At 43.1% G+C, this 1,016,689-nt stretch overlaps 8 protein-coding genes, 1 long non-coding RNA gene and 1 pseudogene across 23 annotated transcripts; 4 read left to right on the top strand and 6 right to left on the bottom strand.

Annotated features, from left to right (window-relative positions):
- Positions 1–67,092: 67,092 nt before the first annotated feature.
- BMT2 (base methyltransferase of 25S rRNA 2 homolog) lies at positions 67,093–123,231 on the top strand. The gene is made up of 5 exons (XM_054023999.1): positions 67,093–67,300; positions 85,823–85,964; positions 93,722–93,895; positions 118,557–118,671; positions 122,486–123,231. The coding sequence occupies exons 1-5, from the start codon at positions 67,159–67,161 to the stop codon at positions 123,113–123,115; spliced, it is 1,203 nt and encodes a 400-aa protein (XP_053879974.1). The 5' UTR covers positions 67,093–67,158; the 3' UTR covers positions 123,116–123,231.
- An 11,288-nt stretch (positions 123,232–134,519) lies between these two features.
- Positions 134,520–163,725, top strand: TMEM168 (transmembrane protein 168). 3 transcript variants are annotated; one of them, XM_054024017.1, is made up of 5 exons: positions 134,537–134,705; positions 139,617–139,717; positions 151,009–151,151; positions 153,858–154,132; positions 158,472–163,725. In XM_054024017.1, the coding sequence occupies exons 2-5, from the start codon at positions 139,649–139,651 to the stop codon at positions 159,017–159,019; spliced, it is 1,035 nt and encodes a 344-aa protein (XP_053879992.1). In that variant the 5' UTR covers positions 134,537–134,705; positions 139,617–139,648; the 3' UTR covers positions 159,020–163,725. The 3 variants fall into 3 exon arrangements, with proteins under 3 accessions (XP_053879999.1, XP_053879992.1, XP_053879986.1); XM_054024024.1 differs by lacking the exon at positions 139,617–139,717 and having other exon boundaries at positions 134,520–134,705; XM_054024011.1 differs by lacking the exon at positions 134,537–134,705 and having other exon boundaries at positions 139,625–140,884.
- Positions 163,726–166,728: 3,003 nt separating this feature from the next.
- Positions 166,729–312,709, bottom strand: LOC128834877 (uncharacterized). Of its 4 annotated transcripts, XM_054024045.1 has the most exons (13): positions 312,155–312,709; positions 306,638–306,727; positions 304,597–304,704; positions 301,878–301,962; positions 288,695–288,756; positions 267,846–268,037; positions 253,391–253,473; positions 240,384–240,472; positions 237,872–238,024; positions 235,209–235,341; positions 223,623–223,676; positions 169,766–169,826; positions 166,729–169,147 (listed from the first exon to the last, which is right to left on the bottom strand). In XM_054024045.1, exons 1-12 carry the CDS (start codon positions 312,320–312,322, stop codon positions 169,811–169,813), a joined length of 1,233 nt encoding a protein of 410 aa, XP_053880020.1. In that variant the 5' UTR covers positions 312,323–312,709; the 3' UTR covers positions 166,729–169,147; positions 169,766–169,810. The 4 variants fall into 4 exon arrangements, with proteins under 4 accessions (XP_053880020.1, XP_053880035.1, XP_053880027.1 ...); XM_054024060.1 differs by lacking the exon at positions 235,209–235,341; XM_054024037.1 differs by lacking the exons at positions 166,729–169,147; positions 169,766–169,826 and adding an exon at positions 222,067–222,164.
- A 32,673-nt stretch (positions 312,710–345,382) lies between these two features.
- Positions 345,383–362,111, bottom strand: LSMEM1 (leucine rich single-pass membrane protein 1). 3 transcript variants are annotated; one of them, XM_054024096.1, is made up of 5 exons: positions 361,358–362,111; positions 359,023–359,114; positions 357,316–357,447; positions 352,191–352,325; positions 345,383–348,698 (listed from the first exon to the last, which is right to left on the bottom strand). In XM_054024096.1, exons 3-5 carry the CDS (start codon positions 357,440–357,442, stop codon positions 348,478–348,480), a joined length of 483 nt encoding a protein of 160 aa, XP_053880071.1. In that variant the 5' UTR covers positions 357,443–357,447; positions 359,023–359,114; positions 361,358–362,111; the 3' UTR covers positions 345,383–348,477. The 3 variants fall into 3 exon arrangements, with proteins under 3 accessions (XP_053880071.1, XP_053880079.1, XP_053880062.1); XM_054024104.1 differs by lacking the exon at positions 361,358–362,111 and adding an exon at positions 359,932–360,052 and having other exon boundaries at positions 352,191–352,322; XM_054024087.1 differs by lacking the exon at positions 361,358–362,111 and adding an exon at positions 359,932–360,052.
- LOC128834916 (uncharacterized) lies at positions 359,438–369,209 on the top strand. Its single transcript, XR_008444525.1, has 3 exons — positions 359,438–359,488; positions 362,060–362,122; positions 367,954–369,209. It is a non-coding gene; the product is annotated as an uncharacterized LOC128834916 (long non-coding RNA).
- On the bottom strand, positions 364,561–381,828 carry IFRD1 (interferon related developmental regulator 1). Its single transcript, XM_054024073.1, has 12 exons — positions 380,401–381,828; positions 376,280–376,384; positions 375,510–375,591; positions 374,675–374,799; positions 374,104–374,261; positions 372,449–372,499; positions 372,178–372,356; positions 371,955–372,063; positions 369,219–369,353; positions 367,601–367,729; positions 366,928–367,023; positions 364,561–365,369 (listed from the first exon to the last, which is right to left on the bottom strand). The coding sequence occupies exons 1-12, from the start codon at positions 380,444–380,446 to the stop codon at positions 365,280–365,282; spliced, it is 1,305 nt and encodes a 434-aa protein (XP_053880048.1). The 5' UTR covers positions 380,447–381,828; the 3' UTR covers positions 364,561–365,279.
- A 90,393-nt stretch (positions 381,829–472,221) lies between these two features.
- Positions 472,222–551,689, bottom strand: ZNF277 (zinc finger protein 277). Of its 5 annotated transcripts, none has more exons than XM_054024148.1 (13): positions 551,612–551,663; positions 548,174–548,333; positions 512,993–513,191; positions 505,920–506,008; positions 504,512–504,594; positions 490,275–490,366; positions 489,105–489,215; positions 486,759–486,891; positions 477,171–477,238; positions 475,622–475,718; positions 475,061–475,103; positions 474,489–474,663; positions 472,222–472,584 (listed from the first exon to the last, which is right to left on the bottom strand). In XM_054024148.1, the coding sequence occupies exons 3-13, from the start codon at positions 513,049–513,051 to the stop codon at positions 472,401–472,403; spliced, it is 1,134 nt and encodes a 377-aa protein (XP_053880123.1). In that variant the 5' UTR covers positions 513,052–513,191; positions 548,174–548,333; positions 551,612–551,663; the 3' UTR covers positions 472,222–472,400. The 5 variants fall into 5 exon arrangements, 4 of the variants coding, with proteins under 4 accessions (XP_053880123.1, XP_053880105.1, XP_053880096.1 ...); XR_008444532.1 differs by lacking the exon at positions 548,174–548,333 and adding an exon at positions 473,486–473,559 and having other exon boundaries at positions 472,496–472,584; positions 551,612–551,689; XM_054024130.1 differs by lacking the exon at positions 548,174–548,333 and having other exon boundaries at positions 551,612–551,689.
- A 287-nt stretch (positions 551,690–551,976) lies between these two features.
- DOCK4 (dedicator of cytokinesis 4) lies at positions 551,977–973,632 on the top strand. Of its 4 annotated transcripts, XM_054024160.1 has the most exons (54): positions 551,977–552,121; positions 688,158–688,241; positions 690,778–690,818; positions 692,438–692,493; positions 694,682–694,778; positions 704,539–704,687; positions 716,434–716,518; positions 720,309–720,460; positions 756,584–756,665; positions 757,356–757,416; positions 759,919–760,051; positions 762,676–762,764; positions 793,076–793,201; positions 816,152–816,276; positions 818,499–818,661; positions 820,224–820,330; positions 822,218–822,374; positions 826,185–826,282; positions 826,404–826,487; positions 826,619–826,719; positions 828,555–828,636; positions 829,611–829,781; positions 831,629–831,821; positions 840,676–840,803; positions 846,808–846,942; positions 851,692–851,790; positions 867,075–867,169; positions 894,095–894,170; positions 896,044–896,144; positions 898,153–898,211; positions 904,767–904,915; positions 906,492–906,577; positions 915,873–915,899; positions 916,067–916,162; positions 917,230–917,290; positions 922,228–922,321; positions 931,119–931,267; positions 932,604–932,690; positions 937,520–937,624; positions 939,164–939,305; positions 939,889–940,055; positions 941,363–941,449; positions 943,154–943,330; positions 948,357–948,440; positions 950,287–950,406; positions 950,964–951,085; positions 951,388–951,508; positions 952,030–952,111; positions 952,336–952,445; positions 953,913–954,080; positions 961,846–961,918; positions 965,865–965,978; positions 967,043–967,104; positions 970,460–973,632. In XM_054024160.1, exons 1-54 carry the CDS (start codon positions 552,085–552,087, stop codon positions 970,877–970,879), a joined length of 6,069 nt encoding a protein of 2,022 aa, XP_053880135.1. In that variant the 5' UTR covers positions 551,977–552,084; the 3' UTR covers positions 970,880–973,632. The 4 variants fall into 4 exon arrangements, with proteins under 4 accessions (XP_053880135.1, XP_053880151.1, XP_053880144.1 ...); XM_054024176.1 differs by lacking the exon at positions 953,913–954,080; XM_054024169.1 differs by lacking the exon at positions 915,873–915,899.
- Positions 823,747–825,722, bottom strand: LOC128830307 (60S ribosomal protein L10a-like; annotated as a pseudogene).
- On the bottom strand, positions 877,682–879,305 carry LOC128834963 (uncharacterized). Its single transcript, XM_054024196.1, has 2 exons — positions 878,728–879,305; positions 877,682–878,251 (listed from the first exon to the last, which is right to left on the bottom strand). The coding sequence occupies exons 1-2, from the start codon at positions 878,939–878,941 to the stop codon at positions 877,776–877,778; spliced, it is 690 nt and encodes a 229-aa protein (XP_053880171.1). The 5' UTR covers positions 878,942–879,305; the 3' UTR covers positions 877,682–877,775.
- Positions 973,633–1,016,689: the final 43,057 nt, after the last annotated feature.

Consider the following 1,016,689-nt stretch of genomic DNA (forward strand, 5'->3'; position numbering starts at 1 on the left):
CAGTAATATAATAATGAAGCATGGGTACTTGAATAGTCCTTTTCTAAGTAGCACATGACTGATTAGTTCAATGATTCTTTAACTTTCAAAAAACTTGTAGTAGTTATAGGTAAGGCTGCACATTATACAATACTCTATAGAATGTTATGATTAATAAGTAGCTACATTTAAAGCACCACTCTATATATGGGAAGTAAATTTTAAGTGATATGTCTGAATGCACTTTGGAACCAGTATGTATTTTTCATGTGCTTAGTCAAATCTGAATACAATTTATATTTGGCCTATTCCAAATTGCTTTTTGCCTCAGAAAGACAATTCATCTTAATTTTGTATCACTTTATTTCAAAATTCCTCCCAAAAAGCCACTATCTCCTGAGTGGGTTTCTTATTTTGAAGGAGGGGAGAAGAGAATGAGTAGTGTTCCTCTAATGAAGTCATAGGAGAAAGTGAATTAGGGCCTGATTCTGTTCACATTGAATTAAATTGCAAAACTTTCAAGAGATGAATTCTTGTTGGCTCTAAAGTTATTTTAGTTCACAAGCTAAGGAAGAAAGTCAAACTTAAAATGAATCATTACATTCTCTTCAATCAACCGTTGTTTTATTAAGACATATTAAGGCATGTATTATGCCCTAGCCAATTTTCAGTCTATTAGTAATTTAGCTGATATGCCCTAGCCAATTTTCAGCCTAACACAATAAAGACCCAATTAAGACAAAAAAGCAGATTGAGTTTGTTGAATATTCTGTAAGAACTAATAACAAATTTAAAAAATCCCAACACTAAAAATAGTTTTCTGTTTTTCAACACATGACCTCATAAGGAACAAATATAGTGCTACCATCAATTTTGAGCTGTGATTCATATTCACTCATTTTTGAAAGACTGCATATATCAAGAACAGTCTGAGTATGTTTATGTATGAAAAGTAGCTTGTTTGTACTAAAGGTAGAAAAGCTGGCATTCTTAAAGGGACTTAGAAAACCCAAGAAGCCAGCAGTTGAAATTTATTCTCTCATGGAATGAATTTTTCTCCTTTATTTTATACTGCTTTGTTATTTTAAAGTTGCTTCTGAAGCCTAGGGGTTTTTTTTTTTCTTTGCTTGTTTTCAGAAACATTTGTTCTGAAACTACCACCAACAAATTACAGATATGAGTGGTTACATTTTGGGCCAGCAGCTTCAACAAATCTCTTTAATCATATGCTAAAAAGACTAATTAGATGATACCACAATAAGTCTGATATACATAAAAGACTGGTTATCCATACTGAATCATTTTGGAAGAAGAAATTAGGGGCTTGACTACACATACAGTGCTGCAACAATGCAGCTGTACTTAGTGAAGATGTTACTTACACCAACGGGAGAGCTCCTCCCGCCAATGTAAGTACTCCATCTCCTCGAGAGGTGGTAGTTAGGTTGACAGGAGAAGCCCTCCAATTGACATAGTGCTGTCTATGCGACGCAGTTTTACTGACCTAACTGCTGGCATAGACAGAACTATGTCAATTGGAGGGCTTCTCCTGTCAACCTAGCTACCACCTCTCGAGAAGATGGAGTACTTACATTGGCGGGAGGAGCTCTCCCGTTGGTAACGTAGTTAAAACGACATAATTCTGTAGTGTAGACTAAGCCTGAGTAAGCTCTTTGGAAGGGGATGAATTCCACACCTAAACCAGACTAAGTGCTTTATGAAAATGAGTATGTTCACCCCAGTTAATATAATATCCAATTTATGACATGAAATACCTATTTGTATCAGTTTTCTTCTATAAGAAGATATGAAAACCATAGCAATATTATATAGTTTTATTATTACTACTGAAATATTACATTATTTACTATACAAAGAGAATTTAGGGACTTATTGTTAAAGGTACTTAGGTGCCTGAGTTGCAGAGAGGCACCTAGTGTAATTTTCAAACACACCTGGACCCCTGACTGCCATTGAAATCAACGACAACCACTGCTTTTGAAAATCCCACCAGACATTTATCTGCATCTTTAGGCACCTGAGTACTTTTAACAATCTGGCCTAAAGACAACTTGGAGAATGTATTATATATCCAAATGAAGTCCAATGTCATTGCATTCAGTTTTTTATCTTATAGTTTATCTACTTTTCTTTATATGTGCTTGCATGGTTGAAAAGAAATGCTGACCAATAACAGACAAAAGAATACGCTCAGTCTTTTTCCTCTGAAGTTATGAAAATAGATTCCAAGAATATAGGGCAATAAAGAAGACTATTAAGGATGATACTGAAAATGCCCAGAAAAGGAATGAATTGATATAAAGATTACAAATGAGTAAGAGGCATGTGTCTTTACACATTAGTACAAATCAGACTAGGCCTACACAAAAGAACAAGATTAATTAGATGAAAAAAACAGTCTCGGTTTTAGCTCTCTATTCCTTAAAGGAAAAGGAAGTTGGGGGGAGGCAAAGCTCAGTGGTTTGAGCATTGGCCTACTAAACCCAGGGGTTGTGATTTCAATCCTTGAGGGGGCCACCTGGGGCAAAATCAGTACTAGGTCCTGCTAATGAAGGCAGGGGGGCTGGACTCAATGACATTTCAAGGTCCCTTCCAGCTCTAGGAGATAGGATATCTCCATTTATTTATTATAGCACTCTACATTTTAGTAGAGGATTCTAGATTACAATTTTACTTAATATCCACTTTTAATGTTGGACAGAAGCAGCAGAAAGAGCAGAGGCACTACAGTTGTCCATTTCATTTCCAACAGGGCTCATTTTCCCACCATGCAAAGAAATTACCAGAACCATTTGCTTCTTCATAAAGAAGAATTTTATGCAATTAATTTAATCTGTTTCTGTTTGCAAATTGTCTGAGAACAGCGATTTTCTTTAATGTGTTACTCAAATTAGTCAGGGATTAATTTCAGCTAATTCACACCCTGAACTTCATTAGTGAGTAGTTTATTGCCAGTAGTTGATATTAAAAAAAAATTAGCTGTTTTGATTGAAGATATGTCACATGGTGTTTTTCCGCCATGATTGCGTTAATGTAAATCTCACAATAAATTTACCCATGTGCAGATGAAAAAAATCAGCATTTACTTTCCGCTAATATTTTGCAATAATTAATTAATTCTCCATTTTGGTAAACATTCCTGCACATAAACTCATTTGCTAGCTTTGCAGAAAGTGGACACCAAAGTGCACCTGTGTAATAGTAACTCCCCAATGGCAACATATTCTATGAAGTCACTTTCAGTTTACAGAAACCATGTATATAAGAATGTAGAGGGGCAAATTGTGCCTGGTCCTTCTGCACGTATACAAAAGAGGAAGGAGTTAGAGTACTGCTCTCCACCCCATTGCCGATCCAAAGGAACAAGAAGGGTCATGCTGTATCTTGATGGCATGAAGAGACGTGGAATATTTAGGAGGACACGTCATCATGGACCTACAAATACATTCTGGATCAGGGAACCAGAACCTGCAATATGTGGAATTTATTAACAGAAATAGAATGCTGTAGCTTCTATTATATATGGACATTTTGCTCATCAGAAAGTCACGGCTTGGATTAATACATATTGAAACACACCTGACTTTTCTGGTGGAATGTAGGTCTTAGTACCGATCTGTGGGCTTCACAAATTATAAAACCACAAAAAAAATAAGGCTAAGTGAAGATTTTGAACATAGAGGTTGTTTATGTAGCTAATGACAGAAACACATCACACATACGCTGTGGTATGAACATTCAGTTATTTTCCTACCTGTCAACTGGCCACATGTCATACAATTGAGAGATAAAGTCTTACAAGCTTTAGTGACCATACCTAACATAGTGGTTGCTTTACCTTCCTCATAAAGGAGATAAAGGAAAAAACAAAGGAAGGAGATTAATCTGATCTTGCTTAAAGATTACCACGAACATCTAGCAGTCTGTAATAGGGCAGAGGTTTAGATTTCAAGGCTAACAACAGATGAGAGTGTTGCCAAATTCTTAGCAAAAGAGCAGTAAGGTTCTTTGTGTATCTGCAGATTAGGCAAGGGCCTGAACCAAAGGATCAAATTCTAGCATTCCTGAACTACTGGACTGTAGAGAAAAGGTGCCAGCCTGGCTTCAGATCCTGATTTTGCAGCTCAGCCACATCTCTATTTATTAAAAATAAGCTGCAAAAACATTGTTTTGGTCCCTTAGTGACCATCTTGCTTCCATCCCTATTTTGGTGGAAGATACTGACAAGAGCTCTGGAGGACCTAAATACTGATGTCATAGAATCATAGACTCTCAGGAGGTCATCTAGTCCAACCCCTGCTCAAAGCAGGACCAATTCCCAATTCCATACCAAGGTGAAACCTGAGTTACAGCTTCTCCTCCTCACAAGAGAGGCTGTCCCCCTCAGGGGGGAGGGAGGGAGAGCTGCAGTCCAGGTTACAAGAATATCATTTTTAAATTAAAGGGAGATATCCTATCTCCTAGAACTGGAAGGGACTTTGAAAGGTCATCGAGTCCAGCCCCCAGCCTTCACTAGCAGGACCAAGTACTGATTTTTGCCCCAGATCCCTAAGTGGCCCCCTCAAGGATTGAACTCACAACCCTGGGTTTAGGAGGCTAAGGCCTTGGCTACACTGGCAATTCACAGAGCTGCACTTGCTGCGCTCAGGGGTGTGAAAAAACACCCCCCCTGAGCACAGCGAGTGCAGCGCTGTAAAGCGCCAGTGTAATCAGCACCTGCAGCGCTGCACGCTCGCTCGCAGCACTGCAAGCTATTCCCCTCGGAGAGGTGGAGTACTTGCAGCGCTGCGAGAGAGCTCTCACAGCGCTGGCAGCGCGACTACACTCGAGTGTAGCCAAGGCCTAATGCTCAAACCACTGAGCTATCCCTCTCACTTTGCTAGAGGGTTGGAGTAGTGAAGCAAGTATCTGACCTTTCTAATGTACAAACAGAATTTCCTTTGATGCAGAAAGGGTCTGAAATTTGAGGCAGGAGAGCCCCGCACTTGTTTGCCTGACAATTATGCATGCAGGTAGAGTCTGCTGGCTACTACACACCATGTACCCTTCAAAGTGATCTCTTAAATTAATAGCATCAAGGCCTTAATTAGTAACAACCCCTTTCTGCCTCCCCCAGAGGATTATAACAATTCAATTAGTCTCAGGTAAATCAGTGAGATATGTGCATCCTAACCCAGCAGTTTTTATGCAGGCAAAACTCCCAGGAAGGTTAGAGGAGTTTGATGAGTGCAGGATTGGGCCCACTTGATTGAAGTCATAAAACTATCATCCTCTTCCCCTGGGCAGGCTACCATCACACAACGCCTTGTCTCTTGGGTCTTGTCTATACAAGAAAAGAGCACATATTTAACTAAATAGATTTAAAAATAAAATTAATTCATCTGGTCAAATCTCCTAATGTAGACACCCTTGAACCAGTTTAATGCTTGCCTATACTGATTTTGTTTAAGTCAGTAACTTACTGATACAAGCAAAACTGATTGGTTCTATATTAAGGGTCTGCACATATAACTAGATTGACTTTTAAATCTATTTGATTAGAACAGGTGTACATTTCTAGTACAGACAAGGCCAAGGACTGGCTGACTCCTCCAGACATTTAACAGGTTCCCTCTCAACAGCTGCACTATTTCACATACCATGACTACTTACTTTCCAGGACTGTCATGGTTATAGTGCAAGCTGCACTGCAGACACTTTTCAGTCCCTCTCAAGTGCTCCCCTTTGGGGACAATGTTTCACTATTGTCACCCCTCTCTGCTGCATGGCCGGTGTACCATTAGGCGAACTAGGCAGCCGCCTAGGGCGCCAAGATTTGGGGGCGCCAAAAAGCGGTGCCCAGCGTCACGGGAGTCAGCTGAGCAAGGCAAGGTGGAGAGCGAGGCCTCCATAACAAACCCACCCCCGCAGCAAGGGGGGCCGCGCAGGATGGTCAGGGGGAGCCTGTGATGGAGCAAGGAGGAGACAGCCGGCCGGGCGTGGCAACCAGCGCGGCCGAGGGACAGAGTTGTTGGGGGAGGCAGGATGCGGTCCTGAGCTCAGGTGAGCTTTGCCCTACAACGCGCCACACCTGGGGCAAGGGAAAGTGAAACTAAACCCCGGACGGAGGGGAAAGGCCTGGTGCAGGTGCCGCTTCCAAACACACACCCAGTCGCACTGTGCCAATGCGAGGAGCCAACCCTGATCCCCAGGGAGATCCTCACCTGCTCCCTGGGAGAGCCCGACTCTGCCCTTCTTGCCCCTGGGTCCCCCCGGGGGCGAAGTACTCAGAGCCTGGGAATGTTTAGAGACCCTGCAAGCTGGGGACATTCTCAGCCTCCTCCTTGCTCATAGGTTCCCCGGGGCCAGAAGGGACCATTGTGATCATCTCCTCTGACCCCCTTGTATTAATTCTAATGAACAATGCCACATTATGCAGTATTCATTTTTGAAAGTTTATAATAAGTGATGCTCCGGGGGGAGAGAAGGGGGGCGCAAGGTAGAAGTTTCGCCTAGGGCGCAAAATATCCTTCCACCAGCCCTGCTCTGCTGAGAGCTACACCAGTGCTTAATTTGTAATGAAAGAGGTGCCCAGGCTCAAGCAATTTTTTACAAATCATAAACACTGGAATAAACTGTCTAGGGAGGTTGCGGAATCTCCATCTCTGGAGATATTTAAGAGTAGGTTCGATAAATGTCTATCAGGGATGGTCTAGACAGTATTTGGTCCTGCCATGAGGACAGGGCCCTGGATTCAACGACCTCTTGAGGTCCCTTCCAGCCCTAGAATCTATGAATATATGAATAACTGATGCAGCAAGCCCAGAAGTGCCAGGGCTATGAACCTAGAGGTGCCGGGACTCAGCCCTGGCAAGCCCTGGGACAAATTAAGCCCTGAACTACATGGTCCTTCCATTCAGACTGGAACTCTGAGCTGCAGTCCCCCTGATTCCCAACCATGCTAAGCTGACTGACCCAACTGGGTAAGTCCTTTTTCTCTGGGAGCCTGTGACTAGCAACTGATTATGTTGACTCAAAAACATCTTCAAAACAAAGCATTATTTATTCACCCAATGGTGCATAGCAGAGATAAGGGATACAACACAAAAGGCCTATATGCATATTTTCTCCTTACTTAAACCTTAATCTTTCCTTGCAAATTGTAGTAAGTTCCATTCAGTCCAGATACATCCAGCTCTGGCTTGGGAGAAGCAAACTGACAAGAAGCAGCATGCTCTCCGTGTGTCTCCCTGCTCCCTGTCAGCACTGCCTAACAGTCCCTGGGCTCACCCTACCAACTCACTCAGTGTCCCTTCTTTTTCTAGGCCCGATGTCCTTTAGTGGTTTAATATCCCTTTTGTAGCGCCCCTATACACCCTGTTGCTTCCTTTAATGCTAATCTCCTTACAAGTTTCAATAGGCAGGCCTGGGTTCATCTGGATCCCGCTTCCAGCTCAGCAAGACATACTTTCTGATTCTCTTCAAAGATAAATTTACTTGGTGGTGCTTCCACCCCACTTGCTCCTTCCTGGCAAGGTCACCAAGGCAGCTTGGAAGGACAATTGTAACCCTGAGTTACTTGCCAGGTAGTTGGAAACTCTGAAGGAATAACATACACACACACACACACACACACACACAATATATATATATAATCAACACAGGAACTATATTAAACAAGAAGTAAATATGACATCATAGAGTAAATCAATACTTTCAGGGTCATCGGTGCCCGCCCCACACTGGTAATACCTATGAATTTCCCCACACATGATCTGATACACTGGAGGGTAGGGATAGGATACAGAGGGACCTAGACAAATTAGAGGATTGGGCCAAAAGAAATCTGATGAGGTTCAACAAGGACAAGTGCAGAGTCCTGCATCTAAGATGGAAGAATCCCATGCACTGCTACAGACTAGGGACCGAATGGTTAGGCAGCAGTTCTGCAGAAAAGGACCTAGGGGTTACAGTGGACAAGAAGCTGGATATGAGTCAACAGTGTGCCCTTGTTGCCAAGAAGGCCAATGGCATTTTGGACTGTATAAGTAGGGGCATTGCCAGCAGATCGAGGGACGTGATCATTCCCCTCAATTCGACATTGGCGAGGCCTCATCTGGAGTACTGTGTCCAGTTTTGGGCCCCACACTACAAGAAGGATGTGGAAAAATTGGAAAGAGTCCAGCGGAGGGCAACAAAAATGATTAGGGGGCTGGAGCACATGACTTATGAGGAGAGGCTGAGGGAACTGGGATTATTTAGTCTTCAGAAGAGAAGAATGAGGGGGGATTTGATAGCTGCTTTCAACTACCTGAAAGGGGGTTCCAAAGAGGATGGATCTAGACTGTTCTCAGTGGTACCAGATGACAGAATAAGGAGTAATGGTCTCAAGTTGCAGTGAGGGAGGTTTAGGTTGGATATTAGGAAAAAACTTTTTTACTAGGAGGGTGGTGAAGCACTGGAATGGGTTACCTAGGGAGGTGGTGGAATCTCCTTCCTTAGAGGTTTTAAAGGTCAGGCTTGACAAATCCCTGGCTGGGATGATTTAGTTGGGGATTGGTCCAGCACAGGGTTGGACTAGATGACCTCCTGAGGTCCCTTCCAACCCTGATATTCTATGATTCTATGATGGAGCAAGAGTAAAATTTACAGTCCTGTTGGTATGCTTACTTTGCAGGGGCCCTTGATGACCTATGACAATGATATCTTCTGTGGTAGCAATAGGCTGACAGTAAAGCTCAAAAGATTGACGTGGGATAAGGTGGTAAATTCCTCTACAGGTTTAATAGACAGTAGGTAACAAAATCCCTTACCCAACAGCTTGAGGGCAAATTTGGAGGTCTCCAAACAATTTCCCTGACTATCTGACCAAAATATGGTGCTTTCCCAGCTCCATGAATGATCCTCAGGTTCAGAGCTGAACCAGGACTCCCCAGCAACTGCAGAGGGGCTGACATTCGCAGTTGGCAGGTATCCTCTTCATGCAGGAAGCATGTTGCTTCTAAAACTGAGATTTCCCCTCCCCATAAAGGGATGCAGGGATCTGGCAACATTTTAAACTACTTTGCATGAGTGTAAATGATTATGCATGGTGCACAGCAGTGAAGACTCAAGCCCAGTTACTTTAGTTGGAGTTAGAAGTACAAACAGGGTGATAAAATACATTTCTCACTAGGTCCCATATAGAAGCCAGAATAATCTTACATCTGTGGTTGCATAGACTGAAGAGAGCCAAGTCAGGTACTAGTGAAGCAGCAGAGCATGAAAGTGTGAGGGCTCAATCCTCAGTTGTGCCAAGTTCATATTCAGCCAAGAGAGGAGACCAGTAAAGAAATATGGTTCTAAGCCACTGTCCACTCTCCTGGGCCATCCAGGGGCCAGAATTATCTCCAACATAATTTAGAGCAACTTTAGGGACCACTGTGCGAACCAAGGAGTAGCAGTTTGCTTCTCCTCATATACTGAGGCAGAGTGGAACCTGGTGATATAAAAGCAGCTCTCTATCATCTCTTCTTTGCTACTGAGACATTGACCCCCCTCCTGGGCTTTGCCATGGATTCCAGACTTAATTACACATTTGTCACATTTTCAAACAAACACCTTCACTGTGACATTGCAGTCAGTCCTATGCTGCCCTTTCTCTCTTGAAACCCTTCATGCATAGGAGGAGCTCCACATCAACAACTGTAAAGCCACATCATTGTTCTCCTTCAAATACCTCCCAAAACTCTTTTCTGCTGTGAAGCATCCAAAATACCTTGACAATGTTTAGACAGCTGGTATGCTGAGACCACTTCCTATCATGCTAACTAGCATTTTCTCATTTGTAGCTTAAGCTCCTGCAGTCTTTTTCTTATATACACCTATTTAATCTTGTCTCATACATAGATTATAAACCCTTTCGAGCAGGAATGTATTTTTGTTATGTGTTTGTAAGCAGAGCAGAGCTCTGGTATGGCTAGTGCAATACAAATAAATAAAAATACACCAGCTCTGTACTACCCAAGGATTCCCCTATGTAAATAGGAATACTCAGCTGCTCCTATAGTATCAGACTCAGGCCTGAGGAATGAATCTTTACAGTCTAAGAACAGCAGCAGCTGTTCACACAGCTTTTTTCAGGAGAACTGTTTGTCAAGTAAGAAGTCACTAAGTATCAGTGCTTATATATCCACAGTAACATCACTCTGTGACCTTAACACACAAAATATTAACTACAGGATATTGGTAAGTTCAAATTTGCCTGTATATTTCATCAAGGTTCCTCCCCAGGAGACAGGCACATTGCTTCCATTTTGAATTAATCATTATTGTATGGTAAGGCAATTGACTATATTTGTAGTTGTATTTCTGATCACCGCCCTCCCCAAACAAAATTGAAGTTGACCACACAACATATATATTGGAAGGTCAAAGACACTGAAACTCACCATGAGATTTCACATAGCAAAATATATTTGATAAATCACAAACAGTGAACTTAATCTAAACCTTACTAGTCATAGATACCCCTACCACAAAGCTGTTCAGATCCCTGAATTCATCACAATGATATAAAGCAACAGAGGGTCCTGTGGCACCTTTAAGACTAACAGAAGTATTGGGAGCATAAGCTTTCGTGGAAGAAGTGAGGTTCTTACCCACTAAAGCTTATGCTCCAATACTTCTGTTAGTCTTAAAGGTGCCACAGGACCCTCTGTTGCTTTTTACAGATTCAGACTAACATGGCTACCCCTCTGATACATCACAATGATATGTTGCCCTTGCCAAGCTGGCCATCTCACTACAACTCAGACCCCAATGTTACATATTTATCTAACCTAGCTGCTGATTTCCAGTGCTCTGATAAAGATCAGGAAGAGTTTTCTAATATGATCCAAGAGAAACCTTTTGTGTTGTGACTAAATATGGTAGATGATGGATCAAAATGTGCCCTGACATACATTCCTAGCAACTCAAAAGACTTCAACAGGACTGCAAAAGGTGTAAATCAGGGCAGAACTTAGTTCCACATTTGTAAAGCATATATAATTAAGAGCTAAGTATTATAATTAGAAAAGAAGACATCCAGACCTGACCTTGAAGAGAGAAGGTAAAAGATGATTAAGAAAGGGAACAGATGTAAGGGAAGGCAGAGTTGTTTTTCAAAGAGAGAGCATAAAAATAAGAACATGGCATTCAAATGAGAAAATGAAATTTTAGAAAGAAAGCAAAAATTGTTTTATAGAGGTCTACGCTGAATCATCAAGGTCAGTTCTGTCTAATAACTCCTCACCCCCATTCCTAAAAATACTTTTAAAGTTATTTTAACTAACCTAATATGGGTCTAGCCCATGCTAAATACACCCAAAGAAAACACCCCTTAAAACTCATATAGCACTGTGATCTGACCTGAAACACTAGCCCTAAACACTAGTTCGTTTTGACTTAGTACAAATTCAGCCCATAACAATTATTCTCTTCTTTGCTTACTACCTGACCTGCACCATGAGAATCTCTATTTTTACTCTTTATTCTGAGCAATCCTTTAAACACAGTTTACTTGGTAAGAGACCTCTATTAGCAATTGCCTTAATAGCTTAATTGTGCTGAACTCTCAAATATACCGGGTTAATATTTGATGCTAATGCTCTATAAGGAAGAAATTTATCATTTTTAAACAGTCACTATGAGGTTAATTTAGAAATTGGAGTTGTCCTCCCAATATTATTGATGAGGTTAACATTTTCCACGGCTCCTCTTGTTACCCACTTACTGAATGTGGACTAATGATTGTGACATGCCATAGATTTCTTGTCCTACTTTCTACTCTATGTAGTAATTCATTTCTTCCCCTAGTGACAAAGTTATCTTAGAAAATTACTGATCTATACAGTACATTGCACATAAGTCAAAACAATTTTCAGTTTAGGTTGCAGGCCCCATAGGATCCTGCTAGCATCTGCTGATTGCACCCAATATACATGAATACATAAAATATACATTGCAGCTATCAATATAGTGCACAGGGTTTTTACAGCTTATTAATTGTTTATAGAGTACAGTACTCCAAATGTGCACAGTGCTTAACATGTGAAGTGACTCAGTCCCTGCCTTCTTAGAGGATATAATCTAATTTAGACAGGATAACTTCTCCAGAAAAAAGGTCTGGCTATGCTGTTTGCAAAGAGATAAACAAAGGAAAGCTTCAAAAAGACAGGTTTAAAATATATGCTTAAGATGTGGACATTAGTGAGCCAGCAGTGAGTGTAGCTATATCAGTGCAGACCCCCAAGTGTAGAAAAAGGAAAGTCACAATTTACACCATTTGAGCTTACTCACCAGGCTAAATGAAGGTGCAGTTAAATGTCCCTTTGTGTAAGGGGACTGTTGCCCCCTTACTAACATTCAGTGGGGGTGTTTTGGTTGGCTAGCTCCCAGCACTAAAAGGGGAAGGGTCGATGGCAAATCAGGAGCCTGAGACTAGGAGTACTTGTGGCACCTTAGAGACTAACAAATTTATTAGAGCATAAGCTTTCGTGGACTACAGCCCACTTCTTCGGATGCATATAGAATGGAACATATATTGAGGAGATATATACACACACATACAGAGAGTATAAACAGGTGGGAGTTGTCTTACCAACTCTGAGAGGCCAATTAATTAAGAGAAAAAAAACTTTTGAAGTGATAATCAAGATAGCCCAGTACAGACAGTTAAGAAGTGTGAGAATACTTACAAGGGGAGATAGATTCAATGTTTGTAATGGCTCAGCCATTCCCAGTCTTTATTCAAACCGGAGTTGATTGTGTCTAGTTTGTATATCAATTCTAGCTCAGCAGTCTCTCGTTGGAGTCTGTTTTTGAAGTTTTTCTGTTGTAATATAGCCACCCGCAGGTCTGTCACTGAATGACCAGTTTCAGAGTAACAGCCGTGTTAGTCTGTATCCGCAAAAAGAAGAACAGGAGTACTTGTGGCACCTTAGAGACTAACAAATTTATTAGAGCATAAGCTTTCGTGGACTACAGCCCACTTCTTCGGATGCATATAGAATGGAACATATAATGAGGAGATATATATACACACATACAGAGAGCATAAACAGGTGGGAGTTGTCTTACCAACTCTGAGAGGCCAATTAATTAAGAGAAAAAAAACTTTTGAAGTGATAATCAAGCTAGCCGAGTACAGACAGTGTGATAAGAAGTGTGAGAGTACTTACAAGGGGAGATAGAGTCAATGTTTGTAATGGCTAGCTTGATTATCACTTCAAAAGTTTTTTTTCTCTTAATTAATTGGCCTCTCAGAGTTGGTAAGACAAGTCCCACCTGTTTATGCTCTCTGTATGTGTGTATATATATCTCCTCATTATATGTTCCATTCTATATGCATCCGAAGAAGTGGGCTGTAGTCCACGAAAGCTTATGCTCTAATAAATTTGTTAGTCTCTAAGGTGCCACAAGTACTCCTGTTCTTCTTTTTACTGAATGACCAGACAGGTTAAAGTGTTCTCCCACTGGTTTTTGAGTATTTTGATTCCTGATGTCAGATTTGTGTCCATTAATTCTTTTGCGTAGAGACTGTCAGGTTTGGCCAATGTACATGGCAGAGGGGCATTGCTGGCACATGATGGCATATATCACATTGGTAGATGTGCAGGTGAACGAGCCCCTGATGGTATGGCTGATGTGATTAGGTCCTATGATGATGTCACTTGAATAGATATGTGGACAGAGTTGGCATCGGGGTTTGTTACAAGGATAGGTTCCTGGGTTTCTCTCCAACGAGAGACTGCTGAGCTAGAATTGATATGCAAACTAGACACAATCAACTCCGGTTTGAATAAAGACTGGGAATGGCTGAGACATTACAAACATTGAATCTATCTCCCCTTGTAAGTATTCTCACACTTCTTAACTGTCTGTACTGGGCTAGCTTGATTATCACTTCAAAAGTTTTTTTTCTCTTAATTAATTGGCCTCTCAGAGTTGGTAAGACAACTCCCACCTGTTTATACTCTCTGTATGTGTATATATATATCTCCTCAATATATGTTCCATTCTATATGCATCCGAAGAAGTGGGCTGTAGTCCACGAAAGCTTATGCTCTAATAAATTTGTTAGTCTCTAAGGTGCCACAAGTACTCCTGTTCTTCTTTTTGTGGATACAGACTAACACGGCTGCTACTCTGGAGCCTGAGACTGACAGTCCCCAGGAACAATGGGGAGAGGCCAATGCACCAGATCAGCCTGATTGACAGGGCGGGCAGGCTAGTCAGGGAGTCAGGAGGCCAGAGGGAGCAGAAACAGAGCTCCTGGGGGCAAAGGACTCACTGGAAAGGCAGGCTTGGCTTTCTAGTTAAGGAAACTGCCTGCTGTTGTTTGTTCCTACTGAGTTCTGGGAACAGGACTGTGTGTACATTTTTTGTAAATGAACTGGATTGCACCAAGGAAATACCTGGCTCCTAATCAATTTCTCCTCCTACTGGGAATAACCTGACAAGGCCCCGAATATTGACTAACTGCTCAGGCTAAGCAACATTAATATGTTGTTATTAAGCTGGTCCCCAGAAAGTATACACATGTGAGGGCATTAAATCAAAGAAGGAGAATGGTGTGGGCCCTGATACTGAACATAATGGGCCTCCCAAGCACACAAGGCCCCGAGGACCCTCTCTCCCAATCTGAACTAAATAAACTTCCCTGGGGCTTGGGCCAGCCCTTAAGGGGAATAAAGTGCTCCACCAGCAGCCATAGCTATTCTGCTGTATTCAGATTCTTATACCATGCCCAACACTGCAGTATGAATGCCTTCTAGCTATGCCTCAAACAATAAGGGGTGTGGGGAGGAGTTGTGTATGTATTCATTGTCAGAGAAGGCAAGATCAGAGTGCTTTTTGCTCTTGGAACAGAAAGTAGTGAGATTAGAGTTGGTTTGTAGTTCCTTTGGGAGGCAAATAGCATGGACTGAGACCAGCCTCCAAGAAAGCTTTTTCTCCTGCACAGACTTCACGCTTTTGGTGATAGCCAGATTCATTGTGCCAGAGCTGATAAATCACCTCAGATAAATGTAGTGATTTTTGTAGTCTCTAGGCCAACATCTTTAAGAGCCTTGAAGATGAGAGCTGAGATCTTGAATTTGACATGATATTTAGTCTGTAAGGAGCAAGTGTAATGAAGGAAGGCCAGGTTCAATGTGCTCCCAGTAACTTGCATTCCTGAGGATTCCAACAGAAGCTCTCCCTTTGTCTTTGCCACCTCTGGACAAATATCACATCACTGGAACTTGACATTTTACAGTTTTGCTCCTGGGTACTCTCCCTGTATGTGTGTTGGGGGATGGGAGGGGAGGGGAGGGGAGGATGGTATAAGAGAGCAGAAGGATCAAGAGGCAGCATGCGTCTGACATTTAATATTGTTTCTCTTTTTGCCAATTAAAAACGTTTTATATTCTTCCTACTACTGAGCGGTTTTCCTCTTGCTAGCCTCTATTACGCTGGCAAAAATCCAGTAAACTGAATTGTTAGAAGTTGCCTCCTGAAATTTCATTCCAATGTGAAAGGTGCTGAGTGCTGCTTTTCTATGGTCTGGTCTACACTCCCAAATTAGGCTGGCATAAGACACCTTGTGTCAGTCTGGTTGTGCATGTGTCTATATTAAAGTTTGTCTCCTACAGACATAAGCATCCTATTGCAGCGACACAGCGATCCCCTCCCTGAGCAACATTGAGCCATGGTTGATGTACTGAGGTCGATGCAGTGCGAGTATAGACACCATGTTATGTATGTCAATCCTAACACTCCTCCAGCTGCTGTCCCACAATGCCCAACCGTGACTGCTCAACTCACAACTGTGCACTCTACTGGCCAGGGATCATACAGACCGCAAGACCCTTCCGCTCCCCTTTTAAATCCCGGCAAATTTTTGAAGTGCCTTTTCTTGATTGTCCAGCTTGGCAAGCACACCGAGCAGTTCTCCTTTGTTGTGTGTAACTGCTCAGCTGACCAGCCAGCCACATGCTCCAGATACGCTCCAGCTACGAGTAGACAAAAGATATTGGATCTCCTAGGCCTGTGGGGAAACAAGAGGCTCTGCAAGTACAGCTACAGACCAGCCGTAGAAATGTGACATCTATGAGCAGTTTGCATGGAGGCTGCAGGAGAATGGGTACTACAGGGACCAGCAGCATTGCCCCATGAAAGCAAAGGAACTGCAACAGTCTATTAGAAGGCCAGGGAAGCAAACATTTGATCCAGTACTGAGCCTTAGACTGGCTGCTTTTACAAAGTGCTGCATGCCTACTTGGCAGAGAACCCACCACCACACAACAGATCACTGTGGATGCCTCTAATGAGCGTCAGTCACACTCGCCTGGTGTGAGCAACTATGCCAGGAACTGTTTGTGACCCCACCCCAGTCCAGTCAGTCCCAACAGTCAAGCACAGGTGAGTCTGATGCAGGGGAAAGAACCTCAGGTAACTGCAAATGTATTTCCCATTACAGTGATTTACAACTTAACAGCTATTGACTTTTCATTAATTTACTCATACCAGAAGAGTTAGCAGTACAGAGAGAGAAAGAGGAGTTGTCTGCTTTTCATTCCCCTGTACTGTTAGGTAGCGAGGTGCAATTTGTTTATTTACACAGGGCTCCTCCTGAGAGATCTCAATGAAGCTTTGACTGAGTTCCTTTGCAATCCTCTCTCAAAGGGTTTGAGAGATAGCAGCCTTATTTCTTCCTCCCACACCAGTGAGTAATAACTTCAGCAGGCACTATTGTGGGATGCAGGCTAGCACAATACAGGCCTGAGCGACTTCAGGATGGCAGCAGAAGCTGTGCTTTGTCACCCTTGGGAGTGACAGATCAGCTAAAATCACCACAGCCTATGGAAAATGGTGCATGTATTCAGTGTCATTGCCCTGTATTCATAGTGTCATGCACCTGAGAAATTCTCTCCTCATTTTCCTCTAGAGGGACCAGATGTGCTGATTTTATAAGGACAGTCCCAATTTTTGGAGCTTTTCTTACATAGGCATCTATTACCCACCACCCCTGTCCTAATTTTTCACACTTGCGTCTGGTCACCCTCTTTCCCTCATGCCAGCAGGCTGTGCTCCCTCTTGTACACAAGCACTCCAGAGCAGAAGGGTCAGGAAACATGTCTTGTTTACAACTTTTTAGGGGAGGAAGGGAGTCCTGAATCTTAAGTTTCACTTTTTGTTGTGGCTATACTGACAGTGGTACCTCTGTATGTTTATTCTGCAGCTGCTGCCTTTGCAGCCTTGAGGGGTTACCCCTCCACACCCATGGAAGGCCTAAGCCAGATACAGAGGACGACTCAGGATGACGTGCTCAGCAAGATCATGCAAGCCAGTGCTGCATGAGACCAGGCGCAGAGGGCCTCAAGGGTGAATACTGAATGACAGAACAGGCAGAAGAAAGCACAGGAAAAGGAGAGGTAGATGCACCAGGACATAATGGGGCTTCTCTGGAAGCAAACAATGATGCTGCAGACTCCTGTGGCCCTACAGGTTCAACAATCATGGACTTGCCTCCCTTTGTAGTTGTGATGGAATCCCCAGGATACAGCCTCTAACTGAGTAGTGCTTTGCCCCCTTAAGTGTCTCTCACAATGCTTTGCTACTAACAAGCAGCAAACCCCTCTCGGTGATTATCACTTAGCACAACAGCATGTGGAGCCCTACACCCAGCTAAGTTGTGTGAATGCTCCCTGAGCTACTCACAAATCACAGAGAAAGGAACCAACAAGTGTCCCAAGCCCCCAGCCTTTTACACCCTAGAACTATACCATCTTGGCCTGGTCAGAAGCCTGACCAGTGTAGGTTTATTACCCAGTCCACCCTCCCTTGATGTGGAGAGGACACACACCAGCCTCTGTAAGCTGAGCTGAGATTTCCCAACCACTTCAACCAAAATATATACCTTTAGGTAAGAAAACAGATTTATTAATTACAGAAAGATAGATTTTGAGATAAGTAGTAGGCACAAAAGCTCAGAGAAAGATACTAAAGAAAATAAAAAAAGGTAAGCATGCAGTCTAAATCTTAAACCAGGGGTAGACAGCCTAAGGCACGTTTGCCAAAGGCAGCACGCGAGCTGAGTTTCAGTGGCACTCACATGGTCCTGGCCACCGGTCTGGGGGGCTCTGCATTTTAACTTAATTTTAAATGAAGCTTCTTACATGTTTTAAAAAGGTTATTTACTTTACATACAACAAGAGTTTATGTATCTATTATAGACTTATAGAAAAACCTTCTAAAAACATTAAAATGTATTACTGGCACACGAAACCTTAACTTAGAGTGAATAAATGAAGACGCGGCACACCGCTTCTGAAAGATTGCTGACCCCTGTCTTAAACCTTACTAGGCTAGGCAGTATTTGGATCAAGCAGTTTCTCACCCCACTGGATGTTGCAGGTTGGTTACAGTTCTTAATACATAGGCTTCCCCTTGAAGCCTGGAACCAGTCTCCTCAGTTCAAGTCTGTCTTCCCAGCATTTTTGTTGCTTCCAGCCTAGGTGGGGGAGGAGAAAGGTAAAAGCAGGATGCCTCAGTCCAGGTGCCAGGAAAATACTAGGCCAGACATGTGCCGGTGGGCTTTGCTGAGTCACAGTTGAGCAATCCCCCATTGTGTGATGCTTGTGCCGCTCTTACAGCATTGTAAATCCCTTGTTTACAACTACCCTGCTGATTAATGGTCATTTAACAACCTCCTGGAAGTGGATCCCCTACTTTGTGGTCACTGGAGAACTGGCAGTGGACAACTCTCAAACTTACAACATATTTCAGTAACAACCAGACAGCAAAATCTCAACTTCATACACACTAACAATAAACCTACTTGGACAGAACAATGGGTTTCAGCAGATCATGACCGTTCATAAAGGCATGCCATGTAAGATATGTCAATTATATGACAAGGTTAATATGGGGGGTTCCAGGCTGCTGCTTTGAAGTACAGAGTACCATAGTTGTCCATGGAGAACTCCATTACAGCACATCCCTACACCCACCCCCCACAGCATTCTATGTGGCATCAAGGACTGCATCCCTACCACCCCATTTCAGGGGGCATCAAGGACAACCACAGCTTCACATGTATTGACCTGAGCCCCCATGATTGTATGTGTAGCTAAAATTGATATGGAATGCAACTTAAGGGGAAAGAACATTCATTAATTTCTTAAGTTAATGTTTTTGCTTCCAAGTTGCACAGGTTTCTTTGCAGTGAGTTTGTTACTCAAAATTGTATTATTTAGCAAATAATTCATCTTTATTTGTTCACGACATATGCTACAGAGTACATATCAATATTGAAAGCAACCGGTTACTTCTTGTTATACAGTGACACAACTCAGAGGATTCATGACACAGTGTAACAAACAAATGTACAGCAAGCACCCCAACATTAATAGGTGTATTGACAGTGTTCTCTTCATAGATGTTTACTGAGCACCATACAATTCCTAACAAGCCCCAAAACAGCTGTCACGGAGTGGGGGTGGGGGGGAGGGGACATAAGGCCCTGCACCCCCGGCTTCCTGCAATTCACCATGACTCTCAGCCAGCCAGTAAAGCAGAAGGTTTATTTAGCCGACAGGAATACAGTCCAAGACAGTCTTGCAGGCACAGACAACAGGACCCCCCTCGGTTAGGTCCATCTTGGGCTCCCAGGGTGCCCCAGCCCTCTTGGGAGGTCAGAGCCCCATCTGCCTCCCAGCCATCTCCTGAAAACCTGCCTTCACCGACCCCTCCCACAGCCTTTGTTCAGTTTCCCGGGCAAAGGTGTCACCTGGCCTCTAACCCCTTCCTGGGTTCTCATGTTACATGCTCAGATATTCTCCGCCAGTCAGTCTCCCATCCCCCAATGCAGACTATCCTAGCCACACTCCCCTGTCAGCATTCAAAGACCACAGTAAGAACAGTCCCAGTTCATCACAACAGCATAGCCAGGTAGAGCACAGGTCACTACAATGCATTACTATGGCTCACTCTTAAAGTGGTCTTTCAAAGCCTCCCTGAGACCAATAGCCCTAGTTTCTGGCTGTTCAAACTCAGTAGACAGCTGCTCCACCTCCACAGCAACTCTCCCCACCCCCCATTCCTTGACAAATATTATGCAGAACCCAGCAAGCAGCTATAACCATTGGGATGTTTTTTCATTGAGATCAAATCTTGTGAGTAAAGAATGTCTACCAAAAGTACATTCAGCTGTTATTCTGCACCTGCTGAGCCAGTAGTTGAATCTTTCCTTGGTGCTATTGAGGTGGCTGGTGTACAGCTTCATGAGCCAGGGGAGCAAGGGGTAGGCTGGGTCTGCCAGGATCACTACTGGCTTTCAAACATTGCCAATGGCAATCTGTCAGTCAGGAAACAAAGTGCCTGCTTGTAGCTTTCTGAATAGTCCTGTGTTCTTAAAGAGGAGAGTCATGCACCTTCCATGACCAATCCACCAATGCTTGCATAACCATAAAAGACAGCCCTTTCATTTGATGGACTCGGTAGCAAGGTGGTCTGGTGCCAAAATAGGGACACTCGTGCCTGCTATTGCTCCACTGCAAATCCATCCATTATGTCCTGTTCATAGCCGAGAGTCACAGTCCTATGTCACTCACTCACTCATGCCCGTCACCCCAGTCGGGGTATGGGCCGCCAACCACAGATCTCCAGAGTCCTTTATCCTGGGCCATTTGCTCTAGCTGGTTCCAGGTATAGCCCTTTTTTTTTGCTATCAGCCTGAAGGTCGCATCGCCAGGTGTTTCTTGGACGGCCTCTTTTCCGCTTGCCTTGGGGGTTCCACCGCAATGCCTGTCTAGTGATGTTGGTTGGCTGCTTGCGTAGTGTGTGTCCTATCCAACCCCACCTTCTCCTTCTAATTTCTTCCTCTGCTGGAAGTTGATGGGTCCTCTCCAAGAGGTAGATGTTGCTGATGGTGTCTGGCCAGCGGATCTGGAGAATCCTTCTAAGGCAACTATTTATGAAGGTCTGGATCCTCCTGGTGGTTGTTTTAATTATCCTCCAGGTTTCAGCTCCATACAATAAGACTGATTTCACGTTGGAATTGAACAGTCTAATCTTTGTTGCCAAAGACAGCTCTCTAGAGCTCCAGATGTTCTTGAGCTGTAAGAAAGCTGCTCTTGCCTTACCAATCCTTGCTTTGATGTCTGCGTCCGTGCCACCCTGTTGGTCGATGATACTGCCTAGGTAGGTGAAGGACTGCACTTCTTCCAGAGGGATTCCATTCAGTGTGACTGGGTCATTACTGATGGAGTTAATCTTGAGGATCTTGGTCTTGTCCTTGTGGATGTTGAGGCCAACCTGTGATGACATGGCTGCCACTACGTTGGTCTTCTCTTGCATCTGCTGTTTGCGATGCGAAAGGAGTGCAAGGTCATCGGCAAAATCCAGGTCATCAAGCTGGGTCCACAACGTCCACTGGATTCCGTTCCTACGCTCATAAGTGGATGTCTTCATAATCCAATCAATGACAAGGAGAAAGAGAAATGGTGACAACAAGCATCCTTGTCTGACTCCGGTTCGCACCTGGAAGCTGTTTGTAAGCTGCCCTCCATGGATCACTCTACAGTGTATGCCATCATATAAGTTCTTAATCAGGTTGACCACCTTTGCTGGGATGCCATAGTGCCGAAGGAGCTTCCAGAGAGTCTCTCGATCCACGCTATCGAATGCTTTTTCATAGTCAACAAAGTTGATGTACAATGAGGAGTTCCACTCCATAGACTGCTCGACTATGATGCGAAGCGTTGCTATCTGGTCCATGCATGATCTATTTTGCCGGAAACCTGCTTGCTCATCTCGTAGCTGTGGGTCAACGGCATCCTTCATTCTCTCTAAGAGAACTCGGTTGAAGACCTTCCCTGGCACCGACAGAAGTGTGATTCCTCTGTAGTTGGCACAATTGCTGAGGTCTCCTTTCTTGGGGATTTTAATAAGATATCCCTCTTTCCAGTCTGCTGGAATCACTTCTTCTTCCCATATCTTCTCAAAGAGGGGGTACAGCATTTCCACTGAAACATCCAGATCTACTTTCAGGGCCTCTGCTGGAATATCGTCAGGTCCAGCCGCCTTCCTATTCTTCATCATAGTGATGGCTTTTCTGATCTCATCTCTGGTTGGTCTATCACAATTGATTGGAAGGTCTTCGTTGGCTGGGTCAATGTCTGGTGGATTTAATGGTGCTGGTCTATTCAGGAGTTCCTCAAAGTGCTCCGCCCATCTATTCATCTGTTGTTCTATTTCTGTTATAGACTTTCCCTGCTTGTCTTTGACGGGACGCTCTGGTTTGCTGAACTTTCCAGACAGTCGCTTGGTGATGTCATACAGCTGTTTCATATTACCGTTGTATGCTGCCTGCTCCGCTTCTGCTGCCAGTCCATCCACATAATCTCTCTTATCCTTCCTAATATTCCTCTTCACTGCTCTATGGGCTTCAGCATACTCTTTTTGCGCTTTAGCCTTTGCTGCTCTAGTCCTGCTGTTATTAACTACTGCCTTCTTCTTCTTTCTGTCTTCTATCTTAGTCAAGGTCTCTGCTGTGATCCACTCTTTCTGCTGATATTTCTTAATTCCAAGCACTTCCTGGCATGCTGACCTAAGTGTCTCTCTCACAGTCCTATGTAGCAGGAAACAATTAACAATCCTGCATGACAACAGGCCCCACAGTGGATTTTCCAACTCCAAAATGATTTCCACTGACCAGTAGCAATCTGGTGCTGCAAGTTTCCACAGTGTTATCAGCAATTGCTTCTCCACTGTCAACGCAGCTTTCATTCTGACTTTCCTGTGCAGGAGGGCTGGGACAAGCTTGGCACACAGATCCAGCAATGTGGCCTTGTGCATCCAGAAGTTCTGCAGCCACTGCTTGTTATCCCAAGCCTGCATATAATGAGATCCCACTAGTCAGTGCCCATTTTTTGGACATAGAAGCAGTGTTCCACCATTTAAAGTGGCTTCGTGAATGCCACCAGCAATCTGGAATAGATTCTGTGTTCCATAGCAATCTGTCCTCTAGCAAGTTGTCATTTTCCCTGCAACTCTTCTTGCAGCTTTGCAAATAATGCAGGATTGTGAGTCCTGTGCTTGAAATGCTTATGACAATAGTAAAGACCTCTGCAGGCTCCATGCGTCTGTCAGAGATGAAGGACAGTGAAGAGGGATGTATGGGTTCATGAGATTTTTTTTATAAAAAGGGAGCAAAAATTATGGGATAGAGTACATTATGGGATGGAGACAGTTGTGTGCCTGTATGTTGGGGTGACTGGAAGGAAGGGGTTATCTGACTGGTTTCTGCCCCACCATCATTGCCAAAACTTCCCAAAAGAGTGCACTGGACAATGGTAGGTTGCACATTGGGATACCTACCCATTTTTCATTTCACTGTGTATCCACACAAGCACGCTCAGTCAGAGGCGATTAAGATTTATTGGGGCCCTCAGCATAAAGAACATTTGGCTCACCCCACCTCCTCCCATAGGGCCCCTCCCCCAGCCACAGGACTCCACCCCCTGTTCCTCCCCTTCCTCCATGGCCCCACCTCCTGGCCTGGCCAGAAGCTGGGTGCTGGTAAGAGCTGCCCACTGGGGGGGAGCCCTGGATCCTCCACCTGCCCTGGACACCATGTACCAGGGGCAGGGACATAGGCAGGTGGAGGGTCTGGGACTCCCCAGAGTTGCCCGGGCAGCTCTTACTGCAGCCTAGGATGGCCATACATCCCATTTTGGCTGGGATAATCCCCTTTTTAAGCTCTGTCCCAGATGTCCTGACTTCTTTTTGGCAAACTGGGCGCTTGGGAGAGGGGGTCAGGCCAGTCCACGCTAGAGGTGGGGATAAGGGCAGGACTGGCATTATGGGTGGATCACCTGGGCAACCTCCCAGGGATCTCATGCAGCAGTGCAGAGGTGTAGAGTCAGAAACTGCTCCCAGCTGGCAGGAAAGTGCTGTATGAGGATGGCACCCAGATTTCTCTGTGCTTCTTCCCAGTAGAGGAACATGGTGGGAGCGACCAGTGACCAATACTGCTTACCTCCTCCCCACATTCTTCTGCACCCCCCAAGGGCTGGAGCGAGGAGCAACACCAAGTGCTCCCTGCATCCAGGTCACTTTCCCCACCTGGGCTGTGCTATGAGGTGAGCATCAGGAGCTGCTGCTCTCTTCTCTCCCCTTATGCAGCCCAGGTGGGGAAAGTGACCTGGATGCAGGGAGCCCTGATGTCGCTCCTTGCTCTCCCCCTCACAGCCTCTTAGGGATGCACGAGGAGGAGCAGCAGCATCTGAAGGGGAGTGAGCAGCAGTGCCAGCTGCTCTATGCATCTAAATCCATTTCCCCCATGCATGCAGGAGGAGGGTGCAAGGGTTAGAGATGAAGGGGGGCACAGTGCAGGGGTTAGGGGTGAAAGGGGGACAGGGGTTACAGGTATAAGGGTGAACAGTGAAGGGCTTAGATGCACAGGAGGGTGCAGGGATTAGGGGCATAGTGCAGGGTGGATGGGGAGCCCATGGGGACCAGAGGCAATGGGAGGGGACTCCCTGCTCACAGAGTGTTATTTTCCCTAAGGTTAGCCCACGGTGGGGGAGATGGGCTTGGGACTGAACAGGGCAGCAGAGAGGGGCTCAGGCCAGGTCCATGCATGGGGGAGGGCTACGAGGGGTTAGGTGAGCAGGTCAGCCAGCTCTGCAATCGTGGGCAGGGGGAATATACTCACCCTACTACAGCCCGGCTCCTGACCTGGGAAAGAGAAGGAGCAGGGCAGCGGGGCCCCAGACAGCAAGGCAGGGGAGGGTGGGGGGCGGGCGGGCAGAGTCTGCCACCGCTCCCAGTGAGCATATGCAGCGCTGATGCAAGGACCAAGTATATACTAACTGCAGAAGCTTTATGCAGCTTGCATCAACACAAATTTGTAGTGTACACATACCCTAATACAGAGACCTTATAAAAGCATTTTTTTTTTAAACCAATTCCAACACTAAGGCTTGGCCTACACCTAAAACTTATACTGGGATAAGTATGTTGGTCAGTGGTGTGACAAAACCACAACCTCTAGCCGACATAGGTATGCTAACAAAACTCCCAGTTGAGATACAGCTACGTCGATGGAAGAGTGATTCAAGCCCTGTCTACACTAGCAACCTTACAGAGGCACAGCTGTACCAATGCTTTCCTGTCAACAGAATAAAACTACCTCAGTGAACGGCAGAGTGCTGTGCACACTACCACTTATACCAGCAAAAGTGGTGTCACTTGAGGGGAGTTAACACCCCGAGAGACACCAGTTTTGTCAACATAAGTGGTAGTGTAGGTGTGGCCTCTGTCAGCCTAGCTAGTGCTGTTCAAAGCGGTCATGTTCCTACTCTGGCAGAAAGAGTCCTTATGTCAGTGTATGCTGTGCCTATATTAAGGGCTATGCCAACATAAGCTCTGCTTAGGCCATGTCTTATGGCTTATGTTGGCAAAACTTTTGTCACTCAGGAGTGTGAAAAAACACCCCCAAACAACTAACTTTTGCCAGCATAAGTGCTCATGTGCACAGCGCTATGTCGGTGGGAGAATGTCAAAGGGAGAGCTCTCTCCTATCAGCATAACATGGCTATATGAGTGATCTTACACTGTAAGCGTGTAAGTGTAGACATGGCCTAAGCAACTATCAAATTATGATGCTCTGTCAGCCCGGGCTGGATTTGAACTGGTGACCTAAAAGCAAAAACACTTTATTTTCTAATACCAGGTCTTTCAGCTATTTTGCTCTCATGGTGTGGGACAAAAGTCTATTTGTTTTTAGCCTTCAGTTTAACCAGTTCTTAAGTGTCCCCAAGTAGAAATTCAGTAAGATTTATTTTGCACTGGCTATGTGGCTGCCACCTGTACTATAATGCCTTGACATTCTGAAACATACCTGCTGTGATGCTCTGAAGTACCATTAATTTCAGTGGAACACCTGTTAAAGTTGGTAACATTAGATTAGATGGGTCCAGCAACTTAAGCTTTTACATTTCCTAAATTAATAGCTAAGTATTTAGGCAAACTTAGAAAATACAAATCTTTGTAAGTTAAAGTAATTTTATTTCCAGTTTCCACCAAAGAAAACGTTTACTAGTTGGGATTTTTTTTTATGATATACACACTAAAAATTCCCTAAGCTGGGCCACTTCTGAAGGGCTGAAGTTAGTTTGTAGTGGGGTGTGACAGAGCTCAAAACTCACCATGGTACCTCCTGCTGGCCATTCTAGAATTAGCTCAAGTTCTTCCTCTGGTGGTGTCTTGCTCACCATTACTCCTGCATTGCTGTCTCCACCACTCTGGGATCTGCATCACCCCCATGGTGTCCTCTTCTAGGTACAGCCCTCCAGCTGCATCCGGCTCTGCTGTCTCCCACACTTTTCAGGGGAATTGGCAGTCTATAGTCCAGCCACTTGCCTCAGTAGCCTGTTGCAGTCACTAGCATAGGCGTGCGCAGCTCATTTCATCAGGGTGTGCACCCAGGAAATTTTAATTTTTAAAAGGCAAACATCAAAGTATGGGGTGCAGAAGGGGGCTCAGGGCAGGGAGTTGGGGTGCAGGAGGGGTTCAGGCTCTGGCCCAGTGCTGCTTACCTGTAGCGGCACGCTCCCTGCCTGCCTGCCCTGGTCCCATGCAGCACACCACATCCCTGCACAGCCCCAGGGGGCTCCCCCCCACAGGGCTTCACATGCTGCCCTTGACACACCTCCAGGTACCTCCCCCCATAGCTCACATTGGCCAGGAACAGGGACTGTGGCTAACGTGAGCTAAGGGGGGCAGTGTTTGGCACAACGCACAGAACCCTCTGCCCTCCTCCCCCAGGCCATGGTACCATACCAGCTGCTTCTGAGAGCAGTGCAGGGGACAAATCCCATGGGCCAGATGCAGCCCACAGGCATTAGAGTGTGCCTGGGCACAACCAGTGCACACACCTATGGTCACTAGTCTATTGCTCCAGGTGCAAACTGCAATCTGTGTTGGCCACTTCCTCCAGGACAAATGCAGACAGCCCTAGTACCTTATCTGTGTTTCCTCCAGAGCCTCAGTCTAGCAGCAGCTAGCCAGAAGCTCCTTCTGCTCTGCTATCCTACCCAGCACTACTCTAGCCATGATACTCCTAGGCAGTCACTCCTTCTCCCTCACAGGCCAAGGAGAAACTACCCTCTGTATGATTTAGCAACCCTTTATATATGGCTCCTGCTGGCCCTGATTGGCTGCTGCAACAAGCTACCTCCCAATTGGCTCACTTAGTGAGCCCTCCTCTTATTGGAGGGTTCTGCACAGGCTCCCTCTGGTATGCTTTAAACCCTCTTCTTCCTGGCATGGGGCAACTGCCCCACTATATGGGGGCTGATGGATTCTAAAGACTGCCCATTCTCTGGGAGCCCATTTGGTCAACTTCCATATGTATTATCTAAAACCAGGGGAGCAGCTTATCTAGCTGCTTTTGAAAGCTTTCTATTGTTACTAGCTCAGTGTATGGCTACACAGAATTTTTAACTCAAGTTAATTACCAGTTAACTCAAATTAGTTAATATGTTTGTATGTGCTAGTCTGGACAATACAAACCTTTGTTCCTGGACACAAATGTTTAGGTAAACCACAAATGTTTGTGTCCTGGATTCCCAAACATGTTACCTTACTTGAGTTAATTGGGAACCAGTTAACATGATTTAAAAAACTTCTAGTATAGATAATACCTCAGGGTGCATCTTCACTTGAAAAAAAAGTGTGTTCGTAACTTGTGTTTGCTAGCAGATATTAACTAACATGAGGTAAAATCCTAGACAAGGCAGTTGGTAGTTTCAACGTGAGTTAGCAGGTGGATGTAGACTATGGGGAAGCCTAGGGTGTACCTCAACCTGCTCGTGCATCTGACAACCACAAATTTTTTCTCCTAGTGAAGATGAGGCCTCATTGACCTGTTGTGGCAAGTCTGGCCATTTCTGAAATGGAGCAAACAAACAACCAAAAGGTATTTAAAGTTGGGTATTAGGAAAAGTATTTTGATTTCAGGGCATTTCCCCTAAGTTTATTACCAGTAACCATCTTCAATACCTGAAGTAACGTGTGAGGGAGAAGAAATACTTAGACAATCACAGCCTTATCTTTCAGAGTAGCAGCCGTGTTAGTCTGTATCCGCAAAAAGAAGAACAGGAGTACTTGTGGCACCTTAGAGACTAACGAAGAAGTGGGCTGTAGTCCACAAAAGCTTATGCTCTAATAAATTTGTTAGTCTCTAAGGTGCCACAAGTACTCCTGTTAGCCTTATCTTTGTAATCTTTTCTCTGCACTATGCATTTTAGATTCCTTTATTCTCCCTTCCTTAATCATATCCTCTAATAGTTTATCATCATTACCTTCCTTTGAATTCCATCCAGTTTATCAGTATCCTCATAATGGGAGACCAAATCTGTATACAGTACTCCCAAGTGTAATTTAAACAAAGCTGTATTAAGCAGAATTACCTTTCTTGTCCATATATGTAAGAGCCTATTTAGTGATCACAGTTAAACCCTTGCTTTTTGCAACCTCATCACATTGTGAGCTCCTGTCTAATTTGCTGTCCATCACCTGCAGGTCCATGTCTGTATTACTGGATTCTAAAACTGGGTCTTAAATAAAAAGAACTGACCTGAATTAGCCCTTTTCCAGGATTTTTAAATTAAGACAAGTTGCCTCCCAATCAAACAGCATGTACCTCTCTCCCCTCCATCTTTTCTACTAACTCCAGCTGGATGCACAAAGGGATATCATATAGGCACCTAGAAAGTCACTGGAACAACAATGGGATCCACAAAGCCTGAATTAGGCACCTAGGCTCCCTATACAACGTATGGGGAGAGATAGGTGCCTTAGAATGTGAGCCACAAAAGCCAGCACACTAGCGGGAAACTGCCTAAGCTAGCCGGTCGGAGATGCCAAGAGGAGTGGTCCGTCCAAAACTCAGTCTCTCACAGAATTCGGCACCTAAGTTTGGGCTGCAGGGAGGTGCCTATCGCTGCTTGTGATCCACAGCCAAGAAACCCTCTCCTGGAGCTGAACAGCTTGGACACCGATTCTTGCAAAAATTGGCAGAGAAGAAGCCTCCCTTTCAAACCAGTGGTTAAAGCATGCACCCAGAATGGGCAAGACCGAAGTTCAATTTCCTCTGTGCCTGATGGGGAGAAAGGATTTGAACAGAAATCTTCCACCTCTCAGGAGAGCACCCTAACCACTGAGCTATAGAAAAGTCTGAGCCTGGAATCTTTCCTGTTGAAGTGGTTCCACTTTTTATAAATACTGAAATAGTTACAGTGCCAGAGAACAATTAAGAGTGATTCTCTAGTCTGGTGTTTAGGGTACCTACCTGGGAGATATTGCAGGCCTGGCTTGGCATGAGTTATGAAACATGAGAAAGGCCTCTTTTATTTTATTTTTTATTTTTTTTGGAAGACAGAATTAGGGAGGAAAATAGATTAGGGTTACCATATTTCAACACTGAAAAGGGAGGACACTCCACGGGGGCTCTGGCCCTGCCCCAACTCTGCCCCTTCCCCACTCCCGGCCCCGTCCCAACCCCGCCCCTTCCCTGCCCCCATTCCAACCCCTTCCCCAAAGTCCCTGCCCCAACTCTGCCCCCTCCTCTGAGCACCCCGCATTCCCCCTCCTCCCTCCCGCTCTGATCTTGGTTGGAGGTTGCTAAGTGCTTCCCTGCTCCCCACTCGCCTTGCAGCCTCTGCACCCCCCCTTGCCCTGCAGCCTCTGTGACCCCTGCTCCCCACTTGCCCTGCAGCCCCTGCACCTCCCCACCCCTGCAGCCTCTGTAACCCCTGCCTGCCCTGCCCCTGTGCCCCCTGCCCCTGCAGCCGCTATGCCCCTGCCTGCCCTGCTCCTCCTCGCCCTGCAGCCTCTGCGCCCCGCACCTGCCCTGCTCCCCCGCTCACCCGGCAGCCTCTGCCTGGCGGGGGCTTCGGACGCTCAGCAGCCACTGGGGCGGCACGGGTCCCTGCAGCCCCAGCACACACCGCACTCCCCGCCCCGCGCCACAGCCTCCTTCCTGCCACCGCCGAGCACGTTCCCCGGCCTGTCTGTCCCCGCTGGAAACAGCTCCCGTGGCACCGGGGCCGCAGGAAGGGTCCCCCGTGGCCGTGGGGTCCCCGCCTGCGAGGGAAGCCCAAGCCACTGGCTAGGCCCGGCCTCCCCGTGGTCCTATGGGCTCGGCTGGGGCGTGCGGTCCGCCTGGCCTGCAGGGGCAGCAGCGGCCCCTCTGCCGCCTTCTGCGGCTGCGCCCTGGCCCGAGCTCGCTACAAAGTAGCCAGGGCGGCTGGGCTGCGCTGCGGATCCGGTGGGTCGTGCTGGGGCCGGGCGGACCCTGGCTTATGCCTCCCTATTTTCCCGGACATGTTCGGCTTTTTGAAAATTTCCCCCGGCCAGGGATTTCAGGACCAAAAAGCCGGACATGTCCGGGGAAATCCGGACGTATGGTAACCCTGAAATAGATGAACAGGCTGAAAACAGAAAGTGTGTGCTAACTAAGCTAGGTCAGGGAGCTAAGAAACAGAATGTCTGAACTAGTTAAAATAAAAGGATGGAATTCCCATGGTACCATTTACAAAGAACAACATAACAATGGGCAAGGTATGTGGGGAATGTAAGGATGAGGTAAAGAGTAGGTTGAACATGGACAGAGCATGCTGTAAAGGGATTGGTTCCTAGAACATAATCAAGCCAATGCCAAACTGTGTAATGCAATGTATAGAAAAATGCAATAAAATGGGTAAATGTATATGAAGGGAGAAGGTTTCTGTGTATCTTTGAATCTGATGTACACTGCACCCATCCTCTGCATTTGAGTCTGATCAACTCAGCCTAGCATTCCTGTGTGCCAAATAAAGACACATACCTTAGTGACAAAGCCTGAAGTTGAACTGAGTTCTTGGGAAAATAAGTAAAAACAGGTCTATTGGGTCTAAAAGGAACCCCAATAGATATGAGACCCAGCATCCAGTCTTCTTCATCCAATGGCTATTTATCCAAAATGGAATAGCTTCAATAGGAGAGCCCAGTGGTTAAGGCTCTCTTCTGAGATATGGGAATCAGGCAGAGGGGGGAATTGAGCCTGGGTCTCCCACATCTTGGCTGAGTGCTCTAACCACTGAGCTAAAAGTCATAAGGGAGACACTGCCCCACCCAGCCAGATTTTGAATGGGGCCCCAGGTCAGGCCACACAGTGAAGTTAGGTGGACGAACACCTGTCTTCTCCTAGTTTGAGAATCACGCTGGGGCTTAGACATGAGATAGGCACTCAAATGCCTAAAGGGGGGCAGCAGTGTGCATCTTCCAAAACAGAAACGTAGGTGCTTAGGGAACTTTTACAGCAAAAATTTAGGTGCCACGTGAGTTAACGCACCTACAGGGTTTGGGCCAAGTGTGTGTGGGGCAGCGCGGGTAGTGGACCGCAGTGGCGCTTAAAACTAGGACTTAGGCACCTAAGTCCCTTTGTGGATCTGGGCCTCCCTCCCTACACTCCTGATAATCCCACTGTGACTACCTCTCAAAGATGCTGTTGCTGTTGATTGAGCAGAGAAGATGAGGGGGGATTTTCCAGCATTGTTTCCTCTCTGCCAGGGCTCCTGAAGCACTATGGAGAAGGAACAAAGTTATTATCCCTCAGAAGTTCATGTACAAGTCCACCAGTTCTTCAGGCTGTCTGCTGGAACAATGGCTTGATTCTTCTTCCAAATCACACCCATTACAGCGTTTCTCCATCAGAGGCCAACAGTACTCATGGGGGCATTTCCTCTACCTCTCTCCTTCCCTTCAGAAACTCACATTCTCCCACATAGCTTGAAAACTCCACTCGCTAATGGCTAGTGGGAAGCTTTTCTGGACTAGAATGGGTCCCTAAGCTATTAATTTCTGTGGAATGTAAGATTTCACTGAAAAACAATTAAGTTTGTAGCTATTATAATATTGCCAATCCCAAGCATAAAACTATTCTGTGAAGCCCCCCTGTAGGGAGGCGTGTGGTTCCCTGGCCCCGGAGACGGATGAGCTCCGCCAGACCCCAGAGCAGGCGGAGCCAGAGCACTCCAAGCCCGCCCCCAAGAGGGTCAGAGGCCGGACAGGAAGTATAAGAGCCCAACCCCAGATCTTACTTGAGAGGCAGTTGCTGGAGAGGCTAGATGCCTTTGGCCCAGCTCCTGCTGGGGGTGACTCCAGCAACCAGTGGTGGACCTGAAGACTGGCCTGACCGGCTGATTCTTGACGTGGATCAGCGTGTGGGAGAGTTGCTGAGCCTACCCCTCACTGGCTACCCAGAAGAGTCACTGAGCTTACCCCTTGCCAGCTACCCCAAGGATCCAATGGTGATTGACCCCCCTGAGGACACCACCTTGACCCAGGTACCTGCAGAGGGGGAGTTTGGAAGTAGCCTGGGGGTAGCTGACCTGAGTCTGGCTGCAACACAGCTGGAACCTATGTTGTCAGTATGTTGCGGCCAGGATCCCCACTGACACAGCAGTGGGCCTTTGGCCACTGCTAGGGCCCTGGGCTGGGACACAGTGGAGTAGAAGGGCCTGTGTCCCCTGCTGCCACCCAATGTGTGTGTGGGTGGCTGTCTCCCCCTCTCCCAGGCTGCTTGGAGCCTGAAGCCTGGGTGTGCTAATTACCTGTTTGCTCAGCCCTTGCCTAAGGGACTGAGCCTTGAACTCATTGCTGCTCTGCCCTGACCCAGGGGCTGGGCTTATCTGCTAATTGTTACCTGTGTGTGCTCAGCCCCCTTCCGGATGGCTTGAGCCAGGACTCCTGCAGCCTGACTGATTTCCCTAAGGAGCTGTGCAAGGACTAAGGGAGGTGGTGTGGTTCCCCGCTGCCCCGGAGAGGGATGAACCCTCACTACACCACCCACCCCCAAATCCTAAAATTGGCTTAAACATTTAGTGGGGAGGCTATTTGCCCTTTCCTTTTTGAACCTTCAGAATACATTCAAGTCACAGTTTAAGCATTTCTTCACAACCATGAGGGCCAGAAACTTTTTTTTCATCAGTGAAAGACCAGGTTTCTCATATTCACATGAATCCAGGGGCTGAAGCTTTAAGAAAACTACCAAATATACTAAGTTGGTAACATTGGCAGATTATTTATTTCACATCTGGAAGGTTAATTGATGCAATATTGTCTCCCTGAGAACAGATGACTCCAGTCTATCTATTGCTGCTCCTACCTTTTCAAAGCAGCAGCCAGTGAAACCAATAAGACACAGGTCTGTTGTTCAGAACCATGCAGGCAGCTGTGAAACTGTCAGGAAAGTCAGTTTTATCTTGTTGCTGCTTGGGGAAACAGGCACTGGAGTTATTCACAAGGAAGGAGAACCAAAAGAAATAAAAGTCTGGGAGATGGGGAAAAGTAGAAGAGACCTCTTTCCTCCCTACCTCTAACAGCAGCCACAAAAATCAGAAGCAGACAGAAAGCAGTTTCCTCCCTCCCTTTCAGCAGCATGGAGTGGGTGATTGACAATGACTGATCCATATGCCAAGTACATTTGCTAAATAGGCCAGGTGTATTTGTCTTTAGGGCCCTGATCCTGGCCATGTTACTGTGGACAAGAAATAGTTTCAGTTTCTTTCCTGCAACCCTGTGTGTACGACAGGGTGCACAAGGGAGATGACTGGAGCTACAAGTTTGTAATGCACTGATTTTTTTCATCTGGAGAAAAAAAAAAAGTTGATAGAAATCCCATCACCCTCACCCTTCCCAGCAGTGTGGGTTGCATGAGAGTGGGTTTCTTCTCAGGGCACTGACCATACAATCTCACAGAGCACCTCCTTCTCATTTGCCTATGTATATCTACTTCCAGTTAGTAGGTTTTGGGTACATATCCTTCCATCTCTTGTCAATCAGCCAAGTTCAAGACTCCAAGATGTAAGTTGCAATAGTGATATTAGTTCACAAATCAAAAATAAACATTAAAAAAGCAGAGCTATCATAAAGTATACAGAAAACAGAACCTGAGATGGTTCTGATATAACCTTTGTTGCTATCATTAGCCATGCTATGGTTTCATGTAACCTTTAAGGCACTGATGGCATGCTTTATTTACCCTGTATGCCACTGTGCATACTTACTGTGTATTTATAACTAGAAATGCTGCTCATATGCTTTCAGACTGATGGGAAGGTGAAGCCTTTCAGGAAGGACTGTTCTTGTGACACTTCCAGCTGTGTTTTGTAGATCCCAAGAGTTTTGGATAATCACCCACGTGTAGTATTACATTTATAATGGGTAACATGGAAGGTCCAAAAAAGTTAAAATTGCAGTTAATTTGACCTGCAGCCATGGATAATAAGCAGATGAGATGGTTCAGATATCTCCATTTTACACATTTGCTTCTCTATTTAAATGGATTTTTTTCATACCTCTTGTACCTAAAGGCAATGATGTTACAGCCAGAATACTCAGCTGCAGAAGCAGCTGTGACTCCAACGGATTTTCTTCCCTGGGGTAAGTATAGCAGCAAGATATTTAGATTTGGTGTTTGTTTCACCATAAGCACTTACAAATTCAATTACTGACTTTTAAATGAGTTCCATTTCTCAGGACACAATTTGAGTAGTATCCTTAAGATACTAGCTTGCTTAAAGAACAAGAGGTCTGATTTTTTTTCCAATATCTCTCATACCTGGAGTCGTTATTTATGCCTGTACAAATCAGAATGGTAGCATTTTACACCCACTTTGCATAAAAGTAAATGAGGACATACAGTTCAAAACCATGAGGAATCAGTCCTGTTGCATCTGTCCCTGTATCACTAAAGTCTGAGGGAGTTTTACTATTAACCTCAGCAGGAGAAAGGTTGGGGCAGTTGTTCATTTAATAGTAAATTTAGGACTTGTGGATGGTGATAGGTTCATAAAACACTGGAAACAGTCATAATACTCAAAAACCAGTGGGAGAACACTTTAACCTGTCTGGTCATTCAATGACAGACCTGCGGGTGGCTATCTTACAACAGAAAAGCTTCAAAAACAGACTCCAATAAGAGACTGCTGAGCTGGAATTGATATGCAAACTAGATAGAATCAACTCAGGATTGAATAAGGACTGGGAATGGCTGAGCCATTACAAACATTGAATCTATCTCCCCTTGTAAGTATTCTCACACTTCTTATCAAACTGTCTGTACTGGGCTATCTTGATTATCACTTCAAACGTTTTTTTTGTTTGGTTTTTTTTCTCTTACTTAATTGGACACACACACACACACACACACACACACACACACACACACACACACACACACACACACACACACACACACACACACACACACACACACACACACACACACACACACACACACACACACACACACACACACACACACACACACACACTCTCTCTCTCTCTCTCTCACCAACTCTATCTCCTCAATATATGTTCCATTCTATGCATCCGAAGAAGTGGGCTGTAGCCCACAAAAGCTTGTGCTCAAATACATTTGTTAGTCTCTAAAGTGCCACAAGTACTCCTCTTTTTAAAGAGTAAAGTGTTTCAGGAGGGAGAAAGTGGTTTATTTTCCATGCTGATCAACCTCTTACTGAGATAACTAGCATTGGCAATTGTTCATCTTGGTTTACAATACAGATGCCTGTCTAGTAGGAATCATCATTACTAGCTAACATCAAAGACCACTATAGAGCTATCATGAAAAAGCTAATTTAAGTTAATATTTACTAGGAATAAGTTTGAATGACTGACCTCAAGGTGAAAGGTAGCAAATCCCCTAACCTATTCAGTCCTGGGTATGGCTACCTTAGGTTAACAGTTGAGCATGCTCACTCTCTATAGAGGTTTTTATTTTTGTTTTTTTTTTTTACATGAGATTCTTTTCAAGATCAGAAAAGAGCACAGGAACAGAAAAACAAAATAAGGAAGCTGCTTAGGCAGTGGTGAGCTGGAGCCGGTTCCCACCGGTTCACAAGAACCGGGTCTTAAAATTAGACGCCAGTGTAGAACCGGCTGTCAAGGGGCAGGTGGGTGGGCAAACAACTCCGGTCTGCAGGCCACATCTGGCCCGCAAGACCGTCCTGTCCCCCACCTGAGCTCCCAGGAGTCCCAGCTTGGGGAGACTGCGGCTCCCCCGGCCCCTCACCCCCGCAGAGCCATAGTGTGCCGAGCCACAGCAGCTGGGCAGCTCAGCGCCCAAGTCCTGTTGCTTTGAGCAGCCACGGGCAAGGTAAGGGGGGGCTGGTCTACACCAGAAAGTTAAGTATGAAAAATTCAACCCCCTGAGCGACATAGTTAAGCTGACCTAGGCCCCAGAATAGACAGCTCTAGGTCAACAGAAGAATTCTTCTGTCACCCTAACTACCACCTCTCAGAGGTGGATTTACTACAGCAATGGAACAACCCCTTCCGTTGCAGTAGTAAGTGTCTACACTACAGCATTACACCTGTGCTGTTGTAGCACTTCTAATGTAGGCATACCCTTAGCATCTAGTTAAGAGTTAAAACCAATTTGCTGAAACTGTTTAGTACTAGTTTCAATTTTTGTTTATCTTATGTGATTAACTTCATGCAGCTACCTCTTCCACCATTATATGTAGGTAAATCTGTGCACTTTTTTTAACTGAGAGTGAATACTAGACTGAAATTACCTTTTTAAAAGTACTTCAGTTAGTAAGCATAGGAAGAATAATCTTGTGGTTAAGATATTGGCATGAGAATAAAAACTTTGGTTTCTATTCTTCACTGTACCACAGATTTGTGGCCTGATTCTCCTCTGCCTTGCACCTTGTGGGTGCAGATTTACCCCAGACTGGCAAACAGACAGATATAGGAGAGGCAGTTTGTGTCTCTTCTATTCAAAGTCTGTGGGGGAGGCAATCCAGTCCTCATTGAGACTAGGCCCCTAGAGAGCTTTGCAGGTGTGATGAATCACTGGAGCACTCCAATTCAGAATAGCTCCTGTGCCCGGGATGGCTGTGGAGGAAGCCTAGAACCCTCCTGCACCACAGATGTTCCCTGAGGGCACCTACATTCAGGCTAGCTGGATACAGGGACTGCAAGGAAACCAATTGGTTCTAGGTTATTTATTTCCACTTGTACTGAGTTATACCTACTTTTCACAAAATCAGAAAGATAAATTGTTTTATACCACTTTGCACAGGTGGAAATGAATACACAAATGTACAAGGCCACAGAAAATCAGGCCACCTGTGTTCCCTTGGCACAATAAAAAATTAAGGCCTAGACCTACAAAGAGACTTAGGCATTGCAATGCTCAGTGTTGCAGTATATAACTTTTAGGTGTCTTGAAAAACTCTGCAATCTAAAAACCCTGTGTTAGGCACCTAGGCTCCCTATACAATGCATGAGGAGAGAAGTGCCTGAGAATGGGATCCACAAATGCTAGTATGCTAGGCAGAGAGCCTGCTACACTAGCCAATGGAAGATGCTCATGAGAGGGGTGTGTCCTAAGCACCAGCCCTTTCATAGAGTTAGGGACCTAAATCCAGGCTGCAGGGAGATGCCTATCTTTGCTTGCGATCCACAGACAGCAACCCCCTTTCCTGTAGTCAGATAGCTTAGGTGCCTAAGTCACTTCTTACAAGAATGAATTAGATGCCTGCCTTGCTTCAGGTCTCAAGTAAGGCAGGCATCTAATTACTTCCCAGAGCTGAAGAAGAGCTTTGTGTAAGCTCAAAAGCTTGTCTCTCTCACCAACAGACCTTGGTCCAATAAAAGACATTACCTCACCCACCTTGTTTCTCTTATTTCAAACAGCTGGGGGAGGGAGGAGACAGTCTCCCTTATAACTAGGGGTCTACTTCAATTGAGGAGAAATCACTTTTTTTTTTTTTTTTTTTGCAGGTTGATCACAACAAAATAACAAATTTTGCAGATGTGTTCATATAGTGTGTGTATATATACACAAATATCGTATTTTAATATTGTTACCTTTGTAAGTCACCCTGAACAAGGCAGTATGCTAAATAAATAAATGTATTAATAAAGCATAATACTCAAAGTTGCACATAAAGCTTAGAAATACTTTTATTTAGGGAAGCATAAATGTGTATGTTTCATTCGTTAAACATCCGCATGCAGAATCCACCAGCAGTTGCAGTTGACATGTTCTGTCTCTGTGGGGTGATACCTATCCATACATTGAGATCACCTGTTTTGCATACATGGAATTGGTAGGAACTGTAAGGAAGCATTTTGCTGGCTTGGAGAGATTTGGGAACCATTCAGAAACCGATTCCCAAAACTCATTTACTCTTACTGGCATCTAAGCATTCTTTGACAAAGGTGAGATAGGTAGTACGTTTGTCATGATCTTTCTTCCATCCAGGAGCTGCTTGAATTAGTTCAGGATCAAAACATAGAAAAGGCACCTGATTTGGGTCAAAAATGTGAATAGCCCTCAAAAATAGGCAGCTGGTTGTTTAAACCGAGGTTGTGACTGATCATACCCGTAGTATTAGTTTAATTTTTCTGCTGTTGACTGGAACGCTTCTGATCAGATCTATCACTTTATTCTAGGCTTTTTGAATCAAAACCTGCCAACTTTCAAACAATGTTAGAAGCTGTATGAACTGGATTGCATTCTCAGCCATGAACTTCACCTGGTCCTCAATGATGCTCTGTTTTAAACAGATCAAAAACTTTAAGCATAGACTGTGTACCTGGTGTGATTTCAAGCTCCCCCAAATACAAAATTGCTGGTAGTGTTTAATATTCTTTGCATGGTAAGCAACGGCATTAAACCATAAATTTTATCTTGTAATCACTGGTTCAGGTGGAAGCACTACTGATTGGCTACCATTTGATTGGCCGTGGACTCCTTGAATCATAGTTTACAGTTTAGACAATACTTGACTTTTTTTTTTTTTTTTCTTTTGAAAGAAGAAACCAGCATATCCACATTAGGGAAATGTGTGCCCCAGATATCACTGGCCATTGACAGAATGTGTGCGTTACAGGTAACATGAATTGCATTATGCATCATTCCTTGTAGCATATCAAAGTTTTGCACATGTATATCGCATTGTCAGAGAGAAATACAGAGACCTTATTGAAATATAAGCCATAGTTTACAATAGCCTTTATTACAGCATGCAATACAGTTGAAAAATTTATCGACTCAAGCTGAACAGGTTCCATTAGGAAAATAGGAATAGTCATCTTTCCAGGTACAGATAAAATATGGAGTCTGCATTTATCTTGTGCAGCTGTTGCTTTGTCGGCTACAATTGAAATGGAACCATATTCTGCCAGCACAGATTTGTGTAGACTAACATGCTTCACAATTACCTTTTTTTAGGTAATCTTGGTGAAGTCTGTTTGCATACATGAAAGTGTTAGCATTTGGTACATCACTTAGTTTTGGCTTATCCATTTTTATTAAAGGCATGTTGGCAGCAGTGACAAGCAGCTCCACTGTAGCGTCTCTTTTTGGTAAATTACTTTCAGTTGTTCTTTTAAACATTCTCTCGGGTTTTTTTGTTCTCCTGTGGCCTTTGCACAGGTTCTTCATTTAATATGCGATTCAGACTCAAAAGGGAGATCAGTCGTGTTTTCAGAACACATCCAGAGTCACGTTGCAAAACGAACAAAACATTTTACCTCCAGCTGAAATGTTTTTTGCTTTTTTATTTGTCGGCCATCTTTATATGCAACCTGATGACTGTCATGCTCATTTATCTTCATAAATGTTGACATACCAGTACTCTCAATTGACAATCTACTGTAATGACTGCTGTGCCCTCTTTAATCTACATCATCTAACTTGGCAAACACTCTAATCATCATAGTGGATAGTTGATTGAGAGTGATATCACATGATTATAGTAAACTGTCTTTGTATTGTGGTAATCACAGAAGTTTTGCAGCATATTTTATGAATAATACATATTTTTATTTTGAAGGTTAATTTTGAAAATAGCCCCATATGTCACGATTGCCACAATATCGCAAATTAAGTAGGCCTCTACTTATAACCAGTAGCCTAGTGCTTAGAATATTCACATGAGATGCATAAGACCCTGCTTCAATTCCCTTCTTTCTCCTCAGCAGTTAAAGGAGTTGAACAGAGGTTTCCCACCTCTCAGCTAGACTAGTCATGCTCTCTCTAGCCCAGTACCTGTTTAATTATTTATACAAAGTGGAACAGCTTCAATAAGAGACACAGAGAGACCCACATCTGAATAGGCTATAGCCTGCTAGCTCTGAGCATGCCTACTAAATCAGACCTACCTCCTATCAGCAGGTGAAATAGGTAGGTCAACACCTATATTCACCTAGTTTGAGGAGTACACGGATGTTTAGGCATGGGATTGGGATAGGAACCTAGATGCTTGCCTGAGGTAGTAGTGTGCATGCTAAGAGGCAGAAACTTAGGCACCCAGGGAACTTTCCAGCAAAAATTTAGGCACCATATGAGTTTAGGTGCCTAAAGGTTAGGCAGCAGCTGAGCAGGTGTTTTCTCAATCACAATAGTACCTACATCTGGGTTATAGGTGTGATGGGTTATCTGCCCCTTCCAGGGTGCTACATGATGTACTGGCATACCACTGAGCCCACCAGTCTGGGTTCTCTTACACTGCCCTGCTGAGCCAGGCCCTCGATCCTCCTCCAGCACCTATGCAGGTAGGGCCACACTCAGCTATAGAAAGACACCAGACACTGAGATCAGCTCTGCGTGGGAAAACTCAGCTTGGGAACTGCCCAGCCCTGAAGTGCATACCCCCTCTGGAGTGAAACCCAAAATTGTATTGTCTTGCGTTGCGCCGAAAACTGTATAGCATAAGCTCATGAAATTCATTCCCTCCCTCAAGGTGGAGGAAGATATGCACAGCTTTTTGCCCCTCAGTTATGAATTGAAGAAACGGGTTTAGAGAAAACAAAAACAAGTTTATTAACTACAAAATATAGATTTTAAGTGATTATAAGGGATAGCAAACAGATCAAAGTAGATTACTGAGCAAATAAAGCTTAATACACTAAAGAAACTGGCTATAAGTAGTAGTTTCTCACTCTATATGTTTTAAGCATCTTGCAGAGTTTCCTGAAGACAAACTGCTCTTGCTTGCAGTTTAGTACTCCAGGTATTCTTTTCACAGGCCAGACACAGTCTAGCCTAGGTCTAGTCCTTTCTTCCCCAGATTAGTTGTAGATGTTTTCAGAGGTCATTGTGGGTGGAGATTCAGTGAAGAATCAATCCTGATTAACTCGCTTCCCTGCCTTAAATAGGATTTATATATGGCAGGAATCCTTTGTTTCCCAGTTTGATCCTCAACCCCTATTAGTGGAAAAATACTAGTAGTCCAAGATGGAATCCAGTAGCAGGTGACATGATCACATGACCCTGTAGTGTCAAAGTAGTCATAAGTCCTCAGGAAGACTTCCCAGGAAGGTGGGAGATTAGCATCTTCAATGTCCTATTGTCCTCTTAGTAGCCCATCCAGACTGATTGCATTCTGTCTGGTGAGCATTCCCCAGATGTAAACCCACTTGTAATTGTTACATAGTCAATATTCCTAACTTCAGATACATAAATGACACATGCATACAAATAGGATATTCAGTAAATAATAATCTTTCCAATGATAACTCACAACGACCCTTCTTGCATAAAATACATCCTACATATGCTATAATCATCTTATAACAATATTTCTATGATGAATATGGGGAGTAGCATCACAATAGGCCTAAGTGATTTGTTCAGTTTACCCATCTGTGCAGTGGGGATAATCTTTTTATCTCATACAGATGTTGTGAGGAGAGTCAGATTAAGCCAGAGGCACGATAGGCCCCCCCTTGCACAGAGTCTTGCCTCCTGGGGTCATGTGATTGGATCAGAATTGAAGCTTTCATTTTTAAAAAAGTTCTAGCCCTCATGATTATGAAGAAAAGCTTCAAAATGTGAACCAAGAACAATTAATATATTGAGGTTTGCCTGTGCTGAAAATACCCCTCTAGAGCTACTCTTTCAGGTTGAATTGCCTCCTGGAGGAGTCTTTCAGGGCCATGGTGTGCTTACAGTCCTATTTGCCTTTATCAATCCCTAGTTATGAGACTAAATTCTTCACTTTGTGACGTGTTCCAATATGAACACTACAAGATATCTAGATAAATGAATTATTAGAAAATTCATCATATTACAGTGGTGAACTCATCATATTATAGTTAAGGTTGTGGAAATGATTCTTAATGTTCAAGCTTTATTAATTTGGTTGAAAAATCTGCTTTGGTTTGAGGATTCAACTATGGGGAGATGTTTAGAGAGAGAGAAATGTACAAATACCAACTTGTGTTTGTGTTGACCTTTTTACAAACACACACTGAGAGAGGAATGAAAAAAGTCCAGTAGATGCATACTGACTGATATTCCTGCATTCAAAACTATAGCCATTTTCAAAAACCACTCAACCATTTTACTCATTCATCAGTATTTCCACACTGACATGTCCAATGCTAACATTTCAGAGTTACCTAAGAACTATTAGTATATTTGTATTAAAGAGATAAAGACTTGAAATATTAGATTAGAAGCGACTGTGCATTTGTAAAATTACTGCAGAAATAGTGTGTGCAAAGCACTAGTTACTGAAAATTGCTTACTAAATGTATTGACCCATAGCTTGACACGGAGCATAAAAGATTCAAAATCAGACTTAATAAGCAACTACTGTCAGAAATTATAGCTGCTTATGCCATTCAATTCTGGGACATAGCAAGTACATATGCATTCAGCAATCCCCAACAGTGAAAGCCAAATTCAGATTATAGCAACTTGCTTGTCATCTTCACTTAGAGGACAGGTTTTGTAGGAAGAGAAGACTAGTCTTAAAGAATTCACGCATGGCCTGTTAACTTGAAATTTCAGAACAGCAAGCAAGACAGAGTCACTGAGCAATCCTTATATGCATTCAAGTATGAAGAGGCTATAGGAAAATATTTACTTTAAATAACCCTTCCCAAAACAGTGAAATGAACCAGAGTTAGGCACATAGGGACCCGGATCCACAAAAATAATTTTGGTGTCTAGAAATTCCTTGGAACAATAGTGCCATCCACAAGGCATGAGTTAGGCCAGGAGTCAGCAACGTTTGGCACGCAGCTTGCCAGGGTAAGCACCCTGGCAGGCCGGGCCAGTTTATTTACTTGCTGACGCGGTAGGTTCGGCCGATCGCGGCCCCCACTGGCCATGGTTCGCTGTACTGGGCCAATGGGGGCAGCGAGAAGCAGCGCAGGAGAGGGATGTGCTGGCCGCGGCTTCCCGCCAGGGTGCTTACCCTGGCGAGCCGCATGCCAAATGTTGCCGACCCCTGAGTTAGGCACTTAGCTTCCCTATACAATGAATAGGGAGAGACAGGCTCCTTAGAATGCGATCCACAGAAACCTGCATGCTAGCCACAAAACCGCCTAAGCTAGCCAGTGGGAGATGCTGAAGAGAGGGGTGTGTCCTAAGCCCCTCCTCTATCATGCCACTTACCTTGAGCGGCTCTGGGGTGCCAGCAGTGTGCAGCAGGGCTAAGGCAGGCTCCCTGCCTGACCTGGCCCCACACCGGTCCCAGAAGCGGATGGCACCACGTCCCTGCAGCCGCTGGGGGAAGGGGTGGGAGAGGGCTGCACGCAGCCCTCACCTGCAGGTACCACCCCCAAAGCTCCCATTGGCCACGGTTCCCCATTCCCGCGGGGGGGGGGTGCCTGCAGGCAAGGGCAGCACGCAGAGCCCTCTGCCCCCTCCCTTCCTCAGGGGCCGCAAGGATGTGGTGCCAGCCACTTCCAGGAGCGCCACAGTGCCACGGGGGTGGCAATCCCGTGAGCTGGATCCAAAGCCCCGATGGGCAGGATCTGGCCTGTGGGCCGTACTTTGCCCCCCCCCCCCCCGCTCTAACATCTGGCAGACCAATACCGACATCTGATCAAGTAGTAGTTGTGCTTGTAACAACCTTGGGGTTCGTTAAATAACAAACCAAATGAATGAGAGAGGACATTGGAAAGCATAATCCCAACATACCCGTGGGAGACACCACTATTTACCTCTCTCCATTCTGAAAACTGACCATTTATACCTACCCTTTGTTTCCTATCTTTTAACCAGTTACCAATCCATGAGAGCACCTTCCCTCTTATTCTGTGGCAGCTTACTTTGCGTAAGAGCCTTTGGTGAGGGACCTTGTCAAAGGCTTTCTGAAAATCTAAGTACACTGTATCCACTGGATCTCCTTTGTCCACATGCTTGTTGATCCCCTCAAAGAATTCTAGTAGATTGGTGAGGCATGATGTCCCTTTACTTAAATCATGTTGACTCTTCCTCAACAAATTATGTTCATCTATATGTCTGACAATATTGTTCTTTATTATAGTTTCAACCAGTTTGCCCGGTCCTGAAATCAGGTTTACAGGCCTGTAACTGCCGAGATCACTTCTGGAGCCCTTTTAAAAATGGGCATCACATTAGCTATCCTCCAGTCATCTGGTACAGAATGATAGGTTACAGACGACAGTTAGCAGCCCTGCATTTCACATTTAAGTTCCTTCAGAACTCTTGGGTGAATACCATCTGGTCCTGGTGACTTACTGTTGTTTAATTTATCAATTTGTTCCAAAACCTCCTCTAATGATAAATCAATCTGGTACAGTTCCTCAGATCTGTCATCTAAAAAGAATGACTCAGGTTTGAGAATCTCCCTCACATCCTCAGCCGTGAAGACCAATGGAAAGAATTCATTTAGTTTCTCCGCAATGGCCTTATCGTCCTTGAATGCTCCTTTAGCATCTTGATCATCCAGTGGCCCCACTGGTTGTTTAGCAGGCTTCCTGCTTCTGATGTACTTTAAAAAGTACATGCAAAAGCCTCTGTGTCTGGGGCTCCACTTGCTTCCCTGGTGCCTCCCTTTGTTTTTGCTTTCAGTTGCAAATACAGGAGTTAACTTCAAAATGTCTGCAGTTTCCTTCTCATTCAGCACTTCTGACACCATGTAGCGATTTTGGGTTCATTAAATAACAAATCAAATGAATGAGAAAGGAATAAAAATGTTAATACAACAAACTGGAGAGTTTCTGTAGTGAGCGGCTGCACAGAGCCATGCAGTGTTCCCAATCCCTGCTTCCAGGTAACATCTCCAAAATCTCACTCTGACAACACTGTCCTTTATGAGGGTGTATCTCCAAATCACAATCTTATCTACAGTGCTCCTATCATTGTAAATCTTTTTAGCTAAACCATTTAATCTGAAAAGGAATATGAATGTCTATGATGCCACTAATTCTTACAGAGACACTGTACTGTTTTAGGTACTCTCAGATTTATTTTATTGGCAGCATGTGACTGAATCGAAGAAGTGGGCTGTAGTCCACGAAAGCTTATGCTCTAATAAATTTGTTAGTCTCTAAGGTGCCACAAGTACTCCTGTTCTTCTTTTTGCGGATACAGACTAACACGGCTGCTACTCTGAAACCAAGTATTCTTGATGGCTCCAAATATATAGTTATTTTCCCCACCATTCTATATGGTAAATGTTCCAGAATACTTGGCATTCTATTCCTCTACAGTAAACCAAGATGTTATATTCTCTCATCCACATGTCAGGGCTACTGCTATCAGACCAGTCTTAAAGCACACAAAGAATCTAATCCATAGCAATTGGGGATCAAAGAATTGTAGGAATGAGTCTAGTGTGGAGAATGCTAAATTCATTGTCTCCATTTGTTTAGTAGAAGCAAAAAGAGATACTGTTCTTCTAACCCTAACATGAACAGTCTATAATCCTGTATGTGGTGCAGTTACAGGAAAACCACGATGAGACTCTGTGTACATATAGCCAATAATCCTGAAGTACCACTCCTACTTGCTGTTTCATTTGTCATACCACCATCCTTAACTGTCATAACTCCCAGTCTCTTACATCTATTAAGAGAATAACATCCTGTCCTTGGACATTACAATTTGTTTATTCTTAATAGCTTACACCTTAAAGTGTTAACGAGGGCCAGAATTATCCAACTCTTTAAAAGCTGATCACAGGAATTGTCTCAACCTTCTAAGACACTGAGTTGCTCATGTGGGATAGCGTATGTAGGAGTTATGTAGAATAGCATTTCTGTAATTTTTTTCAAAACATATTGCCCTTTCGTTTCCTCAAATGACCCCCTTTTTGATGCTATATAAACAGCGCTGTCCTGCTTCTATTTTTCCTCTCTCCTCTTCAGCATTAATAGGGAACCACATGCGCCTCACTAGAGTTCAGAGCATCAACACTCAATAGCATATAACAATAGAGGATATGAAAAGGAATTGGAGAACTTTAGAGGAAAATCAGACAAGGGAATCGTTAATGCATACCACTGGCGGGCATTTCCTATGTAGCCCATCCCTAATGAAAGCCAAAATATATTCCCATGTACCTCTTGAGGCTCAGGAAATATAGACAGTGGAGCCACACCCACCTCACTCTTGCTGAATCTTCTCTCTAGAACCAACAGTTTGAAAGCTATCCGAAGTCGAGCTGACACTTAGCTAAATTTGTCTCTCAGTGGTTACTGCACCTGCTGGAAAGACATTCCCTCTCCCAGTTCTCTCTGGCACTTGTAGTTCCCAAAAATGTGCAAGGTCAACTTATTCAATGAGTCAGCCTGTTTAATCTGCAGTACAAAAAATGATGCAGTACACAATGCTGGAGAGATCCCAAATTGTACTGAAACAGTGGTTGTCATTACTTGTAAATTGGTACCAGTCCTAACATTTCTACACAGGTGCACCTGCTTTTCTACACCAGTGAACTGGGGTCTGTACTTAACTGACCCATACAAAGTGCCTACAATTTAAAGATGCTTCCAATTCTTGGGATACTAATGCTGTCAACTCCATTATTCATTATTTTAGATATTTTTATGATCTCTTATTCATCTCCTTTCCAAGTAAATAATCCAAATCTTTTCCATCTCTCTCTTATTATGAGAACTTTTCCATGCTTCTAATAACTTGTTGAAATCCATCTAATTCTGCAATATCCTTTTTTGAGATGGGATGACCAATACGACACACTATTCTAGATGAGGCAGAACCATTGATATATATAATGCATTTGTTTAATGCCTTGTTCTTGTATTTTTTTAAATTAATTTGAAAATGAGAATATCTGACATCTTCTAGCCAACAGAAAATATAAAGATACATAAAAATACTGGTGGGAAACCTGCACTAGTCGATTCAAAATACCTAAGTGAGACTGATAAACTATTTAGACATCTACTGAATAATTCTAGATCAATGCCTTGATCTATAAATCAGCACCTTATCTTCAATGGTGGCTGGGTGCAGGTACAGGTCTGCCTGGACAGCCCTGACTATAGGATCAAGCCCAAAGGAAGAAACAAAGGCTGTCACTGCAGTCATTATGAGAAACTTGTGATAAAGGAATACCATTTGGGCAAATTCAATTTGGTATCAATTCTTCCAGCTTTGTTAATGCAGAAGTTTATCACCAATACAAATGATATTCTCTTCAGTGATCAGTTTTAAACTAATTCCAATGTAGCTGCCAGAGTGCTGATAAGAGACCAAATAAACCATATCATATGGAGTCTATTTCATCACTAAGTTAACATTAAGAAGGTCAAGGAAAGTGTGGGGCCCTTACTGAATGAGGGAGGCAACCTAGTGACAGAGGATGTCGAAAAACGTACTCAATGTTTTTTTTGCCTGTCTTCACGAACAAGGTCAGCTATCAGACTACTGCACTGGGCAGCCCAGTATGGGGAGGAGGTGATAGCACTCTGTGGAGAAAGAAGTGGTTCAGGACTATTTAGAAATGCTGGACGAGCACAAGTCCATGGACCTGGATGCACTGGATTGGCTGATGTGATTGCAGAGCCATTGGCCATTATCTTTGAAAACTCATGGCGATCGGGGGAGGTCCCGGATGACTAGAAAAAGGTTAATGTAGTGCTCCTCTTTAAAAAAGGGAAGAAGGAGGATCTGGGGAACTACAGGCCAGTCAGCCTCACCTCGGTCCCTGGAAAAATCATGGAGCAGGTCCCCAAGGAATAAATTCTGAAGCACTTAGAGGAGAGGAAAGTGATCAGGAACAGTCAGCATGGATTCACCAAGGGCAAGTCATACTTGACTAACCTAATTGCCTTCTATGATGAGATAACTGGCTCTGTGAATGAGGGGAAAGCAGTGGACGTGTTATTCCTTGACGTTAGCAAAGATTTTGATACAGTTTCCCACAGTATTCTTGCCAGCAAGTTAAAGAAGTATGGGCTGTATGAATGGACTATAAGGTGGATAGAAAGCTGGCTAGATCATCGGGCTCAACGGGTAGTGATCAATAGCTCCATGTATAGTTGGCAGCCGGTATCAAGCGGAGTGCCCCAGGGTCGGTCCTGGGGCCGGTTTTGTTCAATATTTTCATTAACGATCTGGAGGATGGTGTGGATTGCACCCTCAGCAAGTTTGCAGGTGACACTAAACTGGGAGGAGTGGTAGATACACTGGAGGGTAGGGATAGGATACAGAGGGACCTAGACAAATTGGATGATTGGGCCAAAAGAAATCTGATGAGGTTCAACAAGGACAAGTGCAGAGTCCTGCACTTAAGATGGAAGAATTCCATGCACTGCTACAGACTAGGGACCAAGTGGCAAGGCAGCAGTTTTGCAGAAAAGGAATTAGGGGTTACAGTGGATGAGAAGCTGGATATGAGTCAACAGTGTGCCCTTATTGCCAAGAAGGCTAACAGCATTTTGGGCTTTATAAGTAGGAGCATTGCCAGCAGATCAAGGGACGTGATCATTCCCCTCTATTCGGCATTGGTGAGGCCTCAACCGGAGTACTGTGTCCAGTTTTGGGCCCCACACTACAAGAGGGATGTGGAAAAATTGGAAGGAGTCCAGCGGAGGGCAACAAAAATGATTAGGGGGCTGGAGCACATGACTTATGAGGAGAGGCTGAGGGAACTGGGATTATTTAGTCTGCAGAAGAGAAGAATGAGGGGGGATTTGATAGCTGCTTTCAACTACCTGAAAGGGGGTTTCAAAGAGGATGGAACTGGACTGTTCTCAGTGGTACCAGATGACAGAACAAGGAGTAATGGTCTCAAGTTGCAGTGGGAGAGGTTAAGGTTGGATATTAGGAAAAACTTTTTCACTAGAAGGGTGGTGAAGCACTGGAATGGGTTACCTAGGGAGGTGATGGAATCTCCTTCCTTAGAGGTTTTTAAGGTCAGGCTTGACAAAGCCCTGGCTGGGATGATTTAGTTAGGGATTGGTCCTGCTTTGAGCAGGGGTTTGGACGAGATGGCCTCCTGAGGTCCCTTCCAACCCTGATATTCTATGATTAGGGGTGAAATCTTGGCTCTACTGAAGTCAATGTAACTTTTACCATTGATTTCAGTTGGGCCAGGATTTCACTTTGATGTTTAGAAGCATTCTCAAGCAAGGAAGCTAGCTTGTTCATAACAGCCAGTGACCTTAAGGAGGCGAAAGAGCTGTCCCTAGCTATTTTGAGGCCCTATGCAGGCCCTCCCCCCTCGCGGGAGTGTGTGTGGGGTGGCCAGGCTGTGCAGGGGAGGGGGCTGGCTTGGGGTGCAGGGGGAATGACCCCCCAACATTCACTGGCAAAGCCGCTGGGGCTGGGTCCCTGCGCTTCCCACCACCAGTGAGTGCAGGCCCGGTCCTGCTGCAGTCCTCAGGGGCAGGAAGAGGCAGAGCTGGGGTGGAGCAGGGGCAGGAAAAGGCGGGGCAGGGGGCCTGGAGAAGAGGCGGGGCAGGAGCTGGAGCAGCACACAGCTGCACAGGGCACCAGGAAATTTGGTGCCCTGAGTTTCCTGGTGCCCCATACAGCTGTGTACTTTGCGTATGGGTACGGACGGCCCTGGGAGGAGATGAAGCAAACGGAAGAGGAAAAAGTTGAAGACAATAGGCAGAAAAGCCTAGGTCTAAATCCAGAAACATGAAGGGAACAAACTGAGTTAGGGGCTTTGGGACAGATTCTTCTCTACTATAATACCAGACTGAATGTAGTAATTTTAGTAATTTTTTTTTTACTATTTTGGAGGCATCTTGTTTTTCATTTCTATTTCAATGACGTTAAAAAGCAAAAATTTAAGAACAATCAGGACAGTTCTGCAACATCAGAAAATAATGGCCTTTATTCTGGGTTCTGCAATGACATTTTACACTAGCATGAATGGGCCACCAAGCCAGCAGAACTAGATAGTAGGAAGTATCCTGGCATAGGGGGCTTCCCTCGGTACAGGGCTAGCAGAACTGCCCTATGCTGCCACACAGCAGTCTCTGATGCAGAGAACCAAGGGTGAGAGGTTACATTGTTGGAGCACATTGTACTCTAGCTACTCGCTGCTGAATGGCATTTAGGGAGTTATTGCAGGCAGCCATAAATCAGAGCAGCCCAGGCAGCTGCCTGCAGAAGCTAGGTGGGGAGGAGTGGGATGCCTACAGAAATCTTAACCTCCACTGCCCTGAGTTGCACTGAGCCCTGAAACAGGAACGTTAGCTCTATAAAGGCAGAATGGATATTTTCAGAGCATTTATGAAGGTCAGAAAGTTGCTAAGGCTTACTGCTTCAGGAGAGAGATTCACTTATTTTGAACTGAATTATTTTAAAAGTTTTTACAATTTTCTCCACTGGGGAGGAGCAATTTTACCACACCTATTTCAGTGAGATGTAAAATCTGACCCATTTAAATTGTCACCACTCAGAGAAGCTTGCTTGTCTGATCCTTGGCACTTGGGTACAATCTGAAAAGTCAATGGTGATGTAGAGAAAAGAGGGGAAGGGAGCCTAGGGAGAAGGAGACATGGTCAAATCTGCAAAATGCAGTTTGTCAAAGAGTGCATTCACTATTATGGCCAACATTTTTCATCTGCTCTCTCTGGCTAGGCTGTTAAGTATCATGGAAAGATCCTCTCCAGATGATCTGAGTGTACTTGTATAGGGACAAACGTAAATCAGTCAACATAAGATTATGCCTTAAAGTTGCTAGCTATCTCAAGCTAGGACCATATACAAAAAAGGTGCTGCCTTTCGGATGGAGGGTGGAAACCAACTTGGCCACAGCAAGCTGCAAGAGTTAGGAAGGGGTGGTGGGAGTGCAAAAGTTAGCCAAGGAGCTCAGAGCAAGCTCCGCCTATTGTGAAAACTGGTTTGGGACCTTTAAAGTCTTTGTAGAGCAGTCAGTACAGTGACTACAAAGGTCTTGTCATCAGAAGGCAGACGCACAGGCTGCATGAAACTAGGGTTACCATACGTCCGGATTTTCCTGAACATGTCTGGCTTTTTGGGCTCCAAATCCCCATCCGGGGGGAAATCCCAAAAAGCCAGACATGTCCGGGAAAATCGGGACATGCGGGGCCGGGCCGGGGGCCGGGGGCCGGGGGTTCCGAGCCGGGGGCCAGGCCGGGGACTGGCAGTGCTGGGCGGGCCGGGGGTGCTCGGCCGGGGGCCGGCCCGGGGCCGGCACCCCAGGACCCGAGCCGACCCAGGCTGGAGACGCCAGGGGGGCCAGACTGGGCCGCGCCTCCTCACCCCACCCCCTTACCTGCTTCAGGCTTCCCGTGAATCAAATGTTCGCGGGAAGCAAGGGAGGGGGCGGAGTTGGGGCGGGGACTTTGGGGAAGGGGTGGAGGTGGGGCGGAGGCGGGGCTGGGGGCGGGGCTGGGGCTCCGTGGAGTGTCCTCCTTTTGGACACTCAAAATATGGTAACCCTAATGAAACATGTTATAGCTCCCTTGGAATTTGAGAGGGTCCTGGAATTTGAACTTGTGGCTCTGGAAATTTTTACAGCAGAGGCTGAAACAAGTAAGTTATTCCCAGAGGCCCCAAGAAAAGCCTTCAGGTGATTGCCTAAAGGCCCCAGGTATTCCCACTGCCATCAATACAGAACTCCCATAGGGTGTGATGGTGCAGGATCAGGCCCCACTGGATACAGTGAGTTAGGCTGGCTTGAGAGACAAGGTGCATGAGGTAATATTTTTTTATTGGACCAACTTCAGTTGGTGTGAGAAACAAGTTCTTGGGCTACACAAACTCTTCTTCAGGTCTGGGAAAAGTACTAAGGCAGGTAGGCAAACTACGGCCCCCGGGACCATCCTGCCCGGCCCCCAAGCTCCCGGCCCAGGAGGCTAGCCCCGGCCCAGGAGGCTAGCCCCAGCCTCTCCCCTGCTGTCCTCCCTCCCCTGCAGCCTCAGCTCGCTCGCTCCACCGCCGGTGCAATGCTCTGGGTGACAGGGCTGTGAGCTCCTGGGGAAGCACAGCTGCACAGCCCGGCCTGACTCGGTCTATGTGCTGCATGGTGACGGTGGCTTCGTGGCCCAGCTCTAGCCGGCAGCGGCGTGGCCCGGCTCCAGCCAGGCAGCGCGGCTGTAGCACCACCAGCCACCAGTGCTCCAGGCAGCACCGTACGGAGCAGGGGGGTTGGATATAAGGCAGGGGAGTTCGGGGCGGTGGTCATGGGGCATGGGTGTGGACAGGGGTCGGAGTGGGGAACAGGAGGTTGAATGGGGGCAGGGGTCCCGGGGGGGCAGTCAGGAAGGGGGGGGGGTTGGATGGGGCAATCAGGGGCAGGGGTTCCGGGGGCAGTCAGGGGACAGGGAGAAGGGGTGGTTGGATGGGGCAGGGGTCCCGGGGGGAGGGGGGACTGTCAGGAATGAGAGGAGGGTTGGATGGGGTGGCGTGAGTCCGGGGGCGGTCAGGGGACAGGGAGGGGTGTGCGTGGATGGGGCAGGTGTCCCGGGAAGGAGAGGCCACGACCCTCTCCCCTAATCGGCCCTCCATACAATTTACGAAACCCGATGCGGCCCTCAGGCCAAAAAGTTTGCCCACCCCTGTATTAAGGGCAAGCCTAAACTTTGGCCTGGTCTACACTACGACTTTAATTCGGATTTATCAGCTTTAATTCGAATTAACCCTGTAACCGTCCACACAACGACGCCATTTAATTCGATGTAAAGGGCCCTTTAAATCGATTTCTGTACTCCACCCCAACGAGCGGAGTAGCGCCAAAATCGATTTTAGCAATTCGAATTAGGGTTAGTGTGGCCGCAATTCGATGGTATTGGCCTCCGGGAGCTATCCCACAGTGCATCATTGTGACTGCTCTGGACAGCAATCCGAACTCGGATGCACTGGCCAGGTAGACAGGAAAAGCCCCGCGAACATTTGAACTTCATTTCCTGTTTGCCCAGCGTGGAGAGCACAGGTGACCACAGATAGCTCATCAGCACAGGTAACCATGCAGGCTGATAATCGAAAAAGAGCACCAGCATGGACCGTGAGGGAGGTACTGGATCTGATCGCTGTATGGGGAGAGGATTCAGTGCTTGCAGAACTTCTTTCTAAAAGACGAAATGCAAAAACTTTTGAAAAAATTTCCAAGGGCATGATGGAGAGAGGCCACAATAGGGACTCTGAGCAGTGCCGCGTGAAGGTCAAGGAGCTCAGACAAGCCTATCAAAAAACAAAGGAGGCAAACGGTCGCTCCGGGTCAGAGCCGCGGACATGCCGCTACTACGCTGAGCTGCATGCAATTCTAGGGGGGGCTGCCACCACTACCCCACCTTTGTTCATGGATTCTGGGTCGGGGATAGTCTCGACGCCTGAGGATTCTGCCGATGGGGTAGAGGAGGAGGAGGAGGATGAGCTTGCAGAGAGCACACAGCACTCCATTCTCCCCAACAGCCAGGATCTTTTTATCACCCTGACTGAAGTACCCTCCCAAGCCTCCCAAGCCAGTACCCAAGACTCTGACCCCATGGAAGGGACCTCAGGTGAGTTTACCTTTTAAAATATAAAACTTGTTTTAAAAGCAAACGGTTTTTAATGATTACTTTGCCTGACTTTGCATTCGCGGTCAGTTCAGCTACTGGAAAAGTCTGTAGCTACTGGAAAAGTCTGTTAACGTGTATGGGGATGGAGCGGAAATCCTCCAGGGACATCTCCATGAAGCTCTCCTGGAGGTACTCCGAAAGCCTTGCCAGAAGGTTTCTGGGCAGTGCATCCTTATTCCCTCCTCCATGGTAGGACACTTGACCACGCCATGCTTGCAGCAAGTAATCTGGTATCATTGCCTGACAAAGCCTGGCAGCGTATGGTCCCGGTGTTTGCTGGCATTCAAGCAACATCCGTTCTTTATCTTGTTGTGTAATCCTCAGGAGAGTGATATCACTCCTGGTAACCTGGTTGAAATACGGGAACTTAATTAAGGGGACAGAGGTGGCCGTTCCTACTGGGCTGTTTGCCTGTGGCGGAAAATAAATCCTTCCCTGCAGTTAGCCAAGCGCAGATGGGAAATTGGCCCTGAGTTTTTCGCGTTTGGCTAGCAGGGATCTTCCCTGTTACCAGCCACGCGGTGGGGGGAGGGTACCGTGATCATCCCAGAGAATTCATGGCGGGGGGGGGGTCGGCGGCGGGGGGGGGGTAGTTTGGTGCCTGCAGGGATCTTCCCTGTTACCAGCCACGCGGTGGGGGGAGGGGTACCGTGATCATCCCAGAGAATTCATGGCGGGGGGGGGGGGTTAGTTTGTTTTCTGGTGCTGCTGAATGTTAACAGAAAAACCGCAGCACTCTACTTGCCTGAAGGGGCCCAGACAAGCCCCCCCACACTGCCCCCCTCCAACTGGCTGAGATTGGCCAGGCTTCTGCAGCACTCTACAGGCTATGCTTGGTATGTGGGAAAGGAGGGTGCAGAAGCTGTAAAACAATGGCTTACCATGGCCGCATGCAAGCCGAATTCTGTTGCCCAGACCTGTGATCTCTAGCAGCAAAGCCACAGGCACTCAGCATTAAGAGGCAAAATGCGACCTTGCACAGAAATCACATGTGCTATGTAATGTGAACAGTGTTGGTCACCGTGAAAGAGTATAAGCATTGTTCTGCAAAATGTAGCTTTTAAAACAATTCTCTCTTTTTTTCCCCTCCCTACAGCAGCTGCAAATTCCTCAAGCCTCCCTCCTCCATCCCGAAGGTTATCACAGATAAGGCGTCGTAAGAAGAAGACGCGGGAGGACATGTTTTCTGAAATTATGCAATCCAGCAGGAGTGACAGAGCTCATCTGAATGAGTGGAAGGAAACAGTTTCAAAGTATAGGAAAGAAGTCAGTGAACGTGAGGAGAGGAGGGACCAACGTGAGGAGAGGAGAGACGATCGAGATGAGAGATGGCGGCAGGAAGACCAGAGGATGAAGGATGCAACGCTGGGGCTGCTCCGGCGTCTGGTGGAGGTTCAGGAACGGCTGCTGGAAAACAGACTGCCGCTTCAGCCCCTGTTCCACCCTCCCCCCTCCCCATGTTCCGTATCCTCCTCACCCAGACGTGTAAGAACGCGGGGGGGGGGAGAGGCTCCGTACACCTTCCCATTCCACCCCAGTAGACAGCCCAAGCAAAAGGCTGTCATTTTTTTAACCTTTTCTTTGTGGCTTTTTCCTTCCCAGCAATCCTCCTCCCAAATACCACCCGGGTTACCTCCCTCTTTTTCTAATCTATTAATAAAGAATAAATGATTTTTAAATGATAGTGACTTTATTTGGTTTGAAAGAAAGCTGGGGGAAGGGGCAGGGTGGGTTCCTTACAGAAAATCAGTCAGTAAAGGGGGAGGGTTTTCATGATATTTCATGACAAACAGATATTTCACACGGTAGCCTGGCCAGCCATGAAACTGTTTTTCAAAGCTTCTCTGATGCACAGCGCTTCATGGTGTGATCTTCTAATCGCCCTGGTGTCTGGCTGCGCGTAATCAGCAGCCAGGCGATTTGCCTCAGCCTCCCACCCCGCCATAAAGGTCTCCCCCTTACTTTCACAGAGATTGTGGAGCACACAGCAAGCAGAAATAACAATGGGGAGATTTCTTTGGCTGAGGTCAGAGCGAGTCAATAATGAACGCCAGCGACCTTTTAAACGGCCAAATGCACATTCTACCACCATTCTGCACTTGCTTAGCCTGTAGTTAAACAGCTCCTGACTCCTGTCCAGGCTGCCTGGGTATGGCTTCATAAGCCATGGCATTAAGGGGTAGGCTGGGTCCCCAAGAATAACTATGGGCATTTCAACATCCCCAACGGTTATTTTCTGGTCCGGAAAGTAAGTCCCTTGCTGCAGCCCTTTAAACAGAGTAGTGTTCCTGAAGACGCGAGCGTCATGAACCCTTCCCGCCCAGCCCGCGTTGATGTTGGTGAAACGTCCCTTGTGATCCACAAGTGCTTGCAGCACCATTGAAAAGCACCAAGCCACCTTGCGGTTTATGCAGCACCAAGCCACCTTGCGGTTTATGTACTCGGTGGCTTGGTGCTCCGGTGCCAAGATAGGGATATGGGTTCCGTCTATTGCCCCACCACAGTTAGGGAATCCCATTGCAGCAAAACCATCCACTATAGCCTGCACATTTCCCAGAGTCACTAACTTTCGTAGCAGCACCTGAGTGATTGCTTTGGCTACTTGCATCACAGCAGCCCCCACAGTAGATTTGCCCACTCCAAATTGATTCCCGACTGACCGGTAGCTGTCTGGTGTTGCAAGCTTCCACAGGGCTATCGCCACGCGCTTCTCAACTGTGAGGGCTGCTCTCATCTTGGTATTCTGGCGTTTCAGGGCAGGAGACAGCAAGTCACAAAGTTCCATGAAAGTGCCCTTACGCATGCGAAAGTTCCGCAGCCACTGGGAATCGTCCCAGACCTGCAACACTATGCGGTCCCACCAGTCTGTGCTTGTTTCCCTTGCCCAGAATCGGCGTTCCATGGATAGAATCTGCCCCATTAACAACATGATCTCCAAAGCACCGGGTCCTGTGGTTTCACTGAATTCTGTGTCCGTGTCCGTGTCCATGTCCTCATCATGCTTGTCGCTGCGCTGCCGCCGCCGCTGCCTCCTCGCCTCGTTTTTCTGGTCCTGGCTGAGCATAAACTCCACGAGAACGCGCGAGGTGTTTGCAATATTCATGAGTGCTGTCTTGACCTCAGCGGGCTCCATGCTTGCCGTGGTATGGAGTCTGCAGTGTTCACCCACCCAGGAAAAAAGGCGCGAAAATGGTTGTCTGCCGTCCGTTGCTTTCATGCAGGGAGGGAGGGAGGGAGGAAATGAGGCTGTACCCAGAACCACCTGCGACGATGTTTTTTGTCCCATCAGGCACTGGGATCTTAACCCACAATCCCAATGGGCGCGGGAGACTGCGGGAACTATGGGATAGCTATGGAATTGCTACCCACAGTGCAACGGTGCAGAAATCGACGCTAGCCCCGGTACTTGGACGCACACCACCGAATTACTGTGCTAGTGTGGCCGCACTCATTTCGACTTTATACAACCTGTTTCTCAAATCCGAATTATCTAAATTCGGATTAATCCCGTAGTGTAGACATACCCTTAAAACCCTGCATCAGTGCAGCTGCACCACTGTAGCTGCATCACTGTAGCCCTTTAATGAAGACTCTATAAACCAGTGGGAGAGAGCTCTCCCTTCGGTTTAGTTAATCCACCTCCCCGACAGGCGGTAGCTATGTTGGCAGGAGAAGCTCTCCCACCAACATAGCACTGTCTCCATGGATTTTTCACACCCCTGAGCAACGTAGTTGTACCAATATAGGTCTATAGTGTAGACCAAATCTAAGAGTGTCACAGCTAAATACAAGATTGAACAGAAAGTGTAGTGTAAATAGCTAGCACATATTCTAAGGCAGTGTTTCTCGTATGCGGCCACCAGGGGCTTTTCTTGCGGCCACACCTTCCTGGGCAGTGATTGGGGGGATGCAGCAGCCTCTCCCCCAGGGCCGCCAGCAGTGGTTATGCCCTGCTTCCCTCTGGAGACACACAAGCTGGAGGAGCAGGCAGCCAGTGAGTTCCCCACCTTCCTGGGGGCGGTGGGGTCAGGCTTCAGCTCTGGGATGGCTGGTGGCAGGCTCTAGCCATGGGGCTGCAGGCTCCTTTCCCAGGCTGTGCAGTGGTGGGCTCTGGCCCTGAGTTCACTCCCCCCCCCCATCACCCCTGGCCTCTGCTGCCTCCCCCAGGGCCCCATCACCCCTGACCCCTGGTGCCTCCATACCCACCTCTCCCATCCGGGGCTTAATTTGTCCCTGGCCTTGCTGGGGCTGAGTAAGTCTGCTGTGAAAAGTGATATTTGTATGTTTGTTGTTATCATTTTTCACAGCAGATTTAGCAGCTAGCAAGTCTTAAAAAAGACCCCAAAAAGCAAAAGAAACAACAAGAAAAAAACAAACAAGAACATGCAAAGCACCTTATTTGTGTTTCTATTTTGTATGAGTCCAGTAAAGAATAGAGACAACTGTACATTATTTTTATTACAATGATTTGGACATGTATATGTGCACATTTGTTTTTCCTAAAGTTAATTAAGTATTTTGGGAAAAATTATCAGAGTGGCCACCAGCAAGAGTTGGTGGCCACACTCTGAGGTCACCAAATATTTTGTTGTGAGAACCCCTGTTCTCAAGGTGAAGTGGCCTGTTACTACACCCCTGTAGTCATAGGACAAAAATGGGGGTTAGTGGGTTACAGATTGTTGTAATAAGGCATAAATCTAGTGTCTTTATTAAAACCATGATTCTTAGTGTCTAGCAACGTTATGAATTTAAGCTCCCAGGCTCGTCTTTGAATGTGTTGTGCAGGTTTCCTTTGAGGATTAGGACTGAGAGGTCAGATATAGAGTGATCGCTTTGTGAAAAGTGATCACGCACTAGTGATCATTTTCTTGTGTGAGATCACTCAAGAGCATAGTGATTGTCTGGTGTCACCCACATTGTTCTTATTGGGGCATTTGGAACACTGGATGAGGTACACCACATGTCGTGATAGGCACTTATAAGTCCATGGCCCATACTCCATGGGGAGCCCTGTGACTGGGTGCCTGGACTGGACCACACTGAGAATGCTCTCACGGCAGACTGCAAGAAATAGGGAAGACAATCCCCAAGGCTGGTGATGTATTCCATAATTAGATTCACCAAGCCAGTAACAAAAGAGCTTCTGCAGTACCAATCTGATTAGCCAGAACCCAAACACAGTCCCCTTTAGGCATTCCAGCCCTTGGCTTCAATCCAGACAACCAATATAGTGAGATGTTATTTTGAAAACCCATTTCATCATATGTGAGGTTCTTACTAATCCCAAAGGATCAGATACTTACTTCAGGTCAATTATGTATTTCAGATATCACGCTGGCAGTCAACTAACTAAAGATTTATTAATAAAAGAAAAAAGTTATAAATGTTTAATAGATCATATACATACAAATGATTGCAAAGTCCTTATATCAAGGTTTGTAGCAGTGATGGAATAGACAGCTGGCTTGCAAAAGTCTCTCTGGTAATTTCCAAAAGATTGGAAGGTCCTCAGACCATAGTTCAAGATACGCCTTTTAGTTGTAAATCCACGCTCCAGAGAATTAGAGCAGGAAAGAGACAAAATAAAAGTGTTACAGTGGTCTTTTATATCCTTTGCCGTGTGCATGGAAATTTATGGTCACAAACAAAGCCCACAGCCCCTGTGTATGAAAAGTTACAGGTCCAAGATGGAATCCAGGGTCACATGAGCATATAACATGCCCCTATATGTTTTTGCTAAGGGCATGGCTAACTTGCAGATGTAGAGCGCTTTGAGTTAAACCAGCCTTCGGAGAGCGCAGTAGGGAAAGTGCTGCAGTCTGTCCACACTTTCAGCTGCAAGCGCACTGGCGTGGCCACATTTGCGGCACTTGCAGCGGCACTGGGAGCGGTGCATTATGGGCAGCTATCCCACAGAGCACCTCTTCCCATTCTGGTGCTGTGGCTTGTGGGAAGGAGGCGGGAGGTGCGGGGTATTCTGGGTCCTGTCCCAATGCCCTGTGATGTATTGGTTTGCATCCCAGCAATTCCTGTGCTTCCGTCCACATTTGGCGCCATCGTTCAACATTTTTTGTACTGTGTGCTCTGTCTTCCCTTTCGGTTTGTGGGAATGGAGCCCGAACTGCTGAGGAATATGCTGACGAGTCTCGCCAGCACATCACATTTGGCAGTCAAGTTACTCCTTAAGATCCAAACTGACAGTGAGGACTCTGACGATGGTATCAACTGAAGTAATGCATACGACACGAGATTGCTTTTGGCATTCACAGACATGCTCACCACCGTGGAACGCTGCTTTTGGGATTGGGAAACAAGCACTGAGTGGTGGGATCACATCATCATGCAAGTCTGGCTGCAGAACTTTCGGATGAGAAAAGCCACTTTCATGGGACTGTGTGATGAGCTCGGCCCCACCCTGCGGCGCAAGGACATGAGATTGAGAGCTGCCTTGACGGTGGAGAAAGCGGGTGGCTATTGCAATCTGGAAGCTGGCAACTCCAGACAGCTACTGATTGGTCACTAACCAGTTTGAAGTGGGAAAGTTGACCACTGGAATGGTGTTGATGCAAGTTTGCAGGGCCATTAATCACATCCTGCTCAGAAGAACTGTGACTCTGGGTAACGTGCTTTGTACAAATGGGTTTCCTTAACTGCGGAGGGCGATAGATGGGACGCATATTCCAATTCTGGCACCAGCCCACCTAGCCTTCGAGTACGTTAATTGAAAGGGGTATTTCTCTATGGTTCTCCAGGCGCTTGTGGATCACCGTGGGCGTTTCATTGACATTAACGCAGGCTGGCCCGAAAAGGTGCATGACGCACGCATCTTTCAGAACACTGACCTGTTCAGGAAGCTGCAAGCCGGGACTTTTTTCCGAGACCAGAAGATCACCGTAGGGGAAGTCGAAATGCCCATTGTGATCCTTGGAGACCCCGCTTACCCTTTAATGCTGTGGCTCATGAAACCCTACACAGGAAGCCTTGACAGCAGCAAGGAGCGGTTCAACAGCAGGCCGAGCTGGTGCAGAATCACTGCGGAGTGTGCTTTTGGCCATTTAAATGGCCGTTGGTGCTCTCTGTATGGGAAGCTGGACCTGGCCAATGACAGCATCCCCGCGGTTATATCTGTGTGCTATACCCTCCATAACATTTGTGAAGGGAAGGGTGAAAGATTCACTCAGGCATGGAACTCGGAGGTTCAACACCTGGAGGCTGAATTTGAACAGCCAGAGAGCAGGGCTATTAGAGGGGCCCAGCAGGGGGGCTGCAAGGATTAGGGATGCCTTCTGGGAGCAATTTGAGGCTGAAAGCCACCAGTGCCCTGGTATTTGGTGCCCTGCATGGGAGTGAAGTGCAGTGGTTCCAATGTTAGTAGGAATTTGTGTTTGCTACGCTGACTTGCAGTGTCTGTTCCTTTCCTGGACTAAGGTATCTTTTACTTTATGCAATAATAAAGAATGTTTTCAAAGCCAAAAAATTCATTTATTGAAAAGAAAATTCATTTATTGAAAGGAAAAAAAACCACACAACTGCTTGGGAAACAGAAAGGGCAAGGGGGTGGGGTGGGGAACGGTACAATCACAGATTTGCGTATGTCCTGTTATCATACTCAGCCTTCCTGTCTGGAGTGCTGTGCAATGAGTGCTGCACTTCAGGATGGCTATAATGCATGTTGATGGGGGTTGAGTGCAGTAAGGGTCATAGTTTTCAGGGCTGAGTGGTGAAGCTACAGGTGTTGGAGGCAGGTGGTGGCGATAAGAACCCGAATGTTGGGGAAAGTAGGTTGGAGGTTACATGGGGACACAAAGGAAAGAGTTTTGGGACAAGGGCTGCAGGGGGGGCTGGTCGCAGTAGTGCTCTGCCTGCATGGCTACAAGCGCCTGGATTGAGTCCGCTTGGCGCTCCATGATGCTTATCAGCCGATATGTGCTTTGCCGCAAGAGCTCTAAGCTTTTGTGCCGGCGCTCCTCATTCTGCTGACGGATCCTCCTTTCACTCTCCCACCACTCCTGTGCTTTTAGATTCTCGTTAAGAGACTGCTGCATTACTTCATGCAGCATGTCTTCTTTGCTTCTACATAGCCTCTTCCTAATTCTTTGGAGTCTTTTGGCCGGTGATAACACGGACGGCTGAGATCTCAAGGTTGCATCTGTAAAGGCAAAATGCAACACTTAACAGAGGCAGCATTGTTCACACCAGACAGAGCAATGATTCCCCCGTACTTAAAGGCAAGCACAGTCTACACAATAGCATAATTTGCCCATCCCAAAGCAGAGTGGACATAACCCACAGGAGCCCCAAAATAGCGAGTAAGCACAGGGTCAAGGGGGACTGATTGTTTCATGGCCGTACTGTCCTCTGGGTTTCTGTGCCTTGGGGAGAGCCAACAGCTGCAGGCAGCCCCTGTACTGAACACTGTCCCCACATTTTCCTCAGGAGTTTGTCCTGGAAGATATCTCGCTGCTGAGGGAAGCAAGGGAGGGTCTTCTACTACAATGTGGCTTCCGCCCTGGCCCATATGCAGCTTGCCAGTGTGCAGCAATGGTCCCCCCGCCCCTCATGGCACAGTGGCGCGGACATGTTAGCCTGACTGGGACAAGGCCACAGTGGCTCTCCCAAGAAACCTGCACATGCGCATTGCCCAAGTTCTGGATGAGACCTTTGAAGAGATCACTGAGGCCAATTACCGCGATGTGACAGAGCACATCAATGCGTCTAGGCATGCATGCAGCCCTAACCCTCCTCACCCCAAGAGCCCGCACCGAATAACTTCCTTCCCAAAATAAAAACCGCTTACCAGGCACTTCCTCTGGTGTTTGTCTTTCCCCAAGCACCAGCCGCCATGACTGGCTACCTTCCTCCTGGCTTGAAGACAGCTCCTAGCTGCATGCATCTAAGGATGCCAAGGTGTCTTCCTCCTCCTTAGCACCCTCGCTCCCTCTTTCCTCCTCCTCCTACCTTGTTGAACTGGGCTCGGAAGTGTCCATGGTGGTACTCGGAGTGGAGGTGGGGTTGCCCCAAGTATCGCGTTCAGCTCTTTGTAGAAATGGCAGGTCGAGGGGGCAGCACTGGAGTGGCAGTTTGCCTCGCGGGCTTTGCAGTAGGCATTCTGCAGCTCCTTCGCTTTAACCCTGCACTGTAGTGCATCCCACTCATGGCCCCTTTCCATCATGTCCCTTGATATCTGCCCAAAGGTATCGTAATTCCTACAGCTGGAGCACAGCTGGGACTGGACAGCGTCCTCCCCCCAAACACTGATGAGGTCCAGCATCTTGCCATTGCTCCATACTGGGGATCATCTGGTCACTGGGAAAGATTCGCTGAGAGCACTCCACACCCGGCTGAGCAAACAGGAAGGGGATTTTCAAAATTCCCAGAGAATTTAAAGGGCGGATCTGATGGTTGGTCACCTGAGGGCAGGGCAGTAGAGTTCAAAGTGATGACCAGAGCGGCTAGAACAGGCATTGTGGAACACTTCTGGGGGATGATCAGAGTGCATTAACAGACCAGGGCATCCACACTGGCGCCGCGGCGCTCCAGCAGGGACACATCAAATATTCCACTCGCCGAGGTGGATTACCAGGAGTGCTCTAGCCGCAGAGTCAGAGCGCTCTATATGCCTTGCCAGTATGGACGCGTCATGAGTTAGAATGCCGGGGCTGCTTTAATGCGCTCTAACTTGCAAGTGTAGCCATGCCTTAAATTACAGGAGGTGGCCATTGGCTCCTTGTTGTCTGAGGCATCTGCAAGAAGAGCTGTCTGGACAGGATGAGTTTCTTCAGTGGCCCAGTGTGAGAGTGGAGTGTCCTTAATGGGCCATCAACACATAGCTATCTAATTATGATGTAAATCTATCGGGGGGGGCATCATACAGGCACATAACACTTATGTAAGACACAGATACATAGCCAATATTCATAACTTCAGATACATAGATAATATCTGCATATAAACAGGATAATCATACTTAGCAAATCATAACATTTCAACTTGTATTTTATAAGATACACTTTGTATAAATTTTGTTACAAATGTATACACTGATAGCAACACTGATACAAATGGTCTTTTCAACCATATGGCATCATAGACCCCACCCTGAAAGAAATCTTTCCTGAACCATTTCTCCTGTGCTTCAAGCAACCCCCTAACCTCTCCAAGCTCATAATCAGAAGCAAGTTCCCCATAGAACAGGGCACACCAACTCAAAGTGCCAGCTGACCCTGCCAGAACAATAGATGCAAAACCTGCAGACATATCTCCACTGCTATAATGATCAACACTCTCACCTGCCCCCACAACACACCTTTCAAGATGCATGGGTCCTCCACATGCCAATCACAACATGTGGTGTACCTCATCCAGTGTACTAACTGCCCCAATAACAACTATGTGGGTGAAACCAGACAATCACTAGGCTCTCGAATGAACTCACACAGGAAAATAATAAAAAGAACAAGGAGTACTTGTGGCACCTTAGAGACTAACAAATGTATTTGAGCATAAGCTTTCATGGGCTAAAACCCACTTCATCGGAGGCATGCAGTGGAAAATACAGGAGGAAGATATATATACACAGAGAACATGAAAAAATGGGTGTTGCCATACTAACTATAACAAGAGTAATCAATTAAGGTGGGCTGACTTAGAACAACGCTTCCTCAGTTCTCGTCCCCTAATGCCCCTATTCTACTTGCACTACATTGATGACATCTTCATCATCTGGACCCATGGAAAAGAAGCCCTTGAGGAATTCCACCATGATTTCAACAATTTCCATCCCATCATCAACCTCAGCCTGGACCAGTCCACACAAGAGATCCACTTCCTGGACACTACAGTGCTAATAAACAATGGTCACATAAACACCACCTGATACCAGAAACCTACGTCTGCTATATTTATGTACATGCCTCCAGGTTTCATCCAGACCACACCATATGATCCATTGTCTACAGCTAAGCTCTAAGATACAACCGCATTTGCTCCAACCTCTCAGATGGAGACAAACACCTACAAGATCTCTATCAAGCATTCTTACAACTACAATACCCACCTGCTGAAGTGAAGAAACAGAATGACAGAAACAGAAGAGTACCCAGAAGTCACCTACTACAGGACAGGCCCAACAAAGAAAGTAACAGAACGCCACTAGCCATCACCTTCAGCCCCCAACTAAAACCTCTCCAGCGCATCATCAAGGATTTACAACCTATCCTGAAGGACAATTCCTCACCCTGACAGATCTTGGAAGACAGCCCCCCAACCTGAAACAAATACTCACTAGCAACCACACAACAAAAACACTAACACAGGAACCTATCCTTGCAACAAAGCCTGTTGCCAACTCTGACCACATATCTATTCAGGGGACACCATCATAGGACCTAATCACATCAGCCACACTATCAGAGGCTCGTTCACCTGCACATCTACCAACGTGATATGTGCCAGCAATGCCTCTCCTGCCATGTGCATTGGCCAAACTGGACAGTCTCTATGCAAAAGAATAAATGGACACAAATCAGATGTCAAGAATTATAATATTCAAAAAACAGTCTGAGAACACTTCAACCTCCCTGGTCACTAAATTACAGACCTCAAAGTCGCAATACTCCAACAAAAAAACTTCATAGACAGACTCCAATGAGAAACTGCAGAATTAGAATTAATTTACAAAGTAGACACCATTAAATTAAAAAGAAGAACAGGAGTACTTGTGGCACCTTAGAGACTAACAAATTTATTAGAGCATAAGCTTTCGTGGACTACAGCCCACTTCTTCGGATGCTATATGCATCCGAAGAAGTGGGCTGTAGTCCACGAAAGCTTATGCTCTAATAAATATGTTAGTCTCTAAGGTGCCACAAGTACTCCTGTTCTTCTTTTTGCGGATACAGACTAACACGGCTGTTACTCTGAAACTTACCATTAAATTAGGCTTGAATAAAGACTGGGAGTGGATGGGTCATTACACAAACTAAAAAAAAAGAACAGGAGTACATCCGAAGAAGTGGGCTGTAGTCCACGAAAGCTTATGCTCTAATAAATTTGTTAGTCTCTAAGGTGCCACAAGTACTCCTGTTCTTCTTTTTGCGGATACAGACTAACACGGCTGCTACTCTGAAACCTACACAAACTAAAAACTATTTCCCCATGCTAATTCCCCCCCCCCCACTGTTACTCACAACTTCTTGTCAATTGTTGGAAATGGGCCATCCTGATTATCACTACAAAAGTTTTTTCTCTCCTGTTGATAATACCCCACCTTAATTGATTACTCTTGTTGTAGTTTTAGTATGGCAACACCCATTTTTTCATGTTCTCTGTGTATATATATATCTTCCTACTGTATTTTCCACTGCATGCCTCTGATGAAGTGGGTTTTAGCCCACGAAAGTTTATGCTCAAATACATTGGTTAGTCTCTAAGGTGCCACAAGGACTCCTCGTTCTTTTTGCTGATACAGACTAACATGGCTACCACTCTGAAACAGGAAAATAATAGAAGACAAAAACTCTATTCCCTGTGTGTGAACACTTTTCACAAAGCAATCACTTGATAGCTGAGCTATCAGTACTCATCCTCAAAGGAAACCTGTACAACACTTTCAAATGATGAGCTTGGGAGCTTAAATTCATAACTCTGCTGGCCACTAAAAATAATGGACTGACTAGAGACATCGGATTTATGGCTTATTATAACAATCTGTAGCCCACTAATTCCCCCTTTTGTCCTATGACTACAAAGGTGGTAACAGGCCACTTCACCTTGAACCATCTGTTACATGTGCTAACTACTTATGCCATCAATCTGCTCCACCTTGCATTTAGCTGTGACCTCAGCGTACCAGTCCCAGACCTAAGAGGAGCTCTGTGTAGCTCAGGAGCTTGTTTCTCTCACCAAGAGAAGTTGGTCCAATACAAGATATTATCTCACCCACGTTGTCTCTTTAAGGTGCCGGGACCCACACCACTCCACTGCATACAAGACTGGCTTCAGGCAGCTCCGCCTCCGACCCTGGCCTGTGAGCGAGAGACTGCCCCGTCTATGCATCCGAAGAAGTGAGTTTTTTACTCACGAAAGCTTATGTCCAAATAAATCTGTTAGTCTTTAAGGTGTCACCAGACTCCTTGTTGTTTTTGGCTGTGCTGTCAATGACTGAGGACTACACTTCCCAACAGGCAACGCGGGACATCACATGACACGCATGCCCGGTGCTGGCTCCGACCTGCCATAGAGACAGCAGAGCGCAGCGCTCTCACCTCGCAGCCGGCTGCGTGCTGAGGGGGGAGGAGCCGCGGTAGCACCATGGAGCCCGAGCTGCGGCCCGGGGCTGCCGCTGCCACGGCCCTGACCCAGCCCCCGGAGCAGGAGAGGAAGCTGGAGCAGGAGAAGCTCTCCGGGGTGGTGAAGAGCGTCCACCGGCGGCTGCGCAGGAAGTACCGGGAAGGTAAATGCCGGGGCACGGCTGGGCCCGCCCCCGCACCGAGCCCCTCGGCGGCCGCGGGTGGGCGGTTAGAGCTGCCCGTGAGGCCCGGGGAGCCGCCCCCTGCCCGGGGGAAGGGGAGCGGAGCGGAGCGGGGGCCCGGGGAGCCGCCCCCTGCCCGGAGAATGGGGGAAGGGGAGCGGAGCGGGGCCTGGTTGTCGCCCCCTGCACGGAGCCCGGTCCCGAGGAGCTCCCTCTAGGTGTAGCAGTTGGGGCCTGGGAAGACGGGTCTAGACGCATCCCCCAAAAGAGGGGGACCGGGTCCCGGTTTCCTGCCTCTTTTCGTGGCGCCCCCTCCCCCCCATTGAACACGGGGGTGGGGAGCCGCAGCCTTTGCGTGCAGCTGTAGGCGCCGCTCACAGTCTGGAGCGTTGTGTTTGTGCACGTAAGTGCCCGCGGTACTTCATCCTGCAGAACCGCGCTCCGCTGCCAGTTGGGCTGCTCACAGCTGGCAAATTGTCCCTTTGTCCAGCGGCGGCTGCCTGTCGTGTCTCTCTCTCCTTCCCTCTCACCCTTCCCCCCATAAAGCTGCTTTTCCTGGCCCAGGAGTGCTTAAATTTCTGAGCTGCTGTTGTCTGCACATCCCAAGGAAGAAATTCTATGGATAAATGATACCCGGTGATGTAAAAACAGACTATTAATTTATATCAAAAACCAAGTGCAATATAACAGGTCTAATCTGCATATCATCAGTCCCACTCATCAGAAGACTTAATTGCTGATGTTGTAGTGAGCTCTTGCAACAAACTTTTACATTATGAAGTATATTATCTCACCTGACCAATAGCCCTTTACATATGATCGAGGAGGTAGGTCATTAGTAAAAATGCTTGCTTTACCCTCCTCCATGAGAGCTTCAAATGTGTGCACATTATTGTGTGGGATTGGGATAGCAGAAGCATCCCAGAAATTAGACATAGCAGTTTTGAAGATTTAAAATAAAGCACACTGTAAAGTTGAGATTAATAGGTCTTTAGAACAAAAAGGACTATTATTCTCTAGTCTGACTTCCTGCAAAATGGGGGCCATACTAGTTCATCCAGTAATTCTTACATCAAGGCCATAATTTCTGGTTGAGCTATAGCCTATATATTTTTCAAAAATATTCTTGGAATGGAAACTGTTCTAATAATAATACTAATACTTAGCTTTTATATAGCATTTCTAATCTTTAGGTCTCAAAGTGCTTTACATTTCAAACTAATTCCTGCCTCTTAGTCTGTGGTTGCTTGAAGTCCATCTTGCTATAGAACTGATACTATGCTGCTCTCAGTGGGTACTCCCCAAATTCTGAGAACACGTGTTTCTTTTGCTTCCTAGCCCAAATTTGCATGTGATTTGGTCTTAGCTATCCAGTGGATAGATCTGTCAGCTCTTTCATGCTGGAGACCAAGGAGCACTGGTTACTCCAACCCTTCTGGGCATATCTACACTACATCTGGGAGTTGAGCCTCTCTGTCTGAGTCCACAGAGTAAGAATAGCTGTGTAAATGTTGCTTTGACATTGAGGCTCAGGCTGGCACTCGGGCTCTCAAGCCCACCCTTATTCCCCTCAGTCTTGAAAACCCAAGCCCCAGTCCAAGTTGCAAGGTATATAGCTATTGTTAGTACACTAGCATGAGCCCCATTACCATAAGTCTGTCAACTGGGCTGGGAAGCTCATTCCCAGATACAGTGTAGGCATATGCATAATGGCCACACAAGCTTGAAAGGAAGGATTTCTCTCATCTTCCAGGGTGAGGAACCATTACCAGCACACACCGCTTAGGGCTTGTCTACACTGGCAATTTACAGCACTGCAACTTTCTTGCTCAGGGGTGTGAAAAAACACCCCCCCGAGCGCAGCAAGTTACAGCGCTGTAAAGCGCCAGTGTAAACAGTGCACCAGCGCTAGGAGCCACGCCTCTCATTGAGGTGGTGTTTTTAAAGCACTGGGAGAGCGTCACATTTAACGCATTGTCAGTGTAGACTAGCCCTTAGCTGCTCAAATTGTTCTGTTGCCAGGACTTGTGCTTTTGGCAGTTCACACCTTTCTGTTATTTCAGCCTGTCTGCAGATTCAGAAAGACAACACCAGGTCACATTTAGGGTTTTTCTATACAGAACTGTTATGGGGAAGTTAGCATAAAATAGCTAGGGTGTGAATTTAAAGCAGGGCTTTGGAGCAGAGCCTGGAGCGTGGAGCAGCTCCAGAGCAATGGAGCTGCAGGTTTTTGCCTGGAGCTGGAGCGGAGCCGGAGCACAGCTCCAAAGCCCAAGTGCAATAGTTATTTGGCACTAACTCCCTGTGTGGACACTCTTACTCTGTACTAAAAGTGCCTTTTTGTGAATTAGGTGAAATAGGCAGTAGCTATTCTACAATAATTATTCTGGGCCTTTCCCCTTATATGGAAAAGCCCTCTGCTAACATTTTTAATTGTCATAAAATGATTTTTTTTATGAAAGCTTAAATTCTGCAGAAATGGGGGTAAGCCTCCCTCTGCCCAGGAAAAGATTCTTACTTGCCATTAGCAAGTGAATATGTAGGGATACTAGTCATCTTATTCAGAATGCACAGTTATTGTTTGATTTTCCTCATTTACTGCATGTACTGCATCTTACACATTAGAGAGAACTTCAGTTTCTTGTATTTTTTGGGGGGGGGGTAGAGGGCGAATAACAAAACTGTTCAACAAATCATACTTCTACAGCATGGCGCTTTCCATCATTATAATCTAATCAATTGTAATCCTCATGAGTTACTAGCTATCAGTACCATTAGTTTTTCACATTGAAGTTGAAATAATTATCTTCTGTTCAGTTATCTTCTCCACTACACCCTAACCTTCCAAAAACATGCTTGGGAATCTCCCTCTCTAGAGCTTTAACATCTTATTGAACTTACAGTACCTGAAAATGCTTGCTTTCAGAATTCTGTGTTGCCTTCTTAATATACATTTTATTCTGTATAACTATCTTGATGAAATCCAAAATGGCAGCTTACTAAACAAGCAAAAGGCTACATTCATTTGGTAGTACACCAGCATTTCAATTTCCGTGTGAGTGTGGAACATTCAGAAAACAAGGCAAAAGTTAAATACTTAAACATGTACATCCAACAGGTGGACACAAGGCAGTGCACCCAGCTGGCTTTATGCAAGTAATAATGAAGCTGCTGATCTTCAAAAATCTTTGATAAAGACATTAAGATCTAAGAGCGACTAGGCTTTTTTTCTGTAGTTTTTTACTTCCCCATTTGTCAAGCCTTGTTCTGTAAAGCTAATTTCCATCTCATGAATGCTATCTAGCAGGCCACACCAAAGTTGCTGTTTCATGGACTTTCCAACAGAACTTTACTTTTAATATATGAAATCACAAGTGGCGCTGTACTATGTACAATGAGCTACCAGTGAAAAAGGGAGCATGCTCAACTTCCTCAGTGAGAACTGTATAATTACTTGACATCATACAGATGATTCTCAGAGACTGCACTTTCATACTGTCATTGGGATTTTAATAATTACTTTGTTCTGAGAAAAGTGAAGTAGTCCCTTCCTCAAGGTGTTTAGATGAAATTTTTTGCAGTTATACAGACTTATTTCTGATAAGCAGATTTCAGTGCTGATGTGAATGAGACCAATACTGAAACTACTTACTATTGAGTGAATTTAAAAGGCAAGTTCATGCCTTACCTGACTTGTTTACAGCTGGCATCACTGACCTCACATTGATTTATTGCCGACCATGACTACCCTTTCTTTTTTAAAAAAATGAATCAGTATAAAAATGACATTGGCATCCTTTAATACTACAGGCTAATGCAGGTCTCAACCAGTTTTAAATATTTGTGTTTAAATGTGAAAGCAATGTTTGTTTTAATGTGCAGTTCCTAGTTAAAAGATAATCTTGTCTAATAAAATGTATGTAACTGAAGAAAGGCTTATTTAACGACATGTCATCCGGAGAGCCAGGCAGTTCTTTCAAAAGTTGATGCTGTTCTATGAAGTCGCTTTGCTCAATGTTGCATCTTGGCTCATTTCCATGTTTGTCTAGGCTTCTCCCATTTTCAACAGCACTGTTGTTGCATGTTAGCCCACATATTGGCTATTTTATTTGTAATGTGACTAATCTCTAGGATGGATTACCATATTAGTTATAATTTATTTAATTTTCTTTGTGGCAACCATGTCAACCTCTCATTACCTAACCCCAGTGTTAAAGCCTGTCACTTTAATCTGGAAATGAGCCTGGAAACGCTCACCACAAAAAGTGCATTTTATTTTTATTTCCGGATCTTTACTTTGCATCTCTTAACCAATACTTCCCTTTTCTGTTTGCAGGGCATGGTCAGTCTGACTCACTTCTAGTGCAAGTGTTGGGTTTGCCTTTGTCTTTTAGTTGGTAAATGAGAGGGAAAAGTTGTTTCAGAAAAATGGATAAGCGAAAATGGTCATATAACAGTCTGTTTTGTGATTATACTATCCTTCAGCCCTGTCCACACTCATCTCTGAACCATATTTTCTGATTCATTATTAAGCAAAGCTTAAAATAGCTTTAGTATAAAATGGCTTTAATATGGGTTAGGTAATCGGTGTGTACTAGTCTCTTATTTAAAAATCTCTTTTTAACAGTTGTTACGTGGTTGAGTCCTATCAACAGTGGTTAAACGCTTCAACCAAATTATCCTAAATTATTAATAAACTGTTTTAAACTATTTTAGGCGAGTGATTTCTGCACAAGTGTAGACAAATTTTCTGAAGTTATTAGATGAAAGGGCTGATTGAGGAAATCTCCTTCTTCTGAAACATCAGGCATGGCCATGGCTGGAGATGGGATCAGGAGGGCCAGGGCTCTTAGGTGGCACCGAGCATTTTCTGCCAGGTGCTTGGCTGGCTGGCTGGTTCTTGCTCATGTGTTCGGGGCCGGACCGTTAACCTATATGGGGTCAGGAAGGAATTTTTCCCACAGATTACATTGGCAGTGACCTGGATTGGCGAGGTATTTGCCTTTTTCTGCAGTGTGTGGGTTGGATCACTTGCCAGGATTATCTGGGTTTATCTCACTTAATCATTTTCCTGACATTGCAGCAGCTTCGGGCACTGGTTCATCTCCGTCCCTCCAATTCTTGCCTGGGGCACATAATAGTCTAGTCTCTGGGTTGTGATACTTCGGTCTTTCGGTTGTTGGATTTAGTGTACAGGTGCTGGATGATGTTGGTGACCTGTGAAATACAGGAGGTGAGACTACCTGATCTGGCCTTAAATAATAATAAACATCTAACGTGTCTTCTCCCACAAAAAAAGGAAAAATAAAATTGGATACAAAACACATGCTTTCAAAAAGCAATATAAATAAAATAGAAAATTAGGAATGAACATTATATATGCATAAACTTCAACTATTTCGTAATTTCATTTTGTATTAATGTAATCTTGCCTTTAAACTCTACTTCCGTTCCCCATCTGAACTGTTTATTTTAGATCAGTGGTTCTCAACCTTTCTAGACTACTGTATCCATTTCAGGAGTCTGATTTGTCTTGCGTACCCCAAGTTTCACCTCACTTAAACTACTTGCTTATACAATCAGACATAAAAATACAGAAATGTCACAGCACACACTTACTGAAAAATTGCTTACTTTCTTATTTTTACTATATAATTATAAAATACATTGATTGGAATATAAATATTGTACTTACATTTCAGTGTGATACTTGAGCCTGTTTTTCACTTGTGAGCCTTGTCTGAAGCCCGAGCCCTGCCGCCTGGGGCTAAAGCATGTAACTTAGCTTTGCGGGGGCCCTGGTTAGCTGCCCTGCTGATCACCCCTAATGCCAGCCCTGCACTTGTGACCCCCCCCCTAACCAATCTCTCGACGACCCCCTCCTCGGGTGCTGCAACCCCCAGGGTGAGAAACACTATTTAGATGAGTAGCGTATCCTCTGGAAAACCTCTGAGTACCCCCTGGTTGAGAACCGCTGTCTTAGACTATATGGTCCTCAGAGTAGGAATGTATTTTGTTGTATTCAGGTTTTAATACCATGCTCTTCACTGTAGTGTTTGAGCACCTTGCAGTAGTGCAGTAAACAATGTGCTTACACATCTGTCACACATTGTTTGCTCTCTCATTCTCTTACCAGAGGGAGAAACATTGAATGGAGTTTCTCGTTATGGTTGGGTGGTGGTGGTTCAATATACCTGTTGCTATGTGTTTATTTGAGAAAGCAAGGTCAAAGAAATGCACCTTGCACTTGAAGGTGAAAGTGGTGAGATTTATGATAGTCTTTAGTTCCTGGGGGAGTTAATTCCACAGTCTTGGACCAACCCGGAGAAGATTCTGTCTTCTGCCCAGATGAGCTTTACTCTTATAATGGAACTCTCAGCAATGCCAGAGGAACAAAGTTGTTGACCAGCATCTTTATCCTGGAGCTTTAAATGGTCTTTTAGTTATCCTAGCCCAGGCCAGAAAGCACTTTGAAGATAACAACTAAGACCTCGAACTTGATTCATAATTCTATGGGAAGCCAGCATAGAGAGCCGGGGACTGATGTGATTTGCTTATGATAGCCTGTGTTGCTGTTTGACGCACTGCAGCATTTTGTATCGGTTAGAGTTTCCTAAGTCCTGAAGGTTTCACCCCCAGGTATATTGGATTGCTGTAGTCCAGCTGAAAGGTGACGAAGGCATGATTAACTGAGGCCAGGTCTTTGTCTGCCAGGAAGGAATGGTGTCTCCTAGCTAACCAGAGATGATGGAAAGCATTACTCTTGTCCATTGCTTTGTGAGAGTTTAAGGATCAGTGAGGAACCCAAAAGTATTCCTAGACTACAGACTAAATTGACCAATTGTGGATGTGAATTTTCAATCAAATGAGGCGACACTGTGGCTGCAAACTCCTCAAAATACTTTCCTCTACCCACCACCATCAGCTCTGTTTTGTTGAGGTTCAGCTTGAGCCAGTTGTCTTTCATTCATGAGCTTATCTCATCCAAGCACTGGGCCATCTTGATGGTGGTGATGTGGTTGTATGTGATGAAGGATAGGTGGAGCTGTGTCATTATCTGCATATTGCTGGCACTTGAGTCCACGCCTGACCAATTTACCTGATAATTAAAAGGTAACCTCTACATGCAACTATCATAGACTTCTATGGTTCAAATAAGTAAATAACAATGAATAAATAAAACTGATAACTAAAAACTCTGAAGTGTGAAATTTAATGTACAATTTAATTAACTGCATCCCCAAAAACTATATTAAAAGAATGCTAAGTCAAGCACTCAAAAGTTAGGAAATAGAATTAAGGTTGCCCATGCCACTCTAATTCTGCCCCTTCCTGATTATGCATTCTGATCTTAAATCACATGATCACCTACTTCTTTTTCCACAGCAAAGAAGGAGGGGACAGTGTGAGTACACAAGAGCCTTTTTTTCCTGTTCTCTTTTCTGGTATCTGGCACCATAGCCGTGAGAAGCTGACTCCCCCCCCCCAAAAAAAAAAAAAAACCAATCCCAAACAAACATCACTTTTGCAATACGGGTAGTTCTTTCCCTATCTTCACAAAAATAACTGTTGGCAGATCTCCTCTAAGTGAACTCTTCCTTTTGTAGCAGTACAGTCATGTGACAACTTCTTGAGTAAGTGTCTTCTGTGCAACATTATCCATGGACAAGCAGGTTTTATACATAGTTTAGACGGGAAATTTACAGAGGCCAGTTAAGTGCCTTACTTCCATTGAAATCCAATGGAGTTGAGTGCCTTTGAAAAACTCCCCCCTAGATACTCTATGAAGAGTTAGAAAGATATTTGACCATGGGTAAAAAGCAAAACAGGATATTGCACTAAAATACTGGACTGTCTGACTTTCTTTAAAAAGAAAGAAGAATGTCTGTAGAGACTACCAATACCAAAGCCACTTAATTTTTCTATAGATAACACATCAGTCTAATGAGCATTACTGCTTCTAGATTCTTTTAAAAAACTTAGATTTAAATATCATTATAGAGCCAGTGCCATTCATCATTTGTTTTAATCTCCCTCTAGAAAGAGGAAAATACTTGTAGATACCAGCAGTTACATTTTCAAACAATAGCCATCAGATTCAGAAGTGCATTAAGGCTTTAATTTTTTAGTAATGATTTCATGTTAATAAGCCCCAAAATGTGACTGACCTTACAACAATAAATGTTTGAGAGCTGGAAGGTGCTTTCCTAAGAAACAAGTTGTTTGTGGTTGTTATACTCTACCATAGTTCCTGCTCTGCTTGTACTCCCTTTTCTGTATCTGCAGAAGTTAAGTAACAAACTATATATTGGGTTTCTACCAACCAGTGGCATCACAGATATAACTGCACAAAAAAGGAAGTGACCAAACAAAAAGCCTCTTTGAAAACAGAGGGAAAGTACATCTGTAACTGTCAAAGTATGTTTGGTAGAGAAATGTATTATAAATTGGGATTTTTTATTAAAAAACGCATGTATCTGTTATTCAAACAATTCTAAAAAATCCCCATACCTCCCGTTAAAGACTCCAAAAATAGGCAACAAGTGGTCCTGTGATCCTTTATGTAATTTTCAGGCATTACTTTCAAATAACAAAATTATTCCAAGACTAGTATTTTCTGGTATATTTGTATTGTGTTTCATATATAGTATTTCCAAAACTGATATTGCAGGTCAGTGTATGATATCAGTTTAACAAATGTCTTCATTTGCTTTTGTATTCTTGGGTCTGTACTGTACATCTATTTGAGTGTGTGCTGAATATGCATTTGAGGCCCACATAAAGTAGTCTGACTGGGTCTCTTGTTAAAATATCTTCCATTTGAGCTTATATAAGTAGTCTAAATGATCTGATTATGAGATATTATGAACTAGAATTTGCATCAGCCTTGGATAACATAAGCTGTGCAAAGTTTTATTAGCATTGCTGTAGCAATAGCAGAGCTATTGTATGTAGGGATGTAAATAGTGGTTTAAAAAGTTAACCAGTTAAACGGTTAAAATTATATTTAATCGTTCAACCATGAACCAAGGTAGCTCTGACAGGCCTGGCACAGCTGGGGATGGGGTCACTCTGGCTGGGGCTGGAGGCCCACTCCGGCTGCCGGGGTTAAGGGTTAAGCTTTTACATCCCTAATTGTATGTTTAATGAACTGTTGTACTGCAATTTTTGCAATTTTCTATGAAGATCAAATTAAAAATAAATCCAGTGATTATAATATTACATCAAAATTAAGTGAGGGAGTTAACTAATGTAGTCATATCAGCTATGAATTTTCTTCTGAAAGTTATGGGACAGCAAATTTACACAAACATTTACTGCATAGCCTCAAGAGTTTTGTGTTGACTGACAGTGCTAAATGAAAGCTTGCTCATATTTCATTGCCATTGTTAGCAGTGTCATCCTTTTTTCAGATTAGATCACAAAGTGTAAATTAAAGTTCGTAAAGCAAATATTATTTCTAGTAAGTGAAATAAGAAATATCTAATTACCCTTACTTTTCTTGTAAATAATTCTTCAAGTATATTCCATTTTGGACAGGTATAAAATTAGACAAACTAGTCTTGCAAAATAGTTTGAGCTCCATTGAAATAGTGAGTATGTTATGTGAGAAGAGGGCAGATGATTAGTAAACTTCTAGAGTTTTGAACATGCTGAATGTTTTAAGTGGAATAAGATAGTGAGTAGCATTCCTAATTTTAATTAACTTTTTCTCTGCTTAGCCACAGCTACGTTTTCCAGTACTGTAGCACCAAAAGGGCATATTTGTTACATAATGCAGCACTGGGTATTTTTCCATCATCGCATACCAGAGACTTACTGCAGAGAACTGGCTAAGTTGTTTAACTTCCTCTGATAATGGGGATAGGATGAGAGAGAGTCAATTGGTGGACTATAATGTAAGAATATATTCCATTTCAATCATTTAAATTGTATAAAAGAGTGTTGGTACAGTAGGTAGATATATCTGAAGTCTAGAGTCTGATTTGATAGTTTTGAAAATAATAAAATGAGTTGTCAGCTCAGACTTTAAGAACAGTGTGGAATTTGTCATGTTGAGTTTCCCTAGGAATTTTTTAACCTAACATTGCCTTAGCTCAGTGGTTCTCAACCTTTTTTCATTTGCAGACCCCTAAAAAATTTCTACTGGAGGTGCGGATCCCTTTGAAAATCTTAAACATAGTCTGTGGACCCCCAAGAGTCCATGGACCACAGGTTGAAAACCCCTTAAACATAGTCTGAGGTCTCCCAGCTGAGAACCACTGCCCTAGTTGACAATGTTTGTTGCCATTTATTGATGTTCAGCATGTTGTGTAAACTGATATACTGTTTCAGTGAGGAACCAGAGGTATTTTTACATACACTTTAAATTATAATCCTTGTGTGGAACACTGGGGGCATGTTAAAAATTAGACTGTTGATGGCAACATATTCTAGTTAAAATCTAAGCAGAAGCTTTAAGGTATAAATGGGATGTTGCCATAGTTAGGCGTTTGAAATTTGGATTCTTCCAGCAGTGTCATTGTATCCTTGTAACTTACGGATGTTGCTTTCCTTTAAAATGGAAGATTAAAGGGGTGCATCTATAAACATCTTTGTAGAAACATGAAAATATGTTTGTTTTTAATGCAGCAGTAGGCAACATGCTATGCTTGATTTTTATCTCTGGGACCAGCAAAGAGATGCACAGTTCTAGGAATTTTTTTGCTAAATAATGAGGAGCAGCAGGGAGAATCACACACATTGTGTTCTGAATCAGCTTAATTGTCACTTTATATTTCTGAGTGACACATTTATGGATTTTTTTTAAAAAGATGAGATTCTTGAGGACAATGTCACTCCAGATTATATCCAAATCGGTCTTATTTTACCGTTGCTCTACAATGGTTTGCATCCCTTTTACTAAAATTAAAACAAAAGTATAAGCTAGTAACATGACATATAAATTGAAATAAATATGTACTACCCTGCATATAGGCCCCTGTCTATAGTTCTGGATTGCCATAACAAACTGTTAAAAATACTTCAATAAACAAACACTGGCATAGTGTTGATAGAACACTATCCTGGCGGCAACATGAATATAACAAAAATTTAATAAACTCTACTAACAAAACCTTTACCAGAGTTGCTATCCTCAGTTTTGCCTAACTCACATCTTTTATGCACAAGGGTAACAAAGAAGGTTTACCATAAGTTAAGAAAATTCTTGGTGTTGTGAATAAGTAATATATTTCTAGTGAAATAAATCAGTTTAATTATCAAAACACTCTTAAATTACAAGAGTTAAAAAAAATAGCTATGTGTTTTGTACTAAGGACTTTAAGGCACTCTAAAATTGCTTGTGACAACTTCTTTCTTTCAATTTCTTTTAAGTTATGTTCCGTGTATGTTAGCCCCAAACAGTTTAACTATGGTCTACACAGATCAGAAGATGGGCAGTTTGCAGATCCCACCCCCTCCTGCATCTATCATCAGGTGATTTATTAAGACACAGGTAGAATAAGATGTAACACAAATATTTATTATGCCACTAGTCAGTAAACTAGACCAGGACCCCCTTCAGACAATAAACACAAGGAAGACACACTCGGTTGTTAACAGTTACCAGAGCATGAAGCTCAGAGCCCTTAAACCCCCTTAACCTGTGGATGTAAAACAGAGGAAAACCACAATGGGTATTACAATACCATATCCTGGAGACAGGGACACAATGACAAAAACTCAAGATACCGACAGGGATAGTGGTGAAAATCAGGGGCACTGGACACCAAACAGGAACTGGGTATTCTTCTCCCTGTGGACAGGTCCTCTGGGTAGGTCTTCTCCATCTTGGGCAGATCTTCTCCCTCAGATAGGTCTTCAGTGCTTGCCCACACAGTCTCTGCTTGACTTCATAGTCCAGTGCAAGTATGTGCTCACTAATGGTGTGTAGCAGTTGAGTGCAAGTATGTTAATAGAGACCAAGAATCCAAAGTCCTGAGAGTCCTGGTCCCTCTGGGGCTCCTGGCAGCTGAACTGTGTGGGACACTGGCTGCCACTCAGATGGACAGCCCTGGGTGACAGGCCTGCCTCTCACTAAATAACCTGCAGCTGCTAGGCAGATTATGGCTGTCACATGACTGACTGCCCTGACCTTTCCCCTCCTTGATTTGAAAAAGGCTGAAAGGGCACTAAATCATCTGAGGAGAAGGGTATCCAAGATGAAGGCTTAGTTGTCCTTTTACAAATCCAAGATGGACATTACATAAAACAGGCCAGAAACAGATTTTACCCAACATGTATACTTCAGAGTTTTTGCATTTGAATTATCTGTTTTGTGTTTAATAGATAGGGTAATGTTACAGTGCTGTATCTAAAAGGTTATTGCCTGAGTATCAGCTTTTACTATCTTTATTTCAAGCTGCTTAACTTTTTAGTTTACTCTGCAGCTTACAGCACTTGAACCTTCTGAGAGTAGAACAGCTGATACGATTTCTTAAATGCATTAATAAAATAGTGCAGGTCCTTTTTTAAATGACATTTCAGTTATGTATATTTAAATTGTGAATAAAAAAGCTGCATATGTAATGTGACATGCCAATGCACTCAGTATGTACTGGTGAAGTGAAACACAAACAGCTGAGGTCAAAATTAAAGTAATCATTTTTCTTAATAGCCATTGATAGTCATAATTTAAGAATGCATTTTTTTTATAATTTTTAACTTGAGGAAACTGATATTGTATATTTGGGTAATCAACGCCTCTTTTTTTTTTTTCTGTTCTCTATTCCCCCACCGCACCCACCCAGCGTCAGGCAATAAGTCATTCCATTGTGAATGGAAAGAGTTGTAGTGTGTAGCATTTTTTTTGAGTGAACTCTACTGTTTCAGTTGTCAACTAGCAAGGGAACTCTGTAGTCATTATAGGTCAGACCAGAACTGCGTCTTTGGTTCCATTTTAAATATGGTGAATGGCAAAGGAAGCATGATTGATGGTAATGACTACACACATACTTCGTACAAGGAACTGATGTGCCCCAGTGGAGTCTTCTATGAGTGGGGACTTGCATTATAATTTGCACATAGATGACACCTTTTCATCTAAGGTTCTCAAAGCACTTTACAATAGGGGGTAAGAAATATCACTACATGTGGTGTGTTATGAAGACCTAGTATAGGAAACTCACAGACTATGAAATGAAGTGCTGTCTATTGACTCTGTAATACTTGGTCAGATCTGTGAGTTTTCTTGTTTACTATTAGCTATGATCCGCTTGTGAAATGTAGTTGTAAGCATTACAGTGGGAAGAACGGTATGTACTTGTGAGTTCACCTATAGAATCTATCACCACCTGACAGCTATGTTCAGGAGATGGATGACAAAGACTAGAAACCATAGTCAGGATTTTTGTTTTTCTTGTGGAAGTTGTTACAGTGAACTACTTTTATTCTCAGTTGTGCCCGGATAGTGCCATTGCTTTTTTTTAAAAAAAGTTTAACATTGTCACTCTTCCCATTGACTCTTGAAGCACAAATTAAATCTCTGCACCCTTCTGAAAGGAAATAATGCATAAATTTGGGCTTTGATTAAAAATATCACAGATTTCCTGATCCATATGTTTAAAACTGTTGGTCTTATTTTTCTGTGCAACAATAAAGCTCTGATTAATCACCAGAATCAATGCCATTAGAGTCTTGTGCTCAGATGTATAGTATCAGCAATTCGTAGGCGTAAGGCTGAGGCTTGTATCAGGGACAGATTATCTCACAGCTGCTTTCTGCGATAGTCCTTGGATCTTCTTTTGAAGCATCTGGTGCTACCCAGTGTTGGAGACAGGGGGCTGGACAGTGACACATCCAGAACTAAAATGCAGAAGAAACTGAGGAAAAAGACTTTTATAGAAGTCCTTTTATCCTATCACATTTGCTGCAGGGATTCTGTTCCTCATTCTTTATGGTGCTGTGTATAGTCAGAACTCAGGTTTTAAGTCACTTGTTCATCTAAATTTAAAGTTGTTCAAATAAATCACTTATTTCTGTTTCAATTTCAGAAATGGGAAGTGGGAATGCAACTTTCTTTAGACTGTAGCCTCACTGCCCCTTTAAATATAAATAAGTTTTGTCTTTGACTGTGCTTCTTTAACTTTGTCCTGTCAGGAATTTTTTTCTAATTAAACTTAAAGTAATCTCTTCTAAGAAATTACCCATTTAATTGATGATAAAATTACCTTTTATGTAAATCCCATTTAGCACTACTTAAAAGTGTATGTGTGAAGGACTTCCTTTAGGGGAAAAAATGGGGTGGGGAGCAGTGTAGGACAACAAACTAGATTTTGTTTTGTTAAGCCTGAAGAAGGCTTACGTGGATGGAGAGCATAGTCTGGGGAATTCATCTTAGCTAGATAGATACATGGGATTGGACTTCGGCATCATATCCAAGAATATACTGCTATAAGGAATCTCTCTTTGATCATCAGTTGCATCTGCAGTCAGTGACAGAATTGCAAGGACAGGTAACCAAGTAACTGCTTAAAGAATTAATCTTCCAGGACATACAGAACTGGTGATATGTTATTTTTAACAACCTTGGAGAGAGGGAACCAAACAGAAACATAAATGTTTTTGTTTTAAGTAAAGCTGCAGCAGGGACCTGCAAGGCTTGTAAAACACTCATGTTATGAGCAATTGTTATCAATCAGAATCTCTGCGGTCTGACGCTTACATGACTGATTTCTTTTATGGGAGGAATGGGGCATTTTAAAAAAAAAAAAAAGGCTGTTCTATGGAATCCATGCTCAAATAGGATTTAAGTTGCATGAGAAGGGAGAGATGGAGACAACACTCACAGCTGTACTTGACACACTGTTAATGAAATTAAGGAAACCCTATAGTAAAGATCAGCTGGGGGCAATGATTATCTGAAGTGCAGAGCTTAATATAAGGGACATGAAAAAATATTCTTCAAGGAAGCCCTTCTGATTTTATATAAGAATTCCTGATTAATTCTAGGTTATTCTGGAACATAAGCTTTGACACATCATGATCAGTCTTTAGTACATTCTTTTGAAATAGTCAGAGATATTTGCATATTGTATTTTTTATTTCCAGAGATCAATGCAGCCCAAATTTGCTATGCAAAGACCTTCCTGTAAACTCCACTGCATTTACCATTACCTAAGCTTTGATTCATAAAACTGTTTCTATCCCATCTAGTTCTGAAGGTTCATTAGCTTATGTTCTCTAATCAATGTACTGCAGTCTGCATTTCCATTGTAATTCTGAAACTTAAATGGCAAGCCCAATTAGGTACAAAGTTAGAATATATTAATTCACCATTAGTTCTGACTTGAAATCCAGATGTGGCAAACACCTTTTTGGAGTCTGTCCACAAATAGTGAGTCTTTTCAACACTTTCTTTTCGATTCAAAGGACATGCGAATGTGCTTGTTCCGTCAATATCCTATTCAGTTTGAAGTGAAAAGTATGCTTTTAAACATATTCAAGTCAGTTGAGGATTTTTGTAATTAAGGTGGAATTCCAGGGGATGGTTGGAGGTTCATGAAACCTTTCAGTTTGCACTGTGAATATATTACTTGTCAGGTGGCTAATTGTCTTGCTGCGTGTGAAGCCTTTGAGAGCAATGGGAGTGCCTCAAAATGAAGTGCCGCCTCAGTGCAACAATACTAGCGTAAACATGATAAATATGAAAAAAAAATATGGAGGAGAAAGGGGAAATTGTGTTGTAAGGAGCTCAACTGTGCAGCACACCTCTACCTCGATATAACACTACCCGATATAACACGAATTTGGATATAACACGATAAAGCAGTGCTCCAGGGAGGCGGGGCTGCGCACTCCCGCGGATCAAAGCAAGTTCAATATAACGTGGTTTCACCTATAATGCAGTAAGATTTCTTTTTTTTTTTTTTTTTTTGGCTCCTGAGGACAGCGTTATATCGAGGTATTAAATATTTCACTTAAATCACATCTTAAATTTATGCTACCAGGGAGGTAGGGAAATAAGACATGGCAATAAGGCAGACTTTAAAAGGATAGTTTAGTTTTTGCTATTCTTGAAATGGGCAGAAATATAATTTCTCATTTCCTTAAAATTTAAGTAATGTTTTCTCCTATGTCTTTTTTTTTTTTTTTTTTCCTTCTTCTTTTAACACAAGGAAGCCCAGTCCCTGGAGTAGCAGAAGGGCTCCCAGGACAGGTGAAAGTGGTTATGACAGTCCTGCTTTGACAGTCCCAAGAATTGGTGACAGTAACAACTTCACAGACCCAGCTGCCTTGTGACCTTTGGGCCAGACACTTAAAGAAAACCACAAACACAGCTCAGACTTCCTCTGACGCTGCCTAATCTAATCCATTTGAACGTTCTACATCTACTCTAGACAAGTGTTGTTTTTTTTAGGTGAGGGAGAAAGTGAAAGGATCACCAATAGTAGGAAAGGGTTTGAAGAGGCATTATTATGATTGGCGGGGGGGGGGGGGGGAGAGAAACGGAATTCCTAGAGTTAAAACTTTAAAATTGTGGGAAAAGCAGTATGACAAGGCTAACTAGTAAGGGGTGGGTGGGTGGGAAATGGCAGCTAGGAATGTGGTTGGAAGACAGTGATAAGTAGTTACTAGGCATTGGCCTAATAATAGTAGAGAGTAAAATTGAGTGTAGTACCACAAAGTTAATTTATCTTTTATTTGTAATCTTTTTTTCCTTATACTACTCCCTTTTTTTTTTTTTTTTTTTTTAAATCTTGTCTCATCTTATGGTCCTGTTTCTACTTAGACTATAAGCATTTCAGGGCAGGGACTGCCTGTCCTGTGTTTCGGTGTAAGGTGTCTAACACACTTCTGAATGCTCTGTAAACAAATAATAAACTACAGCAACTAATCAAAGCACCAGTAACTTTTAGATAAGCTTTATCCAGGAGTCTTGTAGTTATCGTGTGCGGCCTATTAACAGGAGCCCAACTTAGCAAGGTTCAGAGTATTGTGGTGGATCAGTTGCAAGATCACAGTTAAGGTTGTGTTAGAATTTATTAACTACCAAGTTTATTTATATCCAAGCTTGGACTGATCAGTGGTTGGTATTTCCTAAATTGATTTTGCATAGCCACAAACATGCTTCATTAACCCACTAACCAGGAGAGAGAAATTATAGGAGTTGTATTAGTGTCTTACCAGACAGCGGAGGGTGAAGAAATCTAGGCTATGGCTGCACTACAGCATAAGTTGACATAAGTTATGTCACTCATAGGTTTGAATTAGCCAGCCCTCTGAGCTACATAACTTATGTCGGCTTAAGTGCCGGTGTGGACAGCGTGCTGTGTCGGCGGGAGAGCTACATCTGCTCACGGGGGCTGGAGTAATTAAGCTGACGGGAAGCTCTCTCCCATCCGCTTAGAGCGGCTACGCTAAAGAGCTTGCTGCACCGCTGTAAGCTCTCTAGTGTAGCCACAGCCCTACACAGTTTCTCTTTCTATCCTCCAATGTTTGTTCAGTCCTATGTTGGTGCTGCATGAAACATCTTTTCCAAGGAAACCCAGCAGGGGGAACAGAGTGCTCCTGTGTCTCACCCTACTCAGGCATGCTCCCAGGCTGATGTCTGTGTAACCGCTGATGTCTTTTATTGCCAACTACACATTTTAACACACACCTCTCTTAATTCAGTGCTTTTGGGAAATAATGAGAATGAAAGGTGTCATATGTATGCTTTCGAGTGTTCTGATCAGCCAGTCAATTTACTAATAGGGGCAGAGTAACTCTTCTGCCTTGTACTAGTCATAAAGCAGACCGACAGATCTGTGCTACAGCTTTTTTTGTTTGCCTTTTTTCCCTAGTCGCTCTCTGTTGGATTTAAACTGTATGTGGTTTGCTGCTTGGCCTTACGGCATGAATGCCATCTCAGATGAGAGAATGCAAATACCTGATTGGAAATATGCTTTATTCTGTTGATATCTGCATTTTATACCTTCTGAAACTTTTCCAAGTAAAGGAAATTGGCTTAATATCCCTGAACCACACTTGGACAGGCAGTCCAACTAAACAAGGAGTTAAGCTGCTTCCCTTAGATTTCCTCAGTTATGCAAGTTAGCAAATTTTTGTATACCTACACCTACTGCAATCAGAGGTCAAATGGGGGAGGAAGAGCAATGGTAATGCTTTGCCCATTCATGACACCAAAATAAATTTCTATTTAAGGTAGATTATGCAGTTCTTCATAATCATCCCTCTTCTTCCTTGTTGGCTTTGATTAGCAGTAGTTAGCTAAGCATGTTGACATGTAAGTTGTCATAAGTAGATTTAATAAGTTAACACTCCTATTGATATGAATGGGAGCAATTTTGTTGCTCTGTTTTTAGGGTGCCTTTAGACTTAAGGAGATATCACTGAATCAATTTGCTTGGCTCACACTTTAAAGATTGTGAAGAAGACATTTAGACCGAGATGCTGCTTTCTAGTGTCAAACATTAAACACGTATATTATTTTGCTCACACTCTGTTTTTGTTTTTGTTTAGTGGGAGACTTTGACAAGATCTGGCGTGAACACTGTGAGGATGAGGAAACTCTTTGTGAATATGCTGTGGCAATGAAAAACCTTGCAGATAATCACTGGACAAAATCTTGTGAAGGGGAAGGTCGAATTGAATGGTGTTGCAGGTAAATCTTTGTATGGTTTAACAAGATAGGATTGTAAACTCTGTCTCAAACTGGCAATCTGAGTCTTAAGTACAGAAGGCAAGAATATGTTCTGCACTGATCTCCAACACTCCTGTTTTCTTGTGTGGTTATTTTTAAGTAAGCATCAGATTTCCCATTGTTCCATCTCACTATTCTTAGAATTTTAGCATGTGATGTTCTGAATTTTTATTTTAAATCCAGATTAAAGCATTCCCAACTAGCTTTAGCAAAACTTCAATGTGTTGAAATGGTTATCAGCTAAACTTGTTATAAAGAACATGATTAGTACTTGGTTCTAAATCTAGACTCCTCAAATTGAGGTAATCCTAAAACTGGAAGGGACCTCGAGAGGTCATTTAGTCCAGTCCCCTGCATTCAAGGCAGGACTAAGTTTATCTAGACTATCCCTGACAAGTGTTTGTCCCACCTACTCTTAAAAATCCCAAATGATGGAGATTTCACAACCTCCCTAGGCAATTTATTCCAGTGCTTAACCACTCTGACAGTTAGGAAGTTTTTCCTAATGTCCAACCTAAACCACCCTTGCTGCAATTTAAGTCCATTGCTTCTTGTCCTATCCTCAGAGGTTAAGAAGAACAGTTTTTCTCCCTCCTCTTTTTAACAACCTTTTATGTACTTGAAAACTGTTATCATGTCCCCTCTGTCTTCTCTTCTCCAGACTAAACAAACCCAATTTTTTTCAATCTTCCCTCATAGGTCATGTTTTCTAGACCTTTAATCATTTTTGTTGCTCTTCTCTGGAATTTGTCCACATCTTTCCTGAAATATGGCGACCAGAACTGGACACAATACTCCAGTTGATCCCTAATCAGCGCAGAGTAGAGCGGAAGAATTACTTCTTGTGTCTTGCTTACAATACTCCTGCTAATACATCCCAGAATGATGTTTGCTTTTTATTATTATTATTATTATTATTATTTGCAACAGCATTACACTGTTGACTCATATTTAGCTTGTTGTTTTGATACGGTCTCCCACAATATTCTTGCCAGCAAGTTAAAGTAGTATGGATTGGATGAATGTACTATAAGGTGGATAGAAAGCTGGCTAGATTTTCGGGCTCACCGGCTAGTGATCAATGGCTCGAAGTCTTGTTGGCAGGCAGTATCAAGCGGAGTGCCCCAGGGGTCGGTCCTGGGGCTGGTTTTGTTCAACATATTTATTAATCTGGATGATGGGCTGAATTACACCCCCAGCAAGTTTGCAGATGACACTAAGGTGGGGAGAGAGGTAGGTACTCTGGAGGGTAGGGATAGGGTCCAGAGTGACCTAGACAAATTGGAGGATTGGGCCAAAAGAAATCTGATGAGGTTCAACAAGGACAAATGCAGAGTCCTGCATTTAGGAAGGAAGAATCCCATGCACCGCTACAGGCTGGGGACCGATTGGCTAAGCAGTAGTTCTGCAGAAAAGGACCTGGGGATTACAGTGGATGAGAAGCTGGATATGAGTCAGCAGTGTGCCCTTGTTGCCAAGAAGGCCAACAGCATATTGGGCTGGTTTAGTAGTATCATTCCCAGCAGATCAAGGGAAGTGATTATTCCTCTCTATTTGGCACTGATGAGGCCACACCTGGAGTATTGCATCCAGTTTTGGTCTCCCCACTACAGAAGGGATGTGGACAAATTGGAGAGAGTCTAGGGGAGGGCAACAAAAATGATTAGGGGGCTGGGGCACATGACTTATGAGGAGAGGCTGAGGGAACTCTGGTTATTTTTGTCTGCAGAAGAGAAGAATGAGGGGGGATTTGATAGCAGCCTTCAACTACCTGAAGGGGGGGGAATCCAAAGAGGATGGAGCTAGGCTGTTCTTAGTGGTGGCAGATGACAGAACAAGAAGCAATGGTCTCAAGTTGCAGTGGGGGAAGTCTAGGTTGGATATTAGGAAACCCTATTTCACTAGGTATGTGGTGAAGCACTGGAATGGGTTACCTAGGGAGGTGGTGGAATCTCCATCCTTTGAGGTTTTTAAGGCCTGGCTTGACAAATCCCTGGCTGGGATGATTTAGTTGGTGTTGGTCCTGCTTTGAGCAGGGGGTTGGACTAGATGACCTCCTGCGGTCTCTTCCAACCCTAATATTCTATGATCCCCAGATCCCTTTCCACAGTACTCCTTCCTAGGCAGTCATTTCCCATTTTGTATGTGTGCAAATGATTGTTCCTTCCGAAGTGGAATACTTTGCATTTGTCCTTATTGAATTTCATCATATTTACTTCACACCATTTCTCCAGATCATTTTGAATTTTAATCCTATCCTCCAAAGCACTTGCAACCCCTCCCAGCTTGGTATCGTCCACAAACTTTCTAGATGTACTGTCTATGCCGTTATCTAAATCTAGTTTATGAGACGGTTATGCGAGACCGTATCAAAAGCCTTACTAAAGTCAAGATATATCCCATCTACAAGGCTTGTTACCCTGTCAAAGAAAGCTATCAGGGGGTTTGACATGATTTTTTTCTTGACAAATACATGCTGACTGTTGTTTATCACCTTATTATCTCCTAAGTGTTTGCAAATTGATTGCTCCATTATCTTTCCGGTTACAGAAGTTAAACTGACTGGTCTGTAATTCCGCAGGTTGTCCTTATTTCCCTTTTTATAGATGGGCACTATATTTGCCCTTTTCCAGTCTTCTGGAATGTCTCCAGTCTTCCATGACTTTTCAAAGATAATTGCTAATGGCTCAGATATCTCTTCAGTCAGCTCCTTGGGTAGTCTTTCATCAGGCCCTGGTGATTTGAAGACCTCTAACTTATCTAAGTAATGACTTGTTCTTTCCCTATTTTAGACTCTGATACTACCTCATTTTCACTGGCATTCACTATGTTAGACGTCCAATTGTCACCAACTTTCTTGGTGAAAACCGAAACGAAGTCATTAAGCACCTCTGCCATTTCCACATTTTCTGTTCTCTTCTTCTCTATTCCCCCCCCCCCCCCCATTGAGTAACGGACCTACCCTATCCTTGGTCTTCCTCTTGCTTCTAATGTATTTGTAGAATGTTTTCCTGTTTCCTTTTATGTTCCTAGCTAGTTTAATCTTGTTTTGTGCCTTGGCTTTTCTAATTTTGTCCCTACATACTTGTGTTATTTGTTTATATTCTTCTTTTGTAATTTGACCGAGTTTCCACTTCTTGTACTTTTTCCTCTCTTTTGAGTTTTAGATCATTGAAGATCTCTTGGTTAAACCAGGGTGGTCTCTTGACGTACTTCTCATCTTTTTTATGCAGTGGGATAGTTTGCTCTTGTGCCCTTAATAATGTCTCTTTGAAAAACTGCCAACAGTCTTCCATTGTTTTTCCCCTCAGACTTGCTTCCCGTGGGATTTTACCTACCGACTCAGAGTTTGCTGAAGTCTGCCTTCTTGAAATCCATTGTCTTTATTGTGCTATTCTCCCTTCTACCATTCCTTAGAATCATGAACTCTACCATTTCACGATCCCTTTCACCCAAGTTGCCTTCCACTTTCAAATTCTCAACCAGTTCCTCCTTATTTGCCAAAATCAAATCTAGAACAGCCTCCCCGCTAGTAGCTTTCTCCACCTTCTGAAATAAAATATTGTCTCCAATACATTTCAAGAACTTGTTGGATAATCTGTGCCCCGCTGTGTTGTTTTCCCAACAGATGTCTGGGTAGTTTAAGTCCCCCATCACCACCAACTTCTGTGATTTGGATGATTTTGTTAGTTGTCTTAAAAAAAGCCTCATCCACTTCTTCTTCTTGGTTTGGTGGTCAATAGTAGACCCCTGCCAGGACATCACCCTTGTTTTTTTTACCCCTTTTATCTTTACCCAGAGACTTTCAACAAGTCTGTCTCTTATTTCTATCTCAACCTCAGTCCAAGTGTATACATTTTTAATATATAAGGCAACATCTCCTCCCTTATACCCTCGTAATAGTAATGCATTCTTATGAAAAAATTCATAATGTTTTATTTGCAGAGGATTTTTAAAAGTTAGTTGCTTGCTTTCTGCTTTTTATAGCTGTACTGATTTTTTTTATTTTTTTTTTTAAATACAGATCTTTGCTATGTAATAGTCACATGTTCTAATGACTTCCCGGTGGCTTTATAAGCATATCAAGTTTTGCACCTGGATTTAATTAAAGATGTAGAGTATGAAAATCCATCCCTGTGTTACTTCTCATACCCAGTGTTCCGTATATAAAGTTTCTCTTGCAGAAATTACTTTCTTTTTGTCAGAGACACAAGGTGGATGAGGTAATATCTTTTACTGGAGCAACTTCTGTTGGTGAGAGAGACAAGCTTTTGAGCTACACAGAACTTTTTCTCAGGTTTGGGAAAGGTACTCCTTTTTCTGTTTGTCCACATAATTCCAAACATCAAACAATATATAACAGTGCTATTTCAGGGTGTGCTTGCCTTTGGGATTTAGTCCCCAGCTCTGGTCTGTGGCCAAATCAGTTGAGCAGAGGAACCACTTTTGGACTTCCATCATGTAAGAGGGGCTGCCTTTCTCATAGTGAAAGGGAACAGAAAATACCAGGACATTTTCCCACAGTAAGTCTCCTGAATAGAGACAATATTAGGCGTGGCGCAAACTAAGGGATGGCATGAACAAAGGGAGGAATCTGCGAAGTTTCTGTGACCCAGGGATAGAGGGGGACTAAGCCTTGAAGGCTAAAAGAGAGATTATTTGTGGAACCCTGCTGATGAGGAAAAGGAACTGCTTTTCCTTGGAAGGGGAAAGCAGTTTTAGTGAACTTCTTTGGTTTACTGAAACAAAATCCTAAGAAAAGGACCTTAATTTGAATGTAGTGTATGTGCATTCTTTGGAAATTCAGGGGACAAACTGGTGCCTAGAAGGCCAGATGACAGGGCAGACTGATCCTCTGACAGGTGTTTGTCAACTTTTTAATAAATAGAGCTGAGAAAATATTTTGCAATTCCTTACTTCATCTCTAAAGGCCAGGAGTTCTCAAACTTTTGTTCTATGTATCATTGATGATCTGCAGAGAGATGACGGGGTCACATGGTGCTGTGGCCCTTCTTTATGTCCTGCTGCTTAACTGAATGAAAATACAGTTTTAAAAATAAATACTTGGATTACATAGAAAAATAAATTGTAGTTGATACAGTTATGTGATCATAAGTTTCTCTTCAGAAGCGGAACACTCTGAAAATATTGAAGAGCCTTATTTTGCGGACAGGATGGCTTTTGGAGGCAGATCTTAGGCATCTGTAATGAGGAAAGCTAGAAAAAAAAACTTGTATAGCCACTCTACTGTCATTTTCTCTTTTCTCCATGCAATCTTTTCTAACTGAATACCTGAAAAAGCAACTGTCTGCAAATTATTTAGAGGGCTAGCCTATATAACACAGTACAATCATTAGAGAAACCATCTATACTCTTCTTTGGTATTAAGAGTCACAGTTATGCAGATTATTTTTTAAATTTTTTCTGCTGCCTAGTTGGGGAGGCTGAAAAATATTTTGAGATTAATTCATAAACTAGATTCTGTGTGTCTTTCATTTTTGATTATATAATGTTTTTATTGCTTAATTGAAATATTTCTTCGTGGTTTGTAAAAATTCAGTATATTTTGATCAATACTGACCATTTGCAGCCTTAAAATAAGGAGACTGCCTCACCCTGTATGTGTGATTGTTTCAGGGAATACCTTGGAAACCTTTAGTTATAGGATTGATACAAGATTTGTCTGCTGAATTCCAGAATTATTCCTGGACCCCACATGACCTTAGAGTGCTATTGCAATAAGCTTGAACAATAAATTAATCATATACCCTGCCTGTGCTTTCCTCAAACTCTACTTTTTTGTCTTCCCACTTCCCTTTTGTATTGAAGACTATAGCTTTGTAATATAAAGGGAAGCAGAAAGACATATTTTGGAAAAAAACTTTGATTTGGAGTTAATGTCTCCACATAGAGGTTTTGGTGGTAGCAAAATTCTCCTTGTGTATATAGTGTCTACTGGCAAAAGAGTGCTTTAGCTGGTCTAGCTATTCTGGTTCTGCAAGCAAAATAAGTTATGGCAAAAGCACTCTTTTACTGGTATAACTGCATCTGCACTAGGGCTTTCGCTAGCTTAGCTATGTGGTTCTAAAATTTAGTTATGTTCCTTCAAGAAGGAAGGGGTGAAGTGGGCCCTAAATTAGATACAGATGGAATTCCATGTTATCTTTTTCAATTATTTATTTATTCATTTTAAATGCCAGTCTGGATTTTCGCACTTGTAAGGTGGTGATCACCACAACTATCTAAAAATTCTTTTATCCTAATAAAATCCTAAATTGCTTTTCTAATGCTTGAACAGAAGCAGAACATTGAACTTGTGGTAATTGATAGAATTGTCTCAAGATCTCTCTGTTCTAGTGCAGACCTTGGAATCCTCAATGGGAGAAACTGCATCCAAAGATGTTCTTCCAAAACATCTCTGACATCTGTCTCGGTTCAAAATCTGTTTTAAACGTTATAACTGTCTAAGAACCTGAAATTAGATCCCTATAGCAAAACCAATATCTCTCTCAGATCAGAGGCTTTGCATCTCTTCTTACTATGGAAAAACTGAAGATTTTTTTCAACTTCAAGTTTCACGTGATATAAACAAAATAAAAAAGGCAGCTAAACATTTACAATGTTTTAAAACAAGATTCATAGTACAAACAAGGCTTTATATTCTCATATATGCTGAGACAATTCCAGCCTTTCTAGTCTTAAACTGGGAGCCTACAATGACCCATTACACAGTCAACAATAGTAAAACTATATAATAAGGGGAAAAGCTCTGTAATCCAAAGGTGAACCCCTTCTATGCTCTGGTTGATATTACTAATATATGCTTATAAACAGGTGTATTCTTGCGCTCCATGGTTCTAGAGTGAGATTGGAGTGGCTTTCAAGGTTGGGCTTGATGCTTATAATTAAGTCTTCTCTGCTTTCTGTCTAGTTTACCTACACCAGTCCTTATGACCTGGGTTATATTCCTCCTTTCCAATAAGTGCCTTACAATTATTTGCTAACCCTCCCCATTTCTGGAGACTACAGAGCTAGTATGTAAGTGGGGGAGAAGGTTGAATATACTTCTAATTGTAGCTCTGATAAGGGTATCTTCACTAGGTCCACATTTCCTCTCCTTGAAAGTTAGGATCTACTGTATTTATGTATAGATAATACGGAACTTATCCAAAAGAAAGAGAAATCCATATACCTCATTTTAACTTAGTCCAGCTTTTGACTGCTGCCTCTGGATCAAAACATCTGGAAGCAATTAAGCCACTTCTCATTTCATATGTGATCTGTATGGGCAATAAATGGCCAAAGAAGTGAGGATAATGAGTGCCTTTTGGAAACTATTGGAAACAATGCCTTCTACAGGTAACATTGTGGGTTTGTCTCTTTGAATATGTATTGTAGCTTTAATATGGGACTTTGTTATGAAACTCTAGTTATTAAGTGTTTGTATCCTTTATTGAATTCCATTTAAAACTGTTTTTCCTTCATTCTCAGTTTGTCATGCTGCTGCTGAGTTCAAATTAATATAGGTAAACCCCAATAATATTTACTTTTGAGATGATCAAGACTTTTGTAAGGCTTGGTATAATCCGTTTTTAATAATAAATTTAACTGCAAGTTTTAGATAACATGTAGACTCAAAGTACCTATAGTTATAAGTATTGCTAAACCTCATTACCACTGGTCTGCTGAAATATTACTTTGGATATTTTCTTTTTTAGTGTGTGCCGAGAATATTTTCAAAATGGCGGAAAGAGAAAAGCACTTGAAAAAGATGAGAAAAGAGCAGTTGTTGCATCTAAGACCACTTCAGCCTTAAATGTTCACCAGACTCCCAAAATTGAAGAACCCTTACCCAACTTCAGCTTTACAAATCATGAAACTATATCAGAGGAGTAAGTTGTAACTTTTTGCTATAGTAAAAAAAGTTTGCAAAAGAGAAGTTTTTCCCAATCTTGTAACATTGACTTCTGTGAAATTGCATTGCCCTAATGTATTTCCAATGCAACTTTTTATAGTTTTAAAAAAGGAAAGAAAGTTTAAAAAAAAAAAGTAAGTATATATTAATATGCTTCACGAAAAGTTGTATCATCACATTTTTTGGAAGCTAATGTTACAAAAATAGTGGCCTAGAACTTATTCTGAAATTGACAATAGTCTTTTTTTTTTTTTTTTTTTTTTTTTTTTTAATTTAAGGAAAAAACTCGCATAACCACTTGTGGAACAATTCTGTCTTGTTAGTGTTCTTGGTGTGTGATTTATAATACAATTTGGGTTTGGACAAAGGGAACATTTAAGAGGAAAGTGCTTCAGTAGGAAACTGAGTATTCAGCACTTTTGAAACTCAATCCACTTTGCCTAAATATGGATTGGGTACCTATGATTATACTCCTTTTACCCCTCTCCTCTCCCCACCCCCACCCCCACCCCAAAAAAAAACATGGGTAAAGTTCTTTGACATTACCTTTGTACTTCCAAATGACTTCTTGAAGCCTAACTCTTTTGAACTACTTGGTTTTCAAATGATGATTGGCTTTTTTGTTTGTTTGTTTGTTTGTTAGTACATAAATAACAGATGCAGTACTCTTCTAAGGTATTTTTCTCTCATGGTTCTGACTTGTTTTCATCTTTAATTCAAATTAACAATCTATTTTTATTTTTTTTACTTTTGGTCGTGGAATAACACTAACTTTTGTACCTTTTTACTATAGTTTAAAATTTCTGCCACCTTATTATAATGGGAAGAGATTCATACTGTACAAGTATAGTAGAGTAATGAGACTACATAAATATATATTCATTAAATTTTAATATGCTTTCAAAAATAAAATTAGTAAATTTAATTTATGCTCTTAAATTCATGGGTCAACTCTTATGACTGCTTAGCTGCCACAGTATTTTGTTAGCAGTTTCAGGAGCGTTTCTAGATCTTGCTTCTGTGCCATATCTCCTATGAACAAGTTGTATGTATTATTCATTAGGGAAATGAAGGGCAGGTTAGTAATGTTATTAATGAATATCTTTATGCCCACATCAGTTAGTATCTTTGTGCCTTTAACTCTGTTAGAATAACTTGTAAATGCCATAAGTGTCCCTATACAAAGTGGTTAGAAACAAAACAGAAAACAGACAATTTGTTCTCTAATACTACTTTGTATTATGGAGATGCGCAGTATCCACTACATAATTGAGGTTGCAACCTGAGTTCCCATCAGAACCCTGATTTCTCTCCGCTTCTTCCCTCCTCCCCAAAACATCAAACTAAGAATTATTCTCTTCAAAATTTTGTTTACTCTGTTGGAGTTACACTTGCTTATCAATAGAAAATCAGTTAGTCCAGGGGGTTAATAAATTATAGAATATAAACTGAATAGATGTTCACCTAACTTAAAAAAAGAAAAATCAAGTAGAAATGAAGCATGGTTCATTGTATTTATCTATTAAATTCAGTGAACAGGGCCAAAGATTAGATACTTAACAGTTTAAATAGTAATATTGGCAGATTTTTGGGGGGTGGGGGGGTGAACAAGTTAACTATTGACTCTTTATCAGCTCCAGAAACAGAGCTAGGAAGGAGGAGGAGATGAGTTCATCTCCAGTTTTCCTGCATAGGTTTTGTGATGGAAGAGGTGTGAACCCCTGCTCTACTCCACTCTTCCCATGGCCCCTGCTCTGTTCTGTCTCCTATTGTGCAGCAGTGTGTGCATGCACAATATTTAAGGTCTGTAAGAATGGAATCTTGCATATCTTAAGAGGTTTTCTTGGGGTTGAGGTGCTAGAAAGAACAGGAGGCTTGATTTAGTATCTGAATTAAAGGCTGTTTTATAATGTGGATGCTAAATGAGATGATACCTACTTTCATCATCTCCTTGATGCTCCCTATATCTAGCTAGATGCATAGTTGTTTGTCATTACTTATTTCTTATGGAGTGATTTTTTTTCTGTCTTCATATCGCACACAATTGCATTTCCATTTGCGAGGATACTATATGAGGTGCTCCTGTCTTTGTCCATCAGAGCTGCAAGTAGTTAATTCATAAGTATTCAGGATTCAGTGCTTGAGATCATGTGGCTTGTAAATGATAAGAAAAGCACTTTACCAGGGAAAGTCACTCAAGATGCTGGAAAGAGGGGTAATAGTAGAGGCAAACCTAAGAACAGTGGGAATTCAGCTAGACAAAGTACTTCAAGTATGTGGTCACAACAAAATATCAACTTCCTGTAATTATGCACAATAGATGAGTGTACATAGATCCAGCATGCGGTTTTTGAACACCCAGCAGTACTAAGCCAGCCAGTACAACTTATCTGAACAGGCAGTTTGGTGGGATAATGGGAACAAGAGGCACCAGTCTGAATCAATGGTCCATGACACTATTAAGCTGAGTAGAAAGTTGCATATACTCTGTGATTGTCAGCTTTGCAGTTACGTGACCTTGATGTGACAAACTAAGCAGGTAACTGCAGAGCGAATTAAGGCTGAATGTATGTGTACAGTGGGTACATTTAAGGTTTCTACTGATTAGAGAGAGTAGCAGTTATAAGTATAGGAAATATAAGAGTCTCAGTTTTGGAGGTTCTTTAAAAAAATGAAGAAACTTAAGTACCAGCACTGTATTCTGGGATTAAAATATGGTTCTGAGCTATGAAAATAAAAATGTCATCTAACTAAACAGGCCCTGCATATTGAGTCAGGCCTGCTGCTTCAGGGTTTTGCTACTTACTTTTTACAGTTGTTAGCTCTGCAGACCCACTAAGGCTAGGGAAGAGTGGGAGGGATTCTGTTATGCTTCATGAATCAACAAAGTTTCCACTCTAAAATTTTTTATTATTGGTGATGAATGTGTTGGAAAGAGTTTGGCTAAGATTCCATGTTCAAAGTCTCTTCTCCCTTGCAAACTGAAGGAAGACGTAGGGGGTAGGGAGGAAGGTAGGTAACACTGAGATGACCACGTTAATTGACACACCTAGAAGTCAAGTAGCAACAAGTAAAGTGGAAGGGAAAACTACTTTCCTGCTTCCACATAGATTTGATATTTATGTATATAGCACTTAAAGGATGTTAAATGCTTTTCTGCTTTTTATTTGTACGTTCAATGGCAAAACACTTCAATAACAGTGTCAAGGTTGCTTGGTGTATGCCCTGCAACCTTAACACTCTGCACTCTTTCATCAATGCCCCAGTATGCCCTATTTAACGCGTCTTTACTCTGCCAACCCCACAGTTGCTGAAACGTACAAGCATTTTACAACTCATTCACTCTCACCCAGAGGATTCGATCTAACATTATTAAAGGATAACAAGGAAAAAGACTCCTTTTGTCTTAGGTGGTGGCTTGTGATTAACTTCTCCTTAGTTATGTTTAAGGCTATGTTTTAGTGACAGGTATTTTTAGTAAAAGTCATGGACTGGGCTGGGGGAAAGCCACCAGGTGCGGAGGAATACGTGGTTCGGACAGAGACATCCATTAGAGGATGATCTACTAATGGAGATTGTCTGTCCTAGTGAGGAGGAAAGTATGGAAGATGATAAAATATAGGTAGGGTCTGATGAGAAACAGTAAAATGAAAAAAAGTCTCATTCAATTACACCTTTTAATGGAAGACAGCTAAAATGTGACAAGTTGTTAAAGTGCTTATATACTAATGCTAGAAGTCTAAACAATAAGATGGGTGAACTAGTGCCTCATATTAAATGAGGATATTGATATAATAGGCATCACAGAAACTTGGTGCAATGAGGATAATCAATGGGACACAGTAATACCAGGGTATAAAATATATCGGAAAGACCGAACAGGTCATGCTGGTGGGGGAATGGCACTATATGTGAAAGAAAGCATAGAATCAAATTAAGTCAAAAACCTTAAATGAACCAAACTGTACCATAGAATCTCTATGGATACTAATTCCATGCTTGAATAATAAGAATATAGCAGTAGGAATATATTCCTAACCACCTGACCAGGATGGTGATAGTGACTGTGAAATGCTCAGGGAGATTAGAGAGGTTGTAAAAATAAAAAAACCTCAATAATAGTGGGGGGATTTCAGCTAGCTCCATGTTGACTGGTACGTATCACCTCAGAATGGGATACCGAGATAAAATTTCTTGACACCTTAAATGACTGCTTCTTGGAGCAATTAGTCCTGGAACCCCCAAGAGGAGAGGCAATTCTTGATTTAGTCCTAAGTGGAGCACAGGATCTGGACCAAGAGGTGAATATAGCTGGACCACTTGGTAATAGTGACCATAATATAATTAAAATTAACATCCCTGTGGCGGGGAAAACACCACAGCGGCCCAACACTGTAGCATTTAATTTTAAAAAAGAGGACTACACAAAAATGAGGAGGTTAGTTAAACAGAAATTAAAAGGTACAGCACCAAAAGTAAAATACCTGCAAGCTGCATGGAATCTTTTTTTAAAGACACCATAATAGAGGCTCAACTTAAATGTATACACTAGATTAAAAAAACATAGTAAGAAAACCAAAAAAAAAGAGCCACCAGGGCTAAACAAGAAAGTAAAAGTACACCTCTACCTCGATGTAACGCTGTCCTCGGGAGCCAAAAAAATCTTACTGCGTTATATTGAACTTGCTTTGATCCACTGGAGTGCGCAGCCCCGCCCCCCTGGAGCACTGCTTTACCACGTTTATATCCAAATTCGTGTTATATCGGGTAGTGTTATATCGAGGTAGCGGTGTACTGCACAGTTGAGTTCCTTAAAACACAATTTCCCCTTTCTCCTCCATATTTCTTTTTTTCATATTTATCATGTTTACACTAGTATTGTTGCACTGAGGAGGCACTTCATTTTGAGGCACTCCCATTGCTCTCAAAGGCTTCACATGCAGCAAGACAATTAGCCACCTGACAAGTAATATATTCACAGTGCAAACTGAAAGGTTTCATGAAGCTCCAACCATCCCCTGGAATTCCACCTTAATGACACAAATCCTCAACTGACTTGAATATGTTTAAAAGCATACTTTTCACTTCAAACTGAATAGGATATTGACCGAAGGGGACGGCATGTCTGGGTCTTCGGCGGGTCCCTCAGTCCCTCTCGGATGGAAGGACCGGCCACTGAATTGCTGCCGAAGAATGAAGCGGCGCGGTAGAGCAGCCGCCAAAGTACCGCCTATCGTGGCTTTTTTGTTTTCTTTTTTTACCTTCTTTGCTGCTTGGGGCGGCAAAAAGGCTGGAGCCGGCCCTGCTTTGCAGGTCCCCTATAACCAAGTTCTTTGGCAAGTTCTTTTAGTTTTTAGAAAGCATTTCCTTCTAATACAGAATATTTTTCACTGTAATGACATGGCTGAAGATAATTGTTTTTTATATTTCAATAACTATAAAGTAGAGTCCGTAATCTCCTTTGATCACCAAGTTGTTCAGCTGATAGTTTACAAATGTAGCTGTTTGCAGCCTCTTTGAAAACTCAGTCAACTGGTCTGCTCTTGGTCAGATGCTGAGGAGGCTTGGTGCGCTGGGTCATGAAGTAGAAGAGAACAGCTTCCTCATCCACACCTTTTAAGGAGGTATATATCTCAAGGAGATCCTGCAGGAAGCAGTGCTCTTCTATCAGTTTGACTTGCATGTCTGTAGGGAGGAGTGGGAGATGGAAGGAGAGCCCTGACAGTTCCTCCTTAATGGTAGTGCTGATGTATCATATTAATGACATTGAAACTAGGAACAAAATCTTGAGATAAGTGTTGAAGAGGATGAAGATTTTCACAGACTATATGGTGGGGAGGGGAGAGAGAGAGATGATCATTCGAAGCAAAAATATTAAGATTGGATCTCTGACCTTGTAATAGATGAGATGGAGGAGGATTATGAAAGATCACAATGACCAATAATCAGTCTACATTCTGAAGGCTTGTATTACAAGCAACGCTTTCATTTTTTAAAAAATGTTTGGTCTCCATCAGGCCTCTGCCCCATGTGAGAATCTTTAGTACCATGATATGAAAGATTGTGAAGAACCATCATTCTCAGTCTCACAGTAGAGTCTGTAAGTTTTGACTTGAAAATTCTACAGAATTGGAGAATGAGTTGCTGTATTCAGCAAAATTGTCACCTATCCACCAACTTCTCCATAGCCAGGAGCAGTTTCCCTTCTCACTAAGCAACATATGTTGCATATCAACTGTACATCGTTCTCCTTTTCTGCCTAGAGAGAATGCTATGTGCTCACCCCTTAATCTGTATAAGGCTTTGAAAGATGATGCATTGATACTAACTACTAGCCGGTTATTATACTGAAATAGCCAAGGGGGGTTCTGCAGGGGTTCTTAAGAAAAGGGGAACAAACAAATTATTTAATGGTATCTCTGCCCCTAAAGACTAAGCTTAAAAATGTGAAAATATAACTTGAATAATTTCACCTTTGATTCTGTCATAGAATGTTAAAGGTGCGTGAATGCATGAGCTATATAAAATAAGTTAGATGGATTTGCAGCTAGGTTTGAGTGGGAGGAAGGAATCTTGTGTAGACTCAGCACCTGGATTTATACATTACTTTTATGTATATTTAAATATACATACAATAAACAAATGTAGGCTGTAAGGTAAATACATTTAATTGGGATAAAATGATTTTTGCAGATGGCTTCTCGAGGATTACAAAATTTTCAGATACACTGACATTAAAAAAAAATTGTTTTAACAGGGTGGGTTGATTTAAATCAGTGCTTTGAATTCGGAATTGTAATCATTACTTGAATCAGCAAGTTGGAAACCTTGATTTAAATTATTGATTTGCATTTGTACTTTTACTTTCCTAAAGATAGGTTAATTCTTGTTGATTTGCAACCAGATACAGCCTTTACACTAGTCTTTTGTGCTAACCAGGAGGATACACTATATCTACATGCATTTATTTAAGTAATTATATAGTTTAACATGAAAATCAAGATCCTGAATAAATGTGTTGTTTTGTTTAACATTTTTTCCAGGTTTTTTTTTTTACTCCTGGATTTGTCAAGCTGCATTTGGATGGAAATTAGAATTAAATATAATATACAAAAGCAGATTTTGTTTTTTAAATGGCTTCTTGTTAGTTAAACAAAAGTACCTTTTTAAATGTGCTGGATACATAAGAAAAAAAGTAAATTTAATCAAAATATATTTTGCATTTAAAACTGATTTATTAAACAAAGGAAATATTAACAGTAGTTGATTAATTGACTGGTTCTGGTCATCATGGGACAGATTTTCAAGGGTCTTTACATACCTAAAGATACCTAAAGGTAGGTTTCTAGTTTGATTCCCCCGCCTCCCCCCCCCCCCCCCCAAAAAAACACCCCACCTATGCAGATTAGGTAGCTATCTGCATCTTCAGGTGCCTAAATATCTTTAAAAATCTGACCCAGTTTCCTTCAAATTTTTAGAATTAGTAGATCTCATCCTCTTCCACCTGGTTTTTATTGGAAAAGGAAGTAAGCTTTACAGCTTTTTCAACTCCCAGTCCGTTTCTCAACTTTGAACTAATCCAGATGAAGAAAATGTCCTCTGTCTACCTGCTGCCTAAACTAAAACCAAAGAGAGCTTTTCTGCACAACAGAATCTGAAAGTAATTATATTTGGACAAATATAAATACCAGCATTTACTCCATTGTAAAGAATGTAAATAACTTAGATACTTAATGCAGTACCTGACATTGTGACATATTTATAAAGCTTGAGTTGACCTCAGAAGATAAGACAGTTTTCCCTCTGATTCTGTATATAATTTTAAAAAAGCAGCACCCTTTAACTCATTAAAATTTGAGGAGAGCTCATTGATGCAGCATACTTTTTATTTAAATGATTTTACTAGATTCTAGAAACTTGATGCCTTACTATAACTTCAAATTTAATTTTAAATTGTTTATTTTTAGAAAATGTATTTAAATTAAAAACAGTTTTTGTATCATTTATTAGTATTTGTTTTTAAATTTAATCAGTTTTGTTATATAGGAGAACAACAAAGTATCTTAATATCAGAGGTGTTTTTGTTTCTGCACGTCTAACTATCAATATTTTGTGGGCAAGCACTTTATTTTTGTGGAAATTTCTTACTAACTGAGAATTTGTCACTTTCATTTTAGAGTGAATTTTTTATCATCTAGACATTGAAGCCAATGGAAAGTTTCATAGGATCTTAACTGATGGGATTATGTGTAGTATTAATTCTGTTTTGACATGTTGTTCTTGGAGTCCTGCACTACTAATCATACTGGCAACAGTTGCAGCCAAAAAATAAAATAAAATAAGGTCTAGGGGCTCTTGATAAATTCACAGTTCTGTAGGATTAGTAACTGACGTGCTGTTGTGATGTGGCTAAAGTTGCTGCTGTTACAGAATTGAACACTTCTTGTATTGTACATACTTGCAGGGAAAAAGGCTGACAGATGCTATATGATTCTTATTGACATGCCAGATAGATAGAAAATACTTTTAAATGACTGAGAATTCATCATGATTTTAGTCCGCTGGGATGCAACTAATATTAAAACTGATTTGCTGTATCTCATTTCTCAGATCTTTTACAGGCATTTTTAAGGCATGTATGCATAGTCTAAAAATGAACAGTAGTTTACATTCCATAATTTCATTAATATGCAACTAGTACAGTTTATCTGTACCTCATGTTTTGTATTTTGTAGTTTTGGAAGTAAACTTATGAACTAGTGCCCGAGGGAGCTTATTTCAACACTAGTAAAAATACTGAACTTGTTAAAATTCTGCTTTAAAAACAGCTTAAATTTCAATCTGGATCTGATGCAGATAACATCACATACAGGCATGAAGCATTATATGGTGCTGCAGTGGTTCTTTTCATGTGTGACATCCCCAGTGCACCTGGGTACAGTATTAAAAATGGTAATGGAAAATCATACTGTGTGCGTAGTATGTACTTTTTGAAACCATAACTTTATTACCAAATCAAATTTCTTCAAACATGTTAAGACTTTTCTCACTGAGAATTAAGTACTGTACTGCACCTGGAAAGCTTAGTTTTAAAATCATCCTACAGTTTTGGGCTCATGTAGTACTTGAGCAATTTTCTTTACATATATAAAACATCAGTTTTCATGCTCCAATAACTTCAGAATGATCAAATGGAATTTTACCAAGATTTTTGAACAAAATAATTCACCTTGGTTCAGAATTGGACAAAAAATTGTTCTTTCTTAAGAATAATATTTTGACACACTGTATTTACAGGCATTTGCACTTATTGCCACAACATCTAGGTTTAGAATAAAACCTACTTCTCATCCATAATTATAGATTTGCTACTATGACGCAATAATTAGGAAAATAACTCCAGACAGAGCTACTTTTTATCTTACTGTTCCAGAAATTTAAATTTTAAACTACTGGTTTTATACTTGGTCCAGTTTAGTGCATGAGACGTAATTTCAGTACTTTCCAAAGTATAATGGAGATCAACAGAGTTTAACCATTTCTTTGTAAACTCAGCAGTGGTCTTAGACCATTGGTCTAAGGCAATGGTTCCCAAACTGGGGTTTGTGAACCTCTGGGGGTTTGTGAAATGTTATAGGGGGTTCTCAGGTTAAAGTGCCTTAATGGCATACAGAGCTGTCCCTAAGAACCCCAGGCAGCACGGGGCCAGCAGTCCGGAGCCTCTGGACTTCCAAGAACTAAGCAGATCAAAGCAAGCATATCTATCATACTGAGGAGATTTATACTTTGAGACTCCTTATAAGAAATAGAAAGGGAGATGGATATTTTTTGCTGTTTTTAAAATTAAATAGGCAGCTAGTATTGTTTTTAAAATTATTATGAAGAACAAGCTTAAGCTTTGTTGTAATGTGTGTTGTTTGCCTGGACTGCTCAAGACCTGAATGCTTGTGTAGGAGGAACTCTTTGAGTTGGCTTCTTAAATACCTTCATGCTGTTTCACATCTGATACTCCTGGATGAAACATAGGAGCCTTGTCTTATAACAGGCTTATTCAAAGTGATACAAGCTGTGAAAGTGAGATCTTGGAAGAGTGTTGCCGTTTTCATAATGTAACAAAAATACTGTAATGATTAATAATAATAGTGTGTAATAAGCATGTCATAAAAACACATTTTATATTTCCAAGATCACTGCTTTTATAGTTTATACTCAGGTAATGGAGTTTTTCTCCCTGGAAATATTTATCTTTAGGAGGGGGTTCGTGAGACTTGACTTTTTAGTAAAAGGGGTTCACAGGTTGTTAAAGTTTGAACCACTGGTCTAAGGCAGGGGTTCTCAAACTATAGTAAGTGCAAGCTGTGTACTCTTTATTAATTAAAAAAAAAAAAAAATGAGCTCTGGCTGTCAGCCCCAGGTGGCTGGGGTTCATGCAGAAGGGCCCTGCACACCCAGGAGGCAGGAATAAAGGGGACAGCCGGAGTCCCACCGCCCTGGGGCTGATAGCTCGAATCCCGCTGCTCAGGATCTCCTTCCCTTCACCCCCCAATCCCTCACTGGTGGGCAGCAGGGCTCCAGCTGTCAGCCCCGGGTGGCAGCAGCAGCACAGAAGTAAGGGTGGCAATAAGGTGCTGAGTCTGTTGTAAAAAGTGTTATTGATGAATATCACTTTTCACATTGCCACTCTTACTTCTGTGCTGGCGCAGTGTTGCTGTCAGAGCTGGGTGTCCAGTCAGCAGCTGCTGCTCTCTGCTTTGCCTTCAGAGCTGGGTGGCAGGGTGTGTGTGTGTGGTGGGGTGAAACGTAAACGACTACAGACACAAAGCAGGGGGAGCCTGATCAAATTAAGTTTGAGGAATGCTTGTCTCAGTTTTATTACTGTAAGACTACACTATTTTGTAAGACTACCTCTGGTATCCTTCTGTCTAGATCTCCATATTTATTTCACCAATGTGTAAACTGTTTGTCAAACAGGGTCTCACTTTTTGTGTTTCATCCTCCTATAACAAAACACCTTCCATAATGTGTGTATACAGTAGAACACATACCTCTGAATTTAAAATTTTGATATTAACTCTATTAACGTAGCATTTGCATTAATTATATAAACAGAAGAAAATAATGTAATAGTTAACAATCAAATTACTATTTGTAAGCATGCGATTGTGTTAAATTTGGCAGTGCTGGTGCAAATTTTCTTCATACAGCAAAAAGGTAATCCGTTTTTAATTATTTCTAGTTTTATGTAATGGAAGTACGAAGAGGGAAAGATGCTGTATCAGCTTGAGATGCAAATGAATAAGGTGTGGGATGCACATAGAAAATAAATTGGTTATGATACTTCAGCTAGTTATCCTTCAAAAAAGATTAGTGGTAATGTTTAGTATAGTTCCAGAGTGCATTCTAATGGTTTTTTGTTCAATTATCTTTTATGTAGTGTGATAAGTCACAAACTTTAATTACTATGGTTTATTTCAAGAAGCAATTATTCTAAGGTTTTGACTACCGATAATAATTTGATAAATGCAGACTATTGGACTACCTACTATACTGCGAAAGTAGGCAGAAATTAGTTGATAGTGTTACAGAACATGGAATTAAAATTGTGCAAGACTGCCTTACAGAGTTTAATTTAACTTTAACTTTCTCTCTTTTCCCTGCCCCAAGTCTCCTCCAATACCCCATGCTTGGAAATGTTTTTGCCATGTTATAACAGTAATGTATATGTATGGATGCCTTATAACAAAGATTAATACTTAGTTGATAAATTAGAATCTGTATGCATCTTGACTGATTTACCCACAGATCAAGAAAATGTAAGTCTCTTGTATTCTTCTGTGAACTGTCACTCAAAAGTTGGCAGTGGGTTATGGAGCCTTAGTACCCTTTTTGGCCAATTGAGGGCTACTGATTTCAACCACCTATTTTCATCCTTGTGGCTAAAATATGAATTACAAACTGGCCTCTTTAAAGAGGCTTCATTCATTTTAGGTGTTAAAGTAAATAAAATCTTTCTTTTAACACTCTTCTTCCCCATCCTTTTCCACTGGATAAGTTATATTGTTTCACTGCAGGTGGAAATAAATACATCCAGTCCACTCTTTTCTCTCCCATTCTACAATAAATAAATGAATATCCACATAGATTGCATTACAGCTGCACCTACTAGGAAGCTAGGGTTCAAAACCTGTCACCTTGTCTTCCGCTTGAAAATAATTGTGCATCTTCTCCTACTTCATTACAGTTTCTGCCAACTTTTGAAGATAGCTGAGGCATCAGTTGATATTTGTTGTTAACAGTAAGGGTGCTACATAGTTCCTGCTGCACTACTGTGTGTTGACACCTAAACCTATATTTTTTCAGAGGTTGATTTTTGGTTCAGAACTATTCAACACAGTCATTTCAGGAAAGCCCAACTTACTGTTTTTGCACTGTTAGTCCAATGTTGCTGAATGCAATGTCTATTCTATGATAAATAAAGAAGAGGAGACCTATGAAAAGGGGAAATCAGCATGCTGGTAATTTTGTTGCAGCCTAACCTCTTCCCCCTTGAATCTTGCTCCCTTCTATTTTCTTTACTTTTTTATGTATAGTTATACAGTTCTCTAATTGCGGTGATAGTGTGACTTTTAAAAGACTGACAGGAAAGAGTATGGAGCCCAACTATATTTACTGTTTTTGCCAGTGTATTCTGCTTCATGGTAAGTAGACCTGTATTGCTTGATGAATGAACTCTTGTTTTGTAGGAGAGAGGAAAATGGACTATGAGAAATTACTGGAACATAAATGTCTCTTTATACTGAATAGCAGGCAGATTCACCACACACTTCTGTAGGGTAAAATTCTAGACTGTTATATGTACAACTTTATTAGAAAAACAGTTTCCATTACATTCTTTGGAAGTCCCTTGTTAAATCAATCCTGTAAGATAATCATCCTTCAGAGGGGAGAACAGATAGTGGTACCTTGACTAAAAAATAAGCTGATATTTTCCATTTTTCCTTAAGAAGTTATGGATACAATTATTAAACATATAGTGAACCAAGAGTGTAGTAAATTTTACCTAACGTGGAGTACAATAAATGTTACTGCACAAGAATGCAAGTGCAGACAAAAATCCCCTGCCAGTCTCCACTGGTGCTTCAGAGTTATGACCTATAGGATAGGTTTTCCTCCAAGGTGCTTTTCAGCTCAAAATCAGAATATCGGGGAGGGATAGCTCAGTGGTTTGAGCATTGGCCTGCTAAACCCAGGGTTGTGAGTTCAATCCTTGAGGGGGCCACTTAGGGATCTGGGGCAAAATCAGTACTTGGTCCTGCTAGTGAAGGCAGGGGGCTGGACTCGATGACCTTTCAAGGTCCCTTCCAGTTCTAGGAGATGGGATATCTCCATTATATATAAATGCACCATTCTGTTTTGGTGATGCAGCTTTTTCTTAGATAAGGTTGTGGTTAACGTAAACCATTGTCTTCTGGCAGGGCAGTAAAGCATTCATGTCTTGTTTCAACTCTTTGACAAGCAATCATATGGCAGGATGAATGGAGTATTCTTCCATTTGTATAAAACAACTTGATACATATTAACAGGGCCTGATTTCTCTCCTCCCACTTCCACCCCCTCAAGAGATGCTCAGTACCCATATCTTCCATTGACTTCAGTTGGAATTCTGGGCACAATCTGTGTAGTTTAGAGAGGGCAACAAGTACAATTCCAATAGGGTTGTGGCACAACTTTATTCTAAAGTTTAATTCCCCCCATCCCCAACATTACCCCTCCAAATTTTTCTCCTAATAGCACTCTTTTTGGGAGGGTATACAAATGCTTGTTTGGCTCAGTATTCTGGAGCCCAGGATATAAAAGCTTTTACTTCAACAATCCCTCAGTCTCTCTCTGACAGTTTGGGTGGGTGATGAACCCAATTCTCTCCCGTCATCAGAATTTGTTAGGGTAGTTTAAAGTATTTGTCTAATACCAAGCTTATAGTTTGTAGGTGGGACGAGGGGGAAGGTTGTGTAGTTTGACTTTGACTATTAAGTTCCTTCCATTTAGGAAGATGGGGGAAATAAGTCTGATCCAAGACTCGTCGTCCTGACAAAATATTCCTCCAAAGTTGTTGTCATAGAGGAAATCTTGGGGAACTGAATGTTTTTAGAAGGGAAGGGCTCTGATTCAAGAGGAACACAAGTAATGTTGTGTGAAATAGCTCTTTGGGTTTTTGCTTAAGAAAAAGTCTTAAATCCACCAAAGGAGGATCCCCTCGTGATGTTAAGTAGCTTTTCTCGTCTAGTTATAAGGAAATTCTTGCATCCATCAGGACAGGAGGCCTTGGGATTCTTTTCTTGTTAGCAGAGCAGCCAGTTCTTTAGTTCGTAGCACTCCTTGTTGTTGTTTTAAATAGAACCAGGTAGATCCAAGAAGTATAGGGACAAACAAGAATCCAATAGTGTGCATTAGTCTTCTCAGTCAGTCAGAGATTGGATCCAAAGGTTGGTTCTGATTATGACCTGGCATAAACAGCAGCTGTAGGGCTTCTTTGGATTCAAGCTGTTCACGTCCTCTCAGGATGATGGGGCCATCTCTGTCCAGGTGACTCAAATCCTTCATGCAGAAGACCTGTGGAACAGTCTTATCTCTATAGAGCTTTCTCAAGGGATCTATCTGTGGAAGGTCCTGCCATCGCCTTCCTGCTCCTGTCAAAACTTCCACCATTGTTGCTAGGACCTTTTTAGTCAAAGTTGAGAAGGCAAAAAATGTAGCCGGTCTTGGTTAGAATTCTTAACTCGTTTATGAAAAACAAACAGTAAATTTAAAATGTAAGGAGAATGTCTTACTGACATTTACTATGCTCCTTCTGCAGTCAAAGAAACAGTCTAAATATTGTCTTAAGTACTACTTTCTGGTAAACATCCTTTGGGTTCAAGAGGTTCCTGAAAGCAATTTTGAAATAAAATGTCTAAATGACAAGAATACTTAAATGAGCCTTTGTCACCAGCAGATGCACCTTATACGCAGTTCAGTATGGGTGTCAATTGTATGGTCACACCACCTGAAAAAAAGAGCAGCTAATATAAACTTGGGTGCTGAATACTATAGAATGGGAGGGAACAGCTTGCGTTACTCAGTTGACCTTCATGCTAACTCACAATGGCACTGAAAGCTTTTTTTTTTTTTCTTCCCAGCTACCCTTTGCCAGAAGATAAAACTATAATGTAGGGCTCCAGCAGTTTGCATAGTGAAAGGTGTGTGAGTGTGAAATTGCGATCAGGGCTTGGGCAATCATCTTTCCTTCCCAATCCACAAGAGGATAAATGTAGGATAAGATTATCATAATTGAGGGATTTGGATGTCCAGATCCCTTAGGCAACTTTTGAAAATCTCCACTTTAATGGCTCTCTTAATTATGCAATATACTCCAACCTATAAAGTTTGTGTATTCAGAATTTTAAGGCAAGGTGTAGGAACTGTCCAGGGATTTCACTTGCAACTTTGCTTTCCTCAGCAAGAAATGAGATCACTTTAAGCACTGCATATTAAAGTAGGCTTTTGCAAAGAAGTAGCTTCCTCTTTGTGTTGCACACAGCACAACCCCACCATGAGAACAAAGCACATTACTGTACTTCAGTAATTAATGTTTTAAGACTGGCAACAGAATAGAGCCCCACTGTCAATACTGAAAACTGCCTTAATCAAGAAGATGATGGAGCAGTGTGACCAAAAAGCCAGATTCCTGTGTAAATTGAACCTTAGGCCTGGTCTACACTAACCCCCCAATTCGAACTAAGGTACGCAACTTCAGCTACGTGAATAACGTAGCTGAAGTCGACGTACCTTAGTTCGAACTTACCGTGGTCCAGACGCGGCAGGCAGGCAGGCTCCCCCGTCGACTCCGCGTACTCCTCTCGCCGAGTAGGATTACCGGAGTTGACGGCGAGCACTTCTGGGTTCGATTTATCGCGTCTTGTCTGGACGCAATAAATCGAACCCAGAAGTTCGATTGTCTGCCGCCGAACCAGCGCGTAAGTATAGACAAGCCCTTAGAAACTAGTAAATCCTTCTTTGTCCATGCTAGATAAATAGTCTAGTGGAGAAAAGAGGAAGTCCAGCAATTGAGGAAAACTTTACAGTTCTTCAAGATCTAGAAGAGAGTACACACAACCTCAAATCCTGAGATCAAAGGAAAAATTAATCCTCTGGAACAGGACAAAAGCAGTAAAGAAGCTTTTCCAAGAGGCCATTTTCAGGGAGCAGCTTTTGGGCTCCTGCTATTTTAGTCATTTATTTAGTCACTGTAGGTGAGTGTGCGCCCCTACGCCACTGATCAGAGAAGTTCAACAGCAGTCCATCCCGCCCACACGCACGCCACAAGGCCAGCCAGCATGCGCAGGCATTTCCTCCTCAGTTCTTTCTTAACCATCCCTGGCTAGAGACTTAGGTAAGAGCTGTCCGTTCATGGATCGTTAACTCCCTATAGTTTTGCAAATTTTAGCTTCGCTTGAAGCCTTTTCCTTTTAGTACCTTGTTTGTTTTTAGTTGGCCATGCCAAAAAAAAGAGAAGAAAGGGTTTGCTTCCCACCAACTCCAGTGGAAGAGAACCCCCCTAGACAAGGCTATTCCTGACTCTCCAGGCTTCAAAAAGTGCCTTATCTGCAAAGAATCCATCCCAGTGATGGATGGACACTTGCAGTGCGTTCGCTGACTGGAGGAAAAGCACAATCCACAAAAGCGTGGTTGGTGCTAACAGCTAAAACCCAGGTCCAGGAAGGCTTAAACTGCTGCTCATGGAGTTGGCCCTTCAACCCCCGGAGTCCCAGCGAGAGCTGTCACCGCAACCTTCTACTACAAAAGCAGGTGATTCCAAAGAGATGTCATTCACTCAAATCCACTAAAAAAAGGTCTGCAAATCCCCGTAACGAGCCCCAATCAAGCCAGAAATGATCTCCAGCTCCATCTGTATCATTTGTACCAACGGCACCAAAGCCATCTAAAGTTGTTATCCAATGCACGCCCAGTACTGAGCTGACAGAGCAAGTTGGTCTGCCCAAAGACCTGAGGGGCAGAGGCAAAGAAGTATCAGTACTGCGGGGGTGTGAAAAGCATGGAAAATCTGCCCTGGGGAAGGCTACATTGATGCTGTCATCGGTACAGACCTTGACCCTGCTGTGCTTGGCACTGACGGACCATATGATTTGGGTCTTCATCTTCAACTCTGTCAGTACGAGCCTCTTGGCACCGACAACCACCGGCACAACTGCCATCCGCGCCGGCAGATTTCCGGTGCGCAAGGGCTCTCTCAGTATCAAATGCACTGGATTCATCCCTACTCGGTACCGGGGCTGGGGTAGAGAGTTCTCCCAGAGCATTAGACTCCATGATATCTCCATTTTGCATACCTCCTTTCTCTTCATCAGAGTCAGCTAGTGAGGGAGGGGATTTGGGTTTCCACCACTTGTCTTACCCACCCTATGAGTCCCAATTTCATCATGGACACCAGATGTACCGTCCATCTGACCCTCAGCCTCCATGGTTTGGACAGCCATTGTATCAGCTGCCAGCCCCCCACCCTTAATGGCCAGATTGAGATCCCAAGGAGGGCCAAGAGACAAGAAGTCTCCCAGGCCCCTAGTGTAGCATATCCACAGGCAAGGAGGCATCCTCCTTCAGCTGCAGCGTCAAAGGGGTTGGAACCTCCTGAACAACTGATGGAGGAAGTTGAAGCTGAGGCAGAAAAGGAAGACACCCTTCAACTTGTCTTTCGTCATCCTCACCTGAGGAGGCGGTGTGCCCTCTCCGCCATCCATGGTGGATGATTTTAAATCATTCCAGGACTTAACTCAGAGGGTGGCAGAAGCCCTGCAAATACAGCTGCATGAAGTGGCAGAGCCTCACCACAAACTTGTGCACATTCTACACTCTTCCACCTCTGCCAGAGTTATATGGCAGACCCCTGTCCGTCCTGCCAACATGCAAGCGGATGGACAAAAAGTATTATGTGCCGGTGAAGGGCACTGAATTTTTATTTTCTCACCTACCTCCAAAATCCATCATTGCAGATGTAATTAATTGGACGGGCTGTCAATGCCAGTTTAAATCCAACCTGTATTACCGAGATGGGAAACGAATGTGTTTTTCTGCCAAACAGGACCATATATCAGCCACTCTTCAGTTCCAGGAAGCAAATTACCTTGTCAGCCACATATGACTACCAGAACTATGTGGAAACTACGTGCCTTTATTGATCGAGGGACTTGGATTAATCGGCATTGGTGAGGCCTCATCTGGAGTACCGTGTCCAGTTTTGGGCCTCACGCTACAAGAAGGATGTGGAAAAATTGGAAAGAGTCCAGTGGAAGGCAACAAAAATGATTAGGGGGCTGGAGCACATGACTTATGAGCAGAGGCTGAGGTAACTGGGATTATTTAGTCTGCAGAAGAGAAGAATGAGGGGGGATTTGATAGTTGCTTTCAACTACCTGAAAGGGGGTTCCAAAGAGAATGGATCTAGACTGTTCTCAGTGGTACCAGATGACAGAGCAAGGAGTAATGGTCTCAAGTTGCAGTGAGGGAGGTTTAGGTTGGATATTAGGGAAAAACTTTTTCACTAGGAGGGTGGTGAAGCACTGGAATGGGTTACCTAGGGAGGTGATGGAATCTCCTTCCTTAGAGGTTTTTAAGGTCAGGCTTGACAAAGCCGTGGCTGGGATGATTTAGTTGGGGATTGGTCCTGCTTTGAGCAGGGGGTTGGACTAGATGACCTCCTGAGGTCCCTTCCAACCCTGATATTCTATGATTCTGTGATCAGTTCTCGGACTCCCACAAAGACCAATTTATGGCACTAATTAACAAGGGACAAGGGGTCGTGAAAACATCTCTCCAATCCACATTAGATTCAGCAGACATGGCCACATGTTCAATTTCCATGGCTGTGGTTATGAGAAGGGCTTCGTGGCTGCAGTTGTACAGCTTCCCTAAAGAGATCTAAAGCATGATGGAGGACCTTCCCTTTGAGGGAAAGAAGCTGTTCACCAAAAAGACAGATGCATCCCGTCACATGTTGAAGGATTCTTGGGTGACTCTTTAATCACTAAGGATATACATGCTGGCCTACAAGAGAAAACACAGCCCTCAGTCGCAGTTTAAACCCGTCATCACAGTACACATCTTAATGCTCATCACAGAGCTCTTATGAGCCACAGAGAAAGAAATCTTAAGTTCCCCAAACGAAAGGAATCGGGACCACAACTGACTTCTCAGCCCTCAACCTTGAAGCAGTAGTTTTATGTGTTGGTGGAGGTGCCTGTAGAAATACTTTGGTACCTTATGCTGGGGAAACCCCATTCCTCCTTTTGGAGACTGCTTTACCCTGTTCCGCAGCACCTGTGAATGGATAATCTCCAACAAATGGGTGTTGGAAATCATCCAGAATGGATATGCCATTCACTTCCTCCTTCTTTGTGCCTCTTCAGAGACCCTTCTCACAAGAGTCTAAGTCAAGAGGTAAACCATCTCTTCAGCATAGGCACTATAGAGCCTATGCCGGTACATCTTGTTACCCGTTCTTGGAACCAGCCATGAAATAACCACAAACAAAGGTCGAACTAAAGCAGTACTGAGGGTATTCCCTTATTTGTGCAATAATTCTCACACGCACAACACATTCATGCTGACAGACTGCAGGCCTGGGTTTTGGTTTCGATTTTGCAGGTGGCTGAGGCTGGCCAGACGACAGCTGCCCGGAGATCGGCAGCAGGGCAATGTGAGTCCCCGGAGTCCCTTCGGATCCACAGGAGGGCTCTACTGCTTCCGGTCCGGTCCCGAGTTTAGCATGCTGTTACATTTCCTTGTTGGTAATCTTCCTGGCTGCCTGTCTCAAGATTTATACCTTCACTGAGATGAAAACATAGTATTATTTGCTTCTTTGCTTTGCCATTGGCTGTCACTCACACTATCTCACTGATTCCTTACATTAATTGATTACATGTTCATAAGCATGAATACAATGGGTGTTCTTGGCTCTCAACCTTCAAGATACATTCTTCCACATTTCTTTCATACCAAGTCATAGGTATTACCTCAGATTCACACTGGGCCAGGACCACTCACTTTTGGCTTCTCATCAGCCCCCAGAGTGTTCTCCCTCTCGGTAGTAGCAGCCCACTTATCCTCTCAGGACATAATGTTTTATCATTACCCGGACGATTGCCTTCTCAGGGCATGGTCCTACACAGAGGCCCAACGGGTCACTCGGGTCACAAGGGACCTGTTTCTGAATCTGGGTCTACAGATCAACAAACACAAATTGATCTTTAATACCAGTGCAGAGACTAGACTTCATAGGAGCCGATCTAGACTCCATTCAGGCAAAGGCCCTCCTCCCACATCAGATTTCTCAATCTCACCTCTTTGATAGAGACAGCCCCCAAATTTTGGCCAAGCATTGCCTCCAACTTCTGGGACACATGGCCACAGACACATCAGTTATTGCTCATGCCAGACTGTGAATGAGATGCCTCCAAGCATGGTTCAGTTCAGTTTACAAGCCAAACAGAGACAACATAAACAAACTTATATCAATGCCCACCAGGGTCAAACTATCCCATAACTGGTGGAAGAACCCAATAAACATCTTTACAGGAATCCTGTTTACTCAGTCCTTCCCATCTGTACTCCTGATTAGCGATGCATCCCTCATAGGATATGGTTCACATTTCAATGGTCACAAAATACAGGGCAAATGGTCTCTTGTGGAGACAGGCCTCCATATCAACCTGCTTGAGCAGTCAGAAACGCATGCGCTCACTTTCTCCCACTGATCAAGGACATGCATACAAAGGTCATGATGGGCAACATGGCCTGCATGCACTAGTTGGAAGGTGCACTAGTTCCATAGCTTCTATGCACAGAGGATGAGAACTTGCATCTCCCACAACATCTTAATATCGGTGGCCTACTACCAGGAATACACAACACGATGGCTGACAGCATCAGCCACAAATTCCCACATGAATGGGAGACAGTTGATGATTCTACATGACCTAGTCCAACAGTGGGGGACACCAGTAATAAATTTGTTATTTATCAGAACAAGAAATGTCCACAGTACTGCTCCAGGGCGGGAATTGGACGACGCTTCTTGGGAGACACTCTCCTTCCTTGGGACAAGGGCCTTCTTTACGCCTTTTCCCCATTCCCTCTATTACTGAAGGTCCTGTTCAAGATAAAAAGGGAAAAATATCATTCTTATCAACCACACCTGGGCTACGCAAACTGTAGCAACTGGCATTTTGTCAACCAGTGACTCTACCAGTCACTCCTTACCTTCTGTCGCAGAATGAGGGACAAACCCTCCACCCCAATCTGTGGATTCTGCGACTCAAAGCGTGGCTCCTTCATAGATCTAGCACATAGAGACCTCTCGCTCTGAGGAGGTACAGGAGGTGCTATTACACAATAGAAAGAGCACTACTCTTTGTACCTACTTCCAGGAATGGAAGAGGTTCCAGATCTGGTGCCAACCCAAGGGTGTCACATCTAATACAGCGGCCCTACTGCTGGTCCTAGACTACCTCTTAACCTTAAAGAAATCAAGTCTCTCTATTAACTTGCTGAAGGTTCATTTAGTAGCAATCGCAACCTTCCACCAGCACGTAGAATGCTATTCAACCTTTTCCCACACAACTACAAAGAGGTTTCTTAAAGGCATAGCAAACCTCTTCCCACAACCCAGGCCTCACTCCCAATGGGACCTCAGTCTAGTGTTAAAATGACTGACTAGACTGCCATTTGAACCATGGCTACTTGTTCACTAACTCCCCTTTCCATGAAGACAGTGTTCCTCATTGTCATCACTTCAGCCTTAAGGATAGGGGAGATGAGAGAGCCTTGATGGCACATCCCACCCCCTTTTATTGTGTTCGTCTCTGATAGGTCACACTCAGACCACATGTGAAGTTCACCCCTAAAGTGACTTCTGCATTTCACATGAATCAACTTATTCAGTTTTCAACATTTTATCCCAAACCTCATGAGGACAATAGGGAAGCCATCCTCCATATGCTCACTGTGAGAAGAGCCTTGGCCTTCTATTTGGACAGGACAAAGGCATTTAGAAAAATTTCTGAGAATCTTCCTCTCTGTTGTGGATCGATTGAAAGATGCAGTGATCTCAGCTCAGAGGTTCTCCATGTGGGTCTCTGGCTATATTAAACTTTGCTACCAATTAGGTGGGGTAAAACGCTCATTTTCAATATGCACACATTCTACAAGTCTCCTCGATCGCCTTTTCAAAGGGTATCCCTGTATTTGAGATCTGCGGAGCAGCTACCTGGGCATCTGTGCATACCTTTGCAGAACACTGTGCTATTCTAGGGGATTTGGCTACAGATGCCCAATTTGGTGCCATAGTACTGTCATCTCTATCGGCCTCGACTCCAAAGTCCCATCCTCCAGTGGTGGTTACTGCTCGGGAGTCACTTACAGTGGAGCAACCATAGGGACACTACTCTAAGAAGTTGTTATTCATCTTGTTCAATAGTAATGGTTTTTTGAGATGTGTCCCCCTATGGGAGCTCCACGACCCTCTCTCCTCCCCTCTACTTTGGAGTTCCACTAGTTGACTCTGCAGTAGAGAGAGAGAACTGAGGAGGGAATGCCTGTGCACGCTGGCTGGCCTCGTGGCGCGCCGGACGTACTGCTATTGAAGTTCTCTGATCAGCGGCGCAGGGCCGTGCACACACCTACAGTGGAGCACCCATAGGCGGGGACATCTTGAAGAACCATTGTGGTGACTAGCTACTTCTTTTGTACTCCAGTTTATTTCAAAGTGTTGTTTTCTTTTGATGTGGAAGGAAGTGAAAGCACTGCACGACTCTTTATTAAAATTTTGATTTTTCCTGCAAGAGCTCTCTGCGAAAAGGATGTTATTTTTTTTCCTCTGCCTCAAGCTGTGAGGCCAATTGTCTTTTTAGTCCTTGCATAATCGTTTGATCACACTAAACTCATTTTTCTTAACTACAAATTTGTCAGACTGTGGAATCATTAAGAGTGAGGTGTTTCTCTAATTATCTAATTTGTAAACGTGGCTGCTCTGCTTTCTTTATACCTCTCAAAGTCCTCCTTATCATACCAGCCGAAAGAGTGCCAAAGCCAAACTCATTTAAAAATAAGACACCTGCACGGTGATGAAGGTATGATACCTGGGCTGATGCTTCATAAATTACAAGTACATTAATTAATTGTTTATATTACAGGTTCAGGCTGGGCTCCAAGTATGAAGATATGAAACAGATGGTCCAGGCCCCCAAAAGTTTGCTATCTAATATTTTAAAACAATAAGTATGACAAAAAGCCCAACCCCAGTCACTGATCAGGGTAATTAGTACTAACTGTGTTAAATTTCTCTTCAAAATCTTGTGAGCAACTGTAGTCAATAGTAAAAATTTTCATCTCTAGTTTAGAATAAGATTTTGGATTACCGTCAGGTAGTAACTTTAGTTATCACCTGTTTGCTATTTTTCCTTGGATTCAGGTTACAAATTTAAGTCCTTTCTAAACATTAAATTAACTTTAAAAAAACACCTTGAATCTTGTAAGGATGATACACACACATTGGCGGATTCTGTAATCTGAAGTGCTGTCATGCAAAGATACTTCTGAATCCGAATAGTTTATTTAAATTGATAGTAATGTACTTAGCAAAAATAGTTTTAAATGCAAGTCTAATGCTGTGTATTCTGATAAAACAGCAGTGTATTCTGATAATTATCCAAATTATGTGAAATAAAAATTTAAATTCTGCAATTAAGAGCACTGTTGTCATTTTGCTATATATACAGTATTGACAATGAAGCTAACATTGGACATTTACAGTGGCATGATTTGTGTCTGTAGACATTGAGACAACACAAATAATAAATCTCACTGTGAGGATGTTTTTTCCCTGAAACACTATACATTTTTTGTGTGTGTGTGTGTGTGTGTGTGTGTGTGTGTGTAAAATTATTAGTGTCGTGTGCATGGTTCTTTACAAATTGAACAAAAATGTTATACATGAAATAATATTTAAACCTTTATGTATTGACTAGAGGTTTTATTTATAGTCTCCTGTTTGTTTTAGAGGTATTTTTAACTATAGTATGAAACTAGTGCAACTATTGAAATCAGACTAACAAAAACAAGGTTATTCAAAACATACACCGTATTCCTAAATCTCTTTTTACTTATTGTAACATGTTGGTGTAATATCATCCTCAGCCTTTTCATTTTGGTAATTCTGGTTCAACCACTGGCCTCAGTAGAATTTGTTTGAAAAATTGACTCGTAGCACCAAAACCAGAAAACTCTGTATTTATCATGCTGATCTGAATAGTTTCATTGTTGCCTTGTGCTCCCCACCTGGTCTCTGTTGTGTTCAGCTATTGTCTCTCACCTTGTTGTTAGTTGTACTGTCTTTAGGACAGGGGCCATCTTCTTAGCACAATGGACCTCCACTAGGCAACTTCAGAGTACAAATAATAAATAATTTCCCCCTCTATTATTTAGTCAGCACTTAATGTTCTACATAACCTTCTTTTGCTCCAATTGTCTAATTCAGAATATACCTTTAATAAATAGCATTTGATAAAACTGAATTTCTACTTTCTTAGGTTGCTGCCCCCCTCAGGAAAAATTAGATTACTTGATGTTGGCAGCTGCTTTAATCCATTTCTGAAGTTTGAAGAATTCTTGACTGTCGGCATAGACATTGTCCCAGCTGTTGAGGTATGTAATGTTTGCTGAATTTATTTTTAATTTGAATTATATATTTTAGGGGTACTTTCTATAGTAAAAGACTTAAGGGAACGTGGGTCTGTTTTAAAAGCAGATATTCTGTATGGCTTCTGGAGGATGGGGGGGGAGTGAGGAAGGCCACCAACAAGCTTCATATCAATGGAAATATCTTTTAAGATTGATAAGTTTGTTGAAACAATCTAAGTTTATCACATTGGTCAAGCCTCTATAATATGAATTTTTAGTGTTAAAAGAAACAAGGTAAAAAACTGGCAAATCCCATAGACATGCAGTATATTTTTAAAGGTTGTTTCATTTTTCATTAGCTAAGAATAAGGAAGAGAAGACAAATTACTTTTTTTCAATTTATAATATGGTAAATATACTATAATCAGAGCTGTTGGCTGGATGCAACAAACACCACAGAATTTATGGCTGAAGTTAACATTTGTGTCCCCAGACAAAATTGCACTGGCTTAATTAAATCTGTACAACACATAATATCCTTAGTTAAACCAGGGCAACCTCTGTGTTTTGGAAAAGTCCTGAAATGTTTTTAACTTGCTGTAATCATTATGTACTGCTTTTGTCTCCCCATCTTGGTCTTATTTATGTTAGTGAGGATTAAGCAGACTCTAACAGAACAACAGTGCCCTCAACAAGAGAGTGGGAGGGAGATGAGAAGATACAGAAAAGCATAGATTTTTATTTTAAATCTTCAACCGCATCCACTGACTCCAAGAATCTTGAAGCAAATGAGCAATTTCATATCTTTTATATTAAAAATGTAATTGGAAGCTAATAAATATGACAATAAATCTTTGAAAAGACAAAGTAAAAATGTAAAAGCAGCCATTGTGAGTAGTGCCAGTTAAATCAGTAGTATGACCAACCAAAGTACTGCAAAGTTAAATTTGCCCTGTCTGATTATATCAGACTCTTAAGGGTTGTCTGCATGGGGGAGTTATTCCAAAATAGTTATTTCTGATTAACTCCATTTATGAATGCTCTCTTTCTGGAATATGAGTATTCACATATGGAGTTAAACAGGAATAGCTAATCTGCTTTCAATTCACACCCTACTTTATACTGGATTAATTTTCATGTATAGACAAACCCTTAAGGCAGAAAGACGAAACATAATATACAGGTGGCCTTGCTATTCTTGCTGAGTAAAACCCACCCCTGTGCAGAAATCCAGGACAAGGCCTATGAACCATTCACTAAATTCAAGGCTTGCACTGGTTGTCTTTGTATTGGGGAGAGGGGCAAGAGATGGGAGAAGCTTTTTGCTTTCTCTCATCTTTGTCCAGCATATAAAAGCACAGCATATTCTGAAGTTCTCGTTTTAACACAGCACAACAGCAGCCAATGTGGGAAATCATATGTACACACACCAGTCTGGCAAGCAGCATAAAGAAAACCACAGTGGTTACTGGCTATCTTTTTTAAAAAAAAATCCCAGTTTCTGATAAAGCACCAGGGCCGGCTCCAGGCACCCAAGCACATGCTTGGGGCGGCGGGGGGAGCGCGGCGTGGCATTACGCGGGGGGGGGCGCTCCGGCAGCGCTCGGTAGGGGGGCGATGCTCTGGGGGAGCGGTTTCGGGGGGGGCAGCGCGGGGCTCGGCGCTTGGGGGGGGGGTTCCGGCGGCGCTCGGGGCAGCGCGGGGCTCGGCATTCGGGGGGGCGGGAGGGGTTCCAGCGGCGGGAGGGGGGGGCGTGGGCTCCAGCGCTCGGCGGGGGGGGCGGCGCGGGCGCGTCGCTGGAGGGGGGGTTCTGGCGGCACTCGGGCGGGGGCGGGTTCCGGGAGCGCGGCGCTCGCCGGGGGGGCGGCGGTGCGTGGCTCGGCGCTCGGGGGGGGGCAACGGGGGGCGTGTTCCAGTGGCGCTCGGCTGGGGGGGGGGGGGCGGCGCTCTCTTTTTGCTGCTTGGGGCAACCCTATGGTAATTCAGTACACACAGAGAATCAAGCTCTTATTTCCTCTAAACACTGAATGCTGTAAAAAAAATAATTTAGATGTTAAAATGTTGTTCAATGTAACATATGCATTAGAGCCGGCCCTGTAAAGCACTCTTAAGTAACAAGTCCTGAAATTGTTTTAAAATTTTTCTCTTTATCCTTGTTGGTTTATATTGAGTGTCTGTTTTCTCAGCATCTGAGACTGACAGAGGCATCAGCAAATCTGACTAAAGCGCTATTTTCAAAAATATATTTTGCTAACTTTCTGCTAATCTTGTGTTACTTGAAGTATGTACAATTTTCAGATGGAAATACACTGAAAATCATAATGGGGTTATTTTAACACTTACCAACAAATATTGTGCAGTTACCACAGTTGCATCCTATTCTAAATATACTGTGGTAGAGAATGTGATACCACAGATCCTTAATGTGGCTAAAAGCTGAGATTTTAATTCCAGTTACTGTATATTCTCTGTTCACTTCACGCCACAGTGCAAGCCTGTGAAAAGCAGTTGAAAGATTCCTGGAGCACTAATGACATCTTACAACTTTTTATATACATTCTCTGAGGAAGAAATGATTCTATACAGACAAACACACAGAAAACCAGAAGAAAGTCTTAATGTAAACAGTGACAAGTAACTTTATAACAGTATGGTCTCTCTAATTCACACTTTAGTAACTTTTACATAGTATTTACCATTGAAAAATGAGCAGTGAGTGTTGAGGTCTCTATGAATGAGTTATTATACAAAATAATCCTGCAGAATCTTTACTATGCTGTAAAATAGCATCAGATTAAGCTCCATTTGTCAAATGTTCATTACAAAATGTATTTATATCCTTGTATTTCATCTTCATTTAATTATTAACTTGCAGTTCAGTATTTCACAGTAGATGGTCCAGTCAACAATGTAAATTAGTGAGACTCTACAGTGTTAAAATGTTTTGTTCTGGGAATGCCATCATTTCTGAAGGAAGTCAGGTAATTGGTGAATAGATTATATTCACCAATAGACTTATTCAAAGTGTCATAAATTGGCATATGTTACATTGAACAACATTTTAACATCTAAATTATTTTTTTACAGCATTCAGTGTTTAGAGGAAATAAGAGCTTGATTCTCTGTGTGTACTGAATTACCATAGGGTTGCACTCCGCAGCAATTTGGACTAAAGTTATTCCGAGTTTCCTGGATTCTTTAGACAACTGGAATGTTTGTCTTCATTAATTTTTTTTAATGGGTGCTTAAGTGTAAAAATGAAAAGTATAAACCCATACAGGAGCTACCCCAGCATTGTTTTTAGGATTGTATTGCTCATTTTATACTGTCCCACATTTTGCCTAATATGCCACAGTTTTTGCATGACAATATGCAGCTACTCTGGGAGAAAGAGAGGATTTTGGCAACTGAGTATGAGACATTTGTGGATTTGAACATTTGGAGATGCAAGACAACAATGTGGAATGAGTACATTATCTGAGTGTTTCTACCAAAATTATCAGCAGTGAAATAGTTCTGTGACACTTTAATCTGCAATTTATGGTTTCAGAGATGACATCAATTGAGATTAAAATGGGTAGTTCCCATTTCTGAGCTATTGGGGTTTCAATGCATTAATTCACATTTTGAAGGCTTTCTATGCAACTATGATAGCTGGCACTCTTACTTTTTTTTTTTTTTTTTAAGCTTTAAATTCTACAGCACAATTTAGTAGCAAGAGACAGATTTAAAAGGCTGCTGAATATCTAGGAGCCTTTTCATAAACATCACATGCGTTTGCCTGTTTGTTTGTTACTGAGCGTAATCTTAATCTATTTTAATATTTTTCTCTCACCAGAGTGTATACAAATGTGACTTTTTAAACCTTCAAATTCAGCAACCTCTCCAGCTTGCGCAAGATGCTATAGATGCCTTTCTTAAACAGCTGAAAAATCCCATTGATTCTCTACCTGGAGAACTCTTCCATGTCGTGGTTTTCTCACTTCTCCTGTCTTACTTTCCATCACCTTATCAACGATGGATATGCTGCAAGAAGGCCCATGAACTTCTGGTGCTGAATGGCTTGTTGCTTATAATCACTCCTGACTCCTCCCACCAGAATCGCCATGCTATGATGATGAAAAGCTGGAAAATTGCCATAGAATCCCTGGGCTTTAAACGTTTCAAGTATTCAAAGTTTTCTCACATGCACCTGATGGCATTTAGGAAAATCTCCCTGAAAACTAAAAGTGATTTAGTTAGCAGGAACTACCCAGGGATGCTGTATATTCCACAGGATTTCAACAGTGTAGAAGATGAGGAATATTCTAACACTTCCTGCTACGTCCGATCAGATATTGAAGATGAACAGCTAGCTTACAGCTTCATGGAGCTTCCTGATGCCCCTTATGATTCAGACTCTGGAGAAAGCCAGGCTAGCTCAGTCCCATTCTATGAGCTAGAAGATCCTATATTACTTTCAAGTTAATGTAATAGTTAAAATGCCCTTTAAGTCCAAACTACTTTATTGCGTAACAAATTTTGCTATACTAACATGGGCTCGTTACATAAAAATGGTTTGCATAGAGAAAATGCAAAGGTTTACAGAGTTTGCTATTTTTTTCTACTTCTGAATTTTAAAATTTATTCTTGTACAAAAAGTGAAGAATACACATTTTATGCAAAATGACTCATGTCATAGCATAAATTGCTGTTACTTTCTTTAGGACTTTTCAGAAAGGTACCATTCTTTTCTTCAGTGCTGTGAAGTGTAAATTCTACTTAATTTTGCTAAATGTCTTGTTTCAATATTTTTAATTCTTAATACAGTTGAGCTTATGAGACTGGAGTTGGTGGATTTCTGAGAAGTAATTTGCACTTTGATAGTAAATGTGCAAATAAGTTTGGAGTAAGCTGTTTGGTTAAATTTTGTCTTTTTTTTTTTTTTATTTGAACAAAGCTTTTGTTCTGTGTTGCAGAAAGCAGTTTCATTCTGGGTAAGATTGGGCTGAAGAAACTTAAAGATCTTGTTGATCTTTCTATTTCAGTTAATTGAGGTAATCACAAAATACTGTATTGGGGCATACTCTCCCATCTGTATACACATGTAAAACCTCACTGGCATAACGGAAGTTAGATGTGTGTTGATGAGAGACTAGCCCTGACAAATGATATAGTTCAATAGGTTTAGATACCTTTTTTTTTTACTTCAAAGCTGGAAAGTGTTTGCAATTTTATGATTATAGTAGCACTAACATATCAGTATTGCCCACATTGGATAGTTTTCTGTATTCTCCTGAAATCCTATTCTGCATACAGTTTTAGAGCAAAATACTTGTGGGTGGGGAAAAAATGCTAAGATTAAGTATTCTTTTATAACTGTAGATCTTAATTTCAGAATTTCCTCACGGTAACTCTAGTAGGCCAATTTTGTAAATACTAGGACCCAATTCTACACATTTAAGGATGTACATACATGTGAGTGAGTAACCTCACTGACCACTCTCATAAGTGAAGTTAAGGGCACCCTTAAGTGTTTGCAAGATTTGGGCCCCATTCTAGATAAGGCATTTGGCTGGACACTCTAAGAATTGCTCTATAGTTTGACACAGACAAAATCTGATCTGTACACATTCTGAAATATTTTTTCAAATGTGTATAGTAAACCTATATCCTTCTGCAGACAAATTTCTGTACTGATGTAGAAACAATGGTGGTTGTTTTTTGTGGGTTTTTTTAAATACTTTTGCTCTCCATTTAAAAAGAATTGCCAAAAATGTCAAACCTGGGTACCTGAAGTTAGTCTTAAATTATTCTACCTAACTAGAAGTAGCTTGAATTAGGATCCAAAGTGTGGGTTTTAAGACCCTAACTTTAGAGTAGGCTTGAAAAATTGTATCCAGTGTTATAAATGTAGTTTCACAAATGATAAATATCTTTAGGCCATATAAAATTAATCTTGTATTCATCAGTCAGAAATTACCAATTGCCATTTCTAGTGTGAATTTTTAGGAGGTTATTTTTTGTTTTGTTTTTAAAACACTTCCATGGAAGTTTTGCACTGACGTTTCACAATTTCCAACTTCTTGATTGCTTTTTCTTTGTATTCTATATTTTCTTGGCAATTGGTCCTACTTACACTAAAAATTTCACAAACTGTATTAAGTTGCTTTATTCTTCAACATAAGCTTTTTGTACATCTTGCACATCACAGATTAAAAGAATTCCCTATCATCCAAACTTGATTGCTCTAGTTAACAATGAATGGCACAGTTTATTTATAAACAAAACAAGAATTATATTTAAAAATGTAAACATTTTAAAACTAGATGGAAGTGTTAAATTAGAACTCATGCTAAATTAAGAGAACATTAAAAATTTAACAGAAAGCCACTGATCTAAATGAAATCCACCATGTATTTTGAATTAAGTTAAATACAGCTTGATGTTCACATGTAATGCTTAAAAATTCACTTTTGCTAAACTAAGATGCTTGGAATCAAGACTGCATTCTTCTCAGGGTATGTCTACACTACGAAATTAGTTCGAATTTATAGAAGCCGGTTTTATTGAAATCGGTTGTATACAGCCGATTGTGTATGTCCACACAATAAAATGCTCTAGGTGCTCTAGTCGGCAGACCGCGTCCACAGTACGAGGCTAGCGTCGACTTCCGGAGCATTGCACTATGGGTAGCTATCCCACAGCTATCCCACAGTTCCCGCAGTCTCCGCCGCCCCTTGGAATTCTGGGTTGAGATCCCAATGCCCGGATGATGCAAAACAGTGTCGCGGGCGGTTCTGGGTACATGTCGTCAGGCCCCTCCCTCCCCCGTCACAGCAACGGCAGACAATAGATTCGCGCCCTTTTATCTGGGTTAGTTACCTGGGTTACCTGTGCAGACAACATGGAGCCCGCTCAGCACAGCTGAGCTCACCGTCACCATATATCCTCTTGGTGCCGGCAGACGTGGGACTGCATTGCTACACAGCAGCAGCTGCTAACTGCCTTTTGGCGGTAGACGGTGCAGTAGACTGGTAGCCTTCATCGGCGATCTGGGTGCTGGCAGCCGTGGGGCTTGCCTTTTGGCAGTAAATGGTGTATTATGACTGTTAGCCGGCCTATTACAAGTCGGGTCATCGCACATTAGCAGAGTCTTCCCTGAGCAGCAGCTCGTGCAATAGGCCTGAAGACCATCGTCATACACCGCCCCGTATTTGCTGCCAAGCACCCAGAAAGATGCCGAGGGCTATCAGTCACGCTGCACCGTCGTCTTAAGATGTAAAAAATAGATTTTCTCTGTATTCATTTGCTTCCCCCTCCCTCCGTCAAATCAACGGCCTGCTAAACCCAGGGTTTTCAGTTTAATCTTTGGGGGGGACCAGTCTGTGACAGTTGTTTGTGTCTCTCCCTGATGCACAGCCACCGTTCTTTATTTTAATTCCCTGTGCCTGTACGCCATGTCGTCACTCGGCCCCCCTCCCTCCTTCCCCTAGGCCGTCAGATACTACGTTTGCGCCACAGCTCGAGCCGCGAAGCGGTTCACGCCTTTTCTTTGAATTCTGGGTTGAGATCCCAATGCCCGGATGATGCAAAACAGTGTCGCGGGCGGTTCTGGGTACATGTCGTCAGGCCCCTCCCTCCCCCGTCACAGCAACGGCAGACAATAGATTCGCGCCTTTTTACCTGGGTTACCTGGGTTACCTGTGCAGACAACATGGAGCCCGCTCAGCACAGCTGAGCTCACCGTCACCATATGTCCTCTGGGTGCCGGCAGACGTGGGACTGCATTGCTACACAGCAGCAGCTGCTAACTGCCTTTTGGCAGTAGACGGTGTAGCATGAGTGATAGCCGTGGGGCTGGCAGCCGTAGGGCTGCATTGCACCAGCCCCTTCCAGGCGATGGTATATTATGACTGGTACCCGTCGTCGTCGTACTGGAGTGGCTGTCAATCATGGCCACCTGGGCAGACATGCTACTGTCTCGATGATGACGGTTACCAGTCATAATGTACTATTTTCTGCCAATTGCCCAATATTGTCTGCTAAGCACCCAGAAGAGGCCGAGGGCGATGCTGGGTGCTGGCGGACGTGGGGCTGGCAGACATGGGGCTGCATTGCTACACAGCAGCAGCCCCTTGCCTTTTGGCAGATGATGGTATATTATGATTGGTACCCATCATCATCATACTGGTATGGCTGTCACTCATGCTGCAGCGTCGGCTGCCACCTTAAGATGTAAAAAATAGATTTATTCTGTGTTCATTTGCTTCCCCTTCCTCCGTGAAATCAACGGCCTGCTAAGCCCAGGGTTTCCAGTTTAATCTTTGGGGGGACCATTCTGTGTGACAGTTGTTTGTGTTTCTCCCTGTTCCTGTACCTGTACGCCATGTCGTCACTTGGCCCTCCCTCCCTCCCTCCCTCCCTCCCGCCCTCCTTCTCCTGGTCCATCAGATACTACTTTCGCGCCTTTTTTCTGACCAGGCGCCATAGCTAGCACTGGGATCATGGAGCCCGCTCAGATCACCGCGGCAATTATGAGCACTATGAACACCACGCGCATTGTCCTGGAGTATATGCAGAGCCAGAACATGCCAAGGCGAAACCCGGACCAGGCGAGGAGGCGATTGCAGCACGGCGACGAGAGTGATGAGGAAATTGACATGGCCATAGACCTCTCACAAGGCACAGGCCCCAGCAATGTGGAAATCATGGTGTCACTGGGGCAGGTTGATACCGTGGAACGCCGATTCTGGGCCCGGGAAACAAGCACAGACTGGTGGGATCGCATCGTGCTGCAGGTATGGGACGATTCCCAGTGGCTGCGAAACTTTCGCATGCGTAAGGCCACTTTCATGGAACTTTGTGACTTGCTTTCCCCTGCCCTGAAGCGCCAGAATACCAAGATGAGAGCAGCCCTCACAGTTGAGAAGCGAGTGGCGATAGCCCTGTGGAAGCTTGCAACGCCAGACAGCTACCGGTCAGTCGGGAATCAATTTGGAGTGGGCAAATCTACGGTGGGGGCTGCTGTGATCCAATTTGCCAGGGCAATGAAAGACCTGGTGATAGCAAGGGTAGTGACTCTGGGCAACGTGCAGTCAATAGTGGATGGTTTTGCTGAAATGGGATTCCCAAACTGTGGCGGGGCCATAGACGGAACCCATATCCCTATCTTGTCACCGGAGCACCAAGCCACCGACTACGTAAACCGCAAGGGGTACTTTTCAATGCTGCTGCAAGCCCTGGTGGATCACAAGGGACGTTTCACCAACATCAACGTGGGATGGCCGGGAAAGGTACATGATGCTCGCGTCTTCAGGAACTCTGCTCTGTTTCGAAAGCTGGAGGAAGGGACTTTCTTCCCGGACCAGAAAGTGACCATTGGGGATGTTGAAATGCCTATCGTGATCCTTGGGGACCCAGCCTACCCCTTAATGCCATGGCTCATGAAGCCGTACACAGGCAGCCTGGACAGGAGTCAGGACCTGTTCAACTACAGGCTGAGCAAGTGCCGAATGGTGGTGGAATGTGCATTTGGACGTTTAAAAGCGCGCTGGCGCAGCTTACTGACTCGCTCAGACCTCAGCGAAAAGAATATCCCTATTGTTATTGCTGCTTGCTGTGCGCTCCACAATATCTGTGAGAGTAAGGGGGAGACCTTTATGGCGGGGTGGGAGGTTGAGGCAACTCGCCTGGCCGCTGATTACGCGCAGCCAGACACCAGGGCGGTTAGAGGAGCACAGCAGGGCGCGGTGCGCATCAGAGAAGCTTTGAAAACGAGTTTTGTGACTGGCCAGGCTACTGTGTGAAACTTCTGTTTGTTTCTCCTTGATGAACCCTCCAACCCCCCCCCCCCCCCGACCCGGTTCACTCTACTTCCCTGTAAACCAACCAACCACCCCACCCCACCCTCCCCTCCCCCTTGCAGAGGCAATAAAGTCATTGTTTTTTCACATTCATGCATTCTTTATTAGTTCCTTACAGAGGTAGGGGGATAATTGCCAAGGTAGCTGGGATGGGTGGGGGAGGAGGGATGGAAAAGGACACACTGCATTTTAAAACTTTAACTCTTATTGAAGCCCAGCCTTCTGATGCTTGGGCGATCATCTGGGGTGGAGTGACTGGGTGGACGGAGGCCCCCCCACCGTGTTCTTGGGCGTCTGGGTGAGGAGGCTATGGAACTTGGGGAGGAGGGCTGTTGGTTACACAGGGGCTGTAGCGGCGGTCTCTGCTCCTGCTGCCTTTCCTGCAACTCAACCATACGCTCGAGCATATCAGTTTGATGCTCCAGCAGACGGAGCATTGCCTCTTGCCGTCTGTCTGCAAGCTGACGCCACCTATCGTCTTCAGCCCGCCACCTCTCCTCTCGTTCATGTTGGGCTTTTCTCATCTCCGACATTGACTGCCTCCACGCATTCTGCTGTGCTCTATCAGCCTGGGCGGACATCTGCAGCTCCGTGAACATCTCGTCCCTCGTCTTACGTTTTCTCTTTCTAATGTTCACAAGCCTCTGCGAAGGAGAAACATTTGCAGCTGGTGGAGGAGAAGGGAGAGGTGGTTAAAAAAGACACATTTTAGGGAACAATGGGTACAGTCTTTCATTACAAGGTCGCATATTTCGGCTTGCAGGCAGCCATCGTAGGCCACAGTGTTTTGGCTTTTTTAACCTTCTTAACATGCGGGAAAGATTGCAAACAGCAGCGCATTTCCCATATCAAGGATGAATTGGGTTGTCCATTTAAAATGGGGTTTCAATGTAAAAGGAGGGGGCTGCGGTTTCCCGGTTAACATGCGGCACAAACACAAGTAAACCACCCCCTTCACTTCACCCCTCCCCCCCACCGCGTGGTTAACAGCGGGGAACATTTCTGGTCAGAATAGCAGGAACGGGCGCCTCTGAATGTCCCCCTTAATAAAATCACCCCATTTCAACCAGGAGAGCTTTCTGGAGATGTCCCTGGAGGATTTCCGCTCCATCCCCATACACGTTAACAGACTTTTCCAGTAGATGTACTGGCCGCGATTGCCAGGGCAAATTAATCATTAAACACGCTTGCTTTTTTTTTGTAATGTTTACAAATAGTTACAAAGTTACACTCACCAGAGGTCTCCTGTGTGCCCTGAGGGTCTTGGGTGAGTTCGGGGGTTACTGGTTCCAGGTCCAGGGTCACAAACATATCCTGGCTGTTGGGGAAACCGGTTTCTCCGCTTCCTTGCTGCTGTGAGCTACCTACAGTACCTCCATCGTCATCTTCCTCGTTCCCCGAACCGTCTTCCCTGTGTGTTTCTCCAGTGAGAGAGTCATAGCACACGGTTGGGGTAGTGGTGGCTGCACCCCCTAGGATCGCATGCAGCTCCGCGTAGTAGCGGCAAGTTTGCGGCTCTGCCCCGGACCTTCCGTTTGCTTCTCTGGCTTTGTGGTAGGCTTGCCGTAGCTCCTTAATTTTCACGCGGCACTGCTGTGTGTCCCTGTTATGGCCTCGGTCCTTCATGGCCTTGGAGATCTTTTCTAATACTTTTCCATTTCTTTTACTGCTACGGAGTTCAGCTATCACTGCTTCATCTCCCCATATGGCGAGCAGATCTCGTACCTCCCGTTCGGTCCATGCTGGAGCTCTTTTGCGATCCTGGGAGGACTCCATGACGGTTACCTGTGCTGATGAGCTCTGCGTGGTCACCTGTGCTCTCCACGCTGGGCAAACAGGAAATGAAATTCAAACCTTCGCGGGTCTTTTCCTGTCTACCTGGTCAGTGCATCTGAGTTGAGAGCGCTGTCCAGAGCGGTCACAATGAAGCACTGTGGGATAGCTCCCGGAGGCCAATAACATCGAATTCCGTCCACACTACCCCAATTCCGACCCGCAAAGGCCGGTTTTATCGCTAATCCCCTCGTCGGAGGTGGTGTAAAGAAACCGGTTTAAAGGGCCCTTTAAGTCGAAAGAAAGGGCCTCGTTGTGTGGACGTGTCCAGGCTTAATTCGGTTTAACGCTGCTAAAGTCGACCTAAACCCGTAGTGTAGACCAGGCCTTAGTTGAGCACTGCTGGAGTCAGTGGTTATGTTAAAGCTAAATGTTGGTGCTATAAATTCTCAGTTGTTTACAGAAATTACTGATTCTGCTTATACTCCAAAGTGTGCATGAGCTATTTTAATTGGTACTCCTTTTAAGAAACAAACAAAAAAAAACTATACAAAATTTATTACCACCTAGCATAAATGTATTTGTACTGGTTAATGTAAATTACACTCCATTTACCATTCATTCAGATGGGGATGGTTTGGAATTCAGACCAAGGTATACTCAACAGAAATAGTTTTAAACATTGAATGTTTGAATTCAGCCTACCTGACAGCTTGGTGACATTGTGGTTGTGAATCAAGGACCCCAGATTATTATAGAAGCTGTGGTTCTTTTTGCTGCCCAAACTAAATACCTTTAAATGCTTTCCAGAAATGGAGGATTTGGGCTGGTGTGAGGAAAAGTGACTTCTTGCTACTCGGGCCTCCCAAGACAAGAGAGATGTCATGGTCTTCTTGAACCTCCAAAACTGTATTTCTAGAAGAAGAATGTCTCTAGGTTTTGAAACTCCTTAAAATTATGACTGGACACAATATGGTGAAAGAAGATCCCCATACTCCAGGTGTCAGGGAGAGGGAAACAGGCATACCACAAAATTTGTTTGCATTTATGTTGTCTTTATTTCACTACTTTTGTGAACAAAGCACATGTATTAAAAAAAAAAAAAAATTAAAAGCCTTTTGTAAAGTGTTATGTTTCAGTGGAACTGTTGTCTTTTCTTGCAAGCTGTTTATATTTAGATTGTCATTAGTGTACATTACCACAAAATTGTTATAATTACTTATAAAACACTTTGGAGAAGAGTATTGAGTAACAATATTTTATAAAGCAAGAAATAGTAACTAAAATGCAAAATTTGGTACCTCTAATTTTTTTTATAATTTTGCTTCATAGTTAACAGAAACAAACATAATTCACTTCCTTTGCCTTCCTGTCTGCTACATACCTCCCCTTGGTTTCTCCCTTCCAATCTGTTCCTCACTGTAGACCAGAACACATTCTGCTTTCCTCCACCACTGTGCCCCTTTTACAGAGCACAACCTTGCAGCACCTACAATAGGTGTTTCCTCTCAGCCATTATCAATCACAGAGGCACTGCTGAGATGTTTTCTACTGCAGCTAACAGTGCAGAAGGGAAAGAATGACAGTGAAGAAAGCAGAATGTAGACCCAGAAGATTGAAAATGCAGGATTCCAAGGCCATTTTAGGAGAAATCTAATGAGTCTTATCTCAGTTAATACAATGGACTCCACTTGAGTTTATTTTTCTGTGGAGTTTTAGCAATTCTCAAGCTAAAAGGTGCATAGAAAATGTTTTGAGTGTACATCTCCTTTCTCATACCCACTTGGAAATAGGCTCCCATAATCCACTGGAAGGGAATAAACTGTAAGCATTGGATGCATTGTTGGGTTTTTGATTTTTTTTTTAAGTTTAGAAGGAAGAATTATGAGAGCTGCTTTATCCAAGCATAATACATAGCTGAAGTACAAACCAACTTCTAGTGATGTCATTTAAGAATCCATATGAAAGCAAATGCTGTTCCCACCCTGCTAACCTGTAACTGGGTTTTCCTTCACTATTAAACAGCAGCAAATGTTCTTTGGCTGCTCTTAATGTTACTCCCTGCAATAAACTTTCCATGCTTTTCTCCCTACCTGAAAGAGGGGCTTAAACCTTTTCAAATAAATCTCCAGTTGCAACTGTTAAACAGACCTCGTGGGTCTTATCTGCATGAATCAGCAGAATAGCTCTTTATTATGGGGGCCTCGTACACAACTTGTTTTAAGTTCTGGAGATCAGATCACTCCAAAGTATGCATCTAAATCAGTGGTTCTCAAACTATTGTACTGGTGACCCCTTTCACATACCAAGCCTCTGAATGTGACCCCCCTTGTAAATTAAAAACACTTGTTTATATATTTAACACCATTATAAATGCTGGAGGCAAAGCGAGGTTTGGGGTGGAGGCTGACCGCTCATGACCCCACAATGTAAAACCTCATGACCCCCTGAGGGGTCTCAACCCCCAGTTTGAGAACCCCTGATCTAAATAGTCTGGTCAATTTTCTTTCTTCGGTTTGTTTGTTTTACGTGTGAATGATAGTCTACTAGTGTAACATACTAGAGGGAGAGGTTGCAAGAGATTTATTTCTTGACAAGCTAGGAATTTTTAGAGATTTCAGTCACTTGCGCAGTAATCAGTTTCTGTCTTCTCCAAAAATTTCAAGGGTATTTCTGGAGCTGAGCCAAAAATAAGGAGAGGGAGGTCCTTTCTCTCAAGATCTCTATTAGGAACTGATTTGCACTCAGCAGAGAACTCTTTTAACTGCTCTGCCAGTTTTAGCTATTAGTGGGAATGGTTACCAATAGTCTAGTCTTTCTTCTACACATTCCCACTGTTAAGATTCACCTTTTTCAATACAACCTCAAACACCAGCTTTCTGTTCAAAGGGCATAGTTATTGCCTACACTCTCCAGGTATTAAAGATCCATGCACTTTCTCTCCACTGCATAAATTCCTTATGGAATTGAGAAATCATGGCTATGTAAGCTATATGGAAGTTTTAAAAGAAAACAGTATTCCTTTGCTCAAAACTTGATATACTATTTTGTAACTAGTGATATACAACGCAAATAAGCTTCAGACTAAATAGGACAGAGGTGGGCCAAATCTGGTCCTCCTGATATTTTAAGTCAGCCCTTGAGCTCTCAGCGGGAAGCAGGGTCTGGGGCTTGCCCTGCTCCAGCCACAGAGCAGGGGTGGGGTCTTGCCCCATTGCATATGGCTCCCAGAAGCAATGGCAAGTCCCCACTTTGGCTCCTACATGTAGGAGCAGCCAGGGGGGTCCACACTCTGCCCCCACCCCAAGCACCACCCCTTCAGCTCCCATTGGCTGGGAACCACAGCCAACGGGAGTTGCAGAGGCAGTGCCTGCACACAGGGCAGAGCTGCCTGGCCATGCCTCTGCATAGGAGCCGGAGTTGGGGACATGCTGTTTCTGGGAGCTGTTTGCGGTAAGCACTGCCTAGATCCTGTCCCCTGAACCCCTCCTGTGCCCCAACCCCCCGCCCCATCCTTGATCCCCCTCTTGCTCTCCAAACCCCTTGGTCCCAGCCCAGAGCATCCTCCGCCCCAACTCCTCAGCCCCACCCCAAGCTGGAGCCCTCCTGCACCCCCAACCCCCAATTTCTTTCCTACTATACAATTTCCATACCTAGATATAGCCCTCAGGCCAAAAAGTTTGCCCACCGTCCTAGGGTATTACAGAGACAAGGTGGGTGAGGTAATATGTTTTATTGGACCAACTTCTGTGGGTGAGAGAGAAGCTTTCCAGCTACATCCATCTCTTCAGGTAGTAGTATGGTGTTATGCATCTTTCTAGTAAATGTCAGTCTACTCCTCGAAGGAAGGGCTGCACTTGTCTCTAGGCTTTAGTGGGCAGAGTAAAGGGGGACTGGGCTGTATGCTTAACAGGACTGTAGTAAGATACCTAAAAGAAAAAGAGGGGGGAGATTTACAAAATAAAGTATTAATACACGGCATAGCAGTGAGTGGGGGCTGCACGAGCAGTTCGACCCGTATCCCAGGCTGGGAGGTGGCGCCACTGGCGCACGGGGTCACTGCTCACCCCGTCAGTCCGCGTGCTAGGGCCCTGCCCGGCCCCCGCAGCGCGAGGGAGATGGGATTTCTCGCTCCCTGACACTAGCGTGCCGCCCCCCCGTCCTAATGAGCGGGGCTGGAGTGAGCCCCTGTTGCGGGCGGCGGGGAGGCTGCTGCGCCCATTGGGGGCCGGGGCGCCCTCCCACAGAGAAACGGCCGGGACCCGCCCTCCTCCTCTCGGGCCGCCCTCGCGCCTTCCAGTTGTTGCTGGTCCTCTAGCCCCCACCGTACTGCGCCGTTTGAACCCTCGCGCGCCCCGTAGCCTCAGAGCGCTAACATGGCGGCGGCGGCGCGCTGCGGTTCTGGTGGGGGTGGAGAACTTCCCGGGGAGTCGGCGCAGGGTGAGTCCGGGGAAAGGGGGGAGCTAAGCCGCCCCACGGGGCTCCTGCTGCTGGCCCGGGTGGTGCGGAGCTGGCGAGAAGGAGGCCGGGGCGCGGGGCGGGGCCGGGCCGGGGGAGCCGGCGGGCTAGGGCGAGGCCGGGGCGCGGGGTTACTGGTTACCCCTGTTCCGAGCAGCGCTGGGTGACACCGCAGCGAAAACGCCAGCGGCCGTGGGCGCCTTGCCTGTGGCGGGCCCTCGCCCATGGAGCTGAGCCTGGGCGAGCGACGGCGGGAAACTTTAGGGGAAGTTTGTTCCCAGGGTAGGCGAGGCCCGGGCCTGTCTGACGTGTTTTCCTTTCGGGTTGACGTTGCTGCTGTCACCGTGTGAACGCGGCACGGGAGCGAGCCCCGGAGCACCGCGATCGCCTCAGCAGCAGGCGCCAGAGAGCTGCCCGCGCAGGTGTGTCCCTTAAAAGGGGCTGTGACACCTAGTGCCATTTGATCCCTTTGGCTTGTCTGCCTCGTGTGAAGCCCAAGTTAGAAAAACAACCCCGCTGACAACTGAGAGACACGTCAGTATGACAAGCTGTTGCGAACCACTTAACCCCGACTCCTGAGCCGGAGGGAGTTGCCTGGGGGAAAAGCCCACTTCTAAGGTGCCTGTCTCCCTCCCTGAAGATACTAGTCATTACCATACAGATTCTCCTGGTGGCTATTCAGGGATACCAGGAAGGATATGCTTGCACCCTGTTGTTCTTCAATATACAGTAACTCCTCACTTAACGTTGTAGTTATGTTTCTGAAAAATGCAACTTTAAGTGAAACGATGTTAAGTCAATCCAATTTCCCCATAAGAATGAATGTAAGTAGGGGGGATTAGGTTCCAGGGAAATATTTTTTGCCGTACAGTACAGTACTATAGTTGGGAGATGTCCTCACCTTATCCCGCACAGCCCACAAGCACTGGAGACAATGAGGCAGGCCAGGAGGCTGAAGATGCTGTAGGCTAGGAGAAGCACGTTGTGCAACGGCAGCTTCCCCATCTCTGCAAGCACCAGGGATGAGGGGCTCAACCCTCGGCCCGCCCACGCCACCCCTTCCCCCAAGCCTCCACCCTTAACCCGCCTCTTCTCCACCCCCTCTTTATTCCGCACACCGTGTCCTCGCTCCCCCTCCCTCACCTGCCTCCTGAACACCGCAAGCCAGCTGATTGGTGCAGGCAGGGGAGGGAGGGGAGAGGTGTGCCATGTCTTCACTCCTCCCCCCTTCCTCCTGCCCTCGGCAATCAGCTGGCTTGTTGCATTCAGGGGGGAGGAGCGAGGACCCGGCACGCAGGCTCCCCCTCCCTCACCTGCCTCCTGAACACTGCAAGCCAGCTGATTGCCATGGACAGGAGACGCGGGGAGGAGAGAAAGCGCTGAGCTGTGGGGTCTGCCGGTGGGCAGGAGGCGCTGTTGGGGGAGGTGTTGGGGAGCTGATTGGGGGGCTGCCAGCTGTGGACAAAGGAGGAAGCCAAACGACGTTATAGCGAAGCATTGCACAACTTTAAATGGAGCATGTTCTGTAATTGAGCAGGGACGTAAGATCGAAACAACATTAAGCAAGAGGAAGTTAAGTGGGAAGTTAATGTACTGTATTGTTCAGACATACTTGTATCAAGTCTTTGATCCATCTATGTCTGACTAAAATCTAGTCAACACACAATACACCAGTTTAAAGGTGTGCTTTTAAACCCATGAAAAATCCTAAACAGACTGTTAATTTTATTTAAACCTTGATTATGTTGGTTTAATTTTCATTAGTAAATCAATAGAAGAGTATTCACACAGGAGTATTTACCAGATTAACTAAAGCTTTGTATACTGGAGGTGTTATAGGTATGTTGTTAGCAGTGTTTAATTTTTATTGAAAGGGGTGCCAGGGCTCAAGCAATTGTTTTACATTCATAACTCAGGGATCGGCAATCTTTGGCACGTGGCTCGCCAGGGTAAGCACCCTGGCGGGCCGGGCTGGTTTGTTTACCTTCCGCGTCCGCAGGTTCGGCCGATCGCAGCTCCCACTGGCCGTGGTCCGCCATCCCAGGGCAATGGGGGCTGCTGGAAGCGGCGCAGGCCAAGGGTTGTGCTGGCCGCCGCTTCCCGTCTCCCCCATTGGCCTGGAGTGGTGAACCCCGGCCAGTGGGAGCTGTGATCAGCCGAACCTGCGGACGCGGCAGGTAAACAAACTGTCCCGGCCCGCCAGGATGCTTACCCTGGCGAGCCGTGTGCCAAAGGTTGCCGATCCATGTTCATAACTGATGCAGCGAGCCCAGAGTGCCAGGTGTATGAACTGCCAAGCCGAGAAGTGCCAGGGCTAAGCCCTGGCACAAATTAACTATTGGTTGTTAGTATGTATTCTAACTAAAATGTTTTAGAAGTCTGGTGTAGACAATGCATACTTGATTTAATGTGTGCTAAACTGGTTGTGTTAAACCTAGTAAGAAGTGTAGGTCAAACTTTCCAACAAGACACCTTAAAAGCATTGCCTAGAAAAGGCCTAATTTGGTTTTGAAGAGCTCCCTCTTATGCTACTGCCACATTTCTTCTGGTAATGCTGCCTAGTTGATCAGGAGAGCCATTCAAGTCCTGATGCCCAAACTAGCATGCAGCCACAGAACCTTTAAAGAGTAGTGGCAATTCGACCAGTCATATACCAGTAAGCACTCTTGGTACATGTCCAGTCTCCCCCCTACCACTAAGTACTCTTGAATTGTTGCTAATTAGCTATAGAGGAAGGGTGCGGATTGGTTTAATTACCGCTGATGTCTCTGAAGTCCCACATGAGAGTTAACTTATCTGTTGAGCTTTTCCTGCTTATAACTTACATAGTCATAACAATTCAGTGCTTGAGTCCTGCCAGAACATTCTGGGACACTTCTTGTTTTGGGTAGCAATTCCAATACTTGTGTTCCGGCATTTCTTGAGTGCAGCACTTACTGGCTGTACTTAATTAGACATAATTTCTTCATATGCAGCCTATATGCAAGTTTTCTGCAAGTTTTAACTGTATGGGAAATTGGAAGAGTCTGTTCTATTAAGATCATTTGCAACAAAGGACTGACAGATGTTGGCTTTCTCAAAGGACCTAGTTTTTAATATTAATCTCCTTTGCCATGATGCCTATTTAAAAAAAAAAAAAAAAAAAAAAACACCTTGACAGCTGTTGGGCATCTTACACTGAGACCACTGTCTATCACACAGATCAATATTGTGTTCTTTTTGCTCCCCGGTCTGTCTGTATCCACCTATTGTCTCTTGTCTGATACTTATTTTATAGTGGCACTCTGGTTCTTGACTGTACAATAAAATAATTAATTATAACTCATAAACTAATCAATTTGCTTGTAAGTTCTCAGAAAATTCATTCTCACAGAGCAAGTGCAGTAAATGTGGAAAGAATACCTATTTTCATATATAGCATGGATTCAGCCTCAACAATGCACAATGGAATTCAGCTTTAACTATGGAACCTCCATAATATCCTTTTAATACAAATAAATGCAGCAAAAATAAGACAGTTTTAAAATACAAAGAAATACATTTTTACTCAAAATATGATTAAATTAATAGATATTGAAATAAATGGCTGTATTTTAATAGTTGTATTAAAAATATAATTGATATTTACTGTAGATAATAATATTACCTAAGCTAGCTAGGATTCAAAATTAAAAATGTTACACCAATACTCTTGTTTCAAGCCACAAGTAGATTGTCACTTGAGGTCAGGAAGAAATTTTCACTATAGAATAGTACTGTTCTCTGCCAGATACAGGATGTCCAGACTACCTGGAGCATTGTTCAGTTTTGAGAATCTGTATATTCCAAAAATATTTACAAGTTTCTGTCACAAAATGTCTCATTAAAATATCGTATTCCTGTTCCCCAACAAGATTTGACAAAATTATATTGGACGTTGGGTCAATAATGCAATGGTTTATAAAGTGGTGAAATAGCAGATTCTAAATATAGCAATCTTTATTCTGGTGAAATTTTTCATTTCAAGGTGGCAGATAAGTAGAACTTTGATTTTTGTGAACTCAATCAGTTTGAAAGACATTTGGTGGTTGTTGGTCTTTTCTCAGGGAATTTAGGAGTTGAAAGGATGGTTTTGTGATTAAGGCCCTGGGCTTGGGCTCGTGCCCATGCTCCGGAGATCTGGAGTTTGTTCCTGGCTGCGACATTGAGCAAGTCAATTAATTTCACTGTGCCTCAATTCTCTATCTGTGTAATAGGGATAATGATACTTCCCTGTCTCACAGAGGGTTGTGGGGATAAACTTACTAATGTTTGTGAAGCCTCCAGATACTTCAGTAATCAAGTAAACCTATTAAGTACCTATATACATAAATATTGCAAAGGATACTAAAAAGATGGAACAAAAAATTAGGAATTTAGTTTTGTTACCTGAAATAATGTGAAGTGATCATACTGGAAACAACAGATCTGAGTTAGGGATTTAGCAGGTTTCATAAAATTGTATTTTTAATATTTTACTGGAATAAGAAGATTAAGAAGCTGTCCATTAACAGATGTTAGAATTTAAGAGAAACGTCACAGGAATATTCTGAAATGTGTAGGTGATTCATGGAAAGATTGTATTGTCAGTTAGGGTTTGATTAGCTAGCGTAACATTCCTCGTTATTTTATTCAAATTATAAAGTAGTTTTTATGAGATGAGACTTATGAGAATTTCACTTCATACTGGTTTTGAATACCTTTCAATGATCCACCAATTATAGAACATATACTTAAAAAAACCTACACATTGTATATAGTTGATATTTACTGTATATTTTTAATTTAGATTGTAAACTCTTTGATCTAATATGTTAGTAAATAAGTTTAAAGTTTGTAATTTAGCACTGACATTTCTATTCATTCTTCTTTCAGGACTTCTATAATCCAGGAATGTTACTGATGACATGACATTGCAGGAGGTTATCGCTGCACTGCATTTCTTGGATGAAAGCCAAACAGTTACTTTCTGTAGAGTGGGTAAAACCCCCTAATTGCTTATTTACATGTGTAGATCACTGCGTTACTGTGTTAGTCACTGTCTCTATGCAGCAATGACAAGACTGGAAGAAGCAAATAGAGAAGTGAACATGCATTCATCGGTCCGATACCTTGGCTATTTAGCCAGGATCAACATATTGGTTGCTATATGTCTGGGCCTTTATGTCAGGTGGGAGAAGTCTGCAGATGCACTAATACTGGTAATATTTATTCTGGGCCTTTTTGTTCTTGGAATTGCCAGCATACTTTATTATTATTTTTCAATGGAAGCAGCAAGTTTGAGTCTCTCCAATCTTTGGTTTGGATTCTTGCTTGGCCTCCTCTGTTTTCTTGATAATTCCTCTTTTAAAAGTGACGTGAAAGAAGAAACAACCAAATACTTACTCCTTACCTCCATAGTTATAAGGATATTGTGTGCTTTGGTGGAGAGGATTTGCGGCTGTGTCCATCACCGACCAACTCTGCTGACAACAGTTGAATTTCTGGAGCTGGTTGGATTTGCAATTGCCAGCACAACTATGCTGGTTGAAAAATCCATGAGTATCATCTTGTTGGTTGTGGCTTTGGCCATGCTGATTATTGACTTGCGGATGAAGTCTTTCTTGGCAATTCCAAATTTGGCAATTTTTGGAGCTCTGGCATCTTTATTGTTTTTTCCTTCCCTGAACATTCCCACAAACCCATTTGCCTTGGCCTGTTTCTTTAGTTGCCTGATTTCAGACCCTCTTCTTGATGTCTACTTCAGCGGACTTTCAGTTACTGAACGATGGAAGCCCTACTTGTACCGTGGTAGAATTTGCAGAAGGCTTTCAGTCATCTCTGTTGGAGTAATTGAATTTATCTTTTTCATTCTAGCAGCATTTAAATTAGGTGACTTGGGTCTCTGGTACTTCGTTATACCTGGTTTTTCTATTTTTGGAATTTTCTGGATGATCTGCCACATTATTTTTCTTATAACTCTTTGGGGGTTTCATACAAAATTAAATGACTGTCACAAAGTCTATTATACCCACAGGGCAGAGAATAATAGCCTTGACCGAGTCATGGCTTCTAAAGGAATGCGTCATTTCTGTTTAATTTCAGAGCAACTAGTATTTTTCAGTCTCCTTGCAACTGCAGTTTTGGGTGCAGTAACTTGGCAGGTAAATTATAATATATTTATCTCTTTCACTCCTCTGATATTATAAAGAACTGTTTTCTAACAATTATGATATCCAATACTTAGGGCCCTGCTAAATTGACGGCCCTGAAAATCCTTCATGAACCATGAAATTTGACCTCCCATGTGAAATCCGGCTATTGGAGGGAATGAGCAGGGCTGGGGGTACCCCAGCTGTGGGCTCCTCCCATTCACTGAGTCCAGCTGCTAGTCCACTGGGCTAGGATGGGACAGGACTTCTTCTTCCTCTGAGAACGACCATGTAGGGGGAGATGAGACCCACTTCCGGGTTCCTCTCCCAGCTGCTGGAAGCTCTGTGGCTGCACTGCCTGGACTCTGAAGGCAGCAGTCACGGAGCTTCCTGCAGCCGTAGGAGGTTCCAGAGGTGGGTCTGATCTCCTCCGTGCTGCTGGGAGTGCCCCAGCCAGGGGCTCCTAGCTGCTAGTCCAGGCTGGGCTGGAGAGGGACAGGACATCCTCTTCCCCTGCATGGCTGCTCGGGGCGGGGTCAGTGGGAAATCAGCCAGCATTGAAGGCTGCACAGCTTCCTGCCCCCGGGAGAGGTACCCGGAGTTGGGTCTGATCTCCCCGCAGGGGCCATATAGGGGAAGAGGAAATCCTGTCTCTTCCCAGCCCGGCCTGGCCTAACAGCTAGGAACATGTAAACAATTTTAAACCTTTTGGCTGTGAAATTGATCAAAATGGACCATGAATTTGGTAGGGCCGTACTAATACTGTATTAGGGCCAAGACACAATTGAGCAATCCAAATTTTAAAGTGAAACTGATGGCTTCAGAAGCAGATTCTTTTACTCTGGCACTTTGTTCTGTCTGACTGTGGCTTAGTGAGGCCACTGAATCTACCAACCTAATCTGGTATGATTAAACTGACAGGAGATACTAATTCAAGGCTGGAAGAAACATTAAAATAATTTAAAATCTAAATGTATTTAATTTACAAAGCCACTGTCTATATTGCCAGTATTTTCACAGCAGACAACACGCACATTTCTGTAGCCCTATAATATGAATTGAAATATGTTGGTGCACTGGTCTGGGAACATCTTTTATATGGGGTAGTTTCAATGAAACCAATAAAAGATAACATTTATGTATACATTTTTCAAGAATTTAACCATATGACTATTATTAATCTCAGTCGAGGACAAACTTCTAAATCCTTACAAACTACTTTGCAAATATATCCCTTGCATCTGCCCCATGTGCAAATATATTTGAAGATAAAATATATCTTCTAATTATTTCCACAAAGTACCCACAAACTTTTCAGTTTTGTTCTTTTCTTCCCATTTGACTTTCCTGAATGGAGGAACATGCCTTTTTCCTTAGCAGGCTGAGCCAATGTACGTTTGTCTGAAATATTTAGCCAGGTCCCAAACTGAGGCATGCTGAGTGTTACCGGTACCACAGCAATTTGGGAGCTGGTTTAAGGTAGATATTTTTTAAAGTGGTCTTAAAATGGCAGTTGTTTTTTATGTCTTCAGTTCCACCCCAAAAGAGCTTATGAATAGCAAGTCCAGTCTGCAGAAATGCCCCTGCAATACTTTCAAAATCATTTTGCCATCCATTCAGAAGGACCTTGTGATCCTAGATTACCTCTTGCTGCTGACTCATGTGAAATGCTTGATGGAGAGGGAAGCTGATTTTTTTTTTTTATCGGAGAATCAGTTTTCCTCTGTATCAAGCACATTTGTGGTTTGCAGAGGGAAGCTGGCTAGAATCCTGGTTAGTTTTCCTCTGAAGCACTTCCTTCCATAAATCATTGTATATGGCTACAGCTGCAGACTTTGTAGAGAAAAAGGGCGGAGGAGAGTGATTGGGAAGGGATTAAAAAAGATAGAGAATGGGAAAAGTGTCAATTTAAAAAGACAACTAAAGAAGAAAGGAGAAACAAATGCACTGACAAACATGAGATGGTGTTTAGGAAGAGATAAATAACACCAGCAGCTCAAACACTGGAGACCCATGTAACTTTTCTATTGAGGATTATGCAAGGCACCAAAGTTTAGAGGTGGCCAGTCCAAAGTTTGAATTTTTATAAACTATTATATGATCAAACAAGTTATTCATCGCTGCTGAATAATTCTTTCTGTTCCCACCTAGCCATCTATGTATTTCGTAGAGTGCTAAGACAACTTTTGTCCTAACCTTTCTTAAAATCTTAGGAGCACTACATGGTAAATGTGATGCTTCTTTAAAGTATCTTGTTTTTTTCATTTGAGTGTTAAACACAAACTGTTATAAAGTTAATCTGAGATAGCTATCTCTGTTGTATTTATTCTTGAAAATAATTACAACACATTTGCATCTGCAGTTGCACATTTTCAGATACTTGTAATTCAGAAGAGACATGCTTTACACTTTTATCCTCATAATAATTTGTGCTTGCGAAAGTTCTTGAGAACCAAACAGGCCTATTTCTCTTAAGATCTTTGTATTTATTTTCAGTTAAGTTAGTAGAAATTGGAGGGTATTTATTTCAGTATGGATCAATTAATCAGATGCACATCACTTGTATCTGGTAGAAGAAATGTATACTTGTCTATTCAGTTGGGGAAGAAAGGAATAACTGCAGTATCAAAGGGAAAGGTATTTGAATCAAGTAATAATTTTCCCTTTTAGAAAATCGAGTTAATTAATTCTAGTCATGAATCGGAGCAAGGAGAAATTATCAGGAGAAATTAAAGTAACCAGTAAATTAGTCTAAGATTATAAATGCATGTATCACCTACTAGAAATATTTCTACCTTGGTAGTGTGAATGTTTCTTGATAGATCAGCATGAGCTGTCCCCAAGAGGTCAAATATGTGCTTCTGTTCGCTAATTTGTGTTACAGCAAAGTACGATAAAATATCACTTATTGCAGTAGTTTCCAGTGATTTCTGTAGTTTTTGAGGTTTACACATTTTCAGAGTAATTAAAAGCTGCAAAAGTACACCTGTATAAACACACCACTTACACCTGATCCAGCAATTCAGACTCTTTGCTGGTGATATATTATTCTTGTTTAAGTATTTATTAATTTACAAAATTCAGTAATTTGTAGTATATCTTCTACTCGCTAGTGTGAATTAGCAAGGTTGTACTGTGTGTGTGCGTACACATGCATTCATTCATTCATTCGTTCTACCAGCCTTGCAAAACTGTCATGAAAGCTTGGCATGAAAATATTGTGATATTTTACTTATCCTTCAAAACACATTACTCCTTTGGACTAAGTTGTTGAGTTTGCAAAGCTAGTCTATACAAGTATTTATAGGTATTTTGCATTAAACTGTCAACTTCACTTTCTTCCTATTATGTATTTTAGTATAGCTTTTCCTCTGGCTTTTTCAGTCATTGGTTCCTTATTTCTTTCCATTCCCTCATATTTCTTGCCCTCTTTTCCCCTTGCATTCTGATCTCCCTCCCACACACACATTTTGTCAAACTCTTACTCCATGCACTCACTCGGAAATCCAGTCTCTCTGCCTCTCCTTCCTATTCTTTTACCCTTTCACCCCATCACCTGTCCTTTCTCTTTCTCATTCTCTGTGTCACTCTCCTTCCTGACTTGACTCATGTGCTCTATCTCACTATTTCTTTTGTAACCTATCCACTCAGTCTCTCTTAATTTCTCACTATCCCATCTCTACCGTCTTACTCTAACCACATGGGAGCTATAATTAGCCCTGGTGCCTTAGAAACAAAAAGGGAAATGATTGGCAACTAAAAAGCAGAACTAAATTGCCATGTTTTGAATATTGGACAAAAGTATTTGTCTATTTCCTTTAGACTAAAATATGTTTTTCTTGATATTCAGCCTAAATTTTCCCTTTCTTAATTTTGTCCTTTATCTTCTGCCTAGACCCCCATGTACCACAGTATATAATTTCCCTCCTTGGAGTTAACACCCTTCAATTATTTGTAGCTAGTTATCTGTCTCCCTCTCTTTCTTTGTGACCATCTTCTAATTCCTTAACTTTCTTCCTGTGTCAAGGGTCCACAGCAGTTTCTGGTTTCAATAGTGTCAAGCTCTGTCTTTTCTTTTGCAGGCATATAGGGTCAGAATCTAGCTTCTGGGTTGCATGGGTGTAACTGAGGGCAGAATTTGGCTCATATGTCTTAGTCCCCAGTGTTGTTACATGTTGTGTGGTGTGTTATTTCTTTAATCTATCCATGCATTTCTTTTCCTTAAATGGTAGTTCTGTGTATAGTTTTTTGTAGGGTGACCAGATGTCCTGTTTTTAAAGGGACAATCCCATATTTAAGCCTTCCTGCAGGTGTCCTGACTTTTTTTTAAAAATGGGCAAATTGTCCCATATTTTCTGTCTCCCCCATATCAGTACTGGCGGGTCCTGCTGCTGGCCAGTTCCCTGCTCGCCAACTTCCCTCCCACCAGTAGTGAGTGGGGGGTCCAGTGGCCGACGATGGGGATGGGTGTGCAAGGCTGGTGGAATCTGGGGAGGGGGGACATGTGACACTGCATGCTCCACCACATGTTGCCTCAGGAAAATGGGGTACCAAGAGAGGTGGGTCCATCCAGGGGCCCAGCCAGGCATGTAGGGTAGAGAGTGCCTGGCAGGAAGAGTTGGGTTGGTTAGTCACCCCTCCTGTGTGAGAGAGGTGTACGAGAGTGTGTGTGTCACCTCTCCTCATATGAACCCTAAAGCCTTAAAGATAAGAAGGTAAATAAATAGAATCCAACTACGCAGTATTTCTTTTTAATAGGGACTCAGTCAATTTGATGTTAATTTGAACGTTTGTACTGCATAGTTCTGATTGCCATTGAACTTGAATGTGAGTAATTTTATCAGGTGTCCCGTATTCAGCATAGGGAAATATTGTCACCCTAGTTCTTTGTGACATACTTTTTGTTTAACTTATTTTCATCAGTTAATACTTTCAAACTCTTCTTTCTTCCTGTTATCTTTATCAACCTTTTCCTGCTAATACTCTGGTGTAGAGTAATGTTCTGATTACTCCTCTGGCACTTTCAATAATTGCTTTGCTCCCTTAGAACTAGAATGTCCCCATCAATAAATATCAACCATGTATGTAAAATGACATTTGTTGTTAACAAATCCCTTGCTTATCATTAACAATGTCACCTGAAAAGATTTAGAATATTTTAAAGTAGAAAGATCATGTTATTAAGAAACATCACAAATGTCTTATTGTCTAACATATCAACAGTTACTCAAGAGAAAAGCAAGTGGCAATTTTTACCCAGTTCGCACATTGCTTGAAATGAGCACACAAAAATTATATGCATCCTAAATGTTTAGGAGAGACTATCAACATAAAAAAGAAAGGCAACAAGAGAAAATGTCCATTGATTTCAGTAGTCTCAGCCGGTCCCTCTGCACTCTGTTTGCTTCCAGAGTAGTTATAGTAACTCCCCACTTAAAGTCCTCTCACTTAACGTTGTTTCGATCTTACATCCCTGCTCAATTACAGAACATGCTCCATTTAAAGTTGTGCAATGCTTCACTAAAATGTCATTTGGCTGCCTGCTTTGTCAATAGCTGGCAGCCCCCTATCAGCTCCCCTATGCCCCCCACACAGCGTCTCCCGCATGCTGGCAGACGCCACAGATCAGCACCTTCCTCCTCCTCCTCCCCCCGCCCGCGGCAATCAGCTGGCTTGCAGCGTTCAGGAGGGAGGGGGGAGGAGCGAGGACTCGGCGCGCAGGCTCCGCCTCCCTCCCCTGCCTCCAGAACGCCGCACACCAGCTGATTGCCGGAGGGAGTGGGAAGCCTGCGCGCTGAGTCCCCACTCCTCCCCCCTCTCTCCTGCCCCCTGAACTTCGCAAGCCAGCTGATTGCCGTGAGCAGGAGGCAGGGGAAGGAGGGGGGAGGAGCCAGGACGCAGCATGTGGAGTAAAGGGGAGAAGGGGGGAAAGAAGAGGCGGGCGGGGGGGGCTTGGGGGAAGGAGTGGCGTGGGCGGACCGAGGTTTGAGCCCTCTGCCCCTGGTGCTTGCAGAGTAGGGGAAGCAGCCGCTGCTGCTGTGCAATGCACTTCTCCCAGCCTACAGCACCTTCAGCCTCCTGGCCTGCCTCATTGTTTCCAGTGCCAGTGGACTGTGCCTGTATGGGATAAGGCGGGGGCACCTCCCAACTATAGTACTGTACTGTATGGCAAAAAAAAATTTCCTTGGAACCTAACCCACCCATTTACATTCATTTTTATGGGGAAATTGGATTTGCTTAACATCATTTCACTTAGTCACATTTTTCAGGAACATAACTACAGCATTAAGTGAGGAGTTACTCTATTTAAAAGGAAATGAGCACTTCAAGGTCACAGATATACTGAGGGGTCAGGCTGCAAGACTTTGTGCCACTACACTCCAAACAGTGAAAATGGGTAGAGCAGATGAAAGAACATAAATCGTTTCTGGCTCCACTTATATGTGTATGCCATCTGTTCTTCTGGGCGCCACAATCATGAAGTCTTTTGAATTTAGTGATGCAATGACACACTCCAGCTGCATCTTATTGAAGGTGTTCCTGTCTAAGATTTTTACTGTCATTATTAAGCTAATCAGATGTTATTTTATGTTCTTTCAAATTATCACATATATACATATTAAAATGCCATCAGATCATAGAGATTAGGGAGTGACACTGTACCAGAAAGAATCCATAAATTCTAGTGAGAGAAAAAATTCACAGTATAATTTTTAAGGATACAAATTCCAAATAGCATACCAGTAGGGTTATCGGGCCTTTGATCAGCTTGGAGTGTATAGTGTTGAGGGAAATCAAAGGAATAACCCAAATCTAATAAGCCAGTAATAATGAGTGACTGTTGCAACTTGCAATGTATACTAGTCAAATGTCACATGCTGTAAGGTTTAGAGAAGCAATTTTATGATACCTTAAGTGATTGCTTCTAGGAAGAACTGGCAAGTTGTACAGTTCAGTGAAATATCTCTGCTTGCTGCAGCTGGGATTGGAATGGCAAACGTTAGGATGGTTAAGGAATGGAAAGGAAAATACTACTGACATTGTTATAATGCATAGTATAAATCAACATACTGAAACCCAATGGTATAGCAGAAACAAAAGGGGTTCAGTGATGGGTGATGAAAATGGTCAGAGGCATGGAAAAGCTTCCATTTAGAGACAGAGTGAAAAGACTGGGATTGTTAAATTTCAAGAGGAGATGAATAAGAGAGGACATGATATGGGCTTACAAAATAATGATTAATTTAGAAAAGATAACTCAAGTGGCCACATTCACCCCTTCTCATAATAAAAAAACAAGGCTGTAAAACTGAGAAAAGGAAATACTTTTTTACACCAAGTATAATTAACCTGTGGAAGTTATTGCCATAGAACATCATTGAAACAAAGAGATTAGTAGTAATAATACCACTTAGCACTTATGTGAAACTTTTCATCCATAGATCTCAGTGCTTTTACACAGCAGATAGAATTCAGAAGAGGATTAGACATTTAAATGGATAATGAGAATATCCTTGATTACATTATAATAGGTATCTTACATATATCTTTTTAAGGGGATAATCTATACCTTTGTGCGTCAGAGCATAAGCTGACCACTGATAGATGGGGGTGAGGAAGAAAGTTCCCCTGTAGTCAAGTTGTTTCATAATAGTTCCCTAAGGGTTTCTTACCCTTTCCTCTGAAGTATCAGGTACTGGCTAAACAGGATACAGGACAGAATGGATCACTTGCCTGATCCAATACAGCAAGGATCATCTTTTTGTTTTGTGTTTGTACAGCACCTAGTATGATTAGGTCCTGGTTCTTGACCAGGCTCTTAGGTCCATAGTAATACAAATAATAAGTAATAATTCCTATGTAAGCCTGGGAAGCAGCATGGTAAATTGTAGATTCTCCGTTGGATCACTGCCTCCCAAAACACTACAATAGTGCGTGTGTTTTGGGTGTTTTGAAGAAGTGAGGAGGGAAGTGTTTAAAAAAAAAAATAAAAAAATTTCCCCAATATTCAGCCTGACCTGAATTGCTTTAATAGAAATCCACATCAAATACAATTGCTACATTATGGTCTGGTAGATACTGAATTTTCACCACCAGATGTTGCCTTTTGGAAGAAAGTGTGTTTACCGTAAGCCAAAAATAATTTTTAAAATGTTAAGTTTTAAATAATACAAAAATAACAAATTATTTTAAAAAAATAAATTCAGCATAAGTGCAGTTCTGAAAGACAGTTCTGGCTTAGACATATCCAAGGAGAGTGCATAAATGGAGAACAGGCCTAATCGTTGTTACGTTACAAATAACTGTCTTAAAACCTTATCTTCCAAACTATGCGTAGCATTATCTGAAATATTTGTTAAGCTGAAAGATCAGGGTCCCAATTGATGACTTGAAAGATTAGGTAGTAATGGAATATCCTGGTCAGTTATTAAATAACTAGTATTGCAGCATTACGCAGTGGGAAGTGAATAATTTTGTGTCATATACCCTGTGACACTTAAGATGCATTTCACACGTGCATTTTGGCTACCTGATAGTAGAAGGCCACAGCTGAAAAGCTTCTCACTTCACTGACATACCTAAAATTAATGATAGATTTCAAATTGCTTATAATGGCTCTGTATTGCATGCTGACTCACTGTGCAGAAGCCCTTAATACCTTGTTAAACTCAGTCTACATCATATTAAAACAATTACATAAAACATGCAGAGATTTCTTTATCTCAGAAACCTCAATTTTCAGGAATCAGTGTTGATTTATTCATGTTAACGGCTGTTGCTTAACTTTTGAAATGTCAGGGTGGAGTTTTTGATGAATATGGGAACAAATATATTTAAAAATAATTAACATTATTGAAGTAATATGTGCAGGGGCTGCACTCAGCCCCTAAAAGGCATAAAACCACCTTCTGGAGATCTGCAGCGTGGGTGCTATAGGATTCCAGTCAGTTTTAAGGGCCAGATATTGCTTTTCTGCATCTGATAAATAATTATCATTTTCAAGTAAAGTGCTTTGAAAGTACCCCTAAATCTTCTGTTTAGTACAATTGTATTGTAGAATATGATACTGAGATATTAATACCAAAGGAGCTTTTAAAATATCAATGAACTAGGCTGATGAATAGTTGAATTTTATGGGTTGGGCACATTAAGCACAGTCCAGACAACTATGCAAGTAAAAGAGTCCAACAGATCAAGATTGAAGGAAAAGGATAGATAGGCTGACGGAGGAAGAAGTAGTGGGACGTCATAAAGGAAGATGTGTTAGCATGTGTTGTGATAGAGCAGGGGTTCTCAAACTGGAGGTCGAGGTAAGGTTATTACGGGCGAGGGCGGGGGGGTCGCAAGCTCTCAGCCTCCACCCCAAACCCTGCTTTTGCCTCCAGCATTTATAATGGTGTTAAATATATAAAAAAATGTTTTTAATTTATAAGTGGGGGTCGCACTCAGCGGCTTGCTATGTGAAAGGGGTCTCCAGTACACAAGTTTGAGAACCACTGTGATAAAGGATATGGCATTGAACAGAACACTTTGGAGGGAGAGGACTTTTGGAGCAGACCCCATTTGATGGGATTAAAACAAGGAAGAAGAAAAATAATAGTTGAATTTTATATTCCTACTGCATGCTACAGTATACTGTCATCTAATATTTGGTATCTAATATTCTCCATCGTGTTTACCTAGGCCCCAAATCCTGCAAGCACTTATATGTATGCTTAACTTAACACACATGATTAGCCCCATGGAAGTCAGTGGCACTAGCCAAGAACTTAAAGCTAAGCATGTATCTAAGTATTTGCAGGATCAGGGCTTTAGGGCCAAAATCAGTGCTCGCCTAAGTGGTACAAATGCATTTATTTCTGTGGAGTTGCTCCTACCTATGCTACCAATGAAATTGGCCCAAAGTCTGTTTTTAGAATGCTACACTGTGTAATTAGGTTTATCTTTGGCTGTCTGTAGCATATAATAATTTGCACCTCATGTTTCAGCACCAAATTAGATTTGCTCAAATAATTTTTTCACAAATCACTGAGGTAAGTTTTAAAGAAAATCATAACTGAAATTTGAACATAACTTTTTTCATTTAATTTGCAAGTGGATATCATCAGACATAAATATATCTATTTTCTTTTTAGCCAAAGAATGGGATCTTCATGAGTGTGTTTCTGATTGTTTTACCTCTGGAGTCAATGGCTCATGGGCTTTTCCATGAACTAGGGAACTGCTTGGGAGGAACATGTGTTGGATATGCTGTTGTGATTCCCACCAACTTCTGCAGGTATAGTTACCATGGTAAATGTATGCACATTGTAACTTCATATTGGAATTAGTGCAGCTATTACATGAGAGGCAATTCAGTGGTGTAACTTTTCAACTATTAAATACTAGTTTAGATATTAGATGGCTGTGTTTGAATGAGCATTCTCCTTACCTAGTCTCACCTTCCAAAAATAATATTTAGGTACTTACAATTCAACTTCAAATTCTGTATGCATTTGACTTGCTTTTAACAAGCCAATAAATATGTTAGGCCCCAGTCCTGCAAAATGTACTGCATGAAAGAAACTGCTGATTCCATGTGATATATGTTGCAGGATCAGGGCCTTAGATTCTGGAGTCAGTGCAGATATTTTATGTAAAATAACTTAATAATCTAGGCAGGCAATGAACTCATGTTCAGAACAACTTTATAAACTGTATTAAATGATTTAACTAAGTGGCAGCGCTAAAAATATGTAGGTGTGAGAATGATTTTGGATTACTTATAAACTACATATTATCTATGTATTTACAGCAATTCCTATTTTCAAAATAAAGGTTGCAGTAAAAAAAATTTGTCTTTTATGCTAATTATTTACCTGCTCATCCAGCTACAAAAAATAGCTTCTAAAGTGAAATATCCTATTTTAATCCCATTTTATTCTTATCATTTAATTCCTTCATAAGGGCATTATATTGTAAATGACACAAGAGAACTCATGAAATTCATATCTTCCTGAGTTTCCATGGAAATGGGATTGCAAGTTGGAATGTGTCTGAAAACTATCCACCTTGCTATAACTATGGATTTAATGGGCAAGGAAAAGATCCAGGGTTTTTTTGTTTATTTTTGGGTGTGTGTGTGTGTGTGGGGGGGGGGGTGTTTTAAAGGGGGAACCAAAATAAAAAAAGATTGTGTGCTGATGTTCAGTTGTTAGATGTCATGTAAATCATTTGAAAATGCTGTAGCCTTGAACAAATTAAGATTTCCACTGTTCAACTGGTTATTTCTGTTGATATAAATAAGTTTTTAATGGAAGTGTTTACCCGTTAAACAAAATTCTGGGTAGTATGAGGGCCATCATGCTCCCCCATCTGTTTAACTATATAAAGGGAGCCTGCATCCATGGATTATGGCTGGGGGTAGGGAAAATGATCTACTGTAGCTCTGACTCCACAGAAGCCCCTTGGTTGGGACTTTGTGAGTTTGGAAGGGACAAGTGGTTGCCTAATTTCACAAGTGAGTGATTTATGCTGCTTCCCCCATTTGGAAGACTCCTGTCCAAGGTGGTGTCTGAGGCAGCTGTGATCTGAGAAACACGAGCTATGCTGTCCAGAAGACTCTGGGGGCTTGAAAGAAAGATATTTCTCCATGGATGCCACTAATGGCCAGTAGAGATGCACAGGTCTGTGGGCTTAGTGATGAAACCACTGAGGATTAAATGACAATTGTTCTGCAGTCTAGATGAAAGAGATGGTCCAGTGGTTTAGTGCTCTATTCCCAAGTGAAAACTTTAACACCAAGAGAATTACCAGGACAATAAGTGGGTTAAAACTGCAAGAACTCCAGTGACAGAATGATCCTGATAGGAATGAATTTGTCCCTCTAGTACATTGTTGCATCTTTTCCATTTAGAAAGCAGAAGAGTTTATATTTTATCCACAATAAAATTATCGGTGTCACATCAACTTCCTGAGCTTTGTTCTTGTAATTTCCTTAGCTGCCCACATTCTGCAGCAACCAAATTGAGGGCATAATATCCCACAAGGTCCATTATTGTGAGGGTTTAAAAAGCAGGTTTAATAAACTTACATTACAGTATAAATAATATTGCCTTTCTTGTCCTTGGCAATAATCCAATTCCTGCATTGTGCTAAATTATTCTGTCACTGGCAGTTTATCCATGGAGAAATTGTAGTGAGGTCTTGAAAAACAGTGTGAGGCACTGGCAATGTTACCCTTTCTTAATAATAATAATAATAAAGGTCAGTTAATAAACCCATTCTCTAATTGTTCAGATAAAGTAGAGACAATATTAATATTGTATTTACTGTAATACAATTATGTCAGTGCAATGTAAACCTATTTAGGTCCTATAAGAGTGAGGAGATGTGAACCAAAGCAGTTTGGCCAAAACCAGGAAACTGGTATAATATTATATAAAGAAAACTTCTTTCAAACAAAAGCAATGGGAAAAATATTCACCAAAATCACTTTTCTTTTGCTTGTTCTGTTATGGCGGGATTCTCTGGGACAGAACACCTCACATTTTCACCCTGCAGAGTCAGTGCATTGCTACAGTCTTACTCAAGTGAAAAGTTTTGATACAGCTCTCTCAAACCCTCCAATACCACTTATTGAAGTGGTTGAAAGGCATTGCTGGAAAGTGATGACTGATGCTTTTTCTCACCTAGAGGCTGAGCACAGCCTCTGGAGCGCTCCCAACCCTTGCAGGCTTGGGAGACAGAATCTGAGTCCCTTTTTTGATGTGTTATTTACTGACATATAAGCCCAAATGATTTACAAAATCCCTTTTATATGCAGTTTGCAATCCAGCATTTAGATTTCAATCCTTGCAGTAAGTATTTCACCAAAGCAGTTAAACACTTAAATATCAATAGTGAACAAAATATTCCACACTGAGAGAACTGATTTCACCAGTTGCTACAAGTATGTGATGAATACAATAATAAAACATAACTATATATTTTTTCTTCTGTTTAGTCCTGATGGTCAACCCACGCTTCTTCCGCCTGAGCATGTGCAAGAGTTAAATTTGAGGTCTACAGGCATGCTCAATACCATCCAGAGGTTTTTTGCATATCACATGATTGAAACATATGGCTGTGACTATTCTACAAGTGGACTTTCTTTTGATACACTTCATTCTAAGCTGAAATCTTTTCTTGAACTTCGGACTGCAGACGGACCCAGACATGATACCTATGTTTTATATTATAGTGGTCACTCCCATGGCACTGGTGAATGGGCACTAGCAGGTAACCAGCATTTGGAGCTTTTAATAATACTTTTTTCATTGATAGAACCTACAAGTAGATGACTATTGCTTTATTCTTATGAAATCATACCATACTATTATTAAAACTCAGAAGTTTCATATGTGACAGCTACTCATGTACATGCAAACATTATAGTTCTAAGAACAGGAGGTGTAAAACAAATGGCTAAAGTTAACCATATCAAGCTTCCAAATAAATTGAATTCCTTGTTGCTTAGTCATCTACAAACTTGAGAGTACTTATGAATTTACAGTTTTAATAACCACAATAAAAATGAAAAATAAAATGCTTATGATAGCAATAACAAAGTGAAATATATGTAATTAAATGGAATGTTCAGAGTTCATCAAGAAGCTATATGAAACTTAATGAATTCAGAAGTCTTAGAATAAAGTAGTAATCTGATCTAATTCAATTCAATAATGTCCTGGGAAGATTATTTTGTTCAACATTATTTATGAAGCATTTAATACAGGTTTTGTTGGCCAAGCTTGCAAAGCCCTACATATGTTCAAGTTGGTGGCATTTGTGTGGATAACTTTTGAATGCCGCATCCAATCAATTCCAAAATTTCAGGGAGTGGCCAGAACCCTATTGATTTCGGGGAAAATTGGAGTAATGGAAGGGGGAAAATGGGAACACGTGATACCTCTGCCATCTGTTTTAGCAGAAAGACATCTTCCAGCACCTCTCTAATTATAGATCCAAGAACTGTTTGATGGCAGCCATTAGTGTCATGGAAGTAGGCTACTGAAATTGCTGTGCTGAGTTGGTGACTCAATTTTTGGTGCAGAATTTGGATCCCTGTAACATTGAGGTTTGGTCTATACCTAAAACTTAGGTCAACCTAGCTGCATCACTCAGGGATGTGAAAAATCCACACCCTGAGAAATGTAGTTAAGCTGACCTAAGCTCCAGTGTAGACATGCTAGGTCGACAGAAGAATTCTTCCATCAACCTAGCTTCCATCTCTGAGGGAGTGGACTTCCTACAGCGACAGAAAAACCACTTCTGTTGCTCAAGCATGTGTACACGGTGGCGTAGCTGCAGCGCCGCAGCTGTGCTGCTGTAGCACAAGTGGTATAGATATACCCTAAGTATTTTTTTAAGTTTTTAAAGGTTTGTTTGTTTGTTTTTTCTTGGCAGGCATTGCCACTTAATTTTTTACACCTATGTCAATTTGTGCCATAGGACCTCCCATAGGGAAGCTCTGTCTTCAAATTACAATAAAGGCCAATATAGTGAGAGTGCCGCTTTTATAAAAAATAGAGAGGAAACATGATAAAAAATAAAATATAGAAAGAATGAAGGATTTAAAAGCCATGACAACATTTTTTAGTGGATTTGAATTTTCTTGAGAGAAAGTTCCTCCTGGGTTACCCGTGAATGGTTTGCATGTTGGCACACCGCCAGTTTTTTCTCACAGAGATAATCTAAAGCCACACAAAGAAAAGGAGCAATCAGTATTTGTCATGAATCACTTTCATGGTCAGTTTCCCATTGTGAGATCTAGGTAACCCATGGTGTGTAGCTTGATTTTCCTGCCTGATAGAACTTCTTCGGAATGCATCCAGCTGTATAAGCTGAAAAGCTGAAGGGTATTTGATAATATAATTGTGCATAGTTTATCTGACAGTGATGTTTTGTGACAGATGGAACAGACAGTCATTAGCTCCTCTAATCTGTACCATCCTCTGACCTCTGGAGCAGATTCATAGAGATGACAACAATGAAATGTTAACATTCAGATATAGTAGAGAAAATAGTATCTTCTGGGGGCTTAAGCAATGATGTAGCACAGCAGTAGCACTGTAGTCTTTGTGCTGTAATGACATCTTTAAGATAGGCTTACTGTATTTATTAGCTCACTAACAAAGTTTCTTCATTGTTGGAAGCTTGGAAGTAGCACAGTGGTGTATAAAAGAAACTGTTAATTGGCCATGCATAAAGTATGAGCTATAAAACAGCCTTGGAGGTCATGTTTACTGACTGAATTCAAAAGGCAAGAATCGGGCTATAAAGCTTTGTCTGTATTACTGGAGCTGTCAGTTTAACTGCCTGTGAAACTTGCTAAAGGAATCGGATGTTGCTACATATCCATAGGTCTCTTCCACAGCTTGGTGTCTAGCTCTGGTGTTGGCTGATCTTGACATATGTTTGAGGGGTTAGCACTTGTATGTATAGGAGAAAGACTTACCGGTAAGTTGCTCTCTTTTGGTTAGGTTCACAGTACTGTCTCTTCTGAATTATCTATACCCCCACATGATCATGCGGAAATGTAGGAAAGTCATTAATGCGGGCTTTGCAAATGTGAAAAAGTAAGGAAATACTTTTTCCTAATTTACATTTAGGGCTTGTCTAAATTAGGGAAATTTTCACCAGTGCAAATCCCAAGATCAGACACACTACACTGGAGCAAAGTGGGACTAAAAGAGGTATAATTTACTGGGTAAATTACACCACTTCCCACCAAACTAGTGTGTATACACTATAGGTTTCTGGTTTTTATAAGATGAACCTGACGCTGAATTTCCTGGATTTATCTTCTTTGTTTTGGAGATGATTCCATCCCTGTAAGTTTGTACTTAGAGTTAACGTTCAGAGTACATATTCTATCTTTAATGTAGTTTTTCTCTGGAAGTAACAGATTACAAATGCATTTTTGCCATCTATCAAAGATAAGAATCTGCAGACAGCGATGATATCCCATATACTCTTGGGTATCACTTGACATTCACTGTTTTAAAAGAACACCTCTTCTGGCTACACATCCCCATGACTAATAATAAACTGCCACCTTCTGACAAGACTGGTTGGAGTTTAGTTGACCAAAGATATGGGAGATGTATGATCTGGACTCATAGCCACATACTCTGGCTGGTGGTGGTTCTTACTGGATTTGTTTCTTTTTATTGGATGCACTTTGGACTCTTTGCATCAGGCACCTTACAAATGGATGAAATAAATACATGGGTGCAGAAGAACTTGCTATTTGCAGCAAAATGTGTTTAAAAATATTCTAAATCAAGTATCTGAGCAGAATTTTTTTGGTAGAAATTGATCCAGCTGTATGAAGACAGTAAGTAATTAAAATATTGAATAGAATCAAGCAAATATTATAAAGTAAAATATGTTCAGATTTGTAGTTATAGTAAGTCTTATTTACAGTCACTTGAGCTTCATATGCATGATTTATATTGTCACTAGAAATTCTTGATTTCAAATGCAACCCTCTCCAAGTTAGGGTATGATGAGTCTATATGTTGATAGTAATTATTAAAGCATTAAAAGGAAATGTTACTCAGATAACAGCCTGGATTGCTTATTGTCGTATGGAAGTGAACAAAAGACAGGATTCGTTTTGCTATAAAGTTGCCACAAATTAAACACTCTTGAGTGTCTGGTTTGAGTCAGTCTATAAACATTTATTCAGAGGCTACAATAAAGTTTCTTCATCTAATTACAGTCTGTTTTCTTCAAATATAGTTTGAGTTTTCAAGGAGATGAAACTACTGAAAGTTTGAAGCACTAATCAGAAGTAGTTTTTGAGCTAGACGGAGACAAACATTAGATACAAATCAAAGTTTCAAATCATGGTAACTTTTTGATTACTTGTAACTTAAAATCCATTTAAATTTTCTTTAAACTTCACAGAAACATTCTCTTCTGCCTTTAGAGTAAATCTATCAACGTTCAGGCCAAATGACTCTTCCAAGGCAAAGGTTATGGTGGTGTATGAGCAGGTGGCTTACTAATTCTGCTCTAAAATAGGCAGGGCATATTATGTAGGTTTAAAACATACCCCATTCTGAGGTTTGAACTTGTTAACATAAAGCAAATAATGTAAACTCCACCTCACGCTTTCTGCCCCTGCTTAGCTGTTCTTCTTCAAGTGCTTGCACGTGTCCATTCCATTGTAGGTGTGTGCATGCCCCGAGCACAGTTGCCAGAATTCTTTCCCCTAGCGGTATCCGTTGGGTCGGCTCCAGCTCTCTCCGGTGCCTCACATTCCTCATGGAGGCAGCCTTAAGCCTTGAAGCCGTGCCCGCATTGAGCACCACATCCTCAGTGCAGAGAGCTCCTCCTAAAGGCTGCTCAGCTTAATTTATTTCACAATAGGGTAGGGTTTTGCTCCTACCTGCCTTAATACAAGGGTGAGTTAATGACCGCATCTGCAGCATTGAGTTGGCTGGATTAGTTAGCATCTCCCTGCAGTGGAAAAACCCTGTCACCTTCATAAAAGGTGCTAAAACAGGCTTACTATTGGAAACTGCAAATTTAACTATACTAATGTGTATATTTTTCTGCTTTCCTGCAGGTGGTGATGCATTACGGCTTGACACGCTTTTGGAATGGTGGAGAGAGAAGAATGGTTCTTTTTGTTCACGACTTATAATTGTGTTAGACTGTGAGAACTCCCAGCCTTGGGTTAAAGAAGTAAGAAAAGTAAATGATCTATATATTGCAGTACAAGGAGCAGAATTTGCCAGAGTGGTAGACATTGAGGAAGCAGACCCTCCGCAACTTGGTGACTTTACCAGAGAATGGGTCGAATACAATTGTAACCCTGACAATAGCATCAGCTGGTCTGAAAAGGGCCGTGCGGTGAAAGCAGTGTACGGTGTATCAAAACGCTGGAGTGACTATACTCTACATTTGCCAACAGAAAGTGATGTTGCCAAACACTGGATGGTGTACTTCCCTCGTGTTACCTATCCATTGGTGCATTTGGCAAACTGGTTTTGCGGTCTCAATCTGTTCTGGGTCTGTAAGGCTTGTTTTAGATGCTTGAAAAGATTAAAAATGAATTGGTTTCTTCCCACAGTGCTGGACACAGGACAAGGTTTCAAACTTGTCAAATCATAATTTAAAAACCAAAGATGAGTAGAAGTGGGAGCTCTGGGAACTTTCCCACTCTCAAATTTGATTGACTTGCAATTTTTTATATGTAACAGTTTTCTCTGTTGAAGAAATCTTGCTACTTCAGTAGCTATACTCACTGTGTTCATCTTTTTGAGCAATTACAGTATATGCAAAGGGTTGGGAACTTCATTCTAAAATGAGGAGGATAAGATTATACTATTTGAATTTTGTTACTGAGTTGTATATAAACATGTAAAAGATTTATTAAATATGACCATGCACTTTGGAGACAGTTTGCATGTTCATATGTGCTAAACAGAAAGCTGCCTGTGTTCAGAACCAACAAATTACAGGCTTTAATAGCTATGGCTCATATGATGATAGGTGGCAATTATATCCCTCTCAAACATCAAATACGGGAAAGGAAACAAGCCAGTGTTCAGATCACTTTATTATGCCCTCACACTTCTATGATGGGTTTCAGAGTATTCTAAAACACAGAGTCAAAAAATAAAAAACTCAAGAAGCACTGTAGGTAGGTAGCTGCAAGGATATTTAGATTCATTTACATTAGCATTCTCAGTCCCTGCCTGAGGCTCCCATTGACAACAATAGGAGTTGCCCACACAGAGGGAGGGAATGAAATGGGTCTTCGTTAGAACATTTTGTGGTTCCAACCATGTTCTTCTTGACAGCCAACAAAGAGAGGTTTTCAAATGTGATTTTTAAAACGTTCCATATTTAAAAAAAAAAAAATTCAATCTCTCAGGTGATATTTTCTTTTTTGAAAGAGTTAATAGATATAAGGCATATTAAATGTGCTAAAAGGTTGGGGGGGGGGGGAGAGTGGCTGTCCCATCAGATCTCCTGGACTTCCATTAGTTTGGCTTTTGAATTATTCCCTCTGCAGAAAAACTCAAAATAAAGGAAGCTACTTAGAAAGAAATGATGCAAAGTTTACATATGTATGAATAACAAAACGGGAAGTTCAGAGGTAACCTTGCCCCCAGGTTTATTATCTGAAATCTCTGCTGTGCCTAGGACCCCAGGCCTGTGGAGTGCTGAGTATAGGATTGGATCTAGGGGGCTGATTCTCTCTTTTTTTCAAACTGAAACCAAACAGTTTGACAGGGAGAGTTGGGTTTTCCCTTTGTTGGGGAAATGAGTCCTCTCAGCCCTGAGTATCCCTCTTTTTGGGGGACCTGTCAGCATTGCTCCTTCAGTCAGAGATGTTTGTCAGTTAATATAAGGTAACACTCCCTCCAAGGGAAGAACTCTCTGGCCCCACAGTATGTACTCTTAGCCCTTGTTCACCTGAAGTGCCGGAAACCAAGAGTTGTAGGCTGCTGGGTGGATCCACTTAATGTTGTTTCAGAATAAGTGTGTGTGTGTGTATAATTTATAAGATTTGGGATTTACATCATTCGTTCACCAGCATTTTAGTAAAAATGCAAGTCACTTTATAAATAAGACATTAGCTGAGGAAGTTGCCTGAAATGTAGCTGTGATTTAAACATCTGAAAAAGATTGTTATGCACTCTGTAACTCTTTGACTTCTGAGGGTTCGTAGCCTGCTGGGTTTTTTAACTTAATGGTCAACTCATTTAGATAATTTGCCAATCCTGGTACATATTAATTTGTAAACGCTACAAGAGAGAAAATATTCTATTAGTAATTGCTGGGCACGCCAGCAATCCCAATAACTCCATTGTTCCTTCAAACTATCACTTCCAACGTGTTAAATTCACTGGCAAGTTAGGGCACCTTCCTAAATTTCCTTTATTATCCTGTGTTGTGCAAGTTAGTTTAGCAAGAAAATCACCATTCCTTCCCTGCCACAAAAAGGGATGGGAGCTACGGTGGGTGAGGGACAAATCAAATCAAATAAACTGTCAAGTTTCATTCCATTCAACTATTTCAAAATAACTACTGCACTAATGGTAGCTAAGACATTCCAAAGAGAAAGCAATAGAGGAAGAGAGAACACTGTGTTCCCAAAAGGGAAGCACTCTCTTGATCTTACCGAGCTGGTCTACAAAAGTATTTTTCAGCTATTTTTGAGTGACCAAACCTTGGGTCTGGATGGGAGGGATCTTCACACAGACAGTTATTTGTCTTAGTAAAATGATCATTACTTTGGCTGCAGTTTTGTTGCAATAATAGACGGCTCCATCTAGATGGCTCATAGTACCCAGACAAATGTGGGTGTAATGTAATGTAAATGTGTAATGACAGATTTAAATAGTTAACTATGTCTCTGTAAAGCCCCATTATTAGGACATAGTAGTTACAACACAAACTTTACAAGTCAAGAAATTAGAACATTGTAATTCAAAAAAACATAAACATGAATCTGGAAATACTGTTGATTTCATCACCAGCCTTATCTCTGCCTCTTGCTTATTCACTATGGACTGGTGGACGATCCTTTACTCTCTAGTTGCAACTGGAGAAATCTTGTGTTTATATGAACTACATCAGTATATTCTGCTGTTGTCCAATGATATAACTGGCTTTCATCCTTGTAGCCAGTATTGGTTACAGAGGGAGCCCATCATTGGAGAGTATATTAGAAGTCTGTGGCCTATATGTTGTGAGAAGATATAGAAATGTTGATATTGTGCCTGCATATGAAAGTGTGAGATCTCTGACCTATGCTGGGAGTGTGAATGGCCTAGTGTGGGGCAGCCAGTCCATAGTACAATGATGGGCAGGGACAGAGGGTAATATGTCAAATAATGTCTGCTGTGGCATGTACCTGGAAGGCAAGGAAGGGGCTGATCCTATAGCCTCTATTTAGTGGATGGGTTTACAGTTTATCTACTGGCCTGCTGCGTTATCTCTAGGATAGTGGGGATGGTCTTTAGCCTGTAGTTGAAAGATGGATGGGGGATATTGCTATTGATTAAGAAGGCAGAGGTAAAGTTGGTGTTTGGAAACTTAACTGAGTATCTCTGTATTTTCCCATGTGTTTGTTTTAACTACAACATTCTAATTTCCTGAGTTTCAAATACTTGTGTTTTTAACCTGAACTCAAAAGTCCCTCACTTTCAGACTTTTTAAGAATAACGATAGTATTCTAATAATACTATTTTAAATGTAAAGATCTGTTTATAGCCATACTAACTGGGCTTTTTGTCTGGAATCTTCCTTTCCCATTGTCCAAAAGAACATGCTGTCCATCTGTTTTTAATCAAAAAAAGAACCACAGGGGTTGGGAGCCTACAGAACTCAAACACATTAATTCTGAGTGGCACTAACTTCTACGCCCCATTATCCAGCAGCACCAATGACTGCAGAACTCCATACCTCTGTGGCTGGCTCTCTGTACAGGTGCCACAAGATCAGCGGGGATGCAGCTGGAATTCTCTAGAGGTGTTGTGGCATCCAAGCAATTATAGGGCCATGCCCCAACTTCATGTGGCTGCAAACCCCTCTGGAGGGGGTAATACATCAGAAACTGCTTGAGGCAATGACTTATCCCTAAGGTTGGTCAGGATTGAACAGACAACATTTAACGGTACCTCAAGTTATTGATTTTGTTGACAGATACTGGAGCATAGACGGCATGATGACACTCCTGTGGAACTGTGACCTGCCTAGTATTAAGCAGAAGTGATTTTAGGAACATTTGCAGTTGCAAGCTCCAGCCCTGCTACAGGATCCAGGCAGGCAAACCTCAGTGAGACTGACTTCAATGGAACTCTGCCTAAATTGATCCTGGTGCAGGGTTGGGGGCATATTTGAATCTCAGTGCCATAAGGTGCTATTTAAATCTGATTCCAAAGAGTATCTCATTTGAGCAAATGCTTAGGAATGAGCAGTATGGAGTCAGCAGGTGACTCAAGATTTGAGCTTATTTTGCAGGTATTTGACTTCTGCACTGTACATTCAGCCACTCGTTCAAAAGGTATGTATTTTTACCACAGCTGTGGGCTCACTTTATGTTGGCTTGGTTTACATTTCAGTTACCTCCTTTACAGGAACATCCTTGCTGAAACATACAGATGCACTGACTCCTGAAAACAATTGTCTTGAAATGGACTGCATATTGAAAATATACATTGATGTTTTTCTCTGACTAAACACAGGATGAATCCATTTCCTTTTTTAAAATGTTTGCAGTATCACTTCTGTATCTCCACTTTTTTGTTTGTGCTTTCGGAGTTTTGGTTTTGTTCTCTTGTCTTCAGATAAAACATTTCCTAGGATTTTTTTTTAATTTACAAATTCTTCTTCCCTTCAGTTTGCAAGGTGATAATCTAACGGGGTGCTACACTTGAGTGGTTAGATGGCATTTTCAGTTTGTTGCCTGCGCTTGATAGTGTAATTGGGTGAAATGCCTTGTTTATAAGTGTTAGAATTTTTGTTTGGGGAGATTTTTTAATAGTTGGTTTTAGATTCTGTAAATGAATATTTGTGTGTTGTAATATTATTGCTCAAATATATTTTGCTCTTTTGGATGCTCATCTCCATTTAATTTTTTTTCACTTTTGTTTTGTTTGTGGTTTGACACTCTAGTTTTGTTGTCATGCATTAATCTTCCATTTACTGTAATTTCTCGATTTACATGGTTTTAAACCTGGCTTGTTTCAGTGCACTGTAGATAAAAATCACAGCAGAACTGACTGAAAATATATCACCCAAGGATGCTCTGAAATTTGATACTTTAAAAGTAATATTACTAGATTAAATCATTGACACAAGAATCTTTTTATCTTGGGCTATTTTTTCCCCTCCTTATCTCTCAGTAGACAGCCTAATATGAATGCTCAAAGGCTACATCTGCATGAGCAATTTTATTTAGCCTGATTGATTATTCCACCTCTACTTCACTAACAGCCTACCCCAACTCTCAATAAAAGTCAATAGAGAGACTCCTATTTGAGTTGGATCAAGCCTAGGAGACTGTGTAGAAATCATGAGACAATGGCACTACAGAATGCTGAAGTGTACGTGTACGTACTAGTCTCTCAATATCTACTGACGAGATTCCGACAGTACTTTTTTGTAACAAAGATCATACCACATTGCTCGTTGACAAAAAAAACAGAGTTGAACCGGGCTCTGCTTGGATGGGAGACTTCTGTGGAACATGTAAGTTCTGCAGGATGTATTTCTGGTGATTTGGCAGATTGCACAGCACTCTACCTCCTGAACTAATTTACTAAAACAATCCCCAGCTGCTGGAAGTGCCATGCTTTAGAGACACCTATAGCTAAGACCCTGACTACTTGTGTTGTTAAAGATCCAATGGCATTTCTTGCAAAAATAAAGATGTTAATGTAGGTGTCATGACTAAATTCTAACTCAGGTAATCACATTCTGCAATCCTTACATTGCTTTTGTAATTTCATTTAATTATCCTTCACTTCTTATTCTAAATTTCTGTTTAGTATTGCTGATTACTGCATTTCAATGGTGACACAATCTCTACAGTTTGTATTTTAGGCTTTTACATTTATTAAAGAACTTTGGAATGAGAGATCCTACATCAATGTAATAAAAAGAAAATAGTATAACCTAACTCAAGTCTTCTGATCATGATTCTAGTAGGAAATGGCACATATTTAACCCTCCTTAATTCTTATTTGAACTTTAAAATTGTATGTTCTTCTTCAAGTGCTTGCTCATGTCCATTCCATATTAGGTGTGTGCACTCGCCACATGCACCGGTGCCGGAAGTCTTTCCACCAGTGATGGTGCTGGAACTTCTGCTGCTTTGGTTAGCTTTCGCTTAGTTCAGTGTGTCCCATGAACGTTTCTTGTAAAATAGTTGTATATAGTTTAGTATTACCCTTAGGGTTAGCTTTAGTTAGTTGGTCCCGGACAGACTCAGCCTAGGGACAGGGCATGGCCCCGGTCCCCAGGCTTTAAACCATGCAATCTAAGCACCCCATGCCCATCAGCGACCTGCACGTTAGCTGTTTAAGGTGTCTAGGAGAAGGACACTTAAGCGATAAGTGTCACATCTGTAAGACGTCCAAACCCAGAACGAAAAAGGAGAGAGACATCCGTCTCAGGGCATTCCTGATGGAGTCAGCGCTGACCCTGGCACCGGAGCAGAGGTCCGATTTGGCCCCGAGCACCGCAGCTTCGGTACAGAGTGCCCCGCTGGTGCCGTCTACGAGCCAGCACTTATCCCCTGCCAAGAAGCCCAAGAGGTCTGCGAGGGGAAGATCTCCCACTTCCCGTAAGGGAAAGGAGAGGACTGGAGGAGAGCCAAGACCCGTGCTGGGCAGCTCAACACCTCCATCAGGGAGTCGGGCTTCAGCTAATGTCGAGCCCCTTCTGTACTATGCCTGCCACACCAGACAGTGATGAGGGCCTTCATCAGCTCAAAGTCCTGTCGATGCCCGAGGCCCTGCAGGCAGCACAGGAGATCCTGAAGCTACTGGTGCTGCCCACACCGACTCCCATCAGTACCCGAGCCCAGGGGTAAACCTGCCTTGGGACCGATCTGAGTGTCCCTGCCTCAGCAGCGCCGCTCCCTATCATGGGGAACATCCCACCAGCGCTTGCCCACATGGAGCTGTCATTACTCGGACTTTGGAAGGCAGGCTCAAAGAAGCCCTCTTCAGTCTCCTGCTCGCTGGTAACCTGGCGCAGACCTCCGGAGGCACATGCCCCCCGGTATGAGCTTTGAGACTGACCCATCATGTCTCCAATACCTCGACACTGGTCCTGTGGCCGATTGGCAAAAGGGGGTCATCAGTCACCAGCCCGCCATCGCCGAGATGTGAATCCCCTCGATCAAGGAGATTCTACCTATGACTGTCCCGGTCCTGCTCTAGATCCCAGTACAGGTCAAATTGCATGAGGCATAGATCGCCGGTCTACCGACGCAGATCCGCTGAACGCCAAAGATCCCCGGGGTCCCATGGGAGGAACACATCCCAGTCGGACAGGTCGATGTCAAGGCACAGCAGCCGACACGGGGGAGGGGGGGAGGAGGGCCGCTGGGCCAGCTGGTCATGGTCACTCCGCAGCATCCGCTTCGCTTACAACCCTGGTGCTGATCAGGGGTCCCTGGTAGCAGGCCAGGTGCCAGCACCAGTGGTACCATCAACCTCATTGACACCGCAGCTGACCCCAATGGTTGGCAGCATGGTACCCCTGGAACCCAGGGGGGTTCACCCAGTCTTTCCAGGCCTCCCAATCAGTGGCGGGGGCCTCAGGCTATTGGCCGCAGTATCCCACCCTCCTCCAGAGGTGGAGGCCCCACAGGGGAAGACCCCCCAGGCCCATGTGGACCTAGGGGAGCAGCCAGTTGGACCACCAGGGGATGTGATGGATCCCTTGGCACTGGCTTCATCCTCATCATCACCGGACGAAGCTATTACGGGTCCCCCTCACCCAGTTCCACAAGATAATGCCAAGGCTCATCAGGAGCTCTTGAAGAGAGTCGCCTCTAACCTGGGGCTCCAGGCAAAGGAACTTGAGGGGCCACTGGACTCACTGTTGGACATACTTTGCTCCACAGCACCCGCTAGGGTGGCTTTACCCCACTAATTAATAATTAATGCCCTATGGCAAACCCCCTCTTCCCTGCCACCCATCTCAAAAAGTGCTGAGCGCAAATATTTTGTGCCAGCTAAAGGCCATGAGTATATTCACCCAGCTCCAAACTCCCTCGTAGTTGAGGCCATTAACCAGAAGAGGCAGGGTCAGCCCGGGGCTACACCCAAGAATAAAGACTCGAAGAGACTGGATCTGTTTGGGTGAATAGTTTATTCATCTTCAAGCCTTCAGTTGGGAGTGGCCAACTGCCAAACCCTCCTTGGCTGCTATGACTACAATATGTAGCAGTCTATGGCCAAATTCGAGCTCTCGGTGCCCAAAGGGTCCAGGAAGGAATTCCTGGTGATCCTCAAGGAGGGCACTGCTGCAGTGACAGCGGCCCTCCAAGCAGCCTCGGACACAGCAGACTCCATGGCTCGCACCATGGCCTCGGCCCAGGGTGGATTTGATTTAAATCATTATTTAAATCACTAGTCAGGAAGGCTCGATATAATCATGGATTTCTACATAAAAGCACATTCTTGTTGGTTGTTATAACCTTAATACATATTCTTCACAACTCAGAGATAGATGTAGGTTTCATTTTTAGAAGGTGTACACTATACATTTTAAAGTGATTTATTTTTAAAACTTTTCAGATTAGTTTTACAGCTATATCAGAAAATGAATGATTGGTTATTTCATTTACCAAAGGTAATTGAAGCAGATATTTATGAAGTCATTGAGAGGTGAACTATTCAACAGATTAATATTTGGAGGATTTTCTTGCCATGCTGTATTAGGAGGAGAATATCACCAGACATTTAAATTGTTTTAGTTAAATAAAACAACATTATGTATTCTGGATTTTTTCTTCAACATAAAATATTTTAACAAAACAAGCATATTAATTTTTTGAATTTAGTTAAACATTCAAGTTTTTTAAAATCAGGTTTATTTTTGTTAACATTGTTTTTAACTAAAATAGTTAAATGAATTAAAAAAAAACAACACCAAATTAAATCAACTATGGCAGCCAGGTCAACATGAGAAACTTAAAATATTGGCTGCTGCGGCTAACTCAGTCGTCTTCACCTTCATTTTCCTGTTTGTTCATAATCTGGAAAAGAAAAACAAGCTTTCTGCACCGGCAGAAGAAACTACTGCTGTTAAAAGTGAGATTATCACTTCAACAGTCTCTGAATCCTAGTGCTTAAGTGACTTCCTCCAGTTCACTGGTGACACTTTCTTTAAAACATCATCAGCAAACATATATTTCTTGAATGGTTCACCCTTCGCTCTGAAGTTTATTATAGTTGTCATTATGGAGGGATGATTGCTGGATGTCCATGTCATAGCCAACTCCTCTTCTTCGGCAGTTAAGGTTTGACCCTGGTACCAAGCATTGAGAATATTTGCAAGAAAATGAGCTGGAGATAGTGCTTGTTCCATTTGTTTTTTTAATGTTTGTAATTAAACTCTGTCTGTCATTGCATATTTCTCTTTTTAAGATCTCACTCAGTTCCTTCCAAGTTTCAACAGCGTCAGCAATAAAACAGCTATTTCCCTGCATTTTGTTCAAGGCTACAGAAATAGGCTTCAGGGTACTCAGCATGTGTTCAACATTTCTCTTAAGCCCAATGTTGAGAACTTTGGCTGTGACAGTGCCATCTATTCTTTCACGATTCTGTTCACAAACTGTCACCAGATTAGGCCAGTTCTTGATATAGGGCTCAAAACAGTCCACTACTGACTTCCATCGCATGTCTTGTGGGAGAGTTAGCTTGGTTCCACCCACATTTTTCAGAGCAGCTGTTGCAAAGTGGTTGTTACAGAAGTATTTTGCAATTTCAACAACATTAGCCTTTATTTCTGGAACACTGAAGTCTTTGGCTACGAGGTGCATCAAATGACCACTGTAACTGTATGTTGTTAGCTTGGGACTCTCTTCTAAATAATTTCTTCTCATCTTGGATACATTTGTAGCATTGTCTGTGACCAATCTGCATACTAGACATTTTAAATTTATTTTCACAGTTTGTTATAACTTTTACTGCTACTTCTTGTAGGTATTCTGCTATGTGGGCATTTCCTGATGTATCAATTGTTTCGTAAGGAAGACATTCCCTTCTTCTGTTGTCACACAAGCACATAAAACAAGATCATTGTGGACATTGCTCCACCCATCAAGACTCAGGTTAACAGTTTTACCCTCTAGACCTTTTGCACACTGCTCAATTTCTCTTTCATACACTTTATCCAGCAATTTTCTTGTGACATCTGCTCTATTGGGTGGACTGTATCCTGGCCTTAATGACTGAACCATGTTAATGAAGTGTGGGTTTTCAATCATACGGAAAGGAGAGTTTTTGTTGCATAAACAAACCGGGCAATTTTTTCATCAATTACCGCTTTTTGTAATCTGCTGGTTCTTATCTTATTTTATTTATGGTTGTTTCTGGATGATAAAGGTTTTTTTTCTTTTTGCTACAAGTGATATACTGTGGCTATGTGACGTACATGAAGTGACTGAAACACTATCATTGGCAGATAACTCTAAAACTATAGCAAATGATGGTGATCTTGAAGGTGGATAGTCTTCAGAATCCTGTATGTTGAGGATGGATTCTCCTAAACAAAATAAGTCAATGCAGTTATTTAATTACCACCATACTGCTCATTTAGTATTACTCATTGCATTTACTGACACTCAGTACTATTTTAAAGATTAAATTGTAAAAGGAAGATCTGCCTATTTCAGCTATTTATTTTTTTATCTCAACTGCATCTAAAATGATAGTCCCATACAGCAGTGTTTCTCAAACTGGGGTCACCACTTGTGTAGGGAAAGCCCGTGGCGGGCCAGGCCAGTTTGTTTACCTGCCCTGTCCACAGGTCCGGCTGATCACAGCTCTCACTTGCCACAGTTCGCTGCTCCGGGCCAATTGGAGCTACTGGAAGCGGCGTGGGCCAAGGGACATACTGGCTGCTGCTTCCAGCAGCTCTCATTGGCCTGCAGCGGCGAACCGCAGCCCATGGGAGCTGCAATTGGCTGGACCTGCAGACGGGGCAGGTAAACAAATCGGCCCGGCCCACCAAGGGCTTTCCCTACACAAGCGGCGACCCCAGTTTGAGAAACACTGCCATAGAGTAACAATTATATTTTTTGCTCAAACATGAGAATTCAAGAATAGTCCAGAAGGAAGACAGGCAGTCCTTAAGAAAGAAGTATGAAATAAAAAAGTTTACCAGCCTGAAGATCCTGCATGTTCACATAAGATCCTTTCATCATCTTCAACGCAGCTTTCTCCTGAGAAGAAACACTTCTGATTATTTTGTTTCATTCGAGCAACCAGGTCTTACATTTCTTTGTTGCGCTGTTTGCATTTTGCACGCATGCCTGTCTTACCTACAGGTAGAGGAACTTCATTAAAATATTCCCAAACTAGGTCTCTTTTATGGCCTGCTGCCATGATAGGTTTTCCCTTCTAGTGAGAGAATGGTGTGGCAGATCTCAAATCAGTGAAGGCTACACTCAGAAAGACCTCAAGACTTCTGGAATATGCTGCTCAAACAGTTTCACTTTTGTTACTGCCTGTCCCTCCCTTCTCACATTTATCTCCAGACTTCTTCTCCTTGTCCAGATCTATTCCGCCCCCAACAATCTTCTATTCATTGAACTTTCTGAAACTTTTCACTTTTCACAGAGAGAGGTAAGGGATTGACTCTGTGTACACAAATTTGCAGAGGGAAAGTAGGGTTGAGGTCTGTTATTTCTCACCTCTATATTTCATTTATTTATTTATTTATTTTAAAACATTTTTGTTGTTAACAAGCATGTTATCTCTGAAGACACAAATCCACAGTTTGAGAACTGCAAAACTGAGCATCTCTGATGGTATCTTCTAGACTGAGCACTGTGTCCCATTGGGTAGATAGAAAGATTAACCTAAATAATCTATACAGAAGCCCCTGGAACCCCATAAAATTGGATCCCTAATCCATGAACTATTGGAACTCATTTACAAAACTTTTCTTAAACATTATAATCTACACATCCATGAATTCCTACCCACCTCCAGGAGTACTGCTTGGGAGTCACCTAATATGGAATGGACATTGTGACGTTATTGACATAAACTGGGACCGTATAGATCATTGTTGCAACCAAGGTCCTGTAGTGGCATGCAAATCTTGTATAAAGGGGGTCAAATGGGGTGTCTAGGACAAGGTTATGGTTTACTGGTTATGATTATGCTGTCTATATGTGTGTATCAGTTTTGTAGTCGAAGTTATGAATATTGGCTCTATACTGTCTGTATGGCAAACTTATGCTATGCTTCTGGGTGACATCCCAGACAAGCTGAGATTAGCTCTGCCTAGCCTGCTTGATGGCCCATTAAGGACCATCAGCTATACAATGGACCCATTGAGAGAAGGCAGATACGCCTTGTAACTCAGCAAAGTATGCAGGGACTGGCCCATGTGACTCCAGACTCCATTTTGCTGTAATTTTCCACAGTAAGAACAAAGGGGTGTTCTTACACCTGGAAAAGACTATATAAGGCTGATGCCTCATCTCCATCTGGTCTTCAATCCCGCTTCTTACCTCTGGAGGAACTTTGCTACAAACTGAAGCTCTGAACAAAGGACTGAGGACCCATCCCAGCTGGGGATGTATTCCAGAGACTTGATTTGAACCTGCAGTTTATTCCATCGCTGCTGCAAGCCTGAACCAAGAACTTTGCCATTACTGTATGTAATTGATTCCATTTAACCAATTCTAACTCTCATCTCTATCTTTTTCCTTTTATGAATAAACCTTTAGATTTTAGATTCTAAAGGATTGGCAGCAGCGTGATTTGTGGGTAAGATCTGACTTGTATATTGACCTGGGTCTGGGGCTTGGTCCTTTGGGATCAGGAGAACCTTTTTCTTTTACTGGGGTATTGGTTTTCATAACCATTTGTCCCCATAACGTGTGGCACTGGTGGTAATACTGGGAAACTGGAGTGTCTAAGGAGATTGCTTGTGAGACTTGCGGTTAGCCAGTGGGGTGAGACCGAAGTCCTAGTCTGGCTGGTTTGGTTTGCCTTAGAGGTGGAAAAACCCCAGCCTTGGGCCGTAATTGCCCTGTTTTAGCAATTTGTCCTGAGTTGGCGCTCTCAGTTGGGTTCCGCCAGAACCGCATTGTCACAGACATGAGCAAGCACTCGAAGAAGAAAAGACTGTTACCTTTTCCATAACTACTGTTCTGGTTGTGTTGCTCATGTCCGTTCCATAACCCGCCCTCCTTCCCCACTGTCGGAGTTTTCGGCAAGAAGGAATTGAGGGTGGGGGGGCCCCTTATACCACGCCATGCAGGAACCACTCCAGAGGACGCCAGAGCCGGTTCCCTATGGATATTGCTAAGGGAAAAGCTTCTGGCACCGGTGCATGGGGTGAGCACACACACCTAATATGGAATGGACATGAGCAACACATCTCGAAGAACACCAGTTACGGAAAAGGTAACTCTCTTTTTTTCCCTTAGATGTTGTTAAATATATTATGCAATTGGAAAGCAAATGTATTCTTCACATAAAAGCATACCTAGCTAATAGCACAGTAATGTAAACAGAAATGTCTTTCAGGGAGAGCATTCAATTTGAACAGCAGGTTAAAATAGCTCTACCCTTGTATTTCAGAAAAGGCAGTTGAAGAAATAATCCAGCCTTTGATTAGGAAGTTAAGAGACTGAAAAAATACAGAGGAAGCATGCAAAACTCTCTCTCATAAGTTTTTCAGAAACAGACCTATTTGATAACACCTAGATAAAATGCAAGATGCATAAAACCAAACAATATATAGAATAATAGAAGGGCAATGAAGAATTCTGGATCTATACAAAATAATAAATGGACACAAATCTGACATCAGGAATCATAACATTCAAAAACCAGTAGGAGAACACTTCAATCTCTCTGGTCACTCAATAACAGACCTAAAAATGGCAATTCTTCAACAAAAAAACTTCAAAAACAGTCTCCAACGTGAAGCTGTAGAACTGGAATTAATTTGCAAACTGGATACCCTCAGATTAGGCCTGAATAAATACTGGGAATGGTTGGGTCATTACAAAACCTAAACTTAGTTTCTCCAATACTAATTTCTCCCTACTGTTACTCACACCTTCTTGTCAACTGTCTGTAATGGGCCACTCTCTTACCATTTCAAAAGTTATTTTTCCTCCCTTGGTATCCTGCTGTTAATTGATTTATCTCATTAGAGTGGCCTCACACTTGGTAAAGCAACCCCCATCCTTTCATGTATTTGTACCTGCTCCTGTATTTTTCGCTTCATTCATCCGATGAAGTGGGTTCTAGCCCACAAAAGCTTATGCCCAAATAAATGTTGTTAGTCTCTAAGGTGCCACAAGGACTCCTTGTTGTTTTTGCTGATACAGACTAACACGGCTACCCCTCTGAAACTTATGATCTTTAATAATTTATGCTCACAACACCTCTGGGCGATAGGGAAGTATTATTGTTCCTGTGTTGCAGGTAAAGAGACTAAGCGACTTGCCTAAGGTCTCATAGAATGGCTGCAGCAATGCAGGAACTGACTGCGGGACTAGTACTTGTACCATCCAATTGCCTCGCTGATAACATTGGTCATCTTCTTGATAACATAGAAGGAAAATCTACTCCCAGCATGAAGGGCTCAAAAGACATTTAAAAAAGTGAATAAGGCAAGCAAAAGTAGTGAACAATTGCAGAGACAAGGGTAAGGTAAGTGCTTAACAAGCAAACAGGTGAGAAATGACTCAATCGTTCAGTGATCCTTGTCCCGTTCAGCTGGCTGAGAGGCTGTACTCCCTTAGCAGATGCGGACATAGGCATGGTAATCAAGTATTCCTCAATTCTAGGCTAGACTACTATAGCATTCTCTCTCTGAAATGAAGGGAGAAGCGCCTTCCTATCTATTAGACAATATTAGCCTACAGCGAGGAATGCATCCTCCAGTGTGCTATATTGCTATCCCAACCAGTGAAGAATCCACTTCAGAGATTAGCTTTAGGATCTTGAAGACATCAATGTCCTGGTTTGTTCCCTCAAAAAAAAAAAAAAAAACCACATCTCTGAGCTTGCCCAGACAGCTGTGATCCATGACAATGCTGAAGCTCACAGCTCCACCAAACTGTTGGGAGAGACAGACAGGCACTGGAGATGGCAGGGAGTTCTACAGCCAGTGCTCAGGGTGAGCCTGACTTCTGTCCCTGTGAGGCTGCAAGGCTCCAGCTTTTGTACAAACTTCCTTGCACTAGGGGCAACAATGGAACATGCCTCCCCTGCAAACAAAAGAATGGCCCTGTTTAGAGTGGCAACACCTATGGAAGCAGAAGGAGAATAAACTTTTTGGATGAATGCTGCTTTATAAATTATGTATAGGGCCCTAGGTACAATGATGCTGGGTGCATTATAAATGCATAAGACAGATGCATTAAGAGATGAAAGTGGGTGGGGGTGGCAAACTACATTTATATGGCTGAAAGCCCTAACACTTCCTTCTCCTTTACAAAAAGAGGCTGAAGAGCTTATCCTTAGATAAAGGTTACCAAGTTTTTCAGCCAGAGGGAGGGGGCAGGAAATCTAGGAATAGGAAGTAGAAAAAGAAATGTAATCAAAGGCCAAAAAGAGATCGATACAGTGTGGGAGGGGGATGCAAATGTGGATTTAAGCTATCTTTGTGTTCTCCTAATCCTAGCTACATCCATACTCAGCCAGTGTGTCCTGTCCCATCTCCTCCTCTCTGCTCCTGAGGTCCCCCAGGCTAGTGATCCATGGCATATAAAGACATCCTGTCCACACCTCTGTGCTGGCTGTTGAGGGAGGAGACAGGATCTGCTTAATTAATTAATTGAGATATCCTATCTCCTAGAACTGGAAGGGACCTTGAAAGGTCATTGAGTCCAGCCCCCTGCCTTCACTAGCAGGACCAAATACTGATTTTGCCCCAGATCCCTAAGTGGCCCCCTTAAGGATTGAACTCACAACCCTGGGTTTAGCAGACCAATGCTCAAACCACTGAGCTCTCCCTTCCCCCTATTGAACTTGGGTCTCCCGCGTTGCAGTCCAGCCTCTTACTCACAAGACACTTCCTGCAGACAAGCCCCCAGGCAAATGGCCATGGAGCCCCTTCCCAGTCCCCTAAGCCATCCTGCCACAGATGGCTCTATAACACCTGAGGTTTCCCTTACTCTGGGAAATCCTCCAGAGGCTGCTTTGTGCCAGCAAAGGGGGACACATCTTGCCCTCAAGCATTTGAGGCTCTAGCCTCTACTTTCTAACATTACGTAGGCAAATTGCTTTTAAAGTGATCTGCATAGTACTTTCCATATATAAAATCAAGCTTCAGAACATAGCTGTAAGGTAGGTAAATGATACCCATTTTATAGAAGGATAAATTGAGGCACAGATTGGTTAAGGACCTTCCAAAGGTCACACAATGAGTTGATGGCAGAACCAGAACGCAAGTCTTCGCTCCCACCTCTGCTCCACGCATTCTGGACCACACTACACAGTAAAGAGAAAACAAAAATGACTGCTTGCTGCTGGCATGTACTCCAATAACTAGGGACAATACATTTATTCATTCAGAATTAATTGTGCTACTAATAAAATGATGTTTTACAAGCTTAAACACAAAGCCCTGCACAATGCGCCAACTATCTCATTTGGTATCTCGGTACCACTGGGGCTAGAATGTAATTTAGTTCCAAGCTTTGCCATGATGTTTAGATGTAATTGTTGTCTTCTAAGTGACAAATGGCTTGTCCAGACAGAGACTTAGTGCACGGCCAGCCAGTATGTGAATGTTCAGTGCACTAGCCTGGTAACACACTAACTCACCATATGGACCCTGCTACTATGTACTAATAGTACCATAGAGTGCTTTGACCTACTTCTCTGAAACACTATGGAACTTACAGTGTGCAGTAGGGTTCAAAACAGTAGTATGTTACAATGCACTGTTGTACTATTAGTGCACATTGGCAGGGTCCACACGGCCACACAGCAGGCGACTACACTGTAGGTTTACACCCCAGCTCACTGCTCATAAACTGACGGTGTAGACAAGCCCTAAGGCAAGAGATATCTAGTGAAGAGTTTAAGTGAGGAGAAATTTAGCACCTGTGGTTATGTAGGCCAGTTTATGTCAGGCCTCTTGCCAGGGCGAAGTGAGGACTCAGTGTTGTTTAGGAAAACATTGGATGGCAATATTTCAAAGCTATAGACAAGTTCATATATGCCAGACTTTTAGAGTGATGTAAGTTAGGTCTGTGCCAAATAGTCTTGTGTATTCTCTGTTTTACATTAACCTGCTTGAACAATAGTAGCAAAACCCAGCAATTAATGGGGCTGTTGTACAATTGTGCGGCAGTATACTTCCCCTAATCATACGTCCTCACTAAAATGCTTTCAATGACTTAAAACCCCCCACCTCTCCATCAGATAATATGCCTGGGTGGTATTTGTCTCCCAGCTGCTTCATCGCTAGCTTCTGATGTATGTTCACCTACTACCTTTTCTATCTGCAGCAACACCCTCCGCTCTTTTTTGTTTTCGCTTCTCTAACTGAAGCAAATCAATGTTGCCCCAAAGCTTTGGTGTCTTGGGCTTCTGTTTTTTGTTTTGTTTTGTTTTTTTGAAATGCAGAGTAGGTATAAAGTCTCTCACCATACAGTGGACACCCTTACAAATTCAGCCTTTACCTTGAAACCATGCTAACTTTCCAAACGTAGGAGATAGTAACCGGAGTGATGCCCTATGGAATGCCAACTGCCGAGATTTGAATGTCATTCATTATAATTTGTTATTGATCCTTTTCCTCGGTTTCCTCAGCTGCAGTTAAAGCTTGAAGAAGTCTCAATCTACTTTTTTTTAAAAGTTCAGTTTCAATATAAATTTACTAAGACGTCTGCAATTTGTTGTGGAATAAAAATGACTCACCCAGGGATCTCTGGGAGCAAAGGGTCATGTTCCCGGCATGCAAGTTTCTCCATCTCATGCCCTCTATAGCCCATAATTTTTTATCTTTTTTTAAAAAAAAGTCCCACAAATCTGCACTGCACTTTTTTGTGTCCTCTGTCTCTGACAGAAGACTAGAGCTCTGCCCTATTTTCATGAATGTTGCAAATACAGGACACACGATCCTGTATTTGCAGACCCAAAGGAACAGCTGCAGCAAGGGACAGATTGCTAAGGGATGTAACAAAAAACAATTCATGGTGGTTGGTGGTTTTCTAAATTTCTAAAGTATTTGCTGGGTTATTATTGTGCCCGTAGCCAGCCAAGTAAAAGTAGGAAGCGGGTAGTAAGGCATGGGTGAGGCAAAAAAATAAAGGAGAAAATAGCAATAAGAAAGTAACTCTGTTGCTGTGTGATAGCTCGGCAACCTGCTGCCATCAGAGTTCCCAGCAGTCAGCCACACTAAGCCGAGAGGAGCAGAACTGTAGTATCTCCACTAAAAAGACTGCAATCGACCTGTTTGCCGGGTTCTCTTCAAACTCCCAAATTTCAGACCCTTTAACCGATGCGTGAAAGTTCCGTAGTTGTTATGAAGACAAAGGGACTGAGCGAATGGAGAGTCATTATTGATGTGTATAATGAAATCAGCTAGAGACATAAGATATTACAGGGTGGAACAGTCAGTCTGGTCCCTGGAAATTATTGACTTCTCTGAAAGTAGGAGGCGGTCCATAGTGAGGAGTGCCAATTAGCAGGCTGCTGACTCAATAGCATCTAATATCTTTGCCTTCATTTTTGAAAGCATAATAGAGTATTATTTCTTACGCATTTAAGGTCAATTTCCTTTAAGATATCTGCCAACCAGTTAAAAAAGTCTCAGTATCATAGACTGTCAAGTTATTATTGATGATACTCTTATTTTGCCCAATGTGAAAATTACGGTTGCAAGCCCACATTAGACCTGAAGAGACAATCACTCTATTAACAGAGAAATCTTCAAAATTGCACCCATAATGCTGGTTTAATCTACTACATCAGAATTATCCTGGGTAACCAAGAATGCGTTTTATTCTCTGATGAGTCAGTACTTTAACACTCTCACCATGTTTGTTATCACTTCTTTTGTTTGGCAGTTACAGCTCCTGTCCTTTATAATTTCCCAAGGTTTTAGGATATTTACAGGCCTATGTTAGTGATTCATGCTCTGTCTTTATATCAGACACATGCTTAAATCACAAATAGAAAAGTCGTTCTATCACTAGTCATTGGGCTGTCAGTTCTTAGATCAGAAGGTGGGCAAACTACGGCCCACGGGACTGTTGTGCCCGGCCCTTGAGCTCCCGGCGGGGGAGGCTAGCCCCCGGCCTCTCCCCCACTGTCCCCCCGGCCCCTGCAGAGCTACGCCGCCGCGCGGGCAGCGGTCTGGGCGGTGGAGCTGCGCACTCCTGCTGAGTAGAGCGGCAGCGTGTCTGGCTCTGGCTGGTGCGTCAGCCAGACATGCTGCTCTGCATGGCATGATAAGTGGGCCGTGGCCGGGGGGTTGTATAAGGGGCGGAGGGCTCCAGGGGGCAGTCAAGGGACAGGGAGGAGGGGATGGTTGAATGGGGCGGAGGGGACGGGGAACAGGGGTGGTTGGATAGGCGTGGGGTTCCAGGGGGCCTGTCAGGGGTCGGGGGTGTGGATGGAGTCGGGGTAGTCAGGAGACTGGGAGCAGGAGGGTTGGATGGGGGGGCCAGGGGGCGGTTAGGGGCAGGGGGCCCTGGGAGGGGGCAGTTAGGGGACAAGGAGCAGGGAGGGTTGGATAGGTCAGGGGTTCTGAGGGAGGCAGTCAGGGGGCGGGAAGAGGGAGGGGGCGGGGGCCAGGCTGTTTGAGGAGGCACAACCTTCCCTACCCAGCTCTCCATACAGTTTTGCAACCCCAATGTGGCCCTCGGGCCAAAAAGTTTGCCCGCCCCTGTCTTAGATCATTCTGGCTCATCCATCTTTCATTTGTGCTTTTATTTCTGCTGAGTAAAAATCTTAGTTCTACATGTCAGGTTTCACATAACAATACAATCCCTAGTTCTGGCTGTTAGGTTTTACCAGTGTAACATGTTCAGAATGATACTGATTGTCAGGATGATATTATCTAATGTATAGGACCATTGATATTCAGTAGTAATGAACAAGTCATTAGGGTCTAGCAAATTAGCAAGGGTCTAATTCAACAGCAAGTGTATAGCAGAATGAACTATAGTTTTCATGCCATAGCCATAAAATTCAGGATATCTGCTTTGACAGCCTATGAAGCATTTTTGTCAACCAACCTGCTCCATGATACCAGTCACTGGTTTATTTCTGTTTCAGCTTTATGCAAACTTCACTCCAAAGGGCACCCAAGACATACATTTAAAAACACACAAAGTTAGGCAATGCAAAACAAAAATAAACCAGAACAGCAGCATTTCTTCTTCTTCGAGTGATTGCTCATGTTTATTCCACTGTAGGTGTGCGTGCTCGCCACGTGCACCGGTGTCAGAAGTTTTTCCCCTAGCAGTACCTATAGGGGAGCACCCTAGTGACCCCTGGAGTGGCGTCTCCATGGCATGGTATAAGGGGTGCAGCACGCTCCCCCCACCCTCAGGTCCTTCTTGCCACCAGTGAAGGTGCTTCGGAACCGCTCTGCTCCAGCTTTGCTGTAGTTCATCCCCAAACTGCTTGTTCATTCAGTGTATGGTACCTGTAGTTAGTTTAGTTTAGCTAGAGCGCCTGGGCAGGGCTATGCCCTGTGCCCCGGGTTTTAAGTCATCTGACACTTGTAGGCAATCTATGCCAGTGAGTGATTTGCAGGCGGACTGTCTGCGCTGTTTGGGGAAAACCCATCTCAGCGATCGCTGCAAGATTTGCAAGTTGTTTAAGCCTTGGACCAAGATAGAGGGACATTAGGCTCTGATGGAGTCGGCGCTGACCCCGGCTCCGGTGCTCCGCTCCAAGTCGGCACCGGGCACCGCAATATCGGTGCATGGTGACCTTTCAGCACCCTCACCTAGTCGGCACCGCTCCCTGTCCATGGGGCATGCCAAGAAGGCTAGAAAGAGGCCTGTTTCGCCGCAGCACCAGAGTAAACCCGGGACAGAGGCTAGACCCATGTCGGGCAGTCCTCAATTCCCACCATCCTCTAGGCCTCCAACTCAAGTCGAGTGGAGTAGCCCGGCCCTTTCAGAGCAGGCCTCCCTGGATGTCCGGATGCCCTCCACACCAGAGGCCCTGCAGACAGCCCGGGATGTTATGTCCATGCCAGTATCAGGAGCACGGCCAATGTCAGCCCCGTGCTCCAGAGGCAAGCAGCCGCTGGGATCTCCACAGTCACCCCCAGCTTGGTACCGGTCTCGGTCGAGGGAACGTTCTCGACGCCGTTCGCCGCCCAGTGACTGTTCAGGGCAAAGTCCACATGGATCGCTCTCGACGCCCACCAGGCTGTCTGGTTGGGATCCGTCTGACCAAGACACTCGGCTCGGCACCACTCCGCCTCGAGGAGCGAACACCGATGGGACCGAGGCAGATGACATCAAAGGTCCTCGTCTCGGAGGGGCTAACGCAGCCAGTCACAGCACGAACGTCAATGTTGTTCCTGTTCAGCATCCCATTCCAGGACCCCGCCATGTCACCGCCTCCGCAGCCCCGGGCATCAATCGCCAGCGTCTCGCTGTCGCGGGTCACCCACTGGAGCTGATCGCGGAGCAGCTGTTACCGATGGTACCAGTCCTCCACGTCAGGATCACGGTCCCATGGCGCAACTGCTCGTCCCAGTCCAGGGACAGCAGCAGGTCGTATATCAGCCCGGCCTCCCTTCGTAGTCATCCATCGATGGGCCAGGCCGAACAGCCGGCTCTGCCGGTGCCACAGAAGGTGCAGTGGCACCGGGCCCCGTGGCCAGCCCAATGGTACCAGTGGGCACCGTGGTCCCCGACACAGCCCCCAGTGGGGGCTCACTCAGTGGTCAGAGCCTCAGAAGGACCATCGGCCTCCCTCTCCAGACCTCCAAGGAAGGAGTAGGTGGGACGTACATCCTCGGCACTGTGCCCGGAGACCGACCAGATGGTGACCCTCCGATACCGGTGGACACCCAAAGTACCGCGCAGCCTCCTCCCCCTCCCTGGATGAGACGATTATGGCCCCTCCTTCCTCCGTCCCACAGGAAGACTTGAGGGCCCACAAAGGGTGGCATCAAGCCTCCACCTCCAAGCAGAGGAGATGGAGGAGGCCTCGGCCTCCATGTTTAATGTATTGTCCTCCTCGGCATCAGGCAGGGTGGCCTTGCCTCTCTGGGGTGGCCAAAGGGGTGGCCAAAATTTCAAATGCCCTGTGGCAAATCCTGGCCTCATTGGCCCCATCTCTAAGAGAGCGGAACACAAGTATTGTTTACCCAGCAAGGGGCATGAATACTTATACACCCACCCTGCTCCTAACTCCCTGGTGGTCAAGTCAGTCAACCACAGGGAATGGCAGGGCCAATCAGCCGCTACCCCAAAAAATAAAGATTCAAGGAGACTGGACTCATTTGGAAGGAAAATTTATTCATTCTTGAGCTCCCAGTTATGGGTGGCGAACCACCAGGCTCTCCTGGGCCAGTATGAGTTTAATCTGAGGGGTTTCCTGCCCAAGTTCAAGGACTCCCTCCAGGAGCACGACAGGAAGGAGTTCAAAGCGCTGGTGGAGGAGGGCACAGCGGCTGCCAGGGCAACCCTACAGGCAGTGTTGGATGCACTGGACACGGCCGCGCAATCCATGGCCTCCGCGGTATCCATGAGAAGGGCATCATGGCTCCTGCTCTCTGGGCTGTCCAGTGAGGTGCAGACCTCCCTGCAGGACCTCCCGTTTGACGGCAAAGCTCTGTTTGCGGAACAAACGGATACAAAGCTGCATGGCCTGAAAGACTCCCGCACAACTCTCCAGACTCTGCGTCTCTATGTTCTGGCTCTGGCTAAACCTAAGTTCAAGCCGCAACAGACTCCTGTTCAGGCCACCCAGTCAAAATACGAGACCGCTTATAAGAAGTTGTGGGAGTATAAGAGGTGCCCACAGAGGCAGTCTCGGCCTGCCCACCAGTCTGGGTCCTCCAAGGGCAAGCAAGCAGGGAAAAGGCAGTATTGATGGGATGCCCAGGGGAGCCTTGCCAGTTCTCATCAGGGATCTACCCTCAATAAAACTTCCTTTCTCCAATCGGTTGTGTGCTTTCCTCCCGGAGTGGTCGCGGCTGACCTCAGACCGATGGGTCCTCAACACCATCTCCCGGGGCTATACCCTCCAGTTTACTTCCTTCCTGCCCAACCACCAACCACCCCCCACCACCGGCCCTCTGCGGGGACCCCTCGCATGAGACTCTGCTCGAGCAGGAGGTGGGGCAGCTCCTGGGCCTAGGAGCGGTGGAAGTGGTACTGGGGGAGTTCAAAGGCAAGGATGCTACTCCCGCTATTTCCTTATCTTGAAGGCCAAAGGGGGGCTCAGGCCCAATCAGTACATGGTGAAGCTCAAGTTCTGCATGGTCTCCCTGGCCTCCATCATCCCCTCCCTGGATCCTGGGGACTGGTACACCGCCCTCGATCTGCAGGACGCGTACTTTCACATTCATATATTCAAGGGGCACAGACGCTTCCTCCGTTTCATGGTGGGGCAGGAACACTACCAATTTACGGTCCTCCCGTTTGGCCTGTCCACTGCCCCCAGCGTATTCACAAAATGTATGTCAGTGGTGGTAGCCTACCTCAGGCGCCGGGGGGTCCAGATCTTCCCCAATCTGGATGACTGGTTGGTCAAGGGCAGCTCTTGGTTGCAGGTGCAGGATCACATGGTACTCCTTCTGTCCATGTGCACCACTTTGGACCTGTTGGTAAACAACACCAAGTCCACGTTAGTTCCGGTACAACGCATAGAGTTTATTGGGGTGGTCCTGGACGCCTCATCAGCCAAAGCCTCCCTCCCGCCATACAGGTTTGAGACCCTGAAGGGACTCATCGACATGGTCACAAGGTTTCCATTGACAACAGCCCGAGTGTGCCTCCAGCTCTTGGGTTACATGTCGGTGTGCACGTATGTGGTCTGTCATGCCAGACTCAGGATGAGGCCCCTCCAGCTCTGGTTGGCCTCGGAGTTCTCCCAGGCCAGGGAAAGGATGGACAAAGTCCTCACGGTACCCGAGCCAGTGATCACCTCCCACGGTGGTGGTCCTCCCCGAGAAACATGCTCCAAGGGGTCCCGTTCAGAGGCAGGTTCCCATCGCTGGAACTGGTGTCCAACGCGTCGGACCTGGGATGGGGGGCCCATGTGGGGAACGTTCAGACCCAAGGTCTGTGGTCGGCTCAGGATCTGACCCTCCACATAAATGTCAAGGAGCTCAGGGCGGTATGGCTGGCGGCGCATGGCCTTCCGCTTACACCTGGAGGGCCAAGTGGTCAGGGTCCTCATGGACAACACGTCCTCGATGTTCTATATGAATAGGCAGGGCGGGGCCCAATCCTCTGCCCTCTGCCATGAAGCCCTCAGGCTGTGGGACTTTTGGATAGCACACAACATCTGCCTATAGGCCTTCCATCTGCCGGGCACCCAGAATGCGTGGGCAGATTGCTTGAGCAGGGACTTCTCTCAGCATGAGTGGTCTCTCCACCCAGAGGTGGTACACAGACTTTTCCAAGTGTGAGGAACTCTCCAGGTGGACTGTTCGCGACTCGGCAGAACCGTCGCTGTCCCTGGTTCTGCTCCGGGGGGGCTGGGACAGGGCGGAATCTCCGATGTCTTCCTCCTGTCCTGATCAAGCCAGTTTCTCTATGCCTTTCCCCTGTTCCCACTGATCGGCAAGGTCCTGGTTAAGATAAGGCTGGACAAGGCCTGGGTCTTTCTAATTGCCCCAGCATGGCCCAGACAGCATTGGTACTGGACCCTCACGAGCCTCGCGGTGCTCAGAAGGGGTTCAGCGCGTCCTCCTAGAAAGCAGGCTGCCCCCCACATGCCGAGCCTACTTGGCAAAGTGGTCTTGGTTTTCCAGATGGCGGACGAATGGGGCGTTTCCCCGGTGGCCGCCCCGATCCAGCTTATTCTGGACTACCCCCTTCACCTTAGAGCCCAGGGCCTGGTGCCCTCATCAGTCAAGGTGCACCTGGCGGCCATATCAGCCTTCCATCCGCCGGTGCAGGGCCACACTGTATTCTCCCATGCTATGACTGGCCGATTCCTTAAGGGATTCCTTAAGTCTCTTCCCTTATGTTAGGCCCCCTGTTCCACAGTGGGACCTAAACCTGGTGTTGGCCCGTCTCATGAGCCCGTTTGAGCCGCTAGCCACATGCTCCTGGTCACACCTCTCATGGAAGGTGGCCTTCCTGGTTGCGATCACATCAGTTAGGCGGATCTCGGAACTCAGGGCCCTGACCTCCGAGCCCCCGTACATGGTGTTTCATAAAGATAAGGTCCAGCTCCGCCCACACCCTTCATTCCTCCTCTGCCTATCAGATGGGTCAGGACCATTTTTTGCCGGTCCTCTGCCCCAAGCCCCATGCGTCCAGTGAAGAGCGCCACCTCCACACGCTGGATGTGAGACGGGTTCTGGCTTTCTACCTGGAGTGGACTAAGCCATTCAGAAAGTCCTCGCAACTGTTTATCTCCTTGGCCGAGCGCATGAAAGGTCGGCCGCTCTCCACTCGGCGGCTCTCCACCTCGGATCACCTCGGGCATCCTTACCTATTATGGCCTGGCGGGAATCCCTCCGCCACCAATTGTGAAGGCGCACTCAACTCAAGGCCTTGTCGGCTGCCTTTTTGGCCCATGTCCCCATCCAGGACATTTGTAGGGCTGCTACATCGTCTTCTGTTCACACTTTCACCTCGCATTATGTGATCGTCTCCCAGACCAGGGATGATGCTCGGTTCGGCAGGGCTGTGCTCCATCCCGAGAATTTGTGAATTCCTACCCACCTCCAACAGATATAGCTTGGAATCACCTACTGTGGAATACACATGAGCAATCACTCGAAGAAGAAAAGACAGTTATGTTTTCCATAACTGGTGTTCTCTGAGATGTGTTGCTCATGTCTATTCCACATCCTGCCCACTTTCCCCTCTGTCGGAGTTGTCTGCCAAGAAGAACTGGGGTGGGGGTGGGAGGGAGTGCGCAGCACCCCTTATACCATACCATGGGGGTGCCATTCCAGGGGTTGCTGGGGCGCTCCCCTACAGGTCCTGCTAGGGGAAAAACTTCCAGCATTGGTGCACGTGGCAAGCACGCACACTTACTGTGGAATAGACATGAACAACACATCTTGAAGAACACCAGTTACGGAAAAGGTAGCTGTCTTTTCCTGCTACACATCATTTGATCACCAGTCACTGTAGCTTAAAACCCACCCACTAAGGGTTAGAGTCACAAAGGGGGCCTAGGTGCCTAACTGCCACTAAGTCCAGCATTTAGTGGCATTCCCAAAACCACCTCTCAGCTGCCACCTAACTCTGTAGGTGCCTAAAGTCCCCTGGACACCTCAATTTCTGCCCCTGGCCATGCACACAGCCACCTAAGTTCTGCCACCACCAAGCAGCTCGGCACCTAACTCCTGGTGGGATTCACAAACTAGGTGTTCCCTGCCTATCTTACCTGAAGGGTCCAATATGGTAGGCATGATCTGAGCAAGAGCCCAGGGTTTAGGGCACTCACCTGGGACACCCAGATTCAAATCTTTTTTCTGCTGGATTCATAGCAGGAACTTGAACCTAAGTCTCCTATATTCCAGCAGAGTTTCCAACTATCAAACTATTGGTTATTCTAGGCTGGCAGGTGTGGGTGTTGATGTTCTACATTGTATAAATAAATATTGATTGGAGCAGGGACTTAAACCTGACTCTCTTACGTCCCAGGTGGGAGTACTAATTGAGCCATTGGCTATAAGTAGGGTGGGTAGCTCTCTTGCTCATGAGAAAGGGCTGACCTGACCCGAGTGCCTAACTCCAGGCGTGGGTTCATGTATGTGAATCCTGAGTGGAGATAGGTGCCTCCCTCCGGCCTGCCAGTCAGGCACCCAAAGCTGAAATCAATGGGAGCTAGGTGCCTAAATACCTTTGAGGCTCTGAGCCCTAAGTCCTGCCCTTCAGAAACAGTCACAATCAGGCACAAGTAGGAAAAGCCTTCCTGGATACTGCTGCTGTGTGACCATCCAACAGCAAATGGGGCCCCTACAGTGTCCCCAGGATGGGCACCTGAGTGACAGCTGACAGGCAAACACCAAAAGGGGCGATAACCTGGCTAGATCTTCCAGTTTACCAGTATCCGCTCTGGACGAAGTGAGTTGGCTCAGCCATGCACCGTCTACTTATCTAGGCATTTCCACTGCACTCCTCCCTGTAGTAGCTGAACACTAGGAGGCTTCTTGCCCCTTTTCACAGTATGTCTTCTAAGTTCAGTCAAGGGAAGCACTAAATTCACCAGTATTCAGAGCAGGGAACAGTGTTTGAAACAGATTGTCTCTGTACAGTCAATTCTGTCCTGTACGTCCTCCTGTTGTAGGTAGGAGTACATGAATGTTTACTTACCTTCCTTTCATCTCGGGAAACCATGCATGTGCGCCAGGGCAGCAAGTGGGGGGTTAAATATCACAATTAGCTTTAACAGGCTGTTGATGATGAGATTTTCCAGCCCAGAAAGAGCCCCCAGCATCAAGAATAATCTAATTTCAGAAGATATTAAATTACTGCTGGTATTTCTTTCTCCCTTTCCCGAACCACACACTTCAAGTCAAGCACCAAAATACTAATGCCTGCCTCTCCACTGACATTTTACAGATACACGCTATGAAAAGCCCATCATTTTAGATTGAATTAACATTTTAATTAATCAAATCCATTTCATCTGATTAATGATACTACACAATTGACACTCATCATCCTCTCTAGTGTGACACAGCATGTGTGTTCCTAGCAGCTGCCAGCTGGTGTTGCTTTGGGGACTGACAGTACAGTATGCTGATCTGTGCAAACAACACCTTCAGAGTAATCAGCGTGCAAAGGCGCTTGGACAAATCCGTAACTGCTGTAACTGCTCTGTCGACTTCACTAATGTTACACCAAAGATGACGTTAGCCCAGTTCTGAAATGATGTGAATATTTGTTTATATTACACATAATTAAAGCTGTAACATAATTCCATCCACACACTCCTCCCCCCCACACATTATCTTAGCAAGGCCAATTGGTTTCCTTCCCTGCACTTCCACAACCTTGGACTGTAACTAAAAGCCATGGGACAGCCACTCGTCTGAATCTGGCCCACCCTCACAAATTATGGCATGTTATAAACAAGTTACCATTTTATTTCCCAATTCTATGCAGGTTCAGAGTTATAGCTGGCTACTTGGGGTTATAAGAGTGCTTAGCACTTACTGTATAGTGCACCACTGAAGCACTTGAGAGACATTAGTTAACGCTCATAACCCCCTTGTGAAGTCTTATGCCCAGTGTATGGAGGAGGAAAGAGGGTGCAGAGAAGCAAACACAGGCCTGGTGTAAGTGGGTGCAATGCCATTCAGTTTACTGAACTTAAACCTGCTTAAGCCAGGCCTGAGTTTGGCCCAGGTAGTTTAAGTGTGTAGCTCAATGCCAATTTTAGAGCCATGCTTAGAACTTGTCAATTCCTGGTTCCCTGTTTGTTTCTCTAGACAATGTGCCATCACCTATCTATCTGTATCACGTTTAACTGAGGCTTGGTCTACACTAAACCCCCAAATCGAACTAAGGTACGCAACTTCAGCTCCGTGAATAACGTAGCTGAAGTTCGAAGTACCTTAGTTCGAACTTACCTCGGTCCACACGCGGCAGGCAGGCTCCCCCGTCGACTCCGCGGTACTCCTCTCGTCTAGCTGGAGTACCGCAGTCGACGGCGAGCACTTCCTGGTTCGACTTATCACGTCCAGACAAGACGCGATAAGTCGAACCCAGAACTTCGATTGCCAGCCGCCGAATTAGCGGCTGGGTGTAGACATACCCTGATGGGGGTGAGGACAACAATCTAAGTGAATCACTGTCCTTTAATTTCTAGTATAGCGCATGACTTGCTGTTGTCCAACCCATCAGCTCATTGGCTAAGCTAATCCTCTCCACTAAAAGACAAGTAAAATGCTAATTCAAGTGGACCAGATTCTCTAGGAATAGTTCAATGCATAGCCAGAGTTTCCTGGCTAGAGGTAGACATATGAGGCTTGATTTTTCAGAACTCTGCTATATGCAGCTTCCCCAGTCCCGGCAAACTAGATGTAGCTGGCCTACGTGTCAAAGGCCGCAGACTGAAGAGGCATGGAGATTCTTGCCCATGCCTAGAGGTTGCCCCTTCAAGTCTGAGTGGAGGCCCAATCTGGGGACAGTCTGGGTAAACTTACACTATCATTGCTGTTCTGTGGTTAAATCCAGGACTTTGGTCTCCAGGGCTGTCAATGCATCTCTTTTCAAGAGCATGACAGTCACTTTAGGAAACAAGCCAAATCTAGAGTGGGTAGTTTACATCAGCAAATGCACTACTGGCCGTGTGTTTATTTCACTGTGTGTGGAGAGAGAGTATAATGACAGCTATGCCCTGTGCGTCATTAAACATTAAGAGGAGAATCTCATGCACAACCCACAGGACTCCAAAAATTACAACTTTGTGCCATCTAAGCTACACTTTTCAAACGATATAACTGAGGACTAAGCCCGTGGCAAGTATGAATATTTAATATGAAGTCATTTGATTTTCCCACATGAAGAAGGGTTAAAACAAAAAACATTTAAGCCTGAAAAATATCTTCCAATACTCAAATAACTGGAAACCTGGCAATGGAAGATTTATGCACCTGAAAATGGGCTTAGAATGAAATACCTCTTTAGATGAAACCAAAACATCACTACTGCCCCTTATTTGTACACTGATGCTATTCCCTGAATGGCGCATTTCTTTAAAAAAAAAAAAAACACCTTTATTCTTTATTCAAATAAGCGTTTCGATTTCTAAACTGATTCATAGTACGAAGCCATGTAATTACATTACAAGACAGTTTAATCTGCAAGTTCATTTCTTGCCAAGAGCTGTACGGTGTCTAATTCTAAATAAAATCTAATTTGCACCAACCACCCTCACTGAAACCCTCTAATCAGTGTTGTAAAATGACTTCACAGGGACATCTTGTGAGCGGCAGTGATTCGTCAGCATTACCTTGGGACTACACTGCTTTTAAATAGCAGCCCAGGTATTCCTAACTTTTTCCAAAAGTGAGGATTACACTTTCTTCTCGCCTCAAACAGACATATCACCACTGTTAGAAACCCAAGGTCCTTCCCGTACATCTTCCTCAGCTCAATTATGCCCAGAAAGATAGTGTTGTTACTATAAAATATGTATGTTACAGCTATATGGCCCACCATTTTCCACTGAGAAGGGAAATGGCAGGCAATGTAGACTCAATTCTGCACCACAGAAATCAATGACAAAACTCCCACTCATTTTACTGGTGCAGGATAAAGTCTATAAAAGAAAGAGTGAAAACCTAACAGTGCCTGGAATTATGTGGGCTTGATTCCTCAAGGTGCTGAGCACCTTCCACAGCCATTAATGTCAGTGACCCAGCCAAATCCTGAGGTCCTTACTCAGTTGTTAGCCAAACTTCCATTGCCTTAGGAAAAGCTGAGGACCACACTCTTTGGCCCATTGAGAATTGAGGGTCTTCAGCCCTTTGAAGGAGACACTTGGACACTCACCAGGCTGGGAAAGGCCCCCCTCCTATCAGGAAACACCAAAAAAAGATGACAAACCACACCACTATCTTCCATCTGTTGTGCCCCTCACCATGGGTTGGAGCACCCATGGGAAAAAAATAGTGGCGGCTCAGCACCCAGCAGCAGCCCCCCCCGATCAGCTCCTCCTCCCTCCCCCAGTGCCTCTCGCCCACCAGCAGATCAGCTGTTTAGCAGCGGGCAAGAGGTGCTGGGGGTAGGGGGTGGAGCAAGGGCAGGGCACGTGAGGGGGAGGGGGCGGAATGGGGTGGGAAGAGGCATGTTGGGGGGTGGAGCGGGGGTGGGAAGAGGCAGGAATGGAGCCTTGGGGGAAGGAGTGGAGTGGGGGCAGGGTCTGGGGCACAGCGGGGGCGTCGAGCACTCCTGGGGAAATTTGAAAGTCGATGCTTCTTCCCCTCACTATAAGCCAAATCCTGAGACTATTCATCAAGCAAACACCTACAGAGGGAGATTTCCTGAGTAAGGACTGAGCAAACTCAGTAAGGACCTCCAAGAGTCATCCCTATAGTATCTAGGAAAATGTAATGCTTCCTCTTACTGGCAAACCTGACTCTCTTACTGACTTAGCACTGTGTGATTAGAATGACATTCAGAATTAGTTACACATTTACCATCCTGCCTGGCACAAACAGTGTGTCATGGGAGCACAGTATATAAAGAGATTTTGAAAAAAAATCAGCAGAGAAAATAATAGGGTTACCATCCGTTCATATTTCCCCGGACATGTCCGGCTTTTTCGTCTTTAAATAGCCATCTGGGAGGAATTGGTAACAAGGTTAAAAGGTTCAGGATTTTTCCCCCTCCCCTCCCTCCCTTCCATGCAGAGTGCAGCATGGCTGATTGGGCGGCTGGGCCTGATTGAGCCGCTCCCATTGGCCTCCAGCAGCCAGAGCCCCTCCCCTGCTCCCCCCACTGCTGCCTCAGCACTCTGCGGGGGAGGCGTGTTTTGCCTCCACATGGAGGCACCAGCATCTGACCGGCATGGGCATGGTAAGGGGAGTCCCGGGGGGCAGTCAGGGAGCAGGGGGAGGGTTGGATGGGTCGGGAGTTCTGGGGGTGGGGGTGTGAATATGGGGTGGGGGGGCAGCGGGTTATACTCTTTTGTGGTGCCCGAGCTCCAGTAATATCCAGGGCCAGGGGCCCTGCTCCAGCAATATTTGGAGCTGGGTCTCTCCCCCGGCCCTGCCTGGAGTGGGCTCCAGCCTCCACCTGCCACCCCGACCCCCAGGCGTTCCCCCACTGTGGGTCCTCCCCGTCCCTGCCCGAAAGAAAGCAGTGCGCGCCTCTCCCGTGCCTGCTTGTGCTGCCGGAGTAGCCCTGCTCCCGGCAGCAACTGCTGTCTGCTGCCCCAGGGTCCTAGTGCCCCCCATCCACCAATGGCAAGGCAGGCTGCCCTTACCCTGCCCTTCCACCCTAGCTCTGAGCCTCTCCAATGCCCCAAACCCCTCATCCCCTCGCACCCTAATCCTCTGCCCCAGCCCTGAGCCTCCTCCTGCATCACAAACCCCTCATCCTCAGCCAGAGCTGTCATCCCCCCGCACCCTAATCCTCTGCCCCAGCCCTGAGCCTCCTCCTGCATCATGAACCCCTCATCCTCAGCCCCAACCCTCATCCCCCCGCACCCTAATCCTCTGCTCCATCCCTGAGCCCCCTCCTGCATCATGAACCCCTCATCCTCAGACCCACAGCCCTCACCCCTGCACTCCCTCCTATCCCCAAATTCCCTCCCCTTCCCACACACCCCCTCCTGCCCTCAAACTCCCTCCCAAAGCCTGCACCCCCTCCCTTTGCACTGCCTCCCACCCCCAAACTCCATCCCAGAGCCTGCACCCTGCACCCCTCCTGCACCCTAATCCCCAGCCCAGGACCTGCACCCCAGATCTCCTCCCCCCACCCAACCCCCCTCCCAGAGCCTTAGGCAGGTGGGGGGACAGAGTTGGGGGGAGGGTTCTGGGCACCACCAAAATTTTTACAAACCTGCCACCCATAAGGGTTGGGGCAGTCAGGGGACAGGTAGGATCCTAGGGGGGCAGTTAGGGTGGGGGGTTCTCAGGGGGGGGCAGTCAGGGGACAAGAAGCAAGGGGGGTTGGGGGTTCTGAGGGGGGCAGTCAGGAGGTGGGAAGTGGGAGGGAGTGGATGGGGCGGGGCAGGGGCGGGGCTACAGCAGGGCTCCCCCCCCCCCCGTGTCCTCTTTTTTGATTGTGGAAATATGGTAACCCTAAAAATAACCCAGAGGAAAGAGTTTAATCCAGGATTGTCATAGTCAAATTACAGCTATGCTGAAGGAAATTAGCTGTTGTAAAATGCTAATAGAAATGGCACTTTTAAGCAGTTATATAGCGTATTGCATGCTTGACATGTTTTGCAAAGTTAAGTAATCTTCAAAGCACCTTTGTGAGGTAGGAAATGTAACCCTGTGAAATGCCGCAGCAGAAACAAAATGGGTGTATGTCAGCTAGGGATTTCCCTCAATAGATAATACAGTACCGGAAATCAAAAACAGGTTCACATAAGCAAAGAATAACAGAAACTCCTTGGCCTGGTTCTGGATTCCTGCTTTCCCAGAGCCATTCTCCCTTTTCTATCTCCCAAGCAACCTGAGCGCCTGTGAAGGGGCCCAGGAAGCGACACCTCATTGTAGTTTTATTATCACCATTTTAAAGATGGAGAGATTGACAGTCAAGTGACTTAGTAGCAGAAGGTGTAGGACCCAGGATTCCCAACTTCCAGTCCCTTGTCTAATCTACTAAAACACATTGCCTCAGTATCTGACAGCGGTTTAAATTGCCTACAAAACCTGTATCTTTTTTGACCATTAGACACAAAATATAGCACTGACACTTGAACTACAGTCCAAACCAATATATAGCTACCTGAAGGTAGGGATCTGACAATTGTTCTGTGTTGTCAAGCGAAGCAGATTAGGCTGACCCAGAGAATCCATACATTTCAAAGAGGTGTTCTAGTAAGCCGGTGCAGTGTCTGGAGAGTGACCCTGCTTGTCTTTACGGCATTCTACAGTTTTTCCTCTTTAAAGGTACAACAATTCACTGCAGTGAGGTAAATAAAGCTCAGTCACAGATACGGACCTTCCCGAAGTAAATGACACCATCTGGTAAAGCTGATAAGGTAAATTGCACTGCGATTAAGTCTTCAATACCTTGGCTAAAAATGAGTCTTTAGTAATTGCACTGAGTCAAAGCTGCTCCTGAATTCATTAGTCAGAGGGGGGTCTGTTTATCTTTCCCTGCCATGTCAGACTTAAATGGGATTTTGCTGTTCTCTTCTGTATATGCTCTGAATAGATTGTGCTACTAGCAAGATCTCCCAAACCTTTTAACACAAAGCTGTCTTGTTAGGACACCGTTGTATGTGTATAAGAATGAGGGAAAGCTAGTTTTATGGTTAAGTAGGACATTTGCATCTGTCTATGTTCAGACAGATATTATGCAGTATAATGAATAGATGAAACACTAGATGCCATTAGTATTTCTTTAACTGTCTCTCAATTTACAAATGTAACCAGTACTTTCTCAATCAATGGGCGCTGTAGAATGTCCAAAAATCAAGCCACATATTTAAGTGCCTTGTAGCACACAAATGTTATAATTTAGGCTTAAATAAGTTGCAGAGTTTTAGCTCATCATCCTAGACAGTCATAAAATGGATTGACTTTGATATCCTCTCTGCTCTTCGGATCAGCATAGAAAGTAGTTCAGGTAATACTGTACTAGTCAGAGTCAGTTTCATCTATATTTTTTCTACATTGCACTGCAAAACTGCTGTCTGGCTTTAGGTTTGAAAACGATGACCTTAGTTCATTGCTATCCGCTAACATAGATCTTACTTAGTCTGGGGGGAGGGGAGGGTTGGGATATTATGAGTGCAATACTGAATATCTCTATAATTAGTATGAATGTGCCCATTTTCGTTTCCCATTTCCTCCCCAACCTCTGGAGTGTGTCCTATGGCCACAGCTGACAAGGAAATCCCTGTCAACACAAAAAATCTTGCAAGTATCTCCAGCCTTCTCCTTTCTTTCCCATAGAAAAAATATGAAGGACACTCTCTGAGAGCAAGGTGGAGGTTACCTTGTACTGTGCAGTAACCTCTCCATGACAATGACTCCCAACTCTTTTTCCTCAGAAGGCCCCATAGCTTTGGAGTCCGCCAGCATGTAAAGATGTGTTATTTTTGCCAGTGTAGTTACTGACCCAAATTGGATTTAATCTGCCTTTTTGGTATCACCTTCCCAGCATATAGTTAATATTATTGTTTATATAGGTTTCTCTCTCTCTAGTTGTCTACCATAGCTCTGCTGAAGGGCTAAAAACAACATCTTAAAGCTTCAGTAAAGCTCTCATTTCTCTATAGGTGATACAATTTTTAATGTAATTTCTAGACAGTCTCCACTTTTAATTTTTGAGCTGCTTACGCATGACAATCAGAAGGAGGAAAAAAACTAGATTCTCAGTCATGCTCAGCTTGTTTTAAAAAAAGACTGTGTTTCAGTCCAATTAATAAGAAAAGCAGACAAGGTGCTGGTCTCTGCCAGGAAGGACAGGCAGGGCAGAAAAGGTGGGGGAGTTGCGTTGTATGTAAGAGAGGAGTATGACTGCTCAGAGCTCCGGTATGATACTGCAGAAAAACCTGAGAGTCTCTGGATAAAGTTGAGAAGTGTGAGCAACAAGGGTGATGTCGTGGTTGGAGTCTGCTATAGACCACCAGACCAGGGGGATGAGGTGGACGAGGCTTTCTTCTGGCAACTAGCAGAAGTTGCTAGATCACAGGCCCTGGTTCTCATGGGAGACTTTAATCACCCTGATATCTGCTGGGAGAGCAATACAGCGGTGCACAGGCAATCCAGGAAATTTTTGGAAAGTGTAGGGGACAATTTCCTGGTGCAAGTGCTGGAGGAACCAACTAGGGGCAAAGCTTTTCTTGACCTGCTGCTCACAAACAGGGAAGAACTAGTAGGGGAAGCAAAAGTGGATGGGAACCTGGGAGGCAGTGACCATGAGATGGTCGAGTTCAGGATCCTGACACAAGGAAGAAAGGAGAGCAGCAGAATACGGACCCTGGACTTCAGAAAAGCAGACTTTGACTCCCTCAGGGAACAGATGGGCAGGATCCCCTGGGAGAATAACATGAAGGGCAAAGGGGTCCAGGAGAGCTGGCTGTATTTTAAAGAATCCTTATTGAGGTTGCAGGAACAAACCATCCCGATGTGTAGAAAGAATAGTAAATATGGCAGGCGACCAGCTTGGCTAAACAGTGAAATCCTTGCTGATCTTAAACGCAAAAAAGAGGCTTATAAGGAGTGGAAGATTGGACAAATGACCAGGGAGGAGTATAAAAATATTGCTCAGGCGTGCAGGAGTGAAATCAGGAAGGCCAAATCACACTTGGAGTTGCAGTTAGCAAGAGATGTTAAGAGTAACAAGAAGGGTTTCTTCAGGTATGTTAGCAACAAGAAGAAAATCAAGGAAAGTGTGGGCCCCTTACTGAATGAGGGAGGCAACCTAGTGACCGAGGATGTGGAAAAAGCTAATGTACTCAATGATTTTTTTGCCTCTGTCTTCACGCACAAGGTCAGCTCCCAGATTGCTGCACTGGGCAGTACAGCATGGGGAGAAGGTGACCAACCCTCTGTGGAGAAAGAAGTGGTTCGGGACTATTTAGAAAAACTGGACGTGCACAAGTCCATGGGGCCGGATGCGCTGCATCCGAGGGTGCTAAAGGAGTTGGCGGGTGAGATTGCAGAGCCATTAGCCATTATTTTTGAAAACTCATGGCGATCGGGGGTGGTCCCAGATGACTGGAAAAAGGCTAATGTAGTGCCCATCTTTAAAAAAGGGAAGAAGGAGGATCCGGGGAACTACAGGCCAGTCAGCCTCACCTCAGTCCCTGGAAAAATCATGGAGCAGGTCCTCAAGGAATCAATTATGAAACATTTAGAGGAGAGGAAAGTGATCAGGAACAGTCAGCATGGATTCACGAAGGGGAAGTCGTGCCTGACTAACCTAATTGCCTTCTATGATGAGATAACTGGCTCTGTGGATGAGGGGAAAGCAGTGGATGTGTTATTTCTTGACTTTAGCAAAGCTTTTGATACTGTCTCCCACAGTATTCTTGCCACCAAGTTAAAGAAGTATGGGCTGGATGAATGGACTGTAAGGTGGATAGAAAGCTGGCTAGATCATCGGGCTCAACGGGTAGTGATCAATGGCTCCATGTCTAGTTGGCAGCCGGTTTCAAGTGGAGTGCCCCAAGGGTCGGTCCTGGGGCCGGTTTTGTTTAATATCTTTATTAATGATCTGGAGGATGGTGTGGACTGCACTCTCAGCAAGTTTGCAGATGACACTAAACTAGGAGGCGTGGTAGATACACTAGAGGGTAGGGATCGGATACAGAGGGACCTAGACAAATTAGAGGATTGGGCAGAAAAAAACCTGATGAGGTTCAACAAGGACAAGTGCAGAGTCCTGCACTTAGGACGGAAGAATCCCATGCACTGCTACAGACTAGGGACCGAATGGCTAGGTAGCAGTTCTGCTGAAAAGGACCTAGGGGTCACAGTGGATATGAAGCTGGATATGAGTCAACAGTGTGCTCTTGTTGCCAAGAAGGCTAACGGCATTTTGGGCTGTATAAGTAGGGGCATTGCCAGCAGATCGAGGAACGTGATCGTTCCCCTTTATTCGACATTGGTGAGGCCTCATCTGGAATACTGTGTCCAGTTTTGGTCCCCACACTACAAGAAGGATGTGGAAAAATTGGAAAGAGTCCAGCGGAGGGCAACAAAAATGATTAGGGGTCTGGAGCACATGACTTATGAGGAGAGGCTGAGAGAACTGGGATTGTTTAGTCTCCAGAAGAGAAGAATGAGGGGGGATTTGATAGCAGCCTTCAACTACCTGAAGGGGGGTTCCAAAGAGGATGGAGCTCGGCTGTTCTCAGTGGTGGCAGATGACAGAACCAGGAGCAATGGTCTCAAGTTGCAGTGGGGGAGGTCCAGGTTGGATATCAGGAAAAACTATTTCACTAGGAGGGTGGTGAAACACTGGAATGCGTTACCTAGGGAGGTGGTGGAGTCTCCTTCCTTGGAGGTTTTTAAGGCCCGGCTTGACAAAGCCCTGGCTGGGATGATTTAGCTGGGAATTGGTCCTGCTTTGAGCAGGGGGTTGGACTAGATGACCTCTTGAGGTCCCTTCCAACTCTGATATTCTATGATTCTAGGATCAAACACATCCCACAATGCAAATGTAACCCTTCTGCCCCTCTGAGTTGGCAGCAACAAGGGCCGGGTTCAGTATCTAGGGGGTTCCGTTTCAATAACTCAATGCAACACTGGCTTGAGCCCCCACCCAGTGACCTGGGACAATTACATACCACCCCCGGGCGCCTCTGAGAGGCAATACTTCCCCTCTCGCAAGCACGGAGTCTGAGTGTAGCAAAAAGCCTTTTAATAAAGGAGGGAAACAATGCGGCATTATGTTGGGGAAACACCACAAACAGGATTCATAACACAAACCATGAGCAAAAGACCCACCTCCAAGTAAGTTTGGCAGTGTCCTTTTCCCCTTAGGGTCTTAAATCCAATCACCCCAAAGTCCAACAACCCAAAAGTCTCTGTCCCTGGTCAGTGCCGCCCCAGAGTTCAAAAGTTTATCTGCAGAGTTTTATCCCCCCAGCCTGGGTGGAAATGGGGAGGGGGCGCACACGGGATGTTAAGGGGCACCTTAAGTGGTCTGGGGCCGACTGCCCCGCCTCTCCATGGAGTTCTGCTGCAGCCTTCACCACGAACGGCTCCATTCCACCAGCCGCTCCAGCCGTCCCCACAAACTGCTCCGCTCCACTCGCTGTTCCATGGGCCACTCCAACCGTCCCACAAACTGCTCCGCACTGCCAGCCGCTCCACTCCACCAGCTGTCCCGCTCTAGCTGTCCCCGCAAACTGCTCAGCTCCACGTTCCACGCCAACCGTCCCACAAGCTGCTCCGCTCTGCCAGCTGCTTAGCAATATATCTTCAGGCTCCCCCACTAGTTAACACAGCACTCAGTGATCTCAGCTCAGTAACTTTAGCTCTTTTAGTGATTTCAGCTTGTAGTAGGGGAGCCCCAGTGCTGGTGCACCATTGGCCCAAAGTGAATTCAGCTCAGCAGTCTCTAGCTAGACTCTTAATAGAATCAAAATTAGCTCTGCTATTCAACAGTGGAGAGAGAGGGCAGTGCAATTGGTGTTCCAGGCCCTCAAAGGGGACCCATCCCATCAGGTATACACACCTATCCCCCAACCTCTCTCAATTCACTGGGTTTTGGAACCCATGTCCCTTGTCTAAGGAGTGCTACTTAGTTGATGGTGAGACCCTCTGTCATAAAACAGTTTCATTGTCCTTGATTCACATAATCAGTGTAACAACACTTTATTCCTCCTGCCCCAATAACAGAGAAACTGGGGATCACACAGCAGCCAAAGTGACCATTTTGGGCTGCCCTGGGTTCATGCTAGGCAGCGTGGGTGTGCCTATGCAAACAAGATCAGCCCCTGAAGTTCTTTTCCACACTCGCCACAATTCACCACCAGATGTCAGGGTAGAGCTCATCCTGACTCTGCTTACACAAAGTATCCTGCAGACAACAGGTGTAAGCAAGTCAACACCTCGACCCACTCAATCAAAAATCTCCCAACGAAATGCAGGTAGGCCTACGGACACTAGATCTCTATTAAAAGCACAGTCATTCTTAGGGTTCATCCATCTGTAAGCTGGCAAGCTGGCATCACCGCCAACCTCCCCAAATCAGCTTGTGGCAACAACAACCTGGCTCCCAAAGGATCCTAAGTAAGTGAGCCTCGTGGGGCAGGGAAAGGAAAAGGAAATCATCTGGTTCTCACCTCTGCTTGGCTTCTTTCCCAAACTATGCTGTCATTTGCTAGTATTAAAAGGCCAGTTTTTGAGTGATGGATTCACTCTTGTATTGCCTAAGATGAGCTTATGTTACATTGGCGATAGAAAGTTGTCTGGTTTTCTAGCCAATGGCCCTGCTATGCACTGTAAGTATACGATAGACATTATGTAGGTAGGCATGAACAAAATTGTATCTTTAAAGTGAGTCACTTTCAAACTGCGCATAGCAGGAGGAACCACAGTACCGCTAAGCTCCTTCCATAAGCCACTCCTATCCCATGCAGAGACATCAGAATGGTTTGTTGGAGAAAGCTGAATATGGGCCTGTTTTCTGCTTTTCAATACCACCATTTTGGAAATGGCCACTTTTTGGAACCAAGGGTTCTCCAGCCTGTGACATATAAAAAGTGACCCATGTGGCAGAGCTCTTACTATCATTATGATTTATGGCAGTGCCAACCATGCACTAAGTGCTTTCCAGGCATTCAGAAGAGGACAGTCCTTACTCCAAGAAGCTCATGGTTTAAGGACAAACACACAAGTAAACAAGGGTTAAGGGAAGAGGAAAATAAGGAATTTTATACAGGTTAACAAGACTCACTGTAGGCAATCTGACAGTAAGTGGGTTTTTAAGAGGGACTTACAGTTGGCAGGGTAGGGGCCTAGTGGATGAACTCAATGAGGTCACATGGTTCATAGGAGGCCATAGGAAAGAAGGCATCTTAGTGTGTGTTTATATTTATATATAAATATATTTGAGTATTTAGAAATCCCCATTAGTATTCAACTATACTTTCTTTAAAAACAACGTTTCTACATAGCAGCAGCTGTGCCTGAAGCCATTATGAGTGCAGTGCCAGTGTACAATTCCTGTGATGTCACTAGCTGCCTGGAAACAAATGGCAACATTTCCATCGACTTTAACGAGACCAAGATGTCACCCTTTATGTGATTTCTCACAGTAGTGTCTCATTAAATTGACAGGCCTCTACTGTCTAATTTAGGTTTAGATTATACACCTACATTTTCATTCACCACTTTTTATTTCTGCATTTGCACCAACCAGAGGTGGAAAACATTGCTTTTTAAACAAACCGGCAGGTGTGATATAAACAGTTCTGGAGGATTACAAAACAAGAGGCCATGTTAGAAAATTTGACCTTGTGGGTATTATAGTAAAGTGGTCATCATGGGGTTAACTGGATTACTCAGAGTATTAGGGGATCATGCCATGCTCCATCCCTCACTATTTCCCTGTTTGTTACCGGGAGTTTCCCCCCTACACATACTCAGTTTGTCTATGATGCAGGTGAATAAAGCAGCACGTTCCCCAGCTTACAGTTCTGTGAGTAAAATATTTGTGTTGCCCTGAGCCGTCCCAACTCAAAAGGTATGCCCTTCTCCAGTCATAGGCTGTCATTACCACTACTGGGAGAAACAGGCTTTCAGTTTTCAAACCAAAGTACAGTAAATCCTTGTATTAGAAAATAAAATAATGTTGCAAAAATGACCAGTAAGACTAACACTCCAGGCCAGCTAAAGAAACTGGTCAAATGAGTCACCTGATATCTTGTAGATGCCCAGACGTTAGCATGACATTCGCTGCCCCTAGCTTCACATCTACTTTCCTTTAATGTGTAATAAGCATAGCTTTGCCTGAAGAGTTCTGGAAACTTCCTGGTCTGATAAGTCTGTTAAATCCAGGTTCTGAATACCTGCTGCAAACTTTGTGGTCCTGGACTGCAATGGGCACTGCAGCTGTTCAGCACCATTGAGAATCAGGCCATTTACATCGGTGCTTATCTTTAGATGCCCTCAGTTTGGAAAAACTTGGCATTACCGGCTAAGAAGTACTATTAAAATATAAAAGGCATTCCAATGCAAGTCTGTATAGGGCTCTTCAGAATGGTGTTATGATATAAAATCATGATGCTACAGAAATTTGGATTGAAGTCTGAGAATCCTTTAAATATAGCAAAATAAAAATTCAAGGTAAAGCTTTCCTGCTGCTAAAATAAAAAAAAAGAAACTAAACACTAAAAATGCATTAAAATGATTTTATGGGTCTGCCAATGTTGAGGTACTTACAAAAACCAAAATATTCAGAGTGTAGTATGTCATATCTTCAATTCAACCCTCTTTTCCCTTACCTATTATGGCTCTGTGATGTGGGTAGTTATATGAAACTGGTGCATGTGCTGGAATGAAGGAAAGCGATGATTAAAAAAAAATCAGTAACCAGGTGTCATCTGAATCAGCAAAGCAGCCAAAATAAAAATACAAAACAAGTTCATTTTATTTATATGGCCCCTGTTTTTCATCCCCACCATATTATTTTCCATTGATTATTTTCTGCAGGTGCAGAACTGATCATCACTAGACTTTAGTGCATTATGCTGCAACCACACCTAGTAAAACAAGATACATGTGATCAGGGACTGATAGAAGATTAGCTATTGAGTTGTTTTTTTCTTGTTTTGTGTCATCACAGGTGGATGTGCTGCCCAAGGATTAGTGAAATGCAAGCACAATGGGTATTTTTTCTGCTTAGAAACCTAAATTCTTTATTAATTTTTAAATTTAGCTGTCATTTTAAATACTTTCTATACAGCCACAATCGGAATCAATTTGAAATGAGAGCATGTGACTTGTAAACAGCCTATAAGGAACCAGTTCTGCTAGATCTTGGCCACCCTCAGTCCGCTGGAGTTGAGGGCAGTCATGCCCCTTTAAGGAGATGATTCACACAAAGGGAAAATTTGAACCCAATCCTGGACAGCACTAGCACATCCTACAAGATGCTAAGTGCCCTGAATTCCCCTAGATTGGGTCCTTTTTCAATGATGTTTCTTCTTGCAATCCATTTTCTCATTTTAGTATTTATTGGAGTGATACAACTTGCTGCATGCAGAAGTTGAGTATCTCAGCAGCTTGCAAGAGGAATGCAGCAATTTGCAGGATTGGGTTCATATATCGCATCAATCTGGTAAACTATTCAATTAAGAAGGAGCCCAATCCTGCAGGATTTACATATCGGATAATCATTCTGAAATGCATAACTGTCTGAAGTTTTAAATGAAAATTACTGTCAAGATGGAGAAGTTCTAAATCACCAACAGTATTAGACTAGACTAAATAAGAGACATTCTGCTACTGAACTTAGTGAAAGAGAAGGGGTAATACTTTAAAAAAATATATAGCAATACTCACTTAGCTACATGATAATAAGCCACTATGTCATATGTGGGGGAAACAATCTGACTTCTAAATATATAGACACAAACCTGGGGGTCTAGTTCTGCAAGGCATTGAGTGCCCTTAACTGTACTTAGTTGAAGGTGCTCCACATCTCACAGGTTCAGGACTCCAGATCACCCTCAACCACAAAGTTCAGATCCTAACTGCCACAAAGTGGATGTGTTCCAATCCATGTTTTGGGTACTATAAAGATAGAGACCAGAAATACAATAACAACCCTCAGCCTTTGGGGAAGTTAGGATCATTTGGGTCCACTGAGAATAAAAACATGACAAAACAGCCTCCTTTGTTATACAGCGAATTAATTGATCAGCAAAGGTTAATATATAAACAATGTTTTATTTTATCATTAAGGACAAGTGACAGTTTTACTGTGTATGAGACTGAACCTTAAAATATAAAAAAGCATAACTTCCACAAAACCTTTTGCTCACCAAATCATCCGCACCACCCTGCTAGTGGGTTATCTTGAAAAGTTACATGACCAATTAACCAATATTACTTTGTTGGCTATTGATTTCATATCTCACAAGTGTTCATAAATTCTGTACTTCACCTACAAAACAAATCAGGTCTATCTAAACCAAACATAAATAGACTTAATGAGTTTCCAAGAGCATTATCTAATTGTGAAAATGAGGGCATATAATACTAAATCTATGCAATGATAATGGAGGAAAGATTTCCTCTTAATAGATGACATTTCCTAAAGATAATTCCATTAACCATTCAATGAGTACCTTGAACCACAGTTTGGAAAGCTACCAGGCTTATTAGTTCTCTTTAATGTTATTTGCTCTCCAAAAAAGGTGCAAACATAGAGACCAACTTTTGCGTAACACAAACAGAGCATCTGAGCCAAATCCTGTATCTATAGAAGTCAAATGGAGTTTTGCTGCTGATTTAAATGGGAACCCAATTGGGCCTAAATGTGCAGTGTTTCAAAGTGCTTCGATCTGCAATAAATGTCTTCATTGTAAAATTTATTTGAGGGATCAAAATGTCTAATGCTGATTAACCACATACTTGAGCTAAAAGAGAAAACACAAATCTTCCGAGTAAATATTTACACAAAGAGTAACTGTGGACAGTACATTTACAGTATGAAGGGCACTCTTTGGCCTCATCCTGCAAGAACATATGTACATGGTTAACTTTAAGAATGTAAATACTGCTTTTGAGCATTAGTCTGTGCAAGATCAGGGTAGGGTGACCAGACAGCAAGAGTAAAAAATCGGGACAGGGGTGGGGGGTAATAGGCGGCTATATAAGAAAAAGCCCCAAATATCGGGACTGACCCTATAAAATAGGGACATCTGGTCACCCTAGATCAGGGTCTTATGCTGGAATAGGGGAAATGGAGCATCAGCATTTGGTTACCAAACTCCAGATTCAATTTGTTCCACCTTACAATTATATATAAATGAATTTGAATGAAGCAAAGCTTCCTTTGATAATATTTTTTACTGAGTCAATAATGATATTTTAATAGAGACACTTACAGACACTGAATTTCAAATCATTCATCTGAGACTGGAAGGCTGGATGTTGTATTAGCAGAATTATTTAGAATAGGCATCTACAGGGGCTGATTTAGCATGGAAGCCATAAAATCTCAAAGCCCATTTTTTCTGAGTAAGAATAAGGACAGGATTTTTCTAACTTAGTAATATTCACAGAGAAGATACAAAATGTTTAACATACTGCATAATTCCAAGCATAACACTTTGTTATGGTGAAGTTACGGCTATAGGTATATATCAGTGTTCTCAGTGCACATTATCCTTCAAGAACTATAGAGTTATTTTAATAGAAATGGTTTGACCCATAACAGTCAGGGGGAGCTCCTGAAGAGTTTTATCTTGTCCAGGAGTATGAAAGAGCCTTGTCCACATCAAGTGTGTGCAGTTTGGCTTTCCCTTTTGAATGTGGCTTGGGAAAGAACATTGGGAGGCAACTCAACTGATTTAAATGAAAATCAGAAACAACCTAGGAAAGAACGTGGGACAAGCCCTAAGAGTCACCTTATCTTTATGGAAATACTGTGTAAGGTGGACCAGCCGTAAAGGCCTGAATTTCCCTTTACCCTCCAAGCTGATGGAGGAGGAAGAGGCAGAAAGCCTTTTGCACTGGAACTTTCTTCTTTGGTGGTTCCAACTGTCTTCTGGGGGTTATAATAATATTAAGCAGAGGCCTCTAGCTTTGGGGTTTGGCCTGTTTCCTCTTCAGGGCTGGAATGTATACACCAGGGGTCTCAAATACGTGGCCCGCGGGCCGCAGCAAATAACTCCCTGGGCCGCATGCATCCCGCGTGTTTGAGACCCCTAGTGTATACACTTCAGCCCTGAGGAGGAAACAGGTCAAACCCCCTGCCCTGAGTTATTTCCTGTGGCTGCCAAGCTCCCTCACCTGCCGCCCCCCCCTTGCCCCCAGCGCACCGCATCCCCGCTCCTCTGCCTACCTCCAGGCGCTTCCCGCCACCAAACAGCTGTTTGGCAGTGCTTAGTGCTTTCCAGGAGGGAGGGGGAGGAGCAGGGAGCCATGCACTCAGGGGACGAGGCAGAGAAGAGGTGGGGCAGGGGCGGGGATTTGGGGAAGGGGTTGAAATAGGGGCAGGGAGGGGGCAGAGTTGGGGTGGGGACTTTGGGGAAGGGGTTGGAATGGGGGCGGGGAAGGGGTGGGAAGAGGTGGGGCAGGGGTGGGGCCTCATGGAAGGGGTGGAGTTGGGGTGGGGCGGGGGGCAGTGCGGGGGGGTGTCAGTGATGTGGCCCTCAGGCCAATGTACTGGTCCTCATGTGGCCCTCGTGGTCATTTGAATTTGAGATCCCTGGTATACACTCAACAAGTGGAGGATATCTCTTGAATCTTGTGAAGGGCTTCATTGGTTTGTGCATTAAGTGGTTCACAACTTACAAGTGGCCAATTCACAATGGTCATTTGGACCTCACTGAGTATTCTAGAAGATGGGAGCTACGAAGCCCTGCATATAACAGCGGAGAGATGTTCAGGCCACTAACTGTCCTTTAGATGCTAGAGACTTCAACTCCTCTCTATGTTCCTCTGAAAGCTCCTCTATGAATTGCGACACTTTGTTCCACTTCAGATAGTCACTATTTTGACAGAAGGGCCTGATAATTCAAAATGCACATCTGAAAACTAATGGAGGAGTAGACCTTTCTGCTGAACAATTCAAGTTTTTTAGAGTCCTTCTCCCTTGGATCATGTTTGAAGGCTTTTGCTGTTTAGATCTTTCATGCACTACTACCATCACCAGTTACCTTGGGACTGGGTGGAAGTAGAAATATTGAAATACTTTAGAGGGAACTTGAACTGTGCCATGGATGCTGGAGTCTGACACAGAGCCTTAGCTAGTTCCAGCAACCCCACGTTGATAGGCATGGCAAGCCTACCAGGCGACCGTGGGTCGGAGGTGGGCGTGCAAAATAATTTAGTAGCAGTAATTTGAGGGATTTTTATTGCACTACCTCCACCAGAATCTCCAAGGTGTCTGCCATGCATCACAAGAGGTCTTGGAAGATCCTAAAATCATCCACCTGGCTCGTAAAAGAGAGAACTGCCTCTTCAGGCAGGGAAGGAAGATATTGCTGTTGGAATCAACTGATCTTCTGCCCTCTCCTGACACTCTTCATTGCTCTGATGCTCCTGCTGGAACAGACCATGATACAGTACGAATAAACCCTCTTGAGTAGACCTATGATACCTTGTAGGGGAGGGAGCTCTAACTCTGGAGCAGAGGTAGTGAAGGAAGGATTCCTAGTGGGTTTCACACTCCAAGGAGTCCATTTGTTCAAGACTGTATGTTGTAAGTGTAAGTGGATGGGGATCATAGCAGTGGAAACCAGAATGATTATTCTCCATTAGATCCCTGAGGTCTGGTTTGTAAGGGGGATTGCTGGATACCCCAGTAGACCAGTACGGCTCATATGAAGGAGCGTGAGGTGTATGAATGAAGGATATCTCCCTCCTATGTTTGGAAGGGGAGGTGAAAAAATATATATACTTATTTCATGGGGTAGATACTCTACCAGATGTGCTAGGGAGCTCTCACATACCATTCACGGCCTAAACAGGAAAGCTCCTCTGTACCAGGGCAGTATTAGTGAGAAGTACCAAGTTAGTAGCATTTCTAGAAGGGCAGGTTAGAACAGCAGATAAGGACGCAAGGGTGACTGATGGTGCAGTCACCGAGTGATCACTCAGAGTACCAAGAACATCTTTGATACTAAGAAAGTCAGCACAAGAAACACCTATACTATGGAGGCTTATGCAGGCACTGAGGTTTTTGGTACCTAGAGCACAGGTACTGAGGAGTTAATACTGAGAGAACTGTACAATTTCTGGCAGTATCATCATGAGTACTTGGTGAGCAGCCTGTGCTATGGCATCAGAGAGTCATGTGCTGCCTTCCAACTGAACAGAGACATGATGGGTCTTTTGTCTTGTTTTACTAGGCACCAAAGAAAGTCTGCGTTCGCTCTGGGAGCAATGTTCCTTCTTAGCACCTTCTGATGATGACTGAGCAGAGAAAGTCTTGAGTGTTCTACTGGAGTAAGTAGTCTAGAGGTTTGATCTCTTTGAAGAAAAATGAACCTAGGAGTCCAGTGTTGAGCTGCAGCTCACAGGAGCACTAGTCAAAACTGAGTTTTCAGGCTTGGGATCTTTAGTCTCCAGCTCTGAAGAGCCCTCATTTGAGAGCTCCAGTAGAGAAAAGTTGAGGTGGGCCTTCCTCATTTTCTGTGTCCTTTTGTAGAAGGAGCAACAGATGGAGCATCTCTCAGGGATGGGTCTCCTGCTGAGCTGAAAGAGGCATCTAGAGTGCCCATCATTGATCAGGATAGCAGCCTCACAAAAGGGGAAAGTTTTAAATCTCAGAATTTTATTTTAGCAAGAGCGGCTAGTGGCCTGATACCATGGTGTATCCCCTAACAAAATAATACAAAATAATATATGGAGATATACCTATTTAATAGAACTGGAAGGGACCTTGAAAGGTGATCAAGTCCAGTCCCCTGCCTTCACTAGAAGGACCAAGTACTGTCCCTGACAGTTAGTTTTTGTTGCCCCAGATCCCTAAATGGCCCTCTCAAGGATTAAACTCATAATGCTTGGTCTTACAGGCCAATGCTCAAACCACTGAGCTATCCCTCCCCACCTAAACTTTTCTAATTTTGATTTATTCTATGTACATATTTATTTATTGCCAATGGGTGGACCCAAAGAACTAGTAACTATACTGTGAGGAGTTGGGGAATCTGTTTGATGTTATGAACTACGTGTATGTTTATGCCCTTATGGGCTGCCTGTACTGTAGTCTTGCATCACATTTCTTGTGTTAAAGAGAGGGAGTGTGGCCCCTGGGGGTTAGCCTCAGAATGGATGGCCTTAAGTACCAACAACAACTGAATAAGCCTTGCCCTAGCAGAACAATGGGGCGGCTGCAATCTATCTAGATCAAACCAGTTATCTCCAACTTGTCTGCAGAGAAAGAAAAAACAAAAGGAAACAAAAAACAAGAGAAGGAACAATGAACCAAGATGTTAGTGCTAGCTTTTAAGAACACAAAGTGTGGGAGGGTTAGAAACACAAACGGAGCTTAGGGCAGGAGTGAGACCAGACTCCATGATCTGGACAAGAACCCCGAGTTGGAGGAGTAAGGTTCAAAAGAGATATGAGATCCTGAAAGGACACTGACCAAATCTCAAAGAATGCTCAGATGAGGAGACCAGGGCCGGCTCCAGGCACCAGCTTAACAAGCAGGTGCTTGGGGCGGCCAACGGAGAAGGGCGGCATGTGTGGCAATTCGGGGGCGGCAGGTCCCTCACTCCCTCTAGGAGCCAAGGACCTGCCGCTGAACTGCCGCCGCTGATTGCGGCTTTTTTTTTTTTTTCCAATTGCCGCCACAGATCGCAGCTTTTAACAGATTTTAACAAGACCTGCCAGGGTCCCTTTTCAACCGGATGTTCCGGACGAAAACCGAATGCCTGGCAATCCTAGACCAGAACCAAGGGAGTGGAAAAGCTCACAGATCTAGTGCTTGAATCCAAACACAGCAGCCTTGTGAGTGTTCAACACGGGGGTGCTGCGCCTCCCTTGGGTCTCATTCCTGACTGCAACAGACACGGATGGCCAAAATAATCCAGTCTTGCATGCCTGGGGCTCGTGCGCACCAGAAGTGGAATCCACATGGATAATCTTTCAAAGAAGAACTAGCAGACATTCTGGGTGGGATTTTCAAAATAATTTTAATGGGAATTGAGCACCCAAATCTCTTAGGCAGGGTTGATAATAGCCTCATAGAAACTGAAAGGGAACAAATTACAACTGATAAAAAGAAATGTTATTTTACCCAGGGCATATTTCACCTGTGGAACTCATTGCCACACTATAACACTGAAACCAAGAGCTTCGTAGGTTTTAAAGAAGGATTATATATTTATATGGATAATGAGAACATCTGCATTTACTTTAGAAAGGCTAAAAAAATTATAAGAACTATAAGCCCTCATCCTTCAGGGCATAAATTGGCCACTAACTGATGGGGATTAGAAGGAAACTTCCCCGATGGGTAGTTATTACATCACTGTCCACTCCTGGTGGTCCATAGTTCATTTTGGGAACCTCTGCTCTAAAGGGTTGGCCTTAAAGACTGCCTTTCTTCTTCTGTGATAGCTTGGTCACTGATCTCAGCTGAGGTGCCCAAGCCAACAGCTCCTTAATTTAAATAGGAAGAGGGTGGCAATAGGAGATTTATGATGAGTGGCTCTCTACTTTGGAACTTGTTCCTCCCACCCAGAGCTACAGTCTGTTCATTCTGCAAGGCCTGCTGGGTTTATTCTCCCACGCTGTGACAGTAGAATTCAGATTTGTAGTGCTAGGGAAATGAAGCTCATATCAGGTTGCACATGTCAGTGAGGTGAAAAAAAAATGGACACATCTAATCTGTGCTTCTTCCTTTCATCATTCTAGTTATTCCCCTCACTATGCCTTGTGACGTTAGTGACATGAACTGTGACCATAGAGATCATTGTTGCAACCAGGGTTTTATGGTTACACCGGGTCTTGTACAGGGGAGGTCAAGTGGGGTGTTTATGGAAAGGTTGTAGTTTGCTGGTTATGATTATGCAGTCTGTATGTGTGTATCATTTTTGTATTTGAAGTTATGAATATTGGCTATGTACTTGTATCTCAAGGTGTTAGATTCTAAGTAGTCTCAATGAAGCATTTGGTCAGCTTCTTGGGAAAGGACTATTCTCAGTAAGTGCCCAATTAAGAATCACTTAACTGACAATGGACTTTGGGAGATGCCAATCCACATCTGAGCTTTCCTGGGAACATTCAGACTAACATTTAACCAATGGCATTGGCCTGCATGGACATGTGACTTGCCCAGGTGGCGACAAATTCCATCTTTTTGCTGTGATTTTGCACAGGAGAACAAAGGGGTTTTTGCCAACAAGAGAAAGAATATAAAAGGCCCTGGAAACCCCTCCATTTTGTCTTCAGCTGGCTCAAGAGATGGCCTCTCCACTCCAAAGAGATGCCTGAAAGAAACTGGAACAAAGGACGGTAACTATGGGGGTGGAAATAATTGCTGAACCCAGACCATAAACTACAACATTGGTCTGAAAAGGATTGGGCCCAGGCTAGGAAGGCGTCTGTGAAAGAAGCTTATTGGAACATCTCTGAGGGTGAGATTTTATCTGTAATCAGTTTCTTAATGTATTAGACTTAGACTTGCATGTTTTGTTTTATTTTGCTTAGTAACTTACTTTGTTCTGTCTGTTATTACTTGGAACCACTTAAATCCTACTTTTTGTAGTTAATAAAATCACTTTTGCTTATTAATTGACCCAGAGTAAATAATTAATACCTGGAGGAGCAAACAGCTGTGCATATCTCTCTATCAGTATTATAGAGGGTGGACAATTTATGAGTTTACCCTGTATAAGCTTTATACAGAGTAAAACGGATTTATTTGTGGTTTGAATCCCATTGGGAGCTGGGTGTCTGGGTGCTAGAGAAAGAAGCACTTCTTAAGCTGTTTTCAGTTAAGTGTGCAGTTTTGGGGCTCATGGTTCAGACCCTGAGTCTGTGTTGGAGCAGACTGGCATGTCTGGCTCGACAAGGCAGGGTTCTGGAGGCCCAAACTGGCAGAGAAAACAGTCTCAGCACATCAGGTGACAGTCCCAAGTGGGTTTCTGTGATCGAACCCGTCACATGCCTATCCTGAGATGAATGAGCCTGATATAGAAACCTAGACTGATGGAAAAATATAACCTTATTTTTGGCCCAATCACTTCTTTTTTTAATGCTCTGATGGCGTCAACATGGACTTGGTGAGCAGGCTGTTCATATCTCTGTTTGGAGTATGGAAGCATCTGGAGAAGCCATGTGTACTGCAACAAATCTAAATTCTCATCATTTACACTTATGCCTAATCTGCCCAGCAGATGTGATGGGATGATTCTGTCATAGATGTTTACTGTTTGAGCTCTGACTCATAGTAAGGTGTCAATTACATTGGAGTTAATAAGAAAATATTTAATTTACTAACTGCAAGATCCTATTAAATGGAATATCAGCAATTCAAGCAACAGGATTAGTTAAAACATCAACAACAATAATTGCCTGTAATTTTTTTTAAGGAGAAGACAAGTCTACAAATATAAAATCTGGCTCAGCCTTATTTTTCCTTGCAAGTCAGATTATTTAAATTCATGAATAATGGATACATCTTTTTTATGATGTCTCATTGCTTTTCTTAGTACAAGACGACTAGTATTATGCAAATGTAATGTCTTGAAAATGGTCTCTTGTCAAATAGGCATCATTTTCTATTTCTCTGTTGTTAATGTAATTGACAAAACACTCGATACTACTGATTATGCCTTTTCTTGTAAACCACTTATTTTATGGGCATAAACAGCTGTGTTTATGCCGCTATGAATTTCTGATTTCATTATGAAGTTGTCACCATGCTGTGAAAGAGCAATAGGCAGAGTCCTAGACACTCCACTTACCAGCTGGCAAAAGCAGTTCGTTAGTAATAAAGGTATAATTCAATCAACTTTGGTACATTTCTAATAGCACTGGAAGGTTTCTTTTTTTCTTTAAATAGTTGATCCCACATGAAATGTGCATGGATTTAACAAGTTGATCCAAACACATGTACTCTTGATTTACATGAATAGTACCTGTCCTTAAAGCTTCAAGCAGATGCCATGGGTTAACCACTCGAGACCTACCCTGTGAGGGCCTGAGCAAACTCAACTCCCTTTGAAGACTTCTGTGCTACCATTGCAGCTGCCATAAAGTTATACCAGGGGACATTTCATCCACCAGTGGCCTCAAGACCTTGGGAGTGGAAAGGTGGTTTACAGCTGCACAAAGGATGTGGCCCACAGGATCTGATTCTTCACTCTGTTACAAGTTTTATGCCAATATAACTTGACTTACTTCAGTGGGGTTACACTGTACAAATTTGGTGTAACAGAGTGAAGAATCCAGCCATTTTTGTCCAGGAACTTGTGCTATATATTTGTTATTCATCACTAGAAATATACCAAACCTCCTATATAGGTGAACAGATAAATTTCACAGTATTATTGCCGTTTTTCACCCTGAGCAGCTAATTAAATTTTGGGGCCTTGGGGATGTTTCAGTTGGAATCAGAAATTGACAGACTCTGTCTTTGGTGTCATCCTGTTTATTTACAAGTAATGTACAAAGTCCTTCTCCTTAAACACATGAGGAACTAAAACCAAAAGAAACAATTTCTTAGCTTACCAGCCCCAAGCCTCTTTAGCCAACAGAACCAAACGCTCTCTCATTCTCGCAGGGTCACACTGTGCTCACAGGCAACTGCTTGGGCTTTCTTGCTTTTTGCCTCTGCCCCTCTCTCTGTGTTCTTGTCTGTCCACAATTTCTGTGTGTTCTCTCTCACCCTCACCACACAAACACCTGGCTACAATACCACATGGTGCTAGTTTTTGGGCAGACTCTATTAGGCCTTGTTTTAAGTGTAGCCCCTTGTGTGTGTGTGTTACAACTATCTCAAGTGAAGAACAAGTTAAGGTTGCCAACCCTCCCTGGCCTGGAGTCTCCAGGAATTAAAGATTAATCTTTAATTAAAGATTATGTCATGTGATGAAATCTCCAGGAATACATCCAACCAAAATTGACAACCCTATCTGCTTGAATGAGATTTTTAACTCAGCCTATAACGAGGTTTAGCCCAGCTCCCAACAACTCCCCTACCCCCCAGATTTTAGTTTTGCCCATGATCTCTATGAGGCCTAAAATAGTGACACCCCCACAAACCATCCCAAACAGGGAGAAAAGAAATAACTGAAAAAATTACAAATGATACAAGCTTAACTATTTACATATATACAGCGTCCTTCTGTCAGGATAGTTTCACACCACCAGCATAAAATAATTTTATTCCCACCCAAATTTCTTTGGGGCTTTTCTCTCTCTGATGGACTTTTTCTGAACTACCAAGGAAGGACCCCTTTCAATCAACTCCTAAGAATGCCTGTTGCTGCTGTGGAATTTGCTGGCTAGCGCAGAAACTGCCTATTCTGTTTGAGTAGGACACTCATTACTGTCACAACTTTTCCAGCCTAAGCTTCTACAGCTACATTCTCAGATTCAGGGGACAGCCACGATGAAATTCTGTCCCCCTGATAGTGTCTCAAATGGTTCTTACGCATAACTTTGGGTTTAGACCTCAAACCCAAGGGTATCCTGTAAACCATTTCATTGATTTGGGTCAGTACAGTCCAGGCTCCCGCCCTTATCCAGTTTAGGGCTCCTACTCTTCTTTCGTCTAGGATTGTGGAACCAGACCAGGCCCCCACTTTTAAAAATTTCCCCGTATGATCTTACATCATACAGCCTTTTCATTTTGTCAGAGACTATCCTTGAATTTTCCCTGGCAAAGGTGTGAACATTTTCAATTTTGGATTGTAGGGCTTCTACATAATCCAAATGGTCCAAGTCCCTCTGTTCCTCTTCAGAAACTCCACACCAGAGATTTGCTGGGGTCCTTAGCTCATGCCCAAACATATGGAGTGCTGGGATATGCTTTGTACTCTATTAGCCATCAACAGGAATGGATTGTGCTGGTGCTACAAAACTAGCCAACTGAACCCCCAAAGTCCTATTGAACCTTCCCACCAGCCCATCAGATCATGGGTGTGTGCGGGTGTGCAGTAATTTTTCTCAAGACAATTTAGACTTTTGCTATAATAAGCAGCTACCCTCTCAAGTCCCCTGCATTATTGTGTCAATACTGCCCCCAAACCATAAGCACTAGCACCTGTGTCCAATATGAAAGAGGGTTTGAAACATGGTGAAGCCAAGACAGCTGCAGTCACAAGAGCCTTTTTCAACTCTGAAAAGGCTACATCATGCCCTGCTGTCCACTGAAATGGTTTCCCTTTCTCACCCAACCTATGCAGCGATTTGGCAATATTGGCAAATCCACAAATGAACCTTCTGTAGTAGGAGCAGAGCACTATAAAACTGTGCACATTTGTGACTGTCTGGGGAGTTGGCCAGCTCTGTACAGCCTCAGTTTTCTTTTGTCAGTGGAAATTCCCTCCTCACTAATTGTATGCCCAAGTAGCGTAACTCTTTTTGAAACAGTTGCAAAGTGACCACCTTCAACTTATCACAGACCATTTCTAAATGTTTTAGTTCCCGCTGAACTGTTTTAGCATGCACCAGAATATCATCTAGGTATATGGACAGGCTGAGAGGGATGTGCCATATAATACATTCTTTTAGCCTCTCAAATGTGGCTGGTGTATTATACAAGCCAAAAGCCATTGCTTTAAATTGCCACAAGTCTTTTCCTGCTGGGAAAGCAGGTTTTTCCCTGTCTTTTGGATCCACTTCCACTTGCCAATACCCACTTTTAAAATCCAGCGTGGAAAGCTAGACTGATTCTGCTACAACATCTGTCTCGTCCCTTTTTGCTACTGGTAACTGGTAAGGTGGCAGTTTAACGGGTTGGTTTCCCCCAGTATCACTCTTGTGCTGGATCAATGCAGTACAACCTATATTTTTGTTGGATCTGAAAAACACCTCCTGATTCCTAACCAGAAAGTCTCTTATGCTGTTCTCAGGCTCCCTAAATAAGTGTACAGCACTGCATTAGAACAAGCCCAACAGAAACTCTGAGAGCTCACCTTCCTTCTCGTAGTTTTCTTCTATACTATAATTTACCAGATCCACTGGCTTACATTTTGCTACTGCAGTTCCCCTTTTTACTATTTGCTGTATGTCAGAAACATTCAGCAAATGAATCAGTTCTTGTGTCAGATCCACAAGAACTTTAGCAGCTAAGATTTCCCCAAAACCCTGGGTCTCAAAACAGATTTCAACTAATCCCCATCTTTCCTTTGCTGGAAAGCTACCACAGCATGTAGCTGGTTTCTGCTCCCAGGAGCAGGATAATTAGTTCACTGCAAACCAATTACCTACAAACCATTTGTCTCACTTTTGCTCTATCTTAACAGAAAATGTCCACAGACTAAATTTATAAGACATCTTTCCCTTTTGGCACTAATTACACAGTTATTAGCCAAAATGAATCCAAGCCAATTATTATCCCATGTTGCCTTCTTGCTCAAATTTCAGAGGTCCAATCTTCAAAACTACTTTTTCCAGTTTTTGGAGGGGTGCCCTGGCCCCAGTCACTGTCTCTATTTGAGACCAATTAGGTAGTTCAATTTTTGATCCCCTATTCCCTAGACTTTTTAGTGTGTCTGGTGTAATAACTTACATTTGAGCCTGTGTCAACTGTCCTTATACACTCAGTAGCCAACCCTCCAGTTACTATTGTTTAACTGCCCAGATCTATACAAAAACTGTGGGGTTGACTTGTGCTTGCACCAAACTTTGCCCCTTCAGCATGATGTTCTACCATTTCCTGAACTGGGCGAAACACTTGCACTAGACATCTGTGACAGTCTGTCATGGCCTGTCTTAAATTTATAACCATCTTTCTTTTTGTGGCCAGTTTTGTCACAGTACCAGAATTTAATTGAATTGTGTCCTTTAATTTTTGCATTATTGCCAATTTTCCTAGTTTTACAAACCAAAATTAATCATTTGTTCTAATCATTTAATAAGGTCGTGAACCAGATTAGAATCTCCTCTTTCATCATACATATCAGACATACAGCTGTACTTACAGGGTTCACAGTGATCAGCTTCCATCTTCCTCAATACCAGCTGCTTCCTTTCCTGGTGTACTGCTGCAAGGAAAGGTTCAAGTTTTGTGGCAAATTCCACAGGCTCTTCAAATGTCTCTGGACTCCTTTTGCTGATCTTGATTTGCAAGTCCAAGTCCAGCTGAGCATCTATGAATTGGTCCATTACCTAAGTGGTATCCTGATATGCCAGGAACACAAGTCTCTGCAGGTCCTCTATTAGTTCAGGTGAGGTTTCTTCTAGCCCCACAGCCTGAGCCCGAATCAGCTGACCTGGGCTAGCTGTGGCCATGCCATGGTCTTTTTTATTGCAATGCAGACATAGCCTTTCTGTCCATCTTTCCAGCCATTCATTTAGACTATAATGTTGAACTGAGCCAAAGAAGCCTCGCAGGGAGCTTTTCCCTCAAAGTTTTTGCATCACTGGAGCTGGAATAGCCTGACATTTCCCCTCTGGGCCTCTGTGGGTTGCAAAAAGTGTAGAAAACTGTTGTAAATATCCAGTTTTATCCAGGTCTTCTGGCTGGCTCAATTCCTTATCCAGGCAGCTACCTTCCACTGTGATTTGTGACCCTTTGATTTCCTTCAGAAGTTGAATTTTCAGATCCTTGCATCCTTGCTGCAGCTCATCTCTGTTAGCAAGTTGCAAGTTGGCGAAAGCTTGACTGGTCTCTACTATTTTATAGAAAAATGTCTGGTCTATGACAGTCAGGTTGCTGGTCACCTCTTGCCATTTCAGACTGGGAGTTTTGCAGCTGAGCTTCCCAACTTGTCTGGATTCTTTGAAATTATTGCTCCAACAGAGATTTGATCACCACCTGGATGTCAAGATTCAGCCCTTTCTGGGAATCCTCCACATACTGCTTTAGTTCCTTTTGTGAAGCCTCCAGGTCTTGGTTTAAATTCTTTTGTCCATCCTTGATTTCTGCAAGCATCACCATTATTTTCTCCATCTTGGTTCAACAGGAAGACTGGCTCACAATTTCTATTCTTAAAAACTGGATCACACCCCTAACTTCAGTGTTTTTCCTTTTTGACCCCGGTGACTAGTCAAATTTTGGACCCTGGAGATGTTCCAATTAGAAGTTGAAACTGATGGAATCTGGTATTTTCTTTGGTGCAGTCTTAGTTATTCACAAGAAATGTACAAAGTTCTGCTCCTCCAAATGCAGGAGGAACCAAAAACAAAAGGAGCAGTTTCTTAGATCACAGCCAAGCCTCTTTAGCCAACAGACCAAAAAGCTCTTTCTTTAGCTTTTTCCAGGATCACACTGTGCTCACAGGCAATTGCTAGGCATTCTTGCTTTTTGCCTCTGTCTCTCTATCTCTCTGTTCTTGTCTGTCCTGTTTGTGTGTTCTCTCATCCACACACCCAAACCCCTGGTCACAGCTTTTTTTTACAGCGGTTTGAACTTTGGTGTAAGAACATCCTTTGAAGAGCCAGTCATCAAGGTAGAGGAAGACAATCACTCCCCATTGATGAAGTTGTGTAGCAACCACTGCCATGATGACTTTTGTAAACACTCTGGGGTAGAGGAAAGCCTAAAGAGAAGCACTTGATATTGAAAGTGCTCCTGGACTGACAACAAATCACAGAACCTCTTGTGAGAAGGCTGTATCGTGATATGAACATGTGCATCTTGTAGGTTGAGAGTTTTGAACCAGTCCCCCGGATCTAGAGGTAGTATGATAGCTGCAGGTATCACCATCCTGAACTTTTGTACTTTGATTAAGGTATTGACCATCCTGAGATCTAGGACTGGTCTCCATCTACCTTTCTTTTTTTGGGGAAACGAGGAAGTATGTGGAATAAAATTCCTTTCTTCTGTACTGTGCGGAAACTGTTCCACAGCTCCTATATGGAGAAGGGACAGAAACTCTTGTTCCAGGAGAGGTTCATGAGATGGGTCCCTGAAAAGGGATGAGGAAAATGGTTGGGAGGAGGGTATAGATTGGAAATGGAAGAAGTTTCCTGATATTATAGCCTCCAGAATCCATCTGTCAGAAGTAATCTGCCCCCATGATTTGTGGAAATGGGAAAGACAATCTCCAAAAGGTGGGAGGGTGTGGGTAGCATGGTGCAGCACCAGGTCTGGAACATGGGAATGTTCATGATTCTTGATCAAGGTGTCAAAATGAAAGTTTGGCTGACAAGGACAGTTGAGTTGTCACAGATGGAGCAGTCAAGGATTTTCTTTTCTGAAATCTAGGTTTCTTTTTAGGGGGTTCTGACAAATATGTAGGAAGAAAATTGAGATGGACAAGATCACTGAGATGTCTGTGACCTACCAAATCTTCTTTTATTCGTAGCTGTATAAATCTTCAGTGAGCAAAAGGTGTAGAATCTGTAGAAGAAAGTTAGGACTCATCTGTGTACTCACTGAAGAACTTAAATACACCAAAGGTCTTCTACTGTGCTTTGAACGTCTCTTGGGATTCTTGAGGATTGCAACCCCAAGGCTCAATGTATGACAACAGCCATGGAGATGGAGCAATCATCTGTATCAGCTGCATCAAGAGAGGCTTGCAAAGTTGTTCTAGGATCTGTCCTTCACTAATGATGGCCTGAAACTATTGCCCGTGTTCGTGCAAGAGATGTTTAATAAAAGAATTAAACTTGCTATAGTTGATGTGGTTATATTTAGCAAGAATCACCTGGTAAATAGCAATTCTGAACTGCAGGTTGGCAGGCAAGTAGCTCTTGTAACCAAAACGATCCAAGCACTTTCAATCTTTGTCATGCAGGGTGGTTTTCAAGTGATGTTGCCTGCTGCATTCATTTACCTCAGCCACAACCAAAGAGTTAGGACAGGGTGTGAAAACAAAATCTTGGAACACCCCTAGCCAGAATGTAGAACTTTCTGTCTGCTCTCTTTGAAGCTGGAGGAGCAAATTGTCTTGGCAAGCTCCAACTACGCTTCATATACAGGCAAAGCCACTTGTGTGGAAGATAGTGTATGAAGAACGTCCAATAGCCTAAGCTGGGTCTCTTGAACTTCTTCTAATGGCATTTGGAATCAGCCACTCTCTTCATCGAATCCTGAAAATGTTTGAAATCATCCGTATGATATGGAGGAGGTATAACTGCCTTGTCCAGAGAGGATGATAAAGTATTCATGGTGGGTAGTCTGCTCATCAGATCTCTTTTTCTTGCTCTTCAAATGATTCCTCTTGTGGTGAAGATTGATATGGAGGGACGGAGGGGACAGGAGAGCACTCCAGCCAAGACCTAGGTGCCTTGGAGAACTGCTGCCCAAGGATCCCAATGTGCCCATTGGATAGGGCCCTAAGGACACAGAAGAGGTATCCAACCATGGTCATACCACAGAGGATGTGGAAGAATTCGAGGCTGTCTGTTTCTTGAAGTGCCCTCGAGGAGACAAGTTCAGGGGAGTCAAGCCTGGGTTGATAATCAAAGGAGCCTGGGATGGAAATTTGGGAATTAGAAGAGCTGTCATCTGCATAGTCAAAAAAGGGAGGTGCAGACAATGCATGAGTATTGGGTTGTCTGTCCCTCCCATGGGTACCAGGGAACCATTCAGTACCAATGATTGCTGAGGTATTGGAGATAATACAGACTGCAGTACTCGATAAGGGGGAATTCGGGTTCACTGAAGACAAATAAGTTACTGGAGAACCTAAACTACTGCAGTGCCAGTTGTATTTGTGCAGAAACCTGATAAGTCTGATCCATAGGAGCCTGCAGTACTGAGGAGGGTGCAGATTGCACCAGCACCAGTTGAATGACTGGTCTAGGTACTGAAGAAGCAGTTGAGCACCTTCTTCCTTGGTGCAGAATTGTTAGTCTCCAGCGCCTCAATCATGCTTTGATGGTACTGAAATGTGCTTTGGTATTGAGTGATAGGTATTGTGGGTTTCAGGTGTACTTAAGGGTTTTAGTGTATAGTGACCCTTGGTACTGAGGCCACCTTGAGTCTAGGTGTTACCCTTCATGGGGTAGCTGATCTCCGGCAAGGCAGGTCTTTTGGGGCCAACTTTAGAACTCCTTTTGGCAGAAGACTTTGCACTGTCACCTGCCCAGCTCTCTCTCAAAGGTAATCAAGCTGTTGTGGTTCATGGGGCACTGTGTTCACTCAAAGACCACTATACTAGATTTTACACTTCAATGACACGTGAGTATCCTCTAAACAGTGGATACAGTGCGAGTAGCTGGCACTAACTGAGAAGGACTCTGAGGAAGTGCGGCAATGTTTGAATCCTGGGGTCAGGGCTGGCTGTAGGGGTGGGCAGTCTGTGCAAGCCATGCTGAAGGGGCACCTCCAGAGCAGGGGTGTCCTGTCCCTCCTCCCCCTGCTGCTCTTCAGCTGTCTGCAGCTGTTTCTGCTCCTGTCCAGGAGCGACAGAAAATCCCTAAAAGTGGGAGGGCTACTGGCGCCAAAACAGTGGCCCTGCTCCCCCGTGCCACCCCTTCCCCTGAAGCCCAGCCCTTGCCACCCCTTCCCCCCAAGCTCTTGCCCTCACACTGCCGCTTCACCCCAAGGCCCTGCCCTTGCACTGTCTCTTCCCCCAAGATCCTGCCCCCGCTCGCTCCTCTCCTCCCCCTCTCCCCCATTGCACACCCTTACAGCCAGTAAAAAGGGCTTTTAAAACTGATGGAGCCATGGTCCCCTGGTCCCCCCTGTTCTAGTGCCCCTGCTCCTACCCCCTCACCTCCGCTTGGAGCTGCCCCTGGCCAAGCTGCTCCCAGGAGCCTCCTGTCTGCTGTCTGCCGGGGGGGTTGATGTCAGTGTGTCACCATCTCCCCACCCGGTTGTACCCAGTTTCCACTGAGCTGGGGTGAGGGGACAGGAGTTTGTGCTGCTTCCTCTGGGTCATGAATGGGAGCTGCTGGCCTCTGCTGCTGGGCTGAACAAGCTAGTGAGTGCTTAAAGTGACAGTGTGCTGTCTCTCACACTCTCCCAACACACACTCTGTCTCTCTCTCTCTCACACACACACACACACACACACTTCCCCAACACACAAACCCTGTCTCTCTCACATACCCACTTTCACACTCTCCCAACACACACACATTCTATCTCTGTCACACTCACTCTGTCTCTCTCACACTCCTCCAACACACACTCTCTCTCTCTCACACTCCCCCAACACACACTTGTATTGTTGTTGTTGTTGTTGTTACTTCTTTGTATTTCCTGTCAAAATGCACAAGGCACATATATTCTCTGTAATTTTATTCTTTCAAAGTTCATTAAGGATTACAGTGCTCTTATTTTAGTTTTTTGACTGGTCTGTGCATTTCATACGTTTAATTTTCTCTTATGCTTAAATTTAATTCTTTGAGTAGTGAGTTCTAAAATGCCTAACCTGTCCTGGCTGGAGTAATTATCATTATTACTTTTATTATCATATTGTGCTTTGTCATTATTTATTCATTATTATCCTCCTAGAATGTAAATTTAGCTTATACTCCCCCCTTAACAGTGCCAGTTTAAAAAAAATTGGCTAGACACATAACTTTAGACTTTGTGCAGATGAAGGCAGCTTATTTTCAAATTGTGTTTTTAGTTATATCTGTAAAATAACTTTAAAATTCGTATGAAAATAAATGTAGTTCCAAGTATGATATTAATAGCAATGATGGAGTCAAATGTTAGTGAGTCACATACATGATTGTGATTGGTAAACATAAATGCCAAAATAATTACAAAAATAAATTCCCATTCTTAATAAAAAAGAAAAAACCCTTAATCACATATGTTAAAAATAAGTAAATATGTTTTTAGTGGAGTGAAAAACAATTGACTAAAATAGAATAGATAATGGCAGTAACAGAGTATGTCTGTTAAAGTAAGCAGATTTTAAGATTTTATTTATGTTTATTTATCTCTACTAAAGATAGTGTACAAAGTATCAAACTTGTATTTCTGATATCTATGTTAAAGCTTCATTACTGACCTCAAGGCTTGGAATTGGGAATATTTTGCTGTATTATTTCCTGATTGTTCTAAATTGATATGTAAATTTAAAATGTGGCTTTAATTGAAGTTTGTATATATTTTTTCTTCCTTTATATAGGAATTAGATACCCTGTCAGCTAATTCATAAGTTATTATCTGCAAAAAAACCTAGAATTTTCAGGTGCCTACGTAGCTCCTGGAATCACAGTTAAAGTTGCTCCCCATCCCTCAAAATCCTGGTGAGCCAGGAGTGGCCAGAGGGCTGGGGGAGGGCCATGAGCTCTGGCAAGATGCAACCCCTGTGTGACAGCACAAAACCCGCCTTGAGCCGCATGCTGAGCACCAGGCACCACAAGCCACATCAGCAGCACAGCAGTAAGGGTGCCCATACACCATATACCATGCCATCATTACTTCTGCACTGCTGCTGGCGATGGTGTTGCCTTCAGAGCTGGGCGCCTGCCCAGCAACCACTGCTCTCCAGCTGCCCAGCCAGTGCTTAATTTGTGCCGAGGCTGAGCTCTGGCACCTCTTTCAATACAAATTAATCACTGGGGGGAGGCAGCAGGGCCTAGAGATGATGGGGGGGTTAGGAGCCCAAAGAGCCTATGGGGACCAGGGGTGATGGGGGGGAACCAAAATACAAGTTCACCCACGGTGCCATTTTCCCTAAGGCCAGCCCTGCCTGGGGCTTTAGGCATGCCCCGAGGAGAAAAAAAGCCCCTTCAGAGAAGGAGCGTTCTTTTCTCAGTGGAGGGAGGGCTAAAAGCTTCAGTTTATCAAACCCCCCACACACAAACCCCCACATTAAACTATAAAAGTGAAACTAGTAGAGAAAGAAAACTAAACTAGACTACAAGGAACAAGCAAGGTAAGTAGCTGTGCAAGCTCAACTGTCTCAGGCAGAGGCGGTTGACAAGGAACTGTGGGTGGTCTGTCTGTCACGGCCCTTTATACCATTGGTGTGGGGTACAAGAGTACCTAGGGTGTATGCAGAGACCAAATGTGCATGGCTGCTGAAAATCTCCAATCGAAAGCACATGGGGGCATCCACTCTTCAACTGGATCACCCATAGGGCCATTACTCGAAGAAGGAGGTTTTAACTCAACCCATAACAAGGTTTAACCCAGCTCACAACAATGTTATATCCTGGAAATGAAAGGTTCCATTCTGAAAAGCAAGTCTGAAAAATTGCATTGTGTTATTTCATATTTATTGATTCTTGGTGACTTCCAGATAAAATCTGCTCACATTACAAGTAAAATGATGGGGGGATTTCTAACCCGCAGCCCTGTGGACTTAACCTGGGTTCTGAAAGGCAAGCTGGGTTCTTTTCTTGTCCTGTATCACCAACGTTATAGATTTTTCAAGCCCAATAATGTCCTTGGCTACAGTGCCATTGTCTTTACCGGATTTGCATGGACCCGTAATTGGAACTGAGTAAACTCTTCTGTAATTGGAACTGAGTAAATCTCTCTTGATTCACAAGAAGGACTAGAATCCAGCTCACGTTCTCAGCTGTGTTTATCCCTGCAGGGATAATAAGATTAATAAAATCTTATTTTTGTCACTGAAGAAAACAAATTTGGTTTTGAATACCCATAGCAAAGATTCAAAGAAAGACAGTACCATTTTTACACAGTCACTTTTCAGAACAGAATGATAGTTTAAAGCCTAAGAAAAGGCTGTGGGTGGCATCTTGCGTGGTGCCCATCCACTAAATGCATGGAAAGATATTTATGCTTGGACAGGGATGCTATATTAGAAATAAATAAATTTTAATTCTACCTAGTTTAGGACCTCAATGTAAACTATGAGACTAAGGATATTCTAGCCCACATAATTAGCTGAACAGCCTCCCATATGTCACACTATGAGCTACTGGTGACTCATAATAGCTATGGTGTATAACAATTACTGCCTCATTTTAGAATATTTTGACAGTTGTACTTTACAGTATGTTGAACATTATGCCTAATATTTTGAAATGAAATTTTTAAAAGAAAAGAGTCTGAGAGGCCCACCACCCCTTCTAGTTCATACTGGTGCTACTACCTCACCATACAAAACTTCACTCGAGTGCTCCAGAAAGCTACTGTTTGAGGTGGCAGAAGTACTGGTGTCAGAAAGGAATGTGCTACATAACTTTTTCTGGGAACTCACAGGAAAACTGGAGGGAAAGATTCTCTGTCCCAACAGGTAGAAAAGTAGGACTCAGGAGCTGCATCATAGGTGTGAGTGAGGTCCCTCCAGAGACTTTTTTATTTTAAAGACAATGTCCTTCCAGCCCAGGCTTTGGACGTAAGGAGCATGGTTCCTACAGTTTTTCTGCTGAATGGAGTGAACTATTTTGAGTAAGAGGTAGGACAGGAGAGACTGAGTTGTATTAACAAGAACTGCTTTTAGCTACTTTTTAAATTAAAAAAAAATGTAAACACAAATAAATTTCATTGGGATAAGTTGCACACAGAAGACTTTTCATTTATTTCAGCTAGTTATGGAACAATGGTGAATTGGTTTCCTTATCCCCTTTCACAATTACATACTATAGGGTGAAGGACCTGGCTAAAACAGAAAGTGCCAGATCTCCAGATGCTGCATTCAGTGCATCAGGGCAAGCTGTGGCATAGGTAGACTAAAATCTTGGGAGGTAGAGAGGGCTGAGGATCTGGGTGACAAAATTTTCACAAAAAGCCAGTGATTTCTCTACAAATGGACTGGCCAAATAGCCAAATGTTTGAGAGTTTCATTCTGGATGCTTTCCTCTGTGAAATATAGGCACGAGGGGCCTCCAATACTCACAAAACATATTAAATAGTGAAATAAAAATGACAGAATCTCATCAAGTTAGCACTGGAGCTAATTTTGTGAGAGAGAGAAGCTAATTTTTATACCTGTGTCCCACAGGAAATATCACACATGATCTTATTTAATGGGAAAATCAAAGTGTGGCCATTGTTTGAAACTACACTTATAGAGAAACCTTACTTATTGGATTTGGTCTTGCTGGCTTCGGATTTCTTTTGCTCTGGCTTCTTCTTACTAGAGAAATGGAATAGAAAGTGCCATTTGTCATTTTCACATGTCAATTATTAATCAGTCACAGCATTTATCTTTATATTGCATTGCTTTATACTCTATCAAAATTTCAAGAAAATGTTATTCTCATACTTAGAATGCCAAGTGTTGAACTTTATTTCTTAGTTTCACTGTTACAGTGGAAGATAAAAAAGAAGTTTAAGTAACTGTCAGCAAATTTAGGTACCACATGTAGTTTTTCCTATGCCTAATGGACTCCAAAATCTTGCCTTTCATAGAATGGGATGCTTTTGTTTTTTTGTTATAAATTGGTGGGGGTGGCTGCTGAATGGCATTTATGGGGTAGGAGAGACTTATACACACATTACATCCCCATACCCCTCTAACTACCCATGGAGCCCCTCCATTTCCAGAAGCAGTAGCTACTTCCCTCTCAATCCCCTAATTAATCTTTTAAAAACTTGGTTCTAGCCTCAGTTCTTTCCTGCCTCTCAAAAGAAATAAAAGCTGTAGAGGCCATTCTCTTATCCTGCTCTATTTTACCCCATTTCCCCTCCAGTGGTAATTCCAGCTAATTCTCAAGGCCCCCACTTTCCCAATTTCCTCCAACTTATTAGATTTGCTCCCCAACATACCACACAGCTTAACAAATTCTTCCCAGTTACTTCCTACAGCAAGCTACAGCAGGAGAGATAGCAGAGGATTGCAAAAAGGGCAAATATAGTACCCATCTATAAAAAGGGGAATTATAAACCAGTCAGCTTAACTTCGGTACCCAGAAAGATAATGGAGCAAATAATCAATCAATTTTTAAGCACCTAGAAGAAAATAAAGTAATAAGCAACAGTCAACATAGATTTGTCAAGAACAAATCATGTTAAACCAATCTAATATCCTTCTGAGACAGGGTAATGAGCCTTGTGGATGGGGGAGAAGCAGTACATGTGGTATATCTTGACTTTAGTAAGGCTATTGATACTGTCTCATGTCACTTGCTCATAAACAAACTAGAGAAATGTAGGCTAGACAAACTTGCTATAAGGTGGGTGCATAACTGGCTGGAAAACTGTACTCAGAGAATGGCTGTCAATGGTTCACAATTGAGCTGGAAGGGCATATCAAGTTGGGGCCCAGGGGGTTCCTGGGTCTGATTCCATTCAACATCTTCATAAATAAGGCTAAGATTAAGTCACAGAGGTCATGGAAGTCACAGATTTCATGACTTCCAGAGACCTCCATGACATTTTCCGCTTCAGTCTTGGGTTGGCGTGGCTGGAGCTGTCAGCCAGCAGAGGGCCCCCGCAGCTTTCAGCTGCCATGGGTGGTGGGGGGGACCCCAGAGGGAGCATCAGATCCAGTGGTGGCAGGTGCTGGACTCCCCCTTTACCTCCCGCAGCAGGGCTTGGGCTCTCATTTCCCCTGCCCCACCCTGTTAGCCCCATTTTGTCACAGTTATTTTTAGTAAAAGTCAGGGACAGGTCATGGGCTTCTGTGAATTTTTGTTTAGTGCCCGTGACCTGCCCCAGACATTTACTACAAATTACCGTGACAAAATTTTAACCTTATTCATAAATGATTTAGCTAGCGGCATAGAGAGTACACTTACAAAGTTTGTGAACGATACCAAACTGGGAGGGATTACAAGGGCTTTGGAGGACAGAATTAGAATTCAAAATGATCTTGACAAACTGGAGGAATGGTCTGCATTAAATAGCATAAAGCAAAAGAGGGTCCTGTGGCACCTTTAAGACTAACAGAAGTATTGGGACATAAGCTTTCGTGGGTAAAAACCTCACTTCTTCAGATGCAAGTAATGGAAATCTCCAGAGGCGGGTATAAATCAGTATGGAGATAACGAGGTTAGTTCAATCAGGGAGGGTGAGGTGCTCTGCTAGCAGTTGAGGTGTGAACACCAAGGGAGGAGAAACTGCTTCTGTAGTTGGAAAGCCATTCACAATCTTTGTTTAATCCTGATCTGATGGTGTCAAATTTGCAAATGAACTGGAGCTCAGTTTATGCTCCCAATACTTCTGTTAGTCTTAAAGGTGCCACAGGACCCTCTGTTGCTTTTTACAGATTCAGACTAATACGGCTACCCCTCTGATATTAAATAGCATGAAATTCAATAACAAATGCAAAGTACTACACTTAGAAAGGAATAACTAATTGCACAAATACAAAATGGGAAATTACTAGGAAGGAATACTGCAGAAAAGGATCTGGGGATTATCACAGTGTATCACAGTGGTTTTCAACCTGTGGACTGCAGACCCCTGGGAGACTGCAGACTTTTACATCTAAGATTTCCAAAGAGGTCTGCACCTCCATTTGAAAATGTTTAGGGGTCCTCAAATGAAAAAAGGTTGAAAACCACTGGTGTATCACAAACCAAATATGACTCAAAAATGTAATACTATTGCAAAAAACATGAACATCATTCTGGGATATCTTAGCAGGAGTGTTGTAAGCAAGACATGAAAAGTAATTCTTCCGCTCTACTCCGTGCTGATAAGGCCTCAAACTTGAGTACTGTGTCCAGTTCTGGGCTCCACACTTCCAGAAAGATGTGGAAAATTGGAGAATGTCCAGAGAAGAGCAACAACAATTATTAAAGATCTAGAAAACATGATCCATGAGGAATGATGGAAAAAATTGGTTTGTTTAGTCTGGAGAAGAGAAGACTGAAGGTGGACATGATAACAGTCCTCAAGTACATAAAAAGTTGTTATAAAGAAGAGGATGATAAATTGTTCTCTTTATAACCACTGAGGACAGGATAAGAAGTAATGGGCTTAAATTGCAGCAAGGGAGATTTTGGTTAGACAGTAGGAAAAAATTCCTAACTGTAAGGGTAGTTAAGCACTGGAACAAATTACCTAGGGAGGCTGTGGAATCTTCATCATTGGAGGTTTTTACAAACAGGTTAGACAAACACCTATCAGGGATGGCCTAAATAATATTGAGTCCTGCCTATGTGCAGGCGACTGGACTAAATGACTTATTACGGTTCTTTCCAATTCTACATTTCTATGATTCTATGTTAATCTAGGAATGCCCAGATGGTTAGTATGCTAGGACAAAAGCTACATAAATGGTTAGGATTTATTGCACTCCAGAGATTTCTTCACATAACAACCCAGATAATGAGCAAGTAGAACTACTGCTTCTTCAAGGGGCTTTCTTGCAAATTTGAAGGAACAGTGACTGCAAGAAATTAGTGTTCTTTTACCCCTGGAATACGAAATAGCACTACTAAGGTCAAATATAGAGTTAAGGAGCCTGTTTATAAAGAAGACCCAGGATTCCATCCGCAGAGGGAAGTCTGAAATATCAAGTTCAACACTTGCTTTGAAACTGTGGTTAAGGAAGCTTAAAAAAGATAATCTGAAGCTGTTCAAGATGTGGAGCCAAGTCATGATGGTTTTCAGTTCCCACTGAGGATATTGGACAGTACTAATGCAGTTTCCAAATGTTTAAAGCCCTACTGAGCAAAGTAAAAACTTCTTGAGGAATTACAAGTGACCCCTTATTTTTCTAGGTTGCTTCTTGTCCTTCTTGCCTCCCTTCTGCTTATGGCTCATCTTTTGCTTTCTTTTTTCTGTCCTCATTCTTCCATCTCTTCTGTACCATACGGCCATTTAAAACAATATATAGAGAGAGAATTCCTTGCTCTTCCCAATAATTAATTAATGTTGTACAGTACTTTGATTATATAAAGAGCTATGCAAATACCTGAAAATATTCTCTCCCCAATGAAATTATTTAAAAGACAATAAAATCTGCTGGGTTCTTAATTTACATAAGAACGGCCACACTGGGTCAGACCAATGGTCCATCCAGCCCAGTATCCCGTCTTCCGACAGTGGCTGGTATCAGATGTTCGAAAATGAACAGAACAGGGTAATTTTCAAGTGATCCATAGTCCGGTCCCAGCTTCTGGCAGTCAGAGGTTGAGGGACACCCTGCACAGGGGGTTGCATCCCTGACCACCTTGGCTAATAGCCACTGATGAACCTGTCCTCCATGAACTCGTTTAATTCTTTTCTGAACCCAGTTATACTTTTGGCCTTCCGAACATCTCTTGGCAATGAGTTTCACAAGGTGACTGTGCACTGTGTGAAAAAGTACTTCCTTATGTTTGTTTAAACCTCCTGCCTATTAATTTCATTAGTTCTTGTGTTATGTGAAAGGGTAAATAACACTTCCTTATTCACTTTCTTCGCACCATTCATGATTGTATAGACCTCTCCTTAGCTGTCTCTCCTAAGCCCCCGTTTTTTAAATCTCTCCTTATAAGGAAGCTATTCCATACCCCTAATTACATTTGTTGCCCTTCTCTGTACTTTTTCCAATTCTAATGTATCTTTTCTGAGAAGGGCTGCCCAGAACTGCACTCAGTATTCAAGGTGTGGGTGTACCATGTATTTGTATAGTGGCATCATATTTTCTATCCCTTTCCTAGTGGTTCCTAACATTCTGTTAGCTTTTTTGAGTGCCGCTGCACATTGAGCAGATGTTTTCAGAGAACTATCCACAGAGAATGACTCCAAGATCTCTTTTTTGAGTGACTACAACTATTGTAGAGTCCATCACCTTGTAGGTATAGTTGGGATTATGTTTTCCAATATGCATTACTTTGCATTTCTCAACACTGAATTTGATTTACCATTTTGTTGCCCCAACACTCAGTTTTGTGAGATCCCTTTGTAACTCTTCAGTCAGCTTTGGACTTAAATATCTTGAGTAATTTTGTATTGTCTGCAACTTTTGCCACACCTCACTATTTACCTCTTTTTCCAGCTCAGCACAGGTCCAAGTACTGTCCTGCTATTTATCTCTGTCCACTGTGAAAACTGACTTTTTATTCCTTCCCTTTATCTATTAACCAATTAGTGAGTAACCAAAGGGAGAACCTTTCCTCTTATCCCATGGCTGCTTACTCTGCTTAAGAGCCTTTAGTGAGGGACCTTGTAAAAGGCTTTCTGAAAGTCCACTGGATCACTCTTGTCCATATTTGTTGACATCCTCAAAAGAATTCTAGGCGAGACAGGATTTCCTTTTACAAAAGCCATGTTGACTCTTCTCCAACATACAGGGAGTCCTCGGATTTACGACACAATATATATTCCTCTGAATTGCGTTGTAAGTTGAAACCGCTTTTCCCATAGGAATCAATGGAATGAAGGGGGGATTGGTTCCCGAACCAAGGTTTGATACACTATTTTCATCATAATAATCCAGATTTTTGTACTAAATTAATTATAGATGACTAATGTTGCAACATCAATGTATTTACTGTACACTGTATTTTTTAAACAGCATTCAAATAAAAATATAAACTCACATATGCTGCTCAGAATGCCGGCAACACAGGCTCAGAAAGCCAGGGAGAACGGAACAGATGCTGAGCCTCAGTCAATCACTTTCTGATTGGCTCCCAGCCCCGGGCCCAGCCAATCAAAAACAAGCAGCAACCCCACCCAGCAACAAGCTACCCTGCTGCCTCACAGCCAATCAGAAGCGACCCCTTCCAGCTCCATACCACTATAATGCAACCAGGAAGTGATTTCAAGTGAACTTTATGTAAATAGAGCGTCATAAGTGCAAAACAAGCGCTGTAGGGGCAAAATGGGCAGTCAATTGAAAAGCGTCTTAAATGGTGTCCGACGAAAGTCGGGCAACGTAAGTCCGAGGATTCCCTGTATGGTGTTCATTTATGTGTCTGATAATTCTGTTCTTTACTATAGTTTCAATTAATTTGCCTGGTAATGAAGTTAGGCTTATGAGGCTGTAATTGCCAGGATCACCTCTGGAGCCTTTTTTAAAAATCAGCATTATGTTAGCTATCACCCAGTCATCTGGTACAGAGGCTGATTTAAAAGATAGGTTACATACCACAGTTAGTAGTTCTGCAATTTCATACCCGAGTTCCTCCAGAACTCGTGGGTGAATACATCTGGTCCTGGGGACTTATTACTCTTTATAAATTTGTTCCAAAACCTCCTCTATTGACACCTCAATTTTGAACAGTTCCTCAGATTTGTCACCTAAAACAAAATGGCTAATGTGTGGGAATCTCCATCACATCCTCTTCAGTTAAGACTGTGACAAGAATTCATTCTTTCAGTGTTCTTTTAGTACCTTTCAGTTACTTTTTGTGTCTTTTGCTAAGTATCAGAGGGGTAGCCGTGTTAGTCTGAATCTGTAAAAAGCAACAGAGGGTCCTGTGGCACCTTTAAGACTAACAGAAGTATTGGGAGCATAAGCTTTCGTGGGTAAGAACCTCACTTCTTCAGATGCAAGTGAATACTCCCAATACTTCTGTTAGTCTTAAAGGTACCACAGGACCCTCTATTGTCTTTTGCTAGTTGCTCTTCAAATTCTTTTTTTGCCTGCCTAATTATACTTTTACACTTCACTTGCCAGAGTTTATGCTCCTTTCTATTTTCCTCAGTAGGATTTGACTTCTGATTTCTAAATGATGTCTTTTTGTCTCTAACTGCCACTTTTACTCTGTTGTTTAGCCATGGCGGCATTTTTCTGGTCCTCTTACTGTTTTTTTAATTATTATTTCAGGTGTACATTTAGTACATTTAATACTATTATGGTGTTTTTAAAAAGTTTCCATGCAGCTTGCAAGCATTTAACTTTTGTGACTGTTCCTTTTAATTTCCATTTAACTAGCTTTCTCATTTTTGTGTAGTTCCCCTTTTTGAAGTTAAAAAGATACTGTGGTGAGTTTCTTTGGTATTTTCTCCCCTACAAGGATGTTAAATTTAATTACATTATGGTCGCTGTTACTGAGTGGTTCAGGAAAATTCACCTCTTGGACCAGATCCTGTGCTCCACTTAGGACTAAATCAAGAATTGCCTCTCCCCTTGTGGGCTTTAGGACTAGCTGCGCCAAGAAGCAGTCACTGATGGTGTCTAGAAATTTTATCTCTGTATCCCATCATGAGGTGATATATACCCAGTCAACATGGGGCTAGTTGAAATCCCCCATTATTGATTTTTTATTTTTATAGCCTCTCTAATCTCCCTGAGCATTTTACAGTCACCATCACCGTCCTGGTCAGGATGTCAGTAGTATACTCTTGTTATTCAAGCATGGAATTTCTGTTCATAGAGATTCTACAGTAGTTTGATTCATTTAAGACTTATACTATATTTGACTACATGCTTTCACATATAGTGCCATTCCCCACCAGCGCAATCTACTCTGTCATTCCTATATATTTTGTACCCAGGTATTACCATGTCCTGTTATCATCGTTCCACCAAGTTTCTGTGATATGTATTATATCAATATCCACATTTAATATTGGGCACTCAAATTCACCCATATTAGAATTTAGACTTCTTGCATTTGTATACATGCACTTATAAAATCTGTCAATATTTAGTTGTTGGCCTTTATTTGATGTAATTGAAATAGGACTCTTTTTCATGTGACTTTCTGTTCAGTTCCTGCATGTACTTTATCAACTTCTATCCTCTTCTCTCTACTAAGATATAGAGAATCCCCTTTAATAAATCTTCCCCTAAGGGATGTCTCGGTCCAAACTGTGTGCTCTTCTGCACCTGCTGTTTTCCCCCAGACCTTAGTTTAAAAACTACTCTACAACCTTTTTAATTTTACATGCACTCTGGTTCCCTTTTGGTTTAGGTGGAGCCCATCCTTCCTGTATAGGCTCCTCCTTTTTGAAAAGGTTCCTCAGTTCCTAATAAATCTAAATCCCTCCTCCAAACACCAATGTATCATCCATGCATTGAGAACCTGCAGTTCTGCCTGTCTAACTGTCCCTGCATGTGGAACTGTAAACATTTCAGAGAATGCTACCATGGTGGTCCTAGACCTTAATCTCTTACCTAGCAGTCTGAATTTGGCCTCCAGGACCTCTCTCCTACCTTTCCCTATGTTATTGGTACCTACATGTGCCATGAACACTGGCTCCTTCCCAGCACTCCACAAAAGTCTATCTACATGTCTCATGAGGCCTGCAACCCTTGCACCCAGCAGGCAATTCACCATGCAGTTCTCCTGGTCACCATAAATCCAACTATCTATATTTCTAGTAATCAAATCCCACATTACTATTATCTGTCTCCATAGGCGCCGACTTCCCCTCTGCCCCGTGGGTGCTCGACCCCCCGTCCCCATCCCTGCACCACCCTCATCCCACTCCAATTCTATCCCCTTCCCCCAAGTCCCTGCCCCTGCCCCGCCTCTTTACCGCCTCCTCCGAGCACGCCACATCCCCTCCCGGAAAGTCCTAAGCGCCGCCAAACAGCTGTTAGGCGGCTGGCAGGAAGCGCTGGGAGGGGGAGGAACGGGGATACGGCACGCTTGGGGGAGGAGGAGGTAAGGCGGGGGCAGGGTGAGCTTGGCTGCCAGTGGGTGCGGAGCACTCGCTAATTTTTCCCTGTGGCCTGCAGCCCCGCAGCACCCACGGAGTCAGCGCCTAGGTCTGTCTCTTCCTAATAACTGGGATTATTATATTGAGGGATATCCTCAGTGTGAGAGGATACCATGACACCATCATCTGGAAGGACGGTCCCAACTATGGGATCATTTCCCTCTGCTGAAACTTGATGTTCTCCTTCCTTGAGACTTTCATCCTTCTTCACAGCACAGAGGTTATCAGGCTAGGAGTGGGACTGCTCTATTGTGTCCTGAAAAGACTTATCTATGTACCTCTTTGTCTCCCTTAGCTCATCCAGTTTAGCCACTCTGATCTCAAGAGCCCATACTCAGACCAGGTCTACACTACAGACCTCTATCAGTATAACGTTGTTGCTCATGGCTGTGAAAAATCCATACCCCTGAGCAACATAGTTATAGTGACCTAACCCCCCGTGTAGACAGTGCTATGTTGACGGGAGACCTTGTCCCACCGACGTAGCTATCGTCTCTTGGGAAGGTGGATTAACTGTGATGACAGGAGAAGCTCTCCTGTCAGCATAGTATAATCTTCACTAAAGCGCTACAGTGGCACAGCTCTGGTTCAGTTGCACTGCTGTAGTGCTGTACGTGAAGACAAGCCCACAGTCTCTGAGAGTTCTGAGTTGCTTGCACCAAATGCACACATACGCCACCTGCTCACAAGGCAGGTAATCTTACATGCTGCATTCCACGCAATAAATTGGATAACCCTCACTCTGCTGCTGGACTTGTACCGGCATTTTACTCTGGTATTTTTTTGTTTGTTCTTTGTGTTTTTTGTTTGTTTTTTCTAAGGGGTGGGGCTTTACTGTCCTGTGTTTAGAGAATTTTTGTTAGGTGTATCTGGCTTTAAACTCTCTCACAAAACTCCTGTTTGCTATCTCTTCTGGTTGTTGAGGAGCTGGCTTTTTAAACCCCTGTTCTCCCTGAGTTAGCCCCGCCCCCTGTCAAAGAATCCTAATGGGAGTAGGGATCAAAGGATACTAGAGCCTCATTAGGAAGGTCTGCTAGGCTCAGCACACAGCCCTCCGAATAGACTACACTATAAACTTCAATCAAGCTGGCACACAGCAAGCAAGCAAGCACACAACAAACAAACTTTCAATGGAGTATGTCTTAAAAATCCAAATGTACTTTCTAGACTTTACTTAAAATTTGAATTTAAACACAATCCCCTCTCCCCTAATCATATATTTAGCTAACTGGATATTTTTAGTATTCACATTCCTTGTTTATCAATTAGTTTATAAATAGTCTTGCAATTAGACTGGATTAAAACTCAATTTACATTTTTTTGTGAAAGGGGCTGGTGGTGTCTGTTCAGTCCCTAGTGGTCAGGTGTCCAGTAGGGCAGTGGGGTGGCCATTCATGGATTTTGGCCCATCCATGATGTTCCCAGGCTCTTGCATAGCATGGCAGCCTGTCTTCTGTGCTGCCACTGGCTACGCACCCCCCAGCCATGCACTCCTACCCAGCCCTTCTGTAGTATAATAAAGTTACAGAAGTAGATTGTATTGTATCTTATGCTGCTTTGAGAGGAATATGACACTCCTCCCCAACTTCACTCTGGTTCAGCTGGTCATTCGTCTCTTGATCTGCAGTTTACTACTTCTGAGGCCTGTAGCTTGCATCAGCTTGCAGACAGCCTCTGAGTCTAAAATATTTAAACGGCAGGAAAGAATATTGCTACTCTTCCCCGTAAGACAACCTTTCCTCACCAAATTTTGGTGTTTTTTCTGGAATTTCGCTCCCTTCTGCACCAGGGAGCAGAAGGGAGAACATTGTCCTCTATTGCTTCTTATGCAATGCCAATAAAATGGGCCCAGTCTCCCCTTCAACCACATATTCAACTCAATGGGAGTTCTGCTATATACCATAGGGGAGAGTTTGTTCCAACAGGCAGCTTGGTCTATCGGATAGACCAATGGGCTGAAGCAAGAGATCTGAGTTCTATTTTTTCCTCTCCGGTGCTTGGCTGGTTGGTTCTTGCTCACATGATCAGGGTCTAACTGATCACCATATGTGGGGTTGGGAAGGGATTTTCCTCCAGGTCAGATTGGCAGTGACCTTGGGGATTTTTTGCCTTCCTCTGCAGCATCGGTGGCCGGGCTATCCCCCGCCCCCTGCCTTGTGCCTGAGACCCCTCCCCTCCCCTTCTATTTCCCCTGCCCCCCGTAGAAGCCCAAAGCACCCCCACCGCAGCCCTGCGGCCCCAGCGCCGGACATCTGGGAGTGGGGGGGGGGCGAGGCCCCAGCCCCGGTGCACTGCAGCCTCAGCGCCCACAGCCCTTGGGCAGCGCGGTCGCCACGTACCCAGACCCCCGGTGCTCAGGCAGCCGGGCAGCATGGTCACTGCGCCCCCAGCTCCGGGCAGTCCCCAGTCCTGGTGCTTGGGCAGCCAGCCCCGGAGTGCCGGGCAGGCAGCACAGCCCAGCACCAGCCGCCCCGGCGGCCCTGAGTCCCTGCAGTAGGCACGCTGGCCTGGAGGCGGGGCAACGCTAGGCTGTTTGAGGAGGTACAGCCTCCCCTTGCCTACGATACCCAACGCCCATGCTCTGCAGCATGTCGAGGCAGGGTCACTTACTAAGATTATCTGGGTATTTCTTACTTAATTGTTTCCCTGCCATTGTGGGGGCCACAAGCACTGGTGCACCTCAGTTCTTCCTATTCTCTGCCTGTGGCACATAATAGTTTAGTCTCCTCTGCGCTGTAATACTGTGGTCTCATTTTGGTTGATGGGTTTAGTGGGAGGGTGCTGAGTGTTGATGGCCTGTGATATACAGGAGGTCAGATTAGATGATCTGGTGTGATCCCTTCTGGACTTAAATTCTATGAATCTATTCCAGGCTCTGTCATGTGACCATGGGCAAGTCATTTCCCTGTCTAGGAACTGAAAATAATGATACTAACCTTTCTTCATAAAGCACTTGAGAGCAACGTATGAAACGCTCTACATGTATAAGCCAACCCCACCCCCAAAGTCTTGTGCACACACATGCACACAAAATAGAACTAACTATTTAATCAATTTGCACTGGACCACAGAGGTATTTAACCATACTTCACATTCACAGACAAGGGATTATTTTTACCATGCACGGGTGCCAAGTGTTGATGCTACTGTTGTCTTTGAATCTATCTTCACAGGGCTTCTGGATGTCGTCCTTTCTGACCATTCTGAAGCTGCCCGTGTAATTCTTAGAATCCTCTCTGAAATCTCGTTGGCTAAGGAACATATAACCATGTACAGGATTTAGCTCACTTTCGTACCTCAGCATTGGTTTCACATTTGTGATATGCTAGTTGCAGTGTTTTCTCAATTTTCTCATATAATTTTGTATGTGTTCCACTGTTGTGCTAAACTGTAACCTTTTTCTGATTACTTTCACAGAACACAATAGTTAAAGCTCCAGTTGTATTTATATGAATGTTTTCTAATCTAATCTAAATGGAAACCCAGTGACACCTATTGGCGATGATAGCACTGGTACAGCAATAGCTATGAAGGCCACTTTGCTTCCTGCTGCTATAGGCAAGGTCCTTCACATTTGCTTCAGAAATGAAATTATAATCTAAACTGGCATGTTGACTCTGAATCTAATTCTTACATGCAGCTTGAGGTCCTGTTCAAAATCTCCCTGTGCAGCATTTTTAGTCTAGTTGTAAGCTGTGAGTAAAATGGGGCCAGATCATAAGTTTAGGATCTGCCTGCAGAAAGGACCATCTGCACATGGATCTCTCCCTCTCCGTGCAGAAAAGGGTCAGCTGCTGCCACAGCAATATTTTCCCCCTTCTCTTGGATTCAACATTTGTACTGTTTCAGGAATCCAGGAGGGCAGGGCTGGGAAGTGAGCAGGAGAAGTGGAACTAGGGTGGTGGATGCACATAAACACACACACCACAAAGCTCAAGCCCAAACATCCATACCACAGTTAAACAGCCCTTTAGCCCAAGCCTCACGAGCCTGACATGGGTCAGCTTCAGGTAACTGTAGTACAGACATACTCTTAAAGGGTGGGGAGTGAGGGATCAACTATGGAGTCCCTTGCAGTGCAGCTCCACTGAGGCAGGGGCAGAGATACAGGAACCCAGAGTTGATTCAGAGGCCCAGAGTTCCTCAAAGATGCCCCTGTGACCTGGAGGATTAGCTCTGATCTTGGAGGTTCATGGTATTTGTGAGCTTTACCCTTGTTTGTTCCACATTGGGGCAAACCCTATCTCTCAATGAAAGAATTCAGGAAAACTCTGGAAAGCAAAGTTCATGGAGTTTTCTGGACCTAAATGGGCATTTCCTTGTAAGCAATGGTGGATTAACATATGAGACAATTTGGGGGCCCCAGGAGCACTGGAACCTGTGTAGAAGGGGGACTGCCACCAGCACCAGAACTGTGGCCCAGCCCCCATTCCTCCTCTTCCCCGCCCCCTGGCCAGACTGGAAGCTGGAGCCAGGCCAAGGAAAGAGCTGCCCAGGGAGCCCAGACCACTGTGGGGAGCCCTAAACCCTCCACCTGCCCTGGAAGGGGAGCGGAGAGCAGCCATCAGCCCCGTCTCTGCCCCCTGGGGTGTGCCACCCATGGCAGGTGGAAGGTCTGAGGCTCCCCACAGCGGCCCAGGCTCTCTGATCACCTTATCAGCTCCCCTGCCACAAAGCGCAGCCCCTGCCGCCACTGCTGCTCCGCACCTGCCACAGAGGCGATGCACTGGGGGGGCATGCAGGGTTATGTGTCCCCCCATATTTCTCAGGACGCCCAGCAGTGACGAGGCAGCGCTCCCCCTGGCAGCAGTATTTTCCCTGTGTCGCTGCAGCCTGGAGAGGGAGGGAGCAGCAGAGCAGCTGGCTGCTGGATGAGCTCTTCCCCTGCCACATGGGGTTGGCTCACCTTCCAGTTGACATAGCTACTGCCGCTCATTAGAGGTGGTTTAATTATGCCAGTGGGAGAGCTCTCTCCCACCAGCATAGAGCGGCCACACAGGAGACCTTACAGCAGCACAGCTGCAGTGGTACAGCTGTGCCATTGTAGGGTCCATAGTGTAGACATAGCCATGGGTCTCTAAATTTAACAGAGTTAAATCTATCATGGGCCAGTCAAATTTTCTAGTGTTTTTTTGTCAAAAGAAACATTTACTAATGAGCCTTTTTTTAAATTTCCCCTGAAAAAACATCATTTGGCCTTGGGCTCTTTGAGCTAAAAAAAAATCATGATCACTCTTTAAGCACAAAAAGAGTTATACCTCTAATTTAGTATAACCAATTTGACGTTTGCAAGGAAATACAGGACTTTCTCACCAGTTCTGCTTAGTACACAGAGCCTTTGCCCTTTCCTGCCAGCACCCCAACTCACCCACAAAGGATTGTTAGGTGGGTTCCAGCAAGAAACAGACTGTGGTCCTGGGTGAAAAAAAGCTGAGAATTACTTTTGTCCCACACTTTCAGCAATGATATCTGCAAAGTATTGCAGCTGTCACCCTTTAAGCTGATCACTCCCAAATCTACCTTTCTCCCCGTGAACTCCACCCATTTTCTCCTCTCTCACCTTCCCATTCCTTCCTCTCCCATCTCCAGTCTATGAAAAAGCTCTTTGGGACAGGGACCAAGAGTTATTCTGGTTTATATTCCATAAAGCACCATGTACATCTACAATACTATATAAATGCTTCATAAAAAATAAGAACAGAGAGTGTTGTAATGGAAGAACTGGGCTGGGGGAGGGGGTAGTGGTTATTTTTTGCCAGTAACAATCTGTATAATCATTACCCTTCAATTTTAAACCAGAATCCTTCAATGCCTTTCCATACGATGTCCTCCTTGCAAAGGCACTGTTGTCAAGATAACTGGTTGGAGTGCTACAGATAAAGGACCCAGCTTTCTGCTCCGGAAGTAAGTCCATTCTCTTCTCTCTGTGAAATGCTGATTTGGGAAGAAAAGACTTTCTAAGAAACATGAAGTTGTATAATTCAACTGGTTTTAGAAGAAAGGTTTTGGGAACTAATATATTTCTTGAAAAAGTGTATGATCTGCTTTATAAAATCTGTAGTGTATTCAGAACAAAGATCTCAATTTAAGTAATCTTAAATGTCTAGTATATTGAAAAAGTTTCATCTTAAAAAGGAGGAGGTTATTCTTTGGAAAATTCACAGGATTGTGAGGCCTCAAAGATTTTCATTATCACACACTGTGCAGAGACCTTCATCGTCTATTGCTCTAACATAGTTCCCACTGCCTACAGTGCGGTCCTGTTCCATTGTTGGGGAAACTGACTTAGAAAGGACTACCCAACTTGCTCTTACACCAGAAGTTGGTAATATCAGGTGCAGGATTTGTAAGGTGGACATATCAAATTCTGGCATTTGATCTGAAGCCTCAACTAGGGAAGCGGTGAAAGAAAAACATATATCAAAAATTATTATTAATAATAAAAAAGACTGCCATGGATGGTTCTTTATGAAACAGATGCTTAAGTAACCCTTTCTTCATCTTTATTCAGTATGAATTAGTTTGCTTATTTGTGGAAGTCCCCGTTAGGGACCATCTGGGGACTGCCAGAATTCTTTGCACTCTAGCTACTGCCCCTCTTCACCCTTCTCCATTCCTGCACATCAACATGGCCCCAGTGCTGGGGACTGAAAGAAAGAGCGGCATAGATGTTGACTCTACTGGCTCTATGCCCACTGGGGAGTAATGGGAGGTTTCTGGTCCCTTTGTGCTCGCTGAGTGACACAAAGGGAGCTGGAGAACCTAGCCCAGTATCTTTAAATCAAAAAATATTTGATGGTTGATTAGTTTAAACTTGATTTTTTTTAACTTGGAAAACATATTTCATTGTAATTAGTCACTATATTGAAGGAATCAGTAGATAAGTAAACACTTTACGCTGAAGTCCACATACGTATCTATAACTATTTGTAAATACTCAGTGGTGAAGTCAGAGCTTAGTGGTATATTGTATTGTCAGTCAATATACCATGGTGCAATGCCAGGTCTCTCACAGTCTAGCAGGTAGAGGCTAACAGCTCTGCAGAGGTAATATGCTGAGCCCTGGGTAAGAAATGCTTCATGTTTCTCTACAGAGAACCCTTTGCTTAAAGGGGATCTGAAAGGGGCTTCCCTCCAGCCCTCCTCAGCTGGAATAAAGGTGGCAGCAATGCAGATCCTTAACAGTGATGAGGTAGAGCTAGGGGGAGAGATCATCAGAGACCTTTGAGGAGAAAATTACAATTTCACGGAATAATTAGCAATAAGTAAATATAATGTTACATTATAAGGAAATATTGTCCATTAAAAATAGTGATTCCTGTTGTAGGGCTTGTGTATACACAAAAGTTGTACCACTTTAACTATACCGGTACAGTTAAAGTGGTACAACCCTCTTATGTGAATGCAGTTATACAAATATAAATGTGCTTATACCAGTATACAGCTTATTCCCATACAGGAAGGGAAATAAGCTACTGCAGTATAAGGCACCATTATAACAGTATAACTGCATCCACACTAGGGACTGCACCAGTATAACTATACAGGTATTGGCAAAAACCCCACATCCCTTACTAACACAGTTTTACTGGTACAAAATCTCTGTGTAGAAATGGTCCATTTCTAACATGACTGATGGCACCATAAATATGTTTTTTTAATCTTGTACTATAGGAGGCAAATAAATATTGCTTTCCCATCATCAGCAGCATATTAGTCTTGAGCAGTGGCCAGTCTAATTAAACTGAGCCATCAACACTTGATGGCTGATACAAGTTCCTTCCATCATGAGGAAATGTCATGTTACATTGCAGATCAAATAAAGAGGATTTGGACCATCTGCTTTGGATGAATGCCAGGCCATAACTGGCGGGAATGTTTTAATTTGAGGGGTTTTGAGGCCAGGGGATGCTGCTGGCTTTATCTTTTATGTCACTGTGCTTTTAATAATGTCAAAGGGCCCCTACAACTAGAGCTGGATAACATTTTTCAAATAGTTTATTTGCTGACAAATACAGTTTCAAGTCACCTGAAACTATTCATGAATTCATATGGAGTTCACTGAATAGTTTTGACCAAACAAAAAAAAACACTGAAATGTTTTGTTAATGTCAAAATGAAATGTTTAGTTTCGACCTGAAAAAATTTGTATCAATTTTCAGTCATTTTGATAAAAAAAAAGAAAAGGAGGACTAACAACATGGCTGGAGAAAGAGGAGTAATATTAAACACAGAAGGCGCAATAGACACGTCATTGCAGCAAATTAGTTAAAAACACTTTCAATGCTCTTACAATCAGATGGTAAATGTGAAGTGAATGAACTTCCATCCATCAAGTTGACTTGCATTATTGTGTGAGGAACATTGAGGGACCACAGGTATCTGTAAGACATTTATCAGAAAAGAAAAAAAGGCACTTAACATTTTTCTTAGGAGTTACTGTCATTATGTGGGTTCAATTCCCTCCCATTCTCCCTACAAGTTGTCCCTAAACCAGACAAATTATGTTATTAATTTTACACAAAGAAGTGCCAACTCAGATATATGGAGTCCCATTAAAAAAAGAATTAAGTGCTACTAAAAGTTGGATTAATATTTACTTTGATTTTTTTATTAATTTAGAAATGAATATTATTTTATTATGTTCTCATTTCAGGCTTTAGCATGTTGTAAACCATTACACAAGTATTCTACATATTTGGCATTCTTTATCATGTTTTATTTATTTGTGTATATGTGCATGCCTCTTAAAGGATAGCTCTAAAACATACATTTTTAGAATAAACTTGCATGTCCAATATCAGACTAACTCTCCAGGAGATAGTCATCTTCAGGTTTTAAGTGTCATGCACATCAATGTTCTAACATTATAGTGAAATAAAGATTGCAATTAAATAAATTGTCACCTATCAGAACTTAGAAAGAGAAAAGACCTATTAGTCAACAAGTCTCTTTCCATGCTAAAGCAGAATTGTCTCTACAGTTCATTCAATAGATTCACAGTTCAGACAGAAAGCAAGATCAAACTACAATATGTGTACCTTACCTAGTTACAAACATTCTTTATGCTTTATTACAGTGGTTTGCAACTCTTTTTTCATCTGTGGACCCCTAAAAATTTTTGAATGGAGGTGCAGACCCATTTGGAAATCTTAAACCTAGTCTGCGGACCCCCAGTGGTCTGCGGACCTCAGGTTGAACAACTATGGTAACAACAACATCATGTGTCTGATGAAGTGGGTATTCACCCACGAAAGCTTATGCTCCAATACTTCTGTTAGTCTATAAGGTGCCACAGGACTCTTTGTCGCTAACAGCATTTTGCGGGCCCCTAACACAGTCTGCGGACCCCAGTGGTCTGTGGACCACAGGTTGAAAACCACTGCTTTACTACCTCAAGCAATTCTTCCTGCTTATGTCAAATGTTGCACTTTCTGTCCTGACTATTCACTTTCATTAATCTCACTGTTTAATTATGGAGCCCCTGGAATGAAAATGTTAATATATGCTCTTTGGTGTGGTCATTTAACTTAACTTTTGTACTAAACTAGATAGAAGATAGTATAAATCATGCTTATTTTTATTTCCCAGATGAAAAACTTGGCTAAATTGGAGTTAAGGTTGACAGACATATCAATAACATAAGGGTTAAAAAAAAATTAAGAATTTTGTAGCAACAAAAAAAAGGACAAAATCAGGAAATTCAGAGTTAAACTTAAAAGAAATCCAACCATTTGAAAGCATGGACATGCACAGTTGAGGTAACCCAAACAATTTTAACTGCCTCCTTTGCAGTGCTGGCCTTCCATTTTGTAGTCTTCATGGCACAAACATGTACAAAGTGTAAACCAATGCAATGTCATCTTGAGTTTGCAGACAGGCTGAAACAACAGCTGTGAGTGGTGTGAACTGCATTAAATTTCTGCCAGAGCACTGCCACAGCCAGTGACTTTGCACACAACATAGCTCCTGCTTGCCACAGAGTATTTGGACCTTGCACTAGAATCTTAATGAAGATGCTATTTGTTTAATTAGGAATTATACATTTTTGTTCGACTGCACATAGCACAACTGCTTCATCTTTAAAAATAAGGCATTCTAATTTTTGAGGTTACTGATTAAAGCAACATCCTTTTTATGGGTAAGATTGTCACAGATGGTATCTATAAACGAATGTAAGTCCAAGGTTTGAACTCAGGCTCAAGCCTAGCCCCCCCCGTTCAATCCCCCTGTCTACAAACAAATTGCACTAACCCAGGGCTGGGATTCAGGGTCCCAGGACCCCACATGGGTGGAGGCAGAAGTGAAAGTAAGCCGGTACAGTCTGGTATGGCGTACCAGACCGGCTTCCCCAGGCAGCAATTTAAAGGGCCTGGGGCACCGTTAAATTGCCGCCAGAGCCCTGCTGCCGGAGCCCCCAGGTAGCAGAGGTGGTTGGGACCCCCAGGGCTCCGGTGGTGATTTAAAGGGCCTGGGGCTCTGCTGCGGTAGCGGCAGCTGGGAGCCCCATGCCCTTTAAATCACCACCGGAGCCCCGTTGCTGCTACCCCAGGTCACCAGCAGCGGGGCTAGGCAGCGATTTAAAGGGCCCAGGGCTCCGGCCGCCGCTACCGCCCCGGGCCCTTTAAATCTCTGCTGGCTCCAGCAGTGGGGCTCTGGTGGCAATTTAAAGGGCCCGGAGCAGTAGCGGCAGCTGGAGCCCCAGGCCCTTTAAATCACCACCGGAGCCCCGCTGCCAGAGCTCTGGGGTAGCGGCAGCCGGGCTCTGGTGGCGATTTAAAGGGCCAGGGGCTCCCAGCCGCCGCTACCACCCCGGGCCCTTTAAATCTCTGCTGGCTCTGGCAGCGGGGCTCGGGTGGTTCTGTCAGCAATTTAAAGGGCCCGGGGCTCCACTGTGGTAGCGGGAGCTGGAAGCCCTGGGCCCTTTAAATCATTGCCAGAGCCCCTGGCTGCTGCTGTTATCCCGGGGCTCTGGCAGCGGGGCTCAGGCGGTGATTTAACGGTGCCGGGGCAGTAGCGGCGGCCGGCGCTCCGGGCCCTTTAAATGGCTCCTGCTCTGGGGCTCCCAGCCACCTCTGCAGCTGGTAGCTCCAGCAGTGATTTAAAGGGCCCAGGACTCCCAGCTGCCACTACCGCAGCCGGAGCCCCGGGCCCTTTAAATCTCGATTTAAAGGGCGCGAGTGCTCTAAGGTCCCGCCTCTTCTGGTTGAGGCCACACCCCTTCCGGCTGAGGCCCCGTCCCCTGCTCAGGACTTCGGCATACCGGTAAGTCCTTTAAGTTACTTTCACCCTGGGTGGAGGGTCCAAGCCTGAGTCAAGCTGGGACTCAGAGTTCAAGTCCTATTGCTCTGCAGTGTAGACGCAGCCCCTCTGGATTCATGCTCTGGGAGTCCGCCAAATGCGTCCCACAATCATACGGACTCACTTTCTATATCCTGTGGACGGTCAAGCGTGGTGGAAAGGACAGTTACCTGTTCCGTAACTGGCGTTCTTCAAGATGTGCTTCTCAGGTGTATTCCACTATAGGTGTGTGTGCTCGCCATGTGCACCGGTGCCGGAAGCTTTTCCCTTAGCAGTATCCATAGTGGGGGAGCACTGCTGCGACCCCTGGAGTGGTGCCGGTATATCGCGCCATAAAGGGGGCTGCGTGCTCCCCCCACCCTCAGTTCCTTCTTGCCAGATAACTCCGACAGAGGGGAAGGAGGGTGGGACGTGGAATACACCTGAGCAACACATCTCGAAGAACGCCAGTTACGGAACAGGTAACTGTCCTTTCTTCTTCGAGTGATTACTCATGTGTATTCCACTATAGGTGACTACAAGCTATCCCTGATGGAGGCGGGTAGGAGTTTTAAGTGTAAAAATTTTTTAGGGGTTATCCGGGTGGAGCACCGCCCTACCAAACCCGGCATCATCCCTTGTCTGGGAGACGATTGCATAGTGCGATGAGAAAGTGTGGACAGATGACCACATAGCAGCCCTACAGATGTCCTGAATAGGGACATGAGCCACATAGGCTGCGGACGAGGCCAGGGCTCTCGTCAAATGAGCCTTCGCTATAGGAGGCGAAGGAACCCCTGCCGGGTCATAACAGGTGCGAATGCACGAAGTGATCCAGCGGGAGATCCGCTGGGTGGAGACTGGTTGCCCCCTCATCTGCTCAGCCTAAGCAATGAAAAGCTGGGGGGACCTTCTAAATGGCCTGGTTCTGTCCAGGTAAAAGGCCAGTGCTCTGCGCACATCTAACATGTGCAGGCTGCGTTCCTTGTTGGAGGAATGGGGCTTAGGACAGAGGATCGTGAGGAAAATATCCTGTACCATATGGAAAGCCAAGACTACCTTCGGCAAAAAGGCAGGGTGAAGGCGGAGCTGAACCTTGTCCTTATGAAAGACCATATACGGCGGTTCAAAGGTCAGGGCCCTGAGCTCGGAGACCCAGCGGGCTGAGGTGATAGCCACTAAGAATGCCACCTTACACGACAGGTGGAAGCACAAACATGTGGCTAACGGCTCAAAAGAGGCCCTGTGAGGCGGGAGAGTACCAGGTTTAGATCCCAGAGAGGGACTGGGGATCTGGCGTAACGGAATGCCCGATCTAACCCTTTCAGAAACTGGGACGTCATGTGATGGGAGAACACTGACAGGCCCTGCACAGGGGGATGGCCACCAGGTGCACCCTGATGGAGGAGGGCGCCAGGCCTTGGGTCCGAAGGGACAGGAGGTAATCGAGGACAAGATGGATAGGGGCGGAAGAGGGAGAGGAACCTCTATCCCTCACCCACATAGAGAACCTATACCACTTAGCCAGGTAGGTTCGCCGCATGGAGGGTTTCCTACTTTCCAGCAGACCCTTCTCACATCCTCAGAACACCTCCCCTCCTCCTCATTCAACCACGAAGCAGCCAAGCTGTCAGATGGAGCACGGCTCGGTTGGGATGGAGGAGGCGACCTTCCTCCTGGGAGAGAAGGTCCGGGTGTAGCCTTCAAAGAGGGGCCGCTAAGAGTTGCAGCAGGGACCCATACCAATGCTGATGGGCCCAATCCGGGGCTATGAGGATCATCCTCGCCCCGTCTGACTTCACCTTCTGTAGGACTCTGTCTATTAAGGGCAGGAAGGCGTACAAGAGGGGCCCCGACCATGGGAGCAGGAACGCATCCGATATGGCCCCTTCGCCCTCTCCCGCTCTGGAGCAGAATCCAGGACACTGTCGATTCTGGGCGGTGGCGAATAGGTCTACCTGGGGAGCACCCCACTGTAGGAAGATCCACCTGGTCACCTCCTTGTGCAGGGACCACTTGTGTTGCTGGGAGAATACCCTGCTCAGGCGGTCCGCGAGCGTGTTGCTCTTGCTGGGCAGGTAAAAGGCCCGAAGGAGTATACTGTGGGCTATACAAAACTCCCACAGGAGCTGGGCTTCCTTGCATAAGGCCCAGGAACGCGTGCCCCCGTTTGTTGATGTAGTACATGGCGTTTGGCCTTCGAGGCCCCAGGCCATGGGGCCGAGTGGGATTGGTGTTGGGACCGACATCTTTGATCCCTCTGCCACTTAGGCAGGGGTTCATATCTGTCCCTAGCTTGCGGAGCAGAGGGTTGAGGCCTGGGTTTGTCCTTAGCAGGCGGGACGTAGAGGCCTAGAGTCTGCAGGGTGGTACGGGAGTCCTTCTGGTCCACGAAAAGGGCCTTGCCATCAAACGGCAGGTCCTGCATTATGGATTGGGATTCTGACGACAGACCCGAAAGCAAGAGCCACGCCGCCCGTCGCATGGAGACAGCGGTCGCCATCAAACGAGCGGCTGTGTCTGCAGCGTCCGAAGCCGCCTGGAAAGCCGCTTTGGCGGCGGTCGCACCCTCTTCAACCAACGCCCTGAACTCCTTCACCTCCTTGTCAGGAATGAGGGGCTCAAATTTGGGGAGGGATCCCCACAGGTTAAACTCGTAGCGACTCAGAAGCGCCTGATGGTTGGCCACTCTGAGCTGGAAACTCGTTGACGAATAAACCTTTTTACCAAAGGCATCAAGTCTACGAGCATCCTTGTCCTTTGGAGTGTGCTGGCCATTCTGTTCACGGTGGTGGACCAATTCAACCACTAGGGAGTTTGGAGCTGGGTGGGTATAAAGGTACTCGAGACCCCTCACAGGGACGAAGTACTTCCTCTCGGCCTTCTTGGAAATAGGCCCAAGAGAGGCTGGGGTCTGCCAAAGGCAGTGGTGATGTTGGTAACTCCCTGATGGAAAGGGAGCGCCACACGCCCCCGGTACCGAGGAAGCGAGGACATTGAAAAGGGTGTCAGAGGGCTCCTCCATCTCCTCAGCCCGGAGCTCGAGGTTGGCTGCCACTCTCCGAAGCAGCTCTTGGTGGGCTTTAAAGTCCTCCTGGGAAGAAGGAGGCAGTACCGCAACCGAATCGCCCTGCGCCAAAGGGCGCCTTCAGCGGCTAACGGCACCGTGGGCTCCCGTCCAGGTTCGGTGCCGGAGTCGGTGCCGGGGGTTCGGCACCCACAAGTTGATCTAGGTGCCGTGAAGGTGACGCGGGTCGGCACTGAGAAGCTCCAGCCACGGAGCGAGGGCCTGGCTGCGCAGGTGCCTGAGACCATGGTGCCCACTGGCACCACTGTCCCTGCCAGGGCACAGCCTGGAGCAGAGGCGCATCGGGCGCCAGCAGGGCAGGCTGGTCCTGCAGTGCGGTGTGGCCCTGGGAGAGACAGCTGCACGCTGACGCCAAGGTGCGGGAGGAGCGCACGGTGCCGTAAGAGCGGCTGGAGCAGTCCCAATCATGACGACTCCTTCCCCGAGACTTCGACTTAGAGGAGGTCGAGACATATATGTCCGAGGAGCTGTCCCTGGAGTCATTGCGGCACCTGTGGCCACGGTGCCTCGGTGCCGGGGACTCTCGGGACGCGCCACAAGCGGCGGGCGCCCGAGTAGGAGCGTCGGTGCCGACGGCGTCGCGACCTGTCCCTCTCGGATTCGCTGGAAGAGGAACGGCGCTGTCTCTTGCCTCCTCCTTGACGGCGCTCAAGGCCGGAGGAGTGGGATCCACTCTTGGAAGAGTCCAGACACGGAGTCGACGTGCGACGCGGGGCTCTAATAGGCACCTCGACCCAGGAAGGTGCCTCTGTGACGTTATTGACATAAACTGGGACCATATAGATCATTGTTGCAACCAAGGTCCTGTAGTGGCACCCAAATCTTGTATAAAGGGGGTCAAATGGGGTGTCTAAGACAAGGTTATGGTTTACTGGTTATGATTATGCTGTCTATATGTGTATATCGGTTTTATAGTTGAAATTATGAATATTGGCTCTATACTGTCTGTATGGCAAACTTATGCTATGCTTCTGGGTGACATCCCAGACAAGCTGAGATTAGCTCTGCCTAGCCTGCTTGCTGGCCCATTAAGGACCATCAGCTATACAATGGACCCATTGAGAGAAGGCAAATATGCTTTCAGACTCAGCAAAGTATGCAGGGACTGGCCTGTGTGACTCCAGGCTCCATTTTGCTGTAATTTTCCACAGTAAGAACAAAGAGGTGTTCTTACACCTGGAAAAGACTATATAAGGCTGATGCCTCATCTCCATTTTGTCTTCAATCCTGCTTCTTACCTCTGGAGGGACTTTGCTACAAACTGAAGCTCTGAACAAAGGACTCAGGACCCATCCCAGCTGGGGATGTACTCCAGAGACTTGATTTGAACCTGCAGTTTATTCCATCATTGCTACAAGACTGAACCAAGAACTTTGCCATTACTGTATGTAATTGATTCCATTTAACCAATTCTAACTCTCATCTCTATCTTTTTCCTTTTATGAATAAACCTTTAGATTTTAGATTCTAAAGGATTGGCAACAGCATGATTTGTGAGTAAGATCTGATTTGTATATTGACCTGGGTCTGGGGCTTGGTCCTTTGGGATCAGGAGAACCTTTTTTCTTTTATTTGGGTATTGATTTTCATAACCATTCATCCCCATAACGAGTGGTACTGGTGGTGGTACTGGGAAACTAGAGTGTCTAAGGAAATTGCTTGTGAGACTTGCGGTTAGCCAGTGGGGTGAGACCGAGATCCTCTTAGTCTGGCTGGTTTGGTTTGCCTTAGAGGTGGAAAAACCCCAGCCTTGGGCTGTAACTGCCCTGTTTGAGCAATTTGTCCTGAGTTGGCACTCTCAGTTGGGTTCTTCCAGAACCGCATTGTCACAGCCTCGGCCTCCGACACCGCCGGGGAGTGCTGATGGGCGCCCAAAGGCGGCTTTCCACAGGACCGGGGACCCGACTGCAGTGGCGCTCCCGGCACCAGAAGTGTCAGTATATCGTGTGCGGCCTGAGCTGCCTCCGGCATCGAAGGCAGGTGTACCTCCGGTGAGGCTCACGCGGACGGGACTGGACTACTCCGCTCAGCATGAGTCGGAGGTCTCTGTCCCGGTGGGGATCGTGGGCTGCCCAACTCGGGTCTGGCCTCACCCCTGTTTTTCTCCCGGCGCCTCTGAGACTTCCCTGACGGTGCCGTGATGTCGATGGTCCTTCGCTGAGCACTGAGGATGCAGTCCCGGGTGCCAATTCAGAACGGCAAACCGGAGGCGCCTCACCATGTGCCGATGACGCGGAGCCCGGCGCGGTGTCAGCTCGACAGAAATAAATGTTGTTTTTTAGACCCATGTTAATTCTGCAGATTATTCATTCCCTTATTTAGCTTTATTGTAACTGTTCACAAAATTACTAGATGGAGCAGTACCCATAGCAACCAGACATCATAAATTAGATAGCAATCAGAATCAGGACTATCAGCCATAAGCAACAATTTCAGGCTGGCACTGTGGAAAAAAACAATGGTTACGAACTATTTGTGCCTCAGCCTTGTCATATTCAGAAGCCGAATTCATGTATATTGAATTTGCCGTCTGTACATACAAAGAATTGTTGAATATGTTATTGCAATGGTCCGACCTGCAAACAATTGCTAGCAGTAATAAGCAACAACAACTGAGATCCAGAGCTTTCCCTGGAGATTAAACATTGACTGGGAGGAGTTTCTGGCCAAAGTCTTTCTGACCCTGTTGCTGATTAACAGCCATCTTGCTTAAAAAAAAAAAGGTGATCTTTCTAACTGGTGGAGTGGCTATGATACTCAGGGGTGCAAGCCATACAAGAAAGAGGATGTGTCACTCTTGCTTTGCTGCTGTAGTTCCCAACCTGGGCCCCTCAGAAACAGCAAAACTGCATGCAGGTCACACCCTGAGTGTCTGTGTATAGCTGTAGCCTGCAATCCAGTCACACTTTGATTTTCACCAACCTAGGTTACCATTTGCAGGGTAACCCCAACATGCTCTCAGTCCCAAATTCCCCCCCCCCTCCAAAAAAAAAGTGTGTTCTGCACTGTCCAGCCCTCTCCTGGATATTTTGGGTCTGTTGCCCCTGTAAGGGGGTCAATATACAATAGTTTGCTACTTTAAATAGTTACCCAATTCATAACACTGGATTAGTTTTGATCTAAGAATAAAACAAATTTAACTAGAAAAAGACAGATTTTAAGGGAGTACAATTAAAAGGCATTAAAGTCAGAAATGGTTACAAGAGAAATAAAGATAAAACACTTTCTACTGCTAAAACTTAAACTAGACTTGGTTCAAGGTGATATCCCCTATCATATGTTCCCAGTAACATTGCTAGCCAAATGTTCAGCCAAGGATCTGCTTGCAACTGAACACTAAAGATTTCTTCTGATTAGTAAATCTGTTACTTTGTAGCGCCACTTTAGTGGCATGTCAGGGCCATTCTGTGATCAAAGATTCACAACATTTCTCCACTACTTGTCTCTCCAGCATCCAGATCCCACAGTTTGCATCAGATAGAACAACTGTAGCTTCTCACCCTGCCAGCTAGCCTGCCTCAAAACCAGTGCTCATCTTCCCTGCACCTCTCCGACATCACCTGAGAGCACCTCTCTTCTCCTTCCTCATGCCCCCATCTCCCCACATGTGGCACTTATGTTCCATCAGCCTCTGCCCCAGGGATCTTTGCTTCTTCTTCAACTCTGCTCCTCTTTTCCTCAAGCCCTACATCATTTTTATTCCTAGTTCTCAAATTATCCTCTGCTGAAATCTCCCCTCTGCCCACCTCCTTGTTTGTGCTGTTTCTAACCCATTAAAACAACTTTTTTTATGGAAGTTCAGAAATGGAAGGGCTAAGCTGTGGAAACCTTAAATAAATAGTTGGTTAACACTTTCAAAGGTGCTTAAAGTATAAGTCCTATTCTCTAAAGCGACTTTTAATAAGTTTTAGGCTCTTAAGAGTCTAAGTCACTTTTGAAAATTTTACCCATTATCTCATACTTTTCCTCCCATATTGCCTGTCACATTTTTAGCAAAAGAGATCAGAAAAACACTACTGCCAGATCCATTTTACAGTTTATTCAGATGGTCAGATGTTTTTTTATCAGGAACTTCCAGATTGCTGGACTGAGCAAAGTAGCGGGAGTTTTCCCTTAAATAATATCTGTTTTGTCTTGAAGCATAAAATGAATAGCCAGTTTTTAAAAACAGTCTCTGACAGAAACAAGAAGAAAACAACAATTGTATTTATCTTTATCAAATATGCTGTTGCCACTTCAAGGTTTAAACAGAAAGACTTCCCACTTTTTGAATCCTTGCAAGTGTAACAGCCTTGCTGCTTATCTTGGTAACAGTCCTGCTCCCTCACTAGGTGCACTATTCATTGCTCCATTCTAGAACCTGTTTGTTGTCTTGTAATGTAATGCACAGCTACCTTCAGTATTAACTATAGAACCATGCCATTTATATAATTCACTGACCTTTCACTTTATAGGGCTTGGTTTCAAGTCACTAGTCAAACCGCTTTTAGAAGCATGTGCTTGGACTGCAGTATATGAATTCTCTTACAAGCCATCTGCACCAGACAACTAGACACACAATAGTCTTTCCTGGAACAGTTCTCAGCGCTTGAATGGCTGGAAGTTATCAGGTCTGACTTGTGAGCACTGCAGAACTGAAGAGGCTCACAGCCTTTTTTCACCACTCACTAGATTTGTATGTCTCTGTATGGTGCCCTTTCTAGAATTACTTAGGCCTTGGCTACACTGGCACTGTACAGTGCTGCAACTTGCTGCGCGCAGGGGTGTGAAAATGTCCCCTCCCCCAGCCTCCAGCACAGCGAGTGCAGCGCTGTAAAGCACCAGTGTAATCAGCGCCTGCAGCGCTGCACACTCGCTCGCAGCGCTGCAAGCTACTGCCCTCGGAGAGGTGGAGTACTTACAGCGCTGCGAGAGCTCTCACGGCGCTGGCGGCGCGACTACACTCGCGCTTCACAGCATTGCCGCGGCAGCGCTGTGAATTGCCAAGGGTAGCCAAGGCCTTAGACTCAGGGAGCAGTGACCTTGAAAAAGAAGCAGACTATTGACAAAGTCATAACTTACATAGCTTGGTTTCTGTCTCCTGTTTTATTTGTGTGTGTGAATTTGCAGTCATGTTGCATGTATGTAATGGGGCATGCTGTTCAAGAAACAAAGTTTTCAAAAAGAGCATGTTGCTCTTCAATCTCAGTCTTAGCAGACAACTATTTATAAAGCTCATCAAACCAAATGACAGGTGATAATTTAGGCTCAAAACAAAAACCTCTAGAACTAAGCAACAATAATTCTCCTTGAAGGTGGTCTATTCAGGTTTAAGGAGAGTTTTAAATTTGATTCCAGTTTGTGGCTTTTATTTCCACATCCCTAGAAGCAAACAGGATGATTTGAGAATGTAATATTCCCTTTCAAAAAGCTTTGAAATGAAAATAGATTGATATACAGCTAAAATCAGCTTCAGAGCTGAAATGAATCTTTTTTGGAGGGAGGGGAGAGTTTGAGGGGGTTATTGCATATCAGGTGAGCAACAATTAACAGATTCCACTCCCACCCTAACTTGGTAGTATAACAGCAGAGATCTGCGTTTCTGTCTCTAGGAATGAGGACTTCTATTTAAATTTCCCACTGCCACGCACACTCAAGCCAACTTTAAAAACATCACATTTTACGAACACTTAAGTAGGCTGTCATTTTTTCCCTGTACAGCGTTACTGACCATAAAAGGAAGAGCCATGATATATCACTGCAAACTGAAGACATCAACTAGCTCACTCTACCTAATTTCTTACAGGAGAAATCTCCAAAAAATGCCCCAGAAGGAGCTTATTCTGTTTCGGAGGTGGAGTTTGCCCCCTGACAGAATGAGCTGGGGTTTTGGCCACCAAAATCTTCAGATCCTTTGGGATTTGACAGAGGTCTGTTGTATTAATTTAGATGGATTAAAGGCTCAAAGGTGTTAATGTAACCCAGTCACTGTACAACATTAAACAGTTTTAAATGAAGTTCATAGTTTGGCATACAAAGACTTCAGCCTACTTATTACCAGAGCAAACACACTAAAATCCACGCCAAAGGTTAGAAATTTATTGATTGAAACACACAAAAAGAAAAGAATCAAAACAAGGCAAAGAGCACTGAAACTAACTGATTACGCAAAATAAATTTACTCAAACCCTGTCTAAGTCTCTATTCTGAGACAGTGAATATTGGCTAAAATCTCTTATTCAATGAAACAGTCCTTCATAGCAGGGAAGAAAGGGGCAGGGACAACTCTATGTTTTTTGCTGCCCCAAGCACGGCAGTCAGGCAGCCTTTGGTGGCATGCTGCAGGCGGTCCACTGGTCACGTGGATTTGGCGGCATTTCTGCTGGTGATCTGTCAGTCCCGCGCCTTCGCCATACCCACCGCCAAATTGCTGCCGAAGCCGCGGGACCGGTGGACCTCCCGCAGGCATGCCACCGAAGACTACCTGTCTGCCGCCCTCACAACGACCGGCAGGCCGTTCCCCACAGCTTGCCACCCCAGGCACGCACTTGCTGCGCTGGTGCCTGGAGCCGCCCCTGGAAAGGGGTTAGTTCTGTTTCTCAGTTCTGAGTTGGAAATGATGGTCACTTTGTTGCTTTAGGCAAAACAGATAGACAGAAAGGAGAGAAGAGATAAGATAATAAAGATGGGGAAAATATGGCTTTTGTTGATGTTCTCAGAATACAGGGCAGCTGGTCAGTCATGGACAGATGGGGCTTCTGATGACACAGCTACTAGGAAAGAAATTAGGAACAAGTGCAAAGAAAAAGGCAACCCATAATGGAATAATGGTTAGGGTCTCTTCTTAGCAAAGAGTAAAGCAATAATAAGAAAATTAGCTTATCCTAACTTCAGCCATAATAAAAAAAAGTTGTTTACTTCTCCTTGCAGTTGCCATGTGCACTAGTACTTACCTATCATAGAAATCATCCATTTTAGGACTATGGAAATCTTCTACATCAAAGAAATTTTTACTAGTTTTGTCCAGTTTATAAGCCTATTGAGAAGAAAAAAATGTAACTGTTGATAGATCATCATCAATAAATAAAAGTCTAATACAACAATCAGTGATATTTTGGGAGATGTGAGCAAGTTTGTATGGGCTGGGAAGCTAAGAGAATTAGGATTTCAAAAATCATTATTGGTTTTGATGTATTTATTTGGGGGAGTGGATGGCTCAAGGAATCAGTCACAGGAAATTGGGCCAGTCTAGGTTGCCAGTCAAGGCTGTTCTTAGGCATACCCAGCATATGCGGCTGCACAGGGCACCTGAAAATTTAGGGCACCACTGGGTCTTAATGTCCACCCTCACGGCTCTTCCTATCCCTGTTTTGACTCTTCCTGGAGGCTCCTACAGATAGCTGCTGGAGCCTGGTGACTCTTACTCCGGAGGGGATCTAGTAACTTAAAAGTGAAAAAGTCTTCCAGCCTGCCAGACCTATTAGCACAACATTGAACTGTTAAAGAGCCATTCAAGTGGTAATGAAGCCGTTTAATAGGCATTTGCCAACCCCCAGGTATATACTGTCCATTTCTGAATTTACTGACAAAAACAGTTGTGCATTAATGTAATATTTACTCAGAACATGTTAGTCTACAGGACCTTAGTTTAAAATTTGCTTTAAAAATATTTCATTAGTGAGTTGGTGAAGATTAGAAAATAACATCTCTAAAAAATCCTTGCATAGATTTTTAGATGCACAATCATCTTCAGCCTTAAATGCTTGGATCTCCAGACATATAGTTTTTTAAATAAATCATTCAGAAGACCACCCTTATTTAAAATACACATTTTAATTTTAATTACTATAGTAAAAAAAACTTGCTTCCAAAGTCTTCCTGTCCTTTTTGTCCATCCCTTTCTCCCTTCAGCCCCCACCCCCGTTTCCCCAGCTGAAGAAAGCCCTTAAACGGACAACACCCCTTTCCTTCCAGATAGCTGGACAAAGAGTTTCCCTTTCTTTACTTCTGACTATCTGATGAACTAGTTTTAAGAGAACCCTCCAGCAAAATCAGTACCAACTAAGATATAAAATCCTTTGTTATGCCTAAAATCTTTGGAAACATATTTTTTAAAGTTGGTGAAATTTCATAAACATGTCTATTGTTATGGCGATCACACAAAGTAAATTAATGTTCCCTTTTTCTAAAAGCAATGAACATTGTTATGACCACACTAAACCTCTGTAACTGATTAATTTAAAATAATGTCTTTGTTTCAGTGAGTTAAATATGAAGTAATCTGGAATGATTACTTCATGAAGGTTTAAGAATACATTTAAAATATAAAATCAGCTTAGAAATACTGATTAAGAAAATGTAAAACAGAGAAGAACTGCATCATGTATTCCATAATATTTCATGTTGTATTCAGCAAGACAGCTGACTCGCCCTTACTACAAAGTTTTTGCAAATAAATCTCTGACAAACTTCAGGGCATATAAAAAAACCTGTGACTGACATTTTTTATTCCCAAGTTTAGTGCTTTTAATTAGGTACCTTCTGCAAGTCCAGTCTTCACCATCTGGCATGCCATGGAAAACATGCTCCATTTTCTTTAGAAAGAAATTGCAGAAGAGTGTTTTTTTCAAATGTCACTTGCTTCATTTGGGTTCAGGGATTTGGCTGGAAGGGGGTGAGCAGGGTGGGGGGAGGGAAAAGAGGAGGGAGACAGTGGGGAGAGGGCAGGGCCTGGGCAGAGTGGGGTGGGGCGTGGGGTGGAACAGGAGTGGAGTATAGGTGGGGCCACAGGCAGAAGAGGTGGGTTGGGGAGCTAGCCTCCCCAACCGGCAGCTTCACCCACTGCCTATGACAGCACGTAAGAGCGGGTTGGCTCCCACAACCCAGCGTGCACTGCAATCTCCTTAGGCAGGGGTATTCACAAAGCCAAATGCGCCAGAGCTGCGCATTCAGCGTGAGGGAGAGGATACGGCAGTCTCTGCGGGGAACTGTGAATCTCCACCGCCATGAGGTGGGGTGGGCGGCACATTATCCTTTGCTGCCTCGTCCCTTCCCCACCCCCAGGCTGTGAGCCCGGACTGCCATCAGGCATAGGCACACCAGTTTAATAATACTGCGTAGGGCCCCATAAATCCTAAGGACGGCCCTGTTGCCAGTTATAATGCAACCCGTGTCAGTAGTGATTAAAAGTTGTTTCCATGTGAAAGCTGTTTGGTGGCCTGTGGAGATCAAGTGATAGCCTCTATCCACACAAATCCCCACTATAAATTGGCACTTTTGGGCAGCCTCCGCAGAGGCACCAAGGATTGGGGGTAAATACGGAGACTGAACTATCCTTTCTTTCCCAGACGTGGCCCCTCCAGGGCAAGGTTCAAACACATTGACATGGCAGTTTCAGGAAACTTGCACTACTGTCATCTATGTTGCATCTGTTCTGTGGAATAATGGGGGACTGCGTTCCCCACGGCTGATAATCCAGCTCTATACTCACAAAAACATTTAAAACAAAGTGTTCGTTTACTATTACTAATTGTACACTAATTACTACAGTATTTATCACACGTTCTTATAGTGCAAACAGCAGCCTTCAAGATTACAAGCACTCTAGCAAATGAATCTGAAACACCTGAATTGTAAGAATTTAGTGATTAGACATGTCATACACAGATTTTATACACTTCCTTCCTCTCACAAACAATTTGTCAAATATTTACAAACATAGAAGAATAAAAGAGAAACTGTTTTGTTCTACAGGAAGAGAGAGATGTTAAACTTCAGATGCCAATGGTGATGGTTTAGGCTCTAATCCAACAAAGCACATAAGTATGTGCTCAATTTAAAGCAATTAGTTAATCACATTGAAGTCAGTGGGATCACTTGTGCTTAAAATTCAAGCACATGCTTTAGAGCTTTGCACACTCAGGGCCTTACTTTGGGGTCTAACTATCAAGCCTGTTTTAGCAAAATTCCTTGGAATCACATGTTCAAATCCCATCCAGCAGAGTGAACTCAGCCATTCAGTTTCCCAAGAGAGAGAAACTGAATTTCATGCAGTTTGTTGTGTCTGGGTTGTACTGGTGACTTCAAAACTGAGATCTTGTTTGCTCTGCATGGATGTTAAAGAACCAGTGGTACTTTTTGTAATGGCAGGGATTTATCCTGCTGTCAGGCAGCATGCTTTCTCATGATTCTAAAAACTACTTAAAATCACTTATGCATATAGCAAAGGAAGTAGAACCTTTGATAAGTCTGTGCGCTAAACTTGGGTACAATTCTCAAAACTGTCTAAGTGACATAGCCCCGGTCTACACTAGAGTTAGGTCGATGCAAGGCAGCTTACATTGATCTTACTCAAAATGTCACTCCCACCTATGTAACTCGTCTGCTACACCAACTTAACTCCACCTCAGTGAGAGATGTAGTGCTTAGGTTGTTGTAGTTAGGTTGACACAATGTCAGTGTAGACACTGTGTTACTTAGGTCAACTTTAGAGGCTTCCAGGAAGTGTCCAGCAATGCCCCACCTTGATCTCTCTGGTCACTGTTTTGAACTCTGCTGTCAAGAGGCCAGATACACAGATACATGCCCTCCCCTTTAAAGACCTACAAATTCTGAAATTCCATTTCCTGTTTGCCCGGTGTGGAGAGCTCACCTAGCAACTGTCAAGCATGCCTAGCAACTGCCCAGCTGACCATGCCAGCTCCATGCTGCAGGAGTGTACCCAGAAGGTGTTGGATCTCCTGGATCTCTGGGGAGAAGAGGCTGTGCAGGCACAGCTTTGATCCAGCTGTAGAAAAGTTGATATCACCCAGCAGATTGCTCAGGGCATGGAGGAGGAAGGATACAAGAGGAACCTATAGCCGTGCCACATGAAAGCCAAGGAGCTGCGGCAGGTGTACCAGAAGGCAAGGGAGGCTAACACTTGCTCTGGTGCAGAACCACAGACACGCCACTTTTACAAAGAGCTGTATGCCATCCTTGGCAGAGATACCTTTCCCCCCCGCCCAAAGCCCCATGGATACTTTGGGGGAGCAGGAGTCACAGCCCTCCCCTCCCCCGGGAACAGCGATGAGGAGGAGGGGACTGTAGTGGGGCGGCTCCCTCACTCCAGTGGAAAAAGGGTTAGTCAGCCCTGGGAGAAGATTGTGGTTGAAAGCTGCTAAGCTGGGCTGACTGGGGAAGCAGCCGTAGCTGGGCCACGCCCCAATCAGGCCACAGCTGGCCTGTATAAAAAGGCTGTGAGCCAGAGGCCCAGAAGAAGTCTCTCTCCTGGCTGGGAGAGAGCAGGGCCTGGCTACCTGCAGAAAGGGTACTGGGAGTGAAGTAGGGCTGGGGAGAACCAGAAGAGCAGGGAAGCTCCAGGCTGGCAACTCCCCAGGCTGCAGGGCCTGGTCCAAGGCCCATAGAGGTACTTGGAGGTAGAGGAAGGCAGCAGGTCCGAATCCCCTTGCCTATGATGAGTGGCTTTTACACTGCAGTCTGCCCCAGGGAGCGAGGGCTCGGTGATGACTGGCAGTAGCCCAGACTGATACAAGGTGGGGATTAGAGGGTTTGGGGGGGGGGGTTCCCAGAAAGGGGAAACCCACAGAGACTGGCGGGGGTATTGCCAGGGGGCAGCCCCAGGGTAAAGGGGCACTGGGGTCCGGGAGGGATACGTGGGCCAGTGGCAGTGGGGCACCGGCCTGCAGAGGGCGCTCTGGAGACTGGAAACGCTAATTCCCTGAGACAACCAGCAGGAGGCGCCGCAGCAGTGAGTCACGCACTGTCACAGGGACAGGCAACCAGGGGGATCCAGTGGCACAGCAAGCCAGGACCTGTTTTTGACTCCTGGACAATCCAGCCAGTCCCTCCAATCCAGCCCAGATGAGCCTGATGCAGGGGAAGGAACCTCTGGTAAGTATGCAGTTTGCTTGGAAATTACAGGGACAAGTGTTTATTTACTCTTTTTTACTTATGTTAGAAGATGTAGTGAAATAACCACAAGATGTAGTTGCAATCTGCTTCCCATTCCCCTGTACAGTTAGGCAGAGAAGGCCACGCAGAAGAGTTTGTTTATGTGCACTTGGCTCTCCCATGAATCCTCCTTAGAGATCTCAGGGAAACTTTCCTGCAGGTAGTCTGCCAAAGGTTTCCGGGGAGGGCTGCTTTATTTCTTCCCACGCCACTCAGCAGCAATGCAGCACACAGGCTATCAACACACAGCCCTGGTTGGCAGCTGGACGTCTGCAGGAGCTGTTCCCTTTCAGCCTCTGTTACCCTTAGGAGTGAGAAGTGCTGTAACTAGGCATTTTAGCACGCAGGGCGAGCAAGCATATTTGCATCCCCTACTGTTTTTTTTCCCACTCCATTTTCCCACCCCCATGGTTTTGCACCCTGGGCAGCTGCCCTGCCCACCCCAACCTGGTGGGCAGGGCAGCTGGCCCTGGAGCGAGGTATCCACTAAAATAACCATTACCTGTGGAAAACGGTGCCAGTTCAATTGCCCTATAAGCATATACTCGTGCCCATGAGCTATCCCCCCTTATTGTTCAAACTCACTCCACCACATGCCCCCAGCTGTACCTACCATTGCTGGGACTGCCAGCATGCTCTATGAATCCCAACGAGAAGTGAAAATGTACTGCTTGCAAATTGTGTGGGTCAAGGGGCATGAGTTCAGTATACTAAGTTTCCATTTACCTTGTGAATAGAAGCTCTGTGCATTGTATCTTTTGCAACCAGAAATGTGGCCTTGCGGGTCTCGCCATCACAATGGCGGAGCAACTCCTCCAGATAAGGAGGAGGAAGAAGAGGATGGCGGATGACCTATTCAAAGATACCTTGCAAGCCTCTGCTGCTTCAAATACCAAGCACAGGGCTTGGAGGATCACCCATGCAGACAGCAGGGACAGGGATAAAGGAGAAAGGCACAGAGAAAGGAGAGAGACGTGTAGCAGGAGATACTACCGCATCTCAAGCAGCAAACAGATATGTTGCAGACTCTTGAGGGCCTTCAGCTTCAACAGACCCATGCTCACCTCCCTCTGAAGCCCATTCCATGTGGTGTGTATAGCCACTACATTACCCCTACCATTCCTCCCCGGGGGAGAGTACAGGCAATCACAATTGTACATACACTGACCTATGAAAGACGCAGTTGGTGTATGTGTATGGGAAATGGAAATGACTGTTCTTTCCCCTGTATTTATAAAGTTCCATTCAGTTATAAATGTGTCTGTTTGCATAGGTTTGGAATAAAAGTCTATTTATGGAAACTTAATTCATTTTATTATCTCACAATATATGCTAGCTGGGGCTGACATCATTCACAGATAATAGCAATAGGTGCATTTGCAATATTATAATGCCAGGCACAGCACACTACAGCAACACATATTACCATGACTCACTATTAAAATGATCTTTCAAAGCCTCCATGAGCCGAATAGCTTCACATTGAGCTCTTCCTATAACCCTGGTATCCAGCTGCTCAAAATCAGCAGACAGCCATTCCACCTCCTCCCTGGCAGAAATTTTTCTCCCATTGCTTCACAGATATTATGAAGGACACAGCAGGCAGCTATAACCATTGGGAAAAAATTTTCACTGAGGTTCAATTTCATGAGTAGACCGTGCCAGCGGCCACTCAAAGTAAAATTAAGTCTCACTCATGATCTCGCAAGAGAACTCAAATGTCAAGGGTTTGGTTTTTTTTTTTCAGCCATGACACAAATGTGTTTCCAGTCAAACAGGAGTTACCTCACTCTAAACAAAGGAAAAAACAGTTACTCACCTTCTTGTAAATTGTTGTTCTACAAGATGTGTTGCTCATGTGCATTCCAATTAGGTGTGTGTGCACCACTTGCACAGTCCTCAGAAGGTTTTTTCCCCTAGTAACACCTGTCAGGTCAGCTGTGGAGCCCCCTGGAGTGGCACCTTCATGGCGGTGAATATAGGTCCCTGTCGACCCACTGCCTCCTCAGTTTCTTCTTGCCAGTTACTCCGACAAAGGGGAAGGCGGGTGGATTTGGAATGGACATGAGCAACACATCTCAAAGAACAGTTACGAGAAGGTGAGTAAACTTTTTTTTTTTTTTTTTCTTTGAGTGCTTGCTCATCTCGATTCCAATTAGGTGACTCCCAAGCCCTACCCAGGAGGTGGGGTCGGAGTGCATGGAATCGCTGACCTGAGCACCACTCTGCCGAATGCTGCATCATCTCTGGCGTGCTGGGTAATTGCGTAATGAGAGTTGAAAGTGTGAACTGAGGACTACATCGCCACCTGCAGACCTCCTGTATTGGGACCTGGGCCAGGAACGCCACTGAGGAGGCCTGCGCTCTTGTGGAATGTACCGTTCGTGCAGGGGCCGGTACTTTGGCTAAATCATAGCATACCCGGATACAGGACGAGATCCACAATGAGATCCTCTGCAACAAGACCAGGAGTTTTTTCATCCAGTCTGCGACTGCCATGAACAGCTGGTTCGACTTACGCAATGGCTTTGTGCGTTCAATGTAAAAGGCCAGTGCTCAAACATTCAGGGAGTTTAGCCTTTGTTCTTGGCTATCCGCGTGAGACTTAATGTAAAAGATTGGCAGAAAAATGTCCTGGTTGGAGTGGAATTGGAACACAATCTTTGGGAGAAAAGCCGGGTGAGGCCTAAGCTGCATCTTGTCCTTATAGAAAACGGTGTAAGGAGCAGCGGCCGCTCCAAGCGTGTGCCTGGGGCGGCAAGCCGCGGGGGGCGCCCTGCTGGTCCCTGCGAGGGCGGCAGTCAGGCAGCCTTCAGTGGCTTGCCTGCGGGAGGTCCGCCGGTCCCACGGATTCGGCGGCAATTCGGTGGCGGGTACGCTGAAGCCACAGGACCAGCAGACCTCCCACAGGCATGCCACCAAAGGCAGCCTGCCTCCCGTGCTTGGGGCGGCAAAAAAGCTAGAGCCCCCCTTGGTAAGGAGGGTCGGAGGTGAGGGCTTTAAGCTCCGATACCCACATTGCCGAGGTAACGGCGACTAGGAAGGCCACCTTCCATGACAGGTAGAGCAGCGAACAAGTTGCCAGAGGATCAAACGGGGACCCCATTAGTCTGGAAAGGACCAGGATGAGGTCCCACTTCGGGATTGGTTGTCTGATCTGTGGGTATAGCCTGTCTAGACCCTTCAGGTAACAGCTAACCATTGGGTTGGCCAAGACAGAACGCCCAGCCGCTTCCGGGTGGAAGGCACAGATGGCTGCCAGGTGTACCTTGATGGATGATGCCACTAGGCCCTCCTTTTTTTAGGTGCAGTAGGTAGTCTAGGATAAGCGGTATGGACGCCTGCACTGGAGGAGAGTGACCCCAAGAGCACCAGATTGCAAACCTTTTCCACTTGGCCAGGTAGGTAGCCCTAATGGAAGGTTTCCTGCTACCAAGTAAGACCTCCCTAAGACTCAGAGCGTATGAGCTCCATAGGGTTTAGCCATGAAGCTTCCAAGCTGTGAGGTGAAGAGACTCGAGATCAGGATGGTGAAGGTGACCATGGTCTTGGGTGATCAGGTCCGGGACCAAGGGCAATGCGATTGGGGCATCCATCGATAGCTCCAGGAGCATGGTGTACCAGTGCTGGCAAGGCCATGCCAATGCTACCAGTATGACCACCACCTTGTCCCTGCGGATCTTGAGCAGAAGCTTGTGGCTGAGTGGAAATGATGGGAACGCATACCACAGATGGTCTGTCTAGGGGAGGAGAAACGCATCTAAAAGGGAGCCCAGACCGTGATTAGGAAGGAGCGGAATTGAGGGCACTTTCTGTTGCTCCTTGTGGCAAACAGGTCAATTGGGTGAACACCCCAGCTCCGGAAAATGCTGTGTGTCACATCTGAGCGGATGGACCATTCGTGATTGTGGAAGGATCTGCTGAGGCAGTCTGCCAGCTCATTCTGAGACCCTGGGAGGTAAGATGCTTCCAGGTGAATAGAGTAGGCTATGCAGAAGCCCCACAGCTTGAAGGCTTCCTGACATAGGGGAGAGGAATGAGCCCCATCCTGCTTATTTATGTAAAACACTGCAGTTGTGTTGTCCATCATGACCCCCATGCAATTGGGCTTGGAAGGTTTGGCATGCTTGTTGGCCCTCAACTCCTTGACTTTGATGTGGAGTGAGAGCTTGTCCTGCGACCAGAGACATTTCATCTGTAGTTCTCCCTGGTGAGAGCACCATCCCAGCGCTGATGCATCCATTACCAGAGATGGAGAGGGCTGGGGCTTGTTGAAGAGGACTCTCTGACCCACCGGTGTAGAGGCTCGATAACCTGCACCGGAAGGGTGACCACTGTTGTCCAGGCTGTTGCGCCCCAGATGGTAGGCCGACACCAGCCAAGCTTGGAGAAACCTGAGCCTCAGCCTTGTGTGCTGTACCACATATCTTCATGTGGCCGAGGAGCCTCAAGCAGCCCCTTGCCTTGGTAGTAGGGTACCTTCTGAGGCTTTGTATGATGTCCGTCATTGCCCAGAAACAAGCTTCCAGCAGGGATGCCCTGGCCTGGCTTGAGTCCAACACGGCTCCTATAAACTCTACCCTCTGTGTCGGGGATAGAGTTAATTTGTACTTGTTGAGTAGGAGACACAACCTGTTGAAATTGGACCTCATGAAGCTGACTTGTGCCTCCGCTTGGTCCCTGGAACGCCCCCTGCACAGCCAGTCGTCAAGGTACGGGTATGCTTGCACCTGCCTCCGGTGGAAGGCGGCCACAACAGACATGCGCTTGGTGAACACTAGTGGTGCCATAGATAGGCCGAAGAGGAGGACCATAAGTTGGTAATGGTTGTGGTTGACCACGAACCTGAGGAAACATCTGTGGGCAGAATGTATCGAGATGTGGAAGTACACATCCTTGAGGTTGAGGGCGGCGTACCAGTCTCCTGCATCCAGAGAGGGGATAATAGTATTTAGGGAAACCATGCAGAACTTCAGCTTTTTCATGAAGCTGTTGAGGCCTTGCAGGTCGAGGATGGCAGGCACCTATATTAAGTGCCATGAAGGCGCCACTCCAGGGGACTCCACAGCCAACCCGACGGGTGCTGCTAGGGGAAAAACCTTCCCACGACTGTGCAGACAGCACACGCACACCTGATAGGGTGACCAGATAAGCAGTCCAAAATATCAGGACGGGGAGGGGAGGGGGGGAAAAAGGGGGGGCAGAGCAAAAAAAAAAGGGGGGGGGGGGCCGGAGCAAAAAAAAAAGGCATTTAAAAGGGGCCGGGGGCATTAGCAGGCCCCGGCCCCGCGCGCTGCCCTCCCCGCGGAGCCTCCCGCCCCCCGGCCCGCCACAGGTATATGCGGTGGATCCGGGCGGGGGCAGCGCGGAGCGGGCAGGAGCCAGGTGGGCGGCAGGGGCCGAATCCCCGCTGCTGCCAGGGAGCCCCACGCCTCTCCCGCCCGCTCACAGCTGCGGCTCCTTCCCGGTGGGACGCGCCTCCCGTCACCCCGGCCACATGCGGCGTGCGTCCCCCGCACCTACTCTCCCTCCCGCCAGGAAGGAGCAGCTGGACGTGTACCGCATGTGGCCGGGGCAGGCCGGGGGGCGTGTCCCGCCGGGAAGGAGCCGCAGCCGCGAGCGGGAGGGAGAGGCGCAGGGCTCCCTGGCGGCAGCAGCAGGGATTCGGCCCACGCCGCTCAACCGGCCCCTGCCCGCTCCACGCTGCCCCCGCCCGGACCCACCACGCTACCCCGCGGGCTGCAGGGCTGGAGCAGCTTCCAGGCTGCGCTCCCGGCCCTGGGTGCAGCGGCCCGGGCAGGAGCCCTCTGTCGCGGTGGGGGGGGCTCAAAGCTGAGCCCTCCGTCTCCCTCCCTTGCCAGCCCCCCTTTGCCCGCCGGGTGCCAGAGCTGACTCACCAGCTCCAGGATTCAGGCACCGCCGCCACCCCCTCCCTCCCAGGCTTGCGCCGCCATGCTGCAAGCCTGGGAGGGAGGAGGAATGCTGCGTGATTGGGGAAGAGGTGGGACCAGGGCGGGGATTTGGGGAGGGAGCCAATGGGGGATGGGGGGCGGAGCTGGGGCAGAGCACAACATTTCTTTTTTGTCCAGTGTCCCGACCAAACATCGGTCAGGATGCAGGACAAAGAAGCAAAAATCTGGACAGTCCTGATAAAATCGGGACGTCTGGTCACCCTAACACCTGATTGGAATGGACATGAACAAGCACTGGAAGAAGAATGTGGTTTCTTCTTCCAAAGTACTTTGAAAGACAATGAGAATTAATTTACATATCAGATAAACAAAGCTATCAAGCTAACATGAGACAGTGTTGCTACACCCTAGCAGGGAAGAGAAACTTCATCTGAGACAGAAGGAGGGAAGGCCAACCCTCAATTAAGCCATGGAATCAAATGGAAAAAAAAATCCTGACATTTGAGAGTTATAAAAGTGAGGCTTAAAGGCTGCACAGGGGCTGCAGAAAGGTGAGTGCTGACTGAGTGTGTAGGCTTTATTGATGGCTGGTTCCGAGCAGATGAGGTGAGTGCTGGTAGGGTGAACTGAGTGCAGTGGAGGTCAATGGGGTAGGCCGGCTGAACTGACGGGGTGGTGATGACAGGGACTGGGGGACTGAACTGGGGGGTCGAATTGAGTGGGGTTGGGTGGAAAGAGAATTAATGGGGGACTGGGAGACAGGATTAATTGCTGGATGGGAGATATGGGGGGGAAAGGAACTCCTGCAGCAGGAGCCAAAAATCACCTTATCCAGTACATGTGGGAGAGTGGGCAATACTGTCACATGCACTTGCCCTGGGGATGGACAGGGGGAGTTCAAAAATCAAGAGACTGACCTAAAAAACACAATATCATGATTTTGGGGGGGTCTGACTCATGATTTTTGATCTCTTGAAGTAGACAATATTGTAGGAGCAACACAGTTATAACAACACTGCATATAAGTGTCTTAGGCACTTCTGAAAATGTTATCCTGTGATTTGTATACAGACCCAACTTTAATTTCTAACCTAAAACAAACAGATTTACACACTGCGTCATCCAAAGAATTTACACCTAGTACAAATTATATTGAAAGAAAACTATGGTTCTGCCCTAAGAACACTAAAGAAATGGGGGGGGGGGGGAATCAGCAGAGGATTAATCCTCAACTATCAAATCAAATAAGAGCACTTCTCTTAATGTGGTATGCTGTGATGGAACTGACATGTTTGATACTTAACAGATCATTTCCTTTACTTTGTGGGCTTGAGCACATATCTTTAACATTCCTTTAATGCTATTTTGCTAAATGAGTTACATTGCACGTATCATGCTCAGTAAATGTAAGTCTACATATAAAAATGTTACCTATATTCTATGCAATGCATTTTTAAAATATATTACAATTTCTATGCTTTCCTCCCCCCTCCATTTATAAATAGTCCAGTATTCATCTCCTGGTCTCCTCTTTGATATCTCCTTTCCATTGTTCAACTGTTTTCTGAATTCAAATTTGAATATCACTTCTATGCAGATAACATTCAACTGCAGATCCCTTTTACTGCTTTGGCTGTTTACCATCAGCCTGTATTAACCTCATCATTTCTTTGTTCCATTATAATTTACTTCTATTCAACATTTCAAATATTTATACTCCACAAATTCTCTATAAGAACAGTCTCTGTCATTTTGCTCCTCTTCAAAAATCAAATAGCACATTCAGTACTATTGCCAGGAACTAAGACTCACCCCCAGTTCTTAGGAACTTAGATTCATCCTCAGTCCTCTTATCGTCCACCTTTCCTAACTCTGTAAGTATTCCTCCCATCTCCTCTGAAACGACTTCCGCAACAGAAAATATTTTGACCACTCCTTGGAAAAAAACTCATATTCAAGTTTTCATCTCCCTTTGCCTAGTATCATTTCATCTTTTATGTTCTCTCTAAACCCCAACTTTCCAGAGTTTAATCAGTTCAAAAGGCAGTGACTCATCACACCAATGCATCCTGACAAATGATCATTGATTTCCTATCCGCTTCAGAATTTAAGAAAGAAAAAAATCTCCTTTGAAGAGCTACATTCACCACAGGATCAACAATGGCTTCTTTCTTCTTTTTGAGATGGTCGTGGCAGTGAAAAAACCTATAACCTCTTGTCAGCCAAGGACACCTGTCATGGTGTCTGTACACCCCATCCTGGTTCAGCAGCCAAAAGGTAACAAAGCACCTGCCTGCTCAGCCAGAGCTGACTAACAGTCCCACAGCAGCTGTAAGGGCAAAAGGGCTGCAAAGTAAGAGGGGTGGCTGCTAGAGAGGCAGTGGGACTGCAGAGACAATCTCTCCAGTAGACTGTTAAAAACTGTCTGAGAAGCCAACACTCCAAAGAAGGCAATGCAGAACAAGAGCCTGAGGAAGCCTACAGAAGAGGAGAGGTAGGAAGCAGTTCAGGTAGCAGCAAGGGACTGAGAAGGACTGGTTCCGGCTATTCCAAACAAGGACCCTGAGCCGGAACCCTGAGCCTGGGTTCCTCTACCTATTCCAGCCAGTAACTTTTGGAGACAGCCCTAAAGTTAAAGCCAGGAGACCTAGGGCTGATTAACCCCTTCTAGAGCCATGGAATTTCTAACTCCCTATCATTCTGAAGGGGACAGACTACTGAGAACCCAGCCAGAAGGGGTTGAGTCATAACAAGGACTTGACAAACATAGAATTGGGTGTGGTGGCATAAGGGGGATGGAGCCAGGTTGGTGTAGCTCCCCATTTTGCCACAAGGGACCACTAACAGACAAAGACCCCATATTACAACACCATAGTAAGTAAAGTGCAGTTCAAAAAGTGGATGATGCTGCCCAGAAAAGTGGTGGGGCCAGGAATGAGAATTCAATATATCCCACTCAGCAGTGATTATATATTTCCTTTTTATATAACTGTTCTGTTCTATGTCGGTTCTTATACCATGGCTCACAGTTGCAGTGTCTTCTACTAATGCATTAAGTGAAATAATTAATATCTGTCACATGTTGGTTGTTCTCTCATCTTCTCCCTGGGGAAAGAATATGTGTGGGTAGTGGAGCATTTCATTTTTGGTAGGGTTTGTTTGTTTTTTAGAACCAAGTAGTAGTAGCTTCTGCAGAGAAGAGGCAGAATCAGGACTGAAAGGTGGGAAGGGCGATTCTCTATCTTAAGCAGTCAACAATATGAAAAAGTCCTTGATATCAGAGAGAGGTCAGATCAAGTGCAAAATCTGTAATCAAAACTACGTGGGACCAAATTCAGCCTCAGAATTAGCACTGACAGCAATAAAAGCTACATCTGCTTACACCACGGCTGATTTCGGTCCCATGTCTGAGCCACAGTCTGTTTATATATATATATATATATATATATATATATATATATATATATATATATATATATATATAAAAAAAAAAACAAAAAAAAAAACAGTACGAGACAGATAAGTTAAACCAGATGTCATTTACCTTTTCATGATCTTTATTCTTCAATAAAGACTTTGTACCCTCTGTTGCCATAAGAGAATTTTTAATAATTCCCTTTATGATCAAAGTGGAAATATGAGACGGCTTTAGCTTCTGGCTACAGTTTAAATCAAAAAGCGCTCTCTTCTTTTCTTTCACTGTGTTCCAAACAAGAGCTCGAACACAATATACATCCTGGAAAATAGAAAGAGTAACAGTGAGTTCAGTTTGCTATATCCTGGAAGACCACTCAGGACTAAATTATGGCTGCACTAAAAAAGAGAATGGGAACAAGGGGCCTCTCCTTCCAATTTCTCTGTAGTTAAGGGGTCTGAGGTAGCACAGCTAGTTAGTTATTGCCAGCAGATGGTGTATGTCTGGGCAGAATAGGGAGGTATGATGCAATACTAACACCATAGTAAAAGTAGTTGCACAATGCACTCCTCACAGCACCTCTGGATACATTATGCCTTACAAAGTTACTCTTGCTCAGGTGTTGCACCTACTCCTCTCACTCTCTGTATGGCTATGCCTTTATGAGGCATAATTTTGCTTGCAGCCGACCACTGCATAAAAGTTGTACTAGAGCCTTAGAGTTCTTATGAACACTTCTGTATGTCACCATTGTTTGAATTTTACTACACAGTGTGCACTAATCCTTCACTAAAGATAAAAGTTTTTAAAGAACTGTGGGAAACCATCTCATTAACAGCAAGGTATAGTGGAAGTATGAACAGTTGATCTCTGGCTGAAACACAGACCAGATCTGTTCTCTAAGGCAATCAGAATGAAGCGGGTCATTGATGATGACACAGCAAGCAACGGTCACTGCAGCAACATCCATCAAATACATTAATTACCTACCAAAAGAATGTAAATAACAGAAATAAACTGTAACAAAATATATTCCCAAGACCAATGTCTCTTGTTTTAAAAATAAAACTTCCGGCTTTGCTGTGATAGTTATAAAGAAGGAACAGACCATACAGAAAAGTGCCATCTGATAACAGTAAAGCAAGGTGAAAAATTATAAATACTGCTATTGATTGGCTAAGAATTATGCACACAGCTAATCTGTGCTAAAACACAAAGTTTTTGTTACCCCATTTCTCCCCTTATGTGTTCCCTGGACTTATTTGTTCCATCCCCATGTTGTTATATTTGTCTTTCAGACTGCAAGCTCTTTGGGGCAGGGACTGTCATTAGCTATTTGTTTGTACAGAGCCTAGCACAAAGGGGCCCTATTTGGTTAAGGCCTGTGTATCCTAAGAGCCCCTCAATGCTCACTGGCAGAGTGCCATCACACTGCTGTCATAATATGTACCTAAAGGTGTCGTGGAAGGAATCATATGTAAACTGATGATGCACTGGTCCTGAAAATTATTGTGGGATGTTTCTATGGGTTATATGTGTGTGCTGGAAATATGTTCTTAAAGTGTGTTTGGGAGGCAGTGACTGCACCAAGCCTGGACAAAGAAATGTGGATTTGCCTGTATGACTGGCTTGATTACAGGCACAGGACAATGAAAGTAAATTTACATATCAAGTAAACAAAGCAATCAAGCTAACAAGCAGAGGAGGCAACTTAGTGAGCACACCAGGGCACCTTCCTGGCTCTTGAGGCAGAAACAGGCTTTGGGTAATGTAAGGGGAGCAAAAAACCCATTTCAGTTATCCATCACTTAGAGGACATAAGGTACAGCACCCTCTGAGCCTGAGAAAGTTGGATCCCCTAGACTGGAGGGCTAGAGATGCTGGTAACTTGATGTGAATAAGAAAAACTGCTTAGGCAAAGATTGTAACTTGCTAAAATTAAGTTTTAGTAACTAGAAAGCGTGTTTTTTATTTTGTTTTATTTGTAACCATGCCTGTCTTTTTCTTTTGTTTAGTATCATTTAAACTTCTGTTATGTAATAATAAACTTTGTGACGTTATTGACATGAACTGTGACCATATAGATCATTGTTGCAACCAGGGTCCTATGGTTGCACCAGGTCTTGTACAGAGGAAGTCAAGTGGGGTATCTATGAAAAGATTGTAGTTTGCTGGTTATGATTGTGATGGCTGTATGTATCATATTTGTATTTGAAGTTACGAATATTGGCTATGTAATTGTATCTCAATGTGTTTGGTTCTAAGTAGCCTCAGTGAAGCATGTGGTCAGCTTCTTGAGAAAGAACTATTCTCAGTAAGTGCCCAATCAAGAAACACTTAACTGACCATGGACTCTGGGAGACGCCAATTCACATCTGAGCTTTCCTGGGAACGTTAAAACTAACATGTAAACAATGGCATCAGCCTGCAAAAAGCTGAATCATTCATGGACATGTGACTTGCTCAGGTGACTACAAACTCCATCTTGTTCCTGTGACATTGCACAGAAGAACAAAGGGGTTTCCGCCCACAAGAGAGAGAACATAAAAGGCCCCAGAAGCCTCTCCATTTTGTCTTCAGCTGGTTCTAGAGATGGCCTCTCCACCCCCAAGAGATGCCTGAAAGAAACTGGAACAAAGGACAGTAACTACGGGGGTGCGAGTGATTGCTGGACCCAGACTAGGAAGGAGTCCAGTATGTGAAAGAAGCTTTTGGGAGCATCTCTGAGGGTGAGATTTCATCTGTAATCAGTTCCTTAATGTATTAGGCTTAGACTTGTGTGTTTTATTTTATTTTGCTTGGTAACTTACTTAGAGCTGGTCTTCACTACCTGCCCGGATCTGTGGGTAGAAATCAATCTCTCGGGGATCGATATATCGCATCTCGTTGGGACGCGATAATCGATCCCCGAATCGACGCGCATACTCCACCAGCCGAGGTAGAAGTAAGCGCCGTCGATGGGGGAGCCGCAGTGGTCGATTTGCCGCCGTCCTCACTGCGGGGTAAGTCAGATCAGATATGTTGAATTCAGCTACACTATTCCCGTAGCTGAATTTGCGTATCATAAATCGATTCTCCCCCCCCCCCCCGTAATGTAGACATAGCCTTAGTTCTGTCTGTTATTACTTGGAACCACTTAATAAAATCACTTTTGTTTCTTATTGAACCCAGAGTAAGTAATTAGTACCTGGGGGAGCAAACAGCTGTGCACATCTCTCTATCAGTGTAATAGAGGGCAGACAATTTATGAGTTTACCCCGTGTAAGCTTTATACAGAGTAAACCGAATTTATTTGGGGTTTGGATCCCATTGGGAGTTGGTCTGGGTGCTAGAGACAAGAGCACTTCTTAAGCTCTTTTCAGTTCATTCTGCAGCTTTGGAGTGCATGGTTCAGACCCTGGGTCTTTGTTGAAGCAGACTGGGGTGTCTGGCTCAAACTGGCAGAGAAACAGGCTCAGAGGTAGGCTCAGCACATCAGGTGGCAGTCCCAAATGGGTCTCTGTGACCAAACCTGTCAAATTTATTCTTGTTTTATTACAAAACCATGTCAGTGCTGTATATTAAAGTGTAGTGTGAGTCTTCAATTAACCTAACAGGCTGTTTTTTATTTAATTTCCATGATGGAATGATGTCCCTTGCAACTGTCATGGACCACACTTTCTTTGTGATATAAACTGATAAATGATTAATAAATTGCTCAAATGTGTGTATTTTAAAATAACAATTAGAGAATAGTAATATCTTGCTTTGGTTTCACACTAATCTTTTTACTTCACACCTAAAGGTTTGTCTCATCATAATTTCCTGCTTTATATTCATAGTTTAAGGTGGGTGTCAGGATACTGGTCACATTTAAATAAGGGACTTTTTCCATTCTATTTTTTGAACAGAGTTGCAAACTGTTTGCTTTGCAAATACTTCCAGAAGGGAAATACCTGTCATTCTGAGTACTTTCTAAAACCTTTTCTGCCATAAGTGCTCTGTCTCTTTAGAGCAAACTTAATAATTTCTGTGAATGTCCAGTGAGAGGGAGACGTCGCTGGGGAATTCAGGAACTGAGGTTTCACTGATTGTTACCTGCAAGGTTTAGATTGGCACAGTCTAAAAGAAGCAGATAGACTGGTGTATCAGAGAGCTGACAAAGCTTAACAGCAGCTAAACTCTCATTTGCTGAGGCATTGGGGTAGCAGAGAGGCTTACAGTTCTGGGTATCCTGAACAGAATGTCTCAGCCTATAGATGCTACCATAAGATAAATGTTAAATAACAAATATTAATAATACTCCTTAAACATTCTGTACTATTTAAGTGGCCTTGATTCTGTGAGAGCAGTATGTGGAAGAGCTGCATGATTGGGCCCATTGTTGCTTAAGTAAAAGTGACATTGCTAAATCTCAGCTTTAAAATATTGACCTATATAGAGACATTTTCCAAAATACCACTCAATTTGTCACTTAAAATATTCCCAAAATTTTAGAATCATAGAATATCAGAGTTGGAAGGGACCTCAAGAGGTCATCTAGTCCAACCCCCTGCTCAAAGCAAGACCAATTCCCAGCTAAATCATCCCAGCCAGGGCTTTGTCAAGCCGGGCCTTAAAAACCTCCAAGGAAGGAGACTCCACCACCTCCCTAGGTAACGCATACCAGTGTTTCACCACCCTCCTAGTGAAATAGTTTTTCCTGATATCCAACCTGGACCTCCCCCACTGCAACTTGAGACCATTGCTCCTTGTTCTGTCATCTGCCACCACTGAGAACAGCCGAGCTCCATCCTCTTTGGAACCCCCGTTCAGGTAGTTGAAGGCTGCTATCAAATCCCCCCTCATTCTTCTCTTCTGGAGACTAAACAATCCCAGTTCCCTCAGCCGCTCCTCATAAGTCATGTGCTCCAGACCCCTAATCATTTTTGTTGCCCTCCGCTGGACTCTTTCCAATTTTTCCACATCCTTCTTGTAGTGTGGGGCCCAAAACTAGACACAGTATTCCAGATGAGGCCTCACCAATGTCGAATAAAGGGGAACGATCACATTCCTTGATCTGCTGGCAATGCCCCTACTTATACAGCCCAAAATGCCGTTAGCCTTCTTGGCAACAAGAGCACACTGTTGACTCATATCCAGCTTCTCGTCCACTCTGACCCCTAGGTCCTTTTTCTGCAGAACTGCTACATAGCCACTCAGTCCCCAGCCTGTAGCAGTGCATGGGATTCTTCCGTCCTAAGTGCAGGACTCTGCACTTGTCCTTGTTGAACCTCATCAGGTTTTTTTCCTCTAATTTGTCTAGGTCCCTCTGTATCCGATCCCTACCCTCTAGTGTATCTACCACGCCTCCTAGTTTAGTGTCATCTGCAAACTTGCTGAGAGTGCAGTCCACACCATCCTCCAGATCATTAATAAAGATATTAAACAAAACCGGCCCCAGGACCCACCCTTGGGGCACTCCGCTTGAAACTGGCTGCCAACTAGACACGGAGCCATTGATCACTACCCGTTGAGCCCGACGATCTAGCCAGCTTTCTATCCACCTTACAGTCCATTCATCCAGCCCATACTTCTTTAACTTGGCGGCAAGAATACTGTGGGAGACCGTATCAAAAGCTTTGCTAAAGTCAAGGAATAACACATCCACTGCTTTCCCCTCATCCACGGAGCCAGTTATCTCATCATAGAAGGCAATTAGGTTAGTCAGGCACGACTTCCCCTTCGTGAATCCATGCTGACTGTTCCTGATCACTTTCCTCTCCTCTAAATGTTTCATAATTGATTCCTTGAGGACCTGCTCCATGATTTTTCCAGGGACTGAGGTGAGGCTGACTGGCCTGTAGTTCCCCGGATCCTCCTCCTTCCCTTTTTTAAAGATGGGCACTACATTAGCCTTTTTCCAGTCATCTGGGACCTCCCCCGATCGCCATGAGTTTTCAAAAATAATGGCTAATGGCTCTGCAATCTCACCCGCCAACTCCTTTAGCACCCTCGGATGCAGCGCATCTGGCCCCATGGACTTGTGCACGTCCAGTTTTTCTAAATAGTCCCGAACCACTTCCTTCTCCACAGAGGGTTGGTCACCTTCTCCCCATGCTGTACTGCCCAGTGCAGCAATCTGGAAGCTGACCTTGTGCGTGAAGACAGAGGCAAAAAAATCATTGAGTACATTAGCTTTTTCCACATCCTCTGTCACTAGGTTGCCTCGCTCATTCAGTAAGGGGCCCACACTTTCCTTGATTTTCTTCTTGTTGCTAACATACCTGAAGAAACCCTTCTTGTTACTCTTAACATCTCTTGCTAACTGCAACTCCAAGTGTGATTTGGCCTTCCTGATTTCACTCCTGCACGCCTGAGCAATATTTTTATACTCCTCCCTGGTCATTTGTCCAATCTTCCACTTCTTGTAAGCTTCTTTTTTGCATTTAAGATCAGCAAGGATTTCACTGTTTAGCCAAGCTGGTCACCTGCCATATTTACTATTCTTTCTACACATCAGGATGGTTTGTTCCTGCAACCTCAATAAGGATTCTTTAAAATACAGCCAGCTCTCCCGGACCCCTTTGCCCTTCATGTTATTTTCCCAGGGGATTCTGCCCATCGGTTCCCTGAGGGAGTCAAAGTCTGCTTTTCTGAAGTCCAGGGTCCGTATTCTGCTGCTCTCCTTTCTTCCTTGTGTCAGGATCCTGAACTCGACCATCTCATGGTCACTGCCTCCCAGGTTCCCATCCACTTTTGCTTCCCCTACTAGTTCTTCCCTGTTTGAGAGTAGCAGGTCAAGAAAAGCTTTGCCCCTAGTTGGTTCCTCCAGCACTTGCATCAGGAAATTGTCCCCTACGCTTCCCAAAAATTTCCTGGATTGCCTGTGCCCTGCTGTATTGCTCTCCCAGCAGATATCAGGGTGATTTAAAGTCTCCCATGAGAACCAGGGTCTGCGATCTAGCAACTTCTGCTAGTTGCCAGAAGAAAGCCTCGTCCACCTCATCCCCCTGGTCTGGTGGTCTATAGCAGACTCCAACCACGACATCACCCTTGTTGCTCACACTTCTCAACTTTATCCAGAGACTCTCAGGTTTTTCTGCAGTTTCATACCGGAGCTCTGAGCAGTCATACTCCTCTCTTACATACAACGCAACTCCCCCACCTTTTCTGCCCTGCCTGTCCTTCCTGAACAGTTTATATCCATCCATGACAGTACTCCAGTCATGTGAGTTATCCCACCAAGTCTCTGTTATTCCAATCACATCATAGTTCCCTGACTGTGCCAGGACTTCCAGTTCTCCCTGCTTGTTTCTCAGGCTTCTTGCATTTGTGTATAGGCACTTAAGATAACTCATCGATCGTCCCTCTTTCTCAGCATGAGACAGGAGTCCTCCACTCTTGCGCTCTCCTGCTTGTGCTTCCTCCCAGGATCCCATTTCCCCACTTACCTCAGGGCTTTGGTCTCCTTCCCCCGGTGAACCTAGTTTAAAGCCCTCCTCACTAGGTTAGCCAGCCTGCTGGCGAAGATGCTCTTCCCTCTCTTCGTTAGGTGGAGCCCGTCTCTGCCTAGCACTCCTTCTTCTTGGAACACCATTCCATGGTCGAAGAATCCAAAGCCTTCTCTCCGACACCACCTGCGTAGCCATTCGTTGACTTCCACGATTCGACGGTCTCTACCCCGGCCTTTTCCTTGCACAGGGAGGATGGACGAGAACACCACTTGCGCCTCAAACTCTTTTATCCTTCTTCCCAGAGCCACGTAGTCTGCAGTGATCCGCTCAAGGTCATTCTTGGCAGTATCATTGGTGCCCACGTGGAGAAGCAGGAAGGGGTAGCGATCCGAGGGCTTGACGAGTCTCGGCAGTCTCTCCGTCACATCGTGTATCCTAGCTCCTGGCAAGCAGCAGACCAAATACACAAATACCTCCCAAATCTAAAGTCACTATTTAAAAAACAATGCTGAATGGAGGCACATACTCAGATGCAGGCTCTTTCATATATATAACATTTGACAGCTCCTTCACCAAAAAGCTAGGGCCCAGTATCACAAGGGTACTTAGGCATTGCAAAGCCTAGCTTTTAGGCCCTTAGAAAAATCACAGGAGCAACATTGCAATCCACGAAGTCTGAGTTAGGTGCTTAGACTCCTTGTACAATGAATGGGGAAAGAGAGGTGCTTAAGAATGAAATCCATACAAGCCAGTATACTAGGCATGGATCTGCCTAAACTAGCCAATGGGAGATGCTGAGGAAAGGGGTTTGCCCTAAACCCCACCCCTCTCCTGGAGATAGGCACGTAACCCTAGGCTGAAGAGAGGCACCTATTTCTGCTTAGTGATCCACACCGGGAAAACCTCCCCTGGAGTTAGGCAGCTTAGAGGCCCAAGTCTTTTCATTTGAGAATGACTTAGGGTATGTCTACACTACGAAATTAGGTCGATTTTATAGAAGTCGATCTTTAGAAATCTATTTTATACAGTCGATTGTGTACGTCCCCACTAAGCGCATTAAGTCAGCGGAGTGCATCCTCAATACCATGGCTAGCATCGACTCATGGAGCGGTGCACTGTGGGTAGCTATCCCACAGTTCCCACAGTCTCTGCTGCCCATTGGAATTCTGGGTTAAGCTCCCAATGCCTGATGGAGCAAAAATATTGCCGCGGGTGGTTTGGGGTATATGTCGTCAGTCTCCCCTCCCTCCATCCCTCAGTGAAAGCAACAGCAGACAATCGTTTTGTGCCTTTTTTCCTGGGTTAGCCGTGCAGACACCATAGCACGGCAAACATGGAACACTTCTGCTGTTGTGAGCATTGTAAACACCTCGCGCATTATACTGCAGTATGTGCAGAACCTGGCTAAGAGATGCCAGCACGAAGACGATTGTTAGGAGGACATGGTGTTGCGGAGTGTGGGGGAGTCAGGGCCCTGCACCCCTCTTCCTGAGATTCACTGCGACTCTCAACCAGCCAGTAAAGCAGAAGGTTTATTTAAGGACAGGAACACAGTCTCAAGCAGAGCGTGTAGGTACGACCAGACCCCCTCAATTAGGTCCCTCTGGGAGGTTCAGGGAGCTTAGACCCCAGCTTGGGGTTCCCTGCATTGCACCACCCAGCCCAAACTGAAACTAAACCAAAACTCCTCCTGCTGCTCCTCTCTTCCCCCTCCCCCCAGCTCCTCTTCTCCTTTGTTCAGTCTCCCGGGGCAGAAGGTGTTAATTCTCCCCACCCCCATTCCTGGCTCAGGTTACAGCTCAGGTAGCTTCCTTCAAGGGAAGTCCCACATCCCCACTGCAACCCCCCTGCAACATTCCCAGGTCAAATCTGCCCTGCTCCGTCACATCTCTCCCCCCTTCGAGACTGAACTGAGCGGGGTCACTCTGACCAGTGACCTGGGGAAGTTCAGGGCTCCCTCTCCGGGACAATGCGTCCGCTATCAGGTTGTCACGTCCCTTCACATGGACCACATCCATGTCATAATCCTGCAGGAGCAGGCTCCACCTCAGGAGCTTGGCGTTGGCTCCTTTCATCTGGTGCAGCCAGGTCAGGGGAGAGTGGTCGGTGTGCACGGTGAAGTGTCACCCAAAGAGATATGGCTCTAGTTTCTTGAGGGCCCACACCATGGCCAGGCATTCCTTCTCGATGGCCGCGTAGTTCTGCTCCCGGGGTAGCAACTTCTTGCTCAGGTACACGATGGGGTGTCTCTCCCCCTTTTCATCCTCCTGCATTAACACCGCCCCCAGTCCTGTGTCTGAGGCGTCGGTGAACACCATAAAGGGCTTGTCAAAATCTGGGTTTGCCAGAACTGGGCCACTGACCAGAGCCTCCTTCAGCGCCCGGAGAGCCTCCTGGCACTCATCAGTCCAGACCACCTTGTCTGGCTTCCCCTTCTTGCACAGCTCAGTGATGGGGGCGGCTATGGCGCTAAAGTGGGGCACGAACCTCCGATAGTACCCTGCCATCCCAATAAAGGTTTGGACCTGCTTTTTGGTTTGAGGAGCGGGCCAGTCTCTGATCACCTCCACTTTGGCTGGTTCCGGCTTTAGGCAGCCGCTTCCCACCCGGTGGCCTAGGTAGGATACCTCAGCCATCCCCACCTTGCACTTCTCCGGTTTTACGGTCAGCCCAGCCTCCTGGAGTCGGTCCAGCACTTGTCTAACCTGGGACACATGGTCCTCCCAAGTCTGGCTAAAGACACAGATGTCATCGATATACGCCATGGCAAAACTCTCCATCCCCCTCAGTAGCTGATCCACCAGGAGCTGGAAGGTGGCCGGCGCTCCCTTGAGGCCGAAGGGCAGGGTCAGGAACTCATAGAGCCCCAGAGGGGTGATAAAGGCCGATTTCAGCCTGGCATCTGCATCCAGCGGCACTTGCCAATAGCCCTTTGTAAGATCCATGGTGGTAAGGTACCGAGCACCTCCCAGCTTGTCTAGGAGCTCGTCCGGCCTAGGCATGGGGTAGGCATCGGCTACAGTGATGGCATTGAGCTTCCGATAGTCCACACAGAACCGGATCGACCCGTCCTTTTTGGGGACCAGCACCACCGGCGAGGCCCAAGGGCTGGAAGACGGCTGGATCACCCCCAAAGCCAGCATGTCATTGACCTCTCTTTCCAGGTCCTGAGCAGTTTTCCCTGTGACTCGGAAGGGGGAGCATTTTATAGGCGGGTGCGATCCTGTCTGCACCCGGTGGACAGTCAGATTAGTGCGTCCAGGCTGGTTGGAAAACAGCTGTTGGTACAGATGCAGCACCCCTCCGATCTCAGCTCGCTGGGCAGGGGTTAGCCGATCAGAGAGGGGAATTGCTTCCAGGGGGAAGCCAGCTCTTGTCCCAGGGAATAGATCTACTAAAGGGTCATCTCCCTGCCCCTCCCAATGTCCACACACGGCCAACACCACATTCCCCCTGTCATAATATGGCTTCATCATATTCACATGGTACACCCGGTGGTGGTGTGCCCGGTTCGACAGCTCCACCACATAGTTTACCTCGTTTAGTTGCCTGACAACCTTGAAGGGCCCTTCCCAGGCGGCCTGGAGTTTGTTTTTCCTCACGGGGATGAGGACCATCACCTGATCCCCAGTGGCGAAGGCGCGGGCCCGTGCTGTGCGGTCATACCAGACCTTCTGCTTCCTCTGGGCTCTGGCCAGACTCTCCCTGGCCAGGTCCATGAGCTCGGCAAGTCGTTCCCGGAAGGTCAGGACATACTCCACCACCGACTCTCCATCAGGAGTGGCCTTCCCCTCCCATTCGTCTCTCATCAGGTCCAGGGGCCCCCTTACCCGCCTTCCATATAGCAGTTCGAAAGGCGAAAACCCGGTAGACTCCTGGGGTACCTCCCTGTACGCAAACAGCAGGTGAGGTAAGTACTTGTCCCAGTCCTGTGGGTGCTGATTCATAAATGTTTTCAGCATCATTTTTAGCGTCCCATTGAACCTCTCCACCAGCCCGTTGGATTGGGGGTGATATGCTGAGGCCCAGTTGTGCCGGACCCCACATCTCTCCCACAAGCACCGGAGTAGGGCCGACATGAAGTTGGACCCTTGGTCCGTCAAGACTTCCTTGGGAAACCCCACTCGGCTGAAAATGGTCAGCAGCGCATCTGCCACAGTGTCTGCTTCGATGGACGATAAGGGCACTGCCTCGGGGTAGCGGGTGGCGAAATCTACCACCACCAGGATGTATTTCTTCCCAGACCGGGTCGTCTTGCTGAGAGGTCCCACTATGTCCATGGCCACCTTCTGGAAAGGCTCCTCTATGATGGGCAAAGGTCTCAACGCTGCTTTCCCCTTGTCCCGGGCCTTCCCCACCCTCTGGCAGGGGTCACAGGATCGGCAGTACTGCCGGACGTTGGTGAAGACCCCGGGCCAGTAAAAGTTCTGTAGCAGCCTCTGCCTGGTGCGCCGGATCCCCTGGTGCCCTGTGAGAGGGATGTCATGGGCCAGGTACAGTAGCTTGTGGCGAAACTTCTGGGGGACCACCAGCTGCCTCCTGATCCCCCACGACTCCACTTCCCCTGGGGGAGCCCACTCTCGGTACAGGAACCCCTTCTCCCACAGGAACCTTTCCTTGCATCCTCTCATCATGGTCTGTACCACACTGAGGTCAGCCAGGCCCCTTAGCTTCTGCAGGGAGGGGTCCTTCTGCAACTCAGCCTGGAACTCGGCGGCTGGGGAAGGGATGGGGACTGCTCCCTCTCGTCGGCCGGGTCGGAAGCCCCAGCCACCCCGAGCCTTGTCCTTGGGTGTTCCCTCCCCACCTGGGTAGGGTTTGGTGCCTCCGGTGTGACATCCTTCCCAAGGTCAGGGCGTAGTGCCCCTCGCCGGCTCTGGCTACGGGTCACAACTAAGGCGGTCTGGGGGCTGCTTGGCCAGTCCTCTAGGTCCCCCCCCATCAACACCTCAGTGGGCAAATGGTGGTGCACTCCCACGTCCTTGGGGCCCTCCTTGGCCCCCCATTTCAGGTGTACCCTCGCTACGGGAACCTTGAATGGGGTCCCGCCCACCCCGGTCAGGGTCAGGAAGGTGTTGGGCACCACCCGATCTGGGGCCACCACCTCGGGCCGGGCCAGTGTCACCTCTGCGCCCGTGTCCCAGTATCCATAAACTTTCTTCCCATCCACCTCCAGGGGAACAAGGCACTCGCTCCGCAGGGACAGCCCCGCGCCAACCCTGTAAACGGAGAACTTTGAATCCGGAGCATCTGGCCCCCCAGAGAAGCTGGCCTGGGGCCCTTCTCTCTCTTGAGCAGTTGATAAGCTGCCAGCCCCACTTGTGTGAGAAGCCTGCCCCTCGTCCGTCTGGGCCTCTACCAAGTTAACCCGGTGCGGGTTCGGTCTGCTCAGTCTGTCCTTGAGCTTGGGGCACTGGGCCCGAACGTGGCCTCTTCGGCCGCAGTAATAGCAGCTCATGTCCCGTGGGTCCCCTCGAGCCGGTCGGTTGTCCCTGACGCTGGGCATTCCCCTTGGGAGGGGATTCCCCATATTCCCCCTTTGGGAGGTCCCAGGGTGACTCTCTCTCTGCATCGCGGCGGGCCTGTTCCTTTGGGGCTCCTCCCTGCCACCCCCTGACCGGCTCTTTACAAACTCATCGGCCAGCCGCCCTGCGTGTCGCGGGTTCTCTGGCTTTCTGTCCACCAACCACAGCCTCAGGTCGGATGGGCACCGCTCATACAGTTGCTCCAGTACCAGCAGTTTAATCAGGTCCTCCTTCGTCTGGGCCCCATCAGCCCACTTGCTGGCGTATCTTTCCATGCGGACGGCTAGTTGCAGATATGAGATCTCAGGGGTTTTATCCTGACTCTGGAACCTTTCCCGGTACATCTCAGGGGTCAGCCCAAACTCACGTAGCAGGGCCTTTTTGAATAGTTCGTAGTCCCCTTTCTCTGCCTCTTCCAGTTGGCGGTACAATGCCACGGCTTTGGGGTCCAGTAAGGGGGTAAGGACCCGGAGTCTGTCCGCGGGATCAACCCGGTGCAGCTCGCAGGCCGTCTCAAAGGCCTCCAGGAAGTCATCCATGTCCTCCCCCTCCTTGCGTGGGGCCAGGATGCACTTATCAAAGCTCCGTGCAGTCCTGGGTCCCCCCTCACTCACCGCAGCCGGGGGTTCGCTGCCCTTCAATCTCGCCAGTTCCAGTTCACGCTGACGCTGTCTCTCATTCTCCTGTCTCTGTTTCTCTTTCTCCTCCCGTTCATGCTGTCTCTGTTGTTCACGATCCTCCAGCTCTCTCAGTTTTAGCTCTTTCTCCCATTCCAGCCAATTCTGCTCCCCGGATGCCGAACGTCGCCGGGAGGATCCTCTGCTGGCCGGCGAGCTTCGCCGGGAGGATCCCCTGCTGCCCGGGGGGGTCACGGCGCCCTTGGTATTTGCTGGGCTCCTCCCCACCCTTCCCCTAGGCATAGGAAGGAGGGGTCTCGGGAAGCCCTCAGCAGCCGGCTGACCACTCCCAGCTGGGACAGACACTGGTGCCTGCGCTGCATTTGCCAGGCTGCTTCCCTGAGACACAGGGATCAGTTCATTCGCGCGATCTTCCGCCTCCAGCCGGGCAATAAGCTGTTCTTTGGTGAGCCTCCCACTGCGCAGCCCCCTCTGCTTGCACAGCTCCACCAGGTCGCTCTTAAGCCGTTTGGCATACATCTTCCTGCTGGCCACTCACCGGCCTGTGTGCTCACAGCTCCCCACAGTTCCCAGGGAGATCCCTAGTGTGCCAGCCCTTCTCGAGGTCACCACCTCTCTGCCAGGGTCGAGCTGCAGACTCCTCCGCCCCTGGGACCACTCGCTGCGATCCCCCTGGGGGACCCTGTTACTGCAAAAGTCCTTCTCGCTGGTCACACACTCCCAGGAGTAATAACCGTCTCTCTCTCACTCTTCAGCACACCTGGTCCCCGTCAATCCCCCTTCGTTTTACTGCTCCCCAGTCACTTACTGCAGGAAGCGCCGTCCACGGGGTGCAGTAGATCCCGCCGCTGCCACCAGTTGTTGCGGAGTGTGGGGGAGTCAGGGCCCTGCACCCCTCTTCCTGAAATTCACTGCGACTCTCAACCAGCCAGTAAAGCAGAAGGTTTATTTAAGGACAGGAACACAGTCTCAAGCAGAGCGTGTAGGTACGACCAGACCCCCTCAATTAGGTCCCTCTGGGAGGTTCAGGGAGCTTAGACCCCAGCTTGGGGTTCCCTGCATTGCACCACCCAGCCCAAACTGAAACTAAACCAAAACTCCTCCTGCTGCTCCTCTCTTCCCCCTCCCCCCAGCTCCTCTTCTCCTTTGTTCAGTCTCCCGGGCAGAAGGTGTTAATTCTCCCCACCCCCATTCCTGGCTCAGGTTACAGCTCAGGTAGCTTCCTTCAAGGGAAGTCCCACATCCCCACTGCAACCCCCCTGCAATATTCCCAGGTCAAATCTGCCCTGCTCCGTCACACATGGACACAGACATTCCTGAAAGCATGGGCTGTGGCAATTGGGACATCATGGCGGCAGTGGGGCTGGTTGATACAGTGGAACGCTGATTCTGGGCCCAGCAAACAAACACAGACTGGTGGGACTGCATAGTGTTGCGGGTATGGGATGATTCACAGTGGCTGTGAAACTTTTGCATGCGTAAGGCCACTTTCCTTGAACTTTGAGTTGCTTTCCCCTGCCCTGAAGCGCAGGAATACCAAGATGAGAGCTGCCCGTACAGTTGAGAAGCGAGTGGAGATAGCCCTGTGGAAGCTTGCAACACCTGACTGCTACCAGTCAGTCAGGAATCAATTTGGAGTGGGCAAATCTACTGTGATCCAAGTAGCCAATGCAATCACTGATGTTTTGTTATCAAGGGTAGTGACTCTGGGAAATGTGCAGGTCATAATGGATGGCTTTGCTGCAATGGGGTTCCCTAACTGTGGTGGGGCAATAGATGGAACATATATCCCTATCTTGGCACCGGACCACCTTGCCAACCAGTAAGTAAACCACAAAGGGTACTTCTCAATGGTGCTGCAAGCACTGGTGGATCACAAGGGACATTTCACCGACAACAACGTGGGTGCATGACGCTCGCATCTTTAGGAACTCTGGGCTATTTGAGCAGCTGCAAGAAGAGACTTACTTCCCAGACCAGAAAATTACCATTGGGGATGTTGAAATGCCAATTGTTATCCTTGGGGACCCAGCCTACCCCTTGCTCCCATGGCTCATGAAGCCATACACAGGCAGCCTGGACAGTAGTAAGGAGCAGTTCAACTATAAGCTGAGCAAGTGCAGAATGGTGGTAGAATGTGCCTTTGGATGTTTAAAAGCTCACTGGCGCTGTTTGCTGACTACGTTAGACCTCAGCGCAACCAACATTCCCATTGTTATTGCTCCTTGCTGTGTGCTCCATAATATCGGTGAGAGTAAGGGGGAGACGTTTATGGCGGGGTGGGAGGTTGAGGCAAATCGCCTGGCGGCCAATTTTGAGCAGCCAGACACCAGGGCCATTCGAAGAGCACAGCTAGGCGCGCTGCGCATCAGAGAGGCTTTGAAAACCAGTTTCATGGCTGGCCAGACTACGGTGTGACAGTTGTGTGTGTTTCTCCTTGATGCAAACCCGCCCCCTTTGTTGATTTTAATTTCTTGTAAGCCAACCACCTTCCCCCCCCTTCGATCACAGCTGGCAAAGGAAATAAAGTAATTATTGTTTTGAAACCATGCATTCTTTCTTTATTAATTTAAACAAAAAGTGAGATAACTGAGAAGGTGGCCCGGGTGGGGTGGAGGAGGACAGAAGGACAAGGCCATATTGCTTATTGTAGCCACACTACAAATCAAAACTGTTTGAATGACAGCCTTCTGTTGCTTGGGCCATCCTCTGGAATGGAGTGGCTGGGTGCCCAGAGCCTCCCCTCCGCATTCTTGGGCATCTGGCTGAGGAGAATATGGAACTTGGGGAGGAGGGCAGGCGGTTATACAGTGGATGCAGGAGGGGGGTGTCTGTGCTCTTGTTGGCTTTCCTGCAGCTCCACCACATGCCTCACCATGTCCATTTGCTCCCCCATTAGCCTCAGCATCGCCTCTTGCCTCTTCTCATCGCGCTCACTTAATGCTTTCCTAGCCTCTGCCACTGAATGTCTCCATGCATTAAGCTGTGCCCTATCAGTGCAGGAGGACAACATGAGCTTGGAAAACATGTCATCGTGAGTGCAGTTTTTTCGCCTTCTAATCTGCGATAACCTGAGGGACGGAGATTATAGGAGGAGCACAGAAGCATTTGCACCTGCGGGGGGGATAAAAAGGGAGATTAAAATTTAAGATTATACATTTCTGAAAACAAAAGGAAAACGCTTTCACAGTGAATCAAGCAATTCACAGCAGACAGCACATGTGCTTTAGGTACAAGGTCGCATTTTGCCTTTTATATGAGTTCCTGCCGGTATGGTGACACATCACACACGGCTGGGCAACAGAATTCGGTTTCCAGGCAGCCATGGTAAGCCAATTGGTATGTGGGGTTGGCTTCTTATGCCTTCATAACATGTGGGAATGTTTTCAAACTGCAGCGTCCTCCTTTCCGATAGCAAGCAATGCCGGTTGGATTTCACATTTAAAAGGAGGGGCTGCGGTTTTCAGGTGGATGTGCAGCACACATCTTCCCCCACCCCACGGTGTGGCTATTCTCTTGGATGATCCCTTCACTCCACCCCTCACTGCACGGCTATTCTCTGGGATGATCCCTTTTAGTCAAACGCAAACAGCCCAGCACGAACGGGGTCCTTTTACTGTTCCCTTACAAAAATTCCCCTATTTCAACCAGGTGACAATGAATGATATCACTCTCCTGAGGCTAACACAGAAAGATATAGACTGAATGTTGCTTGAATGCGACCAAAACCCAGAACCATTCGCTGCCATGCTTTGTGCTGCAATGATTCCGGACTACTTGCTACTGACTTGGCATGGTAAAGTGTCCTACCATGGAGGACGAAATAAGGCAGCCCTCCCCAGAAACCTTCTGCAAAGGCTTTCAGAGTACCTCCAGGAGAGCTTCATGGAGATCTCCCTGGAGGATTCCCGCTCCATCCCCAGACACGTGAACAGACTTTTCCAGTAGTTGTACTGGCCACGAATGCATACCAATTCTTCAGGGCAAATCAAACATTAAACACTATTGCTTTTAAACCCTGTACTGTAGTTACAAATGTGCACTCACCAGAGGTGTCTTCTCTGCCTTCAGGGTCGGGGATCCCACCTTGGGAGGGTATTGGCTCCAGGGTGATGAAAAGGTCCTGGCTGCTGGGAAGAACGGCTTAACCGCTTGCCTGCTGTGCATTCTCCTCCTCTTCCTCATCCACAAAATCCTCCTGCCTGTTGCGTGAGACTCCTCCCTTGCAAGTGTCCATGGACAGTGGTGGGGTCATGGTAAGGTCCCCCACTAGAACGCCGTGCAGCTGATCATAGAAGCAGCATGTATGGGGCTCTGACCCGGAGTGACCATTTGCCTCCTTTGTCTTTTGGTAATCTTGCCTGAGCTCCTTGACTTTCACATGGGACTGCTGTGTGTCCTTGTTGTAGCCTCTGTCCACCATGCCCTGTGAGATTTTGGCATATATATTAGCATTTCTTCTTTTTGATCGGAGTTCGGCTCACACAGATTCTTCTCCCCATACAGCAATCAGATCCAGTGTCTCCCTTTTGGTCCATGCTGGAGCTCGTTTGCGATTCTGAGGGGACTGCATGGTCACCTGTGCTGCTGAGCTCGCCATGCTGACCAAACAGGAAATGAAATTCAAAATTTCCCGGAGCTTTTCCTGTGTACCTGGCTAGTACATCGGAGTTCAAAGTGCTGTCCAGAGCGGTCACACTGGAGCACTCTGGGATAGCTCCCAGAGGCCAATACTGTCGAATTGCATCTGCACTACCCCAAATTTGACCCAGCAAGGTCGATTTTAGCGCTACTCCCCTCACCGGGGAGGAGTACATAAGTCGATTTTAAGAGCCCTTTAGGTCGACAGAATGGGGTTGGTTGTGTAGACGCATTCATTTTAAAATCGACCTAAAGCGGTTAAATTCGACCTAGCCCCGTAGTGTAGACCAGGGCTTAGTTGCCGTCCTCTCAGAGAAATATATGATGATAGATGTGCTGCCTCTGCCCCACACTTTATAACTTTTATCCAAGTGGTTAGAACGCTCATCTAGGATGGGGGAGACCCAGGTTCAATTTTCCCCTCCACCTGAAGGGTGGGGGGGAGTATTTAAACAGGGTTCTTCCACATCACCCCAAAACATGTTCTTAACCACTGAGATGGGGATATTCTGATGACACAAAATTATTAAAGATAGTTAAGACCCAGGCAGACTGAAAAGAGCCACAAAAGGATCTCTCAAAATTGGGTGACTGGGCAACAAAATGGCAGATGAAATTTAATGTTGATAAATGCAAAGTAATGCACACTGGAAAGCATAATCCCAACTATACATATAAAATGATCTGGTCTAAATTAGCTGCTACCACTCAAGAAAGAGATCTTGGAGTCATTGTGGATAGTTCTCTGAAAACATCCACTCAATGTGCAGCGGCAGTCAAAAAAGCGAACAGAATGCTGGGAATAATTAAGAAAGGGATAGATAATAGGACAGAAAATATCATGTTGCCTCTAAATAAATCTATGGTATGCCCACATCTTGAATACTGCATGCAGATGTGGTCGCCCCATCTCAAAAAAGATATATTGGAATTGGAAAAGGTTCAGAAAAGGGCAACAAAATGATTAGGGGTATGAAAAGGCTTCCATATGAGGAGAGATTAATAAGATTGGGACTTTTCAGCTTGGAAAAGAGACGGCTAAGGGGAGATATGATTGAAGTCTATGAAATCATGACTGGTGTGGAGAAACCAAATAAGGAAGTGTTATTTACTCCTCATAATACATCACCAAATGAAATTAACAGGCAGCAGATTTAAAACAAACAAAAAGTATTTTTTCACACAATGCACAGTCAACCTGTGGAACTCCTTGCCAGAGGATGTTGTGACGTCCAAGACCATAACAGGAGTAAAAAAAGAACTAGATAAATTCATGGAGGATAGGTCCATCAATGGCTATTAGCCAGGATGGGCAGGAATGGTGTCCCTAGCCTCTGTTTGCCAGAAGCTGGGAACGAGCGACAGGGGATGGATCACTTGATGATTACCTGTACTGTTCATTCCCTCTGGAGGCACCTGGCACTGGCCACTGTCGGAAGACAGGATACTGGGCTAGATGGACCTTTGGTCTGACCCAGTAGTGCCATTCTTATGTTCTTATGATGTGGGGCTCTTTCAATCTATCCCGTTGAAACTGTTCCACTTTTGATAAATACTTAACCATTGCAGCATGGGAATGGCCAAGCCTGCTGACAGGGGGCGGGAAATGGGGCAACTGCCCAGGGACTCAGGCCCTTTTAAATTGTCCGGGTGGGCCGCAGGGTTCCTATGCGTGTGACCTCGCTGGCCAATCGCGCCGGCCTGTGGGTCCCCACAAAAGCTCGGGGTCTGGAGCGGTCGCGCATGCCTGGGAGTGACGGGCAGTCCCAGAAGTGACGGATTCGTCATTTCTGCCCTGGGCGCTGCCCCTCCCTAGGGTCGGCTCTGGCCCTGGCCCTAGAATTGCTGTCGGCGGGCCTGGGAATGGCCTGTAGGTCTTCCACCTCCAAGCTGGGTGCCCTGACCACCAAGCTATAGAGTTTCTCTCTTTTTCAGTGATGATTTAAGTATTTATCCAAAGTGGAACAGCTTCAGCAAGAGACACTGAGGTAGCCTCAAATCAGAACACCACATAGCTCAGTGGTTAGGATATTTTCCTGAGAGATGTGGGAGACCCCTATTCAAATCCTTTCTCTCCCTGAGGCAGAGGAGGGAACTGAACTCAGGTCTCCCACATTTCAGGACAGTTCTCTAACCACTGGGCTAAATGTTATAAGGTGGGTGAGAGCGCGCATGCACACACACACACACACACACACACCATTTTGAATGGGATCTGATCCAGTAAGCAGCCACTGAGTACATCTACCAGATTGGGCTCCACAGGTGACACAGGCAGAGGGGTGCCTATCTTCCCCTGGCTTCTGGATCACTCTGTGGCTTCACAGGAGACCAGTATCCAGATGCCTAGAGGGAGGCAGCAGTGCACATGCCCAGAGGCAGAAACACAGACACCTAGGGAACTCTTACCCAGAAAATTGAAGCACCAAGTTTAGATGCCTACAGGGCTATGTGGCAGCTGAGTGGAGGTTTTGTGGATGTCAGTGAAACCTAAAACAGGCACTTGATGGCCTAAATCTTGGGTTTCGGCACCAAAATATCTTTGTTAATCAGGCTTTACAGACTAAGAGACAAGCTATAACAAGTGGATGAGACAAGCAAGTCAGCACAAAGTCTCAAGGGGAAAAATGAGGTAACAGGAATAGGATATGTTAGCACAGACTAACTTTGTGCACAATTCCCAGAAAAAAGTAAAATTACATATGAATAAAACCACATACAATGTGTATTAGGGGCCAGTTCATGTCACTACTACTCACCGGGTTCAAAGGGTCTAACTCGACGGCCTTGTTAGCATCATCTATTGCTTCTTTCAAAAGACCTAAAAAATGCAGGAAAAAAGAGCACAAAATAAAAGTTTAATCGTTTTTCTATGATCAGATATATTTCATAAAGAAACCAAAGCATTAAATGCAATAGCACCATTATATACTACTGATACTGTTGATTATGACATCTTCTAGACAGGATCCTCTGGAATCACTCTTCTTCTATGCCCTTCCAAAGACCCTGCATTGCTCTGACCTTGCCTTAGATGAAAAAGCTTGGTGTGGTGGCTCCTTCAATCACCTGCCCAAAGCTACTCCTGTGGTTGGCCAGACACATTCAGAGGACAGTGATATGAGACACTTATGCCTCCACAAGGGCTGAGAACACTGTGTCCACATTACATTTCTTGTCCTTGCCTACCAGAGTACTCAACGGTGAACTTAGTCAGGACACAAACTCAGACTCCCTGTGGGCAACTACAGTACAATACCATGAAGCTGTCATGCTGGCCTTGAGGCCACCATTCGTGAAATGATGTGGAGACACACTAGATTCTATTATATATGGGAAATGGTGATTATTCAGTAACAGGGCCGGCTCCAGGGTTTTGGCCGCCCCAAGCAGCCAAAACAAAAACAACAACAACAACAAAAGTCGCGATCGCGATTGCGATCTGCGGCGGCAATTCGGCGGGAGGTCCTTCGCTCCCAGGCGGAGTGAGGGACCGTCCGCCGAATTGCCGCCGAATACCTGGACGTGCCACCCCTCTCCGGAGCGGCCGCCCCAAGCACCTGCTTGACAAGCTGGTGCCTGGAGCCAGCCCTGTTCAGTAATTAAAACTAAAATAACTGCCAGGAAAACTTTTCTAAAGTCTCTAGCTTTTAATGATAGTTTGGTGAGTAATATTTCTCTCAGTATTGAGCAGAGATGCAGTCTATTTATTTTTAAAAGTATAACTGGGATATCAACTAAAATTATGATCCACATAATCAAATGGACACATGAAAGGTAGTGTCGTATACCTGTTAGAGCACTGAATTGGGAACCATAACCCCTGGGTTCTATTAGAAACTCTGCAAGTGTCTCACATTTTTACCCAGTAAGCTGCACAAAACCCTTGTGAGATAGGTAAGAAAAACAAACCACATAAGAATAAGAGGCTCATGTGGGCATAAATCCTTATATACGGGTGCAAACAAGAAATGCATATGTTAACAATTTTCAAACGGGCTGGTTGGGCATTCAGAACATGTGCATGTTGAAGGATGGGCGCTTACAAAGGAGTGAGCACAGTCAGAGATGCCCATTTTCAGAAATGTGTGGGGTCAACAACTAAAGTTGTAATTCCACTATCTGGAGCAGTGATAGGCTGTTATATTCTAGAGGAACAGCCAGTAGAGGGGGACATAACCCACTCTGCCAGTGTATTACATAGACACAGGTGGAGAAGGTCTCTACTCAGCCATCCACTGTCTGCTTGTTCAAAATAGGCAACTGCTGAGAACAAGGGGTTGTATGAGAAGGGTGACAGGGTTTGTGGTGAGAAAGAGTATTAGGCAGAGTTTAGGAGGCTGTTGCAGGGAACAGCAGACAGGGCTTGGGAGAGGCACTGAAGAAAAAAATAAAAATATATATAAAAGAGTTAAGTGATGCTTAATATTGCTTTGGTATAGTACAATCAAACATTTTTGCATCAATCCTGAGGAATTTAAAGCTTTTCCATTAACATTTCTCCAATGCATCCTTATGAACAAGGGCTGTCTGCCTTCAGAAACAAAGAGAACGCATTAAAAACAGGGCTTTGGAGTGGAGCCCAGAGCTGGAGCAGTGGAGCTGCAGGTTTTTGCCTGGAGCTGGAGTGGAGCCGGAGCACAGCTCCAAAGCCCTGATTAAAAAGTAATGAATTCGTTTTGAAGGCATAAGCTTGGCTTCAGAACTCATCTTCACAGCTATGACCTTCTCTGTTACAGAAAGAGATTAAAGAGAAGTGGTCTAACAAACCAATTCACTTCTATTTAACTGAACAAACCCCTTTTTTAAAAAAAGGGAAAAAAATCAGCTATGCATCAGTTTACCAATACTAAACTAAAGATACAATCCTTCCCCTGCCCCATATTCCTCTATTATTTACCCTAAATTTTCATCAGACACCAAGTGTTAATCTGGATGTCACTCCATTTTTGCAAATCTTCAACTGGGTGTTTTTAAGGCAAAATTAATAAAAATAACTACCATGTGTTTTGAGAGCTGAAATAACACTGCTTATCAGTGTTTTAAAAGCCAAATCCCAGCATATAGAGTACTAAATTCATTCAGAGATCGAGTACAACATTTCGGAGGAAGATTAGACCATTTGTGATATTTAAGAATTATACTGAATGTACTAGGACAGGAGTCGGCAAGCAGCCCATCAGGGTAATCCGCTGGCAGGCCGCAAGACATTTGTTTACATTGACAGTCTGCAGGCATGGCCCCCTGCAGCTCCCAGTGGCTGCGGTTTGCCGTTCCCGCATCTCCCAATGGCGGGGAACGGCGAACTGTGGCCACTGGGAGCTGCGGGGGGCCATGCCTGCGGATGGTCAACATAAACAAAATGTCTCATGGCCCGCCAGCGGCTTACCCTGATGGGCCATGTGCCGGAGGTTGCCGATCCCTGTATTAGGACGTCAAACTCTAAATTAAAGAAGTGCTAAGATAAGTTTATAAAAGGTAAGGCCTTAAGTACTAGCAAATTGCATCCAAATAACATAAGGTTTTCTATATTCTCCAGGAGCTATCTGTACCTCTGATATTAGACAGCCTAAACAATGCTAAATGGTATTTCACATTATACAATGATGAGCAGAGTTTCAAAGAAGCATTGCAAATGGGAAAAGATTTTGAGTTTGATAGAATTTTGTTTTCACCACTCTTCAGCAGGAGCTACCTGTGGCAAACTGGTCTCTAATACGTATAAAGAAAATTCCCTTTACACTGAATTTCACTAGATGGAAGATAGGAAACTATCCATAGCTTCTCTTAGTAACTCCACATGCTTTTAGTATCTACTCTGACTTCCTTTAGAGGTTGCTAATTAACTTGTTTCTCTGCTCTCTGTTTCTATTGCATGCTGTCCATTCTTGGCTTTTCTGTGCATGTTTTCCTTCAACCAATGTCAAGGTGGCAGATATTGCAGCATCACACGACATCGACATCATCATAATCAAAGCAAATCCCAAAGGGGGACAGCCTTCTTACAGATGGAGCACACCCAGATCGATCTCTAGCTTGGTTCTTCAGACAGTCTGGCTGGATGTTCAGACTGTCTGTCACAGGCAATCTTATCACACTACCGAAGCTTTTGGTGACCCTGTGATCACCCACCATGTAGCAGAATTCTTTGGTAAACACTTCACAATTCGCTGGTCTTCCATCCTAATAATATGCCCATATCAAGAAACTGCCAAAATTGAGCCAGTGCTGATGGGGGTGGTTTCTTGGTTCGGTTTTGAATATCCTTACTGCTGATCTTGTCCTGCCACTAAAGTGGAACAGCTGACAAAGATGACAAAAATAAAAAAACATAAATCCACCACTCGCCACCCTTCCTCAGTGTTTACACTTCATTGCCTTACAATAAAGTTGGTAAAACCATAGTTCTATACATCTGCAGCTTTGCAGTAAGCTTCATGTCCCAGTGCCTCCACAGGAGCTACCAAAGGGTTCAGAATATGTTGGTGGCTCCTGCTATACCAGCACCAATGTCTATCATGAGCTATCTCAGAACTAAATAAAAATGCCTTGGATATCTAACATGCAGGAAACTGTATATCCTTGTTCTACTTCAATGTGGCTAAACCAGTCTGAAATGGAATCTAAAACCTAGATTTTGATTACTCTGATACCAATGTGAAAGTGTAATAGAAGTGCATGTGTATATATAGGCAATCATTTGGATATCACCCCCGAGGTCGGCTGTCAATGCTCAAACTGCAGGTCTCAACAGAAATACAGTCTTGACAGGCTCCAAAACAAGAATTTTAAAGACAAGCCTCTGTGAGGCTCCACTACGTTAGGGTCTGTGGAATGCTAGGAACTTCTGAACAAAAGATAGCAAAAGCCTGTTCATAGTCCTGAAAATATCTAAGCATATTGAAAGTAGAATTCTACTGGGTCACCACATCTTGAATCAGGTGAGTAACAGTCAGTTTTAATTCATATTGGATAAAATCTTGGACACATCAAGCTCTGCAGTGCAGGTAGGAGATAATAGAAGAGGCATATGAGAAATGGATAAACAACTTCCTATTGACCTTAAATTCCCCATGGATGGCTATTTAATACTGCATCCTGGAGCTGGGTGATAAAAAAAAATTGATGGTTGTTTTTTAAAAAATATTCTTTTAAATTTAAATACAGAGATTTTTTTTAAATAAACCTATTTAAAATTAAATTTGAAATAGGTTGTCAATGTCAAGGGCTAAACTTATTGCAATCTATTAAAAGCACTTAATTTAAGAACATAAGAATGGCCATACTGGGTCTGACCAAAGGTCCATCTAGCCAAGTATCCTGTCTTCCAACAGTGGCCAGTGCCAAGTGACCCCAGAGGGAATGAACAGAACAGGTAATCATCAAGTGATCCATCCCCTGTCGCTCATTTCCAGCTTCTGGCAAACAGAGGCTAGGGACACCATCCCTGTCCATCCTGGCTAATAGCCATTGATGGACCTATCCTCCATGAACTAATCTAGTCCTTTTTTTAATCCTGTTATAGTCTTGGCCTTCACAACATCCTCTGACAAGGAGTTCCACAGGTTGACTGTGCATTGTGTGAAAAAATACTTCTTTTTGTTTGTTTTAAATCTGCTGCCTGTTAATTTCATTTAGTGATGTATTATGAGGAGTAAATAACACTTCCTTATTTGGTTTCTCCACACCAGTCATGATTTCATAGACTTCAATCATATCCTCCCTTAGTTGTCTCTTTTCCAAGCTGAAAAGTCCCAATCTCTCCTCATATGGCAGCCGTTCCATACTCCTAATAATTTTTGTTGCCCTTTTCTGAACCTTTTTTGAGATGGGGCGACCACATCTGCATGCAGTATTCAAGATGTGAGCGTACCATGGATTTATATAGTGGCGATATGATACTTTCTGTCTTATTATCTATCCCTTTCTTAATTATTCCCAACATTCTGTTTGCTTTTTTGACTGCCGCTGCACATTGAGTGGATGTTTTCAGAGAACTATTCACAATGACTCCAAGATCTCTTTCTTGACTGGTAACAGCTAATTTAGACCTCATCATGAATAGTTGGGATTATGTTTTCCAATGGGCATTACTTTGCATTTATCAACACTGAATTTCATCTGCCATTTTGTTGCCCACTCACCCAGTTTTGAGAGATCCTTTTGCAGCTCTTCACAATCTGCCTCGAGTAGTTTTGTATCATCTGCAAATTTTGCCACCTCACCCCTTTTTCCAGATAATTTATGAATAAATTGAATAGGACTAGGCCCAGTACAGACTCATGGGGGACACCACTATTTACCTCTCTCCATTCTGAAAATTCACCATTTATTCCTACCCTTGGTTTCCTATCTTTTAACCAGTTACCAATTCATAAGAGGACCTTCCCTGTTATGCCAGGACAGCTTACCTTGCTTAAGAGCCTTTGGTGAGGGACCTTGTCAAAGACTTTCTGAAAATCTAAGTACACTATATCCACTGGATCCCCCTTGTCCACATGCTTTTTGACCCCCCCCCCCTTCAAAGAATTCTAGTAGATTGGTGAGGTCTGATTTCCCTTTACAAAAACCAGGCTGACTCTTCCCCAACAAATTATGTTCATCTATGTGTCTTTCAATTTGTTCTTTACTATAGTTTCAACCAGTTTGCTTGGTACTGAAATCAGGCTTACTGACCTGTAATTGCTGGGATCACCGCTGGAGCCCTTTTTAAAAATTGGAGTCACATTAGCTATCCTCCAGTCATTTGGTACAGAAGTTGATTTAAATGATAGGTTACAGACTAATAGTAATTCTGCAATTTCACATTTGAATACCATCTGGTCCTGGTGACTTATTACTGTTTAGTTTATCAATTTGTTCCAAAACCACCTCTAATGTCACCTCAATCTGGGACAGTTCCTCAGATTTGTCAACTAAAAAGAATGGCTCAGATTTGGGAATCTCCCTCACATTCTTAGCCGTGAGGACCGATGCAAAGATTCATTTAGTTTCTCCACAATGGCCTTATCATCCTTGAGTGCTCCTTTAGCATCTCGATCGTCCAGTGGCCCCACTGGTTGTTTAGCAGGCTTCCTGCTTCTGATGTACTTAAAACATTTTTTTTTATTACTTTTTGAGTTTTTGGCTAGCTGTTCTTCAAATTCTTCTTTGGCCTTCCTAATTATATTTTTACACTTATTTGCCAGACTTTATGCTCCTTTCTATTTTCCTCAATAGGATTTAACTTCCACTTTTTAAAGCATGCCTTTTTGCCTCTCACTGCTTCTTTTACTTTGTTGTTTAGCCACAGTGGTACTTTTTTGGTTCTCCTACTATGTTTTTTAATTTGGGGTATACATTTAAGTTGAACCTCTATTATGGTGTCTTTAAAAAGTTTTCAAGCAACTTGCAGGGATTTCACTTTTGGCGCTGTGCCTTTTAATTTCTGTTTAACTAACCTCCTCATTTTTGTATAGTTCCCCTTTCTGAAATTAAATGCTACAGTGTTGGGCTGCTGCGGTGTTTTCCCCACCACAGGGATGTTAAATTTAGTTGTATTATGGTCACTATTACCAAGCGGTCCAGCTATAGTCACCTCTTGGACTAGATCCTGTGCTCCACTTAGGACTAAATCAAGAATTGCCTCTCCTCTTGTGGGTTCCAGGACTAGCTGCTCCAAGAAGCAGTCCTTTAAGGTGTCACGAAACTTTATCTCTGCATCCCATCCTGAGGTAACATGTACCCAGTCAATATGAAGATAGTAATAATGGGGGATTTTAACTGAGTTCTTTATCTTAATAGCCTCTCTAATCTTCCTGAGCATTTCACAGTCACTATCACCATCCTGGTCAGGTGGTCAGTAATATATCCCTACTGCTATATTCTTATTTTTAGAGCATGGAATTACCATACATAGAAATTCTATGGTACAATTTAAATACAAAAAATAACATGAAGCAGTACACACTTGCTACCAAAGTTTTAAAGAAAGTCAAACCACTGAACTGGTGGAAATCATCAGTTAAGAACCTGGAACCAGAGTTCGTTTAACTGCTAAATCAGCTTTTGACTGCAGCAGCCTCTTCTGCAGGAGCAAAGAGAATATTTTCTTCATTTCAGTTTATTCAGCTAGAACAAACTAGTAATTGATCTGAACTAAGTTAAGAAACCAATTGGCAGTTGAAAAAGCAGGAAAGCTTGTTTTCCTTTCCAGTCTATGAATAAAAATTAGATGTGAGAGGGTCAGATCTACTAGTTCTAACACCGTGAAGGGCATAGTGACCAGAAATAATCAGTTCAATTAATTAAATACAGATAATACTTCCTCTGTTTAATAGATCAGTTAATTATAAATACCAAAATATTTTAGATACATTTTGATAAGAAAAAAGTTTATAAATTTTAAGGAACTATTATTTAATTAAAAAATGCTGGTTTTGTGCATTTTTAAATTAATTTGAATTTCCATCCAAATAGAGCTTGACACAAATCACAAGTAAAAAAATTAATCAACATCTAGTAAATAAAAAATGCATCATTCACCTTTTCCTAACATAATAAAAACTTAAAAATTAAGAATGAATAAATGTAAGTTAAGCTATATAACTGTTCAAATAAATGTGTGTATAGTTTATTCTACTGACTAGCAAAAAGAAGTACCATATTTAGTGTAAAGGCTACATTTAATTGCAAATCAACATAGTTTAATGGTTACCAACTAATGAAAATCAACTTTTGTCTATGAAAATAACTAAAAAGTACAAATGCAAAACATGATTAAAATTTATTATTTAAATCAAGGTTTCATGGTTGCTGGTTTAAATCATGGTTAAAACTGGTGATTTAAACTGCTTTGATTTAAATCAATCCATCCTGTCGAAATTCAGACTGTGCAAAGTTTCTAAAGCTGGTCACAATACTAATCAAAGGCTTTTATGTTAGATCATTGTCTCAGAGAACCAGATCTTTTGTGATATGTAATTTTAAAGGTACACCCAGAAATACACTAGAAACACCTTACAATGAAATACAATCATTCTTAAGAACTAATTTTCTATTCAGTTCAGTGTTAGCCTCAGAAAAAACTATATGGTGTTGCTTTATGACCATGGATTCACAGCAGAACATCATCTGGATTTTTCATCAGGTCCATCACTGGCTGCTGAACTTCTTCATACATATCAGGGTTAACATGGTCAGTTTTAAAAGTTTTGTTAAAATGAGCAAAATTCCAGTATTGCATTAGCTGCCAAAATCACAAATCCTCCACAAATGAAATGGCCTGGGACTCCACTGCGGTAGCGGCAGCTGGGAGCCCCAGCCCTTTAAATCACCGCCAGAGCTGCGCTGCCGCTACCCCAGGGCTCCGGCAGCAGGGCTCAGGCAGCGATTTAAAGGGCCTGGGGCGGTAGCAGTGGCTGGAGCCCTGGGCCCTTTAAATTGCCACTTCAGCCCCACTGCCGGAGCCCCCTGGGTAGCGGCAGGGACCGGGGTCTCTGGTGGAGATTTAAAGGGCCTGGGGCTCCTGGCTGCCACTACTGCAGCGGAGCCCCGGGCCCTTTAAGTTGCTCCTGGCTGCTGCCACTACCCCAGGGATTGGGGCGCTGGCAGAGATTTAAAGGGCCCGGTAGCCCTGGGGTAACAGTCGGGCCCTTTAAATTGCCGTCAGAGCCCCACCTTTACCCCAGGGCTACCGGGCCCTTTAAATCTCTGCCAGCGCCCCAAGCCCTGGGGTAGTGGCAGCAGCCAGGAGCCCCCAGGGCTCCATCGGCAACTTAAAGGGCCCGGGGCTCCAGCCACTGCCAGGAGCCCCAGGCCCTTTAAATTGCCATTGGGGTTAGCTGGTCTGGTATGGCACGGTGCACCGGCTCTTGCCGGTATGCGTACCAGCCAGTACCGGCTTACTTTCACCTCTGCCTAGATCTATACATGGAGGGGAGCTCAGGGTGCAAATCTGCCCGCTTCCACAGGAAAGGAGGACTTCAGTTTCCCTTTGGCATATTCCTTTCCAAACTTGCAGAGCCCTTTTTGTGCAGCCTAGGGTCTGGCTGAGCTGGGAGAAGGAGTGACTGAGACAGGAAGCTGGTGCCAGAACAGATGCAGAGATGCGGGGAGGATCCTTGCAGAGATTTCTTCCCCTGAGCTACCTCCTGATGCTTTTTCATTGGAGGAGAGAACATGGATAATGGTGTGCCCTGCTCCACTGCAGAGTATGCTACTAAGGCTATGGCTACATTAGACAGTTTACAGCAGTGCAGCTGCACCATTGCAGCTACACCACTGTAAGCTCTCTGGGTAGCTGCTCTAAGCCGACCGGAGAGAGCTCTCTCATCAGCTTAATTACGCCAGGCCCCGCGAGCAGCGGAGCTATGTCAGTGGGAGAAGCTCTCCCGCCTACATAACACGGTCTACACTGGCACTTAAATCATCAGCATAAGTTATGTCACTCAGGGGGTTGGCTAATTCATACCCCTGAGCAACATAACTTACGTCAACTTAAGTTGTGCAGCCTAACTTTTGTATTACTTTAAAAAAAAAAAAAAAAAACATACCACAATAAACCATTACAGTGCACACACAATTCTCCCACAAGGGAAAAGATGAGAGAGAGAGAGCGTGAACCACACATGACAGCTGTTAGTCACATCGTTTAAGGCACTACTGGAAGGCATTCAGATACTATAGTGATGAGGGAGATATCAGAACCTGAACTGCAAAGAAGAGAATATGCACAATTTCCACATGCACCTAGATGATGTGGAGTTGCCAGACACTTTACTGCCCAAGAGACTGGGGCAGCGGGCCGTGTTTTGTTTTTTCTTTACATATTCTGCAGTGAGCTTTAACTGGATTTGAATCACAAAGAATAATTCCCAGATACTTGTGTTGTTTTTGCTCGTTCTGTCCCAACCAAACCAAAATATGGATCTTTGAACCACAACTGGCTGTTTTTGAATTCAGAGATGCCAGCCACAGGACAACTTGGCAAATGGGACCTCAGTCTCAGTTTGGAATCCCTGGGCATGACTGAAATACAAATAATGAATGATGATATAATTGTGTTACACTCTATTGTGTTAGGTGGCTGTACAAACACACACTAAGAGACAATCCAGAAAAGTGTACAATCTAAATAAACAAGACGGATGAATGATAGGAAGGGAAACAGAAGTACCAAAACCAAAAGTGAAGCAACATCTTCAAAGTCACAAAGCAAGTTGGTGGTAGTGGTAGATCTAAAACTCAGGTCTTCTGAGTCCCAGTCCAGTGCCCTAATCACTAGACACCACTGCCTCTACATTTCATCAGGACCTCACCTGACAATCTGTTACCCATATAGTCTCAAAGTATTTCTGAGTGGATTCACTATCATTGGGTTCACATCAAAATAGAACAGGGTATTTAGCCAATGAATGTGACTGTAGGTATCTGAATATGTACGTGTTACTCTGCTGCTATATAGTTTTCTTTTTGAAAGCAAGGCAACCCCAAAATCCTATTGAGACTGCTAGCTTGTTTGATGCCATTCTGGTGTTCCCTGTGAGCTGAAAATACATTGAGGGTTACGCATTGTTTTCAAGTTTATGTTTTGTTCAACTAAAACAATCAATTACAAGCCTAACTGGGCTTGCAACAGGACTGTAATATTTTCAACAGGTGGTGCTGATGAGCCAAGAAATTGCTTAGGCCCAGAAACACAAAGGTACTTAGGCACCTAAACCACAGATTTAGCACCTGAATCCCAGGTTTGGCTCCACTTCAATCCACAAAATTTTCACCGAACCCTGTAGATGCCTAAACTCACCCGGCACCTATATTTTCAGGGTAAAAATTCCCTCTGTGCCTGTTTTCTGCCTCTGGGCATGTGCACTGCTCCCTCCTTCAAGGCATCTGGAACCTATTCCCCACCTAAGCCCCCAAAATTTCCCAAACCAGGGGAAGATAGGCATTTAGCCACCTAATGCATGTGCATTGCTGTAGGCATGCTCAGAAGCACCTACTAGACCAGTAACTTTTAGCCCAATGGTTAGAGCACTTGCCTGGGATGTGAGAGATCCAGGTTCAACTCCCACCTCAACCTGAGAGGAAGAAAGGATTTGAACAAAGGTCTCACATCTCAAGAAAGCACTCTAAACACTGAGCTATGGGATATTCTGATGTGGGGCTCCGTCAGTTTCTCCTATTGAAGTTGTTCTACTGTGGATGAATAATGAAAAAGCAACTGGAGCAGGAGGACAGGATGCTGGGTCTCCCACTGCCAGGTGGGACCCTAACTACTGCACTACAGCGTGAATGTGTGCGTGTGTCTCTCTCTCCTCCCTGCCAGTGAACGTTATACTGTGGATAAATACCTAAACAGTCATTGGGCCAGAGAGAGAGAGAGAGAAGCAGAACTAGAAATCTACAACAGAGGGTGAAGGTAGAGATGAGTTGAGACCTTGTTTGCAAATTTTTGGAACTGCTTCAATCTTTTATAATTCCCTTATAAAAATCTACTGTTGATATCTTAACTCAAAACACAAACCAAAGGTTTGCCTGCCATCCTTTTTACAGAGAATGTTTTAACCAGGGTTTGGGAGCGGAGCCCGGAGCTGGAGCACGGACCAGTAGGTTTTTGCCCGGAGCTGGAGCGGAGCAATTTGAAAATTTGATTGCTCCAAATCCCTGGTTTTAACAATTTATTTTAGATTTTTTTTTTTACTTGAACCTTTTAAAAAAATCAATATTTTCTGAAAATATGCATGACCATCCATGTTACAAATGGAACATGTTTACATCTTGTTTTAATACTAGTTCAGTAATCATTAAGAAAAGTACTAGAGACAAGTTTCTGAAGTGGTTCTAAAATCATGCCTGCAATTTAGTATGCACATTTTCACACCTAAGTTTTTGCATAAGCAGAGTACACTTTCAGTTATGCAATTTGTTTTAGTGCACTTTCCCACAAATGCCTCTGACGGAAAAGTACAGCTGTTGTCTTCAGATTTAATAAAATACGTCTCTATTTTGTAACATTATTAAACTTTTTATTTATGTATGCATCAATAAAAATGCTATTAAATCTTGCTGAATGTGGGTTTCTTTGAATCAAGATCCTACAAAAGGATCCACACATGGACCTTTATGCCTGCCTCAATTCACACTGAAATTAATAGATCTATGGGGAAGGTCCTCCTGTCTGGATCCCTTTGTATTACACAGGTCTTGATTTGATGCTTTGAGCCCAGATAGAGAGAGAGAGAATTTAACTTTTTTTCCCTCCAATAGCTCCTGCCTTGAAACAGAGAAGCTCCTTTATAATTTATTTTTATTTTAATTTGAGAATTTTGTACGTGGGATAAAACTTGGATTAAATTTGCTGTTAACTTAGTCTTTGGGGATTTTTCCCTTTGTTCCTAAAAACTGTAAAGTATTTCTCAATAGTAAATATGCTCCATTCTCTAATTACTCAATCACATTTGTATAGGTAAAATGCATAAATGCTTACAAACTTTTCAAGTATTTCTTTTTAAAATTAATTATTTTCATTTTACCTCTTAAACTTAGATTTTTATTCCTTTGCGGACCCACAGATGATGAAGGGACTGGACTGTCAACAAGAACCGGTCTTAGAAGAGAAGCCCTCATCTGTACTCAGCAGTGCAGCAAGTAGGCAGCTGGCCACTAGGATCCCCATTTATCAAAGTCACACTGTGCTCAGATGATTTGGAGACTGCAAGTTGCTCTGAGCACCCCTGCTGTCCCTTAAAGTCCAGCCTGCTGTCAGCACATAAATCTTTCCTGGAAGGCTGCAAACCTGAGTGAATGTATATTTATCTCCAGACTCACCCAATATTTCCCACATGCTGCTAATTATAATAGAAGTGCAAGGCAGAGCAAAAGTGTTCCAGAAAAATCTCTCTCCGTTTGGAATTTCAATGTTTATTTATTAAGTTAAGATAGGGAGCTAGGGTGTCTTACCACATTTTACATATGCATACGCTCTTCTCGCAAATAGTGGTGTATGAAGGAAAGTTCTGGAAACACAGCCAACTTGACAGGCAATCTGGAGAGAAGATTGTAATATTACAGTTCATGTACTATCTAAAAAGCAGCTTTACAGTACATCCAGCATTGTTACACCAAACAAACCTGTCATTATGAACTTAATGATATTCTTGAGCCATCCACATTAGCACCATTGGTCTTTTATTTATTTCAAATTACTGTTCTTATTTACCTCAGCAGGGCTCTATACAATTACTCCCCAGACTGCTCAGACTCCTATGGGGATGATTTATGTCATCATTCCAGTGTAACGTTTCCCATAATTGTACTGAGTTTAAAAAACATTAGAACCCAAGGGGCTAGACAAGGAGCTATAACATTAGCAGCATGCTCATATAAATCAATTTACTCCCTTGGAGGGGAAAAAATGAAGGAATTTAATGAGATTGCACATGCACTGCAAAGCCAATGTGCAGTTACCATTAAGTGTGTTTAATCAAAAAGTACAGATGTATCACACAGATAAATTCAAAAACAAAAAAAATGCAGGCATCCATTTCTATACAATATTATCTGAACAAAGAGCAAGTGAACTTAGAGCCTACCGTGCCAGAGGATTTTAATGGTCTAATTTTCAGTTTGTTCATCAATTTTATGACTATTTTTACTGCTTGTTACTCACATTGTTTCCTATTTACAAAATCATTTATTATTATTCTTAAAATATAATTCAATTGCTGTCAAAGCCAGTGGTAAAAAAAAATTATGACTAGCATGGCAAGATTGTTTCCAATTACCTTAGATATAATTTATCCTGCCAATCAAAAATTTCTAGATTGGAAAGACTTTAGGGTGTGCATGAAATCTCAGATATTAATCTAAACATTGTACTTTGACCCATATATTCACATGGAACAGAATTTAATCAACTATTTCACAGAAAAAGTTTCTGCTTTTTCCATGCGATTTTAAACTCAGTCTACTTTAAAAATATTATGAATTAATAAGCTTTGACAAATGGTGGATTCCTGTGCAATTATAACATGCCTTAGAGTATATAAAGCACGAGTTCAAAGACCGAGGGTCAGATCCCAATAAATTCTACGTGTCTCCTGCAAGGGACTGACAGGCTGCAATTTCCATCAAAGTTATCAGGAGTTGAGGATTGAGCCCCCGATGACTAATTCTCCCAGAAGCACATTAGTCACCCTGTCCAGAATATCCTATTGCCTTTAGTAAATGGAATTCAGACATCAAAATTAGGAAAGCAGTTACTTGTCTTTATAGGGCTTAATCCTGTGAGGTGGTGACTGTCCTCAATGCCAGCATAACACCTCACAGAAGTGCTCAGGCCTCACAGGATCAAGCCCTTAACTTAAAGGGCATTAGATCAGGTGTGGGTAAACTATAGCCCACGGGCCACATCCGGCCCGCGGGACCATGCTGCCCAGCCCCTGAGCTCCTGGCCCAGGAAGCTTGCCCCCGGCCCCTCCCCTGCTGTCCCCCCTACCCCACAGCCTCAGCTCACCCCGCCACCGGTGCAATGCTCGGTGCGGCGGGCCTGTGAGCTCCTGGGGCAGCGCAGCTGCAGAGCCCAGCCTGACCCGGTCTCTGTGCTGCATGGTGGCAGCGGTGGTACCAGTGCTCCAGGCAGCGCGTTAAGTGGGCACGGAGCAGGCGGGGTTGGATAGAGGGCAGGGGAGTTCAGGGTGGTAGTCGGGGGGGAGTGTGGATAGGGGTCAGAGCGGTCGGGGGGGGATAAGGGTTTGAATGGGGGCAGAGGTCCCAGGGGGGCAGTCAGGAAGGAGGGGGGGTGGATGGGGTGGCAGGGAGCAGTCAGGGGACAGGGAGAAGGGGTGGATGGGGCAGGAGTTCCAGGGGGGCCGTCATGAATGAGAGGAGGGGTTGGATGGGGCGGCAGGGATCTGGGGGCAGTTAGGGGACAGGGAGCAGGGGAATGTAGATGGGGCAGGGGTTCCGGGGGGGGGGGGGCCGTCAGGGAACAGGGGGGGTTGGATGGGGCAGGAGTCCTGGGACAGGGGGGCAGATAGGAGGTGGGGGCCGGGCCACGACCCCCTCCCCTAACCGGTCCTCCATACAATTTCCGAAACCCGAAAACTCTCAGGCCAAAAGGTTTGCCCGCCCTTGCATTAGATGTAGGTATGACATCACTGATTCATAATTATAAAGGGTCCCAACATTTGCAGCAGTCAAGGTCCATCCCACATTTTCAAATATAGTGACCACTCAGAATTAAACTAGTGAGTGAAGGTTGTGGGGGTAGGAAATGGGAAATTTCAGCTTCTTCCTCCTTCCCATTACCTAAAACACCCTCTAATTTTATTCAAAGATGTCTTACAGGTCAATTTCTAATATGCTTAATGCAATGTGCAAGCATAAGATAATCGAATATATTCAGAAAATGGATTATTTGTGGCTCTGTCTGATCTGAGTCTCCAAAGGCAGTGGTGTTTATTATACTGGATGATCTCATTTTGATGTACAGTAGCTGCAACTCTAAGATGCAGCTGTCATTCACTTTAGAATAAATGTAACATAATAAAACCACAACGTAGACACAGAACAGTATATCTTAAAGCACCCTCCTTTGATTTAATCATTGATTGAATTTTTACATAAAAAAGGTACTCATTATGCAATGTACATACTATAAATACTACTACAGTTTTACCTTAGGGATAGATGCAACGTCTATTGCTTTATTAAGCTCTTGCACTGCTTCCTTATGGTGATTCTGTCTTTGGAAAGCTACAGCTAAATGATAATAGGTTTCAAACAGCTGAAATACACAACCAGAATCTCAAATTATTATTGAAGTTTTAGTATTGCCTAGGTTCTGAATATGTTTAGGACCGGTTTTTAATTTGTTTCAAACCAATTAAACTGCCTTTTTACCATTTCTCTTGGGCAATCGTTGTTTCACACATTTGTATTCTAAAATATTTTAAAATTCATTCCCTCAGCTACTCCCTAGGGACTATTTATTTCAGGCTAGATTCTTAGCTTAACTCCATTGAAATAAATGGAGTTATGCCACTTTACGTCAGCTGAAGGTCTGGCCCTTCAATGATTATCTGGAACATTAAAATACATTGCCCAGAAAAGAACTATAATATCATTAATATTTCACATTACAAAATCAGTAGTCCCTCTAATAAGCTACAAGAGAAATATGTTGTATATCACCTAAATTAATTTAAAATACTGCAAACTGAACACAAAACTAAGCAGGCCCCATATTAATAAAATGGCACAGTTGTAAATCTGCAGAGGTAAGAACAGGTGCAAATTTCCTCGCTCCTAAAATTCTGAAAGATGCAGCTGTCTCTAAAGCCTGGCTGAGAAAATAATTTAATCCTCAACCAAACAGCATAACCAACCTGCATTAATTTATTTCAGGTTTCTAAAGACAGGTATTTGTAGTTGCAATGAATAAACATATGTCAGCACCACTGACCGGGCCGTTAAAAGTCTGGTCGGCAGTGCTGCAGGTCTAAGGCAGGCTAGTCCCTACCTGTCCTGGCACCACACTGCGCCCTGGAAGCAGCCAGCAGGTCCAGCTCCTAGGCAGGGGGCCACCAAGCTCCGTGCACTGCCCCTACCCCAAGCACCAGCTCCGCACTCCCACTGGCCCCTCCCACACTCTGAGTCCCTCATTTCTGGACTCACCCTGGAGCCCACACCCCCCGTTAGAGTTCTCACCTCCTCCCTCCCGCACCCCAACGCCCTGCCCCTGCCCCGTGAAAGTGAGTGAGGGTTGGGGAGAGTGAGCCACAAGGGAGGGGGAATGTAGTGAGCAGGGGACGGGGCCTCGGAGAAAGGGTGGGGCTAGGATGTTCGGTTTTGTGCAATTAGAAAGTTGGCAACCCTACAGTGGAGTCAGTAGGAGTTTTACCATTTACTTGAATGGGGTCAGAATTTAATCCTATGAGGGAATATATTACTGCACCTTTTGAAGGCTGTAACCAGCTCTCCCCCAAGTACTCTATCTGATGCACAAAGGGCCCATCCCATCAGATATGTCAACATGGCAGGGATGACATCACTGATAGTAGCATGGCTCTCCACCACTACCTTGTGCTCTCCAGCACAACCATGCATCAATAAGCTAACAGTTCTGCCTCTCTCTTTCATCTGACCAGACAGTGTGCTCTCTCAGCTTCCCTGGCATCTAGTCAGATAAACGTGGGTCAAACATATAATTCAGTTATATGTTCTTAAAATATAATACATTCACATGTTGGTGTTATCCAAATGAAGGCTCCAGTCCTGCAACCAAATCCAGATGAGCTCTTGCACACATGTAGTGCCCTAGTGATATTGAGGGTCCATCCACAAAGATCTGATTGCCGAACTGGAGCCTGCCATTGTATCATTTTGTAAAACAACATTTGTCCAGTACTGTCAATCCTGAATGTTCAAAAGTCATGAGCAAAGTCTCCCAAAATCATGTGATTGAATTCAAAGTCATGAGACTTTTTTTAAATGATTCTTTTTATTTGCCTTCTGGTTATTGAGCTTTTCGGGTTCCCATTTTCTCTGCAAAGGTGACGGTTAGAAACTTTTTTTTTTTAATGAAAGCTGATATTTTCACATAATCACATCACTTCAGAAGCTGGGATTTTAAGAAAGACCATCTATTAGAAGACTTGTAAGAAAATTGCAAGAGCTGACAATCCTGATCGTCACTTGAGAAATATTTTTTAAATTACCAGTTGTGAATAGTAAGGACCAGGCTGAAAGTCTTTAGGAAGTTCCTCTTTGCTCAAAGTTTTCAAGAGTGCTGTATAATGTTCAACAACCTGAAAGCAAAAAACATACATGGCAAAATGACCTAAAGCCAGCATCAGACTCTGGGAGTTTTTGTGAGTCAGAAATGAGAAGCACTGCAGAGTGCAAACGCTGAACTCAGCTCCTCCGGATTCCAGGCTCAACCTCATCTGCCTATGAGAACACATGACAGAGCACAAATAGCCACAAATTAGGGCCACAGCAAAGTTACCATTGTCCTGGGTTACTTGCTGTGGCTGGGATGAAGAACACTTCTTGCTAGTGTCAGAGGGGTAGCCGTGTTAGTCTGGATCTGTAAAAAGCAACAGAGAGTCCTGTGGCACCTTTAAGGCTAACAGATGTATTGGAGCATAAACTGTCGTGGGTGAATGCCCACTTCGTCAGCACTTAGGCCTTGTCTACACTACGAGAGTAGTTCGATTTTACTTAAATCGAATTTTTGGAATCGATATTGCAAAGTCGAACGTGTGTGTCCACACTAAGGACAGTAATTCGACTTTGTGAGTCCACACTAACGGGGAAAGCGTCGACATTGGAAGTGGTGCACTGTGGTCAGCTATCCCACAGTTCCCGGAGTCCCTGCTGCCCATTGGAATTCTGGGTGGAGCCGCAAATGCCTTCTGGGTAAAAAAAAGGTGTCCAGGGTGCTTTTGGGTAACTGTCGTCATCCGTCCATCACTCCCGCCCTCCCTCCCTGAAAGCGCCGGCGGGAAATCAGTTCGCGCACTTTTCTAGTCAGTGACAGCGCGGACGCCACAGCACTGCGAGCATGGAGCCTGCTGCAACCATCACTGCAGTTGTGGCCGCTCTCAACGCCTCGCAACTTATCATACACCTTTCCCTGAGGCAGATGCAGAAAAGTCAGGCGAGGAGGCTACGTCAACGCGGTGATGGCCTGAAGTCTGAGAGTAGCACAGACCTCTCAGAAAGCAGGGGACCCAGCGCCGAGAACATCACGGTGGCAATGGGTCATGTTGATGCCGTCGAAAGGAGATTCTGGGCACGGGAAACAAGCACTGAGTGGTGGGACCGCATAGTGCTGCAGGTCTGGGATGAATCCCAGTGGCTGCGAAACTTTCGCATGCGGAAGGGAACTTTCCTGGAACTTTGTGAGTTGCTGTCCCCTGCCCTGAAGCGCAATGACACCCGGATGCGAGCAGCCCTGACTGTCCAGAAGCGAGTGGCCATAGCCCTGTGGAAGCTTGCAACGCCAGACAGCTACCGGTCAGTCGCGAACCAGTTTGGGGTGGGCAAATCTACCGTGGGGGTTGTTGTGATGCAAGTAGCCAAGGCAATCGTTGATGTACTGCTGCCAAAGGTAGTCACCCTGGGAAACGTGGAGGCGATCATAGATGGCTTCGCAACGATGGGATTCCCAAACTGCGGTGGGGCCATAGATGGAACTCACATCCCTATCCTGGCACCGGAACACCAGGCCAGCCAGTACATTAACAGAAAGGGCTACTTTTCCATGGTGCTGCAAGCACTGGTGGACCACAGGGGACGTTTTACCAACATCTACGTGGGATGGCCGGGCAAGGTTCATGACGCTCGTGTTTTCAGGAACTCTGGTCTGTTTAGACGGCTGCAGCAAGGTATTTACTTCCCGGACCACAAAATAACTCTTGGGGATGTGGAGATGCCTATAGTCATCCTCGGGGACCCAGCCTACCCGCTAATGCCCTGGCTCATGAAGCCCTATACTGGCGCCCTGGACACTGAAAAAGAACTCTTCAACTACCGGCTGAGCAAGTGCAGAATGGTGGTGGAGTGTGCTTTTGGCCATCTCAAGGGGAGATGGAGAAGCTTACTGACTCGCTGTGATCTCAGCGAAACCAATATCCCCATTGTTATTGCAGCTTGCTGTGTGCTCCACAATCTCTGTGAGAGCAAGGGGGAGACCTTTATGGCGGGGTGGGAGGTTGAGGAAAATAGCCTGGCTGCTGATTACTCACAGCCAGACAGCCGGGCGATTAGAAGAGACCAGCGGGAAGCGCTGTGCATCCGGAAGGCTTTGAAAGCAAAGTTCCTGAGTGAGCAGGGTAACCTGTGACTTTAAAGTTTGTGTATTGAGAAGCTAAACCTGCCCCCGTTTCTTTGCCCAGTTAATGTTGACTATCCTATCCAGTTACATACCCCCTTCACCCCACTTCCAACACACGTTTCAAAATAAAAATAGTTCTACTTTGTTAAAGCACACCGTTTTCTTTAATACTGTATTCGCGGGAATTTTTTAAAACTGGGACGCAGACTGTGGTGCGGAGCGGGTGTACTGTAGTGGCGCGAATGCAGCTTCTAAACTCAAGGATTGACAGGCTCCGCTGCGGTGGGATGGTTGTTTCAACGGAGCCTGTCACCCCTCCTGATAGGGACTGTGTGTATGGGGGGGGTCTATGTGACTTTGTGGCAGGGGGAGGACGGTTACAGATCCCCTGCTGTGTGGCTCTGTGATCCTGCCTAAGGACCGCCGCTTAAGATCTGTAACTGCCCTCCCCTGCCACAAAGTCACAGAGCAACCCACCCCCCACCACATAACATGAAAACAACCTCCCAGACTAACCAGGGTAACTAGTCACTGCATCACTGCACTATGTATGTGCCCTGCTGCTGTGCCTGCCCCCGACTATATACCCTGCCAAAGGTGACTGTCCTGTCGAATTACCAACCCCCTATCCCCCCCTCCTCCAAAAGAACATGATGGAAACAGTAGTTAACAGAAACGTATTTTTTATTATCAACCAAACATGGAACTGGGAAAGTGAAACTTGGACGGGGGCTTGTGTCAGGCGGGAAGGAAAGAACTTGTCAAATTTTGGGGAATGAGAGCCTTCTGCTGCTCGAGCTCTCTGCAGGGGTGGAGTGAGAGTTAGCAGGGACTCTGCCGCCTCTCCTTCTGTGCACTTTGGGTGAGGGGAGTATGGGACTTGGTGGCGGGGGAGGGCGGTTAGAGATGGACTGCAGCGGGGCTCTGTCCTCCTGCCTCCGTTCCTGCAGAACATCCACAAGGCGCCGGAGCGTGTCCGTTTGCTCCCTCATTAGTCCAAGCAGGGTTTGAGTCGCCTGCTGGTCTTCCTGACGCCACCTCTCCTCCCGATCCATGTTGGCTTGGTGCATTCGGGTCAAGTTCTCCCGCCACTGGGTCTGCTGTGCTGCCTGGGCTCTGGAGCAGGCTATAAGCTCCGAGAACATGTCCTCCCGTGTCCTCTTCTTCTTATGCCTAATCCGCGCTAGCCTCTGGGAGTGTGATGACAGGCTAGGTTGTGAGACAGTCGCAGATGGGGCTGTGGGAATGGGAAAAAGGGAGTGAATTCCTCAGAAAGATAAATGTAGTTGTGAACAAAGAACATAGTCTTTCTCTGTTAACAAGACCATGCACAGCACCTATCACATGCGCACTCAGCACAAGGTCGAATTCTCGGCCTTCGCATTCAGTGCCTGGGGTCTTCTACAGCACATTTGAGAAGCCTCTCAGGAGAACGGAATTTCTGTTGCAGGCAGACATGGTAAGCCGTAGACTTGTGGCAGCTTAAAACTTTAATATTAGCAATGGCCTCATTTCACATTGAAATCAATGTCGGTCCCTGCTGCCAGCAATTCGGCAAGCAGGAAGTCTGCTCCTGTCCCACACCCTCGCGGCTGTCCCCGGGAACGATCCCTTTCGGCTGCCCCTCTCCCGCCTCCACCGCGTGGCTGCAAACCAGCGGTTACAGTTCTGTAAAGGAACGGCAAAGCAGTCCCAACACTAACATTCCCCTACCTCATTCAAAGCAGGTCATCATGAGCGACATCACCCTCATGAGGATCTCTGACAGCGAGAAAGAGAGAATGCTCCGGGAAAGCCTGCAAAGACCAGGGCCGTATGCCGCCATGCTGTGCAGAGCAATGATTCCAGAGTACTTGATAGTCTCGTGGCGTGGCAACGTGTCCTACTACGGAGGACCCAATAAGGCCGCTCTCCCCAAGAACCTAATGCAGCGGATTTCCAATTACCTCCAGGAGAGCTTCCTCGAGATGTCACAGGAGGATTTCTGCTCCATCCCCGGACATATAGACCGCATTTTACTGTAGCTGCTGTAGCAGTGACTAACCAGTAGAGCGGCTTGGGCAGGACAATCATGCAAAACCGGACATTGCTAGATTTTTTTTCAATAGTTGCACTGCCCATGACTGAACCGTTAAGCTAATCAAACTAATCATGAGAAACCCATTTTTTAAATTGTTAATATTCCTGTTCTGTTACAAATAAATGTTTAGATTTTTACAACACTTACTGGCTGATCCTTCCCCAGATTCTGTGTCCGGGGTAACGGCTGGGGAGGGTTGGTAGGGGATCTCTGTAAGGGTGATGAAGAGATCCTGGCTGTCGGGGAAATCAGCGTTGTGAGCGCTGTCGACTGCCTCGTCCTCCTCATCTCCTTCCTCATCTTCCCCGTCCGCTAACATGTCCGAGGATCCAGCCGTGGACACTATCCCATCCTCAGAGTCCACGGTCACTGGTGGGGTAGTGGTGGCGGCCGCACCGAGGATGGAATGCAGTGCCTCGTAGAAACGGGATGTCTGGGGATGGGATCCGGAGCGTCCGTTTGCCTCTTTGGTCTTCTGGTAGCCTTGTCTCAGCTCCTTGATTTTCACGCGGCACTGCGTTACATCCCGGCTGTATCCTCTCTCTGCCATGTCTTTAGAGATCTTCTCGTAGATCTTTGCATTCCGTCTTTTGGATCGCAGCTCGGAAAGCACGGACTCATCGCCCCACACAGCGATGAGATCCAAGACTTCCCGATCAGTCCATGCTGGGGCCCTCTTTCTATTCTGAGATTGCACGGCCATCACTGCTGGAGAGCTCTGCATCGTTGCCAGTGCTGCTGAGCTCGCCACGATGTCCAGACAGGAAATGAGATTCAAACTGGCCAGACAGGAAAAGGAATTCAAATTCAAATTTTCCCGGGGCTTTTCCTGTGTGGCAGTTCAGAGCATCCGAGCTCGTACTGCTGTCCAGAGCGTCAACAGAGTGGTGCACTGTGGGATAGCTCCCGGAGCTATTAGCGTCGATTTCCATCCACACCTAGCCTAATTCGACATGGCCATGTCGAATTTAGCGCTACTCCCCTCGTCGGGGAGGAGTACAGAAGTCGAATTAAAGAGACCTCTATGTCGAACTAAATACCTTCGCGGTGTGGACGGGTGCAGGGTTAATTCGATGTAACGGCGCTAACTTCGACATAAACGCCTAGTGTAGACCAGGCCTAAGTCTTAAAGGTGCCACAGGACTCTCTGTTACTTCTTGCTAGTTAACTGAGTCAGCATATCTAATGTGAATAAGACCCCCCTTCCCAACGAGGGTCTCCCATCCCTGCCCCGACCCAGCCGGGGATTGCTTAGTCTTGGGAGGGGGTCCCCATCCCGCCCGGCCCCTGCCCAGCGCCCCGTGGCGGAGTCACCTCGCTCCAGCGCATGGCCCGCTCGCAGGCTACCGCGGAGCGCAGTTGCGCCTCGGCCCGCGCCCGCGCCCGGGTTAGGACCGCCGCCGCCGCCGAGGAAGAGGGGAAGGAAAGGGCGGGGCTCGAGGCGGGGACTTGCGGGAGGCAGTAGGGCCTGGCCGAGGCCATGGACGGCCGGACGTGGGCCACGGGCCACGCGGAGCTCCGAGCTGCGCCAGGCGGCCCGCTGCGCTGGGGACAATAGGCCGCGTTTCCATGGCACCGGGAGGGCGGGGCCGCAGGGGGTGAGAGCTGAGGCTGGGCCCTGGGAGCGTTTCACCCCGAATCTGCCCCGCAGCCTGCTCCTCTGCCCGGGCCCCCGGCGCCAGGCCGCTCCCCGCTGCAAGGCGCTGGCCGGGGCAGCCTGTCCAGTACCCCTGCCGGACGGGTAGGTGGGTGGGTTTGTTGCTGACTGGAGGATGACGCTAGTTTCCTTCCTTCGGCTCGGGGTGGGAGGGGGAGCCTTTTCCCCCCAGGACAGAGTCACTTTATCTCCTCGGGAAGGCAGCTGCACAGGCCGATCGTCTCAATCACAGCTGGCTTGATCCCTGCGCCCCCGCTCACTTCCCGCTGAGCTTTGTGATCTGCCTTGTCCACAGCGGGGCGTAAATATCCAAATGTTGTTGTTAACCCCCTTCGTCTCTTCCTCTCCCCCCCCCCCCCCCAATCACTGAAACCATCCTTCCCTGAAGGGCAGGGAGTATTGACTGAATAAGGAGTGCAGGACTGGGTCCCAGGTACTTATAAACCATCGTTAATAGGGTATATTGCTATGCAATAATGAGTACCCCACATAATCCAAACTCATTCTTTCTAAATCTTCGCAAAAAAATTATTGGAATATATTTGATATTGACTGACTCTCCTTGCTGTTATTTATCAGCAGGCTTTGGCTGGCCATTTCCTAAATTTCCATAACTGTCTCATCCCACAAACCCAAACATCCTTGCCCTGCCCCTTACGCCAAGGACCGCCCCTTCTCTGAGGCCACGCCCCTCACTCCATTTCCACCTTCCTTCCCCCACTCGCTCTCACTTTCACCAGGCTGGGGCAAGAGTGCATGCTCTGGGAGGGAGTTTGGTTTGGGGCTGGGGCATGAGGGGGGTTCAGGATATGTGCTCTGGGAGGGACTTTGGATGCAGGCTCTGGGCTGGGACAGGGGGTTGGAGTGCAGGAGAGGGTGAGGGGTGCAGGCTTCAGCCAGGCAGCACTTACCTCGGGCGGCTCCCGAAAGCAACCGACACATCCTTCTGGCAGTAGTTCCTAGGTGGGGAGCCATGGGGTCTTCGCGTGCTGCCCCTGCCCACTGGCGCTGCCCCCGCAGCTCCCATTGGCTGCAGTTCCAACGAGAGCTGCAGAGTCAGGCCTGCCCCCCCAGGACGTGCAGGCCACTTCCGGGAGCGATGTGGGGCCACGGCAGGCAGAGAGCCTGGCTTAGCGCTGCTGCAATGCTGGAATTTTAACATTTTGAAATCTCCTGGATTGGCTGCAGCAGGAGATAGAGTCCGATTCCGGGAGACTCCTGGCAAAACCGGGAAGGTTGGCAACCCTATTACTACCACATTCCAGTGAAGAAATGGAGAATTAAGCTGTTATTCTGAAGGTTTATCTATGTTCCATCATTACTTCTCAGCCTAATAAATAACCAGCATGAAGAAAATGAGTTGGTATGCACAGTTCCCTTAGAAGAATTTCATCTATCATTGTGCATTATTACATTAAAATGTTTTTAATTTGTTCAGTTGAACTATTACATGGATATTCTACTTTATTTTGTTATACGAGCAATAACAGGCTGTGGGTGTGGTCTGAGCTAGTGGTGAGAGTCAGAGCCAAGAGTTGGAGTCTGAAGTCAACAACCAGAAGCCAGTAACAACAGCCAAGGGTCAGAGGTGGAATCAGGAGCAGAATAGGAATGAAGTAGAAGTAAGGCTGGAGTAAGGCAGGCATAGGAGTAATCACAGCTGCAGGCATAAGCATTGAGCAGCAGCCAGTAACTTGTTGCTGCTGGGCTTAAGAGAACACCTGAGAGCTAGCTGTAGGACTTCATTTAACAATAGGTGTGTAGTACCTTTGAAAATCCCTCTAGGTGTCTGTCTACATCTTTAGGTGCCTAAATACCTTTACAAATTTGGCCTTAGGTGTGCAGGGTGCTTGAGAATTATCAGTGCTTAGAGCTGAGGATCACACTTCATCTTACTTGTATATGCATATGTCAGAATTGGTCCTTGTGGACCTGACAATGAGCATGGTGATGGGTTGGAAAAGATTCTCATCTGATCTGCTTCAGGAAGGTTTTTTCTAAAAACTACAAGTCAGCTGCCAGTGTGTCGTGGGATAGTGTTTCTCCACATGTTTCAATCTCTTTTCAGTGGCTTCAATTTTCCATCAAATTCATTCACTTAATAAGAATGTGATCCAACTCTGATGTCTGGACCACCAACATTTCTCTTCTAGAATGTTTTGCATCTTCTCTCATTTGGCCTTTAACTCCTGCAATAAGTTTATCGCTTGGTCTTATTGAGAAGTGGCAGGCTGACTCCGCTCAGTCACCTTGCTGCTTAGCTATTGGGGTGTTCCTTAGAAAGAAACCTGAAAAACACGATTTCTTCAATCACTTCTCTGCATGATTAAGTTGTTCATAGTTTTATATGCCATGAATGTTACAAATGAGTTTAAAAATGTGGCCGAATAAGATTGTCTTTTAAATTGTTTGTAGGCATTTCCTTAAACTGTGACTGTCTCAGCTGATTTTGTAGCTACCTCTTTTCTCCTTATATCCCATCATGCTTTCTAAAGAACTGGTACAATATTAATAATCCTTATGAAAAAAGGTAATGTACATGTGTATTGGCTGCTTTTCAAGTGTAGGTATCTTGGCCATTTTCATTTTTCAAAATATCAAAGTTCACATGTGGCATTTCTCACAGCAGGATCTGAGCTCCTTCCCAAACATTTTAAAATTAAATCCATTTATAAGTTACATAAACATGGGTGCAGCATTTGAGAATGTGCCCTTGTGCTTATTGAGTTTTAGGCATACAGTTCTGGGATGGCTTAGCCTTTTTATGTTTTTATTTTTATACATATGTATTTGAATTTGTGCCTCAGTATTATACACATACCATTAGTTGGTCTGGATAATTTAGATCTTAAATGTCACAAAATTAATGGAAATGAGCAGAACTATCCATTAGCTGATTTGTTTTACATTTCCACATTAGCTATTGACACATTAGCTATTGACACTTGTGCCCAAAATCACAAAGGGGCTTAGGAATTGCAGTGCATAACTTTTTGGCACCTAGCCACCCAGTGGAATCCACAAACCCTGATTTAGGTGACTAGGCTCTCTGAGTAATGAATCACAGAATATCAGGGTTGGAAGGGACCTCAGGAGGTCATCTAGTCCAACCCTCTGCTCAAAGCAGGACCAATCCCCAGAAAGATTTTTACCCCAGATCCCTAAATGGCCCCCTCAAGGATTGAACTCACAACCCTGGGTTTAGCAGGCCAATGCTCAAACCACTAATGCCTGGGAAAAGATAGACAACTAATAACACTGCTCTACAGCCAAAATGCTTCTGAAATAAATGTAGTCAAACTTTACTAATTCTGGGTCATCGAGAACGAAAATGATGCTTAAAATTGTTGATTGGCTCTAGTTTTCAAGATATGCTATTGGGTCAGTATATACGACCCTTGACTTGGGAATGGCGGAGGATAAGTGAGTTATAAAGGGAAGGGATCTCAATTTAAACCAGAAATGACTAAAATGCATCTTTGACTGGATCTATGAATAAATCTATGACTGGGTTTGGACAGTACTTGCTTTTTAGGCAAAACAATGAATGATGCAATCTGAAGCTGGTATTGCATCATACATGATATGAATTGCATCATGTTATTCCTAGAAGTCATGGATGATGCAATCATAACGAAGCTTACATCACTCTGCTGAACAAATTGCCCTATATCAGCTCTAGAAATCATACAGTGTCGTGCTCTCTTATTTGTCAGTGTTTGATTTTGCAAAGGGACACATTTCTGTTTAGCCAAAGTGAGCAGAGATGCCTCGTACTTGTGTGAACAGTGCAGATAACTTCTGCTATGTTTGTGGTGAAATGACTTTTGCATCACAAAAGCGCAGTATAACCACTATGGTTAAGAAAGCCTATCTATCTAAGAAAGCCTTTATTTTGGCTGCAAAATTGGAGATCAGGACAAGAGGTGGGCCCCACACATATGCTGCAACACTTGTGCAACAAATCTTCGCCAGTGGTTGAACAGGAAAAGGAAATCTATGCCTTTTGCAATGCCAATGATTTGAGAGAGCCAACAGATCATACCAGCAATTGTTACTTCTGCATGGTGCCTCCAGCTGGGAAAGGTGTGTCAAAGAAGAAAAAGTGGACTGAGCATTATCCAAACATTCCATCAGCTATACGCCCAGTACCCCACGGAGAAGGACTGCTGGTTCCTGATGCACCAGAATCATTCTCACTTAAGTCAGATGAGGAAGAGGATGAAACTTCTGGTCCTGAACCATCAATGTCACAGGACCCACATTTTCTCCCATCCTCCTCCTCTGAAACACACCTCATAACACAAGGTGAACTGAATGACCTTGTCAGGAATTTGGAACTACCCAAGAGTAAGGCAGAGCTGTTGGGCTCCAGACTATAGCAGTGGAATCTCCTGGCAGGTGATGTTAGGATTTCCATGTTCCGTGACCGTCAAAAGGATCTTGTCCCATTCTTCTTCATGGAAGGTGATCTTGTAGCCTGCAACAACATCGATGGTGTGATGGCAGCCCTCAACATCATTCACAATCCAGATGAGTGGAGACTGTTCATTGATTCATCGAAGACGAGTCTTAAAGCTGTTTTACTGCATAATGGCAATGTTTTGCCATCAATTCCAGTTGGTCATGCAGTCCATATGAAGGAAACCTATGACAACATGAAACAACTTTTAAGGTGCATAAACTATGACCAACATCAGTGGCAGCTTTGTGGCGATTTGCAGGTTGTTGCTCTCTTGCTTGGTCTGCAGACTGGATACACAAAGTACTGCTGTTTTCTCTGCGAATGGGATAGTCGTGCAAGAGATTCCCACTACATCAAGAAAGATTGGCCACTCCAACAGTCATTGGAGCCTGGGAGGAAAAGTGTTCAGCATCCACCACTTGTTGAATCAAGGAAGATTTTGTTACCACTCTTACACATCAAGCTGGGTCTGATGAAGAAGTTTGTCAAGGCCATTGACAAAACACAAGCAGCTTTCAAGTACCTCCGTGGAAAATTTCCAAGGTTAAGTGAAGCTAAGATAAAGGAAGGTGTCTTTGTTGGTCCTCAGATCGTGAACTTCTTCGACATGATGCATTTAACCATGCACTGCGTGGCAAGGGAAAGACGGCATGGAAAGCCTTCCAGTTTGTGGCAATAAATTTTCTTGGAAACAACAAGGCAGACAACTACAGGTTGTTGGTGGAAAACCTCCTCAAGGCATACAAAAGCCTTGGTTGCAACATGTCACTAAAGATACATTTTTTGCACTCACATCTAGATTTTTTTCCACCGAACTGCGGAGCAGTGAGCGACGAGCACGGCGAGGGATTTCACCAGGACATTGCAACAATGGAGAAACACTATCAGGGCAAATGGAGTCCATCAACGCTTGCAGACTATTGCTGGACAGTGACAAGAGATGCTCCATTTAATGAATACAAGAGACAAGCCAAGAAGCGCCGAGTAGACACTGAATAGGAATAAACTATGTACATAATAGTTTTTTGCCTTTTGTTTCATTGTATGTGTGTATATATATCTCCTCAATATATGTTCCATTCTATATGCATCCAAAGAAGTGGGCTGTAGTCCACGAAAGCTTATGCTCTAATAAATTTGTTAGTCTCTAAGGTGCCACAAGTACTCCTGTTCTTTTTATTTATATAACCCTTTTGCTGATTTTTAAAGTGTTACATAAACAGGACAGGTGAAATAGTATCATGTAAAGCAACCATAAACAAACGAAAAGACCTAGGTTTACAATTTATGATTAAAACTCTACTATCTACACAATATACATAGACATAAAATGTAAAAACTTAAATATCTTAGAAACAGTAGCCAGTTGTTTTAATTGTCATATTTGAATTCAGCACATCAAAATACATAATAAATAACACATTTTATCTCTGAAGCAGACGACGTCTCAAAAATTGTAGACCAGTGTAATGGGATCCATAAAAGCCAACACATTAGGTAGGAACTGCCTAAGATAGCCAATAGCAGATGCCAAGGAGAGGGGTGGTGTTTCCTCAGCCCTGCCTTTCCCAGGGAGGTAGGAACTTAAATCTGGGTGAGAGGGAGGCACATATCTTTGCTTGAAATCCACAGCCAAGAACCCTCCCCTGAATCAGTCCCCTAAGCTGTTTCTTGTAAGAATGGTGGTGGTGCATGCAAAGCCCTGCACAAAGTGGCCAGGAATTGGCAGCTTCCCTTATAACTTTTACCCCAGTAGTTAAGGCACTAATGTGGGATGTTGGGAGACCCTGGTTACCCCTCCCCTGCAACCAGAAGGGATTTGAACGTGGGTTTCCTCCTCATGAGAGTGCCCTGACTACAGGGAGATGGGATCTTCTGATATGGGTGCCTCTCAACTTTTCCTCTTTAAGTTATTGCACTTTGTATAAATAATTAAATATGCATTTGGCCAAAGAGGATGATTCTATAGTCCAGTGGTAAAGGGATTCAGCTGAGAGATGGGAAAGTGATGTTCAATTCCCTTCTCATCAGGCAGCAAGGGAATTTGAACTTGGGTCTCCCACCTCCCAGGTGAATGCCCTAACTATTGAGCTAGAGATTATAAAGAAGGCAGCTGCTGCTGCCTCCTCCCCCACCAGCTGTTTTGTATGGAGTTAGGCAGGTGTGCTTTTAAAATGTCTACCAGATCAGGAACACCTTGGTTTAAGCATCCCACTGGGGCTTAGGTGTGAGACAGGCACCCAGGCCTCTATACCAAGTCATTGTGTGCATGCCCAGTGGCAGAAACTTAGCAGCTAGGGGAATTTTACAGCAAAAATTTAGGCACTAAGAGATTTTGGGCACCTCTAGAGTTAGACAGCAGGAGTTTTGAGGTGCTCGGTGGTACCTAAATTTGGGGGATTTCAGTGCCTAAAGTGTGAGGAATGCACCTAAGTCCTTGTGTGGATCTGGGTCTTAGTCACAAACATCTCAAAATTACTTTATTTACATGGTTCTGTCTCCAGCATGAACACACACATAGATCAATATCTCTTTAAAATCAGGGAACCAAGATGTTAGAATATGTGGAGATACTGCTTCTCCAGTGTTTTCTAGCATCTCCCCTCTCCTTCCTGGCAGCATAGTGTAATTATGTGTGGTACTGCCATTGGTTCCCCAAAAAGCAGCTACATACTTTTATCTACTTTGTAGGGGATAATTTCTCAGGCAAGTAAGTTTCATTTTCCTGTTTCGGATGGTTAATTGTATATCTTGGTGCAGAGTTGACCGGTTCAGCCCTGTCTTGGCTGAAAGTATAATCCTGTTTTTGTTATTAGTTTGTGATGCTCTCACATGACCTGGTTACAAAAATCATGTGTCAAGCATGCTTGTGCAGCCACACTCACCTGACTAATTGTGTTTGTATCAGTGCAATTAGGGACAATGTAGGTGGCTGTTCCATATTGTCTAAATGCGGGAGAGAGTGCTAAGAGGACTCACCAGCACTCAGAGCAGCAGCAATAGCATATGGGACTGTGTGCTTTTGGATATTCTGCTACACAGAGCTGCAGAACTGGCCAAATTGGTTACATGGAGGGTCCTGTACACACTGGGGACAAAAAAGAGGGTAAAACCAGTTACATAAAGACAATGTTGTGTTAGACTACGTCGGTAGCTACAGCAAAACACAATTACCTGCCATGGTTGCTGATCAAATATTAACCATGCTGTCGGTGGACAAAAAACTAAGTTAGAGTCAACTAGAAACTGACTAATTACAAATTTAGGCCCCAAGCCTGCAGACACTCACCTGCTTAACTTTAAGCACAAGAGTTGCGCAAACTTCAGTTCGTCAGGTCAGCCGTTGTAATACATAACAAGCCAACACTAAACTAAATCCATTTAAGTTACAAGGCAAGAAACCAATCCAGCCAATTAGCAGAATACATTTCATTCAAACTTACTCTTGAGTATGTGGAAATTTAACTCATACAACAAAGTGTCATTGTGTGAAGAATAATCTTCATTTTCCTGTCTACGGACGGGAACTAGAATTGCCTACAAATGAAGTAGTTCAAATGGAGTTAATCAAAAAGTGAGCACTTAAATACAGCAACTACCTTTAAGATGAAAATTGTGGTGCCTGCATCAAAGGTAGAAGATGCAGGAGTGTCATCTTTGCCCCAAATTGTAATGTAGAGCTTGAGAGCACATAGGCAGGTCATTGTAGGACATGGAAGCAATTTGCCTTGGAGCAAACCTGATTGGCAGTAATTACACCCTGTTTGATGCCCCAGTGACTGAAGAGGTGATTAAGTAAAAAAGAGGGGAGGGAAGTTATACTGTGGTTAACTGAGACTCAAAGGCCTGAACTATAATTTAGCATACTGAATAAAAATTATTACCAGGTGCTTTGAATTATGCTTTAACCCAATCAGATCACATTGCTCCCGTACAGAATGAAGGGAAGCAAGCAAAACCAGTGTTTTATGTTTTCCTGCAATACTCTGTGATCAATACTTCCAGTACCTGAGCAAAAGGGATAAATTAATTGGAACAAGAGTTCATATATTCTTATCTTACCAACTGAAGATGAAGAGTACTAGGAAGCCCTTTCTGTTCCTAATAACAGTAACTTTTAGAAAATAATCAATTTACTAATATAAATCATTATTGAGGAGATACATTTCATTGTATTCTTCAATTCTATGTGCACCTACAGATCTGTTGATTGGTAGAATGCATTAATCTCAGTAAATAAATTTTATAGCTAGAGATCTTTGATGAATCTTGGTGTTGTAAAGTGTACAGTTGAAAGAGCATTTATCACAAAAGCATAGCATAGGATTATGAAAATAAGACTAACTGGAAGATCCTGGACAATTAAAAAAAATCATATTATGCACTAAATCACATTTTAAGCCCTGCAACTCACCTAGTTAACATTGCCCATCTACATACAACATTGTGCAGCATTTCCCCCTGTGATGCTCTGTACCTTGAAGGAACACCCTACACCCCCATGTTCATCCTTATAATATGATTGTGTGGTATCCAATGCAAAGTTTGTCATGTTGTGTGTCTTCAGAAGGCTCATGATGCACTGAGCATTGTTGTTATAGGTTGTAATTTCATGTATATAGTTATGAGGCTGAAAATGTGTCCCCATGGCTTAAAACAAGCCCAGGCAAAAACTCTCCAAGAGCAGAGGTGCAGTTCACACCTCATCATGGTGTGTATGGGACAAACCCAGCCCAACCTCACAAGAACAAAGGACACTGGCCTAGGCAGCAACAAAAGATCTGTTGGACTCTCAAGTGAGTCACCCCCCTTCCTTTGGTCAGTTTGGGACTATGATGAGGTAATGCTCACCTGACTCTAAAGGGGGGGCAAACCTAAGAGGAAAGAAATAACATGATAAAAGGGAGAGATGTTTGCCATGCTCTTCCTGTCTCTTCCACCTACATCTACAGACACCACCAAGTGACTGAAACGCCGATCAAAGGGGAGAGCCTGGCTGAAGGGCAACCAGCCAGTCTGTGGTGAGAAGCATCTAAGTTTTTAAGGGCACTGAAAGTGTTAAGATCAGCTTAGAATGCATTTTGCTTTTATTTCATTTGACCAAATCTGATTTGTGCTTTGATGTATAATCACTTAAAATCTATCATTTATAGTTAATAAATGTGTTTGTTTATTCTAACTGAAGCAGTGCATTTGGTTTGAAGCATGTTCAAGACTCCCTTTAGGATAACAAGCCTGGTACATATCAATTTCTTTGTTAAATTGATGAACTCATATAAGCTTGCAGCGTCCAGCGGGCATAACTGGACACTTCAAGATGGAGGTTCCTAGGGTTGTGTCTGGGACCGGAGATATTGGCTACTGTCATTTGGTTGCACAATCCAAGCAGTGGCTGGCTGGGAGCAGCTTACATGCTAAAGGCTGTGCAGGAACAACCCGGGAGTGGGGGTTCTCACAACAGAGCAGGGCAAGGCTGGCTCCCAGAGTCAAGGATTGAAGTGACCTAGCAGATCACCAGTCCAGATAACACCAGGGGAACGTCACACACCCCTCCTCCTCTAGAGTAAAAATAAGATATTGAATCAGTGATCCATATTGGAGAGCCTAGGAACTATAGACTGGAATAGCAGAATTGTGATGCCTCCAGTCATGCCTTTGTACAGAGCAGCAGGTTTCTCCTATTTAATATTAATCAATTGAATAAGATTCTACCATAGAAAATGTCCTAAGAAAATTAGGAATCTCCCAGAACAGAGTATCCTGTCATAAAAAATTGCAACAAAACTGTAAGCACTTACCAACATCATTTACAAATGTAAAAGTCTTTAGTGATTCATCACCAATTTCATGACACAATGTCTCTACTTTAAAAACCCATAAAGATACATTTTCCCACATCATCATATTTGGTCCATTTCCCTGTCAGCTTCCACAATAGCTTTGTAAACTATGTACCACTGACATGTTTGGGCCTCTGGTCTGGGGTCAGGTAAACATGAAGTTTGCTGATCCCTTCTTTCATTTTCCAAACCCTGGTCTCTGGTGCATCTTCTATGTCTATGAGTTATAGCTCTATGCAGGAGCAGAGATGCTGTTTGCTCACACAGGGTGTCATAGGTTTCACCCCCACTCTGGACTTTAGAGTACAGATATGGGGACCTGCATGTGAACCCCTAAACTGAATTACCAGTTTAGATCTGGCTTTGCTGCCACCACTCCCAAGTTCTAACTCCTTTCCCTGGGTAGCCTTGAGAGACTTCTTCACCAATTTCCTGGTGACAACCGATCCAAACCCTTGGATCTTAACACAAGGAGAATTTAACCATTCCCCCTCCTTTCCCCCACCAATTCCTGGTGAGTCCAGATCCAGTCCCCTTGGATCTTAACACAAGGAAAAATCAATCAAGTTCTTTAAAAAAAGGCTTTTAATTAAAGAAAAGAAAGGTAAAAGAAACCCTCTGGGAGATAGCATACAAGCTGATCTCACAGACAACAGATTCAAAACTCAGGGGATGTTCCCCTGGGCAAAAACTTAGTTACACAAAAAATACCCAATTTGATTATTCCCTAATGCCCAAGACAAGTTACAAAGAAATAAACATAAACCTATTTATTTCCTTCACTAATACTCACTACTTGATAAGAGGCTGAATTCTGGAGCTTTCCCACTCCGGTCAAAACTTAAACTGACTCTAAACAAAGGAAACTTCCCTCCTTTCTTTTGAACCATCTTATCCCCCCATTGGTTCCTCTGGTCAGGTGTCAGCTAGGCTAGGTGAACTTTTTAACCCTTTACAGGTAAAAGATGCATTAACCCTTAACTATCTGTTTATGACACAGGGTTTCAGTGCTGTCTTGCAATGGTGGCTGAGAGAGGGTTTTCCCTCCTTCTCCACAGAAGTGACAAGGTGGGTTTTAGAATGTCAATATCTATATAGATCTTAGGAGAGCTACCAGAGGCAAGGGCCATTTGCACAGACCCTGTGTTTTCATACAGCTGCCAGTGACTCTGAACGTACTTTATTTAGTCAGAATTATAATATACAAAAAGATGCCTATTGTGGGTTCTAGGATCCTTTGCCATAAATTAAAAATAGTCACATAAAATAACTGAGCCAGTCACTACTCCTCACCCCAAAACCAAGCCCTTACCATGGCTCTCTGTATTAGCAAACATCAAACCTCCAGCTATCCATTGAGATATAGCCACAGCACAAGAACGTAAATGCGCTGAAGACTACCCAGAAAAAACTTCCCATCCGGCAGGTTATGGATAACGTCCCCCAACAGTGCCTGAAATTGTGAAAACCACTAAGGACCACACTGGACCACCTCACGTCTCTGTATCTGGCTAGGGACTAACAAAGTGTCTGGACCTTATCTGCTGTTCCAAACAAGCACATTATTATTGATCCAACAAGCCGCCCTCCTGGTTTTGGACTGCCAAGCAGACTTTGGACCACATTAAACTGCATTCAAATGTAACCCTTCTGCCCGTCTGAGCTGGCAGCAACAAGGGCTGAGTTCAGTATCTAGGGGTTCCATGTCAATAACGCAATGCAAAAGCGGCTCGAGACCCCAGCCAGTGACCTGGGACAATTACATACCACCCCCTGGGCTTCTCTAAGACTTCCCCTCTCGCAAGCACGGAGTCTGAGTGTAGCAAAATCCTTTTAATAAAGGAGGGAAACAATGCGGCATTGTGTTGGGAAAACACCACAAACAGGATTCATAACACAAACCATGAGCAAAAGACCCACCCCCAAGTAAGTTTGGCAGTATTCTTTTCCTCAGGGTCTTAAGTCCAGCAACCCAAAAGATCACCCAAAGTCCCAAAAGTCCAACACCCCAAAAGTCTCTGTCCCTGGTCAGTGCAGCCCCAGAGTTCAAAAGTTTATCTGCAGAGTTTTACCTCCCAGCCTGGGGGCGGGGGGAAGAGCACAGCAGTGTTAAGGGGCACCTTACATGGTCCGAGGCCAACTGCCCCACCTCTCCATGGGGTTCTGCTGCAGCCTTCACCACGAGCCACTCCACCAGCCACACTGCTCCACCAGCCGTCCCGTGAGCCGCTCCAGCCGTTTCACGAACTGCTCCTCTCCACCAGCCGCTCAGCAACATTGTTCCCGCCCCCCCCCTCCTCAGTAATTTCAGCTCTTTAATGATTTCAGTTTGGTGTAGGGGCACCTCAGTGCTGGTGCACCACTGGCCCAACATGAACTCAGCTCAGCAACCTGTAACTAGACTTCTAATAGAATTAAAATTAGCTCTGATATTCCACAGTAGAGGGAGGAGAAGGGACCATTAGCATTTCAGGCTCTCAAAGGGGGCCCATACCATCACATACAAATACCTCTCCCCAGCCTCTCTCAATTCACTAGGTTTTGGAACCCATGTCCCTTGTCTAGTGAGTGCTACTTAGTTGATGGTGAGTCCGTCTGTCATAAAACAGTTTCATTGTCCTTGATTCACATAATCAGGGTAACAACACTTTATTCTTCCTGCCCCAATAACAGAGAAACTGGGGATCCCACAGCAGCCAAAGTGACCATTTGGGCTGCTGTGGGTTCATGCTAGGCGGGGTGGGTGTGCCTATGCAAACAAGATCAGCCCCTGAAGTTCTTTTCCACAACTCACCACCAGATGTCAGGGTAGAGCTCATCCTGACTCTGCTTATACAAACAAACCATGGAAGATGCAGCCATTTGATGCACAAATGGAAAATCAAAAATTATCCATCATGCGACTGTGCTGAGAACATCCAAACCATCAAACACATCATAACTCAGTGTCCCATATAGGGATTCAAAGGTGAATTTGTTGATATCCACAACATCATGGAGAAGGCCTTGAAATGGCTTATGGACCTACAACTGCTTCTGTAAAATGTTGCTCTGTGGTTGCCATATGCATGCAAGAGAGAATAGCTCAGTTGTTTCAGAGCAAAGTTCTTCCATTGTGAGAAATAATGTCACATTATTATAAAAGCACATCAGTCTGAGACAGCCCAACCTGGTGATCATAGACCACAGTGTGTGGCTTTACTCTATCCCAGTATGCTAAGGGCTCTGTCCCTTCCATAGGATCTCTCTTATCTCAATCTTCTCTTTCTCCCTCCTTCTACCCACAGGAGTCCATGTGGGCACAACTGCCGATAATATGCTTGGACGTTGTTTACTCTTGTATCCTAATTCAGTGCTTAGATTATGACCTAGTCTTTTGGGTCTTCCCAAAGGTGACACACACAGAAATTTTCAGTCCATTGCAGAAAGACTCTGGTTTTACTGAACACCAGCACTTTATCTCACTGGTGAATCATCTTAAAGGCACCCCATTTAAACCTGCTTTGTGGCAAAGGTGGGAATTAACCATTCCATCAAATAGGAAAAATGTCTTGATCCGACTTTAAAAAGGAAGCCAGTGTTGCTGGCAGGCAGGCAGAGTTGTAGGAAAGATCTATTTATTTAAGAGTAGGTTAGATAAATGTCTATCAGGGATGGTCTAGACAGTATTTGGTCCTGCCATGCGGGCAGGGGACTGGACTCGATGACCTCTCGAGGTCCCTTCCAGTCCTTGAATCTATGAATCTTTATTAAGCATGCTGGGTGGCCAGTGTTGTATGCTGGGGCTCTAGAGTTTGAGCAACACATCTTGTACTCCAGCTTGCATACACGAACCTCTGGTGCTACATCAAACTACGGTAGATCTTTCTGACCCTTTTCTCCAGTTCCATTTATCATACTACAAATGTGGCCTTAGTGCATGAGAGCCAACTCCCAAGAATTTGAGGGCCTGAATATCAGATGCCATTATAAATTCGGGGGAGGAGGGGGAGGGAGGTCTTTGTACCTGGCGAGAGTTAATAGTGAAGAACACCTAATGCTAAGAGGCAATTTTTATGGCCATAAAAAAGTCTCTCCAGAACGCTCCCACTCCCTCTTGACTCAAATTGCAAACCTAGATACCCTTCACACTCACAGCTGATTTCCTATTAGAGGGGTATCTGCTCACCATTGAAATACAGCCACATCTGTGATGGAACACTGTAGCTGTCTAACTGTGCACAGCAATACTAGACAGCAGTTTAGGGCAGTACGTGAAGATGACTAATAGGTCCTGTTGCAACTGTTAAGAGCATGTAACAGGTAAAGAGCTACTCAGAGGAAGCCATTTGCAATGCGCAACAAGGTTGATCTTACAAAACATAGGAAGTACATGACATATTAATGAGCACCATCTACTGGCGCTTTATCTATTAAATATTTGCATATATACAGATATTACTCATTTATAGAGCTCTCCTTTAACAGCAACGATGGAAGGAGATTTGCTAGGCAAAATGTAATTACTCAGATTGGATTTTGGCTTGGACACTCAGGCTAAAAACCCTATTATGGCAAATGCTGTCATAGACTGTAAATGGTCAGAACTGTAGTTTTATATCTTACCTGAATGCTTTAGCAGTGCCTCCATTAACATAGTGCTTCTCTTAACACCATGCTCAGACTATGGCTCAGCACAAACTCAGGTCTACTCATGAAAGTTAATACGGAATAAAGTAGGGTTTGAATTTAAAGCAGATTAACTATTTTCGATTAACTCTATGGTATACATTATATTCCAGCATTAGAGAGATTTATTCCAAATTAGAATTATTAAAGGCATCATCAAGCATGGGCACAAGGATGATCCGGTGAATATAGTGTACTTGGACTTTCAGAAAGCCTTTCTCAAGGTCCCACACCAAAAGCTCTTAAGCAAAGAAAGCAGTCATGGGATGAGAGTGATGGTCTGCTCATGAATCACTAGCTGGTTAAAAGATAGAAAACAAAGGGTAGGAATACATGGTCAGTTTTCACAATGGACAGAGGTAAATAATGGGGTACCCAAAAATCTGTGTAGTTCAATGTATTCACAAATGATCTAGAAAAGGGAGTAAACAGTGAGGAGGCAAAGTTTGTGCACAATAATAAATTACTAAAGATAGTTAAGTCCAAAGCTGACTGTGAAGAGTTACAACTGGATCTCACAAAATTGGGTGACTGGGCAACAAAATGGCAGATGATATTCAATGTTGATGAATGCAAAGTAATGCACACTCAAAAAATAATCCCAACTAGAACATGATGGGTTCTAATTAGCTGTTACCACTCAAGAAGGAGATCTTGGAGTCATCATGGATAGTTCTCTGAAAACATCTGCTCAATGTGCAGTGGCAGTCAAAAAAGCTAACAAAACATTAGGAATCATTAGGAAAGGGATAGATAATAAAACAGAAAATATCATAACACCACTACTTAAATCCCTGAGTACTTTTTGCAGTTCTGGTCACTCCATCTCAAAAAAGATATATTAGAATTGGAAAAGGTACAGAGAAGGGCAGCAAACATGATTAGGGATATGGAACAGCTGGAGAGATTAAAAAGACTGGGACCATTCAGTTTAGAAAAGAGAAGATTAAGGGAGGATATGATAAACATCTCTAAAATCATAAATGGTGTGGGGAAAGAGAATAGGGAAGTATTATTTACCTCTTCATATAACACAAGAACCAGGTGTCACCCAATGAAATTAATAGGCAGCAGGTTTAAAACAAATTTAAGGAAGTATTTCTTCACACAGCAAACAGTCAGCCTGTGGAACTCGTTGCCAGGGGATGTGGTGAAGGCTAAAATTATAACTGGTTTCAAAAAAGAACTAGATAAGTTCCTGGAGGATAGGTCCATCAATGGTTATTAGCCAAGAAGGACAGCGATGCAACCCCATGCTCTGGGTGGCCCTAAACCTCTGACTGTCAGAACCTGGTACTGGATGACAGGGGATGGATCACTTGATAATTGCCCTGTTCTGTTAATTCATCTGGCACCAGCCACTGTCGGAAGACAGGCTACTGGGCTAAATAGCCCATTGGTCTGATCCAGCATGGCCATTCTTATATTCTCTGTTAATCCACTTCCAGAGTGGATCAAGCTAATTCTGAATAAGGAAGTTTTAGGGCTTGTCTACACTAATAATTTTATTCAGATTAAGGTAGGATGTGAAATGAAAGCGGAATTTAAATCCTGGTTAATTCTCTGTGTGGATGCGCTTATTATGGAATATTCTTATTCTGATCTATTGTATGTAGTGTTATTGCAGCCATGTTGGTCCCAGGATATTAGAGAGACTAGGTGGGTGAGGTAATACCTTTTATTAGATCAGCTTCAGTTGGTGTGAGAGACAAGATCAAAAGCTTTTGAGCTTGTCTCTCACACCAATGAGAATTGGTCCAATAAAAGATATGACCTCATCCACCTTCCTCTGTTACTCCAAATTAGTTTAATCCATTTGGAAGTGGATTACACTAATTCAGAATCAGGAACTCTTATTCTGGACTAAGGCCATGTCTACACTTTCTGGGGATTGATGCTGCTGCGATCGATGTACCGGGGGTCAATTTAGCAGATCTAGTGAAGACCCGCTAAATCGACCACAGGGCACTCTCCAGTCGATTTAGATACTCCAGCTCCCTGAGAAGAGTAAGGTAAGTCAACGGGAGAGCGTCTCCCGTTGTTGCAGTGCAGTGTAGACACTGCAGTAAGTCGACCTAAACTACGTTGACTCACACTACATTATTCACATAGCTGGAGTAGCGTAATTTAGGTAAACTTACCCCGGTAGTGTAGACAAGGCCTAAGAGTGCCCATGCAGGGAGTTAGGTCTAGCTATTCTGGAATAACTCCCCATGTAGACAAGCCTTCAGAGGGAAGAATGCCACCTGTGTAACACTAATACCATCTTCTGCAGTGCCTGGGGTTTTCCTTGGAAATCTTTCCAAGGACTGACCAAATCCAAGCCTCCTTTGTGCGTAAGACCTGAGGAGATCACACAGTGAAGAGGCATATCTGCAGTTAAACCAATTAACTAATATTCAGCCAAAAAAAAAAAAAAAGAGGGATGTTTTAGTGTTGTTATACTCCATCTTCATGGCAAGAAACATTTGGAAAGAAGATACCATTTCACTAGGAGTGTTTTTGAGTAAAAAAGTTGAAAGAAAATACAGTAACTTCTGAATTTTAATTGCATTGTACTGGGTGGAGCTCTGTGTGCAGAGAGAAAATGGTCTGGATTGTGAATACAATTGTATGTAATTAGGAGCCACTAAAATAACCTTTGTGTAAGTGATACTGAGTTTCTAAGGATGAAGCATAACATTGTAAAATGAGAGACCTAAAATTAGGTGTAATGCCTAATGAATAATGGATAGCTGGAAGGTTTTGAAGAGTGTCTGTGGAATGCAGAGTTTCTGCTTGTTCTATGTAGCTAGAACAAAAAAGAAGCTGTCTTCAGTTCTTCAAACAACCTTAACGTTTTGAACAACACTTCAAAAATCAAATAGAAATGGGAAAATTACCTCCCTTATTAGCATTTGTGGTTTGCTGTGTTGTTTGCTGTAGTTAAAAACTCTGAATAGCCAAGGGAAAGCACAGAAAAGGCTAAAGTGCATATAAAGCTGTTAATTAATAGAAGAAAAAATAAACTCATTATCTGTGTATCTGTCTATCTCTGTGTATTTTGCTAACTAGCTAGTTCAGGGTTTTCTATAGCACCTGTCATCAGAGTATCTAAAGTCTGATCTGAATTAGTCACTATAATACATATATCTGAATTTGTGATCAGCTAAATATACATGGTTAAATATTAATTGAACAATGATCACTTATTCAGTTCAAGTATCCACAAAATATGTACAGTGTACCTAAATCTGTGATTGTTCAAATATATACACCTGTGGAAATGTCTTGCGGGAGGAATTTCATACTAGTTTCAGACTAAACACAATACACTATATTAGTACCATGCTGGTAACCGGCAGGGGACAACTGAGTTCTAACCAGATGCCTTAATTTGACTGTATTTATAAATTAGAAAGGGCTTAACAAACCCTCTGCAGGCATCAGCTTCTGAGGTTTAAGCTAATCATGGTCAGTGGAACTGAGCTCAAGACCACTCCCTAGCAGGACTCTAAAAGTGTTTTTTTAACCCAGCTGTAAATCAGCTTTAAAAAATTCCATTGAGGATACAAACCATATTAACCACTAAGTACAGTTGTCTCTCCACCCACTGAGCAGCACCAAGGCAACAAAGGAGGATTATGAAGAAAATATGTTTTAAAGAAGCCTCATTATTATAAGCATTTGTTAAATATTTTTTTTAAAATCTGTAGCCAACTTGGAACTTCACAGCAAACAGTGTGCTGCACAACAAGGACACTTGGCATTTCATGGTCTCAGTGGGGATAGAATTCAGATACTCCTATTCCAAAAGCACCACTAGAGCTAAGGCAAATCATCATTAGCTGTTAGCACTGTGGGGCCTATGATACACAGTTGAGTAGTTCTGATTTCATCTTACAGAGGGCAGAGGTACACAGAGTAGCTTGTTCATTACAATATTCTAAATTGCTCTACTTATTGTCAATAGCAACATTGAAAGTAAGTTTAAAACAAATGTGATATACACGTAGAGGACTGAGAGGAACTGAGACTGAGGAAAAATCCCTTGTCCAGGCAGCTATCAAAGAGGATGATGATGCAGACAGCATTGTTCCCTTTTACATGAATCAGAAAAAAGTATTGTGTATATTCAGGGAATATATGTTACAGTTTAAAAATGAACAGAGTTCTACTAATTCTTTATTTTTATGAATTATCTTTAAAATATTGGCACTATTGGCCACTCCAAAAAGACAATCACACCTTTGTCTGCCTGTATATAGATTAGGACATCTAAGGTATAGCCAAGTCCAATACCTTATTGAAGTTCTAGGGAAAATGACCTTTCCTATGATATGGAATGACCTTCAATTGCTAAGAGTGCAGGTGGAGTTAAAGGCTGAGCATTCATGCAGTCAGCATGCCCACATTTTGCAGGGCTTGATTTTCTGAGGTGCTGAATGTACACAACACCAATTGTTGGTGCCAGGAGCTATGGGCTCTCAGCACCTATGAAAGGTTCATATTGTACATAGTTGTCACTTTCATCCCATAGCATGAGCCATAGCATATGACTCACGGTAAGGTATGCAAAAAAAGCACTGGAGAGAGGGCATCATGGGTTACCTGCTGGTCTCGTACAAGCAGGTGGCAGGTAATGCATATTGAGCTCCTGCTCCTTCTCTCATGTAATTGCCCCAGCATGTGATTTGTTCGTGCTGTTCCAATAGCAGCTATGGGTACATAATGCCAGTGACACCAGAAAGCTCTGCAATTTACAAACTTGTGGTTAGGGATGTTAAATAATTTATAGTCTTGCTGCCACCATCCGGATGCCTCTGGAAGCAGCACTTGCATCCCTGCCAGTCTTGGGTTATGGGAGATCTATGAAACAACATGTTAATTAAAAACTCTACCAATTTAAAATATATATTTTGTCAGTGGAAGATAAATAAGTGCATGAGAGATTTGTTTCCTGAGTTGCTATAGTCTGAAATTACAGATGACAGTCCCTCTGCAGAGGCTGAGAGAATTCATTTAGATGAAATCTTCCCTTCATATCCGAAAACCTCCCTAAGTGACATTTTTGCCTCTGTGTCAGGGATAGTATTAAGAATAATTTTCTATGATTGTCTCTTCTACAGGCAGAGAACTCATTTTAATCGATACATAGTAAGCTGTTATTACAGCTATTTTCTATCTTAATTCAGCCTGCCCTTCATAATTAAGTGAATTTTTCTGTTTTTTAAAAGCTACGGTTGATGGCAGATTTCCACCACCTAGTGGAAAAAGTCTATATTTTCTACTGAAAAATCCCTGTGCGGTATTTCACCCTTACTGGGGTCTGGTTTAGACTTTCCCATCCCAACAGCCTTCAAGTTCCCTTTCCAGTCAGATAAGAAATGTTCTTTTTAAAGCACCTTTCTGTTTACAATACAAATATATAAAACAGGCCCTGAAGAGGTCACTATATTACCGACCAAATAGACCATGTGTGATGGTATCAGACGAATTGCATGACCATTTATTCTTGAATTCAGTGGGTTGGAAAGTAAGAGGCAAATCATGAAGGCTAAAGCACAGTGTGGGCTAGGAGTGAGCAAGCTTCCCCACACAGCTCTACCAATGTACCTAATTGCTAAGCTGCAGCATAGTTGCTATTCTGAGTCCTGGATCTCTCCTGAACGCACGCTGCCGAACGGAGTTAAGGGATAGATAGGGGCTGCTAGATGGGATTGGGCTAAAGAGAGTGGGGCATCAGTTGCTGGAATCATTCTCTCTCTTGCTTCTCACTCAGGTCACACAATCACACCATTCTCTCTCCCTCTCACTGCTACCACCAGGGTCTTTACCTCCTCTAGGCCTGGGGAGCGTCTTCACCCACCCCACTCGGTTGAGGAAGGAGAATCTTCATCTCCCCGTGCTCAAGACTCACCTTCTAGCACTACCTCTGAGTGTGAGCTACAGCAGGGAAGAGTGACTGCCAATCGGAAGTCTTCCTCTCCTCCATGCAGTCCCACTGGCCTGCAAGGAGATGGAGTCCATGCTCCTTCAAATGGGAGCCAGCAAGTGGGGCTTAGTGTTTACAGTGATAAGTCACTAGAAATAAGGAACCGGACACTGCTCGTGATGAATAGCTAGATAGGCTAGGTGCTAGAATCTCTTACCTTGCATACAAGAAGGGCAGCATTAAGGAGACAAGCCAGAAATTGACTTGAGGGGTCACAACTAGGTCTGGATCACCCAGGACACAGAAGCCAAAGCAGGTGGCAGTTGTCTTGAGAGAATCAGAACCAGAACAGAGTGACCCAGGCATGAGCATGGACATGAATGGAGACTGGGATCTCCTTAGAGGGAAAAGCAGAACTTACCAGACCCATCCTGAGTGGAACCAGTTTAGTCTGGGATATTGGCGAGGACAAGAGGAGCCTGCTTATGTGGGCCACCTTTAGGGTGATAGATCTTCCAGAGGGAACCCTTTATTTGGGGACATTATCATAGGTACTATATTACGGCAATGCTGAGCCAAACCACAGCTCTCACGGGCCTTAGTAAATGGGAAATGTTGATTTGTAAAACATAATATTCCTAGATATAGTTTCTTTAAGGCTGTTTATTGAATAAAATGGACAGATCTTCACTAACCCTACAGAGTGGTTAGAAGTGTCCTCAGGGTGACTTAAGAAATGCTGCCTCTGTGAAGAGGTGGATAGGGCTCTGATATGAAATTGCTCTGTACAGTATAATCAATTTCAAGTGGTCCTACATCCCCCCAAATCAATGACTATGCCTAACCCTTGTCAGATTAATGACTTAAGTATGTATATCTGTGACAATGATTGCCTAATCAGTTCAGTTGTGCATCTTTCCATCGCTATGAGCAATTGCTCTGTGATTGGGAAGATGTCACTGTATCTCAGATCTGGAAAGAAAAGAGGGTAAGCTAGAAGTAATGTGTGAGAACTGTGGATAGTGCTTGCTAACCATCACTTCAGGGAAAATTCAGTGTGGGAGGGGCTCCATGATGTAGCCTACACACCACTAACTGCCCACAATGGGGGAAGGACTGCAGGATCTATATGGCAGTAGATCCTCACCACTTCTTCTCCTCTCCCACACCCACCCTCCCTGAAAGGTGGCAGCCTGCTGGGATCAGCCAGTGCGCAAAAGGTGAAACTGAAATGAAATGCTTTAAATCTAAGGGACTTTTAAAGATCATTTCTGTTTCCTTCCTTGTTAGCCTTCACTCAGCATTGATGCTGGCTGTGACATTAGGCTCCTCGGGGTACAGTCAGTGTCCCATTCTGGTTCTTGAGCCTAGGATGATAAACACTACAGTGTTTGGGTTGCAGATATTAACAGAGGACAGTCACATCTCTAAAAAAATACTGGACCTTTACTGAGTTTTTTAATCATAAACATTTCCCATAAGATGAAGTTTTGCAAACTCTCTCTCTATAAATGTTCTATGTAAACTTGGGACCCTAGAGGACTTGACAATCTGCCATAAAGATACAAAAAAGATCTAAAACCAAATGAAGCCATTCCAGGTGCCACTGGAAAACAGACTTAAAATAAAACAATTAAAACCAAACTCTGATCCCTTGATGGTAGAGTCACAGCTTCTAAATAGGGGTGTTATTTCTGTTCTTGGCTCATAAGCACACTCTATTTTTTTACAGTATATATTGATCATGCTTATATACCCCCCATCCAGTATCTGGCAGTCTGTGTGGAAAATCCCCCCCTGTAGATTAGGGTGGACACAATACATTTTCCTGTGATTGACTTGGTCATAGGGGCATCATCCCAACAGGCAGTGCTTTTATCCCTGTAAGGGCCCATTTGTCTCCAGGACCCCACTGAGGTAGGAAAGCATCATCATCTATTTTACAGATGGGATAGAGAAGGTAGGTAACTCTCTCAGGGACACACAGAAAACCTATGGGAGAACAGGGAAGTGAACCTGGGTATCTCACTGTCTAGGCCACTGCCCTAACCACTGGGCCACCTTTCCTCTCTGCTAGTACTTTTAGCCCTTTAAATTTCCCCCTAATTTATAGCTCATTGTGTGATCTCCACAATCCATTCTATGATGGTTTCCAGGTTTCTCTGTTTCCAAAAGTTAGGAATTAGAGCGCTGGCAGTTTTCATATTATTAAAATAAGACACTTTTCCCCATCTCCTTCATTTTCTTTCCACCCTTTTCATTGCTTCAGCTGCCCCCTTCTTTCTCCCACCCTTTGTATTTCATCATTTCCTTACTACTATCTCATCACTTCCATTGCTTTCCCAGCCCTTGCTTCACTCCCTAACTCTAGCCAGTTCTTTTCACTTGATCCTTCCTTGCACTCTTCCTTTTTCCCTAGAGCTTCTCGTGCCCTCCCTTCAGTCAGTTTTAATAAAGCATGGCTCTGATTTCCCCCTGTATAAGTCAGGAGTAACTCTACCAACTCAATGTAGCTACACTGAAGCAGTCAAAGGAGAATCAGAGCCCATGGCTCCTTGATTACAAATTACTACGTCTACCACCAGGTGTCCCTCTTCCCTTAATAGTGAAGAGTCGAGTGTCTAGCCTTTTACAGTAATGACTGGAAGGGGTGGCCAGTTGTCACTTTCCTCACCCCACCCCACCCATATCACAAAGGGGCACTTTTCAACAGGGAAAGAAAGGAGAATTCTTGAATAATGGAGCACCATAAAATGGTAGAATCACTCCTATAAATACTGCAGACCTGTCACTTTTCCAGTGGGCCTTGTGGAGATATGCACTTCAGCTTCCTGAACAAGAAGCTGTATACTATTTTATTTTTCATGTATCTGCTTTTTTACGTTCCCTTTTAAGCAGCAGGTACCCCAGGCCCATGGAGATGGGCTGATGCCTACCTCTTCAGGACAGTTTTGCAATTATTAGCCTATTCCTCCTGCTCCTCTTCTTTTTCCTTACACATCACCACTTGCATCCACCATTGGTATTCTATCTGTATCTTACCCTTTATGGGATTCACCCTACTACAAGGCAAAGGCTGATTCAGCTGACTGGTTCGGACAGTGCAGGGATTCTATAGGAACAGTGTGGCTGTTACCTCCAGCCACGGCTCATGTGTATCCTCTTATGAGTGTTTGTTATCATCCTAGAATTAACCTTATAAAGCAACAGAAAATCTGTTGTCAATTTCACACTGTGAAAGACATTCACGCTCCTAGAAGGCTTTCAAACGGTGTATGTTGGTACATAACATTTCTAGAGTATAATAAAATATACATTCTAGTTTCTTTTTGTCTGAGCTCTTTTAACACCCTTTCCAGGAATACAAAACCTATCTGCCAACAGGATATTTGAAAAACTTTGATAAGAGGATTTTAAAAAAATGTTTATTAATAACAAACTCTCGGCCTGATCTTGCACTGTGCATATATAAGCACAGGGGGGAAATATGCTGAGCAGGCCGAATAGCTTAGGGGAGCCTGATGCTCCATGGACTAATGAGAGTTTCCCCTTCCTTTTGCAGAGATGCTTAAAGTAAATACTGTAAATTGGCTGCTTGGAAGAAGGAGGAGAGAGACTACCTACGAGAATATAGGGAGACACACATAGGAGTGCTTTGAAACCCAGGTTCTAGGGCTTTCTGGTTCCTTTTTTGCCTGTCAGTTTATTCTGATTTCTTGTTCCCATGAGGGAAAAGGCTAACTGGCTGTTACAGTACATTTTTCTTGTGTGGCGTCATTTCACTAGGCTTCATTCATCCTCCAAACCTTTTTACAAAGTGACTCATTTGTGGGCAGCAACTCAATTGCTGCATCAACTGCCTACTCCCATTGGCTAATGTGCAGCATCTACTCTGTATGGGAGGAGTTTGTGAGCAGGCAGGATACACATTTGTACAACTGACACTGGCTCTTTGGATTGCTTCCTTGGGGCACTTCACTTATCCTAGTGAATGTAAATCATCAAATACATGCAAGTCAGAGTCTAGCTAAAGTCAGGGCTTCAACTGTGGTGATCCATTCAGAGTAAAACCCTAGATGTGTGATTTTATAATAAATTTCTTCTCCAATAATCTCTACTTGCTCTCTCACCTCCCAGCTAGTTGCAACTGTTTTCTAATCCCCTCAAGTACACTGAAAACTCTGTAAAAACAACATTGTACGGTTCCCTATCATATGTTTATAAGAAGAAAATGTTTTCTCTAACTTTCAGCCCTGCAAGATCAGCTTGGGATCTGAGTGTCAAGCTGGGTACTTTTCTTCTCACTCATCATAACCACAAATTGAGGTTCTCCAGGCTAAATAATATAATCGACAACACCTCTTTATCCCCTATAATTTCTGAGTTGAACGTAGTAAACAATTCCATTGATGATGCACATGCAGGGACAGACTCCTCCTGACTTTCCCATAGCTAGCTGAGGTCTGTAAAAGTAATAAGCAGGAAACACTTATTTTTGTCATCCACGACTGTATACACACAGGAAGATCTTCTAGGTAAAAAAATAAATTTCACAGTCACTGTTCAGAACAGAACCAAACTTTAGCTAGTTTTTTGGCAATTAAAAAATTAACCACAAACCTTTGCTGAGTAGCAAAGAGCTTGGAGTACTTCTTTGAGCCCACTAAAAGATCATGTCCTCCCTGCAGGTATTTTTCAAAGTCAGTTGGGTAATGAAAAAGTTATTCAGATGAAATGAGCAGTATCAGCTTTGAAAAACAAAACCATAATTATTAATAGGGGTTTAAATTATCCTTCCACCCCATTTGTATGACTGTTTGCTTCAGAATTGTCACTTAGCAGCAACACAGTGCTGAGAGTATTGCTACTGGAATGATTTCATTACCATTCAGAGCTTTTTGCTGGCTCATCAGTGAGTCGTGAAGTGCATTTCAACTGCTAAAATGTGGCTCAGAAACCATAGAAAGGATAGGAAATAAAGAGAGTCTATAAAATCCTTTCCCTGAATTTAGGATTCTGATATCAAACCAGTGTCATCCCATTGACTTCCGTGCCATTATTCTTGATTTACACCAGTGTAAGTGACAGCAGATTCAGCCCATCTGTCCCTAGCTCTAGATCCCAGTATCCCTGTTAATCTATCAGAAAAATAAAGATTGTAGAATGTAATGGGTTAAACATCACATTGTTCATTTGACAAGAACAGTTCACTGCAGAGCTGGGCTGCAATCTAAGGATGTAAACATAAAGCGTGCTGAGTCCACCCAATTCCCAAGAACTGCAGTGAGAACTGTAATCACTCAGCACCTTCCAGGATCAAGTACGTTAGCCGTTACAGTGAATACCAAGTAAAAGGCTTTTTTCTTGAGTCACACAAGCACCAGATGATTCTCAAATAATAGCCATGAACTTAAATTCCATATTTGGTTGATGCTGTATGTTTTGTTGTTTTAGACATTTCTGTCCAACCATCGCTTAGTTCTAATTAGAGCTGATCTGAATATGTTCGATTAGACCCTTTTTGTCAAGATATATTGTTTTGTGAAAATGGAAACATTTCACATGTGTATCGATTTCGATGAAGTTTTGGATGGGAAGGTTGCGGAGATCCAAGGTGGGCTCTCCCCAATGGGAGGATAGTTGGGGAGGGAAGGAAGAGAGAGAGAGAGAGAGAGAGAGAGAGAGATCAAACACCTGATATTGTCAAACCAAAGCCAGACATCAGCACAATTCCATTTCACAGCAACCTTTGAAAAGTTTTGTTTTTCACACCAGTATGGAACAAAAGCAAATTCAAAAACTTTGAAAACTAACAAAAACAGAACAGTGTTGTCATTCTCTGAACAATTATACATTTTGATTTTTTTATTGGGGGGTGGGGAGCGGGAGGGACAGGTTTGGGAATAAAGGGGATATTTGAATTGTGAGTGTCACTTATAGTAGAAAGAACAGGAGTACTTGTGGCACCTTAGAGACTAACAAATTTATTAGAGCATAAGCTTTCGTGGACTACAGCCCACTTCTTCGGATGCATATAGAGTGGAATAAATACTGAGGAGATATATCTATATCTATATATATCTCCTCAGTATTTATTCCACTCTGTATGCATCCGAAGAAGTGGGCTGTAGTCCACGAAAGCTTATGCTCTAATAAATTTGTTAGTCTCTAAGGTGCCACAAGTACTCCTGTTCTTTTTGCGGATACAGACTAACACGGCTGCTACTCTGAAACTTATAGTAGAAAGGCCTTCTCAAAGAGGAAGGCCTTGCAATATTTCCTAAAGCTGGTCAGACTGGATTCATCTGATTTCCTCTGGAAGAGTGTTCCACAGCCAGATCCCCATGACAGACAATGCTTTGTCCCCAGCTCTCAAATGCTTCACCTGGGGCTTTGAGATCTGCATGGTCCCAAGGGAGTGCAGCTGTTACAGTGATTCATAGATCACAATTTGGTGTTTGATGTAGTTGGGGCGTGATCCATTATTGCTTTTAAACTTAGGATCAAGGCCTTAAACTGGAAGCTGACTGGGAGACAACAGAGGGACTTGAGCATGGGCCTGATGTGCTCATGGTAGCCTAAGTCATGGAAAGGACAGGCATCCACATACTGTACCAGCTGGCACCTGTGCATCATCTTCATAGTCAGCTTCAGATACAACGAGTTACAGTAGTGCAGCCTGGAGGTGACAAACACTTGGATCACTGTGGTCAGGTTCTTGTTTGAGACAAAGCGACAAAGGTTCCTAGCAAACTGGAGGTGAAAGAAGGTATTTTTTTAAACTGGTGTAACTGGTCATCCAAGCTCAGTGAGGAGTCAAGCAGGGGTCCTGAGGCTTTGTACCACTTTGATGAATGGGGGCTGTGTGCCTTTGATGTCTTGGCCAGCTTGTTGAAGTGTTTCCCCTTTCCAGTGAGCATCACTTCAGTCTTGCCCGCGTTCAGCTTGAGCCAGCTGCTCTTCATCCAAGAGTTGATTACCTGTAGACAGTCTCACATTTTAGTAGTGGTGGTGGTTGCATCAGTTGAGAAGGAGATAGATATATAGTTGATAGCTGAGCCCATGGCACTTCCCTATCTATCCCAGTACTCTGATACTGAAGAGAGTAAGTTTTTCTCAGACTGGACACCTTCCAGGCCTGGGCACAATACTTCCCCCGGTACAGCTCTTGTTCCAGCTCCGGTGATAGCTAGGGGATTCTTCATGATGGCTCCTCTCTCCCCTTTGTTCTGTTCCACCCCTTTATATATCTTTTGCATAAGGCGGGAACCCTTTGTCCCTCTGGGTTTCCACCCCCCCTCACTGGAAAAGCACCAGGTTAAAGATGGATTCCAGTTCAGGTGACATGATCACATGTCACTGCAAGACTTCATTGCCCACTTGCCAGCAAACACATATACAGGAAGACTAACAGGTAAACACAGCCATCTGCAGACAATGGTCCTGGTTAATGGGAGTCATCAAGATTCCAAACCATCATTAATGGCCCACACTTTACATAATTACAATAGGCCCTCAGAGTTACATTTTATATTTCTAGTTTTAGATACAAGAGTGGTACATTTATACAAATCAGATGATCATACTCAGTAGATTATAAGCTTTGTAATGATACCTTACAAGAGACCTTTTGCATGAAGCATATCCCAGTTACGTTACATTCACTTATTACCATATTTTCTCTAAAACTATCCCAGTTACATTATATTGACTTATTATCAAGTTTTTATAAAACCATATAGACTGCACAACGTCACAACTCAACCCAAGGTTTAAGCATCTGAAGTGCCTTCCAAAATCTGAGAGGGACGAGGTGTGGAGCATGCTTTCAGAAGTCTTAAAAGAGCAACACTCCGATGCGGAAACTATAGAACCCGAACCACCAAAAAAGAAAACTAACCTTCTGCTAGTGACATCTGACTTAGATGATGAAAATTAACATGCATTGGTCTGCACTGCTTTGGATCATGATCGAGCGGAACCCATCATCACCATGTCCTGTGGAGTGATGGTTGAAGCATGAAGGGACATATGAATCTTTAGCACATCTGGCACGTAATTATCTTGCAATGCCAGCTACAACAGTGCCATGCAAACTTCTGTTCTCACAAGTTGTAAACAAGAAGCATGCAGAATTATGTCCTGCAAATGTAAACAAACTTGTTTGTCTGAGCGATTGGCTGAACAAGAAGTAGGACTGAGTGGACTCGTAGGCTCTAAAGTTTTACATTGTTTTATTTTTTAATGCAGTTATTTTTTGTACATAACTCTACATTTGTATTAAGTGAATTGAAAAATACTATTTCTTTTATTTTTACAGTACAAATATTTATAATAAAAATAAATATAAAGTGAGCACTGTGTACTTTGTATTCTGTGTTGTAATTGAAATCAATATATTTGAAAATGTGGAAAACATCAACAAATATTTATATAAATGGTATTCTATTATTGTTTAACAGCTTGATTAATAGCAATTAATTTTTTTAATCGCTTGACAGCTCTAGGCAAAACACAAAATTGTTCTCCATGTCCAGTGTAGGTAGGACAAGAAGTAATTGTCTCAGTATGCAGAAGAGGAGATTCAGATTAGATATTAGGAAAAACTTTCTAATTATAAGGGTAGTTAAGAACTGAAATAGGCTTCCAAGGTAGGTTGTAGAATCTGGGAGGTTTTTAAGAACAAGTTAGACAAACACCTGTCAGGGATGGTCTAGGTATACTTGGTCCTGTCTCAGCTCAGGGGGCTGGACTAGATGACCTTTCAAAATCTCTTCCAGCCTTAATTTCTATGATAGGAGTGATTTAGGGCTCAATCCTAGATGGTGTTGAGCCAGATAAGCTACTGTTAAAGTCAATGAAAGTTAATGTTGCTCAGCATTTTGCAAGATAAAGAAAACAGCAAAATATTTAATCTACCTTAGGCTGGGTCTACACTACCCGCCTGAATCGGCGGGTAGAAATCGACCTCTCGGGGATCGATTTATGGGACGCGACAATCGATCCCTGAATCGACGCTCTTACTCCACCAGCGGAGGTGGGAGTAAGCGCTGTCAACGGGAAGCCTCAGAGGTCGATTTTGCCGCCGTCCTCACAGCAGGGTAAGTCGGCTGTGATATGTCGAATTCAGCTACGCTATTCACGTAGCTGAATTTGCGTATCTTAAATCGACTCCCCCCTGTAGTGTAGATGTAGCCTTAGAAAGGCTGTAGTAGTTATATTTTGGACTGCCATTTAGTTACCAGATGAGCAGTAACTGAGACCTATATCACAGAGAAGATGAAGTGTTTATTTTCCTGGGGACAGGTGTTGGTAAAACAGATGTAATTTATGTTCTCTCCTGCCAGAAAAATCTATAGGTTGGACGTGTCAGTTTCACGTGAAACCACAAGCTGTCCTAATGACTGCAGTGCTTGTGACTAGGAGTTTGACAAATCCACATGTAAACTAGCATTTTTCCCCACTGGTTTGTAAGAATGGATGTGTGTCAGCAAAAGAAAGAACCAGAAATCAGTTATGGGAACTAGAAGATGAGTGGGAGAGATTGCATGAGAACTTCATGTTCCATTAAAAAGCAACTGACAGCTGCAGGGAGGATTTGAAACAACTCTTTGTGAATGTCATATTTTCAGACTGTTGGGAAAGTTTCTCCTAAATCCTTTATCACTAAAGACATTTACAGAAACATAAGATTTTTGTTTCTAAGGTTCATCTTGTGTCACAGTTTATTTCTCACTTGCTGTTATAATCGTCTGTTGGTGACATTATAAATCTTCACAGCAGCTAACTGTGGTGTCCAAAAGAGACAATTATGACTCCAGCTGGGGAATTAGCAGCAGAAGCTGATGAACTCTTTTAAAAAAATCTTGTTTTCATGTGAATGTGTTAAACTAAGTAACTAAAGAAAAGAAAAACTGGAATAGGAGATAAAAAAAAGTGTATGGCATACATAGGCATAGTCTCTGTCCCCTTCCTAGGGGGTGGACCACATAGCAGATAGGGACCAGCTTTTTTCCTGTAGCTCAAGAAGTATAGGTCTGTGTTTCTAGTGTTAAAAGTATGGGCTTCAGTCCCTTCTGGTGACTCCAGGTGAAGGTTATTATGTAAACACACACTGATTATATAGAAGTAGAACTGTGTCCAAGATATTTTAGTTTTCCATGATGCAATAGCAGGTCTTTGTAACCAGCATACTTTCTTGCCTTTTTATTTTGCACTTCAACTATATTATGCATCTTTTTAAAGAAGTTAAAGTCTGTTTCGGTATGTGAAAGGTGCCATATTGAAAACCCTGAGGGCTGAAATCTATTATTTATCCACAGAGCAGGTATGACAAAGGTAGCAACAGTGCAAGTTCTCTCCTTCTAGCCATTATCATTTCAACGGACATCAGCCCTAACCTGGCGAGACCACATTTGGGTTAAGAGGGCACTTCAGGCTCCAGGTTAATCCTGTGAAGTGCTGCACACTTCCTGGGATCGCCTCATAAAATCAGTCAGTAGTACTTGATCTTTCTGCTGAAATTGGTAACAAATACCACTAAGATGGCCAATTAATGCCCTTTGTGCGGTGGACATTAGTCTGCTAGGAACCAGACCGAGACCCACCAGCTCATTGATACAAGAGGCTTTTAACTGCTCTATACTGTGTAAGAAAATCAGCAGCACCAAGAATAGCACCTAACCATGTAGCTGAAAGCATGCAAAAAGGGGCAGAAAACATCATAAAATTCACCTCTCCCAATTATCATAACAAAAGTGGTGACAGGATCATAATACTTAAACATGCATAAAAATGTAGTTAGTGAAAGATTTAAGGCTTTTAATAAGTAATATAGGGTTACCATACGTCCGGATTTCCCTGGACATGTCCGGCTTTTGGGTCTTTAAATAGCCGTCCGGGGGGAATTTGTAAAAAACTAAGAATGTCCGGGATATCCCCCTGGACAGCTATTTAAAGACGCAAAAGTGGCTGACAGGGCAGCTGCGCTGGCGGAAAGCGGTACCGGGAGCAGCATGGAGCGGCCGCGAGAGGTGGGTGCGGGTGGCCCGGCTCCCTCTGCCTGGGGCTTCCCTCTGCAGCACTGCCCACCGCGGGGCTGGGGCTCTCCCGGGGCTCTGCCCTGCATGCGCCCAGCCCCCTCGGGGCTGCTCCTGCCTCCCCGGGCTGGCCCCAGATCCCCTCCCCCGGGGGTTTGGGGTCCTGCTGCGGTTTGTGCCCCTCTGCCTCCTCCGTGGGGCAGGCAGCCCCAGGGGGTTGAGGCCATGCCACTCCTTCCCCAGCTTCCCCCTCCAGCAGCCCCTGCACCACCCTGCCAGGCCTGTTCAGCCCTCGGCACCACCGGGTCCTGCCCTGCCTCAAGCAACCCGCCCCTACCATGGGGCAGCCCGGCCCTGGGGGACTGGGGAAGCCGCAGCAAAGCAGGGCTCTCAGCCCAGGCTCCGGCATCAGCCTGCAGCGGGGAGCGGAGCCACCCCCCGCTGGCTCGGCTCAGCCCAGCCCCGCTGTTAAAGGGACATCGACCCGGGCCCGGCCCGGGGCACGTGGGGGTGTCACCTCACCCCCCCGCCTAGGGGGCCCGGCGAGGGGGGTGCTCGGCATCATAGCTCCCCCCGCAACTCCCATAGTCAGCTTCTCTGCAGGCAAAGCTTGGACTATAGAAAGCATATGGGAGGAGAGCCTGCGATCCAGAGCTTCAGGAGCTGCAACTGAGGCAGTGAGGAACAGCCCGGAGCCGCCGGGGCCAGAGCTTCTTGGCCAGCCACCGGAGGGAGCCACTCAGCCGGGAGGGCTGGACTGGGCTGCGCCTCCATGCGCCCCGCGCCCCGCGACCGCAGTCCCAGCTTACCTGCTGCCTGCCTGCCTGTTTCAGGCTTCCCACGAACATTTGATTTGCGGGAAGCTGGGGAGGGGGAGGAACAGGGGGGCGGAGCGTTCAGAAGAGGGGGCGGAGTTGGGGTGGGGACTTTGGGGAAGGGGCGGAGTTGGGCCGGGGCCGGGGCAGGGAATGGGCAGAGTTGGGGTGGGGCTGGGGCCCCTTGGAGTGTCCTCTTTTTCCAGGACTGCAATATGGTAACCCTAAGTAATAAATGAGTAGGTATCACTAGAAATCTAAAATGGCGACAGCAATGTTTTTACATTAGAAAAATCAAAATGGAGGACTCAGATCAAATTGACCAATAGCAGACAGGCGACTAGGGTGAAATAAAGTTAAATAGGGTAAGGCTGAGTTCACTCCAGAATACTTGAAGGGAGGGGTCAGGAGCAGGATCTCAACTAGGTTCAGCTAGTTCATGACAGGTAGAGCTGATTGGCTAAGCAGGTATTGCCCCACTGGGAGGATCTATGCTAATAGCTGGAATTGAGAAAGCAGCCAATCAGAGAAGGCCAAAAATTGTATATAAGGCAGAGAGTTGGCTGGCTTTTGTGTGGGTGTGTGAGTGGAGCAGAAGAAGCACAGCAGAGAGCGGACCACCCCCAGAGACAGAGCAGAAGGAACATAGATGGTACAGAGGGATTCTAGAAGGAGAGTAAGTATAATTCCTTCTTAATTATAAGGAATGCATGGGTATGATTGTAAATAAAGCTGGATGCCTGCATCTGAATGAATTTTACCCCACCCATTCTATGATTGCCTGATCACCACACATAGAATGTTATTATTTAGTAATGTTCTTTAAGGTGTAATGTTGCTTTATACCTATTGTGATAGACCCAGGCCAGTTGGGTGTAGCAGAAGGCAGATATACTGGCCACTGGATTAACGGTTTTCTGTTCCCTGCCTGACCAGAACAGGGGCTGCTCTAGGCTAATGAGAACACCTGACTCCAATTAACCTGCAAAGAGTCAGGTGAGGCCATTAAGCTAATGTGACCACCTGACTCTAATTAAGACCATGCTGATACTATAAAAAGGGCTCACTGCAGTCAGGCAGAGAGGAAGTGTAGCTGAAGGGCTGGTTAATGAAGACACCCTCAAGTTATTGATAAGGGAGCCCTAAGATAAAGTAGAGCTGTGGGGAAGTGGCCCAGGGAAATGTAGCAACTCTGGCAGTGAAAGGTTGGCTGCCAACAGTTGCTACCATTAGGGTCTCTGGGCCGGAACCCAAAGTAGAAGGCGGGCCCGGGTTCTCCCCAACCCACCACTACAGGAACACCTCCTGGGAGGGGAAGTCAGGTCCCTGTCAGGACAGGAGGCTAAACTGTTCTAAAACAAGCCCTAGGGACAACAGAGACTGTGGGAATTCTCTCTCCAACCTCCTTGCTGGCTGATGATGAAAAGGGCTCAGTAGACTGTAACCCTGGCCCTAGAGAGAGAAGGGCTACGTGGAGGGCCTCAGAGAGCCACTGAGGCTACCATATACCGCCTAGAAGCGCAGGACCCACAGGGACAAGGTCAGAGCTCTGCCACACTATGTATATGGGATCTGTGTGTTACATTGTAATAGGTTTAATATTGTATTGCAGCATTGTATTAAGGCTTGATACATATGTATAAGGGGTCAATGTGTACTGTATCATGCAACATTGTATGTGCTATATGGTTTGTGTAGTCTATTGCGTCGGCTTAGTATATGATTGCATAACACAATTGCATTACATTTAGAAATGTGTCATGTATTGCAGTGTATTCTTTCTTGATTATTAAGTGTATTGTAACTGATTAGTTCCTTTAAAATAAATATTTTGTTTTTGAAGAATTACTGCTTGAGTGCCAATCCTTTGAGCAGAAGGCTGTATCCGTATCCTCTCACAGTCTGTTCTGGGGAGCCCTTTGAGGATCAGAGACAAACTCCCTGGTAAAACCCTAGCAATTCCTCTAGGGCGGGCCACCTCCTGTTACCCACTTCAGTGGGACAAATTAACAATTGGTTTACAATTATAGGCAGGCAATTATTAGGGTGCCTTGGATCCAAATTTTGGGGTAACATCATTTCACACATGAAGCCACAAACAATTGACAATCACCTTTAGTCATTACCAGCCTGGCCTGGATTTGTCATGTTACAGAATTATTTCTTTTTTTTTTTTTTTTAGGTTTTGATATTTTAAACTAAGCTGCATGTTGATATTTTTAGTGAAGCAGTAGTAAAACATCAGGCCATGTGGCAGAATCAGGAATATTTTAGAAGTTGTGTAATCCTCTTAATACAAACAATATACAAGTAATGTAGCACTTACTCTGGATAAAAAGACACACTGAACAGGATCTGAGTTCAACCACTTCTCACTGAAAACTGAATTGTTCTCTAATAGAAAAACAGCCATTTGCTTTTGTGGGCAGTAAAACCTAGAGGCCCTGACCCTACGACCACATGGAGACATAGGCACCAACTTTCTCAGGGGCCAGTGGGTGGCCCTGGCCCTGCCCTAACTCCACCCCCTCCCTGCCCCTAATGGATCCCTTCCCCAAATCCCTGCCCTGGCCCCGCCTCTTCCCCTCAGCTCGCTGCATTCCCTCTCCTCCCTCCCTGACCGGCAAATCAGCTTTTTCACAGCGCAAGCACTGGGAGGAGGGGGGAGAAGCAGGACGTGGCAGTGTACTCGCGGAGGAGGTGGAAGCGGAGGTGAGCTGGGGCTGTGGGGCAGAACTGCCGGTGGGTGCTGAGCACCCACCAATTTTTTTCCGTGGGTGCTCCAGCCCTGGAGTTGGCGCCTATGCATGGAGACCCATTGACTGTCCACCCCATTCATTGTAAATTCCAGGAGCCAAGCCTAATTGCCCAATCCTGCAGAACTTTACACATATAAACCAGGATCAGGTACTATTTTCTGTTTTAAATTTAGAAGCTATTAGAAATTTGGGCCCAGATCCTGCAAGATGCTTTGCTCACATTGAGCTATTTGCAGGAGTGGAGCCATAGTGAAGCATTTCAGAGTCAAATGCCAGAGCTAAACATGTTGTATCCACCATATATTCAAGCTAGGTGGATGTAAATCTGTGCAGTGTTATAGCTCCATTCTCTTCAGGTTGCTTTTCAAGTGTTATGGCACCTGCTAAATCTGAATAATTAAATAACCCACCTGGTTACATGGGAGTACAGTTGAAAGCAAATGAATAGACTGAGAGAATAGTTTTCATTGCACAGGGGATCTACTGCACTGTTGCTTCCAGCTTTGAACGGGGAAATAAATAGTTACGAAGATAAGGAGTGGATGGTGTTTGACCTGTGAAGAGATTTTCTTCCTTCTCCATAATTCCTGATTGGTTTAGATGCTTTAATATCATATTGTTTATATTCTTAAGATCTTCTGTGTTCTTCCTTTCAAATGCTAGTCTGCTTGTCACTTCATCCATCTTGTTGCCAGTGTGAACTTTAAAAGGAAAGGACATTATGTTAAACTGGTAACATTTAAACCAAGTGGATCATTGTCACTTGGTGCATCCCTGTGGGAAATTGAATGGGAAATTATTCTGCTCAAAGACATAACATGATAGCAAGTTCAGAAGCTTAGTTGGAAAAGGTTGTGTGTGAAGAAGTTATGGTCTGGCTGAATTCTTTTACAATCGATTTTGTTTTACATTCTGGTGTAGTATAATGCAATAAAACATACTGCTTAAGAGTCAGCATATACTGTCTTCAGGTGGGCAACCCTCTCATTACCATCCATAGATTTGCTTATTTAAGGGTTGTAAGATTTATCCCTATGTCTGGACACAACACATTCATACGTCCCTTTGGGCACAATTCCTAAATAAATCAGAGACTTAGGATTAGAACCAGAACCTTTCATTTCCCAAAACATAGGCTCTACCATCTGAGTTAAAAGAGAACTCCTACTATTAATAGCCTCTCATCCTCTCTGTGGAACACAAAAGAATGATATCACTTGTTTATTTTTCTATATCTATCAAGCCCAGTACATTATGTACTTGGGCCTTATCTAATTAGACAAAATTTTCCCCAAGGTTCTGAGTTTGATAGGAGCTTAAATCCAACAGCAGGGTGCCAATCCTTGATGACTCTGTCTGCGGATTACAGACATAACGCTAGATAAACCTCATGGCTGGGAGAAAAACCTTGGAACTTCAGCTCCCAAAAAAACAGGCCTCTACCCCTTTGGGTCCAAGAAGAACTCCTGTAATTAACTGTAGTAGTGGGTCCCTTACCCTCTCTGCTACCTAGTCATTACACAGCAACGTTACTCACTCAGTTATACATAATATAAAGCCAATACTTGCAACAGGGACACATCCTGTTTAAGCACATTTGGGGTCATCGTAAAGCAATTTAATTGGGCTTCCCATGTACAACATACAAGATTCCCTGTGCAGCCTTTACGTCCCCGACAGTTCTCTGCTTTGCCAGCAGGCTCTGTTACGAATCCAGATTATGGATTCCACTTAGTGGAAGCAGTTCAGGGACCAGTGGATGAAAGTTTCCTGTTAAAAAGAGAGCGTGAGGAACCTGTGATGTGCCCCAGCTAGAGCCACGACATAGGGGGAAACATCCTGCTGCCAAAGGGCCTCAAGTTTGTCTCGCCACAGCATCCTCAGTTAGCAGACGGCACCTCATCCTATCTAACACCACATCATGAGCAGTGAAAACCAAACTGGTGGATCCCTGTGATTCAGAGGTAGCCTGTGGCTGTTTGCTTGGCAGCATTACCAGCCCCTATAAATCAGGGGTGGCCAACCTGTGGCTCCAGAGCCACATGTGGCTCTTCAGAGGTTAACATGCGGCTCCTTATATAGGCACTGACTCTGGGCCTGGAGCTACAGGTGCCAACTTTCCAATGTGCCAGAGGGTGCTCACTGCTCAACCCCTGGCTCTGCCACATGCTCTCACTCCTCCTCCTCCCCCTCCCTCCCAGAGCCTCCTGTATGCCACGAAACAGCTGATCAGAAGGTGCGGGGAGGGAGGGGGAGGCGCTGATTGGCAGGGCTGCCGGCGGGCAGCAGGCGCTGGGAGCTGGGGGTGAGGAGCTGATAGGGGCGGGAGGCTGCTGACATATTACTGTGGCTCTTTGGCAATGTACATTGGTAAATTCTGGCTCCTTCTCAGGGTTGGCCACCCCTGCAATAAATGGATAATTATCCCCACAGAGGTGATGCTTTTAGCCAATTCTGAGATTGCATCTGATTATTCAGGCTCCTTTTGTTTGGGGAATTCTTTGTTCCAGATTATTTCCACTCAGCTCTGGAATCTGAAGCCCTCTCTGAATAACACACACTGAACTAACCTAAATTCACACACACACCCATGTTACTCTATCAGCCTTAATGGAATTACACCAGGAACAAAATTCTTCTGGAGAAGAAAAAGATGTTTTCAAAACATGCCCCAACAATACAATCTACTTGAAAAGGAAACACTCTGCTTTACGGTCAACATTTCCAGGAACCGCAGCCTAGCATTGCTGAGCTATATTTCAACTACTGTTCTTATGTCAAGATTAAATGCAGGTTGTTTAAAATCCTCCTTTAAGGTGTGGGTCATGCTGATAACCTGTTGTTGGGCTTGGCTGATGAAGTAGCATGGAAAGAAACTAGCTTTTTAAATATCAGAGGGGTAGCCGTGTTAGTCTGGATCTGTAAAAAGCAACAGAGAGTCCTGTGGCACCTTTAAGACTAACAGATGTATTGGAGCATAAGCTTTCGTGGATGAATACGTCTGACGAAGTGGGTATTCACCCACGAAAGCTTATGCTCCAATACATCTGCTAGCTTTTTAAAGGTTGCCCTGCCAGCCTTGTTTAATTTAGATAAGTTAGCACACAGCAGCAGCCCCTCTACAAGACATTTTTAGCTTAATTAATTTCTATCCCTTGTCCTGAGGGAATGGATTCGAGTTTGACACTGTTGCAGTGCTAGGGAGAGAGCCACCCACATCCTTGTTCTGGGGCTAAGTTAGCAAGTCTGAATAATTCTCTGGACTCCCTGTCAAGACACATTTCAGTGAACATCTGTCACTTCCCATCTCAGGAGGTATCTAACTCTCCCATCTTGGGACATCACTTATTGAGGTTTTAGTTTGTAAGGCTTGGTCTACACTGGGGGTGATTGATCTAAGTTACGCAACTTCAGCTATAGGAATAACGTAGCTTAAGTCAACGTATTTAGACCTATTCACTGGGATGTCTTCACTGTGGTGAGTCGACTGCTGCCGCTCCTGTCGACTCTGCCTGCGCCTCTTGTGGCGGTGGAGTACAGGAATTGACGGGAGAGCGCTTGGGGTCGATTTATCGCATCTAGACTAGATGCGATAAATCGACCCCCACTGGATCGATTGCTGCCCACCAATCCGGCAGGTAGTGTAGACATACCCTAAGAAACATCACTAGCCTTCCCAGTGCAGGGCTGCATTGCACAGCCATTCAAAAATGCAAAATATTTAAATGATCCAATACAATAGTGTAGCTCCTGCTTACACAGTGTGGCTTTCTAGCCCGCTCTAGTAGTTGGATCTGAGAGGTTTGTAAGTCTGCAACCTCAGAAGTGGCTTCTAGTCCCCTTAGCTCAGGAACTAAAACAGTGGTTCTCAACCTGAGACCCACAGGCCACTTGCAGCCCAATCAGCATGGAGCTGTGGCCCACGTGACATCCTCAGGGCCATACAGGTAGTATTGGATGCGGCACACAAAACATTATGGGTTGCATATATGGCCCACAATTGTAAATAGGTTGAGAACTACTGGACTAGAAGCTTGTGCTTTTAGATCCAGAGGTTCCACAGATTCAATGCCTAATGCCAATTACTAATCCAAGTGTTACAATAGCTTGTTACAATGTAGCCCAATATATTCCAACACTTTCTTCCCTTGACAGGCTATGTTATTTACAAGAATCGTAAATGTTTTACTTACTTGTTAAGAATATTACAAATGAAACAAGCGCCAAACTGACAATCAAAATAATGATCAGTGTGACAAAGAACAAATGTTGGCAACTTATGCTGCTCCATGTCATCAAACCGCCAGTGTTCTCTTCTTCCTGGGCTGCTATGGAACGAAAATAATATTCCGATATGAAATTGATGGGAGGTTATTAAGAAAACAAATAACAAAATGCCTCTGGTTCTAAGCAGAGACAAGCCAGAATAAACCCAAACTTTGAGAATGTTCAGAGCCAAGTCCAACCTTTCTGACTTGGATCCATCTCTGTTTCTAAGCAGGATACAGGCACCATGTTATTAATAACTTTAGCTGTCTCCTGTTAAATTGCAATCCTATTCCTGAAAGGAGATATGTAAAAATGGCAGTGCTTACTTAAAAGATCCACTTTCTTTATGTATTCAAAGTTATAGTGGCTCACCTTAGTGACAACAAATATTTTGCTGCTTTTCACTCCTGATAACCACAGGAACCATACAGCTAAGAAAGTGTGAGCAACATTCCTTTCCAAATTGTGAATCATCAATTGTCTGGCTAGCTAACTTCCCGTCAGTTACACCTGTGCAACTCTGCTGATAGCAATGGGCCTGCATAGGCTGAGAGCCTAATTTAGCCTGCAGAACCCTTATGTCTTGCAGTGTAACATGAGAAAGGAAGAATCCAGTTTTACTTTCCCAGGTTTAGGCTGAATGGGCAGGGCTGGAAGTTAGACTATATTAGAGATTGTTGGGACATTTTCTTTAAATATATTGTTTCACTGAAATGGAAACATTTTGTAGAGACGTATGGAGTTTGGTGAAGTTTTTGCTTGCCAGGTTTACAAGGTCCAGGTTGGACTCTCCTGGCACTTCCAGGAAAACAGAGAGAACGGGACATGCAAATAGAAAACTGACATTTTGGGGATCTGCAAATGGCCTTTTGTTCCAACACAATTCCATTTTGTGAAAATATTTGGAATGTTTTGGTTTGTTCCTATGCAGAATTAAAACAATTTTTGAGATCTCAAAAGTTGTCATGAAATGGAATTGTCTTGTCCAGCCAAATCTAGTATATATAAACTGAGCACATTTGGCATGGCAGTGAAAGGTATGCCCACTTGCCACTCCTCCTGCAGATGCAAGAAGGGGGACTAAAGGACAACCAGTTAGCCACTCCTTCCCTGAAATTTGTGGGGCAAACCAGCTTGCTGCTCTTTAGAAACTTTGGTGGGTGAAAGGACAGGTCCCTCATAAAAATATAACAGCTAAGTGTGGGGTGGATATGGGCCTAGAGGTAGGGAAGATAGTGGGAACCAGGGTTTGAATCCTCTTCAGAATTCCTGAACACAACGGAGAGTTTTGTGTGAACCTTAGTTTTCCATTTGGGCAGCATTTGCCCTAGGAAACCTTTTGGGGAAGTTCTGTGGCCTGTGTTATACACGAGGTCAGACTAGATCAGTGGTGGGCAACCTGCAGCCCGCAGCCCATCAGGGTAATCTGTTGGCTGGCCACAAGACAGTTTGTTTCCATTGACCATCTGCAGACACAGCTGCCCGCAGCTCCCAGTGGCCATGGTTCGCCATTCCCGGCCAACGGGAGCTGTGGGAAGCGGCGGCCAGTATGTCCCTGTGGCCCACGCTACTTCCCACAGCTCCCATTGGCCGGGAACAGTGAACCACGGCCACTGGGAGCTGCGGGCAGCTTGCCTGCAGACGGTCAATGTAAACAAACTGTCTCGTGGCCCGCCAGCAGATTACCCTGATGGGCTGCATGTGGCCCATGGGTTGCAGGTTACCCACCACTGGACTAGATGATCACAATGGTTCCTTCTGGCCTTGGAATCTATGACTCTCAGTCTAAAATCCCAGTCTGGAAAGAGAATGGATGTGCATCTCTGCTCATAGAGAGCTGAAGGCTAGAGGCTTGAGACTGGAGCAGGCAGTCCTTGAGCAGACCACATTGGGGAGATTAAAGATGGGGTTACACTGAAGCTGACACAGAAATCACAGTTTCATATAATTATCAACTATGAAAAATGTATTTCCAAGTTTCCATTGATGTTTTGTTGAATCTGGTAAGACTCTTGAAGGGCATTGCAATTAAGCTGATGGCGATAAAGAAGAAAAAGGATTGTATATGCCATAACAGAACTTTGATGATGAGTAAACCCATGGTTTGGGAGTTCACTGAACTAGTCAGAGATCTCTGGGAGTATTTTTGCTATCCTTTATTGCATTTAATGTGTTCCTGCCTGGAGATAAAGTAAAGCCTGCAGCCTTTTAATATTTTTTTTTATCATGCCCTCAGCCTTCATAACAAATACAATTTGTACTAAATGCCACCACCACAGATATTGCTTCATAGCCAGAATAATAATGAAGGAGGAGCTGCTTTCACAGTCTCTCAAGCATTGCAAGCTATGAATAGAATTCTCATAAATGCCACTTGTCTGCTCTGCCTAATGAACGCTTCTTACTAGCCAACTGGCCAAATGTGCCAGCTTACGCTATTGTAAGTAACCAGTGAACAAGGATTCCTGCCAAGCTGCAAACAATGAGAACATTTTATGTTGTGAAGCAAAAAGTAATTGGTGTGGAGCGCCTACCAAAATTAGAAGCCCTTTCTTTTTAAAACTACTTTAAAATTATGGCTAATGTGTTGCCTTAGGTTTGGTTATGTCAGATCATATTAAGCTACTGAGCTAAAGGAATGCCATGGGTACTGCATCACAAGCACTGTTGAAACGTCTTTTTTTTTTTCAAAACCCAGATCTGGCATTTTCTGTAGAAAATGGTAGCACTGTCCCATGTATTTTTAATGATTATCAGAGGGTGAAAAATGCTCACACAATTCAAGATAGGGGTGAAAGCAGTAGATGTGGTATAGCTTGACTTGAGTATGGCTTTTGATGCCATCTCACAGGACTTTTTCATAGACAAACTAGAGAAATATAGCCCAGACGAAGCTACTATAAGGTGGGTGCACAAGATGTGAACAAATTGGAGGAAGTCCAGAGGACAGCAATAAAAAGGATTAAAGGTCTAGAAAACATGGCCTTTGAGGAAAGATTGAAAAAACTGGAGAAGAGAAGACTGAAGGGGAGCATGACAACACTCAAGTATGTAAAAGGTTGTTATAAAAGGGAGGGTGATAAATTGTTCTCCTTAACCACTGAGGACAGAGCTTAAACTGCAGCAAGGGAAATTTAGGTTGACATTACGAAAAAAAATCCTGATTGTAAGGGTAGTAGAACAAATTACCTAAGGAGGTTGTGGAATCTTCATCATTGGAGGTTTTTACGAACAAGTTAGACAAACACCTGTCAGGGAGGTCTAGATAATACTGAATTCTGCCTCAGCACAGGGGACTGGACTAGATGACCTATTGAGGTTCCTTCCAGTCCTATGATTCTGTGATCTTAATAGTTCTGTAACAAAGAGATCCAGAATATAACACATTTCTTGGTACATCAGCTGAGGATTGTAAATAGTGCAGTCTCTTGGAATATATTCTACTGGTGTGAGAGCAATCAGATATTTATATAAAACTCCAAGCATTAAAGAAACATCTAAAATATGTCAGAGAAAGAGCCAAATTGGTGTACAAACTATACATAGCACTGCTTTCATTTTCTGCTGAAATGCAGCCACCTATAGGTAACTGTTTAACAGCACCAAGGTACTGTATAACAATTTAGTCCAGAAGTGAAGAATAACAATTAGAGGGAGACTCTAGGTAGGCAAAAGAGAAATGATCTGATGCTAGAACTGATTCATTCTGTGCCATTTCTTGTTCTTGTTAAAATGAGAATCGCCTACATAAGACAATACTATGGCAGATTTAATTTTCAATATGGGATCTTGGTGTCTGGCAGCTGCACCACTATAGTAATTAAAATCAGAAAAATATTCAACCCCTGGGCTAAGATGTTGATGTCTTTCTAACTCCTCTTGCATCAAAGCTCAAGTGTCACCTATACCATTTCTCCCAGTATTATTCATACATGTATAAAATCAAGCAAGGTGGTGGTTGAGTGGCTATCTGCATTTTTGTCCTATTTGAAGCCTAGTTGATTATGATTCTTCCTGTACAGCTACTCTTCAGCCAAATTTCAAAAGTACAAATTGTGCTGCTAAACTAAGGAGAAAACTACAGAATACTGTACCTCCTTAAATAACATAATGTGGAATGCTGCCAAGAAACTGCCACTTATAAAGTGCTTTCAGATCACAAAAAAGTCAAACACATCTCGAATATTGTTGGCTAAAAATAGTCTTGTTGCCATGTGTAAGTCAAAGAAAAAGTGCATAAAAGCAATAAAATCAGGAGGATAGTACAATTCTGAATCTATTTGAAATAAGTTCCCTGAATTAAGATCTAAAGAAGGTTCATCGAATACCTCAGGAAACTGGCTGGGATCATCAGATGATAGTCATTCCTTAAAACCAAAAACAGGATCACAATTTTAGTTGCCGTTTTTTTTTTTTTCCTTTTAAGCTTTTATGTGTATTTTAGTAATTGTGAAAATTGCCAGACAGAAGAGAGAGGTCATCATTTTTATTCCCAGAATGGATACATATTGGGAATGATGGTACAGGCTTACTACAATGTCCCACCCGTGTGCCTCAGACATGACGTGAAGGGCCCAGCTAGTAGTGGAAGGGTAGCTCAGTTTCCACAGAAAATATTTAGTTGTGGACGCTGCCAACAAGAATCTGGTACTGGCAACTGTCACAGACAGGTTACTGGAGTAGTTATACCACTGGTCCTATGTGTTCTGTGCACATGATGTGCCGGTCATTTTTGTCATAGCTATCTCTTATCAGAATTCAATTTCCTTTAAATGCCTGAGTTGAAGTGCACTTATTAAGCCAGATCCTTAGCTGTTGTAAATTGACATAGTGCTGTTGACATCAGTGGAAATACATCATTTGGATTTACACCATCTGGGAATCTGGCCCATTTTGTTAAAACATGTAGTGCATGTATTTATATGGTAAAAAAATCCCAGGATAAGCATTAGTTTAAATTATCAAATATATCTGTACATTAGTTTCTTCTTTTTTTTTTGACCCAGTGTATATTGAGAATAGTTGCCAAGCATTATCTGGCATACATACTTAACAGGTGTTGAGATCCATCGGAACATAGGTGCAGTTTGTTTAGGTTGTTTAAGGAATCAACCACATAAAGTTTTCCTTCTTCATTGGTATCAAGTAAGTCAATTTCCAGAGAAGAACTCTCCATTGTACCTAAAAGAAAACATGGATTTTGGAAATAACGACTACTGAAGTCAATGGCAAAAGTCCCTAGTCTCTCCCCTGATCATCTCACAATCTAAGTACTAGGGATATGAGATCAGTAAAAACGAAGGGAGCAGGTAGGGGAGTGAAGGAGAAGGGTTACAATGACAAGCTTATTAATTTGCTTATAAATACTGATACATCACTGTGGCTTGTTTTTTCTTGGTTAAACAAATGATTGGGGTCGGGGTGGTCAGCAAAAAGTTATAGCTTGCCATAATTGCTCTTCTTTCTTTACTTTAGATTTGGTTGACACACAGGACCTACTTTGAAAAGGGTCTGGGCTGGTAGCATAGGCCTGTGCCCTTCCAAAGAAGGTGAGACAATTCTTGAAGAAAACACAGACTATTTCCATGCCTTAAGGTAATTGTTCTGGTATTCTCTGATATTCGGCTTAACTTTGGATAGATCTACACTGCATTTAAAAACCCACGGCTGGCCTGTGCCAGTTGACTCAGGTTAAGGGGCTCTTTAATTGCTGTGTGGACATTTTGGCTCAGGCTGGAGCCTGGGCTCTAGGGCCCAGTGTGGGGGGAGGGTCCCAGAGCTTGTGCTGCAAACACTATGTATTTATCTGAACACTATGTGCCTGAGTCAGCTGGCATGGGCCAGCCATGGGTTTCTAATGGCAGTGTAGACATACCCTATAACACCTGATCTTTGCCATGGGCTTGGCTCTCAATGAGTACAAGTCCCTTGGAAGTGTTAGAAATTTACATTCACAAATTAACAAAATGACATTTAGAAATCACATCCTATGTATATAGATTGGATTACTTCTTATCAATTTTCAAACACCCAGAGGTGTGAGGCTCCAGCTCTATCTCTGCTAATAAGGAATTTGAAACTGCAGCTACTAGGCCCAAAAGAGACTGCTAGACTAACTGTGGGCTGTCCCGATGGTTTCTCTGCATCTGGGATAGAAAGCCCCATTGCTTGGAAAATGTGAATCACATGTGTTTTAACAAATACACAGAGTTATGGAGAAAGATATTTGTAGAGGGAGTAGAGCTGGCCAGAGTCACCCAGGCATACAAGCTTTTATCAGGCCTTTACCATACCGAAGCCCATAAAAGTCTACTCAACATTACCATTTATGCTGGTAATCTTTCAGCACTGGCACCCACGCTTCTCTGGGTAAAGTTCAAAAGTACATTTTCTCTAGGCACATGGGACCTTTTCCAGCTCCCTCCTTCTTGACTCAGTTACCAAACCCAACTGGCAAGTTTCCTGACTCACCCTTTCCATAGTATGACATCATGAAGAGCAGGTTCCCTCTGTACCAACATTTTAATAAGTGCCATGGGGAAAACTGGGGCTGTTTCCTGTCAGGCACGCACAGGAGCAGATACTCAGAGCATCATGCCAACCCACGCTGCTCTACGTCGCTCCCAAAGTTGGGGACACAGCCAAATAACTACTCATTGATTTTCAGTGAAACTTAGGCTCCTAACTAGTTCAGGTGCTTTTGAAAAGGGGACTAGCACTCTTAAGGGAAAAGAAGACTGATGGCTCTGTAAATACCTGGACAGAAAGAGTAAAGTCTTTATTCAATTGAGGGGAAATGACATGAAAATGAGTACAGCTCCTTTTTCTTTTTTCATTCTGAGCAGTTACTGAAAAAATACAAAAATAAGGTGAAAAAGCTAGAATTGCAACCAATCAACTCAATCCAGTAGCTTTTATATATGCAACAGTAATTTCAGGACAGATGGCTTCTATGCACTAGAATGTATAAGGTAACAACTTCTAGTAGTTATATATTTATGGTCTTTGATATCTCCATATGACCACATCCATGCCCAGCTGTATTTCTTACAGACACAGTTATGCAGTGTTCTACAGATTCACCACCTCTCACAAACAAGGGCCTCTTGCTATTTTTAGCTTCAGAAGGGCAGTTGTTTTCCCTGAACATTTTCCATTTTGTTTAGACTTCCTTGCAACAACTTTAAGGAAGACTCTCCTAAAGACTTGAGCTCTAATAAATGTAAGTAACTGATTTGATAGTTTTAGATACATGTTAAATTCACAGATTTTTGTAATTAAGTATTTAGAAGCAATTTCCCCACTGTACACTCACTTTCTGTACATAAAAACAGCATGCTATGAATGCTGTTTTATGATTTATTTCTACATCAGTACCTTGAAAGAAACAAGATATCAGCGTCACTGGCCTCCTAACTATTAATTAGTTTCACAAGGCTAAACTAACCCTCATAGCTTTTAAATTAGTCATTGTAATTTGTATTTTAATATTGCTTAGAGGCCACCCCCTCATAAGCGTTAAAATATCATAACTTAATACTTTTAAATGCAAGTTATTTTGGGTAATGTTACCACTCTGTAAACTAAGTACCTAAAAATTCTTAAAGAATAAAATCAAGACTAAATGGATTAGCAAAAGAAGAGAATGAACTGTAAATTACTTACAATTTAACAATATTCAGCTAAAAATTCAGGATGGAAGAAGTCATCCAGTACCAAGTATGAGAAGAAAACTTGCTTTGTAGTTTCCCTCCTCACTTTTAGACCCTGTAAACTCCCACAGGACCCATAAACATAGCTATGAAACCGACTATCCCTTTCAATCTATATTTAGCGTTCACTTTGGCCAAGAAGTCTAGTTTCCAAATATTGACCTATTTAAAACAAACACACACACACACACTCACTTATTAGACAAGAGTCACTATGAAATTTTAATATTTACTGCTATTATGGTGAGTTTTTAACATATGCTTTTGACATGTATCATTTTACTAATATTTTACATTGAGTGACTTTTTTAAACAGGCTTGATAAACTAATCAAACCAATATTCTAGTTAATGAAATATTTAGACACATCCTAAGATACACAAACTACATCCATTTAATTTATCTTCATAATAAAGTGTGATTTTTAAAGTACTCCATACAAAGGACTCTAACAGATTTTTCTGATGTATTGGTTAAGAATATGCACAAATACTTGCAATGCAAATTTCCATTTTTCCAGTTAACATTACAGAAGGCTGTATGTATTTAAGAATTGCCACAAAAGTTGGTTGATGCCAATACAAAACCAAATAGGCTCAGATAGTTGATCTATGGAGCAGTCCCATATTTCTAATACCATTATATGTTAGTCTGCGTTTTAACAGTGTGAAATTTAGGTCATGTCAAGTGCCTAAACCATGTAATCATTTCTGTAAATGAGGCATGACAAATACTAAAAAAGTCAGTCCTGTGGCACCTTTGAGACTAACAGAAGTATTGGGAGCATAAGCTTTCGTGGGTAAGAACCTCACTTCTTCAGATGCAAGAAGTGAGGTTCTTACACACGAAAGCTTATGCTCTCAATACTTCTGTTAGTCTCAAAGGTGCCACAGGACCCTCTGTTGCTTTTTACAGATTCAGACTAACACGGCTACCCCTCTGATACTAAAAGTCAGAAGACACATAGTTACACTATTCTCTAACAAACAAGGCAGTCAGAACTAAAGGCAATAAACAAGAATTGTATGACTGGAAGGGACCGAGAGGTCATCTATTCCAGTTCCCTGCACTCAAGGCAGGAATAAGTATTATCTAGACCAGAGGTTCTCAAACTGTGGTCCACGAACCGAGCTCCATTCAGGTGGTCCATGGATAGTTCCCTCTAAGGTGCGCGCTTGGACAGCCACACACAAGAGAATGAAGGGCAATGCAGGTGTGGTGTTGTATTTAAAGTACTGCACAGGATCTTTTCAGGGGGAATAAGGCAAAACGCCACATTTATTAGTAATACATGTATTCCTTAACACTGTATCATATGCATATAATATACTACACTTACACTCACACACACACACAAACACACTCCGTCTTGTTGTTACCAATTAGTTGCTCCCCTTAACTTCACTGGCCAGGTGAGCTAGATGGGGGATGGGGTGGAGCCGGACTTCTGCCGATCCGGATCGATGCTCCCATGTTGACAAGACGAGACCCGGGGTCCTCTGCAAGACACCTCACTTTTATAGCAGCTTTCCTCTTATGCAAATCTAGACCAGATTCAAACTCTGTGTCTGTGTCCATTGGTCCTTTGTGCTGCTTTCTTTTGAGTGTTGTCCCAATGCTGCAAAGAGGGTGTTTCCAAAAGAAGGTGCTTGCTTCTAACCCCCGAGGCCATCGGTATGTCTGCTTGTCTTTAATGAGCCCACTTGACACATTTTATTGTCCTTGGGTCTGGCTCCCAGCCCCTCTCCAATAGTTGAGGCTGTCTGGAGGTGCTGCCTTCCATGCCTTGCTCATCCACACCTCATTCATTTAACAGGGCAATTGATTAAGAGTGGGGTGGGGGCGGGGAGAGCTCTTGTTCTACTGCTAGCAAAAAGAAATTTTTCTATCTTATTCTATCCTTAGGGGCTATAATATTATACCAAGGGCAATGCAAAGTTTCTAAATGAGGCTTTGATACAAAGTCCCATGAAAACAGAGGTCACACGTGGGTAGACCCACCACAAGGTTATATGAAGAGGCACAATGTAAAGTCATATGAAAATTATCAGAGATTTATCTACATTGTCTCCACTAATTAGGTGCCTGAACCCTGGAGAACACACATATGTAAGGTGACATGGTGGCCTTGGAGGGACTAGAGGGTAAGTGGGAAGGGGCAGTGAGGGGAGAAGAGGTGGTGGAGGGGAATTTGAAATGTGCAGGGCTGCAGCAGCCAGAGAAAGAGGCGACTTTCCCCAGCTCCAGGGCTGGGGCTGTTGTGGTGGGGGAAAGAGGACACATCCATCGCCTTTGAAAGATAAAACTACTGATATTTAAATACAAGTTGTGTGCTTTCATTTGTAGAACAAAAAACGTTAGTTTTTTTTAATATTTAGCGCTTTTTAGACAATAGCTAGCTAATGGTACAAACAACATTTGGAAAGCTCATTAAGTGGTCCGCTGAGACGCTCAGCAATTTTCAAGTGGTCCATGGAAAAAAACAGTTTGAGAACCACTGGTCTAAGATCAGTGGTTCTCAACTTCTGTATCGTGGGCCGCATATACAGCGCAGGTTGAGAACCACAGCATCCCTCCCTCAAAACCATGCACAGTCCCCTATGCCCAGTGTCCTTGCCCACAGCGGGGCCAGGAGTGGAGCGCCCAGTGCAGGCCAGCAGACAGGACCCAAGGGGGGCCAGGAGCAGAGCCTCACCTAAGACCTGGGGGTGCTGCAGCACCCTCCTCCCCCCAAACCTACCCCCAGATCCACTCTCCCACCCCCTGCAGCACTCACCAGCACCGTGTTGGCAAGAATGCCAGTGCAGGCTACAAGACACTGTCTCCCCCCTCAGCCAGCCCCGCCCACTGCCAGCCCAGAGCAGTACATTTTATTTATTTATTTTCCATACACAGCTGAATGTGAATGGGGCTGCATGTAGCCTGTGGGCCACAGGTTGAACACCACTTTGAGACCATTTTGAATTTTAATCCTGCCCTCCAAAGCACTTGCAATCCCTCCCAGCTTGGTATTGTCAACAAGTGCTCTCTCAATGCCCGTATCTAAATAATTGATGAAGATATTGAACAGTACCAGACCCAGAACTGACCCCTGAGAAACCCCATTCAATATGCTCTTCCATCATGGTTGTGAACCACTGATAACTACTCTCCGGGAAATTGTCCAATCAGTTATGCACCCAACCTTATAGTAGATCCATCTAGTTGTATTTCCCTAGTTTGTGACATGATGCAAGACCAGTATTAATAGCCTTACTAAAGTCAAGATACACATCTACTGCCGTCCCCCCTCCCCCCCACACACACACACATCCACAAGGCTTGTTACCCTGTCAAAAGAAAGCTACTAGGTTCGTTTGACAATTTGTTCTTGACAAACCCATGCTGTTACTTATAATGAATAACTACACTGTAGAATGCACTGTTAAATATTAAAACAAATTGCTCAGTAAGACTGAAGAGCCTAAGAACAGTATCTACACTTGGCAGGAAATAGGATAAAAGTCAGACCACCAACGTGCCTGCTTTGGGGCACAGGTAGATCAGCAGGTGGTATCAAATTTATCACAAAAATTTGTGAAATGAGATGAATCTAGTCTGGTGCTGTCAGACAGGACACAACACTAGACAGACATTTTTCTAATACACTATTTACTGTGGTTAGGGACAAGGACTTAAGAGTCCTTAAAAAGTGATTGAGGACCCATCACTGAATCCATCAATCATGGACTGTGAAGATAAAGCATGAAGCAGTCAACAACCAGTTAAGTCTACACACTAAAGAGATTTATTCTCTAAAAAGGCTATCATAACCACTCAATTAGAAATGTGATGCAAACCTATGCTAATCTTGTGAAGAATGCAGATAAAATCCTCATTCTTAAGTTTCACCCTAACTTTCCCCACAGGTGGGCTCATATCTTCAGTTATACTTAGAGAACCTGCTAAATCCAAGTTTTTCCTTCTGATGCACTTATGGCTGTTTGCCAGGTACAACCCATCACCAGCCAATTTGAGTTTACCCTCCTTACTCTTTAGAGTTAAATTTTCTTTTATCTAATTGAATGATAGTTTGAACACCAGTCATGTTACTCTATAGCAGGTGAATGAAATGAAGGCAGTTGATGGGAGTTCTCTTTGCTGTTCCTCATCTTCCTTTAATTATTTCTTTAGGTAAGGTGAACTTCACTTGATAACCATATAAATGTTTCCACAGTATTGGCATGACTAGGATTTTGTAAGGCATCTGGCCTGCTACTGTCAGCACCATATTTTACAGAAAAAAGGTATATAATCATACAGCTGACCTTACTGATATCAACTTGGAGGATCCAGGGGAATAAGTTAAACAAATTTAAGGCATAGATTGAGTGGACAGAGTTATGATTGAGCTTTCAGACTAAGTTTGAGTACTCAATCCTGAAGTTGGGTCATGCCAATGCTAGTTGTGTGACGCATACTTTTATAATATATTTTATAGCTACTATATCATTTCTAGGGATAAAATGAAAAAACTAAGTGTGTAGTTATCTGATCTCATTTACTTTTAGACAAGGTGTATAACAACCACATCTGAAAAGACTTCAGTGAGAAAGATTTTTATTCCAAAGATGGAACAGTCTTATACAAGCATATGTAAAATGTGTCACCACTTTTAAAGTTAAATATAGTCAAGTAGGTTTGTGTTATTTACTACTTCATTTTAAGTGCCAACAGCAGGACTTCATGGCACTGGTATAGTATAGTAAGGTCATATCTTGTGCCATTTGTCAGTCCATCAGCCAGTTTAAAAAAGTATTAAAATTACAGGGTATAATTGAACACAAAGAAATAGCAGCTGTTCCAGAGGCATGTTTGTCCTGGTCCTCTACTCTTCTTATCAAGACAACTTGCTCTTCTATGTAATTTCATCGCTGTATTAACACCAATCCAAGATGAGCTGGGTCAGACAATTTTGGCAGTTTAATACATATAGCTTTCAGCACCATCTAACAACTGAATTGTTGGTATGTTTACCAAATTCATGAGTGATTTTGATCCTGCATAAGTGTTACAAGTTACATTTCCATCCAATTTTAGATCAACCAATTCTATATGTATACACACACACAGTACACACAACTAAAGCAATTATAACATGCATAACATTTACAGATACTATACATTAGATATTATCCCTGTGCAAAGTCTAAGCTATGTGGATATATAAATTAAATCTCAAATTTCAAGGTTACAACAGTTACATTTATAGAAAATTGTGAAATTATCAAAGTCTTCAACCTTGGATCCCACATGGAAGATCTAGAAAAATTCACCCACATCTGTTCTTTTGTCACGACATTTGCTTCTAGCCTTTGTTCGAGCCTTGAATGCTGCAGAGTTGTACAAGTGCTACAAAGTGAAAGATAAGATTTAGTCAGATGTTTGAAATATCTATGCCTAAACTAGTTTAGGTTCTTTACATAATTAGGATGTAAAGCATTTTAAATGATTTAAATGTCATTAGATTGTGTCAAAATAGTGGTACAAAATGAATACAAATTTTATGTTAAAGGAAGGTCATAGGTTTCAAGATTTTAGCACATACTGATCTAACAAACAGATTAAAGGAGAACTGCCACTAAATAAGCCTGAGTGTCACCATATGGAAATAAGATCTAAAATTTTTCAAAATAGAAAAGATGACAGGCATTCAGGAGTCTAAGTCTCAATGAAAGGACCTTAAGTTCCTAAATTTCACTCAAAGCAACTTGATGCTTTTGAAAGTTTTACTCCTTGTCTGGCTTCTAACATTTAACAGATCTGACTATTTCTTCAGGGCTCCCAAACAAGTGTTACTCATTCTGTGAAAAGGACAAAATTCAATGTTTAACTATGGTCCATAGGCCAAGGAATGATTTAGGACTACATACTGTCCTCAATGCACAGCAAATTCTCACAGTATCAGTCATTTAAGCTTTAAAGTTAGAGTTAATTTCCCTACCAAGTTAGTTTCAGATTCAGGAAAACTCTGCATCAGTTTTCCACTGTAGATATTGGGAAAGTGATCTTCACAACCCACAAAGCTAGGAAGTATTTTACATGACTTCTGAATATCATGCATACCACAAATACATGAAGTTTGATTGATCTGACTCACAGGCTGGGTGTTTGACAACACTGCTCCATAACAGTGTTTAAATAAATTTGAGTAATCAGATTATGGCTAGAAAACATCTATTCTTAATATTCTAGTATTAACGGTCAAGAAAACCCTCCTCCTGCCTCTCTGAAAGGTTATACTACACATCCAATTGGTGTGGATCCTAATCTGTTGTAGGTGAGTTTTGGATACATAAAATGGTACAGTAAGTTTTATAGGTATAAATATAGAATGGCCACACTGTTGGAGAGTGCCAAAACAAGGATTACCCAATCACCCTAAAGCCATACCAGCACGAATCCTATACTCCACACCACAACATGCATTCTCAATGTCATTTTACAGAAGTTTGGAAGATTCTGTCAGGACCATTTCTCATGAATAGCTAGGTCTCCTAGTTGCCATGAGTTCCATTATACAAGCTTTACTGGGAGAGAGTTAAACAACTTTCATGTCTGAGGTCAGAAGCTTTTCCATAGGCTTCAGCTGTCACACTCCAGTGTAACATATCAGGACCATCCAGGGACAGAAGAAAGTGCTGTACCCCCATGTGAAAGGTGTCCAAGTGTATACAGCTCTCATTAGTAGCTCTTCAGTCACAAGAGTGAACCTAAAACTCAGGCCGGGACAGAATGTGTTTGTGAAGCACCCCAAAACAACCATTTTTCATTTAACTAAACATTTGTAGCAGGTTGACTATAAAATGGCAGCAGTTCAACTGTTCAGATTTTGAATGTTATTTAATTCCCAGAAGGAATACGATAGGGGGGTAAGTGCAAGTGATACAGTTAAGGTGTGATAACATACCCTTTCAAAACGGGGTATCTTCATTGTTTTAAGAGTTGCAGCATCAAGCATTACTGGTGGTCCAAGTTCAAACACATTCCGAAGAAACTCATTGGACTGAGTAAAAAAATTAACACATCAATAACCAAGGTTCTATATTGAATACTGTAACAGCTTTAATCTTGAGATTTAAATTACATAACACTGAGTCCATACAGGTAATTTACACTTGTTGAATACTGTCCCCCACCATCGTTTTATTATACGTAATCAGAGCTCAATTCTTGCTTGCATCAGACAATCAATGCTCAGCACAGGAGTTGTCAGAGAGCCAGCTACAGCTTACTGATTCTGCAACGCCCTGACCTCGATGCCATATTACCCACACTGGCGTGGGCTGGTGTAAGCCACACCAGAAGTGATTTCCCTTCTGCAAGGGGCATTTTCAGCTGGCCATTTAGGATTGATCACACTGGATAATCTGGTCCAGTGTAAAAAACCCTTAGTCTTCTCTTTACAAAATTTGAATGAAAATAGAAAGTTACTTTAGAACCAGCTTACCATCGCTATAATTCAAGACATGTTGCTTTATTCTTAAATTGGTAAACATCTTTAACAAATCACTGGCTAAATTCCTATAGAAAACAATTACTCAAGTGGCCAGACAGGAAATTGTGTGAAAATAACAGCTCACCTGCAAATGATATTGCATCCCTGATCCCAGAATCTCCTTGAAGGTATCATATGTGTGTTTCTTAACCCAGCAGTCAATATACATGCGCTCAGGTCCAAATTTGACAGTCTCTGTAGGGAAGTCACGCTCCTGTCCAAAAATCAAAGACAAAACATGAAGACTACATTACCAAAACCCCTGATTTAGAAAAAGTCCTATGCAGATAGAAGTAATATAGAAAGCTTATGCATGTTAAGAACTAGTGTACTTTTCCTTTCAGTGAGTGATCCTACACAAAATAAGGACAAGAATCATTTATTCTGTAAAGTAACCTGATATGCATGTATAGTACAATTGCTGATTTTACTTGACAGGTTGATGCAGGACTGAATCTTAAGACCATTTATGCTGCTACAGGTAACATTAGAAGGGACAATGATGTAAGTATGAATACGTAAGTAGACGATCAAAAGAAATGTTCACTTGATATGGGCTTTGTCCATGGGATTTGGTTCACTTGGTTTGCATCTGTAAATTAGTCAGGTCTCAGTGGATCTTTAAAGATCCAGGCAAGGTCTTAACACTGTTGAAAAGGAAATTTTATAACCCCCTTTAAAATGCTGTATTTTAATGCAAACCATACTTATGGGTATGAATTTCAGATAATGCAGGTATGGGTGCCAATCTAAGACCTTAAGTAAAGAACGTTCTCTAATTCATTTTTGGGACTGTTAGTGACCAAGTCACCTTCTTCTGTATTTATGTAACTGGCAATTACTCCTGACATAGTGTAAGCATCCCATCCTATTAGGAGTTAATTTCTTTCTCAGAGCTACATTCACTGCTGAGAACTTTTGACTGTTTGAAAGTACAATATTCCATTTAGCTGGTATTGACCTGATTTTGCCCAGTTAAAGATTCGAGGGTCATCTAACTTACCAATGAAATGCAAGCTCATGATTTGTTACATAAAGTCAAACTTATGCGGCTTAATTACTCGTGAACATTTTGTTGGTGAAGAGCTGAAAGTTACTGTCCAGAGCTTTTAGCAATGATATTCCATAGTGTTCCCTACAGCAATGTTAATCTAAGCATGGAGATGTGCTGTAAAGGACAATTCTTTAAGCTCTTGGAGTGGAGCAATTATAAACTGAATCCACACAACAGCTGAATACTGCAAGCCAGTAATCCTGCTAATGAACGGATAGATTTTAGAACAATTCAGAAAAATCAGAGTTTGACAGTAAAGGACAAGTCTCACAGCAAAAACTCAGTATATTGAATAAAGGGGCACTTAACATTTATATTGCAATGTTTTATCCATTTTATAGAACATCATATATCCACTATGGAAGTCAGGTTTGTATTTCCAATCTAAAAATGAGGTTTTTTTAGTTAACCTTTGGATCCTTTTTAGATTACTAACCATGAACCTTTGAAAGCTGTAGTTAACACTAATCCTGCTTTAATTCTTAATGAGTTAAGAACCTGAAAATGGAAGTTATTTGGAGCTTATGTTCAAAATTCATCTAAAATTGTAAGCAAGTTTTTCAATGGTCTAGTGTTCATACAACTGTTTTATAAATTGTTTGCCACTTTTTACTTTACAGAGGAGTATTTTCAAAGTAATCAAGAGTACCTCTACTGCTCGCAAGACATCTCTGAAAACAGATCGCTGCTTTCTTTTGTCTACTTTGGCACGGTGCTTGTTTCCATCTGTAGCCAGGGCCCTCAGTTTCTGTGTTAAAAGTTCCATGTCTTCATAAAAGAAATCCTAGCCAGACGAAAGGAGATGTTTCAGTTTCTGGTCTTCACACAATTTTTCTCTAAGTGGTAATACATCAACTTTTCCCACAGTATTGTCATTTGGGATCATAAGGCATTTATAAGGTAAAATAAATATATTAACTGTACTTAAAAAGTTAAGTGATCAGGGTCCAGTTACCCAAGTATGACCTGTTTGCACCTGCTGGTACAGTTGTCAGCTGAAGCATTCAATGTGGAGCTCCCTCAATATGAAAGCAGCTGCCAACAAGGTCTCTTGTGAGGCCCTTGGATTATGGAACAAACGCCCCACTTGGCCTGCTAGTGCCTAGATTTGTTAACCCTCTGGACATGCTGTACTGTTATGTTCTCTGGCACTTGGAGTCGAGGAGATGCTTACTGGCATGGGATAATTAAGTTTTGGGGTGATTGTGGAGATACTGACAGTTGACTTAAGATGTTTAATGCCATTTATTACTGTTAAATTAAGTTTGGAAAGGGAGCCCAGAGCTTACAAAGGGGATTTCTAATTTTTTAAGACTAAAACTGAACAGTTTATGGAGGCCAGATTAATTCCTAACCAACTACAAGTGCATCGTTTTGTCTTTTTACCCATTCCACATTATTTACATTACTCTTTCAAATGATAGTTTTACTTTGATAGCATGATATTTGTGGCATGGACCAGCTGTTCATTTTTTAACTATGCCTAAAACAGAACCCTGCACCTTAACTGCAGCTCCTAGGCACTACTCTATTTAATAGCTGTCTTCTGTGTGTTTCTATTTCCTTCTTTGTCGTTGTAATTTTTTAATCTCATTTTACTTCAGTGTCCTCCCAGTCTGCTCCATATACCACACCACACAAATATACTTAGTGTCATCTGATCCTGTGATTAAGTTGGTAAATTTAAGAGTGAATACTGCATGTAGTTTGAAAGAATGAATGCTAAATAAGAGCAAGGAATGTAGTAAAAATCTTGCATGAATGGGAGTAGTGTAGATAAGATTAGCATCAGATGGGCTACGAGAACCCTTTTGTCATAAATTCTGCTTATTATACAAGCTACTGAACTGGGTAACTTGCATATGAACTGAAGTGCTTTTCTTAAAGGAAGTGTTTTAAGATCTTAAAGAATGCATATTTATATTATTTTATCAAAGCCAACTACATTCAAACCAAAATTTCAGTCACTTGAACTCTTTTCTTCACTTGCAATGTGTCTGCAAGCTCTAGACTCACCTTGCCAGGCCTAAACTTCACTTTCACAGTCAAGCCCTTTCAAAGTAGCCTTCCATAGCTAGGATCTTGCAACCAACTACCTCCCGTATTTAGAAGCACTACAAAAAGCAGCACAATTTAGGTACATGTGAAGTTACTGTGCTTGGTATCCTGACTCATTTACAGTTACCCTTCCCTCTCAGACCATGTTCTAGCTTGGTCAAGGCTGATGTGCTTTGCCAGCCGCCCTTCTGGCAGCCCTCCCAAGCTGTGCCCATGGATAACTGGAGACTATTTTCTTCACTGCTGTCAAAAAACAGTTAAGAAGTTAAGGCACATTACACCGAAGGGCAACGAAACAGATTAAGTCTGTTATAAGGCAACATTAAAAGACAAATTACAAGTTACTTAAAATATCTAACCATCCAGTGCAAAGGTAAACCACAACGAAAATATACCAATCACAACCTCAGTAGCACAACATAAATATGTAATTAACACCTTAAAAGTCTTCCTCCAAAGTTGCAACTGGCAAAATGCATCAATCTACTTTCAGATGCCAAGAAATTGTTCAAAAGCATCAGGCAAGTCCCATAATGATGTTTTACTAATCTCTTCATCCTGGGGTACCCCCCTTTGAGGCAACATAAGGAAATGGAAAACCCCCTACTCAAGATACTGTCTAAACTCAAGAGTTCATTGCAACTGTGACAGCACACAGCAATGCTTTCTGGGAGTCCCTGGAACTGCCAGATTTGGGGAAGCTGAAAAGGGTAAGAGTCTGTACTAAATGCCCCCTTTACCATGGTTTGTTGGGGTACAAAATGCTAATCTACATTTCTTTTCTTTGCATTTTTTTTAAAAAAGTGTTATTTAGATGTCAGTATCAGATTTTATTGACTAGCATTCCAGCAGCCCTGGAGTTATCACAGGGAGATAATAGGAGGGCTAGCACAAGGAGGCTTGTTTTAATTGGAGTAGTTCTAGTGCAGGGACTAGCAACCTTTGGCATGCAGCCCATCAGGTTAAGCCCCTGGCAGGCCAGGACGGTTTGTTTACCTGCAGAGTCCACGGGTTCAGCCAATCGCGGCTCCCACTGGCCGTGGTTCACCATCCCAGGCCAATGGGGGCTGCAGGAAGAGGTGGTCCAGCCCAGGCTGCTTCCTGCGTGCCAAAGGTTGCTGATCCCTGCTCTAGTGTGTCTTCTAAGTTTAGATACATTTTTCTTCATTATTTTAAGTTGTGGAGTGTTTATAGAATGCGCAGACAGATACAACTAGATTGTAAGAGGTGGTCCTCTGGAATTAGGGATGCTATGTGAAAGATGCTATGCTAGTTTGCAACAATCTCAATGCAAGAAACCTGTTACAGCTAAATCCATTATACTTACAGCTTCCGTTTCTCGTGCCAGTTCAAACAGAAGAGCTAGTGTTTCTCCAGCAGCAATTCTCATGTTGACATCATCACAAGATAAGAGGTTTGGAAGTTTGTATAAGTGCCTAGAAAAAATGAGCTACATTTTATTAATCTGTAAAGAGCGATTTTTACAATAAAGCAACATTAAGCAAAATAACAGTTCATTGTAGAAGTTGCCTTCCAGGAAAGGAACATACATTTCAAGTTTTTTCTTCACTTCGCTCACTGGGCAGATGGTCAGCAACAGAGTCCATGCTAAAAGTGCACTGATGTGAAGCACTGTGTTGTGGGTGCTAGAAATGCCATTAGTGTCGCTCTCTCTCTGATACCATTTTGTGAATATGTTTTCCAGACACTCCATAGTTGAATACAGTTCCTGGTTTAAAAAAAAAAGCAGTGTAAATGGCTAAATTCAATTATTAAAATTTGTGTAAAACTTGATATAAAGGGTTAAGTGTTTATCCTTACAGTAATATCATCAGTGACTATGAAACAGCAAACTCCCAAGCAGGTTGCACTCTAGACATGGAAGAGAAGTAAAACAAGTCAGTATTTCCTAGTTTAATGTTGATTCTACCAGACCTGACAAGGTTCCAAAATTTTAAACTCTGGTCTTTGTTACTCCAACTGCTAGTATAAATAAGTTCTATGTGGAGTGCCCATGGAACCATTCCTTAAACAGAATGAACTCACAATGAACTCTTCCCTCATATTTTTCGCTTCATAGCTATATCTGGCCCGCTTTACAACATATGCTGCTCTGCATAAGTATTTGCACTTCTGAGGATGTATGTACCTCTAAACAAAGAGAGATACATTGCCAGTTACAAGAGCTGTATATAGCCTGCCTTTCACTTGATTAGCTAAATTAGAAGAGTAAGTAAAAGCTCACTACTATGAACTACAAGTTTCACAATGAAATAAAAGGGATGGCTGGTGTCTACTCACTGCTGGGGGAAGGATTTTCCAGAATTCTGATAAACGGCATTTTAAGGGTCTACTCTATGTGTAGTCTCACCAGCTCAATGTGGTACATTTTTCCAGATTCTTGTGGGTATCATTTTCTAACACCCAAAGGCAATTCAAGCTCTTCCTAAACATCTGTATTAAATACTAGGGCTGCTTTACTTTTAAAGCAGTGTTTCAGTTGTGCTTTGTTGCAACCATAGTCAAGCTAGAAACTTTTGTTTTGACACTACTTGACGACAACAACAAAACAGGCAAACCAGTTGTACAAAAGTGGATGCAAGAGTTAGATGGGACTAGCTCAACAAACTCAAGACATTAAAGTTACAGAAATATCCAGTATCATTAGCAGCCATGGCTACTGCTTTGAAGGGGCTTTTAGTTAATAGTTTGGTAGGTGCAGGAACGGAGGCACAGGTGGATTCTCTGTACTTGGGTTTGAGGCTACCATCCTTACCAAAAAGGGATCCTTGACTTGAGGAGGGCATGCAATTTTACACCCTTTTCTGCTAGGTATAATTATACTTATATCCCACAAGTTTTACAACTTGCATAAATATTTGTGGACTCTGTATACTGTTTCAGGAAACATTTAAAATAATCCTAGTAGACAGGCAATACAATAGGAATTCTAGAAGTGAAAGGACCATGCACTGTCTCACACCTAATTCATGGTAGGAGTCTCATTGATAATGTAGTCCAGAACAGACCTATTAACAGTCCAAACTGAAGGAAGAACTGACTGACCAATGCCTAGTCACATAAAATGTAACCAGAGTTTCGTGATAGAAAAAGCACAAAGGAACCAAGATACTTTACATGATGTCCCAATTTCCACAGAACATGGCTCTCCATGACTGACAAAAAATGCTTTGGTACTGAAAAGAATGATAGGTGCAGAAATTAAAGTGAAAATCAACATGCAGCTCTTTCAAGCCAATGAGTGAAACAAACACCAATTCTCAAATCTCATGCCATCACTGAAGGCTTCTGGCAGCCCAACACCTGTGTACATTAGTGCAAGAATTAAATTATAGGCTTGCATTAACACATCAGTGAAGTAGTCTGTATTTTGGCAGCAAAGGAAAGAGCAAAGTACCAAAGCTTTAAACTGTTGTACTACCTCTCTTCTATAGCCCAGTACGTTTTATACTTACAGCCTGTCTAGCCTGGATACTAGCTGTTCCATCACAGATTATCTTCTTGAGAACTGGTCCAAGGGTCTTAAGGATCTCTTCACTTTCAATTCCCGACCCCAACTGCACACAGAGAAGACATGCCAGCCTTGCCGCTGCGGACTGTTCATCACTCTTACCTACAGAATAAGGAAATACATTGAGTGATCACCTGCGGATTTTATCCTGCACTGAATCACACATTTAGAGGTTCATAAAGGGAGATCCAGCAATGAAGCATGCTGTATCTTAAACAAAACCCAAATGAAGAAAACAGCACTGGAACTGGTACTAGGTTGTCACTAATTCCAGCCAACAGGAAGGAAGCAAAAGCCAACATAATTTTGTAGCTCAATGATCAAAGAGCAATAAATGCTCACTAACGTCTAACTTAGGACAAGAGAAGCTTAGCTAACAAATGTATGTGATCAACTAAAATTTTCTGTAAAATACTAAGAAGTCTCATCTCATCAGTTAACACTATAGTGGTATGACAAATCAGTCCCTATCCTATAGTTCCATTACCTTCCAGTAGCGTACAAGCATTTATTACCTTTCTTTATGCAGTGTTCAATGCTATCAGTTAAAGTCATTCTCCTTTCCAGGATAAATTCATATAGTATTTTAGAAGTCAGAGCATTTTTAAGACCTTCAAGAGCTGCTTGTCTTGTCTTCGCACTGTTGGGAGGAATAATATAGATTGATACAAATACCTCTTCATGTAAGCTAAAGCTGAAAGCTTTGCTTTAGTACACTTTTAAAGCAGTGTACATTACATCTACCTGGTGCTGTCAAAATCTACAGAAGTCCTATGAATTAAGTAGAAACATTTAGCACAGTTGTTGAACAAATCTTCTGGGCAGACCAACTCCTCATTTACAGCTTGGTTTATTTTCCTTCACCTCTTTCCTCAGCTAGAATGCACAGGGGTAAAAACTTTGGTTGAAGGCTGTGGCATATGCTTAATGCAGCACTGCAAAACTAATGGTAGCTTATCCGCCCAGAAAAACTCACCCATCCTTTATCATGTTAACATTGTGTGCAATTAAGTTGCTTTTCTGAGGCAAGCAATTTTGCAAGACCAATTTACTTGAACAGCGCACCTGATCTGACAGTACACAAGCATTTTAAATTTGTATTAGTAAAAAAAAGCCAGGCCTACTTCTCTAGTTTACATCAAATACCACTGACTCCAGGGAAACTATTCCAGATTCATAGGAGAGGAGAATCAAGCCCCCAGTATGGATTGCTAAACTGTGATTTTAGCAACTATGCAACAGAAAGATAGGTTAAGTTTCTATGGGGCAGCAACACATCACTAATTTGTATTAGAGAAGTCAAGCGAAGATTGGTGATGCTTAAGTGCATTGTTTCCAAACACCCTATACCTCTTGTCCAAGAGAAGGTCAATGAATCCCTTTAACTTGTACTCGAAGTCTTCTTGAGTTGCTTCTTCATCAACTTCAGGTCCTAATGTATACAAGATAATTTAATCCTAATGCACATTACAACGTTCATGTTTAGATCATTAGAAATGTATAGTATGAGAAGCGGATTACTGTATTTAAATATCACAACATCCACTTTTTTTCAGGTAACAGGGACCTTAGCAACAAGCGTGGGATATTACAGGAGTAGAATGACACCCAGGAGAGGGACCTGGTTATAGCCGATTGACACTATGGAAAGGTATTTGGTTTTAGTAGCCAATCAATTCTGACTGAGTTGTTTGTACATATAGATTTCAGCATGAAGCAGCTGTCATGAATGAATGAGGGCTGATGTCTTAGGTCCTCTTATTGTTCCTGAGACAGGTGGTAAAGTTATATCTGAATAAAGGCATTATCAATTTCTGATTAAATCTAAACTTTGCTTTAGAAATTAGCATAGTATACTCACAGAATAAAGAAACCACAGGAGGTTTAAAAGTCTTATGGAACATGTTGTACATTTATCTGTAAATACTTTAATGGTACCTCTTAAAATAGCTATAAAATGGGGGTCAGCAATGCCCTGAGAACCCCAATTTTTTGGTTATTTGAAAGATTACTGCACTGTTTGTGACTGAAGATTAGATAAGAGGCATGTGTCAGAAACATCAATTTTGTTTCTAAAGAAATTCTTTCACAAGATGCATAGATCAAAATCAAAAACATACCTTCTTCAGTGAAGCTAGCAGGGTCACTGAAGCCACTGCAGTGGCTCATAGTCTCAATTGATGCATCCTCATCACTGAAAGGCTGCACATTTCTGTGCTGACCACCTTAAAAAAAAAAAACACTTTAGTGACTACTTCCATATTTGGAAAACACTGCCACTCCATAGATTGCTGCCCTGCCCCCTGTTCTCCCTGACCCCATGCAAAAAGTAGGGAGAAATAAGGGACTACAATGTCAAAGTTTGTTTTTCCTCCCTACAGACCCCGTCTTCCATCTCTTCCTGGGCCTACTTAGGGGTCCAGGGTATAAAAGGGTGTTCAGGGAATACTTTCCTAGGCTTAAAAACTACTTATACACAGATTTGTAGCAGGAATAATGAAAGGGTATGATACAGAGTATTCAGTGTACTGGTGGAATTTAGAATTATGGAAGAGCTACACCTTCAGTCAAGGCTGTGTCTAGCTATTGTATTTGATTGGGCTTTCAAACAGCACATGTCTACAATTAGCAAATGTAGTCTGCTCACACATACAACGTCCACAGTCAAAGATAGTGGAATTTCCTTGTTTTTTTAATTCTATTTTAATAAAAATTAAATAAGGTACAATTAGTTTTTTTTTTTAAAGAGTGGATTAACCACTGAACAAACTAAGGAAACTGGTGGATTCTGCATCTCTGGATATCTTCACATCAATAAAGAATGCCATTTTGGAAAATATACCTTAACTAAAGAAGTTATTGGGCTCAATACATGGGTAACTCGATGAAATTTAGTGGCCTATGATATACAGGATGCCAAACTAGATGATCTAAGGGTCCCTTCTGCCCTTACGCTATGAAATTATGAACATTTTGGATGGGTGAAGCCCTGATGCAACCTTACAGCCTTTTAAAGTTTTGCCTGGGAATATTTTATACATGTTCAAACATACACAATAGTCCTTTACATATCAAGGCAGAGCACCACCAAATACACTAATGCGATAGCAAAATTTACTCATCCAACAGAAAGAATTGTGAAAAGGTTGGAGATGAGTTTGCCACTGAGTGGCCTAGATACCTCTGGAAATACAATACACTAAGAACCCAATATCTGCTGCTCATGGAACATGTAAATGGCAACACTGAGCCATGAGCCAACTAGAAATATGCTTTTGGTACAGGCACAGAGGGCTGTCCATGCCAATGCAAACAAAGGGAGGTTGCTGTTGTGATTTTCCCAAAATCAACCCCCCACTTTTTCCTTGAAAAAAGGCAGTGAAAATATCCAAGCGATCTTATGACACAAAATGCAACTCGTTATTTAGTTCATTGCAGCTTGTTTCTTCAGCACCTAGCATAATACAAGATTTCAGCCAAACCCAGCTAAGTGCACTAAATACAAATCTGACTGATCCTGAGCAGGCTGTACAATCCATGACTTTCCTTACATGATTCTCGATGTTACAAGGAGGACGACAGAATTCAGGATTATGTTCCAGCCCCATTTAAGCCTCCTTTAGTCTTGGTTCAACCCAGACCTTCATATTTGATGTCAAGAACAAAGTTTCTATAGCACCTCCCTCCCCCCCAATTTTGTTCTTGTTCAATTCTAGCTTTATTAGCAGCTCAAGCCAGATTTCCTCCAACATAGCAATAAAAGCCTGTAACCTGTCAAGTCCCTCCAAAACCTCCTTCAATTGTTTTTGGAAGTTTAGTGCCTGTATAATATAAATGATGTTTGATCAAAGTCCTTGCTTACACAACACATTGTTTCCAAGTCACCTAAATGTTGAAAATGCAGACAATCTTTCACTGAGTTCCATGAATCTGTCATAACTAGGAAGATGCCTGAAAAAGTCCTTTAAGCAACAAAGACACTGGAGATGGCTGCAGAATTTTTGAATTGCCAATGGGTTTTGAACTTGCTTCTTTCCTACAGACATTAAGCAGTTATTAAATAATGATTAGCACACAGTGAGTAATTTGAGGAAATGGATATAGTGAAGTCAATGTTAGCATATGAATTACAACTTTCCTCAAATGTCCATCTTTACCCTGTCCCTTTTTATGGTATCAAACTGATGATCTGCCATTTTTAGGTGCAAAAGGTAACAGCAATTATTCCTTAATTAATCTCATGTTGAAGTGCTGCTGGAAGCAGTGGAACAGATACATACTTAAATTACTGACAGTTTAAGTGTTTCATTTGCAGAATGCTCTAAACTCAATGTTTGTGCTTTCAATTTCACAGAGAAAGTTTACCTTAGTGATACAGTTGATTTTGACTGCAATTTGAGATCAACCTTTTTTTAATCTGACTACCAAAGCCTGAGACAATATTTACAATTTACTTTAGGCAGCACTTCATTTCCACTGTTCTTACCATATCCTTGAACATTAGGCACATTGAATGAAATTCACATACTAACACTTGGTAGTCATGACACATAAATCAGCTGCTTCCAAGTTGTCCCAGTGATCTACATTGGGAATTTATATTGCCATAGTTACGTCATACCCCATAGACACTTAGTGATGTTGGCCTAATCCCCAATGTAGACACTGTTAGGTTAACAGAAGACTTCTTCTGTTGACCCAGGTAACACTTCTTGGAAAGGTGAATTACCTACGCCAACAGGAGAACCCCTTCCCTTCGCATAGGTGTCTAAACTGAAGCACTAGAATGGCATAACTGCAGCTGTGCTACAATAGCAGTTAAGTGCTCTCAGAGTGAGAAACTACCATCTAGTGCAGGGGTAAGCAATCTTTCAGAAGTGGTATGCTGAGTCTTCATTTATTCACTCTAATTTAAGGTTTCGCGTGCAGTAATACTTTAACATTTTAAAAGGTCTCTTTCTATAAGTCTAGAATAGAAAACTAAACTATTATTGTATGTAAAGTAAGTGTTTTTAAAATGTTTAAGAAGCTTCATTTAAAATTAAATTAAAATGCAGAGCCCCCCAGACTAGTGGTCAGGACTCAGGCAATGTGAGTGCCACTAAAAATCAATTCACATGCCTACCCCTGATCTAGTGCATGGTTTTTCAACACAGAAGATCATGAACCCCAAACAAGTATTGGGAGCATGACCATCTTGTCACTCCCATATCCCTACAGAGTCTCAGCATGGAAAAGACTGAAAACCATTAATTAAGTGAAAATTAAGATGAGAAGCCAACTTCAGAAAAATAAAGTGCACTGTCCACCTTCTGGAAGTTTTTAAATAATTCACAGCTCCACAATCCCGGTGAGTTCACAATCCCCAATGATCAAGTCCCTCTCCACAAGCTAATAGACAATTTTGGAGCTCTCATTTCCTAGCGGGCATAACAAGGCCCTTATCAGTCTCCTAGGGCTTCTGAGGGGCAGAACACCGAGCTTTCATTCCCAGAGTGAAACTGAAGCCTAGCAACAAGAACTCTCAGGCGCCCTCACTTCATTCAGGATGACAGACCTGCACATAAAGGGCCCGGGGAACCCACTGAGCATTTTCTCGAGCGTCCCCAGCCCGGACGATAGGGCACGTGCTACACTCCAACCACAGGGCGGCGGGCCCGAGGTTGCAGGCGGAGGCGGCTGGCCAGTCCCGTGGCTGGGCCAGGCCATTAGCGGTGACGCCAGCCCTGGAGCTGCTCGCTGGATCCGCAGAGGTGACCCCGGGCACGGCAAGCTCGGCTCAGGGGCCACCAGCGCACTGCGAGGGAGCGGCCCAGCTGCCACGGGCCCTGCCTCCGGCGCCGCGCTGGACACGCAGCTCGCCGCCCGCGGCAGAAGAGGTGACGCGCGAGTTCAGCGCATGCGTCGGCGGGTGTGTGAGGTGGCGGTTTCCAATCCAGGCGCCTGTCAGCCCCGCGGAGATAGGGCGGCTCGCTCAGGCGGCCCCGGGAAGGGGGGCGAGCAGGTGCCGCCTGCCCGGAGAACCCTGCGAGGAGGAGCGCGCCCAAAGCCCGGCCGCGTAGCCAGACAGGGCGGCTCCGCTGGCCGAGGCCCGGCTGCCCCCCATCCGCCGAGACCCCCCGTCCCTCGAGCACCAGCGCATCATGGGAAATGTAGTTTCTCGTTCTCGGCGCCCAACAGAAGAGCCTGGGACAGGCCGCAGGAGAAAACTACCGCTCCCAGGATGCCTCGCGGCTCCTACCTGCTCCGCGCTGGTGGTTGCTCCCTCGCTTCTTTGACTTGGGCATGGCTACCGGCGGTGCGCAGCTCCCCTCTGTGGGTCTCGGTCTCTCGGTTCCCCCCCGCCCGGGTCTCAGCGACAATCAGCCGATGGAGAAGCAGGAGCGCTTTTTACTACAGCGTCTCTGCGGGGCTGACTTCCCGGACCGAGGCAGTGGAGGGGATTGGCGGAGGCAGGCGAAGGACGAGTCGGTGGTGGCGGTAGAAATCCCCGTGAAGGCCCGTGAGCAGAATCGATGCATTTTTCTCCTCTCAGACACCTGGAGCTAAAGACGAAGAGACGGCGCCGACGCCCCTTTTATACCCAAACGGGCTAAGGGGGCGGGCAGAGTGACTCATTGCTGACGTCAATCGGATATAACCAATGATCAGCTCTGGTTTACAGGACTCGTGACTCATACGCGCCTGGTGCCGATCATGGTGGCGCGTTGCCTGTTGGGATGTGTAGTCCCCTCAGGCTCACAAGGACAGCCTCCCGCGGCAGCGCTGGTAGTGTGTAAGAGCATCCCAGGACATCATTGCATGCTGGGAAATGTAGGCTCAGCCTCTCTGGGCTATGGTAGGACGCCGTGGAGCGCACGTCGGCTTCCCCTCTACAGGCGTGTCCCTGTCTGACCTGCTGAGTGGATGTTGCTGAGCGGAGCGCACGCAGGTCCGGGTGGAGCGGTTGGAGTAAAACAGCTGAGACTCACACAGGCGCTTGAGTCAGATCAGAGCCTTCTGGTGCTGCTAGGGCTCATGGATCTGGGGAGAGATGGTAAAAATGGCTCTTCCTGAAACACACACAGTACAGTCCCCTCCCCACCAAGGGGAGGAGAATAGCACTGAGAATGAGGTGAACAGAGCGCTCTCCCTTTCCCCCCTTTCCATGGCTTGTAGCATGGTGTTATATGTGTCTTAATTTAGCCCCATAACGCAGCAGTTCCCAACTATAGTACATGTACCGGAGGCTGGTGGAGACGAATCGGCTGGTCATACGATGCTAGTCTGGCTCTCCTCATATCCAGCTGCGATGTCGCATTAAAGACAGCTAAAAATACATTGAATATTTAACTACTAATCTGCTATGGGATTGCCACAGAGATATTATGTGATCATGAATGGAAGGAAAGGCAATCCACGCAATTGTGAATGAGAGAGGGTGGAGGCATCTGAAAAGATGTATGCATATGCCATAGAACCATTCCACCTTGCGTTTTGCCGTGATGCTGGGAGTACCTTTCCCAGATCTGAAGAAGAACTCTGTGTGTGACTCAAAAGCTTGTCTCTGTCACCAACAGAAGTTAGTCCAATAAAAGATTTTACCTCACATTATATCATCTTGTCTCATATCCTGCGACCAGCACTGCACACGTACAAGAATCGAATAGAGCAATTATAAATGTAACTTGATGTTCTTAATACAATGTACAATAGTTATTCAATGGAAGTGAAATGTAAATAGAATGTTAATTATGGATAAAGATGACAAAAGGCAAAAATGTTCATAGAAAGAATCAAAAGGCACAGATCTGCTAGTCCAGACAAGGAAAACATCATTATTGTGTTTATTCTGCCATTAAGGTATCTACAGGCTATTCTATTCTATTCTATTCTATTCTACATAGGGTCTTATACCACACATCACGGTAGTACCTATCATTTCTCTGCCGTTTTGGGCTGTAGTTGGTTGTGTAGAATTTAACAATTTAAATTAATATTCTAGTTAAAATAACTTTAGATCAGTGGCAGATTAACACACGGGCCCACAGGGCCTGTGCCCAGGGGCCCCAGCCAATTTGGGAGCCCCCAATCTGGCCGTGGGCCCCGGAATCCAGCCACGGCGAGTGGGCTCTGGCCCCAGGTTCACCCCTCTGCCGTTGCCATAGCCCACGTTGTCTCCTCCAGCCCCAGGCTTTGGCCTCATGGTGGCAGGTTCTGTCCCTCAGCCGCAGGCCCCGGGCTCATCACCCCTTCCCCATTGCCTGTGGCCCCTGCTGCCATCTCAGCCCCCAGCTGCATGCTCCATCCCCTGGCTGCAGGGCTTTTGGCTCGGGCCCAGGATCTGGCTACAGTACTTTGGGCTCTCGGGCTCTGGCCCCTGGCCGTATCCTTGCCGCTCCTGGCTTCTCACACTCCCCCCCCATTGCCCTGGCCTTCACTGCCTCCCTATCCACCTCTCCATTCAGGGCTTAATTTGTCCCTGGGCTTGCTGGGGCTGAGTAAGTCTGCTGTGAAAAGTGATATTCGTATGTCTGTTAATATCACTTTTCACAGCAGACTTAGTAGCTATCTGGGAGGCTGTGAAAAGTGATATTAACATACAAATATCACTTTTCACAGCAGCAGACTTACTAGCTAGCTAGTCTAAAAAAAAAAAGGAACCACAAAAGCCAATGAAATAACAAAAAAGACAAGAACATGCAAAGCACCTTATTTATGTTTCTATTCTGTTTAGGTCTGGTAAAGAATAGAGACAACTGTATATTATTTTTATTACTGAGCCTGCAAAACCATACATAAATCAATTATAATGATTTGGAAATGTATATATGTGTATTTATTTGCCTTTTCTAAAGTTAATTAAGTATTTTAGGAAAAAGTGTGAGAGCAGCCACCAGCAAGAGTTGCAGCCCTGGTGAGGAGTTCCCAATGCATAATGGTCAGGTTTAAGAAAACTGGGGGAGATGAAAGAACCACTTGTTGACCTGTGAATGACTGATTCTTGTAACACTAATGTTGTCCAAATTAGCAGTGAACACCTTTGTGTGATGCTTATGGATAATATCTAGCCCTATTCATTTTCTATGTTGAAAAACTGAGCAGTTAATTTAGGCATAATGAACTGGGATATGACTTGCTTCATTATTAATGCAGTGTGTAAACACTGAATGGAGTCTTTGTATTAATTTTGATACATTTAGATCAATTTTGATACATTTCTGTTTTTAATGGAGTATGACTGAGGGGGCCAAGTGTTCTTTGTGTTCAGGGCCCGAATAAATCTTAATCCACCACTGCTGTAGATATAAGGTAAAAGATGGACTCTTCTACAATATTCATCTCGTGGAAAATTCTGGTAAAACTCAAGTGCTTTACTCAGCCTCTTTGTACATAAATAGACAGCAGATAACTTTTTTTTTAGACACAACATTTCTTTCCCACACAAACCTGGTTTTATCGCACTGATTATTTAGATCATAAATGTGAAATCTTGAAAATGAGGCAATGCAAATCTCGCTGCAGGCTGAAGAAATGAATCCTTCATTTCATGCTTACAAATCAATGGGGATCTTTTTCACACATTAAAAAGACTAGTGTGGCACATTTGGATTTAGAGGCTGTGTTTCAAGTGTGCCTGATTTTTTTTCATGCAGATTTGTCTATTAATCTGACACTAACTGCCACTGAAATTCAGCATTTGTAAAATTAAAAATTTTCCCTCTGTGGACTCCCCAGGCAACAACAAAGGAGAAACTATTCTGATTTTTCTAAAACAAGACTTTAGTTTTTCAATCCTGAATGCTTTGAATATTTACATCCTCAGTACCCATTTACTGTAGCAGTATTGCAGTGTTTGATATAAGGAAACCAACAGCTGCAGAACATGCTGAAAAGTGAAGAAAGACAGCTAATTACAACATATCTATGAAAATTTTTTGCTAAATTCTGTCTTTTTCCATTTTCCTAGAAAAAAATGTAACTGGTTCTTTGGGAGAGTTGTCTCTGTATATTCATACATATGAGATTCACTCCCTAGCATGCTGAGCTCTGGAAGCCTTCTGGAAAGATGTGGCTGTTGGGGCTACATGAGTGCCTCCTTGCAGATTCAGAACTAAAATTATAAAATGGGCTGTTTGGCTAGATCCATTTCAGTTTATTTTAAAGCCCTATGAGAGTAGAACAAAGAAGAAAGGAAGGTGGACATGTAGTGCAAATATACAGAGGCAATACTGTCCAAGAACCTCTGTTTTTATCAGGGTGGATTTGATTTAAATCAAATTGATTTAAATCACTAGTCAGGAAGATTCAATTTAATGATGGTTTTCTACATTCTTGTTGGTTGTTATAATCTTAATACATATTCTTCACAACTCAGAGATAGATGTAGGTTTCATTTTTAGAAGGTACACACAATACATTTTTAAACAGTGATTTATTTTGAAAACTTTTCAGATTAGTTTTACAGCTGTATCAGAAAATGAATGATTGTTTGGTTATTTCATTTACCAAAGGTAGTTGAAGCAGATATTTATGAAGTCATTGGGAGGTAAACTATCTCCAATTCAACAGGTTAATCATTAATATTTGGAAGGTTTTCTTGCCATGCTGTAATAGGAGGAGAACATCACCAGATAGACATTTAAATTGTTTTATTTAACTAAAACAACAACGTTATGTATTCTGAATTTTTTTTCTTCAACAGAAAACATATAATATTTAACAAAATAAGCATGTGTCCCTCGCTTCTCACATTTATCTCCAGACTTCTCCTTGTCCAGATCTATTCTGCCCCCAACAATCTTCTATTCGTTGAACTTTTTGAAACTTGGCACTTTTAGAGAGAGGTAAGGGATTGACTTTGTGTACACAAATTTGCAGAGGGACAGTAGAGTTGAGGTCTGTTATTTCTCACCTCTATATATTATTTATTTATTTTAAAACATTTTTGCTCTTAACAAGAATGTTATCTCTGGAGACACAAATCCACAGTTTGAGAACTGCAAAACTAAGCATCTCTGATGGTATCCTCTAGACTAAGCACTGAGTCCCATTGGTTAGATAGAAAGATTAACCTAAATAATCTGTACAGAAGCCTGTGGAACACCATAAAATTGGGTCCCTAATCCATGAACTATTGGAACTCATTTACAAAACTTTTCCTAAACATTACATGAATATATTGTCTCATACTATAGAATTAGAATTTGTAATCCCAATTCCATGATGAGATATCTTGAGCTATAATGTATCTTAATTAAAACTATCTTTAGATAAAATGCTTTTTGAGGGGAAAAAACTATAAAAAATCCGATTTAAATACAAAAAATCAGATTTAATTTTTTTTAAACAAAATCATTGATTTTTATCCTCCCTGTTTTTTATGGAGAGTAACTATTTCTTCTTTTTAAAGATGACCTCTGCAAATTTTTACTTATGGAAATCTAGGTGGCAGTACAATGCCAGGTTTGATTAAGCAAGGGTTGCAAAATGATCCTCTCAAAGTGAGCATTGGATCCATATGTTATATCCAGAGGGTAGTATTGGATAAATGTGCCATAGAACTCCACGTATCAGCCCTGTAGATTTTTATTCTGGAAACATTCCAGAGGCAAGCCATCTTAATCTGGTAGATCTTTAGGTACTCTCTGCCTAGCTAACGTATTACAAGTCTAAATGCCCAGTCTAATCCACTTGGACAGGCACTGAGTGAAAATGGCATTCTCTTTCCACTGATCCCCAAAGTCTACCACAAATCATGTCTATTTTCTAAATGCCTTAGTCTTATCCAAATAAAAACTCAGAAAACCTCTTGACATCTAGGGTAGAGAGTCCATTTTCTGCTAGCTGAGGTTTTCTGAAAAACACCACATCGGTAGTATGATTCAGAAGGAACTCAGACTTTGGCATAAATTTAGCAGGGCAACTCTGTACCTGTAGAATATGATGAAAAGAAGATCAGCTACTAAAGCCTTCAACTCTTTCGCTCTTCTGTCACATATGTAATTGCAATTGAAAATGCTGGACTAGATCATCAGCTGCTGCAAATCTGCATGGCTCCACTTGAGTCAATGGAGCTAATCTGATTTACATCAGCTTGGGCTCCAGCCCAATGTCTTTAATCACAGAAGGAACAAAGAGCAGTCTCCCAAGGGCTCAAATGATGATTTAACCTTCTCAGCACCAGATTAAGAACCCGTAAAGGAACAGGTTCTTTGAACAGTGGGAAGGCAATTACTAGACCTTTCAGGAATAATATGATGGGGAACTGAGTGAATAAATAGTCCACAATACACTATATAGATGCAGAATCTAGAGAAAGATTGTTGTCTCCTGCCCACAGAGGAAAAATCAGATTTAAAAATTTTTAGAAATGGAAACAAACATTTCAGTGTAGATTACTTTCAGGACTACGGCAGAAATTCTTGCTTTTCCATGGAGTATGTCAGGTCAGACATTGTCAATGTTATATGAACCAAGCCACAAGGTGTAACACTGGATCGGGATGTAGGATTAGAGTGTCACCTTTAGATATTAGATCTGTTGATGGAGGTAGGCTCACATGACACACCTAAAGATCCGTATGCCAATACTGTCCAGCCCATGCTACAGCAACCAGTATGAGCTGGGCTCTGTTTTAGTGTATCTTTTTGATCAATAGTAAGATTCACCTGAAAATAGCACCAAAGCATCCATGAAATGAGAGAATAAAGAAACTCCTTTCCCCAGACTAATAAGAATGCATCTGTGAGTGAATCTCTACCAGTACCTGTTCTGGAGAGGACCTCCACATATCCAGTCATCCTCAGATAATGTGCTCTCAGAGGCATGATCACATGCTCTGTTGACAGTGCTAAGAGCTGCAAAGCAGTTAGAGGTGGAGGAGAGGAACCAGAAATTGTAAGAATTGCATGGTTCCTTGACCTCTTGATTATGTGTTTTCCTCTTCTGGTATGATGTTGCTGAAAACTTGCTACTGAAAAATCCTTGGCATTTCTCTTTTTCTTTTTGTTGAACTTGAGGACAGCCAAGAATGGCTCCTTGAAATGAGCACCTGCTTGAGGCTTAGAAGACATGGAAAAAAGTTCCCTACACCCTGAGTAACTGAGGCAGCTGTGGCCATGCGTCCCTTTTATAACCCAGGGTCTGAATGTTTGGTGCTGTGAGAAGCTGTACATGCAGCCCCAAGAGGCACTGCTTTCCGGAAGGTTCCCCAACTCAGCAGTGCCTGGGGGCACATCCAGCAGGTAGACAGATGCAGAAGCCACTTTGAAGGAGAACAGTGCTTGTTCTCTTGTTTCACAGAGAAACAATTATAACAGGTAAGAATATGGATGCAGTCTAGCATAGATATCATGTATCTGCCTGCTTAGATAGGGGCATGTCCACTAATCACTTCAGCAGCCAACAAGCAGTTTGAAATATCATCCTCTTACAAGGCTTATTGCTGTTTACTATATACACAGCACCAGAGAAATACATGGTTTCTGCCCTGCTGAATTTACAACCTTAGTTAACAAATATTTCCGCAGTACTTTATGCATGTGCTTTATCAAAGGTTGAATATTTTACTCAGATGCGCTGCCCATGTGTTTTTTTCTGCATTTTGTATATAAGATACACAGTTTTCCCCTGCTCCACATTTGCACTTGCTCAACACCTGCAGACCTACTTTCCAAAGTAGGAAGGTTCAGCTAGGATCATGGCACAATCATTTTATATGTGTAGAGGATTTTACCCTGGCACACTTATTTTCCCCAATCTTTCAGTCCTTATTCACAACTTATACAGGCAAAACTTACTTAGACTTCAGTGGAAATATTTCCTGGGTAAGTGATGAGTAACCACTGCAGGATTTAGCTCTTTGTGTATATGCCGTTGTAAATTTCATGTCAGAATTTAGCTTTAAGAATTAAATTGGCACAGTCAATACCGATCAACCCCAAACTTTCCACCTAACAGTTACAGATTTACCGTACAAATATCCCTCATATCAAAAAGACTGCACTGAATCCTGAGGTCCTTACTCAGTTTTTACTCAGTACTAAACAAAATCTCATAGCAGTTAATAGGATTTTGCCTGTGTAAGGGCTGAGTAAATTTGCATGAAATCTAAGTAAGGACCTCAGGACTTGGCTCTGATTTGATATTACTTATGGTGTCTTCTTAGTGGACAAAGAACTCTGCTGCTGTTGCAAAGTTTGTAGATATGTTGTCACTGTGTGTCTTCACTTTGCTTTTAAGCCTGTTTTGCAACTGTTGGTTTCCTAATGTCAACCGCTGTGATGTTGTTATTTGTTCCTCCGGATGCTTAAAGATTCTCTGAGTCGAACAAGGAACAGCTCAGAATGTTTCTGTTTTGTAAATTTATTAGACCCTTGCAGCTATTTAATGGCATTTACCAATGGCTCATGCTCAGTTCTCAGCTTTCCCCAGTAACTGTGCAGAGAGACTTCTGCATACTGTGGAGACATGTACCTATCTGCACCCCTACAGGATGAAGCTAGACTACAGACACTGAAGTACAGATTTCCCAGTCTTGGCTGGCAACTGGACTCCTCATACTGTGCTACTCTTATATTGTAGTACTTAAGAAACTTGTTTTTTGTAGATCATCCAAGTTAAAGTTTAAACTTGAAAGCTTTTAACTTCCCTGCCTCAAAATAAGTTGTTGCAAAGTATATTGCATTGCATATTGTATGTATAATATTGAAAGTAAATCATTACAATTTGGAAAAATTGTCTAGGTAACAAATATACAATTCCCTATTGATATTTGAGTATGTCTAACAAGGGAATCCTAAGGGATAAAAAGGAAGAGCAGGCTGTAGAAAAGGAAGGAAGAGAAACAGGGAGAGAACAGAGCTGCCATATGTCAATATCAGTCTGACTGGTCAGGTATGTTAGTCTCAGTATTGGACATAGGCTCACTTTCCTGCATAAGCCACAAGACTCAATATGTGGAACAGCTTCTAAATGAAATCATACCTGCTTCCTTCAAACAGAATGTGTGTCGTCAGATCCAGAAAACTCCTTTGTAATCTACACATAATTATTTTTGTATAGTTTTTAACTACAGTCAGAAGAAAGATTCTTGAACATGGGAAGGATGAATCACCTACAAATTCCTGAGGGGAATTGAAATCCCATGCAAATGCACTTCTAATGGATATAATCATATGTATGGTAGCAGAAAACACAAATGGAAATAGCAACAAATTTGGTGTCATATGAACTGAGTCACTAAACACAATAATAGCAACGTGTAATTCAGCCAAAATTCTTTCACCTCTGAGATCAACATATCAAACCAGTCAGACTGATATTGGCATCTAACCATACCTACTGACCATGTTGTTAAACGGTCATATCCTGATGCCTTAGAAGTCAATGGCAAAACCCTACTAGCCTCATTGAAATCAGTATTAGGACCAAAGAGAATAAAATGATTATGAAAAAAATAGAGATGCTGTAAAACATACCTTCTATTAATGTAAGATTATTGGATTTGTCCAATGAAGAGGAAGGAGAGAGTCTTTCTTTTTGTTTGATTTTATTTTAATTTTGAAGTGATTTCTGGAGATTTCACTATTACATATACTGTAAAGGCAGACCCCCTTTATCTGCTAGTGCTCAGGAGGACTAACCAATCTCCCAGCCTGGGCAATACAATTATATTTAGACCAAGTGTTCTCAGTCCTTTTCATAGTGTGTTTCATCTTAATAGATCTTCTGTGCTCCACCTCTAAAAGACACAGCACAGAACTTGCAGCTCAGAGAGAGGGGGAACTAAAATGCTTTAAGCAACCCGTTCACCTTCCTGATTCTGGGCTGCTCTAGGGTCTGGAGATGTCTGAAGAGCTATTTAAATTATAGCAGCATCTTCTGATGCCCAGAATCTACTAGGGTGATCAGACGTCTCATTTTTGAAGGAACAGTCCCATATTTAAGTCCTCTTGCAGTGTCCCAACTTTGTCTTAAAAATGGGCAAGTTGTCCCGTATTTTCTGTCTCCCACACAACAGTACTGGCAGGTCCTGCTGCTGGTCGGATTCCTGCTTGCAAACCGCCCTCCCACCAGCTGTAAGTGGTGAGGGGGTCCAGTGTCCAACCATGGGAATGGGTGTGCAAGATTGATGGTGGGGCAAAGCTGCAGTGAATAGGGCCAGCTGCTCCACCTGCTGGTCTGTCAGCGCAGCACTCTTGGCCAGCTGGTCCCTGCCCCCCGTCCCGTTTCTGCCCAGCACTGGCTGTGCACTGTGAGCTGCAGTAGCTGGTGAATACTGGCAGGCGCCAGGAGAGGCCGGTTATGTGTCGCCTCTGTTACTCACCCATCAGCCCATTATGTGCTCCCCCTCTCACTGTCTTCTCCCTGTTTGGTCCCTTTGCCCCCCTCCAACCCGCTGCTCCTCCATATCCCCCCAGTCGGGGTGCGTCGCGCTCCCAACGCTGTGCAGAGAACCAGCCCCTGGTTGGAGTGCTCAGGTTACCAACAGCCTGGCCGGCAGGTTCCTTCTTTCTCCCACTGCCTTTGGCTGGGCAGGCACCCTGGGAAAGCCCAAGACCCTCCAGCCCAGGGTGTTGCCCAGGAGGAGCTGAGCCCTGCATGTGCTAAAGCCCCATGCAGTACTGGCACAGGGAAGCCTCTCCACCCCTCAGCTAAGCTCTGGAGTGGTGGCGGGGGGCAGGGGGAAGCGACTTGCAGCCTGTCTGCACCCCGAACCTGCAGGCTCCACAGCAGCCACCCGGGCAGGGTTTTAGCACCCTCTTTATCCAGCCCCCGACCCTGGGTCCTGGGGCTGCTCTGTCCCCTAGGTACCCTCCCATGCTGAGCCGGGTTTGCTGAAGCCCCTGGAGTCAGGTTTCCTGGGTCCTGGTGCATAATGCATCCTTAGGGCTTAACCTCTTCCTGCCCAGACTGTAGCCAGGGGGATGGGGGGGGGGGGACACGAGGCAGCTGGGTTATGTCGGTGGCCAGCAGCACCCATGAGGTGTTAGCTGCCTTTCGACAGTGTGCAGGCAGGAAGGGACAAGCTGCTTCCAGCTGCAGGGTCGGGGAGAAGAGATGAGCTCTGCAAAGACACCGGCCAGCAGTGTTCCCTCTAATTTTTTACATTCATGTGTGGAATGAATTTTGTTATGTGCACCAATATGCAGGTGATGTGTGGTGGGGTTCGGAGTGTGGGAGGCGGCTCAGAGCTGGGGCAGAGGGTTGGGGAGCGGGGGAGGGGGGAAGACTCTGGCTGGGGGTGTGGGCTCTGAAGTGGGGCTGGGGATGAAGGGTTTGGGGTATGGGAAGGGGCTCAGGGCTGGGACAGGGGGTTCAGTGCAGAGGGTGAGGGCTCTGGCTAGGGGTGAAGGCTTTGGGGTGGGGTCAGGGGTGAAGGATTTGGGATGCAGGCTGCCCCGGGGAGAGAGGACTCCCCGCAGCCCTCTTTCGCCGCAACAGCTCAGGGCCAGGTGAGAGGCACCTTTCCCAGGCCACAGCAGTTCTGGTGGGGCTGGGCCATGCCAGGAGAGGGGCTACTCTCCCCAGCAGCTCTGACAGGACTGGGCTGGGCGAGCAGAGGGGTTGCTCTCCCTGGTAGCTCTGGCAGGCCTGGGCTGGGCCTAGGAGCGGCGCCAGGGTTTTTGCCGCCATAGGTGTCAGCGCTCCTCCTCTGAGTATTCGGCGGCAGGGGTCCTTCTGCTCCACGTCTTCGGGGCACTTCGGCAGTGGGTCCCGGAGTGAGCGAAGGACCCGCCGCCAAATTTCCGCCGAAGACCTGGAGCGGAAGGACACCCCACCCCCCCGCTGCCAAATTTCCGCTGAGGGCGGCAAAATGCTGCCCTCCAAATCCTGGCACCCTAGGCGACCGCCTAGGGTTGCCTAGTGGAAGCGCCGGCCCTGGCTGGGCCAGAGGAAGGGCTCTTCTCCCTACCTGCACAACCCTTGATAGCCTGCTGCACGGCCGTGCGGCTGCAGAGCTTACAGGGAACTTAGCCGGCCAGGTCAGTCACCCCTCCCTGTGTGAGAGAGGTGTATGGGAGTGTGTGTGTGTGTCACTCTTCCCTGTGTGAACCCTAAAGCCTTAAGGATAAGAAGGTAAATAAAAAGAACACAACTACTCAGTATTTCTTTTTAACAGGGGCTCAGGAAATTCAATGTTAATTTGAACATTTGTACTGCATAGTTCTGATTGATTGCCATTGAATTCACATTAATACAAGTAATTTTACCAGGTGTCCCATATTCAGCATAGAGAAATATGGTCATGCTATCCACATAGCACTGCATGATGTAGCCCTGCCCCTGTCATACCCCCTCCCGCCCCTAACCACACCTCTGGCATGCCCCCTACATTAGGGCTTGTGAGGTGGTGTCTTCCTCAATTTCTGCACATGGGGAATTCTCCCCCCTCTGGATCCAATGCTATTAGAGCTCCTTTAATCCTCTTCAGACCATTTATCTGGTATAAAGGGGCCAGAGCTGGAGTAAGAATCTCTCCAGTAGATTAACTTCATTTTAGATTTTCATCTGAACAGGAAGATTGTCTCCTGGACTACCTCCCTTTCGATTTCTGATTACACAACATTCCTCAGACAGTTCCAGGAACATATTGAATGCTGCTTTTTAATGCAGTTTAGCAGCTGAAAATAAGCAGTGGTGGGGAGCCAGATTTACATTTCAAACTACCACAGACCCAGATAGGATCTTCAGTGTAGTTTATCATAAGAAAGATTTGATACAGGTAATAATACTCTGGTCCTCTGAGAGAGGGCCTTCTGATCCAGACCAATTGTATGAACAATTAGAGATCCAAAACTCCATTTCCCTGGTGGCAGTATGTGCCCTCAGAAGCAGAATATACTGTACAGTATTAAGTTTCTGTACAGTCCCAGAGATAGTGGTCTTTGTTTCACTAGATAGCCAGCCTCATGGATACAATTTTTTATGTGCCTCTTTTAGACTTTTTCTGAATTGTTATTCTTTTAGATCAAATGACTTTACATCAAGATAATCAGCAATCCAATTTACATGGGGGGACATCTCCAGGCAGTAGTAGTGAGTTTTTCAAGCGGAGGAGCCCATTACATCTAGATGCTGGGTTGTATTTCTTTCACTTTTAGAAGATAAAATTGCTTAAAGACATCTATGGTGCTCATAATGAGGGTTTGGTAGGTCCTATTGACTTTGATGCCATTCTGAAAATATTGACATTTATAAATCAAGGTGAATTATTAACAGCAGAAGTTGTTTTCAGACATTATTAACCATTTCTCACAAAGCTGTCCAACTCAGATTTACTTCCATTGACCTGATTAACTGTAGCTCCAAAGGTTGATACATATTTTGTAGAGCAATGAGAATCCTTCTTCATCAGTGGCTGCTAAATAATGCAGATAATATAGATCTAATGACTGTTTGTCCTGTGGGAAATATGTATTCAATATTTTTCAATGTAAACGGCCCTTCCATGTAAAAGAACACTAGCTACTGCTCTAGATGCTCACAGACACACTTAAAATAGAGTTATATAAATAGTTTACTCTAGGATCCACCTCTTACCTGATCACTAACTTAAATCATATCACCGTGACAGGACACACCACTCACCGCTTGTCTGGTGCCTCCTCCTGGTCACTCTGAGGATTATCTCTAGGCCGATGCTGACGCCCCTTCACACACTGTCACACTGTCTCCCTCATAGGTCTGCCACTCCTCTCATCCCAAGGACTGCAGCATCCTCTCTGAGACTGTCTTCTGGCTAGGTCATTCAGCGTTTCCCCCCCTTCCGTGATACAGTCCTCCAAATTCTCTGTGGCTCCCACAGTGACCTAGGCAGTCTTCCAGTCACTGCCCTGCTGGTGCCACTTTCCCAGTGGCAGGTAGGGGAACCCTGTCCTGCCCTCTACTCCGAGTTCCAGTCCAGGGACCCTCAATCCAGCAGTTCTGGGCTTTCCTCTCCCAGCCCTCACTGCTCCTTCCTTGGACTGCTTCCTACAACTCCTGGTTCCCCTCCTTTCTCTTGGTGTACCAACTCCAAACCTGCCTCCATCTTCCCAGGGAGTTAATGCTCTTTCCCAGAAGCTGCACCTGTCTGTTGTCAGCTTCCTGGCTTTATAGATACTGCCTGTTCCCACACAGCTGAATTTGCTTACAAACAACTCCCTGCTCCCTGGCTTCTCCTCCAGATGCAGCCTGTGGAGTTAATAGGCTTACCTGGTCACCTTAGCCCTTTCTAGTCCTGTGTGGGGTGGGCACCCATCACAATCATCCTGCAGCTAGAAGCATAGTTCTGATCTTTATGACCTCCCATCAGAGTCCTCCCAGTCTTGATCAACTCAGGAAATCAAATGTCCCTTGCTGCATGCCCTGAAGATTGCTAAAGTAGGAGTTTTGGACTTTTCCAACCAAGATGGCTTGGGAAGCTCATGACATCCAAAACCAGTAGTTATTGGCCCCAGTGTTCCTGACCATTGGAATATAAACATGTAAAAAAAATCCTGAGCCTCCAGTTCTAAAAATCAAACAAATAATTTCAGCAACATTTTACATTTTTTCTTCCCATGTCACTGTAAATGTGGTATTAGTTGGGCTGCTATTTTTACAAAGTTATTAAAATAATTCCTTTTGCACCACCGTCACCCCGCCATCATTTCAGTGATTGACTTGCTCGGTGCTAAATGAATCATAGGAATGGTGGATGCATAGTAGTTTGCATTGCTGCCATCTACTGTTGTAAATGGTGAACTTCATGTACAATTACAATCTTTAAAAAGGTTTCAGAGTAACAGCTGTGTTAGTCTGTATCCACAAAAAGAACAGGCGTGTGGCACGTTAGAGACTAACAAAGTTATTTGAGCATAAGCTTTCGTGGGCTACATCCCACTTCTTCGGATGCATAGAATGGAACATATATTGAGGATATGTGTTCCATTCTTTGCATCCGAAGAAGTGGGATGTAGCCCACGAAAGCTTATGCTCAAATAAATGTGTTAGTCTCTAATCTTTAAAAAGACAGTGAGTTTCAAAAGTGAGTTAAAAATAATTTCAGACATTATACCTGACTCTGTAGCCCTCAGCCAATGTTTGTGGTTTTATATTTACCTAGTTTAAAAAATTGTTTTTCTCTTTCTTTTGCCTTTTGGAAGGTCCATACAAATGAAAGAGGGACAGTGACTATAGTGAAATAGTAAAACTGACTAGACAAGCAGTGCTGTCAAATGTTCTCCAAAAATACAGGTACATTTTTTTCTAATCTCTTTCAATTATAGGCTTCTTATGTATTACTTATTACAATAGTAGGCAAAAACACTTCCACAGACAAATGTGATTTTTCACTGACCGTGTCTCTTCAATGTCTTTAGTATATGTCCCCTGCAACGCTTTTCTTTGGCATCTAACTGCTGCTTTCAGGAAGATTTATTTTCTCATTTATAGCTTGTTAATTTCTTTTAATTGGAGTTATTTCTCTTTGTTTCATATTTCTGTATGAAGTAGGAAGGGTGGGGGAAAGGAATCTGCGTCATCCTTTGGGTTAGTGTCAATTGAGAGGATATTGGTTGGATTCCGGCTGGAGCCCCAGTCCTGCAAACTCTTACATGCATGCTTAACTTTGTACAAGGGTAACTTTGTCCCAGTAATTTTGGTAATGAGAGAGAATGTTGTCTAGTAGTTAGGGAAAAGACCTATTAGTAAGGACTGTCAAAGCCTGGATTACTCCTTCTGTGGAAATAGCTATTGGTCGGGGATGGAAAACCCCACACGGAAACCCTCCCTGAGTTTTCCCTCAATTATTTAATCAGATTTTACCCCTGGATTCCCCAGGATCTTCCTGGGCTCCAAAAAAGACCAGAGCCCTCTAATGCAGGGCCTCCTACAGCTCTTCCTGACAGCCTAGCTCTTCTGGTAATCTGAGATGCCATAAATAGACCTAGATTAGGCTTCAATACAATACGTGTATTATATTAGTGAGACCTCAATAAACTGTATTATATGTGACCTACTAATTCATTTCAGTTGGAGGAGCAGCTGTTTACGCCATAGCTGTATACGCCCCCTTGCCCAACTACATCCTGCCTCATAGACATCCTGTATAATGTCATCACTCTGGCCTAATGCTTACTGGAACTAAAGAAACATTTGCATTGAAAAAGAGGTTTTTCTAACTGTCTGCTACGTGCTTAGGTCCCTTATCTGATCTCTCTGGCTACCTACTTGCATGGGTTCTTTGGCAGGTGCCTTCAAATGCATATTTGATAAAATCTTATATGACACAATGGATTTGATTCCCCATTCTCAGCGGTGCTCGGATGCAGTGGAATGTGTGGAGGAACTGGTTGCTGCTCCCTGTTTCAAAGCTGGCTGGTACTAGTGCAGATGTCAGACATCCCCAGATCTCAAACCCACACCTGCTAAGCAGGACCTTAGCCTCTGCACCACCAAGATACAATAGCTGGGAAGTTTCTGCTGCTAATACCTCACACTGGAAGCTACACTCGCTAACTCAGCAGGGTAAAATGACTAACACAGACTGCTGATTGGACACCACTGGGTATAAAGCTTCCTGTTCCTATCCCATCGCTTGTCTGAGCAACTAGTTATTAGGTTTGCTGCTGCCTAGACCTTTGAGATCAAGTCCCTGCTTCCTTGCCTGGCTGCTGCTCCTTGTTCTTGCTACACCACCTTGTTCTTGCTGCCATGCCTCATCCCTGTTCCTGTTACCACACCCTGCTCCCTGTTCCTGCTGCCTTGCCGTGGATCTGTATCCTCGAACTTCCTTACCATCCTTCAAATAGCCATCTCTAATGATCCTTTTTTTAAACTTGTAACCTCAGACACAGGAGAGCTTCACGCCACCAAATCTCCTCTCTTCCACATCCTGCTAGGTGAGAGTTCTTCTACACGGGGAAATCAGAGGTGCTGTCCCAGTGAGTTTTAGTTTTGAAGCAGCACTGCACTCTGCAGCAACCTCAGTTACTGGGCTATATTGGAGATTTTATTGTATTGACATTGAATTAACCCCAAACAAGGCTAACCCCTAGCCTGTGTTTGCCAGAAGCTGGGAATGGGCAACAGGGAATGGATCACTTGATGATTACCTGTTCTGTTCATTCCCTCTGAAGCATCTGGCATTGGCCACTGTCGGAAGACAGGATACTGGGCTAGATGGACCATAGGTCTGACCCAGTATGGCCATTCTTATGTTCTTATAAGACCTGTCCAACAAAGAAATGCAATGATCCAAGTGTTGCTTTGTGCCTTCATTCATGTTCTAGGTCACTATTGTTGATGTGGAACACATCATAGGTCCTGTCTAATCAGTAATACTTTTCAGAGAGTTCTGCATTCCAGTCACATTGTACTAAGGTACCTCACATTCAAACCAACCCATGTGAAAAGATGGATTGAATTAAAAATGGAGTCATAAGAGATATGAATCTTCATGCATCAAGACTTCAAAAAACCACTGACTGCCTGGCATTAGGAAGAAACTTCCTTCATAGGCATTTCTTGAATAACAGTTCATTATAGGGGGGTTTCCACTTTCCTCTAAAGCATCCAGTACTGACCATTTTCAGAGACACGGGACCTGCATCTCCTCTCTCCCTACAGCAGTGTGAGTCCACTGACTTCTGTGGAGTTACTCCTCCCTGACTCCTGTGTAAATGAGAGGAGAATCAGTGCCTGGTATTGTTCTAGATACACCACTGGTTTAGTATGGCAATACCCATGCTCCTGTGTTAAAGGAGCTGTTGAACCTTGTCTGCTAAAGAATGTTATTGCTGTGTACATCAAACAGCAGAAAAATGAAATGCCCTCAGATTTCCTGAGTTTCATCTATTTTGGTTGACGGTTCAGAAGGATTTCATCCATCATTCTTCTCACTTGCGTCGTCCTAGTTTGAAGGTACCATCACAAAACACAAAAAGTTCCCTTTCGAGATCAAAATAGCATGGGCTTGTTCAAAAAAAGGCTCATTGTGATTCCAGTAATTGTGGGCCAGCTCTAGTCCTTTAGTACCTATGCTAAGCTCTGATTGACGTTTAATGACGTATGTGACAGCAATAGAAATGTCAGCTTTGGGGTTTTACAGATGCATAATGACTGGGTGACTTCAGTGAATTAAATGTTTTACAGAGCCTTTCACCTCACAGTTTCTGGTTCAGGTCCCTTGCAGGTTGGTTGTAAATGAAACTTCTACTTCAAGTTGCTATTGTGAGGTGAATTGGTCATCTCAGTTTAGTTGCAATGCCTCAGGTGTTCACATCACAAAAAACAATACCCCAACTGGCATCTGTGCATCATTAAAACAGGCTGCTTGTTATTGATAGATAATATCTGATCGACCCAATCAGCACTTGAGAGTTGGCAGCTGTTGATGCATCATATTTTACTAAAGCCACCATTAGGACAGAGAACAAAATAAACAATGGGTCTGATTCTATCACCCATACTCCTGCTAGGTAGTATCTTAAGGCTTGTGTACACACACAAATTTTATCACTTTAACTGTACTAGTGTAGTAAAATGTTACAACCCTCTCTTGTATGGATGAAATTATATTGGTATAAAGATGCCTTATACTGGGATATCTATTTCTGTAGGGAAGGGGAATGAGTTATAATGGTATAAACACCTTTATACTGATGTAGCTACTTCCACATTAGAGGCTGTAATAGTATAACTATATTAGTAAAAAAAATCACACCCCTACCGAATTAGTTATACCAGGACAAAATCTGTATGTAGACCAGGCCTCAATCCCTAAGCAGTTCAACTGAAAACATTGGGCCTATTTCTTGTGTAAGGTATTACTTAGCATGATGATGGCAGAATTGGGCCCATAATGAATCTGCTTCTCCACTGCCTGACACTTTGTGAAGTCATTTATGACTGTGCAGAGTGGGTGTGAAACATTACTGGTCTGAGTTGCTAGCATTTTACATACGTTTTCTATGGGTGTAAATGACTACATAGTGTGCACGGCAGTGTAGAATCAGACTAAATAGCTGCAGCTGTAGTGAGGATGCCGCGTCACTAGCAATTATTGTCTCATTGTTTCCTTGTGCTCCCCCACCTGCTTGTTGCATCTACCTGTCATCTGTTTCTTTAGGTCTTATCCACAAATCGTTTTTATACCAGTTTAACTATTTCCATTAGGATTGTGATTTTACTACCAAAATAGTTAAAATGACATAGCATCTAGTGCAAATGCAGCTATAGTGGTATAAAGGTGCCTTATACTAACATAGCTTATTCACACTAATACCTAGCCCTTATAGAGAGCATTTGATTTCAAAGCACATCTCAACCTTTAATGCACCTCTAACACCCCTGTTTCGTGTTATTATTATCATCACTTTACAGATGCAGCATTGAGGCACACAGAGGTTAAATGACTTACCCATGGCAAGTTTGTGGTAGAGGAGGGAATTAAACACTAACCTCTGAAGGCCTAGACTAGTGTCTTAACTACTACACCATCCTACCTGTACATTTAGTCCTCTTTCCGACAGGCCTAGCTATGCAGGTACAAGGCACTTTTATATTGCTGTAACTGCCTCCACACTAAAGGGGATTGTACCACTTGAACTCCATATAGTTAAAGCAGTCAATTTTTGTGTTTACACAAGTCATGTTACTTAGACTGTAAGGTGTGGGATCGGAGAGGGTGTATTAAGGCGTTGAGCACCAATTTTATCCCCAAAATTACTCAAAATTTATAGTCTACAGAAACAAGAAATGATAGGCCAAATCTTTAATAATCACATCTCTTAATGCCTGTTCAGGGATGTCACGCCCACTGTTTTAGACACATTGGGTTCTTGCCTTCCATAGCGGGTACCAGAATTAAAGACAAGCAAGATAATCATAATGATTAACTAGGACTATTTTATTATTAAAGAAAGGAAAGAAAAAAATACAAAACCAAACCACAACCAGTAAACAATTCAGTTACAATTTATTCTCTGTCTCTCAGTGGATTATTATTTTATTCTTATTATTAGTTATTATTTGTATTAATGTGGTGCTTAGGAGCCGCAGGCATGGACCAAGACCCCATTGTGCTAGGCAGTGTTCAAACACAGAACAAAAAGACAGTCCCTTCCCCAGAGAGCTTACAATCTACATATAAGACAAGAGAAGTAAATGGATACAGACCGATGGGAGAGTACAAAGAAACAATGAGACAATATTGTCTAATAGACAAGACAGAGACATCAGGGAAGGGGTATAACACAAACCAAAGTTAACAATGCATTGATGGCAAATGTCGTATTAGTTCCATGATTTGGGGGGATTTTGATAGGAAGGGATAAGCTAAATGGAAAGAAAAGGGAAGGATGTGAAGATGACAGGGCAGGGGAGGAGAGGCAGGTGTGGAGTTAATCTGAGGTGAAGAGATTCTGAGGGAGGGGAAAGGTTGAAGCAAACAGCCAATCAGCACAGGGCAGAGAAAGTCAGAGAACTTACTACAGTTTTGACTGAAATGTTCAGAGGCCCATGCGTTGGCTGCTTCTGCTTCTCCTCGCTGGAGTCTCTGGCTGGCTGCTCTCTGCCATTGACCCCCAAGGCCACATGGTGGGAAGGAGAGGCACCACCTCACTGCTTTTAACAGACTAGCTTTCAACAGCTATTGCACCTTAAGATGCTGGTGTGGACATGCGTCTCTAAGTAAAACTAAACCAAACTATATTATCACCCCAACCAGTATAATAGATAACGGAACAGTTTATAGATTGGCAAAGGAATTTCACTAAAGGCCAGTGAGTCCTGCTTGGTTTATCAGGGGTAACAAACAGTTTTTAAAATGGGCAAAGGTGAGTGATTTTAACTAAGTCCTATGGAACCAAAGAAAGTATTTAAAAGAAGCCATTCAAGAAGTGTTCTTTTCTTTAATGAATTAAATTAACTAATATTAAGAATCTTACATTCAAGTTAAATCCCACTATAGATTTGTTCACAAGAGCTTTGTATATGTCAAGCTCATTTTTGTTCAGTGTTTGGAGAAGCAGTTCTGTCATTCTTTGCTGTGATGAATCACTAATCTTTGAGAATCCAAAAAGGTGCTCCTCGATATTTGTTGAAATGACACTTAACTCTAACTGCAAGTCACAACAATTCCTAGCATTTCATATCATGATTATTATCCAGGATTATGGAGTACTATTTAGGTTTGTGATCTCTGCCACGACTGTTATTGTGCTCATCACAGTGCTAGGTAGCTGTAACTATTCAGTCTGAATTCTCTTTTCTTATCTAAGCAGCCCTGCCATAAGTCTGCATCTCATCTATGGATTCTACTGTTCCCCTGCAGATGTTACCATTTCAGTGCTTATACTAGACAATCCCTTAGCAGAACAAAAAATCATGTGGTGCCAAGTTTCCTTTGGCCAAGAAACAGCACTTCATGATTCTGATAGGTTTTTTAGAATTTATGCCAGCAATGTACATTCCCCATCCTCAAGGACAGAATATCTTTGATTCATGTTGCTTGCCAGCATACCAATCTGATATCCCAGTTTCTTGAGTTCAGTGTGTTTTCCATATGATCAGGTGAAGTTATCCTGGCAGTGTGCTTTCGCAGTTCACAGCACTCTCTGAACTATACTTCTGTATGTTATACAAACAGGTAAATCAAAATAAACCAGAGCCCCTGAGAAGTAAAGTATAGTATGAGCAAAAGCTACTTTTCCTATTAGAGTATAATAACCAGGTCAGGTAAAGCATCTTGCTGACCACACATAATTAATTAGATTAAGTATTTCTATCACTTTCAAGTAGAGCTGGTCAGGAATTTTTCAACAAAATGGTTTTTCATCAAAAAATGTCAATTTGTCAAATCCACATTTTTTTGTGGGAATGTACCAATTAGGAAAAACTTTCACTTTGAAGAATTCTCAAGTCCAGGATGGAATTTCTGGTCTAAATGGAATAGCCCATAGCCTAGCGCTAGAACATGGATATCCCCCATCTTAAGTGAATGCCCTCACCAACAGGCTATTCATTGTTCTAGGAGCTCTTTTCCCCCCTCTCTTTCTCTCTCTGATTTTTTGCAATTTTTTTTTTTAAAGTCTCAGTTTTATCCCAATGTGGAATGGGAAAATGTTTGAAATCTTGAAAAGTTTTGTGGGATGGGAAAACCAATTCCCACCCAGCTCTATTCTCAAGATGGAAAATGCTCAACAGGCCAAATACATTCTCAGTTACTCTGGTAGAGCTCAACTGTCTCCATTAGAATTGCATAAGGATAACTGAGAGCCAAATTTAGACCTCTTTTTAGAAGTGGTAAATATTACAGTTGTATGGAATATGCTAGGCAAAGTTATATCATCTTTATTGTATGAATTACTTTCTTAATTCATCTGTGACATGATTGAGTTGCTTTAAAATATGTGTAATAATGTTAATTAATTAAAAAACAGATATTATCTAGAGATAAATGAAATCTACTCAGTGGTACACATAGCACTACATTGTAAACAATAGAGTGGAAATAAATATACATGCATGATGCTACTCTGGTGGTAATGGTGGTAGGTAGCTTGTCTAGTGCAGTTCAAAGCAAGACATAGTGATGGAATCATAGTTTTCTTTTAGAGTGGATGAGAATGAAGAGTACACAGATGATATAAAATATTTATGGAATCTTTATGTCTTTTCATGTCACTAAGTCTCTGCTGCTGACATTTCCTCTTGGTAAGAAAGCTCACTTTATCTTGCACAGACACAAAAAGGATGGTTAACTATTTCTATGCCAGATAATATTTACAGAGGTGAACAGTGAGAGTGAAATGCTGCAGTTAGATGTGCCTTTGTACATCTTGGGAAAGACTATATGACTTCCACATAACTTCAGAGCAGCAAAAAGGGGCATCTTGCATTGACTCACAAACTGCTGTTCCTCGGGCCATAAAGATTTGTGATATTTAGTTGTGTGGCCATCTCTCTGCTTTGTGTGTGTCATTGCAGATGTAACAGGGAACTGAGGAACATTTCCCCTAGTTCAGATAGCTAAATCTCAGTTTGCTGGGGTAATCCAAGGAATAAAATCTCATCTACCCTCCATCTAACTTGTTTACCCTGACTAGTACCATTAAGATGAGTCTCCTGAAAGGACACATAATCTGCCCTACCCATTTTTCCTTCACACTAGAGTTTCGTTTAATGAAGCTGTAATAGGGCAGCCTTTCAGGTACCACAGAGCCGGGTGCATGACAGCTAAAGTTGCAGAAGTCAGTGATTCAAGTGGCTGCTGTTATGTGTTATTTAGCTGACTCGCACATTTTGGATTTAGAATAATCATCTTAAAGTTTTAAGGGACAATGCAATGACACCATTTAGGCTACAGTTTAAAGCATGTTAAAGAGAAAGATAAGGGTAGGGTTCTACAGTTTAGTGATTTATTTGACTGCAATCTTACTGCCATGATTATTGTGACATTTGAGATCTTAGGCATTTAACAATGTGACATATGGAAGAAAGCTCTTAGAACACTAATATCCAATCATTTTGGTCCTTTCAACTTTTTAACATTTGTTTTGCATGCTCCTCTTCTCGTTTAATCCTTCATGTTATTCTCTTTGGAGATCCTTAGGATTTATACAGTAAGGTCTCACTGTGTTGTTCATCATTAATAAGATAACACAATCTTTGAGGATTTACCCTCTCTCAGCTGTCCATGTTTTAAAGAAGCCTATCCATCCATATAGCAGGGTAAGAAGAGTTGCCATCTTTTTGAAATCTTGTTTGACAATGGGGACCTAAATGACCCAGAAGCATGAGCATGGATTCTGTAGCCTTCCATTCTACATCACTAGTTTAAATCCAGCCCGCATTATTAGTGACTGAAAATTGCTACCAACTGTTGACTGTTTCCTAGGTGTTATGGAAATACAGATGATAAATAGTACTAATAATTAGACATATGAAAGATTTGATTAGATTCATTCTACAGGATAAATACCTGTTACAAACAGTTTTAGAGGCTGTTGTGGGATGGGGGCCAATGAATTTAGACTCCCTTTATGGTTTTAGGTGCTTGAAGATGCAGTCAGAACACTTCCCTGGCTGTGTTTACTCCCCTAATAAAACATTTATTGCTGCAGCATTTTGACATAAAGAATTGCTGGACTGACATTCAAAATTAGAGCTGTCCTGCAATTTTTCTCTGGACAGGTTGACGCTTATGTTGAAGAAAGAGCATGCCCCTCACTAGCTATCAAAGTGACAGGACATAAACAAAACTGTACTGTCAAGCAAATGGTATAGTCTCTGAGCAATGACAGATTCTGCATGTGACATGTTTAGTCATTCTGATGACTCTGCTGGAGTTTTAAAATATAAATGTGATGCAGTGAGACAAAACCTGAATTCGTAAAGCTATTTGGATCTGTCCAGAATTCCCTGCAAATATGCACGCTAATGCCAGGTCACATGCTGTTTGACTGCACTGAGATGGTAATACTAATCATGAAATAATAAAGCAAGATAGGTTGTGTTCATCAGGCGATAATCACATCTCCAGAGTGGAATGGAGCAAGATGGAGTGATTGAAATATAGCCTTTTATTCCGTGCCTGGGGGAAAAGAGAGAAATTTTAAAATAATGTGTCAGTTTAATGTAGTTACATTTCTGTCCTCTGAGTCTGAATGCCAGGCTAGATGATTGATACAACCCATATGTCACAGGAGGGGCAAGAAGCTCTAGGTTAGCTCACACTGGACAGAACACAAATATTGAATATCTAAGCAGGACTAGTAAATGTGAAACACTGAAAATAGACTATTTCAGAGGCTCAGAATATACTATGTTGAGCTAATATTGTGAATACCATCCTGCAGGAAAGACAACAGATGCCTGCCTATGATGGCTGTTCAAGTGGAAGTCCCTGTGGTCCTTTTCAAAAAGAGTAGAAGATAACCTTGCTCCTGGACCAACATTCCCACCCTCAGTGGTATAGGTTCCTGTGCTGAAGGCTGCTTGTAACATGTTACTTAATGTATAATGGCTGCTGCCTTTGCATAAAGGTCTCCTTCAGTCTGCACAGTCATTGTCCAGATCTGCCCCGTGATACATTCTGCAGACAATGGAGAATATGGCTGAGGACTAAAATCAGGGCCCTGGACAGGACACTGGAGCTGGGGAGTTTGGATCACATGCATTTTCATGAAAGCTCTATTTTTTCACCTTATAAGCATAACAAACCCCTTCCCTGTATATCTACCTTGCATTGTGCTATGAATATATTTCATCTGAACTCAGTAAATGCCACTGTTGAGTGACATGCAGTGACAGAAAGAGATAACAGAAGAAGGTTGAACTAAGGGTTAGCTATCCAGCCATCTAACTGTCTGGCATCTGTTGCATTTCTTGTTGTAGGTTTCAAAATGTATAGGCTTAGAATTCAAATACTGCATTGTGACAGCCTTAAGGCCCTAGAGGAAAAGTCCCATGTCATCTTCTATCTATGAGTCCCATGCAGGACTGAGTGATGCACTGCCTTGAGCTGCCTTGTAGTGCTTGAATAAGTAAAATCGTTTTTGGCTCTTAATAATGAAAGGTGGAGGGAGCTGTCATAGTCAGTTCTGATCATGAGCACAAGTGATTTGTCAAGGAATCCCGCTCAGATAAACTTAACTGTGACAGCACACGTGCAAAGCCTGTCCCCTCTCTGCCCCGCGAGTGTGCAGAACTGTGTAAGGCAGAGAGAAATGTGCAGAAAATTGCACTGAAATGTTCACAAGCATTATCCCATCATTCCTCCATGTCTCTATCTATTGATCTAGGGTGTTTCTATAATGTCCATCACCATGGTATCTAGGTGCTTTCTGTTAGTGCTCATTTTCGCAGCTGCTGTTCTCTTGGTTTCTGGCACTGCAGCCTGCACTTTGTATATGCATTTTCCTTGGGTGCTCTGATACATCACTTTCCAGCAGCATAGGTTAAAGCTACCAGAGGCTGTTGTAACTTGTACTGATTTTGTCCTCTCCCTGTGCATATGCAGTAGGGGCTGCATATAAGGGCACAACTGTGCCCTTACTGACATGACCATTTTCTTCACATATTATATTCTTAATGCCCCCCGTGCTCACAGGTGGCGCAATGCCACAAAAGGACCTACACTTGGAGGGGCATCATGCCAGTGCTAAGGTTAGGGTGATCAGACGTCCCAATATTATCAGGACCGTCCTGATATTAGAGGCTTTGTCTTATATAGACACCTATTACACACACACACACACACACACACACACACACACACCCACACACCACCGCCCATCCAAAAAAAGTGTCCTGATTTTTCACACTTGCTAGCAAGTCACCCTAGCTGGGGGTCCATGTGCAGCTTGTGTTCTATTCGGTGCAACATCAACCTTCTGCTTCTCTGTGTGGCACACAGTTGATGGGATGAGACAGCCTCCTGTGGGGAACTATGGATATACATGTGCAAGAGAAAATAAGAGGTGGGAAAGGCCATTGTACTCCATGGAAGATAGTCACTGGACTGTAAATTTCTTGGAGCAGGGATTGCACCTTCCTTTATGTGCAATGCTGAGCCCTCTGCCAGCATTTACCAAACTGTAAATAATAATCATTAATATAGAATGTGTTAGCTAGTGTGAAAGCTGCTCCAGGACAGCTGACACATCCGCTGCATCACCAGTGTAATCACAGAAACTCTGACCGTCAGACAGTCTCCTTCCCAACCCCACTCCTCTCTCTTAGAAGTAATTCAGTTCTGCATTGCTCTCCGACGTGGATTAACAGCTTTGCCATATCACACCAAATTACGTGCAGCAGTCAGTAGAGTGGTCTCCACCCCACTGTTAAACTCAGTGAGTTCAGACCTATATAAGCTATTTTATACTGTTCACCAGTTTTGATTTCAATCAAGATTTCAGTGGAGACAGGATTGTTTGATAGCCACTCAGCTGAAACATATGTTTAAAGTACAATAAAATAACCATATTTCTATAGTGAAAGTCTCATCCTCCCCCCCCCCCCGACAAAGTTAAGGTACAGCATAGTTAAAATATAACAATCAGCACCTTTTAAAATGGTGTCAAAGAGACATGCTAGGAACCAAATATTTTTTTAAATTGCAAATAACAAAGCATCATCATTAAGGCACCAGATCTTTGCTGAATCAGAACCGAAAACTAGTGGTTATTGAGGGTAAGGGTCGTACACTCAGACCAACATTGATTAAAACAGAGGCTAACCTAAAACAAGAGTGTCTTCAGTAGATTTTTAAATATGGGAAGGGGCGAGCTGAGTGAGAGGAACAGGGGAATGAATTCCACACCTTAGTGCCAAAAACAGGGAAGCCTCAGTCATCTGTTAATCTCAGGAATGATGGTGGAATCCCTAAAGGGCAGGTGGCAGCAGAGCAGAGATACCAATCAGAACAAGATTTAGGAAGAAGCCTTAAATATAACCTGATATATGCAGGTACAGTTAAAGCCTAATGTAACTCACAGTTAGTGAGTCATTTCTTCCAATATCAACAGCTTATAATATAGCTTTATTGAATTTATTGGCAAAGGTAGGAAATATTCTCTACACAATGCTTGGCTATACCATAAATGCCTACTAATGGTTTAAGATGTAAGGGCATAGCCTCTGCTAGGATAATTGGTAGAGCTCCACTGAAGTGAACAGAGCCATGCTGAAATACACTAGCTGAGGAACTGGCCTAAGTCTCCCTCCTGGTTTAAAAAAAAAAAATTACATGATGTCTGACTCTGCTACCCATCTCCTTAGCTCAGATTTTTACTTTGTTCTCAAGACCAACATCTTGGTGTGACCCTGTTGCCAGGGCCGGCTCCAGGCACCAGCCCACCAAGCTTGTGCTTGGGGCGGCACCTGGAGGGGTGCGGCGCGGCGCTCCGGCCCCCGGGGAGAGTGGGGCCACGGCTGGGCTCACCGCCCTCACCCCGGCTCTCTGGCCGCCCTCTCCCCCGGCGACCTCCCCCCCGGCCGCCGGGGGGGGAGAGCGGCGAGCCCTGGCTGGGGCTCGCCGCCCTCTCGCCACCCTGCCCCCTGCGCTCTGGCCGCCAGGGGGAGAGCGGAGCCCCGGCCGGGGCTCGCCGTCCTCCTCCCAGGGTTTCGGCCGCCCGTCCCCCCGGTGCTCTCCCCCCGGCCGCCGGGGGGAGAGCAGAGCCCCCGCCGGGGCTCACCGCCCTCCTCCCAGGGCTCCGGCCGCCTGGGGGAGAGTGGAGCCCCCGCCGGGGCTCACCGCCCTCCTCCCAGGGCTCCGTCCGCCCTCCCCCCCCGGCGCCCTCCCCCCTGCCGCCGGGGGGAGATTTTTGCCTGGGGCGGCAAAAAAGCCAGAGCCGGCCCTGCCTGTTGCTGCATGCTCTGACTCCTCCCCCATCTGCTTGCTCAGTAAATGTGTATGTCACCAGCCTCAGGCTATTTCCAGAATTTATCCTTACTTTAGTCTTGTCTTGTGGCCTTCTTAATCCCTAGTCTCTGAATTAAAGTGAGTCCAGAAGGCTGTGGTCAGGCTACCCTCATCTGAGGGAAGTGGACCATGTCAGCCTCATCCTTCACTGGTTTCCCAGACATCTCTGACATGAGTTCCAAAACTGCCCTCTTGATTTTTCTGAACTTACCCTATCACATTTCTCTGACCCCATCTCCAAATACCGCCTTGCCTGCTCAACTTGCCCTGTTCATTTGGAGGAAGCCCCTCTCCTGTCTCTCATCCTCAACTGCTCCCCAACCAAGCTAATGAATAACTTCTCTCCCTTGAATTAAATTCTTCTTTTTGCATCAGTCTGTGACTGGCACAAAACTCCCATTCATTTTGCCTTACTCATTACTGTATTGTTCCATTGACTTCTCACCTCCCCCACACACACATTGTAACAAGCTAGTAAGTACAGGTATTTGCATCTTTTCTGCCTTTAAGCTTCAGTTTTTTCTATTTTATCCATCCGTCTGTATTTGTCACATTCATTTAGTAAGAACATGAATGTCTACAAAGTGTCTGCTCTCTTTTCTGCCTTTCTTCACACAGTATCTTCTGATAGTGTGTTTAAATGACAGAATCAATATAAAAACGAAATTGTATTGTAATGCACTTTGGGATTCTATAATGAGGCAGACCAATAGGGTGCAGTAACACACTGCACTCTGCTTCTCCCAGACATGGCCAGTACATACACAGACACTGTCCATGGGCAAAAAGTAATTTTCCATTCCAAAAATATGAAATTCAATTCGCTGTCACGAGTTCCACATATATATCTCAGGCATCTATGGGCCTTCTTAGCTAAACAACTCTGAATTGAACACAAATAAAACAGGGCAGCCAGAGAATTTTTTTATCCATTAAATATACTATGTAATCCCATTTAAAACAAATTCTTTAAGAGGCAGCCATTTTACATGTTCCAATGAAACCCTCACAGCAACAGTTACTCACAGTGTGTCCTTGCAGCTTCAGAGCCTTAACAAACAGCCATCAGTCTTCAAATAACATATATGTGTTCTGACTGCAAAGTGTATTTAAAGAGATCTCTTATAAATAGCTAGTACAACATAAATAGCATATAAAGAAATAGACTTGCTAAGCAGGAGTTAGAAAGGTTTTTTATTTATGAAAGAAACTTTCAGTCAGCCTGAACTCTCTTCCGCATACACACTACTCTAATTTCACTCATGGCTTGCCACTTCAATCTTCTCCACCTCTGCTAATGCCAGTGACTGGAACGAACAGACAAAAGCTGAAGTCATTTGCATTTCAGTATGCTGCAGGCCAGGATGCTGAGCTGGTGTTAACCGGCACAGCTCTGTTGAAGTAAATGGAGCTGTCCCATTTACTCCAGCTGTGGATCTAACCTACTGCTCTATATTTCACAATTCTAGTGGCCCTGCCTGGTACAGTGTACTGAATGGTTGTAAATCAGAGAGGTGTTATTCTAGATTTTCCTTCTCATGATGCAAGCAAATACAAGCCAACTGTGTTTGTCTCTGTGTGCAACTTATTGTAGTTTCTCCTCCCAAAGCCACCTTATTACCTCTAAATGTTCTTAGAATTTATACTTGATTTCATCTGCCAAACTCCCTTGGTTACACATGTCCATAAATGTCTAGCTGGCATATGCTGAAGCAGTAGGAATGCCCTGCACTGCATATTTTTTGCATTGAGAAATTTGGCTTTTTTCACTGCCCGTGTGCCAGCCCTGTCTGTGAGAAATAGAATTCAGTGTGGCAGACCGCCTGACAGGTTACTACAGTTTGAATACACATATGGGCCAAATCATGCTCTGACCAGAGCTGTGGAGGGCCCTTGCCTAGCAGATTCACTGTGGTCCTGATGTAGATACAACGCTGATGAGCTTGGAGATCTCCCTGCCCACAATGGTGCTGGAACAATCTTTATAGGGGAGGTGCTGAAAGCCATTGAACCAAACTGTAAACCCTGTATATGATGGAAACCACTTCAAGCCAGGAGGTGTTGTCACACCCCCAGCATTCAGAGGGAGTTTGTAGAGAGGGAAATTCCATGACTGCAGATCCAGTGGCTATCCTCCCCTGTGGCTGTGGATCACACCAGGCGCAGAGGGTTACTACAGACCTGAGGCTTCAGTAGCAGCCATAGAGAGGCTCAATTGCAACTCCATGGCTAGAGGGGGACAGTTTCTTCCTCCACAGCCCTGCAGATACCAGCATGGTTTACTTGGGATTGGGCGCTAATTCCAGGATTGGGCCACCCCTGCATAGCACATTTCCTGTCTCGCCTCATATGTACAGTGAAGTCACAGGAGCCAGTTCTGCTTTCAGCTAGACACATGCAACAACTACTGAAGTCAAAGAGAATTGCAGGACTGTAGCTTTAAGCAGTATAAGAATTTCTACATCAGTCTGTTGCTTAAAGGCTGGTTTTGATACTATTTGAAATACACCCTTTGTTTTAAATTACTAACACAAAGGTCAATTTTAGGTAATTCCATGTTTTTAGAAAAACAACAATGGCTGTTACTTAAAAATAATAATGGCTATTACAAATCATCCCAGTGCAACAAAGCCTGTTTCAGGGACCTCCCTGGTTGTTAGGTTTACATTATTCTACTAATAAGAAACTTTCAAAAACATATTTAGTAGTAAATGTTTTTGGTTTTGTGGGGATCTTTTAAGTCTGAAATATTCTTAGAGACTTGAAAATAAAATTATTTTTCCTAATAGTTTTGCGCTTTTCTGTTCAATAAATACATGTTCCTCTCCCTTGGTAAAATCCACTGGCAATGGAAGCGTAAGTTGAAATTTCAGGGTCTTTACAGTTGTGGGGAACTTGATAATCCTTCCTTCCATCTGAAGGTATTTGTAGCAGCAAAAAGGAGTCCAAGGAGGTGGCCAGGGAGATTAGGCTCCAACTCTTCGTATTCTGGGTCATCCACAAGGAGAGCCTGGTCCTAACTGTTGCTGCCTGGCTTCCCCATCCTCTCTGACATCCCAGATCCATTTGCCATCTCCCCAAGAGCTGTGCATCACACACTTTTTTTGAGGTAGAAAGAAGCTATGGAGAAGAACTACATGTTGGCTCTATTTCACAGGTTCAGAGGCCTTTCCTACCCTTTGTCCTCTCCTTCATTCCCCTCCACTCAGTGTAATGAAGCCAATAACCAGCAAATCTTAAAAGTTAGGAAACTAGGACTAAGGAAGTGGGGCAGAAATATTTCACAGTAAGAGTATCAAACACGCCAGTGGGTGCCTCAAACTGAAGTTTTGCCTATCACATTGTGCACATAGGTATTCAAATGAGCGCACTGGGGAATGGCATAGAAAGATGGAACCAAAAACATAACATAGGAAGGGAGCGCCAGGACCCAAACCCACACAAAACAATTACCCATAATGTGTCCGTATAGCTCAACAGAAAGCTGCTGCTTGCTCCTCATCCCATTGCCCTTACTGAGAAAACCCACTCACACCCGCACGTAACATCACTTGATGAGCTACACAGAACTTGGCAGTTAGGCATGTCTAATATATTTCCAAGGAAGGCAAATGCAACAAAAGGTATGTGTCATTTCTAGGGACATATTCATTTGTTTCTGATGAAGGAGTTAATTGAGGGAAATGGTGTGATGGTCTTGGGGTACCCAGGACTGTGAGTCAGTTTGTTACCCCACCTCCAGCATGAGGGAGTCTTGCTTGTGGTAACTGGGTGTTTGCTCCCTAACACCATTAGCCTCTCAGCACTCACACACTCTCCTCTGTGCTATGCCAGCCCTGTCTTCACCTTGCAGGTTAACAACAGGTACATCCCAGATCCCAAGTCCCTTTGAAGAGTTCCCCTGTGATATCCAGCCCCTGACACTGGCTACTCACAGAAATTCCTGAACTTTCACCCCCAAAAGGAGCAGTGTTCCTGAGTTTACTAGTTTTACCTTAAATCACTGCTCCTATATAACACACAGCACTTGTGAGTACTTATAATAAAACAAAAGTAGGTTTATTTAAGAAAGAATAAAGATTAAACTAGAAACGGGTGAGGGAGAAATGCAAACAAATGGTTACAATATAAAATAAAATCACAAAAAGCTAACTAGGGTCTACACTGCCTATCTAATAAAGTAGGTTTCCCCCCCAACATTCAGTCTGTTGCAAAGCTGGCTGGCTTCACAGGAACCAGGATCCAAACTTTAAGGAAAACACACACACATACACCACGCTCCACAAGATGTTTCCCCAGTAAAAAGATACAGAGCGCCCGTCCTCCCTTTGAATTATACTGAAACAATTTTTTGTCTCTTTTCAGAGACAGGGCGTCGTGATGTTCCTTTTTTACCTCCAACTGATTTTGACAGTTTTCAGTTGTCTCTGATGGTTTTCCATGGATAGTCTTGAGATGCAGCAAAGTTAGACAGTTGAGCCTTGCATTATTTCACTGGCTAGCCAGTGCGGGATTATAACTCCTTCTGGCTTGAACGGGCCATCACCGTGACATATTATCCCCCTTGGTGACTAACTTTAACTCCAAGAACATAAAACATATTTTCAATATAGCTACAGTATTCCTTAAATATTACATGTACATACATCTCACAATGATTATGAGTCTTGGTAAATTACAAGCTTTCTGTTAGATACCTTACATGTTACCCCTTAGGAATAAATGCTCTGCAAGATATGTGTTTGGTACAGCGAGTTTTTCAGGTCTGAGACGAGAATTGTTTGCAAAGAACAGAGAACCGTTTGCGAAAAGTCCACATATGGTCAAAACACAGAAAAGTTGGATTGAAGTACATTTAAAAGACTTTGCACTGTTCCTAAAATGTCTTGTGGACTTGCATCGTCAGTATTGTGAACTCCAACCATTCAAAAATCATGAATCAGGTCCCAAAAGGTCATAATATTGGAGTTAGAATTATGAGATTTTTAAAAAAATACATTTTGGGTTCTTTATATTTGCCCTAAAGGCAAGGGCAACCATATTGACTCTGGCCGCTTGAGTACACAGTCCTGAAGGCAAGGGTAACAATATTGACTCTAGCCACTAGGCCAGGGGTGGGCAAACTTTTTGGCCCCAAGGCCACATCTGGTTATGGAAATTGTATGGTGGGCCATGAATGCTCACAAAATTGAGGGTGGGGTGCAGGAGGGGATGAGGGCTCTGGCTGTGGGTTCAGGCTCTGGGGTGGGGCCAGAAATTAGGAGTTCAGGGTGCGGGGGGGGGGCTCCGAGCTGGGGTAGGGAGGGTGAGATGCAGGGGGCGTGAGGGCTCTGGCTGGGGATGTGGGCTCTGGGGTGGGGCTGGGGATGAGGGGCTTGGGGTGTAGGAGGGTGCTCTGGGCTGAGACAGAGGAGTTTGGAGGGCGGGAGGGGGATGAGGGCTGGAGCAGAGGGTTGGGGCATGGCAGGGGTGAGGGCTCTGGCTGGGGGTGCATGCTCTGGGGTGGGGTTGGAGATGAGAGGTTTGGAGTGCAAAAGGTTGCTCTGGGCTGGGACCGAAGGGTTCAGAGGGTGGGAGGGGGATCAGGGCTGGAGCAGGAGGTTGGGGGTGGCTCAGGGGTGCAGGCTCTGGGCTGTGCTTCCCTCAAGTGGCTCCCGGAAGCAGCGGCATGTCCTCTCTCTGGCTCCTACCTGGAAGCGTGGCCAGACGGCTCTGCTGCGCACTGCCCCGTCTGCAGGCGCCGCCCCTGCAGCTCCCATTGGCCACGGTTCCCGGCCAATGGGAGCTGTGGGGACAGTGCTTGAGGAGCAGTGTGTGGAGCAGAGCCCCTGGCTGCCCCTAGGCGTAGGAGCCGGAGAGGGGCCATGCCGCTGCTTCTGGGAGCCGCATGGAGCAGCCCGTGACCCTGCTCCCCGGCTGGAGCGCCGGAGCAGGGCAAGCCCCAGACCCCCGCAGGAACTCAAGGACCACATTAAAACAGCTGGCGGGCCGGATGCGGCCCGTGGGCCGTAGTTTGCCCGCCCCTGCACTAGGCCACATAGGCCTGCAGGCAAGGGTCGCCATATTGACTCTGGCCATTCGGCCACATAGCCCTGAAGGCAAGAGCAACCATATTGACTCTAGCTGCTAGGCCACACAGCCCTAGAGGCAAGGACAGACATTTTGACTCTGGCCATTGGGCCACACCACCCTGAAAGCAAGGGCAGTTCTATAGAGACTTTGGCCACTAGGCCACTGCTACACAGAAGCAGAGGATAGCCCACCATGCTTACCCGCAGGGTTGCAATGCCCCTACCCTGCCCCAAAATGGAGACAGGATATACTTGCCCCACGACATTATACCTCATTTTGAGCCTTGGCAGGTTGAGAGGTATGAGTTTTTGTTCATTTAAGCCAGGTCTGAATTTTGCTGTGGAAGAATCACTCAATTGGTAAAACTTCACATGAATGATTTATTTTTTTTTTTAATTTGTATTTAAGATGTCAAGTAGTGTGCCTTGTTCAGTGTAATATTCCAATTCCTATTGTAGGGATGTCAGAGAATCTAATCTTTCAATGTATTCTGTTGTATTGGTACTAGCCACAATAACAACGATGACATAGTTGGGACAATTATGCTTAGTTGGCATATGGCAATGGGACTAACATTTCTAATTCATAGAAACTCTGTAAGGAAATCAGACCACGTGGAGCAGATTTAAACCAGATTGTTAATGGTGGTGTTAAAGTAGATTAGACATTTTAATACCAGGTCCCAAAAAAGTAGTGTAGGTAATTATTATATACAAGCCCCAAAAGACAATCATATTCTACATTGGGAGTAACTCCATTGACTTCAGAGGTGTTACTTCTAAATAACACCAGTGTAACTGAGATCAGAATCAGGACCTCTGAGTTCTGAGAAGAATACAGCTGGTTTAATTGCTCCTAAACTAAACATGTGAGCCATGTTCCTGACACGCTATGATGTGCTTATTTTATGATTTGACCAATTGTGACATTTGAAGAGCCCTATTGTTATTTATATGAGTAGTTCTTTCAGTAGATCTGGCTTTGAACTTCTCTTGGAAGCCAGCTGAAAATATTTTATTCAACAGAGGGTGGCGGTGGGGGGAAGGTGCTAGCCTTTCATATTATTTATAAATTGCAGCTGGGTGTTTTTAGCTGCCAATAGTCAATATATACAACACCTTTAACATTTTAGAAAAAAATAGTTACTATGCAAAACATAGTAGTAATATTTGGACCCAGCAGTGAAGGAAATAGACACAAGAGGAACTGATTTAAACATGGCTATCTGCTATGGTATCTTTATTGTTCTGGCAACATACAGAAGTAATGCTTTGCACTGAATACAGAGTTCCCAACCATTTAGAGGGGCAAGACATCACATTCCTCCACCTTACTTTAAAATACTTTCCACATATGTATGTGTTGTTGTTTGCATGGCTAACATAAAACACTACATAACTTAACTAAAAACTGTACGTAGACTACTGCAGACTTTCAAGTTGCAAGGGATTATTCTGTCCCACTAGCTAACTCACTAGCTAATAATGTATAAATACGGGTACACTACTTGTTTTCATACCCTCTTGGGATCATGTGGTGATGGTGGTACAGCATTGTCGGGTGAACCAGGAACAGTCAGTGGTAAGGAATTAACTGGATCTAGTACCAAAATTTATTCCAACAAGTCATTCAAATTAGGAATTGTAACAGGAAGAGATTCCATTGGAGGAACAGAAAATCCTACTGGAACATTCCCAGATGCTGGTACTTGCTGAGGCTACAACACGTCCATAAGTCATTTCCGTAAAGTACCATTGGATAGTTTTACTAAGAATGACAGGTCCTGTGCATTTTACAAGTTCTTTGGGTACCTATTTCACTCCATAACCATAGTTGCAAATCCACACGAAATCTCCTACTTGAAGAGAACGATAATGAGTCTTACATCATTGATCAGTTTGCATAGCTTGGGATTTGGCTACTCATGAGGCAAAATCAGCATGTAGCATGTCCAATCCATAAAGCAGTTTCTTTGTTGATGTCTGTTCTAGTGGTGGGTAACACGTCATCGCTTCTTTGAGTTGATGGGAGCTTGGGCCTGGCAGATGTGACAGCCCATCAACATTGCCATACTGAGTCCTTTACGGAATTAAATAGCATAGGAAAGCTGAAAGGAGCAATAGCCATCATTGCATATGAGCAGCAGATAAAGAATTCAATGTTTTGGTCCAAAAATGTAAATGCAACGATCCATCAGCAGAGCCATCTCTAGGGTCTGGCGAATCGGGGCAGCCACCCCAGGTCCCGCGCTTTGGTGGGCCCTGCAGCAGCCGCCCCGAATCACTGTACCCTGGGGACGGCTCTGTGTGTGTGTTAGGCCGGCCATGGGGTGTGGGGTTAGAGTGCAGGGGGCCAGGCTGGCTCAGGGCTTAGTGGGGGGCCTTGTGCCGGCAGCAGGGATCCGGCCCATACTCGCCAGCGGGAAGCGGCAGCAGCGACCCCAGCCCGCTCCGGTCCACCCTGCCGGCTCCTGGCATTGCTCAGGGGAGGGGCCGGAAGCCAGAAAGAGGTGGGGCAGGAGCGGAAAGAGGTGGGCTGGGGGTGGGAGCTGGGCGGAAGGGGTGGAGTGGGGGCGGGGCGTGGAGTGGAGGGGGGGATTGTCCCGGGCCCACCACCCCCGAGGCAATTGGTTTCTCCCTGCCATCAGGAAAAAATATGGGAAAGAGCTGCATTCACTCCAAATGGTGAAACATCATAAGCCAATTGCAATGGTAGCAAGGTACTGAAGTGCATAAGAACTTCAGCTGATGTCAACATTTTCTTTGCTTCCTTAAATGCACACTCACGTTCTTTAGTCCATTTCCTTTTTTTTCTTGTAACAGTTCGTGTAAAAGCACCAATACTGTTACCAGAAATTTACCGTACCAGTTAAGTAGTCCTAAGAATGAAAGTAACTATGACATGTTTGCTGGCAGTAGCATTTGAAGAATTGCCTTTTCCTTCTCTGTCTTATTCCTTAAGCCCATGCATCAATTATATGTCCAAGGTATTCAGATGATGGCTTGAAAAACCCACATTTGTCATGATGTGCTCTCAGTCAACGCTGCAAGACAGCATCCAAATTTTGAAGTTGATCTTTTTGTAACAAGGATGTCATCCAAATAGCATTGAACTCGTGTCAGTTCCTTCAGAATCTCATCCATTGCCTTCTGGACCAGGGTTGGTGCTGATGTGATACCGAAAGGCAACCAGGAATAGCAAAATAAGCCTTTTTGCATGTTGATTGTGAGATATTTGTGAGATGCCAGACCAGTCTTCAATAGTAGGTATGCATTGGGCAAATCCAATTTACGCAAGTACTGTCTTCCACTAAGAATAGCAAACAAATCCTCAGTATGAGGTAGTGGATACTGGTTTGCCTATAAAGCTTGATTCAGTTTCACTCTGAAATCTCCGCAAATTTGGACAAAGCCACTCTGTTTGGTGACTGGTATGATGGGTGTAGTCTACTCAGTGTGTGAAACCGATGACAAGACTTCAGTGTTCACTAAACAGTCCAAATCAGCTTCCACCAGAAGTTTCAGAGCATAAGGCACAACTCTGGGTTTTCAATATTTTGGCTGGTTGTCACTCTTAACAGTGAGCTTCACTGACATGTTGCTCATCTGTCCAAGTTCTTTTTCAAAAACTCTGGAGAGTCAGTCCAGTATTTCTTGAATGTATGGAGGTGCTTTTGTGATTGCCTTAATCTCAGTCCAATTCACCTTGAGTGTCTCAAGCCAAGTTCTCTCAAATAATGGTGGATACATTCACATAAAAGGGTAAAATAACTGATTGTCCATCTAATTTAATTTTAGGACTAACTTTTCTCTGATATAAGTTTTCAAAACCATGGAGGGTTCTTCCAGAGGAACTTTTGACAAAGTCTGGTGATAGGCAGATGCAAATATCAATGAGACAGCAGCTCCAGAATGAAGCTACATTTTTGTAGGAACTCCCTTGATCAAGGGTGTGACCCAGATGTAATTTCTTCTGATAACATATGTGGTGCTAAGTCTTAATCCCTGTCACTAGAGCTCTTGTCTTTTCCACATTATGCATTCTCAATTTCCATCCTTTTTTAGGTTCAGTCTTCACAGGTGTCTACTTGGATGGACAGTTGTATTGCTGGTTGTTGATCTGTATGACAGGTCACAGCAATGTGTCCTGCAAATGCCTTGGCATGCCCAGCAATCCTTCTCAGCGTGCATCATTACAATGGCCACATGGGAAATTCTTTATATTCCTGTGGTCCTCTGCCTCTCTAGTTCAGGAGCTGAACTTTTCAGTTCCTCATAAATTCCAGAAAATCCTTCTCTGTGGTATCCATGGCAATTGCTACTTCAACAACCTTCCTGAATATAAGCACTGATACAGTCAATAATTTCTTCCAGACCTGGTCATTGCATAGTCCAGAGAAAAACTGGTCATGCAGGGCATCACTTAATGTTTGTCCAAACTGACATTGCTCTGACTACTTCCTTACAGCAGCAATAAGCTGTACTACTGACTTTCCACTTCCCTGATGTCACTGCTGGAACCAATATCATTCTGCTATCATCGATGCAGTAGGAGAAAAATGTTCCTACATTGCTGTATTAAATGCAGAATTTCCAGGCACAGTTGGAAACAACAGGTCATCCAGCAGTCTGTATGTCTTCAGACCCATCACAGTCACCACTCTAGATTCGCGATTTTTGTTGATTTCACCAGCATTGCCCACAAAAGTTGCTATTTCACTTTTCTCTTGTTGAACTTTATGCCCTTCTGGGTGTCTTCTCTTCCACAGGGAAGTTTCTCTGTGTGTGTCTGTGTTTGCTATCTGGACTTGCAGCTTCTCTCTTCAGATTGCACTTTTTTACCTGCGTGGCAGACTGTCTGCACTTAATCTCACTCTGCTGGTTGTGTGCTTCCACTGCAGACTGCAGAATCCCTCCTTCGGCTGTACTTGGGCTCCTTCTGCTGGCTGTAGACTCAGTGCAGGGTACAGGCGCTCTCTGCTCTTGGAGTGGATGAGGCCAAGATGGCTGCTTCCCCTCACTGCTTTGTCTGCAGCAGCTCCAGCAATAATTGCAGCCACCACTCCTTTGTTTTATTTTTATTTGCCTGCTCCCCCTCTCTTGCTGGCTGACCCAGGCTGCCTCTACAGTGAAAGCAGCAATCTGCCACCTTGTGTTTCTAGATGAACTTATTTTCTTTTTTATTATTCACCTACTGTTTCTTCTTGTTGTTCAGTGGAGCATTGGACACTCCTGGGATAAAAGATCCTTGTTGCCAGTGTTCTATTTGGACCCAGCAATGAAGGAGATCGACACGAGGGAGCTGATTTAAACACTGGTATCTGTTGGGGTGGCTTTATCGTTCTGGCAACAAACAGGAACACAAGGAAGTGAGTGAGGTTCTGCACTGAGTACAGAGGGTCCAACCATTTAAAGGGGCAGGACATCACAATAGTGTTGTGTATATAGCTATGAAAGAGTTACCTCTTATTTTCTGTGTACTGCCCCTCTAAATTGGTAAGCACTTGCTTGCTGTGTGCAGTGTTCAGCGGCTACTTTGTTCTTGAATCTCAGTGCAGACTACTGAAGAGACCCACACACTCTATGTTCAACTTTTTTAATTAAAAAATAGTCGATCTGACTGACAGTATTTGTTTGCTCTTTGTGCATGAAGATTCATACAGGAACCAATGCATGCTGTTTACCTTATAGAAACACAGACATGGCAGAATAACAATCCTTTCTTTTTATTGAAACTAAAACCCATCACAAGAATTGAGACACCCATTGTTACCTGGGGTTCTTTCAACCCAAAGCTCTTGGTAACTTTTACTCTGTGCGAGGTGGTGTCAGGAAATAAATCAGGGGAGACACAGCCGTTCCGACTGATAGATGGCTGGGACATACAGGACAACACAAGAGTGCTTTCACTTAAAGCTAAACTTTACTTAGTCTCAAGCACTCACACACGTCCACAACAGGTTAGTAAAACACGCCCAAGCCTCGATAATTACCAAAGCTGAGTGTGGCTCTCGAGTGGCACAGCGGCTGCTGGTGGGGACCACAAGATGTATCCAGAGGGAGAGACCAGACCCGAAGAGTCCCACTACTTCAAACTTTTTCCCCTTATTTATACATTAGTAATAGAATGACATGTCCCTTAAAGAAAACTTGTCAAGCAAGCAGTTTCAATGGTCAAGCAAGAAGTTCCTTCTGATTATTGTTTAACCAGGTGTGGGTTTTTCCAGAGTTTGCAGCCTTGAGATCCTATTAGACACATTCCTGAGGGCACATCCTGCTCTCCTAAATTGTATGTATCAGCAACTTCAACATAAGTCTTATCAGGAAGGATGCGGAGTCAAGCTGCCCCTTCTGTGACACCCAAAACCCCTTCCCCTCCTGCCTTGGTCAAGCTGAGGCTGGGACATGGCCAATTTACAGCCTACTGACTTGGCTGCTTTTAGCAATGAGTCATAGTGGTTTCAGTCACTTTACTGGTTTGCTGACATCTCCGCGTACACCATTACTGCACTGTGCCAAAAATAAGGGAGATATGACTATAGACTATATGCTATACACTCCTGTATACATTTATTTTTGAGTGGCAAAGCAGAGGGAGTTAGGGGTTTGCACTGGATCTGATCCTGCAAGGTGCTGAAAACCTCCTGCAGTGCTCTGAGCACCCAGAGCTACCACTAACCTCCATGGTAGTTGAAGGCATTTGACACTTCGCAGAATCAAGCTGACTTGTGAGCCACAAGGAAATAAAATTTTGATCTGTATGACGTATCCAGGCTCAATACCTGATCCTGAGAGAAAATGGTGGGATGGATAATGAAAAGGAGGAATCCTCAGGGGATAACACATCTTGGGTTGCAGCCAGGTATCCAAGGGGATGATAGGTCTCAACATAAGCATAAGCCTGCAAATCTGTCCCATGCAAAGCAATGGATGAGCAATGCTGATGGCATTCTACCTAAAGAGCACCATCCACAGCTTAACTTCTGATACCTCTATTCTGGGCTTCTACATTGACCTATATCCTCTGTATTTTAGAGACAGCAAGGCCTGTGGAATAGAAATGAGAAATCACATTGTAAAACCAGGTTGCTGTATGCTATACATGTGTAATGCATGACAAACATGTCATCACACAAGTGCCACACCTTTCATTGTGCAAATAAGTTGCAATGCTTAAGCAGTACTAACCCCTACCCCTGGCGGTTGACTCTCGCTGCTAGGCGATGAGATTATTGACTCTCACCGCTAGGCAACCCAGCCCAGAGTATTGCCACTAGGCACTACTGCTGGGTGTGGACACCAACCCCTTCCCACCTAAGTCCAAAATTTAGACAACTCTGAGGTCCTCAAATCCTCTGCTAAGATACCACAGGAAGTGCCTAAACTTCATCAGCACCCAAAATTCACACTTAACGCTCATCTAGGTGTCCAGGTTTCTGCCTCTGGACATGCACACTGCTGCCTCATTCCAGCCCGGCCACCTAGCCCATACTTACGCCCCAGCAGGATTCTCAAACCAGGTGAAATGTGGACCCAATTCAGTAGGTGTGCTCAGAGCACTCCTTACTCCACACAAAACAACCTGAGGGGCAAGAAGCGGTGCCATAACCACAAGACTATTAAGTGAGTCTCACTTTGGTCCAATGTATAGTATTTATAGACAGTGGCACTGCTTCAACTGGCAAGATTGAGAGGGGCTAACACCAGAATAACCCAGAGCCCAATGATTAGGGCACTCACTGGAATGGTGGAAGACCGTGTTTAAATCCCTTCTCATCATTAGAAACAGGGGAATTTAACTAGAGTATCCCACATCCAAGTGAGTACACTAACCACTGAATTTAACTCTCTGAGAGGTGGGACTTTTAGGACACACCCCTCTAGTTTAGGTATCTCCCAACCTAGCACACTGGCTTTTATTTATCCTATTCTTAGGCACCTGTCTCTCTCATGCATAGGTGCCAACTTTCCCCGGCGCCAGTGGGTGCTTGCATCCCACCAGCCCCGCCCCCAACTCCACCCTTTCCCTGCCCCGCCCCATTCCAACCCCTTCCCCAAAGTCCCTGCCCCAACCCCACCTCCTCCCTGCCCCTATTGGATCCCTTCTCCAAATCCACACCCTGGCCCTGCCTCTTCCTCAAGCATGCCATGTTCCCACCTCCTTCCCCCTCCCTTCCAGCTGCGCAAAACAGCTGTTTTGTGGCACAAGCCCTGGGACCTAGGGGGAAAAAGCGGGCACACGGCGTGCTCAGGGTGGAGGTGGAGATGAGCTGGGCGGGGGGGGGGGCGGGGAGCTGCCGGTGGGTGCTGAGCACCCACCAATTTTTCCCCATGGGTGCTCCAGCCCCAGAGCACCCACATAGTCGGCGCCTATGCTCTCGTGCATTGTATAGGGAGCTGAGGTGCCTTACTCAGGGTGGTGGAATCCATTGGGTGGATAAGCACCTAAAAGTTAGTTGCAGCAGCACCCACATCCTGTTATGGATTGGGCCGTAGTTTCTCCAAGCATCAGTTTCCCATCTGTAAAATTCATAGATTCATAGATTCTAGTGCTGGAAGGGACCTCGAGAGGTCATCGAGTCCAGTCCCCTGCCCTCATGGCAGGACCAAATACTGTCTAGACCAGTGCTTCTGAAAGTGGTGGTCCATGGACCGGTGCCGGTCCGCGAGCCATCGGCTGCCGGGCCGCAGCAAGTTTCCTCATAAGAGTGTCAAATAGGATAATAATATGGCACCGGTCCCTGGCACATTGGAAAAAAAAATTGCCAGTCACCCACATCAGATAGCTTGAGAAGCACTGGTCTAGACCATCCCTGATAGACATTTATCTAACCTACTCTTAAATATCTCCAGAGATGGAGATTCCACAACCTCCCTAGGCAGTTTATTCCAGTGTTTAACTACCCTGACAGTTAGGAACTTTTCCCTAAACCTTCCTTGCTGCAGTTTAAACCCATTGCTTTTTGTTCTATCCTTAGAGGCTAAGATGAACAAGTTTTCTCCCTCCTCCTTTTAGATACCTGAAAACTGCTATAATGTCCCCTCTCAGTCTTCTCTTTTCCAAACTAAAACCTAATTCTTTCAGCCTTCCTTCATAGGTCATGTTCTCTAGACCTTTAATCATTCTTGTTGCTCTTCTTTGTACCCTCTCCAATTTCCCCACATCTTTCTTGAAATGCAGTGCCCAGAACTGGACACAATACTCCAGCTGAGGCCTAACCAGTGCAGAGTAGTGCGGAGAAATGATTTCTCGTGTCTTGCTCACAACACACCTGTTAATGCATCCCAGAATCATGTTTGCTTTTTTTGCAACAGCATCACACTGTTGACTCATATTTAGCTTGTGGTCCACTGTAACTCCTAGATCCCTTTCTGCCGCACTCCTTCCTAGATAGTCTCTTCCCATTCTGTATGTGTGAAACTGATTGTTCCTTCTTAAGTGGAGCACTTTGTATTTGTCTTTATTAAACTTCATCCTGTTTACCTCAGACCATTTCTCCAATTTGTCCAGATCATTTTGAATTTTGACCCTATCCTCCAAAGCAGTTTCAATCCCTCCCAGTTTGGTATCATCTGCAAACTTAATAAGCGTACTTTCTATGCCAATATCTAAATTGTTGATGAAGATATTGAACACAGCCAGTCCCAAAACAGACCCCTGCGGAACCCCACTTGTTATACCTTTCCAGCAGGATTGAAAAACATTAATAACTACTCTCTGAGTATGGTTATCCAGCCAGTTATGCACCCACCTTATAGTAGCCCCATCTAAGTTGTTTTTGCCTAGTTCATACGAGACCCTATCAAATGCCTTACTAAAGTCTAGGTATACCACATCCACCGCTTCTCCCTTATCCACAAGACTCGTTATCCTATCAAAGAAAGCTATCAGATTGGTTTGACATGATTTGTTCTTTACAAATCCATGCTGGCTATTCCCTATCACCTTACCACCTTCCAAGTGTTTGCAGATGATTTCCTTAATTACTTGCTCTATTATCTTCCCTGGCACAGGAGTTAAACTAACTGGTCTGTAGTTTCCTGGGTTGTTTTTATTTCCCTTTTTATAGATGGGCACTATATTTGCCCTTTTCCAGTCTTCTGGAATCTCTCCTGTCGCCCATGATTTTCCAAAGATAATAGCTAGAGGCTCAGATACCTCCTCTATTAGCTCCTTGAGTATTCTAGGATGCATTTCATCAGGCCCTGGTGACTTTCAGGCATCTAACTTTTCTAAGTGATTTTTAACTTGTTCTTTTGTTATTTTATCTTCCAAACCTACCCCCTCCCCATTAGCATTCACTATGTTAGGCATTCCTAAATGGGGATAATAGCATTAAGAGGGCCGTGTGCTGCTCAGGTATGTCAGTCATGGGGCTAGATAAGCCAATAATATGCTGTCTGGTAGAAATTATTTGTGGCCAAATACAACCTGTATGCAGGTGAACGTCTGAGAATTCCATTCTAGATGCTATTTCTTGGCCTTGTCGTCAACCTAACTGACTTGCAGGTAAAACATTTTGCACCCTCATAAGCCTGAATCCCATTTGCGAATTGTGAAAATGTGCTGCTGATGCACACAGCACCTGCATGCTGCTATTGCAGGCGAAATAGCCTTATTTAGGTGCAAAGCTTTGAAAATATAGGCCTTAATATCCGGTCACAGTCATAGACAACTATTGTAGAGTGTTTCTTCCATCTGCACTGGTCTAGAAGTACCAAAAGTTACCTAAATAAATTAGGGTTAGATTGTGCCTTGGGGCACAGCCTTGGGCTAGGTGAGGTGCATAAATCACCCCATCCCACCCAGTGACCAGGATGCCCCTCTGAGGCATAATTCCCTTCTTCTTTACTCTGGGGGTTCATAGATTTCAAGGCTAGAAGGGACTACTGTGATCATCTAGTCTTCTCTCTTGTCTAACACAGGCCATAAAACTTTCCCATAATGATTCCTAGAGCAGATCTTTTAGAAAAAACATCCAAACAATTTTAAAATTGCCTATGATGGAGAATGAACCATGATCCTTGGTAAATTGTTCCAATGGTTAATTGTCTTCACTGATAAAAAATTATACCTTATTTTTAGTCTGAATTGGTCTAGCTTCAACGTCCAGCCATTGGATCATGTTATACCTTTCTCTGCTAGACTGAAGAGCCCATTCAGAACAATGCTCCCCGTGTAGATAGATTGAGCTCCTTGAGGCTCCACTATAAGGCATGTTTCCTAACCTTTGAATCATTTTCATGGCTCTTCTCTGAATTGTCTCCAATTTTTCAACATTCTTATTAAAATGTTGGTAACAAATATGGATACAGTATTCTAGCAACAGTTGCATCAGTACCAATCACAGATGTAAAATAATCAATTTCTACTCAAGATCCTCCTCTTTATGCATCCAAGGATTGCATTAGCCCTTTTAGCCATAGCCTTGCATCAGGAGCGCATGTTCAGCTGTTTATCCACTATGACCTCCAAATCCTTTTCAGAATCACTGCTTCCCTGGGTAGAGTCCTCCATCCTATAAGTATGGCCTACATTCTTTGTTCCTAGAGGTATATATTTAGCTGTATTAAAACACATATTGTTTGCTTGTGCCCAGTTGTGAGGACCAGAGCATGGCTAGTTAGGCCTAGTGGTCTGAGTTGGGAGCCAGGAACTAGAGTCAGAGTAGAAGTCAAGGATCAAAGCTACAGCTGGACTCAGGGACAGGGTGGAGGAGCAGGACCCTGGAGCAAGGCAGGAACTAGGAGAGGAGAAGGATCTGGGATAAAGAGAGCAGTAACAAGGAACAGGCTGGGAGGTAGGAATCAGGAGTCAGTAAGTAAGCAAATCCAAAATTGCAGGCATGCAGAGATTCAACTAACTGCTCAGACAACTTACTTGGCCTCCTCTGGCTTAAGTAGTGCATCCAAACCATTGGTGGGGCCAGATGTCATGCCCACTGAGGAGCTTCATTGATGGAGCCCTTGAAAAGCTAGGGCTCTTCTCCACTGATGGTGGTGGCTGGGGACCCTGAGACCCCCAGTTGTTCACAGCAGGTTACTAAATGATCCAGCAAAAAGAAGAACAGGAGTACTTGTGGCACCTTAGAGACTAACAAATTTATTAGAGCATAAGCTTTCGTGGACTACAGCCCACTTCTTCGGATGCATATCCAGATCACTCTTTAACAGTGACCTGTTGTCTTCTTTATTTAGTCCCCCCCGCCGCCCCTGGGTCATCTGCAAAGTTTATGAGTGATGTTTTAATATTTTCCCCCCAGTCATTGATAACAATGTTAAATAGCATAGGAGTAAGCACTATGGGACCCCCTCTAAAAACACAGCCACTTGATGATAATTCCCTGTTCCCAATTACATTTTGAGGCCTATCAGGATATGTCTACTCTACAATTAAAAACCCGCAGCTGGTCTGTGCCAGCTGACTTGGGCTCACAGGGACCAGGCTAAGGGGCTGTTTCATTGCAGTGTAGATGTTCAGGCTTGGGCTGGAGCCTGGGCTTAAGGAACCTGTGAGGTGGGAGGGTCCCAGAGTTCAGGCTGCAGCCCAAAGCCTGAATGTCTATACCGCAATGAAACAGCCCCTTTTCCCAAGTCCCACAAGCATGAGTCAGCTGGCATGGGCCAGCCCGGAGTATCTAATTGCAGTGTAGACGTACCCTCAGTTAGCCAGCTTTTAATCCATTTAATATGTGCCATGTTAATATTATATCCTTCTTGGTTGTTAATCAAAATGTCATGTAGTACCAAGTCAAGTGCCTTACTGAAGTCTGAATATATTAGATCATCACTATTACCTACATCAACCAAACTTGTAATCTCATTAAAAAAAGATAGCAAGTTAGTTTGACAAAATCTATTTTCCATAAACCCATGTTGATTGGCATTAATTATGTTACCCTCCTTTAATTCTTTATTAATTGAGGCCTGTGTCAACTGCTCCATTATCTGTCAGACTGACAGGCCTATAGTTACCGGGGTCATCCTATTTACCCTTTTTAAATATTGGTACAATGTTAGCTTTCTTCCAGTCTTCTGGACTTACACAGTGTTGCAAGACTTGTTGAAAAGCAATATTAATGGTCCAATGAGTCCCTCAACTTGCTTCCAAAGTGTTTTAAAAGAGCTGGCTATCTGGTCCTGCTGATTTAAAAATATTTAATGTTAGTAGCTCCTGTTTAACCTCCTCCTGAGGATTGTGGAGGTGAGGGTTAGTTAATTTGCTGTTGGTCTATAGCAGCAGTAAACTGATACTGCCTGTACTGGCTTGACTGTGTTGACTAGAAGTCCATTCCGTGTCATCCAGCAGTAGGTAGTGAGGATAAAATAGCAGGTCTGCAATGCATGCTTATTCCTGCGTGCCAGGACCTGAGACCTGGGGAGCTTGTTCGGGGGCTCTTCCTTCCCTGTATGGGTATGTAGCCCAAGTCATGATCTAGTCCTAAATTTGGGATATTGGGAACATTTCTCTTACCTGGAAGAAAATTAATTCTTGCCAAAGGCAGAGGATTCCCAGCTTTAACAATCAACTGACTCTTCTTTAAAAGTGACCTGACGCTCTACTCTTTTATCCTATGTGTATATTTGGGCAAATGCAGAATGTGCAAATTACATTTAATCAGATTTCCCCGATATTCAGTCTTTTTAATAAATATTCTTGAGCCAAGTTTCTGTAGCTGCCTGCTGAGAATTTAATTTAGTGCCATGTGTATCAATAGTCTTACCAGGCATTTCAGAGGTTTCATAAACATTATCCAGCCGTGACTGAAAAAAAAAATAGTTGAAGCCTATCTATCTTCTCAAGGAAACAATTGCTGCATGCATTTCCATAATATCCCCTTCTCCTGTGATAGCAAGGTCATAAGTATCTGGGGTGCTCTGGAAAGTAAATAGCTGGTAAATACACTTCTCCCAGCAGCAACTGCTGGTTCAGGAAGTTTGAAGCTGGCTGGGGAGCCCCAAGGACATGAACCAAGAGGCCAGAATTGTGGATGCTGATGGAGCTGCTAAAGCTTCTCTGCTATTGCTCTCATGACTGTGCTTCCCCATGAAACAAGAACACAATGTTCAAAGAGAAAAAATTTCAAAAGAAGCAGAGGTAGACAGTAGAGCCAAACTTGAAAGGGAAACACAGTAGAAAAGGATATACTGGCATAAAGCCCTGTTTCAACAGAACAGCTTAACAAACAGCCATCCGGCCTGCCCCCTGCCTCAGCTGTTTTCTCCTAACTTGCTTCTGGGCTTTTAAAGCCTGATTTGCAAATCATCAGCGTGCTCAGCGCACCTCGCTTGCCTGCATGATTACTGGCAATTCCAAATCTGCGAGGAGGTGACAATGACTGAGGTTTGCCATTGTGCGTGCATTTTTTGTGTGTGGCCCTGAGCTTCTGATGATGGTTTTTTTTTCATATCTATCTGAATTATTATTTCTCCAAATGCAGCAGAGAGCTCACTAGGATTATTATACAACATTTTTTTCTAAGAGTGACTTAGCCAAAGTATGATTTAACAATCTGTAACACACTTTAAATATAATGACAGGTTTCAGAGTAGCAGCCGTGTTAGTCTGTATCCGCAAAAAGAAGAACAGGAGTACTTGTGGCACCTTAGAGACTAACAAATTTGTTAGTCTCTAAGGTGCCACAAGTACTCCTGTTCTTCTTTTTTTAAATATAATATATCTCCTTTGCAAAACAAGGGAATATATACTAGTAATAGGATAAAAGTAATATGTGCCATTTGAATTAGAGGTAGGAACTGTGGATGTCGGCAGTCAATTATAGAGCTGTCACATGTTTACAATGAAACGTAAACCTGGGCTGAATGTGCATCTATAAATTTGCTTATTGTTTCTCTTACCCTAATCTCTGCCTGTCTGTTCTTGGATTGTGCAAACCTCAGAGAAGTGGGGTATTTGGAAAGCATGTAGGCCTAGATCCACAAAGGGACTTAGGCATTGAAATGCTGAGCATCCCAGTGCCTAACTTTTAGGCACATAGAAAATCATGGGAACAGCCCTGTGATCCACAAAGCTGAAGTTAGGCACTAGTCTCCCTGTACAGTGAATGGGGGGATAGCATGCTAGGCAGGTAGTCACCTAAGCTAGCCAATGGGAGATGCAAATAAAAAGTGTGTGCAAAGCCCCATCTCTCTTAGAGATAGGTGCCTAAGTCCAGGCTGCAGAGAGGTGCCTATCTCTGCTGGTTTGATTAAAACCTGTTGGAGTCAAGTGGCTTAGGTGCCTAATGCATTGCTTGCAGACATGATTTAGCCACCTGTCATGCTCCACCAAAAGAGCTGGCGGAGGAGTCATAGAATCATAGAATATCAGGGTTGGAAGGGACCTCAAAGCAGGACCAATCCCTAACTAAATAATCCCAGCCAGGGCTTTGTCAAGCCTGACCTTAAAAACCTCTAAGGAAGGTTGGCCACAACTTAGGCAGACAAATGTCAGTCCTCCCTCCGTTTATGAATCACTCTGGGGCTCAGACAGGAGCTAGGCATCTAGATGCCTAGAAGGAGGAAGCAGTGCACATGTCCAGAGGCCGAAACTTAGGTGCTGAGGGAACTTTTACCCTGAAAATTTAGGTGCTGAATGGATTTAGATACCTAGACAGCTTGGTGCAAGTTTTATGGATTGGAGGGGAGACAAAACTGGGATGTAGGCACCTGAATCTGGGGGTTAGGTGCCTAAGTACCTTGGTGGATCTGGGCCTTAGTACACTGTGGTGCTGCTGTAAAAGGAGCCTTTAATAAGGGCAGCTCAATTTGCATATATTTCAAGCATGCCTGTCCTGAGCCTGACTTCTCACAAACCACAGGATCATCTTTAAGTGTCTGTCCATTTGTAAGCTGTTCATTGCTATAGAACATAGGCCTCATGCAGAGCTTGGTAAAATTCAGTGGTTTCAATTTTGAATGGTTTGAAATTTACACTCAAAACAAAACCCAGGGGCAAAACAAAGACAAGGCTTCTCTAAAAAACCTAGCAACTGTGTGACATAGAGCTGCAGGCTAACAGGTGAGCTAGCCTTCTGATCACTTAGGCACCAATTAGTTCCCCTGGAGAAGGCTGAGTGGGGAATATGTGACTAATTAGCTGACCAGTCTGGGGTCTGACAAACCAATTAGCCATCAGCTGAGGGCTATAAAAGACTACACAGGACAGAAGTAAAGGGAGAGAGGATTGGGTTGGCTGAGCTCAATATGCTCTGAGATCCCAGGGGAAGGAGTCTCTGGCCCTGTGGGAAAGGGCAAGAAACCACTGTAAATACTTGGCTGCGCAAGAATGTATTGAGATTGGTGGTGGGAATATAAATAAATAATGTGGAGGTGCCATTCATTGGAGAGGCTGAGACATTTCTGGGCATGAGTGGGCGTGGGTGGACAGGCAGGCACATCTACGTTTTCACAGCTCTAGTAAATGGTACATTTATAGAAAGGTACGTGGGGGGCAGATACATGAGATGTATTTATCACCCCCTGTGCATTAGGCTGAAAGTGGACTAAGTAATGATTTCAAGCTTATTCCTTATTTCCTTTCACTAACTGTAAGTCACATTAATCCCCTTACTCATGTTGAGCAGTATCTTTAGTCTGCCAAGGAAGGTATAACTCGGTGTTAGTAAGGATGGCAGAATGTATCCCCATGTGAGTGCATGGAACAGTGTGTCAGCGAGGGGAAAAGACATTGTATAGTATCCAAAAAAATTCCCTAAACCACCAAGCAAGCAAAAATGACAGGCAGTGATCACATGTGTGTTGCTAATAAATGATTCCATATGGCATGACTGAGAATCTGAATTTGTATCAGCGATTTTCACTGGCTGTTAGCGGATTGTAAACTGATGGTGCATAGTATCCTTGACTTTTGTCCAATATTAGTTACAAATGGACAAAGTGCCTTTTTAGTTCCAATATTTGATCATTTTAGTGCCTTTTATTTAAGGATCTCAAAACACTATGAAAACCATGAACTTATAATGACAAGCCAGGTTCACTCCCCGCAGACAACCCAACTAGGGTGTTGTTACAACTGCACAAACACTATTGAATTAACCCTTATACCATGTCCGAGAGGAAAGTGGTATTAGTTTCCCTATCTGATTAATGATCCAGAGTACTTAACTTATGTCCACAAGGACAGGCTGTGTTCCAGACTGTCTGAAGGGCAACCTACCTTCTGAGAGTGCAGCTCTACACCTCAATTTTTACCAAGCGTAGAGCCCTAAACCCTAACTTCGAGACCTGTGTTTTAACCATCATGTTATTCTTCTTTAAGTCCCTGAACCTGCCATCAATGAAGTCACCATCCGAACTTCAATAATTTCAATGGTGCATAATTGGGCCTATTCTAGAAAATATCAATTGTTGGATAAATGTAACACACTTGTGCAATAACTCCTCAGGGTGTCGTGTCAAAGTTAAGTAAATTTTTTATGAAGAAATTAAGAAAATATCCTTTAAATAATTCAGAAGAGCCCATTTAACTTGCAATAGACTGAATGGATAAATGCTCTGGCATCAGTCACCAAAACATATTGCAACTCTGTGAAGCTATAAATTATTTGAATGATCAAATTGGTTTTTTAAATTATCCATCTTGGGACGTTCGGATTTAACATTATTCTGTGAGTTACAAATAAATAATTGTATAGTGTAAAGCCCACATTTGCACACTTTTATGATGTATGTAACCTTGTTTTCTTTCCTCCAGTTTGCAGAAACCACAAACTTTGTTCTTTCTCCATCTGGCAGAAGATGCACCTGTGGGACTAATAACATACCCTGTAGGCCATATATGTCAGCTGTGTTATTTGTGTAGCCTCTGCTAGCAAAGTAGCTGAGTCTAATTATAAATTGATGATACCTGGGCATCAATGAATTATAGGACCGGAAGGGACCTTGAGAGGTCATCTAGTCCTGTCACCTGCACTCAAGGCAGGACTAAGTATTATCTAGACCATCCCTGACAGGTGTTTGTCTAACCTGCTCTTAAATATCTACAATTATGGAGATTCCACAACCTCCCTCAGCAATTTATTCCAGTGCTTAACTACCCTGACAGGAAGTTTTTCCTAATGTCCAACTTAATCTGCCTTTGCAGCAATTTAAGCCCATTGCTTCTTGTCCTATCTTCAGAGGTTAAGGAGAACAATTTTTCTCTCGCCTCCTTCTAACAACCCTTTATGTACTTGAAAACAGTTATCATGTCCCCCCTCAGTCTTCTCTTCTTCAAACTAAGCAAACCAATTTTTTCAATCTTTTCTGTAGTGTGATGGCAGTCATCCCTCCCCCTCAGACTCGGAGTGAGGCCACTCTCCTTCACTGCATCACAGTGGTCAAATTAATTAGATGGGGAATTAGCAAAGCACCAGTCTGTAGCCCTGGCCCTTTGGGCAGGGCCCAGCACCAATCAGTAGTCTCAAGGTCCTGGCTGTCTCGGCAGGGCAGAACAATAAGCCATTTAAAGGCTTTGACACTCTGGGCAGGGCTGAGCGATAGGCAGTCTATCACCCAGATTTTGGGCTGGGGAAGACAACAAACACACACAGTCAGGCTCAGCCCTTTGGGTAGGGCCAAGCAACAGCAGTCTAAAGCCTAGCTCTCCAGACGGGCAGACAGCAAACAAACACAGGCCGTTTGACCTAAGGTAAATAGGCTGCCACCCCAGGGGTGAGATTGGCAGCAGAGGTAGGAGGACCCAGGCTCACCCTACTCCACCAGGTCCCAGGCCATGGCACTAACAGTGTCAGGGAACCCCACCACTGGGTTGGCAGGGATCCTGCCAAAACACGCTGATTGCGCTCTGACAGCAAAACCAGACTAAAGTCTGGTTTCCCTTGGCTACTTCCTACCACAGTCCAGGGATAGGACTCCGTAGACCATGGGTCCTCCATCTCCTTGCGGTACTCAGCAGTAGGCAGGCCTAGCAGATCCTTGGGTTACTCATCAGATGGCAGTCCCAGCAGTTCCTCGGAGTCCTCCTCCATAGGCAGGGGGTGGCATCACTCGGTCCAGGGGCTAGCAGCAAGGCAGAGGTGTCTGACTTCCCTGACTCTGGCTCAACTGAGCTGGATGCTCTGCCTCTTATACTTCCTCTTCCACCTCTGTTTCCAGCGCGAGGGGCAGGTCTGGCCTGGCTCAACCCCCCAGGACCCTCAGTCTTCAAGGGAGACCATTCCGTCTCACTACATTCCCTCATAGGTCATGTTTTCTAGACCTTTAATCATTTCAGTTGTTCTTCTCTAGACTGTCTCCAATTTGTCCACATCTTTCTTGAAATGTGGCACCCAGAACTAGACACAATACTCCAGTTGAGGCCTAATCAGCACGGAGTAGAGCAGAAGAATTATAGAAGAATTATAGAAGAATTGTGTCTTACTTATAACACTCCTGTTAATACATCCCAGAATGATGTTTGCTTATGCTACATTATCAACTGTTTGACCAAGGAGGAGTTTGTTAGCTAATGTTATTTGCTCATTATTTGTACTAGGGTAGCACCTAGAGTCCGAAACTATGGGGTCCTAAACCATTGTGCTGGCCACTGCACAGATATAAAAGTTCCTGCCCAGAGAGCTTAGAACCTAAATAGGAACAAGACAACTGAGGTGGAAGACAAAAGCGGCAGTAATAAATAAAAAAAGGTTGCTTATTATCAAATGTAATATGAATGGTTCAGAGGATTTTTTAATGAGAATAGTGACTCACTAAAGAGGCCAGCTGTCTAACTAGTGAAAATAGCTGTTAATTTCCTAAGACAAGTACACAGAAATGAAATGCAAACAAGGATTTCATCCCAATTTATCTCAACTCATCTATCTAGATTCTTATAATACATCCATAACTATAGGATCTGAGGAACTGCAGGCTTGATATGCAGAATCCTCTCTGGTGGTGTCCTAGCTGAGCTGAGAGAGTGCGTCTCCTTCTAAGAACATGAATTCCCACAACAGCTATTGTTCCAGTGGGACAATGAAGCTGCAAGAAAAAGGGAATGCTTAGGAGTGTGTAAAAAAGAATGCACCCATGAGCTAGGACTAGATTATGGAACTCATTCCACAAGAAAAAATAATGACCAGGAAGCTAACCACTTAGAACTAAATGGAAAAACTCCATTGCTTCAACCAAGTCTTCTCCCAATAACTTCTTCCCATATTCACTCACTTGCACATTCAAGCAAACAAAATAATCCTGTAAATTAAGCAAGCTATTTCTCCCTCTGTGTGAAAAGAAAGACAGACAGTTATGATTGTTAGTTCTGTCTTTAAACACTGAAGGGGCAGTTGAGGAGCTGCAAACACACACACACTTTGTGCTCTCATCACAACTTTATTTTTGATCTTTTTTGTTTTGTTTATCCCTTAATATAAAATAAATGCTATCCAGGGTATATGGAAAAACAGGGTAGGATGGGATGGGATAAGCAGCCCTGAATTAAGAGAGGATACCAAACATTGTTCATACAAAAGGACTCTTCTAAGAAGGATTTTGATAGAGCGTTAGTGTGAGACCTTGAAAGAAACTTGCTCTACAGTTCAAGAAAGCACCATTACAAACTTGCCACACGGAGGCAGGTCCCATCAACTGATAAAGATAATGCACCAGAAACACCGTTCAGCTTTGCCTTGCCAGTCGCCCAGGAAAGGCAATGACATTGGTTTACCACATTGGATTAAAGTGTTCTTGGCTTGGTACCAGCAATCTTATCTAATACTGATTGCATTATGCCCTCTACTCAACCCAGTCTATTCACTGTAAAGAGTTCAGCGCCAATATCAATAACGAGAGGCAGACGTTGGAGGCTGTATCTAGAATAAGCCACAAAGAGTCACTAACATTGGTCGAAACCTTCAATCCTTTATCTTAAAAAGCCTTGTCAGTGGTAAAAAAGGAAAAGAAATTGTGGCTGCTTAACGCTTGTTTGCTCTCCTAGGTCACGTGCCCTGCATTAAATTGTATTGCACTGAAGTAAGTTGGAGAAAGACTTGTCTCTTCACAAAAATGGGATGTGTATCTTATGAAGCTACCACAGTGAGCAGAATTCTAAATAGATAGAAATAAAGCATGTGCCTGATCTACTACTACAAGGAAAAACACTGGTGTGCGGTACAGCACTGACACTCTCCAGACCCCAAACTAGATAATTCCAAAGGTTGGGGAGGGAAGAGGAAAGTAATAATTCCCAGGAAATAATACTGTTGGACTAAATGGCTCAAGGAATTGGTTTCAATAACTTTATGTCTCAGATTAGTATCCCTATAAAAGTTTACTGATAAAATACTTCAAATGAGTAACTGAATCTTTGCTTTTTGCATTGCACATGATAAAATGAAGCATAGCATAGCGGGATATGTGGTATTGGGAACTGTGCCTTTAAGATCCGAGCTTCCCAGACAGAGAGTTTGGGTGGAGCGCTGGGAAGCCCTTGTTGTCATACACAGCCAGTTGGAACCAGACACTGAATAAAACAGGTATATTACAAGCAAGGTAAGCACTGAGTGATCACTGAACATCACATTGAGTAAGAAAGGAACTAAGAAAAACTCCGAGTGAAAGAATGGAGCAGTTAAACGTTCCAGCAGAGTTGAAACTCTCTGGACAACAGGAGATGTTTTAAACTGCACTTCACTCTATAACTGCAAGCAATGGGTGCCAGCAAAAAGGAAGGCAGCCAGAAGATAGCCTTATTTCTGACAAGAGGTGGTTCTGAAGCACTTGATGTGTTTAATAGTTTTCAGTTAACTCAGGCAGAGAAGGGTAACTATGAAACTGTAGTACAGTAGTACTGAGGAGTACCGCACTCCATGTAAAAGTGAAATGTGAGCAAAAGGGAATGCTTAGGATTTTTAAACAGATAATACAAAAAGAAGATGGAAGCCATAGAAAAGTTTGACTATCTAAGGGAGAAGAGCCAATCTTTCAGTTTTGGTTGGCTCACTGAGTCCTTGATAAGAGATTAGACTGCGAATGGCATCTGGAACAAAAACCTGAGAGAGAGACTACTGGAAGACCCACAATTGACTCTTAACAAAGCAATTAGAATTTTCTAAGCAAAGGAAGTCACTCAGTCCAGAATGAAGCTTATGGAGACTGGACAGTGCTCTGGCACTGTAGATATAACAGAGAAGCCAAAATACTACAAGAAAAAAGACCCGAGGCAGAAAAACATGCAAAGCTCAAAGTTGGAGTCCAGTAAAAACACCACATGGAGCTGCACACACTGTGGCAAACACCACAAGCCAAGGCACTGCTCCAAGAAAAGGGCCAGAGATATTTTTTATTGGATTCAAATAAACAGTGACCTTGAGGAAGCTGTTAAGACTTGTCGCATTCATTCCAGAAACACAGATCAAGTGAAGTAGCCTATGTTGGTGGCCCAAGAAAATTTAGCCCCCTAGAGCAAAGTATGCATAATTTGTTTATGACGACTGGGGGAAAATATGTATTTGTTTGAGACTATTATTCTCACTTCCTTAGCATAACCTTACTAGAAGATATTACAGATAAACAGATTTTTTACTTTTTACAGATTCAGACTAACACGGCTACCCCTCTGATACAGATAAACAGGAGATTGTTCATATCAATTTTTTGCTAGACATGGTATACCTGATCTAGTGATGTCTGACAATTGTCTGCAATTCATTGGATATAAAGCTTAAGCCGTTTGTAGCAAAGTATGCATTTAGACATATAGCTGCTAGTCTCCATTATCCCCAATTAGGGTGACCAAATGTCCCGATTTTATAGGGACAGACCCGACATTTGGGGCTTTGTTTTATATAGGTGCCTATTACCCCCCACCCCCTATCCTGATTTTTCACACTTGCTGTCTGGTCACTCTATCCCCAATACAATGTGTTGGTGGAAAATGGTGTGAAAATAATAAGCCACCCCCTGAAAAAGGATGTGCAGTCAGATTCTGAGTTGTATTTAGCACTGTTAAATTACAGAATTGTGGTAATTTAGCACTGGAAATTACCAGAATTGTGGTAATGTTATCTGCTTTTTTTGTTCAACGGAAAACTGAAAATAAAATCGCCTGTCCTGCTAGAAACTGATGTCAGAATCACTGGTGACTTGCTGAAATATAAAGAGACAGATAAAGCAAAACAAAAAAGCTCATTATGATTCAGGGTCCTGGGAGCTGCCACCACTTTATGAAATTGACACTGTAAGTATCTATGATGGACAACAATGGTGACAAACAGCAGTGGTGTCACGAGGTTGTCACATAGTCATCTGAGGTTGTCATCCCAGCAGGATGCACACTATATAGGTGAAGGGACAGACGATATCTCCTCCAAATACCAGCAGAGAGGGAGATAAGGGGCACTGAGTCTGCCATTTTGCCCAGGAAGGTCTCAGGCAACAGCCACAGGAGATTGAGAGTGGAGCTACAAGACACGAAACAGCTAGAACAAGGGGACTTGCTGCCACCTTACGGCAGTAGTGCTGATGTTCCAGGAGAGCCTTACAGGGTACAAGTGACAGCGCAGCGCACCTCAGTGACTGTTTGAACATTGTTAGTAATTTTAATGATTAGGTTGGCTATAAGTATTTGTAATTGTGTTATACTGTTTTTTAAATGTTCTTAAGTTTTGACTTGGAAGGCAAGATGCGTTATTGGAGACTGTGCCTTTTAGGGCTGAACTTCCTAGACAGAGAGTCTGTGTGGGATGCTGGAAAGCTCATGTTGTTGTCATTATGTGCAGCCAGCTGGAACCAAACACAGAATAAAGCAGAGCTCTTGCAAGCACCATAAACACTGAATGATTACTGAACGCCACAGGATGCAGTTGGCTCTCAGTTAAATGGTGAAATAGCTAAGACATACTGCCTACCTAAAATTCTTTATCTAGTTTCAAGTAGATATACTTCTTATCATTACGTGGGGCCTGCTAGCTCCCTTTGCCAATCAGGGGGGAGGAGAATTGGGCCCTTCTTGTTCACATCAAAGTTCTGGAGTGATCTTATGTACTCTTAAACGAGCTGCCACATTTCATCCCAAATAGGGTTATATTTCAGTGATGGTCTTCTGTATGTCAGACAGAACTTTTTTTCCCCACTTAAAAGGGCACAAACCCATTATTTCCCCTTTTGAAGGTCACCTTTTAAGGAGTAAAGGAGAATCTTTGTTTATGAAACAATAATTCAACATTCTGTGTAAGCAGGCAGCCATTTATAATTTGTCCACTGAATCTGGCATATTAAATGGCAAATTTCAGTCCTTTTGTATGCTAAGCAATGTTTACTGAGAAAACATCACGTTTTATTTTTCATAGCAACCCTGTGGTACTCTGCTTGGTAAAAGAAGCCCTCTTGCTTTTGTACTTCTCCCAATGTATTAAATGACAGTAAGAGATGTACAGAGCCTGGAGCAATGAGTCTTCTAAAAGTCAGGTAGTTTGCAGTCTGTCACTAGTGACCACAAATTTTTTAAAGATGAACAGAGACTCCAATGTGAAAAACAACAGATGAGACCTCTATAGTTCATTAATCAAATACTGACAACCTTGTGGCAATAGTTATACCATATTGCTTAAGCCTTTTGGGCTTCAGGAAGTTATATGTTTTTTCATATGAGACAACTGTCTCAAGCCACAACTGTGAAATGGAGTGCATGTGGGCAGACCCTTTTGAGTCAATGGGACTCTGCACAAGCTCAAGAGTTCACCCTCATAAATGTGATTGCAAGACTGGGACTTAAAATTTAGAGATTAATAACCAGGTGACTCATGAGAGTCCACCCGTGGGGATTTGATTGCAGGTCTGTGAACCAGGGCTGGCTCTGGCTTTTTTGCCGCCCAAGGCAAAAAAGCCTCCCGCTGCCGCCGCCCCCCCTCCACCCCCCAGTGTGGCAGGGGAGGGCGCCGAGCCGGGCCCCGGGCCGCTCTCCCCAACCGGCCGGAGCGCCGGGGGGAGGGCGGCTAGCCCGGCCAGGGCTCCGCTCTCCCTGGCGGCCGGGGCTCCGCACCGCCCCCCTCCAGGTGCCGCCCCAAGCACAAGCTTGGTGGGCTGGTGCCTGGAGCCAGCCCTGCTGTGAACTGAGACAGTGGACTTGTGTTAAAAGTATGCAAATCCTTTGACAAATCTGGGGCCCAGCGGTTTTGTCACTTCAGTGGAACAGGGACTGGCTGTTGTCATGGTCTAGGTGCAGGAATGGGGGCAGGGAGGGCGCGCCAGGGGCCATGGCCCCATCACTTTTTAAAAGTGGATAACTATGCCCTCCCACTTTTTACTGGCTGTAAGCAGGGCTGGATCTAGGTATTTTGCCGCCCCAAGCAAAAAAAAATTTGGCTGCTCCCCGTCCCAGCTCTGGACTCCTCGCCGCACCCCCCCTCCCGCACCAGCCCTGGGCTCTCACGCCCACGACCCGCACCCCCCTTCTGCCCCAGCCCTGGGCTCTCCCCCCACACACACACACACCCTGCCGCCACAGCTCTGGGTTCCCTCTACCCCCCCACCATTGCCCCCCACACACACCTCCTGCCGCCCCAGCCCTGGGCTCACCGCCCACCCCCCCACCTGCACCCTCCTTCTGCCACAACCCTGGGTCACTGGTAACTCGCTCCCAGGGCAGGTCATTCAGCAGGAATTTTAGATGTGCACAGAACACAGACAGGATTGGTTCCCGTATGGTTACAGAACTGCAGTAGAGTGGAACAATTTTCAGCTTGTGTGATTGGAGGATATCTGGATGCATATTATAAGACTGTCCTACATAAATGAGGAAAAGTTGAGGTGCCTTTATTATTCTTTTGTTCCACTCTTTCTTTCTATGGGGAATTTGCCAATGCGATATCACTGCCTTCCTTTTAAACAAACAAACAAACAAAAAAGGCAATGGCTGTTGAAAATAGCAATTCCAGTCCTAATAACCACTGTGAAGCATTTCTTGCTCAATTTTATCCTACTTTTTCTACAGCAAAAAGCAACAGAGGGTCCTGTGGCACCTTTGAGACTAACAGAAGTACTGGGAGCATAAGCTTTCGTGGGTAAGAACTGATACACAGATACCCTCCCACCAACAACACAGGAAGAAGAACTCCACATGGACTCCTCCTGAGGGTCGAAATGACAGTCTGGACCTATACATAGAATGCTTCCGCCGACGTGCACAGGCAGAAATTGTGGAAAAACAACATCGCTTGCCTCATAACCTAAGTCGTGCAGAACGCAATGCCGTCCACAGCCTCAGAAACCACCCTGACATTATCATCAAAGAGGCTGATAAAGGAGGTGCTGTTGTCATCATGAACAGGTCTGACTACCAGAAGGAAGCTGCCAGACAACTCTCCAATACCCAATTCTACAGGCCGCTTTCCTCAGATCCCACTGAGGAATACACTAAGAAACTACACCATCTACTCAGGACACTCCCTACACTAACACAGGAACAAATCAACATACCCTTAGAGCCCCGACCGAGGTTATTCTATCTACTACCTAAGATCCACAAACCTGGAAATCCTGGACGCCCCATCATCTCAGGCATTGGCACTCTCACTGAAGGACTGTCTGGATATGTGGACTCCCTACTCAGACCCTACGCCACCAGCACTCCCAGCTATCTCCGTGACACCACAGATTTCCTGAGGAAACTACAATGCATTGGTGACCTCCCAGAAAACACCATCCTAGCCACCATGGATGTAGAGGCTCTCTACACAAACATCCCACATACAGATGGAATACAAGCTGTCAGGAACAGTATCCCTGATGATGACACAGCACAACTTATTGCTGAGCTCTGTGACTTTATCCTCACGCACAATTATTTCAAATTTGGTGACAATATATACCTCCAGACCAGTGGCACCGCTATGGGCACCCGCATGGCCCCACAATATGCCAACATTTTTATGGCTGACCTGGAACAACGCTTCCTCAGCTCCCGTCCACTCATGCCCCTTCTCTACCTACGCTATATTGATGACATCTTCATCATCTGGACCCATGGGAAGGAGGCCCTGGAAGAATTCCACCATGCTTTCAACAGCTTCCACCCCACCATCAACCTCAGCCTGGACCAATCTACACGGGAGGTCCACTTCCTGGACACCACCGTACAAATAAGCGATGGCCACATTAACACCACCCTATACCGAAAACCCACCGACCGCTACGCCTACCTTCATGCCTCCAGCTTCCACCCCGGTCACACCACACGATCCATCGTCTACAGCCAAGCACTGAGGTACAATCGCATCTGCTCCAACCCCTCAGACAGAGACCAACACCTACAAGATCTTCACCAAGCATTCTCAAAACTACGATACCCACACAAGGAAATAAAGAAACAAATCAACAGAACCAGACGTGTACCCAGAAGCCTCCTGCTACAAGACAGGCCCAGAAGAGAAACCAACAGAACTCCACTGGCCATCACCTACAGTCCTCAGCTTAAACCTCTCCAACGCATCATCAGTGATCTACAACCCATCCTGGACAATGATCCCTCACTTTCACAGACCTTGGGAGGCAGGCCAGTCCTCGCCCACAGACAACCTGCCAACCTTAAGCATATTCTCACCAGCAACCACGCACCGCACCATAACAACTCTAACTCAGGAACCAACCCATGCAACAAACCTCGATGCCAACTCTGCCCACATATCTACACCAGCAACACCATCACTGGACCTAACCAGACCAGCTACAACATCACCGGCTCATTCACCTGCACGTCCACCAATGTTATATATGCCATCATATGCCAGCAATGCCCCTCTGCTATGTACATTGGCCAAACTGGACAGTCACTACGCAAGAGGATAAATGGACACAAGTCAGATATCAGGAATGGCAATATACAAAAACCTGTAGGAGAACACTTCAACCTCCCTGGCCACACAATAGCAGATGTAAAGGTTGCCATCTTACAGCAAAAAAACTTCAGGACCAGACTCCAAAGAGAAACTGCTGAGCTCCAGTTCATTTGCAAATTTGACACCATCAGATCAGGATTAAACAAAGACTGTGAATGGCTATCCAACTACAGAAACAGTTTCTCCTCCCTTGGTGTTCACACCTCAACTGCTAGCAGAGCACCTTACCCTCCCTGATTGAACTAACCTCGTTATCTCCACACTGATATATACCTGCCTCTGGAGATTTCCATTACTTGCATCTGAAGAAGTGAGGTTCTTACCCACGAAAGCTTATGCTCCCAGTACTTCTGTTAGTCTCAAAGGTGCCACAGGACCCTCTGTTGCTTTTTACAGATTCAGACTAACACGGCTACCCCTCTGATACTTTCTACAGCAAGTTACAGTGGATCAGTATATTTGATTTGGGAGAAATGAAGTAACAGCTGCCCAAACTGAGCTTGAGCACTCCTGAATTTTGAGGTGTTCAAATCTGGAAGGCAGATGCTGGGGGGGGGCGGGAAAGCTGGCCTGTGGCTCTGCAGGGGAGCATGGCAGCATGTATGCAGCAGCGTGTCTGGTGCTGTGTGAAGCCAGACACCTGGTCTGAGTGGCACGATAATGGGGCTGGGGGTTTGGAGAAGGGGTAGGAGGTTCCGTGGGGACAGTCAAGGGACAGGGAGTAGGGGGGGTTGGATGGGGTGGAGGTTCAGGGGGGTAGTCAGGGGCAGAGAGAAGGAGGGGTTAGATGGGTCAGGGGTTTCGGGGGGGGACAGTCAGGGGACACGCAGCAGTTGGATAGGCATGGGAGTCCCAGGGGTTTGTCAGGGCACAGGTAGGGGGTGGGGTTCTAGGAGAGAAGTTGGGGGGGGGGTCTCAGGAGGGGGCAGTTGGGGACAAGGACCAGTGGGCCTTAGATAGGGGGTGGGGTCCTGGGAGGGGGTGAGGGAGCAGGAGGGTTGGATGGGTTGGGGTTTCTGTGGGGGGCAGTCGGAGGGAGTGGATGGGAGCAGGGTGGGGCCACCCTCCCTCCCCGTGGAGTGTCCTATTTTTTTGAATGTTCAAATATGGAATCGCTACTCACATGCAGCTCTCCATTCAAAGCAGGCTGCAGCATGAGGTCTCAGCTTCCTCACTCCCTCCCCCTCTTTCCTGTTGGTAGTGGCCAAGGGAATGCTGGGAAATGTAGTTCTTTCCCTGCTCCAGGGCTGGCTCTATAGGCAGGGAGCTAACCAAGGAACTACAGCTCCCAGGGCCCCTTGTTGGTTCTCAGCTCCCATGCTGGATCCCTGCCACCCCTGCAAATGGGCTGCCCCAAGCACGTGCTTGCTTTGCTGGTGCCTAGAGCCGCCCCTGGCTGTAAGAGTGAGCAATGGGTGGGGGGGGAGGCGGAGAGGAGTGAGTGTGGGGTAGGGTTTTGGGAGGAAGAAGCGGTGTGGTAGTGGGGCCTCAGGAAAAGTGGTGGTGTGAGAGTGAGACCTCGGGGGGAATGGGCGGTGCAATGGCGGGGCGTCAGAGGGAAAGGACAGCACAGGAGTGAGGGGCCACGGTTTGGACATCAGTGCTCCCCCCACTTTTAGGGCCCTTTCGCCGCTCCTGGGTGCAGCTCAGGGTATGTCTACATTGCAATAAAACACTGACTCTGATTCATGGGACTACAAAATTAAAGTGTAGACATTCAGGCTTGGGCTCCAGCCCAAGCTCTGGGACACTTGGAGCTCAGGCTCCAGCGCAAGCCTAACCATCTACACTGCAATTATATAGCTCTGCAGCCCAAGCCCCACAAGACCAAGTCAGCTCATTCAGGTCAGCCACGGTGTTTTGCGATAGTGTAGACATATGCAGAGAGAATCTAATTCTCTCAGTGGCTTTATTTATATATCTACCTATCTAAGGATTTATACTATGGTCATCACCACAGTAATCTTGCCTCTCCAGGAACCTAAGTTCAAAGCTTGTTTACCTAACAAGTAGAAATGTACATGTGGTTTCATCCTACTGGACATATGTCTAGATCATAACTCTTCTATAGTGCCAGGCTGTTATAGACAATAGAAGCCAGGGTTCAAATTGTGGCATATAAATAATTGTCATAACATTGAAGGTGCTGGCTGGAAAAATTGCAGTATATCATGACTGACTTCAATCATTGGTTGCAGCAGGTCAGCAATAGGACTGAATACATTAAGAGATTGAGCCTGCAATTTATTGAGTGCTATCAACTTTTATTGAAGTCAAAGGGAATTGAGACTGGACTGGCCCTTCCAAAGCTATGTAGCTACATGACTCTAATCAGTGCTAGTATTCCTTTTTACTCACAGCCCCTAAACTCTCACGTGTATGCACACAATGTGAGCAACATGTAAAAGAAATTAAAACCCACTAATAAAATGAATAGTAGGTAGGTAATCCTAAAGGGCATTTTAAGTCAGAGACTAGAAATTAGATATATTGGATCATTATTTAAGCAAATGATGGCTGCCTGATCATCATCATCATCATCATCTGTCTAAATTAAACCTGCTTCTACAGCTTTCTAAATACAGTGAACCAAAGAGTTGAATAGGTGACTATTTACAATTATGTACAATGTCCACTATTATCACCTGTCTAAAAAGATCAGTCTCTTGGACAGATGCAGACATTTTTACAGGCCGAGATGAAAAGTTACCTAATTACAGGAAAGAAGCACTAATTAGTTCTTTGACATTAGCAAATTCCAGATTCCCTTCACCATCTTGAACTGCCAGAACATTAATTCACAGCCTGCAGAATGGATAGAAGATGACCCTACAATCATATGTTTCTGTTATGGTTAAATAACACAGTACCAAATAGGTTAATAGACATTATTGACTTATAAAGCTCCTTTCACATCTTTCAAAATGCTGTAGTGGTAATTGTCTAATTTGTACTTTGTTAATTTTCATGCCACATAATTCACACACAAAGAAATGGAGCTCTCTCCCCATTTCTCACCAAAGCTGTCATACTAGAGTTAATTGACTTTCATTCCTGGGTTCCCATAAGACTCCATTGCTTTTACAAAATAAGGCCTGATCCTGGGACTGGATCTGCGTGGGAGGATTGAGTCAAGTTGATCCCTGAGTCAAGCTTTTTTGAATTTAATCAGGTTCTGTATGGGTGCAGAGGTCTATCCCTGAGGATTCAATTGCAGGATCAGGGGCTAATTTGCAGAACATTTACCAGTAAATAGTAAATTATCCAAAATAATTAACAATAGACTCCACTTTTACTCTCTTTTATTGTTTGTTCATTTATTCACTAATTTGCAAAATTCAGAAATCAACAACTTGCCTTCCACTCAGTGCAAATTACTGAGGTTCTTCTTTGTATGTTTAACATATCACTTACTAATGCATATAGAAAGAAAGGCATCAGGCCAAAGTTTGATCTCAGTTACACAACTGTAAATCCAGAATACCTCCATTGACTTAAATTAAGTTAGTCCAGATTTACACTGAAGTAACTGAGATTGGGGTTCCCCCCTATGTCTTACAATGACTGAGTGTATTGGCTGAAAGAGGATTAGTTTTGTTGTGTACCTCAAAGATCATAAAATATTCTCACACTAAAGAAACAGGATAATAGTTTGGGTGGGTAGAAAAGCTGAGTGGCATGAAAAGAAGATGTCAAGGTCCAATTTTTCATTTAAAGAAACAGTGTGCTATTAAAAACAGCTAGATGAGTTAATATTTACTAATATATATTATTTAAAAAAACTGAGGGTCTCACTTATTGCCATGGCTGTATTTAGCCAACCCCACTAATGTCAATATTTACTCCTATTTACACCAAGCTCTGATGCCTTGGTTCACTAGGATTGTCCTATTTTTAGTATAGCCCAGTTGATTTTAAACCACTTTTTTGGCCCAATTTAATATAAGCAGCTTGGTAGGCGTCTAACCATCTTTCCCTCCCTCTTCTCTCTGCTACCCGCCATTCTCTAAGACTCTGCCCCCTCATGTGACTTACCTGCAGCCTACTCTTCAGTTTCCTGCTGCTTCCTCTCTTACTTCTGCAGTTAGGCCCATCTGTGCCTGGGCTGTGCAGATACTCTTTCTCTAGCCCCCACCCTCCAACTCCTCTCTCTTTCTTTGTCAGGCCTCAGAGGCTACCACCTCCTCACTGAGCCCTGCTGCCCTATGAAAGGAAATTGAAGCTTCACACATTGTGCCTCAGATGCTCCCTCATCAGCCTGGCTGGCAGACTTGAAAAAGAAGATGACGGAGGGGAAACAAAGGAGGGAAAACAAACTGACTGAAGCAGAGAGGAGACCGTACTGCTGTCAATCTAGGCTCTGATGGAACAATGATGAGGAAAAATGCAGAAACTGGATTTTTTACAATTGTCAGATACACTGAGGAATTGTTTCTCAAAAAGGGAACGTTTAGGCTGAACAGCAGGAAAATCCTTGCTTAGGGGCTGTCTATATTGAGACATTTTTCTAACTGATTTTTTAAGCTGGTTAGAGTCATAGCAAACTAGGTTTAAAATCTGTCAATTTGAACTGGTTAGAAAATTTCCCCAATATAGACAGGCCCTTAGTGCATAATATAATCACATACGGGAAACCCTGTCTCTTGGAACATTTAAAAGTCACTAGCAAACATACAATCGGGAACAGTCCAGCATTGGCAGGGAGATGAGCCATAGTAATACCGGTAGACTTCTGCCACTTTAAGATTCCATGGGAGAGATTCTGTGTGCTGCCTCTAAGAATACATCTACACTGCAGCTGTTGGTGTAATTTCCACCTTGGATAGACATACCCGTGCTAGCTTTGATAGAGCTAGAACACTAAAAGTAGCATAGCATCAGCAGCACAATAGACTAGCTGCCTAAGTACAAGCCTGTCCGAGACCCTAGGTATGTACCTGAGTGGCTAGACTGTGCCATTGTAGCTATACTGCTGTTTTTAGCATTTTAGTTCATCTCTGCACTTGGAGCTAGGGGTGTGATTCCAAGTATAGCCAGACCTTAAGAGGCACAGTCCAGCACTCACAGCCTGGGCAAGGATGCTACTATGTAAAAAGCAACAGAGGGTCTTGTGGCACCTTTAAGACTAACAGATGTATTGGAGCATAAGCTTTCGTGGGTGACTGCCCACTTCGTCAGATGCTTTAGCACACCTTTTATAAAATTAAAAAAATAAAAGAAATTAATGGAGATAGCCTATCTCCTAGAGCTGGAAGGGAACTTGAAAAGTCATTGAGTCCAGCCCCCTGCCTTCACTAACAGGACCAAGTACTGATTTTGCCCCAGATCCCTAAGTGGCCCCCTCAAGGATTGAACTCACAACCCTGGGTTTAGCAGGAGGCAGCCTTACCACTTCTTCCCTTGGTCAGATATTGGGCTTTTAAGGCCCTTTTGTGCATCATAAATAGGGCAGCAAAGGGGTGAGGCCACCATAGCCAACTCTTGCCATGTTTTTCCCCAAGTGAGAGGATTTTGGCTGGGGCTGGAATCTAGTCGCATGATGACATGAGAAGGTCCAGCATGCTAGTGAATTTGAGCCATCTGATTGGCTGCCTGTCCCCCCTCCTGGGAAAGAACAACCAGTCGGAGCTGCTGCAGTCAGAGCTCTCTCCCTCTCGCCTCAGCAACCCCAAGCCATTCTCACAGAGAGGTGGGAGTGAAAGAGCCCAGCAGCTCAGGATGGCTCCCTCCTCCCCCCTCCTCTTCTGTGGGCAGGGGCGGCTCTATGTTTCACGCGGATTCAGTGGCGTTTGTGTGGGTGATCTGCCGGTCCTGTGGCTTGGGCGTACCCGCCGCAGAATTGCCGCCGAAACCGCAGGACCAGCGGACCTCCCACAGGCACGCCCTCACAGTGAGTGACAGGCTGCCCGCTGCGGCTTGCCGCCCCAGGCACGCACTTGCTGTGCTGGTGCCTGGAGCCGCCCCATCTGTGGACAACAGGGACAGGATGGTGCCTCTGCTCCTTTCCCTGCCCCTGCAGCCCCCAGGCCTGGGAGAGGGAATTAAGAACCCCCGAAAGAGCATAGTTGAGGCTGGGGGGGGAGTGGTACTGAACTGAGGGGGGTGAGTTGGGGTGGGGGGATGGGCAGAACATATAGAGGGTAGAACAGATGAGGTGAATGGGTAGAGGCCGAGGGGCAGGGGAAGAACTGATGTGGGGATTGAGGGGACAGGTTTTATTTGGTGGTTGGGGGAAAGAATTAATTGCTGGGCAGGGAATGGGCAGATGAGGGGATGAGAGTTCCAGTAGTAGGGGCCTGTCATAACTATAAAGGGAAGGGTAACAGCCCTCCTGTGTACAATACTATAAAATCCCTCCTGGCCAGAGACTCCAAAATCCTTTTACCTGTAAAGGGTTAAGAAGCTCAGGTAACCTGGCTGACACCTGACCCAAAGGACCAATAAGGGGACAAGATACTTTCAAATCTTGGAAGAGGGAAGGCTTTTGTTTGTGCTCTTTGTTTTGGGGGGAGTTCGCTCTTGGGACTAAGAGGGACCAGACATCAATCCATACTCTCCAAATCTTTCTGAACAAGTTTCTCATATTTCAAACTTGTAAGTACAGCCAGGCAAGGTGTGTTAGTTTTATCTTTGTTGTCTCAACTTGTAAATGTACCTTTTACAAGGGTGTTTACCTCTGATTGCTGTAACTTTGAACCTAAGGCTAGAGGGGGGTCCTCTGGGCTCTTTAAGTTTGATTACTCTGTAAAGTTATTTTCCATCCTGATTTTACAGAGATGATTTTTACCTTTTTCTTTAATTAAAAGCCTTCTTTTTAAGAACCTGATTGATTTTTCCTTGTTTTTAAATCCAAGGGGGTTAGATCTTGATCCACCAGGAGTTGGTGGGAGAAAGGAGGGGGAATGGTTAATTTCTCCTTGTTTTAAGATCCAAGGGGTTTGGATCTGTATTAACCAGGGAATTGGTGAAGAGTCTCTCAAGGCTACCCAGGGAAGGGAATTAGCACATTGGGAGTGGTGGCAGCGGACCAGATCTAAGCTGGTGGTTAAGCTTAGAAGTTTTCATGCAGGCCCCCACATCTGTACCCTAAAGTTCAGAGTGGGGAAGCAGCCTTGACAGGGCCAAAATCACCTTTCCCAATAAATTAGGGAAAGTCAGCAAGACGAATTGGCCACACACCCACACCACTCCCTCCTCCCCCCCGCCACACACTGGAGGTGGGTAGAGGGAGTTCAAATGAAACAGGACCAAAAAAGGCAATAATATCTTTTTTTTTTAATCTCATGTTTTTTGATCTCTTGGGGTTGGCAATACTGTAGAGGATCTCACCCCAAGACTTTTTCTCCTGGTTTATGTTTACAGAAATAGACCAGTGGCTTATTATTAATTAATACTTTGATAGACTATTTAATTGAAAGCCAGCCTGACTGCACTTTATGCATTTCACCCCCTTCACTTCCCCCAACTCCATTACAAGTGGAACACTGAGGCTTCCACTTAAAAAGAGCCAATCAAAGTCTGTAGCACTGTGGTAAATTTGCGGAGTGACCTTCTTCCAAGCAACAACTGTGAGAGAAAGAAAATGCAGGGGTAAGTCTCCTCTTACACAGCATCCACTAGAGAGAGAGCCCCTTCCCGCACAGTACTTAGGAGATGAGAGACTGGACCCTGGCTCTCCCACCTCAGTGCCCGAACCACCAGGCTACAGAGTCATTCCCTCTTGCTTTCTGGTCTAATAAGTCTTTAAGTTTCAGAGTAACAGCCGTGTTAGTCTGTATCCGCAAAAAGAAGAACAGGAGTACTTGTGGCACCTTAGAGACTAACAAATTTATTAGAGCATAAGCTTTCGTGGACTACAGCCCACTTCTTCGGATGCATATAGAATGGAACATATAATGAGGAGATATATATACACACATACAGAGAGCATAAACAGGTGGGAGTTGTCTTACTAACTCTGAGAGGCCAATTAATTAAGAGAAAAAAAAAAAAAAAAAACTTTTGAAGTGATAATCAAGCTAGCCGAGTACAGACAGTGTGATAAGAAGTGTGAGAGTACTTACAAGGGGAGATAGTCAACGTTTGTAATGGCTCAGCCATTCCCAGTCCTTATTCAAACCGGAGTTAATTGTGTCTAGTTTGCATATCAATTCTAGCTCTGCAGTCTCTCTTTGGAGTCTGTTTTTGAAGTTTTTCTGTTGTAATATAGCCACCCGCAGGTCTGTCACTGAATGACCAGACAGGTTAAAGTGTTCTCCCACTGGTTTTTGAGTATTTTGATTCCTGATGTCAGATTTGTGTCCATTAATTCTTTTGCGTAGAGACTGTCCGGTTTGGCCAATGTACATGGCAGAGGGGCATTGCTGGCACATGATGGCATAGATCACATTGGTAGATGTGCAGGTGAACGAGCCCCTGATGGTATGGCTGATGTGATTAGGTCCTATGATGATGTCACTTGAATAGATATGTGGACAGAGTTGGCATCGGGGTTTGTTACAAGGATAGGTTCCTGGGTTAGTGGTTTTGTTCAGTGATGTGTGGTTGCTGGTGAGTATTTGCTTTAGGTTGGGGGGTTGTCTGTAAGCGAGGACAGGTCTGTCTCCCAAGATCTGTGAGAGTAAAGGATCATCTTTCAGGATAGGTTGTAGATCTCTGATGATGCGCTGGAGAGGTTTTAGTTGGGGGCTGAAGGTGACAGCTAGTGGTGTTCTGTTATTTTCTTTGTTGGGCCTGTCTTGTAAGAGGTGACTTCTGGGTACTCGTCTGGCTCTGTCAATCTGTTTTTTCACTTCAGCAGGTGGGTATTGTAGTTTTAAGAATGCTTGATAGAGATCTTGTAGGTGCTTGTCTCTATCCGAGGGATTGGAGCAAATGCGGTTATATCTTAGAGCTTGGCTGTAGACAATGGATCGTGTGGTGTGTCCTGGATGGAAGCTGGAGGCATGTAGGTAAGTGTAGCGGTCAGTAGGTTTCCGGTATAGGGTGGTATTGATGTGACCATCGCTTATTAGCACAGTAGTGTCCAGGAAATGGACCGCTTGTGTGGATTGATCTAGGCTGAGGTTGATGGTGGGATGGAAATTATTGAAATCATGGTGAAATTCCTCAAGGGCTTCTTTTCCATGGGTCCAGATGATGAAGATGTCATCAATGTAGCGCAAGTAGAGTAGGGGCGTTAGGGGACGAGAGCTAAGGAAGCGTTGTTCTAAGTCAGCCATAAAAATGTTGGCATATTGTGGGGCCATGCGGGTACCCATAGCAGTGCCGCTGACTTGAAGGTATATATTGTCCCCAAATGTGAAATAGTTGTGGGTGAGGACAAAATCACAAAGTTCAGCCACCAGGTTAGCTGTGACATTATCAGGGATACTGTTCCTGATAGCTTGTAGTCCATCTTTGTGTGGAATATTGGTGTAGAGGGCTTCTACGTCCATAGTGGCCAGGATGGTGTTTTCTGGAAGATCACCGATGGATTGTAGTTTCCTCAGGAAGTCAGTGGTGTCTCGAAGATAGCTGGGAGTGCTGGTAGCGTAGGGTCTTAGGACAGAGTCTACATAACCAGACAAGCCTGATGTTAGGGTGCCAATGCCTGAGATGATGGGGCGTCCAGGATATCCAGGTTTATGGATCTTGGGTAGCAAATAGAATACCCCTGGTCGGGGTTCTAGGCATGTGTCTGTACGGATTTGTTCCTGTGCTTTGTCAGGGAGTTTTTTTAGCAGATGGTGTAGTTTCTTTAGGTAATCTTCAGTGGGATCAGAGGATAATGGCCTGTAGAATGTGGTGTTAGAGAGCTGTCTAGCAGCCTCCTGGTCATATTCCAATTTATTCATGATGACGACAGCACCTCCTTTGTCAGCCTTTTTGATTATGATGTCAGGGTTGTTTCTGAGGCTGTAGATGGCGTTGTGTTCAGCATGGCTGAGGTTATGTGGCAAGTGATGTTGCTTTTCCACAATTTCAGCCTTTGCACGTCGACGGAAGCAATCTATGTAGAAATCCAGTCTGTTGTTTCGACCGTCCGGAGGAGTCCATGCAGAATCCTTTTTTTTGTAGTGCTGGTAGGGAGGATTCTGTGGGTTAGTATGCTGTTCAGAGGTATGTTGGAAATATTCTTTGAGTCGGAGACGTCGAAAGTAGGATTCTAGGTCACCGCAGAACTGTATCATATTCATGGGTCTGGAGGGACAAAAGGAGAGGCCCCGAGATAGGACAGACTCTTCTGCTGGGCTAAGAGTATAGCCGGAAAGATTAACAATATTGCTGGGTGGGTTAAGGGAGCTACTGTTGTGGCTGCTTGTGGCATGTAGCAGTTTAGATAGTTTAGTGTCCTTTTTCCTTTGTAGAGAGGCAAAGTTTGTCTTGTAAATGGCTTGTCTAGTTTTTGTAAAGTCTATCCATGAGGAAGTTTGTGTGGAAGGTTGGTTTCTTATGAGAGTATCCAGTTCTGAGAGCTCATTCTTAATCTTTCCCTGTTTGCTGTATAGGATGCTGATCAGGTGGTTTCGCAGTTTCTTTGAGAGTGTGTGACACAGTCTCTCAGCATAGTCTGTGTGATATGTAGATTGTAATGGATTTTTTACCTTTAGTCCTTTTGGTATGATGTCCATCTGCTTGCATTTGGAAAGGAAGATGATGTCTGTCTGTATCTGTACGAGTTTTTTCATGAGGTTGATGGATTTCCATTCCATACGGCTAAATGCAGTGCCTTGCATAATGACAAGTTTCAGAGTAACAGCCGTGTTAGTCTGTATCCGCAAAAAGAAGAACAGGAGTACTTGTGGCACCTTAGAGACTAACAAATTTATTAGAGCATAAGCTTTCGTGGACTACAGCCCACTTCTTCGGATGCATATAGAATGGAACATATAATGAGGAGATATATATACACACATACAGAGAGCATAAACAGGTGGGAGTTGTCTTACTAACTCTGAGAGGCCAATTAATTAAGAGAAAAAAAAAAAAAAAAAACTTTTGAAGTGATAATCAAGCTAGCCGAGTACAGACAGTGTGATAAGAAGTGTGAGAGTACTTACAAGGGGAGATAGTCAACGTTTGTAATGGCTCAGCCATTCCCAGTCCTTATTCAAACCGGAGTTAATTGTGTCTAGTTTGCATATCAATTCTAGCTCTGCAGTCTCTCTTTGGAGTCTGTTTTTGAAGTTTTTCTGTTGTAATATAGCCACCCGCAGGTCTGTCACTGAATGACCAGACAGGTTAAAGTGTTCTCCCACTGGTTTTTGAGTATTTTGATTCCTGATGTCAGATTTGTGTCCATTAATTCTTTTGCGTAGAGACTGTCCGGTTTGGCCAATGTACATGGCAGAGGGGCATTGCTGGCACATGATGGCATAGATCACATTGGTAGATGTGCAGGTGAACGAGCCCCTGATGGTATGGCTGATGTGATTAGGTCCTATGATGATGTCACTTGAATAGATATGTGGACAGAGTTGGCATCGGGGTTTGTTACAAGGATAGGTTCCTGGGTTAGTGGTTTTGTTCAGTGATGTGTGGTTGCTGGTGAGTATTTGCTTTAGGTTGGGGGGTTGTCTGTAAGCGAGGACAGGTCTGTCTCCCAAGATCTGTGAGAGTAAAGGATCATCTTTCAGGATAGGTTGTAGATCTCTGATGATGCGCTGGAGAGGTTTTAGTTGGGGGCTGAAGGTGACAGCTAGTGGTGTTCTGTTATTTTCTTTGTTGGGCCTGTCTTGTAAGAGGTGACTTCTGGGTACTCGTCTGGCTCTGTCAATCTGTTTTTTCACTTCAGCAGGTGGGTATTGTAGTTTTAAGAATGCTTGATAGAGATCTTGTAGGTGCTTGTCTCTATCCGAGGGATTGGAGCAAATGCGGTTATATCTTAGAGCTTGGCTGTAGACAATGGATCGTGTGGTGTGTCCTGGATGGAAGCTGGAGGCATGTAGGTAAGTGTAGCGGTCAGTAGGTTTCCGGTATAGGGTGGTATTGATGTGACCATCGCTTATTAGCACAGTAGTGTCCAGGAAATGGACCGCTTGTGTGGATTGATCTAGGCTGAGGTTGATGGTGGGATGGAAATTATTGAAATCATGGTGAAATTCCTCAAGGGCTTCTTTTCCATGGGTCCAGATGATGAAGATGTCATCAATGTAGCGCAAGTAGAGTAGGGGCGTTAGGGGACGAGAGCTAAGGAAGCGTTGTTCTAAGTCAGCCATAAAAATGTTGGCATATTGTGGGGCCATGCGGGTACCCATAGCAGTGCCGCTGACTTGAAGGTATATATTGTCCCCAAATGTGAAATAGTTGTGGGTGAGGACAAAATCACAAAGTTCAGCCACCAGGTTAGCTGTGACATTATCAGGGATACTGTTCCTGATAGCTTGTAGTCCATCTTTGTGTGGAATATTGGTGTAGAGGGCTTCTACGTCCATAGTGGCCAGGATGGTGTTTTCTGGAAGATCACCGATGGATTGTAGTTTCCTCAGGAAGTCAGTGGTGTCTCGAAGATAGCTGGGAGTGCTGGTAGCGTAGGGTCTTAGGACAGAGTCTACATAACCAGACAAGCCTGATGTTAGGGTGCCAATGCCTGAGATGATGGGGCGTCCAGGATATCCAGGTTTATGGATCTTGGGTAGCAAATAGAATACCCCTGGTCGGGGTTCTAGGCATGTGTCTGTACGGATTTGTTCCTGTGCTTTGTCAGGGAGTTTTTTTAGCAGATGGTGTAGTTTCTTTAGGTAATCTTCAGTGGGATCAGAGGATAATGGCCTGTAGAATGTGGTGTTAGAGAGCTGTCTAGCAGCCTCCTGGTCATATTCCAATTTATTCATGATGACGACAGCACCTCCTTTGTCAGCCTTTTTGATTATGATGTCAGGGTTGTTTCTGAGGCTGTAGATGGCGTTGTGTTCAGCATGGCTGAGGTTATGTGGCAAGTGATGTTGCTTTTCCACAATTTCAGCCTTTGCACGTCGACGGAAGCAATCTATGTAGAAATCCAGTCTGTTGTTTCGACCGTCCGGAGGAGTCCATGCAGAATCCTTTTTTTTGTAGTGCTGGTAGGGAGGATTCTGTGGGTTAGTATGCTGTTCAGAGGTATGTTGGAAATATTCTTTGAGTCGGAGACGTCGAAAGTAGGATTCTAGGTCACCGCAGAACTGTATCATATTCATGGGTCATTTCCTGGACACTACTGTGCTAATAAGCGATGGTCACATCAATACCACCCTATACCGGAAACCTACTGACCGCTACACTTACCTACATGCCTCCAGCTTCCATCCAGGACACACCACACGATCCATTGTCTACAGCCAAGCTCTAAGATATAACCGCATTTGCTCCAATCCCTCGGATAGAGACAAGCACCTACAAGATCTCTATCAAGCATTCTTAAAACTACAATACCCACCTGCTGAAGTGAAAAAACAGATTGACAGAGCCAGACGAGTACCCAGAAGTCACCTCTTACAAGACAGGCCCAACAAAGAAAATAACAGAACACCACTAGCTGTCACCTTCAGCCCCCAACTAAAACCTCTCCAGCGCATCATCAGAGATCTACAACCTATCCTGAAAGATGATCCTTTACTCTCACAGATCTTGGGAGACAGACCTGTCCTCGCTTACAGACAACCCCCCAACCTAAAGCAAATACTCACCAGCAACCACACATCACTGAACAAAACCACTAACCCAGGAACCTATCCTTGTAACAAACCCCGATGCCAACTCTGTCCACATATCTATTCAAGTGACATCATCATAGGACCTAATCACATCAGCCATACCATCAGGGGCTCGTTCACCTGCACATCTACCAATGTGATCTATGCCATCATGTGCCAGCAATGCCCCTCTGCCATGTACATTGGCCAAACCGGACAGTCTCTACGCAAAAGAATTAATGGACACAAATCTGACATCAGGAATCAAAATACTCAAAAACCAGTGGGAGAACACTTTAACCTGTCTGGTCATTCAGTGACAGACCTGCGGGTGGCTATATTACAACAGAAAAACTTCAAAAACAGACTCCAAAGAGAGACTGCAGAGCTAGAATTGATATGCAAACTAGACACAATTAACTCCGGTTTGAATAAGGACTGGGAATGGCTGAGCCATTACAAACGTTGACTATCTCCCCTTGTAAGTACTCTCACACTTCTTATCACACTGTCTGTACTCGGCTAGCTTGATTATCACTTCAAAAGTTTTCTTTTTTTTTTTTCTCTTAATTAATTGGCCTCTCAGAGTTAGTAAGACAACTCCCACCTGTTTATGCTCTCTGTATGTGTGTATATATATCTCCTCATTATATGTTCCATTCTATATGCATCCGAAGAAGTGGGCTGTAGTCCACGAAAGCTTATGCTCTAATAAATTTGTTAGTCTCTAAGGTGCCACAAGTACTCCTGTTCTTCTTTTTGCGGATACAGACTAACACGGCTGTTACTCTGAAACTTGTCATTATGCAAGGCACTGCATTTAGCCGTATGGAATGGAAATCCATCAACCTCATGAAAAAACTCGTACAGATACAGACAGACATCATCTTCCTTTCCAAATGCAAGCAGATGGACATCATACCAAAAGGACTAAAGGTAAAAAATCCATTACAATCTACATATCACACAGACTATGCTGAGAGACTGTGTCACACACTCTCAAAGAAACTGCGAAACCACCTGATCAGCATCCTATACAGCAAACAGGGAAAGATTAAGAATGAGCTCTCAGAACTGGATACTCTCATAAGAAACCAACCTTCCACACAAACTTCCTCATGGATAGACTTTACAAAAACTAGACAAGCCATTTACAAGACAAACTTTGCCTCTCTACAAAGGAAAAAGGACACTAAACTATCTAAACTGCTACATGCCACAAGCAGCCACAACAGTAGCTCCCTTAACCCACCCAGCAATATTGTTAATCTTTCCGGCTATACTCTTAGCCCAGCAGAAGAGTCTGTCCTATCTCGGGGCCTCTCCTTTTGTCCCTCCAGACCCATGAATATGATACAGTTCTGCGGTGACCTAGAATCCTACTTTCGACGTCTCCGACTCAAAGAATATTTCCAACATACCTCTGAACAGCATACTAACCCACAGAATCCTCCCTACCAGCACTACAAAAAAAAGGATTCTGCATGGACTCCTCCGGACGGTCGAAACAACAGACTGGATTTCTACATAGATTGCTTCCGTCGACGTGCAAAGGCTGAAATTGTGGAAAAGCAACATCACTTGCCACATAACCTCAGCCATGCTGAACACAACGCCATCTACAGCCTCAGAAACAACCCTGACATCATAATCAAAAAGGCTGACAAAGGAGGTGCTGTCGTCATCATGAATAAATTGGAATATGACCAGGAGGCTGCTAGACAGCTCTCTAACACCACATTCTACAGGCCATTATCCTCTGATCCCACTGAAGATTACCTAAAGAAACTACACCATCTGCTAAAAAAACTCCCTGACAAAGCACAGGAACAAATCCGTACAGACACATGCCTAGAACCCCGACCAGGGGTATTCTATTTGCTACCCAAGATCCATAAACCTGGATATCCTGGACGCCCCATCATCTCAGGCATTGGCACCCTAACATCAGGCTTGTCTGGTTATGTAGACTCTGTCCTAAGACCCTACGCTACCAGCACTCCCAGCTATCTTCGAGACACCACTGACTTCCTGAGGAAACTACAATCCATCGGTGATCTTCCAGAAAACACCATCCTGGCCACTATGGACGTAGAAGCCCTCTACACCAATATTCCACACAAAGATGGACTACAAGCTATCAGGAACAGTATCCCTGATAATGTCACAGCTAACCTGGTGGCTGAACTTTGTGATTTTGTCCTCACCCACAACTATTTCACATTTGGGGACAATATATACCTTCAAGTCAGCGGCACTGCTATGGGTACCCGCATGGCCCCACAATATGCCAACATTTTTATGGCTGACTTAGAACAACGCTTCCTTAGCTCTCGTCCCCTAACGCCCCTACTCTACTTGCGCTACATTGATGACATCTTCATCATCTGGACCCATGGAAAAGAAGCCCTTGAGGAATTTCACCATGATTTCAATAATTTCCATCCCACCATCAACCTCAGCCTAGATCAATCCACACAAGCGGTCCATTTCCTGGACACTACTGTGCTAATAAGCGATGGTCACATCAATACCACCCTATACCGGAAACCTACTGACCGCTACACTTACCTACATGCCTCCAGCTTCCATCCAGGACACACCACACGATCCATTGTCTACAGCCAAGCTCTAAGATATAACCGCATTTGCTCCAATCCCTCGGATAGAGACAAGCACCTACAAGATCTCTATCAAGCATTCTTAAAACTACAATACCCACCTGCTGAAGTGAAAAAACAGATTGACAGAGCCAGACGAGTACCCAGAAGTCACCTCTTACAAGACAGGCCCAACAAAGAAAATAACAGAACACCACTAGCTGTCACCTTCAGCCCCCAACTAAAACCTCTCCAGCGCATCATCAGAGATCTACAACCTATCCTGAAAGATGATCCTTTACTCTCACAGATCTTGGGAGACAGACCTGTCCTCGCTTACAGACAACCCCCCAACCTAAAGCAAATACTCACCAGCAACCACACATCACTGAACAAAACCACTAACCCAGGAACCTATCCTTGTAACAAACCCCGATGCCAACTCTGTCCACATATCTATTCAAGTGACATCATCATAGGACCTAATCACATCAGCCATACCATCAGGGGCTCGTTCACCTGCACATCTACCAATGTGATCTATGCCATCATGTGCCAGCAATGCCCCTCTGCCATGTACATTGGCCAAACCGGACAGTCTCTACGCAAAAGAATTAATGGACACAAATCTGACATCAGGAATCAAAATACTCAAAAACCAGTGGGAGAACACTTTAACCTGTCTGGTCATTCAGTGACAGACCTGCGGGTGGCTATATTACAACAGAAAAACTTCAAAAACAGACTCCAAAGAGAGACTGCAGAGCTAGAATTGATATGCAAACTAGACACAATTAACTCCGGTTTGAATAAGGACTGGGAATGGCTGAGCCATTACAAACGTTGACTATCTCCCCTTGTAAGTACTCTCACACTTCTTATCACACTGTCTGTACTCGGCTAGCTTGATTATCACTTCAAAAGTTTTTTTTTTTTTTTTTTTTCTCTTAATTAATTGGCCTCTCAGAGTTAGTAAGACAACTCCCACCTGTTTATGCTCTCTGTATGTGTGTATATATATCTCCTCATTATATGTTCCATTCTATATGCATCCGAAGAAGTGGGCTGTAGTCCACGAAAGCTTATGCTCTAATAAATTTGTTAGTCTCTAAGGTGCCACAAGTAAGTCTTTAAGTGTGTACATACAGTAGAACAACGTCAATAGGAGAGACTGAGGGAACCCTAGCTCAGAGCATCCCATAGCTGAGTGGTTAGGGCACTCACCTGAGAGATGGGAGCTGTCTGTTCAAATCCTTTCTCACCATTAGGCTGAGGGCAGAATTGAACCTGTAGCTCTAATGGATAGGTTATAAGGCAGGCTTTGACTCCTGGGGCTGTTTTGTGTGGAGTTAGGCAAGAACCTAACTCATTCTTGCAAAAAGTAGCTTAGGTGCCTAAGCCACTTGACTCAAGGAAAGGAATTCCTGGCTGGGCATAGCAGGCCGTGATGGGTGCCTCCTGGCAACCCTGACTTAGGCACTGAACTCTGTGAGAGTAGTAGGACTTAGGACACACATACCCTTTGTCAACATCTCCCATTAGCTAGCACAGGGGGGCTTCCTACCTAGGATCCCAGCTTTTGTGGATCCCATTCTTAGGTGCCTAGCTCTGGAGTCTAGGCACCTAACTCAGACTTTGTGGATCCCATTGTTGTTCCAGTGATTTTCTAGGTGTCTAAAAGTTAGACATTGCAATGTCTAAGTCCCTTTCTGAATCCAAGGCTTTTAGTTACCTCTTAACCTTCTCATTGATAAATTAAAAGTTCAACTAAAAGAACTTCTACAAGCTGAATGAATTTATTAAGGAAGTGCCAGAATCCTATTTTATCTATCAGGTTTTATATCTGTGAAGTAGCTACTATAATCCAATTCCCATTTTACAGATCAGGAAACTGAAACACAGAAAAGTTTCAATTGTAAGTCAATGGCAGAGTCAAACTAGAGGATTCCAGACATTGTCATATGCTCTAATCACTAAGTGCCACTCCCTCACCATTCCTAATCCTTGTCCTTTTAATTTAGATATTAATAGTCTCTCATCACATCTTTTCTAGAACATAAATGATGCCTTATGCAATACAGAAATATTTTATACTGTTGAGTCAAATCTGTGTGTGAAGATCTGCAAATTGAATAAATACAGATATGTTTCAGAAACAACTGCAATAGGCAAACCTCAACAACCGACTTGAGATGTGAAATCAACCAGAAGTTCAGATGCTTATCTGACCTGATCAACTCAGCAACAATGAGGTGGGCCTGTTGCAAAAACAGGCTCTCTCATGAGACGTTCAGTAACACCTGCAGCTGTCTGTGCTGGAAATATTACAAATTTTTCCTTTCCTGCATGCTGTTCTAGCACTTCCAGGAAATATAAAAATGAAAGATAAATTAACCCAACTTTCTTGAACCTCAACAAAGGTTTGTTTTGGGTATAGGAATAAGTGTGTCAGTAGTTTACCTAAACTGGTTTCACTGCATCATAATGTACAGTATCAAAGAATAAGAGCTGCACAAATCAGCCAGTCTATGAAATTTTGATGTATCTGATTGTTCTTTGTAATTGAGAAACACCTTTGGCATGGACTTTGCAGTTATTAACTGCTCAACCCCAGCACAGTCTAAATCTTGCACTAGAGACCTGCCACACTCCAAACTATCTTCTATTGTAGATGTTGAAGAGGGTTGATGAAGTGTTGCTAGAGCTTCACTTTTCTGATAAATGGCAATGCTAGGTCGATATTTTAAACCATTTAGGAATGAAACCTGCCTGGAAGGTGAGAACCTGCCAGCGTTTGGACTCTTGAGTGTAAAATCCATGTGGAAGGTAGTGTTTTTATTTTATTTCCATGATGGAATGATGTCCCTTGCAGCTGTCATGGACCACACTTTCTTTGTGATATAACCTGATAAATGATTGTCAAAATAACTTGCTCAAATGTGTGTATTTTAAAATAGCAATTAGAGAATAGTAATATCTTGCTTTGGTTTCACACTAATCTTCTTTTACTTCACACCTAAAGGTTTGTCTCATCATAATTTCCTGCTTTATATTCATAGTTTGAGGTGGGTGTCAGGATACTGGTCACACTTAAATAAGGGTCTTTTTCCATCCTATTTTTGAATAGAGTTGCAAACTGTTTGCTTTGCAAATACTTCCAGAAGGGAAATACCTGTCATTTTGAGTACTTTCTAATACCTTTTCTGCCATAAGTTATAACAATCTTCATACTAACTTATGTCAAGAGCCATCTTAAAATAATCATGATAAATCACGATAAATCATGATAAATCTGGAACGTCATTCCAACAATTGTCTATTAGACCATTTCAATGCTAGCAGGAAGGGTGTCATAGTTCCACATTTGCATTTAGTAAATTAAAGCCCATTCTTATTAAACATTTCTGTATTGCAATAGTGTCCTGAGGCTTCAGCCAATTTGGGCTCCATTGTGCTAAGTGCTGTAAATAGAAAATGAGAATTCTTGTCCTAAGGCAACTAGAATCTGAAGAGCAAGACCTGATGGCAGGATAAGACTAGGGGGGTGTATGGCCTGGGAGTAAGGAAAGGGAAGATGGGGTAAAACCCATAATTTAGCCACATGACTCTCAATGAAATTAATGAGCATTGTATGGTTGACTCGCTTGATTAGCAAGGAAAAGTTCATCCCTTTTTCCTGCCAAATCCAACTTTTAGAGGCACTTCCAGATAAAAAATGGGGACATGATAATCTAAGGGTCAGAAAAATGACCCAGTCTGCTAGAGGTATTTCAACCTATTCACAAGACATGCCCAGCTTCTAGTTTACTTTAGCCTGGACACCCTCCATCTACTCAGTTGAAGAATTTGTGATTTAAGCCTGTTATGCTATTTAACTGATTGTATTTGGAGTCAGAGGTTGTAGTTAATGCTGTAATGTGATATGCCTTCTAAGAGAGCAAATAAACAAACGGTATATTTTGTGATGCATTTTCTTTGTTTTTTTATGGTTTGTTCACTTAGGACTAGATTCACAAATGGCTCAGCATTGCAGCACCTAACTTTTAGCTGCCTAGCCACCCAGTAAAATCCACTGCCCTAGGTGCTCAGACTCCCTATATAATGCATATGAAGAGAGAGCTGCCTAAGCATGGGATCCATAAAAGCCAGGCTGTTGAGTGGGGAGCCCCTAGAGAAAGCTGAGGAAGGGGTGTGGCCTAAGACCACCCCTCTCAGGGAGCTAGGCTTCTATCTCTGCTTGGGACTGAGGAGAAAGACAAGGATAGCACCCCCTTATAATCATTAGCTCAATTGTTAGGGCATGCACGCTGGCTGTATGGGAACCAATGTAAATTCCCCCTTTTGCCTAATGTAAAGAAGGAATTTGACTTGGGGTCTCCCACCTCTCAGCAGTGCCTTAACCCCTAGGCTATGGGGTATGCTGGTGTTGGGCTTTCTGAGTCTCTCCTGTTGAAGTCTTCCCACTGTGTATAAATAATTAAATATGCATTGGGACAGAAAGAGAGAGAGAATGGCTTTACAGTTCAGTGGTTAGGGCACGAACCTGAGCTCAAGAGCTGCAGAGAGCTAGAGCTTGTGCCCCTTGAAGCATATGAGGTTAGGCACCCATGGTTAGGGGAAGAAATAAACCCACCCCCAACCTCACTTATAAATGGAAAGGCAGGGGCAGACTTACTGAACCAGAGGTCTGTGGCAGCAGAACCGTTTATGAGGAGCTCCCTCCAATCCCCATGTAGAAGCGCCAGCTCTGCTGCCAACTTCTAATGCCTTGTCTGCAGTAGCATATTCTGTACTTGTTGTCAGCAGCCCCTGTGCACTAGAGTTGACAATGATTTAAGTGCTGATGTAGATAGGGCTAAAGCCTCTAACCCTGTGTTGATTGAAGCTAGTCTTCAACAAGAATGGAATGTGTTGGTATAGACAAGGCATAAGCAAATTTTTGAGCACTCTCACTGAGAGTGAGTGTCTCTCTTTCCCCCATCCACCCATTCTGGAGGACGACTATCCTACTGTACTGTGTAAGCAGAGATGCTGTTTGGATTCTCTCCAGGCAGAAGAGCAAAGGTTCCACCAGGAGATTACGGGCAGCTCTCCATGGTATTAGGAGGGGGTTACTCACCGAACTCCAGTGCAATTCACTTGCCCTGCAATCCTATGCAGTGTTCTCTCTGCCCCCACTAGCTGTCCATCTAACTTTTTTTCAAGTGTGAAGAAGTAGGTTCTCTTTCTGCCCAAAAGGCAAAATATGTCAAATTATAGGTTGAGGCTGAGTGTTGAGTGAGGTGAGGAGGCTCAGAGGTCTCGAGAACTCCAATGGCAGAAAAATTACTTTCCTTCTATTGTTCTAAACCATCTGAGGAAGACCAACATTGAGCAGCATCTTTTGATGAACACATTCTCCGCTCTTTCCCTGTTCTCAAAATGGGGAGGATTACTTTATTCATGACATAAGATACCAAAGTTGAGACCCAAATAGTGAGTAATATGGTCACTTCTAATAAGTTATCTATCCTGTACCCTCGTGCACAAAGGAAAAAATGCTATAAAAGCAAATGTGAGCAGCTAAAGATTCCCCAAGTGGAAAAAGTCAAATCGGGACAGGGCTTGTGGCAGAGAACCTAAAGTGGAGAAAGGCTGCAGCAAGGGGGAAAACATCAATTTTCAATACTAACGGAGAAAAAGAAGGAATCTGACATGAAATAGGACTCTTCATATTGCCTGTGGCATTTCTGTAGCTGCTCATTCTAATGACAGTCAAGCTGAAGACAGTCACTATGGATGTGAAGATGCAAAGGGTCCAATTTCATCCTAAGTTATAGATCTGCAACTTATCTGACTTTGACAGGGTGGTATGCACATAAAAGAAAGCAGAATTTGATCATGCCTACTTCAATCTCTCTCCTGTAATTTAGGACAATAATCCTAGAAAATCAGAACAACACTATTGGAATAGCCAGGGGGAAAGGACAATAAAAAAAGCTTCTTAAATATTTTTCATGTGGCCACTGTGAGAAACAGTATATACTTATGGACTCTTCCCTTTTCTCTCTGTATGTATAAATAAAATATAAATTCAAAAACATCTGATGTAGCAATGAGTAATCAACATAGCTAAGAAATTCTCCACAGTTGCCTATTACTGTCCACGATCTTGTCCAAGAGCTTACAATTTACTTGTGTTGGAGCATGGAGGCCACATAACAATGAACAGCAGTTTTATTTCTATCCACACTTTGATTTCTTATGCCAGATCTAGACCAGTCCTGCTACTATATAAAATAGGAGGATGGGATAGCTCTATGCTGTTGAGTAAGTTATTGGTTGTCAAGTGAAGAATGCAGAAGCAATGAGGGGAACTTAAAAACATCTGTTTCTTCCATCAGAGGTCTCTTTCAGTATCCCAGGATATCAGTTAGCATTTAACAAGTTCAGATAGTGGTTCTAAAATAGTTCCTGCTTAGAACTTTGGGGATTCTACAGTTGCAACCAAACTTTTCAAGCTGTATTCATACCTAATTAAAGTAACCATGCATGTTAGGAAACTGATTTAACATGCCAGATAAGTATATCATAAGAACATGACAAATATAATCATATCTTTAGATGAAATGATTAAGATAAAGAACAAATATTAAACATCAGAAATCATATTACATTTGCACAAAGTTGTCAGAATAATTGGTTGGTGGAATACTTTTTGTTAATGGTGTCAAGAGACATCAGATACTTGTAAATGTGGTCTGAGTCCGCAAGCCTAACTCTCCCCTCTCCTAGCATAGGTGCTTTGGGAAGAGTTACAACTATAAAAAGGGCAGCTGCAGAGACAGAAGAGGGAGAATGCATGGGAAGGCAGGGTATCCAGCTGCTGAGTGAACCCCAGGCTACGGAATCTTTTTGTTATGCTTGTGGTAACTGAGTTTGATTTATGCTGATAAAGAAATGTGGTCTTGATAAGGGGAAAAAATTCCTGCCAAATTACTGATATTACTGTTAAGTCACTCTACCAGCCTTTGGTCTTCTGACAAAATTATCTGCAACTTTTCCTGCTTTTTTTAAAATTCTTTTGTTGAGGGTATGTGGTAGAGGTATTAAATTATTAGCAAATTTGCCACAAATATGATTATGTGCCAATTTTAGTCTAATCTGTCCCCCAATAATCTCTGAGAATTTACTGAGCAATGAAAGTGTTGCAATGACACCTGCTTTGTTGTCCAGTACGCATATTTGCAGTAAGAGGTTGTGATATCAGACTTCATATAATTCCAGAGAGCAGTTATAGAAAAGAATTCTCCAATAGTCTGAAGTCCACTTCCTCTCTATTCAAAAAAGTAGCTCTAATCCATATAAGAGCTTCTTAAAATGCACTTCTTAATTCTACACCCACAAATTGCCATTTCAGATTTCTCTTAGAATGAGGAAGAGCAGCACTCTAGTTTTACTATCTTAAATGTTATTGATTTCCATTTTGTACCGAGTTGTGTGACTCAATGTCACATTCCTCCTGATTAGGTAATATTTCGCAATTTCACTTTGAAGCATTTCAGTAAAGTTCTCCTCTTTTCATTAATTTGTACTTTTGATAGCCTGTGCTGTATGCATTCATATGCTGTTGTTTAACCATTCTTCCCTGCTGATTTTTCCATTGCTTCAATACACACTTATCTGTCATTAATGCAAAATCCACCAACTTTTATTCTCACTTTAGAATGAAGGTGTGATTGATCCCACAACCAGTTTCCTCAATTTCTATTTTGGGGAGAGAGAGAGAGAAAAGCAATTTGAGAAGAGAACTCCAAACCAACTACCCCTGAATGTATGTAATGTTATCAGTGAGATTTCAAAAGCACACACAAGAAACAGAAGTTACAGCACTCATTAATGACGGCCATATGTCTCAATTTATCAGGATGGTCATGGTGTGACAGCTGGTTCTGCTGGATTTTTCTAGCAGTTTCAGTAAAACCAATGCAAATATGGTTGAATCTGCTTTACCCTTTGTTCCATCCCCTTTAACTCCTCCCAGTCTAAGTCCCTCCCCTTTCCTCCTTTCAGGAATAGAAATCACCTCTGTTTGGCCCATTATGCAACTTGATAGCTGGTGCCTCTCAACAGCCTCTTTCTTTTTGTTTCTGCTGTGCTACTGTTTCAATTTGTAGACTGAGAGGAGAGACTCAGAAAGAGGAACAAGTGGATGACAGGTCAGGTCAAGTGAGTAGCTGCTGGGATCCAATTAAATAATAAGATGAAGCAGACATAATGCGGCAGGGAGGAAAGCAGAGAAGAATGGAAGAACATAAGAATGGCCATACTGGGTCAGCTCAACGGTCCATCTAGCCCACTGTCTTCTGACAATGGCCAATGCCAGGTGCCCCAGAGGGAGTGAACAGAACAGGTAATCATCAACTGATCCATCCCATCACCCATTCCCAGCTTCTGGCAAACAGACTAGGCACACCATCCTGTCGATCCTGGCTAATAGCCATTGATGGACCTATCCTCCATGAACTTATCTAGTTCTTTTTTGAACCCTGTTATAGTCTTGGCCTTCACAACATCTTCCGGCAAGGACTTCCACAGGGTGACTGTGCATTATGTTAAAAAATACTTCCTCTTGTTTGTTTTAAACCGGCTGCTTATTAATTTCATTTGGTGACCCCTAGTTCTTGTGTTATGAGAGGAGTAAATAACATTTTCTTATTTACTTTCTCCACACCAGTCAGGCTTTCACAGACCTCTATCATATCCCCCCTTAGTTGTCTCTTTTCCAAGATGAAAAGTCACAGTCTTATTAATCTCTCCTCATAAAAAAACTGTTCCATACCCCTAATAATTTTTGTTGCTCTTTTCTGAACCTTTTCCAATTCCAATATATCTTTTTGAGATGGGGTGACCACATCTTGAATACTGCATGGGGATGTGGGCATACCATGGATTTATATAGAGACAATATGATATTTTCTGTCTTATTAGCTATCCCTTTCTTAATGGTTCCCAAAATTCTGTTTGCTTTTTTTGACTGCGGCTGCACATTGAGTGGATGTTTTCAGAGAACTATCACCAATGACTCCAAAATCTCTTTCTTGAGTGGTAACAGTTAATTTAGACACTATCATTTTATAGGTATAGTTGGAATTATGTTTTCCAATTTGCATTACTTTGCATTTATCAACACTGAATTTCATCTGCCATTTTGTTGTCCAGTCACTCAGTTTTGAAAGATCCTTTTGTAGCTCTTCGCAGTCAGCCTGGGACTAAACTATCTTGAGCAATTTTGTATCATCTGCAAATGTTGCCACCTTACTCTTTACCCCTTTTCTCAGATCATTTATGAATATGTTGAATAGGACTGGTCCCAATACAGACCCCTGGGGGACACCACTATTTACCTCTCTCCAGTCTGAAAACCGACCATTTATTCCTACTTTGTTTCCTACCTTTTAACCAGTTACCAATCCATGAGAGGACCTTCCCTCTTATCCCATGACAGCTTACTTTGCATAAGAGCCTTTGGTGAGGAACCTTGTCAAAGGCTTTCTGAAAATCTAAGTACACTATATCCACTGGATCCCCTTATCCACATGCTTGTTGACCCCCTCAAAGAATTATAGTAGATGGGTGAGGCATGATTTCCCTTTACAAAAAACATGTCGATTCTTCCCCAACAAATTATGTTCATCTCTGTGTCTGACAATTTTGTTCTTTACTATAATTTCAACCAATTTGACCGGAACTGAAGTCAGGCTTACTGGCCCATAATTGCTGGGATCACCTCTGGAGCCCTTTTTAAAAATTGGCATCACATTAGCTATCCTCCAGTCATTTGGTACAGAAGGTGATTTAAATGATAGGTTACAGACTACAGTTAGTAATTCTGCAATTTCACATTTGAGTTCCTTCAGAACTCTTGGGTGAATACCATCTGGTCCTGGTGACTTATTACTGTTTAGTTTATCAATTTGTTTCATAACCTCCTCTAATGACACTTCAATCTGGGACAGTTCCTCAGATTTGTCACCTAAAGAGAATGGCTCAGGTTTGGGAATCTCCCTCACACCCTCAACCATGAAGACCAATCCAAAGAATTCATTTAGTTTCTTCACAGTGGCCTGATCGTCCTTGAGTGCTCTTTTAGTATCTTGATCATCCTGTGGCCCCACTGGTTGTTTAGCAGGCTTCCTGCTTCTGATGTACTTAAAAAAAAAATTTACTACTTTGAGTCTTTGGCTAGCTGTTCTTCAAATTCTTCCTTGTCCTTCCTAATTATATTTTTACATTTAATTAGTCAGAGTTTATGCTCCTTTCTATTTTGGTCACTAGGATTTAACTTCCACTTTTTAAAGGATGCCTTTTTGCCTCTCACTGCTTCTTTTATTTTGTTGTTTAGCCATGGTGGCACTTTTTTGGTTCTCTTATTAGGTTTTTTAATTTGGGGTATACATTTAAGTTGAGCCTCTACTATGGTGTCTTTAAAAAGTTTCCATGCAGGTTGCAGGGATTTCTCTTTTGGTGCTGTACCTTTTAATTTCTATTTAACTAACCTCTCAGTGCGAGAGGATACCATATCATCATCTGGAATGAGGGTTCCAGTTATGGGATCGTTTCCCTCTGCTCCAGTTGGATGTTCTCCTTCCCTGAGGCTTTCATCCTCCTCAACAGCTCAGAGGCTATCAGACTGGGGGTGGGACCGTTCTACTGTGTCCCGGAAAATGTCATCTATGTACCTCTCTGTCTCCCTTAGCTCCTCCAGTTCAGCCACTCTGGTCCCCAAAGCCCACACATGGTCTCTGAGGGCCAGGAGCTCCTTGCACTGAATGCACACATACGCCACCTGCCCATGGGGCAGGTAATCATACATGCTGCATTGGGTGCAATAAACTGGATAGCCCCCACTCTGTTGCTGGACTTCTGCCTGCATTATCTTTTAACTCCTGACACTTGTTCCTTTGTTGTTGTGTTGTTTTGTTTTTATCAGGGGGTGTTTGGCTTTAAATTTAAAGGATATTAAAAGAACAGGAGTACTTGTGGCACCTTAGAAACTAACAAATTTATCTGAGCATAAGCTTTCGTGGGCTACAGCCCACTTCATCGGATGCATAGAATGGAACACACAGAAAGAAGATATTTATACATACAAAGAACATGAAAAGGTGGGAGTAGCCATGCCAACTGTAATTGGTCCCCCAAACGGACTACACGGTATATTTCAGTCAAGCAGGAAGCACATCACAAACACACGCACTACAGACAACAAACTTACTCCAAGGGTCATGTAATCGCTCCTCCTTCACCTGGAGAACTCCTTCGTGAAACTCCCGTTAGCTGCTCCTGTTCGCTAGCTAGAGAAGAGATACGTCTTCTCCCTCATCCTATTGAGCACTTCCACCCTCACCCGCAAAGAGATGCATTAAATCCTCCTCCTCTTACCCAGTCACATCACCTTCCCAAATAACTGTCTTGCCCCTTGCCAAAATAACTCATCTCCCACGCAACACACTTGCGCCAAAACTCTACCACATTACACAACCAAAAAGACAGGTTTTCCTGCAGCAAGTTGCCAAACCATTCTGCGTACCCTCTTCCTGGTGAGCATTTCTAAAGTGTCTGTTTCAGTAATACAAGGTGCTATGGTTGCATCTAGGTACTTAAGAATAATGTCTTGGTCTGGGGGGTTCAGAAATCTGGTTATGCAACTCCCATAACTGTAATTTTGCTTACATACAGTCATTCTACACACAGTCATACAAAATGTTGCATATGTGCAAGGGAGAAGAGTATTTATGGTACTTCCTATGGCCCCCATTACCCTAGTATTTGAACACCTCACCGTCATTAATGTAATTACCCCCACAAAAACCCCTGTGAGGTAGGGAAGTGCTATTATCCCTGTCTGTAAAATGGGGTTCTGAGACACAGAGAGGCTAAGGCCCAGAATCTCACAGACATCTAGTTCCCATTGATTTCAAATCCCTAAACACCTGCAATTGTCCACTGGGTATGTGAACCATAACTGGATTTCTTGACTTGTACATTTAAATTCTCAAACCATAATGATGCATCAGTACCTTCTTGCATTTAATAGGCTTTTCTCCATTAATCATATGCCTAGTAAGATTTGTATGGTGCTTTTGTTACATTAATTCATTTTCATATAACAAAGAACTGTAGAGCCATAATTACTATGAGCAAGTAGCAAGTTTGCAACTGAAAAATGGAAATAGCATTTTAAATGATTCTAACAGTGAGCTAGAGGGACCCTCGATTTTCATTTTAAAATAGCTAAAGAAATCTTATACGTAAGCCTAGATATCCACAATTAGGGAAAAACCTTAGACTCTGGATTACAGAATCAAAGAGAAGTAAAAAGAGGCTTTTGAAAAGATAATGAACATACTATGACAGGTTTCAGAGTAGCAGCCATGTTAGTCTGTATCCGCAAAAAGAACAGGAGTACTTGTGGCACCTTAGAGACTAACAAATTTATTAGAGCATAAGCTTTCGTGGACTACAGTCCACTTCTTCGGATGCATATAGAGTGAAACAATCTATCTCCCCTTGTAAGTATTCTCACACTTCTTATCACACTGTCTGTACCGGGCTATCTTGATTATCACTTCAAAAGTTTTTTTCTCTTACTTAATTGGCCTCTCAGAGTTGGTAAGACAACTCCCACCTGTTCATGCTCTCTGTATGTGTGTATATATATCTCCTCAATATATGTTTCACTCTATATGCATCTGAAGAAGTGGGCTGTAGTCCACGAAAGCTTATGCTCTAATAAATTTGTTAGTCTCTAAGGTGCCACAAGTATTCCTGTTCTTTTTGAACATACTATGTAACCCACTGTTCACTGCATATTATACCCACAGTGCCTCAGGTATAGACAATGTGAGTCTGTTACAGCTCTCAGCTACAGAACTTTAGCTCACGCTGAAGAGACTCATGTTTTTAATTCTTGAAATCCCTGATAACAACCAAGATGCTCCTCATTACAAATGCAAATCAAGGCCCTGATCTTGCAAGCACCTCCACATATGCAGATGCTCGTGCTCATGCAGAGCCCTACTGAAGTTGCTGGGACTCCACGCAGACAAACGAGTTTGCAGTTTTCAGGACAGGAACCCAAGATTGCAAAGTAAAAGCCTTGAGATGCACTAGTGTTGAGATTAGATTTTAAAAGTGAAAAATGATCTCTATCTGAAGTTAAACTTTGGCCTTTGTTTTAAAGAACAGTTTTGTGATTAGGATTCAAATTGAAGTCAGTTTCCCCCCACCCCCATATGACTTCTCACAACAATATATAACATAGCAAAGCTTCATTCATTCTTCATATGGTGGTCTGGGTTCTCTCATCTCTAGCACCAGATGCTCATCAAATGCCAGCCACCAAGAATTGCTATATTGTAGATGTTCAGATAAAATAAAACTGTGCAAATAAACAACAATATGCTACTGAGAATTAAATGGAGAAAAAACACAGCATGAGTTTAAAAACAAAGTAGCAACAATGAAGAAAAAATACAAGTTTACATATGGTTTTTATTGCCTATTTTCTTTATTTGGTATTCTCATTCATTTACAATCAGTGTGTTTATAGCAATCATGGGCTAAATCACACTAGTATGTAAGTGAGATCAGATTTTTCCTTTTAGTCTTGTAGGTAGAATGCCTGAAGATTAGTAAGTCTCTCTCTCAATGTTTAGGCTTCCCTTAATGGTTGTTCTGTTCACGCAGAAGTTCGTTTAAAACACTGCTTTGTCTCAGAGCCTCTAGGTCGGAAAGATCTTCACTAATGACAGGGACATCTTCGCTTTGATCCTTGGCTGTCAGTTCATCTTCACTGTCTGACAGTGTACATAGGAGTGTATCATTTTCATAGGTAGGAAAATAATACCTGAAAGCGACAAAATTTAAGAATAAAATATTACTAGAGGGTCACACATTGCATTGCACATGTAGGCTGACTGCTAGAAGTTAACTGTATCTATCCAACTTAAGTGCAAATGGAAGCCTGACTGGGAGGAGGCTGGCCATCCAGGCGGCGGAGGGGGAGGTGAGGAGGAGGAAAAGGCTGGGGGGAAGGCTTTAGTGGGGGCACAGGGAAGACTGGCTGGAGTGGGGGTGGGAAGGGTCAGCCTGGAGCGGGGCAGTGAGGGATGTAGCTGGGTGCACAGCAATGAAGTGTGCAACCCTTCAGTAAGCTGCTGCCTGTGATGTGTAGACAGCAGCAGAGGGCTGCAGAGATATTCCTCTGCCCACAGCACCAAATGGATACACTGTGAGCCTGACTTTAATGGAAATCAGGCTTTTCTGGATTTCAATCAATAAGGTTCTGCCCATTGAGCACCCCCTGAAGTTTTGGAATTGATCAGATGCAGCATTCCAAAGTTATCATGCTGCATACAGACAAATGGAGAAATGCCATCAAGTGAAGCGTAGTGTCACATTTAAATCGGGCAAGAAGTCTGACTCACTGGACCACAAATGGTCAGTCATAGCATATTATGCTGCATATACCGAACAGCTAGACACTTGTTCACAATTGCTGCAAGCTTTTTACAGATCCTATGGGACAAAGCCAGTGCCTCATTATAGAGATTTCTGCCAGATTTGCTATCCCTACCTAAAGAATTCTGCAGGGAAAGATTACTTTTTAGTTGTTTTCACTACGTATTTTCTCGTGCTCTGGTTTTAAAGGGTGGTTATACCCTTATCACAGCATAGTTGGATTCTTGAGAGTAAAACCTCAATTTTTTTTCTTCCTTTGACACTTTTTATTGGGGGAGGGACAATACCTTTTTTTGTTTTGTTTTGCTCAGCACTCCATTGCCTGGTAGAAGGCACAGGCTGGGGTTACTGTTGCAGCTGTCTGAGCAAGAGGAAAGGAAGCAGGTAAGAAAACAGCATCCTAGTGGAAGCTAAGCTGTTGTATTAACTATACCCCTTCACAACCAGAGTCAGTATGATGAAGCATAGGAGATGGGAACTACCCTGCAATGTTACATCTACACTAAAAAGTTAGGTTGACCCAGCTACAGCACCCCAGGGTTTGAAAAATCCACACCTCTGAGTAACACAGTTAAGCTGACCTAACCCCTGGTGTAGAGGGTGCTAAGTTGACAGAAGAATTCTTCCGTCAACCCAGCTACTGCCCGGGAGGTCGATTAACTATAGTGAAGGGAGAACCCTCCCTTTGCTGGAGTGAATATCTGCACTGAAGCACTGTAGCTGTACCACTGTAGCATGTTAAGTGTAGATACAGCCATATGGTTCTAAAGTAAGAGTCCAGAATTCTATGGCTCCCAGTAGAGCACCTGCAGACGTTTTGGGCAAATAAGCTGTTTTTAAGAAGACTTCTAGGGGGCATGAATCTGCTGGCTTTCTGAGATGGGAGTTATAAAGCATGAAGTGGAACAGAGTATTTGAAAAGTCAGGTTGCTAGTGTATCTTATAAGAGCCACATAAGGACTAGGGGAAGTAAGCGTTTAGCTGTCTGAAGCCAGTTCCTTCTTCCTGTGTAGCATGTTGTCCCTGACTATGGCAACACAGTGTTGAGGCATCTGGGACAGCAGTCTGTGCCAAAGCCCCTCTAGTTTCACACAGTGTGGGGACTTACAATTTTGGATAGGCCTGAGACAGCTTGCAATTGTGCTCATACCATCACTTGGGCCTGCGAAGAGCTAGGTAGTTCTGGGTACCATAGTATTGCCATAGAATGGACCTTTCAGACCATACTCCTCTGGGGCAGTATCAAATAGGAACATAAATGCTGGAGGAAAAACACAAGTTAGCACGTACTGTGGTTGATCCCACGTAGACCTGGTTGGCAGGAATGTAATGTGTTTGGTAACTTCCATGTGACTTATTAATTCAGTCTTAGACTGAAACGACTCCTTGCAGTTGTAACATCGACACTGGTGGATTTCCCTTCTGATGAAGTTCACTAACTTCACTTGCTGATAAAACTTCAAACCTGGCAAATGGCAGAAAACAACAACTTAAGAGATACAAAATGCAAAGAAGCACTTGTAATGCAAAGGCATACATAGGCAGAGTCCTGTAACTCAGCAAAAATTTATCCCTGTATGCTTTCTTGTAGCAGAATTGGTCAGTAAGTGTTTAATTCTTTTAAACATAACTTTATTCACCTTATTCCTAATAAAAAACGAGTGAGAGGTCCCAATTTAAAGGAAAGCCAAAAAATAGAATAGACTGGGCTGTGCTTTGTCAGCTGGCAAAGCAGCGTTTCCATAAAGGAAAAGTTAAAATCTGAAAAAATTAAAGTGATGCAGTTATTTTCCAGTATTCTTATGCTGTGGTTTTCCCAACACTAATGGCAGATGCTGACAATTACGGTATCTCTTACTCACCATGCTCTGCCTTTATTTTAAGAAGGTCAAATCCATGTGCTTCCTGGAAAAAACCATAGCTTATTATTATTACCACCACTACTTCTGGTATTCCAAGTTGAAAGCAGCTCAATTTTTATATAGTCAGGCTAACTCAAGATAGATTTGGGTTTGCCAGAAATTTTTGTATGTGGTTAGTTTAATTACCATTCTCTGTTTAACATCTATGTTTCAATTCTGTAGCGTGTTTAACTATAATAAATGCTAAGTCAGCAAATCGCTGTAGTTAATAAAATTTTATTGCCGCCTCTATCATTTTACCATGTAAACTTGCCAAAGATGGTGATTCACATTCTCATTGTAGAACTTGGCTCCAATAAGTTTTCCATAAAGTAGACACTGGAGAGGTAATGACTGTGTTCTGCACTAAAGAGGGCATTCTGCGATTGCATTTTGCATAATTCTGAATGCATGTTGTATTTGTAGTGCAACAGAAGCCCTGAACTCAACAGCGCTGCCACAATCCTCCTTTTCACTTCAAACTGATAAAACAAATGTGATTTAAACATATTTGTGCCTTACCTTCATGTGGAGACATAATTTTTCGGTAGTGTCTGCTTGCTTTTCACAAAACAGGCAAACTGCACAGACAGGATGCTCTTCCCAATCAGACCAGTCTCTGTGATGAAGGAGACAAGGTGTTTGTTTAATTGAAAAGGGCCTGAAGAGACTTTTTTTTTTTTTTTTTTTTTTTTTTTTTTTTTTGAAAGATAGCTGATGTGAAAGCGTGAGCCAAATTTTCATCTCGCTGAACTAATATAAATGCAGAGTAAGTCATTTTCCTTCAGTTGAGTTACCATAGTTTGGATTTATTATTAATTCTATTATTATAGCGTCTAGAAGCCCTAGTTATGGACCAGCATGCCAATATGCTACATTGGTAGAATTTAGCCCTGTGACTAAAAAATACAAAGGTAAAGTTTTTATCAAAAGGTCAGATTTGGCTTTTAGTTACAGTATTATAGATTCAGAGCAACTCTACTGACTTCAATATGGCTACTCTGAGCGCAAAATATAGCCAAAACCGAATATACAGTCTTGCTGGAATTTGGCTTTCAGAACCTGTTTGGGTCACTACTCTAGTGAACTTCCCTGAAGAGAAGTACTCGAGCTCCTTCTTAGGTTACTGGGGCTCTGAACTGCTGTACAATTAACTCCATTTACAGTTAGGACCCTGATAGTGCAGTGAATAGCAGTGCAGGCAAGTTCTGTAATGCTTTAGTAAATCGAATCTGGTAAGCCACAGAAAATTGCTTTTTAACTGTATATTTTCATGAAGTCTTTCACACCCTACTGTGCCTCTCTAATCTTTTCATATACTAACAAAAGACACAAATGACAGGCAGCTGGAGTTTTCTCAATTTTACGTACCTATCAAACATTATTATTCCACAGAACAGATTCTTGTTTCTGCTACATTTAGTGCAAGTGCACACACGTTTTATTTAAGCAATAAGTTACATCCAGACCCGTAGTGATACTCTGAAATAATAATACTTAGCACTTATACAGAGCTTTCACCTAAGGATTTCAGAGTACTTTACCTACACTGATTCATCAAGATTCACAACACCTATGTGGGGTAGAAAAGTATTATTATATCCATGTTTTACTTGTAGGTAAACTGAAGCTCAAATCACAGGCAAAACCAGGAACAATCATCAGTAGTCTTGATGTCCAGTCCTGTGCTTTAACCACTAGAAAATGCTTTCTACCTATTGATGATTTCCTTATTCACTTAAATAGGGTTGAGCATTTGTCCAGCACCAATAAGTGAAAAGCAATTCAGCCATTTCTGGGTATTAAGAAAAAGAGGGGAAAATATGCTTTACCCCCATTATAATTTTTTTTTGATGAGCCTCATTTGAACAGTTTTGCAGTCAAAACAGTTTGGGGTTGGAAAGACTAAATGTGACTTGGAAGTAGCCCTCACTGAGAAGTGCCTTTGATGAAATGTTCTGATGAAAACTGAGCTTGATTTGACTATGTTATGAATCTTTTCAAATTACATACCGAGCACAAACTCCCCATTAAACTCTTAACTTGCATAAAATGGCTATATAACTCTTACTCTTCCACGTTATCTAGCAATTCTCGGTCATCTTCTGATTGAACTTCCTCCCAGGACTTTCCAAATTCCTGGAAATGCAAGATAAAGGAAAAGTAACTTCCACACAGGTGCCACATGTTAAGAAACAACTGAATAAATGTACAACTTCTTAAGTTACAGTCAATATCTTAGTTTGGATTTACTCTTATATGTTTGTGGATTTAAATTAAAGTAATGTTATATGCTTAATTCTTTTAAACATAACTTTATTCACCTTATTCCTAATAAAAAACGAGTGAGAGGTCCCAATTTAAAGGAAAGTCATGTTTGCCTAGAGATTTACATTTACGCACAATAGGTCAAAGCTGACCTTCAATGCATACACATGGTTTCCAATTCCACCAACTTACTGGAAGCCCTTTTGGATCTCTGAAGACAGGAGTACATCACAACAGACAATTTCCAGTATTAGAGCTGGTTGAAGATTTTAATTTTTTAGCAAGTCCTGCCTCTCCTCAATGCTGTGAATATTATGAAAAGAACTCTATTTTCAGATCTATTGCTTACACAGGAGCAAATCAACATCATCATTGTAAGTAAGATGTGCTCCAAAATGCACTAACACAATGGTACTCAATCTTTAACAGTTGGAGGATCACTTCATCATCTTATGGGAGTTACAATGCAATCATGGCAAAAGTGTCATAAGAACAGCCATACTGGGTCAGACCAAAGGTCCATCTTGCCTAGTATCTTGTCTTCCAACAGTGGCCAATGCCAGGTACCCCAGAGGGAATGAACAGAACAGGTAATCATCAAGTGATCCATCCCGTTGCCCATTTCCAGCTTCCAGCAAAACAGTCATGACTCCACACATCAAGTATTGATGCAACATTGTCACCCCTTCTGGTTTCTTCCTGCATAAAGGAAGGGGTGGGGGCCCTATTCTCTCTTCCCGCCTACTAGCTATAGGTGGTTGAGAAGCTCCCACATATATGTGCCCACTTGCTCAGTATGCTGCCTGACACTTGCACTGAACATCTGGCAGCTTGAGGACCACAACTTTAATCAGCACTGCACTCATATGACCTAGCAATAGGAACAGGGAACAGTGTCATGATCAGACCCTCCAGAGCGACTATGCTAGGAGCGCTTTGCTGGTGTAGGTGCTTCTAGTGTGGATGCAGCTTATACTGAGAAAACTGTGCTGGTATAGCTTATTCCCCCCACTCCTGTGGCCATGTCTACACGTACCAGGGATCGACGTTGCTTCAACCAATGCAGCGGGGGTCAATCTAGTGAAGACCCGCTAAATCAACCACAGATCACTCTCCCATCGACTCTGGTACTCCACCGGAGTGAGAAGAGTAATGTAAGTCGACAGGAAAGTATCTCCTGTCAACCCAGATGGTACAGACTGTAGTAAGTCGACCTAAGCTACATCGCCTCCAGCTACGTTATTCACGTGGCTGGAGTAGTGCAACTTAGATCGACTTACCCTGATAGTGTAGACCAGGCCTGAGTGAAATAAGCAGCTCTACCAGCAAAAGTACAGTTTTGCTGGTGTAACTCAGTCTAGGGACTTCTGCTCACATAGCTGCGTCAGTCGGGGATCACATCTCTGACTAACATAGTAAACAGTTGTAATGTAGACCTGACTGTAGAGTATTGGAGAGGGGCAGTGGCATCCAAGGGTTAGAGCATGGGGCTGGGACCTTGATTCTATTCTCAGCTCTGCCTTGGACTAGATGTGTGACCTTGACCAAGTCACTTCACCCCCATTCCCTTCCTCCTTTTTGTGTTGTCTATTTGGATCTTAAACTCTTCAGCAAAAAGACTGCCTGTCACTTAGTTTGCACAGTCCCTAGCACAATGGGGCTCCAATTTCAGTCGAGACCACTAGGTGCTACTGTAATATAAACAATAATTATAGAGCCAGTCCTTGGCTGAAGACCACTGTTTTATATCCCAACAGTCATGCTTTAACTTTCTCTCTCTAGTGTTTCTTTCCCTGAAAGAGTCTTGCCACCTTCAAAAGTAAACCAGAACCAACAATTTAAGTACCGTAGTTTTTTTGTACTCATACTTTTTACACTTGTGGTTTACACACATCATATTTAATGATATTGGCCCCAACTTTTTGACACATCTCAGATACATATGGGAAACTTTTAAACAGGGAGCCTAAATATTTGAACACATCCTGTTCCCTCTATTAAAATACTCAGTCACTCTAATAAAGATATTCATTATTAAGTATACCCTGGTAACAAATGCTATTATTGTCAATGTGGTTTTATTAAAAAAAGAAAAGAAAAAAAATAAAGATATCCATCATTTAACAGTTTAATGAGAATTTCCAAAGCTGTTACAATCTATCAGGTAAATGGAGCACACACAAACATCTCTGATAGCCCTTAACATGATGCCATTACCACTTACAGAATGAAGATTCAGTAATTAATTCAGAGATGTTACGCTCTAGTGTGTAAACTTTCCAAGTTACAGTGGAGACTCATTAATGTCACCATTTTTCTGAGATAATGTGCAGCTATTAACACCTCTCCCCACACGTTGTCACAGCTGCACACCACCATTTCCTATGGAAACTGTGGCTGCCAACACCACAGCCTGTAATGACAGCATAGCAGCTCATGACTGCAAAATTAACAGATGTTTTCACAATTTTTCTTCCCTGCTACCTTGAAATCTATGGGCATAAGAGAGCGCCTTCAAAAGAAACGGGGGAAAAAAAAAAATCAAGTTTTACCTTTTGGTTAAATATGAACTGCAAAAAGGGGAAAGGGAAAAATAATTGGGTACGAGCTTTTGTTTCTTTGTGATATTTACATAGAAGGCAAAGTACATAAGAGGACTTTTTTTTTTTTTTTGCTTGGTTGGTTGATGGCTAGCTTTTTTACAGAAAAAAATCAGGTCTGATCTTCCCTGGTGAGCGGTGAACTAGTGAAGCTACAATATCATCAGAACCAAAAGACTGGGGGGGAAGGGACTTAGTTAGATTGTTAAAAAAAAAAAATGTATTTTTGGCTTGTGTGGCCCTTTAAATTCTAGTGTCTACTGAGCATCTGGCATAAAGGATGTCTTAAAAAAAAAAAAAAATTCAACATCCCTGTCTCACATCTAAGATGTGAGAATTCTATAAATATCTCCTGAGACCTCTATACACTTTTCTTTCTTTCTTTTTCTTTCTTTTTTTTTGCAAAGCCAGGGGAAAAACTAGACTTAACATTAATAATAGTTTAAAAAGTAGAAAATACAAGTTTTAAAACAGAGGGGCTTTTTATTATACCATAAAGAAGACCCACCCTCCCCAGTCCCCAAAACTAAAACTAAACAAAACAAAAACCCGAACAAAACAAAAACACAAGAATAGTTTTTGAAACTTCCTTTACAGGTCACCTTTAAGGCTCTGTGTAAAATGGATTCCGGAGAGAAAAGAGGCTGCATATTTTACTATTCCCTCTCCCCAAGATACAGCATGAATCCATAAAGACGGATTTTCCTGCCATTGCCTATCACTTTCAGACTTCCACAGATGTGGGACTGTGTGCCTAGCTGAGGGAGGAGCATGCACCATCATGAGGAGAAGGGGCCGAAGCACTGGCTTGGAGGGCTTACAGAAACGGTCACCTGGCATCCAGGGCTTCTGAAGCCACACACTAGTGGAACTCTGCATGGCAGGCACCTTTCCTAGATGCGCAGCTCCTAAGAAACATGGAAATGGAGCGCTTCAGTCCCTTCTTCATCTGCATGCCAAGCTCTGTGTGCCCCCCTTCTCCCGTACCAGATTTCCCCATTCTTCCCCCCACATCAGAGGTTGTGTACCCCTCCTTCCCCCATTCCAGGGTCCCCTACTATCCCTTTCATGGCAGGGATTCTATGTGCACTCCTATTCCCCTGACCCCCATACTGGGATCCCCCAACTTCTCCCCACCTAGCCTTCTTTATACCCTGTCAAGGCTGTATCCACTTTGAACTTTAGGGTACAAAATGTGCGGGCCTGCATGAAGACTTCTAAGCTTAACTACCAGCTTAGGTCTGGTCCGCTGCCACCATCCCAAGGCTAGTTCCCTTCCCTGGGTAGCCTTGAGAGACCTTCACCAATTCCCTGGTGAATACAGATCCAAACCCCTTGGATCTAAAACAAGGAGAAATTAACCATTCCCCCTCCTTCCTTTCACCAACTCCTGGTGAATCAAGATCCAAACCCCTTGGATCTTAAAACAAGGAAAAATCAATCAGGTTCTTAAAAAGAAGGCTTTTAATTAAAGAAAAAGGTAAAAATCATCTCTGTAAAATCAGTATAGAAAATAACTTTACAGGGTAATCAAACTTAAAGAGCTCAGAGGACTCCCCTCTAGTCTTAGGTTCAAAGTACAGCAAACAAAGATAAACACTCTAGTAAAAGGTACATTTACAAGTTGAGAAAACAAAGTGAAACTAAGACGCCTTGCCTGGCTATTTACTTACAAGTTTGAAATAGGAGAGACTTGTTTAGAAAGATGTGGAGAACCTGGATTGATGTCTGGTCCCTCTCAGTCCCAAGAGCGAACGAACTCTCACACAAAGAGCACAAACAAAAGCCCCCCCCCGAAGATTTGAAAGTATCTTGTCCCCTTATTGGTCCTTTGGGTCAGATGCCAGCCAGGTTACCGGAGCTTCTTAACCCTTTACAGGGAAAAGGATTTTGGAGTCTCTGGCCAGGAGGGATTTTATAGTACTGTACACAGGACAGCCGTTACCCTCACATTCGTTCTTTCATCCATTCCATGGTTCTCTATTCTCCCACCATGGCAGGGGCTCTGCATGAGCCCTCATTACCCTCTCTCTACCCATTTCTTCCCATGACAGGGGCTGTCTGACCCCCATACTCCCCGTGGTAGAGGCCTTGTGTACCCCCTTTTCTCCCTTTCCCCGTATCAGAGTCCCCCAATTTCCTGCCTGTCCAGGGTTTGTTTGTCCCCACCACCTTCTCCCCCATGCCATGGGCTGTGTGCATACCAACATACCCACCCCAGACCCACCATAATTCTTCTCTCCATTTGGGAGATAAGTCATTCAGCGTGTCAACATGTTAAATTATATTGGGAAAAGAGACAAGAGATGAGATAGGAGGACTGTTAGGATGGAAGGGGTAAGTGGATGCTATCAACCAGTTGCGGCTGGCAGAGGCTTCATCTTATTTCCCCTCAAATCAATCAGGTCTGGCCACTGATGCCTAGAACATTCCCTGAAATTTTGGAATTGACTGGATGTGGTGTTCAAAAGTTATCACATTACAGACAGAGAAATGCCATCAAGTTGAGCACAAGACCGTCCCAAGTTCAGTCAGCAAGTAGCAAGAAAACAAAACATACAGGGTAACTATTATTTGCAGTTTGGCCACAAGAAAAAAAGATCTGTTTACTCTTTTAAAAATATATCAAAAATAACTTTAAGAACTAAAATTCCTGTGAGAGAAATATGTACACGTGTCAGCAAGTTTTTACAATTTGAAAATAAATCCATTCATTATAGTGTCATTGTTGTACTCTAGCATAGAGCCCCTGCACGGGAAGAGTGTAAAGCCCTGCAGCAGGACTGGGATCCCGCGGGACCCGCAGGACCAGCTGCCATAATAGTGGGAGCGGGTGGGAGTGGTATTAAAAAATAGTCACACGCACGGGTCTAATCTATGGCCTATTATCTGCCAATTTAAAATGAAATGTGTAATTGATTAGGGAAGTGCATGCCCTGTATGCATGCCCAGTATTTCAAGTCCTCCTGGCCACACTCCAATGGATACACAAAGGAGAAGGATCTGCCAGACTGGCTGTGACCCAGCCCTTAAAGACAGTGCCCTCAACTAGGGCGGAGGAGGAAGCCGCAAGACTGCCTACTGCCATTCTGTGGTCCTGAATTATGGGTTTGGGCCAGGCTCTGTAAGAACAGACACCATCCAACTGTCAGTGTTTCCCCCTCTCCACTGGACCCAAACATTATTATGGAATGGGTAGAGTGAGCAATGGGGACAGAAGCAAGGGGAATTGGAGTAGAAAAGCTTTTGGGGGAAATCCTTTTTTAAAAAAGACTATACACTGTGATGTGATGTTTCCAGGTTGTCTCATCACTTGTTAGTCTTGTCTGTTTATACTGTAAGCTCTTTGGAGCAGGAGCCATATCTAATGTGCTCATATAATGCCTACAGAGAGTCTCTGATCCTAAAGGGGGCCTCTGAGATTTTGAAACATGTCTAAATGATTCTGAAGCCCTTGATTTTCAATGGGATTTGTGAGCCTGAGTCTCCTATCTTTTGAAAATCCCACCTTAATGCAACGGGAGTATTAAATACATCATAAATAATCTTTTGATTGTTGCTTAGGGCTGAAATTACATAGATAATGAAGTTTCAAGAAAAGCATCTATCCTTACATAACTAAAGATCACGCGTACTACTGTATAGTAACCTATGAAGCAAAACTCAACAGAATATGTGATTAATTATCGAGGCAGCACAACAAAAGCCACTTTTAAATGATGTCAGACATTTAAGGAATCTTAGTAAATCAGAAGATGACTTATTGACACATGACTCTACATTTACATAATTCCCAGCAATGTCAAGTAGGCTATTTAAGGCAGGGAAGGACGAATACACAGAAGAAGTAAGCCATAAAATGCAACTTCTCAGTTCAGAAAGGAGATCTTTATAATTAATTACACTATAAATGCTAATGAAGCCAAAAGCATAATTCGGAAAAACAAAGGCTATGTTCCTGCTCCAACTGAAGTCAATGGGAGTTTTGCCACTGACTTCAATGGGAGCAGGAATGGGACTGAAGTTTGTGAGGCAATTCAATAAAAGCCCTCAATACATGTGAACAAAAAGACCTATTTAAAACACCCCCCCACAAAAACAAAAAAATCTCCAGCCCTGGCCTGTCTATAACTGTAAAGACTATTTAACACAGTGCTCTGTGAAGGTTTATATGTAAAGCAAAATTATAAAAAGAGCAGAGACACAGATACAAGTCTGCTTTAAAAAGGAATACCTTTATTACAACAACATATAAATAGGTTTCTTTGTAAATAGGTTAAGATCCAGCTATCATTTCAAGAGGTTTATTTTGTGTATTTAAAAAGGGCTGTAGATGAAAACGAGATTATAATGGTGCTCACTAATAAAGACCCATTTTTTAAAAACTAAGCTTCGCAGAACTGACATTTGGAAAGATAAGATATTTGCTGTTTCATTCTGAAAACTCTCTCGTTTGTCTATTAAACAGAACAAAAAAACCCACCCCGAAAACCAAAAGTCACATTTAACCAGAAGCTACAAATCTTTATATCAAGCAATGCTCTGTAATGAATGACAGACACATAATAGCCACATTCTGCTAGCTATTGAAAGCTGTGAATCTCCTGGACATTTCAAGTACAGCAAAGGGAAAGAGCTTTCACAGGGGATGAGAAACCAGAAAAGCTTAATAGGGCTTGTCTTAAACAGTTAAACATCTCTACAAACGATGCAAAAAGTTGAGGAACAGCAGTGTGTTATGTCATTATGGAAAACAGGCCCGGGGCAGCTTCAGTTTCTGGTGCTGAACCTGGATTCAACTCAAAAACAGCTTCATCACATTAACATTATCACCATGGTCCAAATGTGCACAGTAGGAACTAACATTATGTCTTTGTGAGTACAGGGTAATCCATTGAAACCCCATTGAATGTGTTACAGTTTGCATTCTCTTTAATCTCATTGCCTCTTCCGTGTAAAAATAAATAAAAAGGCACCAGAGGACATTAAGAGTGCAAGCACCCTTCCCAGCATAGGAGATGTTCTAACACTTCAGACTGATGCTAAAGGAAACCTTTATACCATCCTACACTAGTCTGTTATTTGTTACATATTTTACAGTAAACTGATTTACATATGTTTCAGAGGTTTTTTTTTTTTAAAAACAGTATCTGTATTTTTTCGTATCCTTTCACCTAGAAAGCCAGGTGACACGGGGTGTGTCTACACAATCCACAGCAGAGAACCTCCCAGCCTGAGCTGACAGACTTAGGCTAGTGGGGCTTGTGATAGCACTCTAAAAATAGCTGCACAGACAGCACTTTGAAGTTACAGCTCAGGCTGCCAGTCAGGCTCTGAAGCCAAGAGAAGGGGGGGGGTTTCGAAGTCCAAGGTCCAACCTGAGTCGCAACTTCAAAGCGCTGTCTACACCGCTATTTTTAGAGTGCTAGGCTTCTGCTAGGCTCCAAGGTGGGGCCAGAAATGAGGAGTTCGGGGTCTGGAAGGGGGTGCCAGGCCTGGGCAGGGGGTTGGGGTGCAGGAGGGGATGAGCTGCCCACACCTACAGCTCCCATAAGCTGCGGTTCCCAGCCAATGGGAGCTGTGGAGCCAGCGCTGGGGGGTGGGGGCAACGCGCGGAGCTTCCCTGATTGCCCCTGCTCCTAGGGGCCACAGGGACATGCCAGTCGCTTCCGGGACTGACAACCCCAGCTTCCCCCCCACAGTGGGGCAAGCGGGCACTCGTAGCTCCAGCCCCAGGGGGCAGGGGGAGACTCAGGGCTTCCAGTTTCCGGTGCGGTGAGTTGCTGCGGGCCGGATTAAATGAAGCAGCAGGCCGAATCCGGCTCGTAGGTTGTAAGTTCCCCACCCCTGCTTTAGAGCAGTGCCAATTTTGCATCTAGAAAAGGCATCACTGCTCCTGGTCTGAATCTTCCCTGTCCTAGTCCTCAGGCCTCTGTGGTCTTTAGCAATGGAAGGGGACAAGGGAATGAATTTCACGCTGGGGAGGAGAAGGAAATAAATCAACTTGCCAGAGAATTAGAAACAATGACGGCTGTCTGATTACTAGCATAAAGTCTGGGGAGAAAGGGGGAAAGGAGGAGGATTAAGGGGCAGAGAGTAGGTAAGGTAGTCTAAAAGATAAACTACTTTTTTCATGTATCACAGATATCAACACAAATGTAATATAGATATAAAACACTTTACCCACAACTGAAATGCAGCAACTTCTAGGACAGAACGTGGCAGATTTTGGAACAGCTACTCCACACCAAAGTTAAGGATGGAGTGAAAAACTGCTGTATATACACAGAAGGAGATTTAGACCAAATGTAAATACCTATCACAGACTGCACATTACGTTGGGAAAAAAATCCAACCTTATTTTGTATTCCACTTGAAAGCCACTGATTAGCTTCTTTGCATATACTGTGTAGTCTAAAGAATATTTTCAGCTTAAATTTACTAGAAAACAAACTCCAATCCCACAACACTCAAATTAGCTCTCCCTTTATTTCATTACTGTATTTAATTTTCCCTCCTGCTTATTAAAGCTGAGATTGAATGCTAATTACTTTAATCATAAAGTATCTTCAAACTGAGTATTCCTGAGTGTCTCAGAATTCTTAAACATTTATTATTCCGTAGTTCAATAATTATCCAAAATATCATTTGATAATTAAGCATATTTCTTAAGTGTCCTTCACTTGAATTTTGACCTTTATGCTAATGGCTTGTTCAGAATTATTCAGTCTTAACAAGATATTTTCTGCAGCTCCACAGTCAATTTACTAATTATATATAAAACCTCTTACCAAGTAGTTAATGATATAAAATCTGTCATATTCTGTATTTTTGGCATTGATTCTGCGATGCTGCTTTTTTCTCATGTGATCTTTAAGTGTGTTTTTGTCTCTGAAGGTTCTCTCACAGTATAAACACTGCAAACTAAGATATAAAGGTAAACAAATTAAAAGACAATTTAACATAGACCAGGGGTTCTCAAACTTCATTGCACCGCAACACCCTTCAGACAACAAAAATTCCTACACGACCCCACAAGGGGGGACTAAAGTCTGAGCCTACCCGAGCCCCATTGCCCCAGGTGGGGGGGAGGGGAAGCCAAAGCCCAAGGGCTTCAGCCCCAGGTTGGGCGCCTATAACCTGAGCCCTGCCACCCAAGGCTGCAGCGTTCGGGCTTCGGTCCTGGGCGGTGGGGCTGAGGCTCAGGCTTCAGCCCTGGGTGGTGGGGCTCAGGCTTCAGCTTCGGCCCCAGGTCCCAGCAAGTCTAATGCCAGCCCTGGCGACCTCATTAAAATGGGTCACGACCCACTTTGGGGTCACGACCTACAGTCTGAGAACCGCTGACACAGAATATTGCAAAAGTATGTAATGAGAGTCTGAATGATAACCAAACAATGGAAAGATTTTGCGTTAAAACAGTACAATTTAATAATATTTAATTAAACTGAAGAGAGATACAGTAAGATTAATCCTAAGAATGTGAGAGCAAGCTAAATGAAAGAGATATTCAAGAATTTATCTGGAAGCATCTTAAAAGTGGTGCAGGACAGTCAGACCATGGCATAGTCAACCAAACACACCCAGATGACAAGCTAAGAAGCTATTAAAATACAAACAAAAAATAAAAGGATGTTATTTATTTATTTTTATTTACCAAAAATTTCCCCTCTGCAAGTTACAGGACTGACAGATTTGTTAACCAATGGGCTCTCAGCCTGCATGCAGCTACATAGGCAGAACCAGACTGGTCAGTCACTGTTTCTAAGCATTGTTGCTGTAAACTATCAATTCCTACTGCAGAGCAGAATTTTATACCCAAGAATTCCAAGATGGCAAAGGAGAGAAGCTATGATTCCTGCACCACAGCTTGAACTTCCACCAAGTTCTGGAATGGGAAGAATTTGTGGAAGATTTTCTAGATGCCCGCAAAGTGGAGGTTATACCTTCTGAGAATCCTTCCTCTCATGTGATATTATCATTCAAAACCAGGCAGTTTGTTTTAGATGCTCTGTCTCTGGGTGACAAATTGGTCCCTGAGAGAAAAGGTCCTGCCCCTTGATGACTTCCCCCAAGTCCCCTTTTTGAGGTCTCTTTAGCGCTCTCCTGCCTCAGATTCTTCTGGGAAGAGGGAAGGGGGGTGGGGGATGAGCTGCCTGGCCTGTGTGGCAGCTGGGCTCATGTACTCCACTGCCGGGTGGGAGGGCAGGACAATGGGGTTGGAGTGAGCCATGTTGAGGAGATAAAGAACTTGGCCCCCTCAGCCAGTACAGAGCCATCCATACTACCCGTGCCCTCTCCCTGACCTTCTGGATAGTTCTGGTTAGCAGGGAAAAAGGAGGCCACCTCCAGGAGACAGCATCTGTGCCTATTGCCCTTGGATCCCTCTCAGGAGAAAAAAAGAGGAGCCCTTGCAATTCACCTGTATCACTGTCAACTTTTAAATCAAGATTGGATATTTTTCTAAAAGCTCTGCTCTTGGAATTATTTTGGGAAAGTTCTATGGCCCATGTTATACTGAAGGTCAGACTAGATATGGGGTTCTCCAACTTCATTGCACTACGACCCCCTTCTGACAATAAAGTTACTACATGGGAGTGGGGGCACAGCCCAAGACCTGCTGCTTCAGATGGAGGGGGAGAAGGGGCCGGAGCCTGAGCCCCACCACCCTGGGTAGGGGTGGAGCTCGGGCTTCAGCCCCAGGTCCCAGCAAGTTTAATGCTGGCCCTGACGACCCCATTAAAATTGGGTCATGACCCACTTTGGGGTCCCAACCCACAGTTTGAGAACCACTGGACTAGATGATCACAATGGTCTCCTCTGGTCTTGGGATCTATGAATGCACGTAGGCTCTGATACTGTAGCCCTTACTGTCCACAGATCTCACTGAAGTCAAGGTGAGCTCTGTGTGCATAAGGGTTGAAAGATCACACCTTTAATCCATCATTTAAATCAATGTATATAATACAAGAAATTATGAAATAGCCAGAATGAAATTTGAAAAGAAAACAGTATACGTGAGAGAGCAATATCCTATTTTTTTTAAATCCTCCTGAATGCACAATTACATTTTAGCCCAAATTGCTTCCAAAACTAACAGTAAAATGATTTAAGGCTATTTTTTCTAAAAGATTACATACTTGTCAAGTTTCTTCTGTAATGCAGCCAAAAATTCATTACAATTTACAATGTTATCAGGCAGCCCAACATTAAAAGCATGATCTCTTGCCATGTGATTGAAAAGAACAGACCTAAAAAAGATATTAAAGAACATTGGAAATATTTGTGTAAGCATGTGAGAATTATTGAGTTAGTGCTTTACCATATGCTAATTGCATTAAAATATAGACAAGCCAGCATCAAATAAGCAGCAATAACAACGTTTCTGTTGCTGGTAGGGATGGAATTAGTTTGACTTCCTGAAGTAGAAAATTTTAACTTCAGCCCTACTGCATGTTTCAGTAACACTTCAATTACTTAGTCCACATGCATGAAATCTGAGCCACTAACTGAAAATTACAACACAATTTTATTTTTGACCCACATTATTATTACAGTTCATCTACTAATGCGTACAGGTGTTTTGAGAAACATAATAAGAGGTCATTTCTCAGCTTGCTCTCTGCTGGTTATCTAACAAAAAAATTAAGGCTATATTTTCAAAAATACTATATCCTTCTCAAGTGTCTTCTGTAATGCACTCAAAAATTCATTGTGATGTAATGGGGCCTTGGTGTAAATCAGAACCAGGCACTACGTCTTTGGAATGGAAGAAATTAATCAAGATGCTCCCAATTAGAAAACTTCCTTGAAAGGTCAGCTGTATTTATTTTTAATCACCATCTTTTCAAAATATTTAGGGAGGATTTCCATTTAATTTTTAAATTTCATGCAGAGGACTTGTTAAAGTCCTTCCACCTTTCATTAGCAGTTCCACATTCTACATACATTTATTCATATGATGATTCATATTTCCTTCTTTTATATATTCCCATGCAGCTAGACAAAATGACTTTCAACTTCCATCTGAGGATTATTAGATGAAAATCCCTTCAAATACTGATCTATAGCTTGTCAGATGTGGTGTAAGATGGTTTCACAGACTCCCAATCCCTAGACTAAACAACACTTCCATCTCTTTACAGTATAGGATGCAGAAGTCTGGTTCCAAGAATCACATCAGAATCCTTCCCTAGTTCCAGTGCCCACTGAGCTGGCTTCAGGATATTTTAAAAACAGCGAATAAAAGACAGGGTCAATGAACAGTTAATTAATAGGAAAAAAATAGTAAATATGCTCAAACTACAAACCTGTTTCCTGTGAATTCTTTATCGCAAAACATACATATGCTATGAAAGCTTGTATCATTTCTTTCACGCTGTTGTTGCTCCAGAATTTCTCTCTGCGTAAATAGAAAAAGTATTTGAACACTCAATCTTAAATAAATAAATAAATAAATAAAGTCTAGCTAAGAAATGTTATTTTTTGGACTACTGTATCATGTCATATCTTAATCACTAATGCACAATAATGAGAATATGCAGCTGAATCTTGAAAGTCAGAAAGATTTCAACAGCATACATAATGGTAGTGTACAATCCAGAGAAGCTCTGAAACTCAAATAATCCAGTACAGATTAGATGGAAAGAAATACCACTGACAAGGAGATTTTTTTCCCTCAGCTGGTTAAATGATCTATCAAGGATGGAACATATTAACTGGATTTACCTTAAGGCCCAAATTTAGACCTGGTGTAAATAGGTGCAATGGCGTTGTATATGTTTATGCTTAATTTAAATTTTATCCTCAATGTCCTAACATAAGCACAGACAAGGTGAGGACATTTTTAATACAAACAGATATCATAAAAGTAGTCTGAGTTCCTACTAGTAGTTATGGGGATAAAGGAACACAATGGAAAAGTGAAGCTTGACCATCCTTGCCATTAGCCTCATCTGATTTAGAGTGACAGGCTAGAAATTTCAGAACACTGCGCTCACAGAACTTTGCTAGCAGAAAAACAACAACAAAAACCTTATAACAAATAATACTGTGCCTGAAGAGAATTGTTATATTGTTTCAATAGCAATACAGTAGTTAGCCCTGAGGAGGCACTTCCATTCTATGCATCTCAGGACCATAAAGTTTGTCAATTTCTGGAAAATGTAACCTTTGGGCTAAAATTTCTTATCCTTTTTCTCAGCCCAAATGATGTATTGGCAAGGTTCTCATTCTCTGTGCAGAGTGGAGCTGCTGCATTCTTTAGAATGCTTCCTCTCTGTGGAGAGCCAGCTCTACTCTCTGGAGACTGCAGGGACTGTGACTTGACAATGCAAAGTAACTCAGTGTATTCAAACCACTTTCTCAGAATTAAGCCAGGGGAAAATATTAAGGTCTTGCCACATATCCTGGAAGCCAACAAACTCAGACATTACACTGCTCTACAGCCAAAATGCTTCTGAAATAAATGTAGTCAAACTTTACTAATTCTGGGTCACTGAGAACGAAAATGATGCTTAAAATTGTTGACTGGCTCTAGTTTTCAAGATATGCTATTGGGTCAGTATATACGACCCTTGACTTGGGAATGGCGGAGGATAAGTGAGTTATAAAGGGAAGGGATCTCAATTTAAACCAGAAATGACTAAAATACATCTTTGACTGGATCTATGAATAAATCTATGACTGGATTTGGACAGTTCTTGCTTTTTAGGCAAAACAATGAATGATGCAATCTGAAGCTGGAATTGCGTCATACATGATATGAATTGCATCATGTTATTCCTAGAAGTCATGGATGATGCAATCATAACGAAGCTTACATCACTCTGCTGAACAAATTGCCCTATATCAGCTCTAGAAATCATACAGTGTCGTGCTCTCTTATTTGTCAGTGTTTGATTTTGCAAAGGGACACATTTCTGTTTAGCCAAAGTGAGCAGAGATGCCTCGTACTTGTGTGAACAGTGCAGATAACTTCTGCTATGTTTGTGGCGAAATGACTTTTGCATCACAAAAGCACAGTATAACCACTATGGTTAAGAAAGCCTATCACCTTCATTTTGGCTGCAAAATTGGAGATCAGGACAAGAGGTGGGCCCCACACATATGCTGCAACACTTGTGCAACAAATCTTCGCCAGTGGTTAATCATAGAATATCAGGGTTGGAAGGGACCTCAGGAGGTCATCTAGTCCAACCCCCTGCTCAAAGCAGGAACAATCCCCAGACAGATTTTTGCCCCAGATCCCTAAATGGCCCCCTCAAGGATTGAATTCACAACCCTGGGTTTAGCAGGCCAATGCTCAAACCACTGAGCTATCCCTCCCCCAACAGGGAGGAAAGTTGAACAGGAAAAGAAAATCTATGCCTTTTGCAGTGCCAATGATTTGGAGAGAGCCAACAGATCATACCAGCAATTGTTACTTCTGCATGGTGCCTCCAGTTGGGAAAGGTGTGTCAAAGAAGAAAAAGTGGACTGTGCATTATCCGAACATTCCATCAGCTATACGCCCAGTACCCCACGGAGAAGGACTGCCGGTTCCTGATGCACCAGAATCATTCTCACTTGAGTCAGACGAGGAAGAGGAAGAGGATGAAACTTCTGGTCCTGAACCATCAATGTCACAGGACCCACATTTTCTCCCATCCTCCTCCTCTGAACCACACCTTATAACACAAGGTGAACTGAATGACCTTGTCAGGGATTTGGAACTACCCAAGAGTAAGGCAGAGCTGTTGGGCTCCAGACTACAGCAGTGGACTCTCCTGGCAGGTGATGTTAGGGTTTCCATGTTCCGTGACCGCCAAAAGGATCTTGTCCCATTCTTCTTCATGGAAGGTGATCTTGTAGCCTGCAACATCATCGATGGTGCGATGGCAGCCCTCAACATCGTTCACAATCCAGATGAGTGGAGAGACTGTTCATTGATTCATTGAAGACGAGTCTTAAAGCTGTTTTACTGCATAATGGCAATGTTTTGCCATTCATTTCAGTTGGTCATGCAGTCCATATGAAGGAAACCTATGACAACATGAAGCAACTTTTGAGGTGCATAAACTATGACCAACATCAGTGGCAGTTTTGTGGCGATTTGAAGGTTGTTGCTCTCTTGCTTGATCTGCAGACTAGATACACAAAGTACTGCTGTTTTCTCTGCGAATGGGATAGTCGTGCAAGAGATTCCCACTACATCAAGAAAGACTGGCCACTCCGACAGTTATTGGAGCCTGGGAGGAAAAGTGTTCAGCATCCACTACTTGTTGAATCAAGGAAGATTTTGTTACCACCCTTACACATCAAGCTGAGTCTGATGAAGAACTTTGTCAAGGCCATTGACAAAACACAAGCAGCTTTCAAGTACCTCCGTGGAAAATTTCCAAGGTTAAGTGAAGCTAAGATAAAGGAAGGTGTCTTTGTTGGTCCTCAGATTCGTGAACTTCTTCGAGATGATGCATTTGACCATGCACTGCGTGGCAAGGAAAAGACGGCGTGGAAAGCCTTCCAGTTAGTGGCAATAAATTTTCTTGGAAACAACAAGGCAGACAACTACAGGTTGTTGGTGGAAAACCTCCTCAAGGCATACAAAAGCCTTGATTGCAACATGTCACTAAAGATACATTTTTTGCACTCTCATCTAGATTTTTTTCCACTGAACTGCGGAGCAGTGAGTGACGAGCACGGCGAGCGATTTCACCAGGACATTGCAACAATGGAGAAACGCTATCAGGGCAAATGGAGCCCATCAATGCTTGCAGACTATTGCTGGACAGTGACAAGAGATGCTCTATTTAATGAATACAAAAGACAAGCCAAGAAGCGCTGAGTAGACACTGAATAGGACTAAACTATGTACATAATATTTTTTTGCCTTTTGTTTCATAATAAATTTTATTTATATAACCCTTTTGCTGACTTTTAAAGTGTTACATAAACAGTAGAGGTGAAATATGATCATGTAAAGCAACCATAAACACATGAAAAGACCTAGGTTTCCAATTTATGATTAAAACTCTACTATCTACACAATATACATAGACATAAAATGTAAAAACTTAAATATCTTAGAAACAGTAGCCATTCAGTTTTTTTAATTGTCATATGTGAATTCAGCACATCAAAATACATAATAAATAGCACATTTTATCTCTGAAGCAGACGACTTCTCACAAATTGTAGACCAGTGTTATTGGCCCAACAGGTGAAACACATTCGAAGTCCAGAGCCGCACTGAAAACACCCTGTCTCCATCTCCTCGGGGACTGGTCAGAAGTGTCTTACAGCCAATTTCAACTGTTGGAATGAGGCACAGAGAGAGAGCGCGAGCACGAATGACTGTCAGGATCCAAAACACATATGGAGCTTAAACATTTTACTGCCAATAAGAAGAAACCCACTCAAGAATTCCAAACTCTTTTTGACTGCTTAGAAACTGGGACAATAGTGTCTTCTTACTTCCAGCCAACCAAGCCTCTCAGAGGTTGCAGATAGTACGTATCAGCAACCTCGGCTTAAGATTCCGTCACATCTAAAAGTTGCAAAATGAAAAGCATTCACCACATCACACCATTGGGTTATAATATCTTTCAAAATTAAAACCATGCTTAATAATGACTACTTCAAACAGGAAGGGTATGGAGAAGGATAGAGATGACCTGGAGGTCTAAGCATCAGATGTGAAATGCCTTCCACCAGACTCCCTAAAACCACCAGTTTACATCCCATCAGTGCTGACTCCTCAGGAAAATAAATGGAGTACAGTACAATATAAATGGTGGGGGTCCTTCAGAGGAGAATATATGAAATGAAAAGGTCAGTCTGCTTTGCATGGACATAAAATGTCCCATAGCACATTTCATAGGATTCACACTGATATCCATGGCCAACATGGTCCTCCACCCAATGTCGTGCCCCATGATGTCTGGCTACTAGCACTATAGAACTTTTAAAACATACCATTTGGACTTTGTTAGAATGAAAGATGCCATGTTCATTTTAAATGTTTTAAATAAATTATTAAATAAAAGATTTTAGTTTAAAAAAAACAAAACAGAATTAATTTCCTAGATATTTTCCTAACTGTACTGTACTACCAGGAAGACACTGTTATGCAATATTTGATGGTTAGCTGGATAACTCACGATTCCCACCTCACATAAAGCTCCTTTTTCTATCTCCTTCACAAGATAACATACTTACTATTCTGCAGCACAAATCTCTTGTTTTCCCCTATATAGGTATGTTTGGCAGCTCAAAGGCATTATTTGAAGATGTGAGATATAGCCATTAATACAGCATCACTGTTCTGATATTTCACTCCATGGAGTTTTTAAAAATCTCATTCAAATCATCCAAACAAAGTATTCACTTTATCATTTTCTTTTATTATTCATTGTTAGAAAGTTACTTTTAAAGCTGATAAATGCGCTTAGTGCTTGCAAAGGTGAGGGATTAATAGCATTGGCTTGAGTCATGTATAGTGAGAACAAGGAGTTGTGCAAGATTTCCCTACAACTCTGCCAATGCACCCTGTTTTTACAGTCCTGGGATTCTGCTGAATAGAGAATAGTGATTGTACCAAACTGTGTAGCAGTTCTGTGATCTGCATGAAGAACGACTTTTTTATTTTGTTTTTAAACTTGTGACAAAAGCCAAGGTTTGAACTCAGGTTATGAGGAAAAGCATTGGTGCTGTAATTCATTTCACCAACTGCATTAAATTTTGAGATAATTCTAACTCTTTAAATATATATTTCTGCAATTAAATATGTGTACTACAAACAGAAGTAAACAAAATATTTTAGAAATTTAGAAGAATGTTCCAAGACAATTTCAGTACACTATCATATCACAGTGATGAAGAATGTTTGGGCAATCGAAGTTACTGGAGGAAAACAGGAGAGAACAGATTACAAAATAAGTGGAAGTTACAAAACTACAACAAATAAGAATAAATAAAGATTTCAAGCACAGACAGAAATGGGTAGTCCAAGATGCCAAAACCAGAAATATTATTTTCAGGCAATTAATTTACAATATAAATGCCAAGCCCGCATGCCAAATGGCAAACATATGGATTTTAATGGAGTCCCCCTTCCTCTTCATCAATATGTTGTATTAAAGGGACAATGTCAATCTGCAATCTAGTCAATTTCAAAATATGAGTTAAAAATAACATCCCCAAGTCCCCCAGCCATTTTTTATGATTTTTAAACTGCCTCTCTCCTCTGTTGCTGAGGGAAAGACCCACACAAACAACATGGGAAACTGAGTAAATAATTATAGGACAAACAGATATACACGCAAAGTGCTATCAAATGCAATGTTAAATTGGACAAATAATTTTTTCTAATCTCTTTGTGACTGCAATCCTACATGTAGCTTGTAAGAAATGTAAAAAGTTTCAGACAAAAGTAAATGCTTTTAGATAGCAAACTCTTTGAACTATGTGTTTATACTGAGACTAGCACAATGAGGCACTGATCCCGAGTGTGGCGTTTGAGAATTAGCATCATACAAATAAGACAATGGTGACCGTAGAAATGTGACTTAATTTGATAGAAGCCTTTTATGCCCTCACCTTCTCAGTCTATGCATAGGAAAATTCCTGGATATGTTTTCCTCATCATCTACAAACAAGGAGGCTATAGGTAAAAGGAAGATGCAAGTGATATGGAACATCTAAAAAATCACCTTTAACAAAGAAGCTAATGTATTCAAAAGTTGCCAATAAACATTTTCAGTTCCACTTACCTCTTTTCTTGGTCTTTATGAAAAACCTCCCTAAAGCTCCTACTACATATTGCTCTCTATAATGCTGATCTGCCAATATGGAAAAATTCAACCAGATTATGAGCTAATGTCCACTTTCCATTTAAACAGAAAGGATCAGGATAATAGCATGTAACTGCAGAGACCAGGGCAAAAGTCTTCAACTGCCCCAGTATATTAAACTGGGAATACAAAAGAAATTTGATCACTGAGAAGAAATGTGAAACTTGGAGGTTAGAAAAATGTCACTCTTTCATGATGCTCCATTTGAGGTTGTGAGAAGTTCAGAGTCTCTGGCATAAAAATTGCAGTCTCCCAAGGGAGTCTGAGAAATTGCAAGTGTTTCTCTTCTTGGCAGCATTGTTTTGGTATGAATTATCAGCTTCTCCCAGAAGCACTTAAAATAGCTTTTATATGGCTAGCAGCTTACAGCAGGTCTATGAATGAATGACTTTTCCATGTAGCTCAGATGCAATAGACCTGACCTTAACAAAAGCTCTAGGAATTGTTGAATTAGAAAAGACAGAAGGCTCAGACTAATAAAAAACATGTGTTGTCTTATACTATCCTTCTTCGTTCTTGAGGATAGCACTGAAAGCCTCAAAATTCTAAAGAAAGAGCTTCAGAAATTCTGAAAAACAGATCTTGACAAGCATTAGGTATAGGGGACAGAAGGTCTGTCTAAAAATGTAAATGACCTTATCATTATAGAGTCTGAGCAAACGACAATCATTAATGGATTTTATCTTCACAGCCTCTCTGTGAGATAGGGAAGGATTTTATCCCCATTGTTACAGATGGGGAATTGAGGCACAGGGTACACTCAGTGGGACTGGGTCACACAGGGAGTTTGTGAATAGAGTAAGAATTCAACTGTTTTTTGAGTCTCAGTCCAGCATCCTATCCACTAGACTATCCAATTCCTACAGTTGTGGTTACAGTAAAGGAATGGAGGCTGTTCTTGGTTCTTCCCCATTAAGACCACTCTGTTCTTTTGTTTCCCAGTTCATAAAATAACGATACTTATCCTCCTTTGTAAAGCCCGTAGAGAGTAGAGGTGTTATTACTGTTATAGGCCCGGATCCAGCAAAACACTTAGGCATGAACAGTTTCATTGTTAAGCATATGCATGAAAGTTTTCTTGGATTGGGGCCAGATTGCTCTGAAGCTTGCAGGTTCTAGCCCACCACATGTAACTAGATATGGCCCCTCAATCAGTTTCTCTCTAGACTGAGGCCATGTCCACTTTGAAAGTTTGGTTGACGTAAGTTGTCAGCGAAAGCTGCCAACTTCTGTATATTGCTTGGGTGTATGCACTCTTGGCTGCTTGGTGGGTGCCGTGAGTGTTCACCATGAGTGGCTGTGTTGAGGGAAAATGCAGCGCACCATGGGTAGATATGCCTGTGAGCCCCATGCCGCCATCCAGCACAAAGCCTTGTGGGACATTTTTGCAGAGCTTTGTGGGTTACCAGCAATTCACCCAGGGATTTCAGGAAAGTAGGAGTCAAGTTCCCAGAATACCACATTCTCTATCCCATAGTGTTTGTTCCATTTTGTAATTTTCGTGCCATTTTTAAATTCCCATAGTTCCAGGAGCCACTTTTCAGTCTCTACTATGTCTCTGACAGCAGCATGGACCTTTCAGACCTCAGCATTATTTTACTCATTGCTAATATAGGACGTACAATTCTTCTGTATTTGTAAAACTTCAACGAGCACTACTATAATCGGGTATGTGAGGAGATGTTCGACAACAATGACTGGATGCTAATGGACAATGAATAAAAATGCCAGGTTGCTCCTGGCATTAAGGAGCAGCTCCACATAGTGAATCGCAGCTGCTGGGCCTGAAAATGGAGTGCTGATTAGTGGGATCACACTATAAAGCGGATTTGGGATTACAAGCAGCGGCTGCAGAACTTTTGGATGCGAAAGGCCACGTTCCTGGATTTGTGTGCTGAGCCTGCCCCAGCCCTCCTGTGCAGGCACATTAGAATGCCAGGTGCATTGACACTGGACAAGCGAGTGGCAATTGAACTCTGGAAGCCTGCAACACCGGGACAGCTATCGGTAAGTGTACAGTATATAGTTAGTTGTCATGGCACAAGTTCTTATTGTAAAAAGTGCCATGACACTTCCCTACTGGGAAATTATTTTTAAGTCCATTTGTTTAAATATACCATGTTTCTCACAGAGGAGAAAGCTACTGTGTGGTTGTTATAGATAGCTTGATAGCACTTAAACACCCAAGTCAGCATCAGAGCCCCATTATGCTAGGCACAATAAAAATGCATAAAAGTGATTGCTCTGAAGAGTTTATATTCTGTCACCCTTACTTACAATGGGAAGTAATATAAAATGCTCAAAATTATAAATATAAAAAGCCTCACAACACTATGCAAACTTGCAGTCTCTGGCCTACATCTCAGCTTTCATTGTCTCATACAACTATGCTAATCTCTGCATCCAGCCCAACCCCCTCCTCCTTACTAATCACTATGTCTCTTTTTCCCCACATCCACACCATTCTCCATGCTGTCCCATGAGCTTGAAACAACCTGCTAATAACTGTACACAAAACAGCACCCCTTTTCTTCAAATCATCAGTTAAGACCCATCTGTACCAATGTTACAGGCAAACAAAATCAGATCAGCTTCAGATTTGTAGAGTCCCTGTCATAGAAAGCGAGCATTGGCCTGAGCATTTATGAGGAGTGTAAGAAAGAGAAGCTCCACTCTCAGATTTGGGACTCTCTACTAATAGTTTAAAAACAGCCATACATAGAAGTTGTCAACTGCAAGTTTTCAAACATACTTCACAAAGTGAGCCAGAACAGGAGTTGCTTAACTAATGACAGCAGGCATGAAAAAAAACCTGCTTGAGAATGCTAAGCAAACAGCAGAGGAATTTGATTGGCTGAGAGAAATCGTTGCTGAGCACATAAACATAGCTAAGGAGGGTCAAGAGAGGCAGAGAGGAGCTGGCTATCTGCCAGCATATTAGAGGTCAGCCTCATAGCTTGTTTGATGTCCAGAGTAGCCAAACTCCATAAGGAGGGAGACAGTATTTGGCAGACTACTGGGAGAAGGGCAGAGGGACTTCTGAACACTCAAGCTTACCAGTTTTTCCACATGATTCCCAACTTGCCACCAATTTAAAAGGAAACTGCAATTATGCATTTCAAGTAGAAGAGCCACAAGGGATCAAGACAAGGACAGAGTAGGCCCGTTACTCAGTGAGAGGGGAAAGACAATAACAGAAAATGTGGAAATGGCAGAGGTGCTTAATGACTTCTTTGTTTCAGTTTTCACCAAGAAGATTGGTGGCGATCTAACATAGTGAATGCCAGTGAAAATGAGTTAGGATCAGAGTCTAAAATAGGGAAAGAACAAGTAAAAAATTACTTAGACAAGTTAGTTGTCTTGAAATCACGAGAGCCTGATGAAATGCATCCTAGACTGAGTCTAGTCAAGGAGCTAACTGAGGAGATATCTGAGCCATTAGCAATTATCTCTGAAAAGTCATGGAAGATGGGAGACATTCCAGAAGACTGGAATAGGGCAAATATAGTGCCTATCTATAAAAAGGGAAATTAGGACAACCCGGAAAATTACAGACCAGTCATCTTAATTTCTGTTCCCAGAAAGATAATGGAGCAAATAATTAAGAAATCAATTTGCGAACACCTAGAAGATAATGAGGTGATAAGTAACAGCATAGATTTGTCAAGAACAAATCGTGTCAAACCAACCTGACAGCTTTCTTTGACAGGGTAACAAGCCTTGTGGATAGGGTGGAAGCAGTAGATGTGGTATATCTTGATTTTAGTAAGGCTTTTGATACTGTCTCGCATGACCTTCTCATAAACAAACTAGGGAAATACAACCTAGATGGAGCTACTATAAGGTGTGTGCATAACTGGTTGTAAAATCGTTCCCAGAGTGTAGTTATCAGTGGTTCACAGTCATGCTGGAAGGGCATAATGAGTAGGGTCCTACAGGGGTCGGTTCTGGGTCCAGTTCTGTTCAATATCTTCATCAGTGATTTAGATAATGGCATAGAGAGTACACTTACAAAGTTTGCGGACGATACCAAACTGGGTGGGGTTACAAGTGCTTTGGAGGATAGGATTAAAATTAAAAATTATCTGAAGTAAATAGGATGAAATTCAATAAGGACAAATGCAAAGTACTCCACTTAGGAAGGAACAATCAGGTGCACACATACAAAATGGGAAATGACTGCCGAGGAAGGAGTACTGCGGAAAGGGATCTGGGGGTCATAGTGGATCACATGCTAAATATGAGTCAACAGGGTAACGCTGTTGCAAAAAAAGCAAACATCATTCTGGGATGTATTAGCAGGAGTATTGTAAGCAAGACATGAGAAGTAATTCTTCCGCTCTACTCTGCGCTGATTAGGCCTCAACTGCAGTATTGTGTCCAGCTCTGGGCACCGCATTTCAGGAAACATGTGGACAAATTGGAGAAAGTCCAGAGAAGAGCGACAAAAATAATAAAAGGTCTAGAAAACATGACCTATGAGGGAAGATTGGGATTGGAAGATTGGGATTGGGTTTGTTTAGTCTGGAGAAGAGAAGACTGAGAGGGGACATGATAACAGTTTTCAAGTACATAAAAGGTTGTTACAAGGAGGAGGGAGAAACGTTGTTCTTCTTAACCTCTGAGAATAGGACAAGAAGCAATGGGCTTAAATTGCAGCAAGGGAGGTTTAGGTTGGATATTAGGAAAAACTTCCTAACTGTGAGGGTGGTTAAGCACTGGAATAAATTGCCAAGGGAGGTTGTGGAATCTCCATCACTGGGGATTTTTAAGAGCAGGTTGGACAAACACCTGTCAGGGACAGTTTAGATAATACTTAGTTCTGCCTTGAGTGCAGGGGCCTGGACTAGATGACCTCTCGAGGTCCCTTCCAGTTCTATGATTCTAAAATGCCAGCTGCTCGCAGAGGTATCAGGGTGGCAGGAGGCATTTGAGGGTGCCACGTGAGGAATGAGCATGGGCAAGGCTGGAGTGCAGGATTTGGTGTGACCACCAAAGAGGTGGCATAGCTATAAAATGGAAGTGGAGTCTTGGAAGACATGACAGTGTTGTTAACGACCTAGTGATTGCAAGGATCAGGAGAGATCAGGCTAAAGCAAGGAAATGCTGGAGGCAATCCTTGAGATACTGAGTGAAGAACAATAAGTATTGCTAGTAGTAACCACTTCGGGTTTTTAGATCACATTAAAATAAAAAGTGATATTTTACCCCCCATAGGATTCATGGCCCAACTGATGTGTCACAATACAACTTGCCCTATCTACACTAGAGTTTTAAAACATGTTAAATAAAATGTATTAGCTAATATATCTTAAAAACAAAAACAACTTTTATCCTACTGTGGCCAAACCCCTGGAGACAGAAGGTTTGAATTCAGAAGCAAGGGACATCAACGGAAGCCATATTAGTAGGGTTACCATATTTTGTGCCTCCAAATGGAGGACACCCCCCAGGGGCCCCGGCCCCGCCCCCAGCCCCGCCCCGCCCCAACTCCGCCCCCTCCCAAAGTCTCCGCCCCCTCCCCTGCTTCCCGCGAACATTTGAGTCGCGGGAAGCCTGTAGCAGGTAAGGGGCGGTGTGGGGGGAGGAGGCGCGGCCCAGGCTGGCCCCCCGGTGGCTCCAGCCTGGGTCGGCTCGGGCCCTGGGGTGCCGGCCCCGGCCCACCACCCCTGGCCCGCCCAGCACTGCCGGCCCCCCGGACCCCCCCGGCTCGCGGCCCAGCGGACCCCCCGGCCCAGCGGACCCCGCGGCCCCCCGGACCCCTCCGGCTCGCGGCCCCGTGGACCTCCCGGCCCAGCGGACCCCGCGGCCCAGCGGACCCTCCGGCTCGCGGCCCCGCGGACCTCCCGGCCCAGCGGACCCCGCGGCCCAGCGGAGCCCCCGGCCCCCCCCGGCTCCCGGCCCCGCGGACCTCGCGGACCCCCCGGACCCCCCGGCTCCCGGACCGGCACTGCACCCCCGGCTCCCCGCCCGGCCCCGCGCCCACCCCGGACCGGCACTGCGACCCCGGCCCGGCACCGCGCGCCCGGCCGGGCTCGGCACCATGCCCCCGGCCCCGCGGCCCCGGCCAAAGAGCCCTCCTGATTTCCCGGACATGCCCGGCTTTTGGGGATTTCCCCCCGGACGGGGATTTGAGCCCCCAAAAGCCAGACATGTCCGGGAAAATCCGGACGTATGGTAACCCTACATATTAGTATCTTTTCTTTTGTAGAACTCCACACAAACCTATTTGCCAGCTGACCCTTAATTGTTGGATTTGTTCAGAGGCAGAGGGCTTCGCAAAGCAAAATAACTGTTTGACTTGCAAATCAACACTCAGATTGCAGCAAAGGGAAGTGAAAAACTGGAAGCCTCTATTGCTGAAACCTGAGCTGTGACTTTCTTAGCCTCAACTGTGGCTGCAGCTCAGGTTTCAGCCTCATTTTTCCAATAAAAAGAGGAAAGTCAGGATCTGACATTTCTAACCTTCAAAAAAGGGCAGAAAAAATATGGATTCTTTAAGTTTCATAAAACAGCAGTAAAAGGCACAAACATTAAAATATTTTTTTTTAACTTCACGGTTAACCTTTGATAAATGCAATGTTTGCTTTGGGCCAAATCCTGCACTCCTGGCTGCAGTCGAGGAAGTCCGTAATTGCAGATGAGCTGGTGTGGGTCTGACACAAATAAAACCCAAACCCCACGCACAGCCCAGCTCTGTTCTGCAGACTCCCTGGGCTATTTTTATTGTGGTATCGCACAAAGGCCCTGATTGGGAGTGGACCTTACTGTATGTAAGCACTGTGAACACACGCTGGAAGACATGGACCCTGCCCCAAAGAATTTACAATTCAGTGTACCCAGGTTCTGGGGACAGATCAGAAGAGGAGCAGGGTAGGGACCAATGGATTTACTGTCTGTTTCTCCCTCCCCATCTACCCACCCACTGGTGCTATCACAGCATTTCCACAAGATGTACACAGCAATGATGATTTCACATTTTAGGGCAATTCCTGCTTCCTCCTCTGAAGGCACGGAGAACCCCTGGCAGTGAAGCTAATGTGTGTGGGGGAGGGAAAGGAGGATTTGGAGTACTGTGCCAGGGATACACATATTCCATTGGCCCAGAGGATTCACTGCAGCCCAATCCTCTAGTGCGCTCTCAAGTGACAGTGGGGTGCACTGGGCTACAGAGCACTTCTTTAATCAGTGGGCTAATGTAGCTCTGCAAAGTGGCTAAGAAAAGATACAGCTTCCCTCTCATCTGCCAAGCCAAAGCTAATGGGTGGGGTGGGGGGGCTAGCAAGAGGATTTGGCCTTTGTAAGCCCTCAAAATGACGTTCTGGTATTCCCATTTTTTAAACCACAGGATTGGTATATTATTGATTATTATTATTATTATTATTACTACTACACACAGGAAAATTTGTGCTAATGCATGGCACATTCTTGCGAGGAAAAGTTATTCAGCACATTCAACTCTTTTTTTGCTCTGGGCATATTTCCCACTGGAGTGGAACACTGACATACAGCCTGCAGGTAAAACTACTCCAAGAAAATGTGTTTTGTTGTTGTTTTTTTAAACTGGCTATCAGGGAAACAAGCTAAAATCAAGATTTATCTCTGCAGTTTAGCATAAAATGCCTTCCTCTAATTCCATATAAATGTACATATTTGATTTTATACTATGTTGTTTCAGTTTCTTAAGGTACTTAGTCCTCAAAATAATTACTTACCAGTCTCTTTTGCTGGAGCTGTTCTCTTAGTAATCTGTCTTCTGGTAAAACATCACATAAAAGAAAATAATTGTCCTGTTCCTCTGTTAAGAGATTAGGAAATGAATGCAAAGGAGACATTTGCAGCTGTTTTGCATATATTCTGCACTGTAACATGCTCAACCTTTCCCCCCCCCCCCCAGCCTCAGATATAATTAGACTGTTTCAGTTAAATATTTTAAAAATTAATGTAATTTTCATTTTAAGAAAACTACAGTTTTATTTTACTTTGTGGATCAACGCCAGGCATAGCTAGGTAAAATCTCATTAATATAAATGGACTTGCAGCCATTTACACCACCAGTCGATTTATAGAAGGCCAGGATGTGCATAGCTCTGGCACTTTCTTGTGCCCCCCCTGTTGTATATAGGTTCTTAAATTGCCCTTGTCACTGTTGTAGCTGAACATGTTCTAGTTGTGTATTTAATGATGCAACGAACATCTTCAATGTGTGGTTAGCTCTCTCGCTTTCTTTCTCTCACCAGAAGGAGAATTGTGTGTGTGTGCGCGTTGGGTGGGGGTGGGAGTGAGAATAGTGTTTTATTTTTATATACACATTGCTATGAGTTTATATTAGAGAAAACAAGGCTGAAGAAGTTTGACCTGAACTGGGAGATAAAGGTGGTGAGGTTTGTGATGGTCCTTAGTTGAATGAGCTCCCCCTGAAACTAACATCCTTGGACTGGCCCCTGAGAATGACGTGTCTCCTGCCCAGACAGAATGTTCCATGGTGCCAGAGAAGCAGAGCTGTCGACCACAGTGTTCATCCCGGAGCTTTAGATGATCTTTTGCAGAGGCCAGACACAACTGCTGTCTTGGCACTCTTAGTGCACTGAATAGTTCCTCCTGTGGCAATACTTCCCACAGAGTGGGAGAAGAAGTGAGGCCATGACCCAATTGTGAACAAGAGCTGGCCATAGAGACAGGGTGTGCAGAGCTGAAGTAGTTCAGGGGGTGTGCTTCCCTGAACACTGGGGCAGCTCTGTGAAAACTGTGCCTCCCATTCACACAGCTGGTATCTGAGCTCCCTTTGCAGAGCAATGCTGCTTCCAGGGCTTGATCCCGGAAGTTGCTGAGCACCCTGGCCCAGATCCAGCAAAACTCTCAAGCATGTACATAGGCTCATTCCTAGTCAGCCGAGCATTTAAGAACATGTTTAAATCCCACTGAAGTCAGTGGACCTAAGTATGCACAGAAGTGCTGAGCTGAATAAGTAGGAGCTTACACATGTGGTTAAAGTTAAGCACATACTAAAGTACTTTGCTGGACTGGTGCCCGATTGCTCACCATTTTAAAGGACTGAGTCTGTAGTACAGGCCACAGTGTATCAGGTAAGGAAATGAGCAGTGTAGATAAGGGCACACTTACCTATTGGAGCTTCTGAATTGGTTCTTATCACACTACAGAAATCTGTGATGGGCTGCTCGGTGAATCTCTTCTTCCAATATAAAATGTATCTTTAAAAAAAAGTATGCGTGTGTGAAGGAGGAATCTTTACTATAAAATACTGTATTTCCTAAACTACTGGTCCACTGTATCCTACTCCCATCCTTTTAATTCTTATTTCAGGGTTTTTTAAAATGTAAAATTACTTATCCAATGCTGGTTCTGTAGAGCTGCCATGTATTGCGAGACTATATTTTAATAAAGTGATATTGTTCTCCAGTTCATGAAAGTTATTCAGCTTCACTGAAGCAGATTTCAGCAAAAACAGGCCTGATCCAAAGTTCACTGAAGTCAGCGAAAAAGACTTCTACTGGTTTCAATGAGCTTTGGATCAAGCTTCACATAAGTAATGGGAGTTGGTCACATCTCTAGAAACACCCATCACTTGGTTACATTTTTACTAAAAAGAAGTACTTACACATTTCCAAAAATACTAGATATAGATGGGATATCCTTATATATGGTATCCCTCTACCATTTCCATTTTCCATTTATTTTGGAGCAGGCCTTAAAATAGGAAGATATTCTCATGTTTGTTTTTAAATCAGTGAACCTCTCCTACTCTGAAGTTCTAAGGAGAGTGATGCTGCATAACAAGAAATCAGGATAGAAGTTCATCTTACAAGATTGCATTAACAGCACTCCAGTGTTTACTCTTTCTGGAACAGGTTAAGACTCAGAGTTATTTGAGACACATGCAAAAATACAAGACATGATGGAAGCATCAACTTGACAAACTTGAATGCTTTTAGACCAAATATTTGGTAATGGGCACACAAGGTATAACAATATCCAATGGCTGGAAATTGAAGCTGGACAAATTCAAGTTTTTAACAGTGCGGCTAATTAACCACTGGAACAACTTACCAAGGGTATGGTAGATTCTTCATTACTGGCAATTTTAAAATCAAGATTGGATGTTTTTCTAAAGAATATGCTCCAGTTCAAACAGAAACTGAATCAGGGAAATTCTATAGCTGGTATTATGCAAGCGATCAGACACTAGAGCAGAGGTCCCCAAACTGTGGGGTGGGAAGATTCGGGGGGTGCAGCGGAGCCCAGGCCAGCCCCCACGGGTGGTGGGGAGGAAGTGCCACCCAGCCCCGCTCCGCTCCCAGCTCCGCTCTGGTCCCACCCCCAGCTGCAATCCAGGCTCCCGGCCCCATGCCCATCCCCACCCACAGCCTTGGCTCCTGACCACAGCCCAGCAGCAGCTCTGCACCCAGCCCTGGTCCCACCCTCGGCCCCTTGCTGTGGCTCCGTTCCTGGCCCTGCTCCCGGCCTCAGACCTGCCTCTAGCTGCAGACCCAGCCTCGGCCCCCTTATCCCTGTCCCCGTCCCCAGGGGGAGAGCAGATCACAGACGGGGTAAGGGGGGGACACGATGCTGAAAAGTTTGGGGACCACTGCACTAGAGGATCACAGTGATTCCTTCTGGCCTTATAATCAGTTAATTATGGCTGCATTCATAGGGAAATATAGCAATCCAAGGGCTTGTCTACACAACACTTAGTTTCCAGCAAGCTTGGGTGTTAATCTTGTTGGATTAAAAATAATAATTCATACATTTATGTTGTAGAAAATGTAAGAAAGAATGGTTCCAGAACAGACCCTGGATTTGGCCTGACCATTAGAAAGAAATACGTCTCTCAGCCTGCTCTCTCAACCTGCTGAGTTTGTGCCAATTAAAAGAGGCCTGCCAGCAAGGCCGACTCCAGGCATCAGCTTACCAAGCAGGTGCTTGGGGCGGCCACTTCGGAGAGGGGCGGCACGTCCAGCTGTTCGGCGGCAATTCAGTGGACGGTCCCTCACTCCTGCTCGGAGCGAAGGACCTCCCGACGAATTGCCGCCACAGATTGCTATCGCGGCTTTTGTTTTGTTTGGCTGCTTGGGGCAGTCAAAACCCTGGAGCCGGCCCTGCCTGCCAGTTTGCAAGGTCTGTGCTAATTGTAGAAAAACATCCAGAGACAAAGAATTTGTTCTAAAAGTAACAAGATAACAGCTGTCCTTTATGGCTGGTACAACTTTGTTTTCCTGAACTCCAGAATAAGATTTGTGAACCCCCCCACTCTTGCATGCTTATTTTGTTTGCTTCCTTTTAGATGTAACAAGTGGGATAAATAAACTTATTGAAGTCTGCCATATCCCACTGATTTTAGAATGGTTATGTTAAAGGATGGGTAGCTGATAAAATGCAGATGTGACAGGATATACGTTGGAGTGTGAGTGTGATTGTATGTATGATTGAATGAGGAATGAAAGATTAAAGATTGAAGTGCCAGCCTTAAAATAAGACCGTTTGGCTGAAGTATACAGTGGACGAGATAGCCCAATAACCCAGAGGGCATACTTGCCCCCTGGACAGGGGGGCTGAAGAGCCAAGGAACAAGATGATAACATACTGTAATTTTGTCATTGCTGTGCCATCTGCGTGATTGACTATCACCTCAAACGTGAGAACAGTGATTGATTATCACGTCAAACATGAAAACAGCATGATGAAGGAAACCTTGTAAACTTGTATGAGGATAAATCCCTATAAAAACAGATCCTGAAGACTTTGGGTCTGATTCTGCAAACCAACTTTCAGGAGCATCAGATGCGCATCTGACAAGGTCCTGCTCCCTCCTCGTGTTCAGGCCACCTGGCCAGTGGCTTGGTACGAGCAACTCTAAGGCTGATAACTATGATAACAACCTTGCAGAAGTGTGTGTGTATAAATGAATGTGACATTGAATGGAATGTTATAGCTATAACTGACTGCTTACTATGATTCTTTCTGTATTCACAATAAATGCAGCATATATTGCCTTATACCCTTTAACAAGATCCTGCTGGTTTTTATTTTCTTGGTATAACAATCTGCCCTAAACTAAGTGTCCACACAGACAGTGCTGCCATGCTACGAGTTCCGCAGTGAGCTTTAATTTACTCCCATTTCAAAGCAGTAGGTCAAAGTGCACTATGGAAATGATAGTGCACTGCAGCAGTTTTCACATGGACATTTAGTGTGTGGCAGGCTAGTACAGGGTTGATGTATACCCCAGTCTGCCACGAACAAAGAAGCTCCAGGTCTCTCTGCTCTGAAACTGAAAGAACTTCCAAAATATCATAACCACATCTCAACTTTAACAAAGAGATAATAAATGTCTCTAAAAGAAATTTAGGACAAAAAGAGACTCCAAAGAAGATTATTTTTTGCAGAGAAACAAATTGAGGCCTGTAGCTAGGCTAACAGAAGTAGAAATGCAGAAACATCCTTCCCCTGCCACCTGCCAAAAAACAAAAACAACAACAAAAAACCCCCAACTCTAAACACCCTCAACTGGGAAGGATTTCTCCAGAAAAGCCTGCAACAATTGCAATTAATGTTTTAGCTAGTTTAAACCAAGATTTTGTTATTATTTATTCCTGGTATTACAGTAGGACTAACAAGCCCTAACCAAGATAAGGGCCCCCATATGTTAGAAGTCACTGTACAAACAGATAAAAGACAGTCCTTGTTCCAAAAATCTTACAGATTTGGGCGGCGGGGATGAAAACTAGAACAGTCTACCTGCTAGTTATTTGGAATTCTAAAATTAAACGTGATCCTGAAAACACTTATATATGTAGTTAACTTTACTCATGAGGTGACTAAATGGGATGACTCACAAGCATAATGTGTAAATGTGTGCAAGATTAAAGCCCAAATTGTCAGTGGAAATTATATTCTGTTAAGTAGATGCTAAGAATTTTTTTAAAAATACACATTGGTAAGTTAAAACATTTCAGATACTATTGTTGTAAAGATCAATTAAAATTCTTACAACTGACAGGAGAAAAATGTTTTTCTGTTTTTTTCAATTGGTTTATTTTGTGTATAATCAAGTTTCCTTGTTGCCCTGAATAGTCATCTTCTAGGAGGAAATCTCCAGAGATTTGCAGGCTAAAATGCTGTGGACAAGAGGTCCCTCCAGCTCCCTCCTACCCCAGCAAACCCTTTCGATAGCTAAAAAGTCTAACCTCACAGGGTAGGAGTAACAGGGCTTATGCAGAACTGGAGATGGTACAGCAAGCAAGACAAAGCATGCTGCAAAGTTGTAGCTTCACCATTTGCTGCCACTTTCAATCAGGTTTGGTTCCTTTCCACTTGCATTAGCAGGGAAGAGAATCTAAAGAGCAATTTTCTAGAAAAGGTGATTTTAAATTACATTTCTATTTAGCCAGAACAATCCCAACAGTACCATTTAATTAGCATTCCTTTAGTGAACACTTTTTTTGTTTATTCGAAGAAACTAGCATTATCTCCAAAGCAGATTGCATTGTTGCTCCCAGCATTAAAACAGAAACAAGTGCCATTATTTGATTTAGCAATGTTAAGCTTACACTTCTGAACAAATGAATGATTCTTAGGGTTTTATGTGGCCTACTTTTCATTTCCCATGTTTCATCAATCTTTCACATTAAACCATGGTATTTAGCCATAAATCACTGCTTTGTAAGTGAGCCTGATCACAAGAATCTAGAAAAGTGGGTATTGTGTAAGTGCCAAGACCTACTTTGTTTCAACTGGATAATTTACCTACTAAAATGTATCATTCCAACAAAGAAAACAATAAACAAGAGTAGATAGGAGCCAGCCTGGTGTCCTAATACCACACACTGCCATGTGGTAGGGTAGAGTTCCAAGCAAGAGATTATACACAAATCCACATCTAGATGTATGAGCCAGCTGGGCCTGAGCTAGCTGCTGAGGAAAGAGCTGGGATGACCAATGAAGTAACTGTGGAAGGGGTCTCAGTTACACGGATATGACAATACTGCATGGCACAGCCAAGGATAAAGTAGAAATTATATGGAACAATATAGGCCTAATTAGGGTAAATTGATATGACTCCTTAGGCAATCCTTCCATCACTAAATTCTAAATTACTCACGCCCGATGCTAGAGAACAAGGCAAGACAGAAAGAACTAGCTAGAAAGTAGCCATGCAGAGATGGGAATAAGGCCTCGGAATGAGAGGAAGGTAGTCAAAAATAGAAAAAAGTAGATAGACCAGAATGTGTGTCTAACAAGGTAGCTGGTCCTTTAAATAAAATCAGGTCCAGCTCTCTTCCTCCAGTCCAGTTTGGTGTAATGAGGACAACGGGGGGTCCCTCGGAAGCTATACATGAGAGACAGCCCAAAGGTGAGAGAGAACATAGAGTCCAGAAAGAGAAAGTTCAGTACCCAGAGTCCGGAGAGGGAGCGCAGAAGAAGAGCAGAGCTGGGCTGAGAGCTTAATAAGAATGGCCATACTGGGTCAGACCAAAGGGCCATCTAGCCCAGTATCCAGTCTACCGACAATGGACAATGCCAGATGCCCCAGAGGGAATGAACAGAACAGGTAATCATCAACTGATCCATCCCGTCACCCATTCCCAGCTTCTGGCAAACAGAGGCTAGGGACACCATCCCTGTCCATCCTGGCTAATAGCTATTGATGGACCTATCCTCCATGAACTTATCTAGTTCTTTTTGAACCTTGTTATAGTCTTGGTCTTCACAACATCCTCTGGAGTTCCACAGGTTGACTGTGCGTTGTGTGAAAAAATACTTACTTTTGTTTGTTTTAAACCTGGTGCCTATTAATTTCATTTGGTGACTCCTAGTTCTTGTGTTCTAGACCTCTATCATATCCGCCCTTAGTCATCTTTTTTCCAAGTTGAAAAGTCCCAGTCTTATTAATCTCTCCTCATATGGCAGACACCCCATACCCCTAATCATTTTTGTTGCCCTCTTCTGAACCTTTTCCAATTCCAATATATCTTTTTTGAGATGGGGCGACCACATGTGCACGTAGTATTCAAGATGTGAGCGTACCATGGATTTATATAGAGGCGATATGATATTTTCTGTCTTCAGAGGGGATGCCTGAAAGACAGAGTGGTGAGAGTTCCCCTGTTGAGCAGTGGAGCCAGATCAGGTGGGTGAAAGCAGAGGGCAGTCAGGGTAGGGGGGGTTCACCTACAAACTTCTCCCGGCCAGTGAGCCATGGCCAGAAAGGGCTGGAGGCTGACAGCAGCAGAGGGAGATGCCTGCTGGTTCTCTGAGTCAGGGAGCTGAATCTGAAGGGCCAGAGAGGGCAGAAGGCTGGGGAATGATGGAGGGGTGAGTCTGCTGATGTCTCTGGGCAAGAGCTGAAACCATAACTGGGAAGGAAACATAGCAGAGAAACACCGCAGTCAGAGGGGCTGGGATGAGGTGTGGTGCAAAACATCAGAGCTGTACCTGAGAGCTGTAGGCGTAATGGGACGCTGGAGGTGTATTTGGTGTGTGGATGGACTGTTCAGATTGAAAAAGTGCATGTAGAGGTTGGACTGGGCTGGGGAAACTGAACTATGGTTGTGGGACTTCCTGTAATAAATTTTTCTCTCTCTCAAAGGGCTATTTCTATTCTGAAAACTGGTGTGGAGTTACTGGGAATTCCAGAAGAAAGGGGAAAGCAAGGCAGACCACCTGTTCTGTCATAGCCCACTACTGAAGGTGTGCCAAGAGGGCTGCCATACCATATAGGAAAATGAACGTGGGCAGGTGAAAGGACCGCGGGAAGAGGGGAACTGTGAGTGTGTGGAAGAGGGATATTGAGGCATCGGGCTCCTTGCAGGGCCCTTCCTGAGACCACAAGGGGACACCCTGGAGATATCAGCCCTTTGACACAGTGTGCTTTATGAAATGAACAGAGCTTGTCAATACAAGAAAATAACTTCATCTGAAGAAACTGACGTTGCTATTGATTAGCTGGACAACTAGTTTCTTGCCAGTTGGCAATTCCTATGTCCTAACTACCAATCACAATTACCTATTCTTATGTTCTAAGTAACACACTATAAATAATATCAAACCAACACTGTTAGGTAACAGTTTGCAAATGTCCCAAAAAAAAGTATAAAAAAAAGTTACATACCAGGTGATCCATGGTACATATCTTACTTACACATTTGCATGATCTATTTTAACTGAGAAAAATTTACCTTTTGAAATCTGCAACCAGCTTGACATCTGCTATGACAAGCTTGTGTTCAATAATCATGTGCTTCAGAAGTTGGTCTTGTTCTGCTCGTGGAGAACATTCTTCACAGAAAATACAAGGCACAGATGGAGACTCTTCCACAGCAGCTACACCACCTGGACTTTCTGGCAAAGACAGCGGCTCCAAAATATACTCACTATCTGAAGGGAACAAAAGCAAAAAAAAAAAAAAAATCTTCGTTGGACTGCAATTTCGTCTTCAATCTCCAAAATAATCATAAATAAACCAGCATTCTTTCAAAAACCTATTTTGTATGGATGACTCGTAAGCAGTGTAGGTAGAATCAGGACCAAGGGAAAAGAGCTTTTGTAGCTTTAATATGGCTTCCTCCAACAAGAGCAAGGAGCAAATTTATTAGCAAGGCCACCAAATGTTTCTTCCTCAAAGCCAGCCAATGGCTCCACTTCTAGAGTGGGTTGATGAGGCTTCAATAGCACAGGGGTACAAGCTCTGTGATCCCTGACTGACATTAAGGCAGGGGGTATGTGTCATGTAGTATGGTCTGGGTGGTATGTGTGTTGGTTATTAGTGCAGGGAAGTTTCTTCCCAAAAGTTGGACCCACTTTATTTTCTCAGAAACTAGCCCACATGCTGGTGTGTGTTAAGATGACAAGGTAAGTGAGGTAATATCTTTTATTAGGCCAACTTCTGGTGGTGCGACAGATGAGCTTTCAAACGCTTCCTTAGGTCTGCATTAGGTTCATCACCCTGATAATAAAAGGTTAAATTGTGTAGGGGGGGCTGTTGTTGCATGTGGATTATCCCTGTTAGTACAGACCATCTCTTTACAGGAACCTTTTATCACTCACTCACTTTTGTATGATTATATAAATCATTTGCCTTGTGCCACCAGGCATCTGTTAGTTTGACTGTCAAAACATTTCTTGTCACACAGACGTGGTTCTTGCCGATGGAGAGGCCTCCACTCGAGGATCTAGATCTGCTGAAACATTTCTTAGCTGTGTATGGGCTGGGAAAGGAGCTGTTATGACCCATATATTAAGGCCCAGTTTTGTACAATAGCGAATGGGAACAAGAGCACAGTTAATCATTTATTTAGGGCTAAGTCAATGACTGACCACCTTCTGGTTCATGGGGGTTTGGAGTTCATGGATTACCCTTAGTAGGTGGATGGGCTGGACTTGAAGCAGGGCTGCCTCGTCTCCCTGTCCCGGAACAGATTAGTGATGTGCCGTGGGGCCAGCATGCTCAAAATTTGTCATCAGTGGGATGATGGGCCAGATCCTTCGTTGGTGTAAATAAGCATACCTTCACAGAGGCTTGATATACAGCAACTGAGATCTATGCCAGTGGGCCCTATGAGTTTAATTCAATAAAGGGCATCTCAATAAATTCCATTGGCTTGGAACTAATAAAACTGTGGCACGAATTTTCCAAAGAAATCTTCATTACAGAAGAACACCAGTTTCAAAGATACAGACCTTAGGCTTTAAGCACATGAACATTAGAAAGCAAAGTTAAGTAAATCAGACACAGCTCCTGTGTTCTGGCAAAATCAAGCAGTCTTCTTGACACGTTTGGCATGAAGCCAACTTCACAACTTGTTCAGCTGGATGGGCAGGGGAAGAGGGAACAAACCATTTTCTCTTTGTGATTCACACTACTGCAGGAACAGCACACTGGAAAATGATGCAGCTGCATTTGTGAAGCTCTCTTGATGATTCAGAAATTAATAGATGTATTTATCTCAAAGAAAACTTGCTTTAACCCAGCACTTTACTCTTACATAATATAGAGCACCTTTTATCTGAAAATCTCCAGGCGGATTGGAGAAGTGTAATTAACAAGACTAATAATACTTCCTGATGACATGAGAGAAGGTCCCTTAGGCATATGAGTGACAAATTTTGGCCTGCACAATAAATAGCTAGTGATTGAATAATCCTAAAGTAAACTGGAATCTGGGATTGTGGACAATCTGTCTTTTTAGTAATGACAAACTGGCAAGAGTTTATATTTTGCTTCCCCCCCCCCCCCCGCCCCCCCGAGTCATGATGTTCAAGAAGCCCAGAGTTTCTGGAAATGCACCAACGAGTTTGGCTGAAGAAAGACTGATAGTCAATATGCATTGAATTCAGCTCCCATGATACAATTTTTTCTGTGCTGTTTGGTTGTAAGCATGCAAACACACACACTATACCAGGGATCAGCAATCTTTGAGATGCGGCCTGTCATGGAAATCCGCTGGCGGGCCGGGACAGTTTATTTACCTGCAGTGTCTGCAGGTTCGGCTGATCGCAGCTCTCACTGGCCGTGGTTCACCGTTCCAGGCCAATGGGGGCTGTGGGAAGCAGTGCGGGCTGAGGGATGTGCTGGCCACTGCTTCCCACATCCCCCATTTGCCTGGAACAGCAAACCACGGCCAATGGGAGCTGCGATCGGCCGAACCTGCAGACGCCTCAGGTAAAAAAAAAAAAGTCTCGGCCCGCCAGCGGATTTCCCTGACGGGCCCTGTGCCAAAGGTTGCCAAACCCTGCACTATAACATCCCTAGGAGCAACAGCATAGCTAACCTAATTCTATTTTGAAGTAATAATAAGAAAGGAACTTTGAATATAATTTAACTGCATGTCAGCCCATTTCCTCCTCATCCTCCCCAATCTATTCCATAGCTGAGTTGGAGCAGTACCAATGTTTTCATTTTGTAGTTTTAATTCTTTTAGGGACAACAGTGGCTACATTAAATGGAGTAGCATTTCTAGTTTGCTCTCTGTGCATTTATCTGCCCTTTCTGGCTCTGCAGACTAACAAGGAATAGGCTTTGCTTTCCTGACCAAAATAGGGATTCTACTTGCAGCATGAAAGTTTCTAAGGCTTGTGAATCCTTACAGTAAGTATTGTATTATAGCCTGCAAAAATCAGTGAACTGTTTCTGTGGAGGAAAGCAGAGCAATTCCATTTCCTCTGCAGCTGCTGATTCTCACTGATGCCAATAGAGCTAAAGAAGATAGTCTGTCAGCCAGTTAATTTGTGTCTAGGGTGGGCAGACTACTGATTTGTTCTCTTCTGAGCTGGACCTGTTGGAATGCCCTATTTCAACAGCTTGGCCACTTATTTATCTGTACTCTTACCTGATCAACTCCATCACAAGAAACCTGTTTAAAAAGATACATTAACATGGGGGAGAGAGAGCGTGCTCTTGACATGGACAAGGAACTGACCTCGTTTCTGAGGACCAGGGGTACTTGTGAGTGGCAGCCGTCTGGATTGGAGTGAGGTGATTTGTGTTGTGCCAAAGGGGTCGCTAGCTGTGATGCTCATCTTGTTATTTATCAGTGAATTGCAGGAGGCAAGGAACAAAGGTGAACAAATATGCATATGCTGATTCGTAACTGGGAGAGTAGACTATACAGAGGAAAGGTAATTCAATGTAGACTGCTAGACTAGAGGCATGGGCAACTGAAGTAGTTTATGGACTTTAGTGCAGAGGAAAATAAAGGAAGGGGGCTAGAGATAAATTACATGAAAATATCCTTGGTACTCCTCCGCTGCAAAACATTGAGCAACAGAACAAACCGGTAGTACAGAACAAAATTCTACAGCCTTCAGTACAGTGCTTAAATGGATTAAAACGTAACCACCACAGGGCACACACATAGTAGTACAAGTAAGTATTATTCAAAGCTCAAAACAAGCAACTACTATTCCAAATGTGGTTCCAGAGGGGTCACCTTATTATAAAAGAGCTGTTCGAGAACTGTAGACTTGGGCCAGGGGCAGGGTGTCGCACACTTCGAAGCTTGTGTCAGTTGAGCTTACTGCACACACCAGGGGCTCTCTGCATTCCTCTATTCTCCACTGCTCCGTTTGCCATCCTCTCATCCCCCTGCTACTCCCCCCCCTCTTCCCCCTGCCAGGGGTCCTGTGTGATCCCCACTTTCCCCTCCTATACCAGAGTCCCCCACTCTCCTCCCACATCAGCAGCTCTATGCCCCCCATTCCCACTTTCTCCATACACCCCTCCCCATTCCCCTCCATGGCAGGAACTGTGTGCACTCCCATTCTCCCCATACCTGGATTCCCCATTGACCCTCCTAACAGCAGGGGCTGTGTGCTTCCTTGATCCCTCACTCCATGTCCCCCATCTCCTTCTTCATCCACAGCAGGGCTCCCATTCCAGGGGCTCTGTCTTACCGCCCTCTCCCAAACCAGGGTCCCCATATCTCTCCCCCCACCAGGGATTCTGCATGCCCCCCTCCCCTCCTCAAGACACACTAGAGCCTCCCAATCTGCCCCCCCATGCCTGGGTCTGTATGCATACCCCTATGCTTCCCATTATTCTTTTTTTCTGGGTGAGACACAAGTCATTCAACATGTCAACATATTAAACTCTACTGGGAGGACAGGCAGAGCTGAGATGGGAGTATTGTTGTATGGAAGGCACTAATGGGTGCCATCAACCAGTTGTTTGATTTATAGAAAATAGCAGAAGTGCTTGAGGCTGTGGCTGTGGTAAAGAGCTGTGGTAAAGAGCTGGCCCCCCATTTTCCCCTTTTCCAGACAAACACATGGCTGAGGACAAGCAGGGAAATAGAAATACTCCCCCTTGCCCCTCCAATTCAGAATCATGGGACAACTCCATGGCAGTAACGTTTCTACCAAGTCATCCATTTGGTGGGGTTTCCTTCCTTCAACATAGTGGTCAGACAGCGTGGCTATCCAATTATGGCGATGTCCCCAAACCTTCACAAAAAGCCACGGATCTCAGACATCAAAGAGGCCCAGACCCTTCTGTGCTCATAAGGCTTCTACGGGATTAGGTAGATTGATTGAGGACACCATGTATGTTGAACCTTTTGTGGGAAAGTTAGCCCTATACCCTATACAGGAATTTGCACCTGGGCAAAGTGAATTTTACCAGCTATCACTCCAAAACAGGCATTTTGCAGCCACTTTGGACAAGTGTAAAAGGAGCAAAGCAGAAGCTAATCAGACCTCAGAGCTATATTTTTTGAAAGAGGAGATTAAGAAGTGTTTTTTTAATTTTGAAAGGAAAAATAAAATGATGAGTACTCTGTGGGTGTTTGGGTAGTACGATCGATAGAAACAAGAGTTAGATTGTAGCCTCTCTGGAGAAGGGATTGTCTTTTTGTTATATGTATGCACACTACTAGCACAATGGGACCCGATCCCCACCTGGAGATTGTGGGCACTACAATAATACAAATAAGTAGGAATAAGAGAAGAACCAGAGGAAGGAGGCAGAGGCAGATTAAGATTTATTGGGGCCCAGGGCACAAAGAACATTGGGCGCCCTCACAGGGCCCCATCACTTGCTCCTCCCCTTCCCCCCATGGCCCTGCCTCCTGGCCTGGCCAGAAATCAGGCCATGGTAAGAGCTGCCCAGAGAGCCTGGGCTGCAGTGGGGAGCCCTGGACCCTCCACCTGTCTTGGATGGTGTGCCCTGGAGGGCAGGGACCCAGGCCGGAGGCTGTTCTTGGGCACCCCAGCTCCTCACCCATAACAGGTGGAGGGTCCGGGGCTCCCCACAGCTGCCTGGGCAGCATAGAAATAAATATGAATGAAAATAAATTATTCGATGCACTAAAAATGTGGCTTAAAGTTGTCATCTTACCAACTTGTTTGGTTTTGAATGAATAACCCTGCTGATACTTGTGGCCGTACGTTTGGAGCCTGTAGGTTCAGGTGAGTGAGTGTGGACAGCTGCAGCTGTCTGTACACATAATACAGCATTATGCCAGAGAACTTTGCCTAAGTGCCAAATATTGTAATAGCTGGGATATAAGGTTTTCTATTCAAACAATACTGTCTATTGGTAGTGTTGGAGACTGGCAGTCTTGAGTTCTCTAACTAGCAGTGATACTTGATTCAGTTTGTGCTTAACTGTAGGCAATTCACTTAACCGTTGTGTGTTTCACTACACCCATGTGTAAAATAGGGGGAAGGAGAGGTGCTGGGGGTGGGGGGGTGGGAGGGGCAGCTCCACGCGGGAGAGAGGAGGGAAGAAGGGGAGGTTGGGGGGGAGGGGGCAGCTCTGTGCCGGGAGGGAGGGGCGCTCCACATAGGAGGAATATGCTGAGTGCTCACCCTACCACAGCTCCTGCATCTGTCTGGCCTGACCAAGGGGCGTGGCCTCAAGGGGGAAAGAGGAGGAGCAGAGTGGTGGGGCCCCAGGGGGACGGAGAGGAAGAGCGCAGCAAGGGTCGGAGTTCCGGCTCGCGGGGGCTCCCCAGTTGGCCGAGGCCCCTGGGCCCATTTGGTAATCCGCCACTGGAAGGAGGTGATAGTTTGGGTTTGGTTTTCCTTGAGCAAAGGATAGAGTAGAATAGAATAGAATAGAATAGAATAGAATAGAATATAGAATAAATGAACCTGAGCTGCAAATGGTGCAACAGATGTAAGACAGTTTATTCATTTTCCTTATTGGAACATTTTTAGTTCCAATCACGCTAACTAAATGCCATTATGCAGATAAAAGAAAACAATCACCTATTACAGTATATGGGTGTTTTATATCAAGTGTTCCAGATAAGGTATTCTGCCTGTGTACTCCCACACTAAATCATCACCAATACCTCTGATATTACAATCAGGTGATTTTATGGCCGATACAGCAGATGTGAAATAAGAGAACACAGGCAAGGATTCAGCACACAAGAGAAGGTCGGCTGCAAATGGTAAAGTCTTTAAGCATTTTCTACTTATTTGTCAGTTAAAGAATGTTTTCCCTAGGAGATTATCAGACATACAAAGGAAAGCAAAACATGGCAAAGTTAAAGTGTTCTCCCTCATTGAAAACATGCAACATATCCTTCCATATATGGAGTCTACTCTTCTCGGCCTGCCTAACACAATGGGAGCGGTCCATGCACACAGGGCTTGACTCTAGGTCACAAGTCTATGCTGCAGTTCTGTGGCTAATTCTTACTCAGTTACACCATTCTGCTTCTCCATTAGTTTTTACTCATGAAGCGCATAAGTGTGGACACCAGCAGCTTTAGCTAATGGGAGGAGCCAAAGATACTGGAGCAGCCACACTCCTTTCAGAGCTTACACACCAAGCCTGATTCTCCACTGTGTAGCCATTTAGACCTGTGCAAATTGAGTGTAAAACACTGCCACTGGTGTGCACAGAGTGCCTAATCCAGCTTTGTTAGTGATTTATACCTACTTGCTCAAGGGTAAAAGGACAGATGAGGAGTAAGGGAGTAAAGCATCAGATTCTTTGGCTCCCATTACTGAAAAATTGCTTACTTTCCCATTTTTATCATATAATTATAAAATAAATCGATTGGAATATAAACATTGTACTTGCATTTCAGTGTCTAGTATATAGTGCAGTATAAACAAGTCATCATCTGTATGAAATTTTAGTTTCTATTGACTTTGTTAGTGCTTTTTATGTAGTCTGTTGTAAGCCTAGGCAAATATCTAGAGGAACTGATGTACCCCATGGAAGGCCTCCGTGTACAGAGGTATGTATACCCCTCGTTAAGAACCACTGGACTAGATGATCACAATGGTACCTTCTGGTCTTCCAGTCTATGAACTACCATTTCACCTACTTTGCACAAAGGGGAGATAATCATCTCAGAAGCATAGAGTGGGTGCAATTCATTTGGGGTAAGGTTTAGCAAATACTTTAAAGCAACTTTACCTAAGTACAACTGATTCCTTTGCCGTGCACTATGGGTAGCCTATTCAGTGTTTATCTAGACTTCAGTTTTCAGTCACGTTAACTAATTGCTAGTTAACACAGTAACACACACAATTGTAAGGTCTAGTATTCACAAATGTTTGTTACAGGACACACATCTGTAGCTTAGAGGACATTACTAGAAACAAACATTTGAGTCCTGGAACAAAAGTTTGTGAACTGTCTATATTTGAAGTTACAGACATGTGTTAACTTATGTTAGAAAGCACTAAAAAGTCAAGTCTGGAGAAAATCCAAGAAAATGAACCTCATCTATAATCTTTAACATAAATTATAAAAAACTCAACCATTTTTTAGGTTTAATGTCAATATTTTGTGATTTCTGGTACAACAAGGTTTTAGGTTTAAGTTTATATTATGTAAATAGAGGTGTACAATATATATTTATAAACCCTCTGTGTGACAACACAAGTATAATGAAACCAAATAAGAACATCTGCTGGAATGTTTAGTGTCTTTCTAATTAAATTCAGCAGTTGAATGAATCAATTCATTAGCAACAAGCCTGGTTTATTATCTCATTAATACAGCTGGTTAATATCATGAGGAGATTAGTAGGAACTTGAAATGACCCTAAAATAAAAATGAATGCAACAAAAGACACAGGCAAGTAAATGATTTACCACAATGGGCACAAGGTAAGAGCAGAGGAAAACAAAAACAAAAAAAAATCCCAGACTCATTAAACAGCCTCTCCCCACAAAACTACCACCTCACATAAGAGCAACAGACATCTATGAAAGAAGTGGAAAAACTATATTTTTCTATATAGTGAGAGAACATTAATGTCTTTGTCATTGTGAGCAAAAGTATATTAATCTAAGTACTTAAATAAATTCCCTGAAGTAAGTTGGCACCAAATGCAAACCTATGCATTAGACACTCTTCTAGAAAGAGTTACCTTAAAAGCTTTAATAGAAGGGATGGAAAAAAACCAAAATCTATAATAGGTTAGCAAACACATTGGCTCTACACGTCTTATACATATTACAATGTCTCTCTGCTGCTGAGTTGCTAATACTGAACTAGTTTACTGGCACAGCAACATTCTTACATTTAATTTATAGTGATACCCTTGGAAAAGTTTTTACATTTGTTATCGGATTTCTGTTTTGTTTTACAGAGTATGAAGGATAGATGAATAACAACTGGCCAACACTATTTACAACTAATTACACACACAGCGTGCTATTCCCCCTCCATCCAAATAGCACATCAAAAACATGTTCTCAGTGAAAGAAAAATCACAATACACAGAACAATTTCCCAGCTTTCTATTGAAAAAGCTCAAGCACTCCTATTAACTTGAATTACCATTCAGTCTTAGTTCATGAAGGATTATTTGGCTATTATTTCTGCTCATTAAAACACTATCATGGGATACATGGGAGTTAGTTAAAATGTCCATGTGCTAGGAGATAACACATCTCCAAGCTTCCCCAAGATCAATCAGTCTCTACCCTCTACAGCATTTCATTGAATGTAAATTAGTACTTCAAAAGATTACTTCATCCTACAGCTAAGCCTTGTCAGTTTTACAGAAATTGTATATAGTCTGGAGCATCCACAGCCTAATAGGAGACTTCATTCCAGTCACAATCAGACAGGTTTAAGAAGAGCAATAAGTCACCAAATCCTGATATCTCAGGAAAGAGTTTCCATATAGCAGGTGTCTGCTGGGAGCTGAAACTAACAGAAATACAACTGTCTTTAATAGCCATATTAAACAGGGCTGCTCTGTAGGGGAGCTTAACATGTTGCAGTTTCATTAGCATTAACAAGTGTTGCTATGGGTACCAGAGTGGAGGCATCAGAAAACAAGTGAATGGAAGAGGTGGAAAATTGATTAATAAAAATCTTAACTGTTAGAAGTAAATAAAACAAAACCAATGTGCCCGCCAATAAGGCTATATTAAAAACATAAATGATATTTATTAATGTTACTGCCTAGTTTGTTGACTTGCATATGCCAATGAATGTCATTATTTTTTCTTTTTAATTAAAAAAAAAAAATCTACCTCAACATAGACAAAGGATACATAGCAAGACAAAATACCATGGGATCTCTTAAGATTGTATATATTATGTACATATTTCAACCTTAAATGAAACTGACAAATACTTCTTTAAAAAAAATATTGTTATGAGCACAACCGTAATCAATACTCAAACATTCCCATTCTTCCATTTATAGTATGTTAAATACTTCTATAGATAAATTATATTAGGGTTACCATATTCTGTGCCTCCAAATGGAGGACACTCCACGGCCCCCGGCCCCACCCCCAGCCCCGCCCATACCCCGCCCCAACCCCGCCCCCTCCCCAAAGTCTCCGCCCCCTCCCCTGCTTCCCGCGAACATTTAATTCGCGGGAAGCCTGAAGCAGGTAAGGGGGATGTGGGGGGGAGGAGGCGCGGCCCAGGCTGGCCCCCCGGCGGCTCCAGCCTGGGTCGGCTCGGGTCCTGGGGTGCCGGCCCCGGCCCCCGGCCGACCACCCCCGGCCCGCCCAGCACTGCCGGCCCCCGGCGGCCCGGCGCACCCCCCAGCTCCCCGGCGGCCCGACTCCCCGCGGGCTCGGCTCCCCGGCTGACCGGGCTCCCCGCGGGCCCGGCTGACCGGACTCCCCGCCGGCCCGGCTCCCCGCGGGCCCGGCTCCCCGCCGGCCCGGCTGACCGGCTCCCCGCGGGCTCGGCTCCCCGCGGGCCTGGCTGACCGGCTCCCCGGCCCCGCCAGCCCGGCTGACCGGCTCCCCGCGGGCTCGGCTCCCCGCCGGCCCGGCTGACCGGCTCCCCGCCGGCCCGGCTGACCGGCTCCCCGCCGGCCCGGCACCGCGCCCCCGGCTCTCCCTCCGGCCCCGCGCCCGGCCCGGCACTGTGACCCTGGTTCCCGGCCCGGCACCATGCCCCCGGCCCGGCCGAGCACCACCGAGCCCTCCCGATTTTCCCGGACATGCCCGGCTTTTGGGGATTTCCCCCCGGACGGGGATTTGAGCCCCCAAAAGCCGGACATGTCCGGGAAAATCCGGACGTATGGTAACCCTAAATTATATGCAAATCTGGAGTGCCATAAAGTCCACTAACATCAAGGTAGTTACGAAGGGTTTACACTAGTGTAGCTAAGCGGAGAAACTGATCCCTAGAGAGCAAAACAGGAAACAATGCTAAGCTGCTCTCAATAAATCTGGAGTAATGCTACTGTATTCAGTGGAGTTACTCTGGTTTTACACCATCATGACTGTGGAGAATAAAACCCACATTAGTTAAATGCTCAAAGTATTAATAATCTAATACTGATATTTAAGAGACATTTACACTGGAAAAAATTAAGATGTATTGTACCCAAAACACATCCTCCTATTTTAAAAAATAAGATATTCTCTTTCCTGTTTTGCTAATTATCAAAGATATTTGTGTTTAAATTTTCTCCTTTCATAGCTCCAAAATCATAGTGCAAAATGTGCCAAGACAAATCATTTCTAAGCACAATACACTGTTGTACCATCTATCACAGTTCAGAACACCTGAACCTGTATTCCCCCTCCGTAGTTCAGCAAGGGGCACCCAATTTCAGGCTTCTAGCTTCCCTCTTCCCATCACTTCTCTTGGGTAGAGACACATCTCTCTCCCACTCCTGACCAGGGTATTTCCACGATGCAAAGCTCTCTGTCTACATCTATGATTATGAATATCCCAGCAAATCAGACTGTCTCAGCTGGCCTGCTTTGCTTTCCTTCCTTAGAGGCTATAAACAGCATAATTGCCCACAGTTAAATTACCACACAGCTCTTTCTAATCAAGCACATTTATTCTTAAATTAAAAAGCATTATACATAAAACAATAAAAGAACCTACACACATGCTAATAAGTTTACCAGAGATCAGCCCAACTCCAACAATGGCTCTGGCAGGTGAAGTCCTTAAACCCCCACAAAGGTTTTTCCTGTGGTCACACATTCATAACTACCTTGGCTCAGAACAAGCATACTCATGAAAAGTTTAATCTCTCCTTTGTACGACCTGGGCTTTTGATCTGAGACGAGGTACAATGGATCTCTTCTCAGTGGATAGCTTCCAAAGGCTGGGTTTTTCCATAACTGGAGAAGTTACATTTGCATACACTTCCCTCTAGAGAGTTCCTGGGACATCCAATTTAAAAGTTTACATTGTTTCAAACAACCCTTTGAAGCTCATAACATTTCCAGGGGTTTACATTAGCCAGCTCTCTCCCCTTCAGACCTTACATACAATTTCACAATAATACATTCCCATTTACCTTTTTAATACAACAAACTCCTAAAGATACTTAAGTGAAACCATGCTGAATTAAGTTCAAATCAATAAATGTAATGCCCAGTGGCTGAGGCGAAGGGCAGTACAGTCACGCATGTGCAGATGGTTGGATAGCCGGCAGGTAAAGCTGTATCGGAGGCAGTCCAGGGCAATGATCAGAGTTCTCACTAGGATCAGTAGCCAGAAGATCCAATCCAATTTGGTTGGGGAAGGAAAGTCAGGGAAGGTGGCAAGAAATGCTAAGGTGATGTACACATTAATTAAGAGTTGCACAGCCCTTGAGCAGGTCATCTGCATAGGAGTGAATATGTCCCCCTCCACTGAATAGTCAAAATGAACAGCTCACCCAACATGAAACAATTATTTGTTCAAAATATTCAACAAGTACTTACAAATGTACAATTTCTTGTCTGGGGAGCAACGAGCAGGCAATGGTCTGTTGCTCAGACGGCTTTCTCTTCCTGTTGGAGTGTTTTTAGTCCAGACACCCAATGAGAGTACTACCTGTCCATCAAATCAGGCCTGGAGTATGGGTGCTGTGGGTCTTTAACACTAAGGTTGTTGGTCGGAGGAGCAGTGCAGTGCCATGGCACAGCAGCTAAGGATGCTGCTTAAGGACCTGCTAGGCCTGGGTTTAATACTGGGGTCCTGACAATAAGGTTTCTCCAGGAAATTGCTATATCTGTCATATCAACACAGGATCACCACTTCACTTCCAGGACCAGTGCAAGGGATGGGCATTGAGGGCAGCTGCCCTGGTGTTAATGGGGGGGGAGGGGTGGTCATTGCTGCCATTCAGGTCATGGGAGGGAGCAGGCAATGAAATGCAGCATCTCTGGGCCCTTACCATGCACTTACCTGGCTCAGACAACCACTCTCCATCCCCTGCCTACCCAGAGCAAGTCCATCAGGACAACATGGCAAGGCAGCTAGGTGGGAGGAGAGTACAGCTCAGGGACGGGGGAGTGGGGAGGGAGAGCCCAAATCGATGGGAGGGAAGAGTAGGACCCAAGTACTGTTGTAGGGCAGAAAAGGCAGGTAGAGACTGTCCCCCCCAGTTATTTTTAAGGGGCAGACAGCCCCTCCCACAGCCCCAGAGGCACAGGAGAGAGTGGGGCTGGTAAAAGTTGGGCTCTAACTGCTGGCTAGTCAGGGTCACACAAGGCCATGACTCCTCTCTCAAAGCCTGGGGCACTAGTGCTCACTGAGAGACCTGCTGCCTCAGTGCCTCTTTGAAATAATCAACACAAATAAAACTCACCAACCAACCTACCCACCCACCCCAAACAGGGCAAGACATAGGGGTGGGTGATCACCGCAACCACACTGGGCACAAACATTCATGGGCACCAAATTCCTCTCCTCCCCCTTTTTTTTGTTTGTTTGGCTGGTTGGAAGTGTCAAAAATATTTTCTCCCCTAGGCACCAAACTCCTAGGGCTGGCCATGGGGGCTTCATCCATTGACAGTAAGATGTGTAATTTGGTCTCCACCCATAGCAGGCCATGCCTTGTTGTCAGTGATCGCTTTAAAGCACGCCCCAGGTCTTGAGCACACTTTTGGCTACCTCTTTTGCCAGCAAGTTATTTTTGCCTTATTACAGATTTTGCTGTACTTATTTGTTGTTGCTTCTCTCTCCTCCTGGCACTGGTTCACACCCATCACCACACATCTGTACCTACACCAGCTGCAGTCACTCAGGGTATTAGCTCCTTCCTCACTATCCCCATTGCTAAATTTCTGATCCATCCATTGGTGCTCTTCTACCTCAGTTGCTGCAACCTCCTTGCTGGTCTCCCCTCTTCTCACTTATTCCTCCTCCACTGCGGCCAAGATACCATTACTAAAGTTTTCTGCCCCTCCAGTCATTTCAGCCATGTCACCGTCATCTCCTCAGGCATCTTCTTTAGCGTTCCAATTCTTACCACATCAAATTCAAGTTCTTTGCTTGCACCTTAAATGCCCTATGCCAGGGATGGGCAACTTTAAAGTGCTAGAGCAGGGGTTTTCAAACTGGGGGTTCGGACCCCTGAGGGGGTCGTGAGGTTATTACATGGGGGATCACGAGCCTCCACCCCAAACCCCGCTTTCCTTCCAGCATTTATAATGGTATTAAATATATTAAAAAGTGTCTTTAATTTATAAGGGGGCGGTGTCGCACTTCGAGGCTTGCTATGTGAAAGGGGTCACCAGTACAAAAGTTTGAGAACCACTGTGCTAGAGGGCCACAGAATTCACTAAAACCCTTCGGCAGGCTGGAGTGTGTGTCATGGATGGTGCAGGTCCAGGTTCCAGAAGCAAGGAAGAGGTGGAGAGTGAGACAACTGTGCACTCACCCTGATTGGCAACTCCTGTCTCTCAGGGCTGGGCCCAGCTTCCCTCTCCAACCCTTTGGTCTTGCCACAGCGTCATGTGACATGCATAGCTATGTGCAGGCAGGGCCCTCACCATTCTCACTTCCTGGCCCTGCTGCCACTGGATCCCCTGTCCCGAGCTGGGCTGTGGTGGGCCAAAATAAAATGATCTAGAAGGCCAGAAGCAACCCTCCAGGCTGGCAATTGCCCATCCCTGCCTTATATAATATTGCACCAGACTTCTTCTCGTCTCGCTTCCTCCTACTCCTGCCCTCATTCCCTATCTGTTGCATTACTTATTGCTTTGTCTCTCTTTTTTTTTTTTTTTACTCTTAGCATGCTATAACATCAGGTCCTGTCCCATCTCCTTCTAAATCGTCTTTAAAAGACAGACACTCTTCCATAAACATTACTTACCTTCTTCTTTCCAACAATCTCTCCACAGCTGTCCTCTTCCTGAACTTTGGTTTTAGGTCTGGCTTTTGTTTACCTTGCTTATCTTAGGGCCCAAACTTGCAAACAACTTATGGATCTGAATAACTTTACCTACTTGAGTATTCCAGTCCCACTAAATTAAATGGGTCTACTCAGGTATAAGGTTATTCATGTCCATAAGAGTTTTCCAAGTTTGGGCCTTTAAGTTGCCCCATGAATTTACAACGTATCTTCAAGGTTATGCGAGGATGGGCCTGGAATCTGGGTCTGGGTGACAACCAGTAACTCTGTGCCACTACCTGCCTGACAGCTATGGTAGGGCCGCACGCATTGTCACACAAATCCTCTGGAGATAAATAGCACAGGAAGCATCCACTCAGAAGGTTGGACTGACTGTTTTCCTCATGGTCCCTGATTGGTCCACAAACCCTATTTCAGCCCAGGAGGAATTCCAGGAGGTGTCTGTGCAATGAGATACATCTCTGTCAATCATAGTGACAGACCTGCATCTCAGCTCACTTTTGACTCCCAGCCTCAATTCCTGCTTCTTGGCTTGGGCTCTGACCACTAGGCCTGACTCCTAGTTCCACCTTCTAGGCAAGACTGCCCATATCCTGGTTGTGACAATATTTTTGTAAAGAATCATGTAAATTTGAAGAATCCTATAAATATGGTCAAATAATGACAGAACTACAGAAATATACAGAGGAGAAACTGGCCTTTCCCTATATTGGTTCCTATCAGTGATGCAGGAATTGTGCAATACTTATCCATCTCCCCCAAACACCCCAAAACAAATGTTGAGCCTATGTTACCTGAGAATACTGTGCAAAGGTATGCAGAAGAAGGGCAGTTTAGATATACGGTATCTACCTAAAGTGAGGGAGGCGGTATGGGTGGGCAAACATTGCCGCCCCTTCCCCCCCCCCCCCCAAAAGGAAGAATTACAGGCCAACACCGCAAGTTGAAACACAGAGTTCCAGTTTCCTGACACAGGAAAATCCTACACACCAAAAATGTGGACTCTCCATCCCCTCACGCTTAATTTAGTTACTTTTGATTTTTAGCTTCTATTTTCTGATTAGTCAGAAATTGGTACAGTTCCCTCTTGTTTATTCCTCAGTTAGCGCGCAAGCGTCACCAACTATGTCATAATAAGGAATATGCACAGCTCAGGTTAAAGTGAACGCAAGTTACCTTTTGCAACAATAGCAAGCTCATATTGGTTTTTCATGTGTTGCAGAAAAATTGGAGTAACCACTCTTTTCCTAACCAAAAAAAAAAAAAGGTTTAGATTTACAAAGCTATTATTAAAGACACAACAGCAAACTATTCTGTTGTGAAGGAAAGAGAGGAAGTATAGTAAGAGGCCGATGTCGCTCCGTCAGGCGCTCTTTAATGACCTGAAAAATCTAAAAAGGAATCCTACAAAAGTTAAAACATGCACACATGGCTGAGGATAAGTACAAAAGAATAATATACAAATATTCAAGGATATATAAAGCATATACAAAATCAGAAAGTCTGAGTTACAAATGAGAAACAAATGATTTAGACTTAGCAATAGACATAAGCAATAAGAGGTGCTATAAACAGATTAGGAGCAAGAGAGCAATGAGGGAAGAAGAGCTAATAACAGATGACATCAAGAAGGCTGAGCTGTTGAATGCCTATTTCTACTCCGGGGGGAATTCTGCGCCATTGTGCATGAAGAATTTGCACAGAAATTAATGTTGTGCGTGTAGAATTTCCTTTTTCCTCCTACAGAAATGGGCTGCAGAGCTGCTGGCCGCCACTAGAGGCTGCTGGACCCAGCAGAGCCCAACTCGCAAATAGAAGATACTGTGAGGTGGGAGGGGGAGGAGAAGGAGCAGCTGGAGGGTTCCGGGAGCTGCAGTTCCTTGCACATCCTGAAGGAAGGAGCCTGGGATCCAGCATGAGGCTTTTTCTCCCTCTGGATCCCTGGGTTCTGATGGTTAAGGGATGTGGGTTTCTGGACTGGGGGAGGCCCCATGGCTGGGCTCTGGGGGACTAGGGAGTGCGAGTGTCTGGGTTGGGGGGATGCCCCGCAGCTGGGCTCTGGGGGTGCAGGTATCTGAGCAGGAGGGGGCAGAGAACCAGAGGTTTCTTTAACTCTACTCCTGAGGGAATATTTTTGTGTCTGTATTGTTACAGACATAGTTGCTGACAGGTATTTTGAAATAAATTACCAAATAACTGAAACTGGCGTGATTATATAATGTTATTTTGACAAATAAAATAAGCAGAATTTTTAATTTTTTGGTGCAGAATTCCCCCAGGAGTACTATTTTGCTTCAGTCTTCACTAATAAAGTTAATGGTGACCAGATGATTAAAAAAATTAATATTAACTACAAGAAAAAGGAAGACGACAAAATAGGGAAAGAACATGTTAAATACATCTAACCTATCTAAATAGTCTTTAAGTCTGCAGGGCCTGAGGAAATGAACTTTAGGATACTGAAGGAACTAGCTAAAGCAATCTGTAAACCATTAGCAGTTATCTTTGAGAACTCATGGAGGACAGGTAAGGTTCCAGAGAACTGGAGAAGGGCAGACATTGAACCTATCTTTAAATAGGGGAACAAAGAGAACCTGGAGAATTACAGACCAGTCAGCCTAACTTTGGTACCCGGAAAAATAGTGGAATAAATTATTAAACAATCAGTCTGTAAGCACCCACAGGATAATAGGGTAATAAATAACAGCTGAGATAGATTCGTCAAGAACAAATCATGCTACGCCAACCTAATTTCCTTCTTTCACAGGGTTACAGGCATTGGGGGGGGGGGGGGGAAGAAGGGAAGGAGCTGCAGATGTGACACATCTTGATTTTATTAAGGCTCGTGACATGACATTCTGATAAGCAAAATGAGGGAAATGTGGTCTAGATGAAATTACTATAAGGTGGGTGCAAAACTGGCTGAAGGACTGTACTGAGTAGTTATCAATGTTTGCTATCAAACTAAGATGGCATATCTAGTGGGGTCCTGCAGGGGTCAGTCCTTGATCCAGTACTAATCAATATTTTAATTAATGACTTGGATAATGGAGCAGAGAGTATGCTTATAAAATTGTCAGATGACTCCAAGCTGGAAGGGGTTGCAAGCACTTTAGACGACAGGATTAGAATTCAGAAGAATTTTGATGAATTCTCCAATTTGTCTGAAATCAATAAGGTAACATTCAGTAAAGACAAGTGCAAATACTCCACTTAGGAAGGAAAAAATTGAATACACAACTACAAAATGGGGAATAACTGGCTAGGCAGCAGTACCACAGAAAAGGAGCTGGGGGTTATAGAGGAACACTAACTGAATAAGCGTCAGCAATGGGATACATTTGCAAAAAAGGCTAATATCATTCTGGGGTGTATTAACATAAGTGTTGTATGTAACACACAGAAGGTAACTGTCCTGCTCTACTAGGCACTGGTAAGTCCTCAGCTGGAGTACTGTGTCCAGTTCTGCATGCCACGCTTTAGGAAAGATGTGGACAAACAGGAGAAAGTCCAGAGGAGAGAAACAAAAGTGATCAAAGGCTTAGAAAACCTGAGCTATGAGGAAAACTTAAAAAAAAAAAAAAAAAAAAAAAAAAAAAGGCATGTTTAGTCTTGAGAAAAGAACACCGAGGACGAACCTGATTACAATCTTCAAGTATGTTAAAGGCTGTTATAAAGAGATGGTGATCAATTATTCTATGAGATCCTAGGTTTGTAAGCTTCACCCTGGTAGAGGGGAAATTTATGGATCCTAATTAATCCTATACACTGTGCTATGTTCTGATTAAATATACATGCTAATTAGTATAGTGTCAATGATTCTGATAAAGCTTCTTTTACTTCTTAAATTTTATGGTAGTCTACCAAGGGAGCTAATTTAAGAATGAAATGGAACACATTAAATTGCTACAATCTTGTTTCTTAATTAAGTGGAAAGTACTATTGCATCTTTTTGAAATAATGGGCTGACTCTCCAGAATTACCACTTTTAAACAAAGGCGAAATTAGTAAGAAGAAAACACAATAGCACACAAATATAAATCTCACCTGTATTCAAAGATTCTTTGAATTAAACAGGATCTGTGCTTGCTTCAAACCAGGAATAAGCCACTCGGGCAAGGAGACAACACAGGTTTATTCTACACAGTGTACTTTTAAAATTCATTTTTGGAAACAAAGCCAAGTATCACCTATTGTAATTTGCAAAAGCAAAGAAATCTTGGAAAGATTAAAGGAAATATGGGAGGAGGGGAATATTCCTGTGGAAGTGATGGTTTAGGTAAGGAAGATGAAACACACCACACTGAGTTATCAAAAAGAAAATAAAAGTGAGGTAACAAAACAGCTCAAGAAATTCAGTTGCAGTACATCACTAAGAACAGATGGAAACCATCTGAGAGTTCTGGGGTCTCTGAGCCACTAACAAAAACATGTACTGTTAATATGTTACTAATAGGAACTAGTACATCAAAAGATGAGAGGGTGACAAATATGAAAGTAATGGTGATCGTGGGAAAAAACGGTTACCTATCTTTTTGTAATTGTTGTTCTTCGAGATGTGTTGCTTATGTCCATTCCATTTTACGTGTGCATGCGCCCACGTGCATGGTTGTCAGAGATTTTGGCCTTAGTGGTACCTGTATGGAGAGCTGTGGCGCCCTCTGGAGTGCCACGCTCATGCCTCAGTATATCAGGCACGTCTGGCCCTACACCCTCTCAGTTCCTTCTTGCCGATAACTCCGACAGATGGGCAGGAGGGCAGAGGGCAGGTAAGGGAATGGACATGAGCAACATCTCAAAGAACAACAGTTACAAAAAGGTAGGTACCTTTTTTCCTTCTTTGAGTGCTTGCTCATGTCGATTCCATTCCAGGTCTCTCACAAGCAGTATACCTGGAGGCGGGCTCAGAGTTCACAGTCTTGCAGCATTGCTCTGCCAAAGGCAGCGTCATATCGAGCTTGCAGGGTAAGCGCGTAATGAGATGCGAATGTGTGGATGGACGACCAGGTGGCAGCCTGACAGATTCCTTAGATTGGCACCTGCACCAGGAAGGCCGCTGATGACACCTGCAGCCTAGTCAAGTGAGCAGTCACAATTGCCAGCGGGGGCACCTTTGCCAGCTCACAGTAGTAGTGAATGCAGGCCCTGATCCAAGATGAGATTCTCTGGGCAGACACTGGACAACCCTTCATACTGTCTGCAACAGCAACGAACTGTGCTGACTTACGGAACGGCTTTGTTCTATCTATGCAGAAAGCCAGCGTCTGTCTGACATCCAGGATATGCAGCCTGCATTCTTCATCCGTCGCATGGGACTTTAGACAAAACACTGGCAAGTACATATCTTGACCAGTATGAAACTGGGAGATGACCTTCAGCAGAAAAGCCGGGTGCGGACGCAGCTGGACCTTGTCCTTATAGAAGACTGTATAAGATAGCTCCGACATGAGCTCCCTGATCTCAGACACCCTCTGGGCCCAAGTTATTGCGACCAAGAAGGAAACCTTCCAGGAGAGAAGCAGGAGGGAGCAGGAAGCCAAGGGCTCAAACGGGGGGACCCATGAGCCTTGACAGCACAAGATTCAGATCCCACATGGTAACTGAGTCCCAGACATGCGGGTAAAGTTGCTCCAGACCTTTCAGGAACCATGCCGTCATGGGATGGGCAAAGACCGACCTGCCTTGAAATGGAGGGTGGAACACTGAAATGGCTGCCAGGCTGCGTTCCATCTAAGCTGCGCACTTGGGTGGCTGCCCAGGAGTAACTGAAGTGCCGGGCAGTTGATTAGCAGCGCTGCTCACATCCAGCCAGCAGTGTGTAGTCAGGGTGCCCCTCCCCACTGCTTTGCAGCCATGTTGCTCCTGCCCTCTGCCTTGGAGCCCCTGATGCTCGTGGGACCCTCCTGCTGGCTGTGCAGAGGGGTGCGTGTTGATATCAGGGTGTCCCCCTCCCCCTGTACCTCAGCAGGAGAGAGGGGACAGCCCCAAAACTATGAGGTCTGAACACTGTTCTGGGCAGTGAGTGAGTGCCTTTACCTTAAAGAGACAGCGCATGGTCTCTCAGAGACTTCTCCAGCGCACACAATCTCTGTCTGTCTCTCTCTCTCTCTCACACACAGAATACATCATGGCGGTATTGTCCATCAGGACCTACACCACCTTGCCTTCCAGGTGGGCAAAAACACCTGTCAGGCCAGGTAAACCGCTCTGAGCTCCCTGACATTGATACGAAGGGCTAAGTCATGTTGAAACCACTGGCCCTGAGTGCTGAGCTCACCGAAGTGGGCTCCTCAGCCCAGATCCAACGCATCTGAGACCAGGGTAAGCGATGGGGATGGGGACATGAAGGGAACTCCTTGCAGCACCGAGTTGGAATCCAGCCACCAGGCCAGCAACGAGAGGACGTGGCTCGGCACCGTGACCACTCGGTCCAGGGCATGCCTCTTGGGGATACAGACCGAGGCCAGACACATTTGCAGAGGCCGCAGATGAAGTCGAGCATGACTGACCATATACGTGCATGTGGCCCATCAGTTGAAGGCACACGTGTGCCATGGTAACTGGGTGGCTATTTATGTGGGAGATCAGGTCCGACATGGCCCAAAAACGTGCTTCTGGAAGAAAGGCCCTGGCCTGCAAGAAGTCGAGAACCACTCAGATAAACTCTATGTGTTGGACTGGCATTAGTGTGGACTTTTCTGTATTTATAAGCAGGCCCAGGTCGCTGCAGGTGAAATGCACCCAGATCGAGGCTCCTTTGCACCTGCCCTGGGGACATGCCCTTGATGAGCCTGTCATTGAGATATGGGAAGATCCTGACCCCTCGATGTCTCAGGTAAGCCGCCACCCCCGCCATGCATTCCGTAAACACTCTGGGAGCCGAGGACAGGCCAAAGGGCAGCGCCAGGAACTGAAGTGGTGCCTGGTCACTATGAAAAGCAGGAAACTCCTGGGTCCCAGGAATATGGAGATGTGAAAGTAAGCGTCCTTTGAGTTGAGAGTGGCATACCAATCTCCCGGATCCAAGGAAGGGATGATGGAGGCCAGGGAGACTATGCAAAACTTCAACTTCTTGAGAGACTTGTTGAGGCCCCCTTTGGCCTTTGGGATTAGGAAGTAGTGGGAGTAGAATCCTCTCCCTTCCATGTCCCAAGGAACCTCTTCCACTGCCCCCAAGTCCAGGAGCTTTTTGACCTCCTGAACGAGGAGTTGCTCCTGAGAAGGGTCCCTGAAGAGGGACAGGGAGATGGGGGGTGGGAGGGAGGGGCAGCCAAAAATTGCAGGGTATAGCCCCTAACTATTACGTCCAGAACCCAGCAGTCCGATGTAAGCCGTGACCTGACCGAGCAGTAGGGAGAGAGACGGTTGAGGAAAAAGGTGGGAAGGATCCAGGTGGCTAACTGGGGCATCGCTCTCGGGCACACCCTCAAAATCAGCGCTTTTGGCCCCCTAGATGTTTGGTGGGCCCAGGTTGCACAAGTGAGTGGGAGGAAGAAGGGCGTCAATGACTAAAACTCGTGTCCCTTCTTCTTGCAGAGCCCTGAAAGGTTGCCAGGGTCTTTGTGGCGAGAGTGGCCGGAAGGGCTTTCTAGCAGATTGTGGCATGTGCATGACCAACCAGCGAAGGGTGGCTCTAGTGTGCTTCAACCCACGTAGCATGGCGTCCATCTGCTCAGAGAAAAGACCAACCCTGTCGAAAGGGAGGTTTTGAATGGACTCTGCATTTACTGGGAGAGGCCCATCATTTGGAACCAGGCGCGGCACGGCATCACAACTGTTGCTGCGACCACCCGAGCCATCGAGTCCACCACATCCCAGGCCATCTGCAGGCAGCATCTGGCTGCTGCAGTACCCTCCTCCACCAGGCTGCCGAACTCTTGGGTAGACCCTGCAGGAGGGACTCCTGGAACTTTTTAAGACCATCCCAGAGGTTCAAGTTATATCTGCCCAACAAGGCTTGATAGTTCGCCACCCAAAATTGTAAGCTGGCGGAAGAATAAATCTCTCTCTCAAATAGATCGAGCCTTTTGGCATCTTTCTTCTTAGGAGTCAAGGAGGTGTGACCCTGTTTGTCCTTCTCGTTGGCCGCACACACACCCAGTGAGCCTGGGGACGAGTGAGTATAAAGGTATTCAAAAGCCTTGGCCAGAATTAAATACTTTTTCTAGGCCTATTTCGAGGTGGGAGGAATGGAGGAGGGGGGTTTGCCACAGGGCCTAGGCTATCTTGAGAACCCCTTTATGCACAGGCAGGGCGACCTGGGTGGGCATAGACGCTATTGAAAAGGGTGTCCTCTTGCTCTGCCATCTCCTGCACCTTCAGCCCCAAGTTCTCGGCCACATGCCGAAGTAGGGCTTGATGCTCCCTTAAGTCATCCATGGGCCTAGCCCTCCAAGGTCCCACGATTGCTTCGTTCGGGGACGAGGAGGAAGATTGAACTGCTGGGGGAGGTCCCGGGGCATCAACTGCCGCCAGGGATGGAGGCTTCAGGGTGGGCACAAGTTCCTCCACTCTGGTCTCCGAACAGGCCCCCAGCACCGAGCCCAGTGCCACCGGTCGGTGCTCTGACACAGCAATCAAGGATATCTGATCACGCTAAGAAGGGGGCATCATCATGACTGGTACATCCTACATGCTCCAATAAGGCCACTGCGCTGGCTGTGATGCCACTGCAGTGCCGCAGATGACAGTGCAGGTTCTGGCACCCAATCTCGCCGATGGGACCTGGGCGGTGGTCTCAACTGGCCCTCTGTGCTGGAGGAATCACCTTCTGGTGACCGGGAAGGGACCATTGATGACCGTGTCTGTTTGCTGCTCGTGGCTATCGGTGATCACTGACCAGATGTGGGAGACTGGTGTCGGTACTGGGGAGAGCAGTACCAGTGCTGAGACGGGGAACGCTCCCACTGAGCCGTCGATTGGGACTGATGTCTGGAGGATGACTGACGAGAGGATGAGTGGTGCCAGGAGTAGTGTGGGGAGTGCCGACCCCATACTGGTGAGTAATGCCGAAGGAACCTTGACTTGGTCTGGGCGACCGATGACGCATCTTGGACTTGTCCTTGGATCCTCAACGCGGCAGAGAGGATCGTCGCCTCCTGTCAGGCGACCGGCAGTGTTCCCCTGCCCCTTGAGGGGTCTTAGAGGCTGGCTTTCCCTCTTGGGGAGCCATAGCCAAGTTCTCCATCACCGGAGTCATCAACGGAGCTGGTGGAGAACTGTGCTCTCTCGGTGCCTGGGGAGCCTGGGAAGATGATGATGCAGGCAGGGGTGTGGGTCCCATACTGCTCCCAGGAGTCAGTGGCATACCTTTAAGAGGGCTGGGGGCCCCAACCGGGGAGGCACGATTACGTGCCTCCAGAGTAACCTGGCAGCCAGGCCTGGGTCCTTTGGTCGATGATTCTTGGGCCATGTTGCTTGGTGACGGAGAGCGCTTCTTAGCTTTCTTCTTTAGCACCGACGACGTCAAACAATGCCAGGAGGAGCCAAGTGCCAGTGGCGCACTGCACACAGAGACCGAAGCACTCGGCGAGAACTGTCTGGACGGCTCGGAAGCCAGGAGGAAGGCAGACTCCATTAGGAGACCTTGAGGCAGATATCCCGCTCCTTCTCGGTGTGGGGCCGAAAGGTCTTACAAATCTGGCACTGATCCTTAACGTGCGACTCCCCCAAGCACTTAAGACATCTGCTATGGGGGTCACTCACAGGCATAGCCCTGTTGCAGTCTGAGCAGGGCTTAAACCTGCAAGACTGGGGCATGCCCCCCCCCCCCCCCGGGGGCAAAGTCCACATGGGACCCTAACTATTAACAAACAAATATTTAACTGCTATTTAACAACTACTTAACCACTATTATATACAAACTATGTACAAAGGCCCAAGGCATGAAGTTCATAAGAGAAAAAAAAGCCACTAGCTCTTGCTTACCAAAGGAAGATGCTCCGACCAATCACCATGGACGGTAAAAAGGAACGGAGAGGGCAGAGGGCCGCTGGTGCCTGATATACCGTGGCATGAGCATGGCACTCCAGAGGTACCAACCCTATGAGTACCGCTAAGGCAAAAATCTCCAGTGACCACACATGTGGGTGTGCCCACCTAGAATGGAATTGACATGTGTAAGTGTAATGCCAACAGACCCCGGTCGTCAGCAGGCAGGATTGAACCGGGGACCTTTGGAACTTAGTGCATAAGCCTCTACCGCATGAGCTAAAAGCCAACTGGCTGTTAGTTAAGGCTGTAGAGCAGACTCATTTTATCTCTCTCTTTAAGTGGTCTCAGTGCCCACGAGATGGGATAGAATACCACACGCAGGAGGTGTGTGGGTTACACAAGCACTCAAAGAAGAATTATAGATTAGAAAACTATACTCCAGTATCCGTGATCAGACATGATCTCCAACTACTGTACCTCCTCTAGCTCTAACATTTAAAGATGAGCATCACTGTTTCATACTAATGAGCTAGAGCCCATTCTAGTGAACAACGCCAATTAAAAATACCCAAGCATAATGCAGAGTGTAGTTCATTCATTTACTTCACAAGTATACTTTAGCTTTCATAACTGTAGCAGATTTTGTAACAGCAATGAAGTATTAATGTGAGACCTCATTATAGCCCTATCCTATTAAATCTTTGATAAAATGTGGTGCGAGATCACTTTTATTTTGTATATGAATTAACAGGGGTGAGGATTGTTGCGATTCTATAGTACAAGTGTTTTTCTTTATACTTCAGGGCATAAAGTGATCACAAGCTGGGTCAGGAAAGTTTCCCTGCATGATACAGTATCGCATAACTGGCGGAGTGCATTACTGGCAGAAGGCTTTGTACATTCTTATATAGCACTTTGTATAGGTCTATGTACCTACTGTTATTGCAGACAAAATCTTTTAGAAGTTTTGTGCCTTTCAAGAACTGATGCTTTGTGTTACCATGCAGAAAAACCGGAGCTTTTGTTATTACAAATTATGTAGCACAGTATTACTACTCAAACTATTGACTAATTCAAACTATTATAACTGTAATCATTGTTACTGGGGATAGTATATATTTCACTCTCAACTGGTTATAATGAATGAACATATTATTGCTTGAGGTGCTAATCCTTTCTCCCCCCTTCCCCTCCCCCTCCCCAGAAACAAAAGAAAAACACGCCCCATAAACATGGACCCTTACTCACATATGAGCTCCACTGACTTCAAAGGGATACTGTGCAGAAGTACAAGACCAGCTCCCAACAGAGGCATGCCTGCCTTAAAGTAGTAGAATGCAGTATTTTAATCTTCCCAGATCTCAGGTTTTAAGCATTTAATGTTTTCCATGAGATAAAAGTCCTTGTCCCCTCTCTCCCCACTGTATACCAGTCCCAACCAAATATAACTTCCCTCTCACTTCCACATCATATAGACTTGCAGAAGGAGAAAAACTCATTTTTAATAGATCTCATAACATATCATCATTTATATCTGGATCCCTTAGATCCCAACCAAATTTACGTTTTTGGTGTTCACTCAAAAAACTGGAAAATTCCCAAACAAAAAAACCCATTAAATAAGGAGTAAGGTTGAAAGTGTGTTTTGTGAATCCACCATAAAAAAGTTCCTATATTACATGTAAAAAAACCCACACACAATCTTTAAAAAGACCCCTCCCCAAAAAAACATTTTCTGGATTTTTAAAAAAATTTCTTTTTAAAAAGAGGTTTTTTTGGATAATTAACATCTTTAGGCCTGTCCATTTATGTAAGTAATGAGAGAGAATTCTACTAAAAGTTAGGAAGAATACATATTGTTAGCTATTACTGATTCAGTTTAGTGCACTTAGATCACACATGAATCAGCAGCCTATAATTTGAAAAATATCCAGGACAGATTCTCTCTCCTTTAGGGTTGCCAACTTTTTAATTGCAGAAAACCGAACACTCTTGCCTCGCCCCACACCTTCCCAGAGGTCCCCGCCCTGCCCCTTCTCTAAGGCCCCATCCCTGCTTAATCCACCCCCTCTTCCTCCATCACTCGCTCTCCCACACCCTCACTCACTCATTTTCACTGGGCTGGGGCAGGGGGTTGGGGTGCAAGAGGGAGTGTGGGCTCTCATGTGGGGCCAGGGATGAGTGCTTTGGAGTGCAGGAGGGGGCTGGGGCAGGCGTGCGGGAGAAGGTGTGGACTCCGGGAGTGAGTTTGGATGTGGGAGGGGGTTCCGAACTGAGGCAGGGGTTGGGGTGCAGGAGGTGGTTCAGAGTGTGGGCTCCAGGCAGTGCTGACTCAGGTGGCTCCTGGGAAACAGCGACATATCCTTCAATCTCCTAGACAGAGGCATGGCCAGGGATGCACCGCATGCTGCCCCCGCCCAGAGGTGCCGCCCCCACAGCTCCCATTGGCCACGGTTTCCAGGGTGACACCTGTGGGTGGGGGGAGCATGCGGAGCATCCCTGGCCGCCCCTTCACGTAGGAGTAAGACATGCTGGCCGCTTCCTGGGAGCTGTGTGGAGCTGGGCAAGGAGCCTGCCAGCCCTGCTGCGCTGCCAACTGGACTTTTAACGGCCCGGTCAGCAGTGCTGACCGGAGTCGCCAGGATCCCTTTTCAACCAGGTGTTCTGGTCAAAAACCAGACACCTAGTAACCCTGCTCTCCTTATTGCTCAGAAACAACTGTATGGTAGGTAACAGAAGTGAAGTGAAGACCTGAAGCAACTGAATCACTAATAAGTAAATAAGAATGCCCCAGACTGGTCCATTAATAGATATTTAAGATATTATATTTAGAAGGATAGTTGACTTACAGTTTATTTTTTAAGCTATGGTTATAACTTCAAATTCCCAGAGCTTTCAAACTGTTTGGCCTCAATTGGCTTTTTCACAGAACATAACAGTCTATGCCTAACATTAATGGGAGATAGGCATACATGCTAAGGCTCGAGGAGATCCCCCATTGTTTTATACAGGCATGTCATCAGAGCAGATACAACACACATTCATGCTATACAATTATCTGTAGAATTATGGTGGGATCATAGACAATACAGACTTGTTTCACAAAGTAAAATAATCTATTATATATTCTATTGAAATATTTAGTCTCATGATGTTCTCCTGTCACTCAGTTATACAGAAAACACACTGTGGAAGAATGTAAACTAGCCTTGTTGCACTAAAATTCTGTTACTGCAGTGGTTCCCAAATTTTAACAACCTGTGAACCCCTTTCACTAAACTGTCCAGTTTCGCAAACCCCCTTCTAAAAATGAATATTTCCAGGGATTTTCTCCTTTATCTGAGTATAAATTATAAAAGCAGTGATCTTGGAAATATAACATTTATTTTTATCACATGCTTATTCCACACTATTATTAATTATTCTTTATCATTACAGTATTTTTATTACATTATGAAAACGGCAACACTCTTCCAAGATCTCACTTTCGTAGCTTGTATCACTTTGAATAAGCCTGTTATAAAAAAAGGCTCCTATGTTTCATCAAGGAGTATCAGATGTGAAACAGCATGAAGGTATTTAAGAAGCCAACTCAAAGAGTTCCTCCTTCCACAAGCATTCAGGTCTTGAGCAGTCCAGGCAAACAACGCACGTTACAACAAAGCTTAAACTTGTTCTTCATAATAATTTTAAAAACAATACTAGCTGCCTATTTAATTATAAAATCAGCAAAAAATATCCACCTCCCTTTCCATTTCTTATAAGGAGTCTTGAAGTTTAAATCTCCTCAGTGTGATAGATAGGCTTGCTTTGATCTACTTAGCTCTTGGAAGCTCAGGGGCTCCAGGCTGCTGGCCTCATGCTGCCCGGGGTCCCCAGGGACAGCTCTGTCCGCCATTAGGGATTTTTTTCCCCCAAGAACCCCCTGTAACATTTCACGAACCCCAGTTTGGGAACCACTGTGTTACTGTAACAAACATTTATTTAAGAGGATGCTGCTGGTATTTTGACAACTCCACATAGAAAAGGGATTTGTTAAACCAATCAGTTTCCACTGTATTAAACCTGTTTTCAATCCTCTATAAAGGTCAATGTGTTCAGCAGGTAATAACTTAAGAAAATGTTACTAGATTCCTATAAATAATTTTAAAAGGCTTTTTTTAAATATATGAACTAGTTTAATATAAAGAAAGTGCAATATTTTTAAAGGTCCGTTTTTGTAATTATATTACTTTAATAATATACAGCCTACTGTATTTAAGGCGGGATTCTCAAACTGGGGGTCGGGACCCCTCAGGGGGATCGTGAGGTTATTATATGGGAGGTCACGAGCTGTCAGCCTGCACCCCAAACCCCACTTTGCATTCCAGCATTTATATGGTGTTAAATATATAAAAAAAGTGTTTTTAATTTATAACAGGGGGGCCACATTCAGAGGCTTGCTATGTGAAAGGGGTCACCAGTACAAAAGTTTGAGAACCACTGATTTAAGTTAATTAGTAAATTTATTTCAACGCAATCACTAAATGTTGTTGCTTATAATTGTTAACCTATACCACTGTACCAAACCAGTATCCCAAAAGGTTCTGACAAAGGCTATAGGTAGGAGGGCAGTGGTCTGTTTCCCTTCTCAGGAAGGAGGCTGAGAAAGGTACAAATTTGGAAATGCTTCAAACTGAATGAGATGTAGGCAGAGAAACAAGAGAAGTTCCCAGAGAATCAACAGTATTTTGGATGCTTAGGATTAGAGCCCTGCAGGTTCTGCAGGACCCACCGCCATAATAGCTGGAGCAGACAAATGTACTTTGTGGAGGGCGGGATTAGGTGGGGGAATAACACAGGCTGCAGTAATTTGCAGGAAAACATGAAATCTTTCATCAGTCTGTCACAAAACTTGCTTTACATTGCAGAATTTTTTTTTTTTTTTTTAAATAAAGATTTTAATACTTAAATTTAAGCGAGGATAGAAAGATTGGATGTCTATTATAACAGGAGTTAAAGTTTTTTTTCACATGGTTTAAGCAAGATTTGTTTTATTCTTTTAGTGGTAAAATTGTGTTTCAATTCCACTTTTATTAATATATAAATATATGAACCAACTTTTTTTTTTAATTTTTTTTTTTTTTTTTTTTTTTTTTTTGTAGCATGGCCCAATCTGTCTCTCTTGTGGGATTTGTGGGGAATCTAAGGTTTTTGCTGGTGAGAGTGGGATAATATTGCAAGAAACAATGCAGGAGCAGATGGGAATGGATATTGTGGGGCAGGACAAGAGTGAGATTTAAAAAAATAGTCCCGTGCAGAGCTCTACTTAGAATCCCACATGGCATCAGTAATGAGGTTTAAACAACTAAGAGCATTTGGAGTGTTCACCGGGAGTCTGGGTAAATTATGATGTTACAGGACTTTTAACAGGACATTTGGGGTACTTTGGGTACAGCAATTTAAAATTCATCAGCATTCAAATGCACAGGGCAATGGGTTAGGGTCCTCTAGATGTTCCACCTTCTAACAGGTTTCAGAGTAGCAGCCGTGTTAGTCTGTATCCGCAAAAAGAACAGGAGTACTTGTGGCACCTTAGAGACTAACAAATTTATTAGAGCGTAAGCTTTCGTGGACTACAGCCCACTTCTTCGGATGCATATAGAGTGGAATAAATATTGAGGAGATATATATACACACATACAGAGAGCATAAACAGGTGGGAGTTGTCTTACCAACTCTGAGAGGCCAATTAAGTAAGAGGAAAAAAAACTTTTGAAGTGATAATCAAGATAGCCCAGTACAGACAGTTTGATAAGAAGTGTGAGAATACTTACAAGGGGAGATAGATTCAATGTTTGTAATGGCTCAGCCATTCCCAGTCCTTATTCAATCCTGAGTTGATTGTGTCTAGTTTGCATATCAACAGGTGTTATTCATCAGAGTTCCATTGACCTTACAAAGAAGTGACCGTTGTGGGCCCAAGGCAAAGACCCATCAGGATAGCTGCAATGCTTTATGCAGCTCCCTGTGTAAATTTCTCACCAGTGAGAAAAAAAGTCACTATTTCTTACGCCCACACACATTGCGCACACTGGGAGAGGAAGGAGCACTCCTTGCACCCCTCTGCAGCAGGTTGGAAGGATACAAGCTGACAGGGGTTGGGAGACTTGGCCCTGGTCTACACTACGAGTTTAGGTCGAATTTAGCAGCGTTAGATTGATTTAACCCTGCACCCGTCCACACAACGAAGACATTTTTGTCGACTTAAAGGGCTCTTAAAATCGATTTCTGTACTCCTCCCCGACGAGGGGATTAGCGCTGAAATCGACCCTGCTGGGTCGAATTTGGGGTAGTGTGGACGCAGTTCAACGGTATTGGCCTCCAGGAGCTATCCCAGAGTGCTCCATTGTGACCGCTCTGGACAGAATTCTCAACTCAGATGCACTGGCCAGGTAGACAGGAGAAGCCCTGCGAATTTTTGAATGAGCTCCAGCATGGACCGAACAGGAGGTTCTACATCTGATTGCTGTACGGGGAAACAAATCCGTGCTATCCGAACTCTGTTCCAAAAGACAAAATGCCAGAATATTTGAAAAAAATCTCCAAGGACATGAAGGACAGAGGTTATAACAGGGACGCGCAGCAGTGCCACATGAAACTTAAGGAGCTCAGGCAAGCCTACCAAAGAACCAGAGAGGCAAACGGCTGCTCCGGGTCAGATCCCCAGAAGTGCCGCTTCTATGATGAGCTGCATGCTATTCTAGGGGGTGCTCCTACAACTACCCCACCCCTGTGCTTCCCTCCTCTCCCACCCCTCCAGGGCTACCGTAGCAGTTATCTCCCCATTTGTGTGACAAATTAATAAAGAATGCATGAATTTGAAACAACAATTACTTTATTGCCTCCGCAAGCGGAGATCAAAGGGAGGAGGGGAGGGCGGTTGGCTTACAGGGAAGTAGAGTGAACCAAGCGGGCAGGTTTTCAGCAAGGAGAAACAAACAGAACTTTCAGACCGTAGCCTGGCCAGTCATGAAACTGGTTTTCAAAGCTTCTCTGATGCACAGCGCGCCTTGCTGTGCTCTTCTAACCGCCCTGGTGTCTGGCTGCGCGTAATCAGCGGCCAGGCGATTTGCCTCAACCTCCCATCCCGCCATAAACGTCTCCCCCTTATTCTCACAGATATTGTGGGGTACACAGAAAGCAGTAATAATGATGGGAATATTGGTTTCACTGATATCTAACCGAGTCAGTAAACTGCGCCAGCGAGCTTTTAAACATCCAAAGGCACATTCTACCACCATTATGCACTTGCTCAGCCTATCGTTGAGCTGCTTCTTACTACCGTCCAGGCTTCATAAACCATGGGAGCAAGGAGTAGGCTGGGGTAGGTGCGACCGCGTGATGCTGCCGACTGGGAGAGCAGCCTGAGGCAGAAGCCTCCAGATGGCATGATATTCCAGGCAGGACAGAAACTCCATTAGATGAAACTTAAAGAAGAGAATGACCTGGAGTCATTCCCATGTCTGTCCAGGCGCCCCTGAACAACCTAACTGAGTTCGGCCAGGAGCACCCATGGGGGGACGACAACGACAGTTAGCAGTCGTACTGCACCGACTGCCGTCCGCTAGGCAAGGCCAGGGGATGCTGCTGTGTAGCACTGCAGTACCGTGTCTGCTAGCAGCACCCAGGAGACATATGGTGACAGTGAGCTGAGCAGGCTCCATGCTTGCCGTGATATGTAGTCTGCACGGGTAACCCAGGAAAAAAGGCAAGAAACGATTTTTTGCCATTGCTTTCACAGAGGGAGGGAGGGGGGCCTGATGACATGTACCCAGAACCACTTGTGACAATGTTTTTGCACCATCAGCCATTGGGAGCTCAATCCAGAATACCAATGGGCAGCGGAGACTGCGGGAACTGTGGGATAGCTACTACAGTGCAACGCTCCGAAAGTCGACGCTAACCTCGGTACTGTGGACGCATACCGCCGACTTAATGCGCTTAGTGGGGGGACACACAATCGACTGTATCAAATCGATTTCTAAAAATCGACTTCTATTAAATCGACCTAATTTCGTAATGTGGACATACCCTTGGGGAAGTGAGGTGAGACTGTCAGCCAGAAAGGCTGATGGTTGCTGGGAGGAGGAAGGGGTTGTCAGAGTGGGCCTACAGTGTGTAGCCCAGGAGTGGGGGCTAGAGGTTTCTAAAGAGAAGAGGAGAAGCGGAGAAACCTGTAGCAGTTTCCCCAAATTTCAGCCACTGCCCATCCAATGCTCCTCCCCAGGTTGTCCCCACTCACCCTGACCAGTGCATAGATGTTTCTGTCCTACCCAACCCACCCCATTCTGGGCCACTAACCCCTATTACTGGTCTGCCCCCCAGTCCTGCTCTGCCTGCACCTGAGCCCACCTCGTCCCCTTTGTCACTTCTAACCCAGCCTCCCCAGATGCAGGAGTCATGCACCGCCCATGGTGGGGAGATACATAGGAACTGGAGGTGGCAGAAGATGGGGGGGGGGAGGAAGAGCAAAGCAGGTGCATGGAATGGCAGAAAGTGTGTGTGAAGGGAGGGAATAGAGAGGAAATGCTGAACCCAGGTGGGACAACTGAGGGAGGAGAAAGTGTAGCAGTTTTAAAAGAGGCATAAAAGGAAAATATTGGGGGAGGAGAGAGAGAGAGGGGAAAGAATAAAGGGCATCAGGAAAGGTAAGAGATTGGGATAAGAAAAGTGAAAGGATTTGTGGGAAAAGAATAAAGAAAAAGGGGGTTATTAGAAGAACAAGCAGGAACCTAACACAGTGATCCTAGATAAGAACATTCAGGCACGCACTTGAAAGAAAGTGTGGGAAGCTATTAGCTTTGAGCATCCTATATCCTGTCTCCAACAAAGTGACACAGCTGTTCTGCCAATGCTTGGAATGAAGAGATCAAAAGAACATTAAACAGATAAAAAGCCCTTCTCAAGATCTGTTTTCTCAAGTCAATTAGTTCTACATAAATAGTTTGCTTTAAGAAGGCAGTTTGGTTACCAGTTACCAATCTCAGTGTATTATTATTTGCGTTATCATAGCACCTACGGGCCTTAATCCTGGCTCAGGACCCCACTATGCTAGTCATGATTAGCATGATCACAAACACTTAAGAAAAAAGGATAGACTGTAGGCTCCTTGGGGCATAGGCTAAGTACAAGACTATAGACAAGAGGCAGACTGACAGGGGAATACATGGAAACATGAGACAATATAGATCAGCATGATAAGCAGTGGCAGTAGAGTCAAATCCTTTGTAGGAATCATGGTGTGATGCTTCTTGGGAGTACCCAGGGTTCTGAGACACCTCACTACCACCTGCCCTTAGCATGAGGAAGTCTTGTCTGTCCTTACTGGGGGGCAATTCCCCAAATCCACCAGCCTTTGGCAACACAAACAATTGCTTCTTTGCTTCTGCAGGCCCTCCTCTCTCTTTACAAGTTAACAATAGGTACACACCAACCCTCGAGTCCTCAGAGCTTCCTTCTGGAGTGCCCAGCCTGTGACTGATTCTCAGATTTGGCTAAGAGGAGGTCATTAGTGACTTCAATGTGTATGTTGAGTTCTTAGTTGAGAGCAAGGGGTAGAAGCCATGTTGCAGAATGGAAGTGGAGTAGAGAAGCTCCAGACAGCAATTCTAAACAGCATGTTCAATGAGTTTAGAAATGAAAGGGAAATGGAGTGGTAGCTGAAGAGGCAAGTGGGGTCAAAGGTAGGTTCTTTAAAGGTGTGTGATACTAAAGCATGTTTGTATTGTGAGAGGAAGTGCCAGAGGAGAGTGAGAGGGTAATGAGAAGAGTAAGGGAGGGAATGAGAATGGGTTCAAAGGAGATCAGGAGATGAGATGGGGTTACTGGGCAAAGTAGAGGGGTTAGAACAGGAGAACAGATTGGAAACATTTGCATCTGTGACCATGGAGGAGGACAGAGTTGGGATGGGAAGGAGAAAAAGCAAGAAGGAAGGAGAGTGGAGGGGAGGGGGAAGGTCGTCAAAAGCTGTCATAAAGGTCCTCTCAGGAATTGGTAACTGATTAAAAGACAGGAAACAAAGGGAAGGAATAAATGGTCCGTTTTCAGAATGGAGAGAGGTAAATAGTGGTGTCCCCCATAGGTCTGGGCCGTCCTATTCAACATGTTCATAAATGATCTGGAAAAAGAGGTAAACAGTGAGGTGGCAAAATTTGCAGATGATACAAAACTACTCAAGATAGTTAAGTCCCAGGCCGACTGTGAAGAGCTACAAAAGGCTCTCTCAAAACTAGGTGACTGGGCAAGAAAACGGCAGATGAAATTCAGTGTTGATAAATCCAACGTATTGCACATTGGAAAACATAATCCCAACTACACATATAAAACAATGTGTTCTAAATTAGCTGTTACCTCTCAAGAAAGAGATCTTGGCCTCATTGTGGATAGTTCTCTAAAAACCAGGGCTTTGGAGCTGTGCTCCGGCTCCGCTCCAGCTCCAGGCAAAAACCTGCAGCTTCACTGCTCTGGAGCTGGTCTGCGCTCCAGCTCCGGGGTCAGCTCCAAAGCCCTGCTGAAAACAGAATGTTGGGAATCATTAAGAAAGGGATTGATAATAAGACAGAAAATATCATATTTCCTCTATATAAATCCATGGTACGCCCACATCTGCACACAATATTCAAGATGTGGTCGCCCCATCTCAAAAAAAGATACATTGGAATTGGAAAAGGTTTAGAAAAGGGCTACAAAAATTATTAGGGGTATGGAACGGCTTCTGTATGAGAAGAAGACTAGAACTTTTCTGCTTGGAAAAGAGACGACTAAGGAGGGAATATGATTGAGGTCTATAAAATCATGACTGATGTGGAGAAAGTAAATAAGGAAGTGTTATTTACTCCTCCTTATAAACACAAGAATTAGGGGTCACCAAATGAAATTAGTAGGCAGCAGGTTTAAAACAAACAAAAGGAAGTATTTCTTCACACAATGCACAGTTAATCTCTGGAACTCTTTGCTAGAGGATTTTATGAAGGCCAAGACTATAACAGGGTTCAAAAAAGAACTAGATAAATTCCTGGAGGATAGGTCCATCAATGGCTATTAACCAGGATGGGTGTCCCTAGCCTCTGTTTGTTAGAAGCTGGGAATGAGCAACAAGGAAAGGATCACTTGATGATTACCTATTCTGTTCATTCCCTCAAGGACACCTGGCATTGGCCACTGTCAGAAGACAGGATACTGGGCTAGATGGTCCTTTGGTCTGACCCAGTATGGCTGTTCTTATGTTCATCTTGACAATCTTCTCTTGAAAGAAATCAGCAAGCTATTATGCTAAGAGAGTAGTGGCAGGATGTGGAAAGGGTTTCAGGAATGAGTTCAAGGTGGTGAAAAGTCAGCTGCGATTGAAGGAACAGAATGGCAAGATCTGAGTCTAAATCAGACTTGCTGAGGAAACCACAGTGAATAGCAGGTGACTGCTGCCCTAGACCCAATCTGAGTGTGGGAGAACTGTGTGATTCCATTCCAAGAAAGGTAATGGCTGAAGGCCTGAAACCTTGGGGGAGGTAGGGATACACTCAAAGAGACCAGGGAGGGTCAAAGGTGCAGTTGTCCTGTCATAGTTCTCAGGTTCTTTATACTGGGCAGAAGAAGCTATTTTCACTGATACCTATGAATGTTTAGAGCAGGGATCAGCAACCTTTCAGAAGTGGTGTGCCAAGTCTTTATTCACTTTAATTTAAGGTTTCGCGTGCCAGTCATACATTTTACCGTTTTTAGAAGGTCTCTTTCTATAAGTCTATAATATATAACTAAACTATTGTTGTATGTAAAGTAAATAAGGTTTTTAAAATGTTTAAGAAGCTTCATTTAAAATTAAATTAAAATGCAGAGCCCTCCTGACCGGTGGCCAGGATCCGGGCAGTGTGAGTGCCACTGAAAATCAGCTCGCGTGCCGCCTTCAGCACACGTGCCATAGGTTGCCTACCCCTGGTTTAGAGAGACAAATTGTAGTGCACCTGCTGCTAAGAGGATGTGAAGAAAGACTGAAAGTCCTGAACACAAAGCATTGTTAAAAACAAAACAGCAACTCAGTGGAAGAGCTAGGATACTTTGACTTCAACACAAGAAAAGAACTAACAATAAACAGAAAAAAATTCTAGGTTAGATCTCCGAACCCCAGTGGGAACAAACTTACTCTGCAGTATGGTAAGTGGCTTTAGACCTCTTCCACACCAGAGATTTCAGGCTAACTTTCCTTTTACCAGAGCGCTGTCTGATTCTTAGGCCTGGTCTACATTCAGTTTTTGTAACAATATAACTATTTTGGTTAGGGGTATGTTTTTTCCCCGCACACAAATAGTTATATTGGAACAACTCCTAGTGTGGATGCAGTTATACCAGTATAAAGGGGCAGTATAGCTTATTCCCCTTCCTATGCAGGAATAACTATATTGATATAATGCACCTTTTAACCAATACAAGTGCATCCACACTAGGGGTTGAGTTTGTGTAGGGGGACAAGAGGAGTGCATCGCTTTAATTAGTAGTATATATAATGTGATACATAGCTTGCCTATATACAAAAGCTGTATGTGCTGTGATAGGTGGAGGATAAGCTTGGCAATGGTACGTGTAAGTTCAAAAGCCACAAAGATAGTGATATATCACTACCAAAGTGATATATGCCCCTCTGCCATGTACATTAGCCAAACCGGACAGTCTCTATGTAAAAGAATAAATGGACACAAATCAGACATCAAGAATTATAACATTCAAAAACCAGTAGGAGAACACTTCTATCTCTGTGGACACTCAATGACAGACTTAAAAGTGGCAATTCTTCAACAAAAAAACTTCAAAAACAGACTCCAACAAGAAACTGCAGAACTGGAATTAATTTGCAAACTGGACACTATCAAGTTAGGCCTAAATAAAGACTGGGAGTGGATGGGTAACTACAAAAACTAATTTCCCCCTGCTGATACTCACACCTTCTTGTCAACTGTTTAAAATGGGCCGCCTTGCTTACATTGGCCTCATTAGCACTACAAAAGTGATTTTTGCTCCCTTGGTATTCCCCTTCTTGTCAACTGTTGAAACTAGCCCTCTTCCACCTGAATTGAATTGCCTCATTATCACTGACCCCCCCCCCCCCGACTTGATAAGGCAACTCCCATCTTTTCATATGCTGTGTATTTATACTTCCTTATTGTATTTTCCACTCCATGCATCTGATAAAGTGATTTTAGCCCACAAAAGCTTATGCCCAAATAAATTTGTTAGTCTCTAAGGTGCCAAAAGGACTCCTCGTTGGTTTTGCTGATACAGACTAACACGGCTACCGCTCTGAAAGATAGTACGTTCTACTACATGGGTTAAAAGCTGCCTGCTCTGACCTTACTGACTTCTCACTCTATTAGCATCTACCTTTCATGGTGTGTTTTCTTAAATATACAGCAGATGGTTAGCGAGATCAACATTGGCAGGGTTTCTATGTACATTACCTATTTTGGCATTAGAAACGATTTTTTTTCTGTACTTTTCAGTTAAGCATCCATTCTCTGGCATACTTTCTGAACAATGTATTGCCAGTTGTGTGATAGACTGCAGCTGTTTTCATATTCTTTGATTGCCCAGCGTTGTAATGTGTTGTGATGAAGTATTAATAAGTAATGATGATAAGGCTCGGGGACAGTGCTCAGGTCTAACTTGGCCGAGGGACCCCCCACAAGGGTATGCTACAGTACTACCCACGCTTTCCATGTAAGCACCTAGACTCACTAGAAGGGACAGGACGCTTGAACAGAAGAGGTCCCGTCACGACACGCTGGAGCGCACCACACTCACCGCCTCTGTCGGCCGCAGCGCCAACACCTGAGGAAGCTGCCATGCCGCTGTTGGCAGATGGACCCTGGCATGACGTATGCGCATTGGAACGGCGCCTGAACCAATAGGAAAGAGCGTTGAGGGCTCCGGCCCCGCCTTCAGAACGCGGAGCTCATCGGGACTCGCAGTCTCTCCGCTCTAAGGAAGCGGACTCCAGAAGGGGGTAGGGCCTTGGTTGGGCCCCACCCCTCGCCGCTGTACTCCGCGGGGAAACTACGCTTCCCGGCATGCAGCAGGGCAGGGGAGGCGGGCGGCGGCTGTGAGTGGCCGGCGTGGGAGCGGGGCTGAGTCAATCACAACAATGACTTCTCCGCTGGCGCCCGAGGAGCGTGTCTGAGCCCCGCCGAGCAGCGGCAGCGGCGGCGCTGGGCAGAGGGGCTCGCTGGCCGCCGCTGCTCTCATTGTTCGGAGAGGGACAAAACCACGCTGTGAGCATGTGGATCCCCACAGAGCACGAGAAATACGGCGTGGGTGAGTGGGGCCGCTGGCACTGGTGCCCTGCCGTGGTGGGGCTGGTCCAGGTGGCGATAAGAATGTAACCCCTCCCGGGTGGGGACATGCCTGTGATTCTGCCGTTGTCCGAGGAGTTTGCAAGCGGACGCTGTTGGTTCATGTGTCAGGTGGGGAGGGAGGGAGTGGATCCCTGTTATCACACCCCTTCCCTCTCCCCAGTGCAATGAATAGCTGCAATGATTGAAAATGTGTGTGTGTGGGGGGAGGTTATGAACAAAACACAGTTGGAAAGCATAAGTCTCCCTATAGCCTGATCACCTCTGCAAAGAGTCTGTGAGGATTGAATAGCATCTTAGTAAAACAGCCCCGTCGGGAGACTCCTCTTCCCACTAGCCTCAGCACCGGAGGGAGGAGAGGGGGAGAGAAAATCACACAATTGTTTAAAAATGGGTATTCCGCTTAACGGGCACGCTCAGTTTAAGCTACTGCCATCTTTCGAGACAGGCACCAGTCCGCAGTTGTATGTGTTTTTGTCTGTTTGTGTGTGTGTGGTGTTTAATCAGGACAGTAGCTTACTTCCAATGCTAACGTTTTGTTTGGCTGTGAAATGGATTACACAGAGACAGGGAAATGTGTTTTAGTATTTGAAGTTCAAGGTCCTGTTTGTGAGGAGGAGAGACAGCATAGCATCTTCCTATTCAAAAGGTGAACAACAAAGGACGTTAGATGTTTGACTGATGAATCTGGATTTTCTCATCTCTTTTCTCCCCTGGCCCCAGTTACAGAATAGGGAACGTTTCCCTCCTTCTCTGCCCCCTCCTCTTAGTTGCATATTTAAAACTCATATTTTCCTTTTCAACTACTGAATTCAGCCTGATCCCACTGATACTTTTTGGAAGGGCTAAGATTTCCTACCAGCTATATAAACAGCCCTAACAACAATAAAACAATTTTGAAATCCTAGCAGTTTGATTGGGAAATAACCCACTATTGTATCTATAACACTTTTTATTTAAAAAAAAAAAGCTTACTGTATAAATGTTGAAAAAATGTATCTTTCATATAGTGTGTGTTGTTTGGGATTTTTGTTTGTGTGGTTTTTTTTGTTTTTGTTTTTGGTAAAAACAAAACAAAGTGACATTTGTGGAAGTCATTTGCACTTGGTTATTATTTGTTCAGCTCCGCCTGAGGGCAGGACTCTGGAGCCCATTAAACTGACTTATGAAGCGATTAAAGAGACTCATTGTAGTTTTTGACACCATCTATTAAAACCACTAATACTTGATCGGCTTTGATGTCTCGACCTGGACAATAGCTGCCATTTCACACAAACGTAGCTGAGGTGCTTCGTAGATCATTGGCATTGCAAGAAACTGTCTGTATATCCAGGTTATATTTGTACATTGAGTTGTGTATGTTATGGAAAATCCACGAGGAACGTAAAGACGTTGTCTTTGTGTGTGTGTGTGTGTGTAATCTCGCTCTGTTTAACAATTAGTAGAGGAGCCAAGACTCATTCAATGTGACTATGTCCCATTTGGAGTTGATCCCAGATGTTGCTGTTTTCCAAATGTTAAATCCCATTCATGAGCTCTATAATTTATTTTCTTGACTTCTTTATGTGCCAGGTCACAGCTGGGTTGCTAGATATCGATTAGTCCTCCAGTCTGCTTTCTTTATGAGGATGGGCAGAGGCTTAAAATCCACTCTGGGATTTCCTGGAATGGCATGTAGGATATTACCAGTCAAGTATTTCAAGCTGCAGCACTCCCCTCAATTTTTGTTGTTGAGTGAAGAAGAATATTGCACAGCTGAAGCATAGCTTCCTTTTTGTTGTTTACAATCTGAAAAAATGATTATTAGTAATCTGCTTTTTTATCTACTCCCTCCACTGATAAAACCCAAAACGAAATCAGTCCCTCCATTATTTGAATAATTAGCCTGTGGCTGCTGAACAATTGAATAGTATTCTTCAGTTAAATTTTTCTGTGCTAGCAAGTACTCTGTACTTGCTTGAGTACTTAACCAAGAGCATCTAGTTGTGCATGCCAGTGTTGGCATAAATCTTGTGACTGCAGGAGAAGTATCTTTGTAATCTCAATAAGTGTCCCATTTCCTCTCTCCCCCCCACCCCCTTTGGATTACTCAAGAACCAATATAAAGATCTTCAAGCTTCCTTTGCTGCTTATATATAATAACCAGTTCTTTGTTTCTTTTTCACTTGCCTCCAAAAGTCTATCCAAAATACTCCTCATCTAGTAGCATCCCATCACTGTTTGTGCATCATCATTACAAACTGCTGAAATATTAAACCATTTCACTTGCTTTGGGAATAGTATTTTACAATCTACATTATATAAACTTTATCCTTGCAAGAACAGCACTCTGAGTACAAAAATTTGTCTTAAACTGCAATTGCAACACAAAGTGATGATGTGGGATATGGGAAAATAATATAATATCCTCCTATGTGTATTTCCTCAAGCTTCTTAGGAAGATGATTTTATATATTCAAAATCTAATATCCTACCTCAAAGACTTGCTTAAACTATTCCTTTTCCAGTCACAGGAAATGGTATGTTTCTGAACATTTATTCTATGTTACTTTGGCATGTTAAACTGCCTTGGTAAAATGGGTACATTATAAAATCCCCTTGAGAATCCTGATTAGTTGTACCAAGCATATGTATCCTTTGTGTGAGTGCGCAGGGCTCAGATCAACGTCAAATCTCATCTGCATTTTCAATCTGAATTTTGCAGCACATGCTGTGCGATCCACGCTTCTACTGTGGCATGCCAAAATGGATGAATAACCAAGCAACAGCCACCTAGTTGCACTGAGGGACTGCTGGTAACCAGGTGGCTGTTGCTCACTTGCATAGCCTGACTCTCACTATAAGGAGTATTTAATACATGAGTAACACAATCTTCCCCATCTTCTATGTTTATGAAACTAGCTGCAGAGAGGTGTGTTTTTTTTTTTTTTTAATTCCTTTTCGTTGACCAGGTTGCTTTACTCTCAATTCAGCTAATAATGGCTGCTGCATACTGACTTGGTTAGGAGCATGTCCATTATGAGTGATAGTAAACCTTGGTGCAAAGGTTCTAGGTATAAACTTGCAGAAAATCTTAATCTTCTGCTGAGAGTTGGACATTGTCTTAAGGTTTACCCCCAGTTTGGTGTGGGGTAGCTTTATCTTTGTCATGTTCTGCCTTCATATGGAATCTGCAATAAGTTGTCCTCCAGCATGCTATTTGATGAAGATGTATGCAATACATGCAGTATATTTTTCATTCAAGAAGCTTTATTTCTTTCTTGTGTAGGGAGGGAAACTCTTTTCTGTTTTCTCATGCTGCTGTGTCAGACTGATAACAGTACTCAATAAAAGAACTGAACTGATAGCAATACTGAATAAAAGAACATTGTCCAGTTACAAATAACACTTAAAGCCTAGCATAGAGAGTCTGAAGAGAAGGTAGGAGAGGTGCAATTTTGGAATTTTTGTGAGTATATCTGAAAGTGGTAGACGTGCCTGGTAAACATCTTACACAAATCACAAATGGAGTTGGATCCCATAGGACTTTCATGAACTACACTGTATAATTGGCTCTAGAAGTATCAGAAGTGGTTTGATCAAGAATATATAGCTATGGCTATTTCGCACACAATAGATCAGTGAGTAGGCGCATCTTTCAAAGCCAATTCTTACTAGTTGGTGCAAACCTGAGACCTGTAATTGTAATAAAGAAAATGCACTGCTTATTCTGTACATGCTGCTTAAAGAGGAAAAAAGAAGTTCAGTTGATTGCTAAATGAGTAGTCCAAATATAAATAATAGATTTACTCCCTTCCCCCCCCCCCCCCAAAAATAATTCCACATACTGCACAATGCCAGATCTGTCAGCATTTTAGTTTGATAAATTCTGTATCTGAGAATATACTTACATTTTCTAGAACATGGTCATTTTATATTGATTTAGTCACTGAATGCTGATGTTAACCTGGGGAGTTATGGGGCATGTGTGTGAGAGAGGAGGGGAGAGTTGGAAAAAAAATTAAGACTATCTGAACACAGTGTACAACTTACAAGTAGCATGCTCACCCAGACACTGTAGTCATTCGATATAGCATGGTGCACTTTTTAAACTCGTACAGATATAAATGCCAAGTCCCTTTGGACTTATGTTATTGTGCTGTTGAGCCATAAATCAGTGCTTCACAAAGTGTGTAAAGGGTGAATGTCCCCATTTTATAAAGGGAGGAACTTAGGGGGTTAAGTGACTTGTTGAAAATCACGTAGTATGCCCATGGCAAAGCTGAGAACTGAACTACCATTCAGTATAGCATGAAAGAATTAACACAACAAAGGCAGTATACAAATAAAACCCATGACCGGAATTCCTCATTCTTATATCCAGGTAGTACCTCAAATTTCAGATATGTCCTTAACTCAATTTACATTTTTAAAATATTTTCGTCTCACTTAATGTCACTTCATTTGTTGGCCCCATCAGGATTTTCTAAAGGGCTGTTGCCCAGTGGATTATTCTTACAGCACGCATGCTCTGTCAAATTTAAGTTTAACCCATAACTTTCTGAATTTAAAACCTTTTTTTTTTTTTTTTACGATCCAAGCTTAAATAAACTTTTCAGCTCAGAAACATATTCAACCCATGATATTGGTGAAGGACAAAGATGAGGGTTGAGATTTTCCAAGCTGGCTAGGAGATTAAGCCAAACAACTCCCATTGAAATGATAGAAATTGTGTTGCTAAATATCAAAGTCACCTTTGGAAAATCTCACCCTAGGTACCTGTGCTGATTCTGGAATTGCTTAGCAGCCTTCAGTACTGTTGATGAGACCCAGATTAACAGATCACTGGGCCCTAGGCTAACCCTGGCTCCCCTCTCCTGACCAGCTCCCTCATGTAGGCACTCATTGCAACTCCTCTTCCAAAGTTCTGACTGAGGTACTAGTGCAGGATCTGGCCTCACAGCAGCGATGAGGAGGAGAAGCACTGCCCCCCCCCGCCGCCTGTTCGGGTTTGGCACCACCCACCCTCTGTCATGACTAGGGCTAGGGTAGCGGGGCCAAAATTGAGGGCGTGTCATTGCAACCTGGTGCATGGGGGTCACAATGCCATTCAAATAGTTTTGGCCCTGCCACTCCATGTCATGACACGAGGCTAGTCGGCCAAACCTGAGTGTACAGTGGGACAAGCAGCACTACTGTGGGGCTGGCTCCTGTAGCAGTAGTTGAGCCAGAGGTTGCCTATGCCTTAATCCGGCCCTGCTGTTAACCCCAAAGTGTCTGTGACATATCTAAAGCCCTGGTATGAATAGATGAAGTTGTGCTTGAGTGCCTCCATCTTTCTCTCCTGAAAACAACCCAGAGAATAGTATTGGGTGATAGCTCATCATTAAGGCTATGATTTAATCATGGGTATTTTTAGTAAAAGTCACGGACAGGTCACGGGCAATAACCAAAAAGTCACGGTCAGTGACCTGCCCATGACTTTTACTAAAAATACCCATGACTAAATCTTACCTGCTGGGCGTGGGGGCCGTTCCAGGGCCCTGCTGTTGCTCCTGGGAGGAGGGGGAGCATCCCTGGGCCTGCTGCTGCTGCTCCGGGGGGTGGGGGGGGAAGAGTGCTTACCGGGGCCCTGCCACCCCTAGCTGGGGGGTATCCCGGGGCCCCGTTGCTGCTGCTCCTCTGGGTGGAGGTGTCCTGGCGTGTCGCTGCTGCTCCCGGACCACTGCTGTGAGGCAGAGCCCAGGACCAGTTGCCTGTGGCCACCAGAGCAGCTGCTGGGGCGGCCCTGGGGTCAGCCATACCAGCTGCTGCAGCTGTGGAAGGGGTCCTGGAAAGTCATGGAATCAGTGTACACGGATGACATTACGCTCTGTCTGTTTCATGGCACCTGGTCGGTGCCAGTGGTGAACTTTCCAGTGCCCGGGCGTGGATGGGAACTAACTGGTTAAAGCTTAATCCAAATATGAGTGAGGTAATGCTGGGTTACATATCACTTCTGCCACTGTCTTGGGTTAACTCCCTTCTTGAAATTATGCTTACTTTTCTGGTAGTAGGTCCTGTTGAATTCTGGATGTTCAGATAGCAGGTGTGGCTACAATTATTTCCTCCCACCTTTTCTGACTAATAGGGTGTGAACTCTCTTAATTAGAGGTGGCTCTCACCATGATATCCATGTCTTTGTCTATCTGGTATTTTATGCATAGAACATATATCTCCCTACTGCACTGAATTCCAACTTATTTCTTACTATAATTCAATGTTTGTTTTGGTTTCTAAAGCCCTTCATGATTTGGGTTCTTGTGTATATTAGGGAAAATTCAGGAAAGAGGCAGTCTGACAGTTAAGATCAGCTGGAATACTTGAGCCGACAATTCTTAGATTTGTGCAGTGGACGACAAGGTATTTTCAGTGTAGAGCTCTCAACTCTGGAATTTTTTTCCCTTTCTCCCCCTGGGTCTGACAGCCAGAACGTTTTGATCATTTGGGCTCATTACAAGGCCTGTCTGTTTATTCAGGCTTCTTCTGTGGAGAAGGATTGAACTGGGAGGGTCTTGTTTCCCTTTCTGTTGGTCTGGGAGTTCTTATTGTGTTCTCTTGTGACTGTTAACATGAGTTATCTTTGCATGTGACTGCATCAATGAAAGGTTTTTTTGTTTTGGTTTTTTAAATAAAGCATTCTATCTGTATGCTCTTCCTCACTTTGCTGGGGTTGCCTTCATGTGATTTCTGCCTCCCACATTCCCAGGTATCAAAAATCTTCACATGCTGGGGAAATTATTCTCCTTCTAGGCAACTCGTGTCTTTTGGTTTCCCACATCGGTGACAACAGCAATATTAACCACATAAAAACTGTGCAATTCAATCCCTAGTTTATCATGTTTTATCCCCTTGGTCACATAAGCAGCTTGGAAGCCTCTTTGCCTATAGTCTCTTTCCTAGGGAAACATTAGGAAACATAGATGTTAGCAGAAACTAAGCATAATCAACAACTGAAAGACATGTGGATGGTGTATGAAAGCTCCAAGGTGTGCCACACTGATCTGACACCAGTGTCAGATCTTTCGATGTCAAGCTGGTACTGTTTCAGATCTCTAAGGGAAAAATATTGAAGGGGCTAAACTAGTTAGAGCTCCATGAAGATAGGGTTTCTCCATAATAATATATATTTATAGTTCTTCAAATGAAGGAGAAGGCAGGGACCTGATGTTTCTAGGGTCTTGGCCACCTGAAACTCTTCACTTGAAGATTGTGCTGATCCTACTTCCAGGTGCTGCAGAGGAGACTGTCCAAGGATATGGGAGCTGCAAATATTAGTCTGCTAAGTGACTAGTATCAGGGACAAGGAAAGGTACCCTCAGATCCTGTAATTTGTGAACAGTTTTTTCTTGAGAAAATGGGGCCACATAAAATATAATTTTTGCAGTGAAAGTGATCATTGCTGCTATGGAAATAGAGGCAGACTATGCTCTTGAAGAAGCCCTAACTCTACTACAAACAGCCTGGACTGGGTCAGGAAAAATAGTTGCTGAGGCTGACTGGATGTTCCTCATTCTGTTCCAGTTGTTGAAGAACACAGTCCGCTTTAAAGATCACACTTCTGTCTGAAAATTGTTACCTGCTTTGTTTCATGTAACCCCTGAGATTGTTACCTGTGAATGAGTAGAGGGGAGAATATCTGTTTAATTTTGTGCTCTGATGTATACACTGAGTTACATTGTTCCCCTTATTGTTGCTGTGTGAAAACAAACAGTAGGTAGGGAAATGTGATTGTAAAATTACAAAAACGGACAGAAGGGCATGGGGGAAGGTATAGTACTTGAACTTATTTCTAACTCCCTTTAAAAAAATTGATTAGATCAAGTGTTTGTGTCCTTTGAGTGTTCAGGGGTTTAAGTGGTTGATCTCATGAAAGTTTAATGCATAAGTGATAAGCTTGCCTGTCCCCATCTTTTTCCCCCGCAGAGGAGGAAAGGGTACGTGAGAAATGGACTCAAGTGCCTTTTCAGATGCATTATTTTGATGATGCTGTCACAACTTGTCTGTGTTTGATGGTTTTTTTTATCTTATTGAGCCAGTGATTGTAGTGTTCCATTAAACTTTGAAAACAATGGAGAGAAAGAAGAAAGTATTTGGTATGAGCAGCTTTCTCTTTAAATGTGGGATCGGTCTGTGTACTAGGGAGCAGAAAATAGAAAAGAAAAGCATTTTTCTTTAATAGTTTGTATTGAACTCACCCAACCTCATGTAAACTAACAACTGGAGCTGAGCCCCACCTGCTGAAGGTGTAAACCCAGTAACAGCTCCTACAGGGCTGTCCAAAAATGTAAGTAATCGGAACTATGTGAAAATTCTATCCATAGTGGCACAAATCACCAAGGTAGGGCTGGTATAGCTGTTGGTAGGGTTAAAATGTATCTGTCTTTTACTCAAAAATAGGTTAGTCTTGCAAAAAAAAAAATACTCTGTACTTTATTCCACTGAGGTAGGCGTAATGAGCTCAGAATATACAAGACACTTTCTCTAGGGAAAACAAGTGTTTATCACACAAGAGGCTATAGTACTGAGTATAAACTAATCAATATCCTTACATGAGCTTTATGAAAGACAACTGCCTCAACCCAGATTCTCTTCAGAACACAACAGAAACTGCTTTGTATTATATAAACAGTTATGAAAATCAGCTGGTTTCTCTTATAACATGATATAGACTATGAAATGTGTTGAATAGTTATATTTTATTGTATTAAAATTGTTAATATTTTTTGTTTTAATGGATAACAGTATCAATTTAATAAAAAGAGGAATGTTGTTTTTTTTAAGTGTGAGTTGAGTCCTCTGTAAAGACTATGATGTGAATTCCTCATTGTAATAACTTCCTATTTTTGGATGAAGCAACTTCTCTTTTAAACTGTCAATCTGTAGAGTTCCTAAAGTTAGCTCTGATTTCATGAGCAATAATCTGCTCTCCAATTTATCCCATTAAACTAAATTGTCCACAGATGGTATGCAAGCTATAACTATACATTTTTGCAGGTGATAAGGGTGACTGTTATAAGGAATAATGTTAATTAAGAATCAGCATTTTGCTTTCAAGGACCCTATCTGCAAATAAAAATGTGCCTGCTTTCCACCAACGATGTGTGCAGCTCAACAAGGTTTACCCATGATTTCTGAAATGGTGCTGCTCATGCCTCGTCCTCGCCTACATTTGCAGCCAGCCATGGCCAACTGCAACCATGAGCACTTCCGCTAGCACAGAAAGGTTAAAGAGTTTGATTTGCAGTCCTCTTTGCTAACTGAAAGTTCAAATTGCTCCATTTATTTTATTTGTGTAAACAGTGGTTTTATTTTTGTATTTCTAGTTTGTGGCAGAAAACTAAACTGTTACTACTGAGTTCGGTAGTGTAGCAGAAACCTGAAATTCATGGGCATGTATGCACTGCATTTAATTCACTGAACCTCTATTAATAAGGTTAATAAATTAGGGAAAACACATTAGAGATATTACAAACTTTTGAATAATTCTTCAGTTATTTTATACAATTTTTTTCTTGTCAGATTTGTAAAACTTCCTAGACAAAAATAGAGTAGGAATAATTTAAGAATACAATTAACAGAAGAAGTGGTGGTTTCCTACTTACATCATGTATCACTCTTACATTGTACTGTGCAAGGCTGATCAGAGTCCATTCACTATGCACTTATTTCCCCAATTAGAAAAAAAATAGAATAATTAATCATTGTAACAGGAGCCAAAATGTCATCACTCTGTGATAGCCTTTCTTCCCCCTGGAACAACAGAGACTTTTAAAGCAAACAAAATTCCTCTTTTATGGGGCCAGATATAGTTCTAGATATTCAGCTGTGTTGAACAAATGGACTGCCCTACCCTTCCCCTCCCCACCTAAATAAGGGAAGGCATGGTAGTTGACCACACAGACTTACTGTAGTTTTTCTCAGCTGAATACATAGTAAAATATTTTTAGCATAATTGTTAGATTCTCAGGAGACAAGTCATTTCTAATTACTAAAATAACTGGAGATGTAGCACACTTAATTATTCAGGAACTGAATTTCATAATCTTGTGGTGTGAACTTTTTTATAGATTTAAGTTTTATTTTTCAAAATTACATAAAAGAGAAAGGTAGAGAAACTATTCAGTTGTGTTAAATTAATCCAGTGTGTAGTTAAGACTGCATATGCACTTGTTACGAAAATAATTGTTAGAAAATTATTTCAATCCATTGGAGAAGCAACATTGTTCAAGATGTAGAAAAATGAAAAAATTGAGTTATTTTCTGTTGTTTGTTCCTTGTAAGTCTTCAGTAAAGCATAAGTGACAATTTCAAAGTACAAATAAATTGATCTTTGAAGGCACAGCAGCTTCGTGATCTATTAAAAATTCTCTCACTATTGTTTAGATTTTGCTGGGTATACTTTTAGTTTTTTACAGAAGCTAAATCAGATCTTGACAAACTTACTAGACATTTAACAACATTATGATTAAACCTACTAGTCTGAGGCTGATACGAATGAAGGGCACCCACCAGTTAAGTCCAGAGGCAGGATAATGTTGCAAAGGGCAGCCCTGCAACCATTTGCTGGGATATTTTTTTCAAGATGCTCTCCATGGACTCTGCTTGAAAGCTTCATTTTTTGCTTCACCCTCTAGATACAAATTATTTGTTAAATCTGCAATCCCCTCTTCTGGCTGTGGAGTGCGAGAAAGTTCTCTCTCTGAAACACCAAAGACTCAAGCTTCCTCTGAGATGTAGCAAGGAAGAAGCTCTGCTTCTCCATTGCTCCTGTCAACCTTTGTTTTTTAGGACCCTTAATCTCAGTGAAGAGTGTTGGCCTCTGTTCAGAGGCTTCCTGCCTCTGGTCTTAACTGGTGGGTGCCCTTCATTTGTATCAGCCTCAGACTAGTAGATTTAATCTAAATGCTGTTAAACGTCTAGTAAGGCTTCCTTTAAAGCCTGAGGGTTAGAAACTTTTTGGTGTGTAAAGAAAGCTTACATTCTGCAGAAATTGATGGCACAGGCCCTCCAACTCAGCAGGGAAAGGTTCCTACTTGCTACTGGTGAGTAGCTGAGTGGAATCTTCAAACCTGGACTAAACAACCTATAATTGCAATGTTTAGTTCACTTCTATCAGAAATTTCCAAGGGGCATTGAGAGAGGTTAAATTTGGGCCTACATCTTCATTTGTATATTTTTTCTCCCTCCTAAACAAATGCCAGTTTTTTTTCCTGCATTTGCTTAATAAAAATAGAGCTAAACTTCAGAACACTGGCATCATTCATTATGCAAGCCTATGGGTTTTTTCTAAGAAAAATTTCAGTTTGAAGAATATGTATTGCTACTTGTCCTCTTTTGAGTAATCTCATAGCTCTGTGTAATGACTGGGATCTAGTAGTCGCTCAGCAGCTTGTAGAGACCAGGAACAGCAGTCTGCACCAATATCAGGGATGCCCGAGAGTCTGGATTCATCAAGAAAAATGTAGTGGATGGGTAGAGTGAGGTTGATAAGGAAAGGTCGCATGGTTTGAGACTAGCACTGGTAAAGGAGCAAAGCAAATTCATTGAATTCATTGCTGGCCAACTAACATTTTCACCAAAACTTCTCACTTGCTGGTTAAATGTATTAAATAGACTTTTAGTTACAGAGCTCAACTAGAATGTTCATGTGTATGTCTTTGGTTCTCCTAACTCCGTATACAAAATATCATGAATTAAATTATTTAATACCCTTTAATGCACAATCAGTGTATGTAGTCCAAAAACACTTTACCAAGTACAGATCGGGGGTTTCCATCACCCATTATTGATATACAATCAACTCTTGGGTGCAACATGGAAGCTTTTACACAACTCACTTCAGCACCATATGATACAATGGTTCAGGAAATAGCCTATCAGTCTGAACATGCAGGGTAAAGTAAGTGTCAGAATGTAATTACCAAGTAAGAGTAGTTGTTACACCAAGGGTAATATGCCTGCTCTTGTGGGGTGGAAACAAAACAATGTTCTAGAGTATCTTTAATGACCAAAAATGGACAGGGTCTTAATTTTACATCTTATCTAACTGGAAAAACAGTGCCCTATGCATTCTCTGGCAGCAATGACTAAGGCTGTGAATCTTTCATGGAGGTCATGGAAGTCACGGATTCCGGGACCTCCGTGAATTCCGCAGCTGCATCGGCTGCTGCTCTGGCGGCCCCAGGCAACTGGTCCCGGGTGCTGCCCCAGAGCAGCACTCTGGGAGCAGCAGCAGCACCCCAGGCCGCCCCCACCCGGGGGAGCAGCAGCGGTGGTGGCGGGGCCACGGGCCACCCCCACCTGGAGCAGCGGCGGCAGGATCATAGGCTGCCCTCCCCCACCCCCGGAGCAGCAGTGGCAGCAGGGCCCTGGGACATCCCCCACCCCCAGGAGCAGCAGCATATGCTGAAGCACCGCCCTCTCCCCGCTCAGCAGTAAGATTTAGTTAGGGCTATTTTTAGTAAAAGTCACAGACACGTCACTGGCCGTGACTTTTTGGTTATTGCCTATGACCTGTCCATGACCTTTAGTAAAAATACCTGTGACTAAATCATAGCCTTAGCAATGACTCATTGGAATGAGTGCTGCCTACTGAGTTACCAATGCACCTTTTTGCAGCACTTTGGGTTATTTCTTGGTGGCTACACTATTCAGGTACTGTCTCAGCCTTAAGCTGTTCAGCTAAGGACATCTGAGAAAATCATTTTTTGAGTAGTTACAGCAGTAAGCTCCTCTCCTATAAGTGGAATGAAAATTATACTAGAGATGAAGGTTAGTAGGCAGTCTTCTATCTTAAGAAACTGCCTCAGAGTGTCTCCAGATGTACTGAGCACAACTCTGTCCTGGCTTTTATTTTGAACACTAACTTAGCAACTGGTTTTTATTGGTCACTAAAACATGTTTCAGTGTAATGGGACTGTGGCTGATAAAATAGGAAGCTGACAGGTAACTTGAAAATTAAAACTTGGGAATCTGTTTAATTTTAATGATGTGGAAATGTTTTTATTTATTCTTAATGCAGAATAAGTTATGTGGAGATATATCCACATTAAAGGTCTGACAGCCTGTCAGCAATAGCAAGAGTTCATAGAAACAATGCAAATAAATTGGGCAGAGTCAAGTTAAAGTGAAGCCAGCATAGGCTTAATACTCCCAGCACCTTTCAGCTGTCCACATTTCACCAGCGTATCCTGAGTTGAAGCACTTTTAAATGAGCTGTCCTAGTCTTTTGCACGCAGAAGATGGAGTTCATAGTTTTTCCCATTGCTTTCTAATTAAATTTTATTTTTGCTGAGTATGTGGTAGATATAAAAAAACCTAGAATACTCTGAAGTAAGTCAGAATTGCATCTTCTCACAAGGTGAAGCTTGCTAGGCATTATTATTGCCTCGTAATAACTCCATAGTTCTGGGATGGGATATTTCTGCCTACTTTCAACTCTTCCTCTACTACCCTTGTAATTATCCCGTGCCCTTTTTCTGCCATGGATGGCTTGTGGCGATCCTCCTGGAGCCTGTCAAGAGATTTTATTGTCTGGCAAGAAATTTGTAGATTGTAATGAGACACTCCCTTCTCTAATTCCCTCAATCCCCTTGTCTAAATACATTCCTTCCACAGCATTTCCAGACCCTCTTGGCCCAAGATCTAGGAACTGAGCTTAGGATAACCTCTATTTTTCCACAGTATGTTCGTCTGTTGCTAGACCACAGCGTTAGTCTAGACAATCCTTAATTCTCATGGTGGTTCCATGCTTTACAGTGGAAGCTGGCCCGAAACCCTTGTGGAAGAGTGGAGACATATAGTATTTATTATGAAATATGAATGAATTTGTCCTTTCTCTGAAAACAAATAACAACAAACTTCTCCCCCCCGAACAGATGCATGGGTTATCTGTAGTCTTTCTCTTTCGCAGGGGGGGGGGGTGGCGGGGAAGGGGAGGAGAGAAATCAAGATTTCCTTGTTCGTTTGTTGATTAAAAATAAATGCCATGACTCATGATGACAAAGTGTATAGTACCCTTTTGTTTCTCTTGCCACATAGACAACAAATTACACTGCAATCACAGGGCAAGTAAGACACATCTAGCTATTTCTGTAGCGAACTGTTTCTGTTTTATTGACACAACTTCTTTTTTAGACTTATTATTCAGCATCTTTTTGAGATGTTGACGAAAATTCAAACAGGCATTAACCTATTCATAAGTGAACTAAGGAAAACTACACTCATGCTAGTCCAGTAGAGAGACTATTACAAATTAATTAAAAGAAAAATGATGACCAGAACCTGATTTGAACATTTAGACCCATATGAATGGGGTTTGCACTGGGAGCAACTATATGGTTCGGGGAAAAGGTAATAGGCTAGAGGGGTATTCACCCCTTGATCTTTGGTTCAAATCAAGCCTAGGCCAGTAGCAGCCTAAAATCATTATTACTGTGTGAGGGCTGTTGTTGTGTGGTATCTGTCCATCTCCTGTTGTGTCAGGGTGTGATACTTCCTGGGGGTACTATCTGCCCTTAGTGTGAGGAAGCCATCTGTGAGCCTGGTGTGGGTCAGCTCCCTGACTCCACCGAACATGGGGAACACAAGCACTGCCCCCTAGGGCTTGTAGGGCCTGCTGTCTCTCTACTGGTTAGCGATAGACACACTCCAACCCTCGAGCCCGTCTCCCTGGAGTGTCCAGCCCCTGGTCCAGTGGACTCTTGCAGTATTCACAGATTCACTGGTTCCAGAGAAGCAGAACACCCGAGCTTACTAGTTTCACCTCAGATCACCTTCCTGTTTGACACACAGCACTTAGATATGTTTATAGTGAAATCCATTATAGATTTATTTCACTAAGCATAGAGGTTCAAGTGATAGCAAATAGAAGTATTGGAAACAAAGGGTTACATATAAAATAAAATCATAACATGCATTCTAGAATCTGGACTTACTTAACTATGTACTTTCATGTCTTAGAGAGCAAATATCACCCAATGTCTTTCCAGCTTTTTACAGACAGGCTTGGTCTATGTGTGATGCTGCACTCTATATGATTTTATGAAAGTATGCTGATGAGTGGGAACATAATGTAATTAAAATATGCTTCATAAAAAAGGTCTCTTGTAAGGTATCATTACAAAGCTTATAATCTACTGAGTGTGGTCATCCTATTTGTATAAATGTATCTCTCTTGTATCTGAAACTAGAACTATGAAATATAACTCTGAGGGCCTATTGTAATTATGCAAAGTGTGGGCCATTAATGGTGGTTTGGAATCTTGACGGCTCCCATTAACCAGGACAATTAACTGTAGATGGTTCTGTTTACTTGTAAGTCTTCCTGTATACGTGTGTGCTGGCAAGTGGGTAATGAAGTCTTGCAGTGACATGTGATCATGTCACCTGAACTGGAATCCATTTTTAACCTGGTGTTTTTCCATTGAGAAGGAGGGGTGGGAACCCAGAGAGGGACAAAGGATTTCCGCCATATGCAAAAGATATATAAGTGGGTAGAACAGAACAAAAGAGGCTGAAATCATGAGAAATCCCCTAGCTACCACCTGAGCTGGAACAAGGACTATACCAGGGGAAAGGATTGTACCCAGACTAGGGGAAAGGATTGTACCCAGACTAGGAAGGCGACCAGTCTGTGAAAGAAATGTATTGAAACATCTCTGAGGGTGAGATTTTATCTGTATTCAGTTTTATTATTAGGCTTAGACTTGCATGTTTTATTTTATTTTGCTTGGTAATTCACTTTGTTCTGTTTGTTACCACTTGGAACCACTTAAATCCTACTTTCTGTATTTAATAAAATCACTTTTTACTTATTAATTAACCCAGAATATGTATTAATACCTCCGGGGGCAAACAGCTGTTCATATCGCTCTCTGTGTTATAGAGGGCGAACAATTTATGAATTTACCCTGTATAAGCTTTATAGAGGGTAAAACATATTTATTTGGGGTTTGGACCCCATTGGGAGTTGGGCATCTGAGTGTTAAAGACAGGAACACTTCTTAAGTGGCTTTCAGTTAAGTCTGCAGCTTTGGGGCACATGGTTCAGACCCTGGGTCTGTGACGGAGCAAACTGGCATGTCTGGCTCAACAAGACAAGGTGCTGGAATCCCAAGCTGGCAAGGAAAGCAGGGACAGAAGTAGTCTTGGCACATCAGTTGGCAGCCCCAAGGGTGGTTCTGTGATCCAACCCATCACACTATGAACTTCTGCTCATGAGACAAGTCATACTGTCAGCTTGCCTCCTTTGTGAAAGATGCAGGGTGTCCCTTTGCATTCTCAGGTATATCAGAACAATTCATTGTCTTTATTCATAAAGAGGATGCCTTCCTGCTCGTTGGTTGTTCCAGCATACTCCTTTTTTGTATATTTCACAGTCTCTTAATCAGCATCTGGCTCAGAGGCCTGCATTGTGAGACACACAATACGCAATGACCAGACAGGGAGGTAAGTGTCCGTTACCCCCTGCCTGAAAGGAACCTGTCTGAGACATGTCAGCTGCTGATGATCTGCCTTAGAACATGATTTTCAATATAGACATACAATTCCTTAAATATTATCTGTATATACATTTCATAATGATTAGGATGACCGTTGGGCTACTGGCTCTTGGCAGAGACCTCGGATGCCACCCTTTAGTGAATGTATTATGTATATATCTGACCCACAGGATCCCTGTAAAACTCTATAGACCGCCTATGTCATCTGCTAGTTTGCATCAAGTGGTCCTTGGATCACAGAATGCCCACATAATGAAAACCACCACCATCATTAGTATTAAAGCATCACCTTTGTCAACTTCTCAATAGAGATAAAAAATTACCTAACTACATGGAAACTAAACAAGCTTTCTTGCCCCTAAAATCTCACCAGAGCTTTGAGTTGGTCACAGGGCAGTGGGAGAAGGGGGAACTTGGTCTGTTGTTGCTGGAGCTATGGAAAACCCAAAGGGCTGAAGTTTCTTTGGCCATCAGTTCAGCACCTTTCACTAAAATTAAATTTACTCCAAGAAAAACTTTTTTCTTTACAAATTTTTTTTTTGTAAAGAATGTGAGTGGTAACGTATGTCTTCAGGACAGCGCTAATTGAGTTGAGTTTGAGTCTTAACATTCTGACATGGGAGCTTTTGTGCTCTGTCTCCCTCCATGTGGGATGGTTATGTGGTCTTACTATAATTAAAGTACAGTAATTGGCAACATTACAAATCACTGTTACGTTTATTGCAGGTGAATAGAGGATTACTTTTAATACTATTTTCTCTAATGTTTTTCTACCCAGGAAAAAATTGCTATCTTTTACTGGAAATGAGTATATTAACAGCACTGTCAATCACTTTTGTAGGGGAAAGATGGGGTTCTCTTTGGGACTATGGTCAGAATAAAAGACTTTTGAGAACCTGTAATTAGATTTCATGAGGCTGGAGGTAATAAAATAGCTCTTCCACCTATCGAAATAACAGAAAACCTCAGCTAAATTGCCAAGTGACCATTTTTGCTTGCAGCAGTCTCTACAGAAACATTTAGATTTACACCCCAGCTTGCCGTGAGCTATCCTGTACCAGTCTGCCGCACACTAGGTGTCTATGTGAATCCTGCTGCAGCACACTAAAAGTTCCATAGTGTGCTTTGCTCTACTCCACTTCAAAAGAGGAATCAATATTAGAAGGGGGAAATGAATCGAAGTTAAAAACAAACAAACAAACAAGTGAAATGCCCACTGTATCCCAGCTGGTTAGAAAGGAAATGTCTGTATCAATTTTTTTAATTTTGCTTAACAAGAAAACCAATGAAAAAACAAACCCATTTAAATATCTTTTGAAATAGTTAACCAAGAGATTGCAATACTGTCACTTTTGATTGTACAGATAAAGCATCCTTTTTTTTTTTTTTTTTTTCCGTCAATGGCTAATTTTAGAGGCTCTTTGGTTTACCTGTAGAACGTGTTGTGCTTTCATGGACAACAAATTTTAAGGCTTTTTAAAAATCCAAAACCTCTCCTACTGAAATGTTTTTGTAAATTATCTCTTCCTGGCTTTTAAATTAACAGAATATTATTAAAAGATTTTTGTGCTTTATACACAATGATTCTGTAGGGACAGCAAAACAGTAGTCATTTTAATTACGAAAGAGCTGTCCCACCACTAAATTCTGGGTAAATTATAATAGAACACAATTCAGAAGAGCAAGAGTTATTGTCCAGAAGTGACGTTTGTTTGTTGTATTGAGTTAATACCAGTTACACTGCTCAATTGCTTGAAAACCTAACTTTCTCTGGGATACACAATTGTACTTGGCTCCGTTTTCTCAGATCTGACATGGGGGAAATTATGCTCTTCTGTGGATTATATTTTTGAGTGCATAAAACTGTTTAACTTGTATGTAAACTAAGCAAATTTTAAAACAAGAAAAATTACATTGGATCCAGCACAATGTTTGAGCTACTGAAGTACTAGCTGTCTTCAAGATCAGTATAAAATATAATTTTAGAACTAAGATTACACAGGTTCATAATTGCACATTTTTTTATCATACTAAAAGACTGTTTTCTTTCTTTTTAACTAGAATCATTGTAAACTGACTTTCACTTATATTCAAAGGCTTCTCTTTGCCCTCCATTTAAAATTCCTTTAGAAGGCAAACATTTGTGAGTATGTTTTTCTTTTGGCTGGTGAGGTGTTGGTGTGTGAGAGAATTATAATGATGATGGAAACTGGTTCTGCAACCAGGCAGGTATTATCCCAACCCTTCTGCTCTACTAGTCTCAATTGCTGAACCTGCTTCCAACCCATTATCATACTGAGATTTGAACTTGATGATCCTCCCTGCTGTTGAGCCCCATCAAAAAGTGATCAGCCAGATGTGGAAAAAAGAGGAACCATGATAAAATTGAACAAAATGCAAAAATCATAGAAGAGGGCTAAAATCTTGGATTCTGTTATGTAATGATACTTTGTGTAGCTGAGTTTGAAAATAGATAATTTTGTTTTAATTTTTTTGATTTATTATTTTTACATGGAAGTTTGTACCTTGGATCTCTGAAACATTTGAATGTTACACAGTTAAGCGGCTAACAGTAGCTAGTGTTATTTTTGCTTTCCTCTAGAGTGCTTAAAAAAATCAGCTCAGTATGTCTGCATCGCTTTGGATAATGAACCTGCAAAAATGGGCATTTTCTTTTCACAGCTAAACTACTCTCTGAAAAGGAAGAGAGGGAGGTAATTTAGTGAGCATGGTGTTACAACTTTTTCAGAAAGGAATCACTTCAGCCTTTTTAGATGTGTGTCTAATACAAAGCACCCTGACTATGTGGGTCTTTACACCTCTTTTTGTTCTAAAGGTTAGAAGTAGTATTTCACCACATGGTGAATTTGTGACCCTCTGCAGAGAACGTCCTCTCAAGATACCCATGAACACATAATTCATTATAAAAAATAATTATTTTTCAGACATGGTATTGATGAGGATCTTAAATTTTTTAACTATTTTAGAGTATCATGATTCTGAGTGGAAGTTGACTTACCCAATGTGAAAGAGGGTTCATGCAGTCTGTGGTACGTCATGCCAGCCTATAGGAAGTGAAAGGCATGCCATGCTAAGACTTCAGATGTGGCTTTGAAATGCTGCTACCATTACTATAAAATATTGTGGTACATTGGTTGGGTATACTACATAATCATGCCAGTTTCTATTATTTTGGTAATTTATGTCAAAATACCTGTCAGCAAGTATGTCTGTAACAATACAGACACACACAAATCCCCCCAGTAGTAGAAAGTTAAAGATGACAACCCAGTTTCTGTTTCTCTACCCCCTTTCCCACCCTCCCCCAGAGCCCAGCCGGGGAGCCAAATACCCACAATCTCTACCCCCTTTCCCACCCTCCCCCAGAGCCCAGCCGGGGAGCCAGATACCCACAATCCCTCCCCCCCCATAGCCCACCTGTGGGCCCCCCCAGCCAATACACCCAAACCCCCTCCTCCCCAGAGCCCAACTGCGGGGCCCCCCAAACTCAGATACCCACATCCCATCCCCCCAAGAGCCCATCTGTGGGGCTCCCCCAACCCAGGTACCTGCACCCCCCAGAGCCCAGCTGCAAGGCCCCCGCTGCCCAGACACCCATCCCACTCCCTCTCAGAGCCCAGGGATTCAGAGGGAGAAACAGCCTAGTGCTCAGTCCCAGGCTTGCATGGAGTTTCCTCCATGCCGCCGTCTCCTTCCCTCAAGGCGTGCTGGGAACTGCAGCTGCCAGGAACCCTCTAGCTCCCTCTCCCTCCCCCCAGCAATATCTTCTATGTGGAAGCTGGGCTCTGCTGAGTTCAGTGGCCCCTAGTGGTGGCTATCAGCACTGCAACACATTTCTGGGGGGGAAAGGAAATTCTGAGCGCACAACGTTAATTTCTGCAAATTCTGCATTGCACAGTGGTATTTTATGGATGTGTTGTTTTTTTTTGTTCATTACATATACAAAATGACTTCGCCTAGAAACTCCACATTTGTTTCCTTTGCCTTGCTAAGGGGAATTGCCTATAAATATGTTTAGACGGATTAGTAAGGGACTTAAGCTGCAAATGTAGAAAGTAAACTAGTAATATTACCAGTTAATGTACATATCAACACCTATAATATAAATTGACCTTGTGTTGGTTTCAGGCTTGCTGCAGCAGCTACAGAGCTGAGCCAGAGATGGAGGGGGGGCATGAATTGGGGGGTAAGAGACATGGGAAATGTGAAGAGTCAGGACCATGGGCAGTGGAATTAGTGGGGGAATCATTGGGGCAGAGATTGGGGTCTAAAGATGCATATAGGTAGGGTTAGACAATGAAGGGGTCACAGGAGTGGAATGCAGTTATATTTGGACATTGAATGGGAGAGCTTAGGAGGAGCTCATTGGGGGACTCAAAGGAGGAGAGAGGAGTCTGGTAGGTGGCATGGAACAAGAATATGGGGACTGAGAGAGGGTTACAGGATGTGGTTGCAGGGCACTGGGAGGCATGGAGTGAGAGTGGTGGAGCATGGGGGCAGTGGCTAGAGTGGGTTCTGACAGACTGTAACCCCTGTGGTCCTGGGAGTTGGGGAAGGGTGTTCCCCATTTGGAGGGGAATCCACAGAAGTTTGGCCAGTGCTTATGCAGGTTCTCTTTTCTCCTCCATACATCATACTAGTATTCATCCTCGCTTCATTCACTGCATGAAGAGACAAAGTCCTGCAAGTCTGGCCACGCATTTGGAGCTTACTGGATCTGAGGCTCACCCTGTGAGTGGTCAACGTCTTCTTCCTTCCTTAGTTTCCAGCTTGCTCCCACCTTCTGGTTCCTGCAGTTAACTAGACCAGGAGCTCTCCCTGGGGACTTTCACTTTGCACCTGTTCCTTCCCCAGCCCAAGTTTTCTTTGGGGCCCCTCAATCCCATTAAATGGGTTGTCCTCAAGGGACTGTCTTTCTTGAAGCTGCTTCTGCCCCACCAGTTCTCTGCCTTTTCATGATGCCTGCTGCTTTCTGGCTCTGCGTTGTATCTCTTATCTGCCTTCCTCTAATACTCATCCTGCCTGGGTGGTGTAATTCAGACAGAGTGACAAATGGGAAGGATTATGTGGCATTGGTGGAACTGGATCTCAAGTGTTAATTTCCAAACAATCTACCACCTGGGGTTTCTTTTTTCTTATATATATAAAAATAAAAAATATTAATGTTTTAGAGAGCTAGCTATGCATCATTGAAACACAGTCAGTCCTTGACTTTGTGTTTTTGTTTTTGTTTGGAATACCTGATTCAGCTCTGATTTTTGTGGCACTGTGCTTAGCTGTGGATGAGGTTCCCAGATTTGCACATTTTGCCCGACAGGTCAGGTTTAACCAGTTCATGTGGTTTTTTGTTTGTTTGTTGGTTTGTTTTTTTTATATTGAAGGTACAGTTAAATTGTAGGTCCAAGCAGTTTTCAGTCTGCTGTGTAGTAACTCCAACTAAGAGTTCCTTTTGTTTCTTTGAGTGCTGCTAGTGTGCTTAGTGTTGATCAAAGCAGAGAAAAACATGATCCTTGTCCTCTGGAGCTGACAGTGTAAGGGACTTGCATTCTTTTTCTGGTTCTTCCATGCTTAACAATGCAAAATTCTCACTTCTCAAAAGTCACCAGGGAAGTCTTGCCTGAGTAAGGACTACTGTATTGTGCCCTAAGATTGGCAAAATGAAGAGAGGCCAGGAGATAGTATACAACCTGGAAATGTGACTCAATTGTTTCTTCATTGGGTGTCTATGATTTGCATTATATAAGGAATAGACAATATTTAATTGACATTGCAGGATCCAAAGAGTTCACCTAACATATACATGACAAAGACACAACGTTGGGGTTGATATAAAAAAAAAAAAGTGGAGGGGAAAGTGAATTTTCTTTTACTATATTGACTGCCTCTTTACTTGAGTAGTGGGGTCCTTTAGAATCCTGTGCTAATGGAAAGTCATTTCCAGGTCAGCTTGAAAGTGGTGCAAATGCTCCTATTGAAACGTGCTTTGTTTGTTAGAAGAAAAACCTCCTGTTCAGTGTGCAAAAAATTAGAACTCCTTGATTACTCATACAATACAGTGATTCCCTTCTGGCCTTATTTCAAAACTGTGAAATATAGGGGATTTACACATCTTTTATGCCGAAAGTATGAATTATAAAATAAAATGGGGTGGGATGGGGAGCTTAAGGTGTAAAATATAATGAATGGACAAGTTCAACAAGGGTTGATTATACTCGGCTTGTAGGATTTTTGAGGTCATACATTCACTAGGCTGGCTGTTTAGAGAGAGTGCTCTGAAGATTAGAAAGCTCTGGCAAGCAGTTTTATTTAGAGAACAGAGAGGGGTGTGTGCATGTACGTACGTACATACACCCTTCGTATTCAGATACTATCACAAAGGGCCTCTGCAGAGAATGTTATGTGAGATGAGAACTTGCATTAGCATGAATCATGTGTGGAAACAGTGTAACAAATGCCCATAACATTAGCAAAATAGCTTTTTCACTGATGAATGACTGTGGAGAACTTTTAATTGCTGGAATTGTAATTTTTGACATCTACTCTGGAGTTAACCTTCATGAATTTAAATACGCAGTTTAATCTGCTTTGAGTTCTGTCTTGTCACAAACATGTTTTAAAAGTTTTAAGTAACCATAATACAGCTGTGTGCATTGAGGGAGACACTAGTGACCTCAGTGAGGATTGAATTCAGGCCATTTGGCTACTGTCCAAATGCTGCACCAGCTTAGCTACTTGACCACCTGCTTCTGTTTTTCTGTTCCGTTTGCAAATGTAGGATGTTAGTTCATCTTCTGGCTTCTCAACTTTGATATTTTTTGTAAGAAGAAATTAAATCACTTGAGCAGAGTCTGCACTCCTAGACCACTTCAGTTGCTATGCATTTTGTGTAAAACAGCCATTTGAACTTCCTATAATGCATTTGTCTGCATGAGATCTTGATTGTACACATAGCTGGGCAATATCCTAACAGTGACCAGCTGTTACTTTAGTACAGCGGTTCTCAAATTGTAGGTCGGGACCACAAAGTGGGTTGCGACCCTGTTTTAGTGGAGTCGCCAGGGCTGGTGTTAGACTGGCTGAGACCTGGGGCCCAAGCCCAAGCCCGAGTCCCACCGCCTGGGGCTCAGGCTTCGACTTTAGCTGAGGGCATTGGGGCTCAAATTACAGGTCCCACTCCTGGGGATGAAGCTCTTGGGCTTCAGCTTTGACATTTTCCCCCCTCCCTCCCCCGGGGTGGCTGGGCTTGGGTGGGCTCACACTTCAGTCCCCCCTCCTGGGGTCATGTAGTAATTTTTGTTGTCAGAAGGGGGTTGCAGTGCAATGAAGTTTGAGAACCCCTGCTTTAGTGCAATTACATTCTTTAAACTTTCAAAACATGCAGTTTTTAGCAATTGTGACTGTTCTCATCTTGTCAACATGAAAAATTAAAAAGCACAACAAAATGTAAATTATAACAGGCATTGTGGTTATACACTGCACTTTCTTCACTTGGGAGCTCACCATGTGTAGTGGCCAGAGCAGAGAATGGGGCGTCTGGAGACCCATGTTCTGTTCTCATCTAAGCCACTGACTTACTATGTGACCTTATCCAAGTCACTTAATCTCACTGAGCCTCCTTCCCACTTGTTTGCCTTCAGAGTTCTTTACACAATTATTTCTGTAGCCCAAGGCCTGCATGCTCCCCAAGCTGGCATGGCTGGGATATTTCTGGAGATAGTGTGACCAGATGTTGCAGAATTGGGTAAAAAGGAAAGAAAAGGTTCTGTGGTGGCTAACAATCACCCTTCCTACTCTTTGAAGACTGATAACTGGTGGTTCCCAAAGAGCACTCTGTCTCGCCCGCATCATCCAGAAATATGAGGATGTATGTATTTGAATACAATGGGGGAGGAATGGAGAATCTTCAAGGCTTTGACAGGTAAGGATGGCTCCTGGGAAAAAGTATGCAAAATGACAATGAACTAGGCTTTATAGTTCATACTGCTGAATTGATTAGCTGGGTGCACAACTTGAGTACAGAGATGAATACCCAGAGTTTTGGTAATGACTTAATTAAATAAAGATCCAATATATATGAGTTGCCTCCTTTCGGCTTTTTCAGTAGAAATTTGTGTGCTGTACAAGTTTGGACTGGTTTAATTTTTATGTATATAGCGCAAGCGGTGTGCTTGGAGCCAAGGACCTAACTTCCAATCTCCCCATCCCCCCTTTTTTCTTTGTAAAGGAATCTACCACGTAATGAAACCACAACAATAAAACAATAAGTTGTTAATGAATCTGACCCATAGCAATTAGGGGTTGTGGGATTGCTTTGAGTGCAGGGCAGATACAGCTGCAAAATCAAGCAGTGAGAACAGATAAACCTAATCCTATGCCTGCAATTTTTATCCTTGAACAAACAGTGTCATCTGGTACAGAGAAAACTTCTGGTATTGTGGGCTGTTAAAGGATTCTGCTTCCTGAGTGACGAAATTTTGTGAGTTTGATAGCTTAATGTTCTTCCAATTAAGAAGAGCATTCGTTCCTAAATTGCAAAGCGTGAATCATTGACTATTAGCAGCTCTGAGGTACAAAAAACTGGATGATCCTGAGCTCATAAAACTGGACAGCTGGCAGTATGTACTGAGCACCCTTACAGATTTCCCAGGACAGCCACCTCAATCAAATGACAATCTGGGAAACGTGGACTAGTGGCAACCGTAGGTGCACACTGTCAGCTACTTCTTAATAGTTTTCATTCTGCACAATACACGTGTTGGGCATGTGATTGAGAAGTAGGTGGATATATACCAGTCATTTACCTTTGCAGGCTGGGAGTAGTATTTGGCTTTAAGATCACAAGTAAACTGCTTGTCTTGATTTACCCTTAATAGATAACTGTTAGAATATCTCACATCTCCAGAGGAGGCATGAGAATTAGTCTACTTGGAATCTGAGACATATGACTGCTTAGGAAGAGGTGGAAAGGTGATAAGAGATTTGATTTTTCTGTAAACTGTAGAAATAGAACCCAGGTGCATTGCTTGTAGATAAATCAGTGACTTCTAGGCCTCAAAATAATTTTGAAGCAAAAAAGAATGAGAACCCAGCTCTACTGTTCATGTCTTGCCTTTTTAATCACCCAGATGTTGGACTAGTGACACTGAATAGTATCATGAGATACCCTAATCTTCCTTCAGCACTGGTACTGTATTCAGTTGTTAGAAAGCCTTACGAGGTTAGCATTTATTTTTGTGTGTGTTAGTAATAAAAACTTCCATTTTCTTTTCTAATGTTAAATAACACTTAGAGAAGGTGAGAATAGCACCATTAAATAGTTTTCCCCATGTTGTCAGAGAGAAACAGGATCAATGTTCTTTATGCCATTCCTTAGTTATTGTTATTGGGGAAAGAATTAATGTGGCTTAAAGGTTCAGCAGTTTATTTTGTTATGCCACGTTAACCAGGATGTATAAATGTCATAAGTGAACTACTGATATTATTTAAGTTGTCCAGAGAGAGTAGTCTCAGTTCTCAAGCTGTTATACCCAAGGGAGTCTAACCTTCCTTCACTACATGAATAAATCATTGTTCTGTTCGTGCATTGTGACAACTTTTATTCAGTGTGAATAGACAGTAATTCATTTTGTGTGTGTGTGTTGTGTAAAAATGGAGGAAACGATTCTATTACTTCAGTAATTTCTAGCATTTAAGCTTCTTTAAGGTTCATAGCTAGAAATACCTCATTTTAAAAAGCAGACTTCATGGTAAACAGATTGATCCCAGTACCTAAACAAAACAAAACCCGCTGATTACCCATTTCTGTCAATCAAACTCAAAGCTTGTCAGCTGTTGGGGAGAAATGTTCCTTGCTGAGTTGCAGGATAAAATTTCAATTTCTTCAAGTAGATGTTCTGTGCCAAATGGGAAAAAAAGTATTTACCTTGTCTTCTCACTGTTTGAAAGACAGTGTTTATAGCCAGGTTGCAGCATATTGTGAATAGCATTACAGTCTGGGGAGATGGAAGATCTTTTCTTATTTAAAGAGACTGCAGGAGGTAGAAAAACTGCTTAGATTATATACAACTTCTGAATTCAGTGATAAATCTAAAAGGATACAATTTCTCAATACTAAGTCTACTTCTCAATAATGTACAGGTAGCATAAGCTGTTTGTGTTTACTGCCATCATTATCAATATTGGTATTATCTTTACGATTAAAGTTGCATTGGGAGTTACACTTAAAGCGGGACTAAAATTTCTCTTTTTAGACTTTAATGCTTGACTTTAGGCTATGTCTACGCTACAGGCACTATAAAGGCAAAACTACGGTGCTGTAACTATGCTGGCATACCAACGTAGTGTAGACACAGGCTACCAGTGCTGAAGGAGGAATAAGGTATCTCATGATCCTATATAGTGTCAGTAGTCCAAAAAGGCAAGACTTGAACAATAAAGCTGGGTTTTCATTCTTTTATGCTTCAAATTTATTTTGAGGCCTAGAAGTCACTGATTTCTCTACAAGCAATGCACCTGGGTTTTACTGTTTACAGAAAATCAAATCCCTTATCACCACACAATTTCCAAACAAATTTGACAGCTTTGTCCCTGTTTTCTGATGCTGTCAATCTAGCTCCAAGATTATTGTACGATTTGTGTTACCATAGTGCCTAGGAGCCCTATGCCTAGAAGGAAAACTTTGACAAAACTCCCGAAGAGGTGGGTTTGAAGTTTCCCAACCAGCTTTGTCCCTGGCTCGCTAGCTGTGCTCTGCATGCATGCCTAGTGACCAGGGAGGCAGGCTGGGTGTCAAGGAGCATCGCATGGAGGCGCAGGCTGAGAGCAGGAATTTGGGAGGTGGGGAATCATCAGGAGTCAAGTGGGAGATACAGGTGGGAAGGAAGGCGTGTTGAGTAGATGTGGGGATAGGAGAACCCAGTGCCTTTGTTGCCAGGCATTGGCACTTAAAGGGTTCCCCTGGCATGGCTTTTTCAGCTCCTCGGCACACAGAGGCGCAGCATGTGGGGAGACAAGTGATTGCGTTGAGTCACTGGAGCATCAAGGGCTTCCCGTGGTGCTGCCTTTAGAGAGCAGAGACAGCAGTGTCAGACAACAGACCCCTAAAAATAAATCCTTCCTCCTTCTCCCAAACCTCTTATATAGTGCTTTTTTTTTCAGGATGTCTCAAAGTGCTTTATGAAGGAGGTCAGGATCACTATCCCTATTTCACAAATGGAGAAACTGAGGCACAGAGAGGGGATATGATGTGCCCCACGTCACCCAGTGGCAGAGCTCGGAATAAACCCAGGACTTAAGTCCCAGACCTGTGCTAGAACCACTAGACCACACTGCCTCTACTTTGGTGCAAAAGTGTGGGTGGCAGCTTGTGTAGTTCTGGACCCACCTCAACCCAAATATTTCTTCCTTTTCTCACATCTCCAATTCCTCCCTTACTATCCTAATATCCTCACTTACCCTCCCCCACTGGGTTCTCTGGGAATACCATGCAGCAGATCTTCGGAGATTGCAAAGGGAAAGGGAGGATCAATGGCAGTGTAGCATGAACAGGCCTGTTCAGGGTGGGGATAGCATGAGATAAAAATGGGAGTTGGGCTAGAAAGGACCTGGAAGGGGAAGAGGTAGCAGACTGACTGATAATTGCAGGTGGCCAGTCAGTACTACTGATACTGCCATGTTTGTTTCTTTGTATATGTTCCCTCTCTCCCAGATACATAAAATCTCACTGCATACAAACTACACATAGCCTGTCTGTGAAAAACCATGCCCGTATTACTGCCACTCTCTTTCAGCTGTAGCAGTGAAGGAACAGCAGCTGTTCAGAGGGCTCCTGGCTCTCATAAGAACTGATCCTGCACCTGCAGTGGAAATGATGCAGTGCATTAGGGGAGGTAGTGCCCCCTACTTCCTACCCAGACTGATAAGGCTAATTCAAACACTTGAATTTAAAATACGTCATACCAATAACCCTCAAGGGCCACAATTTTAAGTCTTAAAGGAGTACAAGGAGCCTCTGATCCCCAGGTTGGACACCCCGTTTTTTTGTATTTATATAGCACCTAGCTCAATGGGGTAGTGATCTATATGGGGCCTCCAGGTTCTAGTGTAATAAATTCCCATTCCCCGCCCCCCCCCCCCCCCAAAAAAAAAAATAACTACCTCTCTTGCATAGCCTGCAAATCTTCACTCTGGTCCACATGCAAGCCTTAATTTGCAACATGCAGGCCTTAAATTGGGCCATTAACAATACTCACCACTCTACGCACACATTCAATTCCCAAAGGGACATGCCAACAATTACTGTTGCATGCAAAATATGGTTGGATCTACTGATCAATAAAGATTTTACACCACACAAAGCAAAAGTACAAAAGAGATTTCATGAGACAATTACTCCTGTACACATGTTGGCCAACCTCTTTTATCTAAAATAGGCAGAAAAGAAGTTTGTCAGCTGAACAAAAAGAATTTGCAAGATAGTGGTTGCTAAGCAAAAATCCCCACTTTCTGCCATATTTATTTGCATCTACAGTAGAAGTGCCGTATCCAAAATTCGTGTTTTCATCCACTATTAAGGAAAGAGTTTCCCCTGCAACATGGTGGAAAAATCTTAAGAATGCTAATATTCCATCTGATTTCATACAACTTGGTGGTGCAGATCCCTAAATGCCCCACTTCAAGGATTAAACTCACAACCCTGGGTTTAGCAGGCCAATGCTCGAACCACTGAGCTATCCCTCCCCCTTCTCTACTTTGGATACATCCATTCTAAACTGAGGAATATGCTCAGTCTATTCACTACATCAAAGTTGGTCTTCTGCCTCAGAAAGAGTGTTATGGGAGGTCTCAAATAAAAGCCGGTGTGACACTAGTCATGTATATCATTGTAAAACGCATGTCCAGATATGGTGTAAGGAGTTGTGTATATTTGTGTTGCAAGTTATGTTCTTAAAGTCTGTGTCTAGCTACTGATCACTAGCAAGGGTGAAAACAAATTTGTTGTCAGACAAATGTTTATCTAGCTGGCTATTTACATGTAAATTAAGTATTGTATGTTTCATAATGGGACACCAGTCTGAACTGAATGTAAACAAAGTGTTGCAAGAACTTTAAAGAAATGGAATTTCAGAATGGAGAGAGGTAAATAGTGGTGTCCCCCAGGGGTCTGTACTGTGCCCAGTCCTATTCAACATATTCATAAATTATCTGGAAAAAGGGGTAAATGGTGAGGTGGCAAAATTTGCAGATGATACAAAATTACTCAAGATAGTTAAGTTCAGGCAGACTGCGAAGAGCTACAAAAGGATCTCTCAAAACTGGGTGACTGGGCAACAAAATGTCAGATGAAATTCAATGTTGATAAATGCAAAGTAGTGCACATTGGAAAACACAGTCCCAACTATACATGTAAAATAATGGGGTCTAAATTAGCTGTTACCACTCAAGAAAGAGATATTGGAGTCATTGTGGATAGTTCTCTGAAAACATCCACTCAGTGTGCAGCGGCAGTCAAAAAAATGAACAGAATGTTGGGAATCATTAAGAAGGGGATAGATAATAAGATGGAAAAGATCTTATTTCCGTTCTATAAATCCATGGTATGCCCACATCTTGAATACTGCGTGCAGATATGGTTGCCCCATCTCAAAAAAGATATATTGGAATTGGAAAAGGTTCAGAAAAGGGCAACAAAAATGATTAGGGGTATAGGGTGTCTGCCATATGCGGAGAGATTAATAAGACTGGGACTTTTCATCTTGGAAAAGAGACGACTAAAGGGGGGATACGATAGAGTCTATACAATAATGACTGGTATGGAAAAAGTAAATAAGGAAGTGTTGTTATCCTCATAACACAAGAACTAGGGGGTCACCAAATTAATAGGTAGCAGATTTAAAACAAACAAGAGGAAGTATTTTTTCACAAACCGCACAGTCAATCTGTGGAACTCCTTGCCAGAGGATGTTGTGAAAGCCAAGACTATAACACAGTTAAAAAGGACCTAGATAACTTCATGGAGGATAGGTCCATCAATGGCTATTAGCCAGGATGGACAGGGCTGGTGTCCCTAGCCTCTGTTTGCCAAAAGCTGGGAATGGGCGACTGGGGATGGATCACTTGAGGATTATATGTTCTGTTCATTCCCTCTGGGGAACCTGGCATCTGGGCTAGATGGACCTTTGGTCTGACTCAGTATGGCCATTCTTATGTTAAACTAACAGGAATTGAAAAACAATATGTGGAGAGTAGAGGGGAAGGAGGAAGAACATTAACTTGATGTACATATCAAATGTTTGCTCCACTGTATTTGGGGTACCAAGAGAGACCCTGCCATCCCTCACCTAGGAAAAAAATGGACTACAAATTTACTTAATGAAATTGTGATTTTACTCAGTGTCACCATGCCTCAGTGGGTCACAGCTGAGAATGATAGATTCAGGACAAACCCCTGAGAAACAGGGCAGATTCACCCCAGGCTGGTGGTTATTTTATCACTAGATTATACCAAGCCAGTAGCAAAAGTAAATTTCTGTCTCACCACACTAGTTAATAAGAAGTAAAAAGTGCAGTTGTCTTAGGCATTCCAGCCCTTATCTCACCACCCAGACTGTGAACTCTATGATGAGTGGTTATTGAAAGCCAATTTAATCACATATAGAGTCCTTCTATGTCAGGGGTGTGCAAAGTATGGCCTGTGGGCCACATATGGCCCGCGGGACAGTCCTGCCTGGCCCCCAAGCTCCTGGCCCGGGAGGCTAGATTCCCCCCCCTTCCATTCCTCCTCACCTGCAACCTCAGCTTGCCTCGCCACCGGCGTAATGCTCTGGGTGGCGGGGCTGTGAGCTCCTGGGGCAGCGCAGCTGCAGAGCCTGGCCTGACCCGGTGCTCTGTGTTGCGTGGTGGCGGTGGCAGCAGCATGGCCCGGCTTGAGCCGGGCAGCGTGGCTGTAGCACCGGGCGGCGCGGCTGTAGTGCCACCAGCCACCAGTGCTCCAGTCACCGCAGTAAGGGGGCAGGGAGCGGGGGCAGGGGAGTTTGGGGTGGTGGTCAGGGGGCAGGGGTGTGGATGGTGATCGGGGGGGGGGGAACAGGGGGTTGAATCGGGGCAGAGGTCCCGGGTGGGGGGGCAGTCAGGAATGAGAGAAGGGGTTGGATGGGGTGGCGGAGGTCCGGGGGCAGTCAGGGGACAGGGAGAAGGGGTGTGTGTGGATGGGGCAGGAGTCCCAGAGGGGCCGTCAGGGAACGGGGGGGTTGGATGGGGCACGACCCCCTCCCCTAACTGGTCCTCCATACAATTTATGAAACCTGATGTGGCCCTTAGGCCAAAAAGTTTGCCCGCCCCTGTTCTAAGCCCTAGAGATCACCACTTAGCTAGGTCAATATATAACTTGGATCTCACCCAATAATCATGCTAACGCCAATCCTTTGGTGACTAAAACTAAAGGTTTATTAATAAAAGATAGGAAGAAGATAGTTAATACTGGTTAATAGATCATAGACATAGAAATAGTTGCAAAGTCCTTATATCAGGTTTGTAGCAATGATGGTATAGACTTCTGGCTTTAAAGCCTCTCTGGTAACTTCCAAAAGATTGGAAAGTCCTCAGCCCATAGTCCAATATGCTCCTTTTAGATGTAAATCCACAGTCCAGAGAATCAGGGCAGGAAAGAGGCAAAATAGACACACCTCAGGGGCTTTCATACCCTTTGCCATGTGCCTGGAAATTTTCTGTTTCAAACAAAGCTCACAGCCCAGTTTGTGGAAAGTTACTGGCACAAGTCAGAGTCCAGTGTCTCATGAGCATATCACATGTTCTTACATGGCTTGATGACTCACAGGGGGTAGCCATTGGCCCTTTGGAGCCTGAAGCGTCATCAGGAAGAGCTATTTCAGTGGAATGAGTTTCTTCTATGGCCCATTGTTAGAATGAAGTTCCCTTAATGGGCCATCAAGCTTGAATAGTCCATTCACAATGGGCTGGTGAGACTGGCTGTTGGGTGTTACCCCAGGAACAAACACATTTGAGATACAAAAACATAGCCAATATTCACAACTTCAGATACAGTGATGGTACATGGATTTAAACAAGATAAACATACTTAGCAAATCATAACTTTTCCATTTGACACCTTACATGACATGTTTTGTACAAGATTTGTTGCAATTGCATAACAGTAGCAATATCAATTATATAAATGGCCATACTTCGATCATACAGGATCACACCCAGACTTGGTGGAAAATGCTGGAGAGAACTTTGCTTGAGGTAAACTTCTTTAGAAAGGGTGTTCACCTGTTAAGTTTTTAGAAAGTCTGTTATGATTGTTTTATATGGAATCATTTGTTTCCAGTATTCTTACACAGTATCTCTTGACTCTCTAATCTTTGATGATAAACGTATTTTTGTTTTCACTATAAGTCTAAGTTCTGTGATGTTAAGCAAAATGGTGATCCTGTATTGAATCTTACAAGCTGGTATGTGGTGTTCCTTTGGGAATGGCAGACCTGAAATTCTGTGAGTGTTCAGTGGCTAAAGGGCTGGACGCTACAGGAAACACGCTGAGGATTCTGGGAGTTGATGTGCACCAATTGCTACCAGTACAGAGTGTGTGAGGTCAGCAGAGGCCTGGAAGTCAATGATTGTGTTGCCAGAAGCTGGTGGTTTCAGGGAACTGATCCACAGCAGGCGCAGACAAGATTTCTTCATGCTAAGGGTGGGTGGTGGTGAGGTGCCTCACAACCCTGGGAGAGCATCACAAACACTATTTGGTGCCTTGGAATATACGCTCATGGGAACTAAGTTTATTTTGAGAATAATGATACATTCTTAAAATGTTCTGTAATAGAATTCAACTACAATTTCAAGCTACATGATTCCCTAAAAATTCTCCCAACATTGTTTTTTAAGAACATGTTTTACTTAAATTGCCAAAATGAGTGATCTGCAGTAACTAAAGTATTAGTCCCTAGCCAATCTGATCTCATCTTCTTAAACTGTTTCCACTTAAAGAAACACTGCTGACAAAACTGTGAAGATTGTGTTAGGTAAAAAATTGTTAGGTAAAAAGCAAGTCCTCTCTCACCTCTCCAGCACCCGAGTTCGTGCGGAGTTGGTATGGGGCTCACAATCTGTCAGAGACCAGACAACAATTCGTTGATCAACGGGCTCACACTATCCTTAGCTTGAAAAGCTTCAGAGTAAGTGTGGCAAGTTTATTAGGGGTGAGCATCAATATTTATACACAGAAGTAAACAAAGTGATTAACAGATCATAATGGTCATGCATAATCAATCAAGATTCTACAGGATAAAACAGGTTAAAATGTAAATTCAAAAAGACAAAAGGGGAGATGGCTACTTAAGGGGAGGGGGTGTCATGAGTAGTTCGCAGGTCAGAGCTTTGATTAAAAGTTCAGACAGAGACATTAAGTCTGGGTTAAGTTTAAGATCATCAAAAGTTCAGACCCAACATTCCTTCATTTGTAGCTTTGGGATAACTATTTACCAAAAGCTACACCCCATTTTAAGGAGCCAAGGGCCGCTTGGCAATTTCAGCCTGGGCCAACTTGAAGAGAGTAAGGCCCTTGGCTGAAGTAGGAAAAGAATAAACTGACCCACATGAGCCTATGAGGGAGGGGACGCACTGAATACAGCAACACAGTATTATAAGGATTACTATGGCCCCAACAATACCCACCAAGAGTTTTTTAACCCACCCAAATCCAGGCAGCCAATTTCATAAGGCTCCCCACCAATCATAAGGTGGCTGGCCAGAGGTGTAGTTCTTAGCCATTTCCCTTAGATGTTTGGTACGTTGAAAAGTGTCAGAGTAGGTGTCATTTACAAAAACACAGCATTCTTCATTTATGAGGGCGCAAGTTCCTCCCTGGGCTGCTAACATTATGTCTAAAGCCATTCGATTTTGCAAAGCTAACTGGCGCAGCTGGGACATTTCCCCGGCCTGATTCTCAAATAGGGTCGCAGTTTCATTGGTTAAAGATTCTAGTAGTCCCTGTAGACGGATGACACCACCCCTCAAGCTAATGAGACCAGCCCACCGCTGCCACGACAAACCATTATGGATATTAATATCTCTGAAGGTTTCACGGATGTTACGAACGTGGGGAAAATGAGGGGGAGTGAGGGAGATGCGAGAAGGCGGTGTTAGCCACGCTAAATAACATGACCCTGCCCAATTAGGGGAGAGAAAGTAATAAGCTTTGGGCCCGCACACCCAGTATGTTTCATACAATGCGTTTTGGGTATTCCATTTCTCAAAGTAGGAGGTAACCCACCACCCGTTGGACCACTGTTCCCCTGGTAACGCAGAGGGGTCATTGTGTGAACTGCAGAGGCACAATTTGGTAGTGGTGTTTTCAAAGGGCAGTGTAGTACTGCCTGAGCAGTTGTAGAAGGCAATCGTATGTCCCTTAGCAATTAGTTGGACACCCTCGTGATCTGAGCAGGGCTTCTTAAAAGCTGACTCTGAAGGCCTGCCCACCCATGAAAAAGTTGGATCGGGGTGAGGGATCCACATATAGGATAAGTGGGATGCGCAAGGCTTGAAGCCAAGATTTTTACTAAAGGCGGTGCCATTAAAATACATGTTGCATTTACTTGTTTCCACAAAAGTTGACCCCTTTTCTTTAACAAAACACAGTGATCCTGTCTGATTGGTTACCCTGAGATATCTGTTAATTGGCACTCCTGTTTTGTCCCATGTAAGATTGTGTTGGACTGGATCTTTTACTCTAGCCGGTGGCATCCAAGTCATATTAGCAGTGGTCAGGGGAATGGGTGTGAAGGGGAGTCCCTGTTCTGCATTTACTGGAAATTGAGTACATACCCAGCAATTACTTCTATTTCCTAAAATACGAGTTTTAACCTCATGGGAATATTTAATAAAAGCATTATCTTTATAAGCAGAAAATAAACTAAAAAGGCATAATAAAAAACATACAGTTGTCAGAATAAAAGGTCCTCTTATTTTTGCCGAGTTAATTTAAGTCTGATGTCTGAAAGAGGTAAGCTGGTCCACTGGTCGGAGGCAGTGTCCTCAGTGGTGGCAAGAGCTGCTGGTCCGTTACTGTGGTCCACTACGGCTGGCTTGACGTGGGAGTGGTGGATCCAGGATTTGCGTCCTTCCAGGAACACTGCAGTCTGGGTTGTTAAAAGAACCTGGTGGGGTCCAGTAAACCTCGGCTGGAGGGTGTCGCCACGAATGAACTTTTTGGCCCAGACGAAGTCCCCTGGTTGGAACGGGTGGATCTGTTCTTCCAGCGGCACGGTCTGGGAAAACTGCGAGGCTTTCCAAAGGGTACGGAGGCGAGCCTGTAGGGAGAGAAACTGGCACGCGGTCATATGATCCCCTCCCAATAGTGAAACATTAGCACGTGGTAGCACCCCGCCTTTGAAAGGGGGGTGTTCATAAAGCAATTCAAAGGGGGATAATTCCAATACACGGGTTGGGCGAGTACGAAGGTGAAACAGGACCAAGGGAAGTACCTGAGGCCACTTTAACCCTGTTTTCTGACAGTATTTAGCCAATGTAAACTTAAGCTCTTTATTTATACGCTTAACTTTTCCGCTAGACTGGGGGTGGTAGGGTGTATGAAAGGAGTGTGAAATGCCCAGTCCTTGTTCTAAACGGCCAAGGACATGACCAGTAAAGTGAGGTCCGCGATCTGAGTCAAGCACAAGAGGGATGCCAAAACGGGGTACAATGTTTTTAAGGAGAATCTTTGCCACTGTGGCAGCAGTACAATTAGCAGTAGGAAAAGCTTCAACCCAGGAAGTCAGAGGGCAAACCAAAACAAGGAGGTGCTTTTTTTTAAAAGCCTTTGGCATATTTGCAAAGTCAATTTGAAGATGTTGAAATGGAGCAGCAGGCGGAGGTCTTTTACCCTTAATTTTGTTAAGAGGTGGAGCAAGTCCATTACGCTGACATGTGCTGCATGCTTTCACTATTGACAGGCAGTAGGGTTGAATGCCTGGAGCATACCAAAAGCGAGCGATGGTGTTCACAAGGGCGTGCGTGCCGTAGTGACCCCCCTTATCATGGTGCCAGCGAACTGCCACGGGGTATGTGGAGCGAGGGAGGCAGGCTCGGCCATCCGGCATAAGCCAGGTCCCTTTGACCAGCGTGGCTCCGAGGCTCTCCCACGACTGTAGTTCAGCAGCGGGTACTGGTACGGGGTACGGTGGAGTAAAGGAGGAGGCTGCAATAGCCAACATGGGCATGGCTAAGGGTAAGACGGCAGCCGTCTTGGCGGAGGCGTCAGCCAGGGCATTCCCACGGGTGACGGGGCTATCATCTTTAGTATGGGCCCGGCAGTGAACTACAGCCAGGACCGAGGGTTCTTGGAGGGCGTCCAAAAGCTTGTGGATGAGGGGGAGGTGCTGAATGGGTTTACTGGCAGCTGTCTGGAAACCTTGAAACTTTCAGAGGTGGATGTGACAATGCACAACTTCAAAAGCATACTTGCTATTAGTAAAAATGGTAACGGTCTTACCAGCGGCCAACTGGCAAGCTCGGGCCAGGGCATAGAGTTCGGCAGCTTGGGCTTCCCAGTTGCCTGGCAGTGAGGCGGCCTCTTGAATGTCCCATTCAGAGGTGACTGCATAACCGGTGAAACGCTTGCCATTAACATAGAAGGAGCTTTTGTCCGAGAAGAGGATGCAATCAGGGTTGTCCAGTGGCACGTCAAACAGGTTGTCCCTTATCTGTAAGATGCTATAAACTACTTTCACACAGTTGTGCTGATCCTGGAGGACTGGCAGGTCAGGAAGCAAGGTAGCTGGATTAAGGGGCCCACACCTTTTAAAAATTAGGTTAGTGTCTTTTAAGAGTTCGGCCTCTAGCTGTTGCTGATGATGGGCCGAAAAGACTTGGGTTGTGCCCCTACGCAGAAGGGCTGACAAGGCATGAGAGGTCCAAACCGTGGTAAAATGACCCAGGGTCAGGCTCTTTGCCTTTGTGATCAGCAGGGCAGCTGCTGCCAGAGTCCAGGTGCAGGATGGGGTTCCCTGAGCGACAGGGTCGATCTGCTGAGAGTAAAAAGCAAGCGGGAAATGGTGGGGCCCGCTCAGCTGGGTAAGGACGCCACTAACAATTCCGCCCCTCTCGTGGACAAAAAGGTGAAAGGGTTTGCTGTAATTGGGGGGGCGGAGAGACATGGAGGAGGCCACACTGTCCTTGAGTAACTGAAAGGCTTGGATTGTGTCCGGGGACCACTGCAAAGGGTCAGGAGCAAGGTTAGCAGTGAGTCGGTGGAGCGGTTTGCTTAACTCCCCGCAGGACGGCAACCAGGGGCGACAGAAGCCAATTAATCCTAAGAAACCTCGAAGTTGTTTTTTGGTGTTTGGCAGAGGGCAGTTTTGGATAGTCTTTATGCGGACTGGGTCCATTTGTCTCCCCTCTGGGGTTAACAGGAAGCCCAGATATCGGACCTTCTGTGAGACCCACTGAATCTTGTTAGGGTCTACCTTGTGGCCTCTGGTGTGTAGGTATAATAAAAGTGCCTTACCATTGATGCGGAGGGCAGCTTCTTCGCGGTTACCTAATGGGATGTTATTTACGTATAGGACTAACGTGGATCCCTGCGGACTGGTGAAGCCTTCCAAGTCGTGGCGGAGGCATTGGCTGAAAATCGTGGGGCTGTCTCTGTAGCCTTGAGGAAGTCGTTGCCAGACATAACTTTGTCCCTCCCAGGTGAAACCAAAGAGATACTGAGAGTCTGGGTGCACAGGAATGCTGAAAAAGGCTGATTTTAAGTCAATAACAGTGAACCACTTAGCATCCCAGGGGATTTGGCTGATGATAGTAGCTGGATCAGGAACTACTGCATGAAGAGGGACCACATACTGATTAACAACCCGTAGATCTTGTACAAAGCGCCAACGAATAGGGTTTCCATCCTTTTTAGGAGGCTTTTTGACAGGCAGTATAGGGGCGTTACAGGGAGTGCGCTGAGGGCGGACTAGCTTTTGTGCAATGAATTCCTCGATAATGGGGCGGATGCCCTCCCGGGCTTCCAGCGACAGGGGGTATTGAGGGACTGACGGGGGGGTTAAGGAGGGCTTTACTTGAATCCTTACTGGCTCTGCCGAAAGGAGCAGGCCAACATCAGTGTCAGAAATTCCCCAGAGGGTTAAAGGCAAGTCAGTGAGGTCAGGGGAGAGAGAGGGGGGGGTTTCCCAATTACCCTGAGTTGGGGCCGAATCTCCTAACACTGTCATCAATAATCCTACCCCTTCAGGAGTGCAGGTTAAAGTAGCCTCAAGCTTACAGAGTAAATCCCGGCCCATCAAAGGGATCGGACAAGCTGGGGAAAAAAGAAAACGGTGAGAAAAACATTTATCAGCATAAATAACATTTAGAGGCAAAGTGAGTCCCAGAGACTGTGGGTTGCCCTTTACCCCAGTTGCAGAGAAAGTGGGGAAGGAGCCGGCTAAAGACATTAAGGAAATAAGACCATCACATTGTTTGCCTTCGCCCCCGGGGTACCGTCATTGAGGAGGCTGAGTTTGCTGCAGCTGCTGCTGTTGCCCGTAGTTGATCCAGGCCTGGGGAACGGGCTGAGCTGGTGGTGCAGGGGTGTATTCGTCCCTGGTGTAAGTATCTGCGGATGCGACCGGACCCTCTGGGCGTCCCCAGGGGAGGGGTATGCAACCTGTTGCATCTGCTTGATCTTTTGCCTAGTAATTACTCCTCCTGAGGTGTGCCCTTCCATTTCCCCCTTATCCCTCTGCAGAGATTCCGACCTGGAGTCCTGCAGATTCCCCTCTGCGCCCTGGAGAGAGTCCCCCTGCGGAGGAATAGGGGCAGGTGCAGTGGGGACCAACTGACGAGTCAAAACACGCCGTGGTTTACACCCTTCATTGAAATAACATGGAGGGGGTTCACTCTCGGGAGAATACCTGACTGCCATAATTTTTAAAGATTTCCACAGCTCTGCTGCTGTGTCCCAACAAAACCAGTAACATAACTGTCCCGGATGGTCTTTTTCGATCTGGCTCCTTACTCCTCTTAAGGCAGCCTGTTCGAAAGAGCCATACGGAGGCCACCTCATCTCCGGGTTGGCCAATACCGCGGTATACCCAGTCCAATTCCTTACACACAGTGTGTACAACTTTCTCCTAGACATTCCTGTCTGTACTGGGAGTTTCCCTTCGTTCCATAACTTATTTACAATCCCCAACGGACTCTCAAGAGGCACGCTAGTCCCTTGACCCATGGTGTCTGACAGGAGCCCTCCAACTGGCGTTTACCCTGCTGTCCAGTACACGACCCCTCAATATTGAATTGGCTGGGAGAAATCTCCCGTGGCGCCTGCCAATTCGTATATGAGTGGTCTGACCACTGGACAGAGGCACCGCACCAGAAGGAAATCCCGGACGAGCCCCCAAATTGTTAGGTAAAAAGCAAGTCCTCTCTCACCTCTCCAGCACCCGAGTTCGTGCGGAGTTGGTATGGGGCTCACAATCTGTCAGAGACCAGACAACAATTCGTTGATCAACGGGCTCACACTATCCTTAGCCTGAAAAGCTTCAGAGTAAGTGTGGCAAGTTTATTAGGGGTGAGCATCAATATTTATACACAGAAGTAAACAAAGTGATTAACAGATCATAATGGTCATGCATAATCAATCAAGATTCTACAGGATAAAACAGGTTAAAATGTAAATTCAAAAAGACAAAAGGGGAGATGGCTACTTAAGGGGAGGGGGTGTCATGAGTAGTTCGCAGGTCAGAGCTTTGATTAAAAGTTCAGACAGAGACATTAAGTCTGGGTTAAGTTTAAGATCATCAAAAGTTCAGACCCAACAATTGAACTTATGCGAATATGATTCCTGTTCTGACAAAGGTGAATACAAGTGTCTCTGAAGGAAGAATTACGCGTGAGGAAAGCATATTTCTCCATCTGTTAACAAAAATCATGCTCTTCAAAGTTGCCATGGAAACTAGTATTGGTATCTCCTATTACTACTAATCTGGACATGTTACATGTGAGCATTTGAACTGATTTAACTTTAGAAACTTAACCTTTAAAATTTGTTTGACAAAACACTTTCCTTCCAAATCATCATAAATCCATAATATGTTTGAAGATTTTCTTAACTGTTTTTTGCATTGACTTCTCCTTTATGTTTACCTAGAGAACTGAATTTTGCATTTTAAAATCAGATTGGTTCTTCAGAAACCAGGCCTGGATGTAATGGAAAATCTAATGAATATTTTCACTGTTAAAATATTATGATTTTCACAAAATCCTGGAAATGAGAGATGAGCAAGACTTGGTCATCTGATCCTTCTGCATGTCAGGGTCAGATTGTTTCTTATATTTTAGTGTAGTCATTGTTCAGGGTCACTTTTTTGTTCTGGGGTGGAATCTAATTTCATAGTTGCTGTAAGAGGAGAATCTTTTGCAAACTAGAAGTTCATAGTTTTGTATTGTTCTACATCAGTGATTTCTAGTCTTACAACACAGGTATTATATCTTAGGATGCATGTTGTACTACATGTTGACCCAGTTATCAATTCCATAACTGTCACTTTGTGGAACATCTGTTGTAAAGCACTACCGAAAGACTGCATATATTTATTAAATGCTCACATTATTGTAAACCAGCTGTTATGAAAATGAATGCATTTTACAGATGTAGACCACTTTACTAAAACTCGAAACATTACTACATTGCGATTATTTAAATCCTGGGCTCTTTATCTCCAATGGAGCCATCTGAAACTGCATGGCTTAGCGTGACTCTGCAACTGTGGAGATCTGAGGCAATCTCGAGGGCAGACCACCACACGCTGTGCTGCTGTGTAGCATTTTTGTGGCCACTTGATCTTGTCCTGTGCTGCGGGGCTCCACTCAGGATTAACATGGAAGTGGCAGTGAACATTCATGGTGTTGCCTTGACTCGGTAGAATGAGGCTGGAGAGAGTAAATTTCTCCTCACATGTCAGTTGGTAGAGAACACTATATATGTCATGTTCCTCCAGAGAAATCAGTTATGGTAATCAGCCAAAAGTAGAATGGTGGTGATGAAGAACCTCTCCTTCTATAGCATTAAGCGGGGAAGGAGACAGGCCCCTCCAGTGAAGTCTCACACTTACCAAGAAACCATATGTACTTATGAGCACCTTTCTTGACCTCCCTCTTTTTCCCTTAGCCATTGCAATAGTTATTGGCAGCCTGAGAGCCACAATCCAGGGAAGAGGGTAGGTAACAGTGGGCAAGGTTTTTCTTTTGATCCAATGTGTTAACAGGTGTTGGGACACTCCTGGGAGTTAATTTATTCCTGTTGCATCACTATGGCAGGGGCAGCTTGTTAATTCTACCCTGGATGGAAGAGTGGAAGGAATAATCCGGGGGATCTAGAGTCTGGGCCAGAAGTACTACAGAATTCTAGGAATGATCCAGTCTAAGGAAAAGGTTTAGGCAGGCCTCTGTTGTCTACTACGTTTGTTAATAAAGGTAATCCACAGTGTAGTGGGTTTGACCATACATGTAGTAAAACAGAGCAATAAAAACATTTTTTTTTCTTTTTCTTTCCTTTTTTCTTTTCTTTAACAACTAAAACCAAGAGAATTTAAGCTGACTCCAAATGGTGGTGGTCAGGTCCTTAGCAATATAAATCACTGAGACCACGTCACTCCTGTTCTCTACTCACTCCTACAGAATAGGTTTCAGTGGTAGCAGTGTTAGTTTTTATCAGCAAAAAAACCGAGGAGTCCTTGTGGCACCTTAGAGACTCACAAATTTATTTGGGAAGTGGGTTCTAGCCCACGAAAGCTTATGCCCAAATAAATTTGTTAGTCTCTAAGGTGCCACAAGGACTCCTCATATTTTTCCTGCAGAATACTGAGTTGAATTCTAAGTCAGTATTCTCATCTTCAAAGCCACCCTCCAAGGCATTGCTCCAAAAAGACGGTTTCGCATCAGTCAGGTTCCTCTGGAAGTATGGGGTAGTTGACGACCAGGGTGAAAGTTGTGAGTACAAGAAGCAGAGTTTCCTGGTGGTCTCCCGGTACATTTTGTCTCTTGTGTGTGCATCACTTACAACGTAAGTTCTTCAGAATGGAGATTGTTTCTCTCCATTGACCCTGCCAGCAGGTAGGGGATCTTGGGGGACAACTACTGCACTGGTGGGGTGCAAAACAAACTTTATTAAGAAAATGCAAAAACAGGGAAAACTCAATAGTGAGGGGTACGGGGTTTGTTAAGGTAGACAATTGGGGAGGGGCTTCTTTTAGTAAATAGGATAGGGGGTTTCAATAGTGGGGTACAATACAGTGGGGTCCAATACAGTTGGTAACCAATTAACACTGAAGTATAAATGTAACAGGTAGCTAACGATTCCTATGTAAAAGGTGTGTCACAGCAGCATATAACCAACTAACAGTTATGGGTAAAATGTGTTAAATAACCAACAACTCTAGGTAAAAATATGTCACAGTGGTGTAAATGTAAAATGTGAGGTGTGTTAGAGAGAAAAAGGGTAACCAATGGGGTTTTATGCTAGACTTCAGTAATACAATTGAGGTTTGGCTGCAGCAGGAGCGGGGTGAGTACGTGGGGGAAGGGATTAAAAGAGAAAGAGAGAGAGGCAGTGGTAGAGGAGTGAGGTTGGGGGATGGGGGAAGAGGAGCACGTGGTGGAGCAGAGACCAAAGGCAGAGGCGCTGCGGAGGAAGATTTAAACTCAGGGAGACACACAGAGCAGACAGGCTGCAAGTTTAAACAGCAGAGAGACTGCAACGAGTGACTGGGGAGCTCGGAGGGAGACACGGGCAAGCTCGAGGGTGGGGGTTAGGGCAGCGGGAAGACCGACTTAACCACAATTATACAGAACACAGTAAAATCTTATCTATGATCTAACTTAACCAAGACTACACAAATTATCAAGTAACAGAACACAATGCAACAATTTTTTTTAAAACCTAACTTACAGAGGACAATATAAACAATTCTTTAAACCTAACTTAACCACAGCTATGCAAAATGAAATTACAACTTATCTAGACTAAGAACCTGATTCTAATAGGTGCACCTTACACTATGCCGCTTCTTTGATCGGGAGGGGGAGCAGTTCCGGAGGACAGAGTGGGGTGTGCCCAGGATACAGCCCCGGGGGGTGGGGTGGGGGTTAACTAGTGGTGGCTGTAGCAGTGGGGTGGCTGCAAGCTGGCAGCCCAGGATACAATCCAGGAAGGCACAGCCTAGCAGCGACACAGGCTTATTTCCAGCAGCAAAGGCGCTGCGGATCAAGAAACAGATTACAGATACAGACCAAGGAGTTAGCTTGGGTCTGTCTGCTGGGGAAACAAGGCCAGCAGCTAGGACACGGGAAGTTTGCAAGAGGGAGTTCTTACCAATCCCCAGGACAGCAGCAAGCACAGAGACAGGAACGGCAGTAGCATTGGAGGATGGAGAGAGGATTCAATTCACTTACAATAATCAGGAGATCTGCAGGCACAAATTTGTTGTTCGTGGGAGGGGAGTTTAAAAACGGGGCTATGCTCAAAAACAAACAAGAGCGGGGAGAGGGCCCCCCAAAGACCCTTAGCTGATCAGACCAGGTGGCAAAGCAAGGACCTTCTCCAGAAAATGTCCGGCTTTAAAGGCAAACTCAGGCAGTTTCCCACCAGTATTTTTGATTGGCTCCTCTTGATACAGGGGAGGAGAGAAGGCAGGGAAAAGCTGCAGGTAAGCATAGGCATGCCTGGGCATGTTCTGAGCCACAGGTATGACTCGTATGCTTAATTAGTTGGCCACTTCAGGGCTTGCATTTCTGGGCAGTGCCCCCCACACCGAGCCCGGGTCTGAACAAAGGAACCAAACAAAGAAGCAAGAAGCCCCCTCCCTAGGCAGAGCAATGGCTCCAGTTAGTCTGTACAAGCCATTCTTATGAATAGGGCTGTGACTTTAGTTAGCACAATGGCCGGGAGGGGCGGCCACACAGGACAAACAGAAAGGAGAGGGGAAAAAGGAATGCAGCAGGGGGACGCTGTAACGGACATCCATCTTGAGCATGTTGGTGTTAAATGACTAATTTGATTTGTCACTTTGCAAGGTGACATAAGATAAGTGAGGCAGCAAAATATAAGATATCAACTCCTGTAGTGCATAGATAGTGTATTGTACGGTGTATGGAACGGACTATAGGAGGAATACTTTCTGTATTATGATTCTTGTATAGTCAATAAAGATTATAGGAATTAATAAGTAGAATAGCAGTCAAACTGAAATTTTAATGCAGTCCCACAGCTGAAGATAAGAACCAAGAGTGGGAGGGAATTGTGTTATCAGAAATTATTATTTCTTGAGTCGTAGGGTCCTATTCACAAACATGCCTCGTACATGGTCAGCTTGCACGCAAACTGAAGAGAAAAAATCCTTTGTATGTGGCTATAACGTATTTACATGTATGTTTACTTAAATCTGGTAAATTGCAGTGAGAGTCAGACTGATAGCACTGGCTAAAATATAACTCTGTGTGTAATAAATACATTTCCACAAATATCTCTGCCAAAGTATCTCATCTTTGATTTGCTATATTCCAGCTATTTAATCCCATGCAGTACTGTATTGCTACAGTTTGTTGGGATTTTGGTACAAGAAACTTAATTACTGTCAGTTAAATGAATTGCCAGGTTAAGTAACACCTATTTTTGCTGATCAAACCATTTAAAATTATGGGGGATAATTCCTTTGTCTTGTTTCAGGGCTAAAGGTTCATATATTTGGATAGCAATAAATCCCTTTAAATCAACCAAAATCTAGGAAGATCAAGGAGTTAACAGACGTTTACAAAATTAATCATCCCTCAGCCTTTTACTCAGTCTGCTTCCATTTTAATGTAAATGTGTAGAAAACACTAAGCATAATTTCAATTGCCTGTAGGCTGAAACGATAAAAACAAAAGCTTAGGAAGGTCCATTTTTATCACCCTGCTTATTCTGAATTTATTAGCATCTCTGAAAGTTCAGAGGACTATTTATTATATTAGGTTAAAAGACAGCCTACAAAATTCATAATCTTATTAACTAGAAAACAGTTGGCTAATAAGCAAACTGAGTTTGTTTAATCAAGGCTGTAGAAATTGCAGGAGGTTTTGGTTACATAGATGTGACTAGCTACTACTTTTCACTTTTCATACTCGAAAATATTAATAATCCAAGAATTAACCAGACCTGATTTTCTCCTTTATAACGGGAAATACATCTTCGTTGGCAATAAAATAACCACTAGCTCAAAATGAGAAACAGAATTCTCTACCTACGTAGCACCGAGGAGAAAATGGATTTGAGAGGTTGAAGTGAACAAGCATGTGACAAAAAGCTAAACTGGTGGTGAAATTGTTCATGACTGTTAATAGATCAATGTTGAAGTAAAGCTGCTCTTATTTCAGATGCTCTTTAAAATACATGAACAAGAATTTTTTTCCTTGTTTTCCTTAGTGTACATAATTAACTTGTAAAATCAAATATTAGCTCTTGCTAGAAAATGCCATGATCCTTCTATGGGAACATAGGAATTGATGTCTTGAATCAGACTAAAGGTTCATCTCTAACAGAGACCTGGAACAGCTGCTTCAGAGGAGGGTGCAAAAAGCCCTATTATAAGCAGTTATAGAATAAGCTGTCTTTAGCGAAAGGTTCTTCCTGACTCCCAGCAATTAGAGGTTGGCTTATGCCCTGAACCATGAGGCTTTATATAACTCTTCTAAACATTTTATTTTTAATTCTTACTAAAGTAACTCTGGATGCTTTCATTATTCTCATAAATTTCCAATCCCTTTTTATATTCTGCCGAGTTCTTGGCTTCAGTGATACCTTGTAGCAGTTCTACACTATTTGTTTGTTGTATGGTTAGATACTTCCTTTTGTCAGTTTTAAATTTGCTGCCTTTCAGTTTCATTCATTGCCCCTTCTAAATGAAGCACCTGACCTATTTTCCCCTGTAGTATTCATTATTTTGCATACCTTTACCATATCCCTTCTTATTAGGACTCTTCTTTAGAGAAGGAAGAAATCTTTTTAAACTTTCTTTCATAGGGAAGTTTTTTCATGACCCTTACCATTCTTCTCACCCATCCCAGATCACCCTCACTTTTCTGACAGTGTCCAGAACTCAAAACAGTGAGGATGTACCAATGATTATAATATTTTTCAGTGTAATTCTGTAGCTCATTCTTTATGCATCTAATGTTGTTTGCTTTTTTGGCTGCTGTTGTACATTTCATCGATGACTTCATTGAGTTGCTAATAATGTGTATGTCTCTCTTATGGGGAATTATTGTTAGTTTAGAGTCCCAGTAAGGTGTATGAATAGTTTAAAAGTATTCTTTGTTCCTTACCTTTGTTTTCAAACACTGAATTTACAAATTTACCAAAAATGAGTTTAAAAAGTAGAACAGCATTTACTTGAAATGTATCCAATTTGTTGTTGTGCTTTGCAAAAAATACCAGTTATCTGCAAACAAGACAGCTTGCTGCCATGGGACATGAGAGAGACTGGAACTCTCAGATCAATAGCTGAAAGGGAGTGAGTATGTCAAACAGTCAATAAGAATTTTGTTTCAGTGGAAAAGACTTATTTTGGCTTCTTAGTCAAGAATTAAACTGTAAATCTGTGCTGGTGCCAATCTAATTGCATCTCTCCCTCTGTACTTCACATCACTTTTCCCAGGAGGGAACAAACCTAATGAAAAGGTAGAGACTGCTGTGGTGGTAATGGTAACTGGCCACTTGTAGCAAATACAATATTGCCCTTTCTTCCATATTTGGATGAACTAGAGTAACAGGAGTCATAACTCTCAGTGTATCTGTGTAATCCAGCAGAATGAAGGCAGTCTTCCACCTCCACCCTCCCCCTTTCATTTTTTTTGATTGAAATTGAATTTTTTGCTCTGCTGGCATATTTAGCTGAACTAACCACATGCCCTCCAGACTGTCTCCCCCACCATGGAGAATGTGTTTCCTCTTCTAATCCATGCGAGAGCTTTTGCAAGACATTTATTTTCCCCGAATAAGGATGCTCTCCAGATCATTCCTGGGCTGTGACTAACTTAGTATACTGTGATCCACCTAAAGCAGTCCGCCCCTTTCCTCTTTTTTTGTCCATCAGTATTTTCACCATCTAGAAATGATTTCCCCCCCCCCCCCCATTCTTTGGAAGAGATCCTATCAAACAGATCAATCTAAATTATTTGACTCTGTTGAGGGAGCTTAGGCCTTTCTTGAGGTGTTCGGCAGTCTCAGGAGAAGACTAAATAATATCCCGAACTCTACTTTGCCAGATCCATTTTCCATGTGGCTAAATCAGCCAGTTGGGAATCTAATTCTATCACTGGCTCATTTTAGTCCTGAGAGAGCTACCTGTTAGTTGTTTCTGTTTGATCCATAGTCATGAGTTTTTTTTATATATAGTGGCCATTATTGCACTGTTACCCTTCCTCTGTGGTTGTTGGATACTGTTTGCTTTAGCACAGATTATTATGCATCTGTCCAGAGTAATGTGCCATTGCAGGAGAGAGGCAAAAATACATTGTTTCGTAATTGAGTTTTCCTTGTATAAATCCATGGTGCTGGACAGACCTTCCTTGTGCTCATCTATTCTTCTGTACATGTTTAATTAGGCCCAATCCTGCAAACACTTAGATATGTCTTTATGTGGTGGTAATAGTGGCTTTTGGTATGTGTGGTAGATAATGGGTCTGCTCTCAGTGCATAGTTAAACATGTGCTTAATCTTTGCAGGATCAGGGCCTTACCCTGTGGTTTTAAGTCAGGAAAAAATAAGAGGTAACATGTAGTGGGGCTAAAGTGTTGCAATAACAAAATCAATGCAGTGGTTGTGTTGCTTCTTCAGTTTCAAATTATAATAATTGTTCTAGTTTTATTTCGTTTCTGGAAATTCTCATTTTAGGGTTGGGGAGGGTTAGGATACTTTCGTTAATTCAACAGATATATCAGGAGCGGCTTTCCAGCTTAATGAAAAAAGAAAAGGGAATGGTCATAATTCTGCTGCATCAGAGAGATATATTCATTGTTATGACTTTGACTTGCGTCCAGAATAGTGGATTGATACTAAGAGCAATCTAAATTCCAGCTAATCTTGTCTTTCCGTAAGGTATTTTATTTGGAGGGGGGAAATCCATTTGAGAGGTGCCTATTTCATTTCTTCAGTTAAAGATAATCCTCTAACAAAGCTGATAATTAGTCTTTATTGGTATACATTATTCTGTCCAGGGGAGATTAGTTGATTGTTTCAATTAGCAGTCTAATACATTTGAAACAATAATTAAGGAAAGTGAAAGAACGTTACTTCATGCTCTGTAGCAAATCTGACTGGTACCATATATTGAAACAGACCCAGAGTTGGAGACCTTATATTCTTTAGGGCCTGGTCCCCACTAAGCCCCCACTTCTGACTAAGGTACGCAAATTCAGCTACGTTAATAACGTAGCTGAATTCGAAGCTGAATACCTTTGTCCGAACTTACAGCGGGTCCAGACGCGGCAGGAAGGCTCCCCCGTCGATGCCGCGTACTCCTCTCGGCGAGCTGGAGTACCGGCGTCGACGGCGAGCACTTCCGGGATCGATCCGGGATGGATTTATCGCGTCTTAACCAGACGCGATAAATCGATCCCAGAACATCGATTGCCTGCCGCTGGACCCTCCGGTAAGTGAAGACGTACCCTAGGATTCATTCTTGGCACTATGTTCTACTTTATCCTCTCTTACTGCAGTCTTTAGTTGCAACCAGATACTTGTCATAGGGAACATTTTCAAAAGCATGAAAGTGACTAACTCTGTGAGATTTAGGTATCTATGTCATTAAGGTGTTCCTGAAACTCCTCCCCCCCAAATCTTCATAGTTCTGTTTCTCAATTGCATGATTACAAGGCAAGATGGTGAAGGTTAGGAATGGAACTTTTTATTAGTTACCATTTTGTATAAAGGTTCAACAGTTTCTTCCTGAATTCCAAAAAGAACTGCTGCTAGCTCTTAGAATAGATTTATTTAGGTTACCTTGCCTGACCGAGGATCAGATTAAGTGGATGTATCATTGGCCATTTTATCAGTGATACAAAAGGGAATTATGTTTAACTGGATTACTCTGGTTTATATAGGAGGATTGTAGAAGAAAATGTTCTATATGACCATATTTGGAAGTTAAATAGACTGACTACTAAAATTAAAAAAAATATCCTGTTTTAATCAGACATAGCTCAAAATGTATCCCACATAAAGACAAAGGATTTAATTTTTGCATTTGCACAACATTGGAATGTCACATGTTTATTCAGCAATCAGCCCAGTGCACAGCAGAAGCTGTAATAAAAATAAAAGACAACAAGATATTATGTTGTACTGATGGGAGAGAATACAGAATAAAAGGTAAAGTTACTCTATAAAACATTGGTAAGATCCCATCTGGAATATTGTTGACATTTTTGGACACTACACCACAGTAAAGATATTATTGTTTTGGAAAAGGTCAAAGAAGAAAGTTAATACCGTCTATGAAAATAGTAAATCATGAGGAAGTTGTGTTTACTATCCCTAGAAGCCAGGTGACTTCAAGGCCATCTAATCAGTTTTTAAAATTATGAAGATCCATACTTTTTCATAGTGGCTAGGGGTTCAAAAACAGGGAACGTCTCATAAAAACTAGGGAACCAGGCAGGTTCCATAGGAACCATCCATAGTGTAGGAGAGAAGCAGATATTCTTTCTCAACAATATACAAATGTTGGGATTGAGGGTGATATTGGTAGTATTTTATATGAATCTTCTATGTATCTCAGTTTACTTGCTCAATATTATTCTGGCTGACTGCATGGAGTTTGAATCAGAGAAGGTGGAGGGGAGAGAACAGGCAGGAAATGAAACAATGACAGATCCAGTGGGCCAAGTGGATTAAAAATTGATAATTAAAAAGAAAAAGATAAAACAGATTTTTTAATGTAAGAAATGCATTTTTCTTTTTAAGCATAAACCTATTTAAAATTAATTCAAATTATGGCAAACTATATTAAGTATTAAATTTACTACAATCTACTAAAATAATTTAAATTCAATTTAAAAAAAACTGAGCATTTTTGCTGCCATCATTTTAAAGGAAATCAAATCACTGAACTGATGGAAGTCACTGTCTAAGCCCCTGGAACTAGAGTTTGTTGAGGTGCTAAATTAGTTTTGACAGCAGTCACCTCTTTTGCACAGAGAACATTTTTTTCATTTTGGTTTATTTAATTAGTTCAGTTCAATGACTAGTTTATTCAAAGTTGAGAAACTGATCGGGAGTGGAAAAGATCTGAAATCTTGTTTGCCTCTTCCAATCTATGAATAAAAACAGGTATGCGGGGATGAGATCTACTAGTTCTAAAATCTTAAAGGACATGGTGATCAGAAGCAATCAGTTCAGTTCACTAACTACAGATAATACTTTGTTTGTTTAATAAATTAGTTAGTTATAAATATAAAACATATTTTGTGAAACTTACTGTTTCTCTTATGTATCCAGCACTTCTAAGGTAGTTTTATTTAACTAGTTAAAAAAATCCCAATTTTAAAATGCTACTTTTGTACATTATAATTTAATTTCAATTTCCATCTAAATGCAGCTTGACACAAATCAAAGTAAAAATTAATATTCTTCTAGTAAATAAGAAATGCATCATTCACCATTTTCTAACATAATTAAATATTAAAATTAAGACTCTGAATAAATGTATGTTAAGCTATATAATTGCTTACACTATATCTCTATATATTTATTTATCCTCCTGGTTAGCAAAAAGTATCAAACAGATCTGAATGAATAATTGATTTTTCAGATTGGTGTACAAACAAACAAATACAAAAATTAGTTTTAAACTGAAATTTTTCAGTTTTGCAATCTGAAAAAAAAAAACTGAAATATTTTTTGGTCAGGTTGAATGAAACATGTCATATGTCAATGTGAAACCACATTTTTCTAAATGAATTTGTGAAGTTTTTGGAGAATTTCATATTTTGGTGAAAATTCATCCAGCTCTAGTACCAAATCTGGTAAGAAAACCACAGAATCAGCATCAACATAGCAGTAGAGAATTCCCTTAAAATAGAAGAACCATCTGCCAACTAGAGGGAGGTGCCTCAACTGAAAGCTTACACTTCTGAAAGTTTCTGAAGGATATAAATTAAGTTCAAATCCCCAAGGTAATTAACCTCACAAACAAATGAGAGCTGAATGGTAGCATACGGATAGTAAAAAACTGTCCTTCAGCAGTGTCGAAGAAGCTTTTTGAAGGACTCTAGGATTTTTCAGCATCTAAACACTTGGTTGGAACTATTGAAACTCGATGCAAGAGGTGTGGGAAGTCCTCTCTAAGGAGAGGAAGCTGCCATCTGCTATTTTATCAGATGCATCCAGGTTTTTCTAGCAATGTTCTGCAGGCCTGTATCTGTGAATTCCTTCTTTCCTGAAGAGAAATGCCTGCCCTGCAGGATGACTTCCATTGGAGTCACATACTGTTCCTGCATTTAAAAACATGGACAAAGGTTCTTGCAGGACAGGAGGAATTCAAAGGGGATAGGAATGTGTGGCTTTTTCCTGCTTAGTTCCAGTGGTCATGGCATGGATGGAGAGATTTTTTTACAAGGCTAGACTGTTCCTTACATCCTTTTAGCCCAGGGGTTGGCAACCTTTCCGAAGTGGTGTGCCGAGTCTTCATTTTTTCACTCTAATTTAAGGTTTTGCGTGCCAGTAATACATTTTAATGTTTTTAGAAGGTCTCTTTCTATAAGTCTACATACAACAATAGTTACTTTATATATTATAAAGTAAATCAGGTTTTAAAATGTTTGAGAAGCTTCATTTAAAATTATATTAAAATGCAGAGCCCCCCGGACCGGTGGCCAGGACCCGGGCAGTCTGAGTGCCGCTGAAAATCAGCTCATGTGCTGCCTTCGGCACGTGTGCCATAGGTTGCCTACCCCTGTTTTAGCCAATCAAGAGGTCAAAGAAAGGACACTTGATTCTGTTCAGGAAGACAGTGGAACAGGGGTCTTGAGAGGGCTGGGATTTCACAAGATATTGTGTTACCTAGTGTGCTGACTTCTCCAATTACTTACAACTATTAAAGCAACTTTTATGTTAATGCACTATCAGACTGGTGAAAGGGTTGTGCCTTTTTCCAAAAGAATGGCAATAGTAATGAAATTGGTTCTAGAAATAATTGAATGGATATGCCATAGAGCTGATAGGAACACAAAGATGCTTTCCTTGGCATAAATAATCCATATGAAAAGGAAACCCTAGGACATGAGTGCCACCTTTTGCTAGGGGAAAGCTAGAATATGTTCCTGTGAAAGAACTCTCTGCAGTGTGGGAAGATCTCAGAAGGAGCCCAAGCTGTGCTCTCCCCTTCCTGCCCCTCCCCCCACAAAAGGCAAAACAAAAACCCAGTCTCAACCAGTTCAACCATTCTGGATTGTATTCCTACTATAGGACTCTCATTTATTTCTTGAAAAGGATCCTTTTTTCCCCCTGTGGGCTTGGTAGAACTAAATTGCACATTCCCATAGTGATCTTTCTTGCTTCTTTCTGCTCACTCTCATGGTTTACAGTATCTTCATACAGAAATGTGTGTGTAATTTAAAAAAATTAGTGATTAATATATTAATGTTTGAACATGTTTTCCGGACAAGAAAGAGCTCTAATCCTTTTGTCTAGCAGCTCATGTTGTATGATACTCTGACTTGGATTAATTCAAACCACTGTTTGCAGAAAACTCACCCTCAAACTGAGATATAAAGTAAGATTTGAACTAATTCAGTTTACAAGCTTGTTTTATAATGTCAGCCACCACTTTCCTTCTATTCTTTATGGGTAACCATATTGGCAGCATGAAAACCGTATACGCCTTTAAAAGTTGTTTGACACGGACACATCTGACTGGAAATTAGAGATTGAAAAGATTTTGAAAGATTTAGTCCATCTCCCTGCCTCCTACTCTCCCATCAACACAGGTCTGTTCCATACAGTGCACATATATTTATAAAGCCTAGTTTTAAATGACCTGCATTAAGAGGCTTCCATCAGTTTTCTTGGGAGGCTGTTTTTCAATCTTAGATCTCACAGTTGGGAAAATTTGCCTGATAACGTACCCACACTTTCCCCCTTCCTTAGTTTCTTTTCATTACTACTAGTTATCCCCTTGTATCCCCCTAAAAATTCCTATCCTTCACTTGTATTTATACCTTTCACATGTCTGTAGACACTCATTGACTGCTCCCACCCTTGTCTTGTCTCTTGAGCCAGGTGATTAGTGCTCAATTCTCTTAGTTTTTCTTTCTAAAGAAATTCCTTCAGCCCCTTGGTGATTTTGTTGCCTTTCTCTTTAATTTGTCTTTATTAAAAGATATTTTAATAACAATACTTCTATCTTGCATTTGGATTAAAGGATCTTGAATTGCTTTACAGACAATTATGAATGAAACCTCACAGCACCTCTGTAAGGTGAGAGAAGGTGTTTCTCTACTTCCTCTTCCTCTGTTTTATTATATTTAGAGTACAGAAGGAGTATCTGAGGCACAGTGAGATTGTGATTTACCCATGGACTCAGGGCACATGGGAGAGCCTAGATCACAATGCAGTTTGCCTGATTCCCAGTTCAATGCTTTAATCATACTGAAGTGAATAAGTTTTGCACAGGTTCTACTGAAGAAATGAAGGAGAGAGAGACTACTTTGCACACAGTGATTTGTGGGATTAGGAAATCCAAATGCACTTTGGAATTGAGGTACAACAACGGCAGTTTGCTGAGTAAAAATAATTAGACGCTATGGTGCCAGGAAAACCGTGCTGGGAAATGAGATTAAGGATCTAGCAGAGGCACTTAAAATTAAAAAAAAGCCAACAAAAAGCAGCCCACCAAGGCTAATTGGATTAAGGTACGAGGTATTAGGAATGAGCTGGAGGGAATACTGTGCAGCAGAACCATTAATATACGGAGAAGAGTATTTGAGGGATGAATGCATGCCTTTTTCATCCTGCCCTACACCAAAATCCAAAAAATGTCAAAAACTCATCCCCTTCTGAGTTTTGGTTTTATTAACAATAACAAATTTCAGCTCAAGCCATTTTCCCTTGCTTGACTGCTCAGCACGTTTCTTAGATCCTCTCTGTGTCTAGAATGCCACTCCTTTATATCTGAATGGGGATTGAGCCACCTGCATCAGCGAGTCAGCAGTACCCACTTAACCCTTGCTAATAGGATGGATATTTGAGGCAAATTGCCAAGCTGTTGGCAGGTGAAAGCCAGAAATTGGCACAAGGAATTACTGAGAGACAGAAACAATAGGTGTTGAGACAAGAAGGGGCCACTGACAAGACTCAGGGAAAAAATATGTGATTTAGGGCTTACCATAAAGATCTGTATCTGCAGTGGGTAAGAAGAGTTGGAAGAATATTTAGGCATGGCTATGTTGTCTAAATTGATTATACAAAATAAGGCTTCTAATGCGGGAGAGGGAAGTCAAGAAAGGTCTGATAAATTTAAGTAGATTCCCCAGGGTGTGATGGGCATACCTCTGAGTTCTGTAAAAAAAAAAAAAAAGTTTAATCATCAACTGACTCCATTTATGGGGAGTGCTTTGAACCATATACGTACAGTAGGAATGCTGCCTAAAATGACAAATAATGCTGCTGTATCATTGTATATTATTTTAAAAATTCAAATGTCTGTTAGAATTCAGGAACAATATATATATAATATAGTTCCTGAATTCTTTCTTTTAAAGTGCAATTGTGAACTGTTAGCAAAATTTTGGCTACCCCATGGACCAGCTAATTCGCTTGTATCAAGTGTGGTTGGTCAAAGGGTGCTGCCTTGTGGATGATCTAAGGAAAATATTACTGTGAATAACAAGCAAAATCTGGGACCCATGATAGCTGTCTCAAAACCACAATTAAGTGATTTGTGTACAGTTATGAACTGTTATGAAATAAGGGGCTTACTCGTTTTGATGTGCAACAACACCATTGACTGAGGGATATACAAATGATGCACCTGCAGATGAGTTCTGTTTAATGGGATGACTGAGGCAAGGGTGTCTCTGTCCCCACTGCTGTATATGGAGTTTAACTGGGGGATTGTCCTTGGATAGGAAATAGTAAAATTCAGGGATTGTGTGATGAAATGGTCTATAGATGAATGATACTAAAACCTCTGGTAATAAACTGAAAATTGAAAAAGTGAGAGTTATATACCTCAGCATCCTCAAGGTTCCCCCACAAATTTAGACAAGCAAAGGTTGTTCTCTCGCATGAAAGATATGTTGAAACTGAAGAGTTTTAGTTTTAAATAGAGATTATTCAGAAAAACTTGGGGAGCAAGCTTCATCCAGAAATGGGGAGAATTTGTAGTCTAAACGCTGCACTACCTGTACATGGGCATAGCTCATCAGGATATCATATCGCCACGCTGCAGTAATTGTCAGATACTATGGGACATGGACTGTGCCTTTCCTTAGCCTATAAACTGACATGAACATTTATGGCATTGTACTGAGTTGAAAGGTGGTAACCCAAATTTGAAACCATGTTTTTTCCCCATTCTCAATACATGTGCATAAGTGAGTGAAGTTTCTTAAATAAGTATTTTCAGGACGGAGTCTTCAGTTTAACTAGTTCCATCTCCTTTACATACTTTTATTTATGTATTTATTGAAGGCAAAAATGGGCAGAGAACCTTCAGTTTAACTAGTTCCATCTCCTTTATGTACTTTTATTTATTTATTTATTGAATTTAAAAATGGGCAGAGAACCTTGTATAGATTGTGGCATGGTGATCAGAATTTGGGTCTAATGAGGTGTCTTACTTAAACTGTCCACAATCAATGGGGCTAACCTGCCTTTCCTTCTGCAGAATGACTTGGTAAGAATGTTATCTATCTGACAACTGTGGAATCTGGTAGGGTCTCACTATCTTAACTTCAGAGTACATTGTTTTATCACACAGCGTATACCTTGTTCATCAGATTCCTTCCACTGACATAAAAGCAAACTTCAAAAAAGAAAAAAAAAACAATTAATGAGACCACTTAGTAAAATTTTATATTAATCACTAACTTCAGTTCTGTGTAGTGCATCCTAAAACATTCAGCCTCCTTGTTTTTGTCTAGTATGTGTGACATACTAATCCCCGTACAGAAAGAGGAACTGGTCTTGTGCATGCTTGGTTTACAATGTGATATTATTAGAAGTCTCATACTTCAAGGAACTGCTAGTTATATGGCAACTTTGTTTTCTCACATGGTTTTCCCCTCTCCGTATGTATAGAATGTTATGTTGGGTTTGGTAGAGGGGAAGCTTCTGTTGAGCTTTCCCACCATTACTAAATTCTTATGTTTATGGTGTATTAACTTTTTATTTAATTTATATCTTTATTTTATTCTGCTGTTCTACTGTAGAAGTCATATTATCTTGCAAAATGATTCCTGCTTTTCTTGGCTAATCTATTTGCAATCTCTTTTCTTGCAGTGGTTACATTCAGGTGATCTTTTTAAAAATGCAGTATTTCACACAGTACCATGCTGGAGTTTACCTAATAGAAATATTTGCATATTGAAAACTACCTGGTATAATTAAAGTACTGGTTGCAAGTAAATTTACATCAAAGTAAATGCAGTTCAGTAGTAGGATGATCAGAATATCATACCACTTCCAAATCCTGCACCGACTGCCAAGATTAGTGTCTGGGTGCACCAGGGTTGCAGAGTAAAGGTCACTTCAAGTGTCCTTCAGATTTTGATATGTTTAAGTGGATACTTTGGATGATGAGGCACGTTGTTTTACAGAATATTACTGTGTTTAACTATCAAGTTGAAAACAGTCATTGTTGCTCAGTTTCACTTCATTTCAGTCATTTGCACAGTGCAAAGTTTGTGAGACCTGAGAAATAGCCTGACATTTAGTTACCCCTCCTTTTGTTCAGCAAAATCATATTGTAACATACAACTGTGTTCTGTGTTATAAGTGATAATGACAGTGCTGATGTTACTGAAGGGGAGGCAGTATAGTCTGGTGGACAGGACACGGGGTCAGGTGTCTGGAGACCAGCACTCTGTTTCTTTCTCTACCACTGACCTGCTGTGTGACCTTTGGCAAGTCATGCCCGCTCTGTGCCTCTTCTTCCACCCACACTATCCTTTGTTTGTCTTGCCTATTTAGATTGTAAGCTCTTGGGAGTGGGATCTCTCTCTCTCTGTTTGTACAGTGCCTAACACAATATGGACCTTATCTTGTTTGAGGCTTCAGGGTACTACAGTAATATAAATAAGTGAAGAAAATCCTTTAGATGTAATAGAAGAACTACAGAAAAATATGCAATAAAATTATGTGTAGTCATTACTTCTAATACAGACCTATTGACCAAGTCTAAGAAGGAAATATGGTGTACTCTATGAGGGGTTCTGAGTCTCACACAGGCACCTGGCGCAAAAATGCTGTATAAATAATGTCACTCCCACCAAGAGACCCCTTCCTACTTTAATACAGCAGTTCTCTAGTCTTTTCATTCTCACTTGATTTGAATGAGTCTCCTGTGGACCCACCTCTATCTTCCAGCACCCCAGTGTTCCGTCGTCTCGGTTCTCAAATTATTCATTATGCAGACCACTGGGAATGTCTCCATGAAGGAATGTTCACAGAACAGAGTTTGAGATCTACTAATCCCTACAAACTGTTATCTACTGGATGTCACCATCTAAAGATGTCTACACCTATGTTTTGGGGATGGTGATTTTCAACTTGGATTCAACCCCTGGATTTCTTTCTCAGTTGCTGTTTTGGAGATTTAAGACCTAATTCAACCAAATACTTAAGTGCATACTTAATACGATTTCTTGTATGTGCAAGTGCTTTGTTGAATTAGAGCCTAAAAGACCAACCAGAAGAAAAGGAGAAAAACAGATAAATTTATTTACAAGTCTAACAAAACTGTGGGGTAACTATTTAGATATAAAGTAGTAACAAATAATCACCATAATACAAAATAAGCAGAAGTTTAAAAATAACTACGTACAAGAAAAGTTAAACCACAAACTTGTGAACAACAAACATATATTTATTTCCTGAGCTACAGTCACAGCTAAGAGCAATTCTTGTCATAGTCTTGTCCCTCAAGGCTTTTACTCAGTTTTCTTGTAGTCTACCAGTGCAGATACAGTCAAAGGCTCTGTCAGTTTGGGCAAATTCCTCTGCTATACAGAGTCCAGTTCAGGCCTCGCACATGCACAAGGGCCCATCCACTACTATTACATTATTTTGCATGGTTTTGCATCCCGGTCCATCCTGGCTAATATCCATTGCCAGATTGAGGCCATAGTTTCTTCTTTCACCAGGTTAAGATAATCACATCTACACTTTTTCCAAGATGTGTTCATCCATTAACCTGCAAGCCTGGACACCCGCCTCCATTCTTGGTTAATTCCATCTACAAGCTGGCTTTGCTAGTGAAGAATCTAAACCAGTCCAAAATATGGCTTCTATGGCTTCATCCTTGTTTGCTGCTACTCAGCTGTGTGGCCAATTAAACTCTCAGTAGATATGATGCCTTTTAATATAGGGTATGTGCTTCATATTTTAGGGGAGGAAGGGTATTTAATTGTCTGAAAGATTTAAAAAAAAAAAAAGACAAAAAATTAAATTATATAAAATCAGGTTTCAGAAAATACAAACCAGTTGGGATCTGAGGGGTGAGGTGTGTGCATTCTTTCCCCAATCCCAAGAAGTTTACAAAAATTTACCAGTTGGGATTGTCATGTATTCTTGCTATGTAATGCACAAGAAAACAAAACGATGGTTAGAAGGGTCATTGTCAGAAAGGAAGAGCATTTGGTCAGGACAGTGAGATTCATCTGCGTGGAGCAGTGCTCCGTGGTGGATGTGGAGATGTAGATGGGACTTGAAATTCTGATTCAACGAGGATTTACGGCCTGATCCAAAGCCCATTGAAGTCAATAGCCTTCCATTGTCTTCACTGGCTTTGGATCAGGCCATTAAGGCTTGATCTTGCAGGCTCTGGCCCCAATCCAGCAAAGCATTTAACAACATGGGACTACTCATGTACATAAAGTTAAGCATATACTTAATTTGCAAACTCAAATCAACCAGAAGCAATGAGTTAATGCCTCAATTCAGCAAGGCACTTATTTGCCAAACCATAATTTTGGCTACATAATGTTTGCAGGCTGTCTCAAAATTGATAGAAGAGCTCTGCATAGCTCAAAAGCTTGTCTTTCACCAACAGTAGTTGGTCTAATAAAAGATATTATCTCACCCACCTTTTCTCTCTGATATACTGGGACCAACATGGCTGTAATAACATTGAAAAGTAAAATACAGTCTTCTGCGTAACAATGTGTTTGCTTCGTAAATGTAACTTTAAAAAATCTGGTAGCATTTACTGTAGTTAATTTCTATTTTTGGAATGGAATATACCAATATTCACAAAAAATATTCTGATTGATCCAATCTACATATAATATATATTTTGGATTGTCAGTCAGTGAAAACGTTTGAAATTTTGACATCCTAATTGGGGATCGGAAATTTTTTGGGGTTCTTGAAAATTCACCAAGAATGGTTAAAATTTTTTCCTGTTAGCTCTAGTCTCCACTTCCCTGGCACTAGTGAAAATGGTTCTCAGTAAGTTAGCATCCCACAATTCATCTGCCTTTTCCATTCAGTCTTGCTTTTTTCCTCCATGTTCCCATATTCTCTTTCTCCTCAGTGTTGGTAATGCGTGAAGTTTTGAACCTAGGTGGGCCTCTAACTCTCACGTGACTTGATAGCTTAGGAAAGTATGATGCAAATCCATTAATTGGCTCTGATTTGTAATAGTTTATCAATTGCTAAGTCTCAGTCTGTATGATGGTGAAATATGATTTTTTTTTTCCTTTTTTTCCCCTCAGCAGAAGGAATCAGGTGTCATTCAGGGATTCTGCTATTGGCCTTCCCTGAACTATCTTCACTTCTGGTGGAGAGGATGAATTGGGCTATCAGTGGCTTCCATTGAAGATCCTGTGTTTGTTCTAAGCTGTGACATGAAACATAGCACATGGTTCATGAATGCAAAATGAACTGTGCTTTTAAATCTGAATTCTAACAAAGTGGCTCAAAAGTGTGAATTAGTAATTACTTTAACAGTGCTTTGTAGTAATTTACACATTTGAAGTCTGCTATGATTTAATTAATTCAGGTTACACATGAACGTCGAAGACTTCACACTGAATATTTTTTAAGCGCAAACAAAGCGTGATATATACAGAAACTGCACTGTGCAATTTTGGCTAAAGTCCAGAAGTGTGTGTTCAGAGGTTTGTTTGAGGGAGGGAAGAGGAGAGGTGCACATTTATAACAGAACATTTTTATTTATGCGTTGCCTAGTCACTGATGTGTAAAGAGAGGTAAATTGACTGAAATTGTGAAATTACAGTTTCTTTCTCCTGGTACTACTTGACCATCCTATTTTAAAAGAGCTGAGCCAGGCAATTCTGGAAGGAATGCAAATAAATGAAACTTTATTTGAGTGATTAAAAAAGTAAAGGAAACAGTCTTCTGTATAAACTGCAGCAACTGAAAATTAAGTAACCTAAGAAAACTATTACAGAACAATGAAAAGTTAAAATGGCAATGGATTTTTCTCTCCTTTTGGTAAATGCCATCCAAATGCAAGCCCAGAAATAGTTCATGATCTAACTTCCTAAAAGACCCAAAGCAAAACAGGAACATGAACATGAGAAAACAGAATTCTAAATAATAGACAGACACTAGATTTATTTATCTATTTTACAAGAGGGTTTCCCTTGGTTTTATAATCCATTTTAAAAAAATCTTTCTCTATATAATAGATACTCTGGAGACTAAAACTCAGGCCGTGTGGATTTGTTGAAAGCACATCACCAATGAATTACACAGGCTTTTCAGTATAGACAAGGCCCCCCAAAAGGGCTCCCACTGTGGATAAAACATCCCTTTGGGGAAACCTATGTCTCACTGTGACATAAACAGTAATAGCCATGCCTGTATGGGAGGAAAAACTGGCAGCCTGGGGCCCGCTTTCTTTCATGCAAAAAGCCTTCTGTGAGAAAAGGTCCATTGCACAGATGTACATGCAGATGGTTTGAGCTGTATCAGAGTCTAGCTTTTCGCTTTCTAAGTGCTTCTCCTTATTTTGAAGGTACTTACCTCCAATGTATATCTGTAACTTCCCTTTGTTGGCAGATATTCTGTGCATCTTTTACTTGGTTATTCTTCTTTTGACTTCAAACATTCACTGTGTTTTGGTATGGGGGTGCTTCCCTGGGCGTATGCAGTCAGCATCTCAAGAACTGATGCTTTCATTAAAAAAAAATATGAGGAGTGTAGTGCTCAGCTACTGTGTTGCATCCCTAGGGGAACAGGCTTTGCAATATCTTCAATATACAGGCACATCCATGTATATTGGTTTGTTGTACTGTTCCTTTTCCAGATAGGCCATTGGTCAGTTCTGTTAGACATACTAAAGAAATTAATAGACAGATCATCTAGCATTTAGGCTGTATTGACAATATTTTATTATAGTATTTGTGCTATTTTTGTCATATTAACAATATAATGTTGGCTACGGTTGTGTATTATACAGTGATTATAACTGCTATGGGGGAGCTGAGCACAGAGGTCTAGTGCAAAGTGTTAATTTTCAAGAATTAGTACTATTTACCATGATCACAACTTTCAGTGTGTGATGATGCAGGTAAAAGCGGATGATACTGCTTATTACAAACAAACATGAAATATATTGAGAAATTTTCAGAACATCATATGGATCCCATCCATTTTTGGAATCATTGCTCACAATTGTGGCCAGTACAATGAGGAAAAATGGGAGACATAAAGGGGAAAAGGGATGTTGTGTAGAAAGAATATTAAAAACATACCGATCCTTTGTGCCTCTAGTTTGGTGTCTTTAGGCACTACTAGCATCAGAAGACCTGTTGCTTTTCACCTTAATATAACAGGGAATCTGGGAACTTGTTTCATTTGTGCTCTGAGGAAAAAATGTTAATTTCTGAGGTTCTGCTGCACTATCTAAATACTCTTCATTGAAAACACATTTTGGAAATACTTTATTTCACATCAAATATTCATAGAACTTTTGTTTTTAAACATTTCCATAAATGAAATGGGGACAAGCAGGCTTGACTAATCCCTTTGGGCATGTCTACACTTACCTCCGGAGTGATCGATTCAGCAGGGGTCGACTTATCGCGCCTAGTGAAGACGTGATAAATCGACTGCCAAGCCCCCTCTCATCGACTCCGGTACTCCACTGGAGCGAGAAGCATAGGCAGAGTCGACAGGGGAGCGTCAGCAGTCGACCTACCGCAGTGAAGACACAGCGGTAAGTAGCTCTAAGTATGTCGACTTCAGCTACGCTATTTTCGTAGCTGAAGTTGCGTAACTTAGACTGACTTAGCTCGCTCCCCCTCCCCCCCAGTGTAGACCAGGCCTTTGAAATTCTCACTTTTTGTAATGAAATTGCATTTGTCAAAGCTTGGAGCTGCGTCAGGACTAGCAAGTGTATGCTAAATGGTGAGAGGTGATCCTGTACCAAACCTGTCACGAGTGGTTTGGTCCTGCACTCAGATATGTGAGGTCATACCCTTGTGCCTCGGGGAAGTCCGTTGAAGACTGATTGCACAGATCTGATTGCGGGACCTGGGCCTAAATGGTTAGAAAAGAAATGTGACTGTACAGTAACTCCTCACTTAAAATCGTCCTGCTTAACGTTGTTTCGTTGTTACATTGCTGATCAGTTAGGGAACATACTCATTCAAAGTTGTGCAATGCTCCACTCTTACGTTGTTTGGCTGCCGGTTTTCTCCACAGCTGGCAGCCTCCCTACGCCCCCCTCCCCCCAGCACCTCCCGCCTTCCGACAGACCCCGCGGATCAGCGCCTTCCCTCTCCTCCCCTCACCTCCTGCCTGCGGCAATAAGCTGGCTTGTGGCGTTTTGGAGGCAGGAGGGAGGGGGAGGAGCGAGGACTCGGCGTGCAGGCTCCCCCTCCCTCCCCTGCCTCCCGAATGCAGCAAGCCAACTGATTGCCCTGGGGAAGAGGGAGGGGGAAGGAACGAGGACTCGGCGCACAGGCTCCCCCTCCCTCCCATGCCTCCCGAACGCAGCAATCAGCTGGCTTGCGGCATTTAGAAGGGAGTGGGGAGGAGCCAGGATGCAGCGTGAGAAGTAAAGGGGGAGGAAGGGGGGGGGAGAGGGGGAGAGGCGGGTCAAGGGTGGGGGTTTGCGGTGGAGTGGGCGGGCTGAGGGTTGAGCTCCCCACCCCTGGTGCTTGCAGAGTAGGGGAAGCTGCCCTGGAACCTAACCCCACCCCATTTACATTAATTCTTATGGGGAAATTGGATTAGCTTAACATCGTTCCACTTAAAGTCGCATTTTTCAGGAATGTAACTACAGTGTTAAATGAGGAGTTACTGTATTTTTGTCATAGTGTGGGGTGTTTGTGACTGGAAGATCATTTATATAATTTGTGAAGGCTGAATCCAGGATATGTCAATTCAAAGCTGCTTTCGAGAGTAGCTAATCTCATTCTAGAATCAAGCCTTAAAATATAGCTAAAATGATATTCATAGTTTTAGTAACAATTACTCCTGGGGGAATTCTGCACCAAAACAATAAAATTCTATGCACAATATTTTAAAATTCTGCAAAATTCTGCATATTTTATTTGTAAAAATAACACTATATAATCACACCGATTTCAATTATTTTGGTAATCTATTTCAAATTAACTGTGAGCAAATAACAATACAGACACACACAAAATTTCCCCCAGGAGTAGAGAGTTAAAGAAGCCACTATAACAACCCAGTTCCTGTTTCTCCAAGTACTTCCTCCCCACAGAGCCCAGTGTGGGGTGACCCCCCCCAGCCCAGACATCCGCACCCCTTCCCCTCCAGAGCCGCAGACTCTCTCCAATCCAGACACCTGTGTCCCTTACCCCCCAGAGCCCAGGGATCCAGACAGAGAAGCAGCTTGATGCGCGTCCCAGTCTTTATGGAGTTTCCTGCATGCCACCTCCTGCCTTCAGGGAGTGCTGAGAACTGCAGATGCCGGAAACCCTCCAGCTCCCTCCCACTCCCCCCCGCCCCCGCCCCCGCCCAGCACTGTCTTTTATTTGCGAGCTGGACTCTGCTAGGTCCAGAGGCCCCTAGTGGCAGCCAGCAGCTCTGCAGCCCATTTCTGGCGGGGGGGATGGGGGGGGGAAGGAAATTCTGCATGTTCAACATTAATTTTTGTGCAAATTCTGCATGCGCACTGGCACAGAATTCCACCAGGAGTATAACACTATAGTAGTAGCTTGGATCAGCATATAAGGGGAAAGTACATCAGTAATTAGGGAGAGGGAGACATTTGACGGTATTATTTGAAACTATCTTTATGCCACCGTTATCTTGGTTAAAGTCATCTGGATGCAATAGGTGTACTTTTGAGCTAGGGTCTGAGTCGTATATGATATGTACATAATATTTGTGAAGCTACCAAAGGTATTAATCTGTGACTAGCTGTTTTCTGGTAAATACATCTAAGATGATGGACTGATCCTACAAATCCGTACTCAGGTGTGAGGATTTGGGATGTAAAATACTAAATGGTTAAACAGTTAACTGGTAAGCATTAGTCTTACCAATTAACTGACCCTAACCGTTAACCACCAGCCCCAGGGCGGTGTAGCCCCAGCTGCACCAGTCTGCCGACCCCAGGCTCGGCCACCCAGGCCAGCTGGTCGGAGCAGCCCCAGCCCTGGGCCCGTCTGCCCACAGCTCCAGCTGCACCCACCGGCCGGAACAGCCCAACCCCTCTCCCTTTAATTGGTTAACTGATTAAATGACATAATTTTAATCGTTTAAATGGTTAGCTTTTTAAATGGATATTTACATCCCTAGTGAGGATTCATACGAGTAAGGATTGCATGACTAGGTCCTAAAGCCATAACTCTGTTAACACTTGCCTACATGGCCGGAAATTAAAGGGGATTATTCACATGAGGAGTGATAAGCATATGCAAAAAACTTTGCAGGATTGGGACCTGTATTTGAAATATGGTGAAATATGGCTCCTAAAATAACTTAAAACAAATTATGACCATAATTTTCAAAATGCTGAGCTGAGCTTGAATCCTTTTATTTTATTAGCATAAAGACGCTTGAGGAATTCAGTCTCTGTTTTTTCATTTTAGTGCCTTAATATTTTCCTTTGGACTGAGGCAGTGAGTTTGTATTTAATGGGGCTCTGCCATCTTTTGTTGAATTGGTTCTTTTCAATTATACCTTGGAAACTTAGGGCATTATTCTCTACTCTCTGCATGGCTCTTCAGTTGCACAATGCCTGTTAGTGTTAATGAGAGTTGAGACTAATGTTTTCTCTCTAGTACTTTAAACTTCAGTTACAACAGTCTGCCAGCAGAAATGAGCTGTGCTCATTAAATAACTTTAGAGCTGGTATTCTGGAGTAAATTTATCAAATTCATAGGATTCTGCCAGACAAACTACAATGAATTGCTTATACCTCCAGCCACTGACACACCTTCCCTTGCAAAGTCTTATCTGTTCTGGCTTTTCACTCCTTTCTCTTGGGTTCTCCCCTTGATTATTTTTCTCCCCAACTCCCACAGAGACCTCCCTAATGCATCCAGATACCTGTGCTAATATGTGCATTGCTCTCACTCTGCTTCTTGTTTCCCCAGGGGAATCTCTCTTCACAAGTGAGAAGACTATTTTAAGCTAGAGTACAATACATAATATTTTAAAAATTGGCTTTTGATGTGATTTATCCCAACCTTTCATGTCAGAAGTGTTACAAGTTACAAAGTAGTTTTTCTTCATTAGTAGAGGAGTGAAGGAGAAACTGACTTCTGACTTCTTTGTTTGGTTTGTCTAGGATTTAAAGGTGTATTGTTGGAGCATAGAATTATAGCAGTTTAGGGCTGGAAGGCACCTTGAGAAGTCATCGAGTCCAGCCCCCCGGTACTGAGGCTGGACCGAGTGTGTCTAAACCATATCTGACATGTTTGTCCAACCTGTCTTAAAAACTGCAGTGAAGGGTATTCCACAATCTCTCTAGCCTATTTCAGATCTTATACCTTTATGGTTAGAAAGCTTTTCCTAAGTGAGATTTGTTAGATTTTGTTGCAGATTAAACACATTACTTCTTGTCTTGCCTTCAGCGGACATGGAGAACATCTGATCACTGTCCTCTTTATAATAGCCTCTATCATATTGGAGTACTATTAACAGGTCCCCCTCAGCCATCTTTTCCCAAGACTATTTAAGGGGAAAAGGAGTTCAGGAGAGCTGGCAGTTTCTCCAGGAGACCATATTAAAGGCCAACTGCAAACTATCCCAATGCAAAGGAAAGATAGAATAATAAGAGGCCAGCATGGCTCCATTGGGAGATTTCAGTTAGCAGCGCAGAAGTAAGGATGACATGGTATGTTCTTTCCCCTCTTACTTCTGCACTGCTGCCTGCAGAGCTGGGCCCTCAGTCAGCAGCCGCCACTCCCTGGCTGCCCAGCTCTGAAGGCAGTAGTGCAGAAGTAAGGATGGCATAGTATGATATTGCCGCCCAGTTGCGCTGCTACTGGCGGGGAACTGCTTTCAGAACTGGACGCCCGGCCACCAGCTGCTGCTCTCCAGCCATCAGCCTCTACTCTCTGGCCGCCCTGGTCTGAAGGCAGCACAGAAGTAAGGGAGGCCTCCCTAAAGTAACCTTGTGACCCCCGCACCTCCCTTTTGGGTCAGAACCCCCAATTTGAGAAATGCTGGTCTCCCCCATGAAATCTATATAGTATTGGGTAAAAGCACACAAAAGACCAAATTTCATTGTAGGAGACCAGATTTCACCGTCCGTGATGCGTTTTCCATGGCCGTGAATTTGGTAGGGCCCTAACTATAGCACATGCTAATCTTCTCAAATCACAACTTAGAGGGGGAGCTTAAGTTTTAACTCTCCTAGTTAAGCATGGTAGCTAATGCAATCTAACAACACACCTTTTTAAGTCTAGTCAGGACAAAATTTATGTTTATTCAAAGTCACATCTGATTACTCTATTGACAAATTATTTTACCACTTCTTACTCATAACAATGCCAACAAGTTATGGGAGAGGAAGCTGAGTTCTAATCATGCTGGAACATAATGATCAGAATTGTTAAGGTTCAATTGAAAGGCTGAATTCTACCTTCAATTGTACCTTTGAAGACTTTTGAAGATGGGTATAATTGAGTGCAGAATTGGACCTATTGAATCTTCCTTTCTGCTGTTGAGATGCAAACCAGAAAGAATACAACTTAACTTTCTGGTCTTGGCTTGGATTTGCTGAGCTGTCAGTTAGAAATAACACTACAAATGACTTGCATCATGTTGTTAAACAGGATAAATGTGATTTAGTAGTCACTATCTGTCTTGATTAAAACTTCAGTTTTGTGATTAAGAAACATCAACTTTGGGCACTTAGTTAGGGGTAACATAGATAGTTTAGTCTTCATGGTCCATGAATTTCTTGGCCTCTCTGCTGCGTCTGCTAATTAGCGGACAGTATGGTGGTGAGTTTATAATGTGGGAGGTAGAACTAATACCCAACAAACTTCTATCAAACATCCATTAGATGGGAACAGCTTTCTATGTGCTTGCTGAGGGGGTGAGATTAATACTGGTAGACTAAAGGCCATGGAGGTCATTAGCAATATCCTTAGGCTTCTAGACCCTTAATTAGTGCTAATTTAACATCTCTAAGGGTATGTCTACACTACGAAATTAGTTCGAATTTATAGAAGCCGGTTTTATTGAAATCGGTTGTATACAGCCGATTGTGTATGTCCACACAATAAAATGCTCTAGGTGCTCTAGTCGGCAGACCGCGTCCACAGTACGAGGCTAGCGTCGACTTCCGGAGCATTGCACTATGGGTAGCTATCCCACAGCTATCCCACAGTTCCCGCAGTCTCCGCCGCCCCTTGGAATTCTGGGTTGAGATCCCAATGCCCGGATGATGCAAAACAGTGTCGCGGGCGGTTCTGGGTACATGTCGTCAGGCCCCTCCCTCCCCCGTCACAGCAACGGCAGACAATAGATTCGCGCCTTTTTATCTGGGTTACCTGGGTTACCTGTGCAGACAACATGGAGCCCGCTCAGCACAGCTGAGCTCACCGTCACCATATATCCTCTTGGTGCCGGCAGACGTGGGACTGCATTGCTACACAGCAGCAGCTGCTAACTGCCTTTTGGCGGTAGACGGTGCAGTAGACTGGTAGCCTTCATCGGCGATCTGGGTGCTGGCAGCCGTGGGGCTTGCCTTTTGGCAGTAAATGGTGTATTATGACTGTTAGCCGGCCTATTACAAGTCGGGTCATCGCACATTAGCAGAGTCTTCCCTGAGCAGCAGCTCGTGCAATAGGCCTGAAGACCATCGTCATACACCGCCCCGTATTTGCTGTCAAGCACCCAGAAAGATGCCGAGGGCTATCAGTCACGCTGCACCGTCGTCTTAAGATGTAAAAAATAGATTTTCTCTGTATTCATTTGCTTCCCCCTCCCTCCGTCAAATCAACGGCCTGCTAAACCCAGGGTTTTCAGTTTAATCTTTGGGGGGGACCAGTCTGTGACAGTTGTTTGTGTCTCTCCCTGATGCACAGCCACCGTTCTTTATTTTAATTCCCTGTGCCTGTACGCCATGTCGTCACTCGGCCCCCCTCCCTCCTTCCCCTAGGCCGTCAGATACTACGTTTGCGCCACAGCTCGAGCCGCGAAGCGGTTCACGCCTTTTCTTTGAATTCTGGGTTGAGATCCCAATGCCCGGATGATGCAAAACAGTGTCGCGGGCGGTTCTGGGTACATGTCGTCAGGCCCCTCCCTCCCCCGTCACAGCAACGGCAGACAATAGATTCGCGCCTTTTTACCTGGGTTACCTGGGTTACCTGTGCAGACAACATGGAGCCCGCTCAGCACAGCTGAGCTCACCGTCACCATATGTCCTCTGGGTGCCGGCAGACGTGGGACTGCATTGCTACACAGCAGCAGCTGCTAACTGCCTTTTGGCAGTAGACGGTGTAGCATGAGTGATAGCCGTGGGGCTGGCAGCCGTAGGGCTGCATTGCACCAGCCCCTTCCAGGCGATGGTATATTATGACTGGTACCCGTCGTCGTCGTACTGGAGTGGCTGTCAATCATGGCCACCTGGGCAGACATGCTACTGTCTCGATGATGACGGTTACCAGTCATAATGTACTATTTTCTGCCAATTGCCCAATATTGTCTGCTAAGCACCCAGAAGAGGCCGAGGGCGATGCTGGGTGCTGGCGGACGTGGGGCTGGCAGACATGGGGCTGCATTGCTACACAGCAGCAGCCCCTTGCCTTTTGGCAGATGATGGTATATTATGATTGGTACCCATCATCATCGTACTGGTATGGCTGTCACTCATGCTGCAGCGTCGGCTGCCACCTTAAGATGTAAAAAATAGATTTATTCTGTGTTCATTTGCTTCCCCTTCCTCCGTGAAATCAACGGCCTGCTAAGCCCAGGGTTTCCAGTTTAATCTTTGGGGGGACCATTCTGTGTGACAGTTGTTTGTGTTTCTCCCTGTTCCTGTACCTGTACGCCATGTCGTCACTTGGCCCTCCCTCCCTCCCTCCCTCCCTCCCGCCCTCCTTCTCCTGGTCCATCAGATACTACTTTCGCGCCTTTTTTCTGACCAGGCGCCATAGCTAGCACTGGGATCATGGAGCCCGCTCAGATCACCGCGGCAATTATGAGCACTATGAACACCACGCGCATTGTCCTGGAGTATATGCAGAGCCAGAACATGCCAAGGCGAAACCCGGACCAGGCGAGGAGGCGATTGCAGCACGGCGACGAGAGTGATGAGGAAATTGACATGGCCATAGACCTCTCACAAGGCACAGGCCCCAGCAATGTGGAAATCATGGTGTCACTGGGGCAGGTTCATGCCGTGGAACGCCGATTCTGGGCCCGGGAAACAAGCACAGACTGGTGGGATCGCATCGTGCTGCAGGTATGGGACGATTCCCAGTGGCTGCGAAACTTTCGCATGCGTAAGGCCACTTTCATGGAACTTTGTGACTTGCTTTCCCCTGCCCTGAAGCGCCAGAATACCAAGATGAGAGCAGCCCTCACAGTTGAGAAGCGAGTGGCGATAGCCCTGTGGAAGCTTGCAACGCCAGACAGCTACCGGTCAGTCGGGAATCAATTTGGAGTGGGCAAATCTACGGTGGGGGCTGCTGTGATCCAATTTGCCAGGGCAATGAAAGACCTGGTGATAGCAAGGGTAGTGACTCTGGGCAACGTGCAGTCAATAGTGGATGGTTTTGCTGAAATGGGATTCCCAAACTGTGGCGGGGCCATAGACGGAACCCATATCCCTATCTTGTCACCGGAGCACCAAGCCACCGACTACGTAAACCGCAAGGGGTACTTTTCAATGCTGCTGCAAGCCCTGGTGGATCACAAGGGACGTTTCACCAACATCAACGTGGGATGGCCGGGAAAGGTACATGATGCTCGCGTCTTCAGGAACTCTGCTCTGTTTCGAAAGCTGGAGGAAGGGACTTTCTTCCCGGACCAGAAAGTGACCATTGGGGATGTTGAAATGCCTATCGTGATCCTTGGGGACCCAGCCTACCCCTTAATGCCATGGCTCATGAAGCCGTACACAGGCAGCCTGGACAGGAGTCAGGACCTGTTCAACTACAGGCTGAGCAAGTGCCGAATGGTGGTGGAATGTGCATTTGGACGTTTAAAAGCGCGCTGGCGCAGCTTACTGACTCACTCAGACCTCAGCGAAAAGAATATCCCTATTGTTATTGCTGCTTGCTGTGCGCTCCACAATATCTGTGAGAGTAAGGGGGAGACCTTTATGGCGGGGTGGGAGGTTGAGGCAACTCGCCTGGCCGCTGATTACGCGCAGCCAGACACCAGGGCGGTTAGAGGAGCACAGCAGGGCGCGGTGCGCATCAGAGAAGCTTTGAAAACGAGTTTTGTGACTGGCCAGGCTACTGTGTGAAACTTCTGTTTGTTTCTCCTTGATGAACGCTCCAACCCCCCCCCCCCGACCCGGTTCACTCTACTTCCCTGTAAACCAACCACCCCACCCCACCCTCCCCTCCCCCTTGCAGAGGCAATAAAGTCATTGTTTTTTCACATTCATGCATTCTTTATTAGTTCCTTACAGAGGTAGGGGGATAATTGCCAAGGTAGCCTGGGATGGGTGGGGGAGGAGGGATGGAAAAGGACACACTGCATTTTAAAACTTTAACTCTTATTGAAGGCCAGCCTTCTGATGCTTTGGCGATCATCTGGGGTGGAGTGACTGGGTGGACGGAGGCCCCCCCACCGTGTTCTTGGGCGTCTGGGTGAGGAGGCTATGGAACTTGGGGAGGAGGGCTGTTGGTTACACAGGGGCTGTAGCGGCGGTCTCTGCTCCTGCTGCCTTTCCTGCAACTCAACCATACGCTCGAGCATATCACTTTGATGCTCCAGCAGACGGAGCATTGTCTCTTGCCGTCTGTCTGCAAGCTGACGCCACCTATCGTCTTCAGCCCGCCACTTGCTCTGTTCTTCCCGCGATTCAGCCCGCCACCTCTCCTCTCGTTCATATTGGGCTTTTCTCATCTCCGTCATTGACTGCCTCCACGCATTCTGCTGTGCTCTATCAGCCTGGGCGGACATCTGCAGCTCCGTGAACATCTCGTCCCTCGTCTTACGTTTTCTCTTTCTAATGTTCACGAGCCTCTGCGAAGGAGAAACATTTGCAGCTGGTGGAGGAGAAGGGAGAGGTGGTTAAAAAAGACACATTTTAGGGAACAATGGGTACACTCTTTCATTACAAGGTCGCATATTTCGGCTTGCAGGCAGCCATCGTAGGCCGCAGTGTTTTGGCTTTTTTAACCTTCTTAACATGCGGGAAAGGTTGCAAACAGCAGCGCATTTCCCATATCAAGGATGAATTGGGTTGTCCATTTAAAATGGGGTTTCAATGTAAAAGGAGGGGGCTGCGGTTTCCCGGTTAACATGCGGCACAAACACAAGTAAACCACCCCCCCCCACACACACACACACGATTCTCTGGGATGATCACTTCACCCCTCCCCCCCACCGCGTGGTTAACAGCGGGGAACATTTCTGGTCAGAAGAGCAGGAACGGGCGCCTCTGAATGTCCCCCTTAATAAAATCACCCCATTTCAACCAGGAGAGCTTTCTGGAGATGTCCCTGGAGGATTTCCGCTCCATCCCCATACACGTTAACAGACTTGCTTGCTTTTTTTTTGTAATGTTTACAAATATTTACAAAGTTACACTCACCAGAGGTCTCCTGTGTGCCCTGAGGGTCTTGGGTGAGTTCGGGGGTTACTGGTTCCAGGTCCAGGGTCACAAACATATCCTGGCTGTTGGGGAAAGCGGTTTCTCCGCTTCCTTGCTGCTGTGAGCTACCTACAGTACCTCCATCGTCATCTTCCTCGTTCCCCGAACCGTCTTCCCTGTGTGTTTCTCCAGTGAGAGAGTCATAGCACACGGTTGGGGTAGTGGTGGCTGCACCCCCTAGGATCGCATGCAGCTCCGCGTAGTAGCGGCAAGTTTGCGGCTCTGCCCCGGACCTTCCGTTTGCTTCTCTGGCTTTGTGGTAGGCTTGCCTTAGCTCCTTAATTTTCACGCGGCACTGCTGTGTGTCACTGTTATGGCCTCGGTCCTTCATGGCCTTGGAGATCTTTTCTAATACTTTTCCATTTCTTTTACTGCTACGGAGTTCAGCTATCACTGCTTCATCTCCCCATATGGCGAGCAGATCTCGTACCTCCCGTTCGGTCCATGCTGGAGCTCTTTTGCGATCCTGGGAGGACTCCATGACGGTTACCTGTGCTGATGAGCTCTGCGTGGTCACCTGTGCTCTCCACGCTGGGCAAACAGGAAATGAAATTCAAACCTTCGCGGGTCTTTTCCTGTCTACCTGGTCAGTGCATCTGAGTTGAGAGCGCTGTCCAGAGCGGTCACAATGAAGCACTGTGGGATAGCTCCCGGAGGCCAATAACATCGAATTCCGTCCACACTACCCCAATTCCGACCCGCAAAGGCCGGTTTTATCGCTAATCCCCTCGTCGGAGGTGGTGTAAAGAAACCGGTTTAAAGGGCCCTTTAATTCGAAAGAAAGGGCCTCGTTGTGTGGACGTGTCCAGGCTTAATTCGGTTTAACGCTGCTAAAGTCGACCTAAACCCGTAGTGTAGACCAGGCCTTAGAGTGCAGCTTGTTTTCTGGAAGGATACATTTACTACATCAAGTTTTGACTTCTCTGGAGCTTTCATGGATGAAGGTCTGCCATTCTCTGCACATGCTGTTCTGTCTTCAAAGAAAACTTCTTATATGTGCACCCCTGTTCTTAAAGGGATAGTTCCCATTAACCAAATATAAACACTAAAATACAATAATAAAACAAATTATCACATCAAAATTCAGATCTAAAAATATTGTTGCAATAGAAAATCATGTAAGAATAAAATATAAATATGTTTCCCCCTGTAGGTGACCAGTCAGGTTTGGACCCACAACCTTCAGGCCTAGAGCATAGGTTTCTATTATTCCAGCTAAAGCAGAGGCAAGTTATTACCCTCTGTTAGGGACAACCCATAGGAGATGAGACAACAGCCACATTATCACTGGGTTACATAATTATTTGTTAACTAGCATTAGAATGTTGAGTTCTGTTCCTGGATCTGGTAATATGTAACAACATCCTGGTTTGGATCATCTGCGGGGATTGAAGGTGGGATCTCTACAATTAAAATGATAAGCTTCTACCACCCAAGCTAATGGATAATACAGATCAACATGCGGGGCCAGAAGCAGACTCGTAAACCCCTATATTTATTCTAGCCACTGAAGCGGAACAAAGATCCATACTTGGGTTTATGTGATTTAGACAAACACATAATTTGGACCCTTTCTATTGAAAGGCAGTGTGGCAAAGTGGATGAGATTGGTATATACCATATTAAACATGGATTCTGCTCCTACATCTGCCTGCTGTGACTGTGTCTACCTTCTCAGTTATATAAGCTACAAAATGGGTCATTGATAGCTGCCTTCCCTAAGGTTGGCGGATGAGATCTTGGATAATAAGGATTGTGCAGTGCTCAGAAATATTAGGAACAAACAGCAGAAGAGCTAGGATTAGAACTCCTGAGATCTTGGCTTGTAGTTGAATGTACCTTACCTTTAGGCCAGGGGTGGCCAACCTGAACCTGAGAAGGTGCCAGAATTTACCAAAATACATTGCCAAAGAGCCGCAGTAATACGTCAGCAGCTCCCCATCAGCTTCACCCCCCCCCCTCGGCTCCCAGCGCCTCCCACCCATGGGCAGCCCCACCGATCAGTGCCTCCCCTCTTCCCGCACCTCCTAATCAGCTGTTTTGTGGCGTGCAGGAGGCTGGGGGGGGGAAGAGGGGGAGGAGCAAGGGCACTGCAGGCTCAGGGGAGGGGGGCAGAAAGGGGTGGAGTGGGGGCAGGGCCTGCGGCAGAGCCAGGGGTTGAGCAGTGAGCACCCCCTGGCCCATTGGAAAGTTGGCGCCTGTAGCTCCAGCCCGGAGTTGGTGCCTATACCAGGAGCCGCATATTAACTTCTGAAGAGCCACATGTGGCTCCGGAGCCATAGGCTGGCCACCCCTGCTTTAGGCTGTTGTGTGGGATAATGTTTCTCTGTGTGTGACATTTCAGCAATTATGTGAAAATGCATCACAGACCTGCAAAATATATGAGTGTCATTGGCATGTCCAATAATGCTAGTCACCTACATTTTGAATTTGAAGTTTAAAAAAAATTTTTTGTATTTGACTGGCTCATGAAAGACTGTTTGCAGTGTTATAGCTGGGTCGACCCCAGAATAGGAGAGAGACATGGTAGGTGAGATAATACCATTTATTGGACTAACTGCTGATTTCCTTCCCCAGACTTGATGAAGAGCTGTGTGTAAACCTGAAAGCTTTCACCTTCCACCAACAAAAGTTGGTCCAATAAAAGATATTATCTCACCTGCCTTGCCTCTCTCATGAAAGAATATCCAAATTTCATAACATTTTGTTATGGATGAACACTTTATTTTGGGGGGGGGAAAAAAAGGTTCTGCTTTAGGTTTTTTGTTTGACTTAACCTCTATTATATGTTTGTTTAAATATTAGTATTGTTCTGTTAACATTGCAGGTGAAAACATTAATTTGAAAATTAATCCTGTTTCATTTTTAGAATAGCTTATTAAAATAGGAAATTTGGCCAGTTAGAAACCAGTTTTATTTTCTGATGGTGGTAAGAGCACTGTATAGTCAAAATGTTCAAACTAGCTGCTTTAATATTTACTGTGATGCTACAACAGAGACACCCTTTCTTTTAAATGTTCTCTGGAGTCTTGATGAATTTAGAATTGGAAGTTATTCCAAATTTCTTTTGTGCAGCCCAGGCTAATTAAAAAAGATACCGTTGACAAGATATAATTTGTCTATTTATTTATTTATTTATTTTTCCTATTGGTCATGAACCCAGAGAGGCAGAATAAGATCTTTGAAAGTCATTTTCACCCTCAGTCTAAATAGAGTGTTTAAGAATAATAGCTTCTGAAATATTATTCTAGTCTCTGTAGCAAAATATTCCAGGATTGGACAGACCTTTCATGTGATGATACCTCATTTGGTTAAGAATCTCATGATGAGTATCTGGGATCTGTACTAGCACGAGATTCCAGTGCTGAGTATCTTTTTTAATGGATGTGATGATGTCTGTTTTCCTTTGCCTACTCTGAGGTGTGTATGTGAGTAACTTCTTGACTCAGAAGAGATTTTGTTTTTAAACAAATGTTTTATTTACCTAGTTTGTGGTGGAAACAAAATGTTAACACAAGGTCTAGTACAGCCCCTTGTATTCTCTTTGGAAGATAAGCACAAGTAGTAAGAGATTGTAAGATACTTAAACAAAGTGTGTGTGAGATAGGCAATTTAAAATAGGCAATTTAGCAGAAATGGGGGAGAAAGCTTCTACTACAGTGCATTCTACACAAAGGGCTTGTCTATACTTACGCACTGGTTCAGCGGCAGGCAGTCGAACTTCTGGGTTCGATTTATCACATCTTGTCTGGACGCGATAAATCGAACCCAGAAGTGCTCCCCATCGACTCTGGTAATCCTGCTTGGCGCGAGGAGTACGCCGAGTCGATGGGGAGCCTGCCTGCCGCATCTGGACCGTGGTAAGTTCGAACTAAGGTACGTCGACTTCAGCTACATTATTCACATAGCTGAAGTTGCGTACCTTAGTTCGAATGGGGGGGTTAGTGTAGACCAGGCCTAAGAAAACAGGGCAATGTTGCACCATAAATCTTAGTATAGTTGCTAGCGAACCCTAAAGATTCTGGGGCTTCCCAGCTAGAATAGCTTCACTGGGAACATTGGTGGATTCTCTGGCTACCATGCTGAGACAGAGCCACCAAAGACTGATAAACCATCCCAGAAAAATTATAGATGGATGGATAGATTTATTTATATTCCACTCCTTACCATGGTAGCTGAGTGCTTAACCCTCCTACCCCCCAGGTCTTGGAGAACCTGGGAGGTCCCCAGGCAACCGGCAAGGGTTACTCATGTGTTTATTCATATTTTGCCTAGTTGAACACAAGTCTCATGAATTCAGTTGGCTTTATGTGTTTGCATGTACGTATATTTCATCCCCTTCACTCAGACTTGAAGACACATTAATTTTCTCTTCTGCATACCTACTTCCTGACTAGAATAGTCACTGTGTGGTGACTTCTAAGGCATGCTTCCTGTAATACATAGTAGGCTTGCAGCAATTGATTTAAGTGCAGATTGGATAATAATCTTTAATTCTTTTGTAGTTAATTAAAAAACGAAAACCATTCATTGCTTTAAAGGCACTGAGGTAAAATCTGCAATGTTGTAATTATGTAGGTAACGCTTAGATATTCATCATAAATTTAGTTTGTGGAAATCATGCATTGATTGTAATTGAGCATAATATGCATCCTCTCCAATGTGTTGTCATGCTATTTTTAGCATTACTCACAGTGAAGTGATCAACATATCCTTTACTTCATCTGAGATGTCAAGGCTTAATTAACTGATGTTTGTAATTTGAGATCCGTGGATAATAGAGTTTCACAAGTGCAAACTTGTTGATGTTACCACTACCATTGCTTAATCTTAAAATGGTCCATTAGCCAATTATGGTCAGCGGCATTTTCACCACTCTCAAATTGCAATTGCATGCAATTTCAAACCTCATTTTGGTCACAATCATTGAGTAAAACATTGTCTGGCTTCATTTGACACCTAAACATAACCGAACAAAGCAAGACAATAACACCTCATGTGTAAGGTAAGTGTGTCAATGCCAGGATAGTTGAAAAAGGTAGGTAAACTTTCCTCCAGTTAAGGCTTGTTCTACACTTAAAAATTATATCAGCATAGTTCTGTCGGTCAGGGTGAGGGAGAAAAACCACATCTCTGGCTGACATAGCTATGTAGACAAAACACCCAGTGAGAAAAAGTGTTTCTGTCAGTGTCGTTCAGAGAGGTCGTGTTCCTGCACCATAGCAAAACTCCTTCTGTCGGTGTCTGCTGTGTCTATGCTAGGGGGCTGTGCCATTTTAGATACGCAGATGAAGGCTCCATATGTAGACATAGCCTAGGATTGTGCATAAACCTCTGCTGTTGCGGACTGCCGTTTGGCACTCACAAAAATGCAACAGGTAAATAAATATTCAGTTGAAGCAAACATGTTAAAGGAATATCCTGCCTCACCTTCCTCTGCATAGCACAGATATATTTAAAAAAACCCAAACCCTTGATTTATGCAAAAATTATTTGCTGTTGCTGGCTTAATGTTTAGAATGGCAAGATCATAACTTTAATTTTTTGTAAACGTGACTTAAAAATACCATGTATATTTAATATCACTGAAGAAAACTATTACTGCAACCAGAGACTTTTCACTTTGCTAACTTCTTGCTTATAAAGCATTTCTCATATAAAACTGCATTGCTGGATCCGAGCTCCACTGAAGACGCATTAATCCCACAACAAATTGCTTTGCTCCCTAGCATTGTTAGACCATATCAAAGGTCCACTTGGTAGTCATCACTGGCCTCTACTGTAGTGTTAATCTGTCAGTTTTCCATTTAATTGCATGATCACTGTTAATTTAATCTACAACAAATCAATGGTACTGAACTATGGAGTACATTATTTTTAGTGAGTAGTAAGTGAATGGGATGATTACACTAGCTTAGTGTTCTGTTGAATAGAAGAGAAATCAATTGGCCTGAAAGAATTAATTGCAGAGCAACAATGTAAAATGTGTGACCTCTTGCCCTTCCTCCCCTTCCCAATGAGGTATTTTGTAAAGCTGTGGTCATTCTCCACATTGCATACACACATTTCTACTAAAGCTGGCCTGGGCAGCCTGCTGGCTGTCTAAAAATGGAGTGCCATGCACTGTCTTTGCTAAGACTTTTCCCCATCCTCCTCCCCCACTTTCAAATTTGTGTGGTTATCTCTACATGGCTGGCAGTGCTAGATTGTAATTCCCATTTTGTGAGAACTGAGCTGATAAATCTATTTACTGATCTGCATATGAAGAAGTGGTTTTTTACCCATGAAAGCTGATGCCCAAATAAATCTATTAGTTTTTAAGGTGCCACCGAACTCCTCGTTGTTTTTGTGAATACAGACTAACATGGCTACTCCTCTGATACTGTTTACTGAATTGTGGCTCAAGAGTTCATATATCTTATTGACATGTTTAGTTTTAGATCTGTAAAAACCTTAGATTTCTCTTTGTCTCTCTGTACTCTCCTAACAATCCATAGCAGTGAGGATACAAACACTTCAGCATTTTTAGGCACATAAGTGTTAATATAAAAAGCTACCCTGAGCATGTTAGTTAATAGTTCTGTGTCCTTATGACAATAGATGGTAGTAACTTTAAAGCATAAAATAGTAATAACTGCTTTCTAATATGCTTTAGTCACTCAGGTATTTGGATGGCATTTAATGTAATCCAGTTTTCGTTCAACCTTTGTTTAAAAGTAATTTCCCTTTTTGAATTACTTTAAAAGTGCTGCTTCTTGCTTATTACTTTACATTTTCTGATGTATAGGCTCTGCACCCTGGTGCTAGTGGTAGTATTTCTAACTTGATTTCAGATCGTAGGAGGTGGTGAATGGGATGTTTCCAGTGTTTAGCGATCAGGGAGAGCCTGTTCCACATCATCCTCTCTTAGCGGATCTGAAAGGTAAAGTTTATGGCAGCTGGGGTTTGGCGGGGGATGGAAGGGTGTCTGTTTGTTTGAATGGTAACCTGTTACCTCCAAGTGGATAAAGAAGCAGTGAGATTAGAACAGTTAAAGGGAAGAAAATCTCATCTACAAGACTTTGAATCTTCAGATGTAAAGAACCAGCGTGATTCTGTTTCTTGAAGTCCATTAATACACAACTAGCTCTCAATAGGAGGTTAGAAAGAAGGAGAAGGGGCAGGGGGAAGAAGGGGCTTGCAGCACCGTTTGAACTAATGCTGCAAAGGAACATTCATTTTGAGGGTACTTGCAATGTTTTTTACAATTGACTCAAACACTGAAGAAGTTCAAACAGGCTATAAAAGAAGGTTATTTAAAGCAGCAAAAATGGTGTTCAGTATTTAGGCTGGGACTGAACTTATTGCTTTGTAATACACAAAAGTCTGTAATAGGCTTGAAAAATGGTTGTTCAGAGACTAATTGCTGTTTGGTATTTGTCATTATTTTGAAATGACATCAAAGGAGCACATAATAGTCTTCTACACTAGCACCTTCATAATGGAAATGGTTTGTAATCCTTTGGAGTCCAGGGGCATATATATGTCCTCAGAATTCCTTTGAGTAGCAAAGCTAACTGCATTAGGTTAGAACATGTTTATCATTTTGATAAGAAAGCAATAAAAATGTTGCAATGAGACCTGTGCAAAGCCTTTGGTACAGTAAGAAAGAGCTTCTCGAGTGTTCTGTAAACCTACCTTAAGTGCAGTCCACTCTGCAGTGTACATCTCTAACACATTATTTCCTTAGTGAGTTGGCATCAATGCCACTCACATTATTAGATAGATGAGTCTAATGCTACCAGCACCATTTCAAGTGTGCATGTTCTTTAGACTGCATCAATGGATATGTTAACAAACTAAATTAAATTAGGTAAAAATTTACTGAGCTCACAATGTCTCCGAGCTGCTTATTTAACTTCTTGACTGTTCCCTCTTACCTTTCTGCCTTTTAACTTGGTAGAAAAGAACACTGTGGTTTCGTATAGAAAGACTCTCAAAACAATGAGTTGGATGCTAGTGGTATGGTATGTATGCATATAATGCCCTTAATATCCTGTCTACAGCCATCAGGAATACCCCTTAAGCATTTTAGACAGATTCCACAGAATTAAAAAAAAAAAAATCCTTTTCAGGAATAACAAATTAAAATGGTCAAAGGAGGGAGCAACAATACTGAGCAAATACGAAAATGCAGGAGTGAAAATAAAAAAATCAAATGGAGAAATGAGCAGTTGAGTGGTAAAGAGAAGAACACACGTGCATGCGCACACACATATAAAATTAATTATTACACTATATTTATCTGGCTTCCTGGCTGCTTTTGAAGGGTTATCAGGTTAGATTCTGGGGAAAAGAGGCCATTTGCATGGAAATCACAGAGCTCTCTGACTTTTACCCGCATTGTCTTCAGGAGTGGGCCATAGGCACCTCATTTAATGTCTCATGCCTAGAACAGATCGGTGGGTAATGTAGCACCTTTGTTTAATGCTACATGGCAGAATAAGTATTGGACTGTCTGATGTACTAGATTTTTGGACAGCGATCAATACAGTGTGACAACACTTGGTTACACTAATGATTCTTTGAGTTCGAAGATAGTGACTAGATAAATAACCAACAGAATTGAAGTGAGACTTGGTTTTGGGTGCAATAATATGGTGAAATTAACCTAGTAGAATTCTGTAAAGATGATTCCCTAAGAAGAGAGGAGATTTCTGCAATAATATATCTCTGTGTTTTTGAGACAATCACGCATTAATTCCAGTCAATCGGTACACATTGTTGTATAAAACTAAGTAGATATCCCTAATAACATGGTACAAAAACTCTACTTTACCATTAGTATAGTTTTTTTTCTTGTTTCCTTTACTCATATGTGATGTTTTCCATTACCACTTAAGCAATTCATGATAAAGATCCACCAATTTCTTGTTCAAACAACAATTTTTATAGACTTCCATTCTCCCCAGGCTGTCTCAAACACATCTTACAGTTACTTCAGAAGTCCATCTCAAATGAGATAATGCTGTTGCAAATTGCTCTTCCTGTAAAGCATAGTCTGTTTTCTATTTGGATTTAAGATAACTGACCACATCATTGTTTTTTGGTTTTGATTTTTCCTTTCTGAAATACTAGTGCAAGTAGGTGTGCATGTCCTCTGCTCCAATGAACACTTATGCTTTTTTACTGCTTTCAGTTATGATTGCTATGATATCTTCATTGTTCACAACATTAATTCTTTGTGTTGTTTGATCAAATGCTATAATGCAAGCCATCGTGTGATGTATTTTAGCAACTGGACTGCGAAAGATACGAAGGATTCTGCAGTACTTAAAAAAATTGCACTATAGTGCCACTGAAGTTTAATTCAACCCAATATGGCAAGAACAAAGTCATTAATTAGTAGTTATATGCCTATCTTAACTGTGTTTTCCATCTACACACTACAGCAATCAGTGTCATATGAAGAATACTTTAACTAGATAGTTCTTTGTGGAGTGCATATGTATTGTGTGTGGGGTTTTTTTTGTTTGTTTTTTTTTTGCCAGTGGTGAGGAAATAGTCAAGCAGATATTGATAATGTGTCATTCATGATTAAAGGCTTCAAAGAGCAGATAATAGTGCTGAATTATATTACAGTAGCACCAAATGGTGATAGGTGCTATATGGACATATAGGAAGATGCCTCGGAGTTTATGGCCAAGGTTTTCAAGTGACTAGTGATTTTTGGGTACTCAATTTGAGGCATCTTAAAAAGCCTGTTTTTTTTCCCCCCCAGAGGGTGAGTGCTTTGCACTTCTGAAAAATCAGCCCCCTTAAATATGTCTCCAATCGGGCACTCCTCACTCTAGTCACTCTTGAAAATGTTGGCATATAATCTAAAAAGATTTAAAGGGGATATGCTGGCACATGCCTTGTCATTTCCATGGCTCGTAACCAGAATAATCATATAAACTATCCTCACATGTCCCTCTATTTAGCCACAAGTTAATTGGCCTATTTGTGGTAGGTATTGCAACAAATCCTTTCTTAAAGAAGGATTTGACTGAGAAGAGAATAGTGGCTTTATGGACCAGCTCAGGGGGCTTTTTCACTTGTGTAGTGCATTCTATGCCAAGCCCAGTTTGTACATTGAACTAAATGAGTCAAAGCACTAGTGCCAGTATTGGACATTGGAGTGGCGAACACTAGGGTTCCTGTGTAGTGTGCATGCATTATTAAAGGCACTGCAGTGCAAAGTGCAAAATGCAAGTGCAGAGGAAGAAAAGATAATGCTTCTGATGCTCCTATCTGGGCCTCCCCTGCTTCTGCTTATGGTTCTGGAAAACCCAGGGAAATGCTTCTCAGAAGATATACAGCATGGCTCTTGAAATGAACCTATTTCCTTTTCCCCTAGATGTTGCTGTGAAGGCTTGGCCGTCTGTCTTGCAAGGGAGATAAAACAACATTTCTACAGTTTGAACCAGTAATCCAGGACTGGCGGGTTACTTTCCGACTTTCCAAGTAGACAGGATTTCTACAGTAATTTACAGGCCAAATCATTTTTGCACATCCTGCGTGTCTCCAGCTTCATGCCACCACTCTTGTTTTACTTTTTTAGGGAGTAAGGTTAAATTTTTTTCAGTTTTTTCATCCCTTGTCCCCAGGTGGCTCTGAGACTGTTACTGTAATGTTCAGTACAAAAAAATAAAATTTCAATCAAATTAATCTTTGTTATGTTACTTGTATTGTGGTACCTTCTGGGAGCCCGAGGCATGAACTAGGACCCCGTTCTGCTAGGTGCTGTATAAACCCAGAACAAAAAGATGGTCTTTGCCACAAAGAACAGTCTAGATAATACTTGGACTGTCCCGTAGAAGCAAAACGAACAAAATACCCTCTCTCCCCAGTCACTGTAACCTGAAACCAGGGGAGAGGCTTTCTTCACTCTGCCCAGCCAATAAGCATGTTACCAGTTTTGACTCCAGCTCTGAGGAAAGAAAATCCTGTGATTTATTTCAGAGAAAAAACAAGAGATTGAAATTCCGCTGTACGCATTTACTTCAGGCTACTCTGACAGCTTCTAGCTACTTTAAGAGCATTTGCATAGTTCCCTAAGTGCTCCCCTTGTTAAAACACTCATAACTGAGGGAGGGAGGGAGAGGATCAAAAGGCGGGAGGGAAGGTCTTTCATGTATCCTGCATGCAGATACAGTAAATAGGCACAGGTTCAGCCTCTTCAGCTTCCCCAACCCCATTCGCTCTGTGGTGCCAATATTGTTAGCAGACCAATATTGCCATGAAGTGGGGAATTCCTCCAGACCTGAATGTTACTCTTGGTTCCTTCCTGGCACTAGTGCTTTATAATGACTTACTGGGCCAAGATGCATGATTGTGGAAAGCTCCACAGAAGGCAAGAGAATTTTCTTAGCTGACAATTCAGGAGATGAGATGTTCCTGTTATTAATGACTATAAATAGGTGAAGGAAGGCTTTTAAGCCCCTCCCATATGTTCTAGTTTTGGAATATAGGAATTCCATATAGCCCAATATCCTGTCTGCAAGAGTGCCCAGAGCCAGATACTTCAGTGGGAGGTGTAAAAAGCCCTGCAGTAGGCACTGTGTAAAACCCATTAGGACATTTGATCTGTTGCAGTACTAGTGTAGAGAGTATGTAAGGGGATAACCTATTGGTCCCATCTTCCCTTTTCAGAAACTAATGAATTCTCAGAGTGGTGGTAATCGTAATTTTCCCTTCCCTATTCATTTCAGCTAAAGGAGATCGCTATGCAGATCCCAGTAGTGCCTTGGACTGGTGAATCTGAAAATGTAGAAAATAAGATTTTATCTGATAACAGTGACATACAAAGGAGGTAGAAATAGGGATTGTTGGCTTCCCCTGAATTGCTGCTGTATGATGAATAAAGAAGGCTGGAAAAGTTTGGCTTTTTTTACTTTTTACGGTTTTATCTTAAACTATCAGGAATGTCAAGCCTAGTATTCTGTGGTTTTGCTGGATGTTTTCTTAGGGGATTCTGTGTAATGGGAGCTTTTCAGTCTATGATTGAAGAGACAGAGGATGTTGAACCTCCCATCAAACAGATCACTTTACACTCTCTGTCAGGCTTCACTTGATTGAAATCCTACCAGTTCTCCTGCCATCCCTAGAGACTTCCAGGAAAACAGGGTAGGCAAGATCTGAATTTCTTGTGTTTGTGTTTTTAAAAGTATGTGTGTGAACACAGCCCGTGGCCACTGAGAGTCCTTCCCCCTCCCATTCTTGTTTGATTTGGGGGGTTTGAAACCAAAACAGGAAACCTGCCTCATTATACATTGTAAAGAAGCCAAAAAGGGGCAGAGAGACCTTCCCCTGCATCCCATCCTTTATGCTATCTCTGCATCTTGCATACACCAATTTGGGATGATCGCCCTCTATGATCATGCATTATTTCATTTCCTTCTTCTGTCTTGGAATAAATCCTGGTGAGCAGCGTAAGTGTTTTGGAGTCCATTTAATTTATTTCCTTTATTAGCTTCCTAGTTAATTTTTTTTCATAAAATATTGTAGATGTGTAAGCTTTTTGGGAAGTTTGGTGACCAGATCAGTCCTGATTTTGGGGGCTTTTTCTTATATAGGCATCTATTATCCTCCACCCCCGTCCCAATTTTTTACATTTGCTATCTGGTCACCCTGGTGGGAAGGAAGGTGAAAACTGGACAGTGATCCATAGGTACCAAAGCTCTTAGGCTAGCCGATGCTGTACATCAATTAAGAATGTATGAATAAAATCCTAATTAGTGTAAGTGAGATTAAAAAATCAAAGTTACACTTAATCTTTCCTTTGTATATTGTCTCCGAGTTAGAGAATTAATTCTCCCTCATTTCACCTGAATATAAACAGGATATTATGCAATATTATACTCCACTTTGTTTCTGCTTAATTAAAGGCTTCACACTAAAGTATCTGGAAGGTTTCAGATTTAACAATCTTAACTTTCCCTGTACTAGGAAATACTTTTTGTTGTATCTGTGACAATAGCTCCATTGTGAGCCAGGTAGCACATGCATTTTTGTTTTAGTGAATTGATTGGTAGTGAAGGTTGTCCAAGCTCTCTTCCTTGCCAATATGCCCAAACCCTAACCTTGATGGATCTTTTCTAAGGACAAGAGGTTACTTCAGTCTCCATGCCTCTTTGAGACTGCCAATGAGGGGTCCAGTAATTGTTTTTGTGACATGAGTGTCTGTTTGTTAGGAACTGATTCAGGATCACCAATTCATTTTGCACAGGCTATTGAACAGCCATCATGAGGGGAACATTAATCACTGTTAATCTTGTAGCTTTCAGATTGATGACCTAGAGGTTAAAAACTTGGTCGTGTTACTCAGGCTCATACAGTCCCACCAGACAGCTTTTTTTTGGAACTGAGCACTTGTTCAACCAGTGCATTTATAATCATTAAATTAATTATACATACTATTTGGGGGGAAGGGGGAGTCATGTGAATTAAAGGTCTCCTAAATCCAGTTAACTCTCTGTTAAAATTATTTTGCAGTTTATAATCCTGCAGGGGGCAATTTCGCTTTTTCGGCCCAATTCTACAGCATGCCAAGTACCCTCAACTCCCATTAAAGTCAGTAGGAGTTGTAGTTGCTCAGTGCCTCACAGAATTGGCTTCTTGCATGTGTCTTCAGCTGTAACAATAGCTACACAGGTGTATCAGCAGGAGACTATAGCTCTCATTATACATGCTAATAAGTACAGAAACTAATTACTATAACTTTGCAAACCTACTGTAGCAGTAATAAACCTTTTAAAAAGTTTCTCAATTTAATAATGTATTCAGTAATTGCATTGTCATGTGTTTTGCATGCAGAGATGGTTGTGCACTGAACAATTGCAGTGAAGCAAGGTGATGATAGAGCAGTTATCTGGGATGGCACTGCTTCAACTAAAGTGTACTTCCCTAGCTCCTTGCTCAACATTGTACAAGGCAAAGTACTTCATGCATCATTCATACTTCTATAGATCAACTGGAGTGTATGCAGAGTTTGGTGCGCTTATGAGCAAAATTGTTAATTGTGTTTCAGTGATGGTGATATTTAAGGGATTTGGTGAAGACAAAGCATTACGGCTGACATGACTAGTGTATAACTATATGTGCCTGGTACTGGCAGTGCCGGTGTAATGTATGACAAGGATGCTTCATAAGTATATATTGTGTAGAATCTACTGTGTACAGTAGAATCTCAGAGCTACCAACACCAGTTACAAATTGACCAGTCAACCACACACTTCATTTGGAACTAGAAGTACGCAATCAGGCAGCAGCAAAGCCGCCCCCTCTCCCCCGCCCCCAAAGCAAATACAGAACAGTACTGTGTTAAACAGAAATTACTAAAAAGGGGGAGGGGAGCAGCATTTTTCTTCTGCATAGTAAAGTTCCAAAGTTGTATTAAGTCAATGTTCAATTGTAAACTTTTGAAAGAACAATCCTAATATTTTGTTTAGAGTTACAAACATTTCAGAGTTAGGAACAACCTCCATTCTCAAGCTATTCATAACTCTGAGGTTCTTCTACTGTTTTTTCTTACTGGAAGAGTTCGTTCTTTATAAATAATACTAGTGAGCAAAAGCAAGATACGAAAACACCTACTTGCTTGTGTGTGTGTGTCTCTGAAACTGGTCTGTTCAAACATCATCTTTGAGGATTCTTAAAATATTGCAGAAACAACAAAATTAGTTTCACTTGTTACATTTTTGTATTGAATATTCCATATGTAGACTATATATTACTATTTCTTATAAGTATTCTCTTAACATAAATCACTATTTTCACTTACCTTCTTTTAAACCTTTCTGTTCATGTGCAATTACTATATAGGTAATGTAGCTACCTAGGGTTTTTTAAATGGTACAGTAATAGCTTGGTTGCAATTTTGGGGGGAGCGAGGAAGGTGAAAAAGTCAAGCAGACTTGAAATGCTGAAAAACTTGAGTAAAGAATTTTTTTTTTTTTTTTTTTGGCTTTCACTTTATTAACCTACTTTACATAGAAATTGGGACATAGTTCAGTTATTCAGCTCACTTCTTGCACTGCCCTATTGATTTTTTTCCCCATCCCCCTTCCTGACCAGCTTCACATGCAATAAAATCAAACATGTCCATCGACTGCACGTGCAGTGGTGTTGGGCATGTTGATCAAATGAGAAAAAGATGTCCAAAGTCTTTTTTGAGTACTTTTGGAAATAAAGCAGCAGCAGCATATTCAGTCATATTTTTATTAAAAATATTTTGCATGCTCTTTATGGAAGATCAAGACATTGAGACTAACAAATACTTTTGGCAGAAAAGACTGTTTAAAAGAAGTTCAGACTAATGTATGCTGTTAACAATTTTCAAAGTCTCAATATCAAATATCCTTCTAAGTGAATGTCTATTAGCAGCAACTATTTGACATGGAAAATGGGTTTTGATATTCTTTTAATCTTATTTTAGTAACAAAAGAGTGTAGATTTCTTTCTAAAGACTTAGATTATTCTCTTAATTTTTATTAATTAAAGTCAATATTGACACTGAGATTGCTTTTTTTTTTTTTTTTTTGAAGTGTGTCCAGAAACAAGACCAGCTTGGCATATTTAGGTTTTGCAAAACTTGTGTGCAAGAACCTCATCCAGAGGGTCTTGAAGTGGAGTACTATATATAATCAAGGAAACCACATGTCTTAGATCTGCAAGGCATGCATGAAAATGTGTGCTGAACTAGTTCAGACTTCCCTTCTTATGGTATGTAAGCTATTTAAATAAATCTGCCCGCTAATATCTCTGTAGTGCAAGGTAATTTGACTAGCAAGCAGCCTAATGGTGGAAATGTGTTCTTTATGCTTTACTAAGATGTCATTTATAATCACAACTCTGTAGTGCTGAAGATGAGAGAACTGATTTAGTGTGGAATGATATGTTTGGCTTCTGTCTTTATTTATCCTGTGCTAGAGTATACATGAAGTTCAGGTTTCAGAAACTATCAAGGAAACTACGTTCTTAAGTTTGATCCAGTGATTTGTGTGCTGCCAACATACCTAATGCCAGAGTCAATAATTATTAGCTGTGGGATGCTGGCTCTAATTTATTGAAAGTTACATGGCTTGTTGAATTACATTATGGTGAAATAGGGTAACCAGGTGTCCAGTTTTTGACCGGAATCCCTGGTCGAAAAGGGATCCTGGTGGCTCCGATCAGCACCATTGGCAGCGCCATGCAGCGGAACTGGCAGGGTCCCTGCTAACCTCCGTGCCATGTGGCACCCGGGAAGCAGCTGGCATGTCCCTCCTCTGACTCCTACACATGGGGCAGCCATGGGGTTCTGCATGCTGCCCCTGCCCCAAGTGCCGCCCCTGCAGCTCCCATTGGCTGGGAACCACAGCCAATGGGAGCTGCGGGGGCTGTGCCTGCGGATGGGGCAGTGCGTAGAGCTGCCTGGCCACGCCTCTGCATAGGCGCCAAGAGGGGACATACTGCTGCCTCCGGGAGCTGCTTGAGGTAAGCACCACCCAGAGCCTGACCCCCTTCTGCGCCCCAACCCCATGCCCCAGCCCTGATCTCCCTCCCGCCCTCTGAACCCCTCAGCTCTGGCCCAGAGCATCCTCCTGCACTCCAATCCTCTCATCCCCAGCCCCAGCTGGAGCCCTCATTCCCCCACGCCCCAACCCTCTTCCCCAGGCCTGATCCCCCTCCCACCTTCCAAACCTCTTGGTCCCAGCCCAGAGCCCCCTCCCTCACCCTGAACCCCTCATTTCGGACTACATCCCAGAACCTGCAACCCCAGCCCAGAGCCCATATCTCCTTCCACACCCCAACCCCCTGCCCCAGCCCAGAGCCCCCTCTTGTACCTCAAACCCCTCATCCCTGGCCCCACCCCTGAGTCCGCACCCCCAACTGGATCCCTCACCCCCTCTCACATCCCAACCCACTGCCTCAGCCTGGAGCCCCCTCCTGCACTCAGAACCCCTCATTTCTGGCCCCAACCTGGAGCCCACACCCCTAGCCAGAGCCCTCACCCCCTCCTGCACCCCAGCCCAGTGAAAATGAGTGAGCGAGTGAATGAGGGTGCGGAGATCGAGCGACAGGGGTGGGATGGGGGATGGAGTGAGTGGGGGGTGGAGCCTCAGAGAAGGGGCGGGGCATGGGTGGGGCAAGGATGTTCAGTTTTGTGCGAGTAGAAAGTTGGCAACCCTATGATGAAAGCAAGCTTGTAGCTTCCCTTTAGACCTAAGGGGAAAAGTGGCTGCCCACGGAAATGTGAGACTGTAAATGACAGTTATTTTTCCTGTGTTTAAAAATGAAATCCAGCCTTATGTAAAAATAAGTGCACAAAAGGATGTGAAAATATTCCCTCATGAAGGGAAACAATAGCTTTGTGCCTCTGCCTACAGCAGTCTCTGTTATATTGACAGCTTTGCATAAGTATTAGCAGTATTAGTTGTCTGTCTACTTTTTTCCCCTTCTTTTTCTGAATAAATTCCTATAGAACTCTCTCTCTCTGCCTGGGTAATGATGTTTTCTATAAAGCCTAAAGCCAGACTGATTGTACTGGGTGATATGTAGGACACTAAAGATCTGCCCAAAGATGCAAAAAGCTGTCTCAGAGTGACCTTCTGTGTTGGCTAAAAATCCATACTTTCTTGCTGTTTTACAGACTCTCCCTGCTTCATGTCTTCCTTAATCTTGAGGGAATTTGTGTTACTGCAACTTTGAGTGCTTAAGATTGAGGAGGAAATGTCTGTTGTGGACAATATTAACTCATAATGAACCATGGGATTTCTTTTTTTTTTGTAGACTACATTCTGTCTGACTCAGTTTGGGAAATCTCTAGTCACAATGCTGCTCACCTTGCACGTGCATAGAAATCAAAGTTGGTGACATGGCAAGCATTTTAGCATGGTAGAGAAGGCAATTCAACAAAAATAAACTCCCAGAGCACCTGAAGCAAGCTTTTGTTGTTGTTGTTCTTTGTTTAAAGGAACAAGTTTTGGCAGAGACCAAGAGAGCCAGAACTGCTTTTATTATTTGTTACTATTTGTATTATGGAAGCACCTAGAGACCCCAGTTAGGATTCCCATTGTGTTAAGTGCTGTACAAACATATATAGAGTGTTCGCGGGAAAGAATATTTATTTTCTTATTTCTTCAAGATATTATTTGGGAATCTGACTCCAATATTGACCCTTGATCCTGCCTGAGGTATTTGGACATTATTGTAATACACCTCTATCACGACCCGATATAACACGAATTTGGATAGATCGCGGTAAAGCAGCGCTCCGGGGGGACGGGACTGCGTGCTCTGGCGGATCAAAGCAAGTTCGATATAATGTGGTTGCACCTATAATGTGGTAAGATTTTTTTTGGCTCCTGAGGACAGTGTTATATCGGGGTAGAGGTGTATATAAATAGAATAATAATGATGATTTGTTGTAAGGATATTTTCTATATATATGGAAGCCCTTTTCAGGGAGTTGTGCTCCAAAGAGGTGGGCTTTAATGATGCTTTGTTACTTAGTAGACTGTACAATGCATTTCTTCTGCCTTGTCTGGGGGACAGGATATACCTGAGGATTCATAGGTGTCAAGTGTTTTGTAGCTGGTGAAGGGCAGCCCTAGTGAATGAAACCTTCTATTTATTTTGCAGGGTAGGGACAGGGCAAGTGTCCAACACATACACACTTCCCTGCCAGCATGACTCATCCCTGACCTGAGGGCTGGGGTGGGGGCTTCCGCTTGGGATAATGAGTCGTTCTCTCTCCATGACCCATTGAATTATTGAGTCCATCAGTGCAAAGCACAGTGGTGAATTTGTGGTGCGGTAGTTGGATCTAATTATTCACCTAACCCCTTTCAGATAAGGGTCGCCAGACATCAAATTGGAGATCTACAGGTGTAGGGCTTTGTAACCTTTTAGCCATGCCATCGTGCCTAGCTTCCCCCAATATGTGCTAACTGTAAGAAGGTTTTATTTTTATTATAATCTCACATACACAAACTGTTGTAACATAACATGAAGTTTGCAAAGTCACGTGCTAGAAAGTTGGAAAATGCCAAACTTGGGTTGGCAGTGACCCTTAATTCTGTCCCCTTCTGCATGTAAATTATGCTACAACCTTTAAAGACATGATCCGGTGCTTTTTCCTCCTTCATCGCCAAATGGGTCCATAGCAGAAAGCTTAACAGCCACAGCACAGACTTCTTCCACTTGCAGTGAAGAAATAACTGGTACAGAGAGAACCTGGTGCAGCCCTGAGGGTTGTGGTGCACAGACAGTGAGATTCTTGAGGGTGTTGAAAGTATGGAGGACTTAGGGCAGCCTCCCCCATTTTACGACGTCCCTTTTTAGCCCTCATATTCTGCATTCTGTTCATTATGAGACCCTGACATAATCTCTTCTTATGCCCCCCCTTCCCCAGCCTTCCCCTTTCTCAGGACTGTGTTCTTAGCTCTTCATTCTGCCCCCACCTTGTCAGAATAGCCATGGCTCCCACCGTCCCTCCAGGACTCGGGAATCCTGTACAACAGCAGCCTCTAGCAGCCAGCCAGAGATCTGAGGTTCTTGTCCATAGCCCAGGGATGTGTGGGGATCTGCCTGGGTTGTGGGAATGTCCGACAGGATGACCAAGTGTGTGAGTATCACATGAGATGTGTGACACTTGGCAGTCTGTTCCAAGACCATATTATCTTCTAGGAAATTACACTTTAGGGGTACATTGATAACCAATGCAAGGCTGCTAGCCGCAAGGCTGAGGAAAAAATGTCTAGGGTGTCATGAGGGATAAAACTAGGAATGATGGGTTGAATTAAAAACAGAAAACTTAGGCTGAAGCTGAGGAAAGCGTTCCTAATGGGGAGATCTTTTTGTGTGATTAATCATTGCAGGAAAGTGACTGATTGGCATTTAAAATGAGACTGGAAAAAGCACTATAAAAGTGTACTGTAGGAAATAACCCTGCATTGGCAGGAGGATTGTTGATTCTAGATGACACAGTGAGTCTCTTCCTTCTCTAACTACTATCATTCACTTAAGATGCAGACCTAGAAAGTGCAAATTTTTCCCAGAGGGGTAATTTGGTAGCAGAGACAGCAAGCCATTTATTTCCTTAGACTTGATTATAACTGTTGGATCGGGTGGCTGCTCAGTCTGATACAAAAGTAAATGTCCAGTTATTTTTATGCTAATCAAAGGGCCTCAGATCATCAGTATTGCAAGTTTGTGGCAAACACCTTGTTAGCCAGTGTCTCCATAATTTTACGCATGTTATTTATTAGCTACAGAGAGAGGAATGTGGAAAAAAATACAGGATAGGAGCAAGGAGGCTAAATAGGCAAGTGATGAATGCAAAGCAATTCTTTTAGGTTATTGCCCTGTTTTGTACTTATGGTTGAGCGTTTAATTAAACTGTATCCTTAATCTTCCACCTCCCCCTTTCTAGGCTGATTTAAGTAGTTGATAAAAACACAAATGAAGGAAAACTGAAAGTGCTCCACAGCAGAATTTTGTAATTGTCCATGTTTTAAAGTGACGTGTCCCTGCAAAGAATGGGTGCAAGCCCTTGTCACTCTGCTCTTAATTTAATTTCTTGCCAGTATAGGAGAGTTAAATGTGCATTATAAAGCAATGAGAGGAAGAATGTTCTTGTGGTTAAGACACGGAGATGGGAGTCTGGGGCCCAGAGATCTATTCTTGGCTCTGTCACAGACTGCTTGTCTAAACTTTGGGCAAATAACTTCGCTTTCTCATTTTAAATCAAGGATAATTTTCCAACCTCACAGGCTTATTGTAAGATCATGGTCAGTACTTTTGTTTTGTTTTTTTGTTTTTGATTTTTTGTTTAAAGATCTGGTGTTTGCAGTGGTGTTGATGAAACCCTTGTGTTTTAGGTCTACAATGCAATGCATATCCATGCCTGTTTAAACTCCTTTACCTGTCTTTATTTTCATCTTCAGTCTCAATTCTGAGATTATTCTGAGACCAATCAGTGGTATCCTTTCATCTGCAGTCCTGCACATGCTAACTTAGATGGCAACTTTGATCCTCTCTTCCCTTCATTTTAGCTTGTTCTTTTGTTTTATGACCTCTGCATTTGATGTGCTCCCAAATGACAATTTTGGGGGATAGACCAGATGATAACGCTAGTGGCTAGCCCAGAGATTGGCAACCTTTCGCACGTGGCCCACCAGGGTAAGCACCCTGGCGGGCCGGGCTGGGCCGGTTTGTTTACATGCCGCGTCCGCAGGTTTGGCTGATTGTGGCTCCCACTGGTCGCAGTTCGCTGCTCCAGGCCAATAGGGGCTGCAGGAAGCACCGCTGGCCGAGGGACGTGCTGGCCGCCACTTCCCGCTGCCCCCATTGCCTGGAGCAGCAAACTGCGGCCAGTGGGAGCCGCAATCGACCAAACCTGTGGACACAGCAGGTAAACAAACCGGCCCAGCGGCGGGCTGCGTGCCAAAGGTTGACGATCCCTGAGTTAGCCTATTCATACATTCAGCTTGTATTTTATTCTAAACTTTATTTTTTCCATGAAATAATCTCTATATTCCTCTTCTCCACCAATTTTATCCAGGAAGGATTTGCAGTGGATTTACTGTAGTGGACATATATCTGATTTCACAGCTAGTCTGGAGTGATTAAAGAATTAACAACATCCTTTCTCACTTGTCAAACCTTTTTTTGGAGGGTTACAGGGTTGTAAATCATCTTGTGAACTGAAATGGGGGGAATAGAGGTTCAAGCTCAACTTATATATGTCCCCCTCTTCCATCTAATTGTCAGATTGTTTATCTCTTTTTTTACCCAGGGATTGACACAAAATGTGAAAGTTGATCTTTTCTTAAGCTGGAAGAAGACAAGGAGATATAAAAATACCAGAAATGATCATTCTCTATATTTGACTGATTGGTCTCCTGTAACTTGAATAGCTGATCTCTAAGGGCTGGTCTCCACTGGGGGTGGGGATCGATCTAAGATACGCAACTTCAGCTAAGAGAATAGCATAGCTGAAGTTGACGTATTTTAGTTCGACTTACCTCCCGTCCTCACGGTGTGGGATCGATGGCCGTGGCTCCCCCATCGACTCCGCTTCTACCTCTCGCCCTGGTGGAGTTCCGGAGTCGATGGGGAGCGCGTTCGGGGATCGATTTATCGTGTCTAGATGAGACGCGATAAATCAATCCCTGATAGATCGATTGCTACCCGCCGATCCGGTGGGTAGTGAAGACGTACCCACAGATGCACATGTAAAAGGGCCTGGATAGGGAAAGAGGGCTCTTCAGAGTCATCCTGTCAGGTCTTTAACCCTTCTCTTCACATAAGGTTCACTACTGCTGAGAGAGACAGAAGCATCTTGTAAACTCAAACAAGGATACAAAAGGGGTTGGAACAACTCTATCAGAGGCAAGAGAGCTGGGACCCGGGACGTTCTGCAGAAGTTAAAAAGGGAGAAAGTACTCTCTCCACCTCCCTTCTTTTACAATTCCCATTTTCTTTCTGTCCATCTTGCCATTTTCCCTCATAGTCTTTTCTTTAGTCCTTCTATCTACTTCCACCCTCACCACCCCACTCCCTCCACTGATGTCAGTAACTTGCTACTTCCTTCTCTTGAGTCTCCCAAAGTCAGCAAAGAGAATGGTTTAGTGGCAACACTAAAAATAAAACATATTTTAAAACATTGCAATGTAGAAACAGGAAGCCTTAATACAGATGGCAGGCATGGAAATACCCTGCAGTTTCATTTTGTTTTTCTTTTTAGAAATGGTGTAACATACATGCTGAGTATGTGTGTTTGAAAGATCCCATTTGCAGATGTCAGAATACAATTGTCTACCATTTTTTTGCTATCAGATGTTTAAAAAAAAAAAAAAAGGGCTCTCCAAACGGCTTACTTTAGTAGGTGAAAAGCAACAGTAAGCACAGAGTTTAATTCTGGGTTATGACAAGCTGTAAAATATTCCATTTACCTCAGATAACATCTCATGGTATTTCCTTAATTCTACATTGGAGGATATTTTGTAAAGGAAAAATCAGAGAGATTAGAGTGGTATTCATAAAACCAGAAATCTAGTTTGTCACTCAAAATTCCAAAGCATGATGGAGGCTTCAAAATTGTGGATAAATGGAATCCCATGGATTGTCTCTTTGAATATTACAAAAGCTTTTGAAAAGGTCCCCTCAAAAGAGACTGTTGAAGACATTAAATTACCGTGGATTAAAGGGTAAATTCTTGTGTGATTTAGAAACTGATTGTCCAGTGTAGAACAGAACTCATCTCAGAGTGAAGAGAAGTCAATAGTGGTCTCAAGGGGTTGATTTTGGGGCCAGTGTTACATGTTTTCAGTAAATATTTGATGGAAGACACGGAGAGCAACATGATGAAATTTGTTGATTTCACAATATTATTAACGTTAGTAAAAACTACAGTAGGCATTACCAAAGTCTCAAATCAATGTAGGAGACAAGGTAGCTAAAACAGCAGAAGAAATTAAATAGATAAGTGTAAATGAATGCACATTAACACAAATTAATTTAAACTCACACACGCTGTGCTCTGAACTAAATGGATTCTCTCAGGGAGGAGAAAATGGTTTGGGGGAGATCTCTTGAATTGCTCAATGAATGATTCTGTCCCATTTGCAACATCATTTTAAGAGCATATAAGATTCTTGGATATACTGCAAAAATGACTAGAGAAATCAGAAAATGTTGCCATGAAGTGGTGATTCACCTTCACCTGGAGTAGTGTTTAATTTTGAATCCTCAAATCAAAAAGGATACACAGTATAGGTAACGACTCAAATCCATCCCTGCTCAAAAGTAAAGTTATGGAAATTGGTTATCGACTTCTTTTTGGTGGAACTGTGTGAGATGAGTTGGTGATTCAGCTCAGTTCCTAGTAGGCATGTGTCTACATCTAAATGCACCACCCCATTTGACAGAAATTGACACCTTCTTCAATAATTTTAATAGAGAAGCCAAGAAATATTTGGGAACCAAATGACACTCTCCTTTTCAGCTGGTCCCTGCAGAAGATAAAGATGATTACTAATCACTTTGCCCCTAAAACGAGAACCGGGGGACCTTCCAAGAATCTGAAAAAAAAGTTAAAGGGTCATGGAAGATGGCATTTTATGCAATATGTAGTAAATCTATCTACAGACGCTACTACAAGAAGTTATTGAAACAAATAGTTTGACAAGATTTTGACAAGATTTTAACAATTTTATGAATATTAGTAACATTTGTAGCAACAAAAGCTACAGTTAAATCACATGCAAGAGAGGTCAAGCTTCCTGCTTTATGGCACATATTGATTGCCTGTGTGGGTTAGGTAAAGACCCATGTCCCCATTTCTGATCATTATACAATGATTTCTGTGTGGTGTTTTTGTTGTTACTTGCCTCCAGAGCCCCCAGTATTGCCAACTGCAAGAAGTCGGATACCAGTTTGGTTCGTTCAATGACAGTGCCCTGGTTTGGAATCTTGAGAACCAATAGAAAATGCAATGCGTTTATTTTCATCTGCAAAAGCTATGTAAATATGTAAAACCCATTTTATGATAAAAACAGAACATGCTTAGATGATTTAAGTCATCGCCTTTTTGACCCAGAGGTAATGTGACTTTGTGCTGTACCATATCCTGTTTTATTTCTGCACTGCAAACTGTTGAACTGGATCCAAGGAAGAACTATAAAAATACTCAAGTTGTAGTTCTGCATTATGCTATAGCTGGTTAAAACTCTGACCCATGCTTACATTTTCTCTTTTATTGCTAATAGGAAAACAGAATCTCTTTATTAGCGGGATATTTTGACTGATTAAAATAGCTCAGACTCGTTACATTTAGTGGTGCAGTGCATAAATTCCTTTAATCTATCTATCTCAATTAATGTAATAAAATAATTGTCAGGGAAGGGTAGGGGTCAGATTGCTTTGACTGATGTTTTGGAAAATAGCAACAACTATCCCTGTGCCGAAGGAGGGGGGTCTCCCTAAACACTTCCTGCCTTTGTTCAGGTCATTGCAGCAGGATCTAAAAAACAGACAAAAACATAACAGATGGCAAATTGGTATAGGAACCAGACAGACATAGTCTAAGCACAGACCATATAGCTAAAGTGCAACTGCTTATATTTGTTTCAAAGTCAAGCCACCCATGTGTGCACTGAATGGATGAAATATTGCAGAAGCAGAAAAGACTATCCAAGGAGCCAGAAGATTGGAGTAGGGAGATCCTAATGGCTAGCTTTACCAAAAGCAAATTTGGACAAGGTAACTTAATCAGCAGTATGTCTTACAATGTAATAAATAATTAACATAATTGTTACATTCACATAAGCTTTTTTCCTCCCCTGTCTCTACCCTACAAATCTACCTGCATGTAGACCAGCTGCTCTCATGCCTTCTTTGCCCCAAACAAAGGTCATTTTCAGGAATGAATAGTGCTTTTGTTGATGGGATGTGACTATGACCTACAGAATGCTAGACTAGAGCTTCAGGCCTTGTTTGAGATAGAAAATTCACTACAGATGAAAATTTCTCTTTCTTTCCTTTAATGTATATGCAGCTTGAATAAAACTGTCTTGTCTTCATCTGGAATATGTAAATTATTATGTGCAAAAATCTGGTCAGGCTGAGATTTTAGTTACATATGTTAAGAAACTGAGAATTATAGGACCAAGTTCTCTGGGTAGGGGAAGAGAGCAGGAAAGTAAGCGATGGCCCCAAAATGCTGTGTATGTTTAAGGAGCTTGAGGAATGACTGATGGAAACTTCCTTGTAAGGGAGAACCTTGAATTGTGCCCCAGCCAGGACAGCAATAAAGTGGAAGACATTCTAATTTCTTAGAGGATTCCAGGCATGATCACATAGCTCCCAGTACAAAGCTATTTATACTGCATATCTTGTGACACTGGTTGTACAATAGACATCACACTAGCATTTGCAACTTGTCCATGGTGGAGGAGCAATGCCACTGACTCACTGTGTCTTAGGGCTGGTCCTTTTTCTCATCTTCAAAATGGGGAGGATTCTTGTCTTATACAGGAGGGCTGTTAGGCTTAGTTCTTCTTCGAGTGATTGCTCCTGTGTATTCCACAGTAGGTGTACGTGCTCGCCACGTGCACCGGTGCCGGAAGTTTTTCCCTTAGCAGTATCCATAGCCGGGGAGCCCCGCAGCGACCCCTGGAGTGGCACCTGTATATCGCGCTATAAGGGGAGCCATGGGCTCCCCCCACCCTCTGTTCTTTCTTGCCGCTAGTGAAGGTGGTCGGAACTTAGCGCTCCAGCTTCGCTGCAGCCCTTCTTCTCTAGCGGTACCGTTCGTCGGATCATTCTTAGTGTTAGCTTGGGCTCCGGGCATGCCCCAGGCTTCAAGTCGTGCGACTCCTGTCACCGTTCTATGCCCAGGAGCGACCCTCACGCTGAGTGTCTTCGCTCCCTGGGTGAGACTCATATTAGCGACCGGTGCAAGATCTGTAGGTTGTTCTAACCAAGAACTAAAAGGGAGAGGGACTTCAGACTTTGAGCTCTCCTGATGGAGTCGGCTTCGGCACCGACACCGGTGCGCAGATCGGACTCTGCACCGGCCGCCACGTCGTCGGTACGTAGCGAGGACCCCTCGACCACTCGGCGCCACTCTCCCTCCAGGAAGCAAGGGAAGGGTCCGGCCTCGCAGCGATGCCACAATAAGGGCAAGGGGGAGGCTGGTCCCGTGCTGGGCAGCCCTCGGTCCCCCCGGGCTTAAGACCTCCGGATCACATGGAGCGGAGCAGTCCGGTGCCATCGACCCAGACATCCCCAGTGTGGATGCCGTCGACGCCGGAGGTGGTGTAGGCGGCAAAGGACATTATGTCTTTGCCTGTGCCGAGCTCGCAGCCGAGTACGGGCCCCAGGTCTCGAGGCAAGCCCCTGTTAGGTGTCCGTCAGACCTCTTCGGCGAGCCGCAACTCCTGCTCTGGGGACTGCTCCCTGCACCGCTCGGCACACAGCAGCAGCTCTTTGGATGACTCCCGGCCACCGTCAGTGCTGCCCAGCCCCACCATCCCACCGTCGGGATGGGAATCGCAGGCCCCCTCTACACCGCCCGCCAGCAAGCGGAGGCGCCGGGAACGCTCCCTGGTCAGGCGGGGATACCAGAGCTGATCTAGATGCGATGGACGTCGTAGTTCGCGCTCCAGCTCCTGTTCGACCAGACGCCGTGCCAGAGGCTCCCCACATAGTATCTCGGCGTCAAGTCACCGGGCTTCGTACCGCTGTCACGGGTACCGAAGCAGCTCATCGAGAGGGTACCGTTCCTCGTCATTGAGGTCCAGATCGCGAGGGAGACATCGCCACAGGCACTGTTCCCATTGCTCCTGTGGCACCGAACGCTCTTCGGCCTCAGCGCCCCACTTCCCGTCCTTGGGCTGCGCTGCCCTGCCGGGACACTTTGTGCCATCAGGTACCCAGCAGGGTCAATGGCACGGTACCCTGTGGCAAGGACAATGGTGCCTCACAATCCCATCCCCGGTGTTGGCTTCCCTTCGGTGGCGGTCCCTCCCGAGCAATATGCTACAAGGGGTTCCCTTCAGGGAGGCCAGCCCATCCATAGACCTGATGTCCGATGCTTCGGACCTAGGCTGGGGAGCCCACATGGGAGACGTGCAGACCCAAGGGACGTGGTCGACCTCGGACTTGTCCCTGCACATAAATGTCAGGGAACTCAGGGCGATACGACTGGCGTGTACGGCATTTCTCACGCACCTCCGTGGCAGGGTAGTCAGAGTCCTCACGGACAACACCGCCGCCATGTACTATATCAACAAGCAAGGCGGTACTCGTTCCCTAGCCCTATGCCAGGAAGCCCTGGCCTTATGGGAATTCTGTATAGCCCATGATATGTCCCTGAGGGCTGCTCACCTCCCGGGCGTCCGCAATACGCAAGTGGACCGCCTCAGCAGGGTCTTCTCCCCCAGTACGAGTGGTCGCTCCACTCGTAGGTCGCCTACCGGATCTTCCTAGAGTGGGGAGCTCCCCAGATCGACCTGTTTGTAACTCGCCAGAACTGGCCTTGCCCTTGGTTCTGCTCCAGGGGAAGGGTGGGGGAAGGCGCGATCTCCAACGCGTCCCTCATGAGCTGGTTGGACTAGCTCCTGTATGCCTTCCCCCTGCTCCCCCTCATCGCCAAGGTCCTGGAGAAGGTAAAGGTGGACAAGGCAGAGGTCATTCTTATAGCTCCGGCGTGGCCCCGCCAGCACTGGTACGGGCCCCTCCTAAGCCTCTTGGCAGCCCCCCCGAGGGCACTACCACTCCGCCAGGACCTCCTCTCCCAAGATGTAGGACGTCTCCTCCATCCCAACCTGGCCGTGCTCCACCTGACAGCGTGGCTGCTCCGTGGCTAAACGAGGAGGAGAACAGGTGTTCGGAGCAGGTTAGGCAAGTCCTACTGGAAAGCAGGAAGCCGTCCACGCATCGGATGTATGTGGCGAAGTGGTCCAGATTTACCAGGTGGGTGAGCGAGTGGGGAGTTTCCCCCTCCGCCGCTCCTGGACTGCCTCCTGTCCCTTAGGACCCACGATCTGGCACCAGCCTCGGTCAGGGTGCACCTCGCAGCTGTATCGGCTTTTCACCCGCTGGTGCAAGGGTACTCGGTCTTATCCCACCTTATGACCTCCCGCTTCCTGAAGGGCCTAGTCCATTCGTTCCCGTACGCTAGACCCCCCGTGCCACAATGGGACCTGAACCTGGTCTTGTCACGTCTCACGGGGCCCCCCTTCGAACCACTAGCCACGTGTTCCTGGTCGCACCTCTCGTGGAAGGTGGGCTTCCTCGTGGCAATCACATCTGCCCAGCGTGTCTCGGAACTCAGGGCCTAACCTCAGAACCCCCCTATACGGTTTTCCATAGGGATAAGGTCCAGCTTCACCCACACCCGGCATTCCTCCCGAATGTGATTTCCACCTTCCATATGGAGCAGAGCATCTTTCTCCCTGTGCTCTGCCCTAAGCCCCACGCCTCTAACGAGGAACGCCGCCTCCCCATGCTAGATGTGCGTAGGGCAATGGCTTTTTATCTGGATCGGACTAAGCAGTTCCGGAAATCCTCTCAGCTCTTTGTTGCCTCGGCCAAGAGGGCAACCTATCTCGACCCAGCGGCTTTCCCACTGGATTACTTCAAGCATACGCACGTGCTATGACCTGGCAGGGATTCCCCTGCCACCTATCATTGAGGCCCACTCTACGAGGTCTCAGGCCTCATCAGCTGCCTACGCCGCCCATGTCCCCATTCAGGGCATCTGTAGGGTGGCCACATGGGCCTCAGTTCACACGTTTACTTCGCATTACACGATCGTCTCCCAGTCTAGGGACGACGCCGGGTTTGGCAAGGCGGTACTTCATCCCGAGCCATTGTGAACTCTTCCCACCTCCAACAGATACTGCTTGGAATCACCTGCTGTGGAATACACAGGAGCAATCACTTGAAGAAGAAAGGACAGTTACCTGTTCCGTAACTGGCTTTCTTCGCAATGTGTTGCTCCTGTCTATTCCACACCCCGCCCTCCTTCCCCTCTGTCGGAGTTGTCCAGCAAGAAGGAACCGAGGGTGGGGGGAGCCCGTGGCTCCCCTTATAGCGCGATATACAGGTGCCACTCCAGGGGTTGCCGTGGGGCTCCCCAGCTACGGATATTGCTAAGGGAAAAACTTCTGGCACCGGTGCACGTGGCGAGCATGCACACCTACAGTGGAATAGACAGGAGCAACACATCTCAAAGAACGCCAGTTACGGAACAGGTAACTGTCCTTTCTTTAATGTTTGTAAAACACTTTGAAATCCTCAGACAGAAAGCCTTATAGAAATGCAAAATGTTATCAGCATTATATTTTTAGAAGGGCAAAGTCCATGGGTTCTGGTTTGTTTTTAAACCTGGCTGGATTTTTGTTGAAGATGGACCAGGTCTAATGGGACCTTTCAGATTCTGTAGAAGTGGATAAGATCTGTCCAATTGATCTATCAGGAGAGATGAGCTCAGCTGCAGAGACAGACTGATCCTGATGCAGAACCCACTGGGTTTTAGGTAAATGGCATCTTCAAATTCCAGGGTTCTGCTGTGGAATCCAGAATGTAATTAGAATTAAATAGCAGAGAACTTTGTTTTTGTGCTGTTTATTGTGAATAAAAATGACTGTGCTTTACAAATATGAGCTTTACTGGGTCCTGGGCTTTCCTATCCCTTGTTAATTACCTGTAGACAGTCAGTCTCTCTCTTCATAATCCTACCAGCATCTATTATACCTCTGAGTCATCTCCTGAAGCACTTTCATCTTTGCTATGAAAACCCCTTGAAGGAATTGTAACGAAAAATGTTCACTCATAGGGCCTGATGTGAAAAGTACTTTTTTTCTTTCCTTGACAATTAATTGAAAGTAATTTTAAAAAAGTAAAATTTGTGGCAACTGCTCTCCAAGGTCTCACTTCCAAATAGATCCCTTTCCTTCTCTCCCTCAAAAGTTAATACTACTGAAATAGGGAGTATGACGCTCTGTAAGTTAAGTGTTATATATCTACCTCGTGTGTGAAACTCACTAGGACTGTATCTTCACTGTAGGATCACAAGGACTGCATACTCTTAAGACCACTTCTGTAATTGTACTACTTTTCCCCTCCTACTCAGTGAGATAATACTGCCTGGCTGAGTGTCTGGCCACTTATCTCAATGCTGAGCAGGGGCCTCTTACAGCGTGGCCGTTCAGCTCTCCAGCCAATCAAGCATGGCCATGGGAGTTCTGGATTCCCAAGCTCTCCAGAGCCACTCGTGCAGCTCTGCAGAGTGGCATGAGAGAGTAGTCCATCTTTGGCCCCACCCCTGCTCATCACATAGAAAACATCTTTTACTTTCTAATTTCCCCCCAAAACACCCTCCACACTTCCTATGATCTTAGACCTTGAAGGCCTAAGCCCTTTGCCTTCCCATTAGTTCTGTGCATGGCTCCTTTCATCTCCTAGTAGCGCAGATGCCACCAGTCTCTCTGTTAATAGAGAGCAGCAATGCTAAAGGGAGCTGTGCTGTATAGTGACTGGAGGGGGCAGAAAGATTTGGCTCTCGACCTTGCAACAGAGAGATCCTGTTGCTTGCTACCCTGCAAGGCCTAAAACCCAGGAACATCTGCCATCGCTGGGCATGAGAGAGACAGAATCTGAAGAGAATAAGGGCCAAAAGATTGGGGAAGTGAGAGTGTTTCCTGGCTGGCAGAGGAAAATTCGGTTGGGGTAGAGGCAAAAAAAGGGGAGGGCAAACTGTGTTCTAATCACTTACATATGCAATATGGTCTAGGGGATAGAGCACTGGACTGGGATTCTGAAGATCTGGATTCTGGTCCCAGCTGTTCCACTGACTTGCTTGGTGACCCTGGGCAAGTCATTTCAACTCATGCTTCAGATTCTCCCTCTGTAAAATAAGGTTATGATACTTACCTCCCTTTGTAAAGCACTTTGGGACCTACTAGTGAAAAGCACTGTATTTAGTAGTAGTATTATATGCAAATCTCTTTTTCACTACCAGTTCATTAACAGTTTGTTGGCAAGCAAGGTATACAAGTGTTGTCAACATGTAAAAAGAAGACACAGATCTCGTGTCATGTGTGTCCAAGTTAGTTAGACCATGTGGTTGGTAGTTTGTTATTGTTGTGTATCTTTGATTTGGTGGCAGGTTGCTATCCAGCATGAAGCTATTTTTGCTCCAGGGTTATGCACCATTTATCCTCTGCTGTTTTACAGAAGTCTTTGCTTTTTCTGATAACTGGAGGAAGCACCTTTCTCAGACTTCCTTGTATTTAGATATTGGATTAATAAATATCTGTTTCTATTTCCCCTTTATCTCATTCACTGCACAGTCATCTCTCCCTCAGGTTGGCTTGTGCTTTGTGTCTCCCAGTTTCCATCTCTGTTTTCTAGCTGCCGAAGCTGTATTCGTTACCAATCTGCCTTAGTTTTGTACAGTTCACTGTGGTGACAATAATCTACTAGTGTGTCCACTTTGTGCAAGGATCTCTCATGTTTTGATTTGACCTTAGCAGCAATTCCTGTTTGAGCCTACGTAATATATTGAGTATTCTTCATTTTTGTGTAAGGTTATTTTCTTCACTGGCTGAGAGGTTGATATTGATGAGACCTAGCAATGATATAGAAGAGTGTACTAGGTTTTCATTGGGATTTGGTGTTTGTGTTTCGATCCTCTGCTGCTATGCAGTGAGGGGAGCATTTGTTACAGGAGTCTGGGCTTGAGGAAGCCCCCATTTCTTTGCTCTCCCTCCCAATAGAAGTGAAATGAAAAGCTCTGTTCACTAAAAGTGCTAATAAGGAAGGTTAGCTCAGTGGTTTCATCGTGTTCTGCCAGCAGTGATAACAGTCCTTCAGTGGTGTCTGTGCTAGGAACTTGCCCTCATTATAGCCGTCACTGTAGCTGCTTGAAACTGGTATAAGCTCTACCAATTGCCGCTTATAGTGGCTTTGCCTGTTTACAAAGTGGACGCTGATAACTGAAGCCCCCAATGAGGAATATGCAAAAGGATGGTGGGGGAGCATAGTATCCATAGGTCAGTAGCTTAAGCGGGATGGGAAGAGAAACTCTCCTAGAGAATACAATACCGCCAGCCATCACTCACCAAAAGCAAGATCACTGGAGGAACCCCTGATCTTATTCTCCTATTTGTTGCCTGAGCTCAGATTTACCTAAAATTTCTTGGCAAACTATTATGCCCAAACTTCTGAAGCCAATTCAAAGATAAAAAGTTGAAAGTGATGTGGAAGTCTCTTGGCTATTCTAGCAAAAGGGAGTTACCCTCAGGGGTTTATTGTGAAGAATTTCCACTTCAAATTCTTCCCTTAACTTTGCTCTCCTTCCTCTCTTACTTTTTTCTTTGCTCCTTTTACTTTTTTTTGGTAGCTTACCATTCTAAGCTTCAACTTTGTCAGACCTAGACCTCTCTGAACTACAGGTTCAAATTCCACCAGTGCTGAGTCTGCCTTTTTCTTTGTGGGTGTATGAACTGAGTGCTATGTGGTTTACTCTGTTTCAGATGAAACTTTAAAAACCAAGAGCCAAATTATCAAGTAATTACTGATTTAGGGGATTTAGGTTTTGGCTGCACAGTTTGAAATACCTTCGGTCTGATTTATGGAGATGATGAGCTCTCGTTAATTTCAGTTACAGGTGTGGGTGCAGCACTTTTGAAAATCATCAGATCCAATCTATCTGAAGGTGGGCACCCAAAATCACTCTTGAAAACATTGACCCAAATTCCTCTCTGTCCTTGTTAAACTTTTAAAGATCTCTCACAAGAGTAGGGCATTGTTCTCACTTCTCTACCAGAAACTTCCTTTCCTGGGTAACAGACTTTGTACCATTTTGCTGACACCCTACAGGCATTTTCTTATCTTCATTCGTTTTTTACCTTAGTAATTCTCTTACCTTAGTAACTACCAGTTAATTATCACTTAAAATGAGGTTGTTAACATCTTTGAAAAGGCTAGTCAGGACATCCCCAAACCTTCATTCCAGGCTACAAATATTTGGGGTTTATGCTCTAGCCTGGAACAAATGTTTGGGGAATGTGTCCAGACTAGCCTTTTCAAATGGAATAATTACCCTGAGATACTTGGCCATCAATTAACTTGAGCTAAAAACTCTAGACTAGACATAAGTCACATTTATACTAAGAAAAAGCTATATTTTAACATGTGTTAACAATGAAGAAAAGGCGATAGAGCAGTGGTCCCCAAACTTTTCATGGTGCACCCTGCTTACCCCTGTGTGTGCCGCCCGTCCGGGAGCTAGGGCCAGGAGTTTGGCTGTGGCTCCCAGCGGGGAGCGTGGACAGGGGTTAGGGAACTGAGGCTGAGGTGGGAGCAGCGACTGGGCCGGAAGCCGGGGTCCCAGGCTGGGGCCACAGCTGGAGGGGCGCAGCCAAGGTCCGAAGCAAAGCCATGGCTGGGGGCGGGAATAGAGCCATAGCTGGGACTGGGGCTGGGGCAGCAGCAGAGCGGGCTTGGTGCCACTCCCTCCCCGTCCTCTATGGGTGTTGGCCTCGTACCTGCTGCACCCCCTGATGTTCTGCGCTCCCCAGTGCACCCCACAGGTTGGGGACCACTGCCGTAGATGAATGTAATTTGTGAAGCAGTCTGGCATTCTTTGGGATGAAAGATGCTATATTAATATATATTAATTGAGATATCCCATCTCCTAGAACTGGAAGGGACCTTGAAAGGTCATTGAGTCCAGCCCCCTGCCTTCACTAGCAGGACCAAGTATTGATTTTGCCCCAGATCCCCAAGTGACCCCTTCAAGGATTGAACTCACAACCCTGGGTTTAGCAGGCCAATGCTCAAACCACTGAGCTATCCCTCCCTCCATAACATTTATGCTACATAAATGTTGGTTGTTTTGTTTATTGATCAGGTTTATTACAGAAGTATCTAAGTGCCAATCACAAATGAGATCCCATTGTGCTAGATAGCGTAGAGAAACCGAGTAGTAGAAGGTGCCTGTCTCAAAGAGTTGATAATTTAAATAGACAAGACATACCCCTTCCCACACCAGGTGACTGACTAACAATGTGAATTATATTTTTCTTTTTGTCCATGAAAACTGCTTAAAAGCCAGTTGCACTTCACTTACTGTAGCTATCCTTCCAGAGTGCTTGATCCCCTCTTTTTTCATACAACCCATACAGTGAAGTGTAATGCTGAGAGGTGGGTGGGTTTGGCTGAGAGGAGGAAAGAGAAGAGGGTAGCAGCAGCAGCAAGTGCTGTTTGAAAATAAGAGGTGAAATGCACTTAGAGCTCTTAGGGGTGTGCTCAAATGGATAATGCGGAGGGATATGAAAATAGGTTGTCATTTGGAAGTTTCCAATAGGGAGCAATGTTCATCCCTGCTGATATGTATGTGCTAAAAACATAGTGTTTCACCGGAGATAACAAATATATTCCTGCACGTGGTTTAAGCAGAACAAATCACTAATACGAATACAAACTGTAGTCAAGCTTTTATGTTTTGAGAAAATAATCCCATATTTTCTCTTCCACGCTATCTCTGTTATGGGGATATGAAAAGTGCTAACCCTCTGAGTGTTATATGAAAACTTCTTTGCTTTTTCTTTCAAAAGTAACAAGTAAATTATAACCAGAGCTGAAATATGTCAGTCTCTTCATGGTCAGCGCAAAGGAATCCCAATGGACTGGCTATGTTGTTCTGTGACTGTGATATCAACTTGTTGAAAAGACTGGTTTCCTATCTCACTCCTTTAATGGAGTCTGTGACCACAGCAACATCTGTTGGTAGCAGCGATATTACAGTACCAATGTTGCCCAGCCTTCAGCAGTGCTCTGCTTCTGTTGGTACACTGACCTAGAATACTGCCCTAAATCTGTTGCATAGGATTCCTCTAATTTTCCCCCTTATGGTTTGTTGTACACCCCCTGAGGATAATAAACTGATTGCCTGGTGTGTTCCGATAGAACTTGCTGCTAATTAACTCTCCCACAAACATTAGCTCTCACCTTTTTTCTTTTCCTTTTCCCCCCCCAAACCAGTTTTTTAGTTGGTTTGTCTATCTGCCTCATCAATCTGACTCGTGCAAATGTAGTTGCCTTAGGCTACTATATTGTTCCCCATTACATTTTTGCTTTGTATGACTGTAAATATAAAATAGTATGTTAAGCTAATGTTAAGGTTGGAGGTGCAAATAGTCATGCTGCTGGTCCATCATTAAATTGTTCTGTTTATATTGCAGCACTTCTGGTATGATAAATCACAACCCTACGAGGCCTTTGTTTATTGTATACTATGAAGTCACTTTAGAATAGATTTTCATTCTTAACTGTTAATTTCTTTCTTTTTGTTGGCTTGTGTCTAAATTACAGGCTTTCTAAATGTTAATACAGGTATATAAGATGATGGGCTAGGGCACTAGTAATGAGAGACATTTACCTCTAAGTTCCTGGTTGAAATCCAAAAGTTTTATAGCAATCTGCTGGCTGTTGAGTGGCTTATGTGAAATGTTTGGTCTCAGTCCAGTTCTCTCAGGACCAGTGTCCGCATCATCACAAAATCCACTAGCACTAATTAGCACACTTTGCTAGTAGTTCCGTCAGACAAGCCAAGGACGAACTGGATTTGGAGACAGTCCTTCAGATAAGGTTAGAGATACAATGGTAGGGCAGCTTGCAGTGCCACTGCCAGTAGTTTACTTGTTCTGTGGAGAACTATCGAACTGCAGCCTCCGGGGCTGTCAGGTTGGCCTTAAAATTCATACAGTAGTTTTGGGTCTTAAAAAAACCAACCAAACAGTGTTTAAAATACACAAATCATTAAACGTTTTCTGATGTTTGGTTTTGATATCTCAGTTTAAATCTCTGCTGTGGTGTTTTGAGGAAGTTTTGAGATGTGTTGAGCCCTCATTGAAGCACTGTAGCCTTTATTGCAATGGAGTTACCAGAAAGCACAAACGTACCACGAATGTCCAGTGCAGAGAATTATAATGTTGCTTTCTGTATGACACACAGAGAACACATACTATGAATTTAGGAGAAGTGGTTAAGGCATCTCCTCAGTAGCCAATGTGTGACATTTCATCCCCAAACTGTGTGACATTTTAATTTCCCCTCTTTATATCAAAAGACACTAGTGCACGTGAAGGAAAATTCATTCCTTAAAGGTAGGATCTATTTTCATGAGAGAAAACAGTGCCTACACCTGGAGATCATTCTTTTACAAAGTGAGACAAAAACATTAGGACAATACTTTTCTGCAACCAAACTGTCATATGGATTATAAAATCCATTTAAAAGGAAATAAACTACCCATTGCATGCTAAGTGTCTTCTACTTTTTAAAAATCCAAACCAAATTAAAACAGAATGTTTAAACCACTCGTAGTGGTGACTTTTGGTCGAAATGGGACCTCACCTTTTAATTATGGTGTCATGAATGGGATGCTGTAATATAGAGAGTGAAATCTAAAGCTTTGGGAAAGTTACGAACCTTCCAAAAATAAGCACTGCAAAGGGGGCCTGAGCTTAGCAAGAGATGAGTTTGGTGTCTCCAATGATCAGAGAGGGCATAAAAGGACAGGGCAGGCTGGGTCCCTGCAAGATTTCCAGACCCTACAGGACTTCTGGGTTAGGCTGACAATCTCGCAGGATTTTGCATGAAATTTGGAGCCATAAAAGGAGCCCTGTGCTCAGGGCCACTTCCTGTTTACTGGTTTGTCCAGTAGTTAACCCGTCTTCTGTCCCGTATGTAGGTTACTGCAAGTTATGTTAGTTGTCACACTGGGGCTGGGAAGGAATTTTTTCCCATACCACCAAATCAGCCAAGGTTAGTCGGGGAGGAGTGGGGGTATTCGCCTACCTCACAGCAAAACTATAGGGCTGGGATTCTCTGCCTCGCAGAGGGCATCATTTGAGTTTGTGAGGATCGTTTAGTTGTCACAACTTTTATTAGATGCCCAATGCAGGAACTCATTGATTGAGGCTCTAGATCCAAAAACAGGTAACAGAGTGGGCAACCCAAGGGCATCTCCTTATGAGTTGGGGGCATATATCTAACTCCTTAGGGGCCGGGACACTACCTTAGGGGAACTGCCCCCTTCAATGCACTTTGCAGCAGTGCTGGTGGGGGCAGAGAGAAGAATCCCCTCTTGCCTCAACCCTCTGAAAGGGGGAGGGATACCAGCAGGTGGGTGGAGGTGGCCAGAGAACCTCCTAATCTGATGGTTGGTTCCCTGGAGCACAATAAGAATTGGCAAAGGATCAAGGAGGTACGAATGACTGCATTGGGCTGTCCCCCGATGGAAACCATGGATGTAATTTGACTAATAAAGTTGTGCCTGGTTAAAATCCATACCACATGTCCTTGCCTTTTTATATGTGGTGAGCACACCAAGAAAAAATCCTCCAAGTTACACCTCTGAAATGTTAAGTTAAATGCTCTCAACATCAGAATTAAAGGTGTGAAGTGGAAATTGATCAGATGGGATTTACTAGTGGCTAAGAATGTTATATATTGAGGGTGATCTTTTTGAGAAGAGAAAATTCATTTAGGATGTTTGTGTTTTACATTTCCCCACTTTAATCCACTGAATGCAGGGAAGACTGTTACTGTATTTACTAGATTGTGTGCATATTAACAATACCAAAAGAGATGTTCCAAATATCAAGCTTTTACAGTTCAGCTCCTTATAGTTCTGAAAGATAATAATGCTTAATTCTTCTCAGAATTTTGTTTTCTTATTTTATCATTCCAATCTTACGTTGATACTCGCTCAAGGATTAGTTTTACCACATAATGGTACTTGTTTTGTTCTCAGGATGCACTGAAATTTGAGGTAGAAAAAAAGTGAATGTGCTATTTTATTTACAAAAAAATGTCTAGAAATAAATCACTTTGCCTCTCCTTCCCCACTCTGCAGGAGTGTTTTCTTTATTTATAAAATGTTTTTAATTGATGAAAGATGATCCCATTAAAAGTTGGAAAGATTTAATGGAGAATTTAATCTGAGTAATGAAAATCTTTTATTTTGAGAGTTTATACTGATCAGTATATTTAGAATCACGATTTAAATCTATTTTATTCTCTTAATACCTTCTTGTCAGTGCATTTAAATTAATACTGACCATCAGTAAGTCACTACATAAGGGAAATAAAAACTGGAAGAATTTTAGATTTATTAAGGGTGGTCTAGAAGCCCTCTCTATTTGCCACCGCTCATCATATACACATTGTAATTTCTGCATAAAAATATTCTTCTGTTCCAGAGAGTCTGGTGCCTTTTACAGTTGAGGTTCATCAAATCATGAAAATATGTAGCAACTTTGCTAGCAAGGTGATTTGCATAACTTTACCCATCATTCTTTGCTTGCTGTCAAAATTCTTTAAGCTTGTCATGACCTATTTAAGGGACTTATAGAAAGATTAACAATTCCATTGATTTCTTTGCTTCAGACTGCAGTACTTTTTAGCATTTATATTTTATATTTTCCACTTTTGTTTATATGGTGATAATGGATAGTGTGTCACCATCGGCCAATAATTAACATTTGGGTTTGTATCAACTTGCTTTCTTTTGACTCTTAAAAAGACACTGTTTTTAATTTAGCATGTCTGATACAGCATTTCAAAAGCAGGTTCATCTTCCCTATAATTCTGGCTGTCAGCATTTCCATTACAAACACCTACATTCAGGGGTTAACTCAACTGTAAACACTTCCTCTGGGCTGAAAATAGCCAAACTGTCTTTGCTGGAGCATAAATTCTCATTCCTTCTTCCACCCTCCCTCCACAATCAAATTAAAATAAAATATCAAGTTAATGTGTTAAGAATTAAAATAAATAATAGTAAAAATCAGTTTAAAAGTAGTAAGCCCACGTGCATTCGCTTATTTTCACACATTGGCATATAGTTTGTCGTGCAGTATTATAAGCAATTGGTTCCATTTCCCATTTAAAAAATGGAATCCAGCATGGAGCTCTAAGAAATAATAGGCAGCAGGTTTTAAATTAATATGTGGAAGTACTTCTTCATACAATGCAAAGTCAACTTGTGGCCTTCACTTGTTGTGCAGGCCAAAAGTATGACTGGGTTCAAAAAAGAAATAGATAAGTTCATGGAGGATAGATCCATCACTGGCTATTAGTGAGATGGTCAGGCACACAACCCCATGCTCTGGGTGTCCCTGACCCTCTGACTGCCAGAAGCTGGGACTGGATGACAGGATACTGGGCTAGATGGACCCAATATGGCCATTCTTAGTTTATACACACATCATGTCCTGAAAATTATGGAGGGATTTGACAATATAAGAGCCAGACCTAAACCACCTCTGGCTTTGATTTGGTAAAACAAAACCGGATCAAGATTTTGCGCTCCGGGGGGTTGGCCGGCCCAGCGCGGCGCGGTGCTCCGGGGGGTGGGCGGCCTGGCTTGTCAGGGAGGCGGGGGTTTGGCCGGCGTGGCGCTCCGGGGAGTTGGGTGGCCCAGCGTGGGGCTTGGGGGAGGGGGTGGCTTGGCGCAGCGTTGCGCTCCGGGGGTTTGGCCGGCCCGGCGTGACGCTCGGGGGGTTTGGCCAACCCAGTGTGGCGCTCGGGGGTTTTGGGCAACCCAGCGCTCGGGGGCGGGGCTTTGGGCGGCCTGGCGCGGTGCTGGGGGAGGGTCGGCGGTGCAGCACGGGGGGGTGGGTATTATGGCGGGGCGCTGGTTTTCTTTTTTGCCTGGGGTGGCAAAAAAGTTTTAGCTGGCCCTGGTTGGAAGGGACCTCATGAGGTCATCTAGTCCAACCTCCTGCTCAAAACAGGACCAATCCCCAGACAGATTTTTACCCTGGTCCCCTAAATGACCCCCTCAAGGATTGAACTCACAGCCCTGAGTTTAGCAGGCCAATGTTCAAACCAGTGAGCTATCCCTTCCCTTGGAATTCTAGTGCATCCAATGCTTTGGTATGTGGTTACCATGTTCACTGGGTTTTGTCTGATTTGTGCCTGTGTTGGTGGTCTTATTACACTTTTAATTTTTTTAATAGTAAAACAACAATAGTAACTTGACATGTCTGATTTCTTAACTGGTGCAAGATAAAAAAAGGATCTATTTTCTAAGGCAGAGAAAAGATGAAGTGTCAGCAGTGCTATTTCCTAGTAAAATGTCCTAGTAAAATCTAATCCAGTTGAACCATAAAGGCTGCAAATTTTGAATAAAAATATATTTGAATAAAAATCCTATTCTGGCATGCTTGAGACCTTCAGTTCTTTTCCAGATTGCAGTCATAAAACCTTCTAGTTTCCATATGTTTTGGAGAAAACAGAGGTATGAAAAATCATGATACTTTACTTCGCTGAATTTGCTTACATGTAATTTCCTTTCTGTGACGCATCAGTGGTTTACACACGCGCCTTCCAAGGATTAGATAGTGTTAGGCTGGCCACATAATGGTATCTCCTTCTGTCACCCCAAGCAACCAAACCACCTAGTGAGTGTAATTATTATATTCATTAACACTGCAAGTCCAAAAGTGATTGTCGGCTAACCTTTTAGATAACCCTACTGAAATGGAAAAGTGGTTCCTTTTAATTGGGTAATTGGAGGGTTAATAAACTGCATATATTTTATAATCAAGTTAAATATAATAAATGTATGTTGCAAAGGCAAATTAGGTACTTTGTTATAAGCACCAGTTTTCCTCTTGTTTCCTTCCTGATTTATCTGTGTTTATTGGTTGGTGAATACCTTCACAGCATATGAAAATGTCTGTCTTACTATACTCTTCCATTAGTATATAAAAAAGGGAGTGGGGACACTAACTATTTACAAAGGCATCTGAATTTTTATAGCTGTAATAGTTTGACAATTGCTTCGTGATTTTACTCATGTATTCGTACCCTACATTCTTATCATGTCATGGTGGGGACACTGGTTAAGAAGCTGTCCCATCCATTCCTAAACCCCTCTTTATCCATGTGAAATGTACTCTCAGATTTTGCTTTTGGGCTGAAATCTTGGCTAAGTGAGCCCATAGCAGTTGGAGATAGATATGGGGTGGGGGTAGGGAGGACTGAAAAGGGATTGTAGAAGGAAATGGAGGAAAGGAGTTTGATTAAATCAGATAGGGGGTTGGGGTACAGGCTCTGGAGTGGGGGCCAGGGATGAGGAGTTTGAGGTGCAGGATGGGGCTCTGGGAGTGGAGCCGAGGGGTTCAGAGAGTGGGAAGATGCTACGGTTTGAGGCGGGACTTGGGGTGTGGGAGGAGGTTCGGACTCCGGGCAGGGGGTGCGGGTTCCAGGGTAGGGCTAGAAATGAGGGGTTCCTGGAAAAATGGAGCTGCGGAGCTGGCACAGGGGCAGGCAGGCAGCTTGCCAGCCCCGCCAACTGGACTTTTAACGGCCCAGTCAGCAGTACTGGTCCCTTTTTGACCAGACACCTGGCAACCCTAGAAAATAAGTGATTAAAAATTGTATACAGCACAAGCACAGTGTTATCTGTCTTACCAATTTTAGATGCATGCTTTATTTAGCTTTAGAACTCTCCCTTGAAGTCCACCAACCATTCTTTCCACTATCAGACTCATGCATTTCCACCACTGTCCCTCATTGCCTAATTTAAAGTTGACATCAGAAGGTCCCCAGTAGACCTGGCAAAACTTTCTGTTGATTTCTACAACTTTTTATGTGCAAGCTCTGGGCTTGTGCCCTACAGAATGCATTGATTTGTAGGCTTCAGTTGCCAGACTTATTTGAAAGGTCCAGTTTCAAAAATGGAGAAATACCGGAGGATTTTTATTTTATCTAGATTATTTCTCATGCTATGTTGAAGGGCTAGCTGTCGTCTCTGGGCGGTCAGTGAAAACTGTTGAGAAGTACAGCAGCAGAAAATGCAGAGAACTGTCTCTGTGTAAATGTGTTACAATTGTTCCTTATATACTGTATGCTGACTATTCAATTGTATGTGTCTTAGTTACTGGCCCAATGACTAGCCATTTTGTGGTATGATGACATATGCAATGATCACTTGGATTTTTTTTTATATTGAACTGTTTCAGATGCTTTGTGATTTTTTTTTTTTAAGTTAGTTTTAATCAACATATCACTCACTATTGGGGCAATCTACCAAAAAGACAGAAAGGCCTCACCAAATGTGACCCTTCTAAAGGCAGATGGTATAACTCTCCTTTTGTTTAGATGTCAGTGCTACAGGGAAGATCAGTGCACACTCCAGTGCCTCACCAAATATTTTATTTTACCACACACCAATAATTAAAACTATGAACACAGTGGTTTATGACTTTGAGGATGAGACATTTCTACAAATAATGCATATTTCTCAATTTATTTCTAAATTATCTTGTTAGGAGATTGTCTAATCTCTTCTTCCACATTCTTGTCTCAAGCAACAATTGTTTTTCACAAAATCCTATTAATAAGTCCCACCATTAAACACAAGTAAAATGTACCTTTGCCTTCCACTTACCACATCAGATATTTGGATAAATCCTTTGAGGCCCGTACTGTTCCGTCTAGACTAATTTAAAACTTATCATGAGAACTTTTGTGGCAGATAAAGTCCAATGCTACAACACATGAATTATTTAACATTAGGGTAATAGTGGTATTACTCTGAAAAATGGATTTTGGAACACCCTAGAATAACCTGCCTATCGCCCCCTTAATCTGACCCTCTGCCGAGGTATGGGTTTCTGGGGCAGTTAAGGAAATGCTAAAGGACTGGATGTAACCTTCCAATAAAATGGCAGTGTTTTTTTCCAAAAACGAAGTATCTTTTATGAACTAATAATCCCTATTATAGTGTATTCTAAGAATAAAAATCAGACACAAATCCCTTATTACAAGTTAAAGAGCATCTAAACTGCAGTAGCATACAGTCTAAATAATGCTAAATGATGTGCTCTGCCACAGATGACCAGTCTGTGACAGATCACTGACAGCTGTTCTTAACTTACACTTTAAATCCTACATGAGAAAACACACATCTCAAGCATACACTTACTAATACTATTCTATAGTATGCTTATGCTACAGTATAATTAAAACTAACAGGCTTTCTCTGTTTATTGATTCTGATGCATTGTGTGCTGTTTGCTGCTGCTTGCTGCTCTGTGAGCTCTGGTCAGTCAGCATGGTTCTGTGTCTGGTCTCTTCAGCAGCCTCTCAGAACTTTCTCTCCAGCAGTTCGTCTCACTGGCTCCCAATTGACTGACTGACTACTAGCACACTGTCTTTTATACCGTCAGACCTCTACTGAGCATGCTCACTATCAAATATTACCTCATCCCTGTTTATTGCACATGCTCACTACTACCAGAAAAAGCAGTGCCAAATCACTCCAGGCTGGAGCTGTTTGATCTCTCCTTACTCTGCTACGGCACATAATTGCTAAGCATTATCTCATTCTGCACATGCTCACTTGCATTGTTTTACCTCAGAGCCATGATTACCTCATCTGACCTTACTGCCCATGCCCCAGATCTAGCTTACTTTGTGGCCATACCTCATTTTATATAACTTTCGCTACTGGGCCTGCTCAGCCCATAGATACTTCATGGCCATACCTCATTCTACTCTCAGCTCTGGTCATGTGAGTTACAAAGTCCAAGGGTAGGTGACCTGCAGTTTACAGTTCATGAAGTGACTCCTACTTATTCAAGAGGGAAGCCAGTGACACAAAATGGAGGTTCGAGGTACAAAATGGAGTTCAGAATTTCTTTGGTATCAATGGTACTAAACTTGTCCAGTTCTCCAGACTCTCTATGGTGGTCCTCTTGATGGTCACTGGCTTATGACCATGTCTGATACTTGTTTTTTTGTGTTTCTTAGCTTTCCTTCAATGACAGACATCTCTTGGATGACATCAGACTGTCTTTACCTGGTTTCTTAAAAGGTTCTGCTATTCCCCTTGCTACTAGCAGGGAGACCTGGTTTCAGTTCCTGGCTTTGCCGCTAACCAGCTGTGAGACTTTGAGCAAGGCATTTGACTTCACCTCTTTGAGCCTCAGTTTCCCCAACTGTAAAATGATCAGAATGCTACTTACATTATTTGTAAAGCATTGTATAAGAGCTAAATGTTGTTCACACCTTGCGGCAATCTTGATTAATGAGTGGGTAGGAGGGAAATCTGCTTAAATAACCCAGTGTCTAAATATACACCCAATTCCCCCCAACCCTGATGCTAAAAACCAACCCACCTTAAGGTGACCAGGTAGCAAATGTGAAAAATTGGGATCGGAGGTAATAGGTGCCCATATAAGACAAAGCCCCTAATGTTGGGACGGTCCCAATCATATTGGGACATCTGATCACCCTAACCCAGAGGTCCCCAAATTTGATCATCATCTTCCTTCTACCTTAGTGTCAAAAAGCATTATTCGGCCCTTGGTCAATAAGCTTCCCTTGTATCTTTCTGCCTATGTTTTAAGGTTCTGCCTGTCTTGCACACTCTCAGAAACATCCATCTGGATCTAAACTCTCTTCCTGGTAGTTTTTGTTTAACCAGTAGGAATTTTTCACAAAAATTTGAACCCCATCTCCTCCAAACCTGGGTTACTAGAAGTTAAGGCTCCAGATTTTTAAAGATGATCATACAATTGTTTTTCGAAAAACGTATGAGGCTAATAGTGTAACAAGTATACATCTAGTTTTGTTTTAAAACCTTTAAAAAAGAAGGCTAGATGTGCACATATGAGAACAATAGCTATGTAGCACACCTTTAGAAGAAAAACGGTGTGATCACCTTTTAAAAAAAACTGGCGCCTAAGTTTTTGGAAGATGTGCTTCAAACACAAGTTACAGGGCTCAATGTATGAGTAACTGGGTGCAATACTATGGTCTGTGTTATACAGGATAAGATTAGAGATCCAATAGCCCCTTCTAGCCCTAAAAATCTATTAAACAAAAACTTCTACTTAAAAAAAGGAGTTGGATAGATAAATCCAGTGCTAAAGAGTTTTGTTTCAGAAAATATCACTATGCTAATCATGAGTGATATTTCCAGTGTAGTTTTTCCTCCTGCAATTGATAGCAAATCAAGGGTGAGCTGGCTCTTTTATTTGAGGTAAAACCTGTCCAGAAGTACTTTCTCTTAAGAAACTTCCCATCAAAGTGAAAACACTTTTCTTTTGTCACTGTTATACTTGAGAATAATTGTAAAAAATACTGTTGATTCTTATAATAGAATTAATTTGCTTCTTGCTGTGCTGTTAAGTTTTTCAAGGTGGTTGTATAGTTGCTGAGATCTCAACTAGAGATAATTGGTATAGTTGACTTAATTATGTGACTGGCTATGGAGACCCACAATGAATAGTCATATTTTATTTTTAAAATGTTACTAAAACACAGGAGAGAAGAGGTTTAGTTTTCATTAGTAAATAAATGATTATTTGCTAATGGAGTTGTATTGGGTATATAGCAAAAATTACATGTCTGGTGTATAACAACCTCATTAAGGCAAACAGTTACTTATAGCATGGAAAAAGAAAGACTAATACAAGCTAAATAGCTCCTCACATTATAAATGCAATGGAAAGGAATGTGCAATGTGTCAAAATACAAAATGACAACAAAATCACAGATAAACAATGCTGCTGACAACACTATGAGGATTAAAGAGTGCCTCAGTCAAAAAAAAATTGCTTTTTTCTGTAAAGTGACATTGTTTGGAATTTATAATGCAATAAAATTGAATGTGAACGAGATACATACAGCCAAATGTGAGGGCTGAAGTCCATGTTAAGAAAAATGATACCTGGCAAGGCTGGAAAATACTGTCATTCAGAAGTGTATAAAGTGCCGATTCCCCCCCCCATTAGTATTCCAGTGACAGTGTCCCAAGCACAGAGTTAAAACCTGCTCTTCGGAAGGGAAAAATAGAGCTTGAAACTTTTTTTTTTAATCCAGATGACGTGAGGTCATTTGATGGGCTTTTGTGTTCTAAAGATTTTACTCCGCGAGATAGGTGTGATGCTTCCTTGCTATTAGTGAGAATACAATATTTACTCATTTGCTGTGCTTGGCCTTCTTGGATAATCTTTACTGCTTGGATGGGAGTAAACATGGAATTTTAAGGGGAAAAACAGTGTCAGTAGCCAAATTTCTCAGCATCAGCATAACACCAACCACATGGAATTTCACAGCTACTGTGCCACTGCTGTTTAATCACATGTTCCCCTTGAATGACTCTGTTAAGTGATAGAGTAAGGAATAATATTGCACTGTAACTCCCATGACAATCTTACTTTCCTTTCTTTCTAGAGTGCTTCCAATTTAGGCCTGATCTACATTAAGTATGGCTTAAGTATGTTCTTCAGGGGTATGATCCTGAGCAGCGTAGTTAAGCTAACCTAACCTCCAGTGTAGACAGCGCTAGGTTGATGGAAGAATTCTGCCATTCTGGATTACCTATGCCAATGGGAGAACCCCTCCTGATGGGATAGGTAGTGTTCAAGTGGTTTGCTGGCCTGTCTTCCCCAGACAGTAAAGGACTAACACATCATCCAACTCTCTTTCAGGCTCTTCCCTCAGTGTACAGTTTATTAATTCAAATAAAAATCTAGCAAGCTAACACAAAACAAAGTTATTCCCCAACCATCACAAGCTGCAGGGACTCAGAGGCCTTTCACTCCAAAGTGTCTTCTCCTGTTCCAGGGCCTGCCACATCAGCCAATCTCCCTCCTGTAGCTTGCTCTCTCTCTCTTAACTGAACCACTTCCTGGCTTTTATAATCACTTGATTAGTCTGACCTGGGAGGTAGGTAATGGATCAGTAACAGGTCAGGCTGGGCCCAACATCCCTAAAAGGGCCAGCCACCTGTGACATGGTTCATCCCACATAACGTCTCCTTCAATATCAAGGGTTCCAAGAAGGCCAGAGTCTCTTAGGGCTTTCTGCAGCCTTATCCAAAAGAAAAAGATAATCACTTGGAGGGCCCTTTGATTTGTATCTGAGCCTTTTCTTCTGGGTTCTCATGAAGAACTTCCCTTCCCTCATCCTTCCACCCCCCTTTAGTCTCCCGTTCTCTAAATTTAAAGATACAGGGAAACCCCGCTATAACACGCCCTGCAATAACGCGAATTTGGATATACTGTGATCATAAGGTGGCTCCGGCTGCCCCAAGCAAAAAAAAAAAGGGGGGGTGGGTGGGCAGCCGGAGCACTGCCAAAGCACAAAAAAGAAAAAAAAAGAGGCTGGAGTGCCGCCGAAGGAAAAAAAACAAACAATGGAATATGCCCCCCCACGCCACCCCCGCTTCTCCTTTTGGCGAGAAGAGCCATTCTCCTCCGCAGGTGCTCCTCGCTCTTCCTCTGCCCCTTGCACGTCTCCCATACTCTCCCCAAGTGTTTCCCTCTCTCGCTGCATGGCTGAGATGCACCCTTTCAGTTACTGTTATGGGCAGTTCGCAAACGCAAGTGGTTTTCTGCCCAAGAGAAATTGACCAGCTTGAAACTGACCGGCTTGAAATGGTAAACCTTGCTATACCGCGACCCCGCATTTATTGTGATCGAATTTTTTGGACCCCAATCATCGCGTTATAGCGGGGTTTCACTGTATATGTTATTGAGCTAGCTGGCCACCATGAGTTTTATTTAGCCAGTTTACTGCCTTCAAGTTGCATGAGGTCTCTGCACTCAGTTGCTTCTAGCTTACCTCAGAAATCTCTGAGATTTTTGCATAGGCTACAGTGATGCCTGCTGTTATGAAGGAGATTGATCACAGGCAGACTTTCCTGCTGATGAGCTTCATCAACATGCCTACAGGCTCCAGAGGCTGTTTGAGTGTTCAGGCCTGTAAGGAATGTTGTTTTATCTCTATTTCAGGAACAAATATAAACCAAGAAATTTGTCTTTCACAACCTCAGCAGGATCAAAATGTTGACTTCATCAGTAGTATCAGACGTCTAAGTGAAGTAAAAGGCTTTAAAAAACAAATATACTTGCCAGCATGAGAGTCACGGTGGGTAGAATTTCACTATTGGGAACACTGTTGATGCATGTTGAATTATGCCATATGTGATGTTGTAGGCTGGCATCCATTCCTTTTGGGTTAACAATTGAAGCAGGAATTCTACACTTGATATTATGCTAGAGACAGTGGGGGACTCATTAGATGGGGGAATCAGAGGGAAAAGTTGGTGTAAATTCTGGTGATAAGCAAAAATCTTGAGGGAACTGACCAAACCATTGTGCAAGGGCTTTCTCTTGTCCTGGAAGTTCCTGAAAATGCTTTGATTGAAAGGAAAAATTGGTGTGTATAAGAGTGAACGAAGTAGTCTAACAGTGTTTGAAAAATAAGGAATTGATGCGCCGTGTCTCATATCTTCTCAATTTTACAAAATGGATATATTTAGGCATGCAACTTTCACTGGCCAGATCCACCCCACAGGTACAGGATGGGTATAATTTGTATATAGCTCTGCACTTACGGGGTTAAAATGTGCCCAAGAGAGGGTGGGGGAGATTCACTTGGCAAAGAAGCTATTTAGAGTCAGGTTAGGACTTAATAGAAGCTCTGCTGGTGAAAGTTAGTCAGAGAAGTGCTGAACTACTGCATTTCCAGGCCAGATTGGCCCTGACCTCTCCTGTATGAGCCTTGTCTTCTCTTGATCTGTTGACTTTAATGGACATCAGGTGCTAATCACTTACAAATGGAGAGGTCAGCACTTACTGTATGGGTTAGAGAACAGCCTTTCCTTCTCTCTCTCCTTCCACCAGCACATGCGAAAAATTCTCCTGTCTAGTTCAGAAGTGAGACAAAAACTGACTGACTGCAGTTTATTTGATTGCAGCACTCTGAATTTTGCATCCTGGTTAGAATGGTCTCTAGAACAACTTTTTATGTTTGCTTTTAACCGATTCCAGCTAGAAACATCCGTTGTGTTTATATCCGTCAGAATTTTAGCCAAGAATCTGACCGAAGATGATAACCTTGCTGAATTAAAGTAATGAAAGGGGGTGGAGGAGGGAGTACTCTAGTTTCAGCTGTGTATTTGTGCGTGTGCCAGATTTAGTGTGAAACTCATCTCTATGGGTAGCCAGTGCTCCACTAGCATGAGGGACTAGGGGTGGGGAAGATACCATTCAGCTTTTTAAGACAATCAGATGACAGATTTTGGACAAAGCTAATGACTTTGCCTGCATATTATTTTCGAGTCCTGACAGCTGATTAGGATTGCCAACTTTCTAATCGCACAAAACCGAACACCCTTGCCCTGCCCCTTCTCCGAGGCCCCACTCCCCACTCATTCCATCCCTGCTCCCTCCGTTGCTTGCTCTCCCCCACCCTCACTCACTTTCATTGGGCTGGGGCAGGGGTTTGGGGTGTGGGAGGGGCTGTGGGCTCCGGGGTCCAGGGTGGGGCAAGGGTTTAGGATGCAGGAGGGGGATCAGGGCTGGGCCAGGGGGTTGGAGTGTGGAAGGGGACGAAGGGTGCAGGCTCCAGGGGCAGCGCTTACCTCAGGTGGCTCCCGGTTGGCGTCGCAGTGGGGCAAAGGCAGGCTCCTTGCCTGCCAGCCCTGGCTCCGCATGGATCCCAGAAGCGGCTGGTATGTCTGACTCCTAGGTGGAGGGGCCAGGGGGGTTCCCGGCCAATGGGAGCTGTGGAGAAAGCACTTGGGGCGTGATCAGCGTGGCCACCCCTGCACCTAGGAGCCGGCCAAGCTGGCCACTTCCGGGAGCGACACGGAGCCAGGGCAGGCAGAAAGCCTGCCTTAGCCCTGCTGCGCTGCCAACTGGACTTTTAGCGGCCCTGTCAACAGTGCTGACCAGAGCTGCTAGGGTCCCTTTTCGACCAGGCGTTCCGGTAAAAAACAGGACGCCTGGCAACTCTACAGCTGATACAACATTCTTTTTGATAGTATTTTAAGTGGTTTGAAGTATTTGTGTGAGCAGATTCTCATCATTCAAAGCAAATATCAATTCAATATATTATTATTTATTAAAATAACACAGTTTAAGGTTTGATCCTGTAGAAACTTCTGATAATAAGAATGTAATAATTCTGACTCGGTAAATGTTTGTAGGATTGGGCCCTTATTTTGTAAAGAGTCTTCCAGATACATTCTCTGAGTGCCTTATAGAGCTGAATACAGTTTTAATAGTTGGGCCCTGATCCCACAAATGGATCTGTGTGGGTGGACCCCTGCATGTCTGGTGATCTACCCATGTGGATCCAGTTGCAGGATCAGTATCTTAAAAGCAGACCAAGAGAGAAATGAAGAGGTGCAATGGAAAAGAAAGAACAGAATCTTTTCATGTAACTTGAATATGTGGAGCAGGGTGGGCAAATTCACATGGGATTTCTGAGAGTTACTTGAGAAACCAAAAGGCTGGCTAAACATGGTAAATGAAATCAAACCCTAGCAACAGAACAATCAGTCAAATAGCCACAGTATGTGTTAATACAGCAGGGGCATAACAACTTTTGAATAGATCACAAGCAAAACTTTGAAGTGTGCCACCCAGTCCTGCTTCAAATCCATCGATTTCTTCTCCAATACAACAGAGCCGCTTCCTCCAGTCTAATGAGTCCCCCAGACAGGCACAAGGAACTAGTCCCTTTGCCTTAACACAACCTCTCACCAAATCAGTTTTTTAACACCCCCACTGCCTCATCAGTCTCAAATATATTTCAGTTGTTCCTCTTCTAGGGGAGGCGGTGTTTTTTGGATAGGGCACTGAACTGGGTTCTGTTCCCAACTCTGCCACAGTCTGCTGTGTGCCACATTCTGCCTCTGTTTTCCCTCCAACCTTTTGTCCTTCTCTGTTAAGATGTTTGGGGCAGGGACTGTCTCTTACTCTACAGTATGGCCCCTCGTCTGTGCTACCAAAATACAACTAATCTCTGCCAGGTTGCTGCTACCGCCACCATTGTATCTCTTGTCATCTGTAGTTGTGTGTACACATGCTCACAAAGCTAACTTTAGACTCGTGCAATGCTGCTGTTCCAGGTCCATATGATGCTTCCTTTCTCCATTCCCTAAAAACAGAGTTAGAGGGGGGAGAGGAAGCAGAAGAACTTGCAACTAAGATCATAGGGAGAGGCGGCAGCTTCAGCCTCTAGTGGAGGGAAGTAGTGGTGCATGGGCAGGCGGCAGATGTTCAATATGGTAGATGTCCATCTGCTGTGCCAAGCCACCAAAGGTCATGAGAGGTGATTGAGCCAGAGTTGCACTCCCCCAGGCTACAGCATTTAAAAGTAGGGCACAATATACCCTGTTTCCCCGAAAATAAGACATCCTCCGAAAATAAGGCCTACTTACAGTTTTGCCTCTCGTTGTAATATAAGGCATCCCCCCGATAATAAGACCTCCCCGATAATAAGGCATCCACCGATAATAAGGCATTTTTCATTTCTGAAAAATAAGACATCCCCTGAAAATAAGACCTAGCGCATCTTTGGGAGCAAAAATTAATATAAGACACTGTCTTATTTTCGGGGAAACAGGGTAGTCACCAGGGGTATGTAAGTGTAGATAAAGTGGTATTTGGGGGATTTCTTTTTTGGGGGTTGAGGTGCACATGTAGCAAGAGGGAAACCTTTTTAAGGTGTGAAGACAGCAAAGAAGTTCTTTTATTTTATTTTTTATTTTTTTTTCTTCCTTAAGTGATGACTTTAAGTGAAACCTAAAGAATCTTTGTGGCTTTGGTGTTTGTATCCCAATTGCATTATTTTTGTTAGTGCAGACTCACGATTTTCTCAAACACCACACACACACAAAATACACGCACCACACTGGAAATTACAGCAGATGCTTCTCCAGCTCACAAACTTCTTAGAATCAATTTTAGGAAATCTATTTGGTTTCTCACACAGTTTATGAAGTGAAAGTTGCAACATCAACAGACTCCCCAACAAAAAGCGAAGGCTTTACTTGTCAGCTAGGGCCCAGCCCTTACAGTTTTAGAAGGAAGAGGAATGGTAAACTTCCTTCCTCTATTTTCCCTGGTGCATGAAACAAGGACCATGCACAAGAGAGACTGACACTTTGTGTGTGGTGTTCTCATCAGAAACGAAACGTAGCATATTTTGCAAGGGATTTTTTTTTTTTAGGCTTCTTCAAAATTCTTAGCAGCTTTTTTGTTGCATTTTATTTCCTTAAAATATTGACAGTTCGCTCTCTATCAAATGTGCCTCACTTAAGTTTTAAAGTACTGACTGCAGTTAAAAAACTATGAATTTTTAGCTACTTTACAAAAAAACATATGGCAAATTCCTGCCACAAAGAGCTTATATGCAGCCAGGGAAGAAAGGGTTGGAAGGAAAGGATGATGCATTAAAGCTGTACCATGGATTGGTCAAGACTCTTGTGTCCCTGCCTCAAGACATTGAGCATCACCTTGGCATAATCCTTGCGAGAATCTACTCTTTAGGTATGAACCCGAGTGCTCTTTCCACAAATGCCTTCACTGTAGCCTGCTTTTATATATATATATCCACTACAAACATAGAACGTTAAGTATTAACCAATTCTAAATGACTGAGATAGTAAAAAAAAGAAAAAAAAAAAAAAAAATGGAGATATCCCATCTCCTAGAACTGGAAGGGACCTTGAAAGGTCATCAAGTCCAGCCCCCTGCCTTCACTAGCAGGACCAAGTACTGATTTTGCCCCAGATTCCCAAGTGGCCCCCTCAAGGATTGAACTCACAACCCTGGGTTTAGCAGGCCAATGCTCAAACCACTGAGCTAGTACTATACATGTAGAAAACAAAGCTAAACTTTTTAAAAGCAGATTGACTTTTCTGTATATAATAGTTTGGGGATTTTTGTGCTTTACTTTAAATTCTCTGCCTCTCTGCAATGCACTTTTAGTTTCCTTTGAACAGTGCTGCTATGAACACACACTGGTTGTATTGAATCTGACCTTGATGCAAGACCTCTGTTAGAATTCTGCCAGTATTCTGGGAATGGAACAGGCAAATGTGCTGGCTCAGTAGGACAGGTGGTGGCCTTTCTTTCTTTCTTTCTTTCTTTCTTTCTTTCTTTCTTTCTTCTCCCTGATACTTTACAGAATACCCCTTTGCCAGATGTATCAAGGTACAATTTTGTTCTATCTGTGTTCCAAAAAGATTTCTATTGTTTTTTTTTTTCTCCACTGCATGTTAGTTTTAGTTGTTACTTTTCCTGAAAAGTTTCTAATATTAAAACTTACCTTTGGGAAAAAAAGAGATCTATTAAAAAAATTGTGTTTCTCCCCTCCCCCAAGAATGTATGACATCCAAGAAATTTAGTGTCAAACAAAATCAGCCACAATAATAGAACAAAACAAAAATGTGACCGGATATTGGTTTTCGAAGAGCAAATTACAGTCAGTACTATTTGTTACTGTTACACTGAAAGCAAAAAGATTGGTATATTGCTGCAGTTATTGTCTTTGTGTTAATTCCAATCATTCTCTGATTTTTATTTCAACTACACTGTAAATGCAGTCACTTTTGGTAGCCTTCATAACCTAAGGACACTTCTATTAAACAAGTGCCATTGACGAAATGGTCCTTGTCATTCTAGGGGAGGTTTTCAAAAGCAACAAAAGGATTTAGGAGCACAAGTCCCATTGACTCTCAGTGGAACTGATGTTCCTAAGTCCCTTAGGTGCTTTTTGACATCTCCTCCTGTCAAGGCTGCTTCCTCACTTTGAACTTTAGGGTACAAATGTGGGGGCCTGCATGAAAACTTCTAAGCTTAACTACCAGCTTAGATCTGGTCCGCCGTCACCATCCCAAAGCTAATTCCCTTCCCTTGGTAGCCTTGAGAGACCTTCACTAATTCCCTGGTGAATATAGATCCAAACCCCTTGGATCTTAAAACAAGGAGAAATTAACCACCCCCCTCCTTCCTCCCACCAACTCCTGGTGGATCAAGATCCAACCCCCTTGGATCTAAAAACAAGGAAAAATCAATCAGGTTCTTAAAAAGAAGGCTTTTAATTAAAGAAAAAGGTAAAAATCCTCTCTGTAAAATCAGGATGGAAAAATAACTTTACAGGGTAATCAAACTTAAAGAGCTCAGAGGGACCCCCCTCTAGCCTTAGGTTCAAAGTACAGCAAACAGAGCTAAACACTCTAGCAAAAGGTACATTTACAAGTTGAGAAAACAAAGATAAACTAAGATGCCTTGCCTGGCTGTTTACTTACAAGTTTGAAATATGAGAGACTTGTTCAGAAAGATTTGGAGAACCTGGATTGATGTCTGGTCCCTCTCAGTCCCAGGAGCGAACAACTTCCCAAACAAAGAGCACAAACAAAAGCCTGCCCCCCTCCCCCAAAGATTTGAAAGTATCTTGTCCTCTTATTGGTCCTTTTGGGTCAGGTTACCTGAGCTTCTTAACCCTTTACAGGTAAAAGGATTTTGGAGTCTCTGGCCAGGAGGGATTTTATAGTACTGTACACCGGAGAGTTGTTACCCTTCCCTTTATAGTTATGACACCTCCCTACTTAATGATTTTGTTAGCCCCACATCTTTACAAAAGAATTAGTTGAAAAGTAAATACTCAAGTCATTTGCTTACGGATGAGTAAGCTATCATTAGGAAATTATTCTCTTTATATTAACCTTCTTCCTCTTGCAAAAATGACAGTTGTTTGAGTTTTTATAGCTCTTTTTCTTGTAATAGACCTAAACTAGGATAGTCTATATTTCATATAGGTACTTTGGAGGAAGACGGGTGATATAAAATCACTAAATTGAATTTCAGTATATTAATTACATTTCTAAAAATAATAAATAAAAGTATATATGCTTAACTAGTGTTCACAGTGCTACAAGTTCAGGCTATGTGATATGTGGTAACCCTCTGGGCTTGCCTTGTTAGGCACCTAGACTCACAGGCTGTTTACAGTGGGAGAAATTATGGCTCTTGGGAGCCATATAACTCAGTGAATCTGAGAACATTAGAATTATTTAAAGAGAAATTTGGCAAGAATTTAAACTTTAGAAGTGAGATTGGGTGTTCTATCTGTGCAAAGGCCACAAAGCATACAGCCTGTCCCTCCAGCAATCCAGCATATAGGGTTCTCATTCTGTGGCAGGTGCTTGCGTATATCCAACTTCCACTGAATCCCATGAGTTGTGTGCAAAGCTGAGGGCGGAATATGTAATAATATGCCACTGACACAAGCAAGTTTCTTTCAAAAGTTTTAGTCTCAGTATCTCTGTGGGTGGCAGAATTTTTGAAACTGATGCTGTTTTTAACCACTGAAAACTTGAACCATTTATTTTTCCCTGGGACAATTACAACAACAAGAAAAAAGCCCCTCTTAAATTTCTGGTGTGTGAAATTATACAGGCAAATAGTTTTCTGAATTAATTTCAGTTAATTCCATTAATGTTCCACACCAGGCTTGGTCATATACTGAAACGGCAGTCTAAGCTCTGATTAATTCAATATTTGTATGTTTCATTTTACCTTTGATTTTCTTCCTTACAATACAGAACGTAACTAATCTGAAATGAAACAGAGTATTTCTTTTGTTTTTACAAATACTTTAGAACTTTGTTGGCTACAGAGTTGGGTAATTCTTGTTATCTGATGTTTAGTGCAGGGGGCAGTTCTTGTATGACATTTTAAAATGGGCATGAGATCAAAATAAAATGTTTCCCTAGGCTAAACTATTACTACTTGATGTATCTGTTCTAAAAGAGTTTGTCATGCTGCTTCAGAGTCAAAACCTGAGACTTTTAGGTGAAGACTCAGAAATGGATTTTAAATTCTAGTGGTTGTTTACAGCTAATCGCTTCTGAAGATAAGTGCAACAAGATCACAAGGCTGGACAGTACATTATGTCCTAATTGGATGTATTCATTGCCTACAGGGAAGCAGACAAATAAGTGTAGTCGAGAGGCTGTAAAGCGGACACTTAATTTGTAGTTGGGATTTAGAGATTATTGCAGTTCTTTGGCGGGCGTAGTAGCTCATCTATGTACATGTGGTTTCCTTTTTTCTTTAGTGTAGGTATCTTTGTTTAGTCTGCCTCTCTGACTTTCGATTCTTTTCTACACATGTTAAGATTCATGTCATATGACTACTATTCTTGTAAGTAGCCTTCTGAAATGCCCCACTAGTCAATTGATCCAGTAGCATATTCTGGCTTAGCTGTATCCTAATGTGTTTCTTGTGGTTTTCCTGTTACTTAGTAGATTGCAAAATCAAGCCCCAAAAGATTATTAGCAGTTCAGGGAATCAAATCACATTCTTCTAGGTTAATAAGCTAATATCACAACTGGCTTGATCTTACTTGGCATGTTAATTCAGGACCTAGGGTATGTCTACACTAAGGGATTATTCCGATTTTACAGAAACCGATTTTTGAAAACAGATTGTATAAAGTTGAATGTATGCAGCCACACTAAGCACATTCATTCGGCGGTGTGCGTCCATGTACCGGGGCTAGTGTCGATTTCTGGAGCGTTGCACTGTGGGTAGCTATCCCATAGTTCCTGCAGTCTCCTCCGCCCATTGGAATTCTGTGTTGAGATCCCAATGCCTGATGGGGCCAAAAACATTGTCACGGGTGGTTTTGGGTACATCCTCCCCTTCCTCCTGGAAAGCAACGGCAGACAACCGTTTCGTGCCTTTTTCCTGGGTGAACAGTTCAGACGCCATACCGCGGCAAGCATGGAGCCCGCTCAGCTCAAGACAGCAGTCATGAACATTGTAAACACCTCGCGCGTTATTGTGCAGTTTATGCTGAACCATAACCTGCAAAACCAGGCGACGAGGAGTAGGCTACGGCAGCGCGGTGACGAGAGTGATGAGGACATGGACATGGAATTCTATGAAACCGCGGGCCCCGGTGCTTTGGAGATCATGCTGTTAATGAGGCAGGTTCATGCCGTGGAATGCCGATTCTGGGCCTGGGAAACAAGCACAGACTGGTGGGACCACATAGTGTTGCAGGTGTGGGACGATTCCCAGTGGCTGCAAAACTTTCGCATGTGTAAGGGCACTTTCATGGAACTTTGACTTGCTTTCCCCTGCCCTGAAGCGCCAGAATACCAAGATGAGAGCAGCCCTCACAGTTGAGAAGTGAGTGGCGATAACCCTGTGGAAGCTTGCAGCGACAGACAGCTACCGGTCAGTCGGGAATCAATTTGGAGTGGGCAAATCTACTGTGGGGGCTGCTGTGATGCAAGTAGCCGAAGCAATCACTGAGCTGCTGTTACCAAAGGTAGTGACTCTGGGAAACATGCAGGTCATAGTGGATGGCTTTGCTGCAATGGGATTCCCTAACTGTGGTGGGGAGATAGATGGAACCCATATCCCTATCTTGGCACCGGAGCAGCAGGGTACCCAGTACATAAACCGCAAGGGGTACTTTTCAATGGTGCTGCAAGCACTGGTGGATCACAAGGGACGTTTCACCAACATCAATGTGGGATGGCCGGGAAGGGTTCATGATGCTCGCGTCTTCAGGAACACTACTCTGTTTAAATGGCTGCAGCAAGGGACTTACTTCCCAGACCAGAAAATAACTGTTGGGGATGTTGAAATGCCTATAGTTATCCTTGGGGACGCAGCCTACCCCCTAATGCCATGGCTCATGAAGCCATACACAGGCAGCCTGGACAGTAGTCAGGACCTGTTCAACTACAGGCTGAGCAAGTGCAAAATGGTGGTAGAATGTGCATTTGGACATTTAAAAGGTTGCTGGCGCACTTTACTGACTCACTCAGACCTCTGCCAAACAAATATTCCCATTGTTATTGCTGCTTGCTGTGTGCTCCACAATCTCTGTGAGTAAGGGGGAGACCTTTAAGGTGGGGTGGGAGGCTGAGGCAAATCGCCTGGCCGCTGATTACGCGCAGCCAGACACCAGGGCGATTAGAAGACCACACCAGGAAGCACTGCGCATCAGAGAAGCTTTGAAAACCAGTTTCATGACTGGTCAGGCTACCGTGTGAACGTTCTATTTGTTTCTCCTTGATGAAAACCCACCCCCTTGATTGACTCATTCTCTGTAAGCAACCCACCCTTCCCCTTCGATCCCAGCTTGCTTTCAAAGGAAATAAAGTCACTATCGTTTAAAAATCATGCATTCTTTATTAATTGATTATAAAAGAGGGAGAGAACTGAGAAGGTAGCCTGGGTGGGGTTTGGGAGGAGGATAGGAGGGAAGAAAAAGGCCACTAAAAAAGTTCAAAGTAATGACAGCCTTTTGGTTGGGCTGTCCACTGGGGCGAATTGGGAGGGTGCACAGAGCTTCCGCCCCTCCCCCGCATTCTTACACGCCTGGGTGAGGAGGTGATGGAACATGGTGAGGCGGGAGGGAGGTTATACAGCAGCAGCACTCTGTGCTCCTGCTGCCGTTCCTGAAGCTCCACCAGACGCCAGAGCACGTCCATTTGATCACGCAGCAGCCCCAGCGTTGCAGCCTGCCACCTCTCATCTCGAGCGTCCCTCCTGTCCTCACGTTCACTGGCATCTTTCCTGTACTTTGATACCGTGTCCTTCCACTCATTCAGATGAGCTCTTTCATTGCGGGTGGATTCTATGATTTCCGAGAACATTTCGTCTCGCATCCTTGTTTTTCTACGCCTTATCTGAGATAGCCTTCTGGATGGAGGAGGGAGGCTTGAAAAATTTGCAGCTGTGGGAGGGAGGGAAAAAAGGGAGAGAAATTTTAAAAAAGATACAATTTACAGAACAATGCTTATACTCTTTCACGGTGAACAACACTATTCACATTACATAGCACATGTGATTTCGGTACAAGGTCGCATTTTGCATCTTTTAATACTGAGTGCCTGCGGCTTTGGTGTTAGCACAGACGCAGGTCCGGGCAACAGAATTCGGTTTGCATGCGGCCATGGTAAGCCATTGTCTTTCGGCTTCTGCCGCTTTCCTACAAGCAGCGCCCTCCTTTCCCACATACCAAGCAAAGCCCGTTGAGTGCTGCGGTTTTCCTGTTAACGTGCAGCAGCAGAAACCAAACTAACACCCCCCCCCCATCCAATTCTCTGGGATGATTGCTTTATCCCTCCCCCCACCTTGTAGCTGGTATCAGAGAAGATTCTCCCCCCCGCCCCCGCTTGGCTAACTGCAGGGAAGGATTTCTTTTCAGCCACAGGCAAACAGCCCAGTAGGAATGGCCACCTCTGTCCCCTTAATTAAATTCCCGTATTTCAACCAGGTTACCATGAACGATATCACTCTCCTGAGGATAACACAGCGAGCTAAAGAACGGATGTTGCTTTAATGCCAGGAAATATCGGGACCATAGGATGCCAGACTTTGTCATGCAATGATACCAGACATCTTGCTACTAGCATGGCGTGGTCAAGTGTCCTACCATGGAGCACGGAATAAGGCTGCATTGCCCATAAACCTTCTGCAAAGGCTTTTGGAGTACCTCCAGGAGAGCTTCAAGGAGATGTCCCTGGAGGATTTCTCCTCCATCCCCAGACACGTTAACAGACTTTTCCAGTAGCTGTACTGGCCGCAAATGCATCCCAAGTCCTCAGGGCAAATTAATCATTAAAAAACGCTTGCTTTTAAACCATGTTTTATATTTACAAAGGTACACTCACTGGAGGTCCCTTCCATGGCCTCATTGTCTGGGGGTTGGGAGGGTGCTTCAGTCAGGCTGAGAAAAAGATCCTGGATGTTGGGGAGAACGGCGTGCTGTGTGATCTCCGCAAGCTCGTCGTCCTCCTCCTCCTCCTCCTCTTCCCCATCCGCAGAATCCTTAGGCATGGCTAAGATTACCCCCGCCTCGGAATCCATGGTCAGAGGTGGGGTAGTGGTGGTAGCTCCCCCTAGAATTGCATGCAGCTCAGCGTAGAAGCGGCATGTCTGCGGCTCTGACCTGGAGCGACCGTTTGCCTCCTTTGTTTTTTTGATAGGCTTGTCTGAGCTCCTTAACTTTCATGCGGCACTGTATTGAGTCCCTATTGTGGCCTCTCTCCATCATGCCCTTGGAGATTTTTTCAAATGTTTTGGCATTTCGTCTTTTGGAACGTAGTTCTGCTGGCACTGAATCCTCTCCCCATATAGCGATCAGATCCAGTACCTCCCGTATGGTCCATGCTGGTGCTCTTTTTCGATTCTCACACTGCATGGTTACCTGTGCTGATGAGCTCTGCATGGTCACCTGTGCTCTGCACGCTGGGCAAACAGGAAATGTAATTCAAAAGTTCGCGGGACTTTTCCTGTCTACCTGGCCAGTGCATCCGAGTTCAGATTGCTGTCCAGAGAGGTCACAATGGTGCACTGTGGGATAGCTCCCGGAGCCAATACCATCGAATTGCGGCCACACTAACCCTAATCCGAAATGGCAATACCGATGTCAGCACTACTCCCCTCGTCGGGGAGGAGTACAGATATCGATATTATGAGCCCTTTATATCGAAGTAAAGGGCTTTGTTGTGTGGACGGGTGCAGGGTTAATTCGGTTTAACGCTGCTAAATTCGAGATTAAACTCCTAGTGTAGACCAGGCCCTAGAATCCTGTGTGCATAGGGTGATCTGGAGCCCAACTGATACCTGCTGTGTGGATCAATATCTAGTTTGGGGTAGGCAACCTATGGCACACCTTCCGAAGGCGGCACGCAAGCTGATTTTCAGTGACACTCACACTGCCCGGGTCCTGGCCACCAGTCCGTGGGGCTCTGCATTTTAATTTAATTTTAAATGAAGCTTCTTAAACATTTTAAAGACCTTATTTACTTTACATACAACAATAGTTTAGTTATTAATATAGACTTATAGAAAGAGTCCTTCTAAAAACGTTACAATGTATTACTGGCATGCAAAACCTTAAATTAGAGTGAATAAATGAAGACTCGGCACACCACTTCTGAAAGGTTACCGACTCCTGATCTAGTTTATTACTTCTGGATAATTGGGTTTTCTCACTATTTGGCTTTTGATTTGACTTTTGTATTTTAATCGCATTTTATTTTTGTCAGGCTTTCCCAGCTTTTTTTTAAACTGTAAATATGATACTAAGGGTTAAATTGTGCCTTTAGGCACAGCCTAAAGCCAGCACGTTTATGTGAATAGCACCACCCAGGAGTAGCCCTGGGGGAGGCACTGAGATTCTGAGGTACAATTTCTTCCCTGTTTCTTATGAGGGGAAGTACTTCACTGTATCCCTTCCCATGCCAACCCCCTTATACTTGGCCAGATATTCTAGGGTGTGTGTGAGAGGAGGAGGGGCCTAGCCCACTTGCTTATATCAAAGAGTATACAGAGAGCAGGGTCTGTACTCCACACCAGACCTGGACCCACAGTCCAGGCGGAACTTATTCACTGCCGCAAAGGGGTGAGGTGTCATAACTCCCCACCTCAATCAAGTAAGACATGGGTGCTGTCATGTTATTGCATCTGTGAATATACTTGGAAGTTATTTATTTTTTAAATCCACGATGGAGAATACAATCCTTTTTGATGTTGTGCTTAACGAAATGTTACTTGCTTCAAAATGTGCATCTGACATATCAACTTTACAGGGCTTGAAAATTTAACAAACACAGTATTAGCTGGAGGATTACCTGATAGCTAAAGGTAGAGGCTTAAGACCATGAGGGGCAGAAGGCTATTAAGTAGGTCCAGGGACAACCCACTGGTGAGAACCTGTACTCGCTTGATAACAGCAGGTACGAGGAAGAGGGAGGATGCATAGGTTTCTAACTCTGTTGTCTGTGGACCCTTTTGGGGGCTCCATCTCACATATTTCTAGCTAGTAGGTACCCTATAAATTGGAAGCCATCCCCTTCTAGCTGCTAGATGTCTTTCTTTTCTTCCTTCCACTTTGCCAGAATTGCATCTGTGAGGTTAGAGTCTTTACTCTTGGCTGAAGTGGAGAGGGATCTGAGAATAGGAAAAAGGTGTCTCTCTCTCTCTCTCTCTCTCTCTCCCTCTCTCTTTCCCATTCTCCATTTTTGGATCTCATCCTTTGTGAATAACTTCATTACCTGTTTTTGATGCTTTCCCAAACATTTCCTGTCCACTGGGTCCTGAATAGCTTTAATTACATTGTCCAGATATGTTAATTTCATCTTGATGTTTGGCAAAGATAGAAGCGGCAATACAAGCACTGATGTTGTCTGTCTTGCAGACTCAGGAATTCTGAAATGCATCAGTTCAAATTTGAAGGGCTATTATCACAGCTGTAAAGGCTAGAAACTTTAATTAAAAAAATTAAATTATCCAGAAATCGATGAATTAGGCAACACTGCTCTCCAGGACAGTCTTTCCCATTGTTTTTTTATGAGTGAACAAGTGGATTTTTCAAGTTCTGCATTTGGCATTCCATTAACAAAAATCACATGCTTTGGTCTTTGTGTATTTGAGTCAGCCCACAACTCCATAATTTTCATGAAACATCCTTGTTAAACACATTCCCTTTCCCTGCTGCATAAAAGTTTAATAACATGGAGCGCGCCTGATTTTTTTCAATGGTATGATTAACTGTAGTTTAATATCTCTTTCAGTGATAGCCAGTTTTCGAGGAACAGTCCCACATGGCTTATCATTGGAGATTGGAGACACAGTTCAAATACTAGAAAAATGTGATGGTAAGTACACAGGTTAAAACTCTCGTTTTAATGAATTGTTACTGTGCTGATGTGAATTTGAGTCCCATCACTCTTTGTTTAATTTTAAAATGTAAATGAAGCAAAAATGAACATGTATGCTTGCATGTGTTTAGGTTTGAAAGGATTAGATTTTTTTGGTAAATGTCAGTAAATATTGATTTAACTGTGCACAAAGAAACCTATGAAAAAGTATTTCCATTTATAAGAATTGGTAACATAATCCCAACTATACATACAAAATGATGAGGTCTATATTAGCTGTTACCACTCAAGAAAGAGATCTTCGCATCATTGTGGATAGTTCTCTGAAAACATCTGCTCAAAGGATAGCGGTAGTGAAAAAAGCAAACAGAATGTTAGGAGCCATTAAGAGAGGGATAGATAAGACAGAAAATATCATAATGACACTATATAAATCCATGGTATGCCCACACCTTGAAGACTGTGTGCAGTTCTGGTCACCCCATCTCAGAAAAACATATTAAAATTGGAAACAGTACAGAGAAGGGCAACAAAAATGATGAAGGGTCTGGAATAGCTTCCCTATGAGGAAAGATTAAAAAGACTGGGACTTTTCAGCTTGGAAAAGAGATGACTAAGAGGGTATGATAGAGGCAGGGCCGTCCCTAGGTCAAATGGTGCCCCAGACGAGGAGAGTCTTCGGTGCCCCCGCTCCATTTGTTAAACTTTTTGAATACCTCATAACACTCTGAGTCTGGCGCATCCCAAGCCCCCTAAGCCCAGCACCCCAGCGGGTTGCCTGGCTCCAGTCACCTGCCCCTAAGTCAGGTGCTGGATAGAGGTGTATAAAATCATGACTGGTGTGGAGAAAGTGAATTAAGAAGAATTTACTCCTTCACACAGCACAAGAACCAGGGGTCACCTAATGAAATTAATAGGCAGCAGGTTTAAAGCTAACAAAAGGAAGTACTTCTTCACACAACTCGCAGTCAGCCTGTGGACCTTGACAGGGAATGTTGTGAAGGCCAAAACTATAACAATATTCAAAAAAGAACTATATAAGTTCATGAAGGATAGGTCCATCAATCGCTATTAGTCAAGATGGTCAGGGGTGCAACTACATGCTCTGGGTGTCCTTAGCCTCTGATTGCCAGAAGCTGGGAGTGGATGACTAGATGGATCACTTGATAATTGCCTGGTCTGTTCATTCCTTCTGGAGCACCTGGCATTGGCCACTGTTGGAAGATAGGATACTGGGCTAGATGAACAATTGGTCTGACCCAGTATGACCATTCTTATGAAATTTGCAGATAGACAAAGTAGGAAAAATGGTACTTGAGAACTTATTAGAATTTTATTTTAAGAATATTTACTTTGTATATATTGACATGTAATATAGACAACTTGTGTTTTAACAGTGATAAAGCTTTAACTTTTTGAATCTGTGTCTGTTGTCATTAAATAAAAATTCTGACCACCGTAAGTTCCCACAACTGTGAAAATTAAAATCAATAAAAATAAAAGAATGCTTAAAACCCATAATTTTTGCGCAACTGTGAAAATTTAAATTAACTATCTAAAAATAAGCTTACAAATAAATATTGATATTATCCATCAAAATTATAATAAACAAAAATTAAATTCTGCCAAGCCTTCATGTTTCTGTATGTCAAAGGAATTCAAATGACTAGGTTTGATCTTTGTAACTGTATTCCTTTTTGTTTCTTCTCCCTGTTTAATTAATATCCAGGGAGAAAAATAATTGTTAAACAGCAGGGAGGTCTCATTGTGACTTTTCTTTTTGCTCTCATGGTTTTTCCCAGGGAAGCTTGACTTTCAGCAGGAGGCTTTCAAACTTCATGCCAAATCACAAGTTTAAATCCTAGAGCAATGTTAAAGATCCCTGACCTACTTCTGTTTTGATATAGAGACTCCTGGAATAAAAATATTTTTAAACTTGATTTTAATGTATGTACAGAACTAGAATAAAGGAAATAAAACTGCGTTTCTTTCATAGAATTTCCTTAAAATCCTACCTAAAGTCAGTTTTTCAAAACTATATTTTTGTTGTTTAAGATAACATACATTTATTAGCATAGATGTGGGGGTGTTAAGCTGCTCATCTAGTTAGTAGTGAGTGATTAATCTTTGTCATAAAATGCATTAGTTATTTTGAATTTCATTCATTAGGATTTTTAGTATAATAATGTAGCTAATAGCCCTAGCCTGGTCAGCATAATCATAGTTCAGAATAGCAGTTAATGGTACTGTCTACCTTTAATATTTGATATGTTGCTTGATACAAAAAAATTAAGGTGCATTGTTGGGTTCATATTTGGAGGATATAGCAGAAAATATCTATGAAGTAATTTCAGTTGATACTTTAGTTAAAAAATTACTTTTAAATGCACAGAATGTACTCAAAATGAGTGTAGTCTATTACACTGTGGTATGTAATAGAATCATGTCAGTCCAAAAGAAAAATATAAAACAAGTTTTTGAAAATGGCAATGGTTTACATATTTAAAAAAACAAAAATGTTATTTCTCCACAGGCTGGTACAGAGGATTTGCCTTAAAAAACCCAAATATCAAGGTAAAAACACAAATGTTTCTAACTATAGTTTGAATTCTTTGACAAAAATGTGAATTCAGTCAAACATGTTCGTAGCTGAGTGTAAGAATATGATATTTACCATTATGGGAATGCCACAGTTTAAGATACTATGGCATTTGGTGTTATGTATTTTAAAATCAACGTTGACAGACGTATCCTTTATCATGGATTATATTTTTTTTAAATGCTCTCATGTTAATACTGTGAGCCCCTTGGATGTCAAGACCTCTTGGCAAAATTAGCTTTTATTTAGGCAACATAAATTAGGTTAGGGGGCTTAAGGGAGAGCTAAATGAAAGTATAGAGAGTTAGCTACCATGAATGCATGGTGAAAATAGTGTTGATCAGATTCTTTGACTTTAATGTGCAGACTCAGTGTAGCCTCAGAGCCCAATTAGATATCTATTGTACCTCTTGCAAATGCACATTACATGCATTATATGCATACTTCTTGATGTTAGTGAAACTCATAATGCTAGAGTGAGACCTCTTACTCTTTCTGACTTCTATACTTTTTTGCATGAAAATAGGTTCAGAATTAGATTTTGGTGATGTTGGGTTCTCATTTTTGTATCTTAATCTGTTTTGTAAGACATTCCCAATTACCCTTGCATGGCCTTGGAGTTGCTCTACAGCCTAAAGTGAATATTGATTGCATTTGACCATCATGTGCTTACGGTCAATGTAAGTTTGTACCCTGCCAGATGTGTCAAAAAAAGTTATGAATGGGACGTCCTAAACATGACTCAAGCTCTGTGAGGAAATGAGCTAGCCATTTGTGCAGTGTTGTCACCTTTTGTGAATGAAGGTGATTTTCTGAACTCTACCTTGAAAACAAGTCTTCCTGAGGGCAGCATGGCCTGCTAGTGCTGCTCTGCCAGACCTCTTCACTAGCTACTCTACTTTCTGTCTCACAGCAAATGGGGCACCATCAACTGTTCTTAAACCACACCGGATTTTATTTTTAAATTTTCCATCTGAACATTTTTTTAAAACTAGCAACGTTGTCCTTTTTGGAAAATTCATCAGGGCTTTCTCTTGCAGTTGTGTCTTTAGGTCAACTTGCCTGCTTTTATTTACTGCCCTGCTTGTGAATCACAGTGCTCTGTAAGGACTGCTTGGTGATGGTTAATCGCTGCTGCTTTGCTACCAGAGAATATAAAAGAATAGTGTATTCTTGAGTAGATCCCAAACAAACAGTGGAGTCGTTAAAAACACTGTGTTTTGAAAATCCATTCCAGATGTCAATTTGAAGATGCCATATATAAACGTTGGCCACAGACTATTTGACATTATCCCTTAAAATAGGACTTAGTAAAAATGGTAACTATCCAAGAGCTATGCTGCAATGTTCTATACATTCTGCACACATTTTTAGTTTCATATTTGAAGTTTCAATCATTTTAAATCTATATTATATATACTAAATAGTCACAGTGGGATTTTTTTTTTGTCATAAATAGTGTCACTGATAAAAAGAATCCGCTATACACTGTGCAAGGTTTTCTCTGAAATGGTTAGTCTAAATCAAGATTCTCTCCTAACAGTAGGCAGCTTGTTAAAACTTTGTGCATTTATTAAACTATTTTCTCTTTCAGGGTATATTTCCATCCAACTATATCCACTTGAAAAATGCATGTGTTAAGAACAAAGGGTAGGTGGTGATCTTGTATTCAGCTCTTTAAGGAGGCTGGGGAGAAGGATCTGAAGTTGTGCAGATTGTTGTAACAAGGCTGCATTTCAGGCAGGATAAAGATATAATTTTCACTGGTGTTTAACACTGTAAAACTTCAGCTCACTGCCCCAAAGGATTTAAATGAATATCCTTAACCAGCCTGGCATTTTCATTCAGGCATAAGGTAGGAAGTCACTTATTCTAAAAATACATGGAGCAGAAATGGGGAAATGATTTCTGTGTTGTCTAGCATATGCAGAGAACAATTACTTGTTTTTAACTACTGGTGTTAATCAGACTGAGTTTAATAGGCTGGCTCTTTTATTTAAACACAACTCCCTACAGGGTTCTGCATAGAATTGTCTATTAGCCATTGCTGAACATTGCTCATTTTATTTAGGGTGACAGCTGCTTCATGGCAGAACTAGGTTGCCATTATTTGAAACAATCTCCTGGCATTCACACACAACTTTGCAAGGGACATTTTCAAGTCAGTCTATGCATTATAAAAAGATTTTACAAATCTAAAATTAATAAATTGTTTTCATGTTTTTGTTTCTGAATTACAATGAAACATTTTTTGTTTTCGTTTTGGATGTCTGCTAGTCTGTTTTCATTATCGAAAGCAGAGTTAGTAAAAACCAATAGGTTAGAAATTCTTTCAATTAAAAAAAAACAACAAAAACTAACGCGAGTAAAAGAGAGAGTGACATTTTGTTTTTTAAGGTGTAACTTTTAACTTGACAACATCCCATTTAAAATATCTTGTTTATCAGTGGTTATTATGCCAGCACAGTTTTTTTCTTCGGTGTTTACACAATTCCTGAACATTTATTTCCTAGAATTGGCCTTCTTTTGCTACATGCATTAAGAGAGGAATTATTGATTGAAATTAGCAAAAATAATTTGGAATTACTCATCATGGAAGAGTTCTTGTTTTCAGCGTCCTTTTGAACTGAAAGGACCTGGATAGCAGGTACTACACAAATGCTTGAAGATTTAAAACTACATCTCCCTTATGGGAGGTGAGAATAAGGAAGTAAGTAGAAGGTCAAAGCTCCATGACTGGCAAAGAAAATCTTTCTGTTTGGCATCCTCTAACAACTGGAAACCTGGTCAGGACAAGTGCAATTGAATTCCTTATTGCCAGCTGAATAAGCCACTGTCTGTACATTTCTAAATTACTATGCTGTCTCTGCCCAGCCAGTTAAGCCATTCAGCAGGGCTGGTTGAAAATTTTCCACTGAAATTTTTTGTGGACAGAAAATAGGGTGTTTGACAAAATAAAACTCTTTGTTGAAAGTGCACAAAAATGACTTTGTGTGGAAAATTTCAGCTGCTTCATGCCCCAATTTTCTTTTATGGGCTCTGATCTGTAGCCAAATTACCTTTCCCATAATGCTCTGTGGCCAGGGAATCACATGATGCTCCACAACAACTCAACAAAAGGGGAGACTGTGGTGTATCATGGGAGATGTAGTTCAGCCAAGAAGCCAGGCCATAGTTAAATATTTATTGCAAACAGCCTCCTCCTCCTCCAGATTGGACCTGATCCTCCACTGTGTGTGCTGTTTTTACATCTGTGTAACTCTGAACGAATGGAGCTGCACTAGTTTAAAATCAGTGCAACACAGTGGAAGATTTTGCCCACAGACTTTGACTTACACATTTTCCTAGCCAATGCAAAAACGTCACAACCCCTGTTTCCATACTGAACAACCTTGCTAGCTTTCTTTCTTGAGTCCTTGCTTCCATTCTATCCCCTCTTTTTATAGGAATTGCATTTCTGAAGTCATTTACATAAACAGAAGTAAAAAAAATGGGGAGCATGTTCACTTGTTTAGTCACTAAATTGTAGTAGCACCAACAAACTTTCCTTTTAGTTGAAGAGATTTATACAAACGTGCTTGAAATAATTGTATTGATATAAAGCTATGGGTGAAATCCTGCCCCCTTTGAAGACAATGGCAAAACTCCCATGACTTCAATGGGACCAGCACTTCACCCTCTTTTTTATTTTATTTTATTTTTTTTCTTCAAGTAAAAAGAAAGAAGTCCCATGGAGGTTAATAAATATCAACATTTGTAAGAGAGAGGTTTTATGTTAGCAACAACAGTGTGGTTTATATTATTTGTATAATGCTATATATTCTTCTGGATGCCACAGGCAGTTTGAAATGGTTATTCCAACAGAAGACTCCGTTATCACAGAGATGACATCAACTTTAAGAGATTGGGGGACCATGTGGAAACAACTTTATGTGGTAAATACTATATAATATTGCCTTGCTTGAATGCAGTTTAAAATAGTTTCTGTCACCTTACAAATAATAAAATAAAGTGGTTTGTATTTAAGAAAAAACAAAAGGAAAAAAGTATTCTTCCAAAGATCATATTGTCCCTGTCTCCCCTGCCCCTCGCAGGAATTATTTAAACCTCTTTTTTTCCCCAGTTTCTTTTTTTTTTTTAATCCAATATTATGGTTTTCTGCCAGAGACTAACTAGGACATCTGTTCACTGTGTAATTGATAGTAACACAGAAGAATAAATGGGAATGGCTTAGTTTTGTTATCAAAGTCTAGATTTAAAAATGGTACGATTTGGGAGCTGTGACTACAGAAATCTGAATGACAATATTAGCATGGCTATTAAAAGACAAAGACCAAAAAGAGAGCAAGAAGAAGATCAAATGGTTCTTTTTCAAATATAAACAATCAGAAGCCACAAGCAATAGAGTAAAGGAAATAATGTAGAACATAGTAACAAGCAGAAGGTAACATGAAAGAACTGCAGTTTTAGTCCATAATATTAATCAAACAAGAAAGTAAAGTGCCGCTGTTCGTTGCAGCTAATGTAGGGGGGGAAAGAGTGAAAAAGACTTTTCCAAAATCTGACACCTTTATAGTAGCTGTGGCTTTGATTTGACTTAGATTTTTGGAATGGGAGGTTAAATTTTGCACAGATTGTTTTAAAAGAAATTTTTTTTGATGGACAAAAAGTCAAGCCTGACCTTGAACCTCTTTTGAAAGAAATGCTGAACAGCCAGTGGAAGGAAAACAGCTTGATACTTAGATAAAATGTGTTGCACAAAGTAAAAGCGTGATTGCCGAGCTGAAACAATGACCTGCTGCCAGACAGAAGAGAGATTTAAAAATACAAGTACTGAAGTTGTCAGTTACATAATAATTATGGCATATACGTTAGTTTTAAAAATATTGGCAGGATGGGAGAGAAAAGCTTTTATTTTGGCTTGCTGTACCTTTTCCTTTATTCTTTCTTAGCAAGGACAATTTTTTTGTTGCTTGAGTCAATTTGTCATTTAAACTTAAAACCCTGCACACTCAGCATTGGTCAGTCTGTGATCTGGGAGCCCTACTATTCTGTTTGCAAGGGTTGCAAAGAAACCAACCGCTGTAAATTAACTTGGAGGTCTGATTATAGATTATGTCCAGCCTCCAAAGAGGGCGTCCATTCTCACTTACCTCAGCACCTCTTGAGTAGAGCCCAAATTCAGCAAAGCATTGACTTAAGGCCATCCCTATTCAGCATCACACCTAAACATCTGCTTAAGTCCCATTAAAGTCAACGGTGCTTAAGTGAACTTGCTTAAAGCTAAGCATGTGTATAAGAGTTTCGCTAAATAGGGATAAATGTGCTTCTGATGTGAGGTCTAATTCAGGAGGATTGTAAAAGGTGAAATCACAGTGCTACTTGTGGAAAGGAGGCTGATTAAAAGGTTAGTTCCCATGGATTCACAAAAACTTGTAATTGTGACCACCCTCCATCCATTTCTATAAAAATCTATTGAACCTTTACTACTGAAAGTTTGGAGAAAAAAAAATCTGAAAAGGAGATTTAAAGTTATAGTGTTTCAAGGATTTGGTTCATACTTCCAAAATGCCTTGTCCTACAAACTCCAAATTCGCTTTGTTGAGCAAAAGTACCATTTTAATACTTTGATGATTGGGTGGCAGGGGATTAGTGGGAGCTATTCAAAGTTGTATATGATTTAAAGAGCTTGTGATAGGATGTACATACACAAGGCTAAAGTAGGCAGGGTTTAGGTTTGCTAGGGAGTTGTTAGAGCTAGGGCATAAAAAAGAGGCTAAGGGAGAGCTCCTAAAGGGAAGAGGAAGTGTATTCTGTCCGCGGTCCAGGGAGGAAACACTATCATGTCCCAGACCAGGAAGCAAGGAAAATTTGGAAAACTGACTGTCATGTTTAAGCAGAAGGAATATATTGCTTGCTGGGGATGGTGTAAGATAGGGACTATTTCAGGGGTGGCCAAACTGTGGCTTGTGAGCCACATGTGGCTCTTTTACCTTTAAAGTGTAGCTTGTGGAGCCCCCCAAAACCCATTCCCCACCTGCCAGACCAGGGGGTGGGGGTTGGGACCATTGCCTTGCAGTGGAGTAGTTGTGTCTGCCCAGTGGGGAGGGGGATCTCAGGGCTTCAGCAGGAGCGGGGCTGAAGTCCCAACCCGTGTCAGGCGTCTCCCACAGGGCTGAAGCCATGAGCCCTGGCAGGTGTGCCCCAGCTCTTGAACTTTTGAAAATTGTCGTATGTGGTTCAGAGGGTCAGTAAGTTTGGCCACCCCTGGACTATTTGGTTTTTCCCTTATTTGAAGCAAACTATCTTTTGTTGCTATTTCTGGACCAAGCTGAAGAAGGCTTCAGTCCTGACACTGCATGTATTGGGCCAGGCCAAGGAATTGTTCTGGGCAGGGATGCCTGTGACATAGTGGCCATGAACAACACATTGTTTCTTTTTTCCTTGTTTTATTTCTCTTTCCTGATACCTGCAGCTATGGCCCAGCCATGTTCGTAATGGTTTTTAAATCTATAAACAGTAATGTTTTATAAACATTAAGAAAATTGACTGATCTCCTGCTGATTCCGTTGTTGGTCAGAGCTCAGGAGCATATTTTGGGGGTTTGAAACCAGGGAGGGGGCCCAGCAAGAAGCCCAGAAAAGGGGACAGCGGAGTGGAAGGGACATGGACCTATTCTTCCCTGACTACAAATGTGGGGATTCTGGGGAGGTGGGCAGGACTTACGGAGCCTGGAGAGGGGGAACTATAGGGCATAGCGGATGGGCATTGGGAGAGGCAGGGAACACAAGGGCATAGAGACAGAGGACCATAGTTAGATGCAGCCTTTTTATCCACATTAAAAGGTTTGTAGATACACAAAACTGATAAAAGCCTCCACTTTGATCATCCCCTCCATTCCCTCCACCATTCTTAATCCTATACCCTACCCAGTTTGAATTTTCTTTTCTTCCCTCCCATCACCTCTTATGAATGCAATAAATCAGTAGAAGAAGAATGCCACTTTAGGCCTTATTGATCTGTCAGACCAGGGCTCCGCACCTGCAGACACTACACACAAACTCCATTTAAATTTCAGGACCTCGTTTTTTAAAAAAGGAAAATCGCCCCCAAAGTTTGTTAGAAAGAGATAAGGCAGAAAGTGTTTCACTGGCATTTAGCTAGCATCTCCCCAGAATTACATTTTCTTTGTGACAGTTCCACAGCTTTATAAAACTCAAATGTTGAATCTGGAAATGACCGATTAAGGGCTCCAGCCAGTTCTCCATCATTGACTATTGCCAGATCTAATTTACATAACCCACCCAACATTAATTATGCCCCCTATAATGAGCTAAAATATAAGCAATGGTCAAAATAACAAATTACTAGTACATCATAAAATCTAATTTCCTATCTAAAGGATACACTTCTAACATGCCTTACTATTAACATGTTCATATGTGGTATTCCAGTAAACTATGTTATAATGTTGACTGCAAAAAAGAACTATATGAGTTAGTTACTACATAATATAGTTATAAATATGAACTTGAAGGGTCTTGCATACACTTAAACATCATATAATCCACAGACTTTATAGCACTAAACAAATGTAATCATGATATTTCTGCACCCACACATCAGTGAGAGAATTTATACAACTGAACGATCTGAATGTTTCCTGGAACTATGTTCCTTTCACAAGCTTTGCATGCTAAACTTATATATAAATTCAACAATGTATGTCTAACAGCATATTTTCAATGCAGAACAAAATAAGGAGCAAACTTAAGATACGTTGGGTCATATTGAGTCATAGAATATTAGGGGAATTGGCGGGATCCCTTAATTGTTCATTTCTAGACTTAACTTTTACATTTTATTTTTACTAAGGGACCTTATTTCCAAATAGTGCTGAGTATCTGCCCATTGAAACCCATATCCCTTTAAGATATCTCCAGCTGGACACTTAAAAAATTGAGATGTGCAAAATCACTAGTGATTTTTAGAAAATTTAGACCAGGAAATTTTGAGGGGACAAAATTGTTTCTGTAGACCTCTTCTACACACGTTGCATGGCTTTTCAGTGTTTTTAAAGAACCGGTTTATTGTGGTTAGCACAGATAAAGGCCCTCTCTCTTCATATCTGGTCTATCTATCTATCTATATGAAGTTAATGGAAAGACTGCTCTTGATTTAAGTGTTTTGAGACAGATCTGTAGTTTTGTCATTAGATAGAGTGGTGCTGCCGAGGTGGCTTGCATCTCTCGATCTGTGGATCCTCACCACTCCAACACTTTGAGCAGAGGCATGTTGGAAGTGCATTTCGTTTTCAGTATATTTGAACCCACAGGCAGGCCTATATTCAGGGGTGAAAGTAACTTAAAGGACTTACCGGTATGCCAGAGTCCTGAGCGGGGGGCGTGGCCTCAACCGGAAGAGGCGGGGTTTCAAGATTTAAAGGCAGTGGCTGGAGCTCTGGGCCCTTTAAATCACCACCGTGGAAGCCGGTCCAGTCCGGCACAGTGTACTGGCTCTTGCTGGTACGCTGTACCGGCTTACTTTCACCTCTGCTATATTGTAATATTTTTATAATACAAAGCGCATCCTCCAAAGTGTACATGTACCTCTCGCTTTCAGGAGTAAGTTGCAGCAGTGATTGCCACTTGGGGAAAGTTTGTTTAAAAAAATGTGTTTGCATATAAACGTAGTACTTCTACAGTGTGTTAAACTGGCAGGATGAACTGCAGGATTCTGCAGAGTACTCTCTGGGGACTTGCAAATTTCCAACCAAACAAATCCCGGGGCAGCATTTAAAACTTCCAAAGCTTTATTTCTTCTGCATAGTTCCACTTGTGGGATCAAGGTGCCTGCACTGAAAGCTTCTGGAAAGCAGTGTCCATTGTGGCCATTTGCCCCTCCCTCCCCCTGTCATCCTGTTGGGTTCTGAGGGTATAAAACGGGGAATGGCTCCGACTACCCCTCAGTTCCTTTCTAACTGCTGAAGGTTCGGCGAGCTCAGATTGCACATAGTGTCCTTGATGCTTGCCTCTTGGTTTTTTCTTTGCCTTTTTCTGCCCTTTTGATGCAAATTTTGTTTATAGTTTGTCAGTCAGATTTTTCCTTTAAATGACACGAGGCAATCTCCATCCAGCCTGTGCTTCGTCTGGACCACATCACGCACCTTACGGGTACGGTAGCTCACCAGGCCCAGTCAACTAAGGTGACACTGAATAAGTTCAGTGTCACCTTCAAAAAATGTCCCTTAGAAGTAGGTTTGGCTGCCTCTCATACCCCTGCACAGGGGAGGCATCTCAGGCTGATCACTGTCAAGGTCCCTGGGCCTGTTCAGGTTGACCTAGGAGACCTGGCTATGTGCCTAAAGTGGCTCTCTCGATGTTGGATACAATTTCCAAAGGATCTGGATACACAGTTTTCAAATTCTGCCCCCCAGTGTGGATATGGAGCTACAAAACTCACATCTAGATCCAGCAGCCTAATGTGGATCTGGGGCTGCAAAACCTGGATCCACAAGAGAGCACTGATTGAGTACTACCAAACCTCACTCCTCCTCCACCCCCCCCCCCCCAAAAAGAAAACCCAAAACAAAACATGTATATGAATCCATGTCTGATAAATATTGCTTTGGATCCATGATAAGAGTCTGAATCCAGATTCTACAGTTAAACGTGAAGAACTGCAAAGCACAGTTGCCAAGAAGGGATCCTGTTACCTGGGATCCAGCCGGCATGAGGATCTGACATCTTTGACTATTGAGTCACTTGTTTACAGGCTCTTTACCACTAAGGTCCAACATTCACCCAGGTTGGTAGAGTCTGGAGCTACATTTCCAACACCATGATCTTTGCAGAACTTTGCTATAACAAACAGCAAATACATGGTTTCCATCATCAGCACCCCCACTATAAAAATTATTGCAGCACCCTGGCCTCACTGATTCTGTGCTCAACAGAGTGGCGTAAAGAAGCAGATCAGTGTGGAGGTCTTGCAACACTGGAAAAAAGAAATGATCAGATCTGGAATGGTGGATCTCCACCCAGGTTTGAAGTTCTCTGACAGACATCTTGAGTCCAGATTGCTTGATCTCTTGATTATGAGTCTTATTCTAAGATCTAAAAGATTCTAATGAAAAGCAGGTGTTTTTGATCAGTCAAATCTTCTCTGTAGCTTGAAAGAAATCTTCCATCTGGGCATCTCCTAAGTGGATGGACCTGATTAACTCCTGAACTGTTAATGCAGATTATTTAAAAGAAGATGCCTTCATGATAGCTCAGATAGTTCCAGAGATGCAAGCCTAATTATCTCCTTTAAGTTGCATTTTTACAGGACAGGTGATCTTGCCCACACCTCCATCACAGCAGTCTAAAATGTCAGAGATTTGCATTTCTTTCATACTTTGCATATTCAGAGAACTTTGTCATTATTTATACCAGGGCAAAGCTTATTTACTAGTTCCTTGGAGAAATGGAGCTGATATGAGGAGCTAATCCATCATAGTACAAAGGTTGCCCATGTAATGTGCTATGTTTCACAATTATTGGGACCTGACAGGGCTTTGACTTACTGGACAAATGTAGCCTCCATGGTATGCCCTGACATAATCATCATTGCATCATATTGCATGATTGATACTACAGCTATATGTGCTTTTAGCAAAAGTGTTTCTTCGTTAACTTTGTTTTGGGAGAGCAAGATCGATGGTTTCTATTCACTCTTGATCTGTCATCCAGAGCTGATACTTGTTTATCTAGAACGCCTCAGCTTACTTTCCTGGGGGATGAACTGCTTGCTAAATTCCCACAAGTGAGAACATGCAGAGGACACTTGAAGAAGAAATGAAGATTATTTACCTGTACCCAGTTTTCTTCCAGATGAGCCTCTGCATATTTACATTCCCCACCCCATTTCCCCACTTCTTCAGAGTCTCACGTTAGGAATTCTTGCATTAGTGGGAGGAACTGAGGGGTGGTCAGGACCATTCCCCGTTTTATACCATCAGAACCTTCCAAGATGGAAGGGAGAGGGAGGGGCACGTGGCCCCAGTGAACAATGCTTTCCAGAACGTTCTGGAAGCTCGCATCACAGGCACCTTGATCCCAAAAGTGTGAATATGTAAAGGCTCATCTCAAAGAACTCTGGTTATAGGTAAGTAACCTTCATTTCTTTCTTGATTTAAGAATATTTGAGCAGTAGGAGAGTTCAAAGTTGCCGTTTTTGTTTTGTTTTGTCATTAAGTAGAAATGAAACTTTTTTAAAGATCCAAAAGTGACTGCAAGGATTTGTTTGTCAGAAGAGTAAAGTTAGAATTATAAACTCAGAAATTAGTCATTTTCCATCTTGCTGTCAGTAGTGCAGGATGGTTCTCCATGGTCCATAAAACAACAGGCCTGGGTAGTGTCAACAGAGCTCATGCAAGGTCTGGTGCTATAGAAGCAGCTGGTCTGCCACATTTTTAAACTGATGGCACTACATTTTATTTTTCAGCCTCAGATTAGGTGCAATTGCTAATCTGTCTGGTGTGTTTTCATCTTGTACAGGACTCTATAAAAGCATATCTGTCTCCCTTTGGGATTCTCTTGCTTTTCAGGTAGCACAATAGCAATTATATTTGACAGTGAAGCTGTAATGAAATTGTATGCACTACTTCTTAATTTGAGATAGGCTTCAGTGCTTCATTATTTAATGCGAGTCAAGCAAAGAGATCTCATTAAATAAGGCTCCTGTACATATTTAATATGACAGGGATGTGGAATCTACTCCTTTTTGTAGTAAGATATGTGGGCTCTAATTTCATAACATATATGATTAGTTGAATTGATATAAAACCGAATCATCTGTAAATACAATTATTTTAAATGTACTTACTTATTAAGGTGCTTAGAACTGTTCTTCATTATTTTAACTCATGAGAATCTTTTTCTCTGCTAACTTTTATTTTTCCATCATGGATTTTTCTGCACTACGTTTCTAATAAAAGTGAAATTAATACATCTCTAGGGGCTTTGTTAATCCTCCCTCGTCTCCTGCCCCAAAACCAAAACAAAAAAATCCCTCCTTAAGTTTATAATTTTGTAGGCAAAAATATTTTAGTACATCAACGTATTCAATAATACTAGGTTACCTTTTGTATCAAAATGCAGCTGTAAAGCATAGATTTGGTTAATATTTTGGATATTTTAATTTCTCAGCAATAGTGACAATTGGAAAAACAAGAAGTTCTTTGGGTTAGGGACCATATTTTTGATCTGTCTCTGTACGGCACCTAGCATAATGAGTCCTGATCCATGATCAAGGCCGTTAGGCATAACCGTAATGCAGGTAATTATAAAATATCCAAAATATTTATAGATCTTGGAAGATATTGAACATCAGACTAAAATAATCGTGAGGAAGGTCACATTTTGTGTCCCGTGGTGGTGTCCATTGTCAGAGGCATAGCATATATTTCATATTGGAGTTCAGCTATTTGAAAAAGTATATTTCTTCAACAAAATTAGGGCCTGCTCCTGCTAACACTTACTAAAAGGAATATTGACCCACTGGTGCCTGATAGAATGTTTTTAAGAGTTTTCCATCTGGAAGCAGTTCTGTGTCTTCTAGATATTCTGGTTTGTTTCTGTTTTAAGGGACCTGTGAATGACTATCAAGACCTGTGTTGCTAAGAAGTTCATATGATCCTGTTGCTTAATCTTCTTCATAGCAACTAATTATGATTATTTGGCACCAAAAGTGGGCTAGGTGCCTGCTTCAAAGAATTTATACTGTAAATGAAAATGAAATAAATAAGGAGGACAAAACAAAGCAGTGTGGGGGGGGGGTTCTTGGGTACAGAAGTTACAGATACAAGGTAATGATGTGACAGCGGATTTTGACTTCTCATGGGGATTGTGCAGCAGGGGCAGCGGATGTTCCTGTTTTTATGCAGCTGTTCATAGTAACGAGGAAAAGAGGAAGAGGAGATACTGTGCCAGGATAAGAAGAACTAGCTCTGAACACAATGTTTTTCAAAACTTTGTATGTTACATCATCAGATCTTAAGGATTCAAAGCACTTCTTCAAAATAAGGTTCTCAGACAATATAAAAATATGATGACGTTAATTAAAGAGAGTTGGAACTGGTGAGGGAAGTGGACTGTTGCTGTCCTTGGTTTTTATGGGAAATGAAATATATACCCTTAACCATTGTATAACTAAGGTGGGAAAGTGTGGGGTGAAGAAGTCATAAGGCAATTCAGATAATTCCCCCTGTTTGAGAGTCAAGTTAAGCAGAAGGTGCCTGTCAGGAAAGATTTCAAAACATGTGCTTATAGCTATTTGCAGTTGACCCATGATATACACTACCAGTAATCAGGCATGTCTAAATAAGGACTGAAACGGATTCCTTGCTCCTCAGGCTGGCAAGAAGTAGCGAAGGCTATGGAGGCAGTGGTTCAAGAGTAGCCTTTAGTGAACCCAACTAGCTTGTGCTTGAAGTGATGTTGAATCTCTGAATGGATTTGTTTCTACCCTCCTCACCTGTTCTTTGAGGGAGGATCACAGTATGATGGGGCAAAGAGGGAATGAAGCACAGAGGGAGAAGTTAGGGAGGGTCCTAGAAGAGCTTTTGTCCCTCCCCCCCGCCCCAATGTCCCTGTTCGCATTGTTGACCTCCTCAGTTGGTATATACATAACTGTTGTTTGTGTATCTGACAGAGAAATGAAGGGGATCTTTTTCATCGACTATGGCACATAATGAATGAAATCCTGGACCTGAGAAGGCAGGTGCTTGTTGGCCATCTCACCCATGACCGGATGAAGGATGTAAAACGGCATATCACTGCTCGCCTGGATTGGGGCAATGAGTGAGTAAGAGTTAATAATAGAAGCAGTTATGGTAACCCAGTTATAATAAATGAATCATTGTGCCACAATTGTATGCTCATGGTAACGTGTTAAAATAAGGAACTGGTGTATGGCAGAAATGCTGAGTCTGATGTCAGCATTTTCTAGGACTCTTCCCCTCCCATCAGTTCTCTTCTGTAAGAAGGGGTGGATTTGAACCAGCACATTTTACACTTTGAAAATAAATGATTCATAGCTTCACTTTATTAAAAAAAAAAAACCACAAAACAAAAAACCCAACAAATATTTGCTTCATGTTGGCACTTACCTAGCAATCCTAGAAATATAGGGCTAGCAGGGATCTTGAGGTGAGAGGTGACTGCCTTTTTAACACCTTATCAATATATGCAAGGCCATATACTCCGATGGTACAAATCAACATATGCTGATTGATGGCAGCTGAGGTTTTGGTCCAAGATTTTTACTTTGATTTTGTCATGGATCAGTTTTTACCCGGGAAGCTTCAAGATATAATAAGAAACAAACAAAAATTATTAAAGAAAACCCATCAGATGCCTGCATTTTGCTTTTACCTGAATATTTATTTAGGAGCACTAAGTAAATCATATATGCTGTCACTGTTTTGATAGCAAACAAGTATTTTTCTGCCTTTGTATTTAGCTAAACTCATACCATATCAAAGGCTTTCACTTCACTGTTACTAACTGCATAACAACATCATGAATTCTAGAAATAAAAAATTAATAGCTTAAAGTTTTGATGTTGAATGTGGTTTTAACTTTTTCAGATACAGTTCATGCTGATCTTGACACTATTTTGCACAGTTTGAAAGGCCAGCAAGCTCATCTCTATTCCAGACACGCTGCACATAGGAAAAATAAACACAATAGGCTACTCTCGACTCAATATTACTTTTGAAAACAGCAGCACAGATTAAAAGCACATTGGCGCTTGCATTGAAAATCAAGACTTACTTGATACCCTGTTCTTGTAGCTGGCAATGGGGCATAAGGCTTTTGTGACTCTCTTCTAGAGAGGTGCCAACTGTTGTCTCCTGGCTTGGGCCATGTTTGGCAGCTGAATAGTACAGATGCCAGGAAATGAAGTGTACTCCTAGAGTGATGACATCTGTATATGTATCTAGCTTTTGCCTCTAGCTTTGCAGCATGATTTTGAAAAGTTGAGATTGTGCAGGAGAGGGGAGAGGACAGACTGCATTGAGATTAACCTGCAGCTGACCTGTCATACATTACTCCTCTTTTGCTGTCTTAATTACAAGGACTTTCTAGCCTGGTTTTTTAGAAGTGCTGAGCCACATGTACTCCTGTTAAAGTCAACAGAAGCTGTTTCTCCTCAGCACCTCTGAAAATCAGGGCATTAGTTTCTCAAGCGGTGTGTCAATTTCCTCTATAAACTTAACTGGTCATTGGACAGCTTTTCTGCCATTATGTTTGTTCTTTTTGTGAACCGCGAGGAATGAGTCTGACTTGTAATTATTATGTGAGAACATAAAGCCTGATCCAAAACCCTTTGAAGTAAATGGGAGTTTTTCCAATGACTACAGTGGATTAAGATCAGATTCATACTTTGGAGAATTTGAAAGAAGATAAAATACACAGGTGGTACTTCTCAGGATAAGGGATTTGAAAGATGAATTAAAAATACAGTAAAAGGGGCAAAACAGAGAAAATAATTAACAGAATTGGGGAGAAGGAGTAAGGAAGGAAAAATGAATCCTGATTTGTAATTTTCTACCGTCCTTTTACACTGGTAAATGCCCACCCATTGCTTAGAAACCAAGGTGATAAGCATCTTAGAAATACTTAAGAGTGGTATTTAGTTTATTACTAAATCAAAGGAGGATATTGTACACTTTACAGATTTTCATAACTACTTAAGTATTACTGCTGGCTTTGATAGAGTAAGCAGATAAATTATAGAAACAGATGCCATCTGCAGAGGGAGGAAATCAGCAGCAGTTAGTCTTTATGAAGAGAGATTCTTTTTACTTGGGTTACTAATTTCATTAGTTTTTGGGTGAATTGAAGAGATGGGGGAGGAGGGGAAGAAATAAAAAGGGAAAAGGAGCATCCTTGTCCATAAGGAGCTCAGTTCTGCCAAGCACAGAGAAGTGCTGAGTGTCCTCAACAATCATTGAAGCCAGCTCAGTACCTTGCCAGATCATTCCTAAATAAATTGGTTATTACTAGATTTTTTTTTCCCCATTGACATAATTTCCTGTTACTATTCTTTACCTGTCTATATTCTGTCTTATCCACTTCCCCTTCTATTTCTCAAGCTAATGGTGTGTCAGCTCCTTTCCATACCAGTCTCTCTGCCTCACCAGCAAACTCAAGACTCTGCCAGTCTTCACCTTGCCTTGCAAGGAAACATGTCCGTAACATCCAGCCCCTGTCACTTGTCACTCATAGAAATTACCAAGTCTGCTTCCTCTAAAGAGAGAGTGCACACACCAGCCTGTTAGTCTAGCCAAGGACCCACACTTGGGGGGCATTCTGCACCAAAAAAATAAAAACTAAAAACAGTGCCAAAAAAATTAAAATTCTGTGCTCAATATTTTAAAATTCTGCAAAAGTTATTTGTCAAAATAACACTATATAATCATGCCAGTTTCTATTATTTTGGTAATTTATGTCAAAATACCTGTCATCAAGTATGTCTGTAACAATACAGATTCCCCCAGGAATAGAGAGTTAAAGAAATCCCTATGATAACCCAGTTGCTGTTTCTCTACCCCCTTTCCCCTCCCAACTCCAGAGCCCAGCTGGGGGCCAGATACCCACAACCCCTCCCCCCCAGAGCCACCTGCGGAGCCTCCCCAACCAATAAACCTAAACCCCTTCTCCTCAGAGTCCAAATGTGTGGGCCCCCCAGCCCAGATACCCACCCCTCATTCCCCCCCAGAGCTCAGCTACGGGTCCCCCTGTCCCAAATACCCCCATCCCTTCCCCACCCAGAGCCCAGCTACACCCCCCCTACCCAGACACCCAGCTTCCCTCCCTCCCAGAACCTAGGGATGCAGAGGGAGAAATAGCCTAATGCTCTGTCCCAGGCTTGCATGGAGTTTCCTGCGCACCATCATCTCCTTCCCTCAGGGCACGCTGGGAACTGCAGCTGCCAGGAACCTTCTTGTCCCTCCCTCTTCCCCCCAGCAGTGTCTTCTATGTGCAAGTTGGGCTCTGCCAAGTCCACTGGCCCCTAATGGTGGCCAGTAGTACTGCAGCCCATTTCTGTGGGGGAAAGGAAATTCTGCGTGCACAATGTTAATTTCTGCAAAATTCTGCATTGTGCAGTGGCGCAGAATTCCCACAGGAGTATCACATCAAGCTTCTGCCATTTCCAGCCCCACAGGCAGGTGGATCCACCGTTGACAGACTCAGAGGGCGCTGATCCCTTTGTCCCCTAAGTGATGGATAAAAAAGGAGTTCTCTTTCTTTCTTTTTACAGTCTGGAAAACCTTTGAAATGTATTCTTTAAAAAGTAAACCCAGACAAAGTCCCTCTCCCCTGCTGCGAATTCTTTGGGGTGCAAGCTCCACCCCTCTTCTTCGTCATCTGGTCAGCTTGCTTTCTTGATTATCTTGATCACTTTGTTTATCTTAGATGCAAATGTACTTTCATTGCCCTTTACTTGTAATCAAGCCATGCTGTTTTCTCATCCGCCTGTTAGCTTGATACATGCAGAGAGGTAAATCCACATTCCTTTGTCTAGGGCAGGCTTGTTTTATCAACACCTCCAAAAGATATTTTCAGAACATATTTCTAAAACACACACACACACACACCTCTTTATACACAAACCATACATACAATCACACAATGATATTCATGACCATAGAAGATTAGGTTTGGAAGAGACCTCAGGAGGTCACCAGCATGTCACCAGTTTTCGTATGATACCTTACAAAACACTGATTGGCTAGTTATTCTGACAACAATGTAGTTGGGTGTGCCCTTTGCTAATTGGCATAAATGGGCTCCTATGGTCACAGTGTCCTATGTCTGGCAGTGGTCTGTACCATGTTTTATAGGAAGCCTTCTCAATTATGTACCTACATAGTTATACAGTGCTGTACATGTATAGTTGGGAAGTTCTTCTTGACCTTTTCAAGAGATCAGCTTGCACTTTGACATACAGTATGTGATTTGAACAGTTAGGTCACTCTATCTTGCATAGTGCAAATGTTTTTACTCGGCATAAAAATAATCAAATCCTTTGAATCTTATAGCTACGATATGCTCTATAGCAGTAGATTCTTTTATTTACCAATCTAGCATACCCTACAGAGTTATGTTCTTTCTCCCACCCATTTTCTGCCCCAACAAGACACATATGGAGATAGAAAGGAAAAAAGAGGGCAATTATCAGCATCCATGTCTATGCAGTTCTTGATGCCACTGCTGAGAATGCCAACATGGGTGTAAATTGTGATAGTGAGTTTTGTAATGGGAACATCTGTTCACTGAAAACTGGACAAACTACCAAACCTGGACTAGATTTGAACCAGTGACTTAAAAGTCTAAAGCTCCATATTCCATTATCAGAACTTCAGCCTTCTAGTTACACCTACCTTCTTTCTTTTCATATTTAGCCTCTTTAGAACCGTTATCTCTGTTTGAAAATTAAAAAGTTTGATTTATTAGCTTGGATACTTAGGGAAAATTAAGGCTCGGCCAACAGAGGATTCATTGTGAGGGCAAGGACCTCACATTCAGAGGCAGATTTATAATTTGGATGCAGGTTTTGGGGAGAACAAGTCAGGGACCAGCTATACCAACCATGGGAAGCACCAGCCTCAGAGGAGACAAGATTGAGAGTAGGGCTGTAGCATCACTTCACCTCCCCTTCACTTCATATCAGTAGGCCTGCTCTGCTATACCTGCAGAACAGGTGTTCCAAATCCTGCTGATCAATACACTGGCTACACCTACACAAGGATAAAAGACCTGCGGTATGACCACGGCTAGCCAGATCAGCAGACTCAGGCTTGTGGGGTTGGGGCTGTGGGGCTAAAAATTGCTGTGTAGACATTCAGGCTCCAACCTGGCAGGGTCCCAGAGCTCAGGCTCCAGCTCGAACCCAAATGTCTACACAGCAATTTTTCAACCCCAGGGCCCGAGTCAACCCAGGCCAGCCATGGGCTTTTTATCCCTGTGTAGATGTGTGCCCTCTGTGGCCTCCATAATAAGCCTAACTGAACCCATGGTTTTGTATTTCAGTGATGTGTGTACGTAATTCCCATTAATGACAGAAACCCTTTGTGTGGGGCTAAGTGGACATAAGTGACTGTGTTTGTCCCCCACACCCTTTTTCTTACCCACAAGGGTAGTGCTTCACATCTATATTGTAATGGGTGATGGAGAAAGAACTCTGAATTCCATTTCACTTGACAATACTTCATTTGTTTTTGATAATCTTCCAAACCTTTTAAATGTAAGTGAAACTTGCCTCCCTTCCATAAGGGCGCCTTCAACTTTCATAATTGAACTTTGCAGCCATTTCAGTCTTGATAAGATCTCTCTTATGCCTTAGATTTATTGATTACTTAATATTGCAATATGTGGGAAGTTAAATTCCCATTGAGTGTAAGGGTAGGATGAATAATGCTTTTTAGTTTTCTTTAAATGCCAGATTAACGTGTAGTTTGACCTTAAATAGAAGTATAAAAATATTGAGAATGATAAAAAAGTTGTGCAAAATAGTGTTTATTTTTTTTGTTTTTAAAAAACATTTAATATAAACTAATAAGTCCACAGAAAACTTAACCAGGCAACATTTTGTATAGCAACACTGGATCTACTTAATGGTTAGCACACGAATACAATGAAAAACTTTGCACAGTGGTCACAATTAAAACATTTCTGTGGTTTGAGAGAGATTAACATTTCTCATTTTAAGTACAGGGAATATTTTACAAACTGGAGTAATCTTTTAAGTACAGCCACTGTATATGATTATATCTTGCTTCAGATAGATTGAGAATCCTTTTGACTGTACATCTTTTGCTAGTAGATACCAGTGTTCTGGTAAAACAGTGATTTTTATTTTCTTGCCACATAAAAACAAATTTTTAAAATGTAGCAGAATATGAACTCCCATTAGTTAGTCAAAAAAACGTTGGTGTGCCACAACCTTTCATTGTTATTTTTTTCCTCTGTAAGGGTAACAGAACTCTGGTGCAGATTTTAGTACTTTCTGCTCTGTTGTCTGACATGATGTGTACTCTAAAAGATCTTCCAGTGGATATTATTCTTAAGGAAACCACCTGCTTTGCAGAGTGAATATGTGTACATTTTCTTTCATGAACTTGAAAAAAGATAGAAATGAGTAAAAGTATTTGTTATATAAATTCTTTTATTTTCAGTTTTCCCCAGTGCACACGAAAATTGTTGTTATTCCCAACAGAGCCAGCGCTGGATACTTTGAAAGTACCCTAGCTGTGAAAGAAAATGTCAGGGGACTGATTTGTAGGTGGTCAAGCCTAGTAGTCAGAGTTTGGCTGCCGGAGTCAAGGGGCAAAACAGGATCAAAACCAGGAACCAGGGCTGAACATCAGAACCAAAGTCAGAGTCCAAATGCCAGAGCCAAGGGTCGAGTAAGAGCCAGGAATCAGAGCCAAAGGTCAGAACTGGATTACCAGGAGTCAGGAAAAGCAAGAGCAGGGGTGATTCTGAGGCAGCAGCAAGACTGGGACAGGATGTGAACAAGGCTGGGTGCAGGGCAGGGTCTAGACTGTAGCCGTGGAGGAGGCAATCAGGAGCAGAGCTTAGAGAGAGACGAGCACAGGAAGGCAGGGAATCCATGGACGTGGGTGTTGAGCAGCCAGCAAGCTACTGCTGCAGCTGGGCTTAAGAACTGACCTGCTAGCTTCCTCAGCCACTCAGGCAGGGCAGTCCATCAGGCAGGCTAGCTGGCTTGTTAGGGTTTCAGGAATTCTGAGCAGGCACAGCTATAGGGCCTTACTCCTGACAGAAAGTGACAGTGTGTACTAGTAGGCTGGGCCCTTCCACAGTGATCATAATACACAAGGAGATTGGCCTGGATGGGGTTCCAGCCTGAAATGTGACAGCATGCACCCTGTGGGTGACAGCAGAACAGAAATTACAAAAACTGAGTGAGAAGAACAGGAGTACTTGTGGCACCTTAGGGCTGGTCCCCCAGTTCGAACTAAGATACGCAACTTCAGCTACGTGAATAACGTAGCTGAAGTCGAAGTACCTTAGTTTGAACTACAAGGTACTTACCGCGGGTCCACACGTGGCAGGCAGGCTCCCCCCGTCGACTCCGCGTACTCCTCTCACGGAGCAGGAGTACCGGCGTCGACGGCGAGCACTTCCGGGATCGATTTATCGCGTCTAAACAAGACACGATAAATCGATCCCAGAAGATCGATTGCTTACTGCCGAACCCGAAGGTAAGTATAGACATACCCTTAGAGACTAACAAATTTATTTGAGCATAAGCTTTCGTGGGCTACAGCCTACTTCATCGGATGCATGCAGTGGAAAATACAGTAGGAAGATATATACACACACACAGAACATGAAACAATGGGTGTTACTATACACACTATAAGGAGAGTGATCAGTTAAGGTGAGCTTTTAGCAGCAGGGGAGGAAACAAAAAACCTGTTTGTAGTGGTAATGAAAATGGCCCATTTACAGCAATTGACAAGGAGATATGAGGAACTGTGGGGGGCGGGGGGAAATAAGCAAGGGGAAATAGAAGAACAGGAGTACTTGTGGCACCTTAGAGACTAACAAATTTATTAGAGCATAAGCTTTCGTGGACTACAGCCCACTTCTTCGGATGGATATCACTAACAAATTTATTAGAGCATAAGCTTTGAAGTGGGCTGTAGTCCACGAAAGCTTATGCTCTAATAAATTTGTTAGTCTCTAAGGTGCCACAAGTACTCCTGTTCTTCTTTTTGCGGATACAGACTAACACGGCTGCTACTCTGAAACAAGGGGAAATAGTTTTACTTTGTGTAATGGCCCATCCACTCCCAGTCTTTGTTCAAGACTAATTTAATGGTGTCCAATTTGCAAATTAATTCCAATTCAGCAGTCTCTCGTTGGAGTCTGTTTTTGAAGGTTTTTTTGTTGTAATATTGCAACTTTTAGGTCTGTAATCGAGTGGCCAGGGAGATGGAAGTGTTTTCCAACTGGTTTTTGAACGTTATAATTCTTGACGTCTGATTTGTGTCCATTTATTCTTTTATGTAGAGACTGTCCGGTTTGGCCAATGTACATGGCAGAGGGGCATTGCTGGCACAAGATGGCATATATCACATTGGTAGATGTGCAGGTGAACGAGCCTCTGATAGTGTGGCTGATGTGATTAGGTCCTATGATGGTATCTCCTGAATAGATATGTGGACAGAGTTGGCAACGGGCTTTGTTGCAAGGATAGGTTCCTGGGTTAGTGTTTTTGTTGTGTGGTGTGTGGTTGCTGGTGAGTATTTGCTTCAGGTTTGGGGGCTGTCTGTAAGCAAGGACGGGCCTGTCTCCCAAGATCTGCGAGAGTGATGGATCGTCCTTCAGGATAGGTTGTAGATCCTTGATGATGCGCTGGAGAGGTTTTAGTTGGGGGCTGAAGGTGATGGCTAGTGACATTCTGTTCCTTTCTTTGTTGGGCCTGTCCTGTAGTAGGTGACTTCTGGGTACTCGTCTGGCTCTGTCAATCTGTTTTATCACTTCAGCCGGTGGGTATTGTAGTTGTAAGAATGCTTGATAGAGATCTTGTAGGTGTTTGTCTCTGTCTGAGGGGTTGGAGCAAATGCGATTGTCTACAGCCAAGCTCTATGATACAATGGATCGAGTGGTGTGGTCTGGATGAAAGCTGGAGGCATGTAGGTACGTATAGCAGTCAGTAGGTTTCCGGTATAGGGTGGTGTTTATGTGGCCATCGTTTATTAGTACTGTGGTGTCCAGGAGGTGGATCTCTTGTGTGGACTGGTCCAGGCTGAGGTTGATGGTAGGGTGGAAATTGTTGAAATCATGATGGAATTCCTCAAGGGCTTCTTTTCCATGGGTCCAGATGATGATGATGTCATCAATGTAGCGCAAGTAGAGTAGGGGTGTTAGGGGAGAGAGCTGAGGAAGCATTGTTCTAAGTCAGCCATAAAAATGTTGGCATACTGTGGGGCCATGCAGGTACCCATAGCAGTGCCGCTGATTTGAAGGTACACATTGTCCCCAAATGTGAAATAGTGAGGACAAAGTTACAAAGTTCAGCCACCAGGTTTGCCGTGACATTATCGGGGATACTGTTCCTCATGGCTTGTAGTCCATCTTTGTGTGGAATGTTGGTGTAGAGGGCTTCTACATCCATAGTGGCTAGGGTGTTTTCAGGAAGATCACTAATGGATTGTAGTTTCCTCAGGAAGTCAGTGGTGTCTCGAAGATAGCTAGGAGTGCTGGTAGCGTAGGGCCTGAGGAGGGAGTCCACGTAGCCAGACAATCCTGCTGTCAGGGTGCCAATGCCTGAGATGATGGGGCGTCCAGGATTTCCAGGTTTATGGATCTTGGGTAGCAGATAGAATACCCGAGCAGGGGTATTCTATTTTTTTTTCTCCCCTGCTGATAAAAGCTCACATTATCTGACCACTCTCCTTATAGTGTGTATAGTAACCCATTGTTTCATGGTGTGTGTGTGTGTGTTGTCTTCCTACTGTGTTTTCCACTACATGCAGCCGATGAAGTAGGCTGTAGCCCACGAAAGCTTATGCTCAAATAAATTTGTTAGTCTCTAAGGTGCCACAAGTACTCCTGTTCTTTTTGCGGATACAGATTAACACAGCTGCTACTCTGAAAAACTGAGTGGCGTGTGACGCAGTTTGTGTCAAGGAGTATTTTAAATGTGAAAAACCTGTAAAACAAAATAATTTTTAATTCTTCCCTCCCCTACTCAATTATATTTCAGCCTTTATTTTTATTCTCATCATCCCCTCTCTCTCTACTTCGGCTCCCTTGTGTTCCATTTCCACGAGCCGAGTGTGAAAAATTCATTTTTTTAAATTAGTTTTTAAAAATGTTTGCATCAAGCCCCAAATTTCACCACGGACCCACCATTAGACGCTGCTAAGAAGACAGCACATCAGCTGTTTGTCAATGTTACATTGCTTTTTCCCATCTCAGGAGGAGGAGGAGGACTGGGAGAAGGAGGAGAGAGAGCTTGTGCCCAGATATGCTGGAGCTTAGCCCCTCCTAGTGCCTTAAAGCCCACATGGGCGTGAGCTAAGTGGGGGATTGAGGAGCAAATTGGCACTAACAATTGCCCCCCCCACACACACACACCATCCCTGCCCATCCCATGTATTTATCTAGTTATTTTTTGAACCCTGTTATAGTCTTGACCTTCACAATATCCTCTTGCAAAGAGTTGCACAGGTTGACTGTGCGTTGTGTGAAAAAATACTTCCTTTTTTTGTTTTAAACATGCTGCCTATTTATTTTATTTGGTGACCCGTTATTCTTGTGTTATGAGAAGGAGTAAATAATACTTCCTTATTTAATTTCTCCTCACCAGTCATGATTTTCTAGACCTCTATCATATTCCCCCTTAGTCATCTCTTTTCCAAACTGAAAAGTTCCAGTCTTATTCATCTCTCCTCATATGGCAGCTGTTCCATACCCCTAATCATTTTTTTGCCCTCCTCATACCTTTTCCAATTCCAATATATCTTTTTTGAGATGGGGTGACCGCATCTTCACACAGTATTCAAGATGTGAGCGTACCATGGATTTATATAGTGGCGATATGATATTTTCTGTCTTATTATCTATCCCTTTCTTAATGATTCCCAACATCCTGTTTGCTTTTTTGACTGCCGCTGCACATTGAGTGAACGTTTTCAGAGAACTATCCACAATGACTCTGTCCTGATTAAACACAGAAATCTCCGACAACTATGCTGTAAATCATTGAATTTGTAGGTGCATCTTCAACTATCAGAAGCTCTGAGGAGCCCTATAACAAAAAATAGTTAAAGAACTGTGTGCTAAGAATTTTATGCTAATCGGAGGGACACAGCCCTGACTTACTTTGGATGGTCACTTGTTCCTGCTTACACAAGAGATTCTCTTTTTCAAGAGTTTTCTAATATTTTAAAGTGCAGCTGTGCTGACTGTTTAAAATGTCATTACCTTAATTCAGCACATCTGCACCATGTGTGTATTCAATGTCTTATCTTCTTACATTAGTGACAAAAATAAGCTTCTGCTATATTTTACTTCTGTTAACTCAAGTGTGCTTCATTATTTCATAAAGTCCAGAAATTCAAGTGCAGTTGATAAAGTTGGGTCTATATAAAAAGGAACTGATGCTTTCACATCCGCTGGATTTTTTTTTTTTTTTTACTGTCTATTTAGGTTTCCATCTAACTGGACATTACAAGTCACCTCAAAGTGTGCTATCTGCACAAGAGTCGGGCTGGAGGCATGAAATATAAATTAACAATATTATGTAATACTAAAAGCTGTGATGGAACATATCCCAGTGTAAATGTTACACAGCAAAAGGGAGGGAGAAGTTACCAATGAACTTATAATTAATTAAGTACCTAGACAAAATGGTTTGTAAAAAATATTAGTGGCCGGTTGGAATCCAGGCATGACACCAGTTAACATGCACAATATTAGACACACTGTTTCCATCAAAATATAATTTTTTCATGTGCCCTGGAATGTGTCTCCATTATTTCCATATTCTCCTTTACAGGCAATTGGGGCTAGACTTGGTTCCAAGAAAAGAATATGCTATGGTGGATCCTGACGAGATCAGTATTACAGAACTCTATAGGCTGGTAAGTAGATTCTTTCCCGGGGCACCCAGGGTTGAGAGCCCTTGCTACCTCTTACCCTTAGCATGAGGAAGCCTTGTCTGTGCCTGCTGGGGTCAGCTTCCCAAATCCACTGGACATGGGCAACACAAGGACTGTCACTCCACAGGTTAGCAATTGGCACACTCCAGCGCTTGAGCCCTCCAAGTGTGTACCTGAGCATCCTGCCCCTGGTCTGTTGGACACTTGCAGTATTTACAGATTCACTGCTTCCAAAGAAGCAATATGTGCCAGCTTACCAGTTCCACTTCAGATCACTGCCCTGTTATAAACATATCAAAGCACTTAGATATGTTTATAGTGAAATAAAGTATAAGTTTATTTACCAAAACTAGAGATTCAAGTAGTAGCAAATAGAAATATTGGAAACAAATGATTACATAATAAATAAAATCATAACCTGCATTCTAGACTTAAGACTTAATTAACAAGATAAGACCTCTTGTGCAGGGGTCAGCGATGTGTCCGTATACAGATACAAGTGTCCACGGTAAAAATTTTGAGATCCGTGGAGGGCACTCATGGGCGGGTCCCCGCAAGCAGCTCCCAGTCCCTGCTGTTGCTGAAGGAGGGATGGCCAGGCGGCTCTGCACGCTGCCTACGTTCCCCCTCCCTGAGTGCTGACTCCGTGGCTCCCGCCCATTGGCTAGGAACCGTGGCTAATGGGAGCTGCGGGGGCAGCACTTGCGGATGGGGCAGTGCGCAGAGCTGCCTGGCCGTGCCTCTACGTAGGAGCCGGAAGGGGGACATGGCGTTGCTTCTGGGAGCTGCTTGAGGTAAGCGCTCCATGGAGCCTGCATAACCACCACCACCCTGCCCCAGCCCTGATTCCACTCCCACCCTCTGAACCCCTTGGTCCCAACCTGGAGCACCCTCCTACACCCCAAATCCCTCAGCCCCACCCCAGAGCCTGCACCCCCAGCTGGAGCCCTCATCCCCTTCCCCACCCCAACACCTGCCCCAGCCTGGAGCCCCTTCCGGCACTACAAACCTTCAGTCCCAGCCCAGAGCCGCCTCCTGTACCCCAAATCCCTCATCCACAGACCCACATGAGAGCCTGCACCCCCAGCTGAAGCCCTCTCACCCTCACACACATATCCCAACCCCCTGCTCCAGCCCAGAGCCCTCTCCCGCACCTTGAACCCCTCATTTCTGGCCCCACCCCAGAACCCGCACACCCAGCCCAGAGCCTGTACCCCCTCCCACACCCAAACGCCCTGCCTCAGGACAGAGCCTCCCCGCTGCCCCTCCAATGTCCATCACTAAGTCCAGTAATTTTGTCAAGTGTCCGTCACACAACATGGTGGTGCTGACCCTTGCTCTTGTGTCTTGTAGAGTAATGCTCACCCAAAATCCTTGCAGTGCTTTATAGCCTGGCTGGCTGTGACCCTGTTTTCATGAGTAAAGACTCTTGTCAGTTTCTCCTCCAAGGACTCTGTGTGTCCCCTTGCACTCCAAGAAAAAACACATTCCTTTGTTTTTATTCATAAACCGGATACCCCATCCCTTGCTGTTGGTTTATTCCTGTAAATTTTGTCTCTTGTAGATTTCGCAATCTCTCAGCCCACCCTGGCTCCGTATGCAGTATGCGTTGTGAGGCATATAATACACAAAAGTCGAGACAGGGAGATAGTTGTCCATTACCTCCTGTCTGAAAGGAACATTTCCAAGATGTGTCACTTCCTGGTGACTACCTTAATTCCAGGACCTTAAGAACATAATTTTTAACATAGATATATAACTCCTTAAATATTATCTGTATATACATTTCACAATGATCATGATGGCCAGTGGGCTATTGGCACTCAGTAGAGATTTCACATTCCACCCTTTGGTGAACTGTTATGTCGATATCACTCCCAGAGGATCTCTCTAAAACCCTATGCACCCCCTGTGTCCTATGACCGTTCAAAATTAAAAAAAAAATTCTAATGTCTGGGTCAGTATATTTCTATTGATAACATATTGGAATTTGTCTTGATATCAGAAATTTCTTTGGGGCTATTTTGATGCATCTGTAGCTCTGAAAGATACTTTCATTTGAGTTAAACTTTCCACTGACAATATATGTATGTGTGTGTGTGTGCGCATGCTCCGCATATTATGTGGATTTGATATATCATCAATGAAACCATTACAGTTCTGGAATGGTTCCATAAAAGCTTAATCATGAGTAAAAGCATATGAGATGCTTTCTTTAATACTGTAACCGGGCCCTTAGTTGCATTAGGCTATGCAAAGATTAATGGAATTGTAATAATATATCCATTGTATGAGTATTGTCACTCTTAATCATATTGGTTGTGGGGTCTCTTCAGCGAATATAATAACATGGATGTCAATAAAGCTGTACGAGACAACTCTCCTTTTGGCTTCTCTGTACACAGAATGATCCATTTTATTTTATGGGAAATTATAATTATTTTTTAAGGGGCCTGATCCATACAAACTCCATTGAAGTGAATGGAAAGACTCCAATTGACTTCAGTAGGATTTGGATATGACCTATGGTAATGTTAAATTGCTATAGTAATATAGAACTTATCTGCTTAAGTTTAAAAACTTTTTTAAAACTAAGTTTTACTCTTGTTAACACAAATGTATTTGAATAATTAACATGGCCCATAGAATAAAGCACAAATGAGAAGATTGGGCCCATATAAATGCGAGCTGACATATTTACATTTGCTAATATTATTTTTTTACTATATATTCTGATTATCATTTGACTTGACATTACAGATCACCTGTTTCATTGTGGTGTCAGTTAAGTATTTGGGTTATGTGTTGAAAACACTGGGTTAGTCTTTCTCAAAGTTCAAAACTGTACGTAGTATTACAGATTACATATTTGGACACTTAATATGAAATATTTTTCTAATTATGTGGAAAGGAAATTAATCAAGTGAAGAAAAATGAAAAATACAATTAAGTGGAAAAACGCTGATTACTTCATAAGATTAGCTAAATTAGATAAGAAGAATAAAAGAAATAAAATTAGATATTGCTAACGTGGGCAACCTTACTAAAATTAGTGAGCAGCTAAGCAATGTAAATTTTAAAAATAAAAAAAGGAGAAAAGCAAAAGATGTTAGCTTACATTGAGGATTAAGTACTTTGGAAGTGTCATATTTTGATTTAAAAAAAAATGTAATTTTAAATGCCAAGAGACAGAAATAGTACTATTTGATTTTTTTTTTTTTTTTTTTTTTTTGATCCCGGGTTCCATTAAAATGGTCAAACTATAAACTGATAAATGAGGTTATTAAGGGAAAAAGCAACTGACCTACAGAGCAGTCTGGCACAGATTATACTATGTGGAAGTGAACCTTTCGGTTTTAGAATAATAACTACAAAGCAACTGTATAGTTTATTTTAAAGCTTTTTCAGGAGCAATTCTTTAAACCAGATTTTAAATAAAGCGTGGGTACATACCTGCCTAAGGTGGTTTTGGGTTCTGATGGTTAGAAGAAGGAGCTGGAAGGTTGTGGTTAATGGATTCTAACAGTCCCAATTGAGCCAGTGGGTAACCCTGATTAAGTCATGCCAGCACCTTATTCCTCTTATCTGGGAAATAGATGAAAATCAGTTGGCTCACTGCAGAACAGGTGCTAAATCTAAAATGAGGGGTTTGGGATTAAGACATTACCCCACATTTAGAATTTTTAACTAGTGCTATGTTTAATGTATTAGGCTTTTTTATAAATATTTGAACGTGCTGATAGATGTGGTTGTTGTTGATACTAATATGTAGATGGAGCATCGTCATCGAAAGAAAGACACTCCTATCCCAGCAAGCAGCCATCATCTTTTTGTGCAGATGAAGAGTTTGATGTGCTCCAATCTGGGAGAGGAACTGGAAGTCATCTTCTCACTGTTTGATAGTAAAGAGAATCGACCAATCAGGTAATAACATCAATTCTCATGTAAATATTTCAAAACCACAGTTTAGAAGGACTTAGATTAGTGTGTTCCATGCATCTTACATGATGGAGCTAGTGATATGTTTAGGACTTGTCTACACAGTGTGGCAATGCTGACTATGGGAGTATGATTTCCAAAGTTCTCTGATGCATTACACCATAGGTGCCGACTCCGTGGGTGCTCCACCTCTGGAGCACCCACGGAGAAAAATTAGTGGGTGCTGAGCACCCACCATCAGTTCCCTGTGGCCCCGCCCCATCACCCTGCTCCAGCTCGCCTCCACCTCCTCTGCGAGCGCGCCGCCGCATCCTGCTTGTTCCCCTTCCCTCCCAGCACTTGCGCCGCGAAACAACTGTTTCGCGGGGTAAAGAGGAGGGGGAATGCGGCATGCTGGGGGAAGAGGCAGGGATTTGGGGAAGGTATCCAATAGGGACAGGGAGGGGTCGGAGTTGTGGCGGGGACTTTGGGGAAGGGGTTGGAATGGGGGGGCGCGAGCTCCCACCGGTGCCAGAGAAAGTTGGTGCCTATGCGTTACAAATTAATTGGTCCATATACACCTTGCTGATGTGCACTAAAGGTTCCCTAGTTCAGGGGTTCCCAACCTTTTTCTTTCTGAGCCCCCCCCCCCCCCCCCCCCGCTATAAAAACTCGGCCCACGTGTGTCACAATAATTGGATTTTTGCATATAAAAGCCAGGGCCGGCATTAGGGGGTAACCAGCAGGGCAATTGCCTGGTGCTCCATGCCTCAGTGGCCCCCACAAAGCTACATTACTAAAGCTTTAGCTTCAGTCCCAGGTGGCAGGGCTAAGGGCCCTGGGCTTCAGCCCCATGTGGTGGGGCTTTGGCTTTCTGCCCTGGGTCCCAATAAGTCTAATGCTGGCCCTGCTTGGTGGACCCCGTTATGACGTTGCACTCTGTATGATTTTATAAAAATATGCTAATTAATGAGTGAATATAATGTAACTGGAATATGCTTCATGCAAAAGGTCTCTTGTAAGGTATCATTACAAAGTTTATAATCTACTGAGTGTGGTCATCGTATTTGTATAAATGTATCACTCTTGTATCTGAAACTAGAAATATGAAATATAACTCTGAGGACCTACTGTAATTATGCAAAGTGTGGGCCATTAATTAGTGGTTTGGAATCTTGATGGCTCCCATCAACCAGGACAATTAACTGTGGATGGCTCTGTTTGCAGGCAAGTCTTCCTCTGAGTCAGACTGGGAGGAATGAAGGCTTAGGGTCTTACAGTGACATGTGATCATGTCACCTGAACTGGAATCCATCTTTAACCTAGTGCTTTTCCATTGGGTGGGAACCCAGAGGAACAAAGGATTCCTGCCTTATGCAAAAGATATATAAATGGGTGGAAGAAAACAAAGAGGAGTCCATCATGAGGAATCCCCTAGCTACCATCTGAGCTGGAACAAGAGCTGTACCAGGGGGAAGTATTGTGCCCAGGCCTGGAAGGTGTCCAGTCTGAGGAAAAAACTTACTGAAGCATCTCTAAGGCTGAGATTATCTGTATTCAGTTTGATTAGACAGATTTGCGTGTTTTATTTTATTTTGCTTGGTGACTTATTTTGTTCTGTCTGTCACTACTTGGAACCACTTAAATCCTACTTTCCGTATTTAATAAAATCACTTTTTATTTATTAATTAACCCAGAGTATGTGTTAATACCTGGGTGGGCAAACAGCTGTGCATATCTCTCTATCCGTGTTATAGAGGGTGAACAGTTTGAGTTTACTCTGCATAAGCTTTATACAGGCTAAAATGGATTTATTTGGGTTTTGGGCATCTGAGTGTTAAAGACAAGAACACTTTTGTAAGCTGCTTTCAGGTAAGCCTGCAGCTGTTTGGGGATGTGATTCAGACCTGGGTCTGGGTTTGCAGCAGGTTAGCGAGTCTGGCTCAAACCAGGCAGGGCACTGAAGTCCTAAGCTGACGGGGCAGGAAAGCAGGGGCAGAAGTAGTCTTGTCACATCAGGTGGCAGCTTCCAAGGGGGGTTCTGTGATCCAACACGTCACACCCATGAAACCTGCTCGCGGCACCCCCCAGGGGGCCCCAGATCTCTCGTTGAGAACCACTGCCCTAGTTGATTCTCGGACTAATTAATGCACAACATGTTAGTGCAGTTTAGAAATCACAGCCCTGTAGTGCGCAGCACCCCACTGTGTAGACAAGCCCTTAGTTATACTTTCAGAAACAGGTATAGGATGACCTTGGTTTTTAGAGGAGCTTTAGTAACCTCTGTAATACCATCGTAGTTTCAAATGAATATTTCTTTTATCCACCAAGTTCTTCACTTTTTTCAAATATTATTTTGTTTTTGTGTGAGAGGATGGAGGTGTGTGCCCCCACGTGCACGTTTGCACATATAGTGAGTATTTACTTCGTAACTTGGAGGTCATTTTTTAGCTGCTCCTTCTCTTCCAGCATTCAGGTTGCATCCGTATTTTGCTGCCGCTTCCTCCATAATGTTTCTAAAATCCATTTGCTTTATGTTCAGACAGCCTAAATTCTGTCCAGGCCCTTATCTCCTGTTTTGATTACTGTAACCTGCTGGGGACTCCTTAATAGCCATGCCATCCCTTTCCAGTTCATACAAAATACAGCTTCTAAAGTCATCCTCCTTGCTAATCACTGTGACAATATCATCTTCCCCCTTCCACTTGCAAAACTGGCTTCTATGGTTTTGAGGGGCTCATATTTTTTAATTCCCTATGTTTTGTTTTTTAGTCACCTTTTGAATCTGGATCATGAGTTGCACCAATACTGGTAGTGCTGGGCCCCCGAAGACAGCAAGCTTGTGCTGTATGTTTCTCAGAAGGACATGAGAGAAGGGGATGGGGTGGAACAACACTGTTGTGTTGTGGGCAAGATGGGGAGGAGCAAGAGATGGGGGTAGAGCCATGAAAGTGTTGTACAGTGCTCACCCCCATCCTCTGCACTCCTCTGGACAGGAGAGAAGATAATGGGGGGATAGGATCATGCTGCATTTTGTCCACACTCAACATATGTGAGCATAGGGAGGGGAGCCCAGTGTGGAAGAGTCTCAAGGGTTTGGTCTGATAGGAAGTGTGTCGAGGACTTTGGGGATGTGAATCATGAAATGCTTCCTGCTCTCCTGGGTACAGACGGAGTGTAGGATGGAAGTGGGAAATGTCTTTCTGCAGAGAAGGAATTTTGAGACCAGACCTCAGGGTAGACAAATCTTAGGTAAGATGGCACAAGACCTCAGAAAGAGTTAAATAAGTCAATGGTATGGGATCATTAATAGGATGTTAGTAGTGTGAATGCAAATTGTGTTATATGATATCTGTGAGAATCTTTTCATTCATGGCCGAGGGAATGTTTTGGATCAAGTGGAAATCATTACAGAATTTGACAAAATGACATCTGACTATTTTTGGTAGAAAAAGGGCAAGGAGATGTCTGACTGCTATTTTGGAGGAAAACCACCCAGAATAAATTGATTCTTGTTGCTAGTGAAATCGCATAAACATCTGTTACTAGGATCAAAACTGCTAGGTACTACCGGTATTCTGTAATCCTGGACGGCACATCTGACAGTAGTCACCTAAAACAGTTCACTGTCGTATTGAGAATTGTGGCCATCTGTGAGTAGGAGGCATCAAGGAATATTTTCTGGAATTAATTCCAGTGAATGGCAGAAAAGGTGAAGGGTTAATTGAGAGAGAGCTTCAGAACTTGAAGGAGCATAATTTGGACATTTAGGACTGCTGAAGGCAAGGGTATGGCAGTAGTAGTATGAAAAGCAAGAAACTGAAATGCTTTTGTGTGAGCATGCACAACTTCTAGGATTATCTGCAACCCATGTGCCTGCCATGATCTGAACCAGGTTGTTATTGACAGTCCATTCCTCAGAAATTGTGGAGTTGCACTATAGGAGTGGTCCCCAACCTTTTCCATGGGGCAGGCGCCGGATGACTAGCTGCTGAGGACCATGACTGCCGGACAAGCAGCTGCCGAAATGCCGCCATGAAGCAGCAGCATCAAGAGGTGTCGCTGCCAAAATGCTGCCGAAATTCGGCGGCATTTCGGCGGTAGCGCTTCTTGACGTTGCTGCTTCTCGGCGGCTGCTTTTCCGGCGGCCAGTAGGCGGGTGCACATGGATGCCCCAGTGGGCGCCATGGTGCCCATGGGCACCGCGTTAGGGATCCCTGCTCTATAGCTATTTAGAGTAGCTTTACAATCTCTGTGCTTTCTCATTACCTCACTGGCAAATCTTAAAGCATGTTGCCATGACTCCAAAATAGCTTCCCGGAGCATGGTGGGAAAGCAGGATGAACTCTGTGAAAGCAGTTTCCTATGCACTGAAGCATTTTTTGAGATGCACTACTAAAGAATGCTGAAAATATTGAAACCAGTAGAGCATGAACTCCTTGTAGATGTTGCCAAACTGGTAAATGAAATATCAGTCCTACACAATGTTCCCTCTAATTCTTTTTCCATCCATGTGCAGAATGAATTTTGTTATGTGCACCAATATTGAGTTAATGTGTGGATGTGCGCCACTAGTAGAAACAAAAAACTTAGATAAAGTATATATTTTTAAAAAGTTATCATAGGGATAATTACTTCAGCCAGGATAGGTTAGGCATTTTAGAACTCACTACTCCAAGAATTAAATTTAAGTACAAGAGAGAAATAAAAATTATGAAATGCATAGACCAGTTGTCAGGACTGAGATTTCCACTTTGAACTTTAGGGTACAAATGTAGGGGCCTGCATAAAAACTTCTAAGCTTAATTACCAGCTTAGCTCTGGTTTGGCTGCCACCATTTTTAATGGATTTTCTCCCTGGGAAACCTTGAAAAACCTTCACCAAATCCCTGGTGGAAACAAATCCAACCCCTTGGATTTAAAACAAGGGGAAATTAACCATTCCCCTCCTTCCTCCCACCAACTCCTGGTGAATCAAGATCCAAAACCCCTTTGGATCTAAAACAAGGAAAAAATTAATTAGGTTCTTAAAAAGAAGGTTTTTAATTAAAGAAAAAGGTAAAAATCATCTCTGTAAAATCAGTATGGAAATCAACCTTACAGGGTAATCAAACTTAAAGAGCTCAGAGGACTCCCCTCTAGTCTCAGGTTCAAAGTACAGCAAACAAAGAGAAACACTCTAGTAAAAGGTACATTTACAAGTTGAGAAAAACAAAGGAAAACTAACACGCCTTGCCTGGCTATTTACTTACAAGTTTGAAATAGGAGAGGCTTGTTTAGAAAGATGTGGAGAACCTGGATTGATGTCTGGTCCCTCTCAGTCCCCGAGAACGAACACACTCTCAAACAAAGAACACAAACAAAAGCCTCCCCCGCCACAAGATTTGAAAGTATCTTGTCCCCTTATTGGTCCTTTAGGTCAGATGCCAGCCAGGTTACCTGAGCTTCTTAACCCTTTACAGGGAAAAGGCTTTTGGAGTCTCTGGCCAGGAGGGATTTATAGTACTGTACACAGGACAGCTATTACCCTTCCCTTTATAGTTATGACACGCCCCCCAAATAACAGATAGTGTTGGACGTTTGGTTCCACACTGGCTGTGATTTCTTCCTGGAGTTTTAGGAGAAAACAGAGTTAATAAGACACATGTACCTTTAGACATACTACTGATTATATAAAAACTAACAATATGTTTCATTCCAAGAACAATTGTTAATCAGTTAACTTTGGGAAACTTTCCCGGGAGAGTGCATCAGCCACTTTGTTGGAAGCTCCCGAAATGTGTTGTATTTCAAAATTAAAATTTTGGAGAGCTAAACTCCACCGAAGAAGTTTTTTGTTATTTCCTTTGGCGGTATGAAGCCACTGTAGCGCAGCATGGTTTGTTTGTAGTTGGAAACGCCGTCCCCAAACATATGGGTGTAGCTTTTTTAGTGCGTACACAATGGCGTAGCATTCCTTTTTGCTGATTGACCAGTGGCTTTTCCTTTCAGACAGTTTTTTACTGAGAAATACGACAGGATGGAATTTTTGATCCGGTTCTTCCTGCATTAAAACTGCTCCCACGCCTCGCTCGGACGAATTTGTGGTTACTTGGAACGGTTTGTTAAAGTCTGGGGCCCTTAGCACAGGGTCAGACATGAGTGTTGCCTGAAGCTGGTTAAAGGCCTTTTGACACTCATCAGTTCACTGAACTGCATTTGGCTGTTTCTTTTTGGTTAGGTTTGTCAGCGGGGCGGCAATTTGGCTGTAGTGGGGTACAAATCGCCTATAATATTCAGCCAAGCCTAAGAAGGATTGGACCTGTTTCTTAGACTTTGGAACCGGCCACTTTTGGATAGCATTCACTTTGGCCTGTAGGGGATTTATAGTTCCCTGACCCACCTGGTGCCCCAGGTAAGTCACTTTGTTTTGGCCTATTTGACACTTTTTAGCCTTAACAGTTAGTTCTGCCTGCTGGATGCGCTTGAAAACTTTTTTCAGGTGTTCCATGTGCTCTGCCCATGAATCAGAAAAAATGGCCACATTATCGAGGTAGGCAACTGCAGATTCTTCCAATCCCGCTAGGAGACCATCTACAAGTCTTTGGAAGGTGGCGGGTGCATTTTGCAACCCGAAAGGGAGTACATTGAATTCATACACCCCTGCCTGGGTGACGAAGGCTGACCTTTCCTTAGCGGGTTCATTTAGGGGTACTTGCCAGTACCCCTTGGTTAAGTTTAAAGTAGAGATGAATTGGGCATGTCCTAATTTCTCCAATAGCTTATTTGTGCGTGGCATTGGATAGTTGTCAGGACGAGTTACAGCATTTAGCTTACGGTAGTTTACGCAAAAGCGTATTTCCCCATTTGGTTTGGGAACTAGAACCACTGGAGATGCCCATGCACTCTTAAAGGGGCGGATTATACCCATCTGTAGCATGTCCTGGATCTTCCTTTGTATAGCAGTTTTGGCATGAGGTGACTCCCGGTAGGGTGGGGTTCTAATAGGGTGAGCATTACCTGTGTTAATGGAGTGGTATGCCCGTTTGGTCCATTTTGGAGTGGCTGAGAAAATTGGTGCAAAGCTTGTGCACAGCTCCTTGATCTGCTGTTGCTGCAGACGTTCAAGGGTCGTGGAGAGGTTTACCTCTTTCACGCAACCATCCTTTTTTCCTTCGTAGTAGACACCTTCAGGCCACTCCGCGTTATCTGTTTCCTGGGCTGTAAACTGGCAAACGTTTAATTCTCTGGAATAAAAGGGCTTAAGAGAATTAACATGGTATACCTTAGGCTTTATGTTGGAGGTTGGGGAGACTATGAGATAGTTAACAGCTCCTAGGTGCTCCTGGACCGTGAATGGTCCTTTCCACGACGCTTCCATTTTATGGGCCTGGAGCGCCTTTAAGACCATGACTTGGTCTCCTACTTTGAAGGACCGTTCTCTGGAATGTTTATTATACCAGGCCTTTTGCTCTTTCTGAGCATCCTTTAGGTTTTCTTTAGAAAGGGCTAAAGAATGTCGGAGGGTGTTTTGTAGGTTGCTTACAAAGTTTAGAATGTTAGTTTCTGGAGAAGGCGTAAACCCCTCCCATTGCTGCTTTACCAACTGTAATGGCCCCTTAACCTTGCAGCCATACACAAGTTCAAATGGTGAAAACCCTAAACTGGGATGTGGTACAGCCCTGTAGGCAAAAAGCAACTGCTGCAACACTAGGTCTCAATCATTGGAGTGTTTATTTACAAATTTACGTATTATGGCCCCCAAAGTTCCATTAAACCTCTCCACCAGGCCATTGGTTTCATGGTGGTAAGGGGTGGCAACCAAGTGATTCACCCCATGAGCTTCCCACAGGTTTTCCATGGTCCCTGCCAGGAAATTAGTTCCCGAATCTGTAAGGATGTCGGAGGGCCAACCTACCCTGGCAAAAATGTCTGTTAATGCCTGGCACACACTTTTAGCCCTGGTGTTGCTTAAGGGTACTGCTTCCGGCCATCGGGTAGCAAAATCTATGAAAGTCAGTACGTACTGCTTTCCTCTGGGTGTCTTCTTTGGGAAAGGACCCAGAATATCCACAGCTACGCGCTGAAATGGGACCTCAATTATGGGTAGTGGCTGGAGAGGGGCTTTAACCTGGTTTTGGGGTTTTCCCACTTGTTGGCACACCTCACAAGACCGGACATAATTAGCAACGTCCTTGCCCATTCCCTCCCAGTGGAAGGACTTTCCCAACCGGTTTTTGGTTCTGTTCACCCCAGAATGGCCACTGGGATGATCATGGGCTAAGCTCAAGAGCTTTACCCCATACTTAGTGGGAACTACCAACTGCCTTTGAGGATGCCAGTCTTTCTGGTGCCCACCAGAAAGAGTTTTCTTGTATAAAAGTCCTTGTTCTACAACAAACCAGGATCGGTTAGAAGAGCTGAGAGGCGGTGGGGTGCTCCGCGCCGCCGCCCAAGCTTTCTGAAGGCTGTCATCTGCTTTCTGCTTGGCCTGGAACTGTTCCCTTGATGCTGGAGACATCAGTTCCTCCTTGGACTGTGGACTGGGGCTTGGTCCCTCTGGAAGCGATGTAGGTGCTGGGGCTGTTTCCATTGACTGTGAACCGCTGTTCGCTGGTGCACTATGTGGTATTTCAGGCTTTGGCTGAGCCTCTTGGGTAGGGTTATCTGCTGCTTTTGCCAGGTCAGGCTCACTGGTGCCCTCTGGCATTGGAGTTGTAGACGGGTTTGCAAGCGCTGGACTCAGGGCTGGCAATGGTTTTGGTGCTGGTTGCGTTGCCAGTTCCGGTTCTGGGACTGGCTTTGGCTGGGTCTTTGGGATTGGATTCACTACGGCTGTTGCAGTCGTTGGCCGGGGATCCGGTTCCACCACCGTTGTTTGGGTCTCTGGTAACACAGACGGGGCCCTGGTGGACGGCTCAGGAACAGGGATGGGGGTGAAAGCTTGCTTAGCCTTTGCTAGTTTCAGTTTATGTTTTCTTTCTTTTTCTTTTTTCTTCATTTTTTTTTTTTTTAGCTCCATCTTTTTTTTGTGGGCCCTTTCTTTGGCTTTTTTTAGCTCCATCTTTTTTTTATGGGCCTCCTTTTTGGCTTTTTTTTTTTTTGCTTTCTGCTTTGTTTTGAGTTTTGTTAATTGAAGCAGTTTTTGATGTTTTTTTTTATTTTCTTCTGCTTTTAGTTTGGCCAGTTTTATTTTTTTAGCTACTTTTTTGATAGTTATTTTTCTGTTTTTTTGTGCTGGGTTACCAAGTTGACTGAAACTGGGAAGCTCTCAGCTTTGGCTGCTGCTGAGTTAACAGAGAGTTTTTAACTAGCTACTCCGGAGGAGGTAAAAAGAAAAAAAAAAACAATTCAGCTTGTAAAGTTCTTTTACCAGTTAAGTTTGCTAATTGAACCCTTCTCTTAACAAAGGACCTGTTAAAAAAACTTAACACCTTTGCCTTCAGGCAAGGAGAGATAAGATATGCATCTATCTACTTCCAGCTTGGCTTTTCAAGCAGCTAGAAGGAAAAAAAAATCTTACTGGCTTTTGGGTTTAAAATGATCCCACCGCTGCCACCATGTCAGGACTGAGATTTCCACTTTGAACTTTAGGGTACAAATGTAGGGGCCTGCATAAAAACTTCTAAGCTTAATTACCAGCTTAGCTCTGGTTTGGCTGCCACCATTTTTAATGGATTTTCTCCCTGGGAAACCTTGAAAAACCTTCACCAAATCCCTGGTGGAAACAAATCCAACCCCTTGGATTTAAAACAAGGGGAAATTAACCATTCCCCTCCTTCCTCCCACCAACTCCTGGTGAATCAAGATCCAAAACCCCTTTGGATCTAAAACAAGGAAAAAATTAATTAGGTTCTTAAAAAGAAGGTTTTTAATTAAAGAAAAAGGTAAAAATCATCTCTGTAAAATCAGTATGGAAATCAACCTTACAGGGTAATCAAACTTAAAGAGCTCAGAGGACTCCCCTCTAGTCTCAGGTTCAAAGTACAGCAAACAAAGAGAAACACTCTAGTAAAAGGTACATTTACAAGTTAAGAAAAACAAAGGAAAACTAACACGCCTTGCCTGGCTATTTACTTACAAGTTTAAAATAGGAGAGGCTTGTTTAGAAAGATGTGGAGAACCTGGATTGATGTCTGGTCCCTCTCAGTCCCCGAGAACGAACACACTCTCAAACAAAGAACACAAACAAAAGCCTCCCCCGCCACAAGATTTGAAAGTATCTTGTCCCCTTATTGGTCCTTTAGGTCAGATGCCAGCCAGGTTACCTGAGCTTCTTAACCCTTTACAGGGAAAAGGCTTTTGGAGTCTCTGGCCAGGAGGGATTTATAGTACTGTACACAGGACAGCTATTACCCTTCCCTTTATAGTTATGACACCAGTCAAAAACTAAAATAACACACTTTGAAAGAATAAAATTACAGAGAATATATGTGAATTGCAGGAAGTACCAAGAAGTAACAACAACAACAATAATAGAAGTATGTGTTGGGAGGTGAGTGTGAAAGTGTGTTGTGTGTGTGTGTGAGAGAGAGAGAGAGAGTGTGTGCGCTAGCTGCTGGGGAAGTCTGAGAGACTGTACACTGTCTCTTTAAGGCACTCGCTCACCAGGCTCGTTCAGACCTCAGACCACTACAGCTCTCCTGCTCCTGAGCCCTGTCCCCCTCCCCAGCTCTGCAGATATGGGATACATGGACAAGGGGGAGGGGGACACCCTGACATCAGCACCTGCCTCTCTCCCCCCGGCTCTGCTAATGAAGTGCATGGCGCTTGATTCACTCCTGGATGGCCGCGTGACTGCGCAGCTTATAGGAAACACAGGTCCTACACATTCATTATTTGAGTAGAAGAATGGTATGATGTGCTTGTAGACCTGAACCATGTCTGCCAGGTATTTCATAATGTTTCAACTAAGGTGTCTGTCTAATTCAGGGCTTCTTTGTGCAAGTTGTGTTGTATTAGAGAAAAAACAGTGGAATCTATTCTGATCAACCTCCTCTAGATACCACTACAGTAGTTAAGGAACTAGATTTATAATTTTAATTCCTTGAAACAAGAAAGAAAAGATCTTTGATTAGGAATGGCAGGATGAGAACATGCACAATCCAAGACTTTAATTCAAAGTGGATTTCTACAGCATTAGCCTCACTTGTGTTTATAGCTACTTTCTGAATTCCAACAAAAATGTGGATTTTTCCATTACATCACATTATACAGTAATCTTTCAGAAAATGTACTGAGAGTGAGGTGCAGAGGTCTCAAAATAAAATACCAGTAGACAAAACAAATAATCATTCTTACAAAGAAGTTGCAAAGTCTTGCTGAAATTATACAGGTCTCATCTTGATCACCAGTTTTCTTGTGAAGAATAGACTGCAGCAGGCTTATTTTCACACCTGTGGTGCACTGCATGTTTTCACATCTCTGTCTCTGTAGAATGAAACTTGACAAACTTAAAATGATCAGGACCTATTTGAGGGCTTCAGAGAGCCAATAAAGACTCTCAGGACTTGACAGTAAAAGCAGTACAACATAAACTTTCCAAAAACCTTACCTATAATAGTCAGATAAAGGAATTTGTACCTAAAAACTGAGAGAGATCCCCCAGACAACTGAAGACTATGGCACCCCATGTGTGTACAAATCTCTGTCATGCAGATCTGTTTGCAACACAGCCATTATATATTTGTTGCTGTTTTGCTAGGGCTGTGGAGTTATTTTTGTTTTTTAAATTGTATTAAAATTCAAAATCAAGGGAATTGGAACCTCTCAGGATTTGCTATTTTGATGAGTAGCACAAATTAAAATCATTAAGTGACAGCTGTATAGAAATATCAAAAGCCTTGTGAAACTGGAGTGAGTAGCAGCTGTAGAGATGTGCTTTTTGTCACAGCTGAAAACACTTTTGTAAATATTCCTTAAGACAAAACACCAAACTATTTGGGGTGTTTGAGAAATTATTTTCATAGCTGTGGAAATGGCAGTACTTGCAGGGCGTTGCTGCTTATTGAGTTAAGACATTAAAGGCATTAGTGGAATTAAACTGTAGTATAACCGCTACCTCCTGATAAATGGGCTCTCCCTTTGTTCATAATAGATGTGTGTGTGAATTTGGCAGGAAGGGAAGATGCTTTTTGCTGTAAATAAATAATTCAGTGGGACTGTATGAAGGAAGAATCCCCATCATTATTATATGAGGTGGGTAAGGACAGTGTCTTAGCCACTACTACCCTCCAGAAAGCATTAGAACCACATGATCTGTACAATGGAATGAAAACTACAGATGCATGGCACTGATGCCTTCTCTGTCAAAAACAAGGCTATATGCTAGCATAATTTTCTTGTTAGTAGCAGCCTGTGCACCTTGTGTTAACTAACTGCTATTCATTAATCAATTTCAGAGTAATGAGTAAATATATGATAGCATTTTGAAAAAAGTACTATTTTATACAAATTGTAAGTAAATAATTATAGGGAGATATTGGTTGGTAGTTGTTTAGTCATACTATTTAATGATAGTGAAGTTGAGAAAGCATTTTAATTTTTTTATTTATTTATTTATTTATTTTACAAATTTCAGTAGATTTTAAGTATCATTTTACAATCTTAAGTCCTGTTCCTATGAACACTTAGCCATGTGCTTAGCTTTACTCATATAAATAGTCCCACTGATTTCAGGGGGATTACTTGCTGAAGTGTAAGTTTTTTGCAGATTGGGACCAATTACTCAGAAGTTGTGAGTTCAGTGAACTTAGTAGTAATAAAAAGTACATTAACAAAGTACATTGATCTGTCATCAGAGACATGATCTGCGCTAATCTCTTAAATATGAAGTGCATGTGAAGGGAAAATAGAAGAGAAATGGGTTTACTAATGGCAGTATATAGACTATAACAGGGTTCAAAAAAGAACTAGGTAAGTTCATGGAGCATAGGTCCATCAACGGCTATTAGCCGGGATGGGCAGGGATGGTGTTCCTAGCCTCTGTTTGCCAGAAGCTGGGAATGGGTGACCGGGAATGGATCACTTGCAGATTACCTGTTCTGTTCATTCCCTCTGAAGCACCTGGCATTGGCCATTGTAGGAAGACAGGCTATTGGGCTAGATGGACCTTTGATCTGACCCAGTATGGTGGTTGTTATGTTCAGTTTCATTCCGCGACTCTTTTGTCATTCATGCAGCACCTAACTCCCTTTCATATGGTTTGCAATATGTCTGTATTTTTTAAAGTTTGTGTTTTTTCTCATGACCTCAAGATTTGACAGACTGTATGTAATTGAAATACCAGTTTAAAAAAGTAGTCAGAGAAAAGTAATGCCTTTAAAGTTTAACAGAAGGGGTTTGCCCTTTTTCTATGGAACACTTGATTTTTTTATAAAATATTTTCTCCCTACACAAAATGTAGAAAATGTTATATCAGAAGTTTCATTTACTCAAACTTTGAGTAAATTTGATTAAAGGACATTCGTTGGGCTAGATTCTGTATGGTGGCAGAGATTTGCTGAGCACAGCAAGGATGAGTGGGAATTTAGGGAGTTGATTTCAGCTCCTCTCTTCTCTGCCCTGCTGCAACCTGGAGTAGCTTAGAGCAGCCTCTAGTCTGCAAGGTTCCAGGTTGCTCTTAACTAGGCCAGCTAGCATCAGTCCGCAAGGGGCCATCTTCCAGCTGAGAATAGATGGAGCGTAGCATGTTGCAGCTATACATTCCCTTTCCTCCCTTGATATGCGCACTATATTGGGGCTTTAGAAGGCAGTGGCAGAAGAACTGACTATGTCAGCTCTATGCACACTGGAAATCCCCAGTTGGAGCAATGCAGTTTGTTTCCACTCCCTTTGTGTCATCTGAGCAGGACAACAAATACTCCCCATTGTTCCTAAAATTTTATTGATGCATAATTAAACTGAATTTTTTGTTGCATTTTACTAAGGGGGGAAATACATTGTCCCACTAGAAAGTAACTCAGGTTGATAATTGCCTTATTTTTTCCACAAAGTGAGTTGTGTTTTACGAGCTACAGTATTAGTTATTTGCACATTTTTTAAGCATTTTGACGTAAACAGAAAGGGTGTATAATCTTAGACTTTTTGTTACATTTTGATGTTTTGATCTTGTTGTGATCATGTCATTTCTGCAAAATTCACAACTGCTGATTTTCTAATTCACAGTAGGTAAGACCTTTAAGTTTCAGAATAGTGCTGGAAGGGTTCGATGTTAGCTTCTTTCTTTCCTTTGGGGATATTGAAGTGATTCATGATATCTCTGTAACATTTCTGTGCTTTGAAAATAAAAAAACAAAGAAACTTAGTAATATTGGAAAAAGGATGGTTTAATAAACTGAGTTTCATATTAAGGTGCAAGAAAGAGTTGTCCTCTGGCCATAGTGAAGTTTAATTTTCCTCACAGTATTGTCAGAAGCAGACCAGATTTACAATCTACTCTTTGCACTATGAAAGGGGATGAGAGGTTGTTCCCATAGCAGGGCTGAGAGATTCTCACTGACACAAGTGTACCCTAGCAAGCAAGCCAAACCAAACAATGGACAGAGAGAATAATGGTAGAGCTTTAGTCATTGTCTTCATTTGGGAACAGAATCAAGCCCACATGAATAAATAGGAAATCACCTCATGAAGATGATGCCCTTCTGCAGAGTGTATATATAGTCTCTCTTTGGATTTAGATATAGAATGTTTACAAAGCACTTACGAGAGGACCTGGATAAAGGGTGCGATACTGAATGTATATTGTATACTGTATATACTGTGGAAATTATTTTTCTTTTATCAATGTTGAAATGTTGGTAATTTTTTTTGAGTTGTCTCATTTCAGTCCTGTGGTTGTCAACATATACGTTTATGGGATTCAAATCTTAACAGCTAAATGTGTCCTGAGATAATGGGTGGCTTCTCAGGGCCTAGCCTGATTCATTGTTCATAAAACAGTTCATGTGCGCACATACCCTGGACCCAGCAGGAGAATGAAATTAAAACTATATTGATTCTCTATAACTTCTGGCTTGTACTACTTTGTTTTTCTAGTCTTGAGTCAGTACTTTTAATCAATCGTTCTTTTTGTATGTTGTGTTTTATAAGGAAATATTGTCAAATCACTGATAACAAAAGTTTGCATTTATATAGCACTTGTCATCTTCAAACAACTTAACAAATAGTAGCATATTAATTTTCCTAACATATTCTGTGAGATAGATAACTAAAATTCTTCCCATTTTACAGATGGGAGGGCCTGAGGTAAGAACAGGTAAATTGAGTTGCCCAGGGTCAGAGCAGGAGTCAGTGTCAGAACTTAGAAGTAGAATTCAGGAGAATCCTGGTTTCTAGTAATTTGAAGTGATCTCATCATGACAGTTGATTGGAAAATTGTTTTCCCATCCTGCAAAATCGTTTGAGATTTCACATATTTTCTCATTCTGTGATGGGATGAAACTGAGACTTTTCAGTTTCTTTTTTTGTGAAAAACAAGAGAGCGCGACCCCAGAATAACCCGTATCCCAGTGGATCAAGCACTCACCTGCAGGGGCGGCTCTAGGCACCAGTAAAGCAAGCACGTGCTTGTGGCAGCCCATTTGCAGGGGCGGCAGGGATCCAGCCTGGGAGCTGAGAACCAACAGGGGGCCCTGGGAGCTGTAGTTCCTTGGTTAGCTCCCTGCCTATAGAGCCAGCCCTGGAGTAGGGAAAGAACTACATTTCCCAGCATTCCCTTGGCCACTAGCAACAGGAAAGAGGAGGAGGGAGTGAGGAAGCTGAGACCTCATGCTGCAGCCTGCTGTGAATGGAGAGCTGCACTGTGAGTAGGGATTCCATATTTGAACATTCAAAAAAATAGGACACTCCACGGGGAGGGAGGGTAGCCCCACCCTGCCCCCATCCACTCCCTCCAACTGCCCCCCACAGAAACCCCAACTCATCCAACCCTCCTGCTTCCTGATCACCCCCTCCCAGGACCCCTGCCCCAACTGCCCCCCAGGACCCCACCCCCTATCTAAGTCCCACTGGTTCTTGTCCCCAACTGTGCCCCCTCCTGAGACCCCCCCCCCGAATTCCCCCCCTAGAACTCCACCCCCTACCTGTCCCCTGACAAACTCCTGGGACTCCCATGCCTATCCAACTGCTGCCTGTCCCCTGCCTGCCCCCCCCTGAAACCCCTGACCCATCTAACCCCCCCTTCTCCCTGCCCCTGACTGCCCCCCCGAACCTCCGCCCCATCCAACCCCCCCTGCTCCCTGTCCCTTGACTGCCCCCCTGGAACTCCCTACCCCTTCTCCAACCCCCCAGCCCTCTTACCGTGCCACTCAGACCAGGTGTCTGGCTTCACGCAGCACCAGACACGCTGCTGCATACATGCTGCCATGCTCCCTTGCGGAGCCACAGGCCCCCTACCACCCCCACACCTCCCCCCCCCCCGCACCTGTCTTCCAGATTTGAACACCTCAGAATTCAGGAGTGCTCAAGCTCAGTTTGGGCAGCTGTTACTTCATTTCTCCCGAATCAAATATACTGATCCACTGTAACTTGATGTAGAAAAAGTAGGATAAAATTGAGCAAGAAATGCTTCACAGTGGTTATTAGGACTGGAATTGCTATTTTCAACAGCCATTGCCTTTTTTGTTTGTTTGTTTAAAAGGAAGACAGTGATAATGCATTGGCAAATTCCCCATAGAAAGAAAGAGTGGAACAAAAGAATAATAAAGGCACCTCAACTTTTCCTCATTTATGTAGGACAGTCTTATAATATGCATCCAGATATCCTCCAATCACACAAGCTGAAAATTGTTCCACTTTACTGCAGTTCTGTAACCATATGGGAACCAATCCTGTCTGTGTTCTGTGCACATCTAAAATTCCTACTGAATGACCTGCCCTGGGAGCCGAGTTACCAGTGACCCAGGGCTGCAGCGGAAGGAGGGTGCAGGTGGGGGGCAGGCGGTGAGCCCAGGGCTGGGGTGGCAGGAGGTGTGTGTGGGGGGCAATGGTGGGGGGTAGGGGGAACCCAGAGCTGGGGCGGCAGGGTGTGTGTGGGTGGGGGAGAGAGCGCCCAGGGCTGGGGCGGCAGGGGGGTGCGGGTCGGGAGGATGAGAGCCCAGGGCTGGGGAGGCAGAGGGGTGCGGTGGTAGGGGGGGGTGCGGTGGTGGGGAAGAGCCCAGGGCTGGGGCGGCGGGGGGGTGCGGTGAGGAGCCCAGGGCTGGGACGGGGGGACAGCCAAAATTTTTTTTGCTTGGGGCGGCAAAAAACCTAGAGCCGGCCCTGCTCACCTGGGATGTGATAGTCCCAGGTTCAAGTCCCTGTTCTGCCTTATTCAGACCAGGTAATTAATGCAGACCTATTTAGAGAAGACTATGTCAATACAAAGTAGGAACCTTTTAGTTCATGCCCATACTGTCCACAAGGGGGAATTTCAATGCAGCATTTTGGCGCAAATACCCATAGTCTGAACTGCAAGGCAGTGTAGACATAGCCTTGAAACCTTGTTAGCATAACATACTGAGGTTGAAAGAATGCAACAGTTCGTCTTCTGGGTTGGTGTAAAACGGTGGATGGTAGTATTGATGGGCAAATATTCGGAAAGTTGGATAGTCCTTTAGCCTTGCGACATTGTCTTCAATGGGAAACATGCAGCATTTTGAATGTGTCTGCATATGGACACTCCTCCATTATGGTTCTAAGTGCTGTGTGGTTATTTGGATTTGTTTGTGGGAGGTTTTGCCCTCATACCAGCACAAACAGATCATTTAAATTAACCTCTATTGTAATTAGGTCAGAATGACAGAGCTAGTAAGTGTTTAACAGGTTACACACACTTAGGAATCCATGACAATTTTATGGTTATTGCCCCTTTATTTCTCTCTGAATAAATATGACATCTAATCATGGTGTGTTTTCCTCCCCTTTTGCAACTTGCCAGCTGTGGTAGTTTGTGAAACAGTGTGGCCTCAGCATAGCCAGAGGGTCCAATTACATTGGAGCTCTGATAAGACTGATTCTTTAGTCAAAAATACATTGATTTTTTTAAATCAGATCTTGGAAAAATGCAGCTTATCTGTTTTAATTTGAATTGGTTTTATAAGCAACAAGGAATACTGTCATAAGTTGGGTGACCCTCTGAACAATATAAATTATCTACTGTGACTTGGTTAACTTTGTCTGATCATCAAAAAGTTCCATTACTGCCAAGAATGAGAGACAAACATTTGTGTAAGTAAGTTATTTTGTATATCTGTCATTGAGAGGCATTGTGTTCCAGTGGATAGAACATTGGATAGGAAGACAGGAGATCTGGGTTTTGTTCATGGTTTGTCTCTGACTCATTGCATGTCCTCTGTTAAGACCTTTTAGCTTTTCTATGTCCCAGTTTCCCCATCTCTAATGTGGGGATTAAAACACCTTCTTTATTAAATGCTTTGAGATCCTCTGATGAAAATAGCTATATCAATGCTAAATATTATTAATTATGTACAGCACTTAAGAATAATACTGTTTGCCCAGTAGAACACCATATTAATTGTATATGTGTATCAGATGAATGAAGTATAGACATTTTTCTTCTCAACAGTACTACATCCATCTAGTGTTACCCTCACATTGCTACCTGAAGGCTATAATTTAATATACAATAGCACGTGCCAGTTTCTTGTAGCTGTGATTGACTTAATGAGTACAAAGTTCATGCAGATAGTGTTAAACGGGGTCTTCCAAATAGTTGTTAACATTTTCTGAGGCAAACCATATCAAAAGCTGAATTGTATGTGGGAGCAGGGTAATCTTGTTTTTAGTATTTTTAGGCTTCTTCAGTCTTGAAATTACAGACCATAAGTGCTTACATACTACAGTGGTAAGTGCTATAGAAAATCCTAAATTAGATGGTAAGACCCTGTGCAGATTGACACAATTATATCTACTTTCCAGATAACTGCTTTATCCCATTTTCCTCAGAGGCTTTTACCTGTAGTGTGTGGAAACTGCTAACACAAATTTAAATTCATAACACATTGCTAACTAGAGATCTCTGCCGCTTTTTTTATTTAAAACACAGGCTGCCATCATCTCAGAAACCTGAAATGAAAAAGGGAATAGAGAGTATACACACCCTAAGTATGTTTGTTCAGATCACAAGTATTAGGTTCTTAGCATAGATTAGTATGCAAGAGAACAGTGCACCAGCACCTTCCTAAAATCCCAGTTGCTTTGCTGACCTTTAAATCTGTACAGTATCTGTGTCTTTGTATGTTATACTTCATCTGATACATTGCAGCAGAACATGCAAGTGATTTATCTCTTGTTAGTAAAACTTACATTTGCTAACAAGGCACAAAGCTTCCATCTAATCATGCCTTTTCTAAACCATTTGGTTTATGGTGTTAGCTTCGTTCCAAATAAGGTAATCTATTAACACAACAATTATATATAAGGTAGAAATTCAAAAGAGTAGAGATGTGTATACTTTGTGTCTGTGTCAATATGATATGAAAGTCTTGCCACAAATGACTGTTGCCTGTGGACCCCTATATATGAAGAGCAAAGATAAATCCTCCTCTTTCCATCACCTTGAACTCCCTTGTTTTATAAATGTCATATTGTCCTCAGATGAGCACAGATTCGTAAACTGTATAGACAAATGGGGTAGATCATTTATCCAAGGCTAATGAGAGTAAGATGTATTCTGCATTTTCCCTTTTGTGCACTTAGGGAGTATATTGTAACCTTTAAGTATATAACTTTCTCAACCATGTAAAAGAATAAACCAGAATTATCATTTCATTATCCCTATGTAATACTCTTAACTTCACCTTTTTAAGTGGCATTAATATAAATAATTAATCTTTTCACATTTTTCCTCATTCTATTTTACAATTGTTTTTAAACAGTACTTTTGAAAATCCATTGCAACCTATGATCTGCAATCTGTCCATTTATCAAAATGTTTCCTTCTTTGCATGCGTGTTGATTTTTTGGTGTAGGATTACTCAAGGGCTGGGCTGCTACCACTGATTTTTATTTCGGGAATAAAAGAACATTACAGCATCTGTTTTTAGGGAGGTAAACATGTGGAGTACTACATAAAGAGCTGCATGGATTTTGGAATTGGAGGAAAAGAGTGTGTTATTTCCAAAAAAGCCTTGTTCAAACTTCCAAACTTTGAGGTCCTTCACCTCCCTATGAAAGCCTGAAGAATCCCACTAAATCAAATTTATACATTTTTCTGAGTGAGTGAAGGCTGGAGCCAATTAGTAACACTAATTGCATGAGCAACCCATGGGTTTTTCATCCTTATAGGCTGAGAATACTGCCTCCCATGGCCTCAACTGAGCAAGAAGTCTGAGCACGTTTATCCCTTTAAGCCTATGAGTCAAAGAGACTATCCTTAAAGTAACTTATGTTTAAATATCTTACAGAATTGAGGCCTGTGCTCCTAGACCAGGGGTCGGCAACCTTCGGCATGTGACCCATCAGAATAATCCGCTGGCAGGCCACGAGACATTTTGCTGACATTGACCATCCGCAGGCATGGCCCCCCACAGCTCCCAGTGGCCGCGGTTCGCCATTCCCAGCCAATGGGAGGTGTGGGAAGCAGCGCAGGCTACAGGGACTTGCTGGCTGCTGCTTCCCGCAGCTCCCATTGACTGGAAACTGTGAACCGCGGCCACTGGGAGCTGCGGGGGGCCCTGCCTTCGGATGGTCAACGTAAACAAAACGTCTCACGGCCCGCCTGCAGATTACCCTGATGGGCCACGTGCCGAAGGTTGCCAACCCCTGTCCTAGATACTGCCATCTGTGAATGCAGGAGACCAGAACGATTCAAACCTGCATAGCAGTACACAACACTTCCTGAAAGCAAGCAGAGGAGATGGGCTGTGGATAGACTGTCCTCAGAAGGGTCATGTGTGGTCAGTGCAAGACCGCTGGAGCTTATTCTGTAGAGGGCTGAGGCAACTCCAGGAGAACTCTCTTCTCCAAAGGGTTTGTATGTGGTGATAGCTACTGGAGAATTTGTTACCAGTGGTGTGTTAGTTACCCAGGTTGAGGGGAACATTAGTCGGATGTCCTGACATCACTTCCTCCCATTTTTTTGAAAGGAGGGAGAGTCAGCTGCAACCAACTCATTCTTTAATGGCCAATATTACTTTTTTTGTTTTTATTTACTTCTCCAAGTAGAGATTGCTTAGGCAGTTAGAAAGGGTGATTAGCAGCATGGTGGCTCTTACAAAGGTGGCCTGGCAAGGAATAATGTCAAGATTTGGTGGTAAAGAATTTCAGGATACGACTGTCCATCAGTTGCAACAGTGCCTTTGATGTCATTTAAATAAGAAATTTACGGTAGAGAAACACAGGAATTTGAGTATTTCCTCATGGTTAGTTGATCATGTGACCACCAAGCCCAATGACCAACCAGGAATTTTATTTTGGTCCTCTCTGATGTGTGTGGGGAATGTGGTTTCTGCCCTTTCTAGTCTTTTGATATTGTGGCTCTTCTCTCAAATGGCAAATAAGAGAACAAAGTAATACCTCAAAAAAGAGGAAAGAAGTCAAGTGCATTTGAGATTATTTTGTAGGGCTAAAATCCAGTTTTGGAAAGCCGTTCACGTGGATTGTGCATCTAAATTGGGCAAGGGGCAGAGAATAAATCTATAACTAAAATATTTTTTAACAGCAGATAATATTTGTACATACTTTAACCATATAAACCAGCATCTAAGTGCTAGACGTGTTAAATCCAGTTTATTGAAGGTTGTGAAAATTTGAAAGAATATATTGGTTTGTATTGTAAACAGCAAGAAGATAGGTATTAAAGAGAAGGATTGGTAGGTATCCACCACTATTTAAAAGAACTAATGCCATTCCCCCGAGGAAACACTAAAGAAGTTGTACACTGTCAGTTGTCTAAAAAGAGGCTTCCTGTTTATCATCTTTAATTATCCGATCCTAGTGGAAAAAGATGACTCAACTGGGGTGAACTCTGATTATATAGACACAGTTTAGTCTGAATTTTTGAAGCTGGTCTTTCTCATCAACAGAAGTTTGCATATGTTTTGGTATTGGTTTTGTGCCCTACATGTCTCAGGGTGAATGTGTGAATATGATTGCTGGTAAAGTACTGCATGCAATAATTAAGAAATGTAGGTACTTTTTATTACCCATCGTCCATATTTCTTGTCACTTAAAAACTCCTTTTTCCACATAAAGGATTAAAAGTCTCCCTTTCCTTTCTTCTTTACCTTCCCCCACAAGTCTGCGCTAATTCCTTGTGGGCACATGCCTGAGACAGAACATATCTTGGGATTTTTCTGCAGCTGGGGAGCTGGATATTATTTGGCCATGTCTGTGCTGTAGCACGGAGTACTGTTGTGATAGCAGATAGCTCAGTATTGTCTGTAATTTTCTCTGTGCACTGTGCAAGGAGTTTTCATTTCATATATCATTTAGCATGTATTGCACTGAGACTCCACAAATTCAGCAAATATACTTAGCACAAAAAAAGAAGAGAGGAATTTTTGTTGTTGTGTTTTTCTTAGAGTTAAGCTCATTAATAATGGATTATATTTTCACTGCATTATTATAGCTGCACTAATTGCAAAATCAGATAAGCTTAATCCTTTACAGAAAGTGAGGAAAAAAGAAAACATCTATAGAGGTTTGTTTGTGAAGGGCACAGATGACATTTGGAAGCTTAGAAATACAAGGCAGGCTAGTTTGTTTTTAGGATTTTCTAGAAGGGTTTTTCGGTGGACTCAGACACATGGCTCATTGTATAATGACTGTTGGTTAAGAAAAGCTGGGATGTGCGTAACATGATCACTTGTGACTCTGTTCCCAGGCTTCTTGCACCTCAGGCCCCTCTTGAGTGCACCCCCTGGTAAGGTTTCAGCCTAATGCTCTTCTTTCTGGGTGGAATCACAAGATTGTCTCAGATCAGGGCCTGGACTACCATCCCCTATGATGACATCAGCAGGTCTGACTTATCTTCAGTGCCTGCAGTTCTGTCCCCTCCCCGGGCAATGACGGTGGTATCCAATAACCAAACAGCCTCCTTAAAGCAAAGTATTAGAACAAAAGCCGTATAGAGAAAGCAGATCTTAAAACAATAAAACAGTCTATATACATGCCTTCCTCTTTCTAAGGCTTACCATTCCCTGGCTCGGCAGAAGGCCGAAGTCTGTGTCTGCCTATTCCTCTGGCCAGCTCCTGACAGTTAGTAACCATTAATTTCTGCGTTAATAAGCTGACAACATTCCCCCCCACACACACCCTTCAATTGGGAAGGAATGATTTCAGATGTCCGTTATGTTCTTATACATGCAAATTTGAGAACTGTGATGCTCTAGCTTAAAAATCCCTCTTCTTCACCGCAGGTCTCAGCATTTCCCTGTATTGAGACTCATTATCTATAAGCTTCATTTCTGTGTTTCAGTCTGGACCAGTAGTAATTATGTGGGCTTCATCTACACTAGGAAAATGAGTTGTGCTGGCTAACATGCTTTGATCAACACAAACTCCACTTGGCATCTGGAGTAAACATACCTGTCATCTTCTACACTGGATGCTAAATGGTATTTAAAACATGCACTTAAAACATAACTCAGCACACATACCCAGTGTACATAGTCTTAAGATGCAGGCATGGTCAGAAAAGTGACTACGTAAAATGATGCTTTATCATGCAATGGCCTGTTCCTGGGTGCGTTTGAATGGCTACTTTCTAACACCTGGTTGTACTGCAGAGTCAACACAGCTACGTGAGAGTTAGCTGGATTCTGTTTTGCCTTTCACAATAGAAAGAGAATTGCTAACCAAGTTCCAGTTACAGAATCTTTAGTACTGATGAGTGAGCCGTAAAGCACACAGCTGAACTTTCCGAACTTAGGCTGAATTTGCAGCACTAGCTCTTAGAAATAAAAACATCTTTTTTCTTGTAAATGGAGAAAATTTGATGTGGAAGTCATGGGAAGCAAATAATCATAGAACTCCATGATGTAATTTGAATTCACTTTTTGATTACAGCTGCACTTTAAATATCTACTGGCAACTCATGGAAAAATTTGAAAACCCTGCTATTTAGAAATGAGTATGGTTGTGTTTTTGGTATTTTTCGTGCTCTGTTTTTAAGTACTTATGGCACTTGCATGAAAACCAGGATCTTTGTTGCTTAGAAGTTAATCGGATCCTGCTGTTTATTTCTTACTTTAAATCCACATCCTTTGTAACATTGTTGGTGGTTGCCTTGGACATGACTCTGATGTCACAAAATGGGATTTTGACTTGAAATAAAACAGCAGGGTGTGATGAATTCTTAAAAAATAATGCTATTGTTTTTTGGTGGGAAGGAAAGAAAAAACAAAATGCACAGCAGAACTGTTTCTAAATACATTTTTAAAGATGTACATGAGGCATCAGCTTGAAGTTGACCACAGTGTTTGGTATAATTTCACACAGCTGCCCCTTACAACACAGCATCACTTCAAAATGTTGTCATCCCAACAAGTTGAAAATAAGCATAGCAATTGTAATGTTGCCAACTCTCATGATTTTAATGCAAGTCTTACAACATCTCTTAAAGCCCCAGTGCCCAGGTTCATGTGATTACAAGAGAAATTCAGCTTTTATTTTAATAAAAGGGAAGTTTCTAGCTCTCCTGGTTGTGGAAATTTGGAAATGTAACTAAAGGCTCAAAAACAAGAAGACAAATAAACAATATCTGCACATTATTTTAAAAAATCTCATGACTTATAAGCCAATCACATGATTTTTTTTTTTGGCACCAGACTCGCAATTTTTGAATGCTTAGTATTGGCAATACTGCAAATGAGACACGCAGCTTTCTCAGTGCTTGATATTTTTTAAGGCATAGAAAAAATGCTGCCTTTCTTTTTGCTTCAGCTAGACGTTGAGAATTCGTAGGATCAGCTTGTCGTTGTGTTGGGAGAAGCGGAGGAGCTGTGCGACGGTGGCAGTTGCAGGAGGAATTCTATTTGGCTCAGAAATTCTTCCTAAGATTCTGGGAGCCTCCATGCTGAATTCAATGGCCAATGAGGGTCTGGCTGGAGAGTCTTGCCTACATGCTCGGGGTTCTACTGATCGCCATATTTGGGGTCGGGAAGGAATTTTCCTCCAGGGTAGATTGGCAGAGGCCCTGGAGGTTTTTCGCCTTCCTCCGCAGCATGGGGCAGGGGTCACTAGCTGGAGGATTCTCTGCTACTTGAAGTCTCTAAACCACAGGATTTGGGGACTTCAACAGCAGAGTCAAGGGAAAGGGTTGGGACGGCTTTGTGGCCTGCATCATGCGGGAGGTCAGACTAGATGATCATAATGGTCCCTTCTGACCTTAAAATCTATGAGTCTATGAATTGTCAGCTCATCTGCTCTTTGGAAGAGCACAGTGCAGGCTCCCTCTCTTGTTGCATGGCTAGTACTGTAGGCTGGTGGTTGGGCCACATAGATTTCGTCCATTGTTTTAGAGACCGGTATGGAGATTCCCAGACAGAAGAGGTTTTTAGGCCTGGCAGAGTTCTCACATGCCTCTGTCTGACAGTTAGGCAGCTCTGTTGGAGTTGTGAGCGTGAGTGTCCCACCCAGAATATTGGCTACCATCTTTGCCTGCGACCCCACTTTGTTTTCTACACAGACTAAATGGGTCTCTAACACGTCCATTTAACATCCAAGTTACAAATTCTAGTTTCCTTCAGTCACATTTTCTGTACAAAGAAGGGAAAGAGCCAAACAGCCTCCCCCATTTGGTTTTCAGTTTTTCCTGCAGACCGTGTATCTGCCCTCATTTATGGGTGAAGTTTGCCTGGTATTTGAGCAGGAAAGAGTAATCAGCCTTTTTTGCCCCTTTGTCATCCTTGATGTAATTGATTTGGAGCTAGACTCAGTGGGTGAAATTCACCTGAGACGTGGAAGGCCAGTGCAGGTTCATCTGCACTCTTTTACCGCATGTACAGGCTGCACTGGGATATGGGGAGTGGGGTCTGTCTGCTGAGTATCTGTAGAGACTGCCTGCTCCCACCCTGTGCACAGTGATACAGATCTCTGCACTAGCCCTATATAGGCCAGCATGGCAGGCCATTTGGGTGCCTCAGGGAGAGGTTATGGATGCACGTTTATGCAGATCACGGCGCTGTGCGCAACCAGTGTGGAGGGGCTGCCGTCATTATTCCAACCTTTAGGCTGCAATAGGAGGTGTGTGGCAATTCCCCACTGTTGTCCTGGCTTGAGGATGGACTCTATCTCCCCAACCATTCCTCATTCTATCAGCATAGTATGGACACTTGTACTTTGTGGGTAGAGTGAATTTCAGCCAGCATAAATTTACACTTAATGTTCAGTAATTTTACCTCATCCATAATTATTTTTCCTGCCCACAATTAAGGGTTATAGTTTACCCTCGATCTTTGCATTCAAAAAACTTCTACAGATAGCAGTGGGTTATGGCCTTTGATAATAAGTGTCTTTTAAAATTGCAATACAGTCATACATTGTTTTAATACATAATGACTGTTACATAGGTCATATTCATTGGTGTGTTTGTAACTGTTAAAGATGTACAACACAGTGATTAAACTGCATGCTAAAGCTTTTCTGAATCAGGGTCAAAGTGCTGTCAAATGCCTAAAGTTAGAGTCTCCAGTGGTCCCAGCTCTGCTCAGGTGCAATGGAGATTGAGGTGGGTCAAGAACTGGTTACAGCTCACTGATTATGAGCCGTCGAGCCCTGGCTCAAATTAAAGCTACAAGGAGGCAGTTTTAACTTTAATCTGTGATGCAAGTTCCTTCAGGTACCTTACATCAATGGAGAATTGGCCATAGAGCAGCCTTGCTCCACCATATCCAGTCCCCTCTCCTTTCTGCTATGCCCCTAACCCCTCTTTCCCTTACACTTGGTATTGGAGGGTGGTGTCTGGCATGGGAGACTGCAGGAGAGTGTTATGCCAATGGAGAATCTCCATACATTGCGAGAATCCCAATGTATTAAAGCCCCTTGAGAAACATGGTGGACTTGAGAATCCAGGCCAAAGAGAATGGTGTGTGTTTCTTCCCTCTTACCTCCATTTCTTTTTATCTTACTGACTTTACCAATAGTTAGTTGAGAATTTTTACACAGAAATCTCCTTTTTTTTTTTTTGTCCCTTCTCTTTCACAACATAAGCTGCCATGTCAATATTAGGTGACCTGTAAGTCCGTTCAATCTCTAATTAGTGCTAATTGTTTTCTGAGCACTTATATGTACAATAGATAAAAATTATACTAATTTATCTTCTAACCCAAATAGAATGTTATTTTAGTAATGCTTGTTCTGAGAGTCAGACATTTGTATGTGCACATGCACACATCTTTAATAAGAATAGTGTGTTGATTTAACTGTTATGGGTACCAGTAAGTTATTTTTTGCAGCTCAACTTTGTACCTGTCAGCAGCTATCATATAAGCAGAAATAATTTATATAGCATGAAAGAGTACATATGTGTATGTGAAAGGAATGTTTGGCACAGCTGCCTACTCCAAAAGCTATATTGACCATGTGCTATTTTCTGTAGTAAATGTGTGCACTACAGATTTGAACAATCAGTCATTACTGGTTGAGCAAGGAGGGTATTAGCTTTCAAAAGTTTTGTATCTGCTGTGAACACATTTTTGCAAAATGCTCATTTGCGGGTCTGATGTTGCGTACCCAAATACAACGTTGTGTAATTTTCTATGGAATGTTGAGATGTGTTTAAGAAATGGCTATTGAATAGTAACCTTCTCTGAGGGTCCGGTGGCACCTTTAAGACTAACAGAAGTCTGTTAGTCTTAAAGGTGCCACAGGACCCTCTGTTGCTTTTTACAGATTCAAACTAACACGGCTACCCCTCTGATACTTAACCCTCTCTGAGTTACCGCAGTAAAGTGTTTCAACTCAGGGGAGTGTCCCAAATATTTTCTGCCTGTTTTGGATTCCAACAACCCCATCTATGCTTGCTTTCCTGTCCAGAGTCTGTCAGATTCTTCAGTAGTTATGTTGAAGCTTGTGCATATGTTACTTAAAACTATAAGCAGTATTGCATATTCTATTAAGCTCTGAAGGCCATATTTTGCATGTACTTTAGTGATAAATGAATACCCTGCTGTTGTCAGTGCAGTTTGAAATAATTGCATGAGAGAGGATTCTTGTTGCTTTCTGTAGCATTTCAAGGAATTGTCCTTTCAGTGTTTTGTTTTGATAGAGTGTAAAATTAGGATATTGTTATTTCTTTGATTGAACATATAGTTGCTTTTGTGTGAGAATTCAGTGAACAGTTAATAGTACTAAAAGTCATGTAGTGGGTATACAAAATTCTTGATGCTCTCACTCAGTATAAAGAGTGCAAAGCTGAAGAAATTCATGGTAGGCAAAGTGAAACTTATTTTTTAAAGAAAAACAATGTAAGCTGAACAGGAAGGTGCCATTGGAAGATCTTTTTAAATAGTTCTGTATATTGCATGGCCGTGTGCTTTATATATTTAAATTATGATCTGTAATTCACACTCAAGACGAAAGTGCACAAATTAATTCTTCCCAATTCAAGTGTATAACAGTAGATGCCTGGTCACATTCAGTACTGCCTATAATCAGTCAAGTACCTGTGAACCTTTTAAAGGTTTACTTTAGGGTCAGATACACTGCTTGGGTTAGTGGGCTCTGCTCCACTGAGGCAACTGAGTTGTATCTCTTCATGCCAGCGGTGAATTGTTTGCTTTTAGCCTGAAGAAAGGGCCATGTTCCAGAAAAACAAATCCTGTTGTTTTAATAGCAATATTTGAAATGATTACATTTTAAATACACTTTATAACAAAACCTCATTTAATTTTAATCACTCACATACAGTACTGCTGAGTTCGTGGAGAAATTACAAAATATGCAACTACAACACAAGTGAGACATCCTCGTAATAATTAGTGCAGGGACTTGATTTAAGTATTATCTGCTGCAATGGAATTGCACTGGCATTTTCTGAACTATTTCCTTTAAAATGATGCTTACTAACTTAGCGCCAAACTCTGCTAAGCTTATTACTATTGAGTAGTACCATACTATGTAACTGGTCAAATTGATGTAAATGGATCTAGTCTCAGAGAAAGATACTACTCATCATGAGTAAAGGTGGCAGAATCTAGCCCTTAGGTATCAACTAAAAGTTCTATTAACTTGTAAAATAAATTAAATACCTCAAGAGCACATTAAGGAGTTAATTTTCATAATAACTAGGAAATCTAATGGAGAAATCTAATATTCTACTAAAATCAACAGTATGTCCAAACCCTATTTACAATATCAAGTGTATTTTCTCATCACAGGGTACAAATTGAATCCAGATGCTTTTATAACTAAAATAAGATTAAAATAGCTGTTCAATAAAAAATCAAAAATATCATATTAGCGGATACTTTTTCAAAGTGAAGAGCTTTGTACATCCTGACAACCATCTGAAATTGAATCAAGTATCGCTGTTGCTGTCATGGTCTCGTTTAAATGTTGGTCAGCAGTTATAGACATTCTTGGGAGAGCTAACAATAAAACAGGCATGAGTATGTTCACTGCTGCTAATGTTATGTAATCAACATAAAATATATGGCTTCAGGTGGGGAATTAAAGGCAGGAGTCTTTAGTCATTGATAACATTAAATTAGTTGCTTTCTGTAAAATTCAGTAGAACAACAATAGAAGCAGATGAAACTAAACAGCACTAATTCTGTTTTACATACAAATGTCATGGGTAATAAACATAGGAAGACATTTGCTTGATATTTCACCACAGACACAACATGTACCTGCCTCTTTTGTTTGTACAATATTATGGACTGTATTTCTACTCCTTTGATTGGTTCAGGATGGCAGTGTGTGTCATTTTGAGTAGGGTGAGGTAAAAAGATGGATTCGAGCTGTATGGTTATGAAAACAAAGATGGATGACTGAGTGTTTTCTTTTTGTCTAAATGGAATGAATGCTACAGATCTAAGGACTGCCCATCTGGGCTGGAAGATCATCAATTCCATAGAGCAGATTCAGATTAGGACATCTTGCTGATCTTGGTTAGGAAGAAGATTGCTGCTGATACCATTAATTCAGAAAACAGAAACCTATTTGCTTAGATTGGTACACCAGGAATGGATTTGTTCTGATGGCAGATAGATAATAAAATGGTAATTGATTTGTTCTTTTTAGTCCTCTGATTGGCATGAACTTTATTATTTATATTTAGAAGCTACTGTAGGTGCTTAATTACAAATCTGAAAAAAATAAATTACATAAACCCGCTCACAACAGGTAGCAGTAAAAACTTGGGATCAGATCTTGCTTGGCTCCTGCTCCATGCCCTTTGTGTTGTTGATGTGGTACAAAGGGGCCAGAGAGCTGGCTTTAGCAGTGAGCTGGAGATCCCCCAGCATAGTGGGCATGCCAAGGGCAGCAGAGGGTGTGACAGTCCTGAGCTCAACCAGTTTTGGGCCAGTGGGCCAGTCCCTTTGGGGCTGTCAAACTGCTGCAAGCTAGAGCATCGCAGTACTAAGCCTGGTTTGATTCCTGGCTTCCCGCAGGATGGGATGGGAGGTGAATAGAAAGCTTCTGCACACCCCTGAAGCTGGTTTTATAAGTGAACCTTACAAGAGAGCAAATACCAGAGCCAGGGACCCTCATCTGAGGGACCCTGCCAGTAGCTATGGAATGTTTTTAAAACTGGGAACCAACAGCAAATAGTTTTTAGTTACTCTTAGCTGCCGTGAAGATATACTGTGTGAGAGAGAGCTGGTGCCTGACCATTCAGTGCTTGCAAGATTAAAACATTTTAAATTATATCTGGAAGTGAACAAGAGTCAGCACAGGGAGATTCATGCAAAAGGCATTATGTGCTCATGGTAATGTGCCCTGCTCAGGTGATGACCTGCATTCTTCACCAGCTGGAACTTTGGGAGGGTTTCAGGATATTCCTAACCAGCCAGGGCACATTGCAGCCAGCTGGTGCTGACTGTAACAGAGTCTGCATGAGAAATACAATCACTCTCCTGGCACTGTGGACCACCCCAGTAAATCCACGATCACGGTGAATCCAGTGGGTTGGTAAAAGATAAGCATATATCCTCAGATTGTGGTATAGATAACAGATGCCAGCCTTTCTTGTAAACTCTTCCCGCTGTCTTCAAGTTTCATTTCCCTCTTATTGGGATTGAGTCACAGTAAATTTGCTTCTATCCAGACCCTTATCTCAGTGAGGCACTGGGAGAATAATTGAGACATTAGAATCTGGGTTCAGCATAAAGGAGATGTAAAGCTATGTATTGATGACATCACAACCCAAAATATCTTTCTCCTGTGGTGCCAGGCTAAGCTTTAAATAAAAGCTTACCATTTAGTAAGGCTCCAGCCTGGAATGTACATTTGTTTCTTTCATCATAAATTCCCTGTTATCGCCTAAACATACTTTGTCTTCTGAAGCTATTTCTGTATCTCTCAGACTCATGGTTTCTATATGAAATATTAGTGAAAAATAATTGGTGCAAATTATTTATGCTAAAATCATTTTAGCTGTTACTCAAGAAACCAAAATCCCAGCCTAAGCCTTCAAAATATTGCTGCTCGCAGGCTAGCACACAGAGTCATGCAGTCTCCATGACTAAAAGAGTCAGCAGAGCCATGAAGGTATCTTTGAGAATTTCACCGTATGTTTTTAATTTCCCTCTCTGGATTAGTAGCCAAGTTTCAGTTTATACCAGTAGTTGGTGTGTAATCTCAATTCAAAATATTCAGATTAAAAGAAATATTCTTTTCTCTCACACACCATTTAATATTTTTAGTTAGACTGTTGGAGTTACATCAAACTAAAGATTCTGGGCAGGCACCATTTTGAGAAATGCTTAATTGACTTAAAAGTGCAAGTCCCATTTGAAAGTCAGTTGGACTTGTGCTCCTGCATCACTTAGGCATTTTTGAAAACCTTTCTCAGTGTCCATTAATTACATTCCTGTGACTTCCATTTTGGAGGTCTTACTATCTATTTATACCAGGCATCTGTGACATGCTGTAGAACATCTTGCATGTGTACTATCATTATATATAATGGTAATATTTTGCAAAAAGAAGAACAGGAGTACTTGTGGCACCTTAGAGACTAACAAATTTATTAGAGCATAAGCTTTCGTGGACTACAACCCACTTCTTCGGATGCATATAGAAGAAGTGGGCTGTAGTCCACGAAAGCTTATGCTCTAATAAATTTGTTAGTCTCTAAGGTGCCACAAGTACTCCTGTTCTTCTTTTTGCGGATACAGACTAACACGGCTGCTACTCTGAAACCTGGTAATATTTTGGATTTGATTTTATTATTACTGAAGTCAGTGAACCTTTTGCAACTGTTCAATGGGTACAGGATTGGGTCTGTAATGTATACACATTGTCAGTGTAATAAAATATAACTAACTTTACTCTTGAAACGTGTGTTTTGTTCTAAGAATATTTTAGAAAATTATCTAACACTTTTTTCTCAGTATCTATTGTGTTCATTGTTTTTTCTTATTTGAACCTAACCTTACATAGTCTCTACCTAAATATGTCTAAAACCATGTTATACTGAGGAATTTGGCCAGTTTATAAGGTAATCTTTTCTACAACATCATGTCATGTGGCATAATATCAAAAAGACAGCCAGATTTGTGTTTAAAAGTCATACAATAGGCAATCTGTCTAGACTAATAACACAAAAGTAGTAATATAAGTAAATAAGAGTCAGTTATGAAAATAGAACAGTTTGTGGCACGTTCCTTTTAAAGGCAATCGGTATACTGCAGATTTGGAGCACATTGTTACTTCAGTATTACAGAGGATGTTTCAGTACAAAAATCCCTTGTTGACCTGCTTAAATTAATCTCTTCAGTGTTCGTTATTTCTGTATTTCTTGTCAGAAGACAGAAGAGCTAGAATGTGCACCGCATATTTTAGTGGCGAGTTTAGCACTCATAAAAATGCTTAGAAGCCTAAGCTAAAATCAAATGCCCTTAATACAAAGAAAAGATCCTTCTGCTTTGGGTTATTGCTGTGCATATTTGCCAGGTATATTTACCAGTGACTGACTGCTGAGAAGTAAAACACTAGCCTCAGCTTTAATCATCTGGAGTTTTGGCTGATTGAAGCCAAGCTGTTAGATCTCTCAAATTCTGTATTTTCTCTTTCTTTTAGAAAAGCAGTTCACTTTTCTCATTCATTTTTTAACGTGGTTTCTATGAAGAAATCCACGTGAGGTTTAATGAACACACGTGCCCTCTTTACTTAAAAGTAACTGAATATCAACATTTCCTAATATTTTAAAAGGCTGACTTCTCACATTTGCTCTCTGCTAACGTATTCTAACGTTGTAGTCAGAACTGTAGCTTTTGCTTCATTTTTGTGTAAATCATACTGTGGAAACTGCATCTAGAGTTATTTTCCTTCAATCATACTACATTTAAAATACATCTGAGAAATTTAGCTCTGCATCACCAATTAAGTGTCATCTCAAATGGTATATTTCTGTGTGGCATGACAGTGCTTGCTTGCTGGCTTTTAATAATTGTATCCTGAATGACACTTGCTTAGCCTTGCAGAAAGCGTGTGTAATCAGAGCTTGAAAAATCCGCACACCTGTAGAAGTAGGAAGCATTCCTAGGGCAGTGCCTTTGACATCTGCAGAATCTAAATGCAATTTTTTTTCTAAAAATAAATTCCTAGCGCTTATGTTTATGCAAGCAACCTTCCAAATGTGAGTTAAGTGTCTCTGGAAATCTACAGGCAGGCAGCCCATGTGTTCTTACCCTGACTTGTTGATTTATATCTCAAGCTATGAGGTGCTGAGTAAATTTTTCAAGCGTGTGTAAGCGATAACAAGCTATTTAGCTATATGAGAAGGTATAGAGCAGGAATGAATGGATCATCTGAAAGATGAAATGACATGTGAATGTACAGTAAGCTGTTACAACAGGCACTGGGTTTTGGAGGGCATGCATATTTTTTCAACATTTGCCAGCCTATAAAAACTGTTTATAAACACCATAAGTCTGCCAAAGACCCAGTTTCCTGGAAGCTGCTGTTCTTGTTTGGGACAGTCATTTCCATTTGCCTGCTTTAAGCACAAATCATTCAGTAACACATCCACTGCTGCTGATACGCATGACTGATGGACAGGTCTATAGACTGGAGATAAGGCGGTGAAATTCAGAACAGCCTTGTTGGTTGCCTGGACTAAAATTATATTGACACAGTTCAGATTAATTGCTGGTTGCAGATCATAGAGACAGGGTGTGTAGCCAATGTGGGATAAGAACCATCTTTTTGTTCTGTGCTTGTATGGCATCTACCACAATGAGATCCTGGCCAATGACTGCGGCTCCTAAGCGCTATATAATACACACAGTAATATTCTTGCTATGGTGAGTGCTAACTTTAAGTTTATTTAGAGCCCGGTGATGCAGCATCTGATATAACAACACTCTTTTAGTGTATTGTATTTGTATTAAAATGAGCTAATTTTTTTAAAAATTTTGAAAAACACTTCATCTTTTAAATTCATATGCAGCAGAAAACAGTTAGATTTTGCACAGAATGTTGAGTGACCTTATTTTTAAACCCTCTTTTAAAGTTACCATGGAGATGAGATGGCTATGTACTAAAGTATCTGTATGTGCTTGAGAAATGGCATTTCCGTGTCTCTGCCTATGAAATATACAAGAGTTTAGACTACCTACTCTTAGCTTCCACTTATTCTGCCATCAGATGGGAAACTGGGTAGCTACAAATGGGGAATGTAGTTTAAAATGACCTATTCCAATAAAAAGTCTAAGTACCTGGGGATTCAAACTGCCCAGGTTGGCTGACTTATACAAATTAAACCAACACCCAACTGTAGCTCAGGTTAAATATGATTTTGATTAAATGGTTGGTCTCCAGATTTTGTGAATAGGGAATGACAGAACAATAAAGATTTAACTCATCTTCAGGGTTTTGTACCTCATCCGGCATATTCCTATAAATATTCCTGCTGCTGTTTTTAAAAGATATATATTAGTATAAAACATTGGCAAAAATGTTTGGGCCTTGGCCATAGGCAGAAGAGATAGAAACAGCTGAGAAAGCTGTAGTTAAAAATGTATGTACAGGATGATCTCTTGGTAATTTATTTTATAACTTTGGGGTATCCAGACAGCTGCTTGGCTAGATTTTCTGCACATCATACTATTTGTGACCCTGTTGCTCCCACCCTTTAAAAATAGGGTTATGACCCATCCCATTAGAATTGGTCCAACGCATGGAGGGTTCTGACTCTCTTGTAAACTTCCTCCACACATGAATTGCCTGTTTCATATAGTGAACCTTCCTATGGGTCTGATCCAACTCCCATTAAAATTCTGTGGGAATCTTTCCTTAATGTAACAAATACCCTTTCTCCCCTTTTTCATAGGTCCTGTCCCCTCAGTGGCTCTAAAATTCTCTCATTCTCTCTGTTTTAGCAGAGGCAGTGTTAAATTTGCCAAACTCTTTGTTTTGATACTTGTTTCCACAGTAGCATTTAGCAAACACTGACAGATTTTAAAGGCAGAATTCTGGAAATAATGCTTTCCTGACTGCAGCTATAAAGGCTCTTATTCCATAGTCTACTAAAATCCGTCCAGTCTAGCTACATTAGGGAGGGTGGAAGTTAAAGTTTAATAGTGGGGACAAATATTGTCAACATCATCTTACCTATTACCTTTTCCTCTGACAATTTTATTAATCTGTGAGAAAGATACTGACTGAATGGCAGTTTGTGAGATTATGCCAATACCCGCAAAGTTAGAATCCGTACCAACCTATTTCATACCTTCTGTAATAATGTCCAGTGTACCTAGATTTTATAGTTTTGTATTTCTATGTATGTACATCATTTCACAGGAAGTGAATACAATTCTACAAAATCACAGCCCAAAAAATAATTGTATTTAATTTCGGATTTGTTGTAATTACAACAAACAATACATCAACATTCAGTATACTTTTTTGTTGTTATCAAGTTCTTAGAAATTTCATTCTTCTATATTTTGAGGAAGATTTCACCTTGAAAGAAATTCAGAATCAAGTCTCATTTGCCTTAACATTACTCAGCCTACTCTATTTATTTTCTTGCAGCGAGAGGTTTTTTTTAAGACTGAATAGGAATGGTTTGCCAAAATGTCCAGAGAAGCCAGAAAGACATTGTTCTCTCTTTGTGGTGAGCTTTACACATTCTTTATGCTCATTTCATGCAATTGTGCTGAATATTTTAAATAAAAGATGGAGTAAATTAACTATTGTGTAATTAAATAGTTCAGTGCTGTGTCGGAGCTGTTTGATTGGCTATTGATTTGAATCCTAATGAAAGATTCTGTTGTGTCACTGAGGCACAGACCAATGCTAAAGGTCTTGCAGTGCTGCACCACACCTGGGGGAACACCAGAAATAATTCTGCCTACTTTCTGGTGCTTTCCCAGTGCACAAGTACAGCATACTCCTCCCTGCAAGGCTGGACAGCCCCTCCTTCTCCTTGTCTCTCCTGCACCCAGGGGTTGCTTGGAGACAGCAATCCTTGTGCTTTAAAGAGTGTAGAGACTGCAGTCATGCATCACTGATGTGCAGTGGCGCTCGAGGGAGCTCCTTGCGTCCTGCCCCTCTGCAGCCTTGATGCAGCAGGGCACAATCTGTTCCATAGCATTTTAGGACAGAAGTTGCCCATACTCCTGCAAGGCCACAAATTTAAAGTTTTCAAGGATGTAATTTTTCAATACTGTATTGTAACAAATCCTCTGTTAAAAGTGCACTCCGTGTTCATTTATCACTTTGGCACATATAGTAATATGCTAAGATCTTTAAATGTCATATTTTAATTGTGGGTCAAAAATAATGAGACTCTGATTCTCTACAGGATTTGAGTAGCAGTGAACTCAGGAAGGACATCTACATCACTGTGCACATTATCCGCATAGGTATGTACGACAGCTTGCCAGCATAAACTGTATATTTGGAAGGCATTGGGCAGTAAATAAAGGAAAGACAATGTGCTTGAGTTTTGCTTATAGCATCTGTCACATTCGCTGGTTGTATGTCTGAGTAAGCTTTGAAAAGAATGTGCTTACATTCTGATACACAATAGCAAATAAACTGTGCCTAGAATTTCCCAGCATTGCTCTGTGCTAATATTTTAAACACTTTAAGAAGCTAAATTTATAATCCCTTAAGGACAGAGTACCCTATAACAATATAGGATACTATTTTCATTAATACCAAAAAGCACATGCATGCCTATCATATGAACTGTCTTAGCATAATGAATGAGTTTAAAAGGAGTTGAAAAAACCTGCTTTACTCCCACAGAGTAATTTCAGGCATGTTGCACTAGTAGAACAACTTGTCTGGAAATTTAGCAGACCTAATTAGTATAAATGGACTGATGACAATGTGTACCCATTCTTTTAAATAGTTCAAACGAATTCAGTGTCCTTTTTGTGGGATAAGGGAAAAGAAACTGCAATGGAGATGTTGTTCCCTTTAAGAAAATTTTAACATATGATATGAACAAGCATGTATTTTATTTAATCTATTTCTTTAAGAAATTGTCTTGAGGCTGTATTGAGTTAACTCCAATAATCTTCACATCATTCCTGAGTATTTCTCTTCTTAGAGATATGCATTGTTGCCTGTAAAATAATGTTATAGTTGATGTACAGCACTAAGTGTACCTTCATTTCTTTCTGATTTTTTGAAGAGTATTTTATTTTTGTTGTAATAATCCTCTGTACTGCACGCTGGGTTTGGATACTGTAATACACACCTGTCTTATACACAGAATAAGCAAAAAATCTCAGATCTTTTCTGTATACTTTTTTCCTTTTTATATGGTTGTGGTGTGTCACCAGGACTTCAAAGCTGGGAGACATATACTCATTTAATGGGTAAGATGTAGGAAATTGGGTGGTAAACAATTTTGAGGCGAAAATTGTGTAAAATGTTAACTTTTGAGCCAACCGCCAAGTTGGTAAGAATAAACCTTTAAAATAAGGACAAGGTATAGAATCCTCATTGTTTCACCATTTTTCTAAAATATTGACAATCTAGACTTTTAGAGCAAGGAAAAAACCTCAAGTCTTTGCATTTAGATCAGTTTAAGATTCCAGAAAGTATGCCTATGAATTTTGTATGACAGTCTTGATATTGTAGTCACTGCATATGCTATTTGAGTTGCAACAATTCAAAGCCTCTGTCTTCTGATTCTGTAAAGTTGAAATAGGTTCTATATGTTTCATAGCTCCACAATCAGATGGTCTGAAAGGCCAATGCAGTTTTTAAGGGCCTTCAGTAGGGAGCATCTTTTTATTCCAAAGAGAGAGAAGGAACAAGAAACACTGCAGAGTCATAAAATAGTTTGCCATTTGTCACTGCATAAACATAGCACAGATGTGGGATTATGAGAGAGAGCTATTGAAAGACCAAGGACACTTGCTGAAATATTTAGATTAAAATAAGATTTGGACAATGTACTTGGTGAAAATGAAAGATTACTCTCCTTGCTGCTGTGATGCAGGGAAATGTTACGGGGAGGCATTTTCCGACAACAGCTATGACCAGGTGCTTTTCATTTCAGAAATTGGCATCAAACGCATATGCACCTAGTAGAAAAGGTGCATAGCTGTGATTGAGCAGAGTAGGTAAAGGAAGGGATTCCCCTCTATTTTGATGCAGGACATGCAGCTGCATGTTCGGCTATTGCTTTGTTCATGCAGTTGGGCTATTGTTTTTGAATCAAAGGGGAAAGAATGTTAGAAAAAGGTCTGGTTTCCATCACTACTTCCTTTTGCTTCTTTGTTTGTTTCTTTATACTTATTTGCTTTCTTGTGCTTCAGCATCTTTCCTCTTCTTTTTGTTCTTTCCTCTTGTCTTTCATCTTTAATAGCTGTTCTTGCATTAGTCCACTTATCCCCATGCTACTGAATTGCCTCTTATGGGAGCAGCACCTGTCTGCTTAATTGTCATCGCCAGAGACAGCACTTCCTATCAGTCACAGGGCAGAGGACTATTAACAACAACTGTAGTGAAATAATATTTACAAATGTTTAAAGACGGAATGTCCGGTAGTACATGATACCTGAATGCTAAATTTGGTGCAGCATTGCCCAATCGAATATAGTTACTGGGTATGAAACAAGAAGTATATGATAGGGGAGGTCAGGAGAAGGTAACCAGTTTCCCCTCAGTTTTGGACCTTACAAATGCACTATAAGTGTAATGCACTTTTCATATTTTCTACTGTTCTAATTTAAGTGGAAAATATGAAAAGATGGGGGAGATTTGTAACCACTACGCTTGTCATAATCTCATAAAAACCATTACATTATCTTCAGGTATCAGCTGAGCTGGTCTCTCCCTCCTCTGTGGCTTTAGAAGGAGGCATTTTAGTGGATTATGCATCATATTTTTGTTATATTTGACAGGCCGAATGGGAGCTGGAGAAAAGAAAAATGCTTGCAACGTACAATACCGACGGCCCTTTGGCTGTGCAGTCCTCAGCATTGCAGATTTACTAGCAGGAGACTCAAAGGATGACCTTATCTTAAAAGTATACATGTAAGAGATTGTTTCCTTTTAATTTATTAAGAGTTTTGGAGTCCATTTATATCTGTCTGTACCAAGAAGCAATGGCTTTTAATTAGTGTAAGTAAAGGGCTTTAGTCCTTTAAGGTTGTTTAAGCATTTCCATTCTAATCCCCCATAATATAAAATAGTATATTTTTGAGCTGGTCAAAGACTAAGGAAAGGGTTTCATAAAAAAATTCATAAAAATTCAGAATTTTTCACCATTTTTGTCGCAGTTTGAAAAACTTCCATCAACTCTTCGTTTGTTTTTTTCAAAAATGAAAATATTACGTTAAAAAAAAATTGCACAATTAAACATTCAGAAGTCAGGAAATATGTGAGTTTGGGGTGCATGTGTTACTTTAATCTGGCCCTGATTGGATACAATTATCAAATGATGCAATAGGATATCATAACTGTTTTCTACACCTATAGGCCTTGATCATGCAAACAGTCCTATTAAATTTGCAGGATTGAGACCTGTGTAATTTCATTTAGTGTGCTATTTTACAAGAAACACAGTGAACAATTTGCTGCACACCATCACTAGAGTTTTCACTGTGCAGCTAAGCCATACATTCAATCTACAGCCAGGTTGTCTTTAGTGCACACTTTACAAGTTTTGCAAGAGCTCTCTGAAAAATGTACTTTGCTTTCCTAGAATGTGATTTTTATAATAATAATAATGGAGATATCCTATCTCCTAGAACTGGAAGGGACCTTGAAGGGTCATAGAGTCCAGCCCCCTGCCTTCACTAGCAGGACCAAGTACTGATTTTGTCCCAGATCCCTAAGTGGCCCCCTCAAGGATTGAACTCACAATGTTGGGTTTAGCAGGCCAATGCTCAAACCACTGAGCTATCCCTCCCCCTCATTTGTTTATAATTCGTATTCCTACACACTTCCTCTCCCTGTCAAATTGCCACTTTCTACCCGTAGGTTTTCAGTGTCTGAGAAGTGTTTTGATAACCATGAAAGTGTGTTTTGTCTTTCACTCTACTCGTACTCCAAAATAGTTGAATTGCTTTTGCTCCAACTTTCCAAAATGATTTTCCTTTGGGCAAAGCCTAAACCTGGAAGACTTGAGCTTGAGAGGTGTAAGTTTCAGAAAGTTTTAAAAGCCACTGAAAATGGGGGGTTAGAATGGAAATGCTTAAACAATCTTAATTATAGCAATTTCTCTGCCTATCTTTATCTGGCAATGTGAGGTGTTTGGGGGACTTCTTTGGAGTTCCTTGTACCACCCAAATGTCTTCCAAGAGTACTTTATCAGAAAGTAATAGGCAGGACAATAATTTATACATAATGATGCAAAACAATTACAAAACTGCAATAGCAAAAAGTGTAAAATATTAACAATGCCATAAGTGCAGGGACTGGAAAACCAAAACATCTCACTCAAAATCTAATTATTTTAAATGCATGGGTTTATTAAATGGCAGATGAGATTTTGGCAGACAGTAGATAGGAAGAAAGTTCAATTTCCTGGATGCAGTGACACAGAACATAGAATTCCCCGCTGACCTTGGGCTCAATAAGTTAAGAAATATTTTGTGGAATGATCTATTCTAAGGGTATAAACTGAGATACACTAGTCAGACACTTAAGGGATTCCTCTTCCAGTAAAGTTTAGTACTTTAGCCTTGAAGACACTTCAGTCTCTAAAAAGCAGCCCTTCACCTGTCTCTTATTCCCCACTGTGCTGAATTAGAACTGCTGGAAGCAGTGCTTCTGACAGCAATTTAGTATGACGGTGGACGGGTGGCTGACTTTTATTTTACTTTAATTTTCTGTCAGTCTAGATTAAAGTGCTCTCTGTTGGATAGCACATTGTTAATGTATTTGTTGGACAGTTGAATTCCACTTTCAAAGTCTGTAGTTGGTAAAAATAAATATGGCGTTAGTACTTCAGTTCAGGTGAAACAGGATAAATTTGATACTGAGACTAACTTTAGTCTAAATGACAAGAAAAAGTTCTGTGGAATATTTCTCAAATATTGGTCAGATTATAGAATTCAAACACTTTAAATTAAAGCAACTGAAAATGCTATATTTTAAAGTTGTGGCAAGACTCTTTTGTACCTACAGTATTTTTAATCTATTCAAATGTCTTTCTCCTATAGGCAGCCTCCTATCCCTGTGAGACTAAGAACATACTTTCTTTTGCCCTTTAGTTAAACATCATCTCTACTAGATGTCCTGTTTCTGCTGAGCTCTTGAATGTTCATGTTAGGGAGGTTTCACTGTAATTTAGAGATGAAGAAGAGATTAATACACATGAGTAATTGAGTAGTAGCTGAATTACTGAGTGCCATCAAGGACACGCTTATGCTCAAAGTTTCCCATGCAAAGCGAGCATTCCTACAGTGACATCCTCAACCAGTGCATCTGAGTGCTGCCATGATACTGCTCCCTGTTCTGAGAAGCTGTTTCATTGGGCATCATGCCAAAACCCACATTGTGCCAACAATATGACCTGTTGATTTAGATAAATCTCAAGCTGCTCGTTGGTGAGCAAAAGACAATTTATTTGGAGAAGCCAGTTAAGTTTGTTACAGTGGGTCTGACAACTGTGAGCTCTCATTTCAGATTTAAGAGTGTTACCATTTTCATAGGTGCAACACCGAGAGTGATTGGTATCAGATCCATGAAAACATCATCAAAAAGCTAAATGTTCGTTACAACTTGACAGGTTCCAATGCTGGTGAGTGTATGTTGCAAAATGTTCTATTGCATTATTTTAGTTATTTTTTAAAGTTTTACAAATAAACCTTTTTCTTTTTGAAGGGTTTATGACTTTTCCACTCATGAAAAAGGAATGCTATTGTTACTGTTATTGTATTGGGTAAAACTTGGAGTGTCACAGCAGTTGCACATCCTGCCTTTCATCTGCAACTTAAAAACCTAAAAGCACATCACTGAAGTCCCTTACAGAAGCAACTGATTAGTAACTTTTATTTTGAAGGGGTGCCAAGTTGCTGTTCAACCATGATTATAGTCAAGTCTCTAGATGAAGTAGTCACATATAAGGCTAAATCATCAGCTGGTGTTTGATATCCAACTGGAAGTACTGCCTGGTCAATAATACTGCTGATCTTGAATTATAAATAGAAAACTGATCACGTTGTTGACATGATGCATCAAAATCTCTAGGCAAGGGGAAGTGGGAGGCCACCACACTGTTCGCAGAACCTCTTGCTGACTAGGTTAGGGACATCCATTTTGTTGGCATCAAAAGTGTTTGCTATGCCTCCATAGCCAGTATCCATAGCTGTCATCAGAATGGATAAAGTGGGCAGAGCAATAAGCAATGTTAAAGGACAGAGACAGTTGGTCTAGTGGTCTTGTAATACTGCTCTGTATTGCCAGACAGGAGACTTTGGGATTTACATGCTTCCTGGAATTGGCAATTTTTTTTAACCATTACAGGAAAGCAATCCAAACTCTTCTAGTTGGAAAGATAGGGTAAGTCTATAATGCAATTAAAAACCTGCATCTTGCCCATGCCAGCTGACTCATGCTTCCAGGACTCAGGCTGCGGGGCTTTTTCATTGCTGTGTAGACTTCTGGGCTCAGGCTGAGACTCTGGGACCTTCCCACCTTGCAACATAGGCCAGCTGCAGGTGTCTAATTCTAGTGTAGACAAACCCATAGACGTATACTATAATGACTCGGGGCTTGTCTACACAGTGGGGTAATGCACTCTACAAGCATGTGATTTCTAAAGCACACTAATGTGATGCACCTTAATTGATCCATGTAGTCCCTGCTGGTGCACACTAAAGGTTTCCTAGTGTGCTTTAACAAGTACAGTGCAACTTTTAAGTGCTATAGGGAATGTTTAGTGCATACCAGGAGGGTCTATATGGACCAATTAACATGCAGCACATTGGTGCGCTTTAGGAATCACACCCCTATAGAGCGCACTACCCCACTGTGCAGGCAAGCCCTTCGTTTTTGCTTTCAAATCCTTTTTCTTCCATATTGGTCCTGAACATGCATTCTTTTAAATTTAACTGCAGAATAAACGCAGATGAGCTAATTTTCAATTTAATATTACGTTTCACTGCAATTTTTTATCATTTGAAGTTGTAAACTCATAAACTTAGTAGATTAAATAGGCCTGTACAGTTCAGTTAACTCAATTTGTGAACGTGAAGCTTGTATTGAAAAGTTACATGAAACATGGTCTTCAGCAAGGTGTGAGGGGAAAAAATTTCTAATGCTCCATTTCATTTTTAAAGATTCAAATTAATTGAATTAAAATGACACTAATTAAGGCTCTATAATTTAATATGAAGCCTAGCTACGATAGCCGTATCTTGTCATTTAAATTTTTTTGCAGGGATATGATGCAAAGAGAATATTTGTTTGTGAATTCACTGTATATAATAAGAAACCTACTTTCTGGGTTGCTCAGACACCGAGCGTCACCACTCTATGGAAGTGGAAGGAAAAAATAATAGCACCAGTGTATTAAGTGTTTGCAGTGATATTGGACAATTTCTATTTAGGATGGTGGGCTAGAATTTGACATTTGGAATACAATACGCCCGCTAGGACAAATGCTCTTTGAGATGTATAGTAAAAAACATTCTGAAAATGAGAGAGGAATATTTACTATTGGTGCAAATGTGAATGCCTGCCACTTGGTAGTCACACTCCCCAGGAAGATTTTATTCTTCAAATAGAATTGCCTGGGTATATTTCTGTGGTAAACCCTTCTGATTGTTAATGCGTTTGATATTGTGATGTGTGGTCTCCCTGTATGTTTCTGGACAGGGTCCACTTTAAATACTGGAGTTTGTTCAGCTGCCGATAAAAGTAAAAGTAATTTACTTTTTCTCAGTTTCATTTGTGAGTGCGCAGCAATTTTACATTTCACATCAGAGCCTGCTAACAGAGTAGGAAAGGAATAGCTATTACAGTTAATGCAGAAATTACTAGCACCACCTATTTGAATAAACTGTTGACTGAAGTTGAAGTTACTCTGAGTTTTGAATATACAAATTAATTTGGAAAAACCCAGGTATCTTGTTCTTTGTTTGAATTATTTCATTTAAAAATGTTTGCAAATATGTAACACATTTCGACCATTAAAAATAGTAACCATGATATCATGATACATAAGCCACTGGAAAAAAATGACACTCGGAAGATTGTATGCAATGTAGTTGTAGCCGTGTTGGTCCCAGGATATTAGAGAGACAAGGTGGGTGAGGTAATATCTTTTATTGGACCAACTTCTGTTGCTGAAAGAGACAAGCTTTTGAGCCACACAGAACTCTTCTTCATTTCTGGAAAAGGTACTTCTGGAGTCAGAGGCGATGCATTGGGGGGAGAGGGAGCATGCGGGGTCATGGCCTCCCCCCCCACGCAACCCCCCACCAGATTTGCTGCTTGGCTTGTACTGAGCATGCTCACACAGGCAGGATGCTCAATAACACCGCTGAAGCCAGCTGCCTCCCCACTATCAGCAGGCACTGTTTGTCTCTGAACACAGGTCCTCTCTGTCCAGAGTCATAGCAAAATGCAAGCTGGAACAGATTGTTTAGCACAACTGTAAGGAACCATTCAAGGTAGCCTGGCCCGTTAACACTTCTGCAAAAGGGTGGGGTTAGTGAGATTGTTGTAATAAGCCATAAATCCAGTGTGTCTGTTCGGTCCATCATTTTTAGTGTCTAGCAATGTTATGAATTTAAGCTCTCAGGCTGATCTTTTGGAAGTGTTATGCAGGTTTTCTTTGAGGATGAGTACTGATAGGTCAGATATAAAATGATTGTTTTGTGAAAAGTGTTCACATACAGGTGTTAAGGCGTTTTTGTCTTTTATTATTTTCCTGTGTGAGTTCATTCAAAAGCATAGTTATTGTCTGGTTTCACCCACATAGTTGTTATTGGGGCATTTAGTGTGCTGGATGAGGTATACCACATCACATGTTGTGATAGGCATGTGTAGGATTCATGGGTCTTGAAAGGGGTGTTGTGGGGGGTGTTGCTCATTGTAGCAGTGGAGATATGTCTGCAGGTTTTGCATCTGTTGTTCTGGCCGCTTTAAGTTAGTGTGTCCTAGTCTGGGGGGAGCTTGCTTCTGATGATGAGCTTGGAGAGGTTTGGGGTTCTTTGAAGGCCAAAAGTGGAGGTTCAGGAATGATTTCTTTCAGCATGGGGTCCCCATCAAGTTTGGGTTGTGATTGATGTTGCTCCGTATGTGTTCCAGTTTGGGGTGGTAGGTGACAACTAGGGGTCTGCAGTCTGCAGGGTTTTTATTTCTGTATTGAAGCAAGTTCTCTCAGGATATGTGGTTGGCCTGTTCCATGATGTGGTCTACTTCTATAGTTGAGTGTCCTTGTTTGGTGAAGGTGGTTTTAAGTGTATTAAGGTGTATATCCCACACTTTCTTCTCAGAGCATATTCTGTAGTAGCTGAGTGCCTGACTGCTTTCTTGGTGTGTTTTGGGGTCGTTACTGGATCTATGAATGTAGGTATGGTGACAAAAACACTCTATCAGCTGTAAAAAAAAAAAAAAAAAAAAAAAAAAAAAAATGAGGAGTCCTTGTGGCAGCTTAGAGACTAACAAATTTATTGGGGCATAAGTTTTTGTGGGCTAAAACCCACTTCATCAGATGCATGGAGTGGAGAATATAAATACACAGCACCTGCCTAATGTATTTTCCACTCCATGCATCTGATGAAGTGGGTTTTAGCCCACGAAAACTTATGCCCAAATACATTTGTTAGTCTCTAAGGTGCCACAAGGACTCCTCGTTGTTTTTGCTGATACAGACTAACACGGCTACCACTCTGAAATCTATCACCTGTGGGTGAACGCTTTTCCCAAAGCAATCACTAGGTATCTGACCTAGCCAGTCCTCATCCTCAAAGAAAACCTGCACAACGCTTTCAAAAAATGAGCCTGGAAGCTTAAATTCATAACTCTGCTAGACACTAAAAACCATGGATTTAACAGAGGCACTATTTTCATTTAACAGAAGCACATGGATTTATGGCTTATTATAACAATCTGTAACCCACTAACCCACCTTTTAGTCCTGTGGCTGCAGAGGTGTTAACGGGCCACACGACTTTGAAAGGTCCCTTACAATTGTGCTAACCACTTATGCTAAACAATCTGTTTCAGCTTGCATTTTGCTGTGAGGTTGGGACTACCTTTCTCAGACCCGAAGAAGAGCTCTGTGTGTCTCAAAAGCTTATCCCTCTCATCAACAGAAGTTGGTCCAATAAAAGATATTACCTCACCCACCTTGTCACTCAGAAAATTGACATTTGTCTTAAAGTTCTTAATGGGTTGTGAGTGACTCCTAATGTAGAGGGGATGTATATAGTTATCAAGCCTGACATTTTTGTGGGCTATATGAAAATATTTATGGCTCTACAGAGCTGTTTTGTTTTGTTTTGTTGGCTGTTCATACTTGCCTGCATTTTTAAAAAAATAAACCTTAAAACCATGTATTTTTGCCTAAGATGCATTCATTTGGAATCCCAGGAAAGGTGCAGGAGCAATGATTGATGGGATACCTTTCAGCAGCCCATTTGAATCTGTGGAAAAAGCTATTTAAATTATTATTAGTTTAAATAATTCCTCTTGATGTTAAACAGATGGAAGATCTGATATGTTTCGTTTTAATCAGTGAGAGAACTCATAGACATAAAATTAATATAAGCAGTAAACAGTTAATTTCAGTTTCTAAACAGGTGGCATGCTTCTGAATAGATTTGGATAAATTCACAGTTTACAAAAGGTGGTTTGTTTTAATAAAAGTGGGTTGCTGTAAATATTGATATTAACATGAGATATGAGTCTTAATATTGTTTATTTCAGTTCCTTATCTGAAAAGCGAAATTGGCATTATTTGGTAATCACTGAATCACTCATTAAGCAATAGGACATGACAAACAGTGCTCTTCTGGGTGGTTATTGAATACCTTGGGTAGTGGTATGATTTGAGATGCAAGGCTGATGGCAGAGTGATTTTTAAACCATCCTCAGCACATATGCTTCATGCAAAGCTTTCACTCTAATAACAATATATATATCACTTTTAAAATGATAAATCAGACCCAACCTTTTACTGGATATTATTGACATGAGTATGACATTAGTGAAAGCTTTCAAAGTAGCAGTCGTGTTAGTCTGTATCCGCAAAAAGAACAGGAGTACTTGTGGCACCTTAGAGACTAACAAATTTATTTCAGCATAAGCTTTCGTGGGCTACAGCTGACTTCTTCAGATGCATAGAGTGGAACACACAGACAGAAGATATTTATACATATAGAGAACATGAAAAGGTGGAAGTACGCATACCAATTGTAAGAGGCCAATCAATTGAGATGAGCTATCAGTAGCAGCAGAAGAAAAAACTTTGAAGTGATAATCGAGATGACCCATAGAAGGTGTGAGAACTTAACATGAGGGGAAAAAAATTCCATTAGTGTAATGATCCAACCATTCCCAGTCTCTGTTTAGACCTAAGTTAATTGTGTCTAATTTGCATATTAATTTGAGTTCAGCAGTCTCTCTTTGGAGTCTGTTTTTGAAGTTTTTTTGTTGCAAAACTGACACCTTCAAGTCTGTCACTGAGTGATTAGAGAGGTTGAAGTGTTCTCCCATTGGTTTTTGAATATTATGATTCCTGATGTCAGATTTGTGTTCATTTATTCTTTTGCGTAGAGACTATCCAGTTTGGCCAATGTACATGGCAGAGGGGCGTTGCTGGCACATAATGGCATATATCACGTTGGTAGATGTGCAGCCCCAGTAGTGTCTAGTTAATGGACTGCTTGTGTGGATTGGTCTAGGCTGAGGTTGATGGTGGGATGGAAATTGTTAAAATCATGGTGGAATTCATTGAGGGCTTCTTTTTCATGGGTCCAGATGATGACGATATCATCAATGTAGCGCAAGTAGAGTAGGGGCGTTAGGGGATGAGAGCTAAGGAAGCGTTGTTCTAAGTCAGCCATAAAGATCTTGGCATACGGTGGGGCCATGCAGGTACCCATAGCAGTGCCGCTGACTTGAAGGTATATATTGTCCCCAAATGTGAAATAGTTGTGGGTGAGGACAAAGTCACAAAGTTCAGTCACCAGGTTTGCCGTGATGGTATCGGGGATGCTATTCCTGATGGCTTGTAGTCCATCTTTGTGTGGAATGTTGGTGTAGAAGGTTTCTACATCCATAGTGGCCAGGATGGTGTTTTCTGGAAGATCACCGATGGATTGTAGTTTCCTCAGGAAGTCAGTAGTGTCTCGAAGATAGCTGGGAGTGCTGGTAGCGTAGGGCCTGAGGAGGGAGTCCACATAGCCAGACAATCCTGCTGTTAAGGTGCCAATGCTTGAGATGACGGGGCGTCAAAGATTTCCAGGTTTATGGATCCACATATCTATTCAAGTGACACCATCATAGGACCTAACCACATCAGCCACACCATCAGGGGCTCATTCACCTGCACATCTACCAACGTGATATATGCCATCATGTGCCAGCAACGCCCCTCTGCCGTGTACATTGGCCAAACTGGACAGTCTCTACGCAAAAGAATAAATGGACACAAATCTGACATCAGGAATCATAACATTCAAAAACCAGTGGGAGAACACTTCAACCTCTCTAATCACTCAGTGACAGACTTGAAGGTGTTAGTTTTGCAACAAAAAAACTTCAAAAACAGACTCCGAAGAGAGACTGCTGAACTCAAATTAATATGCAAATTAGACACAATTAACTTAGGTCTAAACAGAGATTGGGAATGGTTGGGTCATTACACTAATGGAATTTTTTTTCCCCCATGTTAAGTTCTCCTCACACCTTCTATGGGTCATCTCGATTATCACTTCAAAGTTTTTTCTTCTGCTGCTACTGATAGCTCATCTCAATTGATTGGCCTCTTACAATTGGTATGCGTACTTATATCTTTTCATGTTCTCTGTATGTATAAATATCTTCTGTCTGTGTGTTCCACTTTATGCATCTGAAGTGAGCTGTAGCCCACGAAAGCTTATGCTGAAATAAATTTGTTAGTCTCTAAGGTGCCACAAGTACTCCTGTTCTTTTTATTAGTGAAAGCCAATCAGTTAGCTCCCTTCGTATTCAGATCAAAAGTTTGGGCTGTTTCGCAGTCTACCACAAATATCCCTTCAAATGTAACACTTTGAAAATGAGATGTGGGAAGATACTGCATTGTCTCTTTGCTTATTAAATTGTGGTTAAAATAATGACTTAAGTATTCTCAGTATCTTCTAAAGCTTTGAATGATCATAATCAATAATATTTGTTGGGTAGGGAGGGGAACCCAAGCTGTCTTTACCAGTTATTATTTTAAAAAAATGTTATGTAATTTGCTCATTTCCAATATTATAGGTTGAGCCAGTAACTACACCTGCAGTTAAGATTGCCTCACACTTTGTTTTAAGCCCATTTTCAGTTGCTTGTAACTTTGCCATACTTTAACCATTCATACTGAAACGTACCATGCTTGATCTCTCTGCTTCAGTCTCAGAAAAGTGAAAATGGTTCAAGGCTAGTGAAAAATGGATAATTTTGGCAATGTGTTTTGTTTTTGTTTTTTAATCCAACAATTTCTTTTAAGCGCTCTAGTGCTTCCATGTTTTGGGACAAGAAGTTGAAATTCGGCAGGGAGATAGTTCTGGGATCACAGAAGTGCCTTTTGCTTTCCCTGTGAAAATCTCTGTAGAATTGGACAAGTTATAAGCCTCTGAAAATCACCCTCTGCACATATTCTTATAGCTTGTGAAAGGGATGCTGCTAAAATCTCCACTGAACATGCCCTAGCCCCAAAGAGTTCCCTGCATGTCCATGCCACTGAGCATGTTCTCTGTTCCTAGTGGGTAGGTAGAGCTATAATTCTGGATGGGGACATGTTGCAGTAGCTGCAGACATTGCCTACTTTGGCCCAAGAGAAGGTTGAACTGGATTGAGAGACCACCATAAATTCCAGTCTCAACTCTTCCACTGACTGGTGTTAATTCTCTGCACTTCACAGCCCTTATTGAACAAGGTCTCATACCCCTACTGTAGGAAGCAACCAAATATCTTTCAACATTTACCCACAGTCTCTAATATGGGAAATCTCATCAATTTAGCCCCATAACCAGAATTCTGGAATTTCCTAACTTTGAGTCCTTGACTTCGCAACCATAATGTTCCTTTAATGCATTTTATTTAATCTGTTATATAGTTGTGGCATTGGCGTGCATGATGATTTACAGGCACATAAAACAATGGGCCAGATTCATCTCTAGTGTATGTTCTTTGCTAGTGAAGTTACACATGGGATTAATTCAAACCAATGATTTTGCCTCAAGGATCTTAAAATCTCGTTGGGACTGATTACAACGAAAATGATAATCCCAGGGTGGGTTGGAGAGGCGCAGGATGATGAATGATAGAACAGCAGGGAACAGAGGGAAGGGAGTATGATGATCACGATGGCCTTAAAGTCTATGAGATTGAGTACTGCTTCTGAGGAGCCAGAATATCTGAATGAACAACTGAATAGAAGTTGTTCTTTCTAGTAGCCATGTTAATACCAAAAGTACAGTTGTGAATACATTGTCTACTGCACTGTGCTGTATGACCATCTTATTACAAGTTATCCATACAGCCAACTGAAATAACTGCAGGTGCATTTCACAGTTAAACAAGTTGACAAAAGAGGTGTTTTCCTATTTTATTAGCAGGCCAGTTCTGCTAATAATTGCACTAGTGAAAAATTCAGTAGATGGCATACTCCTATTCAGTGTGCAAACCCTTAATGCTCTCGCTCTAATCTGAAAATCTAGTCATATTATGCAGCTACATAAAGGGCCTGCTCCATCAATCTTCATTCAGGCAAGTAGTTCCACTTAAATCAAGGAGACTACTCATGTGAATAAGGATTACAGGATCAGGCCCTTTATGTAGCTGCAGCACCTATAGTGTGTAGGATTATTGTGAATAACCAAGGAACTGCAGTTCTTCCAGGCATCATAACTCAGACTCAGGATCCTTATCCTTACAATGCCCTAGGATTATGGTATCCCTGATCATAGTTCAGCCCTGCAAAGAAGCATTTATATGGCCCCAATCGTGTGTCTTGTACATCTCTGTACACTTTTGAGGAAAAACAGATTTACTGTTTAAAGATATAATCCAAAGTGTTCTTAGGGGAGAAAGGAGACTCAGAACATTGAATATAATAGGACAATCAGAAAATTGTCAACTTGAAAAATGGTAGGGTCATGATTTTGCATCACAGTACAATTTATCCTATTTGTTTACTCAGATATATTGTATATTATATTCCAGTCTCATGAAGTAATGTGGCTCAGATGTAATTATTCATGTGTCCCAGAAGACCGTTAGCAGGTTTGGATAATATAATTATATGAATTTTCAATGCACAAGATATTGGGGGGCATGAACTTGTTACAGATAACAGGAAGGTTTGGTAACTGAAGCCTGCATGATTGATGATCAGCCCTGTTTTGAGAAAGCCATGATGTGTGTGGGGGATAGGGGTGAAAGAGAGTTGGACGTGTAATTCAAGCAAGAATGATGTCATTCTAAGTGGAGTATTCAGTAGCTATACAGTAATTTTATTTCCTTCACATTAACTAATGAAATTAATTCCTCTGTGGTTGCTTAGCAGCCAGGAAAAACCTTTTTTGAAGAGATTGCCAGTATGTTCAGATAGATTTGCTGACACCTCATGGAAAATATTATTGTCGCATTACTGTATGCGGTGTATAATACATATTATGTAGCTTCAGTCTTTTCCTTCCAAAAGCTAGCATGACAAGATCGGAATCTTCCCCACTACCACCACCACCAGAGTTTGATGTCTTATACTTATCAAAAGAAGAGGAAAAACCTGCATTTGAATCTTCCTCTTTCTTGTTCAGCATCATTATTTATTTAAGTGCTGATGCTGAACAAAACAACAAGACTTCTTTCCACTATGCAAAAACAGTTGCCTATTGCATCTCCAGCTGAAGTCTGAACTGCACCTTAACAACCAACTCATAGTTGTTTTGTAAACAATAGGAGGTATAGTTAGAACCAGGGGAACGCTTTTTGATTAGTAGTAGCTGTCGGATGAAAGGAAAAAATGCTTGAAAATTCTGTTTCTGGATTACTGATCTATATGTTACTGGATTTCCACTTCTTAACTGTATAAGAAAACATACACAGTGCTAGGTCCTCAGCCTTGCTGTCAGTGCAAATGTGGACAGAAAGCTGGAATAAGCAGCCTAGTGGAGATTTCCCTTAATCCAAAAACCCATTTCAGCCTCTTTACTTTCTACATAACACTTTGCCTTGCCACCTTCGTGGAGACTAATTTTCAAAGCGAACTGGCAGTTTTTCTATCTTCAAAAACTCAATTATTCTCCTCATCTGAAAAGAGAGAAATCCAGATCAAAACCAGAATTTGACTCCTTACATACTAAATATATATGTCAAATTTTTCCACTGCTTTTGTATTTAGCCCTTAGAACAGACACTGCCAATTCTTTGATTAGGTTATTTCCAGAAGCCTGAAGGTTGGTGATCCTCATAAATTTTCATCCTGGTTTCTTTCCAAAGGGGAAACGGATCTTATGTCCTTGCTCCCCCGTGTCACAGGCCAGGATGGGTAGTAGCTGGATGTTTTGTTTTGTTTTTCATCTCATATTTCTCTCTGTGAGGAGGGAAATGGGAGGAAAGTAAGGTTTGAACTTCATGGACAAATCATCATTGGGTTTTGGTGGGGTAGCCATCACTTCTCGGCTCTCTATGAGCTGAGGGGTGAAAACATTATCTACTATCTGTAGTGCCTTTGTTTTCAATTTTTATTTTATTTAATATTTCCCAGGAATTTATCAGTGTTTATTACCACCACAACAAAAACAGGTGAAAATCAGTGCAAAAAACTATTAATACTATTTTTGAGTAACTATTGGGGTTTATTTTGGTGGCCAGAAAGACACGGGGGAAAGTGTTCAGTAGATTAATGCTTTGAATTCTGTTCATGAGCGTGGTTTGCTGCAGAACTAAAACAAAACTTGAAACACAATGCTACCTCTGAGCTTAAGAAAACAATATATCTCTAATTCCCAAATAAAAATCATTTGAATCAACAATTTACAGTTGTAGATTTAGGACTATTAGCCTATAAATATTTACATTTAATAATTGGACCATACCATTTGCAGCGCATACACTCGACTTCATCCTTTTCTCCTGTTTTTGTTTTTTAAAAACTTTTGAATACTTCCTTGTGTTCTGATACAGATTTTCGTTTTCTTCCCATTTTAGTGTATCAAATCTTTAAACCATTATCTGCTAACAGCTTGAAATGTGTACGTGGTGGGTGTGAGAATCATCAGTATGTTCAGAATTGCACACGCTTCAGAACTTGTGTGCGCGCCTGTTTGTTTATTGTATGTATCTTCTAGACTAATATATAGTCTTACTTCAACAGGCAACTTTGCATATACACCCAGACTAATGTATTATCATAATACATGTATCTCATGCAATGTATTGTATTTTCCTAATAAAATAAGTTATTTTTATATATTTGAATCATACAAAAGTAGGGTGAAAATCAGAAAAAAAACGAGTAATACTTTTTGTAAAACCTGGGAAATTTTTGGTAAAAATCAGTTTAAACGGAAAATGAAGGGGCTTAGCTATCTGGTAGTAATACCTATCTCATAGAACTGGAAGGGACCCTGAAAGGTCATCGAGTCCAGCCCCCTGCCTTCACTAGCAGGACCAAGTACTGATTTTGCCCCAGATCCCTAAGTGGCCCCCTCAAGGATTGAACTCACAACATTGGATTTAGCAGGCCCATGCTCAAACCACTTAGCTATCCCTCCACCTATCATTGTGCTAAAGCAACACAGGTAACAGAATGCAGATCAAAGCTAGGGTTACCATATCTAATAAATAAAAAAAGAGGACCCTCCACGGGCCCTGGCCCCGCCCATTTCCCTACCCCTAGCCCTGCCCCAACTCCGCCCCTTCCCCGTCCTAACTCCGCCCCCTCCTCCCTCCCACTCCCAGCCAGGGGGAAAGGGCTGCCCCAGCGCTACCGGCTTCAGGGTTTGCCAGGCAGCCCCCAGACCCTGCGCCCCCAGCTGGCGCTTCCCCAGCGCAGCTGGAGCCCGGGAGAGGAAGCGCCCAGCCGATGGCGCAGGATCTGGAGGCTGCCCGGCAAACCGTGAAGCCGGTAGCGCTCAGGCTTTGGGCAGCCCCCGTGCCTCCGGACCGGGCACCCCCAGCCGGACACTTCCCCTCCCGGGCTCCGGCGGTGCAGGGTCCGGAGGCACGGGGGCTGCCCGAAGCCGGTAGCTCTCGGACAGCCCGGCTCTTAAACAGAGCTGAAGAGGGCAGAGCCTCCAGCCGCGGCGGCTCTGCTCCTCCCCGACTCTTCGGCTCTGTTTAAGAGCCGGGCTGCCCGAGTGCTACCTGCTTCGGGCAGCCCCCACGCCTCCGGACCCTGCGCCCCCAGCCGGGCACTTCCCCTCCCGGGCTCCGGCGGCGCAGGGTCTGGAGGCAAGGGGGTTCCCCGAAGCCGGTAGCGCTCGGGCAGCCCGGCTCTTAAACAGAGCCGAAGAGGAGCAGAGCCTCCAGCCGTGGCAGCTCTGCTCCTCCCCGACTCTTCGGCTCTGTTTAAGAGCCGGGCTGCCCGAGCGCTACCGGCTTCGGGCAGCCCCCGTGCCTCCGGACCCTGCGCCGCCCGGGAGGGGAAGTACCCGGCTGGGGGCGCAGGGTCTGGAGGCACGGGGGCTGCCCGAAGCCGGTAGCGCTCGGGCAGCCCGGCTCTTAAACAGAGCCGAAGAGTCGGGGAGGAGCAGAGCCACCATTTTCCCGGACATGTTCGGCCTTTTGGCAATTCCCCCCGGACGGGGGTTTGACTGTCGAAAAGCCGGACATGTCCGGGAAAAAGAGGACGTATGGTAACCCTAATCAAAGCTCCTGCTCTGCACTGGCCCTGTGGCTGCTGTCAGGAATCAACATGCTGACCAAATGTCTAGTTGCCTAACATCTGAGTCCAGGCCCTAAAGATAGGGGCAAGTAGTTACCTTACTTTCAGTTATGCTATTCCTGGAGTAATTACTATTCAATATGGGTAATAGTGGAACAATCCAATGCTAAGTAATTACCATTTGTAATTACCTGTTGTACCAATTGCCATGGAAGGGTTAATTATCAGAAAGTATTTTGGCTGTAATCCATTTCCTGCATTAAAAGTAGCAGATGGTTTCTGCCCAGTTTTGAAAAAAAAAAATCTTTGAAGGAAAGCAGGAGCTTTATGAGGAAACCATATCTATCCACATGAATGGTCTTACGTGATGTACCAATGAAAATTACAAAAATATTTATCTGTGTTTACTACCAGAAAAAATTGATTTACTTACTGCCTAGTCTCAAATCATATACAGTTTTGCTACTTTTTATTTTCTGTTGTGTTTTGCCTTTTTATTTTCTGTTGTGTTTTGCCATGTTATCTTTTCTTTATCCGCGGAACCCCATTTCTTCAGTTTTAACTTGAATAGCTACTTGGATAAGGCCACTGTAAATATACTTTACAGAACATTAACAAGATTTTTCAGATCATTTTTAGGAGTTTGCCTGAAGTTACAAATGTGAAGTGTCTAGTAAATCTGGAAAAGGAGACCACACTTTACCTAAGTTTTAAATATTAGTATAATAGCCATAAAATGGAGTAAAAATGTATAATAATTGTAAAGTAATACACATAGTTATTACAATACTATCAAAGTATTAGACAATAGTATGTTTCAGATGATAGAACACTAGCCTCTTGTCAAGAAGGTTGACTCTCACACCAAGACTTAGTATCAGCATTTGATAAAAACCCTCTTTTCAGTGCTAGGTAAGATGGGCAGAGCTGCTGCAGATGTTACTCTCTGTATGAGGCTTGAAACCAGACTCCCTTTTGGGGAGAACAAGGGATAAACTCTAATGCATTCACTAACTTTTCTCTTTCTTAATAAAACAATCACTGATACCCAAGGGCCCAAGTAACCTGCTACTGCTCAAGTAATAGCTGCCTCATTTTACTACAGATTCACTGCACAACCAGTGAACTTGTTGAATTGTAAAATGGCTTGAGATACAGTTAATATAAAAGATGTGCAAAACAAGGCCAAATTCTGGTTATAACTAAAGGTGGTGATTTTAATATAAAAGAATAGCAGCACAATTTGTAATTCCAATTTATAAATATTGATTTTTTTCCTCTAACAGTAACACCTTCATATTGGTGTGAGAATATACCATATAGTACATTTTTCCTGCCTAAAAACATTTGATGTTTTCTATCCATTAATAAACAGTTACATGTGATCAGCTTTTTAAAAATTGAGATGCGGCATGATGAAAGGAAGGATGGTCAAGTCGCCAAAGTACTGGCCTGGGCTGGAAGATTCACTTCCCCCCTCTTCCACAAGCTTCCTGTGTGATCCCGGACAAGGTACATAATGTGTCTCTGCCTCAGTTTCCCATTTGTAAAATGGGGATAAGCACTTCCCCACCTCACAGGGATGGTGTGACAATAAGTATACTGAAGATTGAGAGGCATTCAGACACTGTGGTGACAGAGGCCATGTAAGTACCTAAAATAGCTAGATAAAGAGAAACAGAAATAGAATAGATTTGATTTGACATTTTTCAGCATACAGTTTAAATCTGTTTAATGCTTTCATTTATCAATGTGAAATAACTCAGCAAGTTCTGAGGTAGACTGTTATTTTCATATCTCTCCCTTACACAGACTAAATCCATCTGCATGCAGAAGACAGAAATGGATTGCCTAGGATCAGACAGGAAAGGTTCAACAGTTGTGCAGATGCCAACTTTGATGCTCTAATAAAAGCCCCTTAAAATTCCTATGCTCTTGATGCAATATTTTTGCTCTTGAGAGATAAGACTAGGGGGCAAAAATACACAATCAATTTTTGACTTGCTAATGCCAAGAGGAAGAAAATCAATTTAAATCCAATACAGATTAAAATACTGGTGGTGAAGATTATAAACTTAACTAGCCACTGTGGAAGTTGGGAAAAGAGCAGACAGTTTAGTCTTCCAGGAAGAGCAAGAGTCAGGCTAACTCGAACAGCTAATAACACGAGACTTCCGAGCAGGGCCTGGACGAGTGGAAAATAACTGTAAGAGATGCTGTTTTTCGACCTTGTGTTAGATAAGAATAGAATGCAGACTGTAGCAGAAATTGCTGAGAAAAGTAAGATATCAGAAAGGAATATGTATAAACAAAATGCAGTTGTTGATCATTACTGTATGTTACAAAAGGTATAAATGCTTGCCTTAATTGTTTATCTAACGGAGACCTGCCTCGGGAGGGGAACCCCTGCCTGTGAGTACTCTCCCCTTGCAAGTGTTAAAGAAAATAAAGCTGCCTCTGGCATGTTGCAACCAACCTCAGAGTGAGAACTCGTTTTTCTCCCACCCTACTTTATAACTTTGGCCTCTGTCAAAGGGGTTCCACAGAAATAGTCAGTATGGGGGAAAGATTTTTTCCTATCCCAGTATCTTGAAGTGCTCTTAATGAGATTTACAATGGTGACACAACTTAACTGCATGATTACTGAGAAGCAGCATGTTATTTTGTGGCAGTAATGCAATGACTACATAGTAACTGTTGAAACAGTGTTAACTATACATTAACTTGAATTGATGGGCAGACCTCAAGGTTTAGATCGGATAAAAGTCCAAAATTGTAGGGTTTTCCTCCTCCTTTCAGCTTGAGTAGGACTCGTCCAAAAAAAAAATTTTTTTTTCAGTCTTCTGGCACCATCTATCTTCAAAGCTGCATTGTGGGGTCAAGATAAGAGTTTTTCTTGAAACCTCGAAACAAATATTTCATCATCTTGCATGAGTCTGGGGCATATGTAGTCCAAGACGAACATGCAGGGGCTAGGATTAGGCAGGATCCTGAAATCATCTTTAAATATGGGGGGGAGGGAGAAAGAGAAATGGGAGGGGCAGGGTGTGAGACCTAAATGGGGAGGTGACTTGTGTTGAGGGAGAAAGCCAAGGCTTGGTCTGGTTGAGTTGTGGAAGAGAGTGCACCAACCCCAAACTTTAAAGGTTTGCTTTGAAGAGAGGGATGAGACTCACCATCCCTAGTAAATTCTCTCTCTTTCCCCTGGTAACTGTGCAGTAACTTGATCTTTCCACTGTAGGGGAAATCAGAACATGAATTGGGTGATACTGTCTTGTTTTAGCCTCAGTCGTCTATGTTCAACAACGAGACATGATGAATAAGGAAGCTTATGAACAAGAGAATATGTTAAAAAAATTGTTCAAGTATCATTCATTCTTGTGGAAAGCATTATTTCCATATTGCTGCCAAAGTCAGATAAAGGTGGATGCATTCGTTACACTAGCTTCTGAACATTTTCCTCTTGTGCATCTAACTTTTAAGACCATTTATACTTTTTCTCTCTCTCTCTCTCTCTCTCTCTCTCACTCACACACACACACACACACACACACACACACACACACACACACACACACACACACACACACACACATATTTGTGTAGGTAGATTCTGAATATTATGGTAATATTCAGTATTATATCAGTTTTAGCCTGTTTACTTTATCCTCTCCCACTCTTTAGTTTGTGCACCTTCTGATAATATATTAGTTGTTTCTCTTTTTGTGCACATGAGGCCTTAACCAGTGAGGTGATGGGTGCCCTCAGGATGATTTATGGGTATTTGGGGTACCATTCATGATTGGTCCCCTAGTGATGTGTGTTTATGAATTCCATTTTCAAGTAAATTACACCAGACTTGCTAACAGAATCCATTCAGTGGCCCTTTAGTTACTTGGTAGAGTAATTGTACTAGGTTTTGCAGCAGTCAGAAGAAATTGTATAATTGATACAACTGAAAATCTGGAGCTCTGTACAGAGTACATCAGCAAATGAATCCGTGTCCACACTGAAAACCCTGCCCAGATTATCCTCCAAAACAAAGACGCTGCTATCTTGTCTTCTAGCATCCACTTAGTCCCTGCCATCTCTTCCCCAGCAAATCTTGTTCGAAAAGACAAGCATTGAAATAAGAAGAACAGGAGTACTTGTGGCACCTTAGAGACTAACAAATTTATTTGTTAGTCTCTAAGGTGCCACAAGTACTCCTGTTCTTCTTTTTGCGGATACAGACTAACACGGCTGTTACTCTGAAACTAAGCATTGAAATGTGATCTAAAGAACAACAAATTCTTGTTTTTTCAAACTAATAAGAGAAACTTGAACGTGTAACTTGGAGGACCCTTCTCTGGAAATATCCTGTCTCTGATCCCTCCTATTTAAGTTGGGGGACTGTTAATTTAAGTGCCTCCCTGTTAATTTAAGTGCCTCCATTGAATTCAACTTCCGTGGTATCATATGGGGAAAGCGGTGGAATCCAGATGGAGGATTCATGGAGGAGTCTAGGATCTAAGTCATTTAAAGATGTATAGGTTTCATAGAGTTGAAAACCTGAAGGGGCCATAGATTATCTAGTCTGACCTCCTACATATCAGAGGCTGTTAAATACCACCCAAATAGCCCAACATTAAAACTTAATACCTTAAGCTGCATCTAAAATAAAATCTGAAGCTAGTCCTGGTCATGTAGTACCGGCATAATATTATCCTAGTCATAGCAAAACTGCTTAACAAGTAGGCAACTTCATGTTGCACCATCTGAAGTTTGAGTGGCTGAAAGGCCCAGCTCTCAGTAGGGTGTTTTTCAGGTATCTAATTTGTAGATGGCAAAGGCTTAGGTCATAATGGGCTACGGAAAGGGAAAGTATACAAAGGAAAAGGTCACAGCATTCTGGAAAAATAAATATGTTCTTGGGCTTGGATACTATCTTGGCATCCAGAAGCAGCTGACGATCCACAGGATTGAGAAACTAAAGTAGAGCAAAGTCCCTTGATTTGGGAGCTGATGTCATCTCAGTTCATTTTGTCCTAATTTATCAGCATCACCTTAATCTTTATTTGTTTTAAATCCCAGCCAGCTCACTCTCCTCTCAACCCCAATCCAGGAAAGGCACTGGGCAAACCAGTCTGCTGCATCAGCCAGGTCTGACAAAGTAGGGTTTGCCTACACTGCAATAAAAGGCCCACGGCATGACTGCAGCTGGCCTGGGTCAGCTGATTCGGGCTTGCAGGACTATGAAATTTCAGTGCAGGTGTTTAGGCTTCGGCTGGAGCCTAGGCCCTGAGTCCCCACGAGGGGGGTGGGTCTGAGAACCCGGGCTCCAGCCTGAGCTTGAACATGTACCCTGCTATTTTTAGCTCCTCAGCTCAAGTCCTGTGGGCCTATGAGCCTTGGTGCCACAGGGTTTTTATTGCCGGTTAGACATACTCAAGTCCCAACTGTGTATTGTTTGCTCCTGTGCTCAGTGCTGCAACTGAGGGGTTTGGGTGGTAAAGGTGGCTCTGAGACACTTGAGAGGTTCCATTTTCTGGGGCAGCTGATGTGCCCAGCCCCCACCCACCCAGTGTCAGAGTCGTCACCCACAATTCTAAGTTACACTCTTTCTTGTCACCGCATATAGGCAGCAGGAAGCAGAGAATCACTGGAGAGCAATGTGCTCCAGCTGTTCCCTCTCTTCTCCACCAAAACTAATCCCTTGCTCACACCTTATGCTCACAACAGTGCTGGGGGGGGGGGTTAAAAAAACAGTAGGCCAGCTGCTGAGGCACCCCCTGCACTCAGGAGCAGCAGCTTTCCACCCTTTGTATGACATAAAGAGGCATGCAGGTGGCAGAATACAATAGAGAATCGGGCCCTTATAGCTCAGTGTCATTCTCCTATTGGCTAGAGACCCCATGGCCCATACTATCTCCTCTGATGTCCTTTCATACTCATTGAACAGAAAGGATGACACATGAGAATTTAGTGCACCATATAAAATAGCCCTTTGGGCATATGAGTAATCACCCAAACCTACCCTCTGTGTCCTCTCTCAGCCAAAAGAACAGAACTACTGTAGTGAGTCTGATGATTCTTGCCAGGGTTCACAGATGTGTCAACAGAGCTCCTGAAGCTTATTTTGTACTGACGCATTGCTAGCATTTATACAGTAGAGTGCTTTTGTTTAATTACTTGCCACTTCTGTGGCAGTTTATTAATCTGCCAGTTTAATCCTTCGTTATATTTTGTGACAAGGGGATTATGTATATGATGTTTTGATGTGTTTAAGAATTAGTTGTCGCTGAAGACTGCTATTTGAAATACATTTAAAGTAGGAGCAGTACTGAGATATTATGCTTTGATATAAGTACACAAGGCATAAAAGCATCTTTCTTTGTTCTCAATAAATGTGAAGGCTGCAAGATTGAATATTTATAGAGAACTTTGCAGGGAAATTATTGCTAAATTAGCTTGAATGATAACTTTGCAGTAGAAAAAAGCCGCATTAGAGTTGACAGTTTTTAGACAGGAGTTTTAGAGTACTTTGTCTCCCTTCATTTTTTCAAGTAGCGAATATAGCTTTACAACTAACAACAAATAAACTAGTATCTGAGTGCGGGAATAGTCAAAATAGACTAGTCTACTGAGGGAACATATTACTGTGAGACAAAGATGATACTGATACTAATTCTTCAAGGCAGGTTCAGTGAGCCAGTCCTTGTGTTATTCTGATAATACCAACATGTTGTGCCTGAAAAAGTTAAGGCTGCTTGTATACTAAAAGTGATTTTCAGAAGATAACTTTAATTTACCCTGGCTATGTAGTATGGCTCCACTAATAGGCTGCTGGGGAGAGATTGGCTTCAATAATAAGTAGTTTCATCTTGAACTGCAGTCTTAAGTATTTGTGAATACACTTTTTCTTGCTTCTACATAAGGTGAAAAATGTGTGCCTTTATGTGAGATTTTAAGGGGGATCTGCATAATAGCGACACTGGATGGCTTACTGTTCACCTCTGCGCTGCATTGTGCCTGTGATTTACCCAGCCCTGGCTCCCAATTTAAAGCCTGAAGTTTTGTGGCAAGGTTACAGAATGAGAAAAGCTCATTCCCATTTTCATCCTTGCAGTCCTCCAGCTTTTCAATAATTGGCGATGTCTTACTGGTGAAGTTTTTTAAGCCTTTTCATTTCTCAAATTCATTCTGCTGGTGACTATTGCATAGTGCTCCTGACTTGCTTAACTTTATCTATTGAAGGAATAGCTAGCACTAAGGAAGCTTTAAATGATCAGTTTAATAAACATGCCTATAAGGTTTTACCTACAGAATTATTACCAAAAATCTCTGGGCTTGCTTGGCTGTGGGGATATGTTTCTAAGCCTTTCTTTAGGTCTCAGTTAAATCTTGATTGGACTTCTATGTGAAACAAAATATTTAAGTAATAACTGGAGATTAAATAGCTTCATATAATATTTCTAGTACAATGATGTGAAAGCTGACAGAGCTTCACTTAATGAAGGAGAAAATAGCAGATATTCCCTTCTGGGGCTTTAGTATCTTAATTGCAATTGAAAGATACATAAAGTATTTATAAATGTGAGGTTGGGTATTTTGTAGATTAGGTATAGATTTTAGTTAACATAAAATGCATAAAAACTCATTTTAATGTTCAGTTCCGATGTCTTGACTTTGTATCTCAAACAATAGAATGTGAGTATCAGACTTTACATACTGTATGTCTCATTAAAAGAAAAGGAAGGTCTGTAATCAGTAGAGCAAGGTAGACAATGTAGAAAGTAGAATACTACTCTTGAAATTAGCATGGAAAAATAAATCCACCTGGTTCCCAGATTGGGGCAAAATGACCTGTTTTAAAACATATCTGCTAACATGTTCATTAATACATTTATCACATAGGGTTGATAAAGACAGTAATGTTTAAAAATGTGCTAGCTTGTCAACTCTAGGGAAGTTTGAATGCAGCGATATCACCTGCCAAGTACTGCTTTGTCTGAAGTAAAGATGCCACTGATCCATTGGAGGTATAAGGAGGAGTTCCTATCACCCGGTCATGTGCAGCTGTTCTCAGCAGGATGTGGAGAGAGTTTTATATAGAGTGACCTGGTTGCAAGGTCATATGTCTAGGAACAAAGAATGTGTGGTGGACTTACAAATGGGGTACTGTATCATGGAATGCAGTAGCATTAAAAAGGACTTATGAAACATGGTAGAAAACTAAAAGGAACACGAGCTCCCAGTGAAGTGCTGTAATTGAGAGGCAAAAAAAAAAAAAAGAGGATTAGATGTATAAACAAAGGAATAGCAAGTAGAAGTAAGAATGTGGGCTTACCTCTAAACTTTGCATTAGTGAGACCATTACTGGAATACTGTGTCCAGTTCTGGTATCCACACTTCAAACAGGATGTTAAAAAATTGGAGAGGGTTAAGAAAAGAACTACAAGAATGATTTGAGGTCTCGGAAACGTGCCTTACAGTGAGAGACTAACATAACTAATTGGTTTATCTAAGAGAAGGTGAAGAGGTGACTTGAAGATGGTCTACAAGTATGTATGTGGGGAAGAGATGTCTGATAATAGATGGCTCTTGAATCTTGTGCAAAAAGGCAGACTGAGATTCCATGGTTGGAAGCTGAAGTTAGACAAATTCAGACTAGAAATAAGACACAATTTTTTAACAGTGAGGGTAATTAATCTGTGGAACAAATCTAAGAACATCGTGGAGTCTTCATTATGTGAAATCTTTTAAATCTGGATGTTTTTTCTAAAAAATATTCTTGCTCAGACAGAAGCTATGGGATCTACTCAGAAAAGCTTAAATGGGAGAGGTCCTTCGCGAGAGGTCACACTGGATCATCATAATAGTCCCTTCTGGCCTTGAACTTCTGGCCTTAGGATCTTCCAGATCCTAATCAGTCAGTGCTTCTTGCAGTTACCAGGTGGTGAAATAAGGCTCCACCATTTCCAGGGTGAAGAAATGCCAGGCATAAACTCTTGTTACCGTGAAACACCACTTACATGGAAGTCTTTGTTTTCATCTACATTAATTAGTGGAAACAAGCAGATTAACCTAAAAAGTCATGAAGAACCTTAGAAGATAAAGGAAGGCACAATAAATAAATATGCATACATATGACAGCAGGGCCATCATTCTGTGGGGTTAGGAAGAAATAGAAAAAAATAGAAGTAGAAAAAAGCTACTTTACTTTAAGAGGGCTTGACAGAATTCACATCCAATTGAAACCGAGCCTTAGGTACAAGTATTCAGCTCATTTATGAGCTGCAGGCCACGTGGTCAAAAGTAATTGGAAAGCCAATGAACCTCCCTTCCTGTACCAGCGATTTGAAGAATCCTCACTCAGACATCAAAGGCTGGGAACAGAGGGAAAGCGGTTGGATTTTTCCTTGACAAGTCAGATTAATCAGACTCCTGCCTTCAAGTGAATTTGCAGGGGTTGGCTGGCTTCCTCTCCGGCCCCCCAAACTTGAACAGTACTTTAGTTCATGAATTCCTTTGTGAATCGAAACTCACAGGGCTTGTACACCCTCTGTTTTCCATTGTTTTAAACTGCAGTGAATTGACACACTGTTAATTTTAGTGACAGGATAGATACCAACTGTGCTCATTGTTATCTATGCCATTGCAATGTGGACACTTTAAACACTGTCAGAAATGCAAACACCTGTGTGCTTTCAGAGTTATTTTAAAATCTTTTGAGAGCTTTGTTTGGACAGATGCCTGATTTTATTACCTTTCTAAAAAACAAGCAGAGCTGGTTAGTGGTCGGTCCAAGTTTTTCATGTCAGCTTCCTGAGCAGCTGCTCGACATTCTCTTAATATGATCTAGGAGTTTCTGTTGCTTGTGGATAGAAATTGAATGTAAACACTTTTTATTCAGAAAACCTCAAACATAAGTGAATAGACTGTGGACATAACGGATACAGTTTTCCTTTCTCTCCACTTCACAGCTACACACAGGAATCAATACTGCAGAATCAGAACCAGTCTAATGTAAAATGACAGACCTAATGAAAATGTAGAATGCTCATTCAGTAACTTGTCTATTTTATACATCATCTCTGTTCTGAATGGGAATAATAATCTATGGTAAATTGTAATGTAACTAAATGGGGAGAAATCTCTTGAAGCTGCAAGTGAAAGGAGTGAAAAACTGTTTGCAATACCATACAATATTATTTGTAGTATTATTCTTGCAACTGGATTCTTGTAAAGAGTGATATTAATGTACATTTATTGTGTTAAATATTAGGAGGATAAAAACGTAAGAGATTTGGTTTAAGGAAAAAAAATAGTGTACTCATTTTTGGAGGTGGATTAATTGGTTTCTTTGCACATTTTAGCGACCATTTTTCTAAGAATACCAAAGATATACTTTATGTATATTTTATGGGGGACTACTGAGATACTGATTGTGTTAGCTAGAGCTAAACACATTGCAGGGATTTTTGTAAAATTTGCAACACCCTGTTGTCAATGCACTCCAGTTCTAACAGGTTCACTCCAGTTTTTACTAACACTGAGCCTCTGTGGACTTGACTGATGATTGTGTGGTGGGAGTGGGGGTGGGAGGGACATAGATTAGTGGGGATTGATATGAAGCCATCAGATACATGGCATTTATGATCTGAGACAGAAACAAACTTTTCAGAGGTGAAATGCTAATAGTATCATACTATTATGCCCCAAGTTCTTAACACGACTGCATTCCTTTTTTTCTGGTATCTTCCTCATCTCTCTCAAATCTGCTGTTGACCACACTCTTCTTAATAACCTACCTCACCTGAAGTCTGACACATTACTGTCTTGTCACTGAAACTTCCTTTCACAGAAAAGTAATATTCTCTCATCTTTCTAATCCTTCCACATAAAACTAATTTTGATAAATTGCAACTTGAGTTTCTCTCTGGCGGGGTGTGCGCAGGAATTTAAATTTGACTGCTTTTGGAGGGGCACGTTCTGTGCCCCTGCTGCGGCACCGGGGCCCCCGCTGCGGCCCTGGGGCAAGAGAACCTTTGTCCCCGTGTTGCGGCCCCGGGGTTGGAGGAGTTCTGTGCCCCCTCCAATTATTGGGGGAGGGGCATGTGTCCCTGGTTGCTCCCTCTTGTGCACGCCCCTGCTCTCTGGCCATAGCATAGAAACAAACAACTCTATAGCACATTGTAATTGTAGTTAAAAATCTTGTTTCTTCCAGCTACTCATGGCTTCTCATTGTCTTGCACAATGCCTAGACTAGGATTTTTGGTCCTGTTTTAATTAACTAGAGTTATAACATTTTAAAATGTTAATGTCCTAGAACAAACAAACAAACTCTGTGGGGGTGCCTAGATTATAAAAGGTGTTGGCTTGAGTTCACTGACAGTCAACTAACTTGAGTTATAAGAGGACCCTATATTCTAGTCCCTTCGATACTGTGCAGCAGTCCATCCTCCTAAAGTACCCCCAGAGCTATGCGCTAATGTTTGTTTCCCTCCTGTCATGGTTATCATTTATATTGATCACACTGCTTCCTCCTTGGTATTTGTTCCATCTTTGTATTAAGATGCCTCCTGTGTGGAAATCACAAAATTTAAATCTCAGCCACTATGCTTTTTCTAACTTGCTTCTCTCCTTCTTAGTCTTATTGAATGTACAGTTCAGATACCGTGTAATCTTATGGTGCCTTTGTTCACCTTTCTCTGGGTGAGTGAAAGCTATGGCTCTGTCCTCAACTTTTTCAGCTAAATATTTAGAGACATCTCCTCCTCTTCTCTCCCATGTTTGTAAATCAACTTATCACAACTTTCAGCTATGTTGCCCATGTAACTTATTGCCTTGACCCTCCTTCTGAAATCCTCATTCATGCCTTATTTTCTTCTTGCCTTGACTGTTGCAATTTGTTTACCTCTAACCTCTTAAGGGTACGTTTACACTGCAGCTGAGAGCATGCACAAGCTAGCCACTGGAGTATGGCCCCGGGGTTTGTGGGCAGGCTTATACTTGGGTAGCTAATCTGTGCTGCTGTCCATGCCACAACATCCTCACTGCTATTTTTAGCGCTCTAGCTTGAGCAGAGGCTGCCTTCCCAAGCTGGGAGGCATACTCCCAGCTGCAGTATTAGATGTACTCTAAAAGTCTCAGCTCTCTAGCCCATGCATAATGCTTCAGTTCACCTTTACACCATATTCGTGTCACTTCTGTCTTCATATGCATTAATTGCTGTGAACTAGTTCAAAATTGCCTTCCTTGTGTTTAAAATTCTTCATGGATGTGGTACAGTTTACCTTGCTAATATTTCCTCTTTCTTCTCACCTTTCTACTTTCTCTTCTCATCTATCAGCTGAGTCCCCTAGTATAAGCTTACTACACTTGTTCTTTAGAAGTTCTTCCATTTGACCTATCTGTATCTCTCCTTCCCTTTTTTCAGATTTTATCTTAAAACATATTTTTCCTCCCATCTGCCTATGCCTCCAATTTTTTCTCTTTCTCTTTCTTATTGGCATTTACTGCATGTTTGAATGTATTTACCATACAATGTCTACTGTTTTTAAAATCTCTTGCCACATACAGCACGTGATTTATGTGTTTAAATACTATCTTTTGCATTATTTAATTCTAATATATTTTGGGGTATAGTTTATATGAAAGATACTACACAAAATAAAAATACTGAATTGTATATCTTTGTGTGTGTCTAAATGATAGATGCCTTAGAGAGTTTTTCGTTAAGCTTTTGTAGATCAGAAGATGATTCCTTCAGTTTGAAACAGTGAACACTGTAAAACACATTGCTGTAAGACGTGTCGTCTTTTGCAGGAGTCAGTGTATACACTCCTTTGACAATCAGTTCCATTCCCTGGTTAAAACTGCTTTTGCTATTGATATTTTGTAATCTCATTTTTATGAGCAAAATAGAATTCTCCAAAGCAAATCTGTGAGATAAATGAAAAAGAAAGATTGTAGAAATCTTTAAATGCTAATTGGATTCAAGGTCTTGAACTTTAACTTAAAGTGTTTAGGGAGGATAACAACATTACATGACCCCTGGCAGTGTACAATATCTGATTTATTTTTAACACTGTTCTTCTACTTGATGTGATCTGGGTTCATGGCAAATATCTCTTAGGTTTCCCAGGAGACAACATTGTAATTTAAAAAAAAAAAACTTTGATAAACTAGTGAAATATTTCTTAATATATAAAAAGAATGAGGTTTTGGTAACAGGCTAAAATTTATCTCTCTAGATCATGGTTTGTCATGTGGTCCAGGTTGATAGTAACTGAAATCATTACCCCTTCACAGCTGTTCAGTTGCTTATATGAAATGAGTTGGTTGGTCAGTACAGTTCCTACAGAACAAATGTCTATGACCGAGACAACCAATTCCTGTAGCTTTGTTGTGAATGGGAGCAGTACCTTAGAAATGGAGTGGATGTCATCAGTCTTTTGTGGTGGTGATTTGCAAATTAAATCAAAGTAAATGAAAAAGCCCATTGGTGAGCTGAGCATATTCATATTAACCATTTGCTATTTAGCGCGATGTAACAACCTAAGGTGCAAGCGCACTTTTACCTCAAGGGATTTAGTCACTCATTAATACCAAAATGAACTGCCATAAGTATTAATGAGCAAGGTGGATGAGGGTAATATCTTTTATTGGACCAACTTCTATTGGTGAGAGAGACAAGCTTACACAGAGCTGACCTGAAGAAGAGCTCTGTGTAAGCCCAAAAGCTTGTGTCTCTCACGAATAGAAGTTGGTCCAATAAAAGATATTATCTCACCCACCTTGTCTCTCTGGGAACGACACGACTACAAGAACACTACATAAATATTATCGGAAATTGTCTGCTCAAAGGCACTACACACCCCATAGCTGACACTTCATCAAAATAATAAATTGTTATTGTAAATAATAAACTATAGAAGAAAGATAAAAATTGCTGTACTGGATTAGTCCAGTATTCTGACTGACCGTAGCTGCTACCAGATTTTGTAGGTAATGGTGCAACAACCACAAAATGATCAGTTACAAAATAAACTGTTCAGTGGGGCAATCCTAACCCCATAGAATGATTGCCCTGCTGTCATATGTGTGTATATTTATTTATTTATTGTGCCTTCCTTTATCTTCTAAGGTTCTTCATGACTTTTTAGGTTAATCTGCTTGTTTCTGCTTATTAATGTAGGTCAGGAATTTGTCCCTATCTGCATTCGTGTGTGTCTGTTGACACATAAAATAAGTTTTGCTGAGATCAGGGAGGATTAATCCTTACAAGCTGTATCATCCTGACATTTGTCACAATGATTATATTGAAATAACCAAAAAGCAAACATATCCTTTTTGTTAATTTCAGCTATGATGAAGCATGGTGCTTCCAGTTACATTGTTACATTGTATACTGAAATTACCAAAGGTGAGGCACTCCTTTCTTCTAGAACCATTATTTCATTGGAAGGGGAGTAGTATATTGTACTCATTAACCCTTGAGCACCATGTCTTCCAGCACACAGAACAGAGCCTCTGTTAGAGTGAATTAAACATACACCTCTACCCCGATATAACGTGACACAATATAACACAAATTCGGATATAACGCGGTAAAGCAGTGCTCCGCAGGGGGCGGGGCTGTGCACTCCGGTGGATCAAAGCAAGATCGATATAACGCAGTTTCACCTATAACAGTACGATTTTTTGGCTCCGGGGACAGCGTTATATCGAGGTAGAGGTATACTGAAAAAATAATTGTTTATAACTTTAGCCATTATGAGAGTTAAAGTGTGTTCAACACACAATGTTGTGTTTAAACAGAAAAGTAGCAGGATTTGGTTTTCTTACATTGTTCTAATTTACCTTCAGCTTTTGGTTTTAATAGCAAGAGTTTCATAAGCTTTGCTGTGATTAGAAGTGCACTGGTGATGTAGCCATACGTAATGATAACAGGTGTTCATTGAGAGTCCCACATTCTTCCACAAAGTAGTCACCTTCAAAACCGCTATATCTTTTGCTCTGTATCAGACAAGACTGTATTTTGTTTGCATCTGCTTTTCTATTAAATTTTCAGGACACTGCAAGCAGTAATGTATTTTCTCCCTTTGTATAGTACTTTCTTAGAGAATGAATGCCTTTCAAGAACAATGTTTTGACTTCCTATTATGTAAATGTTGATATCAGAACTTTTTTTTATTTTGATGAATATTCAAATACCTTTGTGACATGTAATGATAAAAACATTCAGTTTAATTATAGAAATACCTCTGTAGAACCTTTATCAAGATTGGTATTTTTGTGACTCTGCACCTTAATTTTTTTTCTCATATGCACATTTTTTCTTGGGCTCTCCAACATGTGGCTATCTATTGGCAAGGGGGAGAGTGATGCATTTGTCCTACTGCTTTAAGATACATACTGAATTCTAGTTGTTTGTAAGACTAGGTGGTGATTCATTTGATAAACAAGCAAATGAAAAGATTAAGTGGCAGCAAAGTATTACTAATAATTGATATTTCCCAGAAGTGCGTGAGATGGGTTCGGTCACAGAGACCCCATTGGGACTGTCACCTGACATGCTAAAGTTACCTCTGAGCCCATTTTCCCTGCCAGCTTGGGACTCCAGAACCCTGCCTTGTTGAGCCAGACATGCTAGCCTGCTGCAACACAGACCCACATCTGGTCCACGCCCCCAAAGCTGCAGACTTTAACCAAAAACTGCTCACTGGGTCACCTGTCTCCAGGACCCAGACACCCAGTTCCCAATGGGATCCAAACCCCAAATAAATCTGTTTTACTCTGTATAAATCTTTTACAGGGTAAACTCATAAATTGTCTGCCCTTATAACACTGATAGAGAGATGCACAGCTGTTTGCCCCCCCAGGCATTAATCATTTACTCTGGGTTTATTAATAAACAGAAGTGATTTTTATTAAATATAAAAAGTAGGATTTAAGTGGTTTCAAGTAATGACAGACAGAACAAAGTCAGTCACCAAGCAAAATAAAGCAAAAACATGCAAGTCTAAGCCTAAAACATTAAGAAACTGATTACTGGTAAAATCTCACCCTCAGAGATGTCCCAATAAGCTTCTTTCACAGACTAGACTCCTTCCTAGTCTGGGCCCAATGCTTTCCCATGGTACAGTCCTTGTTAGTTCCAGCAGACATCTTAGGTGGAAAGCAGGGGTGTTCTCATGACCGGCAGTCCCCTTTGTTCTGTTCCACCCCCTTTTATAGCTTTGGCACAAGGCCGGAATTTTTTCATCTCTCTGGGTCCCCACCCCCCTTTCTAAATGGAAAAGTACCAGATTTAAGATGGATTCCAGTATCCTGTGATACCTCATTCTTCATTACCCCCGGGCTTGCCCACACGTACACAGGAAGGCTTGCAGGTAAATAAACCCAATCACAACCAATTGTCCTAGTCAAAGGGAGCCATCAAGATTCTAAGCCACCATTAATGGCCCACACTTTGCATAATTACAATAGGACCTCAGAGTTATACTTCATATTTCTAGCTTCAGATACAAGAACTATACATACATACAAATAGGAGGAATATATTCAGTAGGTTATAATCTTTGTTATGGTACATTACAAGAGACCTTTTGCATAAAGCATATTCCAGTTATACTATATTCACATTCATAAGCATATTTTCATAAAACACATGGAGTGCAATGTCACAGTGTGTTCTTGTAAGGTCTTATTAGGCCTGTTTGGCTAAGGTTTGAGTTGCTGTAATTGCCTCAGTTACAGACCAATGATAGCCACCTTGTTACTGCTTGTGTATGGCTGGATGGCTGTCTAGTGCTTATCTGGCTCTCTACATGGAGGATTCTTCTACAATGTTTATCCTTCCCAAATGTATACAATTTCTGAGATGGTTTAGAGTTATTGACCTTTGAATTAGAAAGATCGTAATGAATTATGCAAACCTTCTAATATTAAATATCGTATTTCCGTTTGAATGGATTTTAGACTTAATGTTGCATTATACCATTCTTATGGCTCTTGTTTCTTCTCTTCATTTCCAGGTCTGGCAGTTTCTCTTCAACTGTTTCATGGAGACATTGAACAAATTAGGAGAGATTACACATCCATGTTTACTCATGGGGTATCAATAACAAGGAAGCTGGGTTTTTCCAATATTATCATGCCTGGTAGGTTTAAAAAAAAAAAAAAGAAAGAACAAAAAATTGAAATAATTTAATTTTTGATTCCTTTCCAAAGAAATTCTGTACTTCAACAATTCTCAAATGTCAACCCACTGGTCTGTTCTTCTATGCCTTGGAAGTCATTTCTGCCTATGCCTAGTAATTTGGTGATTTGGTCAAATTTAATCCTAACTTTGCACAGGTGCAAATGACTACATAAGATGAAATGCAGTGGAGAATCAGGCTCTAAGTAAAGTAAGGTGTGATCAGTGGAGTTTTTAGGGAGTTTATTTAGAATGGCAGCTTTTAACAACAAAGGCTCATGTAACTTGGCTGACACTTTCCATATGGTAGATAGTTTGACCAGTCTCTTGTATGTATATTTGATGAAAAAGAAGGGGCAGATAAGTAGCTGCACAGATGCAGATGATGTGAGGTGCTCAAAGGTTTTACTAAAATTAAATGGTATTTTTAACAGCATGTGATTAAACGTGTGTTAAGAAAGGCTGGATAAAGCATTGAATATGAATGTGGAGGTGTGAACATAGTAAAATAACTGGTGGTGATGCTGATCACAATTTTATCTGGTCTAGCCTAATCATTGGTTGTTTGTATAAAATAAATATGATTTTTAAAAAAAATGTAATAGAATTTATATAGCCAATATCTCTTTGAAAGAAAACCAAACTTAAAACCATAATGACCTGAAACATTATTACTTTGATATTATTACTGACCAAAACCTTGAAATGCACAGTGGTATAAATTGTCCTCATGACTCACTGCGGATTTTTAATACGGACTACTTTGCCTGTTATAAAGCTGTATCCTTGCACTCTTAGACAGTTAAACTAGAGACATATCGCGGTCCCAATTCAAGAAAGAACATGCTTGAATCCATTCCAAATCAGGAAAGCACTTAAACTCTAATTTAAATCTTATTGAAGTCAATGGGATTTAAGCACATGCTTCCTGAATTGGTGTCTAAAATCTGGCAGTTGATAAACTATTCTTATGCTTTTACTACCTGTTAAAATATCTGACTTTCAGTATCAGTATTTCAAATCACTTAAATCCAGCAATTGGATGTACAGAATCTGTAGGTTAATAAAAAAATGTCATGATTGTTGTGTAAATATTTGGGAAGTTTTATTGCCAAATGACTCAGACACCATAATGTAAATATCAATTTTACATGTATGTTAATGAAAGAGTCAAATTTAAATATTATGGACTGCTAGCTAATTTTATTTATTTGGTGTGTCAGCGTGGGGTCTTCTGTAATTTAAAATAAATAACATATTTTAAAAATTATATAAATGACAACCGTGGATGTAGCTTTACTGAGGACAAGATAATTCCCAGTAAGGGAAGTATTTACAGCTCATTGTTCATGTATGAGTTAATGAGCTGCTGCTGCTTTGTCACATTGTCTACGACTGTTGTAAATAATTGTTTCCTCATTAGATTTTTCCTTATCTTCCTGGTGAGAGACAAAGTGATGTACTAACATATTATGAAAAACATGTTCTAATACAGCAGTACTGTAGCCAGCTGCTGGAGAAATTTCACAGTTCAGTTTCACAGCTAAGTATTGTGCAGATTCGTTTGAAAGTTGTCTATGTATACATGGATAAATAGATTTCAGTGTGCTCAATAGTTGTCTGCATACTTCTGTGTTGAAATCACATAACTTTTGTCTGTCTTTACTGGTGTAAATGAGATTTTTATTGTACTCAGATAATTACTGTACTCTACTCACGACAAGTTCCACATTGGTAGACAGAACAGTAAACTGTAGAGAGTGAAATTCATGCAGAAGATTGGTCACTGCAAATGCTGTGGACTTTTTAAAATTTTAAGCTCTTCTTTCATTTTTGTTCATCTCTTTAAGCTTCTTTTCTTCAGAAGCGCTTTTGAGGTTGTGATCAATTGAAATATTAGGGAACGTATATAGTCATTTCATATTGGAAACATCCGTTATTTTATTGTTTCCTTTCTTTTTGTTGCAATTTAGTATTTTGTTAAGCTCAATTAGCTCAAGTCATAAAGTGCTCATAAAGACATCATAGTTGAATTATTAAATAATAGGCTTGGTGTACAGAGCAGCTCTGACTCTGTAGCACAAATTGCAGTGTCTGCATTGAACATGCCAAATCTGAAAACACGTTCCCTTACTGGTGCTTTTTGAACTATAATTGCCCTTCATTTTCTATCTTCATTATTCCTTTTCTCTTTGGAGGTTTTACCACTGAAAGCAATTATGCATGTTTTTTTTATAAAACAGTGCGTTTTTATGACACTGAAGTCTGACAGGATGGGGCCCCAGGATGCTCTTTCCAGGGCACATGTAAAACAGTTTAAAACCCCACATCATTTAGGAAATGGGGAGGTAGATTCTGATGGACAGGAAAAGCCACTTGTATCTCAACCTTATTCAAGTCCTGTGCAGCTCACTAGACTATAGCCGGCGAGGAGAAGGGAATGATGTGGAAGTATCCTCCATGAAGTCTAACTGCAAATGTATTCCCTAAGTGTAAGCGGGATATTGGGGCAGATTCTGTACAACTACAGCTACACGCACTTTCCTGCACCTCAGTTTAACAGTGTGCTGAAGCACGGGCCAGAGTCCTCTTTCCAGGACTGCTCAGAAAGCATTATGCAGAGTTAAACTCCATGTAGTTGTATTTAAACCCTGAATTTAGGTCTTAGCAGCTCCAAGTCACCTTCATAGACAGAGTACCACAGTTGTTTAGTATATAAATATTTACATTGAATATTAACAAGCAAGCCAGACATTTTGAACGGTACTTGAAACGACCTTTAAATAACTGTTTGTTCTAATGAAAGATATTGGGTTGTAAAAGTACTAGTGTGCTCTTCTATACAAGTTTTATAAACTTTTGGCTGTTTGTACAGCACACATTACTGGAATATAAGTCCGATTTGTAGCATCTGAATCACAATATACAGCTTTTGTGTAATGTGTTTATACTCATTTATTCTACCACGCACATTCATATGCATTCTTTCCCTCTGATTTTCAGAGGTGGTTCTAAGAGTAGAGAGGTCTAAGCTTCAGTATGTGTCGCCAGAACTCTTCACAGCTGGAATGACCACAGAAGTGTGTCTCGGTCTATATCCAATTCCCTTTGTGGGGTCAAGAGAGAGAAAAGTCTGATTTGTGGGATCCTTCTTGTGAGCAGTGTTCAGCCTCCCTCTCTTAATGGTTGGCTTGTTATTCAGTTTGTGTGATCATAAGGAAATCTTGTTTTAGCCATAATATTACAGGTCTGAGACATCTGCACATAATATAATTAATCCCTTAGATTTATATGGTGTGCTATCCTTCCCCATATGCTCAATTAACTCAAAGAAGGGATTTTAAAGCTCTCACCTCCTTGAGCTCTTCCTTTTTTTCCCATGAATTAAGACAGAATCACATTTGAAAGCAACTATCTAATAACTAAATCTGACTTCCACAGGCTATGAACTTCTAGGGATGACAAAAGCTCTCCTTCTAGTACCCCCTTGTAACAGTGCTGGCTTTGGTGAGACACAAGTGTGTGTCAGTTCAGGACAAATTGCTTCAAGCAGGGCAGTTACCGCCCAAGGCTGGGGTTTTTCCACCTCTAAGGCAAACCAAACCAGCCAGACAGAGAGGACTTTGGTTTTATCCCACTGGCTAACCAAAAGTCATACAAGCAATTCCCTTAGACACTCCAGTTTCCCAGTATCACCATCAGTGCCACTCGTTATGGGGATGAATGGTTATGAAAACCAATACCCCAGTAAAAGAAAAAAGATTCTCTCAATCTCAAAGGACCAAGCCCCAGACCCAGGTCAATATACAAATCAGATCTTACCCACAAATCACACTGTTGCCAGTCCTTTAGAATCTAAAATCAAAGGTTTATTCATAAAAGGAAAGAGATATAGATGAGAGCTAGAATTGGTTAAATGGAATCAATTACATACAGTAATGGCAAAGTTCTTGGTTCAGGCTTATAGCAGTGACAGAATAAACTACAGGTTTAAATCAAGTCTCTGGAGTACATCCACAGCTGGAATGGGTCATCAGTCCTTTGTGTAGAGCTTCCGTTTGTAGCAAAGTCCCTCCAGAGTATGAAGCAGGATTGAAGAGAAGATGGAGGAGCTGTGGCAGCTTTTTATAGTGTCTTGCCATGTGGTCTCTGCTTTCTATGTCCCAAAGACAAGCTGTCCATCACATGGCCTGGAAAAACCTGAGTTCTGTCCATAGGCATGTCCCTGCATTCCTTGCTGAGTCACAAGGTTTTTCTGCCTTCTTTCAATGGGTCAGTTGTATAGCCGATGGTCATTAATGGGCCATCAAGCAGGCTAGGCAGAGCTGACACCAACTTGTCTGGGATGTCACCCAGAAGCATAGCACAAGTTTGAACTACAGACAGTATAGAGCCAATACTTATGACTTTAAATATTGAGTTGATATCGGATGCCTCGGACCTCAACTGGGGAGTGCAACTCGGTGAATTCCAGACTTAGGGCATGTGGTCCGTGAAGAAGATGACATTGCACATAAACGTCAAAGAGCTCAGAGCCGTCCGCTTCACATGCAGTGTCTTCTTATCGCACCTTATTGGCAAAGTGGTGAGAGTGTTAACAGACAACACAGCCTCGATCTTCTACATCAACAGGCAAGGGGGAGCATGCTCATTGGCTCTCTGCCAAGAGGCACATGGTCTGTGAGATTTCTGCATCAGCCACGGGATCCACTTAGAAGCTTATCATCTCCCCGGCGCCAGAAACACGCTGGTGGATCACCTCAGCAGGTCCTTCTCCTCTCCTCACAAGTGGTTGCTCCACCTGGAGGTAGCCTGCATGATCTTCCAGAGGTGGGGAACTCCCCAAGTGGACCTGTTCACCACAAGACAAAACAGAAAATGCCATCATTTTTGTTCTTGGCAGGGTCTGGGCAAAGACTCTCTCTCCGATGCTTCCTCCTGTCATGGTCAGGGAACCTGATGTACACGTTCTCACCAATTCCGCTCATCGGCAGGGTCCTGGCAAAGATCAAGAGAGACAAGGCACAAGTTATCATGATCGCCCTGGCATGGCCGCACCAGCGCTGGTTTGGCATGTTGATGAACCTGGCAACGGGCCCTCTCTGGCCCTTGCCCAACCATCTGGACCTGCTGTCTCAGAACCACAGAGTCTCCTACCTCCCAACCACACCCCCTCCACCTCTCCACATGGATGCCACGAGGCTGAACTCAGAGAAGCGGATCTGCTCTCATGAGGTCCAACAGGTCCTCCTGGGAAGTAGAAAGCCTTCCACTAGTGTGACTTCCCTGGCCACTGAGGTTTTCCCGCTGGGCGTCCGAGTGCGCTATCTCTCCGTCGTGCTCATCTGTACAGTCTATCCTAGACTACCTGCTCCATCTGAAGAACCAGGGTCTAGCACACTCTCCAATCAGGGTGCATCTCGCGGCCATCTCTGCCTTCCACCTGCCAATCCAAGGTCAGATGGTGTTCTCTCATGACATATCGGTCAGATTCTTGAGAGGCCTCAAGAGGCGCTTCCTGCTGGTCTGGGCTCCTGTCCCACAGTGGGACCTTAACTTAGTTCTTTCTAGGCTCATGGGCCTGCCCTTTGAGCCATTGGGCTCCTGCTCCCTTTCCCACCTGTCATCGAAGGTCGTCTTCCTTGTAGTGGTAACATCGGTAAGACGAGTCTCAGAGACTAAAGCCCTGACATCAGAGCCAGCATATACAGTGTTCTACAAGGACAAGGTTCAGCTGCAACCACGTCGGGCCTTTCTGCCAAAAGTGGTGTCTTCCTTCCAGGTTAACCAGGACATCTTCCTCACGGTGTTTTGTCCCAAGCTGCACATGACTAGTGAGGAAAGGAGGCTGCACGTCAGATGTGCCCTGGACGTCAGACGTGCCCTGGCGTTTTACCTGGAGCGTACCAAGCCTTTCCGCAAGTCGACCCAGCTCTTCATCATGACAGCGGACAGGATGAAGGGCCTTCCGGTGTCCTTGCAGAGGATTTCCAAATGGATCACATCCTGCATCCAGACCACGAGCTGGCACAGGTCCCATCACCGCCAATCGTAAGGGCCCACTTGACCAGAGCTCAGGCGTCCTCAGTGGCCTTCCTGGCGCACATTCCTATCCAGGATATTTGCAGAGCAACAACGTGGTCTTCGGTTCACACATTCATGGCACATTACACCACCACTCAGCAGGTCAGAGGCAACTTTGGGTTCAGCAGAGCTGTGTTACAAGCTACACGTCCATGAACTCCTACCCACCTCGAGGGGTACTGCTTGGGAGTCACCTAATGTGGAATGGACATGAGCAAGCACGCGAAGAAGAAAAGACTGTTACCTTTTCCGTAAGTGGTGTTCTTCGAGATGTGTTGCTCGTGTCCATTCCATGATCCGTCCTCCTTCCCCACTGTCGGAGTCTCCAGCAAGAAGGAACTGAGGGTGGGGGCAGCTGGCGGCGGCCCTTATGCTGCAGCATCTGCACACCACTCCGGGGAGCGCCAGAGCCAGTCCTCTGCAGATACTGCTGAGGGAAAGACTTCCGGCACTGGTGCACGTGGCGAGCACACACACCTATTATGAAATGAACATGAGCAACACATCTCACAGAACCCCTTCCTCTAATTCTGCAAACTCCTTCCTGAGATGGGTGCACACAGCATTGGAGATGCAGCATTGATTTATATAACATATTTTCTCTAATATTCTCCATCCTATTCCTTGTGCATCCTAAAATCTTGTTTGCTTTTTTGACCACAACTGCACATTGAGCTGAAGTCTTCATTGAGTTGTGTATACTGACACTCAGGTCCCTTTCCTACAGTTAATATAGAACCCTGTGAGGGTTCTGTGTAACTTAATTTTTTCCCCTGTAGTGTGCATAACTTCACATTGTGAACATTGAATTTCACTTGGCATTGTATTGCCCATTCACCTATCTGTGTTGGGTCTCTCTGAAGTTCCTGACAGTCCACTTTTCAAGAAGCTATTAACTCCTTAACTACCAATGTCACTTCTGGATTTTTTTCTGCGTGCTCCCTCATCTATTCTTTGCTCTGCTTATGTGTAGGAACACATGTTCCAATAAATCTATTCCTCTACTCACACATTGTGCCCCCTTTCTCTGGAATTTAAAAAAATGTATGTAGAGGCTCGTGGGTTGTATAGTTATTATGAAAATAACCTCATAGCCTATGATGGACGAAGCTGTAAGCACGTTCTTTATAAGTTATTTTCAATAATTTATGACTTTGAGGAGGAAAATTGGCTGTTTAGCCTACAAGAGCTCAGGTGAATTTAAAAGTAATGCTAATGAGAGCTGTGGAGTTAATTCCCTGCTCATCATGTTGAGCATTTACCTCTGCATCTGCTTGTATATTATTTACTTAATAAAGAACCATTACTTTTATTAAATAAATGTGCATGCAGTGAGAAACAAAACACACTTGTGTATTCTTCCATGAAGAAATGGTCTGAATTTTTCATCTCCCACATTAGATGACTCAGGCCTTTCTACTTTTTCTACATTTGTTTCTTTTCCTAGTTGCCAAGACTACAAAAGTAAGTTATTTTTTTTTACCTTGCTAGTAATGTTGTCTGATTGCATTAGGTACCCAGCAATGAGTTTAAAAGAATATTGTCAAGTAAAACCAGCCTGAAATTCCAGCATCCATAAAACTATTATGATCGGTGGGGAATATATCTTCTGCGTTCAAAATCCTGCTGTAATTCTTTTTTAAAATCTTCAGTTCTGCCAGATAAGCTACCATTTGTGCAAGTCTTCGGGAGTGGGGGACTGGAGGAGCTATACATGAACATGTCTCTGGGTGGATGAGTAAAATGAGCTTTCTCTCTCTCTCTCTCTCTCTCTCTCACCACACACAATTTTTTTCTCCTGCTGTGTTGATTTGCTTGGTGCATTGGGAGACAGGGTAGTGAGAGTAGTGGGCTGAGAAAGGGGTTAAAAGAGTGGAGTGCTCAGAGAACTTGCTAATTGCAGCTTTGCTCCCATTGTAGCTTGTGGGTCAGGAGAGGGGAGTAGAGAGAAGCTGCAAAGTGAAATTAAACAGTGTTTCAGAGGCATCTGAAGAAGTGAGGTTCTTACCCACGAAAGCTTATGCTCCCAATACTTCTGTTAGTCTTAAAGGTGCCACAGGACCCTCTGTTGCTTTTTACAGATTCAGACTAACACGGCTACCCCTCTGATACCTTGTGGGTGTTACCCCAGGAGCAAACACATTTGAAATACTGGTACATAGCCGATACTCTTATCTTTAGATACAAAGATGATATAGGCATACAAACAGGATAATCATATTTGATGGATTGTAACTTTTCCATTGATACCTTACATGACATACTTTGTACAAGATTTGTTGCAGTTATCTAACAGTAGCAGTATTAATTATATCAGTGGTTATATTTCCATCATACAGCTTCACAGCGGCGTCCAGCTGCCCAGCCGGGAGCAGGATCCAGCTCTCCAGGGGAGTGGGAGACAGCTGGTCTCTAGCCCTCTGGCATTCTTCTCAGTTTCATGGCTCCTGCCTTGAAATTGACAGAACAGCCAATAGCCGACGTAAGGAATGCAGCGTCTACACAGACACTGTGTCACCCTCACTAAACCAGCATAAGCCCCACACCTCTCATGGAGATGGAATTATGTTGGTGTAGTAGAGCACTTAAACCAGCGAGAGCAAGGCTGTAGTGTGGATACTGACATAATTAGGCAGCTTACATCGACCTAACTGTATGGTGTAGAGCAGGCCTGAGACTACCTCAGCTCCAGCTCTACTTCTGCAATATGATCCGTATGGATGGCAGCCAAATCATAGAAACGTAGGGCTGGAAAGGACCTTGAAGTCATCAAGTCCAGCCCCCTGCCCTAAAGCAGGGCCAAGTAAACCTAGACCATCCTTGATGGGTACTTGACCAACCTGGTCTTAAAAGCCTCCTGTTTTTAGGATTCCATGACTTCCCTTAGAGGCCAATTCTAGTGCTTAACTACCCTTATAGTTATAAAGTTTTTCATAACATCTAACCTAATATCCCTTGCTGCAGGTTAAACCCCTTACTGCTTGCCCTATCTTCAGTGGGCATGGAGAACAATTGATCACTGTCCTTTTTATAACAGCATTTAACATACTTGAAGAATTTGCACAATCCAGCTGTAGGCCCAAACAGTTTTGATTTGAGCTCATCTGCCTGGTACCCTGTAATTCCTTAAGCTGTTTTTATTCCTTATGAGAGACCATCAACTGTCCCAGATTCCAAGTTTCCTGTGCCAGCAAAGAGAATACAAGGTTTACTATGCTTCACTAATCTTATGTGCACTAATTCTTTCTCATCTAGAATCTTGTCACTAGATCTATCAGCAAGAAGAGAAATAGCTTTTCTGTATGCATTTCTGAGACACTTCTCTAAGAAACTTCGAGGTTGGTTCTGTACAGTCTTTTGCTCCCTTAGCGGTTAGTATAATTTGATCCAAGATTAAGGCCATTTTTGGCCTGCAAGTTGCAAACTGAAATCCTGTTGTTTAACAGCTGTGTAAGTGGTGTTCAAAAACAGTACAAAAAACCTTTGCCATCTCCTTATGTTGTATTTTACAGATAGTGATGCAATATTACGAATAGAAGCTTCTTGTGGATAAAATTATACCTTTACTGCTTACATACATTGCACTGCAGCAGAGTGATCAAGTAGACATAGGGAATCCGTTTTAAAGCTGACTTCCAAAAGGTGTACCTTTATCAAAAAGCTTAGCTTAGTATTACCTTCTACTGATTCAGGCTGATTAGTGGTTCGTTTTTGTTTAGCTGATTCATTTTATTAAACTCCCCAAACCCCACACATTTTTCAATTAAAAATCAACACAGTCTCTGTGAGAGTTGTTTTTATATGAATGTGTTGAAAATACTATGTAAGACAAGGATTTATTTGCAAACTAAACTGGCCTTGGCAGCTGCAGCTACATTCACAATTGCAAAGCTGTAACGAAGTGTCAGGAAGAGGCCTTCGCCAGCCTAAAATACAATCAATTTGTGTTTGGCTCCAGTAGCAAGTAATCAAATTGTAGTTTATTTCACTAAAAAGCTTTCTCCAACATGGTTAGAACTTAAACTGTCTTTTCCTTTTCTAGCAAAAAAAAAAAACAAAAAACTGCCTTTGAACTTCGACTGCAGCTTATAGGTTTTAAACCTTACTCCCCATCTTCAAATCACCTCAAATACTGTCCTGTCACAATAAGTTTGCAAGGCTGTAAAAGTCGCTCTGCATAGGGTTACCATTCGTCCGGATTCCCCCGGACATGTCCGGCTTTTTCGGGTTAAAAATAGCGTCCGGGGGGAATTTGTCAATGTCCGGACTTCCCCTCCTCCGCCCCCCCCCCCCCCCCATGCAGAGTGTGCGCGCGTCTTACAGAGCAGCCGGGGCTCCGACAGCCAGAGCCCTTCCTGCACTTCCCCCTTCCTCTCTCCTGAAACTTGACACCACTCCCCTCCTCTCCCTCCCTCCCCCCGCCCTGCATTCACAGATCGCCGGCTGTTCGTCTGGAGCTCCGACCCTGCTGCCCTTCCCCGCTGTTGAGCGCGCTGCTCTGCAGCACAGTAAGGGGGCCGGGGGCCAGAGAAGCGGCAGGGAGGTTCTGGGGGTGGGGGGTAGTCAAGAGACAGGGAGCAGGGGGGAGGGTTGGATGGGTCAGGGAGTTCGGGGGGGGCTGTCTGGGGGTTGGGGGTGTAAGGGTTTGGGCAGTCAGGGTACAGGTGGGGGGTCTCAGGAGGGGGCAGTTAGGGGACAAGGAGCGGGGGGGGTGTTTGGGAGTTCTGGGGGGGCTGTCTGGGGGTTGGGGGTGTAAGGTTTTGGGCAGTCAGGGTACAGGTGGGGGGGTCTCAGGAGGGGGCAGTTAGGGGACAAGGAGCAGGGGGGTGTTTGGGAGTTCTGGGGGGGCTGTCTGGGGGTTGGGGGTGTAAGGTTTTGGGCAGTCAGGGTACAGGTTGGGGGGGTCTCAGGAGGGGGCAGTTAGGGGATAAGGAACAGGGAGGCTTAGGTAGGGGGTGGGGTTCTGGAGGGCAGTTAGGAGCAGGGGTCCCAGGAGGGGGCAGTCAGGGGACAGGGAGCAGAGGGGTTTAGATGGGTCAGGAGTTCTGGGGGGGGGCTGTCAGGGGGTGGGGGTGTGGATAAGGGTTGGGGCAGTCAGGGGACAGGTAGGGGGTAGGGTCCTAGGGGGCCAGTTAGGATGTGGGGAAGGTCTCAGGAGGAGGCAGTCAGGGGACAAGAGGCAGGGAGGCTTAGGGAGGGGGTGGAATCCTGGGGGGCAGTCAGGGGACAAGGAGTGGGGGGGAGGGTTGGGGATTCTGAGGGGGCAGGAAGTGGGAGGGAGTGGAAGGGGCAGGGGCGGGGCTAGGACAGGACGGGGGCGGGGCTAGGACAGGGGCGGGGCTAGGACAGGACAGGGGCGGGGCTAGGACAGGGGCGGGGCTAGGGCGGGGCTCCTCCCGTCCTCTTTTTTGATTGTTGAAATATGGTAACCCTAGCTCTGCAGGCTTCTCTGACTTGGCTGGAAAATTAAAATTGTTGCTTGCTTTACTATAAAAAATAATTGTCTTTGCACTACCTCCCTGTAGCAGAAAATCCCCAAACCAATCCCTCCCTCTTCCCCCACCCAATTGTAATTTGGATAATATTTTATATTAAGGTTCTATTTATAAATTGTTAATAAATGATTAATAGATGTTTTAATAAAAGGTTAATTGAATGCTACAGATTGCAATAGAGCCCCAAAAAGTCAATATAGGTTGCTTATATATATGGATAATAATCTAGAACCCCATTTTCTGCTGTGCTTATAATCCTCAATAATGCATATTGGTGGTGTCTGTAATATACTTATAACATCTTTTAGTAAACATTTATTAACTCTTTATCAGTGAACTCTTAATATAAAACATTGGCTAATATTTGATTCACGCACCAATAGTTATCAGTTTCCAACAGACACTCAGCTGTGCACTTCTACCTTGGTCCCACCCCTTCTTCCCAAGCCATTGCATGGGTGGCTGAGATCAGCTAAGCATATCCCCTTCCTGGCTGCCAAAGCTCCTGTAGGCTCAGTTCTGCTTGTCTAGTCAGCGGTTTCTCTTCCCACTATAACTTGCTATTATTTTCATTTTGTAGCATGTAGGTGTCTTATTTATGGACCAGGACCCCAGAACAGAAAGATAGTCCTTGCCCCATAGAACTTACACTTTAAGACCAGAGAAATCAGATGGATAGAGACAGTCTGGAAACACTGAGACAATATTAATCAGCATGATAGGCAGTTGTCTCAGTACATCAGCAGCCTAGCTGTTGTCAAGTTTTTTGTAGACTGATACAACCCATTCTCTTTTGCTCTGCTCCCACTCAGCCCCTTTAGATACTTTTCCCTTTGACTGGTTGGTCAGTGCTATCTTGTTTGATGTCATTAAGCCTGCCTCCGAGATCCTGTATCTTCTTTGTTAGGTAGGCAGGAACCCCAACACTTTTACTTGGTCAGATAGCAATTGTACTTGTCCCAGGCTTCTGGGCAATAAGATTTTTTCTCAGCCTGACAGCCAAGCTCTGGAGGTGTTTTCTCCACATCGAGGTTGACATACATTTGCAGGACCATATGGAGCATCAAGCATTCCCACAGCCTTTGCTGTGCTGTTCTGTACAAGTTCTGACTTAATTCTCCAGTTGTTTCAGTTCAGTGCCTTTCACATACAATAAAATTCATTTTAAAAAGCAAATGGCCTTACAGTATGTGCAGCAAATACTCAGGATTCATAGAAAAGTTAAGACTGAATCACAAGAGCATTAGCAGTTCTTACAGTCCATTGTTCTGTCTGGGGCTGTTAATAAACAAGAAAAAAAGTGGACCTTAATTCCTGTAAAATGCATATAGTTCATTGGAGCGGTCCTCAACTCTACTCAGGCCAGAGCCTTCCTCCTGAGCCTTGGTTACAAGCCATGGCAGACCTGATCTTGTGCATGCAAGCCCACCCTCTCACCAACGCTGACATTGCCTGCAATTGTTGGGCCACATGGCGGTCTGCATTTGCGTGGTCTGGCACGCATGGCTCCACCTCAGGCCCCTGCAGGCATGGCTGGCGTCGGTCTATGTCCCCAACAGATACAATATGAACCGTATGGTCAGGATCCCGGGCACATACTGTCATCACTCAAATGGTGGCGGAATCCTGCATCGATGTTGGAGGGGGTTCCCTTTGAAGCTCTGTCCCCGTCGGTGACCCTTTCATCTATCAAGGTCCACTTAGCTGCTATTTTGGCCTTCCATCTGCTGCTCGATGGTAGGTCGGTTTTCACCCAGGACATGACTGCCAGGTTCCTCGAGGGACTCAAGCGCCTCTACCCGCATGTTAGAGACCCCGTTCCACCATGGTACCTGAATCTTGTGTTGTCATGGCTCACAGGACCGCCCCCCTCGTGCCTCTGGCTTCCTGCTCTCTCCTTCTCTTTTCCTGGAAGGTTGCGTTCCTAGTTGCGATAACATCCGCCTGCTGGGTCTCTGAGATTAGGGCAGTTGCCTTGGAACTACCCTATATGGTCTTCCATCCGGCTTTCCTGCCCACGGTGGTCTCGCAGTTTCATACGGGCCAGGACATTTACTTGCCTGTCTTTCTTCTAAAGCCACATTAGTCGGAGGAGGAGCATAGATTGCATTCCCTAGACATCAGGAAGGCACTAGCCTTCTACATTGAATAGACCATTCTGCAAGTCAACGCAATTGTTTGTTGCAGTGGCCAACAGGATGAAAGGTCGTCCGGTGTCCGCTGAAAGGATTTCTTCTTGGATCACTGCCTGCATTCGCTTCTGCTATGATCGCTTTGGCGATTGTAACTGCCCATTCAACCAGGGCACAAGCCTCTTCGGCAGCTTTCCTACCCAGGTGCCTATACCAGGCATCTGTAGGGCAGCCACCTGGTCATCCATCCACACATTTACGTCCCTTTACACACTTACCCAGCAGGCCTGGGAAAATGCTGTCTTCGGTAAAGCAGTACTGTAAGCCACTAGACTGTGAACTCCAAGCCCACTTCCAAGGATACTGCTTGTGAGTCACCTAGAATGGAATTAACATGAGCATGCACTCGAAAAAGAAAAAACAGTTACAAAAAGGTAGGTAACTGTTGTTCTTCAAGATATGTTGCTCATGTCCATTCCATTACTCGCCCTCCTCTCTCGGAGTTGCGGGCAAGCAGGAACTGAGAGGGCATAGAGTTGGCAGCGCCTAATATACACATGAGCATGCCACTCAAGGGGGCACTATAGCTGACCTTACAGATATTGCTAAGGTAAAAATCTCAGACGACTGTATACGTGGGTTTGTATACACCTAGAAATAGAATGGAATAAAGACGAGCCAACATCTTGAAGAACAACAGTTACAAAAAGGTAGATAACCGTTTTTTAATGTTTAGGTTTTGGTTTGGTTTTAAAAATATATTTAATTATTTCTTCACACAACACAGTCAACCTGTGGAATTCTTTGCCAGAAGATGTTGTGAAGGCCAAGGCTGTAGCAGGGTTCAAAGAAGAACTAGATAAATACATTGAGGATAGGTCCATTAATGGCGTCTGTTTGCCAGAAGCTGGGAATGGGCAACAGGGGATGGATCATTTGATGATTACCGGTTCTGCTCATTTCCGCTGAAGCACTGTTAGAAGACAGGATACTGGACTAGATGAACCTTTGCTCCCACCCAGTATGGCCGATCTTATGTAGAAGAAAAGGAAAAATATACCGTTACCTTTTGGCCAAGTGGTGCCAGATTTTCAGGACCATGCAGACCAGTCACCTGTTTGGTGACAGAGTCAGGGTGCTTTCTTTGTGTAATCTGTTTGTTTTCTGAAACAGCAATGGTAACAAACAGCAAACTCCCTTTAGCAGAAAGCTCAGGCCTTGCACCTAGGTCCTGTCCAAGAAACGACCATGTTGCCTCTGTCTTTTACAAGGACTGACAGACTCACAAGCCAAAACTATCTGCCATAGCTTCTGTTGATTCATCTCATGATTCCACATCCACACAGAGAAGCAGCTCTTAGCCCTGCTATAGCTGCGTGGCTGGTTATCAGACTCTGGTCATTATTAGCTTCATTAGTGACCTTGTTGATATATACCTGATTTATACCCACCCCTTTCTACAGAGTTCCTCCTACATCAAGAGCCCTTAATGGTGGGCCATTATAATACCAGCTGTAATCCACTGGAGTTTGTGATAACTGGCAAATGTTATCTATACACACACAGTTTTTGAGGAGATGCACAAGTCACATCTATGTTTGAATTTTTTATACCCAATATGTCTATAATACGTAGAGCTGGTAGTGCCATCTATACTTAAAGTTGTCTGACACTACCCATTAAAAGATCTCGATTTCAGATTCTTATAATTTTGTGAAAACTTAACGTCTTGGGCTTAAATTTACCTTGCTAGGTGTCTGCCTCAGGATGACTCTTTTTTTAAAAATAAATAAATGCTTCACCCAAGGGATTCAGAAATTTCAAAAATGAGATGGGGGGAAATGCATTTTTTGCCCATATTAAAAACAAACAAGACCCATATGCTCATATACTTATTAGTTTGGCAGCTAAATTTTCTGAAGATTCCATTTGTACTGATCGTGCTTCATCTCTGCAATTACTGCTCCTGATTTCAGCTGCCTTCCTTATTACACAGCCCTGATTTGTCCCCAGAGGACCATCCGCTCTGTGCACTGAATGAGGCAATGGTCCTGTGGAAAAAATAGCATGGTGTCATGTAAATAAAACTGTAGGATAACACATATGCACAAGGGAGCCAAATTAAGTCTGCACACACAACTTTAAATCTAACATTTACTAATTTAGGAGTGCTTGACTTTACAACTTTAACATTCTTTTAACCTATCTTTTTGTGTATAATATATAGACATATATAGAAAATGCTAAAGATTTCTTGAGAGGTTGGCTTCAAGTTCTGTAGCATCCCAGTTCTGTTATGTCTACAGCATGTATATGTGTTTTGTTGAACTAATTGTATCGTCTAAAGGTATTTAATATAAATAAAATGGGCTATGATGCAATAAAAGCATCAAAAGTGTTGCATTATAATACTTCAGATTTGATATTGGCCTTGTGACTAGCCTCTTGTTTAATCTGCCTGACATTGAGTGTATTTGCTTTATATGGGTATTTAAGTATAGCATCCATTCTACATGATTCATCCTCCTGTATGACTCAGTCATTTCCCCTTGCTTTTCTACCCATCTTTTACCCTATAAAGCCACATTGTTCCTCCTATTGTGTGAGAGACGTATGCTCTTCATTGTTTTAATTACCGTTAGATAATACTGAAAAAATTCCATGTTTTCTCCAGTAAGGCGACCCAGATGACTTGGTTTATCTGAGATGTCAAAAACAGGGTAGAGTTTCCGGAGTGAATTTAGATCAGGAAGTGTATAGTCTAAATTATACACCCCCTCTGCCCCACTAAAGTCTGCTGTGGCTCATTCCGCTGATAGCACGTTGATGTTATGAAGGGCACATCCTCCTCTTTTGTCCTTTCCCTGCAATTAGAGCTCCGTGGGCAACAAAAAATGACTTGGTTTTGCATTTTATTAAAAAACTGAAACTTGTACCATGGCATTGAAAGCTTCACAAAGGTTTGTAAAGCTTTTGAGCATGCCAGAACTACTATCTTATTTTGCATCAAACGTCTGCACAGTTTAAAAGAATAGAATCAGGAGAAATTCTGTGGTTTCAACTGAGTTACAGAATCATTAGGACCTAATATTTCTGCAACTTGGTGGTATGTTTTTATATGGAGACCACATACAAAATATGCACAACTCCTTATGAAGTGGAACAGCTGAATTTACAGCAGATACATCTAGAATTCAAGTTTATCTTTGAAGGAGATGTATCCATAGCTCCCACTTCCATGCCAAAAGTATTCCTCTTGCAAATCATCTTTTTAATTAAAAAAGATGCATTTCTTAACAATTTCTCTGAATTTAAATCTCTTCGAAGTAAGAGACTAGAACCAATACTTGAGTAAACATGTCCCACATAGGACCCCACATGTCACACATTTCTGTTAGTTAGCATCCTGTGTTATCATTTCTAGAAAATTTTATTATAAACTGTTTTTTAAAAGTAGACAAAGTTTCTGTAAAATCCAGAAATAGCAAGATGTTAATATTCCTAGTTTGCTTGCCACTTGAATAACATACTTTAGACCCCATGCTCATCTTTGTTACGGCGTAGTCCTAAAGAGCTAAAAGGAAATCAGTCATGCAGCAAAAAAAAATTCTGTACCTTTTGTTCATAGGGCCATAGTTTGGATTATGTTTTGATGGGATAATTTTATTAACAATCTCACATGTATCAGCTGACTAATGTGAAAACACTCACTCTTATCGCAGTATCCGCATTTCTGATACTTGAAAATCGTTAGTCGCATGAAGTAGAATGTATGCAAGGAAAAGTGACACAATATGATTCTATCTGGCAAAGTTTAAGTTGATTGAATCTTAAGATGAACTTTTGTAATTATGTGTCATGATTGTCATTATTTATAAAATATTTATTTTAATATTTATGATTCTACAATAAAAAGAACACCCATGAGCATCCTTGATTATTTTTTAAAAAGTATATACATATAGCTTTGTATATAGCCCCATCTGTGTACAGCAAGGTCATGAACAGATGTCATATAGGAATGTGTAGGCTCCCACTGAAGACTTGGCATGACTCTTGGTCCTATTTTTGGTCAGTTTTTTGCATCTATCTTTTTTGAAGTATATACAACCTTTATGCACAGTTGCTCTCCGTTCAGGTCTGTCCTTGGCTGTATCTTCGAAGTTATCCATATTTATGCCACAAGAGTTGACATTCAACTTAATGGTATTTTTGAAGTGTTCACAATGATCACCCTTCCTGCTCTTTCTGAGTTTCAGCTCACCATAGAGGACTTTTTGGGGAGTCTGTCATCACCCATTATGATAACATGACCTGTCTGTGACACTCTACCTCAGAGTAGCACCCTGGAACCCCCATATTCACCACTGTCATGTAATTATGATATGTTTTGTACAAAGTATGCCTTGTGAGGTATTAAGTCTTGATCCATTGGATTGTATGTACTGTCCTCATATGTGAAGTTATGAAGTTTTGTTGTGTTACTGAAATATATTGTGAGGTTGGGAACACCCACCACCAGCCTTTCAGGTACAACAGTGGTGTAGCCAGATGCTCTGATGGCCAACTAAAGAGAATCCACCCTCCCAATGGCCGTACTAGAAGACTTCTCAGAGAGAACCTGTAGGCAATGGGGACTGTCTGATTCCCAAGTCAAAAGCTATAAAAGAGGGGAAGTGATATAATCACTTTGCCTCTCCCCCTCCCCCCTTCAACACTTGGAAGAAACATCTGGAGAACAAAGACCTTGAACTGGCCGAGGGTGGTCCTGGGCTGAAAGGCAGTTCCAGCCTGTGTATTCAAGATCTGGCTGTATCATCTGTCAGGGTGAGACACTGCTTGATTCAAATCCTATTTCGTTTGTAGAACTCAGACTGCAAATTTACTTTTATTTCTTAAGTAACCAACTTTTGATCTCTACGCTTGCTACTTATCACTTAAAACCTATCTTTCTGTAGTTAATAAATCTGTTTTATATTTTATATAAAACAGTGTGCTTTGGTTGAAGGGCTTGGGAAATCTCAGCTCAGTTTACCAAGCCTAGTATGTGCCCTCTCCACATCGAGGGAGGGACAGACTGGGTAATGAACTTACACTAGCCAGTCGTCTGACCAGTGCAAGACAGTACAGCTCTCAGGTGCAAAGCTGGGGAGTTGGGGGGAATTGGCTGGAGCCTCTCTATTGATGGTTCATGAGTGTCTGAGAGATGATTCATGTAACTCAGTTGGATGTGTCCCTGCCTGTGGATGTCTGTGTAAGTGCAGTGCCTGTCAGCGTTTGTGGCTTGACACAGCATCACAGCGTGAGAGGGATAGACCCCAGGGTGGTGGGACAGAGGACTTAGTGGTCCCACTGTCCAGGGTGCACCATGGGGATCCCGTCATATCGTCCATATAAGCTGAGCTTCAGTAAATGAATGCCTCGGTACTTATTGTTTAGCTCTTGCAAGGATAAGAATGTTTGACACTTTGTCTTGCTAGCAAACCTTCAGTAAAGACAATGCATGTGAAATTTTTCAAGTTGCTTGATGTTTCTGTGGTAAACTCTCCACGTTTCACACCCATATCACTGCTGCATTGTACAGGATCAGTTTTGCTAAGACTGATGGTATGCTGATTGAGTATCTTGTGCCAAAGATTTCTGAAAGCCTGGCTTTCTGTTTGACATTTCTTGATACAGGGAACTATCACGTTAGATGATACTGCCAAACCATCAATGGTGATATTTGGAGCAGTGGTAGTGGCTGAAGAGGCTGCTTGGAAGAGTTCATTTTTTTCCCAGGCTGATAGGGAGTGCAAACTGTTTATATATGGGAGATGGTTTAGCGCGACCACCATCTGAGAGTACTTGATCAGTTGCGTCTTTGTGGAATTGACATAGGATATTAGCATATTTGGTGGGTCAGTCAAATATCTCTAGAATTTTCCAGAGACCATTTGTGCTGACAGTGTTGAATGCTTTTTTTAGATTAATGAAGACAGCCTTTGTTTTGTTCAATGCAATTTTACTGAATCGCGCTCTCTCTCTCTCTCTCTCTCTCTCTCTCTCTCTCTTTCTCAAAAAAAAAAAAGTGTGGTGCTTGGACCTGAACTAAATTCATATTGGGTCTCTGATAGAAGTTTCTCTGATACTGTTTCAACAAGCCAATGCAGCAAAGTACAAGCAAGGATCTTACCACCCTGTTGACAGAAGAATGGTGCATGCTCTCTTTACAGAGCATGGTGTACACGCTGATGAGTTCTTTGGCTGCTGAGTCTGATGCATCAGTTACAGTCCCATCCATAGGTAGGGCACACCCATGCACTGCAATGCTCTGAGTCCACGCAGCAGATTCTTTCCTCCTCTGATGCTGGAGATGACAAAGCATGATCCGGTCCGCCTCACAATGCCTTGCTCCGTCTACAAGCTGACTCCGCCAACCAGAGCTGTGTTCTGCACTCCTTTCCCAATCATCCACAGAGGTTCCAAAGGATACTAAATCATCTTTGCAAGCATCCTGAAATCTGCGCAGCGGTATGCCTCTCTTTTTAGACTCTTTGCTAACTTCAGAGTATAGCACAATCTTCAGGATCCTGTAATCTGGTATTTGCTTGACGTGTCCAAACCACCTGAGTCTTTTCTTACTGCATCAACATTCCTATGAATGACGTACCAGCACGATTTAACACTTCCACATTTATCACCCTGTCTTGCTATCTTATTAGAAGAATTTTTCATAAGCATCTGATATGAAAACCATTTAGTCTTTTGGTATGTTTGGCATAAGTCATCCATGTTTCTGAGCTACGTAGAAAAGTGCATAAGATGCATGTCTCATAAATATGGATTTTTACTTTAGTTGACAATTTGTTACTGTTCCAGGTTCTGTCTTGGAAAAGACCAAAGTTCCTGGCTACTTTGCCGATTCTACTAGTGAGCTCAACGTCAAGATCTACTTTGCTGGTAACAGTAAAGCCAAGGAGGAGCCTCGATAGCAGGGAAGCCCTCATAGTAGAGCCCTGATAGCAGGGTAGATAACCTGATAGTTTCCACAATCAGATTTATTGCCTTTATTTTTGTATAGTATAATTATGATTGCATCTTTTGAAATCCCAAGGAATTTTCTCAGTTTCCCAAATATCCTTAATAAATTCATATAGATAGTTGACAGTTTGGAGACCTTCAAGTTTAATTATTTCAACTGCTGTTCTGTCTTTCCCTGGTGATTTACCTGTCTTCGTTTGTTCACAGCTTTTTTGCACTTCTTCAGCGGGAGGAAGCTTCACAATTTCTTCATGTATGGGGTGCTGTGTTAGTTCCTCTGGCAACTATGAGTTGACAGTAGAAGGAAGGTTGAGTAACTCAGTAAAGTGGCACACATCTTTTGGAGTTGTCTGTCTTGTCCTTGATTAAGGTAGATCCATCTGAACTCTTTAGTGGAGCTGGACCTTATTTCAATGGGCCATAAATGGCCTTCAGCGAGTTAAAACAACTTTGTGTTGTTACTATTGGCATCTTGCTGTATATTTTCGGCTCTCTTTTCCCACCAGTTATCCTGTAGAACACAAAGCCATTTTTGAGCCTTGGCTTGCAGGTACTTGAATTTATCTTTGTTTTGATGTTGATTCTTTATCGTTTTCCCAAGCCATAAATGCATCATTTTTTCCCTTGAGGACCTTTTAGATTTCATCATAATTTTCATCAAAACAATCCTGGTGCCATATTTGATTTTTGCCTAGAGTTTCTTCTGTTGCTTGGAGGGTGGCTGATTTCAGTATATACCACTTTTTGAGAGTGTTTTTTGGGTGATGTAATGCTATCAATTTTTTTCCTCTGTTTTCCCTCAGTTTTTCTTGATGAAATGGACGTTTCAAATTTGCTATGTTCAATTTTAGTTTGATCTGTTCGGCACTGACATTGAGTGGAATACCACATGTAAAATGAAAATGGCTCTGGTCATCCTGTGATCAGTCCAACAGTTTGCTAATCTTGATGTCCCAATGTCTCTTTGCTGTATAATGACATAGTCAATCAGGTGCTAGTGCTTTGATCTCAGATGCATCCATGAAGTTTTATATTTGTCGGCTTGCCTAAAGATTGTGTTGATAATAATGAGCTCATGTTCAGCACACTTCTGGAGTAGGAGGAGACAGTTGCTGATACCATAATTCTTTATTAGACCAGTTGAAGTCCGCACTGTCTTTTCCAGCTCTGGAAGTAAAGTCTCCCTAAGGTACGAGTTTTGTTTTCACAGGGTGTAGATATGATTGTCATCCAAATCAGAATAGAACTGTTCTTTTAGTTCTTCCGTACTCTTCATGGTTGGAACATAAGCACTGATAAGAATCACAAAGCATGAATTTCTAAGGGAATTCATAGTCATTAGGTGTTCATTTTTGCCCCTAGGTAAGTCTTTCACTGATTTCAGGAAACTGTTTTTAATGGCAAAACTAATGCCATAAATTCTGTTTTCCTCTGTTGTTTTCCCTTTCCAAAAGAAGGTATAGTCACCTCCTAATTCCTTTTTGTAACCTTCATCTGCAAATCTGGTTTTGCTGAAGGTAGCTACATTGATGCGGTATCTAGCAAGTTTCCTTACAGTCAGCGCTGTACATCTTTCAGGTCTTGATGTATTATCTCTGTCCGTTAGTTTCTGTATGTTTCATGTCACCACAGTGAGAGCTCTTATTTTTCTTATAGAACAACCTCTTTTTGGATGATCTACCAGTTGTGGTGAACTGGCCAGATTAGAGTAAACTTTAAATAAACTGACCCACAAATGTATTGTTCCTGATGTTCACTAAACCCCGATAGACCATTTACTGTACTACTTGAGGGGAGATATTTAAATTATGGAACATATCTAACTTTATTCTACAGTTTGGCCTCCACTTGCTATAGCGATGTAGCCTCAATTTGACTTCTACCAAACCTAGAGGTGAGATGTGAAGAGGAAGTTCCTAAAGTCATGATTGTGGCCCTTCATTGTTGACACAGTTTCACTGGGAGTTCTGTCCTTTTGCTCCTAAACAGCTCTAATTAATCTCATCCCTAGAGAGAGCCAAAGCCAGACTGGCTTTTACTTTGAAACATACACTTAAAAGGGATTTAGCATTCTCATATGGAATTTGCCTCTCTACTTCCTTCCTGCAAAATTCAGGCTGTATAGATGTAGTTTGCATTGCCCCTTACACTGTTGGGTTTTATGTTTCCTTTCTGTAGGCGAAATGAGGAATGATTTATACATCACTATAGAAAAAGGAGAATTTGAAAAAGGAGGAAAAAGTGTGGCCAGAAACGTGGAAGTGATGATGCACATTGTGGACAGTGGTGGCCAAATTTTAAAGGTACTACTTTGACACTAACTGTGAAGAACAATAATAGAGAGAGTGAAGGCTTGTGTTTAGTGTTGATGCTGAGCAATTATTGTAAATTTAAACAAACAATGTTTTTTTTCTCAAAATCCTTTTTTATTTCCTGACAGATAGGATTTGTCATATTAACCTTTACCTGAATGTCCTATTAACAGACCATATTGCTAAACTGCATATTAGCAAAAGATATGTAATAACTGGCCTTAGAACAAATATTTTCACTTGTACTGTGAGATATAAATTAAATTCGGAATTCTCTCTCCTTAGAGTAAGTTACTTGCTACCCCAACTGCTGTAGTTTAGTCAATCAGTGATAGCTAATATGTTTTTGCAAACTACTTACACTGTCTTCCATTTTTGTGTATATTGTTTGTTTGTTTGTTTGGTCATAGGTTTTCTGGATATTTTTGTGGTAGCTAACTTTTAATGTTTCAATACTTTAATATTGAGGAAGGTTTTTAAAAATAAAAATGAAAACCTCTAATAAATATGTTCACATTCAAATATATCCCTCAGTTATTTGATGTTAAGAGAAAAGGCAACAAAGATTAGCAAATGAAGTTATTTTAATTAATTCATAATTATTACAATGTGGAAATTAACCTATTAATTTAAGAGAATAATTAATGCACTTAATTATATTGAAAATAGACTTGCCTATTTAAATAAATGGGCCATTCCCACTTATTTCTACACTCTCTTTAAGGCACAATTGATTTTACACTCCAAATTGCAAATACAGGAAAGTATCCCTCTTCAGGAAAGTATTTAAGTGGATATTTAAAGTGCATGCGTAAGTCCCATTTCAGTCCATAGGCCTTCTGCACATGCTTATAATGAAGTATGTGTTTAAATACTTTCCTGAATTTGTAGCATAGGCACAGATCTAGCAGAGCACCATGTACTTATATTTTAAGCATATGAATATTTCAGTTAAGTGGAAATGCTTATATGCTTAAAGTTGAGCATTTGCCTAAGTTCTTTACTCGAATGGAACCTTAAGTACCACCTGTCTAAAACATACATACGTACACAAGTGTCCTTGACTTCCCAATATTTTCACTTACAATTCCAGGTACATTTCTTTGAAAATTACTTTTTTTTTGTGATGAATACAAAATGCAGTCTGATAGTGTCTTTATTGCTCCGAGGAGGTCTTGGATTAAGACACAAGGCGGAGATGGCAATGCCTCAGCCTGTAGCTTTTATTGAGCACTTCCACTGTCAATCAAGACTCCCAATCGTTATCCGTCCTGTTTTGTCCTGTTCCATTTAAATCGTAGCCTGTCAGTTCTACATGTGTTGAGTCACTTTAATATTTGACCAAACAGACCAAAGTCCTGAGAGGAGAACGGGAGGCCACACATGGAATGTGCTAAATCTCTGTACAGTATTAAATCTGGCTCCCATTTACACACTCATACCACATCAGTGCATATCCTCCCATCCACTTCCACCTATAGTCAGGTTTATTGTGAGGTTTGACCCTGCTAATGCACCAAATCAGAATGGACTCTTGCCAGTTGTAAAGTTGGGACAAAACGAATAAAAGCTAAACCTCACCCTCATGTAATAATACTAGGTGAAGCTCAGACATTTGCAGAGCCCACAGCTATGGTACCTGCTAGCTGCTCTAGAGGAAATCCAAAATCACCATCATCTTGTCACACAAGAATGGGGCAAATATTCCTTCCCTTCTCCAGATTTGAAGGCCAACTCTTGCCCTTAGCAAGCACCACTTATGTCCTATATGTAATGATAGATAACCCGAAAGGTCAAAGTGAAGAAACTTCCAAAACAAATGGCCCATATTATGTATAAAAAAGTCATAGGGTCATGGGTGCAAAGGATGAAGAGTGTGTTCCAGCTTACTGATGGTAATTTATATTACCTTTAGGAAGTGGGCAGACAGCCCAGAGACTGAAACAATACAAATCAGCCTGCCCACCTGCTACCCTACAGAGAGGAATCCATAGACCACAAGGCAATTTAAATTGTGTGCTTAACCACCTTCAGAGAATACACAATTGCATTCCCCACGCATGCAGGGGCACACTATTACAAGAGAGAACAAGTTTATTTTAGATTATCCCAAAGATCTTGGAGCCTGGAGAATACCAATTTCAGGGCTGATCTCACATCACTTTATAGTTAATCCATCTTTAAACCTTTAACCCAGTTGTTTTCTTCATTAGGATTTTATCTCCTTTGGCTCTGGAGAGCCGCCAGCTAGCAAGTTCCATTCCTTTGTGCTTTATCACAACAACAGTCCCAGATGGGCTGAGCTGCTGAAACTTCCTATTCCTGTGGATAAATTCAGGGGAGCACACATCCGCTTTGAATTTCGGCATTGTTCTAGTAAGCGTTGTTCATGATTTATTGCCATGCTTTGTGTTACAGTTGCATTAAGCGTATTGAATTTCATAACATCTAAACAGCAGGTAAATATTCTTTACCTATAAAGTTTCATGAGGGAGCTTTTCAGGTTTTGCCTTCTGCTTTGGTGAAATAGGAAAAAAAAAATGTAATACCTTGAGAAACTGACCTAATTTTATTAAATAGGAAAATGCAACATGAAGGGTGCAAATTTGAACACAAATTCAGGAAATGCAAAATCCAATCCCAGAATTAACTTGGCTAATTGCACAGTGATATCTGTTCACTTACACATGTAGCAGTCTAACCCAGTAACAGAAAGTATTGCATATCTGTGTAGTGTAGCCAGGACAATATTGTTATTGGAAGTGGACATTTTCTGACTTTCTGGTTTTGATGTAACATTAGTAATAAAAAAAAATAAAAAAATAAAAAAACCACACACACCACTCACCAGGGCTAAAACACAAGGCATACACACAGTTGCAAATACTTTGAGCTGCAAAACTCAAGTGTGGATCTCAACTTCCCTTGAACTTTAGGATATTGGAACTTTAGGAACTTTTTGAATTGGGCCCATCTGCAGTAAATACATTGCATCAAAGAAATTACAAGTTCATCACATGTCCTCAAAGGAAACCACAAATGGATATTGCAAGGAAATCCTCTTTGCGGTATCTAAGGGCTTGTCTACACTGGCAATTTACAGCGCTGCAACTTTCTCGCTCAGGGTGTGAAAAAACACCCCTCTGAGCGCAGCAAGTTTCAGCTCTGTAAAGCCCCAGTATAGATAGTGCACCAGTGCTGAGAGCTGCGCCCCTCATTGAGGTGGATTTTTTAGAGCACTGGGAGAGCTCTCTCTCAGCGCTGCACTGTGACCACACACGGCACGTTAAAGCGCTCCCATGGCAGCGCTTTAGCATTGCCAGTGTAGATTAGCCCTTAGTAACTTTTGGGAATTTGGCATCAATTCACAGAAAAACAACGCACTCATAACCTTAGGAAGGGGATTTACTTCATAAACAAACATGAAAAGAGACATAAGGTGTGCTGGTGCTAACTAGATGTAAATGGATGCCAAATATACACATTCACATGTTGGATTATTTTCAGTTGCTTTGTCTAAGGGCTTTTCTTCCCAGCAACGGTTAGCATAAATGCACTCAAGTTACTCCACTGGGACTAGCCTAGCTCAAGTGAGAACAACCATACTGGGAAACAACACAGAAGCTACACAGAGTGATTGGATTAGCAGTTGTTGAGTTGTCCTAACTGGAGCTGCTGCATCCCTATAGCACTATTAGCAGAGTATCAGCAGCACTCAATCCTCAACACCCCGTCCCCCTTAATCTTGACTGGCCAGCTAGCTGGAGTTTAAAGAACCACTTAACTCAAGCTAGAGATTTTTGTGTGTGGACAGGAGTTGGGGTGGGGCAAAACTCGGGTTATACCTCAAGCTAACAGTGCAGTAAAGAAAAACGCTATGACGTACAGTATAAACCTAAGTCCAGAATGTGTGTGTTTTTATTTATATATGTTTTCAGCAAAAGAAAAGGGCGAGAAGAAGTTGTTTGGCTTTTCTTTCGTGCCCCTGATGCAGGAAAATGGGAGGACATTGCCAGATGGCACTCATGAACTCATTGTGCACAAGGTAATTTCAGTCAGAAATCATTCTGTGATGATTCCTCTGAAAAGTACACCAAATGCCCAGAGGCGTTAAACAAGGGAAGACTGAACTGTTAGCAAATGAGTGATAGTCTTATTGTTAAAATGTCCTCTCAACATTCTGTGGAGCTTATGTTCTCTGTTTATAATTGCAGTTCAACCTAGTTATGTATTTCAATGCAGCACGTACTGTAAAGTCACAGTACCTCAGAATGTAGATTTAAATAAACCCTCGGTTGCATAAAGAATTCCATAAAGCTAGGGTTGCCATATTTAAACAGTGAAAAAAGAGGACACTCCACGGGGCCCCCGGCCCCGCCCCAACTCTGCTCCTTCCCAGCCTCTGGCCCAACTCCGCCCCTTCCCCGCCCCTGGCCCTGCCCCAACTCCGCCCCTTCCCCACCTTCATTCCAACCCCTTCCCCAAAGTCCCCACCCCAACTCCGCCCCCTTCCCTGAGCACCCCGCATTCCCCCTCCTCCCTCCCGCCCCCTGGGCTCCGGCTGCTGCTGCGCTGGGGAAGTTGCTTCAGCCCCCGCCGCGGTGGAGAGCATCGGGAGCCGGGAAAGTTGGATCCCGGGGAGGAGGCGGCTGCGCGCTTGGATGCCGCCGCCGCCTCCGTGCCCCGGCAGATCGGGGGAGTTGTTAGTTTTGGCTTTGCTGCAGCCACTTGCACTTGTGGTCCCCTTACCAGGCCTCCCTATTTTCCCGGACATGTTTGGCTTTTTGGAAATTCCTCCTGGACGGGGATTTGAGGACCAAAAAGCCGGACATGTCCGGGAAAATCCGGACATATGGTAACCCTAATAAAGCTAAAAATTTTCACAATGTAAAAATGATAGCCACTCTTGGAATATATTTGACCAGGTTGACCCTTCCCAGGGCCAGCTGTTCTGCAGCAGATCTGCTATGTGAGATCTGTTAAAAAAAATTTCATTCAAATGTGCATGCAAGAAGCTCTATCTGTGTTGAGATGGAATTTGATATACACCTAATAAATAAAACAACTTGCAATGTGTAGGTGTTGGTCTAGTCAAAAAACTGTGCAGAATGATTAGGGTTTTACACGAGATGTTTGGGTACTATCTAAACCCACAGATCGAATGAGGATTTTCCCATCTATAACAAGAGCTACCCATGAAAGCTCTTGTATAGGCAAACATTCTTGTTATGCTGAGATGCAAGCTTAAAATTATTTCTAACTTTGCTATTTGAAAACGCTAGTCATTTTAAATTATGCAACAGGCAGACTCATCTTGTCAATAGTTGAATCTGCTCTGGAGCCAGTCAGTGGCTGAGAAGGCCAGAGACAGACTCTGCTGGAGAGAAGACAAAGAATTAATAAGACTTGTAAAAACTTTTTGTTGTGTTAGACTCTAATACCGATAACATACTAGATGTTTAAGTATATTTTTGAAATAGGGTGGTTTAAAACATCAGGTGCTCGGTTTTTCTGCTGTTTCTCTGTGCGTTTATAATGCAAATCTAATCTTTGGACATTTGTGCTGTTCTTATAAATGTTTAAACATTTTTAAGAGACATGTCTGCTTGCTTCATAATTTATTCAATGATTTGTACGTGCATTATTTTAAGTTGTGTGTTTTGAGAGGTGCTTGATTAAAGATTGTAGGCTATTTATGTAAAATAAAGCAGTCAGCAACAAAGACAATGCAATGTTTTACATGTAAAGTTTTTGAAACAAAAAACATACTGTTTCTAACAGATTTGGCTTGTTGCAATGCAATTTGGGTGAGAGCCCCCACTGATGAAAATTGTCATAGCTCCATTGAGTTCAACAGAGCTACCACAGTTTGAACAAGATGAATCCTTGGTTTTTATTCATTGCAATGATTTTAACTTGGTTGTTTTCACAGTGTGAAGAAAACACAAACCTTCAGGATTCTAGTCGCTACCTCAAACTCCCCTTTTCAAAGGGAATTCTCCTAGGGAATAACCACCAAGCAATAAAAACCACTAAAGAGTCTTTCTGGATTACGTCTTTTCTCTGCTCCACTAAACTCACGCAAAATGGTAGTATGATATATTGATTATTTAAACATGATGAACTCAAGTGAATTTGATGGGTGGTTTTTTCAACTCCAAACGGGCACTAAAGCACTCGTGTTGTGACATAAAAGATAGCTGATGCTCTGTTTTGAGGTTTTAAAAAACAGTATTTTTCCTTAATTTTGATGACCAGATGGAAACAAATGGTACATGGTGAACCACTGACTTTATGCAGTTCAAGGATGCTTTTAAATTAACATAATATTGGAATCACATACGTTATTTTTAGAATCAGTCATCAGAACCCAGCTGCTTTGAAAAATCTCTTAATCTGTTTGTTTGATAGTTATTTTAAAAATGTTTATTATAGGCTTCAGAGTAAAGCAGTTTTCATTTAATTAGATGGTTATTGCTTTTCTGATATGACATTGCTTTCCCCCCTTTTAAGGCAATGATCATTTAGCAAGTTATGATTAATGAAAATAACCTTATATTCCTGATAGTGTTGTGAATATATAATCTATGATGAAGCATACAGGCAGATTTATGTTTTGAGTTTTTCCAGTATACCACGTAAGATTTTTGGCTTGGTTCCCATATGCCTAATAGTACGATTCATAACAGCAAGGAAGTGTGGCAGGACACCTCCTTCGTCTCGCCACACTTAGCGCTTCCCCCCTCTGGCAATGGTGGGCCAGGGATAATCAGCCCCATTCAGGCAGGGGTTGCCTTCCCCCTTCAGTGCTCCCTTGGTCATATTTTCAGGGTAGGCCTGAGGGTTGTCCTAAGGAGTGATCCTCCACCAAACAAAAAGGAAACAAGTCTCATAAACAAACAAAAATAACCCCAGGATTGGTACCTTTCGCTGCCTCCTCACTGGTGCAGGGTGTCGTCCTGTTGGTTGCTCTGGGGTGTCAGTCCTTCCCCTCACAGGCACTCAGGTTTGGCTCTTTCCCCTATGGGAAGGAGCACAGCGTCTCACCCTGGAGAGGCTTATTTCCCTACTGCCACTAGCCTGGCAGCAGCTTCTCTCTCTCTCTTCCTCCTTTCTCTCACCAGAGGAGGGGTTTTTAAAGGCCTCAGGCAGCCCTTACTTGGAATCAGGTGTCCCTCATTGATCTGAGGCAACTCCTCAGTTAGTAGGGAAGAGGACCTTTAACATTCTGGGGCTAATGTATCTGCCTTCTAGCACACTCTTACAGCCATCCAGCCTGACTTTGTCACAGAAACTACTCACAAACAACCAGATCTTTTTTTCTCATAAATATTCTTTATGTACACTTGGGACAGTTCTTTGATATCCTCTTTTGTTTTTGTTTTTTTGTTTCGTTTTTGTTTTTTGGTGTTTTGGTTTCATTGTTGTTAGTTTTTGTTTTGAGTGCTCTGAAACCATTTATTACTGCCAGTTTAGGAGAGGTGCTGTGGTTTCCCCATGGTGCCTGTTCTGCCAGTTGTTGTTCAGCAGGAACACCAGGAATTCAATGACCAGTTGAATGTTGTAGACTAGCTAGTCCTCAGTCGTTTTCACATGTCGGATAGCCACAGCCGGACAGAGGACCTTTCTCATTTGAAATTTGATAGTAGACACAACTTCATTGACCTTGGCCACCATGTTCTCAATGTGAATGAGGAGAGAGTCCAGTTTTGTTCAGACCTGGATCATCTGTTAGATCAGTGACTCTGAAGCCAGGAAGGCATTGTATTTTTTTAGCCAGCTTTTTCACTAGCTGCTTTTTCTTACTGAGTTTCTTCAGAGCCTCTGTGTTTGTGTGAGGGATGTTGACTGCTTTGGCCTCATCACAATGTTGCTGGTCTCCCAGCACGCAGACTGAGAATTTAGGACATGGAGTGGATTTAGGCCTGACTTTGCCAGAGAAACACTTATTCTTCTGTGGGTCACAGTTTTTTAGATTGATCTGCAAATCTACAGTTTCCAAGAACTTATGTGGTTCACTTGAGTCCCTTTACAGGACCTCCCTCAATGCTTTGTGGAGGGAGTTGTTGTAAAGCTTCTCTCTCCGAAGTATCTTCTTTGGGGAGGTTCGTGTTGGTGAGTTTCCAGCCCCTCATTCTGAATAAACAAAAAAATGGCAGAACATTGCATGCTTAGGAAATGAATGCAAAGGACCTGGATGTTTGATCATGTGAACATTCACTCTGTTGGGATTCTGAATGTTTATTAAAAATAGTTAACAAAATTTAAATTATACATAGATTTACTTTTATCCAGCAAACAACTGTATCAAATTAACTAGTACACATTTTACTAAGTAGGTCTGTTTGTTTGTTCATTTTTCAAAATTATGAGAGACCCAGATGTGCCTAGACACAAAGGGTATTTACCCTGTCTGTAAATAGGAAGTGAGGACATTTTAGCCAGTTGGCCTGCATTCAGTACTGATGCTTACTACCAATTGAAATGAGCACAAAGAAGCAGCTATTCCCCAGTGAAAGGACATGTGATATTAGCGTGTGTATTTCAAGTGATGGACCTGTACTTAAAATTAATCTATCCACATTCCAACAAACACCGTTCAATATCTGATGATAATTAATAAGAAAACAGGAGTGACTGCACTTGGGGGATTCTGGAATTCCCAGAACTGAACTTTTCAGAATATTATACATACTAAATATGGGAATTTCATATTCCATTTTGGAGAATAGTAGGCCACATGACTTTCCCTCACATGAAAACTTTAGGGTTTATGGGAGAAGGATAGAAATTTAATCCCAAATGCTTTCCTTATAAAGATGATCGTAACCCTTTATTTTTTAAACTCAAGAAGTTAGATCAAAACCATTGCCGTAGTGCCAAAGGGTTTATTTTTTTAAACTAACAAATCAGCTCATGTTTAAAGAGTAGGCCTGTGAAATGTGCGTTTTTCGCTCCTCTTGAGTGCAATTTTTTTCATCACCATTGACTTTTTCCCCATTCAAACCTCCATTTTCCTGAAGGGTTTGTTATATTCTCATCTCTCTGTTGAGAACTGTTTCATTTTCTGGTTTCTCTTGACATGTGAAAGTGATTGTCTCTTTACCCTGTCACTTGGGATTCTCAGACCTCTTATTGTTCTTGTATTCAGTTCATTTCATTTATACTTGAACTATTCCCTAGTTGTATTTTTCCCCTTAAATGATTTATTTGAAGTGAACATCTTAGAGTTGCATTTTTTTATCCCCAACAAATCCTTCGTAATGAGAATCAACCCTCCACCATCTAGTTTCTTCAGAAAAAAGTGAAAGTAAACATTTTTCCTGATATGTCTTTAGCCAGTCTCACTACTTGATGAGTCAAAGATGATCCAAGAATCAAGTTACATTGCTAGTTGCGCCATCCAAAAGTTGCATTTCATCAAAGATATGGTGCATACTTGCTTGAAGAAGGAAGGAGAGAGCTGCAATCTGGCATTGGTCCTTATACCCATGCAGAGTTCCATTGAATTCTACAAGGGGGCTTAAGGGTCCACCTGCATGGATCCCTGCCGCACCCTCTGACTTAAGTGGTTTCCATCATACACAGGGTTTACAGTTTGGTTCAATGGCTCTCAGCATCTCCCCTATACAAATTGTTCCAACACTTCTGTTGTTGGAATGTGGTCCTGAAGCGCGCCTTAATCAAGCATGATCTCTTTGACAAGTATTCAAAATTATTAATGGAGCAGCTGCAAGCTGTGGGTGAACAAGCTGGCCAGACCATGTTACTGCAGCCCATAGGCAGTTCCCTTATGAGATGACGTAAGCTCAGTTTTCGTATATGGCTGCAATTGAATAATTTTAAAACCTGAAGTGCTGGCATTCTTTCAGCTGTAATCTTTAGTATGTTTTTTGCAGGGGATATGCTTGATCTTCTTAAGTGGAGAGCCCACCCGGACAAAATTGCAGGCTGCCTCACAAAACTAAAAGAAATTGATGGTTCAGAAATAGTAAAGGTATATATTGTTCTTTCCTTGTTTGCTTTGGAATTAACTAATGTAAGGAAAATAATTTCTTTACATCTTACAAAGAAGTACATTTGATAATAAATTCTTGTTGTTCTTCCTCCACTTATAGTTCCTTCAGGACACACTGGATACTTTATTTGGCATTTTAGATGAAAATTCCCAAAAATATGGGTCAAAAGTATTTGATTCTTTGGTAAGTTGTACTTCATGGTTCTGCATAACCATGCTTACAATAAAGATACTTGATAATTTTTAACTAAGATTTTAACACTTTAAGAAATGAGAAAAGAGCATTAAATTTTTTCCTTTTCCTTTTTTCTTTAGGTTCACATAATAAATTTGCTGCAGGACAGCAAGTTTCATCATTTTAAGCCAGTAATGGACACTTACATTGAAAGTCATTTTGCAGGTGCACTTGCATACAGGTAAGATCCTAACTTTTTCTAACTGTTTAGAATTTTGACAATTATAGGTACTAAGCAGAGCAGCCATAAACTTCAATTAATACATGTATTGAACTTAATTTCTTCTGATACTATATTTTAATTCCCAAAATGAAGTCCAATAATAGCTGAAATAATTTTAAATGATCAGAGAAATGACTTCCTTCAGTTCTAATATTGGATTAAGAACTAGACTTAGAATAGTCTATCCTTAACTTGAGCATAATGGATGAAAACCAGATATTGATCTTGGATTTGAACATCAACTAAAAATAAATTAAATAAATTGCATTCCTCTTTATGTAACTTGCTACCACATTATGGCAAGCTAGAGCTTAAAACTAGACCCAGTTGAAATTTTTAAATTTGAAATTTCTAAAATCTTGGGAAAAATTTTGCAAAATATTCTGTCCGTCTCCCACCCTTCTCCCCTCAACCTGCTCAACTTAAAACCCACTTCTTCCCCAAACTTTTCCAATTCTGATCTCACCAGTGGTGTCCTTTTATTCAGGCCCACCCGAAATGTGGCAATTGATGTCTGGGCTTTTTGGACTGTAAATTCTAATATTCCTATTATTCATCTCATAATGAACCGCAGCCACCTGGAGGATATTATATGGCTACATAACTGTTTAGGACAGGAAGTGAAGATCATGGTGGTGATCCTGAAAAACTTACACACATGTTTAAGTTTATGCCCTGAAAAGTCCCATTGACTTCAATGGAACTTCCCACAGTACTTTTAAATTTAAATACATGCATAAGTCTTTGCAGGATCAGGGCTTTGTACTTTATCCAACTGAAGATTCTTAGATATTCAGAATGCAAGTATCCACACTGGAATTTGGTCAGGACGCTATGGCTCTTAGCCCTACTATTGTGAAAAATACCATGAGATCTTTAATGACTGTAAATGGTTAGGAGGACATTTCTTATACATCTAAATCAAGAGAGACTGCTTCCAGCAAGCAGTACCCCTACCATCATGGTGTTCTACTGCCTCAGAGTATACAGTACTGAATACTGGATCATGAACCTCACTTATTTCCAGACTCTGCTTAGTCATTGTTGACTTACCATCTAAGGGCTTGTCTACACTTACTGGGGCATCAACATGCGGCGATCAATGCATCGGCAGTTGATTTAGCGGGTCTAGTGAAGAGCGCTCTCCCGTGGACTCCTGTACTTCACCTGAACGAGAAGCACAAGGGGAGTTGACAGGAGAGTGTCTCCCTTTGACATAGCGTAGTGTGGACCCCGCAGTAAGTAGATCTGAGTACATGGACTTCAGCTACATTATTCACGTAGTTGAAGTTGCATAACTTAGATCGATCTTCCCCGTAGTATAGACAAGGCCTAAGTACTGTTCAGGTTCAATGCTGCTTAGTTTTAGTGATCTAATGAGATCACAGTCCAAAATCACATGACTTCAGGGAGAAGCAGAGACCATTTTAAATGCAAATTGATTTGTTCTTATGCTTTAAATTAGTTTTTGCATCTTTTTCAAAGCTATTTGTGTTTATACTTAGTTAATGAAAAATTTGAATGTAGTATTATCAGATGACTTTGTAGCATATCTACAATTGAGTGAAAGTTTGGCCCTGTTATTATGCACAATACACTGCCTTTACAAGTTGAGCAAACTGGTAATTGCTGGAAGAAGACACCTTGTGTTTCAAAACCTTTTTTGTGTTTATTTTATGAAAGCTATTTGTTCACATTTCAAATCCTAAATTATTATAGTCCATATTAAGAAATTTGTTAAATAACGCTTTCCACACTTCTGCACTGTAATCATTTTCCTTTTTATGTTCTAGAGATCTTATAAAAGTACTTAAGTGGCATGTTGATCGAGTAACAGACATGGAGATACAAGAGCATATCCATGAAGTGTTAAAGGTAATAGAAATCATCAGAGACAATAACACACCTGACCAGTGTATTTGTATAGCAGTACTAATTTAAATCAATTGATTTCACATGCATGGTATATATGAGTGGTAGAATTACAAAACCTGTTCAGTGCACTCACACACCTGTACAGTCAGTCAGTTTATTCGCCCTTCTGGAAACTCTTAATTGTGAAAAGAGTTTATTCATGGTGTTCACTCCAGTAGAACTCAGGAACTGAGGACTCATTTGTTGATTGCAATATGGATAGTGCTTGGTTTCAAGAAACCTTATGTAGATTACACAAGTGGTAATTATGTCTGTGATAAAATAGAAGACTACAATGACCAGATAAAGCAATTTAATGAGACAGTCCTTGTGTCCCTGACAGTTCAGTTAAAACTGGAGTTTTGGTTTGGTTTCAGTCAAACTAAGCTACCATCAGTCACCCTCTCTGTTCCTCTTTCCCTGCCTCTCTGTCATCCATTTCCCTCCTCACTTGCAGCTGTTGGCATAAGATCTCGCTTCACCTCTTACTTGAAGTTGAACATTGTGTTATATTATCAATCTACTTAGTATATACTCCAGCAATTTGCAACTTAAGGTCAGCTTGTTTTGTCACTGGTGATGCCTCATTCTCTGGTTACCATTAAGAGGAAAGCATTTTTATTTAAATGGGAAAACAAATAACTAGATTTCCTAGTCCTCAATGCTACCTTTTGATGAGCAAGTGCTCCCTGGTGTATAGATTTTATTAAAGGAAAAAGAGTAAAAAATGTTGAAAGGCCTTATTGAAAGATTGGCAGTAGATCGCTGCTAATAAGAAGATTACAAACTTTCCAGATTTAAATGGCATGTTCTCCATTCTGACAAATGCTATAAATATGTTTGAATTTTATAAATTTGCTATGTTTTAAGTTTACTAATTTTAAAGAAAAATGAGTTCAATATGATTCAGGATCTTTGTGTTTTGACATTTGTAGGCACAAGAATATATCTTTAAATATATAGTTCAGTCTCGGAGGCTGTTCTCGCTTGCCACTGGTGGACAAAATGAGGAGGAATTCCGCTGCTGTATTCAAGAGTTGCTTATGTCAATACGATTTTTCCTTTCCCAAGAGAGCAAAGGGGCTAGCGCTTTATCTCAATCACAAGTAAGTATCATGAGTTTGCTCGGTTTGATTATTATCATTACCAGTATTCAATGGGAAAATGTGTGTGCGTTTGTTACATTGAATGTCAAATTCATGTTGTCTGTAGTAAATTGATAGTTCCAGTTAATGCTTGCACCAGTTGTGGCTTATAATGGAAATTTTCCAAATCTCCAACTTCTGAATAGCAGAACTAAGGTTACCTTAGCCAGACTGTTTGTTTTGAACTGGAAAGGGATTGTATTCTGTTAATACTTGTTCCAGTGGTTAGAAGAAATCATAACTGCAAAACAGAAATCGAATGGCGTCTCCACATGTTTTTGGGTATTCAGTGTTGCATCATTGCCCAGCTTGTTTAAGCACCTTGAAACCTGATCTCTTGAACCCCCAAGAAGTTTTCTCACTTTTAAAGGTTTAATATAATAATCTTGTGCTGTAATCAGATTCTTAAATTACACTGGGCCTATTAAAATTGACCAGTGCAAAAGGCAGTGGTCAAAACACATTGAGAACAACTCTAAAAATCCAAAATTTTATACAATGAACAGAGCTCTCACTTTGGGAAAAAACATTGGACCCTAGGTATCTTCAGAAAATGTTTGAGTGCATCCCCAGCCCTCTCTATGTCAGATTCTCCTGACCAAAGATCTGCTTTTCCATGATCGTTCTTCCCTTTGAGCTGCATGGAAAACTATATTTCAGGGAAAGACAAAATTAGTAGCTGAAGAGCAGAGGGATGATTGAGGCCAGGTCTACACTAACCCCCTAATTCGAACTAAGGTACGCAACTTCAGCTCCGTGAATAACGTAGCTGAAGTTCGAAGTACCTTAGTTCGAACTTACCTCGGTCCACACGCGGCAGGCAGGCTCCCCCGTCGACTCCGCGGTACTCCTCTCGTCTAGCTGGAGTACCGCAGTCGACGGCGAGCACTTCCGGGTAAGTGTAGACCTACCCTAAGCCAAATTCTTCCATCGGCTCTCATATGAGCAGCTTAACTGAACTATTTTGGGCAGAATCATATAAATGAGCAACTCTGGGATTTTCCCACATTCCAAGTGGTATCTTTAACCCTCTAGCTGTGTACATCATTCACACTGGGGCCAATACTAAAAGGAGATGAGGGTTGGGTAGAATAAGTGATTTTCATGTCAATGAACTAGAGTCAGAAAGGTAGAAGGAAAGACATTCCAGGTTCTAACTACCTTTACGTATCATAACTTCCTTTTTCTTCAGTATTTCTTGTTTATCTTCCAAATCCATTTCTTTCTCCAATGAACTACTAGCTCTATTTTTAGATTTCTAAAGTTAACTGATAGTTCCAGTGCAGTTTTCATCCAAAATAACCTCTTTAAATACTGGAAAAAATGAGAGAGACACGGTTATATTCCTTACCTAGAGGAACCTCAATGTCACCTATTCGTGGCATCTGCCAGTTTCTGTTGTCCTTGTGAGTGAATAATCTCCTCTTACTTGTGGCTCTTGTGAAGCCTGTAAGTGATAACTTATCTGTAGTCAAAGTTCAGTTGTTTTATTTGACAAAAGTTGGGATGTTCATGAGAGAGAAAAAACAAAGAACCATAAATAATAGGCTGAAACGTGTTTTAAAAGAAAATAAATATATAGCTTTAAATCTGAGTAACATGAGGATATTTCTTCTTAAATTCTAAATAATTGATTTGAATGTTTCAAATCTGAATCACATTTTACAACTTGAAATTGAAACATGAAAATAGGTTTCCATGACTGCTAAAAGTGTGTGATGCTCTTGTCACTGGTCACTCTGTAAACGCTGAAAATTTCAAGTGTGTTTCACTGTATTTAATTGGTATTTTTTAACCTTCTTCTTTAGGCTGTGTTTCTCTGCTCCTTCCCAGCTGTATACTCTGAGCTGCTGAAGCTCTTCGATGTGCGAGAGGTGGCAAACTTGGTGCATGATACTCTAGGCAGCTTGCCAACCATCATGCATGTGGATGAATCCCTTCAAGCTGTTAAACTGCAGTGCATTGGTAAAACAGTGGAAAGTCAACTATACACTAATCCAGGTAAGGTGATAACATCCTGAGCTGCCTGCAGTCAGAAAAGCCTTAATGACGTGTCTCATGCACAGGTCAATAGAGGCAGGGGTAAAAACACATGTTTCATAGTTATGTTTCTTGAAAGTTACAATTCCCAAAGCAGTGTTTTGCAAAGACAGTTACACTAAAAAAGTCTGTTTTACACAATATGGTTCGTAAGATTCCAGTTGTAAAACATGAGACTAGTAATGGCCAAAGCTGTGGTTTTGTTTGAACCATGAGCTAGTGCTGGATAGTGTAGGCGTGTGGAGTTTTTATTACATTTTTAGCTCTGCTAATGTTTCTTTTTGTGAAAGTTACAAGCTTTTTTTATCTTAATGGGAAGTCTTGGAGTCTAATTCTTACACACCCATAAAGGAGTTTTGTGTCTGTAAGTATTGCAAGTTCAGGACCTATGATCCTCCATTGCCCTACACCAGTTTTATGCTGTTGTGTCTCCACTGAGATCAATGGAGTCACGACAGCATAAAACTGTAGTAACTACCTATATTTGTGGTACCAGGGTAGCTATGTAATAGAAAAATCAAAGAGGTTTGTAGAAAGAGCAGACTTACCACTGGAAACAGTACTTTATGAGAATGGAACACAACCACTTCCCCATTCATACAACCACTTCCCCATTCATACGCAATTTCTTCTTGTACATTGTGAAAGTGGCCAACTCCCAGAGTCTGCTCCTCCAGCAGCCCCATAGCTCCTTGTCTGCTTTGTACCACTTCAGTAATGCAAACCAGATAGAAATCTAGCAGATCCGGCTATTTGGGGACCCTCTTGGTGTAAGAAGTATATCACAAGTAGGGCCAGAATATTGCTGTGCTCTAACTATTCCTGGAAACCATAATTGAACTGCTCTAAGTTACACTCGTGGACAAATCAGCCCCAGTGTCCCTGAGTGCAGAGGGGCTTAAATAAAAACACATTTGTCAGTATACACTCTGCCCCTCTTCTCTCTTTGGCTGTTCCGAGCAGAGCTCTGCTGCTATTATTTTATGTACATGGGAAGGACTGAATACAGTATGTGGATTTTTGGCTGCATCCTAGCCAGAGTGATTTTAATCTATCTCTGTTTATTAGTACAAAGTGAAACCAAAGATGAGATGACAAGGATATTGAATTTTAACACAGCAAACTTTGGAAAGGCAAAACAAATGGAAGAAGCGTTAATTGGAATTTTCAAAAGCACCTCAATGACTTAGGAGCACAAGCCCCATGAAAGATGCATAGGTGTATTTGAAAATCCCACACTTATAGTAATTTAATGATAAAAGAAAATTGGAAGGGTGGGCTCAATACAAACATAAGTGGCAGAATATTTCAGAATGATCTGGGTAGAGTAGGAACATTAGCAGTTAGAGCAGGGGTGGGCAAACTTTGTGGGCCAAGGGCCACATCTTGGTGGGGAAATTGTATGCAGGGCTGGGACAGGGGGTTGGGGTGTGGGAGGGGATGCGGTGTGCAGGAAGGGGCTCAGGACAAGGGATTGGAGCAGAGGAGGGGTGCGGGTGTATGAAGGGGCTCAGGGAAGGGGGTTGGGGTGCAGGAGGGGTGTGGAGTGCAGGGGGGGCTCAGGGCAGGGGTGCAGGAGGGGTGTGGAGTGCGGGGGGGGGCTCAGGGCAGGGGTGCAGGAGGGGTCCGGACTGCAGGAGGGGGCTCAGGGCAGGGGGTTGTGGTGCAGGAGGGGTGCGTGGTGCACGAGGGGACTCAGGGCAGGGAGCTGGGGTGCAGAAGGGGTGCAAGGTTGTTGGGGGGTGGAGTGCAGGAGGGTTCGGGCTCCGGCCCAGCACCGCTTACCTAAAGCAGCTCTGGGGTGGCAGCGCCATGCATCGGGGCCAGGGCAGGCTCCCTACATGCCTGCCCAGTCTCCGGCTCCACACTGCTCCAGGAAGCGCTGCGGCCCCTGCGGGAGGGGGGCTGGAGGGTTCCGCGTGCTCTGCCCTTGCCGCGCCTCCAGGTACCTCCCCTGAAGCTCCCATTGGCTGTGGTTCCCCTTTCCTGGCCAATGGGAGCTGCGGGGGGCGGTGCCTGGAGGCAAGAGCAACGCACGGAGCCCTCGGCCCCCCCACCCGGGAGCCGCAGGCACGTGGTGCTGGCCGCTTCTGAGAGGGGTTTGAGGCCCATGGCACCATGGGGGGCAATCCCGAGGGTCGGATCTGGCCCATGGGCCGTAGTTTGCCCACCCCAGAGTTAGTGCCATATGCCATTCACAGTAGAGTAATAGACTTTAAGGTCAGAAGGAACCATTATGATCGTCTAGTCTGACCTCCTGCACAATGCATGCCACAGAATCTCACCCACCCACTCACTCCTGTAATAAACCCCTAACCTATGTCTGAGCTATTGAAGTCCTCAAATCATGGTTTAAAGACTTCAAGGTGCAGAGAATCCTCCAGAGAATTCTCCAGCAAGTGACTCGTGCCCCACGCTGCAGAGGAAGGCGAAAACCCCCCAGGGCCTCTGTCGAATTTGCCCTGGAGGAAAATTCCTTCCCAACCCCAAATTTGGCGATCAGCTAAACTCTGAGCATGTTGGCAAGATTCACCAGCCAGACACCCAGGAAAGAATCCTCTGTAGTAACTCAGATCCCACCCCATCTAACATCCCATCACAGGCCATTGGGCATATTTACCGCTAATAGTCAAAGATCAATTAATTGCCAAAATTAGGCTATCCCATTATACCATCCTCTCCATAAACTTATTAAGCGTAGTCTTGAAACCAGATATGTCTTTTGCCCCACTGCTCCCCTTCGAAGGCTGTTCCAGAACTTCACTCCTCTGATGGTTAGAAACCTTCATCTAATTTCAAGTCTAAACTTCCTGATGGCCAGTTTATATCCATTTGTTCTTGTGTCCACATTGGTACTGAGCTTAAATAATTCCTTTCCCTCCCTGGTATTTATCCCTCTGATATATTTATAGAGAGCAATCATATCTCCCCATAGCCTTCTTTTGGTTAGGCTAAACAAGCCAAGCTCTTTGAGTCTCCTTTCATAAGACAGGTTTTTCATTCCTTGGATCATCCTAGTAGCTCTTCTCTGTACCTGTTCTAGTTTGAATTCATCCTCCTTAAACATGGGAGATCAGAACTGCACACAGTATTCCAGATGAGGTCTCACCAGTGCCTTGTATAACGGTACTAACACCTCCTTATCTCTGCTGGAAATACCTCATCTGATGCATCCCAAGACTGCATTAGCTTTTTTTCATGGCCATATCACATTGACGGCTCTTAGTCATCCTTTGATCAACCAATACTCTGAGGTCCTTCTCCTCCTCTGTTACTTCCAACTGATGAGTCCCCAGCTTATAACAAAAATTCTTGTTGTTAATCCCTAAATGCATGATCTTGCACTTTTCACTATTAAATTTCATCCTATTATTATTACTACCGTTTACAAGATCATCCAGATCTTCCTGTATGATATCCTGGTCCTTTTCTGTATTGGCAATACCTCTCAGCTTTGTGTCATCCGCAAACTTTAGTCCCGACAACAACAATGACAATGTGGTATTAATGTGAAGAAAGGGCAGAGTACCAAAGGAATTTAGAGAAAATTTCTGTCCTAAGCATAATGGATATGAAAGAAATTATTACCAAAATCAGTAATATGAACAACTAGTATAAATGATAAGGGAACAGAGACACGTCTTGGAAATATATTGTACAATATAATTCCGGTCACCATTTAGGGGAAGGATTTCCTGGAGCTCATCGTCTTCACCCCTTTCAGTCCTATAATGTTCCATTCCTAAAAATAAATGCACACAGACCTTTCATCAGCCCAGGCCTAGAGGGGAGCCCTCTCTAAGTCTCCATAGGGGAAAATAAAAATTGTGCTGAATTATTTAAGGTATGTTGATCTGGAAAATAGTAAACCATTTACATCCTAGTCCCTCAATTCCTGCTTGGCTGTAGTAAGTATCTAAACATTCTCCATGCACTCCAGATTAAACCTAGCTGTGCCACAGGTCCTCACACAGAACCAAGCATCCTGTCATCCCTCTCCGCAAAGGTATGAGAGAAGAGACTCCACCATTCCAGAGGCAAATCATGGAATTGCAATCCCAGAGGGAAACTTCATAGAGGCGGTAACTTCTCCTCTTCCCAACTGAAACTTTCAGCGTGACTACAGTGGGTACTTCATTCAACCAGATATCCTCCTGGGAGGAGGAATCTCATACTTTGTAGACCCTTGGCTCCACTATACATCAAACAGATGGGTACTGGAGATCCTGAAGTTGGGGTACACCCTGGAGTTAGGCTCCTTGTCTCACATCTTCCTCAACACATCACCAATATCGAGAGAAGCAAGGATCCCCACAGGGTGGTGCCTAAATAGATTCCTTTTCTTGCTTCCCTACATTCAATTTCTCTTCGATGCTCATTGTATCATTACAGTAAGAAATTAGAGGAGGACAAGGTACAGAATGGAAAATGTATTATCCAAGTGTTTTCTTTTTGGGACTGATCTTTCCCTCAATCCATCCTACTGTGGATAGGTTTACCTGAGGTTACACTGCCCATCAAAAGAGCATTAATTGTGTACATCATTACATTCGGTGAAAACCTATATAAATTCAGAGATAAATCTTTCAGTCATGAAGTTTGTGATGAAATTTGAATATATCTGTCTCTTTGTAAGTACCTGAAAAAGAGCTCTCTGTAAGCTCAAAAGCTAACCTCTTTCATCAGCAGAAGTTGGTCCAATAAAAGATATTGCCTCACCCATCTTCTCTCTCTAAGTACTTACCTGGCAGACAATCAAACACACTTTTGCAACCATCTGACTAATGCCCCTTCAATTAAAAAAAATCACTTTTCCCCCCTAACAGTGTTTCTTGTTCTTCACCCTATCTAGTACTACTTTTAAAATGAAAATAATGCTTTATGAAAAGTGTCAAATTGAGAGCTCTGGAGATTGAAATTCTCTGTTTAGACAGACCAGAAATGTCTGTCTGTTTTTCAGAATTCCACTGGGAATTGTTTTTCTTTTTGTGCAACTAAACATCCCCACACAGTGCTTTCAACCTAATAAATGCAAAATTGAGTGTGTGCAAATGAAACTGCTTTAAAAAAAAGCAAATGGCTTCCTTGATTTTCATGCTCAAGCAGAAGGAAAAATAAAATACAAACAGAATACATACAGAAAAGTTAATTGAATTTTTAAAATTCTTTCAGTCTACAAGGTCTAGGTTGTAATTAGTAACGTAACAATGAACTAAAAATTTTGTGCACAATATTTTAAAATTCTACATATTTTGTTTGTCAAAATAACACAATATAATCATGCCAGTTTCAATTATTTGGGTAATTTTATTTCAAAATACCTGTCAGCAAGTATGTCTATAAGAATACAGACCACAAAAAAGATTCAGGAAATGTTTTTTGTCAAATAGATTCCTTACTAGACATATTAATACAGAACTTTGAGTAATAATTCATTCAAACTACAATACAGAAATGTATTTCCTGCACCTCTCAGAAGCAGTGCAAAAGGCTTGGGGGAGTCAGGGATAATGGAGAAGCAGAGGGCGAGGAAAGTAACCACTGGGAAGGATCCTGGGAGTGAACCTGGAGGGTTGCTAGGTGTGGATGGGAGAAGTATGGAACAGGTTTTGTTTGGGGGGGGGGGAATTGTTAAGAAGTTGGGGAGCTTCCCTATGCAAACTCTGGTTCTAGCCTCTACCATTCAGTCTAGCACATCTGCCCCATCCCTGTGTGTCCCTGCACCCTCCTTCCCCCTGTCTCCATATGTCCCTGCACGCCCACTCTCATGCAGCCCCTGGCTCAATGCTGTCACCCCACTAGTTTCTGTGCACCCCACCGCACTCTGTCCCTCCACTAGCCCTTCTGAACCCCAGTCTATGTGACCCACAGCAGCCTGTGTGCCCCACTTTGTCCATTCCCTCCTCCTCCCCCCCAATCCCATGTCTCCTCACCTGGCCTTATGGGCAGGGCACTGTGAGGAAAGCTAGGGTTACCATATTTAAACATTAAAAAAAGAGGACACTCCATGGGGCCCTGGCCCAGCCCCGCCCCGCCCCAACTCCGCCCCCTCCTCTGAGCACCCCGCATTCCTCCTCCTCCCTCCCAGCCATGCGAAACAGCTGTCCAAGCGCTACCGGCTTCACGGGGGAGCTGCAGGTGGATTCCCCCGTGGCGGCGGCTGCTGCTGCTCCCCCCAGATACCTCAGCTCTGTGCAGCTGAAGAGCCGAGCTGCCCGAGCGCTACCGGCTTCATGGTTTGCTGGGCAGCCCCCAGACCTCCAGACTCTGTGCCCCCGGCCGGGCACTTCCCCTCCCAGGCTCTGGCTGCGCTGGGGAAGCGTCTGGGGGGAGCAGCAGCAGCCGCCGCCACCGCGGGGGAATCCGCCTGCAGCTTGCAGCGTGCCAGAGCCGCTCTAAGGTAAGCAGGGGACTGGGGGAGGGATGCCGGCAAAACAAAGCTGGGAGTATTTTCCCGGACATGTTCGGCTTTTTGGCAGTTCCCCCCCCGGACGGGGATTTGAGGACCAAAAAGCTGGACATGTCCGGGAAAATCCGGACGTATGGTAACCCTAGGAAAACAGCCTATGACCTCTCCCTCTCCGCTGCTGGCTGCTCGGCCTTCAGTCAGCTGCCATCTCTTCTGGCGCTACAGCAGCCCCTGGTGAGTAAAAGATATAACTGCAGCGCCTCCTAGCAGAATGTATTCTCACCTGAGAATTAAAAAAACTGCAGGGAACCTGAATTGTACGTGTGCACAGTGGCACAGTATTCCCCCTGGAGTACTGGAGAGAAAAGGCCCTGAGTGTCTTTTAACCAGGGATTTGGAAAGACTGATGTCATGAAAATTTTATTTTTCCAATTTCTGTATAATATTTTTAAAAGTGAGTATTAGCATTTTAAACAGTCAGCTAATTTGGTTTTTGGAGCAGGTAAAGGGAATTAGGACAGAGTGACCAATGGCTAAGGCTTCTAAATATTGTGCTGTACCTGCATTCAATAATTTGACTATCTACAGTGGCTGACATTGTACCTGACAGTTGTTGAGAAAAAAGTAAAGCCTGTAGGCAAAACATATACATATACTCTAACTTTCACAAATAGGTTTTAGTGGTGGAGATGATAGTTATCTCATCCTGTTCAGTGATCCCATCAGATCTCACAGCCTAAAGCAATTGTGACAGATCAGTTTTTCAGTTAAACGTTTTCAAGGAACATGGCCTTTAGGTGGTACAGGAAGTGATCTGAGTAACTCAGTAGGTGGCACTATCCCCTCCCTCCCTAAGTCAGTCCCAGTAAGTCAGCGTAGTATTAGATGGCTTTGTGCTTTTGGTCATGCCATCTTTTATTTGAGGTGTAAAACAAAGCTCTTGGCCATTTATGGCACTTTAGATTTCCAAGGCACTTTTGCAAAAGTAAACTTGTTAAGAAGTCTACTAATAAATAAGGAGGGGAGTCAAATTAAAGATGGCTCAGAGACAGCTGAGGTGCTAAATTTTGCTTCCACATGAATAACTAGCAAGGATAGGAGATCCTGTAAAATAGTTAAAAAGCAGTCAAGGAGTACAGTATTTGGAAAATGGGTTTTCAAAGCCACAGGTTATGACACTTGTCTAAGGTTATATGGGTAACTAGCAAATGAACTTACTGACACAATGACAATGAGGGAAGACTGGAGGAAAAACAGAGCAGCGATAATTTTCAATGTAGGAGAGAAACTTAATCCTGGTAGAGACTACTATCCTGTAAATCAAACATCTATATCCTTTTAAAAAGTAGATTAAATAGTAAGGGGGAAAAAATCATTGATCATTCAGAGGTTAATGGAATCATAAGCAATTGACAACATGAGTTTATAAAAAACGTTCTGGCTAGACAAACTTGCTTCCTTTAGTGAAATAATGACAAATTTAATGGATTAATGGCAGCAGTGGGTTTAGTTTTTAATAATGCTTTTAAAATATCTTAATAGAAATACTAATACTAGAGTAGATTCAAAATAAAAACAGTGTCTCAAATATATGTGTGTGTGTGTATATGTGTGTATATATATATATATATATATATATATATATATATATATATATATATATATATATGTGTCTAGAGTAACTTAAAACAAAGGATAATAACAAGTTCCATCTGTCAGGAAGGGAGGTGGTGTCTAGTATGGCACCACAGAAATCAGTCTTAGGACTGCTCTCATTTAATATCTTTATTAATGATCAGAAAAGGAAGTAAACAGCACATGAGTGCAATTCACAGCTGATACTAAATTGGGAGAAGTCAGAAAAGAAAAATCAACAAAAGGACTGTGGGCAGAAAATGAGATTCAGCTAGGAAAAATGCAAGTTAATTCCAGTAGAGACAAATAATCTGTATTACGCAGTCTCAATAGGAGGGAGAAATCTGAAAAGCAGTAATAGTGAAAAAGAACTGAGGGTAGTAGTGGACAGTAAATTAGATCTGAATTTGGAAAGTGATATAGTTGAAAACAGGCCAGTGACAAACCAGAGAGGTAGAGAGAATAGTTTCCATGCCATTTTGTATACCTACATTATTATGCGAACGTTTTCTGCATGAAAGTTGTATAAATATGTAGTTTTATTTCACACACAGTAATGTGTATATCTTACTCAGCAAAAGGTAGTACGTGAAATTTTTGTTTTTGTTATGATATGGTCTGAAGCTGCTGAAACGGTCTGATGTTCAGGAATATTTGTATGGATATAAGATACATTTACAGTTTATATATGATTATATTTTATTAAAATATATATAAAATGAAAAAATGTCATGAAAGAAGTCCACTCGTACCCTTTCTCTCTCCTTGCAGATTCCAGATATATTCTTCTTCCAGTAGTTTTACATCACCTCCACATGCATTTACAAGAGCAGAAGGATCTTACCATGTGTGCACGTATCCTTAGCAACATATTTTGTTTCATAAAGAAAAATAGCTCAGTAAGTAAATTCAGGTTATGAACAGTAGCTTTTTTTTAACTTCATTATTTGGCTCCTTGTAATAAAATAAACTGATCCTTGAACAAAAAGTGACATTTAGAGCATTTTCTACGAATGGAACCTTCATGAATGTGTCAGTTGGATTTTTCATCAATTTTTTGGACTATTGCAAGAGTATTTTTAATCTAGTACTCTGTGTTCTACTGAGCTTTGACACTGTTCCAGTGTTCTAACATACAGTAATTCAGATCTGTTTTCAAGAGAAAGATTGTCTGGTTTAAGTTATAAATTCTGTTGTAAATAGCATCTTCTTGTCAGGCGCGTTTTTTAAGGTTGTAGGAGCTTTAAAAGAGGCCACCTCCCTGTTTCAGCCTACCTGGACTTGAGGAAGCTTGGAGTCAGAAATGCTGCTTCACTTTCAGCCTGCCCTGCCTTTCCATTAAGAAGAACAAACTAGGGAGATCTTTTAAGAGGGACACTTACTACAGCCAAGCAGGAATTGAGGGACCTACGGCTGCTTCTTTACCTGTAGCCTGGTCTGTCCCTTATTATTGACCTTGTTTTGTTGGGTTTTTTGGAAGTTGACATTCTGAAGATAGTTTTTGTGTGTGTATTGGATGAATGGATTGAGTTGGGTGACCTGTTCATGGATATGAAAGGGATGTACTGACTGTGAGAAAGATGATGTTCTTAACGAGTTCATAGATGGAGGATAAGAGGACTGTTTAAAAGCCCGGGCATTGAGTGGAGTGGGTAAGGAAGAGATTTGTGGAAGGGTTTAACAGGATTGATCATTTTTGTTGGGTTGCTCTTCTGGGACTGCTGAGCCACCAGTTGTGATGGCCTGTCCTAATAGCCAGGATCTGACTCTCAGCCCTTTGGATAGACCTCTCTAGTAGAACTGTCCTGCCAGGATCTTTGTGCTGTCAATGTGAAAGTTGACCCACAGTGGTTTGGAAGTGTGTTGGGATTAATAGACCACTTATTCATGTAGGATAAGTGAAGAGGCTGTGCTCTGAGCTAATCTATGCACTGTTGGAGAGGGCTGATCTGACGTATTTGGAGACTGTTTGTTTGTGGGGCTGTTGGTTAAGATGGACTTGGCAGATGGGTCTCAGTGTTCTTATTGGGGCACCTAGCTGTGATGGCTGCATCCCTCTGAAGGCCATCTTAGGTTGGCCGTGAAGGTTGAATGACAAGTATCAGAGGGGTAGCCGTGTTAGTCTGGATCTGTAAAAAGCAACAGAGAGTCTTGTGGCACCTTTAAGACTAACAGATGTATTGGAGCATAAGCTTTCGTGGGTGAATACCATGAAACATGCGTCTGACGAAGTGGATATTCACCCACGAAAGCTTATGCTCCAATACATCTGTTAGTCTTAAAGGTGCCACAGGACTCTCTGTTGAATGACAGTGCTTCATATTGGGGATATGGAGAAGTATCCTGATTGTGAAGGTTAGGTCCCCTCAATCCGTGTGGTAGAGAGAGACAAGGCAAGAAGAAAATAGCATCATACACTAATCGGTGTAGTAAGTGTGAACCATGCATGACCAGCATGGTTAGTCTCAGTTCCTTTGGTCTCACATAACAATTGTCAGGAATGCAGGACATTGGATCTGGATCTTCGTTTCATGCTGTTGGATAATACCATCTATGACTTGATATAGGGCTATTATTTTGACACATTTTTGTTGCAGCTGTCCTGGAAAGGTATATAGTTCAGCATGAGGTGATACATGATCTACGCTAGTGGGTAGCTATGTTTTTTTCATCTGACCTCAAATACAAGAGATCTTGCATCCTGAAGCCATGTCACATTGAATGAGTCCAAAGATGGGCATCATACATGGTTGGTGGTGTTATGTAGGTTGTCCCTCTCTAAGTCAGAGGCTGAGCTGATAATGTTCCTCACTTGAGTCACTGAGACTGATAGTACCTAGACATTTCAATCACTGTGTGTTATCTGCGATGAATTTTCTGGATTAGCTCACAGTTTCACAGTTGCCAAGATAAACATTGGACTGTAGTCTAAACACTCTGGTGTTGGGGTCACAAGTGTAGATTGGAGGGATATTACCCCTCAGCTACAGACTGACCGCTGTCTTTTGGTCTGAAGTTGGAACATACTTGTCTTGATAGGGCGAGGAAAATGTTTTGATGGTCTGCTTTCAGAAACCATTTCCAGGCAGCTTTGAAGGGTAAGGTTATTCTTCCATTGCCCACTTTGACAACAGTTTGGTAGGAGTTCATAATAATCATTTGTCCTACCTTATTGTTACAGCAGCCCCTAAACAAACTGTGTGCTGGCTCTGTCTTCACAAGTCACCTGGATTTACAGGTGAAGAGAGAGAGAAAATAGCTAGGGCCCCAGACTCCTGCTGAGTCCAAACAATAACAACATAGAGGATTTTTTTTTTTTTTGAGTCTTTTAAAGAACATATGCTCTGGCTGTGAGGGAGGCAAAGACAAATTTCTTCACTTCCATCATAGCATCTGCAAAGTCCCACGCAAAAGAGTTGATTCGACTGTTTGCTGAATGCTGGCTGTCTCTATTTGGTTACAGAGTCAAGTGTTTCTTGCTGTGAAGAAATGTCACGTTAATTTGCAGATAAAATTGCTCAGCTAGGGACAGAGCAGTCTACTGCCATGGAAACAGAACAGTGTGTTGAGGGGAGGGAAAAAAGCTTCAGTTTCAACTCATTGAGCTCAGAGAGGTGCAGGTGTGCAGCTTTGTGCTACAATTTTGTCTCTCCAGGATGGTGAGAAAAAAGAGAGCAATGGTGAAGTACTGGGTCCACAGTTAGCTGAGGTTGTCAGCATTTCCCTATAGAGGGTGAGGCACTAGAAATCACAGGGAGATCAATGTTCAAGAAGCCAGCTCTTTACTCTGGTAATAAACCAGTATCCAATCTCCCATTTTGGGGAAAGGTAACAGAAAACTTGGTGGCTCTTGTGAGGCAGCTGCCTTAACTGGTGTTCTTACCATAGCAATGGATAGAGGTAGTGACTGCAGACTCTTTTAGATCTATAAGCAGCTTTTGATACCATTGACCATGAGATTTTGTTGACTTGCTTGTGGATCCTAGTATGGATGGATGAATTGCTCTTAAATAGCTCCATTTTTGGCCACTAGAGATATTGCCCAGGGATAGTTGTAGGCAATTGTTTCTCTCCCTCGGGGTTCTTACTTGCAGGGAGTCTGTATTGTCACCCCTTTTGCTCAACCAGGGCTGGCTCTAGGCACCAGCAAACCAAGCACGTGCTTGGGGTGGCACATTTTCAGGGGCGGCATTCCGGCCATCTTTTTTTGTTTTTGGTTTTTGTTGCTTCGTGCGGCAAAAGCCTAGAGCTGGCCCTGGCAGCAGCAGTGCATGGTGCGCGCAGGGCGCCCTGGGGCTGCTATGGTTCACGCTGTGGGGGAGCAGCGCCCGTACCTTGTGGCTGGGCCGAGCAGGAGATACTCGTGCTGGGGGCTGCCCCACGGGGCACAGGGAGCCACCTGCAGGTACCGCAGGGCGGCCGCCCCCCAGTGCCGCAGCTGGGGCTGGGCAAAACAGCCCGAGCTGCCCAGGGACTGCAGCAGGGCAGCCAGAAGCAGCAGCGGGGCCATAGAGGGCGGGGTGCTGCCGTGCAGGGCCTGCATCCCGCTCTCCGGGGCTCCGCTCTCTCTGGGGCTACCTTGTCCCGGCTCCTCAGCCCCCTGCCGGGACGGTCCCCCAGGTCTGCCCTCTGGGTCCAGCCAGTCCTGGAGGTGGGATCCCTGGCTGGAGGGACTCTGGGCTGAGGCGTGGCCCGAGAGCCCCACTGCTTACCCCGACCCTGCCAGCGCCGGACTGGCTGGAGGCAAGGGGGGAGCGGGTGGAGTCAGCACTGGTGGGGGGGAGCCCAGGGCTGGGGCGGCAGGGGGTGTGGGTGGGGGGGAGGAGAGAGCCCAGGGCTGGGGCGGCAGGGGGGGAGAGAGAGACCAGGCCTGGGATGGCAGGGGGTCCGGGTGGGGGAGGGCACTGGTGGGGGGGGGGGGGGTGAGAGCCCAGGGCTGGGGTGGGAGGCAGCCAAAATTTTTTTGCTTGGGACGGCAAAAAACCTAGAGCCGGCTCTGTGCTCAACTTATAGCACTAAGAGGGTGAGTGGTGAGACAGTAGACCACATTGCATTCATTATGCTATATCTCCATGTTTGACCAGGCCAGAGAAGTGAAACAAATAACCCAGTGTTTATACTAAGTTAGGGCTTGGATGTGGGCTAGCAGTCTGTGACTAATCAAGACAAGATAGAGATGATATGTTAGTGTTTTGAGGGAAGCCACCCCACGATTTCTCTGAACTTGTATTTGTGTCCTTGCCTGAGGGAATGCAACTGGCAGGTGTAGCACAGGTGCACAGAGAATAACTGGGACCATTCAAATGTTAATATTTACTATCACAATAAGTTGCTTTTTGTAAAAATCAATAAAAGAAATCAACCTCCCAAACTAACTGAAATTTAAATTAATGTGACATTAAGAATGTTGAGTAAAAATAAAATAAACTCAGGAAGTGCAAAAGTTCAGGGTTTTACAGAAATATTAACTAAATTGCAAATCCTAGGAGTATGGTGCATATTTTGAGACAGGCCAATATCCCTTAAAGGGATTCATGCAGGTGCAAGTATGCACACCCATGAATTACCTTCAAGGATTGGGGCCGTCAACATTAATATATTGTTTTGACAGGGATCACCAGATGGTGCTGTTTCCACATGGTCCTACAAGTTCTTTTTCTTAGTATGTGAGCAGCATACAGTCTTTGAAGAAATGCAGGGTTTATTTTGTAATGCAGGTTCTCTTAGGGGAGCTGTTGCCTTACAGCAGGAGAGTTTGTTCCCTTCCTTGACCTTTGTTCCCTTCTTTGACCTCTCTAATGAGAGGTGGAATTCTTGGACCAGATTGTTTAGGCAGAGATTACTGGAAGATAGGATTGCTTATGTGTCATATGTGATTACCTCTGTTCAAGGACTGATGTATAAAGGGTAACTAAAACAAGTTGCACTAAGAAAATACCCAGATTCTGTGTTGCTGTGTTGCTTCTCCAATAGGAAATTGACCTGCAAGACCCAAAATCTGCCCAACATTTGGCAAGTGGGTGAAAATGTAATCAATGATTATATAAAATAAAAATAAATTAATAGGTACATTAATTAAATGAAATGAATAACATAAAAATAATAAAAAATTAAATTGAAAACTAAAATGGGGAGATTGCTACATATGTGTAACGTAGCAAAATTAAAATATGTATTTCCTAGTTTTTGTAGTAACTGTGCATCTTTAACACTGCACTAACTTTGTTCTTCCTGGTTAGTTAACATTTATGGCCATGTTCAGTGGTCTATATTTTGGCTCCTTTGCATTATTCTGATGATGTAAATCAGCTATAAACTTGCACAACTGGCCAGATATATGTTTGCTTTCTGTCATTGGAGTGCTGCAAAGTAGCTGGTGGTTACCGGGGTATTTGGCCTTAAAAAGTTGCTATACTTAGTACCCATCTGTTGGTTTTTGGCAGTAGTTTCTTTGCTGATCACATAAAGTATTCAAAACAGAATTCTCTATGCTTTAAACTTTAAATCTCCGCTGTCAGTTTATATGGCTAAAATGTATGAGTGTTGACTGTAAAAATCTTGGCCAAATAGCCTTCATAAATCATGTACTACTTTCCTTTATACTGTACCTTGAAAAAGGATTATGTTTAACGATGAGTACTTAGACTCATGTTTTTATAACGGTCTTCTATATATCAGTAACATCATTCATTTGATAACAGTGGATTCAAGTAAATGGAATTACTCTGTTATCTTGGGTAGAAAATAGTACTGAGGTTTATAAAGTGCAGCAGCCATGATGAAAACTAATTCTCACCTCAACTAACCTAATCCAGGTGCTAACACTATCCTAGGGGGAATTCTGCATGTGTCTGTTCCTTTTTCAATAATAGCAATCTGAAAAAATATTTTTCTTTATCTTAGGAAAAATCCGTCTTGGAAGAAATAGATGTGATTGTGAACAGCCTGCTGGATATACTGTTGAGAACCATATTAGAGATCACAAGCAGACCTCAGCCATCAGGGTCTGCGATGCGCCTGCAGTTTCAAGACGTGACTGTAAGGTTTTCATCATAAAACAGACCCATACCAATTTAAGACTGTCACTGGGCTCTTAACTCATCCACTGTGTTTAGGTGGATTGCCTTATGTGTTATAATGCTCATTGTTAATCAGGTTACCTGCTGGTTTGAAAAGATTGCATTACGGGGCTAAGGGGGATGAGGGAAGTGAAGTAGATTTTACTTGCTTTTCTGACTTTCAATGGAATCATTAGTGCTGTATGGTTTTATTTATAGATATATATTTTATACATTGTAGTAGCCAAAAAATTAAGGGGGCGAAATTCTCCCATTTGACATTCTTTTAGGTCAGTGACAATTTTATTATGCTGCTTTTGTTGAGAGTTAACAGCTTCCTGGAAGGACTAGTACACAACACTCGTGAAGATGAAATAGTGTGGCAAAACATTAACATTTTTACCTCCCAAAAATCCAAATATTGGACAGGGGGAAAAAATCTCAAAACACACACACACACACACACACACACACACACACACACACACACACACACACACACACACACACACCCCCTAAGGTATTTAAATTAAAATAATAATATAATAATAAAATTAGCAACACTTATCTGGGTCTGAGCTTCAGTTCTAACATGCTAACTAAGGTCAAGAGATCAGTGTTCTGCAAGGAACATAAATGGTATTTAAGTAAACACTATATAATGGCTGATGTGCATTAAAAGGTTTTAGTGCAGTCACTGGGCTTTTCTCTAAAAGTTAGTATTCTTGAAATAAAATGAAACTACACTTTGCTCTGCTTTCAAGGAGGTTGTATTTGGGGAAAATAAAAACTTACACAGCAGGGGAAATGTAGTGGCCTTACAAAAGAGCAACTGAGTAAGAGGAGCAGGTCACTTACTGGTCATTCAGCAGAGTTTTCTGTGAAAAACTTTAAGTACCCAAACATTCCTTCTTTTTGATTTGCCATCTCATTAGACCAGCTCCTTACACTGTTACTTTTTATTTTTCCAATGATATAGGGACTCTAGCCTTTCAACTTGAATTCCCTCTGAGGACAAGCATTTTAAAAAGTATTTAATACATGTGGAAAATATTTTCCACTTTCTCCCACAGGGAACAAAATTATTGGAAGTATTTGTAGAGTTAACCATGCGTTGACTATCTTATGTTTTACAGTAGCACTGTGCTCCAATTCATTATGCATCAGAGGGATTGTACTTCTAAGATTTCACATTTTTTTTATTTTAAACTGCAAAAATGTTCTCTGAAGTTCAAACTTCTTGCATAGGGAAGTTCTGCTTTAACTAAATAAAGGTGGTAGAACTGGGTTAAAAGTGTGGCAAAACTCCATTGTAATTGGTTTCCATTAAAATATCCAATTGTTTGTGGATACATTTTTTTTTTTATAAAGTAGCGTAAAGGGCTAATTTATCACTCTATCAAAAATTAGACTGAAGGTCCTTGCAAGTTATAATGTTTTCATTAGTTCTATATGCATCACTAAGGCTTGTCATCATTACTACATGTGCCTCACAGAATACTTAATGTGAAAGTGACTCACAACACAGCATATGGCGATTATATACATTTATGTGAGAACGTCATGCAGTATGGGCTTATGGCAGCACACTGAGACAAGTTCTTGGAACTATTTGTGGAGTAAGGCACCACCCAACATGAGTACAAATGGTGGAATCTGGCCCAGCACGTTGCCATGAGTCAATCCTGTATCATTAAATGCTCTTTGTGAGGTGGGATATAGGCTTTATGACAACACAATGGGTTAAATTCTGTCACTCTTCCTCTCCTTGGGTACTGCCTCAGTCTGCAAGTAGTCTCAAGACTACGTCTCAATGTGTTGCCATAGGCACAGACTGCATTGTGTTTCTGCATAAATGTATATTCTATCTCAATCTTGCCTTATATTGTGCTGTGAATTATTTAGTGCACTCTGTGAGATGGATGTGTGGGGCTTGAAGCTGTGTGACTGAAAGAAAACTTTATAATTTCCAAGGCCAGTGATCTCAGTTACACCAGCAAGAACTGGAGTAATGCAGTGATGTCAATAAATTAGCCCTTTAGGTTGCTTTATGAGAAATGTATCTGCACACAATTAGATTGCTGAAAGGAAACCAATTAGAATGAAGCTTTTCCCATTTACAAAATACTTTTAAAATTTAAATTAAAGGAATGTGAAATCTTAGAATTACAGTCCCTGTGAAGCATAATGAGCTAGAGCCGAGTGCTACTGCAACACAGTCAATGCTATATGTGTTAAATAATTTTGTTCTTTATGGGAGAAAATGGGAAATAACTTGATGAGATTACTTGTGGAAGTAAGGTGACTAAGGCCTGGTCTACACTGGGGGCAAGATCAATCTAAGTTACGCAACTTCAGCTACGTGAATAACGTAGCTGAAGTCGATGTACTTAGATCTACTTACTGTGGTATTTTCACTGCGGTAGGTCGAATGCTGACTGTTCCCCGTCGACTCCACATACACGTCTCGCTCCGGTGGAGTACCGGAGTCAACAGGAGAGCTCTCGGTGATCGATTTATCATGTCTTCACTAGACGCAATAAATCGACCCCTGCTGGAGCGATTACTCCGGAGGTAAGTGTAGACATGCCCTTAGGGTGGTAGACTCTACCCCTATGCTTTTTAGTATGAGAGGATGAGACATGCAGACTGTGCTTTCAATCTTACAAACAAAGAAATGAATAATGTTGCTTACACTCCCTGGCTCTGTGAATATGACATTGGCAGGAAGCTAGGCCACGATTTTACAAAATAGGTGCCAAAGTTAATTTCAGTGAGAGCTACTGAGTGGTCATCACTTTTGAAAATTAGGTCACTTTTTTAGGTGTCTAAGGCTACGTCTACACTTACCTCTGGGTCCGGCGGCAGGCAATCAATGTTCTAGGATCGATCCCGGAAGTGCTCGCCATCGACGCCGGTACTCCAGCTCGGCGAGAGGAGTACGCGGCATCGACCGGGGAGCCTCCCTGCCGCGTCTGGACCCGGGGTAAGTTCGGAATAAGGTACTTCGAATTCAGCTACGTTATTAACATAGCTGAATTTGCGTATCTTAGTCTGAAGTGGGGGGTTAGTGTGGACCAGGCCTAAGTCTGAACTAGGAACTTAGCTTTAAGAACCCATTTAAAAAAATCTTGGCTACAGTTTCTGTCTCATTTGAAAATCAAGTTGTGTACCATATAGTAACAATGTAGAACTATATAAATATAATATAGATGTTGTACTATATTATTTTAACTTCAGTGTGTTATCTGTAATATAAAGCTAATATGGGGTTGCAGAAGATATGCAGTGTAAGTGGTTAGAAGGATCTAAATATAGAAACAAAAAGAAAGACGTCTGCATAGTTCATTTTATTTAAAGAATATATGTTTGAGGTTCGTGTGATTAAAGTAAGATAAGGCCATTTTTACTTACTCCACTGTTTATTTAAGCTAAGTAGCCTAATGACACAAAGGGGTCTTGGCTTGTAACTAAAGGAGAACATCAGTCTCAGAAACTATAGCTGTTTTTTTTAAACAGCTAATCTAATCAGACCACCATTTTTTCCTTTTGTACACTGTATTCAGAAACACATTAATTCAGCTTGCATCTCTGCAGATATAATGAAACATAAAATATTTTTAAATATTATAAAAGCTTCATGACCAGGGAAGATATCAGCAAGGGTCAGGAATAAATTTCCTGATATAATATGATCATTTAAAGTTGCTTCCTGTTTACAAGGTACTCGTGGTAGCCTGGGTGATTATGCTTGGGGTTGAGAAACATACTATCCCAGGCTATTATTATTAGTATAATAATCTGACGTTACATCTTCACTGCAAATAAAGATGTTTATTATCTGGAGAGAGCCATCTCTGTGTAAAATCCTAGTAGTGACAAGGCACAGGTATTTTTTATCTTGGTGTCACTAGTCAAGATAAAACAAATACCCTTCTCCCTCCACCCCCTCCGACCCTCAATAGGGTTTATCTCAACTAGCAACATCTAGGCACAAACTATAGTGCCTTCGCACTCTCAATGTTAGTTAGCTATTTCATTGTAAAAACACACTTTTTGCAGTGAAGATATAGCATTAGTATTTCAAAAATTCAGTTTTTAAATAAGAGAAGGAAAAATCTACCCAAAATATGGGCTGGCAAAATACCAAAACAGTGTTTAAAAATACTTTAAAATGTTTTTGTCCATCCTTTTCTCCTTCCTATGATCTCCCTCCTCATTTTCCTCCCCACAGGTAAACAAGAGTTCTTCCCAGAATTGTTGCAATATATTTTTATTTATATTTTCTTTCAACAGCAAATTGACGGGAAGAGCTGGAATTTTTGCAGTCTAAACTATCTGCATAAATATAGATGCAAGGGAAACTATTAATGATAAACATACTATCAGCTTATATTGATTACTTTTTCATGTCATGCTTGTATTGTTTTAGTTTCTTTTGAACTGATTCATGTAGAGGAAATTACATACTTTTGTTTTCCAAATGCAAGTGGGAAGCAAATCCATAGGTAAAATGTTTGAGATTTTAAAGGATTATAGCCCTATTTTTATTAATAAGAAAATACTACACAAAATATCCAGGAATGTCTTTGAAAAAATTTTCAGACTTCATAATGTTAATTTTCTTTAGATTAGTAATTTATTTTTAAGAATTTCATAATATGATTGTTTTGATGTTTTCTATATTTTGGGTTTGAAGTATAACATTTCCTCTCTTGGTTTGCATTAGGGGGAATTTGTTTCCTGTCTCTTGTCACTATTACGACAAATGACAGACCGACATTACCAGCAACTTCTTGATAGATTCAACACAAAGGATGAGCTGAGAGTAAGTAACAGAGCTTCAGTTTTATGCCTTTAAATGTTCTCTCCTCTTCTTCTTCTGCCTCTGTTCAGGAACTCCCCTGTGTCAGTTAAGCGGTGTTTTGATGTTTAAATATAATCTGTTTCTCAGACACACTGATGACAACAAATAGCTACGTAAGCTTTTTTCGTTCATGTTTACTCAGGGGAATTCTTGTGGCTGTGGGTTGGATTTTGTTGTTTCTGTACTTAAAGTTGGTAGGAATGAGGAAAGGAAAACTATAGAATTATGTTATAGCCTTTTCCTCATTCTCTAATCCCATCACAGAGAATAAACTAATCACAATCCAAGTAACAAATATGAAAAACTTCTATCCAGGGAGACAAAATTCTCTTGGATTTTTCCTATCTGCCACAGTTTAATTGATATGACACGGTGCAATGGCAGACTAGCAGCTTAAAGAAAACACATTCACACTAGTACCAGATTCAGAAAGAACAAACTTTTACGTGCAACTCATGAAACTCTGTAGATCCCTGACACTGTCCACTAAAAGCTTTAAAATGCCAGTTCTCTCCACAACATCTTCTTATTATCCTAACATCTTCCAGTACCCCGGCTGACTTCACTCATGTGGACAGGGAAATTAACATGTTCCTTATGTTTACATTATTTTAGTATAAGCTATTATACTATCGGTAGAATGCCTGAGTCACTTCCATTTTTAATTTTGATAATTAAACTGCCATTTCTAGTCTCATCAGACACAGTGGAAGTTTCTTAGGGGATAGTAGTTAGAGGGTAATATTCACCCCTTCTCCTTGTAGCACAAAGCCTGTGTAAACTGTGTGGCTGGGTGAGGACAGAACTTTATTATTATTGGCATCCTTTCATCCATGGGAGACCGTGGGAATTGCAGCCCTATGATGTAGATGGTTTGCAACGTCTCTTGTGACTGAATTGTCCAATCCAAGATTTCCATGATCTTTCACAGTTATTGCAAATGTATGTATCTTGGTTGGGAGCTGCTGGCTTCCTATGGGCTCTTTTTTCTTCAAGCTGTAGGATCCAGCTTCTGTCATGGACTTCGATCCCCTGATGTAGATGTGGATGGTGGCGTCACTTGTTATGATCACTTGCCAAGATTTCCCATTGGTCAGGATTAATTCCAAATTCCTTCATATCTAATTTGCATGTGTCTTTATAGCAAAGTTTGGGATGTCCCGTTGTTCTTGTTCCCTCTGATAGCTCCCTGTATAGCATGTCTTTGGGAATGCATCCGCCTTCCAACATACTCAGATGGCCCAGCCTGCACAGTCATCTTTGCTTGAGAAGAGCTGTCACACTTGGTAAATTTGCCCTTTGAAGAACCTCTACATTGGTGACTTTATCTTGCCATTTGGTGTTGAGCATGTGGCGTAAACAACATAGGTGGAAACTGTTTAATCTTTTCTCCTGATGAGCGTAAGTTGTCCATGTTTCCCCACTGTACATGAGAACGCTGAGAGAATACAAGTTTGGTACACTACCATTTTGGTCTTGATGGTAAGCTTTGAGTTGTTCCATGCTCTTTTAGTTAGTCTGCTAAAGGTGGTAGCAGCCTTTCCAATGCAAACAGTTAGTTCTTCATCCAGTGAGTTGGATGGTGGTCACTGTAGAACTAAATAGCTGAACTTTAGGACTACTTGTAGCTGGTTTGCATTTAAGGTGATTGAAGGATCTTCTGCAATCTCCTGTCCTAATACAACCATTTTCTTAATGCTGATGGTGAGAGCAAATGCCAGACAAGCACCTGAAAGGTGGTCCATGAATTTCTTGTAGTAGATCTTCATCATGGGCTATGAGGGCACCATCATGAGTTAATAGAAGTTCCCTAATTAGTACCTTTTTAACTTTGGTCTTGGACTTACGTCATGACAGGTTGAAGAGTTTTCCATCCAATTTTGTGTGGAGATGCATTCCATCTTTCATGTTCTTAAACATACAGTTCAAAAGTACCGAGAAGAAGATTCCAAAGAGTGTAGGGGCAAGAACACATCCTTGCTTCACTCCGATTTTCATCTCAAAGCTGTCCAAAGTGGACCCATCAAACAAGAAGGTTGCTCTCATGTTGTTGTGGAATGAATGTATCAGACTTAACAGGGTTGGTGGGCATCCTATCTTTTCTAGTATTGCAAATCGACCTGCTCTGCTGACTGTGTCAAATGCTTTGGCTAGGTCCACAAAGACAATGTACAAAATGTGTATGAGCAAATTCACTCAGTGTTTTTTGCCAACAACGTCCACGCAGGATAGATTGGACCCTTCAGCTGTAGCTGCTAACCAATCTAGAAGTGGAGACCCGAAAGGAGGGCAGAGGGAAGATCTCCTCTGCACTGGCAACTCCTGCAGCGTAGCTGGTTCCAAATGTATCAACTCCAGTCCTTCCTTTGGTCCAAACCAGTGAAGTTGAGAGGGGGATGCTGATGCATGGGCAAAGCAGTACCTCCATATCAACCACCCAGGCTATTGCAGCCACATCACATGGAGAGGATACTCCATCCTTTCTAGTACCATGGACACAACATGGAAGGTGGCAGTTATGGGTTATAAGCTCTCTCTTGTTTGGCATAGAGGAGAGTGTCACAGGTCACCTTCAACGGTGGGAAGAATCACTGCATTCCATTGGTCAGCCCCGCCCACCACAAAGCTGGGCAGCTCCCAGACAGTTGGGTGCTGACCCACCACAGTCTGTCTGCCTCATGGGGTGCGTGGGGCTAGACCAAAAGTTGAAAGGCTGACAGAAATCTTGCACCTGGCAAAAATAAAAAACCAAGAACTTTCTGGCTTGAAAGCTGGAATATCAGGACCATGTGTCTGGGATTGACAGACAATGACAACCTACAATACACAAGCAGCATGCGGAAGTCAGCTTTGATAGACTGTGAGCTGTACAAGCTCAATGTTGACATTACAGCACTCCAGGAAACAAGACTTGCAGGTGCTAGTTCTGTCCAAGAGGCCAATTATACCTTCTTTTGGCAAGGTAAAAAGCAGCGAAGAAAATCGTCTGCCGGGTGTCAGTTTTGCTGTGAGAAACAAGTGGTTAAAGCTCCTAAAAACACCCATTGGGAAGTCAGAGCGTATCATCTCACTTAAACTTCAGATGACCATCGGCTCTGTGAACATCATTAGTGCTTATGCACAAACACTCAAATCAAGCCCCGAGGAAAAGGATACATTTTACGACCCTTTGCATCAAGTCGTCAAAAGAATACCATCAACTGAAGACAGAATTTATGGGCAGAGTATGTGGCATCCCTGCACCCTTTCAGTGTTTGCCTAATCTCCAGCATCTTTTATTCCCCAAGAGATGAACCCTACTCCCATCAAAATCAATGCGAGCTTTGATACTGATTTCACTGAGAATATATTCAGAACAAATGAGCGGCATACCTGCATTTCTGAATTTGAAATATTCCCATAAGTTTTTTTTATACTTTCACTTGAATATGGCAAATGCAACACAAGAAGTTTATAACTCAAAGGAAAAAGCAAAGATAGGTATCCGTGTTTTGTGTTAATCTTCTCTCTTTCTATCTCATTTGATATGTTAATCATTTTGTTTGACTTAGGTATGCTTTAGTCCAACACTCATCTAAACTACATCATGCCACTTAACTCTGTATTCTTATATTTGTTTTATTTTGAGCATTGAATTTTCATGATATACTGTTTGTAGTGTTTTAAAAAAAGACACCATCAACATGAAATCAAGTTTTAAAAAGTAAAAGCCTGATGACATTTCTCTGCTATGTTGCTGTGTTAGCCGGGGTTATCTGAACTCAAAGCTATGGTAACTCTTCTCTAGTCACTAATCATCACTCTGCCAAAGAAAGGCAACCTGTAATTGTGTCAGAATTACCAGACCATACGCTTAATTAGCCATCCCAGAAAAGTGATGTTGAAAGTCATATTGAACACATTGAAGCCACAAGCAGACAATATCATTGCTGAAGAACAAGGCTGGCTTTTGTGCTGGAAGAAGTACCACAGAACAGATTTTCAACCTTTGTTTTATATGTGAGAAGTACTTACAACACCAGCAGGACATTTACCATGTCCTTGTTGACTTCAAGAAGGCGTTTGACAGAGTATGGCATGAAGCTCTCTGGACAACCATGAAGAAGTACAACGTTGGTCATAAGCTAATTCTCACCATTAAACAACTGTATGCCAAGGCCAGCAGTGCAGTTCTCATCAATGGCACAATAGGAGAATGGTTTCACACCACTGTTGGAGTCCAGCAAGGCTGCCTTCTTTCGCCCACACTGTTCAGCATCTACTTGGAGCGCATAATGACTGATGCCCTAGAAGATCACATATGCACAGTCAGCATTGGGGAGCGAACAATCTCAAATCTTCAGTTCGTTAATGACATTGATGGTCTGGCAGGCAGCGAAGATGAACTTGCCAACCTTATGAAACGATTGGATGAAACCTCCGCAAAATATGGCATGGAAATCAGTGCAGAGAAAACCAAGCTGATGACAAACAAATGTGATGGGTTCAGCTCACATATCACTATCAGTGGACAAGAGCTGGAGACAGTGAAACAGTTCAAGTATTTGGGGGCAATCATAACTGATGAAGGATCCAAGGCAGAAATTTGGGCCAGAACTGCACAAACAGCAGCAGTGGCAAAGCTAAAGCCAATTTGGAGGAATAAGAACATCTCCCTGGAATCCAAACTAAAACTGCTGCACGCATTGGTCATCTCCATTTTTCTGTATGCATGAGAGATATGGACCCTTACAGCAGAACTTGAATGGAAAATATAGGTAGTAGAGATCAGATGCTTTCATAAAATCCTGAACATCTCCAACTTCGACCACATCACTAATGAAGAGGTCCACAACATCATCACCCAATGCGCTGGGTCATATGAAGACCTCCTGATGACCTTGAAGAAGCACAAGCTGAAGTGGTAACAGCCATGTAACAAATGCAACACATCTGGCCTATCCAAGATCATCCTCCAAGGGACAATACAGGGGAAGAGAAGAAGAGGTAGACAGAAGAAGAGATGGATTGACAACATAAAAGAGTGGACAGGAATGGACTTCGCAGAGACTCAAGCACTGACACACAATCGTCGGGGTGGAGACAATTGGTTGATTGCTCCTCAATGATGGCTCCCCAATGACCAATGCGGTTATGGGAGTGATGATGATTGATGAACTATTCTCTATTTTCCAGATAGTGTCCAGAAATAAATCAGAGGGGGACACAGCATCTCTGTCTGATAAATGATTGGTGCACACAAGAGTACTTCCACCCCAAAATTCTTGTTTTTATTGAATACAAAGCACACATCTAAAATAGCAATAGTCTAGAGCACCTCAAAATATAGTTACCCAAAATCTGAGGTGGTGTTGAGTGACAGCAGCAAGTTTCCAGTGGCCAGCCTTCCTCCTCGCTGCTAGAGAGATAAATTTCAGTGTCATCTTGCTCGTAGAAATCTAAGCTTCTCCGAGGCGTCTCCAAAGTGCACACACTAACTAAACTCTTTATAGGTTTCTCCAAAGAAAGCACATAACTCAAAATAACTTGTAATAAGCTAACAATTTCCCTAACAGCAGCAAAGAACTCATAATTTTTACTTATCAGCAAAACAGCTCGCAAAAAATTTGCAAACACAGGCACCCAGACCAAGGTCAGCTATCCTTGTTAGTAACACTGCAGCTGTGCAGATGTCTTTGGCTGCCTAAGCAAGGTCAAATCCTTTCTTGCTACGTGGTGTCCTCACTTCCAGTTTATGGTGGGTAAGTGCACAAGATGGATGCGGGTTACGTAAAGTCCAGTTCTCTCATAACAGCTGGAGACTTACACAGTCACTCTGATGTATTTTGTGGGGAGTGGGTGGCTTGGCCAAGACATCAATGGTAGTAGACATCAGATGATCGCATTGTGGTACCAATTCATTGGCACCTTGGCCAGATATTTGAGCAGTGTGCTCTTCTAAGGTAATTTGAAAACCTAGAGAGCTTGGGAGTTTATAAATGGCTTATGTAAACATATTCCAGACTTTATATTGCTCTCACTGTGCATATTGCTTTGAGTATTCTGTCTTTGTAATTTGCTATTTGTGCTGAATGATTGGTCGCTTAAACTACTGATTTCCAAGGTGACCATATGAACACTTGCAGTACGAACATTTGCATGAATACATTTGCACAATATTTATGACATTTTCTGTTTTCAAAAATGCTTGTGCAAACAAAAATTCACTTGTGAAAAGGGCACTAACGGTGTTGCTGGTACTATCAAAGTGGAATTTGGAATTTCATTTTTAATGGTAATTTTGTTTACAATATTCACCTAGCTCTACTAAAGACTCTCTGCAGAGTTCATTAATTACTACATAACACCCAAAATAATTTAAAGGAAACCATCAATTTAAAAGTAACATTTGTATCTAATCTTTTTTTATCTAATACAGCTACAAGTAATACCTCAGATTGTTGTAACTGAAAGAGATGTGTATATAGACAAATATTTCCTACGTTTCTTCGGTTTAGTTGGTGTACTTGACAGTGCTTTGAATATAGTTACTGTTTCATTTTAGTCAGTGCTCCAAGTTGTTTATGTGGTTCTTTCACCTTGCAACAGGGAAAAGGAAAAAAATATATTTTGAAAGGAAACGAGGCTGTAAAATGACAAGAAAGAAAATTACAAAGGATTCAAGGACAGAAATATAGCACTTGAAATTCCATTTAACTCAGTTTTTTAAATTGATGCAATTTCATTTGGCAGCATCACTTTCAAGTATATATAATTAAGATTATGTATGTCATTTTTTTTTACCTTTCAGTATAATTTTATAGTAGCAGAGCTACTGCTTTCTTTCTCTTGGGGGGCGGGGAGGGGGCAGGGAGGAGGGACACCAGTAAGTACAAACTAATCTTATATAACTTTTAATGTATATATTTTATAATAATGCATGGGGCAGGTTCAGAGCACTATTGTGAAAGGACATTCCCTGCTCCAAAGAGCTCAAATCTAATTTAAGATGAAGTGGAACAGTGGGAATTACAAAAACTAAAAAGGAGTGGGAAAGAGGAGGAGGAGGAGGAATAGGAAACAGCAATACGAGCACTAACAAAAGCAAGCTATGTGCACAGATCAGAAGTCTCTGCTGGCTATCTACCTAACCTTTATCAATTCATCATATCAGAGGGGTAGCCGTGTTAGTCTGGATCTGTAAAAAGCAACAGAGTCCTGTGGCACCTTATAGACTAACAAGTGTATTGGCACATAAGCTTTTGTGGGTGAATACCCACTTCGTCAGACACATGTATTCACCCACAAAAGCTTATGCTCCAATAGATTTGTTAGTCTATAAGGTGCCACGGGATTCTTTGTTCTTTTTATCAATTCATAGTTTACCGTGGACAAAGTGACAGAGTGGGTCTGCAGGAGAGATTTGAAGGAGGACAGGATAGTAATTTTACAGACTACGGGTGAGATCTTCATCCTTGCCCTCTTACCTTACACAATAGGTAAGAGGGCTGGAGTGGTGTAAAGGGGTCTTAAATGTCCCAATTGCAATCTGGGGAGGATTGTCCCCAGCACAGGCACTGTGGAAGACAGTTCTCAGACTGCCTTCCAAGTACCCCATCACAAGCCCAAGTGCAGAGGGCTGGACTGGGGGAAGGAGTGGCATGTCAAGGATAGGGATGCAGGATGTAGTATTGTGGCTTATAGATAGGGTGACCAGATGTCCCAATTTTATAGGGACAGTCCTGATTTTGGGGGCTTTTTCTTATATAGGCACCTATGATCCCCCATCCCCTGCTATCTGGTCACCCTACCTATAGGACAGCCACGCTTTAGCCCCTAGAGCAGCCCAGGGTTGGAAGGGTGCAAAAGTGGTTTAAAGCCAATTTACCCCCTTTAGCCTATAGGCTTTGAGTTCTGTGCTTCCCTAGTTTGGGGAGGTTTCTTCCATGTAAGAAGACTATATGGCTGAAAGTTCAAAAGCACTTGTGGAAGAAATCAACAAACAACCTTCACTATTGAAGCACAGTAGTACACATATTCCATTTGTTGGCACAAAAGAATATTGCTGCTGGAAGAAATAGCACAAAATGTCACGTTTGTGAAGTGGCTTGAATCTTGCAGTAAAATATGGAAGAGTTTATATACATTTCAGTTAGGATTATTAAAAGACTGTGTTTGGTTGCCTGGAGCATAGAAAAAGGAGAAAGTATTCCCATGCTGCCAATTAAAATCTGAGATATATGAGACATTAATTAGAACTATACTCCAACCAACCAAACGTTACTGCAGTTATACTGCCAGCTGAAATGCTTTTTAAATGTTAAAATCTGTTCCTGAATCATTATGATGTGTTCACTGGGGCTGGTACAGCTGTGTGAGACAATAGCTTATGGAAAAGCAAGTGTATTTGGAATTCCAGATTATGAAATTGATTTGCAGCGAGTAGTACCTGTTAGTAATGCCTCATGAGGATTTTGGAATATAGGGACCATGAAACAGAAATGAGCAATTCCATCATACAATTCTATCCTATGTCACCTGGAGGCATAATTCTGACAAAAAATGTGCTATGGAATTTATTTTAAAGTGATTATAGAGTTAAACTGCTTGGCACTGAGTATTTGGGGAGGAGTAGTGCTGACATATGGATGGATTCTAGCAAACTAATGCCCCAGATAGTAAAACACCAATAATTGAACTGTAACTAAATTTATACATGTACATGTCCATTTGCTCACAAAACTGTAATGGATCCTTGGGTAAATGTGTTATCAAAATAAAAAAAAACCTAAACAAAAACTAAAAACCAAACACTGTATGATTTCTAAGAAATAAAATAAAATAAAATAAAAATTATCTATGGATTATTTACTCTCTTGAAGACATTACAGTCTATCAGCAAATATTACAAAAAGCTCAGTTTTGGAAAATGTTTCTCTCCTCCTTCTCCTCTCCCCTTGCTTCACCTTTCTCCCACTTATATAGAGCCAGAATAATTCATATATATATATATATATATATATATACACACACACACACACACATATTTAAGGTGCCCCGTAATTAAGGTTGTTTGGACATTTGCAATTGTGCTTTACATATATATAAATCATAGCTGCAAATTTACAACCTTAATTACGTGTGTGTGTGTGTGTCTGTGTCTGTATAAAAAATACAAAATAATTGCATTTGTATAAAATCACAACTGCAAATTTCTATCCAACTTTAGTTACTGTATCGGTCACCTCAAATGCACGTTTTGTTTTCATATAATTTGTCACTGGGTTTATGAAACAGATTTGCAATATTCTTGTTTTTTCTGTTAAAATTACACAATTTAGAAAATAATTGTTCTGGTGTAGTTTACCCAGATTGTAATCAAGGTATCTAAAAGTAGAGTTGTTTTAAGACCCCTTGAAATCCAAGGCTTGTGTGACTTTTTTGTTTTGTTTTTGATTTGTTTGTTTGTTTTAGGGTGGGATTTTTGTTGTTAACTTAATCATATTTAGAGAGAAAAACTGCATTGAACAAATTTTGACCAGAAGCGGTGTGACAAACTAGGAAATATCTATATTATATTTTATGAACATTATGAGTGACTCTGTTTCCATGCTGTATGACTGAATACAGAGAGCTGTATCAAAGAAGGCTGTAAAGAGGTTGTTACAGAAGCTGGCGGGAAAGTAAAACAGTGAAAGGGATAAATCAACCTCACATACACAGCTTCACAGGAATTAAGATACGAATGGCTGGGCCATCAATTGGTGGGAAAATTCACCTAGCTGGCTCAATCCATCTTTATTCTTCCCAAGGCTAAGCCTGGCATCAGGAAACCTAGCTCCTCAAAGACCCTAGAAAAGGGAGGGATTTTTTGGATGATCTGAGAGACTGGCTAGGATGTATCAGTGAAAAGGCTGCCAGTCTGACTGAGGGTATGTCTACACTACGAAATTAGGTCAATTTTATAGACGTCGATTTTTAGAAATCGCTTTTATACAGTTGATTGCATATGTCCCCACTAAACACATTAAGTCAGAGGAGTGTGTCCTCACTAGTGTGGCTAGCATCGACTTACGGAGCGGTGCACTGTGGGGAGCTCTCCCACAGTTCCCGCAGTCTCCGCCGCCCATTGGAATTCTGAGTTAAGCTCCCAATGCCTGATGGGGCAAAACCATTGTCGCGGATGGTTTGGGTTACATGTCATCAGTCGCCCCTCCCTTCGTGAAAGCAATGGTAGACAATCATTTCACGCCTTTTTTTCGTGAATACGCCATACCACGGCAAGCATGAAGCCTGCTAAGCTCAGCTCACCATCACCGCTGCTGTTGTGTCCTGGGTGCTGCTGTCAGCAGACGGTGCAGTAGGACTGCTAACCGTCGTCATGCACCGTTCTCCTGGTGCTATGAATCCACCTCGCAGGTCCTCTCGTCGTTCTGTGTAAATATCTATTCTCGTGGCACCCGTCATCATCCATGCTTCCGCTGCAACTCTGCTCTCCTGCAGACGCCATACCACAGCAAGCATGGAGCCCACTCAGCTCACCGCTGCTGCTGTGAGCATTGTAAACAACTCGCGCATTATCCTGCAGTATGTGCAGAACCTGCAAAAGCAGGCAAGGAGGCGACAACAGCACGATCATGATAGTGATGAGGACATGGACACAGACTTCTCTCAAAGCACGGGCCCTAGAAATTTAGACATTATGGTGGTAATGGGGCAGGTTCCTGCTGAGGAACGCCGATTCTGGGCCCGGGAAACAAGCACAGACTGGTGGCACCGCATAGTGTTGCAGGTCTGGGATGATTCCCAGTGGCTGCAAAACTTTTGCATGCGTAAGGGCACTTTCATGGAACTTTGTGACTTGCTTTCCCCTGCCCTGAAGCGCAAGAATACTAAGATGAGAGCAGTCCTCACAGTTGAGAAACAAGTGGCAATAGCCCTTTGGAAGCTTGCTACGCCAGACAGCTACCGGTCAGTTGGGAATCAATTTGGAGTGGGTAAATCTACTGTGGGGGGTGTGATCCAAGTAGCCAACGCAATCACTGAGCTGCTGCTATCAAGGGCAGTGACTCTGGGAAATGTGCAGGTCATAGTGGATGGCTTTGCTGCAATGGGGTTCCCTAACTGTGGTGGGACAATAGACGGAATGCATATCCCTATCTTGGGACTGGACTACCTTGGCAGCCAGTACGTAAACCGCGAGGGGTACTTTTCAATGGTGCTGCAAGCACTGGTGGATCACAAGGGACGTTTCACCGACATCAATGTGGGATGGCTGGGAAGGGTGCATGACACTCACATCTTCAGGAATTCTGGTCTGTTTGAACAGCTGCAGGAAGCTGTTCCCAGACCAGAAAATTACTGTTGGGGATGTTGAAATGCCTATAGTTATCCTTGGTGACCCAGCCTACCCCTTAATGCCATGGCTCATGAAGCTATACACAGGCACCCTGGACAGTAGTCAGGAACTGTTCAACTATAGGTAGAGCTAGTGCAGAATGGTGGTAGAATGTGCATTTGGACATATAAAAGCTCGCTGGTGCAGTTTACTGACTAGGTTAAACCTCAGCAAAACCAATATTCCCATTGTTATTGCTGCTTGCTGTGTGCTCAACAATATCAGTGACAGTAAGGGGGAGACATTTATGGCGGGGTGTGAGGTTGAGGCAAATCGCCTGGCAGCCGATTACGCGCAGCCAGACACCAGAGCAATTAGAAGAGCACAGCTGGGAGCCCTGTGCATCAGAGAAGCTTTGAAAACCAGTTTCATGACTGGCCAAGCAACCAAAAAAAAAAAAAAAAAAAGCTGCGATTGTGATCTTCGGCAGCAATTCGGCGGAAGGTCCTTCGCTCGGAGCGGGAGTGAGGGACCGTCCGCTGAATTGCCGCCGAATAGCTGGACCTGCCGCCCCTCTCCGGCGTGGCTGCCCCAAGCACCTGCTTGCCAAGCTGGTGCCTGGAGCCAGCCCTGATGCCTATAGTCTCCTCTCCTCCCCCAGCGTTCTTGGGCATCTGGGTGAGGAGGATACGGAATTTGGGGAGGAGGGCAGGTGGTTATACAGGGGCTGCAGCGGCGGTCTGTGCTCCTGCTCCCTTTCCTGCAGCTACACCAGACGCCTGAGCATGTCAATTTGCTCCCCCATTAGCCTCAGCATTGCATTCTGCCTCCTCTCATCGTGCTCCTCCCTCCTCTCATCGCGTTCATTTAACGCTTTCCTAGACTCTGCCTTGTTTGCCTCCACACATTCTGCTGAGCTCTTTCAGTGTGCATGAGCTCTGAGAACATGTCGTCGCGAATGCATTTTTTCGCCTTCTGTTCTGCGCTAGCCTCTAGGATGGAGATGATAGGGGGAGTGTAGAAACATTTGCAGCTGTGGGAGGGAAAAAAAGGGAGAGTAGTATTTAAAATTTCTCATTTTAGAGAACAAAGGGAAAACTATTTCACACTGAACCAGGCGATTCACATTACATAGCACATGTGCTTTTGGTACAAGGTCGCATTTTGCCTTTTATGTTGAGTGCCTGCCGGTTTGGTGTGAGACATCACATACGCTCGGCTGGGCAACAGAATTCAGCTTGCAGGCAGCCATGGTAAGGCACAGGGTTTCGGCTTCTTCAACCTTCATAACATGTGGGAATGGTTTCAAACAGCAGCGCCCTCCTTTCCCATACCAAGCAAAGCCCGTTGGGTTGGCCATTTAAAAGGAGGGCCTGCGGTATTAGGGTGAAGGTGCAGCACAACCCAACACCCCCACCCCAATTCTCTGGAATGATCGCTTCACCACCATCCCCCACCGCGTGGCTAGTATCAGGGAAGATCCCTGTCAGCCAAACACGAACAGCTCAGCATGAACAGGCCTCCCGCTACCGCATGGCTAACAGCGGGGATGATTTCTTTTCAGCCAAAGGCAAACAGCCTAGCAGGAACGGGCACCTCTGAATGTTCCCTTAAACAAATTTCACATGTTTTAACCAGGTGACCAAGAATGATATCACTCTCCTGAGGCTAACACAGAGAGATAAAGAACGGATGTTGCTTGAATGCCACCAAAGCCCGGGCCCATTCGCTGCAATGCTTTGTTCTGCAATGATTCCAGACTACTTGCTATTGGCTTGTGGCCTACCATGGAGGACAGAATAAGGCTGCCCTCCCCAGAAATCTTCTGCAAAGGCTTTTAGAGTACCTCCAGGAGAGGTTCCACTCCATCCCCAGACATGTTAACAGACTTTTCCAGTAGCTGTACTGGCCGCGAATATATCCCAAGTCTTCAGGGCAAATTAATCATTAAACATGCTTGCTTTTAAACCGTGTATTATATTTACAAAGGTACACTCACCAGAGATGCCTTCTCTGGCTTCATGGTCCGGGAGCCCGCCTTGGGAGGGTTGGGAGGGTATTGGCTACAGGGTACTGAACAGTTCCTGGCTGCTGGGGAGAAGCGAGGTCGATTTTAGCGCTAAACCCCTCACCGTGGAGGAGTACAGAAATCGATTTTAAGAGCCCTTTAAGTCTACAAAACAGGCTTGGTCTTGTGACGGGTGCAGGGTAAATTGACCTAACGCTACTAAATTCGACCTAAACTCAGCCCTAGTGTAGACCAGGGCTGAGATACAAACAGAGGGAAAAGGCTGCAAGCAGTGCAGGCTGTTTCTCCCAATTCAGAGATGAGGAATAAGCCAGACCCCTCTAATCTCTGTCTATGCAGAGGGGCTAAGCTTAGGGAGGAGAATATGCATGCAGGTCTCTGTCATTGTAAATATAGTTCCCTAAGCATTGTGTGTCTTTTGGGCAAAATAAATCAGGTTTTGTTCTGAAGAAGCCATTTCTGTCTCACTGCAAACATATGATATCACAAAATCCCATAGAGAAACCCTTGCAGGACCCATCCCCAGTTGGACTTGCTGATTTAGATATGATTAGTATCAAGAGGCTATAACCAGTGTCCTACTCTGAGAGTGGATAAATTCAGAGAGCTAAAAGCCCAAGGTCTGACCTCTTTGAGGGGTGCATTCAGAGAGACCCAAGAAGGGGCAGCAATGCAGCTAGCCTGGCATCCATGACAAATGATGCCCTCCCTACTATAAACACAGAGATTGTTTTCAGCATGCTGCTGTGGGGGAAAAAGTCTGGTCCATGTAATCTGCTTCCAGCTTGTTGTGCACTGGCATCTTGAAAGTCATCCTTAGCTGCTCTACTCCCCTTTACAGTGCTTCTTTCAGGAACCATCTCAGCATCAGGCAATGTCCATCACTTACAATTCAGTAAATATTGGGTTTGAAGGATACATCTGGGCATTCAGAACTATTGGCTACCCTCAGCTTGTATCTGCATCAAATCTATGTAGGGAGCTAATTCAATACAGTTGAGAGAGGCTTGTTTCAAGGTCATGTGCTGCATTGATTCTGTTCAGCTAATAATATCCCTCGCATCACATTTTTCATGATGTGATGCTCACTTTGCTTACTAGAAAAATACGGAGAATGTTAAATGAAATAAGAATGGTCTATTGGAAGTAATGCCTGTCCAGGAATTTTTTATTTATAAAGATTTGAAAGACTCTCAGTGGCTGTTTAATTTTGTCATTTCACTTATCTCACTGATTTAAATTATTTGAGATTTCTCAGCTCAGAAATGGTGCTTTGTATCCTCAAAGCAGTTTACAAACATTACAAACATTAGCTATTTTTACAAATGAGAAGAATGAGGCAGAGAGGATAATTGACCTGCCTAAAGGAAGATAGCTGGGGTTAAAAGTCTCTGGCCTAGTCATCACTATTGCCCAGTCCTATAAGTGTGTCCCCTCTGTTTCTGACCTCCTGTTGCATACAGTGGAGATTTGCTTATACATTTTAGGAGTGATGAAAAATGGACATGATCACGGAGGCATTAAGATCTCTGTAATACTCAGGAAATGTTGCTTTGGCTTGCAAAGTGCTCTTGGGAGCACCTCAGTGGAAATGTATGTGTGGGAAACTTGGAGTATCTTTGAGATTTCTCCCTTCAGTATGTCATTGTCACTTAAATAACACATTAAATCATTTCCCCTACTTGTAGGGAAAGTGAGTTAATAATTTATTGACGTTTCCTTGGGAAGCAAATAAAAAAGTGTGGAAAAACAGTACTCCTGGAAACAACTGTCACAATGTTTGTGGTTCTGCTCTTTTCTGTAATCGCTTTTATCGTGGTTATGAAAATATTTTTGGAGTTCATTTTTCCTTTATTTTAAACAAAAAAAATAGTGAGGTTTCCTCTCTTTCTTCCCTAGGATTTCCTGCTGCAAATTTTTACTGTGTTTCGAATACTCATACGACCTGAGATGTTTCCAAAAGACTGGACTGTGATGCGTTTGGTTGCTAACAAGTAAGACATTTTTAAATACGGTATAATTAATATTTGAGAGGAGTGAATATACTTGTGTGCTATATATAATAAATATGCAAAATTTCCTTTAAATCTTTCCATTTACAATATTCGATGGACACACAATATTTTTTATAATTCTCCTGATCCTTTCAGTTAGTTAATTGTTACATGACCTAACTGGTATCCTTTATACTGCTGATGATTAATTTTAATCAACTTTTTACAACCTGGAGCCCACTTCAATATGTTTATAGAAAGGCAATTGTTAATAATTACTATCTCTCTTTTCCAAGTTGCAAATGGCAAATTATTACAGAACTTCATCTAAATAACTGTTTATTAAAATAATAAGTTGGTAATGATTCAGATCTGCTTGTTCCCAAAAGGAAATCAAACTGTTGCAAGAACATTTAAAAAAAAATAGGGCTTGTGAAAAGTGCCCAAATTGATCTTCTCTATTCACAAAACAGGTAGAGGTGCAGCAGTCGTAGTGCAGGCTTCCATCCACTGCCCTGCCAATGTGCCTCAATGACTGTAATGAAGCCACCTCTTTGCTTATTCAGTTCTTGTGCCTAAGAGACTGCCAACAGTATGCCAGTTTTTCTGATGTGAATACTGATCACTGGCAGCTGGACCGAAACCACCAAACTAATTTCACCAAGATCACTAAACAGCTAAACGTTTTGTTTATAATCCCAAGGGTGACACCTGACAGGAATTAAGCCATTATCATTATTGTTATTGTTACTTATTTTTATTGTGGCAGTGTCTGTAGGCTCCAATGATGCTGTACAAACTCATTGTAACAGTCCCTGCCTGTTATGGCTCAATTCAGCAATACATGGTGTCCCATGACTGTGTGTCTGTGTGTGAGCATTTGTCAAGCTTCCTTGTGATTTAGGAGGCAAACATTTTCCCTCACTTATTTTTCTCACCTGATTTAATTCTCCTCATCTTGCTGAGTTTAAATTTCAGTGAGAAATGCTAATAATCAAGGAATGGATGTGATCATTTATTTCTTCGTGAGGTATAAGAAAGATGAGGCTGAGAGAGAGAACATATGGCTGAGTAATCATGCTGAGGAAATAAATCGAGAAACGTGAAAGAGAAAAACACAAGAACCTTCAAAATGAGAATGTAGTATAAGAAAGTGTTACATATTTCAGAAACAGCTGGGTTGTCAGATGGCTTGGCAACAGCTGACATGTAGAAGACTGAGGTTTAAGAGTGACCTTGACATTCATTCCCCAGATTGACGATGATCAGATCGGCTAAAGGTGAAGTCTTTGAGCTCTGCGGGGAGGCTCTTGGCCCCACCGTTATCCTAGTTAGCATCAAGCATTGCTGTTACTGAATTCACATCATGCCATTGATGACTGCCTAGGTGGGAACCATGTGCCCAGCTCCATCACCAAACAAGATAGATACTGGAATGATGATAATAGCTTATGCTGGGAATTGATTCCATGAGCGATATTAAGGGAGATAAAAATTCACTTTGATGCTATATCATATGGCGATTTGTGAAGAGAAAAATATTCCTGAAGAAAGGGGTTTCTGGATCGTGGCCTCTCCACCATTCTGATAATAATGACCTGCACCTCTCTTTCTGTAAATACCAGAGGCAGCTCTGGCTTGTCTGCAAAACTGGGGGGTGGGGGATGTTGGCCAGGCCCTTTACACTGTTGTGCCTCTGACAGGGCAGTCAAAGTGGAGATTCATCATTCCAACCCTATTCATTGCAATCCTATCTTTTATACCTGCTTTTGAGGGCAGCAGTGAGCCCCCACTCTCTGCTCTGCCTTAGGAAACCAACACATCTGGGGCTTTTTAACCTAATTGGAACCACCTGCTGAACTCCTCTCCATTTATTAGTCATACGGAGCAGGGCCCCAGGAAAAGCCCATAGCTAAGAACTTCTCTTCCTGCAAGGAGCCACAGAAGAGTAGTTGAGCCACAATTGCTTACAACCGGAGCACCTTCCTGAGTCAGGGGAAGGGACTGAGGGTTGGGTGACATTCTAAGGCTCTAACATCCCCACACAGCAGATGAGATCACTACAGAGATGCCTCTGGAGTTGTGGGGCAATCCTTTTTAGCTCCTGTGGTTCAGCAAACCCAGCTGTTCTCGCTGATCTAGGACTCTTCCTGAACTCATTATTCCAATTCACCTCTAATGGGAAGAACTACAAGATGCTAGCCCAGGTTCTTATGAGCATAATTGTTGAGAAATCTGGCATCTTTTCTGATTCCCTTTTTTCCAGAAGGAAAATCTGGGTTCTCTAAGGCTAGGTCTACACTACCCGCCTGAATCGGCGGGTAGAAATCGACGCTCTTACTCCACCAGCAGAGGTGCGAGTAAGCGCCGTCGACAGAAAGCCGCAGAAGTCGATTTTGCCGCCGTCCTCACAGCGGGGTAAGTCGGCTGCGATACGTCGAATTCAGCTACGCTATTCACGTAGCTGAATTTGCATATCTTAAATCGACTCCCCCCTGTAGGGTAGATGTACCCTAAGGGATGTTCCCTTGTACTTCACCAATTATATATTGGAAGGGGAGTGGTACCAAGTGGCTAAGACACAAAAGGAAACATGAGGCATATACACGGTCAGTTTGCCTCCCAGGTGAAGGACTCTGTATGTTTCTTTGTCCCCCAAGATATACCAATCCAGTCCTTTGTCTTTATTCGTATACAGGACACTCCTGTGCTGTATTGTTTATTCCTGTAGATTTTCTCTCTCGTAGATTTTGCAATCTTTTATATAGGCTCTGGCTAATGTGCACATAGGATACATTGTGCGGCATACATTGTGCGCCTGGACAGGGAGATAGGTGAAAGGAACATGTCTGAGACATGTTACCTCCTAGTGATCTGCCTTAACTCCAAGACCTTAACAACAGAATTTTAGTAGAGATAGATAGCTCCTTACATATTATATGTAAGTACATTCTACAATGGTTATGATGGGCTACAATGGTTATGATGGTTACAGTGGGCTACTAGCTCTTGCTAGGAACCTTAATGCCACCTTACATTCATGTATCCGACTTAGGGGATACATGTAAAACCCTGTGCATGCCCTGTGCGAGTTGGCACCAAGGGGTGCTTGAATCACGAGAGGTTCTTTCCCCAGACATGTTTGAAGCAATAGAGAGGAAGTTGGTGGCCGCCGTCACAAGACAACCTGCTCATTTTCTTTTTCTGGCTAACTCCAAGGGCAGATCTTACCTGTCCAAAACTAAATAGAACTTGCCATCTCTTTTAAGTCCTCCTCCTTCAGAGAGACTTTATGGAGTCTTGGAAACAGAGGGAAAGACCTTAAGCAACAAGCCCTGAAACTCTACATGGTTCTGGAGGACAAAGATTCTGTTTTCCTTCTCCAGGAAGGGTTCAACAAGATTCACTCATCTCTTGCTCCAGACACTTATTGTGACTCTGAGTGTCATTTTATCTAGCTTTAGCTTGTAGATCTTCTGGTCTCATTATTCCATGGGGGTGAGAACTTCAGAGTTTCCTCTTAGGGCATGTTTACATTTGGGAAGTGTGATTGCAGCACTTATGGGCACGCCTGAGTTACCTTTGATCAAGTCATGTCGCTAAAATTAGCAGTGCTGTGGTAGCGTAGGCAGTGGTACAGGCTAGCTGCTGGAGAATGTACTCAAGGTCCTTGGTGGGATTATACTCAGCCACAATGGCATGAGCTAGCCCTTTTTAGCAAGTATCTCGATTGGGTATATCTAAGTGTGCTGCAGACCCACTTCTCTGTTGCAGTGCAGACATACCCGTAAAGGACCTGAAACCATTCCAAAGAGAAGCAAAGGAGAGTGAAGTTACCCTCCAGAGTGATTCAGTCCCTCGGTTTGTGGTGATCGTAAGCCCAAGTGATGGGAGAATCAGCCACAACCAGACTCCAAATTCTAACAATGGATAGCAATCCATCAGGTTAGGGAATACATCCAGGACAGCACAATACATAAGGAATGTGGTCAAGGTCAGAAAAGCTCCAGACTATCAACTTCCTAGAGGTGAGCAGTTGGGACTTAGGATCACTTGAGGAAGGGGCACTTCCTAGTTCAATAGGCCCTCCCTCAGCTATGTATGCTTGTGGTAGGAGGGGGGAAAGGTAAAGGAGGAGGTAAAAGCAACAGCTCCCAGGGAAGACGTAGGCTAGACTCCCTCAGCAGCAGTCAGATCACCAAAAGCACTGGGCAAAAAAGCCTCGCCCTGCCCCCCGGCGGGGAGCGCGACGGGGAGGGTGCCGAGCCCGGCCGCGGCCCCGCTCTCCCCGGCCGGCTGGAGTGCCGGGGGAGGGCGGCGAGTCCAGCTGCGGGCCCGCTCTCCCCAGCCGGCCGGAGCGCCGGGGGAGGGTGGCCCCACTCTTCCTGGCCGACCGGAGTGCCGGGGAGAGGGCGGTGAGCCCGCCACGGCTCCTCTCTCCCTGGCGACCGGAGCGCCAGGGGGAGGGCGGCGAGTCCGGCCACGGCCCCGCTCTCCCTGGCCGGCTGGAGTGCCAGGGGAGGGCAGCGAGTCCGCCGCGGCTCCGCTCTCCCCGGGTGAGCGCCGCCCCCCTCCAGGTGCCGCCCCAAGCACATGCTTGGAGGGTTGCTGTCTGGAGCAGGCCCTGTCTCACCCTCCTGTCCCCAGAGTCAAGTCTGAATAGTATCTAGTATTTTTAGGAAGAGGTGTGCAACCACATTGTCTGAGACTGGGGGAGAAGTGTACACATAGCGAAGCTATAGCACATTACAAATATCTGTCTTTGACTTATTTTTTTCCTCTTTACACATGCAGAACTTCTATTAATTAAAAGCTTCTTAGGTCTTCTGATCCTGAGGGAGCCATATTGGGATATATTTTTATTTTGCTGTCCTGGCTCCTGTGAGATTTTTCTTTTTTCACTATTGTGTCAGTAATGATGTGGCATCTGATGTGTGTTTTCAGATAAGGTCATCCTTAGTTGGATGTTGTCTGCTATAAATCAAAAACAGAGAGAGGCTTAGGAGGAGTGTTCTATACTTAAGGAGCCAAAGATGATGATTTATGATCAAGCATCCTTTGTATGACAGCGCTACAATTCTTGAGTGCTTGAATGCTCATCACTGACTAATATCACTGAGTAGCTTTGCAAAATTGCCAAATGTGCACCACCAGAATTGCTGACATATTTTCACTTTGAGAATAGGTGGCACAAAATATGAGTGAACTCTTCCAAAATTTAAGAAACTGAGACAGTTGCAAACAAAAAGAGAGAAATAGTATAAAAATAGGAGAAATAGATATTTTTCAAATGTCATGTGACAGAAATAGGGACATGGAAAAGATCTTGTCTCTTATGTCTGTCACTTGTAATGACTAAACAATGGAATACAATAAAAGCCCTCATTTGATACTGTCTTGTTCTGTATAATTTATATAACTACTCAGACATTAATCTGTAATGGACAAATCAAGAGGGAGGGATAGCTCAGTGGTTTGAGCATTGGTCTGCTAAACCCAGCGTTGTGAGTTCAATCCTTGATGGGGGGATTTAGGGATCTGGGGCAAAATCAGTACTTGGTCCTGCTAAGGAAGGCAGGGGGCTGGACTCGATGACCTTTCAAGGTCCCTTCCAGTTCTAGGAGATAGGATATCTCCATTAATTTAATTTAAGACTCCATAATTATATATTCAACAAAACAGGGTAATTACTTACAGCTCCTAAGCATTATTGGCAAGAATGTTGCTATTGCAAGTGTGTTTTATTCTTCATAATGGAAAATATTATCTTAATGTTTCTATTCTTCAGTATAACATCTGCTTACTACCTAAGTTAACTGAAACTAAGTGCCATTTTAGCAATGCTTCTAATCATAATTTGCAATGGAAGAACATGTGGTTGAAGGACTCCTAAATCAGTTATCTCCTTCCACAGAGGAATCCAAAATTCTGCGACATGAATGCCATACTATATGTCTGTCAAAAACTGGAAATAACGGAGTATTCATTTAATTAAATAATCCTTAGGTTAGAATAATTTCCTTTGTCTGGATGATTCAGCTGGTTGGCATCTTTCCAGGGCATTTAACAGACTTGCCTGAATTCCAGAACTGTCATGTTTCGTTAGCAATGAAGGGCAATATTACTTGACAATAAAGTGAGGTTTGTGTTACGCATTAAGCAGAGATTTGATATTTAAATAATATTCAGGTACAGTATGATATAACTGTGCATTAATCTTTCCTCTCTTGATGCACAAGTTGCTTTCATTTAAAAGATCACTTAATTTGCAGAAGTCTCATTTGTCTAAATGGTATTAACCAATGTGGGTTCTTTCAGCAGTTTTCTAAATGTTAGAAATGCTAGGGCATCTGTCTCTTAAAACCCAATGAGCTATTTTTTAATACGTCTTCACTTACTAATAGGGCAATGGAAGTTCATATTTATAGTTAAGCAGGTGCTCTGTGAAACAAGCTTTGGTATATTCTGTTTTTTATGTATATTAAGATCCTAGATATATCATTTGACAACCATAACATTAACTTTTAGAAGACTGTCTTGGTTTCTTCTGAACTTAATTATGACCAGGACTGTAATGTCTTTTAGAAAACCTTCTTTTCATCAATGAAAGCAGAATATACACATGACCCAAAGCACCCGGGTATTCACATATTAGACACAATTGTGATAATCTTTGTACAGAATATGCCATGTAGATATCATTCAAAAACTAATTCACTGGTCAACAATATCATGGTGAAATGTATGTAGCAACATTATATGTAAAGTTATGAATTCCCCCTGACTGATATTACTAGAACATCTTCAAGACCAGACCTAGGCCTTGCCTAGGTAAAGGTGTTAAATAGGTCTGTCCTAAACAAAGGAATGTGGGTTTACCTCAATTTACATATACACATAAATAGGAAGATCGAGACAGCGGGGGGAGGAAATTGAAAGAAACAGAGCAGTTTACATTTTGGAAAACATCAGTGGGGGAAAAGAACAGTATAAAGCTTCCTTCACTATCAGACTCCATCGCCTACCTCACAGCTTGAAGAATCAATTTCAAAGGTTCACTGGATTATAAAAGAAAGGGGCAGAGAACTCCAAGTTATCGCTTCCATTTAAGAAGACAAAAGAACTAGCACTTTTGGCCTCTGGGTGAGACTCTGACTGAGAGGGTGGGGATCATCCATTTTTCTGGAAGACTGTGGGTGAAAAAAACCATCTTCAAGAAAGTCTGTATCTTGCTAGATTAAGTGTTTAGTCACTAGAAAGCATTTTTTTTTAATTAATCTTACTTAAAATCCTATTTTCTTTTGTTAATAAACTTGTTTTACTTTTAATTTAAACCAACAATACTGTCCTTGAATTAAAGTGTTAGGTAACTTCAATTAAAGTGGTAAGCTGTACATTTTGTGTGTTTAGAGGAGTAAACGAACCTTATTATTTTTCTGAATGGTCTAAGGGAGAGCTGCAGAGAGTCCTGTGGCACCTTTAAGACTAACAGAAGTATTGGGAGCATAAGCTTTCGTGGGTAAGAACCTCACTTCTTCAGATGCAAGTAATGGAAATCTCCAGAGGCAGGTATAAATCAGTATGGGGATAACGAGGTTAGTTCAATCAGGGAGGGTGAGGTGCTCTGCTAGCAGTTGAGGTGTGAACACCAAGGGAGGAGAAACTGCTTCTGTAGTTGGATAGCCATTCACAGTCTTTGTTTAACCCTGATCTGATGGTGTCAAATTTGCAAATGAACTGGTGCTCAGCAGTTTCTCTTTGGAGTCTGGTCCTAAAGTTTTTTTGCTGTAAGATGGCTACCTTTACATCTGCTATTGTGTGGCCAGGGAGGTTGAAGTGTTCTCCTACAGGTTTTTGTATATTGCCATTCCTGATATTTGACTTGTGTGCTGGACATTTCAGGGAACATGGTTTGGGGAAATTTGGGACTGGGAGTGTGTTAGTCACCTTGCTGGTTGTAACCAAGGCTGGTGGAAGCCAGAGTGGGAATGTGGGACTGTGGACAGACCGCTGGGGTCAGAGTTGCTGATCCGAGGCTGGCTACATAGCACACAGACACTCCGGGTGTGACCCGCGTGGTTGTTGCTGACTGAGTGTGTCCCAAGCAGAAAGCAAGAGTAACAAATAATTGTGAGGCACTTAAGGTTAAGTGGGGACACAACCACTCATTGGTCTGGATTGCACCCCAAAGTATGGCCTTGTCTACACTACGAGAGTAGTTCGAATTTACTTGCATCGAATTTTTGGAATCGATATTGCAAAGTCGAACGTGTGTGTCCACACTAAGGACAGTAATTCAACTTTGTGAGTCCACACTAACGGTGAAAGCGTCGACATTCGAAGCGGTGCACTGTGGTCAGCTATCCCACAGTTCCCGCAGTCCCCTCTGCCCATTGGAATTCTGGGTGTAGCCGGCAATGCCTTCTGGGTAACAAAATGTGTCGAGGGTGCTTTTGGGTAACTGTCGTCATCCGTCCATCACTCCCGCCCTCCCTCCCTGAAAGCGCCGGCGGGAAATCAGTTCGCGCACTTTTCCAGTCATTGACAGCGCGGATGCCACAGCACTGCGAGCATGGAGCACGCTGCGACCATCGCTGCAGTTGTGGCCGCTCTCAACGCCTCGCAGCTTATCATACAGGTTTCCCTGAGGCAGATGCAGAAAAGTCAGGCGAGGAGGCTACGGCACCGCGGTGATGTCCTGAAGTCTGAGAGTAGCACAGACCTCTCAGAAAGCAGGGGACCCAGCGCCGAGGACATCACGATGGCAATTGGTCATGTTGATGCCGTGGAACGGCGATTCTGGGCACGGGAAACAAGCACTGAGTGGTGGGACCGCATAGTGCTGCAGGTCTGGGATGAATCCCAGTGGCTGCGAAACTTTCGCATGCGGAAGGGAACTTTCCTGGAACTTTGTGAGTTGCTGTCCCCTGCCCTGAAGCGCAATGACACCCGGTTGCGAGCTGCACTGAGTGTACAGAAGCGAGTGGCCATAGCCCTCTGGAAGCTTGCAACGCCAGACAGCTACCGGTCAGTCGCGAACCAGTTTGGGGTGGGCAAATCTACCGTGGGCGTTGTTGTGATGCAAGTAGCGAAGGCAATCGTTGATGTACTGCTGCCAAAGGTAGTGACCCTGGGAAACGTGGAGGCGATCATAGATGGCTTCGCAGCGATGGGATTCCCAAACTGCGGTGGGGCCATAGATGGAACTCACATCCCTATCCTGGCACCGGACCACCAGGCCACCCAGTACATTAACCGAAAGGGCTATTTTTCCATGGTGCTGCAAGCACTGGTGGACCACAGGGGACGTTTTACCAACATCTACGTGGGATGGCCGGGCAAGGTTCATGACGCTCGTGTTTTCAGGAACTCTGGTCTGTTTAGACGGCTGCAACAAGGTATTTACTTCCCGGACCACAAAATAACTGTTGGGGATGTGGAGATGCCTATAGTCATCCTCGGGGACCCAGCCTACCCGCTAATGCCCTGGCTCATGAAGCCCTATACTGGCGCCCTGGACACTGAAAAAGAACTCTTCAACTACCGGCTGAGCAAGTGCAGAATGGTGGTGGAGTGTGCTTTTGGCCGTCTCAAGGGGAGATGGAGAAGCTTACTGACTCGCTGTGATCTCAGCGAAACCAATATCCCCATTGTTATAGCAGCTTGCTGTGTGCTCCACAATCTCTGTGAGAGCAAGGGGGAGACCTTTATGGCGGGGTGGGAGGTTGAGGAAAATAGCCTGGCTGCTGATTACGCACAGCCAGACAGCCGGGCGATTAGAAGAGACCAGCGGGAAGCGCTGTGCATCCGGGAGGCTTTGAAAGCAAAGTTCCTGAGTGAGCAGGGTAACCTGTGACTTTAAAGTTTGTGTACAGAGAAGCTGAACCTGCCCCCGTTTCTTTACCCAGTTAATGTTGACTATCCTATCCAGTTACATACCCCCTTCACCCCCCTTCCAACACACGTTTCGAAATAAAAATAGTTCTACTTTGTTAATGCACACCGTTTTCTTGAATACTGTTTTCGCGGGAATTTTTTAAAACTGGGACGCAGACTGTGGTGCGGAGCGGGTGTAGTGTAGTGACGCGAATGAAGCTTCTAAACTCAAGGATTGACGGGCTCCGCTGCGGTGGGATGGTTGTTTCAACGGAGCCTGTCACCCCTCCTGATCGGGACTGTGTGTATGGGGGGGGCTATGTGACTTTGTGGCAGGGGGAGGACGGTTACAGATACCCTGCTGCGTGGCTCTGTGATCCTGCATAAGGACCACCGCTTAAGTTCTGTAACTGCCCTCCCCCGCCACAAAGTCACAGAGCAACCCACCCCCCACCACATAACATGAAAACAACCTCCCAGACTAACCAGGGTAACTAGTCACTGCATCACTGCACTGTGTATGTGCCCTGCTGCTGTGCCTGCCCCCGCCTATGTACCCTGCCAAAGGTGACTGTCCTGTCCAATTACCAACCCCCTTTCCCCTCCTCCTCCAAAAGAACATGATTGAAACAGTAGTTAACAGAAACGTATTTTTTATTATCAACTACACATGGAACTGGGAGGTGAAACTTGGACGGGGGCTTGTGTCAGGCGGGAAGGAAAGAACTTTTCAAATTTTGGGGAATGAGAGCCTTCTGCTACTAGAGCTCTCTGCAGGGGTGGAGTGAGAGTTAGCAGGGACTCTGCTGCCTCTCCTTCTTTGCACTTTGGGTGAGGTGGGTATGGGACTTGGTGGCGGGGGAGGGCGGTTAGAGATGGACTGCAGCGGGGCTCTGTCCTCCTGCCTCCGTTCCTGCAGAACATCCACAAGGTGCCGGAGCGTGTCTGTTTGCTCCCTCAGTAGTCCAAGCAGCGTTTGAGTCGCCTGCTGGTCTTCCTGCCACCACCTCTCCTCCCGATCCATGTTTGCTTGCTGCATTTGGGTCAATTTCTCCCGCCACTGGGTCTGCTGTGCTGCCTGGGCTTGGGAACAGGCCATAAGTTCAGAGAACATGTCCTCCCGTGTCCTCTTCTTCCTACGCCTAATCCGCGCTAGCCTCTGGGAGTGTGATGCCAGGCTAGCTTCTGAGACAGTCGCAGATGGGGCTGTGGAAATGGGAAAAAGGGAGTGAATTCCTCAGAAAGATAAATGTAGTTGTGAACAAAGAACATAGTCTTTCTCTGTGAACAAGACCATGCACAGCACCTATCACATGCGCACTCAGCACAAGGTCGAATTCTCGGCCTTCACATTCAGTGCCTGGGGTCTTGCACAGCACATTTGAGAAGCGGGGCAGCACAACGGAATTTCTGTTGCAGGCAGACATGGTAAGCCGTAGACTTGTGGCAGTTTAAAACTTTTATATTACCACTGGCCTCATTTCACATTTAAAGCAATGTCAGTCCCTGCTGCCAGCAATCCGGCAAGCGGGAACTCTGCCCCTGTCCCACCCCCTTGCGGCTGTCCCCGGGAACGATCCCTTTCGGCTGCCCCTCTCCCGCCTCCACCGCGTGGCTGCAAACCAGCAGTTACAGTTCTGTAAAGGAACGAGCAAGCAGTCCCAACACTAACATTCCCCTACCTAATTCAAAGCAGGTCACCATGGGCGACATCACCCTGATGAGGATCTCTGAGAGCGAGAGAGAGAGAATGCTCCGGGAAAGCCTCCAAAGACCAGGGCCGTATGCCGCCCTGCTGTGCAGAGCAATGATTCCCGAGTACTTGATAGTCTCGTGGCGCGGCAACGTGTCGTACTTCGGAGGACCCAATAAGGCCGCTCTCCCCAGGAACCTCATGCAACGGCTTTCCAATTACCTCCAGGAGAGCTTCATCGAGATGTCCCAGGAGGATTACTGCTCTATCCCCGCACATATAGACCGCATTTTACTGTAGCTGCAGTAGCAGGGAATAAACAGTAGAGCGGCTTGTGCTGGACAATCACGGAAAACCGGACATTGCTAGATTTTTTTTCAAAACTTGCACTGCCCATGACTAAACCGTTAAGCGCCTAGGGCACAGTAATCATGAACAACCCATTCTTTTAATTGTTAATATTCCTGTTCTGTTAAAAATAAATGTTTAGATGTTTACAACACTTACTGGCTGATCCTTCCCCAGATTCTGTGTCCGGGGTAACGGCTGGGGACGCTTCGTAGGGGATCTCTGTAAGGGTGATGAAGAGATCCTGGCTGTCGGGGAAATCAGCGTTGTGAGCGCTGCCAACTGCCTCGCCCTCCTCATCTCCTTCCTCCTCTTCCCCGTCCCCTAACATGTCCGAGGAACCGGCCGTGGAGAGTATCCCATCCTCAGAGTCCACGGTCAGTGGTGGGGTAGTGGTGGCGGCCGCACCGAGGATGGAATGCAGTGCCTCGTAGAAACGGGATGTCTGGGGATGGGATCCGGAGCGTCCGTTTGCCTCTTTGGTCTTCTGGTAGCTTTGTCTCAGCTCCTTGATTTTCACGCGGCACTGCGTTGCATCCCGGCTGTATCCTCTCTCTGACATGTCTTTTGAGATCTTCTCATAGATCTTTGCATTCCGTTTCTTGGAGCGCAGCTCAGAAAGCACGGACTCATCGCCCCACACAGCGATGAGATCCAAGACTTCCCGATCAGTCCATGCTGGGGCCCTCTTTCTATTCACAGACTGCACGGCCATCACTGCTGGAGAGCTCTGCATCGTTGCCAGTGCTGCTGTGATCGCCACGATGTCCAGACAGGAAATGAGATTCAAACTGGCCAGACAGGAAAAGGAATTCAAATTCAAATTTTCCTGGGGCTTTTCCTGTGTGGCTGGTCAGAGCATCCGAGCTCGTACTGCTGTCCAGAGCGTCAATAGAGTGGTGCACTGTGGGATAGCTCCCGGAGCTATTAGCGTCGATTTCCATCCACACCTAGCCTAATTCGACATGGCCATGTCGAATTTAGCGCTACTCCCCTCGTCGGGGAGGAGTACAGAAGTCGAATTAAAGAGACCTCTATGTCGAACTAAATAGCATCGCAGTGTGGACGGGTGCAGGCTTAATTCGATGTAATGGCGCTAACTTCGACATAAACGCCTAGTGTAGACCAGGCCTATGACACTGGGGTAGTTCGCAGGATTTACACACAGCTGGCTATTTTAACTGATCTTCACACTTCAAGCACTCGTAAAATAGTTTTAAGTGATTCTCAAGTGAAAAGGCTGGGAACAGTCAAAGAAAGGTTACAGTTATATTAATTTTTGTTTGATTATTTTGGGCAAGGAAAATAGAAGAAACGGAAGAGTAAAGATGAGTAAACAGCACAAAAGGCAAGCTGGAAGCTATAGCAGCAAAAGCATTGTAAGGCACTTAATACTGCATGGCAAGTGTTGAAACAACCCCTTATTGATCTGGACAGCACGTTCCAGAATGCCATGATGATACGCAAGAAAGGAACATGTCAAATTAGTATTAGTTTCTTCATTATGACCATTTAGGATTATCCTGCTAGCTCACATATGTTGCTGTAATCTGAGAGATGTACAATAAATTCTTCATACAAGTATGTTTTGTAATATAACGTGGCTTACAGAATTACATATATGAAATACTTCTCCACAGTTCTAATTTTGGAGCATGTATGTGTATAAATATATAAACATGGGTCTGCGAGAATGTAATTTTTTTCTGTGTGAAGGAAGGTTTTCTCTGTTGAGGATGTCTGTAATTGCGTTTCATTTTGAAATAATAGAGCACCAGCTGAGAATCAGAAGCTATACTTGAAAGCATTGCTTTATAGTGGATACTAGTACAAAGTGGATGCAAGTGGGTACTTGTGGGTGTCATCAGAATAATGTAAAATTGAAGTTTGGAGTTCTTGATATGTGTCTGGAACAACTCAATGGATGAGATTTGGAGTCTTGTAAAATGATTGGCAGTTCTGAATATATCAATGGCTGGTGATACTAAGGAATTAAGGCATTTTTTTTATCATAAGATGAATATTTTGCCATTTGTCCACAGGAATTTATATTCAAATTTTATTCTTTTATTTTAAGATCACAGGCTGGGAAGCTGCTGGGTTATGTGATTCCCTTGCTATTGTATGTCTTTTTGACTATGCATAGCCTCTACACTATGGGGCAAAAATCCCCATAAACCTGGGATCCTTAGCTTCTTCCATATTCATCCAGACTTCGGCCTTGTCTACACTACCGGGGGAATTGGATCTACGCTACGCAATTTGAGTTACATGAATAACATAACTCAAATCGATGTAGCTTAGATCTACTTACCACGGGGACGCTCTCCCATCGACTCCCCCTACTCGTCTCGATCTGGTGGAGTACGGGAGTTGACAGGAGAGTGATCTGTGGTTGATTTAGCAGGTCTTCACTAGACCCGCCAAATCGACTGCCGATGCATTGATCGCGACTCGTCAATCCCCCGATAAGTGTAGACAAACCCTTCCAGTGGAACATGTAACTATGATGTCTGAGTCAGAAACTTAGCAAGGAACATAAAAGGAAATAAAAAGAAATAAAAAGAAGTTCTATAAATACAAAGACAAAGAAAAGTGTAGGCCCTCTACTTAGAAGGGAAGGAGAGCTCATAATGGATGATGTCAAGAAAACTGAGGTGTTTAATGCCTCTTTTGCATCATTCTTTACTAAAAAGGTAAATTGTGCCCAAATACTTAACACAATTAATATTAACAATGAGAGGAAAGGAAGGCAAGCCAAAATAGGGAATGAGCAGGCTAAAGAATATTTAGGAAAGTTAGATATTTTTCAGTTGGCAGGGCCTGATGAAATTCACCTCTAGGTTACTTCAGGAACGAGCTGAAGCAATCTCAGAACCGTTAGCAATTATCTTCAAGAAAATATGGAGGACAGGTGAGGTCCCAGAGGATTGGAGAAGGGAAAACATATTACATACCTTGAAAAGGGGAACAAATAGGACCATAGGGACTATAAGGCCTTGGCTACACTTACCAGGTAGTTCGACGGCTGGAAATCGAAGTTCTGGGTTCGACTTATCGCGTCTAGTCTGGACGCGATAAGTCGAACCCGGAAGTGCTCGCCGTCGACTGCGGTACTCCAGCTCGGCGAGAGGAGTACCACGGAGTCGACGGGGGAGCCTGCCTGCCGCGTGTGGACCAAGGTAAGTTCGAACTAAGGCCTGGTCTACACTACGGGTTTAGGTCGACTTTAGCAGCGTTAAACCGAATTAAGCCTGGACACGTCCACACAACGAGGCCCTTTCTTTCGAATTAAAGGGCCCTTTAAACCGGTTTCTTTACACCACCTCCGACGAGGGGATTAGCGATAAAACCGGCCTTTGCGGGTCGGAATTGGGGTAGTGTGGACGGAATTCGATGTTATTGGCCTCCGGGAGCTATCCCACAGTGCTTCATTGTGACCGCTCTGGACAGCGCTCTCAACTCAGATGCACTGACCAGGTAGACAGGAAAAGACCCGCGAAGGTTTGAATTTCATTTCCTGTTTGCCCAGCGTGGAGAGCACAGGTGACCACGCAGAGCTCATCAGCACAGGTAACCGTCATGGAGTCCTCCCAGGATCGCAAAAGAGCTCCAGCATGGACCGAACGGGAGGTACGAGATCTGCTCGCCATATGGGGAGATGAAGCAGTGATAGCTGAACTCCGTAGCAGTAAAAGAAATGGAAAAGTATTAGAAAAGATCTCCAAGGCCATGAAGGACCGAGGCCATAACAGGGACACACAGCAGTGCCGCGTGAAAATTAAGGAGCTAAGGCAAGCCTACCACAAAGCCAGAGAAGCAAACGGAAGGTCCGGGGCAGAGCCGCAAACTTGCCGCTACTACGCGGAGCTGCATGCGATCCTAGGGGGTGCAGCCACCACTACCCCAACCGTGTGCTATGACTCTCTCACTGGAGAAACACACAGGGAAGACGGTTCGGGGAACGAGGAAGATGACGATGGAGGTACTGTAGGTAGCTCACAGCAGCAAGGAAGCGGAGAAACCGGTTTCCCCAACAGCCAGGATATGTTTGTGACCCTGGACCTGGAACCAGTAACCCCCGAACTCACCCAAGACCCTCAGGGCACACAGGAGACCTCTGGTGAGTGTAACTTTGTAAATATTTGTAAACATTACAAAAAAAAAGCAAGCAAGTCTGTTAACGTGTATGGGGATGGGGCGGAAATCCTCCAGGGACATCTCCAGAAAGCTCTCCTGGTTGAAATGGGGTGATTTTATTAAGGGGGACATTCAGAGGCGCCCGTTCCTGCTCTTCTGACCAGAAATGTTCCCCGCTGTTAACCACGCGGTGGGGGGGAGGGGTGAAGTGATCATCCCAGAGAATCGTGTGTGTGTGTGTGGGGGGGGGTGGTTTACTTGTGTTTGTGCCGCATGTTAACCGGGAAACCGCAGCCCCCTCCTTTTACATTGAAACCCCATTTTAAATGGACAACCCAATTCATCCTTGATATGGGAAATGCGCTGCTGTTTGCAACCTTTCCCGCATGTTAAGAAGGTTAAAAAAGCCAAAACACTGTGGCCTACGATGGCTGCCTGCAAGCCGAAATATGCGACCTTGTAATGAAAGAGTGTACCCATTGTTCCCTAAAATGTGTCCTTTTTAACCACCTCTCCCTTCTCCTCCACCAGCTGCAAATGTTTCTCCTTCGCAGAGGCTCGTGAACATTAGAAAGAGAAAACGTAAGACGAGGGACGAGATGTTCACGGAGCTGCAGATGTCCGCCCAGGCTGATAGAGCACAGCAGAATGCGTGGAGGCAGTCAATGACGGAGATGAGAAAAGCCCAATATGAACGAGAGGAGAGGTGGCGGGCTGAATCGCGGGAAGAACAGAGCAAGTGGCGGGCTGAAGACGATAGGTGGCGTCAGCTTGCAGACAGACGGCAAGAGGCAATGCTCCGTCTGCTGGAGCATCAAAGTGATATGCTCGAGCGTATGGTTGAGTTGCAGGAAAGGCAGCAGGAGCAGAGACCGCCGCTACAGCCCCTGTGTAACCAACAGCCCTCCTCCCCAAGTTCCATAGCCTCCTCACCCAGACGCCCAAGAACACGGTGGGGGGGCCTCCGTCCACCCAGTCACTCCACCCCAGATGATCGCCAAAGCATCAGAAGGCTGGCCTTCAATAAGAGTTAAAGTTTTAAAATGCAGTGTGTCCTTTTCCATCCCTCCTCCCCCACCCATCCCAGGCTACCTTGGCAATTATCCCCCTACCTCTGTAAGGAACTAATAAAGAATGCATGAATGTGAAAAAACAATGACTTTATTGCCTCTGCAAGGGGGAGGGGAGGGTGGGGTGGGGTGGTTGGTTTACAGGGAAGTAGAGTGAACCGGGTCGGGGGGGGGGGTTGGAGGGTTCATCAAGGAGAAACAAACAGAAGTTTCACACAGTAGCCTGGCCAGTCACAAAACTCGTTTTCAAAGCTTCTCTGATGCGCACCGCGCCCTGCTGTGCTCCTCTAACCGCCCTGGTGTCTGGCTGCGCGTAATCAGCGGCCAGGCGAGTTGCCTCAACCTCCCACCCCGCCATAAAGGTCTCCCCCTTACTCTCACAGATATTGTGGAGCGCACAGCAAGCAGCAATAACAATAGGGATATTCTTTTCGCTGAGGTCTGAGCGAGTCAGTAAGCTGCGCCAGCGCGCTTTTAAACGTCCAAATGCACATTCCACCACCATTCGGCACTTGCTCAGCCTGTAGTTGAACAGGTCCTGACTCCTGTCCAGGCTGCCTGTGTACGGCTTCATGAGCCATGGCATTAAGGGGTAGGCTGGGTCCCCAAGGATCACGATAGGCATTTCAACATCCCCAATGGTCACTTTCTGGTCCGGGAAGAAAGTCCCTTCCTCCAGCTTTCGAAACAGAGCAGAGTTCCTGAAGACGCGAGCATCATGTACCTTTCCCGGCCATCCCACGTTGATGTTGGTGAAACGTCCCTTGTGATCCACCAGGGCTTGCAGCAGCATTGAAAAGTACCCCTTGCGGTTTACGTAGTCGGTGGCTTGGTGCTCCGGTGACAAGATAGGGATATGGGTTCCGTCTATGGCCCCGCCACAGTTTGGGAATCCCATTTCAGCAAAACCATCCACTATTGACTGCACGTTGCCCAGAGTCACTACCCTTGCTATCACCAGGTCTTTCATTGCCCTGGCAAATTGGATCACAGCAGCCCCCACCGTAGATTTGCCCACTCCAAATTGATTCCCGACTGACCGGTAGCTGTCTGGCGTTGCAAGCTTCCACAGGGCTATCGCCACTCGCTTCTCAACTGTGAGGGCTGCTCTCATCTTGGTATTCTGGCGCTTCAGGGCAGGGGAAAGCAAGTCACAAAGTTCCATGAAAGTGGCCTTACGCATGCGAAAGTTTCGCAGCCACTGGGAATCGTCCCATACCTGCAGCACGATGCGATCCCACCAGTCTGTGCTTGTTTCCCGGGCCCAGAATCGGCGTTCCACGGTATCAACCTGCCCCAGTGACACCATGATTTCCACATTGCTGGGGCCTGTGCCTTGTGAGAGGTCTATGGCCATGTCAATTTCCTCATCACTCTCGTCGCCGTGCTGCAATCGCCTCCTCGCCTGGTCCGGGTTTCGCCTTGGCATGTTCTGGCTCTGCATATACTCCAGGACAATGCGCGTGGTGTTCATAGTGCTCATAATTGCCGCGGTGATCTGAGCGGGCTCCATGATCCCAGTGCTAGCTATGGCGCCTGGTCAGAAAAAAGGCGCGAAAGTAGTATCTGATGGACCAGGAGAAGGAGGGCGGGAGGGAGGGAGGGAGGGAGGGAGGGCCAAGTGACGACATGGCGTACAGGTACAGGAACAGGGAGAAACACAAACAACTGTCACACAGAATGGTCCCCCCAAAGATTAAACTGGAAACCCTGGGCTTAGCAGGCCGTTGATTTCACGGAGGAAGGGGAAGCAAATGAACACAGAATAAATCTATTTTTTACATCTTAAGGTGGCAGCCGACGCTGCAGCATGAGTGACAGCCATACCAGTATGATGATGATGGGTACCAATCATAATATACCATCATCTGCCAAAAGGCAAGGGGCTGCTGCTGTGTAGCAATGCAGCCCCATGTCTGCCAGCCCCACGTCCGCCAGCACCCAGCATCGCCCTCGGCCTCTTCTGGGTGCTTAGCAGACAATATTGGGCAATTGGCAGAAAATAGTACATTATGACTGGTAACCGTCATCATCGAGACAGTAGCATGTCTGCCCAGGTGGCCATGATTGACAGCCACTCCAGTACGACGACGACGGGTACCAGTCATAATATACCATCGCCTGGAAGGGGCTGGTGCAATGCAGCCCTACGGCTGCCAGCCCCACGGCTATCACTCATGCTACACCGTCTACTGCCAAAAGGCAGTTAGCAGCTGCTGCTGTGTAGCAATGCAGTCCCACGTCTGCCGGCACCCAGAGGACATATGGTGACGGTGAGCTCAGCTGTGCTGAGCGGGCTCCATGTTGTCTGCACAGGTAACCCAGGTAACCCAGGTAAAAAGGCGCGAATCTATTGTCTGCCGTTGCTGTGACGGGGGAGGGAGGGGCCTGACGACATGTACCCAGAACCGCCCGCGACACTGTTTTGCATCATCCGGGCATTGGGATCTCAACCCAGAATTCAAAGAAAAGGCGTGAACCGCTTCGCGGCTCGAGCTGTGGCGCAAACGTAGTATCTGACGGCCTAGGGGAAGGAGGGAGGGGGGCCGAGTGACGACATGGCGTACAGGCACAGGGAATTAAAATAAAGAACGGTGGCTGTGCATCAGGGAGAGACACAAACAACTGTCACAGACTGGTCCCCCCCAAAGATTAAACTGAAAACCCTGGGTTTAGCAGGCCGTTGATTTGACGGAGGGAGGGGGAAGCAAATGAATACAGAGAAAATCTATTTTTTACATCTTAAGACGACGGTGCAGCGTGACTGATAGCCCTCGGCATCTTTCTGGGTGCTTGGCAGCAAATACGGGGCGGTGTATGACGATGGTCTTCAGGCCTATTGCACGAGCTGCTGCTCAGGGAAGACTCTGCTAATGTGCGATGACCCGACTTGTAATAGGCCGGCTAACAGTCATAATACACCATTTACTGCCAAAAGGCAAGCCCCACGGCTGCCAGCACCCAGATCGCCGATGAAGGCTACCAGTCTACTGCACCGTCTACCGCCAAAAGGCAGTTAGCAGCTGCTGCTGTGTAGCAATGCAGTCCCACGTCTGCCGGCACCAAGAGGATATATGGTGACGGTGAGCTCAGCTGTGCTGAGCGGGCTCCATGTTGTCTGCACAGGTAACCCAGGTAACTAACCCAGATAAAAGGGCGCGAATCTATTGTCTGCCGTTGCTGTGACGGGGGAGGGAGGGGCCTGACGACATGTACCCAGAACCGCCCGCGACACTGTTTTGCATCATCCGGGCATTGGGATCTCAACCCAGAATTCCAAGGGGCGGCGGAGACTGCGGGAACTGTGGGATAGCTGTGGGATAGCTACCCATAGTGCAATGCTCCGGAAGTCGACGCTAGCCTCGTACTGTGGACGCGGTCTGCCGACTAGAGCACCTAGAGCATTTTATTGTGTGGACATACACAATCGGCTGTATACAACCGATTTCAATAAAACCGGCTTCTATAAATTCGAACTAATTTCGTAGTGTAGACATACCCTAAGGTACTTCGACTTCAGCTACGTTATTCACGTAGCTGAAGTTGCGTACCTTAGTTCGAATTGGGGGGGGTAGTGTAGACCAAGCCTTAAACAGCCAGCCTAACTTTGATACCTGGAAAGATACTGGCACTAACTATTAAACAATCACTTCTTAAGCACGTATAGGATAATAGATTAATAAGTAATAGCCAACATGGATTTATTAAGAACAAATCATGCCAAACCAACCTAATTTCCTTCTGTGACAGGATTACTGGCCTAGTGGATGTGTGGAAATTGTAGATAGGGTGACCAGATATCCTGATATTATCAGGACCTTCCTGATTTTTCACACCTGCTATCTGGTCTCTCTAATTATAGATGTGATCTATCTTGATTTTAATAAGGCTTTTCACACAGTCTCATATGACATTCTTATAAGCAAACTAGGGAAGTGTGATCTAGGTGAAATTACTAGAAAATGGGTACAAAACTGGTTGCAAGCCTTACTCAGAGAGTAGTTAGCAATGGTTTGCTGTCAAACTACAGAGAGAATATCTGGAAGAATACTGCAGTAGTCTGTCCTGGATTCAATACAGTTCAATATTTTCCTAAATGGCTTGGTTAATGAAGTGGAGTGTTTGCTTATAAAATTTGTGGATGATACCAAGTTGGGAGGGAGGATTTGAATTTGGAAAAAAGAATTAGAATTCAAAACAACCGTGACAAATTGGAGCATTGGGCTGAAATCAACAAGATAAAATTCAGTAAAGACAAGTGCAAAGTACTCCACTAGAAAGGAAAAATCAAATGCACAACTACAAAACGGGGGATAACTGGTTAAGCAGTAGTATTACTGAAAAGGATCTGAGGTTTATAATGGATCACAAATTGAATATGAGTCAACAAGGTGATGCAGTTTAAAAAAAAAAAGCTAATATTCTGGGGTGTATTAATAGGTGTGTTGTACAAGGTTGTGAAATCCCCATCATTGGAGGCTTTTAAAAACAAAGTTAGACAAACACCAGTCAGGGATAGTCTAGGTATATGTGGTCCTGCCTCAGCTCAGGGGGCTAGACTAGATAACCTCTCAAGTTCCCTTCTAGCCCTACATTTCTATGGTTTCATCTTCATGTACTCCACTCAGTTGAATGATTTTTGTCTAGTTCCATGTTGATACACACATACAGGCTATTCATAGACACACCAGTGAGAACGCACATGGTATAATTGGTTTATCATGTAAACAACTGAGATATGTCAGCTATAGCAACAAATACTTGCATTACTACAATTCTGCTATCTCAGGAAATCTTAGCAAAAAGTCTTTGAAATGGCATTTTAAAATTCTTCTCTATACTATATGTAGAATAGACACCGCAATGTACTTGCATTCTTTGTGGCACTGTGACTAAATTACAGTTTCCTTTTAAATCCCATTTTTCAGGGATTTATCATTTTGGATTTAAGAATTTCCTAGAAGCTGAAATGTTACTTACATTGTAAGCTCCTTGGTGTAGCACTGGTCTTTTTGCTCTGTGTTTGTAAAGTACCTAGCACAGTGGGGTTCTGTTACATTAACTAAGGCTTCTAAGCACTATGGTAACACAAATAATAATAATAGTAATTATTACATAAGTACAGTTACCCAGGATTAATTATTTTAATCATTTCATCCAGTGGAATATCCTCTTTCTCTCAAAACTTCTTTCTTCCCAGTTGGTGAAACATCTGTAAAATGGAATAGTGTGCAAATACAAAAATGGAAGGTTTGTTTTTTTTTCCCCTCAATGCTTCTGCGCTCTGACCTCTGATGGTTAAGCACCATTTTCTTCATCCATTAAGAGGCTCTAACATTCTCTTGCAAAATAATACAGAGATCACTCCACTGGAGGAGAATTTGAATGAGCTACACAGATGAATGACAAACATGGAACAATATTTGGACGAATAAGAAGCCAGGATGCAGTACAGTTATTGAGAAAATAAATAAATATGGTGATTAGAAATTGTGTCATAAAACTAAAACTAGTGAAATTTGAGAACCAAAGATAGTGTTCCAAAAGAGATCTATGATTTTATTCATTCCAGATGTTCAGCCACTTCACAGATTTGAAAAAAAGGGATTGGCATTATTGCAGGACCAGTTTGCAAATTAGGAACTGAAACCCAAATTCTGTAACCAGTGAAGTTCTGAGTTATACTTAGAGAAAAATATCTTATTCAGAAACCTTAAATCCACCAATAAGGTCATGAAGAAAAATTAATACTTATAGAGAGGCTGAGCAAGTATTTTGGGTGCAAATCTATGAGCATCTAGTATGTGTCACTTTGCTTTGTCAAATTCTAACATTAAGAGGTTGATTTGGCAGATACAGCATTGCAAAACAACCCATTGCATTACCACATTGTATTGAGTATGAGGCCACCAGCCAAGAAGAGTCATGAATGCCAATAGCCCATATGGAGATTGCAGGAAAGGGCCTGCTGAGTCTCTTTGTCCTCTAGGTTCCTATAAAGGATAGTCTAATGGTCCGAGCACAGGACGGGTACCGAAGAATTCAGAAGTTCTGGCTTTTACACTGACTCCTATGATCTTGGGCAAGTCACTGAAGTTCTGTGCTTCAGGTTCCCCATCTCTAAAAAATGGACACTAATATTTATCTACCTCCAATAGGCGCTGGAGGATTAACTATCCAATATATTTTTAAGATGAAAAATGCTGTATCCCAAATACTATTATTTTTTTAGAACTGTATCTCTATTTATTCAGATATCCCATTTAAGGGCCTTTTACACACACTATGTATTTGCTCTACTTCAGTTTCAGTTTTTCATGTCTTTTGCAGTTAGTTCACAAACTGTTGTGTGCTTACAAATGAGAACAAAGCACTGCAGCTCAATGTAGTGAGATGCATCGTGACAGAGGCACAGCAGGTGTCAGCTAAATCTTGATTAATTCAAACAGGATGTATTCAGATGGTCTATGAATATCTTCCATCTTCATAGAGTTCAAAACCTGCACTTTTGTCTCTGTTGCCTGTTCATTCAGGCCAGGTTAGCACTGTAGTGACCAAAAGTTACCACCATCTGAGTACTAATGATAAATAATGTGAAAGGAGTTTGGCTATCTCAATTCAGCTAGGATAGATTAATATCCTCAAGGTAAGTATCAATATGGTAAAATATCATTATCACAGTTTCACTGCCCTCTTGTTGGCAGTCCAAACAGAGAGCCATAGATGTAGTTCCTTCAGGTATTGTTGATGCAGATTTGCATTGCAGTGGTTTACACTACTACTGTCTCTGCTGTGTCTGTTCTGTCTGTAAATAACACTGGTCTACAATTTTTGAGAAGTCGTCTGCTTCAGAGATAAAATGTGCTATTTATTATGTATTTTGATGTGCTGAATTCAAATATGACAATTAAAAAAACTGATTGGCTACTGTTTCTAAGATATTTAAGTTTTTACATTTTATGTCTATGTATATTGTGTAGATAGTAGAGTTTTAATTATAAATTGTAAACCTAGGTCTTTTCATGTGTTTATGGTTGCTTTACATGATAATATTTCACCTGTCCTATTTATGTAACACTTTAATAATCAGCAAAAGGGTTATATAAATAAAATTTATTATGAAACAAAAGGCAAAAAACTATTATGTACATAGTTTAGTCCTATTCAGTGTCTACTCGGCGCTTCTTGGCTTGTCTCTTGTATTCATTAAATGGAGCATCTCTTGTAACTGTCCAGCAATAGTCTGCAAACATTGATGGGCTCCATTTGCCCTGATAGCGTTTCTCCATTGTTGCGATGTTCTGGTGAAATCGCTCGCCGTGCTCGTCACTCACTGCTCCACAGTTGGGTGGAAAAAAATCTAGATGAGAGTGCAAAAAATGTATCTTTAGTGACACGTTGCAACCAAGGCTTTTGTATGCCTTGAGGAGGTTTTCCACCAACAACCTGTAGCTGTCTGCCTTGTTGTTTCCGAGAAAATTTATTGCCACTAACTGGAAGGCTTTCCATGCCGTCTTTTCCTTGCCACGCAGTGCATGGTCAAATGCATCATCTCGAAGAAGTTCACGAATCTGAGGACCAACAAAGACACCTTCCTTTATCTTAGCTTCACTTAACCTTGGAAATTTTCCACGGAGGTACTTGAAAGCTGCTTGTGTTTTGTCAATGGCCTTGACAAAGTTCTTCATCAGACCCAGCTTGATGTGGAAGGGTGGTAACAAAATCTTCCTTGATTCAACAAGTGGTGGATGCTGAACACTTTTCTTCCCAAGCTCCAATGACTGTCAGAGTGGCCAGTCTTTCTTGATGTAGTGGGAATCTCTTGCACGACTATCCCATTCACAGAGAAAACAGCAGTACTTTGTGTATCCAGTCTGCAGACCAAGCAAGAGAGCCACAACCTTCAAATCGCCACAAAGCTGCCACTGATGTTGGTCATAGTTTATGCACCTCAAAAGTTGTTTCATGTTGTCATAGGTTTCCTTCATATGGACTGCATGACCAACTGGAATTGATGGCAAAATATTGCCATTATGCAGTAAAACAGCTTTAAGATTCGTCTTCGATGAATCAATAAACAGTCTCCACTCATCTGGATCGTGAACGATGTTGAGGGCTGCCATCGCACCATCGATGTTGTTGCAGGCTACAAGATCACCTTCCATGAAGAAGAATGGGACAAGATCCTTTTGGCGGTCACGGAACATGGAAACCCTAACATCACCTGCCAGGAGATTCCACTGCTGTAGTCTGGAGCCCAACAGCTCTGCCTTACTCTTGGGTAGTTCCAAATCCCTGACAAGGTCATTCAGTTCACCTTATGTTATGAGGTGTGGTTCAGAGGAGGAGGATGGGAGAAAATGTGGGTTCTGTGACATTGATGGTTCAGGACCAGAAGTTTCATCCTCTTCCTCTTCCTCGTCTGACTCAAGTGAGAATGATTCTGGTGCATCAGGAACCGGCAGTCCTTCTCCGTGGGGTACTGGGCGTATAGCCGATGGAATGTTTGGATAATGCACAGTCCACTTTTTCTTCTTTGACACACCTTTCCCAGCTGGAGGCACCATGCAGAAGTAACAATTGCTGGTATGCTCTGTTGGCTCTCTCCAAATCATTGGCACTGCAAAAGGTTTCCTTTTCCTGTTCAACCACTGGCGAAGATTTGTTGCACAAGTGTTGCAGCATATGTGTGGGGCCCACCTCTTGTCCTGATCTCCAATTTTGCAGCCAAAATAAAGGTGATAGGCTTTCTTAACCATCGTGGTTATACTGCGCTTTTGTAATGCAAAAGTCACTTTCCCACAAACATAGCAGAAGTTATCTGCACTGTTCACACAAGTACGAGGCATCTCTGCTCACTTTGGCTAAACAGAAATGTGTCCCTTTGCAAAATCAAACACTGACAAATAAGAGAGCACGACACTGTATGATTTCTAGAGCTGATATAGGGCAATTTGTTCAGCAGAGTGATGTAAGCTTTGTTATGATTGCATCATCCATGACTTCTAGGAATGACATGATGCAATTCATATCATGTATGATGCAATACCAGCTTCAGACTGCATCATTCATTGTTTTGCCTAAAAAGCAAGTACTGTCCAAACCCAGTCATAGATTTATTCATAGATCCAGTCAAAGATGTATTTTAGTCATTTCTGGTTTAAATTGAGATCCCTTCCCTTTATAACTCACTTATCCTCTGCCATTCCCAAGTCAAGGGTCGTATATACTGACCCAATAGCATATCTTGAAAACTAGAGCCAATCAACAATTTTAAGCATCATTTTCGTTCTCAGTGACCCAGAATTAGTAAAGTTTGACTACATTTATTTCAGAAGCATTTTGGCTGTAGAGCAGTGTAATGTTTGCAAATGGTGCAATATTACATATTCTTTCATGCACACACTAAAAAGAATGTTTAGAACAAGTTGTTCTCATTGCATACATGATCACTGATAGGACCAAATATAGATTATAAGATATCTATGTGGTTTGGGTTGCACAGTAATGTGGTATGTATTTTTCCTGTTAATTTTATCTTGCCACAGCTGTTTTCACAAGCACTGTTCTTACAGCTACACCATACATAGTGTCATCAAATTGTTTCTTGCCATATGTATTTTCTGGCAACAGAGTGTATTGGTATCCAATTATTCATATATGCTTAGAATATAGTATTTACTGTAGTTTACACATGGTACCTGGCTTTATTTTATTGAAAAATGACCTACTACTTAAAGAATCAAAGTTACATGTTTCCAATTAATGAAAGGGTAATACTTCTTTTTCTGTTACCAGTGTTATTATTACAACAGTCCTGTATCTTTCGGATGCCCTTCGTAAGAACTTCCTAAATGAAAACTTTGATTATAAGGTACTGTAAGAATGAACTCCCCCAAAATATATGTTCAGTGACATAAGTAGTGCAAAAGCTTGTCAATCTGTGGCTCTTTTGATTTTGGGTTGTTACTCTTTGGATTAAATTTATCTCTAATTTCTGAGCTGTTAGATTCCAGTGATGCTACCAGTCTCAGCTGTTCAAAACTCATGAGATTGGTTTAAAAATTATTAGGTTGTGTGTTTTGTATTTGGGATTCTGTTTGTTTGCCTTCTGGTTTTAAGTCTCGAGTGCACCTGTGTCATGTTTTTTGGATCAAGGTTTCGTGATTAAAAAAATTATTTTCTTTTCTGCTCATATTTCAAGATTATCTCAGAAAATAAAATGAACTTTATTACTTATTCCCTGGCATATTTACCAAAAATATGGCTTTAGATTTTTTTTTTTTAATTCTCTCAAGACCAATTAACATGGCATGTACTGTTAAAATTATAATGCTATGACATGTCATGCTGGATATTGTTAAAGATATTAGCCTGTGTTCAGTGAGCTGTGATATCTGTAATAACCCATGGCCAGAGTGTTATATTGCAGTTATAGAATGATATTTAGGGGATTAAAAACAAAAGGCTTAGTGATGGCTCCTAAGAGGTTTACTCATAGGGGAGAGGGAAAGTGAGCACACAGTCCAAGCAGTGGTGCTTGGAGGCATTATTCTAGCTGTGCCATGTTATAAGGCACAGGGTCTGATATTCAGGGGTGCTGAGCTCCCAATGCTCCCAGTGATTTCAAGTACAGCTATGGATGCTCAGCATCTCTGAAAATCTAGGTCCATGCTATGCCTCTGGAGTCAATGGAGAGAACGTTGGCCTGAAGTACTAGATACTATGAAACTATGTAGCCTGTGCTCCCTTATGTAGCTCTGCCAATGTGCAGGAGCTAAAGCCCACATCATTAACTGCTTACTGACTATTCCCCAGGCTTATTTAGCAGTTATTACTGTCTTCTGCACCTATTTTCCTCTCTTGCATAGCTACACTGGAGCAGCCATAATTTGGCCTAGAGCAGAGGTTCTCAAACTGAGGGTCAGGACCCCTCAGGGGTCACGAAGTTATTATGTGGGGGGTGGTGAGCTGTCAGCCTCTACTCCCAAACCCTGCTTTGCCTCCAGCATTTATAATGGTGTTAAATATATTAAAAAGTGTTTTTAATTGATCGGGGGGGGAGGGGGGAGTCGCACTCAGAGGCTTGCTATGTGAAAGGGGTCACCAATACAAAAGTTTGAAAATCACTGGCCTAGAGTTGCTAATATTTAAAAATGTCATTTCATTAAGAAATCTTTACTTAACAGTAGTTTCAGCAGCTGATCCTCCCAGTGCATGTGCACGGAAGTCAGTTATGGAGCAGTATGCTAACAAACTATATTACCTTGCTTTACTTCATCTTTGCCTTGCTGAGACACTGTAGTCATTGATGCTTGCAAGTTGTATCAGTAACAAGTAGAGCTGCCCAGAGAACAACAACTTTTTCTAAATTTGTTTTCATTCCACTTAGAGAAAACAAATTCTTTTGAAAGTTTTTGCAAAACAGAACTGTGTTAAAATTTCTGTTTTCAGATCAAAATCGCCAGGTTTTTAATTCAGTTCTCTTTGTCTCTGTGAGAGTCCACCATGGACCCCAGAAACCTTCCCGCCAAAAATATCATCAAAATTAGGATGTCTCTGCAAAACATGTCATCATCAACAAAACAGAATATTTGGTTGAAAAAACATTTAATCAAAAATATTGTAACCAGCTATGCTAATGAAGAATAAGACAAGTGGTACAACTGAAAATTTGCATCTAGAGTGGACATAAAATGTTAGTGCTGAGAAACGGAAAATAACCAAATACCTTGTGTTTATTGTAGATCTGGGATTCCTACTTTTACCTTGCTGTCATTTTTATAAACCAATTATGTCTGCAACTGGAGATGTTCACACCTTCCAAGAAGAAAAAGGTGTTGGAAAAGTAAGTACCAGTCAGGTTCCATAAAATTACTGCAGATCAAACAATTATGTTTTAAAAAACAGCCGTTATGCAGCATATGGACCTGATCCAAAACCCGTTGAAGTAGATGAGTCTTTTTGCTTACTTTGATGGGCTTTGGATGAAGTCCTATGTGACTTCACAGTCCCCCAAGAATTGACAGAGTTGGTAAGACAACTCCCACTTGTTCATGCTCTCTGTATGTGTGTATATATATCTCCTTAATATATATTCCACTCTATGTGCATCCGAAGAAGTGGGCTGTAGTCCACGAAAGCTTATGCTCTAATAAATTTGTTAGTCTCTAAGGTGCCACAAGTACTCCTTTTCTTTTTTCAAGAATAAAATTGTTGACCCTAAGAGCCCCTCAATGCCCACTGGCTGGGTGGCTCATATCAGGCCTGATGCACTCACTACCCCAAACACACTGTTGTGATAATATGTATTTAAAATATGTTTGTTAGGTATTCTATGTAAACTGGTGGAAGGCTGGATTCGAAAATCATTTGTGTGATGTATATATGGGTTGTGTATAAAGAATTACGTGTGTGCTGGAAATATGTTCTTACAATGTGTTTGGGAGGCAGTGCATAAATCAAGCCTTCCCTAGACAAAGGAATGTGGATTACCCTGTCTGACTGGCTCTATTACAGGCTGGGTACAATGAAAGTACATTTACATATAAAAAGAAGAACAGGAGTACTTGTGGCACCTTAGAGACTAACAAATTTATTAGAGCATAAGCTTTCGTGGACTACAGCCCACTTCTTCGGATGTGGGCTGTAGTCCACGAAAGCTTATGCTCTAATAAATTTGTTAGTCTCTAAGGTGCCACAAGTACTCCTGTTCTTCTTTTTGCGGATACATACTAACACGGCTGTTACTCTGAAATTTACATATAAGTTAAACAAAGCCATCAAGCTAATGAGCGGCAAAGGGAGTCTGCACCCCAGGAAGCCTTCCTGGCTCTAGACAGTGGATTTAGGGTAATATAAAGGGAGCTAAAAGACCTTTTAGTTATCCATCACTTAAGGGACAAAAGAGTCAGAGCTCTTGGAAACTGTGGAAGGTGATTCCTTCAGCCATGTGGGTTGAAGTGTATGGGAACTGACTATATATGAAAGCTTTGCCTGAGACCAGGATTGTATTTTGTTAAGCTTTAGACACTAGAAAGTGTGTTTTATTTTATTTTGTTTGTAACCATACCTGTCTCTTTTTCTTTTGCTTAGCATCACTTATATCTCTGTTTTTTATTAAAAAGCTTATTCTTGTTTTATTACAAAACCATCTCGGTACTGAGTATTAAAGTAAAGTATGAGGCTTTAACACTAACAGACTAGTGTGTGCTCTGGCTGTTTGGAGGCAGTGAATTTGATGATGTCTTTGAGAAGCACAGTGAGAGGGATTGGACACTGTAGAGAGACATCTCAGGAACTGGGTTGAGTGATTGTTACTTGTAAATCAAGGTTTAGGCTGGCAGAATCTCAAGGAGTTTGCTGATAAGGTAGACTACGGTGTCTGATACCCCGTCTATTTCCAGCGAAGTTCACGCTTGCTGAGACAGAGCGGTAACACAGTGCCTTATCGTTCTGGGTGTCCAGACAAGAACATCACAGGGTAAAATTATTACTTATCTTGGGGGAAAGAGGAGGGAAAAAATCTGAGGCATATTAAGAGAATAGATTGGTATCACTACTTTGTTGTATCATTGTTACTGTTTGTAACATTTAGGGAGCTTGTACTAACAATATGTGGAAATTAATGTGTGTTTATGAAACAAGCCATTTGATTAGATATGTATTGGACATTAGCAAACTTCCTTTTTCCTTTTCTGTTTATACTACATCCATCCAAAACTTGGGAAAAATCATTACAGCATGGAAATCTCACAGTTAATCTTGCTACACAGGAGCCTAAATTATAGTATGATCTTGTAAAATTATTTCCTAAATAATGTTATGCTTAAGTGTTTTTTTTAAATATTTCACAGATATGGTGACATGCGGGTAACGATGGGATGTGAAATCTTCAGCATGTGGCAAAATTTAGGTAAGGAATTGAGAAAAAAATCTCCTCAATAAAAATTAACAGTGAAACAAAGTAGCACAAAAAAGTTGAACAAAATTTGTAATGAATTTTAGTTAAGACTCCTGCATTATATTACTGGTTCTGCCAGTTTAACTGGGGCAAGCCACTACCTCTTTGTTTCTTGGTTTGTCCTCCTGGAAAACAGTTCTAATTCTTTTCAGAAAATGTTAAGAAGTTGAATTAATTGTTTGGATTTGCAAAGTGTTTTCAGATCCTTTGATGAAAGTAGTTTTGTTTGACATACACCAGTCCTCTTGATTGAAACTCACCTAATGTTTTGGATACAAATGTTGGCCACTAGGTCCAAAACAGTTTATTTATTGAAAAAACTGAGAATGAACATAAAGCTTAAATCAAAGCATTATTACCATTGTGACGCCTTCTTTCCTCTATGAGAAACTGTTGTTTTCCAAGATACTGAAAGATAAGAAAAATCTAAATGATAGATTTCATTTTTTGATGAGGGGGTTGCATTTGTACATACAAAAATTCTTACCTGTAAGGAAGCGTGTATTCCTCATCTGGCCATCCCAGTAATTTGGGCACTCTTGTTTATTAATTAAAGCTATTCCTTTCTCAAAACCATCATCTTCCCATGACTTGTAAGTCAAAAATACCCACTAACAGGTAAAGTATCTGGGAGGAAAGTAACTCAGGAGAACACACCGACTGCTCACAGAACTCCTGCAGGGAGCCATAACAAAAACATCAGAGAAGCCAGGAGAAGGAACATCAGTTGCCGCTACGATCCAGCAGCAGCATCCAGGATCCAGAAACTTTAACAGTCAAATGTCCCAAAGGCTCTGAGAGAGATCCTTGGCGGGCCTTCATCTTACTGCGCAATCCCGTCCGAGAGACTATTCTCGTACTTCAAGGTGTCCAGACCACGTAGCTCAGAATGACACACAGCATCTAGGATGCATTCATCCTCTACCCCAGACTGACTATTCAGGGGGCCTGGAAGAAGACTTTACATCACAGGAAGTAATGACCAGCCTTACAAAGACCAAAAACACAGCTCCAGGAAAAGATGGCATTCACTGTAACTTCCTGAAGCAACGAGACCCCGGTTGCCTGGTATTAACTGCCATTTTCAACAAATGCAAACAGTTCTGCTGTCCTCCCAACTCCTGGAAGAAATCTATGACAGTGCTCATCTACACCAAGCAACTAGAGACCCATCTCTCTCTGATCCACCATGTACAACTGAATGCCAGTGGCCTCGCAACTAGGATCACAGACTGGTCACTGAACAGAGCAGCATCAGCTCCATCCAAAAAGGCCATCTTTATTCCACCAGCTCCTACTTGTTAAGGTTAAGGAGCATGGCAGGGTTCGGAAGGGGTCAAGCCAGTATGCTCAACACTCCAGCTGATCCTCAGACTGTGGAACATCTCACAGGGAAATTAGCTGGGGTGTATGTTGGATTGCAGAGGTTGAAAGTTGGCATTACGGCACCTATACCCCTTCCACTGATGTGCACTCAGCTCAGCTTGAAGATTGAGCCACCATGACCTGTATTTAATGTATGTCATTTCTAGTGTATTTTTCCTATTGTTTAGAAATATGAATGGAAAGCGTGTTGTGATCGGTGCAAGCTATACGAGGGCTGAAAGACCGATCAATCAAGGTGATCAAGGTTTGGAAATAAAAACACTTACAAAAAATTCAGATTCAAGTTCTGCGTGGCCTGCCACTGGGCCTCTGTCTCAGGGAAGCTTGTATCCCCTCAAAGTGTAACATATCTCAATCCTTTCCTCAACGAACCCATCAAGCCCATGAATTCAGGCTTCCAAGGTTCATCATGGATTGTTCAATGAGACCTCAGTCGAACCCCAGCCTGTCAGACCCTCCTCTTCCCCCCAGATACTGAGACGTGCACCTTTGAGCACAATGGTTTCTGACTCCAAGACTGCTGAAGGCAGGTCAAAGACTCTAAGGTCTGGTCTATACTACCCGCCTGAATCGGCGGGTAGAAATCGACCTCTCGGGGATCGATTTATCGCGTCCCATCGGGACGCGACAATCGATCCCCGAATCGGCGCTCTAACTCCACCAGCGGAGGTGGTAGTAAGCGCCGCCGACAAAAAGCGGCAGAAGTCGATTTTGCCGCCGTCCTCACAACGGAGTAAGTCGGCTGCCATACGTCGAATTCAGCTACGCTATTCACGTAGCTGAATTTGCGTATCTTAAATCGACTCCCCGCTGTAGTGTAGATGTACCCTAAGAAACAGGGGAGACCTAAGGCAGGTAAGACTAGATTCTCTCAAATGAAAAGTGAGAAATCTCCCTCTTAAGTCCTCATCCAAGAAGATGAATTATTTTCTGTCACACCTCCACCCCGCCTTTAAGTTGGGTGAGATTCCTTGCACCAGTACAGGTGCACCAGGTGCTCATAAGAAGCGTACCTGTCAGTGACTGGGATGTGGGTGGTCGAGCCTAGTGATTAGCACAGGAGTCTGACCCAGTAGTTAGCGCGGGTGTCGGTAGCCAGAATTGGAGCCAGAGTTAAAGGCAGGGCTGGGTGCAAGACAGGAGCAGAGCTGGAACAAAACAGCAACCAACCTGAGAACAACCAGGTGTAGGAGCTACCTCAGAAGTGGCTGAATACTTTAAGTAGCTGTTGAACTGCTACTGCTGCTAGACTTAAGAGCCGGTCTGCAGACTATTCCAACCACTCTGCCAGTGTAACCATTTAGGAAGCCTACTACATGCTATCTGTGCTTATTAGGTTGCCCAGAGATGGGAACTTCTACAGGCCCTGATTCCTGACAATACTCGTTCCAGAATACCTAAAACTTGAAACTGCCAACGACCAAACGGGCAGGACTATCCACAGCACCATCAAGGGAAAGAAGTGAGTGGATGATAAATGATTAGTACGCACAAGAGTGCTTCCACCCAAAAATCCTTCTCTTTGAGTACAAAGCACACATGTAAAGTAGTAATAATCTAGAGCACCCCAGAATATAGTTACCTAAAGTCTGAGATGGTATTGAGTGACATCAGCAGCAGATTTCTAGTGGCCATCCTTCCTCCTAGCCATTGGGGAGATTAATGTCAGTGTCTTCTTGCTCATAGAAAATCCAAACTTCTCCAAAGTACACTCTCTAACTTATCTATTTATAGGTAACTCAAAACAAAGCATAGCTCACAGTAACCCCTCATGGGCTGTTTCTCTAGCAACAGCAAAAAAACTCATAGTTTCTACTTATCAACAAAGCAGCTATTACAAGAAACTTAGACACAAGCACCCAGACCAAGGTCAGCTCTCCTTGTTAGTAACACTGCAGCTGTGCTAATGCTTTTGTCTGCCTAAGCAAGGCAAATTCTTTCTCATTAGGTGGTGTCCTCACTTCCAACCTATGGTGGCTAAGTGCACAAGATGGCTGCGGGTTATGTCAAATCCAGTTCTCTCAGAAGAACACCAATGGTACCAACTTGCAGAGAAAAGGAGTCATTGGTACTGAAAGCTGGTGTAAGTAAGCCGGCACATCTGGCACCACCAAGGGACAGAAACCCTATCCATTATCCTCCATCAGGGGGTAGATACTTTATCCCGGAGGACCTTACCATCTCTGCAAACCCAGAATTGCCAGTGGTTTAGGATCCAGTCCTATCCAGAATGGTCCACACATCCTCAGCTTGCCACTCACAGTATCGTTGACTTGCTAGGACATAGTTAGACCACCGGTACTGATGGCACCACATGCATTGACGTAGAGGCTTCCTTTTTCTCTGATGAATGTGGGATCATCTGGAGAACTTCACAGCCCTTGTCAAGATAGGAAGTCACCCCGACAGAGGCTTCAAAAAAATCATAGGCACCTTCCTACTCCTACAAGCAAGAGAGACTAATCAACCCAGGACCGATGGTACTCCTCTCCATGAGCATAGGGTGCTCCAGAGCTCAAGCACCCACAGAAGAAAATAAGGAGTGCTCAGCTCCCGCAGAGCCAGATTAATCTTTTATGGACCCCAGTGCCTGGACCATAGTCCCGCCCCCTGCTCCACCTGTACTCCACCCCGAGGCTCCAACCCCACTCAGTCTTTTCCCCCTGAAGCCCCGCCGCCACTCGCATTGGGGGAAGGGTGAAGAGGAGCACCCACCAGCAAAAATAAGTCAGTGCCTTTGTCCAAGAGGATCACCCCATTACACCTGTGATGCTTCACACTAGGTTTCTGAGATCCATATATAAGACATTATGACTACAGAAGATCAGAATGGAGTCAAGATAGGCATCCCCACATGAGGAAGAACTTCAACCCACTCAGGTATGCTCTGAGGAAGAGGAGCAATCTCACCAGGTTGAGCCACCAGCCCCTGCATGTGTATCGTTGTCTTCACCAGATAAAGTGGTCACAACAGCTTCACCATCACCACCTGATAGCTATAGACAATGCTGAGACCTCCTAAGGGGAGACACTCCACAACCACCTGAGGAAATTACAGGACACCCCTCATAAGCTACTGGATATCTTCCAGAACATGGGTCCTGGTGAGATTGCTCTGCCAAAAAAAAGGTCATCTTAGAACTGCCATTTGTCTGTACCCCATCCACAAAAGGATTGATTACAGATATCTCCTTGCCAGGTTGGGAAGCCCACCTCGACAGACAGGGTACCTGCACCCACTAAGAATCCAGTTGCACATACATTTTCTGGATCTGTGTGCAGTACACGAAGCCTGCAAACAATTCCTGCTGTTTATTCAGAACTTTCATTGTCAGATCATGTCAAACAACATGACAATAGTTCATTATATTAACAAACAGGGAGGAGCAAGGTCTTTCCTTCTCTGAATAGAAGCTGCCTGTCTCTGGAACTGGTGCATTCACCAAAAGATCACCCTCTCAACAAGGGAACTACACAACTTGGTGTAAAGAGCATCTTTCTTGTTGTGGGAATCACTGTGTCTCTCAAGAGAACAAGAAATGTCCAAATAATGCCCACCACCAAGGTGACTCACAAGCAGTATTCATTGAGGAGGAGCGTACAAGGAACACTGCTGTATCACAGACTGGAAGACTGCTCTGCTGAAGGACACACCTACTGTAGAAGCTTATTTGATTTAACTATACCTGTACAAGTGGATTTATTCTGGATGCATGGCTTGAGTTTTCTAAGGCTTGGAGAAATGGATTTAGTTATTTAAAAGTGTACAAAGTTCATTTATGCACCTTACAGTTAATATAAAAGGAACAATAATTCATGTTCATTTCCTAATCCAATTAATTAACAAACCTTATGCAACCAAAGAATGATTTAATAAATACTTCTCTAAGTTTGTTGTAGAGTTTTAATCATTAGAGGCTTGATTTCCCATCTGTGTAACTCTAGCTAAAGTCAATGGAGTTATGCTGATGTAAATTGGAGAAACACAATGGTGAACCAGGTGCTGGCGGTGTATAAGATGATTACTTCAGTTGTATATAGACATTTGATAAAGGATCGTATTCTAAATCGGTTTTGCTCTTGAATTTGATAGTTAACTATGGAATCGATATTCAAAAATAGCGAGGTGACCTAGGAGCACAAGTCCCATTGAAATGAATGAAAATATATAACAAGCAATTTTCAACTTACATTGGAACTAGTGCTCCTAAATCACATAGGTGCTTTTGAAAATCTCGCTCTCTACAAAATTTGTCTTTTCTTTCACCACAATTGTTGTTTGCTGTTTCTCCCTTCTCAACCTCTTTGCACGTCTGGCAATTGTAATAGACCAGAACTCTCAAAAAGATCCAAAAGATCTTTCTGCAAGTGACCGAAGCTAAATAATTCAAAGCTATGGGTAAATCTCCTAATTTAACTTCACCTCCTTGTGCAACATATACTATGGGGTATGTAAATTTACCTATTATCTGGAGACCCTCTACAACATCCAAGTAGAACATAGTGAGTTAATGGCAGAGGCATCAGCTTTTTTTCTAAAGGGAAACATTTTGAGAAAAACAGTCTAAGAATCCATTTTTTGCAGGCAAAATTTATACTCCCATTTCTGTGCCCCCAAAATGAAGGGTGGCTGCAAATCTGAGTACTTGTGCCTCCATCTAATGCGAATATGCTTTCAAGTAGTAAACCGTATTTGGAGACACAAAAATGTAAGCACAATTTGTACCTGCAAAAGGGAAAACCTTTTTGCAAAAGATGCTCTAAACATCCTGGTTCTTAAAGTAGTCTTAAATAAAGCAATGCCCATTGAACTTCTCCCTCTTCCCCTGCCAAAAAAACAGCATCGGTAGTAAACAACCCAACATCATTCATGAACTCCATTGTAAAATGTCATGCATCAGGCTGATCCTCTATTTGGCTCTTTTCTGTGGCTTTTCCTCTTCCTTTTCCTGGTGTTTGTTTGCGAAATAGCCCATGCCTGGCATGGGCTATCAGCCAACCAAACTGTAAACATTTAGAATGCCATTTCATAATTCTTCATACAGTATTGTTTAATTTGGATCATTTGGTAACTCACCCAAGAGTGAACCCAATTCACGTTCAGCTTCCTTTTAATTTTAGGGGAACATAAACTTCACTTCATCCCAGCTCTCATTGGCCCCTTCTTAGAAGTGACACTGATACCTCAGCCTGACCTGCGGAATGTAATGATTCCCATTTTCCATGACATGATGGATTGGGAACAAAGGCGCAGTGGCAACTTCAAACAGGTAATGTGTGTAAATCATGGAAGATTGACATTCAGATTTTTCTCAGGCAGCCTTGACACTGAACTATTAACTTGTTAGCAGAATCTGTGAGGGAGCAGATGGAGAAATGACAACCTTCATTTGAGGGAAGATGGTAGAATTCTAGGCTAATGGCTCTTGAAGACCCTTTGGCCCTCTAAGCTCTCCATGTGTTTGTTCAATATTTTGGTGTGGCTAATTTAAGATGGGAATAGGGTATTCTAGCCCCATTGAAGTCAATGGCAAAACTTCCTGTTGGGTTGTTTTATTTTTCTACTTTAGTAATATAAATTGGGGAAAAAAAGATAATGAAGAAGAAACTCAAGAACGATACCGTGATGGCTTACTGACATAATGTCTGATATCTGTTTGCCCACCCATCAAAAGACTGATTTTTATGAGAAACCACGTTCTGCAAGTATCCAACTATTCTTGCCTCTCAAGTACTAGCTTAGGCATCAAGTAAGGAGCTGCTAAGTATGCCATCTGCTCTTTCGGCTCCCACTCAGTTCTTTCAGGCTGCCTCAAACCGCTTCACTGTGCTCTGCTTCCTGCTGTTTCAAATGAAGCAAAGCAGAAGTATTTGAATTGGTGTCAGGCAATGATAAGGATTGGAGTGGGAGCTGTAGGAGCAGTTGGAATATTTGGAAACACAAAACAAACTATGCGAATGGAGAAGCATGTGATGTAAGTGGTTTTTTCCATCACATTTTTTAAACACGTTAAAAGAATTGTAAAAATGTTGATGAGGACTAATTGGAAAAACAGATTCTGCATAAGCAAAGCACTGACTTTCTGATTCTCTCTGTATTGATCATTGGCTTAAAGGTACGCTGTAATTATGAGTCATGATTTAATTGAGCACTTCAATAATAGACTAGTTTCTCCTCTAGTTTTTCAGTCACTAAGTATCTCTATTGCCAGAGGGGAGGTCATTCTCTTTTGATGTATTAATAAACAAAGCAACCTTATCTACATTTGCTCAATAATCAATACAGGTACAAATATTTTATGCAGTGATTTTCAGCTATAAAACCTTTATTCTCCAACTCTTCTTGACGGATGACTCGGAATTTCAGTGCATCTGCTATATACATTACATTGGAGTCAGGGTAGGTTTTCAATAGCAGCAGGAGTAACTATAAACGCCAATCTGTTAATCCCCGGATTTAAAGAGTGGGATGTGGGAATCCGAGAGAGTTGGTTTTATATTAAGGTCCAAAAAATGACTTGCTCTTGCAGCCCTGCAGTAAGAATTCAGGCAGTCTCGTTGGGCTGCATGCTTTTTTGTTTGACTCTATAAATAGCTAGCTGCCTTAGCAGCAGCAAATGCTACTCAGCCTGTAGTTTTAGAGTCACATTGCTTCATTTAAATTAGTCCAAAAAAATCCTCAGGGATAACAGAAGATGAAGTAACCTATCCTGAAATTTACATTTCTTAACGATAATACTAGGGAATCCATTTAACAAAACCTCTTACAGAAAAAAATGCTTTTTTTTTCAATTTGCTCAAACCTAATTTAAGTACAAAGAAACCTTTTATATGCATATGTTCCAGGTGGAGGCAAAACTGATTGACAAATTGGATAGCTTGATGTCTGAAGGCAAAGGTGACGAAACGTACCGAGAACTCTTCAACAGCATGTGAGTAATAAATTGGTTTTTAATTCATTCATTTGTTCAGTTTGATGGATTAGCTGCTAAATATCATTGTGGACAAAAACTGCAGAAAGAGCCGTGATCTCGGAATGCTTTGTCTTTTCTGAAACCTGTGAAATAAAGGCTAGTTGCCTAAATAAAGTAATGTATCTTATTGTATCTTTGATGACTAGTTGTGCCTATGTTATACCATAAACTGTTCTCTATTATCACTCATACTAATTTTAAAATCAGAAAAGCCAAAGAAGCTTAGTAGGTGGGTGGGATGCAGTTAGAACATGAATTTTTTACATCACATTTGTAAAACATGAGCGTAATAAATAGCTGTTAGTTAAATCATTCTCATAACTGATCAAAATTTGCTATTGTCCAAATAATGTTTCACTTGTTGATTTCCTGATGGATTACAGAATGACTGATTAGAATTATTATATGAGATTAATCTTTTTACAAATGATTTTTAGATATTGCATAGGTTTTAATAATTGGCATGTCATTGGTTCATAACATTAGACTCTAATGGTGAAAGAGGACAAATGCTTCCTTGATACTGAAACTCCTAGGACTGCCCATGTGTTATCCCTGCTGACTGAAATTGGTGACCATCATGGACACAAAAACATGAACTGATTTCGCCCCCCCCCCCCCCCATTTCAACTCCAACTATGTGGGAGACCTATTTGTAGTCACTTTAGAACAAGATATATTATTCCTCCACTGGATTCCATTTTATATGTGTATTTCCCAGTGCTATTACACATACAGTATTTTTTCTTTATTAGGTTTCATCCTTTTTAAGTGGAAGGGAAAAGTGATATTTTAGCTTTATTGCTCTAGAATTAAAAACAATTGCATTTATGTTTTTTTGTTGGTACATATGCCAAGCAAATAATACTCTATAATTCCATTGTGGGGGGAAAAAAACCTATAATACCAAAAGTAATGCTTCTGCCCATAACATACAGAGAAGGAAAGAGAAGTTTATCAGGTGAAATTACAGCTGAAGAGTATAGTAAAAGATAATTTGTGTAGTAATCATTCTTTAAACATTAAGATAGATCAAGTAAAAATAATAAAAGCTAAGAAAATTTTCAGAGATTTTAATAACAATGTAATATGATTTTAAGACAACAGCATTAAAGGAGAAGTTATTTTATGAAGTTATAAAACCTGCATTTACTCCAGTGCACAAGCTTGTCATTCACTGATTGAAATGACTTCTAGTGATCTCAGAAAATATATTGGTATCTGAAATCTAATCCTTGAAAAAGCTGAGTGTTGATTTTGAGATAGATTTTAAAAAGGTAGTGGAAGAATGGGTAAAGCATTTTCTAAACCCAGTTATTTAAGAATAATTATGTGTAATTTTAATTTATAAGAAGTCGCATAGTACTTTTCCTGACTGGAGGGGCATAGGTGCATATGGATCTAAAATGGAGGACACTACCGTAACACGTGATTTGAGAAAAGGAATCCTGAAAATGTTAAAACCTTTGTAGTCATTATTTCAAGGGATCAGATTCTTAGTGTCAAGGACTCTGAGATTTTCTTCCATCATCAATTTAAGCAGCTATTATTGGAGGGTTTTGTCACAAGCCTCCTTGATTTAAAAATAGTGCGCATATGATTAGACTGAGGTGATGATAAAATGATGTGCACATTAGTTCAAGGAAGTGGAAAGCACCAGCACAGTTTACAAGCAGTCATAGTTTTGTTTTGGGAAATGGAACTACATGCATTTTACATGATCAAATATGAGTCTTCAAATTGCCCCGTAATAATTTGTAGTAGTTGTATGACTGTATGGAGTCATGGGGACACAGATAATCCTCATGCATTGTCTGGACACAGCATATCAATTTAAATAGTAGTTGAGTGTTTGTCCTGTTCTCTCTTTCTTTCTCTCAATACCATGAATCAGAAAACAGTATATCTCCACGTTCCCAGGTTAACTTAATTTTTTGGAGCAATCCATAAGCACTTTTCCACTGAAGACACATCATGCTTTTATAGTCAAATTATAGATGTTGTTGGACATCTTTAAAATGTTGTATGTTTGGGATTTTAATGAAATATCCTATAAAATGCAAAGGAAGAAACATTGCTGCTATTTATCTTTTGGCAGGCATCATCCAGGGAGATTTAAAAGTGACCAGAGGGTAGCTGTCTCACAGTCACCAACATGTCATTATTAAGGCTCAGATTTTGTCAGGGACATTTTTAGGAAAAATCACGGACAGGTCACGGGCAATAAACAAAAATTCATGGAAGCCCGTGACCTGTCTGTGATTTTTACTAAAAATATCCCTGACGAAATGGGGAGGGAGGAGTGTCCCGCACCCACAGCGGCTGGGGACTGTGGGGTCCCCTTGCCCTCCCCCTGCCCCCCAGCGGCTGAATCGCTGCAAAGTCTCCTTGCTGCACATCGTGGCTGAGCCACTGTGAGGTCCCCTCACTGCCCACCATGGGAGCCCCCCCAACCCATGGGAGCTCCAGGGTCCCTCCACCGCCCATAGGAGCTCCTGCTCCAGGGGACCCCCCCTGGCCGCAGGAGCTAGGAGCACCAAGGTCCCCCTGCTGCATAGCAGCTAGGAGCTACCGGGGACCCACCCAGTCTGAGGGCTGCCTGCTGATAGCTCTAGCCCCAGGGCAAAGAATGTCACGGAGGTCTCTGGAAGTCATGGATTCTGTGACTTCCGTGACATAATTGTAGGGCTTAGCCATTAATGAATGGTACTAAAGAGGGGGAGCTGTAAATGTTTTGTTGTGATTAAGGGCCAGTTGCTGTATTTGCTGCCTAATATAATCCAGACAAAAAAAGAACCCCTGATCTCCCTTTAAATTGTTAATCTGAAATTAAAAACAATTGAGGGTTTTAACTGAATAACATGGAAATACATGTTTGTTTTACAAAAAGATTGACAATTAGAACAAAATCTTTGTGTTGTGCGGCACAGTTGCTCAGATCAGAAGCTTACTTTTAGTTTTTAAGTAATGTATGACTTTTACACAGGCCCTTCCTTTCCAAAAGCCTCTCATGCTAAATAATGTGTAGAAAATTACTGCAACCTTCTGAACTTACTGGGCAAGCCATTCATTTTTATATGGTATGCATTGCAAACCGCAACTGATGCGCTCCAGTGGTATTAAACTAGAGGGCCACACATAATAGAGGGCCAGCTTATTGTACATGTCAGGCACTCCTGGTATCTCCCCATTCTCCCACAAGGTCCTTGTGAGCCACCCTCCTGTCCCCTTCTATTTCAGGGACTCCCTGCAGCTCCCCATCCCCTCCTTCATGCCAGGGTTCTGTGTGTCTCCCATTCCCTCCTGCCAGGGATATTGTATGCTGCCCCATTCCCTCCTTCCCCATTTCCCTCCCCCAGTGCCAAAGGCTTTGTGTGCCCCCATGTCTCCACTCATCCCATGCCAGGAACTCTGTGTTCTCTTCCTTGTCCCACTGTGTTCCCCCATTCCCTCTCCCTCCCGTACCAAGTCCCCCATTTTCTCCCCATGCCAGGGGTTCTGTGTGTCCACCCCATTTCCCCTGCCTCTCATTTCCCTATGCCCTACCAATCTTATTTCTTTTCTTTCTGTCTTGGTCATTCAGGATGTCAACATTTTAAACTATATTAGGCTGATGGGTAGAACTGAGATGGGGTGTTGCTATACTGGAAGATGTTAATGCCTACCATCAACCAATACTTTGATCTATAGATCATTACCAAGTGATTGAAGTTGCTGGGTTTGCTAAGCAGATGCCAGGAGTTCCATCTGTCCCCATTTCCCTCTTCCGGTTTTCTGAATCTCACCAAAATCAACAGATTTACCTACCGATGCCTACAACAGACCCTGAATTGAGTTGTTGCAGCATTCAGAAGTTATTGTGTTACAGAGAGACTTGTCGGATAGTAATGCCTCACATTCCCAACCAGTAAATTTAGAGGGAGACGCCTGAGTAGTGTAAGCTTGAAGCAGGATTGACCTCTGTCACGACCAGGGCATGAGTGGTCAGGCCTACTGGCTGGAGCCAGGAACCAGAACCAAGGGTCAGAGTCAGGAATCAGGAGTCAAGCCAAGTGTCAGAGCCATAGGCAGGAGCAAGCAGGAAAGTGGGGCTAAAGTGGATTGGAGCATATGTTACAATTGAAAAAAGTACAGAGAAGGGCAACAAAAATAATTAGGGGTGTGGAACAGCTGGCATTTGAGGAGAGATTAAAAAGACTAGGATTTTTCAGCTTGAAAAAGAGATGACTAAGGGGAGATATGATAGGGGTCTATAAAATCATGAATAGCATGGAGAAAGTGAATAGGGAAGTGTTATTTACCCCTTCATATAACACAAGAACCAGGTGTCACCCAATTAAATGAATAGGCAGCAGGTTTAAAACTAGGGTGACCAGACGTCCCGATTTTATCGGGACCGTCCCGATATTTCCTTGTTTGTCCCGCGTCCCGACCGACATGCGGTCGGGACACTGGACAAACAAGGAAATGCCCCGGAGCCTAGAGCCCGGAAGTGCTCGCACACCCCCCCCCCGCGCCCCGACTCCGCCCCCTCCTCCCCCGATTGGCTCCCTCCCCGAATCCCCGCCTCTTCCCCGGGCTCACCATTCCCCCTCCCTCCGCAAGCGCTGGAGGGAGGCCCCGGGAGACTCAGGGGAAGCGCGGGGCCGGGGTGAGTAAGAGTCCGGCCTGGCCCCGAGCAGGCAGGACTCAGTTGGGTGGTAGGGCGAGGAGGGGGGCGGCCCGCGGGGCCAGGCGGCGGCTGTTGTTGTCCCCCCGGGCAGCGGGACTCGGGAGCAGCCGCTGCTGCAGCTCCCACTGCCGCGGGGGAGGAAGCGGCCATGGTGCTCCGCGGCTGCAGCTCTGGCGCCCCCGAACCCCCTGAGCCGGGGCCTGCTGCGGGGACCCAGCAGCGCGTACGCTGGGCCCAGCCCCTGGCCGGTTGCGTCTGGGCTGCTGCCCAGCTGGTGCTATCCCGCGGCGGCCCCGGGGTGGAGGCATCAGCAGCCCAGCCCCGTTCATTCCCCTGCGGGACGGGGGGGCTGGGGCCTGCTGCCCCCACTCCGGGGCCGCCGCGGGATTGCACCAGCTGGGCAGCAGCCCAGATGCAACCGGCCAGGGGCTGGGCCCAGCGTACGCGCTGCTGGGTCCCCGCAGCAGGCCCCGGCTCGGGGGGTTCAGGGGCGCCAGAGCTGCAGCCGCGGAGCGCCATGGCCGCTTCCTGCCCCCGCAGCAGTGGGAGCTGCAGCAGCGGCTGCTCCCGAGTCCCGCTGCCGGGGGGGGAGAACAGCCGCCGCCTGGCCCCGCGGGCCGCCCCCCTCCTCTCCCAACCACCCAACTGAGTCCTGCCTGCAAGGGACCAGGCCGGACTGTTACTCACCCCGGCCCCGCGCTTCCCCTGAGTCTCCCGGGCCTCCCTCCAGCGCTTGCGGAGGAAGGGTTTTTTTTTTTGGCCCCGCCCCCCCCCACGCCCCCCCACGTCACACACACACACACACACACACACACACCCGCGTCCCGATATTTGTCTTGGGTGATCTGGTCACCCTATTTAAAACAAACATAAGGAAGTATTTCTTCACACAATGCACAGTCAACCTGTGGAACTCGTTGCCAAGGGATGTTGTGAAGGCCAAGTATAACTTGGTTCAAAAAAGAATTAGATAAGCTCATGGATGATAGGTCCATCAATGGCTATTAGCCAAGATGGTAAGGAACACAACTCCATGCTCTGTGTCCCAAAGCCTCTGACTGCCAGAAACTGGGACTGGATGACAGGGGATGGGAATCACTCAATAATTGCTCTATTCTGTTCATTCCCTCTGAAGCACCTGGCCCTGCCCATTGTCAGAGGACAGGATACTGGGCTAGGTAGCCATTGGTCTGACCCAGTATGGCTGTTCTTATATTCAGGACAGGAGCAAGATTAGAACCAAGGCAGGCACAGAAGTGATAGTGGCTGTGGGCATACACAACCAGCAACCCTGCTGCTGAGCTTAAACGGCCTGCTGCTGGCTCCCCTCAGCCAATCAGGTGGGCCAGTCAATCAGTCCATCCTACCACAACCCACCTGAACTCATTAATCTGCCTGGAAGCAGGGCTGGCTAATCCTCAAATTCAGCTGAAGGAGCTCACTCCTGACAACTAACTTTCAGTGCCCAAATCAGGTGGGGAAATATCAATTCTTTCATCAATAAGACCGTAATATGGCAAAGTGCTTGTGTACAAGTCTAGCTAATACCAGGATTAAGAACTGTGTGCATTCTTCCACACTGTGTGCATAAAGTCCAGTGTCTAACAAGAACTGAATGATGAAAGCAGGCATTCTCCAGGTCAGACAAAAATGGGGAGGGGCTGGAAAGCAGTGATAAAAAGATCACAGAGAAGAGATATTAAAATACTGTGCACAGAGTTTCTGATGCAACATGCAGGAGAGAACAGAAGCTTAACTGAAACGCCAGTCATTTCTCTCAAATTCTATCTTGATCTTGCCGTTATAAGCCTGGGGATGTGTTTGAGTGGCTCTTTTGTTATGAATGTTTTCTCTGTGCATTATCTGTGAAAGATGAATGATGCAAAAGAGGAGTCAGTAAGCTGTCAAATTGAAGAAAGCAATTTGTTTGTTTGAATAAAGACATTTAATATATTCATACATTCTCAAGTAGAAGCTGTATTGTGTGTGTGAGTGTGTATATATATATATACAGCTTTATATATGTGTATATATAAAAGAGAACTTATGTAAGTCAGATATACAATAGACTCATCCTTTTTTAGAAAAGTTAGACTTCTGCAGTTTTTAAAAGCATACTAAATATTCTTGTTTTTAAATTTAGTTTGAAATAATCTCATTTAAAGTAAGGTTGAAAAGCAATGTGAAGAGAGAAATGTGGTCAGTATTGTCTTCTAGCTATACAATAGTCTTGATTCTCCTCTTGCTTCTTCCATACAAAAATTGATGTTAAAAGAATGTTATGGTGCAAAGATAAGTATTCCAAAGTTAGGAAATGCCAGAATTAAGTTTGCCCATGCATTCATTCTGAAAAGCAGTGTGGCTAGTGAAAGAGACATGGATTTGCCATATTATAATTCTAAGGTTCCCCTCTTTGAAATTGGGAGAATGATACCTGTCTGCCTCCTAAGATAGAGGTGTGAGGCCTTGCTCAATGATATGGGCTGTGAAGTGCACAGAAGTAGCACCAGACAGTGGTAGGTCTCCTCCTAACTCCCAGCCCTGTATACCCTCCCCTATGTCAAAGTATAGGGAGCACTGTGTATATAGGAGTCCGAATGAGGCCTGAGACCATGCTCAGTGAAGCTGGTATACAAGAGTTCTGTGGGGCTGAGCATGCTCAGTGTAGTTGAAGGTGAGTGGAGCTGGCCACCTTCCCACTGCAGATAGAAATGTTCTGAGATTTTACCTATTGAGCATGTGCAAATAGCAGTTTTTTGAGGCTCCTAACTCAACCAAATATTCATGGATTTTCATGGGGACAGGATCCACTATCATGCCAAATTCTAAATCTGTGTACCAAAGCACAGAGGCCCTAGAGCACTTCAAATAAATGGTTGGGGAAAATGTTTTAGCATTGACAAAACCTCCTATTTTACCCGACCCTAGTCTCTGAAGTGGCTGAACAATTTTTGCTGAAAGTTTAAAAAATCTTAGCTTCAGGCAGAGAGGAAATGTTGAAAATTTTATTCCAAATGGTTAAAACTTGGCAGCATTATAAGCAACCAAAACCAGGGGTTTATAAAGGAAAGTATTAGGGCACCTTTATAATAAGTTTCAGAGTAGCAGCCGTGTTAGTCTGTATCCGCAAAAAGAACAGGAGTACTTGTGTCACCTTAGAGACTAACAAATTTATTAGAGCATAAGTTTTCGTGGGCTACAGCCCACTTGTTCGGATGCATATAGAATGGAACTTATATTGAGGAGATATATATACACACACACATACAGAGAGCATGAACAGGTGGGAGTTGTCTTACCAACTCTGAGAGGCCAATTAAGTAAGTGGAAAAAAAACTTTTGAAGTGATTGTACTGCTCTATCTTGATTATCACTTCAAAAGTTTTTTTTCACTTACTTAATTGGCCTCTCAGAGTTGGTAAGACAACTCCCACCTGTTCATGCTCTCTGTATGTGTGTGTGTGTATATATATATCTCCTCAATATATGTTCCATTCTATATGCATCCGAACAAGTGGGCTGTAGCCCACGAAAGCTTATGCTCTAATAAATTTGTTAGTCTCTAAGGTGCCACAAGTACTCCTGTTCATTATAAGTGTCACTGTCAGTTCCCATACAATATTACTTTTACCCCAGGAAATCTGTTCACTTCAGTGTGTAATCCTAATTTACCCTAATATAAGGGAGAGGAGAATTAGGCACAGTACATTTACCACTCGAAATCCTTTGGTTATTTAATATTTAAAGGAATGAAACTATCAGTGTATAAATGGCATGTACTGAGTGGGCAAATGTTAAGTTAAAGGAGAATTTTTTTAAAAACCACCTCTCAGTAAAAAGCTTTTCCTGTAGCAATTACGCTACAGTTAAACTGTGTGGGTGCAGAACTATTGTAGAGTGAGTGAGGAAAAATCTGTGTTAACAAGTTGGATGTCCCATTGAAAGGGAATTTTGAAATGCTCGATGTTCTTTTCTAGGTGATAGTCTTCAGTAGAATGGAGCAAAATTTTTCAGTCAAATAGTACATTTGCCAGAAAATGCAGTTTTGGGGAGACTGAAACTGTGAATTCAGGTTGAATTCGATGAATAGTTTTGGCTGAATAAAAAAATAAAAGGAAAAATTTGGAAAAAGTCAAGTTTGTTTTGACATTTTCTAAATAAACAATTTCAATATTTCATTTCTAATTGACATTTAATTTAGAACATGTTGTTTTGAATGGACCTGAACTAAATGTTTTTGTTTTTTAATTTAATCGAGAAAACCTAAAAAAATTCAGTTTCTATTGGAAACAAATCAATTATTTTGCATATATTTTGGTTTAGCTACCGAACTGGAAAATCAGTTATTCACTCAGCTCTAGTCTTTGGTTTCTTTCTATTTTCTGAAGTGTTAGCATGTAACCCATACAGTTAGCATGTAATGAAATTTAAGAACACAAAAAAAAATGTTATAAATCTGGGAATGTATTAAGGTTTTAAAATGTTTATACATTTTATAAATCTGATTATATTTGTATGTGTTTTGGTTTTGACATGGCTAACCTAGAAATCCATTTGCTTTGTCAATGCTTCCTGGATTAGAATTCCACTCTTTGGTCCCTATCCTAGGTAAGATATTGTTAGTAAATTGTGCTGCTTGTGAGAAGAGTTCAAAATTAAATCTGTGAATATTGCAGACATTGCCAAGGCATTTAAGATACTGTTGAAAGTAAAGTGGTTGCCATGGTGACAGATAAAAATAAATGTTGAAATTGCTTTGGGTTTGTTCTTTCCAGCCTCCTGAAGAAAATTGAGCGGGAAACGTGGAGAGAAAGTGGTGTTTCATTAATCGCCACTGTAACTCGACTAATGGAAAGGTTACTGGACTACAGGTGAGCAATTGTCACATGATATATATTGAGAATATGGAAGTATTCAAAGTTCTGACAACAAAATTATCCTGCAGGTTTTGATAACTGGAACATGGAGACTTTCACCACTAGGTTACCGGTTCAAATATGCCTCTGGGTTGGGAGTGACCAAAAGTCATCATCTAACAGCTGTTTCACAGCCTAAGTGAAATTGTTATTAATATTATTTCAGTATTATTATTTGGATGGAGGTACCATCCAAAATTAGGCCCATTGTGGTAGACACTACACGTACATATAACAAGAGACCATTCCTGGCTGAAGAGCATAAATCTAAATAGCACAGACAGAGGAGGGAGAAAGGAAGTATCATTACCCTCATTTTTATAGATGGGGAACAGAGGCACAAAAGATGACTTGCCCAAGATCATCCAGGAAGTCTGTGACAGAACCAGTAATTGAACCCAGATCTCTTGAGTCCCAATCCGGTGTCTTAACCTCCAGGGCTGATATTGTGTTTCCAGACCCGAAGGGAAAGGTCCACCCATCAAAATCTATCACGGTTGTCATTCTTATTTACAGTTTAAGAGAAAAGCTGAAGGATTTAGTTGTCATGGAGACTGAACTCTTAACTTCTAGATAAATGCCAGTGCTACATCTCTTCTGTGGATAAATAGAACTTCAATCTCCTGGATTGTCAGTCCAGCACCTTTCAAAGCACTGCATTCACTGGCAGTTTTAGTTTTCCTTAGTAACTGTGTGGGGGTAATGTCCATCATTTTAATGCAAGGCTGTCACGCTTATACTGTTTTTCTTCATGTGTTGTCATTAGCAGCCCTAAGTAGTTTTATCTTAACTTTTGATCTAGAGGTGGGATATACAGCCTGTGCAAGCAAGAAAAAGGCGACATAAGGGCAAACACATCTGGATCTGCTTTCTGCCAGTGCAGAATGCCCTGAGGCTGTATTGTTTTAATTAGTTTGCTTCTACTTAATTCTGTTTTATGAAATGTGTTCCTAGTTCAGAGGGGGAAAACTGTATTGTCCTACAGCGTAGATGTTCTGACTTTTGTTACATTTTATTTTTAGGGACTGCATGAAAATAGGAGAAGTGGATGGTAAAAAGATTGGCTGCACTGTTAGCCTGTTGGTTTGTATAATAACCTTTATCTCTTTTACACTCAAGCAATTAACCTTACATAATAAAAATCTATACATTGTATGAGAAGTATATTTTTACTAACCTACTTCTCAATGCACAATGCACTCCAAACAACAGGTGTAATTAATGCCAGTGAATTCAGAACATACATTTATACCATCAAATATGGATGATATTTAAATACATACTGATATAGTTCAATATAATATAATTTGAGGGTATGACTACAAGTTGCTGATCTGATACAATAGCTAGAGCCTGATGGAATAGGATAAAGTTCAGGATATTTCAGAATGAAGTTGATGCAGTTTTCTTGTGCTTTTCATTCAGTGTTCATAGTGAGAATCCCCCTAGTATCGGCTCATAGGCGTTTAATAAATCTTACTAGAAAGTAACTTTTAAAGAAAATTCAAACCAAAGATTTGTACATTCCTATAAATCTGATTAGTTTCTGTGGCTTTTTTAAAAATACACAACAAAACTCACCTGGATTCCTAACTCTGTCCTCTCCTTTTCCCAGCAACAGGCCTCAGCTACTCTTATATATGAAAAATATCTTTTGAGGAGTTGTTCTCCCAATTCCTCTCTCAATAGAACTAGAAAATGTTCCTCTGGGCCTGCTGTTCTCACTTTTGATGGGCCTTTATCTCATTTTAGGTTTGAGATATACCCTCCCACCATCCAATATCCCAAGAATGTACCGTGCAAATTGTGAATCCGTATTAATATTATTTTCTATTAATTATTGCCTGTTAGTGAGGTGCGTTTTGATCCTAGGCCAAGATTCATTGAGAGGCTTTGAACTTCTGTGAACTTCAGAAATTTTCAAGTTTTGTTATGAAACCATGCAACTGTGCTGTTTTAAGTGGTAACTGAGAATTATAGGGCACAAAACTAATCTAATTATTAGTTATTCCTGGAGAAGTTTTTGAACGATAAAGGATTTCTTCTATATGAGCACAATACTTTCAAAATAGGAACGATATATGTAACTTGATTATAGGACAACTTGCTCACTATCAGGTTACCCGGGTTTAAAAGGAAGTAAAAACATTTGGTTATTTGCGTTCTAAAGTCAATTTTTACTACAAGAAATGACCCATAATTTGTATAAAATGAACACACACAAAAATAGAGCAAAACAAACATGGAATACTCTAACAGCATCCTTGAATGGGATTTCACAAACTGTAGTGATCTCTTGTCAGGCTAAGAAATATTTTGTGATTCCCTCCACTGGGACAACTTAAGCCTAACAATCAGTAGACAAAACTATGCATCTCTAACACACACCAAGAATTAACTAATTTTAGAGTGTGAAAGGTGAACCTTCATTATGCAGAAAGAACACAAATTTTAAAACACTATGATGGATGATGCTCTCAGAAGATGTTCCGTGCAAAGTTAAACTGGGGAAATACGCTGATTTTAATCACTGTCAGTCATCAGGAGGCAATGGTATTTCATTTTTATTGGCACCATTGAAAAGAAACCTGACTTGCAAAAGCAGGAGGGTGGAAATGGCATGGAAATTGAGCTTTCAGGGTCCACACTGAACCTAGGTCCTACACCTCCAAAGAAATATCCAAAATCTGCTGCGTTCCTGCCTAGAGAAAGTCCACTGCATCATCTTGTCACAGGAAAGGTGTCTCATTTTGCCTTACAGTGACACAGTCAGTGCTGCCATGTCAATTGTACCTTGGATGAAGGAATTAGTAATCCACTTATTTCCCTTCTCCTCCACTCCCAAAGTTCTCTAAAATTCTGATGGTTCTTGAACAGCTGCACCTTTCCCTTTGTGAATAGTGAAACAAGGAAACAGCTACAAATTTCTTTTTTGTGCCCAGGAAGGCCAATTTCCAAGTTTCTGATGAATGTTCCCACCCTAATGTGCAGTATAGTTATATTCCAACCACAGAGAAGGTTTCAGCTTGCGTAAGTGCCCTGAGATGTCAGCACAATAGGCTAACATGCTACACAAGATGAATTTCTGAAGATTGCTGAGGGAAGCCTGCACTTCTGCTCTTAATCTGAAAAGTCAAATTGTCACTCAACTGCATGAGAGCCACCACACTTCAGCTTGGAAGAGAAGTTGCTGTTGAAATAAATTCATGTCTACCACAGAGCAATGCAAAAAGTCAAGAATTTACTGGATGGCCTTTAATGAAGTTTGCTCCTTCAACAGCTTCGTGAAGGATTAGGAATATTTTTTTGAACATTTTCTTAGCAGCAAGAGTGTGACTGATATACAAAATTGTAAAGTCATGCGTCATTAAGTGTAGTGTTTTGGTTTCAAGTCACCACACTACTATTTTTACACCTCCCTGATTTGATACTACCCATGTAGATTATAATACACCTTTCCCACTGAATGTGGAAATTTTGTACTGCTTCCTAAAATGTCTCAGATTACCATTTTTCTGTAGTGCACACTGTCACAGCTTTACAGCACAGCAAGTTGTCTTCAGCAGAATCATCGGTCTGATGAACTCTAGGAGCTACGTCACACCAGACACGCTTTTTTGACTCATCAAGTTGAATTGCTAAGTGCTGATTTTTTTAAAGTACTTGCTCTCAGACATCCTGAACCATGTCACTAATGTCGGACAAAAAACAGTTTTATTTGAAAAAAGTACTGTTTTTAGTTTATTAGGTGCTACAGGCCCTATGATTTTTGAAACCATATCTACTGTGCAGGGAATTATAAGATTTTCTGCAAGGGTCTGTGCTTTACATGGTCATGTGATTCATAAAGATACCACCGAAAAAGGACATTTTATTGATGTTGCTACTTTGAAAAAGTGATGTTGAATTTTTCAAGCTGCCTAGTTTTCTTTGGAAAAAAAATCCCTATTAATGGCTGTCTAATTTCTAAAGATTACCTTGTTTGAAGGTGTTATACTCTTCATAGACTGCACATTATGGCTTAGAATCATTTGATGAAAAAACATGTAGCATATTTCTCATTGTATTTGCACAAATTCTTTTTATTTTCTGAGCTGTTAATGGAGCAACCTGCCACTATCCATTCCACAGAATGTTCTATCTCCAGTCAGAAATGAGCTTCAACAAAGACCTGAGTAACTTATACAATACAGGTGCGTGAGGAGCAACAGAGCTCTTAGTCCTTAGCAAGTAGAGCCAGTCTGGTATTACAGTTCAGTGCCACGTCTTGTCATGATCTGCATGCATGGATACTTGCACTTCATTGCTGTCCGAGTAACATTTTTTTATGGGCCTGGTGCTGTTTTGCATTCCAGGCACACGTGCAAGTATAGCTTTAATATTTTGTCTTTTTTGTATTTTAGCAGATGCTCCAGCAGCTGCTGCACCGCTAGCTGTGCTTCTCAGATTATAGTATTATGGTGGCCTTGAAGGGACATGCTATTGCAGAGCTCATGTTGTGTCTCCATTTTTATCCGTTTAAAAATATACACTTATTTTTGTAACGTTTTACATTTTTTCTCTGACTTCCTACAACAACTTTCCCTGAGATTCTGTCACAGTGCTCCTCCCCATCTTTCTCACTTTAGTGATTGTAACCCACAGTTTGGGAATCTGTGGTATAGACAAGAACATCCACAGTTTATTCCAACAGAGGGGCACATTGGCAACTTGCTGAGAGCCCAGAAGAGATGCATAATAACATGGAACAGATGACAATCTTGAATGTGCAGGCGCACTCTGCAGCATTAAGGCTGTAGCGTGCAGTGATGTATCTTGATCTGAACAGACCAGTTACAAAATTAAGCATTGCATGCTGGGACCTGTATGTGCATGCCCTGCAATTCTATCTTCAAGATGACATCATTTGTAGTGTATGGTGTAAAACACCATTCTCCTCCTGCTGGCCTTGGAATACCTGATTTAGGGCCTGTACTACTCTGACAAAGAGAATTAAATATTGAACAAAATGGATAGCTCAGTGGTTTGTGCATTGGCCTGCTAAACCCAGTGTTGTGAGTTCAATCCTTGAGGGGGCCATTTAGGGATCTGGGGCAAAAATCTGTCTGGGGATTGGTCCTGCTTTGAGCAGGAGGTTGGATTAGATGACCTCCTGAGGTCCCTTCCAACCCTGATATTCTATGATTCTGTAAAGTTTCAAAACTGCATGCAGGACTTTATTCATGTGACACCCACGTCCGTCACTAAGACTGACACATCAAAAATCTCCAATAACTCTGAAAACCTGATTCCACTTCCTTCAATATAAGTTCAAAATAGAATGTTTTTTTATATTTGAGACATGGTATGCAATAGTCATGCATCAGTTACCAGCTTTATGAGCATAAGTCAGAGCTGAAGAAATCACATTTTCTTTCAGGGTTATTTTGTTTATAACACTTGAATAGTTCTTTGCAATGCTGCCAAAGTCACCCTGGCATTGTGCTATCACACAGTGAAGGGTAAACATACAGTGGAGTAGATATTTTGTTAAAATATGAATACAAAAGCCAGAGTGCTTTCAATTTTTTAAATCCATGTAGAGCTTTCAATGAGACATTAAATGGCTTCAGTGGCGCTTGATAGAAGTACAGATGTATTTTTTAGATGGCTGAATTGGTGTTTTTGAGTAAAATGATTCAAATAGATAAAACATGGGATTTTAGTTCTAGCAGATTCTGACTTTTGTGCGGGAGAATAATTTTAAAAATATTCTGGATATTTGGATTGTTCTCAACAAAATGTAAGAGGCCTATTTATAAGGGACTACATGTACTGCTACATGTACTGACCTTTATCACTTGCCCTTATAAACATGCAACTTCTTGAAACTTGCATGTATTTCTGCAACATTAGGTTTGATGTGTATGTTCTATACACTTAACAATTACTTCCAACACCAATTTTTGGCTATTTATTCTGCCATTTTACATTGTCACAAACATTTTGTTTAACCACCTATATAATTTTTTTTTCCGCAGAACTTTTATAAGACCGAACTGAATAAGGAGGAGATGTATATTCGTTATATCCATAAGCTATACGACCTGCATCTGAAGGCACAAAACTTTACAGGTAATTGTTGGTACATACAACCTAGAAAAAAATATTTAGAGTTAGATTGTGACTTATGCACTTTCACAGTCATAGTGAGGTCATAGGCAATAAGACACCTCCTTTAACCCCTTTGCAGGTCACCCAGATCTTAGAACCAGGCAAGCTTACTTTCCCCAAAGCAGGTGGGCAGGGAATATGCAGAGCGTTGGCTCTATTTCACACACTTCCCCTACTTGCTGCCCAGAGGAGCTGTGCTATGTGTGATAGACAGTAACAGTATAAGGTAGCAATGAATTTATTACTCTCTCCCACCCAGGAACAAGTGGGATTGAAAGACAGAATTGTGATTAAACTGTCTCTCTCTGAGTCACAGCGCCTCTTGGCATTACTGTTGGGTTGGTGTGGCTTACAACCCACCCCAGTTTGTGTTTCCAGTCACAATTTAGCCCATATCGATTCACAAAACTGACGTGGAGTTAAATGAGGCAACTCCTGGATTTTCATTTTTTCTGTTTAATAATTTAGAAAGAGTGTGAAGGGTTGGGCTGCTCGAATCAGATGTGTTTCTGCACTAAGGTTGAATTACCAGGGCTTTTGAGCCTTCACATGTTTCTGTCATGAATGAAGAATGGAAATACCAAAGTTTTCTTTCCTGTTCCAATGGAGTTCTTTGAGAGAATACAACTAGGACATGTATTTCCAGCTGTACTCCATACACTGCTGTGATTCCATGCAGATAAGAAAAAATAGGGACATTTTTGTATTCTTAACACATTTAAATTGATTGTAAAACAGAGAGAGAGAGTTTGGATTTTCTCCAAGTGGTGTATTTCCCACTCTTTGGCACCATTCATTCATTTATAGATTTTAGGGCCAGAAGGGACCATTAGATCTAGTCTGATCTCTAGTTCATATATCACAGGCCATAGAATTGTACCCAGGAAATTGATATGAGGTGCTGGTTCATAATACAGTTATGTGGTCACTTCAGTGACCTGTTATTTTCTTAAAGCCACTACATAATTGCATTCCAAAATCTAAACTTCTGTTTAAAAAAAAAAATCATCTTGCCCTTATGGTTTCAACGATACCCTTAAAAATGTGAAGGAACGTAACCAATGCAGTTATGTCTGCCTAAGTCTTCATGCATCTTATAGAGCCATTGTTTCAAGCAGTCTGAACTGTGTCAATTCATCTGAATGGGGAACTAACTCTGAGGCCTGATATGGTCATTTAAATGTCAGTGTTAAATATATTGCTGTTTGTTTCAGTAGACACAAAAGATAATGTATTTATCCATTGTTGTACATACAACATTGGATGCACAACAGTGGTATTTAACATTGTTGGGCAAGTAGATGCTATAAAGAGTTACTGGACTGGGTAACAAAATATTCTTCTTCAAGTAGATGCAGCTGTGTATTCTACTTAATCTTAAAACCAGACGGACCTGTCTGGTTTTAAGATTAAGTTGGATAAGTTTATGGAGGGAATGGTTTAATGATAAAACATAGTAGCCAAGGAAAACCAAGCAATGGTACATGGACAGCATAATGGCCAACAAGGGTCAGGCTAGAGACTCTTGCCTATATGCTCGGGGTATTACTGATCGCCATATTTGGGGTCGGGAAGGAATTTTCCTCCAGGGTAAATTGGCTGAGCCTCTGGAGATTTTTCGCCTTCCTCCGCAGCATGGGGCAGGGATCACTAGCAGGAGGGTCTCAGCCGATTGAAGTCACTAAAACACAGGATTGGGGACTTCAACGGTAGAGTCCAGGGAAGGGTCTTGCGGCCTGCAGCATGCAGGGGGTCAGACCAGATGATCATAATGGTCCCTTCTGACCTTAATGTCTATGAGTCTATGAGTCTATGTGCACACAAAGCACTCCAAAGCCAAATAAATTTGCTTAGCAGTACCTGTAGGGACTGTGCTCGTTCCCTGCAGCTCCCATGATCCCCTCAGTTCCATCTCACCGTCCTTGGTCGCACTGAAGCTCTGTGTGGTGTTTTTAGCTCATGCTTTCAGTCTGTTTTCTGATGAATTTTTCTTGTGTATAGTAGTTAGGAGTATCCTAAGTTAAGTTTAGTGTTAGTATCATATTAGTTACAGGCATTGGCTGCCTGTGCAGTGACCTCATTGGGGTTCAAGCATTGCCAGTTGTGTGTGGAGGCCATCCCCAACAGAGATCCTCACATGATGGGCTTGTTGTGTCTCAGTGAAGGACACATTAAAGACAGATGAGGTACTGGTAAGTCGTTCATAAAAAGGACTCAAATGGCAAGAGACTCACCGTATTTCATAATCCTCAAGCCCAAGGGAGGGATGAGACATGTCTTCAACCTCTGCGATCTCAGTAAAAACATCAGATACATGAGATTCTGTATGGTAATCCTAGCAGCTATCCTCCCCATCTTAAATCACAACAACTAGTTTTCTGCCCTGGACCTTCAAGACACTTACTTCCACATAGCAATCCTGCCAAGCCACAGGAGGTTCCTCAACCAATACATCATGCTGCCTTTCGGCCTGTCTTGCACTCCCTGGGTTTTTACCAAGTGTATGATGTGGTAACAGCATACCTCAGGAAGAGGGGAATTCATATCTTCCTGTATCTCAACCATTGGTTATTGAGGGCAAGTCCAAAGAGGAAGTCCTCTTTCATGTTCATTTCACACTACACTTAGTTGATCATCTAGGTCTCATCCTAAAAAGTGGGAAATTAAGGTTGGTTCCAACTCAAAGAATTGAGTTGATTGGGGTCCTGCTAGACTCTATGAGCTCAAGAGCATTTCTGCCAACTGAGCAATTCCAGGCAATTCCCCACCTATGTCTGGAGCTGCAATCTCAACTCTTAATCACAGCCTAGGCCATATGGCTGCAGATCCACAGCTAGTCCAATATGCCAGGCTACACCTTCATCCTCTTCAGAAGTGACTGAAGTTGGTCTATCATCCGATTCATCATCCCTTGGACTGGCTGGTCCACCGATCCTGGACTCCTTATGGTGGTGAATGATTCAAGTTATTGTGTGCCAGCACATTCCTTTTGCTCAGTCCCCACCAACCAAGACTGTAGTCGTCAATACCCCCTTAATAGGTTGGGGAGCACATCTGGGATTGCTGAAAGTTCAAGGTCTGTGGTCAGAACGAGAAGCTTCTCTGCGTATCAGTGTCCTGGAGCTTCAAGCCATCTACAATGCCTGTCAGACCTTTCAGGATCACATCATGGGCTCAGTGGCACTCATACTTACCAACAATACCAGTGCAATGAGTTACATAAACAGGTGAAGGGGGAGAACACTCCAACATGCTGTATCAGGAAGTGATTAGGTTATGGCAGTTTTGCATTGGGGAAGACGTTACCTCCACAGGTGATCACTTCCCTGGGATACAGAATCACCTGGGGGAGCACCTCAGATAAAATTTCTTCCTGAATCATGAATGGTCCCTGAAGCCAGCATCCTGCAGTCCGTCTTTGCAGTTTGGATCATTCCGACGATCAACCAATTTGCCACGAGAGAAATAAGAAATGCCATCTGTTTTGCTCTCGAAGGGGTCTTCATTCAGGCTCTTCTAAAATCAAAGTAATCCTGTGGCTGCACCCTAAGTTTTTATCCAAAGCAGTTTCCCAGTTTCACTTGAACCAGACTATATATTTACCAGTGTTCTTCCCCAAGCTGCATTCAACCCCAAAAGAAAAATGTCTTCATATACTAGATGTCAGGTGATGTTTAGCTTTTTATCTGGAAAGGACCAAATCTTTCCGCTCCTCATCTCATGTGTTTGTTTCCTGTGCAGACCAAATTGAGGGTTCAAATGGTCGGTCATGAAAATAGAGGGAAGAGTAGCAACCTTTATGTATGCAGTAGCATAAAATCCCTCCTTGGCAACTGTACTGGATTGCCTTACCTGTAAGGGGCTAAGAAGTTCAAATAACCTAGTTCGTACCTGACCAGAAGGACCAATGAGGAAAGAAGATACTTTCAAATCTGTGAGGGACGGATTTGTTTGTTGTTCTCTTTTTTTGTTCCCTTTCGGGGAGGGAGAAGCCAAGCAGGTACAATATCCTGAAAATATACCTGATATAATACATCTAGAACCACAGAAATTGTAAGTAGGGCAAGGAAATGCATTAGGTTATCTTTTGTTTTGTCTTGTGCATTTTCCTATGCAACAGAGGTAAGTTTTATTTCTGTTTTTGTAACTGTGACGCTGAGCCCAGAGGGGAAACCTCTGTGTTTTAAATCTTTTTATTACCCTGTAAAATTACCTTCCATCCTGATTTTGCAGGTGTGATTCTTTTTTTTTTTTTTTTTTAAATAAAGTTCTTCTTCTAAGAACCTGATTGATTTCAGTGTTCTGAAGACAAAGGGTCTGGTCTGTGCTCACATTGCTAAGGCAACTGGTTGGTATATTATTCTCAAGCCTCCCCAGAAAGGGTGTGAAAGAACTTGAAGGGATATTTTGGGGGTATAGGGATTCCAAGTGACTCTTCCCTGAATTTTTGTGTAAATCACTTGGTGGTGGCAGCAATACCGTCCAAGAACAAGGAAAGGAATTTGTTCTTTGGGGAAGTTTTAACCTAAGCTGGTAGAATATAAGCTTAGGGGGTCTTTCATGTGGGTCCCCACATATTCCCCTCCCCGGCTCCCGCCGAGTTCAGAGTGGCGGAGGGAACTCTAACAGGGTCTCTTCACAGACAGTCTTCAGGTGGATAACTTCCATACAAAGTAGCCTGGGCTATGCTGCCTCAAGAGGTGTGAGCTCATTACACAAGAGCCCAAGCAACGTCCATGGTATTTCTAAGTGACATTCCTATATTGGACATTTGCAGGGCTGCAACTTGGTCTTCTATGAATGCTTCTACAAACTACTATGCCATTTTTGCTGCATCCAGGTCAAATGGCAACTTTGGGAAGGCAGTCCTGCAGACTCTGAGCCCCACCTCCTCTTAGTCCTGCTTTTGAGTCACCTTAGTAGATTACATTGCTGCGTCTATTAAAAAAAACCCTGTTACCTATCTGTAACTGTTATTCTGTGATGAAGATGTGTATTCCACAACTGACCCTCGGTCCCCTCCGGATCTGAATCTATACATCTGAAATTTGATGTGAGGGAACAGAGGGGGTTGGGGTGGCACCCCCTTATAAGGCCAGGGGTAGTGCTATGGCCACAAGATGTGAGCACTGCCCCTGCTGGTACTGCTAGACAAAAGTCTCCAGCTCCGGAATGCTGGGCATACACACACCTAAGTAGAATACATGTCTACATCGCATCTCGAAGAACAGTTCCAGGTAGGTAATTGTTTTTTCAGTTGCCCCACTCCGAATTTTTTCACATTAGCCTCTGTCCAAAACGAAGAAGGAAATAGGAGATCAATCACCTCCCCGTATCAAAATACTTTGGGTTTGCAAAATCCCAAACTGACCTATCGTATGGGTACTAGAGGTCTCAATCCAGCTGACATCCACTCAGCCATAAAAACTCCAGCTTTTCTTCAGTAACTTGCTAATTGTAATTATGAGGGTTCAATACCAAAACCTGTAGTACATAAAAAAAGTCATTAGGAGACCAGTTGGGCAAGGTGGAGTTGTGCTGGGTACATGGAGCTTGGACCTCCTAAGGTACAAAGGAGAGAGGATTTCTTTAATTCCACCATACCTGTCTGGCCTCTATATGTTTAGTGTGTCAGAGGATTGGGAGGTTGTATTGAGGGGAGAGTTTTTGGTGACCTTGCTGTATAACTTCAGGGACCTTCTCATATAATTTGGGCATAATGACCAACTAGAGATATATGGTTGCCTCAGACATGATTTTTGTGACACAATTGTGACTTTTAGGTTTTTACATAACAGGTTTTAATAACCCACTGAGCAAGGCACGTTGGTGGATCCTTACACACTAGTTTCTATATGTATGTCCAGTATAGTCTGGGCACTGATTGTGACCTGATTTTTTTAATGTTTTTAAACTATTCATTTCTTATTTTAAGCAATATTTTGCTAAAAATAATGCCTCCATGACAGTTATTCATTTTTCTATAGATTTCTTTCTTTCTTTCGTTTATAGCATTTGCAATCCATGACGCTTGCTTGCTTTTTTTTTTTTTTTTTCCCATGACACTCAGTCTTATTTAGTACTACCTGATTAAGGAAGGGTTGGCCTCAGTCCACAACAAAGGATAGAAACAGTCCTTACATTGAAAAGCAAAGGTTCATCTAGTCCATTCCTTTGCCTTACATATTGATGTTCAATGAAAAGAACACATAAAAAGTTAGTTTAACCTTGACCCTTGTCAGTTGCCTGGGGACAGGAAGTAAAGTTCACTCTCTTACCAGCACTCCAGTATGTTACACTTTTATTTCATCTAGTTGTATAGTTTTGTTCCAGTGATACAGGCAGCTTTCTCTTATTCTCATTTATTTTATCTGCCTTCACAATATGACTTACAAGACTGGTTCACATTCTAATAATTCTTTGTGAGAAAAGGCCTTTTTAAATCTAATATCTAACATAAATCTTTCCTTCCACAGCTTCCAGTCATGGTTATACGTTTAATCCCCTTGTGGATAGAATATATAATGTCCTTGTTCCTTGTGTGTCCCCTTCAGAGACCTCAAAACTGGAATGAGATAACCTTTCAGTTTCCATTAATCGCAGAAATGTTTAACTCTTTGAACCTTTCCTCTTCAGATAGATTTTTCCATATCGTAAATCAGCTCCTCCTGTTTGCTTTCTTTTGGTGCATGGGGAATTAATACACACATCTGCCAGAGGTGTTAATAAGTTACTTATATATAATACAATATGTCCAAGAACTTGCACATACAGATTTGTACTACAGAAATCTTCCAAGCTAAGTCTTCCATGATAGAAATTGAAAAGGAAAGGAACACTAAGAAATTTTCGTTTAGTGCGTATTTAGATTTAGTAGTTTGTTAGCAATAAAGAAGTCAAGCTGTATCAATCTTATAGCAATTAGTTTTAAATAAAATTATAAATAAGTATATTGGACATATTAAACATAAAATTATATGCAAAAATTATATTAAAATAACATTTTTTAAGTTGCAAAGACAAGCACTCAGAAGTTAGGAAATGCCAGAATTAAGGTTGCCTTTGTGCTTCAATCACTACATATCTTCCAAATCCTACAATAAATAAAGCAGGGGGTCCTACAGACAACAGTTTCTTACACTTCACAACCCTTATGCATTTCCATAGCATGGTCCATCATGTGCACTGAATGAGGCAGAGGAAAAAAATAGTATGTGATCATGTAATTAAAGACTGTATCCTAATGCATATATACAAGAGGGCCAAATGAAGATTGCACAAGCAACCTTAATTCTAGCATATCCTAACTTTCGAGTGTTTGACTTTGCAACCTTAATAATGTTCTTTTAACACAATTTGGTGTGTGTGTTTGTGTAATTTCCTAGGTTTTTAAAAAAGCAAACTGAAAAAACAGATTCCACTATGGGGATCATCAGCCGGGTTAGAACCTTTAGATCCACAGCTCAGTTCTTGCCACTGAAGCTAACAGAGTAACTGATAGAGGATGACAACTTATTACTGTTATGTGGACCAGCAGTAGAGGGGAATGAGACATTGTGCCAGAGGGTTTCACTGATACTTTTGACAGCAGGGGAATATTGAATCTTGTATTTCATTGCAGGCTGTAGGGGAGTGTGCTCTAGTGGGCACAGATCCTTCTGCCCTCATTCCTCCCAGCCCTGATCCCTTCTGCCCTGTACCTTTCAGCCTGTCCCTGTACAAGTTCTGTCTTTTTACCCCAGCTCTTCATGCCAGTGACTCACCACACCTTCCAGTCCTAGTTTCCTTGTCTAGACAGTGCCAGTTTCTGCCCCTCCTCTCGTTTTCCAATCTTTTACATACCCTTCCCCCACACTGGTTCCCAGTCCCAGTTCCTCTCCTGTTTTCCCCCCTCCCCCAGCTCCCAGTCCATCGTCTTGTATAGCCACTATCCTTTCTCCCCCCCTTTCCTAGCTCATAGTCTTCCCCTTTTCTCCCCAGTCTCCTTGACCCAGTCTATTCCCTCTGCTCTTTCTACCCCCAGACCCAGCTCCTTACCCCTCTGCATTCTAATCAGATTGTTCCTCGTCCTTCTCCATGCTGCTGAGGGAACATTGAGAGCACAGGAGAGACAGGCTCCCTGCTCTCAGTCCAGGTGCCTGGCAGCAACCAGGATTAGCAATTGCAGGGAAGGTCCTGCTCAGGCTTTGCAGTGAACATGCCCAGCGTAGATGGAATCTTTGGAGAAATTAGGTGCTACACTCTAACAAGTCTCTACCGAGCATCTGAGAGTTTTCAGTGTCCTATAATTTGGCCATTTTTTCATGGGGATGGCAAAAGGCACGTATCTGACACACAGGCCCAGCCCTCTGCCAAATTTCAAGTCCGTACTCCAAAGCATAGCGGACCTAGAGCTTCTCAGCAAAACAGTTGTAAGAACATTTTTAACATGGACAAAACAACATATTTTTCCCTAATCTCATGCTAAAACTTGCAAAAATATTCAGCCTGAGGCAGACACCCAGCATAGGAAATTTCATCCCGAGCAGTTAAAGTATGGCAAAGTTATAAGCAACTGAAAACAGCGTATTGTTGTGGGAAGTGTAGAGCAACCTTGTGCTACCAGACCCCCTATGATGATTTAGGTAAAGTAGTTGTTCTATGCAGAGGTACAACTTTTATGAGAATATTATGGTAGGTCCTGGTTTAAATAACATGGCTTTTGAGGTATTTTATATTTTTCATGTTTACATGTAACACTTTGTAACTTGTCTGACAGAGGCTGCCTACACACTATTGCTGTACGATGAGCTATTAGAATGGTCTGACCGGCCATTGAGAGAATTTCTAAACTATCCCATGCAAACAGAGTGGCAGCGCAAAGAGTATCTTCACCTTACAATCATCCAGAACTTTGACCGGGGAAAAGTAAGTGTGTTTGATTATTGATTTTATCATGAATGGTTAGTAGGATTGTAAAATCCCCTCCAGTTTTGCAGTGTTTATTTCTTATATCCAGGGGAGTGACTGCCATATAAAAGTGAGCATTTGCCATAAATTACCACACATGGTGTCTAAAATACTGTTGATTAGGACTTGCATAGTGCTGTTCAAATGGAAGTCTCAGGGAACTTTACAAAAGATAGTATCATTTTCCCCATTTTACAGATGGGAAAACTGAGCCACATAAGGACAGAAACATGCTGAATTCACACAAGTCAGTGACTCAGTTGGAACTAAAACCCAGGTCTCCTGACTCTTAGGCCTGTCCTCTATCTACAGAACCAGGCTGGCTCCCTCGAATAGCAACTGCAGCAGCAGTAGTACTAATAATAATATTTCAGATGCTGCTGTTGGTAAGTTTTAATGGTGACCATAGTATATTGTCATTATTCAGAAATCTTATCCCAAATTAGAAAGAAACCATTGCTGATTGGTTTGAAGACTGGCACAAATATTGGCTACCAATATTATCTGGTTTAAAATTATACTCTGCTTAATTTTTAATTAAATCTCTCTCCTCGATAATTGCTACACCAGTACAGATAGATACGCTGTAATTTTTTGTAACTGATGTAATATCCGTGTAAATTTTTATAAATAGTAGAATTAAAACTAATGTTGAACGCTGGTTAGCAATGAGTCAGAAACAATTTAAGGATACTCTGAGATGGTGAAACTGAAAACTTGTTTTCAACCAGATTGTTCCTCCTCACCCAAAAAAAAAAATTCAAGGAAGGAATATTTTTCCTAATTTTTCTACTCTTTTATATGTAAACTACATTTTATATTGGAACATATAATCAGTCTAATAAATCCCATGTACGGTGCTGGAGGAGAGGGATATCTCTTCATTAGTGATCTCTACCTTCTGCAGTGGCACAGTGTGTCTTATCTCAGATTATTCCTTTTATCTACTAACTATAGAAATATATGTTTTGATGCCTCAAATTGTCCAGAAGTTTAGTTAGGGAGTTTTGCCCTTCTCAAGGTACTGCAGACAGTGGGTATTATGTTCAAGTGTGTTCAGTAACTGGGAGTTCAGTTCAGTCAGCCTACAAAGAAGGAGCTTTAATAACATATTGTGAATTGTCACATAACAGGTGTTGTCTGTGTTATATCCTTGGGGCAACAGTCTGCCTCATATTTGTTGGCTACTGGGAAATTGTAGCAATAATAGAAGATATTTGGAAAGCTATTTGAAATTGCCACAAAGCATGATTCCTCTCTGTGTTGAGTATTTCTATAACCTGTTTGTCTACAGTGTTGGGAGAATGGCATCATCTTATGCAGGAAGATTGCAGAGCAGTACGAGAGCTATTATGACTACAGAAATCTCAGCAAGATGAGGGTAATGTATCCGGGTGCATTTTGGTCATTCATAATAAGGAGCTGCCTTTTGATTAGAGTTTAACAAAATGATTCTTAGCATATTCAGCTTGGCCCTGTAAGCCTAATATGATTAGTATGCAGTCCTTACCTTTGACTCTTATTTGTTCCCTATAATGTATATATCAGGAATGGCCAAACTTACTGACCCTCTGAGCTGCATTATGACAATCTTCAGAAGTTTGAGAGCTGGGGCGCACCTGCTGGGGCTTGGGGCTTCAGCAGAAGTGGGGCTAAAGCTCTGAGCCTCGGCAGTTGCTTCCCACAGAGCATAAGCCCCAAGACCAGCTAGGCAGAAGCCAGAGGCAACACATGCGGGGGGGCACATGGGTTCACGTGCCTCCCTCTCTTCCCCCCCGCGATTTTTTCCAGGGTTTGCTGGCTCTGCTCAGTCACATGGTGCCTCTGGGTTCCTCTCCCTGCGCGACAGCTGCTGGAGCCAGCAAGCTGGGAGCTGCAGCCATAGGGAGAGGCAGCGGCAAACAGCTGGGAGCTGCAGGGAGAGCTGCTGCTTTTTCTGCTTCCTCTCCCTATGGAGCTAACACCTGGGAGTTCTAGGGAGGGACCCCTGAGGGTAAGAGAGGGTCATGCTGTGGGGGGGGCTGACTCAAGCTGTTGGGGGGGCCTGAACCTTTAAATTGTGTTCCCACCCATGCTCAGCGGGCACCAGTCATCTCTGGCAGAAGCCCCACCCCCACCACCCTGCCACAAGGCAGAAGTGTCAAGCCCCTCTCCCCCCAGTCTGGTAGGTGAAGAATGAGGGGGACATGAAGGTGCTCCATGAGCCACATTTTACCTGTAAAATAGCCTCTGGTTGGCCACACCTCGTATATACACCTCTACCGCGATATAACGCTGTCCTTGGGAGCCAAAAAATCTTACTGCATTATAGGTGAAACCGCGTTATATTGAACTTGCTTTGATCCACCGGAGTGCGCAGCGCCGCCCCCCTGGAGCGCTGCTTTACCGCGTTATATCTGAATTCGTGTTATATCGGGTCGTGTTATATCGGGGTAGAGGTGTATGTATAAAGTATTCTGAAATATATGTGAATAACAGTAAATGGATAGATTTCCAATGCTTCCATTTTGGGCAGCCATCCAGTTGGACTGCTGCTGCAAAACACTTTTAACACACGAGTGAGTACAAAGCTGTACTTTTGTTGTATTCATATTTCTAGCTAACAGTATACACAATCGCTCTGTTATGAGCAGCCACCCACCTTCATCATTCTAATTGCTTGAAAAGCAGAGCAATGGATCATTAGTTCTGTATAAATATTTTTCTGAGAACCATGATTTTTTTTAAAATGACAATTTAACAATTCAGAACCTAAATGAGGGTTTTGTCCTCTTTCCTATCAGAAGCTTCCTGTTCCACAAAAGGTTTTTTTAGGAACTCAAAAACATATTTAATATTTAGTTTGCTTTATTGGACAGATAGAGCCACACATAGAAGAAGAAGGAAATTCATGAAAATTTTGCCCTTAGTAATGCCTAGGGTAGGGGTCGGCAACCTATGGCACGTGGGCTGAGCGGGGCCGACGGCCGGGACACCGACAGGCAGCAGTGTGCCATTAAAAATCCTGCCTGGCCCAGCCCACTCTTCTCCGCCCACCGCTGTCTCTGGCAGGGGCAGGGGGCAGAAGCAAGCTTGGCTCTGCCGGCTGCTGTTGTAGGGTCGGCTCCGCCGGCAGCCAAGCGTCCCCCTCCCCCGCCTCTTCCCCCAGCGTGCTGCATCGTGCCCCGCTTCCTCTTCCTCCCTGCTGCCGATGGCCCTTGCGAGAGCGGGGAGAAGAGGAGCCCCAGCGCCCTCGCTGCTCAGACCGGGAAAAAGGCGGAGAAGAGGCAGGAGCAGGGCCTTGGGGTAGGGGGTGGAATCAGGGCTTATCCCTGCAGCCCCCTGCCGTGAGCCGCTCAGGGCAGGGGACTGGCCTCCCCTCCCCCCCCGATCCCAGCCCACCCCCCAGCCCTCTGCCCTGACCCCTGCACACACCCCCGACTTTGGCACCCTCCACACATATCAAGCCCCCCACCCAAGCCCTGACTCCAGCACACCCCTCACACTCCCCCAGCCCTCTTCTCTGACTCCTGAACCCTCCTCACACACACCCTGCCCTGACTCCTGCACTCCCCACACACACCCTGCCCTGACTCCTGCACTCCCCACACATACCAAGCCCACCCTACACCCCATTCCCTGACTCATGCACCCCCCCACATCCCCACCCCTGAGCACCAAACGGGAGCTCCTGCACCCCCCACACCCATTCCCACCTACACCCTTCGCACCAAATAGGAGCTGCCCAGGAAAGCACTCCACACCCAAACCTCCTGCCCCAACCCAGAGCCCCCTCCCCCATTCTAGCTCCTGGCCAGACCCTGCACCCCAACCCCCAGCCTGCTCCTTTACCCCCAGCCTTGTGCTCAGTGCATTCCCACCCTCAGCTCAGGGCAGAGAGAGAGGAAGAGAATGGGCCAGAACCAGGGAGAAGGTAGGTACCCACTGTATGTGGGCAGGGCCGGGACCCCAGACGGGCAGCGGGCTGAGCGGGGCTGGCAGCCAGGACCCTGGCTGGCAGGAGACAGTCAACGGAACCCCAGACCAGCAGCGGGCTCAGCCGCCGGCCCCACTCAGCCCACCGCCGGTCTCGGGTTCTGGCCGCTGGCCCCTTGCCAGCTGGGGTCCCGGCCGCCGGCCCCTCTCAGCCCGCTGCCAGCCTGGGATTCTGGCTGCTGGCCCCTTGCCAGCCAGGGTCCCGGCCACAGCCCCGCTCAGCCTGCTGCCGGCCTCAGTGTACGAACTGCAGGCCTGCAGTGGGCTAAGCAGGCCAGCGGCGTAAGATCAGCATTTTAATTTAATTTTAAATGAAGCTACTTAAACATTTTGAAAACCTTATTTACTTTACATACATCAGTAGTTTAGTTATATAATATATAGACTTAGAGAGAGAGACCTTCTAAAAAACATTAAAATGTATTACCGGCACGTGAAACCGTAAATTAAAGTCAATAAATGAAGACTCAGCACACCACTTCTGAAAGGTTGCCAACCCCTGGCCTAGGGTAGCAGATTTGTCACAGCCTTTTTTATCAAAAATCATAGAGCAGACACAGTAAATTTACTAAAAGTCACAGGTCACCAAATTTATTGTGACTGACTGCTCCATGATTTTCAATAAAACATGTCCTCCTTCTCCTTCTCACTCTGACAGTGGGGCACAGACCATTCGTAACAGCGCCCAGACATCGCAACCCTAAACCCGGCCCAGTGTGGAAGGGAGGCTGGGGGACAAGGAAGAATAGAGAGGTCACCGGGATGGGGCACCACATTACAAGGGAGGGGCAGCCAAACCTGAACAGCACTGCAGCCCCATGCACCAGGTCCCAGTGCCGCTCACTGAAGTTTGGCCCCTCCACCTCCTCCTACCCCCAGTCATGACAGAGCGGCAACTGGGCCAAACCTGACCAGTGCCTGCCAGGTCACAACACCCAGAGTGGGCTGCCAGCTCCAGCCCTGTCGGACAGGAGCCACCACTGCGGGGTGAGTCACGGGCACACAAAAAAAGTCACAAATAATGGGAAGATTATGCTACCTGACACTTTCTCCCAGCATGACAAACCTGCATCCCTAGTCTTGCCTATTTAATTAGTTCTTGACATATCTATGTTGTGAGTATCTGAAAGTCTGAAATGCCAAATAGTCTTCCAGTACATATGCACTGTTGATGTTAATTTGACTTCATATAAAAATGAGGTTTCTTCAAATAATTTAAGTAGGGCGGCAATTAATATTACTTCTGATTACATTTCCCCCCAAAGTCTTCAATATAGGCAGATTAACAAACTTCTATCAATAATTGACTAATGTTGATCCTTTTTTTTTTATCACTATTTGTAAAATATTGACAGAGAACCTGTCTTTTGAATCACATCAAGAAAAACAGGAAACTTTAAAACCACGTCACTTTGTGTCAATATTTTGAGTGAAACTACTACTGTATATATTGGTCAAAGAAAGTATCAGAGGGGTAGCCGTGTTAGTCTGAATCTGTAAAAAGCAACAGAGGGTCCTGTGGCACCTTTGAGACTAACAGAAGTACTGGGAGCATAAGCTTTCGTGGGTAAGAACCTCACTTCTTCAGATGCAAGTCTCTTGCATCTGAAGAAGTGAGGTTCTTACCCACGAAAGCTTATGCTCCCAGTACTTCTGTTAGTCTCAAAGGTGCCACAGGACCCTCTGTTGCTTTGGGCAAAGAAAGGATTTTTATAAATTTTCTAGACCGAAATTTTCAAAGGAGCCCAAGGAAGTTAGGTACTCAGCTTCTACTGATATTAAATTAGTTTTGGGCACCTAGCTCCCTTAGGCAGCATTCTTTGAAAATCCCAAACGTTAATGCCCTGTGCTCATGAAAGTGCCCATGTTATAGCTAAATAGTTGAGTAATCAGCAAAATACTTGGGATTATGTTTCAAATTGGGTGTGTGTGGGTGTGGTGGTGTGCGTCTGTGTGTGGCTGTGTGTATATAATAAGAATGGAGATGGTAAATTAGGAAGATTAAAGAAGAAAAACAAACAAACAAAAACAAATGTAATATCTGTTCTTCCTAAGTGAAAATAACTTCACAAAAATTCTTGGAAGCTTTCAATCCACTGTAAAAGAGTTATCTAGTTCTCCTTCTTGCTGATTAGAACTGAAATGTGATTCTAATACCTTTGGGCACTAAGCAGCCTCTTCTCTGTAAAAGCTTTAAGTATAAAACATATATTTCTTTTTCTCAATCTTATTCAGATGATGGAAGCTTCTTTGTATGATAAAATCATGGATCAACAACGTTTGGAGCCAGAGTTTTTCAGAGTTGGATTTTATGGGAAAAAGTTTCCATTTTTCTTGAGAGTGAGTAAATTCAGAATCAATTTTATGCACTAATTCTATCAGTCATGGTTTCATTCATCATCTCTTTCCCTACTTGAAAACTTTATTATGTCTTATGCCAGTTCTTCCTTTGTAGGAGATGGAAAATTCCAGGTGTTTTGTCTAATGGAGTAGCCTCTTAATATTCTTTTAGGGGAGTGAGCTATTTGTTCCCACAGAGTGGACAATAGCTCCTCCAAAACCATACATGGCTTGAACTCCAAGTATGTCTCGGTATACAAATGAGAGATCAGGCATCAGCTGTGAGATACTAGCGGAGCAATGCTTCCTCAAGAACCTTACTCCCATTTTGTTTTTATTAGTGACTACCCAGAAACCTGTCGGTGTGTGTTTGGGCGTGGGGTGGGGTCTACTGGGCAAAGGGGCAATTAGGAAAAGTAATCAACATCACCCCTTTACCAAGTACAGACTAGGGATAACTTTTTCAGCTACCTATGTCTCATTTTGAAAAGGGGCTTAGATACTTAGGATCCTAAGTCCCATTGACTTTTAATGAGACTTAGGCTCCGAAGTGCCTGAGTCACTCTTGAAAATGGAACTTAAGTGCCTTTGAATATTTTTACCCTAGTTTTCCCCTTGTGTTGACCCAGCTGATTTAACATTATTGCTTGGGAAATGGTGAATGTGCATATTTACTCCTGATAAGTTGGATAAAATCCTATAATATACAAAGATGAGGCCCTGTCTTAAGTCCTATGCCCCCTGCCCACGGGTATAGGAAGCTGATGAAGAAGAGTATTTCCATAGCACTTGTAGGTATCAGCACAACCATTGTAAACAATCAGTGCTGCATTGGGAATTCCAGCTCCTGGCATCTGATGGTTTACATGAGGTTCCTGTTACACACACAAATGTTTAAAAAAGCCAAGCTGATCTGGTGGTGCGGGGGAACAGTGAGCGGCCATGTGGAAGATTCAGAGTTGGAGCAGGCTCAGTTACCCTCATTCTCTCTTCCCCCCTAAGGCAGGACAGGCAGAATATATCAGACTGGTGATCTGTGCAGTCTTTAGAGGAAGAGGCAAAAAGGATGCATTCTGAAGGTTTCTTATCCCTTCCCTTTCTCCAAGGTGCATATCTATAAAGCAAGATTTTGGACTAACAAGCAAAAAAGTTCAGTACACCACACAAAGGACTTATGACTTTCCTGTTGCCTTCACCATCCATTACTTTACATTACCCGTGCATACTTTTAGCTAGTAAAAACCATGTTTGCCTTTCAGATCATGGCTTACAGAAATATGTAATGATTAGATTTTTCAGAATGCCTCAAGCAATAAAATGTATTTTATATGACACAATTACATTTGTTTCCTTTTGACTAAATCACTTTTTCCCTCCATATGTATTCGTTTTCTGCTTTTGCCTTTTGTTACTTACCTTTTCCTTTGTTCAAGTAGTGCAGTAAGCATCCCAAAAAGCCCTCTTTTAAAAGTATGTGTCTTTATTTATTTAATGGTACCCAGTTATTTTCATGCAACTAGCTCTGCTTCTTCTGTACAGAATAAGGAGTTTGTTTGCCGAGGACATGACTATGAGAGATTGGAGGCTTTCCAGCAGCGAATGTTGAATGAGTTCCCACATGCCATTGCTATGCAACATGCCAATCAGCCAGATGAGACGATCTTTCAGGCAGAAGCACAGTGTATCCATACTTTCACAAGATCATACTCTGCAGTTAATTTTTGCACACTTCTTAAAAAAAAATATACTGTTACAGCCAAATTCACATATGATCTAATTCCACTGAAATAATTGGAATTAGAAGTCAAATTCTTTTCTGATGTAACACTTTCTATTCATAATTTCTTCAGGTAAACTATTTCCAGTCATTCTTTTATTCTGTATGTTTGTTTGTTTGTTTGTTCAAAAATCCTTGATAGGAGATCACTGGTTAAACATTTTGATTTCATTTAAATTATTTTGCAGAACTGTCAGACTTTCAGCACTATGTCAGTTTAAGTTGCAATACTTCTAGTTCTTGATTTACAGAGCATGGCATCATAGGCTATGGGTGAAATCTGAAGGAGTATCCATTGTTAAATATTTTAATTTCCGTATACTAGATAGTTGCATTTTAGAAGTAAATGTGACTTGTTAAAAGAAATCAATGGTCTGGAAGCTTAAGGATGTGAACTTTCAGAATTTTTATTCCTTCAAGCTTCAGGAATCAGCCTACTTGTTTTGCTGGTGATAAGCTAGTTTGGCCCTTAACTTTTTACACATAGATCTGCAGATCTATGCAGTGACACCAATTCCTGAAAGCCAGGAGGTCCTGCAGAGAGAGGGCATCCCAGATAACATCAAGAGTTTTTATAAAGTGAATCACATCTGGAGATTCCGATATGACAGGCCATTCCACAAAGGGACCAAAGACAAGGAGAATGAATTCAAGGTAAAGTACCGTGTAGTTTCCTGTGCTACTGATGCTGTATAACATTGTTCATAATAGTTTATAGTTATGTGCTGAATGAAGTAGATAAGAGTAAATTAAATGGATCCTGCAAATAATGGTAAATCAAGTGTCATTTCCATACTCTTCTGATTTTAATTAAAATAAGGAAAACAAACATAAGGCAAGATTGTCACTTGCCCTACATACCTGCACAAGGGAGTAAGAAAGCGTAAGAAGCCCCCTTACTTCCCGCCACACGCTATATGCATAAGCTACCTTGTAATCCAGGGCCAAGCCACAATTTAGTCCCTAATAAATAAATTATTATTAATCCTATTAACAAAAACATTGGTGTGTGGAAAATTTACCCTTGCGTTTTCCAGTACCAACCTTAACACTGACCCACAAGATACTTAGAAACTCTTTCAGCATACGCCTGCCTGGTTATACATATATATATATATATATATATATATATAATGTACCTAGTCAAAGATACTCATGTCTTAGTAATGTATATATGAAATACGTTTGTATATCTTGTGCTTCAATAAGGGAATTATTCAAATCGATAAAGTGCATTATCACATGTTGGTATTGCTGTAAACTTAGAGTAAGAACTATAATGGTAATAAAAAGCACCATAAAAATGAGCTTAATGAATCAGTTCTAAATTCTGATCAAGGTTTAGGATTCTTTAATTGTATTTTATATAAATATTATATTGTATACTGTAGGAACCTTGTAATTCAACAGACTTTTATGTCACAATACATGCTTTTAAATTACTTTAAGATATTTGCCTAAAAGGCACTAAATAGTATTGTGTGTTTGTGGGTGACATATGCAATACACTTTGATATATTGTAGGAATTGATAAAGGAGAGTAAGTCACTCTTTTTAAACATAAGTATTTTTCCAATTTATTCCTTATCTCAGGAATACAAAAACTAGAAACTGTCCTTTTTCCCAACAGGTTAAGTTTTGAGTAGCTTTCATCTGTAGTCCATTTAGAGAAACAGTATCTTTCACTCGTGAGATCAACAGAAATTAATAGTCAGTCCTAGATGGTAAAGGAGAAGATTGCATATTCTACACTTTTGGGTAGTCATTTGAGCAGATTTGGCTATTACCACATTTCTGCCATTCAATATCACAAGACTGAAGCAATCCATCAGTTAAAAAAAAACTGCAGAAGATCTAACAAACCACAGAAAATAGGGCAAGGTGGCAAAAGCAATGTGCATTCTAGATCGCATGTCTCCAAAAGAACAACACACACAATAATTTGCTTTTGTATTTTGCAGAGTCTGTGGGTGGAAAGAACAACATTGATCTTAGTGCAGAGTTTGCCTGGGATATCCCGCTGGTTCGAAGTGGAAAAACGTGAAGTAGTGAGTATGAAGAGATCTGTTAATAGACTCTTGCTTCTGAGTTCATTTTGGATACGGAGTTAGCAACTAGGTTACTTCTTTATATGTACAGCATGTAATAAACCAGATTTAAAGATTTATTAGTAATATCTAGAGTTGCTAGTGGCAGGAATCCATATCACCCCGCTTTTTATGCTTAATAAATGATTCTTAAATCCTTCTATGGTATCTAGTTCCCATAAATAACTGAATAGCACTGGTAGGAACCACCAACCATCATTGTGATTGATTCAAACAATTCAAGCCAAAAAAACCAAGAAAAATATAGTCAGAAGTGACACTTAATGTCAGCAAGTTATTTTTTTAGAACCTGATATGACAGTGTTCAGTGCTTAGATTATTTATGGCCTAACATGTCTTTGGTATACTTGAAAGGTAATCATGCTCAGGGCCCCCGTTCTGCTATAAGTGCCAGGGGGGTGGATCCCTCTCTCTGCATGGAGCCCTGTTAAAGTCACTGGGTCTCTGCATGGGCGCAGAAACCTGCCTACGTGAAGCTCATTGTAAGATCAAGGTCTAAAGTAGCAGCCCATTACTACCAGCTTGTAATTTATTGTTTTTCTTCATAGTTAAATTTCAGGGAAACTTCTCTAATACATTCAAAATACATTCTGAAAAATAATCCTTCTTGTTTAAAGTTCTCTAGCTAACTTGGCAAGTTTCAGGACCACACGGTTGGCACATGCCAATATTCTCCCTCTTGCCAAAGAAGACAGTCCAATACTAATGTGGGAAACTAGTCCCCATTAAATGCACAGTTACTGCTGTACAAATTATTTCCTTTTAAAAATCTACTCTTTTCTCTCTTTTTTTATTTTGTTATTTTGTTTGTCAGTCTTTCTCTCATCCTTCTGTTATAGTCCCAACTGAAAAATAGCTACTCAATTTAGTACAAATCAAATGACACACAATTCTGTGTAAAGCAAGAGAAAATCTGTTAGCTGATTGGTACTGTGGCTGCTACTCCAGTACACATAAGTTCCCAGCTCTATACTGCACAGCCCAATATTTTGCATGAAAAATGTCACCCCAAAATAGCAGGAGACCCTCCCTTAGGTACCTTTATCACCATTACAGTCAGTTTTTGCCAACAATTATATCTGAAATATTAGTTTCCTCTATGCTTAGCATAGAACATAATTGCGTTGTCTCAGATACCACTGCGTGGTAACATTTGGTAAATGATGACAAATATAGAGGCCATAGAACAGTCTATTCTCTACTCTAGCTACTGAATTGTAAACTTTCTTCTGCCTTTCAGTCTTCTTGCAGTATATATTAGCAGCTAGGGAAACTCCTCTGACCCTTTAGTAAGGCACAGAAATTTTTATCACTCCGGGCCTGATAACAAGTGCCCTGTTAATTTCACCAGGAGTTAAAGGGCTCAGTATTTAGCAGGAGGTGCTCACCAGCCTTGCAGAGTCAGATAATATGATTTGCTGGTGGAATTTGGTCCTTGCTTGTGTGGTTGAAGTCATTCTGTCTTTGACCTCATATCTCACAAGGGTCAACCCAAGCATGTAGGAATTATCTACAAATATAGGAGAAATTAGTAATATAGAATAACCTTGTTTAGAGTCTAGAATTCAGCAAAAACAGCCTTTAATAAATTATCTGTTAAATATTTGAGAATTAAGCATGGGTGATTTTTTTTTTTCCCCCCAGGTGGAAATGAGTCCCCTCGAGAATGCTATTGAAGTGCTGGAAAATAAGAACCAGCAGCTGAGAACTCTGATTAGTCAGTGTCAGACCCGACAGATGCAGAATATAAACCCACTCACAATGTGTCTGAATGGGGTCATAGATGCAGCAGTTAATGGTGGAGTTGCTAGGTACCAAGAGGTAAACAGTTTATTTAGAAAATATATATTACAGATCTGTTGTATTATCTGTTTCATGCATAGTTTTACTAATTGTAAGCACTTTCTGTCTAACTCTTGCTCTGTATAAAAACATACAGATGGTATTATATATAATGGGTGCTAATAGACACTGCATTATACATAATCACCTATACTAAAATAAATATCAAAGGGTCGGCTATGACACCCTCTTGAGTGTCATTCCCATGCGCTGGTATATTAGGAGCTGCCGGCCCTACATCCTTTCACTTCCTTCTTACTGCCTGGGATGGTTGGTCGGAGCACCTCGTCTTGCATTACAGGACGTTAGCGGTTAGCCCATTGTCTATCTTCTTTGTATATAGTTTTTGTAGGTACTTAGTTAGCCATTAAGTTAAGTGTCAGGTTAGTTTGGTAGTTAGAGTCCCTGCTGGGACTTGGCCCCGGAGCAGGGCATGCCCTGTTACCCTGACTTCAAACCACGCTCGTCATGCAACAAGCCGATGCCTATTAGTGACCCCCATGAGAGTTGTTTGAAGTGCTTGGGGGAGTCCCATAGAAATGACAAGTGCAGAATCTGTAAAAACTTTCATCATAGAACCCAAAAGGAGCAGGATATCTGCTTGAGGGCCCTCCCCATGGAGGCTGCGCTTTGTCCTGTGTTGGAGCCCTCCCGCTTGGACCCCACGCCGAGTACCTCGACATCGGTACGGAGTCCACTGCCAGCACCAGGCTCCGCTCAGCACCATTCCCCCTCGCTGGTGCCTAAGCAGCAGCAAAAGAAGAAGAGCCCCCCAGCACCAGAGGGGAAAGGAGCTTCGAACAAAGGACCTATGTCAGACCAGGTGCCTGTCCCAAGGCTTCACGGGGGTACCGCTGCGGTCGGACCCCCTAGCCCGGCCAGGGATCCGCCTCCAACTCCTGGGAACGGCAGGGGACCCTTGCCCGAAGCAGCCCTGGCGGCTAAAGAACAAGCAGGCCATCTGGTACTGCTGTTGCCGCGCCAGGCGCCAGACTTAGCTAAGACTCCAACATCTAAGGGCAAGCCAGTCATGGGCCCACCGCATACAGTAGTGGAGCATCCTCGGTCCCCGGACCTCAGGCGTAAAGCCCCATCTCCGCAGCCTAGGACCCCGGCACCACTCTCTTCCTACAAGGCATGGGACACTGGAGTCGAGGCACCGGTTCCCATACCCATGGTACCGGCGAGCTTCCCACCAAAGATCGCTGCAGCACAGGTCACCTTCACCTAGATGGTCTCCTAGATGTCGGTCCCCACCCGGGGTGGGATCGCTCCCTATCATGACACCAGTCTCAATCTCCCTGGTACTGTTTGTCAGGCAGGCACCAGTCCTTGCCCTCGTCTCACCGGTCGCTAATTAGGGTCAGTCAGCAAACTCAGGCCGTGGTCGCCAGAAGAGCAGTGGTCAGAGTTGGACCAGGAGTTCAGCCCCTTGCTGAGGAGGGGTGATTCACTGCTGACCCATGAGACCGATGCGGCATCTGCAGCTACGGCATGGCAGCAGGGACAGTGGCCCGCTCAGTGGCCATGCTGGAACCCGTGGGGTGTGCCCATAATGCCGGTCCCATATTCCCACCAGTCTTCCTTGGCCGCCTCGGACAAGCTGCCTCCAGCACCGCTGGCACCGGAGTCAGAACACAGCACCGAATCCAACGTGGGGACAGCGCAGCAGGCTCCAACACCCAAGGAGCCATCCCCAGAAAGGGAAGGTGAACTCGCCCCTCCCCCAGCAGTGCAATCGTTGTCGTCTCTGGACGAAGCAGTGGCAGGTCACTCCCGAACAGGCAGTCCCGCCCCCCGATGACTTCCAGGAGCTCCAGGCGCTTCTTAAAAGGGTGGCTACCAATTTGAACTTAAAAAGTGAATTCGCGGAGGAGTCCACCGACCACTTTAATGTTATATCCTCCTCCGGTATCTGTCCACCCAGGGGTCCTTAAGATTGCCAAATTGCTGTGGCAGACTCCCTCTTCCATTCCGCCTATTTCTAAGAAGGCGGAAAAGAAGTATTACATCCCTGCAAAAGGGTTCGAATATTTGTACACGCACCCTCCAGCGGCATCACTGGTCATGTCTGCTGTTAATGAAAGGGATAGGCAGGGCCAGGTCAGTGGCACGCCGAAAAACAAAGATGCCAAGAGACTGGACTTGTTTGGCAGAAAAGTTTATTCGCCTGCCAGCCTGCAATTTTGGGTGTCTAACCACCAGGCCTTGTTAGGCAGGTTCAATTTTAACAGGAAATTCAAGGAGGCCTTCCCACAGGACCGACCCCAGGAGTTCGCTGCTTTGGTGGAAGAAGGCACAGCAATGGTGAGAGGGGTCCTCCAGATGGCCTGGGACACTATGGACTCACAGGCTGGGGTGGTCGCCTCGATGATGGTCGTGAGGTGCAGCTCCTGGCTGCAGTCCTACGGGTTATCCCAGGAGATGCAGGTCACTATTCAGGACTCCTATTTGAGGGGGTAGGGCTCTTCTCCATGCTCACAGAAACAAACTTCATGGCCTTAAAGACTCCTGTGCCACCCTCCGCTCCTTGGGCCTTCATACCCCTCACAGACCAGGAAGCCGTTTGGCCCACCGCCTCCCCTAGGTCCTGCGGGACTCTCCGGCTGGGCACCTACAGGAGAAAGGATAGAGACAAGGGGTCTAAGCGGCATTACACTTTGTTTTCCCATTTGTCTGCTCAGCCTGGCCCTTCCAGGAGCCAAGGAGCCCAGAAGAAGTCATTTTGAGGGTGTGCTCGAGGACAGCACCTCAGTCAGTTCCCAGGATACACCCTCCCACTCTTTCCTCAACCATCTGTGCCCCTTCCAGTCGGCCTGGTCATGGCTGACCTGGGACCGTTGGGTGCTCAACGTAATATCTTCACGGTACACCCTGCAGTTCGTGACCAACCCTCTTTCCCACCCCCCTTCCTCGTCCCTCTTCAGGGACCCTTCTCATGAGCAACTTCTCGTCCAAGAGGTCGAGAACCTCCTACACCTGGTGGTGGTAGAGACACCGGGACATGAAAGAAAAAGGTTTTACTCCCGCTAGTTCCTAATCCCGAAAGCAAAAGGGGACCTCAGACCCATTTTGGACCTGTGTTGCCTCAACAAGTCTCTCAAGAAGTTGAAGTTTCACATGGTCTCCCTGGCCTCCATCACCCCCTACTTGGATCTGAAGTACTGGTACACTGTCCTCAACTTGAAGGATTTCCATATTTCCATTTTCCCAGGGCACAGGCACTTCCTCTGTTTTGTGCTGGGCCAGCACCATTTCCAATTCACAGTGCTGTCCTTCGGTCTCTTGTCAGCACCAAGAGTAGTTTTAAAGTGCGTAGTGCCAGTGGCCACTTATCTAAGGTGCCAGGGTGTTCAAATTTACCCGTACCTTGACGACTGGCTGATAAAGGGCTGGTCCCAGGATCAGATGCGGTCGCATCTTGATCTGGTTTGCTCCACCTGTCGCGACCTGGGACTGTTAATAAATGAGAAAAAGTCTGCCTTAATTTCAGTGCAACGTATAGTGTTCATTGAAGTGGTCCTCAACTCTACTCAGGCCAGAGCCTTCCTCCCCGAAGCTCAGTTCCAAGCCATGGCGGACCTCCTGTCGTGCATGCAAGCCCACCCTCTCACCACCACTCACACGTGCCTGCGATTGTTGGGCCACATGGCGGCCTGCACTTACATAGTCCGGCACGCATGGCTCTGCCTCTGCATGGCTGGCATTGGTCTACATCCCCAACAGACACAGCATGGACCATGCGGTCAGGGTCCCAGACCCGTACTGTCGTCACTCACTTGGTGGCAGAATCCTGCATCAGTGTTGGAGGGAGTTCCATTCGCAGCTCCGTCCCCATCAGTGACTTGTCATCTCCAATGGCTCAGACCTGAGGTGGGGAGCCCACCTGGGCGATCTCAGAACACAAGATCGTTGGTCGAGTCACCATCGCTCCCTACACATCAACATCAGGGTGCAGTTTGCCTGGCCTTCCAAGCCTTCCTACCTCACATAGAAAGCAGGATGGTCCAGGTCCTGACAGACAATACAGCGGCTATATTCTATATCAACAAGCAAGGCGGATCCAGATCATCTGCCCTTTGCCAAGAAGCCATCAGGCTCTGGGACTTCTGTGTACAACACAACATTCATCTCGTAGCCACCCACCAGGGTCAGGAACGCTTTGGCAGATCACCTGAGCAGGACCTTCTCATCTCACCACGAGTGGTCCCTCCATCTAGAAGTCATCAGCGTCATCTTCCAGAGGTGGGGGATTCCCCAGATGGACCTGTTCGCACCCAGGCAGAACAGGAAATGCCACGTTTTCTGCTCAATGCGGGGGATTGAAAGAGGCTCCCTGTCGGATGCTTTTCTACTTCCTTGGTTGGGGGCTTTGTTGTACTCCTTCCCCCCAGTGCCGTTAATTCACAGGGTCTTCATGAAGATCAAGCAAGACAAGGCAAAGGTGATCCTCATAGTGCCAGCTTGGCCGCACCAGCACAGGTTCGGCACACTGCTGTACCCCTCGGTGGCTGTTCTGTTACAGCTGCTGCTCAGGCCAGACCTGCTGTCCTAAAACCACGGCAGTCTTCTGCATCCAAACCTGGCAGCGCTGCACCTGATGGCTTGGCTGCTGCATGGTTAAATGCAGAGGAGCAGAAGCGCTCGGCCGGTGTTTAACAGGCCCTGTTGGGCAGCAGAAAGCCTCCCACCAGAGCGACCTACCTGGCCAAATGGAAGCGGTTCACTTATTGGACCTCGGTTAAAGGCTTTTCATACAAGAAATGTCTGCCATTTATTTGTGCAGGTGCTCTCTGTGTATAAGTTGCATATCAGTTTGTTAAAAAAGAACGGCAGTACCTTTAAATATGAAAATGGGTCTATAACTGTGATACATGATTTTACTATTCTGTACTGCCGTGGGAAGAGTTGGGGTTTTGTTTTGAAAAACCTGGTGCCTTAGAGCTGTTGTAAACATATTCATCAAACTTGTTGTGACTTTGTGCCATGATTATGTTCTGCTTAGGCATTCTTTGTGAAGGAATATATCTTGAACCACCCAGAGGATGGGGAGAAGATCACACGCTTGAGAGAGCTGATGCTTGAGCAGGTAAAATGGAGAAAAGACATAGAGAGCCTGCTGTGTATTCTAGCTGAAATTGATATGTGCCCGGATAAGATATGGAATTGCAGTGTTTAGCTGCTCAGCGGCCCTCAATATTTGCTGTATAAGTTTTCAGATAGCGTGCAACTCCCTATAAGTAGGTTTCCAAGTGTAGTTAACTTAATCCCTCTGATCCTCTTTTCCTCTCTCCAAAAAAATATAAGTGGACCAATAAGAGGCAGAACGTCCTTTCATATTTGCATTTGCAAATATTTGCTTTATTTGCATGTTGTTACATATTTTACCACTACGACAGACTGACTCTGCTATGACTAAAAAGTATATTGTAGTAATAATACAACTTGTACTATGTTAAAAAAAAATTTGCACAAATAGTTGCCTGACTAGGAAATAAAAATAGACAGGAACTAAGGAATTGAGAGATTGCACTTTATATAAAAACTTAGGATCACTATTTGATCTTTGAACTGTATTTCTCCTTTTTTTCTATTGTATTTGTTTTTACTGTGTGGTTTTAATTGCATAATGTAGAAGTTACTATTTATGGAAAATAAAGATAGATGAGCTGCATAGTTTGTGATGAATTGTAAGGAAGAGATGTGCTGGGAAATGACATTAACTATGTCTACTTTTTATTTTGATATTTTATTTTCCCCTTTGTTTCACAATAAAATGTGAAAAAGGAACTTTAAATATTCACTTGGTTAAGATAAACTTTACCTACTTGCTAGGCTGGTCAAAAACATCCAACAAAACATTTTCCAATTAAAAAAATTGTTTTTTGTCAAAATAGAAATTTTCTGTAGGAAAAATCAATTTTGGCTGAATTTTTCATTGGGGAAAAACCTAGATGAAATGTTTTGTTTCTGCATGTTGACCCCATATACTCCCATGATGCACTGCAGTGGCTCAGTTGCAGGGAGAGCCATGATGCATCATGGAAGATGTAGTCCAGCTGGAGAGCAGGGCCTCATGAGAGAATGGGGCACAAGGGATCTAAGGGTAAACTCCCATGAGGCAGCATAACACCTCAGAAGCAGAGATTAATGTTGACCTGCCCTGAAACAAAATGGTAATTTTCACCTGTGATGGTGAAGTCAGTGCAGCTCTGCTGATTTACACCCACTGAGATGCTGGCTCAAAATGTCTGCTGGATGCTCTCATTCAAAGATATTACAACATAATGTAGCCATTCGATTTTACATTAAAGTTTATTTGGTTCATCACTTAACCAAGCCAATATTTTAAATCCATCTAAGTAAATATGAACAAGATAATAAGTGATATATTTTGGTGCTATTACTCTCAAGCCTGGTGGACCTTTGTCCCTCATATAAAGCCACCACATTAATTATCACTGCTTAGGAGATACCTGGTAGTGAAATAACATGGGCTCTGTAGTTATAGCAGGATGTGCATTCCAAGAACTGTGTTTGCACACATCCATGTTGTCTGCCCAGATCTGCTAGCTCCTTACCAGAGTTATCATCTCTCACATTTTTCTACGCAGTGACATTTTCTTCCCAGTATTGTTTGGGGAAAGTCTTCATTCATACTTTTAGAACTGCTTATTCACACATTTCACACTGAGTCATTGGTATCACGTCAGCTAAATTCTTCTGAAAGTCAAGTAGCACAAAGAGGAGAAAAGTAAATGTTTTTGTCTAGATGCCTGGTTTTGGCCTTAGGCCTTGTTTAATATCAAGGTCCTTCTAAAATATGTATTTCTGTGAATTCATAGCATTGTAGCATGGTGGTTAATGATGGAAAGCAAAAATTAAACTGAAACGCAACAAATAAATGTCTTTTTTTCTCCCCTTTTTTTGTGAAGGCCCAGATTCTAGAATTCGGATTAGCTGTACATGAGAAGTTTGTGCCTCAGGATATGAGACCTTTACACAAAAAGCTAGTTGATCAGTTCTTTGTGATGAAGTCAAGTTTGGGAATACAGGTATGTGAACAGATACACTGACAGGCCATAGGACACAGCAAGGGCTGGCTCCAGGTTTTTTGCCACCCCAAGCAAAAAAAAAAAAGGGGGGGGGGGGGGGCAGAGTGCCGCCGCCAAAACAAAAACAAAAAAAAAACAGAGTGCCGCCCCTTGAAAAGTGCCGCACCAAGCACATGCTTGGAACGCTGATGCCTAGAGCCGGCCCTGGACACAGCTTAGCTGCAGTGACTGCTTCATTTGAACATGGTTGTTAGTTCTGCTAAGTGACGAATAGAGACATCTTTTGGTTGCTTGGTTGCATTACATTGATGTAGCACTGGAGCTTCTCTTCACTTTTTGAAATTATCTTTGCGACTTAAAGAAAAATAATGATTTTACTTTATCAAAGGAAAATGTTGAACATCACTGCAGAAAAAATACTTTAGCTTCTTAGATATTAATATTTAATGCACCTGATTCAAAATGAAAATGTACAGAATGTAAATTGAAAAGTATGTCACAAAATGCTTGATGGTGCTTTTCTTATTCTAATTAACCTTTTTTTAACCAATAATTAGGAATTCTCTGCATGTGTGCAAGCTAGTCCTGTTCACTTCCCTAATGGAAGCCCTCGTGTATGTAGAAATTCAGCGCCTGCTTCTATGAGTCCAGATGGTGCCAGGGTAATTCCTAGACGCAGGTAAATCAAAGATTAAATTACCATGAATTTCTAGTTTTTGGCACTTTTATACGATGTACTGAACAGTTTTTCTCTGTGGTGTAGTTTATCGTATATATGCTTCTTAATATATCAGTCCACAGGCATCTGCAGACATCCGTAGCTGATAAAAATCACAGTATAATAAATAAACCCAAATTAGAGTGTATGAGATAAGAGATGAGATAGTGTTTATTTTCTCTTTGTTCCCCATTGATGTTTAATAAATTGGAAAACTTGGAATAGGAATTAACTACATCAATTTTTTATTTATCCTGTAACAGTCCATTAAGTTACCCAGCCGTAAACAGATATTCATCCTCGTCATTGTCATCACAAGCCTCTGCTGAAGTCAGCAATATCACTGGGCAATCAGAAAGCTCCGACGAAGTTTTCAACATGCAGGTACAAAGTATTGCCACAGCTAAGCTAAATACGATCTTATTGATTTCTCACAAGAAAGCATTAGATTTATTTACTCACTATCATCTTCTGTTTACTTTAGAATTGTGATTGAAAGAGTGTTAAAAGCTTTTTTTATAAACAGACCTTCATGTTCTATGGGTTGTCAGCCTTTTTAGTTATAGAGAATGATTATTATTTACATAACTATACAGTCCAATTTGAAGATATAAATGTATGTGAGAAAAATTATTTAAAGCTACACAATCTAACACAAATCCGTTTCTTTTCTCTAGTCAGATCTTTCGGTCTAATTGTCATTAACACTGCGGCAAGTTCAAAATGTAATAAATGATATTCATATTATTTACATCAGTTTGCTGCTTAAAGCTCTTGGAAAATTAATGTAATAAATTATAAAATATTCTCTGGGCAAAACGTTTGTGTAATACATATGCAGTGTATTTGTATTTTACAAACTTGTATGTATGATGTGCTCATAAGAGTGTCTCATCAACTTCCAGCCAAGTCCATCTACCTCAAGCTTGAGTTCTACTCATTCTGCTTCACCTAATGTGACCAGCTCTGCTCCATCCAGTGCCAGAGGTTAGTGCTTGTCCACTGAGTTAAATGGCTGTCAATACACTAACCCACTGAATCTCAAATTATTGCCTGTGTGACACAGAATGCAATTTATTGTCAGAGGAAGGTGAATTGTTGGGAGGGGAACAATAGGATGTCTCTCTCTGTTATGAAATTGGCCCACAGAATTTAAGTGATCAGTATTTTAGTGCATTAAGTTATCTTTTGGGGGGGGTTTTATATTCCAGCTTCTCCTTTGTTGTCTGACAAACATAAACATTCCAGAGAAAATTCTTGCTTGTCCCCAAGAGAGAGGCCATGCAGTGCCATCTACCCGATTCCTGCAGAACCTTCACAGGTACACAGTTTGTTACGGAGATCTATTCACATTTACTCTGATGAATATGATAATAAAGCTTCTTTAACTTTGTCTCTAATTCAGCAGGAACATTTTATTTTAGAAGAGATCAGAGAAATCAGTATGAGAAAATTTGGGCACTTCCTCATTTGGTAATGTTCAGATGTTTTCAGATAGAACAGATAATTGCCTACCGCTACAACCTCTACCCACTGTTGTTACTTTTGGTAGGTAGGTATTCCTCCGAACTGGCAACATTATGAATACAATGGGAAAAAGGAAAGGTTCTCTGCATATTTATAGGCAATATTACTTTAGTAAAATATACAGTACATACTAAAGAGAAAAAGCAATAATTGAAATGTGAATCTGCTAAAAATTGATCTAATCTGTGATTACCATCTGCCCAGTTTAGACCTCGTTTTGATATAAAATCAAAGAAGTGGGAGATGCGAAGGTCATATAGTCCATCTCCCTGCCATTACGTGACTGTTCATGTGTAAGGTCAGGAGCAAGGAAAGTGGAAGGGCTGTTACAATAGCAGTTGTCCATAGTGAGCTTCCATTCTCCTTCCTCTGAAACATCATAATTACTGGCCATTGTCAAAGGCAAGATATACTACTAAACCAATCACATATGGCAATTTCTAAATCCTCATGTCATTTCAGAGAGGAGGGTCAAATAGGAAAGGGGAGGCATTTTTTCTGGCTTGGGGTTGAGAAGGGAGGAGAGAGAGGAGAAATGAGTTTTCATTTTAAAATCACCATCTTTGAATCCTACGTAGGAATATCGCTATTATTTTAGTTCTCTGGATTAAAAAGGCGTACAAAATGAGTTCTGTACCAGCCAATTTTGAATCCTCATTAATTAAATGCTTTTTATTAATGGGCCTACTTTCTTTCCTACTTTTTCCCCTTGTTATACATGTAAAAGCACTTCTAGTCCATTCCGTCTCCACAGGATGGCCTTCGTTATTGCAGAGACTGTGGAAACTGAAGCACTTTGACAGGGAGCCCAATGACAGTGGCAAACGACATCCATTCTGATTCCCCCCCAGAAATCCTGCCTCTGACAACATGAAACGCAGTAGTTCTGGTTCTTTTACTTTAGAAATTATTTGGTGCTTTCTCTTAAATTTTAGTTCTGCCTCTCTCTCACTCACTCTCCACCTCTTGGCTATTAAGGTGGTTCTTGAAGAGAAAATATTCTCCTCTTTTCTATTTAAGCTTTTATACCATGCCCATCATCATGATAGCTGACAATCTCAGAACAAATACTTAATCTTAGCCAGGCTGAGAAGCAGTTCTCAGGGACCACAAAATGAGTACTCTCAACTGACAGCTTCCTGCCAAACTCAGAATGGCAGAGCAGCCAAAGCTGCATAGAGCAAAGACGTGCAGATATTCTGTATGTAAAGTGGCTTTTCAGTCAGCCATAAAGAAAGAACTGTGCCATTTTTGCTCCCAGCCTGTAAACTCTTGCTTTGCCAAGTGGAATGCGGCCTCCATTCCCCGCTGTACCAGAGATTCACCAAGAGAGCGTGAGGAGCCGCTAGGCCCAATCTCCACTCTCCCAGAGGCTCACCTGACAGGAAAATCTCCCAATCTATCTCTACCCTCAGTGTCCCCAGACAGGGTAAGTAGAAAATTACTTTTCTCATGCAAAGAAGTATATTTCAAAGGCAGGAAGTTTCAACTATTCCCCCTCTTCCTCTCATGTCCTTAAAGGGAGTCTAACTTTTCTAGGAAAAGGGGCAGGTATGCTTCTCAGAGCCCCTTCCTTCCAGGATAGCAAGAATGGGTCATATGCAAAAGATACCGTTCTAACCCTCTGTCATCAGAAAAACATATTCACTCTTGAGAGATTTTAAAGGCCAAATCATCACTTAGCACTTTATAAAAATTAGATATGGATGCTGTCACTAGTCCCTACTACTTATATTCTAGCACTAGTTTGCATTCAGGGTCTCCATCGGAGCATTCATACTATACTCCCTGGATTTCTTTGTCACCAAGTGAAAGAGTAATTTATACCGTTGTCTTTCAACCTGAAAAAGAAGAGGCACAAAGGGAAATGCCTGCTCTTCCAATCCAATGCTGCCAGAACACTGCACACCTCATTTGAGGAAGTTACAAGGAGTAGGACCCAAGCCACGGAAGTATTGGACAAGTAGTCCTGCCTTGAGTGGCTGCTTAAGATTACATCTATCCATCTACTGACTACTTTTCAGTGCTAGCTGCTTAGTCTCTGGATGGGTTGTGATGCCTTGTCTCTCTTACTTGTTCTCCATATGAAGAATGTGAATGCTTATTGTTGGTTTTTGACCTAGCTTGAAAAGCTCCATAGACACTTGCCCCCCGTAATTGGTTTGTTGTCTTTTTTAGTCCTTATTTGCTCCATGATTGGAGTCATTCTCCTACATAAGAGAGACAAGGTGGGTGAGGTAATATCTTTTATTGGAGCAACTTGTGTTGGTGGAAGAGAGAAGTTTTCAATCTTTATTCGACATTGGTGAGGCCTCATCTGGAATACTGTGTCCAGTTTTGAGCCCCACACTACAAGAAGGATGTGGAAAAATTGGAAAGAGTCCAGCAGAGGGCAACAAAAATGATTAGGGGTCTGGAGCACATGACTTATGAGGAGAAGCTGAGGGAACTGGGATTGTTTAGTCTCCAGAAGAGAAGAATGAGGAGGGATTTGATAGCAGCCTTCAACTACCTGAAGGGGGGTTCCAAAGAGGATGGAGCTCGGCTGTTCTCAGTGGTGGCAGATGACAGAACAAGGAGCAATGGTCTCAAGTTGCAGTGGGGGAGGTCCACTAGGAACCTCCATTAGGAAACATTATTTCACTAGGAAGGTGGTGAAGCACTGGAATGCGTTACCTAGGGAGGTGGTGGAGTCTCCTTCCTTGGAGGTTTTTAAGGCCTGGCTTGACAAAGCCCTGGCTGTGATGATTTAGTTGGGAATTGGTCCTGCTTTGAGCAGGGGGTTGGACTAGAAGACCTCTTGAGGTCCCTTCCAACCCCGATATTCTATGATTCTATGATTCACAGAGCTCTTCTTCAGGTCTGGAAGTGTCACAGCTAAATACAGGGTGGGACAGATTGTTAAACATGAGAGGTTAGCACATGTTGCAAGAAACTACTTAAAATGAAGTGGGCAATTAACACCTCTGCAGTCATAGGAAAAAGGAAGGTTAGTAGGTTACAAAATGTTGTAATGATCCATAAACCCAGTGTCTATGTTGAGACCATGAGTTTTAGAGTTTACCAGAGATACGAACTTAAGTTCCTAAGCTCAACTTTTGAAGGTGTTGTGCAGATTTCCTTTGAGGATGAGGACTGAGAGGTCAGATATGGAGTATCGCTTTGTGAAAAGTGTTTGCCCACAGGTGGTAGGGTGTTTTTGTCTTTTATCATTTTTCTGTGTGAGGTCATTCAAGAATGAAGTGATTGTCTGGTTTCACACACATAATTGTTGAAGCATTTGATGCACTGGATGAGCTACACCACTTATTGTGTTAGGCATACGTACGACCCATGGATCTTGTGTGTTGTGTCAGGGATTAATCATCCTAGCAGTGGAGATAAGTCTGAGAGCTGTGGCAGATTATCCATGGACTCCAGGGGCCCCAGCAGAAATCTGCCATGGGGCAGCAGAAGCTCAGAGCCGTGGCAGAATCTGTGGGGCAGGCGGGGAAGCCCCAGCTCCCCAACCCTGGTCTCTGGCAGAAGTGCCAGGCAGGTGGGGTGGGGCAGGGGAAGCCCCAGTGCCCGGACCCCGGTCCTCAGCGGAAGCACAGGGTAGCGTGGGAAGCCCCAGCGCTCAGACCCTGGCTGCAGCCCCAGGACTGGAGGAGCCCTCACTCCCCTCTGAGGCCCTGGGGCCGTGGCATGGGGATAGAGCTTCTATGGTCTTGGGGGTGCCAAAAGGAGTGAACAGGGGGATGGGGCTGCAGATGAGGGGGCGGAATGGGTCGGGATCATAAGAACATAAGAACGGCCATACCGGGTCAGACCAAAGGTCCATCTAGCCCAGTATCCTGTCTACCGACAGTGGCCAATGCCAGGTGTCCCAGAGGGAGTGTACCTAGCAGGCAATGATCAAGTGATCTCTCTCCTGCCATCCATCTCCATCCTCTGACAAACAGAGGCTAGGGACACCATTCCTTAACCATCCTGGCTAATAGCCATTAATGGACTTAACCACCATAAATGTATCCAGTTCTCTTTTAAACGCTGTTATAGTTCTAGCCTTCACAACCTCCTCAGGTAAGGAGTTCCACAAGTTGACTGCGCTGCGTGAAGAAGAACTTCCTTGTATTTGTTTTAAACCTGCTGCCTGTTAATTTCATTTGGTGATCCCCTAGTTCTTTCATTATGGGAATAAGTAAATAACTTTTCCTTATCCACTTTCTCCACATCGCTCATGATTTTATATACCTCTATCATATCCCCCCTTAGTCTTCTCTTTTCCAAGCTGAAGAGTCCTAGCCTCTTTAATCTCTCCTCATATGGGACCCGTTCCAAACCCCTAATCATTTTAGTTGCCCTTCTCTGAACCTTTTCTAGTGCCAGTTTATCTTTTTTTGAGATGAGGAGACCACATCTGTATGCAGTATTCGAGATGTGGGCGTAACATCGATTTATATAAGGGCAATAATATATTCTCCGTCTTATTCTCTATCCCCTTTTTAATGCTTCCTAACATCCTGTTTGCTTTTTTGACCGCCTCTGCACACTGCGCAGACATCTTCAGAGAACTATTCACGATGACTCCAAGAACTTTTTCCTGACTTGTTGTAGCTAAATTATCCCCCATCATATTGTATGTATAGTTGGGGTTATTTTTTCCCATGTGCATTACTTTACATTTATCCACATTAAATTTCATTTGCCATTTTGTTGCCCAATCACTTAGTTTTGTGAGATCTTTTTGAAGTTCATCACAGTCTGCTTTGGTCTTAACTATCTTGAGCAGTTTAGTATCATCTGCAAACTTTGCCACCTCACTGTTTACCCCTTTCTCCAGATCATTTATGAATAAGTTGAATAGGATTGGTCTGAGGACTGACCCTTGGGGAACACCACTAGTTACCCCTCTCCATTCTGAGAATTTACCATTAATTCCTACCCTTTGTTCCCTGTCTTTTAACCAGTTCTCAATCCATGAAAGGACCTTCCCTTTTATCCCATGACAGCTTAACTTACCTAAGAGCCTTCGGTGGGGGACCTTGTCAGAGGCTCTCTGGAAATCTAAGTACACTCTGTCCCCTTGTCCACAAGTTTGTTTACCCCTTCAAAGAACTCTAATAGATTAGTAAGACATGATTTCTCTTTCAGAAACCATGTTGACTATTGCTCATTAGTTTATGTTTTTCTATGTATCTGACAATTTTATTCTTAACTATTGTTTCGACTAATTTGCCCAGTACCAACGTTAGAATTACTGGTCTGTAATTGCCGGGATCACCTCTAGATCCCTTTTTAAATATTGGCGTTACATTAGCTAACTTCCAGTCATTGGGTACAGAAGCCGATTTAAAGGACAGATTACAAACCTTAGTTAATAGTGCCGCAACTTCACATTTGAGTTCTTTCAGAACTCTTGGGTGAATGCCATCTGGTCCCGGTGACTTGTTAATGTTAAGTTTATCAATTAACTCCAAAACCTCCTCTAGTGACACTTCAATCTGTGACAGTTCCTCAGATTTGTCACCTACAAAAGCTGGCTCAGGTTTGGGAATCTCCCTAACATCCTCAGCCGTGAAGACTGAAGCAAAGAATCCATTTAGTTTCTCTGCAATGATTTTATCATCTGTAAGCGCTCCTTTTGTAGCTCGATCATCAAGGGGTCCCACCGGTTTCCTGCTTCTGATGTACTTAAAAAACATTTTGTTATTAGCTTTGGAGTTTTTGGCTAGCTGTTCTTCAAACTCCTCTTTGGCTTTTCTTATTACATTCTTGCACTTAATTTGGCAGTGTTTATGCTCCTTTCTATTTGCCTCATTAGGATTTAACTTCCACTTTTTAAAGGAAGTCTTTTTATCTCTCACTGCTTCTTTTACATGGTTGTTAAGCCACAGTGGCTCTTTTTTAGTTCTTTTACTGTGTTTCTTCATTTGGGGTATACATTGAAGTTGGGCCTCTATTATGGTGTCTTTAAAAAGCGCCCATGCAGCTTGCAGGGATTTCACTTTAGTCACTGTACCTTTTAACTTCTGCTTAACTAACCCCCTCATTTTTGCATAGTTCCCCCTTTTGAAATTAAATGCCACAGTGTTGGGCTGTTGAGATGTTCTTCCCACCACAGGGATGTCGAATGTTGTTGTAGTATGGTCACTATTTCCAAGCGGTCCTGTTATAGTTACCTCTTGGACCAGCTCCTGCGCTCCACTCAGGACTAAATCTAGAGTTGCCTCTCCCCTTGTGGGTTCCCATACCAGCTGCTCCATGAAGCAGTCATTTAAAGTATCGAGAAATTTTATCTCTGCATTTCGTCCTGAAGTGAAATGTTCCCAGTCAATATGGGGATAATAGAAATTCCCCACTATTATTGAGTTCTTAATTTTGATAGCCTCTCTAATTTCCCTTAGCATTTCATCATTACTATCACTGTCCTGGTCAGGTGGTCAATAATAGATCCCTAATGTTATAGTCTTATTAGAGCATGAAATTTCTATCCATAGAGATTCTATGGAACATGTGGATTCACTTAAGATTTTTACTTCATTTGATTCTACATTTTCTGTCACATATAATGCCACTCCCCCCTCCCACCCCCGCACGACTTGTTCTGTCCTTCCGATATATTTTTGTACCCCGGAATGATTGTGTCCCATTGCTCTCAGTCCACCAGGTTTCTGTGTTGCCTATTATATCAATATCCTCCTTTATCACAAGGCACTCTAGTTCACCCATCTTATTATTTAGACTTCTAGCATTTGTGTACAAGCACTTTAAAAACTTGTCACTGTTTATTTGTCTGCCCTTTTCTGATGTGTCAGATTCTTTTTTATGTGAACGTTTATCATCTGATCTGGCCCTTACATTATCCTCTTCCATTCTCTGCTCCTGACTATAACCTGGAGATTCTCTATTATTAGACTCTCCCCTAAGAGAAGTCTCTGTCCGATCCACATGCTCCTCTGCAGCAGTTGGCTTTCCCCCATCTCCTAGTTTAAAAGCTGCTCTACAACCTTTTTAATGTTTTGTGCCAGCAGTCTGGTTCCACTTTGGTTTAAGTGGAGCCCATCTCTCCTGTATAGGCTCCCCCCATCCCAAAAGTTTCCCCAGTTCCTAATGAATGGGCAAAATGTGGACAGGGACATGGGAAGGGGTGGAATGGGGTAGGGTCATGGGTGGGGCCGCGGGCAGAATGGGGATGGGACCGCAGGCGGAAGGGGTTGGGCAGGGCCCCAATTCCAGCACTAGAGCCCCCCACACACATACACACGCACACACTTGCTCTGACCCAGGGCCTCAGGAGATCTTAATCTGCCTCTGTCTGTAGGTTTTGCATCTGTTGTTCTGGCACGGTCTGGTGCTGCTTTGAATTAGTGTGTCCTGGTCTATGGGAGGCTTACTTCTGATTTGGGGAGTTGTTAAAAGGCCAGAAAAGAGGGTTTGGGGAAAGATTTCTTTCAAGATGTGGTTCCCATCAAGTATGGGTTGTAATTGTTTGATGATACTCTATATGGATTCCAGTATGGGTTGGTGGGTGACAAGCAGGGATGTGCGTTTGGAGTTTGGGGGTTTGTTTGGGTGGGTTTTGGGTTGGTGGGTTTTTTGTTGTTTTTTTTGGAGGGACGGGGTGGAGGGTTTGGTATCAAAGCAAGTTCTCTTGAGGTATTTAGGTGGCCCGTTCCCTGATGTGATTTGCTTCTCTGATGGAGTCTCTTTGTTTGATGAAGGCAGTTATAAAGATCTTAAGGGTCTATCTTTGGAGCATATTCTGTGGAATCTGAGTTCCTGGCTTTCGATAACAGATTTCTTGGTGTGTTTGGGGTGGTTACTGGATCTGTGAAGGTAGGTGAGGTGATTCATGTGTTTCTTGTATATAATTGTCTGTAGGGTTCCATTGCTGAAGCTTATCGTGCCATCCAGGAAGTTGATGCTGGTTATGATGTTGTTCCTGAATGCCATGATCAGCTTCAACATCCTGGACATAACCAAATATTAGTATCTTCCACCAATAGAAGTTGGTCCAAATAAAAGTTACCTCTTCCATCTTGTCTCTCTCTTATCCTAGAACCTACACAGCTGCAACAGCATTGCAAAATACATAACTGTCATTCTTTTGTTTCAATCTATCCTCTTCCCTTTCTGTTTCATATGAATTTGCTTCCTTGATCCCTACTGGTGACTTCAGTGCTTTTTCAGCCCCTGTACTTTTCCTTCAGAAAGGAAACCAGATTTTTTTTTACTTATTGCCTCACTTTCTTGTCAAAGAGCAGTAGTTAAAGCTGGAAGATGATGTGATAACAGGATTTGGCTTGACTGGTTTTCCCTCACTGATTGTTGGTCTGGTCTGCCTTTAAATTGTAGAACACAGCACTCTATTTAGATTTGCCTCAAAAATTAGATCTGAGTTATTTGTGGGAATAGCTACTTATTTTATTTTCCTATTATTTAATGTCAAAAAGGATTTCCAAAAAGTGATCAATGTGCTGTGTGAATGTTCCTAATAGAAACACCTGGAAACTTAGAATAATTTCATAGCACTGTATTCCTATGATTTCTGTAGTAATCAATATTTAGGTAGGAGGGAATTGCCATAATGCAGGGAATAATTCTTACCCACTATAAAGCTAAGGGACCCTGCTACCATGAAGTGTCAGATCTTGGGTCGAATTAGGAAAATGACCCTGTACCAAGGAGACGTCACCAAATATCGGTATCCAATTTAGGTCCTGATCCTACAAGGAATCCTTGCAGGTGGACCTCTATACCCATTTGGTATCCAACTGAAGTCAAAGCACACAGATTTTACTTCAGGATTGGGCCTTAGGTTGTAATTGTAATGGGGCAGGAAACTGCCTTATATACTGCCAAAGCCAATAAATAATAACTATCTCAAATTATTCCAATATGCACACGTTTCCAAAAAGGAGGAATTCATCTCCATTTTTTTCTACTCCTTTCCATAAAATTTTAAGTTCTCAGGGGGTGGGGAGGATTACCCCAATATGCCTCTTTAATAAACAAAAAACAAAGATACAAAACTACCAGCTCTGTATATTTGGATTACCTCAGTTTTCAAGATCATTTTCCTTATTTAAATAATTTGGGCCAAATTCTTTTGAACATTTTGGTTTTGCAAAATTAATGTAATTGTCTTTTAAAAGGTCATTGGATTGCCATTGTCTTGTCCCATAAAATGCACTGTTCTGAATTTCCAGAGAATGCTGTTTAATCATATCGGAGATGGTGCTTTGCCCCGAAGTGATCCTAACCTGTCTGGCCCTGAGAAAGGTGAGTAGAATCCTGTACCACTGCCAATCTGGGTATCAGTGAACAGGGGCGGCTCTATGTATTTTGCCGCCCCAAGCACGGCAGTCAGGCAGCCTTCAGCGGCGTGCCTTCGGGAGGTCCGCTGGTAACACGGATTCGGCAGCATGCCTGCGGGAGGTCCGCCGGTCCCGCGCCTTCAGCATACCCACCGCTGAATTGCTGCCGAAGCCGCGGGACTGGCAGACCTCCCTCAGGCATGCCGCCGAAGGCTGCCTGACTACCGCCCTCACGGCAACTGGCAGGCCGCCCTCCGCGGCTTGCCGCCCCAGGCATGCGCTTGGTGCGCTGGTGCCTGGAGCCGCCCCTGTCAGTGAAGAGAAATTTAAGTTGTCACTCTAGAATATCACTCCTCCTGACTGGCTGGTGAATAATAATAGTTCCTAGATCTCATATAGCACTTCGCATCCATACGTCTCAAATTGCTTCACAAGGAAAGAACAGTGTACCTGTGATCTGAGCCTTGCATTCAGAAGGACCCAGCAGATAGCAGGGAGTCAGAGTCAGAGATGGAACAGCAGATGGGAAGGCATTGCTGCTGGCTGTCTGCCTGCTAGCATGGTCTTGAGCTGACTGGACTGGATCACTTGGGAGGAAGTTTAAAGGCTCAGGAGTGGGAGAAAGATACATGTTCATCTGGAGGCTGAAGGGGAGGTTGAGATGATCTTGGGATGAGAGGGAACCCTGAAGTTTGGTACATCCATTTCCCATTTAGCCATACATAATCTACCTCTGCTCCCCCTGTTTATATCTGGAATGCTATTGGAAATAGATCTAATTATCTTTAACATATTAAAGTAAATAAGAAACATCCATTATTGTCTATAAAGAAAATATAAATGAGGGTGCTTCTGTATTGTTGGCGTAATTACCCCTTCACAGAGCACTAAATTTTAAACTGAAATCACGCTGGAATACACAGAGACACTCCAAATGGTTTGCAGTAAATTTCAAATCATACAATTCAAAAGCAAATTATAACTAGAGCCGACCAGGAAGTGGAATTTCCATCCTGCAAAGTAAATTGAATTTTCTAATATTTTTTCATCCTGAATCAGGATGAAAATTCAAAAGCCAGAATTTTTCATGGGACCAAAAAATCCAAAATGGCCAGGCCAGGGATTTGGAGCAATCAAATTTTTGAATTGCTCCGCTCCGGCTATGCTCCAGCTGTGGGCAAAAACCTACTGGTCCACACTCCAGCTCCGGGCTCTGCTCCAAAGCTCTGGTCCAGGCAGCAGAAATATTTTGGTCTTTACAAAATGGTATATGCTGATCTGGGAGCTGAAGAACTGGCCGTCTAGGTAGTCTACTCAACCACCAGATTGGAACCTGGGGAGCCAGTTAGCCGGGGTCCTGCCCATCTGGTTACTTTTAAAGTAAGGACAGCTCATGCTGCTAGATGGAAGTAACATATTACCATTACCATTAAATGTCTCTCTTACATATTAGGAAATAACAAGACAAAATGTTTTTTTAAGAAATAGGCTGATTACTGTGTGCTGCTCTCAGGGTCAACCCTCTACTGCAGAAGCACTCCCCAGGAGAATTAATCAAAAAGATCGATAAAAATGTTCTCACTGGAATGCATTTTAATTGGTACCTATTAAAAGCATAATATATGTTATGTGTACTTATGAATAAATGAATATTAAAATGTAAATGGGGAGTTGCCAGGTAAACCTGAATCCTGGATATTAGGACTGGAAAATTAAATATACAAGGAATCTTGGTGCTTTAAATACATTTGTTTTAATTTAGTTCATGAATTCGTTGTTCTGCAAGCAAACAACTTCATTATTTAGCCCCCCTTGAATAAAATTGTTCACTCATCACAAATTAGTTCTTTGTAATATCTACAGGGAACATTTTATAAAATGTTTCTGCTTTAGAAAGTGTAATAAAATGTCAGGAAATTTTTGTCATTGTTTTGTTTTTTAATGTAGTGACAGGTTGTGAGCAATATTTCTGCAAACGGATTACTGTCAAGGTTGGTTCGTGCCAGTATCAGATTGGTCATTATTATCTGGGCACATGAACATCAGGGCACATGTGACTATAGAAACCAATTGGATACTGGTTTAAACATATCTCCCTCTCCCTCTTACCTTGTGCCCCCCTTATTTGTGTATTTATTTCCTGTTATGTATTTTCTCAATTGTAAGATCTCTGGGGTAGGAGATTGGAGCCTAGGGAGCCAGTTAGCCGGGGTCCTGCCCATCTGGTTACTTTTGTTATTTGTACAGTGCCTGGTACAGTAGGAATCTCGTAGTCCTTAAATGTACTGCAATAGAAATAGTGAATAACAACATGAACACTGCACTCTGACTTTCACTCCATTCTTGTAAATGAGCACAAGGTCCTTCTTGTGTTTCAGTACCATGTTTGCACACAAGTATGGAGGACAGGCCAAGAGAAGAATGGTGCAGACAGAGCTTGTGCTCCCTATATCTTGGAAGCACTTTGAATTTATTGTCAACAGGTGGTTCAGCTTAAAAGGGCTTCTACCAATTCTATAGTCTTTTTTTTTTTTTTTTTTTTTTTTGAAGGTAATAGATTTTTCATTAACTAGAGGGTAGCTTTGAGGAAAATTTGCAATTTTTAAGATCTCTTTTGGGTCTGCCAGTGCTAAATATCTTTTTGTCAGACAAGTGTGGAGAATATTATAGTATGAGACCTCTCTGGTTCCCGTCATAGAGAATATTCCATGCTTTGTGCAGTAATCACTATTCCATGCACTACAATTCAATTAAAGATGTATAAGCCTCGGAAAATTACACTGATAAATACCAAACAGTGATCTTATACAAGTCAAGGGTGCCAAAGTCATCCTGCAACCGAGTAAATTACATTTTTAATTAGAACCTTTGGACCTCATGTATACAAAGTAAAGGTCATATGCTGCCCTCACTCCATTTTTGTGTGCAGTTTTTAATGTTTTTTAACTTTATCTCTTCTTTTCATCAGCCTATGTATTTTTGTTCAGTTCCTCTACCCCTCCATCTTGCGCTCTCTCTCTCTCTCTCTCTCTCTCGGGTTTTTTGCGGGGTTTTTTTTGGGGGGGGTGGGGGTGTCTATGCCAGGGCAACAGAAGTGTGTTAACATTGAAGATATTCTGAGGGAATATTGGCTGGAATTCTAGTCAGTTTACTTCTCCAGTCTTTCCATATGTAAAGCGATTCAGAGGAAACTGCCTAGGAACAGTCTGTTTCATTCCACATAGAACTCTTTAAACAGGGAGCCTGCTACAGGGGGAATCTGAGGGCAGGTCTACACTTTTGCTTAAGTCATTGTAACTTACCACGCTTAGGGGTGTGAAAAAGTCACCCCCCCTGAGCGACGCAAGTTACAGCAACCTAAGCGCTGTCCACACTGGCGCTATGTCAGCGGGAGATGCTATTCCACTGACACAGCTTCCGCCTCTCGTGGAGGTGGGGTAATTATGCTGACAGGAGAGCGCTCTCCTGTCAGCATAGAGTGTCTCCACCAGACGCACTACAGGAGCACAACTGCATCGGTGCAGCTGCGCCTGATGCAGTGCTTCTAGTGTAGAGTAGCCCTGACTCATGGGATCGTCGTCTGTTTCCCTCTGTAGCTGGATCTGTGTGTGCAAAGCACCAGAGTGCTCTTTCAGTTGCTATTGCTCATGAGGTCCAAATTGCGGTACAATCTCAGACTCACCTAGGGAGCCAAATACACACATCAAGCAGGCCAGGAGTCTAACATGCATGATTTCAAGTGCTTTTTTAAATGCTATTGTAATCAGGTGAGTTTTTCAGGCATGCTGTTAAGTTGGTTAACATTTTAACTCTACATATTTGTAATCTTCATGGATATAGGAAAGGTGGAGAGGTTGGAATTGAGAGCTGGAAATATTAGCGGATGTGTCAGCATTGTCCTTCTCTTCCAGCTGTAAACACCACACCCAGCAGTTGGAGTCTAGACAGTGGAAAAGAAGCCAGGAACATGTCAGAAAGTGGAAAGCTTATGTCTCCCCCTGTGCCACCAAGACCCACACAAACTGGTGAATATATGAACATTTCAGGCCAACCTCCAATACAAAATGATTTACTTGATGGCTTTGATTCTTTCCACTGTGATTAACACTTAACTCCCTGGGAAGGATAATTTATCAGTTCATTGACTCAGATGGAAGGCTGTAGAGCTGCAGTTACTTTCATCTTGTTAACGTTCTGTACTCTTGTAACATTCCATTTTCAATATCCTGCATCTTCATTTAATGACTTATTAGATTCAAGCAGTTCATGTTGATACCCAGAAGAGATGATTGATTTTTTGGTCTTTTGATCTTACAATGATTAGAGGTTAGTAATCACAACCTGGGCACTCTGAAAAGAAGCATCTTATTGGGTGGTGCTATATAGGCAGTCATGTAATGCCATGGTTTCAGTTTCATTAACCAGTTTGTCCTTCAAAAAATCATTTTGTCAATTTAAAGGAAAAGATATTTAAGTGCTACTTTAAGTATGATTGTTTTCAAGTGATTGAAGATATTTTCCATTTATCCTCACAATACACCATGGACCTGCAGGCCTCTGGGAGAAGCATGCTTTGTGATGTGTTATTGCTTGTTTAACACATATGTACAGAATTTTTTCCTTAAAAGAACAAACAAAGGGAGGGGAAGAGAGCATAAGGAATTTTTTCAATCACGTTGTCAGTTAGTTTAGAATGATGTAAAAATTGCCAGGGGAGATGGGTGCATAAATATTTCATGCTGTATGTATTCTCTTGTAAGATAACCTTTGCATAACTTTGAAAACAAATGAAATCTTCTAAAGTATGCACAGCCTTTGAGCAAGATGCACAGAATCGAACAGGGGGAGGCAGTGGGTAGTAAAAATTGGATCATCTTTTTTCCATTAACAAAGCTTTCCCAGGAATACCTTTGTATCGTTTTTTTGGTTTTTTTTTTCTTTTTTTCTGTGATCCATCTAAACATATTGGTGACCTTTTGTATCTGGTAGAATTTCTGTAATAAATCTAATTTACAGTTTTCACGAGGGTGGCATTCTAAAATCTGTCTAGTTTCTATGAAATTAAATTGAACCCTTTCTAACTTCACAGCTTCACCGGCAAGGCATGTAGCTTCAGTTTCCCCTTCTCCTGCTGGCAGATCTCCAATGAAGGTACTGGCCTGTTCCATGGGGCTTGTTATGTCTATGTTGTGTGGTGTATAACTTTTATTTTATATTGTCTGTTTTAGATCATTTCTTATGCTACTGCATTTATGCACATTTCGCATTCACAAATGTAGCTGACAGTAGCAGCCCTAAAACCTTCACACTAAGATTTTCAAAACTGTGTACCTAAAATTAGGATCCTAAATATTTAGACATTGAAATTAAGTGGCCTGATTTTCAGAAGTTCTGAGCACCCAGAAGCTCTCATTTGAAAATTTTGGCCTAAGATTTTGTCCAGATAATATATCAGATGTAATGTCCTTAACAAATGTGGAAGCCTCCTACTACACAAAGGAACACAACCTGAAGAAAGCAGTTTAGCAGGATTTCCGAAATACACCAGCTTTCTTAGCCCACAGTGACGATTAAATAAAACCCTCTTCACTCCTCCCATGCCGTACGTTGGACTCAATCTTTGGCCCTTCTTCCAGCCCCTTTGCATTGCCTGAGGAAGCTGCCCCTAAGAATCTAATCTAAGTTCCATTGATGTAAATGAAAATCTTTCCATTTTTCCAATGACTTCAGTGGGCTTTGAATCAATCTCTAGATGGGCAGCCAAGAATTCCCCCGGCATGGGGTGGAGGTGCATAAAGCCAGCTCTAAGCACCTGTCTCCACTCCACTGCTGTGCTCACAGCTATCTGATCCTAATCTGGAACAGAGCAGCTGGGCACCAGCCAGCCCAAGATCAGGGGAACAGAAAGTTGTTTTAGATCCACATTCCCTCCACCACTGTTCAGCTGAGGATTGAGTCTGGTGTGCCCGGACTGTCTCTCAAACTAGCTAGCATAAGTCTAACGTATTTGGTACTTAGCAAAACCTTTTGTATGTATAATATCTTTTCTTATCTCTTCAGTTGTTTGTTGTTGTATATTTCATGCCTTAATACTAATAAGTCTGAGTTTATGACTAAGTCATAATTAAAAACTAATTGCATTTCTTACAGTTTTTCAAACCCAAGCTTCTTTCATTCCTTTCTTCAGCAGAATCTGAACCTCTGGCCTGTAGTACCGTGTGGCCTAGTAACTTCCAGGACAGTCAGAGGAGAATAAGGAGATTCTAATGGACAGTATACTACTGGTGCCTAATTATTGCAGTGATGGGCATTATATAAAAATGCTTAGGATAAACTGAGTTTTCAGCAAATCTCTAGAAGTCTACACCTTTCCTAACGCGTTCAATTCCTCACAATTCAGTACAAGTGCTATTCCACTGTAAAGAAATCAAAATCAAAAAGGGAAAATTATTTTACTGTGATTCTGCTTCCCTGAAGATGTTCTGCTAAAGTTTTCCTTCCTCTCTCTTAACTCCTTAGCATCAGACCAACCAAATTCTATTGGTTCATGAAGAATTTTGACCCACCAGGATAGCAGTAATGGAGTAGTGTGTCATGTCCCCGCTTTGACCATTGTGCACCATCCCCTGCCTGGTATTAATGCTACCCAACAAACATTGCAGGTCAGATCCTCCACTTACATCAGTGGCAGAGTTCCCAGGAGAGGCCAATTAAAAATATTTTATCGTCACTGAAAAAATTGCTCCAGAGAAAAAACAGAAACAATGTGCAAGCACTGAGACATTTTAAAAAAAGATCACTAGAGTTGAGGAGGAGAAAAAGTACAATTTTCACAATCCCTTTTTTTACTGTTAAACAGGTTTGTTTGTTTTTTCAAAAAAAGAAAAATTACAACCAGCTCTAATAATCCCCAAATTATATGTGGGGTAAGTGCATAAGAAATCTATTGGAGTAAAATCTACAGAAAACTATAATTACAGGTAATTTTCACTTCTCTAATGATTCTCTCTGCCAGGATTCTCACTCCTGGAAGGTAAGAAGCTTAAGAAATGTGCCAGCAGAAAAATGACATAAGGTAGCACTGATATAGGCTCTGTATCAAGGGTAGAACTTCATGCCCCAAGAGCACTGACGTTTGAGTGTCTTCATCAGTGCAAAAACTGGTTTGCCTCTGCCAAGAAATCCTATATCTGTCAATGTAGGATGCAAGCAGTGCCTTGAAGTTGGAATAGTATCCTTTCAAAAGATTACAAGTGAACCAGCAAAGCTGGATTCACTCTTCCCGTCTCCACTTCTGTAACATGAATGTAGAAAGGGGAAATCTGGAAACCATAATATGGAGCTGCCTTGAGTTGGAGGCCTTAACAGGAGTACATGGGAGAGATCCTGGCCCTCTCTCAGTACCTACTGTTTTCATCCTTTCTGAAGACCCAAGAACTCAATACCTATGACTTCAGGTATCGAGGGTGGCACATGACTGCCAACAGAGGGCCTGTTTTATACTCTACTCCAGTACTATTGTTCTTGAGGATAAAAATTCTTTAAGAGTTGAGGGAGTTCTACCAATCTTGTGCTGAGGAACTAGGACTCATAAGTGAGAATCTTAGTGAATAATATCTTTAGTAAATAATATTTATCACCTATACAATAGCTTGAGTTGCCTCATCACCACTTGGCTTAGAGCAAACAATACTTCTAAACCAGGCTGGCGATGGTGATTTGAGTATATTCCCAATCCTGGAAGTTCTGTGGCTTTCACAAGCAAAAGATGCTAAAAATTTTCAATGACATTGATGCACACTGCAGAATTTGAAGCTACCTGCACTGTTAATGGTATCTGATAATAAGTTATGGTCCTGAAACCAGACACCACACTGATAAAATGCAGGGAAATTTAATAGAAGTTTATTCTCATTAAACAGCTATCATTCCTGTGTTATAAAATGATTAAGTAGTTAATTTTTAAAAAATCATACATGGAATATTAGCACACATGAAGCAGTGTTATATCTCTTTTTACAGCATGATTCATTGCAAAAAACGGGAGGAAAGCTGTAAATATATTCTAAACCAGAGACTGAAGTAGCAGTACTCAATGTGATATAGATACAGTGTTCTGGCAGTAGAGGGCACAGTGCTACTAGTTACACTGCAAGCTATATTCCATTGTCAGTACTATGAAAGTTATTTCTTTTTAAACACTGACAGATTTTTCCAGAGACTGATGATAGGAATACAACATTTTAATATAGCTTACTTCCACTAAAATAAATTGTTGACATGAACAGTATTTGATGTATAGTTAGAAAATATAAGCATTCTATAGACAAGCTTGGACTATATTTTTACTGGATCTTAATTCGACCATAAATACATGTTTCATCTATCATGCTCCCAAGAATCAGTGCAAAAAAAAAAAAAAAATCTACCCGGATTTTTAGTGTTCACGGAGAAACATTGCTCTTAATTCTCCTTCTCATGAATCCTTCTCTTTTCTTCTTTGCAGGGATCCAGGCAATCATTTACCCCATCTCCAGTGGAATGTCATTCCTCGGGGCTCATATCCAACTCCCCAGTCTTGTCAGGAAGTTACAGCAGTGGAATCTCTTCACTTAGCCGATGTAGCACATCAGAAACATCTGGCTTTGAAAGTCAAGGGAGTGAACAAACTATTCCAAACTACAGTGTTTCTGAGGAGCCGATGAGAAAAGAAAGTAAAACTCCGCCACCTTACAGCGTTTATGAACGAACTTTGAGACGGCCTGTTCCGCTACCTCACAGCCTCTCCATCCCTGTCACTTCAGATCCACCAGCACTGCCACCCAAACCCCTGCTGGCACGGCCAAACAATCTGGAAAATAGTAGCCGGAGGACTGAACAGGTTCCTCGGCCCAGGCCTCTTCCTCGGAAAGTGTCTCAGTTATAAGAAGTCACTTTTATATTTACTTGCAATGAATTCTTTACCGTTTACGAAATAATATTTAAAAAAAGTAAAATACATTTAGTGTAGGCACTTTAATATTTTACCCAATTTTTCTTTTAAATGATTTTTAAAATGCTTATTAATATTATGTTGCACATTATTAAATGAAATTAATAATTTTGATTGCCAGATATTACAGGAAGCATGAATGAGAGAATGTTGTTAATTTCAAGGTGGTAAATATGGATGCATAGCTTTTTGGTATGTTATGTTCATTTTTAAAAAATAATTTAATTAAATCTAAAACCCCACGAGCTCTCATTTGCATTAGTTGTATGCTTCTTACAAAATGTAGGCTATGCTAACTGAGCTAATTACTAGAAATAAATGCACGCTTCCTAACCACATTGTTTGTAGGCCAGGACATTTCTGCAAGTAGGCTGAATGTTGTTCCCATTTCCCCATGAGCAGGTTGGTCAATTCAAATATCTGTGCATGTGGGGTTAGGGGTGGTGCGGAGGAGGGGGTTGTTAATGCAAGTTACCCCGCAGTAAAAAGTTCTAAAGACAAAAGTTGTAAGTTCTTGAAACAAAATACTACTTTTGTGTTGCTTTCTAAGAGTAACAAATATTCACATTTCATTCAGTGTAGAACACCTTTCTGGGAATTAATTTGATTGTTGAGAAACTCTTTAGTCCCATAACAGTAGCTTATCTCCTGTATCTGGTGCACTTCTTTCTTTTTAAGGTGCGATTTACCTTTACTCTTTCAGTTAGCCCATACAAAAAAAATCCCATTAATAGTTAGTTGGAGGTTTTCTCCTGTCTTTGAAAGTTAACTTCAAAAAAAAAAAAAACTCTGTACCAGAAGAACAAATATCCAGATATTATAGAGGCATAAATGAATGTGTCCCGTTAATAAGGATACACAAGAATCAATACTGGTTAGTATTAAATCAATGCAGTAAGTGAACAAATTTAAAGAATATAAATCACTAGCTATGTATCAGTAAATTTTTAAAAGATAAAGGGCATTAATTCACAATTCTGCACAAATTAGCAAAATTCCTAACAGCTCTTCGTGTATATTCTTACTAGTGCAGGTTTTTGTTGTTGTTTGTTATTGGTTTTTATTTTTGATTGGTTGTTTTAACTTAGTTGATCATTGTCATCTTTACTGAAGGAAGATGATGGTAGACAGTTCTAGGTTGAATTTCACTAGATAGCGTCTGTAAAGCAATGGAAAGCTAATGCCCAGATGTAGGAGTGTGGAGAAAGCACCTTGTGTATGTATTTTTTGTAGCTCTCTTTCTTTTACTTACTGTTTTTAACACTTGGTTGACAACAGATTTATGAACTGTATTTTAAATCATGTTGTTAAAAATATTCTCCTTCTTTTTTGGGGAAGCTCATGTTGATTTTAATTGTTTGCTTTGTTGATAGCTTAACTGGAAGAAAGTGACCACTTTTTATATTCTCTCAGTGAAACCTTCAGCAGGTATGTGCTGTTGATGGTAGCTATAGAGGTTTTCTATAATAAATGTTCAAGTATTTTTGTACATAAGTGGTTAATTTTAATAAGGAGTGTACCATTATGTGAAAAAAGAAGCAAACAGTTGTGTATGCAGTAAGATTGTTATAATTATGCCAAATACTTTATGTATGGAAAAAAGAATATTTGTACATATGTGCTTTTAACAATAATTCTGCCATATTGACTTTACAATTTTGAATGTCAGAAAAAATTAATATATGTTAAAATATTTATGTTTTAGTGAAAGTATTCATAACTGAAAAAGGAACATATGAATTTTAGCTTTGTATCTTGCCTATTTTGAAGTCTGAAATTCCTTGAACTAGCTCTTGCTTTTGACTATAACATTTTTGTGTCTGTAACCACATTATAAAAGATGTAGAAGGCTACATATTTATGCTGGTATGAAGAGGTAATGCCTAAGATTTAACTAAGGTGTCACAAGTAAGATAACAAAGCTGCTTTGATTCCCCCCCCCCGCCCCCCGGTGTAGTTTAATAGATTGGTTGACTAGTGCTTGAGCACAGTATGAATCAGTGTTATTTGCTCCTGAAGCCATTTATTTTATTTCTGGCAGTGAGCAGAATTGTTGAATTTATCATTTGCATATATTATTGAAGTCAGCTTTGCAGCAAAACATTTCATGAGGTTTCTGTTTACCCAGATGCTCATATAGGTTGCTGCAGAATAAAGTTACTTGATTAATCTTTATAGTATAATTTGTTTTCCACGTAGTAGTAGATTATAAATCAGTTTGTCATAAAATTAAACTTTCTGCCTCCTTTGCTTCAAAGATCCAGCTTTCTTTCTGATAAAAATCTCCTGGATTGAGTTAGTCCTTTCCCTGCTCGGTTCTGTAATGGCTTTGTGAGACAATTGCCAAGACAGTAAAGATTTGGAGGGCATTCACCTGCACTTCTGATCAATGGAGGACTGTAAAATTTACTATAAGAGTTAGGTTAATTTATGGCAATTTGAACTCCCTGTTTTTATAACCAAGACATCAGGAACACTCTGAACAATAGGAGACCATAAAAAAATGACAGTGAAGTGCTGTAAAAAGGAGCTGACACATTTTCTGCTTTGCCAGTTTTGACAAATTGTTTCTGTAGATCAGCTTTTCTTCCTGGCTTCTACAAAAATGTAGTCTGAAATTTGTTATGTATGCTACAACACCCAGAGCTTGAAAGCCTACTGTAAATAAAGCTCTCATTTGAATTTTATGCATTATGAATAAATGTAGTTTTCTGACTTATTTAGTGACATTAAGCAGTTCAGAAAATAATGCAAGAGATGTATCAGAACACTCCCCCGTCACCCAATAATGTACCTGTCATGCTGTCTGGAATGACTCTCAAATGTGAGTGCCTGTCTCAGGACAGACTGTCAGAAAACAAGGGCAGATACCCCAAAATGGTGGTATGTTCTATAATTAGATTTCACCAAACCAGTAACAAATGGATCATTATACCAGTCTTATCATGGAGTCACAGACAGTCCCCTTAAGCTCTCCAGCCTATCTTGCCACCCAGAGACATTGGACTTAGTGATTATGGTCACATAAACCAAAAATCACATCACATCAGGTTGCTGCCAGTCCCAAGAGACTAGTCACTTACTCCAGATCAACTGGAATTCCAGATATTACACCAAAGACAACGCTGGCAGTCAATTCTATAGTAAACCATAGGTTTATTAGCTAAGAAAAAGAATGAGAGTTACTGAGTGGTTAAAGCAGGTAAAATATAATAACATGTGAGTCAAAGTCTGTAAATCCAAAATGATAGCAGAGATGTAGCAATCGGCCAATTTCCCAGAAGTCTGTCAGGGATACCCAGAATAACTCTGGGGATCTCTGACTTCTCATTCAGTTATTCCACCCTGTTAGAATCGAAACAGTCCAGAGATAAAGGCTCTCTTTGAATCAGTGCTTATAGCTTCTTTTCACAGACAACAATCTGACAAGTGTCTGTACCCACACAATGGCCAATTTCTTTGAATTTAGCTCTCTTCATTTGCATTCAGTGAGTTATTTAGTTACAGGGATATACATAATGGAAATGCTTGTCATTACATTATAATAGGAATAGATAAGTGAAAACAATACAAGTAACGTTTCATTAGTTTTCATGAAGTTCTAACACCTGATACACTCTTACATTAACACACAGTTTGATCTAGGATTACTTAATTACTAGGTATGCATAATGTAATGTAATAGTAAACAACAGGATAAACATAGGCGGAAACAGTACAATTAACGTCGCCTCTGATCTCTATTAACACACAAGTGAATTGGCCCGAATATATACTAATACATTTAATTCCTTTGATATTCACACACAAGTGAATTGGACTAAGACTCTGGCCTGAGCTGGTCTGTCAGCGTCACAGTACCAACACCCAGTTACGAATTGTTGTCAGTGGCTTCATGATTGCTTTTCAATATTATCCAACATCTGTCTAACACTTGTGATGGTCTTACTTCCTAATAAGGCAGTCAGCGTGTATCTGGGATCCTATAGTGGTAAGTGCAATATGAACTGGCCAGTTTTTTAGCAGTGCAGTACACTGCAGTTCAGGAGCTAGCTCTCTGAATTTCCAATTATCAGAGGGGCAGCCGTGTTAGTCTGTATCCACAAAAACAACAAGGAATTCGGTGGCACCTTAAAGACAAACAGATATATTTGGGCATAAGCTTTCGCGGGTAAAAACCCACTTCTTCAGATGCATGTAGTGAAAATTACAGATACAGGCATAAATATATATTGACACATGAAAAAAGGGGAGTTACCAAGTGGAGAACCAATGTTGAAGGCCAATTCAGTCATGGTGGATGTGGTCCACTCCCAGTAATTGATGAGGAGGTGTCAATACCAAGAGAGGGAAAATTTCTTTTGTAGTGAGCCAGCCATTCCCAGTCTCAATTCAAGCCCAAATTGATGGTGTCAAGTTTGCAAATTAATTGTAGCTCTGGAGTTTCTCTTTGAAGTCAGATTTTAAATTTTTTGTTGTTGAAGAATGACTACTTTTAAATCTGTTATTGAATGTCCAGGGAGATTGAAGTGTTCTCCTACTGGCTTTTGTGTGTTACCTTTCCTGATGTCTGATTTGTGTCCATTTATCCTTTTACACAGAGACTGTCCAGTTTGGCCAATGTACATGGCAGAGGAGCATTGTTGGCACATGATGGCATATATCACATCAGTAGATATGCAGGTGAATGAGCCCCTGAAGGTGTGGCTGGTGTGGTTGGGTCCTATGATGGTGTCACTAGAATAGATATGAGGACAGACGGCAATGGGGTTTGTTACAGGGATTGGTTCCTGGGTTAGTGTTTCTGTGGTGTGGTGTGAGTTGCTGGTGAGTATTTGTTTCAGGTTGAGGGGCTGTCTGTAAGCGAGGATTGGCCTGCCTGAATTTCCAATGAAAGGGATGTTGGTGCAGGCTAACAATACTTAGTAAGCTGACTTGTGTGAACTCCTTTAATTTAAAATCATAGGATGACATTCACCTCTGCACAGAGAGCTGCAAAGGCCTTGTGGTGACCCTCTGCACTGGGGTGAATTTCACGCATAAAAATGTAGCCTTAGCTTTAAATTTAGTACAGTTCCTGCCCTCTAGGTCGGTGTACAGAGGGGGCCTGCTGCACATAGATTTTTTTTCCTGCTACCATATGGAAATGCAGACTCATTTCCCTTATTCCCAGACCTCACAGAAGCCTCTTTAAATGGTCCCAGTGTCTGGTGCTGAGAGAATAGGCAAAGACTGAGGGGACCAGGCAGGAATGGGTGGACAGGTATTTGTATGAGAGTGGGCCAGGAAGGAATTTGCAGGGGGGCGGGAGGTGAGTGAGTGAGAGTCACACATCACATCATCCCTCTTCAGGCCCCAAGGAACTTTCCTAAAAATAAATATATATATATATCCTGGACTTTATTATCTGTTCTACACAGCCCCTCTGATCCAGAGGTGGCAGGGTCAGGCATGGCCAGGGTAGATATTTTGAAGCATCACTCCAATACACCCAGGCTACTGGCAGACCCGAGCTCATGTGGAAGCTTAATACCTCATGACATATTGATTAAAAAACTAGAATGATTAAAATTAACATAGCACACGTTAATTGGATTAAAAACTGGCTAACTGATAGGTCTCAATGTAATGTAAACAGGGAATAGCCATTGAATGGGTGTGTTTCTAGTTGGGTCCCCCAGGGTTCTTGCCCTGTTCTTTTTAACATATGTATTAATTACCTGGAAGAAAACATAAAATTATCACTGATAAAGTTTGCAAGTGACTCAAAAATTGGAGGAGTAATAAATAATGAAGAGGACAGATCACTGATATGTAGCCATCTGGATTGCTTGATAAACTGGGCACAAGCAATTTGTGTTTTAATATGTCCAAATGTGTAAATGTATACATCTAGGAACAAAATGTAGGCCATACTTACAGGACAGGGACAGCAATGACTCTGAGAAGTATTTGGGGGATTTAGTGGATAATTAGCTGTACATGAGCTCCCATTGTAACATTGTGGCATAAGGGCTAATGCAATCCTTCGATGCATAAGTAGGGAAATGTTGATTAGAAGTAGAGAGGTTATTTTACCACTGTATTTGGCACTGGTGCAACTACTGCTCCAATACTGTGTCCAGTTCTGGTGACCACAATTCAAGAAGGGTGTTGCTAAACAGGAGAGGGTTCAGAGAAGAGCCACAGGAATGATTACAAGATTAGAAAACATGCCTTACTCATGGAGCTCAATCTATTTAGCTTAACAAAGAGAAGGATAAGGGGTGACTTAATTACGCTCTAGAAATATCTAGATGGAGAACAAATATTTGATAATTGGCTCTTTGATCTAGCAGAGAAAGGTGTAATGTGATCCCGTGGCTGGAAGTTGAAAGTAGACAAATTCATACCGGAAATATTGTTAACAGAGTAATTAACCATTGAAACAGCTTACCAAAGGTTGTGGTGGATTCTCCATTTCTGACAATTTTTAAATCAAGATTTAAAGTTTTTCTAAAAGACCTGCTCTACAAATTCTTCTACAGCCTGTGTTATACAGGAGGTCAGATTAGATGATCGCAATCGTTCTTTCTGCCTTGGAATCTATGGAACAAAGGAGCTCTGCATGGATGGCTGTGGCTCCCATATCCCTGTGGATCCAGGCAGATCTGGCAGCTTTAGGTGTAGGCCTCATGACTTTTCTACAGTGGAGGGACCAAAGCCCAGTATAAGAATGTGAATAGAAGTCTGCAAATGGACCCTCAAAGACCGTTCCTCCCAGCACCGGATATAGTATGAGAGGGGCTGATCTGGGCCACCGTTATAAACCACTGCCGTATTTTTTTATTAGATTTATTTGTCCTTATAAGGTCCCCGTGCTTTTAATCCAGTTGTTTACTGATACTTAATTCAGCAAACTACATTGGTTGTTTTTGTAAACATTAATGCACTACCTTGACGTTAGATTTACCAAACATTTGAGAGAGGTCTGGGAATCACCTATGGAAGGTTTAGACCTGCGGGCCTCAATGTACGTACAATCATCATCAGCTACACAGAGTGACTATTCCTTGGCAGTGGCATTCCTCTCATGCTAGTGGTGAAGAAAACAGTAAAAATGTTCAGCTGTGAATTATTTTAATATGGAACTCTTTGCATCTGATAGCACCGGCTGCCACCTCTGCAGACTGCTGTGCATCAGCGTGCATGGTGCAAACCTCCATAGTATGGATGGGTAAACTTTCTGTGCCTGACTTAGAAACTACAATGACCAAAGGAGTTTGATGGTGCAGTTCTAATTTGATGCTGTTGGTTTTCCTTTCAGAAGAGAGATTATGAGAAGAAAGGAAAGGAAGGGAGGGAGAACTGGAGGTGAAGAGAGTCAAAAATAGGGAGCAGATAAACTCACACTGAAGAGATGAGGATGCAGGAACAACTTTGAAAATGGGAAGCCTCACCCGAGCTGGACGTACTTCAGTTGGGGGAAGGGCTTACAAAGGAATCTCTTCAGCACAGCAAAGTGGCAGGTGGAGAGAGTCAAACCTGCACTTGCTACCATGGAGGGACTATGTCAGAAGGGTATCCTCAGGAGGAGGACTCCTGCATGAAGCCAGGAATTCCCAGCCTTCAGAGGCCCATGGGCACCCCAAGGAGGGACAGTACGGTAGGAAGAGACCCAGGGGAGGGAGATGGCAGGACCACAAGTAGCTTTGTATAGTTGGCAAAAAGGGGCCCTGGGCCAGAACCTGGGGGAGTGGGAGAGCCCAGGTTCCCCTACCACTATGTGGGGCTGCCACCACAAACTTTAACTCTGAGGTGGGCAAACTACGGCTCGCAGGCCACATCTGGCCCATGGGACTGTCCTACCCAGCCCTTGAGCTCCCAGCTGGGCAGGCTAGTCCCCGGCCCTACCCCTGCTGTCCCCTATCCCCCACAGCCTCAGCTCACCGTGCTGCCAGCGCTCTGGGCGGCGGTGCTGCAAGCTCCTGCTGGGCAGCACAGCTGTGAGAGCCACGGGTGTAGTGTATTAAATTGCTCCTCGTAGGAATGTGTTACTTACAGTGTACTACTTATGGCTGCCGGTCCTGGTGCTCTGAGCGGCATGGTAAGGAGGTGGGGAGCGGAGGGGTTGGATAAGAGGCAGGGTGTCATGGGGGCGGTCAGCGGACGGCGAACAGGGGCGATTGGATAGACATGGGAGTCCCAGGGGAGCCTGTCAGGGGGCAGGGAGGGGTGGGTAGGGGGTGCGGTCCCAGGAGGGGGCAGTTAGGGGACAAGGAGCAGGGAGGTTTGGATGGGTTGGAGGTTCTGAGGGGATCAGGGAGGGGGCGGGAAGTGGGAGGGGGCAGATAGGGGGCGGGGCCAGGCTGTTTGGGAAGGCACACACTTCCCTATCTGGCCCTCCATACAGTTTCGGAACCCTGATGTGGCCCTTGGGCCAAAAAGTTTGCCCACCCCTGCTCTAACTGCTAGGTGGGAGCTCACCCACTCACAGGTGGATAATGAAGTAAAGTATTTTTTCAGTCAACCCAAAAACACAGAAACAGAAGACAAAGCTGTGGAAAGAGTTGTGGGGAGGGGCGGGGGGGGGAGGAATAATTCTAATGAAAAAAATGAATCCAGTATAGTAAAAACTTTATAGTATCTACCCTATAGTAGAGTAAGGCACCCATCTTGTTCCAGCTTCAGTGCTTCTGGGAGGGGGTGCGGTAATGGCCCTAATGAATAGTTTTAGCTTCATGGTTTTTCTTTACATTGAAGTTTCCGAGGGTGAGGAGGAGTGGGGATGGAGAGGTGATTGTCATAAATTACAGGAGAAAAGAGTCCAAGCTAGCTTTATGATGTTGCCTGTCACTGTTAGAGTTCCTCATTCCACGAATGAGCTATGAGCGCACATGCATTTTGCCATAACATTCTCCTCTCAGGGTATTTTAGAGAACAATTCAGCCTCCAAATACAATAGAAAGATATGGCTGCTGTGATACAGCTCATAAACTGTTGAAATTTCTATGGTAGATTTAAATACATGTTTTAGATCATTGATTTACTATTACTGCTGGATCCACTGGTGTACTTTAATTTGCTCCATTTGTTTGAAAATGATATAGCAGGGTGACAAATTATACCCCTGCATATTTCTGAAATGTTAGTAACGCTGTTATTTCTTCTCACTCTCCATGGCTTCCCTAGAAGTGTCTATTCAAGGGAAGGCTCTCAGGTAGCAGCAACCCAGACTAAACTCTACAGTGTGTGTTTCTGAGGATCATTTTTATGGGAGATGCTCCCAGTGCTTAATTTATAATGAAATAGGTGCCAAGCCTCAAGTAAGTTTTTCTTTCGTAACTGATCCCCCAAGCGGCCAGAGGTGCCGGGGCTATGGACTGCCAAGCCAGGAGGTGCCAGAGCTCAACCTTGGCTAGCCCTGACACAAATGAAGCATTGGATTCTCCACAAGCATGTGCAGTCTCGTAAAATGATGATTACAAGGGTCTTTTAAAACATCAGCCAAGGCAGGCAGGGGGTGTTTGCCTGTAGAGCACACACATTCTTAAATGTGTGTGTTGAGAGAGAGATGACTCAAGAGACAGAGATTCTAAAATACATTAGGTCAGTAACCTAGTCAAACAGGATAATATGGACAAGGCACTGAACAGATAGTGCTTAAACAAAGAGTGAAGCTCAGTGCAGCGTGTGCCCTGAAAGTGGAAATATCTACTCTTACAGCCAGTTATTTCCCAGGCAAAAATACCTAGGGGTGAAGTGGGGATGAAACAATTTTCAGAGAGAACACAAAGTAGCTGAGCTCAGAGCAAGCTTTCTGCTTTCCCCTCACCCTTGCCCTCCTTCCTGGTCTTCTGGCCACTGCATCCTTCAAGAGAGGCAGTACTTTGCAGGAGTGCCCAGCAGGGGTGAAGAAAAGGGTTTCATAGAACAAACTGTCTTGTATGCTTTCAAGCTCATTGCCTGCTCTAATCCAGAGAAGCTTTGCTGTCTGCTGTGAGAGGAGGATTAACTGCATGAGCACTATCTTCAGTCCAGCGGGGAACTGAAGCTGACTGCTAGCGATGGTCTGACCAGCATGCTGCTGACCATGAGACACCCCTTCTTTCTGGGACACCTAATTGACCTGCATTTGTACTGTGGCTGCAATAAAGCAAAGGGGTCTGATCCAATGCTCATTGTCATAACTATAAAGGGAAGAGCAACAGCCCTCCTGTGTACAATACTATAAAATCCCTCCTGGCCAGAGACTCCAAAATCCTTTTACCTGTAAAGGGTTAAGAAGCTCAGGTAACCTGGCTGACACCTGACCCAAAGGACCAATAAGGGGACAAGATACTTTCAAATCTTGGTGGTGAGAAGGCTTTTGTTTGTGCTCTTTGTTTTGGTGGTAGTTCGCTTTTGGGACTAAGAGGGACCAGACATCAATCCAGGCTCTCCAAAACTTTCTGAACAAGTCTCTCATATTTCAAACTTGTAAGTACAGCCAGGCAAGGGGTGTTAGTTTTATCTTTGTTTTCTCAACTTGTAAATGTACCTTTTGCTAGGGTGTTACCTCTTTTTGCTGTAACTTTGAACCTAAGGCTAGAGGGGGGGTCCTCTGAGCTCTTTCAGTTTGATTACCCTGTAAAGTTATTTTCCATCCTGATTTTACAGAGATGATTTTTACCTTTTTCTTTGATTAAAAGCCTTCTTTTTAAGAACCTGATTGATTTTCCCTGTTTTTTAGATCCAAGGGGGTTGGATCTTGATCCACCAGGAGTTGGTGGGAGAGAGGAGGGGGAATGGTTAATTTCTCCTTGTTTTAAGATCCAAGGGGTTTGGATCTGTATTCACCAGGGAATTGGTGAAGAGTCTCTCAAGACTACCCAGGGAAGGGAATTAGCACATTGGGAGTGGTGGCAGTGGACCAGATCTAAGCTGGTAGTTAAGCTTGGAAGTTTTCATGCAGGCCCCCACATCTTTACCCTAAAGTTCAGAGTGGGGAAGGAGCCTTGACATGGTGGCAGAGCGGTGGGATCATTTTAAACCAAAAGCCAATAAGATTTTTTTTTCTTCTTTCTAGCTGCTTGGAAAGTAGAGCTGAAACTAGATGTATATCTGATCTCTCCTTGCCTGGAGGCAGAGGTGTTAAGTTTTTTTAACAAGGGTCTTTGTTAAGAGAAGGGTTCAAGCAGTGAGTAAACTGCTGGCAAAGGGAATTTACAAGCTGAATTGTTTTTTTTTTCTTTCTACCTCTCGGGGACAGCTAGTTAGAAAGTCTCTGTTACCTAAGCAGCCCTGAGCTGAGTGCATCCCAGTTTCAGTGAACTGCAGAGGGGTGTGGCCCAGAACAAGAAAACAGGAAAATGACTACCAGTGAAGCAGCTAACAAACTAGAACTGGCCAGAGTAGAAGCAGAAGAAAATGAAAAGAAACATCAGAGACTGCTCCAATTAAAAAAACTCGAGAAAGAAGCTGCTATGGAGCAGAGAGAAAAAGAGATGGAGGAGAGAGAGAGAGAGGAAGCATGAACTGGAATTAGCAAGGGCTAGGCAGGATATACCAGCCAACCCTAGCAACCCCTCTCCAGGTACCGCTTCCCATCCCAGAAAATTCCCCACCTACAAGGCAGGCAATGATACTGAGGCCGCCTTAGAAAATTTTGAAAGGGCCTGCCTTGGGTACAGCATCACGACAGACCAATACATGGTAGAGCTGAGGCCGCAGCTCAGTTGACCCTTAGCAGAGGTGGTGGCTGAAATGCCTAAGGAACACATGAACAGTTATGAACTTTTTAAAAACAAGGCCAGAATCAGAATGGGACTAACACCTGAACATGCCCATCGGCTGTTCAGAGCCCTAAGGTGGAACCCAGACGTGTCATTTACCCGACATGCCTACCACATTGGGAAAAATTAGGATGCCTGGATATCAGGAGCAAGTGTTAAATCTACAGAAGAGTTGCCCTTCCTAATGCAAATGAAGCAGTTTTTAGAGGGTGTTCCTGAGGAAATAGAAAGGTACATCCTAGATGGGAAGCCCAAAACTGTAACCGAGGCGGGGGAGATTGGAGCCAAATGGGTGGAGGTGGCAGAAAAGAAAAAACTAGTAGCAGTTGGAGCAAATATCAGAAGGGGCGACCCGAAACCAAACCTTACCACCGGGGACAACCCAAGGCCCCACTTACATCCCAAGGGAAACCCCAGACACCTTCTCACCCCACCACACCAGTCTCCACCAACCAACATCGCCCCAGTGATACTTTAGCAGGGCGATGTTTTAAATGTAATGAACTGGGACATATAAAGGCCCACTGCCCCAAGAACCCCAACCAATTACAGTTCATTACACCACAATCACACCAAAGATCCCCAGGCCCAGATGCCTCTCAAATACCCTCGGAGCGAAGGGAAACCTTGAGAGTGGGTGGAAAGAAGGTTATCATGTGAAGGGACACTGGGGCACAAGTGTCAACTATCCACCAATCCCAAGTGGACCCCCAAACTCATCAACCCGGAGGCTCCGGTGACAATTCAACCCTTCATGTCACACTCTGTAACCTTGCCTACAGCCACATTGCATGTCCAGTACAAGGGCTGGTCAGGAATGTGGACTTTTGCAGTCTATGACAATTATCCCATTCCCATGCTGCTGGGGGAAGACTTGGCCAACCATGTGAAGCTAGCCAAGAGGGTGGGAATAGTCACCCGCAGCCAGGCTAAGCAAGCTTTCACCCCCATCCCTGTTCCTGAGCTGTCCACCAGGGCCCCGTCTGTGTTATCAGAGACCCAGACAAAGGTGGTGGAACTGGATCCCCTGCCAACGACTGCAACAGCCATAGTGGATCCAATCCCAGAGACCCAGCCAAAGCTAGTCCCAGAACCGGAACTGGCAACACAACCAGCACCAGAACCATTGCCAGCACTGAGTACAGCGTTTGCAAACCTGTCTACAACTCCAACGCCAGAGGACACCAGCAAGCCTGAACTGGCAGAAGCAGCAGATAACCCTACCCAAGAGGCTCAGCCAGAGCCTGAAATGCAACATAGTGCACCAGCAGACAGCGATTCACAGTCAACGGAAACAGCCCCAGCACCTGCATCGCTTCCAGAGGGACCAAGTCCACAGTCCAAGGAGGAACTGATGTCTCCAGCATCAAGGGAACAGTTCCAGGCCGAGCAGGAAGCAGATGACAGCCTTCAGAAAGCTTGGGCGGCAGCATGGAGCACCCCACCGCCTCTCAGCTCTTCTAACCGATCCCGGTTTGTTGTAGAACAAGGACTTCTATACAAGGAGACTCTTTCTGGTGGGCACCAGGAAGACTGGCATCCTCAAAGACAGTTGGTAGTTCCCACTAAGTATCGGGTAAAGCTCTTGAGCTTAGCCCATGATCATCCCAGAGGCCATTCTGGGGTGAACAGAACCAAAGACCGGTTGGGGAAGTCCCTCCTCTGGGAGGGAATGGGCAAGGACGTTACTAATTATGTCTGGTCTTGTGAGGTGTGCTAACGAGTGGGAAAGCCCCAAAACTAGGTCAAAGCCCCTCTCCAGCAACTACCCATAATTGAGGTCCCATTTCAGCGAGTAGCTGTGGATATTCTGGGTTCTTTCCCAAAGAAGATACCCAGAGGAAAGCAATACATACTGACTTTCATGGATTTTGCTACCCGATGGCTGGAAGCAGTAGCTCTAAGCAACATCAGGGCTAAAAGTGTGTGCCAGGCATTAGCAGACATTTTTGCCAGGGTAGGTTGGCCCTCCGACATCCTTACAGATTTGGGAACTAATTTCCTGGCAGGGACCATGAAAAACCTGTGGGAAGCTCATGGGGTGAATCACTTGGTTGCCACCCCTTACCACCATCAAACCAATGGCCTGGTGGAGAGGTTTAACGGAACTTTGGGGGCCATGATACATAAATTTGTAAATGAACACGCCAATGATTGGGACCTAGTGTTGCAGCAGTTGCTTTTTGCCTACAGGGCTATACCACATCCCAGTTTAGGGTTTTCACCATTTGAACTTGTGTATGGCCGCGAGGTTAAGGGGCCATTACAGTTGGTGAAGCAGCAATGGGAGGGGTTTACGCCTTCTCCAGGAACTAACATTCTAGACTTTGTAAGCAACCTACAAAGCACCTCCGACACTCTTTAGCCCTTGCTAAAGAAAACCTAAAGGATGCTCAGAAAGAGCAAAAGGCCTGGTATGATAAACATTCCAGAGAACGGTCCTTCAAAGTAGCAGACCAAGTCATGATCTTAAGGGCGCTCCAGGCCCATAAAATGGAAGCGACGTGGGAAGGACCATTCACGGTCCAGGAGCGCCTAGGAGCTGTTAACTATCTCATAGCATCCCCCAACTCCAACATAAAGCCTAAGGTATACCATGTTAATTCTCTTAAGCCCTTTTATTCCAGAGAATTAAAGGTTTCCCAGTTTACAGCCCAGGAAACAGATGACGCGAAGTGGCCTGAAAAAAAAAGTAATGATGGCGTGGAAGAGGTGAACCTCTCCATGACCCTTGGATGTCTGCAGCGGCAGCAGATCAAGGAGCTGTGCACTAGCTTTGCCCCAATGTTCTCAGCCACCCCAGGACGGACCGAACGGGCATACCACTCCATTGACATAGGTAATGCTCACCCAATTAGAACCCCACCCTACCGGGAGTCACCTCATGCCCAGACTGCTATACAAAGGGAGAGCCAGGACATGCTACAGATGGGTATAATCCGCCCCTCTAAGAGTGCATGGGCATCTCCAGCGGTTCTAGTTCCCAAACCAGATGGGGAAATACGCTTTTGCGTGGACTACCGTAAGCTAAATGCTGTAACTCGTCCTGACAACTATCCAGTGCCACGCACAAATGAGCTATTGGAGAAATTGGGACATGCCCAATTCATCTCTACTTTAGACTTAACCAAAGGGTACTGGCAAGTACCACTAGATGAACCCACCAAGGAAAGGTCAGCCTTCGTCAGCCAGGCAGGGTGTATGAATTCAATGTACTCCCTTTCGGGCTGCGAAATGCACCCGCCACCTTCCAAAGACTTGTAGATGGTCTCCTAGTGAGATTGGGAGAATCTGCAGTTTTCTACCTCGATGATGTGGCCATTTTTTCTAATTCATGGGCAGAACACCTGAAGCTCCTGGAAAAAGTCTTCGAGCGCATCAGGCAGGCAGGACTAACTGTTAGACTAAAAAGTATCAAATAGGCCAAAACAGAGTGACTTACCTGGGGCACCAGGTGGGTCAAGGAACTATAAATGCCCTACAGGCCAAAGTGGATGCTATCCAAAAGTGGCCGGTTCCAAAGTCAAAGAAACAGGTCCAATCCTTTTTAGGCTTGGCCGGATATTATAGGCGATTTGTACCACACTACAGCCAAATCGCCGCCCCACTGACAGACCTAACCAGAAAGAAACAGCCAAATGCAGTTCAGTGGACTGATGAGTGTCAAAAGGCCTTTAACCAGCTTAAGGCGACACTCATGTCTGACCCTGTGCTAAGGGCCCCAGACTTTGACAAACCGTTCCTAGTAACCACAGATGCGTCCGAGTGGGGTGTGGGAGCAGTTTTAATGCAGGAAGGACCGGATCAAGAATTCCATCCTGTCGTGTTTCTCAGCAAGAAACTGTCTGAGAGGGAAAGCCACTGGTCAGTCAGCGAAAAGGAATGCTACGTCATTGTGTACGCGCTGGAAAAGCTATGCCCATACGTTTGGGGAGGGCGTTTCCAACTACAAATCGACCATGCTGCGCTAACGTGGCTTCATACCGCCAAGGGGAATAACAACAAAATTCTTCGGTGGAGTTTAGCTCTCCAAGATTTTGATTTTGAAATACAACACATTTCAGGAGCTTCTAACAAAGTGGCTGATGCATTGTCGTGGGAAAGTTTCCCAGAATCAACTGGTTAAAAATTGTTCTTGGAATGTGGGACATATTGTTAGTTTTTATATAATCAGTAGTATGTCTAAAGGTGCATGTGTCTTATTAACTCTGTTTTCTCCTAGAGCTCCAGGAAGAAATCACAGCCAGTGTGGAACCGGCTGTCCAACACTATCTATCTGTGATTTGGGGGGCGTGTCATAACTATAATGGGAAGGGCAACAGCCCTCCTGTGTACAATACTATAAAATCCCTCCTGGCCAGAGACTCCAAAATCCTTTTACCTGTAAAGGGTTAAGAAGCTCAGGTAACCTGGCTGACACCTGACCCAAAGGACCAATAAGGGGACAAGATACTTTCAGATCTTGGTGGGGGGGAAGGCTTTTGTTTGTGCTCTTTGTTTTGGTGGTAGTTCACTCTTGGGACTAAGAGGAACCAGACATCAATCCAGGCTCTCCAAATCTTTCTGAACAAGTCTCTCGTATTTCAAACTTGTAAGAACAGCCAGGCAAGGCGTGTAAGTTTTATCTTTGTTTTCTCAACTTGTAAATGTACCTTTTGCTAAGGTGTTTACCTCTGTTTGCTGTAACTTTGAACCTAAGGCTAGAGGGGGGTCCTCTGGGCTCTTTAAAGCATGTAATGTTATTTTCCATCCTGATTTTACAGAGATTTTCTTTAATTAAAAGCCTTCTTTTTAAGAACCTGATTGATTTTCCCTGTTTTTTAGATCCAAGGGGGTTGGATCTTGATCCACCAGGAGTTGGTGGGAGAAAGGACGGGGGATGGTTAATTTCTCCTTGTTTTAAGATCCAAGGGGTTTGGATCTGTATTCACCAGGGAATTGGTGAAGAGTCTCTCAAGGCTACCCAGGGAAGGGAATTAGCACATTGGGAGTGGTGGCAGCAGACCAGATCTAAGCTGGTAGTTAAGCTTAGAAGTTTTCATGCAGGCCCCCACATCTGTACCCTAAAGTTCAGAGTGGGGAAGGAGCCTTGATACTCATTAAAGTCAATGGAAAGATTCCTTTTGACTTCAGTGGGAGCTGGATTGAACTCATGGTGAATTGGGAGGAAGCTGCTGCTACATAATGAAAAGGTCTCCCAATTGAAGGAAAGAAGGCACAGGCTAATACTGAATACAATACACTTTGTTACTAACATTTAAAAAAATTAACACACTAATGAGCTTTTTTAGCTGATGTATTACTGGGAGAAGCAACGAATACTTAATGTGCCATGCTGTTCTTAGTCTGTTATGGAAGAGGAAGATAGTGTACATTGGACAGAAGCCTTTTCTTATAGCCAAAGAAAGCTTTCACACATTTGCTGTCCCTCCCCTCCTCCCCTGGATCTGTACTGCAGAACTGAAGTAGGTCCTGTCAATAATCCTAAAGCCGTATTTTCAAATTGATTCCAGTCTGAGTTTGTTATGGCAGTAAAACCTGACCTGCATGATGATAAACAAGCAAAAATCAAAGCAGGGCAAAAACAGGGCTTCACGCCTATAAACAGAGTAATCATCAGTGTGGTGGTCTCTTTGCAATCTCTTCATGGTAATCGCTTACTTCTGGCTGACTACAGTGTTTGATACTTTCAAAGCAGTGGGGAGTGACTGTGTTCTCCAATTGTTTCAGATCTTTCAAAGAAGATAGGAAATTATGAACATCTTGTTAATTTTTACCTTCTTGGAGAATAATATCAAAGAATAAATGTTGTTCTCCTGATTTAGTTATTTCTATATCTATGGGTTTGCAATTTCACCCATTTCTACTTCAGTTAAAATGCATGTGATAGATTTTCTCCCCCCTCCACAAGAGAAAGAGAGATGGTTTCCTCCCATCTCTAAGCGGGCTTAGATATTTGGTTGTCTTTTCTCCCCAGAGATGCAGAGCCAAAGGGTTGTTCTCAATTCTCCTCACAGAAGATAAGGAACTGAGATAGGATCTTCTCTCCATCAGCCCTCACTTGCACAAGAGGTGGGAAGGTTATCTCCCATGGCCAGCAATGCATGTGAACCTAGCCCAGGGCTGCTGCAGACCGCAGTCCAAAACAGTTGTTTTGCCAACCCTAACTCTGGGGCCTTGAAAGGTTCGAGTTCAGTTACAAATTCTTAACACATAAAGTGGATTTGAATTTAGGCAAAATGTGTCTGCCCAGCCCTAGTAATAAGTAGCTGGTGGTCTAATGCAAGGCAGGGAATAGCTGATTTAAATGATAGGTTACAGACTACAGTTAGTAGTTCTGCAATTTCACATTTGAGTTCCTTCAGAACTCTTGGGTGAATACAGTCTGGTCGTAGTGACTTATTACTGTTTAGTTTATCAGTATGTTCCAAAACCTCCTCTAATGACACCTCAATCTAGGACTGTTGCTCAGTTTTGTGACCTAAAAAGAATGGCTCAGGTTTGGGAATCTCCCTCACATCCTCAGCCGTGAAGACTGATGCAAAGAATTCATTTAGTTTCTCCACAATGGCCTTATTGTCCTTGAGTGCTCCTTTAGCACCTCAATTGTCCAGTGGCCCCACTAGTTGTTCCCCACATCAGTCCTTCCAGGGGCAAGATTTGCCCTCCAATCCCCCTGGGACAAGATGGCTGAATCTGTCCCTAAACCTGGCTGATTCCTGGGAGCTCAGGGCCCTATATGCGGACTCTGACCCCTGTGGGAACTCTGCGTGGCACCCTGGAAGCACAGCTCCATTCGAGCCATATGGCAGAGATTCTCTCTGGCTACAGGAGCCCCAGAATCACCATGGGGGTTATACAGAAAAAGACATACAGCCTTGGGGTGATTTATCATTTTAGGGCAATGACTGGGTGGCCCTCCAGGGAGACTCTCTAGCCTGTCCAGTCTCTATTTTACTCCCCTATGTGCACTCCCATTCATAAGCCTGTGCATGGGGCAATTCTACCATGCTTTGATCTGGGGGGCAGAGGGAGAGGTGGAATCCAGGCTATTGTATGTAAAACTACAACTGCTAATCAACTATCTTATCTAGTTTATTTTACTGGTTTTTATTGTAACAGCTATTGATGAAAGCATTTTATAAATGCCATTAACAGATTGTTGGCGCAATTATTTGTTATATCGTTCATGATAATCATATTACTGTAACCGTAACCCTTTCCTCACACACCTCTTCCCTCTTTTTTGCTAGCCTCACTCCTCATATCATGGCCAGAATTAGATTGTAAACTCTTTGGGGTTGGAAATTGTGTCTTTTTATTTGTTCTTTAGAGTGTCAACATGCTTCTGGGTTACTATAGTAATAATAATAACAATAAACAATAATACACTATGGTAAGTGAATCAGTGCAGATCACATCAGAAGCTGTCAAAAATACAGTAAAATTATTATGCTCTTTTTACTTAGGAAATTACTGCTCCTTTGCTTTGGAAAATGCATTGGGAGTCCTGCATTTATTTGGGTTTGTGAACTCGGTAGCTCCTTGGATTTTGTTATGGTTCTTTTGATTTGGTTCGGTTATTTTTTAAGAACTCATCAGTCATTCTTTCCAGGTGAATCTTGAGGAGTCATTCTGAATGAGATCCTGAGGCAGCTAGAATGATGTCTCTGCAGAAAACCCTTTGGCTATTTTGCTCATTAGTGTCATTTTTATTCCACACAGAACTAGCTACAAGTATCTGACTGACCAGGAATACTCTGAGCAGCAACAGAAATGACAGCAGATGGCAGGGTCAGCTTTTTAGCTCTGTTTCTCTAATTAAAGACTTTACACATAGTGTCAGGTAAAAATCAGCTGTCAGAAATTTCATCTGATCATAATTGATCATCATTAATAAATCTGTTCCAAACCAGACTGCCAAAATCAGCTATGATCATGTAATCTCAACTAATGAGTAAACTAGCTAGAATAGCTGTCCATGAGTGGACTCTCTACCTTACACAACTGAAATAGAAATAATTCCTGCCTGCACAGAGAGATGCAGAACAATCTTGTAACTAGGGCTGTCGATTAATCACAGTTACTCATGCAATTAACTCAAAAAAATTAATCATGATTTAAAAAATTAATCGCGATTAATCGCACTTTAATTGCACTGTTAAACAGAATACCAACTGAAATTTAGTAAATGTGTGGGTGTTTTTCTACATTTTCAAATATATTGATTTTAATTACAACACAGAAAACAAAGCGTGCAGTGTTCACTATATATTATTTTTATTACCAATATTTGCACTGTAAAAATGATAAATGAAATAGTATTTTTCAATTCACCTCATACAAGTACTGTAGTGCAATCTCTTTATCATGAAAGTACAACTTACAAATGTAGACTCTGTTCATTGTTATATAACTGCACTCAAAACAAAACAATGTAAAACTTTAGCACCTACAAGTCCACTCGGTCCTACCTCTTATTCAGCCAATCGCTCAGACAAACAAGTTTGTTTACATTTACAGAAGATAATGCTGCCTGCTTCTTATTTACAATGTCACCTGAAAATGAGACCAGGTGTTTGCACAGCACTTTTGTAGCTGGCATTGCAAGGTATTTATGTGCCAGATGCCAAACGTTCATATGCCCCTTAATGGTTTGACTACCATTCCAGAGGACATGCTTCCATGCTGATGACACTCTTTTAAAAAAAAAAGCATTAATTAAATTTGTGACTGAACTCCTTGGGGGAGAATTGCATGTCTCCTGCTCTGTTTTACCCGCATTCTGCTATATATTTCAGGTTATAGCAGTCTTGGATGATGGGCCAGCACATGTTGTTCATTTAAAGAACGTTTTCACTGTAGATTTGACAAAACACCGAAAAGGTACCAATGTGAGATTTCTAAAGATAGCTACAGCACTAAACCCAAGGTTCAAGAATCTGAAGTGCCTTCCAAAATCTGAGAAGGACGAGGTGTAGAACACGCTTTCAGAAGAGTTAATAGACTAACATTCCAATGCAGAAACTACAGAACCCAAACCACCAAAAAAGAAATTCAATCTTCTGTTAATGGCATCTGACTCAGATAATGAAAATGAAAATGCATTGGTCCTCACCGCTTTGGATCGTTATTGAGCAGAACCTGTCATCAGCATGGATGCATGTCCTCTAGAATGGTGGTTGAAGCCTGAAGGGACATATGAATCTTTAGTGCAGCTGGCACATAAATATCTTGTGATGCCAGCTACAACAGTGCCATGCGAACGCCTGGTCTCACTTTCAGGTGACATTGTAAACAAGATGTGGGTAGCATTATCTCCTGCAAATGTAAATACTCTTGTTTGAGTGATTGGCTGAACAAGAAGTAGGACTGAGTGGACTTGTAGGCTCTAAAGTTTTATATTGTTTTATTTTTTAATGCAGTTATTTTTTATACATAATTCTACATTTTGTAAGTTGCACTTTCATTATAAAGAGATTGCGCTACAGTTCTTGTGTTAGGTGAATTGAAAAATACTATTTTGTTTTTTACAATGCAAATATTTGTAATAAAAATAATAATATAAAGTGAACATTGTATACTTTGTATTGTGTTGTAATTGAAATAAATATATTTGAAAATGTAGAAAATATCCAAAACTCTTTAAATAAATGATATTCTGTTGTTGTTTAACAGTGCGATTAATCGTGATTAATTTTTTTAATTGCTTGACAGCTCTACTTGTAACATTAGAATGGTTTACTGGACTGGACTGTCAGGACTAATCTTTTGGCTGTGGTTACAGTTTCAATCTTTGACTGAGGTCCTATGATTCTGCATGTATTGTGGGTTTAATACTTTGCACAAAGGAGTCAGGGCCTGTTCTTTGTCTAGTGCCAGGGGAATCTGTGTCATCTTCTGATGAGACATAGATTTTACATAAAGCAGAAAATACTAATATTGGATTAGCCCAGATGGTCTCTGAAAACCATGAGATAAATAACCCTGATAGCTACTTTGCTCTCCCAGGGAAAAAGAGGCTTGCCAGGAGTTTACTTCTAAAAATAAGTGATGGCTGCTTATTAAAAACAATGTCATCCTTGTATTTTCCATGGACTTGTTTGGGCAATATGCCCATATGGAAAACTTGTTGCCAGCAAGTTGGATAACATACTCCAAATCATCCTCTTTTATGTTCTCCTGTCTTCCCATTTTCTTTGCAAGGAACTATCTTGAATCAGAAGGGTCCACTGAACTGTGGGTGTATATAAACAAGGGCCAGTTTCTAAGACACAAAGAGCCATTGTACCATACTGTCCAAGACCAAAGTAATTTTCAAAGTAAAATAAACCCTGTAAGTGTGTTAACTTCACAGAGGATTGGTTATGCGTCTATGGTGAAGTCAGCAGCACCTTGCAAAGGCTATTACCGCAGTTGTTGTTTTCCCTCAAGTGAAGCCAATAAGGTGTGATACGCCTCTACCTTTACTCCTGCTTCTGCTGTGCATGTCTCTAGTAAGACGACAACGTTGTCCTGCTCAGGCTTTATATAGGATGGCTTGGAGCAAATTGAAGTAGAGCTAGATACTGTCAGAAGTGTGATGACTGTTTACTGATGTAATTTAGGGTATTCTGCTTAATATCCATATTAGAGAGAGCAAGATTTCACCCACCCAAACACCCATCAGGAGCACCTCCTCGCTCTTCCTTGTCGTGAACCAGCTCATCTGAATTGTGCTCCTGAAAAGGTGCATGGTAGGCAGGTTCATCCTGTGGGCCATGCCTAGAAAGTAAAATATTGGCAAGAACACATAACAGGCATGGGAAGAACGAAGAACTGAAGTGCACTGGTGTCTCAACCCCTGAGGCAATCTGCCTATCCTAGTACGCCAATAGCTGAGTACGTGCCTACTGAAAATAAGTCACTGTTTTGTATAGCATGGCTAGAACACTACAATGCAAGTGACTTAAGCACAAAGCAGAACACAACCCCAAGGAAGCCACAAAAAATGTTTTCCAAGTAGAACTCCTGACATGGTACTGAGTCCATGCTGCATGGAAGTACTTGAGCAAAATAACAAGTAAAAATTAGAACTCAGATATTTACTCCACATCAGACAGTCTTGCCATGGGAGATTACTGACAAGGTTATTAATTTCCAGACATTGTTTCTTGTGAAACAGCCTCACCACTTAGAGAGAAAACATTAGAGGTAACATTCAGAAGATCTAAACATTATGTGAACTATTCAGAATGGACACAGTTTTACCTTAAACAGACTGTTACTGTTTCGGTAACTTTTAATTGCTGATTATTCTAAATCCGTTTGGAAAAAAACTCCAAAGGTAGATTATAAATAAGGTAAGATGATATGTAAGTATTGTTAAATATTTTAATTGTCTCAAATTTATTCAGGCAAAAACACTTTTCTATCTTCATGTTTATATTTTCATCTTCCTATGTTTATTTGTCTTTGAGGGCCACTATTGTTTTATGTTTGGTGTTTTATTCTGAAGAGTTTTCAGTATGCAACTGGGAATAAGTGATCTTTTCCTTACACATAATATACAACAAGAACCTCTGGTTTGTGTCACTAGAATGTTTTGGCTTTAGGCTAATTTCAATCTACTGTATATTGCTTTCTTTAAGTTCTAAAAATCATCCAATCTAATGGATATATGAAAAATTTATATATGGCCTGGAAGTCACTCGGAGTAAAATTGCAAGCTGTTTATAACAAACCTGTACCATTCATAACCAGGTAGTTCAAAGGCAATTATCTTCCACAGATTACTCTTGAAATGCTTCATATGAGGTTGAGAAGTGAAGCGATAAAATTGCAGTTAGCACAAAAGTTTGTTTTTTATTCTTGGAAGGTATATGAAAAAATTCAGAAACAAATTGATATGACAAATTAGAACTTCTAAAATGCTCTTAGATATACATGGGCCAGACAGTCCAAAGTCATTTTGGTGCAATTTACAAACATACTTTCCAGGGAGTAAAAGAATTCAAACCCTTATAGCATGCCACAATCTACAATGGCTTTTTTCCCCCAGAATGGCTAGTATTCTCCTGAAGTATTGCAGAAATTCTACAAATATTGTTAACGCTTTGAACATAAAACTCTATAACACTGAATAGCTCTATCTCACCAATATGGAATTCCAATTGAAATGTGAACTTTAGAAGCTTCAAAAAAAGAAATCTTTTAAATTTCATGATCAATCAAATAACCATTTGAAACCGAAGCACCTAATTTGTGTTATGCTAGTGTAGTTATACTGGTGCAGGTCCATTGACTTCAAAGGCTTTTTTACTGTTCATTTTTAATTGGCAAAATTTTCACTGTGGGTCTCCCATTCATGACCACAAATAAAGGAGGTTCTACTGCATTTCAAATGCTTTCAGTTTCACCTGTAAAGTATTGGATTTTTTTCTGCTTTTTTGATCACGAACTCCACTCCTAGGGATCGAATCTCATTCAATCAACAAAAGTTAACGTTTCTGATTCGTAACACAAAAATCATTAGTCTTTTTAGTAGAGGTGATCCATACACTGATTTAGTTGCAGGACTGAAGTCAGTCACCCAGATTCTCATCTCAGTGATGACAGTGTAAATATGGAGTAACTTCATTGGACTCAGTAGAATTACTCTGGATTTACACTGCTATAATTTGGAGCAGAATAAGGTATAATATGAAGAGATCTGCAGGACATTGACATTTAGAGAGAATCCTAAATTAAATCAGCCATCAATGTTAATTTGGAGTCAATAGAATCAAGCAGACGGTGTGAAACATTTGCATTACTCATACATATCTTGTGTTGGAGGATGGAAATGTTTCATGAATATGGGATAAGAATATTCATACAGCTACAAACTCATGCATACTGCAGAAGACCTAAGGAGATAGCTACCTGGCACTTGAAAGGAGGGAATAAATCACTGGATTCTACCCTGAAGACATCTAAGTAGTGGCATCTTCATATTCATTTGTGGCTGGGGTAGTAAAAAACTGTGCTGTGTTAGAATGTAACCTGGAGGAGTCATCGTAACCAACATTTTGTTAAATACTCTAACTGGGATTCACAAGAGGGATTTAGGTGCTGACACTCCTAACTTATAGGTGCCCTGCCATTTACTGGAATTCACAATCCCAAATAGGCAACCAGGCTCTCTATACAATGCAAGAGGAGAATTACTTACTAGATTTATGCCCCTCTATTTCATACAGAACATAGGTCCTTCAACACTGTCTTCTATCTTCAGTGAGCTCTTGCTGCAGTTTTAGCTTTTTCCCATGTCATTGTGATGACTTTCAGTTCTGATTCTGGTGTGCGATTCCAAGTTGTCCTGGGTCTACCTCATCACCTCTTGCCCTGTGGATTCCAGTCCAGTACCTGTCTTGCTATATTGTTGTGATGGGGTATTATCTGGCCCAACTTGGCCCCATTGAGGGAGGCCCTGAGGTCCTACTACACCCCACCCCAGAAAGGAACAGTGAAGATTGGTCCTCCTGTTAGGTAGCAACTGAATGGGGTTTTTGTGAATGCCAGTTAGGCACGCAAGTTCAAAATTTAGGCACCACTGGCATTCACAAGACCCCCAAAGTCCCCCTTGTGAATCCCACCCTCAACATACAGAGACAGACTCTTGTGTTCACCTGAGGGTTTACCCTGACCAGCTGACATGATGATAAATGTGATAGAACCTGTCTACGGTGAGTATTTTCTCATTGTATTGGGTACCACAACTCCTCCAGGTCATGTTCTAACACAATGTAATTTTCTAGTATAGTTAAGCCCTGGGAGAACTCAAACCTCCTATGTAGCCTGTAGGAGTTGGTTTCCCCCAAAGTAAAGCTGGCTGAATTTGTGTGTGTGAGAGAACAGTAAATTCACCAAAAACTGCATTTTGGAGAGTGGGGGGGTGCGACTAAAACTATTTGTGAATTCAGGTTTAATTCAGCGAATAGTTTTGGCTGGAAAAGTCAATTTAATTTCCAAATAATATTTTTGTTTCAAATTTTTTTCATTTATTTTTGAAAAAATTATGAACAGTTTAAAAATGCTCAATCTAAACATCTGTTTAACCCCAAGTGGTTTTTTTTACTCTCTTATTCACCAATAATTTCATAAAATTTGGGTTTCAGATTGATCTGAAAAATTTAAGAATTGCTAGAGAACCAAAAAATCTGCTAGCACAACTCTACCCTAAATGAAGCAGCTTTGGTCCGTATAGTGATAAGGGGCTATTCTCAGCAATTAGATATTCTCACGATAATAATAAACATTACATAAGATGTACTGTATGCCAGGATGGTAAGGGATTACTGAGACTTTAATAATAAATAATGTTTTAGGAGACAAAGGTAATAGTCTAGAGCACAGCAGCTGATTTTGAATCTATTGTAGCTATTGAATCTTCATCTTATGGTAATCTTTGAGATGCAGAAGATATTGCAAGTTAAGAGTGTTAAAAGAAGGTGAATACATTAACAATGAACATTTTCCTGATTTTCTTTCCCAACTATGTTCCTATTATATTTGGATTTCCAAATAAAATACAGAAGTACATTTGTAAGCAAGGAGAATATGGGTACTCCTACGTGTATCACAAAACGGAGAATTACATTTGTCAGTTTTTTGTGTTTTTTTTTTTTTTTTTAAACTACATACAATTTAAAGTCAAGACTGGCAAATAGCTTAGTGACCAAATATCTCTGCTGCTGATCAGCTGTTTGCTGGCAGGAGGGTGGGGGAAGAGTGGAGCTTCACACGCTCTCTGTTCCAGGGAAGAGATAGAGAAGAGGCGAGGGCAGGGCCTTGGGGAAGGGGCTGGAATCGAGGCATACCCCTTCCAACCCCCTGCCGTGAGCACCCCCACGACCCCAGCCCACACCCCCAGCCCTCTGCTCACCCTGACCCCTGCACCCCCCCACATTCCCCCCGTCTTGACCCCTGCACCCCCTCACATACCCCCAGCCCCCTGCCCTGACTCCCCCCTGCCCTGACTCCTGCACCCCGCCACACATACCCAGCCCCCCCCATGCCCTGATTCCTGCACGCCCCCCCCCACATCCCCACCTGCACCCCTCGCACCAAACAGGAGCTTCCCTAGGTAAGCGCTGCACACCCCAACCTCCTGCCCCAACCCTGAGCCCCCTCCCTTACCCTATCTCCTGGCCAGATCCCACACCCCAACATTTTTTTAATAAAGCACTCTTATCCAAAGCATTTTACAATAGTTAGCTAACGGTACAAACAATATTTGGAGAGATCATTAAGTGGTCTATCAAGACCCTCTGCAATTGTCAAGGGGTCTGTGGAAAAATAAGTTAGACTCAAGAACAATCAAGGTACCTCACTTTATTTTTATTTACTTGCTATTACTTATAGGAGGAGGATGAAGAAAAAAATGAAAAATGGGGGCAGGGGGAAATGAGAGAATGTTCTTTTTCTTGGCTAGGTCCCAAGGAGGGGCCCCAAAAATGAAGCTGAGCATAGGGCCGGGGGGGCCCACTAACTCTAAATCCACCACTGGCTGTCATGTCACCTGGGCTGGGGACACTGTGTCGACTGATCCCCACAGTCTCCAACCTACCTGGGTAGTACAGCAGACCTGGCCATGCCCACTAGCTCCTCTCCACTCCCTAGCCCACCCACCACTTGCTTCCCCCCGCCCCTCCCGCCGCTTAAAAATGATTGCTTCCCCACTTCCTCCTCCCCTCTGGCTTTTCTGGCAGCTCTGTTGACAGGTATCCAGTTTTACACTGGAAACTTCAGTAGAAAACGGGACCTGAGTGTCCGGTTAGCAGTGCTGACTAGAAACTAAAAGTCCGGTTATAGGCTAACCACATTAGCCTCCGCTCCTCCCACTCCCAACACTCACCCCAGAGGGAAGAGTACCTGTCCTCCTGCTGCAGGAGGAGGGGCAGCTCAGTGCAGAGAGAGGCGAAGAGAGGGCTAGAACCAAGTAGGTACCCACTTTATGTGGGCAGGGGCAGGGAGGTGATCCTGTTTACCCTCTCCCCAGCCCTGCTGCGCTTGCAGTTTACCCCTGCCCCTTCCTTGCTCCAGGTACCAACTCTAACTCCCACCCCACTGTGCTTTTGCCCCTGGCCCCTTTTGCAATCATTCCCCAGGGAGACCCACAAATATGTTTGGCGCTGGGCCCACAAAAAGTTAATCCGGGCCTGGCCGTAGGAAGTAACCAGTCCTGAGATAGGGAGAGACCCCAACCTCAGCCCCCGCTTCCTTCCCTGGCTCTGCACAGCACAGTCTCTTGCTGTCACACACACACATATGCAACCCTGCCTGCCTGCCTGCCTCTGTTCCTATTGTGGGAGACAGCAGGAGCATTCCTCATTAATGATTGCTTTGTGTCCCAGAGCAGAGCAGAGCAGCACAGCAGGCCCTGGCTGTCAGAAGGGAGCTTTGAAAGGGGAAGGGCACATGCCTGCAGGGCTGCTGAGTTCAAACCAATGAGCAGAGTGGTCATTCCAGGCATTGTGGGACACTTCCAGAGGCCAATTACAGCAATAAAAGCAATCAAGGCATTCACACTGGCACTACAGCGTTAAAGCCTCAGTGCAAAAAGTCCTATCACTCTTGTCAGGGTGGTTTTATTACAGCGCTGCATCTGAGGAGTCTTGGCGGAAAAAGTGGCTTGTCAGTGTGGATGCCTCTGTTGTCTTATCGCAAAAAAGCTGACTTTTGGCGCAAAAACTTGCCAGTGTAGACCAGGTCTTGACTTCTTCAGTGAGGTTTTGTGTGGTCACAAGGGTTTGCTTTCCTAGAGCTGATTGCAGGATAGAGGTAACAGGCCGTGTCTGAAGGTGAATACTTTTGGAAAGGTATGTGGGTGGGTTTTTTTGCTTGCTTGCTTGCTTTGTTTTTTACTACAGAAAGTGAGTGGGGGAAAATATTTTCCCACTTCAAAAACACACAAGGATTTTTTTTTAAATTAGCTCTATAGCCACAACAGTTGAGGGTTGAAAAAGCTGAAATTTGACATGGAAATGGCCCTCATTGCATTTGATTTGTCCAATTTATGACCCTCTGGCTCATACAGAACATATTTTACATGAGTTTTCCTAATGTCCAACCTAAACCTCCCTTGCTGCAGTTTAAGCCCATTGCTTCTTGTTCTATCCTTAGAGGCTAAGGTGAACAAGTTTTCTCCCTCCTCCTTATGACACCCTTTTAGATACCTGAAATCATGCTATCATGTCCCCTCTCAGTCTTCTCTTTTCCAAACTAAACAAACCCAATTCTTTCAGCCTTCCTTCATAGGTCATGTTCTCAAGACCTTTAATCATTCTTGCTGCTCTTCTCTGGACCCTCTCCAATTTCTCCACATCTTTCTTGCAATGCGGTGCCCAGAACTGGACACACTACTCCAGTTGAGGCCTAACCAGTGCAGAGTAGAGCGGAAGAATGACTTCTCGTGTCTTGCTCACAACACACCTATTAATGCATCCCAGAATCATGTTTTTGCTTTTTTTGCAACAGCATCACACCGTTGACTCGTATTTAGCTTGTGGTCCACTATAACCCCTAGATCCCTTTCTGCCATACTCCTTCCTAGACAGTTTCTTCCCATTCTGTATGTGTGAAACTGATTGTTCCTTCCTAAGTGGAGCACTTTGCATTTGTCTTTGTTAAACTGTTTACCTCAGACCACTTCTCCAATTTGTCCAGATCACTTTGAATTATAACCCTAACCTCCAAAGCAGTTGCAATCCCTCCCAGTTTGGTATCATCTGCAAACTTAATAAGCGTATACTTTCTATGCCAATATCTAAGTCATTGATGAAGATATTGAACAGAGACGGTCCCAAAACAGACCCCTGCGGAACCCCACTTGTTATACCTTTCCAGCAGGATTGGGAACCATTAATAACTACTCTCTGAGTACGGTTATCCAGACAGTTATGCACCCACCTTATAGTAGCCCCATCTAAGTTGTATTTGCCTAGTTTATTGATAAGACTATCATGCGAGACCAGATGTAAGTTGAATTGTCTTAGTTTTGTCTACTGGTGCAGCTGTGCCATTCTAGTGCTTTAGCAAAGACTAGAGGGGAGGATAGCTCAGTGGTTTGACCATTGGCCTACTAAACTCAGGGTTGTGAGTTCAATTCCTGAGGGGGCCATTTAGTGATGTGGGGCAAAATCTATCTGAGGATTGGTCCTGCTTTGAGCAGCGGGTTGGACTAGATGACTTCCTGAGGTCCCTTCCAACCCTGATAGTCCATGATTCTATGAAGACACTACTGTGCCAACAGGAGAGCTTCTCCAGTTAGCGTAGTTAATCCACCTCCCTGAGAGGCTGTAGCACTGTCTACAAGCAGGGGTTCGGACAGTATAACTACATTGCTAAGGGGTGTAGACTTTTCACACCCCAGTGACATAATTATATTGATGGAGATCTGTAGTGTAGATCTGGCCTTAGGCTCCTAAGCTCTTTTGAGGGGTGGTGCTTAGGTTACCCCCTCTCCTCAGCATTTATTAACTAGCTTAGGTGGCTCCCCACTAGAATGTTGGACTTTGTGGGATTCCATTCTTATGTGCCTCTTGCCGTGCAGTGTATAGGGACCCTGACTTGGAGCTGTAGATTCCAGTAGGCAGCATAGCCCCTAATGTTAGGAGTGCAACTCTGAGCCTAAGTCTTCTTTGCAGATCTGGCCCTAGGAATCCTTTGTCTCCTCTGGCAGCATAAAGAGAGCTTTAGTCAGTAGAAATGGCCCCATAAAATAATCCTTGTGCAAGGGACCTCCCCAGCCAGTTTAGCACTGTCGAAAAGGGCTCTACACTGGTTCTGCTCCCAGCCCACAGTGTAGTGAATGGATTGGGCATTGCCATAATGAAGTATGCTATGACTAGTCTCCACTTCCTAGGGCCCACTGGGAACAGAGTGTAAGTTAAAGCAGATAGTTTGCCCTGCATCCCTCCTGCATGTAACTGAATATCTTAATAGTGATTTTTTTTCTTTCTCTAGTTCCATGAGCCAGAAACATCTAAACAAGAGAAGCTCCCCCCCCATCTCCACCACAAAAGTTGGCTGCTGCCAGCCAGACACTTCAAAGGCAAATGTTATGCCCTGTTGAGGCTTAGGGGACCATTGCAGAATGAGAGGTGAGAGATGACACTGGAATGAAGACATACAGTGGAAGAAGCTGAGACTGGCACTGCCTTAGAGTCCAAAACGTCTTTCTAAAGAACAAACAAGTTGCACCAGAGCTGCAGGTGCTCAGCACCTGTGAAAAATCACATTACCGTTATTTATGTGCCTAATTTTTAGGCACCCACGTTTGACAAATTTGAGTAAAGAGGCTAGAAAAATATTGCTAAACATGCAGGATTGCTGGGCTTTGACATGAGCTTTTTTTATGCTATTTTAACAAAAGAGTTTACTGTTCTACCAGTGTGCGATGTGATGTGTTCTGCATTAATAGAAGACCATGTAGAAAATTTTCTTCAATGCCCACTCCAGTAGATTATACATCTTAAATGCCAATTGTAAATTAAATATTTCTTGAATTGGCTGTTACTGAGGAATTCAGATAGGTGAGCTGGCCTTTGTTGCCTACTGAATATTATGGCAACAGAAATGCACTTGCTTTCTGTGCAAAGTATGAAAATAATAAATATGGACGTTTGTTTCCACTCAACTTCTGTAGCATAAGACCAGCTTACACTGGAGCAATCTTTAGCCTGAAGTCCCCTTTAAGTCACATATGTGTTGCAGGATTGGACTCCTGCTGTCCAAGGTTATGTGAGTCTCATGATTAACATTTCTGACTCTGTATTTATTTTGGTGATGTCATTCAGAAGTGCTGTACATTGTGGAAAGGACCTAACACTCAGAAGCTCAATAAAGACCCCAACAAATCCCATACATCCCCAAAGCCGTAACTGTTCTTTGTATTTACTGGTGCAAAATAGATGTCTCCAATATAGGCTTCTTTCAATGCCATTATGAACAGAGCATTCATGGAGGATGTCTCACATGAGAGATCAAAGTTGCAATTCCAAAAATGTTTGCTGAAAGCCATTAGAGGAACTGGGGTTCAAACTGTATTTGCTGATCTGATTTAAAACAGTTTTAAGCAGCTCAGGCTAGCTTGATTCAAACAGGAGTTTAAATTGGTTCAGTGAGCAGGATGTGCTTAGAGCCTGGATGTTCTGTCACTTTGCATCAGGGCCTAGAAAAATCTAGCCTATGGAAATGACAGAATAAATGTAGCCGCCAAGTTTTCTAAGCATGGATTCCAAAGTGTAACCTTGACTGTTATTTATAAATGTAGTGAATTGAACGTAATACAGGTCCTGAATTAAGCAAAACATAGGCAATTCAAAATAAATAAAGCCCACTGTGGAATAAGTGAGGCACAGCCATCTTTAAACCTTTTTATAATGGCTTTAGCCAGGGCCACATTGTTGACTAGGAATTAATTATATCTGTCCCCCCAGCTCTGTTTCCTTGGGAGAACACTTTGATTAACTAATATACTATTGTGCACATGTGAAAGACACTTTTTTCACACTTGTAGACAACAATATTGGACATGTCACTGCTTTGTGAAGTGGAAGAAGGAGAGTTTGGAGTAAAAGAGAGAGAACTGTTGGCATCCTCCTTGGTGTGCAGCACTCAGGATAAGAGTCGATTCAATAATTCCACTGAAGTCAAGGCACAGTATGATTTCATAATTGTACAGCTTAACTGTTCCTGTATATTATGAAAGACTGCTTCTGCCATTTGACTCACCCACACTCTCGGTTATTGCTCCAGTTGCCTAACCCCCGCGTGCACCCTCCCAATTTTCCCACTCCTATTTGCCATTATTTAGCCATTTAAGTTTCAGTTTTTAATTTACTCATACTGCCACTGCTCAATCTTCCTGTCTCGGTAATTTTCACCCTGCTACCCTTACTCCCATTTTAGCTTTTACTCTCTCTCTTTAAAAGCCTTCTCATGCTGATTTTATAAAATACAATAGAAGTAAAAGTGTTGTTTTTCTTAGAAAAAATGACACTTTTCATGGAGCAAAATCACAAATCTTACAGGTAGCATTACATTTCATGAATACATTTTTAATGAACTGCAGAGGAAATGAATTTCCCTTCACTTTTTAGCTCGTTGGAGCTCATAAGGGGCCTACAGGCCTTTTTTTTTTTTTTTTGGCTTAGTCCTCTGGGGCAGTACAACTTCATCTCAGGTTTGCCTGTAAAAATACCTATGAGACAGAGGAGACTTGCACAGAGGGAGAAGAAATGGTGTTGGCTTCCTGAGGGCAGCCCTTAACACGTCCTCATGCTGAGACAGACCGTTTCCACATCTCAGCTGTTTTTATATACATGAGCAATAAACAAACATGGCAGAAAATTTTGGTGGCAATCAAGTTCATATTATATGTGAAATCTGGGATCATTCTTAAACTAATATAACCCTAAGTGAAAAATAAATCAATACCATCTGAAGGGATCTACAGGCCTGTTCAGGCCCCTTTCAACCACCACCCCTCTTGTTGGGTCAATAGGATTATGTAACTAAACTGAGCATGGTTACGTGATTGGGAACAAATTCAGTGGGAACTCATTGCACTCGAAGGTCCAATGGATGTGCAAAAAAGTGGAAAGGAAGGAAGTGGCTAACAGAGTGGGGGGAAATCTGGATGCAAACAGTGAAGAACTTTTGCTGTTCTATTAAACCCACAGTGGGCGGACTTTGTTTTGTGCGCTATTCTCACTGGACCAGTGGGCACAGCCTGTGAAATATATGCATAAGAATATGTGCTTTGTGGACAATATGCTAAGCAAAATATGACAATTTATGCTAGTGGCCTGTGGTTGGACAAAGGCCTTGTGCAGTTGAGTCTGAAAGAGGGCAGTATTATTGCTACAGGTAAGTTCAATGAAGGCAGTTTCTTACCATTGTATCTCCCTTAGAAGTATGTCAAAAGTGCTGTTGGGTGTTCAGGTTTTAGCACCTATTATGTTTTGATTAGGGCTCCCTTGGATACTTGGTTTTAATGGAATTTGAGGAATTAAAAATGGCTTCACAAATCATTTTTTAATCTGATGAAGTAAGCAGGGAATGAAAAACATCCTGCTGTCATTCCTGAATGTTTCAGGAAAATTGTAAATAAAAGAACAAGTCAATGGCTAGTTCACGCTTCATCAACTGCCTAACAACCTGTAACCAGTTAATTACCCATCTTTAAAATGCCCATATAGGAGAAATGAGTCATAATTAAGTTTCTCTAATGGGGGCGGGGGGAAGAGATAGTGACTGATGCCAATCAGGTGAGATTTAACTCCTTAAATACTGCACTATTAGGAAAGAATGTGCTTTATCTCATAGCAAATTAATGTTGACTATCTTGTAGTAAGGGTACGGTACTTGGACCACTGGTATTCTAATCTTAGTTTTGACAATGTCTCCTCCCCGATTTGCCCTTTGATTTTAAGGAAGTCACATAATCTCTCTTCCTTAGTGTCCCCAGCTGTAAAATCTGGAGGATAATGCTTACCCAGCTCAAGTGAATGTTGAAGATTAGTGAATTAATGTTGGTAAAATAAGACACACAGACATGCTAAGTGTCATGTCTGAGTTGGTGTCAAGTATCAGGGGGTAGCCGTGTTAGCCTGTATCTATAAAAACAACAAGGAGTCTGGTGACACCTTAAAGACTAACAGATTTATTTGGGCATAAGCTTTCGTGGGTAAAAACCTCACTTCTTCGGATGCATAGAGTAAAAGTTACAGATGCAGGCATTCTATACTGACACATACTTCGCAAGTGGAGAACCAGTGTTGACAGGGCCAATTCAATCAGGGTGGATGTAGTCCACTCCCAATAATAGATGAGGAGGTGTCAAGTCCTAAATTAAAGCCAGTTCACACACTAGCAGCAGACTTTAAAATTTTATTATGATGTTAAAAAAAAATTGTGAACAGAGGCTCTGGGATCCCATCAGTGGGGAGGATTATTGAGGTATATTTTGTTGGTTTTTGCTGAGTATGAGGAGTTAGATATACAGCCGCATTCATGGAGAGCAGTATACCATGCATCGAGTTTTTTATAAAAGGAAATAACTTGCTCTTGGGCCGTCAACAGCATTATCAATATTTCTTTCCTAAAAGTAGTGTGAGAGTATGTGTGTGGGGGTGGTTCTCTGTAGTGTCTACATGACACTTTACAATGATGTTAGTTAACTGGTGCTAGTTGGCAGATTAAAACATGATTAGCAGTTGTAGAAACTTTGCAGGATGGGGGGAAGAAACTGAGTGGAAATGAAGGAAAAAAATATGGTCCACATTAGGGCTAAACACTCCTAGAAACTAATCTTGATCTGCTAGACATAAATATCTCGTTGGATTGTATGTGCTATCATCGTATGTGAAATTATGAAGTTTGGCTATGTATGTGTTACTGAAACATGTTGTGAGGTTGAAAACACCCACAAGAAGCCTTTCACATACAACAGTAAAAAAGCCGAAGAACATTAATGGCTTATTGAGGAAATGCACACAAGCACAAAGCTTACCCCAGGAACTGTGTACAATAGAAACCTCTCAGAGACAGCACTACACAATGGGAACTGTTTGACCACCCAGGTCACAGCAAAAGAGCTTTCCAGCAAGTGGGAAGAAGATATAAAAGGGGGAAATGACAACATGATGGGACCTCACTCAGCCTACAACAACACACCTGGAAACAGCTGAGGAATAAAGACTGAACGGGGGGAAGTTATGGTCCCAGGGTAAGGGTTTGATAGCCTGTGTATGAAAACCTGGGAAACTCAAGCTGCAAAGCCAAGGCAGCTTGTGCCTTAAGAATATGCCAGCCTGTTTATCATTCAGAGTGAGAATTTGTTAATTCATATCCTACCTATCTAGTATGTTAAACTCAGTTTGCAGTTTTGTTTATTTACTAGGCAACCTGCTTTGGTCTATTAGCTATCACTTAAAATCTATCCTTTTGTAGTTAAATTTATTTTATGTTTTAATCCAAACCAGTATGCATTTGACTAAAGTGTCTGGGGAAAATCTCAGCTCGCTTACAAGTGTGCACAGTCCTCTTCACATTGAGGGAGAGTTGGATCAGCCATATACTGGCTACATTTGACCAGGGCAGGACGGTATTGCTCTGGGGTTCTAGGCTGGGAGGCTTGTAACTGCAGCTGGGTGTGTCCCTACCTGTGTGAATTCTGGTGAAAATGCAAGCTTGGAGGGCATTGTATTTTGTCACAGCAGCACAGTGTGAGAGGGAGCCCAGGCTGGTGGGTCAGAGGGCTCAGTGGTACCCCAGTTCCAGGTGGCACCCCCGGGGGGGAACCCATCACAACCATAAGTAGCTATTGTAGGGTGGACAACGCTTAAAACATGACAGCTGATTCCTAAGTATCCCAATTACGGCAGCTGGGTCTTGTTTTCAGTGCATGGAAGCTTAAAGAGCAAGCTATCTTATGGCAGTAGAAAGATAGGGAAATGTCTATAAAGAGTGAGCGGGTACAGGAAATACTGTACGTTATTGGAATCCTTACTCTGGACAATAAGGCATTTTATCGCTTGGTTTATGTTGCCAAATTTTAGATTATTTATGTTCCATACTAGCCCAAGGGAAATAAGTATTTCTTCTTTGAGTAGCTGCAGTTGTGTGTTCCATGTGGGTGCATTATTTTACAGGGAGTATAATGTGGTCTCTATATTGTGCTATCCATATTTAAGAACAGTGCATATTGTATACTAAAAACTAGCATAGCACCCTGTTGCTATGCTGATTGGCACCACCCATCTACGTATTGAAGATTTTTTACACCACCCCCACTACACATTTAGCATGTTGAGGAATATATTCTGTTAAATATAGTGATTACGACCATGTTCTGGAAATGGCTTGTGTTCATTTATGATTGCAGTAATGAACATTCATAATGTATTATTATGGAGAAAAAAGAAAGCACAGGGAAAGTTTGAGAGGACATAATTTGGTGACTGACCAGGAAGAAAGGAAGCTAACAGGGTAAGAGAAGAAAAGTTAGTTACTACTACTACTACTAATAAAAAATAAAAACTGATTCATACAGTGTGCCTGTTCCTAACTAGCTATAACCAAAATGATGGTGGCTAGATTCATAGATTCTAAGGCCAGAAGTCTGATAATGTAGTCTGATCTCCTGTATATAACAGGCCACAGATCTTCTCCAAAATAATTACTAGTTCAAGGGTGGTTGATAGGCAGACTGCAGGTCAAATCCAGACCACCAGACTCCTTCCAATGGACCATGGGGGCTGAAGCCAAGCGGGGCTGGAGCTGTGCAGACCACTCAGGGTTGAGGGCACAAAACTAGGGTGAGGAGGGGCTCCAAGGACTACTCAGGGGCAGGTGGTTGGGCTGGGCTGCAGGGCGAAGTCATGTCCCTGGGCAACTGCTTGTGCAGCCACATTCCCAGTGAGTTAAACAAAAACGGGGAAAAAAGCTCAAATAAATTTGTTAGTCTCTAAGGTGCCACAAATACTCCTGTTCTTTTTGCTGATACAGACTAACACAGCTGCTACTCTAAAAATGGGAAAGAGGCTCAAGTGCTTTTTGTGGGGGGACATGGGGGGACGAAACAAGGGGCTAATGGGCAGGGGGCAGGCACTGGAGGCCAAGGGGAAAAGAAACGGGCTGGAAACAGACCAGGGCCAGGACAGGCAAACCAAAGGGACTAGCTGTAAGGGTTAGGGCAGGGCAGGCAATCTAACAATCACCCAAGGACTGGGCTGGGGCAGGCAAACAAGCAAACTTCCCAAGGGCTGAGAGCAGGGCAGGCAAACAAACAGAAGCAGCTAGGAGGGCCAGGGCAAGGGGTACCAAGGGATGGGCAGGGCAGGTGGGAAGGGGGCAAACTGCTGCAAGGAGGCTGGTGGGCAAGGCAGAAGGTGGGAAAGTCCACGAGCCAGAAGCAGCAGAGGAGGGGGGCACGTGCACCTGCAAAATTCAGTCAGTGGTGGCTGCTGCTATAGTTCCAGATGTTAGAAAGAGGTAAGGCGAGCAGCTGAGTCCAGGTGCGAGGAATGGAGGCAGATGGTAAATAGGAGTGATGGAGGGGGCGGGGGTGAGGGGGGACAGATAGACTGGGGGCAGACTCCACGCCACATCCCCTGCCTCCCCACAGCAAGAGTTGATACCCCCATCACAAGAGCAAAGTTGAAAAGTTATTCAGTCCTTCAGAAGGCCTTGTCCACGGTGTCCTACAGTGTTCCTGCATGCTCCCCCAGCAACAGAGGTCTCCTTCTTCCTCTTCCTCAAGGCACCAGCAGGCTCCCAAGCAGCAGAGGCAACAACACCTGCAGGCAGTCCAGCAACCAGGCAGGAGAGACCCCCTCCAGTGGTGGCAGCAGCAACAGCAGGGACGGGGTCCCTCACTCACCCTCCAGGGAGCAGGCCAGCAGCAACCTGGAGTCCATCAACTGGCAAAGTAGTGGGGGTGGGTCTGGCCCAGACGAGAAGCTGAGGCAACAAGAACCCTGGGCCTAGCAGTAGCACGCTCCACACCCACAAGAGAGTGGTGTGGAAGACAGCTCTATTAGCACCAGAATAAGCAGGTCCCTTTCCCCCTGATAATTGAATAGGGGTTACTCCAGGTTAATTAGGACACCTGGGGCCAATCACGGGGGCACCAGAACCTGTTAAAAGCCTCCCCTCCAGTCAGATATAGGAATTGTGGGGAGCAGGTGTGCCACTGGAGAGTTGGATTGTGCAGATATTGACAAATGCCAGGAGGGAGACCTCACAGGTACAGAGGTGAAGAGCAGGGGAAACCCCACCCAACAGGGCGTACAGCCCTTCTGGGCCCCAGAGGTTTGGGGGAAGAGACCCTGCCAGAGGGGAGAGACTGAACTGGGCATCTGGCCTGCCGCCGCTATGAACAGAGGAGCTATCGGAGATGAAGAGGTTCCCCTTTCAGGGAGGATGGGAGGAACCCCTGCTCCTACAAGGTGGTGACAGTAAACCCAGGGGCATGAGGAAATTGCCAGGGAGAGAGGAATCCCCCCAGCCTGCCACTAAGAGGAAGCATGGAATCCATGGAGGTGAAGAAGGAGCTCTGCCACAGTACTTATAGACTGTAATCATGTCACCCCTTAACTTTCTTTTTGTTAAGCTAAATAGGTTGAGCTCCTTGAGTTTATCAGCATAAAGCACGTTTTCCAATCCTTTAATAATTCTTGTGGCTGTCTTTTGAACCCTCTTTAATTTATCCTTATTGAAATGCAGGCACCAGAATTGTACACACCAGTGCCAAGTACAAAGGTAATAGAACAGAGGTGGGCAAACTATGGCCTACAGGAACATCCTGCACGGCCCCTGAGCTCCTGGCCTGGGAGACTAGCCTCAGGCCACACCTCTGCTGTGCCCCCTCCCCCCGCAGCCTCAGCTCACTCGCTCTGCCACCAGCACAATGCTCTGGGTGACTGGGCTGGGGGGCAGCGCAGCTGTAGATCCCGGCCTGACCTGGTGCTCTGAGCTGTGTGGTGGTGGCGGTGGCGTGGCCCAGCTCCAGCTGGGCAGCACGGCTCTAGTACCACCAGCCACCATTGCTCCAGGCAGCGCGGTAAGGGGGCATGGAACAGGGGAGTTTGGGGTGGTGGTCAGGGGGCGGAGGGTGTGAATGGGGTCGGGGGGAACAGAGGGGTTGAATGGGGGCAGGGATCCCGGGGAGGCAATCAGGAAGGAGGGGAGTTGGATTGGGTGGCAGGGGGCATTCAGGGGCGGGAGTTCTGGGGGCAGTCAGGGGACAGGGGTGGTTGGATGGGGCAGGGATCCCAGAGGGGCTGTCAGGAATGAGAGGAGGGGTTGGATGGGACGGCGGGGGGCAGTCAGGGACGGGGTCTGGGGGTGGTCAGGGGACAGGGAGCAGGGGTGTGTGGATGGGGCAGGAGTCCCGGGGGGGGGCATCAGGGAACAGGAGGGTTGGATGGGGGGGCAGATAGGAGGTGGGGGCCAGGCCACAACCCCCTCCCCTAACCAGCCCTCCATACAATTTCTGAAACCTGATGCAGGCCTCAGGCCAAAACGTTTGCCCACCCCTGTAATAGAACCTCTCCACTCCCACTCAAGATTCCCATTTATACATCCCAGGATCACAATAGCTCTTTTGGCCACAGTGTCACACTGGGAGCTCATGTTTTGCTGATTATCCACCATGATCCCCAAATCTTTTTCGGAGTGACTGCATCACAGGACAGCTTTCTCCATCCTTTAAGTATGGCCTACATTCTTTGTTCTCAGATTTATATTTACATTTAGCCATATTAAAATGCATATTGTGACGGTTTGGATCACAGAAACCCACTTGGGAGCTGCCACCCCATGTGCCAAGACTACTTTTATTCCTGTTTTCCCTGCCAGCTCAGGACTCCAGCACCCTGTCTTGCTGAGCCAGACACTCCCGTCTGCTCCAACACAGACCCAGGGCCTGAATCACTTGTCCCAGAGCTGCAAGTTTACCTGAAAACAGCTCACAGAAGTGTGCTTGTCTCTAGCACTCAAATGCCCAACTCCCAATGGGGTCTAAACCCAAATAAATCCTTTTTACCCTGTATAAATCTTATGCAGAGTAAACTCAAAAATTGTTCGCCCTCTATAACACTGATAGAGAGAGCTGCACAGTTGTTTGCTCCCCCAGGTATTAATACATACTCTGAGTAAATTACTGAATAAAAAGTGATTTTTATTAAATACAGACAGTAGGATTTAAGTGGTTCCAAGTAGTAACAGACAGAACAAAGTAAGTCACCAAGCAAAATAAAATAAAATGCGCAAATCTATGTCTAATCAAACTAAATACAGATAAACTTATCCTCAGAGATCCTTCAGTAAGTTTTTCTCAGACTGGACACCTTCCAGGCCTGGGCACAATTCTTTCCCCTGGTACAGCTCTTGTTGCAACTCAGGTGATAGCTAGGGGATTCTTCATGATGGCTCCTCTCTCCCCTTTGTTCTCTTCCACCCCTTTATATATCTTTTGCATAAGGCGGGAACCCTTTGTCCCTCTGGGTTTCCACCCCCCCTCACTGGAAAAGCACCAGGTTAAAGATGGATTCCAGTTCAGGTGACATGATCACATGTCACTGCAAGACTTCATTACCCACTTGCCAGCACACACATATACAGGAAGACTCACAGGTAAACACAGCCATCTGCAGACAATGGGAGTCATCAAGATTCCAAACCATCATTAATGGCCCACACTTTACATAATTACAATAGGCCCTCAGAGTTATATTTCTAGTTTTAGATACAAGAGTGGTACATTTATACTAATCGGATGATCACACTCAGTAGATTATAAGCTTTGTACTGATACCTTACAAGAGACCTTTTGCATGAAGCATATCCCAGTTACGTTATATTCACTTTTTACAATATTTTTCTAAAACTATCCCAGTTACATTATATTCACTTATTACCATGTTTTTATAAAACCAAATAGACTGCACAACGTCACACACACTATTTGCGTTCACCCAGTTTACTAAGAGATTTGTATCAGTGACTTGTCCTCTTCATTATTTACCAGTGAAGGACATAAATCCACACCGTGTAGAGGTCAAGCATAGGAATTTATTACACACAGCGCTGGTGGAGTGTCACCTTGCTTATTAGGCTCAGAGACACTGTCAATCAATTGATTACAATAGAATATGTAGATTTTCCATGGGCGGGGGAAAATGACGGGGTAGCCAGTTCCACACCCCAGGATAAGTTTTGTAGCAAGACAAGAAAGCACATTAGCCAATGGTTAAAAGGTTACATAATGTCTCCGCCCATGGTCTCAAGTTCGCAAGTTAACATTTAATTAATACTTTGATAAAAATGTTATTAGTATAAAATATATATGTTGAATTCTGATTTGGGGTCCATAGGAATGGAGCAACTCCTTTGATTATCCAACAGGTACATTCCTAGGGGTTAAAGCAAAGAAACAGTGAAAGGATATGATAATACAGATTGTCTCCTTTATGTCTTAAGGCAGGGCATTGCTCCCTGGGAAGAGAGGTGGAAGGATGCCATATCTTTATACTGACATGTGCAATTTTCATAAACTCAAGGTTGGATCTGTGGGAAGGCTGTTTTCCCTTCAGGAGAAATACAATAGGAACAGGGATCCTTTGTTCAATTTGAAACATTGAATGTAACATAATTATTCAGTTATTGCTTCAACATCTGGCATTTCTACTGACCAAGCATATCTTAGCAAAGGCAATGTTATCTTGTTTACCCCAGCTTTTCTCTTAGCTAATCACTATTAGCTAGGCCTCTGGTCTCCAAACCAAACTTTGGACTTCAGGTCTGGAAAAGAGCTGGCACAATCCATATACCAGGTTGTTATATAAAATCCACATAGATTTTAACCCTTCAACCAGTCCCCCAATTTTTGTTTCATCTGTGAACTTTATCAATAATGACTATGTTCTTCAAGGAGCGTTCCTGTGAGTGCTCCACTTTAGGTGAATCTGCACCCCTATGCTTGTAATTGGAGATTTTTACTAGCAGTGCCTGGTTGTGCTGTCCCCATCTCGCGCTGCCTTTGGCGGTTATGTAGTGCTATGCGACGAATCCCCCCTCAGTTCCTTCTCTACCATCCTTGGCTTGAGATGGAGCATTTGGCAGTGCCTCTGAGATTTATCTTTAGCCTAGCTTAAATTTAGAATACTAGTTATTTAGTAGTTAGTTAATAGTTTAGTTTACTACTCTACATCTTCCCTGTTTACTAAAAAAAAAAAAATTCTCTTAACTTACAAATTTAAGTTTCAGTTATTAGGATATCCCTTATTATAGTATAGTTATCCTCCACCATGGGAGAAACCCTATTAGAAGGGGCAAGTCCGGCTTCCCAGGTTTTAAACATTGCCTCACTTGCCTATCCTTGATCCTGCTGTCTGATGGGCACTCAGTGTGTCCTCTGCCTTGGCAAGACACACATACCACAAAAGTGCTTCCCCTGCCACAATCTCAAGGCTTGTGCCAAGAAAGCAAGGGACCTATGCGTTGGAGAAGTCTGTGCCCGGCGTCCAATCCGGGTGTGACACTGCACCCCATATTTTTTATAGTGGTATGATTATGACTAGCTATGGTGTATTTTATGCAAGATAAGTCATGTAAGCTGTCATTGGAAAGAATATGAATATGATTATCCTATTTGTATGCATGTATCACTTTTGTATCTGAAGTTATGAATATTGACTATGTATCTGTATTTCACATGTAGTTACACCTGGGTAACACCCATTAGACAAGATGTTTTCATTCTAGACAGTGGAGTGGGGAATGGGCCATTAGTAAAACAATAGGCCTCAGAAGAAGCTTATCTCCCACCTGGGGAGTCTTTCTGAGGATGCCACAGATAGCCTCTGAGTAATGGCTGCTATGATGCTACAAAGACATGTGATGTTACCACATGTTTCTAGACTCCATCTTGGGATGTCAGTATTTTTCCACAGACCAGTCTGGGAACTAAGCTTTGAAACAGAGTTCCTGCCATATGCAAAAGTTATATAAGGTGAGGAGTGACTTCGCCTGAGGTTCTTCACTGACTCCCCACCCAAGAGGACTCCTGGAAACACCTGAGGAACAAAGACTGAACTAGGGGAAGTGCTGGACCCAGGCTAATGAGATTTTTAGCCTGTGAATGGAACACCTGGGGATTCCAAGCTGTAAGCAAGGGCAGCTTGCCCCTAAGAATCTCAGCCATCATCACTTAGGGTGAGAATTTGCTATTCATATCCAATCTATTTTGTTTGCATTTTTGTTTATTTGCTAGGTAATCTGCTTTGATCTGTTTGCTATCCCTTATAATCACTTAAAATCTATCTTTTGTAGTTAATAAATTTGTTTTTGCTCTATCTAAACCAGTGCATGGGAAGCATAACTCTGGGGCAGAAGGCTGTTGTATATTCCTCTCCACATTGAGGGAGGGGGAAAATTTTATGAGCTTGCACTGTATAGTTCCCTTGCTGTGCAGTGCAAGAGGGTATAATTTTGGGTTTATACTCCAGAGGGGGTGCTGTAGAGGTATTTTCTTTCATTTTCCTTGTTAACCCCTAAACACCATCTTTGGATTCCCATTAACAACAACTTGGAATCCATATTGGGCATTCTTCTTCCCCATCCCCTTTAGTTTTGGCGCCTTTTCTCATCCAAAGGCGGAACACTGGCAGGTCACCTGACTGTTAGTCTGCCCAGCAACTGGGACAGTATATAACACCTTCGCTCCAGTGAGGAGGGGCTGCACATTTTGGAGGTAGCATGTGCTGCTGCTATCAGGTAGCCTATGCCTCTATTGAATAGATAGGTAGGCCATAGTACCACACTAGGGTTCTTGGGAGGGTAACTTACCTTGCACGCACAGACAGCCTGTCATCTGCTGTCCTAATTCTTCAGCTCACATCCACCCATGATGGCGCAGGGAAAGAAGATCTACTAAGAAGAGAACAGAGTGGTCATCTACCTGTCCAGAGGTCCTGCTTCCAGTACCTGTTGGTGACATCTGGATCTGGAATTCAGCCAGTCGTGATGGTGTAACCTGTCCATCAAGCTGCAAGAGATGGTAAAGAGGCAACATCTTGTTCTTTGCTAGGCTTGATATGGGTTTAATCTTGGGTCAGGGCTTCAAGCCTTTATCCTGTTATAGCCAAAGCCTGTTTGTATTTGATCCCTTTCCCTATTACAATTGCGAGTCCTTAGTGTTTTACCTGTGTTACTCACCTGGTTTTACTACTTGTATAACTGTTGCCTGTTAATAAACCTGTTCCTTGTTTTGCACCTCATCCCATTATCAGTTTTCCTTGAGGTAAAACAAACCTATAGATAGAAACGGGGTAGGGAGACGAACCTCAGACTAGTTCCCCTGGCCAAGGTATAAAATCCAGTCAACAGTGCATACCTGAGGAGCTTGGAGGTACCCTAGCTGGAGTCTTACATGCAGGCTCTTTGACAAGCCCCTTCATAGGAACTGCAGCTGGGTGTCCCTACCTGTATGTATGCTGGTGAAAGTGCAGGCTGGAGCCTGGAAAGAGCTTTGCAGCTTGTCACAGCAGTACAGTGCAAGAGGGAGCCCAGGCCGGTGGGTCGGGGGGCTCAGTGGTACCCCAATGGCACCCCAGGGGGAACCCCTCACACTGGGATCACGGATCTCCCCCACACCCAGGCACAATGGTGGCATCTGACAGAGGATCTTCACCACCATCTCAGATGAAGGAGTACTCTGCCAGAAAGGCGACAAAGAAACTGGCTCCAACCTCCTGTCCTTGGGAATCTGCAAAAAAGAGATGTTCCCTGACCCATCAGACCTCATTGGTACCAACAGCACTAGCTGAACCATCCAGTACCACATATACCATGCAAGCCAAAAACCCTAAGCCAAAAAACTGGCTCAGAAAAAGGCACTAAAGGGAAACCCACCATTCCTGCGTTGGTACCTCTGGAACTGCTCACACATGTGGCACCAAGCAGCTCCACAGCATTTGTCTATCGCACCACCTTCTGCCTACACTGCTCAGAACCCATGCCCCTCAGCACCGACAACTGCGGTAAAGACATTGGTGCCGCTGACAACACACTCTCCGGTACCAGTGCTCTCGGTACAGCAGCAAGTTCTCTGCCATAAAGATCTTCTGGTATCCTTGGCACTGGAATCTCCACTCCTCGGTACTGACTTTACTACAGCTCACTTGTACTATTCCAAGTGACTACACCACCCAGATCAGCTCCTCCTTTATCCAGCGATGAGGAGGAGGAGGAGGAGGAGGATGAAGAAGAAGAAATCTACTCCTCCTATCACTCCTCGGTATCCACAGTTACCAGACCATGTCTACCAGAACACCATGAATACCACCCCTGACCTGAATCTCAAGGGTGGTACATGGATACCACCACCAATGTCATTCCCACCACAGTGGCCTTACTGGGACCCTGGGTGGCATACTGCCAACACTATGCTAAGCCTCCC

The sequence above is a fragment of the Malaclemys terrapin genome, chromosome 1, assembly GCF_027887155.1.
Source record: "Malaclemys terrapin pileata isolate rMalTer1 chromosome 1, rMalTer1.hap1, whole genome shotgun sequence".
Classification (NCBI taxonomy): domain Eukaryota; kingdom Metazoa; phylum Chordata; order Testudines; family Emydidae; genus Malaclemys; species Malaclemys terrapin.

What these genes read in the sequence shown, in the direction of transcription:
- BMT2 (XM_054023999.1), top strand. Translation starts at nt 67,159, where the DNA reads ATGGAGCCCGAGCTGCGGCCCGGGGCTGCCGCTGCCACGGCCCTGACC. An exon ending in GCGCAGGAAGTACCGGGAAG is followed by an intron (nt 67,301 to 85,822) that starts GTAAATGCCGGG and finishes GTTTTTGTTTAG; the next exon opens with TGGGAGACTTTGACAAGATC. An exon ending in ACATTGTCCCAGCTGTTGAG is followed by an intron (nt 118,672 to 122,485) that starts GTATGTAATGTT and finishes TTCTCTCACCAG; the next exon opens with AGTGTATACAAATGTGACTT.
- TMEM168 (XM_054024011.1), top strand. Translation starts at nt 139,748, where the DNA reads ATGTGTAGATCACTGCGTTACTGTGTTAGTCACTGTCTCTATGCAGCA. An exon ending in TGGGTGCAGTAACTTGGCAG is followed by an intron (nt 140,885 to 151,008) that starts GTAAATTATAAT and finishes TTTTCTTTTTAG; the next exon opens with CCAAAGAATGGGATCTTCAT. An exon ending in ATTCCCACCAACTTCTGCAG is followed by an intron (nt 151,152 to 153,857) that starts GTATAGTTACCA and finishes TCTTCTGTTTAG; the next exon opens with TCCTGATGGTCAACCCACGC.
- LOC128834877 (XM_054024045.1), bottom strand. Translation starts at nt 312,322, where the DNA reads ATGGCCTCGGCCAGGCCCTACTGCCTCCCGCAAGTCCCCGCCTCGAGC. An exon ending in AGTTAGACCCTTTGAACCCG is followed by an intron (nt 268,038 to 288,694) that starts GTGAGTAGTAGT and finishes TCTATTTTCCAG; the next exon opens with GATGTATATTGTGTTCGAGC. An exon ending in TTCTGGTTTAAAATTGAAGG is followed by an intron (nt 235,342 to 237,871) that starts GTAATGATTATA and finishes TATGTTCCTTAG; the next exon opens with CCAACGAGATTTCAGAGAGG.
- LSMEM1 (XM_054024096.1), bottom strand. Translation starts at nt 357,442, where the DNA reads ATGGAGAGTTCTTCTCTGGAAATTGACTTACTTGATACCAATGAAGAA. An exon ending in TGGATCTCAACACCTGTTAA is followed by an intron (nt 352,326 to 357,315) that starts GTATGTATGCCA and finishes TTCGTTCCATAG; the next exon opens with CAGCCCAGGAAGAAGAGAAC. An exon ending in ATTTGTAATATTCTTAACAA is followed by an intron (nt 348,699 to 352,190) that starts GTAAGTAAAACA and finishes TTCCTTTTAAAG; the next exon opens with TTCACACTGGCAACAAGATG.
- IFRD1 (XM_054024073.1), bottom strand. Translation starts at nt 380,446, where the DNA reads ATGCCCAAGTCAAAGAAGCGAGGGAGCAACCACCAGCGCGGAGCAG. An exon ending in TGAACACTGCATAAAGAAAG is followed by an intron (nt 374,262 to 374,674) that starts GTAATAAATGCT and finishes CTTATTCTGTAG; the next exon opens with GTAAGAGTGATGAACAGTCC. An exon ending in TAGTCACTGATGATATTACT is followed by an intron (nt 372,357 to 372,448) that starts GTAAGGATAAAC and finishes TTTTTAAACCAG; the next exon opens with GAACTGTATTCAACTATGGA.
- ZNF277 (XM_054024121.1), bottom strand. Translation starts at nt 551,654, where the DNA reads ATGGCAGCTTCCTCAGGTGTTGGCGCTGCGGCCGACAGAGGCGGTGAG. An exon ending in TTTATATCATTAACTACTTG is followed by an intron (nt 477,239 to 486,758) that starts GTAAGAGGTTTT and finishes TTGCATTTCCAG; the next exon opens with GAATTTGGAAAGTCCTGGGA. An exon ending in AATTATGTCTCCACATGAAG is followed by an intron (nt 475,104 to 475,621) that starts GTAAGGCACAAA and finishes GGTTTTTTCCAG; the next exon opens with GAAGCACATGGATTTGACCT.
- DOCK4 (XM_054024160.1), top strand. Translation starts at nt 552,085, where the DNA reads ATGTGGATCCCCACAGAGCACGAGAAATACGGCGTGG. An exon ending in ATGAAAACTTTGATTATAAG is followed by an intron (nt 894,171 to 896,043) that starts GTACTGTAAGAA and finishes TGTTTATTGTAG; the next exon opens with ATCTGGGATTCCTACTTTTA. An exon ending in GCTGCACTGTTAGCCTGTTG is followed by an intron (nt 917,291 to 922,227) that starts GTTTGTATAATA and finishes TTTTTTCCGCAG; the next exon opens with AACTTTTATAAGACCGAACT.
- LOC128834963 (XM_054024196.1), bottom strand. Translation starts at nt 878,941, where the DNA reads ATGAGGTTCCTGGGGAGAGCGGCCTTATTGGGTCCTCCGAAGTACGAC. An exon ending in GGTGACCTGCTTTGAATTAG is followed by an intron (nt 878,252 to 878,727) that starts GTAGGGGAATGT and finishes CCATTTCCACAG; the next exon opens with CCCCATCTGCGACTGTCTCA.